The 878511-nt window shown below is 38.3% G+C and overlaps 15 protein-coding genes and 1 long non-coding RNA gene across 73 annotated transcripts; 6 read left to right on the top strand and 10 right to left on the bottom strand.

The window, feature by feature from the left end:
• The first annotated feature begins 44962 nt into the window (after window positions 1-44962).
• Window positions 44963-236203, top strand: SLC39A10 (solute carrier family 39 member 10). Of its 13 annotated transcripts, XM_072040590.1 has the most exons (13): window positions 44963-45140; window positions 45481-45539; window positions 111045-111122; window positions 117518-117705; window positions 214143-215216; window positions 216284-216485; window positions 222142-222311; window positions 223280-223498; window positions 224788-224908; window positions 226562-226930; window positions 228637-228717; window positions 230226-230416; window positions 233050-236203. In XM_072040590.1, the coding sequence occupies exons 2-13, from the start codon at window positions 45530-45532 to the stop codon at window positions 233206-233208; spliced, it is 2862 nt and encodes a 953-aa protein (XP_071896691.1). In that variant the 5' UTR covers window positions 44963-45140; window positions 45481-45529; the 3' UTR covers window positions 233209-236203. The 13 variants fall into 13 exon arrangements, with proteins under 13 accessions (XP_071896691.1, XP_038038267.2, XP_071896693.1 ...); XM_038182339.2 differs by lacking the exon at window positions 111045-111122; XM_072040591.1 differs by lacking the exons at window positions 44963-45140; window positions 45481-45539 and having other exon boundaries at window positions 111058-111122; window positions 233050-233218; window positions 234059-236203.
• On the bottom strand, window positions 234045-344412 carry DNAH7 (dynein axonemal heavy chain 7). Of its 7 annotated transcripts, none has more exons than XM_038182328.2 (64): window positions 344304-344411; window positions 340860-340925; window positions 340278-340386; window positions 340021-340168; window positions 339590-339674; window positions 339186-339366; window positions 338703-338772; window positions 335242-335367; window positions 334477-334596; window positions 333080-333263; window positions 331906-332085; window positions 330323-330598; window positions 329227-329354; window positions 328970-329048; window positions 323795-324019; window positions 322466-322612; window positions 321205-321890; window positions 318557-318743; window positions 310257-310450; window positions 309832-310030; window positions 308098-308238; window positions 305901-306113; window positions 304884-304993; window positions 304203-304371; window positions 302839-302941; window positions 302611-302738; window positions 300766-300978; window positions 299612-299710; window positions 297648-297896; window positions 294571-294720; window positions 293810-293992; window positions 292801-292977; window positions 292323-292454; window positions 291415-291639; window positions 289787-289984; window positions 285687-285842; window positions 284268-284436; window positions 282065-282191; window positions 280963-281182; window positions 278881-279753; window positions 277829-278058; window positions 276457-276787; window positions 274384-274730; window positions 273020-273200; window positions 271529-271714; window positions 269230-269393; window positions 266862-267016; window positions 265776-265966; window positions 262268-262401; window positions 261269-261604; window positions 259324-259450; window positions 257985-258179; window positions 255658-255750; window positions 248940-249116; window positions 247861-248022; window positions 246379-246579; window positions 245152-245313; window positions 243299-243484; window positions 242400-242537; window positions 241419-241649; window positions 240291-240443; window positions 238209-238386; window positions 237021-237124; window positions 234045-236626 (listed from the first exon to the last, which is right to left on the bottom strand). In XM_038182328.2, exons 1-64 carry the CDS (start codon window positions 344316-344318, stop codon window positions 236420-236422), a joined length of 12009 nt encoding a protein of 4002 aa, XP_038038256.2. In that variant the 5' UTR covers window positions 344319-344411; the 3' UTR covers window positions 234045-236419. The 7 variants fall into 7 exon arrangements, with proteins under 7 accessions (XP_038038256.2, XP_071896664.1, XP_071896669.1 ...); XM_072040565.1 differs by having other exon boundaries at window positions 236486-236626; window positions 237021-237110; window positions 344304-344412; XM_072040566.1 differs by having other exon boundaries at window positions 236513-236651; window positions 237021-237110; window positions 344304-344412.
• LOC106017805 (baculoviral IAP repeat-containing protein 5.1) lies at window positions 250131-255241 on the top strand. The gene is made up of 4 exons (XM_013101799.5): window positions 250131-250313; window positions 252160-252269; window positions 252732-252846; window positions 254227-255241. The coding sequence occupies exons 1-4, from the start codon at window positions 250176-250178 to the stop codon at window positions 254419-254421; spliced, it is 558 nt and encodes a 185-aa protein (XP_012957253.3). The 5' UTR covers window positions 250131-250175; the 3' UTR covers window positions 254422-255241.
• Window positions 344413-345908: 1496 nt separating the features above from the next.
• Window positions 345909-366109, bottom strand: STK17B (serine/threonine kinase 17b). 5 transcript variants are annotated; one of them, XM_072040599.1, is made up of 10 exons: window positions 365956-366109; window positions 363851-364006; window positions 359092-359304; window positions 355360-355504; window positions 354976-355102; window positions 354015-354063; window positions 352389-352568; window positions 350974-351247; window positions 348275-348413; window positions 345909-346819 (listed from the first exon to the last, which is right to left on the bottom strand). In XM_072040599.1, exons 2-10 carry the CDS (start codon window positions 363970-363972, stop codon window positions 346782-346784), a joined length of 1287 nt encoding a protein of 428 aa, XP_071896700.1. In that variant the 5' UTR covers window positions 363973-364006; window positions 365956-366109; the 3' UTR covers window positions 345909-346781. The 5 variants fall into 5 exon arrangements, with proteins under 5 accessions (XP_071896700.1, XP_071896698.1, XP_071896699.1 ...); XM_072040597.1 differs by having other exon boundaries at window positions 345909-348413; XM_072040598.1 differs by having other exon boundaries at window positions 345909-348413; window positions 365951-366097.
• A 3674-nt stretch (window positions 366110-369783) lies between these two features.
• On the bottom strand, window positions 369784-562257 carry HECW2 (HECT, C2 and WW domain containing E3 ubiquitin protein ligase 2). 6 transcript variants are annotated; one of them, XR_011810504.1, is made up of 30 exons: window positions 533366-533519; window positions 484524-484864; window positions 453193-453300; window positions 442062-442156; window positions 438101-438176; window positions 434840-435009; window positions 432236-432378; window positions 429087-429187; window positions 425814-427148; window positions 424511-424606; window positions 420892-421042; window positions 420406-420509; window positions 418885-419009; window positions 417211-417396; window positions 412083-412217; window positions 409429-409531; window positions 407127-407223; window positions 402934-403017; window positions 401533-401642; window positions 397414-397534; window positions 395123-395236; window positions 391285-391437; window positions 389108-389206; window positions 387223-387352; window positions 386470-386616; window positions 385782-385896; window positions 384995-385080; window positions 383708-383820; window positions 375044-378698; window positions 369784-374451 (listed from the first exon to the last, which is right to left on the bottom strand). XR_011810504.1 is itself a non-coding variant. In XM_072040570.1 (29 exons), the coding sequence occupies exons 2-29, from the start codon at window positions 484813-484815 to the stop codon at window positions 378587-378589; spliced, it is 4701 nt and encodes a 1566-aa protein (XP_071896671.1). In that variant the 5' UTR covers window positions 484816-484864; window positions 561836-562257; the 3' UTR covers window positions 369784-378586. The 6 variants fall into 6 exon arrangements, 5 of the variants coding, with proteins under 5 accessions (XP_071896671.1, XP_071896670.1, XP_027317584.3 ...); XM_072040570.1 differs by lacking the exon at window positions 533366-533519 and adding an exon at window positions 561836-562257 and having other exon boundaries at window positions 369784-378698; XM_072040569.1 differs by lacking the exon at window positions 533366-533519 and adding an exon at window positions 533732-534048 and having other exon boundaries at window positions 369784-378698.
• CCDC150 (coiled-coil domain containing 150) lies at window positions 552469-560723 on the top strand. Its single transcript, XM_072040424.1, is given in 12 exon segments — window positions 552469-552501; window positions 552656-552739; window positions 554003-554106; window positions 555257-555422; window positions 555914-556095; window positions 556486-556579; window positions 557230-557399; window positions 557598-557607; window positions 558142-558219; window positions 559569-559637; window positions 559725-559886; window positions 560218-560723. Coding segments are annotated over 12 exon segments (1248 nt in total). The 3' UTR covers window positions 560314-560723.
• Window positions 562258-565310: 3053 nt separating the features above from the next.
• On the bottom strand, window positions 565311-586785 carry GTF3C3 (general transcription factor IIIC subunit 3). 4 transcript variants are annotated; one of them, XM_027461808.3, is made up of 20 exons: window positions 586528-586785; window positions 585960-586062; window positions 583400-583593; window positions 582867-582990; window positions 582182-582373; window positions 581530-581695; window positions 580284-580431; window positions 578441-578513; window positions 577307-577399; window positions 576140-576243; window positions 575407-575578; window positions 574746-574948; window positions 574038-574139; window positions 573184-573319; window positions 572321-572558; window positions 571796-571986; window positions 570673-570797; window positions 568050-568202; window positions 567018-567155; window positions 565311-565510 (listed from the first exon to the last, which is right to left on the bottom strand). In XM_027461808.3, exons 1-19 carry the CDS (start codon window positions 586624-586626, stop codon window positions 567033-567035), a joined length of 2739 nt encoding a protein of 912 aa, XP_027317609.1. In that variant the 5' UTR covers window positions 586627-586785; the 3' UTR covers window positions 565311-565510; window positions 567018-567032. The 4 variants fall into 4 exon arrangements, with proteins under 4 accessions (XP_027317609.1, XP_027317610.1, XP_027317608.1 ...); XM_027461809.3 differs by lacking the exon at window positions 565311-565510 and having other exon boundaries at window positions 566483-567155; window positions 577307-577396; XM_027461807.3 differs by lacking the exon at window positions 565311-565510 and having other exon boundaries at window positions 566483-567155.
• Window positions 586348-623511, top strand: LOC113844152 (uncharacterized). The gene is made up of 3 exons (XR_003498443.3): window positions 586348-586593; window positions 611615-611681; window positions 620855-623511. It is a non-coding gene; the product is annotated as an uncharacterized lncRNA (long non-coding RNA).
• On the bottom strand, window positions 586942-601072 carry C7H2orf66 (chromosome 7 C2orf66 homolog). The gene is given in 6 exon segments (XM_072040624.1): window positions 586942-587160; window positions 588239-588440; window positions 589300-589425; window positions 589427-589444; window positions 592570-592674; window positions 601053-601072. Coding segments are annotated over 4 exon segments (390 nt in total). The 5' UTR covers window positions 592633-592674; window positions 601053-601072; the 3' UTR covers window positions 586942-587160; window positions 588239-588257.
• On the bottom strand, window positions 590232-633260 carry PGAP1 (post-GPI attachment to proteins inositol deacylase 1). Of its 4 annotated transcripts, XR_005267152.2 has the most exons (28): window positions 632877-633223; window positions 629338-629491; window positions 625477-625652; window positions 624819-624990; window positions 623508-623668; window positions 621946-621998; window positions 621710-621776; window positions 620217-620322; window positions 618507-618562; window positions 618348-618431; window positions 616488-616537; window positions 615026-615077; window positions 614780-614857; window positions 614033-614108; window positions 613653-613726; window positions 613525-613576; window positions 612627-612690; window positions 611553-611661; window positions 611127-611165; window positions 609963-610056; window positions 609159-609249; window positions 608754-608951; window positions 606686-606821; window positions 605472-605522; window positions 603988-604211; window positions 603526-603630; window positions 592570-592674; window positions 590232-590251 (listed from the first exon to the last, which is right to left on the bottom strand). XR_005267152.2 is itself a non-coding variant. In XM_072040589.1 (27 exons), exons 1-27 carry the CDS (start codon window positions 633159-633161, stop codon window positions 593140-593142), a joined length of 2895 nt encoding a protein of 964 aa, XP_071896690.1. In that variant the 5' UTR covers window positions 633162-633225; the 3' UTR covers window positions 592681-593139. The 4 variants fall into 4 exon arrangements, 3 of the variants coding, with proteins under 3 accessions (XP_071896690.1, XP_027317593.3, XP_027317595.3); XM_072040589.1 differs by lacking the exons at window positions 590232-590251; window positions 592570-592674 and adding an exon at window positions 592681-593227 and having other exon boundaries at window positions 632877-633225; XM_027461792.3 differs by lacking the exons at window positions 590232-590251; window positions 592570-592674 and adding an exon at window positions 598242-602678 and having other exon boundaries at window positions 632877-633260.
• A 131-nt stretch (window positions 633261-633391) lies between these two features.
• ANKRD44 (ankyrin repeat domain 44) lies at window positions 633392-775087 on the bottom strand. 15 transcript variants are annotated; one of them, XM_072040574.1, is made up of 29 exons: window positions 774941-775087; window positions 709791-709874; window positions 702304-702382; window positions 694420-694490; window positions 691229-691429; window positions 689932-690019; window positions 689358-689500; window positions 687750-687962; window positions 686583-686661; window positions 682891-683005; window positions 679265-679347; window positions 677831-677948; window positions 675345-675413; window positions 672692-672832; window positions 669610-669690; window positions 668478-668589; window positions 662301-662327; window positions 655941-656012; window positions 653099-653300; window positions 648940-649018; window positions 647808-647925; window positions 647052-647268; window positions 646195-646282; window positions 644967-645050; window positions 643565-643710; window positions 642643-642725; window positions 641530-641612; window positions 640407-640498; window positions 633392-638164 (listed from the first exon to the last, which is right to left on the bottom strand). In XM_072040574.1, exons 1-29 carry the CDS (start codon window positions 774974-774976, stop codon window positions 637899-637901), a joined length of 3270 nt encoding a protein of 1089 aa, XP_071896675.1. In that variant the 5' UTR covers window positions 774977-775087; the 3' UTR covers window positions 633392-637898. The 15 variants fall into 15 exon arrangements, with proteins under 15 accessions (XP_071896675.1, XP_071896674.1, XP_038038258.1 ...); XM_072040573.1 differs by having other exon boundaries at window positions 669610-669693; window positions 774941-775086; XM_038182330.2 differs by having other exon boundaries at window positions 669610-669693; window positions 677831-677894; window positions 774941-775085.
• Window positions 775088-777829: 2742 nt separating this feature from the next.
• On the bottom strand, window positions 777830-800163 carry SF3B1 (splicing factor 3b subunit 1). Of its 3 annotated transcripts, XM_027461789.3 has the most exons (25): window positions 800005-800163; window positions 794942-795108; window positions 793602-793703; window positions 792823-792937; window positions 790934-791013; window positions 789607-789774; window positions 789187-789421; window positions 788209-788421; window positions 787696-787817; window positions 786813-787010; window positions 786620-786721; window positions 785694-785873; window positions 785179-785265; window positions 784783-785053; window positions 784368-784513; window positions 784134-784280; window positions 783847-783972; window positions 783048-783269; window positions 782632-782814; window positions 782429-782540; window positions 782218-782338; window positions 781624-781755; window positions 780426-780698; window positions 779726-779942; window positions 777830-778457 (listed from the first exon to the last, which is right to left on the bottom strand). In XM_027461789.3, the coding sequence occupies exons 1-25, from the start codon at window positions 800030-800032 to the stop codon at window positions 778299-778301; spliced, it is 3906 nt and encodes a 1301-aa protein (XP_027317590.1). In that variant the 5' UTR covers window positions 800033-800163; the 3' UTR covers window positions 777830-778298. The 3 variants fall into 3 exon arrangements, 2 of the variants coding, with proteins under 2 accessions (XP_027317590.1, XP_027317591.1); XM_027461790.3 differs by lacking the exons at window positions 793602-793703; window positions 794942-795108; window positions 800005-800163 and adding an exon at window positions 791330-791385 and having other exon boundaries at window positions 792823-792846; XR_005267151.2 differs by lacking the exons at window positions 777830-778457; window positions 779726-779942; window positions 780426-780698; ... (14 more) ...; window positions 788209-788421; window positions 789187-789421 and adding an exon at window positions 791330-791385 and having other exon boundaries at window positions 789731-789774.
• Window positions 800164-802362: 2199 nt separating this feature from the next.
• Window positions 802363-813931, top strand: COQ10B (coenzyme Q10B). Its single transcript, XM_027461782.3, has 5 exons — window positions 802363-802518; window positions 804774-804920; window positions 806130-806322; window positions 808500-808601; window positions 811555-813931. Exons 1-5 carry the CDS (start codon window positions 802469-802471, stop codon window positions 811720-811722), a joined length of 660 nt encoding a protein of 219 aa, XP_027317583.3. The 5' UTR covers window positions 802363-802468; the 3' UTR covers window positions 811723-813931.
• HSPD1 (heat shock protein family D (Hsp60) member 1) lies at window positions 811555-823860 on the bottom strand. The gene is made up of 12 exons (XM_027461761.3): window positions 823702-823860; window positions 823072-823247; window positions 819656-819908; window positions 819218-819300; window positions 818331-818426; window positions 817920-818013; window positions 817358-817526; window positions 816936-817035; window positions 815770-816015; window positions 815249-815423; window positions 814473-814651; window positions 811555-814388 (listed from the first exon to the last, which is right to left on the bottom strand). Exons 2-12 carry the CDS (start codon window positions 823243-823245, stop codon window positions 814236-814238), a joined length of 1722 nt encoding a protein of 573 aa, XP_027317562.2. The 5' UTR covers window positions 823246-823247; window positions 823702-823860; the 3' UTR covers window positions 811555-814235.
• A 94-nt stretch (window positions 823861-823954) lies between these two features.
• Window positions 823955-840251, top strand: LOC101799563 (MOB-like protein phocein). Of its 6 annotated transcripts, XM_072040623.1 has the most exons (9): window positions 824683-825098; window positions 825812-825976; window positions 832618-832680; window positions 833197-833297; window positions 834584-834626; window positions 834877-834963; window positions 835871-835950; window positions 836785-836896; window positions 837849-840251. In XM_072040623.1, the coding sequence occupies exons 1-9, from the start codon at window positions 825066-825068 to the stop codon at window positions 837978-837980; spliced, it is 816 nt and encodes a 271-aa protein (XP_071896724.1). In that variant the 5' UTR covers window positions 824683-825065; the 3' UTR covers window positions 837981-840251. The 6 variants fall into 6 exon arrangements, with proteins under 6 accessions (XP_027317580.3, XP_071896724.1, XP_005021937.1 ...); XM_072040622.1 differs by lacking the exons at window positions 824683-825098; window positions 825812-825976 and adding an exon at window positions 830777-830928; XM_027461780.3 differs by lacking the exons at window positions 824683-825098; window positions 825812-825976 and adding an exon at window positions 831311-831465.
• A 5258-nt stretch (window positions 840252-845509) lies between these two features.
• Window positions 845510-874509, bottom strand: RFTN2 (raftlin family member 2). Of its 4 annotated transcripts, XM_005021882.6 has the most exons (10): window positions 874323-874509; window positions 873691-873886; window positions 868667-868850; window positions 866668-866779; window positions 864397-864709; window positions 861510-861710; window positions 857495-857616; window positions 856437-856540; window positions 850039-850117; window positions 845510-845949 (listed from the first exon to the last, which is right to left on the bottom strand). In XM_005021882.6, exons 2-10 carry the CDS (start codon window positions 873827-873829, stop codon window positions 845680-845682), a joined length of 1524 nt encoding a protein of 507 aa, XP_005021939.3. In that variant the 5' UTR covers window positions 873830-873886; window positions 874323-874509; the 3' UTR covers window positions 845510-845679. The 4 variants fall into 4 exon arrangements, with proteins under 4 accessions (XP_005021939.3, XP_021129679.3, XP_071896697.1 ...); XM_021274004.4 differs by lacking the exon at window positions 874323-874509 and having other exon boundaries at window positions 845510-845946; window positions 873691-874214; XM_072040596.1 differs by lacking the exons at window positions 873691-873886; window positions 874323-874509 and adding an exon at window positions 872881-872963 and having other exon boundaries at window positions 845510-845946.
• Between the last annotated feature and the right edge of the window lie 4002 nt (window positions 874510-878511).

The following is an 878511-nucleotide window of genomic DNA, read 5'->3' on the forward strand; positions in this document are numbered from 1 at the left end:
GATATGACATTACATCTTCCAAATATTTTTTTTTAATATCAAAAATAGCCCAGTTATCTAGCAGTCAATTTTGAGAGCAGACCACAGTATAAAAAATCATGAAGCAGGTGCAATCCCACACAGGGTTTGACTTGATGGGTGCTGCGTTGAGGACATAGTTTCAACATAGCCTCCACTTTTCATAGTGGAAATAACCACTAAAGGAAAGGTATTGTGAACTCAGGTAACCATAAGAGAGTTGTGTTTAGTATCAAATGAGTGCAAGGACTGGGAGAGAAAATCACAGGAATGAAGAGGGGCTTGCTGCTCTAAGGTAGAGCCATAGCTTTGAAGAGCTCAAACTTAACCTGAAGCTTTCTGCTATTCTTAACAGATAGGAGTGAGATAAAGTATGGTTGTCTACAGTAACCATTTCATAGGCCTAGAGACCTTTACATTGTAGAGCCACTGAAATGAACACATTTCTCCAGTGAAGTTTTGGACTATAGACTTTGGATGTGCACCTTGTCAGCAGTATTACTCAGTGTATGGAAGCATCTTATTCACCTACTCAGTAACTTCTCCCCTGCTTTCTGCCAACCGTATCTTACTCTGCAAGAGCTCTTCCAGTGCCATTTTTTCTCCAAGTTAGGCTCTGCTACACCTATAACATTTCTTACTGATGCTTGCAAATTTGCTCTTCAAAATACCTACAAAAAGGAGAGTGTTGGCCCTTATTTTTTGTGACAAAGCTTTTCAGCAATATTTTAAAGATGAGGTTCTGTGTTTACTATGTTCCATGGAATGCACAGTAATGCTTCCACAATGCTATAGACCTGTGCAGGATGCATTTGCTATGAAGATTGTAATCTTCTGATCTAAGAAGGATATAGAAAATGAACTTTCAAGCTCTTTCATCAAAATGAAACTTCAAAACAGTTATAAAATGTGATTTCATCTAACAAACTCTCACACATTGTGCAAATGGGAATGTAAATGATGGTTCCTATCTACCAAGTAGACTGTGTGATTAATTAATACATTACAAAAGAAAAAAGTTTGACATTTAAAGCAAGATGGGGTAACTCTTTCAGTGTATTAAGTTTTATGGTTTTGATCTGAACTGGGCAAAGAATTATAACATTCAATCAACTTGAACACTTTCTATTGATCTGCATAGAAGATTGGAAAAAAAGATATATGGTCTCACTATAAGCTTTTTTTTCCTGGTTTTATTTGCTTTGCAAGAGAGCAATATTTTTCTAAGCATAGATTGAATGCAATGGCTCCATAAAATGGCCCAGGAGGCTTCTACAGCACCATTAGAAGCACATTCTCTCTGCTCAGAAGCTAGTGAGCAATATTGCTGAGGAAATAGAGTCCCCTGGTATATTATTCCCACAGTGGCCATGATGAACCAACACTTGAAATTCATTTGAAATAATTCCATGCTGTGGTGACTATGATAAAAGTAGTGCAGTGAATTTTTCCCTTAAAATATTGCTTGCCATAGGAATGACTCCTTCAGAAATTAAGTACCTGGGGAAATCATTTGAGATAATTAATATCAGGACCATAAATGTAGCTTTGCAACTCCACGACACAGAGTTTTTATTTTTTTTCCCTTTTTTATTTTTTCTTCCTGTGCACAAGTTTTCTAAGAGCAGATTGTGGTTGCCTTGACTTCATCTGTTAACTGAAGTTACCCTCCAAGTGCTGAACAGAGCTGTTGGACTCAGTGCAGATATGGGCTCTGGCACATAAGATCAGTTGGGAGGTAGCTGTGACTCGGGGCACAGCTCCTCCTCTGCTCCCTTCACTCACATAAGGTGGGGAAGACGTGCAAAGTGCATTCTCTCACCAAGTCATAGCATGCAGCAGGCCAAGGCTGCCTCAACAGTCTGGGTTGCTGTCATCTCCTTTGGATATGGTTTCTAGAAAAGAACATGTCAGCATGACATGATAAGCCAAGTATGGCACAAATTCTGTCCTTCCCTCTGCTGAAAGACCAAGCTGGTGAGAATTAGTAGACCACTGATGCAATACCCTTTGAACAAGAGCAAAAGGGAACCTCCCTGAGAAAACAGAGGCACCTCCTCTGAAATTAATCCATGTCATCGAACTGCTGTAACCAAGAAGACAGTTTGTCCCCACTGTTTAACTTTGCCGCATTTGGTACCACCTGCAATGACATTTCATTACTATAGAGTGACAGCAGCAAAACTACCATGCAGTTATCAGCAGGAAGGGAAATTAGTGACGATTATGATTAACAAAACAGCTCTGGCTCAGACAATGCTGAGAGAAGGCAGCCTGTGAAGGAATCAAATGCTGGAAGTATCAGGAATGAAATATCAGCACCACCCTGTGGCTCCCTTAATCCGTTTCCTTCTTTTTGGGGGGTCAAAAGGGACCAGATGCGGCAAGGCCGCCTCAGAAGGAAGAGCGTTGTTTCTTTCTGGGATTTTCTCTTTCATTTGGCTGATGCTAAAAACCCATCTTGGCACCCTCCCTACATGAGTAAAGTCTAAAAAGCCATTCAGCAAATACGCAAGGTTTTGTGGGACGAGTACCCTGCTCAGCCCAAATTCTGACCTGTCTTCATGTATGCAGCTCTTTAAACTGTTCCCACAGGGCAATGCAATCTGATAGCAAGTTTAAGGAAACACGACTGAAATCTAATCCTGCTCTTATCATAGATTTTATATATTTCCCTGTTGTTTTCATCTGATTCAGACAATTAACTGGTAAATGGATGTAAGGGTGGAAGAAAACCTTTTTTTTTTTCAGAAAATCGGTGGCATAGACATAACTAATAGCTGTGATTTAATGCCCCCAAAGTGACCTTTCTTTTGACTGACTTGTATAATGGAATCCAAATAATAAATTTATCCAAAATATATACCAAGTTTTAGGATGCATGTGACCATCTGTAGTAGAGGATATGGTTACAACCTCCATGCTGGATGACTGGAATGTATATTCCAACAAAACATCTGCTCATGCAAATACTCACAAATGAGCAGAACACCAATGCCATGGCAAATCACACCATTTGTCCAGTTAGCTCAGCAAGCTGTCCCAGAGAATACCTTTCCAAGTCACAATTTCAAAGACAAAAATATTTAACAGTGGACAACTGGGATCCCAAAGCACACTTACCACTCACTATAAAAAGCAGGGAAACATGTAACAAGTCATTTCTATAAAAGTTGAGGTTTCTAAAATTGCTTTCTTCCCGCACTTTGAATTACTTCTAACTGGATTGGCTTCAATTTTTTTAGAGGATGCTTTGGGAGTGGGGTTAAGGTTTTTCTTCCCATAAGGAAAGAATGAGAAGGAATCTCTGTAGGAGTCTGTCGGACTGAGTGATTAGTTTAATACTGCTGAGACTTTATTGTAATGTTAATGGTGTGTTATGGTGCCTAAGGTCTTGGATAAGCATCATTTATAATTTTAAATCAAAGTAAATAAATTCAGGAGTCATAGGAGAAGCTTCTTGCTTAATCTTATCAGCACTGTGGCATAACTCTAGTCATAGTAAAATTATGTATACTACCTATTTAAGAAACTACACACATTGAAACTTTAATTTTATTTAAATACTAAAGAAAACATTAAGATGATGAAATTTATCACAAAATATATATTTTGCCACTCTACTAGTTTAGTAAGAGAGTAAAGAAGCGTTTTAAGCTACCATACAGGAAATGCAACTACCAATTTCCCTTGACTACAAGATAGATTACTGAATCAATGTTCTGAATCTTGTTTGTATAGAGACTCCCATCAAAATCAGTAACGTCCTTCTCATTTTACTTATTTAAAGTGTTTAGTTTTTAAAGTATAGTAAATGAATAAATTTATAGTCAAAGTAAAAAATAAATCTAGCTCAAAGATTACGTTTTCCCTAACTAAATTTATGGACAGAAGATGGTTATTGTTTTTCCCACTGCCATAGATTTTTCTCTTATTGCGTGTGTGTGTGTGAGCAGGAAACATCTGGTTGGTAGCTAGCTACCCACTGTAACACATTATATGCATTTTAAACACCTAATAGATATTTTGAGTGTGGCTGTAAGTAAGCAATTGGTAATGCAGCTGGTGAACATGACCTATTCTCTATTTGCCAGAAGCATGTATTCTAGGGAGGTAATCTGATCCTTCATTATGACAGGAAAAGCATATCAATAATGAAGTTAGAAGTAGCATTACAATTAATTTTGTCACAGAAGTGATTGTTATTAAATTCCATATTTGTTATGGTTAGGGAAATAGCTTTTGTGCACCCATTCCTGAGGGTTACTTAGTCTAACTCCATCTCAAAACCAGACAAATCTAAGGAAAAGTGTAGATGTATAAATGCTTAACAATAAATAAATAGTCAAACTGTTCTATTTGATTCATCTCTTTTCTACACATTTTTCATCAAACTCATTACAAAGTATCTCAGTTTATACTTTAAGGAAAATTCCTGTTGAACAAGTGAGTTTTGTCCATCAAAGCACAAAGTAATAGCCAAGAGACCTGAGCCACACAGAGACTTGTGTGTCAGCTAACGCTGTGAGCTAGGTCAGTTTAGCTGAATTGTGGAAGCTCCCCAGTGGACACTTAAATAGATCAAGTTCTCCTCTGTTTATGCCTACCCCTTTAAATTGGTGCAATTTCTATGTTTAAGTGAGGCCTTTATTTCTGTTGTGTTTTTTTTTTCTCTCATTCATCTCATCTTCTGAGAACATGGATACTGTGAGAATTTTCCTTGCAATAAGTTTATTCTGTGAATAAAGGACTAGGTGCTGTAGGACTACCAAGGGCTATAGAGCACTTCAGATTACACTTCCATTTACTGTCTGTATGATTCAGCTTATTAATGAAAACTTAAAAAAATAATAATCCATTCTCTTTTTCTCTTTTCCCATAATTTCATTTATGTATTTTTTGCTGTTGGTAGTGCCACATTCTTGCCCTGTACACACAGTGCTAAGTCTACAGCGAGATCAGGCTTTTTATTATACCCAAAAGTTGTATTTTCAGTAATTACTTTACACATTCATGCATATGGTTATCTAGCTAGCTGAAATCCATTTCTGATTTGATTATTTTTCTTTCCCTGGACGTAATGGAAAGATGCAAGGAAGCAGAGTCAGATTGACTTTCAGAAATGAGTCCTTCTCATCAGGAATTAGTGTTCTGTTGCATTTCACCAACAGTCATTAAAGTTTGAAGAAGATGAGATGCCACAATGCAGCCAGATATGCTACACACTTACAGGTGGTCTGTTTTCCATTTGGGATTTGTTGGTGCAAAAGCTCATGCTTCCATACCAGATTGGAATGACTCAGGTATAGCCATGCACAAAAGACAGAGTGAAATTGGAGCCTTTGGTATCTTCACCTGCCACTGGACCAAACATGTTACTGAAGTACATTCACTCCAGTAGTTGCAGATGTTTGCATTTGCACAGAATGAGGAAATATCTCCTTCATGCAAAATGAGAAGAATTTATCCAACACCCTTGTATTAAGCTGTATCTCCAGCCCCTGGCCAGTGCTATATGGGAACACCAGTCTGCAAAACAGATGGACATTTGTAGCAGCTCCTGGAAAATCTTGGCAAAGATAAATGCATCTGAGGCAAAATTCCCTTCAAATTGCACACAGGGGCATGCTGTGTTTGCAAGACAAACATGACTGACAGTGCCTCCTTCAAGTGTAGTTCAGATTCACTCCGTTCCTTTATGTAAATAGAGATTTGAAAAAAAAAAAAAAAAAAAAAAAAAAAAAAAAACAGCTTAAACCTCAATGTATATATACTCTCAACACTGGGTTTTCCTAAAGCAGATATGATTCATTACCTAGAAATATGCACAACGTCGTGGTGGCACCATCTACTTGTGCACATCTACCTGAGGATCCCAGACCTATCTAACATACATTGCAAAAAAAGCCAAGAACCAATGCTTTAGTCACCATCTCTGCTAATTTTCTTTTAAATTTCATTTTCAACCTTTTCTGCATTGCAGAGAAGTATGTGTCAACAGACCAGAATTAAAAAGGTGACAAACTGTGAAGAATTAAAACTTCTAATTTAACAGATGAGCAACTGCAAATAACAGAATCTCAGACAAACACTGTTTTAATGAAAGGTGACATGCCAGAGATAAGAAGGTTTTTTTCCTCTCTCTTCATCAGGTAACAACAAATTAATTTAGGAAGCCATACAATAATGCTGTGAATGCAATAACAAATTCATATCCTGTGCTGTTAGTTTTGTTTGCTTGTTTGCTTTCTGAAACCATATATGACACTTCTTTTGTAATAGTGTATTTTCTTCACACTAGAAGTGTCAACATTTGTTCATGTCTGGGCTAGCTCTCATTACTTTCAGGTGTAGGGCTTATTTTTCTTCTCCTCAGTGGAGCTTTACATTTTAGCCTGCTGAGTGATGGGGGGAGGGCAAGCACTGCTGCAGCTTTCCTGAAGTTTTCTAGCACATTGTGATACTTCACAGGTACAGAAATGGTTGGATATATGTTGGCCACTTGCTTGTAATGAAATTTTCCAGTGCAATACACATCAGAAGGAAAACTAAAAATGTATGAAGCTCTCTAAAAGTACAATTCTGTTGGTAAGCATTGCTTGGCTACCTCTCTAAGGATCACATTGAAATAACTTTTCAGATATATGCAATTAAACTCAAATGAGTACAAAGGCTAAATAACTTCAAATGACTTATTAACAAAATACTGTTTACTACACAGCGGGTGGTCATGCATTGTCATACATAAGATCACAGAAATAGCTCCTTCTGTCCCACTGTGCTTCAGAGTGTAAAGCATGACAAGGAGGGGTTTTTTGTAAGTCATAATTACGTGAATGAAATAACCAAAACTTCGATCCAGATCCTGAGAATGAGATTTCCTACTCAGTGACAGCTTACTGGGAGTCAGCCCCCAGCACCTCCTCCAGTTTGCAGTCCTGTATGTATGGTATAAATGTCCCTCAACAGCATACCCCAAGATAATTATTTACCTACTCTCAACTCAATGTGCTTGAAAATAACTCTCATATATTTCCATATCTATGGCAGATACCCCAGTAAATCAACCAGTGGGAGTCTCTCATACGCACCTCTGCCTCACTGGGTATTAATGAGTTTTTCATTTAACTTTCATTAGGGAATGATTTCATGAATTCAGCATATGGGACTGTGGTTTAAATTGTTTAGAAGCAACACCAGCTCTGCAAATGCAAAATATATATGACAATGGGGGATGCTTGTCTACATAACCTTCCTGTGATTAACTGATGTGTATTTTATGTAATAATCTGAATTTAAAGCAAATGCCATGACTTGCGTTTTTCCCCTCTGAAAAATAATATATGTTATGGCATGCACTAGCTATGCTTTTTTAGACTGCAACTAAATCTCATCATAAATGAGTCTCTTATGCATGTTTGGGGAAAAAGGACTTTCCCACTTAACAACATCTTAGAATAAATAATGGAAATGGGAGGTTGTTTTACTTAGATTATAACTGGCAATTGAAAGCCAGCAAATAACAGGAAGGAAATGTTGAAGATTATTGGAAGAAATAGCCCAGATGTGTCCAGTGTAGGCAAAGGTCACTTACAGCTTCATGTGAAATCAAATGACATCCATTCATTCCATAGCACAATTGAAATTAATATATGTATTTATCACAGCAGCTAAGGACAGCGGCCTGGACTGTTCCCTTCTTGTGCTGCCTTGGTACAAATCCCAATCAGGAAGAGATCAACACTGCCTCTAATATTTACCATCAAAACATAAAAGGAATTAATGTTTTGAAGGAGAACATGAGAACATTGTAAAAGTATTTTTATCAGTGAGATAAACAAATGTGTCTGAACATTGGGAAAATAAATGCCAGGTTTCAAGAGGAATCATGTAATGGGCAAATCCAATAAATGTAAGATCTTTGTTGTTCATGAGGAGTTTGTCCAAATTGAAGGGGAGATATCATGACAGAAGCTATTAATGTGCTTGTTTGAGTCTTTAGCAAGAACGTTAGGAAGAATGGCATTGTAGGCTAGAGAAAGCATCACAAAGTACTTAAAAACAGTTGGTAAAATGGAGATAGGTAATGAAGTGCATGGTGATGACAAGCAAAGACATGTTTTTTTTTAATAAAGGAGGGAATTAGAAGGGAGGTAAATGTAACAAAAGAAGAGGCATTATCAAAGGGGCAAGGCAGGGAAGTGATATTTGCAGCTACATTTGGGTAAATAAAAGCTGGTAAAATTTAGACTCATTGAGTCAGCTGAAGGACCTGGAAACAGATGAATCAGGAGTTAATATGCTTGCTTATATTACTATAGGATAATGAATGAGTAAAGTAAATGTGTAGAAGAAGAAGAAAGAAAGAGAAGTAGCTGAAGAACTGGGCAAGGACAAGAATTTGTTGGGTGGGAAAGAGGCTGAGTCATACTTGCATTATTAAGAGACAGGCTGAGAAAAGTGAGCAGTTATGATTATGGAAAAGTGGATGGAATATGACCAGGAAACGCCAGGGGACAGACCATAGGAAGAAAGCAGAGGATAAATTTCTCTATATTTCTGTCAACTTCAGCCCTGACCTACTATTGAAATCAGCCCTGTCACAATGAAAGAGAATGTAGAGAAGGTGAATGTCAATCAAACAAAACAACCAGTCGATATGAGCATGAAAGGCAGCAGTTCTGACCCTGGAGCAATATTTTAGCAGAGCAGGTAGGGCCAGGGCAGTCCCTGCACCAACTCAGTGACTGCTCAGCTCCAGGCTGAGGAGGAGGAGTCACAAGATGAAGGAGTCTGAAGTGGCCTCATTGCACACCCCTCCTGTTGTGTAAGAACTGCCCCTGTTATCCTTATTAGTCTTTAAATAAAAAGATGAATAAAAAGATATTTAAATTAAACATCTCACCTGGACAAATACAGTATGTGTTAGCTATTCTCATGAGGATTGCAGGTTACCTTTCAAGCTATTTGATTTGGCTGCAGATTCTTCTTTGAATCTGCCTACTGTTGCATTCAGCCATTTTTATTCCAGAATATTTCTTATTTAGTCACCCCTGAAGATCTTTTCAAGTGGGTGACTGAGACCTACCATATGCTTTCATTGTCACGTGAGAATTCCTCCTAAATCACTACTAAAGTAGAAATATATATTCTCCAGCCTATATAGGAAAGCCTAGATCCTGATCTCATCTGTAAGATCAAAATCTGGTACCAAACTCCCACTCATTACAAAAATCAAATCCAGCAGCAGGGGGTCCTGGCTCCGCTGCTTCTCACAGGGAAGCAAGTCTTTTAATCAAGCCTTTCCATAAGAAATAAGCTATGATATTGGCTCTGCCAGAAAGAGAAAAGGAGTAGATATGCCACTTGTTGCAGTTTCTTTCAGTGGTACAATATATTTAATAAGAAGCCTGAGTACTAATTCAACAGTGACAAAATGTGATGTATAAATGATTTATAAATTAAAGCATTCATTCAAACAAAAATGCTGGTGGTATTATAGAGAACCATCTGTACTGTGCCATCTGCCAGGTAGAAGGACAAATAAAAATCAAATAAAATCATTAATAATCTTTCAGGGAGTACTTACAATTTTTACTAAATTAGATTTATAGATATCCTTACATTTTTTTAAGCTGGAACATATTGTTGCCATTATTTATGTGTAAGACGAAGACTTAATCTGAAATATGTCACCTAGTTATCATAAGTAATACTTAAGTAACTCAGTGGTGTTTTATGAAACCTCTTTATTATTTAGTAAATTTAGAAGCCTGGAGAATGCTCCACATTAGGAGCCCAAATACAATTTAAGGTCTGGGTTCCTTGTAGGTGCTGCAGAACTCCAAAAGTCTGAAGGTAGAGAAGGGAGCCTGTAGGTCACATAAGTCATGAGGAGAGCTCTCTGGGAGGTTCCAAGGACTCATAGATACCTTAGCAAACAAGCAGGATCTTGCTGTACAAAACTCCGCCTAAAAACAGGTCTGTTCGCCGTAGCTAAAAATAGGAAGTCCCAACACTTTGATAAAGTAGTCCTAAAAGAATATAAACAGGGCAGTCAGGCTCCATGTCTGCACAAGTTCCCTAAAAATAGAGCTGTGGGAAGAAACAAGAAACATAATTTGCAAGCACCTGCAGAAGGTGAGATAGAAAGACCAGTCAGACCATTTCCCACCCAGCCCCTTTCCCTGCCCCAGCGAGGTAGTACAAGCAAGCAGTATAAATATTTCTGTGAGGAATTACCTAGTTTGCAATTTTCTTTGTTGGCCATTAACATCAGCTTTCTCTTGATTCCTTTTTTTCATAACTGATACATCTTAACATCTGAGAGATTTTCCCAAAATCTTTTTCTTAATCACATACCTTCACATTCCTGTGTAAACAATCCATTTCCATTTTGTTCACGCACATTCAGCATTTCCAGATTCGAGCCTTATGTCTCCCAAATAAACCATGTTTCAGTCTTTTAATCCTTCCTCATAAGTAAATCACTCTGACTATACTAATGATTCTCTGGCTCATCTTTGAACTCCATTCAATTTGCCAAGATATTTATCTCTGGTGAAGATATACTTACATCTAAAAAGACACAGAAGGGAATCTTATTTTTCTGCTCCAAAGCATAATGACACTGTATGCTTCCCTAACATTGCTGCTTTGGTGTAAACTCATCTCTAATTTCCAATCTGTTATCTCCTTGAGCTTTGGCAGTGTTGTGCTTTGCTAGGTCACTCCCTCTCCCTGCATCTCTTTTGTATTAATTTCCTCTAGATACACTTAACTTTAATTTTCTATGGCTCTAAGTCTTCTAAGGCTTGCCTGTTATTTTTGGTCTATACGTCAAGTTCTTTTTCCTTTCCTTTGGATCTCTGGTATTTGCAACACTTCACAAGTTAATGTCATCTAAAGATTTCATTAATTTCATTTTTCTGTCCCTTTATAATTATAAAAATAACACAAATATCATATAAGATGAGATCAAACACAAGAAACAGTCTTGTAGTAGCCTGTAAACTGCTACTTTATCATTTAAAGATTTTTCTTTGTCCCAGATTTCAATGTGTATTGCATGCCTATGCACAAACCAATTGCTTTGGGAGCACATTTCCAGGTACATGAAAAATTCATAAAAATTGAATCATATTACACCCCTCGTGCTCTCTCCGGTGTCTAATGCTGTAATTCTTTCACAAGAATAGCACTTGAGTTTGAGTGGCAAGATCAGTCCTCTGTGAACCCAAATTGCTTTATGTCTAGATCATTAAGGGTCTTTATCAGTCCTTACTTTGTTAATTTTTTGGGGGGCTACTTATTTCTGCAGTTGGATTGCACAGGCAGACACACTTACTGGCACCACAAAGAGGACACTCGGCCATCTGGACCTGCTCTATGCCAAGCACAACTCTGAGGCCACTCATACCATCATGGAGAGACCAGGACTGTAGGAGAAGACAGGACTACTAATATAGAGGTATAGTTTCTGGACCTGCCCTATACAAATGCTTTCCACAAATTTATTTGTACGGGAGCGTAGATCTTTGTTATTCTGCTTTATTCACCGTAACTGTTAATATTCAGAGCTAGTTATGAGATCAAGACCATAGCTAGATGTTCTGCATATGAAAGATAGTAGAAAGTTCAGCTGTAGAAAAAAGCAGGCATTGATAGAGTATTGGGCAAACTGGGCAATCCTGCAAGCATCCACACCTGTGGCATGTGAAAATGGAGTGACAAGCAAAGTGGGAAAATCTCTATTGTATCTAACAGCTGAGGTTGTCAAGAGCATGACTGCTGGTTAAATGATTTCCTCTCCAAGGAGGAAATAAGTTTCCGACATATTTTTTTTCAGAAGCAGGGGCTAAAGTTCAGTCTTAGAACTGAAATTCCCTGTCTTTTTAGCCAGGTAAAGATAGTCACAGGAGCTTGTCAGTACAAACACCCAACCACGTGCAGGCACATGAGGAAGATTTCAGCTCTTGAATATCACATGTTGCACTAGCAGCTATTGCCTATCTCCTTCAAAGCCATTTCAGAGAAATACATGGTTGGGATGGCATCTTTCAATGAGTTGCAGGCGTTCATCAGGGTTTCTCAGTTCTTCCCAGCCACAAGGAGCCTGCAGGGCTGCTGTCCTTGGCAGGAACTGAGGGACAAGGTCTCAGTTCTGAAGACTAAGATCTGTGAAAGTGAAGAGGAGTCTTCCTGCTTATTACATTCCTTGGTATTTCATACAGCCCTGGAACTACAGATATTTTAGAATTTACAGTTTAAAATGTCAATATCAAAGACTTGCTCAACCTATGTAGTTTCTCCCTAACTGGTGCTGATATTTATCCATCTTGGAAAAGGAACTTTGTGTTCTCTCTGTGAATGTGTGTGTGTGTGTGTGTACATATATATATAAAATGCATATGTTTATAAAATACATATATAGTACTTCCCTTAGTTTCAGAATGTCATTCCCTGTGGCCTTACCTCTATTACACACATCATTCATTAGATTATGAAAACCATTAATGTCAGGCAGCAGAACCAAATGTATTCACTAAGGGACCACCATTAGCATATCAAGTAGCTATTTCTCAGCTAAATATTCCTGACAGCCCTCATTACATATGATGGATGGGCTTTATAAGAGGTAGTAGTTCCAGAAGAAAATAAAATCTCAGCATTCTACCACATGTGGCCCAATAACTAGATATCATTTTTTGACTGTCTGTTTGCATTTCTTTCCTTTTTTTTCTTTCAGAATGAAAGAGTTGTAAAACTCACAAATAGATTAACTGCATAATTCAAAATTCATTAAAAATTGTGGGCCTAATTTAGCCTAGTTTCTGAATTCTGCAGGTGCTTTTGTCATGGGATATCAAACACTGTGTGCCATCATAGCTGTATTGCCAGCAGCCTGTCAGAGAGAAGAAGAGATATAACGAAAAAAAAAAAAAAAGCCAGAATTTAAAAGACCATGCATTGCAGAATTTTCTGAGTGCAAACCCAATATTTTCTAAGGTAAGGAAAAAAAAGGGGGAGGGGGGGGCAGAGAGAAAAAGAAGAAGAAGAAAAACATCTTGAAAGTGAAAAAAAGTAACTGCAGCAATGTCTTATGAAAAATACCTACCTATTTAAATACCTACTTACACTTGCAGGAGACTTCCTGCTAGGTGGGCACAACTGCAGCAACTGGTTACTCCCTTTGTACTCCAATACTTCATTTCACAGTGTTCTGAGAAGTAGTTTGAAACTTTCTGCTGTGCATTTCCTTGTAAATCTCAGTAGCGTAGCACAGAGACATGTAACACCAGGATTAGTTTGCCCTTACATGCTTAAAGACCAAAACTTTTTTGTTTTTCAAGTAGATTTGACATTTCTTGGGCCATTGAAAACAAGTAGTATGGTGTTCAAGGGATCAAATCATGTCATTTACACTCACGATGACAGAGCTGAAGCCAGGCAAAATCACCTAGCAAAAATACATTTTCTCGTGGAAGGAAATCTAAACATCTCTCTCTCTGTCTAGCTGTCTTCAGGTGGGCAGTTCCATAGACACCCTATTAATCCTATTTTATAATTAATTAATCTCTTTTATTGATTTTGGATCTGCCCTAACATTGGATCTAATATCTACTGTTTATTTCATTTCTCTCTCCTACATAAGCAAACATTCTGAATGAAGACGTCTACCCCCAAAAGAAACAGCCATTGGTATTAGAAATACAAACTGAATTATGGCTAGATTTAATTAAACTAAACTGATCACCAATGGTGAGAGTCTATTGTCCATATCTTTTGTTATTTTGGTGATTTAGCAGTGCAGCCAAAAATTCAAGAAATTTGTTATTCTACTTAAATTTAGCATTAAATTTATGCATTTAGTCTTTCAAGCAGTCAAGCTCAAACATCAAGTTTAACGTTTGAGTTTGATATTCGTGTTTGAAGTCAAGCTCAGTTTCTGAAAAATTGAGTTGAAATATGTTTTGCTACTTATTCACATATTTTCACAACTGTCATACAGCTGGACAACGTCTGGGATGATGATCTCCCTCACTTTTGCACTCAAATCACATCCCACCAGCGTGTGTAGAGAAACATGCCGCTGCTGTCTGGACTGAACATCCTACTGCCAGTGACTGGATGACTCAAGCCCCAGGATCTTCTTAAAAATATGAGGTAGGGGAAGTGCGTAATTTCAGGAAATGTATGTTTTCCATTGTACCTGACTGTTTTTCTTTTTTATTATTATTATTCCATTATTTCTGGAGACAAGAGGAAACTATATTTAAATAATGATTCTTAAATAACTTCAAACCCTCCACAATTTCTATCACAATACCACCTGTTATTAGTCAACACAAGGCTTATCATAATTCCTTAGAAAGAATGCTTTTATGAGCACTTTTTTTTTTTAATTAAACATTTTTATGAAAAACAGAAGTCCACTGAAACTCAGTAGTTTATCTTAAGCCAAGTTATGCCACTGCATCTTCATTTTCACTGTTATTCAATGTAGCTAGATAAAAGCTGTTTAAGGCCATGATCGTCTGGCTACAGTGCACTTTCAGATGAGATACAAATTCAGTACTTAGTAAATGAATACAGAAATATTGAGACACAGCAGAAATAAGCTGATAAATATCCATGCTTCTTGGCAACTTTTCAAATGAGAAGGGAATTTGTTTTAACAACCAGCTGCTTCCTAGGCTTTTGTCTAGGCGCTATCAAAAATCAAGGATGCAGCCTTGGGCTCTGTGTCGTACAGCACACATACTCCAAAGCACAGGGAGTGGGGCCAGGACAAGGAGGGGGGGCAGAACCCACCCCAAAGTGGGGCTCAGCTGTGGCAGGGGCTGCAGGAACGGATGAATCATGTGGGCAGGCACCAAGACCACCATCATATCCCTCCAGCACTCATCTGCAGGAGCCCAGAGTCAGGGCTTTCTCCCTGGCCCACCATCCCCACATTCAGCCAGAGCCCACTGCTCCTATGTGAAGGGACAGAAAGCAGGGTTGGGGAACTGCTGATCCCAACCTACCTGTAAAAAAAAATATATACTTCTGAAACACATATTAACTACTGCAGGTACCTGGTCAGCAGCCACTGACACACGTATATTTTTATGACACTACTGCCTGGCAGACCAGCAAGGCAAACTTGTAACACAGCAGCCATTTCTTTCTCATCCAGAATGATTCAACCTCAAATACTTCCAGACTATTAACAAGTTCCCAAGTGCAACCTTTCTGACATATTTTGCTAGATTATCTAAAGCTTTCTAATGAATCAATCTTTCTATCAGCCTGATTTTAACTTTTCAGAATTACTTGTTGCTGAATTAGAGCTTTATAGTACTTTCATGTTCAAAATTAAATGCCATATGTTCAGCGTAGCTAAGTCAGAAGGAAAAGCCCTGGCCATTCTCTACAACATCACATGTTTGTGCAAAATTCCCCAAATGTCTGACATTTCCAATTGCTTTACAACATTAAAACCAGCATTGCATTTACTAGAGAGCTTTCCATATTTTTTTCCAGCTGGCCATCATATTCCATTCACATCTTTCCCAAATTTCTGAGTTTATATTTGTCAGTCTTTGTCTCATTTTGGCATCCTGTGCTCTCTTTTGCAGTTTCTTCCATTGTGTTCTTTTTTCTTTCCAACTCCTTGTCCCTACTACTAATATGTTAATGTCATTTACTGTTTCATTCTTGTCTTGTTCTTCCTTCCATACCATTCACGAAAATGTTAGCTAAGATGCAGCTTCTCCGAGGACACCCACTGCTGTTCTTATTGTCCTTCAATTATGATGCTTTAGCTGCATTTTTCCTCAGCCTACACAGCATTGTTCACATTTGAAACAAAATAAATTAACTTTCCAGATGTTTTCCTTGGAATTGCTATCAAGCGCTTAGCTAACATCTAAGTACTCAATATCTCACGCACTTTTCACGTACTGATTTCATATATTTTTCAAAAACAGCAATATGATTTGTCTAACATGATTTATAATTTATACTGCTAAATTTTCATGGTTCTATCTCCTCTAAATCTTCTGTGATTTGACTTAAATGAGGCAGAGGAATCCTTTGCAAACCAAATTATAAAACAGCAGGACATTAATTTTATTATTATTCAGAAACATAGTATTATTGCAGAATCAAAAAATAGACTGGACACCTACTGCACAGTGGTCACATACTGATATAACAGGAGGTCATAATCTCTCGTCTTCTTTTCCCACATTTAACTCCCACCTGCTACTTGGTAACTTGTTTTATTTACCTTTCTTTCACTGTGATTTGGAGGAACAGTCTTACAAGTTACTGAAAGTTCATTAGAACAAGTCATTTAACACTGTTCCTCAGATAATTGCTGAAATCACTGGAATAACGGTGTTTAATTCATTCAAAATCATTTTTCCTTCCGTTATAATTCAGTACCAAGTTCATGCAGAAGTTCTGAAGTGCAGATAATGTTTCTGACATACCTCCAAATAGCCCAGGAAACAGCCCAAATTGTTTTAAATGGCTAATCATTTTAAATACTACTTTTTTATTTCTCTTTTTTTACGCTATGTACTTTACTCGACACTATGTAGAGTGCTCATCCTTTCAAAATAAGTACTCTATCACAAATGAAATTTGCCACTTGAAAGTTAAAGGGATCAAAATAACTGCTCACTATTGAAAATCCTGTCTGGTAAAATTAGAAGCAATTATAAAACTATTGAAAAGTGGCTAGCTAGCAGTGGCATTTTTAACTCTGTAGCTTAATATTCCTGGACAATAAATATATCAAGATACGTCAGATTTTAATGAGAAGTGTAATGAAATATAATGATGGTAATCCTTACTGTCTATGAAAGCACTAAAATGTTTACAGTTACCTTTCCCAAGTAATTAACTTCAACATAGTATTTATACAAAAATGATATTTTGTATGCAAAAGAAAACTGTGGGGGCATATTTCTACAGCATATGAAATGAATACCTTACTTCAGACTGCCTTCGATTTATTCTGGTATCAACAGCTATCTGGAAATGAGAAAGAATAATAAGTGATAGAAGTTAAGTGCAGGAAAATCAACCCCGCCACATTTAATGCTAGCTTAAATACTCATTTCTCATCAATGAGTATGAACAATAAATCATAATAAAACACTTCACAGGTGATGTAAACTGTCAGATAAGAGTAAATTGTTTTAACAATTAACATTGTTCTAACCTTTATACTCACCTGTCTGTCCTTATATATTAATTCTGATTACTCTTGTTACTTGTACAATTTTACGCAGACTTCTACATACAAAGACATAATATAAGCAGAAAATTCAGAGTTGAGAAACATTTAGCAGGGCTAAAATCTTGTTCTTTCCTAAGTAAATAATGCTTCGGAAGTCTTTCCACAGAATTGTAGGAGTCAAGAGGGCTGGGCAAGACAGTGACAAAATAGCCATTGCTCTAGTTCTGACATGGAGCTGATTTTCATGTGCTCTCCTTCATGGTATTTCATTTATCTATGGTTTGATTTCCTTACCTGCAAAAGAGAGACACTAGTCTTGGCCTTTCCTGTGAAATACTTTGAGGTTTACGTCCAAGAAATGCAATAAAGTTTAGCTGTTATTTATCATAGCCCATTCCTATACCACATTTAAGTCATATCTAGAAATATTTATAAATGAGTAGATACTTTTGTAAGTCTTGAATAGCAGAAGATGTAGCAGATGTTTTGTATTATTAGGAAAAAAAAAAAAAAAAGATGAATGGGCAAACTAGAAAATAAATCACACTTGTGTTTCTTATCTTTTATAAGAAGATTCTATGCATCTTCCCTCAAGGAATGATTAATGATTCTCCTATTTCCATCCTTCTGGACCTCAGTCTTGACAAATGCTATTCACTCTACTTCTTCTGTCATAAGAATTTTAGAAAATATTTAGATGTTTTCAATCTAGAGACATTTCATTGACACATCTTCAGATCACAGAGAAATGTACAATGCTAGTGACTTAGTTTTGAGTGTATACAGTAGTCTACAGAATAGTTTAAGAATGTTTTACGAGTACTTCCATGTTGCAGTGCATTGTTTCAAAATTAGCATATTTGGAAGAAACATTAACTGCAGGTCTTATTTGCTCCTTTAGCTACAGGTCAGAGTGTGCAAATTTTATTTATGTGAAGTCACAATTAATATATGTGATAGGTTGAAATGAAAAAAAAAATGTAGCAATAAACAAAGTGGATAGCTTAGTCAAATAGTTAAGGATTAAGTTGTATTTAAGTGAATATCCATCGATTTGAAAAATACAGTTTTCCTTACTGAAAGTGAACAGTCTGTATCTGAACTCTAGAGTGAATTTCATAATGCCATCTCCAGATTAGTCTTTCTTTAGAAGAGATAGTGAATAAAACAGTAAGAACACACACTGCAGATTTCTGTTGTCTGCCCATCCTTAAAAAATATTTAAAACACGAATATTGGCATAAAAATAACATCATGACAACCAGCTACAAATGTTTCCTTCTCAGGATGCAGTTTAGGGAAAAAAAAAAAAGTCTTTCTGGGGACATGGTCTACATCCCCAGGCATATTTACATGTCAAAACAGTGGGAGCCCATGACAGATCAGCATAGTTCTTTCATGGCAGCACTGCTCCCTGTGGTGCTTTCCAAAAGGATCATCAAGGCTTTCCTTTACCATTCTCTCTGACTTTGACCATCTACAGTCAGATAATCCCACCGGAATCCTTTTCCTCACATAGGATCGATTCCTTTGTGCTCCCAGAGACAGCAGCCACTGCAGCCCTCAGATCCACAGGCAAATTCCAATTAGAGCTTCATTGTCACAGTGTTTGGTGCAGATAAGGAAAAGGGAAAAAAAAAAAAAAGAAAAAAAAAAAAGTAGGGGGAGTGGCTGAAAACTGAAAATAAAGGAATTTATGTTTATCTTCATATGCATATGGGCTTTGGGAAATCGTGCAATGCAGGTCTAGAGCAGATAGTTTTCTTCTAACTGGTCATTGGCTGGGTCAGAGCTCTTTCCAGTTTATTCCAGCATCACTTTTACAGGTGAGAACATACATGGTAAAATCAGGCTTTGATATCTTGCCACAGTATCTGCTCTGTGAGACAAAATGTCAAAACAGAAGATCTGAGTCACACCTCTGTGAAATGTCTCCTGTTGAGAAAATGGCTAACAATTTTCTATGAAATAGTTCTCCGCTGTTTCCCCTGTCTCAGGTTTATAAAGAGCAGACATACTAGAGCCTTCAGAAGCACTGCTTTTGGGGAGATGCAGATTTCTTTACAAAGCTGTACATTGGCAGCTAGGGAAGAGGGACAGGGAACACAAGGGACTCTTGTGGACTGAGGCACAGACCTGTACGGAGAAGTAAAGAAAAGATGAGAGACAGATGGAAAGGCAGGAATGAGGAAAGACCTGGAAAAGAGGGAAAGACAGTGATGAATCCTAGTCAGGCAACAACTGTCTCAGAAAGAAAAGCTGAAAACTTAAATAAAGGAGAGAAATGTGGAGAAAATACTGTGAACCATACCAACTAGGGAGAATAAAAAAAAAGTAAGAATAAGGAAATAAAATAATAAAATAAAATAAAATAAAATAAAATAAAATAAAATAAAATAAAATAAAATAAATATGAGAAGGGATAAATGAAGTAGAAATAAAAGTATCTTTGGAGCTGGAGTCTATAGACAAGGAAAAGGAAGAAGGTGAGACAGTTGATATGTGTGCAGACTAGACAAGTGCTCTCAGGAGCAGGGATGCGATGGCTGCCTTTAGCAAACACAGCTCTCTAATCCCAAGAAGATACCGCCAGAAGCCTTAAACCTTGTCTGAAATAAAGCTTCAGGCCTGGTGATGAGAGAAGCCAGTGCAGGTAACATTAATGTGTGATCTTTCTTTGCCTCTGAATGATGACCAAGCTTGAAGAGTTGAGCCCCTCCACAGTACCTGCCCCTGCTGCCATAAAAAATCTGGCAGCTCTGCCTCACCAATACAATGGCACCACAGAGATGATTTTGTTCTTTCGTTTCCAGTGATTTTTCAGTCAATTATCCTTCTTTCTCTAAAGCCTTCATTTGCTGATTACCATAAATTTCCCATAGCACCTTCCAAAATAACCCAATGTAAACAAAAGCTTCAGCATTTGAAAATCAGGTAAGAGAAACAGAGATGGAATCATATCAAATAATCATATCCTCCTCACTGCAGAGAGCAAAAGGCAAAATGAATCTTCTGCTGTGTACATCTGAGAGCTTTGATAATATGGTCAAAACCAACTTTTACATAATTTTCTCTCTCAATTGATTAAGTAATAGAGGAATATCATAGTGCATGGGGAAAGAGTGTGTTTAAAATGGACAAAAGCCAAAGCCAACTGTTTTTAAAACAACAGTTTTAAAACAACACCAAAATCTTCTAGTTCTCTGCCATGTCTCAGATATCTGTTGATATTTTTTACCACTAAGCAAATTAGGTCTTTTCAAGTTCTTCCTCCTCTTTTCTTCCCTTCTCCCAAATGGGAGTGAAGAGATACAGAAACTGAGCAGAAGAAAAATTATTGTGCAGGGATGTGCTCTTAGGAGAACTGAAATAATAAACTGCTATTTTCACCCTACAAAGTAGGAAGTGCAGGTCTATATTTCATGGGAGAGTCCTACTGTGAGTTTGGAAAAAGCGTTCAGCTAACCATATCATAACAGGAAGAATTGCTGAGCTTACTTGTCATGAAAGTTTGTCTTTTTTCTTCCCCCTTTACTCCTTTCTTCCTACTAACTATGAATCTATTCGTGTCATGACTTGCATGTGCCTTTGATGATGAATTAAAAAGTGTGGCATGATTCCCAAGCATATCCATTCCAACAAAACATATATTTCAGATTTAGGATTCTGCCTGGGAAAGAAATAGGTATCTATCAATGGCTGTGAATTTGAGCAAGAGTAGCTGACTACAGAAGCAGGTGAAGAAGCACAGAGAAATATCTTGTGGATCCTAGTGATGAATTTCTATAGTTTTACAGACTTCCAATACATTAAAATTATTTGCTTTCCTATATGTCCAAGTAAAAGCTGCTCACTACTCCCTTTTGCAAGAAAGGGCTCAAATGAAAAAATATATGTGTGTGGCTTGTAGTAATTCAGAAATACTGGACAAGTTAATGGCCCTCCTGTTTTGTGTGTGTGTGTGTGTGTGTGTGTTGTTTTTTTTCCAAGTAATACTTCCATGCAAGGATATGTGTTGGCAGAGTTTGCCCTTTACAAGTGCTGTATTTTCCCCACATTCAAGTATCCTCATATAGAAACACTTCTGTAGGTTATGGCAGGCATAAAGTCTGCATGAAGTGCTGTGCTCCTACTGCTCTGAAACTACAACAGGCAAGGCCACTTTTAAAATCTTGTGAGCTCTTTGAACCAACGCATATCTATTTCTTTCATATGCACAAAGGATGACTTATATGACAAAGAGAACATTGAGGTTTCTCTCATTCTAAGAGCCAAAGGCACATGAAATCCCAGCACAAATTCAAATGAGAAAAGAACTGTTGATTTAGTAGTCAAGGGCAGTTATGCTTTGCATGGATTGCCAAAAAATTCTAATCCTCCCTCCATAAAACAGTTCAACCAGAAATGAGGTGTCTTCAAGCCAGATGGGTCAAAGTCAGTGTCCTCTACAGGAAAAGAAGCTGCTCTAAACCACTTTTTGCTCCTAAAAAGTCTAAAACATATTTTAAAAATACAAAAATATAAAATTCCTGTGATGGATGTACAAGAGGTAAGCACAACATCTCTGTTGTCTCAGACAACCATTACTTGGTATAATATATACCATTATATATGTATTATATATAATATATACCATTACTTGGTATAATAATGAAAGACAAGGTAGAATGAAAAAATAAACTGCAGTTTGTTGGTTGGTTTTTTTTTTTTTTTTTTGGTTGGTTGGTTTTGTTTTTAAATATTTCATGACTTCTGCTGTCATGGCTTTCCTTTTTAAAATGTAGTGGTTACTAACCTGTCCTATATTAGCCCCCCCTAAAGCACGCTCTTTTTAACTACACATTGCAGCCCCTTTGGAAGCACAAGACATCTCCTAGTTCTCCAGAATGTAGCAGACTTTGCTCCCCTCCTTGCAATATCCTTGCATTATGTGATGTTTTCTTACATCACATACTGTTAAAAGCAGTCTCTAAAACACTACAACATATCTACCTAAACGACTGAATGGATGCCATATTCCTAATAAAAATCTCAGTTCTCAAGGCTCAACCTAAATTAACTCATTCATTTCATTTTGCTTTGGCCCTTGAAAGAACTGGGGAACAAATAGCACACCCTAATCTATTAATTGTTATGAAATGCTGTGCCAGAATAAATATTTTGAAAGCATGGAGTATTCAAACATTTACTACACAAAGATGTGGTAGACACCATAAAGGCTCTTGCCACAAGAGGACTGTGGATGTGAGTCTTTCATTCCTCCCTGGATTTCCTGTGGAGGAGATTCAGAGAAATTCCCCAAACTAATTAAGCAGACATCCAACATTATTAAGCCTTTTCCTGCGAGGCACAGAACAGAACAGCCTGGTCTTAGCACTGCACAGCAGCTGGGAAACAGAGCAATGCTGCTTCAAACACTTCTCTGCCCAGGGGGGTCTGCAAGGTATTGGTGATCGGCTGCTAAGAGCGACTCACAGTAAACAGGCCGGTTGGTCACATTTTAAAGAATTGGTCGTGTAAGATAAATATCCTGCAGGGGTATGGTTTTCACAGTGTGCTGAGGTGTACTCTATCAGGTTGGGCCTGGTCCATATTACAAAAACGCTTTGATAACTGAACAAACCCATATCCACACTGACAGCCTTAGGAAGGTGAAAGGCCAGAAAAAGCCAAAAGGAAATTGTTGTATGGAGTTTCCCATACTGCACGATAAAAGTGGCTGTGGAGGCTCGCTTTGTTTCCTCCTAACCCACTCACAGGCCAATGTATAAATTTATGCCCTACAACTGATCCTACAACTGGTGCATTGTATTCAATAAAGAAGTTAGGTGAAAAAAAAAAAAAAAAAAAAAAAAGAAATATAGAATAGGAAACATGACGTTCTGACCATAAGAAGTAAGACTTTTTTTTCTTTGTGTATAAATGCCTACCCAGAACTACTTTTAATTGCATGGAAAAAAAAAAAAAAAAAAAAAAGACACTGAAAAATGCCAAGGGAAAAGGAGTGTGTAGTAGAAGGGAACAGTAGCATTCATTGGCAGCTGAGGGTCCAGTTTCATTATGTGTAAAACGCCCCTTAATAAGTTTGGTTTAATAACCCATCTATTAAAAGTCCAAATTGTTAGTCTAATGGAAAGACTTTCAGAAGCATCACGGCAATGACAGCAAAATCAGTTCAGGAGACCCTTAGCTAGTTTGAAGTTTCTGCAAATCCAATACTTTCTGCTCTCCACCTGCTGCAGCTTAGGCACCTCTCGAAATAAGAGTATCTTAACTTGGGAGCATTAACTCCACTGTTTTTTAGTAAATTTTGCTGCCAGGCCTTCACTGGGTCACAAGGAGGAGCACAAGAAACAGTTCTGGGCCCACAAATACATTTCTGTTCTCTTAAGGTTGTCAAAGATGTCATGAATTTTGCGATGTACTCATTTGTCTTCTTAGGAAAAAGTCCAAGTGCAAATACGAGCTAACCAAAGGAGAAAAGCATACACAGATGAGATGTGTTTCATTTGGGGAAGGGAAAAAAGATATGGTACTCTCCACTATAAAGCATTACCCTCCTTGGAGCAGGCATTATTAACTACATTTCATAGCTGCAAGGCTGGCACATATAGCCACATTAATCGCAGGTTCCCTGTGCTTCTGTTTACATATGCTTGTGGTGATCTTTATGTTTTCTGCTGCATGTGAAATAGGTTTCTGAGTTGCTTTATTACTTTAATTCACACAGAAGTGAATTATACATGACAACAAAAAAGAAAACAAAGAAAAAAAAAAGAAAGAAAAGATGTATTTACTCACAAAGCTATTTTGAGAGTAAATACACATGAACAAAAGCTTACTTCCTACATAGTTGTGAAACAAAATGTTTAAAAATATTGCTCTATTCTAGGGCATGTAGCTACTTCATCTGAGCGTCTGCCAGCAGAAAAGCTATGAGTTGCTGCAAGGAGGAGGGCAGGCAGAGGGCAAACTGCATCCAGCAGCTTCAGGTGCTCCAGCACAGCGGCCGTACTTGGCTGTATTGGCCACCCATCAGATGCTTGCAGCAAGCTCTGAGCAGCTGATGCTCATAGGATTTGCAAAACAGGTTCCCAACAGCAATATACATACTGCCAAAGAGCTATTTGTATTTAGCAGTCATCAAGCCACGTTTCACAAATGCTCTGCAAATAGATAAAGCCTCTGTTTGTAGAGCGTGCCAGGAGAGCACTTGCTGCGGGAGGGACTGTGCAGTGCTGCCAGTGGTGCAGAGCTCCCCTCAGAAATCTGCCTGCAAGTTCATACAGCAACATGAGAGCTATTTTAGATTAAGAACAGCAACCTATTGGCAGCTTATCTGCTCAGCTTTCTAGCTGGTCTCTTTCTTGCTCTCACTATCTTGCCCAAAGCAGTAGTGAAAATAAATGAAATTTTGCTGCTGTTGCTGCAGCTGCAGTTTCTTCCAAGAGAATCCTGTCTTCAGCAGCTGAGCAACAAATCCAAGTTAGCAATGTCTAGTAAGAAATGCTGTCAGCATCTCTGCACAGGCACAAGCTACGTAATAATAATAATAATAATAATAATAATAATAATAATAATAATAATAATAATAATTTTAGGACATAGGGCACAGTGACATTTACTTCACTAACTGAATAACATGCTTAGTGCTTTTTTATTGTAATATTAGCATGCAAGTATTTGAAAATCAGGCATGTTGAATATATCTGAAGTTTTGGGCTGTCATATCTCACTTTAGTGTGTAAGTGGTGCCTAACAGACTTCTCTGTGATCAATGATGCTCTTTCAGTCAAGCAGTGCCTAAAAGGACTGCAAAAAAATCCACAATCTATTTTTTTTTTTTTTGGATATAGCTATTCTCAAATGCATTTGTTTTTGTCTATACATTTTCTGTCAAATCTCCATTTTCAGGTTTTGAGGATTATTTCTTTCTTGCTGCAAAGTCTAATTCTTGTGCTTTAGATTGTAAAATTGTCCAGTGCATTCTGTCTTTGAGCATAAAGTCATTTTCCATTCTTTTCACTTCACCAATAAGCTTTTGTGTACAGTATCATAAGATATTTTCTACAGCCTTAGCACCATTACCATAGTTGTTTTTTGCTCATTCTACAGTTTGTTTGATTGTTTGTTTGGTTTTTGTTTGTTTGTTGTTTTTTCTTTTTAATGTGAAAGGAAGGCATCTGACTGGTCAGTCTATTTCTAAAAGTATTTTTTATACAAATCAGAAGGAAAGAAGAGGGAAAGACTCAGCGACCACCCATGATTTAATGAGTCTGAAGTGCTCCAGAAAACAACAACAAAAAAAAATAATAAAAAAAAAACAAGGCACATTAGACTGATGTGTTTGCTAACTCCAAATTTAACAAATTTCTCAAGTAAATTTTCCACAGCTGTCTGTTTTTGTGCTTGATCTTCCTGCCTGATACAGGCCCGTCAAACCCAGTCCCAGCACACATGCTGCTCAGCTGCTGTATGTGCCCTTCAGTCTTCTTTAATTGAAGCACAGTTTGCACTCTTTAGAGGGATTCCACAAGGACAAAATTTGTGCAGGCAAAACGCCAGAGCAATCTTCACTGGAAAGCCAGATGTTTCATTTCATCGGTTGGCTGGCTGGCAAGGTTTTACCAAGGGAGAAGGGGAGAGATCTGTGCCTTTTCCTTAAATCAGACCAAGAGTTAATTCCCCACTAAGTTAGCAGCCTTGGATTTTGAAGTGAATTGAGTTTTTTTTTACCATTCAGCTGGAATGAAGTTGAAAGCAAAACAAGCAAAGCCTATCAAAATAATTGTAACTCTAAGTAGGAAAAAAGAATTCCAGGAAGGCTTTGAACACCTTATAAATTGCTTCAGTGAAGACATTCTTAAAAGACAGATACCACAAACTGCTGTCATCTGAATTATACACACACACACACACACACACAAAGTATGACGGTTGTGCTTGTTAATTGTATTTGTTTTTCTTATGACTAATTTATTAAGGACAATTGAGAAAGCTAAAGCATTTGAACTGATTTTCCATTTGTTTGGCTATTAAAGTTCCTCTGTGAAATGTATGTTTATTTAAAGTATCTCTAGCTAACCATTTACAATGCATTTGTTAAATTAGTTAAGAGACTTTAATTGGGCATTGGGGATTTGTTGTGCTATTCCCAGATCTGTTTACTAAAAATACATGAGAACAGTGAGCAATTTATTTATAACCTTGTTATATTAGGCCATTACCAACATCAGACTTTTTCTTCACATGTTTTTAATTTGCATCGGCAAAATTCAAGCCATGTTTGCTTTTTTCTATTTTTAATAGAGCAGCATGCAAACTGTTTCTATTTAAATACAGTAGAAACACCTGTTATATTTGGAACAGTGTTAATAGAAGAGGATTCCAAAAAAAAATGCAACAATATTGAATCAGCAATAGAGAATACTCTTTTTCCCTTTTGTATCCCATTAAGATCAATAGTCTGAGCAGTTTGAGATTTGAGCATATTTGAGGTTACCAATGCACTCTACTATATTCGCATTATCAACAGATATTCACTTATTCTGATAAGATCCTAGGCATCTGATACTGATTAAAATACAGCATGCCAATAAAACTCCTAATACAGTGCTTTGTTTAGTGAGTGGCCCATGCTCACCAGCACACAGCCATCCTGCCAAACCTTAACATCCCAGCATCAGGCCTATAACTATGAACCTTTTCCACGAGTCAAGAAATTGGCATATTGGTAGAACCCTTAGCTTAAAAGCTTATTTTCATCCAAACAAATGGGAAGCAAAGATGGTATTTCCAGCATCTTGGCAGGAGTTCAAAATGGCAGGATTTCTCCAGAGTGCAGAAGCCTAGATGTGTGTTTTGCCTCAGCTGTTAGAAAGACAGAGATTATTTACAGAGTTTTAAAAGCAGATTTAAAGGTTTTTTTTTAATTATTTACAGAACTGTCTGTAAATGTTCAGTCTTTTGTCTACAACACACAGCCTGTTCTGAAAAGAAACAGAAACTTGGTCTTACATTTTCATGGGAAAATGAAGAAAAATGTTTATGAATATTTTCTCTTAATATCTTACTCTGCCAACAGACAGCAATCTACGGTGGAGGGGTACAAACTTGGCTTAAGCAGAAATAACTTGGGAATTCTGTCTGAGCTAAAAGTCTCATTAATAGGAGTCATCTTAATGTCCCTGTAAAAAAAAAAAAAAAAAAGCAATAACATATACAAGAATTTTGACCAATTTGCATAGATCACAAGGGGAAAATCTTCCCCTTGAACATCAATTTTAAGTTCAAAGCAGAGACTCTAAGGAAAGGAACCAGATTCAAAGTTTCAGCCCTTCTTTAGCAGGGGTCAAAAGATAGTGATGGGGATTTAAATGTCACTTGGAGCTGATGAGGTCTGCATGCTTCTTCAGCCTGAGCATCCACATATCCACATCAAAGGTCAAGTGCTTCCCAAACCAGAGTTTTAGTGCAAGAGCACCACTGTACGGGCAGATCTCTGTGCTCACCCAGAGCCCAGAGAAACTCATTGGACTCCTGCACCGAGGACAGTGGTTCATTTCCTGGAAGCAGCAAGTAATTAAATGTTTAAACTTTCCAGAACTAATTTCTTCTGTCTTGTTAAATCCACTCGCTTGAACATAATTTTCACTCCTGCTGACACTGATCCGCTGTGATGTGATGAGTGAATAAGTCAACAGCTGTAATGTTAACAAGTAATTTATTTAAGCTGTTACAGAAGTCAGACTGCTTTTGTGTAGGGGAAATCAACACCATACTCTTATAGCCAAATATTTTTCCTGAACATAATGTTGTATGAAGCTTGAGTTGTTTTCCATAGCCCAAAGAACAGTGTTTGGGTATTATACAAAAAAATTGCTGACATTTTTCAAAGGACTGCACACCCCTGGTACACAAGGAAAGTCTTGAACTGCAGAAATTATTAAATGTTACAAAATATTTCCAGACTGAGTATCACAGCTTCTAATTTAAGTTTTGTGTTTATCTTTCTAGCTGCACCTAACATCATAAGCTTCCATTCAGAACTGGACAGTTTTAGTGCTGCTCTAATCAAAGAGCTATCCTGGCTTGTTTGTTGAATGCTGCATCTTTCCCCTCACTCTGAGAGCCTACAGCTAATAGAAAGTTGCATGCAGACCCAAGCACCTCTTGAAAGACCACAGATTCTTTCTGCTCAATTAGGACCTGGTCTGATTTTCAAAATGTGTTCAAGAAAGTTTTACTGAGGTTAAAACCTTTATTTTTTAAGTTAGCTCCAAGCACATGGAAATAAAAGTGAAAAAAGCTTAATGAGTCCTTTTGGGGTTTATGGCTGCAATCAAAAGCTTGGAAAGAACAAGTGGTAATAAACCGATTGATAGCACTGTACATCCTGGCACAGAGTACATGCATAAGCAGCACAGAGGGGAGTATTTGCTTGACTTTGCAGGAAGCTTACAGCTAAATCTCATATTCAAGAACCTGAAATAACAATGAATGCATTTATATGATTGTTCTTAAGAGATTGTAGACATTCAAAAATCTACTTAGAGCAGCAATGAGAAAATATGAAGACATTTAATTAGTGAAAAATCATGGAGTTGATTTTTGTTGTTTACTTACGTGTTATTTCACATAGCTTAAAGCAAATGTAGTTTTAAAATCCGGGCAAGACAAACAGTGGGAAGAAATTTTGAAGAAAAAAAAAAAAAAAAAAGCAAAAATGACAAACATTTCACATAGCTTATCAGGAAGCATCAAGAGCAGCCTTCCTGGTGAATGGAGAGTTTAGCAGCTAGCAACTAATATTTTCACAATGCCATCTTGACAAATTTAGCACTCCAAATCTTGAGAGCCCAGATTTATACCCATCTGGCACTACCGAGAGACAAACACTCATATATCAGATGTGCTGCAGAGCTAACATTCCCATGCAGGGAGCAACACTCACCCTGTTCTGATCTCAGACTGTCTCCAAACATTGCGCAGCTCCTGATTTTGTTGTCCTGAGCTCTGTGCTGTGCTGTAGCAGAGGACACGTGGACCTGCTTGGAAATGGTGAAGAGCACTGACAAAAGGCCCTCAGGCAATCTGGAGAGGAAAGCTCACACCAATGGTATCGGAAGATGCCTACTAAGGACATGAAAATATGTTTCCTTCTGTGACAGAAATGAAGAAAACTGACTCTTTTAACACTGATATTCCCAGAATGAATGTAGGGTTGAATTTGAGTCCCAGTGAGTTTCTTGCACAAGAAATGTATTTTTGCTGATGGGGAAAAATGTCTCTTTTGTAATGTAACCAGTGTTGATTACACTACCTTTCCCATGTGCATGATTTCATTTCTATACTGAACACACTATCCGTGCACCACGCAGGCTGGAAAGCACTCCTTCTAAGCACACAACTAAACACAATGGCAATAGATCAAAAAACAGATGGGAGCTGATCTGCTCATTTTCTTCCTGTAGTTGGAAGGCAGACAGCAGGACAGAGATCTTCAGGTGACTTCTCCCTGACTGAAACAGGCACATTTGATCAATTTGGGGAAACTTCATAATGCACCACAATGTCCTCATCCTCTTACCTATGCAATGGGAATAATACCTTCAATGGAGATTTTGGAGCCTGTTGACTACAATGTACTCTGGAGTCTTTTCTACCTGCAAATTGTCTAAAACAGTCTCTTTTCAGGCAAGAAGCTCAGAGCTTTCTCATTTTGTTCACAGGGGAGCTGTGCCATTTAAGGGACATTTTTATCATAACAAAAAAGCCCTGCAGTGAAAAATAATATATAATTTGCCTTGGAATTAATTTTTCTTTTCTGTTTAAAAATGATACTTTTTTACATGGAAATAGAACTCAGGGTCATGCCAGATTTCCAGGAAGTTTTCCTGTTGAGGAAACAAAACTATGAACAACTCCCCAAGCAGGCTGCTCAAAGAGCCATGAAGAATGGTTTAACGAGGCCAGGTTACCTTCTGCAAAAGCTGGTCTTGACTTTTGATCCCTCAACTGCAGTGACGAGGAAGGAAAGTTTAAAAAATAATAATAATAAAGCAAGAAAAGAATGAGGCACACAGAGGATATACAAGACAGGTACTACTGTACAGGCTTCAGACTTAACAAGTACGCTCTGTACATACTTGCATATACAGAACAGCCAAGAATGGCTACCCACTGAGGTTAAGAAATAATTCAGACTTCTAGGGAAAGGATGAGTTTTGTGTTTTTTGTTTTTTTTTCTACATGCATTCCTACATGTAGATAAGTAGTTCACTCATGCATAAGAATCTGAGTATTTAAATATTTTAATCCATACTTTGCCAAGCATGTGACTAGCCACATTTTCAATGGAACTCGGGATATAACTCCTTCTTATTTCAACACTAAGTAATTATCAATGACATATTTAATTTTCTTTCTTTACATACCTGACCTCGCTATCTGCACCTCCCCAAACAAACAAACATAAAATACAATGTATATGCATGTATATCTAGTTATCTGTCAATCTCTATATATACATTCACACACAATCTGAAGTACCAAGATCTGATGAGCCCTCTGACGTATAAAAATGATTAAAAATATAGAACATCAAATTCTCAGTTTAACAACACCTCTGAAGGAAACAGCAGGAACAAGGGAACAAGAAAATAAAACTAGACCAAATACTCAATGTAATAGCTCCCCAGTGAGGTGTGGCAGTCTAGGAAAGTCTAGGAAATACAAATTACAGTATGAAAAGTGAAAATTCAATATGCAATTATGAATAATACAAAATTACATTAGTAAAGTGACGTCTTCTATTAACAGAATATTCTACAGTATATGAAATCACCTATTCCACGCAATACACCCACAATCTTTTATATTTCCCAAAAGTAACCATACTAAAATTTATCTTAACAGTAAGGCAGCTAAATATAGCAGCATAGACATAGCATAAAGCAGTGTTAGCAGAATGCCTAACCTTCACCTCCACTCCTTTTCTTCAGAGTTTCCTTCAGAGCGTGGATCTCTGCATGTGCACTCAGTATGGCCCAGCATGTTTGAGTAGCACCTGTATACAGGAGAAGTAGCACAAGGAATCTGTTAAGGTAAGAAGATCCTTTTCTTGAAGCTGACACCAATAGTTTATTGGGAAATGATGTGCATGGGTGATAGACACTGTGACACAACATAAACCATGTATGACTTCCATGAGTATGGTAGCTGTTTGGAGGGGGAAAAAAGGTATTGTTCAGACCTATCTCCAGCCCAGCTTTATGGCTGGATAGTTGGTGGATCACAAGAAAAATGCACTTTTATGTGGTGCATTTTCATCAAAGACCTTTGCCATTAATTTCTTAGAATAAATGTATAGAGAAAATGTAATTTTTGTTCTGTGAAGCAAAATACCACTAGACATTTCGTCCAGAAACAGGGCAATATCTCTTCCTCCACACCAAACATTTAAGGAACACAAAATTTATCCCTCACTTGCACACTACCAGAAGGGCCACCAACAACAGGCACTTTCCTAATATATCCTACAATTTAGTTTCTGTTTCTCCTTTTGCCTCTAGAGAACCACAGTAGGATCAGCTATACAAATGTAGCCATGAAACAAAAAATCTTCATGTAAATATGGTTCCGCCTTTAATGTATGTGGAGTTACACTTTCCAGAGATATAGAGTTGAGTGTTTATTTTTAATTCAATATGCAGTCCTCCAAAATCCTCCAACACCACGTTGAAAGGAAAAAAAGAATCATGCATTTTTTTCAGATATATCAGGAAGTTAAAATAAAAAGCACAGCATTTATTTTTTGTTTCCAAGATGAAATCTAAAGAACATTGCAGTAACATTACCTTAAATCAACACCACCACTACACAAAATGGGTTGTCCCTGGCCTTTAAGGATTCCAGAGAAGTCAAGCTTCTCCGTGTCCTGTGTAGAGAAGTTCCAACCAGCACAACACTGGCGGTCTTTGTCTATGCTATTTGCTCTCATTTATATTTCTGTATTGGATTCAGCACAGTGGGGAATGCTCCTGAGCAATTTATTTTCTCCAATCATGCTGTTCTGCTTCTCTCACCCCTGGGGACCAAACGGATATCTTTGACAGGTAGACAGCTCCCCGCATAGGAAAAAAATCCCTAATGTCAGAGAAAAATCAGTCATTGGCCAACCACACTAAGTGCAATGAAGGAAGAGCAATAGCAAAGGAAAGACATTTGAGATATTGGCATGCATTCTGAGACAATACATGAGACAACTGGCTGCCTACCAACCGACCTGAGGGCACAATGGGTACTGGGAAGTTGCCACGTTGTTTTCTGCATCCTACCCCAAAAGCTCTCAGCTGAAAGGTGGGATTTCCTGCTGAGGTGTCAAAGCTGTACACAGAGCTTTAATTACCATCAGTCGCAGTAATTTATTTCAGTAAAATAAAAATGTCACTGATGAAGACTGCTGTTGCTGATGCTAAAGATTGTTTGGAGCACTGACACATGGTAACACACGTTTTAATGAGGTCTTTTGTTTGTTTCTCAAAGAAATGTTCCTTAAAATGATACATCATTAGGAAGGTACCAAACACCATAAAAAAGAATCTTCTCTGACATAAAAATATTCACCTTTGTAAAGAAGGCAGGACAGGTCTGAGACATTTAAGCTCAAGCATTTACTTCAGCCAAATGATTAATTTCAAACAGCAGTGCACAAGACAGCGTCAGCATCACCCAGCTCTTTGCAGATAATGCTCTGCTTCAGCACTAAATTCCACGTGCACATGAAAAATAGAAAAATATAGGACTGGGAATAAAATTATGGATTCTCACTCTTCCATAAATGATATAAAGAATCGTTATATATATATATATTTAAAAGGGGGGGGGAGAGAATATATTAGAGTATCTAGTTCAGTACAGGTTTACATAGCAAATAGGTAAATTTTTCTACAATAAGGATTTACCACGAGGAATTGAAGAGTAAAAGTGGAAGCCTTAAACTTGCAGGCATGCCAGCAATTTCAAGTTTTGCATTTGAGAAACAACACTGTCTTCATTATTTTCTACTTCAGTACTTCTGAGCAGGATGAATTTTGGTCAGTGTTGAGTCTGAGTTACCACTGATAACTGTCAACAAATAAAACTCTGCCCCATATTTCATTCTTTATGAAAAATAAATGAGCATGGGGTGAGGAAATTGCCTATCTTTCTGAGACAAGAATCTGTTAGCCAGTGCATTTGCATTTTGAAATTACTTTTGAAGACTCAGTAATGGACTTTCCACATTGAACTTGAGACACACAAGACATAGTGTGAGACCTGGCCATATTTGCCTTTGTTGCTTCATGGCATGTGAACCTCATCTTCAGATAAAAGACAGGTATGTTCAGGAGACATAGCATAAAAAAAGTAACTAAATGCTTATAAGAAATTGGCTTTAACTCTGCTAAATATGACAGTAACTTATAAGGACAAGGGGGAGGATTTATTTTCCTGTGGTGAAGAAAAGTTAAAAGGCTTTTTGACTATTTGTAGTATTCTCCCATAAGTTTAGTACTTTTGATACAGAGCTGGTTTTGTAATAGATTAAAAATAAAATCTCTATGATATGTTCTTCAATTTACATTATGTTGCTGTAATTGTGCAGTCCAAGAACAACTGTAGGTGTGAGTAGAGATCTCTCTTCCCAGTCCTTTGGTCTCAGAGAACAGTATGTTGTCCATTAGGGAACATTGACATCTGCAAATGGACACCCATGTTCAAAAACAATAATGTACACCATCCTTATTCCTCACAGCACCTGCTAGATTTAATATTTACTCTATGTTCCAGTGCAACCATCAGGATTTAGGCACACTCTTCAGCTCTGCATGTCATTCAGCTTGAGTGAGCATAAAAACTAAGAACCTAACTATGCAGATATCAGGCCACACAATAGTAAATTGCCTTGTAAGTTTTATTGGCATTTATGCTTGTAGTTCTTTCTTTTATAGCCTCTCACTAGATTTTCTCTCTTACATATATAATATAAAGTGGTGATTTTATTTTATTTTTTTTTTTACTAAGCTTACCTAATTGCTCTTCTTTAGTTAAGGAGAAAAACTTCAACTTGTGAATAAAAGCCATTCCTTTTCAAGTACTTCTTCCTTTCAAAACGTCCAGGGTATTCAATAAATTAATTAAATTTTAATTAATAATTTTCTTTGTGCTAGGACAATGTCTACTGCATTGCTAGAACAAGCAACTTCGTACAGTGTAACACTGCTACTAGTTCTTTACAGGTGACAATAAACCACTCTGGCTCTAGGAAAGAGAAGTTGTGCTGGAGTAGAACTGCAGCATGTACTTTGAACCAGCACAAAGCAAATAAAGGCTTGGATGTTTTAATCTGTATTTCTGCTACTAGATGTTTTGCCATGCCAGACAAAATGTACATGTAGGAGAATCTCTTCATTCTATTCAAGGTAAAATCCTGGCCCCATCAAATCAGCATTTTGAACAGATTTAATTGGGGTCAAGATTTCACCAGTGTCATTTGCCAACCTTCCTTCTTAACTCCTCATGTTTACAGTCTTTTTAAATCAGAGTGCCAGAAGAAATGTCACTTGTAACCGAGTCTTAGCCTCACATTCACAAAGACTTAAAATAAATATATACATAATACTCATTCCCTTCCCTAACCCTATCATGTACCATCACAAACGGTGTCTCTGTCTTTCCCTTAGTGTCTCCTGGAAGTGGTTTCCATATTTGCAATGAATAACCAATGTCATAAACCCTACCAAGACTGAAGCAAAGCTTTCATTCAGCTTAGAGGTCATTTCTACTTTACTTATGATCTGTGAACATCTTCAGAGTAGAGAGATGCCACTTTTTCAGTTTTCTTTTAGATAAAGCCACATTGCCAGCCATATTCTCTTAAACACCTGAGTTGCTTAATCTTATTTGATTTAAAATTAAGTTCTTTGAAAGTGTTTTTTTTTGTTGTTGTTGTTTGATTGATTTTAATTTCCATTCATCAGGAACAGAAGATAACATAATTGTCCATCTACAGCATATAAGAAAATAATTACTTCCATGGGGGCAGGGTTCCTGTCTCAGTCGCTATATCATTATATTATTAACACATTAAAGAAAAACAAACTTGTGCATGATATTTAAGTTTTGTGGTTGTACAGCAAGAAAAGCAGAATGAAGTCCAAAAACTATGGTCCTCTACCAGCTATGATACAAAATGACAATGATAAAAACCATGTGAAAAATGTGTGAAATGATTTGAATGTAGCAAAAGACTAGTACAAGTTTTCAAACCAGGGATAACTGAATACACTTTATTAGAATGTCACCTTAAAGGGACTTGACCAAGTGAATTGGCATATTTCTAGCTTCATAAAGTGAAATAATTCCTTGAATCACTGGAAAAAAAAATTGATTTTTGTGTCTTTTATTATAGCAATGTAGTAAAAGCGAAAAGATGAAAAAGGCCTATTAGTTCATCCAGCACATAGCACCATATGCACAATTGCTTTGTCCAAGAAATTTTTAATCAGTTCATGGAATAGCATTTCAGATGTTTCTCGCTGGGAACTATTTTTCAGTCTGTTAAGTTTTACTGTAAGGAATTTTTCTTTTCCCAAATCTACCCTTTCATTTTATGCAATAATTCTGCCATTTTTTCAAAATGAAATCCTGGACTATTCAAGTTAAGGACAGTTTTGTTACTGACTTCAAAGTATCTGTGGTTTTTCCCATACAGCTTTTCAATTTTTTTGTTATGTACAGCAATTGTGAAACTCTGTTAAAAAGCATCACAGAGATGCCCAGGTTTGGGACCGTTTAACCAACTAAATAATATTTTTACTATTGTTTGCAAAAGCTCCTTCCTACCCTCTTGTCCTCAGGGCCATGCAGTCAGAATGTGTGCATTCCCTCCCATTTTCAGCCCACTCTCCCCATCACATGCTGATATATAAGAAGTCAGTCACTCTCTTTCACTGACATCAGGACTCATCTCTCCCATCTTTACAAAATGCATTACACTTCTCAGAGACACAGGAACACAGAAAAGGAAACAGAAAGGTAGAGCATCATTCTCCATTACTGCCGTTTCAACAGGAAGTAAATGCATAGGCTGCTGTGCCACAAAATACAGGCTTCTTACACCAGAGAAGGAAGGTAAATCCATTTAGTGGTACCAAGGTCAGGCACACATATCCTCTAATGGTCTCCATACCCTGAACCATCACATCCATAACAAAGGCTGTTTGTGGGAGAGCAAAGCATCTGACAAACACTCTCCTATCTTTCCACCACAATGAAGACAGACACTTGTAGCAAAGGACAGGATGAGTAAAGTAGGCTCCCAGATACCTTGAAAGCTGGGTAAACACATCTGCTGGAAATGTGATAATTTTGAATGGGGCTTTGAGGTCCTTGGCTGAAAAGTTTGACAGAAGTGCAAAGCACCGTTACAGTATATATTATTTTTATATGGATGCAATTCAAAACAATAGCACAAGAACAGTCACATCGAATTACCTAAGGAGAATGTATAGGAACAGGAGCTCCAATTCCTAAAATAATGTTATGCTTTACGGCATACACTGCACCCCCAAACAGTTCCTTGTGATTCCGTGAAATATTGTCAAATCTTCTGTCCCACTCCTTTACCACCAGGTCAAGAAAAGAAAAATAAGAGCGAAATGTTGAAGATTCTAATGATTTAAACCTCTGTTCTATGATCAGAGCTAGAATATCCTTTTCTGTCCTGTCATCATCAACATTTCCTATCTTTACAGTACCTTTTCTCACTGCTAGTTTCCATTCTTACATCCTTGTGGAAGCAATTTTGAGAGAGAGAGAAAGAGAAGAAACAGCAAGCTGGGAAAGCAGAATCAATCAATCAAATCTGTTTGGAGCCTCCTACAATGTAAAAACAAATATGATTTGATTTCAACTTATCATGGCAGAAAACAGAGGCATGTTTATCTGGCTTTCCTTCTCTGATGCCTTGCTTGAATGTTGCTTTGGTGTATTCATTCATGGGTTGTATGATAATTTTCATTATTCACTTCAAATGTGCACTGATGTGTCATTAATTAGTATTAATCACAAAATCATGATATAAGTGCAAAGACTACGGGGACCTATTTATGCTTCATTAAGCTAATATAGCTAAAGAAATTGACTGGACTTCCAAATGCGTTAGCTACTGAATCCAGTAAGGATAAGTGATTAAAACTCACCCAACTTACTGTCTTACCTTACTGTAGAGAGAGTACAATGAATTGTGGAAAATCTTTCACATTCCTAACAAAAAGTTGTGAAGTGTTATTATTTCTATTGTTCTTACTACCATTAGACAGTTCATGACCTAGATTCCAAGATGACCCATGATGAGCCAGGCACTACAGTAAGTGAACACAGGAAGCAACAAATGCCACAATGGCATACAAAGAGGATAAAGCAAAAGAAACTATTGCTTGTTACTTAAACAAATGCTGTCCACCAGAAAAATGAGAGTTAATCAAAGGAGGCATATCTGTCTGTGAGTGCAGTAACATGATAAATGTCCTATATTTTTTCTAAATACTTGTCTAAAGAGGTGCGTAGCTGAAAATTAAATAGCAATGAAGAGCATAATGAAAAAGGTGCTGGAATAAAATGGAGTGACCATTTTATCAAAGCAATAAATAATCCTAACAATAAAGCAGTGTTAATAATAACGTGCCTCTCTGAGCTTTTGCAAACTTTAAGCTGAATCTTCCTCTAGCAGTTTATATTTCTAGTTAGAGTAAGAGCCTATATAGAAGGGGAACCATAGCTGTTCCTCCCATAAACGCATCCTAAATGTGTAAAACTAAAAGGCTGCTGCAGCTGTATTGCAGAAGCACAGAAGCCATACCTTAAGGTGTACAGCCTTGGTATCTTTCATTTAACTGCAAGATGGTTTAGTGATATTTTTGAACAAGGATTAAGAGGTCTTGTTGGCTATTGTATGTGAGATAGAAAATGCCTGGTGCCACGAAGGCCTAGAATTCTTTGATTTCTGTAGCCAGAGTAGATAGTTAAATGTGAACAGCAATATATGGCTTGCTTTGCATAAGTACCTGTATATTTGAGTTTGCAAAGAAGAACAGCCCATAGTCAAAAAATTAATTTTCATATGTGTTTTCCTGTATAATTTTTGCTTAGAAATTTTGCTTCATCGATGACTCCATCATATAGATACGGCAATACAGGGTTCTATTCTGGAGTGGACCCTCTTAAAATATAAGTCTCAGCTGTTGTATTTAGCCATGATCATAAACTAATCAAGCTTAATACCTTAGCTTTATTACAAAACTTTATTAGAAAGCTGTTCTCACATCTGAAGATTATAAACCTTCTTTTTTTTTAATCCTAAATGCATTCATGGCCATTTACTCCTGTATAAAGATGGTCTTTGGCTAATATAACAGTTGATTCTTTGGTGTTTATTTTCTGATGTAGTTATAAAAAGAAACACTTCTCTATTCAGTTTTCACTTGACTGTATTTAAAATACATATTTTATTTGTCCCTATCCTTATCATGAGAAAGTAGAGAAAGGATTGCACAAAAAGAAAATTTTGGTGGTTTTGGCTTTTTCTGTCAATCAAAACAGTTCAGGTGTCACTGCAATGTAAAGCTGAAATTCCTCTTTGGTTCAGATTAGGTCACCTACTCCTGAGTTGATCCTGTTCCCCTATAATGTTAACCTTTTTAGATTTAGGGGACAGACTGAACAGCCGGTATGATGACTTGATGGGTTTGGAATGTAGAGGCATGTGAGAGGCAAAACCAAGATGGAAGAAACTGGACATATTGCTGAAGAAGTCACATTGGTGTCTTGACTGGGTGTCCTACAAACCTATGAATTTTATAACTCAAACTAGCATCTCAAATTAGCATCACAGCCAACCACTTTACATAACTACCACTAGGTTGGTTTTTTTGAACAAATAGCAGCACTAAAATTATACCGTGGTGGCACTTCTAAAGGAACTGGCTGGATGAAAAGCTCCTGAAAAGCATGCTGCTGATGGTCTCGGAAGAACCACAGGCCAAGCGATACTATGAAGGGAGAATTCTTCCAGGCATTGACAAGATACATTGGCTGGGAAAATCAAGCTATGTTCCACAACAGCAGATGGAAAGGAAATTACTCTTGCATGGGCTTGAGAAACTTTCTCTAGCTTGCTCTATCTTTTGCCAATGTCTAGCAAGTTCAGCTGGATGACAGTTGCAGGCTGACTGCCCAGGTCCTGTTTAGCAAAGCAACAGAGGCCTTTTTGTGAGTTAATCAGTGCTGGAATCTCTATCAGTGAAAACTGGGTTTCAAACTGCAGAACATTAAAAAGAACACACTCCTGCTGTGTTAATCAGAGACTTTCATTTCTGAATTAACAAGCATTGTCTAAGTACTTTCTCCCAGTGACATTGACTTTTCCAGTATAAAAGATTCAGTATACTGTAACAGAAGTTAGATATCTATAAAATAATCTATGCAAGAACTGTGTGATAATAGCCGTACAATTAGCAGACTCTAAAACCAGTCTCCCAGAAAGATGCAGCAACACAGATACTTTAAGAGAGAACATCAAAGGCAGTCAGGTTAGATGACAATAAACTACAAGCCAATAATGGAAAACAAACAGTAAGCTACATAATGGCGCTTTGAAATACAGAATTACCAATACCATTGAAAGTTCTGAATTCTATAAATTTGAGAGGCTGATCAAATGATGGCACCTAATAAAATATCTGGAATATAAAAATCTTCTTCAGACTTAATTTAGTTTCTCCAGATGTGCTGATACCATTAAGGATGCACTTGGGAAACAAAGGTGTGAACAGAAATGACATGTTTGCATACATAAGCCAAAGACATTTTTAAAGTCACACTGTTACCTTTTCAGGTTTTGGATTTTTTATTATTTTTTTTTCTCTTCGTATTTCTGGGAATGAAGATTCTACCAGGGGGTAATTTACCACAGACTTAGCTAGACTCAGGAACCTTCTGGCATATACTAAGTCTCATCGTATGTTCTATTGGTGAACAAAGAGGGCTGTAAATGGTATTTTGGTTTGGCTAATGCTATCAGCTTTAACTTGCAGTTTTTGATTCTGATCTAATGATGCTTTGGAAGATACAGATTGACCTTTGTGGGGCTTCTACTATTCCAGAGAAAACTGCTTGGTATGTGTATTAATCCACTCAAGAGGAACCACATGGAGTTTAAATACCAAATGAATGTGTGAAACACCAGGTTTTAAAGTGGAGTTTGCACAGCTGCCATGCTAGGTTAGCAAGGAGCAACTGCAGCCACAGCTCTGAATAATAGAAAAATAGAACTTTGGATGGAAACTGCCTTTCTGCTTTTTGGCAGAATCCATCAGTAATGCACTTTGCCTTAGTTTTGGCTCTCCCTCCTGTTCATCTCTCTGTTTCTCCTATTCCCTCTTTCCTTTTCTGCTCTATAGATTTTATTTTAGTTATATGTTATAAATATATAATGTATAAAAAGTTATAAATATATGAATTATATATATATATGTAAATATATAAATACATATAAAGAGTTATAAAATAAATATATAAAAATAGTTATAAATATATATTTTATAGATATAGTTATAAATATATGAGATGAACACAATGTAAATCCACATCAGGCAGGCTGTGATTTTTTTTCCACTGGTGAGAAGAAAAAAAAATTAACCACACACACACACATTGAACTTGGAGGTAAGTAAATGTTTCAAGATAAATACCTGTTTCTGTATGAAACAGGTGCATACTTTAGGATTTATGTGCCAGTTTGATTCATTTCAAACTTGTTGACTCTAGAGACTAAATCCCTCATCCTTTGATTTGAATTCACACATTTGTCTCATAATTACTCGTTCAAAAAAGCTGATTCTAAACAAACAAACAAACAAACAAAAAAACTACTTCTTAGAGATTGTTTCAAAACAATGAAGAACGAAAAAAGTCTTCAGATCTCAGACATATTTTTATGTGTTCATGATTTCCTTAAAGTATTATTTTCCTTCCCGTGCCTGTTTATTTGGCAATGATGAGCAAACCCAGTGTGTCAGTCAATTCCACTTCTTGTCATATTCTAATAGGTGGAACCAGTTGTGCCTTTGAAGGAAAATAAGACTATATAATATGTTTTTGTTGTTGTTTGTTGTTCTTGTTGTTGTTATTATGTTATTTTGTTGTTGTTCTTGTTGTTGTGTGTTGTTTTTTTACATCAGAGACCTATGCAAATAAGATGTGAAGCAAAAAATTATTTTAGATTATAAGAAATGAGTGTGTCTTGGCTTTCTTGCAATTATTTAAAACACATGAAGCTGAGATCTATCAAAGTAAGAAAATTCAGCTTCAGCAGATCTTCATCAGATAAGATCAGATGTTTTAGTGTCCTTGAACACTTAGAATTGTACCAAGTGCAATGAACATCTGAGTTGATTTCTTGTCACTTATGGTGGTATCTGACTTTTTGCTATAAGTCATTATGACAGAAATTTACAGAAATGTTTTAAGCACACAGAACATCTCATTAGATTCAAGATAGCTATTCATATGATTAAATTGTCCTACACTGACTCCTTAGGTGAAAAAATAAGATAATATATTACTTTAAGAAAGTTAAAAAAAAAAAAAAAAAAACTCTTAAAACCTGAAATTCCAAAAATAAAGTTGCACTCCACAAAAAATATAGTTAAAAATCTACATTGCTTCAACATGTCTTGGTATAGAAGCTTACTCCAAAACTAATGGAAGTGACTTAGAATTTTTTGCATTGACTTCAATGTGGTTTTGAATCAGGCCCATATTGCTGAAATATGTACACAATTTCTCCACCTATGAATTGTTTCATTTAATTACAACTATATTTACTCCTTTAACTCAGATAGTTTCTCCCAGCTTATACCAGCGGATGTCAAGAGTCAATACAATGAAAAATCAACTATAGTTTAAAACCCAGACATTATGAAGGCCATCATAAACTTAAGGAGCAGCAGAATCTACAGCTCCCACACTACATTCTGTTATGTACAGACTGATTTTGATCTTTTCTAATGAAATTACATTTATCAGTATCGTGTCATCCTTTCTTGCTATCCTCTGCTACGGTCCTGTCATCTGTACAGCTAATGCCATTGAACTTGAATTACTCTTCGGTCTTACTAGCAACTAAGTGAGATGAATGAAATCAATATTCTTTTCCCTACAGGTGAAATGAGTTTAGTAATGCGTAAAAGTGGTAGACCTTCCTTTCTTTGTCCAACTCTGCACTACAATACATCAATGTATTTTGCTTGGCACTTGAATTAACATATCTTAATTTTCAGGCACCAACACCCTCTAGCATAATGAACAAGACTTCTTTGAAGATATTTTTTTTTTAAGATCATCTTTAGTTAATTGGGATTCAAGTTTATGCAAAATATTTTCATAGAATATTGCTTGTACTGAAGGAAAACACTTTTTTTTTTTTTTTTCCTGGCTGAAAATATGCCAGCTGGAGCAAACTAATGAGCCCCAAAAAGAGAACATTTGTACAGCTGGAGTCTGAATGCTATCAAGCTGCTTGTTTTTGATTGACACCATAACAGTCATGGTAATGGAAAGTAATCAATAATACTCCCTGTGTGACAATGTAAATAGTATCATCCAAGAGTGATTGGTGAACAAAACATTCAGAGTTTCAGCTCAATTTGGGTAAGCATCCAAGTCCTCGGATCTTTGTTCTAATTGCCTAACCCATTGGGGTCTCCAAATATCAATCAAAAATAGGTTAATCAGTGGCTTGCTTTGAGTATTCATTATTGTTCTCGTACTTGGTATCATCCCAAGAAAGGAAGTGTGATGGTGAACAAGAACAGATTTTAGAATCAGAAGCTGTTAAGCTTTTATAAGATTTTGTTTGGAAAAGTAGTTTAACTCCTGTTGTTTACTTTGATCATTCTTCTACATCAGCTTCAATTTGTTGTGCATTTAATACATAGGAAAGTTTATGTTGTTATTTGTGTTGATATACATGTATACAGCCATCTACAAAGGAAAACTTATTCAAAAAATTTTCAAGATACTTCTTGATTTTAATCCAGCTCCAGTGGAGACAAACTTCCGTAGAGATAAGTAAAATGAAATCCTGTCTGAACACAGAGGATAAGGGCATACACGGAGTGAAAGGCTTCAAAAAGAAAAAAAAAAAAAAAAAAAGAATAAATATGCGCACTTGCAATAATAAGAGCTGTAGAGCTGTGCCCAGAGCTAAAGCAATATAGCTCAATAGTTTGGAGTAGTTGAGGTGGTTATTTTTTTATTGTGCTTTTGGAGTATTTAATGCCTCACTAGACCTAAAAAACCCTAGGGTCCCATGCTTATTTCAATTCAATTAAGATATACAGGCTGTGCAAAATATACATCGATAGGGAGCCACATTTTCAGAAATAACTGCTTATCCATGCACTTTTTAGCTCATTATAACAGACTCATGGAATCCAACTTTAAATAAAGGCTGTTGGTGGACTAAATTACAACACAGTATCAAGAGACTTCATGAACTAGATATACTTTATTTTATTAAGCTTTCATTATATATTGTATGAGTTAGCAAAGCATTCAATCTCTGCTAACCAGAGTCCCTATACTTTAAATCCTGAAGGTAAACATTTTCTGCCAAGGGCACCCTGTTAATGAACTGTAGGTTTTGGGCTTCTCTTTGATAAAACAGACTTGACAGAAATGTCTCCAAGACATTCTGTAATTCCTTCAAAAAAGCTACCAAGCGTATTAGCATGAGGTATACTCCTATGCTATCATGAGATAGCATGAACTTCATTTTTATGCTCTATGACATCGTACATGTCCACGACAATACCTTTCCACAGAAATAAACCATTGTCTAAGTCTTTCAAGCTGATAAAGATTAAAAAAAAAATAAAAATTAAAAAAAAAAAAATCCAAATAAGATCCAAATAAGTCCAAATAAATAAGTAATTCCTCTGGCAAAATTAACAGACTCTGATTTGACATAAAGACAGGCTCTGCCCCTACATCCTCCCACAACGGCAGCACTGCTGTCCCACCTTCCCTTTCTTGCTGTGGGACCGTCAGGCAGCATGTAGTGGCTGGTTCAAGTTACAGACATGCTGGTGTGTTCTAAAGGGGAAAAAAATGCTCCACTTTTCATGATATCTGTAGATACTTGGTCCTTTTTTAAGATTTCTGCCTTAGATGCTTGAAATTGGGCAAGATTTGAGCAGTGAAGGCAGTCAGGGAATCATAGTATGTTTCCTCAGGCAACCAAACATAGTTTTTAATGTTTCCAGTGCTTTGCTCCAGTTGTTTCTTTAGTGAAGAGGCCTCAACAGCAATTAAAATCATGGAACCCCATTGTCCCTCTGCCAAAATGGAGTAAAAACTTTCTGAGATGCAGAAAGATGCTCTGTCAGCATTAATACTCTGACAGACTAGATGAAGAGTCACAATGCAGGAAAACACCTGGGATTGTTACGCTAATTTCCTCCTTCTGGGCCCACTTCATTTACATAAGGAAGATGATGTACCTGGTATGAAGGTTTCTGAGAGTAGGCAGCTGTGGGGTTTTGGCTGTCCTAGTACAGCTGAAGCTCATTGGATGTGAATAAGGTGCTAGAGGGGTCTGGGCAGTGGGGCTAGGCAGCCATTTCATGAAGAGTGGCTCTTGCAGAGCGTGAGGTGCATTGGTGGGGCTGGGAGCTGCTCAGGTGGAGGTGAGGCAGGAGGAGCAGCACCTAGGTTGGAGCAGCATCTGAAGATGTCCTCGTGCTGGTGGAAATGTTGCCTGTTAGGTTTGCTTTATCTGGTCAGCATTGCCTCTGTGTGGTTATGTGTGCTTTGGCAAAGTACGGTGTTAGGAATGTGAAGCCTGTTCCCTCTCAGGGCAGGGGTGCAAAATGGCGCCATTACACGGTGTTAGGTCTGCTCGGTGTGAGGGGCAGGCTGGGCCCTCATGAGGGAAAACCTGTGTCTTCTGGGTTGGGGGCTGCACAGGGGCTCAGGGGGAACTTTAAAAAAGCCTCCTTGAAGAAAAATAAGATATCAAAACAACAGGCTGAGGGAAAGCTGCAGTTTCAGGGGGAGATGCTGGGCTGGCCTGCATCTCATTCCTAGTTGCTTTGGAGTAACTGAATCTCAACTTACAGAAACCCTGCTGAGGAAGAGGAGAAAGATCATGGCTCCACAGAGGATCTGATGCAGCCTGGTGAGTTTGTTGCCTGTTTTGGGGGGGTTGGGTTTATTTACTTTCTCATGGAAATCAAATCTGCCGGAAACATGCAATGAACGGGGCTTGAGTGAACATGAAGTTTCTTCAGGTACCTCCAAGAGTCAGTTTACTTGTTGCAAGCACACCCATAGTGGTGATAAAAAGTGTAATCTTGTAGTCTTGGGAAGAGAGGGGGGAGCACGGGAAGAAAATGTTGGTACAATTTCTAAAGGCCTGATGAAGGGAGTATCTAGGCTAGGATCAGCAGTACCGATCATAAACAGTTGGTTCTTATACTTTGTGTGGGGGAACATAATGCGGCATTACAGCAGAGGTGGTACATGGCCCACCTTCCTTGAGCTCTCATGGTCTAGCCTATCTCTCTTTTTTGTTGAAATTTTTTGTTACAGTAGCAGCCTTTGTTTGTACCCATTAAAGCTCTTAAAGTGACAGACTTTAAAGCATCTGCATTATAAAGAATGAGGGGATCCACTTCTTATTGTAGGTTTTCTATCTACATTAAATTCTCATGGTATTTGATTCTATTCTGAAATACATATTTAAAGTTTTATAACTTCTTTGTATTTTAAACTAACTTCTTATATTTTAAAGTAATTTAAATATTTTAAAAAAAATAAAATATACAAAATATTAAAAATACATAAATATATTAAAATAAAAAATATTACTAATAGAAAATAATACATAAAATAATAAAGACATAGTAATATATGTAAATATTTTAAAATAAGTATTTTAATTACAAATAGAAATAAATATATTTATTTTTAAATGTTATTGGATGGCACTGCTCTGAAAGCTATAGAAAGGGTGATATGAAATCATCCATCTCAACAATGTATAGTTATTTCTTTGCTTTATCTACAGGATAAAATAATTAAGAGACTTGCTGTTTTTTCTGTTCTGCTTACTTGATTTTTTTAAACCTTTTATACCGAGTTTGGAGCAACATGTAGGTAGAGTCAATTCTAGCATTAGAATGATATCTGTTAACATCAGAAAAACAGCAATCAGAGACTCAGTGTTATGTATTTGTTTAACACTTGTTTAGCATGTATAACTGTAACAAATCTGTCTTAAAATTTTGGCTGTATACCAAGTATGAGGGCCCTTGCCATGAACTTCTGGAATAGTGAGATGCCTTGTAATAACTCCCATAATCACTGCAGGTAGGTGTTCATGCTGTTGTTGTTCTATTGTGTTCTTAGATCAGCTCAAAACAAGTGCAGAGATAACATGTTTGGATTTCTGTCTTGGGTACTTGCATCGCATCTCCCAAATTGTCTTTATTTGCTGAAAATCACTTGCTGCTTGAATGTAATTAAAGTTGAGTTAGAAAGTTGGCAATAAAAATTGGATTTATATGGGAAAGATTAGGGCAGATAAGATTGAATTCATTCATCAGCAATAGCAGAATTGAAATACCCAGTTTAAAACCTTACAGATTTTTTTTCTTTGGTCCTTGATTTGTAAAGAAAGGGAACATGCCCATTTCTTTCTTTTCAAGGTCACCTTTAAATGTGATGTATGCTTTGTGGTACTCCAGTAACTTCTGAAGAGATATGGAGCAAAGAGGACTACTGAGACAGTTGAGAGCTTGCTGATAGTGGTACCAAATTAGAGACAGGCACCTTCTATCTCAGGCAATCCTGGAGCAAAAGAAATGAGTGTTGTTTATCTGGAATAGTAAAAGTGTCTTGAAGTGTGGTACTAGGTGATGTATAACTTTTTCATTATCCTGTCACACTAGGAAATTCTGCTTTGCAGCACCTCAAAGTTAAAACAAATTCATGGCAGCGTACCTGTCCTTTTAGGATCTTTTTCACATTTTTCGTATCCAGATTTTAGACTTAGAATTAATAATATCCTATCTCAGTCTTGATATGAGATGAAATAAAAACGGACTCAGATCAAAGGAAGCCACTGCTTTTCTTTTCTTTTTTTTTTTTTTTTTTTGGTTGCAAATCTAAAATGATCAGATTAAAAAGCTATTTATTCTCTTATTCTCTGTTAATTTCAGCATCAATTTTGAGGAGAGGATATTCTCAATTCCCAAAAAGGTGCATTAAATAGTTTTTCTGTGGCCTTATGAATATGATGGAAATTGTTTTGGTAATTTTTGAAGCTCTGGAAGTGAAAAGCTGATATAATTGGGCTGGAAACTACTTTGCCTTCCTCAGGTGCATACATGTGTGTACATGCTTTTTTAATAAGATCGGCAAAAGCTATCTTACATAGCCAAATCTTTGTGGTTGTTCATAGTTGTTTCACTTATATACAAACCAGTGTTCACTTAAATCATTACAATGTATAAATGCCTGCCTGCATGCCGAGACAAATTCTTTGTTATATGAGGGCATGTGAACTGACAATGTGGAAGGCATTCTGTCTCTTGCTAATGACTGGTCCTGGGTGACTGCAAATAATGCATTTACCTGTTTATTTCTTCAGTTCTTTAAAGCCTGGGTTTTTAATAAGAAAAAAGGATAATATTTATCTTTCCAATGTGATCTCAACTCTTAAAAACAGGATAACGTAGTAAGTTGAATCAGTTGGACAGACCTTGCTGCAGGTTATGCCCTGGAACAAGATCTGCCTGGAGTAGACAACTGGGAAATCTGCCATTGGCTCCGATGGCGTGCCACAGCACTCATAACTGCTGAGGAACTAAATCCTTCAGACCTTCAGGCAGACTTGCTCATCCACTACATGTTTGAGTACAAATGAAGTTGTCTTAACTTGGTCTGTCTGTCTAGTATCTAGTACGAGCTCCTTCTACATGGATCACACTGAAGTGTGATGGTACCTCTCCAGTAAGTCTGAGGTTTTTTTTACAATGTTGTACTCTGTCATGAACAGAGGTTTCCCCTCTAATTTGACTAAAACCTGATAGTTCTCAATTTGCAGTGGTGTTCTTAGTATTTAAAAGGTGTAGAGCACTATACATTCTAGTGGAAACACAGACTTCTGCCATCCAGTATTCAAATAGAAATCTTTTCATTCCTAATGGCCAAGAGAAGCTAAATTCCTCTCCAAACAGTAACCAGATCATAAGATTGCTGTTTCTGTTATATTTATAGTTATAACGTGCATTGAGAAATAACTTCCTAGTTAGTTTCTTAAGTGTGGATGATACTGAAGTTTAACTTTGTTTGACTGTTGGAAGAAAATGACTTCTTGCTACATGAGACAGGAAGATTTGAACATCTTTGACAAAAGACCAGGTGTCTTGTATGTTTGTCATTGTTATTCTAAACCTAATGTTGCAGATCCACTACAATGTGCATGTATGATTTATTGAATTACTTGTTTGGGATCAGAAGCAAGACTCTGTCATTCAGATGATTATAGCAAAAGGAATACATGGTAAGAAGTTTTCTGGAGCTTCATTAAGGAATACGTTGTTTTCTGCTGTACAGTTCCTTTAGTTGTCTGTCTTAATCAAAATAAAAACACATGAATTAGTGGTATGAAAGTGACTAAGATTAGAAAATGCATAAATATTTCTGCATTTCAGAAATATGTGGTGTTATGAAAAGAAATGGGCTGCAACTACCAATGCTAGTATGAACATTTTCTTCCCTTCACAGTCTTCTCCCAGTAACTTATCCAACCAGTACCTGCAAGGAGTTCTTGCAAATCATCTAAATCTTGTCATGGAAGCTATTACCTTAATGGCAAAGCTGAAACCCTGAACTCCATACCCAAGCACTAGTTCCTTCTTTTTTGCATTACCCGAAGACCCTCAGCCTCCATGCAATGTTGGGATGGATAGGTAGTTAATAGTTTAGCAATGTAATGAGCTGACATAATCTGCCTGGTACTGTGCATCAAGTCAGGCTTATGGTCTCATAGCTTTCTGTCCTGTGAGATTCTGATGTGGGCACACAGTTGTGATCCTGCAATTTGTGGCTATGAGACTTGAAGCTTAGTTCTGTTCTCCAGCAAAATTTTTTGGGAACCTTTTACATGATACTTCTTTCTCAACTGCAGGTGACAATGCAGTTACATACGTGACATACATGACTTAGAAACTCTCAAGTGTCTGCTTACTGTTAAGCAGTTGATATATTCACTGCTTACCTGTTGGATTTCTACTTGCAGCTCTTGATCAGTTATACTGTTGTCATTGTCTTAGTCTGGTTTCTTCCTTATGATTGTATTACTATGATTGAATGGCAGGTGATTCAGGATTAATTTCTTATTCCAGATGAGGAAGCATATATAGGCTACCCTTCACTCTACTGTCTTCAATGTTAGTTATACATAATCTGAAGCATATAGGTAGGTCAGCTACATGCTCAAGGGCTAGTCTATTTTCTGGCTTTCCTGCCTAGAGGATGAAGGGCATGCTGACAGGTCTGCAATAGATGGGTGAGGGAGGAAAAACATTAATATCCTATAGTAATTACGGTAAGTCAAGGCAGAGAAGCAACTCCCTCCTAATACAAGAAATTTGAGATAGCGGAGTAGTAAAATTGTGTTCTAGGTGCAAGCATTTCTTCTTGCATAGACTTTAATCCTTTATATTTAAGGCTTTCCTTCCTGAAAAATGTTTGTTTCTTTACAACAGGATGGTAGGTAAACCTTCCTGCAATGCAGCAGCAGAGAGACATTCCTGGGTTATAGGGGATCTAGCCATGATTACTTACAAAAAAAAAAAAAAAAACCTTGCCAAAACCTTGTGAGCCTTGCTTCAACCCACAGTGGACTTGAAGGGTATTACAGAAACATCTAAAAATGGGTTTATAATGGAAACGTTGACAGACCTAAAAGCAGAGCAGTAAGCAGGTGCCACTATAATTAAGAGCAGTGACCCTTCAAAGAAAAGGGTTGCCAGCAGGTAAATAAACTGCCATTGTGCAGCTCACCTCGTTAAACAAGAAGGTTTGGAAAATGATTGGAGAAACAGCATCAATCAGTGTTACTTTAGACATCAGTTATAAGAGACAGTTGCCTGCTGTGGGACAAACACTATGTACTATTAAAAACAAGGTCTTTGTTCTGTGACTTGTGCTACAGGTAATCCAAGCCCCTGAATTTATATCCTTTTCACAGTTGTCAGGTTCTTTAATATAGTTTTTTATCATGTCATATTTTCCCCCTCAAGTCTTTGACGTATATACTAGGTCAGGTGAATAGAAATATTCAGATGAGTGAGTTGAGCTTCAGACAGTCTATCATGTGTAGTGGATATGCAGCATAATTCTGCATGCATGCTTCCCCTGTTTCAACTTTACATTTTAATATGTCAGTGTAATTGTCTTTGATCTTGACTGCTTCAAGTTCATGAATTGCTGCAGCCAGCTAAACCTGGATTGTTTGGTATGGTTTTCTGTCTGTTTTGTTGTTGTTACAGCACAGTTTTTGTTTTGGGCAGTTTTACAGAAGCATGGTGGAATTGCTGACTGAACACAGTTACTTTGATTGGCAGGGAACACTAACAGCTGAAGCCTTGCCTCATCATGGATTGTAAAAGCAGTATTGTTTTTAGATTAGTAAAAGAAAAAGCAGAATAGAATTAGGATATTTTTTTTTTGTAGTTCTTTTGTCAAGTGTATCTCATTTTAGGGTTGTTCTGCATATTTTGTTCTGTATGCGATTTCTTCTGTGGGATTATGTCATGGATTTTGTTGCAGGAGAGAGAATCAGGTTATCTTGGGTTTTAACTCCTGTTCTTAGACTTTTTTTTTCATGTTGAAAGAAGCTATGAAGAGAATCTGCTGAGGGTATCCTCTATTAAAGCTCTGGAGGCTTCTCCACCAAAGTAGACAAACAGATGTATACCTGGGGCAGTGACAAATTATATTGCCGGAAGACTTTCTACAGGGATGTAATATTGTCTAAGCATAATAGGCACTTTACAGACATAATAGGCACTTTACAGATCACAAATTCCCTATTTGTAAAAGACAGAACAATACTCCTGCTTTTTGAAGATTTATTGTTACTGAGCTGCTGTTACTGAGTTCTTTGTGATTCTGAAGTTGAAAGTACTATAGGAACAAAAGGCATAAAATAGTCTAATTTCATATTTTGAGGTTATGGAAAGTACTGTAAGCACAAGACGGACTAAACACAAGGAAGAGGAAGTTCTGGTACAGAACAGCCATATGCATCATAAGGTTATAAACGATGTTTGTGATAAGTAAAACTATTCCTCTTTATTCTGGTTTTATCTAACCAGTGCTCAAAGTAGGATTGAAGGAAGAGTGCTGATATGGGTGGCTGTGAGCTTCAGTTCTTACCACTACAACTACAGCAGGATCTGTCACTGGCATCTAGAAGGGAAGTGTTGAAATTCCTGTTTAAGTAGATGTTCAATAACCGATAGACACAGTGTATAGCTAGTTCTAGAGTGCAAACTGCAATCGAAAGTGTATGCACAAACAGCCCAAAGGTTAAAACTGTTTTTTAAAAAGAGATTTGCAGGGAAGTTATCAGCTGATCTTATTTGGCCTATCTTAGCATAATTTAAAAGGATTGGCAAGATGGTAGTTAAATAAGATTTTGGCATCCTGACTTTGGAATGCTGTGACCTGCAATGACTGGATTGTATCATATTTGGTGTGCCTTTGTGCAAGCTCTACACCAGCAATACAGGTGGAGAAGTAACTGATGTCTCCCCACTATGAAATACCAGAGCATTCTCTTAGTCATGTAGTCAGGCATCATGGGGAGAGGTGGTGTTTCCTCTTCACTTTAGTTGGCATTAGCAGATGTATGTCAAGGGTGACAGAGAAGTCTGAACTTACGAAACTTACCAAACAAGATCTGTGCTTTCTAACCCTGCAAGAACATTATAAATGCAGCAAGACTCCAAAGAGACTGTCAGGAGACTTCTTAGTTTAAAAAATATATTTTTTTGGATGTATTTTTATGAACATTTTTATTTGCAGTTGAAGCATTTTTTTTGAGCAATTGTTTGAGCTACTTCTTTAAACAGTCTATGATGTCTGTCTCGGAAGGGAGTACTCAATGCTTTTTTTTTTTTATCAGAGATAGTGTCTGGTAAGTTCAAAACATTGGTTATAAGGCTGATTAAAATTTAAGTAAGCTTACAAAGCAATGGAGTTGAAGTGATGCAAAATCCTGTGTAACTGCTTTCACTTTAGTTTTTAAAGTAACTTGTTCTACCTTAACTATTTCTCTGCTGAGAAAAAAAGTAAATGTAGTTTATGCTTCTAAACCGTGCCATCAAAAAAATATATATATATATGTTTTTCCTCCAGTTTGACATCTTGACTTTTCTATCAATTCATCTCAAAATATTGCCATAAAAATGTGGTGCAAAAAAAGGTTGAACTCCGAACTGAGGGTTGCAGCTTTTGAAGTAGCAGGATTATTTTTTTTTTTGGCTATGTCAGTCTTTACTTCTAGGTGTGGTGCACGTTATCATTTACAGACCGAAACAGGATTTTTCTAGCAAAAATGAAGTTATAGAGGAGTTTTAAAGAAAATAATCTATAAATTGATCTCATTTTTTTAAAATGGTTGCTTATATCTATTGTGTGTTATCAGTGATTTGAAAGGAACTTGAAGCTTTAAAGCCTACAGCAGCTGTAATTTTGACCACTAAACAAGTGAAGCATGGCTTCTAAAGGTTTCACTTGCTTAATCCCTTTTTAACTCAAACAGATTGCTTGTTTGATTATCAAACTGGTTGTTTTGATAAAGCAGCTTATTTTGGAGATCAAGAGCACAGTATCAACTTCAATTTATTAAATTCCAGGAGCGAGCGTCTGTTTCATTATCTGGATCCTCACTACTTTAATTTTGGAAAAACAAGTTGCATTTAGCAAATACTTTCTTTTTAAACAAGACTTTCTGATTTTATTCTTGCCAATTAACTACTTGGTGTTTTCCCTTCCTCCAAGAGTTAGCCTAATGCTGTAATAAGTACTGGGTAAAGGGCGTCTCCTCCAGTTATCTACTGGATGTTGTCTTGTTAATACAGCTCAGGATGTTCTTAGCCCTCTTTGTTTTTCAGTCCCTCAGTTCCCAGCATCCCGGGTACATGACCGATATAGTGTTTGCTGAATTTTGTAATTCACTGTCCATTCCTCGAGCCTTTCTAGGTCTGTCTAAATAGCAGCCCTGTCCTCAAGCATGGCAGGAGTACTACCCTTTTGGTGTCATGTGTGAATCTGACAGCACAGCACTGTCACCTCTTCAGAGTCAGTGACGATGTCTGACACGGGTCCCTGTGATGCACCTCTTGTTGGCCTCTGGTTGCATAGGATGATGACCTGTTAACAGCTGTCCTGTGAGCCAACCATCCAATTGCCTATTTACCTATCTAGCTGCCCACACATTCAGACTGTAAAATCCTTGCTTGGATACAAATACTTTGGAAAATGATGTTGAAATTCTTCTAAAGTTGGCATCTTCTAATCTACAACTCACAAATCCAATGAGGGCTATCAGGTTAGCCAGGCATAGTTCACCCTCTGTAAAGTCGTGCTGGCTTCAGCATATATGCTCCAACAGGACTTGTTCCATGATGGTCACAGGGAGTGAGGCCAAATGCTATGTAATTTTCTGGATTATCCCCTTGATTCATTTTGAAAATGGCTATAGTATTGGCATTCTTCCAATTATCAGGAACCTCCCCTAATCTCTAGACATTTAAAAAAGATGACACAAACCCCATGGTGACAGCCAGCTTTCTCTGCACTTTGGATGAAGTCTACGGGGTCCTGTGGGCTTCGGGGGATCAAGTCATCACCAATAATCCCTAACTTGATTCTTATTCACTGCTGTTAGTTCATCTCAAATGTAGCCTCTAAGCATAGAGGTGTGGGAGACCTTTTGGTGAAGAAAGAAGGCACTTGGTACCTTGCATCTGTTATCGCTGCCATGTGCCCCATTCGGCAGCAGTCCCACATTTTCCTTATTCATGTGCAGAGTAATTTGAGTATGTTCCATCTGTTAACCATGCTGCATGTAACTTCTGCAGCACGGATACCAGATTGTATAGTCAGCTGTTTACTGACATTGGGTTCTTAAACCGATATTGTTTCAGCTGAGGGTTCAGGATATTCTGATATTGACACATGTAAGTAGGATTTGCTATGAGTTTGCACAGTGCTGCAGTCATTACATTCAACACTTCAAATTCTTGCAGAAGATTCACTGATCACTGTTTTGGCCTACTGTAAGTAGTTTTGCTGTTCAAGTCCTTCATTCACTGGTACCACATATGCACAGGAGGGACAATGCTGTAGTGTTAGACCTCAGATACATATAATACTCCTAAGCCCGTAATAAATATAGCTGTAGTGGCGTACATTTCAGTAGACCAGGAAAGGTAGGACTTGGTTGATGTGCTGAATTACAGAGAGCCTATTTGTCCTATACTTTCTATCTAATCAGTGGAGAAAAATAGTGGGCTCTATAGGTGACTCAGGATGTTTAAAATCTGGATTAAGTCAGGATGACCTGGCTTCTTAGTGGGGTGCTAAAGTTGAGCATCTGAAATATTCAATTAATCCATGTCAGCATGCCCTTCAGAGGGTCTTGCTAAGTAGCAAGTCTTCAGTACTAAGACAGCTATCTTGAGCCTGCCCTCTTCTGTCTCTGTACAACTATTTCTAACCCCAGTAACTAAGTAGGTTTTTCAAAGCTTTTGTTACTTGTAATGAGGCACAAACACAAGAAAAAGCCCTGGTGTAACTTATCAAGGGTCCAGTGAGCCTATCTTTGTTGCCTCTGAACAAAATCTGCTTCAGATGGCATTGGGGTAGCAGAGAGGGGTTCATTGCAGTGGTTTGTGCTCAGGAGTCCTGAGCTGGAGGTCAGGCTTGCTTGAACCTTGGAAGGTTGCTTTTTGTCAGTCAGTAAATCAGTTTGTGTGGCTTTAGTATTAGAAACCCTTGCAAGACTTTTTCTAGTTTTTCTATGTTTATAAAAAATAATAATAATATAAAAATATAAAAAATCAGGTTCTGCAATTTGGAATTGTACAGCCTTTTTGTGTAATACCACTTTTAAACATTCAGGGCTTTGGGGAACAAAGACCATATAAACTTAATTTCCATTGCTTATGGCTATATTGTAATCCCACTGTGATGTCTTCAGTGTTTGTAGTGGTAGCACCACATTTCCCATAGCACTTTGCATTTCTTCTCAGCCTGGTGCTGTAGTGGACTGCTCTTCTGTACTGGTTCTGCAGCTCAAGCAGCTTTGACTAGGAAATGGAGGTGGCAAACAGATGTTCTGGGAAGACAGATTCATTTATTTCCTTGATGACTGTCAAGTTGTGTATGTTAGAATGGCTATTGGGAAGTATGCTATTCAGTAAAAAGAGTGATCATTTAGGATAGAACCAAAACATGCTAAAAGAGCAATTGCTGTTTATCATCTCATAGCATCATTTGATCTCAGCTTTGTTTCACACTTTTGACTTGGTATCGGTTTTGGGGGTGGCGGTGGGGGCAGGGGGATGCGTTTGTTGACTCTTAGAAGGCTTCACAAATTGTTAGTTATTCTGGTTTTGGTGCTGAACACCTGAATGTCTTTCCTGTAGCATCCCAGAAAAATGCTGTCAGTCAAATTAAAGAAGAGAAGTAGAAAGTTCCTTATAAGCTTAGATTCATACTTACTTAATGTTGTTCAAACTTATTTAATGGAATAACTGGAACATCCTCCTTAAAAACAAAATTAGTGTTGAGTAATTGTTAAAGAATCTTTTTTTTTCATTTTCTGATTAGAAGCCAATTGTAAGAGTTAGCTGCAATGCTAACAGCTCCTTTATTAATGCATGCTTTCTGCATATTATTGTAGTAACGCAGAAGGAACTTGTACTCTTCCTGCCTTGAAAGATATGTGAACCTTTAATTGCTTTAACTGAAATATTAAGCTTGTGGAGCCATCTGGGTTAACTAGTCCTAACATGTTGAAGTAAGTTTGTTAGGAGGTGGTGGAGATAAATGTGGCTGCCTTTCTTCCTCATAAGCTTAGTGTTAGCTTACCTTTTTCATATGGAATATTCTTGTGGTAGGAAATCTTAGACTGTTCATTAATCTGTACTTTGTAGAGTTTTCTGACCTTATGTTGCACTTATAAATGTGGGTAGGCAAAAAGTGAGTGGAATTGTCCACCACTTTAGATAATACTGGACAAAGATGGAAAGAGCAAAATACAGTCCTTGCAGAGAGAGTGCACCAACAATTCATATCATTATCTTCCAGGGCTACTTTTCAAACAGCAGAATATGGTATGGAGCAGTATGTTCTCTGTGAAAAGAGATGCAGATGTAAACTCTTACCTCCTTCTGACATTGAGGAGCACATTCCCCATTCGCCCATGGAAATCTGATAATTGTTTGTTCAACTTTTGGAGGTCATTGTCCTTGCCTGAAGCTTATCTAAATGTGTGCTGCTTATGAAACTTGCTTACAAGCAGTGGAATTCATACGTGTGCTCTCATCTCCAACTTGGCCTCTGGAAGCATTGCTCAAGGGACTTAATGGACTTAGACATAATCAGGTTGTTAGTGCTTGGAATCAAACTATTTACCCTTCTTTTTCTTAGTGAAAACAGCATGAGAATGTATGCCCTACTAGGTTAGAACAATGTTCTTTCAATCTCCACTGCTGGCAGTAGAAGTTAATTATGAAGAACACACAAGTGTCTGTTGTCCATTCCCCTTGTACTTGCCCAGTATCCCAAGTTGTTGTGTTAGATATTTGCTTGTTACCCTTAGCATCTGTTTATAGGCACGTTCTCCAACAAGTTCAAAAACAACAGTATTAATATGAAGGGTGGGAATAAACCTTCTGTCTACTCAGGCTTCAACATGCAGTTTCTGAAGTGCTCCAAATGAGTGTTCTCTCTGTGTGAGCCAGGTTCCTAAGCTGACACCATTTTGTTGCAGAAAACTTCTTTCTCTTTAAAATATTTAACCCTTTAATTCAATTAAGTATTGTTTGAATTCCTTACACAGGGTTAATCCATTCTCCACAGTGAAGTGCTGAAATTTCAGAAGTAATGTTCTCTGTTCCACTGTCATCTGTATAAAATATTGTTTACTCTCCAGGCCTATTGCTTCAGGAAATTATTGATAGGAGCAACTGCTCCTTCACAAGAAGAGTACAAAAGTCCTTCTCCGACCAGGGGCACTTTACAGCCACCTTTACTTATCACTAATGCACAGAAGCACGGAAGATTGGATTTCAAACTTTCAATAATAATAATAGAAATGTGTAGGAAAAACTCTTTAAAACTTCACTTGGGAACTTTTGTGAAGCTCAGAGCCATCTCCCTATGCTCAAAAGGATTTGTTCAAAACAAAATGAAATTTGGAACATAAGATATACAGTACAATCAGTATCAGACTTCAAATGCACCTCATTGCTGCTGAGCTGAACATTATAATTACAATTATAACTCTGCAATGCTTTATGCATAAATTATTTAAATTAAGCCACATAGATTATTCAAATTTTATCTCCAAGAAACACTTCTAAAAGCCTGCTAACACTCACGTTACAACTCATTGCTAGCAAATGAAAAACTATTCAAGTTTTGTTTTTCAAAAAAACTTTTTGGAACTAGACTCTGGGCAGTGGCTAATTTGAAGTTAAATCAGTCTTGGGTTAACTGCATTTGTGGTGCTAGTTTTGTAATTTCAGGTCCTCTTTCAAGGTCAGTTGGGCAAAGACTAAGGTGGGTGCCATTCAGTCTTTCTTCTTTCGTGATAATACTTGGTGGAAGCTTCCAGCATTTTTTTTAATAAAGTACAATAATTTTACATGGTATTGACAATGATTAACTTGATAGAAAAGAATATTTGCAGGTGAAAGAAGCTTCCTGAGAGATGTTATGAACAGAGCGAGCCTTACTCCTGGAGTATGTCCCTCTCTTTAAGCATTTCTTCCAGTTGGCTGGGGAAAGCAACGTGATCAGGTCATTCCTCTGTTGCCATTGTGGGCAAATGAAGCAGGTTAGACCAGCCTGTTGTAGATATTCCTGCCTACTGGAGAATATTAAAAATCAGGGAAGGGTAATGGGAAGCTCTCCTTTGCAGCTATTCATTAGCTTGAACACAGGCCTAAAGAGAAGAAGAAAAAAAGCTACCTAGAATGTTTCCAACTACAAATCTTTTTTTGATTTGATGTCTTAATTACTTCTATAAATAGAACTTTCTTTAAAATTTGTAGTGCTTAAGACTATGAAGCAGATAACTATTCACATATACAGCACCAAAAGGAATGAATGCTATCCTGCACTAGAGCCACTTTGACTTTCTTACTATGCTCAGGAGAAAGGAGTGGAAATAAGAAATAAAACTTTTTTCTCTGTGAGAATTTTAAACAATGCAATGAAAGAGCAGACATACTGCTGTGTCACAGTTCAAGTACAACAAACTGCTCAGGCAGATCTAGGGAGTGTCCGAATAAAGAAGGTGCTTGATTCTGATGGCTGACAAGTTTCCTGAAGTGTGCACAGTCTTCCACCCAGCCTGTATTCCTGCTGTGGGTGCTCATTAGCAAAAACTCCAAAACCCCCCAAACAAGAAAAGCTGTCTAGTAAGAAGGTGGAAATGGAAAAAGTGGGAATAAACATTAGGCTTGATCCCAGAGGACAAATCCTATTGTGCAGAATGCCTGCAGTAAATCCACTCCTACTATCTAATGGCTGCAGACTGGCTTAAACTCTGAAGCAATAAATGAATACACTCAGAGGCAAAATGAAAAGTTGAACGATCAGCTCTCTTCTAGTATCTCACAAGCTCAGAGCTGTTAGGAGTTCGGCCCTGGATTTCTGCACACCCAGCACTTCAGGTTATGCTGTGCTCCAAAATGCTCTGCGGCTCCCTCCTGATCTTGGTCTTGCCAGGTGTTGGATCGTGGCAGTCCTGTGCTTAGGCACTGCAGACCGATGCTTTCTCCATGCTGCGATAGCAGGTAAAGAAGCGGCAGGGTACAGAATTATTGAAGTGCACTCAAAGTGTTTCTGAGGGTCCCAGACCAGCACAGTGAGTGTTTTACAAACACAGAGCAAAGATGTGCCTATTCCAAAGGGCTGAAAAATCACATAGGAGATGAGTGAGAACAGATGTAGTCAAGCCATGCAGGGGACTTGAAGAGAAGGATGAATAATCACAGGCAGCATGTTATCTATCCTTTTGCTATCCTCTTCAGAGTTGTCAAGTGTAAGCTTGCATTTGTCAGCACTGGATACAGAATTAATGCCAGAAATAGACAAGTCTTCAAGGTTTGTGGGTTTTTCCCTGTAGAGATAGGGAAATGGAGGAGAAATAGAACAAAAATATCTTATTTTTTGTTTCTGAGTGGCTTCAGCATATTAAAATCCTGGAGTAAAAAGAAAAACAATGTAGAAGTTGTTTGAAGGCTTGATTTCTTCCCCACACACAGTATTTCCAGGTGTTATATAAAGGCATTATATTTATGTATAATTTAATATGATAATAGTGAGGTCAGCTTCAAACACTTGATCTTTCTCTGCAAAAAAACAGTTCCCAAGGTTTTTTGTTTAAAGCTAAGTCACAACAGTACCTTTCAAGACACTGCCTTCTAAAGGCACAGAATAATATGTCTCATTCGTGTAATTTGTCTGTGTTGTATTGCTGCTTGTTCAGGTATGAGACAATAATCAGTATCCCTTAAAATGGGAATTGAACGTTCATATTTTTGTGTTGATAAACCATCAGATAAGCCAGTTATACAAAGCAGCCTAATGCTTGGCAACCTGGATTCATCTGGATGGTCTGCATTTTAATACATCCAAAAAAAGGTGCTATGTCTCAGTAGTAGAAATGTAGATCTGTAGTGACGAGAATGGATCTGGAAGGTAGTCACTGGCGGGGATCTGGGAAGCACTGTGGGCAACCAGCTGAGGAACAGTTCTGTTGGGAGGCCGTGGGCTAAGGTGTGTCCTGGGATTTGTGTGTAGAGAACCAAGACTGGCGTCTTCCAGAGCACTCTCAGGCAGAAGTGATGACCTTCCTGCAGGAATGCTGGGTGAGTTCAGTGCTTGTGCTGTCTAGCAGGTACAGGCTAGCAGATTCTCCACTTAAAACTTAATGGCTATTAAAACTCAGTGAATTGGTAAATATATGGTACTCGAAGTCTGGATGCTGTATCATCTGTTACCTGACCTTAGATATTGTTACTATTATGTTTACATTGATGTGTGTAGCAGTAGGTACACTCTAAAATACTGTTAAATAGTACTGTAATATATGACCTGGGTTTAATCACTGAGGCAGATTACTAGTTAGAAATTCTGGCATCTCTAGCAATTCCTGTGCAACCTACTGGTTGTTACCAGACTGGCTGAGATGCAGGTAGGATTACAGTAGTGCAATATTTACTGGTTCAGCTTTTTAACTAATGGAATGTGATTCTCTACCCTCACTATCTATGGGCGGTTACTCTAAAATCAGTTTCAGCATACATTCAGTGGGAAGGTTGTGATTTGGGGGAGGTCTGTTTTTCTCCCCTGCCAGCTCTTCATTGTTGGGAATCATATGGGTACTGAAAAATGATTGAGGTATGCAAAGGAAGATGTCATCCATGACTAGCAACCCTGTAAAGGAGTTGCCAGTGTAAGCTTTGAGTGATTACATGTTATCAGTGAGTATTAGACATCAAATATGATAACATAGGTACAGATACGTGCAGGTAAACAGGTAAGCCTACATGCAGCAAATACTGATACTAACATTTTCATCTTTTTAATAGAACTGAATTAAAATATTAGTAATAAATCTGCAAATTAAACAAGAGCTTAACTCCTCTGTCATTAACTCATGCTCAGCAGTCTACTTTGGGTGATTTTACTGGACCAATGCTTAATGTTATGAATGTCTTTAAATCTGTTACTGACCATAAACTGTATTAAAATGTATCACGGAATTGCAGTGTATGAGAACCTGGTTTGCAATTCACAGGATAGTCTGTTTTAGTACTCTTAGACATCTTAATTCTGAATTCCTCAGAATGTCACTTCAGGTTTTCGCTTAGTACAGTTCTGTTTCCTGAAAAATCAGGGGGAAGAGAGCTAAGTCAACACTGAATGCCTCATAAAATCTAATGCTAAGGAGTCTATTTTTCATACCAGAGCAACAATTTACAGCTGTAGAAAACACATTGAAGGGGTATGTTTTCTCAAGTCTTGTCTTTCCTGAACAAAATCAAAACATGATTTTGCAGACATATTTATTTGGAGGAGAAATTAGTATAGCTACCACATTTTGGTACCCAATGAAAAGAAAAATAGACTTGTTCATCAGGTTGCAGAAACTGTGGGAGATCTAAAATTCCTCCTAGGCTTTGTATCTCTTAAACTGTAAAGTAAATGAAAATTCTTTCAACTTTACATGTTCACCACCACAAACCAAGTATTGGCAATGTGAATGTAGTAACTCAGTAATGAGGGCATATGGCTTGAGGGTCTATAAGTTAAAAGGCCCCATGAGAACCACTTCTGCTTCCTTGTGTAGGCTAGTCAAACTTCATCTTTGCATGATGGAGTAAGCAGGACTGTACACCCATTCACTTTGATGGAAGTTAGCCCGTAGAGTTAACTCATAATATGCAGCTGCTGCAGGCCAACAGCAAGATATTCCTTTCTTCCCACAGTGATAGAAATAGAATCCTTCCATATGCTACTAGTAAGTTTCTAGTACCTCTTTTATGTATAGTATTTGTAGCACGATATGATTTACATGTTCATTTAGGTCTTGTATTGCAATTTCATCTTTTCCTTTCTGGAAAGAACCACTAATAGCTCTTTTATTTGCACCCCAACCCAATCTGGGAGTGGCTGACAATCTAACAACAAGACCCATTTTAGCTGTGTCTTGGACTCTTTCAAAAGAAAAAAATTTGGAATTTAGTAGTGAGTCTCTGAAATAAAGACAGCTTGTATATCAAGATAGACCAACTCAGTGCATAAATAGGAATGTTCAGTTGCTTCTCAGGTCCAAAGAAATACATCTGTTCCAAAGAAAAACATCCCTGTTTCAGGCTGTTGAAGACTGCTTTGCTGTTTGACACAGTTTGAGTTTACTTCTGTTTTGTTAAATTATTTCAAAGTTTAATGCTGTATGCAAATTTTAAACATTAGTTTTAGTTGTATAATAAAATAATGTCTAAGGACTGTGTGATATGATTAAAGTTGGTGTTATTTCAAACGCTCCAAATTTGGAACTGGGGGGTCTTTAAGGTCCCTTCCAACTCGAGCTGTTCTATGATTATGACAATGCTTTATTTCATTTTCTTAGTACTCATAGGAGCTTAGAGTAGTATCTACTACTTGCTGTGCTCTACATGTGTATGGTCATTAAAAGTTGCATCACATATCTTGTGATGGAACTTGCATTTAAGTAAAATCTTCTAGTAGTTGTCCATTGCCCTAAAATAAGGCAGATCTTCAGGCATAATAAAACTTTTTAATGAGAACAAGCATTCTATCAAGACAATCTAAAGTTGTTCAAAAATTGATGAAACTTACATCTTGAACTTCTTTCCAATAAATCTGTGCACATCTCATCTGTAGCAGGAGTTTACATAAATGCAAATGGTTATAAATGCTTGCTTCCAGAAAACAGGACTGTTTATTTTATCAGTCGGACAATGCTAAGAAAAATGGTGAACAAAAGCTGTTCTTTAATGTCCTGCACATACTTCATGAAAATGAAAGCTTGAGAGATTTTCTGTTGGTCTAATATGATCCTTACTACCAGACTGCCAACTGGCCAACGTGTGAAATGCAAATAAGACCCTACAGATCTCTCAGCAGCCTTTTTGGCACTGTTAGTGATCTTAGAGATTTTTCAAGGAAATCAGAACAGCTTTGCCTGAGCAGGCTGTTTAACAACTGTATTTTGCTGCAGCAGCCATTCTTTTTACCATTTCTTCTGTGCCTTTTTACAAGAAGTATATCCCACCTGCTGAGCTTTTTGTTACTCCTTTGCTTCTTTTACACTTTAATCTGTGGTGATAATATTGAAGGACTGAATCACTTCCTAAAAACTAAAATCCTTCAGAAGAATGCTTTATATTAATGAACTAAATGTTTTTAAGAGTATTTTTTTCCCTAACAAAAACACAAGTTTCTTAAAGAAGAACAAGGGGATATGGGCTGGATATTGTCATAGATCCCTGAAGCCTTTGCAAAGCAACACCTTCCTCCAAAGACTAGGCCATTTTTGATCAGGCCACTCTATATTATACAGTCTACTTTCATCTTTTTGTAATAATAAAAATTACATGTAGCAGTCCATATTTCAGAAAGATTTGTAACTCACAACAGTCATTCTATTAATTTTATTTCCAGGCACACTAGCAGCCCATAATTGATTCAGAATGCATGTTGCTTTTTTGTCAAGTCACCAAGCATCAGGGAAGCTGTTGCTAAAGGAAGCCTGGATTCCAGTTTCACTGTATGATTAGGCTGTGGTCTTATGACTGATGTGTTTTGTTATGGGCTTATGCTAATTACCTGGAGGCTGGAGTCTTCAAGTCTGTAAGTAAAATGGCATCTGTAGCCCTAAGAGTTGTCAGGGAATTGGTGTTCATCTGACAAAACAGTGGAACTGATGCCTTCTGTGGATAGCAGTTTTCTGCAACTTCCCCTGAGGACAATGAAGATGATGGAGTAATGTTATTCCCCTAGAAAGAAGGAACAAAAAGCTATCCTACCAGCAGTAGGATTAAGCATAGATCAAGAGAAGCGCAAAGTGATGGGTTTTTGCTATTATGCAGACTTTATGATTGCAGAACCTGCCAAGATCAAAGGAAGTTAATACAGAGGAAAGACAGCAGGAAGCATGAGTCAGAAGAGGCTGTGAGCTAAAAGAGGAGGAGGACTGTTAAGATCTTAAGATGTGTCTGAGTGGCAAGAAAAAGCATGATACAATCTCCCACCCACCCCTTGTGTTTGCCATCCAAAGCTTTTGGGAGTGTGGGTAAGGCTGATGTGTTGATTTGTTCTCCAGTATTACTGAAGTAACTCACTGTAAATGTGGAACTCAAAAGCGGCATCTCTAAGGACGGAGTGCGGTATGAGTTGTTTGTGACATTTTAGCAATGTGTTTTTCCTGAAGTACTAGAGCAGCTAGCCTGAACTTTCTTACTTGCTTGGAGTTGCTACTAAGGAGGAGCGAAAAGATTGAAACATGGTGACTGAAGTCTATAAAGTCAATGAAGCTAAAGTTTTACAATATATATATGGCAGTAGTATTTCAGCCTAACATTTCATCCCAGTTCTCCTTTGGAAAAACACAAGACTGATAATTTTTTTGGCAGAAAGTATCTGTCATTAGCCTGAATCTCTGCCTTGTCACTTGTGCAATCCTCAATGCTTGGGTGAAATGAGGACAAAAATCAGTTTGTGCTGTTGTCAGGTCAGACTACGCTGTTATCAGTAACTGCACATGATGCATGTCACTGGCAAGCATGGTTCAGTACATATAGCTCATCTTAAATAATTCATATGACTTGTTACAGGGTGGAATTTTGTAGTTATTTTTGGGCATGTCTGAGTTATTTCATTACAGTATGTCTCAAGACAATTTTTTTCCTGTCCTATCATTTTCCCCAAGATTTCCTCTTAAAAGTTCCCTCCCAAAATAGTAAAGACAATCTACCTACCCCTCCACCCCCCACAAAAAATAAAACCTCTCCTATGGTGAGCTGACAGTTTCCTATACACTGAGGAGGAAACAAAGATTACTGTGAATTTCCTGTTTCCTAATATTTGCAGCTGTTTCCCTCCAAAGAGCTAAGACACCTGTCATAACAAAGAGGAGTGCTTTCTTTGAATCTATAAATCAGCAAGAATTATTAATGTACTATAGGGGAAAGCTGTTTTTAAGCATTATTCACTGTTTCCATTATCCAATTTTAATGGAACACAAGAAAATGTATTAATAGTTTGCATCTGTGATCTCATTTTCTAGGCTAAAATATAAAGAATGGAACAAGCACTGAAGTTATCCAAGGGTTTTTAAAAAAACAAACATGATAAATACTCTGTTTATATTCACCAACAAATGTGGAAAAAAAATCTTGAAACTGCCTTTGAATGCTATAGTACAAATGTTCTCATTCAAATGCATTTCTGGTTTATAAACTAAGGAGCTGGATTAACTGTGACTGTTGATTAAAGAGATAAATAGCATTTAGCATTTGACACTTAATTCAGAGGCTGTCATCACCTGTCCCAGCTTCAGTGTTCATCAAATTCCGTACCAAAAGGCTCAGTAAACTTATCAGGTGTGTAATATTCATCCTTCTTTCAGAAAGATTCTATCTCATTTAAACTTTGAATATCACTTATTCTTCTAGTTCTGAACTGGCTATTAAAAGCATGCATGGTGAAATATTGGAATCCGGTGTGTATTCCATGTTTCAACTTCTTCTTACTGTTGTGTTTTCAGTTCCTGGCCAGTTTTTCCATTGTTCTTTCTGCAATCAGATGGACACTGACAGCCCTTCCACCTGCACAGGGTTCTATTAACTGGAACCTGCCTGTGCAGGTTGGAAGAGCTTGCCAGATTATTCTGGTCATTACAGAAACAAACAAGTTATGGCACTGAAAACTTGAATGTGATGTATATTATCCTTAATGTCATGTTTATTACTATGTAGCATGCGAGTCTTCTCTGAGATTAGGACTCTCTTGCATTAATTACTGCATGGAGAAACAGGAAGGGGTTTCCTTGTCAAAAGAGCTTATAAACCACAAAAACAGAAAATGATTGCAGCAGGAATGGAGCACAGGCAGCTGAGGTGGCTTGTCAAAGATCTTGTGGCAAGGCAAGATCTGAGCATCTGGACTTGTGGTTCAAGAACCTGCTCTGCTGAATGTGGCAGACTACACAGGTGTTTGGTTCTGCTATGCAGAATCCTGGTTTTGGAATAGTATGTCCGACTTGACTAATTAAAGTCAGAATACTTTGGAAAGGTAACACATCACTGTGGTTCAAGCACTATTGCTTTCCACTCAGCTGCCATGCATGTCTGTAGATCAGTCCTGCAATGGCAGCCCCTGTCGAAGGAACTGGGAGGGACATGGGGCTCCTCATTCAGGCTGCTGGCAGTCTTCTCTCCTAGCACCCACTCACTTTATTCTGGCATCATTTTCTCTTCGTGCTTCCAAAATTCTAGCTGATCTATAATATTCATATATTTGTGGTAACCACCTGGATTATATCAAAATCTTAAATTTAAAAAGTGTTGCTGTTAGTTCTAGCTGTCTTAATGCTGTTTCTAGTTCCTACTGAGGTAGGCTAGGAAGAAGTGAAGTTGAGAAAGAACTGGAGTATTTTTTAGATGATTATGGATAATAATAAGCAGCTTTTCCCTACTGCTGTTATCAACTGATAGCTCTTTTGTCTCAATTTTTCTCTTCTATTGCTGAATTAACTTAACAGTTTCTTCAGACCTCAGTAACTTACATTAAATGCATTCCTAGGAGAGTTCTAGGGGTCTTCACTGAAGAGGTAGAAAATCAAGTGCAAATTGTTAATAAATTATTTTTCTTGGCTCTGTTGTGTGACTGAGGCAGCAAGTAGATGGAAATATACAGAAAAATGGGAGGGCAAAAACGATGAGAGAAGATTGACAAGCTGGGCATTTTGGTCATGATCATTAGAGACCTCTGGGATTAAAAAGCCTATTCTCATTTGATTTCCATTAAGTTTAGTGGAAATTCAGAACTTTTAGGTAGTTTGTAAAACCTTAGACCTTTTAATACTTTCCATGAAGCTACCCAGATGAATAGTTGGCTTTTCAGCTACTCTTTTTTTCTAGAAGGTGTGGTACAAGACTTGCAATTGTACTATAAGACAGGTGAAATCACTGAGTGATTCCCATTGGCTTTACTGAGCTTTGGAACATCTTTTTTACAAATAAGATCAGGGAGCCTTATACAGAGATATAGGATAGAATGCACTAGAAGAATATCAGTAACACGCTGCTGACTTATCTTACTGAAATACCGTAACTGGAAAGATCAGAGGATAGTTTCTTTCTCCACTCCAAAGCATTTGCTGCAGGTGCCTTTCCTCTTTTTTTCTTCATAAAGTAACTGGATTTATAACTCAGGTATTTGAAGTAAATGTCTGAATTGCAATGAACCCAGCCTCGAGGATGATGATAATACAGTTGAAAAATAAATATACCTGCACAACTTAAATGTTATAACCTCTCATTTCACTTCTGAGGCAGGAAAAAAGTGTTTCTCCTGAAGTGATTTCTTGTTTGCTCTTAGGGCATACTTCCTTGATGTTGTGGTTTCCCACACTCAAAGAACAAAATGTAGTTTCTAGCAAAATCCTATTTCATATTAAGAAAGAACAACAAAGAATAACTTTAAACTCTACAGAAGAGACCATATTTCATTTTAAGATGCTTCTTCTGGAAAATCGGATGGCATTTGTTTCCTCAAAGGCAAAAATGTAGTGTTGCTACCCAGATACTGCTCTCACTTTGTCTCTACCATAACTGGCCTTCCTAGAGCTGGCACTTATTCCAGCTCCCTCTCAATGCTGCAAACCAGAAATAAGATCTTATTTACCTTTTACCACTGTGTGTTTTTTTCTCCCGTGTTTCTGGTGCACATTTCAGGTCTAGTACGCTTTTGCTGCCTTGAGTGGGCATATTCTGATATTTTTGATAGTGTACTGAACTAATTGGGGATCCCATCCCGGTTTTCAACATTTCCCAGATCTCAGGGCTTTATGCTATTCTGAGATCTTTTTGTGTTTCAGGATGTGGTGCTAAAATGCCTTTCTCTTTTTCCATATAACATGAAGCAGCCCTCAGGCCAACCGTGCCTTTCCCCTGAACACCTTGTGGGATGCCTGTGATCTGCACTTGCTCCTCATCTAATGTTTGTGTCAGTAGGAAGCAGATGGACTATCTAAGTTATACCTAATTTAGAAATATTTTGGAAATTTCTTCAGGCTTTTCTTATATACACACATACGTGTGTGTGTATATATATGTATGATGTCAGTGGCATGTAGGGACTGGAGGGAAACTGCAGCCAAACACATTTTGTCTAAAACAAAGATTTATGGCATATAGAGATGTTATTTTTTCACATTATCACACTGCTTCAGTTTAGTTTTTCTTTTTCCCAGCTCTTGTCTGGTAATATATGATTTCCAGACTTGTCTCTTCTATGTGTTTTTGCAAGTTTGGGAGATGGAGTATGCAGTCATCTTAGGCAGATAAAATGTTAGGGAGGCCAGTGTTCCAGAATATGGTAAGACTGGCAGAACAGAAATCCCAGCAGCTCAAGAAAAGCTGCTGAGCAGAGGCGGGACTGTGCAGGTTGGCTTCAGGTGTGCGAGGCAGAAAGCAACTGGGGAGCTGAAATCGAGAGAAGACAGGCTAGGCAGGGAGAGGACTGCTCCCCTCTTACTTCATTCTGCTTCACCATGTACCTGAAATGCATTCTGTTAATGAATTTTGTATTTTGCGTTTAGCACATTTGGTTATTCAGCTCATTTTTTGCTTTATTGTGCAATTCTGTCGTTTTCACTAACTGGTTTGCATCTTACCTGTCTCTAACATGGATTCCTTAAATACTAAGGAAAATGAGCCATTTAGAAATCTCCCCCTGCTCAGCTATACAGTGAGGTGTTCTCTTTGTACAGCAGAGAATTGCTTCAGATGCAGCTGTGGTATGCAGGCTTTCAAGCCTGAACACAAGGATAAAATGTAAAGAAGCAGATGAATAACTCCTCCAGAGAAAAAGGAGATTTTCCTCTTCCCTACTGCAGGAGACATTTAGAAACTTTTCATGTGAGCTCACAGAAGCAACGTATGGCTTTATTTCTTATTAATTGGGATTTTACATTAATCACATGTGATTCCAGGAATTGATTGTAAGGTGGTTACCTGTAGCAACCTGTCAGTTGCCTTGGCTCACCAAATAATGTGACCCCCATGTATGTAGCAGGTGTTCTCCGTAACTGCTAGGAAGTAAAGAGAAAGCTACAATAATATGCATTTATACAAGGTGGAAACAGGTTGTTCTCCTAAGGAGGACTTTCTTTTTGCTTTACAACCTTGTATTTCTGTACCCTGCAGTTCTGAAACTCTATTTCAGAGCAAATAGAGCAGGGAAAACATCACAAGAAATCAGTACCAAAACAACAATGAAGAAAGGCAAGAAACACCATAAAACTCAGTGTTTTGTGAGTAAGGTATATATCAGTGAATGGACTGGCTGCGTGGAAAAGGGTTGGGATTCTTTATAGCTAAACCTAAGAAACATTTCCTTCTTCAGACAAATCTGGTACTTTTTCCAGGAGGAAATCTGTTTCAGTTTGCCTTGCCCTTGCAAGGAAACAGAAGGAGAATGATTCTGGATTAAAACTAGGGCTTTTATAATCTCTTGATGCTTGTTAATTACTCTGTTCTCCTCTGCCAGTGGTGCTACCCTGCCCTGCAAAAGAAATGTGGAGGTGGGGAACGCTGGCTCTGTCGGGTGCTCTGGAAGCCTTCATAAGGCTGAAAATGATAATGGGGAAAGAGCTGGAGGATGCATATGAACAGCTTTGTGGCTAGTCCACATTGGCCTACTGCTGATTTTGTCACTTCCTTCAGACTCCTTCCTGCTGCTCAGCAAGCACATAACAGGACACGTCAGAGCGCTGACAGGAGAACCACTTCTGGTTCAGGTCCTAGCAGCCATTTTATACAGAGGGCCAAAGGCAAAATGTGCTCCTCCCACCCTCAGTCCCCACCCACCCCCAACAAACTGACCTCAGGCACGGTTCTGAGATGAGTTTTGGCTGACGTTTTTGCCTCCAGGCCCAACAAGTCCTTTGCGATTGAAGTGAACAGCAGAGGATGGGCCCAGAGCCTTGAAGGCTGTGGTTGTCTTACAGGTTTCGAGCCAAGGCTATTTAATTTGCTATTGGGGCTCTCTGAGCCTCCTGCCATAAAGGGGCTTCTGCACCATTAATGTGTTACTCTGCTTCAAGGCCTAATACAGATACTGCTTGGCGCTGAATCTATTTAAATCCAGTCACGTAGAAACAACGGTAGCCCTAAGACCACCCTCTGTGCGTTCAGATTGGAGAACTGTGAGCACTGAATGTTGAAACATATTTCTGCTCTTCAAGTTGATTGAATAAATGTCACTCAATGGGATGATGCACATCTAAAATACTCAGAGCTTCATCTCTTGAACTTCATCTGTAACTAATAATGTAATTCATCATTTAGCACTCTGACTGCAAAGAGACAAACCTCAATAGTTTGAGGGGAGTGAAATGCTTAAATATTTTTAACCTAAATATTGGGTAAATAGCTTCCCTCTGAATTCCAGCATTTAATCAAGCAGCTACTTAACTTGTATTTCAGGTCCAGCTCTGTTAAACCTGCATGCTTAAATGCCTTTCTGTGCTGGTTGTGTTTTGTGGACTTGGTGCTTGCACTTGACAGGGTCACTTCTTTAAAACAACTCTCCTTTGCAGTTCTCAGTTAGGAAGGTTTACTTCTGTGAGAACTGAATGTTCAGTGTCCCTGTGGAGAAGACATGTAATCTACTTCTAGCAAATTAAAATCTAATGCAGTTTGTCTGTATTTCATTTATGCCTCAGGACAAATTAATGTTTTGTTTGTTTTGTTTTTAAAAAAGCCTTTAAATGAACACGGTGAGACTTCAGATTAACCTACTTGTAGTGTTTTTATTTCAGGTTTCTTTTGGGAATTGGATGCGGCTGTTAAATTTCTCCTACGTAAAGCATCAGTGGCAATTTGCTTGCATTTTTCTGCAAATGGATTTTTCACTCAGAGAAATACAGTTGGATTTGGAAAAGTAAAACTCAGAAAAAGACCAGCTATTGGTATTTACCATGTTATTTCATGCTCCAAAACTTTCAAGTTTAATAAATTATAATCCCAGAAAAATCAGTGTATACTGGGGAGAGGTCATGTTATGCAGAGTTTGATGTTCAAAAGTGGTAGTCTTCTCAGTGCTGTAAGGTGAATGAAATCCATTCATGTGTGCCAAGACAGCAGCAAGACTCACTAGGAAGAAAGCAAGCAAACATGCTTGTGGATTGACTAGTGTGAGGAGATCCTCCTATGTACTTGTCAAAGGCTTTCTCAGGTATGTTAATGGGTTGAGTGGGAGATATTTTACCTTTATGATGAGGTTAGTCTGTAGGAAGTTCTGCCTTCTTCCTGGACCATCAGTAGCGAGGCTGCTTAGAACACCATAGCCCCTCTTCAGCATTTTCAGCTTCTGTCTCACTGCTGCTGGGACCCTGCTTTGAGAGGTGTGAGGAACAGAGGTCAGTGTATCTCACCACATGTGTATTTTCTCTTGTTGAGAAGCAGCTGGCAGTGAAAGATCTATTTGCTTTCTCTCTAGACTCATCACATTTTTCAGGGCTGGGGGAGAAATGTTACTTTTGGCAGTCCTGCCTGTGATGTTTGACAGCAGAAGTGCTGTATAGGGGTTGTCTGATCACAGACACTTTCTAATCACTTTCTAATCAACTTTTCAAGTCACTAGGCAAAACACAATTCTAAGAAGAAAATGTACCAAAAAACTGCCCAATTTTTGTTCTAGTTCATTATACTTACAGCTTACATATTTGAAAATTACTTATCTGCAAGACAAAAAAGTGCTGGTCATACTCATACCCCATCCTCATCTAAAATTAAAACATACTTATACGTTGTAGTTTACATAAAATATCAGTATTGTTTAGCTTTTCCACACAAAGCTTCCCTGCAGGTTTTGGAGCTAAGGTTAGCTTTTCCTTTTTTAGTGTAACACTAAATCTGACTCTTCTACAGCTGCTGAGCTCACTGTCATTTCTTTTCACCAATTAAATCTGACTGATTCAGTGTGGAAGGACCAAACACGAGAACCCACTGACAGCCACAGCAGCAGTTTCATGCATGGCATATAAGCCCAGAGGGCAAGTGTCAGGAAGTCAGCAATCTGTTAAATGCATTATCTGTGTTATGCAAAAAATATTTCTTACTAGTTCTCCTCTTTCATGTTTTGGTTTAAAAGCCCATTATCTTGTGAAATCTAATTTGGCTTGCTACATAGAAATGTATTAGTTGAGTAGATAGATTCTTCTGTCTTGTCTTGGATAGTTAAAAGGGTTGTTAGTCCATTTTCTTCAGGGCAAATACAGATCACCACAAAGGTCAGAAAGCAATTGCCTTCCATGGTGAAGCTGTAACTATTACTCACTGTAATAGTTGGTGTAATAGCAGTGATTAACTTTCGAGTATTTCATATTGTGGTAGCCAAGGCTTCTGATTTGGTAGGTGTCTGCACCATCTGTGTCAGAATGTCTTTACAGAATAAGATAGTGACTTGTACATAAAGGTTTGCCTACAAAGCCTTCAGTATTAGTCAACACCAGAATTAAGTTACCAAACTAAACGGACCATTGATCAAACTCAGCGCAACATTCCTGCTTCCGTAACCAAGAGCTGCAATTAAACAAATGGCCTCATCTTCCCTGAACCCTTCCTTATTACCCTGAGTGTTCTACTTGCCCAAGGTGTTTCAAGGTGCAGTTGCTGCAATTTATGCCTGTGTACGTCACTCTTTTTATGGTACTAGTTACTGGAAATACAGACACTATGGGTTTCAATAAAGACTCAACTCAGGAAGCAGCCTGCAAAATGTGAGCATCTGTATGCTGAATGGATCACTTTCAGCCTTTATACTGCCGCTTCCACCAGTGGAAAGTGGCTGTGAAGTATTGTAAAGGCTTCCGGAACAGGAAAGGTCTTGGGTCTTTATCTGTGCCAGTGAGGGATGAAATCATGTGTGCTGAGCCACTGTTTTATCTTTTAATATCTTATGGTTCTGCTCTTTAGCATGACTGTATTCTTAGCAGCTCTTCATATAAAAGGTATTTTTGCAGTTTGGTCATAACATTTTTTCTGTAATGCTTGTACAAATATTTGACTGCTTATGTACAGTGTCTATTAATGATGTGCCTCAAGTCTTATGCTCAGGTCTGACTGCTGAACGTTTTCACTAGCTTGGTCTTGTTTGGTCTATTTCCAATACAGAGAAAGGGTTTGGATTATAAACATGTGTCATCTACTCGATGAGTTATGAAGTATTTTGATCTGACACATTATTTTAGCCTGTTCGTATTTTAAGTGCATGGAGAAAAATTATTTGTGACTGGCCAGGCAGTGTGCTTACAAATACATTGAAACAGTTGGCTGCAGTAACTGTGTCAAACAGATTCCTAGCTTTAACAGTGCACTGAGGATGTGCAGGTCAGCTCTGACAGAAAGGTGCCAAATAAGAGCCAGAACCAACACACAAGAAGTCAGGATTGAGTTTTGCATATATTCAGCTTACCAAAGCTAACCTAAGCTACTCTAACCACATTTACATTTGTAGTTCTTTCTCCTCCATGCTGGTTGCCTGCACAAGATCTTTGCCTTAATGGCATGCTGTGTTTTAAACTGGTAGCACAGCACACAAATACAGGGGTTGTGCTTGATGCAGCTTCTTGGGGTGCCAGGATGAAATACGGAAAGGGCACCACGCTGCCCTAAAATCAAGCACTGATTATAAATCATTAAGGAATAACTGCGGTGAGAGGGGAAAAGTTAGGAAAATAAAGCCGTCATGTAAAAAGATAGTAAGTAAATCAGCAGTGTTGCCTAATGACCAACTCAGTGGTGGGACAGGATAGAGATGGCTCATCATAACCGTGGCGTGCTCTGAATGGGTACAAAAGGCACATCCAGCTCTGCTTGTAGTTACCAGCCTAACAAGCCAGGAAGGGTGATGAGAATTCATTTGTTAGTGCTTCTTGTAGACAGTATAGACAGCATTGCTGCAACTGGCCCTGGTCAGACCCCTTGGCTCTGTGTGCTTTGGCATTTGAATGGTTGACAGATCGCTTTGGCACAGACATCTTAGTGCTTATGTGTATGTGAGAGAGTGGGTGAAATCAGGTTTGCTTTAAAAATAAATTTCAGCTGCTCTTTCAGTATGGTCTGTTACCGATCCCTGCTGCGTAAGCTGAGCTTTGTTGCACGGTTCTTTACTGTGTGATGATGACTGCGTGACTTCCTCCCTGGCTGGCACAGACAGGATTAATGCAGGGCTTCAGGTTGCAGGCAAGCTCAGGTGCAGAGCAGATGCCCTCGTGAGAACCAAGGCCCCTTCCACACGAGAAGTTGTGCAGAGATGTTTATGCTAGGAGCCAGGTGCTGCCATGCACTGTCAGAGAGGTGCTATATCTAGCCAGTGATGTAGAAGCCTGGCTTTTCACAGAGGCTGGTGAACAGCAGCCAGAATTACCGAAGTCAAGTTGCTTTTATAGAACACGTTCCCTGCGTGTGTATGGTTTAGTCTACAGTCCGTTTGATGCAGAACTGTTAAATCAAAGCTGAGCTAATGTCTCTCAAAACGTGGTCAATTTGCAGGGAGTATTCTGTTAAGGCTAGCTAAAGACTGTAATATGATGTTTTTGCTCAGACAACCCACTTAGTGATGTTCTAGACAGAGCTGGCATATGAAGGCTCTTTACTGGAATAGAAGCTCCATGTACAGAATGGGGAATAAGTCCCTCCCAGGAGGAGCCTGCTGTGACAGAATATAAGGCTTTTTCTCCTACCAGTTACATCATACAGGAGCAATGAGCTATAGGTCTGCTTTTCAGAATTACAGAAACATTCCCTTACAGCTTTATCATTAGTAGGTTTTGGGTGGGGATCTGTTCCTATGTGTGGTAATTAACACCTGTGGAATTTTTGGATGGCCATAAATAATGATTGCTTTCTGGCACATGTGAGGGTGGCTCCTAAGACTGGGTTAACATTAAGTGTACAGATGTGCACTTTTTAGCTCTACTTCCTGTTTCTGAACAAGACATCAAAAGAAGTGAACGTTCAAGCCTATTTTTACAGGATTGGACCATGCAGCATCAATGCCAAGTGAGGTGTACGTTTCATTTCCTCTTCCCACTTAGTGGAGCTCTAGACAATGAGTACACATGAGGAGGCCCTGAAGGCTTGGCTGCTGTCGTCAGTAGTTAGAGAGAAAGGCAAAGGAAAAAGCAGATACAGTAGCGTTGTCCCTGTCAGCAATGAGAAGTGTCATTTGAGATGGCCACTTCTTAACGTAACACCAACATAACAGAATGGCTGCTCCTGTGTGGAAAGATGCAGTTACCAATATGGGCCCTTTCAGTCCTAAATGTTCTGTGGTCCAGCAGTAGTTACTGTGAGTATCGTGCATATGCTTTTAAACTTGTGCCAGAGAAATTTCATCACTCCAAATGTTCACAGAAGTAAATTCAAAAGAGGTGAATGCATAGTTGCAGCAAAATCATTTAGAAGTTCAAACATATTTACTGGAAACGTACTGGATGATTCATCTGTCTCTGCTGGAAGTACCTCAGCCTCTTAATATTCATGGGGGCCTACAATAAAAGAAAGTACCACTAGTTTCATCTGCAGTTCTTCAATTATAAAGTCTGTCCTAGCAAAGCAGTACTGCAGTATAGTCAATCCTAACCCAGAGCAGGCTTTATCTGCACATGTGGATCCCATTGAAAGCTCTGTATAGTTCCAATGTTCAACTGCCAGAAGCTCCAAAGGTCTGACCCTCCCAGCATGTAGCTTTGTCGGCCAGTAAAACCTCTCCAGAGACAGTCTTTCACTTCAGTAACCTCATAAATATTTTAAAGACTCTCTTTATGTCTGTATCAACCAGTAATATATTGCAGGAGGACAAATAGAGTAAGAAAAAATACAGCAGACCCCTTTGTGTCTCCAAAGAATTTCAACTAATTTCTTTTTTATTCAACTTCATAAACTTTGTGCATGGTCCAGAGGTTCCCCAGAATAACTTTCAGATACAGGTTGGCCAAAACGATGATAAACTGGCATCAGAGGTCAGCAGAATGTGTGACTGTTTTCTGTCAAAGAAGGAGAGGTATTTGGGGATGAGGGGTGAGGATTTATTTTTGTGTGTTTTTAATATACGTATATGCACACGGACTTGTGGCATGGCTTGGTCGGTGTTTAATAAAGTGCATCACTTTAATGAAGGGATGCGTATCTGAGCACAGACAGTTTTGGAGACTGGAGCCAAGTTGCTGTAAGGCATTTGCAAGTCTTGCTGCAATAGTGGAGTTTCCCTGAAGGTGCCTGCCTGGTAGGTACTCACATGCTCAGCATTAAACTCCTGTCATATTTGGAGACAGGAATATGTCTTTTCCTGGAGCAGAAGGGGGAGGCGCTGTGCCTTGTACATGTTAATTTAACAAATTCTATTACTCCCCTTCTGTTGCAGGAACAGACTTCAGCAGGGTAATTGATGCTTCCTTCATTTTCCCTCTAGTTTTGTAATATTTGTGCTTTGTATCAAAATCTTTATTACTGTAGACTGATGGGAAGTGACTTGTGGTTTATAGTGTAAGATGTGGAATATTTACTTTCTGAATTTTATTTTTCATGTAGGGTTTGAAATATTTTTTTTATTTATTTTATGTTCAAAGCAATGGTTGCAATTAGAGGATTTAGGTGAAAACTAATAACAAAGTACTTTCTTTAAATTTTATGTTTTCCAGCAATATATATAGATAAAATATATAATCCAGCAATTCCGCATCATCACTCCAAACTCACTTTGTCTAGGTACCAGGCACCATCTTCTCATATCAGTAAGCCCTCAGTTTCAGTCCTTTTCAACCTGTGCAGACCCACGCACACAGAGCAGTCAGTTGGCCAGGTTAACCTGCAACAAAACTCTGGTATATTTTTATCTGCATGTTTTGCTTTCCATCTGCTTCCAACCACTATGGTGTTTGACTCTTTGCATAGTCATAAACGTTAATTCTCCTTTGTGCCCATCTCATTGCACTGCAGTGAGAAAGGATGGGCTGTTACTAGCAGTCGTGGTGCAGCAGATGAAACACATAAAGGAGTTGGAAGAAAAAGAAAAAAAAAAAACACATTTGAAATTACTTCAAAAGGCACATGAGCACATGAATCGTCATCTGCTCTGAAAAGTAATTCAATAATCTCCCCCAAATCATCTATACTTGATTCATTCTGTTTTAGCAGCCATATTATTTCTGCTAGCAATTGGAAACTCATCTGTCTGAAAAGCAAGTGTCTAAGCTTTTATTTTGAGATGTAATATGCCATAATATTTTGAAAAATGAACAAGACATGCCTGATTGGTTAAAAAGTGTGCATTTATGTAAAAATGTTCAGCAGGCTGAGTGGTATGTGGGAAATGCCAGCATTCTAAACTTTGATGTAAAGCTAATGTCATGAGGCATTTTAATATAGCAATGTATCATGCCATAATGTTTCATTAAAAGAGGCATTTGGAAACATTAGACAAAGTACAGTTCTGCAAAATGAAATATTTTACACGGTACTTTCAACTCAAATATTCATCTCTCAGTACTTTCTGGCAAAATGGTAATCACAGGTGAAGACAAAGCTGCCTACGCTGTAATCCATAGTTGGCTTCTCTCATGTTTATCTATTGCACATTGTTTCAAGAAAACAATAGAGGGGGATTTCCAACTGCTGTGCTCTTCGGTGTGCCCCCATTTTGAAATATTTACTTGAATTCCACAAAGAGCAGTGGTACACGATTATTGAAACACAGCATCTTTTCTCTTTATGCCATTAAAGAGTTCTCTCTTCTTCTACATTTTCTGTGCTCTGGAAGAAAATATTGCTGTCACTTTCAGTGGGGTTTGCCTTTCATCTCACTGCTTTTCAACGGCTTTAAAGTCTCTAAGTGGTATCCAATTTATTTGTATTCTGATGCCACTTCTGTGAAGCATACCTTTCTGTCAGCTGAGTGCAAGCTTTAGGTGTTTTGTATTTGGAAGCTATGGTATAAACAAATTGACAATATCAAGTGCAGCCTATCCTCTCCCAGGCAATTTCCACCCCTTTGCTATAGAGCATTATTCCTTCAATTCATTCTGCACAACCATTTACTTTCATCTGAGTAGGGCTAGGGTTGACTCTCAGTCCCCAGAGCCTGGTTTAAAATCCCTTGGATTTGTGTGGAGGCCATATGCTAAACAAGAAAGTAAGTCTTCGTATGCCAGAGATACTGGAGACAATTACTCCCTTCCCTATTTTTCTTCATCTGTTTTCTTCCTATGTTAAAGGCTTCTTCAGCACTTAGAGTGGTGGCTCTGCTGTATTGTGCTGCTGACTTTTAACTGCCCTACTGGGGTCTAAATTTGCCTTCAGGTGAGCTCTCAGAGGGGCTAAGCTTGCACTAACGCATGAAAGCAGGATTTATTTTCATAGCTGCTTTTTCTTTTTATTTCAGCCTTGTACTGCCTTTGTAATTTACTGTTTGTCTAAATAACAGCAGCCAGCAGTAATTTGTCATTTTTAGCACCAATGTATCCTTTTGTTCCACCTTCATCGTTTTTGTGTTTGTCAACAGCTTTTTAATGTGCATGTTTTCATATGTGTGTTATGAGAGTGACACACAAGTTTGCAGAATCAAAATGTTATTCTGGATCGGATTATCAAAAAGCTTAATTTGGATCTTTTAAACATGTAGGTATGGGTATGTTTCAGAGATATTTCAATTATAATTAAAGATAACAAGGCAGATGGGAGAAGCTTGTGGTCTTTTATCTTGGTCATTTATTTTCCTGTGGGGCGTTTTTCCGGTGTTTGAAATTTTAATGACAGCCATAATAGAGAGCAATACTGCTCTTACAAGAGAGTACTAGACTTCTAAACATGACCTTTTAAAATATAATAAATTACTAATACAGTATTTAAAAACCTAGGTAGCCAAATAGCCTTCTTAGGTCTGAAGTCTAGTTTTGCTAAGACTGTAACTTTGGTAGCAGAAGCAACATTTTTGCTTTCATATGAAGTCATTGCCAAACATAATGGTGGAATCTTGGACCATTTGGGTAGGGCTCTAAGCTGCTAAATTATAATTTAAAATATCTACATATTAGATTTAGAAGAGTAGCAAAATAAGAAAGAAGATATATTTAGATTCTATATTACCTCATTTATGTCAGAATTGTTTTAATAACTACAGGTTTTTTAAGGTGGACTGTGAGTAGGTGCCATACTTACCATGTTTGTGTACACATTTACAGGCCTACTAAGTCACAGTCTGAACCAATTTTATATAAAGTTACTGTTTTACCAAATTATTCAGGTTTGCTGACGTTGAAGACCCTGACTTTTTAAGCCAAGCCATTCAGTGAACCTCCCAGAAAACTAATGTTTTTAGTCAGGGAAAAGAAAACTGGTACCTGAAAGTTATGAGGGTGATGGGGGCTGACAGAAGTGAAGTAGCTGCCAGCATACCCAAGATACCTTTACCCTACCTCACTCAGTACCCAATAAAAAAGATAGGCGCCAGAGCACTGAAGCCTTCAGTGATGCCATTTTTGGAAAGCTTGCTGAGAAACCCAGCACTCTGGGTGCCCCAGCCAGCTTGTGCATCAGCGTACCCCTGAGTACGCTGTGATCAGACCTCCGAAATATTCCAGTGCTGTGCATGGCTTATTGCATAAAGAAAATCCTAGTTTTCATAAAAAATAAAAAAAAATATGTGGAAGTGATGGTCCTTGCTAGATATAGTGCCACGTTTTGGCTGTGATAGCATACTGCCTCATGCCTGTGGAGCTCGTGTGTTGCCCATATTTTGTTCATTGTTTGGTCTTGTCCAAAGCCACTGAAGGAAAGCAAGTGCCATGGAGCAGCTGCCTGCATCGTGGTGCGATCTCACTCAGCCCTGGAAAGCATAAACCTACAAAGGCTGTAGATAAACTGTTGGCAAAGTTTACGACTTGCTTCAAGGCACACTGAAAGCAGCTGAAATCTTTCAGTAGACATGGAGGATCTTTGCATACTGTTTTGGTAGAAATAAAAGTAACCAAAGATGCTGACTGGCAGAAAGAAAAGAAGATGGGGGCGAAATACAGAGTGCTAAGGGAATGAGAATTTTGCCAGTAACTTACAAGCAACATCAACTTAACCAATAATCAGGAAAGAGATTTCCAAGTAATTTCTCTCCCTTAGATTTCTCTTCCTTAGCTTTCCTGACAACTCCATACAATATGACCTGAGGATTTTTTGACAAAACTAATGTAAAATACATTATTTTGTATTTATTAATGCAATTTTTATTGCACTCATGGTAATTATTGGGAGCATTAAGATGACAAGAGAGCTTGCCATGCTTCCAGCAGACTTATGATGGCAGCAAGCATCCAATTTCTCTGGATTTTGTCACCTTTTGTAGATTTACATAGTGGTTTAATAAGAGTGAACAATGAGCTATTTGTTTGTCATCTGGGAAAGCAGTTATATGAGAAGATCTCCTTTGAATCTTTTTTAGATTTTGTTTTAAAGAAGCGTACGTGGGAAAACAAAGTATACATGCTCGTAGAGGTAAAGTGAAGGACGGGCAGATAGAAAGGAATCAGCAAAGCTCAGGGAAACTGGGAAGTCTGGTTAATTTGGAAGCTTGGCTCACTTTAAAAAAGCTGTAAATGCTTGGTAAGGGGTGGGATGATAGTGGATTATTAATACAACTTTGGCTTACACTACTGCTGTTCATGTGAGTACAACGGAAATAGATGATGCCTATGTAAGAAACTGGCTACTTGCTGCTTTTATGTCCAGTTGGCATGAGGAAAATGTCAGCATTTTGGTCTGGAGCACTGATCCAGTATTTCTGAAAGGACAGCGCTCAAACTTGGCTGCTCTTTTTTTAGTGAGCTGGAGGACATTAGGCACATTAAGGTACTTTTGAGACTTTGAGGGTACATCAAACTGTCCACATAGACATAGCCATGGCAATATAAAAATGAAGGTAGTATTCTTCGACGGTAATGAAATTAATGAAAAAATCAGAGACTTCTTGAAATTCTCAGAGGGCTTTTGTAGAAATTGCAGTATACTTTCTAGTGCAGTTCAAAGAACCTGCAATTCTTATCACTTCTTGACTTTTATGCTAAATAAAAATAATCCCATAATGAGAAAGATGTGGAAGACAATTCCTGAGTTGTCATTTTTCATGAACTGAGGGGAATTTTAAAGTGAAGTATATGCCATCTTTTAACTGAGCAAAAGAATAGGTGGGCTAACATTAATGTGCCTGGACATTTTTGGCAACGTTGTTTGTTACCTCCAGGTGGAGTTAGAATAGATTCAAATACCAGTGGTATTGCCTGAACTTCTGTAATGCTGTGCATCCTCTACCCACACTCTTGCAAGGTTTAGCTCTTACCTTTCACCATTGCAGAAAGACTTGAGCAGTACAAAATCCTGAAAACTGGGGTGTTCTGGAACTTGCACTTCTCCAGCTTCTGACTGATTTCTCTCCCTTAAACACACAATATAAAGAGTGGCTAGAATAGGAAATACATAAAATAAGCTTATTCCATATTTTTAATTATAAAAAATATATAGAGAAACGGTCACTCATGAGTAACTGCACAGCCACAGCTGAAGGTAATTTTGGTGGGCAAAGCAGTCACCCCACTGAGCAGGTTCTGTACCTGAAGTCCTGTGACTGAGGCAGATGAGAAACCCAGGACCCAGCCCAGACTCTATAGAAGACCAACTGAATCTTCCAACTTTCTAATTTCTAGTTAGACAGACTGGGTTTTATTTTTTTGTTTACTCATTAGATAAATCTTGTAAATTTTTGAAGAAAAATTAGTATATGAATGAGCAAGATCTGTATCTGCATTGCTTGGAAGGCAAATACTAAATAAGTATCAGAAATAATTAATTTCTCTGTGAAAGAAGTTTTATTTGATGTCTTTCTGTGCATTTTTACTGTGTACTGTGTTTGATGTATCACGACCAAATGCTGAAGTACCTTGCTTGTCTTTTTCCCCATCTTTCCTTAGCAGAGCTCTCAGTGATTTCAACAACAGTGGTTTCTTAGAACTTGGCCTGAAGTCTAGACACATCCCTATTACTAGAATAGATTGCCTATAGTCTGGCTGGCTCTGAATTTTCGTGCTCTGTTGTTCTGTCTTAGCCTCGCAGCAAAGAGGGGGGTTTGTGTTTTTTGGTTTTTGCTCTTTTCATATTACAGTTTGACCACAGTGTTGTAACGGCTTTAAGCTCTCAACCTTTAGGAAAATTTTAATTGGGATTTTTTTCTTCTTATCTGTAATTTACACCCTAGGGTCTTACTAGAATGGCTTTGTTGATTCTGCCTGTAAACAACATCCTTGTATCGGAGCTGAACTGAGTCAGTTGCATTTAACCTCCAACCTTGGAAATGTAACAGTGGCCTGCTATTGCCATAAATGAGAATGCTGTTGAAGAAAAAAACGTGGTCTTGGTTGAACTTAAAAGATCACATTTTGCCACGTTTAATGCAAGACCTTTTCAGTTGTAAATGGTTACCTTTTGGGGAAAAATATGTCTTAGGATAGTCTCAAGGCTCCCTATGATTTTTTCCATAGATGCATTTAAAAGTATTGGACATCGGTCATAAAGGGATTCCAGTGCAAGAAGCATCTTGCTTCTAATATTCCATTTTGTGGGTGCAAAACCAAGTTCTTTCTTAAGCATCATATTTATGCTGTCCTCAGTATTGTCCAGTGTGCAGACCTTGCATGTGAGCAAGGATTTGAAGTGGGGAGAGATGAAACCTCCCCCACTATCTCCACATAAAAACCCTCTGGTGCCAGTTACCTCCTTGTTCACTGACAACAGGAAGCATTTGTCTTTAAATGGCCAAGAAAGCCTGGATTTGTTTTTCATTGGTCAGATGTTTACAAAGGAGACATCTGTGCTTGCTCCTATGCTGGCATGTGTGGAGCACCTGGCAGAGCACAGAAGCAAGGGCTTTGCCTGACATGCCTGGCTGGTTCCACTGACACGATGGCGCTGCTCCCCAGCTGAGCTCAGTTGCTTGTATGGGACATGTCCCTGGGGAGCTCAGCTTGAGTTCTGCCTTGACAGATGATGTAGTTTGTATAGACATCATCATGTTTGCCTTGTGTTAGTTCTTAAATCTGTCTAAAGTGAGTGGAAAGTTCTGCTGGGGTGCAGACAGGTTATTAGGACAAGCGACCAACAGAAGTGAGCTATTCCACTCTGTCAGCGCTAAACTGAGTGAAAACAAGGGCTTAGTCCTTTCTTGGCCTAAGAATATTCTCTTTTACTCCAATACCAGATAGGGGCACTTTCAGCTAAGGAAGCTGTCAGAGAAAAGATCCTCGGTCCTCATTCTGTATCCTCTTCTGGCAAGCCACAGTGACCTGTGTGTCTGCAGTGCCTGAAATACAATTCCAGCAGCATGCTGATAGTTTTGCAAAGGCTGAGGAAAAGAGCTTTGTTTTCCTTATTCATATCTATGAAGTTCTGTTACATGACCCAACAGAAAATGCAATAATTTGTATTGCTTTTTCTGAAGTCTCAGTTCAATTGGGCAGAAGTGAGCCTGCATAAGAAACACGGTCATTGGTATGCAGAGCATGCTGCTATGTTACTGCCTTGTTATAGCATCACAGTCTCTTAAAAATGTACGTGTGATTGCTGAATGGAATTCATATCTCACAGTGATATGCAGAAAAAGATAAATTTTCCCTTGGCTTGATGAGAACTTAAGGAAAAAATATATACTGTGCATTTTATACTGGGAGGGAATAACCCGTTGTAACATGAGGAGTTCAAAATGAGAAGCTTCTAATCAAATTCTCTCTGCATCTAAGATGTTTGTATTTACACTATTGTCACATTTCTCCCCCTTTCCTTTCTCTCCAGAAGACTGTGCTTACTAGTTTTTCTCTCTGGTGTTGGAGTAGAATATAGCCAGGTGCTGTGTGGACTACAAAATGTACCTCAGCTGCTAAAATTCAAATACAGCTTCAGTACTGCTCTAGGACTCGTATTGTAAGGTTGTTCCTGAAAACTCTTCATAGAATTCTGATGCTGTCCTGTGCAAAATACCACGTCTTAAAATAATGTTTTATACATCACCCATCATCTCATATCATATCCCTTTTTCATGACAAGCAATTCATTCTGAAGATGAGGTGAGGTGACCCACACCGGGCCCCCGGCCACATATTATGGTATTATCACTTGTTACTTGGTTTACATTCAGGCAATCATCTGCAAAGATGGATAAAACAAAAGTAAATAAACTGGCAGTTAAGCTCTGGCTTACAACTGTGATTTTTTTTTTTTGAGAGTCACTGGAGAGTCACAGGAGTGCTTTTGACTAAAGCAAAAGATGACCAAGAAATTTTTTCTTTCCTTATGGACACAAAAACTTATTAACACCCAAATACTGGGATCTCAATTATTCTCAGAACTCTTGCAATCTGTCACCAAAATAAATAAAAACAACAATCCCCCAACACACCCCTCTTATAGGTGTAGAAATCTGCTTCCTTTGGCAGATGAAGTGAAGTAACAGCCACCAGAGAAAGTGCTGAGAGGCATAAATAGTTGGGAATGTGAATGCTGTAAACCTTGTTTGCAAGCGAGAGTGAGTTGGTGCTCTAATACTTTCTGCTCTTACAGCATCTTCTATCTTAACATTTTAAGTGAACTTTACAAGTACTACAGAGGCAAGAAATCGTGATCCTTTGAAAGCAAATGAATTTGGATACACCTTTGATCATAAACAGAGAAACTGACTCTTTTGGTCCCTAAGGATGACCAGGAGATGCTCAGCCTCTCCCAGGACCTGACACGGTAACACAGCTGCCTGTAGCTTTGGTAACACCTCTCTTGCTCACCTGAACTTCTGTCAGTGGCTAATAGACTACCACTTCGTGCTTCCTCAATAAAGCTGTTCCAGGAAATAGGCAATACTGTTATAATTCAGCTGCCTTCTTTCAGACAATAAAACAGTGTCTTACTCATCCTCGTTTGTTGCCATCCCAGGCCCATCTCAGTGTGCCCCCCAATATGACATACCGTAAGCCTCCAAGAAAAGAAGATTTCTGGGTCAGAAGTCAGTAAAGCTTCTGAAAGTGTGAAATGTGGGGTTCTTGAGCTAACACAGAGTTACAGGGTCTCTTCTGGCCCCTTAAAGATCTTTGAGAATGGGTTGATTTGCAGGTGGAGTCTCCAAGTAGTGTTTATAGAAGTATATACAAATACAGTTTATATCTAGCTATCTAAAAGGATTTTAGATAGCTAGATATAGCAGCTGTCAGTAAAAAAAAAAAAAAAAAACAAAAAAAAAAAAACACGAAATTTGCAGCATTTGCTAAGCAGAGGCAACCTTAGGAAGTACAGCATCTGTATGCATACATAAGTTCATGATTTCTACCTAAAGTGATCAGCTTCATCTTTTGGTGCTAGAAGGCTTTTTTGTAGGTCTGTGCTCTTACACACACACTTAATCTTTCATCTCCATCTGACTTTGGACTCCTGCTGGCAATTGTTCAGTTAGTTTACAGGGTCTCTACCTTAAGAATAATGGTAAATTCAGTGAGTGTATGATAAAAGAGGAAGAGCTTAATGATTTTGCATAGCCCGTAAGTCTTTTTATTTTAGAGTGACTTTTTCTTAATAATTTAATAATTTGGAAATGAGAATCCTTCAGTGGACTGAAAGCGGGAAACTTAATGAGTTTCAGTAGATGCGTGAAATACGGCTATCTACTTTTTAAATCTGGAAATCAGCAGCCCCGCTCAGGCTGCAGATCATGCACCAATAATTAATTTGTGTAAGAAAGAGCAAATGTTTGAGAAAAGCCTTAAACTTTTTCATCTGATGACTTTCATACATCTCTGAAAACTTTCAAATATGTGATGACTCCCTGTCAATGTAGCCATGTTCCTGCCTCCTTCTTGCTTATAAATACTGCTTCTAATAAATCAGTGGAAGAAGTGTGAACAGATTTAAAAGGAAAAAGAAAAGCAAATCTTTATTGCCAATGGTTCAGACCTTTACCATTTGAGACAGTCACTGTGCCGTTACAAATGGCTGTTTGTACATGTTTCTTGCTTGCTGCAAACATTTGCAGCTCCTTTACAAACAAACAAACAAACAAAAAAAAAAGACTTATGATATCATTTATTTGTTGTAAATATTTGACCAGTTCTAGGTTACAACTATTTGTGTTTTTATTAACTATCATCATGAACAGTCTGTGAGGAAAGAGATGCTGCTGGTTTATCATTAGGCTAATGGAAAATATAGAAAAAGGATCTTCCCAAACAATTACAGGGTATATGATGTCTCATTTTATCCAGTGGTTTGATAAATGCTTATAAAAATCAGTCTAAAGGCAAAATCATACATGCTTTTAGGTGGACATGTCCTATATTTATGATTTTAACTTAAATTTTAGACATTTACATGTTTCAGAATTCTTCAGTGTGCTAGTAAGTTAACTTCAAAACTGGTCCTTGTTATATTCTTTGCTCTTTAATAGTGTCACATGGGCACTGCCTGCTCTGGCCTCAAAATGAATAATAGGAAATGATTCTTCTTTCGGAATTTGCCATATTTTCCACAGTGCTTCCTAAAGGACATTCTCACTTATCACACAGCAGCTTAATGTCTTCAGAGACGTTTAGTGTGGGTTCTAGCAGGAAGGTTTTTGAGAGTCCAGGAAAACTGAACACAACCCTTCTTGTCCGCATATGCATTACCATTTCAAAGAATTCAGACAGAATTATTTATTATCATTATTATAATTTATTATAATTATATAGTCTTATTTACGTCCCTATCCTGGAAATAAACAATATCTGTTTAATCTGATGAGTAAAAAAATAAATCTGAACTTGTGGAACATGAAACATCTATTTATCACTTTAGAGTGATCATAGATGATCCTAGTTTGATGAGAAAAGAAAGCAAAACAAATTCAATTTGGAGGAAAGAAATAAATATTCGCTTCATGTATCCGTTTGAAACTGATAAAACTGTGGTGAATTTTGCATATTTCATGGTAGGATTGTCTGTTTGATTCAAAATACATAATAATTCACAAGTATAACCAATCACCTGGTTTTCTTTTTCATCATTAATTTCTGGCTGTTAGGTCAGGGCAGTACTGACATGTTATGTCCTCAGTGGGGTCCTTTTTTTTAATCTCTATTTAGCCATGAATATACAGGGTTTTTACATGGGTGAACAAACAGCTGCTATCTAATTTGACAACTTCTGGTCTCTGTGTGCTGGTTTCCTATTTAACCTTGCAACACACCTGGGGGGAGGGTTAATAAGTTAATGACATGATGAAGAGCAATTTCATCTTTGTTCTTGTTTTGGAGAATGTTTATTCACAGTAGTCGTGTTACCTAGAGAATTTCTACATGTCTTCAATCTAAAACAAAATGAGTGTTTTCTCTTAGCTCTTTTAAGAAGCAAACCTGCTTTTGCTACACTGGTAAACTGATATTCCAATAAAAATAAATGAACCACTCAAATACTGTATATCACCTGACTCCTCTTTGCATTAGCAGTGTTTTCCATTCATTATTGGTTTTGCTTTCCTTTTGTACCACGGTACTATTTCCTGCAAAGTATTTCAATCATATGGAGGTGGATCACTTCCTAAGGTAGACTCATGACTCCTCATTTCTTCTAAAAGCAAACCTCAGAGAAGGAGAAAAGGCATGTTTGGTTTTTCACCATGAACAGCTGTTACATCTTTTATATTCAGAATTCTCCATAACAAACATAGTCCTAAAAATACGATTCTGGCCTATCAAGAGTTTGATCTTATATGGCCCAAAAGTAATTACTGGCACGTGTGTTACTCACCCATTGTCACATACTTACATATGATGACATAAGATTTATTTTCACATGGAATTTTGATCCGTAGCTTTAGCTTCTGGTTCTGCTATGAGGTATTACAAAAACTCATCTTGGACTAATTTATTTTATAAAACAGGAAGACACAAAAATATCGTATATAATATGACATCATATAATGCAAATATGACTGCAATAAGAACTTTTTCTCATCTTCCACAGCATGTATTTACAGGAAGATTTCACAATTTGTTGTTGTTTTCACTTAAATCAATACATCACCATCTAGGATAATTCTCCATTGTTCAAAGAGTTGTCTAAACCAGTTTTAATACTTCAGAGATGTTCTTGGCAAACCAATTTCAAGTTATGCTTAGTTTGGACTTTTTCCCTTAAATAAAAGCAGATCTGCTGTTAAAATGGTAAAATTTAGTACAGCTTTTAGATATGCTCCATCTTACTGAATGGAAACTATTTCATTTTTGTATTGTGACAAAGATACATACATTTTATTTTTATTATCATTTCCCCCATTTGCATTTAGTTGTAGATCTGTTGCTGCTAGAACAGTTTTGCTCCAGATGTAGTTTAAAAGCACATCTTATTCTCCCTTATTCTGCTAACTGTAGACTTCTTTCCATGTCTTGCCATCCTTACTGCTTTTCTACAATTTCTAACTCAAGTTTATGATGATTACCATCAGCTCTCATTCATTTGTGATTTGATGCCAGTAGGAAAGCACTGATTGAAAGCAGTTTTACTCTTTTCCTTTTAAATTCTATATTCATGTGCTTAAAGGTCAATCAATTCCCTATATTTTGTCTACTATATTTTACTATTTGTGTATACACTGTCTTAATACTGTCATTACTTCAAATACATTTATGACAATGGGTATCAGCACCTGGTAGATCCCAGAAAGAATCTTTCTAATGTTGACAATTTCACAGGTTCATTTTCTTTCCAGGCTGGAAACTACTCCTTACTTATGAACCTTTGTTATATGCAACATCCAGTATAGTGCTGATATAAAATAAAGACTCAACATCTGGTCTTTGTGATTTTTTCTATTCCTTTTTTTTTTCTTTTCTTTTTTGAGGCTCTACTTCATTAGAGGGAGGAAGGTTAAGGCATTCAGAGGTTAAGGTGACCACCTACTGTTTAATTTGACTTTCATGTCATTTCCCAGTAATTAGAAATTATTAGACCTGAGGAAGGGTATCTCCAGCATCTCGATCTTGGATATTGTGATTGGTGATCTTTTTCCTTCTAACAGTTTACAATGTTCTGCGTCTATTCAAAAATCCCAGTACAACTTCATCTTCTAACTTATTTTTTAATTCCAGTGTTTCCTTTGGGATTTTACTTCACTGGCCAACAAAGTCCTCAGAGACCTTCCTGGTGATTTTATGTGATCTCTATAGACCTGGGATAAGGTTTTCTGAAACAAAACTGCGAAGTAGCTTATTTGGTAGAATTTTAGAAACTGCAAACACTGTTCTCTTAATTACAAAATGGGCTAGTGTAGGGACCATATTTACACAGTGGATTCTCTAAATATTAAAAATAAGGAATTTCAATAAATATTGTTTTTGAATTAGCTTTCCCATAGTTTGAACCCAACATATAGTGACTAGTATTCCATTTATCCACTGAGATTCTACAAATGAAAAAACAGCTAATCATCTCCCTGTATTGATCTGTTCCATCTGTTTTGTAGGAGTAAAAGTCCAGATAGTATCTCCTGCCATTCTTTTGTTTTCGGTTCTGATAAAACTGTAATTTTGAGTGCTGTCTGAAATGAGTTGTCTTTGGAGGGTGTTCGGTACCTCTCTGTATTCTGCCTGGAACACCAGCTGTTGTGAGCTTTATGGAGTGCGAAGTAAAATGGAATCAAATCCCTTCAGAGAAGATAGAAGACACAAAAGATAAGAACGTGGCCCTGTAACACAGATTTAAAAATAAATAAATAAATAAATAAATTGAGAAAAATTCTCAGAAATTAAGAAACTCTCATTGAAATGGTAATGAGCCTAATTCTCTAAAGGCAAAGAATTAGGTTTCATGTATTTGAAAGTGAAACAATATTAAGTTGTTAAATACATGACAGTTAAAGTATGAGGATATTCAATAAGAGTAATACAGTAAATGTCTTAATATTTCTTAAGGAATACTCTGAAGTATGTTAATATTCAGATTGTTAGCAACCCTCCTTTGTCTCCATTTGTTGAAATTTTTGGGTGAGGCATTAGGAATGTATACCTGGGATTTGAAATACTCTCTAGGTAAGTGTATAGTTGGTTCTCAAAAATATGTTTATTATAAGCAGTCATTACATGCATGAAGAATTAAAAACACATTTTCAGCACTTTATTCTTTACGATAAAAAGCCTTGTCCTATAAACCTTTCCTCCTGAGGAGCAGTTCTTAATACAGGTGCTGCCTTTTTAATTACTAGGACATTAATGTTTAAGACTGAGCTCAAGTTTCATTGTTGTATTTCCAGAAGTTTCAGTGCTTGTAATCACAAAACATAGGTTATTTGGACAGTTCAATAAAGCACTAAGTGCACAGTAATATATACGTGACTGTATAGTTATAATAACAATACCTTTTCACCCCTGGCCAGTGAACTGCAGGATCCTAAAGTGCTGTACTGACTAGCAATGATATTCCATTTTCAGAAATGGGGAAAACAAGGTCTGGGAGAGTGGAGTAACTTTTCCAAGATCCAACAGCAGGCAAGTGGTAGTGATGATACCACAATACATCTACATAGGCAGTGGCGCATATCTTTCAAAAGCTAACATGCCAGATAAATCCAGGTGACTGTTATGAATGACACCTTGCTGTTATTCAGGCCCTGGGATCACACAGCAAATACGCAGGACATCAATGTTACTATAAATCCAGCTTGTCTGTAGAGGGTGAAACTGCAGAATCAAGTTTGATTCCATTCCAACAAAGGATGGAGATTGCACAAACCACTACTTCCAGGATTGTAACTCTTACCAACTTTCAATGTTACTGTGACCTAGCAAAATGGAGTTATGGTAGCAATAAGCAAAACTGGAACTTGCAAGTTGGCGGAGAGTGCAGGGCTGGTTTTGTTTTTTACGTGCTTGTTCTAATAGTTTGTCATTTTATATAGCCAAATGTAGTAAGACATAATTAAATTTAGTTTCATTGCCCTTCCAGATAAGGATATACATGAGCATAAAATAAAACTATCAGTTACTGGGGATATTGTTGTAAGTGACTTTGGAAAAATATATCATTTTAATTCATTTATTTTTTTCAAAATCTCAGCATCTGTGGAGAGGAACTAAAGGTTGTATGGGCATATAGACAAGCATCTCTTTTCATTACTAACCGTCTCCTCCAAGTAGACCAGAAACGTCTTAATGGTGTGGTAATTTTATCATTTTAATTTTCAGAATATCCAGAAAAGCAAAGGACCTGGACCTTAAAACTCTCTTTAATCCATTTCCTTCTTTCTGTGCAGTACATGACAGGCTCAGAGATGCAGCATATGTGACAAGTAGCAATACACCTACAGTGTCCAATGAATTCTGGCAGCATATTCAATAAGGGAAGAGTTTTGAGCTGTACCTTCATTTGCTCAGTTATAGTCAACTGGCCAGCCATTTAACCTCTGACCTCCAAGCTGAGATATCCATCAGGTTCCTGAACTTTGTAGATTATGAAAAAATAACTTGTCACTGAAACGTGCTTCTGTAATTTTAATGCTGTACTGATGAAGCAAAGAAGGAACACTGTCTTCTGCTTCTATTGAATATATTTACTGGGTACCTTACACTAAATTTTAAAATAGTAGTGCAGAGTCATTCATGGTGTGCCTTATGTAGTATAGAATTCACATTAGTTGTTTTTTTCTTCATGGCTCATGCATGGTCCATTAAAACCGTTCTCAAAGGTAAAAATGACATGACATCTGCTAAAAATAAGTGCATGTTACACAGCTTTGATATCAAATATGCAAGATGAAACTCGAGTCTCAAAGGGGAAAGGACTATTTTGCTTGCTTCATGGACATATGCTTGAGTCAGCAGCTAATGTATCAAAGGATCCCCTAATGCCTAACCTAAAGTGTTGCTGTTACTGATTAGGTCAGAGTTTTGACCTCATGACAAGAAAGCACGTTTTCAAGTCTCAAACTGACATTGACCCTTGGGAAGGAGGAAAAATGACCCATGAAGTTTCCATCTGCTGATAAAATAAACATCTGTAGTACTCACAATTGGAATGAGTTCAGTAGCAGTGGAGCTTGCAGTGGGTGATCTCTGGCCTCCTAAGTTACACCGGCCCTTGAATAAGAATGGCTACGAATAGAAATTACCTTAGGGTGTCTCAAAAGACTGGATTCAGTCTATTGGAGATACCACAAGAAATAGGACTCCAAGCGTGTGCAAAGTTTAAAAACTTACATGAAGGATGAACAAGAAAATTGAATTAGTTACAGAAATATGTGCTGAATACCCACAGGTAACCAAACTGTGAGAGCTTTCTGGCATATAAATATGTTCAGTGGCTCTGTGCTTGTGGCCACAGGTGCCTCTTGCTGGAAATCAGAGCTGCTGTATGCGTGCATTTCTGAGAATGTTTCTCTGCCTCTACTACAATGATTTTCATATATTAAAGAGTTACTAACATATACATATACCACAGTTCTTCAGTCAATCTCTTAGCTCTTTAGTGTCTAAGGATAACTTCTTATTGTATTGTAAATGACAGATACATTGCATAAGTGTTCTGAAACCAGAGATTTTTCCAGAACAGCTTGGAGAATGAGCTATTTCACACTCCAAAGGAAGGAGAGACAAGCTGAAGGAGGAGGAAAGCTCTTGTGATTTAATAGGAAAGCAATTTTGGTTAATAAGCTGTCTTTCCTAGGACCTGCTGCTGAAGTGTTTTGTTTAGCAAAACTGATTTTTGTCTTAAAAAAAAAAAAACTATAGGCCTGATTCTTGATCCACAGTGTTTTATACTGTTAACCCATTGACATTATGGCTAGAAAAAATCAAGAGACTTGGACAGTAATGTTACAAAAATGTTGAATCATCTTTTGAAAGCAACATGTTAAATTCCTTTCTGGTCCAGATGCAAAAAAAGCAACAGACATCAATGGCGATAGACTGACTCAGCCAGACAGCTCCAGACCCTTGTGTTCCTTCTTTAATTTTCATTGTCACTGCTGTGTTACAGCTCGTGATGCTAATTGCAATGTATATTTCTGGAAGTACAGTCTGTTAGGAATATCAAAAACACTGTATTTAAATAAGTCTAATTTCTGATTTATAAAACACTCAGATACAAAAATACATAACTTGACATCATGCCAGTTGCTATGCTAGTTTTGAAAAATGTGATTAAGGTAATTACCAATGCCTAGCCCAGAAATGATACGCAATTGTTTTAAGCTTCTTTATTGAGCAGTGAAGTAGTGAGTAAAAAAAAAAAAAAATTAAAAAAAAAAAAAGTTGGGAAATTAAAATTGGAAACCAGCAGCTTGAAACAATTGTAAATCAAGAAATCCAAAACTACTCAGGCTTCCAGCAAAAAAATTTGGCTTTCAGTTACTCAAGTGTAAAGATTAATAAAAATATCAAGTATGTAATTATGGACCAGGTGTTCTTTTATTTTTATAATTATTGTAAATCAAAATGATGGAGACTATCAAAATAATCCTATTTCAGTGTTAATTTTCCTTCTTGCTTTTAATCTTTAAATGAATGTTCTTTAGATTTTATGTGTTCATCTGTTTAGAATCTGTTTGTTATTAGTATAACACAATTATAAACCCAAAAGTGATTCCCTTGGTGATATCTAATTAAGGAAGTTCAATTCTAGAAGACTAGTAAATTAATGGTGAAATTATTTTGGAGGAATGCTGGCGTCTCTGAATGATACCTGACATGTTTGTAAAGCTTCATTGTAGCACAAGATTTCTAAGCTCCAATTTCTCAGCACAATCTGAGGCCATCAATTGCTCTTGCAATCGGTGAAGGTGCAAACCAACTGTTATGCCATCGGGATCCCATCATGCACCCTGACCCAAAACTGGGGCAGATTTGTACACCTTTCAGTGTAGTATAGAAATTCCATATGATGATAATTACTTTTTAGTTGAGGATTTGCAGAAATTTATCTGTATCAAAAACTTTTTTTTTTGTGGCCATGCTGGATAGGACTTTAAAACTTTCAAGCTCCTTTTATTCCATGTAAATTAATTCAATAGCTCATTTGGGAAGTGGGCAACACAGGCTTTCACACAGCTGCCGTTTTACCATTACAGGCCACTTGTCTTGACCAATGCTACCGCATTTCTGGTAACTTATTATCTTTAATCATCATTACTGTATGCTGGAACCCAAGAAGGGCAGGGGGCAACATATACTCATCATCTTCCATAGAAGATTCATTTGCATAATCAACTCAATGATCTAAACAGCAAATTGAATGCACATTTGAATCAATTAGATAGACAATCCCAGCTGTTTCAACTCAAACCATTCTACAAAGTTATAAATAGAAATAACATAGGTTCCTCTCAGTGCCTAGATCTCTTGTATTTTATTTTTGCGGGATCTGTATCACGTAGTGAAAATTATACAAAGTTTGATAAGGTTATTTAGTAAAAGCACATCTGTTCTATATAATATATATCCTGATATATAAAACGTTTGCAGCATAACATCCTCTAACAAAACTTGTTAAAATAGCTCATTAAACTGAACTTTTGATTATACCTATAGTAGCAGAAAATTCCAACAGAGAAATTTTGATTATTGAACCTGTAGCTCACTGCAGAATTCTGGTTACAAAACATGCTTTTGGTCTACCCGTAGCTTGCTCTTTGGATCCTTCCTGGGTAAATTTTATCCTCTTTGTGTACTGGCTTTGGTTGCAGCTTTACTCTTTGAGTACTAGGGGTCTCGTTCCATCACATTCTCAAAATAAACATGATTAATGGTAACATCATATTTTCACAATCGTTAGAATTGATTTGATCTGCTTTCTTAAAGAATATTGGGATAACTTTGGAGAGCTTTTTTTTATTTGTTTGTTTTGTGGTTTTTTTGTTTTTGTTTTTTTTTTTTTTTGACGAGTGAAGGATTGTTTCAGGCTTATTTCATTTGGTGAAGTTGGTCCCAGCTGTTTTGAAATGGAGGGGAGCCATTTTAGACTTAGGCAACGGTTTATAAAAGTAAAATATATTCATCACACTCCTTTTTAGAAGAGTTTTAAGGCATGCTTGCTTTAACAGAGAAATAACTTGGAACCTAAGATTTCCAAAGGAAGAACATGCTATGGCTTTTGTGCTTTATTAAGAGCAAAGAAATTGAATAGAAAATAAAGTTATGTTCTTAGAAATTTCATGGAGATTGGGAGTGAGTGCTCATGGGGAAGGTCAGTTAGGTTCAGTGTTCTTTGTCTTTAGAACAGAGACAAATGTGTGCTCAGCTAGGAGGGGTAACATGAAAATGCACATGGTGTAACTTCGCAACATACCTTGAATTTGGGTTATGGCATAGCTATGCTACCTCACAAGCAGATCCCAAGAATGCATTATTGACTTGAAGTCACAGATAAATTATTCACAAAGCCTTTCCCACAGTTCTGTGCCTGGCTATCAGGGCAGCAGCCAGGAAACTTTAGGGTCAATCCTTTCTCAAAGAATACTACACAGTCAGTCTGCAGTCATCTTACCCAAACTCTATAAAAACAGCTGTGTGCATCCTTCTCTCCTGCTTTACTCTGTGCCCCTGCAAAGGCAGTGGGTGTTCGATCACTCAGAGTAGGATTAAGGAGGATACTGAAATATTAAATCACTTATGATTGTCACCTCCATTGGGTACTGAAATACATGTATTTTTTCAAGCAGGAAAAAGGCTTTCCTGCAAAGTTACAGGATGAGTAAATGCCACCGGTTTTGAGTTGGAACTTACTAAATGTGCGTTTTTAGTCTGTGCTTAAGATACAGCCTGCTAATCCCTAATAATTACTAGGCCCATGGGAAGAAAATTTAGTGGGGAAAAAAAAAATCTGATGTGTACTACGGTGTTTCCTTTTACGATTAAAAAGATCTTTCCTTTTTCTTAGAAAGCTACTCCTTTTGTAAACTTTTGAATTCTGTACCATCTTTCTTACCAACAGTGTCTTGTCTCATTGAGGTGGTGATGTAGAGGACCATCTAACAGGATCATCTGTTAAGGGATTTGCCTCCTAAGTGTCCTCTGTGGTAGAGAAAGGTTTTCTAGATATTGTTCTTTGCATTCTTAGCAAGTAAGAGACAACAAAGGAAGAGTTTTGAATCATAAACTGACTTATTAACAATCTGCATTACTAGAGTTTGTGAAAGAAGCGCTTCTTTCTATACTTCAGGATGTGTTTGCCTTGCTAATTTTTTTTTACTTTTAAAAAGTATATTTGGTACAAAAATTAATAAGCAAACTATGAATTGAAATCTTTTTAAAAGATCACCTTAGAGAGCAAAATTTCACTTTAATTCCAGATGCTGAAGGGATTTTGTAAAGGATCCATTAAAAATAGTTTTTACTTCATTCTAGTGTTATTGTTTGTTCAGATTGTAGAAAGTTGGGTGTTACTTACATCAGAGCAATTTCAAATAGGAACACAGTGAACAAACTTGCAGCCTAGAAAAAGTTTTCTACAATATTGTTGCTTTTTATCTTTTGGTAAAATTTAAATCTTAAAATGTGGGAAATTCATTTGAAAATTGTATAGAATCTATTCTAAGATTGTGTATTATCTTAGTTCTTCCGATCTTAATAGACAGCAATAGAGGCTTTGTCCTTACAAAAGCTTTGCAAAAAGGCAAGTAAATGATATTGTTGAAAATCTTGCAATGCTCGTGTAGCTGAGCAGTGAACTAGAGCAGGGTTTCTGCTATAGGTTGGTTTCTTTGGGTGAAAGAAGGTTGGAAGGAAGGGCCTTTTTCTTCAGCCACTTTAGTTTCCAGTTTGATTCATTCCTTCACTGACTCAAAGCAGAGCTTGAAAGAAGAATGCAACAGCCCATGGTGGGCTCATTAATACTGCTCGGTCAGACTTGGAGCTACTTAGCTTAGTTTGAGCAGTGCTATCATTAAATATGAAAACACAGCCTGCCACTGAAGAACAACGCCTAACTCAGGACAGGAAAATTACTGAAACAATCCCTGCCATCATCACAGTTATCGTAGATACCTCAACAAATGATGCTTCTATCCCAGCCCTTGTCTCCTAAGGTAAAAGAGCTACCCTAAAAGATCACCAGCCCCACTCTTGCCATGCATCCCTGCAGATCACACCTCAGTTGTGCAGAGGACCCTGCTTTTCCTTAGTGATGCAGGGTGCCGTGCAAAGGAAAATGCATTGCAGCTGCCTATTTTCCCCAGTCAGTGCTGTTCTCTGGCACATCTGTCCTCCAACTGCAGCCCTCTCCAGGAACTTCCCAAATATCATGGCCATTAGAGTGATAAGGTAATGAGCAGACTCCCTCTGTACCTTGACTGAGGTGCATTCCTTAATTTAACAATACTCTTTTCCAGACGTATGGTTGTAGACTTGGCTAACTGAGATGCATGGTTTAATAATTGAGATATTATTTCTGATTCTTCTTTGTATGTACTGTTGGTGAAGATGAATACACTCCTGATTTAATTTGTCACAGATCCGGGCACCTGTTTCTCTAGCTGAGCTGCTGCATATCTCAGCTGTGGGTTTTCTGAAGTACTTTGGCAACTGAGCTACATCTTCACTAGTTGAACAACATACTTCAGCTGCAAAGTTATTTACAAACTTTACTGATCAAGCTGCATATTCTTGGGTCGAATTTGCTGCAGACAGCACTTTGCAGATGGAACTGAATTCTTTACTAATCATAGGCGATGAATTAATTTATTTGATTAGCAGTAATTTGCATTATTTTCTGATTATGTTCTTCAGTTCCCTCCCTAAAGAGCTGTGTTGTGTGCTGGTGCTGGTTAATCACCTACTACACTCTACTTCAGAGAGGAAGACATTTTGGTTGTAAATAAAGAGATCCTTTTCTCTTCAAATACTTCCTAGAAAAACACTCCATCCATTTCACACAGGGGAAGATATGTTTGAAAAGGTGAAAGATACACACGAAACCACATTTTCCCACTACCTTTGTGAGCCTTTTAGTTCCTCATGCTATGTTTGCTTTCTTCTTATTATTCATTATAGCAAGTGCTATTACTCTGTCCATTACTGTGGCAATGCCTCTTTTTCTTGGCACTGCTGTAAAAAAAGAAAAATAATAATAATAATAATAATATATATATATATATATACATGTAGGTGTACAGGTGTACCCATTGGACTTCAATTCCCTGTTGGACTCAGCTGCAGTGCAGACTGCACTGAGCTGCAGTCAGATCCATGTGGCAGAGGCACAGAGAAGTGCAGCAGCTAGCTCACCAGGGGCAAGCAAATAGCGTGCCCCGGTGCAGGCCATGCAAACTCACTGGACTAAAGCTGCCTTTTTTTAATCTTCATTGTATACCATGGTATAATTCCCCTGTAAATATGAAAAAATCATGCAGGAGACAGTGTGCAAGTTTCATAAAATTCTACAGGTAGTCATTTCTCAATGGTATGTAGTTTTTACAAATATTTTTTAACAAAACATCTTTGTAATATCTCAGTATCTCTGCTTTAGGCAATTAAATCTTCCCCTCCCTTGCTCAGAGAACATATTCATTACTTATCTCTGTAGTGCTTAGAGTAAGGTATTTGTCTTAGTGTTTTTGCCATTGTTTCCAACCATCATAGAACTTACAGCATATCAGGAAAGTTTGAATGCAGTTGCTGACTGAAGTGGCTGGCATAGTTTTCCCATGTGTATCACTACATTTTTGAACATTAAATTTTGTCTACCCTTATAGCTTTATCCTTCAGTGTCATGAGGTCCTTCTAAAACTCCTTGCGGATGTCCTAGCAGTCTGTAGTTCTCCAAATCCACTAAGAATTTTCTTGAAATCTTGGTATTGCATTAACCACCTCTATTTTTCTGGCACTAAGGTAATTTTAAGCAAAAGGTTACGCATTACAGTGTTAGAGTAATTTCATACCTGACTGCTTTTAAAACTTCTTAGTGAATATCACTTGATATTGGGATTTGTTGCTTATTCATTTTTACCAGTTTGTTCTTAATTCTATTCTACTGACACTTAAAGTTGAGATGGTCTATCCAATACGTCCGTCATAAAGAAAGTTTGTAGTATAACTTAACTAAATTCATTTTCACTGGAGAAGAGGAGAAAAGAATTAATTCTCTTGCTTTCTTTAAGCTCTTTTTTTTTTTGCCATAAATGTGTGTTGGCCCTACAAAATCTAAGATAGCATCCACAATCATCCATAATGCTAGTGTTTGAAAGAAGCTAGTTTTATTTTTCATGCTGTTAGCAAATTCTTAATGTTTTTAGTCTTGTTGTTCGTTGTGTTTTTACTTTAAGTAAAAATAATTTATAATAGAAGTGTTCCTTCTTTAATAAACTTTCCCATTCATATTTAAGTTCCACTTTGAAAACTGAAAACTGACATAACAGATCTCTTGTCTTTTCTGGTGTGATCCTACAAGGATGTTACTAAATCTACAAAAATGCATGTTATTACATCTACATGTTATTACATGTTAGGATGTTACTACATCTACAAACTACAAATACATTATAGTTTTTGTGAGAGTGGCTCTATTTTTTGTGCTATGCTTAAATGGGATTTTCTTTACAACATAAATCCTCCACTTTTGTCTTCACCTTTGTCCCCTTCACTGTGCCCTTGGTTTTGCAGTTATAAGAGTCATCTGGAGCTTGCTTGGGTTTTCTGCCCTTTCATACCTCTTGGCTTCCCTGGCCTGTTTGTTTCTAGTTTCTGAATGACTTGCTAATACCAATTCTACTTTCAAACACAAAACTCACGGGGCTCCAAAACTCAGAAATATGGGAAGAGGCAGTTAATTCTGTGAAATTGAGAACTTTACATTAAAAAATAATAATAATATTTTTAAGAAGTTATTTTATTCAGCCAGTGAGTCTCCATTCTTAAGCTCCAGTAAGTTTTGCATCATATTCTGAGTCTTTAATATTTACTCAATTCAATTAAATAAGTAATTCTGCTATTCCCTCATTATTCTTGATGTTTTCTTAAAAAAATTTTAATGCTTCTTGAAATTCACAAAAAAAAAAAGTAAACTATTAAGGAAAAAATGATATATCTACTATAAAAAGATTATATTTTCTGCGTATGGTGTCAAAACAATGAATTATTATGAGGCAGTGCCTCTGCAGTTTTGCATCTTAAGCAAAGCTGCTTTATATGGTTACTTCATTCTAGTAACATAATTGGTCTGCTGGCATTACACCCACATTACTTCAAGGGATGAAAATAAAATTATAGTGCTGCATAAAGCCTGAAATGGCCACCTTTAAGTTTAATCTTCCCCTTAATGTTGTAGAGTCTATAAAATATGCATTAATTCAAATTTTTAATAGCTTTTATCAATCCATCTTTCCTTTGTAAAGTAGACAATATCTAATATATATGGTCTCTCTAACCTTATGCTTTCAACCCCATGATAGATCTTACTATCTTACCTTGTTTTAAAGTTAATTAAGCAATGCTTGTTTGTCAGGAGCATGCAAAGCAACAAACAGCTCCTGCCCTGCCGATATGTTCAGGACCAGGCAGTTGGACACCAGGTACATAGTACAGGTGTGTACTAGTTCAGCTGATTGGCTATCGATACCTTTCCACATAAACAGAAAATGGTTCATAAAACTTTAACATATTGGCAAAAGAATCATTGTTGGGTCATGTACATCCAATTAATGTTTCTACTGGCTATGTACTTTTCCTTTAAGTACATGCTTGCAGGAATATTCCTCAGCTAACTGCTTTCTTAATGAACTTTCTATATTATTTAAGAAAATAATTTAATAAAAGAAATCACATGAATAGAAGAATTTAAACTATCAGTGGTTTAAACTATCCTATCACAAAATAATATTAAAAAGTAATAACGGGATGTTGCTTGGACACCAAAAAGTGTCATAATTGCAGTCATGCTTAATCAAGTTAACAGCTAGGGTTTGACTGCGAACAGATAGGACCAAAAATGTATTCTCCCTGAACTAAATGGATCTTTGTAGAGATCAACAGCTAATGGCTACAATCTTACTGGAAAAAAATAGGGAAGGTGTAGGTAGGACTCATTTTAGTTTCTGTGGGTCTCCAGACTGATGGAGCTTGTTCTGGAGCAATGTTTTTTCAGTCGTATCCTCTGTCATAAGCTTTCATGACATCCAGACAGAAGAGAAAAGACTTCTTCTTCTACATCTCTGAATTCACTTGAAGCATATCAAGTTTCAAAAAAAAATATCCTTTTTGTAGTTTATCATTACAATTTATTGAAAAATATCCATCTTAAAAAAGATAGGTTAATATTTTTAACTGAACCTTTAATGACAGTGAAGCTGACCGACACCCACCAAATATTTATTAACATTTCAAAAAAAGATATAACATTTAGACTTTTTAAAAAACTGTGGTTGTATGAATATCTCTCCAAAAATACTGTAAAAGAAAATCTCCATGCTTCAAGATTTAAGCCGCACCCTAAATATTATCATTAAATATTAGATGCTTAGGATATAGTTGACAAGACTACGCAATTGGATGCTCATTTCTCTTCCCTTTCCACCTTCCTGCTGTCCCTTTAGTTGCTTCAAGTGAGACAAACAGACACAGACAGCACTTATTCTGCGTCTTTTTACATTGACTTAAATCTTCCTATTTCACTTTATACAAAAAGACTGCTGCAAGAGGAGCAGCTGAAAAGCTTTAATTTAGAGTCTGGTGACCTGCAGCAAAAGACTAGAGCGGGCTAGATTTTGAAATAGCCCACCTGAACTCATGAATTTGTGTGTTAGAGCTCTCCTTGGTGCTTGTAGCATATCATACCTGGGTCTTGCATCTTTTAATTTTGATTCACTAAAGTCCAGTTGACTTGATCAGTGTTGATTCTGTTTGTGTTTTTTGTTGTTGTTCAGGATAGGAAACCTGCTGAAGAAACTGAGGGGAGAGTCACAGAAAACTGGGGCTTGATGATTGCAGGAGTCTATAAATGAAAGGGGGCTGTGGCAATGAGCGAGAGATTTGTGATAAAGGAAAAGAAGAGCAGGGCAGATAACCCAGAGATTGCCCACTGCTCTGCATACATGGTTCACAATTCCCACAGCCTGGGAACCAGTGAGTGCTGCCCATTGCTGGCTTTCGTCAGAGACAACGTTTTGGATGAAAGGCAGTCCCTGCCTATCCATCTGAGCTATGGCTTGACATGTTAGGATGAGACACCAGTTTTCCACTACCTGGACATCGTTAGCTGTGCTGTTCTTGCAGTGAGAGCAAGGTAATAGGAATCACAGCAGAGTTTTCATGGAGAAGACAGCCTCGTTCATTAGATTCCTGTACTGGAAGACTTGTGGTTTGCACAGAACCAATGATGTGCTGAAAGCCTGTTTGTGATGGGAAGGCTGAGCTCTGGAAGGTGGTAGTATTTTGTCAGTCTCAGTTGATGGTTTATGTACTGTGTCACAAGTTTTAGAAATAAAAGGGAAAAAGGTTTTGTTACAGAGCAGTCAGGACTGAACAGTTGAGCAATGACACTCTGAATGGACTGTTAGCAGCCTTCTTGAAGATCTGCTCTGTTTGTGCCTGATTTAATCAACTCATAAATTTCCTACTGTTGTTTTACTTCTGAGACATGAGTTTTACTTTATTTTACATATATTTTACATATTCTGAGTGAATGAATAGTTGGTTTGATGCACCTGTGTGATGATTGTCTTGTCAAGGAGCTGAGAAAGCTGTTGCTTTGCATTTGCAAGTTTGGTGATGCCCTTGCTGTGAATCACTGTTTCTGACCATACACAGCTTCTGGTGGACCCCTGAGCCACAATTGCTTAGCACAGCTAACAGTGCAGCATCAAGGCCTGCCCCTCACATCCAAGGCTGCCCTACAGCCTGGAAGCTACACAACAGCACACCAGCTTGTGGTAGCGTATATTGTAGTACAGCCAGGTCTAAGGTTTGGGCATGAAGCTAGGTATCCTTACCATGGCAAGGTTAGTGTGGTCTAGTAGCTGGATGCTGGGCTGAGGTGACTTGATACAGGCATCCATCTGACTGAACTACTGCAGAACTTCAGAAGGCAGGCTCTATATAGACGTAAACTTCACAAAACAGAATGAGGAAACAAAAACAAAAGGTAGACCATGGTGACTGCAGCTTTCAGCTGGATTTATTTCAGGTCCACCGAACCTGAAGTGTGAAAATCAGTACAGAAATCTAAATGAAGATAGCCAAGATGCATACCAGCCTGTTATTTAGTAAACTTCCTTTCTTTGCTGACCCACAGAATCTTCTGTAACATTGAACAGATTGATCTATTTTACCTGCTACCCACTAAATATTCTTAAAATAGAATGATGTTTTGCACTCACAGGAGAAAATCTGAAGATAAAAAGCAGGTTACATTAGATTTTACTGAGAAAAGAGAGGAGAGCTTACAAATAATTGCAGAGAATTGAGAGTAGAGGAACTATGGAGGGGGGAAGTGTCCTGTGTGGCGAGTTCTTTTCTTTTCTGTGTCTCGTTCAGTGGGTTATCAGCAATGCTATTCTGATTCAGAGGCATAGTGTTTGCCTTTCTGCTATGAGTGCCAGGAAAAATGACTATACGTGGTGCCCAGAATCTGTGGAAGAAAGATGGAATTAAGCATTAAAAGAGATAATGGAATACGGAAGGTAAGCTGCTTTTCCCTTAATACTCTTTGCAGTAGGAAAGATGCAGAATGAGTAGAAAGAATTTTAATAAATAAATAAAGTGGATTGTGCTGAGAGAGAAGATGAGCTGGAAACAAAGTAAAGCAGGTTCCAGACCCAACCCGACTGACTTTCAGATGGTGAAACTTCTCTAGTGGTCAATGGAAGTTTCCTGTGCCAAGAAATTCCAAAAATACCTCCTCTGTATTAATAGGATTCTGATGAAAAACAGAGAACTGCTGTGCAGTCACTGTAGGTCTGTTCTGTGGTGGTTTTTTTTTTGTTTTTTTTTTCTCCGTCCACCTCAGGACAGCCTGATACACTTCCCAAATACCCAACTCCAGGAGCCTTGCCAAGAGAACCAGCAGAGGACACCTGGAAGTTTTTGCTACCTCTTTTTTTCTTGTCAGCACTCAAGTATTAGAAATCCCAGAGCACATTATTCCTGAAACTCTCATTAATAAACCACACTATAAATATGACTGTGCCATTTTATAAATACCACATTTCTAGATCCTCTCTCTGTGGGCAATAAATATGAAAGTCAATTCCCTGGAAAGCAGCAGAATTACGAAGCTGTAACACAGCGGTGAGCCTGTCTCCTTAACTCCCTTTTTTCAAGCAGTTCACGATCAGGTCAGTGTTGCTCCTTCCCTTCCAGCCCTTACTTCATCCCACTGGCAAAGCCTGCATAGCAAAGCCATAGGAGTGTGTCTGCTGAGAAATAGTTATCTCACTCACAGGAACAATCCCAGCGATGCTAATGGAAGCCAAATGGTGGTGGTAACATAAAGGTGGGAAAAATGTGTTCGTGGCAGGTCTCGGTGAGTTCACTGTAAGGCAGCACCTGTGCAGTGCAAAGACTGCAGATGATTGGGGTACCTGCGGTTGTTCTGCCTGATGCTTGTTGGCTGCAGTAGAGGTTGCTGTTTGTACTTGTCAGCATTTGTATGATCTATTCAGATTATTTCAGCAATGTGGCCAGCAGGACTGGGGAAGTCAGCTACCAGTTTAATTTTCAAGGTTGCTATCCTAAAAAGCTTTAAACCAGGGATTTAGCACAGGTTGCTCACAAAGTCCAGTCCTGTAATTAAAGCACAGTTATGCTCTAACCAAAGTGACTTAAGTGAGTTGTTTTGTTTGCTTGTTTTTTTTATTTTTTTCTCAAACATGTTAATTTATATTGGAAATAATGTACAAATATAAATGGAAAAACCTTACAATATCTATTATGCATGGAAAGATCTAGAAAGGAGATGGTAACAAAACAAACAATTGGGTTTAATAGATCAAGTTTTGCAAACCCCAGGCAATATAAATGATTGTTATCTATCTCAGCAACAAGTCCTTACAAAACGTGTCTCCACCATGCAACCTCTAGAGAATTGTTAGGTCAGTCTATTTAAATCCCTGAACGTCTGAATTTTGTTTCCAAAATACAGCCAGTGAAATCCTCCCCGCTCTGTCAGGTTGCTTTATCACGGATCTGTTTCTGGCTGTCATAGAAAGCGCTGAGCTGCCCCAAGCGCTAGTTAAGAGCGACACCAAGTGGTTAAATAATTTATTCCTATGCGATACTTTTCAAAATATTTTTCCTGCTTCATCTTTAATTTTGAAACATCTCCTGTTGTTTTTCGTTGTTTTTGTTGTTTTAAACAGCCCTCATTATGCCACTGCATATATTTCCCTTTAAGGATTGCACACACAAGCTCTCACTTATTGTATCAGTAAACATCATCTTCTAATGATGAAAAGACTGATGCTCTGATTCTTCCTGTTCATCATGTAGTACTTTCTGTGTAAAATTTTTATTCTCCAAAGTGAGACAGTTGCTGGGTTTTGACCAGGTATGTTTTGAGAAAGATATGAAAACAAGAAAGAAGCTACTGCACTGAAAGCCTCTGACTGTAGAACAGTTAGAAAAACTATCAGCAGCAAGGTGATCGATTAGGTGGGAATTTTTCAGGGCAGAGAGAATCTAGTCATGCTGGAATAATGCAGACTTGTTATTCATACACATCTTTTCAAATGGCCAGCTGTTTCCCTGTTTTCTTCTTCACCAGGGCTCTTGTTCAGGACAGGTGTGAAGTAGCCCACTTAGAGACCAGCTGAGAAAACCAAAACTGACAGAACTGTTGAATCAGAGCCTGCTGTCACAAAACTCTATAGGATGGCTTCATTCGTATAATGGGCAAAGTAACAGCTCTGTTGAGAGTTGTCCCTTCCCTTACCAATCAGTCAGTGATTCTTGGTAGCCTTATTAACACCATATCTCTTAAATTAGCTGGTCATTTTTCTTTCAACACGAGAAGGTCTATCAGTCTGATGTGTCGCTTTCTGTGGCAGGCAGGTTGACTAAGTAGAAGCGGGCTTTCTTACCAGCTATCCTGATTAGCCTAGCCAAAACATATCATCTATAGAATTCCAGTACTCTCATTTTTGTGATCAAAAACAAGGTGAGGGAAACACTATTAAAGAACACCCAGACAAATGACAGACAGGAAATGCATATGCCTACCTAGAAGATGAGCCTAAGAAATTGGGGACTGGAGAGACTGACTGTGGAGATTACAGAATGAATGTTACTTTGAACAGGAGTCATTGGAATGTCTCTGAGTTAATGGCCAGTCCTGCTACCCACAGGGAAAATAGTAGTTGTGTAATTGCCTGCATTAAAAATGATGCTGAAGGCAGATCTGTTAAAGATGTGTGAATAATGGCATAATTACTTAGGTCAATCTGCTATGCTTTCTAAAAATATCATGTTTAAGTAACTAGTATCTCCTCAGAAATAGCAATTGTTCTGCACACAGACGTGAAATTCTTTCCTTAAGTGAATTTTGGCATAGTTAGTAAGCTTTCTGCTCTTTGCGTAGGACAAGTGTATTTGTGCCACTGAGTTGGAAGGTGACAGTGTTTTTAGATGGTGCCCTTGTGATCTCAGTAATTATCAGCTCCCTTGCCACTATAACAGACTAGTAGAGCAAAATACAGTTTGATGCCAGTAGAGTTGTGAAAATTCAACTAATTCAACTTATACTGCACAGCAGCTGATGTGTCAGGATGGACTGAGAAAAAGCTGCAGGGGATAACACCATGTTGTGTGGAGAAGCAAGAGTGGGATGATCATAAGGGGATTATACCATTTTATGAAAGGCTTCAGCTGATGGTGTAGTTAACTTTAACATTTTAACATGCAAGGTTTTTTGAGTTTCAGTAAATACTGTGTTTAGGTGTTGCTGTTATATTTGGATATGTTTCTTGCCAATAAGAAGCTGCTAATAGTTAAGTTCGTCAGTTTCCCAGGTAATAATATCAGTATGTTCTCAGTCCAATTATGAGGTTTATATCAAAACATGAAGCTCTTCGTTAATGTTCCTTGCATGCCTATTACGTGGAGTTGCTTTGGCAACCTCTTCTTCAGGTATTCCATTTCCCCATTTATCCATTTAATGGCTCAGCAATACCTTTGCATGGTATTGGTCCGATTTTATGAGGCACAGAAGAAAGTTTGTTGGAAATGGTCACTTTCATGATCTTTTGTTTTCAGTCATAAACAGTACTAATTTTGTTCATCAGTTTCCATGCACTTCAAAGTTGTAGATGGAAAGTAAAAATCCTGGACCTAAGGCATTGGTTGCCGTGTCAGCTACCTCCCATCTGCAATAAAATTGTTTTCTCATTTGTGACTTTGCATAATATACTGTAGTGTAGTCTTATATTTTGGGGCACCTGGTTGCCAAGAAAAGGTGACAGTTTAATGCATCAGGTGCCAGTAATGTCAAATACAGAGTCATTTCTAGTCATGCATCTCAGTGCCCACCATTTACAGAAACAGCAGTTGTTTTTGTGCCAGAGTTGCCTGATTGCCATAGAGTTTTGTTGTCCTCTCATCTTGAATACTGAAAGTTATTAAATAAGAGATCTCACAAGAAAGGCTGTAAAAAGAGCTGTTTATGCTATAAAAAGAATTCCATATGGCTTCACATATCCCACATTAAATTTTGCTATTCCTCATTCATGCTTTAGCAAGTTGAGAGCTATGTTACCATCTTTCTCTCCAAAAGGCCATTAGAGATAGCACAAAGAATAAACTGTAAATGCAAGAAAAAATATATGTTGGCAATCAGTGGCAAACTAGGGTTGTCCTAAATCTTCTGCTTGGAATCTGTATCTCAGACTTTAGGCCAGCAAGGGAGAGTGTATTTTGAGGTGTTTTGAGATGATGCTGTTTATCTCCATTTGCAAGAGAAACTAGATCTTTATGTACTTAATTATTCATAAGCCAAGTTCCGTAGTGGTTCATGCCTGCAAATATCAAGAGAGTTTCAAGACCCTAAGCAGTTGTCATTGGAAGATAAGTATTAAATTCCTTTCACAGTGTTGTAAGCATAAAGCAACATAAAAATAGCATTTTCCAAGGTGGAGAATCAGGAAGAAGAGCATATTTGTGTTTGATTTGTTGTAATGCAGATTTAAGTCCTAGAGGGGAAAAAAAAAATTACCTTAACTTTCAAGATCCAGGCAGGTTTTGTGACATATGAGGTACCATATGGGATATTGCTGAATCGCTTTAGCTCTTGCTGAGGCTGTTTTATCTAAGAGATATTTTGAATTGTTTTCATACAGTTTGCAGAAGTTAATAAAATATCATATGAAACAGTCTCTGAATCCATCAAAAGCATTTTGGATCTCTCCTCAACCTACAGGAAAAAAAAAAAAAAGCTGAGAGCTGTTTAATATTGACTGGCATCCCTTGAGACTCGGTACATCCTTGGTCTTACATTGCTGCCGAAAAGTTGCCCTTAAACCCTGAGTAGCAGTACCAAGTGTTCACTCATGCAGCGGCTACAAGTTGTGGGCTGGTCTTTGGGTTAGTCAGCTAGATCAAGCTAAGTTTCTATTTGTTGTTTTCAGATTTTTTCAAAATAGTTATCCTTTTTCCTTGTCAAGAAAATATCCTTTTGCTTATTGAAGACAGTCATGTTTACTGTACTGACATATTCTTTCTTAAGGCTAGCATCATCAGACATGCTAAACCTCAACCACAGGAAGCACTCATTTGTCTTTTTTATTCTTTCTCGTAGTATTAAATCATTTCTTTAGATTTTCAAAGATTTTTGTAGACTGTATCAATTAAAGGCTCATTACCGTTATATTAACAGAAAATTATACTATACAAAGAAAAAAGCAATCTATCCTTTTTGTACAAATGCAGTGGTATTATCTCTCTCCCAGGATAAGTAAGATCTTACAAATCATAACGAATCTAAAAGCAGGTGAGCAGACAGAAGCCTGGTGGCAATTACATGTCATCAATAAATAAAATAAAACCCAAATTTCAATCTGTTAATGATGTACTAGTGATGTATAACAAAAGACTGCGTTCTTAATTAAGTGTTCATATATAGTTAATGCGTAATGGCCAAAATACCTTCTCTGAGTATGTCCTGGGTAGTCTATCTACTTTTTCCAAAGCATCGTTCCACCATGTTGCATTCACCATCTCAAGTACGGTATAAGGGTTAAACCAGTATCAGCCCTTATTATTGTACATTACTAATTGACAGGACATAAATGACTATTCATTATTTTTCAATGAGGTGATTATGCATGAGGTCTTGGCAAATCATTTAATGAAATCATCATGCTGTGCATGTTAACATTAAAGCGGTACCCTACTCACAAGGGGGAGAGAGAAAAAGAAAAAGAATCATTAATGAAGGGCTGAAAACTAAGAATGCGAACTCCTTTTTTTACTGGCATTAAATTGCTTTGTATAAGAAAACAGGAGAATCAAAGTCTTTTTTTTTTTTCTAGGATTTGTATTTCACCATACTAGTACTACTAATCAACACAGTATTCCCACTTTTATGAGTGGATGTTGGGTGTTTTGTCTTGCTTCTGAGATTCTTAAGGTGTTTGAGGCCTGAAAACCAGTGATGTGTCTGTGTTTGGGCCACTTCTACTCAGATTTCTTGGAGGAAAACTGCAGATTGTGTTCTTTAAAGTGACACTAACACGAAAATTTTAGATATAACCAATTCATATATTCATGGGAGAACAAGCATGAGTAGATGGAGATCAGTGAATTTTATTTCAGCACTTTTTACCACTTTTCAGATATACCAAGCAAGTTTTTTTTACCCCTTATACTTCTGCTTTTATTTACCATGACACTGAATGAAGGTGTCCTTTGCATTTTTTCATAAAAAGACCATATTGGTGACAGACAAATAGAAGGTTGAAAGAACAGACATTTGAATACATTCCTGCATTCAAGAATAGAAGAACCAGTCTTAATTTGCTTTCAACAACCCCAAACATTTCTATGCTTATGCTGTACCAAGAAAAATCATTGTCCAAAGTACTCAGAATTCTTCCTTTATTTTTAGTGGAAATATGAATGTAAAAGCTTTGGAAAGTCTCTAACCAATGAGTAGTTGTTTCCTCATCTTTGGAACAGTCCTGTACATTTTTATATTGTAATTATATAGAAATTGTTCAAATACAGAGTTATTCTTTCTGCTTGCTTTTGATATTTCAGAAAATAATTTTGTTAAATTTCCTTTAAATGGTGTAAATTGGACCAAAATAACAGTTCACGGTTTATATTAAGTTGTATGACCATGTTTCTTTACTGAAAATTTGTAATGAAATCTGTAGTAAGACATAGTTGTCTTTGTGGATGAAAAATGCTTGGCATTCTGATATGTTTTAATGAATACTTCAAAAACCCCCAAGATTAATTTAGATTTTCTATGTAAGTGCTTCATCAGCGTTGTGTTTCCCTCAACATTTTTAGGCATTTCTTGAAACTGTGAATGAATTTACATCACAACGCTGTCGTTGAAAATAATTTCCATCCTTGTCCCTGTAGTAGTGATCTCCTTATGTATTCAGCCAAAGACCAGAAAACATGACCAATTCGGGAAGGTGCTTTGCAGAGAGGTTAGAGGTAAGCATTACGAAATCAATGCTGTTTTCAGATACCAGAATTAAGAAAACATGTTTTCAATTTCTTTCTTTTCCTACAACTATGAAGTACTTGCAAATATTTCTGAAATAGGGGATGTACAGACATGTTGGAAATGAAAAAATGCAAAATTCTTTGTAGATATTCCCAAAACTCAAAGATGTTTGTGGACCAAAAGAAGTATTACACTTGAAAATAATGTTTTTTCTAAATCTGTTGTCTTTTTAGTCTACTTTCGAATGGATAATATTATTTTGAAGAGAGCTACATTCAAATGTGGAACATTCTTGTAAAATTCTCTGCTTTCTTTGTCTGAAATTATTTGCCAATTTTGAAAATACTTTTAGCTTCCTGAGGTTATAATGAGTTACGAATTTCCTGCTCAGCAAATAAAAAATTTGCCTATCTCTTTGCCAAATACCTTGAAACCCAGCAGAAAGGACACATAATTGCACTTCCTGCAAGCTCATCTTTACAATTAATTAGGTAGTAAAGATGGGCATGACTCCCAGGTCTGAATTAAGGCAGCCTGGGGTTTTTAGTGTATTTCAGCACCATGACAGAGATGCCTTCAGGCTTTCCGGCTTTTTTCATAATTGAGGGCTGGAAATACTGCCTTGTTTTCCTATTAGCAAATCTGAGATTCTGATGTAATCACGTTACTGTAGGTGCTGGCTTTGAAGGCTTTGGTATACTCTGCTTATCCCTAATCTGTCTCTGACAATAGCCACGATAAGGTATCCAATTAAATATTTCATGCTACTGTCTGCTAAGGTTGCTGCCTTTCAGCAAACGAGCAGCCTCATGAAACTGATGCGGCCAGATCAGCTCCACCTCCTGCCCAGCATTATGAGATATAGCAGCAAACTGGTCGATGTGAGGTAGCAAAGCGGATGCATATATCTGAATACATTTATATGGAGAGTCTGGAAGAGGAAATTAAACAAAAAAGAAAAAAAGAAAAAAAAAAATGGGTCACGTCTAGAAGGTTTTTAAAAGTACAGCTCAAAACTTTTTTTCTTCCAGAAAATTTTGTACTTTCTTGGCTTGACTGGTGACAGTAGAGCACAGGGGATTACTTCTGTCCCTCAGCTTTACAGCTTAGTTAACCAGCTGCAATCCAGTCTGCTCACACTGCTGAATTTAACAGCATTACTGTTGTGTTTTCCGTAACAAAAGGCAGTCATGTATTTTTGATCTGGCTTTTATTAACACTGTGAAAGAAACAGAAGTTGAGGTTTCCGTGAGGAAACACTGCATGTGAGTGCTATGAACCACACTCAAAACAAAATGGTTCCTATCTCTGCAGAAGAACTGGTTGCTCTCAGAAACTTAAGTATTGAGTTTATGGAAAACAGAACCCCAGTTCATAACTAGTGTATGCCACCATATCTGGATTGAAGTGAGAATTCTTTCAATCTGCAAACTGAGTACACCTTTAGCTTTCTATTTCTATATGAACAGAAGAAGGAATGACATACAGCAAGACAGACCTTCCTTTATTGCAGGAGCACTGGAAAATGCGTGCACGTTCCAAAGGGATGAATGTTCCAAAGACACTCGAACTAACCACATGAGGTCTAACATGTACCTTAAAGCAGGTACACACATCCCACCACACTTCAGTCCCTTTCAGTCTTTCTCTTTGGTTCAGCTCCACATACGGTGGAGAACAACGCCAACCTGCATCTGAGCAGCAGTTCTGGTAAGGGGGAATTGCTGTGGGAAGTGCTCTGTGTTTGTGAAAAATAATCCCCTAAAGTGGTAAAATGGAAAGAGAAGAACTGGAGAACATTTTTGAAAGTTTGCTCATACAAACTTCAATGAGACCCTGACCGAAGCCACTACCACAGGTGCATTTATATGTACTCATTCTTTGGGCATAGCACACACCACGTATGTTACAGCTTTAAAATCTTCATCTTCACTTTCCTATGTTAACTTGGAGGAAAAGAAGGGGAAAAAAGATGCCCAAAGTCTCATACTGCTCTCTTCCAAAATGAATAACCTCGTTAGAAAAGTAGGGTCACAGTAGGAGAACGCTTTTGTTTTTAGCTTAAAAAATGAGGTGTAGGTGAAGTTTCAAATACAACTCACGGTACTGAAACTATTGAACTAAATAGAAGATAAATGAGAAAATCTGACAAGTATATGTTCTTTAAAAGACAGGCATTTTAATGAGATGCAACTAATTGCTTTTAGCCCCCTGGCAAACTGAAGAAAATAACCACCTTCAAAATTTATGACGTTTCTTCCTTTTCCATGATGCTATCCAACAGACTTGTAACCTACAGGCAGGGTTAACATAAGAGCTGAATTATCTGGGCTGCAAGATGCAGCTGATAACATGAAAGTTCCCTTAGCCTGATCTGTTTTGTTAAAGAGATATGAAAATGTTCATGACATGAGTAAATACTTAGATGCATCAGTGCTGAAATAACACAAAAGGGAGGTTGGATTGAGTATTCTGGCTGTACAAACAGCATTTTTTCTTGTTGAGAAGGAAAGTGTAGAAGTGGGTAAGTACGTTAAATTAACGTGCCTAGATTTGCTCATAAGAGGTTGTTCAAAATTAACATCTCTGAAGAGTTGAGTAGTCTTCCACTGGACAGATTTAATAGGACAGTAGTGGAAGTCCTTCGCTTTTGTTTTTGCTCAGTGATACATTACAATTCCTGTATTACACACTAAATTTATGTATCACATCAGAATGAAAATCCAGGCCTGCAGGAGGACCTGTGGAAATTTATTTTGAATCTCTTCTTTAAGGACATATTTCTACATACCCTAAATTGTGACTGTAAGTAGGTGGATCTGCCAGTCAGCAAGGCACAAAGTAACTGCCCTAAACTTCAACACTGAGTTTGATGCCTTGGAAATAAGTCTGGCCTGTGAGAATTTACTAAAATTTAGTGAGAAAGGAAGGCCAGTGTTTTACTGAGAAGGGTTACAAGATGGACAGAAACCACAAAGGAGTACTGGTCCAGCATTGCCTTAGGTGAGAGGCTGCAGATAGCTAACGATTTTAAGGAGAGCTCAGAGCCAGAGTACTAAGAGGGAGGAACCATCCTTTATTTCTGAATTTCTCCTCCCATGAGAAGCTGGGTTCAACATGAAGGTATTTAAAGCAAGACAAACTGACTAGTCACCTGTACATGAAAAATATAATAGGGCAAAGAAGAGTGGAATGCCTGAAATGTGACTAAGTAAGGCTACAATGATTTTATAACCAAATAATCCCAGTGTAGCCTCCAAAATATTTTTGCAACTCCTAAGTTGCAAAAGAATCGTAAAATAAAATTTAGAAACTATTCAATGTAAATGCTGGTGATGGCATTCTCATTCACATAGCTGCACTGTTTAAAAGCAATTCTGTAAGAAACTGGGGTGTTTTTTACATGATTGGAATATTCATAAATTGATGACTAGTACAACTAAATCTCTTCAAAATGAGATCCTTTTAGATTTACAATGGATGTCTCTCTCATGGAAGTTGCCATAGTTACAGCACAGTTCTGCATGGAGCACCCTTTCATCACAAATTGTTCACATTTATATACAAATAGTTTGAACATATTTTTTTTTCATCTGTTGAAATGAAAGTACCAAGGATAGTCTTAAAGGAGAATTCCGTATTTGTGCCTGGGCACAGTGATAAACCAGGAATACTGAGAATCGCTGGATGATTCAGGCTGGGATGGACCTCAGGAGATCTCTGATCTGACCTCCTGGTTGAGGCAGAGTCACTCTGGGCTTTATCCAGGTGGTTCTTGGAGGGATCACCAAGGCTGGAGAGGGCAACAGCTGGAAAGTCAGCCCCATGTGCAAGAGAACTGCTGTTCTGAAAACTTTCCTCCTTCTCTGTTCTGGCTGGGGTGGAAAGTACTGTTGTGCTGTCCTGCTGAGAAAGACCTTACTGGTTTCCATTTGGTAGACTTTGCACACCAAGCCTGCAATAAGCCTCTGCCTTTTCACTTCTTGTTGCCTTGCTCACAGTAGGAATGGCAGAACCCCTGTTCCAGTCTCCTTTCCTGTAGCGGTGCTGAGGTAGTTTCAAAAGCCCCTTTTCTAGAGTCAGGTATCCTCTGAGCAGCCTGTTGTCCAGCAGAGATGTTCTCTAATGAGTTTTATTTTTTATTACTCCTTTTATTACTCTGGTTGGCTGCATCAGCCAGTGCCACACATACTGAGCAGATCGATCTCTCTTGCATAATCTAGGGTCACAAGATACCTAGTGTTTAGGAGTTCTTGCTTGTCAATGTGGCTCCAGGATGATTTGTCAATGTTTAAGATAAAAATAAATATCTAAACACCATCTATTAAACAGTCTGTGATTCTCAGTGTCTAGGCAAGTCTTCTTTCAAGGTCATGTTAAAGTACTGAGCATTAGTTTAAGTGTCTAGGCTTCATGCTATGATTTGGAGTTCAAATAGGAAATTGCTAGGCATATCCCAAAATTTTGATTAACAATCTGAACAACAAATTGAAAACAAGATTCCAAAAAAGAAAAAAAAAAAAAAATTAAGTGAGAAATTAAAAAGGCAGGATATCATTGGTTTGGAAGTATTAAGCTGGCAACTCGTGTGATGGTTTTTTTTATTAACTGAATGCAGTACTCTGGGAAAATACTTTGGCTATTATTTGGTGAATTCAGCCATCATCAGCAAACCACAAGGGCTGGAGTTACACGGTAAGTTTTCATTATGTCTCCAAGGTACTGGCTTTTCAGGCAGTGCGCTAGAGCATGGGTTTGCTGGGTTGCTGTTGGGGATGTGGAATCCTTAGGGGATCTCTGATGCTGTGACTGCAGGTGCTACCGAGGGTATAGAGTGACAAAATGAATTTGGGGGGGGAAGAAAAATGTTTATAAAAAAACAATAGCAGTTGGTCATTGTGTTTATAAATTATATGATGGCTTTACAGTTCAACTTCAGAGCCATCTTGCTTAAAGCAAGCCACAAACTCTGTTCCTCGTTCATCCTTTTATGAAATCCTTATCTCCTCTAATGGTTTTCGACATTTGTGTAGGCTCAGACATAGCTGTTGTTTAGAATATTATTTCTGATACAGCTCTGCAACTCTAAAAATGAGTGAGAACTATTCCTTTTCACTAGTTTGATAAATTCAGAAAATATCCAGGCTTTTTTAATGACTTTGTTTGTGATTCTCATGTGACGAATTTGGCTCAAGGCATCTTGGCATGGTTTAGAAGATAGGGTACAATCTTTTTTTTTTTTTTTTGTCTTTTCCCCCTTCCCTTATTAGTAATTCACAATTAACATAAATTGTAAGAACCTGAAGGAGGCCTAACTCAAAATAGATTTTCAGCATATGAAACATTTCAACATATTTTCTTCATAGTTTAATTCCAAGTAGAGTCTCAGAGACAAGATGGAAAGTTAAGCATTCTAAGCATCTTGACATGTACTGGAAATTTGGCTCAAAGTGCTGGCTGTGCCTTTCAATATATATTCCTATTCCTAAATAACCTTGTTGAAATTTTCGCCTATTTCCAAATATATCCATGTTTGACCACTTGGCCATTTAATGCAAAATTCTCGCAGTAGTGTTGTGAGGAATCTTGATCTTGCTGAGGTCTTTGGAAGCTGACTTGTCTCTGAAAGCTTGTGTGCCTTTTGTTCCTCACTGGGGTTTGGGGTTTTTAAAAAATAAATATTCAAACAATTCTACAAAGTCTGCTTATCTCTTACTTGCAAGTCCAGCAAAAACTTCACTGTGTGAAACACATTGTTTTATAAATGTGTTTACACAGCACGCACAGATCTTTCCTCACATTCACCAGAAAAGAAATGGTGACTTCATCACTTGATATGTAGGAGTTTCAAACACTCTCTGGTTGGCTTTGGGAATGACCATTTAAAAACAAAACTCAAAAAAAAAAGTATCTATTTCCACTACTTTTATATTGTTCTGAGTCTTTCAGAAAAGAGAGTGTTTTAGTAGAGTTATTTTCTTTATATTTCAGCAGCTGGAAAATCTAATCGCTGCTAAAAATCTTCTGGGTTTTTATTAAGTTAGCTCTGATTTATGTAATTTACCATGAAGTTCATTAAAGACTTCATTAATTTTTCACCAATCTGTAACAGTCTTATCACTGCTGTTTCTATTAGCTGAGGTATAATTAACTAAGTTTGACTTTTTAAATTTGGGGGCAAGTCATTTACCTGCCCTATCACCGCTTTCATAATAATTACATTTTGCTTTGTCAGATGTGAAGTGGTTCTCTTCTTATCCATCAGTTCCAGTGATTAGAACCCTCTATTTCAGATCGAGTGCTTGTACTGACATTTTGATCTCAGCAGTTTACGTCCTCATTCTCACTAGCTGACTAAATCTACATTTTTTTCCACTTCCAGAAGAACAATGTGTTTTGATACTTCCAAGGCTAAAAAGACAAAGAAACTTCCCATTGACCTGCAGCTCAGCGAAGTACCCTGGAGGGATTGATATCAACCTGGAATTCTCTTGGTGTTTGCACATCTGCCTTCCCAAGAATTTGGTGTCTCCTTTTTGGAACCAGGAAACAAGAAAGTCCCACAGAGAGGTATGTTGCATGTTAGACCACAAGCCAAGGCTTCAAAGTGTTTTTCAGAGTAGGATTCTTTAACACACTTCTGTATTCTGGTAAAACTTCTCCACTCCCCATCACACCATCATTTGTGGTATGCCATCGCTTATTTGAGATGAGTGTTTCACTCTCTGTCAGAAATTTCCAGAGTGACAGTCACAATGGCATTGTTGGGTGTATGGCCCCATTAATGGCCTCACAGATCACCATCACCATTCTGTGATGGACCGATGCACAAGTGCCAGCCAAGGGCCCAATTCCTAATCAGCAGATACAAGGAAGGGATCAGAAAATAAGTAAGTAATTACAAATCCATGTCTTGAATGAGAGAGCAGATCAAAGGGGACTGGCAGTATGAGAGGAGAGATTATTCCTCCTTTGCTGACAATGTCACTGTCTCTTGCTGGAAGGGGAGCGTGGTTGGGGGCGTTGGTTTGTTTGGGCTGTCAGCAGCCTTTTTCTTTGTGTCTTAAAGCATGATTAGCTGAGTGGTTCTCACAGGAGTGCCTCTGGCACTTCAGTGGCCTAGGCTGGCAAGACAAGCCTGGTGTACACTCTTGCTGTGACCCTGTAACTGTTATAGGATTGCTTTCTGTTTGGTGCATGTTTCATGGTGAGCTCTTCTGCCTTAATTCAGTGCTTCATACCTCATGGGCTGATAAGAATTGGGAAAAAGCTGAGAGTAAGTGACATCACAACATAACCACCCTTTCTGGTAGGCTATGTCTTAATGTATGATAAGCCATATACTGTTTTTCTATATTTGAAGGAGGTAAATTATAAATATAATTAGGTATTAAAGACAAGAGGGGGAGGTGAAGTGGGAAAGGCAGAGAAAAACTTATAGTTCTCTGGTTTACTTCAAACCAAAGATTATTGACTTTTTTGAGTCAGTCTAGAAATGGCTACTAGAAATGAATAATCAATGTATTTTCAAAGGAAAAATGAAACCGGTACCTATTATCTCCTTTTTTCTTTTCATTTGGAACTGGTGTTTCATAGTCATTTCCTTTAATGCTAATTAGTAGTAATTAGAGAAGAAACACAGTTTGGGATCTCGCAAAAAGTGCTGGTTTATTTGTAATTATTGTTATAGTTTCACATTTTCTTCCTTTGCCCTCTTCCATTTGCACTCCTCCTTGTTAGAGTAAAATAACCATGTAGAAGGTATCAGTGCTAATTATATGATCACTCTGAGCCTTCTGCCACCACAGTATTTGAAGCTTTTTATGCCAAAGGAATGCTTCAACGCAGAGAGTGGAGCAATGCACTTGGTGGGCACAGAGGCTGTTTGGCATGTTCAGGTGAACTGTTGCAGTTACCGTAACTTGGCAAATATGTGTATTTTCTCTAATACCTTAAGTTCAGTGGTTTTAATCCCTGCATTTGTAAGGGTTTTGACAAAACACATTCCAAGGGCTAACAGAATGCACAGGTGACTCAGGGTCACACAGTTTCATGGCTTTGTTGCTTGTGCTTATTTTTGAAGGCTAAGGAGATGGCATGCAGAGAAGGACTTTTGCACACAAATACTGGAAATTTTGTGTTGATGCACAAGTACGTTCTGACATTTAACTGAGGGTTTATTCAGGGTATCTTTTAAATTTTAACTTTATTTAGTAGCAAAAGAGTGATAGCATCTCAATTAACCATACTTCTAATTTTGATTAAGGTTTACTACCCTCGTGACAGATGGGGAACTATTAATATGTCTTATTTCTAATTTTCATGGTTATTACAAATAGTGCTTTTTTCCTGCACAGCATTTTATCTGAAGAGCTATAACAGTGTGTCAGCAGGGGAAATAGACTCTCAGTCCTGCATCCAGGTCTTCTGATCATAGCCTCTGGATATTATATTCCACAAAATGCAAAAGCTTCTAATAGGTACTCATAAGTTCCAGCAGATGAAAATGAAATTATATTTGATCAAATGTTTAAATTAAAATACCTTATTCTATTTAGGCTTATTGATTAATCATTTTACAACGATTTTTCCAATCTTCAAATGTTCTCTAAATTAGCAGTATTTCCTCTAATCTTCAGATTTCTCCTAAGAGGTAGGTCCTGTATCTGCACCAGTTCAAATGGGAATGGGAGCTTGCTCACACAGAAGTCACACCTTTGAAGATAAAGATTTAACCTTCTGAGACTGTACGTGCCAGATAAAATTACTTGCCCACAACAAGAAGCAGGACAAGGATTTCTTATTATATACTTGAAAGTTTGAATTCACAAAGATTAAAAGAAGAAAGAGAGAGGGAGAAAATATACAAATGACTTCCAAGAAACATGAGAGAGAAAAGAAGGAAGTGGGTCTTTTGTCCGTTATTTCATGCGCTTTTTTTCTTCCTAATTTAAAGGAAAAAAAGTAACATTGTTGTGGTAAACGCATAATAGTATGGAATGAAAGAAAGTCTGTCAGTCAGCAATGAAAAATAAGCAATCTCAGCTTTTTAATTCAATTCTTTTCCAAGTAAGTACAGTTTTAGGAAGATTTATTTGCTTTACCCCATGCGACTGATTGGAGTTTTGAGATCTTGTCACCTCCAAAGTCCAAATTTAAAATCTTTTTAATAGCCAGCATCTTTCAGGATAGGGAATGCTGAGATTCTGAGGTGCTGTAGAGAGTTGCCTGTGCTACGTGTCTGTTTGCAAATGTGCTCTCCAAGGCTCAGCTCCAAGGCTCATGGAAACCTGGGGGGAAGAAACATCCCTACTGACTTGGCAGGGTTGCTCTTTGTTCTCCTGGTCCATGCATACAGCCCTGCATTGTTCCAACCACTGCACAGCTGAAGTTTAGTTTTTTCTGGTGGCTAACATGACAGCAGCTAACCATATCAGATGTAGGTGAGGTTCCTCAGCAAAAACTGGTTACTTCTCATGCAGTGGGCTGCATGCCTGCTGCTGCTTTTTCCAAATGCCTCTCCAGCTCAGAGGCAGTCACTGCCCACTGTTCTCTTCCCAGCTTCTGTTTTCATGGGGCTTGGGCTGACTTGTGCCATCCAGACTGGGGGGATGCTCTTTGGTACCCTTACCTACCCCACCATAGCTGTCTTATTGCGCCTTTTCCATTTGCTACTTCCGTGCTTCTTCCCCCACTACCCCTTCAAAAAGACAAGCCTTAATATCACTGTCCAAATCCATACTTCTGAGTAATTTCTAGCTTGGTAATTCATTTTCATTTTCCTCAAGTATGTAATGTGCTGGTGGAGATTTGAGTGACCAGAGCAAGTCTATGCTGCAGGCTTTTCCATGGCCTGCACTAATCTGTTATTCCAGCCTTACATTTGTCTTGCACACAGAATGACAGTCTGCTGAATTGCTTGCTGGTTTCCCTCAGACACGCACACAAAGACAAAAATCCTTTAGGGAATATAAAAACTTACAAACGCTTTTGAAACAAGATATATAAAGCATGGTCTTTAGTGGAATCAGCTGGTATGTTTTTCACTCTAGCAACTGACTTAACAGTAACAGTTTTTTTTCTCCATTGAACACTTGTCTTCATCCTCATGAAATTTTCGTTTCGCCTTCTTCAGTAGCCTTATGAATATTTTAAATTGTTTTCTACCAGCAGTACTCCTCTTACACGTTATTTCCCCTAAGATCAGTTCTCCATTTCACGTGCTTCTCATTTGGCAAATGTCTTAGTCTGAACAATCATGCAGTCCGTGATTTAGCTGAGCATTCTTCAGCTTGGAGAGGCTGAAGAGCAATGTGCACAGTGAGCTCATTCACAAGTATCCTGTGACTCTAAGGGTAGTAAAGGAAGGGAACAAACCTGCAGCTATTCTGTGCACATGTGTAGATTTTTATCGGTGGCTTCTGTATCAGTTGTTTTAAATGTATTTTGTGCTGGGGCGTAAGTGAGGAATAGCAAGCTGGTGCAAGCTGCAGTGTGATTTTGGAACAGTTGGCTGCTCCCTGGGTAAATACCAATGCATGGGTGTCCACAATAAAATGTAATGGAGGACTTTCACCACATCTAATGTCCATACACAGATTCTATTGAAGCAAAGATGATGTATGTTATTTTTCCTCATCTAATATAATTTTGTCTCACTTCACTTTATAGTCAATTGTCATTGTTCATTAACACTACTAGTCCATAAGGTGTTTTATTAAACTGTCTTTCACTGGAGAATCTTAAGATTTACTTACACTATATGGTGCCCAAGAGAGACAGTTCAGAAATATATTCTCACAGGAATTGCTTCAACCATTGTGGAAAGGTATCTTCCCTAAGACAGTGCAAAATACACAAAACAGTATGCAGAATGCTTTCCAATAATATGGAAAGGAAAATTACATGCAGCTGAACCTGATACTATCAATCTCACCTTTTTTTTTTTTTTTTTCAGATGAATCCTAAAAAATTTTTATGCATTAATTTAGAAGCAAAAATTCACATCCTGTTGTCATCGGACTAATATTCTGAATGCAGGCACAAAATTTTCATGGTGAAGTTCCCTGAAAATTAAAGTCACTGAAAAGGTTCTAGGATAGCACAGATGGTGCAATCCCACCGATTTAATTCAGTTTCAACACAGCACCCTATGCGTTCATTGTCTGACCTAGGCAGGCAGTTGTTCCCTTGCTGTTAGTCACGTAAGCACTTCTGTTATCATGTGCACTTTTTCTATATTTCAGCCAGTTGTTACACATAGAAGCATTTGATTTCTCTTAATGTTTAGGGATAAAAGGAGCTTCTGCTGAATGTACCTAGAAACAGCAGCCCTAATATCTCTTTAAAACAGGGTTAAAGATAGAGGGGGCCTTCAGGCCAGTAGTGAAGCATTTTAGTTCTTTTGTAATATACTTTCTGCAATGTACTTTTGATGAAAGCACTTGTCAATAGGCATGAACTTGCCGCTAACTCGCTTGAGTTTGAATTAATCTGTTCCTCATTTTTTTATGTTCATTTTAAAAATATATTTTATTTATATTTAAATATTGATTATTTTATGCTTGTATAATATTTTGGGTGATAGTTACTCATTTCTTGTAATTTGGAAATAACTACTAAGGCCAGAATTTTAAGTTATTAATTTCTTACTACTTATTTCTGTCCATAAGGTAGCATTTTCAAACAGCGTTGAATTGTGATTTATTTTTTTTTTTTTAAATCAGTGATTCTTAATCTTGATGGAAGGTGTGAAGTCTAGAAGACAAGCTGAAGGTTTTGCTGCTGTGGTTCAGTATCTGGAGAAATAGTGTGCTGGTGCTGTCAGCTCAGTGCCTGGCTTTCCATTGAGTGGTGGAGATGTAACGCTTGGGTTTATGTGCATTCAGATATGGGTCTGGTAGAGAGGGTCAGACTTCTAAAACTTGAGTCTAATGGGTTCAGTCATTAAAACCCTCAGGCTTGACCATTTAGAGCAGTGAATTTATGAAAGGGATACTGAGGGAAGGAAGCTTGATGAGATTAGAAGAAGAAAAAACATGTCTGCTACGTTGTGGAAGACAAACAAGATGGATATGCTGCTCTGGTCTTTGAGTCATTTGGAAGTGTCAACAAAACGTATTTATATAGAAATGGTAACAATAGATGAGTGGCCAGCAGGTCTAAAGGAAGTCTGATGAAAAGCTGGCAAAGCACTTGGACTGTGCAGTGGGAGGTAATTGGGAGCACAGGACGTGTGGAGGTGATAAAGGCAGAGCAAGTCTGTTCCTCTTTGTGCTGCTGCCAATCAGAATCTGGGGTGGGTGTCTTCTCCTATCCCTATGCAGTGGATGGCTCTTCTGTCTTCTTGATATAGGGTTGAAAAGATTACTTGGATTTCCTGTAAAAGCTCCAAATTCTGCAAAAGAGTGATTTTCACAGGGCGTTATTGGCACTATAGAGAATGAACTGATTTGGGGGGTTGTTTTTTTTTTGTTGTTGTTGTTATTTGGGTTTTTCTTTTGCTTGCCTTTTTTTTTTTAATTCTAATTGAAGAGAAACAAAATATCAATATTCTTCATATGACAGCTTTCTGTAAAATGCTGAGGCAGATATTTTAAGTTCTGTATATTTTAGCAAGACTGTCTCATTTCAATTCAGGGTAAAAATAGGTTGTAGTCATTTAAATGTGTAGCAGACATTTTACCATCTAGAGCATTATTTGTTGAACAGGAAGTGAAAGAATAATTTTTCTGATGGTATTGCAGAAATACAAAATACTAAGAATCTATTTAAGAAAAAAAAAAAAAAAAAGCTATTTCTTGTACTTCCGATTAACTAATATTTTGGCATTGTTGCCTCGGTGGAATCTTAAATTTCCCTAAGTGAACCAGCAGTGAAATTCTGTGGACAGAAGTCAAGGCTACAAAACCCTTTTTAAGCTACTGAACTGATGCAACTTTCAGATATTTGGGGGAGTATTTTGCATGTTGCATACAGAGATATGTGTGAGCTAACTGTGGTCCTGTAGTCCTGAAATATTCACATTATGCACAAACTTGTCTGAATATGAATACCATCAAAATCTAGTGCATTCAAATCATGGCTTCCCAAACAAATGTTATTTCTCTGTTTCACAACTCAGGTCTAAACAAGTCTGATCTTAGTTCAGACCCAGATATAATTTTTACAGCTGAGACCTATCTTACCTATTCTAATGTACCCTTATCCATAGTGGATCAGTCCCAAATCTGCAAGAAAAATGGATGATATTTTAAAATAAATGTTAATTGCGTCTAATACTACCCCATGCTATTTGCTTTGAAAGCATTTCTTTAAGGGTGATTAAAAGCAATTTTAAAATTTTGTCCTCTGTGATCAAATTGGTGCTCTGACTGAGCTCTGTTTGCATAATCAATCTGTTGCATTCTGTTCTTATAGTTTGTGGCTTTCAAAAGTAATTTTCCTCAAAAAAAAATATATGTAAATCTCTATACACCCCTGCAGAAAATCCAAATCAATTGGGATTAGATTTATTTTTCAAATGTCTTCTTTTTGCTCTTCACAGCTGAAATGAGAAATATTTCTATTGTTTTGTGTGCCAGAATAATTTGGCTTTTGTGTTCTCTACAAGGAACCTATTTCCACCATGCGATCCTCTCCCTCAGCTCAGTTCAAGTTTCCAACATTAAGAATAAGAAAACGTTTTTAGATATTTTTTTGATGCTACGTAGTTCTTATATTTGCTCCACACAGATATATATGGAAATAATAGCCAGTGAAATAGAGCAGAGGTGTGATGCATTTGCATATAAGAGATATTTACTGTTCTCTTCCCACAGCTGTGTTTCTTTGGGTTTTAATCTACTGTCTTAAGCCCCTAAGCAATCTCAAACAGCCAGCAATTAAAACTCTGAAGAAAATGTTTCCATTTCCCCTAAGTATGGAATTTCCCCTAATCTTTCATATGTTTGCTTAGTGGGTGGCTTGCTCTTGGTGTGTTTTTAAAGCTACACCTCAAAACAGTGATGACCTATCTGTAAGTAACGAAGTGACTCGTGGAAAGAAAGTGGTGGCAACAGAAGTGCAATTGTCTGTCTGTAGTTATGTATATGAGAAGTCTGGAGCCCAGTTTTAGTACGAGGCAGTAGGATCTGAAATGCCACAGTAGCTGTAAACTCATCTGCTCTGTCCCAACTTGAAGCCTGTCTCTGCATTCCCAGACAGACTGGCTGCCCTTCTCCATTCCTGGCCCTGGGCCTTTATCTCCTCCTTCCACCCTTTGCCCAAGTTCTTGACCAGCTTCGCTGTGCTCCCACAGGACCTTAAGACCTGGTCACTTCTGCTCCACTCCAATTTTTTCTCTGTTCTTTCTCTCTTCCCTTCTCATGCGCCTGGATGTTACACATCCCCTGTGTGCTATGTCATCATAGTTCATGTGCTCTTAATTCCACTGACATAAAATCACCATTAGTCACTGGCAGAATATGTGGCAGTGCAGCTTACTGCTTATTGGCATCAGCCAACCATCCCAACTCACTCTCAGAAAATAGAAGCGAGTTGCTGTTTTTCCTTTGCAAAGGTTAAATGATCAGGCAGCCTGAAAATAAATAAATAAATAAATAGATTCTGAATTTCACCATGACACAAAAGACATGGCCATGTAGGAAATGCAGCTCAATATAGAAAATACATTTCCTTGGCATTCTTCTGATGCAACACCCTGCAGATCTCTGCCAGAGTGCTATGAAAAGAAATACTACAGAAGAAATACTACAGTTCTCTTTAAAAGCAGGCTGTGAGAAAGAGAAGGTATGGAAGATTATTCCAGCTATACAGCAGAGGCTGGATTTAAATTCAAACAAAGTGGCAAGCTGCGTATATTTCTTAAACTCATGACATTTATTTAACAACATTTGTGCCCCGGTTGGATAAATTATGGAAAGCAATGTTCTGTCACAAAGGTAGTCCACAGTTAATGCAGAATAACTGCTTTTCCAAGCACCTCTTGCTACTCCTAAGAAGCTAGAAGTAGCTGCTTACTCTTCATTATACAGTTATCAGGTTCTAATCCTTTTATGCACCATAATCTAGCTTTAGGCCTTCCCCCGTCCATAGCTATGCCTCTAATTGAGTTTACTTAGGAGGTGAATTATGCACTTGTCAGTATCAAAACTGACAGCCTCATTTGTCTGGTTCTCAAACAGCTAGCCATGCAAACAGCCATAATATCTGGCACAATCTTGCTATTTATCTGTCAGCTCAATATTTTTTCCCTCATTGTCTGTCTAAAATACCTTCTATCACTAAAACAATTTACAGGCTTTTATGACTTCCTGAAAGGTAGGAGAGTCTGTAGAGGTAGTGTCAGTGTGGTATTCAACACAAACTGCTGGAGTTATTGTAGTTATCTGTATTTTTTTAAGGGAATTTTGTTTAACCCAAATGAGTCTACTCAGAATCTAACAGCAATAGGGGCTGCCACTCTATTTCAGTTCTGTTCAGAGAAATGGTGCAAGCAAACCACAGGAAGCGAAGCGCTCCTCCCTTTGAAGTTAATTTTGAATTTGGAAGTGGAGATATAAAATACAATTTTGCCATTGACTTAGGTTGAAGTAATAAAATCCAAGAGGCAGTTCTTTGATGCAAGGAACTTTCAAACGAAAAAGAAAGGAAGAGGGAAATGATGGAGACAGTGAAGGGCAATATCTTAGATGAGCAATAGAGAGAGAACTAGCATAGTTTAGATGTGGCTCTGAGTCACTGAAAGTGCTTGGTTGATGCAGAGGCTGGTGGTACAGTCGCTGTGATACTAAGAAGCATATTGGGTATGGGTTCCTGGCACCCCTTTTCTTTCATTGCAGAGTTGAGGTAACTCAACTGCAGTCCTACCCAGGATAACAGCACTTGCCATGCTCAGCGTGCTTATAGGGAGAGTGTCCAAGAAGTGGCCACTAAAGGGAAACTGATGTGTAAATAAAAGTAATAATATGAAATAAAGGAATATCATGTACATATAGCCAGACACAACTAGACCAGATACTCCAGTGACCAGATACCCCAGATCATCAGCAGCACAGCCCAGAACTGGTGAGCACCCCACAGTGAAGAAAACCTTTAGGTAAGGATTCAGAATGTTCCAGACTGAGCGCAGGGTGTAGTGGGATACACAGAATGAAAGGGAGAGGAGGACAGTCCATTTCCTGCCTCCCTGAACAAGCCTGCACTCCTACAAGTGCGTTTCACCGTCACTGTGAAAGACATTGTCCTTCTTCAAGGTGGAAAGATCTTTTAATTGACCAGTATTATCATTTCAGATTGGTGCTGCCAGGGTTAAATCACGTCTGTGCCTCAGATGAAAGTGTAAAATAGCCTGTAGATGCAGAAGCAGGCATACATTTCTTATAAAATAGGTGCATAATAAAGAAGCAAGCCAATCTCTGATGTTTTCAAACTCGTGAGTGCCTGCTGTTGCTACCTCAAAATTCCAGTAAAGCTTCCGTGTCTATATATCACTGATGCAAGGATGGTAACATCATGTCTAAATGAGGGACTAGCTCAGATTTCAGTACAAGCACGTTTAACATAGAAGTACTTTATCCTTGAAGACTAAATATAGAGTTTGACCCTCATGCTTATGAAAGAGGAAGCCTTTGTCTGGGTGAAGGCTGTCTTGTTGTGGTACGGTTCTACTCTGTTCAGCAAAAATTGTATATTAGGCTGCATTAACCTCCAGCAGTGGTTTGTTTTGGTTTTGTTGTTTTGCTTGTACTGCAGAAGCGTAAAAAAGAAGCGTGGATTTAGATACTTACTAATGGTGCTATTATGCCATATAATTCAACTGTTTTCACCATTTCTTTAGCTTCCCTGAGATTGGATTCACACTATATCGTAATTGAGTTAAAAAGCATTGCAATAGAGTTATGGTATAACATAAAAATCATTTGCAAGCATGACTGACACTGCCTAACACTTGCCAGAATAGTTACAACCTTTATTTCCCAGGACACTGGAGGTTTTTCAGTCTGTAGCTCAAAATGAGAAATTTCAGCTTCTGAAGATTTAAAAAAAAAATTTTTTTACACACTTTTAGAAACAATGCAGCAAAAAGTTTGGTATTTTTATATAGTGTCTGTGTCTTTCCAAGTGCCGATTGCAGTTTATCTGACTAACCAAGAAGGGCAATAAGTCATACTTCAGTATTTTCATGAGAATATTATCTGTCTAGTCATTTTAATTCCAAACAGTTTTCTTGGGCAATATAAAATTAGAAAGATAAAAGAAATTAAGGATTGGTCCAGGCAGTAAGCATTTTCAAATATGCTTACATGTATACCTGTGACTGTAATCAATAATCATATTAATAGACATGGTACCCTTCTCATTGAAGCATATTATTTCTTAAATAATGATGGATGTATTTAAAATATTTTTTTCAGATTTAGTACATAAAAGTAATGTTTCTAATGAGTCAGAGAATGACTAACAATGGATCATCACAATTCATTTTACTTGAACAATGCATCATCTCAGAACTATACATATCTTTTCAACAACTAATTGAGGTTATCTCAATATAACTAAAACCAGAATTTAGACACACACACACACACAAAAAAAAAAAAAAAAAAAAAAAAAAAACAACCATGAAAAAGTAAAAGTTTAACTAGGGTATCACTTGCTTTTTATTTCATGTCACTGAAGTATTCAGGTATCCAAGAGCACTCAAGCACAATCATTAAGCACACAGGTATTACTGAATATCAGTGACTCCAGATAAACAGAGAGAAATACAACCTGCTGTGTTACAGAAAATTTGCATAGACTAATAGTTTGTACATGACTTTTTGTGTTGCAGAACCCCAGCAAACTGAAAATCTAGGTATGTTTTATTACATATGAATCAACAGTAAAAATCCCATTATCAGAGGTAATAGTTTTGTGGTGGATAAGGCATGATCAGAATACGCTGTCTTTATTATCTATATTAACGGCATCTTTCCATTTGCTGATAAACTCTAAAAACAGGTTTTATTAGGAGATCAAGCAAATTTTATTTGTGAGAAATACATACATTCTGATACATATGCCATTGTTGAAGTTGCTTTTTCCTCCTTAAGTTTAAAATATGTGTTTCCCCAGTGAATTCCCTGTGGTATATACATTTTTGTTTAAAACACGTAACTGCTCTTCTTCTCTGAGGCAAAATTGCTTTTTATTTTACCTTCCTTTTGGATAAAACTTTAATCTACATTTGTGAGAGGCAGTTGCTCTGTAGTGGGATCACCATTGGAAAATTCTCTTGGATTTTTTATTTTTTTCCAGAATAAAATTAAAGTTTAAGATTTTATATAAGGGAAGAGGTATCCTACTGAAGCATATCTTTCTCTTGTTGCCTTTTTTCAACCATACAAAAATTATGTTCTTTTAACTTTATTTTCTTTATTTATACACTTTCAAGACATATCAAAACTCAACATCATTTAACCAATTATTCTATTGATAACAAGTATCACATCATTCTTACTTTGCTGCAGTATCTAATGCTGTTTACCAGCAGATGAACCTCAGACTTCTGTAGGTTAGAGACAAGTGCAGACATCTCTAATCTTTTTTTCTCTGAGCAGAAAATGTTAGGCAAGCCAGTTTTCCCCACCAGCTCTTCACAAAGGAAGTCCAGAGGTTCAGCTCTTTTCCTCTCCCAAGCTGAGACATATTAAGCTATTGTTGGAAATGATACTCCATAAAGAGCAGCAGTACAGGGACAGCACAAATATCACCTTAAAATACCATTTTCAAACTGAAGCTTAGTAGAACTGCATTGAAGAATTTGTCTGAATTTTAATGGGAAGAGAGAGTTTGTTGTAGAAAATTAACATAAACACAGATAAGTCACGAAGACAAGTACTTTTTATATCTGTCATTTTATACCAGAGGTATGTGACCTCTTCTCGCACTAGAAATGTGTTGTCTTTGCTGCATCTAAATATCCAAATAGTAGGGGCTGCTGGAATGTCACCTTCTTTCTGCACAGCACCAGAAGCTTGTCTGTTCTTATCAGAATCTAATTTGGCAACAGTGATGCACACACATAACTTCGAGGCTTGATTATTGCAATTCATTATAGCTAGGAATAAAGCCATTTGCCTTGAGACAGCTCGAGCTATATCAACCCACTCACTCAGCAGCCAGAGCTGCCAGCTCCCTGCTATCAACTTTCTGCCCTAATCTCTGGCCCAGCTCCCTGCAGAATACACAATCCAATTTCAGGGCTGATCTTTCCGGGCGGGCACAGGCTGCCTGATAACAAACCATCACTGGAGCTGGTGCTGTCTGGTGCCTGCATTGGTACCTGCATTGGAGCCTTGGATGTGCCTGGAGATGGAGCTGACCGCTCCCTTGCAGATGGGCACCTCCACCTGTTTTCTAAGCCAGCGCCCGCGTTCTTTGCACACTCGAACCACCCACTGACACGAGGCTGCTTAGCGTGCACACAAAATGAGCAGGAGCCCAATCTCTCTTCTTCTAAAGAATATTTAGTTAATTAAGGTGCTGAAATAGAACAGAGGCATTTATAGTTATTATCTAGATTATTATTATATGTGAAAGATTTTATCTGAAAATAGTATCTTATTGGAGTTCATGAAAGACTGAGCAACTGCTGCTTGCTGCTGCTGTTTTACAAACAGATTCTGTGATCAGAGGCTCATAAGATTGAGCTCACACAGAGAGATGGATCAAAAGTCTCTGACAACAGCTAGTGGCAGATGTCTAAGCAAAGAGCAGCAAAATTTGGTTAGCACACGGGCAATTTCCTTGGTAGGCTTCCCTACAGCTTTTCCTTAAGACCTTCCTGAAGGAAATGTCTATGTTTTTGTGTTTGATAGAATTTGGATGTTATGGATGTTATGTAGAAAATTGCTGTGTACAAATAACTATTCTCCTTGCCAAAGAGGCGACAAGAGGAAGAATTTTAGTCATCATTATATCATTAATCTTGTTGTTCCCTATATACAAAATATTCTCTAAATACCTTTTGCCGAAAATAGGAAAGTAGCATGGCTTTATTAGGTTATACCGAAGGTGATTTCTTCTCTCTCTGTGATGATAAGGGAAGAATGTAGTAATATGTAGAGCGTGTGTATATGTGCACTAGTATTTCCCATCCTGCAGTCATTTGCAGTCATGGGGCATTCTGAGATTAGCATAGTTTTAGCAAATGTTTTTCTCTTCAACTTACCTCTTTTGAGATGCAGACATCAAAAAGTACCTTAATTCAGTTTGCCTTTCTGTTTCTGAGCACTATGACAACTTGCTTATAAATCTGTTCTAAAATCAAGATTTCTGAGTAATAATGTTCAGCTTAGAACTCATCATTTCATACAAGGTTGCTGTGTATCTGCTTATATTGAATTTCACCTGCTATTTTATTTGCACAGTGCCTTAATCTTGTAAGGATCTTCTGCAATTCTATTTGTGTTTTTGCAAATCATCAGTCTTGGAAGAGATAATTGCATGGGCACAAAATAAAATTTAAAAAATCTAGTTAAAATGGAAAGCACAGTTTACACAGTGTAACAGATTGCTGCACTGTAGATGTAAAGATGTAGGTGCAATCCACTATGTTTGGATCAGCTTCTTTTTAAGTACCAGCAGAAACATGTAAGTTAGAATCTGGTAAGAAAGGCCACATTCTGATCACATTATGGGAACAAGTACAGGAAATTTGCTGAAAATCCTGTCCCATTTTACATGCTCCACAGCCACTGAGTTTATCTCCAAACCTTTGGAGATTCTTCTATCTCTAATTTTCACTCAGGGTATAGAGGAAATGAATGTTAATATTTTAACCCTACCTTTTAAATATTGTTGAAAATAAGTAAAAGACAAACCAAGGCATCTTTTTTAAAGATACTGAATTTTAGCTGGTAGTACTACCCAGTAAATAACTCCTTGGAATAGTGGCTATTAAAGGCAAATTCCTGTCACAAATTCTGTGCTAGGAATACTGCATGCTTTTTTCACTGTGTAATTGTCATTTCTTGGAGCAAGGTTTAAGTCAGTGATCAAGCAGAAGTGTTATAGTGGCACCAATCTCCTCAGCTACCTCAGCTATAAGTATAAGTTCTCAATCAAAACATGAGTTTTCTTCTTTGATAGGACAGGTGTTACAGCACACAAGCAGGTTAAAGGTCTCTTCTGCTCTTTGGTCCAATTTCGATGATTGCTGGGCCAACTCTAGTGTAGCCTGCTGGCAACAACTAGAGCAGCTTACTCCCAAAGCATTTCGTTTTCAGGCTGGAATTACCAGAGGCAAGGCCAAGTTTGAGCTTGAGGGTTAAGACTCCAGTCACTGAAGAACAGCTGTTTAATCATTGTCTTCCTCAGTGGCTGATGTGGAAAGGAAAAGAGCACGGGATGTTGACAGCGGTAATAATACCCACTTTAAAGGAAAGCTGAAAAATTTCAAGTATGACTGTAAAGATAGCGTTTTAAAATGTTAACACGTGTAGTTACATATTTGGCTGAATTTCCTTCTGAATGCTTTGTAGAGATACTGGGCCACAGGATTTTCTTGTTCTTCATAAAACATGGTGTAATTTATTAGATTACCACCTGTGCCGTTAGTGCTAGAAGCAGACATTGACTCTGTAAGCAGTTTTCCTTTAAATCCATATAAAAAATCAATATCTGTAAGACTTTTCAAGGCTAGAATATGATGTAGTTGTAAAGCAAGGGAGCATCAGCGTGAATGACAGCTTTACTAAAACATGAGGCTTCACCTTAGGCCAGAATCATGTGTAAGTGGAATAAAATTGCCAGTAATGATCTTGGTCATTAATGTTTAATTATGCATTTCATTATGTGAAGTTCCTATTGTAAACGAGTTCATTAGTAACAATTAGAGTGTGTCTCTTCTTTTATATGCACCTGTTCTTAATTACCACAGTATTGAAATCAATACTGAAAAATGCTTACCTACTTTGCATTCTACACAATACACTGTATACAACTAGCATCACAATGCCTTCAGTGAGCTCTGCTGACATTGGATATACATCCTGCTGTTCAGCACCTTACAGTCATTAGCTGAAGATCAAGTTAATATTTTTTCAAGTTAATATTTGCTAAAATATGTTCCTCTTTGTTCTAAAATCAGCTCAAATCATACCTACCTGAAAAATCCAAGTTTCACAGTGAAGACAAGTTAATTGAGTGAGCATTAAATTAATCTTTCTGAGCCATTTTAAAATCAGATTTTTTTCTGTGATTTACTATGATTTCTATGGTTTTCTATGATTTTATCTTCTCAGTTCTAGAGTCTCTGTCAATATTATATTCCACTGCTATATATAGTATACATAACATAACTAAGTCAGTTTTCATGGCATACATTGCCATATGATGTCCTGACAGAAGTAGTTGCTAGGGACAGTAACTATGTGCCAACAGCAAGAAAACAGCTTCTGAAGTTTCATGTGAGGATGCAGACTAAATGCCTCATTATCAGTTAACTGCTCAAATTTATCAGTTCTACTCTAAAAATAATTCTTATTCTTTAGAATATTTAATAGATAACTGAGCATTCTGTATAGAAAGTCCACTTTATGTAATACTTAACTGGAAATGGGTAATGGTGCATTCTCATGTAATTAATCAAAATTTTCTTTGATATATATATATCAGCAATTATATTTAACAAACAACATTCAACAAGTAAGCAATCCTTAAAATAGTAACCATTTTACTTTCAACAAAGCATTAAGGTTTTAGAGAGCTGTGCTGTAAATTTTCATGGAGCCATCAACAAACAAAGGAACAGAGAGTGAGAACTTCTCTGTATTGTTTCTGAAGTTCTACTTTCCTCTAGCGTTCTTGTTTTGAAACCATATAGCCCACTGAGATTTCAAACACATGGCTACTTAAAAGCTATACATTAAAGCTAAGGAATATGATAAATTGAACCTCAGGCATATTGGGCACCTGTAGGAAAACAGACCTGTCTTTTTAGATGGTATCTGATTCCTCAACCACTAAGCAGATATTAGGTGTGCTTCAGGCAAAATGTGGCTTAAGGTGTCCTTCCAGGTCCAAGGCCTGCTCTGGTTTAGTTGTACATGAACCTGAGTCAGACCAACCACACAGCCTTTGCTTTCTCTCTTCCCTGGCCATCCTCCCAGTTAACTCAAGCTACAGCAGACTATAGCAGTAACTGCTATGAGATGAATGATCACTTAAATCTCCAGTCAGATCCATATGGCACTCATGTTCTAGGCTAAAAGATTTTGACATATGCTTTCTTGCATGTCATTGACATATGCTTTATTGCATATGCATTTCTGTGCATATCCCAGAATTCATGGAATATTTTTTCTCTATAAGAGCAAAAATATGGAAAGCGAAGTAACTTCCAATGTGGTAGTAGTAAACGTTAGCAATAACCCACACAACCATTTAGTACTAAGATGGCAATAAGAATGGAGATCTCCAACACACTGTCTTAAGCAAATCGAAGTTTTTCAGTGCATCCTGCACTAGATACACTAAACATTTGTTGGTATCTCAGTGCAATGACCAATTTTGCCTGCGAGATTCAGAAGAAGGTGAAAGAGAGGAACACTGCCTTGATATTATGAGTCTAGAAGGAGGAACCTTCAGAGAAAAACTGAGTAATGTAGGAAGTGCATGAAAAGCATATGGACAAAAACAATACTCTCAATTGTGTGGAAGCTAGTATTTGGATCTGAACACTGTACTTCAGAGTCAAGTAAACACTAAAAAGCAAATATTGACAAACAACATCTAAGGTTTGTTTCTAGTGTAAATTAAAGGCTATTCTTTACATTTTTTCTGGAACGTGGCATAGAGATGCTACATCTGCAAGACGTATCTTAATTGCATTGCTCTGATGGTCTGGTTCTAATGTATGTATTCAAACATGGAGTGGACAACCCAATAGCATTCATTTTAAAGTGTTTGTTTAAATTATTATTTTGCATACTTGAATATTTTTATTTAAAATACCTATTCAAATAAGCAGTCTTGAAAGATCAGAAGAACTAATCTCAGCACTGCAGAAATGTCTGTAATATAATTACATTGTCATTATATTTTACATTATACAGATAATTATAGTTTATCTTCACAGAAAAGTATTCTAGATCATCACAAAATAATTGTCAGATGTAGTCACACAATCTACTTAATTCACTTGTCCAAATGTGGTAAATGTGTTTTTAGGGCTTGGTTTAGTACTTGTGGAAGACTAAGAATGAGAAGCAAGTAACATTCTTGCACTGGACAAGCATTCCTGCTTCTATCTGCCAGTTCCCTAGAAACTGTTGGTTTCTATTTCTGTGTTTTTCCTGAGTAAACTGCTGGTTTGTGTAGTAATTTTGTGACATGCACAAATTATGTATCAGTCTCTTTCTGTACAGAATCCTAGTTTAGCAATGCAGTGCAAGGCTTTTGTCTGTTTTGGGATCAATCACTGAAATTTTGCTGCCGTAAAGCAGCTGGAATTGTTCATTAATCTTCCAGTCCAATAGTTTTATCTTTCATGAAATAAAATTGATTTCCTTATCTGCGCTTGTGAAGAACTGCGGTGTGCATCTTTCATGATTCATGGCTCAGGATAACCAATAATGAAGAAGCTATGAAGGCAGCAGCTTTTAGAACATAAGAAATGGCAGTTTTAGGTGCAAAAGTCTGATATTCACTCATGGGAGGACTGCGTATTGCACAGTAATTAGATAGCACTACGGAAATAAGAGAGTAGTTTTACTCCTGCGATGGCAGAAAGTCTCCACTAAAAAGGACGTTTAAATTTGGGGAAATGAGATCCTTGGGGAGTATAAGCATTTCTACAGATTTTGATTTATTTATTCTCTGCTGAAGAGCTTCAGGACAGTTGATATAGTACACCGAATCTCTTCAGTTGCAAGACAGATACATTTATTCCACTGTGCTTGAGTCATCTGGGAAAATTAGAAGAAACCTTGAGTTGAACTACTGAGTAGTTTACGGCTTATTTTTCAAGTGCCAATAGATCTAGGACCAGACAGCCTTTCTGACAGAATCTTACCTATTTTCTGGACAGATGGTAGCAAAAGGCATACAAAATCTGATTAATATCCTGTTGGTGGGTTGTTGTTTTTTTTGGGCTGGTTGGTTGTGTTTTTTGTTATTTGTCATTGTTGTTATTTTTACTAACTTCATGCTTAGTGAGCCTTCAAAGCCTTCTCTAAACCTTTAGAGATTCTTATGTTATTAATTTTAAGACAGGTGGTAGCAGTGCCTAATACTTCTTTGGGTCATTACAAAAAGGAGCCAAATCTTGGTTCTCCTCTTCAATTTAACTCAAATTCTATGATAGTCTCCTATCTAGAAATTAACATTTGAGAAGCAATGTTGTTTCCCATTCCTTTCCAATGTAGTCTGGAGTCTTATATTGCTATCAACACAAATTTTTGAATCAAAGCCTGAAAAAGATGGTCTGTATTACTTTGTGTAGACCATAACACTTTATCTACCATCTACCCCATCTACTTTGCAGTAAAACTGCAAATCATTTAAGCCTAGAGTATAATTAGTGTTCGAGACCTGTAGCCCAATTACACACAGCTGCTCCTTGACTAAGTTCTTACCTTACCCATTTTCTTTTCACTGAGAAGATACTCAGAGCTGCACTGATGTGCTGTGGACAGGAAGGAGAGAGAAATTAGCTGTGTATAGTACAATTATTCCCTGATAAGCAAAATAATTTCCTTAATAGCCATTTTTCTGGCTGTTAAATGCCATTTGCTCCTACTTTCTGAACTGTCTGCAAAATAATAATGAGTCTGTATATCTAGATGTTACTGTTAGCAGGGCATAAACTCTACTAAAGTAAAGGTTAACAGTCACAGTCTGTGCAAAGGTTGCTGTCAACAAATGCTTAGAAATAAGAGAGATGGAATGAAATTCTTCTTATCATAGCTGGAGAGCAAAGCAGTTAGAAACAAACCCATTCCACCAGAAGTCTTGATGTGCTCCAACAAATTGGAGCACCTGAATTGTCTTAGCATGGGGCACAGGAGCAGAACTGTAAACGGAGTAAGCTGATCTTTACATTCTGTAGTTGTTTGTTTCTTTGAAAAAAATGTTATGTATCTCAATCTACTTATGAGTTCTACTGTGTGTATTTTTTTTTTTTTTATGTTATAAGCCAGTGGTGTGCTAAATACAGCTTGAAGGATCTGTTAAAATTCCACTACATGCAGAAGACCTGAACAAGACCAGATTGTCATCAGTAGTGTCTTTTTTGGATTATATTTCATCTTCATTGATGACATCCTTGCTTGACTTATAAATTGTGGTAGAACTGATTGCAAGTTAGTGTCCCCACAGGACAGATAGGGTAAACAGTGAAGGAGACAGAAACTTATTCAACTCTGCAGACATAGAAGGACTTAAAGGCCTGTGACATTAGAAGGCATTACCCAGAGTCCTCTCAGGAGAACTGTGTGGGTAATGTACCACACAACATCTACATAAGATTTCAGAGTGCTAACTGTCGAACATGAAAAAATCATGTTTTGGTCATCTCTTCTGCAGTGATGAGTGAGACAGGTACTTTGGGAGTACTTTTGAACAAAAGAGCAGATCAGTTGAGAAAAATAACTGTAGTATTTCCCATTTGCTTGTGTCATCTTAATAGAATCTATGATAAAATGAGGTATTAAGCACCATTATTGTGGGGCTAAAGTAGGGTGCCTTTTTTCTACAATTGTCGGAATAAAAGCGAAGGTATACCCAACTACAATGCAAGGTAAATTCCTGCATAAAAGAAGAAAATCAGTGAGTTACAAGCAGTGGTCTGAAAACCTTATTAGTTCAATAGATCACCTTTATATAGACGCTAATAATTATAATATAAATAAGGCAGTCAGGATAATGTAAAATAGCCCATCATGTAATGCTAAGTATGTCAAAGTTATTACCGTAGTGTTACAATTACTTGAGTTTAATAGAGAAATATAAGACACATACAGAAAGTAATTGAGATAAAAGAGCACAGTAAATTGGTGTAGTCCTGCAGAAAGTGATGAGCCACTGTTATTAATTTCAACAATTACAAACTTACATAAAGTAAGTTCTGCTTCTCTTGTGTCAATGAATGGCTGTGCTAAAGCAAATAGTCTACACTCTTAATGTAATTTCCTTCATTTGTGAATCTGGTAGGTTGGTTAAACATCCCACCTTGTTTTTTCTATAATGCTGTGCTGCATGTGCTTGAGTGTTTCATCCGCAATTGTAATTGCAGGCAGGGACAGGTGCTGAAGTTTGCTGTAGAGCATCTTGTGTTTTGAAGTGTCTGTCCTGAGTGAAGCAGACATGCCATCAGCCTGCCTCATTGCTAAGGGCATTCATGAATCTCAAATGAAATAACCTAATTCTTTTTTGTGTCTCCCTTACACTAAAAATACCTCTCATTTTCTATCCTGGAGTTATCCCATGAGCTTCTGCCTTTTTGAGTGGCTTTTTGTGAGGGAGGTAAAGAAAATTGACTGTCTATCAAGAGAACGTTCAGATGAAGAACAAGAAAGAGGAAGAAAACATCCAGAAAGATACAATAACAGCCTTGCTTCTTCCTCTCTATGAGAAAAAGTAGGACAGAGATTTTGCATAAGCAAAATAATTGCCACTATAAGGAACAAGTCAAGAAATGCTCAAAGTCCAGCAAGCAAGTCAACCTGTTGGTACCTTGGCATAATTTGCGTCATCCTGGAGAACTTCCCTAGAGAACTTCCCTAGGAGAGGGATTGGGAGAGTCTCTACTCATGATTTAAGGAACATATGATTCTGCCTGACTCAGCTTTGGAAGTCAGATGAGTAAGATTTTATGATTAATTAGGAAATTCAGAAAGTGCTTATATAGTAGGATATCCATCAAAAACCTTGTGGAGCTCCCCCTGCAATGAGTTCCTCTTTGCTAAGCTCATGCATCCTGTGAGCTCTCCCACTTCTCTAGATGTCTGTGACTTTTCTAAAAGCCCCACCAAAATTCTCTGGCCTTATTGCACTACTGCTTTGTGAGTAGTTATCAGGTCTTAAAATAGTCTAAAAAATTAGGGTGACCTAATTTTACACACACACACACCATCTAGCAATTAATTCTTCTGTTCCCAGAACAACCTTCTCCCCTACTGGTTGCACATGCTTGTTCTGCAGCTTCTTCCTCACTCCACCTTTCTTAATCCCAGTGGGTTGCAGATGATCCTCAGCCTGAGTGCTTCCTGCTCCACAGAGCAGGAAGAAGAGATCAAAGCTGTAAACTTTAGTGTGTGTAAAATCCTCGCCCAACCTCCCCACCCCCCTTTTTTTCCACTTGTGGTGCTGAGGAGAAATAAAAAGATGCAGGTATCCTGAGATGTTTCAGCACTTTTAATGAATTAAATTGTATGATGAATGAAACACTTTCAAAGACAGAAGGAAACAATTTTTAAATGTCTGCAAGTTCAGTTTAGTAATTAATGCTTTGCATAGATATTATAGGGGGAACAACTAAGGTTGGATGAGACTGAAAATACATGTTCTGAATTTGAATTTTTGCAGTCAGTCAGAAAGACAATTAAAATGGATAATGGGAAAATAAGGAGGGAGAGTAACAGCTTGAAAAAATATCAAAGTACAACCTCATAATCTATGGATTTCCAGAACCACTTCAGTACAGTCTTAAATATGCTGCAGCATTCCTAGGATTCACAGTTGGAAATCTTTACACTCTGGGAAAGATTGGAGGTCTGTGTCTTTTTAACAGTCTCCCCTCTGTGTCTGAGTATAAAGAAAAAACATGTAAATCTGGGAGAGGGAATTGCTCCTGGGACAAATGTATATGTTTTCCTGCTAGTGTAGGAATGTACAGATTATCAGTCTGGGTCACTTTGTCTCGAAGGATTTAAAGAATTTGTCCATAGGCCTTGTTTTACCAGCTGCTTTTCTTCAAAGGTATCCAAGTGAGCTCTGTCAGCATAAATCTTTCTATGAAAGAGAAGCATCTGCATCTTGCCCCACTATTCACACACCCTTCTGCAGGTTACTTCATGGGAGACATGCTGGTGTGTCACACAAGGGGAAGGAGCAGTGTCAATTGCCTCTAAATTGTATGGATCCTCAAAAATTTCTATCCAGGAGGAGATATTTCACAAGCAGCAAAATCCTGCTGTTGTGGGGAGTGTATTCATGATTCTCTGTGTCAGCTTAACTAGAATGTGATAGTGTTAATTGCTGCTAAGCCAGATCTCATGCAAAAAACTATAAAGTACTATACCAAGTGTATACTTGCATCTCTTTTGGATACAGACCAATTCCTAAGATTCGTTAGAGTAAAAAACAAATTTGAAATACACTTTACATTAAAACAGAGTCAAAGGAAAAAAAAAGCATTGTAGTTTATTGAATAAGCTATTTCAAGCTTGAGAACATTTTCAGAATTGCGTTTCAGGCACAGAAAATCCAAATCTTAATTTTTCACATTAACTCATATCCAAAAGGGGTGTAGAAATCTTGAAATATGTGATATAGAATCCCAGAATATGATGGAGACCCCTTTCCCCTGCTAGTTAAAGTTTAATATGCTAATTCTTGCCCAACACATCAAAAAAAAAGGGGGGGGGATTCATAATGTTGGTTGTTGAAGTTGAAAAAAATAAAAAGGAACCTCAGGCTTTTCTAATATAAATATGTATGTATTTCTTTTAAAGTCTGATTCAGTATCCACTGACATCAAAGATTGGACCTCTTTTAGATGAGACTGGGCATTGAAATGAAGATGCTGTTACCAGACTCTGCCCAATTATGACTCTCATGTGAAAACCCCATTATTAGTGTGTATTTGTATCAGGCTCTACAAATTACCACAGTATCATTCAGTTACTGTGGCATATTTTGTCTTTAATGTTTGGATCTTTTCAGAAATTATCTCTGTTGTTAAGAGATACATGTAAAAATACTATCAGTTCAGAATCAGGCCATGAAATGTATACATAAAAATGTATTCCTCCTTTGAGGAAATTTATATTAAGTTGGAAAATCCACCAAAAATCTGTTTACCCATAAAATTAACACATCAAACTTTATGGCTCAAGAGAAAATGTCATAAATACAAAAAGTTAAATCATTTGCATAATTCAGACAAGAAATACCATGTCAACTACTGCCAGTTTTATTGGTGTTATGTTAAATGATCCTTTCCTGCATTTGCTTCGTTGAGCCCTAATAACATTTGCCTTTCTTCCTGAGTTGAAGTCACATTAGCGTGGCAAACACTAGAAGGGAAATCTTCTGGATGATTTATGTGAATGATTTATGAGGGTCTTGGTATGGCAGCTTTTGACAATACCTAATCCTGGAACCTTATCCGTGACCTTCACTAACCAGAGAAATATTGCCAATTGTTAAAAAAGGTGAACTTAAAGTGCCAAATTAAAAAAAATAATAATAATAATAATAAATAAAAATAAAACTGGTTGGTGTAGGAAAAGGAAAAGCACATTTCCAAACCAGAGTTGAGCAATTATGAAAGTCCAAGTTCTGGTTAACAAAATGAAGTCAAAAAACAGTCTGTGAGATAAGGCATACCCCAAATGTGATGTGGCAGGCAGTTGCCCAGATCTGGCACTGTGTCACTGAAGTGTTACTCATTGTGTCAGTGGTGTCACTGTGCCTTACCTGTTGGCTCCCCTCCTCACTGCACCCTGAGCTCAGAAACTTTCTGTCCTGCTGGATGGCTCCCATGTCTTATGGAACATGGGCTCAGATCTCAGAGAGAAAATAATCTTATTCTTTTAAACCAGGACTGAGGCAGAAAGGTGGTTGAGATGGCACCTATCAATTTTGAGAGGCACATTTGGAGAATCTATGGGCAGCTAGAGTTGTTCTTGTATCCTGATCTAACATGTCATTCAGTTCAGCTTTGTTCTACAAAATCTCTGAAGTAAAGGACAACTGTATCCTGGAAAAAAGTGTTCTTTGGATAGTAAGTGTGGGGAGAATACTAGTTATCATAGTTACAGTGGCATTGCTATTAACTGTAATTGATATTAGAAGTGAGGAAAATAGCCCATGGAGAACCTGCTCTTCTTCTCCTTCTAGCAGAAGGAAAGGGAGCCCAAGCAGAGCAAATGAAGAAGCAGCAGTCCCCTGCAGTCCCTGTTCATATGGGGACTATAAAAGGCATTTCTAAACTGTTTAGAGTAGGGTACAAATGAAACCATAACCCATAAGCTGCTATTTATTTGTAGTCTAAGGGCACCCAGCAGACCTGATTATGGAGCAGGTCCTTGTTGTGTTCGGTTGCTATTCTGCTCATAAACATGTGCAAACAACTTGCCATGCCTGTACTAAACTCCTTATTGTAATTTCATAGCAAATTCTATTCCATATCAATTTTCTATTATAGTATCTATGCATGTATTTTGTGCAGCTTGTGTAGCAAGAAGCTTAATCTGAAACATCTGCAGCAAGACAAGATGATCACATAAACATTATTTCTTGCAGCAGGTTCCGTCTATAAACTACACTGAAGTCTGTTTCCACTGTGTCAGCACAATCCTACCTTTGCATTTCCCTTTTATCATCAAAATGGAGAACAAAGGAAAATAAAATACAAGGGGAAAAGTCAAATTCCCAGGCACATAATCAGTGTGTTCAGACAGAAACTGACAAAGCTCTGAAAATTATGTCCCTACTCTGTAAACCTGTTCAATAAACTGCATTAAGTATCGCTGCTGAGTATCTGTTTATGTGCCTAAATTCCCAGTAAGCCATATGGAAAATTACTTTCTAATGTGGAATCACCAGAGCTTTTTGATAGCAAAAACTCAACACACATGCAGAACTGCTCCAGAGTAATTCATGTAGTCAGCAATCTGCAATTTTCAGACCCTAATGGATACAGTAGACACTTAAGGGATATCAACTTCAGCAGTAGCAGCACTGTGCTCTATCACATTGCCCTGCAATATATGCAATGGCTCACAGTCTCTAAAATGTAAAAGACAGTATAAATTATCCTTGTAGTTGGGATTTAACCTGGAAGTTTGGTATCTGTACCCAAGCAATTTCTCCTCAATCATGCCTACTAGGCACTTACGGCATGCTGCTCAGCATCAGACATGTTTCAGTTCTAAAGATCCTTTTACGCAGTCTAATCTGCTTATAAAATGTAATAAGGATGCAGCTTGCCATCAACACACAAATAGCTTTTGTCAGCAAACATGCTAATTGCAAAAATATGCGTTTCAAGACTTTCCATGTTAGTTCCTTAATGGACCGAGCACATTAGATGTTTTCTCATTACATCATTTTGGATATGAGGATGAATGCAAGTCCCAACACAGGTTTCAGGCACTAGAGACTGGAGGTTATAAAGATTCACATGGTAATTGAAAAATTTCACAAACAAAAGGAGTCATTTTTAGACAGGAAAACGCTCTGAATGGAATGGAATACCTGTTAAACCTTTAGTGCGTGCCTCTTGGAAGTCAGTGGAGCATTTGGATCCCCTCTTACTTTGAAAGATGTCAGTAATAAAAGCCTAGTCTTGCTTGATTTGTAGCCTCCTAATTCGATCTTTCTAGTTCAGGATGTTCTTTAGCATCCTCAGTGGAAAATAAGCAGAAGAGATATGTATTTGTACTTCTAGCTGCCTAGGAGGATTTTCCCTTTTATTATGATCCACTAAACTGGAGCAGGATTCAATTAATAAAACATACTCCTAACTGCAACTGCCTATAATATGATAAGTCAGAATATCAGAGCCCCTGGTATAAATGCAAACATGTCCAAACTTGAATGTCTGGTGAAAAGTAATTCATTACTGGGGATAATTTTAACCTAAATAAATTAATTTTGTAGGGGTAATTTTGTAAGAGTTTTCCAAAAGCTGCCCTGGCTAGTGCAACTACCAAAGTAGCAAACTGTGTAAAAGCAACACCAAACAGAACAGGGAATAAAGCTTATTTTCAAACCTTGAACATTGGCTTTGTGCACAAATGTGAACTAATGACACTGTGCTGTTTGCCACTGCTGAATTCCCTCCTTCAGACTTTAAGGATGGGAACTAAGTAACAGCAAAAACCCATGGGTGATGGGACAGCCTTTGTGTCAGAGCTCTGTGGCATGGAGTTCAGTCTCAGCCCCACTGCAGCCAGCACTCCCGTGCTCAGGGCTGGAGCAGAGCCTCACTGCCAAGAAGAGGATCCCAGCATGCACAGGCACCAACACGTAGCAGATCAAGGCATAATAGCCGCGTCTTCAGCAGCGGGAAAGAACTGTGAGAAAAAAACTTGGGGCCAAAAACTGCCTAGAGCCTAAACACTGGGAATGACTTCATTTTTATTAAGGCAGAAAGGAAGGTAGGAAGTCCTGTTATGCACAGGGAAGGAAAGAAGTCCTTGAGGCTCATTGGTGAAGTCCATGATTTGAAAAGCACTGGTTTGACATGAGGATAGTAATTAGAATAATGTTTTTTCTCCAAATAAATTAATAAATTAAAAAGAATGTTGCATTCTCAATATTCTTAAAGAAATATTTTTGCTGGTTATAAATAAAACAATAAAACCGAAGACCTCTGACTAATACATTGCAATTGGATTTGTAGGTTGTCATTGAACGTTTGTGTCAAATGGGGAAAATAATATCTCCAAAGGTGTTGAGCTTAAAATGAAAACCAGCAAGTTGTTCACAAAGACAGTTTAGTTCTTGGCAGCTCTTCTAAGAACACATTGACTGATCTCTGCCCACATAAAAGAAAAGCCTATACTTAGTGCCTTCAATAAATTGAAGGTTTGGATATTCCAAGCGGGTGTGAAGAATATGAGGAAAATGTAGGTTTAAAATAAAATGCCAGGTATTTCATCCTGCACAGTTCTTGTGATCAGTATGGGGAGAGCTGGGAGAAATGCACCACAAATGGAAAGAAGTCGGACTAGGTGAACTCTTCTGACCTTAAGATGTAGATATGATTTAACTGAGTTTTATGGGACTCAGTAGCACAGGCACCTGGACCAAACAAGTTTTGTGAGAATATTCATTTGCATATTTCATGTGACTTCTTACATTTATTGTAATTTAGTATCTGTATCAAATTCCTTTCTTTACCAGGTTGTTTCCCATCTTTTTGTTCCTTTTTGTTTCTTATTTCTCTTCCTTCGTATCCTTTTCTGCAATAGCTTGTCTTTTTCTAATTTAGTGTTGCCAGCTGCTTGCTTTCTTTCAATATTTACTTGCATATTGCAATGCACTCATGTTCCTGTTTCCTTCCACCATCATCATCAGAAAATAGCTACTGATAATGTGACATTAGCTGATATTAATTTTGCTGCTTTGCCTGCATTACTAAGCATATTTAACCTGGGAGATTGACACAAGTAATAAATAAATTTTATTTATTTATTTTATTTATTTATTATAAATAAATAAATAAATAAATTTTTAAAGTGCTAGCCTTAAAGTATGTTTCACTGCTGTAAACAGAACAGGGATCTTCCGAGTTAATGGACAAAATCCTAAATTAAAGAAAATTCTTCTTTTCCTCCTCCTGCTCCTTCTCTCTCTCTCTCTTTTTTTTTTTTTTTATGTGAAACTGAAAGATAAGTTATTCCAGTTACAAATACAGGATATTCTTTCAGAGGTATCTGTGTCACTTCATCAGTGAAGAAGCTGACTGAACAGTTTTGGAAGGGTGCTCTCTCATTCCCCATCTCTGCTTTAGAGAGGCTGCCATGTTAGATAGTTTCCTAGTCTTCAAGTTAGCCAGTAAGCATATTGGCACCCCTGCCATTAAATGGAAGTTCTTTTATAAAACTACAGCACTTTTAAGTCCAGTCCTGCCTTATTCATACATCAGTTAAGTTTCATTTCTGGATGTTTGTCCTCTACATTAACTTATCATGCCAAGCCCAAAATTATACCTAGAACTAGCTCCAGTGCACTCTCTACAGAGGATGCAGAAGATAAAAAAGTAACTTGCTGGTTCTTGCACAACCCATCACACTGTGATTTATTATGAAATCCATGAAGAATATGATTGTCATTAGTCTCAAACCTTTGAATCGGGTCCTTTGAGAATGGATGAAATTGCACTGCATGATGTTATGAACTAACAGGCTTAAAGAATTCAAGTGTGGATTGTGGTACAAAATGTTCAGAAGACGTTTAGTTAAGAAAAATAAATAAATCAAACAGCCATTTCTCTATTTTTGAAGGCAAGAAGAACAAGGCAACCATTTTACAAAGATGTACATAGATACAAGATGTCAAGTGAAGAGGACCAGCTTCCTCATTCATTTTCTAGCAAATTAAACAATTGTTTATATCGGAGGCATCCTAACAACGTGATTAAATTAACAATTATTCATTGTACAACAATCCAAAGTAAAAATGCTCACTGAAAATATGAAGGATCTAAACAAAACTATTTATAAATAATTGGGACTAAAGTATTTTTTCTATATCAAGTATTTAGCAGTGGGAAAAAAAAAAAAAAAGAAAACTCTTTAAATTATTTATAGCAGCAAAATTAACTAGTTAAGCAATTAATAAATTTGCTTATTCTGTAACTTCTATTGCTGAGAATTAAAGTGCATGGATGGTAAGTAGAGTCTTGTTTCATGGCAGTCACAGATTTTATAGTGCATGAGAAACTGTCCCATCTTTAATTTTAGCTTCCATGGTATCTAACTTTTCACTTGAGCCTGCACAGGATCAGCACTTTTCTCTTGTATGCCTCTATGAGATTATAAAAAGCCATCTTATCTTGTAAATGGGTATTTATTCATCTTACAGCAAGTGGTTGAGGGTACACCTTGTTCATTAGCACAATTACTGACCTAGTCATAATTAAATGAACTCTGCATTTGAACTAATAGGCTGTAAACAGCAATGAATAAGGGCACCTAAGCAGCAATTTAAATGCATCTATTTTGTTGAAATGAGTATTATAAAAAAGAGAGAGACTTAGTTCATATTAGAAATAATTTCCTGCTCGAGTCAGCATCTTTATATTATCTCATGTGCTTATTTACTTTTCATATCATTACTGCTGTTGCTTTGCTATATCTCTTTTTTTTTTTTTTTTTTTTTTTAATGATAGCATCAGTTTTTCTCAGCCAAGAATCTTATTCTCCATAATTGCTTCTCATATTAGAACTTTTCAGAGATGAGTGGCAATTTGGCACTAGTAGTCGAGGTGATGCTGAGGACTTTCTAGACATGCAAAACTAAAAACACGCTCTCAGGAGAGTGGAAAGTAGTCTCACCACTAGATGTAGGTTCCTAATTCAGCTGATGACACTGACCAGCACTAGGCCAGCAAATCCATTTAGGGCACCTCTGATTTCCGTGAAGATAGAAAAGCCCTGCTCATTGTTGTCCTATGGAGAAGAGTAATTTAGACTTTCTCTCTGTTGAGACACTCATGTGCTGCTCATTAGGCGTTGATTCTCAATTATTATTTCTTTGAATGTCATGTGATGACTCCTTAAAAAGTTAAATTTCTTGTAAAAAGTAAGGGGGTGGTGCTATGAGAATTATGTAATGCAGAGAGTAAATCGGGATTTCCTAGAGTGGCATTCATAACATTGTTGTACTGAGAATTGACTTTTCAGAAGAGAGATCTTCTGAAGGGTTTAGGTCCAAATGAGATAAGAAGCAATGATTTCATGTCTTGATACCTGTTGTACTAAATACTGCCTTTTTCATACTCTGAATAGCCAGAATTCGATGATAAATGTGATCACTTTGTTCAGAAATTCAACTTAACCTGTTACGTACTTTGTGTAAGATGGAGAAACAATCTGTTCATATTTAGGATGGGACAAAGGGGAACTGTAAAACTGCCATAAGAGTAATTGCAGATTCAGAAAACTGGTGAAGAAAAGATACTGTAGATGTGGAAATTTCTCTTTTCCTCTGAATGAGGTGCCAACAAGCAAGTTGAAGGAAATGAACTAATAAATATGTCTAACTGATTTAATTTTGCATGGCAATGCCTTGAACTTAGTTTAGTCCTTAGTTGCATCAGTATAAAGACAGAGAAGTTACAGTCACAGGAATCAGACTGAAGGCAGACTTTTATTGATTATTTTTTACATCAAGTTAGGAGGAAACAGCACAAATGTGAAGCTACAAGTCAGTGACTCCCAACAATAATTTTCCTACAGCGTTTCCTTACAAACTTTCAAAAAAAAATGTGTATCTTGTAGGGACTGTTAGGATAAACTAGAGGCTGAGAACACTGAAATCTTCTGAAATAGAAGATGGTGAAGAAAGTTCACTGACTCTTTAGAAGCAACACTTACTGAATCAAAATAGTATGTTATGGTACTGACCTGTACAGGATGCCAAATAGGATATGCACCAGTTCATCTGCAAACCCAAACCTCCTTGAACCCACAGTCTGTGTACTCATGGCTAAATGCATCCTGTAGGCAAGCTTGGCTACCTGCTGCTGAAAATCAACCTATGACAGCATAATTTGATGGGCATGCCACTGATCATATATTCTGTCTTACAACATCCACTGGCCAGTATCAGGAAGGCAGGATATTGCTTCCTAGGGAACTACTTGGCATCACATGTTGTAGGGCAGATGAGAGATCTGGGCAGCTTCAGTTCAAGTTGCTGTTATAGCAATACAGAATTGCAGGTCCTGAAAATTGAGGTGCTATATGTCTTGTTCAGGGATATGCAGACTCCTGTTCAGCCCCTTTGATGAAAGAAATTGTAGCCTGGGTAGTTCTGAAAATAGTCAGGTATGTGTGGGAATACTGAGACATTAAAACCACCCTTCTTAAATTAATCTGGAAATTAACTTACATTAGCGTAAAATCAATGAGTTTAAAATCCAACCCAGAAATTCTCTCTGGGAAGACCTTTTCCTATGGCTACTGTTCACGAATAGGTTCACCAGTCTATGCTACAAGAATTGCATAACTGTATTTTGGGGCTATATCAAGTGATCCAAATTTTCTCACAGCTCAGACGTTGGTTCTAAAAGTTATTCACATACTTGGACATCTTAAAAAGAAGCACAAATGTGGAGGCTGGTTTTCTTAGGCCTTCCATAAATACTGATGGAGCATGAGGACTATTCTAGGAGATGGTCCAGAATAAGAATATCTAAATTAGGTTAAAATGGGGCAATATGAGTATCCCCTCCTTCCTTTGTACCTCCCAAAATTATAATTCAGATGGCACAATCCAGCGCTTAAGATAAAGGCAACATTGTATGATTCCTTAACTTCCAGGACACTAAGCTGCTCTAGATACTAAAATGGCATCCCAAATAAACTAACATAGGCCTCTAGACTTTTATTCCAACCTTGCACTGCTTTTGTACTGGTGGAAGTCTTCCCTAACCCCTTCAGTCCTACAATCTTTCTAAAGTTTACGTTCTGGAGCTATTATCTGAGGAGTCCTCAAATCTAGAGACAGCACAACTTCAGAGTGGTTTCAGGCAGAAACCTCCAGGAATGCTGTCCCACCTACAGAGACCCTGGCAGGGAACTTCCACAGGCTATACGTATTTTCAGTCCTTTGATGAACAAAAATGAAGGTCCAACCAGAAGATGTTGAGCTCATAATTCATAGTTCATAATTTGGGCAACAAGACACCCCACTGATGGCATTTTGTAACCTTTGACTAGACAAATCTCTACAGCCTGCTAGTTGCTTCATGAGGTAGACTCCTTGCTAAACTGTGCTGGAAGTTTCGTGCTTGGAAAGAAAGTGCTGAAAGAACCTTTGAAGTCAGTGGCAATGCTTTTATAAGCCTGTCTCATTTTATCCAGCATTAAGAAAGGGCCCTAGTGTGTTTCATGGCACTCTGTGGCTCAATTGCTTGTGTCTTTTTCTCCTCCGACTCTTTCAAAATGAAGAATGTTATTTCCATATATCCTCACAGGGTATATGCCATTAATGACCATCCAGACTGCAGCTGTATATTTATTTCTGTGTATTGCACACTATCTGTGAAGTCTTTTCTTTTAAAGTAGTTCAATCTTTTAAAAATGTGAAACAGAGGCCAGGTGATTTGTTCCCAAAGATAATCAAAATCTTCAAGAAGTCTCTGTGCTGGTTTTTATACACAATTCTTGCCTCTAAACTTTCTAAATCTAAGTGCTAAAGCGAGTCAAAGGTAGGAAGGTGAATCGACTAGGCACTTGCATTAGGATGAGATAACTCAGTGCTTTCATACCGCAGGATAGCTATTTCATGATCTTTTGCTTGTGAAGGGAAACAGCAGTTCTGATTAAACACTATTTTATCTGTGCTCTTTGTAAGCATAACTCAGTGAAGATGGCAGTATGATATGGCTGAGTTTTTAAGGCTTGTGCTCAAAAGACATGTATCTTTAAGGGTAGTACCTAATGTGGATTCTCTAATTAAGAACACCTGTAGGGGCCTGACCAGAACCCGTGGTTCAGCAGCAAAACTGCCGAAGGGCTCTGAAAAGGCAAAAACTTTGTGTTGTCTTTTAACCTAAATTATAACAGAGTTCAAGCCTGTGCCAAGCAGAGTCAAGCTATATAATTTATGAGCTATGAGGGCAGCTCTGGGCCCCTCTGAGGTGATTTTTATCAGTGCAGTAGCATAAACAGTTCTTCTTTACTTGAACGCTGGGAAAAGGGAGCACTGGAAAGCAGGCCGTATAAAGGGGATCCAACCTATGCTCGGATCTGCGTAGCCTGCGGATGTTCGGGTAAGTGTATTTGCATTCTCTGTTTTCTTTTTGGAGCAATGGCTGAGGAAGGGGTTTGTTGAACAAGGTTATGCAGAGCTCTTCAGCAGCCTGCTAGAGGAAGCTCTGAGCTGCATGACCCCATGGGGTGCAGTTTGAGCACGCAGTTTTGTTTTCTGCTGTTGAAGTCTTAGCCTGTTGGAGAGGATCTTTTCTACTTTGTTTGATTCATTGTCTGCCTTGGTTTTCGAAGGCCTAGGGATGCCAAACCTCATCAGTGGTGTAATGGGGCTGCCCACAGTAATACAAACTGTACTCAGCTGTAATGATGGGTTTGGGCCCTTGGCTTTGCTTATGTTTTGAAAAACTTATTCCCACACACAAGCAGGTGTTATTTAACAAGTGGAATGCTATCAGATATAACTAGAAGATTGTTATTGAGCATACATTACAAGTAAAAGGAATATTTAAAAAAAAATCTTTTGTAGAATATTATTAATATTCTACAGTAGTAGAATTCTAAGTAGTCAAAACATGATTTGTAATAAACTCAAAGTGACTGTGTAGAACAAAACTCAACATATTATTTTTTTCTTGTATTAGGGTTTGAGGGGCTTTGGAAGATTTAAACAATAAGCTCTTACAGCATCTGCATGTCTCAGCAGTCTCTCTGTAACTAGACAAGAGGTGAGGGTAGCCTAGAGATACCAACTAATTGGAGTAAGAATTAGGGCAGTGTCCGATTGACCCATCTCAAGAAAGAAGACAGGTTCTGGGATCATCTGATATAGTTTCTGTCTCAGTGTTGTTATTTTGTGGTGATTTTTTTTTTTTAACTGTCATTTTGAACGTAATAGTCATAGAAAAGGAGGTACTTTGAAAATGTTCTTGCTTCTTGTTGTTACGTTTATTTCTAGTAGCTTTTGATTGTTTGCTTTTGTTTCCTGCAAATGAAGTTTACAGTACAGTGCAAGCTCTGATGTCTGCTGTTGTTCAAAAGTGCATCTTTAAATTCATATAGTTAAAATCCATCTACTTTTATCTGAACAACAGAATAATATTCAAAAATCTTTCTTAATACTAGCCCTTACTGAGGCGTTAATTTTCTGTGGGCGTTCTTTTCTGAAGCTTTAATTCTGGCCTAGCTTCTTCGTGTAGTCATTTACCGCTGCCATAGTATGGTGGCAAAACCACCTCTATGAGATACAAGTTAAATTTTTTACCCAATGTTTATTTTAGGAATAAAAGCAAAAATCAATAGATCCTGTGCTTTACTCGGTATTTTCCTTTGTTCAAGGAATTGCAATTTCTTGTGTACCTGATGAAGCAAAACAACAAAAATTAAATTCTCAAACAGTGTGAGCACAGTGTTGTAGTGTATCAACGGGCTGTTAAAGTGTGTAGATGAATATCTATGCTTGTAGGCTGTGTTTCTTGAAAAGAGGATAACTGGGTGAGTTATTCCTTCCTCTGTGATGAGTTGGTCTGTTTCTCTGTCCGTTTTCCAATTACTTCAGTTCTCCATGTCTTGATACTAGAAAGTCAAGACCTTATTTTGCTGTCTTCTTGCAGATGGCTGAGGTTCAGACATGTAAGTGGGGTTGTGTGCTTTACTTGAGTCTGCATACCAGAATTATTCTAAAATGTCTGTTGAACTCAAGACTTCCTGAAACCACACTTACAGTTCATAACACCTTTATTTAGCAAATGTAAGAATGATTGTTGTCTGTAAAAGCAATGTAGGCAGACACACTGGAGCCCCAGGAAAGTCAGGGGGGAAAGCACTCTAGCTCCTTTTTTGTGCATCAGTGGTGCACAAGCAGGATCAGCTAGAGCAGGTTGTCCAGGATCACATCTGGCTGGCTTTTGAATATCTCCATGTGTGGAGATTTCACAACTTCCAACATGGTCCGGTTTTTGCCCACACAATATTGTGAGGTGGAGCAGAGAAAGATGTTGTTATTCAGATTGACTTTCTGCATTTTAATTTGTGCATCTTGACTCTTGTGTTGTCACTGGGCGCCACTATAAAGAGCCTCCTTCTGTCCTCTTTACGACTTGCTACAGTAACTTCACTGGAAAAGACAGTTGTACCAGAGATGGTTTAGGCAAGCTAGCTCTGGGCTGTTTTGTTTTGTCTGCAAGATAGCCAGGGTCCAAAGCAGCAACTACTTCTGTAAGAAACCCACTGAACCCCTCTGCTGTAGTCTCCACCAAAGACAGAGGTTTGAAACACTGATGTTCTTCTGTGCTTTAGTAACTTGGAAGCAATAAAACTTCATAGTTTCCTGAACTGACTTGACCAATCACCATGCTTGGAGCACGAGCTTTCAGTTTCTTGGGTACTCTCTTACAGCTTGTCAGCTTAAAGCTTTAGAAACTTTTCGGTTCTGCCTGAATTCATTTGATAAGGGAAATAGGTCATCCAAATCTCTGCGAACTTTGGCTGCCACAGAGATTCCTTACTGCATATCACACTCAAGAATAAAATGTAAAAGAAACTTAAAAGCCTTTGGTTCTGGTTCCCGATGTTTACTGTTAAAACAACTGCAATAGTTGGAGTCTGCATTTTTAAAAAACACCTCTTTGAAGTTACTCTATTTTTTATTTTCTCTGTAATGTTACATGATGAGTGCTGCAGAGGGAGGGATAGGTAAATGCATTTCAAGCTGGGTAGATGTGTTTCAAGATGGGTAGATACATTTCAAGCTTGCCAGTTGCAGCAGAAGGGGACATTTTGTTTAAAAGAAACTTTTCCTGATGAAAAGCTGGAGCCCTGCCCTCATTAAGTGCCATCAGTTGGCATAACTCTCTTGTGTTGCCCAGTTATGTCCCATAAGCCTGGGGTAAGAAGCCTTTCTTGCTAAATGATTAAGAGGGAGTGTCATTTCTACTCTTAGAAATGTTTTACAAAATAATCTAAGAAGTGAGTCAGACTGCAGGTTATGCTTTGACTTAAAACAACCAGGGCCACAGTTCCAAGCCTGAACATGAGCTTGACGCTCTCATCTTGGAATTCTTAAAAATTTTAAGTCATTATGGTCTGTGACTAACTGCAGCTTAGATTGGCACAGTCTCAAAGGCAGGCATTTCCCTGCATCTGGAGAAAAGCAGGCTCTGTCAATGGGTTTTTAAATCATATTACAAGAAAGCTATACAGCAGCTAGAGGCATCGTGTGTAGATCGTTTAATTTCTTTAGCATCATTATCCTTTTAATAGGTGTGTGCAAGGACCATAATTCTTCTTTCAGAAACCCAGCAGAAGAGTAAATGCTGGTCTGGTTAAACCAATGACCTGCGTGGAATCTGAGCTGTTCTTTGTTGTACGTTTACTGTAATGCGTTTGTTCTGTAAACATAAGATCAAGGTCAGATTTCTATTGCAGGATCTGAGCATCAAGAAAAGTTAAATTATTCTATCTAATTCTGATAGGGTTGTTCATACTGTGATTGAATAATAGTGTAACTTTATGCAAACACTACTTTCAAAATATATTACATATGTATATTTTAAAAAAAAAAAAAAAGCACAGGTCTAGTTTCACTGGGTGGTTATGCAGGTTGTAACATCCACTGTGGCTCACACTTCATTTTTGTTGTACCTTTCTTCTAATTGCGAGCCTGTTTAGCTTTGATCCAGAAAGCAAAGTTCGTTATTGCAAAAACTCACAGAAAATGAAAATATTATCAAAGGCAGTTCAAAAGCTTCCCTCTGCCCCATTCTTAAGTTCTGTAGATGGGATCTGAGATGGATATTTGCCTTTTCTTGAAAGGAGAAACAGAAAGTAATGTCTTAGAACAATTTAAGGGTATATCAGACATGCTTTGTCCCTAAAATAAGGTATGTAAGTTGCAGTAGTTAAAGTATTCATCTTGTTAATCCTTGTGAACAAGCACAGAACGCTGTGGCCAGATGAACCTGACAGCATTCTCCTTAGAAATGTGTAAGTACATTGTGAGGTCTGCTGGATTTCTCTGTAATGCAGTATGGGATGTCTCTCAGAAATACAAGAATATAACAGCTGTTGTTTTTTCCTAAATCATCCGTGTTTTCCACCTGTCACATAACAGTAGTTTGTGCATAGGTTTTCTTTAGCTTTGTACAGATCTCCATTAAGCAGCCAAGACTGCTGGTCAGATCCCAGGGAATGTATGGGTCAGGAATAGATCATGCTCACCAAGTTGTCCAATGCCTGTCTATACATTATCCACACCAGTTTTGGTTTATTGTTTTTTTGGTGTTTTGTTTTGTTTTTTTTAATTATTGCTCACCTGACAATTGTGGTGCTCGTAGTATATGTCTGGGAAGCACATAGACCTGTCTCTGTTTTTTCTTTTTGTTCAGCTTATTTTATGTAATATTTGCATTCAAGTCTCATTTCTGCTAACAGAAAATTGAACTGGAGTTGATCCTAAGATGAATATCTACTGGTGTTTCCCTCAATATACTAGGGATTTTATGCTTCAACAAAGCCTTTTGAAATGCTGTTTGTGCTTAAAGTGAAATTACTGATGAGAAATAGTTCTTGTAGTAGGATTGGACAGTGGTAGTCATGCAAAATCCCTGACTTCCTTCAAAAGCTTCTCTTGGAGGTCCTCTGTCTTGACCTGGTGTTGGGTCACCTGTAGGAGGGCCCAATGTGTATGATATTGGTCATTATTCTGCAGTGACTCTTCTCCAAATCAGACAGAATGAGTATTTTGCCAAACTGGACAAGCAAACTCAAAAACACTATTAAACATCTCACCCTAAGATATATGCTATAGGGAATATGCATTCTGTGATGTGAGCAGCCAGCACTTAGATATGACCTTCTCATTGAAGATAACTGTGGTGTGTTGGAGAGTACAGAGGGATGCCCAACTATGAACAAAGCAGTGCGTGGTGGGGTAGCTGCTGAAAGACTGCTGATAGCGAACATCAGTAACGTATCTTCACACAAACAAAATCCCTGAAAGTGAAAGTAGTACTGTGACGTAAACAGGTCAAGGAGGTATGGAAAAAAAAAAAAGAAAGAAAAAAAAAAGAATCTGGAAATCATCAGCTTGAATCAGTCGACAGTTTGAGGCAGGAAGAGCAGCAGGCTTGGGAAATCTGAGAATTGTCTGCATCATGCACCTTCTAATGTAAAGCCTTCAGGGGAGGGAATAACATTCTCTGATGGTGGAGGGTGAGCTGGATGCCTCTTATAGTGCCGTTGTTCTTGGGTAGTTGAAAAGCTGGCTACAATCATAGCAATACTACACTGGTAGGAGGCTTGAAGATCAGGAACTGGTAGCACAGTTACCAGACAGGAACTATGTCTGTTCTGTTGAACTTCTGTGTTGTATTTTAATCCTTAAGAAAATAAGATGAAATATAGCAGCACTTCTTAATTAAGAGAATTTCATAGATGGCTAAAGGAAAAAAATCCTGCTGCTAAAACAGGTCTCACAGTAGTAAGGCATCATCAGGAAGGTACACAAAATCAAAGGGAAACTTTCTTAGTAATTTTAGGAGATGGCTGGGGTTCTACTTATTCGTAGCACCAACGCCTGGCGAAAGAGGGCAGGAAATACTTGGAGATATGGAGGGAGACCAACCCATTTTACACAGAAACAGAGCATGTTTGATGGGCAAGCCTGAAGTGAACATTTTCAGGCATGGACTACACAGGATCATGAAGAGGCAGTAGTTAAGGAGAGAGGAAAATAGTACCACAAGGACTAAAAAGAAAAAAATCTTAAGTGTGCATTCTGGTTATGTGTGCTAAACTCACTGTAAGCCAGAAATAAAATACGGCTTAGGTTGGCAACCTGATTTAGGGGGGCAGGGGTTACTATGCTGTTATAATGAATCTTAAAAGCAGCTTGGTTGATTGTAACAAAAGGAATAGGAAAACTGGGAAAAATCAAATCACATTCTCTGAAAGACGTTGTCCCAAGACTAATCTTTCAATATTTCAATTCAAATATTTCAATGCAGACCACGCTAGTAACTTGAATCTGACAAACACTTCAGTACTGCCAGGTTCCTTCTTCCTTAGATGTAGCCATCGATGAACACTGCTTATTCACAGTAAGCTTCAGTCCAGTTCAGCTGGAGCTGCTCTGGTTTGATCTGTTACACAAATAGTGTACTTCCCTGTTAGATTTGATTTATGATTTCTTTTTAATCTGTGCTAATTTTTGGGCCCCTTGGCAGTAGTTCATAGGTTGAAAAGTAGCGTTAGTGACTCAAAAGCTGTTGCCAGGTTTCTGTGGTTTGCTTTTGCCCATACTAAGCATTAAGCAATTAATCTCAAGGTTTTAGGCATGGCAAAACAAAACAACATCTCAGATGTGGCTTATTGGCAGTATGAGAAAACTTTCATTGGCAGTGAGGAAGAAAGAACAGAGTATCACAAGCAATAACTATATGACAAAATGCCTTTGTAAGCAGAGACTAGACTCAATATTTGCAAGATTTTTACTTGTTTTCCAAGTATTCTGAACCACAGATAAACTGTGCTTTGATAGGTCAAACAGAAAACTTTGTAAGAACTGTAGATAACTCATAACACATACACATTTCTAACATCTTCCTGAAAACTACACGACTTTTTTTTTTTCTTTAAAAATATTTTTCTCCACAAAGGTGAAGTTTTCTTTGAAAATGGTGCCAGTTTTTGTGCAGGTGAATTAAGTAGCCTATAGCAAATGCTGCATGAACATTGGGCATACAGCATATGGCTATCCACACTTAATCAAAGTGACTTATCTTTTTGTGAGTATAAATAGCCACACAGCACCCACGATGCTGGAAACATTTGATGAGCTATATCTGAGTGTGTATGGCTGAAACACTGAGTTGAATGTATTTTCATGCTACTCAATGGGCGAAACTTTCTGAAAGACAATAGAGAAAGACCGCAAGAATTCTGTTTGTTCTTGTTCTGTGCTATTGTAATATGCTCTGCATTTTTTATTATGTAAACTGGAATAAACCAGCTGCAGAGCCATGTTCAAAGTGTTGTTGGATGACATAGGACAGTAACTACTTGCATATCTGAGCCAACCACGAACTTCCCAGTGCTGTTGCATGACTTGCCTAGTTTGTTTAAAACAGGGCTGTAGTTTAGGACTCAAAGCTCCCAGGTTCACTGACAAGCTGCGCATCATGCTGAGCTCTGATACTGAGTACACAGGTGTGCATGCATGTTGTGGAATAACTGAAAAGCTTCTTAAAAATACTCCTGAGTTGACAGTAGTTGCTTACTGCTGGGAGCAGAACTGCTCCCTCTGCCCAGCACATGGGACGTGGCACCTCCTCACCTGGGATGTGTTAGCTCAGGGCAGAGGATCACTCACATGCAGTCAGGTTCCAGGCTGGGCTACGAATCGCTGCCCTGGAGCTGCTGTGTGGGGCTGTGCCTCCTGCTGTGGGGGTGCAGCAGTCAAACATCTTGGCTGTGATCCCGGTGACCCGGAGTGGACCACATCAGGCTGTCTCACAGCAAGAAGCACGTGCTGCAGCCCCTGTCCTTCAGCTGGAAGCTGTGCTTCATCAACAGGGGTTACAGACAAGAGCAGCCCCTCAAGAAGCGACCTTGTCTCTTCCATGTTTCTGCTGAAATAAGTCTTTTCAACCTTAATTTTGGTTACACTTAGGCTTCCTCTTCTTTATGTATTAAATCCCAGAACTCTGTCTGACACCATGCTGAAACATGATGTGTGAATGCTGCAAGTAATCATGAGACAAATTGCATCCACCTCAAGTGAGTTTTTATAACGGGTCAACCTAACCAAGGTCACGTAGAAGCCCACAGATGCACTGACCAGTGCAAAAAGCCAAGACTGGCAGGGAAGGCCAAGCTCAGGTGCAAAAAAGCTCTTCTGCTTGATGTCATTCTTTGCTGAGACCTAGGATGAACTCTGTGTGTGTAGGTAATAACATACAAAACAAAGATTATTTAAACCACCAAATGGCTTGAAGCAAACAAAGACTTTGAGGATACAAGTTGCTTTAAAAATACAGCTGTGCCTTCAACATAAATACAAATCAACTCCAACAATTACCCCTTGCATCTGTCTAGGCATATATTCTAATTTCAGGAGAGGTTGTAAGGGTTACTATTTTTTGGTTTGTTTGTTTTTCTCTTCAGCGAAATGCTTGGGTGTTAAGCAAAAACATTGGAACAATACGCTTGTTACTGGAAAGCTACTTCATTATGAAAGTTCAGAGAGAGCTTAGCAAAGCGTTAGTGAAAGTGTAAAAAGAAACCAGGTAAAAATGTTTTTTTGCGGAGAAGGTAGCAAGTGCTTTTGGATTTCCTGTCTTGAGACGTGCTTTCAAGATCTTGTGTAGTGAAATCAAAGGAACTGAGAGGAAGCGCAACCATTTGGCAAGCACTTTAAGTATTTCTAACAGGTGTGCAGAAGGAACATGATCTTTGCTACACTTTTTGCAAGCTGCTTTAGAACACAAAGTTCAGGACCTAAAGTAAACAAGATTTGTATGATTATGTCGTCTCATTTTCCCCTGGAAGTTTTGGAGCTATTCTGTCCCTCTGTCTAATGTGGTAGAGTTTTTAAAGATACCAAAGTTCACCAGCATTTCATGAGAATCGCCATATGAGCAGGGAAAAATGTTCCTATAGCTAGTTGCCCATGTTGATCCTAGTAGAGGATCAACAACAGTTTGAGACGCGCTGCAGTCTCCCAGAAAGCATGGTGAACCATGAGAAATGTTGGAAAACAAAGCAGGAGAAACTAAGGGTATGGATCTGAGGGTATGTATATGGCTTCTGTTTTTCCAACAAGATTCTGTGCTCTGTTCTGTGTTGCTAATGAAGCCACTTTAAATCAGCTTTTCGTAACAGCTCACCAGTGTATGCACTTGGGCTGGTGAGCAGGAGATGCAGGATGCACTTGGTCAAAAAGATCTCTGGAATACTTAAATCTATGCCTGACAAAGTAACGTTTGAGGTGTGTGGTGTTGTGACTGAAAGTTTTCACAGCTTTCATATACCATGAGTAAGTCTCATGGGTACTGCAACTGTTCTCAGCAGTTACATCTTCTGCTTATGAGGCTCTTCAGAAGTGCCTGCTGTTCTCTTCCTTTCTGTACCTCCCAATAGTTTGGAGATTCTGATGTATCTCCTATGCTGGCCTTATTACCATGCTTTAAATATTTAATACAAGTGATACTGTGAATACTTTTTGCAAACTGCAAGATGAGAGCTAGTATACGATCACAGGAATTTCTGCTGGAGATTATTTGCACTATCTGAATGGCAGCTTCTCTAGAGCAACTGAGATTGTGCTAGAAGTACAGTAATCTTGGCTTAGAGGCAGAACTGTTTTCACCCAAATTAGCAGAACTGTTCCTGATGTTGCTTCATCTACCAGTAGACTTTGCTTCTGTATGATAGCAGTGGGCAAAATTGTCTGTACCACAGCAGCTCAAAGGCAATTGTATCTCGCACGTTGGAGAGCCACAGTCAGTCATGGGACTAAAGGTCCTTAGCTGCAACTGTATTTGAGCTCGGTACCTTTCCAAGCTGGAGTAGAGCCCTCTCTCCAAAAAGCAAACCACGTACTTGCCCTCCTGAGGAAAGAGCTGTTCTCTCCTCCTAACTGTTCTGCTACTATTTTAACAAAGCAAAAATCCCATTTAACTCCCCCTCCTCCGTGAAACAATGGGCCCTGCTTTCTCACAGCCTGTACCACCACTTTCCTACCTAAAGCATATAACCCAAATACAGCTCACCAACCCTGTTCCCTAGAACTTCCTCCCCTATCTTCATACTACTTAATATCATCATCCCATTAATTTTAAATAGTTGGTCTCTATAGTTACCTCTTATCTTTATTCCCTTAGCAATCCTGTTTATCCTGCAGTTGTAGACCCAGTTCTAGTTTGTGAGCCCTTGGAGGCCTCTATGCCTTTTCATGTACGTGTTTACAAGTTACTGCTGAGGGTCCAGCTGTAAGACTAAAGACTAAATCCAAAATTAACTAGATGTAACTGTTCCACATGGGAACACCTCTACTGATAAAGCCATCAAATTACAGGAAAAAATACAGATGTAGAACATAAGTCTTGTACCGCCAAGAGCAATTAATACTATTCAAACAATGGCTAAACCATCTGGATAACAAAACAAAGTTCACCATAGCCAAGAAAAAAACAATGCAGCAAACTATTTTAACTAAGTAGTGCTGTTCAGGCAGCCTTGTCTTGCCTCCTACCTAGGTAGCTGAAACGTAGTCTGGGATTTTGCCTGCTGCCAAAAGGCATGGGTATTGTGGGGGATCCCTCAAGGAAGAAGATGTGCTGCTGTACTAGCAGACCTGTGATGATAGTAGGGGTCAGCTACAGGATAGCTGCTTATGTAGGGGGAGTCTGAGGAGCAAGCAGAAACTCGGGTACTTTCCAAAAAAACAGGTTGTTCCCTTCTCTCACCTCTAGCTCTCTGCATACCATCATGAGGAGACAGGGTCATGGGTAGAAAGAAGTCAACAAAGAGCAGTTTCCACCCGAGAAATGTGGCTGTGTAGGTAACAAGTATATAAGCCCTTGTGATCAGTCCAACCACAGAAACATTGACAGGGAGAGACTTCTGGAAATCATTCTGTCATCAACACTGCGTCCAATTAGCTTTGTCTAGCCAAGTCCTTAAAATCTCTCACATGGAGATTTTCCATCTTCTGGATAACATGTTCTGGTGCTGTACAACTACTCTCCTTGTGAAGCTTTTCCTAGTATCCAGTCTTAATCTCCTGATCTGCAATTTGTGAACACTATTCTCATATTACCTGCCACTATTGGGATGGGAAGCCATATTCTTAACGTGGAAGACAAAGAATGAACTTGTAGGGGTACACTGTGGATCACTAGGAAGTAAGAACGAGGGTGAATAACATGCAACATCAAATTAAACACTAGTCATGTGTATAATGTACATATATCTGGGAATCCCACCACTCTCCATCTGGATTCTAGAGTTAAACCAGGTTCCTGTGAGAAAGTAAATTCCACAGATCAACCACAGTTAATGTGGTTTGCCAGCAGCAAAAGGGGGACAGCAACTGAAGAGACAGCTTTCTTTTTACAGTTGTCATTTTAAAGCTGTATAGAAGTGAAAGCTGAAGTGACTGCCCGGCAGTCACTTTGGTGAGTTGTAGCGGAGAAGCTCTGGAAGGATGGACAATCATCAGAAAATACTGTAACAGAGATGGTAGGTAGGTAAGGACAACACACTGCAAGATGCTTTGAAGTTCACAGTTAAAATATTGGCTAGTGTTAGAATGGGTCAAATTACTTAACATGTGACTAATTTTAAGTACTGGCACTTACTTGCATATTGCTGAGGTTATGATAAGATTTAGAAAATAAAAATCTGTACGACCCATTTTGCTGTTCTTCCTTTGCTACCTTGTGAAGCTAGGAAAAGGGCTGTGATTAGAAGGTATAATTTGTTTCTCACAATCAAATAGCTTATCTATTCCTGCAGATCCTTCCTTGACTTTCATTTGATTCCTCTTCAAAATACTTTCTTTCTGCCTTAAAACTTAAAATCTTGTTCATCCTCTTCTTTGAGGAGAAAAAAGATTCTTCTCTGTCCATTAAAGGACAATCTTTGAGAGTTTAGGGGAAACTGTCAGGCTTTTCCTGATTTCAGTGTCTGCCCTGGTCCAATGTTAACTTCACTAGCAGTGTCTATCTTTGCCCCTTGAGTTAGGGCTATGCTTTCTAGTCTATAAAAATAAATAAATAAATAAATAAAAATCCCTATGAATAGCCCCGGTCAGTGCTCAGAACTAGGATTAACCCGGACATAACAATCAAACGTAAACCTACACTACTGTCAGATACTAAGGTCTTGGGGAAGGAGTGAGGGGAGTCTATCTGGTATCTGTGAGCTTCTATCAGAAGTTTATAACTTGGCCAAACACGGAATGGAGTTGTGAAAACTTGTGGTAAAATGCTGGAATTCATAGTTTTATGCAAAAAAAATAAATAAAAGCCTAATAATAATAATAAACAACTTCTATGAACTAAGCATGGAATATTTCCACCCAAATGGTTGAAAGCTTGCAGAATTATAAGCAGTTGTAAATACATCTTGTGAGAAGTGATTAGCAAGCTTATTACTAGGTAGTATTACAAGCTTTGGCAGTAACCAATTTAGATTATGACTTATCTATTGTGTTTGTGTATTTACTTGTTATAAAACTGGTTAAGTGAAAAAGGCAAAGGAGAATTGATTCTTGGGGGGTTTAAATCTTACTTTCTGAAGTGCAGGATGCTTTTTGAAGAGTGGTACATATTGGAAATGATTATGAAAACATCTGTTTCTCTAAATCCACACCAGATATGATTAATCTCAGAATAGTAATAACAAGTGTCTGAAGTGTTAACCTTGAATTTCTCAGTGTTGAAAGGCAAGAAGGGTTCTTGCCTTTTGGTTCATCATCCATGATAAAAAGTATGCAAGTCAAACTAGACCTTCACTGACAATTGCATAACTTCATAGAGTTGCTGCTGATGGAAAATAAACAATTATCCTCCCATACACATACTTCCCCCCTACCTTTTTTTTTTTTTTTTTGGGGGGGGGGGTGAGGGGGAGGGTCTGGTTCTAATCAAGTACAGGGAAAAAAGAAAGTCTTTAGAACACTTTAGACAGCATCTATAGAGTGACACCATAAAGATGTCAAAACTCTTACACTAGCAAAGGAAGCTATTAATCTACCAGGATACAGAATTCATCGAGTATATCACCTGAATGTAACAGTGAAAGAAAATAAGATGGAATACCAGGTACTCTGAAATGTGGTGTTGATACTGATCTGGTGTTTTTGGAAATGTCCATGTCAAATGGTGCAGTGGTAGAGGAAATAGTGAATGATTAAGTTTTATATCCTCTTCATGTCGCAAAAGTGATAGCACAGAGGCAAGACCAGGAACACAACTGGAAGTAATGTACAGGCTGCATTTTTCTGCCTAGGTAAATCAAGAAACAAGTGGGTGGTAAAGGATGTTTTTTTTCCTGATGAACTCTGCAAACATAATCTTACTGGTTCACATAACTACCCTGCACATAGTAATAGGTTTAAGAAGAACTGTGTGCTTTGTGTACATCTCAAGCCTGCAGTTATGATTTCCAGTCCTGTAAGAACATGGACTTTTTGCATAGACTTTTTGTAAACTCTTGATTATACAGGCTAAGATTTATTGTTTAGGAATTAAACTTTCAGCTGTAGAAGTGAAAACAGGATGTAAACTAGCACACATTTGAAGCACAAAATGTGCTTACAGTAAGGATCCCCTGTAGCACTATACACAGCTTTAGGCTAGAGAGAATCTTGATAAATGGAGCAGTAAGTTTCTCCTTCTCTTGCCAGTTTCTCTGTAGGGGGGGGAATCTTTGAGCGGTTATATGCGATATCAGATGTAGTGGGTAAGAAAGGAGACGAGGAAGAGATGTTTATTGCAAGGTCTAAGTGTTCTTTTAGCTAAGTTTGCTAATTTCTAGCAGTATGCCATCTCTTTGTACTGTATTCAAATATTTATTAGTGTTACAACTGAGCCACAGATGTTCAGTTTGAAATTGGTATAAGGAAATTTTGGGCTGGAGTCAAAAAGCTTTCAGTTCACAGGTTTTAAGATAAGGAATAGTGGGGAATGAAGACAAAATTAGGCCAGCACTAAAGAGAGTATGAAAATCCCAGCATGCAAGCAATGCTCCAGGAATTACATGCAGAGCAGGAAATTACCTTTGAGCAGGGGGAGCTCAAAGAGCTTTAGTGAATTAATGAAAATGCATGTCGGAGAAGAATTTGGCCTCCTTGGCCTAGAGGTGGCTTGTGCCTGCCTACCTAGTGGTAATCTAGTGACATGAAGTTGCAGAAGATGTCGTAATGGTTATAAGACAGTGGGTTTTGCTTTTGGGGGGAGGAGATTATACTGTAAGGGTGGTCAAACACTGGATGGACCAACTTACCCTGAGAAGTTGTGGAGTCTTCATCTGTGGACATACTCAAAGCCAAGCTGGATATGGCCCTGGACAACCTGCTCTAGCTGACCCTGTTTGAGCAGGGGGACTGGACTAGGTGACCTCACAAGGTCAGCTCAACCTCAGCTATCCTCCAGTTCTGCAGTACTGTAGAAACATGTCTCTCTGGCACTTTCCAAAATCAGATAAAGGGAAGTAAAGCATGTACCCTGAAGAACAATTTGCAGAAATGACAACCGGAGTTAGATAGGACTGTATGTGTTATTTTCTCTTAGATTTAGAGCTGCATAGACTATGAAGCTTTTCTGTAACTGCTTGAGTCTTAGCTATACACGTACACTTAACAAGATTTTTGCTCTGCTGTAGCCTTGGAGTACTAAATCATCATTTTAAGGTCTGGTGACTGTATGATTGAAGCAGTATAAAAATGAAGCACTGCTCACTTGAAGAAATTGTATGTATGCATAAATCCTTGAAGAGTAACCTCCTAGCTACATTGTGTGTTTGCTGTGGTGTTTGGCTGAATCTAAGACAAGATTTGAGGTCTTTAAATGGAAGTGAAGTGTGCAAGGGACTGGGTAGTGAAAATCCAACATGATTAGTTGGGAAGAGAAGGGTAAAAGCTTGAGTTCACAGCCTTGGAGAACTTTCATGAATACTTATCTTATGCACATACAAATCTTTTTGATTTCACTGGAGTACCTATGTAAAGCTAAATAAGTCTGCATGTGCACAAGTAAAATGCCTTCTGCTGATCCTGCAGGGACTCTGACTGCCTCTGTGAAGCATAACTCCTTGCAAGCCTCTATTACTGAGTTTAATCCTGTGTGTGTGTGTGCCTGCATTGTTACGTGACAGTGTTGCTTCCCTGTAAGCATTCCAAAGCATTAACCTGTTCTTGCAAATACGTTATTATTGACTGAATAGTAAGCAAATAGACATGTGGAAAAGCAAGCTGCAGATCTACTGGTTGACAGATCTAATAATCAGGAATTTTCAGTCATACTGCGATAAATATTGTGTGACTTCAGTGACAATACATTGATTTTATGCTGGTGCAAAGCCTAACTGTAGTGTATTTTATCAACATCACGAGCCATTGCTAACCATACATCTTGCTAGAGTTGCACTGAGAAAGGTGAACAAACTTTAGTAATTGGGCCTTTACTTGAAATGTGAAGTATATGACTTAACAGGTTGCTGGAACAAATTATATAAGAAAATGAAACTGAATTGTGTTTCTTCAAAATATTAACTGAGACTAACAAATGTTGAATGAAGAAATATTCCTGGATTCCATTGTCAGCAGCAGTTTAAAATGCATCCATCGCTAATTGTATGTGACAACCATACAAACAAGTAACCTCAGTTGGAACAGAGCTAGAAGATGGGTTATTGATTATGCTGACAGAAACATAACATTGGTTTTTCAATTGAATTCTGAGAATTTTGATTCTCCATGGTATTGCCATGCTAGTGTCAAAGTAAGGGTAGTTATTACATAAAAGTTGCAGAGCACTTCCCGTCCTCTAGATGTTAAAGAAGTGTTGTGTTAGCTTAAAACTCCAGGATGAACAATGAATGAACTTGTCTACCTTTTTGATTCCAAAGGACTTGAAGTAAGGAGAAAAACACAACAAAAGCCAAAGGCTAGCATGGCATATTTTGTCATTTGGCAGTAGACATGACTGATAGCTGTGACCATGCTTTCAGTCTTTTTGTCCATATTCCCAGCTGCCTGCGCTAATCATTAATTAAACCAAACATGCAGGCTGTATTTAGGACATCAATAGGGATAATTGAACCCTGAACAGAGATACTTAATTGTACCTTCATTCCTAAAACAAGTCTGTCCACTGGAAATGACACTGCTAACCAGGCTTTCCTTTTCTGTTTTCCCCCTTTTTTCTTTATCTGTTGTATATAAGCATGGGTTTTTTTGTTCATTTAATTAAAGTAGTGATACTTTATGAAAAGTATGGTTTGAAATGTAAAAATAATTTTAAAGAACCAAATTTACAAACTTAAATAGTACTGGATTGGAAGGGTTGTTCAGGTTTTATGTGCTTCTTTGTTGTTGTAGTAAATATTGAAATATCTCATAATGCTTTGTTTGGCTTTTAAGTTTAACAAATAATGTTTTACTGACAAAACTTAAAACTTAAAATATATTCAATAGCTTACAAAAGCATAATGCTGCTGTATTAGAACTGCTTGTAACTGTATAATAAAGTGGGAAAGTCAAAGGTGCTAGTTCTTAAATTAACTACCTGAGCCATGTGATCTAGAAAAGCTTCCAAAGAATGAGAAGTATGTTTAATCTGTTAATGACCTGTTTGATCTCTCGTTACCAAAGCAGCATAATCTATGTAGATATATGAAGAGTTTATCTCTCAAATCCACTTAGCTTCATTCTCAATAACCTGGAAAAATTCTCCCTTACACTTTTAAAGCAAAATTTTAAGGCTGAGATTTTCAGAGCTCAGGTGCCCAATACCTACTAAATTCTAGTGGAAACAAATCAGGTTTTCATAAGAGGTTCAGCCCAATGTGATATTTTCCAAACAGCTTTGCATTTTCAACTTTACTGTGGCTGTAAGTTAAAACAGACCTCCTCAACTTATCTGTGTTGTATTTTCTGGCCACTCTGATCCTGATTTCCCTGTTCTTTCCCCCCTGCTATTCTGACAGTGATGGGATCACATCCCTCGTTATTCTAGGATTTTGTGTGGTGTTTTTGTGTGGCCTGTAATTGGCTGTGCACTTTCAGTAGATTTCTATGTATATATAGTTAGCATCGACTCTTTTGGTAGCACTGTGATTCAAAGTATTTATCTTTTTTCTTTTACTAGTTTCTCCCAAATTAGTTCATCTTCATAATTCATTATCAAATTGCATTGTGCAAAGCTAGTTAAAAAGCCAGTCACTATTTCTTTAGATTATTTTTTGAAAACAGATTCATTGCTTGTTGCTTTGGAGTTTTTTTCTTATTTTTTAATGATCCTCCTAATCTGTTTTTAAATGCAGAAGATGCTGGCACATATGATAACCTTTAACTGTTAGTAAAGGTACTTGTGTTCTTATTTTACTTTCCTTTCAGATCAACATCACTGGAAGCTTGTAGCTTTGCCACTTATGATCAAAAGAATGTAAAAACTTTCTAAATTATTTCCTGATGTTATCAGAGCTCAGGTCTGAAATTTGATATACTGCCATCATAATTGTGAGGTTTTTTCATCTGGGGAAATTAAAGGTTCCATGCCCCACTGACCCTCTCTGCCCAAACTTTTTCGAATTCATATGCCAATATAGGCCAGTGTGTATCTGAACAATGACTTGTTTTCAAATGATGATAAAAGACTGGAAGTTCCTATTCTTTCCCATCTACACAAGCAGTCTCATTTTAGTCCCTCATACATCCTCCTTGCAAGAACTTTTTGAGACATTTGTCATGGAGGTTTTGATGTCTGCATTCTGGAGAAAGTTCGCTCACTGTGGAAAAATTGATAACCGCACACTCTTTCACAAGAAACTAGCAAGAGATCCCTTAAAAGAGCACACTTCTGGTGGAAATAAGGTGATAAGGCAGTAGTTTTTTCACATAGGTCTTTGTGAATAGTAACAACAGCTGCAGGTAGAACAGTATCCAACATTAGGACATGGCCATGGACAGAGATGGCTTCCTTTTACAACAGATCCTTCAGTGTCCCAGAAAATGTTGAAAGGGATGGTGGTAACAACTGTTTTCCTACCTTCTTGACCGCACGAGGAAAAACCTGCATTTAACTCCTTTCCTGCTCTCAGTGACCTCATCTGCAAAGTGACAAGCAAACAGGAAGGAAGGGATGAGAATTGTCCTCAATATCCCCACATCCTTCATCAGTAATGCCTTGGTGCACTGTGACCACTGCCCTACCTTGTGTCTATTCTCAGTTGACAGGATGATTGCCATTTGCAGTAAAGTTCAGTAAACAGTAATGTATGCAGAGAATGTGATATTCTGTAGCTTTGCCCCCCTCATGGATGTCTTCCTACATGGTGCCCAGTTCTGTGAAGGGAGCTTGCCTTCAGCCCATCATTTGGGGCAGCTGCGTTGAATAGCAAAGTTCCCTGTTTCAAAAGAAAACAAATGAATACGTGTGCCTGTTTGTGTGGAGTTATCACTTGCTTGTTTGTGGTCTCACACCAATTTTTGTTTGATACCTAAAGCTCTCAGTAAAGAGATCCTCAACTGCAGAGCGCTGATCCATAGCTAAGATTAAGGTGCCTCAAAGTTGAAGAGTTGCTCAGATTTTGTTTGGGCCCATCTCGAATAAGTCCATGCTAATAGCAGTTTTCTGCCTTTCTTCTGCTACCACTCCCCCAAAGCATTTACAATACTCGTTTACCTTGAGGCTTGGGAGGGAAGCAGTCTTTCCAGCCAAACTGCTATGTTCGCCTTTAATCTGTTGTTGGGAGGAGTCAGAGTTAAAACTTTTACTTTTTCCCTTGACTGATGACTGCCTGGTTTCTCTTCATTCTTTGTTTCTTGCTTATAGTCCTGAACATGTGCTTTTGGATCCACTGAGCACCAAAGGTACATCGTGGGCTCTGAGGCCCATGCAGCAATGACTGTTTCTTTCCGTTTTAGGAGCTAAAGACAACAGCAAAGCCTATATCAGGAGCCCAGCTGTTGGATTAATCTGCTTTTATGAAAATGTTTCTAGTCTTTTTGTAGCAGAGAAAGTCTAAAAAAGTAGAATTTGATCACTGGATTAGGAAGCTTGATAGGTTCTTTCTTTTCTCAAAACTTCCTTTCCCAAAAGCACAGGAGAGCTTTGGAAACTGCAGAAGTAACCCCTCCACACTTGCTAGAGGTCAGTCCTATCTGCAGCACAGCTATCACTTGTGCTGTTTCTATCTTCTTTCTTTTTTGGATATGCTGGATTGAGTGGAATTGATGGCAAAAACTCCTGCACTCCAAAGGAGCTAGCTCTTCCACTACTTCCAAAACTGCCTCAGTGAGCACGCCACTTTTTGCTCCAGCCAACTCTTAGTAGCATGACAGGCAGGACCTTGCTATTGACAGGTACTCAGGCTTAATATAAGAAAGGAAATACCTCATTTAAAAAAAAATATATATATATAGTAATGAAGTTGGGGAAGCAGCTGAAAGAAACAAACAAACAAACAAAAAGTTTCTAAGCAAAGGGGAAAAAAGGTCTTGTCAATTAGAAGATATTTTCAATTTTACCAGCAATTGCTTCTCTCTTTCTGATCATTGACCAGAGTATCTATAGCAAAAATCTATTGCCCATGCCATCTTCTCCATCCCCCATGCCCAGTCACACCCAAAAGCAGTAAGTAGCAGCTATTAATTCCAGTCCTACACAGCTATGTTTGCCCAGTTATGCTGCCTGCAGTTCTGGTACTGGCCCTGGGATCTTTGCACTGAGTTCCAGTTCATAATGAAGATGTCTTCAGATCACTACCCGTCCTCTGCTTAAACAAGTGTGGTGTTGTTTTTATTTTTGTTTGTTTGTTTTTGTTTTTCCAGTTTTAGGATCATTGATTGCTTCATCCCAAATCTGCCTTTGGAAATGTTATCAAGAGCATATTCATTCAGAAAAGGAAAAAAGCACCATGTATTGCAGCTAAATCTATTGATCTCTGTAAACTTAGAGTGAACACAGGTAATTTGTAGTGATTGCTTTTTCATTTGGTTAAAGAGCCTGCTTACAGATATGTAATGCTTAAATATATGTATGTGTGTATGTGTCAGTTCTCAGTATGGAAGAGTGCCTAGCAAGTTCTACACTATACAAGCATTTTAACTAGGCTTCAAAAAATATACTTTCCCTTCAGCTGTGGGCCCAGTGTAACCATGTTATGATCTCCTGGCATGAAACCACGTCTCTTATGGTTTAATTATCCTGTGAATGACTAACACTTCACCAGAAACTCTATTTAAGTGCAGAAGAATGGATGACCTTCAAACAAATTATTCTTCGTTATCTGAGAAGCTGGCTGGAAACAGCCGGACGCATTGCTGAGGTGGGCATTGTAGCACACTACACTGTGCTAGCACAGGCTTCCCCTTGGGCAAGCCCCATCAGTGTTATTGCAGCAAAGTATCTCTACATCGTTCTTTGTGAGAACAGAGGACTTCATAACTTGGTTACAAACCAGGTTACTTGCTGTGTTGGGGGGTGGGGGGGCAGTGCTCAGCAGCCTTTCAGAGTGGTTCTCCAGATGGTAGTTTTCGTGCCAAAAGGGAGGCTAAGCTCAGCTCCCAGGTGTCTGTTGACCTTCAGACTCACCAGGAAGTGGGAAATGCTGGATGCCCTACCAGTTCTGAGTACGACAGAAAGATGTGTCCTTGGTTGCCAAACGTTCGTTACCTTGCATTATCCTTAGCTACAAAGATTAAAAATTATCTTTAGCTGCTCATTGGTAGAATAGGCACATGGTTGTGGTGCTGCAAAGGTGCCCATTAGCTTCTTACTGGTAAAAGTAGTGCTAGGGGAATCCCAAACAGGAAACAACCATTTCCGTGTTCAGGTGAGCTGCTCTCTTGCTCACAAAAGTGTAAATATGCTGTTATCATGATCTCTTGATGCTAACTTTCTGCGTGGGAGTGAACTAGGCTTTGCAGTACTGCAGGGAAATACATGTCTGGTCTGGAAAGGCTGGTAAAAGGTGTCAGCAGTAGCTGCTACACAATTCAGAAACCCTATTTCCTCAAAACCATCAATAACTTTGCATGCTAGCAGCTCTCTCTATTTTTTTTGTTTGTTTTTGAAAAAATAAAAAGCACATTTACCACTGACTATTGAAGAGTTCAAACCAGAGAGCTGCTGGATGAGAGGAAGTGAATCTGGCGTCCTCTTCTTGCAGTTCTGCCGAAGCCCCACGTTTCAGTGTGGTTCTGTTGCACTGCTGGATGTCACGATTCTGTGTTGGCACCACTGTATGCAATGAATTACTCTGTTCCCTTCTTCAATGCTAACTGGCCAAACAGCTAATTAGCAGCAATACTGCTGAGCAAAGCAGTTCCATGTATAGTCTCTGCAGAGGTGACTTTGTCCTCAGAAAATAGTCCAGATTTTAAATGCACTAGGTAGGTGACTTAAGGCAACTGTTTTCCTAACTTAGTTCCTTCAATTAGGTGATAAATTTGGGCCACTGTCGGTCACCTCAACAGGAGGCTGTTCTAACAGCGTGGGACCTTACTGAACACCAGTAGCCTTAGTGGAAAAAAAACAGGGAACAGTTACAATTCTGGGATCCTTCAACACTGGGCTTCCTGGTTACGAAACACAGAGGTATTGCGAAAGGTGTACTTGATAATAAGCATATTAACTATCAAATGCATGCCCTGCAGCATGATGTTCTTTCCAATAAAACAGGCGGTAACAAAACCAGATTGTGCTGGATAGGGAACATTCAACAGACCAAACTGGATTTTGGCAGGGAGAACAACACAAACAGTAACGTGCCCCCTCTTGCTTTAAAAAAATAAATAAATAAAAAATGGGGGGGGAGGAGCCAGAAAAAAATACATTAAAAATTTAATGACCATATACATCAGAACTTTGATCTTTATTCCAAGAAGAGGCACCCCAAGTCATTAATTGATATCTCAAAAGCAGGCGCGGGCATTGGTTTAATAATGACATAGACTTAGCTTAATAATGCTGTCTCCTGCTGGTTTTTGCTTAGTCTATACCTACCCACTTAGTCTACAGGATCCAAGAGTCTGTCTGATGCTTGCTGATAAGCAAAGACCCTTATAGTTTTTAAATGCATTCTACGATACAGATGGTGATCCTCCATCTGTTGAGAAGGGATGTTCCATAGTGGTAGGGGCAGTATGGTTAAATTAGAGTGAACGTTTTTCAGCCCAGTTTGAAACTGACTGTCTTTATTAAGTAACGCCTGTCAAACTTGTGTTGCAGAGTTCCTATCAAGTATGAAATCAAAGAAAAAAAAAATAGTAAATGTGAGGCCATTGTTTTTAGATGCATGCTTATTGTTCTAAAAATAAGCTTGGAAGTACTTGTATGCACTCTGTGAAAGTCATATCTAAACACTGAGACCAACTGAAAGAAGCTGCAGAATACGCAGCAAAATAAATCCAAATACTTAGCAGGCAACAGAGTTGTGTGCTCATACACAACTCATATCACAGGTGAGGAGGGGGAAAGTGGGAACAAGGGTTCCTTGCAAAAATTTGCTTGAACTCAAGGGAGAGAAAAGCTGCTTGTGCACCAGCTGGGATTTCACAGCTTTCTGGTAAAAAGCATAGGAAGGCAGAATGGAGGGATGGAGAGAAGAGAAGAGAAGTTTGTGGCCTTCTGAACAATGCAGATCATGGCTGGCACAGTGAGACAAATCAGTTGTGCAGCAGTGCACTAGAAATGTGCAATGCAGTGTATGTGCAGTCCATCTTGTATGTGGTCTAACAGATTTCCAGCATGCAGATGAGTTGCATGTGCATGGTACAGCCACCAGGCTTAATGCAGCCTGCGCTTGAGAGGCACGGTCACAGAGGGCATGGCTGAGCCAGACTGAAGCAAGTACCCAACCTGGCTCTAGTACCTCTAGCCAGAAGTGTTAGCGAAGGACAAAAAGGGAATTAATGTAAAATGACACATACTTTGCTTTAAAGAAAGATCAAAAGGGAAGAGGGAACTCTCTGGTTTTAGAAATATTAGTTGTCACCAGCTAAGCCATTGCTCTAGCAAGTATAGAGCTCATGGGAATTAATGGAAAAATAAATAGGCAAGTGTTACTGTTTCAAAGATCATGACCCTGTTCAAGTTAATGAAAGCTGAATGGCTCAGACTGCATCTGAAGAGTGAAAGTTTAAATGCCTTTATAGCTATATCTGAGATCTCATCCCAGATCACATAGTTACATGATTAACCAACAACTTCTGGCAACCTAAAACAGTAACTTGCATAAAAAACACCTAGGCCATTCAATAGGTTTGTTTCCATGCACACGAGTATGTTGCATTTTCTGTAATCAAATATGCTATGAGGTTTTTTGTTGTTTACTTTTAAAGTGCTTTTTGCTGTGTGTCATTCTCCCCCTCCTCCTTCCCCCCTTTCGTCGTAGGGTATCTCCTACTGATTTTTACAAGATACATGCTGTGTTACTGAAGATCTGTTCCTTTTGACTGGAAAATTAAAAAAATGGCATGTGTCTTCCCTCTGCTTAGTTATGGGATGCATCTTGAGGAATGAATTGCAGGTCTCTTTCAACCCTCACTTATCCTTACTTCCTAAGCAATTCTGAAATGATTATACCAAAGTTTGCTTTCAAGTAAAGAAGCTAATGGAGAGCTCTCTTCTCTGAGTTGGGGGGGGGGGGATTCTTTTTTCCTTTTGGTTATGCATTCCGCCTCAAGCTCTAAATGCTCCAAATTTGTACAGAGAGAGAGGAAAAAAAAAAGTGGAAGGTGACTTAGCACAGCAACTGTCTGCATGACAAAAAGGACAGGAAAGATTCAATGGAAGGAAACTGAGGTATTGAAAAGAGTGGGATTACAGAAAAAGTTAAGTACTGTGTGTTTTAAGAATTCAGCCCTTAAATAACAGTTCTGTTTTAGATGGAAAGGATTCCTTTGATAGTGGCCATTTTTTTTCTTCCTTAACCTTTTGAAATATATTACATATCATATCTATTTTGTATGTATTTCAAAAAAAAAAAAAAAAGTGTTCAAGTGAGATCTAGAGTATAAAACCAGGCTGCTGGTACTGTTTATTACGTTAACCACAACTCAGGATTTTCTTTGGTACAGTCTGTTACATAGCAATGTTCTCCCTAATCACTTTGGCCATTTTAGTAGCATCATGAACAGACTACGCATTCGTTTTTATTTCACTTGCATTCACATCTCTTCTGTTTCTTTCTTATCAGCAAATATCTACTCATTGGTCCTGTCTTGTTTTACATTTATCTGCATTAAAATGTATGTCACTCATTACTCCAGAGGTTGTACATAAATTAGTCACCTGCATCTCGCAGTTTTATTCTGTCTGGTTATTGCATCACCTAGAAATAAAATTATTTTCTTTTATAGCAGTTATCTGAATTTCTATGCCTTAACTATTTCTTTGTTCAACCAGCCAATTTGTGTAAGTACCCGGTGTGGGTGGCCCACAAGTTTGACACAATAATTGCAATGAGAATGTTCTTTTCTTTCTAAACTCGAGGGACCTAGAAATTGGAAAACACTGAAAGTTTTCGACTGTGTTCTAAGAAGAGATTTGAATGTGGTTTTGAGAGAGAACTCATAAGTTTGCAAGCCAGAGCTGTATCAGTCTACCCTGAGGTAAAAGTCCAAGAAGGTAGCTCGTATTTAAATGTGACTTTCTAATGAGCTCTTTGTTAACGTTTTTTGTCCTACACATCTGCCTGAAAGAAAATCTTTGAGCAGTCCTGCTAAGTGCTCAGTAGTTGTATTACACTGTAATCATAACAATTTTTTATTTTGGAGTACTAAAATATTCTGTATGTAGGCGTATTTACATTAGGTTTTATATAATTTTAAAATCTTACTGTATATAACGTAATCTCTCATAATAACTTCAGATGTTCACAGCAAAACATTAAGTAATAACGAGAATGCATTAGTGCAAAAATGAAAGGTAAATCTGTTATCTAAATTAGGTCTTGATAATTAATACTGATCTGTAATCTTTGCCTAAGAGGTAAATACTAAGTCTTCCCAAAACAGTTGCATCAGATTTATAGCATTTCATCTAACTGGGGAACCAAATGCTGCTATCACGTGGTCATATGATTACATGGCTCTAAAGCCCACTGATGCTTCTGGAAAGACTTGGATAAGCAAGGCTCTTGGAGGCAGTACTGAGACCTTCCTGAATGGAGGAGCATCCTTTCCTACACGCCTATTTCCTCTCTGGCAGAATCTGTCCCCTCTTTTCACCCACAGCTGCTGTTCCTCCAGGCCTGCCCAAGGGATGCATCGCTTTCCATCAGCTGCAGCTACCTCTCAGGTGTAGAGGTGGGGGGTGTTGTTTCTTCCTGGTGCAAGGAAAGTACTTCTCCATCAGCTGGTAATGGCTCTGGGAATAATCACGTTTGATGGTGACATTTAAAACTAGATTAAGAGAATCTGAAATCAGACTTCTTAAAATGTAGAATAAATAGCCTGGGTTTAGTTCCCAACCATGCCAATTTTCAGGTGAATGTATAACTCTGTGCCAGTTGAACAATTAAATATTTAGCCCTTAAATATGGTTTCATACTGTGGAAAGTTTAATTTGTCTCAGTTACCTGTACAAATAATTCTAATCTACAGATCAGTTGCCTCTGGTTTGAATAGCGTGCGTGTTTAAAACAGCAAAACAGCGTGTGTCTAAACTTAGCTTGCAATGTTGGAGCAACTTATTAAAACAGACAGTTGACATACACTGGGTATGTTAGATATGTACAGATGATAACTGAAGTTTATCATACTAATTCTGAGTAGTTTAATGTGCATTTTTTTTTTTCAGCACAAACACAAGTACCATGTCTGAACAAATTACCTGTAATTACTTCCTGTCAAAACTGATGTAAAAACAACAGGAAACAAGTTAACCCTCTTAATTCTCTGATTACTGGATGTGCTATTGTCTGGTGCAAGGGGAAAAAAAAAAATACATAATTTACTACTACCACAACTTTATTTCTGTAGTGCCACATCACTTCATAGTTGCGTCAACATGTTCTCTGCAAGCTTTGGTGTCTTTTGTTTGTAAATCATCCCAAGGGAATCCACAGAGCTGCTACTGGCAGTCAGTGACAGGCAGGAATTTTATATAGCTTTCATGACAAACCTTTTCCCAAGAATGGCCTCCCTTGTGGTCAATTCCTGGTAGCAATCTTGTGATAAACATCCTCCATGTGTTTTGGACCTCCTTGTCCATATAAAATGTTACACAGTAGTCTTCTGTGGCACTGCTGTGGAAGGGAATACTTTACATAGACCAGAGATTTTACACTAGCATCTTTTCTTCCCCTACGAAGACAGAGTCCAGTCATCTCCAGCATACCAGTAAGTATAATAGGGTACTGACTGTTATCCTGGCTGAGCAAACAGTATGCTACAAGACAGTGAAATGGTGAAATATCATCAACTTCTACAGAATTGTTATGAAAGCTGCAGTTGCAGGGCAAGAGTTCGTCTGTTGTGATCTCCCTAGCCTTCAGTCTGTAGGTGTAAACCCGAGGGCAGAATTTGGTTGCTTTATTAATCCAGGAGTCGCAGGAAGTCAGCTTTTCCTGTCCCACAGACTGTTTATGAAACTTCAGGGGGATCAAAGAAGCACTGCTTTAGCTTGTGCACAGAACCAATAAGCCTGGAAATTTAGGATAATATTTCTAGATTAAAATTTGCTGTGGGCATAAAATACTCCTCCAGGAAACTGGTTTGATAGTGGGAGCCACGATATCAGATGCAATGACATTTTGAACCGTCTCTTTTGTTACTTCAGAAGCATTGTGAGTTTTGCAGCTTCTTCACTTGTGAGGGTTGGGTGTTAAAGCTCTAACCATGGTGGAGAGGGTATGAGAGCCTGTCGCATGCTGACTGCACTTGGCAGCTTGATAAATAGCTGGCAGCTGAGCTAGCAGCCTTGTATCCTTTGCTTTGTAAAATGGGCAGTATGATCAGGTTTTTTTTTGTTTTGTTTTTTTTTTTAAGTAGAAACATGTCAAAGTAGTGAATGATATAGGTGAATCAGTGAGGCGTGTTAAGCTCTAATGAAGGAGAGAAGTGTATTGTTAGTGTAATCATCACCAGTCTCTAATGACACATCAGAAGTATTTTCACACCATTCATGTATAGAGTGTCAATGGCATTAGCTCAGAAAAACACAACAAGAAACAAACTACATCATTTCCTCTTGAACTATTCTTCCCTAGAGTTGTTTACTGCTTGCCTGGTTAATGTCTAAATGTGAAAATGGGAGAGCAGAAGATAATTCAGCTGTCCCAATGGGATCACCATATGCCTGCACTTAAATAGGGTTATAGTAAACTTGTACTCCTATCAAGCAGTGAATGTTACGTAGTGTTTGTGTTTTTTTAAATTATGAAAGGTGTTATATAATTGAAAGTGTAACTCACTAGTGATGGATCAGCGAAGATAGCTAAGCAAGGGTTAGGGGTGCCACCTCAAGTTAGACATGTAAACAAGGGGCGGAAAAATCAGGGCATCCCCCAGAAACAATTCTTGGAGGGAAACAGTTAGGGGTGCAGAAGGACTTGTCGTTAAACCCACTGTCACAGACTGCTGCGGTGTTGGATTTTACATTAAAATCTCATCCTGGATAAACTGCAAGTAAACTTGAGTTATGTGACTATATCGACTAGGACTGGCAGGTTACATATGCACGTAAAATTCAGGCTGCATGATAAGCTATGGGGGGGGGAGGGAAGAAATCTCAGCCTGGGTCTTGAATTGCTTGAAAAGAAAGAGTATTTTGCATCACAGCAGTTTAAAACTTTGTTTAGGGTTTAACCAAGTACTGGAGCACTATTAGCATAATCTGTTTACTGTCTGGGCAGGTGATGATTGCTCCCAGATAGGCCTAAAGGGAATTACCAGTTTGAAAGCATGAAGGGGCGCTCAGTGGCAAGGAGAGAGGAATTCTGAAGTTACCTGGGACTGAATGAATATTAAGAAATCCTTCTCAGTAGGGTGGAGTGAGGAAGAAATCTTGAATCTTAATAACTCCCCAAGTAGGGTGTTGGTAGTACAAAAAGGAAGGATTCCCAAAGCTATGCTCTCTGTATCCCTCAGGATATAAGCTATGCAAAAGGACTGAATACCTGAACATCTGTGCTGAGAATCTAACAGCATGTTGGCTGAATAGAGAGGAAATAGAAGAAACTTCTGGTCTTGCGATAAGTAGATTTTGTACGACTCCCTCTAATCTGTCTTCTGTCTATAAGTGTTTTGTGTGTGATTCAGTTATCTGTTTCAGATTTTTGTATAAAAAAATTCTATTTATTCTTAATTTACCAGGATTTGAATGACTTCAAGACACCTAACTAATGTTGAAGTATTCCATCCTTTATAGGTATGATGAATTTTAAACTGGGATGGTGGACCATTCTCATAGTGTGCCTTCCCCTCCAATATCTCTCTAAGCTATCCAAAGGATAACCAAGCCCACCTCCACCGAGGTGCCTGGGCTACTTGCTGTAGAAATGACAGCTCAGAGCTGTGTGTAAAAGAAACACCTCTGGATTGGCAGCATTAGCCAGGAAGCTCTTTGGTATGCATTAAGAAAGTGGGGCCTGTGCAGCTAGTAACACTTAATGTTTTCTATCACTGCATCTTAGCAGCTGTAGTCTGTCAGCTGCTAAGAACCATATTCCACAACGTATAGGAACGTGGACTTAAGGAGGTTTTAGGGAGTGGATACATAGTTAGGTACTGAAACATTCACCATGTACATTTTTTGGGAATCTAGTCCTAGATGATACAGAGGCTTTCGAAAGTGTCATCTTGCTTAGATTGTACCCATTTAAATCCTTTTACACATTTACTTCTATGTGATGAATATTCATGTGCCCAACCAAAACCGGTAACTCATACTTGTAGCAATTTTGCCTACAACATCAAAGGTTGGACTAATCAACAATAGTCTCTTTCAGCGTTATGTCTTCTGGCAATTTTCAGGTAATTTCAGGAGATTCAGAAACGAAGTCATAAGCAGAGGGGGCAGGGGGTTGTTTTGTTTTTACCTTTTTTTCCTGGACTGCAGCTGAAGCTACATAAATTCAAATTCTAAGCAGAATTGATCTTAATAAACTGTAAAGAGTGTCTCACCCGTTAAAATGTCTCCTTATGGTTTCAAGTGCTTCTTAGTCTGTATCAAACTTGTTCTTCTAAGGTCACTGTACTTGTTCAGCCAACAAAACTTTCCCATTACTTTTTCTGTCTCATTCTCGGTTCTCTTTTTCTTTTCATCTCATATTTGCATTTTTAAAGTCCACTCCTGTTCATCCTATTTAAACCCTCGCCAGAATGGTGGGTATTCCAGAATATCCACTTCCTACATGATTTCTTATTTGGCTCCACAGACTTTTTTCTTTCAGTATTTCTGATTATCATCTTCATTCCCCTACTCCCCCCAACCCTCCTCCCCAGTCATCTTGTCTATTCTCTTGATTATTCTCTCCAACTCTCCCTATTAAGCTTCCATTTAGACACTATTATGTCATTCCAGGTGCAGCTGTGTTAAAGTAGTACTGTCCATTGAATTATTTTAAAGTAATAGGAATGAACTGTACTTCTTTCTCCTAAAAGAAAATTAGGCTTTATTGGCAAAGAGACAGGGTGGAACTGGCTGTGAGAATTTCTATGTCATGTTTCCAGTTGTGCGTCTATGCTGGTATGTAGCTTACTGGGATTTTCTGGTGCTTTTGATTTTAACCTGCGAGCCCAGTTATTACTGTGCTTGCCTTAATTCTTGCTAGAGTACTCTAATTACTTATATTCATTTGCAATTCTTGTTCTTCAGACCTCTAGAAATGATAATGTTAATTCAGTACGTCTAACTTTAAAGCACTAGGTGCTATTTTAGGTTCTTAAAAGAAATCTACAAAAACTCGAAGATAGTAAATTCTTTTTGAATAGGTAAATGTACTAAATGGCTTCTGGGTTTTTCTTCTCCTTTCTCATCACTATTTTTAAGTCACTTTTACTGCCTCTGCATACTGCTGCATCAGAAATGAGAATAAATGAGAATGTACTGTTCGTTTTAAATTTCATCAAACATTTATGAAACAGTTCATATTTATTGAAATGTCAAAATAATATTCACTATCTAAAACAAGATCAGCTACATACCATTGGAAGAGAACTCTAGAAAATATTTGCCCTATATATTCGTGTTAATTAAGGCTCAAATTTCCCCTTAAATTAGGGGGAAAAAAATCATTTCTGAGGGTTTATGCAGGTTCAAGGGCCTGTCTGCCCAAAGCTGACTTTAAGAGGAAGGAATCACTGTCTTCATCTTGTCTGGGGTGCTGTATGGAAACTGTCATAGTTCAGGGTCATTGTTTGCCAGTAAAGGATATCTGAGAGAACGATATTGCGAGGGCACTTTTGCTGCGTCACATGATAAATGTGATGTGTAGGGAGCATCAGACTTCCTGCATATAAGCTGCAGTAGGATGCCTGCTCAACAAATGACATGGATTTCCACAGGAGAGGTTATCATGGGCAAAAGACCTTGTGCTAGTGCATTTCTGCAATAACTGCACAAGAAGGAGCTTTGGGGTCATTCACCAAGAATGGGACCGATTATACCAAAGCTGTGTGATCTCTTAAACAGGGCTCTATCTAGGAGCAGGAGACCCTCCTGGAAATCATCCTGATCCTCTCAAGACCTACCATGGGATCTCCATGTACATAATGCATGAATATTGAAGATGCTAGAAAGTTTGATCCTTGCTGAGGTGATTATATACTGCTAAAGCAACTTCTTTTTTTTTTTTTTTTTCTAGAGATGTAATGGTGAGAGAACTTTAGGAACACTAATTTTGATCTGGACAGGGCACAAATAGTGGGAAGAGGAACATGTGAATGAAAAATGCTGAAACTGCTTTTTGAGAGCTTTAGGGACGCTATTGTACAGCAGGACAACTGTCAAAGCTGAAGAGAAAAGGATCTTGCATAATTCGTGTCACTTGCAAAACTGGTTAAATGTGTGAAATGAGTTATTGTGCTTGATATTCTCAGATGCTTTCCTTCTGGCATTCTTCCAACCAAGTAATACTTTCTGAATTTTCCCTGAAATACTGCTTCAACATACCTGCCATCCACCTTTCCAAAGGGGGTGTGGGGGGGAGGGTGTCAAGAGAACAAAGCTTTTTGACACTGCCAATTCCTTCAGGCACCTGACTCAAGTGCCACTTGTCTGTTCCAGGCTAGCTTCCATTTTACTTCTCTTCAGGTCAAACCTCTTATTTTCTTCTATTAAAGTAGTGAACATATAATCATGTGCTTTTTCACCCCTTTAATTTTGTCTGAAACTGATTCTGACCCTTTGGTTTTAATTACCCTGAGACAATCCTGAACTACATTTAAAAACTTTGTGGAGCAAGTCCATTCTGTACATCTTAATTACAATTTTCAAATTGAGGATTCCTGCCATTCAGTCTTCAGGTATATTTGAACTGCATACAGAATTTTGTAGTTAACCTTCTGGAAAGTCCTTCTATGGAGCAGTATCTCCGGTTAATAAGAACCCAGTTCAGAAGTGAAGGAGCTAGTAGACCACTACCGCTTCCTTTTTGTCAGGAAAGAAGTGAGAGCAAGGCAGCAGATCTGGTGAAGAGCATTATTTATTAACTGTGCGTTTCTTCTATTTTGTTTTTCAAATGTGTACCCATTGTTATAACCAAAATGGACTCACAAGAGCAGAGCAGCAGAATTTCAGACTTCAGGGCTTTTTATGAGTTTGTCTTGTGTTGGCCAAGATTTATTATTACCTGAATTCCACCTGGATAAAGGATGCTTACCACCTCCTCAGCAATTTGTTCACTGTGATTTTTATGGGCATGCAATCCTGTAGACTTCTCCAATTTCTTATCATTGGTAGCTAGCTCTGGAGGAAAATAACAAGAGACAGGGACTAATACGAGTTAAATTAGCCCACTTTCACACCCCACCTTCAGTAAATCTGTACCTGAGTAAAAGTTGTTGGTAACTAGAAGGAAGAACAGAAGCTCAGAAAAACAGAACTTGTAGCTCAAGTGAGGCAGGTTTGTACTGACTTCCTAGATAGAGCATTCTCACAGAGAATACCTTCCTCTAAGTCCAATTCCTTTCCTGCTGCAGGAGTATGTTGACTTAATGTGACTCAGTTCATATCTCTTCACCATAATTATTGGCTTAACTTTAGACGTTCCCCCCTCATACAAAAGAATAAAGCACTCTAGCTTTGCATTGACAGGATGTCAGTCCTCTACAGTGAAGCACTACACCTGTACCTGCAAGAAGAAACCTCAGGGAGACGGTGGAATTAAGCTAGTTTGAAAATGCAACATCTGGCATCTTCCCTCTAACAGAGAAGGAGAGATCACTGCTGGAATCACGGGACACTGAAACCGAAATAAAGCAATTATTAATCTAGTGTACATTTATATATTTTGGGATATGCTGAAGGCAGTGTTCTTCCACTGCTTCTAAAGTAATTATAAATACTTGAAGGGTTTTTGGAAGTTTTTTTAACATTGCCATTTTAAATTTGCAAAGCCTGTTAGCATGTAGCCTAAAGTTGAATGTTTTAATAAATGTTCAGAGTAAGTAAATAGAAGAAAATGCTATCATAAACTTTAGTCACGGTGCAACAGCTGAAAGGGATCCTAAACCAGCCAGTAACTGCCACCATGGAAATCCTGCTCTGGGAAAAGCATGGTAGTTTATGCTTGTCCATACAGCTCTAAGTACATAACTACATGTATTTTCAGCTTTAGACCAGGTAACATTGCAATAAATGATAGCCTCTCCATTTATTATCACTTAAAACAGTTGTTAAAACCCCAACCTTCTAATGTGAAAACTAATCATATGAGAAGTGTCAATCAAAGGACACAGTCTATTAGCCAGCTGCATACCTGATTACACATCTTCTAATGCCTTGGCTAGAAAGCTATTCTCCTAGAAAGCCGTCCTCAGGGCACAGCTAGTTTTCTGTTCCTTCTGTGCAGCCTTAATCAGTTCAGAGATGGACATTCACCAGATTACAATATTTTATTTACTTAATTATATTTGCCCCATTCTTTTCCTGCAAGGCCATTTACTCTGATTCCATCTTTGCATTGTGCGTCTTTAGATAGGGGGCTATTTACACATTAGTGAAACAGAATCCATTTTGACTGTGAGTGATTAGAGTGCACATCTGATCCCTGGAAAGGACTTGTGCTAGTTTATGAACTAACATTAATAAGGCATTCACGTAAGTCTTCGGATGTTGCTGGAGCTGTGGTGGCTTAGATATGGAAAAGCTGTTTGTCCAGACTAGTAGCTTTTCCTGTCGGAATCAGAACTATTACAAACTGCTCTGTAGTTGTTAAATATAGAATTGCAATGGTTAGACACAGGTTTTTTTCACCCAAATTCAAGGAGGGTGGGGTCAGGCTTTGTTTATTATTTAACCTGATATATGGATGGACTGAAGCAAAGTGGCATTGGGCTTTGGTTGTTCCCAGTGTCAGCAAAGTCCCTGGGTATGATCATCTAGCTGGTTTGGTCTTCTGTAAATGGTTATGATTTCACTTTTCATGTTGTACAACATGATTTAAAATACACCTTAAAGATTCCCATAAAGACTTGCAAAGGTCAGACTAAATAGGTGTAGTCGGTCAAATGTGAGACAGCTTCAAGTATTTTGCAGCACTGCAGCATTACGTCTGCCGTCACATCTCAGGAAGTCCATTAAACCAGCATTGGTGGCTTCTGGCAGGTGTGCTGAACTGCTGCCTCAAACAAGAAAATCAAATAGGTGAAAACCTGAAGTTATCTGGTTCCTAATCTTAAAAAATTAGGAGGCGAATGGACAAAAAAGTGGCTAAACAATGTTGTATTTAGTATTGCAGTGGTGAATGGATATAGTGCTGCCATCTTTTTCAGCACTCCCTTATGAAACCTCCAAGAGCACATTGCTGGTTCAGGCCTTGTGTTTCAGCTCAACAAACATTGAGTTTCTAACTAGTGTTATGTCTTGTAAAAGGAAGTGCCTTTTGGTGTAATAGGCGTCATTCTGATTTCAGGACTAGAGCACTGGAACTGAAATTACATGCATTGCAAATGCAACTTGATGTAAATGAATGTGATGTCAGTCAGCAGCTCTAACTGTAGACCTCCCCTGCTTCCCCCCATAAATGTAGAACCAAGATATTTTGGTGGATTTCAAATTTACCAAATTCCTAATGCAGAAATGAAGAAATAAGAAAATTCTCTAAACTTCTGAAAGAAAAAAAAAAATGCTTTGGGACATAAGGCAGTCTGTCTCTGCATCTCTATTCGGTTCTGTTGAGGTTTAACAAGCAGGCTGCTCAGCCTCTCACTCATCCTCCCTCAGTGGGATGGGGGAGGGAATGTGGGGGGAAAAAAAGCGAAACTCAAGGGTTGAGATAAAGGCAGTTTAATAGGGAAGAGAAAAATAAAAGCATACACAACACAAATGAGGCACGCTGCGGTTACTAACCACCCACTGGCTGATGCCCAGCCTGGCCCCAGCCAGCTCCCCCATTTTTATTGCTGAGCCTGGTGCCACGCACTGGGGAATATCCCTGTGGTCTGTTTGGCTCCACCATCCTGGCGTCTTGTCAGCCTCCACACTGGCAGGGCAGTATGAGAAGCCAAAAAGTCCTTGACTTAGTATGAGCACTGCTCAGTACCTAAAACATTAGTGTGTTACCATAATTTTCCTCCTAAATCCAAAACACAGCACTATTACCAGCTGCTGTGAAGAAAATTATCTCTATCCCAGATGAAACCAGGACTGGTTCATATTATTTATTCTCTTTTATGTATTGATTTACATATAGTAGTAGCTTGTTTGTTTTATTTTGATCTTTCTGGGGAAGGGGCCTGTGCTTACTATACTTGCAGAGGGTAGGGTAGTTATGCAACCCCACTTGGTTGGGCTCTCAGCTCCTGCAGCTGTGAACAGAAGCAGCTCCATTCACCTGGCACCTTGCTGGTTCCAGTTAGACTTTTTCCCTGCAGCTGATCTACAGGAGCGGGCCCTAAAACAGCAAGGAAAAACTTTCCACAAAGTGGTCAAACAAGAGCTCACTATGATACGTAGCTCTCTAATAAAATCCTCTATGCACAGAAATGAAGGCAAAACAAAGAGGCAATCTATTTTTAAGGCAGATTGTACATGGTTTCTATAGTACCCACACTGCATACTTCTCTGCAACAATTTCTGACAGTTAAAAGCAATAAAAAACCTTGTTGCTTACAACGAAATAAAATCAGTCCAAAGAAACTAAAAGCTAAAACAATTTTCTTGAAGGTGTGAGATAGAAGAGAACTTTTCTTCATGTACAAAGATCACCATGGGATAGAAAGTAAGCCATGTCAGTTACTGATAGCTGTCCACTACTTCTTAATTATAGACTTTTTTATTTTATATATTTTTCGCTTCCATTTTATTTAAAACAAACAAACAAAAAAACACTATTGAAACAGTGGAATTTGAGAACCAAAATGAACTTGGAAATTTAATCCAGATCTTAGGGAAGTGAGCATATTTTAGTAGATTTTTAGATCAGCCATTTGTTTCCTGCTTTTTGCATGAAACCTTGTGAAGTCTGGGAGCAGAGCATACAGATACCTCTCAGCATATTGGAGAGGCCTAAATGTTAGTTTCAAATCAAAGGAGAACCAACATCATCTTGATTCTTACTGAATTCAGTGTGTATGAAGCATTTTTTTTTGGGGGGGGGAGAGATTTATTATATGGTTATGGTGTCACATGCCTGACAGAAATCAAGATTTATTTATTTTTTTTTAGTGTGTATGCACTGTACCTAAGGAAATGACATGGCTTTCGAAATGCCTGGCTATTTGTATCTAGGAGTATCCAGAAGTGGCAGAATCTGGAAAAGATGGAAGTGCTTGCTAGTGTCATGGCAGTGTCCATACACTCACACGCACACCAGCTTTGTGTCTCACTGAGCTCTACCTTCCCTAACAGATACCCTTTGCCAGATTTGGTGTATGGTCACCACCACAATTTTTGGTAATGATTGTGGCATGTGAAGGATGTGATTCAGCAAGACCCTAAGGCGTGTGAGTGACTCGCTCTTAGCATATTTGCATTCCCATTGATTTGAATGGGCTGCTAAGCATCTGAGTTGAGGTAAACACTTGTCTGGGTAAGCCTAGGAATATGTCTTAAACTCTTGAATTGGAGCCTGATAAAGGGTAAGTACCGTTTCCTTTATAAACTTGTTTCATCATCATTTTCAGGGAACAGTGAAACCAGCCTTCCGTTAGTTTCCATAGGTGACTACAGGAAATTACTGCTTTAGGGTAATAGAAAGCATTTTTTTTTTTTTTTATCACATTGCCTTGGAACTTTACCAACTACAAGCACAATGTGGGGCGGAGGGAGGAAAGTCTCACATCCCATTGTCTGAACAGGACTTACTGTTCCCCGTTCAACATCGCTGTATGTTTTTCTAGCAGCGTACAGATTCATCAGATAGAAAGCTGCTTTCTGCCAAAGATGATGCACATGTTTTTGAGTGCATGGGTAGTGAAGAAACTGTCATTCACATATCACTTGCCTGGTTTTTAAGCACTTCAGTAATCATTTCTACCTTGTAGTTCGTGGATGCTTTGCAGTACTGAAGGCTAAATTGTATTAAAATCTTAGCCTAAAACATTTCAACAAAATAGTCAACAAAATAGTCTTCCTATAGGCATCTCAAAATGATGTATAAAAACGTTAATGCATTTTTTTTAAAGGCATAAGACCAACGTTGAAGTAAGTTGTCTAAAAAATCTCTAGCAGTCAGCTTTTTTGTGGGAGGTTGCTGATGTCTGGTTTTGCTCCTCCTAGGACGCTACAAAGTGAAATGACAGGAAAACATTTATTGCCTCCATTCTGAAGTTATTTTAACAACTCACTGTCTTCCGAAAACAGAACAGAGTTTCAAGACCATACAAATATTATTGCTAAGCTTTAAATGCCCTGAAAACAAAGACAGGCTAAAGCAAACAAAGCGCACTGAGGAGAAGCTATTTTTATTAGGATGTTAACTTCAGCAGCACTGTGACAGTGTGTGTCACTGTGTAAGCATCAAATAGGAAAACATTCTCAGGCTGCCTCTTCCTGTGTGATATTGAAGGAAAACGGTTTAAAACTTAACTCTCAGAAGATTGTTCCTCGCAGGTACAAAATGTGTGTATTCCACAACCTCTATAACCCCAAGGCAGTTTGCTCGAGGTGCTATGTAACAGGAGTCACTGGTTAGTAAGTAACTTCAGGGGCCTGCATGGAGAAGAGCAGCTAGTGGAGACAGCAAGCTTCATTTTACCTTTGAGCCCTTATCAGTGACAAGTTTTTCTTAGCAGTTACTCTATTCTTATATTCTTATTGTTATTCAGTTACATTTCCATCTTGGCACAAGCTGTTACAGAGACAAACCATCATCACTGGTTTAAACGTTTTAAAAGCTGTTTCTTGACCTTCTCAAGAAATGCAAGTGACAATTTGGTAATGTCCTAATACCAGCATGACTTTTCTGCAGCTGCATTTGTCATGGCAGTAAGAAGAATTGAAGAAAGAGCCAAAGGGGGAAATCTGCCTTAGCACGCCTCACAGGTATTTGGATCTGCATCCTTACAAGGCAGTGGGCAGTCGCAAATGTGATTGTCTCTGTCTTGCATACATCTCTGTTGACCAGGTTATGTTAGCAGGAAGAGTGACTCTCTTTTGTCCTCAGGAGATCATTGACTTTTGAGACGAATGCGGTTCTTGTGCTGTTTTGCAGTGCAGCACAAGTGGTAATTAAAAAAGAAAAAGTTGCAGTGATTTTGATCCTCCCCACTCTCTCCCACAGAAACTGCTTCTTTCTGCATTAAATTTTGGATTACATTAACTACTGTCAGCAGTAACCTCTGAAAAATAGCCTTCTGCTGCTTCTCTGTAGGCAATAACCGGCCCTGATGCACTGCACACGTCTCGGTGCTCAACAGCCCGAAGTTCTGTGAAACAATTTGAAGTGACCTCCTGTGAAAACAGCAGCTCTGGTTTTAGGACAACAGCATTACCATAATATTGTTTTTACTAGCTCAAGGTTCAATTTCAATGTAATAATAAATAAATAAATAAAATAAATAAATAAATAAAAGCCCTGCTCACACAGCTTCTTAAAAATACAGTGATTTAAAAAAGACATTGCATAGATAGCAGCTATTCCTGTTGAGGGAAGTGACTATAGGCCATGCAGACTCCTTCTCCCGTAAATGAGGAAGAAGAGAAAGAGGGAAATGACAAGAATCAGACACTGCTGTCCTGCATGACGAATTTGGCACTCAGCTTTATGTAAGTGGACTGATCTGTTCCTTATGGGGAGGGGGCGTATGCAGTAGTTTCAGGTGTAACACAGCTGGCAGTTCCTTTTCTGATGCACTACTGTTGAAGTTGTGATAACCAAGGCTATTTTTGTCTAATTATCATCTATAATGATGGGGACAACATTAGTGTGCCTTCATTTTAGGATAGGGCGTGTAGATTACATCAAAACAGAAGTCCCCTTGGAAAAACAGCAGTGAATTCCAGTCATTCTTATGCTAAATATTTAACACAGTCTATAATATAAATAATGTCCTGGAATCGCACTGTCCAGACTACACACTTTTTGGTCATTTGAGATAAGCTTAAGCAAAACTGTGTGAGCAGGCTTTGGGATGAGTATTTCCCATAATCTTTCTTGCCTCTGCTTCACATGGGAATTTGGCAATGAGTCAGCCCCGACCAGGTACGCGTGACCTGTACAGCCCTGAGCAGTCTCTTTTCAAGTAACTGGTTTGTCTAAAATATTCTTATCCCCAGCTTCCTTGCAAATTACTAGTTAATATTGACTTTAGTTTTACCTTCTGTTTAGTTTCATGAAACAGTGTCTTGAAGCTCCTTCTTTTCATCATACATTGATTTGCCATAGGATACTATGTTGTGCTTCAGAAACTAATTCTCAGTATTTTAGTGAACTGGAAATTTGATAGATTAATGGCTTTCAAAACTGATTTTTATTTGCAGCTAATCCAGTGGATTTGTCTCATGTATATAACCTTTAATTATTAAAAAAGTGATTCTGAAAATGTAAATGAAATTACACTGTTAAGAGTTTTACTGAACTATACTTCACAACTTACTTATTATAAAGAACAACTTTTGGCTGCTTATCGTTTAGTTTTAAATAACCTTGGCATGTACTGCTTTACCAACTAAAGGCAGGAACTCGATCTTGTATTTTTTTTCCTTGGGGAAGTCCACAATAATTTAATTAGAGGTATCATGGAGGCTCATCTGAGTTTCCCATTGTGTTTATGGGAATGAATTTTCAAAAAATAGATGTAGTTATAATGTGGAATGTAAGGGATAACAGAAAGGAAGGTTATCTGTGAGAGGTGGAAAGATGTAAATAGTCTGAGTGAAATCAAGAATTTTCGCGCATAACATTTATTCATTTCAATTATGTCAAAACTGGAATCAAACTTGTTTCAGGCTGCCTTGCTTCCTCTGATATTGACGGTCTGCTAGTACTCTCAGTAATTACTGCTAGCCAACCCAGCCATTGTACAAATTTCTCTCTACTTGTTTACTAGTTCCAACCTCTCTTCCATTTCTAAAAGATAACGGGATGTATTCATAATGATTACTCTGTCCTGCTGCTGCTGCTATAGCTCTATCTCAGTGGAGTTACTTCTGGTTTATGTAAGTCATCACATGAGATTGCAAAGTCATACACAGCTGAAAAATAGCAGTGAAGCAGGGCCTCCCCATTTCTTTTCATCTCCTCGTGGCTTCCAGTTGTGTGCATTCACGTGACCTGTCCCTCCAGGTAATTTCACTACTGTTCATCTCAGATTTTCACATTTCTGGTCATTTAGACCATGTTATGTGTGAGCCTGTGCTTCATCAGTGTGTGTATCAGCTGAAATTTGCTTTCTTCTCCATAGCTGTTTATGCTTAAGTTCACACTCCTACTTCTGTCATTAAAACTGTAATTATCATCCAACTGTGTGAAGCATTTTCAGGCATGAAAATAAAGCTGTAGCACCTAGAAGTACTGTCAAATGGTTGTAGTTAAAGATTTGGGAATCAGGCCATTCCCTAACATTACTCATAATTCTTCTGGCACCTCTTTATTTCCTGAAGAAATAGGGGGTCTTTAACATGCTTTTTCATTGTAGAATACAGTGGAACTAATAATAATAATAATAATAAAGTAAATTATGGGGAAAAATAATTTAAAAAAAAAAAACACTCCAGTACATGACAGCACTTCAAAGAGAGGTGGTGTACCTTTACTACTGATAGGACTCTGAGGGCCACCATCCAGCTGCTCCCTCCAGTTCCCTCATACATTGCTATCAGGCATGAAAGGACCAATACAGCTAAGCTTAAACCAACTCTCCTGTGAGTTAGCTGAGCTTCCTAGACTGTGAGCCAGCTATCAGTAACTTTAAGTTTGAGATTGCTTCTGTTGATTTTTAGATTTTGCTACTGGTACCGTTGATTTAAAGGAAAACAAACAAGCATAAAAAACAACCCTTTCATAATTTTATTTCTGCAAGCAATATCTGTGGTGTTTGTTTTCCCTGACAGTGCTTCTTCTCTCCTGTCTTCTCTGCGGATGTTCCTTTTGAGGCTTGCGATCTGTGATAAAGAAGGGATGAGGCTATCCAGCATCCTCCCTCATCCATTCAAGCTTAAGTTACTGAAGCATATCCACAGTAGCTCATAGCAACTCCCCTTTCTACTGTTGAAATTTCAGACGATCAGCCTCTCCCAAGTTATTCAAAACAGGTAGCCAGTAACTTAAGGATATTGGAACTAGGCTTCCCAATTCCACCCACTGATAATGGAGGAATTGCATTTGTTTAACATTTGTCATTTCCACTTCCATGTGTAACACAGGTGAAAGAAATGTGAATTTCACCCCAGCTTCTGATTAAAATGCAGCTTTAGCAGAACTGTTTCTATTGCTCATCTAGGTCTTGGTTATACATAAAGGCTGCCAATCATCCAAGTAGAGATTAAAAATTGGCAGGGACTAACTTAAAAGATACTGACCTTCACTGTTTTCCTTGTCTGTTCATAGATTCTTTCAAATAATGTCAGGGACAGTATCATTATTTTTTTTTTCTCCATTCTATTTGAGAAGAGGGTGTAAAATTCTTCAACGTGTAAAGAGATTACATTAAAGTCAATATTTCCTTTTCAGCAAGGTGGGTCAGTTCTGGAATTGATCCAGTTTGCACTCATAAATACAAGCCTTTATAGGAATTTTCAATCTACTCCACCCAGCCAGCTCACACAGCCTTGTTTAATGTTTTGAATCCTGCATGGCTCCAGTGGAGAATATCCCATATTTATTGATACAGAGCCTTTCTGTGCTTGTGACCATAAATTCTTTGTGCTCAGCAGTCACAGCCTAGTCATGTGCTGAAGGAAGCAGCTGACTGGCCCTTCCCCCTCTCATCATACCTTTTTTACTATCTTATCCTAAAAAAAAAAAAAAAGTCTCGCAATCCTATAAGATATGTAAATCCAAAACCTATGTTCTGCTTGCTTGTTATAAGAAGTGAAAGGCTGAAGAGGAAGTGGTGTGACAGCAGTGTAAACTGTACATGTGACAAATCATACAATGCAGTAGACAGTCTGGGTCATATCCTTTGGTATAAGCTCTAAATGTGCTATTTCAGTAACGAGTGCTACAGAAAAGATTCCACAGCAACAGGTGTCTTTAAAAGGCAGGAAGAAACGAGAAACATAAATAAACCCAAATCAGCCAGAGAGGAAGAAGGCCATGAAACAGTCTTTATCTTTTAATATCTTCCAATTTGAATCTTCTCCCATTCCTGCTACCAACAAATCTGGTGTGTATCAGATCCTATGAAAGGGCTTTTGGCTGCTTTAGACAGTGGGGCCAACAAATTGTGTTAAAAGCAAATAACAACAAAACAAAAGAAGACAAAAAAAAAAAAAAGGAAGAAAAAAGTTCACCCACCAAGAGTTTTCCTATGGATAAGCTATAGTAGCATTTGCTAGCTTTCCAAAATGAATGAGAGGTCTACAAATCATACTTGTATCTTTCCATATTCCAGGAAAAAAAAAAAAAAAAAGAGCTGTGTGGAACAAATACTTCAGTTGTTGCTGCAGCATCACACCCTTTTGCTTCTGTCCTTTGATGTTTATGTAACCTTAGCCAATGTAACCTACAGCCAGTGAAAAAGGTTTTAATGTTTTTCACTAAAAATGTCAGTGTGTATTTAAAAACAAACAAACAAAAAGCCTAACCTTTCCCTCAAAGAGTCTGACTCAAAAACTTCTAAAACAAACTTCCCTAAAATCTGTATCTTGCTTTGACATGTTTCAAAGAATAATAATCACGGACTTCTTTTTAAACTAATTTCCTGTCAATATTTACACTAATGCCATATTTAAAATTACATAGAGTAAGTCACTGACATTAGTACTTTTGCTTCAAATCCTATGCATATGTCTATACATGTATATATGCTGCTCATGTGGGGGAGTATGCATACGTTGTTGTAAAGGAAGGAGGGTAAGAATTGTTCCTTGGAAAAAAACAACAAAAACAAAGCTCAGATATATTTTCCCTTTACGTCCTTCCTTATGAGTAAAGAAGCTTTCCCATGGTCCTTTTTGGTTGGTGAAAAAACAACCAGGCCTACTTTGAATTATCATTGGAGTTTCTACAGATAAAACCTATTAAAATTTTAGTAAATAAGTGCACCAAACAGATTTAAACAAGATCAAATTCTTGAGCAAGAGTTTGAAAAAAGGCATATATAGTCTCTACTAAAATTGTTGGTTTTATATACTGCCTTGAAGTAAATAAACTTGGCCTTTAAATTCAATGTAAACAAGCCAAGAAATCCCCCAGAGGACACCACCGTCTAGTTCCAAGCATGAGCTTTAATCACAGAATCACTACTTGCTGGTAGTGATACTTAAGCTCACCTGGATGCTTAAACACCTTTGTTTATGTCCTTGCCCAATGCAAAGTTTTTCCTGCATCAGTACACAAACTCAGCCTCCTCTTACATAGCCTGAAAATGAGTGCATATCAAACAACTGTATTGAATATTGAAAGTACAGGTAAATCTGTGCAATAAAATTAACCATGTAGGATTATATAATATGTTGGTAAGTTCAAAGCAGAGGAGACAACTACCAACAGGTCATATTCTGAGATCCAGATTAGGAAATTATGTAATAAGGAAATAAAATGTCTTCTGTAAGATTCTCTTATATTTCACTTAAGCAGTTCTCGTTAGCATTACTTCTAAGTAAAGTCTCCTGTAGTAGCTCTTCAAGAAAAAGCTGAATTCGCCAGACTTGTGCTTTAGGGGTAAAAAACTTAATTTTGGTAACAAATGGCTACGTTTTGTTCCCACTTAGTAGATGATGTGTCAACACCTTCAACTAATAACTTTCTAAGCAAATCTGTCCTGGTTAAAGTTTGTTGTTGTTGTTGTTGTGGTTTGATTTGGTTTGTTTTTTTCCTCCTCATGATTATTGTTCCTAATCCCCAGAGAATATGTCCAAGACTCTTCCTTTTGCTTACAGTCAGAAGTAGTACTGGAATGTAAGAAGTGAAACCTTCTGCAGAATTATCAACAGGATATATGAACATAAGAGGAAGCAAAACCTAAATTCTCCTTTTTAAAATTAAAAATGACTAAAAACTTGCTTCTAAACAACGTATGTACATGTAGGCATACATAGATGCTTTGTATCCCCCACATAGAGTTGGGTTTTACAAAGGGAGAACAGGAAATCAGTGTACGGGATCTCTCAAATTCTGTCCAACCTTGCACTTCTCTTTAGGCCCGCATCTTGTATCCAAAACAGAACATTATGTTTTGTTTCTTCCTTTATCATCTCCCCTGGTAACACAGTTAGCTGACCTAAACTGGGTTTTGATGACCAAACACATCAGGTCCATGGGATACAGGAAAGGGAAAGAGGTCCCAGCACTGAAGCTAGAGATGTGTCTCCAGACAGGACCTCATCTTGAGAGGAGTGCTGTTAGAAGCCCCGGTCTGCTTTTGCAGCATTGTACCATGAGCCCTTGGATGTTACTTGACAGGATATATTTCTATCCTGCAAATCAATGGGCAATGCAGAAGCACTCAAAAAGTGTCCCATGAGAGAAGAGGGAGGAGGAATTAAAAAAATAAATAAATAAATAAAAAATAAAAGTTCTGTTCTAAAACTATAGCAACATATCATCTGTTCAATGCTTAAATGCTGGAAAAAAATAATCTGGATCTGCTGCATGCATTTGTTGTCCAAAGCTACAAGCACTCCTGCAGTGCCGGCTTCCAGCTCTTGTACAAGTTTCCCTGCAGCACAGAAAGTTGTTCCACGTGTTTTACAGGGAGGCATGCTTCTCGTAGTGATGCCTGATTTAATAGTTCTTGTACTTGCTTTGTGAAGCTAAGATGTAGAAACTCATACTTTCTTTTGTTTAAGTATCCATGCACAGTCAGTTTGTGTACTAAAATATATGGTTAAGACTAGGAAGAAGTAACCTAACTGCAAGGTCGGTGTACCTTGCATCTAATGACTAATGTCAGAATCAGGTCTGTATTTTTTTTTTCTGTACAAAAATGCTGAGAGAGAAAGGAGTAGTTTTGAGGCAGAAATCATTCAAATCAACATATAAATAATCTGATGTGCTGTTTTGATATAGGGCTTTGTAATCACTTTAACGGTCTCCAAACCTTGACCTGAGCTGTGATTGTCAAAATTTTGGAACAGTGATTGGGAAGTTTTGGGGCTGGATTTGGGAAGAAGAAAAAAATTGAAAACAAACCAGGGCATTTTGAAGAAAATGAGGGGGGGAAGTGTAGATTTCCCCTCCTTCCAACCCCTCCACCCCCCCACTTGATAAACACTAACAAGCGAAAAAAATATTAGAAAAGATTTGAAGTTAGATTCTGTCATCAGGACATGAAAGTGATGGGGGGGGGGGGGGGGAAGGGGAGTAATTGGGAAAGTTCAGTAAAGATTCAGCCCCTCGTACCAAAAGATTGGTGTAGCATAATGCACAAAGCTGCTGTGGTCTTAGGCCAAGAAGTGTTTGATCAGCCTACATCTTCATTCCTCTGTTACACTGTCTGCATTATAATGAATATTCGTAAGTTATCTTATCTGGAAAAGTTCATTCTGTTTTTTGTTTTTGCAGTGTAACTTGAGTGTTATGGTTATATGGGATTTGTTTGTTTGTTGTGAGTCTTACAGATACCAACTCTTCGTTTCTAAACTAACACTATTGATCCTTTGTATTTTTAGCATTCTGAACAGTCTTTGTGTTCTAGGGATATGTCACCAACCAGAAATTCACACAATGACTTTGGGAGGCCATCAGGGTGGGTAACTGCAGAGTAAGACTCGGACTGTGGGTAGGATTAGGTTCTGGCCCTGCCAGGCCGGACCTAGGGCAGTGCTGGTGTGAGACACGGGATTTAACAAAGGGATGAGTTTAGAAAGGATTACTTCAACTCAGTAACGTGAGAGTCTGTAAGAAAAACGCGTGCCTCCCGAACAAAACAGGGTGTAGGTTTGCTTACAGCCTGAAGCCTGATATGCAGCAGTTATTTTTGGAGGAAAATGTGGTGGAGATTGTATGCAAATTTCTCAGAAAGAAAAAGGAAATGGCTTAAAACATATTTAAAATGTTCCTACAACAGCACTTCAGTCTTTGAATCTATCTTCTATAAATAGTCATTGCAAAATAAGCTGCGTTTCTTGAGAACAGCAAGTCATACGAAGGGCTTCTGTATGTTCTGTGTTCCAAGATGTCCACTAAACCCTGGGGTTGCTCGGTAAAGGTTTCAATTTGCATAGGTATTACAGGTATTTTCGGACTCTGCCAGCTGCTAGCACTTTGTCAAGGGACCAAGCGCGTTGTGCTGAGGGGCTTCTCCACCGAGGGGCCATGTTCGCCGCCCAAACGCGCAGGTGCTCGTTTTATGTTATCAGGAAGCCTGACAGGACTTTAAGGGTTAAGCGTATCGCGGCAGCGCTCTCCCCGTCTCGGAGAGGTTCCCGGGTGCAGCAGCCGGGGCCGTTCCGTGGGCACAGCCGGGCTGCGGGACACACGGCCCCGTCTGCCTCAGCTCCTCGCTCGGCTCCCGGCCGCGCCGCCGCCCGCTTGAGTGATGAGCGCAAGGCGCTGCGGGGAGGGGAGGGGGGAGCGCTACGCCATTTTCGTAGCCGGCGCTGGAGCAGGGACGGGGGGAGCGAGGCGGCGGCGGGGGGAAGGGGACGAAATGGCCGCGCATTGGGTGAAGCGCCCTGCGGGGCCGCAGGCGTAGCGCAGCCCGCGCGCTGCGTAGGGGCGAGAGTGGCGGGCGGGCGGCCGGTTTGGCGTAGCGGCGGTTGGTGAATAGCGTGGCGGCGGCGGCGGCAGGAGCTGCAGGAGGAGGAGGAGGAGGCGCCGCGGCGGTTTGGTACCGAGCGGAGAGGGAGATGCACACGGCACTCGAGTGAGGTAGCTATAAAACCCCATTTGTTTACATTCCCTCCCCCACAAGCGGCCGGCGCGGCGGTGAGGGTGGCGGCCGGACCCGGGGCCGCCGCCGCCGGGAGGGTGCGGGGTGGGGAGGGTGAGGGGCGGCCGGTGCCGGGAGCGGCGGGGGCAGCTCCGCCGCCGGCACGCGGGGGGCTCGGCGGCGCGGCCGGGCCGTGACGTGGCGCAGGGACCGGGGGGGGGGAGCCCGGCCCGGAGCCCCCCGCGCTGAGGCGGTGGGGCCGGGACGGCGGCGGGGGAGCTGGGGGAGCCGGGCCGGGGCCCCGCGGGGCTCGGAGCGCCACGTGGAGAGGCCGAGGGGAGGCGTGAGGGGCAGCCCCGGGCACGGCCCCGCCGCCGGGGCACGGCGCACAAAGGGGCGCCCGCAGCCCCGGGACGCGCAGCGGGGCCGCGCCTGGGGAGCCGCGGGGGGCTCGGTGGCGCTGGCGGCGGCAGGAAGGGGAATGGGGCAGGAAGGGGAATGGGGCAGGAATGGCTGCGGAGCCCTTAACCCGCCCGGCAGCCTGAGCCAGCGCAGGTAAGAGCCAGGCGGGTGAGGAGCCGCCGCCGCCGAGCCTACGCGGCCATCGCCTGCCAGAGCAGGAACCGGCTCGGGCTCCTCGCCTGCTTCCGAAGTACGTGCTTAACGCTGGAGCTCTGGAATAAAGCCATTCTTTCAAATTCTCGGTGATCTTTGTCTTTTTTATTTTGGCCTTCTGTGGGGATTTCCCTGTCTGCTGGTTCTTGCCCCCTGATGTATAAACAGCTGGAGTTAGAAATATAAGGACTTTGTGTAAATGTAAGCACTTTATGAGTTGAAATCATTCTGGTTTCTGGCACTGAACATTGAATGTCTCTTAAGTAACAATTTTCTTTCTTATTTTTTTTTTTCTGTTAAGAGAGAATGTCATACCCTAATAATGGGGGAGCCTGTGATAGGTGAAGCCTGATACAGCACTGAGAAATGCGCAGTGGAAGGCCTGGGTAGTTTTCAAAAATGTGGAAGCGATTGTCTAATTAACAGAAGTAATTCCGGGGGAATGTGCCAACGGGTATGTTCTAGTATGCGTTCGGATAGCAGTAACTGATACTATGACGTTAAAAGAGAAAATACAAAAAATGGATACTGATATATTTTAAAAGAGAACACTAAGATTTGAACACACCTGGATTTACTTAAGAATGGGCTTTTGGTTAAATGTGTAGTGGAGTAGGTAATCTGTGCGGATTGGTGGGACATACTGCTCCAATTTCAAAGCAAGACTTAGGCTTATTAATGCTTACTTCTCAGGCTTATGCTCTGGTAAATATAAGAAAATTATTTGAAAAAGTTCTGTGGTTCCCAAGAACTAAAGAAACTATTATGATCGTAAGCTTTCCTAACTAGGTTTTTGTTTTAAAGTAAACGTTTAAACTTCCAACACTTTCTTACTTGGGAGAAAAAAGGTATGCAGTCTACTTAGAAAAGAGACTAGATCCTGTATATAGGCCATGAACAAAAATTCAATGAGATCAGTGGTAGCAGTTCTGTATGGAAATGTACCATCGTGTGTACCTTCATGTCCACAGAAGATGGATGTGGAAGGATTGTACACAAATGCCTATCTGGAATATGCAACATGAAAGGAGATTCTGCCTACGTAAAAACTTTATCCAAAACAATTTGGTTTGTTTTAAAGAATATACTTTGCTTTCATGTAGATCTTTCTGTGCTTTCAAGGCTGGCTGAAAAACCAGGTACTTAGTGTGGAGTATATATCCACATGGAATCAGAAAACATGCAGGGAGACGACAGTTGTGGTATAAAAAAGTGGTACAAAGAAATTAACAGGATGAGCTATTGTATGTTGTTTCTCCTATTACATAAAAAAAAAAAAATTCTAGTAAAACAATATGGCAAATGGGGAATGTTCCAGAAAATTTATTCTATGCAAAAAAGCATGGATCCTTATGATTACCTTTGTCTACTCCAATGCTTGGTCATGCTGTGATCTGAAACTAAGATTTATGTGACACTGTAACAACATGTATCTTCTAACATAATGTCATGGAAAGTCAGCAGGAGGATGTTAATTGAGTATGATACTTAAGCTCTACATATTAATAAGCTGTTCCTTTTGAATCTTTAGTCGGACACCTTGGTAAGACACGAGCTTTGTGTAGTTTGATTCGGACAAAACATTTACGTACATGTGTGGCAAAATGAATACATATAACCTGGCATAGATTTTCTTTGTGGTCTTCACCAAATAAGTCGAGCAACTCTAATTTAGATACATTCATAACACATTATCTGCAGTGCAGTTGCCTGGTCCAAGTAGGAGGAAAATTTGTAAGCAGTTTGGATGTGTTTGCTTTCACCATCAAGTGTTAATGCCATTTAATCACAAATGTTGCCAGCTGTAATGAGTTCGTTCTTCTCTTGTCACAGTTTTTACAGAAATGGAAGTTAATTTGAATATATAAAGGGCACTTCATAAAACCAGTCTAGTTTTGGAAACAGGATTTTTTTCATCAGATAGGATTACTAAAACAGAATTGCACAAACCTTTTGAAAGTGAAACTCCATGGAAGTTTTCTTACAAGCTAAGATTTGGTCCTTAACTGTGGTGAAACTTAAAGATCGTGGCATCTTCACAGACTACAGTACAGATTAGAGGATGGGTAGACATAACTGTGTGTGAGCAATGAAACTAATAGCAGAACAAAGAAACCTAATTTGATTTTCTTCACAGTTTAGCTATTGATTGTCAGAACACTTGTTATTTTACAATGTTTCATAACTGTCTAATGTACCCTGACTTTTTCCTTAATGCACTTAAAAATGTCCTTAAAAGTTTCAAAGAGGGAAAGCCAAATTGCAGTTTTGTCTTTGTCTACAAAGATGCTTTTCATAGAAATGAGTTTTAGGTGCAGAGTCTAGAGAGTACCAAAAATTCATGCCTTTTGGGAAGCAATTTCAGTTCTAATTTAAAGAAAATCAGTGTAACTTCCTGTTTTTCTGTAAAAGTCAAGCTTAATTTAGAGGGCAAACATTTTAAATATAATTTTATTATATAAAAAGTATCCATATCTGGGGGTGGGCTTCTGAGGTTATCTTAAATATAGACTAGTTAGTAATTTTGGCTTGCTGATAAGGGCTTGCTGATGTGGAAAGAATTTAGGTCTTTTTTAGGTCATTTTTAAATTGCAGTTGAGATATTATTTAAAGTACACATAGTAGTGTGTGATGAGGAAATACGTGCCAGTTAGGTGAAGCTAATAATAATAATAAATTAATGTTCAAAAACTGATCAAAATGATGGAAGCAGTGCCCTGCATGCATTGAAATCTCTTAAAGGAGAGAAAGAGATGCACTTCATCAGTTTAGCTGTTCAGAATGTTCTATATGCTGCTGCTGCTTCAGTATCAATCTTCAATTTTTTTGATGTAATAGCAATCAGAAGAGTAAAGAAGAAAGGGGGAAAAAAAGATAATTGTTTTAAGTTGCTTGTATTTGGTTACTTCTTGTGATAATCCAAACACTGTACAGATTTTAATGCCCTGGAGCTGGAAGCCAGCATGAAAGACTGGGAAGATGATGGTTTCCTGATGTCTGTCTCAAAAGCTTATGAGAAGAAGGGATGTTGAAATGATGTGTGGGGTGTTGTACCCATGCTGGGGAACACGCTTCATTACATCAGAAATGTTTCATCTTCTAGGTATCACATTGTGCTGCCTCATCTTTCCATTTTCTGACTTGTCTCTTGCTGCAGAGGAGGAATGACTCAGCTGCTGCCTTTTCGATCTCAGCTGCTGCTGGCCTATGAGCTTCATTGTTATCTGGCTATCACATTTTCTATAGCTTGATACTTTCCAAAGCAGTAGGATGAAAGTGTAGAGAATCGTCTGGTTTTGCTAAGGCAAAATCAGACTGCTGCAAAAACTGATGAACCTGTTACAGAACTTGCACTGCATTGTCTTTTAGAGGTGATGAATGTAGGTATATATGTCTGTCAATATCACTCTATGAGAAAATTATCAGAGTAAGAAACATTCCTAAATAGATCTTGTACATCACCACCTGGCTAGGTTCATTTTGCTTTAATCCAATTTGCTCTGTCTTTTTTTTTTTTTTTTTTGCCAAAATTTTTGGCAGTTTTTGAAAATTACTTAAATGAATCTCCAGTTTGTTTTTTTGTTGTGTTTTGAAGAGTGTTCCTAAGATACACTTTATTTTCACTTCAAAGGAATGTATCTGTTCTGCCTCCCTCACATTTTTTGTGTTGGCAGTCCCATCTTCTCAGTATTATCAAGTACGCGTAATATGTGGGCTGTTAACCAGAGGTGAGTAAGAAGAATATAAATTTCTGAACTGTTAAGAGGTGCTGAAAACTATAACCTTTATCCATTTGATTCATTGTTTAAGTGACAAAGAGATTTAATTTGTCATTGGTATTAGGTAGCTAAATCAAGGCAGAATTGTGGTAGTCTGCGTAATAATGGGAGATAGGGAATAACTATGGTCATGTCTGAAACTCATAAATCAAATGAAGTCCTGTAAAAGCACTCATGTAGCTAGACTTCTTGTAAGATAAAATGCCTGCATAAGGTACAAACTCCTCAGAGTAAGCATATACAAAGGAAGTTCTATGCAAGATTGCAGGATTTGCATGAAATTACAAATACACTGCTCAACAGAGACCTTGTGCATCAAATTTGGTTTCAGTGTTTCTGCTTGTAGGTTACTTCAGAGTTCCCAATCACCGCTCCTATTAAAAAGACCTCTGTAATAAAATGTGTTCCAGATAGGTGCAGTCATATAGCGCTACACGTGAAGACGCATCTCAAGATTAGTTGACCTGTACCACATCCATAAACTGATCCTTGTGCATTTGTTACAGCTGTATTTTATCACCGTAGTATGATGATTATTAATGGAACAAATAATGCTTTGATTTCTGAAGGGTAACTGAAAATGATGATTGATCTACAGCTGATGATTGGATCTCTATAAATAGTTCTTCTTCTGACCAGACTAACTGCTGATGACAGCATGCAGTCATACCTACGTTGGAGTATCAAAGCAGAACAAAAGAAAAATATGCGTAGTCTTCTATAAAGTAGTCTCTGATGGGTGTTACTCAGTGTGATTCTTGATGTGGATCTTTTGGGGTAGTAATAGTTACATCTTTGTTAATACTGATTTGCAGTGTAAATGGTACTTAGTAGTACTAGATACCAGGATGTGATTCTGACTTTGTTACAGCAGTAACCATAGGTCATTAATCCAACAGAAAGTTAGATTTATCTCACATAGTGAAATACACGGCCCAATGTTTCCTATAAGGGGTAACAGCAAGCAGGTATGGATCGTTATTAAGTCGTACTGTGCCACTAGAGGCACGTCTTCATTCATCCCACACACAGAGCAGTACAGAAGAGCTTATTTACTGTCAAGTGGAATATTGTACTCTGTTTTAATGGATAATTACATTACTTCTCAAGGCACTGTGTCATTTCTATAACCTATTCTTGTAAAGAAAGACCTCTTTTTGTGAGGCTCCACTACCTTGATAAGTGCTCTCGGCCCATGAATTGCAAGCTGTATCATTTTGTCCATACTTACTGGCTACTTCTGCTTGCAGATCTCAGAAGCACTTTATTGGTGACCTGAATGTCTGTCTATAGAAAACAGTATCTGGGCCTAAAATTGAATATCCAAATTATATTAGCTTATATTAAAACATAAGAAATCTGGTACTTGAGTGTACTCCAAATAATATGTCTTGCATTGCAACATTTTCAAAGTAAAAATAAAATAATCCCCATTTATGTAATATCTGTTATGATGCATAAACAATATAAATTTCCAGTCGTTCCTGTTCTGGGCTGTGTATGAGGCAATCAGCTGGCTGAGGTGTTGTACTGTATTGACAGTGCCAGAGTTGTTCTCAATGCCTTTGTGTATTTCCATTAACTTCAGTATGATGCAGTAGCTGTATGAGGAACTAAGTATGAAATTTAACATTTTAGTCTAAAGTGCCCATAGCTAACTTCTTACATTCTAGAGTACTGTTCTATCCGCATGTTACCAAAGATAAAATGGCCTAAATTGCCTTGTGCAATTTCTTTTTTTTTTTTTTTTTTACACAATTACTTTCTTTGTACTACAAGTCAGAGATTGAGTGAAGTATGCAGGATAAGTTTATGCATCTGCATCATGCAGAGTCCTAGCAAAAGTTCATTTGTAGTGTCTTATGGCAAAAAAATCTCATTCTGGCTTTTGATAATCAGGTGTGGCCAGTAATAGGGAGAAGCATGTGAGAGTTTTATGCTGACTCCTGAAAGATTGGGTTAGTATGAGATGTTTTGCTAAGAATGCAACAACTATAGCAAATTACTGTTACTGCTAGTTTGTATCAGACTTTGTGGTTCAAATTAGTTGCAGTAAACAGGCTAGGCAATGTAAAAATAATTTTACCATCTTTGAGCAGCATACATGTACTTTGTCTCCTCCATAGAAACTGCTAGTGTGTCAGTGCTAGTTGGCTACAATAGTCTAATGAAGGAGTGTATCATGGTACGTTTTAGCATTTGATGCATGAGAATGCATCTCATAGTCTGAGTGATAGAATTTAAGGCAAGACTCGCTTAAAAAATGTCTGGATTTAATAGTTAAATGTTTTTGTTGTTGCTAATTGAACTATGGACAAATCAAAACTGTGCTTTGGAATAAGACAACATACTAAAGTTGAATTACTAAAACAGCAATAAAATTGAAAAATACAGATTGCCACTTTGGGGGAAGTTTTGAAAGTTTATACAAATTCTTTTACTGGAATTGGCTTATTGCTGATTGCTAACTGTAGATTCAGAACATGGGCATGAGAGAGGCAAAGGATTAATTACATTTTATAAACTAGATATTCTCAGTGGGAAACAGTGATAGGAGTACATTGTTCTTAAAATGAACATGTTTTAACTATGAAAAATGTTTTTTGGTTGTTTTTTTTTTTTTTTCCAAATCTGTGGCTGTATCTTAGCAAATACGTCATGTAGTGGTTCCAAGCAGTGACTGAGTAATAGTGAAATACTGAAATGATACCTCAGTTGCTTTGCTACTTTCTAGTCTATGTATGTATTTTTTTTTATTTTTTTACTTTTCTTGACAATAAGCAAAGCGTGATTCTTAACTTTCCTATTTGACAGTCCTGTTACCAGTAATATACTTCTTAAATGTTACATTTACATTATAAAAGTTAAAGCTGGATACTAGCAAATACAGGTAGTTTAATCAGAAATCTATAAACAGTGTATTTAGCTTATCAGATAGGATAATATTGGGGGAGGGGGAGAGAGAAGTATTTCAACCTTTATTTTTCAGGACATCAGGTTATGAGGTTTTCCCATTTATTGGAGATTTTTCTGATCTGTAACTATCCTATAGCTGTAGCTAGATTTGGATGCCAAATGCAGGTTTCAATGCCAAACAGCCTACGTATCAAAGTATTTCAGTTTCATAACCTGGCAGTGAGGTGGCCTGCTGGGAGATTACACGTTATTCTTGTGACTAAACACCATAAAAACTTAAATGACTGTAATGGGTATCAGAGGATTCACAAGAAACTGGTGTGCCTCTAGAAATACAAAAAGTAAAGCTTCGGACTTGTTAACACATCCCACAGGTGTTAGGTGCCTTAGCTGTGGGAACGATGGAATCAAAAGTTTGTCTGTTGACAGAATTATGCTCTCAGTTTATTTGTTTAATATTTTTAACTGAGCTACTTTAGATGTTGAAAGTAAAAATATATTTGGAGGGGTAGACGGACTGCAGCTGTCCTGACTCTTAACAAGCTCTTCAGCAGATTTTAATTCGCTGATGTGTATCAGTTTGATAGGTTTCAGTCGGTTTACCCTGGTGGTTTAAGCTGTCTCATTCTTTGAGTCTGTTTTGTAGTCTGTTAATTAGTTAAATATGTAATTTGAACTACAGTAGTCTTAATTGGCTCAATTTTGTAGAAAAGATGTTCAACCATGATCCCATATTGTGTTTACTTTGGATAGCTTTAATATGATCAAAGTGAATTACTTTGTAATATGATTATGATGTGCTCAGCAGACTATGGAAGAGGGTGATGATGTACTGTCAATTACAGTAGCAAAAGGAGAGGGAAGGAGGGAGGAAATTTTTACCAGAAACTGCTGACTCCACTATCCATGGAATACTAAAGCATGCTCCAGAAACTTACGCTTGCATTCTGCAAACCTTAAATATTTCTGAAGTTGAATTTGTGGAATAATGGTCACAACTTACTAACAACCCTTTCAATTTAGTCCAGTTTACATTTGATTTCAGCTAATCAGTGGAAAAGAGCATAAAACATCTTTCTCAGAGAAATTAGATAACCCACAATTTCAGTGATAGGGCCAAACCATTTCTGTAAGTTGAAAAGTGGAAAAAAATAATTCTTTATGCTATCTTTTGCATAATATAACTCTTGGTAGTTTGGAAGGTAGTTTTCTTCCAAAATCCTGGATTTGTTTTGAGATACACTTACTGATCACTTGTGTTAAATGTTAAGAGACAGCAAATAGCTCTTGTTTTTTTTTTTTTGGGGGGGGGGGGGGAATAACACAACAAAAATGAAAGACCTCAGTGATTCAAGGAATGACGCAGGAAACAGTAATGTCCTAATGATCCCACTGAGAAGAGTGGTGATTTCAGATCAGCAGTTAGTCCAGAAAAATCCTTACGATTAAAATTACAGTAGAGAATGCATGGTGATGCTCAAAGAAGTGATAAGGGAGCCTCCTTTTTTAGGAGAGGTACAAGAAGAAGAAAGCACAGAGTTACAGTTACTGTAAAAGCCAGCAACTGATACTAGATCAAGTGCAATGCTGCACAACATAGCCTAGGCTAGGTGTATCTAATTACAAAGTAGTTTTTCTAAAACTGATGGTACTGTCTGTCTTTCTTTTCACAGTTCCTCTCCTTGTCTGTGTTGCTGTCAGAGTGTACATGCACTTGCAAGGTGATGGACACAGGGAAGGACATACAGATAGTATTTTTAAGACTTAAGTTCTTGCTTTCAGTTTTTATAAGTTGTTAGACTAAGAAGACAATTCTGCTTGCACTTCAGATTAAGGCCGTAAGGATTCTGCTTCCTTTCCCCTTTTTTATATCTAATCCTGCAGTAAGAGTGGTTATTAAGTACAATTTTATTCAGACATTTCAAAATTGTGTCACTTTGAAGCTGTTCTGATGCCTTGTTAAGAAAAGTTGGTGGTTCATCCCAAGTGATTTGTTGTTGCCTAAGTCATCACACAGTCCTATAAGCCATATAGATCTTTAACAATAATCTTGCTTAAAGTAAATGGCAGTTAGGTAATGTCGTCACTTCTGTAGAAGTTTACTTGGAATGGGATGGAAATGGCACGCTTTGATTCAGCTGGCCACATACTAGGCAGACCCTCATGTTGAAATGTGTACAACTATTTTTTTCACAGGTCAGGTTGAATGTTAATTTCGGATATGCTGAGATGTCTTTACAAACATTGTCTCCCACAACTGTTCTTGAGCCAAGTGACTTGAGATTTGTGTGGTCCCAGGAGTCACCCATTTTCTCAAAAATTTCCTTCACACCCATGGGACAAAGAACTTGTGTTCTTACCTAAGGAAACAGTGGTCGTTCCTTGGTTTTGTACTGGGAATCAATTTGGTAAGAAGAATTTGAATGTCATGTTGATGTAGGGTCTTAAAAAGGTCTGTGACAGTGGCTCATTAATTAAATTTCTTACTTAGAAGTACAGATTTTTATGAATGGTATATGTTGTCAAGTAAAAGATTTGCAACCTTTCAAATTCTAGAAATGTTCATTAAGCGTCATCATCTGCCAGGCATTGATGTGGCTGAGCACATGAAAAGAAACATGCTTCAGTCTGAACTTTCAAGGGAGTTTGGAACTTGGTAGCTTTTGTAAATTAATATTTCTAAGGAAAGTGAGAGAAGTCCTCAGCTTAACAGTAGGCATGCTTAACTCCTTTTTGGATCATAGCTGGGACTTACTTTTTAAATGGTAGTAATGTAGGAACTGAACACATATCAGATACACCTGTTAACATTAGTGCAAGTATTTTAACATACTACAAGGATGAGATGGGTGTAGTGGTTTCAGTTAGAGTAAGAATAAAAATGGCCACTGGTCTTGGTGCTTTACAATGAACACTATTACATTCTGTGCTGGGGGGAGAGTTGGAGAAACTTAATTCAAAATGAGTTTCAATATGAAACTTGCCCACTGTTTTTTGAGATAGCCAGTTGTGTTTGTGCTATAGCCAAAATACTCTGTTAGGCTGCAAATCAACCAACTCTGTAAGTTGGAGTTGCCAGCAAAAGCAAGATTGCTCTTCTTTGTGTGGTCTGCAGTGTTTGTGCAGCTGCACAGCGAACCAGATAGGAAAAGTAATCTGCCTTGAAAATAATCTTTTTTTCCTTTTTCTGGGCTGTTTTTCGGCAGAATCTAATTGTACAGCTGCATAGTGAACAGATCAGCAAACAAATGTGCTGGTACACAGAAATGGTTTTAGGGGAATGAATGAATGAAACAGTGGGGGAAGTCGGGACTACTGCGTTAGGGGCAGCACCATCTTAAAATATTTGTTGAACTTTAGCCATAGCTTGAACAAAAACATTTGCTTATTTTCAGTGGAAAAATAAAATCCTAAAATGCAAACATATCTTGTTAATCTTTTAAAGTATTTAATTCTTGCAAGCAACAGTATCCTCATAGGAGCAAGCTAAACAACAGAATGTTGACAGCAGATCCAGCCAGCTCCATTACATATTCTGTGCATTAGTAGATGTGCGGTGTATATACAAAAGGCTGAAAATTAATTCTTGCGTAAGCAGAAATAACACTTAAAAACTTGAACTGTTTTGATGGGTTTTATGTTATTTTGAGCTCTGAAAAGAGTCCTGTGTTCAGCAATTCATTGCAAGTAGTTGTCCTTCTGAAGAAGTCTATCAAGTTGTTTTCCCTTCAAAATAAAATAAATGCCCCTTTCTGGACAACTGAACCAGTAGATAGATCGCTACTGTGGTAGGTTGGGATCATTGTCTAGTATCCTTGGGATTTGATATCTCAAATAGTTCACATTTCAGATTTTGAAAAGGTGTTCACAATGTGCTTAGTTATGCATAAATGCTTTCTGTGTCTTATCTGGTATTAACTGGGCAAATATGGCTTAGATCAACTAGGTAATGGTCTGTTCTTAGAGTGAGCCCCTCCTACTAGGCTGTAGGTTTTCCAATGAACGAGTTTTACTTATATCCGCAAACCTGTTTCGCTGAATTTGAAGAGGGAAGAAAATACAGGAGATGGGTGAGAACGAAAGTTAGAGATAGTTAATTATAACTTCTTACGTATGTAAAATGTTTTTCTATTTGTATATTCAGATGCTAACATCAGCAAAAGGCTAGTATAGCAAAGTGACAATATTATTTAAGTGCTTTCATGGATTTCTTAAAGTGTCACTAATAGCAATACGTTCATTTCTCTTTAATTTTTTTTTTAATCACTGACCTTGAAAATGAGTACTAGATTCATTGCTTAAAAAAAAAAAATAGGAAAAAAAGGAGTTAGATTATTCGGATTCTTCCATTCCAGCTTTTTTTGAACAGTGTATTAGTATGGAATGCTGCAGTTAGTGGAGAGGTGGTGGGGAACTGCAGGCATCTCTCCTGCAAGTAAATTGGAGTAAATATCTGTGACATAAGAAAGAATTCTAAGTTTCTGGAAGTGTAAGAAAGTGTCTTTATGTAGTCAGTAGCTTTATTTCAAGCAATATTTATCTTGCATCTGAAAATAAATATACTGTTGTTACTCTGAGCAGTTGTTAATGGAAACAAGTGATACAATTGCTTAAATTTCCAGTGCTGAACAAAGTGAATGTCTTAGTTTGGTTTGCTTTGTCTTTGTTGTTAGCATGTTTGTCCGTCTCAGTCCTCTGGTTTTAGCTGAAGTGTATGTTTGGTATTTTTGTTCAGTGTGAAATTTCTGGTCGCTGGTGAAGTCCTGTTAAGGCACTTCAGTCATAGTAGCATTCAAGCTGAGTAACTAAAATCCTGAATATTTTTCAAATGGAGTTTCCAGAATCTGATCTTCTGCAGTTAGAATGAAAGGGCCAAATGGAGAGAAACTAAAATAAAATATTTGGTGGGGATGAAATCCAGTGTGTGTGTTACAAAAATGTTTCCGATTACTAAAATTGTTGGGAACAGACAAGAGAAAGGAGGGAAGGAGAAAGTTGGGCACTTAAACTAGATACTGTTATACACTAACTAAAATGCCGTTGTATGTGGGTTGCAAACACTAAAACACTAGTTTAAATTTTCGGCTGAGTTTGAATTTTATGTGAACTCATTATTGGAAGCAAAGGTTGCTGTTAAGTAAAGCCTGGCTATCAAACTAGTTTTCTGGTTTCAGTAAAGCAGTTAATGAGAAGTAAGCAAAAACGTTCCCCCAAATCATGTTAATTCCAGGTTTTAAATGACACCTTGGGAAAAAATAAAGTGCTATCGGTATGAAGTGGAAGAACAGATGAAATAGTAGGCACTGTGAAGAAGTTTCAGGAATTCAAGGGGAACTGAGTGAAAAGCCTCTAGAAATACCCACTTTGATCAGAAGCATATTTAATGGAGGAAGTGCTACAGGGAATTGCTTAGCATAGAAATAGTGTGAGTTTTCCATACGGAGAAGGTAACTTAAGTTGATGCACTGTTTGGGTTCTTTCACCTCGAGCCTTTGATTTACAAACTGCGTATATGGATGCACGATCAGAACTGCCTGAATGGTTTACTTGCAGCGGTGAACGAGGAGGTGAGGGGCTGCATTTGGCAGTACTGTTTGCGTTTACTGGAATGCCAGTTGGTATGGCAGCACTATTTATCTTACCCACTGTAGATGCACACGTTAATCATACCTTTGAAGCCTGACACGGTGTGGGGTTGTCCTGTTGCCTGAGTGCATCCTGGAAGCCTTCTCTTGCTCTTCTTCACAGTTCAGTGCAACACAGTGGGTGCTAGTTCCCACTGAGGCCTGTGGGTTCTGGGCGCTGTCGTTTCTGACCCAAGACCAGCTGGGAGATGTCTTCCCTGTTGGGTGCCTGGCCATTGAGTTCCCTCAAGGAACGGGAATCAAACAAGTGCTTGAAATAAGGCAAAGGCTGGCAGCAGTAAGAGCGGGATTTTTTTTCAGCTTTGTAGCCTTTTCCTTGAGCTGCCTTCCCGTGTTCTTTTGTGAGGATTCAAGAGTCTTAATATGCTTATGCTGAGATCAGCTATATACAGTTCTGTGTCGCTGAAGTGTATCGAATTTGGACTTCAGCTTTCTGGTATTTTATACGTGTGAACATTGCCTGACACACTGCCTGATGAGAGCTATTTACAATCGTTTAGATGTTAATGAAGCATGTGTAAAGAAGAAACAATTACTCCTATTAGTTCTGTCTGAGACTTCTTAGGATGGCTAAGTATGTTTTGTTAGTGTCTTCTTTAACAGAAGGATTGAAATAGAAGATACAGACAATTTTTAGAAGATTTAAAAATACAGTGCCGGGGTTCTTATTAGTTGTATTGAAAATAGACATCTAAATTGATTTTGAAATAAGTCTGATAATGCTCAGCTCTTGTATTTGAGCAGTGAATCATGATCATAAATTACAAATGATTTTAACCATTAGGGCACGGAAAAAGGTACCATTCAAAGCTAAATACCACAATTAGAGATGCATGACTGAAATTTCAAAGTAATGTATTAGTAGTATTGTATGAGACAGTCACATGAAAAAGATCATGAGGTTGTGAAAAGGATTATGATCATGCTTGCCATGCTTTAGTCATGAATTTACTGCTAGAAATATTTTAGTCTGGATTGTGCTTGTTTAAATGGGAAGAGTTTGACTTTGCTTGTTCTGATTATATTACCGTTATGTGGCAAAGGGGGAGAAAAGGTCTTCACAAAAGTTGTATACTTTGAATTTTATGTACAGTTGAGTTGTGGTTTTCAATACTGAGAAACAGAAATTAAATAATAAACAATTTGGTAAAGAATCACAGTGTATTGCATGCACTTACCTAGTGCTGCCATTGTGCAAGCATACATACATGCATTCGTGTTTCTCCTGGGCTTTCGTTTGTCTTGCATGTACCTTAACTGCTAACTTCAGACCTTGAACCTGCTCCTCACAGTAAGTAACATTCCCCATTGTAAATCCTCAGCTGATGAAAATTGGCATATCCCTGTAGAAATGTGGAGCTCTACTGATCTGTTATCGGCCATATGCCTGATCCAGTATCTTTACGTACTGCCAGATTGTTTCTGCTTCCTAGGATATGATGTGATTTGCAGAGCCCAGACTCCCAGACTGTGTGAGAACAAGCACATGGTCTTTATTTAAAGGTTGTAGAATAAGTTTCCAGACAATCGTACAATCTGAGGGTTGACTCGGTCCAATGATACGTGGATGAAGATATGTAACCTGCTGCTTCCTACTCCACCAGCAACAGCTCTGCGCTTAACTGCTTCCTCAAAGGAGAACGGAAAAAGCTTCTGGAAGGTGTTTTGAGATGCTTTTAATGTTTCTGTATTAATCCCAGTGATATATTTATGAGAACATTAAAAATGCCTTAAATAGTCTCTGTGAGTGCAAAAGATTGTATAAAAGTAATCTCAGTAAATTTGGGGATGAACTTGTCACACTAAACTTCCTGAAATGGTTTGTCACAGCCTTTAAATCACTCACTGCAGTGTACAAGCTTGGGCTGGAGACAGTCTGTACAGTCATTCCAGACTGATGATAGAACAGTTGTTTATAAATAGAGAACAGTAGTGTAAAATGATTAGCCCTTGATCTTTCTGATGTTTCTGGCATCAATTTTGATACCAATGCCTCCAATTGAATGATACTCTTCCAAACTTCTGTAACTAGGTCAGTATTGCAAAAGAAGAGTTCACTTTTTTCTTTACCTCTCACTGGAGATTCAAGCAATTGAATCTCCAGTGAGAGGTAAACTTTGGTCTTGTATATTTGTAGAGGTTAATAGAAGAATTTTTTTCCAGTCTAATGTGTTAAATCATTTATTAGCTATATAAAATTACTAAAAAGTAGCCCTTTTCCTTTTTGATTTCTTTGTCAACCTGTTGGAGGTATAAGAGCTTCCAACATTGTTGTGTGTGCGTGTGCATATACAACGTGATTGCAGGCACTTAAGCACAAAACATTGAGCTAATACTTCAAGAAGTGAAAATGGATTGAAAATGTTAGTGGGTCGCTATAAAGCACTTTTCTCATCAGGTTTTACAGAACACGGTTAGCAGCTGGGCTAGAGGACAAGTACACTTACCATTTCTTGTCTGCAACTCAATCTCGTTTTAGGATAGATTGGCCAGATCACTTGGCATCTTAGTGAAAGCACGGTCGGTCATACAGCTCTAGGTGAGGTACACATAGGCTACTAAAGCAATTATAAGTGTAGAACAAGATAAAAGCATACTTGATCTGTTTGCCTATTATTTTGTCCTTGCATTTGCTAGTTTTTGGCAGCATCTGGACATACAGAAGCAGAAAGATCTCAACTCCATCCACCTCTCAGCTCTCGTTTCCTCCTCAATCATATTCAGTATATAGCTAGTTATGTGTAAAAGCCCTACTTCTGTATATACTCATTTTTTTTCAGTCAACATTAAACCTCTCAGATTGATTGGGAAGCTCCATGCTTCTTCCTTTTTCTCTCTGTTTCTTTGCTGATAGGAGAGCATGGTTATCTGCTACCTGTATCTAGGTGAACTGGTGTAAATGATACACATTTCACCTTGCCTTGTACCAAGGTGAACAAATTAGGTGACAAATCAGGTGTCACTAGCAAGCCTTGGCAGTGTTTGGATGATTTTGTTAACATGTATTCTAGGGGATATTCTTTACCCAAAAATAAGTCTGCAGAAAATGAAGTCATAAAATGTAGTTATTGATTTATCTTTAGCTTTCAAGTTTGGTGTAAACTCACTAAATATAAACTTGGAATTTTTCTTAAAGTTTCTGTTAAAGTAATAATTTCAATTTTGTATTTTTGTTAGCATATTTAAACAAAGCTGATATGTTTTGTCAAGTAGCAAATTGTTTTCAACTCAGAATACGTTAAACTTGTGAAGTGTCTTCATCGTTATCTGATGTTGAATATTAAGTTATTTACATTTAATGCTAAATAGCAAATGACATTGCCTTGATGATGCAATTCCTGAAAATAATTGCAAACTACTCTGACTTAGTGTGTGGCAGCATAGAATCATGTTTTGAGTTGCCTAGAAAGGTTTCTGTAGAACCTCCTTTTTAAATTAACATCCACATAGATCTTTGGGACCAGTAAACTCATGCAAACAAAGTGCTAATAAATGTTCTTATCTTTAGTAATACATTTAAGTCAGTTATTGACGATTTATTTTTAAATCAGTAGTTACCTACTAAAATTGGGAATTGTGCAGTATGCGTATTTAGTGGAAGTAGTTTAGCTGTGCATAAGAGAATAAATGATGTTTGGATTTTCAATTGTTATCTTCTCACCATCCCCCTAAATAAGAAAATAGAGACAATAGTGTTATATTGAGCCCTTTTTATTCATTAAGTTGTTTTAATGAGGTTTTCAGTATTACAGCTTATCATAAGCATAGACGCCTCTGAAAATATACTGTAAATGTTCTGACTGACTGTAAATGTTTATCTTTTTCTTGTAACTGCCTCCAGTAAGTATGGCATGTAAGGCTACATATCTTAAATATACAGAGCCTGTGTTACTGTTGTGTAAGAGAATTATGTTAATACAATCTCTGCAGTAAAAATACTGCAATTGTTATTCTGTTAATGCTAATATCTAAAAAGATTTGTGAGTCTGTTAGTGCAAATAAGTACTGCAATGAGCATAATACCACTACTGATTCTGCTTTTACACCTAAGTGCTTCCCCTTGTGTTTCTTCTAGGAAACAGAGATGAAGGTACACATGCACACAAAATTTTGCATCATTTGTTTGCTGACATTTATTTTTCATCAGTGCAATCATTGCCATGAAGATGGACACGACCATGGTCCTGAAGAGGAACGTGTACACTACCATAATTACTATCAGATCTCGGAGGCACCCTACCACCAGAATGCAGGAACAGAGTCTATGCCGAGTAAATTTTCAGCTTTGGAAGCTGAAAATGAGCAAAAATACTACATTGAAAAGATTTTTGATCGCTTTGGTGAAAATGGAAGATTATCCTTTTTTGGCCTGGAAAAACTGTTAATAAGCCTTGGTTTAGGAGAAGTAAGAGTAGTGGTGATAAATCATGATGATATTGGCCATGATCATGTTTCTCACCTGTATGCTTTAGATGTACAGGAAGGAAAGCATTTTCACTCTCATAACCATCCTCATAGCCACTCAGATTCAGAAAATCAAACCATGGTTGGTATGGCTGCAAAGAGAAATCATAAATGTGACCATGAGAGAGATGCAGCTCTGTCATCTATAAAAGGTGATGGGAAACACATTCATGACCAGAGTCACCATCACCATCATCACCATCCTCATCTGCACCATCATCTTGACCATAATGGTACACATCATTCTCGCAATGATTCAGTTGGTCATAGTGAGCATGGAGAACAGAACCATGGACCTTCAACAGAGACAAACACAACACAGGATCAGCGTGAAAGAAAACAACGGAAACAGAAGAAGAAACGAAAGAAAATCAGTGAGACTTCAGGAGATACTACGCAAGATTATGCTCCAGATCATCATCCAGGTGATCAGTATGAGCACAATCGTGTTCATAAACATGATCACGTACATGATGCATCTCATGTGCATGTACACCATCATGAACACGGTAGTGATCATTCTACTAGTCACGGACATCAAGATTCCAGTCTAGGTAATGAGGATGGACATCACCATACCAGCAAGCGAGAGGCACCTCGCAAGCAGATGGGTGTAAGAAAACACACTACTTTTTCAGCACGTAGTCATAAGGATCATAATGAAGATGAACGTGATCGTGAAGAGGTGAGTATGAAATGGAGAACTGGCAAGTTCACCTTTGCTGTTGTTAAATAATAATTGAAGATATGTACCCACAAGTAAAGCAGAAGGAAATGTTTGTGTCAGTTACATAGTACGGGCAGAGTGAAAACACTAAGAGGTCGGTGCCACAATATTGAGTTTACTTTGTGAGTTTTCATGTCTGCCATCATCTATCTTTTCTTAGGGTATCTTGCCTGCTTATCTGTGTTTAAAGATGATACTTCAGATTTTCTAAGATACCTTGTTTTCAGTTGGTTGTGTTTGTTTGTTTTTTCCCTTCCCAAAATTCATGAGCACCTTTTCCCCCCCCCCTATGTTTTTTGGACTTCTTTCTGAATCTAAGATTAGTAACCTTTTTGGAAACCATGCAGAGACTTTTTCCTAAAAGAAACACATGTATATTTTCCAATGTGTCTGTACTTTCTTTGTCCTAAAAGAATGTGAAGCAATGTAGATGCAACTTCTGTAGTACTGTGCTTGGTGTAAGCCTATTCTTCCATTTTTCCTTTCGGCATCCACTGTTTCTGCCAGGACCTTAAGTTCACTTTTCCTTCCCCCTCACAGTTAACTACACAAGCAGGATGGTTTGATACCATGATTTTTAATGTAACAGGATAAAAAAGGTTGGAGTGAATGCTGAGTTAGAGATTTACAAGTGAAACTCCAAACACAGAAGGTTAATAGGTAGAGAGGAGTATTAGAGAACTTATTCTGGATTTTTGTTCTTCCACTCTTTTTCTGTTGTTCTTTCTTCAGTGCTTGTACTTGTGTGATTGCAAAGAATATGGATGCTCATTTTGATTGACATTTATCAAAAATTATATAGGTGTTTGGAGACTGAATTGTATAATACCGATATACATACTGCTTGTTTCCCCTCATACATTTTATGCCTTTAGGCGTGTTTTAGCTCTGATGGAATGTTGTGGGACAGAGTTTTTTGCTTTTCCTTTGTGTGTTATGAAATTATAAGCTAAATTTTCCACAACTATAGTTTTTAATGAAATAGTTGCTTTCACATTTAATTTCTTTGTACAATTTGCTTGCAGTGCTTGAATGTAACCCAGCTGCTACGACATTATGGTCTGGAAACCAGCTCTCCAATATCTCCTGAATTGTTTACATACATGTGTCCTGCTCTGCTATACCAAGTTGAGAGAAGACTTTGTATTGTACATTATGATGAGCTTGAAGATTTTATGAAAAGTAAAACTGCATCAATTCAGAATAAAGATAAAACAGGTGCTTCAGGTAGGTGTGTAACGTCCAAAGGCTTTCAATTTTTTTTGCATTGTGAATATCAACTTTGAAAAAAAGGTTGAAATGTCATACAACTTAGCATTGACTGCATAGTAAAGGAGTGGTTGAAATTTAACATATCAGAAGAAATTTGAGACAACGTTTGTTTAAGTCAGGAGACATAGCATCCTGTTTGGTGCTATCATAGCTTCTCCAAAATGACCATGGCTCAGGAAACCACCTTTTTTCTTACCTTTTATTATTTACCTTTTTAATGTCATAACAGACATTTTGGCCTGGATTCTTCCCACCTATATTTAGATATTGGACTCTTAGTAGGAGTATAGGCAACATGCAACATCGTTGGAGGTAAAAGCACCTTTAGAGATGCACGTCTGCTCACAGTTCAGATTGTTTCCATCATTCAAAGTGTTACGTCTTTTTCATAAATTATAATGGAACTGTTGACAGATGTTTTACTGCAGTAAACTATTATAAATCTAAAAAGTATTGGGGACATGAATATTGATTAGTACATAAGCGTGTATTAACAAAGAATGCAGTTCTAGTAATTATTTTTAATGACTCCAGCATCATTAAGAAAGATTAGCTTGTTACATGTAAATCTCCTATGGAGAGACGGTATCTCATTTACTGTTGAGATGGCTGTAAATCAGATATACTGTATGTGTTTTGTGTGGCAGCAAATCACTTGTTTTCTGGGGTAGTCTCATTGTAGTAAGAGTTGACCCTTGCCTTGTCTTATTATCAAGCGGATTTGTAGAACGGCTTTAAGCATTTTCTGCCAATTAAGATGTTGAAACCATGCACGAAGCTGTCATGTTGCACATATTTTGAACCAGTTTAATTAGAAAGTTTATGCAGCTGAGTGCTTCTTTTAAAAAGAACTCATTTTCTTTCTATATAATGAGGAAGAGAGTTGATGAATAACTAGGCATGAAGATCCTTTAACATTTGACGAGACTTAATTAGCAAAATAAGTGAACCTTACTGTGGACATTTAACATGTTTTTTGGTATTTTGAGTATAAATAACATTAGCCAGTTAATTGTAAACAAAAAAAATTTCACTTAATTTGGCTCTGTAAACAAACAGTAACTTCTGAAACAGGTCAACTTGATGTAGATAATGATAAATCATGATATCTAGCAATGTCATGTATACTGTTCTACTAACTAGAATGAGACTTCAGGTGATGTAATAATCATTTTTGCTTTTTAAGTAAGGAAGTGAATCACAAAATAACAAGTCTTAACTGGTATTTGAGGGTTGAGGGAGGCGTGAGATGAATGTCAGAGTAACTGTTAACCTGTAGGTTGTGAGATTCTGCTAAAACAAAAATGTGTTCTTGCCCAGGTTAATGTAAACTTTCTTAGATAGAAATGCTTATCAAAGTTAGAAGGATGCAGATTTTTTAAAAAACACTAGATATTTGATTTTTTTTTTCTTCAGTATTAATTACACCTTCCCAAATATGCAATAGACTGGTGCTGCTTCTATTCACTTACAGTAACTTGTAAGGTTTTCATTGGGTCTGTCAATTTTCTAAAGCAAAATAATTTAATTAATAGGTGACCAAAAACTTAGATGACCATGCTGACTTTTGTACCTGTAATTGTGGATAATTCTGTAAGATCTTCTAGTAGAGGATTTTCAAGGGCTTTTTATCTACAACTGAGTTTTCATGGTGTACCTATCAGCATTATCATCATGCAGGGTTCCTAGGCAATTCAAAAGTAAGCGTGCATCCGAATATGAATCAAACTAATCTCTTTGATTACTGAACTTCTAGATACTTAACAGGGCTGTACTGAAGAGGGTTGTATGATGTTATTTTCCCCCTCTAACTTCTCATCGTAACTCCACCTGTTATGCGTACCCAGACTCTGTGTGGACTGTCTAGCTGCTGACACACAGCTGTCAGTCAGCAAGAGAAATAGATCCTGAATGTGGTAAAACTAGTGAAGCTTTTCATTTAATTTAATTTTTTCAGTTTGAATGATTGGGAATCAGTCAGTAGACATATTCTTCACGTTGGAACATAGAATCGGCTTTCCAGATTTGAGAAACACCATGTTGTTCCTGTACTTTGAAATCATTTGGGAACGTATGTTGCTGTAGTTACTGGACAAACTGCCGCTTGTATATTTTTTTTCTTTTCTTAGTTCAGTTCACTGAAATCATTAGATCTACAGCTGTCACTTGGTTGACTGTGAACAGATTGATGCTACCACAATTGCTTGATTCAGTTCTTCAGAAGCAGGGCCAGAAATTGTAGCAGCTCACTGTTAGCATGAATGGTGTAATTGCCATAGGTATTGGCGAGGGTCTCTTAGTGTGCTTGTGCTATGTACCTATAGACTAGAGCCATGTTTACATCTCAAGTGAAAGAAGTTACATTTGAGAATATAATTCACCTACTTGTCTATGAAATACTGTAATGTATACCTGGATTGAGAACCTAGCCTCTCCCAAAAGGGGCAGCACTGAGATACGATGAAAGTAAACAATGAGCAAATTTTTCAAGTCAGGGGTCAGCTAGAGCTGCTGTTTAAAGGTATTTCAGATCAGACAGCATTCCCTGGACCTTACCATTCCCTGAATGCAGGAAGGCTTTGCTGCACTGGAGCCTTGGTATTAGCTTGCTTTCTTCTGAAAGCTTGCAGATAGGTAACTTTTCTCAGCCTTCTAAGGAATCTACCTTGCTGTCCTTCTGCTCTGTTGTAATTTACAAATAGCTCTGCAAATGTGACGCAGAGCAGCCGTCTTCTGTTGGCTATGCAGTGTTTGAACAGAGGTCCCTCACAGAGGAAATTTTTGGATCACCTCCCTCTTATTTTTTTTCCAGAAGAAAATTATAAACCAGTACATAATAACTTCACTTCATTGACCAAGCCTTATCCAGTATTCCTTGGGCTGTTACACACCAAGATCTTTTATAACTTACGAGCTATTGCAGTGTTCTTAATACTGCATGTTAGGCCTATTTCCGTAATATTTTAGTGTTTTGGACACTGCAGCTGTATGAAATCATTCAATAAAATTTTGTCAGATTTTTTTTTCAGAGGTCTTAATGTAGTCCTTTTCATCTCAGGAGATGACTTTATCAGAATAAGTTTGTACATGTATGTAACTGTGGGGTCATATGCTGTTTTTGTGTATATTTCTTGTCCTTTGATTTGATGGCAACCTTTTGCTGATAATTTTGGATCCATACCTTTTTAAAGAGTTTAAACAACTGTTTTAACAGCTGCTGATTTTGACCATCAGCTTCGGAGTGGGGCACAGTTTCTGTATTCTCATTCTCATGTGCCTCACCTTAATCGGGGTGCCATATTTAGGTACTCTATCACTCAAAAAGGTATGTACGCCCTTCAGAGATGCGTCTGCCAAATCTGTGCCATGACAGCCAGTATACATAGCCTCCGTTTTTGGTCTCCATGTAAGGCTGCCGTTAGTGCCAGGTTAAATGACCATCAGAACATCTGTGTCCTGCCAACTGGCTGTTAACTTTAATTTGGGCTACTTGAGCATGCATGTTACGATTTGGTATTGGGTTACATGTCCATCTCTGCTGTTCCTTTCAGCAGGGCTTGTTCATCAAGTGTACATGATTGAAGTGCTCTGGGGATGATTCAGGGTTGTGTAGCGACAGTATTTTGGTTTGCAGGGTCCTGCTTCCACTCTACACCTACTTCGTATTCTGTTTTCTGACTTATGTTCTTTAGTTCCTCATGTGATTGCAGTCCTTGTCTTTTCACCAACTCTGTTTTCTTCTCAGTGTCAATCCCCATTCTAGTATATGCTGCATGCTTTCTAAATCTTTTTCCAGTCAGTTTCTCCTGTTGGATATGTTCTTGTAACCTGTGTGTTTGAATTGGATTGTTTCCTTTTCTGCACTGTCATGGGAGATACAGACTTGGTAAGAATGAGTATCCCCCAACATGGGTGAAACAGCAGATCTTGTAAGTTTTGATGTTGAACCAGACAGGCTGCAGCAGACACACTTCTAGTGGCAAAGTCTTGTTAAATCTGATCTGTTGCATTTTTTTGTACAAATAGAATTATTGGGACATTTGACTGCTGAGTGATGCTCATTGAAATTCATAATCTTCCTCTCTTCCCATCTTCCCACACCCATTTCCCAAGGTGTTTTTCCCTTCTTGGTGAAGAATGAGCAGAACTTCACAAACTGTGAGGGAAGTCAGATCCTGTACCAAAGTACAGAGGCACTAATGATTTTAAAATCAGAAGTTGCTAACTTTCATCGAAGCTTGCAAATTGCGTAGACGTTTTTGATAAAGAGTGAAGCTAGGAAGAAAACTGGAAATACCTAAAGCATTTAGATTAAACCTTGGAACAAATAATTAAAAAGTTCAGCTTCAGGAAATTATGTTGTTGGAAGGTCTCAGCCCAAGCAGTTACCATTTGTAAAATGGGAGCCTCTAATGAAAATTGTTCAGCAGAGGTAACTTAGCTCACTCCATGTCATTGTAACATGTTACTTTGCATAGTGACATGATCACACTATCAGTGTCACAAAAGTTTGTTTCTTTTCTTTTTCAGTTATATTTACAGATAATACCATATGTGAATATTAGTTTAATAATTCTCCATGTAAATCTCTAATTTGTGTTGTAAATACATTTCTATTTCTGTGTGTATTGCTGTGATATTGAAAAGAGGTAAATCATTAATACATGGAGCCAGCAACTATTCCTGTCTTTGGGGCTGTGAACCTTATGAACTGTACTATTGGTACTAAACATTTCTTAACTGTTCTTTGAAGTTTCTCTGATAGGACAAAAAAAAAAGTAGAAGAAAGTATTTTCCTAGGCTGAGATTCTGACGGCAAGAGGCATGTTTCATTGTTCTCAGAATCTGTTTCTTCTGTCATTCCTTCTCATGTCGAAATTGGCACATCTTTAATTAGCAGGATTATGTTGATTGTACCCTGTGCCATTATCACTGTTTCTTCCAATGACGACAGTAGAGATCCTCAGAAAAATGCGAACTGTTTCTTGTCGGTAGCAAGTTGCTTTCAGTTCTTTTTAAGTCCTTAGCATTTGATTTTAAGGTTTCTCTGTCAAAGGTTGAGTCTTACGTTTTTTTTTCTCATAAGTAAAAATGTATTTTTCAGAGCACCAGATGAAGAGAATGGTGCCTAACTGAACATGTTACTCCTACCAAAGGGAAGGAAGTATTTACTCCACCTACAATTTCCATCAGAATATAATTGAAAACAAATGTTAAACATGAATTAGTGCCCATAGAGTCATAGTAAGTTGAAAAAAATAGCCAAGATGTTTTCCAGCATGAAATCTGGGGTTTTTGTGTTTCATGAATAGACTGCAGAGCTAAGCTGGGAGCTTGCAGTCAGGAAGAAGAGCTGGGCTGTTCTTTCCCTTAGCTGATTGTCTTCTAACATTTTTCGATCTATTGTGCAGCGAATAAGCCCGTGTGTCTTTTGCTGTGGACCTGAGTACTAAAGGTACTTCATATTTTCAGCACCTTTTGAATGAACAATCACCCGAGTTAGGTTAAAGGAAAGTCACCTTCTTAAGACACAGTTGAAAGTCATTAATCCGTCTTTAAAGTTTTACAATTATTATTCTGATAAGCTTTCTGTATCCATTTCTTCCCACAGCCTGGTTTTGTGGTATCATCTCTATCACCGTCATTAGCCTGCTTTCCTTGCTAGGTGTGATCTTGATTCCCATCATTAACCAATGGTGCTTCAAATTTCTTCTAACTTTCTTGGTAGCTCTGGCTGTAGGAACAATGAGTGGAGATGCTCTACTCCACCTGTTGCCACATGTAAGTATTGCTTTCCTTACCTTTTATTCAAGTGCATATAGAATTTAGAAGGAACTGTTTGACAAGTGTCAACTAACAAATGGTCACAGCTGTAGATTGGCTTGGCTGATGGACATCCTGAAACAGTATTTGAGCCTTGCCATTAAAAACAAAATATATGCGTGTTACTAATAAATGTAATTGCAGTTGCATATTCATAACCTAACTTTAAAAATATTTTAAAATGCCTGAGACCAAGAAGAGCACTTTAAACTTAGTGGTGTTACTTTCTTTTGATACTTGTGTATCAGTACCACCTTAAAGTGTTTCAGGGGATACAGCTTACTGATTACTAGCTTTTGGGGAGAAATTGACTTCTAATGTAATGAATCAAGAAATTGCCCAAACTCTAGGGGAAGGTAAGCAGTTTTTAATTTGTGACAGTATGCCGTAATTGTTAGAAAAAAAGGAAAATGTGTTTTAAAACTTACCTTTATCCTTTGAACAAAAAGACTAACATTAATGTTTTCTTTTTGTAAACTTTAATACAGATTTTTTTACATATATATATTAATTTGTATTGCAGATCAGAGTTAAGTTTATAGTTGATTGTAATAGTTAAAAACATGATGCTTGGTTGTTAGTGGGACAGTAGCAACAGTAACTGTGTGATTTTCCTAAGTGTTCTCAGTTCTAGCATTTAGCACTTTTTAGTCAGAAAAGAAGCTGAAGCTTCTTTGTTTTTCCCCCCTTCTAAAAATTACCCAGAGGAATATTAGAGTAATAAACAGTCTAATGAAGAGTATTAGAGTAATAAATAGTCTAATGAAGATTTTCTGTGGTAAAACATACCTGTATGACAATAATCTTCTAAAGGGTTTTGGTACTACTTTTCTGAAGAGGCTACGTATTGTGTCATCTGAGGTCAGAGCCGTTCCAGTCTCCCAGTTGCACCGGGTCACGCAGTGTTACTGCTTTCTCTCCTTTAGTCACATGGAGGCCACAACCACAGCCACCACCATGGCCAAGGTCACGTTCATGAACACAGGCATTCTCATCGACATGCCCACCCACATGGAATAGGGACTGAAGGCTTTCTAGAAGAAAATGATCCAGTGTTGAAAGGTCTTGTGGCACTTGGAGGCATTTATGTCTTGTTCATCATTGAACATTGTATAAGAATGTACAAGCATTACAATAAACAAAAGGTATGCAGTGAAATTGTGTGCTACTTGAAAAAAATCTTTTTACCTGAATGTATCTTCGTGAGTGTTGAGAAATTGTCTGCGTGATTCATTATTCTGTGTGTATTATATATATATATATCTTATATATGTGTATATATATATATATATAAGATATATATATATGTCTCTTATATCTTTTATAAATATATACACATATTTAAAATGTGTGTTCCATTTGATTTCATGTGAGGAAACCCTTTCTAAAACAGGTTGCTTTTCTTAACAAAGTAATCTAGGGAAACAAAGTAGACATCAGATGGGGAAAATACCAGGCTTTTGGCAACATCCACTGAGGTATATCTCTAAATATAAGAAATTATAGCTCCTTCCTCAGAATGCTATGATCTCTTTGCAAAAATACAAAAGGAGGTATGTAAGAAAGAACTGATAATAGAGCAAAACAATTGTCAGACAATTTAGGAGAAATGCAACTGTATGCTCTCAACTAATAATGCCAGTGTAACAGCAGTAGTCACAGTAGAAAATTGCAGACCTTCTGCTTTTGGTACAATGTCATTTAAATTGTTACTTGCTTCCCTGAAAAGAAAGGATTGGATTTTTAGGTCTGGAAGCAGGCTGTAATCATGGTGGTGGTATAAAAGGAGATTGAGTACTTGCAGCGGTATGTAAGTCAGTGGAAATTCAAGCCACCGAAGAGCCATATTATTTCAGCAGTCGTTATTAAGTACACTTTTATGAAAATGACTATAACTGCTTCTCCCAGAAAGAGTGAACAAAAATTGCTCCAGTTTCATTCACATCAAAATTGCTGCTTCATCTGGACAGGCAGCAAAAGATTTTCTGTGTTGGAGGAGGCATTTCTTAGATCTTCTGATGAAAAGATAAAAGCTATTACATATCTCTAAGATTAATTAAATAGTTAAATCTCCTAAGATGCTTTAGCAAAACTATAATCCTTGCGGTATGGGGTGCGCACAGGAAGATGGCAAGCTTTTCTCTAAAGGAAAATATGAGGAAGTTGTAGGAGTAGAAACTTCTAAAATTGAACAAAACAGGAGCTGTTCTTGCTGCATGCTTGCTTTCTTGAACAAAATAAGTGAATGCAATGACTCCAGGTATGTGTTTCTTGGCTGTTACAATGTTCTTTGCAATTATGTACTCTGTTACTGGAGTGAAACTGTGCATGTGTGTGGTAGTCTGTTTTTAAGATGTTTTTTGGCAATGCTTCATTTTTTTCATTTCTGTTGACGTCCTTTTACAAATCCAATGTCAATTGTTTCCTGTTGCAGAGTCAGCAGAAATGGTGCAAGAAAAAGCAGACTGAAGAATCACCAATTGGAAGGAAACTCTCAGATCACAAATTAAATAATAGACCAGATGCTGACTGGCTTCAGCTCAAACCCCTTGCAGGTAGCTGTTTATTTTCAGAATTTTTTCTGATTATGACATTCCAAGTAATGGCTTGTAACCTATGCTTGTAACCTATGGTATGTAGCATGTAACCTCTTGTACAGTTGTGCTGCTATTATGTAAATCATTGTTAATAAGGCTTAATAGACTTTCCCCATGCTATATATATTTTGTTTTTCTGAGATCTGAGACTACCATGAACACTTGCTAATATACCCTACAAATGGTTCTCAGACTTACGAAGCAGTCAGGGTTTTTGGGTGGCTGTAATTCTTTAGTTTTGTTAAGCACATGGTTAATCTGGGCCCAGCTAGCTCAGACTTGGCAAAAACTAGATCAAAAATTAACACACACAATTTGAAAGATGATATGCTGGTACACTTTAAAGATTCTATTCTCTGACCAATTACAATTTGGCCAAGAAAGCTAAGCAAAATTAATTTCTTGTAATGTAATCAAGTATCTCTGATTTTCTCAAGGATGTTTCTCAAGGATCCAAAATAATTTTCATATGCTATTCCTTCATGATAATCTGAATGCTTGTGCAGTATGAACTCAGAAGGAATGCCATAGCACACGAGAAGGGGAAGAGCTTTGCTTTGTAAACTTGCCTTCCAGTTGCCAGTGTGGCTGCTGAATTCATTGGTTGATGAAGAATGCATGCGCTATAAGTTATACAAATGCAATTTTGTTAATTTGAATGGTTCGTTGTAGGGAGTGTTAGGTCTGCAGCCTTCTCCATTCAAACAACTTAAAATGAGATTTGGAGAACTGACATAGAGCAAAAAGACTTAGACAGCCTCCAAATTATGTTTAAGAGCTTGTTTATCTAGAAACTCATTGTCTGCTGCATAGGTACTCTGTGCCATTTTAATAATTCCCTCTACTCCCTCTACTTTTTTTTTCTGACTCTTGAATATTTTTGTTCAGTTATTTTAAGCTAATAAACTCATTGTCCATAAATGTTTTTTTCTATAATTGTTTTTGTCTCCTAGAGCACATATTGCCCCTTCCTTTTATTTAACAGTATTTCAGAAATACTAGTAAACTTAAAATTTATACACGCAAGCCTTCTGCATTGTTTTCAGTTTGTCTGTCTTTATAAAAATGGCTTTGGTTGCTGGCAGGGTAATGAGCTACATTAAAGGAGTTTCCTGTATGACACAAGTGTCTGTCACAAAGACAGTTGCAGTACAGAAGCAGTTTAAAGATCTGTTGTATCAGCGGCAGATCCTGGTATGCTTCCATGTTCTGTATGTGCAGCGTTCCATCTGCAGCGTGTGAGACGTTATGGTGCTGGCAATTCTCCTTTTCAGTGTTCAACCACAAACTTTGTCAGTAGCAAAGTCATAGATGTACACCTAGTACACCTAGGTCAGGCTAAAGCAGACTTCGTGTGCAATGGGTGCATAGCTGCTGCCTCACAGTGGAGACTTTTAGAATGCTGTATATGCAAATCACTGAAAAATAGGGTAATGGAATTTATTTATTCATTGACAGAATGTTAATCACACAATTATTAGATTAGGATGTGTTAAAACACTATTTTTGCTTTCACAAAGCAAGTAAATTCTTGGCTTAATGTTGCAGTAGTAGCTGGATATATTCTAATAAGAATTAATGCAGTGTTTCTCTCAATTGACTACAATGCAGGAGCAGATGACTCGGTTTTATCTGAAGATCGATTTAATGAAACTGAACTGACTGACTTAGATGGCCAGCTGGAATCCCCTCCCAAAAACTATTTGTCTGTAGAAGAAGAAAACAACGTGCACCATCCTCACAATGATGTTACACGTGCTGCTCAAGAGCATGATGTTCACGATTCAGAGTACGACAGCCATGGTGAAGATAAAATGATAGCTAGGAAACACAGTCACCACTGGCATCACAAACATTCGCATCATTCCCATGGCCACTGCCATTCTGGAAAAGACCTGAAAGATACAGGGATAGCTAATATTGCTTGGATGGTAATTATGGGAGATGGAATTCACAACTTCAGCGACGGCTTAGCAATAGGTAGGCAAAAACATGGAGTATTCTTCAACAGTTTTTCTCCTCATGTTGAGTAACTTTGGTCGCATTTTACTTATTAGTGATCACAGATTTCCAGTTAGCTTCTGTGGTTACTGGCATTGTTTCTTCTCCTTCAGAGCAGGAATTAAAAGGCCATCAGTTGTAATTGTCATCTTCCTTCTGTTAATATTCAGTGACTGCTTCCACCAAGATTACTTTGTTGGCATTAGTAACAGTAGCAATCTGTTAGATAAGATAGGTGCCGAATAACTTCCTTGTGAATTAAGGAGCACCGGTAGTGCATATTTGTTGTCTGGGTTTCAGTATTTGCCTCAAAGTAAGACAGAAGAAATGTCATTTGTTGTTACTTATATTTATTTATAATAATAATAGGAATATTATCATGAACACCTAAATATTGTATTAATAAATAAGTCAGGTACTCCTGACTCCACATGTATGCATTAATAAATGAGTCAGCTACTCAAAAAAGTACTCCTTAGGATAATTTTATTCTTATTTCAGCAAAGTATTATTTTGGATTACAGTTAGTATAGATTTATGTCTAGCCAAATGTAGATTAAACTACCAAACAGAGAAATAGGAACAATTACAAATTTGATTAGATTACAACTTCAATTATTTTAAACCTCTAAATGTGATTTGAACTGTGAAACACATTAATTTTAACACATCATTACAAGTCAAAAGAAGCATAGGGGATTATCCTTTATTAGGGTTTTGAGTTAACAATGGAATCTACTACAGTATCTCCACTTTCTCTTTTTCTAATTTAAAAAGAAACCATATTTAATAAAAATCAACTTATTGCTTTATTTTTCATGTTGAATTGATAAGGCATTTTGACAGTGGCTTCTAAGGCCAAAAAAGATCACTACACCATCTGTTGAAAGCTTCACTGTATTAAAACTCCATTTCTAAATATTTCTGTGTCAAGCCCAACCACCTGATTGGTACAGTTTTAGAAATGTTTGTATTAATCTTTTTAATGTATATCAAGTTAGGAGGAATCCATACTTCTCTGAGGAAAGTTAAATTTCCTCTATCTTAAGGTTGTGCCTTTTTTCTACTTTATTTAGTGTTTTGACTGCTCACTACAGGCTCTTCTTGTACCTTTCTCAGCTATAGTACAGAAATTTAACATCAGTTTTCTCATCTCAGAATGATTTAAGGCATGAACTTAAAGTTGAATTAAATTAGCTTACACAAAAGTTACTAAAAAATCTTGCACGAGTTTTTCTCCTTATTAACTTCCAAGTTAGGCTTATTCCTGTTGCTGAAAAAAAATCATGCTTTAGGAATAAGCATTAAAGAAATAGAGAGCTTGTGGATTACAAGAGTTTGGATTTCCAACCTGGAAAGGAGAGAGCTATCCTGTTGCTCATGTGCACTCATAATTACCCTAATAAACTTGAGATGCATTCAAAATGTAAAAATGATGCAGTTTATTAGCTTGTTACCTTTATGTCTTGCAGTTGTGTTCTATCTCAGGATTTGCGCTTCAGATGAACTAAGCAATAAAGTACACAGTGCTAATGCACATCCGGGATACTTCCAGTGTAATGAAAAAAGCATTAGTGTGCATTTTAGCAAACAAGTGTAATTTTAAGAAGTCTTTTGATGAAATTTGCTGCGTTGAAATAGTAAAATACCATTTGTATCTTTCTTTAATTTATTTTTTCTTCCAGGAGCAGCTTTTAGTGCTGGACTGACAGGAGGAATCAGTACATCTATAGCAGTATTTTGTCATGAGCTTCCCCATGAATTAGGTAACTAATTGTATAAACTGATGTGTCTCATCTTCAGCTGGATGAAATATGTTTCTAAAAGCTGTTGTGATACTTATCCTGGTAAGCGTAATGCAGTGCTGTTGCTGTAAGGGTGACCAGAACTTCCAGGAGTGATTGAGTAGTATTATTTCAGTGTACATAAAGAGAATATTAATACAAGATTAGTTTGTCAGGCATCTAGCTACAGCTGTTCTGTGAAGTGATTTTGAATGTGTTTTAAAAATATTCTTAGGAGTATAGAGTACATGTTTTTGGTGTTACACCTCTGCAGTTTATATAGTTTCATACTAGTCCACATGGCACTGTCTTTAAAAAACAAACAAACAAAAAAACACCACAAAACAAAGTCACACATCCTATGGTATATTACAGAAGGTTAAATGAATTAGCAAAATTCTTTGTGGAGATCTTTAGAAGATGCTTCCTACCAGTTATCACCAAGTCCAGTGGGTGTAGATGACTATTTAGATAAGTCCTGTCGGTATTGGATTATTATTCAGCCTGTAACCTGAAATTGTGCTGGATTAAACTGTGTGTGTAATCACAGTCAAATACCCATCGAGGTGACAGGTGAAAAGAACTTTACATAGGTAAATACTAAGCACAAGGTAAGTAATGGGTGCGGATGGGACAATAGAGAAGATATTCGTGGTGCTATACTACAGACAGTATTGCTAATACCATAGTTCACTGTATATGCTGTGGATTCTGATTCAAGATTGAGCAATTAATTTCTAGAATATCCAACACAGGAATAATATATTCATTACCCTATTAACTATGTATCATCTTTCACTCATTCATAAGAGTTCAGTTTGAAGAGAGTAAAACTACTAGCTGGTTAAGAGCTGAAAATTTAGATCTTTATAGATCTACCTCCATCAGCAATTTTAGCAGAGGTGGTCTGAATTCAAAGTAACGCAGGTTTACCTGGCATATTTTAAACCAGCAAGCATTCATGAATACAAAGTCATTCCTTCTGAATGTAACTGTTCCTTTTCTTAGCACCTTACTTCTCAAATTCATTGTAACCTGTGGGAACTGATGCCTCATTATCCTCTTGAATTTACAGGGTAAGATGTATATAGGTAACAGGCACTGGTCAAAACTAAACCTCTGTTTTCATGTGCAATGACCAACCTGTGTGGAGTAAAGGCAAGTCTGTCTACAGACGTATTCTGTGGGAGTACCAGATCTAGATTCCTCTATTAACCTTTAACAGTTAATCACTAATACCTTTCTGTCAATCAGTACGATGAAGAGATGCCTTCAAATCATAATGTAACCAAGGACTTGCTGCACAAAAACCGTTTTGTTATAAGAGCTTTTTCATAATCCTGTTGCCCAATCTTCCTTTGAGCCTCTAGCAGCATTTTACTTTGGCAGTGCCTTGGATTGCTGAGATAGGTAAATTAGCCTACATTTACTATATTCTTTCCTAGAGACTACCAATACTAAACTTACCCTGTCTGCTCTCTCCTCCTCAGGTGATTTTGCTGTGCTTCTTAAAGCTGGCATGACGGTAAAGCAAGCTATTGTGTACAACCTCCTGTCTGCCATGATGGCTTACATCGGGATGCTGATAGGCACAGCGGTGGGACAGTATGCGAACAACATCACCTTGTGGATCTTTGCGGTCACTGCAGGCATGTTCCTCTATGTGGCACTGGTTGATATGGTAAGGTGATTATGGTTCTGTCTTCTTGGCATTCCCTGCTTCAAGCTAGGATTTGAAATGGCACCTACCACGGAACATTTTTTGTTGTGACAAATACCTTCCGCGTACATTTGTGCTGACTATCTATTTTCAAACCACTTGTTGTTTTTTAATTTTTTAACAACTTCCCCAGAAGTTAACTGGTACAAAATGGTGTTTGATTCTCACTGGTAGACTTGTCAAAGCAAGCAGGCATCTTTCAGTTAGTGTAAGCCACAGACACACATAGGCTTTGGGTTTCAGCAGTTCTTACTGGAACTGCATCACTTCTTTGTCACTGTTCATGAGGCTATCAGGTGTCTGATGTGCTCTGAGGTGGGCTGATTGCATTAGTCTCCTGGTGCTAAGTAAAGCAGGTGATGTTATGAAGATACCTCTCCCCTCAGACTCTGTGGCCAGTAGTTGCTACTTCCTAGCCTGGTTTCTCACCCATAGTGGTATCCTTGAAGCGTTAGCTAAGGCTGCTGAAAACAAAGGTTCTGTTTCTGATAAATTTGCTGATATCACAGAAGCTGTCTTGGCAAAGAAAGTCAAAAATGGGACATTTCTTTTCATTATACAGAACTTTAGTAAATACACTCTAGTGATGAAGTCATTCTATTGTAAGGTAAATGAGCCCTTTCCAGGCTTGCTGAAGAGAGTGGCTGCTAAGTCGAGAATGATTTTTCATGCAACTTCAGATGTTCAGCTCTAACTTGTAATTACTGAATAATCCCTTGTTTTAAGTTTTGTGGCTGGTACTTTTTTCTTACACGTGCCCTGACTGAAGACAGCAAAGGAAAGGCAGTACTTTCATTCCTTTATTGTTTGTCATTTTCCTTGGTCATTGTAGCATCCAAATAATGAACAACTTATGGTCTGACTCTAAACAAGAGCAGGAAAGCGTCTGTGTGACACACTTGAAACTGTACCACATTTTTGTATTGATGTTTCAGTAATCTAGTTACCTGTCAAAAACCTTGTTTTCAGAGTTTAGTCCTTCCCTAGCTTAACAGAGGTTCACTAAGGTGCATTTTTTATCTGTTCCTTACACCAGCCCATTGAGAATGGACCTTCTGGTATTCTTGCATCTGATTGTCCTGCAATTTCTCTAATTACGTATTTTCTAACACAAAATAAAAGATGCTGTTCTTCAGTAGAACCTGAAGCAGGGATATTTTCAAACCTCCAGGCTTTCCATGACCTCCACAATAACTTCATGTGGTGATAACTATCAGAAAAACAATCATAAGGTCTTCTCTCCTGACACTGCCGTTATGGTTTGAGTGGGTACATTGGATTTTCCTAAATTCCTCCCTAGTCCAACTTGAATCAATTCATCTTACTGGCAAATAAATATATTGTTTTTAATTTCTGATATCTCTAGGGCTGAAGCTATAACCTGTCAACTTCAAGATGGTGGTTTTTTTTTTTATATTGACAGGACCAGTCTCACTGTGTGCTCCCTAAAATTGGTCATATCAATATAAAGCTTATAAAGTGAAATATTTAGTAATCTACAAGTGACGAACCTTTTCATACCAGTTTATTTATATATATACATACACACACACACACACACACACACGCATATATATATATGTATATTTATATTTAAATTCTCAATGGGTCAATTTGTCGGCTTTTCAAAATACAGTAATGCAAGACTAGATGGGTAATATATTTATCTCTTCAGCTGATTCGATGCTCTGATAATTTGTCTGTTGCACAGTATTCAGGTACTTGGAATAACCAAAACAGTTACAGCCTATTTAATGAAGAGCAATATTAGAGACTTGTGCTGTATACTACCTGAAGTTTCTGTTCTGTATAATGTTTTTCTATATTAAGTATGCCTTAAATTAATTTCTTTGTTTACCTCATGCTTTCCTGAATTAATTTATTCACACAACATTTTGTTATTTTTGTCGTCTTTGTGGTTTTGTAAAAAACTTCATAAGATTTATTTCTACATCTTCTAAGTCTGCTCTTGGCCCTTTTGTCAGTACTACTTAACTTTTCTTCATAGGTGAGGAACAGGAAGAACTTTCAGATTTTTTTTTAATACATGTACCTAGTTTTCTCTTGATTTAGTTGTAGCGTACAGATTGATTATTCCCATACTTAAGAGGAAATATATGTGAATGTGTAAGCATGTAACATGACAAATAAATGGCTGAGTTATCAGTTAAGTCATTATAAAGGGTATGTTTATAGCAATGTAATTACTGTAGCAATAGTAAAAACTTTTATTATGTTTATTTGAGCATGGCTAGTTTTAACTAACTAAACAAACTTGAGAGAGCAGAGTTCAGACAATACTGACCTGGTCCTTGTCCTGAGAAACTTAAACTTTTAAATAGATGTGTGATCCAGGAAAAGCTCAAAAAATGTCCAAATGAAAGGCATTTTGAGTTTGCGTAGTAAATACATGATGTGTCTGAGATCGTGTTTTTATAAAATGTAATGACTGGGTGTAGTTTTAACTATTGGTGGATTGTTTTTATAACTAAATCCTGGAATGTTCATTCTTGTTCAATAATGTCTTGTAAACTTGTCAGTGGTGAAATGAAATAAAGGTGAAATAACTTTTTCAGAACTGTTTTTCATTTTAGCTTCCAGAAATGCTTCATGGAGATGGAGATAATGAAGAGCATGGCTATTGTCCTGTGGGACAGTTCATTCTTCAGAATCTAGGCCTGCTTCTTGGATTTGCCATCATGCTGGTGATTGCCCTCTATGAAGACAAAATTGTGCTTGACATCCAGTTTTGACCTAATTCTGGTAATCACTGTGGATTCAATAATATTACTGTATGGCTTTGAGTCTGCACTGTTTCACTGTATGCACGTTGCTCAGAGGAAAAGCAGTGGCTTGCACTACTTACACAAGTACAATATATTCATTTCTGTGTAGATTAATTCCTGCTTTTTTCTAATTCAAATCAGATGAGATTGCTCAATATGTCTTCTAAACTGAAGTGACTGATAATTTGGAAATACTAAATAAGAGAAATAAATGCCCAGTTGGGTGCGCTACTTGCTTAAATAAAAAAACATACAGGATCTACACACTTGGGAAAATACCATTTCATACTACATTTGAGAAAACCTGGAAAATGTTGCAGCTGAAATTCATACCTCCAAAGGAACCTGAGTAAGCTTTTAGTACCGCACAAGTCTTAAGCAGTGGGCATATATATGCATATATCAATTTGTGCATATATATGCATCTGTTTATTCATTTCTGTGTTGATTCGTCTACATAGTGGTGACTTTAAGTATTAAATCTTAACAACGGTAGTTAACTGGACACCACTGTGCTGTTTTAGATTTAAAAAATGAGTACAAATCTAAGCAACGTTTAAATTTTTAAGAGTACACCTTAAATTGCACTCCCTTGTTTATATAAAGTTCATGTGTAAGAAGGCAGGCTGTTGCAATATACGCTGCAAAGTGCTGTGTTCTGTCAAGGATCAGTTTGACGATGTTTTCCTGACTAAGATTTATTTGATGTTTGTCCCTTGATATTAGTAAGAAAATGCAAAATGCAATAGAATTAGTGCTAGCTTGGGGAAATCTCTGATGTTGGAGTTACAGAGCTATTCTTGGTTCTTTTCTACAGATGCTAAACATGTATTGTGTGCCACTTGCACCATAAACTACTGAAGAATTGTGGCTGAGAATGAGTGCAAACTACCTTTTAGCAGAGAATCCATATGGGAATTATTCCGTTTTTTAACGGTTGTTTTGGATTTTTTTTCTCCTCTTTATGTTAAAAAAGGAAGTCCAAAGTGGAAGATGCTAGTTACTGAACCTGGGCGCAAAAGTTAAATTATGGTCTGTGTATGTAGTACTGGTGGGTTATTTGCAATACTATAATACCAGATCAAAATCTGTTTCTACAATGCCTCAACATCAGACATGGTAGCACCAGCCATCTCACAGTGGAGAGTAAGAAAGATTTCTACTTACAGCATAAAGGAGTTCATTTCTATGATTTTTTTTACAATTTGGGTATTTAGATTATTAAAAAGCAGATGTGGTAGATCTGTTGTACGTGTCATTTGAAAGAACAGACTGAGAATTTGGGCCTTAATTTGCTGGGATCAGATGTCTTAGGATTTTGCCGAGATGTTTATATTGCCAGATGTGAGTTAGTTCTTCTTGTACCCATCTCCTTGAAGAAAACACAAAGCAAATCAGTGAGTTTGTGAGGAGTGCAAGTTGATCCTGTAGTACCAGTCCTAAGCATGGTGTAGCCTTTTCTGGAACACACAGTTCGTCGTCTTCTTTGTGTATGGCAGGTAAGCTGTATTTTGACTATGTGCCGTAAGTTTTGTTTCAGTCTGCTTGGTGCCAGTGTAGCTGCTAAAAACATACTGATCCTAACGCCTTTAAAGAGCACCAGTTGGTATCTTCATTCCATTTCAAGTTTGTGTGTTTCTTGTGGCCTGTTACTTTTTGAAGCTTCATGGGTCAATTTAGTTTTTACCAAGAGCAGCTTGTATATTTTAAAGGTATTGGGTTGGTTCTTGCCAGTATTTCTTCCTAATGCAGTATCAAGAAACAGTATTAAGGGTCCATTTCAAAGAAGAGTGCAGTTTCTTCAGTGAAGAAGCCAAAAGCCCAGAGTTCAGGTATACAGCCATTCGATGCTCAGAACTCAGGTTTCTTTGTTTTTCTTCTTTAAATACATTTACTATTGGACCCTAATTAGCACAATGATGTTAGCTTCAGTTTGCTGAACTTCTGCAATGTAAAGATCCTGGGTGACACTTTTTTCCTAGTGCCCACGTTAGGTCCCTGAGTACCGTTTTCAAAGAGACTTAAGTCACTGGATAACTTCTGAGAATTTTAACTTAAAGAACCAATGTTGTTTATGTATTGAACTGACCCTTAATTTTAAATTTCTATTAATTTCTGTCAAGTATAAGGGGTCATGTGGTTGAACTGATATTGTCAAATCATTTTTTTAAGTTTATTTCTTGTAATACTTTTACAAATGAAATTTTCTTTATTTCAGGTAGAATAATTACTTTTGTATTAGTTGGAGTATGGTTTTAGCTTAATACACTGCCTATATAGGGAATATAGTAAATTTCCTTCCAACACCATCTTCAGACAAGGGAAAAAATGGTCCTTGAAGGCAGGTACTGCATTTTTCATTAAATACATTGTTTTTCTTTTATTTTCTAGTATTTATTACAACTTATGAAGAACAGTGTAACAGCTGTGACTTCTGTAGATTTCTACCAGTACTGAATTCCAAATCATTCTAATGTACGCTTTTAAGTCATGTTACAGACAATCTGAATTCCACTACATTTCTACTTGGCTTCAACATTCCATTCTGCTTGGATCCAGAGTCTCATTTAACTTGTATTTGTTGGAGGGCATGTTACTTGTATATTACAATGCTGTCACTGTGTGACATCCCATATGAATTTTGATGTAGATCACATTGCACTCAATCCGCTGTGATTATGCTTAGAAAATATTGTAGTTGCTAGATGCAGTGTGATTTTTGTTTTTATTTTTTCCCCTCCAGTTAACAATTGAGTCTATGGTTTCAAATGTGATTATGGTCCTATAAGATACAGCTGCGCTATCAGTTTTTTGTTATAACTAAATCATTTTTAAAAATTTTATAAAGCTGGAAAAAGATCAAATGCTGTTTTGTTCATTGTCAACAGTGTTGTGTTCATTTTATGTATGTTCCTTATAAATAAGGAGCCTTCAAAAAATAAAATTATTCAAGGAGCAGTTATTCTTGTTGGCTTGTATAAGATTTTATTGTGCACCATTATATTTTAGTATTTTGCTTCAATTCTCATGAAATGCACAAATGCAACATTGTAAAGATATATATATGTATATTTATCCTTCTTTCATGTGTTGATTTCTCTTTCGAAATGGCATTTCAGAATGGACATGCATCCCTAATAAGTGATTTGGAAATGCACCTCCACAGATTGTGGTAGGTTTACGAATTAAGCTGACATAATAGCGCCACCCCCCGTCTGATCCAGTGTTCTTGTGGCTTATCCGAAGGGAGGGTCATTGCAATTACAAAGTTGGTGGAATGACCAGTAGTTGACAAGACTCCTCTTCTCTCGCTGGTCTTGTACAATGGGGCCAAGTAGCTGGGTCGCTGTGGAATGTCTGCTCTCTTACAGGGCTTTAGCCATATCTGCAGCAAAGAACAAGCCTTTTCACTTCAGTTAAAAAAAAAAAAAAAAGAAAAAGTTGGGAAACACTCTTGGCTTGCCAAAATATTTTTGTCGGTGGTGTTTGTTTTCTTACAGGTAGCCTTTGAAAACCTGTTTCTTGATTACTCATTCTTAGCAGATTGTTTCCTCTCCCAAAATCTGCAACATCGGACCTGCTGTTGCCATCATCATTAGTAGAGGATTCTCAGCTCCTCTTAGATGCTTAATTTGCTTTTCAACACAAAGCATTTTCAATTCATTTTTTTTTAAATTATCCTGTTGCTCCCTTCAAGGCTAGAACTTAGGTTCCACATCGTTCTACAATATTTGTTCATATCTAATAATACAAAATATCACCAAATGAAAGATACATACCACAGGTACTATGTCATAGAGGATTTTCGGATGGGATTCTCCTAGCTTCTTAGTTTCTCTGTTCCAGCGTGCTCCATCCAAGAACAGTCCCTGAATGTAGACACCTGAATCAGTTGCAAAAGGTAATATATTAAGCAAAAACTGGAAGAGGTTTCTAGCTGAGAGCAGCAGCTAGGGCAACACACTTTTGCTAACTGTCTGTTAGTTGTGTGGGGCATTTTTGTCCCCACACATTTTTTGTTTTTTAATTTTTGTTGTGTTCCAAATAATCAAATAACTGAGTTTAACACAATCTTTTAAAGCATTACAACTTATTATTTATTATTATAATTCTATAAAGTTTAAAGCTGCAATGTCTAGCAGTATCATGGTGTATCTAGTCTTTATAATGTTGAGGGAAGTAAAAAATAAAAATCCAAAGTACAGGACACTATTTTCACAGTTGTCATTACAAAGTTTTCTGTATGTACTACAGATTATAAACTTTAATGTTTCTAAACTAGGAGATTTGACCATACAGACTCTTTCCCCAGTTACTATTAATTGTTTTATTGCTTGTTTCACATTGTCATTTGGCAATTAACCATTTAAAGGTTATATAACGATTTAAATATTACATCTTTACAACAGTTCATTAAGAGAGTTGAAAAAAAGCAATTCTTTTGAAGATTCGCACCTTTGTGTTGTGTAGACTTGAAAACTGTAACTTTTAAGTACAAAAATAAACCTGCCTCAAGAACAACAAAAGAAGTTGAAAACTGACTGGGTGGTGGTCTCCCAGTCAAACCGCTAAACCCTTCTCACACAACTACCAACAAGCACAGCCAACAGCAAAGGGTTTGTTTTCACTCAGGGGAATAAGCATCTTCAGATGTGTTACTCGGGTGAACTAAACAAAAAGAACAGGCAAGCCAAACACAGCTTAAAAGTGATCTGTTTTGGGAAGTTAGGGATAAGCAGTCTTCTCTCGGTGTTACTTTTCATCTGTGGGCTGATCCAGGGAGTGCAGTAATCTCAGCAGTATTTAAAGGCTGGCTTGCATAGTATTTTGAGAGCAACGCAGGCAACGCAGTTGTGTATGTTTTCTAACGGAGTTCATTAACTTAATTGTATAACTCTGAGTCTGCAAATTAATGTTAACTTACAAATGCATCAACACAGGCAAATAAATGTCATGTATTTACTTACCATCTTCAGGAGGGATTTCATATTCCTTATCTTCCAGCACTTCGTAGTCAAATGCTAGTAGGTCTATTGGAATAGTGTATTTTCTGGCATAGTTCTGCTGGGCACCTGTTAAGAAGGCTTGAGTGAAGAAGAATCCTGAAATCCAGAAGACGGGTGGCATACCATTTTCGTACCACAGCTGCAAAAGAGAGAGGAGGAGGAAAGTAGGGGGGAGCAGCTTTTATCTTTTGTAGTATTTAGGAACTCAAATAACTTGTGAAATAACAGCCAAAATAGTTTCTGCAGTGGTATGTTTGGATGGCTGCTACGTGTTTTCCACCAAGTTGTTAAAATGTCACTAGCTTATGGCTTTTCTTGTTGTTTTATTTTAAGACTGAAGAGGACAAAACACCACTGCACCTACTGCCTGGAAGTTCTTAGCTAATGTGAATGAATTAGTCTGTTAATCATGCATCATCTATGTAAGCTCATCAAATGTGTGTTCAAGTCACCCTTTCTCTCTTGTTATCAGAGGCTTTTCAGCATGATGATCTTTGTTTCCTCATGCAGGTGGCAGGGTTTTTTGTTTGTTTGTTTGTTTTTTTCAGGCTTTGCTTTTCTTCATTGGATTTCCCTTCCAGGGCCAACGTTGCATGTTGTGTGTGGGTGCACTTGCATGTGCAGCAAGTTGAAGGTGAGGGTGGGTGAGTTCCTTATGAGGAGGAAAATGGAATGGCCTAATTAAAATTTGTTTTTGGGGGATAGAGGGGTGTCCTTTTCCCCTTCCCCCAGCTTACACTGCGGAAACTTGTGTATAAAAAATTTTGAATGCTGGATTTCATTGCATTTAGTTGTAATATAAGTGAGGTCTATAGCAATGGTTAATACTTCATCCAAGAAGACATTTTTCTGGTTGTTGTACACATAACTAGAACAATTGTTGTAAACATGAGTTTTGAACAATGTCAGAAAAAAAATGCATTACAATTACATTACTGCAGAGAATTATAATGGTTACCAAAGTACTTGTCTTTCTGGTTAGTTTCCATCCAAAGAAATAAACAAAATCCTTATAGATAATGGCAGTTTCTCCTTCATACAAGTTTAATATCTGTCCTGGATTCTGTTCAAGAAATGTCACTTTTATTCTTTATAAGTACTGCAGTCAGACGTGCTACGCATTAAAGTAGAAGTTACTGAGGTGTGGTGACAGGGTCAAAAAAAAAAAAAACAAAACAGAGGTTCTCTGCAAATGCAGAATTTGTGAATATGTTACTATAACTGAAACCAGATTTTTTTATATATATATTTTTTAATTCTTATTTTTGTTTCAGGATCTTTTGTCTATCTCAAGACCCATTCTTTTTGCAGGTACAGAGGAGGGAGCTTGGAACAAGTTGCACATTTTATCTTGGGGGTTGAACTGTCAGTTTAGTCTTCTACATTAAAGGCATACATTAGTGTTTATGGTCTCATGGTCTTATTAGGTGATAAACATCAATTGTCTTCAGTTGATGGAGGTCACTAAGGCACAGAATAGTGCTCAGTCTCTGTATTAGTCACTTAAAGTCAGTTTGGGGAATTTGTAGCCTTAGCAGTGAAGGGACCCCACTGATTCTCATTCACTCAGCCAACTTTCTCCTCTCATGGTCTATCTACTGTAAGCTATTACTTGACTTCAACATAAATAAAAGATTTCATATTATAACACTTTACTGATTTAAACTTGCTATTTGGAAAAGCAACTCAACAGCCTCTCCCAAAGTTCTATTTTATTTATTTAACTTCCCTACCACCACAAAGATCTATGTGCAGTTTAAGATGCCCTTAGTAAATTCACTTCAGAAGGCCAATTCTGGCGTCTGTCATACAGTAATACTGATGCACTACACCTCACTTTATGTGGTGTAAGGTATGTGGCAAGATAACAGTGCTTCACTAGATGCTGTGATGAACAAGCAACTAACCAAAACAGGTGCACAAATGGACTGAACATTACATGTCAGTGTCATTCATCTGTGCGTTCACTTGTGGAGATTCCTCCTGACAACAAGAGATAAAATAAGTGATGTTGAACAAATTGCATACATGGGATGTGCTTACCTGTAGGAACTTCAGTCTACTGAGGAAGTCATTCACGTAGCTGCCCAGAGGCTTGAGGCTTGGGTAAGACTTACTCATCCATAGGCCTGGAATTTTGGCTTTCAAAATGCTGTTTACCACTTCTTCCAGTTCAGCAGACATCACAACTAGCCCCTAAAATAATTTTGGGAAGGGAAAATAGGAGAATACTTTGTCTCAACAGCCTTGCTACAACAATTATACAACTCTTTGTCTAACAGATGTTACCAATTTCTAGTTAAGTCAGGAACAGCCCTGAAAACGTGAATGGATGTGATGAATTTCATTCAAAAGTTACTGTGGTCAGAGCTAGTAGTTAGTTGCTAAACTGGTCAGCAAAAAGGCCGATAGACCATTTTGGAAAGAAACTGCCCAGAATGGGAAATCAGCATTCATCATCCCTCCTAAGAAATATGAGTGATTACTGAGTGTGAATTACTGAGTTACTACTAAATGTAAATGTTTTTATAGTATTATTTAAAGTGTCCTCAAAACTGCAACATTGCAAGTTTTTTAATTGGCCAACTTTTCAGCTTGTGGTTTGTCTTTAAGAGGGAGAGGGGTTGTGGATTTTTTCTGTTTTTATTAAAAACAAACAAAACATCACCCTCAAGGTAAGATTGGATAGATTTAAAAAAATAAATAAATCCAAACTGACTTTTCCCTGCTCCCCACCCTGTATTTTACACAGCTGTAGCTTTCAATTCCCACTGAGAACTGGGAATGCTGACTTCAGACATTAAATTATTACTGGAGGGTTCCAGTTGAGGTCTTGAGAATATTTGTCTTTATCTGTAAGAAATTGTGAGGTGCTTCTGTCTTTTATGTTACTAAGGCACAAAAAGATTGTGAACCTGATTACTGTTCATTTGGTAAAAAATCCGTAGCTAAACATACTTTATTGTTTGGTTTCTTTAGGCACAATAACATTTGTATATTCCCCATACTCCTATCACTTTTAAGATACAGATCAATAAACTGTTGGAATCCAGACTTCTAGTGTCTGAGTGACCTGAATCAGACTTCAGGGGCAGTTTTTTAAGTACTTGCACTGATAGCTCAGAGATCAAGTGTAGGGTCTAATTAAGTGCCCTTAATCGTATGGCTCACCTTTATTGCTTTCTGGATGTTAACACAGGAGTCACGTATTGTCTGCAGTAGCTTGTTAAAGCGTCCCATCTCTTGGACAAGCACAGTATTCATGCTTTGAGTGTAAGTGGTTGGATATTTTCTCATTGCTGCTTCAATGTCAAAGTCTGAAGGAAGTTTGCTCAGGATGTCACCTGTGACTTCATGAACAACATCATCAGTGGATTTTGCACCACTACCAGATGCCCGAGACTAAAGAGAGACAAAAAATTAGGTTTATTTTGAGAATGAGAACTTGGGAGAAAGTACTTGAAATACAGGAAAATAGAGCTGTTCTAAACACATTGTTTAAAAAAAATGTTACAGTTCCAACTCAGTTCCCCCGTGATTGAAATGAATTCGTTTCATAATTTCCTGTATTATTGCAAGAAGTTACTGGCATACAACTATCAAAGTCTGGTTTCCTACAGGTTTTTGACCTTTTAATTTCACTTACCAAAATCTTGCTTCCGCTGTAAACGAACCTTTCTGCCTGCATCTCTGAAGAAGCTGTGAGTGCCATCGGCAGGCCTGCTGCTGTCAAGTGACAGAGTAGCACCTGGTTGTCTCACTCTCCCTGGGTATGATCTCTTGCCCTCTACATTCAGTTCTTCATGAGGCTTATAGGAACCGTAATATCTAGATTGTACCTGGCTTACAAACTGGACTGAAACTGGCCAAGAATTTTGAAAAATTTTAAAAGATGGTGGGGGAGTGGAAGTAATGTAAATTGACTGTGCAATCACAGAAGCTGTGTTTCCTTTGGAAGACAGGCAAGAAAAATACAAAAATAAAAACCTTAAAGTTTTTTTTAAGTGGAATAACAATTTCACTAGGATGACAATACAAAATAATAAGGCACAGTTAAAAAAAATAAATAAATAATAATATGAGCATACTAATGTATAGAAAGAATAAAAGGTTATGCTAAGATGGTGTGTGGTTTTGAGTCTTTTTACGTACCTGTGTAAGAAGAATGTTATCAAATAACAGTTGTGTTTCTGACTGATCCTTGGTGATATCAGCATTTGCATTCATTCCAAATATCTCTGGGGAAGGATTCAGTGGAAGTGTCTTCGTATATTCAATATAGCTTTGGTACTGGAAGGAAAAAAAAAATAGAAGAAGAAAAAAAGGCTCTAGACTTAGGCTGTAGACATGGACACACAGCTCATGATAGGCCACAAGCTCTATTTCAAAACCACTACAAACTTTTCTACTGTACATTGTCTAAACTAAAAGATATAAAAGGATGTACGCAGGAGTTGTCTGCACCTCTCAAATTCCTTTGGTCTATTCTCTTTGAAATCAAGATTGGCTTTGCTTAAATGTTTGGGGCTTTTTTTTGTTTTTTTTTTTTTTTAATTTTGACAGCTGTTGGAAATTCTCTTAAAATGCTTAGTGCAAGAAACTCCAGACCTTTTCTGGGCCCACTGCTTGCGAGCTATGTAGGCATTTTGCTGATATTTGACATAACTCTACTGTGTGGTAAGCCAATACCTACATGTAGGTCCTTTCTACCACTAGCAGATACGAACAGCTCATTCTCATACACCTACTTTTTAGTGGCTTTAAGTTTAGCAGGCTAGGTTTCTCACTGTCCCCCAAGTGTGCTGTCTCATACAGCCCAGAGTCAAATTAGCATTAGTTTGGGATTTTCTTTTGCATTTTTTTTAATGTTACATTACATTGACATTGTGTCACATTATTGTTACTTCAAAGTCACTGAAGCACCTAATAGAATGGGGGATTTTGCCACACAAGTGGGCAATGACAGCAGTAAGCACTGAAGCACTTGTCAATGTGAGCAAAAGATTATTTTTTTAAGTAAGTTTGTAATTCCAGTTTTCTCAGATACTTACATCTCCTTCAGGAGGAGCAAAATAAAGGCCACTTGAATCAAATTTATAATCTGTGTTTTCAATGATTTCCGATGAGAAGAACATGTTCAGAACACTACGGAGTGTACGCCGATCCCAGTCATCAGTGACTCTGCCACCGTAGTTACATTCTCCAGTCATATAGCGAAGGGCATCATATGGCACCTCCTAGAAAAAAAAGCAAGAGAATGCTCTGAGCCACAGCCTAGCACTTGAAAACCATACCAATATGGCTGTAATTTATTTGCAAGTCATCCAGAAATCTCAGGAAACTTTACAAATTGCTATTTTCCTCTGTTAGTTCATACTGGTACCATTAATCTCCTGATTTTCAACTACTTTAATAAGCCATCAAATCAACAGTGTGGCATCTTGTGAAGAATAATAGCGCCAACATTTTCCACATTAATGGAAGGGGGACTCCCTGGGTTTATGAAGAGCTTTTCTAGAACAGTCTGTAATTGCTTGGCTATATGTATGTGTAAAATAAATAGGGATACTGTCAGAGGACCGTAGCTATGCTATAGTCATATTATTCTTCAATGAACAACAAAGAGGGACATGTCCTTTCCAGCAAGCCTTCTGTGCTAATACAGAAACATGGTTTTTTGTTTTATTTTTGAGAACAATTAATAAAGTCCTGAGGTTGGGAGCAGATGGCTTCGTAGGAGCATGAAAGGAACAATGTATGGGTTATATGAAGCATTCTTTACAGAAATTAAGGGCCAAGAGCTAGTGGTATGATAAGAAGTGGGATAAAATAAGTCTTCAAAAGACGTTTAGATGTAGAGCTTAGGGATATGGTTTAGTGGGGACTGTTAGCGTTAGGTCAGAGGTTGGACTCGATGATCTTGAGGTCTCTTCCAACCTAGAAATTCTGTGATTCTGTGAAAATAAACCAGCTGAAGAAAGTACAGAGAAATCTGGTCTCTACAAACAAGTCATTATTTTTTCTGGGAGCAAATTGAGCCCTTTCTGTTAGTCAATGCATTAGCTCATAAATTATCATACAAGAGGAGGTCATCCTCCCCTCCCCCTGCACACTTTGCTTCCCCTTCCTCTTCTCCCCACCCCCCCCCCCCCCGCCCCCCGCCAACCACCCCCCAGCCCCCAAAAGGAAAGGGAACACCCATGACTTAATGACATTGTTTTCTCATTCTGTATCACAAGTTATCTATTAACCATACCAATAACCAAAAACACTCCAGGCTGACAGTGGTTTAACAATAACACCCGCAGCCATAATTTAAAGGGCAGTAGCTATAGTAGTTTGCTTAGGAAGCTGAAATGCAAAGTAGTATCAGGTCTTGCTAGCAAATTCCAGAGAATATTGTACAAAATACTGCCTAGTTCAACAAACAAGGAAGGAAAGTCATGTGCCACATTTAAACAGATCAAGTTAATTATTAATTTACAACAGTCCAGCATCTAGAATTTCTATCACTGAGTAAATAAATCACAGGGATTAGTTCAGTATGATATTTTACAGTTTGCGACAAAAGCTCCATGAGCTGAATCCCCCAGCTTCAGTCTAGAGACAGGATACAATTCCAATGAATAAGGCAACAACGTGGAACATAGTCTGCTGTGTTTTGCAGGGAAGAAATTCTAAACTGCCATCTGCAAGTTTCCCACATTAGTTATATACTGATCATGGTATGCTAACCACTTAAAATGAACACTGTTGGCATTACTGCAAATAGGCCTGAGTTTCTAAATCACTGGGCCCTACTAAAACTGTTGCCATGGCAACACTGAGCTGCACTGGCACATGCACGAACAGTCCTAGAACATGCATGAGAGGGCACAATCAGGGCTGTAGGAGGGTTCTGTACCGTGTACTGGTCAAGGAAGATGTGCAGCTGCTGCACACTGATGCGCAGATCAGTCTCATTGAACTCGTATGGAATGTTCCAACCCAGCGGCCCAAACTTCCGCCTTTCTTGCACCAGTGCGTGGAAGAAGCAGAGGCCGTACAGCAATGTCTTAAACTCAGCCTTAAAACCAAACACAACAACATGAATAATTAACATCAGTTTTAAACAGTTTCATTTTTTAACAGTTTCATTTTTTCCTCATGTCTTGACTTGCTCAAAACCCAGATGCTCCTGCTCCAGTAACATGCCATTTGTGATTCATGGGTAGCATTTCCTGACACAAAAAAAGGCCTTCAGCAGGAAGTCATCAGATTTTTTTTAAAACATTGGTTTTAAACTTTCTTTTAAACCAGTGTGAACCCTCAAATCAATTTTTAAAGCTATATACCCATGTGTATGTAAGATATATAACATTCATGCACAACTCTGTATATAAGATCTTTGAATTTTTTTTACACCTTCATATTATAAAACACAGTTCGCACACTAGTCCTGCATTTTTTTCTTGTTATCAAGAAAGATTTCAGGCCTTTAAAGAAATCTCCAGGTAGGAAGATTTGGTTTGGTTTGTTTTCAGTTGCGAATATTCAGCAAAGTAGATGACCACAATTAAAAGAACTGTGCTATTTATTATATATTAACAACAACAACAAAAAGTAAAATATTTTGGGCCAAATACTCATGCACACAGAAAGCTAATTATGAAAGCAGTGGTTTCTGAGGCCTACTTAAAAAGGGACATAGGAAAGACATTTACTTAAGCATTCTATAAACCATGCAGTGCAATCACATGGCCCTCTCAATTAAACAGTGGACCTAATTTTGCCTTTTTGGACTAATCGCTTGCTAAAAGAGCATTCACATAAATGAATACAAGATTCCAGAACCTTGCAGCAGATATGTAATAGCAAATAACTTTCTTTTTGTGTGTGTGTGTGTTATAGAGATATAACCTTAACACCATGCCACAAAAAAAAAAAAAACTCAATTGAAGAAGTAGGTGGCGAGCAGTAAAATAAAAATCAAATTTACTTCACTACTCTGATTACTCAAAACCAGTTTCATTATAGCAAAGGACAACTATTTAATTTGGTACAATTTTTTTTTCTCCCCAGAGCATATATACAGAATCGTCAGAGTTGTCTTTGACTGTTTTACAAAGAAACATCACCAATACATTCTAACCGTTTTTTTGCAGCTGTTGAAAAAGTTAGGATCAGATATTGGGTCCATCAGGTATGAACGAATTATATTAGCCCGTAAACCTTTTGGTGCTTCATTAGTCATTTTCACTCCATTCTGCAGTACAGCCACAGGAAAAGTAGGAGATGGGTAACTGGTGAGCCACAGTCGGAAATCTGGATGTGTTGTATCAGGGTTTAACTCCTGCAATAAACACATTAAAAACAATTAGAAAACATGAGAGTTGAATATACAGCTTAAGTGTTATTATTAAAGCTTTTTTTTTTTTTTTTTTAATTTCTGTTTTTTGGTGGAAAATACACAAGTCCAAAGTTTAATTTCTTAAATGCTTGTATGTGATTATAGTGAGATTCACAATTATGATAACTTCCATTCTACATCTGGAGTATTTTTTTTTTCCAAGGCATCAGTATTTTGAGCTAAATTTTCTTCGCTCTGTGTATGATTATGGGATATACGAACAAAAATGCACTGCAAGAACAATGGCATGTATATTTTGCATATTTACTGTTGTATAGCTCTTGTGAGAAGGGCTATAGTAATAATATGAAAAAATTATTAATGTCAGAAAATGATTAAATCAAGAGAGAGTATAAAAAGCAAGAAATGTACTCTTTCATGTCTTCAGAAACCTCCAGATATTCAAGTGTAAAATTCTTTAGTCTACTGCTCTTTTGCAGCAACATATAAAGAAAGCTTTTGGTCTATAGAGACTGCTGTAGTGGCTGGCCTTTACTATTCAAGGAATGCACAAGATCCATAGTTTTTGTGAACATTTCCTTCTCTAGTAGGCAGATGGAGATAGAACCAATATGTGATGATTCCCCTTATATAATGGGAATTGTCACAAAGTATGTTAAGCTGGTGCAGCCTCACCTCAAGTACTGTGTGCAGTTTTGGGCACAACAGTATAGAAGGGACATCACACTGTTAGAGAGTATCCAAAGGAGGGCTACAAAGATGGTGATGGTGAAGGGTCTGGAGGGGAAGATGGATGAGGAGTGGTTGAGGTCTTGGTTTGTTCAGACAAGAGCAGAGCAGAGCAGGCCGAGGGGAGGCCTCATGGGAGCCTGCAGCTCCCTCACGAGGGGAGCAGAGGGGCAGGTGCTGAGCTCTGCTCCCTGGGGACAGCAACAGGACCCGAGGGAATGGCATGGAGCTGGGACAGGGGAGGGTCAGGCTGGGTGTGAGGGAAAGGTTCTGTACTGAGGGTAGTCGGGCACTGGGACAGGCTCCCCAGGGAAGTGGGCACGGCCCTGAGCCTTACAGACTTAATGAAGCATTCGGCCAACGTTCTCAGACACTAAGTTTAGGGTAGGCTTGTGCGGACCCAGGAGTTGGACTCCATGATCCTTGTGGGTCCCTTCCAACTCAGGATACTCTATGATTCTAGGCTGGCTTTTCATCTGCCTAGATGGATCAGACATGCCTCCAAAAGTTGGTAGAAGAATACTTATTTTTTACCTCACAGACTCTTTCCAGTGTCGGCATCCATGAGCTTGCTAGATGGCAGTTCTGCAGAACTATCCACGCTCCTTCCTTTACAGCCTTCTCTATCATTTTCATGGCTATTGGGCCTTGGCCTTGACCAAGTGACAGAGAACTAAGCTTTGTGTCACTGTATCCCTGCATTATAGCACATTATAAGTAAGAATGCTATTGCATAAATACAACAAACCTTCTGGTGTTAGAGTTCACAACTGCACATATTCTTGAAATATTTCATGTACTATATATTTTAAAATCCATTTTAAATCTCTTTTTCATGTCACTCCAGTTGACTAAAACTTCTTATCTATCATCTCCCAGCAAAATGCTACACTACACATCCATTTCATACTGAGCTGTACAATTCTGACATTTTCAAAACACTCCTGAAAAATGAATGCTCTTTAAGCATGTAGACAATCCATTTTAAAATGCAGGACATATTTACAGCTTGGTGGCTGGAGATTTGAAGTAGAAGATCTTTGTCATTCTCAATAGCACAGAATTCTGATGGAGTAGCAGCCGTAGCAGTCAGGAAGTGCAAGAAATACATCTTAGCAAAACTCAACAACTTTGTATTGTTATAACAATACACTTTTCCATAACTACTGATCTACACTGGGGATTTTTGTTTGTTTGTTTGTTTTAGACACCATAGTAATAATGGCCAAAGCAAATGAAAAAAATCCACATTTGAATTCTGAGGTGTAAATTTCACCTGAAATACTAAGATCCTGTATTACTACACTGCTTTACAATCAGGTCCATGTATGTGTATTGGGAAGAAAAAAAAAAAAAAAGCACGTAATGCTTACTAGAAAACATACCATTTTCGGATAAGACTCATTACAGTGAAAGTTTAAACCATTACATTTTTTTCTTCCATTTTCCATTTGAGATTCTACAAGCTAATTAAATGGATTGTTATATCACAACTTTAAAGACTATGCCAAAATATTTAACATAAAAAATTCTTATAAACACTAGACAAATCATTCCGAAAACCAATCCAAAACAATTAGTGCTTTGTGTTAAAGAGAACACACATAAAATACCTGATCATCAGCAAACTTAACAAGGGCTGCCATGGGGTCAGCACCAGGAGAAAGTATAAATATCAGTGGTGCACAAGAGTGGCTGTCAGAAAATGCTTTTGACAAATCAAACGGAGGTGGATCAATAAATGTACGGCCCAGGTTGTGAATGATAAATTCCTGCACCATTGGTATGATCTAAAAAAAAGGAAAAAGAGAATTTAAATCTCCTATTTATGTGTAAGCATTAACGTCTATTACACTTAACATTTTAATATAAATGTCAAGGACAGTATTCCTGTATGGAATAGTAGGCACAACTGCACTCCCAGAGTAATCAATGATTTAGCATGTGTAAATTGAGGCAAAAAAAGCCTCAGCTCAAAGATGCTCTAAGAAGGATGAAAAAGGAAGTCCTATGCAAATGACCCTTGATATCATTTCTGTCCCCATATCTGGACAGACTAATGTGTTTGTATAAGAAGCTTGATTTTTTTTTTTTCTGCATGCCCTCCTCTGTATTATGGAGTGGCTTTCAATTTTCCAGTCTCATAACTGAGCACGTCTAAAGTATCTTGGCTTAGCAAACTGCTGTGTACCAATTTCTATACACTGATGGCTTTACTTCCTACTGAAGTTAAGTGGGCTCTGCAGCAGGAACAAGAGACAATTTATAAGAAGATAGCTTCAATCTTTGGTCCTGTGAACAGTTGTAGATATATTTCTCTTAAATATCACTATTTATTTTGTCTCTTTTAAATAACTTTAAAACACATGGTAAAGATTTTATAATTATTACTTCCACTTTAAAGAATTGCAATAGTATTTGGAAACATTCTACTAAGATTTGATCTCTGAACATGAAATGCAAGAAATGCTAAAGGTTTTGAACAGCAATGTTAATCCAACGTCTTTGGTCATAACCAGTGTATTTTTAATTTGTTAATGTAAAAGATACATGAAATTTCTATTTTTTTTAACTTGCTTTTTAACATTTCAATTATAAAACTTTTACTTTTCATGTTGTTTAGGTGCTTTCAGTTAATAAATGTATGACAAAGTATATAGAATGTGACAGGAAAAAAAAAAAAAAGTAGGTTCACTTCTCTTGATTGTCCTGTTCATAGAATCACCTGTGCTTGTGCTTAAAGTCTACTCTGACACAGGTGAAATGTGTAAACAATTAGTAAAGTACCTTAAATTCGAGAGCAGGAAGTAGGTAGAGGCTCTAGGCTGTACCAGTTATAGGCTGTTTAGATGGAGATGTTATTGCAAGAGCTTGCTTCCTCCTCTAAGCTTTTGAGGGACTTTAAAGAGATGTATGAGTATGAGAACCGTTTAAAAACCTTTTCAAATTGGCCTTTTGTGAAGAACTGCAAGTGCACTCCAGAGAATGTAAGTCTGAAAATTGATATTTTAACTACATCTTATTCTTGGTGTACTATACTGAATATAAAGTTGTTGTTAAGTGTATTCATGTTCAAGAAGAGCTGCAGGCCTGTGCTAAGCTGCAGTGGTTTTACCTTGCTAAGCAGCCGAACTCCACCTCAACAGCTCTCTCACTTCCCCTCCTCAGAAGAGGAAGGTAAGAAGAAACAGAAATAAACAATTCATTCCTTGAGATAAGGAGAGTTTAAAGGGAAAATTATTAAGTAACTTCCCTAAAGGCAAAGGGGAAAACAACAACAAGCAAAGGTGCAAAAGCAACATGTGTAGCTGTTGTTCAGAAGGACAGATGTTTTCACAGCGAGAGCCCACTCCTTCCCTCTTCTTTTTTCTACCTTTTATTGCTGAGTGTAACATCATATGGTATGGAATGGGCTAAAGTTGCGCCAGGGGAGGTTTAGATTGGATGTTAGGAAGAACTTCTTTACTGAAAGGGTTGTTAGGCATTAGGATGGGCTGCCCAGGGAAGTGGTGGATTCACCATCCCAGGAGGTCTTTAAAAGACATTTAGATGTAGAGCTTAGGGATATGGTTTAGTGGAGGACTTGTTAGTGTTAGGCCAGAGGTTGGATTTGGTGATCTTGGAGGTATCTTCCAACCTAGATGATTCTGTGAATATCCCTTCGGTTGGTTTAGGTCAGCTGCCTTGGTGATGTTCTTTCCTCACCTCTTGCCCACACCCAGCCTGCTGGCTCTAGGGGGATGGCATTAGAGGGAACCCTGATGCTGTGCCTGTATTGCTCAGCAGCAGACACAGCGGTGGTGTGATACCACTGCTGTTCTAGCTGCAAACACAGCACTGTATGGGCTGCTGCAGGGGAAGTTAACTCCATCCCTGCCAGACCCAGTACATAAGCCTGAGATGAAAATCTGAGTACTTTCTTCTGTTCCCTTCTCAGAGACGCTGTACTAGGATGACTATGTTTCTGTCTGGTCAGTTCACTAGTCTAGCTACAGAATTGAGTATAATTACTTTTCTTGCCTTTACTTCTTTGTTTTTGTCACTTCAAAATTAACATCTTGTACTAAGTATTGTTTCTGCTTGCAAATTTTCTTTTAGGAGTCATCCTAGCAACTACTCGTCCTTTAGGAAGGATGGAGTAGCAAAATGATCATGACTTAAAAAAAAAATCATTTCAATTTTAGAAAATGCTTTAAGTCCCTGTAGGCTTTAATTTAAGCCTTTTTTTTTTTTAAAAAAAAAAAAAGAGGCCTCAATTCTACTTTGGCACATGCATCCAGCTTTCAGGTTGGATCTCAGATAAGGCATGCTGTAGGAGTTATCTGAGAAGGTGTGAAGTTCAGTAACTGAAACAAGCTTATCTTATTTTTTAATGTTTTTACCGGATGTGATTCAAAAGTGACAGTAACATGTAAAGATAAAAAATGTAGCACTAAACTTACATGCTTGAAGTATAAAGGTTCTCTATGGTCATAGTTTTATGCTATGTGTTTTCTCTGAAAATATTCCTTAAATTCCTGGCTATAGTGGATGATCTCATACATTGTTAGCAGAATGCTTGTGTAGCTGCCACTGACTAACCACTGAAAGAACAAAGCTACTCTGGTAGTTTGCAGATACCGTAACTATGCAGAAACTTGTTCACTACTTCTAGCCTACTCCCTGTTCCTTTACTAGTTGCTTATTTGCCTGCTTGCAGTCCTCACTTAATTTGTTTTCAGCCTGATCTCTGCTGATAGATACTGTGGGGAAAGGCATTCATGCAAGCTCTCTGAAACAGTTCACTTGTGTTCACTGTTGGATCAAGCTAAATTTCCAAACTGTCATTTGCAGATGGCAAAGGCGGGCTTTGTACACTGTCCAAATGCAAATGAACCAGATGTGGTGAAATGCTTCTTTTGCCTGATAGAACTAAAGGGCTGGAAACCAAATGATGACCCATGGTAAGCACGGATGTAACAGTATTCAAGTATTTCCCCCCATATCTTTGGCAACATCCCCTTACTCATTCTAAAACTACCAATTTCCCAAACAGTTAACTAAACTGATGCCTACTGAAAATTTATCTTACACAGTAACCTTGAAATACTTAATTTGCTAATTATATCCCCATGCAACTTTTCAGTTCTTAGATTTTTGCCTCCAAAGAGTGTGTTTTTGCTTCAACAAAGCAGAAGATTCTCTCAACATTGTAAACATAATCTAGATCTTCCCTTGTAATCTTTCTGGCTCACAACTAAAGCAGCTAGCTTGTATCTGAGATCACTGAAGTCTATTTCATGTCTTCTATAAGATAATCTTTCTACTAATGGGTAGTAGAGGTACTAAAGAGACTGGTTTAAGTTCATCTCTGGAAATGTAACTTTCCTGGTTTTAATATCTGTTCTTCTGTATTTACACTGCAGGGAGGAACACACAAAAAGTCACAGCTGTGGCTTTTTATCTCTTAGTAAGAACTTTGATGACCTGACAGTGGAGGAATACTATGTGTTGGAGATGACACGGCTAAGAACCTTCCTTGTAAGTGTTGACCAAATGATCTTAATATTTACAGTCTACCATTGCATCTTACAAGAATTTCTGTCTTTAAGACTTTTAAGCATTAGCAAGGGATGGTGGTGTAGGGCTAGAATAGGCCTTACTCTGAAGTAATGAATAATGTGTGTTATTGGCTATGAAACCTAAATGCTTCTCAATCCCATCTAGCTTATGAAAGGAAACCTGGTTCCTTTAGACATGTTTTTCCATTTCAGCAGAAATTATCTTGTGTGATAATCAATCCTGGAAACTCTATAATAAGCAGCTCTATCTTTCTCAGGAGGGATGAAAACCACATGTGACAAGACAATTTGACCAGGCTATTGATTCATTCATGTGTCCAGCTTTACATGAAATCACTGTCTAATTAAGCTGCTGGACTTTCAAGCCTATTTCAAATGTTTCACAATTTTTCAGTTCTAATCCTCTCTACTTTTATTTTGTGCATGCCATGTTGTTGACATAAACAAAAGCACACACAACTGAGCTGCTATGACTAATAGTCTTTGATAATGATTCCTTATTGGTCTGAATAGTAATAGAGAACCAAGTGAGACAAGTTCCCTGATAGGACAGATTTACAGTACCTCCATACTCTGTATCTTATCTCTTTGTTGGCTTTGTACTGAAAATATAACTAATGACTGTAAAGGTTAAGTATTTAAATTCTATACATGACAGACTCAAATACTTAAAAATAAAATCACATGTCTCAGTCTGATATCTCGAAGGATGGACTAAGGGTGAAAATGAGGTTATTTAACTATAACTGAACAGCAGATTTTTTAGAGCAGTCTTTCAAGATACAAGAAGGGTCTAGGCCAACACATACCTTTATTTTTATCTAATAAATTTAGAAAACTGGAAGGTTTGAGCAGGGACACTTTGCCCCCAGGAATGCCCTAATCAATAGCTTAAAGGGCTACACACTAGGGCTGCTGTTGATCTGCAGCATGCTGCAGATCAAAAACATTGATATCTTAATGCATTTTTTCTAAGCGAGATCATGCCTCTTCACAAAAGTAACACTGAAGTCTCCCTCCCTGATGTGATTTAAAATACAGTTAAACAATGGGTTCACAATTTACTTCAAAAACATACCAGATAAAATGAAAAACTTACTCTGAAATGAACCCTACTGGCAAGGCTGGTGGAAGAATTTCTGAATCAAGTGGGAATGGGTATGGATATGAAATATTCAGTCTGAAACATGCAGTTCGGCGCATATTGTTGACCAAAGCCAAAAGTAGACTTCTAAGCTAGAATCAATGGCAGATTGTGGTTTTGAGGATTTAAGTTCTGAAAATTTTTGAATTTATCAGTTAAATTTCTCAACTGAGAATTTCAATCTTTTGCTTTAAGTGCAAGACTGGCAGAAGCATAATAATCTCTTTTGAAGATGAAGTCGCCGCAACTAGGAAGCGTCTCGTAGACATCTTTTCCAAACATCAATACACACCAGAGCCGCCAGTGCTTCTGCATGCTGATCCAACTTCCCAAACTTCTGAAAGTTCATACTACCAGTCCAAAAAAACTTCCAAGAGAAGTGAAGTGTGAAGACTGACTCTGAAAGTTTCTCTTCTTCATATGGTACTAATATTCTTATTTTTACGCAAGGAGTAATGTAAAGCTGAATAGTTGTGTGAGCAAGTGTAGGAAACTTTTTATATACTCCCTAGGACAAAGGTCATAACTGTTTCTATTAACTCCTATCCTTCACAATGTGCTTGTCATTATGGCTAGGAGTGAACTATTACTAGTCTCATTAGTCTGAGAATATATGAAAAATGTTTAAGTAAATACTTATTCTGGCTTAATAGGTTGAACTTTTTGAATAAAAATTCATAACTCAGTTACTATTGTGATCTGTGCTACATTCAAGCCTTTGAGCTAGACTGACTCAGATCAGAATGGTTCTGCTTCAAAACACTTTCTATAGAACAGAATGGATATGTGTCTACAGTAATCCCTACTTTTAAGTACCTATGTTGTCTACATTCCTGTTTACCACTAAATTATCTTTCTAGACCAGTTATAATTTACCATAGTAACATCTAGCAAAAAATAATGCAGAAGGGAAAAATACTTGGTGTATTGAAAAAGGCAAGTCCAGGCTTGTAAGACCTCCTTGAGGAAGAAGTGCTTAGGGGTTTGGGTACACAACAAAACTTAATCTAATGGCCTGGGCTTCTGATTTAAAAAGTCTGCTCGTCATACTTTCAGACTGTTTTTTTTAATTAAATGAATTCCTGTTTTCTTATTTCATAGTTTCAGCTGGGATAAAGTCTCTTCTTGGAGGCTAATATAATGTCTTCTGGATTTTTTTATGGAAATAGTGGTAATAAAATAAAATATTTATGTTTTATAAATATTTTAATTGCTGCATAGTGCTTACTTTGAGTCAGGGACTTCTCAGCTTCTTATGCTGCCCTGACAGCAAGGAGTCCGGTGGTGCACAAGGAGCTGGGAGTGGACACAGCCAGGACTGCTGACCCAAACTGACCAAATATTTCATGCCATAACACACCATGCTCAGCAACAAAAGTTGGGGTAAAGGAGGAGAGGATACATTTGGAGTGGTAGTGTTCTTCCTGAGAATTTTCTTTACCTTGTAACCTGTCTTTACGTCAGCACAAGTTCTTTTACTTTTACCTTCCTGACTCTTACACCTGACTGGGTAGAGTGACTTAGCTGCCTTCTGGGGTAAACCATGATAACACAGTTAAAATACACACTTGCAAATCCTTTTGGTTTCCAAGACAATTTTGAATAAGGTGGGAGTTTTGTACATACCTTGTCAGGTCTCAGGCAGCGAATGATAAGCATCCTTTGGAACTCCCCCAGCTTGTCTTGCCACTCTGCAGGAAAATTCTCATGCTGGGGATCCTGAAAACACAAACATTCTAGTTTTCTTTAGAGCATTTGGGGAGTACAGGTAGTGGGACTAAATTATCTTGTAATTTGACACATCAGTACATCAATCCATGATACATTTTTTATTAATCTGCAGGAATAGGGTTGATATGTTTTGTTTTTTTTACAAAATCTTTGTATCTGGGAAGCTTCTATTTTAGCAGAGAAGTTAGTCATTTCTAGGTGTTTAGAATATAGGAAATACACCCTTCACCTCTAGGAAGAAGGTGGAAGAGAGAATAAATATGAAAATGTATTTAACCTACTTCTTGCTGTGTTAGAGCTGAATTAAAGTCAGTCTTTGATATTACAATGACAACCATATACTCCTCTGTAACAATTACACTACAGTATTACTTGATAATCATGAATTAGGTTGCATCTGAATGCAGAAAAAGAATTGGAAAGTTAAGTCAAACAATGCACCAGAGAGCTAGCTTTGTAAATGGCCTCTGAATACTCCAGTTATGTTACTGCACTTATCAGACTAGAATATCAAAGGTTGTGTGGCATGTGTTAACTTACACACAACAGGTGTTACATTTCAGTCTGCTTTTCTGGAAGCTGGTATTACAGCTCTGCCGGGGAACCTCTTAGGCTTGCCTGTAGAGGGTTGGGCACAGAGGTATGCAGATAGACTTGCACCAACTCTATTCTGAGCAATTTTGATTTAACAAATCAAGTCACGATGGAACTCATATTCTGCAAAAGATCTGGACCCTGACTCTCCTTCTCCCAGCTTTTAGACACTTAATTTCAGACTAGAATCCAGAACACTGCATTATTTTTTCTATTTATGGGTACCTGATAATCGACCTCTTCTAGGTACCTTTTTATGTAGCACTCAGGATTCAGTAACAATGTTTCTGGATGCAGTGTTACTGATTATTAGATTCTTTGTCAGCTAATTGGTGATCTGATTCTATAGATCTTGTTTTTTTTTTCTTTCTTAATGACTCTTAAATGAAGGAATTTCTATTATTTCAGTTTAGCTGTTTGAACTGCTAGTATTGTTAATTTGACTATCAGTCACATGGATCTTGAATCTTTACTTCTGAAAGTTAGCACCTTTGTGTTGTTTTAAAAAGCTATAATCTCAGAGTGCATAACCAAGTAGTCTCTTCCTCAATCTCCATTTCTAAGGCCATCATTTCTGTGTTCTGGTGACTATTTTCCGAAGAGCTCTCAACTTGTCATTTAGCATTTACAAAAACATATAGCAACTTCATTTCTGCTGTTCACCTCTTTCCTGTAATCTGGACAATTGAAGGAGCCAAATCTGATTAGTCTCCTTAATTTCTCTTATCATACAGATGTAAGCATTTCCAACAAAAATCTGTTCTTTTCCTCTCTGCATCTCCTTCAGTCCCTTTGTTAGAGGAAGAATTTCTAAATACTTGAAATTTACAATGGATAAAACAATCTTTTTGAAATGGACATAAGATATCCTGTGCCATTTGGCAGAATATTGGTAATAAACTAGCATAAATGGACAGTATTATCTGAATATTGGAAGCAGTTATGGCCAGATACGGTGCCCATAGGAAAGAGGGTAGTTTCTCAAATCATTTAATAAGGAGGCATGTGTACAGTGAGCACTTCATATATGAAGAAGCAGAAGGGAGGGGATGTATGATTTGAAAAAATGTTCTTAGTAAGATTAAAGATAAAGCAAGTGCCCAAATGTCAAGTAGAATTCGTCTATAAAGCTTAGATTTTAATTAAACAGTGATGGAAATATATAAAATCTTTCATGCATAATTAACTATAACTGTGACTGTCATTCTTGGGAATAAAACATAGGTCTCTGAAATTGCATTCTAGTTTCTCTACAAAGCAATTGTTTTGTTTGTTATTGTTGATATCTTTTTTAAAAAGATTTACCCAGGAAAGCAGCATACTACATAATAGCATGAAAAGGTTGACAAGGCACAGTGGTTGCCTTCAGTTTAACAACTTTCACTCTCACCTTACTACTGTAGGTTTTGTAGCCTTTTTTTCCAGCCCAATTCAAATCATGACTTGGTATTCAGAAGCCACATGACAAATGGGCAATCATCTACAACTACACACCATTTGCTTAAATATTTACATTCATATATGCAAGCACATACCATGTAAAATGACAGCACATTCTTTTCCCTGAATAAAGATTTTCAATGTCTTAATTAGTTCATGAATGCACGCTATCATGAATGTTAACATACCAAGCTGTCGTATACCAGTTTCCATCCATCCTTAAGTCGCATAAAATCCTCACGAATGTTTGTGAATTGTGGCAAGTCTTCTAGTCGACAAATTTCATCCCATGATTGTGGAGGAAGCCAGGTGCATGGGTTAGGGAAGGGATTGTCCAAACCTATCCCACCGGTCAACAGAAATTTCCACTCACTCTCATTAATCTACAATGAAAAAACACAGCTCTCAGGACTAAATAAATAAAATCAAATGTTTTCAGTACATTATGTAGAAAATCACATTTATCTGAATTATTATGCTACTTGAAAAAGCTTCCTACCAAAAGCCTATTTCAAAAGCATTTAGTGTCTGGCTTTCAGTTAAGCATGAATTTAAGGAATCTAAAAAAATGATATGAACTGCTCATATCGTAAAATCATCTGCATTCCTGACTTGGGGGAGTGAACGATTTTAACTGACTAGATTTTTAGACAAAGTTCTATTTGTTAGATGCATTTTTTTAATTCCCAAAATGTTGAATGAAAAAAAAAAATATTTCTGGGAACCATATATCTTGAAACATTTTCCTACAATTCAAGCCCAAACATGAAAAACTGCTATCAGCCTATTACATGTCCCACTCCTTTCTCAATATTCCTTTATCTCAAAATCTCTTTGGCTTAAATTTGTAAATCCAGGTTCCTGTATCTATGACTATTACTGTCAGCTCTTTAAAGTATTCACTTCTATGTATTCCCCAACGCAAAAAGTTTGAAGTGTTTAAAATCTTAAATGAAGGTGAAAGAAACAACCCCAAGCACCTGTAAGTGCCATTTCACAGAAAACCTGGATAAAATGGGTGTATTTCACTTACAAAATATTTCTTTAGTAGGATTTTTTATGAAGAATTACTAGAAATTAATAGAATTCATTTGATACATGTGTTTGATTTTCAGGAATACTTTGTAAAAATTAAACACATTTAGCACCCTAAGTGAAAAACATGAGTAGTTTATTAAATCAATGGTTACAGTTCATTTTTCTGTGCTGTTAGAATACTTATGTTATAGCAAAATTTTGGAAACTGTTGACTATTAGAATAACATAGGCTAGGCTTAGGTTTAAGTCATGGTTTAGAAAAACTATTATCACCTAGTTCGGATTTGCCAGACCTGTTTGTTACATATTTATTTTATTCTAGAGATTATTTTTCAATGCTTATAATTATTAAAATCAAACACCTCAATTATGGATTAAATATTATAGATAAACTTATTTTTCTATTTTATCTTCTAAATTCATATTACTGATAGTTTGTATATGCAGTTTTATACATATCATACCAAGCTGCAAATTATTTTTAGTTACCAATTTTTCGTATTTCAGAAGATTCACAGTTAGACAAAAAGAGAAGAGCAGCTTGTCCTTTTCAAACAGTGAGCGACAGACATTGACGTAAAGTGAGTAAGTAAAGTGATCCTTGAGAGTCTTCAACCTAGAGATATCAGGAAAAGAACAATCTTCCATTAATATCACTAAAGCCTGTGTATTCTGGAAACCTATTACAAACAAACTGGATTTCCTTTGGTGCAATAAACTCTCTGGTCAATTACCCCCAAAAGAATCTTTAAATATGTGTTCCAAGTTATGAGCAAAATAACATAAAAATTATTTAAGTGGAATTACAATTTAGCACTATGTGTTTTGTTTTGTTTTTAGAGGAAATGAGAGGTCCTCTTTGAGAGGGGTACAAAACAACGATCTTATAATTCATTATCAACATAAATACCGATGCTGAAATTAAACCAGCCTATTTTAATAGTCATTTGAAGTATGTTTCCCATTCTACAGACTATTTACCTTAATACACTAATACAAATATATTAAAAAGTTGTGATTTATTATCAATAATTTTCCTTAAAGAAACAAGCAAGGAGACCATCTAAAGCCTCCCTGGAGGCTGATAATTACAAAAGCTTGAATACCTAATCAAAATAATGAAAAACCAATACAGGTGATTAGAAATGCAGATACTGAATTTGCACAATTATTTCAAAAACTTCTTTCAAAGTAATAACAAAGATGTGGAGGGGTTCTATGGCTTTTTTCCAACTATCTAGATCACTGGTCCTTTGGCAGGTAGTTATTCTGAGGGTATTCTTCCACTTCAGACATGGTGATCCAGACATGGTGATCATTTGAAAACCTAAATGTGATCTATTACAATTGGAAAGTGGAAAGATCTGAAAGTAGATCAAGGATGAGAGCAAGCTATGTTGTATGATCCAACCCAGAACATTCTATGATCTGTCTCCTTTCTAGTCTCATGTTATTAATTATATAATAATTATCAATTATTAATTTGTGGGGAATTTTCTGTGCCTTCACCACTTTATTCTTCACCGGGCATAATTATTAAAATGAGCTTACACCAGTTGTACCCTAAAAATGTATGCTGTCAATTAGGTTCAGTCTTGTATCTTTATATTTCTGCTAACAAAGTTTTTGTTTCAAGAAAGTATAAAAACATTTTTATTACTTTAATTTAGGCTTTTAGTTTTTTGTTTTTTTTTTTTTGGCATAAAGAAATCATATTTAAAAATTAAAGAGCTAGGCTTATAGAACACAGACTTATACTTAGAAGTATATCTTGAATATAGTTTCAAGTATGACATGAAAATGTTAAGTTCTGACTTAAATGTTTATCTTTGATTTTAAAAACAAAAAAAGTTATGCTAGTCTTAGATTGCCCAAACCTTGACTAAATTCTAATCAAAAAATAACCTTTATAACCAGTATGCCCTTAAAATAAACTCATTGATCTACACTATAAGCACTATCTCACCAGGTACTACAACTTGTATTTAAATGAAGCATGGACAGTAAGTAATGGACAATTCAGAAACTGACATTTGTAATCTTAACTAAATAATCTTTCCATTACCTTTCCTTATAATTTCCATATAAATTCTCTCTTACCAGTTGCATGAAAAAGTTTGTTTCTTGAAGACATACATAGTTAATACATGAAATAAAATATAAAGTCAAAGCAAGTGGACCATGTTTATCTGGTACTTTGCAATTTCACACGACTTGAGGTACTAAATAGAAATAGTGGAATATGTTGCACCTGTATTATATCATACCATTTTGTTTCTATGAATAAATTATCTTCCAGAAAAATATCTGACATGTACAAAAAATATTTTAAAATGCAATGCCTGATACAACACACTTTGGAGAAATGATGGTAACATTTCTGGACTAACAGTGAATATATCACCAATTAAAAATGGCAAATTATTACTCTTACCTTGTTTGTAAAACTTCTGATTTCTCTGAATTATCTATAGACATGATGAAAAGGTTAATAAACCACAGGAGAGAATACTGGTACATAGGCTCAATGTTGGCTAGATCAGCAATGGAAAAAAACAAGATTGATGAATGGATAGCAATAGGACGATAGCCCATACGAGTAGCATCAATCTTCTTTTCTGTTTCTTCAGCCACCGCTTGCTTTTCAGAAATCTCATTAGCCAGAACTTTGGAAGAAGACAATACATTAATAGCAGTTTCATCTTCCAAAATATTTCCTTCTGAAGCTGAAAGAACTTCTAAAATCTTGTCTTCTATTTCTTTTAGTTGCCTAAAATAATACACAAAATTTTTCAAAATTACAAAATTAGTTGTTTTTCTGCTAGTTTCCATAAAAGATAACGTGTAGATCCTATTTTTGCTACGTATATTATATAATAAAACTTTTTTGTGTAAAAACTTTTTTGTATAAAAACTGACAGTATTATTGCAAATGGAAAGGGAGAAAGTGCCACAATACGTTGAATGCTGCACATTTCATGCTTTGACCTAGGGGAAAAGATGCCTTTTGCATGTACAATCACTGCAAATGTAGCACACAATGAAAAAAAAGTCTATAAAATATCCATTAATATCTAATCAAAATTTGCAAGGACAGCAAGTAATATGTCAACAACTTCATGGAAGGAACGTATTAAAATGGAGGACAGGATCAGGAATTACATTTTGCAATTACACAACCCCCTGTTAAGCTCTTTAACATTTTATTATAATCCCAGAAACAGTAAACCATGTCAGTGAAAGAAAGCCAAAACCAGTAGGAATATGAGTAAGAAGACCATGCATCCTAATCAGCCTTTAAAAAGCAAACAAAAATAGCAGTCTTGAATTTCCTGTTAAAACTGATAAAGTATATGAAGTGTATTTTCTATGCTTTACATTTTCTTACACTAAGACCTGCTCCTGTGTCTAGCAAGGGAAGTTGTCTCAATACCTTTTATTCTCAGCTCCTTGAAGGATGAGAGCTTGTTTTTCTTCTTCAAGATCTGGCCTTTCTCTTGCAACTACAATCCCAAGAAGTTGATCCTGCAGTCCTTCTGAAGTTATCATGAAATTCAATAATGTTACCTGTTAGAAGAGAGATGTTTTGAAGGAGAGCAACATGCAATTCAAAAGCTTATTCATTTTAATTATTCATGTAATATTCTTAACCAAAATTTGAAAGTCAATTAATGGAAGATGAGGGTTTAAGGTGGAGTTGGCTTTCCAACACAAAGATTAGCCCAGAAAGCTGTACATTCTTGTTGCAGCCTTCTCATAGTTAGAATTCCTTTCTGTTCCTCAAAATTGCATGTAATTCAGTGCTTCAAGTGATTGGTCCATATGCATGGTGAACAATTGTACAGATAAGAAGGATCTTCCCATTTTATACCTGTATGCATTAAATAGTTTTCACTAGAGACATTTCTATGAATGGAAGGTTTAACTTAATGTACAGATTTTGTAAATAAATTTGCTGTTGTTTTCAAAAATCATTCAACCTCAACATCCCACTGTAAATGGGCTGCTGACACCATATTTTAAGAAAATACAGATGAAATATTGCGGTGTTTAGAAACATCTTAAAATCTTTGCTGTTTTCATAAAGTAACTGGAAACATACAGGCTGGAATTCTACTTCAAGCTAATAGTGCCTGAGCAACATAAATTTTCTCCCTTTAATGCAGAAATTGCAATTTGTGTTGTTGTTATTACCAAGGGCATTTGTATCCTAGAAATAGCATAACATAATTTTCTGTTTTTCATGGGAAAATGTGACAAATATATATAATTTAAAAGAATTCCTATGCTGTGCCATATTTATAACCAATCCAGCAAAAGCCAAATCCTTTGGTTGAAGTGGTAGAAAAGCATAGTGTTGTACATGTGAAAGGTGAAGAATACAATGCCAGCAGGAGGCTAGCAAATAGTTGATGTACACAGTGCAAAACTGTGCTCTGAAACATTGTCTGGTTCAGATAGCTGAAACTCTGAGTTTTAAGCTCAAATTGCTGTTAGGATCTGCATTCCTCCTTAGTTCCCAAGCCACAGAATTATATTTTTTTTATGGATGTAAGTAAGAACTCAGCTTCCCCTGAGCAGTGCTGAAAATTATCTTTTTTAGAGTTTTTTTTTTTTTTTTACTTGTGCTATTTCTGATTAATAATCTTAGAAACAGAGGAAAACTACTCAGTGTCTAATCATTACAAATAGACATACGTTTTATAAATACATGTAAATATATTTTGTGTGTCTTCAAATGCTTCACTATGTAAGACACATCAAAATTCGATACAATCTTTTTCTATGAAATATGATAACCATATCAATAACCAGATTCTCTAGCTAGCTCCTGAGTAATCTTTAGGACAAGTACATTAATGTGTGTTGCAATTAACAACAATAATTATATATATATAATTATATATTAGCAAATTAGCAGCAATAATTAGATATTTTTTGGCTACTTCTCCGTGTACATAAGCCACCTTAGCTGGCTAGCTCAGCAGCATGTGTAGCTAGGAGTATACCCAGCAATGTCACAAACTGCTACTTGTTACAGCAATTAACACCTGTCTGAGGTGAACAAACTAAAGTCTGTATTGACTGTTGATTGGTAACTAGGAGATTTTAATTCTGTTAAATAAAAAACTTTTCTTAGGAAATAATCTTCATATACATTTTAAATGCATATGTACTCTGAGTAAATCTTTTACGTTTTCATATTTCATTTTTTTTCTGAACCTGCAGCTAATTAACTTCTTTGATAAAAGATCAATGTATAGGTGATGTTTATTTGTTAGGAATGTTTTAACAATTCGTGTCCATAAAGAACAGTCCTGTCTGCCTCTGGGCCCTGCACTGGCAATTTAATTCTTGAACCACAGATGCAGTGTGTCCCAGTCTCCCACTCATTCTAGTCAATTTATCAAGTCTTCAGAAAATACTCCTCAAATTTATGAACCTGTTTGCTTTTGTTATTCCGGACTTCTATTTCTAACAGTTACAGCCTTTTTTTTTTTTTTTGTCTTCTTGGAGATTAACTTAACACTGCTATAGGTGTGACTGTCCCTGTGAATGGCTGGTGAAGAATGTTTTAATTACTGGTGAAGTGTCAATAAGAAAGCTATTTGTGTTTGTATAAAGTCTTTGATGTCTGAGGGTTTCAGAACAACTGATAACAACTAGTGACTGTTATGGGATACTACTCAAGCCTCTGATATCTGGCCAGGTGGCCAAGAGATTAAGAAGAAGAAAAAAAGAAGTTGAAGGATGGCTGGGAGACAAGACCTGCAGGGGATGTTCTATAAACTTGATAAGATGCCAAGGGAGTACAAAGGGGAAGGACGAGAAAAAAACTTGGAGAGGAAGACTACGAGCCTTCAGCATGAAAGACCCCTAGAGACCCCCAGAGGGACCACCGGAGACTGATGCGCATGCTCCAGTAGGAGGGACTGGACCCCGGAAGCTAATTATAATAACCTGCTTTTTTTAGAAGTAGTAATGAATATGTATTAGTCTAGGAGTATAAAAATCAGCTACTTGATGTGGCTGGTGTGCGTCCTGGTGGAGCGGAGACTCCCGGTGCACCCAGCGCTGTTTGCTTACCTCTATTCTTTTAATAAAACCTATTTTTTTTATTTAATCCCATTTTGAAGTATGAGCCATTTCTAACAATTTAAGTGAACAAAGTTATTCCCTTTTATTATTTTTCATGCATTTTTCCTGCATCAGTATTCCTTCATGGTTGAAACTTAACTTACTCTTCCATTTTGCTGAATATTACATTAGTTTACAAAATTTTGATTTCAAAATTCTGTGTTTCACTAGCCTATGTTTTACCAAAGTGTAAATTTTCAATATTTTTCTATAAACAATTTTGTAAAAGCAATGGTGAATAAAAAGTGGAATACATCTCCCTAGCAACTTCTAGAAGAATAAACCACCAACTTTATTCTTTCATGTAGGAAACAACTTCTTCTTCCCCTAATAGAAAAATAAAAATGGCTATTGTTATCAAATACACAAATCTGGAAATACATTTTCTATCTTTTATAAAAAAAGGTAGAGTGCCAAAATTTGCTCAGACTCTTGTACTTAACTCTACTACAAATAAAAATCTTGAATATGAAAGTCTAAATTAGAATTAGCATGTGAGGTGACTACTGTATTAAGTCCCTGTAAATATTTTTACAATAAAGGTGACTAAACAGAATCAGAAGATACAAACTGGTAAAAGTGTATTATCACAGTATAAAGAATGACAGAATTGAATGGTGAAATATTAGGTATGAGAAATGTCAACACTTCCAAGATGATACCAGGCTTCCAGCAGTGTCAAAAAGAGCAGTGTTGGCTGGTGAGTAGGAATCAACTAATGCCAGAAACTCTTCCTTGATTGTAGCTAAGGAATCATTTTAAAATTAAAACACAGTTTGAACATTTGTTTTCAAAATTCTTACCTTAACAGATACTTCAGGAAGATAATGTGGATTCCTCAGCTTAGTTGTAATATAAAAGCGGAATTCGGGTGCATACTCAATAGTGGAGTCTCCAAGGCAAATGCATATAGTTCCTGACTGCTTAAATGTCTGTTTGAGCAAAAGTGGCTCTAGGATAGGATCCAGTTCTTCTCCAATATTCTCCAGTAGCACTTGGACATAACACAAGAGTTAGTAGGGCTATCTTGGCATATATATATAAATATAAAAATATATTTACAATACATACATATAATGTGTCTGTAACATGCAAACAATAAAAACATTAATCGAATAATGTCTACAGATTAAGTTATGTTTCTTAGCATATTCAGCTAATTAAACAATGAAGCAGAGACCTGTACCTTTGTTTATTTTCTTAATTATTAGTGTATCAAATTTACAAGCAAGCAACTAAAATGTTACCAGTATTACTGCTGCCAGTGGATTAGAACAGTTTAAGGCTATATTTTTAAAAAGGGACCTAACAACAAATTAAATGCCATGTTGCATAGAAGTCATTTTAGGTACTTAAGTCTGCTTCTATTTTCACTGTAAACCTATGAAAATCTCTAAATCAACAGAGGAATAATTGGCAATAAACAATCCATTTCTTTATTTGTAGTCCAGTTATTCATTAAAATATAGCTGCAGATATAGCCATGTATTTCATTAATTTACATTTGAGGGTAAAAGAGTAAAATAACTGCAGTGAAATTACTATGCAGAATACAGGAATCATTAAATGATCATAGTCTAGCAATCTAGTAATTTATACTCTTGAAAAGCCAAATAAAAACATCATTACTTTTTAGAAATCAAATGATTTTAATATAAAAATAAAGAAGTGACAAGTTTTATAGAGCAATTAAGATATCAATTAAACTGAGGATTAGAATTATATTGTGCTGAGAAGTTGCTTTGAACCTGGAGTGAGGACATCAACTATTATAGCACTAATTGGATCAAAAAGAGAAATGATTGACACTCACCAGAGTTCCATTTTAAGTTAATTGTGCCCTCTCCAGGTTCTTTTGTAATTTACATTTTCATTACTTAATAACTTACCAGGACTACCAAATTGAATGCAGTTTTCCAGTGTTGTAACAAATTGAGGGTCGCTGAGTTTGATTATATGCAAGCTATTGGCTTTTTCCATATTCTTTATCCATTTATTTGCTTGACCCTGAGGATCTATCATCAGAGGCCATCTTCTTGCATTACTAAAGGGAAAAATACAAACTTTCAAAACTGAAATAGAAGCTATTCAAATGTTTACCTCAAAGTAGATATTTTAGGCAATTTATTTAATTTTTTCATTACAACAAAAGCACACAAGTATAAAATTGTAGTAGGCACATACTTTATTTACAAAAAATAATATCATAGAATCATAGAATATCCTGAGTTGGAAGGGACCCATAAGGATCATCAAGTCCAATATCCCCCTTTCTAAGGGGGGGGGATATTCTAAGAAAGTACTTAAGTACTTTTTAAGTACTGAAAGTACTGAAGAATACTTCTTACTTCCTAGAAAGTTTCATCTCACTTTATTTTTTAACACTTTAAAAATAAAAATATCACTTTGAGTTTGGAAATTTTGAACAGTTTAGTATAGTCATGATAAAAATAAGTTAACGTTTTCAAGACAATTAATAGAATTTTCTACTGAAGAGACATTTTACACTTAGAATTAAAGGAAACATGTAAGCAGCTTCATAGGTATCTACCTTTTAGATCTTAACTAAAGCAGCAATGGACAGGTAGAATTTCTGGATTTTATTTTTTGCCAGACTTGGTAACTACTTCATGGATTTTTTTGCATTATTCTCTACCACGTGTAGTTACATTAACTAAAGAAGTGTTCCCTTTTAACAGCCAAACATACAGAGTTTTCATCAACAATAAAATCATTTTTTATTGATGGGAATGCATAAGCAGTCACCATACATGTATGTGCTTCCAAAAATATCTCTAATTCTGTTTTTTTAATTTATTTATTGTTATAAAAGGCTTGAGATACATTTTATATGGTTCATGGGGCCCTAAAATAAAAGCTAGGCATAAACATGTAATTACAGGCATAATATGTATTTTCAATTTCAGGTAAATATCATATTTCAAAATTAAGAGCTATCATTATTTAGTTTTAAAGTGCTAATCATCTTTCCATTATTTCAAAGAGAATTTTGATTAAAGCTTTATAAAAGTGAAGTGATAGGATGTACTGTGGAAGTGCTGAATTCATTAATGTTTGTCAACTGCTTAGCCTGAGTGATTGAATTATTAATACAGTAACTGCTTACAGAAGTTACATACTACATTCATTATCCCAGCACATATCTGCTAACTTCAGGAAGAAGTTTTGCTTCCAGACATACAATCAATCCTTACTTTAAAGTCAAGTGAAAATATGTTGAGGTTCTTTAGCTAGTGTATTACTTCTGTTTTACAATGTTTTGTTTTTTTTTTTCACTTAGGCACCTGCCTAGTTGACAGCCATTAACCTGTTTTTTATTCTTTATACAGAAGATAGTAGCTGAAAGTCAGTAGCATTGTATTGGCAAGCATACTGGACAGAACTGAGAGGTTCTTTTTTTAACAGTCATAACGCAAGCTTAGATGTTAAGATCTTGTACCACTTGTCAAAATAAACTGGAAAACTCTTTATAGAATATGTAGTTGTACCTACAGAATCTCCAGTACAATCTGACAGAAAAAGTACATCACCCTCATAGAAAGATTAGCAGAATAATCTTTAGTAGCTCTGCAGAAATGCTTCTTGGTAGCAACTGATACTAGCATATTTCTTTAAAATTAGAAGAGCTGTAGTTTTTGAAGGATGATACTTCCATAACTACTGGCTATATTACAAGAAAAGTATTCAAAAATTCTATTCCTTCACTTCTTGCATTTCTCATGACTTTAAAATACAGCCAAGCTGCAGAATACAATATTTACTGCTTTGTATTTCTCCTGTGAAAGCTTCCTCTTACTCCAGCACAAAGATTTGATCAACTACTAACATGTATTGTCATAAATGCTTATATATTTACTTGAAGGTTATTTTTTTTCCCCTGTCTTGAGTGAAGAATTTTAGGATGTCTTAAACTGAAAAGTAATCAATCCAGCGTGCAGCATGTTTGTAGGAAAAAAAAAAAGCGGTTTCATAATAGCAATCAATAAAAAGGAGGAGAATGAAAAGGTGTTATTACTCTTTCATATAAATTGAAACATTCCTGTCATTTTTATTTTTATAATTTTGGTTGTTAAGCCAGCTATACAGTTTAAACGAGCTCTGCAGGAAAAAAAAAAAAAAAAGCAACAAACAAACATAAAAACACCTATCTACCCAGGTAGTTAAATGAAAAGCATGTTATATGAAGGTATTTAATAACAAGTATTCATTGTAAGAATTTAATTATTTTTTACTCACGAGATAATGATGCCATTATCGATAGAAAACGTGTCAGAGGGTAATCCAGCAATATTCCAAGCTCTGATTTGCACCGGTTCTCCCAAGATATTTGTTAAGGAAAAATCATCAGAACAAGGAATGTCTTTTGCTTTACAAAATAATGTCCATTCTTTAGTCTGCTTCTAGATAAGAAGAAAGCAAACATTAACTAAAGCTCTGTCTATTCACAAATTTTTCAAAACTATAAAAATACGTATTTTTCAACACATTTCCGGTACTAATTGCTACATACAAGATCGCTGTATCTTCAGATGTAAAGCAGATCATAATTCTATCTAAGGTGTCTAAAAATGTCTCTAAAAATGCCTTTGCATATGATTTCTATATATAAAATAGAAGTTTATTTGGTCAGAACCTTAGTATGCTTTTATTACCACCTCAGTAGTCTTCCATACTATAGAATGCATGTAGAACAAATGCACATATTCTAATGGAAAAACAAACAAAAAAACCCACAATTCATTACTCAACCCTCAGGACATACATAATAAGCACTTTCCAAGACTGAGCTAACCTGACAATTTAATAACACAACGATTTACCACTTAGTGTTGCTTTTCACTGTTGTATCATATAACTCAATAGAGTTGTGTAAATTATAAATTTGTATGGTGCATAATAAAAACGAAGACAGGCACCTTTAAATATGTAAACCAAAAAGCATATTCTACTAGAAAGAATGCTTCTAACAAAACACATTTTATAGAAGTCTGTTCACATGACGGGCACAATTTTATATATGATTATATCTTATATGTGTAAGGTTAAAGAAATATGCTATAGTATTTTAAACTATAAACTAGCTGTTGAAGCCCCAAGCAACAAAAAACAGACATGCTAAAGGAAATGGTCTAAAGAGCTAGAGACATTCACAGAGATGGTGAATAAAGGATTTATCAATTTGCACAAAAAAGGTTGATATTCCAAAAGATATCATAACTTTTTACTTGTGAAAACTAGAGGGATAAAAAGAATAAGAGCAGGCAAAATGAACTGCACAAAAGTGCATCCAACAATTCTTGAGAGCAACCTTATTAATGTGAGTCTGCACAATCGTAAGAGTAAGAATTAGCAAACAGGAATCCATACCTGCTATTTCACAGAAAGAAAAAACGAAAACAAACAAACAAAAAACCTACACAGTCAGAGGGAATTAAATTATACTAAGCTTTTCATATGAAACCAATATGTATTCATTTTTAGTGAATAAGCATGTATATGTCTCTACATATCTTTTATGAATATCATCTACATTTTTATCTAGCCTTGCCAGCAACAGAGTTCAGGACCATTTCAGATATTTCACCAGAAATAATCCTACCTACCCAGACACAAAGTGAGAGTTACTTAGAATTCAGGTTATAAGCATAAAAGAGAACACTAAAAATTACATAATTGGAAACTGTAAATGCTGCTATTTATTTACACTATAAATAATCATACCATAAACTCTCGTTCTAGAAATATTTAAAAGAGTAATATCAAAATATTTATGTTATGAATAAAGCAATAGTTGGAAAGAACGGTATAAAATTTTCTAAGAAAAATGGACAAAGTACTTTTATAGAAAATAAGGGGAAGCAGAAGTAAGGATTATATCTATATTTATGTTCAAATAAGATGCATGGATTTTTTTTTCTCTCAGTTTTTAGCAACTTAGGACAATCTGGATCTGATTTTCAACAGAGAGAGGCATTAATTTCTCCAGCTAAGTTCATTGTTAAGTTTTGGTGTTCAGAAAAAAAATAAAAATAAAGTCAAGCTAACTTTGACATCCAAAAATTGAGATACCTAAAATCACCTGTCATGTTAAAATTTTGTAGTATTCAGAATGTTTATTTATTTCACTGGGAGTTACAAGCACATATCTGCTATATTACTGAGCTATTGTATCTTTTGTCTCTTTTTATAGAGAATTGCTCCACGTTCAGAACTTGCTTGTGTTGCTGCTGAAGCAGGAGATGATTCTGTCTTCCTCAATTAAGGAGAGCCATTGATTGGAATAGGACTAAGCAGAGCCATGAGGAATAAAGTTACGTGCAATTGTTTTAAAGAAGAGAAGCAATCAAAGGACTCTATCCTTTACATAGCATTAAGTACATTACAGTACTTATAAACAAAACTCAAAATCATATGATACAGTTTCAGTTCTTATAAATTCTATTAAAATATAATTAAAAATATAAACTTTATAGTAGAATAAAAATTAATTAATTTTAGATTCTTATAAAACAGACAAAATTACTGTGCATATTACTTGTCTGTAGTTGGATGTAAAGGCTCCTAGGTAAGCTACAATTCCTGATGAAATAAGTATATCCCCAGTCAAATTGGTGTACTTCCTTGCCAGCTCCAAAGCAGTCTCATTCCACCGAGTTTTCTCACCCCCAAGGCCTCCAATCAATTGTTCTGCTCGCTGTAGTTTTTTGCAGCATAAATCAACCTTAGGAAAAAAAAATAAGTTGATTATATTACATGATCACTTTAAAGGTACTTTACAAACATCAAAAGCATTCAAAGGCTATTTTTCTGTGCAGGTATTTTCTACATAATTTCACGGAATAGAAAGAAAACTTCTTATTACAATGGAATTGTTTAAAGAGCAAAAACAATCTCAGTACCAACACAGTAAATTCCATAAAATTTCAGTTAATTTTTCACCTAAACTAGGAAATAAAATAGTATAAAACGTAATTTGTAATAACTCTGCATGTGATTTGGAAAATACTAAGTCAAGGAAATGATTGACATGTCACAAGAGGAAAAAAAACACCTCAGAGATCATTGTTTCTTTCATGAAAGTAGGCATGTTCTTTCCTGTGGAAAAAAAAGCAACATCCTTATGACTATATAATCCGTGTTTCTTTTGTAGATTTTCAACTATGCCATCCTTCCACGTTTGTTTCGAATCTAACAAAAATATTATTTAAATATCATTTAAGAGGAATTTAATCCAGCTCTGTTAGAGTTCTTTACTATGTAGTAGAGACACATTTCAGCTGTAGGACAGGAATAAAATGTTGCCAACTCTTGTTGCTGTTAAACTCTCTCTCTTTTCTGGTAACCACAGCAGCCAATTTACATGCTAGTTAACAAACTGCTCAGGTAGCTTAGTCCTCCCTTCTTCCAAACACTATCATATCAGGATACAGAAGAAACACACAAAGAGCTGAGTTTAACTACAAACAAGAATTAAGGCTCCATTTCAAATTCTGATACTATTCTTGTAACAAAACCTCATGGTGTTGTACTGTAAATCTTAGAAATAAATAAAAATGACCATCTTCAAAACACTGCCTATCTCTGCACACATAGTGGCTATTTAGCAGTCAGGAGCAGAGTTTACCATGAACGTTCTCAAAATTGTTTTGACACAGGAGGTGTAAATAAGCTTTCAAAACTTTAGATGTACTGACTTACAATTTAATAAAGAATCAAATTTTTAGTACAATCATAAAAAATTTACCACCTCACAGGAAAGCAGAGATGAGTGAGGATGCAGCAGAGGGGTATCACTAAATTCATAATATCTACGTTTTTCATTATTTTAAAGCATTTATTCTTCATACTTTGCCTATTTGTAACTTCAAGACCATTATAATGAAATAAAAAAAAAGTAATCTAGGAATAGGATTTGTTCAACATATTGGCAGTTAAAAGGAGAAATCTAATTTGAGAGAGAAAAAATGTTAAATATCTTTTCTAAAAAACAACAACAGAACAACAGTTCATCTTTTGCATCATATACCTGATTTTCCAAGTCAGCCTTCTCCTGTTTCTTGGATTCCAGGGTCTGTTGGAGTACAGCCAATTTATCTTGAACTTCCTTCAGGTCTGCTTGTTTCTTTCTTAGGCCATCCATAGCAATCTTTAATTTTCCTTCAGCTTCATTCAACTTTAGTTTTTTTGGTGCAACATTTTTTGTCACTCTAAATAAGGCCAAAAAATAACTGAAACATCTCAAAGATACACCATCAATCCAGGGTTAGCGTTAAAAGAATGATATCTGAACACAACTGGCATTCATCACTTTTTTCTGTGCTGATACTTTCTGGCTTAAGCAGTTTCTGCAAAATTTTCTGTAATAACAGCTAATGCTTTAAAGTGAAAAAGGTTATCCTTCCAAGTTGTGTTCCCATTTGATTACAATTTAGAATCCATTATAGATTTGTGCCATCAGAAACACACAAATAATCATATTAAGTTACACATACACTGTACACGAGAGAGAGAGAGAAAAAAAAAAAAAAAAAACTTTTCATATCCAACGATCTATTTTCCAGTTTTGAGGACTTTGAGGATTTCAATCTTTTCCACTGATGCTTTCATGAGGAAAATACTGGAAGCATCATACTAATCAAAACCATACTATCTTTCCAAAAGAAAAAGAAAAAAAAAAAAAAGGGAAACAAGAAAACATGCTAGAATGTCCTAGATCAACTGAAACGGTATTCCCTAAGTATTAGCCTCAGAACTAGTGAACCCCCTCTCTTGCTGGTAAGTTACCTTTAAGGTCCACATTTTTAGTTAATTTTCTTTCTTAAAATAGGCCTTTATAATATTTAAAGTTGTTCAAAACTTTACCAAATGTGCATTTACTCATCTTGTTTGCCAAGTAACAAACATCCTCTCAAATGAAAGCATGTACTACATACAATGATTCAAATTTCAAATTACAAGTTGGCCTTAGTCATCCCAATACTGATTTACTGTTAAATGGGGGTTCCTAATGTTTCAAATTAGGAAACATCATCAAAAATAAGCACACTTTTCTCAATGCATCAAGTACAATGTGTAACCAGAAATATTCCTCAGGCTTGATATGACTCTCAGAAGTTTCCAAAGACATTTCAATAATGCCTCTGTCACTATGCAGCTTTCTAAAAGGTTAACTTTATTTGCTAACTGAACATATTGCTCCCATGCCTTCTTAGAAAAGTCTAGAACTGAAAATCAGGCTCTACACCTTAACATTGGTATCTGATATGAGTGAATGTTTGTTTATTTGCTCAAATTTCCCACTGGTAAGAACTAATTTCAGATCTCTTTTGGTATTAAAATAAACTGATATTGTTAATCAAATTTATTCTAACTATTTTTATACATACTTACGTATCATAAAACTCCATGGCTATGACCCATTTGCACAGACCCTCTGCTGCTGTGGAAGCATTTCGAATCTTGTCTGGTACAAACTCAGGATTTGTAAGATACTGTTTTCTTATGATAGCCATGTAAGCTGGGGGAATGTTATCCTTGTCATATTCATGAAGAGACTGAAGAAATCTTATGTCACCCAGAAGTCTCTTAGCTGGACCCCAGAAATCCTCAATTTTTTTTCCAGAACCTGTTGGATCTGGAATCCTATCTGCCTTTATTCCCTTAAGGATGCATATAGCTTCCATTACAAGCTTGACGCCAGCAGGAGGACTCTTCATGGACTTAACTACTGTAATATCCTTAAAAACAGGCAAATAAACAAAAAGAAAGAAACAAGAGTACAACCTTTAGTAGTTTATAGATATATATAATTTTCTTTTAGAAATATGTTTATTTCATTTTTTTCTACTCTTCTTTCTTTAAGGTGTTATTCAGGTTAAACATTGACATTTAAACAAAAAGACATGAAACCTAGTCAACAATCAGTGTAGAGGAGAAAAAAATATATCTCATCTGTAACTCATTTTTCGTTGTACAGTTTCTGCACCTAAGTCAATAGTGGGCATTTGCACTTCAGTCATAAATTCAGATACTCCAACTCTACACTTCAGTTCAGGCTCTAATATGATACTTTCAAACTTAAAGAATCACTTCAGCAGTGTATTAGTAAATTTAAGATAGCATAAGTTAAAAATTGCGTTCAGCACAGAACTAAACATCTATACGCTCCAAGTATAGAAATAAATCGATTCTGGTCAGTTACTAAATTTCCAGAGTGAACTGAATGAGGGAAGAAACAACTGAAAGAAAGAAAAACACTGGGAAACAATTTTTCCTTTTTTTGATGATGCAGCTTCTCTCTTCATTCACCAGTAATGAGAAGAAAACAGGATATGAATAAGCAAAGTTTTATATGCAAATATAGAAAATAATATAAAAGAATTAAACAATTCTACACACAGTGCACAACCAATTAAACAGAAGGTTAGTAAACTAACTAGTTTATGGGCACAATTTGCAACTTATTTCCTGCTCTGCTTATCATGAGAGGAGTGTAGGGTGAATCAAAGAGTTTTGTGTAAGTACTGTAAGCTTTCCTACACACACTTTTTTGTATGTCTGTCCATTTTCATCATGATATTTAATTACATTTTAAGGAAAACCTCCCTTTTCTTTCCACTGGAAGTTCCTACTGCATTTTTTCTTTTGTATTATAATATTCCTTTCTTTGATGATACACTAGGCATCCACAGCAGCTAAAAAATTAATTACTAAATTGGCCTTCAAAGACTTGTTCTTGTTTTGTTATTCACAAGTATAATTACCTTGAAGTGACTAAGTCATATACTATTTTCACAAACCATGCCAATGATCTGATAATGGCCTAATCTAAAACTTTTGATACCAAAAAATAACTGTATGTAACAAAATAACTGCTTTCCAGCCAGGATTTCCTTGAAATTATTTTAAAATTCTCATTTTAACAACAATAGCTGAAGTACACATAGTCCACCCTCATTTTTACAATCTGGGAAACTTCTTTTCATCCTGCCATGGTCAAAATATTATTTAGGCAAGGAAGACTATAAAACCTGAAGTGTCTTCCTCCAGTGTCATACTCTTAAGAAGAGTATGTGTTCTTAACGCAGGGAGACACAGAATTACAACTTCGATTTCTAGACTCTGAAAGACTGGCTATAGAAATAATAGACAGGCTGGCAGGTTCTGAATAAGAAAATGAAAAGTATAGTTTTTGTAACTTCTCTATTGCTAACTCAGAATATTTTTTATAACTATGAATTTTGAAATACCTAGAATATTTGATCCTAAAGATCATAAAAATATAGCCTTACAGCTTTTTGGCTAGAAAAAAAAATAAAATAAAAATGAAAGGTTTCAAGAAGTTTACAAATTATAAAAGTTTGTGTTCATTGGAATCATGTAAAATATGAAAAGACATATAATTCCATGTTTTTGTTTCTCTGAATACCTCTCTAGTGCATAAATATATACTGTTAGAAATACCTGTGCAGTTAGAGTGTCAAGGGCAGCCAGAGCAGCTTCTAAACAAGGCATGGCTTGAGCTAAGTCAGCATCGCAATCATCTTTGATGGCTTTGGCAGCCATAGCTTGTTCATTTGCTACCGCTTCATCAGCTTTCACAATTTTTTCAGTTTTGGCTACTTCTAGGGACTCTTTTTGAATAACTACCATCATCTCATCAACTTGCTTGCTAGCTTCCCGTAACTGAGGTTGCAGAGCTTCCAGCTCAGACTGCATTAAGGCCACTTGGGATGCAGCAGAGTCCAGTTTCTCCAAGCCAACTTCATATCTTCTTTTCATTTCCATCACCTTACTGAAAGAAACACACCACTATATTATGAAGATATTTTATCAGTACTTGATCACTTCATTCACTGGAACCCATTCCCCAGATTTCTCACTACTCGGAATAAGCAAATTCTCTACCACGCTTGTTCAATTTGCTGAACAAATAGTAAACATAGCAGGGGTTACTTGAGACCTGTTCACCTGTTCTACCATGCCTACTTAGAAGTCGGGATACAGATAAGTACATTGTCACATAAAGATAAACAAGTGATTATTAAGCTCTTGCCACTTTGTTGGCAGGAGCTAAAAAAAAATCAAGATGACACAGTAGTTAACAGACAAGAAAAGGAGTAGGAGGAAATTATTAGTTGAGGTGAGTTGGAATAGTATTAGTATAATTGAGAAAAATCATTTTAGCAACAGGATGTGATTGGCTCTGAGGACAGCCAACTGTGAAGAAATTCCAAAGACATTAGGTCATTATATTCAAGATTATGTTCCTTTATTCCTGGAATTTCTTGCTGCACAAAGCACTTCACACATCCCTGCTGGTCAAATTAAGCGCTTGTCATAATTGTCATGGCAGTGACCTACCGTTGGGAATAAAATGAAAGGAAAGGAACTTCATCTTAGCATCCATGAGAGCAGAACAGATGTGCATATGCATATGGAGGTCCTTTACACACAGATAAAGCACAGCTGTACCCTACTAGCAAGCCAATGGCACCTAGCAACTCAGAAGATGGAGATATCCTCCAACAAATCTCAGAGGAAGCAGGATGCATTAATTATTCTGGCAGCATAATATATATATAATCAACATACAGCTACACTAGGGATGCTAGAAGTGTTCTAATGCAAGAATATTTTGTAGGCATCAAGTCACACCTTTTGTTCAAGAAGCAAGTACATGTCTTAGGAATATATTTAATCCATGTACAATTCTATCAATTTAAATTTACTAGAAACAATTAATTTGTTTTGTTCAGATTAACTATAGGAAATAGAAAATAATATTTTGAGAACTTGGGTTCCATTAGAAAAGGTCATAAATACAAATCCTTACGTCCGCTTCTTTTCAAGTAGAGTTTTAAAAGTGGAGATCAGTTCCAAGTACGAAGTAGGTGTAACATAGTTGCGTCTTTGCAGTTCCATGTGGAATGAGTCAGATAAAGCAATGGTAGATGTATGAAAGCTTTTACACATATCAATACACCCACTTCGAGTTTCTGCGGACATTTCGACATCTTCCAAGAAGCGAGAAGCAACTGCTTCTAATGCATCTTCAGGCCATGTCTGAAACAAATGAATTCAGTACTTCATACTCATAGATCTCAAAATATTTTTTTTAAAAAGCATCTTTACTCCATTTCATAGATGAAGACACTAAGGCATAAAGAAATGCCCTGATCCATCATTATCAAAAAGGATAATACAGTACAGGAAACAATTCAAATATCTAGGATCTAGAGACTCAGTTCAAGGATACCATCTTCTTTCATCTAGAATAACTACTTTTAGTGTAAGAAAAATTTTGCATTTTCAACGTATCCATAGGGGTGTATGACTGTCTCTGTTCTTCCTTTTCAAAATAATGTTTAAAGATACAGTAGGACCTTTTAAAACTTGATGAAATTGAATTACCTCAGATTCTTTAAATCCAACTTCTTTAATATTATGTATGAAGCCTTTTTTATACAACATGTAAATGGAAAAAAATCCTACTGCAGAGCAGTGGGGAAAAATCTATCTTTGACAGAGATTTCAAACTTTTTTTGGACCACAGATTCTGGTAGTCCTTATAATAGAATAAAATAATAGATATTTAAATCTATAGTGTCTACAGTACTGTGCTCATCCATTTATACTTTTATACCACATCCTGATATTTATTTTCTCCATGATTTTGCATTCTCCCTATACTGGCCTTAATTACAGTTAAGATGATTCTAATTGTGCAAACAATTTAAAATATGACACTAAGAAAATCTAAGGTATTTTTCATTGCTAACTTGACCAAAGAGAATTACTTAACAAAAAGTGTTGAAGTCTGTTTCTATTGCATTTCCCTTAGAAAAAAACAAGCCCAACATTTTTTTTTTTTTTTTTTTTTTTTACCTGAAACCAGTCTAGTGTGCAGCAGTTGACAAGAGCTGGAAATTTACGAAGGCGATTACGGAAAGCATCTCCAATAGGACTCATTGCCAGTACTATATGAAGCTGATCTCGGCAGCGATCAACAAACATGTTAAAAAGAGCTATAGGACTGCCATCAGTCTGTTTTGCCCTGTCCCGTTGGCGATCTATTTGACGCATTTGTTCACAAATTTCTTGTTTCTCATCTACTGCATAGAGATTTGGCACTTCACCTGCATTTAGTAAGTTGTTAATGTCTTCTAAGAATGACTCCTTTTTTATCTGTGTATCTGTGAACAAGAAAACTCCCTGCATTTCTGCTTCAGTAGATTTTCTTAGTATGACTTTTAAGTCTTTGTGCCACTCATTGATACCATAACTTTTAGTTATTTCAACCTGAAAAAGGTTGTACTCAGCCATATGGGCTGCTAATCGAGTAAGAGATTGTCGACCGCTCCCTCCAACACCAACAAGAAGGGCATGGCTGCGAGGCTGTTTCAGAATGCGGGAAATTCTACAAATATGTTCTATAGCAAATTGGAACAAGACAAGCTGCATTGGCTTTCTGCTCAAGTTATTAAACTCTTCGAGGTGACTCTCTACAACTAATCTCAGCTGATCCACATCACTAATCTCCCTGTATTTAGTGTCATCTCTCTTAGGGTCATGAAAATCACAAAACATTAAGCTACGTAAGTCATCTTCTTCCACTCTTCCATCGTTATTGAAGTCCAGATTCTGGAAAAGTTCATGAAAATCTTCATGTAAATCATCTTTCACTACTTCTTGGATAAATCCAACAAGCCAAGCCCGATCAGGATTATCCACCAAGCGATCATAATACACTCTAAGAACCTGTAAGATAAAAATGTAATTATTTTAATAGTTGCTTCTGCTCTTGAATTTATATTTTTTTAGTCAAGATAAAATAAATACCAATCTGCAAAAGATTATATATTGAATAATATATATATATATCTTAAACTTCACAGAAGAAATAAATAGATATTTAGAATCAATCTGAACAGTTGGGACAAGTAATATTATTTTGGAATTAAAGTGAAAGCCTGTATGGAAATATATACACACTACACATTTATTAACATATTAGATAAATGTATAAAAGGCTGCTGCAAAGTGGAAGGGAGTATGTTGATCTTTCTGTATACTGCAAGATAGGACAAGATACAGGTTTGTATTTCAGAAAAGAAGACTGCAGTTGGATATTAGAACATGTTTTTAATGAAAAAGATAGTGAACAGCATGAATAGATTGCCTAGAAGGCAGTTGTATTCATACTTAGAGAACTCTAAGAAATTTCTAAAAAAAAAAAAACAAAAAAAAAACTTCAAAAGTTACTTGATCTTTCTTTGTGATCCTGCTTTGGGGAAGTATAGTGAACCACATGATCACTAAAAATTTCTGCCACAGTCACTTTATTTTGATTTGATTCTATGAACTACTGCTAAATATTTAAAAAGCAACAGTTACCAACAACCTTGCTTTCTTATAAACCAGGAGAGGGAATACAAAAACCAACCAACCAAACAAACAAAAAAAACTAGATACCACCTATTTGGAGCATTCTCTTGCCTCAAAAAAAGTATGGTTCACTTGGTGTTCTCTAGAGTGTCTGTCCTATTATGACTGAAAAATTAGTAAACACTTGCTGAAAACAGAAAGATCAGGAATTTCTTCTAAGAGAAGACCAGAAAGAAAAAAATAAAGTGGGGACCATACTTTAGATTACTAAAATTTCCCATGACCCAGGACTACTTGCTGTTCTTCTCACCATTAATTTGTGTTTTGGGGGAGGAAGAAGAGAAGAAATGGAAAGGACTGTGCAGACATTCAAAGCTGCAGAGAGCATGTAATCACGTGAAAGTGAAGGAATCAACAGTCGGCTTGTCTACTGAGAGAAGATTCATACTCCTGTCTCATGAATGTAATATCAATTTACAGCTGCTAGCCAATGCAAAATAATATTACAAAAACTTTTATACACAAATCTGCATCTTTTTCTTATTTACAATAAATATTATTTTTTAGTATTAGGTGATTTACCTCATGAACCCAAAGACGTTTCATCATTGCTGTGGATTCTGTTGTTTCAGGCCTTGACAGGCAAACACCTTGAATAACACGTGAAAAATCACGAAGATTGAACAAATAGTGTGATTTGGCTGGAGTAGGAAGCAGATTCTTCATAGCTGCTTTATACATATGCATGGTTCCATTAATAATTTGTGGAGTCAATTCTACATATTGTGATGGAAAGCTATAACTGACAAGTTATAAAAGATGATAAGAACAAGGTGAATCTCACAATTCCATCATATGAGCATGTAAATTAATAAACAATATTATGTATGTATAGTGATTTACTTCTGAGTCCATGCCAATTTTAAAATTCTAAAATTATACTTCCTCACAGGCAGTTTTACAAATCTTAGTAGTCTTACTGGATAAACAAGATTAACTCTGTCTGTGAATCAAATCTAGTAACTATGGAACATGTTGACAAATTTGGCTATGTGAGACAACTAATTAATTACCCGTTCCCCCATTTTTATGATTAACAACAGCGACAGGAAAGTAGGTCAAATAACTCTTGCCGTCTTCTCCCTTCAAAGGGTCAGAAGCTGTCAAAGCACAAACCTCGTCTAGAAATGAGATATTACAGTCTTTCGGGACTTAGCTGTAAGAATGGATAGAATAGAGGAACTTAAATGAAAATATAAAAATTCCTAATGATAGAATCAAAAATTATGCCATGGTGAAAGGCCAAAGAAAGAATAAGCCTTCTCAAACATCAAGAAATTTAAGAACAGTTTCTAATTCTATTCTTTGAATAACAACTAACCAAATTCTACTATGATTTGTTATACATCAAAGAATACTGTTTATAGAAGTACCCCAGATAACTGAATTAGTTTCAGCTAATGTAAAACTATGTTGGAGACTTCAGAACAAGCACTCCTCCACTGGAGTATTTTTGCATGAGCCTTATTTTTGTGGAGTAATGAATACCACAAAAGGCACAGAATAGAAAAGATGGTCATTTCTTTTCAAGAGAGGGGTCCTACGACCCCTATCTTTTGCGACTTCCTTGTATCATAATTTAAATACTCATTTTGCTTTTTCTCAGTATCTACAGGTTCCTTACCATATAGTCAGATGCCAGTCTAAGATTCTAGAAAAAATTGTGTACATGGATTCATTATCAAACTCATTAATAGTAACTTTATTGAAGTGTCTCAAGAATCGTGGTGTCACTGGGTTTCGGCCGCCACCTAAATATTAGAAAGCAATGCTATAAATAACAGAAAAAGAGTAAAACAGGGAAAAACTAGCAATTTTTTTTTTAATAGTCATCTTTGATTTAGCTAGCAGTGTTGCATCAAAAAGTACCACACCCTGTCATAAACCTAATGAAAGCAACAAGACAGTAAAAACAGTCATGCTGTTCTCCTGCAAGATATAATCTGTAAAATACAGATTGAAATGGTCAAGTTATAGATGGATAATTTTACACTATTTTAACTACATTTCTGTTACAGAAGAAAGCTTTTATCATAAATTCCAAACCTATGTTCTTGATTTTGAAAACATCACCACAAAAGAAGCCTTTACAGCTAGTACTGTATACCTTATTTAATTTAAATTTTATCCCAGTTCTAGAGTTAGTAGCAGCTATGACTATACTGTGATTTGGATAACGAAGACATGTATGGAAATAAGAAGGTGTAAAATGTAATGGATATTTGTTCCTTCTGTTGGGAAGGGTTAAGATACTGCACAATGTGTTAAAGCTTCTCATAGCAGCAAATTAGGAAGAAGTAGCTGAAAAGTGGACAATATACCATTCCTAACATCAGGATCATGGCAAAAGGCAAACACATTTAGCACAGTAAGTCAAGAGGTGTGACTTAGTTGCTCAGGTGTGACCCTGTTCTAATGAAACCATAAGACTCATGGAGCTATTTCACATTCAGCCAGCTGAGACTAAGCAGAACCAGTAACTGTCTATATTCACATATAAACTGTATATATACACATATAACTGTATACATATTACCAGTATCTGCTTAGGAATCTCATTATTTTATCCTGAATAGGGCAAAGGAGAGATATTCGTTGTAATTTATTCATTGTAATTTCTTCCATACCATATTTGTCTCCTGGACACAGCACTTTACAATGCACATTAATTTTTGCATGTGCACTGATGGCAAATTTAAACAAACTATTGGGATATAAATATGAATTTTACCCAAAAGATAATCTTTTTCAAATATAAGTTTTAATTCTAACTTTAAGAAAGTAGCTCTAAATAGCTTTATGTTTCCTTTAATAACACTACAAAAACATGCAGATTTCAGATTTTAATTTCTTATTAGTAGAAAAAAATTAATAAACACAGACTGGAATAAATAATATAATTCTGTGAGTACTCAAAATATATGTGATCCAACTTGTACATATCATCAGTTTTTTTGTTTTGTTTTGTGTGTGTGTCTGTTTTTTGTTTTTTGTTTTTTTTTTTTTTTTTAAATACATTCAATGATAAGAAAACTGGAAGGCAGTCCAAAGTCACTTGTAACAGGAACATAGCATGAAGGGAGGCTTTGCAGAAAAAGCACCTCCAAGATTTGACTATTTCCAATGTAAAAAAGGAGTGCAATTAAGTTATGCCTTTCCTTCACAGTTTCTGCTTAGTCGTTCCACAGACTGATGCTTAGATGAAGTGCTTTGAACTGTGGATGAATACACTGATAAATGATTGCAAGAAGCAGTTTTGCTTTCTCAGGAAGCATGAAGTTGTTACACAATTCCTTACTGTAGTGAAGGAAATAGAGTGTACAGATCATTTAAAACTAAACACAATAGTATCAGAGAAACACTAGTTCATTATTTTAATTGTTAAAGCATGCATAAAATATTTCTAACTAAAAAAATGATAAAGTAAATCAACACTGATCACTATCTATACATAGTCAACATGTACACATGCTATAAGAAATATAATGACCTCAACATCATATGATTTCCCTCATTTTTTTGCCAAGTAAAATAAGGTTTATCTACTGCAGGCCTCCACTTAGTGCTATTTTAAAAAGTTTTGAAGAAGATGGTCTCATTAGACCAAAACAATTTCAAAAATCCTGCATAAAAATCCTGCAAAGCAATGCGTCTTCCTGGCAGGTTTGTGTAGTCTCCTTGCTGCCCTTCAGCCACTTTCCTATGATTTTTGTTCATGTTTCCTGTAAGGAAAGGGTTCACCGAGTCCTATCCCTAGCCATAAACATACAAACTAAAATAATAAGAATTCAGCCTTTGGAAACAAGCATAGACTATACATCTCTTACCTGGCGGCCCCATTGCACATAAAATCTGAACATCTACAAGCTTAATCACTGAGCAGTCCTTAAGGTCATACCAATTCCAGTGATCTAACCACTGCCTTAGTAATTCAACAGGAGGTTGAGCACCATAGACCTCTCGGGCTGGCATGTTAACATCATCTACAAATACAACCTGAAAAAGGAAAACAAAGGATTTTGTATTTATTTATTTTGGTGAATGTGAATTATACACTTCACTATGTGTTTTTGAAAAATGCCCCTTAAGTTCTTAATGGAATTGCTGCTGAGTTAAATTAAACCAAACTTAAGAAGTAACTTTGCTAATTCTAAAGATATTCCAAAACATAACTATAGAGGAGAGAGAGTCTGTATTTCTCTTCTTTTATCTCAGTGTATTCAATGAAAAATAGCAAAATAATACTTGCTATTTAAACCTTTCTGTGCTACTTATATGCCCTTTCTTGGAAAAAAAGATGGAGTCAAGAAGACCCATGAAAATCTGAAACTTTGCTGAGACTATGGTTCTGCTTTTAAATGTATTAAGCATTACGTCTTTCTTGGCACTGTTATTCCTAAAGCACAGACCACTGCTGATCAGGAAAAATCTTGACATGGGCATTAGTTGCCTAATGCAACTAATGCAAGTTCTAGAAATACATCTATGCATTTTATCTCTCTTCTCTTCCTTTAATTGATACAGATCAGAAATTTGGTGAAAAGGTAAACAGGTTAAATCATGAGCCTTGTTAGCATTATTATCTGAGCAGCACACTGAGATGGTTTTCAGGAGAGTTACCGACCCTTTATCCCAAGGATCAAGGAGAACGGAGAACCATGAAACACCCATCTGGGTTTCTACATTGTTTTTTTTGTTTGTTTGTTTTACCCCCCAGAGCTACATAAGCCCTCTTGATTTATTCCACATCACCCTTCCCTGATTCCAGTGTAGATGAACAACAAGGGCTAATAATGAGAGGGCTGAACAAGCTTCTGTAGCATCCCCATAACATGCAAAATCCAAGTGTCAAACCCACCATGGCCCCACTTTTAGATTTATATAAAAGTCAGAAACCACAACACTGTCAAGAGCTACATTTTTAGCAACACCTTACCTATATAGAACTCTATGTAAAAGAAAATATCACAAAATATGGAAGGGGAAGTATGATAATACAGTTTACCACTATTCATATCATAACATTTTTTCTGTTGATTAAAACAATACACACACTACTGGGAGAAGGAGTAAAGAAGATGGGAAACATAAGAAATTAAAAGAATAAATAAGAATTGGAATTCCAATGGTTTATTTGAAATTGATCAAGCTTTCTTGGTATCAGTTGTAATTAGTTGAGAAAATAATGCATTCACATATTTCTTTGCATTTAAACACTTATTTACATACAGAAATATATAGGTTACCATTCTTTTCCCAAGAGGGGGTCCAAAAATTCCTTTTCTCCTTTTATCCAGCTTAGACATTATAATATTCTGAGTCTGAGCTGCTGTAGTTTGTGCTGAAAAGTTAATAAGCAGTGGCTTGTAGACTTCTTTATTCAAATTATTTAAAAGAAAATTCTGGAAGAATTGTGAAGAAAGTTAAAATATATACATGGATAAAGTTTAAAGCAATTTAGCAAACAGTAATCAGGCATTTTTCTATAGTTTTTATCCCATTTAAATTTATAAAGCAGTAATTTATTTCTAAGGTAACTCTTATTTCATCAGATAATTTAACAATTAAAAAAAAAAATCATAAAATTAATTCATCAAAGAAATTTCTACCTCACAAAATAGATACTTTCAGATCTTCTAAAAATAATATACCTAGTATATTACATAAATTCAGTGTGTTAGTATCTTGCCCAAACACAGCATTTCATAATACTACTTAGAGTCAATTTGTATTTAATCCACACCCAAATTGACAAAAGTATCCACGGGTCCTAATACTTATGCCTAGTTTTGAGGAGTTTCCAGTAATATTTCCTACAGAGGACATAGGAAGAATATCTAAAGATAAACTTTACTGTCAAGATTGATATTGTTTTATAATGCTAGCTACCTTCCAAAGACCCTTTTTTGTTAGCTTCAATTTAAACTCTGAGGGAAATTAGATTAAAGTCACCATTTTCAAGTAAGACTGAATAGGATTCATTTCCTACCCACATGTGAGAAAAACTACAGCGCTAGAACCTTCCAGCAATTTCTGCATATAAATTAATGTCTCTAATGAATAGCCTAATCTATGTCAACAGCTGTTGGAGTTTTCAGACCACATCTTTCCAGCAGAAAGAGCATTTGATCTTTAACCTCAAAGGAAAAATATTAACTTTTGCACCAAAACGTAATAATGACAATACACAAAAACTGCACAGCAACGTGACTCAATAGCCACATTTCTTCTACTCTTTTTATCAGTTCTAAAGTCCCACAAAATATTACTTTCTTAACTACCAACTCAGAAATGAAGTGGGCCAGTAGAACCTAGCCATATTCCTCATTAGAAAGGATTTATTTATGCTTTATTATATTTCTGTCTTATGTATTTCAGGAAGTCTTCTATGAACAGATCTTGTTCCAGTCCTTTTTAAAAAATAGTTCAGAAAAGTAACTTTAAGGTAGGTTACAGACTCCTTAGTCAGCAACTTCATTTACCACAGTAAATTTAATGACACAAAAGGAAGGAAAGGTAACAGATTCAAGACCAGGAAACCAAATTTATGTTATCTGCTTGCAGATAAATGTCTTCATGCTGATTGCATGAATCATCAGAAGCAAAACTCTCTACAAAAAAAAAAAAAACACAGTGGAGGGCAAAAGAACAAATAAAACCATTTTTGTGCAGCTCAGAGGAATGGCTTACTTCTTCTTTCTCTTTTATGATTTACTTAGAGAATCTTATTAGCTAAAAATAAAATAATAGATTTTCCATATCTCCACCAAATTATACACTTTTTGCCTCAAAGAAAAATAAATAAATAAATAAATAAATAAAGCTTTCCCATGGATCTATATGGAAAACCCAATGAAAAATGTTGAACTGGAAATCTCTGTAACTGACCCCCAGCAACAGGAGCATTATGTTGCTACACTTCCCTTACTTATCAGGCTTTAGTAGCTTCTCTGAAAGACTGATGGCATCAGGATTTAACCTGCAGTATCCCTCTGATATGTATGAAGAATTAAAAGTTATATAAATTTTTTGATGTCATCCCTTAGAATCATTTTCTATGTTACCCGTACTGTTTTAATAACCACATTACAAAAAGGAACAAATCATCGCTTAGTGATAGAAGAAATAAAAAAAAAAAAAAAGGAACTAGTCTATCACAAAATAACAATGACCCAATCATTTCAAAATGCAAGTAAAGTCTGCTTTTAATTCTACAATGGCATATTCCTTAAGACAGAAGAAATAATATTGGTAGAAATGGAGAAACTAAAAAACGTTAATCGTGATTTCTTATTCTGATACCTAGTTACAATGCTTTTTACAAGATAATTCCCTTTGATTATAATTTTGTGAACTCCGAGAAATATACTGCATTTGGCCGTATTAAGTCATTATATATCTTAAATGTTTTATTATTTACTATCATACATTTAATTACCATTATGCATACAAAGAACCAATACATGCTGCCTCTTTCAGTATAAAAACACAAACCAATCACTTAAAAAGTAATTGTCAGTGGTTTGTTCTCAGTTCAGTGTTTACCTTATTTATTACACAGAATTCAAATAATACTGAAAGACAATATTAAAAGTTTTATTGCAAACTTTTCTATGACACACACCAGTACAAAGATATGAAAGGTACTGGGCAGAATATTATCAATTTAGATAGCTTACTTCAGAGAACAAAAACTTGATTTTTTTTAAGAACAGTACTTCCATCAATCAGAACCCATGGATTCAAATAAGCCATCCAGTGGATGAAAAACACAATAATTGCCTGTGAAAAGTTTGACTTAGGTGACTTATTTGCTGTTAAAGAGGACTTCTGTCACTGGGGACAGAATCAATCATCTAAAGCAGCTGTTTCCTCTGAATGCACTGCAAACTTTGAAGCTCTGCAAGTGGAGTAGAGGTTCTACAGAAAAGAATGTTGTTTGTTTTGATGTACATACAGTAATACTCATAGTAGTAAGACTGGGATCCTAAGGGGGGGGGGGGGGGAGGAGGGAGAGTGTACAATCATGTAATTCAAGTGTTTCTCATAATGAAATATCAAATAAGAATATTTCTCATAAGAAATATAAAATTATTGTGTAAGGTACAATACAATGGCTTTTGAATTCTCTGTTTTAATACCATAATAGACTTTTAAATGTATTGTGTGTCATATACAAAAAATATGCAATACAATATTGCATATAAGGTAAGATGTTTGACTTCACACGCCACTGGTATAACGTTACTTCTTTAAATATTAAACAGTTGATGACATTGCTACCTCTCAGAAAATTAATAGCAATGAAACAATTAACCATATTTTGGGAAAAAAAAAAAAAAAAAAAAAAAAAAAAAAACTTTTTTCTCCCTTTTACAGTCAGATTACCAATCATAAAAATCCTGAAACTAGAACAAGTATTAGCATTCTGCCAAAAAAATTTTCAGAAATAGCGGAAACAACAGCTACAGTCAAAATAGATTTTAACTATTATTTATGTTCCTTTTTCATTTTCTCTCAAGGACCAGGACAACATGGGTAAAGAATATTTGGCATATTATAAAACAGGACACACAATTGTTTTGATTAAAATTTTCTTTCTCTTGAAATGTGCAGCTGTTTTTCATTGTAATGACCACATACGGCCAACTGATTATCTGAAGAAAACAGCCTGGGAATATCCTGACTAGCCAATTCCCCCTCTCACTGTAGTCTGTTTCTATAAATAATTCTTTGTTTCTATAAATAATTCTATAAATAATTGCTTTTATTTTTTTGCCTTCATATTTGTTTCAGCGACAAGATTCTTGTTCTTGTCTGTTTTCAATGCACGGAATTACCATAGTAGAATCTGAATTAAAAAGTTATTAACCCCTAAACTTTTCAACAATATCAGCACACATTTGTGCTGCTTCCAAGTTTAGTACCTAAGCATTTCATTTTGTTGTTTTGAACAATCCTGACTGGATGCCTTAGTAGTATTGTGTACATCAGTGTCTGTGTGGACCATCCCAAGTATATGTGGCATAAAATAACAATGCAAAGTAAATCAATACAGGAATCATATTGAAGAATTTTGTTTGTGTAGTATTAGCAGCTTCTTCCAGTGGATATTTAGGTGCTGCTTAAGAATTTAGTCTAAGTGTGTGAAGAACAAAAAAAAAAAGATAAAAGAAAAAATATTCCACCTTTTGCTACATAGCTTTTGCTGTTTTCCTTTCTCATAATTTCATTTAATAATATCCAAAAAATCGTGTCTTATTTTCCTTTTATAAACAATGCCATCAAATTACTCCTCATCTAACCCCATTCAATAATTTCTAAAGTCAGTGTTAAAAGTACTTACAGTAATATAGGTACTTTTTCCAGTTCCTGTTGGCCCCACAAATATAGAAGGTTTTTGATGTACTGTCAACAATTCCATCAATGTCATATATCGAACTGTATCCAGAGTTGGTACAATTATTTCATTAAACATCACATCTTGAGGTATAGGAGGAGCTGATTTGAGTGTTTCCACCCAGGGTTCCCAAATTCCTGCTCCCTATTTTAATTTTTATGAAAGCCAAATATTTATAAGTATGAAAAAGCAGCATAGAATCAATGCAAACAGAAGAATCAAAGTTCTATGAATTAGCGGACGGATTTATCAGACAATATTAGAACGGATTAAAAATAATTTCATAGGTTTGTTTCAACACTATCAACTTAAATATATTTATTTAACTTGATGCAATGTAGGGTTGTCAATTCAGACTATTTAAACAGAAACGTAGTGCCTGTACCTCATTCATGCAATTACTGTATTACTGAAAGTCAAAGACTTTATCTCTCCTTTTATACCTATACACATATTACATATAATACGATACATAAATATGTAAATAAAATAAATATTGAAAAAGCATAGTCATCTTTTCCACAGAATCTTTACTCATTATAAATATCTCCAAATTACGGAATTTGAGGAGAAATCAATTTTAATGCCAAAGCTCCACAGCAAAGTTTTCTCCTTTGGATCACACTACTAGAAGAGTCTTTAAAAGATGTCAAAACTCTCCAGCAGAAAATTCATATAACTCCTTATATGAATAATATCATTGTAATCAGTTCTAAAAAAACCAACACTGTATGCTCCTTCCTATCCCCCAAAATCTTGGGATAAAAGTCATGAAATTCCTAGAGATCACTCTCTTTATTTTCTCTCCTTAACTAAGGAAGAACATGTCGTTAGGGATTATTATCAGAAGACATGAAACCTTCACAGCTGATTGAAATCTCAGCCACTTTCCTTACCAATACACAGGAATCACGCACAAGCAGAAATCTAGACAAAACTAATTCTCATTGTACAATTGGAATTTACAGGAATGAGAAAATCAAGAAGGGTACATTTATTTTGTTTTGGAGGTTTTGGCATACTAGATAGTGTATGTGCATTTTCTCCACTGGAATAGTTGAATCATAGATTCCTATCTTAAGCCCAAGGGAAAGAGGCAGAGGAGAAGAAGCACAGAAGCAAATTTTCTGCCAAATTCTTCTGCTACAACAGGCAATTTTTCTGGTAGCTGCAAAAACAAGCCTTGGCGCTATAAGTCCAAGCCAGAACACTGGACCTTACACTGGCTTGTAAGGAAGGATATCCTGCCTAATTCAGTGACAAAAGAAGCAGGCAGCAGGAAAAAAATAAAATAAAATAAAATAAAATAAAATAAAATAAAATAAAATAAAATAAAATAAAATAAAATAAAATAAAATAAAATAAAATAAAATAAAATAAAATAAAATAAAATAAAATAAAATAAAATAAAATAAAATAAAATAAAATAAAATAAAATAAAATAAAATAAAATAAAATAAAATAAAATAAAATAAAATAAAATAAAATAAAATAAAAATTACAATACACAACTTGTAGTATTCATAAAAGAGTACTTGAAAATGAGGGGCAACATCTCATTTTATAATACTTACCTTTTTGACAAACCGATAATCATAAATTGTTCCTTCTGTTGGAAATTGAACAGTGAAAGCCTTTGAAGCATGTTGATCAATACTACTCAACAATTTATATTGTTCTCTTGTCTGCTCACTAATTGGTCCATTAAGCATTTCTCGCACAACTTTGTCAAATTTCAGTCGATCATCCTCCTTACAGGTAGCTCCTACAGACCATATCAGTGAAAATAAAAAAATACCCTAGAGTTGGAATAAAAATAAGAAACATAAATTTTGTACCTGTATATTACAAAGTTCTTCTGCATTGAATCAAATAAATCTTTGTCTCAAATCACTATAGAATCATACCATACCAACTTGTTTTTATTTATAAAGCATGAGACCATGCTTCTGGTAAAGCAGAACACTGTTTATGTTGACTATCAGAATCTGATCACCTTTGATGTGCAACAGAATGCCTGACCTGCTCGGTGTAGAGCCTTTATTTTGAGAGGATTCAAGCACAGACTGGCCTTTATTCCAAAACAATTGAACTTATCTTTCTCTTATTCAAAGGCCTACCCCATACACTGATTCATACATTTATTAGCAGGGCTTATTATTGAACTGCAATCCTTAGATAGCAAGGATTATCCTATTGTCACTATCCTATTAATAAAAAGATACCAAAAACTGGAGAATCATGCAATTTTCTTTGGGTGATTTTATAAAATTCATTAAATTTTTATGAAGACACCAAAGATGGAAGACTCAGCTATGCATCTATTATAAAGTAGGTGTTTTATAAGTAATGATATTTTCCTCAGTGGACATTACAAAATATGTATTCTAATGACTGAATATAATTATTATTGCTTGTGAAGTTAATTCCACTAAAGCCTGATTAGCTGTTCTCTGTTTTGTGGGTTTATCATACTGCCTACCTCAAGCCAAGAAAAAATGTCATGATCATTCATAGCTTTAAATTTGGTTTCATCAGTAAATTCATCCATCATGCAGTCCATCAGATTCATTAGTGATCGAATTAAGTTTGTATCTGAAGTAGGAGACAGTTCCTGAAAAGAAAGAAGAAATACTCTTGACTGCACGTGTGTTTTACTCACTGAAAAGAGACCATTGGATGTTTTTTTTATTAGTAGTAGTATTTTTAAATTTTTTTTACTCACTGTGGAGATAACAAAAAAATCTGTAGGCATGTATGCCTAAGATACATTCAAAACCAAGTTAATCATACAAACAAACATCTTGCTCACAAACCTGCATCTTAACAGTAGTTTAAATATATATATACACACACATATAAATTTATACATTAACATGGCCCCATTAAAATTAATTATTCCTTTGGCACTTGGAATTGAACATAATTCATGAACTGATAGATTCTCGGAAAAGCTCTACCTTTGTGTGTTTCCTAATGAACTCAAGACAGAGTGGAGCCATTCTGTCAAACAGGCCTACTATAAATTCTTTATGAGTAGAGCTGATTCCTGAAGGCACTGTATTTAGCCATGATATCATTAATGGTCTCCAGCCTAACATATGGGGTTCCATGTAGACCATACCACACCTTGAAACCTAAAAATAAAGAAATGGGTGCATGTTATCTTATGCAGTCTCCAAAGTTTTTTTCTTATCTAAAAGAAATTAAAATATCATTCAGTGTTTAAATATACAATTCCTGGGATTATTAGGAGTTGGTATGAAGTGTACAGTGTGGTTCTGCAAGCCCTGAGACAGATGATCAAGATCCAACTTATCTTTATCCTTGAGCCAACAGAAGACCTAATGTCAAAGAGATTTTCCTCTTAAATAGAATGATTTCCCAGCACTGAGGTCATAAAAGATAATAAACTGACTAGTCCAACATTTAATTTTAATTAATTTTAATTAAAACAAGTTTTATAGTAGTTTCAAGTAAAAATTCCAAAATTCCTGTCCTCTATGACTATGCAGGTATTCTGTTCTGTTTATAATATTATCTGAACTGACACATTCAGGAGGAAATGTTTGCATTTCATAAAAAGGAAAAACTAGGTGTAGTAGAGATAGATAGGTACCATGAATGCTGTAACTGTTGGTTTTATTGGAGTTTGTCAATGGGATTAAAGATTTCTCCATGAATTATTTTATTTTTCTTGTCAGACACTTACAAAGGCCAGACTCCAAACAGTTACAGGCTCTTCAGAGGAACACAAAATTTCTCAGAACATATTGTGAGATTATGAAAATCTTATGAAAAAGAAGAAAACCAACCCACGATGTCCTTTATTTGAAACATGTATGTAATAAATACAAACTTAAAATTATTCTTCTCAGTTAAGCATACTTTTGAAAAATTAGAAAAGAAAATCTTCACTGTATACCTTGATAACGAAAGGTAATTGTAATTCAAAGAGAGGTAACTTACAGTAGCAGGAGAAGCAACTTCTAAATCCATTGGTTCAAAAATAAGGCTCATCTGCTGTGACATTTGGATGATCTCTCCACTCATAAGGCACAACTTTTTATTATCATCAAGCACAGTATTCATATTCTCAATCCATACGGCATCCACTGGTCCATCAAAAATCAGCCATTTCCTATCTGGGGTCTGGTTTGAAAAGAGAGAATAGAAAGGGTAAAGGGAAAAGGAAATCAGATATTTATATTTTAGTCAATTATGTATGCTGTAAAAGAACTATTTCAGAACTAAAATTGTTTTCCACACACACAAAAAAGAAAATATTCTGAGTACAGATTTGTATTGACAAGTAGATTCTGAAATTACAATCTACATTCACAATTTAATTTTATTTCTTTGAATCATATACTGTAGTTAACTACAGAAGGTTAATATTTTTACTAGATTCTTACAATTACACTTGCAAAGCAGTACTTTGCTTCAGTTAAGCTGAAACATATTCAAATACTTTGACTTATGACAAAACAAATACAATTTATCAGTGCATACAACTCCATGCTCACCATGAAAGTCAATAGGACTAACTTAAGAGATATGTTGATAAAAACCTAAATTTCATGTTTGGTATTTTACAATATAAGTGAATAAGTCATACGTTTCTTACAGCAAAACACAAAGCAGGTGTGCAGTTCTGCAAACACTGCTAAGAGTAAACGTATGCATTGAAAGGTCATTTCCCATAAAGCTCTAATGCTGTTAGTACTTACTGTGGAAGAAGCAAATGCTCTGAAGCTCACTGCTAGGATGCCATCTGACCATTCATGTGAAACTGGATCAAATTGTCCGTATAGCTGACCCATTGTTATGGATTTGGGATTTAAAACAGTGATCTGAACTTTGTTTTCTTCCATCAGCCCCTAAGGACACAAAAACAACCACAAAAGTAATAAAATCTGTTAATACAGAACATGCCATTTATTATGCCATACATTATATTTTGAATTTTACAGGTATTAAATCTTCATAAAACTTCCGGCAGGTTAGAGAGTGAAAGGCATCATAAATATTACATTTGAAAGATGGTTTACAAATGTATAAAGACAATTATCCCAACTTCATCACGTGTAGTTGGAAGTATAGTTTTAGTACTGAACAGCAGCTTGATAAAAAAATTAAATGGATTTATTTATAAAAAAGGGATTTATTTATTTTTTCAAGCGTTAGTGAATAGGACCTTTGCAGGTCCTATCCCTAGGATAATAGGGATATCCCTAAAGGGATTTTTTGTTTGTTTGTTTTGTCTTGTTTTCTTGCTTTGTTTTTTACTTAAAACATGCAAAGATATGTAATTTTATTTTTAATTAACTTCAATTGATTCTATTCTTCTCTCCTTGTGACTAAATATGATATTTAATATTGCACACATCAAAGATCACTTGAGTGAAACCACTGTTCTACGGGAATGAATTACAAACACTCATTTGAACACCAATTTAATGGATAACAATTCACTGAATTAAAAGAAAAAGCAGAAAGTTAACTATTGTTATATTGGACTGACAGACAGGAAAAGAATTTCTCCTACATAACTAAAGCAAAAGCTTCACAATTTAATCTATTTACAGCTATAGCAGGCAAACAAGCAAATAAATGATCATAAGAATAGAACTCTTTTTAATGGTTATACCAATCTGAAAGTCTAGCAAGCCTAATCTTGCTGATATCTGCACAAAAAAAAAAACAAACACCCCCACACAATGCACCTGCCTAAAGAAATTAAGGAAATTAAAGGATTTTGCTAAGGTGTTTGGCTACATGTTTCCAGCCAGCAAGCATGAAGAAATTCAGTGTCCTGAAGATGACTTTTGCTTTGTGGCTGTTACTATTTAAGTCTGAAGGTATCTGGAGTTCTCAGAAAATCCTAATAAAAAAAAAAATAGATTTGACCAATGCAATTAAAGAAAAAAAAAGTCTTAATTAAATTATTTCTGAATAATAGAATACGTTCACCAGATCAACAAAATTCCATTGACTTAATCTCCCCTCTAACGTTCAGAAAGTTAACTAGGTTATTACATTTCCATGATTTGATTATTGGAAATTATTTTCTCCTAGACCTCTTGAAAGTAAAAACTTACTTCCAAGAAGAGAGAAAAATGGGTATGTATACTGGTTCCAACCAGTCTCAAAAGCAGTGTTGCTGGGCTGTAGATTTATATCCTGCAAAGAAGGGAGACATAACAGGAAAGAGTATGAATGTTCAGCATCCAGTGACTGGCTATTTCAGTGCTCCTCTTTTATTCGTCTGCTTAGACACATCTTTTGTTGTCTTCTTCAGTAGTTTTAACAACCTGCAGGAAAGCTTAAGATCTCTACCTAATGAACTTTCAATATCTAGACTGCTCTCTCCTTTGGGCTGGGACCACTTTTAGATGTATCATTTGATACAAACCTTTACAAGCTTCCATGAGAATACAACACAAGGAAATACCAGAGCAATCTGGTCAAGCAACAAGCAACCTGTCAGAGATGTTCAGATTCCTAACTTTCTGTGAGAAACCAGGAATTTCAATTTCTCACAAAGTGGTGCTGGAATTAACTGTGACACTTGATCCCACTTTTGTTATTCTTTACAAAAGCAATTGGTCATTTGAAACGTAATGAGAATAATAAGCTTAAGTAGAAATCTTTCTTCCAAATAAAGCTACACTTTTAAAGATTGTCATCACTTTTACGAGGCTTGCGCTTCAGAGTTTTCTTGATTCACTCTTACTATCTATGACCCTGGCATTGGCTGCATGGCCAAAAACCAAGCCCAATACACAATATTTGTAAAAACAAGATACAATGGATACAGAGGCCTACTGTAGTTTTTTGCATGTTTGTGACTATCCTTCACTGATGGCAAGACTGCTGGGCATGGCAGAAAAAGAAGGATTTTCATTAAATTCACCTTGCGCTATTTTCTGATAGTATAAAGTGGCATTTTCCAGGATATGCAAAATGCAATGAAAAACTGAGATTATTAAAATGCAATGCAAGCAAATAAAAGAACTAAATCATTTAATGAAAAACAAATAGTTCTGCTAGACTCCACCGATGTACTTTCTAGAAAATTTCTTTTCCTTATAATGATAGTGCTAGTAGTGGCTATGAAGTTTTTCATAGACATGAGAGGAGGAAAAAAATCGAGAAAATAGGTAACTACGTAGCCTAAGGCTCAAACACACCCTGACTGTATGACCAGTTTAAACAATCAGAATGTCTGTAGCAAAGGGAAGGAAGAAAAGGGATTCATTTTATCAAAAGGAGGATCAGACACTTGTTACCTCTTCTCTCTGTTTCAATCTCAGGATAAGCATTCTGGTATAAATTGGGATTATTTAGTTTCCGCATTTACATGGTTTTATTATATTTTCATCAGAAAAACTTCAAAACTTACTGTAAATTGATCAATTTTTTTCGTGTATTTCTAAACAGAATAATCTCTTTTAAAATAGAGTTTAATATCTCTCATGAGTAAGTTGGAAAGCTGGTGCAAAGCTGTCACAAGGAAAAGTTTATCCTAAAATTTAAAGCAGCTAATTCATTCTTTGTCCAATGTGATGGAAGAGTTCAGAGAAAATTCTGTATGTAGAATCATGTGAAATATGTATCTCTAAAATTGGTTCATCTTGTCTAATATAAATTTGAAAGAATAGCTTCTCAATCTGTTTTCAGTTTTTGCTTATATTGCTCTAGAGTTTCCTAGAGTAAATTCCATATTAAGTATCAATACTGAAATATTTAAAATTTGTTTGAAAATAGTTTTCACCAGAAATATTTATAAAATATGTTAAGATACCTTCTCACATATGTCCCCCAGTGCTCTTGCCAGAACTCGGTATGCACAAGTTTTTCCACCAAAAGGTTCTCCAACTATCATAAAGCCATGACGCACAATCATCATCTCATATATCTGCAAGATCTTCATAGCAAATACATCAGTCATTTGCAAATTCATAGCAGCACAGTTTGTTTTGATGGCTTCCAACAGGTCATTGTAGTCTGGTTTTGGTAGCTTCACACCAGGAAACAAATCAGAGGTAATACCCTATCCAAACAATTAATTGGAAAGTACACTTATTTTCACAGTCATTTGGTTTGAAACTTATGCAATCAATCCTTTGTCCTTTAACACTAGGCAGACTAATATCTATTTTGATTGAAATAATCATGAATTTCATATCACCCTTGTCTGAGCTTAAACTCTGATTTCATAATTTATTACTGATATTTATTTCATGTACAGTTTTCATGTTTACCTGTGTACACAGAATAGAATTACCTAAGCATGCTCTTTCCTGATAAATATTAACTTTTATCAAACTAGTTTATACTTGTTTTACTTAGAAAGTCGAACAAGCTTTTACCTTTTTCTCTCAATAACTGAAAACTAATTAACAGAAATTAAAAACTGAAGTTTCTGCGTTTTTGTTTACAACAAAACAAGAAAGATTAAAACAAAAAAGTTGAAGATAGAACAAATTACGTAAAAGAATCTCTGTGATATCATTTTATTAAGATAGACCTGAAGTATCAACTCTTAAAGTAAGGATTACTTACAGAACTTTCGAAATAAAACATATTATTTAGAAATGACAACAACAATAATTACTGGTGAACTTAGAATCACATTATTTTGACATTTTTCATGTCATTGGGTATTTTAGTTTCCTTCTAACACGTGCTTTGATTTTCATTTAGCACTGTTATCTTCCACTGTTAAAATGTTAATGACCATAAAACATCCTGACCTTAAAGTATATCTATTATTAAAGTATATTAAAACACACGCCTAGCATTCTGTGCTACCAAAGGCACATTTTCCAATCAACAGTGACAAAAACAGGGCTTTCCCAATTAAAATAATTATATTTTCCAAGCAGAAATAACCATGAAGTGGTAATCAAGGTGACCAGCTGTTTTTTGTCTGAAACACATTTGGTATAAAACTTCTATTACTCAGTCATTTATCTCCTTTTCACGGCCTGTTAAGAATTAAAGACTTATGCACTTGTGCTAGTTTATGGTCTTTCTATGCTTTCTGTGCTAGTTTATGGTCTTTCTGTGCATTATCTCTAACTGAGATAATGACAGTAAAAAAAAAATATCTATTAATGCTTTTCTTCTTACAATGTGGATGACATAACTATGGTGAAATGAAGGAATATCATATTAAAAGAAACCAGTTAGTATTGCTGTAAGTTTTACTGCTGGATAAAATGGTCTCCTTCACAACAGAGCAGGATCAATGTTATAAAAACATATTGAAAAAACATATGAAAGTGAAAAATGTATAGTCTTACTGATAAATATATGTATACTAAATTATTAACATTGCTATTCTTATTTTCAAAGACTGAAATTCAAAGAAACAACTAGTGAAGATGCTTCAGTTTTCATAGACAAATCCTCTAAGCTTATCTTCATGATTTACAGATCTGTGAAAATATGCTCATGACTCAATTTCAGGAAAAAGTGCCACATCTAGGAAAAACTAGATTAGACTAACAGTGTCCAGAGACATATGTTCAGTTTCTAATTCACTACTTTTTCTGTATAACTTTTGGCAAGCCAGTTACCATTTCTGTACTTCAGATTTCTATTTTTTTTCATAAAATTCCCATAGCAAAGAGCTTCTATATTGCGTTTGGGCCCTTGTGGATGTTTTATTATCGCAATGATCCAATTTTATTTAATTATAAAATTACACAATATAAGTATTATAGACTGAAAATATTTGCAGCTAATCTTTATGTTTTCTACCTCAAAAAGTGGTAAATCATGAGACAAGAATTTAGGCAGGTTGACATCTGTAATGGATCTAAGTAGCAAAATTTCTTCATCCTCTGATGGATATTTCAGCTAAAAAAGATATAAAATAGCGTTAGTTATTTTTATGTGTTTAGAAAACAGATCTTAAACTTGTAAGTTTTACAGAACTGTTTTTGTTGTGCATATATGTAATTATTTTGTCAGGTTCAGGTCCAGTGACAGTCGCACATGTTCTGGACGTATGTTTATGCTTTGATATCAAGGTGTTTACAGGCGCTTTCTATAGTCAGGACAATTTCACTTTAATTTATGCCCAGTTATGGGTATTGTTATAAATTTAATATTAGATTTTTTTTTCTAAAAAATTGATTTCTTGCTTTATAAAGTATATTCCTTTTTCTTCCTAAGTAGGACAATTTTCCCTGCTTTGAGGTAAAACTTCAGCCTTCCAAGAGGAAAAACTAAAACCTTGCATAGAGATATGTTTCCTAGAAACTTATGTGCATGTTTTTGCCATGATACACAGCTTGTTTACTTTTTTGTTTTGTTTCATTTATTTGTTTTGGGGAGCCAGGTTAACAATAGAAGGATTATAGTTAAAAACAAAAAGAAATATAGTTTATATTAGTCTACCTAAATAAAAATAATTGAATAAATGAAAAGAAAATTTATTAGCAATGTCTTTTCCTTCATTAATAATGCATGTCAAGACAATACACTGCATTCTAAACAGTTTTTCTTAAAGACTAGAGAGATTGAAGTCACATTTGGCAGAGAGTAATTGGAAGGAGCTCACATGCTACGGCAAACAAATCTGAGCTTGTTAAGAAAAGCAGAGGAAAGCAGTGGCCAACAAGCCAAATACAACTCTCTGAATTTGCATTTATCTAGAATTTTTGAAAGATAATCAGCACCATAGGCCTGCCATTCTGAGACAAGCGTTTGTGTGAATGGTCCAACAACTTCCTCTCTTCTTGATTTTCCTCAGCTTGTGGAAACATACCCTTTTTGTTTTCATACATATCACGAGATGAAATGCGCAGTATCTACTTTCCTTTACATAGAAACGCACACCTTCTGTTATGAAGGAGCCACACTACTACCAAAGTCACTGGGTTACAAAGAAAATTTGAGAAATCATTTACCTTCAGGTTACCAGCAGCAGTGAGTACTGACTTCACAGCTCTCATTCCATAATCATAATGGTGCTGAGAAGACAACTGCTCTGAACACAGACGGTATGTAGCTACAATTTTTACTGATAGAGGTCGAGCAGTAACAAAACCACAAGAATAAAGAACTATCTCTGCAATCATGGCATAATCAGGAACCATCATAGCTACCGTTCTAAAGAGAGCCTATTAAATATATAAATGAAAAATCACATGAGAAAAAATTACATATTTTTATATATAACTTTTTCTACAATTACATAAAACACTAAATCTTCTCATTATTTCATTAATTCGGTGGTAGCCAATTTAAGTTAACTATCATTATGCCTGGAGTTTCTTTAGGCTATAGCCTTTGAACTTTTCCAAACTCTCCAATCAAATTCCCTTTACAAAGCCTAATAAAATAGGGCTAATAGGGCTGCTACTAAGATGATGAAGGGCCTGGAGGGGAAGATGTATGAGGAGCGGCTGAGGTCAGTTGGCCTGTTCCTCCTGGAAAAGAGGAGGCTGAGGGGAGACCTCATCATGGTCTACAGTTTCCTCACGAGGAGGACTGGAGGGGCAGGTGCTGATCTATTCTCTTTAGTTACCAGTGATAGGACCCAAGGGAATGGTGTCAAGCTGTGATGGGAGGTTCAGGCTGGGTATCAGGAAGAGGCTCTTCACTGAGAGGGTTGTTGCACACTGGAATGACCCCCCCAGGGATGTAGTAACAGCACCAAGCCTGTCGGAGTTTAAGAAGCGTTTGGACTGTGCTTGGTCATATGGTCTGAATTTTTGGGTAGACCTGTGTGGTGCCAGGAGTTGGACTCGATGATCCTTATGGGTCCCTTCTAACTCAGGATATTCTATGATTCTATGATTATAACTACAGTATAATATATTCAATGTTTTTCCATAACCACCTAGAAATACTTTAGTTTCCATTGTGACAATTCATGTTTGTCTTCACGCTTTCTTCATTCAAGATTAACAACAACAACAACAAAAAAAAAACAACACATAAAATGCCACAAGCTTTAGAAGGAATAGGGAAATGAAATACAACTGCCATAAATGAGTTCCTGCTGTCAGACTTCATGTACTAGCACTGTTTACTGCAGCCTGTGATTCAGCTTTACAGTAGCTTAAGCAAACAAGCATCGGAATATTTTCAAAGTTTCCACTGCTTTTCACATTCTACCAACAAGTTTTTGTAATTTCTTCTTTTTCATCTACACAAGTAATGATTTTGAATCTTGTATTCACAGTATGTGTTAATGAGTAAAGTTCCCAGACAGTTCTAAGAGATGTTTACAAAGGTTGTACATTATCTTCATCTTTATTAATTGATCAATATATTTGCTTAGATTTCTGTTTCTTTCTGTAGACATATAACAACTATATTTAAGGGGTAAAAAAAAAAGACATAGCACTATTTTAGCAATCACTCAACAAACAGTTTAAATAGAACAGAAATCTCTTACATTATAAATACCACAAGTCCTGTCAGATCAAACTAAATCACTTGTCGGAAATAAAAAATAATTAAAAAAAACATTTTTTATTCAATATTAAGATGTTATTTACTGTTTGTACATTATAAACTGTTCATTTTTGATATTTCAGGTGCTTGGTCAAGAAACACAAGGCTTTATTTATTTATTTTATCCTGACAGACTGATAGATGTAGAATAATCTGACCCTTTCCTGACATTTTTAAATTCATTGTATTTCTATTTTAAAAATTCTTTATAATTTCTGTATTTAACAAAAAAAAAATTCACTTTCTGTATTAACTATTAAAAGTAATGAAATGAAAAGTGCTAGAAATACCTTAAGATTGTCAGGAAGCTCTGAACGCCCAGCATAGCCAGGATTCATGGTAATGAAGACAGCACACGTAGGGTTCAGTTTCAATTCTGTTCCTTCAAATACTAATAAATCAGATCCTGAATTAATGCCTATGGAGAAATAAAAAATAATGTAATTGTTGGAAACTTTTTGTTGCACCTTTATTCCTTTTTATATGTAAAGTAAATTATGGTTATCATAACAGTTTACCTCTTTGGATAGTAAAAATCTGCTGAGCAACAACTGAGAGTACTTCTAAATCAATCCTGTTGAATTCATCAAAACAAGCCCATGCTCCACAAGACAACAAGCCCTAGAACAGACAGACATAAGATTAATTTATTGGTGACTGCCTATTTTGGGCATACAAACACTGATCAAAGCGATTCTGTAATAAGAAGTTTTAACTTGCAAAGAAAGAACTCATATACACGATCCAGAGCATTAAGTTCTCAGACTCACTCCCAATAGCAATTGCTCCAAAAAGAATGATATTTAAAAAGTTAGTTTGCTCTCCCTCCCTCCCTCCCCCTCCCCCCCCCCCCCCAAAAAAAAGACAAAAAATCTTGTATAAAGTAAACCAAAATGCTAATTCTAGGCACTAGTTCAAAGTGCCTGTCAAATACATACAACTGCCACATTATACCTCTAGAGTCAATATTTTGCAGCTGAACAAGGGGGAAGACTTCACCTCTAAACAAGACTACAAAAAACTACTCTTTCTGTCTTTTTCTGTTCTTTTCTGTCTATGCTTGACAGTGTTTAAAGTGACAACAGGCAACATAAGGAATTCTGCAGGGCTAAAACCAACCATTTAATTTACAGTACAAACAAAAATGACAATCCTTTTACAACATATTACAGCACGACATGTTTTAAAGTGTAACTAAAGAGCAATTCTCTTTTCCTACAGCTCTGCTTAAGTTATACATCTTTTTTGAAATATGCTCCCCAAATATACTGTTTCTGTAGCACAGATAGTCTTTAGACAGACGGCATCTTGTAATTTGTTAATGGTTATTCTAAAATTCCCATTTAAGATGAAGAATTTTGCTTTCGTCATTTTAAGTAAAAACTTTTAATTTCACTTATTTGGGTGATTTGTTGTCATGTTGAATTTTGAAGCCACATTATATGGTTCCAGTGCCACCTCTGACAGAGAAGAATGATGGTTAGGAAAGCATATTTTCTCTGTTTTTGCATCATTCCAGTCTAAAATAGGATAGTTTGGAATGACACAGATGGTCATTCAAGATATCAAAATGGATATGCTTGATTTATATAATATAATGGCTCTCACCAGTTTAAAGATTAAATTAAATCCCAGGTCCCCTAAATTTGTAATTATTTACTAAAAAAATATTCATTTAAATGGCATCTATGTTGCCTATATTAAAGGAAATCACTTCAGGTGTATTCTTATGTAAAGTAAGAGCTATCTGCACAATGCTAACATTAAACAGGGGCCTGGAAGTTGAAAAAAATACATTTAGGTCTTAAGAGCACTTCAAGTGCCAAAGCAAACAAAGGGATTTAATATAACTGAGCATACAACCCTCAAGACTTATCCAAACCTTAAAAAATTTTCCTAATGCAAGGTAATCCAGTCCATCAGAACAATTGAAAACCACACACTGCTTAGCAACAGCCTTTGCTAAATCTTTCGTAGTTTCTGTTTTTCCAGTTCCAGCAGGACCTTCCGGGGCACCTCCAAGATGCAGGTGTAGTGCACCAAATAACGTTCTGAAAATAAAATAATAGAAAAAAAAATATACCAATTTTTATGCTATTTTTCTAGCTGCTCCAAATTTTACCAGAAACTCTTAAAAATTAGTTTCATGTCTGCATTTTCCTCCGATGGTACAATTTGCCTGCTCTTGGCAGCTGTATTCTACAAATATATAATGACATACCAAGTTTACTTGAAGTTCAAAATAGGACTTACTAAACTTACTAAATAGAACCTTACTAAATTTACTAAATCTTTCACTTACTAAATTTGATCCTCTTGTAATTTATCACCAGTTATAGTATTACAAAAGATTTACTTTATCACAAATTTAAATTAAAATATTCATACAGGACCAATTCTAATCAACGAAAAGAAACATATACTATTCTATTTATGCCTATTAGAATATCAAAAACATAATCCTGGAGTTCTATTCTAGTTCTATCTATTCTAGGATTAATTAAAATAGATCAACTAAATATATTCTTACTAATAGAGAACATTTAATAACATGTAGTTTTACCTGTAGCATCTGTCTGTAAGTGGAGTAATAACCAGCCTAGGTGTATTGCCTAGATACTCATATCCATACCTCAGTCCAGCATTGATCATCCTTGTTTGTAGATGTCCTTCCTATGAAACAAGACATTGATTATAGAGGTGTAATAAACAATTACAAAATAAACTAAAATTAAATAAAATACGACAATTCAATATTATTCCTCAAGCTCATGCATTGGCACAGTGTTATTAAAAAAAACAACTGTCCAACTACTCATTGCTTTGAGACAACTTCAGTGTGACCCAATTAAACAAAAATATTACCTTTTAATAGATACTAAAGTATCAACATGAAAGAGACCATTTTTTCCACTATTTTTTATCTTTAAAAAGTATCGTACCAATCATATTGCAGAGTAAAACTGTCTTGTTTAGCTACTTAGAAAGATAATCAGCTTTCTAAAAAGTGAACAGAAGCAATCATGGCCAATAGCTGTAGTAATGTTCAATCTGATGACTCAGATATGGCAATACATATACATCTATTTTAATGTCATGTGCACTGTCTTCTGTATTACGGAAAATCTTGTCCTGATGAATACAAATATATTGTATCCTATCAGTATCCAGTATAAACATCATTATTTTTCCAAGAAGGGTAACACACAAATATAATAATACTGTCAATAAGTCAGATTAAATGTTTAACTGTCATCTATATAACATTTTTTATTCTGCAGAATCAAAAAAAAAAAAAAACGGTCTTTGAGTGAACAACTTTTGCCTGTGATCTCCCCTGCAAACTCAGCAAATGCACTGAGACCCAGCAGTGATGAAAAACTAATTTTAATTAAAAACTGTTTGTGTTTGGCTATTGGCCATTTTAGTTAGCAATCCATAGAATTATCAGTTAGAGGTACTCTCTCATCAGCAGAAATTCTCGTATTAGTGTAACTATTCTCTGTGTCAGCACACAAACAGAAATTGAAAAGCTGTGAACAGAAATTACCTTCTAATAGGATTGAGAGGTATCACTTACCTCCCAGTAGTATCTAAGCTGACTTAACCATTCAAAGTCACTCTCATCTTTGACTTTCTTGCTTACTAGAGATGCAAGAACATCCCTAGCATGAACATCAAGCACAACAAGTGCTTCTAATGTCACTCGATTCTGCTTAGACAGCTTTCCTCGCACCAAGGTGACAATGTCCTCAATCTGTCTATTATTCTGTTCCAGAAAATCCTCTAGTGCCTGGGAAAAAAAAAAAAAAAAATTAAAGTTAAGAGATTGCATGTCCAATCTGAAGTACAACTATTTTTTCTTATATTACTCTTATTTCTCCATATTAAAATGTTCCTTCACGCTATTATAATAGTACAATGCCTTTCATTCACTAGTATAGTTGAACTTTTTTTTTGGCTTTGTTTCCTACTTTTACAGTACCATATGTAATACATCAATGATACATATTTGAAAACACAACAATATACATGTTTTTCTTCCTGGAACGCATGAATAAGTCCTTTGCTTTTTATAAGTTTCACATTAAGAAAATGGAACTGAAAAAAATATATTAAAAAAAAACATTTAAAATTATAGTTTTAAATAAATTCTATAAATTTATATTTTAAATATTTATAAATTATATTTATATCATATGTTTAGAAATTATAAAATTATATAAAATATAAATTATAAAATTTTATAAGTTTTATATATTTTTTTTTTAAAATATAAAAACGAATTTCACATAAGAAAATGAAGAAAAAACCCACCTCTATGTTCTACAACAGTCAGAAAAAAATAACCTATCTATAATTCAAACAAGTTAACAAGATAATTTATTAAACAGGAAAGACCCAATTAAGGAAATCAATTGTACCAAGATAGTACTTAGAAGCTGTGAAGTGCCTTACTGAACTCATAAAAAGACACTGAAAAACACACTGGAGTTTGACAGTTAGAAATCCATACGTCTTATGCACTAAAGGGCAGACTCCTGTATCCGGCTGGAGGTCCACAGTGAGCTTGAATGTTCTGAATTTTTACAGAAAAGGTCCCAACACTATTTTGTTACTGCTCTTCTGCAGGAGCCAAAAATTAAATGCTGTGGTGAGATAGGACAGGTCACACTATGCCTTTATGAAAACGCATGCCACAGGAATCTAGCTACTCCACTACAAGAGCAGCAGGACTAATAGAAGATAGTACCATCTGTAAGAAACTGTCTACATATACTTTAATCCAGATAACTAACACTCAGTGATCTAACTTAAGGAGGCAGAAGCTTAGACTATGTGGAAATGGAGTTTGAGATGCTCTCAGCATTTACTAAACACTACTGTTTTTATCCATCTTAGTACTCTATTTGTTTTAATAAGAAACTTGAGTCTTTGATGTATCTGCAGCAGTTATCCGTTCAAAACATTTAACTAAAAAAAGTTTGAAAGGAGTACGCATGTGCATAGATATGTGAATAAATATTTAATCTTAATGAGTGACTTTAAATGATATTGGCATCTTGTCCCAGAAAACACTGAAGAACTTCTGCTAGAAAAAAAGATGTTTGTTGCCGTGTGCACAGAGTATATTACCTTTGATGTTAACAAGAATGAGGTAGGATGTTATTTTTTTTTTTTTTTAACCCAGGATAAATCTGCAGATTTATGCAGAGTGCAGTATTTCTGTCCTCTCACGTGGTCACTGATTGTCTGTCACATTTCTTATGCTTTAGTATAAAATAGAGGAATGATAAAGAGAAAGAATTGAAGGTTGTAAGACAGAGTTCTCCCTGTCATAGATTTCTGACATATTGTCAGGAGATGCAAATACCTTTCCACTCCTTCACTAAAGACACGCCCTTTTACCTTGCAGAAAAAAAGATTTTGGGGCTGTAGTCAGAGGGGTAGAATTCTCACTATCGCAGAATTTGAGTAAAAGCTATAGATATGACAAGTTTCCCTGAATGTCCAGGTACAGAAAAAGCTTAATACAGACAGCACATGAGGCTTTGTCTAGACTCAGAATGACAGCTCAAGGATAGAACATCTCATGTCTCAGAATGGCTACATCCAAAAGGAAATATTAATTTCAAAATCTTCAAGAATCACTGTTCGGGCATATCTTTAAAGTAGCCATTCCAAAGATTAACTATTACATTCATCCAAAGAGGTTATGACCAAAGGTCTAATTTATTATATTAATTTGACAAAACTTAAATTTAAAACATTCTTACCTTTTGGCCATTTCTAATAGACATCTCTACCTGCATTGTCCAGAAAGTTTGGGATACACAAAGAACTGTTTGTCCAGGCCACTCTCGTACCCAATGAATACGTAAAGTTTTTGGATAAGCTTCAACTGCATCCCCGATGACCTACATAAGAAAAAAGCACACTATAACCACATATAAAAACAGGTAATGTTCAGCTTTAGAACTAATTTAGGTTAGGTTGCAGTACTGAAAATCAAATAAATCAGCCTCAAATTTGACTGTAAAACTGAAATCCTGCAAGCAAAGCTCTTAACAAAGCTTAAAAAACCAACAAAATGTCATAATATGAATTAAATGATCACACAAAGTTTCTGAGAACTAATTTCACAACATATTCTAATATGAATTATGCCACTGGCAACTTAAAATTTTCTAGCTCCATCTACAATGAAACTAGAAAACAAGTACTAATACAATTTAATTAGAACTAACACCAAACAGAAAGTTTTTTTTTGTTTTTTTTTAAATCTATTAAATCTACCAAAAACTCAAAGCTTTTAACTTTACAGTTCATATTATTTAATTTTATATCTAACTTCAAGTATATTTTCTGATAACAGAATGATGAATCTCATTATAGAGCTGCTCAGGAATAATCCCAATGAAACCAAAATTTGAAAAATGTGGGTTTTTTTTGTTTTGTTTTGTTTTGTTTGTGTGTGTGTGGTTTCTTTCCTGCCATTAACAAAACCCCAGTAAGAATAAAGTTTTATTATCAGCAATAGCATCAATAAATTTACATGTCTCCTCAGAGAGTCAGTGTAAAACTACCTTGACGAAAATCTGTCATTTGTCTTGGTCTTCCAAGCCTTTTTTCTTTTAACAATCTATACACATAATAGGATGAATAACACATGAGAGAAAAATGTATCTGTATTGACACTAAAACTAAGTAAATGTTATATGTTTCAGATCATTATTAAAGTTCTGTAGTCAAGGGTGAATACAGATACATGGTGCTTAACCATTTCTAATTTCTATAGCTCAGTTTGCCCATGTCTGATATGCATCAAATATGTGGTTATTCACTTTTCAATGTACTGATATGTCATTGCTATAATTAATCTGTTGTACTGTAAAACGGTGTTAGGGAAAGTGCATGTGTTTAATTACCTCTCCTGACATTGAAAAAGACTGCAAAAAATGACATAGCTAAATATATGATATGATGATGAGACACCGTGAGGACTAGAACAATACAAACTCAACATAGTTGAGTAATAGTTGATATGTAATCATGGTGATTTTCTACCCTCAGAAAATACTACGCTTAAATTCAACAGACTTATTTGCTTAACTTCAAGCATGTGTTTCCACAGACTTTACCACTCATTCTCCTGTCACAAGGAAAAAATATCATAGAATCATATAGGTTGGAAAAGACCCTTAAGATCATCAAGTTCAACCCTCCATCTAACTGCCAAGTCTACCTCTAAGACATGCCTTTAAGTGCTACAGCCACATGTTTCTTAAATACCCCTAGGGATGGCAACTCCTCCACTGCCCTGGGTAGCCCATTCCAATGCCTAACCACCCTTTACATGAAGAAATTCTATTTGATATCCAATCTAAACCTCCCCTGGCACAATTTCAGAACATTTCCTTGTGTCTTTCTGTCTTTAGCCAGCTATACTCCAATCATCTGACTGCTTTTGCTATGCTTTGGAGAACAAAACTAAAGTTAGGTCTTCTTACCTTGTGGATAGAATTTAGCATAGTTGCCTCCAGTTCAACCAGCCATTTTTCAACTTGACCTCTGGCTTCAGATGTTGAGATTGTCTGCGTGAGTTCCACAGTCTCTCCTTCACTACTTTTAATGTGTGTAATATCTAGTACATCAGTAAACTCTACTCTTGCAATTCCTTCAAAACACTTTTTCAGGTGAGGTTGTACCCTAGAAAACAAAAGGAGTAGTATTAGACAGCTTCTGACATTTTTTTCCTTGCCAATCTTACAAAATAAGATATAATTAAAAAAAAAAAAAAAAATTGTCTATCATAACATCTAAACAAGTACAAGCTTAATACCATAGCTGTCAGGAAAAAAAATTAAAAAATGGATATAAGCCTCTGTATACACACATCATGAGTCACAAATGCATCTATTGAATATTACAGTACCGGGTAGGATCTTTGGTCTCTGAAAGAATCTCAAGGAGTTCATCATTGGATAAGAAAAAGAATCTGGGAAAAAACAACCGTTTCTTCTCTAGGTATTCATTAAGTCCCTTGAGAATGACTTCCAGAAGTTCATTGCACTTTCTCAGTTTTCCCAACATGTTGCCTATTGTTACTACTGTCAGCACATGTTTGTCCTGGAAAAGAAATTATTCCAGATAAAATGTTAATGCCTTCCCAAGTAATTCACCACACAGCACTTCTGGAAACATCTTGAGCAGAAGTATTTTTTATTTTAAACTCTGCTTTACTCAAACTATTGACAGGGTCACAATTTACTAACCTTCACTGTCTGGCTTGACTGGGAAAGTAGTTACGTTAAGTGTAACAAATTATACTTTAACTTTTTTTTTTTTTTTTTTTTTTTACTATAGCACCTGAATAACACAAAGATACACCACTGGATAAACACTGAGTTTCGTGTATTTATACACGTGTAGATGACAAAATACAGATCTTTGCTAGTGCTTTTCAAATTAACCTCTCAATTGAAAAGATCATAAATGCTTAGAAAAGCTACTGATTGAGTTGAAAGTTATCTCAATTAATACAAAAGCAAAAAGACGTTTTTTTTTTTTGCAAAAGATGTAAAGATTGCCAGGCTAAGAAGCCTGAAAGACATGCACTTGTCTGAACATCAAGTTCTAGCAGATAATACACTTTATGACCGATTTATAGCCTAATCAGCAGTATATTTTTTAATCTTTCTTACCAAGTATGGGATTTTGGTAGCAAAATGAAAGAGACATTGCAAATTAGAAAATTATGCAAATTTATGACCGAGGAAGTCTAACCAAGAAAATGCTTATACTTAGTTCTAGTGTGGGCTTAGGTTCATGTATGACTGAATTTATTCTAATTTGGTTCTAGTTCAGGCCCATACTGGTATATCAGTATAGTATAATATATATAATTATATTATTATATAATTAATAATACTATAATTATATTATAACATAGCATCATATTTAAGGCCTGAAGGAGAGGTACCAGGGTGAGACACCCCAAATGGGGGTGGACTCTCTGCCCTGTTGCAGTCGAGCAGAGGGAGGGGACCTGGGAGTTGAGGAGGAACGGAGACAGGTCCCTGCTCAACCTTGCAAGCAATGCCCCCCCCCACCGGCCCCACCTTCCCAGGTGCCTTTACATAACAGATTTGAGGCCCTGGAGCCTGAGAGACCAGTGGGTGAGGTTGAGGTACAAAGTGTACCTAGGAGGATGCCTAGGGTGATGAAGTTGACTCCACGCCTCAAGACTGCCTCCACCAAGATAGATAGAAGGGTGATAGTTGTAGGTGACTCCCTTCACAGGGGAACAGAGGGCCCTATTTGTTGGCCTGACCCTACCCATAGGGCCAGGGTCAGGGACTTTGCCAGAAAGCTTCCCAACCTGGTTTGCCCGTCTGATTATTATCCTCTTTTGATAATCCAGGCTGGCAGTGATAATATTGAAGAGAGAAGCCTGAAGGCTATCAAACGGGACTTTAGGGGACTGGGGCAATTAGTTGATGGAGTGGGAGTACAGGTAGTGTTTTCATCCATCCCTACAGTAGCAGGGAGAGGTACAGAGAGGACACGGAAAGCCCACCTGATAAACACATGGCTCAGAGGCTGGTGCCAACACAGAAATTTTGTTTTTTTTGACCATGGGGCGCTTTACTTGGCACCTGCTCTGATGGCTGCAGACAGGTCCCACCTATCTCTATGGGGAAAACGGATCCTAGCCCAGGAGCTGGCAGGGCTCATTGAGAGGGCTTTAGGTAAGAAGGGGGATGGGGCTGAAATAAGGCTTGTTGGAGGTGTGCCAGGGGGAACAATAGCAAGGCCAGAGGAGAAGGCAATGGCCCAACTGAAGTGCATCTACACTAATGCACACAGCATGGGCAACAAACAAGAGGATCTGGAAGCCATTGTGCAGGAGGCAGGCTATGACTTGGTTGCCATCACAGAAACATGGTGGAACCACTCTCAGAACTAGAGTGCTGCAATATCTGGCTATAGGCTCTTCAGAAGGGACAGGCAGCACGGAAAGGATGGTGGTGTGGCTTTCTATATCAGAGAGTGTTTTGATGTCATGGAACTTGATGCTGGGAATGATAAGGTTGAGCCCCTGTGGGTTAGGATCAATGGGAAGGCCAACAAGGCCTGGTGGGGGTCTGTTATAGACCACCAAACCAGGATGAGGAGACAGATTAGGAATTCTACAGACAGCTGGCACAAGTTGTGAAATTGTCAGCGCTTGTTCTCATGGGGGACTTCAACTTCCCAGACATATCCTGAAAGCACAACACAGCCCAGAGAAAGCAGTCTAGGAGGTTTCTGGATAGAGTGGAAGATAGCTTCCTGACACAGCTGGTTAGTGAGCCTACCCAGGGAGGTGCCCCGCTAGACCTTCTCTTCACAAACAGAGAAGGACTGGTGGGAGATGTGGTGGCTGGGAGCTGTCTTGAGCAGAATGACCACGAAATGGTAGAGTTCTCTATTCTTGGCAAAATCAGGACAGGGAATCAGTAAAACTGCATTCTTGGACTGCTGTAGGGCTGACTTTGAGCTGTTCAGGACACTGGTTGGTAGAGTCCCCTGGGTGGTGGTTCTGAAGGGCAGGGGAGTCCAGGAAGGCTGGGCACTTTTAAAGAAGGAAATCCTAATGGCTCAGGAGCGGTCTGTCCCCACGTGCCCAAAGACGAGCCAGCGTGAAAGAAGACTGGCCTGGTTCAACAGAGAGTTGTGGCTTGAGCTTAGGAGAAAAAAGGGGGTTTATAACCTTTGGAAAAGAGGGCAGGCCACTCAGGAGGACTATAAGGATGTTGCAAGGCTGTGCAGGGACAAAATTAGAAAGGCCAAAACTCATCTGGAGCTCAAACTGGCTACTGCCGTTAAAGATAATAAAAATGTTTTTATAAATACATCAACACAAAATGGAGGACTAAGGAGAATCTCCATCCCTTACTGGATGCAGGGGGAAACTTAGTTACAAGAGATGAGGAAAAGGCTGAGCTGCTTAATGCCTTCTTTGCCTCAGTCTTTAGCGGCAAGAGCAGTTGTTCTCTGGATACCTAGTACCCTGAGCTGGTGACGGGAAGGGGATGGGGAGTAGAATGTGGCCCTCACTATCCACAGGGAAATGGTTGGCGACCTGCTACAGCACTTGTATGTACGCAAGTCGATGTAAGAACTGGCAAAACAGCTGGCCAAGCCACTATCCATCATTTATCAGCAGTCCTGGCTATCAAGGGAGGTCCCAGTCGACTGACAGCTAGCAAACGTGACGCCCATGGGCCGGAGGGTAGACCTGGGGAACTATAGGCCTGCCAGTTTGACCTCAATGCCAAGGAAGCTCATGGAGCAGATTATCTTGAGTGTCATCATGCAGCACTTGCAGGGCAAGCAGGTGATTGGGCCCAGTCCGCATGGGTTTATGAGAGGCTTGACAAACCTGATCTCCTTCTATGACAAAGTGACACAGTGGGTGGATGAGGGAAATGCTGTGGATGTGGTCTACCTTGACTTCAGTAAGGCTTTTGACACCATTCCCCACAGCATTCTCCTCAAGAACCTGGCTGCTCTTGGCTTGGACTGGCGCACGCTTCGTTGGGTTAGAAACTGGCTGGGTAGCTGGGCCCAAAGAGTTGTGGAGTCAAATCCAGCTGGAGGCTGGTCACTAGTGGCATCCCCCAGGGCTCAGTACTGGGGCCAGTCCTCTTTACTATCTTTATCGATGAGGGCATTGAGTGTACCCTTAGTAAGTTTGCAGATGACACCAAGTTACATGTGTGTGTCAATCTGCTCAAGGGCAGAAAGGCTCTGCAGGAGGATCTGGATAGGCTGGACCCATGGGCTGAGGCCAACCACATGAAGTTCAACAAGGCCAAGTGCTGGGTCCTGCACCTGGGGCGCAATAACCCCAAGCAGAGCTACAGGCTGGGAGATGAGTGGTTGGAAAGCTGCCAGGCAGAGAAGGACCTGGGAGTATTGGTTGATAGGCAGCTGAATATGAGCCAGCAGTGTGCTCAGGTGGCCAAGAAGGCCAACAGCATCCTGGCTTGCATAAGAAACTGTGGCCAGCAGGGCTAGGGAAGTGATTGTCCCCCTGTACTCGGCTCTGGTGAGGGCACACCTCAAGTACTGTGCTCAGTTTTAGGCCCCTCGCTGCAAGAAGGACATGGAGGTGCTCAAGAGAGTCCAGAGAAGGGCAGCGAAGCTGGTGAGGGGTCTGGGGAACAAGTCTTTCAAGGAGCGGCTGAGGGAGCTGGGGTTGTTCAGCCTGGAGAAGAGGAGGCTCAGGGGCGACCTTATCACACTCTATGTGTACCTTAAAGGAGGCTGTAGAGAGGTGGGGGTTGGTCTATGCTTCCTCGTGCCTGGCGACAGGATGAGAGGGAATGGGCTAAAGTTGCACCAGGGGAGTTTTAGGTTGGATATTAGAAAGAACTTCTTTACTGAGAGGTTTGTTAGGGATTGGAATGGGCTGCCCAGGGAAGTGGTGGAGTCACCATCCCTGGAGATCTTTAAAAGACGTTTAGATGTAGAGCTTAGCAATATGGTTTAGTGGAGGACTGGTTAGTGTTAGGCCAGAGGTCAGACTAGGTTGGAAGAGACCTGCAAGATCACCTAGACAATTCTGTGATTCACTGACTTGCTAACTATGAATTGATTCTAACTCGCTCATGGTACAATACATGATAGGGTTTGCAGAACAACACAGTATCACTGGGCAGAAACTTGGTGACTCATGTTGCAACGGACAGATGAAGAGAGACAAGCTATACTGTTGTGCAAGGCTCAAAAGGTATCCATGACAAATAAATCCCTCTTAGGGTGACAATGCAGATTTGGCCTAGTAACCTGACTGCTGTTCAGCTTCAGTTTGGAGAATTCAAAAATAAATTCCAAGTTTGGTTTCAGTTCAAAACCATTTTTAAATGATTTGCAATTTGCATTCATCTTTGGTTCAACTCCTTGCTCATAATACACATATACTTCTAAATTACTAAATAAATAAATAAACATAATTTTATGTTTATCTAATTAATCTTCATGGAGGTGTACCTTTGTAACACAATCAGTGTTCTTTTGTACATAAAATACATTTACCTTCTGTTACTTGCCTCTTGCAACATACTAAACCAGAACAAACTAAATAAGTACTTACTCTTTTCATCTATGCATAGATAATTAAGCTGTCAGCACACAAATACAATTAGTCATTTGTTTTATAAAACACTTTGTAATTCATAAGCAGCACATAACTATATGTTGCCAACAGAAAGAGGTTTTGCTCCCTTTCTTAGCATGTTTATAATCAGCAAATTGTAAAAGCACAACTGATTGAGCTAATCAAAGCCATTTTACCAGTGTTATAAATGGATTCTTCCTGCTTGGTTATCATTTCCTATGAGAAAAAGATAAGTAGGGAGGGAAAAAAAATAAAAAATAAAAATAATAATAAAAATAAATATATATATATATATATATAAACATAGATTTCCAGTTTATGGATCTGCTAAGACACAGAGGGAAAAAAACTAATGTTGTAACTCTCATTCAATACATCAGTATCAGTTGTTGAACAAATTTGAGGAAAAAGAGGAAAAACCTGTACGAGGAAAACAGTATAAATTAAGTGTATGAAAACAGTTTGGATAGCCTGCTAAAAGACCATTGCTATCTCCAGTTTCTAAACAGGAGATAATTTTTAAGATATCACAGGTTGCAGCCTTGAAATTTTTTTCTTGGAATTTTTTTTCCTTTCTTTCTCAAAAAAATAGAAATGCTTCCATATTCTAGGGTAGGTTTGATGTTTTTGTTTTATTTTACTTTATGACAAATGAAAAATAAGTCACTAAATAATTTAGTCCTTATGAATATGTTTTACTTAAATTAGGTATTTAAAATGAATGAATAATATATGATTATTCAAATTGGTGATGAAAAGCTAAGCAAATAAAAGGAGCGTTCCTTTCACAGCAATTTTATAATACAATGGCATATAAATGTAAAAAAATCATGAACAGTCTCAAGTTACCATTATGCTTTAAGAAAGACCATTCATATTGACTGGAGAAGAGTTTTCTTCTAAGCTCTAAGGAAACATTGCATTTGTGGAAACAGAGTGCCATCTTCTGGAAAATAAGGCCAAGTTGCTTAGTGCAAATAAACTTAGATTGTTAGACGATTATTCTGGCATTTACGCTTTCCTGTACAAGCAAAAGCTGATTCTGTTTTCTGCCAGATATGATACATTACATTCAAAAAATAATTCAAATTTGATTAAAACTGAATATCTAAATTAGAAGATTTTCTTAAGATAGATCATTCATCAGATACAATGTTTAGAAATATAATAAATACAATTCTGAAATTCTTGCCCTTTTTTATTTTTACTTGGTTCTTAACCCAGAGTGAATACTTCTGATTTCACAATAGCTTGATGGGATAAATTTCTGTATTTCTTCTAAATCAGAAGAGGGAAAAGGAGAGGAAAGACCATGAGGGATGGGGTTGGGGAGAGAAAGAATACATGTGAGAAACAGAAGAGAAGGTGAGGGAGAGGAAGGCAGAGAGGGGGAAAAGAGAGAGAGAGACAAGAGGGTGGAGGAGAGAGACACAAAGGCAAGAGGGAGAAAGACAGGCAGGGAGAGAGAGAACACGAACAAGATCAGAGAGAAGAGAGAGAAAAAGGCAGGGAGGTAGGATACAAAAGGCATACAGACTGAAAAATAACTAAGTGATAGAGGAGAATTGCCAGGAAATAGAACAAATGGTTCCTTTATATATTACATTATGAATTCTTACACCAAAAACACATCTGCAATCTGAAAAAACTTCAGACCAAAATCTTTTTGAGTGACTGCTTCAGCATTTCTCCTAATAATATAAAGGATCTCTGAAGGTTCTGCAAAAGTGTGAGAGTTAAAAATGTAATTTTTCAGTTTTTCCTTCAAACAATAAGCTTATGCCCTGCCCTGGGCCTCAAACCAGCAGAACTCAGAGATCTTTTCAAGTTTGTTGAATTGTTTAGTAAGCCCAGTTAAAAATAAAAATGCACCATCCTAATAGAAATGTCCATATTCAGGAGCTTAGATTGGATGTAGAATCATGCCTCTTCCAGTTCTTGCCTCTTTCCTTCCTAGTACCACCTCTTTGCTAGATGCTATTGCCCTCTTAGCAAAGTCAGCAGAAGAAATCATACAAGTATTCTTCATCCAGCTAGCCTGGCAAATGCAGCCAATCTAACCTGGCCCTAGGCTAGGTTTCTAACAGAGAGCATTCATGCAATCTCAATTGATCCTAGTAAACGTGATAACTTCCAGAAAGGATCAAATAACACACAGATTGGCAAGACCAGAATATTTTGAATTGGCAGACAAGTGTAGTGATTATGTCCAACAACTGCCTTATGTATTTATTCTTAACAGATCATACTAGCATTTTTGAAGGAAGTTGAACATTGTTGGTTTAAAGTTACAGAGATGTCTCTACCATTCTATATGCAAACAACGTTGTTTCAAAAGAACTGCTAGTGTAAAATTTAATTGATTCATCAGTGAAGATCATGTCACTTGACCTACAGTGCCACGATCACCTTTGCTATGTTACTGTGTTTTGTATGTGCTTAATTTTAGTCCCTAGTATGGAACATGGCTTGAGAGATGAGGCTGGAAGAGATGAAATTCTTCAGCTTGCTTAAAAGGAAGTTAAGGTAGAATTTAACTGTAACCAGCAACTACCTGAACCACAATCAAAAATAAAAAAATAAAGAAATGAAATATACAAATAAAGAACAGATCCAATTTATTTTCAGTGACAGTTAGGCAACAAGAGACACCAAGTACAAATGTTTCCTTGGGACGTTCAGCTTGCATATTGAGAAAAAATTATTTGCTAGGAAGGTTTGAGAAAAAATTATTCGCTAGGAAGGTAGCACATTGCTAAAATCTCTGGAGATAACCTCCAAGGAATCCCTGTCCTTGGAGGTTCTCAAAACTTGGCTAAATAAAGCAGTGGCTGACCTGATCTAGTGTTAGCAAAAGTTCTGCCTTAAACAAGAAGTTAGACTAGCTGAACTCCAGCGGTCTCTCCCAATTAATGCTTCTATAATTCTGTGTGAAACAGTTCTACAAAATAATTTTAAAAGGAATCTAAGAAAGGGGGCTAAAACAGAAAAGATTACTGTGCTATCAGAAGCAATTTTCTAGTATACACTACTAATTCACTCTGTATCTTTAAGACAATGGCACTTACCTGAAAAGTTAATTTCATTAAGTCTTTCCATGTTTTAAACACAGTAGTGAATTGCCTACTTTCCTCAGGCATCTGAGCCATGATGTCTGGAGAACTGAAAATTGGCTCCAAATAAAGCCAAGTAGCTTGAACCTTCAGCCATTCGTCCAGGATCTCCTGTACCAACAGCAGCTTTCCTTCCCATTCCCTGTAAAACAGTATTAGTTCAAATGCATGAATTGATGCTTCCAGTGTAACATTTCTCTCACACTGCTAAGACTTTTTTGGCAAGCTGTATATTCAGGAGCAAGTGTAACAGGCAAAAAGTTTTAAGATTTCAATGGAATACTGCATATTCATCTAGCCTGTTAGGCAGATTTCCTGCATAACAACATCCACACTCATTACTGGAAGTGGATCGCCTGTACTTGTTTGAACTACCTTTTTTTAAGGTTGACTGTAGGATTACACAAACTAGGTTATTCTAATAAAAAGACCAACAGTATCAGTGAATAAACATAGTGCGTGCTTCAGTGTGTAGTAATATCTAGACAAATTCACTTCAATTCACAGACATTAAGTATGCGATCTGGTTGTTGGCATATGCCAATCACCAGATTACTATGTCTAATTGTTTGCTAGGTTAGACGGGCTGAAATGGCATAAGAAAGCCATGAAAGTAACGTGAACTATTAAATCAAAAATAAGTAGGTATTATCCTAAGAAGACATTTGTTTTTAATTAAAGATTTCAAGTAATAGATAGTCCAAGTGTTAATTTGAGCCACTTAAACCATTACATTTTATTTCTAACTTCAACTTCCAAATGTGAATGTTAAATAAACCTGTTGATAGATCAGATACTCAACATTAAAATTTGATATCTATTCAATCTTCAGTCCTTTAGTCTATCATTTTTCTGAGTCTCCTCAGTTCTTCTGAGTTCTTCATCATTAAAAATCATTAACACCATCCTTTCACTATCTCAACAGCATCACAGATGTGTTATTATCATTTCCCTAATGTCACTGGTATTCCTAACTCACATACACAATCAATTTGAAAATAAATAAGTAAATAAATACATTGTCCTATAACAGGTACATATATTTTTCTTTCCTGTATAGAAACTATGCATCATTTTGCAACTCTCATTCCACTCGAAAGTGCAGATAGAAATATTATTAAAGGTGCATACTGTTAACATATGTAGTGTATAAAAGAACTATGAGAGTCATTTTCTCAACACGACCCTTATACATGGGCTGCGCTGAATTCTGTAAAATGAAACCCGTGAAAACATGCTTAACTTCTTCATTCTTCACTCATTTACCCACCACAGATTCTAACCAACAGACAGCTTTTCTTACATATACCTTCTTCTTTACCCAGTCCCTCTTTCATCTTCTAGTTATTGGCATTGATACATCATTTCTGATGATCTCTTTTCTACCAAAAGGCAGAGAAAAATTCAGCTTTCAAAGAGGAAAATTAGCCAGGTTAATTTGTTTACACCTAAGATAAACAAAAATGAAGACAAGGAATTTGGGAACCTCTCTGGCAGGAATCCAGAATTCTAAGGTGCTTTGTAGGGCTATATAGAAAGCAACCATTGGGTAATCACTTAGATCTCAAAGACTAAAGCACTTTTAAGACTTAGTACTTAAGTACTTACTAAGAGCCTTGACAAATGCTGTCAGTTGATAAAGCAAACAAAAACCCTCAAGTGAAACTACTGTGGTGTAGTTATTCTTTGCAAAACATAATAATATATAAAAACTACTATTTTACATAAATAAAGAAGGAACATTTATACTATAGTGCAGTAGTAGTTAGAGAATTAATACTTACTGGAATGTACATATATGTACATTTAAGTATGTGTTCATATTTATTGAATATGTGCTGAAATCTGAAATAGCTTTTTTGCATGCTAATGGAGTTTGAAGGTACTTATACAGCTAGATAGTTATAGCCAAACTTTCTATGAAATATATTGTTATTTTTCCACAATTTGACTATGTCTGGGGAATTTAAGAAGCAAGTAAAGCATTTAGTAAGGAGAGACAAACTCGAATTAAAACCTGTGCTAAACAATGAAAGTATAAATTTTTTTAACATGCAAAGATGTTTTGGACTGTATTTTTCTGCATTAGAATAAATAATATCTTTTACTGCTTTCCTGGATTTGTCTTTTTTCTGCCCCTCCCTTACAAAAAGGCTAACATTTTTAATTAGCATTTGTAATGAACAGATAAAAGATTTTGTAGCTTTAAAAATTACGTATAAAGGCACGTACAAAGGTTAATCTATATTTTCTTAGTTCACAGTCTTTCATTCTATAACTCAAATATATATTGTGAGGTTAAACAAAGGTAATATATAACTGGAACCTTCATTACCAGAGCATGTTAAAATGTTTTGGAGCTTCTCCAATACATTATCAGTTTTCCATATAATTAAAAATAAAAATGTTCTTTAAAAGGCAATTAATGTTTTCTTCTGGCATGTACAAAATACCTAGGGTCCTGTAAAATGAGAATAATTTACTGTTTAAGTAGGAGCGACAAAAACATTTGAAGGCCCTATGCTTTAGATTAACCAGAAAATATCATTTCTTATTTAGTAAAATCACTTGGCGACTCTCTATTGGAGAGAAAAAAACATTACCTTATTCTTTCTTCACAATGCTTAATGAATGGAGAACCTCTCATGGTCTGAGTTTTGACAATGTGATCATCCAATAACATCTGAATATCATCTACAGATGACAAAATATGGGTTCCTGTTTCTCTGTAGGCAAGAAAAGTGAACTCCATTTGATCCCATTCAGAAATCATTTTTGTTAAAGCCTTCTCAAGTGAATATTCTTTGCTGGCTGTTTCACTGATGGTCTCAAACTTTTCTAGGAATGGTTCAAGGTGTAAGTTAATGTATGACAACAGATTTGAGTCTTCAGAAGGAGACAGAGGTAAACCAGCAATTTTTGACATCTCTTCCCAGTGCCTTTCTTGCAAACCAGGATTGCAAATCACCTGGATTAGAGGAATATGGCTTTTGAATTCCTCTACTTTTGATTTAACCTGTTGGGTTATTGCAAGTGCATTTGGAGAATTGTGGAAACCTTTTTCTAGTTTATACAGTCCATGCCAGTAGTTTCCTACATCTACCTCTACGTTGTCTGGATTCACTTCTGTAAATGATCCCTCTATCCAGTTTTTGTGTTTTCTGTTGAATTCAACAGTCATATCATAGAGACGAAGATATGGAACAAGAGCATTCCGTATTGTTTTATGCTGAGGGTACTGCGATACTGGCCATCCAAAGGCATCTTCTTCCGCATTGAACTGTTCAATCTGTTGGGAGATAATTGAGGTATGAAATATAAACCAAGATATCTGTGATATCAAGTCCTTACCACAGGGATTAGAGAGGTTTTCTAGTGTCATCAACAAGCACCAGACTGAGTTTCGAGTTACTAAAACAGTCCATTATTTAACTGCTGCTATTGACTGCAGTTAAAGCAATCTTTAACACTGACAGCTCAACATTCATGTTAGTCAATAGAGGAGTACAGCTAGAAGTTTAAAATAGTATCTGGCATTCCTCTAAAATTTGCATTAGCACGGATTCAGTAACAGAGAAGAAGAAACAATAAGCATAAGGAATTGTACTTCACAGAACATAAAATTAGAATTTCTGTATAAATCTACATGAACTTAATCCACTCTTTCACTATGCGAAACACTACAGCATTAACTCAAGATCACAAAGCAACAATTTATTTTGCTCAGTAAATTTGCTGTTTAAATCACAAATGATGCAAAATATTTCATAACTGAATTAGGAATTACTGCATTACTAAGCTAACTGTTTGATAACACAAATATACAATTTATACTATTAGACTAGTTCAGACTATAATCTGTACCTTATCAGCAGCAAGATCCAACTTTGTATTTAATGCTTGAGCTTTCTTCAAATATTTGTTGACTTCTTGAACATCGCCAAACGTGTTAAATTCTTCAACCTGCTTAGAGTAGCTTTTCAGTTCCTCAACAAATTGTTCACGGCGTATCTAAACATCAAACAAAGTTATTATGAAGAAAATCACAATAAATTTAACCTTCTGTAAAAAGGAGGAATAACAATTCTGATTTGCTATATATCATATACAGCCAGCATACTAATAATAGAAAGATAAATTCAGATCCCTAGGATATCAGAAATTAAAATACAATAATAGGATTAGATTAATCAAATGACAAATGAAGCTAAACATTTTCACAAGACAGAGGTATGTCTCTTGTCTCAAAGCCACACAGTTCAAGGAGAGCTTTTTCCTCATACATACCACTTCACAACATGCATTTCACACCAATTATCAACAGTAGTTAGTGCCTGAAACCAAGCATCGGACCATACAAAACAATAACATGTTCCAAGAAAACAGTCTATGCTGCACATTTGTTTGTAATACAAGAACAATTAGCAGCTCCTTCTTTGAATGTATTGCATAAACATAGAAACATACTATCTTAAAATATGTATGATCTAAGACAAAAATGACCATGAAACTAGGGTCAGTAACCCTGACACATCAGCAACCTAATAATTAGCAATCCATTTAGAGACACCCCAAAACTTAGATACTGTAACAAACTGTAATGTAAAAGCCTAGTAAGTCTAGTGAAAAATAGCAACAGAGATAAAATACATGTGAAATGTAACAGAACAAAAACAAAAACAAAGAACACATGACAAAACAAACAACAATATAGAAATAAGATGCATTTATGTTATAAAACTAATATATGTGACATTATCCTAACAGCAAAATCACACTTAAGTTATTATTATTATTATTTTTTAGGGACCTATAACAAATATCAGACACTGCTATTGACTCCAAAGGGACTGCTCATGCACATAAGCCAAGCCACATATGTGTTTTTTAATGGAGCTGAGTTTTACTGTTTCACATACAGACAGCTTTCATCAACATTGGTAGAAATTCTGTAACCAAAGAGCTTTCAGAATCCAAAATATGAGATGTGATTTGTATTGTACAATTCATGGATATGTTAAAAGTGAGCAGGTGGAAAACAGACAAAAATTAGTTAATATCAAGAATAATACAAAGTCTTTACTGCAGACTTTTTAGCATATATGGGAAAATAAAGGAGATGATTCCATCCAATATCATTTAATGTCCTATATGTCATTGAAAATAAAGTCTTTTTAAAATGTCATTACAAACCTTAAGACCATCTTGAAATTGTTCTGTCTTTTCTTCAATTATTTTTCTGTGCTCCTCAAAGATATCTGGCATTCGTGCATTCCACTGAAAAACATTCTTGTTCAGTCGTATGTCTGCTAGTGAAAAGTTGACATGTTCTATCAGGAAATCAACATAATTTACAGCATTCATTAATTTCTGCTGCAATTCAATCATGTCTTGTGTTTCTATTTTCTGTATACAGGCCTGGAAACAGAAATTAAAAGGAAAGATATTTTACATAATTTAATCCCAAAAGAATCGCTAAATAAATAGCATTTAACTTTAAAAGCTAATTTTTTTACTTTTTATTACTTTATGTAATAAAACTGGAAAAACATGATCTGAAAACTGTTTTCTTTGGAGCAACATGGTACTAGCTACTTTTACAGTACATAGCTTGTTATACATAATTTGTTAAGACAGTTGCCTTATTAGATATTTTACTGAATAAAACTTAAGAGAATTGCTGATACTATATGCATGAATCTTTGGACTAATGGAAACCAATCCAGACAGGCTATTGTAAGTGTCACAAATTTGGATAAGAAGGCAGGACATACTTCAGAAAGGGAAGCATTGGATGGCCCAGTTAAGATTAGGTCTTCCCTAGAAGAATATAAAGAATATAGACAACTACTGTATTGTTCATTGTGATTAAAATAAAACTTAATGCTGTTCTTTCAAATCTAAACAGTTGACAGCATAGCAGGCTGATATATGTAGCATTCTGTATGGTACTCTTAACAGAACAGCAATGCAGACGTGTTTAAATGATAAATCTGTAACTACGTGCTCTGAAAGCCTCTAAAAGAGCAGTATTAATAAAAACACTGGCCAGTTGGACAGATAATAGCATACCAGTATATATAAAAACTACTTGATATCAATTGAAGATACAGAAAATTTTAATATGATGACATTGTGAAAACACTGGAAACATTTTTAGGTAGGGATAAACTGTCCAGTAAACCCACACTTCTGCTCTTTTTTTTTAACAGTAGTTTTCATGCATCAAAGTATACTTACTGCTATGGATCTATAGAACATTGGCCTATTAAAAGAATACCCCAAACAGAGACTGATACATCTTTTCAGCATTGATGTGGGAGAACTGTTAGAGGGGATCTGATGCAGGTAAAATATATGCTACACATTAGAACTTGCAATTTTTTCTCCTCCAATGCAAAAGTGTAGTATTAAATGTATGTATCTTAAAGGCACCATAGTCTCAGCACAGATTCCAACTTCTAAACATTTTACTTTTTACTTGAAAAAATTATTCCCCTTATATTCCCCTTATATTCCGTGTTCAGCTTCACTGTAGCAGTTCAAATCACTCTGATCCAAATTTAGCCGACTACTCAGGCATCCAAATTATTTTAAGCACCCATCTACATTCCACATGTTTAAAATCAAGCATATACATCAGAACCTAGCTGAACATCAAGAGACTAAGACATGTGTTATGTTTTAAGTGTGTATGCAAGTACTTTGCTGAACAGAGCCTGAATACATCAAAACAACAGTTGGGTTTTGATTAGAGAAGTGGTATTTTTAAGTGAGGAGATAGGATTTTAGTTACCAAACTGCAGACCCTACATCTATGAAATTTTAAATGATAATTCAACACAGTATGTAAAGGTTGTATGAAGTAATTTTACCTTTACTTACCAGTGAGTGCTTTTTAAAGTTTTCTTGTCAAGAACCAAACATATTTAATCTCATTAAATCAGAGGTTTTGAGTCATTGATTACTTTAGGCTATTATAAATGGATCCTTTATGTCTTTCACATCTAATTTGATTGCTCAGCTTTAAATCAGGGAAACCAAGAAATATTCATTGTTAACTACACTATCTGTTCAGAAACCTGAAGAACACACAATCTAGATTTAATTCTGCTGGTACATTGTCCACACTGCGGAAATAATTTGTTGTCTTCTTAAACTATAGTAGCCATTGGCTGCACTTACATTGCTCATGATCCTATTGACCAATGTTGAATTTAAGCTAGGAAATTTCCATCTTCCTTGGTATCAGCCAGTTATTCTTGCAAACTAATCAGAAGGTATCACATTTTTGTATTTTTAACAAACAGGTTCAAAACCCACTGAAACACTTTGTTAGTAAGATTTTTAACAGTTAAAAAAAAACTTGGAAACAGAATTTTCTAAACTGTATATACAGATATGAGAGTTTCTATAGATGACACGCATCCTTTTCAGCAACAAAACCACATAATGATAGAAACAATTCCAGACATCCATTTCAAAATTCTCTCCCCATAGCACAGTTTTCTTTTGAAAAACAGTTACTCTCTCATTCATTCTTAAAAACGTCACCTTTAACTTGAAGGACAGATTAAGTGCACATATTTTTTCAAAAATATCTGCTAGGTAGCGTATGGCTGACAGCCACTTGTCATCACAGAAAATGACAGCAAATTTGGAACACTTTGTAAAAGAAAAATGCATAATTCATCTTTAAATTCAACAACTCATAAGCAATTTGCCATGAGATAACCAGTGAATCTCTGTATAGTACAAAACTTTCTCATAGTCATTACGCATCTTATTACAAACTTTTATAAAGATTCTACTATTTAAAGGTCTTGTTTTTATAAAATTAACCACATCGACAACATCGTGTAGAACTCTGTGCACTTCTACCTTCAACTTCTTTCCTACCAGAGCATCAGAGAATCATTTAGATTGGAAAAGGCCTTCAAGATCAACAAGTTCAACAATCAGCCTAACCTACTGAGTCCCATCACTAAACCATGCCCCTCAGTGCTACATCCACATATCTTTTAAATACCTCCAGGGATGGGGACTCTACCACCTCCCTGGACAGCCCATTCCAATGCTTAAATCACCCTCCCCATGAAGAAATTCTTCCTAATATCCAATCTAAACAACCTCTGGTGCAACTTGAGACCATCTCCTTGCATTCTATCACTTGTCACCTGAGAAGACTGACGTCCTCATCGCTGCAACCTCCTTTCAGGTAGTTGTAGAGAGTGATGAGGTCTCCACTCCTCTCCTCCAGACTAAACAATGCCAGTTCCCTCAGCTGCTCTTCATAGATTTTTCTAGTCCCTTCACCAGCTTCGTTGCTGTTTTCAAGCAACTCAATATCCTTCTGGTAGCAAGGGGCCCCAGACTGAATGCAGTGTTCAATGCGCACTCTCACCAGTGCTGTATACAAAGGGACAATCACTTCCTGAGCCCTGCTGGACACAATATTTCTGATACAGGCCAGGATGCCATTGGTCTTCCTGGCCACCTTGGCCCACTGCTGGCCCATGCTCGCTCAGGCTGCTGTTGAGCAACACCCCCATGTGCTTTTCTGCTGGGCAATTTTTCAGCCACTCTTCTTAAAGCCTGTATCTCTCAATTGGTTTGTTAAGGCTCAAGTGCAGGACATGGTACTTCGCCCTGTTGAATGCCACGTAATTAGACTTGGCCCCCCAATCTAGCCTCTGCAAAGCCTTTCTAACTTCAGGCAGATCAATAGTCCCACCTAATTTAGCATCATCCCTGAACTTACTGAGGATGCATTCAATCCCCTCATCCAAATCACTGACAAAAATCTTAAAGTAAAAACTGGCCCCAAGACTGAGCGTTGGGGGAAACCACTGGTGACCAGGCACAAATTGGATTGAACTCCATTCACTATGACTCTTTGAACCCAGCCATCCAGCCTGTTCTTTATCCAGCAAACCATGTACCCATCCAAACCATGAGCAGCCAGTTTCTCCAGAAGAGTAGTGTGGGAAATGGTGTCAAACACTTCACTAAAATCAAAGTAAATGATGTCAATAGCTTTTCCCACACCTGCTAAGTAGGTATTCTTGTCATAAAAGATCAAGTTAGTCAGACAGGACCAGCACTTCATAAACCCGTGCTGTCTGCTTCTGATCACTTGATTGTCCTCTATATGCTGTATGATGACAGTCAAGATGATCTACTCCATAACAATCCCTGGGACCAAGGTCAGACTGACAGGGCTGTAATTCCCTGGATCCTCGATCCTCCTTCCTGCTCTCCTTGTAGATCAGAGTCTCATTGGCTAACCTCCTTTACTAACAACTTTTATGCCTCAGTCATTATCAAGTACTTCACAGCATGACTATGAATGACACTGTGAATGAATTTCATGTGTGGTGCTCTCCATAACCTTACCAGAAGCCTTTTTATTCTAGTCAAAGCAGTGGCTTTTTGGCCAACTTCTTATAAGATCTGATTAAACCATCATTATTTTTACCTCATAACATGGCTGACAAAGAGCTCACACTAGAAGTGTCAGCTCTGCCATTTTCTTATACAATGCTTGTGCTCGTGACATTAGTATTATCTTCAAGTCAGTGTTTCTGTAGTAATCTTTTAAAGCCACTTGCCCATTTCACGATGGTTAGGTTAGTTAAAATTAGATAATATTATCTGTAAAACCATTTATTCGTGGATTTGTGTAACACTGAACACACAAACTGCAATACATCATAAAATGCTGAAAGTGAGAGTGCCGCCGCAAACCCCTTTACATTGTGGAACAACCAATCTTCCCTCAGGACACCTCATGTATGCACATGACACAAAACCCTCTGATACACAGACCAAGTGAGGGCACCAGTGTCAATCTATATATTAAACATCGTTAAAGATTATTTTCTTTATCATTTTTTAGATTAAAAAACAAACAAACATAAGTTCTAATATTTCCTTCATACACCCCAATGGATCATGTTGTACAACCCCTGGGCTCCACATCACCTACTCTGAAGACTGTTGCCTTACAAGGTTTTGGTCCAAGCCTACTGGCGCTCTTTTCAGCAGTGTCCCAGGACAAGTGACAGCGGAGACAAAGGACTATTCCAAACAGGTAGTCTGATTGCAGGCATGATGTTTTGATGGGGAAAAGAGTTCAGCTGTATATATGAGTCCAGCTAATCACATTTAGCCAAATGTGATATCCCACACGTCATGGCCAAAGATGACCTATCCTTTGTTATTTTGTAATAAAGACATAGCACCAGTGACTTTAACAGGTCCAGAATCACACACACAATGTGAGCAACTTCCATATGCTATTACTCAAGGACAGAGTAATAGTATTGGTAGCTACTTCTTGCTTGGACTCGTTAAAAAGGAGAGTACCTTAAGTTCCATTAGTTCCTGCGTATTGGATGGAGTAGTAAGGGCTTTTTCCGATATTCTCTCAAACTCATCACATAGTCTGAAAAATATACAAAATAAACTATTTGGCATGTGTGTTTTGCTTTAGCCACCCTTAGACAAATCACATATTTATAAAAGCAAAAATGAGATTAATGTATGCTTTAAGGGTTATAAAAGTTCAACAGTGGAGGCAAAATTAAATACACTTCAATACATGTTTTCAGTTTGACAGTTACCTCAAACTTATGTCTTGATGATCTCTGAATGTTTTTGCAATAACTTTTTCACAAATATTATCTGCTCGCTTTACCAAAGCATTTATTAATTCATCACAACGCAGCTCAAACATTCCTAGACGGAGATACTGCAATACAAATTTAAGTTAGCAGGATGTTGAACAGCTTGTACCTATTTTCCTTCGCTATTTTAAGCAGAATGTCAGGGACCTCACCTAGGAATTCAGTCAAATCAAAAAATGCTCTTAAAACTTTAAATGAAAAAAAGAAAGAAAAAATTATAGTTATGAATAACTGTTCTTCTGTATGTGCATGTCAAAGTTTATATAAATTTTACTTCTATTGCTTTCAATCTTGCCAATCTATAGCCTCATATAAGAAGGGCATCTACTCCCTGTAAGAGGAATATTGTCTGGTGAAATTACAGAGTTTGAGATTCATCTAAAATGTAATCTTGCTTTTCTCTTGGAAACACATGAATATGTGACATTTCACAGGATTAAAAGGGGACTCTGCCTCCCAGGTAGTCTCAGAATCCAATGCTTTCTTTTACTAGTGAGCAAGTGAGCTTGACTTCCATACACAAGCCATCATGACAAGCCTGTAAGTACTAGTTTTTCCAGAACAGAGGTCAGCACTGAATGCTAGAAGAGAAACAGTTTACAGAAAACCACTTAAAACTTCAAATTGTTTTTCTGAATGTGAAATCAAAGGATTCTTGCCACCTGTTTTTTGTCTTCTTATAGAGACAAAAAGAAGTGGATCACGTTAAGGATCCTCTATCTGCCTTTGACGCTTGGAAAGAATTTGGGTTAGGACCAGACCTACTCTTTCTTTTGTGCCTTCACATCCAGGTGGAACGTACTCTGAATGTCTTTACAAGTCTCTGAAGAACATCTAGTAAAAAGAACTGTCTCACTGAAGTAGGGTAATACACCCCAGAAATACAAACTCATGAAAAAATATTTATTTTTGTAAAAAGACTAATTTATTTCACTTTATCTCACACCTAATTATTATCAAATTTGACATTATTAGTACAAGACCAATGTTAAAATTATGTCCATATCTATTTATGAATATTATTATAATTTACCTTCCTAGAAGTATATTTTATTTCCTTACTGAGTTGCTGGTATTTTATAATTTCCGCTTTCATTTCTTCAAAGGTATGTTCTTTGGTCAGGAATTCATCAATATCTTGTTCAGCTTGTTTGTTTATCAGAAAGCTATACTTATCATACAGCTTGAGATGTTCAACAGGTGCAACACTTTCTTTGATAATTTCTTCTCTAATCATTTTCTTATGTTTGTCCAAGATCTCGTCTAGGATAACAGGTTTCAAAACAGTTGATGAAGACTCACCTTTTGGCTTTAGGAAAAATAAACAAACAAACCAACTGAAATATACCACATTTTCAAGTTACTTCAAGTCAAATTCTTGCAGGTCAGCTATATTTGGAAGATTAACAGGATAGAAGAAAAAACAATTAAATGTTACTTTAAAGTTTTTCTAATTAAAGTTTGATTACAAATTATATTTCTTATACACAGTGATTTAAATGCTACTCCCAATTGTTTTTTTTGAATCCTAGGTTATGGAACTCTGCCTCTAGCAAGCAAGAAGTGCTGCTTCATCCAGAAACTCACAATTTTACATACTAGTCCAGCCCAAACAAATGCATCAACAATTTTAGTCAACACTGACTTTATTTTTCCACGTTAGAACTATGGAAAACGCTTTTGTGCAAACACTCAGAAGCTATAAAGCCTTGCTCCTGTACATTTAGACATGCTTGAGACGTTTCTTTTCATTCATCTTTTCACAGCTTATTTATTACTGATTTTTATAAAGAATAGCACTGTTATTCAGGTTTCTGCTTGGTTGGTTATGCTTTTAAGCATATTAACAGAAATGTTGAGGGTTGGTATCTTTATTTAAAATTAAAGTTGGTGCTAAGTAGAAAAGGCAACAGAATCTCCAAGTGAGATTCAATAGAAACCTTCAATAGAAATGTTCACCTTCCATAGCTTTCTGGGAAATGGTTCAAGATGCACCACACAGGTATGGTTCCTTCCACTCTCTCTAAACTAGAAACTAAGGTTCCTACACTGAAAACAATATACAATTCCAAAACAAATATATTAAAAAATATGTAATTTTAAATTATTTCACAAAATATTTTTTTACTTAACCTGGATTGTCTCCTGTTTCACCTAACACTTTAATCTGGTTGAATGTACAAAATGTACAAAATTGGTAAAATTGAAACTGCTTTAAAATTCTGTTTTGTTTTAAGATAGTCTACTCATGACATTCTACATTTAAAATGACAATACCTTCCAGTGTCAAAATACAAGACATTTCCAGAATCCTGAATAAATATCTTTAAAATTTGAATGCTTTTTTTTTTTTTTTTTTTTTTGGTATTATATAATACATTTATAATAGCTGCTGTTGGAAAATAGCTGATGGCTATTTATTTGCTTAGAAAATAGTGATTGGGCCTTCTGATAATAAAATTAAGATTATTTCAAAATGTTCCAAATATCCAGAAAGGATATTACCGTATTACTGTGAGCTTTGACAGTAAAACTATTTATTAAAAATACCCCCCAAAGTAAACATAGCAAGAGTATATTAACAAAACAAAAACCATGAGGATTGTAATTTCTTACCCACTTAGAGAATAATTTGGTCTCAATTCTTGGTATATCACTGACAGCATTAATCATAACAGTATAGACATTCAGTAATATATCCTCATAGTCATTAAAGTCAGGTTCAAATTTAATACGGTCATTCTCAAGGGTTACCCTCAGTATGAAACCTGGGTGTTCGTAGGCTCGGACTGATTTCTAGCAAAAAATGAAAACAGTAAAATATTAGTTAACCTAAATCATGTAGAAGGTGTCAAAGCATTGTTAAGAATTACTCCAGCATATACATTTTGAATTATCAAGATTTTAACTGTATATGACAAATAGTAATCTCGATAAAAATACTTGTGCAAATTGGAAATGTCTCTGATAAAATTAATGTAACATGGATATTCATTACAATGAAATACAATACCATTTTTAATTGACACAGGAGATATCCTCTTTACACCAGTCAAAAACTTTTATGAAGTTGTTTGCACAAACCAACACAGAGTTGCTTTACAGTAGTAACCCCCACAAGTGTAGGAATATATGAAGGAGGAATGAAAACATATACTTCCACAGTATGATTCCTCACTTCCTTAGATTCTCTGCATATTTTTTCCTTGATATTTGGAGCCAGAGTTTTATGAATATTTGAGGGTGAAGCTTTATTAACAAAAGCTGAACAAAGATCCAGTTACACTCCAAAACATCAAAAATCAAGGAGAAATATTTATTTCCACAATAGACATGGTGTGAGTGCAAAAGAAACACTCTCTTGTTGCTTAATTTTTTTTGCCCACAACTAGTCTGCCAAAGCATGCAATAGGTACCTACTAATAGTAGAAAGAAGATAAACCTTCCTCACAGATGGGGATTACAAACACACCTATATAGTTCTTGCATTATAACCGTGCACAATGCCTGTGGCTTTTATATTAATGAATTCTTATTGTAAGTCTAACTGTGGTGTCTTCCTGCAGGTTACCAGATTTAAAATGCTAGTATTTCCTTTCTGACTTCAGTGTTTTTTAAACTCCATTTAATAAACAATGCATTTCTAAAACATTTGTATCTTTTTTTCCCCAAAGCACCTGCCACCAGAGTTCATGCTTTTTTTTTTTTCCCACAAGTAGAATACACAGGAAAAAAAATGTAGGTACATAGATAAGCAATGTTTCTAGTATGAATATGAAAGACTACTTACTGCAGGTTGAACAATTAAATCTGTGAAGTCCTGAATAGAATGTAGAAGTAAATGTTGCAGCTGACGAGTCATTAAAGTGGCAGCACAATTGAAGAAAGACTCTAATTTAGCAGTGCTGGCATTGCTGGGTATTTGTTTTCTTTTATTACCTAGGTAAAAGATTTTCTGTACTTCTGGAAGCCACCTTAAAAGAATACAATATTGTTAAGTTTGTCAAGTGATTAGCATGAATAAACCTGTAGTTTTAAGTTAATTGCTGTACAGGTACATACCGCATGCATTCAAAATATGTTGCAATATATTTGGGAAACTAGTTTAATTTAATTAGCTGATACAGTAGTATCTTTACATTCAAAGGAAATGTGTCTCTGAAAATAATATCTTCTATTACGGAAACATATTTAAAATATGTTTTATATGTTTTATTTTATCTATTAAGATAGATTAAATTGGTAAATTGCCTTCGTCTTCTATTTCTCTGGTAAACAGAAAACAGAAAGGCTTCACAGGCAGTGTAGCCCCAGGGGCTATGCAGTACCTTATGCAAGCCTTCTAACCTCAGTAGATGTTAAAATGTGAAAGCATTCCATGGGGAATTCTGCCCAGTCACCATTAGTGAAAATGAAATCGGCTCTGGTACTGGAGGGAAATGGGAAGGAAGAAAGCACAGAAATGTGCAGACTTCAGTTAAGAACAAAAAAATATCTTCAAGGCCAGAAATAAAAAAATAAAAATTGGAAAAAAAAAAAACGCTTCCATAGAATGACAAGGAAAAAAGTTATTTGGGAACATAGTAGTTTCAATACTTTTCTATATCGATAAGAGGCATTGCTTTGTGTGAGGCATGGATGGGGCAAGTTTTATTGCATAAAAAGTTCTATCACAATTTGCATTTTAAATGTCATGAATTGTTGATAGCAGCTGTTGAATTGTTGACTTTCTCATTTGCTCATTTGTTGCTTCAACATTCACTATTTTAGCTGTTTCCATTTTTTACTTGAAAAATGAAAACAAAATTGGAGAAACTTTAAAAAGCAGACCTTCACTAATCAAAAATAGCTCCAAAAATCCTTTGAAGCAGAGCAATTAGATAACAAGTCCTCAGAACAGAAGTGTTTCTCATAACAGACTAAAATCCATATATTCGTAAAATCCCTATAAGAAGCCAGCAAAACACATCACACCAAAATTCAGAATAAGAAAACTGCACAAATTATGATAAGCTCAATATTTACAAAGCAATTTTCAGTCATAGGTCTCAAAGCATTTCACAACACCACAACATGTATTATTAAAAAGGGTCATTCTTTTTCTCTCTGCAAAGCTCAGATTTTCAAAAACACATGAAGAAATAGATTTTCCTGTAACATCAAAAATACGGATACACTGGATCGTACTTCCTAGATAGAATAGCTTTGGATTTTCCAATTTCCTGGATGACTTCAATCTGGAAAGGTGAGAGTTCCTCAGCTTCCTGTTTATTGTGAAATATTTCTGTATCAAGAAGGCGCATATTTCTGAAACAGAATATAACATTAATATTTTAGGAGCATATTTACAGTACCCTGTTATTTATTATCTTTTTACCATAAAACTGTTTTTATATTTAACATTTCAAACAATGTTATTTTAAACATATTTTAAACATTTCAATATAATTTTATTCTCAGAGCTCATTATTATTATTTCTATTATTTCAGAACCCCCAAATATAAGTACCGCAGTACTGTCTGTATACATGATCTTAAATTGAATTAGTAATTACTACATTTGAGTATATTAATAAGCATTTATAGAATCAGAGTTTGTGCATATGTTTGAGTAACGTATATGTTAGTCATTACATATAACATCAAACATTAAAACTTCTGAACACCTCTGAAGTACAAAATTCCTAAACAATCTAAATTCTACATGTGACTTCTTGCTTAAAACTGCCTACATACAACAGGAAATAAAGATGGCAAATGTGACATTAATTTTTGAAAATCATTCCATGTGATTTCTGGGTAGGTACAGACAAGCAATATGTATATATTTTAGGTGCCCCAGATTCAATATGGTGACTCGTAAATCTTAAGATATCATCATTCATTATTTCCCCACTCAGATTCTGAAATCGTTGAGCACCTGAAAACCTAAGAAAAATAGGTAACACTTACTTAAATGAAGTCTCCCATAAGTTCAGAACAGCTAACATTGAAGGATTTATTGCATGCAAATTTTCTTTCATGTAACTGTATGCTGATGTGAAAGATTTATTCCAAGGTTTTGGCAATACTTCTAGTCTAAAAACAAAACAAAGCAAGACACACACATGTACACACAGAAAACAACAGAAAAAACACAGCAGGAATAACATAGCTGTTCGAAGAACAAAAATATTTGTATATTTAAGATAATTAATTTCCATCCCAGACAAATTAGAATAGATCAATCTAGCTTTCTGTTGATTATTCAGATATTAATAATGCTAATATTCAAATATTGACCAGTGTATTAAAAAAAAAATATAAGAGAGAAACACTGGCCAAATCTTAAGAGATCTGTTATTCATGGTATCTTATGCCATGTTTTATCTTTAAAATGTAATAAAATCATCATACATATAATATTTATTCAATTAATACACAATTTTCTACATTATGTTGAGTTTATGTTTATAAACATCATATTCAATTTGATAAAGGTCATGATTATAGGGCCTTTTCATAATTCCATTGGGTCTGTTTTCTACTTTTTAAAAGCATTATACTATTTCGGTGTGTGCATGGTTTTTTGTTTGTTTGTTTAAATATATACTCCTAACTTTTATTTCCTTTAAAAAACATTGAACAAGGTAATTTGCCATTTTCCACAGATGGTTGAATTTTACTGTTAAAATATTGAGTATTTCAAATTAAGAAATACATATTGCAACCTTTATTACTTTTGTTTTAACTCAGATTATACAAGTGTAACTACAGATTTTCAGTATATTTTGCATAGCCCCATTCAGGAACCAATGACAGAATTACTTTATTTTGTATAGCTAGAACCATTAAGTTATGTCTCGCACTGTTGGTAACTGTTTCCATATCTTCCTGGATGTTCTTAGAGTTATTACTCAGATATGAAATGGAGCATGATATTTTAACCCGTCTCAGATCCTTCTGCCTCTCATCAAATCTCAGGCACTGGGTTTCCAATGAAAGGAATAAGTTACGTAGAGATGTGATTATGTAGAATCCACCTCAGAGAACTCTGGGTCTAGATGAATAACTTCGATTTCTTCTTTAAGTGGCCTCTGCATATTCACATCATGAACTAACTTTCAATAATACTGTCCTGAAAGGATCATAGGAATTAAGTCATAATTAGAGACTGAAATACTGCTCTGTCATAAGGAGCACCAACCTGGGACAATGGATCAAGAGGCATTTTCTAGATCTGCATGTGACACTCTCTGTAAATGGCTCAAGCAAGGAACAAAAAGAGATTAAGCTCTCTAAAGCACAGTCTGGTTATTACTGTAAGGAATTTAGACAAGGCTCCAAAAAGTGTTAAACTAGCCCCTTAGACATCTGCAGAATTGTAGCATCCTAAGCTTCTGCCAGTAAAGTAATTCTGGCTTCTGTTACTGCAAACAATCAGAAATACCACCAAGCAAAACAGCAACTATCTCACATGTAAGGCAATTTCTAATTAACAGCTTAGCTATTCCCCCATACAAGCCTCTTCACAAGCCTCCTTCAACTGTTTTGGTTGACCATGTGCTAAACTGCACATAAGCAGTGCTTTATTGACACTGTTTTGGCAGTTTTCATTCAAAAACAACCCTGGCACTAGTGTATGGCAGGAATGAGAATGCTCCAGCACGTATTCCCACCAAAAGAATTGAGTGCCAAAATTAGACAAACATTGAGTGCATGAGAGAGAATACCATTAGGTTCTCAAACAGTAATGATGATTTTTCATACTGTTTTATGAAAAACTAATATAAGAATTTATTCAGACATTTCACCTCTCCAAGATTTTACTCTGATAGAAAAAATAAAAAATGATGCATCTTAGAAGAAGAAAAACAGTAAGATGCAAGAAATTGACCACAGTTCCATATGTAGACAAATGTAACCTCAGTTCACAAGATACTGAAACACTTTATTTCCAACAGAATAGCACAGTTCCAAGGGAAAAATCAAAAATATTACTGAAAAATAAGTCATGTTTGTAATAGTGCTTTTTTTCCCCCATCTTCAAGTTCTGATATAGAACTTTAATCCATTTTTTAATAAATCTGTATTCTATAGGAGACAGAAAAAGTGTTTACAGGGAGTTAGACTAAAAAAAAAATATTATCTTTAGAATAAAGATCATACTTCAAGTACTGTTAACAGAATACAGCTGTTTTACTGATGACTATTGTAGTAGGAGAATTTTATACTTTGAGTTTGGTATGCAAGTGTGTGACATAAGCTTACATACAAACTAATGTGACGCCCTACAAAATAACAGTTCTTCGGAGACATGAAAGATCTTCAGAGTCAGAAATAGTAGGATAGCCTCTTACCCAGGGAATATAAAACAATGAATTATTATTATATTACTCCTCTTTTCAAGATGCAAATTGCATAAGTAATATCTGGCAAAAAAACAGCCACCCTCCTATATACTCTAAAGCCTGCCATTTGGTATTTAAAAGCTTATACCTCAAACCACATACCAGAAATACTATTTATAACAAAACATTTTCTGGTTTTAAAATCACACAGTAATACTAGCCCCAAAGCAGAATCTGGTTGATCTCAGTGGAAATATTCTGTTTCTACAGTATTTGTAAGATTTCATGCACCTACAAGGCAAATTTATTTACCAGTTCAAGCCTATACCTATGGAAGTGGTACCTCTTTACTTTCAAATCTCAGTAAGAAATAAAATATGTTCTAGAAAAGTTGATACTAGGCTGAGCCACACTGGGCAGATGTGTGACCCCGGGAGTAGTGCTACACTCGCTTTCAGTAGCCTGCAGAGATTTTTAGGCAAATGTGAATGGAATGCTGGTAGTCCTTTAATCAAATGCCACATCTACCCACTAGTACACAGAGGTTCCTACATGCTGTATAACCCAGGCAAAAAAGCTAGGCACCTATTAATGTTTTAGTACATTTTGGTGAACTGCTGTGAGAGACAAAAAGTCTGTATTTACTATATTCTTAAACCTGTTACATTTTGGCTCAATACATACAATTGATAAACAATACAGAGCTTCAGTGAAATCAGTGGAAAAAAGGGCATTGTTCCATCGATTACAACGCAAGTTATACACAAGGATTTGCCCTGCTATATCCCATTTTCAAATGCTGTGGGGTTAAATGGGAGATTTCTTACTAGCTAACCACTGCAAAAATAAAATTAATTCCAAACAATTATTTGAGGTAGATACATGTTTCTTCATTTTTTTCCAGAGATGCTATATAATCATTACTTGAACTTACATAACTAATTACTAAATCTTATTTACTGTTACTGTTTTGTGTAGTGCTCCAGCTGACATCAAGTAATACTACCTAATACTACTCATTACCCATGCTGTTTTACCCCACTGTTCTCCTGTCAACGTTTTTGAATAAATATATTTTCTTACTCTGCACGATGAGGTAGAAGAGAATCCTTCTTCTCTTCTTTTTCTCTAGTATCTCTTAAAACAAAGTCAACTGAAAAAAGTGTAAAAAAAAAAAAAAAAGTAAAATAAAATACCAAGATGAGAATAAGCTTATCAAAGGAAAAAAGTTTACCAAAATGCACAGTTCATTGAGATGAATTGTTTTACTTGGATATACATGAAAATAGATTTAGTAGAAAGTTATATATATATATTGCAAAGCCCTTTTTAATAGTATAAGTTTTGAAAGATCAAAAAAGAAAATGTATGACATTAGCTTTCAACCTTACAAGGGTAAGGAAACCAGCGTATTATTTTTGTTAAAATGCACCTCTAACATCTAGGAGAGCACTTCATATAATTCTTCCACATTGGTTGCTCTCGGCAGTGACAAGAACTCAACAACAAACGTTTCTGAGTATTAGCAACTTAAGATAAAACAAGAATAAAATACTAGAAATGTACCTATAGCCTTTTTTACACTCAGAAAATAGTCTTCTTTCATTTCGTCTGTTAACGAATGTACATGTTCATCAAATACTTTCAGATGATGTGGAATTAAAGCTAAGACGTGATCTAGCCATGATTCATCCAGTGGGGCTACATTTCTTGTATCAATTCCATGGTGAATGTAATAGTAGTATTTCTGTGGGATAAAAGATTGCATTGGTTAAGTCCACTACCAAATAGCCATTGCTAAAGCGAGTTTCACTGACATATGGGCTTATTTCGTAAAAATAAATGTAATTAGCGCTAAGTGCTTTTTTGTTTTCACAATTCTGTCATTGTATCAATCATCTTGTCAATTTTTACAATAAATGGCTACCACTATTTTGCATTTAATATTCTTGAAAACAGTCTTTAGGTACCACAATATCTTTCTCTATTGGTGTAGAAGAATCTGATATTGGAGGCTGGATTCCATCACGGAGTTCTTCAGGAAGGTCTTCCTGCCTGACACAAAAACAAAACTAATTAAGTGAAGAGTATAGATCACATTCTTAGATACATTTTACTGGCATAAGTAATACATAGCCACCCTATATATCGATTCTGAAAAAAAGGTAACTGGCAAAATTTTACAACAAGCACAAGACATTCTGATTCAAAAAGAACACTGAAGCATCTGACCAAGTTTGCATTTCACCTCCTAAGTTTTAGCTTTTAAAGTCAGCGATGTAGTTCATACCCATTTACAAACTTCCTTTTGCTTTGTAATCTAGAACATTTAAGATTATTTAAAAATTTGATTCATTTATTAAAAAGGAAAAGTACGTTATTCAAAGATAAGGAAACTCACAATATAATGTTAACAAGAGCACTTCTGAAACGTTCTTGCTGTTTTTTCAGATGACTGCTGCTCTGCAATTTAGAAATTGATGGTCCAGCTTCACCATCTCTAGAATCCTGTGTCTTGAGTCTCTTGGATCTTGCCTTTAAATATTCTCCTTGCAGAAAGGACATTTTGAAGTTTAAAAAAAAAGTTAAAATGTATTGCACATTTACTTAAGTTTCTGAAACATTTTCATTAGTAGAAAAAACTACTGTTAACCTTACCAGGTGGATATTCATTTTTTACAGTAAACTCTCCTGACTCATCATCTTCCTGTTCTTTACTCAGATGGAATAAAGGACAAGTCTGCTGCCATGGTGGCTTAGATCTTGTCTGGAATAAATATTTTATATTTTACTTTTACATTTGTCATAGTTTTTTTCTAACACTGATGATATCTTAAACATAGTAAAAATAAATAATAATAATAAATTAATATATAGCAGAAATAAGGCAGCATAAAAATCATACAGTTAACTACTACTTATATATTGCCCTAGACTACAAAATATCCAGCTCACAAGAAATGAGCATATTAGACTTCTGTGTAAGTGCTCTTATACTCTCTAGTTTTATACCTTACTTAAATATCTACATTTTTTTCAAATACTCTATGTTTAAAGTTTTGAGAATACTGAAATGTATTTCCAAATATTGAAATATCAGTAATGCTCTGTATGCAGATATATAGTGCAGAGACTGTGATATACATGATTCCACTTCAGCACACATCTGAATGGTCTCTATATAAACGTGCTGTGATACATACTTGAAAATGGAAGCTATAACAAAAACAAGAAATCCACCTGAGACAACTGTGGTAGTAAATTCACTGTTCTCTTTGCCAGCTTCCCTTTGCCACTTGGACCAGCCTTGGGAGGAAAAAAACAAACAAACAAACAACCTTTTTATTAGTACTAATATTAGGCTCCTGGAATACTTGAACTTGTAATCTTGCTATAATCCCATTTTTCAACTCTTACAATAATTTTATATATACAATTTCATGTAATTTCCCTACTCTTTCTAGCATGTTTTCATGTAAAATTTAACTTTCTCAAATACCTTTGACAAATAACAGCTCTGAAAAAAATTAGTTTTATGTTGGGAAGCATTTATGGAACCTTTTTGCCAACATATCCATTAAAGCCTTAAAAGATACCATGAGCTAATATAGATGTACAATTCAGTTTTTCATTCAGATTCATCAGTCAACATTTTTTTAAAACACAAAATAGTCCTTTTTCCTAAGCTTCCATTTAGGAGTGCCCAGGATTCTCTGCATTTGCACAACACTGACCCCTCAGCACCTCACATGCAGTCTCTGTCCAAAATTGTCCTCTGACCATGCCCTGGATTCTGACTATCATGTTTTAGCACAGCAGCTTACTAAAAACAAACAAGACAGACTAGTTGTAAAACTATCTAAAATTGGCTAACAGGAGTGCTTTTGTCTGTACTTCCATTTGTCATTTGTTTCAGCCTGCCACCAATGCCCCAGCATTGCTCACCCCACCTCTTTTCATACAGATGCGCTTACAGTAACACTGTGCACTTGTGCTATTACCATCCTCATCCTGCTTTGTTTCTTATGCAATGGCTGTGGAATGGAGGAAAGAAAAAAGCAGAGGAGTTCTATGCATACATACATGAGCTACCCTTAAGCAAGCCAGGTTTAATACCATTTGCAGTACAGTTGTGCAGTAGAACTCCCCAAGTTTGGCATTTAAGTATTCACATGAATTTTGCAATTCTGAAGCAAGATAAAAAAAAAAAAAAAAAAAAAAAAAAAAAAAAAAAAAGAAAATCAAACCAGGCTCTGAAGAAAACTTCTGTCAAAAGAGCAGGATTTGACAAAGTATACAGATATCAGTTGTTAGCGATCTCTTCATAAACTGACTTGCTGTGTAAACACACGGTCCAACTTGTGAAAGAGGAGCAAACACATTTCCACTCCAGTCCCTCTGAGCACGATGGGGAGCAACTCCTTGCCTACCACTAGCAGTAAGAGGTGGGAGTCATACAGCAAAGAAGTATCCTGTTTCCAAATCAACAGTGCTCCTCTTTCAAGGAACAAAAAATCCACCACCCCCACCCCCAGATGCGATATTAAACCCATCTGGATTCACCTGGAACAGAGATCAAAATGCCTGGTGAACAGGAGTGCTCAGAACACCAAGCAAGCAGATCCTGGTATTTTTAATCTATTTTTTTTTGCCTATCACAGAGAAGGTGACTAAGAGTTTGCCACAATAATCACTTATCTCTTTCAGTACATCGGTTACTGCTCTCACCAATGTATCTTCCAGCTAAGCAGGGTACATGTGCAAGATTTTTCACACACAATAAATCATTGAAATTCTACCAGCCCTAACAGTCTTGTAGGCTGGAATGACAAAAAACCAACATCCAAACAAAAACACTACAGTATTACAACCAATACAGAAAGATCTACATGTCAACTGTGATATTTGTCTGGTAATTGGAGAGCTTGTAAATCTACTGGGAAAATATGAAGCAATTTATTTCTTTGTCATATATTTATCAGAAAAAAAATAAATATCCATACCACAGGTTGTGTGGCAGCTCCCAGTCTTTTGTGATACTAGCAGGAATATGGCTCCTAATAGTGAACGTGCAGTGCATCATAAGATGGCCACTTTCCAAGCTGATAAGCCTATAGGACACAGTGTAGCCTACAGAGTTTGGAGGAGTTTGAATATGGCTTTATACAACCACATTATCAGAGAATTGTAGGAAAAAAAAAAAAAAAAAAGTAGGCTGGATGGGACCTCTAATTATAGGCTGAACGGGACCTCTCCTGCTCAAATCAGTATTTATTAACTACAAGAAGTTAGGTCAGATTGTTCAGGGCCTTGTCCAACTGAAACATAAAACTTTAAAGGCACTGCCTCTCTGGGCAAATTCCTCCACTGCTTAATCATCTCTTTGTAAAGAATGTTATCCTTATACACGGTCAGCATTTTCTACACCACCACTTGAGAACATTGTTTCTTCTCGGTGGTGCACAGCACCAAGAGGCATCTGGTACCACCTTTCTCTATGGTTCAGGTAGTGGAAGACAGTGGACACCTTCAGGGTGAACAAAAAAGTTCCCTCAGACCCTCTGCATACCTAAGAGCTGCAGCCTCCCAGCCATCCCAGCGGTCTGCTGGGCCCTGGTTTGTCAACAGCCTTCTAGCTGCTGGACCCTAACTGGATTCACTTCTGCCACTTCACAATCTGAAGTACAGACTTTCTCTTTGTTTTCCACACATTGCATTACTGGATGAAATTCAGAACTCATTGTTTCTCTAGTCCAGATTCTACAGCAAGATGGGAACACTACCTGCTGGTCTCTCAAGGGCATGGACAGGAGGAATGATCTTTTTGTTCAGGAGAAAATGCTTTTGAACTTCCAGAGAAGTACTAGCTATTGCTTTCAGTGATTATGTCTATCATCTCAATCCTTAGATTCCTGGTTAGGAACAAATAACAGAGACTTCGATGTTCTTATAAATAACAGGGATACAAAAATGACCAAGACTGTATCTTGTCTTCACATGCAACATTACACAGATTGTTTCGATTTTCTTTTGCTGAAAAACAAAATTCAGCACCACAGTTTATACATCCAACCTGCTGGTAATGACAATTTCAGTGCTGAGATTAGCCAGTACTTTTTAACAACACACAGTAAACTTACACTGGCAGTGAGATGGGCTAAAAAGAGAGTCCTGGAAGTGAGGACTGTTTCTGATAGCGAGTGTCTGACACGCACCCACTAACATGCACAGCAGAAGAGAAACACCCAATAACAGAAAAATCAGTGAGCTTTTAATCCACTGAAGGAAGTTATTGATTTCTCTCAATATATTTCAGACATTTCTTTAGAGGAAAACAGATCAGAGTGAGGAAGTCAGAAACAAAAACCAACCAACCAAATTGAAAAGATCAGGATTGTCTTACACAACATAACATGATTTCAGGTGCAGACTGTTCCTTGTAATTAAATTAACCAACTACAAACCAATCAGGCCACCAGCAAAATGATACAAATTAATATCAGCTAATGCCCAACGATGAAAAACCACACGCACAGCTAGACGTTTCTCTTGGAGTTTATCTTCAGCATTTAAGGCTTCTGCAGTTCTAGAAACAGACTGAATACGTTAAAATCTCTTCATACTTTATAAGGAAAATAAATAAAAACCAACCCCTTCGGCAGCCAGGCGCCCCTCAGCCCCTACCTGCTCGCTGTCCATTTCGGCTCACGACGAGGGCCGAGGGCGGCCGGGCGCGCAGCTGCGCTGAGGGGACGCTGTTGCCTGGCAGCAGCGCGCGCCCCAACGGCCGCTCCCCCCCCCTCCCCCCGCCTCCCTTGTTGGCGTTAGGGGCTTCAATCGGAACTGTCATTCTTTACCTCAGCGTAACAAAATGTCACAAAGCAGCTGTAATTAGATATTATTCCCCCAACTGCAATCCGTTGTCTTAAGCAGCAGAACCGTGGGCTTGAGGAAGCCTCGCCCGGTACCTGCTGCAAAGGAGAAGCTGAGAGAAAGACACCAAACTTAAAGCCCAGTCCCAGCTTGCATTCTGTAAACACTTGAGGAGGCCTCAGGTGTGCTCGGTGAGGCCGCCTGCGCCTTAAGTTTAAGCCAGGCTACACACAGGTGTTGTAATTGAGGAGAAGCAGTTTGCCAGCTGATAATCAACGGAATGGGTGACATTTGGGAGGCTTGTTTTAAGCTGTTGCAATGCATTTCCAGTTTCAGAAAGTTGAATTTAAACTTTGCTATTACTTCACTGAGATTGTCTTCCAAGTAGAAAGTGCTCGACACCCTTCTGGGGCCTGCCAACTCCATCAAAATGAGATTTAAGATTGAGAGTACGCACTATTCACTGCTGTTTAAGTAGGCATTCCTTCCTAGCTTTTAAATTAGCAGATGAGTGAATTCAGCTGCCTGTTTTTAGGCTAAGCACTGAGACGCGTACTCCAACTAAACATACATAAGTTCAGCTGTGCTTTCAGAAACATTCTTAATTAACTCTGATGTCTAAACCACAACAACCACCTAAGGTTTTTCAGGTGCCACGTCATGCAATTTGAAGTCAGTTGATCTTACGCACAACAGCTGTTGTATTAAAACCACCTGCCTCTGCCCCACACGAATAGGCAAAATAAAGAATATAATAAATAAAAATCTTTCAGTTTCATTGGCAGTAAATGGATGTGCCCTGCATTATGAATCTGATGCTGACCAGTGCAAATAAAATGTTATGGTTAGTATGATTTCTAGCATTTTACTGTGGCCATGTTTGGATTTCAATGGGATATGAAGCAGCTATTGCAACGTGAGATAATTTGTGTGAATTTTAAATAAGAGGTTTTGAATGTTTTCATGCTAGTAATGCATAAAAGATGGTAACTCAGCAGTGGAGTTAGCCTGCTGGAAAATCCCTACAAATGACCTCTGACTCAGGGCTGTTACCTACGTACTGTACATTATAATACACACAGTTTTAAGCTTAAAAGTCCCTATGATAAAATAACACAGGCAAAGAACCAGTGGGGAATTTTTTGCTTTGTCCAGTTGTAGAAAATCACAGAATCACAGAATTTCTAGGTTGGAAGAGACCTCAAGATCATCGAGTCCAAGCTCTGACCTAACACTAACAGTCCCCACTAAAATGCAGCATTAGTTTGAAGTCCAGACTCATTTTCTAAAATAGTACCAAAGCTTTGATCCTGATGTGAGAAATACACTCATACCCAAACACACAATAGGGAGATTTAAACAAGCCATATGCTGTATTAGCTATAATACATAATAATCTGGCCAAAGAACAGGAAATCCTTGCTATTTCTCTTTAATTATGAGGTTTTCAACTATTAGAAACCATGTATACAAAGGCAGTAGCATTTTCAGTGCACGTTGCCATATGCTGTTGGGCATTACAACTCCTTCTGTTAGAAAGTGACGTTTTGTTTTTCCATTATCTCATTAGGAAATTAAAAATGCTTCACTTTTTAACTGCAGTAGTTACTGGCATGTTTTGTGTGTTTTGATAAGAACCAATAAATAACACTTAAAAGTACAGTCTAACAAATGTAATAACTCCTGTATGTACAAGAATTTAAAATTCTTAGATTTGTGCATTACTTTAAAAGTAATTTCAGGAAGTTTTTTTTTTCCTTCCTCAGAGGCACCTGTAAGTCCCAGTTTAAAAAAAAAAAAACTTACTATCAAGAATATCATAATATGAATACTTTGTGCTCAGCGTAAGTAATGCTGATGTACTAACTCTGTAAAATGCATTTGTCACAGGAAGTTTTTATTTGTGCTTTTCTCAAAAGTGAAATCTTCATTTCACTGGAGGGCAACACTTTCATGACAGGTGTTACCAGGTCAAAACTCATCTTCCTGTTGTATTGCGAAAACAGCAAAAGCTAGCACTGTCACATCAAATGATTGATTCTTTGAATATTTCGTGTGTTAGCCTAGCCTTTATTTATTAGGCCTGACTACCTACGAATTTTTACGTCATAACTCATGTACCTGCTTTTGGTTAAGGAATTTCCTTGTACTCTCATGCAGTGATAGGTGGCGTGGCAGTTCGGCTCTGTAATCGTACCTTTAACTTGGTAAACTTTCTACACACTAATTTATCTCGTATCTTGCTTGCTCCTCTAACATTGAGACGGCCAAGCAATATTTTCAAGTCCATCAGCTTCCAGGTTCGTAAGGCACAGGAGGATTGGTTCCTGAAACAAATGCATATCAATTACACGCTTTTATCTTGCCCTGACTTTACAGTGTGTTTTTCCAAGCATAACTTACTTTATTTGGCAAGAACAGTCACAACTGTCTTGTTAAAAAGATGGTCAGTTATCATCTAAACCATTTTTCTTTTTCCCCTTCCTTAGACTTTTGAAAAGGTTGAAGGTGTTTCAAATCACTGCTAGTATTAAACAGAACACTTTGTTTTCTAGATGTCTCATAAAATAAAGTAGAGCAGCATTCCTGATAAGAATTTATAGAACTTATACAGGAAACAAATGGTCAAATTATTTCTGAACTTTATGCTGCAAACAACAGCAGAATACAAACACAAGAATACACTATTTCTTTCACTGAAGAGAAAGCTCATTTGTGCATTTCTAACAATGGGAAAGCTTTCATTTCATCAATGAAATGTGCCTTTGTAGGAAATGTAGTGTTCAGGCCATGAAAATGAGTTATATTTCTTTTGAATGTAAACTGCTTTCCTAAAGTTTTTGTGATGTTGCTTTTTTTTTTTTTTAAATAATTTAGACTTCTACTTGAAAATTAAACAATTGTACAGTTAGTGCCCTAGAAGGCTAATATTTGTGTAACAAACACTCAATTTAAATTTCTTTACATGGCAAAAGCCATTACAATCTACCATAAAAATACTGCAAGACTAGACTATTATATATATAGGAATCATCTTTTTACGTCTGAAATAGGAACCATTAATGTGTCTGTATTTTAGACATAAAGATGTTCTAGCAAGTTAGTTGATTCATTAGTAGTCAGCATGGTTTCACTGAGAGGAAATCATGCTTGACTCTGCTTGATAAACTTCTGCAAAGAAACAACTTGCCTTGTAGCTGAGGGGAGGGTAGTAGATACTGTCTACCTCTGCTTCAGAAAGGCTTTTGATACTATCCTACATAAGATCCTCCTATGTGAACTACTGATACATGGGGCTGGATGGGCAGAAAGTGAGGTGGATTGAAACCTGAGCAGCTAGGCCCAGACAATGGTGATCAGTGGCACAAAGTCTGGTTGGAGGCAACTAACTCGTGGTGTCAGTACTGGGTCCAGTCCTATTTAACATCTTTATTAATGATCTGGATGATGGGGCAGAATGCACCCTCAGAAAGTTTACAGATGACACAAAAGTGGGAGGAGTGACTGATGGCATTGTGCAGCCCTCCACAAGGACCTCAACAGGCCAGATAAATAAGCCATTAAATTTATCCTGCAGTCAGGGAGGAACAGCCCTGGGCACCAACACACACTGGGAGCCACCCAACTGGAAAACACCTTTGCAGAAACGGAGATGAGGTCCTGGTGGCCACCAGGCTAAACATGTGCCAGCAGCATCCCCTTTCTGCAAAGGCAGCTCGCTAATGGTATCCTGTGATGCACGAGGCACAGTACTGCCAGCAGGTCAAGGGAGGCAATCCTACCCTTCCCCTTCTTGGAGATGCTCAAAAAGCCAGCTACACACGATCCTGGGATGGATCTCCAGGTGGCCCTGCTTGAGCTGGGGGGAGGGAGGGAACTGGACCAGATGACCTCCAGAGATCTCTTCCAAATGCAACCATTCTGTGAAGAAACAAAAACAGAACTTTTGAAAAAAGGAAAAGTTTATTACTTTTTTAATATAAAAAGGTCATGAACTGCATTGAAATACGTCTTCAGTCATCTTAAAATGATCACCATCGCTCATGATGATGAGTTACTCATCACTCATTTACAATTCATAATCTCCAGTAATACGGCAGGAAGCAAGACGGGCTAAAAATTTTCTACAATGTATGTATTTACATTCAACAGAAGTTATGTATGCACATTAATATTTTTAAAATAAATCCAACATGCTGATCCAAACAAACTGATTCAAGGCATATTTTGAATTTACATGAAGTACAAGCTTCAAAACGTAAGTTTCTTGGATTAGACCAATTTATTGTTATTTTTATTTTTTAAATTTAAAGATAAGTTAGCTCCAAAAGTAGTAAGAAATGTAAACATCAGATAACATGATAAAAACTTTAAGGAATAATAACTTTTTCATAAAGTGCTGGCATATGCTTTCAGCTTTATTTTCAGATGCTAAAAAACAGAACACTAGTACAAAGACTTTCACAGGCTTCCCAGCTGTAATTTCAGAGCAGTAATAATTCTGGAGACTTAAAATGCAACACCTTCCTACCTTTATCCATTACAGCTTTTTGACATTTTATTCTTTATCTTCAGTGAATGTTAACTTCTAAACATGTCTGCATAAAATAGTTTAAAAATAAGGACTTTGAAAAGTAAGTTTATAAAGTACCTGAACACAATCCAACTACCTCCAGCAAACTCATTTTATAATTATATATTATCATTATCACTGTAAATAAAATACATAGAGGAGAGTCAGTGCAGTTCATTTATATGCCTAAGCATCTGAGCTTTATCCATGCTATAATTTAATTTCACTTGAGATTAAGTCTCAGATTTTTTTAAATTTTTATTTCTTTTACTTCTGCAAATATAAGATGAATACATCTCAGCTGACTTCACTTGTCAACAGAAATGTCACCCAAAATAACAGACAACAGTCCTGAACTTCCCCCATACATTATCATGAAAACTTGCATTAAAATCTTTGTAAAAAAAATTTAAAAAAATAAAAAAATTGTTTGTTTCTTTCATGAAGATAAAATAAAAAACCTCAATCTGCCTAGCTATTGTCAGATCTACAGGCACACTTGAAACGATCATCAGATTGTGATATTTTATTATACAAAACAAACCAAATGAAAAGAGTACTAAGTCCAAGCTCTGAGGAGTAGAAAATCCCCAAATTACTTTGAAGTGCTATTTACTTTCCAAATATTTATAGGTGTTTTAATACATTACCTACACAAACAGACTTCCAGCCTCAGTGTTATGATTAGGATCTTATCTTGTCAGTATTTCAATGGCAGATTATTAGTTTCAGGCTGTTGAGACATGACTGTTATTTGCTCTAAGCTGAAATTTGACACAGGCACTATTTCTCAGAGACTAGTACCAGGAATTAGAAGGGATGTAACTTACACACAAACCCAATAAACAAAGCAAATTTAAAGGCTTAAAAACAAGTATCGGATAGTTTGTCTTTAAATATTAACACACTGCAGTCCATTTCTGAGAGAGGGCAAGAAGCTAAGTTATTGTGAATAACAGTAATTGATAGAAAAATACACTGCCCATCTACACTAAAAGGGCATAATAAAAGTTTTTAATGTTTTTAAAAGTTTTTACTGGCAAAAATAGTTATTTTCAGATTATTCAGTTATTAGTTTTAACTATGAAGGGGCTTTTTGTCATTTGGTGTTTGCTCATTTTAAGATGAGGAATAGATCAACGCAGGCAGACAACTCTATTTCAGAGGTTTTATGGAAGCAAACTAACAAGTGTATCAAATATTCACAACAGCATGGGAATCTCACCCTCTTCAAATACAACTCACTGGTAAGAGCCAAAGGATCATTAGGCACAAGGACTGACAATCTACCCATTTTCTGTTCAAGCATTACAGAGATCCAACACAGGAGAAATCACGCAGAATATGCATTATAATCCCTAGGCAGACCAGATTTATATGACAGAAACATTTCCTGAACTACTAACGATCCCAGAGAGAAAGCAGTATTCCAAATGGCCCCAACAGACCTATCATAGCCCAAATAAGCCTATTAAAACAGTTAGATTCACTTTCCCTGCTTAGATCAAGTTCTTAAGGCTAGTCATAAAAATGTACATGTTATACAGCCACTGTTTGGCAAAGCTTGAGGTTTAGACAAGAACTCTGAAAATTAGTTTAAATAAACTCTTTTTCCTGGTTTTAATCTGGCATCGTTTTTGGATTAAAACTTGAAAAGTGCAAAAATACTTAATTATACCTTCTTCAAAAAATAATTCATTTTATTGGTGCTACAACCCCGATTTCTCAGGAGTGAAATCCATTGCCAGCAACGGATAGAAAAGGAAGTACCAGCATAAAAGAATCAAAGTGCATTTCCAGTATACCAACACTGCACAAATTGGCAAGCCATAATCTTATATTCACCACTGGAAAAGATTATGTTAAATTCCTTTTTGTGAAAAAAGTCTGCATTACATATTAACATACAAAGTCTGTCATGAAGTCTTGGGGATACTGCAATGAATCGTCAAACCGGAAACGTTTGGAGACAGTACTGCTGTCCTCTGGAATGTTTTCTTTGTCTTCCTTGTTGCTACAAGTACCATTACAACTGGGTTTTACATTCCGCTCTTCTGAGCATTTTGTTGTATGTCCTGGCATCACAGAAGGGCAGCAAGTTTCTTCAGGGCTGCTCAAGAGTATGAACTCCCCTTGCTGCAACCAGAAATGAGAGAGACAGGCCTCTGCTGTGGGTCTTTCCCTTTGAAAAAGAAGTATCAAAAGTTGCTTAAGTTAATTTCAGAAACACTACAAATGCAATTAAAATATTTCTGCTTAATATTTCTCTGCATACATCAGAATTGACAGTATTCCTTGATCCTGTCCAGACGTGAATTTATACAGCGTGCCGATTTCCTCGAAGTAAGAACTTCATGGATATCATTTTCCTTCATAATCCCCTCCTATCAAAGGACCTTTGTCTCAACCAGACAGGGGCACTCCTGCTTGCTTGCAGGCTTTCTGATAGTAACTACTGTATCACCACAAGTGACAATACACAGCAATATACATGTAAATGATGATTCCTGATGATGCTTATTAGAACACAGCTAGCTGACTTTATGAAACATTATCCTCCAGTACAAACACCTTTTGGGGCTTTTTTAGTGCATTTTGCTATTGCAACAGTTAAAAAAATCCATATTTAACACTACACAGCAAGCACAGACATAGTTGATCCCTATAATTTTTACAATTTTGTCAAAGTTCAGCTACTTCAAAAGGCCTTGATTAGACTCTAAACGCCCAAAGAAAGATAATTTATAGAATTATGTATTAGAAGCAAAGAAAAGTTTGTGCTTTTGGTTGCGATTTTTTTTGACAAGACTGAACATGCAAAACACTATGCATATATACACACAGGTACGTGTTCCTGAAGAATATATGCTAAGTCACAACACAGACAAGTTTTTCTATAAGACATATTAAAAGGTAAGTCAGGAAACATGAATGCATGCATCAGAAAGATGACATTTTCTCTCTCCAAATTGCGTAATGAAAGGTTAAATGGTAGACAAGAATCTGATCTTTCCAGAATACATTTCATAAAATTCGTTAATAATCTGTCCTCTGAATGAAATACACAAAGTCAAAATATGAAAAACTGAGCAAACTCATAGCATAACCCTGACTACAATAACAGCTAGTGAACCAAAGATCCTTCTCATACATGAGAAGGCAGAAACCTACACTTTAAGATATCTAGCTGATAATACCAGTGCACTGTGAAATGTCTAACTGATAACATCAATGATACTAAACTCCCAAATTAACATTCACGTTTTCTATGTGCTCACAGACATAAAAGGTAAGATTCTTGTCCTGAAGAATTTGTTACTTACTCTGGATTTTTTATGAGAAGTTTTTGGATGAAGTCTTTGGCAGGCTGTGAAATTGATGAAAATGTTTCTTCTGAATAATCCACGTTAACTTGAGAGATATTAAGGTAAGTTTCTTGATTGTCAGCTCCCACAAACGGAGATTCTTGTGTAAGCAGCATGTATGAAATTACACCTATGTTCCTGGGGTAAGAACACAATGTAAAATTCTACGAGGATACCTAAGCAATATAGCATCCACTTCCTTCCCTCCCCCCCAATTTGTTGTGCTGCAGATCAAACTTCTTGATGTGTGCCACACTCAAAGAATTAAAACCAGGATGTGATCTCTAAGTTCTATGCGATTGAAACATGGATGCATGTACACACACGAGAAACTGCACTTCAAATCTCCAGGAAGGGAGAGGGTTTTTTTTGTTTGTTTGTTTTTGTTTTTTTAATTGCTATTGCTTACTTTCAATAAACCTTTCTTTTCCTGCCGTGGAGACTATTATGAAAAGGAAAAATACGACTTTTACACAGACTGTTCTTTGAGATATGGCAGTTCTGGAAGACAGGACTGAAGAACAATAACAAAAAAAAAAACACCTTTCTAATTTGCATGTAAATAAAAGACGACCCTTCTTTCACAATAATTCTGAAAGAAGTATCAAAGATGGAGATTTTGTCCACCTGTCTATACAATCAGGACCTGATTTGTGCTACAGCATCCTCTTGCTGAGATGTTTTTCCCTAAGCACATGAATGCGAGTACTACACATCATACAATTTATTATAGTATCTTGGAGGGGTTTTTTTGATGCACAGATAAAATGGTTTTCTGATCAAAGTGTCAAACCTTAGTACACATTACAGTGTGGAAGTACGTAGCTGCAGTGTTCAGGATTCTGAGTAGAATGCCAATAGTTAATTCTTGTGTCTTCCCACAAGAGTAGGCAAGTAAGTTGTAAAAAAAAAAAAAATCATGAACAGATTTAATTACTGTTATGAGTTGAGAATTTCAATTGAGTACCTAGATCATAGCAACTTTTCAAACTGAAATTCAATTATATAGATGCACAATCAGAACATGGGAACATGTTACGTTTTCAAGGAAGCATCTCAAAGCTAGCCTTTACCCTAATATGGTTCATTAAATTAAAACTGTAGATTAGTTTAAGATACTTAACTCATTTTTATGACATTCTGTAGAAACTGATATTCCTCTGAAGTAGAAAGTTAACATACTTAAAGTTGCCATTATAAGATTATTTAATGATACAAAAGTGGTGAGGGAGGAGTGTCCCCAAGTAGGTAATAACCTGAAGCATTTTGTCCAATAGTAATTAATACCTCATGTATGCTGACAGTTGCTACTTCCTTAGATCAAAAAAGTACACTCTGTATGTTCAGAAGCCACTTCACTTCGTAGTAGGTGTGCAACAGTCCCTCATACAGTAATTCCTCGAAGCTCTAGTTTATATCCCAAGCAGTCCTTCCTCTCCCAACTCTCCCCTCGTCTGTTCAGCCCATCCAACAGCACAGTATTTTTGTAAGGCAGATAAAACTGCGGCAGAGTCTGGATCTGGCACCCAGACGGTTAACTGGTCCTGCCTACCCCAATGAAATGAATTAACATACACAACCTACCACATATCTGTAGCTGTGGTAATAGGATCGTAGTTTAAGATTTCTGGAGCTACAGAAAGGGATGAGAAAGAAAAAAAAAAAGACAATTTAACAGGCACATTATCCAAGAGAACTTGAATCATACAGTACATTTCTGACAGCTTTTGGTAACCATTGTTAAGAGATTAAGCATGTGGTTTTCAACTTTATTTTTTCAAAGGGTGGAAAAAAAGGTTATTCCAGTTATTCAGACACTGAAATATAACTGGTTCAGACTGAAATGGCATCATATTGGTTTGAGCCTATTCTGTCCCAGTCCCAAAATATTTCCAAATCAGATGTATGCACCTAAAAGATTTTGCTTATAGATTTTCAAGTACACAGCTTATTATAGTGAATGCATAAAGCCTCCAGCATATTAACACTGCAAAGCCAGGTGACCAAGCCAATTTTAGGGCCAGTAGCAGTGAGCATATGTTGGATAAGATACTATTCACTACAGATTCAAGTACTCTTAAAAACCACAAGTGTAGGCAAACTTTTTAAGGACACCTGTCCCTCAGAAGGCCAAGTGTTAAAGGAGATTTTTCACTTTCCCAGGAATATTTTGATCTCATTATATCATACATACAGATGACAACACTCCGAATTCATAGAACAGGTTTTTGTGAGTGAATGCTAATGTTGTATTTCTACTCTAATCCCAAGGATTTAATTTCCAAAAATTCCTGATAATTTTTTAGTCTGCATCAACAGTTTGAATACTATGTAGCATAAAATAAGGTGCCCTTTATGATATAAATTTGTTTTGCATGCAAGTATTTGTTAACTTCTCTAAAAAAAAAAAAAGAGCAACTCAAAACAACATGTTGACTTGTCCTGTTGTTTGCTCTCCAGCAATGACTGATAAGTTGATAAGCATATTACATCAGCATTTTCTTCAAAACCACCCATCAGAAACAGTGAAGCGACTCTTCCTTACCTAGGTATTCTGTCGTTCCCATGATTTGCCGCAGTTCACTAGTACTCTCAATCTTCCGAGACATGCCAAAATCTACAATTTTCACATCACCAAGAGGATTGATGCTGCTCAGCAAAATATTTTGAGGCTAGAATAGTAAACATTTAATTCACAATTCATAAAATATAAGATTAAAAAAAAAAGCCATAATATACCAAATGACATCTCAGTTTATATTGCTAAATTTTATTTAGGTTACTGAATTTTATTTTTTAAAAAAGTATTTAATCTCTAGTAGACTGGGTTTTCTCATCTTTGCTATGTATTCAGCAAATGATTTTGATTACCAGTATCAAAAAGAAGACGGAGTACTTAAAAAAAAAAAAAAGTCTGATGCAGCCTCACCTTTAAATCAAGATGAACAATATTGTTTTCATGCAAGCAGCAAAGTCCTTCAAGTATTTGCCTTATAAGTCTTATTATATCACTTTCACCAATTCTGTCATCCAGATCTGGGACACATAAGTTAAAGATTTCTCCTCCAGCAGCACTGAAACACATTCAGGAACACTAATGTGTTAAATTTGAAAATTTAAGCTTGGTTATGAAGTTTTATATATAGTATCTATTTATATAATTAAATATATATTCATTTATCAGTAGCTATTTACTAAATATTAATCCTAGAGTCTGAGAATATTTTTTTCTTCTTTGAACATATTAATCCCAAGACAAGTTATGTAAACACTTAGAAAAGGGGAAAAAATAAGACGTGGTGATGCTTTTTTTTCCTCATAGGTGGCAACAATAGTTCAGAGGGTAAAACTGAATGTTGTGGCTAAATTGCTCATAATTCCTTGGAAAATTCAAGCTTGCTATCTTGTCAGGGAGCCTGAAGATGCCTTGAGGTTGATCAGTTCTATCACCATTCCCTAACAGAAGACACCTTTACAAGGTAAACCCTAACATTTTTCAATTGGTTCCATAAATAACTCGAAGCAATAAAACCAACCGGTATTCCTATTCTCTGATTTGGGGACTGAAAAGTCCAACACTGGTACAAACCAGAATGCAATGAACAGAACAGACAGAGCTGCTGAAGAATATCTCTGGAATGAGAAGAAACTGCATACTTGCTACCACAGGTACTAGAAGACCAGTAACTAGAAGACTAGAAATCAGTTCTTTCTGTCAGAGAGCAACAAGGAATAAAATCTAGCACACTGCAATACACAGCTGCCTGGTCAGCTGGTGAGCAGTATGTTCACAAACTCTTGTAGATATAGAATATGCTGAAATACAAGGACTTACCTCTGTCACTGTGATAGTTACCATTTCCACACTAGCAACAAGTATGAGATTGACAAGCTTCATTACATGCGTTTATTTATTTTACACAGCATCTCAACATGCCTTCCTCAAAGAAGGCTGTTGTTTACTTACAGAACCCTACCATTACTAAAGCATAAAAGAAACATGGAAATAACCTTGGGTAATCATCTTGAATGTGGTTTCTTAGTTACACTCTACATGTTGCCACAGTGTCAGCTGTTTCCTTTCAAGCCGGGTATGAAATCATTGTTCAGCCTGCTCTAACTGCCTAAAGTTTCTCTCTCAAGAACAAAGGGTTACCTCAAAACTACAGCTCAGTAAGCCTGGATTCCATCATTAGCAATATAATAGTCTATAAAGAGATAAGATAATGGACAATGTGGATAAACAGTTACTAACCTGCTGAAGCTATGAGAGGTGTCAATAACACCTCACTGCCTTTATGACAAAATGTAGCTATGAGATTTCAAATTTAGCAAAGGTTTCAGCACTGTCTCCCATACTATTCTTGTTCCCAAGTTACAACATTATGGTCTGGACAGGTGGGCCAGATGGGTAAAGAGCTGAACAGTTCTGCTGAAAATGATTTGGGGGACATTAAAGACAGCAAGCCAAATGCAAGCAAAGGCCAACAGCACCTTGTCCTGTAATACCAGAAGCAGAGCAAGTAGGTTGAAGCAAGTGACTCTACCTAGCACTGCAGACCACAGTTAGAACACAACATCCTCTTTCTGGCTCCCCAGTTCAGGGAAGTCATTAAGCAAATGAGTTCGGCTGAGAGCCACCAACTGAGAAAGTGAGTAAAAGAGTACCGGATGAGCTGTAGCATACACAAATGTAAGGTATCTTCAGAAAAATAACATAATGCAATACTACATAATGCCAAACTTTGAACTGAAAGGTACAGCTCAGGAAATCTTGACTGAGTTCTTTGAAGTAACTCTACTGCTGTGCAGCAGCAGGCCAAAAAAGCCAACATACCCTCAGTATCATCAGGAAGGCTGCTGAGAACAAAACAAAGCAGTGAAGATGCTTTGCCTTATTAAGAGCATTAATAGCATTCATTTCTCTTTATTCAGAAAATGTGCACTTACACAATCCGATTCTTGCATCTTCCAAAGAACCCTATCAATTCAATCCAACTTTAGTAAGGGCCGTATGCAGCAGGAAAAATACGGTAAAATGGGAAATGCTTATTAACTACTCTATGAGGAAGGGACTGCAGAGTTCTGAAAATAATGAGAAAATATATGTTCTGCTACAGAAGGACAATTTAGAAGTATAATCAGCCCTCTGCTTATTCCAACAGCACTAGGAACATTTACTACAAGTCTTCTGAACACTACTACAAAGCAGACCATTAGGATTAACACCAACGTAGTACAAGGAAGTTGTTTCGTGACAGGGCTCTAATATGCGAGACGGAGTTGGCTGAGCTAGGAAAATCAGTACAGCCTTTATGGGAAATCATTATTGATAATAAGTTCAAAACTCGTCATCTGGACTTTGTCTTTACTTCTATATTACTATTTCAGGCCTCTCTCAAATAACGTGTTAGGGATCATTTAGTTCAAAGAAAAAAGGCATTTCTCTTTTCTTCTTTGAAAATAATCTAGCTAAATTTGAAAAATTAAAACGAATTTATCACAGTGTGTGCAGATCACCATTTCTTCAAATGCTTTATATGCAAAACTTAAATTCTACTTAGAGAAAGCCTTGCTGAGCTCATTTTACCAACAGCATTTTCGTTTCTTACACTCTGAACATTTACACATACATCAAATATGATGAATAATTCAAATTTAAACTAATTCCCACATTAGAAGACTAGTTTTCAGAGATTATGAGCAGCCACAAGGGCATCTAATATAAGATGTGAATTTTGGAGGAAACAGCTACAGAAGCTAAACAGTTTTAAAACAAGAAAAACACTAACTTTAGAAGTTCAAAATCTGCAAACGAATTACAAATTTCAATAATCAAGAAGTATCACGTAGTAACTACACTTTTTAGAGGATGGAATTGCCCAGCTTCTCTGAAATCTATGTGCTTGCTATCAGCAAGTATTGTTTGTTCGCTTTTGTATGTTTTAGGTTGCATCAAAGCATTATGCACCTTCTATGGGATTCTCTCTGGTCAGCTCAACATGAGAGATTCTTTAAGAAAAAAAACACAACAATTAAAACAAACCCTAGCATTTGTGTTCAGGTTTTATATTAGACTGATCTGAAAATTGATCAAAGGATACATATATTTTTTAATCCAAAATGAATTGCACAAATTAAACGGTGAAGTTTTAATTAAAATTATCCTACTGAGTGAGACAGTATTTACAGGCACCAGAACTATTTCAATTTGAAATCAAGATTCAAAGTGTTTAAGGAACTGAGTTATGCAGCGAGGAAGAGAAAAAAAAATATATATATTTTGATAGCAGTCCCTTAAAAATGCCTTTATCAGTCCACATTTTAAATTTTGAGTACAGAACTAGAATTGGTTTTAGTGTATTTTGTTTTATGCCTCTGTTCTACATTGTTTGACATAACCAATTAGCTACGGATGTAACAAAATACACGTACAAATTAAAGGTTTAAATTACAGCAATGGATTCAACTCTTGAATTCACATGAAAATACCAAAACCCATAGAGCTTAATAAAGTCGACAAAAAAACATAATGAAATATTAGCACAATGCATACAGTGTACTTGCTGTGAGTCTTCTGAGTGTTCAGACAACTCATGCAAAAAATATATTGATAGATTTGTAGCTAGCAATGTGGGACATCTGACGAAGGCATACTTACTATTCCAACACTAGGATGATCTCATTTGCCGTTTCATAGACTTCATGGAGATTAACTATGCGAGGATTAGATTTCATTAATTCAAGCACAGCAATTTCATGGAGAATCTCTGCTTTGCAGTCTTGACCTCTTCTTCTTTTCTTTAAAAATTTAGCTGCATATTCTTGGCCTGTGGATTTAGCTATGCATTTTCTAACAACGGCACATCTTCCTCTGCAAAATAAAAGGGAAAACATTAGGACTGAAGACATAAAAAGTAATTAGATTGGCATTAAAATCAAAAGCATGGCAAGTAATTGGAAACTTAAAAAAAAAAAAAAAAAAGCATCAGGAGAATGTTATGTTTGGCCTGTTCTTATACTACTGACTGAACACTTTTTTGGCCAGTGTAAGAGAAAGCACCGTGAAGCATTAGTGAGACCCAGTACTATTCCTCTTCACAGCAGCTAGGTGTTAAATCAGACTATTTGCCTACATGGACATTCTCACTGTAGGATCACAGAAACATGTAACAACTCAGGTTTGAAAAGAGGTCTGGAGGTCTCTAGCCCAACCTTCTGCTCAAGTCAGGGTGAGCAAGGAGATCATATTAGACTTGCCCAGGGCTTTGTTCAGGTTGCCAATATTGTTTAAAAAGCAAGTAAACAAACAAAATACACACACACACCCAACCACCCTGTAGTATCCACGGGATACAGTTAAAAAAACACCAATAACAAAACATAGCACCTAGAGGATAGAGTAAAACAAGACTGTGAAAATTAGAGAAAGAACAAGGAGGGGGAGCATAAATCTAAGCTAGGGACAGGCAAAGCGCTTCAGTGAAGAAAATTTTAGAGGCGTAAAAAAGAACCTCCCTTCACAAACCATGCAGTACTGCTGAAAATTCAGATTACTGCACTAAGCTTAGAAACAACAGAAAAACACCCACTACTTAGCATTCCCTTTTTCAATTACAAGTGTGCTGCTTTATTTCCTAGCCAACTGTTTAGGTATGGAAACAAAAATGTATTTTGGAAAAGATATGTTTTTAAAAGAAAACCACATAGTGTAGTTGAAACACCAAGCTGACCTTTTAAAAAAATTAGGGGAAAAAATGCAGTTTTTAAGCCAAGTTATCAAATCCTGAAAAACAGCTTTATAATCACAAGTTTTGCATTCCCAGAAATGCCTAGTTGCATACTTGCAAAGTGTTTTCAAGTTATACCAGAAACATTATTAAAACAAAACAAAAAAAAACACAACACTTGAAGGGCTAAAATAAATCGTGTAGTGTTCTAAAAACAGTTATAAAACTGTTTGCAAAAGAAGAGACCTACTCTTATGACTTTGAACAAACATTGCCTTTCCATGTGTATTTTTGTTGTTGTTACCACAGCACACTAAGAACAAACTTGATGAAGAGGCTCAGTACTAGCTATATGACATCCACTTTTTCAACTATTCCAGCTTCTTCAGTAGGGAAGACTACACTGTCCTGCAGGCTTAGCCTTTCTTCTGGTGAAAAAACAAAACAAACAAAAAACAATAACAAAAATAAACAACCACAGAACAATGCTTAAAAGTGACATATCTAAAATTAAAGGCACATCTAGGTGTATTTTTAGAAAAAAAGTCTAGAATTAAAAAAAAAAAAAGGTACTAGTATCTTTCATGATGAAACTGACTTTCACTGGTAAATAACCATGTTTGTACACATCAGACTGAATCATAAAACATGCAACGCTGACCTTTACTTATACTGTTATCACATACTTAAAAATAAATTCAACAAAACAGCTTCTCTGTCATCATTTAATTCTAAACTAATTAGATTTGTCTTTATTTAAATCAGTAAACTCAGAAAGCCAAGAGTACAGAACACACAAAAAAAGGTGTGAAAGTTATTTACAAACTGATACATGCACACACTTCATTTCAGCAACTATTTGTAAACATGAAATGGCCAAGTACTTTCCCAACTGTCAAACCAGCTTATTATTGCAGAGCATTTGAAGTTATTGAGCTCAATTTCGTAATATACTGAAGTTTGAAGATACTCCCCCACAGCTTACATTCTTGTTTTAACATTGCATTACCCCATCGACCACAAGAGTTTCTCTAAAATTAAAAACGAGAAACTGGCTGAATTTCATGAGAATAGGAAGACCTTCCCTGATAGTTTTTAAACATCTTCCTTCTACCAGCTGTGGGTACATCAACTTTGAGGGGTCAGTGATATCCCCATAAAAAACTAGTGATGTAAGAATTTCTGCTTGTTAATAACTGGCACACTACCATATCGTATAAACATTTAAAGTTTAGAAGTGAGAGAATGGGGCTAAAAATCAACTACACCTTTTTAAGAAGCATCAACCAAAAAACACACAGTGTCTTAGAAACAAATTCTTAGAGTCCGGTAAATATTATTAGTATGTATCTTTAGCATACAGAAACATTTTTCATTAAAGCATTGAGTTTGCCATAGGACTCCCTCTTCAATATAACTTCTTTTTCTACTGGCTGTTAATCTTTCCTTTGTGAATGGATTCTATGATTGCTTTGCCTAGCTTGGACTCTCATCTCTGCTTCTCTCTGTACAGATCTCAGCTATTTCATCACCGACTCCGTGTCCTTTACCTCAAACCATTTTCAGCTGGCATCATCTTCAACCCTTATTTTACTCCTGGACTTCATATGACCAGACTTTGTTGCCATGCCCCAGCACATGGGATAAGCTTGCTTAAAGGCAGGATATATAGGTATATAAACAACTCATTCAAGTACCCCCCCTCCTTTCTTTTTCCTGATCAATAAGGACTTGGAAAAATAAAACTACACTTATAAAAGCATCTGCAGATAACCTAACATACATACACATCTCCAAAACTGTATTTTCGCTAGTATAAGAATTTATGGAAACTGCATAGAAATCAGCATTCTGGTTGAAGTTATGAAGTTGCTGTATTACTCAGTGTCTTGAAATACGGTGAGTCTTGACAACAGCTATCTCCCAAATGAGCAACAAAAAAAAAGAATCGTTGAAACTCGGAAACTCTCATATGAGGTAGTACCTCATCTTAGCAGAACAGCTGTAGCTTGAAAAAACAAGTCTAGCCAAGTTCTCTTCACAAAATTGTTTGAGTAGTGGAATTTCCCCAGAAATAAGAAAAAAAAAAAGTAGATCTGAAGCCTTGCACTGAAGCGAGCACAGTGGTTCCCCCTCCTTGTTGCCTGCAAAGCAAATGCTTGAACACAGCACTAAACAGCCCAGTTTTACAAGATAAAATGAATTTCAGGTTATTTTCATATCTCATGTTACAAACCACAGAAATTCAACTACTTCAAAAGAAGCCAAGCCATCCACTCCGGGGACAGAGCTACTGTAACCCACCAAACAGAACCTGCCTGCTTCATGAGTCGATGCCTTAAATACCAAAGGACCTACAAGATAAGGGTGTGGGAGGAAGAAATGGGACTTGGAAGACTTAAGCATAGAAGAACAAAAGAACCATTTACTAAGTAGCCTGAAAAGGAAAAGAAAATTACGAGTGAAAACAAAAGCATATTACATATTTTACAGAAGCTACACAGAAAGGTGGATTTTACACACAGGAAGTGTTGCAAACACTTTAAAGATATTAAAAGAAAGGGCACACACAAACTGTTAAGCCAGAAAAAGAAAATTTGTTTGAAAAGATACTACCCTGCTTCTGTTGCTTTGCATTTTGGCACTAATTTTATTATGTCTGGTTTTGCATGTACAGGAAGTATCAAAGACTGAGTTCGGGAATCCATGAAAAAACTGCTTTTGTTTGCTTTAGACATTGTCTCACAGGTATGCATGATCTAAAAATGCACAATTTTAAGAATACTGGAGTTTTAGGGGATAGTGCACATAACTGCTTCTATAGAGCCTGAAATTCAAAACGGGTGCTCACAAAGTGGTAAGAATACAGGAAGGTCAAGGGCTGCAAGGTCTACTTTTATTACAAAAGAGTACCAGATAAAGCACACGCGAGAAAAAAAAACAATAAAACAATAAAGGTGAAAGCAGTTACAAAGTCTCAGCTAAGAGGCTCTTCCACATGCCCAAGTTGGAGGTACAAAGGATCACTATGTGGCCCAGGAATGCCTTAGTTAAAACTGACCCGTGCCACTTTCATTCAAGGAACTTGGAAGTATGACCATGCTATTATGTTTGCAGGCCTTTATAACCAATTCCCTGAATATTTTCAAGGTATGAATTAACCCACTGATTTTAAATAAGCATTAACTCAGATGTCTGTAACAGAATCACAAATACCAAGGTTTTAGTTTCATTTACTATTTTACTACTGCAAACACGAACAATAGAAACAGACTACAAAACTCCTCTCAAACAGCAGCCAGTTAGCAACCTGGCCATAAAGGGGAGAGAAAAAAGGTCTTGGTTTTCTGGATTAAAAAAAAAAAAAAACAATACTCAGACAAACAGCCAGAAACACCAACTCAGAATTCCCATTTTTGGCTTGCAGTATTACCTTATGTTATCTCTTCTTGAGTTTATATCCCCGTAATGTGGCGTGGCACTGGACAGGGGAAAGGAAAGAAACCTTTTCCTGCTCCCTAAAGAACCTATCAGGCACTGAAAAGAAGGGAGTGGGGAAGGTGGGTGCATAATTTATTCCCTATCTACAACCATAGGCTTTCTTTCTGGCAAACTTTTATCATTGCACAAAGAATTTTCCTACAGCAGAAATTCCTGTTACTAAAATAAAATAAATAGGAACAGCCTTACCTTCCCAGCTCTTTTGACTCCAGCATGTAAAAGTTGTAGAAATTGTCTGTCCTGATTTGTGTCTGCAGAGACATGGCTAACAAGCCAGAAAGGCTCTTGTTCTCCAGCTTTCTCCTGGACATAGTTAGGAACAGGTCTCTCTCCCCTACCAGTCACCTGTTAAAGCAAAATAATTAAGTTATGGAAATCCCACAATAACAGTGCAAGCAAGTAGATATTAGGGCTTAGGTCTATCAGAATACAATGATCTGAAGTTTAATAGCGACCAGAATACTACACATTTAATCACTCTAAATATAAAACCATAAGGAAATATTAGTCAAGAGAATCAAGTGATGCTAAGAACATTAATTCAAATATAAACTTTTTTTAAAAGTCCTTTTAACATTTGAGACAAAATTCCCCCTCCCCCCCCCCCCCCAGCAGATCCATAAAATATTAGGGATAACCATAAATTCTAATAAGAATGTTAGTAACTATTTAAACTATTCTAAACTTTTTTTTGTAGCTTTATGAAAATAAGCTTTAACTATTTTGGATTCCTGCTAAGTTCCAGCAGTTCCCTGAAGCTTCCACTGGCATCCCTGACTGCCTTAACCAAAACTCTATCCTATTTGTTGTCTACAGCACAGCAGGAGTAGTTTAGCACAAGAAAAATAAGTTTTCTTCTGGTGGAAAGCTTCAGATTTTTTATTAAACCTTACACATAGCTAATTTTATTTTCACACCGGATTAATTGTCAGAAATCACGATGAAGGGACATCTTTCACGCAAATTCTGATAATTCAGAACCAAATGATGTAGTAATCACAAGTAAGTTACCTTAATAAAACAGAAGAACGGCACATTATGAAAATACAACTACCACATTAGTTCTACTACTGACAAGAAAAAAGCAAGTTGATAGTAAGCTAAAAATATTGGATTTTGGCATTCACATTTACAGGCCTGAAGCATCTCTTCACGTGTGCCGTAAGAGCAAAGCAGAAGAAGGATACTGAAGGATAACAGCATTCCTAATTGACAGTTTATTTCAAGGTAAAGAGGTTTCCTTTGTTATTAAAGAAAAAAAAAAAAAGGCACATTACAGAGCAGATACAGTTAACAAACATTAAAAAACCTTCCAGTTTTCAGATGAAAGCAGTGTACTATCAAAAACTTCTGGGGGAGCACTCGAACTAGTAATGTTTCAAATGCACTCCAGCTCCCATCTAACAGTGCTCAAATCCACAGTTCTTGGAACATGATTATTCACATTGGAACTATTTTGGATTTAAACCATGATTAGCAGGGGACAGGGACCTACACCGTTCAAAAATATTTTTAAGTTGCGTTTGATAAGCATGATTTAAGAATTTATCGAGGGGTCACAACACAGTCTAACATGCATGGCCTTGAATCAGCTTTTTGGAACAAACACGCATTTCTTTCTCCCCAATTCTAGGGCAGTTTATCATTTAATCTACCGATTCAGGGGGTTGAAATTTTGTAACACTCTTCTTTGAGGTGTACTCACTAAATACTGATCAACAGCTAAAGTTACCTTGCTACTGCAGGACTCGAGCTCAAACATTTTTATTATATGCGAACAAACTGATTAGGAGCTTGCTGTTATTACACCTATTAAGCAAGGTTTCATCATGTTGTTACTCTCACAGTTTTACGATCAAGGTGAACTTTTGCCTTATGCTGAATTAGCCTTGTTTCTCCGGTAAGAAGCCGCATCTCTGCTCAGGTTGGCGTCACGGAGAAAACCCACGAGCACATCCGCAACCGGCAGCAACCCACAACGAGGCACCGCGACCCGACTTTTCAAACTCCCCTTAGCTCCGACAAACCAAAAGCCACACCAGCACCGCCGATGCAGCGCACCAGACCCCTCGGCAGCCGCGGCTGGAGGCAGGCAGGCGGCTGAAGGCGCAAGACCCCTGGAGCGGGCGGCTGCAGGTGGGCGGGGGGGCGCTACGTGTCACCGCCCGGCCCTCGCTCCCTTCAGCGCAACACGGCCGGGCCCCGGACTCGCCGCCCTGTGGCACCCCCGGGGCCTGAGGCGGACACGGGCCGGCGCCCCCCGCCCCATCCCCCCTCACCTCACCTCACCTCACCTCACGCCCGGCGAGCCCCTCACAGGCCGGCGGCCGCCCCCGCGCCGCGCGCCCCCGCCAACCGCCGCGCCCGCCCAGCCGGCGTTTGAAAAGCGCAGCCCGGCAGAGCTGGCGGCCCCGGCGCCGCCCGCTCGCCCCGCCCACTCGCGGCGGCGGGCAGCCAATCCGAGCCCGCCGGGGCCGGCCGTCTCTGCGGCGATTGGTCAGGCGCCGCCCGCCCCAGGCCGCGCAGCGCCCCCGCCCGGCTGCCCTCGCGCCGCTGAGGCGGCCGGGCTGAGGCGGCCTCAACCCTCACAGGAGCGGCTCGGCCCCCCCCTGACAGCGGGGGGACGCTGGGGAGGAGCTAAACCGCGTTAACTCGGGGTTCAAAGGCCCGGTCTGAGCACAAAGAGTAGCCCTAAACGCGCTTCAGAAATAAACTGAAGTTAGAGCTCTGAAATAGCTGGCTCTGGCTTGTCAAATCGCTTTCCTCTGAGAAGCAATCCAAGCAGCCACCCCAGAAACGTGCAGGCATCCGCTTTAGAATAAATCTGCCGTGAAGGCAGTAATAGTACTGTAACATAAGAATTTATGAGCTATAAATTTAATTTTAGCAGTGCACCATCAGAGCTACTGGGTTAATACTGTTTATGCTGTGACCACCAGAGCCACGGGTAATCGCCGTGTGCTTGGAGCGGGCTGTGCCCAGGTCATGCTGTCACGGCGACGGCTAGATTCACACTGAAGTAACGTAAATAAAGATGAGACACGTAATTTGGGAAAATTGAAAGCATTTTTGAAGACTTTGGAATATGTTATACCACACAACTGAAACAATAAGATTTATCTACAGAGAGCAAGAGCTGCTTAACTAGCAGTTCACTTGAGCAGCCCTAGCATAACTCACTTGAGCTTCCATCTAAGTTATTAGCATTTTGTACTATGGAAGTTTTTGACAAAGAAGTCTAGTATCTTTTTTCTGTCCTACAGAGCTCTACCATCCCTGCAAAGTTCCAAACCATACCCTTTTGTTCATTTTAACACGGTTTCAAGTAGATTTGCCAAATAGAATAAAAATACACATAGAAAAGATCGGTTCTGTTGAGAAGCATTCTTTGTGTGGTATGAAAAGCAGCATTCTGAACATACCGACTGATCCACAAGAGTAAAATTAAATTCTGACTGCAATGAAGATGCTTTAGGTTATTATAGCACTTGGTGCCAAAAAGTAAATGACAGTGCTTTTGTTTGTCTCCTTAGCTGTTTGTGTGTCGTTACCAATCCTTGCAAGGCCAGGAACTGCTCTACTCTCCCCTTAAGTCCTGAAAACCAAATACATACTAAAAACACTTTGTGATAGGGGCATGTTATTGTAGTCTTAGTTATCTGTTTATATAATGTCATAGAAATGTGTGGCACTTAGACAAGGGTATAATTAGCAGGACTCCACCCTGAGGACTTTGGAATTTTAATTAGATACAATACCACAGCGAATGACAAAGGGTGGAGAAGGGGGAATGGTAAGGTGAAGGCTAAGCAGCACAGGTTCATGAGCTATACTTATAACTAATGCGTGCATCTGGTCATTAATTGATATTTTTTAATTATCCCAAATGTATTAGCTTCATGATTCCCATTCTTAACACATTTTCTTTTGCATTCCTTAATTATCTATCAATTATGAAGTTGGCTTTTTAAAGTCTTTAGAGACATTCATGGAAATAACTTCTCTTGGTCCATTTTTCATTTGGTAAGGACAATGACATACAGCTTATGTAGTTCAGAGCCATAGGTCATTTAGGAAACTAACTGTTGGGAAAAAGCCTGGTTCCCTCAAGAAGTGCTGATTTCAACTCAGACCTGTCATGTCCAACCTAACTTGGTGCAAACAGACAGCAAGCTACCCTCTTCAGCAAGTAACTTTTTTCTGGATTGGAAGACAAGTGGACAACATTAAGAGTCACATAGATGGAAGCTGTGAATGTCTGAGCCTTCTTTTCTAACTTGTTTGTAATAGCTTCTTTAACAAGACATCAACAAGGCAATACCCTGATCTGTGGCACAAGAAAGGCCTGAAAAAAACACGAGGCAAAAGATTAATTTAATAATCAAGCCATTCCACAGGGCAGTACATGTTTAAGTAAAGCAATGACATGTGAAACCTTACCTGAGCACTTTCAGTGTCCTGAAATTCAAAAGTCATGGGAAAAGATCCATGTCTTCTACATGTTCCCTCTGCTACTTGCAACCTTCAAACATCAGCAGCAAATCTGCCTGCAGAGTGGGTGATCGTTGCTGTGCGAAGTACCCGTGGTTGTTTGCTTGGCAGAAGAGCATGGAGCTGGCACGCCAGAACACCACATAGGGCAGGCAAGCCAAAAAATGTGCTGATTCTATGCCTCTCAGATTATAGCATAAAGCTGCCTGTCTTAGGAGTGGTACTCCTATAGTTAGCTGACAGTGAATGGTGTTTCTCTCTGCAAGGATAAAATAATCAAAACCAAAAACAACCAAACCATACAACAAAACCCACTACCCTGTAGAGATTATCTACATCCCAAACATCTAAAAGAGCACCACTTGCTGAAGCAACTTCACTGATCCCAAATACCCAACTAAAACATGAAATACTCAAACCACAGAAGGACATTTTGCAACAGGCCCCACAGAATCAGCACACTATCTCCTGCTATATCTACAGTGGTCAGTTCTGGAAATGACCCAACCATTGAAAACAAACATTCGCCAATCAATAAGGATTATCATGACTGTATTCAATACAGGTCATTCACAGATTTTCCGTATCAAAATCTCTGCAAGAATGCCACCACATTTGCACATAGGAAATGAGTACCAAAAGGCAAAGTCTCTGTATTTCACCAATGCTTAGCAGAATTGCCTCAGTGTCACATGGCACGAGATCTATACAAGCACCATTCTTCACACAGAGAAAAATGTGCAACTGTTTGATACATGGCATCAGGTATCGATGAACTGTATTATGAACCTAGAATTGAGAAGTACAACAGAGAGCTGGGGCAGAAAGGTTCTCAAAGCCTTTCCTCCTCCCACAGCAGCTCCCAATTAATGATTTAGGCTAGCTTGCACTTCATTTCCACTAGCAGCAAGATACTGCAAAATTACTGTCTAGGAAAGTTTAAAATAATAGAAATATACTTGCATATTTGATTCTAAAAAGAGTTCATAAAAACTGTAATGTAAGAGAATTGACAACTTGCCCGTCAAGAACAAAGGTCTACTTGGCCTGTGCCTTGGTGGGTGAACTCTTAGCCAAGTACTGAATAAAGACCGATATCACTCACTAGCTAGTATAATCTGTTCCCAAAGTAAGAAGAAATCTTTAGTGGGAGGCACTGACTTTTGTGAAAGACAGAAAAATACCTTTTTCCCTAAAGATATTTCCCTATGAAAACACAGTGTTTTTCTGTGTTAATCCACTGTCGTAAAGCACGTTGCTGCTCATTCTGATACTCCAGACAAAAGCAGAGTTTTTTGCGCAGCCTGGGCCTCTCCAACATCTTGACTGTAGTCTGCTTCATTGTTGAATTTATATGATAGCCTTTGTTTCAAATGTTCTTGTTCAAATTCTGTTGCATATGGTTGGAGAATCCTTACTGTTTCTGCTGTAAATGATGAGTCGTAACACACCAGACTCCTTGGGCCACCAGAAGTCCCTTAGAAAAGGCGATGTAAGAAAGACTATCCTGTGGTTTCTCCACAAGTCTTAAACTGATGCAAAGGACACAAAATGACACAGAAATGAAAGGCACTCATTTAAACACTGTTAAGACGTATTCAGAGGCACAATAAAATAATTGATTTCTAAAGTGGATTTTGTAAGAAGATTTATTTTAATTAAGTGATTTCATGATGAAACATGGTCTTAAACAAAATAGAGATCAGTACGAAAATAAAATTATACACAGAAAAATCTTTTCCCCAATTGTTTTTGAATAACAGGAAATACAACACAGCAGTCCTGTATTCAACTGAGTAGATAATTATGTGAATGTGTGAGCAGTCAAACATTACAGTACAATCCTTGAAGCCAGGCACAACAAAATGCCTGTCAAACACTCAACACATTTCATATCTGCTCTCTCTGCCTCAAAGAAAAAAAGTGAAATGTGATGCAATGTAAACGGAGAAAAGGACATACACCATCTTAATGCTTGAAGCACATTTTCCCCATTTAGTGTTTTGTGAAAGACATATACCAAATTCAGATGAAACAAATCAGCTTGTAGAAAGATAGAAAAACTTGGTATTGTATTTGATATATAGTCTTGTGAACACTTAACTGAAACATATGGAAAGGATTAAAAAATACACCACGTGTTCTACTTAAAGCTTAGAAATAAATATGCACTCTATATTCTCAGTGCCTGAAATTCTTTAAAAACAAATAACTTGGTATAAAATTATATCAAGTAATTGTCAAAAATGAGGGAGATGCACCTATATACCTGTTAGATTCTGGATGCCTGCATCCCCACTACAAAAACTTGTAAAACTATATGCGCTTTCAAACATGCTCAATAACCCAAAACATAGCCTAGCAAGGGCAAGAATACTGACTGACCTGGGGGAGCCAGTACTCTACACCACATCCCTCAAGACCTTCTTTTCTACAAAGTATTCCCCTTCCATACTGTACCAAGCCTTATGAGTGTAAATGTTCAATCACTTATACAAAAAGCAGCCTTGCTGATCAGGATTTGTGGATGCCCTCAAGGCTATTTCATTCCAAGGAAAAACAGAGTACAAAGAAAAAGCATCCTCCTAAGATGATATACGTACTTCATATTATTATAATTTGTCTTCCTCCCTGCAATGCTGATAATAAACAGCAGTCTCCTGAGTGTTGCAGACTTGTAGCAGGAAAATGTCCTGCTCTATGGAACTATTGAACCATTGTGGTCCAACACACTAAATGTCTTCTAGTTTAGGACTTAAGTTTACATGAAACTCTTCCACCTCAGTTACCACGCTGAAGAAGAAAACTTGCAAGGAATTCTTCTTTTGACTTTTATACCAGACTCGGATATCCAATCATCTTGGCTTTTAGGTAAAGAACCAGGTCAGCTTTTAGGTAGAGGACCAGGTCTTGGAATTCTTCCTGTCCTCTTACTTGATACTTTTTCTGACAATGTCACTAGAGTGTGAATGAACTCAAGACTTGCATCGGCTTGGCCAAAGCTAACAAGATAATTGAGAATAGTTTTATTATCTTAAATAACCTTTAGAAACTTCACATCAATCCCAGAATGACAAAAAACTCTTAGTGGAAATTCATAGTTCATACACAACCTTAACACAAAACTCAAACATAAAAAAAACAAACAAACAAACTACGTTTTCACACAGCTAAATGTTTGGGGTTTGGCCCATCACATTTAAAATGAAAGCCCTCTTAAGTAGTGATGATTTAACTTTTTAACAGATACTATTTCTCTTGCCAAATGCAGCTGGTAGTAAACACAATAATTATTTGTAAAACCAGCTAAAAAGGACTTCCAGACACGACCCTTATTTAGAAGCTTTCATTTTCCTGAGAGCAGTCAAATTAAAAAAAAAAAATTAAAAAGTAAAACAAGAAATAAACAAAAACAGAAAATGGTTTTCAGATTGTGTGCTTTAGATTTTCAAAACCTGAAATAATCACCCAAAACATGCCTTCCAGTGGTAGAAACAGTAACCTATTTCAGGATAAATAGTCATTTTTCCTTGGTACATTATTATAGCCTAATTTTCAAGCTAAAAGTATCTCCTTTTGTACATCCAGTGGTCAGCACAGCTCACTGCCCCACTAGCTATTTCCAAGTCCAGTCCTTTTCCTGTCCCTACTCTTTCAGTCTTGTTGCCACCCTAGCACTGTTCCACGGCTCCATTTCACATGTTGTAGAAGTGCTGTATCTATCATTACAGCACCTACAATTACATTCCTTCCTTAGCACTATTTATGAGGCGTCAGAGATTTATTTGCTTATTCATACAGTAATCTCAGCTCCAATGTCTGACTACAGTCAGCACGACCATCAAATATGATGTCTCAGCAAAGTATTTTTTCATTGGCCAGATTTCTATTGTTAGATGAATACTTTTAACTATGAAAAAATTGTAATTCTCCTGATTTAACACAAGAGCTTTTGAATAGTCAACAGAATATGTGAGGAGCTGCTTGTACTGCAACTAACAGGCAATGGAGGTGTGAAAATACCCTTTGGAAGAAACCAGTTGAAGGGCTGTATGACAAACCCTCCATCCATGGAAGGCACGGACTTCACTACAAAAACAATTCCCCCTCTGCCATGACCTCTGGATCCACGCTCACCTGTGTCCCTGTGAGGGCTTGTGCTGCCAGCCAACAGCCTGAAGCGGCTTACGAGAATTGGACGATTCTGTCAACAGAAAATATCACAGGAAAAATCCCCTGCCTTGCTATGAACTTGGCAAAACTGAAGTCAAAGCACATTTGACCCTTGGATACCTAATCACATGCCCGGTTTCCAGAAAACATCTAGCACTACTGGGTTAAGAGATATTTTTTCTTCAACTGTTCACAGTGTGAGAAGAACTACAATCCCATCGACTCTTTGTACTGAAGGCTCTCATTGCAAAGGAGACCAGTTTAATTCTTGATGGAAAAAATAAATACCACCACAATCTCACTCTGATACTATAGTTACAGTCAATGTAGGCCATCAGCATTTGTCTCCAGGTGATTGCAGGATTATGTGCAATTAAAAAGGAGAGGACGGCCAGCCTTTGGAAGACAGCCCAGCATAAGGGAGACCAGAGTCCTATGGAGTTTTGTAGGTCTCTATGTTTAAAAACTGATTATATTGATGTCAGCACAAAACTATGTTAAATTAGTGGAACAATATACTCCTGAGTGCTTAGTAAAAACCCTCTAAGGCAGACAGAGCCTTTTCTAGTAGGGGCCAAAGGAGAAATTTCTAGAAGTTAGAAACAAACAAACACAAACTGGAAAAACAACAAAAAATACCAAAATTTTCATTACTTGGAAGTGTTTTAAAGGAATCTAGGATTAGAGGAAACAGCTTGGCTTCCTTTCACATTCACCATGAGTTTAGGAGAATCATCAGAAGGCATCTACAATTGTATTTGTTTTGTACAGGTTACATTTGCAATGTAATCTGACTGCACTTGGTACATAAAGGAATCAAGTTCAAAATTCCAATTATCAATTTAGAAGGGGGTGATTAATGAGCGCAGTAATTCTTTCACAATAGCCCTCAGGAAATATTGTAATTGCATTCTGAATACATACAGATACTACCATGCGTTGTAGCCATTCAGAGGAGTCCCTGACTGTCATCCTTTACCCACAGTTAGTAGTCTTTCTAAGCAGTGACAAAACTGTCAGTATGTCACTGATTTTAATCAGAACTCTAAAATTAATCATGAGTTTATCTTACAATACCTATGGCATAACATCACTGAGCAAAATCTGTAAAGAAGAGCCCTAAATGAAGTTTCAGCCTGAACAATACTTTTCTTTCCAGTAAAACTATTTTAGAAAATACTAGAAATGCTTTAATAAAAACCTTTTCATAGCACTGAATGTTTGAAATATTAGATGTCTGCTGCATTTGCACCAGTCTGAAGCCAAACAGGAGCACTGTGAAGCTAATGGCCTACATGCAACGAGTAAACCAACACACACTCCGTGAAAACTGTGTGTTTATATGGCCAGCTTTATAATTTTGCATATTAGTAGCAAAAATGGGTCGTAAAAAGGCTTTTAACCTTAATGGATTTACGATAAAGTTCTCTCCCCCTACTACTTACTTAACATATATTTATTTTCCCTGAAAGCAAGGAATTTCAAATTCAATGCTTTATGCTTTTTTCATTGTAAAATATTTAAGTAAAACATTAGACTAGTCCAACAGCAGCCACTGTGACTGTGCTAATAAAGTTGTAAAGGTTTTTTTTACTTGCAATTGGTGAGCTAATCAGCCCCTAATACTTCAGCAGTTCTGTTTCAGACTGCATAGTAAAGCCAAAATGCTACCGTTTGAGAAGCCATGTCTGAGTAATTATTCTGAAATTTTGCTTAGAGTTCAATTTGCTTGCCCAGGGAGGAAGGGATGAGAGGGAAAATAGCAGTGATGGTCGAGCATTAATACTGCAAGGTTAACATTAACACTCTTGCGGTTAAGTTTGTAACTATGACTGGAGACCATCCTTATTGCCCAATTCCCATTAGTGCTAACAGGAATAGATTCATCCTCCGCTTAAAATCAGTGGCAAGAAAATGTAACTGCTAGTATAATTTAATACAAGTAAGTTTCAATCACTAAAAAGAATTAACTTGCTTTATGCCATGGAAAATGAACTTACACAGGCAATTCAAACACAGCTGCCAGAGATTCCCCTTCTGTGCACAGGAATTCCTTCGCTCCAGAGACAGGGTGCTTGCACACATCTCCAGAAACCTCTGCAGATAGCACTGGAGTAACTTTACATCTGCAATTAATACTGCTGAGATTAGAGTCAGCAACCAGATGATACCAGTGCTTCAGAAGGAAGCCTTTTTTTTTTTTTTTTTTGACTTTTAAAAAGGATTAAAAATACATAGGAAACCACAAAACTGCTTTCTTTCCTATAATTTGAAACTGAGCAAACTGCCAGTCCACTGCCAGTTTATCTCATGCCAGAAACTTCATCTGATGTCCTGCCAGAATGCTGCTGCCTCCATTTTCAGTTTCCCTAAAGATTACATATATTCACTAAGGTTAACAGCTTTAATGTGGAGTTCATGGTGTGCCCAGCACACCTGCATACGCAGACGGATTTCATCCTAGATGCTCTCTAAGCATTATTAACACCTTTTTATGGTAGGTTCACAACATGGACAACAAAAACTATTTTTAAAAGCAAGGAAAGGGGCTTGATGAATACCAAGGAAAACAGCAGGTAGAGAGTGGGGGGAAAGGTTTGCTCTTGATTAGAATTGTGTTAAATAGGATTTTATTTTGGATTGAAAGAATACTTTCACAAGATAACCTGCGATGTGCTGCTGAAGGTGTTACAAAGGTAACAGACAGACATCTCTCACCTGCTGTGGGTGAAAACACTGCTAACAGTAAGCATGCTGGCTTGCAGCTTTTGGATGGGTAACTGCTTGCTCCAGTAGGCACCACATTGGATAAAGTCCATGTTGATAAGCTTTCCCGGTGTATTTAGGAGTTTTGTGGTTGCTTTTTGGCTAGCAGTGCATGGCTCAGCCTCCTGGCAGAGCAGGAAACATGGGCACCTCACTTCAATGCTGCGGGTGCTTCCCCAGCCAGACTTTGTCTGGTGGAGATGCTGTAGGTGAAGTTAGTACAAGTTGTCATCACATGGTAGCCGAAGGAAATCTTTTGTCTACTTCACTTGAAGACTAGCTTTTTTCCGTCCTAAGTGGAAAGCTGCTTAGCACTGTCTGGAAAATCTCTGAGGAAGTACAGAGATTTTGGAAATGCTTCTTCATCTTTCTCTACTCTGGCCCCTTGTGCCTGCCACAGCGTGACATAAGCTAAAGCACTGGTTGCTGATTGCAACTGCAGGACACAAAAGTTGTCTATCACTTGGGACATGTTCAATGGGAAAGGCTTCCCACACTGAGGAGAGAATATTCCACTCCATAGCCAGGAGACATACTGGTCTGACAAAGGTCAGGCTTCCTTTTCTATACACCCTCCCTGCTTATCTCTTCAGAGCAACTGCACTGCCTATATAATCACTGAGATCCAGCCACGTGCTCGAGGCAGAAGAGGTAGCTGTATCTGGGCAGCTAACTCTTCATCGCTTTCAAACAGGATTTCTTGAGTCCTCCAGGTGATGTTGGCTGCAAAGGAGCAAGAAGCAGCTTCTCAGTCTCTCTGGATCTTAATGCTACATGGGTTGCAGATTTCTTTTGACCGCTGACCCGCTGTTGATCCTATCACATCTTTACAGAATACTGGATCATCGTGACTGATTTCAGTTATTTATGTATGCATAAACACAGAACAAATAGGTGCGGTAAATATATTTAAATAAAAACTGACAAATTCATTTATTCTTCTTGATTTGTACAAAAGCATAACTTAAAGGCAGACTAGTATAAACTTACTTTGTGCCAAATACTTAAACTTTTCATTCCAAAGAGTTTCTGGTTCAAAAATCATAGATACAGTTTCCACCTGGGAAATCTCCTTTTTAGACCACAGGTAACACAGGAGTGTAAAATCAAAATTCTGCAGTCCTTCAACCGAGCAAAAGTTGCACTCTGATTTGAGTGCCTGAGTTTTAGCTACTCAGTGAATGGATCATATGAAACATGAGCCATGCTGGAGTGACCTGATGAAAAGTCAGTTTGCCTACTGCTCGCTCATCCTTGTTCTGAAAAAAGGTGTGCATTAGCATCTGTTACGTGCAATTTTAGCAAAGACTGATAAATATATGTGTAAAAATAGGGAGATGTTTGGATTTTTCTTTGCTACTTCATGCCAGCCAGAAGTAGAGCAGGAAAACCTACATTACTTAGGTAACAAAGTCCCAGATGTCATGCAGAAGCTCAATTATTCCTGAAATCAAAGGATGCTTTCACTCTGATTTTGCAAGTGGGGTTTCCTTTGCACAGGTAACACTTTCTCAGGAAGCCTGAAGGGTTTCCTCAGTTTTTGCAGCCACCACCACAGCTGCACCTGCCTTCCAACTTGGAGGGTGGAATGGCAGTCTTTGCTGACAACACCTCCGCTGACATTCACCGCCACAGGAAAAACACTCCCGCAGGAACAAGCAGGATACCTCCCTGAGATGCCCTTTCAAGAGTCTCCAAAGCGAGAACATTAAGTTTACTTCAGAGGCTACTGTTCCCACGAAACAGGGCGTGCTGTGCTTCAGTGCTACCAAGACGACTAGCGCAAAGCTAGATTGATGTTCTTGTCATCCAATATCCACGTGCAACTTCCTGGAATTTAAAACATGTGGACGCACTGCGTTGCAGCAGCTGTACAAGAACGAGTGCTCAGCCGCATTCGTGTTCCACAAGACCATCTAGAGGAAAGTACCAAAAATAGATGCAAGCAAGCCTTGTGTATTTCAGCAAAATTAAGCATGAGGAAATCTGTCCATGCAATGTTTGATATGCCATAAAAATTCTTTCAAATAACATTTTATAAGAAAACTATTTATCAGTGAAAAGGCAAGACACAATGAACACTTTACATATTGCAGTTCATTGATATGAACAGCGGCATTATGGCCAGTGACTCACCTTAGAGTAGGTTACTCATAGATTTCCAAATGAGCTAGTGTTTCATGGTGCTGTACAAATAAAAAGTTGTGGGGAGCATATGAAATATCTGTATTAAACTCCACTGCATTAAGTTATCCAATGCATGAAAAATGATCCGGATGCATTTAAAATAAATGCATATTACGATACCACATATAGTATTATAAAATTATTACTTATGTGCACAGTCCTGATATCTATAGACATGGCACTGTGAAGAAAGCCTGGTTCCTAAGCGTTTTTATAGATACTTGATAGTGATACAGTTTGCTGTCAGTCAGATCGTAATGTCCCATCAACTTTGGTACATTCAGTGCAAAATATTTTTGGGAGTTTTTTACTCTTATAAAAATAAAAAGGCTTTATTTTTTCCTTTGATAGTGCTCAAAGAATAAACACTAGCAGAATGTCTGTTCAAGCATGGAAAGTGACAAAAACAGAAAGAGCATTTTAGTTTGTTTCCTGTGTACACTCTAAGAAATGTAATACAATGAGCCTATAAAAATAAACAGAAGTCACTGTGTTAGGATTTTTTTTTCCTGATATGCTGCGATAAATTGCTAGTTTCTTCTTAAAATAGTTTCCATGCAGTACAAACCATAAAATCAGTTTGATTTTATGAAGTTATTAAGTTCATTTAACAGCTCATCTTTTGTCATATACAGCACTGGCAAACACATTTCCACAAACCTCCTTAATGCAAGCCATTATTGTTGCATCCTTTCTTACTGACTTTCCTTCCAATTCACTTTGTCACAGGAACTTGAATTCTGTGGTGCACACCATGCAGGCATTCGTAGTCTTAGGTATAGCAAGTACTGAATATGCTGTTATAACATATGGCATAAAGTAATGTACCTTCATGAATAGTCTTAAAGAAAAAAAAAAGTATATTGTATGATTTTTTGCTAATTTACTGAGTAGGTGGGGGCCTGAACGATTTCACATTTTGACTTGAATTTTCTATTCAGCAACTCTGGTGAAATCCAGTTTTCAGGTACACATCAGTTTTGCAGTAGTCAGGTTGATCACAACACGGGATCACACATTTCTTGTTTGCTCAGAAAATAAAACGTAACAAGTTTGGCCGACCTGAAAAAGTGTGGATTGCAAGACTTGTTTTTCCCTGCACTTCAGGCACACTCTAGATTCACTGCAGAGAATTCTGCCACTACCACAACGCTTTATAATTGCTTCATAAGTTCTTTCATGGAACCTCATTATTTGAATTGCATCATAAAACAATTTTCCTCTAGGAAATCCAATACAAACGTTCATTCGTTCTTTGAGAAGGCAGATCCACAAAAGTCCAAAGAGCTGGGCACTGTGGTTTGCGCATCACTCAAGTCCAAAAGTACTTGTCTCTTCAACTGCTGTCAACAGTTTTTCATATAGCATAGAGAATGATGGATAAGGGGGAAGGTCCAGACGATTGAAACAAGTGTGAGCCCTGAGGGGAAATAGAGAGGAGGTAGAGAAGTCCATTATTTCAAAAGTTCAAAAGAAAATATGCAGAGTGATACGTGCATGCATATAGATGGCCAGATAGTATTCTTTCAGAAGACTGTCCTGTCAAATGATGTTTTCCAGCAGAACAAGTAGTAAGGTTTAAAGTACTTTTTTCTAATTAAAATAACCAGTAAAGGAGCATTTATGAAGGCCTTTAGAGCATTTATGAAGGCCTTTAGAAACACAATGACAGTGCAGGAGGCATGGGATAAATTTTATCCATTAAATGTGCAGGAGAAGAGAACGATATAACATGGTACTAATGAAGCACTCTGTTCTGAAACCTTGGCTTTAAATGGATCTTAGGAAATGTAATTTATTTTTCTGTATTGATGATATTTGAATACTGTATTTGTAATCATAAACGGTCCATTTCGGTATGATGAATATGCATAAGTTATTAGATTTGATGAAAGATTAAGAAATATGCAAGATATACAAGTAGTAATAAAGAACAGACAAATTGGACGCTCTTCCTCGTACATTTCCTCAGCACACAGATCATGCTGCTCGGAAGTTACTGCTTGTGCTGATTTACGCTATCTGTGTATCTGGCCCTGCAAGTCAATGACCTTTAGAATACTGCTTTTTGTAATTACACAAAACTATGTAAGTAGCTATAACATACCATCTTGTTTTCCGAAAAGTAAAACCACGTGGTTTATTTCTCAGTTTCCAAAGTCCATCTGCCTCAGTTTTCTGAGGCTTTGAACTTACTCTTGAAACCTCTTCCAGAGAGTAAAAAGGGAGATGACAAAAGTTTCTTCTTTTAGTAGAATGAGTGTCCCTGCCTGGCTTCAGTGTAGGCTAAGGAAAATACTTTCTAAAGCACCACGGTGGATGAGCCTGCTCTACTGAAATAGACAGAGCTTTTAATGTGGCATGTTTCTGAGGAAGAAATGATGGCAAGGAAAGCTGGAGGAAGTATCTTTCCCACTTTAAAGATTTATACTAAAAACTGAATTTTGCACCCCTAAATACAGTATGCTTGAAAGTACTCTTGTAGTGTATACTGTATAGTGGAGAGAGCATTTCCCCAGCCTGTACTCCAGAAGCCTGATAAAAATTCTTCCACTCTGCCACCCCGCTAAGGCTCTTGAACGAAAGCTTTCTTTGTACCTCTGTTTTGCCTTTCCAAAATTCTTACAAAGTAACAGAGTAAACTATTATTGCCTTCATTATTATGATGATGGTTTCAATAGAAATTTCCACTTAGGAGAAAGAGGCTGATTTAGACCCAGCAGCAAATGGGCAACAGGAGCACAGTGTCTGGAAGGGCTCAGTGACTGCTTAGGCTCAGTGAAGATTGTGGAAGAGTCTTAGGCAATTCACAGCCTAACCACATGCTTCTGCTGCTTGGGGCTGACAACCACTCATTAGAAGTATGGATCATGCTGTGTGGGCTGTAAAACCACAACTTATAAAAGACACTGTATATAATTAGTGAGGGATTCATTACAAGCTGGTTTAATAGTAATTTGGCATATTATTTACATTTATTAAGAGAATTGAGTTTTATCTTTTTTTTGAGGGCGATTTTAAAAACATAATCACCTACTTTGGAAAACCAAGTCATTAAAAAAGACAAAAACTTAAGATCTTGGCCTACTGAGGGAATGTATGCCTTTCTCACCCTCACAAGAAAATTTTAAGCCTCCAGGAGGAAAGGTTTTTCTTCTCTGGACAGCATTTTTCCATTCCAACATACCAAATCATGTGGACACTAATTGTTCATTTTCTTGGACTCACATTTGGTAACATAAGGAAAAGTACCTTGGTTCCTGAAGTCGAAATTTCCAGTCAATCTCCACTTCATTACATTTTGAACAGTATTACAGCAGTAAAATAAAGTGACTTAGAGTAAAGTCCAGCAGCAAGATGCATACTATTTGCATGTGAATCGTTGCATGTGTTACCATTAGCTCCTATCTGTACAGCAATGAAAAGTACCTGGAGCACAACCAACTTCTCAGCAAGGAAGTGAACTGAAAGAATAACAGTCCCCCTGTTGATTTAGTCTGATATACAACACAACATGAAAGAAAGGAATAGAAGTGGCATCAGGGATAGCAATAGTTAAGCCAAACTCATAAAAATCAACCTTTTCAGGGCCTTTCACGTGCTACTGACTTACTACTGTAAAAGACAGTGATATCAGCTAAGCAACCTGATGTGTCTCACAGAAATCTCAGTAATTTGATTCTGCACAATTGATTACACAGCAATCAGAGCACTGTGAACTCCATACATATCAAATTAACATGTTTGTGTTTATATTCAGAGACATTTAAACCACAATCACAAACCTACGTAACTATATTAGTTGCATTCTGTGCCTCAAAATTAGGAAGAAGAAATAGGGACAGGTGTTTTTGTGTGTTTTTAAGCTGTGCAGTAGTTATTTTAGAAACGGGGGAAAAAAAAAAAGCAAAATCCACTGACTTGTTGAATCCTAGCTTTTGCCACACTCATGCCAAGCATTACCAGACTTTACAAGCACTCCCACTGAAACTAAAAGAGCCATTTACAAACTGTAACACTGCCACAAGTGAGTGATGGTGCCTGAACACAAATGCTTTAGTTATCTGAGAATCAGCAAGAGTCCCAGGGCAGCATTCTCATCAGATCCAGCAGTGTGTTTACACACAAGACTTGTTCGGAAAACTGAAAGTTTGCTATTCAGGATCACTATTAACAACATCTTACCTGCCAGCCAGTACTACTTGGTGTTAGCACAGTAAGTCTTTGAAGCTGGTAAGACTTGGGCTGAAGCTAGACTGTACGCAGGAACTAGATATTTAAAAATGCAAATACAGCTTTCTGCTTAGGGCTTAGTCCATTTAAGTGTAAACGTGGAAGATCAGTTATTTTTTATGAGGTCAAAGTTCCACATATGAATGCCAGGAATTGCCAGCTCACAACAACTGTAGATGTTTGTCATACACAGTTGTTTATTTTAACAAGCACTGTAGCATTGGGTTACTTGAGCTTTCACATTTGTGAAAGTATGTTAAAAGCTATCTACAGAGACAGAAATCAAATGTTTCCTAAAAAAGGGAATCATAAATTAAAACTGAAGTGCATGATTCTCCTAAATGCGAAGAGCTGGCATTTCTCCTTTACTTGCTGAACTGAATATGGTAGTTTATATTCTCTACACATTTCTCCACGTTGCTCTACAAGAAGTAGTTTTATTCTGCAGTTTATGACAGTCAGGGCTCTGCACTATCTTTTCAGAGGAAATCGTGAGCATCCTGTTCAGGCATGTCCTGACCGTTTCCACACTGCGAGCTGTGCTTGTTAGCACCAGGAATTTCAGTATTAGAGAACATTCAGATAGTCTCCCACAATCCACTTTCTCACTTAGACTTAAAACAAATGATTAGATTTTGGTCAGAAATAATTGAAAAAGAAAATCAAAGCTTTTTCTTTTTGAAACGGAATCAAAACTAGCCCACAGGTCATCCATAACAAAGTAGGCTTATCTTACTACAAGGTATCATTAAGCCTCTGAAAGGTATTAGAGTATTTAGTTTGAAATACCCATTTCCAGAATTTGCTTGTCTTGTACCATAAAGTGGCAAGTTAGCTTTGTGTAAAGGCTACCTGCCATGTCTGTGAATTTCACACTGTTGTTTCTGTTTCTTTGACTTTCTCAGTGTGGTTCAAATGGCAGCCTGCAGGCCGGAGAGAACCCAAGAGATATCCCTGCCTCTGACATTAAGCTGGAGAAAGCAGCCAAGGGTTGCTGGTCAGAGAAACTCTCCATGTGTTGGACAACCATTTTGTGCCTAAAACTAGACTCTGAATGCAAGCTATTCCTGAGGAATCTGTTTAGCAGGAATGGGCTTAGATTTAGGTTGAATTTCCTCCATGGATCAGGCCAATCCAAAGCCACTACCACAAGTTACAAGAAGCAGACTAAACGCTGAGATGTGGCTAATCAGTTAGTTCACCTACATTTTACATGTTACTGTACTTCTAACAGCTGTTATCTCATTCTAGAGACTGCAGAATTCCAGAACTGGATGAAAGGGAAACTTCCAGAAATATATCAGCTTCTTCACAATATGGAAAAGGATAGAAACTGCAATTTTATTTATTTATTTATTGTCAATGTGTTCATGCTCGAAGCGGTTTCTTACATCACTCAAACGTCATTATTCTAGTTCTCGTATAGCTACCATTAAGCTTTGAAAACAACTCTCTTTTTCTGTTTTTACAAAATCAAACAATTAAAAAACGCAACTTTTTTTTCTCATCCTACTCCTCCAAACATGTCACTACCCAATTTAAATGCTGCTTCTTGTCTTCAAGACCTTGCACAACTCAAATCCTGCTTGCATCTTGGACTCTCATACTCTTAAGTCAAACAACCCTTTACTCAAAATGCACCTTTTCTGCAATCCGCAGTTTGCTTCTTCCAGACTTGCACACAGTTTTGGTATCAAATTATAAAAATTACACAACTAAACTCTACTTTAATGGCTATGTGCATCCCATTCTAGAAGTCTGGCATTGGCTTTCAATCAGACATTGTCACTGGTGCTATTTTATTTTAATTTGTATTAACCTTGCTCCTAAATGATGAACAGCACCTTCAGGAAGTAAATACTTGCAGATGTAATCAAAATGTAACAAAACCAAGTTTAGATGTCATTAATCATTCTAATAACATTTTCCATTAAAGTAAGCATTGAAATATAGATGCCAGCCTCAGCTACACTGCCGTGTCCATCTTATGAGAAAAAAAAAAAAAAAAAGAAAAATGCATGCATCAGGCAGTGGAACAGTGAGGACGTAAATTTCCAAGCAAGGCAAAATATATTTGCATATTCACTTAAAACTTGATAATGTTTCTCAAATGGCTTATCTGTTCTAGTAACTAATGAATATTAGTTGTACCTCTAGTATTAACATCACTAATGCAAGTTTAACACACAGTTGTACCTTGGAAGAGCAGTGATCTTCCCCCACTTCTCCACGCAAAACCTTCTTGGACCATTGCTCCCTCTTAGAGAGGCAAATCCCTCGTAAGGTATGCTGGATGTGCCTGTAACAAACTGCCAGCACAAACAAAGCATCAAGGGTACTGGATGCAGATGGTGCAGGTTAGGAATTTATTTATATCAGCATACTCACTGCAGTTCAAATGCATACGCGAAAATATTTGCAAAATAAGGAAATTTGTGAGACACAAGTAATAGATGCTACTTTAAACGTATGATAAAGGAAAACATGCTGTTTCCTGATAGGGCTCTAGAACAGACAGGTTCCCAGAATAATTTCCCTCAAAGCATTCTCTTTGAAAGCCGTAATAGGAGTAATTATGCTACCCAAGTACTGTAGAATAAAACACCATTAATACCAAGTTATTTCAGCTTAGGCCTAAGTCATTTTTTTCCTACTGTGTTTTTTTTCTGTATGAAGAGTAACTAAGAAAATGGTAATCACGTAGGATAACGGCTTTGTGTAAGGCCTTTTTGGTCATGTGAATTTCAATACTGTTATAAACAGCAATGAATACTGTAAGAAAAGGACTTAATTCTGAAGCAAAGTACTTAAATAGATAAAGAAAACCCTTCATCCTACTCATGGGTAATTCAACGATCAGATGTAAATTCTGATTCAATAAGAGCTCAAACACATGTTATGGTTTGGGGTGTGGGGTTGTTTCTTTACAGTTACAGTGGAGATAACCTGTATTTCATAAAATTTAACTCCCTAGTAAGCCCACACATATTCCTCTGTTGAAAGGAGTTTGTCCTTCATTAGCAAAATTAATTCTGCAGGCTGACTTAGTGAAAATGGAATTGGACTGATTTTCAGATTTTCATCATCATCTTCTAATTTAAAGTACTTTATCTTCCATCTAAGCTTTCTCTTTCATAAGCTGTACAAATATTATAATTTCTACCTAATAGCAAAACCAATTACAGTTTTTTTTTAGCTTTACCAGTCTTTATGCTTTACTATCTTCACTAGTCTAAAACACTAGTAAGGGATTATTGACATCACATGCTTTATCTTAAACTTATTTTTTTACATTAGAAAACTATAAAAATATAGACTGTGTGCTTTAGTCGCTTAAAATTTTTATGAGTCTCTTGAGGTTATTCAGGTTACTCCCATTAGCCATCATCATTGTTTTTGGCTATCATACACCTAGGCAGAACTATTTTAGCATCTAATTTTAGTGATGCAAACTATTTCTACACACAACAGTTGATTTCCTACCTGCAAAAGTCTTAGTCGTTGTTCATTGTTGAACCTTTCCACAGCAGCCCAGAACCACCGAATTACAATGTGATTGTCATGATAACCTGTTAAAACAAGAAGAGCCTTTATACCTTTAGTATTATAAAAGTGACTGGGAGAACAGTTAATAAATCTTTCCTAATTTGGCACTAGCCACTGTAATGCCACATTCCTTATCAAATTGCAGCAAAATGAAGGAGCCAAGAGAAAACTTCTGAAATAATTACAAATCTTAGAGAATTAATTTATTATGACAAAAAAAATATCTCTTTTGCAAGCATGTCTTGCACTATGCGATCACTAATAGGAAAGCCAATTCTTGAAATATTCTAGTGCTGTGCTCTTTATATATTTAAAACAATGTTTCTCTTGAGGGAATTCCCAAATCTCCCATTGTTAGCAGCCTGCAGCCGCTGGGATTACTTCTGATTTCCTATCTTCTTTGAGAGTGGAAAAGAGGTAATGAATGGTTACCATTTCCATTTATTTCCCAGTGTCTTAGTGGTACTCTACTAGTGTGCTAGTGAGTACAGTACCTCCTGCAGAGAGGAGTGCTTTTTGATGCTGTCCAGACAAAAAGAGGTAGGGGAAAATTGCAATGTAGCAAACTAAGATGGACAAAATACTTTGTCCTAAAGCAAACTTAACCAGAGAAATGCAGAATATACTAAAGATGTATCTCACAGGATGATACATTAGAAACTTAGAAACTGGGTAATTTCAGGTCCCCCAATGCTGTCAATGAACAAATAAAAACAGAATTTACCTCCTCTATATTCTGTATTATTTCTCCAGTCACTCAAGTCAATTTCTGCTGTTCCAGCTATAACCAGTTCCAGTTCTCTTGCATCAAATACAGACACAAGCCTTGCATCAACTACCTGTGAAAGGAAAGAAAAAAGGGTCGTCTCTTACTAAGACACTTATCTTTATAAGACGTCTGTCTCACAAATAGAAAGAATTAAAAGCTTTCTTTTTTAAGGCAAATACATGGACCTAATTTCTTAAGCTGCAGTTCCATTCAGTTGCATTGGAGGACCACAGAGTTTGGTAAAGAAATTTATTGGCAAATATTGAAGTATTTCAGGACAAATTAAGTTCAATACATCCAACTTAATTGTTCATGATAAGACAGGTAAGCGAGAAACACCTTGAAATACACTCACATGTGCAATGCTGAGTATGGCATGCACACAGAACCTCAAAGGCCCAAAGCAGAGACAAACTGGTCACTTTAGCAAGCATTCACTTCTAATTATACAAATAATGATCAAAATTACTATAACCACAGCATTTAAGTCAATGACTAACTGATTTTTGCGAACACGTATCTGTAAGGACACTTCTATTTGTATATGATGCTTTTTGTGACCGTGTATTTGGGAAATAGGAGAGAAATATTTTGGGGAGATAACGGAAGAAATGAAATTTCTGCTGGGATTTTTTGTTTTTACCTCATAAAACCCACGAACTAGGCTTTCCGTTTGTTGTACAACTCCTCTCTCAATTCTCCATTTTACCATTCTTTCTATATATTCTTTCTTGTTCTTTTCAGTGACTGGGATGTTGGCACCTCCTGGCTTTAATTCCCGTTCTGTGATCTTAGAAGAAAATGACCGAGTGACAATATAGCATTATAAAGACAAAAGAAATAATTGCAATGATTTAAACTTCTAACTTGAAGTAATTCCTCAAAAGCACTAGCCAAGATTGACTTTAGCAAATTGGAATATGTGAAACAAGAAAACATAAAACACATCTTTTTGGATTAAGTTATATTTAGTCCAAAGTAAGAGGACTAAACTGAAAAGAAAAAATTACCTTAAAAAAGATTAAAAGATTAAAGGTTTTTTTTCCTACTTTACTACTATTGAAGTTTTTTATTACTAGTAACAACAAAGGTGTTGTGATATCTCTGAATGCTAACTCTACTGCAAATAAATTTAGGGAAACCACCTCCAACAAGACAATCCGAAATTTTTATGTTTCAGATAGTTTCCAGAAAATCTCCTTAACCAGAAATTCATGTTTGACAGGTTACAAATGATAATTACTCCTGAGAGTTCAACGTTGTTTTCATCAGCTAGAATTTTACAAAACCAAGTTCAAATCAGCATGGAATTACAACCATTTTTCTGTCCAAGTGAATGTTTATCTAGCAGTAGAGTACACAGAGGAAAGGAAAGAAAATTAAGAAAATTGCACACCTGCCCAAAAACTTCTTCATTTACAGTAAATGTGAGGTCTAGGATATCATGAATATCATTGTCTTTCATCCACTGCAAACTCTGGTGAAACTCCTCATCAAGATATTCCAGGTCACTCAGGTCACAGAGTCTAACATAAACACGACAAATATACATAAATACAGATGAGAGCAGTAGTATGTGCTCAGTAACCAAACTCAGAATGGTAGTGCAAAATAGACTAAGATTAATGAGAGCTAAGAGAAAAATCAACAGAATAAAGAAGATACCATTTCAAATCTCTCTTTATTTGCTCAACAATAGCAGTTAATGTATAAGTAAAACAGGTTTTGTTAATGTGCAAAAATCCAAAATTTATTAACTTGCTTTTCAGGCTTACGGCGAGTGTGTCCCATGTTTTCTGAAAATACATAGATTGAAGAGAGAAAAAATTCATATCATAAAAGAAATGGTAAGTTTTTAACAACAAAAACCTACTGTCCCTTTTGCTTATGGACCTACACTGCCCCCTCTCTTACCTCTTCACTGTGCCAAGAAGTCTGTTCACATAGCCTGCTTATCATAGGAATATCTTTTTTTTCCTTTAAAAAAAATAAAAAAATCCGTATTTCTCCATACCTGGTCCTTCTTTTGCAAATTCGGTCTGTAAGCCAATTGCCATTGTCAATTTTTAAGTTTCTTCTCCAAGATTCGATCACATGAACTACTAAAAATGTTTAATACTGGGTTGGTAGTTTCTGCCATTCTTCTTAACTCTGGGTAATGTCATGTTATGTGAAACAGGACACTGGGACTAATCACTAATCAAGCTGCTTTTCAGCCGCAGGGTTCCCTGCCTGCTCCCATTCTCGGGCATGTATAAAGTCAGCAAGTAGCCCTGTACTTCTGTTGGATACTCTAAGTGTAGTTGAAGTGGCATCCTGCAGTAACAGTCCATACATCAAGGATTTGGCACAATGCCCCATCTGCAGAGATAGTCAGGATGGCTCAAAAGCGAAGATCGCAAGCTGAGATGGAGAAACTGCATGTATTACACTACGTAGAAAGGCAGCCACACCATCCTCCACTGTCATCTTAACTGTTCAGAGAAACACCAGCTTAAATCATTGATTTAACATGGCAGCCACCCAATATTAGTATTAAAGTCAATCTAGGGCAAGTCCTCACCCTTACTAGGTCTTAGCACTTAGGTACTTGAAAAACATGCATGCAACAGGAATGGATGAATGACTCCTTACTATTAGAATGCATGTTTTAAAGAAAAAAATATCCTTCCAGACTTCTCAATAACAGCTTTCAAATTGAGGACAAAAATGAAGCGCCTTAAATTCATTAGTTCTTAACTTCCAGACATGCTGAGCAAGTGCAGCTCTCACTGTTTCAGCCAGAACAGCAGCAGTAGTTCTGAAAATCAAGTCTGCAGTATATCAAAGTAAAACTCCTCAAAATGGAGATTGCCAGCAATCAGAGAATGCGGGTCTTGCAGTCTAGGTTATGAAGTGATTCATATCCTACCCTATGACTCATTACAAGACAAATTAATAACATCTCCACTAGTATCTGAAATAAAACCATAGCTCTTCATTCAACTAGCTCAAATGTAAGATTTTGTAGAAGAAAGCTGATAACATTGCTAAAAAAAATCATGAGGTTTCCATACAGATCTGCACGAAATCAGTAAGAAGAACATCCCAAGTTTTTAAGTAACTGGCTAACACCATAAGCAGCAACAAGTAAGGTTTTAAAAAATGGTGGATTGAAATGATAAGACTGCATTATAAGTAACATCCTGTCTTTGAGGATAAGAACATTTATTGGTACACAAAATGGCATCATCTGTGGGGAAGGAACCAAACAGAAAAGGAGACATAACAATTCCACTCACATTCGGAGGAGGGCTTTATAAAAGGGTCGTGTAAAGAAGGCATCCAGCAAATATTGATGTATCAGAGCAAGACCAAGGATTCGACCACTAAACCTGAACCTAGAAGAGAAAGAGTTACAATCAGTGTACTGAGACTGTGTTTTGTACACTGCTCTGTCATCAAAACCTACTTATACTTCCAAACAGCATTTTAAAATCAGACTGCTATATCTAAATTGTGGTGTTTTGTTTTGTTTTTGTTTTTTAGTTGTTTTTTAATTCTTTTATTTTCATCTTTCTTTTACATTCTCACTAGGGCACAGAAAAAATGCAAGTCTGCTGAGTATGGAAAATCCCTAGATACCTAAGTTGCAACTTCTCAGAAATGTCAAATCTGTATTTAACCCATTCAACCTTGGCAATGCTATGCTCTTTTTAAAAGCACATATTGCAAAACGATAGCCACTATTTATTTTCTTCAGACATTCCATGTAGAATTAACTTGTTTTTTTGTCACTGCAAAGCTGAAGGTCCTCCCCTCCTACCATTTCTCCCAGCCTGGCACTTGTTGCTGTGTTCTTTTTCTGTTAACTTACAGTGGCTCGTTGCTCTTTTTAAAAACAAAACAAAACAACAACAAAACAAAACAAAACAAAAAAACACACATGTATCTTAGTGCTCTCTAGCTCCACGTCAAAGCAATCTAAATGATCTTCAATCCCCTGGTGGCATAGTGGAGAGGAGTTTGATAGATTTCAGATCAGATGGCAGCAACTTTGTAACATTTAGGGTCTTTGCAAATATGCCCTGGAGAATAAAGATCCATTGTGAAAAACCCTGTACATCTCTGGAACTAGATTTTAATGCTCCTAATGTTTAAGAAATCATTTTTCTTAATCTTTCTGTTTATGCATCCTCAGCCACATTTCACCTGGAAAGATTAGGGCTTTACTCCACCTGCCTGTATACAGGCTTTGCAAGATGAGGATGCAACACACAGAGCCTCCTCCTTCCACGCATAACTGCTTGCCACAGATACTTTTTCTGAATTCCCCTTGAGGCTTTACAAGAGCAATGATGTCACTGACACTGGCACCAAAAGAGAGGGCTTATGCCTCCCTCACCCCAGACAAGGTCTCTGGTCCCACACTGTGGAAGCCAGGGGTGAATACAAAGTGCTGGCAGAAGCTTCACAGCACCAAAGGTTCTTTCTCCCCTTTTTGCCATATTGTTCTGCTTTTCTGGGACAGCACAAACCATTTTTTGCTGCAGTGTTGGAATTCAACATGTGGGTTGCTTCAACTAACTGAACATTTAATTTTCAACATTTAATTTTCTATTCATTTTTAAAACTAGTAATGAGATATCCATCAGATATTCACTCTTCACAACTGGTTTCCAGTAAATAAGAGACTAGTTCATATCTGTTGTACACAGATGAGCAGGTGCCATCCTACTGTTACTGTAAGCTAACTACTTACACGGCACAATTCTCCATTAATATTCACAGAAAACCTTTACCAGCTTTTGGAGATGCCATGAGAAAATGATGATGAGAAAACTACTTAAATTGTCTAATCATTATGAAAATGGCATTAAAACAATCCTTGCCAACTATTTTAGAACTCTGTGTGTATGTACAGACTTTTGCTTAAGAGCTATGCAACCACCAGTCTTTTTTCTCCCCTGTAATTAAGATAACCTCCATAGATCTGCTTCCAGTAGATCCGTGTTGGTGTTGGTGTGTGTGTATGTGTCTCTCCACCCACTAAGGAGACCTCATGCTTTTTAGGAAGTCCCAAACAAATTATATACAGTAACACCTATTTGAAAACTCCCTTAATCTACTTAGTTGACAAAAAGCCAATGTTTCAAGCCCTTTTTTAATGCACAAAGAGTTAATATTGCTTTCATGAAATGACTGTCTGCTAACGTACAAGAAATATAGAGTTGCACTATGAGATAATCCCATGACACACGTTCCAAATCACACTTTTGCTGACCTTGTGAGAAATAAGATCATTTAAAACCACCACAAGAGAAAACAAAATGAGGAAATGCTGAAGAAATGCAATTATTTTGCTGCTGGATAAAAAGATAAAATTATGTTTTATATGTCTGAACAAACACGAAATGTTCCCTGCAAGTGAGAACAGCAGAAAACAATCTGAAAACAAAGAAAGAGAAATAATTCTTACCACTCGTGGTGATTGTCTACAAAAGCAGACATGGGACTTATTTGTACTGTATAGGTATCGTTAGCTGAATATTCAAACAAACCATAATATGGATTGAAGAGCTCTCTAGATACCAGGAAAAAAAACTCTCTTGAAGGTCCACTGTAGTCCAACCTTTAAAGAGAAATTTGACATTACTACATATTGTTTATTGTGTGCAAAGGAACACTTTCTCAAGTTTACATTCCTTACACTACATTTTCCATTAAAATTTCTTAAGATTTTAACCAGAACCCTTATCCTGCGGATTGCTTAATGCAAAGGGATGTGAAGTCCTTGTGGAGATCTTCTGAAATGGAATGGCTTGGAGGACTGGAATGAAATGCTCTACGCAGACTGCCTTCATCAAAAATTTTGGCTCCAGCTGTAATGGTCTTTTGCCATGGGAATATAACCAAATAAATGGAGGAGGGGAGGGGAGGCGAGGAAAGTGTCTGAGAGGAGAGGGAAGAAACATGAAAAGATCCAGCAGTAGACCAGTCTGCATTGGACAAATTAAGAATGAAAATGAAAAATAGTCATATTTTGTCCATGCAGACATACAACAATAGGACAGTTTGAAGGGCAATATTTCTGTTTTTCCTAGCAATATAACCTGAGATTACTTAAGTGATTTATCTTTCTTGGTCTAAATTTTCTTGTCTGTCTTCCAAAGTTGAGTGCATTTAAATGTCTTTTGGAGAGTGTATTTCCTTTGGTTTTTTGCTATTTCAAGATTCCAGTACTAATGAACAAGGAATCTAAATAACCCCTTCTTCCTGAATCATAAACAAACTCATTGCTGACAAAGCACTAACACTGAGTTTTGACATTATGCTGCAGGTCACCAGTGAAATGAGTTGAGTACAAAGTTAATGCTTTGGTGGAGGTAGAAAACTAGAGATTATCCTGTGTGGAGCAGAGTTTACTATAATCTTAACAAATATATATTGAAATGCTTCTTCTATAGCTTGAAGATTTCATGCTTAACTTTTACAAAGGTCTTGCTTTAGTACTACAATGGACAGCCAGAAGTATCACAGAGAAGGTCAGCTTTTACATAGGACTCCTGCAACTAAGGTTTTGGCTCATGAACTTTTCAAGAAGACAGACACAGATGAGCGTGGTTTGTAAGGATGAAGTTGTCAGGCAAGTAGAAGTTAGGTACAATTATCAAGTTGAGGACAAAGCCTCTTTCTTCTGTTGAAGGAAAAATATTTTCCCTTCAGTCATTTGGAAGCACTTAGCTTCTGCTAAGTTTCAGAAGTGAAGTACTGAAACAGATTCTTACCCTGGCAAGAAGGACAGATTCCATCCTCAAACTGCAGGAAAAAATAACAGTTTGATATCATGGACAACTGTTAGATCTTAATCTTGGCACAAATACCAGATCAAGAAAAGGGTCATCTGGAAGACTCTTGCAAACTTCTGGGATAATTAGATTCACTATGAAATCTGAAGATGGAATAGAAACTGTGTGCTTGACTATCAGCCATTGCACACAGCTCCTTTTGTACACAGTGTTATTGTGAGTCATGTTAAATAAATCAATCATGAGAGTCCTGCACTGTCAGTCAGATTTATCCCACAATTAAAGGCTTGGCACAAGGGTGAGAAAACTTCATACAAGAGGTATGCAACCACACAACAGCTGCAACTGTGGGGCATTTGGGTATTCAGGAGCAGAGCAATATGTTGTTGGCAACATGACTCACGTCTCCCGGGAAGCACCATTAATACTTCAGCTTTACCACTCTAAAACGCAAACCAGCTTCTGCTAATATTTAATGGAACTTAGGGAAAGTAACTTTAAAGAATCATATTCTTTGCATCAAAATTTTCTTCACTTTCACCGTGTGAAACATGAATGCAAAAACCACTAAACTAGCATCACCGTCATGACTGTAGAAATTGAAGAGACTGACATTGTGAGACTTACAATAAAAGCTGTATGAATGGCAATAAACATGTCTGAATTACCCCACTTAATAATATACAAACATACAGTGTATACATATTAGTAAGTACATATAAAAAAAAAGTTACTCAGAGTTTCACTCTGTGAGGATTCAATTTCCCTTACTTTAAGTCTTACATCAAGACTTTACCAAGAGGCAAAGCAATGCAACAGTGAAATTCCAATGAACTGTCTTAAAAAAGAAGCAAGTAGGAAACAATTTGCCTCCAGTATTCCTCCTCTCCTCCACCCTGACCTGTCTTTCTACACCTAGCCAAATGAATAGTTTGATGTGATACGTATCCTTGCACCATCTCTGATGAAACAATACTGTTTGCACATATCCTTTCTTCATTCAAAACAGATTTGTAAACAGAGAATTGACGTCATTTTAATTTGACTTTGCTCTTAATTAACTCATTCTTTCCCATTAGGAGAGAGTCTTGTGTAAAGCTGGATATAATGACAACTGTATGTGTCACCTCCATTTCCAGGTCACTCTTCATCTTTCTGTACTGAGTGATGAACTGCAAAAGTCTGATGTCTGATGAAAGGAGACAGTCTATCTGGATCAATCTCTATCTCATGTATGATTTTCAAATTTTCCCTTTCATTTTTAAATCTGAGTCGAGGTTGTAGCTGTGAAAGTAAAGTCTGGTAGGGCTGTGTAAGACAGGCCTTGTTCCTGCATCCCCACCCTGCTCCGTCAATATAGTGTAATCTCATCCTGCACCAGCCTTGTCATTCCAGTTCTGAGCTTTTCCTCAGACAGCATAGTGATATTATTTATATGAACATGTCCATACTTGGCTCTCAGCTGTCAACCTTTTTTATTTTAAGACTTCAGTAGATCCGTATTAAGACTAAGCACTTCAGGGTAAACTTTAAACAAACAACAGTATTTAGGGTTTTCAAAGACAGATTAACTTTATCTCATCTTGTATGAGATGTTTCTATTACAATATAGGTGTTTTAAAAACTCACACATCACACAGCAGTAACACACGCTACAGGATTCCAAGAGCTGTGTGCTGCAGTTTCCTAAATATCAAGGAATAAAGTTTTGAATGTATTTACAAATACATTCATGAAACGTATCCATAACAATATCTGTACCTAATGAAAAAGGCTTTAAGATCTGACAAAGGGGACACAAAACAAGAGAGACAAAATAGGCCAATAGTGCGTTGTTCCAGTTTCACTTGCAAAGAAAATCTAACCACATCTTGCCTTGTATGGCACATCTGACGATCTATAAGACGTCAGACTTTCCTGAGACACAGACTGAGCATTCTCTGAAATGACTTTGAAATATCAGCAGTATCTGTGTCTATCTGACAACTGGCAACAGCCTAATTGCTTTTATTTGTGATGCAGGCCCTGGCCTAGAGAGACAGCGGGTGCCTCCTGCAGCTCTGAGGGCCTTCCGCTCCCATTGCCTTGGACACGAGCTAGGGATTAAACATCTAGTTTATTCTGGAAGCATCCCCCCTCCAACAAATGGCAGCTGTCTTTTAACAAGCACTAGAGATATAATGTCAGCACTGACAGAAAAGAAATATGAATAACATGAGAAAGCCGTTTGTTTTTCTCTTTGCTTTCCCAGCAACACTCTGAAACACACACTGACTATTGTGAAAATTCACATAAACACATGTACTACTTCTGCAAAGGCAGGATGCATTACATTTCACAAGGCCTAAAAAAAATAATCTTGAACAGCTGTATGTTCTAGGCTTATATATGTGGCATTTCCTGACCACAATCCTTCCTCTTTTCACTCTAGACCACAAAAAGTTTGGTGAAACAGCACAGCTGCAAGACAGAGTTTTGAGATCACATTTACTTCCCTGTTCTACTCACCCTTCTTCCCCAACAAATGTGACATAGAGCTTATTTCTCTGCAGGTCTTTTCTTGAGTAACCCATAATCTGGTTGAAGGCATCTTCTAGCAAGTGATCTCGCCTGATGATTAGTCTGAAGAGCAAAATAATTTCGAAACAGCAATTCATGAACATGAACCACACTTGGAAACATTTATTTACACTACAAAGTAAGAGGGTGTCTTACTAGAGCACTGATACCTATTTCTGCTGGATAATTTGATCCAGATCAGGCAGCTTCTGTCTGTTAGATCCCTGAAGCATCTGACTTTATATTTCAGTAAAATGTCTCTTGTACAGAGATAATATCATTTTAATTTTTTCTACTCAATTTCCTCCTTATATTACAGCCACAATGGGAAAGATCCTGAAGTAAGCATTTTCATTAAGTCTAAAATCCTTCTGTAAGGCTGGGCCTTTAAATCTGTCTTGTTGTAAGCAAGAACATAACCTTTTATATAGAAATCAATCTCTTAACAAGGCAGAAGATGGAGTTGTGTGAAAGTCACTGAATGATAACTCCAGAACTGAACATCCCTACATTATCCCCAGCATAGGTGTGATGGGACAAGTTTAGAAGCAATTTCAATTATTCCTCCAAAATCAGACTGAGGCATCACCTGTAAAAACATACCATACCTTTTAACAGAAAAATGGTGGGAGTAAGGAAACATCATAAAGATCTGAAATAAGAGGTGGAAGAATCCTACTTACTTAAACATTTCATCTTTTGTCAAAAAAAAAAAAAAAAAAAAGTGTTTAATTAGTTTCCTGAAACTTGGCTTGCCTTATATTCAAATAGTGCCTTACGCATGTGTTTGATCACTCAGACTGAAGGTGGGAGCTGTGCCCCACACAGAGGCAGCTTGCCCCTCCACACATCATCTTGCAAAGCCCTTACTGGCTTTACTGCTTGTGCAGCGATCAGTCCGTGGTTGCAGGGTTCTACTCTGCAGATGAGATAGAAATGGAGAGGAAGAAGCCCGGAACTTGCCTGGTACCTGTGCAATAAGAAGACCCAGACAGCAGGCAAAATGTGCTGGGGTCCTTGTTTGAAAAAAAGGAGCAGGTCAGTGTATGCCTGGGAAAGGAACTCAGGGAAAACTTCTGTTTGAAGCCAGGCTGTCTTTCGACTTAAAAATCCACAGTGTGAAGGCAAATAGGTCAGATAAAAAAGGATGCAAGAAATGTAATACATGTAGATCTTACAGGTAGCATCTTTACCAGCTATTTGCCCACGTATTCATGACAAAATCTTTATAGATTAAGCTTTAACTGCTTATGATTTAATTACATTATGGGACAATAAAGTTCAGTCCCTGGCCTCTTAGGATTGTCTGAACAACATGATTTGAACTCTGTTTCAGTTGTGGGAAATTTTTAACAAGGTCATACAAACCAAGTCTGAGCTCTGCACAAATTCCTGCAAAACATGAGGAGCGACTGGCTGGGGAAAAATCATCCCTTATTCTAACAGAAAAAAATGTTTAAAAGGGTTCTAGTGCCTCATGGTTAAGGGAGACAAGTAGAGCAATGATTTGCATGGGAGGAATTGTACTTTTTCATTACAGTTGATTTTGATTTGCCTAAACTATGCGAGTTTTTACCTGGCACAAGACTTACAGAATTATGAAGGTATCTTTGATGAAGATCCTTAACATAACAGTATGTAATCACATGATTGCCAAATAAATGAAGCAGGAAAGACTTCATTCTAAGCACTCCAGCAGTCAGAGTGCTGAACTTAAAAATATTAACAGTTTTTTAAGGTGATCCTTCAAATTTAACATTTAATTTTATGAGCCCTCTTTAAAAAGAGCTCATAAAAGAGGACCTCTTTATTAAAGAGGACCACAATATCAACACAGGCAAGGATATGCAAAAGATAAGAACAACTGCTTTTTTTCAACAGAAAAAGGCAGAAGAAAATATAATTATTTATAACACAGCAACTGCTAAAAAAGAAGAGTTCAGATGCCTCCTGTTGTGCACGCTTTTTCAAAAAGCGCTTTTTGCCACTGTTTTAGTAGTATTGTTCATATGAAAATACAATTGTTGGAAATATGGAAAAGAAGAGCTTAGAACTCGCTGTATCCTCTGCAGTTAATCACATGCTGGCACTAAGTTTTTTATGACAGGCTTTATATTTCCAGAAGTGCAAAGGTAACCATAACATCTACATTCCTTCTAAAGGGAAAAAGCTTGTAGACATGCAAGACAAGGCAAACTGCCTGAGAAATTAATCCATTTTCATGAGATTCTTCAACGTACTTCAATTTCCCTGGGCCTTGTCCATATCCTTTAGTCTCCAACTTCCTGTAAAAGTTCCTCAGCTTGGCTTCAAAATCTCTTTTGTAAGGAGCAGGAGCTCGGGCATTGGCACGCTGAGTACCTGCAGGAATAAACAAAGAATGAGCTGTAGTGACATGGATTGATTAATATCCCATGCTCTACCAAAAAGACTAACAGCATGGGATGTGTTTGGTTTAGTCACCTTTACAAATGAGTAAATGCAGTGTATCTTCAAATACGCTCTGCATCCAAGAATTTCCAGTTGCTCATTTCCAATAGTATCATGTTTCTAAAGCATGCCATAAAAGTGCAAATCCAGGTGAATGCAAAAGATTGATTTTACAAAGCGGCACGATCAACTGGAAAGCCTTAATTTTGTTTGTCACAGACACTTTACACCAAACCTTTAAAACAGTTCATAATCATGAACTTGCTCATAAATGTTCTGCTCTGTTCTGTTTTTAATATTCTCGGGAAAAACAAGACCTCAGAAATAAAGTATAAATACTGTCCTCTGCTGTTCCCCAGTTGAATATATCACACTGAAAAAGGAAGATTTCTGGAAATTCCCCAGTGGAAGTTTTCTCTTGGGAAAGTACAAGGAAGAATGGAAAAGGTACCAGTTTTAAGCTTGTGGAACTTTTCATTTGTAACTGCAAGAACACATGTGAAGATGTAAATGAATTTCTCTTTGAGAATGTGTTTTTGAGGGTCAGTTTCTTAAAACTTTTTTGAGGGTCAGTTTCTTAAAACTAGAAAGATCTGTATGCCAAAAAATTACATACCCACCACATCTGTGCATGCAAGTCCAGTATATGCAAATCAAGCGTTCAGTCTGATCTGTTCTGAATATTACAACTATTAGAACTAAAACTTCCACTGGATAAAAACTTCCTGGATAAATTACTTCAATTGATTTAATTGCAAGAAAGTGTGCCAAAGAGGCAGTTAACCCTAGCCCCGTGACTTTCATCTTCTCAACCCTACTTTTACATTAAGAAATTATTTCCCTTTGTGAGTGTGAAGGCATCTCCCCCTCAAAAACTCAGAGGATATTAAAAAATTTCTCATGTCTTACATTAAACATAGGTTTCTAACTACTTATCTGTAACTGGGGATCATCTAACAGGTCCATAATACACAGGAAATGCAGTTTAGAAGAACGTATTTTAAATGTGTTTTAAATTGTATGAGTTCTTACATGAGTTTTCTTTTGTCTCCCGGTATGAAACTAAGCCAATACAGAAACATTTATTGCTCTTAAGGGTGATGGCATTATAAGGTAAAATTTCAGGTTAGAAGAGAGAGAGAACATGCACCCTCACATGGACACATGAACAGGGGAAAATCCAGCAGCTTGCTAAGCCGCAGCCTACGTGGGTATGAGAAAAAGGCAACGAGCACATCCTGCGGAAGTGGCTGCTGGAAGAAGCTGCAATCAGTCTCGTTGCAGAGACCAGAGAGGGAGGAGTGAGATCAGTATTAACACTGAGTGCCATTCACTGGTGTTTAAAAGACCTATCTGACAAGAAAGACACTTGGCACTTGTTCGAAGCTCATGGTGACGTGTAGGAGGACTAGCAAGTGTCAGGGAATCCTCAGAGCTCAACGGGAACATGCAGAACCCCTCTGGAGAAACAAATCACGGTCTTTGATTAATCTACAGTGGTTATCCTATTTTACTGAGAGCAATGAAGGTTTTGAATGGTATGCTTTCTCAGCTGAATTCTCTAGAAAACTTACATAAATTTGAAACTGTAAACAGCCTTTTAATTATTGGCTTTTTCCCCCTACTTTGTTTATTCCGCTTTGGGTCAAAGTAGGTACAAAATGTAGTCACCAAAAAATGCAGCCAAAGCTTACTTTCATCTTAACCCTTGAGGGAAGTTTTTGCTAAGAAATACCACAGAATGTAAATCTGGTAACACATTACTTCATGGCTCAGAAATCAGCAGTATATTATTCTGTCAGCACATGACAAGTTCTCATTGCAAATCAGATGCATATGCCAAGAAATTCCTGGGCAATTATAGTGATTACTTCCGCCTTGGGAACAAAAGATGTTGGTGGAAGAGCTAAAAAATGCAGGTGATGTGATGATAATCACATTTGATTTTCAAAGAGATTATATTCTAAAAAGAGCAGCTTCATGACTATTCATCTTTCCCAAAAGAGAAAGTACAACTGATTGTGACTGATCTAAACAATGGATCCTTAACATGAAACCTCTTGCAGTGCAGCAAAGCCAGTTTAGCTGATGAAAAAACAGAGCCTCCATAGAAGTCATGGGCCATTTATAATTTCTGATAAAAAAAAAAAAAAAAAAAATATAGAACTTTATTTGAAAACCAACACAAACATGCGGACTCCCAGGCAAACAGGGAGATTCAATGGCCACTGTATCTTTTTCTCTGCAATAGCATAGAGACTAGAATTTTGAGAAGAATGGGACTAAAGCCATCACTGTTCATTCTTTACAGTGTGCTACTTCTTTGAGGAATAGACAAGAGTATCACATGTTATAGATTAAACACATTTTGAAATACTCTGTTGGACTGAAGCCCTGCCCAGCATGCTTTGGTGTATGTACTAATAACAAAGAAATTACAACTCTGAAAGCCAAAAATGTTTTTACTCATAAGAGACTGCCAGGTTTGTAGTTGGAAGTAAGATGCATACATGCAGATTCTTCCTTTCTTTGCAATGAAGAAATGGAACTGGGAAACAGTTCTAGCTAAACCATTTATGTACCTAAAGCATCAGTTTTGCACTGCAGAATGCCATAAGATCATTAGTATCTTAGGATACTTTCTCTGAATAGGTCCTACAGAAGTCCTATGCCCAGTAGAAGGACGAACTGCCACTCAGGACATACTTACCAATGTTTTTAGTCTGGCCGCCTGAAAAGGCATAGCTTTTTGTTTTGATGATTGTAGACCAGGAAATGCCCATGAAAATCACAATACCTCTTCTGATAAAACGTTCTAACTGTCTGGAACTACCCAGCATTGGTTGCAACCCAAAGGTTCTCATTTATCTACGTTTTTGTTCTCTAATTTGTAGAAATCACCCTAGGACACATCTGATATACCTTCTTGAGAACACGAAGAATAGCGAAATTCATGAACTTCATTATTGTACTTAGCCTTCAAATGTCAGATGAAACTTGCCACATTTGATATAATTTAGTTCTGATCAGAAACATAATTAGTTAATACATGAAAAATCAACTTCCTTCCACTCTGACACGTATTTTCAACCTCAAGATGCTCTCATTCGAACTCACATTGAGACACAACAATCTGGCTTTACGTAAATTCATTATCACTTACTGCCCCACAAACAGCAACATATTAAAGTAAACTTAATAGATCTTGTATTTTTAATTCATCAAGATTGTCAACATTTGAAGGCATCAGGAACAATAGCAGTCACTTGGTTGTTTCACATCAGGGAAAAACAAGTTTGCATGTTTTTACAAGTCAGAACAAAATAATATACTCTGGAGTTGGAATACACCAGTCTTTTCTACTCACAAAACACCTTGTGAGCCCAAGGCAAAGGTTCACGTTTGATAGTCAAATTCAATCACACTGGCTGGCTTTGCTCAAAAATAGGACTACATCTTTTTTGTTCCTGGAGCAACAAGAGCTTGGATCTTCTTAAAGGTTGGAAGTCACTTCATGCAGCATAACGTAAATGAAATTACAGGACTGGCTGTACTGCAATATTTTATAGATACCATCATAATGAAAGTACTGCAATGGACAAAGACATCAATTGCAAGCTCACTGACCACTCAGAAGGTGCTTCAGCTCTTCTAACATTGCCCATGTAAAAGCTGGGAACCGCAGATAGCAAAAGGTTAGGTTATAGTTTCCAAATGACAGGCTCAGATTCAGGCTGCCATGAAATTCAATTTGGAAAGCAAACAAAAAAAAATTATTGTCAGACAAGTTTTCTATTGTCTTTGTTCTCTGACTTCTGGGAAGGCAGCAGGGTTGTACCACTTGCTTTACTGATTTGGAACTTGTCTTTATTGTGTATGAGAGATGGCTTCTTACAGCCCCTGCAGAAACTTATGCCTGAGCAACTTACCTGGGGAGTTCTGAGGCGAGGACACTGGTGAGCCTCTTGGGGACTGGCAATAACTAGGATGAAGTAAGGCATGTGGCGGCACATATGACATGATCTCCTCTTCGAACAAGCTGGTAAAAAGATGCAAATAAAAAATAACACATTAATTTGAAAGAATGAATGACGTTTTTTGCTTTCTAAGAAAAATCTCTAGTAACTAACCTGCTTTCTTTCATAGTCACTTGCCTATTTCCACTATGTACACTTAGGGTCTTACAGTATAATTGCCATTCCTTTAATAGGATCTTGAAAGTTACAGGAAAGCAGTAGTTACTGCTTTTGGGGGACATTAATATACAAAATGTGATGTTTTTTTTCAAGACTAAAATATACTTAATTAACTTTTTAATATTTTTTCTCTCACTTGGATTGTTATAAACAAAGGGGTAAAAAAAAACCTTAGTTACTCATTCCTGGAAAAAGGTCTGTCATACTGCACAAAGACCATAAACAAAGGCAAATATTCTAAGCCTCCAGGGTTAAGATTCACATCTGAACTTGTTGAGTGTATTGAATTGTAACCTTGTTGGCAGAACAAGTTATTTCCTTATTTTATCTTTAGGGATAACACTGTTGCTGAAACTGGTATGGCATCTAGTCTGTTCAGGTTGAGTTATTTCATGCCTCATCTAGTATCGCTACACAATATTTAACGGAAAAACAATAAACATTTTGCAGCCTAATCATTGCATCTGCGTACAGCCTGTATATATTAAAATATCAGGGTTTTTTTGCACTGCTGATACAAGCAAAGCCAAAAACGCCAGAATAACTAGAATCAGAACCAATCTGATACCAAAGCCTATGTCGGATGTTAAACACAACACCGGTAAGATTAAACTGCTGAGCCCATACGTTAAATCTATTTTCAAAAATTGAGCTCAAGAAAAAAAATCACAAGCCAATCTTTTACTATACAGCTTAAAAGCAATATTCAAATAAATGATGTTTCTTACTATGTCTGTTCAAGGAACAAATACCTAGAAAAATTTTTGCATGAGATTTTTTTCTAATGGATATTTTCTGGCACTTCTTTTTACATTCACTACCATGTGTTGTTCTCCTTAAAACCTGTGTGAATAATGAGCACAGTGCTCTCGCCCTCACCATTCCTCAGACAGAGTATCATGTTCTGTCTCTGCTAGGAAAAAAATGTGAATTCCAAGCTAACAACTACCACCTAAAAGCTGAACCCCACAAAAATCAAAAACCTGGCCCTTAGGCTTTAGCTACCCCAGCTGCAAGTCCAGGTTCTGAAGGGGAAACAATTAGTCACTAAATCAGTACGCTCTGCTCACTGAAAGACTCCTCAGGAGCTGCCACAGCATATTCCACACATGCATCAAAAGCAGCAGTGCCTACCTGAGCAACATGACAAGGTCTGCATCACTGGATAAACGCACCAACCCAGGTGTTCCTTCTGTCCGGATGAACTGGATCTTCTCCCTGAGTAAGCCAAAAAAGAGTTCTAAAATATCTTTTGCAAATAAGGCACCAACGTACACCCCAGCTAAAAGAAAAAGTACAGGGTATATCATAAAAATCTCTGGGTTATGCCTCTGTATTTCAGAAACCATTTTTTTCCCCTTCTCACACCACATCCATGTGAGCAGTAACATATTACAACCAAAAAGCTAGTTTGTTCTCAGGAATGAGTCTCCTGTTGTCTTCATCGATTTGATGCTCAGGCTGCTTCAGATAGTACAGCCATGCACCCAATAAAAATCAATCCTTCAAGTTCACGCCGGCTGTGGACCTGAATTCAAAGCAGCAAGCGGAGCCCTGCAGGAGGAAATTAGTATTCGGATAGTGAACTGCTTAAAGAGGCACTGTCATTTTTGAACCTTTGTACAAATGTAAGGCATATATAACAATGCTTGCTTGTGATTTTAAAGTGGGGTTTTCGAAACACACTGTATTTAACACATCTTCTAGAAAACCTTTGCACTATTTCGTCCTCTCTGCCTCACCCAAGCACACACCCCTCCTCCCAAACCCAATCTGCTCACTACTGTGGAATCCACGCATCCTGAACACTGCACATGGTAACATACTGTGGATTTTTAGAACCTCATTATGGATTTTTAGGATCTATATTGAATGTAATTCTTTGGATGATTTATTTTCTTTCTCTCTGTAGAGTTTTTTCCTGCATTCTAAAATGAAAGCACATCCTATTTATTTTCAGTATTATCAGTACAAGATAGAATTTCTCTCTATTATCATCATCATATGATTTGGCCTTGCTCTTAATGAGGAAAAGACAACCAAATACAAACCCCTGTAGTTAACAACTATCCCAATTCCAAAGAGGTAAACAAAACAAAACAGAAAAAAGCTCCACATAAGAACAGTAATATCGGCTCAGATCAGAGGTCCATCTATCCCACTGTCTTATCACCAACAGTGACAAAGAAGACAAAAACAATCCCTGCAATCAGCATTGTAAAAAGGGTGAAGACGAGTGCTGGCAGCACCATGCAATTCAAACTGCAGTATGCATTTCTGGAGCACATCATTTCATGCACAGCAGTTTCATCCAAAAGGTCAAACCAAATTTCTTGTCATCTGTCTCTAAAACACTGTGCACAAAGACTTTCTCAAACAATGGGCCTAATGTAAATTCCCTGATAACTTTCAGTACGTTTACAGCATATTCGAGGGTTAAAAAGGGGCATGTTCAGGCTGTCCACAGCTCCTCAGTTCCTCCTTGCCAGAGTGGCAGTTGTGGCTGTAGCAGAAGTGTGTAATTCAGTGTTTCCCGGTGAAGCCAGGTACTGAAGGTCAAGCAACCACTTTGTCAACCCTGCGGTCCCAACACACCAAGACCCAAGTTCAGTCTGGAAGCCCCATTGCTTCTCTAGCACAGTGCTGAGCCGAAACTAACAAACACTGCCCACCCATGAGCATGGCCCCAAAGTGCCCATGTCAGAGACATCTGCACACTTCCAGAGTGTTAACTCTGCTGGGTTAATGTATGCAGCCTTCCAAATAAATGCAATCTACGACTTCTCAGGGATTACCACTGAGAGCTGTGATTTTTACAACAGTTTTTAAATATATGCCTTTTACCTTCTGTTAGGACAAAAATTATGTTTAAGGTATGATAGGTGCCTTTGCCTGAAGCCCTTTCATATAATTTAACAGCCTCTCAGCCTCTCTTATCTATGGTGGTTTGCAATGAGATTTGATCTTGACTATGTGCTTAATAATAGTGTAAGTACAATGTTCTCACTCAACCATAAAACCTCTGAACAACGGTCTGCTCCTACCTGTAGTACCTTTTTATTGTACATTTTTATTAGACCCTCAACTTCTTACTACATCTCTTCAACCATTTTACAAATGATAAATCAGGCAGAAAATGTAAGACTTTTTTCAAATGATCTCTATCCTCTTCCACTTGCCAAATACCGATTTTCCTCCTCACCTATGTAATAATAATAGCAATAGCAATATTTAATATCATTGTCAAACAACCTTGGTTATACTGAGGACATCAAAGAAATAGTTTACAGAAAGTTGTACTAACCGTTTTTCAAAAAAAAAAAAAAAAAGACAACTCACAATTCAGGATTTCACTTAGGTCCTATTTCATTAAGTATTTAAGCAACGACATTGACATAACTTAGTCTCACAATGCGTCAGATATGGATACCAAAATTCGCTAAATCAGGGTCTTAAAAGACTAACTGGTAGGATCTTTATAAAAGTGATATTCCTGAAGCATCAGCTCTATAAGAATATAGGAGAGGTATAACAGGAGACGCTTTGATAAAATATACTAACTTCAAAGAGGAAGAGCAGAATAACCATTTAGCTTATCAGAATGGTTTCTCAGACCAGTAATATTTAATATAAAATGAAACCACGTGCATTAAAATCCTTGATCATTTTGCTAAAGCAGATACATTAGACATATTAAGCAATAGTCTTCAGTCTATTTACTAAGTAAATATACCAAAGAATATACAGTCTCCAGTAACTGAGGAGTTGCAGAAGCCAGCGTATTTTATCCTTTGATCTCCCATTTTTAATCCACAAATCATCTTTTCTTGAGAAGGGCTCAGCTTGTGGCAATCAGGATTTTGCAATCAGGAAGCAAGGCTATACAAGAGGCAGAATCTGATAATACCAACAAGTCTTTTGAACAGTCTGAATTCTAAATCATCAAAACCAACACAAAACATGTGAAGAAAACAGTATTTTGATTGCTATCAGAGTAAAGAAAGCCAAGCACCATGGGGAAAGGAAAATAGAATAATAAAACTACCAATAATTGGATTTTTTTTTCTTTTTTTATATTATTTCCCAGCAGATAAGTTTGCTCACATCTCAAATCAACCCTGGTTGGATAATTTGCCTGCAGTGATATGCAACATAGGAATTGTTTTGACAGGATGAGAATTGTAGGATTTTTATTATCCTCCTTTTCATTGATTTCTAGCGAACATGAATTCTACTAGTACTTCATTTCAGGGCTGTTAACCAGGATTTATTCAGAGGACAGATCAAATTTTTAAACACAGAAACCTCATCACAAAGCTTGTTAGAATGCAATGCTTTGAGAAACTGCAAAACAGGGCAGCTTGTTGAATTTTGGGCACTTGTAGGATGTGGACAAAAAAGGATCAGTACGTAACACAACATAAATGTGAAAATCATTACTGGCTGCTGTGTCATCCAATATGAACAGGCATTTGGAACCCTGCACCACACTGGCAGCTCTGTACAGGACAGACCCAAACCAACATGATTATTACTATACAACCAGCAAACCAAGGATTTTTAATGTTAGCGTCCAAGTAAGAACAGTTATAGTGGTTTGTGCACTTAACACTAATCTCCAGGTAGACAATTATTCCATCTTTTACACCCAAGAGAGTAAACTGAAGTGTCGTTGTGTAGGATACACTTTAAAAGGGATCTCATCACTTTTGGAATTTCACTTTTTCGCATTTCTATTCTAACCATACTGGGAAATCACAGCCACTGTGTAACAATCGAAGATCATCCTTCATCAGATCTCATTGGGCTATACAAAAACTTTTATACATACATTTTTGAAATTTTGGAGCCAACACTAAAAATTCTGATTGCTCTAAGAGTAGTAAGGCCATTAGGTCAGGGCAGCCTTTCTGTAGGCGTGCACTGAGAAGATGAGAACAAAATGAAATGCCATCCTGCCTCACACTCCCAGCTGTACACATCCTCAAACGAATAGGCACATTTGCCTTGCCATCCAGCTGTCCTGGCATGTTTTGAAGACATCAGCAAATCTCTTACATAAGTTGTTCTATACATTTTGTTTGTTAGTTTGTTTGTTTGACCTTCATTTTGTAATACCACATTTCAGTTGTTTCTCTAAACCTTATTTCAGGGAATTACAAAAAAGTACAACAAAGAAATACTGCCCACAGCTTTATGGATATGTTTCTCTCTCACAGGCCAAAATTCTACAACCTGTTATGTGCCACTACTAATTTTAAAGAAAAACTATTCTGAATTCCCATTTTGTATTAGATTGGAACAGCAGATTCCATGAATTTTATTACCTGAGTGAATGATTCCTGGTAAGATCTGGTTGACGCTCTTGTAGAATTTCAAAGATATTGGGCTGCCGCAAAAATGCAACAATCTTGTCATTGTAAGCTGAAAACACCAACAAAAATATTGTGTTGAAACAATGATATACTAAAAGACAGGATGACATTTCTTTTGGGTTTTGAACAACAATGACAGCAAACTTTATCTTCACAGTTCTACCACTACTTTAGTGGGACCGTGTCAATATATTTATCATGTGAGGCTACTGATACTGCTATCGTGGGGAACATGCTTCCTCTGACAATGAACCAGACCTAATTATGCCATACACTTCCCACTGCTAGCAGTTCTAACCTTGTTAGAAATTCGTATTGCATTTTATCAGTCACACTGTTAGCTGAAGCCAAACTAGAGAATTCATTGCTAGAATAAAACTGCAAGGACCTTAGTTTTCACTGCACCGAACCATATTCAGTCCTACAAGGGCAATATGAAGTGACACAGAGCATGAAGGACATTGCTTACTGTGTTATAAATATAACAGTTAGGCTAACGAAGAATCCAATACCTTGTTTTCTAGTGGTGTATTTAATAGTGATGTAGACAAGGTTCTTTATTAACTACCTTTAGCTTTTCCTCCCTAGCTGTTCAGCATCACTGTAATCTCCAGAGGCTCTTGGAGAAGAGTGAGTAGCGTAGGAGGGATGAACTGCCCTCTGGAGGTGTCTATCTGATTGCACTACTAAGAGACCAGATTAAGTACCTACATATAAATTGATAGACAACTTAAAATGTCATTCTTCTCATCATTTGTGTGGTAACTTAGACCTACAATGCTATGTAAGAATACAAGATGACTACACCCTTACACATTACAAAGTTCTTACATGCTGCATGTAGGAATATGGTGCATGTAGCTGAATATTTTTCACCTCTTCCTCTGAGAAGTAACATGTAATGCTATCCATGCCTGATTAAGTTTCAGAAATGCAATGTAATCAAACAGATGTCTGTACATCCAGGCTCCTCCCCAAACCTTAATCCATACTTCTTTGTGTGCTTCCTGTAACTTTATCTGGTACTGAGATGCAGCTTTTCAAGACTTTGACCAGACATATAATCAGGCCAGTTATGTCATTTTAGTAGTAACAGATTTTATTTATCAATTCAAATTATTCAAAGATTAATGTTACTCATTTTCTGCTTTGTAACTTTGCAAAAAGACAGAAATAAAATTATTAAATAACTTATACTTCAATAACATATACTTTCTTGCTATCATCCTTAGAATTGTAAGATCATATATCAAAATACGATAGTAAACTCATTTTCAGCACTTAACAAATATTATCTAAAGCTAAACATACTTCTGATGGTATAAGCATTTCCAGTGTTGACTTACAGCCAAGTCATATTTGGCCATGTTTCTCAAGTACCAACAGACAGCATGTATAAGGAAGTAGGCTGCAGTCATTCAGCCTTCCAAGATGAGCTGATAAATGCTATAGGCAGACTTAGAGAAAAGCTATTGAAATGTAATGGAATGAGGAAAAAAAGGCAAAAAGTAGGTACTCTATGTCTTTTCTTATATATGTATTCATTGTTCTAAAGAGATTCCAGGACTCACTCAATGTTGGTGTCCAATCCATTCTCAAACATTAAACAACCATTGGAAACATCCACATTCAAATCCTCTCTAATAGCTGAGCCTACATTGAATGCACACCATATCCATGGCAAGGGGAGGGATTTAAATTAGCAGAGATTTCCAAGTAAACATACCACATTACAAAAATCCAGTTATAGTCAATCGGATTAATTTATCTTGATTTAGCACAACATGACAGCTTTTAGATTCAGGAAGCTAAATTCTGTTCTTGGTGGCACAGAAATCAGTAATTTTGTGTGTATGTAACTGAGAACAGAAGTTAAGCTAATGACTAATTCCAAGCTGATTAACTCTTTCTGGACTCCTGCCAAAACAGATGCCCAGAAGTTCTGTAATATCACTTGGAAATACACGGTGTCCAATTAGGACCCAACTTAACTCACTGTCTTCATCTCGCTGACACCACTTCGAGTAGGGGGGATTAGGAAGCTCAGCACAGGTAGAATTTTTGCATCAGTTGTTCAATTCTGTGTAGACGCTTTTTAGTGCTATTCCTGAAGGTTGCAACTGAATGATTGCTCATAACATACAAATCATAACTTCTACCCACCCCAACCAAATGAAAAAACCTTCAGTGCAGACGGACGTGACACATTCAGTCACAGAGTATTTCTCTGAAAAGAGACCATATGTTGACGTACCCACTGGAACCACATCCTGGTACTGAGCTCTGCTGACTGTATTAAATGTGCTAGATGGTCTTGGTAGAACTGGTGGTCCTGAATGACGGGAGTCCTCTCCAACCTGAAAATGTACAAGTAAGCACAATCACTGCAATTCATGTGCATCTTTATCCACATTAAAGATCAAATTCAGCTCTTTCATTAGCACTGTAACCTCTATTACCTCTGTGCATGAGAACTTCCCTAAACTTAAACTGGAAAGAATTTTGTGGCTGAAACAGCAGGATAAAGAAGTGAGTTCACATTCAGCATGGCAAATGAGTCCCAAATTGGTAAAAATATGCTTCTTACAATCATTTAGGAGAACTGTTCTGAATTTTTTGTGTTCTCCTTCTGGAAGTGAACCATTGCATATGAACTTTTTTTTTTTATATGTAAAATTGTTCCTGGTAGCATCTGTGATGTCAAAGCAACCTCCACAATTTTCTGTATGATGAGGCTTCCGTTATTCCTACAGTGTATTTTCTATTTTATCTATATAAGGCATTTTGTTCAACCACTTTTTCATCCTCTTTGCCCTTTATGTTTAATTCTCAGTCCCTCAGCCTATACATAATTGTTATCATGTGAACTACACTTCCACACTCCAAAGAACTCCAAAAAATCCAACTGCAAAAGATCAAGTAATTATAATGGTTTTGTTAAATCAAATCTCTGTCATCACAAAGCAGCAGAAGTACTGAAACATCTTCCAAGATCTCTGTGCACTCTGATAATACTCTTTCAGAAGAAAAAAAAAAATAAATTCCTGTAGGCACTGTGTTGGAAAAGGAATAACATTATTATTAGCTCCAGCTTCATGCTGCAGTTCAGCTTTAGCTGAAAAGGCATTCCTTACATTAGTTATTGTTTGCTTTAGAGCATCTCCCTATAAAAACTGGGTCAATGGCTTGAAAACATCAAAGTTCATGACAAGGCAAATAAAGTATTTTGAGATTTTTTTTCATTAAGCATTCATCTTTCTGCAATAACATACAGAAATCAATGGGTTGATTGATCAATGGGTTAAAATAGCTACAAATATGCAATTCTTAAGTCATAAGGGCAGAAGAAAAACTGGTTTTCTGATTCAAATATATGCATATAAATGAACATCATAACATCATCAGTCCCAGAATGGGAATACTGTATTGTATTGCTCTGTTTCAGATTTCTACCTTGAACTATACTTATATTCAAAATAAAGCTACAACTGTAATTGTATCAAACAAATATTTCTAAAATACCATGCAGAAACTAGGATTTAGGAATTTCACGTGTCTTGATGGAATAGGAAATTCATGCAGGAAATCAACACTGTATATGCAATATAATGCGATGACTTCCTGCAGGTTATGTTGCAGTATTGACAACTTCAAGCAGCACAGCTGACATTTATCTTTTTGATGCAGAGCTTCTGCACTCTGAAGTGCAAAAGAAAGATAATCGGCGTGTATATTTGGTAAAGTGAAAAAAAAAAGATCTGCTCTCTTATAAATCAAACAAATACTTGTTTTACCCTGTGGAAGACTGAAACAGCTATAGGAAGACACTTCCAGCTGTCTTGCTTGCCGCAAGACATGAGTGCCTATGAAACACAACCACATTGACAGAAAATGCTATTTAAAACCATTTGTAAAATGTACCTGGGGAGGGAGAGGGTGAGAGGTGAGGAGGAAGGGAAGCTCTGGAAAGTACCCCTTGCAACTAAACCATATTCATACAGGATATGACAAGACATGCAACCAATGGTAAAACACTCGCTGCAGCTCAGCGGAAGCTCTGTTAGAGAAGTGGCAGAGAAGATTCATGCCTGCTTTGAAACAGCTATCTGGCAGAACTTCATGTGCCACAACTCCAAGCTAAAAATAGGATAAACCAGAGCATCTCACTAGCTATTCTAATGCATATTCCTCTTTGTGTCAGGGGATAGCCTTCCTCGCAGCAAACGGTATGGATGTTAAATAACAACTACAACTGAAGTTTGAGTCATTGTAAATACACATTTGCTCACAAGTGAAAAGAATTTACAACAGTATGGGGACTGCTGGTGAAAATGGTCAACAACGACACCTGCAAAAGAATAGTCTTTTCCATGTATTTCTGTTTAGAAAGCAGAGATAAAATACATACCTAAGTACATATAACAGTCTGACAAACCCATGTGGTAAGATTTTTTTTTTACACTTATTCAGGTAGTTGCACATCTGGATGTATATACACGTGCACTTTCTTTTTTTTTTCTCTTATTTGCAGAGCTGTTACAACATAACTGGCAGACAACAAGCTAGACAGCTATTAAGTATTGACTGTAAAAGACGGGATATCGATACTTGTAATCTGTAATCAGATGCTTTCCTGTTGTTAAATGGGGTTACTGAGAATTAAAAATTCATGCCTGATTTTTTTTTTTCCTGAAGCCATATATTTATATATTTCCAAAGAAACAATGAGGTTTCTGGTTGGCAAATAAAATAATAAACGTTTATAGCTGAGTACCATCCAGCTACAGGACAATCATGCCCCTTGCGACAGAATGGAGTGGTGAATGTAATGATGTGAAAGAGTGAATGTGATGGGAATGACCCTAAACACTTGATGGCTCCTGACAAGGAGGAGCAAATCAAACTTACCTCACCGGCACTGTGGCTGCGTTGCCTGGTTAAGTGCTGCCGATGGACTAAAGCACTAGTGGGCCTGCTGCTCTGCAAGGGAAGCCGAGGGTCAATGAACGTGGTCGTGCGGGAATTGTGGTCAACAAAGAAAGCCTAGAGAAAGGAAAAGGAATGTTTAGTCAACTCTGTGATGCAAGACTACCCAACCACCAAAGAGTTAAATGGCTAAGGTTAATGTGTATTCAGGCTCTGATGTTAAGCTTTGGAAAATCATTTTCATGTTGCTGTGGCTCATGAAAAAGATTCCCTTCAGCAGATGAAGCATAACAGTTTTTCAACTCACTGGAGGGATGAATTCTTTAATACCTTGCTTCACTCATGTCTATAAAGCCCTTTGAAATCTTCAGCTGACAAGCATCAGAAATTTTATTATGATCATTAAGAAGAGACTCAAATGTTTAATAAAAGTCATCCTTGTGTGTGTTTTTTCTCTTTCATTTCCTTATAAACATCTAAAAAGATGTCATTAAGTGGCAAAACTATTCCCCTTTGTGATCTATTTACCATGTAATTATGAATACAATTGGGCGTGTATTTATTAAGTGCATGATTGCATCTTATGCTGCACCGTGATTACAGGTCAAAAGGCATTTTTGCCATCCTCCTGTTGCAATGTTTGTTAACCTAAAAAAACATCAGTCAGGGACAGAAAGAAGGTGGCAACAAAAACACTGAAACCAGGTAACTGGTGAGAACAACCACACACTGACTGGACAGCCATTTGCCGAAAGCAAGGTCACAGGAACACATATCCTGGAAAATGAAAACCTCCTGCACTTCATTCCAATTTGAACCAAAAAAAAAGTTTCTAAGCCCTGAGATTTAAACTTTTTCCAGAGCTAGTGTTGCACTTGGAAACCAGCAGTCCTATTTCAACACACTTTAGGTTTTTTTGGTCACAATGCTGGAAACATGTAGAAATAGCAAAAAAATAAAATAAAAAAGCCAGGTTTTGAGTAGAAGAGTAACAGGAAAGTGACATCTGGTTTGAGGAATTGAAGAGTCTGGACCAGCAGAGAGGTGGTTAGGGACTGCTGGAACCATTTCTATTTGTGATACCAGTGAGGTACTTTGACCACAGTTTCAAAACAATTCGGTCCTGCAGTGTCAGCAAAATAAACATTCCCATCTTCCCCTACCCTGACCACTTGTTTCATCCCTTGTGCACCCCTCCTGACTTGTGCTGGCACAAGTGTTTGTGTGGCCAAGCAGTGAACCCAGCTGGGGAACTGGTCCAGGCTAAAATTACTCTCCTTTGTCTGTTTCCCTGCTTCTTCCTCTAACCTCAGTCAGCCCACCAGGGACAAGAAGAGCTAGATCTTTCAGCAGCCTAGAGCATACACGAAATCATTATTTCAGGCTGCTTGGTATACACAGAACAGAGAAAATGGAATTCTTCTGACTGCTGCGAAAGTAGGCAGCCAAACAGTGTGCCATGCTATATAGCAACTAAGTATTGTTATGGACAGCGGTGAGAGAAAATGTTATTATTTCCAATTCCCAAGGAAGGGTAAGTATATGGAGCTGCTAACTGAGGCTGACACCTGGCTATGCAGGAGGCAGGAGGGACACCAAACCTGCAGAACCTCAGAAACACTCCAGAAGAGGGCAGCAAGCCTCCTACAGCTTTAACAGCAATGCCTGAACTTGTGACCTGTGTGTACAGGCAGTGAATCACATCACCTGAACACTAATCAAAGGAAGTTTAGAAGCTCTAAACTAAAGAAGAAGCTTTAAGAAGCTGTTCTCACCAGCTGAAATAGTTACAGATATTTAAGTGAAACAATGCTCCACAGTTCACAAAGTACATGGTGTTATCAAACAATTGCAATTTTAATTGCAGTGTTTGAGCCTGATGCAGGACTTGTTCACCTTGACAAACGATGATGTCAGCAGCAGCACAAGTTTACCTACTAGAGAACATAAAAGCAGTGGGAAAGCACTGTGAAAGCATTTCTAAAATTTCAGTCTGGGGCCTGGGAAATGACCAAAAGGGACTGTTGGAATGTATCTAAGCTTTTTGAATTTTTTGCTCCTGATTGATAGGCCTACTTCACTTACTAACAGTTAATTTGTTTGTTTTGAAACACTTTATCTACTACTTTATCTAGTCTGGCCTATGCATATTTATAAGCTGTGAAGCACTTTCATCAAACCAAAGGTCAGTTTCATTAAACCAACATTGTTCTGTAGAATCACATAGGAAAAACAACAACAAAAAAAAGTACCAATTCAACAGTGGAAAAAGTACTACCTACAGCTGCACTACATGGTTCTTTGACTCAATGCAGAGGTCTAATACTGTATGTAGAGCTCTTTAGCATTAAATTTAAATAAACAACTAACCTTAAACAGTAAGTTTAAAACAATCGCGTCTTATTAAGTATGAATGCTTGCAGGCCAGCTAGTAGCAGCATACTTTCAAATATAGCATAAATTACTACTTTAAAGCTTCAGTGAAGAAAATAATTGGAGCTTCAAACCTTTAGGCTGATCTGGACATTGGCACACAGCTCAAAATACAGTGCATCTCACAGTCTCTTTTCCAAAAATCCCTTTCATATCTCTTGTTAGTTATAATTCATAAATCTATAAAGCTTGAAGAAAATGACGTAAGATTGGTGTGCCAAAACTGCATTTAATCCATTAAACATGGATAGATGCCTAAATTATTTCTTCCTATTCAGGACATTAATAACCAATCTCAATTTGACCACAGAAAGAAAGAAAAAAACAACCCTACTATAAACTTACTATTTATTTTAACATCTAGTGGAGATCTGTTTAAAAAGCACACACATTTACAGGTGTCTTTAAAATACTGCCATGTGCCTACCCATATTGCACAAATGCCCTGGGGTGCTTAGGTATACATGTACATGGCAGCACACAATTTCAGAATAGTTGCTCAGACTGGGTTCAGCCCAAGGTCTTCTCTGGCCTAGATGATGCCTCCTGTTGCTGCCTTCCCCAGCAGCCCTCTGCCTCCCTGTGTCCAGTGACTGATGACTGATCCATAATGCTGATCGGATACTCTGTCTGAGATACAGCAGACCCTTTCAGAAGAACTGTATGCCAAACAGGTTTTATCCTCTGAAGGGGATAGGCAGAGGAGTCAGAGAAGAGTGGGCAGCTGGGCTTAGCTGTGCAGCTTTGAAGGGAGTTCAGAGGTAGGAGGTCCCTGTCTGCACATAGAATAGAGCCTGCAAAGAGGACAAGCCACCAGAACTGCAGTGACATCGGGGTGTATAAACTCTGCTGTATTAGGGTCAGAACAATCACTGTGCCTCGTGAGCAAGAGCACCAAGCCTCTTACTACAATATAGTTGCAAAAATAAAGGAAAACCTCATCTCAGCAAGAAAGAATAGGCAGGGAAAAGAGACATAATTATATATTGTGGCATGGCTAATTTCTATTTGCTTCTCTATAGCTTATACTTTAATAAAAGTAGATTGAGTTTCGGTTTTGTTTCATAAAGCACTGGTCACCATGTACTGGCCATCATCTCTCTCAACTGCTGAATAAGCTTTCTTACTGGCCACAAGTGCTGCCTGTGACAAAGACAATCCAACATAATGAGAATGAACAATACTGAGCATAATTCAAAGTGAAGAAATCCCAGCGGGGATTTATTCAGTGCTTCCTCTTGCTGATTAATGTTTGTCATTGTATTACTGTTACCAAACACCACACCAGAAACCCAGAGGCCTAACTCTCTCTATGGAACACCTATTGCAGTAAATTGAAATCATAGAATCATAGAATATCCTGAGTTGGAAGGGACCCTTAAGGATCATCAAGTCCAACTCTTGACACCGCACAGGTATGGCCATATTCTTCAGGAGGAAACTGGCCTCTGAAGGACTAAACAGAAAAGGATGACGTAGAACAGAAAAGACAGGCAGAGAGGTGCAGATGAGAAGGTTAATGTAATTGCACATCCCTATCTAATGGGAAAACACAGTATTTTCTCAAGTCAATAAATCCAGGAAGAAAACAACCCTCGAGCACTTTTTCTAGCCTTCAATTTAGGAGCTGTCTGCAATCTTTTCAAGCATCAAGACTATTATTTGTATGGACAGTCACAGCTAAGCCTATGAAGACTGATAAAGTTATAAACTGATAAGCTTAGTGAGCCTAAATAGGACATCTCATACAAACTGCTAAGCCTTATCACTTTCTCACATGCTAATCAGTCTATTTTTAACCTTAATATCTTTTGCAAAGGAAATCATATTCTAGATAGCAAGAATGCACTAGTTTAAATTTACATTAAAATTACATTACTATTGTAAAAATTTGTCTGTTTTTCTTTGATTTTAAAATATTTTGTTAGAACTTCATAAGCAACATCTGTTTTGAAAAGCAGTAGAATTTGCAACCATTCAAGATCCCTGTTACTTAATAGAACTCATTAAACATGGTTTCTACCCAGTTAACACAGCCAACAGAATGAGCATCCCGAGGGCTTTTGAGAGTACATTGATATCTCAGAAGCTGATGAACACTGGAGCTACTTAGCATTTGGATGGAGGATTCACCAAAGAAAATTGTTAACTATTAAAGAAAATAAGACCAAATAATAAATGCTAATAAATTCCACTTGAGATGCTGAAGCTGACAGTTAGAGAAAAAAGCTCATATAAATACTTCAACAATAACTAAATCAAAATCAACTAATAAAAATTAAGTAAGCTTACATTTAAATTTTCTTGAGTACACAGGCAAAACTCACTGTAGTTTTTTTTTTCAAAGTTCACAGAGCTGCACACTAGATAATTATTTTCAAAAGAAATTTTTAATATCCAACTTATTTCACAGTAAAAATACTATACCATTTTCTACCATTTTTCCTTGTAGTAGTTAATACACACTTACCAGTCTCCTTCTTTCATATAATGTTTTGTCAGCACAGATAAGAAGTTACAATCTACTTTTGACAAAAGAAGAAAAAAAGGATGTGCACCTTTTACATTTGGAGAATTATGTATATTTATGTTCTTGTTAAGAGCAACCAAGTAAGTCTTAACACTAAAACCTCCAGAAATCAAACATTCAGCAGAGCTACATATACATTACAATTACCTTGCCCTGATGGTCATGTTTCATTTCCCAACCTCTTGGCAGCTCCAGCTGTTTGTTAGCAAACATGTTTAGGAAGCCAACCAAATCACGATTATGCTGGTAGCGCTCAAAGTGGTGGGTGTCCCGCCGGACTTTGGTGATCATGTGCTTCAAACACGTGTTATTTGTAAACATGCGGTAGGCACTCTGAAAAACACATTAACAAAAGTACATAATTTTGAAAGATAAAATTTCTTTTTACTACAAAAAGACATTTCCACCATAAATAAATCATCTTAACCCTTAAAAATAATTTCCAACTAAGCCACAACAATAAAAAAATGGTCATCTTTCTGCGGTTTTGGAATAAGTATTCAATATTTCTTTTTTTTACTTTATATATATGAACTTCTGTTATTGACTGACTTCAGCAAAGTATGAAATACTGTATTTCGGACTCCTTTTACCACACTCTTGTCCCTGGAACGGTGAAGAATCTTAATTGCTAAAAATTAGAGATTTCATAGATATTCTCTGATTTCTGGAGTAAGAGTCAAATGCAGCCACAGAACACTGTCATAAAGCTGGTAAGATTTTCTGCAAGATAGACACATATATCCTTGTAGAAATTTTCACAACTCTATATGAATATTGTTTCTACCTACACATTTTAAAAATATAAAAAGATGGGGGGGAAGAACCCATTAATTGCATGCCCATGTGTAATGTATCTAATAAAATTAAAATAAAAGAGTAAATTGAGAGCACTAAGGTATAAAACTTTAAATAAAAGGGAAAATAAACAGTTAATACCCTTTTCTCCAAAACAAGATCCCAGACAACCAGAAATCAAGTCTTTGTTTCAGGATTAGCAACAGACAGAAGCTAAAACATAGGTTCTCCAATTGCACTGTGCTGTTGCCTAAATCACTCTGTGCTCCTACCTCTACTCCCTGGCCAAATGTCTTACTCACTTCTGCCCTGTTTCAAATATTGAAGGTAAAGCAGTGCAGAACAAGCAGAATTATTCAGCCACATTCAGGCATGCATACATGTCAAAATTAAATTTACACCAACCAGTAATTAGAAAAAAAAACACGACACTGGATTACTAAGAAGTATGCTTGCAGACAATAAGTTATTCATCCCATTACTTCTGTTTACACTATACACCCCATTATGCAAAGGAAGAAAAATACTGAAACAACTATATAGGAAGAATCACTGAAGAACAGTTAAAATAGAAAACATAAATTAAGATGTCTTTTTGTCCAGCGTGATCTCTAATACATTTTGATATAAACCAGGCAATCTGGGGAGTACACACAATCCCATGAGCAGCAAAAAAAAAACCTTAAAACAGAAGCTGCACTTTTCATTCTGAGAATTGTCTGTCACCCTCTGCAAAGCACAATAAGAAAGCTATTGTTTCAAATAAACAAGTGAGCTTGGTATCCTAAAAAAGATGAAGAGCTGAGTCAAAAATAAAAATTGTAGTAGGTCTAATACCAACGATAGCCATGTCTGATAGCTCACCATTTGCAAGGAATGATATGAGCATTTGAATGTATCCCACCTCCCTAAATACTGTCAATACCTTAGTGTCAAACACTGAGTAGTCTCTTTGCATGCAAGACATCCATGTATATAAACGCGTATTTATGGAAGTTTTTTACCTGTACAAACTATACTCACAGGGTTAGAATGCAGCACTGTAAAGAACTCTGGGCTGATAAGAAATTTCACAGGGGGAGACTGGAGCAATAAAGTAAGTCTGGATCTGGAGGTAGAGTGAGGCAGCACATTCTCTCTTCGAAAATCTAAAAGCAAAGTGAATGACATCCACTAATAATCATTACCAAAACACTACTGCAAACAACTACATTAAATGGATTCACACAAGAAAGAAAAGCACTGGGTATACAATTATTTCAGACTTATTACATGTTATAATTGCACCTGAAATGTTTTTAATATAGCACTGATTATCTTGAAAATATCAGAACTTGAGTTTACAATCATTTAAAATAAATAAATTCCAATCATTCAGGTTCCCAAGCATGTCCATAAATATAAATTGCAACGAGGTCCCCATGGCAAACCTATGAATGTTAAGAGGCCTTTAACACTATTTACTTGATACTCTCAGAATCATAAGAATCATGTTGGGGAGAAACATCAGGGGTATACAGCAGTTTCAACAATGTACTGAAGAATAGTTACCACTTAAGTAAAAAAAACAAACAAACAAACAAACAAAAAAAACACATTACACCAAATGAGGTTCCATTGAGATCTGTATGGGTCTGGTCCCATTCATTACTTCTATTAATGACTCAATAAGGAGGACAGAACTTACTCCCACTAGGAGTATGCTGCAGTAGCTGGACAGTGGGATGGAGAAGACTGAAAATCCATAGTGACACATTAGAAAAGTGAAAAGATCTATGTGCAGGTATGGATAATCAACTGCACAAACACAGGATGAATAATCAGTCTTCCATGCTGAAGATCTGCACGCAAAGGTCCAGGTGTGATTTTTGCAGATCAAAGACTGAACATTGGTGGTTAGTGTCATTCAGGAATAAAAAAAAAAAGGAATAATTATGTGTAAGAAGTTTTGTCTGTAAGACATGGGAAGTTTCCAGTCTTTTCAGTACAACAGCCACAGACACGTTTAGTTTTCTGAAATATCCCTAAGGAGCTGCAAACTAACTGAAGACAGTCCTGAGTGCACCAACAAAATAATTAAGAGATCTAACAAGGATAGGAATAGTCTATTTCACAATGTTACAGAATATCCACTGATTGCATACAGTAAGGACACATTAGTTGGAATTTGCCAAGGATGGGTTAGGTGCAGCCCATCCTATCTACCTTCACCAAGGAAACGAAACAGGTGACTGCTCAAAGTCCTTTGTAGTCCTATATTTTATGCTCTTTCTCTGTAAATGTCTGCCTATATTTTAACACAGTCAGGCACTGACAGCAAAAGGCTCTGAATCTCACATTCATCTCTTCAGCACATCAAACAGGGTGAGCCATGATCTTCAAAAGTAGACAACAATGAAAACAAATGGCAACCCAGATTTTCAGGGGCAAAAATTATGTTCTGCCTTATGTCACTAAATAAATCACCTACAGGATGAATGCTCCATTTAGCAAGAACATTTAGCAAGAAATAAATCCTTTTTTTTTTTTTTTTTTTTTTTTTACCTGCATTAGAATGGTGAAAGTCAGTTTCTTCTCCAGCTCCATCCACTGCATTTGTATGCTCTTCAGGCCTGTCATTAGTCATTGTTCTGCGGATGCTCTGGTATCTACAGTTAGAAAACTATACTTTATATATAGAATATGATAACTGTGATCCACCTCTGGTTCCGAGGGACTGTAATAATGAAGTCAGGCTTGCCCTTCTTTTCTGCCTTGTAGGTTAACATGCACTAATCTCTCTAATTTCAGCATCAGGAGCCTTTTGAATTTCTGAAAACCATTAGCAGGTAATTTTTTTTTATCCACATAGCTGTTGAACACAGGTGGGATACGAAAGCCTTAGAAGCCCACATGCAACATAAAAAGAACAGTCACATAAAAATAAATACATACGGCCAGCTGCAATAGCAACTGTTCATTGTTCAGTCTTACCATAGTGAATGCAGTTTTGTAAGCACACAATTCACAAGCAACGATGGTAATTCTTACCGGCGATTCAGCTGTTCCATTTGCTGTATGGAATTTGACCGCTGCAGAATCTGTGGGGCCGGGGGGGCTGTGGGTCGCTGCCACGTTGTTGTCCTGTTCACATGGTCCACATAAAAAATTCGTCCATGGCTGTCAATTCGAGCTTCCCAGTCTAAGTAGCAATAAAATACTGTGAACTATGGAGGTGTTCAGTTTTATTTCTGCATTTATTTTAGCTCTTTGTAACTGAATCTAATGTTCCAAGTTTCCATTTCTCTATTACAGGATGACTTCAGCACAGAACTTTCTCACTGAAAGGCTAAGAGATATGGCTTTTCCCTGACTGTACTGCATAAGTCAAACTCCCTGTAGTAGTTTAGGTTCTATGGAATCCATATGTAACTAAAAGCACTTAAAGATGAGATGAAAACTACTTCAGTAAGCCAAGGCCTAAATAACAAAAACCTTGCAAACCTGCCATTGCTTTTACCCATGTGGTAGTAACAGTAATACTGTCAACTTCTTGTGCAAGCAGTAACTATAATGCTGTCCCAGTTTTGGTTTTGCTACAGAAACTATGGAAAACATTAGAAGTCCAGCACTAACCATTATGGTCTGTTGGATCTCTGCAACCAGTGTTACAAAAGACCAGAATATGACATCCCTAACTATTAAAAAATAGGAATCATTTCATTTATTAATAGTACCTAACATCCAGTCAGGTTGAAAGAAAGAAGATAGCAGCATGAGATCACCTGAATATAGTATTTCTTCTCTGTCCATATTATACACGTGATTTTGCATAAAATGTGCAAATCATTTAGCATGTCATCAGCTGAAAAACAATCTTTAAGAGCTCAGAAGGTTTCTAGGAGAGACTTTCTATATTTCAAGTCAAGGTGGAAACATCAGTCCCTGCAGTAACATTCAAAAAAGCATTGGCAGGCAACCAATTCTAAATGACCGCTGCTCCACGAGGAAAGAGGGGATAGAAAAATCGTGACAGCAGAGAAGGAAAACTAAATTCTACTGTAAACTGTTTAGTACTGACAGCCTTAAAACCTCAGGCTTTGTTACTACATGTGCATTATGACTTCTGTCAACAACTGAAGGCAGCTAAGCAGCTCGCTGCGCTACACTGTAGGGTGTGAGTTGACTCACAAAGAGGTTAAAAAAAAGTTCTGAGATAAACTGAATGTATCATCTCTGCAAGACTGCTGTGTATTTTAGCTGGCCACAATGCAAATTGTTCTTCTGTCTTTACAGTTCATAATCAGAACAGCCTACTAGTGATTAGAGTATTATTACTGTAAGTAAGAGCTATGTAGGAAAGTAAACTTGGAGTCAGAAAATAATAAGAAACACCATAGTATAAGAATAAAGAGAACTGTTTAACTTTTTTTTTTTTTTTTTTTTTTTTTTTTTTTTTTACAATTCCAGGAGAAAATAAGTATGTTGATGTCATCTTTCTCCAAATCCGTAAGCAAAATCCAGAATTTTGTATTATATTGCAAATTAAAAGTTCAAAATAAACAAAATTGCAACAATGCAAAGGTTGTGGATTCATCACTGTACTTGCTATACAAAATATAATGCATTTCAAAGTTACTCCACAAAAAGAAAAAATAATTTCTATGTCAAAAAAGAAAGCAAACATTTCAGCATTCTCTGAAAAAGATTCTCTCCCCTAAAGAAAAAAAAAAAAAAGGAAGAGATGAAAGAGATGATTCTGTGAAAAGTTCAAATTAATAAGCAGTATCTTTCTGATGAAATAAAAATACATGTTTCACCATTCCACCTAGATTTCAAACCATTAAATGCTGTATAACAGCTGAGATTTTTCTTGTAGTGATGTCTAATTCCAACACAGTCACCGTTTCTGTAATGTGGTCTTGAGACAGAAAGAGCAGCTTTGCCTGCGTTCGTCATAAATAAGCAGGTCTGAATGCTTGTGCAATGTGTTCTAAAGTAAAGGACTTCTATCAGTGCTGTGATGGACAAAAAAATCTTCCTTTAGTCAAACCGTTGGTGGTTAAACATGTTACAAAGGACTTAGCTTGCTAAATTGTGAAATTTTAATTGATCAAGGTTGTGCCTTCAAGCTGATATTTGTTGATTTTTCCCCAGGAATGTAGAGTTCTAAATGTTACATGTTCTAGGCAGACATACTAGGCATATTCTGTTCTAGAGACCTGTTCTGGGCAGAGCTTTGGCGAAGAAAATTAATCTAGGCAACAATTAATATTTAGGATTTCATTCAAATTAGCAGACAAATGATTAACATACACGTGGCATTGAGCCTTGATTTTAAAGGACTGGTGTGTATATATATGCCCATGTACAACAATGTAAAATCCCGGCAAATGTCGGAAATCTTAGAATTCCACACAACCAAGCCTTTTCCATGAATATTCTAATAGTTTTTTCCAAGTACTTATTGTATCGTTTGCTTCTGAAACACAAAAAGCAATGTATGTATAAACCACGGTGCTATAAAAGCTGTATCTATGCATTTCTAAGTTATTACACCTATCTCCCATAATGTTCTCTGTCTTCTTCAGCATGAAAAATGATAAAAATGCAAATGAAGTATATGTCTCCCGGGCACAATTTTGTGAAAAATAATTCTGTTTTACTGAGGTGGCAGTTAATTAACTTTGGGATCTGTGCATAGGACTGATTTGTTATATGCACTGCTTATAACAAAATCCTCAGGGAGCAAAATCTTCTCATCACCTGGCATTCCGATACATGATTCTATCCATGTTCTGCTATCAGGCTCTTTACAGCCACCCTATCCAATTACAGAGCAAGTGCAATCCCATTTCACACAGTGGAATGGAATCTATTAATTGCACATTAAATACCTGAATTCCTGGCTTCTTCAAAGTCATAGAGCTTTGCCACTGAGTTCACTGTGTCTGATTTTTTTCTTTTCTAAAGCAATGTTTCCCCATTAGCCATGTAGCTTTTTCCATCCCTCCTTTCTCCTTTCTTTAAGCATCTAAGACTAAATACATCACCACTGCCCACGTTTAAAAAAAGAGCATCAGTCCAAAAACTGCGAGCAATGTGTTTTCTGTGTGTATTAAAGAAACGACAATTTCTCATTCAATTTAGCTCATCCAACAATTGCTCAATATCCAGATTTATTTTAATTCAAATGCCTTGACACAGCCTCAGAAAATGCAAGGAAAACACAGACACCTTTCATGTAATCTATGAGCAGAGAAAGATGTTAGACATTTCTTTGCAAATCATCACCATATATGACATATTCAGAGATTTCACTGTGCTTTCTGTCTTTCCCTCAGAGCGTGTCACATAGCATATCACCTTACCTCCCTACTCACGTGTGCTGCCTGTTGAAAAGGCAGCATCATGCCTTCCTAATTTCTCTGCAGATTTCACTTAGCAAGTCTGTATACATCAGGTATAATTATCATAACACATCCTCATAGTTTGCAGACTGAGCACAATGCCTTTCTCGAAACAGCACTAGACTTAATCATCATCCTTCCTCATTAAGAACTTCTCAGTTGTTCATTCTCAGTTCTCACATTTAAAAATGAAACATAATGAGATCTCAGTAATGAGATCTTGGCAGCCTAACCCCCAATTAAAGTATGAAGAACCTCACTTGGTGGCAGAGCTTCATCCACTCTCTGGTACCGGCTAACATCCTGACGTACCGAAGGCAGCGACCTCAAGGGCTGATGGCCATTGGCTTGAGCACCTAGAAACAAAATGCCCACAAATTACTTTTCAGTCAATGTGGGGAAACCCTGAAGTTGCCTCCCAAGAGAACAAGACACACTAAAACTTCTGCAGGACTACGACATTTTAGGATGTATCTATTAATCACCTGGCCTTTCTGGCAAAATAAGTCATGTCTACAGATCAGGGTGATTTCTCTAGCACACTCTGCAGTCCTGGTCCTGAAAATGTTACCTCTTGTGACACGATGCATCCACTTGTGACCAATGAAAGCCAGGGCTCTAACAGTTGCATGTGCCTGAGTTATATCCCACCAAGGGACATGGGCAAAGCTACACCCACCTGGCCACCACAGAAACCTGCTCTAACTGTCCACTGACTTTCCTTGCTGCAGCAATATTGATTAGCAAAGTATGGTGCGATCTGACACCTAGCAAAGAGTCTTAAATGATGTAAAAGAATGTATTGACAGTATTTGAAAAAATACCAAAACTATATTTTACCAGGATAAATAGGGTAGATATGATTAACTACAAACATATGCAGAACATCATGGACTTCAAAGATAGGGAAATGAGCTCTGAACTTTTGAAATGTTACAAAAAAAAAGATGCATCCAGAAATCCAATTTGATTGCACCCACTTAATTAGATCCACTTCAATCTCTGTAGAAAGAGAATGGATGATCCATTGTGAAATGTGCTTGAAAAAAAACTGCAATGTACACATTTCTATTTTCCATGATTTTAGTGAGATATGAAATCCTGAACTGCTAAAATAACTTTATATATGGGAAAAGTTTTACAGTCTTGAGTAATGCATTCCTCTTTTCCCATGCTTCCAACTGTGCTAGGATGTGTCCATACATATAAGTAACTGCAAAAGGTAAGATATCAGCCTGAAATGTGACTAAAAAATTATCTAGCAAGCAGGGTAATATTGTGAAATTCTTTTCTTCACACTCCTTCGCAATACTCTCTCAAGAATTAGAATATATCCTATTTCAAAATAAACACGTTTTGTATATTTCTTTCTTTCTTTCTTTTTTTTTTTGTTGAATCAAAAACCCCAAGTGTCTCTTAAACAAATTAAGTCTCACAAGAAGAAAACCTTTGAAAGATAATGACATTGATAATTGAAGATCTTTACTTTCAGATGTTCTTTTTAAATTAATTTCTACTGGCTGCAGAAAGGTCACTTATCAGAGTGCCTCCTGCAGTTGTTACCTCCAGTAGCTCCTTCAACCTGTGCTGTGGCACCCTCACAGGCTGCTTGGGCTCCTTCCGTTTCTTCATCCTGAGACTGGCTATTGGCAGCTGCCGCCTGCAGGCTTCTTCTTTGCCAGATTTCTTCTGCTTCCTCTTGGTCTTGTAATTCACCTGCTTCAGCCTCCTGCACTTCCTCCTGAGGTAACTGTACTGCAGGCAAAGAGCCCGAAGTACTTGCAGCGTCTTGTGTTTCAGCAGCTGGCTGAGTTCTAGCCACATTAGTGGCACAAGCTCCCTCTTCCTCTTCCTGAGGAGAAAAGGTGGGAGTCTCAGGAAACCTAGCACTTTCAAAAGAACACCGCATTTCAACTGAGGAACGGCGCACAGTTGCATTTTCGTTGCAAGAGCTGTCTGCCCCTTCCACATCGCTCTCCCCTTCCTGTCGGGTACTAGCCTCACTGACACTTTCCGTGCGAGCAGGGTCACTCTGCTCGGTTTCTGATGACAGCTGGGAAGGTTCAGACCCTTGATCAATGGATTCCGTTTCACTAACACCCCTTCTGCTCCCAGCAGCGGCATCTGCAGCTCCTGCATCTGTACTGCTAGGAGGCTGCTCTGCCTCCTGAGCGGCATACAACTCACTGCCAGCCTGCTCTGCTGGTGTTTCACTTTGAGAACCTTGGGGACTTTCCCCTTCTGCTAACTGTGATGGTGGAAGCTCTGGGAGACTCTCTGGCTGGTCATCATTTGAAGGCAAAGGAGCTTCAGAGGCTGAAACATTTTCATTCTCTGCAGGTCCCTGTGTTACCTGATCTGATGAGCAACTTAAACCATCTCTTTCAACACTTCTTGCAGCACCATTAAGCATTACCAAACCACCATCATCTTCCAAGGAAGATGGAAAACCCAGGTCTTGATGTAGCTCATGTTCCTCTTCATCCGAGTCAATGTGAAGCATCGCATTAAGTCTTGTGTCAGTAGGGAAGCTACTCCTCAGTTTTGGGGAGGCTCCACGTGGACGTTCACCAGAGGCAGACGTCCCAGGTCTGGGATGAGCGTTGTGTTCTATTGCATCCAGATAGTCATTTAGCGAGTCCTGGCGACCTCTTGTAGGCGACGATCTTGAAGCACCAGAGGTTATCTCATCCTGGTCTGTTTCCAGAGTTGCACTAGTCCTTAAAATATGTCTCTGGATTGTTTCTCCAGAAGATTCCTCAAGGACTGGACCATTGGAACACACGGTGGATGTATCATGATGTCCTGTTGGCATGTCCTCATCATCAGAGGGGCTCCCCAGGTCTCCATTTACAGAGTTCACTCCTAGCAAAGTGCCGACTGTTTCTGGTGATGCATCTGCAGAGACACAACAACTGAATGTGAAACGTGTAATGCACAGACAGTTCATTATATTTTCCCATCATCACAGAAGTGATACATCACATCTTTCAAGATGTTGGCTTATTTCAATCAGGCAAGTAAGTGAAGAAAATGCAATTAAAACAACACAGGCATCTACATCATTATAACAGCAATCACAGAAATTTCTCTATATAAGTCTATCCTATTTTATAGGTCATAGAAAATTTCACAAGCATGGAATATTACTTTAAAGGACTCCTATTTTGCTTTCAAACGACAAAACATTGCCAAGCATCTTGACAAACTGTCTGCAAAACCAGCCTCACAAACAAGGAACTGGTTTTCTACAGCATCTCTCTTATATCCAGAAGCAGGATTTATACAAAACCAGTCACTGATGCCAGCTTTCCTAAGCAGCATGTAAACCCACACCTGAGATCACATGAGCAATCACAAACTGTGCACTGATACACAATTCTATACACAACAGTGTGAGGAATGTTTTAACAATTCCAATTCGTGTCCATAAATTCGTGTCCATAAAGAATAATTCTGTTTGAATCCTGTCTGCCTCTGGGCCCTGCAATGGCAGTTTAATTCTTGAACCACAGATGCAGTGTGCCCCAGTCTCCCCCTCATTCCAGTCAATTTATCACGTCTTCAGAAAACACTCCTTAAATTTATGAACCTGTTTGCTTTTTCCTGACTTCTAGTTCTAACAGTTACAGCCTTTTTTCCTGTCTTCTTCGAGATTAACTTAACACTGCTATAGATGTGTCTGTGAATGGCTGGGGAAGAATGTTTTAATTACTCGTGAAGCATCAAATAAGAAAGCTGTTTGTGTTTGATGTCTGGGAGTTTCAGAACAACTGATAACAACTAGTGACTGTTATGGGATACTATGAGGATCCTTGGTATCTGGCCAGGGGGGCCAAGAGATTAAGAGGAAGAAAAAAGAAGCTGAAGGACGGTTGGGAGACAAGACCTGTGGAGAGTGTACAGAGAGTGTTCCATAAACTTGGAATAGTGCCAAGTAAGTACAAAGGGTGAGAGGAAGACTACGAGCCTTCAGCATGAAAGACCCCTAGAGACCCCCAGAGGAGACTGATGCGCATGCTCCAGTAGGAGGAACTGGACCCCAGAAGCTAATTTTAATAATCTCTTTTTTTAGAAGTAGTAATGAATATGTATTAGTCTAGGTGCATAAAAATCAGCTGCTTGATGTAACTGGTGTGCGTCCTGGTGGAGCGGAGACTCCCGGTGCACCCAGCGCTGTTTGCTTACCTCTATTCCTTTATATTCTTCTAATAAATCCTATTTTTTTTATTTAATCCTAATTTGAATCCTGAGCCATTTATAACAACAGTTAGTTTGAATAGATTTAACAAACTTTTCCACTGTAAAGAATGGGAATCTACCTAAGCAAAGTTCACAAAATATTAAATACTTTTTGGTATGAAAAAAATGCCTAATGGACACGTGTATCTGTATAACCATAACAGGTAATTCTCAGTCCTGTAAAAAGGGGATAGGACATAGTAATCAGCATGGACACAGAGGCAGAACCTTACTTGCAACTGCTCATCTCAGCCAAAGGTAGCCAAGGCACACGTCAAAGTGTGAAGAAAGAATTAGATTCCCTCATCAATCCCATAAAACGAAAATCATAAGCACATTCATTTAAAATAAATCTAATAAAACGGGAAAATTATAGGATAAAAAGAAACATAATAGTAATTCCAAAACACCTACGTTTATCCTATCTCCAAAGCCGTATCTGAAATACCTAAAATATGAATCCCACTAGGAAAACCTACAGTATAGGGGAGCTAATGGAGGAGTTAATTTTCACTGAAAATGTTAGAAACATAAGTACATAGAAATTCTCTCTATACAACTATCTGGAGATTCAGATCAGCGACAAAGTCTCACCTTCATGAACTGAAGATGTGATTTCCACTTTGAACTGGAGATAGCCACTTACATGATCAGCTGGGAGCCTTCTGCCAAGATTATAACTGAGAATCTGGTCTCTGCAAAAACAAAAATAGACTGTTGGCTTTACTGTTTTTGTGTGTATGTGTGTTTTTTGTTTGTTAGTTTTGTTTTGTGCATGCACACTTTTTTTTCCCCAAAAATTTTGACTGGTTTTATTTTTCCAGTATTTTGTATTATAAGTTCTTATCAGGTAGAGTCAGTGTGAGAGATGGTAACTTCTATTACACTTTTAAGATTAGCCACATAGAATGGCTTGTATGAGAAAGCACAAATACCAACAATAGTGTAAGATACTGATTACTGATGCACAAAACAGCCTAACAAACTACTATTTATCATTTTCAAATTCAGATTGTGCCCTATGAACTCTCACATATCCCTAAATCTGCTTTTAATTCCAAAAGAAACCAAACTGAAAGCTTTCCCTTAGCTTCTCATTTCTCCATCAGAAAATATGTTTTATTATTAACAAAAACCTTTTATTTCTGAAGACCTTCTGCCCCCTTGTGGTTTTTACTGTAAAAAAAAAATAAATCCTAATAGTTTCTTCACATTTTATTTCTCATTCAGTAAAGCACTTCTGCATCTGCCTAAACACAGTATTACTTAGAAAAGCTTTTAATGCCAAGATTAAACCTGAAATACTTTCTTAAGTGTTTCTGACTTCAATAGGACTCAGACTTGATTAAGTACTTGTGTCAGCTTGAGACAGGATAAGATCATAGGCTACCCATTATTACAAACAGCCGGAATTTACAGCCCCAGTCACTTTCAGCACATCTGACACAGCTGAAGGGAGAGGAGGGGCTGCTGAAGACCTTAATGGGAAATTGCTGCTACTTATGCAATTAGATTTGTACTGGTATAACAAACATTTCTCCCTCTACAGGGAGCATTCTTGCTACACTAAGTGACAGACTAAACAGAATATAAGGCAATTATTGAGATAAACTGCAGCAGTTCGCATCCAAGCATCAGCTTTGAGCAAAAAAAAGCCCCGAGTGGACAACTTAAGGCAAAGCAACCTCTCCACAGTGTATATGGGCCACAGAACATCAAATCACAATATTGCGTCCTGAATCTGTGTCACAGATTCACTGCTCACTACTCCAATTGCAATTCTTCAGTTAGACCTGGGGGCATCCTCAGAAGATTGCCAGCTGTGAATTCCACACTTTTTACATACGGTTTACAATGATCTAGGCACTACAAGATTAGAGAAAGCAATGACATTAACAACGTCTGCTTTGGATTCAGATGAATCAATAGCGTCAAATACTAGCACAAAAAGCACAAACGAGCAACAAAGTACAGATAAATTGGTAAAAAGAACTGCAAGATTGATTTAATGTCAGTTCTAACTGAAACATGGCAAAACAAAACTGAATACTTACCTACGTTTTTGCTACATATTTATTATACAGCTTTCCATATCCCAAAAAGCTTTGGTATATCAAATACACAGAACCGAAGTACAGAGAAGAAAACAGGAAATGTCTTCGAGAGAAGTCAGGTTTCACTTTTCACACCAATAGAAATCCCAGCGCAGTTTTGGAATATAGCATGGAAATGAACATTGTAATCTAGGTTTTGAAGCCAGTCTGTATCACTGTGCTATTTCTGAGTATCTCTAGCTGTGTGCAAATTTATTAGAAAAAGCTGCTTGCTCCAAGATATCACAATTTGTTGAGATGAAGCAATTCTTAGTAAAGTTAGGTTGTATGCTCTTGGGCAGGCTTTTTTTTTTTTCCTACTTTTTTTTTTTTTAATAAAATTCTTTATCAGAAGAAATTTTAAGCTACTCTTACAACTTTGTTCTTACATTACTTACCAGTGTAACCACCACTTTGGAAACTTAAAGCTGAAAACTCCTTTCAATTTGAGTTTGCTTTTCTTCATTTATGCAACATGTTACTTTGATGAGAGTATCTGTGAAAAAGGAGGCCACCTGTTTATGTCCTGCTTTTTGTGTGATAGATTGATGATACTGCCATGCCCTTAAACTTTCAGGCAAGAATATACAGATTTTCTTTCACCATCATTCTTTGTAGGCCTCATCCAATGGCCTCTTAAGTTAATGGAAAGTCATTATCTTTGAGTTAGATTCTATACAAAACACATTTGAATAATTTAGTTCCTCCCGTTGTCTTTTGAGGAATTACTTTTTCTAATTTGTCAAATAAAATATACAAATGTCAAAATATTTAGACATAATAGCATACCCTACAACAACTGCTTCCTCTTACAGGTAAAATTACAATTTTGCATTCACAGTTGCATCTCTTGCAGACCTCCAGACATTTGTTTTATACCTGCACTGTATCACAGTGCCTAAGTACCAAGTCTCAGGCTTTTCTGAGTGCATATGGCTGTCTGATGGCCTAATTTGATCATCCATTTGACTATACTACAATATGCAATCCAGTAATCCTCTTGAAGTACAAAACATCTTAAAAATTTATGTTACTTGCTTCTTTAAACCATAACAGGTTGCCACAAAAAATGAACAGAACATCTAAAAATAACACAATAGATTAATTTTGAGTTCCATTAGTTCTCTATTCATAGCACAAGGCCATTTTAATTTGGTAGTACACCAGCACTCTGAAAAAATAAGGAGTCATAGCCTTGCAGTTCTGGTCAATTACCTGAACAGATATTAAATCTCTCTTTGAAACTGACAAATAAAAATAAAAGAGATGTAAAAGTGATAAAATAGAATTTGCTTGTTCTAAAAAATTTGCACACGATCATACAGCATTGTGATAACAGTTTGCTTCTTGATTAGCTAGCCATAGGGTAACATTTTTTAGAAGGGTGATGATTTTTTGCATAAAGACACTAAGTTGGAAACAAATTACAAACATATATAAGAAGATGTATGTGTATTCAGAATGGGGTTAGAAACACCACCATATTCCAATTGGGCAATAAGGCTATTCAAATTCCACTTTAATTTCTTGCTACAGTTACAGTACAAATTGTGCCTGTGCCACTAAGCCAGAAAAGCTGCTCTGTGCTGGTATCCTAGATGTTGGATCTCCCTGACAAATGAAAGTTAGCATTAAGAATGTATTAATTACCCAATTGCATGTCTCTCCAACAGTCTCTGGACTGGTATGGTTAGCTTCCCAAGAAAGCGCTTGATGATTGGACGACTCTTGGCAAATTTGTCTTTAACCTCAATTTCCAAGACATCTGTTAGAAGCGCAACAAAAGAATATTTCTGGAAGGAAAGAACATATTTGACACTATATCAATATATCTTCATTCAGAAGGCATGTGCGTAATTACTACTAGCTGGCAGTGAACTCTAAAAGCAATGATTGATGACTACAGCAGTTTCCATATTGCAAAACAATGTCAGGGTCATTATTAAGTACTGAATTTGGCCTCTCAGAAAACCCCTATCTTTTTACCATTCCTTGAAAATACTTGTTTGGTAAGAAGCTGCACTAGATGAAAGCACTTTCATGGTCCACATCAGAAAGGAGAAAGCAATGTATACTTCTGCTTGCTTCAATTTGGATACTAGAAAGCACAAAGAGAAGGACTCCTCACTGTACTCTGTCATGCTACAGGAGAGTAGCAGAATCAATGTAGAAGAAAGGAAGAGTGCCTCTGTCTAGACTGTGCACTTCCCTTCCAACACCACGTTTTGTTGTAATTTTTTGTATGCATAACATTGGAAGGACAATGCACAGGCAGTATTTTCATGAGCACTGAAACTAAAGGAGGAGAATTTTCCATAGATTTTTGCACCAAAGTTCATAAATCTTCCCAGTAAGTTCCAACAGAACTTTCTTATGTCTTGTAAGATCATCCTTCTACCTTCCCTTGTGGGTGGAAACAGCGTCACAGTCCCTCTCTTCAGCCTAGCATCAATTTTCATTAATTTATGAATAGTTCATATTTGGCATCTGTGCTGCTCTGCTAAGTCTGGCTGAAGATGGCCAAAAGATTCAACAGAGGTACAGGGCACAGATTTGAGCAGGCATGTCGGCAGGGAAGCACACTTACACACAATGTGATGACAAATTCCCTCAGGAAAACAGACTTAGAAACCAAAGATATTTTTTTCCTCTAGATTCTAAGATATCAAACAAACAAAAAAGTATGGGTAAAATCTACAGAAAAGCCAAAGTCATCTGGTTACACTTTTACTGTCTGCCATCTTTAAGACCTCTGAGAAAACTGGCTAATGTGCATCTAGCTAAAAAGATGACAAGGTACTGAACAAGGAACAAAAGAAGGAACAACTCAGCTCAGCTATAGATATTGGCTAAAAGTATTCAAAACCAGCAATTAAGTTGAGCCAGGAATTAAAAAAACTCCTTCATGCCGGGTAGAGCTGGGTTCCTGGGATAAAAATAACTTAAAATTTGTTTCTCAGTATAATAGAAAATCGCAAATTATTTTTCAGAAAGGAGTAGATGTAAAACAGGATCCATTCTGCACCACTAGGACAGCATAGATAATGGGATCATAAGCTGGTATCATCAGAGCATTGCTAGAGGGCAGATGCAGCAGTTAAAGCAAGCCAATACAATGCGTGCACCAGTGAACATTATCACTTTTCAAATAAGCTTCAGAAAACAAGGAGAACTGGAGGTGAAAAAAAAAGGAAAAATCATAATAGGTTTTCTTCCCATCTACTGAACAAAGAAATGGACAGATAGAAAGATGAAGAATCAGTTTAGAGATTAAAACTCGTATACTTCTAAGATTTTAAGTCTTCCACAAATCTACAGTCTTTCCCACAACCAAGCACCCCTGGGCTAATGTTCACACTGCTCTCTTCTGCGTTACTGCTTGTTTGACTGTAACTTGTGGAAACATTTTCCAAAGCCCACTCAATCTTCTGATCTTCCTAAAGAACATATTAACATTCAGAAAGAGCGTAGGCATTTGCTCAATAGAAAATAGGCACAGATTAAGAATGCTGCTATGTGGTCCCCAAAGGGTTAAGAATAATGTTCACAGTTTCCCATGTAAATATTAATCTTCAAAGACACTGCCTTGCTCTTCTGTGCTCAAAGACAGTCGTGGGACTGAGCAGTTCAAGTTCCTTCTTTAAGACCTGCATAACTTACCTGGTATAAACCAATCTAGAAAACTGGCTTCTAACAAACTGCACTTGTTTTCCTTTGCTACGTGGTGCTGTAATGCCTCCCTCCACGGGGTTTCCCTTCCACAGCAGCACACAGAAAGGATATACCAAAGAGCATCCACTCTGCCTGGCAAAAATGAACGCTTGCCACCTGCTGTGCACAATGGGGATATCATTTCCAAATGAGCAGTCATTGCCATCACTAAGCATAAACGCTCTCTCATTGTACCTTTTCTTAAAGAGTTTTCCCACAACATATAATCCATTTTAATTAATTTATTTTTTGCAATTTCAAGGGATCTACAGGGCTGTTGAGTGATTCCAACTCTTTCAGCAGAGAAGCAAATGAAAACCTCCCAGCACTGCAGCTTAAACACATGGCATAAATATGCAGATGATAGCTGTTTCTTTCCAACAACAGGGTTCCTAAAATTACTACAATTTTGGTGTCAGTCTAAATAGCTAGCTACTGAATAAGCTCCCAGCCTTCACAGAGTAAGGACTAATGCGTAAAGAGAAAATACAAGCCTAGTATATTGCATCAGCTTGCAAAGAGCTCTCAAAAGGCATACATTACCTCTCTGTGCCAAACAGGGTTAGTTGTGTTACTGATGATGGTCGACCTTCTTTCCTGACCATGATGAGCAAATGTAGGAAATGTACTTTTCTTGCCTGGCTGAATGGACATCTTTAGGTAAGGATCAGGGTTGAAGAACATGCCTTTTTTAAGCCCAACTGCTCTAATATCTTTAAAACAAAACAAGGAAGGAAAAAGGAACAGAGTAAATTAAAGTTAGTTCAAAAAGTAGTGCATTCCTAAAATATTACCCAGGAAATCAAGTCACCGTAAACCACTAAAGCAAATTAAAGATGCTACTAGAGTAACTGGATCCAATGTACAGAAGATAGTTGAAGCAGCAAGTCAAGTGTTTTCCTAAGAGAACACAGGGAGGAAAAGTATTGATTTGTAATACAAAATTACAGCATGAACATTAAAAAGAGCAACAAATGTTTTTCTCAGCAAGGTATTTTCCACCCTGAAACAAACAAACAAAAAACCCCACCATACAGTACTTGCTCTTTTGCTGCTTGAGGAGAAAGAGCTAAGATTATAGGAGGTAATGTAGTGAACTCAAGCTCTCCCAAAGCTGAGACTTTGAGAAATATTACTTTAAATATTCATCACCGAGGTTGCTCTGGCCTATGATGCACACTTTATCTCAACTTAGGAGAAGATAAGCTATCCCATTTAAAAGGATGCAAGGTTTTCTGAAAATGCTTTTTTGCTAGGGAGGTCTCAGTATCGCAGCCCGTGCCAACTTTCAACAATAAACAAGAATTTCCTCAGATGCACATCTTATACCTATGCACTTCAACAAGAGTATAAGCTTCATCGAGAACATAAAGAAGGCATTTGTGATACAATATTAGATTTTAAACTTAACTGTAAAATATTTGTCTGTTTAGGTTTGCTGAAGCATAAGATTTTAGTGCCTCTCTCCATTAGGTTCTGCAATATGCTGCACACAGTCTTCATGACCCTAATGCAATTGGCACATACATACTTAGATGAGCAATTTATACATGCTGGCAAAATTCACTGCACTGAAACTAAATACTACATCTTCAGAGTCAGTTAAAAAAAAAAAAAAGTCCTGCCTAGAGTTCAAAATTAAGCTGTATAGTAAAATACTATGAAATATAGGGTAACAGCCTTTAAAAGCAACAACTTGGTATATGCAACTACAGCAAGCATATATATTGCTCTATATCACAATCTTTGCACTAAAGCTGTTCGGAAACTCCCTCTACAGGAGAGACCACAGCAAAATTTCTAAGAAAGATCCTCTGCGTGCAATGGCACATGGTATTCCACCAGCTACAAAAGGGAGGAAAAGCCTAAGACACGTTAACAATGCAAATGCAAAGCAGTTCCTCTACAGCCTTAAAAAAAAATAAAATAGAAGCATATCCACATAATTTTTATCTGTATCAGTCTGCACAAGCACACATTACAAACCTGTAAGAACTTCAGGCATGTGGCAGAAGATTCTTCTACTCCATTAATAATATTTTTTCACACTGATTTGCTAGTATAATATGGTAATAAATCATACAATGCCACTAATGATGCATAGGAGATAGAATCATGATTTATTAACGATACCTAGTGAGGAGGATATAGCCAAGTGGTTCTCTTAAGCATTCTTTATTCATTTTAGAGATCACTAGAAAACATCTCTTCCCATCGTGAGATATTCAACAATCTGAAATGCATTTATCTGAATGCAAAGAATCAACTGACCGTTTTCAGACAGGGAGTCCATAATCCAGACAATTTATTAGTGATGGCAAGAGCTTATGCAACAGATTTGGTATTATGGTTGTGAGAGTTGATCGTTTCATGTCATTTTTTTTTTCAGTAAGTAAAACAAACAAACAAACAAACAAACAAAAAACATTATTTTTTCCCACTGCTCGAAATTTATTGCTAGGTAGTATCTAGAAACCTGTCAACAAAAAAGAAGGTTATCACCCACAAACATTTTGAGAACTCCTTGAAAAAGTGAATTTCTAAGTCTAAAATAACACAGAGAAATTCTCAAAAATAGAATTATTTTTCTGCACAAGGAGTAATTCACAAACATATTTCAAAGAAAATAATGCTGTCCTCCAAAGGAGTACAGCATGAAACATAGGAAATAATGCCATCACTGGATCATGGCTCAGCTTTGATTTGCCACAATTTCAGTTTAAGGTTTAACATAGTCTTACATTTAGAGTTATCATATTTGTCTGTTAACACAGTCACATGAGAAGCCAGGACCAGGTAGTTCATCTTGGCTTCAAAAATACAGTTCTCTAGCATCTTAATGGAAAGATGCCAGTCAATTATCTGTCACTACACCGTGCAAAACCCAGGATATTTGAACATTCTCTGATAAGCACACTAAAAATCCATTAAAGATACAATGAAGTTAAAGAGGCACATTCAGATGACAACAAAATGCAGGATCACCACATTCTACATGAGCAACCAAAAACGTTCTGGCAAGTACATGACAGACCTGTCAGTCAGTATACCTTTCAAACAAATTTAGGAAACTCCTCAAGCCAAGTTGTAACATTCCATTAAACACAACAGGTTTTTCAGATTTCACAAAACACAATTATCTTTCTAGTTCTCTGTGTGACTCTACGATGTATTAGTGCAATACTGATAAACTACTGCAAGACCAGATCAAAGCATATTGCCTTCTGCTCTACTCCTACAGCCTTTAAATGTTTTCATTGTCAGCTCCTCAGTATTCAGAAACATTTTTTTCTGTCTTCACTGAAGTTGAATATGCTCTAGTCTCACACGACTTCCTGTGGAATAAAGTGCTAATCAAAACAAGTGAAGCTGGTAGACTGTATCCCTCAGCTATTTCACTGCAGTGACAGCTTAGTCTGTTACAAAAAAAGATTTTTTTTTCTTTTTAAACCACTACTTGCAGCCATTGCTTTGTTACTACTTTCTTACAAGTGACAGAACCAGCTTGCATTTTATTTAGAGGCTATTTTTTTTTGTTGTTGTTCATTGCACAAACTAGAAATTTTTTCAAATTTCTCATGCTGAGATTCATCAAACCCATTTCTTTCATTCCTGGAGATTTGTCAATCTGGCTTGTTTTCAAACAGAAGTTCTAAAGAAATTATATCTTTCAAGCCACTAGAGTGTGCTCCTAGGGAAGGTAAGGAAGAAACGTGCTCTATTTTTAAAGATTTTTAGAACATCTTTTTTTTTTTTTTATATAAAAATAATTTGTAAAAATCATATTTGTGTTGTCTTTTTTACCTGATAGGGTAAAGCTGACTAACTTCCGAGAGTGCTGGGCTCCAGAAGCACCTTCATCCGTGCCTTCTACTCCCATCTGAAGAGGAGAAAGAAATAACATGCCATAGAAGTTTTCATCTGCTTTATACATAATTGAAGATGATTATGCAACTGCATAGAGGCATGCATGGGAAGAATCAGAACAATTACTGCCTGTTACCAGGGACAAAGCTACAGCATCCATTTCTAGGAAAATATGATATATGCCACACGGTGTTAATACACTAGTCCTTGGAATCTTCCAAAGAGAAAATAAATCACTGAAAGGGAAACACTATTTTCTTGTGGGTTTCATTTTTATAAAATAAAATCAACAGTACAGACTGGCAATATACATAGGAAAGCATGAGCTAGCTGGTGACATAACTTTTGTCACTTTTCACAAGTGGGCCATGCAATAAAAAAGGCAATGGGATCAATGAGACCAAAAACCTTCAGATTTATGAATGAATTTTTTAAATGGAAAAATACATCAATGATACAAATACAAATGTCATCTAAAAGCTATGCTTATACTACACATGTATTCAGGTTTGGTTTCTACAGAAATCTCTGACTAGGTAAAAAAATTACCTCAAAATAAAAGGCTTCTCACGTATTAACGTCTAAATTGCTATATCCACAGAATAGTTCCTTCAGCTGACAGACAAATTTCTCTCCAGACAGAGATGTGCATCCAGCTGAATAATCTAACATAAAAACATCAATGGAGCTATACTGAAAGTCAAACGGTTCTCCACGTAGGCAGTGCACTCACTCCCAGAGATTACACCCGGTGTGCTAAAAAAGCCTCATCCAAAAAACTTTGTATTAGTGATAAAATAGGAAGTCATCAGACCTGTTAAACAAAATAAGCTGATAACAAACTTGTACACCTGTGGGTAGATGAAATATGTAAAGCAGCTTTTAGCACCTGAACGGTTGTCTGCAAGCAGAACTAGAAGCTATGGGACTGAAAATATTTCTGAAGCTGTGGTAGCCTGACTAGAATGTGCAGTCCATGAGGAAACCACTAAACAAGTCAAAAGTCCTTCTGCTATTGCTTTAAGCGTTATCACGAGCTTTCAAATACTTCCCATGATGATCAGCAAACAAAAGCACAATCAGAACAAATGCTGGGTGCAATTGATACTGAAGGACTTACTCTGTTGCAAAATTCCCATGCCTAGCATATAAAAGCAGTCAAGCCAATAAAGCCATACAGAAACCATGGTGACGTTGACATTTGGCATCCCCACGGGCCTCAGCAGCCTCGTGAGGGAACAGCCTGTGTCAGGAAGTTGCACTGCTCCCCGCCCGGCCCGTTTCCCGTCCTCATCGCCGCGGTCGTGATTCACCATGGTTTTCAGGGACAAGCTTTTCTCACCAGAACGCTCTCAGCTCTCTCACCTCCCCACCGAGCACGGTATCATTACTCCCACAGCTTCGTAAGGATACACAAGCAGTGACAGCTGGTAGTAAAATTATGAGGGCATTAAAGACACACTGGGTTAACTCCAGCCCAACCTGCATCCTCCGGCTTTAGGAGGGTTGCTCTGGAAGCAAGAAGGGGCCAGTCCCGGTGGGAAGGAGAAGCCGAGCAGGCAGGGTTGCAGGAACTCTGCACGTATCAGTGTGCTCTACTTGACTCCTAACGGGCATTGATTTCTTGTTAAGAACACTACTTACCAACAAAAAGGTCTTCCTCTTCCTGTATGTATCTTTCCACTACATCATGGACTACAGATAACATTGTTTATATTGCTAATCACTGTTTTAGTATGTTTTACAGAAAAAATGATTTGCCCACAATTCAGCTATAATAAAACTAACTATAACAGTGTTCTGTAGCACTTCCACAGTTTCATTTGTTTTATGCCATTTTCCAGCTCCATTATGATCTGAACAGCAGGTTCAGTTTTTCTGCACCAATTGCAAGACTTGACCCCACCAGACACACATTCTTGCACTACACAGGCTATCGCACCTGGTGTAAGAAAGTGTTTCTGAATACTAAATCAGACCTTGCTTTTTTACCTCGTGCTGAAATGAACACAATATTAACTGCTTATCCAAAAATAAGATGAGCTGAAATTCCTGGTGTAATATTCCATTACCATGAGGAAAACCAGAAATGGATCTCCCACCAAACCATGCAATGCAAAAGTTCGGCATGATCCAAGGAAGCAGGTAACTTATCACAGCTTTAAAAAAAAGAAACAAAAAAAAAAAAAACAGAAGGAATGGGCATGCCTCGACTTTTACCACTCTCAGGACCAACGTATCTGTCACAAAGGACATGACACACACAGTGCTTAAGTTTAACACCAAAAACAGGAAAATGGTATGAGGTACTAATGCTTAATAATAGGTATACTTATGTATAACTAACCCACTATGATATTTTATAGGAGGCGTCATCTGAGCTATCATGACATTCTCATCAATGAAACTATCAGCTCACTATTACTGGAAGTCTGTGTTGTTAGAGCAAACAAAAGGTTTACATAAAATTACACCTTCCATCAGGAGTACAAATTCTGTAGCATACCCAGGATCCTGTGCTACCTTTCAAAGGAAAATAAAAAAACAAACAACTCCCATAGTGACAGCAGGTTAACCCCACAAGATGGACCAATGACTCTGACAGATGGGTTTTCAGGTAACTCCCAAGTATATAAATGCATATTCAGAGAGAGTTCAGATGTCTTTTTGCATAACTAGTCTTGAAAAAATACCACCAAGTGGCTTGTATGACAAGACCGAGAAAATATACAGGCTTAAATGGTTTCTTCATTACTTTGAGATGCCTATTTTTTATTTAAAAACAAAACACAAAACAATCAGGCTAGCTTTTATTCTGTAGTTTATAAATGTATATTAAACACAGTTGTTGTCAAGCTCACTAACTGTAGCACATTTTCTTCTATAAAGTATCAAAAGCTCCTATGCCTGCTGTGAACATGTATTGTTCATAGGTCTAACTATTAAATGGTGCTGTCATTTAGGTCAGGAATTCTAAGAGAAAGAAAAAACATTCGGTATAACGAGACCTAGTCCATGACAGCACATACAGTATCAGATTGCCATAGCATTCACTTGTAAATTGACAATGCTGAAGAACTGCAAGATCAGATTAAAAGCAAGCAGCTTAAATAAATTGTGCTCTACAGTATCCTCAACGCTGTAGTTGTCAAGACATCATCCTGACAGATATAATCTTAAATACTTGGCAGGTAATATCAATGAATCAAATGTACTGTGAGACTTTACGTCAACTGAAGACCTAGCCTATTAGATGAATTATGTCCATCAAATGTACTTGGATAGAAGTGTGAATGGTTCTTCTTATTCTTAATGGTACTTATTTAAACAACTAAAAAATTCCTTTAAAACTTCAAGGTATCAAAAGTGCAAGTAATGAAATTGTTATAAGGCAAAAATAAATCATGAAAGTCGGAGAATTACCTAAATTTCAATGGTATGTGAACACTCCTAAAAAATCAATAATTTCTGCAGCAGCAGAGTTCTGTATGGTCTTTTTTTATATATACTAGTAACTGCTATCTCAGCAACAATTTCATTTTTAATAATAACAAATAAGTGGAGACTTCCGATAAGAATTCTGTTTGAATTAGATAACCAGTGTGAAAAATTTCTAACATGGTGTTAAATTACATCAAACTGGAAGCAAGTAAAATGAAATGGTTATCATAAAAGATTTCATTTCAACTTGGTGAATATTACCGTCATTTTATCACGAAAAAATACCGAGCCATGAAAAGCATTTCCTAATTTAGGTAACTGTTGTCATACAATCTCTCTCTCTCTCTTTTTTTTCCAGAAGTTGCAGTTAATAGTAAAACTAGGAGACTTATACTGATAGGTTTGTCTGGCAGTTAATATCGTATACAAATACAATGAACAAATAGATTAAACTTACCATCACAGCAGGGTTTTTCACAGTGATACATGGAGTAGTAGCTCGGAGGGCTCCACTAACACCATGGTAGTATTTAAAACAGATCTTTATTTCAGCTAGAAAACAAAACGAAAATCACATTAAATCCTTTGTGATAGACAGTAGGCAAAAGACAGTCAACTAAAGGAATGTGTGTATGGGGAGTTGCAGCTCAATTCTGTTCATTGCGCGTGAGTTTAGGCTAATTAACCAGTACAGCTCACTGGTACATCTTTGCTGTAGAAGCACACAATAACTGTAAGTGAAATACATTTTATTTTGACCTGTAGAACAGGACTGCAGATGATCAGGACACAGATTCAGGATACATTTCCCTGGATTGTAATACAACCCTATTTGCTGTAAGTAAACTGTGCTTTTTAGTCTGAGTTGACTCTTAGGAGCTGTAGGAGAAATCATTAGATCATCTACTGTGATCATTATTGTGCTCTCTGCTGCTCTTTCTCCACTTCTCCACATTAATATTGACATATGGACTCCAGAACTATACACAGCACCTAGCATCAGCCTCACCAAAGCTGAATGAGAGGGATCATTCCCAGGTCCTACCAGATGCTCCTCTCTCTATATATATCCAAGAAATGCAGTAGAGCTCTTAGTCACAGGTTACACAGCAAGTTGATGTAAAGGTGTGGCTGGCATGCAATCACTGACTCTGCAGGCATGGCCAGAATGTCTTTCATTCTGAAGCCAGCAGTATCAAAAAGCACTGCATTTCTTTTAGTAACTCCTGCAGACCCCCACTAGTAAGATTTCCCTTTTGGTGTTTTCTGTCAAACCTTTTACTATCATTTAGCATGCCTATCCAAAAATACCCCTGATCCTCGTAAAATAAGAGGGTAGTAATAAGAGATAAAACTTGAGCATGAGATAAAATATTAAAAATTCAGGCTCTTATCACTTGGATTCTGCATTAGCCCTACAGATATCCTGACATTCTGGTGGGAATGGAGATCCAAGTACAGTTGTTCATGGTAGAAAGCTATTAACATGCAGAGTGCTCTTTAAAGCTCATTCTGTATGAGTACAATCCATCACTCAGCGATCTGCCTTTAGAAATACTTTAGCAGGAAATTAAGAATAGAGCAGCTGGTTATCTACTCTTTGTGTATTCTGCAGGTTGTATTTCTGCTACTATTTCAATATAATCATTATGAAAAAGACTCACTGAACTATTTGCTACTAGCCCGATCCCTGTCAGACTCTGGAAGAAGTTGCATGATACGTATCTGAAGGAAGCTTGAAGCACTTCATACTGGAACACAGGAAGGGTGAACGTTTCACCACACTTCTGGTCCCACTGAATAAAGTTTTGTTTGCTAAACTGCATTTGCTGCAGACAAAGGAGTATTATGTTTCAGTGAAGCCCGACCTCTACTGTTGTTCCTCTGCATTCTTCTAACATAGCAGCACAGCTATAATTATAGCTGGCCTTGATCCTGTGGGATTTTCCCTGTCTGGAACAATCTCCCTGTTTTCCTTCCCCACTGGAACATCTCTTCTGTAGGAGGTTGATGAGGGTTTACCTCTGGGTACAGAAGTGACCACGGCCAGACAAAAATGGCCACAGGCAGGCACAAATTACAGCAACCGGTTTGGACAGAACTGGAGGGTGTGCATAAAAGTATTGGCTATTCAACTCCTTCCACTTGGTTTAACAGTACGTTGGAAGCCCAAAACTACAAAACTGCATGTACTGAATATGGTTGTGGGACATGATTCCTTAGGGCTGAGGTACTTCATCACTGCGAGATAAAATGCCCACTTATCCCTACTCAGAAGGATGAAAAATCCATTCTGCAGGTCTGCTCAGCCAAGAAGGATTTTTATTTTTTTTTAATTTGCTGCAGTAAGTCAACATTCATTTAAGAGAGAGGATGCACCTCAGAACTGACCTTCAAAGCTGGGCTCACAGGGAGGGAGGAGGTGGAAGAACTTCTGATCCCTCTTCCTCCTACTCTCATCTTGTCACTTCAGAAAAAGAAGCTAGCACTGGAAGAGCTATCAGCTGCTGCTCTTATTTGCAGACAGCCCGTAATGCAGACAGAAGTTTGTTATACATTCTCACTACACTGGCACTTAAATTCTCCTGCAGGCAGAAATGCAATACTACAAGCTTTGGATCCTTGGATTTCTTCCTCTCAGTGACTTCTACAAGCATGCAGTACTCTCCAACACCTGTATGTGGCTGGTGGTAGAAGACAACATCTGATTCTAGAAATAGATCCGACGATCCATTTCATACAAACTGAATTTAGAAAGAAAAAAAAAAAAAAAAAGCTTAGAAAAACTATTAGAAAAAAGAGAAGTTAAGACATGGCATCTGGAGACAACTACTCTCACCAAGAGAAGTAGCATTGATTTGGTTTGGGCTTTATACAGCTCTACACACAGGAACCTTGGAGGTGCTGTTAGCATTGTGGCACTGGGATTAACAAGGGAGAAGCTGCACTTGAAATTCAGCATGAAATTGAAAAATGGGCTATCTGGCATGCTTATGCCAGATATTGCTGATGTGAATATAGGTTTGCAAAATCTGATCTTGTGCACAGCAAGAATACAGTGCCCTCACAGAACCAGAGGCAGCTAATTTTTTATATACATACATATATTTATTTAGATATATGTAACAGTGCTAAAAGCTACAATTAATACTTAACAGTGAAAGAAATCTCAGAGGAATCCTGTCAATTCAAACACGCTGAGGATGTAGCTCTTTGACATTGCTTCTTCTGTGTTATCAGAAAAACTGTGATTTGAATGTTTGTTCTTCATGTCTGATGGATTTCTGTGCCCCAGATATGTTGATAATAGGTGTCTGTGCCTACTCCTGATAGAACACCTCTCTACTTACATATAAACAAGGCCCCCGAAATACAAACAAATCTTCAGAAACAGTAAGCTCCTGCAAACAGGACTTGAATATTTAGAAAGCTGAGGTCAATACCATCTTAATATACAGGCCTCCTCTCAGCTGTTCCATAGTATAGACTGCTAAATAGCATGCATCACCTAAAGTTTTCCTAGTTTCTTTTATTCCTCCTGCCACCTCATTTTCAGGTGTTTCCTTTCAGTGTAAACTTGCCCTTCTCTTGTTTCTCGTTGCTACTACTGCTTCCCCCAACGAGTTAATCAGCTTGCTTTGTATGTGATCTGAACTGAAAAATTTAACAGCAATAAATCCAGCAAGGGGAAGACACTTGTACCTGACCACAGGACTATATGCTGTCTGCTTGATTAAAGAAAAAATGTGACCTTGCAGAACAAAAACTATTTTCATTCATGGGAAAAAGTGACTGTACCTAGCTCTCTGTTCTTGCTGCCACACGTCCCATTGTCCCTGACGTTCCTCCAGACATCACACAGACCGCGAGGAATTCCTACAGCGACCAGACATTTCCTCTTCGTTTAAAAATAGGACAAAATGAAATCGGGGTATCTATGATTCTTTGAAAGATACCACAGAGCCATATAAAAAGGGATACATGTTAATTAATCTGGATAAGACCATAATCCCCTTCTTTAAAAGCTAATAGATGTTAACATTTTATAACCATAGTTTTATAGCTCAAGTCCATTACATAAAATGTTGGAATTAAGAAAGGTGTCACTTAAGAAAGGTTTCTGGGACTCAAGCAGTGATACCTGAATTTCAAGAACTCCTGCCTGAAATGCAGCATAATGCTGTACTTCCCTCTATGGACCACGCACTCTCGCCTCTTCAATAACAGAGAGAGATCTGCTTATAATAATAGTCACCTCCAGAAAATAAGTCAAACCCTTGCTGGGTTGCAGCGGCCTGTGGAGATGACCGCTGCTCCCTGCTAGCTGCACAGAAAATGCACAGCGGCTCAGAGCTCCTGGACTCTGCAGCAAGATGCCGGGAGTCACTCAAGCTGAATCCATGGCTCTCTGCAGATATAAACGTATGTCCCCACACTGAGAAAAAGCTGACATCACAGAAGCTCATAAAAAAAGTATGAGAGCATGTTTTGCAAATCATTTAAGAAAACTCTGGTACAAATTAACAAATTAAACACAAATTAGATCACTCACATTCAGATGTTACAAATGTATAAAGGGAGAAGTAATCCAGGGAAAAAACACCAGGTTAAACCCTATTTTTTCCCAGCTGAACACAAACAGCCAATAGACAACTGCAAGAATTTAAAAGTGCTCTGCACATCCTGTCAGGTGAATTTATTTTCTTAGCGTGACTGTTCATTAAACACAACCTTTTTGTTCAAGTATTTAGCGCTCTTTCCCCTGCATCATTTTAACCAACCATCTCTTGGATTACTTCCTACTCGTAACAGCGCAGCTCAGCAAAGAGCAGAGCAAGTGCCAAAGCAGGCTGCCTTCTGGCACTCTCCCTCTCCCTCAGCAGGTAGATCACAAAGTTTATTTTACAGAAGGAAGGATTAAAAAAAGGAAAGTGATTTAAGCAGAATTACAGAGAGCTTTTTAGCTAAATTAGTATCACTAACAGATTAATTCTGTCCCCTCCTGTGGTCTCTCTGCACCTAACCTGCCTCAAAGGAAGCCGCTAAGCAACAGTTGCTCAAACAACAGCTTACCTGGCCCTGCCGCCCGCACACACTTTGCTGCAACTCTGAGGCATTTCTACTTACGGTCATGAGCCCTGCCTGTCCCATTCCAGTTTGGCAAAAAGGTTAACCTAACCTTTAAAACAAAACACTGGGCTATTATATGCTTAAGGAAGTCAACAAGGCTTGCCACAAATCATAAAAAAAAAAACCAAAAAAAAACACACAACACAAGACAAAACCCTATTTCAGTTATTTGTGATACACAAAAATAGCTAGTAAGAGACAACAGATATAAATAGCAGAAGTATAATAAAAGTATTTCTTACTCAGTGAACAAGTTTATAAATAGGGTTGGGACAATAACCACGAGAAGCACAGTGCTGGTAGAGTGCTGGAAGGGCACTGGTTACACAGGACCACGCAGGCAAGCATCCCAGGCTCAGAACAATTCAGTGTGAGGAAAATATGATTTTCACAATTTCATTTAAATGGTCAAAACATAAACACTGGGTACGAGTAACAAGTTACGTTGATAAAGCATTTATTAGCACTGACCATTGACCAATGCTTTGGGCAGAGCACTAAACTGTGCTCCTACCCCTACTAGACAATAGCAACAACTCTGCATGAGAGCAGCCTTTTAAAGCTAAAAGCACATCAAGTTCAATTATGAAACCAATTTGTTTTTCTTCAATCTATATTAGGTTGTTGGTGTTTTTTTTTTTAAAGAAAAAATGGGGCTAGGAGTGCACTCTTCTAACTGCAATGTGCAGCAAATTTCAGTCTTGGTATGCTATTTTTACAAACTTTGTAATTTCGTTGTAATGGGCACTGAATAGAGGGAACGCTATATAAAACCTCATTTGTAACATGATATTGTATAATGCAAACACATGGATCATCACCACGCTTTCTGAATATATCTCAGAGTCATGCCACAAAAGTGAGAGTTTAAGGACAAAATAGAAACAGTCTGTGCAGTCACCCATCCCAGCACTGCAGTGAGGCACCAGCAGTGATTTAACCACAAACATCCCAAGAGTGATTTGGAAGTGATTCGTGTGACAAAACTGGCAGCATCTGGATGAATCCCAACAGTTGCCACTATGGATTAGTTTTAACTCAGTCTCAAAGGAAGCTCTTGGCCTGGCACCTGTATCAATAAACCAAGCACGTATGGACTCGAGTACAAACACACGACCATCAATAATGTCACTGAGCATCCCCGACACTCCTGTCCCATGTGCTGGGGAAGGGAGGACGGGCTGGCTATATGGACACAAGCGCCGTGCTGTGCCACTTGCTCCAGGCAGCAGGAAACACCCCACGGCCTGTTTTAACTACTAGGAAGTTTGCAGGTTTAAAGACTTTGTGCCCACGGAAGTACATAAGCACTGCAGTTCTGTGTTGCCTGACAGTGACCACACTATACCGCTTCTCCCCCGTGGCACATCCAACACAACCTGTCCCTGCCCACACTGCAGGCATCAAAGCTGCAGTTTGTCTGTGAGAGGCAGCTCTCATCAACTAATCTTCAGAACACCTCAAGCTTTCTATGGTACGCTTTTTCCATCACACCAAGATTTCCGTGGATCATTTCAACTCGGTCTTTCTGCTACCTCTGTTCTCCACAAGGAATGCCACCACCTCTGCCCCAACACCCCTGAGAGGGAGCCCTTGCTATCCTGAGCTCCCAGACTGCGGTGCCCCAAGAAGCTCTCTGCCACATTAACTCTGCTCCTGGAGCAGACGCTAAAAGTCCTGACATACTTAAAGAACTTAGCCTGATGTCGTGATAAACACCACGACATGAGCATAACACAAAGGCACTGAGCTGTGTTGCACCTTCACACCACTGCCATCAATTCCGAGTGACACACCTTGAACTCGTCCTTTCATTTCACAGCAGAAGGAAGAAAACTGTTTGTAGAGCTGCGGTCACGTCTAGCAATCCTTCTGTAGTCTGTAGAGCAAACAACCTGAGGGAGCCGGCTAGTGAGTCATTGTTTGCCTTTCCCCACATTTTAGCAAACTTCAAAGCAGAAAGTTTTAGTCACATCTGTTATGGAAGGAAACACCATCTTGGGCACACTGATGCTCACATTCACCTTGTTGAATCTCTGAAGTGACAAAGATCCCTGCCGTGCTCAGCGCATTTCTGCTCCTTTCCCAGGTAAAACAAAGGAGCTCCTGCCTCTGCCGGCTTTGGCTCTGCAGGTCAGAGCCAGTCACTTCATCTGGAGGTGACAGCTTCAGGATACCAGCTGCTTGTGGTGGTGAGCTGGGCTTTGAACTTATTTTCCTTCCCAACTCCTTTCCTCCCCCTCCTCCTCAGCCACTGCCCCCAGAGGCTGCTTGCACTTCTGGAATGTATTAAGTTCACCTCTCATTATTTCACCACTGACTCCTTTGATTCTCTCCTCTCTGCATACAGTTTACAGATTTTTTGTGTCAATTTTTTTTTTTAAAGCATATGAGAATTATCTTTCATCATCCTAATTTAGCTAATTTGGGTGCTTGGGGGAATTAATGCCTGTTTTTAGTATGAAGGTAGTGAGATTCTCCCCACCCTGTTTTCTGAGGGTTGCCTGATCTGAAGAGAGGAGCCGGCCTTCAGCTCTGCCTCTACAAGGCACTTGCTTGGGAAATAGGAGGTGGTGGATCTATAGGGAGGGATTTTAAGAGGAATAAACTGAATGACCAGGAAACTGAGTTAAAAGATTGCAGATACAGAGTAATGTAAAATTCAGACAAAAAGTTTAACCAAGGCTTAACTTTAAACACAAGTATAAATTCCACAGACTTCAGTGAAACTATTAATGAGTTTATAATTATCCTCATGGAAAAATCAGTTCCCAAACTAAGGCATAAGATGCTTTTTTTGTTTTGTTTTGTTTTTTTTACAAGGTACAAATCTGAGGATTTCAGAAGGAGCTTGAGGCCCAAACCAGCTGACTCCCACTGATTAACATTAATGCAATTAAAATGGAAATCCTCCTTCTGCATAAGATTCATTTGCATATGGCTTGTTAGCGATGCTATCATCCTCTGCACTCTGCCCTGGAGAGATCTTACATTACGGGTGAAAACATGTGCCATGTCCCTGAGCTCTGACACTGCTGGGAAAAAATGCAACCAAACCCTTTGGGATCATATGCACGCTGACTGATCTCAACTCATCATTCAACATTAGGAACTTCAGTTTAATCACTTTCCTTGCCAAAAAGACAAACAGCTTCAGGCCAGATTCATTTATCCCGGGCTGAGGTTGGACATCATGTTGAGTATGAGCCAGCAACTGACCTCCCCACGGGCACAGCAAACCACCTCACAGGTTACGTTGGGAGGTGCATGGCCAGCAGAGAGGTAGAATTTGTTATCCCCCAGACTCAGTGCTGGTATGGACGCACCTTGAATACCTCACCTAGTTTTGGGTCCCTCGAGTTCAAGAACATGGAGCAGGGACAGCAGAAGGCTACGAAGATGGTTGGATTGAGATAACATGACCTGTGAGAAGAGGCTGAAGGAGCTGGCCTTCTTTAGTCTGTTGAAGAGGAGGTTAAGGCAACATCTAACTGCAGCAGGGGTAGTTTGAAAGATGTAGTTACAAAGATTAGAAATTAAAACTCTTTTCAGTTCTATCAGAAGATTTTAAACCTTGTGACAGCCCCAAATTTAAGCTTCTGAGGTTCAGACAAGATGCCAAGAAAAATCTTCCTTAACTGTAGAAAAGCTGCAGTACTGGAAACATCCTAAAGCATGTGCAAAATCTGTCCCTAAAGGTTTTCAAGACTGAGCTTTAAAAGCCACATCTGACCAGGTAAAGTGTTGGTAATAGTCCCACCCTGAGCAGGAGGTTGGATCAAAGACCTTCAGAGGTCCTTTCCAACCAGCATGTCGAAACTGTGATTAATCTCCAGCTGAGTTTAGATTGATCCATTTACACAGTTTGTCCATCCTTTTCCCACAGACGTTGTCGTCTTCTATCGGATCTGCTGCTTCAAAAAATCAAAGATACTGCTGCTGATTGTACTCCCAGCTCTTCCTTTCACTCCTAGCAAAGCACTGCTGAGTTGGTAATGGTCTGCTGCCCGTCATACCGAGAGGAGTAAATATGACAAACGCCCAACACCGTGACGTGTATCTGACACATTCTGCCTCTTGGCGAAGACATTCCTAAGCACAAGAAATCTAAAACTGTAGAATTCTTTCCAAAATTTGGAAACTAATGGCAGTTCAATGCATCAGAGATACCTTAACTTCAATAATTGGGCACATATTTCCTGGGGACATGAGCCCTTCCATTTGCCTCTCCCTCTTGCTCTGACAGTGCTATAGGGAGTACAAATTATATCAGCACCAGGGCAGGAGAAAGAGCCTAAAGGTGAGCTAAGTTCATCTCCATGGCTGGCCCAGGCTGGGCAGCATCACTGCCTGCAGACCACAGCGAGAACCCAGGCTGCGTTCTCTTCCCCCAGCCCCCTGGTGCTGCGCAGCAAGAGGCAACCCCACTGAGGCCATGCCTGAACTGTGTGGCCACCTGGGCATTCACCGGGGCTGTGATGTAGTGATGCATCGCAGGGAAATAACCTAACATCACGTAACATAAAGGAGAAGCCGCCTATAACTGCATCAGAAATGCTCCCCCACTAAAAGCAAAAATGAAAAGCCTTGCTGAGCAAACTTTGTCATGTATTTGGGAAATCTCCCAATTTAAAAAGTGCAATTAGAAATGCAGTTAAGCACGTCAGTGCAATTTTTGGCCTCTCACTAGAAGCACAAGTGTTACTGGTGACATATTTATCTGTCACACTATGTGCTGTAGCAGCATATGCCCATAAACATTCCTTTTTACAGTTCTCAGCTGCCGTGTAACTGCTTCTCTTTTGTTCATAGTATGGGAGTAAAACTGTTAATTAGTAAAGCTAGCCACAAGCAAGGAACACGTATCCTTCTGTCTTTATATCAGTTGCTTGCAAAGTCCCAAGTCTGTTGAAACTGATTTTAAGTCAAAACTGCTAATTCTTGAAGCATTAACCTAGGTTATTTATTCACGTGAACTAAGAGCCTCATCTCCACACATGACACAGCAATGCTAAAGGATACAAACAAATATCCTTGAAGGCAAACTGCCAGTACAGGCAACAATATTGATATAAGTATATGTAAGAGAAATTAGAGGCAAGGAACCTTTCTAACATAAACTTTAATCTGCTTCAATGACACCGTCTTTGGCACCAGGAAAGTTATTTTTTTTTTAAATCCTTATTATTTTCTTGACCTTCATCTTCAGTTCAACCATTTTTCTCTGTAGTAAGTTCCTGAAATTGTGATTTTATCCCATTAAACCTTTGTTTTTTTCCTTGTCAAAAAAAAACCGTGCTGTGTAATGCATAGATTCACTTGGCAATGTTCAACGACAACTTCTAGAAAGAAGAATTTTTAATAATAATCTACAGGATAGGGGTTCCAGAACCTCTTAAAATGCATATACTGATGTTATATCTGTTAATTGGAAGAAAAATTTCTGCCAAAACCTACAGTTAGCAGCACTGCAGTATACAATGAGGAAATGGAGTGGGAGTGTATATATATATATTTTATTTATTTATTTATTTATTTATTTAATTTATGGAGATTCTTTACTGTGAGGCTAAACAGGTGGTAGAGCAGCTCACAGCTCTTTTGGGACTGATTGCCACTTTGATGATACTCATATCAGTTTCCAACAAGCTCATATACAATGTTCTAGAATTAAAACACCCAATTTCTGCAGGGGATCACATACTTCAGACAGTAAAAATACTCCTTTTCATTAAAAAGCAAACAACAAAGCAAAAATATCTCACAGCAGAGTGGCTTGCTTCCTACAAATCCTGGTCACCTAACAAAGTGGTGAAGGGCTGTGATGTGAAGGTTGGCTACCAATACACTTCCTGCAGAGCTTAGCTGAGGAGTGTTGCTTCCAGTCACACCAAGATTCAATCTTTCAAAACCATCCAGCGGTTTCCCAGTGTAATGAAATGTCAGTTGAGAAATCTTGACACAACAGGACAAGAGGCTGGCACGTCCCAGAGACAAATCTACCCTTAATACTAACACATACTAGCAAGAACTACTGCTTTTTTATCTTTTCCTTCATGTGTATTTACCATTAATGCTTTCTCCAGCTGAAATTTTAAACTTCTAGGAAGGTACGTCATCTTTCAATGCATATACACTACACAACATTTAACAAGGCAATTTTTTGTTCCCTTAAACTGAAGTACATTGTCCAAGAACATCCCTAGAACACAAATGCAGTTCTGAGCTCAACTTTTTCCTTTTTATTTTTTGTAAACTCTATAACTTTTTTTTTTTTTTGGTCACTGTATTTTTTGTAATGTCTGGCAAACACATTGAAAAATATGCTGCTGCTTAGAAATATATAATCAATTTATTTGTTTTATCAGTGTTTGACAAAGTGTGTATCAAGCACTATCTGGATGGTTTCCCTTGACACAATGGCATGCTTGCCTTACACTGGGTAAATATGTACTCACATTCCATAAAATAAGGGCCAGGTTCAATTCGCCACACAATTTGTCCTTTCTGTGTGCCAGTCACTCCACGATTTTTGGAATCCCAGAAATTGGCTGGAGAGTTCTCATCTGTAAGAGGAAAGAAAAAAAAAATTGTCACATAGTATTTAACATTTATAGTAGCAGGGTTGCTTTTTTTTGTTTGTTTGTTTGTTCAAGAGGCCCAGACACAAAACATAAATTCTGTTAAAATAAATAACTAAATATAAAAGCAAACTGGCAAAAGGTAAACGGCTTCTCTTTTACAGTTGATAGATCAATTTATGCAGAGTGAGCAGACATACATACAACCAAAGTAAATATATGGTTTCCTGTAAGAGATGGCCTGCCAAGGTAAAGCATTAAATCCAAAACTTCCCTGCCTCAATAGACAGGCTATTGGGAATGTATAGCTGCCTGTAACGTCATCACAGCGTTGCCACAACATATTATACAGTGGTCTCGCTCTGTGCTGTGGAAATCTAGCATTCGCTCCTTAGCTATGATGTATGGAATTGGTGTTCGAGGTATTAGGACTTGATTTATTTTTAGAGGATTCCTGCAGTTTAGAAACTGGTGAGAATATCTTCATACATACACCAAAAAATCTGACACATTCGATTTCCTGGCATGTACCGTATTACCACCTATCAGTAAACGAGAGTTAGAGGTCCAAAGGATTGTCGCTTAGTAAGCCAGAAATACAAATGAGCAATTCAGTGATTCAAAAGAGGAGAACTGAGAAGTAAACATGAAGTCTCTGAAGATCAGCTTAGCACTATCAGTATTTTTCCCTCCCTAAGAAACATTTTGTTCTAACAGGAACAAAACCAGGTCTTGGGGTTTGTTTCCTACTTACCAGCCTGGGTTCAGACACCCAGCATCCTATTTGACTGAAACAAAAACAGAGGGAGAAGCTGTTTGAAGGGGCACAAAGACAGTTATCATGACCCAGAGGAAGCTGACATAAATCCAGCTTCTTTTGTACAGAAAGTTCTTTGGAAGTATGCATCGTGAAATGTTACAAGTGCATTTACGCAGCTGTTAGACAAACATACCTGCTGCCTCCAATATAAAGTCCTAATTCCTTCCAGTACTACTTGAAAACTTCACTCTCAAAATAAATAAATAAATAATTTTCCTTTTTTTATTACACACCTCTGAGTGCATTCTGCAACACTAGATAAAGAGGAACTCAAAAAGCACAGCCTGTAAAAGGCAGTCCATGCGCCTCAAAAATCTCTGTAGTTTGCAATGACACTAACTGAAACAATACAGTGGATTTTTGTTTATTTATTTGCTTATTCAGCGTACTTTCCCTATCCAGGGTCCCACTTCTTTCAGGGAGATATCTCATGGATTCCCAGAGCGCTAGTTTAACTTCTAGCATATCTACAGGACTGCCTACTCCATGACACAATCTTGGTTATCCAAACCACTGCTACCAAAAGCATGCAGATTTTTGAGAAATTCAATGGATATTTGAAACACAAATACTTTTAAACTATTTACTGTTCTAATTATGTCTAGGTAAATAAAGAGATAAATGGAGGAAGAAAGTTCCTTTTACATGCTCTGGTTCTTCTCAATAGCTGTATTTAACCAACTGGAGAAAAATCTGTTCATAATTCTAAGCAGAAGGAGAGATAATCAGTATACTATGACCATAAACATGAATTGTTGGAGTATTTTCTTTTTCAGCAAATCAAGGAAGTTTGAAGGAATGAAATTAGCCCTTAACAGTGAGATTTCCAACACTTCAGGTACAAGCAATTGTTCTTTGTTTTTTAAATCCGTAACTAAACAAAGCCGACAGAAATCTTTACCAGGACATCGGTGAGGTTAGGAAAGGTCCCGCATGAACAACATGCAAGGTAAGCATGAAATCCTGAGCTGACAGTTACAAAAAAAAAAAAAAAGCACATTTTCTAACACCTTAATTAATAAAATTCAACAACAAATAAGATTTTCAGCCATTTCGCCCTGGAATAGCCCATTTTGCAGTAACAAAGACCGAAGAAGAATCCCTGATACTCTGCCCATAGGCACATTGCCATTGCAACAGAAGGTGGTGGAGACGGATGGATGGAAAATGCTGACAGGCCACTGCCTGACAGCAATCCACTCAAATTACAGAATTTATTTTGGGCAGATATCATTTTCTCCTGAAACAGCTGATTTCTTCTACTTGTGTGAAGTTTTTTACATAGGGGATAAAACAACATTACTGATGTATATGGAAAATACAAACCCTAGTTCATGGATTTAGAAAAAGAAAGGAACCAAAGAGCAAAAGAAATCAAATAGCATGAAAATACTGAAGTATACATAATACTGCAGAAATTCACCTATCAAAATCATAACCAAAAAGTTTAACTGTGATAGTCTCAGCGATATTCAGCTGGGTAAAACAAAGAAGCGCTTGACAGCATGAAAAGCATCACGTCAGAAGTCAAAATTACCACTACCTCATCTCTCCTCTTCTCCAAAACCTTTACATAGTACCCCTAGGGAACTTCAACCGTAAGAAGCTCTGCTCCCCTTTTAGCTGGTAATTGTTGCTGTTTGTGAAACTGGCTGCTGTTCTAGAATCTGGGCCAAAGAAAAGATATAAATATCCATTCCCAGAACATAAAATATGCAACCAAATATCATCCTTCTGCACTGGTATCTCGTCAAGTCAGTCTACACTGCTGAAACAAACAGAACAGTGGAAGATCCACAGTATAATCTTATCTTCTAAAAGCATGAAATATTACAGAAAGTAACTTGATTCTCGCTGTGCTGCAAGCCCCACACATATCAGGGCATGTGAGAACGTATGTCGCTCTGCAATAAGAGGCAGGTTGTAATAAATATCCCTGTACAGACTCTACACTGCCCAGTGCTCTTTGAAATCGCTGTGAAGCAAACCTGTTCAGAGTAATGTTTTCTCTTTCAGGCTTTGCCATCATTACAAAACCCTTCAAGGTGAATCAGGCACATGCAACGTCTCCAGCTTGTGCCCTCCGTGTCAGCAGTTCGTCTGTCCCCGTGTCCCCAGCCCTACCGTGGCTGTGCAGGGGAGGCAGCTCCCCCTGCCAGCTGTCAGCCCGGCACAGCTATCTCATGTGCAAGGCAATACGCAAGTACTGAGTAAACGTATGGGCAGCTGCATGAAAGATGGCAGCATCATTTTTACCAACGAGTTTGCACAATAAAACAGCACTTGTACAAGAGTAAGAGCCACCAGAAGCTCCAGTGCATCCATGCATCCTCTGTACTGCAGCCCAGTGCACTGGGATGCGGTCTTACCAGTGCAGAGCGGAGGGGAAGGACCAGCTCACAACTGATCACAACACATCAAAGGCAGCAGTTCAGCCAGGTTTCAACCCACCAAAAAAAAAAACAAAAACAGATATAGTCTTAGACAACAAAACAAGTTAAAAGCAAGAACTGCTACTGGTTGTTACCGAAGGCAGCCTGATATTCCCAGTGCACAGACTGCTCACGTGCAAACCAATGCTCATCTTCTGGTCCCACCTTCTGTGGTCTCTAGTGTTAGGCTGTGTGAGAACAGGCTCATCTCCAGGAACACAAAGGATTTTTACTCTTAAAAATCAAAAGCGTTAAAGAAGTTACAAACTCCTAATAATAAAATATCGTGGATTTATTGCATAGGAAAAAAATGCTGAAGTTCCCTACTGCAATCAAATAACTTATTTATAGATGCTTGAACACAGAGCTCAGAGAGAAGGTGCTGCTAAAGAGATTCAGAATGTCACTGAATGGATTTAATTACATACAATTTTATAATTTTCATCTTTCGCTGCCGTATATGGATTTTTCTAATTCACAGCTCTTGAAAATCCATGCAGCTGAGCTCAGAAAAGATCAATCATGTTGGTAACAGCATTGTATCCCCACATAATTCTGTTATCCTGGGATTTACCTCCTAATCTCTGTTTTTTCATCCCTTCCTGGAAGAAGTTCTATGCAAAATCTTTTTAAGAGCTTGTATTGTTTATTCTTAATTTTAAAACTTAAATTAAGTTCAGATTGTCAGAACGCTGACCCCGTAGCATTTTGGGTTAACTTTAATAAATTCCTGGGCACTGAAGATGATGCGTTACCAAGGGGTGTGTGTATTCCCAGCCCAGGGACACTCACAAAGCATTGTTCTAAACATTATTTCTTTCATCAGGTGTTCTCTTACAGTGTACATCAGAGGAGCTGGAAGGCTGGTAGATGGCAAGGCTAAGTATAGGTTTGCCTCAAGCTGAGATTCTCTGATTTGATACCAGTTTCTCTCATAAGCATACTGTTTAGTATCATCCTCTGTCCATTTTATGTTATCGTTTATCTTAGTCTTTAAGACTTACAGGGTTGTAAGTTAACAGCTGCATTGGAAGATAATCCTGAACTTAATTTTGAGTCAAGCATCAGGACGTTTTTAGGATGGCATTTGCAGTGTAGAACAGAAGTCTGCTGTACAGGCATTCTACTGCATGGCTTCCAAAATCCCAGCCCTGCTGCCAGTAAGTGCCCCCCGCTTGATGTTGTGAGGAAAGGGTTCCAAGCAATAAAAGAGACCAGCACCAAAAATGTAAAATTAGCAAGAACATGACTGAGAGTACCAACTGTGCATTTTGAGCAACTGATGACACAAGTTTCTAACACTAAATTTTGTGCGGTATTTTGTCTTTGTACCCTCATTTTAATCCTACAAATACAAAAAATTAGCAATAATAACCTGCGGGTAATCATTGTAGAAGTAGCACAGTGTTCAATGAAAAAAAATGAAATAGTTTAATTTCCTCCTTTTCTCCAAAATATGCTTAAAAGCAATACAAAACTGCGTCAGGACACATTTAATGGAGAAGACAACTTTCATTCCCTGAGGCCTCGTTCCTCTTCTGGAAAGCCGGTAAGCAAATTAGCACTTGCAGGCAGAGTGTTCATTGAAAACAAGTATTAGAATAAATCGCATTATAGCAACCCATTTAAAATACACCACGTATCACCTACTGCTCTGCAACCAACTGTTAACTCACTGCATGCAGCATACAGCCTGGGATATTCACATAATTCCCAATATCAGTCTAGAAACAGTTTGGGGGCTTTCTAGTAGAACCGGAGTATTTTTCCCAGAAGGTAGCACCAGTGTGGGCAGCACAACGCTGAAACGAGAGCAATACTTTGTGGCACCATCGAGCCTTACCTGGCCGTTCCAAAGGGTATCTGTGGATCCTAAACTGCATGCCTCCATTTGAGTCCAATTAACAAACTGGAGAATTAAGAAAAAAAATCAGTGTTTACAGGATGGATCCTGAAAGTAGCATCCCTGCTCCCAGCCACAAACAGTATTTTCTGCAGAAGTTGCCTTCCAGAGCCAGGCTGTGTAGCTCAACTTTGGAAGCTTTAGCTCTGCATTAACACTGCTGCAGAGTCACTGCTTCTCGAGCTGCTTCTCCGTTCTCTCTTCCTCCTGTCATTTTAAGGAAAGGATTTCAGAAGGATGTCCTCGAACTCCCAGACAGTTTCTAGCAGCAACACACAACTGTCTGCCTCTTCTCCTTTACCCAAGGTTTTTATCTGTGTCCAAACAGCCCATGTTAAAACATATGAAGTATTATGTCCTTCAAACTAATCTGTTTGTGGCCACTCCCCTCTGAAGGGTACAGGATGCAAAAGCCCCATCCTCCCTGCACTTCCTTCCTTGCCTGTTCCATGGGAGGATACCAAAACACAGCCCACGGCCCACGCAACGGGGAGCAGGCTGGTGTACACAGGAGGATTTTAAACCCTAGAAACAACCGCAAGGCCGACACAGTGACAAGTGCAGCGAGAGCCCACTGGAAGTGCTGGCCTTTGTTTACCCCATATTTCACCCGCCCACAGGCCTCCCCTACAAATCCAGGTGTTTCAGAGTAGAGCAGACCGCTCTGGGACGTTTAGCTGGGGTGAAGCTGCCGTTAGCCCAGGGTAAGTGCCCACAGTGCACGCCTCAGCAGGAGGAGAAGCACGGGGCCGAGTGCTGCCATCCCTGCCCCTCCTTGTGAAGGTCAGTAGATGCTCTGAGCTTCCTGGCGGACACCAGAAACGGACTTAAAAACCCTTAAAATCATGGCAAGGACCCAAACCATGCTAAAGCAGTCCCAGTACCACACAGACAAGCGGGGTGCTTGGAGGCTGGTTTGCAAGTAGGGTTCAAGTATTGCAGCAGATGCCCAGACCTGGTCCACAGCCTGCAGCCCATGTCCTTCCCAGCACACAATGAGGAACTGCATGCTTGTGGAGTATGGTGTGAAACCTCTCAAGGCAAATTTTACTTTTTCCTAGTGAAAACCGGAGGGAAAAAATAAAAAAAAATAAAAAAAAAATAATAAAAAGGAAGAAAAACAACACTTACAGGACTACTTATTCCTCCTCAGCTTGACAAATTTCCAACAAATACTTCCAGTCACAGAAAGTACGACAGACTTTTTGCTAACAAGGAACTGAAAGCTGCTGTAACATTTTGTTTCCATAAGCACCTCTAGGAATTGTACTTTCCAGAGGCACGAGGGGAAAGAACATCAGAATTTGACTACTGCAAGAAAAATTCAAACCATTGCTGGAAACGTAAGATGAGGTGGCTGGAAACCGTTCTCTCTTGCATACCAACAGAGCAAGCCCCTAAAAAGGTGAGAGGAACAAAGTTCCCAGACTGTCGTGTATCTTCTAGCCTCGCACATGAAAAAAAGCAGCCCTCTGGGCTCTTCTTTCCAGGCAAGGGCATGACCTCAAGAACAGACTGGAGTGTGTGGCCGGCTCTGGCCTCAGTCCAGGAAGGGAATGCTGGGTGGCATTTCTGAACTCCAGCCTATGTACAGGTACCGTCACTACACTTGTAGACAGGTATTTAATATCGGGACCCCGAGTCAAACAAGCTGGGAGGTGGCTGTTTCTCAGGGTGCCACAGCAATTTGTTCCCTTGCACACCGGGAGAAAGATTCATATCCATCCCCTTGCTGCTCTGCTCTGTGGTTAAAAAGGGGAAAGCCTCTACTTGCACCCTCTTGAGTGGCACGCTCCGTGACTGCCTGCAAAGCAAATGCATTGCATTATTGACATTTATTGCACTGTACTACTTTACACAGCACAAGCAATTATTCACTTTCTGACCCATGGCTGGCAGGATGGTGAGGAATATGCTGTATTTCTCTAACACTTGCCTTCTTCGGCTGCAGAAGCTGAGCAAAGGGAGAAGCCATAACATACACCCCCATCCAAATAGGAAACAAGCAATACTTCTTGCCTTTGAAGTTTAAATTAGCAGAGCAGTAAGCAAGGATCCTTGCTCTCATTTTTCACAGACAGCCTTTCTTCTGACACAGGCCATAAAATAGACCATTTCCTACTTTTTCAAGAATTGTATGTCTTGTTTCCTTGTATACACCCACTAGCACTTCATGTTGGGGATCAGAGCATCTCCACGGACCCTTACACAACATGGTATTTGGAGGCATAGTAGCAGCTCAAAGGACTAATTAACCAGAATACCTGACATAAAGATAACGAAAAACACCACAATTTCTCAGACAAATCACAGAGCATAATGGCAGGAATGAAGTACAATTCCACTTCTCTGTATTCAAAGTAAAGACATCATTTACATTCAAAGCATTCCAAGACAAAAATAAATCCTTTCACTCATCTCCTTGGCGAAAATTCAAAAGCGTAACAATAGGAAGGAAATGACCTCAAGTTTAACCTCTTTCCTGAAAATCTTATTAATCCCCTTCCACGAAGTGATGCGCGTTTCATTCTCACCGCACTCCAGTTGTTGCTTCACACATGTGCAAACCCCATGGTGCAGATGCTGCTCCCACGGGGTCCCTGAGCAGCCCACCAGCCACACCTGGAAGCAGATCCCACACAAGGCTCGTACGCAGCGCTCGTCTCTCCTGCAACGTGTAGCCACAATGACACGGAGCTTCAGGGAAGTCGCAGTGTCCCAACACCTTCCTAAAACACCTCTACATTCCCTGCAAAGTGCAACACCTAATTCCCACTGGTGAAGCTGTGTATTTGGGCTCATTCAGCTGGACAACAGAGCTCCTGCCTTCCCTTGCCTGTCTGTGGCAATAGTCAGGAGAGGGAGGAGGGACAGACGACAACGCTGATTAGAAAAACCCATCTCCAGCATTCAACATCAAAGTCAATGCTAAAGAACTTAAGACTTCTAATTAAAATTAAAAAGACATGCTCAAAAGACACATGGAGTGTTCTCAGGATGTAGGAAAAATGCACATTTGTTGGCAGAAACAACTCAAGAACCTACAACTATCCACACAGGACTATTATCCAATTTTCAGAAAGCCCCTTCAAAAAAAAAAAACACAAACATACATAAACTTTTATACATAGTTTCTTTTGTGTGGATTTTGTTGTTGGTGGTAGTTGGTTGGTGGTTTTTTTTGCCAGTTTGTTTGTTCTTGGGGGAGAGGGCATTTTGTTTAATTTCTCTACAGCTTTATGTCCGTATTTAACTGTTGTGCTTTTTTTCCCTAGAAATATGGGTATATAATTTTCTGAAGTTATTTTTCTCTGGCTGCAAAATTTAAACCACAAAATATGAATGTAGTTTTTCTGATTTCTGTTAAGGTTGGTACATTTCCTACAGCAAGTCTCCAGTAGTACTGGTACACTGCTGCCCTATCCACCATTAAGAAGAGGAGTGCTCCTTGCGTAGAAGAGTCACTGCAATTGCTTTGATCTACTCAGCTATGTGGCCTTCTATTTTCACTGCTTACTTTCTGATGATTTCCAATGCATGACCTCAGCAACTTCAGCTTCCACATAGATAACATGTTGATATCAAACTTTTATCATTTTTGTCCCCGTTTTTTTTTCCTTCCTCCTTGCCCCTGTGCTCTTCCATAGGCACCCTGGCAGAGGCTCTGCCCTGCACCATCCCAAGGCTCCTTGGATGCCATCTCCTAACTTTCCTCTTTCCCATCTCCATGCTGCATCTCACTGCAGATACAACATATCCCCTCTCCTTGCCTTCCTTCCTGCATCTGCCTACAGCACCCAAAGACTCCTTTTCCTCCATGCAGATGAAGGAATTCCCTGTTCTTCCCTAATTCTTCTCCCTCCAATTGTTCACAGCCTTTAGTGTATGTGAGCTTTCCTGAGAAGTTGTTCTGTGCAGGTACCTATATCTTGAGAAGATGAAATGCAGGATAAAAGGGCTAGTTGGCCAACAAAAATGAACATAAAAATAAATCTTTTTTTTTTCTTTTTTTTTTCTTTTTTTTTTGTGTGTGTGAGGGAAACCATAAATACAAGCTAGCTGAAGCCTGAAGGAACATGCAATAGTGAGAAAATGGAAAGTACAAGTTAACACTTAAAGGATGAATTTCAGGAATGCTGAGGGTGTCAGCATTGCGAGGATCAGGTAAGGAAACACACTGTTCTGCCAACCAAAAAAAAAATCAAGTTTTCTCTGGCCTCCTGAAGACTTACGTCTTATATCCCCAGTAAACCCACCCTCGCAACCACATTAACTCCTTCTAAATATGCTCGTCTCTGTGATACCCATATCACCACCGCCATATCCCAAACATGGTCCCACAACCTTGCAGCCTGACAAGAAGCAATGTTTAGTGTTATATGTACAAGTATATATACACACACATACTTTGTGTATATATACAAATACATATATATACAAAGTTTCTTGCTTAAGGGTGTTCTATTGCAACCTTTTTTTTCTAATCTTAGATGAAAAAATTTAGGTCCTTAGTTTGTCCTGGTTTGCTAATCAACCTCTCTTGTGCTGAAGCAATGTGAATTACATCAAATGTGCAAAGTAAAGGTGATTATCACCTGCTTTCAGTGGTAGCAAATCCAACAGAAAAGAAAACTCAGTCTATGCAAGTATCCTAAGAAGCCTGTTAGCCTGGGATGTATGTAGCAAATCTAGAAACAAACCAATTTTTCTAAATAACTGTAAAAGGTCACTATTGGGCTAGATACTGTAAAAGCATCAAAGCTTTTCTGTGTCATGTTTAATTTGCAAATCTAGTTTTATTGTGGAATGTTTTTCATCGTTCTCCCTCTCAACTGCAACTGTATACGGCCTGAGATAAGCACTCGTTTACTGACAGTGCACGAACTGCTGAGCCTGCAGAAGAGGACTGAAGCTTCCCAGGAATAAAGGGCATGCACTTTTATGTGCAACCATGTTCACATCACAAGTCTTTACCAGAACAACTAGAAATTATAACAAAGTATTCCTAGTGCGGAAGACATGATAGCAGCAAAGCTTTGCTTTTGTCATCATTACCTATCCTGCCCCACGATAAATTCTGTTGGTAAATAAACATTATCAACAAAAGCACAATTTTGCTGGCACAGCTGCACTTACAGAGAGGGCCTTTTCTGGTGTGACCGTGTGGGTACAGATTGTATGTTATCTCACAGCCAGAAGAAGAAGTAAGAGCTCGTTTATCTCATAGCCTTCATGCTGTTTTTTTTTGGACCAGCAGCATTTACTCATGAATGCAAATACCCAATGCAAAAAAAGTACCAGAGAAAAGTTTGGTTTTTTGGTTTGTTTGTTTTTCTTTCCTGGTTAAATGCTTCTGAGGTGGAAACAGCAAAAATCCCTTCAGGAAAGGCCAGATATTTGTGGCAGCTCTGTTGGGACTGCCACTCAGGTCAGCAGCCCTGATATTCTCCCTCCTTCACACACCCTAAATGTGCTCAGAAAAATTCCTACTCTAAAATAAGAACATTGTTAACATTCAGCCTCATGCTTCCATTCCTCAGTCAATTACTTGCAGAGATCCTGAACGACATCTCACTCCTCATCCCCCTCTCTCCTTCCGCAGCGCACTCGAATGCCATGGCTGTCCCCTCAGAAGCACCAGACATCAGGTACAATGTGGACCTCAACAGGACGACCACTTCTGAGGGAGCACATGTAGCCCGGGAGACCACAACAGCATGTCCTGCTCCTGTGACCACCAGATCTCACACGGGGAAGGGATCTTCCCTCTGATAAAACTAGGAGCACCCTCCAGGCCACCCCACGGCCTACAAAATGGAGCAGCGTCACCGCTGGGCGCAGTCCTGGCTCTGTGAGGAGAACCCAGCCATATGTGTCTCCATACCGTCACCAGACAGCCTGCTGCTGGTCTCTCAGCAGTTTTCTGAGAATTGTAATAATCAGGCTAGTTAAAACTTTGGGCTGGTCTCTCAGTGTGGTCCAGTTTTCTGAGAATTGCGATACTCAGGCTAGTTAAAAGTTTGGGCGCCACTGAGGGGCCTGTAATACAGGGGAAATCAGACTGAGTCTGACTGCATGATGTATTGGTCTCTTCTGGGTTTAATTCTGGTAAAATCTAGGCTCACTTGGGAAGCTGGTAAGCTAACCTTAAGTGTACTTCATTCCACACGTAGTTCTCCTATAACTAACTCACCCTTCAAAAACAGGTTTTTCTTGTGGGACCATCAAGCAGCCACAATTGCTGTAACTGAGAGGCCTGAAATAGAGCCGAAATGACCACGTGCCCTTTTTACTTTTATTTTGTTTGCAAATCTAAAAATAAAACACAATTTTGAAGCATTGTGAAATATACATCTGCCCATCAGGAGTCATACACATCACTGAAATGCACATGTGGAAAAAGCACAAGAGACTGGTGGCGATCTTTAACACATTAGTTTAAATCTGTATTGTCAAACTGTTCCAAGTTTCCTTTGTTCTGGTTATATTTATGAAATTTTCAAATCAGATAACCAGCCATCGATTATTTGGCAACTGTCCACCAAAACATACCAAAACATTCAGCTTTAGTACCAACCTTTTTTCCCCGTATTTTGCAATATGCCTCATGCTACATAGATAGCCATGAAGTGGAGTTAAATTTATTACCAGCATGGTTGTTATTACCAATCTGCAGGGTCACACAGAATATTTTCTAGTTTCCTTCTTTCCTATTTGTCCATCCTTCTGCTTCCATTTCCCTTCTCCTCCAGCCCCTCATACAGTAGAAGCAACTACTCCACCTTGTAAGGGATTTACAATAGCACTGGTGCATTAGTAACAGAAACCTTGTCTCACTGCTAATATGGGTACCTTAAGATATATCTAAGGAAAATATCAAGACTGTTACTGCCTGCGTAATAAACTATAAAACTTCCTACCCTAATTAGCAGGAGCCACCCCAGCCCTGATTAACAGGAGCCATCTCAATTCCCATGCCCTACAGCTCAATAATGTTATGTGATTATTTTAAAAATTCACCTGTTTTGCAAACATTTTTGACAAGCATTGTGCTTGTTTCTATTTCATCCTCTGATTATAAAACTGATGTTATGAGTTATTGTAAGAAACTATATTTTACTAACAAAGTGTTCGGGTTAACAAATGTACCCAAGTCAAAAAAAAACACAAAAACATCACCTGACAAAAAAAAATCACCTCAACATTGCTAGAAATCAAGAATTGGTTATTGATCACCATAATCAACAATAATTTTAAATGTCTCATTGCACCTTACTCAAGTGTTACTAATTCTGCAATTATCTTCTACAAAAACTGACTTGAATTCAATGGTGCATTATCTACAGATGCACTCTTTTTTCCCATACATATTCCAAGACACATTTCTCACAGAAATATTTACATTTTAGCAAGTGAGAGAGAATAATCATACAGCTCAAAGGATAAGCTCAACCACTGCACGTCAGGAACCATTACACACACTGTGTGCAACACCTTGACCAGCAGACCCTACATGCACTGTTGAGATACAAACCGCTAAGCTGCAGGCCCAAATAATTCGTTAGATACATATAGTAACAACTCTGAATATATTCTAGTGAAAAATCTTTAATTGTGTGCATACGAACAAACTAAAAGGCTAGGTTTAGTAAACATATTTATTTTCTAGAACAACTAACACACAACTCAGAAAAAAGTACAAGAGGATGAAAGGTAGTATTTCTTAAATCCCCCTGAGGGCACAAAGCATCCTAATGAGCTGAAATCTTGCTCATGGGGAGCTCTCAGGCATGCAATGGGAAGGAGGCCTTGCCAGATGGCAGATTCTGCTGATGGCCACCAAGGAAAACGAAGGTAACCACAAAAAAGACTCAGCTCATTGAACTGCCCATGTATGCACACCCTCCACTAGTTATGCTTTTTGTGCATGTAAAATTTTCAACCAGAATCATCAAAAGATTTCAATAAGATTTTTATTTAGAAAGAATAAAGATGAATTCTTCATGAGCAAGGGTGTAAAATTCAGGGCACAAAATATTCTGAGCTACAGAGCCAGCATCACCCAAAGAGCTGACCCAGGCTCTGCACATGATGATCCATCAGCAGATCTTATGGCCAGCTAGTTGGGTGGTTTTATTTTGCTTTTGATAATGTCTCCTCTTCAGGTTTCCCAAAGCTAAATTTTCTTTCCTGGAATGAATCAGCAAGGAGGAAAGTCAGTGCCAGACAGTCCTTAAGGGTCTTGAAGAAGTTCATTGAACCTCTCCATCGTGTGTGTAAGTTTTATTTATTGTTACAGGGAAAGGACTAAAACAAGCCCTAGATGTGGTATACCCACAGATAAAATGCACAGAAAAAATAAAGGAGTTGTGCCACATACAGTAACTGACAACTGTGGATCCAGGAAATTTGGTTTTTGCCTTTTCAGATTGTTGATATTTTGAACCCTGGATGGGGGTTATAATGGTACAAGTAACTTTGGAATTCCAGCATTGTGGCATCCTTCAGCACTGTGTGGAGACAATTGATTCATCAGTGAAAGGAAAGTAAAAAGACTGCCTCGTGCATCCTCGGGTTCACTTTTGATCGCACTGGATTATTGCTTGCCATTTCAGATGTTATCTGATCAATAGTCTTCTTGATCTTTTCCAGCCTCCTGACACGGTATCCGCTGGCATTTCTCTCTCAGTGTTCAAGTCTATTCCCATGTCTAATACAGAAATATTTCTTAAAATGTTTTTTTCCTTGCCAGCTCCAAGTAATTTCTCACTGCCTTTTACAAATCCTCCTAGTTTCTGAAGTTGTCAATAACATGCCTCTGCAGCACACAACCCCAAAGGATCTTGTGGGATTTAATATTCTCTTAGCAGCTGGGTTTTGTGGTTTTTATCTTCAAAATTATGAGCTGCTTAAGCAGGAATGCAAACTATTCTATTGTTGTCTTTGACAGTAATAGGTTTCTCAGGGAATTTATTAGAAAGTCAAGAGAGCTTGTTGGTTTGAAATAGAGAAAAATATTTATGCTTAAACAACATACTTTAATCATACATCAACTTTCCAGTAATTGAAAACAAAGTAAAACCTTCTAAAAATTGGGAAAAGACCAAGAGCATGGATTCAAACCCAAGGTAGAAACAGGCATCAATGCTTCCCCCTCTTCCCTCTAATAATTCACCCCTAGCTATGATACTGGGGACACCTCTTCGTAAGCAACTTCTCCTTTCGTTTTTTACAAACCACAAAACCTCTGGCTTAAGTAAACAGTAATGTCCTGCTGTTTTATTTGTATGTGTGTGCTCTATCAGGCATCCAAATGGCTGATAGGCAATGCTGTGGAAAACCCACAGACAGATAATAGGTCAGCATAAAGAGAACACATCCATGCAAACAGAGCGCTAAGGAAGGCTACTAAAGGAATATGCCAAATCACTCTTCTTCACTACTTTGTCACCATTACCAGCTGTTCTCCTGCTCTGCTACACTTTCTACCTCCTCCTCATTGCCTCTCAATGGCAAGATTTAATCAAAATATCTCCATCTTGTAGGTTCTCCATCGAGTTTATTCTAAAAAAAACTTTGTTGTGAAATGGCATAAAAGCAGACCTAAACATTATATTTTCAAACTTACTGAGGTCATAGCTATTATTTGCCTTCAGATGTGCTGAAATGCTTTACAGTTTTCAGTATTTCATCTTCCCAGTTCTGACCACATTCCTCCTTTCAACTGCCTCCTGCTTTTAATGTAAAGATTTAGTTTAGATTTGATATAGATATTAATATTTAGCAGAATTAATGCATTATATGGGATGATATAAATTCATTATGAAGCCTAGCAAAGCTATCAAAAGTGAAATGTCATCTTTAAGCATTTACTTCTGATGTTGCACCTGAAATACAGTATTTCAAATGTTCTCACAGCCATTCAAGTACACATTATTGCATTACTGACAGATGACAACAGCCAGTACTATTCAATATGGTAGAAAATATCCAAGCAATAAACAAGGAAACAATGCACAATTCCACACAGCGAGCCCCAACTCTGAAAACTTTGCTAACACTATTTGTGAAATGAGGCCCTGTGAGAAATGTCAGTTGACCTGTGGTTTCTGGGTGTCTGAATATATTGTGTGTACCTGACGACTTACAAATACAGACTAGCTCATTTGATTTGCCCCATTTTTGGGTCTGGCGTTAGCATACTGGCACAGCAGAATTTAACAGCACAACTAAGGAAACTCTGCAGGCACCAGAAGAAGGTTTTTTTGGATGAGCATATGACTGAAGCCTGACCTACTTCACTTTACAAAAGTACGTGTTTTTTTCACTCATTTCTACCAAACAATATAGTGTGGTTATACATTGTTTTAAGATTCAAACAGACATGGGATAACCCAAAAAGAGTTCAGGGGAGCAGCACATTCTAAATTTGCCAATACACTTTCAAAGATGTTATTTTTGCAAGGTATACAAGCACAGAAAATCCAATCTGTTCGCTTCTGTCTCAGTGCCTACAGATCTGTACTGTCTCTGACCTGGTTCAGGTCCTTTGGACTGGAGCCTATGGCTTGTTTACTCGGCAGAAATCCACATGTTTTTGTTGGTTCTTTGCTGATGAGACCAACCATATTTTGTCACAACGTGCCTGACAGTTTTCCAGAAAGGTCAGTACTCACACATGCTGGTATTTCACTCATAGGGTCGCACTAAAAAGCTTATAAACCTAAAGTTTCACTTTCCAGCAGCTGACACTCACACTCCAATGACAGCACTGCAGTGCATCTATTCAGAGACTGCAAGTCTCTGAACAAACGTTGATGACAACTGGGAAACCAGAGGAAGAAGCCTGCATCATCTTCCAGCTTACTCCCTTTTTAGTCTGGGATCAGGGGTAGACCTTCTCCACAGAGCATCACAGCTCGATTTTGATTTTGTACCTGCATTTATCCAGCTCTCGTTATTTTGAGATGCTTTACACACTCTTTTGAACTGATTAACATGTCATTACTGTACTACCTCCTCCTTTCTTTTGTGCTTGAGAAAAATAAATACTTCACATATAGTTTCTACTTTTCTCATTACACTTGTGTACATGGGCCAACCATTTATGCATATACATGACTGCAGCAAAGGTTGTGCGAACAGCCTTTTTTCATCCCATTGTTCCAAATCCCCTGTAACGAAAAACATCGTCTGTTCAGCAAATCCCTTGTACTGTTCCACCACTCCACAATGAAAAAGATAAAGCTCTCATTGCACTGAAAACAACATCTGAAGCCAAATATGACCTCTGGAGAGGATCAACCCCTATGCAGGTGCTCTATGCTTTCTTCCTTCTATTGTGATCTGGATGAATTTGGGTTTTTCCAGATTGCCTAAAAAGCTGACAGTATGTGTCATCTGTTCAGAGATGCAGTATTTATTGCTTGCATCAGAGACCTTCTGTGTAACACACTGAAGCAGGGCAAGCTGGCTAATTGGTGTGGGATCCAAATTTGCAGTTCAGATTGGATGCAGATGTCTAACTTCTTAGAAGTTCAGGGTCATTTGGTTTTACTTTTAGTTTGGCTCCTTAGAGAGAAAATCCCAGATAAAGAGGTTTGATACTTACTTCCTCATTTCTGTCCTTAAATTGCTACTTAATTCTTGGGAAGCAAAGAAAATACCAAAGGTTTGTCTACCTATAGTATAAGGCATATATGTTACTAAAACAGTGTCCTCCTGATTTTTTAAAAACCATTTAGGATTCCCATGAGCTGCAGAGAAGTGACTCAGCAGCCCCCACGCAGAGAAACTCCCTCCCAGGACTCTGGCACCCCGCACAGATGCTGGGCTGCACACTTTGTCTCACAGAGCAGCCCCCTGCTTTGGGCTGCTGCCGGACACCATCAACATCGTCACAAAGGGCTCCCAAAAGTCAGGATGCAATTTTCTGGGGAGTGATGACTAGCGAGAGAAGCACATTGCCTATGCAGCACTCACCACTTAGGATGCTACTTTACAGGAGCTCAGTAGTACTCATCTCCACCTCTTACACTACCCTCAAACTGAGTGACATCCTTGGTTTTGCATTAGAAATTCTGACCGGCGGTTCCTAATCTGCCCCTCTCACACTCTGGTACCAGGGAGTCTGGAAATACCACTACATGTCTAACCGGCAAGCTCAGATGCTCTTTAGGGATATTTTTTTCCCAAATCCTTTTGGAACACGGAGAATATCGAATATATTTTAGAGAATATCTATAAATTAATATCCATAAAACTATCAAGGGTGCGTATGATTTCAGACACAGCATCCTCTATTCAGCCAGCAATTTATTTCAGGAGGTTGACTCATTTCCTTAAAGCTTTTTCAGCTATCTGTTGTGACTGGAAAAAAAAAATCAGAAAATTTAGAAGTCCTCAAGGAAATGAGCCAACACATCCTGGAAGAAACGCATCCAATACGCACACAATAAGATAAGGCAGTCTCAGATTTGTAAAGAAACGAGCAGGAGGAAGCTCCAAGAGAACCATAAATATTTTCTGCGAAACACAATGTTTATTTCCCATCATGGCAACTCTCTTCATGCACACTTTAAAAGCCACTATGGCTAATCAGGAAGTTGTTTGCTGTTTTGTTTCTTTTTTTTTTTTTTTTTTGGTTGGTAGGGTTTTGTCTTTTTTTAATTTCCCTAGAGAAAAACATATCAGATGAAAGAAAGCTGATATAGCTTAGTCAATCCCCTCAATATTTAAATTAAAAAAATATATAAATTAAATTAAAAAAAAATGTGATTATGCTTCATGAGAACTTGATTTCAGATCACTAGTGCTTACCCTCAGGGGTATAGGGTACACGGTCAAAGTATACATCCCAGGATGAGGTTTTTCAGCACCACACAACACACCACAGAACCACCTCACCACGGAGCCCCGGGGACGCCGGCTACCTGGTGGTCATCAGCCAGAGACAAGGACCCGAGCAGGCCCTATCTCGAAGGGTCTCCAGCAACGTAACCAAGTGCATTCTCTTGGAAACGTTCACCTCACTGAAACCAAAAAGGAACCAGAAACTTTTTAACAATCTTTCCAAGAACCGCTCATATGCCCACGGCTTCATGTCTTTGGATGTCTGAAATCATGACAGGAACAAATGAAAAATCCATTTGCCACGCAATAAAGCTTTCATGAAGTAGTAGCTATTACAAAAATAGCCTTTGCCTCTCTCTGGATGTTTACATACTTGTGAACCATGAAGTCTGTGATTCAATCGTTTTGAGTATTCTCAGTCTTTATGTGGGGAAAAAAAGAAGTTTTCATTAACATTTTTCTATGCTATTGTCTGTGAGACATCAATTTAGCAGTGGGACAATCCTGCATAAATGCCTTTGGCTGGACACTACCAAGTGACAAAGCACACCCAGGTGCTCAGCTGGAAGAGGTGCTAAGCCTTTTTTCACTCGCGAGGCCTACTCGTTTCACTTGGGAGGCTCAGCCGGTCCTCACGAACGGCTCTTGGGGCAAGGCAGCCTGGTCACGGCGTGGCACCGACTGCCCCCAATATCCAGCAATATTTCATTGTTTCAAAGCTCTTATCTCATAGAGGCAAATCTAGATACAATCGCCGTTCTTGTGAGGTAATTTCCCATTAGGGCTGATAGTTACAGTCGTGGATCTGCAGCCTCACACTGCCTCCTGCCACGCTCCGTCAAAGCTGCCGCTTAGTTGCACAGTCAGTCAGGTCGGCAACTTTCCAAAGGAAATCTATAGCCAAATTAGATGCAACACAACTACTCCAAAACTGGTGTTTTTGTTTGCTGGCCCCCCCCCCCCCCCCCCCCCCTTTTTTTTTTCTTTTTTTTCTTTTCTTTTTTAAAAAAAGGAGAATGTGTTAGTTTTTTTCTAGGGCAAGGCAGATTCAGCTTGGTGATCGCCTTCATGTATTCTCCTGTTCAGCCTTCCCCTCACCTTACCACAGTATGATACCAAAAAAAAAAAAAAGAAGAAATACAAAGGCAGAAGGAGAGACAGAGGATTAATGTATATGTAGACTCTATAATCCAACAGGAGCAGAAATAAAACATGTATGGAGCTGGAAGAAACAAAATCATTTCCCATTCCAAATTAACTCGTTGGTTTGTTCACTTACAGAATCCACAATGTCATAAACCTAAAATCTGACAGAATTCCACAGATTCTTCCAAGAAAAGAAAGTGTGTGGAAAGAGCAGGACTTGGATCTGGAGAAACAAAACAAACTAAATAAAAGGCAGTGTATCCTTAAATAAATATATAAATAGGAATTTTCCCTGCCCACCTCCCCCAAAACTCTACACATTCAAAAATTTTACACAGAAGGTTCCAGCCTTCTTCTATGCACTAACAAAGTCAAAAATCCAGCACTTTTTTCCAGGTTATGTAACATATTACTAGGAAGATAATTTTCAAAATGAAATTTCTCAACCTTTGTCTGAGCAAAACATTAACTGGCCTAGTGCTAAACAGTGATTCAGATTTCCGAAAAGTGAGTTTGTCCTGCTCCACTATTTTGAAACAAAATACTTCAGTCTTCTCATCTTTAAAACAAATCACAAAACTCATGTTTTAGTTAAATGTCATTTTTAGATGAATGCCCTTCATATTCAAATACCCCCCAAAAATCTTTCAATTGTTCACAGTGTCCAGAGTTTTCAACAAATAATCTACCTCAAAGTAACCAATGATTCATTGTAGCTAAACAGAAGACTGGTTTCTATTTGAAATTAAAATGGTATTTTATGATGAGGTTTGGATTAACTATGTCTAACTGCACAGCAGTCCTAAGTAAAAAGGCATTACCCAGGCAATAGCATCTTGATAATCTATTCTTCATTATCTCTCATGCAGCAGATGCAGAAGATTGAAAAAGGAGCTTGGAAGATTGCCCAGGATCTTTTCAATCCACTTTACCAAGAGAGAATTTAGAATTTCCAGGATAAATTAACTCCAGAGTAACGCATGGACAGTATAAACAGTATTATACTTGATAACAATGAGAAAAAACTACTACTCTGTCTTCAGCACTGTCATGTCATTTTATAAGTAATAGGAATGACTTTTTCCCCCCCATATATTCCCCAGATCTTTCTCTTGACATGTATGCTTTAGCAGGTTTGTAACATGATGGATTACTTTTGTAGGGTAAGGTTTACCTCCTAAACAGAAAGGATGCCAACATAGTTCTTTCTAGTCTCAAATCCTTAATCTCATCTCACAAAGATCAGAGCAGAAGAAGCCAAACTCTACTCATACCAAGTTACTAAATGGCTGTGCCGATTAATTTGGATAAGCTCAAAGCTAAAAGAAACACAAAGGTCTTGTTGCAATTCTTTAGAACCGGTATTGTTTTACCAGTGTGCCAAAAATCAGTCAATTATATTACAATTATCACTGGCTAAAATAAAGGAGATAAATATCTCTGAAGTAAAAAGCTTCCTCTCTCCCAGTGTTAATATGCAATAGCCAAAAGGTCCGCAAAATTGTGTAGGTTAATGATGGTAGAGATTCATTAGTTTAAGTATCTTGAAAGCACCTACAGATAAAAATATTTCCACTATTATTTTACAATTCTTATCAGAGTGTTTTTAAGAACAGCAATTTCCCAGGGACTCCACAAGCAAACCACAGAACCTCAAATTTAAATGCAACTGGAAACAAAGGCTCACCAGCTCAGCTACTCTCAGAAATATAAGTAAACCCAGAGCATAAATAAGTAATTACAAAAAGCACAGTCAGACTTGTACTCCTATTACAGCAGCCTACAGACCGCATCCCATCACACCCTCTCTGCTGGAGTCGCTGCTGAATGTCGCAGCCGAGCAGGTCCAGCAGTGACTTACAGCCCACAGGGACAGCTGCTCTCCTGGTTATAAGCCACTTGAGCTACCTCTGCTGCTCTCCCTCACCCAACTGAAAAAGCTAAATCAGCAGAGAGAGGCCGTGCTCTTTGGAGAGTAAATTCCCTGACGGTTTACCTCCCAGCTCTACTGACTGGAAGAGCCGTACCAGTCCAAGGAAGGGAGCAGAAGAACAAGACCGTGAGAGAAGGAAAAGGAGAAAGCAAGACCAAGGAGAAATCACATCTTCAGTCACTACTGCTGATGATGTGAGTTGTACTTCTCGATTATTTCATGAACAGTAAAAGGGGTTCCTGTAAATCACATTTATGTTGCTCTCATGTAAATCTCTACATTTTCCCCTCATAACCTGTACTTTGTATTGCATCACACACTGTTACCTCCGCTCAGCCCAAGGCACAGTAAAGAGTAGCACTGAAGACAGTAATCCACACTAATCTCAAAAGTGGTAATTTGTATTGAACTGCTTGAGCAGAAGAGCAGTACATGCAATTAAGTGTGCTGTAATTAAGACTGGTTTCTAAAAACAAAATCTTATGTGATAATGATTCAAAATGTCTAGCCAAACGAACAACAAAAGCCATAGCTTGGTAAAATCCAACTAATGTCTAGAGGGTTGTGTTTGATTTTACTTGCAGGAAACAGATTGTTTTGTTTAAAAAAAAAAAAGAAAAAAATGGAAAATACACTTTACATCCAATCACTCAAATATTTTAGAAGAACACATGAAAGAAATAGTGTTGTTGGCTTTATGATTAAGTACTACCCCATCAAAGATTAACAACACTGAAAATCTTACGCATTACTGACTTTGATGGCTTGTCGCATACCTATTCAGTACCTTGCAAACAACTGCCTGACTGCAAGTCTGATAAAATTCAGAGATGCATCTATGTTGAAAAAATGGTCATTGAATTTTCTCTCTCCCTGCAGGCTGCCATCTGCTGAACTATGTCATGCATGAAACTCTATACACAAATTAAGACTACAATGAGCATAGAAAGATGTTCCTTTTTTTAAGAGGCCATTATTGAATATTTATCTTAGTGACACTGGTATGTGCCTGGTATTGTGCTACAGCTTTCCACTACGTGTATTTCATCTTACAAAGTCAAACCCATTTAGACTTAATTGGCTTCATATGCAAGAAAGCTTCCATGCTTGACAGTAAAGATGAAACATGGACTAAGGTCCTGATCCTGCAAGGCAAGGAATGCCTTCAATTCTTAGTTCTCTTCATGAGCGACACCTGATAGGTCCAAGCTTTCAGTTAGAATCTGTCTAAAGTTATCCTGGTGTACAACTCCTCTCATGTAAAGCATATTTATAACCACCAGAATGCTTAAATCCTCCATGCAGAAAGAATTCATGGACCACTAGTGTTGATACAGTATTTGCTGATGAAAATTTCTAGTGGCAACTGAATAACAATGATCAGAGAATTATTGCCAGTGAAAAGCAGGAACTCAATTTCTAATCATACTTTCTGTAAGGAAATTAGGAACTGGTAACCTATATCCATCAAGCCTCCTTCTGCATAGCGTTAAAGAGGGCTTGATGTTAACAGTGATGTGCAACAACAGATCAAGCTCAAACTGAATTCCCAAATACGTACTTTATGAATAAATAACACTTGTCCATTCCCTCTAAGACCTGATTATATGCAAGTTATTTTGAATATATTCTATAAAATTTCAGAATAACCTCCTTTACCTTCTCTGAATCCTTTATATTACAAATCTTGCTTCTTCCATGCAAAGTAATGGAAGCATTTTTTCCTCTTCTCCTTAGCACAATACATGGGAAACTACAATTACTTTTCTGGAAATTGTATGCTTTTTTGTTTTGCATTACTGCAGAATATAAAGGAATATAAAGGATTCATAAAGCCCAAGGCCAGCCCAGGAATGACAAAGGCAATGAACCTACCTTTTTTTTTTAAAAAAAAAAAAAACAACTGTCAAGGACTGCCAACATATTAGCGATGCAATGAATGATTAGTGGTTTGAAATACCCCAGAAGACTGAACAGTTGGACATTAACTTCAAATGACTGCTAGACAAAGGAGGCAGATCTTGTGAAGAGAGTCCGAGCAGATCTTGGAACAAAGCTCTAAGCATGGGATTTGCTAGCCAGAGAATTGGCTGCCCACCAGAGCGAGAGCGCTGGAGGCCAGGATGCTGCCAGGCGGAGAGACAGGAAACACTGCCAATGCAGGCATTTGGAAGCTTTGCTTGTCCCAAGGAGTAGACGCCAGCTAAGCACAGCCAGCCTGTGTTCTTACAGCACCTTCACCCCACACCAATGCTTCTCTGATGCCAGACACGTCTTGATGGGCTTTGCTAGGAAAGGAGGCCTACCAGGATCAATACTTGCGTAACTTTCTCCAGTTATAATTTAAAATTTTGCTTATCAGCATATATTAAGTGGTTTTATTAAACACATCTACATATAAGCTGCTAGTTTCAGTGTCCTACTATGCGTTTCACCTTTTCAAGGGATACCAGTTTTAATTACAGTGCTTACGTCCTTAACATACATACAAAACACTCAGCTTGTAACACTTCCCCATTAATTCAGATTCTTGGGGTCATTGATAAATCTGTGCAGATAAAGGAGCCAAGAACTTCATAAAAAATTTAAAGCAGGAATTCTAACACTGTGCATAATGCAAAACTAATCCATAATCTATTACTTACATGAAACAGATCCATAAATGAATTAATGCGACTACTTTCTCAGCACAGTTGTCAGTGACTTTGAATACATTTTCAAAATTGTTTTGAAAATACTGTATGGCATGTTGATTTGATGATAGAAAACAGCTCAGGAAGTGTCTTTAAACAGCAAAAACAAAACCTAGAATATTGTAGTGTGATATTTATGTCTGGAAGAAGTTCAAGCTGTGACAAAGTGTTGCCAGAACATCTAAACCTTACAGTTAATTGTGTTTTTAATTTTGAGATACCCCTGACCTCAAAACTAGACAAAAGTAGCTTCAGGGATGACTCTTTCAGCTGTGTTGTCAGCTTTCCACTGCAAAAGGTTTTGGCATGACAGCATTTATAATCCTTTGGATAGAAAGCAGTGTGCTTCCCACCCTGCCTTTTTGATGGCAAGTGGCTGTTCCAGCAGATGGGAAGTCAGCAAATATAAACGTTGGATAATGTAAAACGATATACATTTCTGAATTCATAATATTCCATTTTACCATAATGTTGCCTTGTGTTAGGGTGTCTTTTTATTTGTTTGGAAAAGGTGGGCTTTCATTTTGTTGTTTTTTTTTTTTGTTGTTGTTGTTGGTTTTTTTGGTTTTTTTTTTGTTTTTTTGTTTTTTTAAATCAGGGAATTATTTCCTTTCTCCTTAAAATAAATATTGTGTATTTTAATGCATATCTGTGTATTTTTGTTTTATGAGTGTGTCTTAATAAGGTATCTGCTGCATGCAAGAAAAACACAGAGACAGCACCTTCTATGTATTTCTTCTAACTTTTGCAGTAAAGAATGTAATGCACTGTTCACACAAAGAGCACAAAGCCAGGCTCCTGGAAGTCTACGCCAAAGCCTCTACCAAGGACCAAGCTGGGTAGGGACTGACTTCTACACAGAAAGTCATGCCCATGTTTTACAGATTTCAGCAACAGCCAACACTAGGAGTAATTGCAAAATATTACTGCTATGCAGAGTAAATAGCCACAAGAAATTAATAGTGCTGCTCAGATTTTCAGATAAAGTAATCATATTGCTAAAAACAGGAAGGAAAAAAAAACAAGTAAGTAATCAGGTTTTTCCAGAAGATAATGAAGTTATTATTTTGTATGTATTCTATGATGGAAACCAGAGAAATCTTTTGAGGATAAAGTATCTTAAAATTTTATAATCTCTCTGTCTAATTTAAGCCACTACTGTAGATGTATTAAAGGCAGTTTACGTGAAAGCTTTTTTCTTTTTAATCTTGTCTGACATGTAATGGAAAGGCTCCAAACTTCACTACCCTAGGAGGCTTAGTATAAACCTAGATTTCATCTAAATTGCCCTATATAGCTCTGCATCAGGTTGTTTTTGTTTTGTTTTGTTTGTTTGTGTTTGTGTGTGTGTGTGTGGTGTTTTTTTTGGTGTGGATCCATGCTGTAGGTAAAACAAAAAGTCAAGCAGCCTGTGAGAAGGAGATGAGGGGAATAAATATAATGACCTTTGGTAGCCAGCATTTTAAATGTGCTAAGGCTCTCTAGAATAAGGGCATGCATCTCATAATTAGAACTCCATAAATTAGGACAAAAATAGGCCAACCCAGGCAATTTGGCCATGGGAGTTAATCTATTTAAACCAAATGTAGGGTTTGTTTCTCTCTCCTGAGTTTTCATTCTTTATTCTGTACTTTCAGAATTCTTTATGGAACTTGTAGGCAACCCATAAAACTCATCAAGATTTGGCTTCACTCAGCATCCTGTGAGCCATGGCCGCTCCACCCTGGTACCAGCTTGGGCTGCAGACCCAGGTAGCTCTTGTTCTGCTCACCTTTTTTAATAGGTCTCACTTCCCAAGTAAGTCCTGGTACACTGCTGCTACAACAACACGCAATGACAAGAAATCCTGGACAGGTTGCATTGGCTTATTGGAACTGAGCTACCATTTCTCCTTTTTGATTCTACATAGGTCCAAGATTTTGCACAATCTTTCTCACTAAAAGGCCAATATTGGAAAAAAAAATCACTGAAATTAATGTAAAGATTTAGACAGCGTCCTAGCATGTCTACAATGAACATTTACACTCGCTGATCACTGTAGGGCACCTGTAAAACTCCAATAGCTTATATATTGTGTGGAACAAGTATTTGTAATGAACAAGCACAGAGCAAAAGCTGGGCCAGTACTGCACAAGGGAAACTTCACAGGGCTAGAAGGATGCAAGAGGTGTTTGCTAACTAGTGTAGTCTTCTACTGTTTCAAAAGGTGAAGAAAGTTTTCAGTCTAAATCCAACTGTGTTTAAAAAAAAAAAAAAATAGAATTGGCCTCTTCTCATTAAGACAAACACTAGAAATTTACCTTTACTCTTCAGATTATTCACAGGTACAGTACCTCTGCTGAAAAGCTCCCCTCTGAGTCTCATCCTGCCCTGTCACCTTCAATTGATAATCTTCACAACCAGTCCTCAGGAAGAAAGAAGCCCATTCCAAGCAAACTTAAAACTGAATTCAAAATGATAAACCTGTATTTTACATTCAACAATTTCGAGTTTCATGCAACCCTGCTTGATTTACCCCAAGAGAAGCCAATACTCAGAAATAACACTTCTCCGCTTTCACGTAGTCTCAGTGGGACGCCTTTCTGTGCTCCTACAGCTGCACTATCTACATTCTCCACAGATCACGCCTGTGGAGCTAAAAAGCTGCTTTAACAAAACTTCAAGGACAAGACTGTTCAAGAAGTGTTACTGACACTTTAAAGAGTTGAGGCAGTACAAAACCAGAAATAGTCAAGGAAAAAAAAAAGAGACCTTCCTCCACAGAATACACTGTGTCCCTCGCATACACTTTTCTTCTGGTAATCCTTAGGAACACACTTGGAAAAGAGACCCTTTGTACACAACAGTCCCTCAACAAGGTAACAGATCACATTTCTGCTATGCAAGGTGATAAAATGGGGGAAAATACACATATGGTACTAAAGCAGAAACCATCAAATTCACACTTGGATCTAAAAGCATTCCTTAAAATATAGAATTGTAGAGAAACTGAGCATGAGTTTGGCTATATAAAATTTTTCATGGTTAAGTTCAACTTCTTGTATTTAACTGAAGATCAAAAGTTACCGTGGAGGAGTATCCTGATGACACTATAGCGAACGAATTCCTAATAAAACGTGCATTATTTTCTACAAAATAGAATCTTTTAGGTTGGAAAAGACCTTTATGATCCCGTCCAACGATCCACCTAATGCTGCAAGTCCACCACCAAACCACATCCCTAAGTGCCATGTCCACATGTCTCTCAAACACCTCCAGGAATGGGGACTCCACCACGCACCTCCTTGGGCAGCCCATTCCAAGGCCCAACCACCCTTTCTGGGAAGAAATTCTTCCTCACAACCAATCTAAACCTCCCCTGGTGCAACCCAAGCCCATTTCCTCATGTTCTATCACCTGAGAAAAGAGGCCAGCACACCCCTTGATTCCGCCTCCTCTCAGGCAGTTGTAGAGGACGATGAGGCCTCCCCTCAGCCACCTCTTCTCCAGACGACACAACCCTAGTTCCCTCAGATTCTCCTCAGGTTTCTTGTTTTCTAGTCCCTTCACCAGTGTCATTGCTCTTCACTGTGCATGCTCAAGCACCTCGATGTCCTTCTTCTAGTGAGGGGCCTAAAACTGAACACAGTACTCGAGGTGCGGCCTCACCAGAGCCGAATAATGGGAGACAACCACTTCCCGTCTCTATTTCCCTACTATTTCTGATACATGCCAGGATGAAATTGGCCTTCCTAGCCACCTGGGCATACAAGCAATCATATTTTTATTTCTCTCATACCTCCCCACCTTTTTCTTCACTTCCAGTATGTATGGAAAAAAAGGCACTGAAAAAGAATGTCATCAGTTCTTGAGGATAAAATGAGTCTGCCTTAGCCACCTTAGGTTTTCCTGTTTCTAAAAATAAAATAAAAGAGAAAAAAAACTATTTTCATAAACATCTAACGGACCAACATTTTGCCGGAGCTGTATCACACTTTTTCTAAGCTCCATCTACTATTCCCCAGTGTAAGCTAATTAGCCATAAACCTCTACATATCACATAGTAGGAAAAACAGTGACTGGTTACTGACTTTCTTATGATCAGCTGTACCAACTGATGTACCTGAAAGAGTGATTTGTACAGTCTCTTAAAAAGAAAGGGATATAATAAGTTTGGTGAAATTCCTCATAAACCACTGCAATTTTAACCATGCGGTAAAACTTAGAAGAACAGAAATAACTGCTTTCTTATGATAGAAAATGAAAGTTAATTGAAGAGCAAATAATGAGAGAATTAATTGAATACATTCAAGAATGAAAAGCGAAGACAGCTTCCCAGTGTGTCATTTTCAATTCTGTTTGTAATAGATGTTCTCCACAAAATTAATTTGAAGTGAAAATTTACCTGGATTGCTCCAGACCTTTGACAGATCTCTCTGTACTAAAACCTCAGCTCAGAAACGATGATTCATTTTTAGAATTTCTCCATCTGTTCATTTACAGAATTAACAACCACTCGCCCTTCCCAGTGATCCAGCTTTCATTATGAAAGCTAATTGTACAATCAACATAAAAGAAAAAGCCACTCAACTGGGCTTTTGGTTATGCAACGTGCTCTTTTTGTTTTGTTTTGTTGTTGTTTTTTTTTTTTGTGTGTGTGTGTGTATGCACTTTAGCTGTTGTGGGTTTTGTTTTGTTTGTTTTTAGTGAGGGCAAAATATTTGCCTTTTTCTATTCCTAGCTCCCTGAAAAAACAGTGCTTTACTAGAAGATGTGCGGGGACACTGGAGGTACAGCTGGCACAGACCTGGAGCTGTCTTGTGTTAGTGACTGCACAAAATCTGTGCTGCTTTCAGCAGGCAGTGCACAGGAGAGGAACTGCGTAAAGGAAATCGTTTCCATTTTAAAGAAAGACCAGAATGGATAACCTCAACCAAATACTTCAAAATTTTATTATTGCGTTTGGGAACAGAGCTTTTATTTTTAAATATATTCACCCACAAACATCTTTCTCCTAGGAAAATAAGTAGCGTCCACACTTTCCAAAGTGTTAAATGGGAACTGGGGGTACAGCAATCATTACAAGGGACTGCAAATCCTGGATTATACCCTACAGTATTTCTGACCAATTCATTTCTCCCTAAACTCCATGTGAAAGCTTGCAAAGCTGGTAAACTCTCAGAACCAAAGTCCACAGGAACAACTTCTAAAATACATGCACACTGCCTTACAACAAATAGCCTGTATCTTAGCTCCATATTTAGCTCCACAGCTTAGCAAGGTATATAAAAATATGCAAATGAAAGGCTTCTCACTATTTACATGTTTATTTACTTTTAAAGATGTTAGTTCAAAAAGTTTACTGGAAAAAAAAACACAAATCAAAGATAGATAAGAATGTTTATCAGACTGAACACGCCTTTATCTCTCTCTGTTGTGCAAAATGTGCAATTCCATCGCTCAGAATGAGGAAACCACAAGTCTTAAAGAAATCTGCTCAGATCTATTTTACACTGAGTAACGAAACTCTCACCTATGCTGATAGACTTCAAGTGGCAGAGGAGAAGAAAGCTACATGCTGAAGGAGTTCTGAGACCTTTCGTTACTTAAAAAGAAAACAGGAAACCAGACACACATATCATACTCTGATATTACACAGTAGCATGATGGGGTTTCTAGACATAAAGACATTATTTGGCTATTCCTTATAGGATTATAAGAAGCTGTAGTAACTTAACTTTGTTTTGTGCTTTAGGGGCTTGAAAAACAGAAGGTAGAAACATTTTTAATCATGATAAAGTAGGATAAAATCACCGAGAAAATATTAGAATTTTATAGAAGTACGCTCTACTCCAGTATCTTGAATACCAATCTTGAAGTGCTATGAAGCTGATTAACCTAAAAATACCTGAAAAATTTCAACTTTTTCAGAGGAAACTCTCAGTGTAATTAAACTAGAATTTTTAAGCTTCATTTTAATGGTTTGTGTATTTTACAGCACAGACCACACTTCAAGCTGCTAATGCTACTGGAAAGATCTGTGCCTTTTGATTATGGAGATGATTGATTTAGGTGGCTTAAACACTAGGACATATCCATAGTTTATTCCAGAAGCTTGTGAAGCTTTTCCAGTAGAGTTTTTACAAGTAGTTATGCACTGAACAGCACAAGTCCTACTGTCTATTTTGTGGATCTTCAGTAAAGTTGGGGGGGAAAAAAAAAAAAAGCAAGAAAAAGAATAAGACCGGGAAATAGCAGCTCCACACCATGCAACATTAAGTGATGCAGCAACAGGATGTCTTGGAAAAAGCTGGCACAACAATTCTCTGTCCAAAATCCTATTGACTGATTTCACTGCAGTTAGCTCGGTCCCAGCACGGACACAATTCCAGTAGTCAGACCTGTTTCCACCAGTTGCTGCTCCACCTGCTTTGGGCAGGTTACACCAACAGTTCCTTTCTACATTAGCAATTAGATTCAGAAAAGCAGTGCTATTTTGAAACAGATCACCCAAACATCACAGTTACTGAGCAAAGGTTTAATTCAGAGAGCAATTTTAATGCACATGAACTGGATTCCTTGAAAAGGAGACCAACCCCATGTGCGTGTACAGCTACCTACTAAATACACTCCAATTCCTAGTGGCATCATAAAGATTGTCCTTTGGACAGCTCCAAGCCACATGCACAGCAGGAATGTTTGGATCGCGGGACCTGATTAAACATAATACGGTGCAAAAACCTGAACCAAATATATTGCTGATGTCAGGGTTTTGGCACAAACTGCTTTGACCTACTGATCCACTCCTTTTAAGCCACACTCCTTACTCATGCACAAACTGTCCACAGGCCCTTGCCTGCTAGCTTAGAGCTCTTTTCAGATCCCTCCTATGAAATATATGCTTCTATTTTCCTCTTGAACAGCACAAAAACAGTAGAAAAAAATTATTCAGAGGATTTCCATCTATAAGAATACTTCATAAACAGAAATTCTCACTCATTCAGAACGGATACAATTTCATTTCCACAAAATCAAAGAATTACACAAAATACCCTTTCACGGACATTAAGAATTTACTTGTCCAAAAAGCTGTATAAATATTGGACAGTAAGTATGCCAAGTTACATGATGAATACGGTACTCTACATTTTCCACTCTAAACCAGTCACCCACAAAAGTGAACACGGAAATCATATGCACATTAGTTGTTTAAGGGGAATATCCTCTAGTAAGTCACTATGGAACCAGACCTACATTAATAATGTCTTCTCATAGCTCACTGCATTAAGAAAAGCAAAGTGCAATCCAAGGTAATTCTCTGCAATCTTTCCCCGATTTTATCTTTAGATTAATGATGTAGTATGCCAGAATGCATATCTGAAAAGGAAAGATGAAGTAACAAAAAAAAGCAAGAAACACATCGAATTATTACAACATGGTTCTGACTTACCTATGTGATAAAGTCCAATCCAGTCAGTCGGATCAACTTCTTCTTTAATATCCCAGAAAATAATGAGGTTCTGAGACTGCCCCAAGGTGTATTCATACATGCTGGCTGTCAAACTAGATCTGCTATCTGAGGTCACTAAATCAGTGTCACTGTTGGCACGCTGCAAGTTCATGTTCTCAGCCATGGTGCCCTGAGATGCCAAACTCTGCAGATTCTCTGGGCTCAGAGTATACCGGAGCTGTGGGTTGCGACGTCGCACGAAAAGCAGATGTTCTCGCGCTGAACTGGCCATCTCTTCTGCACTTTTGTCAATTTATGTGAAAAAGTTGTTGTTCAGAGATCTATCATGAAGAACAGAAAAAGAAACTGTTGAAGTGCGACAGTAGGTTATTCAGTCAAATGTTAAACACAGAGGTCTTAGTGCAAAAATATTTTAATTTAGGACACTTCCTACAGAAACCTAGAATGGATTAGATCTTTTACTTCATTACTTTACCGCTACAACCACTTAAACTTCTATAAATAAAAAAGCATGAATCATTAGCAACAACATTCAGAGTTAACTACGTACCGTGAAATAACATTTATAGACCAGAATGCAACAGAAAGTGAAGCATCCAAGATATAATCTATACATTGAATATTCAGAGTCAGAGAAGTGTTAAAGATATTAATAATGTTGGGCATATCACTTCAGTAGCAATACGGTATCACAGGCCGATGCTACTATAAAATTATTTTGTAAGGATTTTATTATTGTTATTTTTAAGATATAAACATAGGTTCTGGGATTCTCTACATCAAACAAAAAACATCACATCACTGTCTGAGGTGCGTTAGAATACAGGTACATGTTTAATTAGTCCAACTCAGTTTATCTGTGAAGTTAGATTTTGTTCTTTTTTTTTTCCCCCACACATGATAAAGCACAGGCCTTATAAATTCAACATCTTTCTTCTAACCCTGAGTAGATACTACATGGTCTTTGCTGGAACATCAAGCTAATATCATACCATACCTTCACGTGCAAAACCTGCAGCTCATTATCTGTAATGAGCGAATAAACGTACTACTATTTGAAAATAAGCCCTCACATTACTCACAACTTGAAATAAATCATCAGAAAGGAAGATAGAAACAGGAAAATATTAAAACAGAGGGAACAGCTTGCAGCAGGATAGAATCAGAGATGGGGAACCTCTTGGCATAGAAGGGGATATGGAAATTTCTGTCACTAAGTTACGTGTCTTTGACCAAAGCCGTTTGCCTTTTTCAAAATATGTCTAAATATACAAACAACCATATATAAGAAAGATGTGTGCATGTACACATACTAAAAAAAAAAAGTAAATGCGATATCTGTGTATTATTCTCAGGCTTTCTTTTTGGTGTCACAGCCTTCAGCTATCACACGCAGATACCTTTGTTGTCTTAAAATAACCTGAGCATTGTCAGACAGCACTGAATGTCAGCTGCTATAACGATCCTGGTTTCCAGCAAGTAAGCTTCTAATTTAGAATTAGGTAGAGCCCATAAGAAATAAATGGATTGCCTGGCCACTTCCAGAGCCTTCGAATTGTAATTAGACCTAGAATAAACTACTTCTATCAATCACACATCTGACAACTGGTTTATTAAAGACACCACTGCCTGTAGAGGTCAAAAGACATTTAGTAAGTAAAAATAAAAATATTTTTGGTGCTGGACGTCAGCAGGGTTCACTAATTCATTCTCTGTCGTGTTCCTGGGTACTTTGCCTTTGACACCAACGTCAATGATGAACATAACAAGCTCTCTTAAATGAAAGTCTGGAAAATCAGCTTCTTGTTTCTCTGTGTAGCATCCTATTCTAGATTTGAAAATACTGGGAGACTTTGAGACCAGAAGTATAAATAAGGAATGTTCCCCAGTTGCCTTATGGCAATAACCCATGGAAGCCTACTGAGATCAGATCAGCCCTTGCTTTCCAAACTCTGCAGGGAGGTGAGTCCCAGAGGACACCAACTTCCAAACAACGTTATGTGATTCTCCTTTTTTTTTTTTTTTTTCCTTTTTAGTTTCTTTCTTTCAGCATGTGCTGTTGCCCAGATCCTGTTAACAGCCACACACAGTGAAAAAGAGAGACCATTTGAGGTTAATTAACAGACTGACTGACAACACACTAACAAGTTCATTTTCTTCTGTCCCCTATCACGAGTTTTACATTGTTTTGAACCCTTGCGTACAGTTGTTTTACAACAGTCAGGAAGAGTGCAAGTTAAAGACAAAGTTTTAAATAGGAGGGATGTAAAAACATCTTTGAGCTGCAGAGCAGTACATTGTACCCGTGGCAACGCTGACATTTGTTGGAACATATTGAAAATTTATATCCAGCAGATGGACAAACTCATCCATGTATAAGCACACATGGGAATTAACTTGTAGTAGCTATAACTATCCTGCACTTGGAAAGGCAAGAACAGCCTGAGAAAATTTTTTCTCCTTTCCGAGAGTCGATTTTCTTAAGTCTTAATTGTTATCATTTTGGTGAATCATGGGCACAATTACAATTTCTAAAGGTAAAGCAAATACATGCTGAATAGCTGCTCCAATTCTACTTACAAATCTGGGAGTCTAAACAAGTCATGATTTAAACAATGATTCCAATAAATACTCTGTCTTAAAGCCATCGATGTCAATTTGCAAAGAACCAATTAAACTCCCATGTAAATGAGTTCCTATTACAGAAAAAATATTCAAAAAATTCAGGACTTACAGGGCTTTTAGATTATTTTTTATATTCAGTGAAACAGGTTGCAAAGGGAACCCAGTACCACATAAAACTGCTACTTAGCAGCTCACAGTAAGCTGAGAGGTTCATTAAGGTGATCTGTAAAGAAATAAATATGACATTTGTGTTGTAAGAGAGGAAAAGATGATAGCTATAAAATCCAAGTCATGAGGAGTGATGGAAGAGAGAAAGAGCACCATTCATTTAATTATTTGCAGCCTGCAACTGAGATGAATGCCTTACACAGCGCTTTGCTGTCTGCAAAATGACTTGCTTATCTACCATTTGGTTAAGCCTGCTGTTAATAACAAAACTAATAGCACACTAACAGATACATCCTACCAGAGGCTGAAAGTAGGCATTATCCTCCCACCTTCACCTCCCGCTAAGCGCCAGTGAAACAGTGTTTGCATGCGGAGCACGCCGTGCTGCCAGCGTGCCTAATGGGCTCCCTGCACCTTCCCAGCCACGGCAGCGTGGGCACTCAGGCTGAGTGGGATCGGAGCAGGAGTTTCACTCCATGCTGGATCAAGTGTGCAAAGAATATTGCTCAACGCAAGCCAAAAAATTGAAATGGAACCTAAAGCATAGGAAAAATATAGGCACGTGAGAATTACTGGATAGCAACTTCAGCAAAGTATTTCAGTTGTAAAGTAAAACCGGTACCAAAGCAGCTTATCCATATCACAGGGTTTTATTTCTTCAGCACTTCACAAGAAGCTTAGAGAAAAATAGGATTGATATTGTTTTCATTTCTGACTGGCGCAAAATTGGGATTACTTTTTATCTAAATATACCTCTTAATTACTATTCACAGATGGACCAGAACTGGGAAAAATAGAGTTGTAAAGGTTCCATATGATACACAAAATACAAGTAGAATAAATCCCTTTGACTTTAGTCTTCTTCACTAAAGGAGATTCTAAAGCAATGTCAAAGCATTTTTGACACAAACACTCTACAGTTTAGAAAAAAAAAAAAAACATGAATGAAAGTCTGGGAAATCCAGCACAGGAATAGCCAAAAAAAGCATCCCGCCATACAAAGCAACACGGAGTTCACATGCTGCCCTGTTTATCTTACTCATAACCGTGATTCACTTCGTGTTTATGCAGCGATCTCTCATGTGCCTTACGGGTCTCGCTTGCTGCCTCTTCCCGCAGCATCTGCTGCAAACAGACTGCAGGGGCTGGCCCTGAGTGCCACAGCCGCCTGCTGCACCGCGGGACAAGGCTGGAGCTGCGAGCAGTGACCCAGGGTGCTGCTGAGGAAGCACCGATAAATGCATTTCGTCTGGGGCCTGGCTGCATGACTCAGCCCTACAACACCACCCATCAGCAAGGATGGCTGATGGGGAAGAGGAGCGAGTGCTCCATGCACCGGCACCCCACGGGCAGGACACGTCCAGCCCAACCTGCCCCAAACAGTGCTTGGTGGCCCTCCCTGATGCCACTCACTTGCAGGGATGAGCAACCCACATAATCATGCCGGCAGGCAGAATGCACTGAGAACACGGAGAGCAGCAAACACACTGGTTTCCCAGTCACGCGGTGTGTGGCATTGCCTTATGCCATACAAAGATTTCCAATTGCCACAACAGACATTTGAAGTAAAGGCCTCAAACTGACCAGCTTTGAGCTCATAGGGACTGAAAAATAATTTTTATCTTGAATAAATTCAGAACTTCAGAGGCCTTCCTCCCAACACAATTCAAAGCCAGCCTGTTTTCGTGGCTGTAGCTCTTTCCAGCTGATATTTCCATTTGAAATATGCAGTACATCCCAAAACATCTATGCAGAAATTTCCTTCTGATATTGGCTTTGACACCACCCTCCCACCCCCCAAATTCTGCACCGAGCACTTCAAGCACCTGCCAGCAAGTTAAAATTCTCCATTTCAGATTTCTGAGAGTCTCATATCAGAGAAGGATACACACACACACTTCTTGCACAATAGCTTTTACAACATGTTTGGTGCTAATGTACTGAAGTATATTTAAAATGCTTATTTAAAATTTATACTTAAATCAATTACTTCCAATTGATACACTTTAACTAAACATCTTTCGTTTAGCAATCAGTGATGCGCATCCACCTCCAAAGCAAAGACCAGGCGCCTTCTTTCTGCTGGCTTGTAGTGAGATGCAGCTGCTGAACTTCCTCTCACTAGTGCTAACTTGTCAGTTCTTTAGTACTTTTTGTTTCCCTTTATACTGAAGCATTACTATTAGTACACATTTTTAGTGATTTTTAACATGGCAGATGTGGACGGATGGACCCCTACTGGTGACGTTTACCTGCTATTTATTCGGAAAAATCATGGGTAGCTGATCTTGCCTGAGATAAAGGGAGGAGCTTAGTAGCTCTTTAAGTTTCCTTCCAGACCTGTTTTCTGGGACTTCTATGACTATCTGGAGACACGGATTTGGTCTGGGAAAAAAAAACAAAAAAACAAAAAAACAAGCAACGATGACACAAAGCATCTTTTTCTATACTGACAGAAATAAGAGAAAAGCTTCATCTTTCTGCCCAGAGGCCCATTTTCTTTCAGGATTTGTCATTCCTCCTGGAATATTTCCAAGAATTTTTGCTCGTCACATTTCCTGTGATCCACACCATGGAATTTCTCTCTGAAGGTATTTTTTCACTGTCTGATCATAAGGAGTTTTCCTTGCTAGCTACTGTTTTATCAAATTCAAGGATAGCAAACCCATTTGAATGCTCCCTATTCAGCCATTCCAAATAACAGCAAATGTAAAAATTGTCACAACATTCAAGTGCCAAGAAAGATCAGCCAGTCATGATCTCTGTTTTTTTCCACTGTTTAGCAAACAGAGGATAATATGGCCTTTTTATTTCCATGACCATGGCTATATTCTAAGTCTTCAAGATGATTTAGCATGTGAATTAATCAACCTGCATCCTGTAATAGAATTTTAGTATTTTTCCAGCAGATCACGAAGTTTGATATTTCAAAAATATAGCCACCATAATATTACGCAATTACAGTCCTAGCATATGAAGCAGAAAACTTATGAGAGCCTGCAGCTAAAATGTAATTAAACCTGTTCAATATTGCTGCATGGAATGCTGAATACACATTAGATCTGCATATTTTAAATAATAATAAATTATCCAGGTAAGCAATGTGAACAAGTCCAGTGACTGGTACATTAGAGGAATAAAAGAGCACTGTAAACCTACAGAATTTGTGATTGAAGTAAAAGAAAAAGAGATACGCTATAAACTTGAAAAATCACATTGTTATAACTCTGACACCACTGTTTCGTTTTAATTACAAGGTGGTTAAAAATACCTCGGAGAGATGAGAAGGGAAAGATGCTTCTCTCTGTTCCCCAAGTTCTTCTAAACTTGGGCACACTGATAGTAAATTTGTATTCAATGATTTTCTTGAGTAGCCAGTTTGGGATATTTCTTTAATTTCTGGTGTTCTTTTTACAAAACAGAATATATTCAAAATGATACGAAACTATCATCATAACCCTTAAAAACTGACACATAATTTAAATCCAATTTAAATGACCTTTAATTGCCTTTTTTAATGGAGTTAACTTCAAATTTAATTCAACTTTATGTTAATTGGATAGTAACCATCCAGAAATTGTATCCAGAAGATCAAACAGATTAAGTTAAATTCAGAAACATGTTATTTTTTCTGCTGATCTGCTTATTTTTTCCTCTAACAAAGCCCCTAGCCTTCCATAATATGACAATTACTGGATACTTTTAAAAGCAGCTTATAGCCCAAAGCAATGATGATGAAAGAACTGACTTCTGGAAACTGTACTCAGGTATTTTAAGGTAATAGTGAAAATTAATGTGCTGAAATTTGACAGTGATTGATATTTCCATACAGGAGAGAGGGGTAAGGGAGGCGGGGTGGAAGAGAGGGAAGGGGGAAGAAAAGGGGAAGCAAAGCGCACATGCACACTCTTGTCTCCTTTGGACTCAGATCTGGTGACTCAGCTCAGATGTTAAACATCAGCTCCGATTACAAAACCACCACATAATATAGACTGGCTGAAAATCTTCCCTAAGGTAAAAAGCATATAGTTCAGCATAAATATGCATTTTTAAAAACAGTCCATGCAGAGTGTTATACAGCCAGAGAATAGCTCAGTTAATTCAGAATGTAACAGAGTATCTGAGACCTTTTCAATGCATTTCCACGCAGTTTGTTTGGAAAGCTGCTCCTATATACTTGTGTATCTAGCAGGAAACAACTATTTGGCACTCTCATTACCTTAGCTGCTTGAGTAAGGCTTACACCTTCCACCCACCAGCTGCGAGCTCCTTCCATCAGTGAGTTCTTCCTCGAGCACATTACGGAGATCCAGCTGTTGGTAGGCTTTGGTGCATGGTGTCTGACGGGTGGACACAGCGTGCCAAGGAGCACAGGAGACACTGCTGTGCTCTCGGTCCGACTGGGGGTATCGGCTCTCACACAAACGTCAGCATGGAGCTGGCTGGTACGCAGATCTGGCCACTGCTCAGATCAGTAAAAGGTCATGAATCTGCATCCAGAGACTAGCATTCAGAAGTGATATAGCTTGCTGGAGGCTTTTCTAATTTTCTGGGTTTAAAGGCTAAATTTGTTGTGGCCACTACTTGAGCCTTGCCCTTATTCAAGCAAACCCAATACATTACAGCACGAGATCCAAGACAAGACTTGAATCTTAGTACCAGAGAAGTACTCCCAAACAGCCATGACGGTGATACCTGTAAAATGGTCATTGTTCAAAAAAGAACACGACAGTTTTCAATAGTTTCTTAAATTAAGTCCTTCTCCAAGTAAAAAGCCGCAATCTTAGCTCTTGGCAGCATACGTGCAGTTACACTGGTTTGGGGGTGTGCTCACTGACACACTCGCTGTGCTGCTGTCCCCACAGCTAACGGGACCCTAAAGCATTTCAAGTTAACTCAGCCTGGCCAAGCACAGTGTTCAGTAAAGAAGGCTCAGAAAACCTGTCTGAATTTACCCTGAGGAGATTATGGAGAATTCATACAATCCTTTCTGCTATGGCTGCCAGGCTGTGACCTCCAGCTGGTCTGCAGATGTATCTTTGTCTTGCTCCGCGGATACACAAGAGAATATCCAGGGCCTAAAAGTCATCCCTGCCTTTCACCTGAGGTAGCAATACAAAAGCTGCACACAGATTTAAGTAAAAAGTACCTGATATACTCCTTTCCTCTAGACTATTTACATAAAAAACAACAAAATGTGACTGGAAATGTCAGTACAGTCACACAGCCAAGAGGCTATGTTCAGAAGGCATTACACAGCCCCTCAGCCTCCTCCTGCAGTGGAAGCCATTCTAACCAAGTTTATTTCTTTCACTAATCTTGTCTGGAGCACAACCCCTTAAAGAGTTGCCAGTCAAAAATTAGGTGAGATTGGAGGCACAGATGTGTAGCTATCAAACCCGGCATATTACCAAGCTATGTCCTTGGGTAATTCGCCCTACAATATTACTCTAGGGAAATTTAAACTCAGAATCCCCACTGCCACCGATTTGATCTTCAGTATTCATGACACTGATCTATCCACTGCTAGCTGCTGTTGATCGGCTGTCCTGAACAATTTCCCTTCAAGTACTGATGCAGTTGCTCTCAGTTTAGCTGTCTGACATCAGGTCAGCCAATCCACCCCAAATACAGTCCCCTTTAAAAGTCTACAGCAGAAAGACTTCATAGTCTCTGTGAGAAGGTACTTTGCCACAGGATGAGGAAATGTGAACATAATTATCCTCTGAATAAAATTCTCATTCTTACATATGTGAAAGCTTGTGAGAACATAATTTCATGAAAAACTGGGCACCTGTTTAACTCCATCCTGTCTTTAGGACTTCTGGAGCACTATCAGTACCAGCCCAGAGTTCCCAATCCATATTCGGTCTCCCCAGGCTATTTTTTCCACCACAAGGCATAGTAAACACCAAAACACTAAACTTTTACAGAAAAGAACAAGTCAGCATGTGTCTGCCCAGAAGAAAGTATAAAATGCCAAAAGGCCTGACAAGCAGCAAAGAAAAACTGTGTTGCTTTGAAAAGGAAAGGAAAATTGCCAGACAATTCAAAAAGCCATTTATAAAGCAATGTGCTTGACAGAAAGAGAAGTAGCACAATTATTTACTACTGAGTATCGGAGCAGTTCTGCAGCTTCATTCCAAGTGTCACACCCATAAAGGGCAGCCGTATTTTAGCTGTGCTTCCAAGAGCCTGATTCAAGTACTTGCTTGGCAGTTATTAAAATATAGGATACATACTATGCAAAATGTGATTTCAGATAAATGTTTTAATTCACTTTTAAGCTTGAAAACCATTCTAAACTGATGGGAATCCCTGAAATGTAAAACAAATTTGAATTAATATTGTTGGTTCCACCCATGCAAACCCAAAACAATCCTTCCCCTTGTCATGCCCATATAAGCTCAGCTGTCTGCCACATAAAGTAGATTTCATTCACTGAAATGGTACCAAGCAAAACAGGTTGACTTTTCACACTCAGAGATTCTCATGTTATCAGGAAACACAGGAATGCTTTGTCCTTTTTGAAGTGGCACACCCCTTCAGTTCATCATGTCATTTATTCATTTTTGCTACAGTGGGGATATTGTCAGCTTGAAAAATGGCATTTCTGTGTGTAAAACATGTTCACTGACTTCAAATTGAAGAATTCCATTACTGAAACATGCTAACAGACTGAAAATAGAATACAGAAAGACTGTCTATGGAAAAATTATATCCCTGGCTCGCCATGTCCGAGAAGTTCCAGCCTGGCACCCTGATCAGTGGGTGGAACAGGAGACATCTGAAAGAGACTCAGTTGGTCCCCTTAAAGAGGAAAGAAAAATTAAAACCAAACAAATGCTTCATGTACCTGAGTCCTGCAGATAAACTATCAACACAATCAGCAGAGAAAGAAAAGAGGAAACAATTGTTTCAAGGAAACTGTTGCTGCAATGAATTTAAATGTTGCTGCAATGAATTTAAACTGCCCATCAACACACATTTAAATTTCTCTTCTCCTGCCCCTTTTACCCTTCTGGTATTTCAACAAAAAGCATTTTCCCACTTTTACTCTCCCCAAGAAGGGCTACATTTCATAAAGATTTTAGGACACTCTTTGGCTGAAACACAGTTCAAACGCTTCTGTTTGCCTACAGTTTCATGGAACTTTTTGCCTGACAACACAGGAATCAACTACCGAAGATCTCCTGGGACTCGCAGCAGGAGAACTGTTAGCCAAGCCACACAAAGGCAGCGTCCTTTGCTTGCTGACTGTGCAGGTGCGTGTCCTTAAGGAGCAGCAAAACCTTTTCAATCTTATTGCCTTTTGCATAACAGTACTCCTAGACTCGATGGAATTTCTTTTAATCAGCTTTTTTCATTACCTGTTTTCATAGCACTTCAAGACGCATTGAAACTTGCAGCTAAAAGCGAACAATCCCCCCACATACGTGTTCTTTTTACAGGTTACAGAGCACTGCCACAGGAACCAATGCTGCTGAAGTGCAATACTGACTACGCTCAGTGTATCAAGTTACAAATCCTGCAGAGAACTGAACAGCTGTGAACGTAATCTTTGCGGATGGAAAGCCCTAAAGATTTTCTCCTCCAGTCAACTTACCAGTCCTACACTCCTTTAAACTGTTTCCTTGTGACCTGTGGAAAAGAGCCTCCAGTAACGAAGGTGTCTGTCTGCAGCCTGTTTGTCCCTGTTATGCACTGATGCTCATCTGCTGCTGCAACGAGAAGGTCCGTGGGGAGGTTCACCAAGGTGCTGATGATCTTGCCCTCTTATCCTTACAGGATGCATCGCTTTTAATATTCAAAAGATGCTGAGTTTATAAAACAAACCAGTCCTATAAATAAGAAGACAACCTAACAGCAATTTTCAGGTTGTCTTTTACAAAGCAGAAAATAGTGGCATGCAAACATTTCCCGATCTAACAAATCGTCTTATAGAAATACAAATTGCAGTTTCATACCCTACTCGAAAAACATATTCTCCCCAGGAACATATTAGCTCAGAATTTCATGCTTGAACGCTGCAACAGAATTATTATGCACCAACTGCTTTACTATCTTACTGAAAGCACTACTTAACCAGCTGAAATGTTTGCTTAAAACTGTTTAGTTCAATACGTATAGTACTTAGTTTTACTAAAAAATAAGTCAGATTGGTCTAGTTACTCTGAGTTGGACTAACACTATTCCACAACTGTGCAAGTCAGATAGATTAATTTCCAATGAAAGGTTATTAACTGAAGGTGCCTGCATTTATTACACTGTAGCATGGGCACCAGTAGGACATTCAGTCATTCTCTGTGCCATACTGAGCCTCTGTCTGAACAAAATGCTGAACAACTGCAGAGCAATTGCTGATGCTGATTGCTGATGTTGGCAGAGGTGGGGACCACAGTTCCACAGAGCAGCTGAAAGCACAGCCTTCAAAGAGAGGACTGGAAGGGAAAAGTGATGTGGATAGGAAAAGAGTTTTCACTATTTAACAGTTTACTGACTTACAGTTCGCAGTTCATAATCACACACCAGAGAAGCAAAAAATAGTTCAGAGTCCTAAGGCATTCCACAATGACAAAATGATACTCCTGTAGTAACCCCATAGACCACCATCACCTGCAGGTGTAACCCAGTACGCATTTGTCCAGGTCTGGTCTGTGCTCAGCTCAAAAAAATTACTTGAGCTAGAACACAGACCATTAGGAAGGTGGAAATACAAATACTATCATGCTTTCTCCCCCTGTGAATACACATTACAATACATTATTTAGTTCAGTAGTTTCTGTTCTTGGAGGATTAGTGATGCTTTGCTCACTTTCTGCACTAAATGAAACAGAAAACCTTCCAAATCCAAATGAACAAGTAATGAAAAGACAATAATACAAAGCGTGCTATATAAAGATGAGGCCTATTATGAATTAATACTTTTATTATTAAATATGCACAAGGTTTTAATAAGTAGAGCTAAAAATAGTGACATGCATCAGAGGATTTCTACAGGCTCTACAATTTTCATTCATCTCCATTCTGCAAAGAATTGGGCCACTGCTAAGAGCACTCTTGCTGCACATTTTTACACTGTTGTCATCGGCTCCAGCGCATCATTGCGGAAAAAAGCCTCTGGGACCCAGGCATAAAGGAAGCTCACAGAGTGTGGGTCTTCAGCTAAGTTTTGAAGCAACCAGCAGCAAACTGTGTGGGATTTCAGTCTGCTCAGCCCTGCTACTGACAGGCACACCTCTCTCAGCAGCCCAGTCCCCATCCCCACTTTGTGTGGTTATTAGAGAGAACCCATCTGAGAGAAGCCTCCTGCACCAGACAGCACACAGCAGCAGATTTAACCACTAGAGATGAAACGAAAAAAAGAAATATTCAAATCTTTAGGTTTTGTTTTATTTTTTTAATACACACATGCTCCTCATCCTTTCTTCATACTACCATGGAAAAAACTCTAAAATGAAACCAAATGCAACAAATGGGAAAATACCGTTTGTATTTCAACACTAATGTCTAACGCCAAGTTACATTACAGGCCTAAGTGAACAAAAGATTTTAGTAAAGGCTGCGCTAATTCTGGCTCAGCAGAGGCCCGTTGTGGAATGCAGCGCGATTCTATATAAATCCACCCCAGGGCGTAGGTGCTACAGCACCAGGAAACGGAAGAAGATTGAAATCAGTGTTTATAAATACAGGCAAGAAATCCCAGTGCACATGGCACCAAAAATATAAACAGAAGTTAAGACAATCTCATCGGGAGGCCTAAATTTGCTACACTTCATGGTGGGGAACTTTTAAGGTATTTTAAGGCATTTTGTTCTGTGCGCTGTTTTCAAAATGACCTTGGAGGATTTAAATCAGAAGATGCATCTTCAGTAAGCAATTGATTATGCTAAGAGACAAAAGGCAACACAACCAAAGAAATCATAGTGCGCTGCATCCACGTATCACTGTAAATTACTGTGAGATCCACACTTAAAAATAATTCTGGTCGGGTTTTGAATTTTCTCTGTTTCTCAACGTATAACAAAAATGTAATTTAATCCATACTAGATATATATGTTTGAACAAAAACAAACCATACAGCAGAGCTATGTTTCAACTTCTCATGTCTCAGCTTCTACATATATGTAGCTTTAAATCACAGTCCATCCCAACAAAAGTACTTATATTGTCTATTGCCATTTTAATCTTTTTTCTAGGGTACAATACAAGAAGTGCGATAACTGATTCCTTGGCTTACTCGTTGTGAAGACAATTTAGGAGTTGAGCACTTTATAGACATATCATTACTTACAATTAATGCAGAGTAAAATTCATATGACTTACTGTATGCTGAAAATATTATGGGCAGAAAACACGCACACACCCCCGAGCATCATCCTAGTAAACACTCAAGCTGTAGGTGGCACATGATTTTTGAACTGATCAGATGCACATTTTTCCTATCTTTCAGAAAAGTAAGCCTTTTCTGGTTCTATTTCTACTAATGTAATAAAATAAATGAAAAAAAAAAAAAAAAAGAAAAAAAAAGACACTTTTCATTATTTTGTACTATCTGTGGATGCATTTTGGGCTTCAAAAAAAACTCTCTCCCTTAAGCATCCAGGATCCAGTTTTACTTGGTTGTTTTTGTTTATTTTTTCCCCGGTTACATATTTATGATTTTTCATCTGCTACAATATAAGGCCCATCTGTTGTTTTTTCTGTCCTTCTCCAGAATATACCATCTCTCAGCATCTGATTTTTCTACAATGACAAGAAGAGGTTGTTTCATAGCCTCCTACCACCCAAAGCCCTTCCAAGTGCCTTGAAGGCAGTGACCCACCACCAACCTGTTTCCTCCAGACATCCCAAGTAAAGTCTGTAGTCTGGCATACATGTCCTAAAGGTGAAAGGTAGCAAAATCTCTGCCTTGACTCCTGAATTTGTTACAGCACTTTTCTGCGTTATTTCTTGAATCCAGTACAATCTCCTTTTTCTTGCCCCAAGCAAGTATCCAACACTTTGCGATGTATTCAGGGAAAACACAGAAATGCACACGAGCAAGTAATGTAGTCAGACCAGAAGTGTGCTAGCTATTCAAAACTTGCATGTAGGTACACTTGAAAATGCTATTAACTTGAATGAATGTTATTTTTCATTTGAGGATGAATAATTACACAACAAGAAGAGTATCTATTTCTTTTAATGCTACAGAGTATTTGTTTGTGCTCTGTAAAGCTTCCATTTCCAAGGAAGGGGCAGAGTCAAGTGCTCACCCTGAAGTACGAGGCTGGAAAAGGCACGCTACAGAACAGGACGTGGAGTGACATATATCCCCATTAAAACATTTAGCTTTAGACTTCAGCTGACCATTAGGTAATTATAAAAACTACAGCACAGAGTCAAAAGAAGCATTTTGCAGAAGCATCTCACAGAACTTGGCCCCAGAGAAAGGTAAAATCAGATTCACCTACGAGGTGCTGCATTACACTTTTAATTTATGTTTTTATTTTTTGTATGAAGACGAATTTGAAGAAAGAGGGTCTGTCGTATCTATCTGTGTGCCACCCCTCTACCCCACTCCACAAAACAAAACCCTGACAGCCAGGTGCCCAACTCAGAGAGCAGCTGAATCTTGTTCGTCATTGCCTGTACACACCTCCTGTTTCTTAATGTCCCAAGAACAGTACGAAAAACTTATGTTTAACCTAGTAAATAATCTGATGGGAAATAGGTACATACAGCCTGAGTGAAAAGCAGTGACATAAAAGCAAACTAAACACAAAACACCCATACTGGTTGGTGGTTGTGGGGTTTGTTTTCTGTTAATGGAAACACCCCTCCAATGTGGAGGTACCTTCACAGGGTGACCTTCCCCAGAAGCAGGATGCAATGCAGCTTTCTGGTTAGAAAATTCCACTGCCTCCGTGTCAGGCCTCCACTCGTGCCAAATTCCCTGTCAGTCAGCCTCTGCTGCAGGTTATTGCTAAGCACAATTAGGAGGGAAATCACTAGAAGCAAATACCTGCATACCAATTGGACTTCACAGCCTGCCAAAACTGCAATGTCCTTATTTTAGAACACAGGAATGAAGTCTCCTACTGACGTTACAGGTTGGCTGTTTCCTACGAAGTTTCAGGCCACTTTGATTTATTTTTTTTTTAATCTTTTATCTAATAAGTGACATGACCACGTGATTACAGTCAGACTAATGACTACTACCACTCATTTGCTTTGTCCCTATGATGTAATTACAGTAGCTCAACATTTTTAAAAAATAAAAATAAAAAAAAGTCAGATGTATGTAGGCAACTGCCCTTCCATCAGGTTCTCGAGCAATGAGCTTTAGCTGTGTTTCCTAAATAGCAGCAGCAGCCCGAGCAAGCAGAGGATGTTGTCATAACTCCTCTAACACTCCTACCCGCACTGTAATGTATACACAAACCTCTGATTAAAATACAAACAAGTCTCACAGCTGCCAACATCAAAAACTCAGGAAGGATGCTGGAACTGCTAAAGAATACCCATGCATTTGACAATGCGGCAATATTATTGAAAAACATTTTATAAAATAATGCTTCTAGAACCCCGAAGCTGAACTTTTATCATGAAAGCCAAGTTCCACCCAGTCCAACATTTTTAAGTGGCTTAATGTAGTCCTATTATTACAAATATTACAAATTAACCCAAGTGATTTGTTTTTTTCCACTTTTCTGTACTATATTTAACAAACACCTGCACAAACCAGGAAGCACTTCCAGAAGTCCCAAACACCACCAGAAGTACCAGTAGCTGTTCTAGCCACCACAACCAGCCCGGAGACACCACCACCCTGCTGCTGAGGTGCACCACTGTCAGACTGGCTGAGGAACTGGTTCGCTCCTTCAAGGAAAACAGCCTGCAAGATGCCAATACGCATCAACAATGCCAACTGCCGTTGAGAAAGCAAAAATAATTTGAAACAAGCCTCCTGTGCTACTACAATGCAGACTGCACCAGTTAACTGCAAATTAGCATCCCTGTCGGACATGGCCAAGGTTTTGAACTCAGCTGTCACAACAGTGAGTCACTGGTTTGTGATCAGCAGTACAAACTCACTAGAAACTCAAAGGTTTCCACTCGTACTCACTGTAGGAAACAGAAAGCGGGCTATTTTTGAAGACACCACCACAAATATAATTATTTTAAAACTGCTTCTTCTTGGTCAGAAACCAACATAGATAACCAGGTAGCTGACATCTCATCAGATATTGTATCTTGTCTAGAACAAAAATAAACCTTCAATTATAAAATATGCTACTCTCAAACACACTTATGTATCTTCTAATATTTCTTCCTATCAGCAAAGAAAACAATTGCTTTACCGCAGGAAGCATTAGCTTTGTAATTGTGCATCCAGCCTAACACTGAGCTGGAAGTGGCTATGTGCTGGAGTTGACCAGGTGTCACCATCAACTCTGGACACAGGGACACATGGCATACACTCGAGCCAACAGCTTTCCATCAAAATGACTTTATGAAACGTATTACTTACCTTCCTAGCATTTTCTATAAAATGAGCACCCAAAGTGCTGGCTTAGCAAAGCCAATCCATACTGCAGTGGATCGGCACTGTAAATTTGGATCATCACTGTAACTATCCACCTTCCGTAATAACTTATCTTTGAGATACAGTTCCTGAAGGAAATGCTAATAAAAGACCTTGCAGAGGGCACCAAGAGTGCAGGAGCATACACATGGTATTTGAGTGTTAGGACATGCAAGTGGATCCTTCTGATGCAAGGGGGAAAAAAATAAATACATAACACACCAGCCTTCAAACCAAACCATCAAATACATACTCTGCAATAAATAGGGAGGAAGGTTTTGCACATGTAAGGGCAAGCAGTTTCAAACCTGAAGTGATGTATGACCACAGAAGATGAAGTTTTAATATTTGCTTTATTTGCTGTGAATTTCAGAGCTGCTTTTGGGATGTAGCTTATCTCAGGTCCTGAAGAAAATCCAAGGGCAGCCAGAGGCTGCATACGTGCACATATCTATGTCAAGAGACGTGCTCAGCCTGGCATTGTCCTTGTGACTTGCAGAGTGCTGGACATTAACACCAGGGAAGCTGGTGCTGATCTACCCGCATACAGCTCTGACCAGCAGATGTGCAGGGAGCACAAGTTGCACAAAAGCAAATCAATAGGCTGTTAAAAATATGTTAATAGCACATTTAGTAGATGGATAGATCATTCTGCAGAGGGAAAGGCATAGTAATTAAAAGATCATAGCCATAGATCCATCAAGGAACTTTGAGGAACAAGGGTCAGAAAATTAAATCCTTACCATCCAATGTCATGTCATCAGCCTTTCAAAGCTCACCAGAACCTGAGATTCTATTTCTCTTGAAAGAGTCCCTCCCACTTGTCCACTTGGGCATGCCAGACAGCACAAAGGGTCTCCTGCTCCCAGCAGGTGCCAGACACTGGGTTTCACACTCAAACAGCACCCTCAGAAAAGCTTACAAAGACTTACAGAGCACATTGGCCAAGTCATATATGATGCATGTGCCTGCTGAGCCCACATTTTAAGCAAGATCCAGCTATGAACATGCTAAGAAATGTGTGTGTGTGTGTTTTATTATTATTTTGTTTTTGTATAGTTGTTTGTGTTTTGTTTTCTTTCAGACCAGACAAGACTACTGGAAATTCTTGTCAGTCCCCAGGACAGTACGTGCTGCTACCTACAGGCAACTGGCACGATTTAATTTGGAAGGCATGACACAATAGGCAACTAAATTCCTGGGGATCAGATTGCTGCAGATGGTGTTAAAAGCTATCATAAGGTGTCATAAGACCAGGCAACAGAAATAATGTGATCTAGGCATATGAGACCAGAAAAACAATTCCTGAAAAATAAACAACTCCTCAATGCTAAAAAGCGTAACACTGCACAGTATCTAAATTTAGTGGGCAATAACTAAGCAAAGAATCACAGAATCGTCTAAGGCGGAAGAGACCTCAAGATCATCGAGTCCAACCTCTGACCTAACGCTAACAAGTCCTCCACTAAACCATATCACTAAGCTCTACATCTAAACATCTTTTAAAGACCTGCAGGGATGGTGACTCCACCACTTCCCTGGGCAGCCCATTCCAATGCCTCACAACCCTCTTGGTAAAGAAGTTCTTCCTAATGTCCAACCTGAAACTCCCCTGGCGCAACTTTAGCCCATTCCCTCTCATCCTGTCACCAGGCACGTGGGAGAACAGGCCAACCCCCACCTCGCTACAGCCTCCTTTAAGGTATCTGTAGAGAGCAATAAGGTCACCCCTGAGCCTCCTCCAGGCTGAACAAGCCCAGCTCCTTCAGCCGCTCCTTGTAAGCCTTGTTCTCCAGGCCCCTCACCAGCTTCGTTGCCCTTCTCTGGACTCTCTCGAGCACCTCCATGTCCTTCTTGCAGCGAGGGGCCCAAAACTGAACACAGTACTCGAGGTGCGGCCTCACCAGAGCCGAGTACAGGGGGACGATCACCTCCCTAGCCCTGCTGGCCACACTGCTTCTTATGCAAGCCAGGATGCTGTTGGCCTTCTTGGCCACCTGAGCACACTGCTGGCTCATATTCAGCCGACTATCCACCATCACTCCCAGGTCCTTCTCTGCCTGGCAGCTCTCCAACCACTCATCTCCCAGCCTGTAGCTCTGCTTGGGGTTATTGCGCCCCAGGTGCAGGACCCGGCACTTGGCCTTGTTAAACTTCATGCAGTTGACCTCAGCCCATTGGTGCAGCCTATCCAGATCCTCCTGCAGAGCCTTCCTGCCCTCAAGCAGATCGACACACGCACCTAACTTGGTGTCATCTGCAAACTTGGGTGCGCTCGAAACCCTCATCCAGATCATCGATAAAGATATTAAAGAGGACTGGCCCCAGTACTGAGCCCTGGGGAATGCCACTAGTGGCCAGCCTCCAGCTGGATTTGACTCCATTCACCAAAACTCTTTGGGCCCGGCTATCCAGCCAGTTTCTAACCCAACGAAGCGTGCGCCAGTCCAAGCCAAGAGCAGCCAGGTTCTTGAGGAGAATGCTGTGGGGAATGGTGTCAAAAGCCTTACTGAAGTCAAGATAGACCACATCCACAGCCTTCCCCTCGTCCACCAAGCGCATCACTTTGTCATAGAAGGAGATCAGGCTCGTCAAGCCTTCCATAAACCCATGCAGACTGGGCCTGATCTCCTGCTTGCCCTGCAAGTGCCGTGTGATGACACTCAAGATAATCTGCTCCATGAGCTTCCCTGGCACTGAGGTCAAACTGACAGGCCTATAGTTAGGTCCACCCTTACAGCTTGTAAGGGTGGAGCTGAAGCACACACACAAACACATGCTGCCTGTGTAAAGACTCACTCAATTCCTGCTGACACTAATGGGATCCTCCCTGTCGCATCAGAGTGTTTTGGCTCAGGACCTTATCGAATGGCTCATTTCAGGATGAGGCTAAAGCAGAAAATGCCATGTGCCTTAGGTTTTTCAAATAAGAAAACATTCTTGTGACAAAAAGATGTAAAAAATAAATAAAATGATATCTCATTTTTCCTAATCACAGATCAAAACAAGCTCAGAAATACATCTAATGCACTAGATGTTATTTTACTCGCTTCAAATTTCCGATATGAAGATACAATTTCCTATAAGCATCACTAAGCCTACCCTTAGGTTTAAAAAGCCACAGCTCAGACAGCCATTTCACCTTACCTATAATTCATAAGGAGCTCATTGTTAGTCCACAAGCATGGTTCAGATACGACCAAACTCTTGTATTATTAATAGATCTACAGGAGAACGTTCAGCTTCACATAATCAGCTACCTCCGGGGCAGTCAATAGTTTCTCTGTATTTGTGGGTGGGTAGGGTTTTGGTGGTGTTGCTGGTGGTGGCGGGGTTTTTGTTTGTTTTGATTTTTAATAAAGGAAGCATTACTATTTCCAATCAGTCAACACAATGGATTAGAGGCCCTATATTTCATAACAGGCAATTATTTTTGTTCAAGATGAAAACAGAATTAGGTAATATACTGGAAATACAATATCTATTTTATATCAAATGCCAAGCCACAAAAGAGTAATAGAAAAAAAGGCAGGAACCAGTCAGAAGCAATCTGTCTGTGCATTACAACATTTCTGAAGTAATCAGAGTAAGAGTTGAGATTTATTCTTGGAAATGCTATTGTGCTAAATAAATACAAAAACTATAGAATAACTGTTTACTTTTAAAACAGATTTTTGTGACTTTCCGGGAGTAAGTACACACTCTTCCTCTGCTATTTACTTCAAATTTCCTTTCAGAAGGCGTCAACATTACCTTAACTCCCTGCAACACCTTTCAAAGTACCATATAATAAGAAAAGGATTTAAATCCTCCCAATACATTCACTTGAGAACTGCTATATAAACTTCTTCTCGCTTCTCCTTCACAGCATCCGTAATGACAGCTTCTCTAATACGTACCTGATAGGTGTTAGCATTGGATTGCCCTTAAGCATGTGTATTTTTAAAACAACTTTCAAAATATACATATGAAAAAACTGAAGAGTATTGTCAGAGTTCCCAGCACATCATTATGACAGCAGATTTGTAAAACTCCATGACAGAGCAATGGACAAGCCACCCTGCCAGGAATACTCTTATCCAAAGCCATGCTTTATTTAAAAGAATTGTCACCCTCTAATGAACAGAGGGTCTTATTAGCAAGTTGTTTGCTAATTTGTACAATTGAAATGCAGTCAAGGAAATAAAGTAATAACATTTCCTTGAAATGCATGATTAGGTATTTGGAGAAGCAGAGTACACCTAAACACAGTACATTTACAAAAGTAGACATTAAAGTTAAAAATTAAAATAAGCTATTAATAGGATGAGACAGCTTGTGACTCATTGTCTAACAAAGGAAGCACGTCAGGGAACAAAAAAAAAAATCAGAAGACTGCAAGTATGACATTTTAAAGCTATATGCACAAGCCATTTAGTTATTAAACGCAATAGGGTGATGCATTTTCCAAGGGGACACAGTCAATGAAGAGAATATGCCAACCAGGAAAACATGATCAATGTTCAGATAGAAGAATCCATGCCCAAAGATATGTCACATCCAAAAAAAAAAATAAAAAGGAGCTCTCTTGCACCTGATAGGTAGAGAGATCTCTGATAGAACTTTTTCATTAGGCTTTTTGTCACCATTCTTTGTGTTTTCCCAAAATATTTTTCCTTGTAAATATTTGCAGATTTCACTCAGACTGGCTCCATGACTACAAATCAGGAAGTGAAAAAGAAGAACATGTCCAATGATGCACTTTTGAAAAAAAAAAAAAAAAAAAAAAAGAAAAAAAAAAAAAAAACACAAACAAACAACCAACAAACCACCACAGTCTCACAGTCTGACCTTAATTACAACGTTCTCTTTTACCTAGCAAAAAACTAATCTGTGCAGGATGTGGCAGTACAACAGCTTGACAGTAAGCATTTGAATAGACAGAGTAAAGTTAATTTCACCGAAGACTCTCTAAGATACCAATGAAATTTTTTTCTTTAAATTAAATACTTAAACTTCACTGCTTTCAAATATTTTGGCATCTTGATAAACCTCAATTTACTTATTAGGAGAAACCACCCCCCCTGTTTTGTTTTGTTTTTTTTTTTTACAACAGTTTCTTATCTATCAACAGCAATTCTTCCCCAGCACTTTTCAGAAGAAAAGCTAAAAGTGCACACAGTAAGGGGCTGATGCTCCAGCCTCTGCAGGCCAAGGCTATGGGCGGACCACACCAATATTTCACCCAAAGTCTCATTCTCATATTGTCTGTTGGAGTTGAGATTATACAACTATAGTTACTAAACACATACAGAGTTTGATACAATTTGGGCAATCCCTTTATTGCTTCTTTTCCTAAAGACAACAATCAACTTTTTTCACCAAATTTATATGAACTGCATTTTTCCATGCCTCTAGTAACAGAGGTTATTGCAGTGCTCCTTAGGGCCTTTTATGCCACAAAACAAGATCTTGCAAGTTTAAAGCTCATCAGCCCTTCCCACACTCCTCAAAGGTGTATCTCACAGCAGTCAGGCAAGTAACAGGAAGATTTGTTTTCCTCTTAGGTCGCTCACTTACATGTACAATCTTTCCACATACAAAGAATAGCAGTGAAGTATGCTGCCTTATTTCTCCCAAAGATTTCACTTTGATAAAATTATCTGCAATGTTCTCATGGACCAGCAAAGCTAGCCAAAAATAATGTAAAACTAATCCAAAATGCCTAATTTGGAAAGACTGCCAAACCCTCTGTAGTAAGTGGCTGACACACTCTATTTTTGTCTCAAAACATTCAACATCTTTCCCCAACAATAACTACATTTATTTTTAAAGTTATAGTAAACATTTGTAAATGCATTGATTCCTATACAATGCATCTTTCATTCTAAGTAGACGCTTACTTTTTGAAGAACAGAAACAATGAAGGGTAGTAAAAGACAGATATATATGAATAAAAACCGAGTCCTGCACGGAATCCCAAAGTTCTCTGTCCCCTGCCCTCCCACCCAACCCATCTCCAAGTTCCTTTCCTCTGCTCCACTTTTGGGCAGACTGTTTTCCATCAGCTTGGACTGGATGGAGAACCTCTTTCATTGCCGCTTTCTCAGCGCTGTGGCTCCAGCTTTCTCATACTACGTATGTCAAATAGCAGAGTAAAATTACATCTTTCTGTCATGAGGAAGCAGTTTTAAACAGCAAGCATTTTTATATGAAGTTTCAACTTCATATATACTTGATTACTTACAATTTAATTTTTTGTGCTTGTAACTTTTCTTCATCTCACAGCCCATCTCTGTCCCACTCATCTACCACTCTTACTCAGAATAACTGAAGGACATTTCCATGGCTCTCTCAATAAAGCCTGCTAACACAACCCATCTCGGCGTACTAACATTAAAAATAAGCCAAACACAACTGGCACCTCAAAATGAAATTGTTTAAAAAAAAAAAATCTATATAAGCCAGGGCACAAAATAAATACAATAAATGAAATGGTGCATGTACTAAATGTCTAATGACTTAGGGCTATGAATTTCTGAGATTTTATATTTATGGGAAGGCTTACCAAAGCCCATTGATATTCTTTCAGTGTAATTTTGGAGCAATATGAAGAAACAGAATCTAAACTATGAATTTTAACTACACAGTAATGCACATCACCACATCTCAACAACATCACTGGGAAAATAAAAGCTTTGCTTCTTTCTTCCAGGCTGATGCTGAGATTGCAAAGATGGACTGTGGTTAAATGTATACAGCCAGATCCAATGATTTTTATTGTTGTTTTTTATTAGTGGTGAAACAATTTCCCAGCAATGTTCTTCCTTTCAGAATTAAAACCACAACACATGAGGGTTTTCCCCTCCCAAAATCTCCAGCGATAATTCATAATTAGTGTTCCCTCAGTAAAATGGGAAAGTGGTTAAAAACAAATCCGCAGACAGAGAGCATCAGAGCTTCCTGTCTAGAGGAACACAGGTAATTCTACTCCTCTTAAAGGCATTACCACTCTGGCAATTACAAGTCAGCACTCCTGAATGAAGCGGAATATATACCTTAGTTACTTGAATTTCTCTGTTTAAAAGACTAGAGTGCCTAAATGCCTTCAATTCTGTCTACTCCTGTATTTTCTCACTTCATGATAACTGTTCTGTTTTGGCTTTCTACAAATGGGGGAAAAAATAAACTTTCACATGGCTTCAGGACTCTAAGTAGCAAATCTGTAACTATGGAAAAAATCCGAGAAATCAAATTCCCAATTAATGCAAAAGAAAAACGGATTATAATGTTGTTCTCCTAATTTCTCAGGAACAGATCTTTTCAATGTAGTTAAAACCCTGCTATATTGTAGCTGTGATTTAAGAGGACTCCTTTCTACTTTGGGGTAAGTACATAATGCAGTGCACTCAGTCTCTCTAATTTAATGGAAGAATTGAACATAATCGTCAAGAAGAAATCAACAGTAATTTAATTCTATACTGCACCAGTGTATCTACAGGTAGTAGGAGAGAGAAGCATTACGTGCTGCAGTCACTTCCCTCTTATCTCAAGTCTCTTCTTTGTCCTCTTTCAGTAATGAATGGGTCTTTATAGAAACACTAGTTTCCTAAAAGTATTTAAGAAGGCAGGAGAGAGAGGAAAGCATTAGAAAACTTATTAATTCATTAATTCATCACTGCTTAGAACTGGAAATCAGCATTTCCATCAAGTGTATCAGCAGAGTTCACTCTTTCCTTTCTTGGTGTCCCTGACAGCATCGTCTGTTACTGGGTTAGAACATAAACCCAAGTTTTGGCAAGGAACACACCAAGTTTCAGGAAGAAATTAAACGTCGATATATCATGCCATATTAAGATCCCAAGATAATAGGTACGTTATGAAATTTGTTTTCACAATATGTTAGTAGAACAAATGATGAAATAAGGCTACAGACTGCATTTCTGAAAAAAATCATGCAGATTTCCAGCACAAGCTTATCAACAAATCTCTAAGTAGCAAGCCAACCAAAGAATGAAAGATTTAAGCTGCTTTCCTAAAGCTGCTGATTCCAAAGGGGTTCATATCAGATGCAGTATGGATAGTAAAAGCCAGTTGTGCTTAAATTCCCTAAGAATTATATATTCCCATTTTCTATCCAGAGACTTTCCTCGTATTTCGCTCATCTCTTTCAGGGCCTGAAAGACTGGATTGCGTGAGCTCCCACTTCTCCTCTTCCCTGCAGCTTCTTGTGCTCTGTGACTGCTGCAGGCTGCCAGCACAGACCAGCACCAGCCCCAGCCATTGAGCGATGCAGCACCTGGCGTGCTCAGGAGACAGTGCTCAACTCGGCATCCTTCACTCTCTGCTATTTATATTCCATCTTCTAAGAGGTATTTCCTGACCACAGAATAAAGAATCAGAGTGACCTTAAAGCTGTTTTGTGTATAGATGTCTGCTGCAACCAGCAGAAAGCCATCCTTACTCAATGCTGTTCCGAAATTATGCAGCTTTTCCTGCTGTAGGTAGTAAATCATTCATAAGTTTAGCATCACTGACTTGGAAATGAATTATTAGCTGCAGTGAGCTTGGAGACACCATAACAATGCGTGAACAAAACCGTTCTGAAGATATTCATACATTTTTCTCTTTAAATAAAATGCATCTAGTGAACGGTCCCCCAGTAACCAAGGCAACCCAAGCTGGTACGCACCTGACTCCTGCTACGTTTCAGTTCTGGATTTCCAGGTTTTCTGGCATAAAATGGAAAGGATGCCTGTGTGGTGCACACGCACCCTTACACATTGTATAGAATTACAAAAAGGGCATGTATACATATACATGTATTTATATGCACAAACCCACTAAGTATATGAAAGAAAATTACCAGAGTTGAAGTTCTTTATATCGCAAATTCAAAGGTGTAACTAATTCAAACATTAAAATGTACTGGAACTGTACGCAGCCAATGCATCTCACCGTTTGTTTTCCGTATTTCACATCTTCCCTCTAAGGGTTCCACGTCACCACAAAAACACTGTATTGCCTCAGCATAACCCTGGTGCTTCAAAGAGATGTGCAAGTACAAAGCCTTGCTCCAGTTAAGCTTCAAACCAAGAAGACACGGATCCATGGTTACTAACCTATTTGTGATGTTAAATTACACAATTTTTACACAGCGCTTAGACAAAATTCAGTGGTACACAGGTACAGACTCCTGGATATTTTATATAAATAGCAATCACTAATGCAGAGTGTGAAGAAAGGAGCTCATAACAGCAATTTGTTAGAGTTGAACCTCCAAAAATATTGGATAGCGTTTAGGCAAATCGTTCTTAAAATAGTATATCATTTTTCCCACATGAGGTTTATTTTTTGAGGTGCATAAATATATTTGTGGAGAGCAAAGCATTTGTTTCTTTTTAAGAGGGATACATCTTTACCCTAAGTTACTCACACATTTATCATATTCGATATATCATACCTACTTGTTTGAGAATTAAGTGAAAAACCATTCAGAGCAAGTGACTAATAGATAAATACCTTTGATGGGTGCTTCATCACCTTCCCAATTTTACTTTTTCTAAAAAAAGCATTACTTGCCCTGTGGGAATTACATGAAAAAAACTCCTTATCATTCCTCATTTCTGTGGAGCAGGCACTTCAACTTATACCACATGCTAGTAATTATTTTATGGAAGACATCCACAAGATGATGTTGCAATATTTATCTATATAAATACAAAGCTTGCAGCGCTAAAATATTTTAGTGACACTTACAGATTAGACATTTACCACTGGCAAATCATTGGAATATCTGCATTCAGTGGTATTTATAACAAATATCAACAACACACAAGAAACCGATATGAAAACAGATGTGTAAAATGGATAAATCATCATTCTGGAAGAAAAATAAGATCCCCAAAATAAAGACATCCCTTGAACATGCAGTACTGGAGCAAACTATCACAGTACAAAAATAATCTGTTTCCACACAAGTCACAAAAATATGTGGGAATAAAACGTCCAAATAAAATGAATTTGATTCAAAATGTTCAAAAATAAAAAAGTGAAACGGAGAAACTCTGCTGACAAGCAAGAAAAAACACAAACAATAGTTACAGGCTAATACTTCTGCAATATAGTAACAATCCTCCACCTCTGCATTATGTTATTTTGTTTAATACATTATGTACTATTATTCCTCTTTCCTCTCTCTATTTTTTTTCTCTTTGTATTTCTTTGCTCGTCCCCTAACAACATGAAACACCATGGAACTATGAAGTTATTAGTATGTTTATACAGTGTTAGGTTTTTGTTTTCCTTCATACATTAGAAATCCAAGTATTACACTCATTGACATCATCAGAGCAGGTTGCTCAGAGAAGCTGTGGAATTAGGAGATTCCCCCTCCTTAGACGTCTTAGCTGTCTGGCCATGGTCCTGGGATGTTTCTCCAGGTGGCCCTTCTAGAGAACTAGAAGCTTTAAGGATTAATCTAGGTAGATTAAATACATACAATAAACAGTAACTTCCCATTCACCTTGAAAATGTTTTATGTATACGATCTGTAAGAACAGGTTTTAGCCATATTCTAAGAATACGTAGACTGGCATAAACCAAGGTTAGCTTAGCTGATTCGCCAGGGAGCTTTGCCACGTACAATTTCAAAGTGGCACGCTCATCAGAAAGCTGTGGGATCACACATGAGCATGGAGCCAGAAACACCAGGAAAAATATTCCCTTTCCAGACTCTTAGGGTGGAAGAAGTATGATGGCAGTGGTCTGAACAGTGGGAGTCAACTTGGAAAAAATAAAAATAATAATAATTGGGGAAAAAAAACACACACACATTTTAACAGGTGAAAGTCAAAATCTGGGTGCCTGGGATGCCTTGGACACTTTGGAAGAGACAGTCTGCACTACAAAAAAATCTAACACGGAAAATTGTTATTAACTAGAACATGAATAAGCATCTACTTTGTGAACCCTCCTATTTAGATTTTCTCATGGAAGGCTACAACCAGTTCAGATTGGCTTATCCAACTCTAATGAACTTGGAAAAAAAAATAATTCTGACATTTCAGGAACAAACGAAGCTCCTGGTACCATACCCTCCAAGCAACTTCTTAGGGTTGCTTTATTCGTGTGTTAAGGTGATGAGCAAGGTGCTGTGCCTAGACAGAATAAGAAATAATTCCTGCCCTGAAGAATGTAAACAAAAGAGAATTAAAAAAAAAAAAAAAATGAGAAGCAGCTAGCAGGTCAACAGCACAGCAAAAATCTCACAACATTGACAGATTTGCTAGAGCTTGCATTTTGGAAAGCATTGGGCTCTAAAGAAGTCAGTGAGAACTTATGAGTATTGATCCAAGGATGGAATTTGTATGTTTTGTTTTCTCTGCAAGTCTGCCAGGACTCTGTATGCCACATGCATGGCTCTGATCATCCTATCAACCAACAGTGTTCAGTCAACATGGAGATGAAAGGCCAACCTTTTCCTCTTACCACTGCAGAAACCCTACCACTTTACTTGCACTTTTTCCAGTCTTCAGCAGCTTCCTAATGTTCAGTAATCTCATGAAAGGACAAGAGCATCTTATAATCTTACAATGTTTTTGGTTTTGTTGTGTGGTGTTTTTTGTTTTTTGGTTTTTGTTTTTTTTACTTTACAATTACCTTACAGGAGGTTGTAGCAAGGTGGAGTTCAGGCTCTTCTCCCAAGCACCAAGTGATTAGGTGAGGGAAAACGGTCTCAAGTTGCACCAGGGGAGGTTTAGATTGGACATTAGGAGAAATTTATTTTCTGAAAGGGCTGGAGGGGATTGGAACGGGCTGCCCAAGGAAGTGGTTGAGTCACCATCCCTGGAGGTCTTCCAGAAACATGTAGACATAGAATGTAGTAGCACAGTTTAGTGGTTGACTTGTCAGCACTAGATTAAAGGCTGGACTAGATGGTCTTAAAGGTCTTTTCCAACCTGAAGGATTCTGACTAACTACTATACAACCTACACTCCCTAAATTAAATGCTTTCTTTTATCCTAGAAAACAATTAAGCTAGTTTTTTGCTGATTGCAAGGGGGTCCCACCAATCGCAGTGGTGCAGGATCTGTGCAGCACAGCGAAGTGTTTACACCAGCAGTGAGAGACGGTGTGGACTTCCAGAAGGTAAGTCTTGAGACTTAAAATTTGACTGCTTGGAACGGGGAACAAAACTGTAATAGGAAATAATCCAGGAAGCACCTAAGTATAGAGACAAAAACAGATCGGTGAATGAACAGTGGGTACCCAAATTAAGATGTACACCATTGAAACTTGAATTGGAATTGATAAACGGTAGGCAAGAGTCAGACAGAAAATCTGGATGCAGAACAGAGTATTCTCACCTCTCCAAACCAACATGCAAGTCCTCTCCTCGGGATGAAGGGCACTGTTTCAGGTCAAGCTCTTACTCAGTATATGCTGTATAGGCTCTGCAAGAACCTATACTTGCAAGACTGCCACTAGCCATCAGCCTCACCAGGTGCTGAAATAGAAAGCTGAGAAACTAGAGCTATGCTGCAGAATGGCAAACATTTACAAAATAAAATAAAAATCAAATAAATATTAGCATAACATGAAGTGAGAGTTAATACTTTTGTTCACTGAAAGGAATCAGAGAGAAAATGAAGAAAGATCCTGACAGAAACAATTATCTGGTATCTTTATGACACCAGATAATTTCTGAATGCATTTCTGAAGGATTAGGAGCCACATCATTGGCAGCAGGAAAAGCTGAACCCAGTGCAAGAATGACTTTGATTGATTCACTGTCTGTTCTTGTTAGTCAGAAACTCTCACGAATTTACTACAGACTACGATCAGGAGCACATAGTTACATATGATTCCTACCTGAGGAAAAAAAAAGGAACAAACACAGGTCTGCAGGTCTCAAGCACTTTCCCCATCCCCAAATAAATCCAAGACCCCACCACTGAGAAGAGCCACGTCAGTGACTCTTAATCCCAGATTCAGTGTCTTTAATCCTCCTGTAGAGCCAGGTATGGAGCATAAAACAGTCTTAGTGGGAGTTTTCAAAGAGCAGATTGGCCACCTCCTCTCCTTTCATGCAAGTTCAGTTCAGTATACTTTCATACACAAAAGTTCAAAGCTAATTATTGTTTTAGTTTATCTTTACACTGATACTGAATATATTCATTACTCTGATATCTTCCAACACAGTCATTTCAAAAAGAATCAAAATAAATTGCCAGTTCCTGCTGCAAGCCCTTTTTTTATCAGACTAATGAATTATCCAAAGCTTCTGTTAATCCTTAGACAGCAGTCCTGAATTTCTTCATACAAGAAAAGACACTTGACCAACCACGAGGAATGATGCCAGAAGAAGAAAGCAAAGGAAACTTTGATACCTTGATTATATAGCTCATTAATTTAAAGCTATACACGTTTTCATTTAACCTTTAGAATTACTGCATTTTTAAGTCCAGTTAAATATTTCTACAGCTTAACCCTGAATTAAATCTCACATTTATCTGCATTTCATCGTCATGTTTTTCTAAAGTATAATTCAAAATTCCTTCTTGACCAAAGTTTTATTTAATAATACACACCTGTATTCTTAATTACATATATCCTATTCGCAAAATATTTACGGTATTCTATTCAACCTCAAAGCCAGTTTGTGTTTCATTGAAAATAAAGCAGTAAGGGACAAAGATGACTACCTCTGCACTGAATTAGCTGGTACAGTACCTTGTTTCTGAAGGGTGCCCATTTTCCCTACTGATACTCAGTGTGTAAAAAAAAAAAAATACAAAATTCACAAGACTTAAAAACCTACCATTGAGGCTACTAGTTGCTTAAATGTAACCCTTCAGATGCAGACTACAGGCAACTACACAAATTCTGAGGGTCCACTGCTTGTGAACCCCTGATGGTGATGGGTACTCCCATTCAAAAAAAATAAAAATAAAAAAAAAATCCATTGCTTTCAGCAGTTTCCTTCAGCTACACACACATCAGATTTCTGGATTATCTCTGGAGTTTCCTAAACTCATGGAGCATCTTATTTTGCATAGTAGATACAAACGCAATACCAGAATAAAATACAGAGCTAATATTATTAACAGTATCTGCTTGTCATGCTCCATTACTGACTCCAAGGCAAACATCTCCAAGGAACAGCCTTCCCCCACCTCGGGACGCAGTGCATCTTGGAGCAAGGAAAAGCTTGCCAGTAACCAGGGCCTGTCTTCCCAGTGCCCTCACTTTCCGCTCATTAACCAGCTCGACACCAAACATATTCATCTTTGGTGGCATGAACTAAAAGGAGCCTAGGGTCTATTTAAGCAATCAGCAAAGAACTCTGATTTCAGCAGTGCTGCGTTGCCGTGCTCTTTATACAACAAAGCCACGCAGAAAAAAAAAAAAAAAGGAAAAAAAAAAAGGAAAGCTTTTTTCTTTCCTTCAGTGTTGTGTGACTTATCTCCTTAAGGTGAGGCAGTGTTTGTGAAGACTGTGTGAGTGCATTTAAACGCTGAGGCTCTAGCCACAGGGTAGCAGCATCAACCTACTGTGCCAGTAACCAGCTATGCCAAGGAAGAGGAGGTAACCAAGAGGCTTGTGGTTGTGTGGACACCATCACCAAGATCACCTTGCAGTCAAAATCCAGATACCACCACACAAAACTGATGATATCCAAGTTGGGCAGTTTCATCTAAAATGGGAAAACTTTGGCAGACTTAGTTTCCATTCGGCTTTTGGCTGCTACTGGCTTGCTCCCAGATAACATCAGCCAAGTTGCATTTTCTCTCAAAAAACAAAAAAAATTAAAAAAATTAAACCAACAGGATGAGAGCTAATCACTGGCAAAAACAAGTAAAAGGACACAGAAGGAAAGCTAGTACAATGAATGACAAAGAAAAGAGAGGAAAGCAGTCAAGAAATTTGGAAAACTGTGGGGAAAAAACAAATAACACTTGTACAAAGGCCACATACAGGTCTTGATCATAAACAACGCAGCAATTGCTACAGAGTTCAATTCTGAAGACAGAATTAAGCCCACCTAATGTGCCTTCCTGCACGGCACAGACCAGGGAACTTATCTGTCAAATCCTGCATCTCAGCTCCCCAGAAGCTGTGTATGAACTCACCCCAAAAGACTCTGAGAAGTTTCGTCCTGTACTGTGCAGGAGAGCACAGTGTATGCCGTCGCTCCTGGCCAGGAAGACATTTGATATTCTTTTGGTGTCAACTGAAGACCAAATACTGCACCTCCTCTCAGTCCCTTGAACTTCCGTGTGTGCACTAATCTGTTCACACGTGGTGCTGCGGTGTATGCCCTCTTCCAACACGTGGAAAGGGTATTTTGCCAGACATCCTGAGGTGTTTTGAAGTTAAGCCCAGAAACTGGGAACAGACCACAACTGCCCAGATTATTCATGCAGAGCATTTTTTGGCACAGCTGCAGAACACACAGAGCATGCTGCAGGCTCGATGAATGGTTCTGGGAGCAGCAACCTCCAATTACCATGCTCCTAGAAATATTCTTAGCCCTTTCCCTGTTACCTTACAAGTCCTTAAACTTAGCAGATTACAGCACTGCAGCTCTTTTTGTGTAAGCAGACCCTGCACAACCCCAATGAATGTAATGGAAATTTGCACAAAAGTAGTCCCAAAATTAGAGCTTAAATCAATACTTGATACAGATGTAAATGGAAAGTTGGTAATTTGGTGGGGAAAGGTGTTTAAACATTTTCATATACTAGGTGTGAACTTTCATTTTTTCTGATGTTGGTGGTGGTGTTTTTGTTTTTATGAAACAAATTTTCTCCAAGTTTTCCCATCCCAGAAGTGGAAGATACAGGCAGAAGATCCCAGAAGCTCCTTATAGTATTAGGTAGAGAACCTTGATGGTTCTGTGGGGTCTATCCAGGTAGCAGGCATACAATTCTGCCTTCCTGTGATGTTTATAATTACACCATCCAGCAAAGATAGTTGACTTAATTTTTTTGAGTTTTGGTTTGTGTTTTTTTAAGTGTATTTGTTCCTAGTATGTTTCATAAATGCCATCCTATTTGCTCTGCCTCCCATACTCTCACCATCATTCACCATTTACTTTCCTGTATCATTTTTTTTTTTTTTCAATTTCTGAAGTCTTAGGGATCCCTGTCTACATTAGCTAACTGAAGAGAAGACTGAAAGGTCATCCAATTACCAGACATAAGCACTTTCTCACTGAAAAGGAGATTTGGTAGCAAGACCTTTTCAACCTTGCTGATGACAATGCAATAGGATCCAATGCCTAACAGTTCAAGCTAGATCAATGCAACCTTGAAACATTCTGCAATTTCCTAGCAGTGATTGTAGCTGAACCTTGAAACAGTTTACTGAGAAAGACTGAAGGCAAAAATGCAAGGCTTACCATCAGGCAGAATCCTTTTTACACGATTCTGTGACACGCTCATAAAGTGAAGGCTCTCATTTACCTCTGGAACAATTTATATAAAGGTTGTGAAAGGAGTGAAATGAAGAGCATTTCTTTCTGGGGTCTGCATCATCAGTACTACAAGTATTGCCTTCGACTGGTTCTTTGTGAGCCACAGGAAAAAGAACATACCAATGTTACCCCAATCATGTTCCTTAGACAAATGTTACAAGATGACACACCGAGTGTTTTAAACAAACAGATAGCTAAGCACAGATCACTTGACCAAAGTAAAGCAGATCACCACCTGGTGTAGGAATGGATTATTTCCCCCAATCAGACCATCAGATCTTTGCTTTGCTTTTTTGTGTGTGCTTTGGCTAGGGTGCAGGGAGCTGAATAGACGATTATTTTGCTTTTCTTTGGTACACCATCAGCTGAAGATACCACACTCGGAGAGGCCTTCAGATAGAGGCCCTGAGCTTTACTGTCTCCTGGTTTCTGAGTCACACAAAATTCAGTCTAATGCCACTGAAGTCGCTACAGTGCCTTCCTGAAACTGAACAGACACAGGCTCACCGATTTGCAGCAGAGGAGGCAAGAAAGGCCCACCGAGCTCATCAGATTCAGCTGAGTTTCATTTATCTTCACAGATTTGTGTCTAAGCCAAGAGTCTAACAAAAACTGCACATGTAATATGAATAAAACTTAACCTGAACAAAATATTAGTGTTTAAACACACAAATAACCAGCTACGAAAGTAACAGGCAGAAGAATGATATTCTGAGCAACAACATACTCAACTTATCTGAGTTTGTCTTCAAAAGCAATTTCAAAGATGGGAAGTTCGCGTTCAATCTGTCTATAAACCCAGATTTTGCCACTCCCACAGGAACTCCTCCATCTTTTTTGGACCTAAAGCCTCCTCTCTAAAGGAAAAAAGATCCCTATAGGCACCTGCATTTCAAAGACAACCTAGGGATTTATTTCATAAAAATAAGGCTGATTTTCCAAAAAGAAAGGAGTTTGACTTCCATTTTTCAACATCTGCAATTACGGCTTTCCTCCAGTCACCCAATTAAGCATCTGTGCTAACTGAGCAGGCACTTCAGTATTCTGCCAACCTGGACTGAACAATGTGCTCCACCACTTGGATGATTTGGGATTTCAGCTTCAAAACAGTTCAATTCTTAAACATAGTCCACTACCAAACTGTCAGGTTTCTTGCTTAGTGTTCAAATTTGGCCCTCGATTCTTTGGCAGCTTTTTTCAGGACAAGGACAGTACCTTCCTTCATCATGGCCAGTTTGCAGTAATGCCACTGTTTTTCAGATCCACATTTCTACTACAGAAGTAACTGCCTCTTGAGGTACGACACAATTCTGACTAAAAAAAAATTTGCAAAACTCCACTCCTGTACTAAGCCTCTGGCTGCAAGGTACACAAGAAAATAAGGGAAAAAGTCTAACAGAATAAGGTTCAAAATTAAGTGTGCAATACCTTTTTTTTTTTTTAAATAAGAATCACGTAAAATTCTACTTTTGCTTTGCACTTCCCCTCTCATCCCTAGTGATCAATTTTATTGGACTGTATATATATTTTTTTTACAATTAAGACTGCTTTCTTTTTATGAAACAAAGTTCAACTAAGTAGCCCTACAAATCCAAATACATGAATTATTTTTTTTTCCAGCAAAGTGCATCAAAGCTAACGTCTAAAAGACAAAGGTGTTTATTAAACCATTTCTTTGCCCTTTCTTAAAGGAAAATTACTTTAGGTAAATTCCTTCTTACAAGTTATTGTTGAAGTTCGGAGAACTGTTATTAACATAAATGCTTGATAAAGAGATTAAATGCAAACACGTCTCTGATAGTTAATTAAACATAAACGTTTTCCTAAATAGCTACTCGTGTGTAAATTCAAACACAAGTCTAGTACCTGCATGATGTCAGCACAAGTTCTTACTGTTCCCAAGTGTTCCTACCTACTTAACGAGTGCCCTGAAGAAAAGAAGACCACAGTCCTGCTGCATCTGAGCCAACATTACATTAGCTTAGGTTCTGTTGCAGGTGATGCTGTGAAGATAAGAAATTAAATTCTCAAAAATGAACACGAATTATATCGTGCACACTGGGCAAGCAAAACAAAAACCTGACTATTAAGGTCACATTCTGGATGAACTCCAATGTTTCTTTTCCATATCCCTCTTAAAACTAAATGCCTTTGAGGTCAACCAGGAAATTTAGTAAGGTCCAAACTCGCCTCTTTTAATCACAGCCAGTGATGTGAACTTTGCTACACTCGGAACATTTCTGGATTAGAGTCAAGAAAGTGTAACAATGTACTTACAGAACCAGAAGAAAATATATACATATAAGAATATAATATAAAAAGCTTTTGCCCAAGGCTACCAACCAAAGTTTAAAAACATGGTTTTAAATACTGCATACTGAATTCAATATATGGAAAAGCTAAATGTATACATCAATGTACTTAAAATGTTGTATTTTAAACATAAAAACACAGAAAACAAAGTAACATGGAAACTGAATTCCTGAATTGCAGGAAGGCTTAAGAAATCAAGTGGTATACAATGGCTTTGATAGGACTGATTCTTGACAATACGCAGTAGTGTGTTCTCCAGCATCGATAGCAGTAGAATCACAGTACGGGCAAATCAGTCTCTTCATGCAGCCTGCTTCTACATGAACATTCAAACACACTAGCTCATATGAACAATATATTGTGCCTATTTAACGGGGACCCATTCTCTTTGTTTTTGAAAGAGAAAACAATTGCGCAATGCTGATCACCCCCCAAATCATCAGCTGAAATGAAGAAATATAAAACTAGAACAAGCAGTAATAAAATTGCACTGTTTAATTCTTTTTAGCCCGTTAAATAAAGCTACCATGCCAGTAACAGATGACAAGCCTTGGAACCCTTCAACAGCCTAAATGGCAATTTAGCATGGCAAATGACTTTTAACAGTCATTTACCTCCTTTTAGGCCTCCTCCTTACTTCCTCACAGCCCTGAGTTGACCAGACCCGACTCCCCAGTGCCCGTGCGTTTCTTCTTAAGGATGCTGGTCCACACTGCCTAACCTGTAACTCACCTTCACAACCCTATGGGCTAAGGAACGAGGTGCGCACTGTAAGTGCATCCACAGATATTAAAATCCATTGAAAAACAAACAAATAAAACCACCTAAATCATTAGAACCATCCCATGACTGTTTTGTTTTCTCATAAACTAAACAAAAAGTGTAATTTTTCAGTGAAGACAATTTGCAATATAAGAAAAATTTGCCCCCCACAACTGACAGCAAGCTTTTGCTGTCAACGATACTGTAAGTGAACAGTCCTCATGAATACAAGTGCAAGACTGCTAAATTATCGCTACCTACCTTTCCTTCCAAGCAGAGAAGCTACTTATTTTTTACTCTGGGCCCCACATTTTTTCTCAGGAAACATTTTTCTTCTCTAAAACACTTAACAAAGCAATCACAGTGAACTATATAAAGCATTTTAAAACTTCTCTTAATGAATATGGAGGTATTTTAACAAGCCTGGCATTTCTTACAGAAAATAAGAACATTTATTGAAACAAAACAGGCCGTTTTTAATCATCCATTAAACACTGCAGGGGGAGGCCACAAATGTATGATTTAGTTGAGCTACAACTTACCACAGCGTGGTTCTACCTACATCTTAACCCTGCTGCAGGTCGTGATGAGGCTCTATTCTCTGGAAGAGCAGCCAAAGCACCACCAACACCTGCAAATTGTCAGGGGGCTGAAGAGTGATTAAGCTATCCAAATCTTTTTTCTCTCGCAGGAACGTTTTCCCTTATGCAGAACTACTGAATGTATACATTGATATAAAACAGCATTTCCAGAGCAGATATCATGCAGTCTCCACGCTGAAAGCAAAGCATAACAGGTTCTCACCACAACAGCAGTCAATTTGGTTTTGTATTTTTAACAGTGGCTTTGGGGAACCAACAGTCACACAGATTTCCAGTTAAACTCAGAGCTGTTATTTTCAAAGTGCACTTAGTTTCTGAGATTGGTGCTGCCATCTCAAATCTGAAAAGGGTCTCTCATGTTCAAAAGCCTGATTTTGCCGCCCCTCACCCCCTCCAGTCACACCAGTGCACCCAGTCTAAGCTATGTGAGCCACCATCGCCCCTAAATCTTGCCACCCTGGCACGCTGTTCTGAACCATTTCCAAGTACTACTATATCATAATTTAGGTATTTTTGGTTCCCACAATACTTTATAACAAGCAGAATTTAACTACGTTGTGTTTTATTTTTCATGTTTCTTCCATGATGGCTTTGTTAGCTACTGCCTAGATTTTACACTATCTCAAACAATGAAAGAAAAAATAAATCTATTCAGTTTCTCTGTATTAATCATGATTCTATAGGTATCTGTCATCCTTCCCACTGTTTTTCCATACAAAAAAAAATAAAAATAAAAATTCAACACAACTTCATTTCATTAAAGCTATTTCATACTTTTGAAATAATATGAAATAGAACTAGACTTCTTGTCTAGTCCTACTATATTTTCAGTCATTCTTTAAAATTCCTATAGAGTTAGACAGTGCCTTGTGCTTTTAGCCCTCTATATAAAGAGTAAAACCTACTGCACTCAGTACTAGAGCAGCTACATGAGTCTCTGTTCTCCTGAGGCTGATGTTCTTCAGCTGCTAAAGGAAGAACAAAACCTCTCCTGCTTAATCAAAGAGGAAGAACAAGGCAAGGTATTTAGGGGCCGGTATTTCTGTTACAAGTTTCACGATAATGTTATCTAAAAGGCTCTTTCTGAACTAAAGCAGTCCAGATTTCCCACCCAATTGCTGGTTTATGTGAGTGATGGATGAACATCCAACACACAGCTTATGTAATTCCCAGAGTCCTTTCCAGACAAAGTTACGGCTAAATATTTAATTGCTTTTTGACAAGTTTATTTTTTCTCCTCCTCTTTCCATAGAAGCAAGCTTCCTTCTGAATGTGTTAATAACAGTGAAAATAAGCTGTTAATTGGCTATTGAGTAGAGCAATGCAGTGTTAAATACCAAGCTGTATCAAATATTTACAATTAAGCTGTGACTTGTGCCTTTCATTTTGCAAAAGCTGTTCATCTCCCACAAAACTGCTTGCTAGCCTCCACAGACTTCCCAAAGAAAGGGTATTCTGGTTTTCCTGACTGATCTTATGAATTCCATACCTGGCATGTTATTTTGCAGGATAAAACACCAGTTACAGATTGGCATGCGTTACCTAATGCTAACATTTTACCAAGTTCAGCAGAAATTTCTCAAGAGCACGGCTCACAAGTTTGTGCTTCAGATGAGAATCACAGTAAAAGTGCAAGATGTGAATCCAGGCAGACGGAAAGAACAGAGGACATGATAGAAGCTCATGACTTGAAACCCTCATACAGCTGCTTTTTAATTTTTTCTCTATAAGCAGCTGCCCCAAACAAGACCATGAGGTTTGAAAGCCAAAAGCATTTGATTTAGATCAAAATTCACAGTTTTAGACACAAATACACTTCAGTAGGGTCTGTTATGATAGATTTTAGCCCATGTAGACTTTCTAAGTGTTGATGCTAATCAGAAATGTTCAAAGCTAACAAAGAACAGGGAAGTACAAAAGGCTTCTATACATCATAACTGGCAGAGGAATGATTATTTTTTTTGTTCCAACATCTCAAATTCAAAATATAATTGCCTGCATCGAGTTGTTCAAAGAGTATGCTCCAAAGCACCACTGTCCTAAGAGAAAAAGAAAAGTCTCCTCATTACTTCGTAGTCTTAGAAGGACCGCTAACACGCAGCACCTATTTCTGCAACAATTATGACTACATAAGCACATGTATGTATCACTGATGTTTACTTATTGCTCACAGCCCTTGCATCTGATAATAATACTTTTCAAGAACTAAAAGCATCACAGACCACTTCTAGACTGATACTTTGAAATTACTGTATGTAAAAAACTTAAAAAACAAATCTGTTCTCAGCTCAGAAATGGCTCTAACAATTGCATGATTTTGCTAAAAAAATCTTAACCTAAAATAGTATTGTGTGTGTGGGCATACCACTGTATTTTTAATTTTTTGAAGAGACTAAAAAAATCCAAGTACTAACCTTACTCTTTTATGGCTGGGTTCTATGAAAAAAGCTGTGCCATTCCAACTGATAAAAACCACATGCACACCTGCAGCAAGTGATTTTGTAAACTGACCCAAATTACTCCTTGCTTCATCTGCCTTCTTGCATAACTTTGAAAGAGAGCGTCCTTCTCTTCATTATTGTGGGAGAGAAAGAAATAAGCTCCTTTGAATGTTCCTCCTCATTGCTAGTGTACTGGAGTTGCTGGAGGTGAAAGCAAAAGCCAGTATGTGCCATCCTTCCCTGATGCATGGGAGATATCTAACAACAACACGTTTTCAGGCTCATGTGTGACATCTTTCAGAAAAGTCAGAGCACTGGCACAGTTCTGCAGCTGATAGAAAAGGTGAGCCCAGTCCCCTGCAACACACCAGGCAGAGGGGAGAGGCACCTGAATCCTCATCACAGCTCTTGTTTTCTGGCCACAACACTGCCCCCGACTCACATTTTGCTCATCCCATAGCTGGACAGCATGGCTGTCTCCAGAGCTGTCTCCATGATCGAGAGCACGTCTTCAGAAAAGTATTTTCTTCTATTACTCTACTCAGGCACATTCAGACTTGAGCTAACTCTCCAGGCTCCATCCTCACTAGAAAAGAAAAAGAAAAGGGCAAGGAGGGCTGCGAGAAGTAATGTGTATGCAGAGAACTGCAGAAGTCCAAAATTACTGAAGGCCTGGGGAGGTGTTAGAATGATGAGAATTGCAGAGATCCCTGAAGACACACACACAAAAATAACAGTGAGAGAAAATCAGCGAAGGAAGGAAATCAAAAGAAAAAGTGCTTTGGGACATATAGGATGATAAGATAGGAAAACTTCAAAGAAAGGAATCAAAAGAATAATTTAAAGATAACGGATATGTGACGTTTCCGAATATATATTGTCTTAAAATTCACATTGTTCTTGTTCTGTGGTTAAATCGATTAAAATTCTGAAGTTTTGTAATTAAACAGACGCATTAAATGCACACTAATGTTAATTAAGGGGAAAAAATCTCATAATCTGTTATTACATATCATCACTTCGACTCTTAAAAGAACCAAGTTTAATTTAAAATAATCAACTCCATAATGGTAGAACTATCACTCAGGAATAGGAGGATATGCCAGCTATAGTTCTTTATAGGACATTATTTCTTGGAAGGAAAGATACTTAAGAAGCTTAATAGTGTTTGGGGGATGCGTTGCTTTGCCATCCTAAGTTTCAACAGGAAACAGGAGAATGTCTGTACTAGTCTTTGAGTTTTATACAGCTGCTACGACTAATGGCAGTATCTGTAAAGCAAAAGCAATAGCGAGGTCATTAGCAGACTGAACAGAGGTTGTCCCATTGAACAAAAGTACAGTTTAAACAAGCAGTTTTTATGACATGCTTCCTGAAAGAGAGGTAAGAGCAGCAAGAGGATATTTTTCACGCTGGGACATGACTTCTCATGGAAATGCTTTGTCAGAAATGGACATTTGTAAACTTCTGTAAGACTTCAGATTTCACTGATCCAGTCTGGAAGACTGCTCAGTAGCTGAACCCTTACAAACAAGAGCATTTAAGCCCCAGTTCTTTCACCCTTGAGCCTTTACTACCTGCAGCACACCAGCCAGGCGCACATGGAACAGTTCCCAGCACTACTCAGTCTTTCCACAACGAATGCCTGTACAAAACTTTTCCTGCACTGATCGGAACAAAGCTACAAGCACTTGGAATTCTTTATTGCTTGGGTCCTCCCCATGTATAAGTAATGAATAAAGACTTACAGCTACTCTGTATTTCTGTGCATACACACACACGAAAAAAAAAATAGCTGGCAGTATTACACGTTCAGTTTTGGCCAGAAGGTGAAATAGGTGAAATCAACTCCAGTTAAACTAAGCTATCTAATAATAAGCTATCTAATGTCTTGCAAAGGTGATGTACATGCAGCCATACCCATACCCACTGAAGAGCCTATTTCATAGGAAAGCTGGAAAGTAAAATATTCACACTAGAAAGCTTTTTTCCTTATATACATCAAATGTGAACATGTCACCCAATATTTTTGCTATTTTTATGTAGTAAACTGCATCCCACAGTATTTTAAAACAGGTTTCTCAGCATATTGCACAGGTTGAAGGAAAAACTGATCAGATCCATTTATCAAAGTGGACTATATTCTTTTAATCCACTTAATTTAAATTGTAATTGACCTGTTTTAAGGAGTATAAATCAGAGTAGCCCAATTAAGAATTAGGCCCATTTACATGAGCTGTAATCAGGCTTACAACTGTTTCCTTTTTCAGTAAACCTCATTAAGTTGGGAAACTTTCAGAAAAATAACAGTAGTGTTACAAGACCAGCTATCCAAATCGTTCAGTGCAGCACTCAGCGGAGAAGATTCATTTCTTTTCCACACGATGCAAGGCTTCAATTTTTTCTCCTTCCTTAGAAGACACCATTCCGAGGCTTCAACAACTTGTATTGGACTTAGGGAGTCAGTCTGAAAGATGTCATTAGCAGCTTCCATAATGAATCAGGGTTACACTTACAACGTACAGAGGAGGAACAAAGAGATAAGTCATCCACGACAGCAGGAAGGTGCACAACCAGAACCCGTGGGATAGTTTTGGGATGCCATCTCCCTGTCCCCACTATTAAGACTGCAGGGGCAGGGAGTGATTTCACACCTGTTTCCGTACTAACAAGGAGAGATTATGACATTGATTTTTCATAGGGCTACTTACATGAGTGAGCATTCATCAATTTCTGTTAGAGTTGTGGACTCAGAGCAAAATAATTACTTGACAAGCTGGGTTACAGCCTGTGTCACCAGCCACAAAGCATACTCAGTAGAACGTTAAACCCTTTACTCTTTCACTATGCTTTTTGTTAGCCAAATGCTATACAATCAGCAAAGACACTAAATCAACACATTTTACATTCAGAAATGAAGCTTGGAAATATTTCTTCTTCCAGGATTCTCCTGTATCTGAAGTATTTAAAGGGTTGAACTCTTTGTCATCTGTACTTAGGAAGATTATTTCCATTATGTTGTTTCACACATTGTTAATCAATGCATATTTTAGTAAAGAAAGTCTTTGTCAAATATACAGATAGCCAACATTGTCTTAGGCATTACAAAAGGGATGTCATGAATTTAGAAAATGATGTTAATCTGTCAGAAATGTGTGAGTGTATGAGAGCCTCAGATAAAACTGAAGATTACAGAGCAGAAAGATTTGAGGAAAAGTACTTCTATATTTCCAGGCTGAGTACTTGAGAGTTTAAGTGTTCATTCTTGTGTTGTTTTGTTTTTTTTCCCTCACAGCAGTCTCCTCTTCTGTTTGGGTGGATTTTTATCAAAACATTGGAAAGAAAAAGACTTATTTGGTAACAGTAACACCACAAACCTTGGAAAGGAGACACAGTGAAAGGCATGAGACCTGTGGCTTATCTTTTCTTTTAAGAGCAGAGCCAAAATGGACTTCAGTACTGAATAAAAAAAAATATAAATAAACACTAATCACACATTTACAGTAAGATAAAAAGCCGTGAAACAGGAGATTCATTCTTGCCAACATGAGGTACTTCTCCCATTAAAGTAATAAAATTACATACATATATTAGTCCTCCTTACACTGATTTTATTTACCCCATACATTTATAATCAGCAAATGTAATAGAAATACATTTATCCTCAGAAACAAGAAACAAAACTTGTCAGCCTTTTTTTTCCTTAAAGATGCAAGGACTGTCTCTTTACGGCTAACTGAAGACTGATAAAGCTTATATCAAGAGGCACTGAACGTACTTGTGTCTACAATACCTCAAACTTTGTAAACTGAGAAAAGTGTACAGCAAGCCATAGAAGAGCTACAAATCTCCTGACTTCATGTTCTTAAAGCCTTGGCAGCTGGTGGTTTCAGTTGGTGATCACGATGAGGCAAACATAACAAGTGCAATACAGACAATTAAAAAAAAAAAAAAAGCTTTCAGGAGTACATCTAAACCAAAACCTTATTAATTTGCCTTTGCTAGAAATCCAGTACTTAAGTCTATGTCCCTGCCTGCAGTTTCTATTAATATCAGTAATAAAACAAAAACAAACAAACAAAAAAGAAAATAACATAAAACCAAAAAAATCTTCCAAAACAAACAGTGAAACCATTTTAGAAAAACAGAAGGATGCCATAACTTCACACAGAGATTATCAGGCAAGCATCTGTGTCAAAAACATAGTTGAAAACAACAATGAACTCTGGCATTTATTCTAGTTCTGATACTTTTCTACACATACTTAGATCCTCACAGCATTTTTGCAATGATCTGGACATTACTCAACATGACGTTACTTGCAACGTGAAGCCAGATATTTTATGAAACAAGGTGTATATCTGTACATATTTATGGACACATACACTTGAAACAACAATAGGCAATAAATCTTCTTAAGTTTTGTTTTCTCATCAAGAGGAGAGTGGTTTTGGGGTTTTTTTGTTTGTTTGTTTTTTCCTCTCTTGGAAACAAGAACGGAATTGGTGCCTTTTCTAACCCCAAAACATAGAGCCTTGCCTTTAGGGCTGTACCTCTACTTGTACACAGAACAAGCCAGGGAACAGATGCTGAAGCCACGTGGCATACATGATAAATGCTCTTCTCACAAAACACTGATCTGTCTGATCCATGCTACTTTCAAGCGGCTGGACAGCAGGTACCTCGACAGCCCTGCTCACCCCAACCAAAGTTTCAACAGTCTCAGAGAGCCCACCACAGTCAGGTTTGTAATTTTCCTATGCAATACAAATATTTGAGGAATTACGTCCTTGATAACAATATCTACGTTCATTTAGTCAATGTAGGTGTCTTTATTAGAGCAGTAAGCGAAGAAACATAGGTGACGTTTTTATGTAGCTGTGGTTGCATTTTAAAGAGATGAGTTCACAGTCTCTACTCCTGTTTCGTATGAGAGAATCACTACTTTCTCAAAGTACCAGCTTCAAAGATTCAAACCAGTAATGCTGCAGCAAATTAACACAACCTACTGAGCCGAATAGCTGGCTTTAAAATACATCTTAACTAAAGAGAATACACAGCTTCACAAGCACAGCTTTTGAAGCCAGAATGCTGTAGCCTAGAACTACGAATTTCACACTCTTTGAAAGAACAAAGAATCACCCAAAGATGGGAGGACGTTTTTGTGACAAACAAGATCCAAAATGAGTTGCTGGTTCTGTAATTTTTTTGTGGCTATTTTTGCGAATACTCAGCACCTGTAACATGCATCCCCACTTCGGCACCTCATGAATGATCACTTGTCAGTACTCTTTCAGCAGGACTCTTGCAGATCTTGCTGCTTCCCACCATCCTGCGGCTGGGCCACCCCGCTGACTGTAAGGAGCTGTGGCTTCAGCTGTCGCATTTATTCCTGGCAAACTCTTCTTTCCTACCGTGGTTACTCGCTCTGACAAGGATCAGTCAATGTATTTTATTTTTTCTTTTTAAAAAAGATGCTGTTTGTCATTCCTGGAGGAAAATGAATTTTACTGCTGTAAGCTTCAGGCTCATCTAATTACAATACCAGCCTTCAGGGAATTTTTAAACTAATGACATTGTATTTGTCAAGCACAGAAACTTTTAATCTGATTTTCAAGAGGATCCTAGCCAATGGATCCTGGCCATCGTAGCACTTAAGAGAACACATTTGACTGTCCTCCATGCAATATTTAGGTGGGCTTATTATGTAAATGTTAATTGTTGTTACCTCGTATCTTTCTGCTGTGGTCAATACAAGGCATAGAGGCATATTGACAATGTTATTAAAGTTTTTATGACTAGAAGTCCGCAAATCAGACTGTGTGTGTCCCTGTGCAGCTTCTCAGAGGAACAGAGGCATGCCCCATAAGAAATCGGAACCAAATCACCTAAACTATCTGAACAATTCTGCGGTTTTCCTCCTCATTTTGTGATTTGTTGTACACCAGCATCAAGAACCACCAGCTCAACGATTCCGCTGTATATTTCACTGTTCAATTTTAACATTCTTTTCTTTATTACCAAGGGCTAATAATTCCCAGACAATTCCCAGATAATTTCCACTGCTGATACAAAGAACAAAACCCAAAATATTAATTATGTCACGACAACTCCCTCCACTCCTTACCCACTCCCAAAGCAAATAGCTCAGACCACCAAGCATCCACTTTTGGGTACTTCCCTAATATTTCTAAAGGGCAAACAGTGCACTACTTTGACCACTGACTTCGGCTTGACCATACTGATCAGGTCTTTTGGACAAATAATGCCAAATTCACATTTCCATTTCAAATTCATTTCAATTATAATCGCTTCTCCAGAACACATACATGCTACAATTGTGCCACATAGAAAAGTGTAAGAAAAGAACCTTTTTCATATGCTTATTTATTTTTATTTCTCAAAAATTATTTTTAAATAAAGAGAGATAAATTCATTTTTATCTTTCAAAACTATTATTTAAGAAAATGCCATTTTCTGTTTTTTCAGAATCACATACTTCAGGACAAAGGTACAAAACAAATCAGTAAATACAAGTGCTGTCGTCCATTCAACAACGTTTGTATCAACATACCAGTCCTCCTCAATCATAAAAATACACATACAGTTGTGACTCAAAACTGCATAAATGTAACATGACGCAAGCAATCCGGAGTCAGAACCATCCACACCCCAACAAGGCTCAGCCACAGCCACTGAAATGTTCTCCCCAGTATCACGGGGAAAATCAACAGCTCTGCGCAAGTAAGACAGGAAGATATGAAGGCTACAACTAGCCATTTGCCTTGACATCTGAGCTCATACATCCCGTCAGCAGAGCTTTGGAAGCCTAACATCAACTGGATCAAAACAAATAACAGGATTCCTAGGTGCTGGAGGGGACGACGGAAACACTTGTTGTTCACTTGTAACACGAGCAACTGCATCTCGAATTAAGAGTCCAGGGCTTGTACCTCCCATGAGAATTCACGACCTGGCTGCAGTCTTTTAATATGAAAACTCGGAAGTTTCACCAAGATGCTCAGAAGAGAGCACTCTTCTTTGCTACTTAGCTTAGCAGCTATATTTCTCTAAAGCAAATAACACTTGGAAAGTTTTCCTTAAGCTCTTCTACAAGTACCACAGTATTTCAGCAGAAAATTTCTCCTCACCTTACCTCAATCCCAGGAGGTAGGCCCAATTCCATTACAAGCTGGATTCCCACAAAATGGAAACTGTCAGTCCCGGTACCTTTCAGCCTCCACGCCCAGATCACTTGCAAACACACAGCGTGCTCTAGACCTCAAAAAGCTATCAGCACCTGGCAGCGGCAGGCAAGCTTTGAGGACAAAGGTTCCTGATCCCACCCCATGAAGACGTGCCCTTGCAGCACATGCCCACGCTACACAAAGCTTTATCATCACTTTTGCTCTGGCCAGAGAAAAAGGTGTTTTCTACCTCTTCTTTAACATCACTGGTGCTCCAACTGGCCATGAACAAGCTGCCACAGAGGCCTGATATCATTATCCATATAAATAGTGCACAGTTTTCTACAATTTCAGTGGAAATGAGGTGGAACTTTTCCTAGACACTAAACTCAAATACCAATTTATAATAATGATAGTTAATCACGTTCTTCTCACCCTGCGAGGGCCCTGGTATGGTTAGACAAACACCTCATATAGGGTCATTAGCTTCCGAGTGCTAACACACAGGCTTCCACGCACACAGGAGTTTGTCTCCTTTCCTTTTACGCTGGAGGAGGACTTCTATAGGAAACATTCATGTCACTTGTCCATTGCCTTTCCCTTATTTTTAAGCCCTGAAACACCACATGACGATTCACTGTGTTTTATTCACCAGTGGTTCCATCTGACGGGCACTGAAGTTAATGCTCTGCCTGCTGGTGAGCACCTTCACTCCAGCCTTTCCCCTGCACAACATAACCAAAAGGTCAGCGATGGGCAGAGTGAGCAGGCCAGGCACGATGACACCCCGACACCATCAACATCACCAGGCTCAGCCACGCTGAGCATCCCATCCTGTGAAAGGCAGCACCATTGGCTATGCTCTTGAACAGAAGCTTTGGGCATGGTAATTAACTTTAAACACACGTTTACATCTCATTTTCAACAATTAAGTACCGATACCCAGATAGGTGTTTTGTCACTATCTCCCTTATGTCAGTACCTGGTAGTCAATGGAATAAATGCAATACCCTAAGCATCCTGTTTCTGTCTGACAAAAGGAGAGTTTTTAGAAAAAAAAAAAATAAAAATGCTGAGTCGGACTAAAAAAAGATAAAATGGAAAACAAATTATATTTAATTATTCAAGAATGCAATAAGCAGATTCAGTCCCAGACTCAGGAAGTCCCCTGTTTTACAGCATACTGGAGCCTTAGCTGCAGTTTGAGTAACAGTGGCCCACAAAGAAAACAAAAAAGCCTATTAATTTTTTCAATTAGGCATTACTATTTAATCTTATAAAGTGGGAAAAAGGAAATTTATTCCATTTCTTCTCGGGAAATCTGACAAACCAGTACATTGTTCTGGCTGGCAGCCACTGTAACATCACAAGGTTTCTTAAAGGCGTAACACTGTGAATTTAACAGGTTTGAAAAAACACAGCAAGTGTAAAGCAAATAGAAGTGCCCATTAGCTAAATTGCCTTTAAAAATAAATAGCAAGATAGCAAAGACAGTCTTTAAGGGAGGCTGAGGGTCCTCGTGGGGAGATGTGAGCACTCCACGCCAAGCCAGCAGGACCGAGCTATGCCACAAGTTTGCCTTTACAGGCAGCCTTCTCCTGGTGCCAAAGCAAGGTGAACCGAGCGCTTTCCAGCCACAATTCTCTGGAGTTAAACTGCTACTAAGCATGACATCAAAATGGTGCCTCTGAACTTTGTGCGATCTCAGAGTCCATTTCACGGTGCTAAGTTTAAATTCCAGCATCCGACACAAACAGGGATGGATATCTACATCGATACACACGTGCAGGACAGCACCTGACATGCTCTGAGCTATCTCCAGCTGACATGAGAGGATTTTTGGGGGAGCAGTGGTGACAGAAAGGAAGCGTTGGGTTTGCTCCTTTTGGATGCTGATACTGACATCATACCTCGGGGCTGATGCTGCAACCACGCCAGCAGAGGACTTTTCCAAAGGAGTCTAACAGCTGGGGAAACTGGGCATCTGCGTATTGTTAGAAGGTGTGTGTTGTGTGGTTTGGTTTTTTTTTAATCCATCCCCAACACAGATTTCTTAGCGCTGTGAATAATTTCTACTGAAGTAGACTGGTGTGACTTTATTTTCCTGATGCAATGTAATGGCTGGGGAGGAAAGGAGCTAGAAGAGAAGTTTCGGAGCAGGCAGGAGGCCGCCCTGGCTGGCTGTGAGGGAAGCAAGCCAAAGCTGCTGCCGGGGCTCGGGCACGGGAGGCGCTGGGGGCTGCATCTCCCGCAAACGCAGTGCGGGGACTTGTGCACAGAGCATCCCAGCAAGGAAAGGAGGATGGTATAAATACACTGCGCTCCTGCCATCTATTCGCTAGCAAACCAAGAAAGATTAAATTATGTAACTATCACTGTCTACATGCAACACACACACCCCAGATCTTGGTACCACACGGCCTAGAAACGATTTTTATTTTCCATCCAGATAACCCTCCCGCTCTGCACCGACTCGAGCACGGAGAGGTTGGGAGACAAAACCGGCGTGCTAAGGGAGCATCTCCCCGCTACCACAGCAGCAAGCCGCAGGAGGGGAGCTCCAGGAGCCCCCCTTCCCGCCGCCACCGCGCCTCGCACACGGCTCTGAGACCCCCGGGGCCGAGCGCGGAGCCGCCGCAGAGCCCCCCCAGAGCCCCCCCCCGGGCCCGGCCCCCTCCTCTGCTCTCCTCTCACCTCGCCTCCCCTCAGCGCACTGCGGCGGGCTCCGGCGGAGGGCGGCGGCCGGACCCCCCCGTCCTTGCGGCAGCGGCGGCGGCGGCGGCGGCCCCCGGGCGCCCGCGGCGGGGCGAGCGCCTCCCCTCAGCGCCGGGGCCGCGGCCCGGCCCCCGCCCCCGACAGCGCCACCGGGCCCGGGCCGCAGCCCCGCGGGGCCTGGGCGGCGCCGGGGCCGGGGGGAGGCCGCGGAGGAAGGCGGCCGCCCCCGCCGCCACACGGCCCCGGCCCCCGGTACGCGCCTGGGGGAGCTCCCCCTGAGCTGCAGCCGCTCCAAAATGCCCGTTTCCGCGTTATTCTTTAATTTTTTTTTCCGAATTCACTCACGGTTCTCAGCGCTGTTATCCGTGTCATCCGGGCGCAGCAGAGCCGTCCTTTCCCATTTCCTCAGTGTTCAGTGATCCTGGCTGGTGCAGGCGGCTCTGCGTCCCCCACTTACTCGCCCGTTTGCCTCGGTCTTTGTCCCCGAGTGTCTGCGTGGGGAAGCGCGGCCACAGGCGCCTGAATGCAAGGGAAACTCAAACCCCGCGCTGCAGCAGCAGAGGAGCGGCGATGTGCCACCCGCCGCAGCAGCGCAGCCCAACAAAAGCAGGAGCAAGGGGCGCACACACAGCCGGTCCTGGCTGACCAGGTCCTGGTTGCTGTTACTGAGCCGACACCTCACGCTCTGCTGTCTGGTCTGAGTTTTATAAAGGCAAAGGCTTCCCACAAGCAAGGAGCACGGCAGTCCTAACTATATTCTGTATTCTACAGCTGTTTTCTGTATCAAGCATCAACCAACACATGGCCAACTAAATAGGTCGCTTTAGAAACTATTTCATGAGAATAACCAGCTGGAAACTGTGTGAATGTATATCCAAATACAAAGCCGGTTTTGTACAGCTTGTAGCGTATTCCCAAATCCCTGGCCTTGAAATCCTTTCTCTATGGAAGCCCACGGCACATCTGCCTTGGGCTTCAACAGCGCAAGGGAATTTGTTCTTCAGCTCTTCTGCACGACGCGAGACGAACTGCTCCAGATCTGGGCGTATGCGGCTCTGTTCCAAAGTAGGTCAAGCCATGACAGTCATCAACATCCTTCCATCTACCTAAAACCTTTACACTTTCTTTCAGTTGCTTCCTGTGCACATGTATTGGTGCTTACAGCATAGCTTACATACGCTAAGGGTGCAAATGGTCATTGCGACTGATGAGTCTGGCCCTTTATACTGAAGAATACCGTACTACTGCAATATATCTGTTTAGATTTACATTAAAGGCTCGGATTCAGATGATTATGTACAGGTTAGTAGCGATTTGGGTGTTGTCAAATACATCTCTCTCTTTGGTGGTAGCTTCACTTGGTACGGATAACATAGTGCCTATTTTACTTCCTGAAACAAGATCAAAGGGGGAAAAAAGAATGTGTGATGCCAAGAATTTCATAACATTTATAGTTATTTGTGCTTTGTTTTTGGTTATCATGACATTTTTATAATGAGGAGATGAGAAACTGAGAAGATGAAAACCGTTAGCTAATGAATTATTCTCAGTGGATTTGCAGGCTGTAAAAGCCCTTTGACGGTGTGACACAAGTGCAGGCTGTCTTTAAGTTAAGACTTCTCATCTGTCAAATGAAAAAAACTGCATAAATCAGACACTGGATTTTCACGTTTCTCTCCCTCAAAAAGGATTTTAAGAATGTCCTTGCGCCTGTGCTTGAAAAAAAAAAAATCCTATTTCCACTGAGCAAAAGCGTTAATTTATATGAACCTATAAAATCCCCTCAACTTCCCCAAACATAAAAGGCAGCAATCACAACAGTAGTAAAACACAAGGTATTTGTAGAAATTCAGCACTACTACTTTTCAGAAACTACAAAGCTGTCAATTTCTCTGCTTATATTTCTGCTAAATGTGTATTTCATGCTACACATACAGTTCTTTATGAACAGTTCCCATGTCTTTGGTATGGTTTGGGATTATTTTCAATTTTCCTAGACATGGCTGTTACTGAATGGAGTTGAGTGCACAGTAGAATACAAAGCCACTTCATAAAGAAATTGCTATTTCTCTTGTCTCCATGGATGCTCATACATCTACAGGCGCTGTGCTGCTAAGGAAGAGGCTAACTTTTCAGAGCCACGTGCTGAGGAAATGAGTAGTTAACCTTCAATAGACTCAAAGATGGAGACAAACAGCCTGCTTTTCTGTAGCAAACATTTTTTCCCCTCTTTCTGACTCTAGGGCTCTTTTTTCCCTTGCCTGGATCCACATCCTCTCCTTTGCTGAAAATACAATGCAAAAGAAACCAGTGACAGAAATATGAAATCAACTTGGCCGAAGTGGGGATTCCTACTGTGTCTCCTAGGGCTCTAAAAATGTTCTGTATCAGAGACCTGAAGTGTGCAATGCATGGGAGGACATTTCTGGGCTGAGGAATACCTGTTTAAAGTTACAAAGTGTCTTAGACAGAGCTTTGACTGGATGAAAGTTACAAACATTCTTCTACTCTCCTGTCAAAATAGCAGAAACTGTACTAGAAGATAAAAACTTTCAAAGAATGTTTGTGCTACTTGTTCTTGGAAATGATTTCACTGGAGAAAAAACAAGTTTCAGTCATCCCACAAAATGGTTTAGTAAGAAAACTGCAAAACTATGAATTCTAAAAATCTTTTACCATGAAAAATAAATTGGACATCCAAAACTTCCAGTTACTGCCCTTGCAGTTCTGCCTGCGATAAGAACCTACAACACACAGGCATGAGAATGCACCCTTTACAAAAGGGATTTTCAGCTGCTCTAACTTTGGACACTGGTGACTTAGTGTTAAAAGGCAAGAAATGCAGTTCTATATTATATGAAATTTCTCACTTTCCCAGCAATTCAGTTATCTGAAAGACAACAGGCCAAGCTGAATACCCAAAATAAGAGTTTCTTTGTCATGACGATTTAAAAGCCAAACAAAATGCTAAGAAGACCTACTGGAAGACCATTCACATGGGATGGAAATGCGATGTTTCACGGGACTTCTGGACAGATTACTGTGCAGCAGGTGGAAATATTAATTGAAAGAATCACCCTAGGTGCCAAAATCTGCAGGACACGTTCTCTGGGCTGTCCTGCCTCCTTTGTGCTGCACAAAAGGCTTAATGAGAGTGAAAACCATCTGCAGCCCCCAGCTGGGGATTTGTGTGCTGTAGAGGAGTCCCTAAGTGATTCCCTGCAACCTGCACAGCGAGGCAAAGCATGCCTGGGCTTCGCTGCCCTTGGGCCCTTGGGAGCTGCCACCATCTGGTATTGCCTAATGCCAGGGCAGGCATGCATCCAGCCAGGGAGCCAAGGGGCTTCACAGAAGCTCCGCACCCTTTTAGTGTGCAGAGAAGAAACTCAGCACGCTGGGCCACCTGGTTAGAGAGCTGATCTGCAGAGCCTCATCTGGTAAAACTCCCAGAGACATACCTCTGAGCACCTATCTGCACTGGCCTGCTGCCACTGGCCATATAGGAATGTTAGTTAGCACATGAAGCAAATGAAAACATGGCCAAGTTTGGCTTTAGAAAACATTAAATTGCCAGTGGGAAGTTGTATATTAATTACAAATACTAAAGCACTCGTCTCCTACCAAAAACATTTTATGAAATTATGGAAATAGTTCTTAGGTGAAGAAATTAAATCTGCTGCAGTTCCTAATGCTTCCAGATAGTTGCTGAAATGTGCATAAAGATCACCGAATTGTGGTTAAAATTACGATGATAAAAGCAATTGTCAGCTTCTGTTGGTACTTGCAGAGATTTAATTTTAGAACTGTACCCTTAGGCAAGTAATATGGAATTAGATCCATACACACTGCATCCAAAGTCATACTGAAATGTCACTTGTAAAACACACCTTCACGATCTTGCTATCTGATGTATAAATGTGCCTGTCAAATCTGCAGAGAAAACCATCAGTACTTGTAGGCTGTGGTGAGGTGGTATGGATACACTATCAATAGATCGTGCTTTTGTAAAAATCAGGAAGCTTCTACAACTGAAGAAAATGAACACGTTGTTCTTTTGGAATATTCCTGCTGAAGCAAGTGGAAGGAGTCTGTGGGGAAACAGTCTGACATCATGCTGAGAGGACGAATGGTGTGAAGATTGTGATGATGCGGAGACATTAGCAAGGCTGAAAAGTGGATCACAGATCTGTATCAGAGCCCTAGAGAATTTGAAGATTCATGCTGACAGTAGTGGGACAATTCCTGATTTTCCACAGTGAAGGGAAAAGAAAAAGGCTGGAGCAGGTGGCACAGAACTGCCACATCACTGATACCACTAGGAATCACGTCCCAGAAAATTAACCTGGTGCCCCTCTTCACGTTAGTTTATACCTCTCTGGACAGTAACAATGATTATTTGAATTACACATTTGGCCAATAATTTGACTAAAATCCTCAAACGATCTCTTTTAGGAGTTTTACTCCTCCCCAAAACAGCAACAAGTACCATGCAGATGCATTTAGTAAGCAAATAAATCAGGTATTAAGTGGGCAAGCTATACTAGCAATGAATTTTCTTTAAATGATTTAGAGAAAGCAGGCTTTACTTTGGCAACTAGGCAGCAGGTTACCCTAGTGACATTAATTCCTTTTGCATCCTACGCAGTCTTGAACGTGAAATTAGCAGAGCTGGAAAATGCCCCTGCAGCCGGGGCAGAAATAACGCACTTCTTACTGGAAGTGGAAGCTTCTCATCAGGAGACACTTGTGCTTCACTGCTCTTTGTCAAGCAGGGTAATGTGAATATACATTTCACTAACAGGCATGATCAGCAACAGAAACTCAGCAGATCACAGAGTGAGACAGAGCTGTCAAACACTTAAGCCACATCTATTCTGCACAGAATGTACAAACATTAATGCCAGAAAAATAAAGCCACTCTGAAAGCCCGAAGAATCAACAAAGAAGCTTTTTGCCCATGCCTAATCCAGCTAAGCCTTCTTAAAGTGCCATTGAAAACAGATACTTGAAATGACTTCCATCTAAAATAGCATTTTTTCCCCATTGTAGCCTCTTCCATTTAAGAAAGACTGTAAGTTTACATTTAAGAATCCACAGTTGTCCAAAACACAAATAGTGAGACTATTTCCGCCAAGAATTTAATTCAGAATTGTGAAAATTACCAGAGCTTCCCTTTCCCCAATTCTTATGCCAATTTGAGAGAGAGAGAGATTTCTTCAATGACTGCATAATGTACGAATAATGGTAAACTTAAAGAAACCAGTGTTTAATCAGTACTCTGTCTAGAATTGTCATCATAACCACATCCAGCACCACTACAAAGATAACTGCAAAACCCTAACAAGCCCTAACACCCTAACAGCACAATCTCACTCCCTGTTGAGGCTCATAGCCAAAGGAAGGGCTTGTATTTTTTTTTTAACCTTGTTGTTTCTGCCAGATACTATACAACTTCCAGTTTAATATTTGGCATTTTTTCCTTGGCATCACTGGGAAAGACAGCAGTGACAAGGCATTAGAGCACAGCAATGGCAACGTATGTTCCAGGAGAATATAAACCTAGCATATTCTATTTTTTCAGTACACTGGAAGCCATCTGACCACCTCGAAATGTTGCAACCCATCGATTCCTAACATAAAGTTGTTTAACAATAGTTCACTGTGCAGCTCTACTGTGTAAACTAACACTTTTGTTCAGAAATCCGAAGTCTGCAAAACAACCACAGGAATAGAGACGTGTAGGTGTACCACTTTCTTACTATCTCTACATAAAATATTATACAAATAGCTTCTTATAACACATCCCTCTGCTTTATAATAGAAAGTTTTACAAAACAAAAGAAATTCTTACTCTGATTTCCAACAGTTGTCATATATACTATTAAAAAAAAATAGGTTAAAAAAAAAATAAGACTTTTAAGAAGTGTAGATTCTGAACTCCTCCATCTGGTGATGTGGGGCAGTGACCAACAGGGACCTCAGCTACGCAACACATAAAAAGAAGTGCTCCAAACTGAAGCCACAATGAGGCGTACAACATAGCACAAAGTGCCTGTGCATTAAGAACACTTAACTCTGCAATCAAACATAACAGCTTAGCTGAAGGGAGACAAATTTAAACATGCACTGTGACTTAAGGCAAATACCGACATTGCAGCATACCTGGGAAAAACAATCCCACTGCAGTAAAAACCGCTTGGGGAAACAGAGTGATGACATGGATAGGAAATAATAGCAGCAAGGAACACTGACAGGAAGCAACAATATTAGAAATCCTCACACTAACGAAGAACAGCAAACAAATATTTGCAGAGTAAATAAAAATACAGTAGAGTGTAGGAAATAAGACCCAAATAAGAACTGCAGAGTGATCAACAGAACACCTAACTGCTGAGCCTTACCCCCAAGTCCCCATCTGCCTGTGGTACCTGTAGAAAAGAAGAGGGGTGGTGTGTACTTCTCGATATGCAGTGCAGCAGTTTTTGCTTCTGTCATCTGCGCAACGATTTACGCTGGCAACTTGTTCTGGGGCCCTGCAGGTGCTTTGGAAGAGCAGAGCCAAGGAGGAGTTCTCTTGAGACAAACATTTAAATATCAAAGTTAAGGAAAAAATACTTAGAGCATAAAACCACTCCAGAGTGTCTGCACAAACTGTGCAAAAATTGCAGCATGTGAATAATGGAGAAAATAAATCTCTGCAATTATTTATATATAAATATTCTGAAACACAAATGACAGCACTGCAAGGATATCTGGAGCACAGTTTGAACAGATCAAAGACACTTTTATACTGGCATATTTGGATCACGAATACCTGTCAAGCTTCAGCCGAGCTCGCATCACTGTATTAGGCACCCATTTAAATCCCACGTAAAATTTGGGCTGGTATGGAACCTCAGAGCAGGAATCCAAACTACCCCCTGGCAAATATTCCAGGAGCACTGAAACCTTACAGAAGTTATTCTCTCACTGACAAATGTGATTTGTTTTTATAAGCAACACTATTAAGCTGAGGTAGGCAACATACTGTTCTGCATTTCTGGTTGGCCTTGCTACTTTGCTTCCCAGGAAAACTAAAATGCCTTAAATCTCTCTTGTTCTGCTGTAAAATTCATGGGACATGTCATTCTTGCCACATTAACACTCCTCTGTTGTCGTTTTTTGGTGTTTTTTTTCTGGTTGAACACAAGACTTAGTTTTGTGTTTTATTACAGCTGTTGTTTTAAAGGCAACTTTTGAGAAATTAAATGCTACCTCTCATTTTCTGGAAACTCTGAATGTGTTGGAGAGCTCCTAACTAGAGATTTTTAAAGCAAGACTGCATACTGTCCTATCATGAAGAATAATCCGGCCGTGGAAGAATCCAGCCTACATGTGCAAAACTGTGTGTCTTATTTCATGGGCTCCATTCCTGCAGACCAAGATGCTGTTACTTGGCCATAGTTATTGCAGGCTTCTGAGCACATGAGTCTGGCCGTGAGAGTGATCTGGTTACTGCATGACCAACTGCTGCAAGGGGAGTGTTTGTGGCTGGGCTTTATCAGTAAGTAGGAAAAGACTCTAAATCATATCCTGATCAGATGTGAATAGCAAACTTAATTCTAAGTCAGTGCATCTTAATTAAGGTTGAGCAAAATTCATTTCCTACTGGAAAAGCTGATTGCATCAGGAAAGAAGAGGATAAATATTACTGGTTGAGCCTTGATAGCTAACTCACGGTACTTTACCACACCATTATCAAATGTGTCTGCGTAATGTCAGTGAAGTGCAATAACAACATTACTGCAGAAAACATCGTCTCCACGTAATAATCCTATGAATAATAAATGCTATTTAGGCATCAAATTACTGCTTTCACATCACGTAATAATATTACTTCCACAAAGGCAGGTAGGCCCTCATATGACATTAAATAGAGAGCTAAGTGGAAATTCTGAGAAGTGTATGTAAAAGTATATATTCCAGGTAATATAACCACTTAAAAATCTTTGTGATTCCAGCTTGGCATATTTTGGAGAATATCATTAGCAAATATTTGTGAAACCTCTTAATTTGCCTAAAATTACACAGGATTTGGAGAAGCTTGCTGAAGCTAGTACTTATTTTAAGTATTAGGTCCATTTGTTTCTGAGAAGAGCTAGGTTGAGACACAAAAAAAAAGTGGCAGGAAAAAAAATATTGTTTCTCCCACGGTAAGCACACTAAAGTAAGGCTTAAAAATGAAGCAGAAGCACATTTTTGCTTATACCTTTGAACTGTACCATCTGGTTGAGGCTCAATTAAGATTCATCAGTCCCTGATTGGAATGCATTCAGGACTCGCTATTTTGAACCAGAAAACTAGGCAGCCAGAACACGTGATTTTGTGGATTACTAAAATATAGAATACAATTTCAAATCCCTGAATCAAATGAGGATATTTTCGTATTTTCTTGGGTATGCATCTCTAAGCTTTAGAATGAAAATACACCAGTGCTATAGAAGCCACAAAAGGCCGTTTCACATTACAGCCTTAGCCCGGTTAACCTCTCACCACCATCAGAAAGATGAGGCCTTAATCCCTCTCAAATCTCCTCAAGCAGTCCCATCACTTACTCTGCATCTGCTTTGGCAATTGCCTAATTGCACAGCAAAGGCTGTTTGAATCAGCAGAGAACTAGACCAGGAAAAGCGCACATTTTCTTGCTGAGTTAGCACATTATATGGGATCCCTGTGCAATTCCATAGGCAGGAGCTGATGTGCCTGCCCATCTGATCATCCCACTGGGAACAGACAGCAAGGGAGAAGGGAAGGAGACACCTTCTGTTTGGAAGCACAGTGCTGTTACTCTGACTTGCAATCTAAAAATAACAGTTTTCTGCTCCCTTTGTGTCTGCTTTTAGCTGTATGCTTTGTAGGTTTATGTACATCACACCCAAGTGCAGCTGTAAATTCAAAAACAACAGGCAAGTGCATGAATTCAGTGCTTGGAGTGCGATAAGAAGTAATACCTTCAGGACAAATCGAGCAGGAGTTTTATCCAAGCAAATACTGGAGAAGAAATCCACATCTGGAACACAAAAAGTTGTGACTGCATAGGAGAAGAGGGAACTTTCATTCAAGGTTGTGTATTTCCATTGTTTGACACTGGCCCCAAACCCAGATACAGTATTAGACTGAACTAGGTCATGACTTTTTTTCTTCAGATAGAAACGTCACAAGAAAGTTGTTTACAATGAAAATCCTGAAACAGGATTTGGCAATAGTGAAGCCAGAGTTTCCCAATAATGTGAAATTGTAAAAGCTTCTTTTAAATTTGATTTAATACTCCATGGTCAAATTCTGCTTTTATAGACAGATGGTAGGGTTTTTTTTTTCTTTGTTTGTTTATTATAAACGCACTTGAGCACATCTATTCAGTTCACTGGAAAAAAAAAAAAAAAGAAAACATAATTTGCAATATTTTAATCCATAAAGCTTAATTCCTTTGCAGTCGTCATCTCAATGTAGCAACAGATTTCACTGTTGCTATTGCTACAAAGGGATTAGACTTTCTCCATTGATTTTGAACACTGGAAAAAATACTGTAACTGCAGGGTTTGATCAGGAGGTTGTTGGAAGGGTTTTGTTTATTCCTTTTTCCATTTCACAGGTTTCACCTTGTCATTGCAATTCATATTTTCATGTTAGACTACAGCTTCTTCTACTCCAATAAATCTATCAGACATTTCTGTTGTGCTGCTTCTCCATACGTTGAGTTTGGTGAACCTCACGGAACAGTAAATAATTTCTAGCATAGCAAGTGTAACATGGGAATGAGGAGCAATACTTTAAGCCAACTTGAACTGTAAATTTGTAGCAGCACTATACCAAAAAGTACATTTACAGCATTTAGGTGTTCACATAGCTTACAGAGCAATACTGGGGCATTACAAACAACGGCCATTCCTCTTCCGTCACCTCTCTCAATGTGCATTACACTTGGATAAGGGAAGATGCTATTTAAGGTTATTTAAGGTTATCATTTGACACACATCGTATAGCTCAGTAAAGAAGCTCCAATTCCTTCAACAAAAATACAGCTGTTCTACGCCTGGTAAGATGCTGTCACAGGCTGCTAGACACCTTCTTAGCTAGCTGTATATCAAGGGACATGACTCAGTGATTTATTCATTGGAGTTATTCACAAAACAGCACCTTAGCTACCATCCACAGATTCTGGTGTCGGACTCTAAAGCAGCACACACTGATATGAAATATTTGACGTTACACAAACATCTGGCCACCAAGCCCTACTTTTCTGTTCTGCAGCACAACGATACATTCTTGCTATGGCATATTTCCCCTGCCAATGTTCAGAGCTTTTCTACTTTTTTCAAATTTACTGGGAGGGATGGGAAGGAATATAGTGAGGTCATTTAGTCTACTGCTTCCAAACCTTTTTTAAAATCCAGAGTCCAGATACTACTTCAGGAGAAATAAAAATAAAAAGTCTATGGAAAATGTATTATTTTTTGGTGGGAAAATAAGTGAAAAATAATTAGCATTCAGGCAAAACAAGGTCTTATATATTAAGATGTTACCAAACATACTATTTCATTTTAAATATTCGTTAGAAATATAATAATTCCTGACATTGCCCATCAAAAGTCAACAACACATAGCTGCCTACTCACAAAAATATACTTGCATGAGGTTTTATTTTGCTTTTTGTAACTGCAATTCTTTACAGATGATGAGGCCAGAATCACCTCCTGTTTAGGATACGAGCAGGGTCTGGTACCCTAATATTTAATTATCATTTACTAATAGATGCCCAGTCCATTCTTCTGCCCTAAAGTAGAATGAATTACAACTAAGCCATTTCTAGGAGATTTTATGTACTACATCAGAGCAAGTGACCACAATACTGTCTCTGACCACAAGTTCTACAAGGAATAGTGATTACCTTCAAATTGCACTGTGAGATTACAGCATTGTATGCAGTTTTAGTGTACATAGCTATGAATTCCGATTGCAAAATATAATGGACGAAAAATCTGTCCTATCAAACAGCAAAAGCTACTGACTTCAGTAAAAACCAAGATGTCATTCAGCTTACATTTGGCCTGAATCAGTAACTTTGCCCATACAGGTATGAATCTGTACTCATTGCATCCTGCAGCCTATTGCTTACTGAAAGATATTCCAGCTCTGTGCTACTTCTTGAATGTCCGACACTGCCCTGTTGACTGCAATTGTGCATTCTTCCCATAATCACACAAATCTAATTCCAAAGTGTCCCATGCACATGAAAATAGGGTACAACTCCCAGATTGCCAGCATACCTACCTTTTATTATTATAAATATAATTTGACAACTTTTTTTTTTTTTTTTTTTTTTACAGTGAACAATAACTAAGTGAAATGGGAGTATCAATTTGCAAAGACTAGAATTTCTATGCCACTTCATGAATTACTAGAAACTGATTCAAGGCAGGCAATCCCAAACTTGAGCATAAAATTAACTGCAAGGAAGGCTTGCTTTCTGCTTTTCAGTTTGGCAAAATATTATTTAAATCTTCCTGCTATAAATCAACTCATTTGACAGCAGTGTTCTGCTTTCACCTGTACAAAAAGAAAGTCAGCACAGGAGTTTGTAGTACCACAGATTTTCCCATAAATATTCAGTGGGCTCAATTATAAGTCAGTATCTGAAAAAATTGTACAAGAGCTTTCGCTGGGACAAGCACAACGCTGTACCCTCAGCAACCACCTGCAGAAAGCAACTCCTACGTATACAAAAATGGTAATTTTTCATTCCTTCATAAGACATTTTCTTATCCTTTCCAAGCACTAAAAATCTACTTGTTCTAGTAATAAAAATGGAAGATGAATACAATTGCTGGGACCACATTCCCAAAGAGTTCCCCTCTTCTTACCTCATGAATTCCACTCAAAACAAAACAAAAACCAAAGCAGTAGTGCTTGAAGTACAGCATTGCAGAAAGAAAACACAAAAGAAAGCAAAAGGCCTGTGTGAGAGCTGCCTACATTAAAGATGGAGTTTTGCACAAATAACAGTGCATGCATTTGCCCAGCTGAGTGGTACCAAATGCAGCAATAGCCACTTAAAAAATCTCCAGTGCTAGACTGTTTCTTTGTGTTCAGAATATCAGGAGAAGCACATCAATTTGATGGTGTGAGCAGGCTGTCCAAGGTCAATTTTAGAAGAAAAAAATCAGTGTTCTCTTTAAATAGTGTATATTCATCTATACCTTTTCTGAGCACTTACAAGGATGCTGGTTGCAGTTTGACAGAGAATTACAAATATAAAATCCATCAGCCATTAAGGAAACAAGGTTTAAAGGGAGAAATAGTATTTTATAAGCCAGTATACAGGGCAATTGCATTTTAACTTAATTAAATACTGCACCATCAGAAGTACAAAAAACCCTGCATTGTTTGTAAATGCACTTGAGCCTTTTAAATGAGACCAGCACTTTTTCATAAGTACATCAACAAAAATGACAGCCACTAGGGAAAAAAGGGAAAAATCAATCAATTAATATTAGAATAAAGCTTAAATAAATTAATTAACATCAGGAGATTCATGATATTATACAGTGATATATTTTGCTGAACGTTAACTTTTTAGTATCAATTAAACTACGCTACTCTAGATAACTAAAAGCATTAACCGCATTAATAACTGCTACTGGTACAAATTGTTTTAAGAGATAATAACCAGTCTCTGGTGTGTACAGGACTACCATAATTTTTAAGCAGATAAATGACACTTTTCCTTCCGTTGATGAATAAATTCTGTTCACAGTGGACACAATAATTTTGAAGTAAAAAAAAGGCAAACTGTGTTCTCCATTTGTGCGTGCATTTGGTTTACAGTACGTGTCAGTCTGCAGCTCCCAGGATCTGGGCCACACTCTGTAAAGCTATGCAGCAGTCCCTGGCTATTTGCAGAAAAATAGCACAGCACTTTGAAGAGAGCATGGCACAAAGCCCCTTCCCAAAACATATGCTGACTTTTGATTATTTCAGGAAGAAAACATTCCCTGTAAGGACTGCACAACCAATTCCCAAACTCAAAAATCAAATGTTAAAATACAAAGTGTCCCTCCTAGAAAACACAACGTTTCCTTCGTTTTCTATGCATCCCTGTTATCTTATTGTTACATGTTCTCCAGGGGAAGTCATTTTTCCAGTAAGAAACTGAAAACAACGTGCAGGTGATACCAGTCATGTACCTCTGTCACATCAGCGCGTTATCCTTAGAGACTCTTGCACTTCTCAAGTAAGCCAGCAGATCACCCAAACTGATGTGTCACTGGTATTAAGACAAGAGGCAGAGGCAAACCCTCACACAGAGTTTAACTGTATTTCATAAAAAACACATAAGTAGGATTTAAAGCTTTCAACTTCTGAATTTAAAAATAAGAATAAAATATATTACTAAGAGCACTGTTATTGAGTTAACAACTGAAACTGATGATTATATAGATCATGCTTTGAGATTTTCATCCACATAGCCAGAGGCCCTTTCCTTTCCCAAACATATGGAAAGTCATAACATGGAAAACAAACATTAAAAAACATTATAAATATTTTTGTTTTCATATGTTTTCCTTACATTTAAAAAAAATCAACATTTACAGTGCCAAAAGCATGAGAAGAGACAGAATTATATCAAGAACAGATTTTTCTTTCATTTTCATAAATTTATGTAATTGTTTCACATTTTTTGAGTTACACAGATGTAAACAAGGAATGTTACTGTTCATAGGAGTACTACTGACAATCTGTTTAAAATGGATTCAAACACCTAGCTGAATTCACTCTACTGTGCTTACATGCAATATTGTTTCTCAGCAAGAGTGTAAGTCCCTGTTCTGTAAGCGTACCAAGTGTTCTGGTATGATTTCATTCGATTTCAGTGGAAGACATGCAAAGACTGGCAATTCAAATAATGAAAAACATTTCTGTCATTGCAGGACTATCATGTTTGAGTGTTTTAGGTGTCATTTGGATTTATCATATGCCTTTAAATCTATTGAAATTTATGCATTAATTTGACATGTACAAGGCCACTGATTTCACTTGATTTCAGTATTTTAGTTTCGTGTCTGAAAAGGGGGCATTTGTCTCAGAAAGGTGAAAATGCAAGAATATCTAATGCCACATTAGGATTTTACATGCTAAATCCATGAAGATATTGGGCTGGACTGATAAGCTGATATAAAGTAATTAAAACAGAAGCTGAATCTGTGCTCCCTTAGCTCAGTGGAACAGGAATGAGATCAAAATCTCATCACTGTTTCTTGTCCTCCTAATTTCTTAGTACTGTACACAGAAGTTAAAAAAAAAATTACATCACTGTACTTTGGCTAATAACTACTTGCTGAAGTAAATCTGAGTGCCATAAAAACATTACTTATTTAAAGTGATGGGATTTTTCACTTACTCCTACAGGAGGAGATGTCAGCCCAAATTTTGCAGACTTCTCAGAAAGCAGTTGGGCAGCAAACTGACACATTTTCCAGATATTGATTGTCCCTTGGTCGAGTGCACTGTAGCCTGTTTCCCGATTTCCAAAAGTGAGAGTTCAGATTTGAAATCAATATACCACTTAAATTGTCATCTTACTGAATCCTCATTCAAGTGAATGAATAGAATTCAGATTAAATACCAGGTATTTTAGAAGTGTTCCACACTTCTCACATACACATTTGCAGACAAGAAATACTAATATTCAGTATTGCAATACTCACTAAGACAAAGTTTGAGAATAATACTATTTGCTCCGTCTGTAAAAGCAGTGGGGAAAAGGCTGACAAATAGTTTTGCTTTTTATCCTTTTTAGAAAATATTACAAACTTTCATAAGCAGATCATTGTACATGATATATCTAGTGTGTTTGTTTTTCAAATACTGATTGCATAAGCATTGAAAGGAAAACCAAAAGAGGAGAAATATTGAAGTAATGTAATATATACTGATAACCTCAATTCTCACTACGTTTTGCAGACTTAACAGCACAGAAGACTTTTAAGGACGGATCAGGAAACACTGCTTTCAACGTATTTATGTTGAGAGCCTTCTTAGTGTGCAAGGGACTATAATTAAAAAAAAAATGTTTGCTTAAGATTTAAATTAAAATGTGATGGACTGCACTAGGACAGGCCAGGCAAACTCTGGATTTACTATCTCATTAATGATAAAACATGCTAGACAAGATGAAGAGACATGAATGGTTCTGAAGAGTTTTCTTCATTCAACTAACACTTTATACAGCTTGCAACTTACAATGAAAAGGGTAGACTAAAAGAAGAGGACAAATTAATCAAAACAACACTAGTAGAAAGCAAACTCACAGTAAGAGGTTCTTACTCCTACAAAGCATCCTCCTTCACAGTATGCTAACCTGGATGCACAAACAGATCTGATTTAGCAGATTCGATTTATCCCACCTTCCAATTCAAACTTGCAAGTTCCACCTACTGCTGCAGCATTTTCACACACAACCCAAGGAATCCAAAAGAGAGGTCTTTGTGATTACAAGTATTACAGAAGTGCTGGCAGCTCAGGACTCCACCTTGAACAAAGACTTCAGTTCTACTGCAAAGCAAAATTCAGGAAAAAATGACGAAAATATGGTGGGGGAAGTATGTAACATGCTGGAATAAAACTCTGTTGAATAATGACAGTTGTAGCATGCGATTATCTTTAACTATATGGTAAATCAAAGTCGGAATTAAAATAAGTTATCAATTATCAGAATAGTAAAAAGGCTAAAACTAAAAGAAATGACATTTCAGGAAAGTAAAACATAACAGCACCTTTAAGCAGTGAACTGTTAAAATATGGAAAAACTCCCTATGGAAAACCCTATTCCCTGAAAAATTGGAAATAAGACTGAAAAGCCGATTGGAGCCATCAACAAGCTACAGCCATAAAAACTGCTAAAATAATGAAAATGTTCTATACATTATCAGATACTATTTTTTTTTTTTTTGTATAATTTGCAAAAATGTCATAATTATGTGTATAATTTAAAGTTTTATTGAGATATGTGATCTGTTGTATGTCACACAAAGCACTGGTGATTTGGTAAGAAACAAAGTACACCTGTGTTATTAACCACACATTAAAAAAACATGCTTACATCCCACTTCAGCTTGCAACTTTGTGCAGCACTGATAATTCCACCAGGCATATATGTAGGTGGCAAACTATGGAGGAGATGATACTGATTTGGAGAAAAAAGTAGGAGGTCTGTCATCATCATGGTGCCTGCCCCAAATCTTATTGCCATATAAACACTATTAAAAATAAAAGAAAACAGCATTTTGGGTTTATTTTTGAAGGCTACCATGAAACTGTCAGGGAGGATATTTGCAGCTGAAAAGGACACAAAATTGTTTAATTTCAGCACTCAACATTCACTTCTTTGATCACTGTGTTCTTTTTTAAAAGTTTTCTGTGGAAAACATGCTACAGACGGTTTGATGTATACTTCTTACTCCTACTTTTTATGTGAAGTTACTCTTATTGAACTATACAGCCATTTCTGAAAGTAAAATAACGAATGTGAAGAAGCTCAGATCAATCAGTTCTTTTAGTACAAACAAATTAAGAATACCTTTTGATCTGTTTGTTGCAAAATTTATACAGTACCTTCAGAATTAACTACCTTTCTGTCAAATACTGTTACCTTACCTCAGCTCAGAAAGCATCTCTGAAATATAGTTTCAATCTGACCTACATAACAGTTGCTCTTTTATGTTCTCACTTCATATACACAGTATTCTACCGCATAAAGCTAGGCACTGCCATTGTATCAATGTGCTCCAATTAATGAACAGCTCAAGGACAACATCAATAGTTGCCTGAATACTATACAATAAAAACAACATTATTTTTAATATTCAATGCTATTTATGCATCTCTACTTTGGGTGAGAAACCTAAGAGTGACTTAATTAACCATTTTTAATCCCCCTTTTCCCTGGTGATCTTTAAATTCCCTCACATCCCACACTTCTTCACAATTCTCCTGGCAACATCCCCCAGGAAAAGCCTTCCCAGCGTGGATTCTCAAGCAGAGCAATGACAGCTTTACATCAGCTGAGAATCTCTTTTTTACACACATATTAGTGATCAAATGTAGTGCAGACCCATCTTCAGTGTCATCCTTTTTGCTCAGAAAAGCTGCAACTCTTCCTCCAAAACAAAACAGTGATGCCAAAAGATCTTGACATCAAACCAATTATATCCATCAACAGAATGCAAAATTTTCATAGAATCATTGAATGGTTTGGGTTGGAAGGGACTTCAAAGACAGTCTAATTACACACACACACCATGGGCAGGGACACCTTCCAGTAGACAAGGTGCTGTCAGTATTAATGGATATCCACCAGCCGCAGTAGCACAAATTATAAAATGTGCAGCCACAGTTTAAGATGTTCCGACACTGCTGCTCTTTGCTGCCATCTACAGATAGACTTCAATTTTAAAAAAATAAAATTGAATCTACTTTTAATTTCCAATAAAATCTCAACATACTCTACAAGTCAGTTCACACGGGTGTGCTTTACCTCAACATATTTAAAGCTTCAGACAAAGATGAGCCCCAGTGAGAGGTCCTTGACAGGTATTTGGATGCTGCCCCTCGGCGTCCTGCAGCCGGTACATCTGCGCTGGCAGTCGGGTGCTTCGGCCCTGTTCAGCGCATGGGCTTCAAGCCCCTCGGAAGCCAGCTGGGCTGCCAAAACTGAAAGGAAAGTTTGACATCTCTAGTATGGATATCTTAAATACTTTGACTCAAGTCCTCAGAGTATCTAATGCTTAATGTTCACAGCATTGTTTTAGTGTTTCAGGCAGCATGGTTCCCATTTCACTGCTGGATGTTCTAAGCACAAGGCTACGAAGCCAGGCCTGCTCCCTGCCTTAAAACACAACTCGGCGGCGTGAGGGGCCGGGGGCAGCGTGAGGGGCCGCTGCGTGGGGAGCGGGAACACGGGAACTACAACTCCCGGTGGGCCCCGTGCCTCTCAACAACGGGCATCGCAGCCGAAGAAACGGAGACTTAATTCTTCCGTCTTCACAACTAAGGTAAAGGTTGATTCCAGTTCCACCAAAAATGCTTCAACTTTTAGATCTGTGTTTTAATCAGGGACCTGTTGTTATCTGTCAGTGCAGGGAAGCTTGTAAAGTCACTAAGGTCCTTAGAAGTGCGCATAGTCATGTGGCAGTAGCTTAAAGGAAATAGGGATGAGACAAAAACTTTATATGTTTGAAGTGCCTTGACATGACGTTATTTTTTATTATTATTTTATTTTTATTTTTTAATGGATGCTCTGTTTTAATTGCCCTTCAGAATGCACAGCTGCCTTCTAGCAAACAACACAAAGAGAACCGGCAATACTTAGTGCCCTCCGGTAACACAAGCTAATGAACAACTTCTAGTGAAGGAAATTGAGTCAGTAGATGACTGTTCACGATTTCCCAAGCTGAAGGCTGGGAAGTCCAATACTTAATTGACTTGGCTTTTTTTGAAAGTGTCCTCTTCAAGAGACAGGATGTGAACAACTGCTTCTCTGTAGGACATTGATATTCCTTTGCACCTTTAGAATCTGCATGATTATGTTTCTGTTTGTGTCTGTCAGAAAATGAAGATCTTCAACAGCAGGTACAAAAAATTATTTTGAAGTTATTTTCTTGAAGGCTGCTTTAGGACCCTCCTAACTAAAATTCTTATTTACATACCAGCTTTGCTTTCAGAAAGATGATTGGTTGCTATTGTAGTGGCAAATGTGACATACTCTCCTATTTCCTAATTCTGTATTTTGACTTACAACGCCTCCTCCCTGGAGCATGAAGAGGGAATGAGGACAGGACAGCTCGGCAGATATTTTTGAACTTCAGAGTTGATTTGTGACCTTCTGATCAACGGTACGGAAGATGTGCAGTATTTACTTGAATCTAGGCTTTAGATAACAATGATGTAATATTTCTTTTGACAGATAAGGACAATAGGAAATGAAATAACACAGGGAAAGAACAAATTGGAAGTAGGAAAAAAAAAAAAAAAAGAACAAGCGGCTAATGGAACATTTGGCTGCATGGGCATATGAGCAGGTAAGATGTGTAAGGGGTGGAAAATGTCTACCTGAAGCAACAGGGAAAAGTTAAAATATTCAGGGAGAGACAGGACTTTGAACACCCTTTTTTGTTGTTTTTTTTTTACATTATTTTTCCTACAGAATGGTAATTTCTGCTCTTTTTTCCTCAGTATGCCCAGAAACAGGTACAACAGGTCTTGGCAGAGCTGACTGACAGCAAGAATAAACTGTCCTGTGACAAAGAAGAACTTCAGGTACCTGTCAGTGTCCTAATTGTCAGTTCACAGGGGAAACGCCATTTTATTTTATGTTTATATATGACTGCTTAACCTGAGCTCTTCACTACTTAATTTGGAGGGAAGCTTTTATTTGTCTTTCTATGTTCTTGACGCTACACAAACTCTTTATTTTGAGAATTGTGTAGAAAAAAGCATCTTTCATCTCGCTCATACCACTTACTGCCTTTGGGTGATAGATAAAGGCAAGATGATGTTGATGTAGCATCTCTAGAATTTGTGATATATAAGTTGCTTAATGTACAAAAACAGTTGAATAGCTAAGAACCACAGTGAGGCATTAAAAAAAAATACAAGTAGAAAATTGGTTGAAAGATTAGAAACGTAGAACATTTTACGAAATATAGGAATAAATACGGAGGGAGGCAAACTGTGGTGATAAGCAAAAATAAGCAGTGTACATAAGCTTTCTTAAATATTATTTAGCTGGACAGTAAATGAGGTGCTGGAGGTAAAGTTTTTACTTCAGTGTGACCTATGTCAGAATTTGGGGCAGCAGTGCAGAAATTCCTGAGGTTCTTTTAAAAACAGCGCAGAATATGTAGTGGTTATTAGAGAAAGCTACATTTATGCAATAGCCCTAGGTCTCATGGCAGTGACAGAAGAAAGTGATCCAAAACATACTTAAATTAGAACAAGGTGATTAATTCTAATCTGGAAGTAATTCTATGGAAAGATAAGTTAAAAGTGTTTCACTTGCTGCTCTTGCTACTATGGGACTTAAGAAAAATAAAACATTTGCTCTGGGCAAAGAAGAATTGCTATATCACTCCGCTTCTGTGTTGTGGTCAAGCTAATGCTTTTCCCTTTCTTCACTAAAAAGAAGCTGAGCTATTTTGTCACACTTCTTTTCTTAAAACTGGAGTGCAGAAGCTGGAGGAATAACTGTAGTGTCTCTCAAGATGCACGTTTAAACAATAGCGAGCTTTGCAAGTGCATTGTGGCCACAGAGACCACATACACTAAGGAAAAACAACTTTGAGAACTTCTTACTCCTCAGAATTAGGGTCAGACTAACTAATACTAACATAGCCATTAGAAATCAGATTCAACACACCTTTTCCTGAAGAACAGAGAACACATTTAATGTTAACTTTAGCATCCTAGTCTTCAGGTGAAAACAGAACCTTTTCATTAAAATATGAGAACTGTGGAAGCTCAGCTAAACTTCATGCATGAAAATCACAAAATTTACAAGTTTATAATGTGTTTTCAGGCTAGAAAACACACAGGTTACAAGACCGTAACGATAGTCTTCTCGATTTATCATTTGTTCCAGTTAGAGAACAAATAGTGGCAGATAATACTTGTCTAGCGATGTTGCTGTAAGGCAGGTAGTTCCTCTGTTTCAGTCTGTTCACTCAGTCATAATGGACAGAAGCACAGAGAAGAGTTGTGCTATCTTGGACAGTGAAACCAAGCTTGTACATACAAGACAGTGAAATGGAGTCTGCTGTCAGGAGCTTGCTTGGTAAATGAGAAGCAATAGGAGTCTGTAAAGAACAGTTACTGTTGTAAGTTCATTCTTCCTTGTGAACATCTTGACATCTTGAGACAGTTATTTGAATTTATAGGTTAGAATAGTGATCAAAATATCATTTGTTGTTGGAAAAAAAATACATATGTTGTTGGAAAAACAAGGAAGGTGAAAGTGACAAACTGTTGATCATATCCATAATCTACATACCATACTCTAGAAATTACACAGAAGATATAACCACGTTTAGGACGTTTGCCTGGAAAACAGGAGGTCTGATTTTGGTGTTTCCAGAAAGCAAAATGAATCAAATATTTATCTTCTACTTTAATTCTCCATCATCAGAAAATCAAAGGGAATTGGATATTATGTTAATAGTTGCAATCTATAACCTGAACACTTTCAGATTTTGGAAGAGTTCTGCTGCTTTTCAGTTACAGAGAACTAGCTGTAGAAAGCTCCCATAGCAGGTACAGCCCAGGTGGGTGCTCAGAGCCAGGAGGCTGCCATGGCACCGCAGAGCTACAACGGCAGGAGACACAGTTCTATCAGCACTGTGTCTTGCTGCTGACAAGAGGGAAATTGTGCAGGTTTGGATAACACGCTATGGAAAGTATCACAGACGAGAGCTTCAACTGTTTAGTGTGCCTTAAGGCATCCTACATGAGACAAAGTCTTCTCGAATTAATGTAAACTTGGGAATAAAATCATAGTATCTATTTGTTAAAGTAAATAGGTGGTTTAGAGAGTATTTCATTAATTTCTCACTTTTTCTTGTACTCTCATCTACACTGCCAATGAGAGCTGATGGATTTTGTGGTGGAAATGGCACTAAAAAGAAAAAAATCCCCAGCAAGCACTTGGCAGTATAAATCTTCCGACCATAATGCTAGGTCAGCTGCAGGCTCAAAAGAAGAAGTTATGGAATCCAATTTACGTGCTTGTACTCTCCCTTCTACTTCACACCAAGTTCATTTTGAATGATACAAACATTCAAGACATTCTGCTTCTGAATGTGGAGATAATCCTATGGTCAGCCTGAAAATTCTGTTAAATGCTGTAAAGAACATGGGAGAAAAACCAGAGGATAAAATAAATGTTCTCTCACCAAGATTCTTGAAAACTTTATCGTCTACTGGGCTTAACAAAGGAAACTTTAATGTGGTGAGTAATAACCATGACATCCAATTTATAAAGACAGTTAATTTCAATTAACTAGTTGATGGCAATGAAGAAATGGCTGAAAATTAACAAGGACCAAGTCTTTCATGTGTTTTTTGTTTGAAAACAATGTAGGTGAAAACTTAGGCTAAACAAATTAGGAATTAACAACTGATTTTGTTGAGAAACCTAGCTTTGTGCCTTTGTGGCGTTTCCTAGGTGCCCAGAGTTCAGAAATATTGGAACTGTCAATGAAAATAATAATAATAATACAAAACCAAACCACTCATCTTCTACAAAAAAAAAAAAAAAAAAAAAAAAAAAAAAAAAAAAGTACCACAAAGTTTGGACTTAAAACAGGGGTAGAACCAAATTTATGTACTTGGAGAGAACACTTTCCCTGATCAGAACCATTGCATACTCTTAGCACTAGTTAGTTATTAAAGAATCAAACTAATAAATGGTGATTTTCCTGTTAATTTGCCTGATGATTTCTTGTACTGCAGATGGCAAACCTGCAGCATCAGCTGGAGGCAGCAAAGGACAATAACAGTAAGGTGATAATGATGCTGGAGCACGTGTTAGCTTCTCATAGCAAGATGCAGACAGTTCTGGATGCAGTACAAACAGAGTTGGGACACAAGGACACTGAAATCAGCAACTGCAGAAAAGACAGGTAAATTAAGCTGATTCTGTTTCTCTGGTCTACCAGCAGTGTGGTGAAGAAAGATTCAGTGGAAGATTGGCACCTTTCCCATGCTCTGGCTAATAAGGAGAAGTTAGGCTGAACAATTCCTATAGCCTTTCCTGCCAAACTGAAGCATACTTACCATAACGAGCAAAATACACTGAATGTTTGTGGCTATAGCTGCAAGAACTGCACTTGTAAAGATTTGGCTTGTCAGGTATCACGCATCTTGTGAAAAGAATGTTAAAAAAATTAACTTCAGTGACAGGCAAAACTTACTATGGGTAAGCTAGAGCTCCAAACTTGAAGATAGTTACCACATCAGAGGAGATGTGCACAAGTTGACTTATACGTTATTTATCTGATTTCCATTTTCAGAAGCCAGAGTCAGCGGAAAATACGGATGTTAGAAACAGAATTGGTACATCACAAAGCCAAACTAGTTGCCATGGAAAGGCAGCACGGCAGCCAGGTAGAGAACATGTTTTTCAAAGGTAACAACCAACATTGCATTTTTGGGGTCAAGACAGTTATCTCTTCTTTTTTGGTGAGGACAGCATGGTGTGACACATTCACGTGAACAGAGGCAAAAAAAAAATCCATCAGCCTTTGGCTGTGGAACAGGAAAATCATTATCCAAGTGCTGAAGGTGGCAAGCAACTCCTTGAAAAGAAAAATTCCTTAGCACAGGTGAAGGTTTTATAGTTTGCAGCTGCATACAGAAAATGGACAGAGATTTCTGAAATATACATGAAGCCTTTTGTTTTTTCTTCTTTGAAAGAAGAGGGAGCAGGAGGAATGGAAGTCCACGAAGTTGCTTTCTTCCCCTCTCTCCTCCATAATACTTAGCTTAAGAATAATTACCTCACAACCCGAACACAAACCAAAGAACATTTTTTCCAGGGGAGTCATGGTTACATGACAAGTTCTGATTTTCTGACTAAGCTAGTAAGTGATTGGCTTCATAAGTATTCCCATCTAGGTGTCTGACATTTGTAATGAGACAGCTGGTAAACAGAGTTACTTCCTGTAAGCTGATACTGACTGGGAATGGAAGCAAATATTTCTGTGTAAACTTTTTAGTTTGGGTAAATATAAGTCTGATCTGTTGTTACTGCACAGTTGGAACCACTTTCTAAGGCACTAGAAGTTGCTAGAATGGACAAAAAGACACTTGCTCTTCGTTTGGAAGAAGTCCAGCAGGCCAATAATGTCCTGCAGAGCAAACTGATCCACACTCAGTATGACCTGAAAAGTAAAGGAGCTGAGCATCAACAGCTGGTGGCCTGCAGGTAAGACCAGATCCAAGATACTATACCTGAGGAAAAACATTACTTTTTACTAACAGAGCTTTTTACGGTGCTTATCTGTCAGCATTGAGTGTACGCTGAGCCAGCAGTATGATAGTCTCACACAGAGCTACAGAAGTGGGCGCTTCCACCCATTCCTGAAATGACTCTAGAACCTGTTCTGCTGTACTGCTTACTCAGGGTCATTATGGTATTTCTAAAAGCACCTCTTCCATTAAGATAGCAGATATTACTTCTACTTTAAAGTGGCCTGTAGCAGGTAGAGCAAGGAGACCAAAGGATAGCTGTTAAAATCCTCTAATCCAAACTTAACACCAGTAAGTACAACCTCAAAACAAGGAAGTGTTGGTGCAGTCTGAATATCCTTGTTATCCTTGTCTAAACTGGCTTAGCCATCTAATTTCCTGGAGTCGAAGTTGGTGAGTTTGTTTTTTTTTTTTTTTTTTTTTAAAAAAAAAAAAAAAAAAAAAAAAAAAGTCTTGTACAGCTATTTTAAACCTCCTTGGAAATAAATGGAATATTTAAATATGTAAAGCCACTCCAATCTTTAAACAAGCGTTGCAAAGCATATAGCTAAAAAATGTTTAGTGGAATTCTCTATCCTATTCACATATTTAAAAAGTAAAGCATTACTAAATGTACGTGTGAGTAACTGAATTTACCTCTTCTCTTTAAAGGGAGCAGTTAATTGAAAAAATCAAGACTGAGGAAAAGATGCACATAGAAAACAGAGATTTTGAAGAAGCAGTTCCATGCTGAACAAGAGGTTTCTAGGAAGGCTGCCCATCAAGAGTCTACTGAGGTGAAAAGGGATATAGTTAAAATATTTCAGTGAGTGGCTTCCATAGAAAGAGGCCTTACAATGTCCAATTTTCATCAGAACAAAAGCAGCTCATAACAAATATCTCCTTTTCCATTCATGATGGAGTTATCCATCACCTGTTCACAATAAATTTTGGCATGTGGTAGACAGACATCTTGGTGGCCACACACAGCAATGTTCATACTGTCTAATTTCTTCCATGTCCCACTGAATATCCATATACCTTATTGAACATGATGTCAACATTTATATCAGTCATTCCAATGGCTTCAAAAGGATATTCTGAAGTTGTATAGAAATCAGCAAGGATATGCTATAGGATGGATGCTTCCTTGTATTTTGTGGACTGGCTCAAAATACTCAGCATAACCTTAGTATTAACTCAGACCCCCCAGCATGCATTTTTGTTCCTTTGTTACAATGGTATTAAAAAAAAAAAAAAAAAGTCAAACCACTGTGTGCTGTTGCTTTTTTCAGATATAGCCAATCAATTCGATGCTCTGCTTGTTGTTGTAGAGAATTAACTAATTTTTACTGTTAATGTGAACTCACTTTTTCCTGTCCCCTAGCTAAAGAAGGCTCTTCAAGGATCATCCTCCAAATTTGCTGCAGTTTCCCATGCTAACAGGGACCTGCAGCAGAAAGTGATAGAGCTGGAAAAGACTTCATCCAGTTACAGGGAAAAGCTAAAAAGCCAAAGAGCTCAAGTCAAATGTTGCCTGGTCACTAAAGCTAATGCAGGGAGAATAAAGGTATGTACATGTTTTTCAATGGACACAGGTAATCTAGCTGAGAACTCCTTTTTCTCCTGCCGAATAGGACTGCTGTTGTCCCTTTTCAGTGGGGTGAGACAGAAAATAAGACTAACTCTGCCCCAAAATTCTGACCAGATCAATAGCATAAAATTGCTATTATGCATAGAAATTGCATAACCTTTCCAGCCATATCCCTCCCTGCTCCCTGTATCCAGTATGCTGCCATGGAGCCCTTTTGTGTTCCCCCCACCACAGTTTTTTTATAGTAGCATTTACATACTTTATCATTTTGTAGATAGCCTATTTAATGATCGACCAAACCAAAGATTGCTTTGTCTAGTGATTGGTCCCTTCCCATTCTTTGTAGGGAGTAAAACTTTTGGTTTGACTAGTACCTGTTCCCAGCAACTAAGAATCTAAGCTCCTCAGCAGAATCTAAGCTTCTCAGCAACTTTGTCACCTGCTTGTTCCCATCTCCACAAGGGGGCATGAGTCATCTTGACTTCAGTAATAGTTCCAATGTAACATCCTGAGAAATTCCTGACGTTTTGTTTCTCTTTCGACAACTTCCAGGAGATTGAAACTGAACTGAGAGAAATAGAAGCAATAAAGGAGGAATATCAGAAGAAGAATTATGAACAGGTGAGCTTTCCTGACCAGTTCCCAGTCTGAGAGAGAGACCGATCTGACAAAATTATTGGAATGTAATTCTTGTGTTGTTGTCTTCAGTCACAGCACATCTAACAACTTGTGTCAGAGTTGAAGAGTCTGCGTAGTGAGATGCAAATATTGTTGGAAAAACAACGTAAAGTGCAAGTGCAGAACAGGCAGCTGGAGACCCAGCTAGAAGCGGAGAGAAGGCGAGTGCATCAGTTGGAAAACGAGCATCAGGTAAAGTGGTAGCAGCACGCATATATGGTGAGACAGCTGTGGAAATATTTTTATGTAAAGCCTCTGGGGACATAGAAGAAGTGGTAGAAAGACTCTGAACCCCAGTTCAGAGATGTTCCTGTAAATCTCAGTGTATTTGCTCCAGTCTAGAAAGACCAAGTAACAACATAAATTCACTACCTAGCTGACTTTAGAGAGATTCTTTTTAAAAAACAAATCTCTTAAGTTATTTACAGTAAAAATTGGAGAATCCTTCTACTATAGTGCAGATTTTTATTTGCACCATGAAAAAATTCCTAGAAACACTTTACTTTTTCTACCTAGATACTAGAAAAAAACAACCCAACATCTGAAGAAATGTAAAGAGGAAATAGAAAAACTGAAACAAGCCAGTATGGTGTCAGAACAGGCAAGACTAGAATTATAAGAATTATAATTCACTGGAAGTAATAAGTTGGTGTTTCAGTATTTGCATCAAGTAAAACTTCAAATCTCAAATATAGGTCTCTGGTGAAGAAAGAGGTACGTTCCTGACCTTGTCAGCTCCGAAGGAACTAAGTGGCGTTTATCTTATTTTTATTTTTTACTTTTAAGATTACAGTTTCATCTCTTATGTGAATAATTTAGTTTAGCAGAGCTTGGAAGAAGAGCTTCCCTCAGCCTTTTTTTTTTTTTTTTTAAATTGGGCTCGGGGTATATCTGTCCTAATCAAATAAAGAAAAGTGGTGTGGCCAAGTAAATTGTGCCCTGAGCTGCTCTTGCATCACTTTGTACGTGACATCATTCCAAACCACATTCACCACCATCCCCTGAGAAGTCATTTGTCCATGTATTACCTTATCCTTGTACTACCTCACAGCAGCAGCCAAATTATTGTAACTTGTGTTAATAACTATAGTAGTTTGAGGTGGAAAATCTAGGGTTTTAGATGCTTTATAGCGTACTAACCAGTATAATCTAAAATTAAAAAGGAATAGAGGTGCCCCAGCTTGAGGTCTTACCAATTCAAATACTGTTCTGAGACTAGAAAGAGAACTTGATCGCAGGATAATGTTTCCACAGCACTTGTTAGTTTTCTTCACAGATATTTCTCAGGAATTTGTGGTACTCAGCCTCCATTTTTTCCTCCCTCTTTCCCCAATGTCTCTGTATTTTACACTGTGTTGAAGAGAACTGTACTGACTTCGTTACTCTCCTAAAAGTGGAGCAGTTTTGTAGCAAGGACGTCTCTATCACACCCACTTCACCTCAATGAAAGAAAGCATTACGGTCAGCTCCCACCCCTAGGTACAGGAGAGAGATTTGAGTAAACATTTGTATGCCACGCTGCCCTTCCTCACACAGCTCAAGAACTGGAACACAGCCTGCATTAACTGTTCTCTCTGCAGTTCTAATTACCACTGCCTTCCCTAGATGACAAATAACCTGAAAGAAGCTCAGCACTGGTTCAAATCAGAGTTTTACAGCCTGCAGCTAGATTGTCTGAAAAACCACCAGCTGGTGAACTTTGAAGACAGTAGCTCCAAGGAGATAGTAAAGAATGCAAGCATGTTCTTTTCAGAGAGCAAAGAAAATAGGCTCAGGGAAGTATCTGACAGCTCATATTGGTCAGAACTTCAGTTGCCTAAACTTTTAATTGGCTCTTACACATGGATGGAAGGCAGACCCTTCTTCCTATTCTAGAATAGTTTGATGCTGACTTTGGCAAAAGAGGAGGAAACAAATATGCAAAACCATTACATATGCAATTACATAAGCTTCAAGGTACTACTTCCATACTTTGAGAAGTTATATTGTACGTGCTTCATGTTTTGTTGCTGCTCATAAACTAAATACTTGTCTGAAAGTTAACAGCTAGCATATTTTTTTTTCCAGCATTCACTTGTTTCAGTGGTTCTCCTTCCCCTCCTCCAAATCCTTGCAGCAACCCTTTTGAAAGCTGTGCTTACCTTGGTTGTGTAGATTCATCAGCCTTCTCCATAACTGGCAGTTCTTAGATACTTTTACTAGCTTTGCCGAGGCTTACGTATTAATCTTTAACCTCTTCATTAATAATCATAAAGACTCCCCAAATAGTCATCAGCATCATAAAATATTGCATTTTCCCCAGCAGAAAAAGCAACCAGAGCTTCCCCCTTACACCTTCCCAGAGAGCAGGATGAGCACCCAACACCTCCAGCTCAGCAGCAGGAAGGCCTACGTGAGCTGGGCAGGAAATGAGCTCATTTCACTGGGTGATTCCCAGCCCAGGGAGAGCATCACCTGCCACTGGGAGACTCCTTGACAGCACCCAGGTACTGGAAGAATCAGCAACCTTACTTATCCAAGATAGTTTTGTATCACTGAGAAGGTACTGCAAATAAAACATGCTCCTAAGACACCCATGTATCAGTGACCTAGGAATTCTTGTTTAAATTGTAAATTCTGGTTTGTTACCTCCTACCTTTCACCTACATTACAGAGATTGTTCTGTGTGTGTGTGTCTGTGTGTGTGCATGAGAGACAAGTTACCATGATTATCCTTTTGACTCAGGTGCTTTGCATCATGAGGCTGACCATAACAAAACCACTATTTATAGCAAAGCAATTATTCTGTATGTATCATTACTGTAAACTGTGTGCTGCTGATCTGCTACATCTTTGCTTTCATCGCTTTTATCAGCTTTACAATAAGGCCTGGCAGGTGCTAGCAAAACATCTCACACTGGTTTGCAGAACAATCTGGTGAATTGCTGAAAACAGTGTCATGCAGCTGTGGCTAGGTGATGATGTGGCCAGGACAGGGAAGAACTGGCAGGACTGGCTTCTTCTAATGACAGATGATGTCTGGGTCATGAGGGAACATAAGCCTTGGGCTATTTTAGGTGCATATAAGGAATTCATTAGGTGTGTGATGTTATACCTTCATAAGAATTTGTGGAATTTGTTTAACCTATCTTAATATGGAATAACAAACTTGGGAAAGAGTACCTGAAGCAGATAGATGACTTACATTGTATTAAGTTGAAGATGATTATAACATGTTCAGTTTTTGTGCTTGTTTGACCAAGGATCAGTTCAGCTCTGCCGCGGCTTATTCTTCTGTGTGGACCTGCCAATACAACGTAGCTTCAGTACAGGTGTTGTTGCACTCTGATCTGCTGCAACAGAACTGATTGCCAGCTTCTCTGCAATCAGTGGTATTATTTATCTCTATAGAACCTATACATGTTATTTACAATACTTGTTTAGTGTAGAGGGAAGACTTGAATACAGATGGAGCCTGAGAGTAGCCCAAGGACACGGCAGGATTAGGTCATCCTGCTTCTACAAAGATTTGGTCCTAAACTTTGACTTTACGTGGTAGTACTCTGGACTAAGTCTGAGAGACCTGACCTCAGAGACCTCCTTGAAGCAAACAGATGTTCCAAGGAACAAGGGGGGGCTGAGAACACTGTTAAAACCAGTCTACATTTTTCATTCACCTGATCTTCATTAAATTGTGCTGCTGAAAAGAAGGCCTATCCAGCATGGGTTTAGCTTCATCCTAGTCAAATAGTTCCTTCAGAGATCAACCAGCATGTATGCTGCACCTGCTCCTTAGATCTGCTTAGATGGTTTAGCAAAATCTGTGTGTCTCCACCTCCACAGTGCCCTCAGGCAAACAGCAATCAAAACTGTAATCTAGTTTTGCCTGGTGTTAACTCAAACTGTAATGACAATTGAAAAAGTCTTCTGGAAGAGCACTTACACTTTAACACTCTTGTGTTTTAATGAATGAATTGTATTTGAATGCATTTTTATTGACTGATTAAGAAGGTTGCCTGATGAGGGACAAATGATTGTGACTTTGATGATTGTGACTTTGCCCTGTGCAAGAGGATGAAGCATGCTGTAACTGGCATGATGACAGGACAATAAAGCTGACCACTCCTAGGTTTCCTCTGCGGGAGTTTTTACCAAGGTACCACATACCTCAAGGGTATGGTTCTTCTCACCTTCCTTGTTCCAGAATCCCCTGCGTCCTTTAGGGCAATGCATATACAGTTACTTTGTACATCGACATGCCAAGTCTGATTATATGCCTTTGGACTCTAAACATGGTATTTATGTTTGTGTAGTAATGTTTTATTCAAGATTCAACACATCCTCCTGCTTCTTTTAAATTTGTTCACCATTTATGGTGGCAAGCATTAAGATACAGTGTAATTGTAATGTATTACTGTATCACAGTCCCTCTTGCCTTTAGCACTAGCTTAAGGCTAGATTATATCTGCTTTATCAAGTAACACAGCTCTGTGAGTTGAATGAAGAATGAAATAGCTGCTCCAGATGTCCAGGACGAGTTTTGGGTTGAGTTTTACTTCAGATTTAGCACCACATTACAGAACTACAGGAGCAACAATTAAGAGAGAACTCCAGGGTGTTCATCCCTGACCTTACAGTAAGAAAACTTGGGGTTATCTTTGTGCTAAGGCAAACATAACCATGATACAAACAGTAATCATACTGATTAAAACCAGGACTTTTTCTTGGAACAATATAAATTAGAAGCCTGTATCCCTTTGAAAGGCACAAAACAAGATATTTCTTTCCAAAAGCTTTGGGGACAACTACTGTATAAAACCCATTCAAACACCAAAAGTACATGATACATGAGATCTTGTAATTCTTTTCTTTAAACACAATAATTGCTAAACAGTTGGATAGTGATCTAGATAAACATACGTATTTTCTGTACACATCTCATGTTCTGCATTTTGGTGTTTCCCTAGGCAAGACAATTAACATGGGCTATGCCTGTTTAAACTTATTTTCATTGGGGAGTTCACATTTATATGGTGTCTGTTTTGTCTCTCTTTGTGTGAAGTCCAGTCTTCTCTAATGTCTGTCACTGTTGCACAACAGCAATGTAACATATTTCTTAAATGGTGTAAAATCTAATTGTGTGAAATCTAATTAAAGACTGCCTATCTTATAGCCATTAATGCAAGTTGGACATAGCAAAACAATTTAAGTCCTATTTTCATTTATAGTTTTTCTCCACAAACATTCCAGAAAGCTCTAGATAACTTACTTGTGACTTCCTCAAGACAAGCAGCATCTCTTCCTTCCAGACACTCAGAATTGTTTAGTGCAGCTGCTCTGAACACTGTTTGCTAGCAATGTGAATTTTCCGGTCCATATTGACTGGGTTTATTTGAATGCAACTTTCTGTTATTTAGTGCTTAAAGACAATTTAGAAAAAAGTTTAAAAGCATCCTGAATGTATTTTTCCTTTTTTTTTTTTTTTTTCCCCACAAATGTTAAAAAAACATACCTCCTAGATTTACAAAACTAATTCAGAATTCTAACAGCAGTTATGGTCAAAAATAATTTGTAGTAATACCCTAACACCGGTCAATTTCTAGGGCAATTCTTAAAAAATAAATTACAACAAAAACAACCTGTCAAGTCTTTTTTATAAAATACACAAACAAGAGGATTCTGAGTATTTTATACAGTTTTGTAAACAGAGTAACGCAAAGGGAACCTGAATGCTGGACCTCTCTGGCTTCTGTTTTCTAAGCATTAGTTCAATGCTGAGGACTGTACTTGCTGGAACATGAGAAGCCTTTTTCGTGTGAAGGGACAGAAGTCATTCACTGCAAGAAGAAAAAAAATCCAAGGGGTAGGATGTGCAGAGCCCAATAAACAATAGGGAAAACTTCAATGGAGAATTTTTGCCCCAAGGTGATGCAGCAATACTATGCTTGTACATACGTCACAAGTCAGCTCTAGTTCACGCAGCAAACAATTTGCTATCATGCCACAAAAAGTGATGAGGTATCACAAAGAATAAGAAATGAAACAGAGGTAACAGAGTCACTCTCCTCCTGCCCTTTATGGTACTCCATACTGACGTATAAATAAAATAATTATTTTAGTTATTTCTGCAAATTTAGCATGAATATTTAGTATTTATTTAGTATTATATTATTTAGTATTAGGGCAGTGTTGCCTAGTACCTAATAAATATGCTGTGCTTTTCTGAATCAGTGGGACTTTGTTGGTGTTTGTCTCTTGCTTTTGTATCCTCAGTAGGGCCCAGCACTTATCTACTGAAGAGGACATGCACTATGTTATTATTTAATGTTTGAGCTGAGACAAAATTGTCTTGACTTTACTGCTATTCTAGATAATTTCACAACAGTCATTTCTTGAGCATTGATTGCAATTGTGCAAAATGATTACAATACACAAATACACATAAAAGTGGGCTGAAAGCAAACAGCAGTAGTTAGCTGTGATACTATAAGTAACAAGTGCTCAGGAGGCAACAGCATGGCTTGTTTTCTATTCACCATACTTTTTCACCCCTATTTTGCTGTAGTACAGGAACCTTCCTATGTATACATATAGCTGTATTATCTTTATTATTCTCCTGCTGGGCTGGAAGCAGCCTGCTTCAACTACTGTATGCTACTGTTCAACTTTCAGAACTACTTAAAAATCTAGAACATTTGTAATATGTTTTCAACAAGCTGTATGATTTATTTTTTATTTTTTGCTATAAGCTATTCAGTAGCATACTTTTTTTTTTTTTTTTTTTACTGAGAATGAGTAAACAAACATCATTAACTTCAGAATTTTTATTAACAAATTCAAAAGAAGGACAACCGTCACATGGATTTTAATGAAACAGAAATCAACCTCCTTGAAATAGAACAGCTGCTAGGAATATGAACTCCTAGAAAATACTGAACATTTAAAAGAGCTTGAAATACTGAGTTCTCTAAGGATTTGTATGAACCTATTTCCTTCTTTTGTATTAGAGTACAACCTCACTTGTAACTAGCTGTAATATTGCACATTGTTTTTCCTAAAGATAATACTGGGCTTCAGTTCTCTCTGTTTGATTCTGTACACGAAACTGAATATCAGATTACATAGTAGTTCAGAGAAGACACACTCAAGTATGTCAGCATCGTACCTGGAACAGACTGTTCCCATCTATACATGATACAGTTCAAAAGTCAGCAGTAGAAAAAGTCTCCAACTTATATACAGCACAAGCCACATCTTTACCCACCTACAGCAAAAGCTGTATATAAAACCAGTTTCCCCAGCACTATATAATGCAAGAATTAATACAAAGACTACCACTTCTACCTGCCACAAACTTCATCATACAACTGCGTAAGTATACAACATCTTCTGAGCCATTCTGGTATTTCCACTGCTCTGATAAATAAGTGACAAGTTAAAGGCAGTATCTCTTCTCAAGTCTGTCTGATCAGTTTCTATTCCCTGTAAAAATAATAACAATAATAAATATAATTAATAATTAAGTTACCTATATGCAAAGTTAAGTATAAAATTGAAACTTGAGTAGCAGAGTGTAATCAAATCACATATTTGTAGTTTGCATAGGCTTTCAGTTGTACAGAAGCAATAGTATTTCTTGTGCCCTCCCTCTTTGAGTTTCTGCCTGTTAATCACCAAAGAGTTATGCAATTACATACTCAAAACATTAGCTGTAAATTTGATAGACAATTCATAAACCAGAAAAGTTCTACTGAGCTTGTCTTTGTATGTAAAGTATTTGTTTCTATAATCAGAATACAAATACTGCCTCTGTCTTTTACATGGTTGAAATATTGCTGCTTTGAACACCTGGTGTTCACTAACACTAATGTTTCTTACTTTACCAACCCTTCCCCTTTTCTAAATAAACTTGTTATTCTACCCATGCATATCAAAGCTAGGCATAAATTTTCTCTTATACCAAACTTGTAAATGTATTAGGATGATCTAATTCAGATCAGTTGCAGAGCAAACCCATGGCATTCTTTATCTGCTGGTTCATATCACTCCAGCATGCTGGTTTATAAAACAAAAAACTTCCAGTTATAAAATACTGCGTGCAATATATATTAAGTTCAGCTATTTATTCAGATCAAGTTTGGCAACCTTTTTTGCTGCAACTTCAAGCCTATTAGGAAATCCCTCAGAATACTTAAGTCTTTGAAATTCACACATGCAGAAGTGTGTATCAGGTTACAATCAGGTTTCCAGTGACAGGGAATTACAATATAAATAGTTCTCAACTACAGAGATCTTATGTACTTAATTAAACTATGGCTGAGAAATTAACATTGACCTGACTCTACCCACTACATAGAACTTACAAAGATACACTACCTCCAAGGTGGGAGGAGGAAGTTCAAGTACTTTTTGGTAATAGTGGATTGCCAGGTGCAGTAATCCCAGCTGGTGAAGACTACGGCCAAGGTTGTAGAAAGATTCTTGACATGGTCCACGTAGATCCAAATATCGGAAAAGGAAGGAAAACCCCTGTACACATACCATGCACATTGTGAATGTTCCCATTAAGAAGACGGACAAAATATACTAGAGAAAAGACATTTAAATGTGGCTATTTGAACTTCTGATCCATGCTTTCCCAACATTCCCCCAGAAATCACATTTGATTGTTGAGACCGTGTAAAATGTACTGTCAGTCTCAGTACCACTGCTGGCACCAGGTGTGTATATATATGCATAGATACATATATTACAAATTGATCTCACAGTTATTTAGTACAGTGATCTATAGAACTAACTTGCTAAATAGATATGCAATATATACACACATACACAAACATAAAAGACCAGTTAATGTTCAGAAGAGCTAGCTGTCTTAAAAAACACGCAGCTAAAGGACAGGCTAGAGCAAAATCTTAAAAAAATATATGCATTAAAAGGTCACCCTCCTCCATCAGTTATTTTTTTGTTGTTCTTTGCGATTATTTTTTTTTAAACACAATAAACCTTCTCTCCCTGTCCTCTCTTTGCCTTGGATAACAGAAAGAAATGGTTACACTCTGCTTTTTGCTGAACTCCGTGAAGTTCTGGAATGTGAGCGTATTCTTGGTCTTGAGCTCTGTGTATTTACTTCAATACCAATTACCAGGGCAATTACCAGCAGGTCATTTTATAAAGTGGCTAAGAATAAACATCACTGAATAAAGGCATGAAAAAAATCATATATCCTAAGCAGAAGGCAAGAGTTCATGTCACTTGAAGCCAGCAGATGTTTTACTGCTATGTCCCCAGCAGAATTTGAAAGGGTGCTCATACCCAGCAATGCCACTGCAATGCCTTAACAAAACAAAGTGCTCTGTAAGTGTTAAACTTTTTTGCTTTTAGTTTAGAATTAAAATATATAATGATGTATGTAAACTATGTGACCAGCAGAATCCAAGGTATAATCTCCTTGCCAACCCTAGCCTGAATACCTGCTCCTCCTGTGGATTAGACACACAAGCAGGATCCCACAGGGACTTCATGCCTACTGGGGTGCTGGTGGTCCAGAAGACACAAAAGAGGGGGATGCATAAAGTGACAGACTGATGGAACAAACTGGCCTTGCTAATATGTTGACATGCTGTAACGCCAGAGAAGTCATTTGCTTCTCGTCTGAAGGATGTCACTGCCTACCAGCTTCGAGTATTGTTCATTGCTCAAGGTTTGTATGATGCTATTCAAACAAATGGCTGCCTCCCATATGGAACAAAAGGGAAAAATAAAGGCAAATACAGTATTATTTTATATTAAAATGCAGTGGTTTACTTTGCACTGAATAAGTCCTGAGGGAAACTTAGGGAGGATAGGTAGGAGAGAGGAATTCAGAAGGCAAAAAAATGAAGCACACAACTTTTTCATCCTCTCCTGTGCAGCAATTTACATTTCATTTTACTATCACTTTGGAATATGATGATTCCACTGCAAAGAAGACCATGTGGGTAATGAAAAAAGATAGCTTCTTCAACTAATTCCTCATTTCTAATATTTCTAATGAGGAATTAGTTCAGACATCAGCAGCTAGCAATTGTAATTTAGGTCACCAGCACGTCATTGTGGCTGAACTATTAACTACAACAGGAGCAAGAGAGAATGCAAAAAAACAGTGTCATGAAAGTAAGTAGAGAAAAGAGAGAAAAGCAGGGAACTGTATCACTGGAGGGTAACATAAATAGGACATTGTTCAATTACGTTAGAAAAGGAGAATGTAGCAGCCCAGGTAAGGAAGGCAAGTCATTTACAGAAAGACGTGTCTAAATATATTAAAATTAGGCCAAAATCTGCAAGCCTATTGCAAGCCTATTGCAAGTTGGATATTAACGTAACTGGTCTCCTTTTAGAGTAGCAAAGGACCTACAGCTTTTGTCAAAAATCCAATTAAAAGCTACAGTGTTGCAGCAATTTTACAAGTCATGAGTGCTCAAGATCCTCATCATACGCTGCTGACTCTGAGCTCAGTAGCCACAGTAATTAAAAGGAATTCAAGTTAACGAAAAATACTGGTGGAGAGCACGGGAAATTGATTTCAAGATTCTGTTTGGGAATAATCAGCCTATGTTTTGTAACAATTTGACACATGAAAGAAAAAACAAGAGTAAGAAAGCTGAAAAACTGAGGGTAGCCTAGACTGGAGCTCATGAGATCTTTATGTTAAGAGCTATACAGAATCGTCCAAAAGGGGAAAGAGAAAAAGACAACAGGAAAAAATAAACAAACAAACACCTTCTAAGTCTGGAAAGTTTTTTTAAACTATGCAGTTTATGAAAGTATGAGAAGATGAGATTCAGATGGGTGTAACTTTAGCTCAAAAGCATACTCACCTGTATTTACATTTCACTACTTCCCTCTTTTGAGATGAGTTACTAGTTATGAGAAGTTATTTAAACACAATATGTTGTTACCATCATTGTCTGTAAGATACAAAGCCAGGAAACACTATAGGTAAAAATTACTAACATACCTGTACTAGAAGAGCATGCCTTTTCAACACATATTTCTGAGAAGCCATGTGGATGAAAGTTAATCCAATACAGAGACTGTACAAAGGTTCATCGGGCTTTGCACGAAAGGCTTGCACATACTGTCCTAAAAGCAAATAGCTAAATCAGGATGTTTGTTGCAAAAAACATTCCTTGAGAATTTAAGGATGAATAAGTAAATCTTCAAATTAGAAGTGCAAACTAAGAAAAGAAACAGTTTAATATACCTACTTAAAAATACACAGAAAACAAATACAGGAATTTATATACCGGATGTGTGGAGAATTACTGCTGTGTTCAACAGTTAGGTTTTTAAAGTTCGATTTTGTTATTTTGATTAAACCATCACTGTTTATACCAGCTAGTTATAGCTATACACTGGCTAGAATAATTATGCCCAAGTACATCAAATATTAGCACCTTACCGACTAAAAAAAAACAAAACCAAAAACAAACAAACAACAACAACAAAAAACATTATTTAAAAGCATGCAAAGATAAATGAAGTAGTGAAAGATTACTGTCCCTCGCACAGTGTGGCCCTTGGTTCATGACTAAGGCTTTCATGAATTACAGTGAAAACAAGTAATTATTACTACTGGACAGCTATGGAACACGCATATGTAGATTTTATTTTAACAAAACCAATAATTAATTCATGAGGGAGACTGCATATTAACTACTTCTCATTTCTTCACAGTATAACTTCTTTTTGAGACGAAACAGGCGCATGCTCTATCTCCAACATGTCTCAAGTGTGACATTTGGAGGGCTCATCTTAAAACAGTAGGTTTACTTCCATGGCCTACTTAATATGTCCAACCAACTTTATTTGCTGTTTAAGTTGGTCTGATTCTGTCTTTCTTGTTATTACCATCAGCCTTCAGTTATCTTTGCAAGTGGATTACTATTGCCACGTGTGCTAGACTTACCAGCTTAAGTTTTATTAGCCAAACTATTTAGTAATGCTTTGATTTGTGTACAAAATAATCAAACCATCAGGTTAACACTATGAAGCCATGCATAATTTTCTGATGTATGAAGAAAGTCTGTAAAAGAAACACTGAACTGTATTTGTTAAAATTAGAACAGTGACGACATTACCAAGAGCATGCTTGAAACTGCCAGAGACAAATGCATTATGCCCGTTTAGGACGCACAATGCATGATTATCAGGATTTTTCAGCATTAAGCGGAGACAAAAGCGATGGTGACGGACGTCCTGAGATTGCATGGTAACTTGATTGAAGATGTTCCACAGCTGAGGTTTATTGACATTTTCCATTACCATTATTCTATAGAATGAAAGCCATACAAGAAATCAGTAAATGTTATAAAGTAAATACTATATCTGCAATAAAAACAGCCTAAGGGAATCAACACCAGATCAATGACCGAGGGAAAGTTGACGATGAAACACAGAACGAAGGGTTTTGGCCAAATCAAACTACCTACTGGATTATTTTGGAATCTAAGGCTATCAGAAAGCTCCTTTTTTTTCAACAGGCTCATAGGTTTTAAGGAAGGCTGGAAAGCATTAGCCTGCCTCCTTCAGAAATTCAGCAGTATGACTACACCCTCAGGGGAAAGAATTAGAGACCAGACTGTTCGGCTTTGTCAATTCCCCACCTGATATAGTTGTATGCTTTTCTGAAGTTCTTGTCCAGAATTGCAGCAGAGAGCCCAAAGTATTCCAGCTCCTTGCGCTTTTGTCTATCATCATAAAATGAATAATACTCCAAAGAAGAATCTACTAGGAGCTCTGCCTCCTTGTACCGGGAGAGGTCACACAAGGAATATATAGCCTTCAGGAGGAGGTTCCACCAGTCATCCTTTGTCAGAACACTCGTGAGAACAGCAAAAATTGCTAAAAATATTAAAGTCAGTAAGTCCAGAAAATTGAGATACTCTTTTTTTAAACAAACAAACAAACATGCATATAACAAACTGATCTTTTAGGCAAAATAAAGATATTTACTTTTTTTCCCCCATTTAAGTGCAATTCCTTTAAAAAAAAAGGGGGGGGGCGGGAACAATCAAAACTTGTGAACAAATGACAAAAAATACATGCAGTTAAAGCTGTAAACATACCACAGGAATGCATTAAAGTTACCCCTCTTCATCTACCAAACAGTGCTTAAGAATTGTGTAGTCTGGCTCAACCAAGTTCAAAAATCACACCCAATTTAAAACACGTATTTCTAATATTTTCTAGAGTTACAAGTATTATAGATGGGCTGAAGGGAATGTTGGACCATACAAACTCTAGAGGTCGTTCTCAACCTAAATTGTTCAGTAATTATATTATTTTTTTCTGAATGGGGATTGCTCCCTGATGTTACATTGTCTTCATTTTTGCTGCTTTCCTTGGCCTACAAATAAAACAATGTTAACATTAACTGCATGGATTTAACATGCAAAATAGTAACTTTTATTTCATTTTTCAGAACAAACGGGATCATCTTCTTGATTTATTTTTAATAAAACGTTACCTTTCGCATCACAATTTGCTGCCTCCTGGTCATCATTGTCAGAAATTTTATCCCTTGACACCTTAATAAGATAGAGGTGTCTCTCTCCAGATTTGGAACTAGATATCAAACACACCTGAGCTCTGCTCATTGCTACCTAGAAACAAATTTAAGGGCAGCATTTCAGATTACATTAACACATCCTACGTCAAAACCAGTTTCATTGCCAATTCATCTTGCTCACACTGTGTGCCCAAACAATCTACAGCTTAGAAGCACCACAACACAGTAAGCTAATGGGAGAGAACATGTCAGCTATTCAGATAGTGCAATAAAATAGTAATGACTCTAATGAAATGGATAAAATCAAGGCCTAAATATTCCCCTCCCTCACTTCCAAGTTAAAGAAAAATAAATAAAAAAATAACAAAACTACCACCACCACCACCGCTGTGTTTGCTAGCTAAATAAATTCTTCTTTGCTCACTAAGTAACAAGAAAAGACAGATTAAGTAACTCAAAAGGAAGTTATTGAAATACAAATTAGTATCTGCATGAAAGTAAATCTAAAGAAAGCATTACGGTGACTGTTAAATAGGTAAAAAGCAGCTTTAGCTTTTAGTATGTTCTACATATATTCAGAAACAGAGAGCTATTATGAGCTATACTCACAAACGATACTCTGTTCTGCACACAACAGGTAGCAAACAACAGTATTATGGGTCCCTAGAATTAACAGGCTCCCTGCAAGACTTTTATCTAACAAAACTATGAAAACATTTGCATAGTTTTCTTCCTTTGTTTGTTTGTCCCTTGTCTTAACCCAACTCATGGCTGACAAGTTTGTTAAAGCGAAACTGCATAAACTGGCTTACCTTCAACAGCATCGCCAGCATCGTAAGCAAAGTGTCTATGTAACCGTACATTTTGCCTTGGGAATACAACAACGTTGAACGATGGAGGAGCAGCTTTAATTCCTAGATGTTATTGAACATTATTATTCAACCACCCACAGAGAGAAGGAGTTTATAAAAACAATTTTGACTCAAAAAAGAACTAATAGGTTGTAAAAGCTTCTACAGAGCTGTAATCCTAGCCACCACACATAAAAACTCTTTAAACCGCCCTGCAGTGATTACTGTTTCAAATTCCTAAATTTCAGAGACTGAGCATCTCTCTTACTCATGGTGATAATGCTGCTGGAGAATGGATATACATGTAGACCTTTGCTAAGACAGCACTTACGATCAGTAGAGGCCAAACCACCTATCTAGTCTGTATGTAGCATCTGCTAATCAACTTGATAGAAAGTCATTGGTGTCCAGACTGGTTCTCGGTGGCCAAAAGGTTGTATGCAACATAAATTAATCAGGTGGGGCATTATAGTGACAAAATGGTCAAGGAGAAAGAGCCATGAGGACTCATCCCTGATATCCTATAATGAATCATTCACTCTGCTGCAAAAGCTCACCATCCTATAGATAAGTATCAATCCCTGGCCCTATCTAGTTGGTATCTTTGACCACTACCATAGTTCAGCAAATAACACATCATAAACTAGAAGTACAGAGCCCCTTACTCACCTGCTGAGCAGCATTAGCATCCTGAGCCAGTGTATCTGGATCATACATGGGTTCCAGAGCCTCCAGAGCTTTTTCAGGCCGACCCAGTTGCTGCTGAAGTGTTGAAAGTGAGATTCGTGCATCCAGATGCAATGGCGCAAGATCAACAACTTTGGCATAGCTCTCTGCAGCACGCTCCATGTGTCCCAAAGCCTTCAAGCATTCTAAATAGAGCATAAACACCACCACACACTTAAATGGCAGAAAAAGAAGATTCGTTACAAGCAAAATAGTTAACATACTTTTCAGATGCTTTTCCAGTTAAAACCACTCAAAATATGAATTATTAAAGTGAAAATATTCAGAAATACACACTGATGCATCTATAGTTTAACTTACAGCATCATCAGTTGATTCAGGATTGAATGGAGAACAGATGCTGTTCACTTAGATGAAAATAAAGTATTTTTAGGTGAAGGAAATTTCAGTCTGTAAGAAGAACAAGAAAACCCTCCATGATAGGGCTCTCATAGTAAACTTCAATTATAGTTTTGCAAATACTAATTATTGTTCAACACGTGCATCTAAATTCCAGTGATCTTAGATAAAGGTCTCTGGAAATGCTCGGCACTGTCCTATCACCTCTCAGAACCACATGTTCAGCAGCCCTGCTTCTTCTCACCTGCATGCCGAAGCCAGACAACAGCCAAGTTGTATCGTTCAGAACAGACAAGGGCACTCAGGAGAGGCAGTGCTGAGTTGTATTCGCCAACATCCAGAAATGCCTCTGCAACGTCCAAATACAAGTCACCCATTTCTTCTGGATTTTGTTCTACCAGAGTGGTCAAGAGTGGCTTTAAAAACAACAACAAATAGTAAAAACACAAATAAACAGCAACACCACCACTTTAAGATCTGGTTTTTGGAAGCTCACCTTTTTATGCTGTGATTTTTATTCTATTTACATTCTGAACTACACTGCCTTTTTCTAATGTTAGTTTAAAAGTGAAAAATAAAGATAAGAATTTCACAATTGCTGAATAAGCCCTAATTGTCTATTCTAGACATTTCACATCTTACCACTCCACACCTTTCATAAGAACGGTCTTAGGATTTGGTAGGGCTTTAAAACAAAGTAAAGATATGTTCCTTAGTGTTCAAGAACTTTGCAATGTCTGTCACAGCACAAAGGCAGTAATTTACTGTGCCTTAGTAAGGCACACTTCCAACTGAATGCAAAACATATAAGGACAAAAAGAGCATTTCTGTTATTAGATGTTTGCTAGGTATCTGTCTTGAGGTGGGAGGAAAGCAAAAAATCTCCACAGCCCTCTTGATTATCTCAGTCATATGAAGACAGCAAAAATCACCTGCGTTGTTAATTTGACTGGATTTCTCAGTTGATTTCTACTTACATTGAGTGGCTCTAGGATGTTCAGGTGCACCAAACACACCATCAGCTTGACTGTGATATCTATGGGAACCCCCTCAGGTATGCAGCAGCTAACCTTCTCCACAGCTGTGAGAAGACAACAAATTTCTTTCTGAACCCGTATGTTTTAACAAGTATCTCCCATAGCCCCACATCCCCTCCAGGCTATGTTGAGCTACGATCAAGAAAGTATATTCTCAATGATTAGCAAACGCTGGTGTACGCCTGCCCTCTTCCCTTCTTTTGTATCTTCCCTGATGGTTGGAACAACTGCTTTCTACTGACTCTGATCCTTATTATTTCATCTGAAATATCACGTGCTATCAGTTTGCATCAACTTCAACAGCAAGATCCTGTAGGATGTGTTTGGAGCCTTCCCCCTCTGTCTTAAGATGTATTTGTTACATAAAGCTTTCCTTTAACAACGTAGGCACCTCTACTCTCTTCTTCTTGCTTTCTCAAGGAAATATCCTGTATTAAGTGGTAAGCCCTGTATGTCAGGGACCTGGCTATATACATTGTTAAACAGTTAATCTACAAACTATTACATAACACCTAGAATGAATGCAGTCTGATGAGAATGCAAGCATGAGACGACATGCTAGCAAATTAACGGTCACCCAGTAAAACTATACTATCGTACTTAACTGCACATGCAGTCACTAAACATCCTAAACTACCCTGTTCAAGTTCTCCCTTCACCTTAATTCTTACACTGAAAATTGAAAGGGTGACCTAAGAAAACCTAAGAAACCTAAGAAAAACAGTGATTCCCAACTTAAGGCTTCCCTATGACTTTCTACATCCACATCCAATTACTGCATGTTACTGCATGCAGTTTAATTCATCATTCTCTGAACATCTTAATGCCCAGCATGAGAGCAGCTATTCACCTGCTGCTATATTCATATAAAATAAAAAAAATCATTTTCAAAATGGGTAAGCCCTGGGAGAATGCTTTGACTTTGGTGGCTGGTTGGGTTAAAAGTAAATATTGAGTAAAGACAACAATACACAAGGAACCTTTTCTAGACAGCCCTATTTTCCTACTGTTTGAAATCTTTCATGATTTTGCTATGACTGCAACCTGATTCCTGAGAATATGATCAGTTCATAGAATTGTACTAGATTCAACAACTGAATTACTTACCTGCAGTGCTCGATTCAGCAACTGGATGACTTTGGCTGTCAGTCACTGCCTCCTCCTGGCTTTCTTGAGTTTCCACCACTGATGCTGTATCTTCTTAAACAGAAACAGTTTACCCTGAGTAGCACTGGCTAAACCAAAAGTTACTTAATTTTGAATCCGCATTTGACTGGTAGCTTACTCTTTTTTAAAACTGAGAAGTGTACATTGTTTTGAAGAACAGCAGAGCAAGAAGCAATCAAAAAAAAAAAAGTTTTAAAGCAACAGGTGGTGGGGAACCAAGACCTTCTGTAGTTTAGCAGCTTTGTCTTAAGAAATGATATACTTAGATAACTTGCCAATACTGTGTTTTAATTCCCAGACTCATTACAGTTGTGCTCCTTGTAAGTTATCTGTTCCTATCAGGACAGCTGTTCTGAACACCATGTTCTCTGATCATCTATATTTTCATCTACTCCATTGAAGTAAAAAGCCAACAGAAGTATCTTAAACCTGCATTAGGTTTGGCCTGTACTGCTGAAACAACCGACCAGCTGAATCATAGAACAGACTGTCTGCGTAAGAGTTGGCATGCTGTGATCATTCTAAAGCCCAAACAAAAATACGTTCAGACTTGAGCAATGGCTTTCATAAAGCTGATTTCTCAAAGACCATCTATTTTATTCAAGTCACAATTACAGGCTAATATCCCTAGGTATTGGTACAAACCACAACATTTAAATGTTTAACAACAGAAGTAGGATTTAAGAAGAATAGTTTCAGGTCAAAGGTTGATATTCTTGAGTATAGATGCCACTAGGTTTATCTGATTTTTTTCTGGAAGCTATTTAGCTAGCAGGAATAACTGGCCTGATGTGAACACTCAAAGGAATGTTTAGAACTTTAAGAGGCCTCCAATTGCCTGGAGAGCAGTCCTTGTCTCTAATGAGTCACTGGGGCTAATTGGACATCAGAGTAACTCCTTATAGAACTCCGAGGTCATGGTATGTAACTCATTAAAAACATGGAAGAGTTTGAAAAGAGAAAAGCCTGTCATCATGCATCAAAAACACTCTCAGGAACTGAAAAGGTAACGGAAAGAAAAATGTCACATTAGATGAACGGAAGGGTCATACTAACCGCTAGTTAACTACTTACCTTTTTTCTCCTCAGTAGGACACTTTTCAGACACTTTTTTTTGCAATACAATTCCTGCAAAATCAGTAATAACCTAAAACAGAAAAGTAACTCATATCATTCTAAAGATTTAAAAGATATACAGAGTAACCAGTCTACATGACAGTTGCTTTAGACATTACAAAAGTTTTCTGAAGAAAAGTGGTATTCATTTCACTTGGGGTTAGGTCACTAGTATCGAGTTTCATCATTTGATGTCTTTTTTTCCACTATTTTTGGACTACTTAGATGATCTAATCAGCATCTCTTTAGCAAACAAAAGTTACTTTCATCCTACTTTGCTTTTTAAATTAAAATAATAATAATAAAAATAAAACAACAACAACAACAACAATAATAATAATAAAACTTTTAACTTCTTTTATATCTTTCAAAAGATAGAAAAAGAAAGCAAAGCACCGGGTAGTTAGCTAAGCTCTCCACAGATCTTTCCAAAGTGCTCCAACGCTCGCTCAGCCTAACACACTGCAAGGAAACTGCAAAGGCTGTCTCATTTAAAAAAAAAATAAAATAACACTCACATCTACATACAGAGTTGCTTTATAGCAACCCTGGTCATACATCATGACCTCAATAAAACTAGCACAACAGAACAACTAATTAAAAAAATTAAAATCATAAACAGACTGGCCAAGACGTTCACTTGCCCATAAGGAGGTATGAGAGGGGAAATGCACAAGTGTTAAGGATTGCTGGTCTAAGACCCAATGTGATTGGGTATTTTTGTTCACGAATTGTAAAGTAAATATTTAAGTCACTACTGTTGCCAAAACCAGAGTGATAAATAAACAGAGTACATAGCCCTCAGGAGAACAAACATGACTGTATTAAGGTAATTACTTTTAAAAGGTCCAGTTAACCAGCTAAAATACACACTCAGCTACCTGGGAGCAAGAAACATCACAGGAACAGACCTGGGAGAATAATCAAGAAGAAACATGGCACAGTTCTACAACTGAGCACTATATTAATAAACCTGGTACCCAAATACTGTGTACACAGAATTGACTGATTTTTAAACTAGAAAGAGGTATAGAGAGAAGAGTCAGTGGAATCGCTTGCAGGCTAGTAATACTTTATACTGTCAGAGAGAGATCTAAATAAAATCTTAGGTAGGAAAGAAAAAAAAAAGAGGCAATTAAATACCAAATTTTACAAGGAGGAAGTCCCAATTATTAGTGGTTCTTCACTCTATTTGGTTAAGTATAATAATGGCCAGATGCTTAAGATGTTCCTCTGAAAGCCAGATCAAATCAAGTAGGAAACATGCCTCAAAAGTGAGAGTGAATAACCACTAGAACAAATATGCGACCTTTGCCAATTCTTGATATCTTAGAGTGAAGTTCTAGAGTCCTTCTGGAATTTGTGCTTAATGTTTAAAGCAAAAATTATTAGTCATAACACAGGTATGCCAGATAGAGCACAAGGGTCTGCATTTGAAGCATCAGACCATTCAGTGCCACTATTTTAACCTTCACCTTCAAGAATTCCTTTTGCTGGTAGTACAACAGATACCCAAATCAGGTTGTAGGTCTCTTTTGGCTACTAAGGTTATGGCAATTGTAGAGAAGGAGAGAAGGGACCCCAAAACGTTAAACCTAGAACATCCCCCTTCTGTTGATTGCCCCCTTCTGTTAACTTCAATGCTGATTACTACAGAACTAATAGGAAGCAATCAGTATCTGATCATCTCTACCACTATAGAAATATGACCATATTTAAGCACTACAGGAATACAAACTACACATTCTGACTGGCATAGAGTTGATGAATACAATACACAAATGCATTTAATGTTCCATACCGCCAGTGCTTTGTCATACTGTTTGGAGGAAATATATAATTCAGCTGCTATATTAACATCTTCCATAGAGACAAGACTCTGGTGTTTAGTAAAGGCTTCTTCTATTATCTCGATAGCAGAGGTGACATCATTGGCTTCATAATAACTCCTATAAAATGCAGATAAGAGACATTAAGCATTTCAGATAACTGATAATATATACTTTGATCACTGCCAAGAGGCTTTTCATATTTCTTTGCCTTTATGTTTTCTTTGTCTTTTTGAAAATATCTTAATTAGGGAGAGTAAATTACAAAAGATGGTGAGAAAGAAGGTAGTTTTTCTTTCCTTAAAACTTTCGGCAATTTTAATGTATTTCAAATAGTTACCAATAATCCCCTATATATTCAAACAATCCCATATATGTTGGGATGTTACAGGAATTTTCATTCAGTGTTCCTTGCCTAAAACCAGGTTATCAATGATGTGTTGCATTAACCTAGTTTTACAAAGAACTCCAATAATCATATTGTTACAATACACTTCTTGCATTTTTGGTGCATTTTACAACCAAAAAAATCAAAAGACTTAAGTGTCTTTGAAACAATGCAATGACAGGTTTCTACAGGTTATGCATGAGAAAGCAGAGGTATAAAGCAATTAAACAACTTACTGAAAACTAAGATTAGAGAGCTACACACTTGAACCCAAAGCCTCCTCTGTCTCAGGAAAATTTCTGTGACCTGATCTTCTCTCATTAGCAGAACACCAGAAGGGGCAGAGATGATGACCAGATGATGGTAGAGGGGATGAAATTTACTCCAGAAACAACTCAAACTATATATAAACTACACCGTGTTGAAGACTACATTTCAGATTTAATACCTTGTTTCACTCAGACTTGCTGGCAAGGAGATTCCAGGTCTCTAGCAATATTGTACAGATACAATTGTATACAAGTGCAGTATATTTTTGTGTGCTGTAGGTATGTTTCCAGTAACTAGTATTTGCATTTTATTCTCATACACTAAGAGAACCTTTCTGTGATGATGCAATGATCATGCACAGGATAATTCCCACATTTCAGTCTTTGGAAGCATCACAATACATGTGATGCATGGGTGCATGCTTGTATGTGGTCATTCCCAGAAAAATCACCTGCATGATTTCAGCTACACACCCAGCTTGAATCACCCAAAGAATTTTTAATAACAGCTTTTGAGAAACTCTGGGAAACAAAATCACACTATTTTTAAGTCCAACTTACTTTGCCATGTCTCTAGCCAACTGCATAAAACGCTCTCCATCAGAGGGAGACAGGAGATTCAAAATACGCCTATAGCCATCCATAGCATTCTTATGTTCCCCCAGCTGTTCATACAGGCTTGATCTCTCCCATAGGTAACGCACGTTGGTTGGGTCATACTTCAGAGCTGCAACAAGAAAAAGCATATTAGTACCCAAGTTTAGAAACAGGAAGTAACAAATTTCATATTCATCTACTTGATTACTCCACTGCCAAAGCCCTGGCAAACACCAGCAATTTTTAAGTTGACAACAGATAACAGAAAAAGCTGTATCAATAAATATCCTGAGAAAAGCAAACCAGACTGAAACGCAGGTATGTGCTACCAGAAATAAATTCAGCTAGGACTCTCTTTTTCTTCTCCAAAACCATAAGGGTAACATCACTCGCCTACTGACAGAATATTAAGGGACACATCATTACATGCACGAGCTTTTTGTAAGAAAGGACATCCTATGATAAAGATTCATGAATCTTTTACCAAAGTCTGGACAGAAGTACCAGAATCTTAGCAAACTGAAGAAACTAAATTGGAAAGCAGGAGAAAACAATACAACGACTGCCATTAGCACCTAACATTTACTTTAAAATATTAAAATCGCTGCTACCTTACCTTTTGTGTAGCAAAAAACAGCCTGTTTAATATTATCCTGTTCTAGTGACATTTCTGCCAGTCTAACCCATTCCTCAGTGTCACTAGGATTTAAGTGAGCTGCAATCAGTTCAAACTGTAATGATTTCTCCATATCACCCTGGTCTTCATAGATCATGGCAAGAGTGGAAAAGGGCTCATGAGCAAGAGGAGCTACAAAAAGAAAGAGAACAATTAAGAACTATCGTTTTAAGACCTACTTGAAAACAAGAAACTTGTCTTTCTTCAAACAACAGATACCAGAATTAAATGAAACATCAACATTATTGTTTCAATTCAGAAAAAAAAATGCAGATAAGCTTCCAATTCCTTTTTTATAAATCATTAAACAGCCTGACTAAACCTAAAAACAACCGTTTACAGCATTTTTTCCACTCTAGAAGTTATGCCAATAGCTGTTTACACTTTGTAGTTTTACAAAGATGGAAGTAATCTGTGGAAAGCTGCAAACTTAGGGTAACAGTTTCTTCTCTAAAGCAAAATAATAACATAAACGCACTGCGGATTCTTAATTTCATGCTAATTACACAATGACATTCCTTGTACTGAGTATTTTCATAATCAGTGAAGCCACACTGAATTTCCTAATGCACAAGACCATTTCACCCCACTCTTAAAGCCAGGATTTTTTAGCATTCTAAAATACCTTGTCGAATGATTTCCATGCACATCAGAATAGCCTCCTCACGTTCTCCTCGTGCGAACCTGATATTGGCCTCTCCCATCAGACCTCTCAAGGCACGAGGAAGTTTGCTGCGAGGTCTTCTCTCCTAAATGGAAAAGGGATATTGATATTTTTATCAATGATGCAGCTGTGCCCAAATACAGAAGACACCAATCACACTTGTGCTTTACACAACCTAATAACGAATTATTTAAGTGCTAGCAATATCAAAATGACCGACCAAAATACTTGCTAATTTTCATAACTGACAGAATAATTCTGATATCTAAAATAAATAAAATCCAGACACTGGAAAAATTTACTTCATTATTTTTGAAAGTTTCCAAACAGTACTCTTCTAAAAAACAAAGACAGGACACCAACACAAGCAGAAGTCTCCTACACAGAATTATTATTACAGGCAAGTCTCTCAGCATGTAGCTAAAATCATGCAAACTGGCCTTTACTACATTTTGCAAGATACAAAGAAGTTACACAAAAGTTTAAATACTTGCCTTCATCATTTTCTTGGTCTCTCGATTTAGGACCATCTCCAACACAAAAACATCTCCAGCTGTTGGCTGCTCAGGAGTTTCTTCTTCCTCTTCTTCTTCCTCTTCCTCTTCGTCATCGTCCTCCTCTTCATTTTCCCCAATCATGGATGCAAAGACTCGATGAACAGATTTACTGACGCCATCTGCAGTTTCTCCTGGTTGAGAAAGAAGCAGAAAAGGCTTATAACAATCAAAAGCACACACTGCTTTATTAGGACAAGTACAGAGAAAACAGAATTCTTCATAATTAGTAGCCCACTTTAAAGAGCTATTCTGTAAGAAAAAGACCTACAGAAATGCAGAAGAGCTTCTAACAACCTCCTTGGTTTTCAAACACTGGGTTATTCATCACCAATGCCTGGTATTCCCAGCCTCTAACATTTTTTGGATATTTGATACGAACAAACATAGGGATGAACACACAGAACGAAGCAATAGTTTATTCAACATTTTTCTCGATCCATACAAGAGGAGCATATTAAGTAATTTTCAAGCACTGAACTGGTCAGATGGAATAAAGCTTCTCAGTTGAAGAGGCTGAGTAGACAATTACACTAAACAATAACGCAACAGACAATTTTTAGAAATAATTTAAAATAAGATCTTCTATCCGCTCTATCCATGACAATGAGTACCTTTTCACTTGTGTAAATGCAAAATCCACATTATTAACTTATCTTCAGAAAAAGAAATAACAAAATTCTTTAACATAAATAAATATATGATGCTATATGTCCAAAATAAATATGCTTAAAGCATATAATTTTAGACACATTCACCTTTTTTTTTTTTTAAATTAAAACCTTTAATTACAATCTTAACCCAGGGTTATAACTGCCCACAAGTTTATTTCAGTGCAAAAAGAGACTAAAAGCAATCATTTTTGCTTCATTTCTCTTCATCCGCTAGCCATCAAAATAAATAGTGTTGGAAGATTTCAGTTGGAGGATTGGACATCGAACGATTTGATAGAGACACACAGACAGAATAACGTGACTGAAAAATAAACCTACTATACTTTGCCTATGGACAAGAGTAACTTTGGCTACTACAGCTGGGTTTATACATTTGAAAGTCTTCAGAACATATTTGGTTATTTTTATTCTGACTAAAAAAGATTAATGTCATTTCTCTTTTATTTCACTTTCTTTGGTTGTAGATAACAGAACACCAGCTCTGAAAATCAGTGTATCAAAAATGATTTTAACAATGAACTTTTCTATCATTTTACTTCTGAGTTCTACTAAAAACTCTTTCAATAGTGATAAATATTATCAATGCATCCTTGATTCTACAGACTTCTCGAGACTTCTGTGTTCTCCATAATAAGAGAAAAATTAGCGCTATATTATTGGGATATATTTTCTCTTTGATAAAGACTATGTATATGAAAAAATCATGGGCAGAATACAGAGCAGAATACCACAGCTTGGAAATACTTCAGAGGCATCAGTAAAAGGCATCACCAAGGCATATGTAAGGTGAGACAATTTAATCCTATTTTGATATTTAAAAGAAAAGGAAAAAGAAAAAAAAAAAAAAAAAAAAAAGAGGAAGAATTGAGTCCAGGAACCAACACAAAGAGATCAGGAGTCACACTTTGCTGTCTCACAGTATTGGCAATGCAAGATACGCCCTGGCCAGTGCGGGAAGTACACATTTACCTCCTAAAGTCCTGGTGTCTGAAACAGACTGCAGTGCTATATGGCCCAGGCTCAAATCCAGAACCTGAAGCATGGGATCACCAAGCAGTGATACAAACTAAACAAAGTGCTACTCCTACTACTTCCTACAAGTCCTTTCATTATGGAGGAATACCAAAGAAATTAAGGTTATTTGATTAAGGGATCTAAGGAGACATTACCATCACAGTAACCTCACACAGAAAGCCATCCAAGGAATCCATCGCCAGGAATATCTGGCAGAAAAATAAGGGAAGAAATAGACCCAGGCCCTCTAATCAGTACAGGAGATAACTGAGCAGGAAGGGAAAAAATAAAAAAATAAAACATAAAAGCAAACAAACCCTCTTTTTAGCTACTTTATTTTACTTTTTGGATGACAGTGCAAGTAGGCAACACTCTCATACAGTCAAATCAAATATTCTGAAACACTCAAGTCTCAGCCAAGGAGGCTAGCAAAGAGATAACCACAGAAAAACAAAACAAAACAGCGAGAAGACTTTCTGAGGTGCGTTAAAAACTTAAAATGTATTTGTAAGTTTAGATAAAGTAAATAATAGGGACCAGATGGTTAGCAAACCAGGAGGGGAACAAACGGAGGTATTCCCAGAAAAAATGACCGCTTGGCCATATCCGGTCCTTTAAAGACACTTAACAAAGTTAAAGCCTAGAAAAGAATGGGAACGTCCTACAAAGACATACACTGTAACAATGTGCTTCAGTGCCCACAGGTCTGAAAGAGCTGACAGGTGTTTATAGAAAGCCAGGTATTAAAGAGCAAATGGATTCAACCACCTTTAAAATATATTTTTCACGGACATGATCACGTTGACATTTACCCTCTGTTTCATCCTGACTGTGGGATTTCCCAGATGCCTTTCTGGATGAAGATGGAGCATCGATGTCTTCACTGTTTTCCTCAGCGGACGCATTTTCGCCATCCTGTGCGCACCAACAATATCATTGATCAGCTCCGCAGTGCGCCTCATCCCCGTTCCCCCTAACCTTTACAATCAGCATTTAGACTATGGGATTCCAGCTTTCGCCCTGCAAGGGGACACAGGTGTGGTAGGCGCTGTATTTTTAAACGAATAAACCCGGCACCGTTTGCTTGAAGGTATTTCTATTCTTATCCAGGCGGTGACCATTGACTACTGCCTGGAGAGCCTGTTACCAGCTGAGCGTTACGCTGAGGTAACACGAGGCGGGGAACTGTACAAGGAGGCCATAAACGCGTGCGGACACGGGAGGAAAGCTCCAAACCCAGGCGAGGAGAGGAGGGGAGGGGAGAGCAGAGCAGAGCCTCCCTCACGGCTCGAACCCCCCACCCGCCCGCTGCGGCCGCCCCCCCCCCGGCACGCACAGCTCCCCTTCAAGCCCGGGGGGCGGCGGGGGGGCCGGGCCGACCTTCTCGCGGCTCTTGCGCTCCTCCCGGCGCCGCTCGAACTCCTCGAAGGAGATCTTCCCCTCCAGGTAATCGATCAGCTCCGGGCTGAAGCCCGACATGGCGGCGGGGCCGGCCGGGGGAGCGAGTTGCAGGCGGGACGCGGGTGCCGCCGCTGTGGCGCCCGGCCCGCCCCGAGCCTTCGCGCACGGGTTCCGCGCCGCCGACCCCAAATCCCTGCTTCTGCACCCCAAAAAGCGGACAGGGGGCGCCCTGCACCCCTCTCACTCCAGGAGGGGGCTTCGGCTGTGGCTAAGGGAGAGCTGGAGCCCCCTCCCAGCACCCCAGGGGTACCACGCCAGGGGCTCCCCCACATCTCCTCCCCACGGGCAGCCCCGGGTTACCCCCCTTGCACACAGACACGGGGCAGCAGGGAGAAGCCCCCCTTTGCACTCCCCTTTTATTCACGTTTTAACACAAGGCTGTGAGCCCAGCAGCACGCGTTTGTCAACAGACAGCAAAGAGCCAGCTAGAGGGAGAAGGCAGCTTGCACAGGGAAAACCGTGACACAGAGAGGTCCCCGAAGTGTCGTGTCACAGGTAAAGCAGGAGTGGGTTGCTGTGAGGTTGCTGGTTGTGAAGTTGAGGAGTTAACACCTGAAAGAGAGGGGAAAAAGGGGCAAAAGGGCATTAGACAAAGCCCTTCTGATCCATTTCCAAATTGACATGCATAGTACTCCCTGTGGAGAGCTTTTTTTTTTTTTTTTTTTGCTTATTTCTTTACTGACAAACACTTGGCAGAAAAAAATAATTTAGTATTAAAATCTAACTGCAGCTTTCACTGTTATTCACGCTAAGGACAGTGGAGCTGTGCTTATGATCACAAAAATACATGTTATGCAACCCTAAAAATCCTTAGCTGAACACTGATCACAAGTGAATCTCTTTAAAGTATTGGGCACATCACCTAAATGCTTAGATTCAAATCGTACTGAAATTTTCACCTATTTTTAAAATGGGAGTAAGGAGTTGTTCACCTTTCCTCAGAATTGGCACTATTCAATGACTTTCAAAATGAGCTATAAAATGATTTATGTGTTATAGCGTGTACTAATACATAGATAAGATAGCTAAGAAATACCTACTATAATGTGAGGCTGTATTTATTCATAATGCAAACTTGGCCCCTGTCAATTTTATTTCACATTTACAGAAATGTATGAATGAATTCACAATCATTTTATTCAACCTTCAATAGTAGTGGTAGAAATACGGAAAACAACACAAGTGGACAAAGATGTACACAATGTATGCTTTGATAGTGCAGTATCATACATGTAAATTCATTTTCTTAATATCCATGCATCACATGAAATAAATAGTCTACAATTGTATTAATAGTTTAAGTTACTTAAATAAAATCTGCCTTCTCTATTACGTGTACATTTTCAGCATTCCTCTCCCCATGAAAAAAAAAAAAAAAAAAAAAAAAGCATGGTCTATATAGATCTGCACAAGTACCACGTGTTATTTTACAGAAGTAGTAAACACCTCATAAATCTCTACCTCAAACAATATCCAAAAAACTTCAGGCATGAGTTAAGGTGTCACAGTTTTCATTTCTTCTGAATAACAAGTTGTTTTTATACTTCAGACAAAAGTGAGAATCACTTGAATTCAAGTCTTTCACTGGCTTACATGTAACAACATTAGAGGAAAAGGCATCCTCTTTTACCTTGGTTCAGCACCATCTTTTAGCCTTTGAAATGATTTGGAAAAGAATTTTTCCTTTCTTCATAATCTGCAAATGCAGAAGCAATAGGATCTGAGTAGAACATGACAGGCCTCGGTCCTTCATTGTTCATAGTGAAAGTAGCTGGGAATTTTCTGAGATCAAGTCCCCTGCCCGAAAAATAAGCCTGGAGTGTTCTGAAAAACTGAACATATTTCATATGTGAAAACAAAGCACGCCCAACAGACATTAATTATTCATACTGAAACACAGTAGATTAAACATTTCCACCTATAATGGATGAAATGCTCTATTTTGACCATAAACTGATGCAGTATAGGCAATAGAGTTGAGACTCATCCAATCTGCCCATGGCTGATAGCATTTAAGGACCACCAGCATTTTACTGGTGATCCATGCTCCCAATTGAACCACAGAAGATGCAAATGTTAATCCTTTTAAAACAGACACAGCAAAACCCTTGCTGAGGGCAAATAGTGCAGTTCTGTTAAACATTTCGCTAAAGACATGTTCTCCAAGAGTTAGCAGCAGTGGACAACAGATTTGAATTGGCCCCTTAGATTGCTTACAAGTAGAAATATTTAATCAATGCTTCTTTAAACAGTGGGGAAAACTGTAGGAAACTCTCCCCCCCCCCCAAATTACTTATAAGATCTTGCAAGTGGTTAACTTTCAGATCTTTTGCTACAAACAACATGCCAGATGGAAACTTACCTATACATCTAGAAGATGAAACATGTAATCAACAGAGTACAAATTTGAAAGAAACATAATAATCATTCCTGTTCTGGACCATAAAATGAACATCCGTATGATCAAAACATTTTTAAAAGTAAACCTGCTGGATGAAGACCACACTAAGAATGTCTCTTCAGTTAAGGGGTACACCTAGACTGAAGAATGCTTATCCAGTTGTTGTTATTGGCTATACAAAGTGCATAGTTACTAAACCCTCTCACCTGTATATTAGTAGACAAAAAATCTTGTGATAGAAAACACAAACACACAAAACTTAGACTATCCTTCTTGCAGCATTTCCTTACCAGATCTCTGTTTCTAGGGTTATCTAGAGGTTTCCATTTTTCTTCTGGTTGGAAAGGAGCACCCTTTGTCAATCCTCTTACAGCCAATACTGTATATAGACCCAGGAGCACCACTTTCCACATGTTGAAAAGATGAACAGACTACCTGTTAGAAGGACAAAGAACCAGGCTCCTTCAGTCCTACAGAACTGTCACTGCTAACAAGTTACGCTAACAATCCAAAGGAGCACTGCAAATTATCCATGACAAGGAAAATCTGCCTACTACAGATCACATCTGTGTGCTATCAGCTTTTTTGGTTCTATACTGAAGTACTAAGATGAACAAATTATTCTAAAGAAGTGTTTCCCTTAACAAAGCTATTTCTAGACACCAAGTTCCTTCCTTATGAAAGAGACCAGTTTGGCGCTTAACACAAGAAACTGACATTTGTAAATTTACGTTTTTTATTACATTACAGCCATTTGCATTGGCTGATTAGTTAAAGTATCCAGTTTTTGTATGCTTCCAAGGATAATGCAAAACTATGGCTTAAGATCACATTGCTCTTTTTTTTTTTTTTAATTTCATGAAATGAACGTGCACTACATATATTAATAAGTGCAATAACAATACAGTCTGGTATAATACACTAGAGACTTGTTTCAAAACTTGATTCAAGAAAAAAAAAAAATCAGATTCTACCTTTCACTCTCTTTAAAATAAAGCTTACCAGTGAATTTGGCTCTGGCTTGCCCCTTCTTGGTTCTTCTGCTTGTAATCTGCGAACGAACTGATCTCTGTACTTATATTTCTAGTGGACTGTAGGTGGGTGTCAATGACGTTAGCAGTTCAAAAATACAGTAATGATTCCATTTCCATCCATGACATAAAGACCCTTGAGAATTTCATCCTTAATACTCTTAAGACCTGTTGCTATTGAACAGTGCAGTGCAAATTCCTCCTCCCTAAGCTGCATTACAGAAAATTGGTGGTAAGCATATAATAAGTTTAATACAACTCCCAGCAGAGATAGCAGAGCTCTATCAAAATATTACTTTTAATTAAAAAATTATTAACCACATCTACCAAACAGTGACTAACAGATAATTACAGCTGGTAGAATGGTTTTCAAGCAAGATGAGATATGGATCTTTTTCTTGATGCTGGAGAAAGAGAGAAAAGTAATGTCTGTTTCCAAAACCATAACATTTTAATGAAAGCGTTGCTTTCCTTCTCTGATCTTATTGACAGTCGATACGCTCCTGTCATACTACAAACTAAGACAAAGAGTGCAAGAAGGACTATGCTAATTTACCTTGGCTTTATTTTGTAATGTCCTTCATCTCAAAACTGATCAGTATTTTTTGCTTGTACATTCCCTACACTCTTTACTATTTATGTGATTTTTGATTAGCATCACATAAAATGCATCTCTAAGGAGACATTTTAAAACTAATTTTTGATAAGATATTTATCCTAACCCTAATGATGACTGTGTTTTTCCGGAGTAGAAGGCTTTACATCTTTCTTGGGTTTCAGTACTGAAAACTAAAACAAAAGCCTAATGATGCTCTTCCATGCAGACAAAATTGTGGGCATCTTAACATCATTACCGACAGAGTAACCAAAATTCTATCAGTATTGATGTCATCACTGCAGTAAGTGTTGGCTTATTGACAGCTTGACAAGCTGACAGCTTACTGGCAGCTTGACACCCAGAAGTTGACTTATCCAACTTGTATATTATTCTATACGGTTGAAATAAAAAACATTATTGAAAAAAATTGCATAAGAACAGAAAGATCAGCAGCTTGCTTAATTTTCCAATACCAAAACACCCTTAATTCTGAAATTTGGTGTAAAATTAGGGCAAAGTATTTTATGTTTGCTTTTTCAAACAATAACACCTTTGGTTGTCAGATCTGTTTTAGGAATAATCTCTGGCATAGCAGAGTCTATGTATGTAGCCATGGTCACATAACGATTGTCTGCATCTCGATTACCAGTCTATAAAATGAGGATTTCCCTGTTTTGGAATAATGCCTATAGGTAGGCTTCATCCTTCTTACTAGAGATCTGCATTATATGTAGCTCAGAATTTACACTTACAACCCACAGCAATTTCATGATTTCCTCATCGCTTTGTGTAGGAGACACAATAAGCTGCTGCTACAGCTGTTTAAACCAAGCTGCTGTTATTGTTGGTGGGTTTTGTTAGTTTTTTGAATGATATGGTATTTTACTGTATATTTAGGGGTGCCAAATCAAATACCTGTAGTCTTCTGCAGAGCCAAGGTAAAACATCTAATGGAAATTACAGAAGGTTTAAAAAACAAAGTAGCCTCATTTCCCAATCCACCTGCCTCTAAAATCAATTCTAAAGAAACTTACAAACAAGGTACCTCTCCATTTCTGAAGGAAGGAACTATATTTATGTCATTAAAAAAAAAAAAAAAGAAAAAAAAAGAAAAACAGAAAAAAATTCATCATCAGACACAAGGAGAATTAGCCCTTTCATTTAATTATGAAGGGAAACTGCAGTCCTGGATTTCCTTAGGGTGATAGACTTGTCACTTTAAGATGGTTTAAGGAGCAGTTTAAACTATGCATGGAAGTACCCTTATTTCTTTCCAAAACATTGTCCTATGTTACTAAGCAGCCATTTTACAGCTACCACCTTAAGATATTTAAATTTACCTTAAAATATTTAAGGTAAATTCCTCTAATGGCTTATATTCAACAAAACTTAAAATATTTTTTGCGGGGAAGTTGTTTTCTTTCTCTCCCCCAGATGGGAACATGGACAGAGAATCATTCACTCAACTTGCTTCTGTTGAGGAAGATTTCTTAATCTTCAACATGACTTCTGAGATTTCCTATCAGACTTTGGTTTCTTTTGCCAGAGACACCAGGCTCTGTAGCCAGAAACATGGTTTGGAATTTTATTTCTGGCACTGACTAAATAAATGTAAATAAAAGAGATATTGAAACAGCAGTTGGTAAAAGTTTACCTTAGTGATGTTAACTTGCATATGAGAATCTTTGGTCTTGATTCCTCCTCCAGTCAATATATAATCAATTAGTTAATGCACATTTATGCTGTGTACATACACAATCAGTATCTGTAAAGCCAAGAGCTGGTTTATTTCCTTTTAAGACAGGAGACACATAGCTATCTGAAAATTCACCTATATTTAATCACAAGCAGGACGTTTTCTGCTTGCACTCTGATGGTACTCACTGTTGAGGTCAACAGGTCTCTGATCAGCTTGGTTTTCATTTACTTACCTTCACATAAGCACAGGTGTATACACGGCTTTGCTTTCCTTCACTCCCCCTTTGTAAATGCATGTCCAGTGCCACGTCTTCATTAGTCAGAGCACAAGAGCACTTCTGGTGGCAGGCTGTCAGCACACAGCAGTGATAAAGAAAGCAGGAATGATTCAGTTCTGTTGCCTAAATAACAGGTTTTCTAACCTGAATCCCATCCCATCCCACCAAATTGATCTTACACCTATTTAGCTTAGACCTGTTTCTTCTCTACAACACTTAATACTACTTGGCTATCCACATTATTTTATTCACTAATCATTTATCGAGTCTGAATATCTTGTGCAGCTAACGTATTGTTTTAGCAAAACAGTGTTTTGATCCCAGTTATTCACCTTGTAGGTATTTCTCCATTGCCTTCATTATAAATATTATCATCTTCCCCCTGGGACTTCCTGTTCCAGTTCTGTCTGACATCTTTACTTTATACCATGATCACTGCAATAGCAAACACATTTCCCACCAGTGCTGGAGTGAAGTCTGAGCAGGCTTCTACAACCTGGTGTCTGAGTCAGAGCAGGCATAAAACTAATTGGTCAGAGCCATTGGTTCAAACCTTTCCAAACCTCTGTGATGGCAAGATGACCACATTTCCTCACAGTTCTTCTTTTCCTTCCTAGAGGTGCCCAAAAGTCATTTGTTAGCATCTGTATAAGTTACCTTCTAAATTAACCAGAAGTTCCTCTAAAGGTAATAACTGGAAGGAAAAAAAAAAATCTTGATTTACAGTTTGGGCTTACACTTCAGATTTAACTTTAAAAAATTATAATAATAATGAGAAAAAAAAAAAAAAAAAGAGCAGGTAGGTTTATTTCAGCCACCCTTTCATTTTTCCCCTCTATTCTATCATTTGATTTATTCAGAAAAAAATATCGGAGAGGATATGCAGTATATTTAGATAATAAAATATAGCAAGGTCTTTTGTAAATTTGAAACAAGCATTGTTGCTGTTGGACTATTACAGGTATCCCATAAGAGAATTCAGACATTTTGGTTGACTGATGAATCACGTGGACAAGCAAGAGATTCAATTAGTATATGTTTGCCTGTAAGTGGTCTTTTTAAAAAAAAAAAAAAAATCTCTACAAAGTCGTGTTTTTCTTTTTAAGGTACAAGAATTTAAGCTAATTGTCAGAGAGAAAAGTCTGTTTAGACTTACTGCTCATTTTAATGTATTTTATGCCAAAATTTTTTTATTTTTATTTTTTTAAAGATAATTTAATTACAGTTCTTTCCTTCAATGTCAAATATAAGTAGTATACATTGATACTAAAGTACTACTAGTATAGTTAGACTGATTGAACAAAATTGTATCCTCCTTTGAGGACAGTAGCTAGTTTAACAAATGCTTTCAAGCCAGATGTCCAAATTCTGCCTTTTAAATGTGGCCAAATTTAAGCACTAGGTTTTTCTCAACAGACTGCCTACATAGAGACACAGCTTTAGTAATTCAAATCTTCTGAAAGAAGCTATACCAATGACATAGGCAATATGACACAGTAATATTCATATATTTCTAAAATTCCACTGAAGCTGAAGATGTTCATTGCATTGCTTCTTCAGTTTCATGCAAGTTACTTCAAAATAAAAATTCTTTAAAACCCTGTTCTGGAATTAGAAGCAAAATCAAAACTATTAGGTTATTTACAGAACAAATTTTATGCATCTGATGCTATATATATAAAAAGCGTTATTCAATAAACCTTTTTCCACTGTTTTACATTTCCCATTCATGATAGCAAGACACATATAAAGGCCTAAGATACATGATATTGAGGCATGATATTAAGACAGGCTTCGTTAAGCATCTTTACTGTATGCTACGTAATATGTGAAAAAAGTGTCTGTTATGTAAAGTAATGCTCCAACCACAATGCTTTTGTTCATTGTTTTTATTCTCTGCTTAGAATCCCAAGTATTACAAGTTGGAAGGAAAAGCACCAAACTGCTCCACATCAGTACCTGAGCAAAGACTAAAGGCAAATATTCACCACAACACTCATTAGCGTGTCTGTGCAATGAAAGTACAGGTAACATTCACAAACCTCTACAGAGTATGATTGTTAAGTGGCACTTTCTGTGAATTACAACTGTTTATACTAATGCACCCACGTTAGAACACCATACAAAAATATACAGAAGTGTTTATCTAACAGAACATATGCTATACAGTGTACTTTAAGTCATGTACACTTTAGTAAAAAAAAAAAAAAAAAAAAAAAAAGGACAAAAAAGACATGTTTTGTACACACTACAGACAGGGAAACCATCAAACAAAACATTAAAGTACCAGCATAGCTCCCATTCAAGTTGTCTTCAACTTCAACAACAACAAAAAAGGAATGGTATCTAAAAAGCAGCTTTGAACAACTGAGATTTCAACTTTCAGTAATTTAAACATTAGCTGAAGATACGTATTCTCCAACGTTTTCTCAGCATCTCAAGACAAATACTTGCTGAAGCTTATTACATTGTGAGCGCTGTAGAGAACCAAGAATTCAGTTATAACTGTTTTAAAAAGCACAATAATTTTTTATAGCATTATTCAACCACTTACTGATAAGAATCTGCCAACATCTCCAGAAACCTTTAGCAGTTAGAGTTAGCTCCACCTAAAACACGAGGTTTACACTAGTTATATAAGAACTCTAAATAGAGGAAGAGTTAAAAGTGAGGCTGTTCGTTAACCAATAGATTTCTCCAAAAGCTATGTGTGTGTCTTTCAGTGATATAAAGCCCTCCTAGCAAAAAGAAATAGACAACTGCAATACCCATCAGCTAAATAGGGTGTTTTACCCAATATTATGCTGTCTTTTGCTTTGGATTACTAGGCCTGCATAATTTTTCTAGATTCACCATCGTAAATAAAGTCTTAAAAGTAGTTCTGCCCTCTCCATGATTTTCGTACTAGTGTTCCTGTAGCCAGGATGTCAACAATGACTAGGATTACTGAAATATCATCAGCACAGAACAAAGATCAAGTTAGGCAATTGGATCAAGAGTTTTAAAAGTCCTAAACTCACATATGGAAGGAAGTAGCAAAGAAGACACAAAAATTGCGTGGTTTCTGTTGTTCCACACTAAAATCAGGATTACGACAGCCAGATTCAGATGTCCACAAAAGAAAGTTAGTAACTCCTACTTGTATTGCTGCAAACAGTGATTGTTTCACCTGACATGAAGTCATTGTGTGTGCATTTTGAAATATCCACAGTCCAATGACAGTCTTTGAGATACGGCATCTCTAATCAAGAATCAGTCTTACTTAGTACTACTGAAAAACAACAGACTCAGAATTTGGGGGGCTTTGTTCAAAACAAACAATTCTATAGAGAGAACAAAGAAAAAAACAGAGGTCAAGAAGTGGCTTTCCTAAGGTCTTCATATTAAAAATATATACTATATATTTATATTTATACATCTGTATTTACTACATCAAAGCAGGATTTTAGGATCTTGAATATTTCTGTTTCTGAGAAGAACAGAATGCAGACACCTATTTTTTTTTTCAATCCTTTCAGGCTTTTATATATGAATATTTTCCCTAAAACTTGAAATCATGTACTCAAACTGCTGGAGCTTAAAAGCAAACAACCCCCACACTACACCCAAACCACTTTTTCCTCTCACACTGGTGTAGATACTGATATTCAATGTCTTAAATATTTTGCTTGAGCTACAGTTTTGAAGAAACTAAACAAAAAATTAGAATACTTAGACATACAGAAGACAAGCCACATCTGAGACTATTTTTTCTTCCCTATTTTCCTTTTTGTCATAATAGGCATATTTGAGAAGTAAGTCACTAAAGCTTTCTGACTTCAAGTGATGATTCCAAACCACAAGTACACCATACTTCACATAAATCTTAATCTCTGCAAATGCAGTAAAAAGGGAGGAGGGGTCAAAAAATATTCTCCCCAAATCAAGTTTCAGTATGATCCACACAAATATTTTTGGTTGGTTTCAAAAATGAAAAATAAGGCTACAGAAGTCTATAGGCTAAAGTGTATTAATTTGCTGCTTTAAGGCACAGGGTATGTTTGTTTGTTTTGCTTTAGAAAGCTACAAGTTTCGAGTCACAGTGAGAAATTTCACATTTCAATTTTGATCTGGCACTCTAATTATATATGTCATGTCTACTTTTTTAGACTTCTGTAAAATATTTCAGTTGTTATGTACTGAAGTCTCTAATACTGTGTTCACACTCAAAGCGACACAAATGGAAAATACGGAAGCCTGAGTCGATCCCAGAATAGTGCATTTAGCATTTAAAAAAGCTAAACATCAAAACACTTGCATGCTTGACATATGCCTCGAAAGCATTTATGCAGTCGGAGGAAAAATAAGTCTTTGCTGGTATTTCAACAAACACGCACAACTTAATAAAACAACAGGACAGACGCTCTGTATCTTCACTATGTCATTTGCAGTGCCTTCTGTTACTGTGAAGCCTAAATTTTGTGCTACAGCAGAAGGATACTGCACAGCAAGGATAGCCGTGTGTGGAAGCAAGAACTGGAATGATGTGCTGCAAAATAACAGGTCTGTGTGCCATTCCTGGATTTTATAGACACAAGATCAGGTCTGATACTATACGCTTCCTACAGAATTCAGACCAAAACCCATCATTAACTGCAGAGAGTATATGTTTACAAGATTTATTCATGAATATATGCGTTGCAAAAACTGCAACTTACATGTAAGAATACAGAATGAGACCCTAAATATTAAACCAAATTAAGGTCAAAATATCACAAGTGTGACTGGTTTCCATACTCAACACAGTAAGCACATATTTGAGACAGTTATATGCTGAGATACCTGAAGAATTAAAGTGGTGGGCAGATTTACTTCAGTAAAAGCTATAGAATTTTCTCCCTAAATTCTTATATTTATTTTAAAAAGCAGTAATGTTTAGTAACAAGATGAAATGTATACATTTTAGTCTTTTAGATAAAGATAACTGACCTGATTAGAAGTTTTGAATACATTCTTCCGTCAATATGAAAATGCATCAAAATATAGGTTTTTCATACAAGCTTTTTAAATACTTAAGGGATTGTACTATGAATACTAACTGGAAGTTCTAGCTCTAAGGAAAGGTAGAAAAAGTATTTTACTTTAACATAAATTTTTTTTTTTTCTTCAATTGTCATTCCCTGGCAAACATTTCCAGAGGTATATAAGAGCAGCACATAGCTTTAGGGACAGAAGTATGTTTCTGCTAAAGGAATGGCGATGAAAGTTTTAAAACAATTCACAGTACAGTGCTAAGTGCTTATAAAAGCCAGTTTGATTATCTTCCAAAAAAAGAGATGTAAAAAGTCAAACCTGAAAACTAAGTGACTAACATTCACAATGAAATATAAAAGAAACAGTAAGAATTCAGTCTGTTCTACAGCTAACAATTTTGTAGTGGCTTAGTGACTTAAAACAGCAGCACAGTTAATGAACAGACACCATAACCACCTCCAAAAATATTTTCAGTAGCTCTAAGTATTGACAGCCTTTAAATAGCTGCTCTATTTCTGCAGTATAAAGAAGACTTCTGTCTTGTCTTCTGTACAATTACTGACATTCAGTACTCTAGGTTCTTGTCCTTTGTTTGTTGCTTTTTTTTAAAAAAAAAATTCCCCTTCTGATAGCTCATAAAAACACATGAGACATGTAAATCTTACTTTGAATGCATCCTGAGATACAAACCAGAAAATGTTTGTTTTACGTTTTTGTATGTTTACCGTTTTTATATGTTTATCACAGTGCGTATTACTGGATTGAACTAAACTTTATCAGCTTGATCAAAAAGGCTTCGTAAGTGTTTAAATTTATGCACGGGCACATAATTAACTTTATTTTTTAACTTCAATTTTCTGTTCTGTCAAGCACAGAAATAGATATATTAAATTTCAGGAAAAAAAGCCAGGTGACAAGTTTATAAACTTGTTACTGGAAAATAGATGGAGAATTCGACTTCATATCAAATACCAACCAACACAATCCTTTTTGCTTGTTTTAAGTATCAATGCATTGTTTTGTTTACTCGCTAAAGCATGACTCTTTAAAGGTAGCCCATTAGGGTGACTTTCAACACAGTTGAAAAACTCACTCACAGGCAGTCTCCATTCCTTCTGCAATATGTTACAATTACACTGTTCAGGTTTGTTTGTTTTGGTGTATGTGTGTGTGTTTGGTTTTTTTTTTTTTAAATCTTTGCAAATGAATACTTAGCAATAAATTGCTATATGTATCGTCGCACTCAAAAGAAATCAGAGCAGAACTCCAAGTTTTACAAATAAAATTAAATGGAATTCCAGTTACTAAACAAAAAAGAACTATCAGACATTTCACATGATGCAAAAATATGACATACTGCACCTACCGTTTAAATGAAACTGAAAATATCACCTTTGGTAATTCCAGTTAAGCGGTAACACTTTTTCTATACCATACAAATATAGACCTTTTATGATCTAATAGCTACAGGTGTAGCTACTATTATTGCAGAGTCACAAGACCGTGAAGAAAATCCACATTTGATTACATCAACCAAAAAAGATTAGACTTCATGAGGAATTCAAGTTATGGGGATCTCACTAAAAGATTCTCATTAAGTCTCTCCCCTACCCCCCCCCAAAAACAAAACAAAACAAAACAAAAAACAACAAAAAAAAACTTTGCTATACAATTAGTGACATTTGGTAGCCTAGGTTCATCTCCTGTGGTGGTGGTGGTGTTTTTTGTTGTTTTTCTGTGTGTTTGTAGCTGTTGTGTTGTTTGTTTTTTTTGTTTTAACTCCTGCTCTGATAGCTTATAAAAACATACAAGCCACAAAAACTTTTCTTTTGAATGCATCCTGAGGTACAAGCCAAAAATTGCTTGTTTTACACACCATAATCTCCATCTTAACATGCTGAACATCCACATGGATAAAGTACAGTGGTTTTGTGAAATTAATACCTCAATTTCTGAAAAGGAACAGAACAACAAATTTGGAGTCTGCATGTCAGCAGGAATCTTCCCTTAGGGAGCAGAGTTCTAATCTATCACAGACCAGTTTGTGCCTTCTCCCATAGTCTAGATAAAGTTTGAAGAATAAACACAAATTTTGATTTAAATGTATTAAGAGACATTCCAATATGTTTCCCAAAAATTGTTTTATAACCACAGCCTCCTCAGATAAAGGCTATTTTGGTAATACCTACACTTCCTCGTGCAGTCAATTAAAAATCCTTTCAGTGGGTTAGACTACATTTCTGCTCAGATTGTAAAGGTGGATGTGGCAGAACTAGAAATTTGCAGAACAGAAGCCTTCTCTCTAAAAGGAAGATCATAGTATTTACCTTAAAAACAATTTTAGATGTTTATAAAATCTTTTCATTCATCCTCTCTTAGAACGGGATGAATTGTCCTCTGAACTTGTCTTAGTACCTTCAATGATTATACATGGAATCTAACTGTGATTAGAAACCTGATCTCTTGAACAGCTAGTTAGACAGTCCACAATCACTGCAAAATCCAGATGCACATCTCTGAGAGCACAGTTTTTATCAAGCAAGTGACAGACAAAGAACACAAAATCCAAACTAGCGATAAGACTTCCCCTACTTCCCCCTCTGAATATAAGTAGCCTCTGGAAAAAGGAGCATTAACAGAGAAGTGATAAAGTCTGGAATCTCAGACTAAGGATTACATTTTTCTTTTCCTGCCTCCACCTTGAAAATCACTACCCAAAATTCTGTAACTCATTCCATGAGGAGTCTTAACAACATCAACAAAATTCACAGCTTAAAAAATACCATTAAATGAAAAGTTTGGTGCTATTCTATGCTGCTGTAATTCAGTATGTTTCTCTGTTGGATTTTGTAAGCTATCAAAGTTGCTACATGCTGAGACTGTTTCCTCTCCTTATTCTATTATTTTATTCCACCAACAGCTCCAAAAAATGAGCTTGTGCATGAAGATCTGATTAAGATGGAAAACTAAAATCAGAAGTAAAATACAGTAAATACATTAGTAAGCCAAACCAATCATGAAGATCAAGGAAATGATCTTCCACTGAAATCCATCTTGCACATTTCACGACAGCCTTTTACCAGCCCCAGTGCGGTTCTGTCATTGTCTTTCACCCACAGCCACTTGAAAGTACAAAAACTACTCTATTCTTCTATGTCTGAACAGTAATTTTTAGGTTAAATCAAGCTACAAGTATATACCAACAAATTATCATTTATACATATACTGTAGCATGTATTTGGTTAGATAGTATCAGGATATAATATATTGAGTTAACTTTTCTGATTTACAAACACTACGCATAATTTAACCTTTTGATTAAAATGTTAAGACTGGAAGACCAGCACAGCAATTACTGACACCAGTGACAGTGGTTTGATTAGCTACTAATAACCTTTTCAGTTAAAGCAGTTTTAATGACTTACCGATAACTTGAACTGCTGACTTATTTATAAGGTGACCAAACAAGTTCATTGTGGAAAGTCTGTGTGAATTAATAAGTCTTTCCAGCCGGCTCAAATGAACTGACCCTAAGAACAAGCTAGAAGTAACTGAGGCACTTTAGGCAAGAATAACAAGATACAATAAAATCAATGTGTCAGGATCTACGGCTATATTAAGAATACACTCAATTGACAGTAGGTAGCAGATTTCCTGGTATTATCCATATAAAGTAATTAAGCTGGTATAATATTTCCATATGAGAATGACAGATATCTCAGATAGTGGAGACAGCTGACACAGAAGCAAGTGCTCATCTCTACACAGAATCAATACCTCATTTTAACCTAATGGTTAGTGTGATTTCTTCTGTAGGCAAAACACGTACCCAGGAGATGGAATTTCTTACACACAGCTATTTTAGGCGTTGTTATAAATGGCAGTCACTGTAGCATCTAGGCACAAAGATAATACTTTACGCAGAGCTAATAATTATGGTCAGTATTTGCCACTAGTACCAGGAGTCCACATGAGGAAGTTAGCACAGCATGGCAAGGCACGAATTTACGTTGTTGTAACTTAACTATTCCATATTAATTTACTGTATGGACATTTACTAGAACATGACTGATTCTCCATTTATGATAGGAAAAAAAATGCCTTGCCTACCTGTAAACAGTGCAATATAGCAACTGTGCTGTAAACTCACACTATACCTCACTGTTTGCTAGCTTCTACGTATGGACAAAAAATTGGCAATGTTTTAAAACAACATTAGAGCAAATTGTTTATGAATCTGCTGACATCTTTCCTGAATAGAAAGCTACACAGAGTATTGTTGTTTTTTTACTCTCACAAAAAGTAAAATGTGTAAGACTTTCAATAATCTCACAAATGTTCAACAGCGACTGAACAAATACTTTGATAGAAATAGCAGTTCTATAAAAGCAGTACATTCCAGTTTGTCTAGACACAACTGTGACAGCTTTTAAATCAGCATAAAATGATTAAAACTATACTTGGCTGTGTAGTTTTTGTGATAGTCACAGTGTGCTTGAAATTTATTCAGTTTTAACCAGCATACTTTAGACCTGCAAGATACGCAAGTTTAGAACATATGCATTGCACAGCATACTGAGTAAAAAAAGTCTGTTTAAACAAAGAAGTATAGTGAAATATCAAAGTGTCTGCAAGGCAAACAGTATTGATGTTATACTAATAAGATTTATGTGCTTACACACACACACACATTGTTAATTCACTTAATTTTCACAGTCAGGAAGTAAACACCATGAGAAGCTTTCTAAGCAACACGAACAGAACTATAAACTTTTTATGAAGTATTCGTGGTTCTGTCATCTTTCCCAAATAATCCAAATTACCATATTAATCAAGGCATTTCTTTGTTGAAATTTACCCCCTTTCCAGAATTACTTCTAGGCTGCAATATTCTTCTTATGTATAACCAATGTTACACAAGACAACATAGTACATGTAGAAGAAGAGAAAAAGTTACAAAGTGGGGTACTTTGTATAAATGCATTCGTCCAAAAGCCAACATTGCAACAGACAAAGGGAGTGGAACTTTGGCTGCAATCTTCAAGAGTTTACTGTAAGAATATAAAGAAAAAAATGGTATTTTTGTAGTCACACATGCAGAAGGAGAAAAAAAAAAAAAAAAAAAAAAAAGAAGCATATTTAATTTTCTTCTGAAAATTAGATTTCAAAGATTTGCTCTTTTTAAACAGAATGTCTAAGTTCAGTGAAAAATAGTGTTTTATAAGCAAGAGAAATTATGCCAAAAGACTATTAAAATGTCAATTAACATTATCCTTATATTAATTTAAAAATAAATCAACTGTAACACAAAGGTGTAATGTTTTAAATTATTCGAGTTAACAGGTATTGGTCAAGAGAATAAACTACATTATTTATTAGTAGTAATCTTTCATAGGACACTGACTAACTTTTATGTCTGAGGAAGAAATTCTCTATCTGTCAGCAAAAACAAGTGTTCAAAACTTCTTAACTCAGCAGAAACCACATTACAGGCACATTTTTCAATTGTGCCCATAAGGGAGCGTTATAAGAACATATCTACAGTGGTTTCAGATCCACTTTTCCTTGTAACTTCCAGATAAAAATTTTTAAGATGTATTAGGATTCTGTAACATTTAAAAACATTCAATGAGTTGTGAATGAAAAATTCATAAAAGGAGTCTTTGTACAACTGATTGGTTAGATAGTAATATTTCATTTAAGTCTATATGGTAAACACTGCTGTTTTCCTTCGCTTACCTGAACTACAGTTCATTCGTATACATTTTACATTTTACCTAGTCCTTAAGATTTAACTATATGAGTTTATGAATTTCTGTGTAGGCTGAGCAATTACATATATGTGCAGCACAAATTAAGAAAGAAGCGGTAAAACAACATAGAACTGGGCTACAGTACCTTGATTTCACTTCAGAAGTAGTTGAATTCATGAGAATTTCTAAAATGCATACAAGGATAATAGCTGTAGATCTACAAGGATCAGGATCGAGCCTAACATTGTACCTGCCAAAAAAAGTGAGTTAGTTTTAAGAGCACGTTACTTTTAAACTAGGCTACCAAATAAAATCCAAGGTGGGAGCAATGACGTGCTAATAACAACATACATGTCATGTATATGTCATCATAAACTGAATATAAATCACTTCTGTTTCATTACTTCCTTCAACATACTATTTGGTATTACCTCTTAACATCTACTTATATTGTTCTTTCCATGCAATCTAGCTTTAGTTACAGTTGTAGTTATCTGAAGTCTTTCATGCTATAAGGTAGGTAGAAAAATTAAGCATTTGCAATTGTGACTATCTTCCAAGGTTCAGATTCTTTTCCTCCACCCTTACTGGCAATTTAAGAAATTACCTGAGATTTTTAAACCAGTAAACTAAAGATGGCAGGTTCAGCAGCACAATCCATGTGAATAAATAGAGAATTGTAAGATGGATCTTAAGACTGTTAACAGTTTCAGCAATTGTCGTACTATTGGAGTGAGATTGTGTTGGTTCTGAAGTTAAGTCTCTCAAACTTTGGCTTTTCACCGTATGTCTACTGGAGTTCTGTGAAGTTTCTTTTGAGCAGTCTGGGTCCTGAAGATAAAAGACAGTAGTCATAAGAACACGTGCTGGCTTCTAAGAACCCTAAGAAGGGAGCAGGAGGGAAAAATTGTCCCTACAGTCGCATATGAACTCTGATTCAGGAAGAAAATTTGCAATTTATCCCTCAAAAAAGCCATCAAAAGCAGAGTTCAATAGTTCAATTTTAAAGCATCTAGATTTAACCAGCAATTTCTCTTACACTAATAGTTTGTGTGTCTTTGGAAAAAAAAAAAAAAAGAATGGATGATGGAGATACCCTGACACCACTGCAGTGAGAAAAATATGGAGTTCCTGGAAGGAGGAAGAACAGAATAAAAGAAATAATAATACATGTGGGTGAAAATCACTTATAATCATTCATGGAAGAAATATACAGAAGGTAATGTAACTGGGAGTAAAACATTAACTGTAGGAATGAATAACAAAGATAAATGAGTTGGCAGATGATAACTTCCAATGACAGAAAAAAATACAAATGAAACAAGGAAAGATGATACGAATATAAAAGAAGAGAGATGGAGAAAATTTAAAACTAAACATAAATAACACCCCAAAGTCCCAAAGAAAATTATCAACAACATGTCCTGGCTGACTACTTTTTTAACCGTATTTTATGAAAGAAGAATGAGTAGTCATTATATGAATGTATCCACGCACTTACACTTCAGATCCTATATGTTAAAGGAACTGAAAAAAAGAAACAAAATTCACATTGCATGAAACCCAGCAATATTTTGCTTCTTCACTCCTTTTCAAATAGCTCCCAATTTACTGGAATCTCAATCCATATCCATCTAATGAGTAATATTTGTCACCTCCTGATTAAAACAAACAAACAAACAAACAAAGAACTCGGAACTCCACAAGCTACCTATCTGGAAAAGAGAGTATACGTTATTATAAACATAGTTTATACCTAGAAAAAAGGTTTTTTCTTTAGATAAGGCAGGTACCAAAACTCAGACAAAAAACTGTCATCCTGCTATATCTTTAGAGACTAAATATTTCTCCTAAAATGTTTTCAGTCAAGTTTGCACTGCAGTGATCTTCAGCAGTGGATGCAGTGACCATATAGGATACTTGTGTCCAGGCTTTTCTTTCACATCGTGCATACAGTAAGTAAACTCCACAGCCACCTGGTCATCACGACACAACTCAATACTGTAATGGCAAGACGATAATTTATAATGCATGGGGCTTGCCAAACGATTTTTGGTCACTTAATTTTGAGGAGAAACAGGAAATACTCACCCCATTTAGCATGTTTTTTTCTGCTCCTACATTCACATGTAGTTTTATTACCTGTAAGACAGACCATTTGGCTTTTTAAGAAATGTTGCTTCACACGATAGCTACAGTATACAAGAATCTCAGGCTAATTATTTTTTGTCCCTTTTTATAGATAGATAATTCTAGGGTCCCAATGGAGCCGCGATTCTAGAACTCCCTCTTCCTTCTAATCAGCAACATCCAAAGTGCTCTCTTAAGGGTTTCCAAGCACAGAGGGAGAAGTTGAGCTGGTCTGCTTCCACTGTGATAGAAAAGGAATACCAGCGGAAAATCTGCATATTCCTTACTTCCTCTTCCTCCTGATAACTCAGTTTTACTTCCCTTCTGTAAAAACACACATCAGGCCACAAAGGAGAAGTCCCATATCAGAAATTTACTGCAGAAGTGGAAGCAGGGTCAGCATGGAAATGTCCTTCACAGGGTAACTTTATGTCACAGGGATTTGAAAGAGAGCCCTGTTCTTCAGGCTGTGCTTTCTTCTGCTACATACCTTCTTCAGACCACCTGCAGGCTGCTCCACTTTGTACCCTTAACTCCCAGATGCATGCTCCCAAAGGCTTCCCTAGTAACTAAGTACAGTAGCTGTTTTAGCAGCTATATAACCATGGGGTGAATCAGATATCTAACTTAGATGAGTTAGATGCTCTGATGCAAAAAAGACCATGGAAACTGAATAGCAGGGACTAAATATGGAGCCTTGATCCCTTGGCCAGTGCCACAAATTAGCCACACAATAAAGACTGTCCTAATTCTACAATTTGTCCATTTTCCTTCCTTTTACTTCATAAGGATTTGTGAAGTCTTTAAAATAAAAAGTATTCTACAGAACATTCAAGGATCTTCTTTCACTACAGCCAAGGGAGCCAATTAGTCTTTGATTTTATAACATGACATTCATAAGAAAAAATTTAAACTATACGAATTATTGTAGCAGGCATATAGGACCATACATTCCTTTGAAAAAAGTACAATCAAAACAACAAAATAATTCTAAGTAGTGTGAGATTGAATGTCTGAGGAGTTCAAAAAAGACCTATTTCAAGTATGCGAATAACCACATTTCCTTAAAGTATGAAAAATGGTAACCTCTATTTTTGCTTTTAACACTGGGTTAATTCAAAGCAGATGAAATGTTGACATTATGTACATATCTGGAATGCTTAGCTTTTCAGTACCTTAAACAAATATTGAAGATAGATAACGAATACAGCCAGTGCACCACAAGTGGTCCAGCTAACCAAAGCAAGAGACCCCATCACACAGAGTCTTCTGTATGTAAACAACTTGTTATCTTTCTGAAGCACGGTAGGTCTTAAAAACAAACAAACAAAAAAACCTTAACATTATACTTGGTAGTTTTCACGTTGTTACCAGATATCAAAGAATAATTGTTTCATGAATGACTCAAATGAATAATACATTCCTCCTGAATATTGATTAAACACCAAAAAAATAAAGTTCAACAAATTTTAATATATACACTAACTGCTACGTAAGCTACTTTGCAAATAACTTTATCAAACTAACAAAACCATCTCACACCTTCCTGTACGTCTGTAACCAATACATTATTAGTTGTTATTAGTCTCTAACTAAGACATTATTTTTACTTCATTTGGGGAACATAACGGATACATTGGTGAACATTAAGCATTAGGTTATCCTAACTCCAGATATGCATCAGTCACTAAGCTCTTCTGTGGAGCCCAGGAGAACCAGAACCATATTCTTACTACTGCACAGTTGTACCATCAGAGTGACTCCTACTACAAACATCACTACACTGCAGTGATCAGTGATAGCACAGCAGCATACAACAGTAAGTCTGCAAGACTCGCATACAACAGTAAGTCTGCAAGACTTGTATTGTGACATTCTTCCCAAACAAGGGTTTCTGCTTACTCACAGTTTCAGAGAGACAGAAAATTTTATTTTAAGTCTCTGGATTCCAGCTGAAATGACTAAGAGACAAGTATGAATCTGAAATGACAAAGATGAGCTGAGAAGATATGAAAACCAAGGGAAGAAGGTGGTAAGGAAATGCAATGGAAAGGTGAAAAAGTCTGTAACCTCTCAGAATTTCACTGAACATTCCAATGTTAAGACAGTGAAAATGGGAAGAAGCATTATTTGGAAAATTTAAAAAACCTTCACAACAAATTTTGAAAATAACCACAAGAAGGGTACTTGGTAGGAACAAGGAACTCCACAGGCAGCTAGTGACAAGTTCTTTGCTGCTGGCTATATCAGATCTTTTCAGAAGACCAAGCAAAACCCAATTGAATCCCATATACTTTAGAGAGATTTATATGTTTTTATTTTTTCTTCAAGAAATTCAGGACTGGATCAGAACCTGTGTAAGGTAATATAACTGTGTGAGGTATTAAAATTCATTACAAAGAACGATCTGACTTACAGGCAAATAACACAAAATCTAATTTTCCTGCCTCTGCTTAAGGGCTAAATTGAGCTAAAAATCTTAAATTTAGTAAGAGTAATTTCAAAACTTAGAAGTTGCTCACTTCATCGCTTATAACTAAATGTCTTCACATTCACTATTATTGATGAATAAGATGGCTGAGAAAAAGTAGCTCACACCATGTGTATTATTTGATAGAATAAGACCAGAAGTACTACTGATAAATAAAAAGTTCATTTAGTAGGTATTTTCTAAGCAAAGAGCATCCCAACTAACTTTCTGGACAGACCAAATTAGTTTTCTATTGGCTGAAATCTAGGTGAGGACTTTATCAGTGTGAGAACAGTGAAATCATCAAATTAGCTAAGTATATTATCCAATTTCTAATTTACTCTTTCAAAACCTTTATTTTCCATTCCCCCCTTTTCTTAACCCCCTTTTCCTTTTTCAGCACTCATCTGTACATACAAAAACATTCCAGTATTCTTAGACATCATCTGTAAAATTCATCAGCTGCTGAGAAGGAAATAGTTCAGCCGTGTTCTTTCCTCCAACAAGCATTCCTCAAAAAGTAAAACTGAAAACTTTTATTGCAGCTGATGAAGGAAAGCCATTTAAGTTCCCTTTTGGAGATGTTAAACAAGGAAAATAATGCTATTCTGATATTTCATTAATATTTAACACTGACAAACCCAGATATCTAAAATCACGTATGAACCGTACTGCAGAATTTCATTTACCCAACCATTCATGCTGAAGCCAACCAAAATGAATGTTGCAGTCATCAAAAAAAAGCATAATTATAGAGCATAATGTTGTTTTACCTAATCAGAATTAACCATAATGTAGAGAAGACTCTCAGAGATGCAGAGAAAAATACTGCACTCCAGTAGGCAATGCCTGCCCCCAGAAGAAACAGAATCAGGGACACGAGGGGGAACCATACATCCTGACTACTCAGTACAGCAGCATCCACCTCTGGCAGCGAGAGTGAATCCCATATCTCTCTAAACCAGTTAAACCTGCCAAAAACATGAAAGCAGTGTTACTTATGACTTTGACTTGCCATTACGGTAAGACATATATCAACTCTTACAACACCCTTTCAAACAAAATGTCAGGTGTTCACAACGAAATCAGAATAATAATCCTCCCACCAAACCAAGTTTCAGAATTTTGAAACTTCTGTTTTAGAAACTGCTTTAAATAAATAAATTATGCAAACTTACCCCTGCAGAAACACAACAATGCTTATAATAGGTTCTACTTTGTAGGGTTTAGCTGTTCTAATTAGTTCAAGGGAAAATTCTGAACACTGGCCTAGAATCAAGAACAGAAAGTATCTATAATTATTATTTTGTCATGAACTTTAACAAAGATTATCCACAACAAAAAGTAAATTCAGACAATTTTTTGAAAGTTCACTTTAAAACAAGATAACCACGTCTTATGACAAAACTAAGTCAGCACACTCCATCATGGTTGGACTTGATAATCTTGAGGGTCTTTTTCAGCCTAAATTAACCCTGTAATTCTATGATCCTCAAAGGCCTTATTCAGTGGATCATTCACATTCAGGTAATTTGACACAAGAACTTCTAGAGCAATTACAGAGTTTGCTACAAATACAAACCTGAATTTAAATGAAAATGCTATTTGTCTTAAGTCAGGTATAACAGTCAAATCTCATCTTTATGCAAGATCGAGGTGTTCTGTGCATAATAATAGTATGTTTTAAACTTTCACAAGTGTTTTTAAGTATTTTCTATTAATATTAAAATACCATGCAACACACCAACCACAAGGAAGGGACTACAGAGTAAAAAAGAAGGAAATATTCTGCCAGCATACAGCCTCGGAGAACTACTAAAACACAGTAACTGAAGCTGAGGAGCATAGATCTGGAAAATTCACCCAAGTTCAATGATACTTAGCTTAAAAAAAATATCACACCAACTAGCTAGCCTTTCAATAGTAAATTGGATAAGTAATTTCTTTAAAAACACTGGAAAAATATTTTTCTAGAAATCTACCTGTTGACATCAGTGTGCTCAGTTGTCCTCCATAGGTAAGGAGGATATTAGAAACAACATAGACAGGAAGAGCGCCAGCATGGAACCTTATTATCTGAAAGACAAGGATATAAGAATAACTTGCAAACATATACAAAAGATTATCACAAAACCAGCATGATAATGTGACTAGAAAATCTTTCCTAGAAGATGAAAATACTTTCTCATTTTCATGGACGAGTATCTGATAACCAGTATGAGCAATAAATACTACATACGGATATTTGGATATCTCATAAATGACAACTCAAATGTGTTCTGATAAATGAAAGCTTTTTTTTTTTTCCAGTCAAGACAGAAGTGAAAAGAATACAATAGCATTTTAATGGTGTTTCAGTAAAATATATAAACAAACCCTAAAAGCAAAAGGCCACGTTTGAAGCAAAACTTATATATAGTTAGGTACCCTTTTGGCAAAGATTTTTCAGACTTAATTTCTTGTATATTTCACTTGGCTTCCACTGTGCCAAGTCATGAGTTGATATCCACCTCTATATAGATATTACACAATCTCTTTTCAAATGGTAACAAGATGAGAAATCCTTGATAGAAAGGCACATATTCAAATAAAGGAACTTGCCAGTAATATTCCAGCACTATATATCCATGCTTGGGAATTACATTACTTTTTAGAATCAGAAAATTGCAGATGGCTAGTCTATTTTTATACCAATGTAGAAAAGTATTCTTCATTGATAAAGAAAGAAAAAATATTTAAAATGGACATATAGATTTTTATTTTTTTTCCTTTTTTCCCCCTGAAAAACTTGCAGTTGATGCCAAATGTTCTTTTAAAGTTTTAACAGTATTGACTCACCAGGCAAGAAAGTGAAAATGACCTACAGCGTCATACCTCTATAGATACTGGGCTAACTGCAAAGCCAAATGCTCAACATCTACACGAGCTCTTTAAAGCTAGAATGCTTTTCTATTCTGAAAATGGATGCCTGGCAAGGCATGGGATGGGATGCCTTACCAAGTAACAAGGTTTTAACCGGTCATTGAATAATACTTCTCTTGGCATCAAGAAGGGATTTGATATGCCATAGTAAGGGGTGGCAGGAAGGAATAACTTGTATAGGGACTGATATAAAACACAAAATCTAGTATTAGAAGATTTCTTACTTGCCCAAGAATTTGTAAAAACGATGTCTTCAGAATTACCTGCATAAAAATTAAGATTTTATTGAATGCTATTTTACACAACAGCAAGCAAATACAAAATACTTTCAAGAAGCCAATTTAAAATACAGCAATCCTGTAATTAAAATGCACAACAGCTTACATCCAACTACTTTTCTTAAAAACATATACTTTAAAGTATTGCTTAAATGTAAGTCCAACTTCCACTTGTTCTCTAAACTTTTAAAAACACTTGTAACATGTGCTATATTTATGAAAAGGCGAAACAGCTCAATTTCAGATTTGCTTAGTATTTATTTTGGTACATGATTTCAAAGATTGAATGAAGCAAAAAAAAATATATATATATATATATACACACACACAGAGCAATGCAAACTAAGTATAAAATAAATGTTTGTTACTCACTTCATACTGACAGTCTGACGAAGAGTAAATGTTTAATACTGGAACCCTGCTGTCATTTCCAGGCTGAGCAACATGCAGTTTTGCAGAAATCTCACTAGAAGATGGAACTCTGAAAGAGCAACTTAACTGGTAATTGTTTTCCTCATAATCAAAAAAAAAAAAAAAAAAAAAGGTGATCTACATGCTTTAGTCTTCAGCAAGTATGCATAAACCATAACTAATACATCAAGTGTCACCCACAAGCTGTGAGCCAAATAGTATAATGAACTTTTTTTATTCTATCGCAAAGAATTATAGAATGGGTTGGGTTGAAAGGGACCTTCATATCATCTAGTTGCAACCCCCAACATGCACAGGGACACCTCGCACTAAGCCAGCTTGCTCAAAGCCCCATTCAGCCATCCAAGAGCTACTTAACATTCTGAATCCACTGTATTCTAGACTATCTAGACTATCTATTATTCTCAGTAATGAAAACAGACAAGTTTAGCATTAGCATATGTACTCTCTCTTAAAACACATAAATATGCTCTGTGAAGAGAATGGATATGATGGATTCTGAAGAATAAAATTCAGCCTCCTGCAAGCATTAAGTTGTTGGAGTAGAAAATACAGGAAAAAAACTAAAGTTCAATCAGGTTGTTCAACTCTGAGTCACGAGTGACACACGTTTCAAGGCACAGCATTTGCTTTTGTCAAGCAGCTTAGGGCTGCTGTGCGATCAAAACCCTGGATCACAGGAAGAAACCAGTACCCCAGGCAAGCTCTATTCCCCAGTCATGAGGGGATCAAAGATTATGCTGAGAATTTCAGACCAAGAAATCTTATTTCCATTTCCAAAATATTTGCAAGAACTATCAAACAAGCAACTAACTAGTAGATTTATTAGTAGATAAACTTATTTAATAGAAAAAACAAAACAACTTCTTTGTCAATGAGGACAGAAAGGTAAATGAAGGGAAGATGCAAAAGAGACTGGGTAATTTGTTTCATATCAGAAATATGCCCACAACAGCATGCAAACTCTCTTCAAGAACATATCAAGAAATAAATTATAACTGTTAAAGTCCTTACTTAGCTACAGTTACTGAGTCTTCATGTGACCAAGGTATATGCAGTCTGTAAACGCTAGTTTTTTCTGAAAAGGAAGATAATTAAAAATACAAAATTCATTAAGAACAAGACATAGCAACTGTCTGCAAAAAAAAAAAAATGAAGCAAATTCAAGTCTCACTATATATCGGCAAAACATATGCTATGTGCCATTTCTTCAAAACCACACATGTACATACTGCTTACTGTCTATAACATTTGACCTGCTATAATTTCACCATAAGACACTTAAAAACACAAACAAAACAAAAGGTGGCCTAGAGATCATTGTACAGAAGCACTGTGCTTGCAGTTACATTTGAATTAAAATTTCAGTGCAGTTAACACTGAACAAAAATGACTTTTAACACATGCTGTTACAGACCAAGACAGCAAGACACCAACATTAAAGGCAGTACAGTTACAAGAAAATTTCGGGTTTTCAATTGCAAGCTGTTACCTCAAGCTAGTAAATCTCTCTTTTTTTTTTCTTGAAACCAAGCCCTTTAGCATCCTCTTCTGTTTGAGTTCATGCAGCTCAACACTCAGATTTGAGTGCCAAAATTAGCAAATAAAAATCCTAGTCAAACATACTATTCTTGAGAAACACTTCCAATGTAATGCAGAATCCTGTGTAAAATTCAACCTTCCTTTCTGAGAAGCAATAAAACAAGCATATGAGACTAGTTCCTCATTTTCTTTGAGCTTCTTAAAGTAGAAAATGAGAAATATTAGCACAGACATTTGAGCAGATTATAATAATACTGTATAAACCCCACTGCCTGAAAGGACTTCTGGTTCCACAAGTTTTAGTCTTGAGAATTTTCAACGAGGTTTAAAACAAGGTTATAAATATATACTTTAGAACACGCATATTTACCATTGGGTGACTGGCAGTGGCTCTCTATATATATTCTGAAAGCTTGATATACCTAAAACATATAAAAAAAATTACTTAGACTCCAAATAGTTGTTACATTAGCTTAAAAAATTAAGTAATATTCTTACTTGGTTAAAGTGCTGGAGCTGAACGTTGTAAAGTAAGCCAGTGGAATTTAATAGAATTTTGCTTGAGGAAAGGCCTGCAAAGGATGCGTTATTTTAAAATATTATATAAAATGATCTGAGAACTCAGTACATCTTCAGATTTGATTTTTTTTTTCCCCAGGAGATTTATATCCCCTATATCTGTTAGTCAGAAAAAAAAAAAATCACATTTCTTATTTGTTACTAGCAAGAGTAGTGTTAACTTTAGTAAAAACAACCCCACCTCCAAAAAAAAAACACCAACCCGAACATTGGAAGTTTTAAGCACATTTATTATCTAAGGTATTAGTTAATATTAGTTTTCCTTCCCCCCCCCCCCAGTATTAATGTGATGTACTTACCAAAGGAAAAAAGATTCGTTACAGGAAGCTGTACTGTTCTGGAATCCTCTTTGAAGAATTCACAGTCCAAAGTAAACTGCAATTCAGAATATTAAGTACAGATCTAAACTGAACACAAGACTGTAGCCAAGCCCTATTCACAGGCACCAGCAGAATACAGGACACAAATACTGAACTGTCACTTCTACCCCCTCCTCCCTGACTGTCAGGAACTGGCAGTTAGTTTATTCTTGTAAACAGCAGTAGAAATCTGGGTACCTTACGCATAACTTGTAGGTTACTCATATTTGCAGCCATTTGCCTTCAAAAGCCTGAGAATGACTAGAATGCAGTTCACATCCCTCCACCTGAGGTGCATCTCAGTGTTTCTGTTGTTGCTGTTTTTTTGTTTGTTTGTTTTGGTCAGGGGTGGGGTGGGGTGGGAGGTGTGATGTTGCAAAGGAGCATGATTTGTCCAAATTCTGGATACAGTTTTCTAAGCAGCAAGAAGCTCTGGTTTGTCCCCTGAAGATTAATTATGAAGAGCAAAGAAACGTATGCAGCAAATACGAGTTCCACCATCTCTAATATATATTTAGTTCACTTGAAAATTACTTTCCATCCCATTCCAAGTCTATCATTTGTTCTCTCATTGTTTGTCAAACCAAGAGTTTGACGATTTGTCAAAGTAACTTAGCACATAACCCTTTAACTTCCATCATAGCTATGAACACTCTGAGAAGCAATGTCCATGTTTCATCTTTTTACCTTATTGCCAACCGTGGGTGGTACAAGAATGACAATGTGGGACAAAGAAGGATAATCCTGAAGTTTCAGTATTACAACCTTAAAAAAATAGGAAAAAAAAAGAGGAAAAGCCATTAACAAAACACACCCCTTAGCTTGCCAGTTCCCAGATGTCCACCTCTTGTACCCCTTCCTCTGCAATACAATTGCATGTTCCATGCTGCAAACACCAAGCAACTCTCCCTGCTATGAGGTAGGTACACTTACCTTGATGGTCGGAAGTAACTCAGCTCTCCAGGATAAATCAGTAGCTTCCAGACTGTAAAAATACATGCACATTAAAAGGACAAATATTTCACTATCCAGACACTAGATTATGACAGTGGACCAGCTTTTATCCCTCGCTACCTAAACATGCATAGTTATGAATTGCAAACAAGTTTGGGTCTACTGCAGTCAGCTACTACAGTCATTTATCAAATTATAATAATTTCAGATACTGCAAATCTTGTTTTTGCATAAAGAAATTAAATGAAGCTCTAATTTTGTAATACACAACAATCATCAGTTACTAGACACACATCTTCCAAAAGAATTAAAACTCTTAATGAGCCAAGGCAGCACTGGCATTGCATTAACACACAGTTTTATTAACATCTGTTAAATATCAAATGTGTCCATTGTTCCTATGGGAACATGCAAAACATACCACATAAAACAAGAATTGCAGACCTTGCAGCAGCTCAAAACTGGTGTATTAATTTTCAAATTGAACAGCAAGACATTCATTCACTTACTATAAAATATGATTTTTACAATACCAAGATACATTTTGTTCTCTAAATAGTGTTACAGGACCTCAGGATAATAGTGGTTTTGCTATGGATTTTATTAGGCTAAGTTTTAGCTAGCAGTCCTGCACTAAACTAACCTCCATTTGATGCCAGTCAAAGGTTACACAGAACAGTAACAGCCAGCTGCTCCTTGGATCAGGAAAGAATAATTGTAACTCTGACTGGATGCAAGACACTGTGGCTATATGCCTCAGCACAGATCCCCAAAAAATAAACACTACACTAGCTCAAATCCACCCCGGAATTTTCCCTAATCTAAAGGGTAAGCTGAATTTATGTTGAGGTGACTCTGAGGAGGTAAATTAAGCCAGTGTTAAAAACAATTACTTTTCATCTTTTTAGTAATGATTATAATGACCTGATTCAAATAATCACTTGATCACCCATACTTCTAAATATTCTCATATGGTAACAGCAATTCTGGAATGGAAAAAAAAATAATAAAAAGATGCTTCAATTCACTTTCTGAGGGCTTCAAGTAATGTTTTATGTCTTTGTCAAAGGATTCTAAAATGATGCAACAAACCATACAATTTAGGGTTCCAATGCAGAATGCAGTGTCCAAAAGAGAGCAAAAGGAACAATTTTTTTTTTTTTTTTACTGCTATCAAGGTCAAAAATACAGCTTAAAGAAAAAAACTTCACAAAATTTATTCTTTATTCATATAATAGCAATTTTGGTAAGTATATTTTTTCCTGTTTATTGATGATACAGAAAGCATGAATTATGCACAACAGGAATAGGAATTCTATTTTTTCTTCCCAATCCCTTCCTAAGAAAGATACTTTATATGCTTGAAAACTCAAATACAGTCATACAAGATCTACTTAAATAAATAAAAAATAAAAAAAAAACAGGAACTATGTATACTCACCATGTTGAAGAATTGCTGTCCATGCAGCCATAAATCCAGCTACTTGTGTCCTGTAATGTTAATACCATAAAAAGTACATTACTGATGTGTGAATTTATAAATACATTACTAGTAATTCTTTACCACAAACAATGCATGAGTTGATACTGATAATCTTCTCCAAAATTTCTTCATGCTAACAGTTTCAGTTCACTAAATATGAGCAATTGTTCTAGAATACTTTAATAGCAGAGCCTGGTGCAAATAACTTCCTAATGAGAGGCACAGATTTTCATCTTCATCTCATTTTCCATTATGTCTGCAGCCACTATCACTATAATAACCAAACTCTCTTAAGAATATTATTTGCTGAAGTGTAAAAGCAAGGATGATGACAAGAACAGTCTCTCTCAAATTCCTTCTGTAGTTTATAATGAAAATATTAACTTTTTAAAAAAAAAATATTTCACAGCAAAATCAAACTTCCGTGGTAATGGAATTTGACATTATATCCTCCATTAAGGAGTCTATCATAATCTTGCAATTAGAATCACAAGGAAAGATAAAACACGAACATTAAAGGTGTGGTGCTTTTTTTTCCAGAATCATTTTAAATAAGTTTGTCATCTTTTCTATATATGAATTGTCACGTTTTTCTAAAAAAGAAATACAAGGTTTGGCAAGCAAACTTTCATTATTTCTCTTCAAAAAAGAGAAGTATCTGCCTTACACAATATAAAGTTCAATTTTATTCAAGTTTATTCTTTTCTATCTAAAATTAATGTCTCAAGTTTCTATCCTGAGTAGTCAAGAAATACTTCAGATTTTGACTGTCCTACTGGTTTTCCCTTAACTCTCACTACTAGAGAACATAAGTATTCTGTACCTCCTCCTCCTAAAACAGTACCAGTCCTGTCATTAATACATAATGAAGGCAAAAATTGCCCCATTCAAGGTCAACTAAGTTCACAACAAATTTAAAAATTTTGAAGCTGCTTCTAGGAAACACAGGATATATGCTTTTTTTCCCCGCAATGGTAGTCTGAACCTCTCCTTTTGAGGTAAGAGGGATACATAGAATCATGTAAGAAAGCATCTCCATTTCCTTGCCACTAATCTAAAATCAACCCAGAATCGCAGAATGGTTTGGGTGGGAAGGGAACTTAAAGATCATCTAGTTCCAACCCCCCTGCCGTGGGCAGGGACATCTTCCACGACTCATTTAATACTGAGAAGTATATTTATCCATCTCCAGTTTGCCAAGAGATTACATTTCTTCCTTTCAAAAAGTATTTTAAAAACGATTTCAAAAACATTTTAGCTGTGGAACTAAAATGTGGAACTAAAAATACAGGGCATACTATCACCTCTCTTCACAACAAAGGAAACAGCTGAGAAGGTGCTGTTTTCTCAGCTGGCTCCCATTCATGTCCACTGCTTAGCTGAAGATCTCTGTAGACTTTCTGGCTGACTTAAATTTTATTACAGCAAAGCAAACCTATAAGCAGTGTTCCTGAGTTCTAAGTACAGCTAAACCCTGGCAGCACTGAAAATAACTTCTTCATTCAATGCCATCGGTACAGCTGCACTAAATTAAATGAGAAAGCAATCTGTGGCTAACTGTAAGACATCCTAAAATAAAACATTCACATTTCAGAAATTCAGGTGACATTGAAGGTTTCAGACCTTGAACACTAAGCACAACATGCTTCAACAAGAAGTACATCTGACACAACGTATTAGGATGTGAATGTAAGTGGATGTCATTAATTTCTACTACATGTATTATTCATTAAATTGTCTTAAAATCACAACATATCCAAAATTAAAATCAAACAAGTTTATAAACAAACTCGAGACATGAAAGAAGTATTTTCTCACCAACATACTGTTTTCACAGTAAACATGACTGTATGATTTTCTGTGGCTTGCAAGAGGAAACACGAAATATTTTCCATCTGAATCCTTCAAAGGGAAAAAAAATTTTCATTACTAAAAAAAATAAACATAAAACACACAATAGAGAAAAACATCACTTACGTTGTAAACAGAGTAAGTCCATTTTGAGGTTTTGACTTCAATCCACGTGAAATCTCCTAAAAACAAACATGTTTTTATATGTGACACTGAAGGAAATAATCTACAAAATCTCATACTTTCTTATTGCCTATATGTTATCCCTTATATGTAAATGTCTCAAAACCTTACAAACTTTAGTCAATACACAAGCTTGCTGCTGCTTAGAATGACATGCAACAGTTATTATCAGTAACACAGGAAGTAGCAAAACACTGGGATCCAATTACTACATATTAACTACAAAAAGAGAAAGCCTATGGATTTTAGAATAAAGCTCTCAAGGAAACAAAAGAAAAAAATAAGAAACTTAACAACACAAGATGTAATTACAGGGCGGCATTAAATCTAATGAAATATTAGAAACATCCCCAGTCTTTGTTTCTCTCAGCCTTTTAAGAAAACTAGTACAGAAACTTGTGTAAAAGCAACTCAAGTGATGAGCTGAGTGCCACATACAAGAAAACAGTAGGAGTTTAAAGATATGTCTGGAGAAAGAAAATAAGACAGAATAATGAACAGATTGGATATGTAAATACTGCAAATTGTTATGCAAGGTTAATATTTTTCTTTTGTGTAACTAGAATAAGCTAAATTTCTCTCATGAATTTTTAAGTGTTAAGAGTGTGTGAGAAATAGGAAGATGCAAACACTTTGCACTTCCAAGAATAGTCTGATCTTTCACTAGGTAGATGAAGATAACAATAAATCCCCCCCTTAACATTCTCTTCAGAGGGAACAAACACTGTTCACTTAGCCTCCCCCTCCCCGTGTCTTACACCCCAGAAGCTAAACATTTTGGTGGTCCTCTACTGGGTTCATTCTAGCATGTCAATGCCTAGATGTGCCCTTATACTAGGGTGGCCAAAACTGGACACCAAAGTTCAAGCTATCTTAGAAGTTCTGCAATAGTTTACATTAAGAAAATTTCTGAAATAAAATGGTTTTCCTCAGTTCAGTCCACTCAGCAGAACTAGCAATACAGCTGTGCCTTATGAAACATCTGTTTAGTTCCCAAGAATCCTTGTGCTCAAGATTTGTTACCTTTTATCTATGCATTCTTTGCAGTGACAAGGAAACCATTAGTAGGTGGTCCAATTTACCCTGTCACATCACTAAATTGATGAAGCAGCCCTGAATATTCAGGATTTCCTTACATAGCACAAAACTAACATAGTGGCTCTATAATACCCAGAATCACAGAATCTTTAAGGTTGGAAAAGACACCCAAGATCACCTGGTGCAACTTTTCCTTAAACACCCCCAGGGACAGTGACTCCACCACCTCCCTGGGCAACCCTTTCCAATGCCTAATCACTCAACCTTAACCCTCTAGCAAAAATGGGATGCAAGTGTAGACTAGACAGCATTTTTGGCGTTCAGCTATCCCCAATTTCTGAGATTGTCTACTGGATACCTTGGTGTAAATACGATTCTTACTTGTGCCTCAGAATCAAAGGCATATAAAAACGACATAGCCATTTTTGCTCCTACCCCTTTTAAACTATTTAGTGCTGAAACCACATGGAAGTTAATAGTGTAGGTCTAAAAAGCCACATATTGTTTCAGCAATGTCAGAAGGACAAATTTTATTTCAGAAGCTTGCTAGTAAGAAGATCAACTCTTAAACAAGGAGTATCTCTGAATCTTGTTCAAAAGAAAACTGCTACTCACCTGTAAGTTCTGTAAAAGCTTCAGGATTTTCCTCAAATATCTTTCCAGGGTGTCTCACAAAGTGGTGATTCAGTACAGACATTCTCTTCTTGGGATCTTCAGTTATCTTAACAAAACAAACAAAACAGATGGTCAATTTTTATTTTACCAACAAAACAGATTGCCAATTTTTATTTTACCAATTAGTATGATTTACAATCATGACATGATCAGTAGAAATACAGTTTTGGGAATGAGAGGAAATAAATTATTAGAAGACATGATACACTGTTTCTATTCTAAATATAATAATCTGAATAAATAAAGTACCATTAATAGTCAATCACAGCAAAACAGAGAAAGACAACATTTGCTATTATGCATAAATAAAACTTTTGGGAGTTTTGTATCCTCATCTGTTCTTAACAAAAGGAAATTATTTTCTACATATATATTTAAAAAAATACATATTTTATATAGACACCCATACATTCTTCCCAAAACAACATACTCATGGCAGAGTTTAAAAATATTTATATGTACTTGTCTTTATTCATAAATCTAGCATATTGCACCTATCTTAATACTTCAAGAAAACAAATAGCTGTAAGAGTACACTGGGCTTTGGTTTCATTTTTTCCTTCTTCTCTCCTCTTCAGCTTTTCAACATTGTGGACAATACAACTGATTTCTGCAAAGTGTTACCCTCCAGTGCACTGTCAGTCAACTTCAGAAAAACCTTCTTGTCCCTACAAATTCCATATTAAAGTGAGCATGCCTTAAGAAACCAGTGCAGCATGGCACTACAGAAACTGAAAAAGAACACCTGTAAGCCTTCCTCTTCTATGTCTGTGACTCTGCTCTTGCATATTTCTAACCTCTGGACCTTGATCCCAATTCAAGTGTACTGCTGCCAAACATTTCAGAAGGATATTTATTTAGAAAAGCAATAAATGATGGTAACCAGAGGTAAACAAATCAGCTTTTTCCCTGCCCTTATATTGTATTTACAGTCTATTTTTGTGTTATTCACAAAAGAACACTGTAAATACTTGCTGGCCCCTATGACGACACTACGTGGGGAAATTTAAGAAGTATTATGTCTGAGATAAACCATCATAGTTTTTCACCTTTTGTATACTATTTACGCAAGGTGAATCCAACACACTCTAAGAGATTCCATTCAAAGCTACGCAGCTAGAAAAAATTAGCATGGTGCAAGGTCAACTAAACCTAATGCATCATGTAATAATAATACAATCCACAAACCAACTATGAAGCACCAAGCAATAATAACATTATTAATAAATAATAAAAATTGTCTTAACTTCTAATTATTTCTGACATGTCAAATAACACAAAGGCATGAGACTTTTTCAGTGACCGATACCAAAAAGGCAATAATTTTCTCAGTGTGACTCAGAAAAATCAAAAGTGAGCTTGTCCTGATTAAGCATTCTGTGAGGGAAGAAGAAATTATCATGGGGAATACACAGTGGGTCATATATACAAACCTGCCTTGTGTTTTCATCTATGAGATCAAAAAAAGCTCTAATGGTAGCCAGGATCAATTCTTTGCACCTAGAAGACAGAATAAGTAAAATTAAATCTAGAAAGGAAATATCCAGGGGAAAAAAAGTGGCAGGAAGAGACCATATTATGCTGAAATTACATTATTGTATAATGTAAGAACAATAGAAAACAAAAGGAATGTTTGGTCAGCCAATTAACCTTTGTTCAATTAGCTTACCACACTATTGAGAGATGGTCTGTTGAGGCCCAAGCTCTAGGCACAGCCGAGCTCTGTTTGGAGAAGGAAAACAATTAAGATTTTTTTTTAGTGTTCAGCATTTAAAAATTCTAAGTTGTGTCCCGTCTCCCTCCCCCTTCCCCCCCCCCAATTTAAATCTACTTTGGTAATTAGTAATAGAGTTTCATGGACAGGGGTATAATAGAATGGCTTCTTCAGTCAAAAACATTATTTGCTGCAGCAAAGACAAGGACTTGTAAAATAAAATGACTACAGAAGTATGTGTGTTAGATAGATCAGATAGCAGTGTCTAATAGTCAAAGAGCAAATAATGGTATAGAAGAAACTTACTAAGAGGTTCTTCAAAGACTGCTTCTATTACCAATCTTATTAATTTAATAAGTGATCCTGGCACATAAGAATAGAAGCATGCCAGTGAAGGCTGTTGCTGAAAAATCAAGGACACCCTCAACAGAAAGGAGCATGAAAGAACTGGACAGTCCAAAGTTATTCATTTGTACAAGTACATGTACTGCATTTACAGACTGCCACCAAAAATCTCCCTTCCATAAACAGAGCTCATTACTTGAATCAGGTTGTATGATAAGGTAAAGTATAAACAATTAATGAGCTACAGCCATGAAGAAAAAATAAAGAAAAAAACATCATCCTACAGTATGACTTGGTAGATCCAGATGACAAGGTTATAAAAAAAATTATACCACTCTACACTGGATCTCATGCAAAATCTTGGTAACCAACAGTCATGAGAAATTAAAGTGCAGCAGATGCAGAGAAGGGTTGCTAGGACAAAGGGATTGCAGAGTTAATCTTCTCAGCCTAGCAGAATCAGAGTGGAGACTATTTATAGACGGCCTTCTGTACAATGGACAGGGAGGTAAACACCAGGGGAATGAAAACTGTTTCAGATAACATTTCAAGTTGATGTCAGAAAAAACCTGTTCAAAAGCTGGCTTACACAATAAATGGAAGTTGGAAACTACAAATTTTCTGTCAAGCCCTACTGAGGAGTATTTGCCAGTTTCTTCCATGCAGGGAACAGTTATACGGCAGGAAACATGGATTAACAAACCTAACTAGCTCTATGATACTGCTTGATTAATTTTGGGAGGAAATAGATGCCTGCACAAGCAGAAGACAAATAAAACCTGATTTCTGCAACAGAAAAGGTGCAAGAAGGTGGTGAAAAGCAATAGTACCAAGCAGTACTTGGGGTGATTCAAATCCGCCCCAACGCATACTCTTTCAATGGACACTCATTTCTGCTACATCAACTATTTATGGTGTTATATATACATATATACATATACATATATATATATATTCATTATCTTTATTAATTTTCATATTCCTATTATATTTATATTTATTTCATCATTTATATTTCATATTTATATATTATTTTCATATTTAGTTACACTATGCTATGCATATAAACTACAATCAGACATTGGTACACGTATTACAGACAGCTATCTAGCATACCTCCATGCAAAACAAAAACAAACAAACAAACAAAAAAAAAAAACCCAGTTTTTTACCACAACAGATAAGGCACTGTCTTGTTGACTCAATCTTGGTAGAAAAGCCAGTCCCGAACGAACTTGGTAATCTCTGAATCCTCCCGCCACAGAAAGGGTAGTTAAATTTCTTAACTCTTGGGCGTTTAGAATCCAATGATTGCTTACAGCTGTATAAAAATCTATAAAATACATTAAAATCAATCAATTTCCCATAAATCTATTTTATATATTTTAAAAAAGCTACAGAAAGATTCAACTAAAAGTTTCTGTAAGCCCTCTTAGAGGCGTTCAAGCTCTGATTACCACTTTTGATTCATATAAGGAACAAAAATTATTGTTTTAATGCCAAGGAGGTAGTAGTTGGGAGAGACAGATACACTCACACTTCCTTTATTAGCTGAGCACTTATTATCTTTAGGTAGCAAATTACGGTTCTATTTTAAGGATGGCAATAATCCAGAAACAGTCAGTCAGCAAGAAAGAAGCATTGTATTATTTTTTCTTCCTACAACTGATTGCAATGCAAACACAATAAATCAAATTTAGCAACTAGAGACAATCCCTTCCTCTTGGGTGCCACAGAGAATAAAGAAAATAAATGTCTATTCTTTTCCTTCATCAATTCCTTCTATATCTACATCGAACAGCAAAGTAGTCACAAAGCACATACATGTATTTCATCAGCATAATTTAGTCACATCTATCTTTCCAATAAGTTAACAGTGCATACATAATGATTATACTTTCCTTTTCATTTTAGTTAAGCAGAAAATACATTGCATCTTCTATACATATTACATATTAATATGTATTAATTACAAATTAATATATATTAATTACATATTAATATATATTACGTAAAATATATAGTTATACCTATATATTTTATATAGGTATAACACACTTTGGGAGTGACAAACATTAACAACTGCAACAAAAGTAACTCCATTTAGGCAATTCACTTGACAAAGAAAGCCATTACAGAGTTCAAGTTTTACAGAAAAAGAAAGAAAAAAAAAAGTCACTCTCTGGAGAGCTTATGAAATTTGTTCCATACTCTGCAGTCTATTGCACTTAGAAATTATTTGGACTTCCGCCCCTTCACAGAAGCATAGGCCCACATAGTCAACTTTACAATGACATTTCACTTAAAGTAGTACAGTACGCAGAAATAATCACTACGGTAATAAAGGAATAGATTAATTACAGTAAACAGAACATTCTGCACACATGAACTGCTTCAAGCCTCAGCAATTTGCAAGAATCTCACCAGTTAATGCATGAGGGAATCAGTAAAGAAATAGAATGCAGTTGGATTAGTTTACTTACCAGTAATATATTTATCCAAAGGCATTACAGGTGCAACATGAGGTGTAGCTTGTGTAATGAGCAGATTTATAAGTTCAGGCTTAAAATTCTTCAGGGTAAGCAATGCTCTTGCAACAAGACCACCCATGGAATGGCCTACTATTGCAACACTGCTTGGTGCAAATTCTCGATTCTTAAGGAAAGAGCAAAGGATAATTAGTTCAGTTTCAAATCTGGTTCTGACATGGGCCTCCTCTGATTAGCAGCTGTTCATTTTTCCCCACAGATCAATTTGTATCCCTTCAAGGATAATATTGACTAGTATCAACATAGGCTAACAGAAAACTTTTCTAGGAAAACAGGATGGAAGGTGATGCTATATTATTATTTTAATAAGCTAGAGAAAGTTTAAAGCTGTACTACAAAAAAAAGCATGCATTGCGCAAGGAAGTGTTTGTTTATAAACAATAAAGAACCTATTCAGGGCTCCCAGATTGTCACAAACATTACAAATCTATTAAAGAGCAGCAGTTCTCTCTTGAGAGCCATGATCAATTACCTACACACAGTACAAAGTCTCCCTCCCTTATTCATTGTTCTTCAGTTATCCGTCAGAAAAAGCTGACCAGATTTCCATTCCAAAACACAAGTACATGATCTAGCATACGTCAGTACTCACCCTGTACAACTTAAGAATTACTTTTATGCATTCATGCACAAATTTGGTCTGTCGTTGGAGAGTACCACCATACAGTGCAACCAACTCCTCATTGAAGTTGACGGTGAAGAAATTAAAATGATACTTGAAGTCAAGATCTTCTGCTTTTCTAAGTGCAATGGATCCAAGAGAACGCACTAGGAAAAATCACAAATTAAGCAGGGACTATTAGACTGCCCTAGCACCATCATTAGTAGACAAACACAAATACATAACCTCTCAAGAAACAAATGCTATTTTAAATTCATTATTCGTGTCATTTATAAAAGGTTAAAAAAAAAAAAAAAGATGGAAGGCAAATCTTTTCTAAACTGCAATCCCACTTGTTTTACAAAATCAGGTTTGAATATATAAATAATGACAACAAAAATATCAGCCAGCCACTGACAGTATTGAATTGCAAAATGAGAAATGTAACAATTTTCCTGTTTTTATAAGAATCCTTCTGACAGAAAGAAGTATGAGTAAATACATCCTAATAAAAGTTTACAGAAGCACATGGAAAAGATGTCTGAGGAGATAAAAGAAAAGGTTGGAGTGAGGTACGGAGAACTAAATATTATGGCATGGCAGCTGACTTCATGGACACAATGTCTAAACCAAACTGATAAAAGATAACAGCTTATGCTCCTTCCCCTGAGCATTGCTATTCTCATCTCGTTTGCACCTTCTCATCACCACCAGGACAAGAATGCAAAATCCTCATTCTTGCCTTCAACTGGAGAGGCAATGCTATTGCTGCGGTTTTCTAAAATTCCTTTGAAGACTACCAATCTAGAACAACATTCCCAAATACCACCCCGAGATGGATAGAGGAGAAGGAAACCAAAGCCCAAAGAACACTTTTCCACCAGAAGTACTGAGGGAAAAAATGTCCTGTTTATGAGGCCTTGCTTCTGACCTGTGCTCATCTAACCCTGGCTAATACAGCCTTCTGAGTGCAGCATTGTTGCTGAGGGGACACAGCAGGACAGGAACAGCACCAGCTGCAAACAAAGAGCATGACGGGGAAAGAAGGAAAGAAAAGAGTCCCCCAAACAAGTAGACACTTCTACAATTAAACTAATGATCTGCCCAAGTCTGGCATTTAGAAGCAGGATTCGTCTTAGAGTAGAACAGCTTCAGAGGTCTGCAGCTTGCAGAATTCTCCTCTGAAAACTCCACTGGAGAGGTGAAAAAAAAAACAACTGAACTTCAGCAAAGCTTATCATGTTAGAAAATAACATTTCTGAAATATTTTATACGTTCAGCCACCTAAACAAATATTATCAGAAAGATGCAAATTATAAGTAGAATTTGTAGTCAATTCTTTCACCAATTCTATCTAAAATTGATAAGTAATAAGAACACCTTCAAAATGGTTTGAAAAGACCTAAAAAGTATTTAAAAGATCAAGTATCCTGTCACAACTTTATACTTTGAAATTCATGGTAGAAAGAACACGAATATTGCCAACGATCACAAGGCAAGTTGGTAAGAGGCTCCTGATTAGAACTCAGGAACCCTCAGTTCTCCCAACTCCAGGTTTGTTCCCACTGATTAAACCAGATGATCTTCTTTTGCGCAAAGTCTGAATTTTGTAAATTTTACAAATTTCACTTCAGTGCCCGTGAAAGAGAATGGATTCACATCCTTCAAAAGTGTCTGTAACAAATCAACATAAGCCCAGGAAACACAGCAGCGATGCTTGCTTTCATTTTTCAACCATGAACATATTTTAAACAAGCGTGAAAAGAACAACAGCAGCAACAACTGTTCATCTAGGTATCAGACCTAAAATATATTATTCCACAATAAATTCTAAATGAAATGTGAATTTTCATAATAAACCATATTATAAATATTCTGAGCCATAGAATAAATCAATTTTGCCTTAACCAAACAAAGATTTTGGAAAATGAATGTGACTTACTGCCAGTCTCCCTAAATCAATTTATCAAAACAAGGAATAAATATTTAAAGGCACTCATCTAAAGTAGCAGAATATTTGCAGCATGTAGTACTCCTTCTACTCAACTAGGTTTTTCTTTATATATTTCATTTTGATTCCTAACATACACTGAAAGTACCGTTCTATTTTCTGTATAATGATGCACTGCCCTGATTTTAGAGACAGCATTATGATATTGTATAAACTCACTTTAGGATAGAATAAATCTTGTGGTTAAAAATTAATGAGAACAAAATAGATGACATCTTGTTATCTGTCGACCTTCTGTTATGTTGAAGCATCTTGTTAATTGAAACATCCCGTCATCTGTCGACCCTCAGTCAGGCTGAGACTTGAGATAACTTGAGTCAACCTTCTGTTATGCCTTGTTAACTGAAACATCCCGTTATCTGCCGACCCTCAGTTCGGCTTGAGCCAACTCAGCATTTCTGCAGCTTGGAAAACAACTGATTCATCCAGCCTGGCATTTTTTAAGCAAAAGGTGAAAAGAACATCACGAGGAAGACCTGCGGTCTTCCTCCCAAAGCCCACTGCCCATGTCCTGAAGACCCCAGCCCACAATTCTTGGAAGGCTTTGCGCAAGCGCAAGGACTGATAAGCTAATTAGCATACAAAGCGAGAGTAGGCGGGTTTAGGTAATGAATATGTATAGACGTTAACAGAATATTCATTGTTTTGCTGTATAAATATGAGATAGTTTGTCACTTCAAACATGCACGATAGGTGGAGAGATCCCCCGTGCATCCTGCGCTGCAATAAAGAATATACCACTTAAGGAAATTTCGGCTTTGATCTTTGAATCAATTATCTCACAGAAGATTTCCAATACTTTAGAGAGGATTATGGAAATCCATACGGTACCTCCCATAATCGTTATGTTCATCATGTTCTTTGGATACTACTGTCTCTGCAAAGCTATGTGAGTTTTCTGAAAGCACGAGTTTGCAAAATATTTTACTTTTTCATAAGCTAAGCAAGTACGTTGTCTGAGAAAATAACCTTGTAAAGGTTTTCTGAAATTCGATAATTTAATCACCAAGTCTGGTGCAAATATAGGGAAAAAATACCATGGTAAAACAGCAAGTTTTAGATTGAAGTGTTTTTCCCCATACATACACACAAGTTTTGCTAATGTCTGAAGGGTGTTACTGTTTCAAAGTACATTTCAGAAAACAAAAATAACAGTAACAAGCCCAGCTTGGAAGGAATTCTGGATACCTGAATGAACACTTCACATGTACTTCACATGCAAATTATTAAGCTTGGTATTTACATTGAAAAATACAGAATGCCTTAAAAACTATTCCTTCTTTTCATCTGGAGCCTAGAAGTGTAACAGGGAGTAACATGGAAAACCGAGGGGGAATATGATACTAAGGAAAAACTACCACTACATAAAGAATTAGGAAATATCGAAGCTACAAGTTAAACCATAAGATGATGCTTATTTCTATAGTATGTACCTAATACAACTTCTGATAACAGATGGCAGCTGGTTTAGCTTCTTCTGATCAAATTCAGGTATTGCTTTACTTGGCACAGCTGCTCTGAACACTGTTCAAATCAAAAGCAAATACGTTTTTAATTGGAAACACATAGCAACGGTGCAGTGCTGCCACAGTACAGCAACAATTGTACTGTTTCTGCCCTTCAGAAGATAACGCCTCACTCCAGAAATACATTATAGCTCAACTGCTTAACTGATTTCAAATAAAAATCAAGTCTTTTGCCTTCTTGAAAGTGACCACGGACTGATAAGGATTAACTACGCCATTGTTGATATCATTTCAAACAGAAAAAGTCTTGCCGTTAACTAATGCATAACAGTGAGAACTCTTTGCAAAATACCTATGAATTAGGTAAATGCTTACCTTGTTTGTAACTGCCAGCATTCCCAGGAAGAAAGAGAACTGGAATTCCTGTCAATACTAGATTTTTGTTTTCTTCAGCATAATTCCCCTCCCCGTAGAGATAGAGCTCGTATGCTGGATATCGCCTGGCTGTTTTCTTCGGTAATTTTATTTTCTGTTGCAAAAGAAAACATGGCACAGAATCAAAATACTGTCCTCTAGCACGCAAGATCTCAAACGATTTTTGAAATGTAAATAGGCTACTACAAAGAAGGCAGCTCAGATCTGTTGGACAAGGTGAAGAGACTCTATCCTTACTAAAAGGCTGAACTGATGCAGTTTGGAAGGTCAGGATGCTCTCATTTGAATCTATTACGCATGGAAAACATAGCATATTGCTCTTGAACATGAAGACTACAGAGCCTAGTTTTCCAGTGCCTAGAAAACTAAATAACATTTGTTTCTGAATGTGGATTTAAACTTAAAGAAACCAAATATAAAATCTATACTGTCGCAAACAAGAAAATACAGTGGCTATCCAGCCATTTAAATATTTTGGTTTCTGTTTTATGTAGTGGTTTCAAGGACGGTCTGAAGAACACAGAAGGAAAAACTTCAATGGGTTTTGCTCTAAAAAGTTCAAGAAACATAAAATGTTGAGTACTTATTTTAAGTAGGTATTGCTGCCCATGAGTGGCTGCAGCTCCTTGAAACAGTTACGAACTTGAACCAGCTTTAAACAAACTGGGAATGACTGCAATTGTGTATGTGTTAAAGTTGCACATCCTTAAAGTAACATACTACAGAAAAAGAAAAAAAAAAAAGAAAAAAAAAAGAAAAAAAAAAAAAGGAAGTCACTTCTCCCAGGACATGAGATTTGAGGCCAGAAACCAGGACACCTGAGTGATACTAATTATACACTAGTTATAGCATTTGGTTACGTACCATGATAATTCACAGATAAATGAAGTAATGAACAAACTGTATTATAATGCCTTTTTTTTTTTTTTTTTTTTTTTTTTTTTATCTTAAGGTAACATTTTATCTTACATCACAGCAAAGTGAAAATTAAACCCAGTTTTGCATCAGGAAACTTCTCTGAAGTCTCTCTCAGGTGCTTTGCTTAAGTAGAATTAAGTAGAAGCATCTCTATTCCAGTTGGTTCTCCCACCTCTCACTACAGTAAAGACGATTTAGCTCTAATTCCCACCACACACACACATACTCATCCCCTCCCCTTTTCATCTGTCTGTCCCTCCTTGGCTACAGACTATTTCCTTTCCCTTAGTCTTCAACTTGTTTGCAACCTGTCCTTAGTGTCTTTGATATGTATATATACACATATATAGAATAAAAGATTGGTGTATATATAACAAAGGTATATACATAACAAGTTATATATACACACAAACAGCTATAATTCCTTCACTTTGAGCAAAAACATTAAGCTTTGTTCAGGGCTTACCATTTTCTAATCTTTCTTACAATTTCCTTTCCATCACCTCGCCTCATCAGCTGCGCTAACCTCACTGTCCCGTTCTTATTCCTTTCTATTGCTCCTTTTTCAAAGGTGTTCAAATGGCAGGGGGGACACACATAAAATCTATTTAATTACAGTCAGTTTTCATTAGTAAATTAAGCATACTGCCTGACTAATCAAATAATAAGTATTAAACTATTGTTCCACAATATCATTTTGGTTTACCGTCTTTTCAAAATCTTTTACAGACAATAAAAATCAATGAGCTGCCTTTTTTTTTTTTTTTTTTTGTCTGCAAAGTATGGTACTCCTATACTACAACAAAATGGTAACACAGATGTCCCAAGGGAAACAGAAGTCCCTGTTCTGTGACAGAGGTTTTAAATTTTGATTTTCCAAGACCCTGGTTACATAATTGGCTGTAATGAGCTATGGCAAGTTTTTACACTGTCAACACAGGCTTCAGTTTTCACTGTGCTTCTAAGAAAATTAGGCTTGTGTGAAAAAGCCCTCATTAATAACTTCTGAATCTCGTAACAAGTTTAGCCAGAACAAGAATTGGCAATGTTCAAATCAAATACTGCAATTCTGCAACTCAAGAAAAAAAAAAAAGTTAACTACAAAATAAATAAATAAATAAAATAAATCCGTTCCAATTCCTTTCTTGGTATTAGCTCAACTGTGAGCTATACCACACTGGTAGCCACACCAAAAACAGACTCCAGGAAATCAACCTTTTTATGTTTCCCTGCTCAAAGAACTATTTGTTTCGTAATGCAATACACAGTCTGGCAGGGAGAACAGGTCCCATGCATCTGAAATCCCTACCTTGTCGGTTCACACCAACACCAGCATTACAAATACATTAAATACGAAACAGCCAACCTCTTCAGCGAAAATAACGGTCGTTGGAAAGTACAATGCTTTAACAAACTCAAACATGGACATATTTTTCCCCCAAAGCACTGTTCTGCACACAGTAAAAGTGACTGTTTAGGGATTAGGAGTTTGGAGAGACACCGCAGCGAGACACAACTCGCATCCCTGCTGCGTGGAACCCCTGCCCTTAGCCCTGTCCCTGTGCCCGTCCTGTGCTGGCAAATGGCAATGTCAAGGAACCTCCAGTAACATCAAACAGGTTATGCCGGTAACGTTCAGTTGGTTGGCTTTGAACTGAAACTGAAGTAGGCTTCGACTACATGGAGAGCTTGAAATTTGCTGTGTACTGTGTTAGTATTTATAGTTTTCTACTCTACACTTAGAGTAAGTCTACATCTGCTCTACAGCACTGACAGAACGATCCCTGCAGCTATCCCGAGGCTCCCTTTTGCACACTAGCGCGCACGGAACTGGCTGTGTTGAGACAATCACGTGCAGTTAACGGATCCTAAAATTAACTCGCTGTTTCATTATGAATTTAGGAAACAAGTTTTTGCTGCAAGATCTTCCTTACTATGCAGGCCCAGCTTGAAACCTAGATGAGAACAGCAGATTATGATGCAGACTATTTGATTACAATTTTTCCAAAAGAGACGATGCTAAACGGCCGTTTGAGGACTGACAGAACATGCTTTGTGATGCTTTTAACATCAATGAAAATCCTGCAGTAAGAACTATGTTAAAAAAACTGTTTTTAAACAAGTGAACGCGGTCATAGCAGCGACGCTGCCTCAGTTCCCACGTTGACATCCCCAGAGCGTAACGCAACATGTACCACACGCTGTCTGGAGAGCAATTCCCCCAGCAGCTGTCTCCCTCAAAGGGACTCAGGACTTCCAGGGAGGTTTTTCAGCAGGTCTCGAAGAGGTTCTGTCAGCAAAACGGGGAGCTGCGGGCAGCTCTGGGCGGGCGCCCACCGACTGGGGAAGGAGGCTCGCAGCGGGACCTCAGCCGCCGCCTCCCTGGGCAGGTCGGGCGCCTGAGGAGCCGCGGCGGCCCCGCCTCGCCCCTGGCGCCCCTCACGGCTCCCGGCGAGGCCGCCGCCCCTCCGCCCACCGGCGGCGCTGGGTGCCGCCGGGCTCCCTCCCACCTGTTGCGGCGGCCCCGCCGCGCCCCTGCGGGCTGCCTCCCCCCGGCTCACCAGGTACTCGGGGTACTCGAACATGTAGGTCATGCTGCAGCGGTTCTCCTCGTAGAGGAAGAGCACGTCGCGCACCCCCAGCAGCGCCAGCGCCGCCAGCGCCCCGTAGAAGAGCGGCGCCGCCGCGGGCAGCCGCCCGCTCGCCCGCCCCATCGCGCTGAGGTGCGGAGCGGCCTCGCCCCGCGGCCGCGGGCACGGGCACGGCGGGGAGGGACCGGGCGGGGAGGGACGGGGCGGGCGCCACAACCTGGCCGCCAACGGCAGCGGGAGAGGTGCGGCCGCCATGTTGGGGAGGTCGGCGCTCGGCGCGCCGCCTGCCCGCCATGTTGGGGAGGGCAGAGACGCGCCCGCCGCCCGCCCGCCCGCCATGACGGAGAGGGCAGGGCGCGCTGAGGGGGCTCCTCGCACAGCACCTGAGGGAGGGACGGAGGGGGGAAAAATACGCGTTCAGCACCTTCACTGCGCTCGGTACTTCAACGTTCTCCCGTCACTTAAAATAAATAAAATTTACTCGGTTTTCCAACAGTATTTGTACCATTTTTATTTGTAAAAATAACCATCTGAATGCATCTCAATAGTAGTTTAGGTTAGGGTTTTTCATTACATGAACACGGCATTCAGTAGTTGAAAAAAAGTTACTAGACTGTGCTTGAGAAGATTCAGGCTGAATTCCAAGTCATTCACCGAAGTAAGTCTTTTTCCTCATTTTATACGTGACATTTACCAAGTCTTTAAACTTCAATTTACAAAAGAAAACAACACCGACAAAACCCCACTGAAACCATCAAACAATATTTCATGTTGTTTATTACAAATGGTATGCAAAATATAACACTGGCACCAGATTCGTATCACCATGGTTTGTAAAGATATATTGCACATGCTAAAGCATAAAATATAAGACAAAACCTACAAAACGTAAGATATTGGCTTTAATATGTAGATCACTGCATAAGAAACGCATAAAATTACATTTTATACACACACTCAGATTGTCACTAGTTTAAAACGCCCTTTCCTATAACACTGATCTAAGGTTTACTTTTTGTGTAATAAGAAAGCATTTTCAGCACTGCAAAAATTATACATTATTCCTATAGAAATTTAGCATATTAATTTTCATTTCAATACAGGTAGAACATATGAAAAGAAGAAACACTTTATACATTCAAAGAAGAGTTGAAATGAAAATTTACTGGTAATATATTGCTTTTATAACACTCAAATGAAAAAAAAAAAAAGAGAGACAACTTTCACAAAACATTTCCATAATACACAAATATAAAAAGGCACTCTAATATTTCTTACATGACTAAGAATAAAAATCACAATTTTTTTTTAAAAGTCATCCTCAAGATACATAACCAGGTTTCTCAACAGTACAATGGATAAACAATTCATTTCATGTGTTTGTTCTAATTTAATAATCTGGCAGTTGTTTACTGCATAAAAGTACCAAACACATTATGGTGCCCTTTTAGTAGCAATGAACAGAAATCCCCTGAGCTATTTCACAGCAATTTCAGGCAGTCCGGAGGTTTTTACTCAGTATTTATGAGAATGGGACCCAATCCTGCTATGGATTCCACCTGCAACTGTGGTTAAAATACAGGATGAAAACTATCCTGCTAATAAAACTGGGCAGACTGCTGCCCCTCACAAAATACCCACTGTTTGGTGCAAATACAGAAGTAGTCCATGTACTGTAAATTGCAGGATCCAGGGTTAAGTGCAACAATTCTGTATGATTAAATCTACCCTTGTAAAAAGTCCACAAAAAGGCATGGTGATTATTTACATGAGTAAGATTATTCCCATACTTAAATACCTGTCCTAAATAACAAATTTATTTCTACAAGTGACAAATTATATTACAGGTTAATGTACTAGCATACAGGAAAAGGGATTGTGGTGAGATCTGGGGACAGGCTGATACTGAGTACTTCCAAATGTCTTGCTTGTGACGGTTTTCCTAAGAACACCATACTCAAAACATGGCTTTCCCAATGCCCATAAGATGCTAACAAATCATATTTTTCTAGGATTTCTGGAATACTGCAAACTTACATCATTGCTAGTTTATAGAGAAGTTTAATCCGTAAAGTTTAAATTTGATTCCCAGAAGGAGCAAAGTTATTTGATAATCACCTATGCTTCTATAACGTTGTATGCATCATAAAAGGCAGCAGTTGTACTACACAGTTACCAGAGTTACAAGGTATTGCAAATTTACAAAATATTTTCAGTAACTCTGTACGGTAGCAAGTAAAACACTGATTTGTATAAAATGGCTGCTTGAAATAATACAATATTCTCCTTGTAAAGATCACTTGTTTTCTCCTAATGAAACAACTTCATGTAGGATAGCGTAACTTTATTTCAGGGTTAGACATATTTAATCTCTAGGTGAAATAAAATTAAAATGCTGTTCCTGCTGTTAGAGCAGGTGGCAGCTATTTCTCATTTGTTTGTTTGTTTTAAATGCTGTCATTCTACACAGAAACAAACAAACAAACTAAAACTTGGGATTTCCATTTATTTCTAAACACATGACTGAAAACTAACAACTGGTCTCTCCTCTTATTTTCAGTGCTTACAATAAGGTGGTTATTGCTATTCTGCAGGTTTTACATGAAAAACTTCGAGAAAAGTCAATCATAAAAATGTTTCCTGTGCTACTTCTGAGGAGAAAACCAGGGTTTCAGGTGCTCTGTCAGTTCTGCTGCTGAAAAGATAGGATTGAGGAAAAACATACCTTTACCTTCATAGACACTATCCCTTAGGAAGTTCGTTGCAAATTTTGGAAATTTGTTAATGTTCAAGGAAACAATGTGTAATTTTAGCAGGGCAAAATAAACACTGCGTGCTTTTTCCAGTTGAAGAACTGGAAATCTGCTGACGATTATTATTATTTTTAAACAATTCAGTGGAACATGGCTAAAAACTACAACTAAAATAGAAATCCTTATTTTCATTTACCCTGATGAAAGCATGCACTCAGGAAGAAGCTCTTCTCATTCTCCCAGCACGGATTTAGGCCTGCAGATATCCTGAGTGTGAATCACTGGAACTTGTAACACCTTAACTCCATGCTACATTACCTTTTCTATAACTTTACTGTAGTTGTACAGTGTTCTCTCACCTGTCTAGCAAGGTGTCGGATCCCTTTCTTACACTTTCAAATGATGATGAAAGGTGTTTTGCTCTCTGCTTTTTACCAGTATAGCCTATGGACTTCCATCTTTACATTCCACAGATTAAGATGGGCACACTTCTGAAGTGCATCAGTCCTTCCTTTCTCCACTCAGGCCATCAGTCTTGCCTAGATTCACATTTTATTTTGCATTACACAAAATAATATGCACAACTACTAACAAGGAGAAAAAGCCATAGTTATTTTTCCTGGGTATTTGTTTCATTTCAAATAAATATAAACACATTTACATTAAAAGCATATGAACATTTTCCTTAGCCTGGAAAAAAACAAACTGTGGTCAACACATAATTAGTTACAAATGTCAACTTGAAACCTGCATCATAAAATGTAAAATTCACTCAAGACTACTCATTACCTCAAAAGTTTATAGTTTTATGATTTAGAAAACTACTTCATTATGTCACTCACATTTGAAGAAAAAAAATAAAAGTAATAAAGTCTTCCATTTAATCACTGAAGCATTTTGGTCCTCTTGGTATGGCTGGTTAGTTCATGATAGGCTTTTGTTTGTTTTGTTTTGTTTTTGCTTATAAAGTCTCATTCTTCCTTTTGTACTTCTGTTGCAGATGAGGGTCGGGGTCCGTTTGACCTAGAAACTTTGGCAGAAGGAGTAAACATATTCACAAGCTGACATTGCTTTCAAAGCTGGTGGCAATAGGCTCTTTTAGCATGCATCTCCGATCCCCTGCATGGTGCATGGTACATTTTTGTTTTCTCGTGTTTGGTATTTCAACTTTTGGTGTTATGCTTTCATTGTTTTACCTCTACTCTGTTAATCCAAACACTGGCAGAATTACGTTAAAAAACGATATCGTTTACAGTAAAAATTGGTTATTTAAGCATAGAAAATAATTTTTTAAATCTATTTAAGTTGGCATGTCATCATAAATGTTTACATACACCTTTGTCTACACCTGATTTCTTTTTCTGATACTAGATTCATGGTTAACGGCTCAGGTGACAGAAACTTCTAATGACCCTAATTCTGTAGTGCAAATAAACTGTACACGCTTGTGCTGAATTGGGAAAAAAAAGCAGGGGGGGAGGGGGGGGGGAGGGTGGCGGAAGGGGAAGGGAGGGGGCAAGTGATTTTAATTTTTCACAAGTGGTTCCACTGATGTCAGTGGGGAAACATGGTGAGACAAGTAGAATTTGGCCTTAAGAGTTTATAACTACTTTTTTCTAATTGCATGCTGCAACTAATAACTGTAAAAAGTGCTTTCTGTACGTTTAAGTGCTTAATACGTGCAGAATGTAATTTTTTTTCCTGTAGAGAAGTAATACAGGCAATTTTAGGATTTACAACTTGACCTTTGGTTTGTGTAAAAGAAGTTATCTAATTATCAGAGCCCCTGGAATTAGTAAACAGACAAACAGAGGAAAGGAGCAATGCTTGAAATCTATGAAGGCTACATTGAAAATATGTTTGTGTACTAACGTTACGGCTAAAATATGTAAGTACTTTTTACAAACAGTTCCCTGTTTATTTGTGCTGTCAAAAAGGAAAAAGGCATTTTCTCTTTTTTACTTAAAATAAGAGGTAGAGACTTTCCACAGGGGCACTTAGGGCCTAAGGAAAACATGAGGAAGCTGAAAAGCTGCAGAACATTAATGGGAATAATATTCCAGTAAGTTCCCCTTTGTTATTTAAAGGCTTAATTCTCATCAACACTACGTATCTTTCAATACCTACTTGTCAAGAGTAATAGTTAAGAATATAGCAGTGGGATCTGAGCTGTTTAAAAAGACCAAAACAACAAGCTGAAAGGAACCAATAAGGAAAGAAAAAGTTTTGAATACCAAAGTCAAAATGTTTCAGAATCAGAATCATTTTCATTGTACCCATCCTCTGTTCCTATGTTATTACTCAAGGGCTTATTACAAGAGTTAATGCTACCCATACTGGAGCCATCGCAGAGATGTGTCCTGCCCAAACTGTCTTTTTTAAAACAAGCGAAGTTGAAAGCCGTCATTGAACTGGAAGGAGAAAAAGGCATCATGGTAGCCAAAATGAGTGCCAGGCAGTCAGCCACGTCTTTGTTAGGAGCGCAAGCCAGGGCTGGCGTATGACCTGGGCACAAATGCAGACAAGGCAATGGTTAGTACTACGGGTACTGAGAATGGCACTGAGCATTCCTCATATACATCTCTAGGCGACTTCGTAAGCAGGAGATGTATGTTCAGTTACAATCATGCCAGGCAACAGGGGGGTGTTACTTATTTTAAATTAGACATGCTGGGAAAATACACACTTTATGGAGCATTTAAATCACTGTGACCACAACAAGCACTATTTTTTTTTAAATCAGGCAGCAAACAGACTTCACAATATGAATAAAAGCACTTGCTAAACACAGTTCTACAGCACAAGCAATATGATGAATACAGAACATAGGGTGTACAGCAACAGGGACAGAAACTGGCTTCAGTTTCTGTACATATGAACAAGTCTCATTCTGAGAACAACGACTTTCATGAGAACATAAAAGATATTAGTTTTAACATATTTTGGAGTAGTTAGCAAAATTTCCAAGACTGATTGGTTGAGCATATACTCAACTCAGAAAGCAGTTCATTAAGGAATGAAATTGTCAGAGAAAAGAATTAGACCAGCGCATGTGGTACATGTATAGCAAGTGTGACTATGTGGATGTTCAGTTATCCAAAATTTGCATTATGTCAGAGGAATAATAACTGTATTCAGAAAGCATGGCATAGGTTTTAAATATAAAGTCATATTATAATATGGATGTCTGTAAAACAAAGAACTGGGGAGCTATCAGAAATTTGTCTTCACTGCAGTGAGAGACAAAATGTGGCTCCTGTTCAAGGACTGCCACAAAGTAGCTTCTCATGTAAACAAATCTTTGAAATGAGTATGCTAATAACACTTGCTATCTATCAGTTTTGCAGGCTGCTGTGCAGTACTGTGAAGGTGCATTGTGCTCTGCACTTTCCAAGAACTCCTCCTTTATGCTAAGAGCATACTAATTCTTTTGCAGATGGCTAAATCTTAAATGCTGCAGCAAAAGTAATCTCAGGCTTTACTTCTGTCTTACTGCCTCAAATAAGCTGAAAACACCTGCAGTATGGAGAGTTTGCAGTATGGAGATTATGCAGAGTTTGGAGGACAAATGTGAGTAGTTTTATAGCAAACTACCGATACTTAAGCACCAATTGCAGTGAATGGATCCCCTAAATAGAATTCCTTCTTCTTCTGAGTTCCAACGTAAAGTATTCTTTAGAATTGTACTTATTGTACTTAAATTTCTCTCCTTTAAACTGTGTGCACAGTTGCTCCTATAGCAATTAAACATGTATCAAATTTGAACTTAATTTTCCACTCCTGACATACATGTAAATTAGCTAGATCTGCATGTACAATTTTAACAACCAAAACAAAATAGTGGTTAGAAGCTAGTCTGGTTCATTTTTCTGTCCCCTGTCTCTAAATTGAGATTAGGGCCAGATGACTTCAGTGGGACTCATTCATGCAAGCTTACCTAATAGCAATTGGTTAATAACAAATACTCACCACTCAGTTCTTTGCATCCATAGATATCAAATCTCTTGTAATGATGGCTAAGTTTTATTATTGTTACTTTACAGATATGGGGAGATGGAGGTACCAAATTATTATATTAATGCCACAAGGTCAGTATTGTAAGAGAAACCAGCTTATTTCAGGAAGACATTTTTGAAAATATTAATTATAGAAGCACAGCTCCCTGTGGGCTTTATAATGTTTAGGGAAGGATTTCACTGAGATCTGAAACAAAATTATCACATTTATTAACTAATCATATATTTTATGAGGTAATATATCAGTAATTTACTTGCATCTTGGGTTAGGTCAGACAATTGGAAAGCACAAGTTTTGATCTCAGAATGAACTAGGACACAATCAAACATATGGTGATGGTTTTCTTCCTACCCATTAAAACATGCGCTGATTGAATGCATAATCCTTAATTCTTCTGCAAGGCGTCAGAATTATCCGGTGCCACTTGCATGTTTAGGAAATTCAAGTTACCACTGCACTCAAGCATTAAAAAAGACTAGCTGTTGACAGTACATGCAAAATGAACAGTAAAAGGGACCACTGTGATGTTCAGAATACATTTCTATATTAAAAAAAAAAAAAAGAAGAAGAGCGTCCTTTTTAATATAGATACTCACACAGCTCATTGTCTGTTCTTGGAAGAATATAAGCATCAATGATGTCTACCAGCTTTTAAGTCTATTGCGTCAGTCTGTTGTAAAATTACCTCGTAGGTACTACTGAAGTTTACCAAAGTGTGTTATTTACTTACCATTTTCATCTACTGCTAGGACACATGCCCCTTTGGCTAGCAACTCTTCAACCACCATCTTCAAGCCATTACGTGCAGCAATATGGAGAGGTCTACAAAACAAAACATCAAAATTAAAGTTTAGTTTAAAATAACTCCTTCTAAAAAAAGTTAGGCAGTACTTAAAGCGTATCCAGCATCAGAATGTTTCCTTCTGAGGAACATAACAATTAAAATCTAGACATTAAATTACATTACAAGCTTTAAAATAATTCTGGTGTACCATATCTATAAAAGATGTGGAAAATAAATATATGCAATTACCTTTATACATACAAAGATTGATTAACACTTGCCAATCTCAAGCACTTCTTTTAAAACCTGTCAGTTTTCCACTGTTTGCAGCACACAATTTAAAAGGAAAATGTATCTAAGACTGAAGAAATGTCTTTGTTCTATCCTTAATTCTGGCTACTACAGTCTGTTCAAAATCATTGTATCATTTTTTTTCTCTTGAATATTCCATTGATAATTTCTGTTCCTGCAGTTTTGCCCCCTTCATAGTACACCATCCTCCTGTTTACTAATGGAACAGGAGAAACAATTTCACATTGAAGAGGGGAAAAAGGGCTTAGGTGGAATGGATTCATCTGCAAGCTCTAGATCTACAGCCTGAACCTGTGGTTCAATCTTTTGCAGCTGGAGTAAGAATATTGATGGTTACAATCCTGCGGATAATGAGCGCCATGGAAGGGAGTTGTACATAAACTTTGAGCTCCAAAAACTTTAAAATTAAATGTAGTACCTTAATCTAAATAAATTATTTATATTTAAAGTGAAGCTTGAAAAGGTAGGAAATGCCGGTATACATTCACATGATTGAAAGACATTTTGATATAGTCTTCAAATAAATGACCTCATATTATTTTTCCAACAAACCACACATAGAATTAGAATCAAAGTCAAATTAAAAGTGAAAATGCAATATAAATCTAGTGTTTTCAAGGGCAAGCGCTTAAAAAAAAAAAAAAATCAGAAATGTAACTTCCTTTTTCTGTGAAAAAATCCAGGATGTGAACTTGATGAGCTAAATCAGAATCTCTGGGTAAATCAACTGAATTTGAGAAGATCAGGTTATACTTACGTCTGCAATGCATTATTTTTTGCATTAATAAGGCTCTGTTCTTGTATCTTGTCAAGTATTAACAAGGCACATTTTTCATGACCCTGTAGTTGAAAACAAAAAACTGTATTAATTTGCCAAGGAATGTAAAACTGAGGCAAAAGAAGTGTTACATATAACAGCAAAATGTAAAAAATCAATTTAAAATATGGAATATGCTACTCAGTTTCTAAGGAACTGTAATGAGTGAATTGTAAAAACCTTAGAACACCATTTACAAACTGTCAATACTAGGATGCTTTAGCACATTTACAAGTTCAGACATTCGCCTTTGTTTCAGCCCTCCATTCATATATGAATTCACCTTCTCAGCTTTCAGGGAAGACTGACATTTCTTTTGAGAGTGCATTCAACTGATGACTTACAAGGACTACACAATAACAGAGAATGAGAGGGCTTAATCTTAAAAACTAACACTGTATTTCCTAGGTCTTTAAATGCCTTCTGTATTATTAATAAACTACTACAAAAGCCCTTCAACATCAGAGACATGTGAAAATGAAACTTTGGAAATAATACAGATCAGAGCCTTATTTCTCATACTGTTTCAACACAGTGAGTCTACAGCCCTGTCAGGTGAACAGTTGCCTGAAGGACCTTGAGAATTCAGTGAGGCTCTTGTGTCTACGGAAACTGGAGTTTCTATCTGGAATCCTATCTGGGAACAGGAGTAAAAGAAAAGTCCCAGAAGAGGGAATCCCATGGACTTTTTTTTTTTAATTTTTATTTTTCAAAAACAGGCAACAACAATTGGAATTAATGGGGAAAAAAGTTGGGAAACCCACCACCACCAATCTAATCAATACCCCTACTTTTACTGCTATAGAGTGCAAGATAAAATTTGGCGTTCCTTCCACATAATTTGGAGAATAATAAATATTATTTCAGCTGTCATCCTTATTTCTCAATTTACTAAACCTTGAAATAGACATGAAAAAAAACTTGGTACACTGTTCTCACTACATGTCTGACCATCACATCTCTGTTGCAGACATATTTATTGGAGCTGTAACAAATACAAACATACACACAGACAGTGAAGATTATAGAAGCACACAGTTATCTGCAACTTACTTTACTGCTAGCCAAGTGCAAAGATGTATTCAAGTCCTTATCTTTTAATGTCAGGTCTGCCTTAGCAATGTTCACCAAGAAGTCTGAAGTTTAGTAGAAATCAATGCACAAATCCGATGGGCAGACAAATATGTAAAAACAGAGGGGAAAAAAAAATCTATTTCAATATATGTGCATATATGCTAACCAATTAAGCCTTGATGCAATGCAAACTTTACAAGCATGAAGTGAAAATAATGAGAACAGACTAATCTTGTATAGATAATCAGCAGCCAAACAGAGAGCTAATACCTCATTCATTTTGCTTCAAACTGTTGAACATAGATTAATCTATGTATCAACTTCTCCATTTGCAGTTTAGCAAATTCTGCCTAAATCACCTCCTGAGAACAACTCTGATTCCTGCTCTGAGAGGACTAAGTGGATATAATGAATTCAGGGTGCAGTCTGTGCTGTCAAAACTAAAGAAAAGGGAGTTTTGTTAAGTCAATATATCTGTAATCCGTATGTCTGTATCATGTAGTCTAGCCTGGAACAAAACAACTGTGGATAGCTGCCATTTCAAGAGTAGTATTTCCTATAATGTAACAGAAAAAGAGGTTACCCTTAAAACTTCTTTACACAGGCAGTTTTACTGCCCCATAAAAACAGGAAGTAATAGAGAAAATAAATACTATTCCCGTCATGCTCTTTACAATGCATTCTTTGGAGGAAATAAGACTCGAGTTTGTTATTCCAAGGAGTCACAAAGACTGCTAAGAAACAATGACTGAGAAGGAAACAAAAATTAAAGATGTAAAGGTAGCTTCTTACAGGCATGCACAAAATTTATTTGTCTTCCTTTGTTTTCCCAGGAAAACATGATCACTTATTTGGCATCAGCAACTGCAGTTGCACTCAAAAGTGGCAAGGATTTACTCACCTACAGCACCTATGTGACCGTTTTGAGCTGCCATCATGAGAGGTGTTTTCCCTGCATGATCCGCAGCATTCACTTGGGCGCTGTGACTCAGGAGGAGCTGGAGGCATTCCACATGATCCGCAAAGGCTGCTGCGTGAAGGGGCGTTCTGTGGGGAAAATTAACACGACCACAGCAGTTGCTGAATAATTACAATATTCCTATTTACTTGCTTTCTCAAGAACCTGAAAGCACAAGATGGTTTGTATGTTTTTTCCATGAAAGTTAAAAGTTATCACAAGAGGAAAGCCATAGTAGCAACATCCAAAATTAAACAAACAATATTTACAGTCTCTGTCCTGGTGCAACATAAACTTTAAAAAAAGAGCATCAGAGGGTGGATATGGTGTTGTGTAGAATCTTGTACTAGCAGCATATTTATTTTAATGGAATGTACTCTGTAAAATGGAAAGCAGTACAATCCCTGTTCATGTGATTTTTATTTTTCTTAAACATACTTGAAATGGGAAAACTATGAGAAAAGAACAGATTCATTACTTAAATAAACCGAAGTATTTCAAGCAATACTCAAAGATACTACATCAACTGGCTATGACAACAGCATTACTATGAAAAGGCAGAAAGAATTCTGTTCACTTTGAAAATTATCAGTTTCCACAAGACTGAAAGACACTAGAAGTTGTCCTGTCTCCCTGTGGCCTTTTGGGTCTGAAGTACAACTAACTGAGATGAAGGACAGTTGGTATGTAACCCATGTTGTATGTAATTGTGTTACTTCAGTTTTTGCTTATTAGTAAGGAAGAGGTGCTCTCGCCCTTACAGGAGTAAGTAATCACAATTACTGGAGGTTTTTTATTTGTTTTAATTAAGAGAAACAATAAGTATTATATTTTTAGAATTTTAGCAATCTTAAGTACGTATATACATGCAGTGAGATTATCAATGTGACTGAAGATTTGACTGAATGAATATCTCTTGCTGTACCAGTATGAATTACTTTGCTGTACAGAAGTTTTCGATCATTTGCTCTGAGAATGCTAACATAACTTTTAATGAAATACTTTCCTATTTGTACACAGTATCACACCATTTAGCAAATAAATGTGTTTATATGTTTAACAGAAAGAAAACAGATTCAGAGGAACAGCCTGGATCAGTACGTTTTTTAAACAAACAAAACACTACTTTTTTTTTGACAGCCAAATTGAATACTTTATAGTATTCTTACTTCAAAGTCAGCCACCACTTAAGTTTGTTGCAGTGTAAGCTGCTATCTGACAGAGTCAGCATGACAAGTTTTGGCTCAGCTACATATGATAGAGATTAGTTACAGAGGTTCAGACAGAATTATGAAAAATATGAGATGGATTCACAATGATGAAAGGCACTTTAAGAAGCTATTACCTTCCTTTGTCATCTTTGCAATTGACAATGTTGGCATCGATGGCTCCAATAAGCAGTGATGCACAGTTTTCATGATCATTGATTCTGCCAAAAGACAAGACGTTTTTTAAAAAGGTAAAAAGATTGCATCTGCTACTATGTATTTCAGCACCTAAAGTACAGCTGATCCTGCAATTCACTACGCACAAGGTTAACTGAAAGTACAATACCAACCTAGGATTAAAACTTTAATACCTTAAAATCCTTTAATCTAAGTGTCAAACACTGGAAAGTACTCGGTCATATGCACTTACAAAGAGAAAGCTAATGTTTAAGGTATCAAAATGTTTAAGGTATCAAAACTCAGATCTTCCAGCTCACACTTCTAATACTGTTCCTTCATGGAGGTACTCTTCCTGGTAATTTGTCTTATGCCATTATGAACAGTATTTATTAACAGTATTAGCCATATATTATATCTCTAATATAGCTAGAAGACCATGTTGTCTTAGCAAAAGTTCTTTTATTTTAAAGTTGCACGCATTTTTAACATTTTTATGTTAACATTTTTAACATATAAGCAGAGTAAAAAAAAGTCTTTATAAATATTCTTATTTCTCTAATATATTGTTTTTGATAATTACAAGGTTTGATATATAATGAATTACTTCTCTACTTTCCAATGAAGTCAAGTGTAGAAAGAAAGCCTACAGAATAGTAACTCCTATCATTAATTCTGGAATACATCAATTCTTCCAATAGAAGACAGAATTCATAATTCTGCCATTCTGATTGTTGGTAAGAATTAGAAAGGTTTGCATTTGTTTTTACAGTGCTTAATTCCTTACTCTTCTGATGGTTTATATGTTCTGATAAGCATGTTAGGTCGTACATATCAAAGTAATCTTGCATTTTTTGTAAAAATACATTTGCAATTATGTAATGAAAAGTTATGACTTTTGCCATATTAAAATCCTTCTTGTATGAAAATGCACTGCTTTATTTGAATAAAGAATGTGTCTAAGATACATGCATGGAAGAAGATTAGAAACTCATAATAGCCACCAACTTTTTGTTGTTCATAAGGAATAAGAGAACTTAAGAAAAGCACAGTTCTATGACCAGCTTTAAAATTATTTGCTTGTGCAAATAACCTCAAATAAACATTGTTTTCTTCTCATGCTGCTACTTTTTCCAGATATGTCCTAAAGCAACGTATCTGCATTTGTTATTGGACATCTCTACTTACACGGCACAGTGCAACGGAGAGAAGCTATTACCATGGAATTTGCGGAAAAGTTTTTGTTCCAATAGTACCTCTATGCAATTTTCATGACCTATAAGAAATCAGACAGTTTGCAGTGTTACACAAAGCAAGTAATTCACTCATTGAATACTAGGTTTATAAGGATTATAATTTAACACTTTAGATTTAAGATTGAACACATTGTGTACAGAAACTTTTGTGTGCTACAATAATAAACAAAAATTGTTTTACTTTATATATATACACACACACACACACACATATATATATATATATCTCAGCAACATAGTAGATCCAGGCTGATATTAACCCTTCTCAAAATAAAAGGAAAGGAAAAATAGTCTCCTTTTTAAGTGATATTACATACATGGCCTCACACATCTCCAAAGATGGTCTTGAACGACGGTACTAGGAGGTTTTATCCTTTTATTAAGCAAGAAACATGATCAGTTCAGGCCATACATCTAATCATGTCACTTCTTGCTTTAAAAAATAAGAAGGTGACACCTCAGAGAAGCATTTCTGGCCCCATATTAATCAATGCAAATTTCATCATTTACTTCAGGAAATCCAGAATTTCACCCTGGCCTTCTGTGATGGGAGCAATGACTGAGATATTTCTCTATAAGTTGCAAAGCCATTGAGAGCTATTGCTGGAATTTCCCTGGATTTTGAACTGAAGTGTAAACACAGAAAATGCAAACTATAGACAGTACGGAAGAGGGAAAATAATTTGACTCTTCATTTTAAGTTTCTCAAAGGGTTAAACTTTGTCACCATGCTTTCCTAAAACTGAGGCCGCATTTGAATTTGGTAAAAATCCACAGGGACAAACTTACCATTGTAACAAGCCCAGTGCAGCGGTGTATAACCTTGATTATCTTTTAAACTGCAGTCTTCTTCTGAAAGTGCTACCTGCAGTAATTCACTCAGCCAAGTGGCATGACCCCGAGCTGCTGCAAAATGCAGAGGTGTTCTGCCTCTGGCATCTTTACATAAAATAGATACGTCTTTCTCTAACAGCATCTGAACACACTCTTCATGCCCAGTCATAATCTGATAACAAAGAAATGAGTAAAGAGGTTGATATAAACATAGACTCATGCCCAGGAAACATGTGCTATGATTGATGCCTGTGAACATGAAACAGCCTGACTGGGATTCAGATGACAGAGATGAAAGCTCCTTCGATCCCATGGGTCGAAGCCCAATAGTTACATACTCAATACTCATGAGCCCAATACTTAAGGCTTACTTACTTACAACATCCTCCCCAAGAAAAAGGATAGCAACTGCTGGGCAGTTCTTTTAAATAAATTATTTTCAAAATTCATAAAGTACTTATAACAATAATGATTGCTATAGTAGAGTGTCTAGAGCCAAGAGAAAAATCTATCTAATCAATAATTTGTCTAGTTAAATTGAATGTGAGATAAAGTCAAAAGCGGAGCAGATTTGTCCTGATTTTTACCTCATTGACTGTTTTTAGTCATGTTTTCACTCACCAACTATATCCCCTACATATTCAATATCCCTGTATTTATAAATGAATTGTATTCACAGTAAAACAAATAATTAGAATAAAACTAAGTCACCCCTCGATGTAAAGCTGTGCATCCCACGAGATCAGCTGCATCTACAGATGCTTCTTTTTCAAGTAATAAGGAAACAGCATCAATGTGCCCATATGCCACTGCAAGCATTAGGGGGGTTCTAGAAGAAAAACAAACAAAACAGTCACAGCTATAAAATGACATGCTACTTGGCACTGCTAACTTACTGGACTAGGGAAGTCAGGAAGCCCTGCATTTCTCTCCATTCCTACTCAGAAATTTATTCCTTTCACTCTACTCTTCTATATAATATCCAGGTGAAAATATTTTGTATGAAATTATTCTTAAAATATTATCAGCCAACTAGTATGATTCATTTGCAAGCAGTTTACAAAGCATCATTCGGGACAATCTGTTCTCTTAACAACCTACAATTATTGTCACCTCCAGCAACACGTGAACTTTAGAGTACCCAACTGTTGTGAATGAATGCCCAATAGTTACCAAGATGACAACAACTCAAAGCATTTGTTTTGAAAATGCTGCACAATTGTTTAAAGTGGAGTCATGAACATGAGGAAACTCTATTAAAGCCAACATTTGGACTAACATATATATTTTTTTTTTCCTGAAAGCAATCTATTCTTCTATTCTTAGATAAGACTAATACCATTCAAAGTTGTATGGATTGCCAGATATCTTCCAGGTACCCCAAATATTTTTTTTAAGCATTCATGCTTTCAGCTTCTAAAGCATACTTTATACTGCCTCTATAGCTACCATTTAATACGACATAAAACTTCTGTAGGAACATCTCAGATTTAGGGCTCACCTCAAATTATCAGTCTCACTTCGCCAGCTTAGTATACCAAGTAAGCCCTGAAATATCAGCATTTTAGAAAGTAAAAGTCTATAGAAACATCTCAGAAGCTCGTTAGTTTATGTTGAATCTGGCTTTAAGCATCTATGAAGAATTGTTTGAAGTATGAAGCAGGGGCTAAGATTAATGAATAATCTTTTCCACATGGATTAGAATGTATACTTTATAGTTTCTGCCAAATTCTAAAAGTAGTACAGGAAGTACAGTATTGCAAATAAATGCTTTTTCTGTATGAAATCTGAGATGTTATTTGAATCACAGAACTGAAAGAAAACCATCACAAAGAAAACTTACTGTCCTTTGGCGTCTGTCACATCAGGGTTGTCTGCAACTTCTAGCAACAACCGTAAACAGGGTGTATGACCATTAATAACTATGAAGAAAAAAAAAGTGTGTTAAGTTAAAATAGGCTTAATTTCAGATACTTTTCCATTATAATATTCATGGATAAGAAATTTCTTGATAAATAATTAAAATACTTCGCAGTATAATAAATTCGTATTCCTAAAATTTTCAATTTGCTTCTGACAATGAAATATGAGCTCTTTTTTCCCTGACTTCAGTAAAACAAGGATTATTTTTCTTTAATTCAAAAATCCCAAATGGGTAAAACAGAAATTGTGATTTTCACTACTGAAAAGATCTTTGCTAAACGGGTCAGCATTTCAAAATCCCTCAGAGCAAGCAGGCAGACAAGGTTTTCTATGATCACTGTTGGAATGCATTAAGCAGTACAGCAGCAAAGCTCGTTAATATTACATGGGCTGTACAAGCAAATTCTTCAGTGCTGTTATGAAAAAAGAAACATCTGCAAAGAAAGACCAATATTACTCATTTTGTATTCCAGGAAGCACCACGTTACTTTGACATTTTGCACTCCAGCAACCTCCAGGCTGACTCAGCTGTGCTGAGCCCCACAGCAGGCGGTGGGGAAGCCATGAGGAGAGCGCCATCACAGCCCCTACATCGCAGCCAGCAGGTACTGCATCTCCACTTGTTCTCTCAGACTCAAACTTCTCAGGAAATGCTTGTTCCTACTCAAGCCCGTCAGTCATGTCCTCCCAGTCCCCTGGGCATTGACCAAGATCTCTCTAGTCTCCAAGTCAATCCTGGCAGGACCAGATGCTGGAAACCAATCTGTGTGTCAGCTGGCTTAAAGGCTTCACTCACAGGAGGAACAGAAATTTCGTACTTAAAAAAATAAATAAAAACCAAATCCCTATACTCAGTAGATAGAGATTGTGTTTTTATTACAGCAAGTCATGCATTCACACTGCCCACACCCTGTGGGCTGAGGCAGAAACCTTGGGCACCACCTGTGTCACATCATCCTGGCAGAGAAATGGGTGCACATCATCACATTTAAGTCACTCATCCAAGAATAATCTCAGTTGCTCTACCCAGAAAAAATAAAAGATGCTTTTAGTTATTTACCACTAGATAATGACATATATATAACATGTAAACACTTCTGCAGGGCTGATGAGTCAATGACTTGTGGGGAAAAAAGAAAAAAAAAAAGTTCTTTCTGCGAGCAGAAGGAAGAGAAATCCTAGCTTGTTCACACTGATGTCTGAAGAGGATTCTGGTAAATCAGTTTTAGAATAGATGCTCCCAGAAAGTATTCAGAGCGGACACAGTGACTGCTAAACATTACAGACCCTGCAGGGAATATGAGCTTTGCCAACAGAGCTACAATGCTACTCTAGGGAAACATTTCCAATGGATTCCCCAAGCCAGACAGAGGAAAGATTGGTGGTAATAAAATTATATAGGGAACATACAATTTAGGCTAAGGAAATTCTCCATGTTCTGAGGTCAAAGAAAGCCTGTTCCCTGAGGGGAACAGACAAAAAATAAATAAATAAATAGATAGATAAATAAGAATACTTCATTAGGTGAATTACTTCTCTACTAAAGTTACAAATCCCTTTGGTGAACAGAGCTCTGCAGAATCCTGTAATCCAATCCACCAGTTCAAGTCTCCTTAACTGCTCTGCTCAGCAATTCTGCTTGTGCAATCAGCAGGAATGAAGGCACACACGTTTAAGGGGATGGGCACACACGCCTTCTTGTTTGTTCCACTGAACAGTAAATGCATGCAAGCATTCACTTTTATGCATGCAAATGCATCCTGTCACTCAAAGGATTAATTCAGCAAGAATTCTGTTAGATTTCTCAAAATATGCCAGATTTCCTCTCACGCTTGCATTGCAAATAAAAAATGTTGAATAGTGCAGTGGAACCATGCAGGGTTTCCGATAGGTGGCATCATTCCTTGCTAAAACACCCCTAAACAAAATGTTACGAAACAGCATAACAAAAATCATCAGACTTCAAGTAGCTTTTTGTAATAGCTGGAGATGGAAGCTTTACTACTTCAGGATTTCCACAGAATTCTGCACAGCTGTTGAGTGCAAGGTCGTAAACAGTGTCTGATTGGATATTTACCCAAAATTTTCATTATTTGGCATTCTTACTTTGCATTCAAAAGCCTCCAAATTCATGACAGCGATAAACGTTATTTTCTAAGACTTCAAATACTCAATTTTTCTGTGTAGTATTTTCCTTTCTGCTTAGGGTACATGTTCTCCATTTCTTTATTATTGCTATGGGTAGGGTTTTCCTGCTTCTTGCCTTTTCTCTCTCTCTTTTTTTTTATATATATAAATTTAGCTTATTTGTTTTACTGAAGATTTGAAGAAAATTCTGCTCGAATCCCTGAAATTTTTATTATTTTTTTTAATTTTGTGAAACAACAAAGTCACAGACTAGAGAAGTCTACAATTGATCTTCCTGCTGGTTCTACATGGAAGGCACTCACACTTCAGTGATGAGGGCAATTTAAAAAATGAACTAAAATAGAAATAAAAACACAATCTGAATTTGTATGAAGGTAAGAAACGTGTCTACTTAAAATAACCCTCTATTCAACAAACCTACTCAACTCTATTTAACAAATCTGGTCAACAAATCCATATTTTGAGTGGGAGCTGCTAACAAGAATATGGCTTTGTAAGCATTTAGCTTTTTCAGTAATGCAGAATACCCGAAGTTCAGCTGGGACAAGAAATCTATGCAACTATAACCAAAATTTTAAATAAATGCAAAATCATTGCTAGCAGCGATGACATGCCAGACAAAGTCACAGCTTGTTCATGAGACCCCCAGCTAGGTTTGAAGTGGCTATAGAAAAGTTCTTGACCAATGCAACTGCACTTCTGTGGCAGCACTGATCTTGACTTAAATTAATTAAAGCAACAGTTTTAATAGGGTGGGATCATCTGGATTTAATATTTTGTGGTTTTATTGCAAACAAATGAACCCCTCCCCCCCCCCCACTGAATTCTGGTCTCAAACTTCTGATTTGTGCACTGTGGCACAACATTTCTATATTATTACTTTATTATGGGTAGCAATGCACTTGGTTTTATGCAAAGTCTATGGTGGCAGAAGACATTTTTTAGTATGCTATGAAGACTTATTGCAGAAGTCTCTTCAATACTGCAGGCAAAATCAATATAGGTCAATTTGACTTTATGCTTCCAGGCTGCACAAACGTGATCACAGAAGGAGATGGTATATATATGTGCATGCATTTTATTCTAAGCAAGATGAAAAAATACACAGAAAGAGAATTAACGTTGTTAACTAAAAAAAAAAAAAAAAGTCCAATAAATTATTAATTTTACTTCCCACTAGAGGTCACTACTATGTTGTACAGAGTTCCTCAACAGTCAGTGGAGCAATATTCCCTTTGGTGCTGCTGTGTATTTAACCAACAGGTACATATTAAATAATAACCTTTAAATAAATGGCAAATTCTACATTTTCAGTTTCCAGTTATTATGCAATGTGTAGTACTCAACACGTGGTGAATGGAGCAACTCCTAGCAACAGCAAATTCACAAGCTGGTTTAGGAGAATAACATCTAAAAGAGGGTCAATTTCTGCAGAGCTGCCAATGTGAAAGGCTGAAGGTTTTGAAAACACAACAATTTAATTGCCACCAGAAGCCTACCTGTATTTTCAACCTTTCTTCCTTAGGAGAAGCAGTAAAACAATCATTATCTCTTCCCCTGTTTTTTTTTGGCTGAAGAACCATTAAGTGAAGGTGTTGTAGAGGAAACATCATACATCATAAAGAGTAGGTGGTAACAGAGAGGTATGGAAAAGCAGAGGTAAGCAGGTAAGGACTGAGCAGTAGTGGTATAGAAAAATATGGTATTCTGTGAAGGAGGGCTGATCCATGGGGACAGAGGAGAAAAAACAAGGAAAAGACAGATGAAGAGTTAACTGCTGGGCCTCGGCAAACAAGAAGCAGTCCTCAATATACGTCAAAATCTCATTCTTCTTAGAAGAAATATGCATTGGAAATAGTAGGTGAGTAAAGTTAACAACATATGGTTGTTACAGGGTTCGTACCACAAGTGTAGCATAAGTGCACACTCACCTGAAGCGTGCAGTGGGGTCCTTTTGGTGACGTTGTCTTTTACAGTGACCGAAGCACCCTGGCTGATGAGAGCTTCCACGCATTCTGCATGCCCTTTAAATGCAGCCAGGTCCAAAGCAGTGCGTCCCTTCTCATCCTTGATATCCAGATCTACCAGGGACTGGAGGAGTACCTCCAAGGCTTGGTGATGACCATTATAGGCCTAGAAATACAAAATGAGTCATGTGAAGAACACAACTCTCGCCTCTCAAAGACTTTCACATAAAACACGAATAAGATGTGCCATTGTTGGTCTCCCAAACACAGTAGAAATGATAGTTTTCTTGACTCCTTATGACTCTTCAGCTTGAAAGAGCTTTTCCAAATTACATTGTGGATGATACAAGTAGCTACGACACTCAAAAATTCCTGGTTTTCATGGAGCGAAATTATGCTTATTGATTTGCTCTGACCTTCTAATACAACCCAAGGTGAGGAATTTCAGGCAATAATTCATCAATTCAGTACAGACTAAATTTCATTTAACCTTGTAGGGACTGCCCTCCTCTGCTGGCTGTTAGACTCACACAGAAGATTCTTTTTAGTTACACATGAACATAGAACTAGTGTTACTAGAGTTGAAGCACTTAATGACAACAGAAGAGAAATACTAACAGAAAATTAACAACCAGCCACCAAACTTCCAGGTTAAGTACTGGTGGTAGTAGCTTGCTTCTAGTGACCATTCTCTAAAGTTTAAAAGAACAGAACAGAGTAGGAACCAAACAGTGGTTTCCCTGTTAGACCAAGAAAGCTACTTAATAAAAGTAAAAAGCCAAAGGCAGAAAAAGCAGAGGAAGGTGAGGGCACAGAGAACTCATATCCCAGAAAACACTCTGATGCAATTGTTAGATTTTCTTCTCTATTACAGTTTTACTTAGAAAACAACCAGCTATAACCTGAACTTTGACACAATATGAGTGCCTATCTTGAAGGTGCCAAGCAGACAGTAAACCCCCATCATCTCCCTGAAAGGATAAAGTTGATTTCTTTGTTTTTTTTCCTTTTGGTTTGCCTGACAGTCTCTTACTTATCCATGACCCTAACCAGGCACTATAGCCTCAGAGAATGGCAGATCAGTATTTCATTAGCTGCTAGTTCACCCCTTTGTTTCTAATTCTTAACTATTTCTATTCTATTGTCAAATATCTGGAAGCAGAGGCCATGGCCACTGCTCCATATCAGCTGTTTAACAGGTCTCTGTGTTTTGGTACAGCTTTCTGGACCACTGGGTAGAGACATTCAGAGACACTGATGTATTTGTGGAAGGATAGCCACAGGCACCCCAATAAATGGGAGGCCTTGAAACAAATGTCAAAGATACTTCTGGCTACGGGCAGTTAAAGTGTGAGAAATTGTAATGTTCTATGTAAGCTTTTTTTTTTTTTTTTTTTTTTTTAATTTATTGTGTTTTGGGGGCATCTTGGGTAAATGGACTACTGTTAAACAGCAACCAATACAACAGGCAGAGACACTGGCAGTTTCCTTGCAAGGATTCTTTCCAAGAAAGACTGGAGAGGAAATGAGCTTGCTGTCTGGCCAGCTGCAGGTCAAGTCTTTTCCCTGCACAGGAATTTGTGTTGATGACAGTACAGGTTGTAACCCCTACTTTATCTTGGGACAATTTTCTTCCCAAAGTAGTCAAATTGCAGAGGAAAAGAACTGAGGGTGAGAATTGTTCAGTGGCAAACTTGGTCCTTTTAACCAAACTGTTCCAGCTCTAGTTCCCTCAGATTATGTGTGGATAATTCAAATGCCAGGTTGGAGCTGTTATGACTGACTGGGAAACAGAGATATGATCACTATAGAACTAAAATTTGATCCTGTTTTCTACACAGCAGCTTCATGGTGAGGCTGGATATTCAGTGAAGTGCCAGTTTGTGTAAGACATGTGAGGACAGGCTGAGAGAGGTGGGACTGTTCCGCTTCAAAAAGAAAAGGTTCAGAAAGGTTCAAAAAGAAACAAATTCTTCTCAGTGGTGCCCAGCGACAGGACAAGAGGCAATGGGCACAAATTTAAACACTGAAAATACCATTTAAATGCAAGAAAAAACGTTTTTGTCATGGGGATGGTCAAGCACTGAAACAGATTGCCAGCAGAAGCCATGAAATGTTTGTGCTTGGAGATTTTCAAAACGTAATGGGGCACAGCCTTTGAGAAAACCACCTCTAACTGAACCTGCTCTGATCACGGAGTAGATGATTTCCAGAGGTCCCAGCTGACCTACACTATTCTGTGATTCTGTGCAAGAAGACTCTGGGAAGAGGGCTGATGAATCTTGAATCTTAGGCTCTTGGGAAAAGGAAGCTATTGTGATCTCTGAGCCACAGGTGCTGGATCCCCTTTTGTCAGCACAGTGACTACTGCATACTCCCAGGGCACTTCTGGGGTTTAAGCATGTGTTATCACACCTGGCTGTGCACCAGTTTTTACACTCTGCATCTCTCCAAGAGATTATCAAGAGCAACCCATTCCATTGTCAAAGCCATGGGCTCAAGCTCCAGTTTCAAATTTATGAACTAGTTATAAAGAAAAGTTGTGACTTGCCATTTAATTTCTTTACAGTTTGTTTCTTCTTCTACAGTCTACCTGAGTATTACAGTCAATAAAAGCAAAGAGCCTCAACTGCCAGAAACTTAATTAACAATTCCCGCCCAGAACCTGGTTTTGTTACACGTAGGCCTACACATCTCTTTCCAGCTGTTTCAATATCAAGTCTATGATTAAATCTGCTTCAAAGACAGAGGTTAAGGAGTTATTCTAGGAGATGATGATCAAACATGTTACACGTCTCATACTTACAGCTAAATGCAAAGGACTTTTCGTAGCTGCAGAATCTGATTCCTCAAACATATTGTTGGTTTTTTCCAGAAGCTGAAAATGGGGGGAAAAAAAGTCTTAAAACATCTTTGCAAAACTTAGGATAAGGTCTTATGAACTATAAATCAGTAGACAAAGAAACTTATTTTTCCACAGACGTCTGCGTTGAATATTGAAGGACAGTGTGAAATAAATACCTCACAGCACTTCCTTTATGTATTCTCAAGTCTGTTTTCCCTGTGGGATCAAGTTATAAAACTAATTTGAAAGCTTGTCATGAACATCCTCATCCTGATTAATGAGTTTCCCTGAAATCATAGAGACTGCTTGCGTGACAACAGAACAGGCAAAAGGAAGAATTTGTGGAGTAGAGCCCTGTGGTGGTGGTACCGTGCTGGGCAGCTGAACACCACAACCGCTCTCACTCCCCCCTCCCTAGATGAGGAGGAGGAGAAGTAAAGTAAAGAACAACTCACGGGTTGAGATAAGGATAATTTAATTAAAGGGAAAAAATTATTGAGGAAAGATTATTATTAACTAAACAATCTAACTAAAGGAAAAGGGAAACGGGAGGGGGAAAGGGAAAGAAACAAAACAAGTAAAGGCTGTGTGGAAGTGCAGAGGAAAGAAATTCCTCTCTATTTCCCACAAATGAGCGATGCCTGACCACGTCCTTGCAGCAGGGCCTCAACGCATGCAGCCGGTGTTCGGGAGGAGGCCCAACTTTTTCACAATGAGAGCCCACCCCTCCCCTCTTCTTCCTTTTCCCACCTTTTATTGCTGAGTGTGACACCACATGGTACGGAACATCCCTTTGGTTGGGTTAGGTCGGCTGCCCTGGGGATGTTTCTCTTCCCCACTCCCTAGGAGGGTTGGAGAGAGTCCCGATGCTGTGCCAGCACTGCTCAGCAGCAGACACAACACTGGGGTGATCCCACTGCTGTTCCAGCTCCAAGTGCAGAGCACAGCACTGTGTGGGCTGCTGCAGGGAACGTTAACATCCCAGCCAGACCCAGTACAGTAAGTCAATTTGCACTGGAAAAAGGGATGTTGCATGAATACACAGATAATGCACATGCAAGCCATTTCTGATAGATGGTGGTCTGGATAGTTCTGACATATATTATATGGGAACAATTATAACTGTGCTGCTAGTCATTTCACAGTCATTTTTATAATTTATCAAAGTAGAACCTGCTTCTACAATCACAGACTTCCAAAACGCAATGCATTTGAACACCTTGAACTCCTAAAACAGTTAACATCTAATAAAATGCAACATGTTTTTACAATTCTCTTCATGGAAAGTGATCCCAAAGCATCTTAAGGCTTACAAATAGAACACTTCTGCCCAATCACAAGGAGGAACTATGGATTTACTCTGACCAACACCGCATGCCACAACAGCATACGGACCCTGGCAACTTACCTAGCTGAGGTTGCAAAGCAAATGATACACAGTATTGACAAAATATTGGGAATTCAACATCTTTTAGTAGCACTGCTGGTGTGCAAGACATTTTACTTGATAAGTACTCAAACAGCTAGTCTCCAAAATCCTTTGTAACTGAAAACTAATGTTTTACCAAAAAAAAAAAAAAAAAAAAAAAAAAAAGTAGCCAGAAACTGTAAAAAGCAAAGAAAAGCATGACAGGTAACTACAAGTGACTTGTAATGTTTCCAAGGTTACAAGTCAGGTTTTCACAGTGTTTTTTATAATAGGGTAAACAATTAACTAAAAGCCTGAAAAGGGAACTGGGAGTTTTGGTGCCAATCTGGACTATTCTACAGTATGCCAACATGGAAAACTCTGAAGAGACCAATGAAAGCCTGCAGTTGGCACAGAAATTATCAACCCTACACTGCAAGATGATAGTATGTAATGAATTCATATATACCTAAACTTTTGGTGTAACAAAAATCAAAAATAAATTGATCCAAAGTATCACAAATCTCACATTAAACAAGGACATTAATCAGCATCGGGGAGGGGGGTTGGGAAGGAGGGGAGGGAAGGTGGAGGGACAAAATGGAAATTTAAGCAGTAATTTTGTTTATTTGTATATTTTGAGCCTAGTGTCAGGAGTAGGAAAGAAAAGTGTGTTAATGCAAATACTGCTCATAAGCAACTGGGTGCATTTTTTAACAGGTAATACTAATTTTAACACAATTTTACAGCTAAGGAAGAAAAAAAAAAAAAGAGTCCCACACCATTTTTGCAGTAGATTTGGGGCAAGGTTAGGGAAACACATTTGGTATTTTGGTATTTTCACATGGAACCACATCCAGTTTAAAACGCTGTTCTTCTCTTATATTTTAGATGGAAATGGGATGAAGCAGTAACTCTGAACACATGGTCATGAATTCTCAGTTATCACAAACATGCGCTAAAGAGGTAGTAATTATAAGTCTTATAAGATTTTTCTCCAGTAGGTAAACAAACTTTAAAAAAAATCCAACCAAAGCCAAGCACTAAGCCTGTTTCCCTGTCGGTTCCATACTGGCCTTTATTCTGAGTCTGTAAGGTCACCACAGAAGACTAACTTAATCACTTGTAATTACATTGATCATCATCTGTTGAAATTCCAGGATCAAAAACTTAATAATTCTCTCTCTGAAACAAGACAGATAACTGCCTTTCAAGTAGATGAAAAAAGGGGAAAAAGAAAAATTGACAAAATTAAGGCTGTAGAGGAACAAATTGCAGGACTGGAGAGCCCCTCACAAAAGGCATATCGATGGCTTAGAGTTAAAGCAGCTTAGACTGATGCAGACTAAGCTTAATGAGCTTATTATTCACAAGGCTGAGTGTCTCCATCATAAAGTCAAGCACAAACAGGAGCTTGATAGCAAACTTCGTAGCTCCCACATACATAGCCTGACAGAGTGAGAAAAGATCACAGAATCATCTAGGTTGGAAGAGACCTCCAAGATCACTGAGTCCAACCTCTGATGTAACACTAACCAGTCATCCACTAAACCATATCCCTAAGCTCTACATCTAAACGTCTTTTAAAGACCTCCAGGGATGGTGACTCCACCACTTCCCTGGGCAGCCTATTATAAGGGAGGGCAAACACATGATTATTATGGACACATAACTAATAATTTTCAAGATGTCTTGTCAGGCACAGCTCACAATTAAAGCTAAGTCATCTGATGGATACACATCACATCACATGCAGGTTACCTGGCAAATCCTCCAGCTTCACCAGTGTTTCCAAGAACACGTTCACAATAAATTTCCTATACTTGTTATAAGAGCACATAAAGTGATCCTTACAGCTCATAACGCTTCCAACTTAGGGCACGCTTGTAAGAAACTACCCACAGTTGCACCTGTTATTAAAGAAAGTGAATTTAACACTCAAAACCATATTCCCTGATGGTCCTGGCATTTTAAATCCCCAGACCCTGCAGAACAACTCCAGTGAGCCTCCTGCCGTGCAATACCTGCCTGCAGCAAGTTGGCCGGTGCACTTCTCTCAAGACCGACAAGTACGGGTGCTTTACTATCAGGTCATTGTTGTGGCTGACTGGAGAAAGTCCAGCACATCTCATGTCTCATTTCTTGTGCCACTGAGATTATGCCCTTTAGCTGATTACATTTCTACGTCTTAATTGTCTGTAGATTTTAAGCAGATGTCAGCACTGGCAGAATTGTTCAGATGCTGCAACCCAAAGTGGTGGGCACTGTCCTCTGGTTAGGTTCTAACTTTTTAAAAGGTAAGGATACCCTTACTCTTTTTTTGCCCTGTGGAAATTCCCAGTACTACCCCGGCACTTCCCGTAACAGCACTATTTAATGCTGCATGCATATATTGGGAAGTCTTCTTCACATTCAGGAACTTGATGCTTTGGGAGTGAGATGCAGGCAAAGCAAGATAAAACATGTCAATTATTCAGTTCTATTGTTACAAGCTAAGAGCACTACAAGACTGCTATTATCAACTGTCTTCTCTCCCCCAGCTCCGTGTGAAGATTAATGACATTTAGTTCTCACAAATTTATTTTATTTGTACAGTAAGGACATTTACAGACATAAGAGGATTTACTGCTTGATTTTACTTTGTGGTTATAATAAAGGATTATAGGGGAGAATATGGTATAGGGTTTTTTGCTTCCTCTATTTTTCTTTTTTATTTTTTTTTACTTAAAGTTGCCAGTTACTGACGCAGGATAGTTTACATAATTGTCCTTATAGACTATAATATATTCTGAAGTTCATCTCTGTTTGGAAAAAATAGCTTCACGGAACACCTCTGTAATTTCGAATTGGAATTAGGCAGAAAAGGAGATAATACTTTCATAATGCATAAAAAGTTTAAACTACATTTTTAAAAGGAAGATGTCAGAAACTACTTCAAACTGTAATGATGGGTGCTATTTTAAACCCTAAAAAGAAAGAGAATGTGATCCTGCACAAAGCACCATGCACCTTCACCTCCAGGCACAACCATCTATGTGCACCACTGGTAGTTATGTCAAAGGTTTGATCTAACCATCACTGACATTAAAGTGACTTTGCACAGAGGGTTTTACCATTTTTGTATGGCTACTTCTACATTCCAGCACATAGAACTCCAGCACTGCTAACTAACTTCAGAGCACCATATTTAGGTGCTACTGATACTAACCGTAAAATGGCAAAACATCAATTAGTAACAGCTTTTAATGTCACTTTCCAAACTGAATAGAAATATATTCTCTAGGATGTCATTTTGAATCTTATCTTTCCTGATCAATTGCAATAGATAACTGTCTGTACCCAGGGAAAACAGCAGCAGCTTCTTTTGAATGAAGATTTTTTTTCCAGCAAGTACCAAGCTCAAGATCAAAGACTGTCATCAATTGTTTCCAATTAAATAGAAAACAGTATTAAAATTAACCTCTATACCATTTTATACCGGGGAAGCACATTTTTAAATCTCAGATTTTTTTTGATTGTGTAATTCAAAGGCGAAATGGTACAACCATATCTTCATGGGAGACAAGCAACTCTAAAAGCTCTCTCCATATCTGTAAAGATAAATGGTCCAATTATTTTAACTTGATCAAATTAAAGCCAATATACTTCCGTAACATAGCCTGGTACGTTTTTCCAGAAATCAGACATTCAAAATCCGACCAACCAGTGTTTACATCAATTTTGCTCATGTGCACAGATTATGGGTGAAGTTAACATAAGTACATAGAAGTTTGGCAAGTGTTTAACTAGACTGAGTCTGAAGAAATTCATTAGTCATTGCATGCCTCTTTTTCAGCACAACGCTTACATAACCAGTACCTTACCAGAACAATCACCACCACGCAGACAGAACTTACCTGGCATTTAGGGAAACAAAGTTCAAGCCTTGAAGTATATTTAAACCACAAAATTAAAGCAGACCTCCAGAGCCTAATCTTTCATTGCAGCTCTTCCACTTAATACTAAATCACCTCATATTAAGTCATGTGAGTGCTGTGTCAATGCCACACCGTAGATTCTCACCCAGCAAATATTTGTATGAAACAGGACAGCTCCAAACAAGAGTGGGAGATGCTATCCAGTACCAGCCAACACGTCGCTTACCGAGATGTAGAAATTCCACACCTGAATCACGTATGTCGTGTTTTTTTCTGAACAGAAATTGATTTTACCTCAGAGGTTCTCTAAAGCCTCATACTTTGGTTTAGGACCCCCTTCCCCAGTGAAAGTTTTGCAAAATTATATACATTTCTGTAAAATGTATAAGGAAAGCTTTTGTTCAGACAAGTTATTCCTTAAAAAATATATATAAAAAAATCCTCTGTAGCTGAAAAATTTGAGCTTTGGTTAAATATATTAGCAGTCAATTTTGAAAACGTGCTTTTCAAATGTATGTTTTGCTATTTTCTTCTCATTTATGTCTCTATTGTGAAATACACACAAGTGCGTTTTAAAGTCAGACTCACATAAAGATGTTTAATTCAAGTTCCTTCTTTAAATCACTTTGAAAGTGGTCACACAGTTCCAGAAAACAGACAACGTTGGTTCCATTTCACATTACCAAAAGCAAAGCTACTTTAACATCCAGAAAAGTGTCATGCCACTCAGTACGTGCACTTGACTCATAGCTACTAAGACTGTGGAAAAGCAACAGACTTCCAGCAAAGCTTGAGCCTGTAAGCAACAACAGTGAGGTAATCTACTCAAACCAAAGCAGCATGCATGCAATTGCTTGAAGTACATGGCATGCCAGTTAGGAATAGTGATTCTTTCTTCTTCAGGCTCTATAAGAGTGAATACAAGCACTTGCAAAATAGTAAGAAGTTTAAATAAAAACCAAATATACAACATGCAATTGTTTTTCAATTACTCACTATATCCAATGGAGTTTTGCTTCCAATCTGATTAAAAACGTCAATTAGAACAGTTAAAGACATACTCAACTATGATGGCAGTCTGCAAGTGTTTGTGGGGTCTGTTTGCTTGTTTTCCTCTTTCTTTGGAATAAATTGCGTTGCAAGCATTGCACGAACAGAATATTTAACCAGGACCTGATCCTCTATGCACCCATCTCTACTCTGTCCACTTATGGTTGAAACGCTCCTGAAGCTATGAGACAACTGCCGCTGTGAATAGCTACCAGTTGCATTACTTCATATGGGAAAAAGGGAAAGAGGAAAATATTCAACAGGAATGTTTACAACCAATCTATTCAATTGACAAAACAGAGATCCAAAATACACACTGTGGGAGCCTTTGCCTAATGAAGTGAGTTTGCTTTTTAAGCCTACAAATACCAATAAACCAGTGCCAGTTTCTTCTTGGAAGTCTGCTCATGCAGGCAAACATCTTCTACTGAATAAAAGAGACTGATTATACTCCCAAAACCCCAGCACCCGCAGCTCTTCCTGAGCTACAGTCTAATGCAATGCCATATGCCCTTTTCATTAGATTCAGTAAATTAGAAAGAGTCACATTCTGCACACGTTTACATGTAAACACCACACACACATACACACTCACAGACAGGTACTTGAGGAACAGCACAAGTCCACAACTCCTTTCCAAACTGAAGGGAAACTGTCCCCTGCAGTTCTGCAATGGCCTTGTTACTCTCTGTCAGAAGACAGCAGATGTTAGTGCTTTGCTTCTCCCCGCCAGGAAAAAAAAATAAAAACACAACAACAACAAAAAAATGACCAAATCTGTCAGAGACAGAAAAGCCCTCAGACATGCTAGGCAATACTCTTTTCCTACAAGCCAAAGTGCCAGCAGGGTGCCGAAGCAAATGGTGAATTCCTGTACTCCCACAGAGTTCACAAGCAGCATTAGCATCCTTGAATCCCTTTTTAGGATCAAAATTATATAGTTTTGAAAAAAAAAAAAAAAAAAAAGCCAATAAGCTAACAGATATCAGCATAACTAGCATATATTTACTCCTATTGATAATTTAATTTGTGGGTACATATTGAAAAAATACTGAAATCAAACCTTAAGTAACTAAATCAATCTACCATGATCTGGGGATTCTAGGACTAAGAGAGAAATTCGAAGGTTTGTTAAGGTTATTTTCAAAGGATTATGTTCTTAAGTTCTTTTCTTCTTTTGCATTCTCCTTTTAGATCCACTAGAGTTAATGATTTCGAGCTTCCTCTGCTCAGAAAAAAAACATAAGGATGGGTGTTTACAGCCAATGAGTTTGATAGAAAGGGTCTCTGGTTCTGGTGCACTGAGAGCTGCATGCACAACCACCAAGCCTCAAATGCCAGCAGCTCCAGTCAGCTCCAACTGGTGCTTGATAAAGGCTCATTCCTTAAAGCAGTGTCCAAATATATGTGTATGGTTTTCAGAATTCTGCACCTGTGGAGTCTATTTATTTAGATAATTGTTCTGTGTATTTTTGGAGTTTTATTGGTGCTTTCTTTATGAAAATAAGCATCTGAATTCCTAACTGTAGCAACTAACTTGAGAAAAAAAATAAAACTTCTGTGCTGTACGTGAAATAACAGCTCGGATATTCAGAGCTGACACACACGAAAAGCCATCACAGAGTTCGTTATGCAGTCATTCACCACACGAAATGCAATCACTGCTGCTTTCAGACAAAATGCTGCCCTTTCAGAAGGATGGAGCCAAGGAGACCGTGAGATATTCACAAAGGAGAAAATCCAGAACATAGCCCCTAAATGAATAGATTCAGGCCATGAAGTGGCCCAGGGGCTGCAGCTGCACAAGTGTCTGAGCCAGATCCTCATGTGGCAAAAGGCTATTTAATGCCTATCCCAACCACACTTGTGATTCACTCCCCACTCATTACCAGTGTCCTGCTCTCAGATGGATAAATGAACAAATTCTTGTTGATAAGAGATGCATGTAGTCAGTAGTAGCTACATGAAATACCTAAGGGGTCCGAGATTTCTACTTCCCAGGTTAAGGAGCAAGCATTTGAAGGCACAGATTGCTTTTTTTCCCCACTGGTAACAGCTGATCTAATAAAAGGTGTCTTCTTGCTCTTCAAACTTCACAGCATAGTTGTGAGGGCCTGTTACCAGGAAATCTTCCTGGTGCACGCAGATCTTCAGGTTACCTGCTTCAGTCAGACACACAGACCAAGATTTGCCTTTCAGACATGATTTTCCATTAAACCATGCTCTCCTCCCATTCTCAAGTGAATTAGCCCCTGTGGCAGTTCAATTTCTGTTAGGCAAAAAGTGAATTTCATTTGCTAATGTAGCTTTGCTAAAAAGAAGAGCAGATTAAAAGAAAAAAAAAACATCAATTCTTACAGTCAGAGAAGAGATTTCACTACAGAAGAAAGACACTTAATTCTGTTTGCCCTGACATAGCACAGGAATATATTTTTTAGCAGCGCAAAGTGCCTGACTGCCCTCCAGACTGCAGTTTAATGTGAAATTACAATTTAAATTTCACTCTTTCCACACCAACAGGGATTTTGTGATAAGAGATTGTTTCAATGAAACATACACTCCCCCCCCCCCCCAAAACTACTGCAGTCTGGTGATGTGATCAACTCTAACTCTAACATACCAGATAGCAACCTTGACCAATATCCTTGACTACCGAGCACCCAAGAAGTCAGTCCCAATCTAAAGAAACATGAGGTTATATTTTAGAAGCACAAAAACAGATGAGAGAGACTGAGTTTTACTGGCTCACAAGCACACATGCCCACCACTCAGCCTTTAGGAATGGCTTGTTACAGATGGAGAAAGAATTCAAGAATCTACTTCCATTCTTCTCTTTTTAGCAACATCAGGTCATTCATTGCAGAGCAGCTGCCCCACTAACATCCCAGACAACCCAAAGCTCCTCAAAAAACCGCTTCTGGCACCGGGCTCTGTGGTTGAACACACAAACCTTACTTCTTTGGGTCAAAGGATATGGCCTTTTCACTCTTGATCCTTATTTCTCCTAATACCTCTGCTCTCCCCACAAAGAAATTTACCTAAATTCCTCCCAAAATATTGGTATCACAGAAACCACAATTTTCTGTAGGTAAACCAGAATTTCCCAAACTGTACTCAAAGGTGTAAATATTTTGTCATGCTAGGAAGTTATGGTGCTTAAAGCACAGATCAGACCCTTAGCTACGGAAACTCCTCTAGAGACTTCTTCAGATTTTTTTTTTTATGTGATCATTTATTTAAGTTAATTTAGGTACCTGTTATAAAAACCAGAAGGTCAGGAGAAAAAAAAATTAGTCTTACCAGCTCTTTGATACATTTGACATGTCCTAGAACACTGAAAAATTCATTAACATTTTGCTGTAGTTCAATATCGTGTATATACAGAAGTACTAGGAACCATTACTCATAAAAATCAAACTCAGTGTTGCATCCACTTTGCCTTAGTTTTGATCAGAATTAAAGCTCCATATTTTAAATGTTCTTCTTCCTGTAACAGTTCTATGCACACATAGAACACTCTTGTGGAACAGGGTAAGATAATTCTTAGATATTTTTGACTACAAGTTGCCAGTAATAAATTAAAAAACATTTATCCAAGTGATAAAACAGTAAAATAAGTTCATTTGACAGTGAAAAACATGTTTTATTTCAGTAATCCTACATGAAAAATCTCTTCTTCAGGGTAGAAGAGATTGGAAATATTTCAAAAGGCGTATTCCATATGACAGAGTTCCTGTGATACAGATTAGTGGTTCAAAGTTAGCACTTGGACACCAATTTATCTGTTACTGAATGTGTGAAGTCGAAACAAAAAGTCTGTCTGCCTATCTACAGACATATTTACACTGGAATTAGTGTTGCTGGGCTACCACTGTTCCTTGAGCAAGAACACCTGAAAATATGCTCAAAGCAAAATTACCTTTTGAGGCTGGTCCCAGCTTTTTTGCCAGTGTGGATAAAAGCAATGAGGGGAAGAAAAAAAATCAATGTAAATGCGATGTCTGTGTCAATTAGTTAGTCACTGTTACCAAATATAAATAAATACTAAACTTGGGACTTGGTAATTCCCTAGATCTAAGGGACAAATGCTCATTGAGCAAAAACAGTCAGCTACTCTGACAGTGGGTGCAAAGATGAGTCTTGGTCCTGCTGCTGATCAAGCACAAATACTTTTTGATACATCTAGCTTTTGTATTCCAGAGAGACAATGAGCTGCCTATCAAACCCTAAATACCAATGGCAAAATCATAATCCCGATGGACCCCATGGTCCTCAGGTATACAAGCTAGTACACAAAGTGGTCCTTTGCAGACAAAAAGCTAAAATCCCTAGCAATGTTCTTTCACACAGAAACACAAAACAGCTGTATGGCTCTAGCTCTGTAAATGATGCTTTCATTTTTAATACTGCAGCTATAGTCTCAACTATGGGAGGATTAACATGGAAAAACACTGAATTTCTCTGTCCAAATATAGAGCACTTGCTGCATTGCTGCCTCTCACCCACAGTTTGCACGTCACCCTTCAAAATTAAAGAAAAACCCAACACCTCTGATACATCCTGCACTCCTAGTTCTTCCTTTTGTCTAGCATGCCTAAGTAACACTGGAACTTGATAGCAGGTTATTGCCTATAACAGATATGTTGTGAGAAAACATGCCCAGGAGCAAGCATAAGAAAAGAGAGGAGAACTTGCTCTGTGCCTGCTCTGCACCCAGCAGCACACAGGGACTGTGATCTGAAGGCTGAAAGACGCTGTTAGAGAGAGCTCTGCTCACACAAGTCATGCAAGAATCTGGTGATAAGACACGGGTAAGGCTGTGATACACATTGCTGTGGGCATACAAGCATAGGCTTGCACACTGCACAGAGAAGACTATATATACATCCTTCAAATGCCGGGAGCATTTGCTTTTGTTCCAAATCCACAGCAGGCACAGCAGAGTATTGCTCCGTCCCCATGGGCAGAATCACGTGAGAGGAGATGGCTCTAAACAAGGAAAGGCCAAATGGCTGCCACGAGTGAAAAAGCAGCAGTGATACCCTAAGCACCCTAAATATATTTGTGCACACAGGTGGGAGCTCAAAAGGCTTAGCACCCCACCTGCAACTGTGACCCAGGGCTGCCCTGGTGTAACTGCAGGTCAGCCGTTCCTTGCGCTGGTGACCCTGGGGTAGGACAGCTGCAGGATTTCCCCAGAGGTGGCAGTAACTGACAGCACTGATGCATGTGGTATGAAAGCAGCATGTGTCATACAATAGTCCTTCTCAATAATTAAGTACTTTGGCTCTTTAACAAAGAACGAACCAAGCAACATAAAACAATAAACAGCACACAGTGGTCTTACTAAGGCCTGGATCTCTATATGATTTTCTAATTATAGTTTGTTGTGTTTTTTTTTTTTAAAAAAAAAAAAAAACAATTAAGAGTTGGATCTCCCTGTATATCAGACAGTTCAGTTAAGATCCATTTTCATGACACTTCTATTTATTTATTTATTTACAGCCATCAAACTCCTATAAGTCCACACAATAAATCTCCCAGATTTTTGGCTTCTTATGAGATGCAATTTCTGACTGATGCAACAACAATGAAAATACAACAACTAAAAAGCAGACACATGGCATACAAGGTTGATGATGGTTACTTTAACAATGCTGCTATTATTTCTTTACAGGTTAAAAGGCATTGCAGGTATGAAGCTAACAAAAGCTATTTACTCTCTCAGTCTGCAAGTCCGATAATGTGGCAGCTACGGAGGACACACAGCATCATGCAGTGGGAACTATCCCATATTAATGGCACATACACCAGGAACATTTTGACCACAGTTAAAAGTAATTTTAGCTCCACTCAAAGACAACATTTAAGCACCAGCTTGTTGAACAAGGACTGGATTATCAAGATGATCATGTTTTTAAGATGCATCTGGTTGCATAGATTTGAGTTTATTGCACCTTCCTGAGTTTATTGCAGGTTTTCACAGCATTGTAAATATCTAAGAAACTCGAATTGTAACCTTTGGGGCTGTTCACAATACTAGCATATAGGACCTCCCCCACACACATGTATGTATATATATATATCAGCAGATAGAGATCTCTGAACTGTGTGAGCACTCACCAGTTCCAAACACTGCCGGTGCCCATATGCAGCAGCGTAATGCACAGTGTTGTACCCCTCTTTGTCTTGGATGGATGGATTGGCATCGTTCTGTAGAAGGAACTCCAGACACCTGTGAACAATTCACGAGTTTAACTCACTCTATTTAACAGACTTAGCCCTCACTACAGCTAGGAGTGGCACTGCAGACAGGCAGTTAATTCTGTGTTTTGAACCGCACCTCAAATCATTTGCAGGTTGCCTTCCTCTTCACCACATTCACCAGTTTTTTAACCAGAAAATCCCCACTCATTTTTGAGTGGGGATTTAAAACAATCATAAAAACAATTCATTAAAAACCATCTTAAACCCAACCTTTGCTGCCATTCTAGGTTCCAAATTGGTCTTCTATTACAAAGCCTGAAAGTCACAATCCTGTACCGTAATGTAAACAACTAAGTTGGAAGAGCTAGAACTGCTGCTATTTTATGCAAAATCTCACAGACCACAGCATTGGCCTGCAGCTATACACTATGGCAAGCTGAAAAATTGGACTTTGCTGAGTTACTTTCCTGGTATGTATGTATATTAATGTATTTTCCTCTTTGTTAGCATTTTTAAATTGTGTTTTTCAAAGGATCCTGTACGTTCTTCATAGCTCTTAACATTTTTTCTTATTCCATCAAGATGTTATCATTTTGTTGCTATTACTTTCTTGTAATCCGTATTGAATATATGGCTGCCATATGAAAAAGGGTATTTTTAAAACAAAAAATAATAATCAATATGCAGCTAGGTGAAAATGTTAATCCGAGCAAATAAATTGAAGAAGCCATTGATTGACTTCTCTTTGCAACATACACTCTCAGTGCAAAGCATTAAAATAAGGCAATGCATGGTGCTAACGAATTATTAAATTACTGAAGCAGTGCATTTTCAATTAAAAAAGAGCAACAAGCACAGAAGCAGAAATATTATGGAATATGCACACAGAAGAAAGCATAGAGCTTTTTTCTTTAGGTTAGCCCTCATTAAAGCCAAGCATTTTGTTTAGCAGAGCAATGAAAGAGCGAAAGCAGAGTGCAAACTGCAGTGCAAAGCAGTGGCTTTCTTCAGAAGCAAAGTTTAACTTCTTTATTGACACCAAACTTACAACGCAGCTTCTTTTTCCTTCATCTCACTGGCTCTTTCAAGTTCTTCAGCATTTTCATGGGAGTTACCTAAAATATTCTTTCTTCTTAGCATAAACAACAGAAAAATGCAGCTTATTTTCAAAATATGAATGATTTTGATGCAGTCTGCCACCCATCCCCAATCTCCTCTGCAAGAAGTTGACCTTCTCCAGCCAACAGTAATAAATAAATAAATAAATAAATAAATAAGTTTATGTAAATTTAATGAGCATGCTACATGGGTCTGCAGCAAGCAATGGAGACAACTACAACATGGCAGTTTATCATCCTGCCAATCAATGCAAAAAAAAAAAAAAAGAAAGAAAGAAAGAAAGAAAATTCTGGTTTCTATCAGAAACAGTTTGCTCATTACTGTCCAGAATCCTTCCATATCTCCTACAGCAATGTTGTGTGTTCTGTTCTGTTCCCATTGCAGAGAGGAATTCAGGATTACTACAGCTTGCTGCTTCCTACAATGACGTGCTAGTAACATCAAAGATTCAGAGCCCTTTAGGTACTTTAGGTACAAATACTGAAGTAGTCTATCTTGAATATGCTTTAGCTGCATTGCTGACTCTCCTCACTTTCTGTGAAATATCTTGGCAACACCGTGAGATATTGCCTCAGATTCTCAAATGCCTGGTCAGATTCTTTAGATTCTTCTAAGAGCTCAGCATGTCTTCACACTCCTGCACACCTGGATCATTTGTGGCATCTCTGCTGCCCGGTCAAATGGATGAAGATTGTGATTCGTGACCTTACAGTCAGATTGTGATTATGAATTTGCTTGGCCACCAAGACCAACACATGCTTCCAAACTTCAGTGAACAGGGCAGATCAGTACCTTGAAAGGCCTGTAAGGAGGACTGTTTGCTGACTTCAATCCCTATGTAACACACATGTTCCAAATTGGATTCTGCACAACGCAAAACAGTACATTCTTTCCTTATCATGCTATTTTCCATTCCTATTATTGAGATTTTATATTCTTCCTGTGGGTGCTAACAGTAATGGATTGTTCCACAAATGCAGGGTCTGTCTGATGGGCACTGACTCAAGAAAACTTATTTATCAATTAAAAAAAAACTCCTCTGAATGTTAACACTGTAAGCTCATGGATAGTCCTCGTGTGTTATGTTGAATAAAGACAGTTGGTCAAAGCTCAGAAAAGCCCTAGGAGACACCTGTGTACTGACCAGTATTTCAAACATCTCATATAACAAATGAAAGCCCTGTATGCATCTGCTTTCTGTCACTAAAAATCAGCGAGATCCTGATATAGGATTCCCTGAACGGAATAAGCCATGATCTGGAAAAACAACACATAATCAGAAACTTGAATAATCTGTTTAAGGAAAATGCTTTTGTGATTTCCACTGCAGAAGGGGTAATTTTTTGAAGTCCATGAGTAAAAAGAGTTACCAGAATAGCTGAAACCGTACAACTACCTTGCTGCACCAAGACTTCTATCTGCTCATTAACTGCCCATGCTCAAAGTTAAATGATGTTGAATATTCTTTGGACTAACACTGTCTGACTTAAGGAGATCTTTGTCAATTAGAAGAAAAAAAAACCTGTCCTATAAAATGATGGACTGCAAACAACATTTCATCTATGTAACAGGACTTCTACAACATCTCAAACTGGAAAATTTAATAAGACAACATCACCACATCAGAATCAATTTATGTTTGGATTATGAGGGCAAATAAAGGTCACATATTCCGGCCAATGTTCAGAATGTGGTTAAATTACGTTTTTATTTTATTTTTTCCGTTACCAATAGAAGTAGCTACATCCTTAAGTTAACCAAGAGCTTGTTTACATGCAGGAGCATCACCTATAAAAAGTCAGAAGCTGAAAAACATACACTGAATTGCAATTCTCAACGTCCTGAGTAAGACCTCACCCTGGCAAGACAGATTTAGAAACAATCGGTGCTGAAAGCTTTCATGTAAGACTACTCTGCTTGTAATGCCAAGAACGGTCCTTTGAAGAGCCTGCTGCCTTCTTCCCAGCACTGTTCAGGTTTCAGGTTGATAGGGAAGACATTTTCAATATCAGTATTATCATGGCAAATGAAGCAAATGACAAGGAAGCTATTGATGCTCCTATATGGTATCCAAACCTCTACCACAAGGTTAAGGAGAAGTCTGAAGTGGCTCTGAGGTGGTATTCTATTGTGAATGTACCACACTTATTTTTTCCCCTTTAACTCAGACCTCTGCATATTAGCAACCAAAAAATAGTTCCTTAGCGTCTGAAGGAAAGAGGTAGATAAGCATGGGATAACCTAAAATAAATAGAGGTCACTAACAATTTTAAGAAAGCGCTAACAGGATAATTGGGCTTGTTTTATACGGTATATTATTGGGAAGAGATTATGAGAACATGCAGCTAACTGGGAATCAGAAACTGCATTCAGTAACCACAGGATTTTTAAGTTTTGCAGTTGTTTTCCCCCTTCCAAACTTTTCTCAAAAGAACAGCTTTGCATTCTGCCAAAGGATGTTCCCCAGGCCTCTCTCCTCTTAGTCTCCAAAGAGCAGCCTATTTGGAGAGGGTGAATGTTTTTAGCAACTCTGACAGTGGAGAGACTGACGGGTAGGATCTATCCCATCTTTGCCAAGAAGTCTGTCAGAATGGCCAGATGTTTGTCACTGCAGTATATCAGGGAAAACCTCTCCTACTGCTGCCCCTTCTCCCACCCCTTCTGATGGTCTTGCAGAGCAGATATGGAAAACTCTCTGAGCTTCCTTTAGTGAGGAAACTACACAGAGGAAAACAGAAGACAGACTGTTTGTAAAATAGTTCATTAGGACAGAGAGGCTGCAAAACTGTGTGTTACATGAAAGGTAAACTGTAGAGCTGAGATGCCGCATCACCTACGGATCTGGCATATAGTCAGAGCAATTCCATGTGAAGTTACGCATATATCTGAGAGAAATTCCTTTGCTAACAAAATCCTTTTTTTGGTTCAAATGGCGTAGCATCACAAAGAGAGCAGAATGACATCGATTTGGCAAAACACTTTAAATAAAGAATACAAACAGGTTCTCTTACTTTCGGTCCATGTCAGAAGCAGCAGCATAGTGCAAAGGGGTGCGCCCCCAGTCATCTGTTTCGTTAATATTGGCTCCGGTTGTCACCAGTGTCTCAATACAGTGGAAATGACAATTTGCAGCTGCATAGTGCAAAGGTGTCCTGAAACACAAGTGACAGTTTGTTACCTCATATTCCAGCATGCACTGCCAGGGATAACAATAAATCTTAACTGCTGTATTCCTACAGATTTCCAGCAAGTCAATACCAGCACCTTATGTTCCTCTGATGAAATGCAAAGTTATGCAAATTGAACAAATTACTGTGTTATTAGGAAGTTTTGGTGCTCCTACCAAGCCTAGTGGCAAAGAGATCCAAAATCTGCATCTTGCAAACAACCTGTTCCCAGTGAGATCTGCTGCTGCTGTTCTGCATACACCACTATGTGCCTCCAGCTGGGAGGCAGAGAAGAGGAGGACATCCCTCGCAGCATCTTATTTAGTAGGGATGACTGCCCATGAGAAGAGAAATATATATAAGTATATATAAGTATATTTATATATATATCTCACATATGTAAAACACAGTTATAGTTCTCACCACTTTATAACTCCAAAGTAAATCCCTCTCCTAATATCCCCAAAAAGGAAAACAAAACCTATGGTCTGGAGACACACAATGTGTTTCTCCTGTCTCAAAAATATTCCCACATGGGAGCAGACTAAGATTTTTCAATCTCAAAGTACTTAAAGTAGACTTTTTAGGAAAAAACAATTGGAAATGAATCTGCCACACACTTTACAACAGGCAGGGCTGTACCAACTGAACAGAGCAACTGATCCAGGCTTTATTATCACCTCCCTTACAGTTGCCTTCTTTTTTTTTTCCTGTTTATATAATAATACACATATAAACTCTCTTTTAAGGCTGACTTTGCACAGCATTACTATGCTTTTATGTTTTTTATTATGCACAGACAACGCTTTAAAAGCTTCTTTGTCCATCGGACGGAATTAAGTTTGGTTTCTCTGCAGTCTGATAATCCACCTGCTATGCAGCACTGCTCAACATGACTGGGGACATGTGTCTCAGTAGTTAAACATGCCTCTGCCAAGGCTCAGCTCCAGTTGTTCACTTTGACTAGCTTCAGCTGCTCAGAATTACCCCATGGAGGCAACCCCGCTCCAGACAATGAAACTACAGTTTGTACACAGCTCCAAATCATCTTGGCATAGGCAGGCTGAGCAGCACCAGAGGTGGACTGCGACACAGACAGAGATGTGGGGGGATCCCATCACACTGACAAATTCCAAAGCCCAAGAAAAGATTCATTGTGCAGGAAAATTCAGCATGACACATGCTCAGCACACCCACTTCAAAGCCTGAATGTCATTCAGAGAGAGCTCACATTGTCAGAACAACTTCCAGCAGGGCTGAAACTCACAAAGGCTCCCTCTGCTACACAAAAATCCTAACTGACTAATTTAAATTCATTTGTCCCCTAAAATCATCTACTTTCAATTTGGTGGAAGTTGTTTAAAAACAAAACAAAACAAAACAGAAACAGAGTATAGTTCATTTTTGAACCTGGCTCATATAAATGGGACAGAAGAATATCTTAATTTTATATATTTTTTTTACATATCTGACACTTCTACTGGGTATATACTGAAAGGATCTGAATAATAATGACTGCTGTCTCTCTACCAGGAAGTACCATCCACAGTGCCCGAGCCATGCTGGAACCTTTCAGCTGTAATTCATTTATGTTAGTATAACGACAAGGCCTGAAAAACAGGTACCCCAGCAGTACTTACAGAGAATTTCTGCAGTGTCTTAAGTTCAAACACAGTTACTGTCATCAAACAGTTAACTTGAATTCACCTTCCTCACTGATCTAAAGCAACTGCAAATGCATGCACATCTATCATGATTTACAGCTTGAAAGAAGCAGGAAACCCAGGTTCAGTGCTTAGGCACCTCCCTGCCACAGCTGAGGGTGGATGATAATGTACCCATTACAGGGCTGTATGGCCACTGCAGTGCTGTATAAATGTGTAATGGCACAATCTGCTATCACACAAAACACAATGTACCAAACCAAATGGTGCTATTAGGTTGGCTACAGCTCTTCCCCTGCTCTAATTCCACCCCTATGTTTTAGGGAACCTGCTTTGGAAAACATCTGCCTTGTCGAAAAATCACATGACAAAATGCTTGAGAGATTCTGCAGCAATCAAGGAGTGAAATCTCTGCATCCATTCCTGGCATAGCAACACTCATAGCAACACTTCATACGGAAGGGAAAAAAATTTAGGAAGCATGTCAAATAGCAGCAATCCTTCCCATCATAACAAGGGCGCTGTCTTGGGCACATCAGCACAAGAATTCAGGCAATAAGAAAAGCAATAAGGGGAAAAAAATAATACACCTGTGATATTTTTAAAACAGAAAACTTGAGAGGGTGGGATGGCTTTTATGTATATAATGAAGTCTGCACCTGTCTGGCATATAACTGTAGCAGCAGTTCTGTAGGGAAAGCCAAACTCCTACTTTATTTTACTGTCATTTTTCCTGGAACACACAATTTCCAGATGGAGGTGGTCTTTCTTCCTTGACTGCTAGATTCTTCTTTTTTTTTTTTTTTTTTAAATTAACCTCATAATTTACTTACCTCCCACATTTGTCCTTCTTATTAAAATCTGCTCCACTGCTTTGCAAGAGTTTTATACATTCAACATTACTGAAAAGAGAAGTAAAAAATAATAATAAAGCATAAACAAAGCAGAAGCTTACATCTTGATTGCCTCCCCACCCCCGAACGGGAAAAAGTTACTCTACTATTGTACTATTTGCATTGCAATATCAGGGTACAGACAACTACAACCTGAAATTCAATCACAGCAAACAGAAAGTGACTGTTTCCTTTGTTTCTAGAAAAGTGTCAATTTCCTTTGAAAAGGACTAGAAAGTGTCAATTTCCTTTGTTTCTAGAAAACCTCAGACTTCTCTTCTGCAGAAGAAAAATAGATATTTTTTTCCAAAGAAAAAGCAGTAAATATGATCTGAATTCAGTGTGTTTGTAGATTTTCAAAGGGAGTTGTACTCTAATGCTTCCCACACTGAAATGCTATTTTATGAGAGAGCTTTTAAAGTTGTTGATTGCTTATAAAATGTCAGTCTAATAATGAAGAGGTGACATTTAACAAAATCCACCCCCTTCTAGAAAAGCATTCAACAGTAAGCACTGTGCTAAAATCTTGCTTACTTTAGTGAGATTCAATTGCAAGAGTTACTTTTAGGTTCATTTTCATATAATTTGTTGACAATAGATTTAAGCATGTCTTTAAGTGCATTGCTGAATAAGAGGCATAAGTATTTAAAATGATTGTCATATTTAAATTGAATTTATATAAGTGGATGAGTTGGGCTCCATTGTGTTTTTTTTTGTTTTGTTTTGTTTTTTTTTACCTGTTCAAAGAATTCAACACAGCTTCTTCATGTCATTTAAAGCCAGGTGATTTTTAACAGAAAATATAGCAGCTAAATTTTGATACATTTTGTAATTTAGGAGAATAAATGTACGACCCCAAGCCAGAAAGTGATGTAAAGAAGCATAGCACTTTCCAAGACTTCTTTATCATTAACAGGGGCAATAAATCATTTCTGTTCACAACCAGATGAGCAGACCTTTGAAGTATGTTGTTTTCTACATACATACAACTCCCATTAATGTAATGGGAGAAACAGGCATGTGTCAGGGAAAAAAAAAAAATAAATGCTTTTTGCATAGCTTCAGCTCCAGGGAAAAAATGGCGGGATGCGGTACGTTGGCATATGTTCAGCCCTACTCTAAACTGCTAACTTCAAAACACTCACCACAACATACTAAAAATAAAAAGACTTGTTAGTGATGACAACTGTAGTAAACCACTGGAAAAATATGACTTATTTTCATAAACTACTTTTGCTTCTTATGAAGCCTCTCTTTCGTTCTCTTTTGGACTTCCAGGTTGTTTTTATTATTCTTTTGGAGTGCAGCCTTATTGAAGGGGTAGCATCTGAAGCGTACTATAATAATTTCAATCCAAGCAACAATCATACCTCCTCTATTAAGAACAGGAGACAAGTATCAACAAGAAAAATACCGTAAGAATTATAAAAACGGCATTCAGATCAATTTCATTAGGTGTCTGTAATTATGGGAATTTTGTGATATATCTATTTTGATTCACCAAGAAGAAAAGCAACTTCCTGAAAGATCACCCAGTATTCACCATGGATGACCATTTCTGCTTGCTAAAATCATAGAGAATGCAGACTGGGTTCTAGCCAAGGCTCCATTTCAGCTGTTTTCTGAGCCATAGTCCTCCAAAGAAGAGTCAAAACTCAATGCTTGCCAAATGTTTTATCCTTTTGCTAGGTTAACTTCACAGAGCTCCACTGACGATTATTTGGAAGCATTTAAACTAACTGGATGCTACATTTACAACATAAATTGAGGTATTTCAGTTTTAATTTGTTTTCATGTCATGCTCCCAGCACTCATCAGGAATGCATCATTCTGTAAGACTTTGGCTTTCTGATTTGGTGATTTTTGTGTTGTTGTTTTAGGAACTTCTGAACTTGTACCTGAAAATTGGAAGGGAGAGCTGCATTTGGACTCCAGGGTTGCTGCCTCAAGGACACTGTTGTGTTTTGAGGCAAGAATACAGTCCAGCGGAGGAGGCTGGGAATAACTGCCCTGCCAGCAGCATCCCAGGAGCCACAGCTCCTTCTCCTCCTTCTGCTTTGCTTTAGGAACTGACACTTTTCTGCTCACTACTGGCCCTCAGCAACTCTTATGGCAATAAACCGATCTGGGTGAGTACACAGCACTCCAACCCAAAGCTGAAGCAGTCTTCCCAGGGGCACAAAAAGGAAGGTTTACCCTACATCTGAAACTTGTGCTTCAGTCACAACCCAGCTGCCTGTTTTAGAGGAGTCCTTTCAGACCACCTCCTTTGCTTTGCAAGCAATGCGTGCATGAGAGCAGTGGCAAAATACAACCTCAAGTGACCAGAATTTGACATCTGTGGATTGCACAGACAAACTGGCTTGCACCAAATCTGCGATGAAAGCACAAAATAACTTGTAACAGCTACAGTCACAACTACTCACCCTCCTGCAGCGGCAGCGTGGAGGCATGTTCTTCCAAAACTATCAGGGGTGTCTATTTCAAAGCCTGCAGACAGCACGTGCTCATTACTAAACAAGGACACTATGCTATACTTTTGTCCTAGTTAAACCACAAGAAACATTGCAGAGACAGAAAAATCAGTTAGTTAGAAAAAACAGAACGCAAGCAACTACAGTCAGAAAGAGGTTGTCACGGAAACAGTGAGCCGCTGCTCCACTTTGGCAGCTCTATAAAAAGAGCTGTGAAGTCAACAAGAATTTAGTTCTGCATCCAGCTCTGCACCACATCCCTATTTAAAACCACATGACAGGCATTCAGGAGTTAGATACTTATTGAGATAACTATGACAGCAGGACACGGAGACGGAAAACATGAAGAGATGAGAAAAGCTACAGAGTCAGCCTGAGCATGAAATAGGGTAATTTCTATTGTGTGTGGGTTTAGGTTTAGTTTTTTGAAAGAGGCTTCCAGGAGCATGCAGGGATTGTCATGAAGATGCAGAAGGCCAAACTACAAGCCTGTCAGTGGTCACCCAGAGCTTTCTTTCCCTTCCTGATCTGATGGTCAAGACCAACAGATACCTAGGTTTACTGTAATGTGGTAGGGAATTATCATTTTTCACACTTTTTTATATTTTAGGTGATTCAAGCTTATGGAAAAAAGTAGTTATAGGAGATTTTGTGTGTTGAGTAATGAAATACTTTTCTAGGAAAAAGAAATGATCCTTGTTAGTTTTTTTTGTGTTTCTTGGTTGGTTTTTGTTTCTTTTTTTTTTTTTTTTAATTTGGTTTTTGTTCGTTTCTTTGTTTTTTAAACTCACAAAAACTCTTGCCTAGAAAAAAAATATTTAGGATTTGGCTTATTACTGCCTCTTTTGAAAAGGTTGTGTCAGCAGACTCCTGCTGCTTTTGCTTTGGGCTCTGGTAAGGATGCTGGGACTGCTCTCCATAAACTACACCTTCACTAATTTCCCCTCCTGCGTGTGCAGAACTTTGGCCAGCCTTTGGCCAAATTCAGAAACATACTTTAGCTGTAACTAAGATACAGATACAAATACCTGTGCTTAAGTGTGGGCTTAATAAGGAGATAATTTTTTCTATTACTTCTTTGAGGAGAGGGGAAAAAATGGTGTCTTGCATGCCTAAAATTTGGAAAAGCATCCTAAATTTTCTCCTTCTTCCAAGTGAATTAATATAAACTCTCTTTGCCTACCAGGAGAAAAGGGCTTTGGGCATGAACAATACAGGATGCAAGGAATTACCAGCATGCTGTTAGGAAAGCCATACACCACACTAGACAGCAGCACAGGAAGTATTTCATTTGAACAATTCACAACAATGGGTATAAAGGGGCTGTAGGCAGCACGGACGCACACTACTGAGCTCCACAGATGCCGCTTGCCTTGGTTTACTTACCCGATGACAACAGTTTCCTGCAGCAGTCTGAGTGAGCATTCAGGGCTGCTAGGTGTAGAGGGAACATGTTGTGGATCCCACACCTGAAAGGCACAACAGCCTCATAAGATGAGGTCATGTAACAATACAGGTGGCGTACAAACACAGCACATGTAAAGGTCCTTCCATGAAGGCAGCGTGTTTGATCCTTTTTAAAGAAAATTCTTCCTGCCTTGATAATTTTATCTGTATTTCCTTACCATCCTTCTCAGGAGTTAAAAATATTCTGATACAGAAAAATCTTGGCATTATGCTTTGAACAGAATGTGGTAGGAAGGATTCTAAAAACAGGAGATGAAAGCTAAGGTAAAGGAGAAAGCAAGGGAGGAGACACTGCTAAGAATCAATCTCCCAGCATGGGATGCACGTATTTCTGCATCAGCTAAACATACCACAGTGGCCATTCTGAGGGGTAAAAGTAAACACCAAAAGCTTTTTAGTATTATTTCTGAAATCCATTTTTACTGCAGTAAACGTCCCTTAGACAACTCTTGCTTGGGTTTTCAAAGCCTCCCATTCTTCCCTCTGCCCTGGGGATAGTATAACCAATGATTCTTTTTCACATTTTCCTTTAGGGTGCCATGACACTTAGGGTTTTCCTCCCACACCTTAATAACTAATCATCTAATCCTGTTTGCTCCAGCTACTGTCATCACATGCTCTTTCACTCCCCCCCCCCAATACATAACCCTCCTTTTCAACTACACTATAAACTCCTCTGAGCAGACATACTGGGTTACAAAAACAAAACAAAAAAAGTAGACACCTATCTTCATGCTAAATATGTATCAGGCAACCACATAGTTCTTAAACAAGCCGAACACTCAGCAGCTTTTATTAACATCAGCAAATCGTCCCAGTTCAGACCCTAACCATGCCACATGCCTGAGAAGACTCCTGGGTTTGGGTATCTTGGCTTCTGTCATTGAGCACTGATTTGCGATTACCATCTTGTTATTCTAGAAATACCATTAAGCAGTCCTCCAAGTGCATATAAACACAGAGCCTGTGTAACCAACTATCTCAACAAGATTATTATCTCCTGACTGCTCCAGCCAATATGTTTTTGAAAAATGACAAACTCTTGAACAACAGCAGATGGATTCTTCTCTGTAAAACAACTGACAGATGACTGAGAGTGATCACCTCATGGAAGAGGACTTTAGATCCAGAACCAAGACAAAGGAACTTTTTTTTTCCCTGCAAGATTCACCATAAATCATAATTGTTTATCATGCTTTAGACAAATAAGTGGTTGGATATTTATAAGCATATCTTATTCTCTTCAAAATTTTATACATGTGCATTTAACAAAGTTGGGGTTGCATTAAACAACCTCATTCCTTCCAGAATCCACAGGCCCATCCTTCCTCTTTCTTCACATTACATTTGTCTTCCTTGCTGCTTCACTACATTAAAGAGTGACCTGAGGTGCTGCACAAATATTCTTTTGCCAGCACCATTTTGTACATGATGGATTAAATCTCTTAAAAGATGATCTGTCAGTCTGTTCTTTAAAAGGAAGCAGCACAAGCTTCATCAAGCTGCTGCATCTGTATAAGCAGGTTGCATTTTTTTAGCTGTGGACTCATTTAATTAAGCGAACATTGGACATTCCGTATCGACATTGCTTCTACACCCATTTCCCTCCATCTCCTCCTCCATCTAGCTATCTCAAGCAATATTTTTCTTCTTTTAGGTCCAGATTTCCACCCAGCACATGTTTTGGCTAGTTTCCATCAAAATATACTCTGCACATCTGCTAGCCAGTCACACTTCTACAACACTGTTCACATGGGTTCCTCCCATCACTTACACACTCTCTCCTTAAAATGCAGTTGCCTCAAAGACTGACTGAGCTGTTTGCAGTTGTTGCTAACACGTTGAATTCTCTCTTTCAAAACCAGTTTGGGGAGCTCAGCCAGAGCTATTCACACGCAATACATATAAAAGCCCATTTCCAGTGTTTCAACGCTCCTCACTCCTCTCGTTGAGCACAACAGCATCACTTGGGTCTGCCTGGTATCTCTGGTTATCGAACTCCACTTATTTCTGGTGCTGGTAGATGTAATTTACTTGATCAATATTCAAGTCACCCAAGTGCAAAATAGAAATTTCTAACTGGATAACCTTGAGTCCAAGAGGGGCTATCCCATAGCACCTCATTTTACCCTGAAGCTTCAAAAAAAGAGGCAGACTGAGACATACTGTACTGTCAAAAGAGCTAGCAAAAATGCACATCTATTTAGACACCAAGATCTTCACATTGGCTATGTTAACAGAATCCAGTAACATTAGCTGAAGCCTGTGGAAATTCATTACCCATGACAACTGAAGATCTGTTCCACCTTCTGAGATTGCATGGCGACAGTCATATTTGATATATGAACGTAGGCAGAAGTGTCACTTCCTTTAACATGCTCAAGCAAGCAAACAGAAAGAGCTGCAAGTATTTTCAAAACTAAAACCAGCACAATTACATCTGCAATCAGGTTTTTCTAAGAAGGTAAGTCAAGAGGAGTCATTCATTTCTACACTGCATTCTAGGTTGAAGACTTTTAAATTTTATTTTGGAGATGTGCAGCTAATAGCTGAAAACATATTTATGTAATCAGAATCTGCTAAAAACACCCAGTATAGGTATCTCTCATGGCATGATATTACTCTGTTTTTAAACCCCTTTGTTTACCTTCAGGTTTGCTGTTTTCTTTTTGATGGACTACAAGAACCTGAACATAAATTATGAATACTCAACTCTTAAAAATCAAGCACCTCCCAATGTTTGGGACTATAATAACTTGTCTATTGTGGGTGCAGTCTTGACACAAGTACAAGAGAGAAAAAAAAATAAGAAAAAAAGAAGAGAAAAAGGAAAAAAATAGCTGAACTGAAGCAGAAAATACTAACAACGTTTAGAAATTTGTGTCCAATTTCAAGTCATTACCCCTCTATTCAAAAAAGCCCCACGAATCAAATAAAATCAGTTCTATTATTTCAGCCATCTGGCTATCAGAAACCATGCAAAATCAAGGCAAGCTCTACAGTTATACTGAGATCAGGCTTAGGAACATCTGCTTTGCAATACTGCAATTCTATTGATTATCCTATGGCATATCAAAAGTTATGAAATAACAGAATAGTCATGGTGTAGGCTAAATTAGATTAACTTAAATTCTAGGGAATATGCATACAATTCCCTTTGGAAAAAAAACTCAAGTGCCTTCAATGATGTTTCCTATACAAACTCTTTGCTACATTCCTGCTGGAATACCTGTGATCAAGATACACTTTATACATGCATACTTCTTGTACGTTTTATGTCCATGTGCCACATCAAAGCTTCAGGAAAAAGCAGTACTGGCACTACCTGAAACCACATAACTGTGCAAAATAAGGGCTTAGCAGGGCTTCCTTCCCTTCCACCTGCACCACCATTCATACTTCAGTCCCTTGTCACCCATTGAAGTGTAGTACAAATACGTTTATCCATTTTAGCCTCCATACTTCAGGAACTGAGGAGTAACTGTGGTTCCTGGCACTGGACATAGCACTCAACCTTTGGAAGCAGCTCCACCTCAGCCACCTACTTGGCAGTATCAGCTCCACTGGTTATGAGGGTGTTAATCAAAAGCTCATGTCCATATCTTGCAGCCACGTGCAGAGGAGTGTTACCGTCCTTATCAACACAGTCGATTTCCCCTCCTGCAAAAGACATTTTCATACAGTTTAACACCAAAAGATTAAGTGTGGACTAGTGACCACAAACGATATTTCTCCCTAGTGAATGAAGCATAACCAGGTGACTGAACTTCATAGACCAAGAACTGGCACATGTGGCCCAGGCAGCCACTGGCACTGCATGTGGTCTGCCTGAAGTGCTTTCACCTCCATAACTTCAGTGGCGGGGAACAGACAGGTGCATGGGATGACATACAACGGGCAAAGAACATGATTCAGACTTGCTGCTCACCTAAAGGTACAAACACATGCCTCCTATTAAAGTAAAAGAATAAATTGCTGAAATTACATCATGATTTGTTAACACATTGCCACTGAACCTTACCTATAAGGCGTCAATGTTAAACAGATCATTTAAAAAGACCAAAAGGAACACATTGCAAACTACAATTGTTTTGTGTGCCTTTTCTGTGTCTTACAACACAAATAGACTGCTCTGTGTTTAACAGGGGCTGAGAGCAGCTGCCAGGGAACAGCACAATCACCTTTTCCTTGGTACATCTGCTCAGCTCTACCTAGCAGAACATCAGCCCCCATCTTGAGGTGGAGGCTGCATTTGTCCTGTTGTGTTTAAGAACTCATGGATTTCTCCATGGGATACAAAAGGGTAAGAAGGGACTTCAGGAGGTCTAGTCAGCAGTTCAGGTTATTCTTTGTGATCTTGCTGACCAACATCTGCCTAACCAACCTGTGAGACCTCCGCAGACTGACACTCCGCAGAACTCCACACAACCTGTTTCAACATTTTCTTGCCCTATATTTAATCATCAGAAATTACTACACAGGGCTTAAACAGAACATGTCCTGTTGCAGTTTAAGCCTGTCATCTCGTGTTTTATCTCTTCTCTACTGCAGCTTTTGGCCCATGCAAAGATTCCTATCAAGCCCTTGTTTTCCTTTTTGGACCACGCAACCCTCATTTTTTCAGTCTCTCCTTGCAGATCAGATTTGCTGCACTCCAACCATTCTCATCCTTCCCCCAGTTTTCTACAGCTGGCCCACATCCTTCTGGAAGGAAAATGTCAAAAGCCAAAAACCGTACTACAGCTGATGCCTACCAATTCTGAGCTGAGCAAAGGATTAATCACTTTACGCCTTCTGGCTGTGCTATATACCTATATACTCCTGTATGTTGCACATTTTTTGTTGTTGTTGGTGGTGGTGGTGTTTTGTTTTTTTTCTCTGTCTCTTTTTTTTTTTAAGCTGGCAACACCAAGACATTGTTGACTTGACTTGTGTTCAGCTTCTGATGCGCTATAAACCCCAGATCAGTTCTTGAGGAAATGCCACTCACCTGGCTGCTGCCATTCTGTATTTGTGTAACTGATATTCCTGCCTGTATGTGCTATCTCTCCTTTGCTTCACTTGCATTATAACTTCTACCTCCAGCTGTACAGGATCATTTTCAATTCTCACTCTACCTTCTGCCAAACTAAAAGTCTCTCCCAACTTCATGCTTTCTCCAAACACTAAAAGCACATTTTCTATTCCACCATTCAAGCTGATAATGAAAATACTGAATAGTACTAGACACTGGAGAGAAACTCAAAATTCTCTTCATTACACTTTACATTTATTATTAATGTCTTAGTTTTTCAACCAGTTACACACCCACACAGTAATATTTTCATCTAGACTATACTCCACTTGTTTGCTGTGATAATACTTCAGGAAAGTATTTAAAAGTCTTGCTAAAATGAGGATACGGTAAGATTTACTGCATTTCCACCACACGCAGGAGATAACAGGCCATAAAAAAAAAGAAAAAAAAGTCCTACTAAAGAACTATACAAAATTTTCTAATTGTGAATAAAGTTCAGTGAAATGCCACAACAGATTCCTTCCCTGGGGTGGAGTCTCCATCCATAGAGGGAGGTCTCCATGATCGTTACCTGCCCACAGAAAAGTCAGAGGACTGTGCTATATTCACAAAGCCCATTGCCCTCCTGTAGAAGAGAACTATGTTTCAGCATACTTCACTCTTGTGGAAGCTATAGCAGATATCGCCTACGCCCTCCTTAAGTACTCAAAAGTCTGTTTATTCATTCCTTTCAGAATTTTTGGCTGACATATATAAAGTTTTCCAGCTTCCCTTTTTGCCCATTTTTAAAGATGGGTATCATGCTTCCAATTTCATAATTTTAAGGTAGGCCAACTTCCTCCAAAACTCAGAAACAGCAGCCAGAAATTGAGATGTTTTTACGCAGTTCACTAAGTACTATAGGATAAAGTTGCATTTCTTTAAATCATTGACATTTCTCTCTTCCACAATATCCCATGGCGACAAGGCATAGATTCACTCGCAATCAGACGTGTGTACAAAACTAAAATTAGAGGGGCAACGAACAAAGAAAGAAAATCAAAAACAAAGTAACTTGAAGTAGTAGAGCGGCTGAAGGACAGATTAAGAACTGCCAATCTTTTCACACACAGATCCAACACAAAGCAAACAACAACCATTAAGTCAGAGAGCATCTTTCACTAAACAACTCTAAACAACACTAAACTGCATTTTCTTTCAGCTTGCCCAAACTCATTTTTTTATTACTATTTTATTTATCCAGGAATAGATGTGGCAGTAAGTTGTATGACAACCTGAAGGAAGCATGACCTACTGAAGGCTTCTGTTTAAAACACAGTCTTCTGTACATGTAAGCACCCTTGCATTTACAGCCTAACTTTTCAGACTTCTTAAACATCTCACACAGAGTAGCTCTATCAAGGGATACAGCAGTTAAATTAGGTTACAAGTTTGGAATTGTAGTTAAAAAATAAAACAAAACAAAACAAAAGAAACAGAAAACCTAGACTGTCCTGTCTAGTATAACAGCCAAAGCTAGGAAGCATAAGTAAACAATCAGTTCTAGCCACCTCTGTCAGTCAGAACCAGGTCTCTGCCAGATCTCCAACAACAATATGTTATATGCTTGGACAAAAGAGATACTTAATGAATTTGACAGGTAATCCGGAATCCTGAAATTTGTTCCTGGCTATGCTAGAAAAAACAGGGTGGCGCTGGTCCACCCTCCAGAATATTTATTCGTCGCTTAGTGAATAAGTAAGTGTTCACACAGTGAAGACAGCAGCAAGATACAGAACTAAAGGAGGTGAGGGAAGTACAGCTGCTGAGTGATAGGAGAGAGAAAATGGTGTGAACTCTATGAACACCACAGCTCCCAGGGGAGGACAGTTAGAAACTTTTAGTTTTCTTACTCTTTAAAGCATTTTGGAAAGTTTGTTGTGCCTTTCTGTCATCAGATAGAATGCCACAGCTTTGAACTCTTGTTTTCAGGTTAAGAATCACAACAGATCAGCTGGACCACTGTCAGCTGGAGGAACATGGGATTTTGTTAAGAAGCAAAATCTTCACTTGTTATGACACTGTGGAATGAGAGATGTCGATACAGCTCCAAGTCAGAATTTGACGGAGAGTTGAACACCTCTCAGAACAGTCCTTTGGCATTCTGGGTCAGAACTAAAAACTGCAACCTCTAAAATGCCTACACTTTTGGAGAGGTATTGAACAGGCACCAAAACTCACCATTCTGAATGAGGGTCTGTGACCGCGTGAACCTCCCATGGACAGCTGTCATGTGCAGCGGGCTCTTCCCATCCTTACTCTAATAGACAAAATGTAAAAACAACCATTCAGCATGTAAAGTAGGGGTAACAACTTGAAGTTTCTCAGCTCAACATCGTACAGCTTTTCTTCAGATAAAACCTCCACTGACTTCTGAAGACTATAGGACTGAATCTGTATGTGATGAAAAAGTATAAGCATATAAGTAAAACAGTTCTGCAGCAATAAGCAGAAATGGGCTGAGGTACAATTAGAAAACAGGGAAGACACATGCAAGGAAAAGTACAATGAGTTGAGATAAATGTTTTGGAATCTAGAGAAAACAAAACGAGCTTGGGAAAGCTGAGGAGCTGAGAAAATAACAGGGGAAGGTACCTGCGTCACTACTCACATTTATTGGCACAGGAGTTTCGCATTTATTGCTGAGCACAATTCCTAATTTCATTTCAATTATTCTGAGTTTAAATAGTGCACTGACTGTCCGCTCATCTCAAGGGACCTGACAGAGGTGTTAAATGCTAGAAGACCAGTTTTACAGATGAGAAACTAGAATACACACAGTTTAAAGTAGCCATAGTCTTATAGGAACTCAGAGATTTTAGTTTTCTAGCAAGTCCCTTTGAGGTTCACCAAGACGTATCACTTGCTCTTTTATCAAGAGAATTCAGATAACCTAAGCAGAATCATGCTTTTTAAACTTAGGCCTCTAAAATATGTAACAAACATTCTCAAGGTCTTACTTCCCCAGGAAAGTCAAAATAAACTTGTTAGGAACAGGTTTAATGAAACCCATATTGCAGGTGGAGGGAAAACACCAGAAAGGAATAGTTCCTGGACATACCACCATTGCCTCTGTCAACACAGAGCTTCAGGGACTAAATTCTACTAGTGGTTTATGAGGAGTGGCTGGCCCAGAGTTTAAGGCTGCCATTACATTTATCAAGGCACTGAGAGCTCCTCTGCTGGAAGTTAACCTCATTCAAACAGCTTAATGATTAGCATTCTAAGCATCACTCTACTTCTATCAAGGATTTAAAGCCTTGCTGTACTTGTTACTACAGTTCACAGCCTCCTAATGTAAGGAAAACAGGATAAAGCAAAATCAAAGAGCTGAAATGCAAGTTTTACCTGAATGTTAACGTCTGCCCCATTATTCACTAGCAGTTCAAGACACAGTGCTCCATGAGTGGAGGCAGCAGCAAAATGCAAGGGAGTGAATCCGTTATTATTAGGCTGATTTACATTAGCACCATAGTCAATCAGCTCATTAACAACAGAATCCTGACCATTGTAACAGGCAATGTGAAGTGCAGTATTTCCATAAATGTTCATTTCATCAATCTAAGACAAGAAGACACAGAAATACAGACATCAGCTTATTGTTTTACATAACACATCACATTCTGCAAATGGAAATAGCTGGAGGCTTAAACTACCATAGGGCATATTTCTCACCAACAAATTTCATTGATAAAAATACGCTCCCAGAGAGCTTAATTTAAAATGCTTTACCTTCGTTATCATTAATGTCTTATCCTACTGGCAATTTCTAAAAGCCAGCCTGAAGCTTAAAGCTGATAGCAGGACTATGTAATGATGATGATGATAAAAGTCCTAATAACTGGAAAGCTTTTATATGTAAGCGAGAAAGTAGGATAAAGAAAAAGCTCAGAAACTTAAAAAAAAAAAAATACACAAAAACACCTTCTATTGAGTTTTTGTGAATAGAATCATATTTAAGATCTCTTTCCAGAGATTCCTTTTGGGAAGGGAGTGAAAGTGTCATAGTGAAGGGAAGGAGAAATTGCACAGCCATTTACACTTCAATAAGAAACTGCTTTCAGCAGCTCAGTATTACGAAGATGTAATTAAGATTACATTACTTCTTGATGACTGGCTTGGAATTCAAGCACTGTTCTGTAAAATATGGCAAGACAGGTTGCACAAAAGACTCATGGATGCTGTGAATACCCTTCCACAAAATACAGGCATCTCAAAGCTCATATCTCCAGTGACAAAAAATATGGAAGTTGAAGGTAATTATTTGCATGGTATTGCTGATAACAGAAACACCTATTCCCCTTCAACTTCACAGTCAACAGCCTGTAAAAACAGTTCTGACACCTTTTTGGTAGGTCAAGTCAGCTGGCTATAAAGCTGATAAAAGCAATGTCTTTATTTGTTATCTTTAATCAACCAGCACAGACTCTTCTGGTAATTTCACTGTTGCTTTAGACGATTGAGTTGGCAATATTAGACTAAGAGAAGTCTGTGCCCTGAAATAAAGACCTTTTCTGGAATGAAAGTGATCTTCTTCCTTCCCTCCATCAGCTAGAGAGGAAATGCACATCCTAAACTTACACAGCCTAAACTGCTGTTTTGGAAAGTACTCCATGTATGTGTTGTGAACAACTTCATCATATCAAAGGGAATGCCAAGCCAAAGGAGACTTAATTACTCCATCTTTCTCTACAGGAACAACATATACTTCCTGATTATCTTTTTTTTTCCTTCAGCAAGGTAGCCTGGAGTTTACTGTCCATACCACACATTTTACCTTCCAGAATGTTTTCTGGTTCCTACACCAATAAACTATACATAGCACCAGGTGCTTTTCATGGTCCAGAAAACAGGAACAATTTTCTTTAGAAATTCTGCTGATGTAGCAGCATCCATAAGAAAGAGGAAAAGGGTATCTCCAAATATGGAAGTCATAAGGAGCACATTACCACATACCTCTACCCCCAGGTTAAGGAGGTGTTTCACAACATTAATCTGTCCATTGGATGCAGCTGCATGAAGTGGGGTGTAACCCTTCTTGTCTTTACAAGTCACCTCTGCACCATGATTAATCAGTAAGGCAACAACTTCCAGGTGACCTTCAAAAAAATGAAAAAGAGTTTTAACAGGTATACCCGCCTCACTATCCACAAATTACTTCTTTTTTGCTAATGCACTGGCCCTTTCACTGATGTTTCACACTGCTCCCGGAGTTTTACAAAGAAAAAAAAAAACACTTTCATAATATTCTTAATTATAGCTCCAGACCTGGTCAAGAAATGCATGCAATCCACATTCCCCTTCGTCAGATGGGTCAAAGTTCACTTTGCTGAATTAGTTTTCCAGTCATTAAAAGAACAAAAACCACAACTAAGTGAGCACTGTGTATTTAAATCAGTCAACCCACTCTCTGAACGGGGTGAATACATCTCCCACCTTCCACAGACAGGTCTGTGTCTTGTGCATTGTAAAACACACTGACAGTTTGTCAACAGGAAATTAGAACAAGAAACAACAACCTGAGCCTTACCCATATACGCTGCCCAGTGAAGAGCTCTTCTGTCCTTTTTATCGAAAGCATTGATGTTTGCCCCCTTGGCTAACAGCAAGTTCACCATCTAGTAGTAATGAGAGCAAATAAACAAACCCTGTGGATCAGACACTCAATAGCTTATAACAAAGCATTCTAGTGATAAAGTTGGGATCATAAAATCAAGCTGTTTTGTATGAGATACTGAAATTTTAGGCAGTATGGCTAAGAAGTGAAAAGCTTTTTTCCCTATTATCAATTATCCAATGTTTAGAAATAAAAAAAATCAGGTAAAAAAAAAAAAAAAAGAAAGAAAACCGAATGTCATTCAACTAGTTTCTTCTCCAGCAAAACATTCTGAAATCATAAATTACAGAGCTGCATATTTGCTTTTCCCTTGTACAGTGCTTTTCCATCAGTACAGAGATCATCTAATAACAGCATAATTTCTATTATAATTTCTGATATACTCTACTCAAAATATCAGGAACTTGATATTATGACTGTTAGATTCAAGCATTACTATCTTTTTCCATTAATAGTTGGAAAAAGGCCAAAGCAGTAGTTTAAAGGCCAAACACTATCATTATTTTACAGGAACTACTCTTCCCTTTCCTTCTTTTAATTACAGTGTCAACTGATCAACTTTTGTTGACGGATTTTTACTGTTCCAGTTGAAGACATTTTATTCTAGATGAACTTCAGGTGCGGAAAGAATCCTTCCACACAGATTTAAAGACTATCAAAACCATTTATGAAGAGTCATTATTTACAAAACTGTGTTTTTTTTGTATAGAAACTGTAATAATAAATAGAAGGAGGGTTTACTTGCATAAGGTAAGGAGAAGCAGCATGGATGATCTCAAAAAAAAAAAAAGCACATTTTCTAGAAGACTAATTAGAAAATCAGACTGGATCTCACACAGCTGAACTTTTCTTCAGTACGAAATGAATCTAGCAGGTTTTCCTTCTTTCCATTCTTCTTTTATTTTCTCAAGCAGTTAAGCGCAAAATAGCCCAGGACACACTTGAATTGCCAGGGCTGGTGGCACAGCCAGCTCCTCAAGTTTGCATGCACAGTTCACTTGCATGCCAGCTCTGCAGACATGCTTTCCTGCCACTCTTACTTCTGTAGATAGGTAACTTGGCACACAGTTTGGGAAGCAGCTGAATGACAGCAATCACAGGTGTCAGGGATATGAGACTCAGTCCAGACCCAGCCATAGTGGACAAACATTTGAAAGAGGAAAAAATGAGTTAAATAATCAAAGATCAATTTTGCTATTAACCAACTCACCTCAATGTGGCCATTCAGAGCTGCATGGTGCAATGCTGTCCGCCCACCTCGGTCGGAGACATTGACGCTGCTCAGCATGGGAATGATGACTTCTGCGCACTTCACTGCCTTGTTTGCAGCAGCCACGTGCAACGGGGTCTGCCAGTTCTTGTCCCGAGCATTGACATCGGCTGAGTGCTTAATCAGTACTTGCACTGCTTCCTGCAACGGGAGCACTTAAGAGCTATAAACAAGCAGTTTGAATAAATACAGAGCACATATTCTTGACAGCTCAGGGCTGTTATGTATGCATTTTACTTACGCATCCCAGGCATGGCCAGGAGGAGGGAAAGAGAACAACATTCACCTAAACAACCTCTCAGGTTACTGAAACGGTACGGCTCATTCAAATGTCAGACTGTGCATCACCTTTGCTGTCATGCAGAGCAGTGTGCTTGCAATCAAAATTCCCAAATTAGATTTTATGATATACAAAGCTGCCTATGCAGAAAGCCCAACCTGTTTGGTTGATTAACTTTCAATACCTCAGTTGTCCTAACTGTGCTATACCTTAAACGAATGGACTTATCCGAGCACCCTCTTACACATGTTATTTACAAAAATGAAGAGCATGTCATTTTGGACAATGAAATCACAGCAAATTGCTCTACGTTTTATTTATAAACAGGAAAAATGAAAAAAATATATATATATGTCTAAAAACAAAATTTTAGCTTTGCAAAAACATGAGAATCACAGGCAAGGGTTGACACTGGTGTGTGTTCCTAGTTGCCATTAGCATTCCTTCCCTCCCCAAGGGCTGAGCACAGGCCAAGGGTCTTCACTGCAACATCCATTCTGTCAGCCTGAGACCAAACAACATCTTTTAAGGTTAATTTTGTTGGTTAAAAGTGAATATTTCCCAGTGAGAAAATGTATTCTTCTCTCTTGAGGGCCTGTCTCACTTGAGAATTTACCATCAGCTCTTTTCTGCTCCCACTCATGGAACTTCCATTAAGCAAGTCAGATTTAAAAAGTCTCTCTCTAAATTACATTGCTTCTTCTCTTCTTTTTTTTTTCCCCCCACAAACCAACAAAATACAAAGGAACCACAGGGACACAGTAGCATTCAAGTAGCCTCGCCTGCTAATTACAACTCACAGCTGGGCAGTGGCAGAGCTGTAGCCCTACATACTACCTTATTCTTTTTCCATAAACTGAAAAGTTTTCTGGTAAGTCCAGCCAACATTTTATTAATAAATAACAAATACATCATGTGTACATTTAAAAAGCACTTTTGTATCTAGAAAGGCCGCAGAGAGTGCCTGCAGTCTGTATCAACAATACATCCCATTACCAGGAGTTTTAGTTCTTTGTTCTCAATTGTTCTCAATCAATTTCTACGTTTTCTACAGCCACTCCACGAACTGTCACCTAACAGATTTGTTCAGTTAGCTCAGTTCGCATCTCTTCAAACACCAAGAATGATATATTGTTCATGTCACAACAGGATTTTATTTTTTTAAGCTACAGGCCCACTATTTTCAAAGTCATTTAAATATAATTCACTGGGGATATATCCAGCTGTGAAATGAAGTCATCAGGAAAAATCATGCAATTTGACTACTAATGAAGGAAGGAAAAAGTTAAGGGAGAATTTTTAAAACTAACCAATAAGGACTGAAAAGTCAAAGCTAATAATAGTTACATATTTATTTTATTTTTTTTTTAAGTGTGTATGCATTTTTGCTTACATCTGCAGATCTGCTGCTCTATCAGACTAACAAAGAGAGTATTAAAATCTTTATGGGCAAATTTAAATTTTATTGGTTTTGAGAGCATGAGCTAGACCTTTTTCTTAGCATAATTTCTATACGTGCATCCAGTCCACAGCTATAGCGTAAGCCTCTGTTTTCAGTCTTTACAGCTAACCCATGTTATCGGAGTGAAATCTCTTAACTCTTTCACACCACACGCCTTTCCCTGCTGCCTTACTGGGGTACCAGAACTGCCAGCACAAGAGAAGAGCTTCTCATCTTAAACCTGGCTGTCAGCAGCCAAAGAGTAAAAGACAAACCCATAAGAAGACGTGCGTTTTCAGTTAGAACTGTGATTAAAAATAAAAATCATGTTCTCTGACACATCCAAAAGAAGGAACCAAATACTGCAATTCCTGAATCAGAAAGAGTGTAGTTGTTTTTTAAGGCTGAAGTCTGACCTTTGTTTTCCAACATGGCTTTTTGTATTTTGTCTCATTACAGCATTCATATCCTATCAGATATTCCTTTCAGCGGGTTTCGGTAGCTGCCAGCAGCTGGGAAGCTCAGCCAGTAGCCAAACAATGCCTGAGTTCAGAAGCGAGCCCAGGATTCCTGCCTCCAGGCTTGGCAGGCACTGGGACTGTTACAGAGGTGATTCAAGTCCATCAGTCTCTGGAAAACAGCCACCCTCTGTCTCTCCTACATCCCCTCCCCTTGCCCCCAGCAGCCAAATCAGCCTGCAGTTGGGCTTGCTGTTAACGAGGTATTAGGAGGACAGAAGTATAGAAGAAGGTCCCAAATGGACAGCCAAAATACTGATATAGTTGAAAACACAGTCATGCCTGAGCTGCATTCCAGTTAGTTACTGTTGCTGCTTCTTGAAATAGCAATGGAGAAAGTACAACATGATGCCAGAAGATTTCTAGCTGTCAAGTACAAAAATATGGGCATACCTCCTTTATGCATGAATCAAGTGAATTAACAGAAAAGCTAACGGATGCCTTGAAATGCAATTAACCAAAATGAACTGTGCAGTAATACATGTAAGGATCACACACACACACATCCACTCCCCTCCTGGCACATACATGTACACAGCATGAACACATCTGTATGGGTTTATTCCTCCTTATTTTACCACTTGATGATGATGACCCTGAAGACCACGGTGACTCTACCCCACTTCAGCCAGGGTCACTCAGTCCAGCTGATGGTTGCTCAGGACAACTTGCTACAGTAACATAAAGCATCCCACAGGGGGAAAATCAAAGGCTCAAAAGCAACTATAATTAACTGGTAAAAGCTGGACTCTGCCTGCAATGCTGAAGGCCCTGCACACAACAAATGTTCTCCCCGTTTGTCACTGTGCTGCCTACTGTGGCTTTCAATGATTTGCTTTTTTCCCAAAACAAGAGTTTATGTGCAAAAGCAGAGTACTCAAATCTTACTCACTTCACTCCGTGAAGCAACTGCTCGGTGGAGAGGAGTCAGCCACATGTTGTCCTTGGCATTAACGCGAGCGCCTGCAAGTAAACAAGCAGAGGTTACATCCATGCCTTGGGTGCGACACAAAGAGCATTGCCCAACTGGTTTCCTAGTAACAGCAGCCGAAGTGGATTTAGGGCTCTCCTTGTGGCTCTGCTGACTCTTCTGGCACTTCGTTACCCTTAGAAATGCAGTTCCATCTCCTGGGCAGACAGGCGCAGGCGCACAATTGAGAAAGAAGGGAACTTATCAAATCTCAGTATTAGCAGGAGCAGCCTTGTTCACGGGACACAGCAGAAGCAGGATTTGTAGTAGGGATTTATGTACGTACGCATGTACTTGTGCGCCTATGGGTGTGTATTTATAGGATTAACAGATACAGGATGTCTGTTAAAATGCTGCTTCCCTGTTGAGCAGATCTTGATGTGACCAAGAAAACACGATGGGGAAGCGTGCCGGCTGCAGGGGAAACAAGTGCCTCCCTCCCCACCTCTGCATCTGCAGGTGCTCCTCAGCAGGCACCAGAAGGGAGATGAAGGGCACTCCCCATCTGCCTCATCCACAGTTCAGTGCTAATGGGCACTCTGGCAAAAGACAGCTGTGCAAGAGGATGGTTTCAGGGTAGCTTGCCAGAATAATGGATAAATGGATATTTAACAACTACTGCAGTGTTGGGTGACTACAAAAAAGAAATGGACCCTGTACATTTCTGTAATGAGACAGATTTGTTTGAAAGAAATATTAAACTATCCACTGAAGTGATACCCCAAAACAGGACATCTAGTGGAAGGAGCTGGAGAAACTCTTGAATTTTAAAAGGGCTTAACCTGAAAACATTGTACCTCTTAGGCCTACAGCCAGCAGTGCTAGTTTGAGAAGCCTGGCACATGAAGAAAAAATTTAAAGAAGCACAAACATTATGGACGTAGCCTGGACATGCCTTTGAACTTTATGAACAAAGGGATTCTTAAGCTCCATTGTGCACCACAACTTAAGTGCATATAAAATCTTTTAATTAATAAATCACACTCTGGATCAGAAGCTCTTTCTGAAAGCTGTTTCTCAGGAATATTAAGGTACTCGCCTCTGAATCACCGTGGTTATTGGGAATTGTGCTAGATAATCAGAGAAGAAACAAGTTCTTCCAGATTACCACAAACTGGGATATAATTTTTTGGCTCCAAGAAAAAGAAAGCCACTTTCATAGCTATTGCAACAATCAGAGGCAACATCTCACCTCAGAACTTTGTACCCAGTGGCATAACCTGCCCTCTAGAGAAGCACCTCATAGTACAGACAGCAATAGTTTCAACGTGTTTTCTACTGAATCTATATATAAAGCAAGGAAGTTGCTACCTTTTTTTTTTACCTACTTGAGAAGGCCATTATGATTGAAATATGTTGGTACTCACTCTGAGGCTAAGCTACCTGAGACGCCTCCAGATTTGCATAAGGCAACCGCCCCCTCCACCCAGGATGACTCCAAGGTACCTTATGTTACACTGATGTGATCCTATAGGGATTTTAGGGATACAAAATGCCTGGATGAATTCCTAATGATTGCCACTAAATGCCTCTTTTTTACATTTACAAATTTATTTTGCATTTGTCTTGCCTTTTTTTTTTTTTAATCCTTGTTTTCTTAACTAAGTTTTCTTTAGTTTTCTTTTGGCTTATTTCTGGACATTCACCAAATCCCACAAGCACATGGTAGGAAATCAGAAAGGCTTATGTACAGAGTAGCAAAGTGTGACCAAAGTCATGTCATTCCTCAGTATTCACCAACTCCAGGAGCATCAGAGAATACAAAGATGATTAGAAAACATAGGGAAGTGTCTCCTTCAGAAGTTATTCATGCCTTTCACTGATCCACTCACCCTTCAAGAAGCTGAAGAAGGTAGCTGCCAAGAACAGAGCTAAGGAAAACAACAAAAGCAAAACACTACCAGTATAAATAAAATAATCCACAGCGTGTTATCAGCCTTTTCTTCTTCAGCAGTTTTCTGTATTCCCTTACCTCTTTGTGGTTTGGGACTCTTTATATGACAAAGTAAAATTGCTCTTACATACCTAATTCAACGTGACAGCTGAATACATTTGTGATTTATGTTTTTAAAGAGCTGCACAATTCAGCTGCTGCCTATTACAGAAGCCACTGTTCCCTGTGTACTAAGGCACACATTTTCCGAAGAGATGCTTCAAAACGTTTCCCTCTTTACTGCCTATTTGCTTCACCAACATTCAGCTTTTAGTTTTCCAGCGGCATCTTGCAGGCAACAGCTGAAGGATGATCAAAGAGCTTCACCAGCACCAAGGCACACCTTCGGGGCCTGAAAATACCTGCCATTTTAAACGACAGAACAGGAGGCACCCACCAGGGAGCAATGCTCACATTTTCAAAGGCACCCTCTACACTTCACAGACTTGAATGCCCTGCGACACCCTGGGGGACAGCTCTTTGAAAGCCCTGAGCAACACAGAAACCCAACTCTGAAAACTCAGGGCTCGGATTGTTAACGTACCTAAAATCACCTGTGTCCAAGAATCAAAACCTTAAATTTTCAAGTCTATCCCGTAACACTTCCTCAGTGTCACCCAGAAATTCTTTACCCTGGATCATGTGCTTTAACATGTTTCAATGCACTCCTACAGCAGCCTAAAAAGTTAGGATAATTAATACCCTTTTATACACGTGAGAGGCCTACAGCTGGTAACACTGAAACCAGTGAGTATGGTGGCCTTCACAGTACCAGTCCTCCTTGGGAAGACAAGCTCCTTTAAAGTTTTCCCTTAACACCTTCCAAGTAGCCACAGACCTCAAAAAATCCCCACTTAAAACATTGCCCAGATAAGAAACTTTTCCCAGCCCCAGCCCCAGCCCTCTGCCCGTAGGGCCTGGGCCTGACAGGAAGGCCTGGCTGCTGGAGTCGTTCTGTGAGGCTGAAGTAGATGTGCTAATGCACAACATCACAGATAAAATCAACAGAGAGGAAACTTTCTGTAATCCACTCTTCTTTAATATGGCTGTGCTGTAATCTTTGAGATCTTTCACTCTCAAATTTTTCTGCCAAAAGAGGAAGTAAATCTAAAATTGCCTCTGTTCTTTTGAGATCAGAAATAAACAACCTGATGTTGGCTTTCAGGAAGGAAGTTAACATCTCTTTATCCTTGCTGAGTTATAATTCTCCATACAGCACATTTGCCAAACCCACAGGTCTCCAATAAATCTAGATTCTGCAGTCTAAATCTTTGAAATTAGGAAGGATCAACAGATGAAGGAGACTGTTCCCTATCCTATTAAAAACATCAATAATGTGCACCTTTCCAGCCCCTGCTATGAAACACAGCAACAGGCACGTGAAAATAAAAGGAATGACCCACCACCACATGCAGAAAGATACACAATATAAGCCAAAAATCAACACACACACACAAATATATGTAACAGAGTAGATGAAATTGGGACTCAAAACAGTAGAGCTAGATGTCAGCAAGTGAACCTAAAAGCCGGGGAACACCTATGTGACAGAAACAGGAGGTTTGACAAGATCTCCTCAGAGCTAAGTCGAAGTCACTTGGAATCTGCCATTCCAACTCTCTCACTCTTTAGCCTGCCATAAAAGAAAAAGCCCTGAATGCGAGTTCAAATTGGGCAGTGCCTTCCCCCTGCTAAGGATGGCCCAGAACCTGCCAAGTGTGTGACCGTCTCACTTCCAAATCTGCATGCCAGGGCTTACCAGGAACCTTTCCAAAGCATGCTGGGGTTTGTCCTTCTCCTCGTCTACCGTGCAATTTATTGGAGATGGCTGTCAACATTGCATGCGCATCCCTAGTGCATAAACATCTTGCCAAAAAGCTCAGAGCCTCCTGACAAAGTGAGGCATGATAACATTGCCCAGATCACAAGTTCGTGTGGGAGGGGGAGAACAAGTTGTAGGGAACTGAGCTCAAACATTATGCCCTCAGCACCAGCTCAAAGCCCAAGAGGGGGAGAGGTACAGGCACGCATGATAATGGAGCTTGGATTTATCCGGACAGTTCTGACACATCCGTGAATGTGTCATCATAAGGAGCTTCACGTACGTGAGGCAGTTACTCTGCTCCTTCTCCTTCTTGACAGGGAGGAAGTGAAAGATCTCAAAGTTCCGTATAGCCAGCTTTCATATAGCCTAGAAAAACCTCACAGCACGTCTCCAGTTTGAACCACATGGCTATGGATCAGACCTTTGAGCTGATGTAAACCCACCTAACCCTAACATTTAATGGGCTGGGATGATTTATGCTAGTTGAGGGACCTGGCACTGCGTCTCCTGTATCAATTCCAAACAGATTCCATTTCAGTGGCTAGAAAGCCATTTCTGGTATGAGTCCAAACACCTGGGTAGAAGCTTTATTCATTAGACACCACATTTATTTGCGCTGCCACTGGTTCATGGGCCACAAATCTTAGATGTGCATGTTTTATTTAATTTCTCTCCTGAGCCCTATACAAAATGCAATGGGTTGCTAGCTCTCTCAGCTTTTACTCAGGCTGCGAATATTATTGTTTGAGCCTTACAGCGAGCATTTTTGTGCTTCCTCTCCATGAAAACACCTTCTTATTTTTTGTCCAACAACAAAGCTTTTCTTCTTATGTAACTTAATTTTATGAACAGATTAATCTTTTATGAAACACTGTTTTCCAAATGAAGAGGTGAAACAAAAGGAAGATGCTGCTGTTCTCTTCAGAGCCTAGTTCACTGCCAGATTCCAGTAACAACAAGGTGTTTATAATAACTCACAAACCTGCTCCTCCAAGCCTCACAAACCTCCAAACCTTCTCTTGGATGCAAGTACTGCTGTGTACCATGAGTAATGATAGTTCAGATATTACAGGACAATCAGTAGGTAGAACATACAACACAAGATTAATTTTGACACATGCTGAGTTAGTTGGGAATGACCCCCACACAGTTCCTTCAGATTGAACTCCAGCGCTGCCTCACTGACACAAAATAGAATTATTAAAAGCCCACATTATGAGTTTTTCTCCATTCACTTAATCATAAAAAGGCAAGATATATCACCTACATTTGTGTTGTGACCAGAGAAACCCTAGAGCCTGTGTATAACATTTTGGCAGAGAGGTGCTGGAACAAAGTATCTAAAAGAACACGATGAAGTCCCTTTTCCTCATTAGGAACACAATGGAAAACAAGATGCAGAATGTACCCTGCCTTCATCAGGATGTTGTGTAATGCCATTGGGATTCAAAGGAAAAATGGGCAGAACTGCTTCGCTTTTCACTTTAGGTGGCTATTATTGCCTGTGCTGCTACTTGAAAAACTTGAAAAAAAGGCAGGCAGCAATGGAATACCAGTATGTTACAAACAACATACACTGCAAGAACACACGCGCAGATTAAGTTTATTAACTCTTATCTCCTAGTGAATAAAAATCTGTTTGCATCGAACACGTTGAAAAAACATCCAAGCACAACCCATCAGCAGAAGAATGTTCATCTAAATCATTTTGCTGCCATCAGGGTTAGAGCGGAAGGATCTGATGCACGATGTCAAACTATACTCATTAAACAATTAGAACACTTGAAACAGTCCAAAAAACATTCAGAGAAAACACACAGGTATAGTAAACCGAACTCTCCTTTTTTTTTTCTGCCTTCACCTTTTGAAGTTAGGCTGGTAATCCAGAAGAACATATTTGTACTGTCTGCATGCACCCATTAGAATATCTGTTCCTCCATCATTCTCTTTTAAGCACCACTGCATTTTTCAACAAGGAGACAAGAAGGGCTATACAAAAGAAAAGCAATACAGGCAGAGAGCGGAGGTGAGGTGAGCAGCAAAGCTGAAGACCAGGAAGCAGCAGAACCTGCAGATGGAGTGGGACTGCGGGCACAAGGCACTGCCACGTATACAGCTGCATTGTCTATGATGTTACTGCCGAGAAAAAAAGCTTGGTCTTTTCAGTCTTAGGCCCTTGGACATACACACAGCTAGTGTTAATCTACTACATGTACCATGAGAACTTCAGAGAAAAGACTGAATCAGTAGTGCAACCCATGCTAGATACCAGAGCACCTAGGAAAGTCAAAGGCTTTGAATACCTCAACCACGGGAAAGCTTCAGTTGGCATTTTTACCCTGCTGGACAACAGAAAATGTAGGGTACAAATCTGCAGAAAGCTTGTTTTCTTCCAGTTCATGGATCACAGAACTATTTGTTCTGGGCTACAAACCTCATTTTACAAGCTATATCAAGTAACCTTCAGAAATCCCTTCCACCCAGAATTACTCTCGGATTCAAGGAAATTAGGTGGTATCTAAAAATCACAGGATTGGTATTTCTTAAATAACTTTCTAAAAAGAATATGCAAGTCATCTGAAGAGGCAGTCTAATCATTTGTAAAACCACAAATTACAGCATCACACAGCAAGAATCATACAGTAAGGTTGCTTGCAAGGAGTTAGACATGTGTACCATAAGGTTCTTTTCAATCCAACACCCTTAAACCAACATAAACTTTATCCTTACAGTTCCCCAGTTTAGGAAAACATTGCCTTTGAAATCTGCAAGCAAGTTTACCATGAATTAAGGGTACTTCTTGAGAGAAATCAAGAGAAATCTCCTTTATGCTTTGTTTTGACTTGTGTGTGTGTGTGCATGCGCACGTGTGTGTCACTGAAAGTGTTTGGAAATATTTATGATTATTTTTCACAGTGCTCCTGGAAAGGTAGGTTAGCATTACATTCCTATAACAAGCTGGAAAAAAAAATCTAGAGCAAATTAAATTAGCAGTGTCAGCATGAGATTAAAATAGGGGTGTTGTTGACTTTTACTGCACTGTTAAGATTGTATTTCAGTCTTTATGCCACACACACACACACAAAATAAGAAAATAAATAAAAAAGAGGTATTTTGAGCCCCTATAGCCAAACATCTATCAGACTCCACACACAGAGATATGAATAGATTACTTTTGTTCATGATTTGTCATTCCAAAACATTAGATGACAACATACAAGCCGAGTTTTTTGGCAATACCCTAACAAGGGGATGCTTTTTAAGGGAGGACCTAAGCAGTTAGAGATAACGTTTAATATACTTTGGTTTTGAGCAAAGTATCTTAAGAGAATGTACACATACAAAATATCCTGTGCATATATATATTATATATATACACAAATGTATACACACACACATACCTGTCTCTGCTAAGAACATATTGTTGCTTAGAGAAGCTTTTTTTTGACAAGTTTCTCTTTTCTTCAGGGACTACACACAAAATATTCATGCCTTTCAAAAACTTACCCATTAGTATCAATCTGTTGGAAAAGATAACTGTTCTCTCACTGATTTCCAAGTTGTTGTGTAGATACATCCTGCTGCAAAGTTTCTGTTCTCCAAGTCAACTTCCTGACTTTTAGAAGCATGTTTCTAATGTAAATACCACTTACTATTTATTCAAACTCATTCAGAACTTTCTACTATTATTCTATAATCATTTTTGCCTAACAAAAATTCTTGGCTTGTGCTCCAGGACTTGAGCCCACATTTCAAACACGTACTTCAGCATGTTTCTGAATACACAAATATTATCAGTTTGAATGCTTTCAGAGTTTTTAAAAACTAGTTGCTTTGTTTGTTAATTTCACTTAGTTGATACACCTTTTATAGTTGTACCACCACATTTAAATACATTTTGTAAGTTTGTAAACAACTGCAACCATCTCTGTGGAACTCAGCAATATGTACTACACAAAGCTCACTCCCACATGCTTTACTGGCTATTTCTTGTCGTATTAAAATTAGCTAATTTACCCAGTAACAACAGTAAGGGAGGCTTACTTACCCGACAAAATGAGAAGCTCAATGATGTCTGCATCCCCAAGGAATGATGCAACATGAAGAGGAGTTCGCTTCTCAGCATCCTGCAAAACCACAGATGGTCCAGTTAGAAAACATGGCTGATAATTGCAAGCATTAGTATTAAGCATTACTATTAATGAGTAATGCTTTTTTTTTTTTCCCCCAGTATTTCCATTTATCATTAGAAATACAGTCTCAACTAGCAAAAGAACAAAATTCAAGGTCTTGCTAACACACTTTCTCCCAATAATCCTCACCTTTCTTATCACTGGGTTCCACCACACCTTGCAGAGAAATATTTACTCTGATATCCTTCCTACAGGTACATAAAATCAAATCAAATCTAAATCAAATCTCTATCACATCACAGTGCTCCTTCTGCAAAGCCAGAACACATCTGTAGATGAAGAAAAATATAACCCTTGTGTCTCTTTCAGAAAGATTTGCCGCTAAAAATTGCAGTAACGTATTTCAGAAAGGTTACTGCACACCACTTAGTCTGGTTGGTTAGAACAGCCCAAAATGGACTTGTACACATAGATCAACCTTTAAACACAAGTAAAGAAAAGATTAACAGCCAGGTCTGCATCCTTAAACTTCGAGGAACTATACCTTATCATGCATACAATTTCCAAAACTCACATATTTCTTATTTGATTTCTGTCATTTTCAGGCTTAGGGAGTCACATTTTCAAGATTGACTTTCCTAATTTCACATGATATAAATACAGTGTTTATTAAAAAAAAATAAAAAAAATAAAAAATACTGATTTATTCAGATGACTCCAGAACATAGGGCTTTAAAAATAAATAAATAAATAAATAAACATGACAATACGGGAAACAAATCACAAGCACAGCTAATACCGTGCATCACACTATAGCCATGTTTTTTAACCACCAATACATAAAGTTCTAAGAGACTTACCAATCAAACTTATTAAATTACAACCTACCATAATTTGATACTGTAAACCGGTAACAAATTCAACAACTGTGAGTGATACCAGCAGAAAAATCCTACTGGTATTTACACTTTCTCCCTGAAACATCTCTCTGAGCCTGTCAAGTAAAATATCTCTTTTAACATGCCCAAGAGGTCATCAGCCTCAAGCTATTTTGGACCATCTTCAAAGTATGCTATAAATGTGAACAAATCAGTGTGGCAGAGTCATTTGTCATGTGAATGCTGAAAATTGTTTTCCATCAAGTGCAGGGCACAGAGCCATTGTTGTTTATTACTATGTTTGCTTCTTGTATTTGTATGTTTGGTGTCTTGTTTTGTTGTTTTGTTTTCAACCACACATGATGTACACAGTCCTCAAATCCTGTTGCAGTACATTTTGATCTTGCATGTTAGGCATGCACGTGACATGCTGCAGACCAATTACGTGGATGCCCTGGTTGTCACAGGTCGGGGAAAAGATCTCTCTCAGAACCTCACCTCCCCACGTGGCAGGTAAATTAAAACAATATGAAGCAACCCTCCCTTTTCTGTTTCACAATCAGAAGCAGTGGATGCTCTATAGGACCAAACTCCCAAAAGAGCTCCACATCCAATGAGTGACCTCCCAGAAACTGAAATAACAAATTGGATTTTCTTGTATGTCCACATTATGACAACAAGAACTACAGCCTCACCTTGACCAATCTGGCTGTGCACTGCTTGCTCACTGACCTCTGCTGTGCTGCGATCCACCAAGGACTAGCTCTTAAGGGCTGCATGAGTACACACTGAGATAACTTTAATAAACTCTCATAAATACTGCTTCTTATCACCTATCCTAAGGCTATCCACTACACAAAACATGCTAAAAATAACCAAACACTTGTACAAGTATAGAATTGGTTTTATTTATTTTTAGCTTGTTGATTTTAATGCACAGATCTCTCATAGCACAGTTTAGCCTTTGTAATAGCTATTGTACCTGTCAGTGAAAAAATTTACAGCAGCTTCTTGCAACCCAGCCAGGATTTGCAACAGAGCTGAACAGTTTGAAGTTGAATGTTAGCAACACAAAACCAACAATTTTCTATATCAAAAAAAGCTAGGCTATGCAGTGCTTTATAGATAATAAGCAATATTTTATACTAAATTGTAAATCTAACAGATATTTGATAATCCAGAGAGGAAAGGACGTTGAAACAGAAATGCTTTCATGTAGCAAACATGTAACAACAAAAGAACGAATGTTTCCACTACCAAAGCAGTATCTACCTGTAAATAATCTCAGCTTTCACTTTTTAAAATCAATGCAAAATTATGTCAAAGAAAACGAGAATCAAGTCTTCAGTAAAGAGAGGTTTTCATCATGCTACTGCATTTAAGCTTAATTTCTCCAAGTTTTAGGCATAAAGCTAAAATTTCTCCAATTATCAGAGCCAGGCACAAAGCAGAATTCATCCTCATGTGAACTATCAGAAGGCAAAAAAAAAAAAAAAAAAAAGAAAAAAGAAACAATGCATGGTGTGGAAAAATGAGCAACAAACATGAGGGCCCCCCAGGCAGCGTTTTCTGGACTTTAGCAGGGAGAAGTGCCAACACAACGCCTGCAGCTGAGCCTTGAGCAACTCAGCAGGGGAAAACTCTCGAGTTCCTGTTTATGTTCTGCACAAGGCTGAAAGAAACACAGAGGAACCAGGGCACCTGCCTGCCCGTCAAACCACGCTCCTGGCATCCTCCTGAGAGCCACCAACCACTTCAGCACGGTCTAAAGAGCTCACCGGCGCTGCATCTGCTCCAGACGCTATGGGATGTCCAACCACAGCTGCCATTCTGACGTGACAGCAGTAAAAGGAGCACCAGAAATAAGTAGCTAATACTGATGTAAAGACTGGTTACAAACAGAGAAGGGAATAAAAAGGAAGTTTGATGTTTCAGCGAGGGGTCTGCCGGTACCCCCCAAAGCTGACAATCCATCATAAGGCAAGGAAAGGGGTGAGGGGAAAAGAATAAAATGGTTACAAATAGCACTAAGACAAATAATCAGACCTGCTTCAAGTGCAGTTCTTAAGGAACAAAAGGTCCGTAAGAGACAGCAGATAAGCTAAACAATAGCTAAAATAAATTATTCTAAGTTGAGATACATACTCTCTTCCCAAAACTGTATTAGGGGCTTCACTAGTTCACAGAGAAGATGATGCTGCATGATAACGTTAGCTGTACTTCTTTATTTTTTAAACTACAAAGAAAGGAAATTAAGAATTTAACAAATAGGCAATCAAGGACAGAAGGCCTCAACAAGAAAAGCACTCAACACATGCTTCAACTGTTGAAGCAATCACAGTGACACTGATAAGGCTCAACATTAGGCAACCCCTTAAGTGCTTTATTGGATCAGAGCCCCAGCACACATGAAGATTTGCAGAACAGTGGCTCACATGAATCATACCAGCATACACAAAGCATTTGGGCACATTAAGGAACAGGCCAAGTTTCTCCTCAGCACAGCCTGTATCTCAAAGCAGGTAATGGATCAAAATCCAGCAGAGTCTTCTTTGCAAGTCTAATGTTATTTTGTAAAATACCACAAATTCTAGCTATATATTTTTAAAGAAGAGTATTTATTGTAAATAAAAATCATGCTGATTCTCTTGCATCACAAATGCCAATACAGATTCAGTATTCAATGTCCTTAAATTCCTGAAAGTTGTTCAAAATTTCCTTCTGTAGAAAACAAGAAAATTCTCCAGTGTTTCCCACTTAATTTAAGAGCTTGTACTGAACTGTCACACTGTGTTAACGCAGAGGCTTTCCGAAGTTCTGGAATACATTCACTCCTTCAGAAGGCTTTCTAACATGGCAGAAGCACTTCCAGAAGAAGATCACTTACTTCCAAAATAGCTTTATCTCCTGGGAGACTCCACAGTGCCAAAAAGAAAATCAGCATTCCTTGGACGTGAGCAGAGATGAGCATCTGGTTCCCAAGATGACTGAAATACCACATGGCTTTCTCCCTTTGTCCCAAGTCAAGCGTGTCACTCCAAACCAACCGACAAGCTGTTTTCCACATCAGCTATCCAAAGCACGCGAGGCCTTTCGGGCTCAGAATCTGAAACGTGTGCACACTTGCACCCTCAAGCACTCTCACCATCCCAAAAAGCATGCTTAGCGAAATTGCAAAAGTAGGATGAGAAAAAGAAGTAATAAACTGCAGCCATCCAGACCTCTTCGTAAGGGCCTCTTTCTTGCCTTCTTTATCAGTAACAAAGCTCCCTCTAAATGCGTGCCCCTTGGGTAGGGCCCTGTAGCCTCTGCTCATGCCCCCTGCAGCCCTGCTCTGCAGCTGGAAGCGGGCAGGCAATGCCAAGCACCTTTACACCTCGACACGGCTCCAGCCTGGCCCAGCACCAGTCACTTCAGCCCGCCTGCATCTGCTGGCTCTGCAGCTCTGATGAATGAAAACGAGCCAAATTCAGCTAATCCGTTACATCCTCCTAACCTATCTCGTTTTGACCCAAGCGGGTGAGGGAGCATTTGTCTGAGAAGCTCTTGACATGGACAAACAGCTTCTCCAGCTGGCAGGGCAGCGAGCATGGAGCAAGCCCAGGAGGCAGTACCAGCACCCATGCCCATGACCAGAAACAGAAGCAATTAAACAAAGGGAAAGTGGACGTGGCCTGCAACAGCCTCAGCGTGGGGGCAGGGAGGTATTATTTATTTTCCCAGAAATATGAATGCAACAGGAATCATTCTGGGGAAACCAAAATTGTGCATAAACTTTGTTTTTTAGGGTTTTATCCCAGAAGAAAAACAGGCTTAGGTGATAAAGAGGAAAAACAGAGAGAAAGAAGCATCTGGTTTGGCTTGCAAACATCTCATCAGTTATGGGTAAAAATATGGGAAAGATTTTTTGCCTTTTTTGTTTGACTTTGTTTTTGAAGGGAAATTGATAGATTGAGATGAAAATTAACATCTTACAGAAAGGGAAAAGTTTAGTAGGAAGTCAGAACTCTGCACATAAAGGGTGCTGCACAGCTACAGGCACTATCAATCTTACCAGTAGACACAGAATAATCCCTAGATGAACTCAAGGCTCTGCATCGTTCCCTCCTTCTCCTCCCACAGTGAAAAAAAAGCACTCCCCAAAATTCCCCCTGGTATTTCCCTGGAGCCAGGGGGACAGCAGCAGGGGGTCGCTCACTGCCAGCCAAGCTTAAGGCTGCCCACGCGGTGCTCTGCACAAGTAGCATCACGCTCCCCCAGGCAGAGCAGGGAACCAGGGAGGTCAAAGCGACTGCTGCAGTGGCAGAATGAACTGGAAACAGCTTCTGAGCCAAACGGTTGCGACTTGCACTTCGTGGCAAGACAGAAGTCACAATTATAGCAGCATCCAGAAAGCAGCCGTTTTCATAAACATACGCTTCCGGACTTGGAAAGATTTGATTTATTTGGCCAGACCAAAAAAAGGGTAATCTTCTTAAAAAAAAAAAAAAAAAAAAAAAGGGTAATCTTCTAAACCCCTGATTTGCTCTAAAGTCTTTCCTCTGAGGTTAATTGTCTCTTAGGACAGATGTGCACATCTCACCAATGTTCAACAGTTTCTTCATGGCCTTTTACTTCTGCCTGCCTCATACCTCTCTCACTGTAGATTCCAAAATACCATCTATAAAACTTCAGAAATCCTCAAAGCTTGCTGCAAAAAAAGGAGGTTATTTTATTTCCCTCTCCTACTTGCATTCGAACTATTTCAATACCGACACGGCTAACCAAAACGATCAGCAAAGGACTAATCACTGCCAAACAGTGTCAGAGTTTCCTCTCACATGAACACCCAAGCACTAGAGAAACACTAACATGGAAGTAATTAAAAACGCCCTGAAAATAGAAATGTAAGCACGCAGTGCAAATTGCCAGCTGACAGCACAGGAGGAAGGAACAAGCTATCATTTGATCTTTCTTTAATGACAGTTCCAGCATTTCACACTTTTCTGCAATCGCTATTAAAAACCCAATCTTCAGAATTTGTGTTGCCCAGTATTTTCCTAATTACTCCAAAGAACGGTTTGCTTTTTTGCTTCTGACAAAATAGCTGTTCAGCCAAAGCATTCTTGAGTGGACTTTTATTAACTTAAACGTGATTCTGAGCAAAACTGTTCAAGTTCAGTTATTTTTTCTGTTATGTACTATGCTACTCAGCTATAAAATACATATTCCTCATTTAACATTGCACCCTGACAGATGAGAGCATCTCCCAGGCAACGATCACTAGCACACTTGCAGCCAAAGGATAGAAAAACATTTAAGAAGCCTACAATAGCCCTGTACAGGAAGTGCTATTTTGAAAACCTAACACAAAACGCAGAGGAAAAAGTAGGACTATCATATTCATCTAGATTTTTTTAATACTTATATTTTATATTATTTGTAAGACCATCAGGGAAAAGAAATACAGGGGAAAATCAAGGTAGGTGATGCTTTAAACAAGCAGTTCTGAGAAGTTATTTCAAGAAAACACCCAGGAAATGAATCACAGGGAACAGGTAATGTCAAGGTCTTCTTTCTCTGAACAGATTCCCCATGAAAACCAGCAGCAAATCATTCCTTCCACTTGACAGAGACCTGAGCGGGCTCACTTCTGTGCCCATCCACATCTCTGAACCAGATGTCTGGACACCACTGCCTGCACAAGCTGCAGTGCGAAGGCTACACGAGGCTAAACTGCTGGAATTAGCTATGAATAAACCAACAGCTTTATGGCAGAGAAAGACCTGAAGAAAAGGAAGGTTGACTCAAAACACCAGGAAGCACCTGGAAACCACCATTCTGGTTCTGCTTGATATTCTCACCATTCCAAAAGCCATAGACTGCAGTCAAGACTAACAGGGTTCATTTCTAACAGTACAGATTTAAGCTAAAATCAAACAAAAAACAAAAAGGAAAAACAAAAAAAAAAATCTGCAAAAAGACCAAGTTCAAGTGGAGAGTTTTTTCACTGTTAAAACAATTAGCTACTACATGTTTGCAGCTGCTTACCATCATTCTGTCTAGAACAAGCCAATTTGAAGAATGACAATTCCTCTGTGGGCAAATCATGGCCAAAATGCTGCTTCCTTACTCTCACTGCAGAGACCTATAGTGAAACTTTATTTCAAGCATAGTCAGATGCTGAATAAAAGCTCCTGTTCTGTAGAGGCTCTTCAAAAAAGGAAACTCTACAGAGAGTAAAAATATGCAGCTTTCAGCTGTTCTCATTCATTTTCTCAGTACACAAGAAAACAGTGTCCCTGAGTAACCTGCACATTTGGAATAATTACCATATATTTAGAAAATTTAAAACCACCTGCTGGAGATAATTATATTTCAGACTAATAATTAGGATTACATTCAAGCCCTGAATCTCCAACTTCCAAATATTTTCTATTCTGTTATGTGTTAATTGCTAAGGACATGATTAATATTAGCATTGCAGGAGTTCATAGGCATGGCACTTGCATGTCCCAGGCACAAACATATGCCAAGCTACATACCAAGGCGTTGACATCCTCGGTCTTGTAGATCAACATCCGAATCTCTTCTGGATCACCACTGAAAATCGCTTGGACCAGTGGAGGCTGGTAAAACAAAGGAGAAGAAACAGTATTACCAGTTTGTTTGTTTTCTGTTTGAAAGGAGAATATATTATTTCTCCTAATACTTACTAAAGCTGCCCACAGACACTGTGAGCATGACCCCCGTAACAAGCCAACAAGAGCATCTCATCAGGAGGAGCTATCAGCTTGCTTGAGGATAATCCGACATCACGAGTATGTGCACACACGCTCATTATATGTGCAAACAAACAGGGACCCCCATCAGAATAGCAACTTTTGTCAACAACACACAATTAGCCCAGATGTTCTCTCTGGCATGTACAGGAAAAACTAATTACATCAGATATTGCTGCGTGCTTGCTGTTGGCACAGATTAATGGTCATGCAATACACATTTAGAAACAGAACATTATCCAGATAATGAATTTCTGGGCAATTACTAAACATCTTGTGTCTTTTTACAGAATAAATATGCAATGAGCACAGTTAATTTTAACCACCCAAGAAGTGAAATAATTATCGCATTGTTTCAAGTGTGTTATTATGCTATTATGGATCGGAATGCATAAATAAATAAGCAGGCGCACAGGGGTTAGGACGTGCCACGCTCACTCCACTCCTGCAGCAGCGTCAGTGCCATCAGAGGGAGGGTGCGCGGTGCACAGAGCTGGCAGCTCTGTCCTTGCCTGGCTTTGCAGCGGGCCCCCAGCAGCAAGTATCCGAGTTACTAACCAAGCTGGCAGAACACAATCTACTCCATTTAAAACCAAACCAAACATGCTGGGGACTCAGAAAAATAAAGGGACAAATTGCAAAGATGCTTGTCCCCTGAAGATGTCAGAAACAGGATGTGGCCCTGGCTCCAGCTGCCCCTCCTGAAGGCAGTGTCCTACCCGGGGCAGCTGCTGCCAGCCTGGGGGCTTGCTGCCCGCCTCCAGGTTGCCTCCTGCAACCAGCAAAGACGTTTGTGATGCCATGCAACCACCAGAACTTAAAATAACCCTGCAAAATGGAAGCATGCATGGCTACTTCAGCACGTAAGACCACAGCAGCTCTCCAGACTCTGCAAGATGTAACTGTCCTGTAAACAGGTTATCTCAAAATTCAGAAACAAGCTGGAAAAGAAAAACACCATTATTTGCAATCTTTCCACTGCAATATTCATCATACTCAAACCCGGAAAATCTATTTCTAAGTTAATGGTGCCTACTTTAAAGCATATTAATCCTTTATGTCCTTGAGAAAGATTCGCATTGGAATTTTACTCTTGCCACTCCTCCAACACAAAAAGGACTAAAGCAGCATCTTTTACCACAGCTGCCTGATGTGTTTCATCACAGTGTGGTCTTATGTATTGCGGCAGATGCTTAAAAAAGGAAAAAAAATTGCTTTTCATTTGAACCATTTGCCATGCTTCCTTCCCAGCCCGTGCCAGCTCAGCCACAGAACATTTCCCACAGGAGGATGCAGAAACCAAAGCTCCGAGTCTGCTCCGTCCTCCCTCATCTGCCAAACTCAAACACGTCAGAACTCAACACAGAGTGAGACATTGCCATTCCTGCTTGTGTTTGTACCAAAAGAAATCGTTTCAAGTGATTTCTGGTCTTACGCCCACTGGCATGCCAATAGACATCAGTATTTCCTAGATTTACTGTAAACCTTGCACTAGCTGCTAGGAAGAACCAGTGAATAAGAACTGTCACAGCAAATCATTTCCCTTTCACGTGCATTTATTGTAATATTTAAATAACAGAATAATCAGGAAAGCAGAGAACTCCTCAGCTGCAAGCCAAAGGGCCGCACAGCCCGGTGGTCAAGCATCAGCCACCCCTGGCACCTTGGACCAGCCGCAGGTGCAGCTCACAGCCTGGACCCGACACCAGCAGCACACCCAGCCAACCTACAGTCTGTGGGATTGTCAGAAGCGATCAAATACTGTCACAGGTATTGTTTTTCTTTCAATTGGGGAAGCTAAAATGCTGTGTGTTGCTCTACTAAAAAAAAAAAAAGTCTAAAGCAAGGCAGTTTGACCCATTTTTGGCCAAAAATCTGAATCAGACTCTTGGTTTTACAGGGAAGGCTTGAATTAGCACCAGCTACTTGACACAGAATGCAGACTGCACATAACGCCGCATTCTGTGGACCTGTGATACATAATAAGACCCCCACCTAAATTTTCATCCAACACACTGCATTCAGCTTGCTGTATCAAGCCCCAGTATTCAGTCTACCTCTGAAGCAGGCTGTAAGTCTCACATCGCTGACACACACGAGCTAGCTGCCATACACCCGTCCACAAAGGCCTTAGTCCTTCAGCCTTTTCTCCATGAGCAGCTCTTTCTGCAAGCTACTCACGACAGAATCTATCACTGCTAATTGCAGCAGCAAGAGAGAGATCAGGGCCTGGGATGGGAAAGAAGAGAGAACACCAGCAGAGGTTAATATCCATCTTGAGTCACTGCTGAGCGACTTTCTCAAACTGGTCATCTTTCCACTTTACTAGTTCATGAGTTTGCTTCACTTTTAAAGGCACTAGTATTGAAGCGAGAAACACTTCACTGTTAAGGAAATTTTCCTAGCAATTGCATTAAGACCTGCTGGTATGTGTGAGATGCCCAGTCACCTATAATGACCTGTTTAGGAAAAATATGTCAGAAGAAAATTGCAGCACTGTTGCTACAATTAGGGGAGAGAGCCGAGAATGTGCATCTGCTAATCAGCACAGGGGGAAAGGCGCTGCCCTGCTCAGCAGCTGCCAGCAAACGCCGGAGCCTGTGCAGTTACACGTGTGTTGGTGACAGATATCCAGCGACCCGAACAGATCATTTATTGATCTGCTATGGTAGCCATGCTTATGCACTAATGACTTCATGACTTTTTTTTTTACTTATTTATTTATTGCTGAAGGGCAGGTGACAAAGCTTTCTAGTCATCAGAGTATGGTATATTTGTGCAAATTGTATCTAAAGCCTGTGACAGCATAATTAGTGAGCTATTTCATTAGCGTAAAGATCTTGCTTCAATATCCTTCAAGTTCAGAAGTTGGTAAATACTCAGAGTGAGGAGAAAACAAAAAGCAAGCCTAGCACAGCTTATGTGTAACTGTTACTAGAAATAAAGAGAGGTACAGGCGTTGGAATGACAAACAACTGTTTCATCAGCTCATCTCTCCAGAGTGTTCAAATTCCTAAAGAGAGTTTCAGCTGGGAGCCTTCGCATTTTTTTCTGAAAATACACACCAGCAGCTACCAAAAAAACTTGCCACATTACTTTTCATTATCCTCCATAGATCCAACAGACAGCACAAAGGAAAGCAGAGGCTATCGCCACGCTGCATTCCTGGGGCTCCAAGCCCCAGATCAGAAGCAGCATTTGAGTGGACTGTCTCAAATATCATTTTAATTACCACCAGAAGTGGCTCCTGAAGCCCTCAGCAAAACAGTTAGCACTTGGTCAAGTACCTGTGACATGTATTAAATATTTTGTCCTGATTCTACATATCCCGTCTCACTAAGAAGGACTTCTTGTTTTAGACAACCTTTCATTCTGACAGGAGCTGGTGGCAGATAGGTGAAGGACGATCGATTTCCACACCTGTTTGATACTATTCTTTGGTCTTGGGAGTGAAAAGTGAAAATATTGATCATTTACCTGTTCCAACTGCATTACAGCATCTTACTGGACTAAACGCATCAATGTGTCCATGAAACCATTTATCTTCAGCTGGCAAGACCACATAGCAAGACAAAGCAACCGATTTTGTCAGGGTTTTGCCTAACACCTCCCTTGTTCCCTGCATGTACTCCCATTACTCAAGATTACAAGGCTGTCTGCAGTGTCACATTATGCACATCTATTTCCTTCCCCTGGTCACAGTACAGAGCCCATGCCTCTTCCGAATTCGCATTTACAACTTTCTCCTGTGCATACAGCATGGAAATGTCCGAAATGCTGCTTTAACTTCTAAGTCCTACAAACGGGAAGTTGTAAACTGGATTTCTCTAAATTCTTGGAGTACATTCCCCTGTCACTTAGTATGTACACAATTTATGGAGAATCCGTTCTGTGTACAGAAATTACCCAACACCAGTCATTTTTAATAGACCCTATAGCCTATTTCACTTGCATGACTAGTCAGCCTGCTAGCACATTTTGGGGACTAACCACTAGGTAAAACCAAAGAAAAGTTCACTTTGAATTTGTTATGATTTTCAAGACAGTATTTTTGTTACTGGAATTTCTATATACAGTGCCTTCTGACATGAAAGTCCTTTCATTGAGCTGGTATTTGGAGAATAAAGTGATTGGATGATTGCTAAGGGGTGTTTCAGAGCAATTACAGGTTTTCCCGAGCAACTCCAAAGAAATATTTGTCCAAGCTATGGAAAGACTGGTGGAGAGGATCAAATCTGTAAATCTGGTATATTGGTAATCTGAGAGCACTGTGGCAAACTGACAACATTGTTCCATGATCAAATAGACTCACCCAGGAGATTTATACTTACCAGATCAATAAATACCCTGGACAATGCAATATTTCAAATATGTCTGGGAAAATAATTCAATTAATTTACTTTTATGTTTTCAAGTGTATTTGTTCTGGTTTTGGAAGTCAGATTATTTGTCAATTATTTGTCAGGGTTGCGCATAATCCACAAAGTATATGCCTACACATTGCTGCTTAGTTCACTTTGCTCCCCTGTGCTCATGCACCAACAAAGTGCCGTGACACAAAACAGAAGTATTCAACAAAACATAAATTAACAGTCTGAAAAGTAAGAGAAACACAAGGTAGGTGGGATGTCCAAGCTTCAAAAGGCCTTTGCATTGCTTTTAAACTATTTTTTAAAGTATGCAAAAGAGCTGCGCTCTGGTGTTTTCCCCAGAGCAGCTGCTTGATAGCTGGCTGCCACGCTGTACTGTTAGCTGCTCAGAGAAACATGCTGACATTTATGTTTCTTTGTAAAAAGCGTCAGCTTTTCTCCTGGTAGATCTCCAGTAATTTCTCTCCATGTCACTACAGCATCCTCTTCTTACTTAGCGTCTCCAAAAGCTCAGGCTGTGCTCACCCTTCAGAACGCAGAGAGCTCTTGGATGTTTACTGGGACAGGGCACCACTGGAAACGTACTTAGGGAGTGGTGGGGAGCCCGGCACCATTCAATTTGCTGCTTTGCAAAGAGGGTAAGAAAAAATATATACAGAAACCGTAACGAGAGCATGTTCAGTGTCAAGAGCAACTTCATACCTAAACTTTAGAGAAGGATGAGGTAGGGGGGGGGAAGACACACGGCATCTCCTCGCCATGGGCAGAGGCAGCCCCCTGTGGAGGGGAATCCAGGGAAAGCTGCTGGCAGTGGCCCTGAATCTGTCTCTCAGAGAAACAGTTTGTCTTTGCTGATTGTAGGAAGAGACGAGCCGGACTCATCCTCCCCTTCCCCCAGGGGAGGCGGCTTTTCAGGAGACACCACGTGTCAGTGGAATAATTTGGTAGCTGGGCAAGCAAAGGAAGAGAAAGCAAGAAGGGTGACTGGTGCCTGAGGGTCTGTCCCTTCGATCTGTTGATGCAAATGGTGAATGGCAACTTCATCAAAACGTGAAGAAATGCTCAGTGACCAAATGCTGCAATACTACAGCACGCACCTGCAGCCACCAGTGTGGTCTAAGCCAGAAGGAAGGGCACGGAGCATTAATGCTACCAGCAGAGGATGTCTGCAAAGGCACTCAGTGTGTTACAAACAATGCTGGGTTTGTTTCCAGGGCCTTCTCCTCCTTCCTGATGATCAGTTAAATGCTCCGTAATGCCTAGGTGGTTCTGGATTTTAAGTAATTGTTCACAAACGTCTGAATAATTCACATTGTGCTGGCATAGTCCGTAGGCAGTTCCTACTGGGGCATGAGCTCAGCCTTTCCCATAGCAGCCTCATGAACAGAGACTTGACTATTTCCAGAAATACTTATCAATTGTTAGAATACAGGGATTTATAAATGATCATAAGGTACTGTCATTGCTGGTGGCTTTTCCAAAAACAGAGTTTAATCACTGGTGTGCGTTTTTAGAGGGATGACAATTAACCACAAGCTATCAAACAGAAATAGAGCAGCTCCAGCTTGGCTGCTTGCACAGGCCGTGAAGCCACCTGTCTTCTGGGAGCACTCCCATCCCTCGTGTAGAATCTGATCAGGTTTAGAGGCTTGAAATACAGGCCTAAGAAAACACGAGAAAACACCATTATGCATCTTGAGAACAGAAAAAAACAGGTTTTAGCTTTATCCACACAAGTGTTTTTTCTAAAACTACAAGTTCTCTCTCATTACAGCTATTGTATATCATTAGGGGAAGGGGCGAAGAAAAAAGGCGGATGAAGGAGTTGCAGCAAAGATGCTTGAAACCAGACTATCAGGTGACAAGCTGAAACACACCCTCCACTAAGGCGTTTGCTTCTCAAAACAGCAACCCGAAGTGCCTGGAGCACAGCCCCATCCTGCACCACCCCACGTGCTGCATGGGGCCAGGATCTGGCACTGCGGCTGTGCTCCCACAGCTTTTGGTGCTCTGCCCGCTGGCCAGCCAGACCCAGGCACTCTCCTGCACACCCCCCGCAAACAGCTCGGCGTCTCCAGCCAGCCAGAGATGATGACAGATCTGATTCTATAATTAAACATGACCTCAATTAATCATTTAGTAAGTGACGTGCAAAGCAGAGGAAACTTCAGTTTGCTTTCCCATGAGCGTGCTGCCTGTGAAGCAGCACAAACAAAACCCTTCACATCCCTGCCTCCTTGCAATCCCTGCACCCTTCATTCTGGTCCCCTCTTTGCCTGGCCCTCTCCCCTCCTCTAAGCACCTTCTCCAAGCCATTTAAACCTTTGCCTCTCTACTTGCCCCATGTCTGTGCCACTAGAGCAGAGGAGCTGGAGATTTTCAGATGATGCACATTTGAACACCTTTCAGTGCAAACACATGCTGTCCAGAAAGCACTTCAAACAAGCAAGAAGGAAAGAAACCACGAGCAAAATGGGGAAAAACACTACCACATATTGAGACACCTGAAACTTCAACACATTTATTTAGTCAAGCTTTCACAATACTGAAAAAGGAAAGGAGTCAAGACTAATTCTGCGTGTGTACTGCAGCATCGAGCCCAGCATTTCTGTTCACAGTCCTCGATATGCCAGTCCGGACAGTGCAAAACAAGCCTCTCTGCAGATCTATTTCTGGCGCCTAGCTTGGCTCTAGATCTTGGCTGCCGCCCATTTTTCATTACGAAGCCTATCAGCTGCCCCCAGAATTGCTTATGTTTCCAGGTGAAATAGAGGTTACATCCTGCCGTTCCAGGAATCCTGAAATTCTTCTGCATGCAGAATATGCTGCAAGTGTCCGATGTTTTGTTAAACTTATCAGTTAAGACACCAAAATAACTCACAGCATGTTAAATTTAGATCTCTTCTAAAAAGGAAAAGAGCTAAGCCACTTTAATTCAGCTCACTTAATGGCCTTTCTTCCATTCTCATTACTGGAGATTGTCCACTGGTCTCAATTTGAATTCGTTTGTTTTTTCTCTATTTTTGGTGTGGTTTTTTTTTGTTTGTTTGTTTGTTTTTAAGTGCTTGCAGATCATATCGGAAAATTAGTTAATAAATGCTGTCTTGAAGTTACATTAATCAAGTGGAGACAAAGACTCAGCATGCTGCAGACTAGTGAAAATAGGAAAACATTTTTTAAAAGAGACAAAAATAAATATAGCAGCTTAACATTTGTTCCATTCACCAGCATTCATTTGTTACCCATTTTAGCAGAGAAAAGTCTGATGCAGACAGCTTAATAAGACTTGTTGGAATATTTACAAAGATCGGGGATAATCGATCTAATGGTATACTAGATTTTTCTTGTCCTCTTGAATTTATTTTTTCAAAGCCCTGGGGATGATTCTGCCTTGATAAAAATTGCCTATTGGATAACATCATGTCAAACATATGTGTCAATGATGACTATTCTCCCCCCCCCTTTTTTTCTATAATCCATTTATCATCTAGGAAGGAGCAGGGAAGAAGCGCCCATGTCCCTGAAGAAGCCGGTAACCACCTGGCTCTCACTACGCATCTCCAATCCCACCCCAGCCACCCACCCACGTGCACAGGCAGTGGGGACCCCCCCAAGACACCCTCCCAGCCAAACTCTCGGTCAGTACACGCCAGCTTTAGCCGGGCATGAAGCACCGTGCCACGTTACACCACCAAGCCTGAGTGCCCCACGGGGAGCCCAGCAGCTTTCAGAAGAGCCCCTGCTTTCTCCCAGCCAGAAGCATGGCTGGGGGCAGCCCAGGAGGCAAGGTTAGGAAAGCGGAGAGAAAGAAATCCACCTGCCACAGGGCCGAGCTGTGGCAACCCCAGTGACAGATCTGCTGTTTGCTGGAGACTGAAAAATGAAGCAGTGATGGGAGAAGCTCACTTGCAAAACATCAGCCCTACTGAGCGCTTCATTTCCTGCTGCGATTCAAATATGCTTCAAGCACATCAGGATCATTTCCTTTTTTTTTTTTTTTTCTTTTGACCATTTGCACAGGTTCTGGATGCCAGAAGATTAAGAAAATAAAATAAAATAAAACCAATTCTGAGCGCAGGGGGAAATCCTCTGGAGAACAACCAGATTCATGCTGGCTGCAACCACCCTCCTGAACTGATACATCTCCTCTGGAGACCGCTGACATCTTGCCTTTGCCCTACTGTATCAGTAGCAACAGCAACCAAAAAAATAACAAGAGGAGAGAAACGGAAATGTTGCAAGCTTATCTCCTTTCAGCTTATTAGTTGAGAAACCACGACGTACCCCCTCCTCCCCGCCGAGGTGAGCGCGAGCAGGGGCCTCCCCACCTCATGGCCTCTCGTGGCCTGCGTGCGGCCTACAGGCACCCATCCTGCTGTACCTAACTGCTCGGTCTGCCTGACACACTCATCATCCGCTCAAATATAAACCCTTTAATTTTTACTAAATTAATCCTGACGTAGAGCACTGGAAAGTGACATCTGAGCCTGTAAGATCTTCCTCGAAAAGATTAGGACTTCCGCTGGTTAGCGGAGTCTGTTTTATATTAGCGTACACACGAAGAGGACAAATATGAAACAGAGAAAGCCTTAATAAATTTGCAGGTATTTCTAAACTACAAGTGCCTGCAAGTACATTGGAGGCAGGATCAGAATTTACAACCACCTCAAGAAATCACACAAACAACTGGGCCGGAGGGAGGAGAGGAAACTATTCCCTGTGGAAGAGAGCACAGCCTGCCTCTTAGCAGTAAATCCACAGCAGTTACACGGCAGTTCGGTGTAACACAGAACTTGAAACTGCAGCTTGCGAACTGAATGCGAGTGAACAAGATTATGAAAGAGGAAGAGACCTTAAAATAGGGATGCAGCTTGCAAAACCCCAAACAGGCCTTCCGCACAGCTCAGTACTGCTCTTAGGCTTCAACTAGAGTGAGACGCTTGGTTTGGGGAAACCTTTTCAGGGAACTTCAGGACCAAAATAGAGCTCTAAAACATGACTTACCAGGACAATCCAAGCAAACTGGAGACATTCAGCATACACAGAATAAAATTTAAAGGGAATATGAGAACTTATTAAAAGCAATCTGAAGAAAATTTAAGGGATCGTGGGATATTTTTAAAGGGATAATTTAACGCAATATGTAGCCAGTTGATACTACAATAATCACCTGTTATCCACACCCAAGACACACAAAGAGGTTTCAAGTCAATGCAAATCAGGACTTTGGTTACCAACTCATCAGAGTTATTATGGGTGAACCACAGAAGACCATTTCAAAAATAGATCTAACCCAATGGTGACTGAAAGTCAAAAGGACCCTTTTTAGCAGGCTTCAGTAGGCAAGAGACTGAATATATAAAGCAAAAGAGCCCAAATGAAGTTCATACCACGCTGATATAAATGCAAAACTTAATGCAAATATGATAAGCTACAGTGGGACTGCAGTTCCAATAAAAAGCAAGGAACTCACACTATTTAGCATTTCAGCTGGGTATTACACCATAAAAGGGACAGTTATTTAAATGGTATGGCACATGGTACTACAGACATTTCTGCCAAAATGAATAAAAATACATATATCTCAAAAAGTTCAAGGGGAGGCGAGTGTCTTTAGGGAGAAGCACACAAACGCGTGGCATGATTCCAACAGAACTTCAGACCCCATTTGGGTCACATGTCAGTAGGTAATTACAGCTATGGTTTTCTTCCCATGAGTTCACATGCTGAGTTTCTGTTCAGGGCGGATGTATTTTGCAGGCATGATCTCACATGTGCCTGAATCTCATCTTCCTCTTGGCACTGCATTGATGTGCAACGCTTCCAGGGCCCCACTCCCACCAATGTCAAAGCCCAGCCCCAAACAACAGCAAATCTCTGGGGTCAGAAGGGTGACAAAGGAGGGACAGGACATTTTAGGGACTTGAGCAAAGTCCAAAACATCTGACTTGCCAGGTTTCGCCATTACATCACAGGCTGATCTTGCTCAGGTTCAAACTTCCTCTTGCTCTGGACATCGCGCACAAACCCTCCTGCAACACACCTCTCCCTGAGGCATCTGTGTGACAACCCATCTGCTCTTTTGCCCAGCACAAACGCACTCCTGAAACACCCCAAAAGTCTCTCAGCTAACTTCTGCCTATGCAGCAGGTGTCAAATATACTTTAAAGAAATTAAACATGAATGCTTATGTTTCCTGATTTCTCTTGGAGGGTCAGTGCTTGTGAAGAAGACTGCAGTCAGTTGTTATCATTTTCACAAAATAATACAATCCTCTGTGGGTTTTCATCTCCTGCATTTGCCTTCTGCACAGTCAGCACAAAGTTCAAATTTAAAATGTTTAAGTACTGAGGCCAATGACAGTGTTATTTCCATTAATAGCAGAGTAACTATGTGTGAACACACAAATCAGTCCATTACAACATTTCAGTTCTTCCTTTGCATTAGGAGTGTTACAGTTGGCATGGAACTCCACTCAACAACCAAAGCAGATGTTTTACCTCTATTTTGAATCTGGAACGGATTAGCTTTATTCAGCATATCCTGATAATATCCTTGTACTCGTGATCAACCAAAAGACTGAAGCTGACAGGAAAAAGAATTAAAAATAAAATCCAGCGTTGCTGATGAATGCACCCTCAGGTAGTCAGAACAAAGACATGAAATTGAAATTTTAAAAGGTTTTAAAATTGGCTCCAGTTCAGAAACCAGTTCAGGATCTGCCAAGCAGGGATCTTCTGACGGTGAGAAATCTAGCAGCTCCAAAATGACACAAATTAAACTGAAAGTTGAGCTTGAGAGCTGCACAGAGCACCTACACTCTTTCTTTCAACAGTCACCAAACTCTGTCTCACAAGTTATGCCTTTGCCTGCATACCCTCTGGAAATGCTGCAAGGTATCTCTGAGACTACTGCCACGCTTTAGAGAATCGATATGAACCTCCCTCCCTCCTGCACTATCCAGTGCATTAAATACTGCTCCATATCTGAGAAAAAATACTCTTGGACAAGATGCATCAGCCAGAAGCCCAACTGTACGCGTTCTCCTCTGCTGAGGAAACAGGACACAAATTTTGCTCCTTCAGCCTTTTTCTCAAAGGAAGCATCCAGCCACGGCCACAGCTCCTTGCTGAAACACATCATGCAAAGGCAAGAGGAAAAGGGCACAGAGCACTTTGAATTCTCTATGAAACAAAGTGCTCAGGAGAACCAGAAAGAAGAAAGAAGAAAACAAGCAAACAAAAAATGGAAAACCAACAGTCTTTACAAAACCCTTTTCAAACCTCAAATGCAGGTGACATTTGTAATCCTAAACCCATTTTTTATTTTGCTAGAGAGGCCGCAGCTTATTAAAGCTGAGAGAGAGTTTATTCAGACTTGTGTAACTTAACACTTCAGCCACTCACTTCTTTTTTGTGAACCATTTCACTTCAAAAGTGCAAAGCTTGCCGTTCCACCTTGTTCCATCGTGAATCTCGAGTCTGATGCCAAAGGGAATGCTTACAGAAGGGAATAATTTAAGGTTTGGGGAAAGGAATTACATTTTTTTTTTTTTTAACAGTGATGTTTTATAGAGGAAAGGGGGGACAAATCCATATCCTGACTCAAAAGACAACAAATCTGTTTCTGCTCCACTTCTTTTGTCAACATTCCGGTATTAGTCTCATCAAAATTATCCCAGTACATATGGGAGTTGATGGCAAAAACTTCCAAACTACACCAAGAGACTGGGACCAAAGCTAAATGCTTTTAAAATCCCTACCCTCTACATACAAAGTTATATGATCTTTTGGAGAGATGGGAAAGGTTTCAGGGTGGTGGGAAAGGCTGTGCCATCTTCCTAACTACATTCATCTTTACTGTAAGGAATTAAAAATAAAAAACAATTTTATGAAAAAATTTTAAAAAGCAAACACAAAAAGGAAGCAGCCTGTTCACAGCAGTCTGCCAGACCACTTTTGCTGAGTTTTGCACAGGGAAGTACAGGACTCTTCTGCTTGCAGCTACTTCCTGTAGGCTCCAGATTCCCTTCTCCTCTGGGGTATGATGGGTTTGAAGAGAGTTTCTCTACACTATCTGCAAAGTCTCATCAACCAACTGAAACTACACTGGAAATGGGACTTGCCCAAGGGGAATTCAACCCCACTGCACTCAGTTAAAATGATGGCTGGCTGAGACAGAGAGCTGTAAGCCACAGGAATACGGTGATGTTAGCAAAAGAACAAAAAAAAAAAAAAAAAAAAAAAAAAAAGAAAAGTGTGGTATCCTCTGTCTCACTGAGACGGAGGAGGGCAGCGTTATATTGCCTGTACTGCTGTTTTCATGCAACTTTAACACAGACAGAATCTCAAAGCAGTAACTACAGGGAGGGGAGCACCACACTGGTCCTGCGGCTCCAGGCCACAGCTGGAGGAGGCCATCCTGCCACATGTTCTGAGGAAGGCAAGCTGGGTTTTTGGTGGTCTCCTTTATGGCCTAGTTCTGACCTCTAGCTCCCAAGCTGGACATCCTGTAAAATGTAGGTCAAATCCATACAACCATGAGCAGCACAGTGAAATACAGGAAACCTGTTGTCCCTTTCTGTGCCAAAGCAGCATGCCGACCGTGGAGGAGAGACTGCATATTTCTGATGAATTCGAACTCAAGTTCCTGTTCCCCAAAGCTGTTTGGGTCCTAGAGGCATTTTAAGTATTTCTTACTTGAGTTTTATTTCTCTCTCTCCAGAGAAGAAAAAAAAAAGGACAAAAAAATCCCCTCCGCATCATATGAAATATTTTAACAGATTTCCACAAACCAAGAACAAGACATTCCTAATGCAGACAGCCTTATGAAGATGCTACAGTGTCGCCGTGCTAAGTTTCTACTCTCCCTGACAGAGCTGTCACTAGCTGACTTGCTGCTCTGACACAGTTTCTGAGAAAAGCCTCAGGAAATACTTTAGGCAGGTTTCTGTGAAGAAAGAAAAAAAAAAAAACAAATCACATTTCTAAACAGCTGCACCCAACTCTGCCAGCCCAGTCCGTTTCAGATAACAGAAGTACTGCATAGCACAGCTTGCCCTGGCAGGAGGTAACACCCGATAGCATGCCAGTCTTTTTGCAGTTTTTCACTGGAGGGCTGTGTGACTCCGGCTTTCATTCAGCTTAATGTATTGAAAGAGCAAAACTTGGCTGCAGCAAGCTCTGAGTTTGCCCAGCAGTGCTTTACAGAGATCAGGGGGCAGTCAGTCACAGCTGGATGTCACCGTCAGCCTCCAGCCACGCTGGACGCAGGCTGCATTTATGCAGTTACGCTCCATCCCAAGCCAGCACAGTCTCTGCTGTGCAAATCCTACATTGTTCCATCCACACGACCAGTTAAGCCCTTCTTACTGCCCAAGTTCAGCTCCTTTCCCTTTCCCACTTCCCAGCTGATGTCCAACCCATCCTTCCTACAAAGTTTCTGAGGGTTACACCGGCAGGGGAGAAGCAGAGGTCTGGGGAGCTGTGATTTTGCAGGGAAGAATCGTGATTGCTAACAAAAAAGAAGATAAATATTGGGGAGCAAAGAGTTAAAAATGCTGTGCCCTCCCTCATCTGCTCCAAACATGGGAGTGAAGATGAAGCCCCCAGTTACCCAGAAATACCAGCTTGCTCGTCGCTACACTGGCAGTGACAGGGACTCACCTCTGCATGGCAATGTCAACTGAAAAAAGATTTGTCCTTTGTATCTGATACCTCAGAATTGTCACGAGAAATAAGAGATGGTCTAACTGCTCACTAAAACAAGTCAATTTTTTTAAATGGCATATGAAGAATATGAAGAAACTGTCACATACCTCAGCTTAAAAAAAGTTACTTGACAATATGCAGTTCTGAAGTGAAAGCAGTTTGCCTATTGTGAGTGCAATTCACAAGCCTTGACTGGAAACTTAAAAAGAACATAATGAAATGGAGATTAAGAAGTGTATATATTAAAGATCACATCACTTGATAGCAAAGGCAAACTTTAACAGTTGTACAGGATGGCTTTGTGAAATCTAGCAGTGATAGCAAGCACAATCACGTCAGGTCAGACCACTGTATAATGCACGAGCCAAAAACCAAACAAATGCAGAACTAAAATGGCTAAGAATTCTAAAAGGTCAAGAATTACATCCTGAATTAGTCCTCAAGTAATGCCTGAGCCCCATGAAGTAGATGTCTTTGCACATCTATGCCCAGAAGTTTATTTCAGAGGTCTAATTTGTACTGCTTTTAAAAGAAGGTGATAAGAAATGTTATTTTCACAGTCGGAAAACCACTTTTCACATTCATTTCTCCTTATCATTTTTCTCAAACATTGCTGTTCAAACACTGTTACACATGCAAGGTGTAATTAAGATGCTCTAGATAAACAGGCTAACAACAGGTCTGTTTGCACCATGGGAGGGAAAAAAAAAAAAAAAAAGACAACAGTGTCAAAAATGACCCAAGACTGGTTTCATTCATCCAGTTACAGAGCTGGTGGCTGGCCCCAGTGCCTAGGTCTGAGTACCTGCTGTATAACTAGTCCAAGGGGCTCACAGCCACCACACTTCACACTTGGAGACAATCATGTTTTTCCACCCAGCAATCTCAAAGCACTTTCTAAGGGTGGATCCCAGCTTCCCAGGCTAAGAAATCAGCACAGAGCAACACCACAGAAAGTTGTTTTAGGACCGATTCTCCTTTCAAGTGTTTTCACGTCTTGTGCTTTCAACATTTGCAAAGCACTTAAAATACTTCTCTAGTGGTTCTTGTTGAGTGACAGCATTATTAAATTTCTGAGTAAACTGGCATTTATGGAAGAACTGCTGATAAGTTCTGCAAACGAACTCCCAGGCATCAGAGCAAATGGAATTACAAGAAGCTAGAAACAAACGGTTTGTGCTTTCCTCTTTACTCTCAGTTCCACCCAAAAAAGGAATTTATGTAAACAGAGAACGGGGCAATCACAAGTCCGCATGGCATCACTGCTTTGGGATTAACATCTGCATAGCCACCACTGATTCCAAAAGACAAATTTCAAAATCCTGCTAGTGCTTCCTCTCTGCCATGGCTGTTCAGCCTCACTCCCAGCTGTTATATGAAAAATACACAGCTAGTTGTTCATTAGCCCCACGGAAAGGAACTGGGTTAGTAATTGTTCAGTTTCTAGCACACTGCTGTCCTGTGTCACACCAAACATCCAGCCAACATCCCCAGTCTCACAGAAGGCAGAATAATTAATGAACCACTAGGGGAAAAAATCATCTTCCCCACCCCTTCCACCCATGGGACCAATCCAGAAACCAAACCTGGGCACAGAGGCCTGCAATCCCAACACCACACACAGAGAAAAGGAGCAGCAATTCATGCAAAGCGCAAGGCAGAAGGCAAGAGAGATGCATTTATTTTAGTTTCCCCAGATGTTTAACGCCCAGTTGCTCTCCACAGGTGCAGAGCAGTGTGCCAGGTGGGAGCAGCAGCAACGAAGCACCAGGTTCTGCTGAGCAGGGCCTTGATAGCTGTGCCCGGTCAGGTCACTTCCTCGGACATCGGGATAATGTCCCTTTGCAGGAAAAGAAGGGTTAATTAACCTCTTTGAAGAACCATAATTAATGCAACACGGAAGTCGGTTCTGTAAGTAAGACCTCAAGAAATTACTGGTTGCTGTAGTTGATACATGCAGTTTGCTTTGCAGATCGAGTTGAACAAAGCATTGAAATGTAATCCTGGATGAATTTTACAATGCTTCCTCCCTCCCATCCCCCGTGTAAATTTAATTTCATTTATCAGTTCAGCCTCAAGTCAGGAGTTCAATATTTAGTTCCTATATTTAATTATATTTTCTTTTCATCTCGACCTTTTCCAGCTATATGTTTAATCGGGGTGTTCACTGTAATATAAAAATTACTAGAGTGAAAAGAATGAAGTAATAATATTCTCATCCTTACGCATAACGTTGTTAAGTTGAATTCCAGAAAGTTGATTGAAAGGGCCAATGATGCCACTGAATGAAGAAGCCACTAATAAGCCCTTGAGGAGAATGTGAGCTAAGTAGTGGTAAAAATTCACAGCCAGAATACAAAACCATAAGTTCTTTTAGAGACCCGTTCTTCAATAAGATGCAATGAAAGCAAAATAAAAGTTTCTAAGTTGAATGTTTCCCGATTTCACCCACGAGGGCAAGCAGTCCATGTCCCCGTGGTACCAGAGCCTTCACCCGGTCCATCACTCCCGCAGCAGGTCAGCCACTGCAGGTCCTGGCATGGTTACTCCAGTAACAACCCGTGTGTCCTGACAGATTCCTCAGCACCCAAACCCTTCTCTTTCACGAGAGCAGGAGGAAGGGCTCATGTTCGCTTCTGACAACATCTGCATGCTGTGCAAGGGCTCAGTGTTGATGCTACTGTCATCATTGTTATCCATCTTTCACTTGCTCTGTGCCCACAATGAATCACTTCTTCTGTGATTCCGCATGAGTATCCCCAGTAAGAGTTGCCATGGACAAAACATTTCAGTTACGGTTCAGTTTCCACTAGGAAACAGGCAGACTTACTCCAGAACCTGCTGCATAAAGGGTTGTGCGTTTCCTTTCCAGGGTACTTCTTCCTGGCTCTGGCTCCACGTTATACACATTCTCTCCCCCAGTTGTATATAATTTGCAGTCCCTGTTTCCCAAACCTCTTTTTCTTTGCTGTAGTCTCCAGTGAGGCCATTTTTTCCTGCAGAAATTATTCATCTTTAATGGGTTAGTGTCCTTGCTTACTGTGAGCAGACTGAACTTGGAATTGCCCTTTTTTCCGAATCATGTAAAGACATGCTGCTCATCAAACCCCATCTCCAGAGGAAGTCTCCTTCTAAATTAGGCAGGAGGTAGCTGGCTTGTTTCATACAGCATGAATTACTGCTGTTTTTCAATTATTTTTTTTTTAATTCACTGTCAAATAATCTTTTGACATTTAAACTTGATGCAGCCACATAAATTGTCTGAAAATATGTAACATTTACCGGATTTTTTAGACAAGCCTCCTTTTTAGGAAACCCTGCAAAGTTATTCTCATCCGTCAACATCCTCCCATCCAGGGAGTGCACTGAGCACTGTGCAAATTTGGGAAACTTCAGGTGACGGTCACACACACTACTGAGGCTGCTCTGGATGTCAAGTCACCTTAATTTCCATTAATTAAAAAAAAAAAAAAAGTCAGATTAAAACCTCCAACTTAGGCACTTCCTATTCACTGCCTCTGCTCTGGAGATCTGAACCACCACCGGGTATTCTTATTTTGTTTTCCAGTTCAAAAAACACACTTTGTCCTGAGGCTCTGTCCTGGTCTGGGAATGAGCTGTGACGGCCTCCGGTGTCTCCAGGCACCTACCCTGCACCCCTCTCTAGGAGAGGGGCCAGGACAAGGCACATGCCGCATCTGCTGTCACTGATCTTGGGACAAAAAAACACCAGAAAAATGTTCAGGGTGACTACAACAGCGCTGAACACATTCAGCAGAGGGGGAGGAATTCCCCACACTGTAAGCTAGTCTGCCAGAGCTTGTCCATCAGAGCCCTGATACAGGGCAAAAAATAAATAAATCTAGAAAATCCTTTCTTGCAAGGATTGGAGCCAGTTAAAATTAGTGTTTGGGAACAACTGGAGAGCACAGAGTGCTTGCTGAGCCCCACGCTGCAGTGCTGCTAATGCTTTGAAAATCAGTACAAAGATGAAGTGATTCGACTTTGCATTCAGAGCTTAGCTTCACAGAAGTGGAAACACGCTTCTGCCAGGAAACTGAAATATGTTCAAGGACTGGGGTCCAAGAGAAAGCAGGTTTAAGACCTCTACTTTCATAACAAACGCTCCTTTGATTGCTCTAAAAAATAAATAATTGCCATATATGGATGCAAATGATACACAGATTTCTTGTAAAGATTTCCTCAAGTACCCTGAGGAGAGAAAGCCTGCAGGATGATTGTTAATCTAGCCCAGAGCTGCCTGCGTTTTGGGACAACATCGCTCTTCCTGTGATTATCCTATTTTGTTCAACATCAGCAACTCCCTCTATTTTCTTGAGGGAGAACCAAAAAGGTTCAAGGAAAAAGGCTGGGGGAAGAGAGGAACAAAAAAAGAAAAAACAAGCAGCCTGTAAGACCACATAGCAGCAGTACCTGCAAGTGACATGATGATGTGCTTCATCTCAGGGAAGTAAAAGCCCCAAGTCCACTAAGCTTCAGCTTCAACAGGCTTTGCAGCTTAAGCCCAAAGGGGAAAATACCTAGCACGTATATTGCATGGAAGGCAGAGCCAAGTCAGAGACAAACCTGAGTATCAGCTGATGTTTCCTCCTCCATGTAGACATGGATTCTGGACAAAATCAACCACCTAAAATGAATTTTCCTATTCATTTTCACAAAGGAACTGGGAAGGTACAAGAGACACATAACAGGACACTGAGCTTTTTCCTTCCAAAACAGCAGCTTGCATGCAGCCTGTATCAATGACAGACAAGCCTGTCACATCACACTTACCCGCTGATCTGGATCAGCGTCCATACCACTAAAAAGAAAGTCACTTCATAGAAAATTCAGCCCAAGACAAAGCTTAATTCCTTAGAAAAGCATAATGTGGCCAATGAAAAACAGCAAAAGTGCTGTTTCTGCTTGCCTGTGACTAATGCAAATCACATCCCTTGACTAGAAGCAAATACCTTATGCTTAGGGGATGTTATAGCCCAAGACCAGACATGGTTCCCAAAGAATCCATCCCATTTTCAAGAAATCACAATTATGCCATGTATTAGTGCAATTCTTTTAGGTGGTAAGATCATTTAATCAGATTGTTCCAATATGAAGCAAGTAAAGCAGCGAGAACAGAGTCATAGAACAAGATGATTTTTTCCTACAGAAAAGACGGTTCTTATTTACTCAGAGTAATGCTCTGCTGAACATTAAAACTCTGTAAGATGCTTAAGACAATAATCTCTTATATATGTATGTACCAGCCACCTGAGGGAGAAGGAAGATGACATTCCACTTTTAGTTTTGCTGAGGTGTCTGCCTAACAAAAACCTCCTAGCAGAGACTGGGTTTTCAAATTTTCTTTGTTATTTGTGGGGTTTTATTTTTTATTTTAGCCTATGCAGTTCACTGAACAAACTAAAATACAGCAGCACTAAATCTGGTGTAACCAGTACACCTCTGTCTATACTAGGAAGCCAAAAAAAAAAAAAAAGGAACAAAATCCATGTCCCTTGGGCTGGCACTGACATGTTAACAAATGCTGCCAGTATAAGCAGGATGTTATGGAAATATAATTCAGATGTCGATATGCATATGTGGATGCATGTATTGCCTATGTTTGTCCCAAAGAAATGGTCTTGGCTCAGCTGTGCTTATCTATTGGAAAAACCTTCACTTTTATCTCTCCAGGAACATAGCATTTCTCCTCAAGAACTCATGGTTTAGTAGCCCAGACCAGTGATTTACTATTGGGCTAAGATCAACTCTCCTACTTGCCAGGTCCTCAGGTCTTTCATGTTTTATTTCAGTGCTTTTCAGGGCCGCAGGTGAATCCCTTGGGATTACTGAGATAGAAAGGCTGTGCCTAGCAATGCCACTGATACCCTGATGCCCTTGAGTCTCATCCTGGTAACGCACGTCTGAGGGCAGCTCAGATAGCCAAAATTTCTCCCAGACTTGCCAAGGACTGCATCAGGTACAGAAGTTTCTCTGCAAACTAGATTTGGGAATACCCATGCCAAGCAAGCTTCCTGGTGTGAGCCAGGAGCAGGCCCTGTCCCCACCGCAGGGTGACAAGAAGCACAGACTGGCAGCAATGGCTGTGAGGAACAGCATGCGAAAGCCAGCACCCACAGAGCCGCCTGACTCACACCATTCACCTTGGCCAGCACAGTCCTGATGAAAATATCACAGGACTGAAAAGAACGAGCAATCCTCAGTCACCTTGCAGACTGCTGGGAGCACGGGACAGGGTGATGCTAATTACTTGATTTCAAGAGCCCGTCAGAGTAACAGACGGGAGGGAGAAGGAGAGAGAGGGAGAGTCATTAAAGCTTAATAATTATTATATTTAAATAGAGGCATATCTCTAGGGTTGCTGGAGCACTGCTGGCCTGTGAAGCCCTGGCCCACCGACGACGCAGCAAGGGGAAACTGGCCTGCGGCCCGCACCATCGGAGACTGCCAGTCATCACAGAGCGCCACTGGCACAGCTCCTGGAGCAATAGATCAAGGAGGAAAATTAACTCAGGTTTAATAAACACTGTAGGGTAAACACAATTTCAGATAGGTACCAGCCAGAAATACTTAGCTTTTTTCTTAAAGGCGTAGTCAACATCTAGGCAACAGTATCCGCATCTTAAAACAGCAGTCTTGCACACCTTTTCCTTATTATCTCTAAAAGAAAGATCCCAAGAGGTTGGTTCCTCCCAGTTTCAAGCACATGATCACAACATCTCAGCTGACACCAGAATGAAACAAGAACAGGTAACAGCATATTACCAAAGGCAGGTGCTATCTGTTACAACCCAGCTGACAAGAGCATCCCTTGCATCGGATAACCTTTCAGTCAAGGCACAAAGCCTAACTCGGGCAAGCATGTTTCTAAAGTCAGGACCAAAACAGAAACCTACAGAGACAGTCTGGAAAACAACAGGCCTCGACTTCACAAGTTACAAGGATTAACACATCTCCAAGTTGCACCGATGAAGAACACTTTCTGTTGGTTTTATATGGTTGGTGCCTACATATTTTGGCATTGCAAAATACCTGCAAAGTCTCTTGGACAGTTAAAAAATAATAATGAAAATAATAAATGTAATGTGAAGGGAAAAGCATGAGGGCACACAGGGCACTTAACTCTCATGCATTCTTCAGAGAACAGGAGACAATCTCTTCCAAATACATAGCAAAAAATGCAGCATTTGAAGAAACAGCAGGGTAAACCTCAGCCGACAAGCACGACATTTCTATGCTTCACGAATCTGTTATAAGGAAGCTACTCAGGCTCTTAAACTACACCTCAAAATCATCAGTAATGTCATTGTATTTCAACACAGTCAGGATTCTTTTGTTTGTGTGGGTGTCCCTTGCAGAAGACAGCAACACAAATGCCTTGATTTTGACACTTTGTCAATAGCAAATTCCTGCTGTCAATTACACTTGCTGTGACAAACAATTCTTGCTGTGCCAGCCCAAAGTTTCTCCATGACATGTCGTCGGCAAGTTAAAAAAAAATGCATCTATCAGCTCAGAACAGGGCTTCCTCCAGTGCAGTGAGAGGAAGTGCAAGAGATATCTTGGAGGTTTTTGCCAACGGGTATCAGAGAAAGCAGCTGAAAACACAAGATGAATGAACACAACCGTATCAAAAAGCAGAAAGTAGTACTAAGTAAGCGACAACCCATCCACTTTGCTCCACAATCATATCTTGGGTTAGTACAAGGTCTGGCAATCCGTGCTTAGGAGGGGAGGTGCAGTGCAAGAGGCTGCCATCCAAGTCAGTCCCATTTAAAGCAAGACTAAACTCTGAAGGCAAGGAGGAAATAAATCATCTGAGTAACTGTGAGTTACAGCTAAATGCCAGCACATTTCAAGGGGTAAGACAGCCAAAGTATATACAACTGTAAAAGAGGATGAATGCTCCATGAGATGGAACAACAAGAGATAAAGGAGGCTCCAAGAAATTCTGGTCTTGCTTCCAAAATGTCACACAGTAAGGCTGGGGCAAAATGGAGCCAGCACTTCTTCATAGCCACAGAAGCAGGCAGTACAGCAAAGCCATGAGATAACGAAAACTCATGTCAGATAGGAATCATATAAACAGCAAAGAGTCTAATTATATAGCCTGTACTGACAAAAATCAGACCTACACGGTTGATTTACCTAAAGCTAGTGAGTGAATGAGTAAATGACTGAGAGGGAAAAGAAAAAAAGAACAAGCCGTGTGTCCCCCTGCAGCAGTGGAATTAATACAGAAATACAGGAGTCCCCTGTGGGGAGTTTCATTTGCCTCATCAGCTTTGGCCATCCAGACATCTCACTTCTAGACCCCAAACTGAATCCAGGCTGCTACCTTTCTCAGAAGATCTATTTTCCATGTTGACAGAGACACAAAAATATGAACAGGCATAAGCAAGCAACAACACTTACTTTGAAAAGAAATGTGACAGAAGGTCAAAGATTGATCAGATCAATAACAGAAACCTATTAACCCATATGGCAACTCCTACACTTCTGTTATTTGGCACAGCTTATCAGCAATACGATAATGGCTTTCTGCCGTGAAGCAGCATCACTGTCTTTTCATGATAGGAAAAAGCTGACATCAAGGAGACCTTGCTGGGTGGCCCATGAGTAAGACATGGCTGAGGTGAAGATGTCCTCTGTGAGCACCTCAGCTCGGCAGCCATTTTACATTCCCACCTAGCGCACAGACCAACGCTTCTCTGCCCTCAAACCTCTACTGTCACGCATACTTTACAAAACCCACATTCATTTTTTTCTTCCCACGTCTTCCTGAAAGAAGAACCTGACCCTGTATTGGTTGAGGCAGGCAGTTATTATTATCTACAGGAAAAACAAAAGATACTCATCTCAGACACAGCATAAACAACGGATGGGGAGAAGGGAAGCGGAGACCATGCTGCAGCACTGCCATGCAGTAGAGCACTTCTGAACACCAAAAGTCCTGGTGTTTACCCCACTTGAGAGTTAGGGAAAGCAAGAGGCCAGGACAGGGCACATCGAAGGGGTACTGGCAAAACTAAAGGCCAAGCTCACCATCAGGTGGACCTGCAGGTAGCAGTTTACTTCACACCAACACTTCCACCGTGTGGAGATCTGCACTTGAACGAATCAGTTTTCTTCACATTAAAAGAGGGAAAGGAAAAATGTTTGCTATTCAGCAATTTCAGCTGCACCATGCTTGTGTGATTGCAGCCATGTGGGACAGAGAGACACAGCCCAGCCTGGATGCAAGTTAATCGCTTCCTCCAAGGGGCCGTGTGTGTGTGTGTATTTTCCCCTTTTTAAGTACAAGGGTGGATTTTCAGGCAATGTTATTTTCATATATGCTGCGTAAAAGAAGGCAAGTCCACTTGCTGGAGGACACAAGAATGATGAGGTCTTATGGGAGAAGCTCCTGGTCTATTTTGTATCTGAGTAGAGCTAGCACAGTAACAGTCTAATTCATGCTGAGGGCTCCCTGGGTGATATAAAAAACATTCAATATTTAATTTCCTTTTTTTTTTTTTTTTTAACAATAAAAAATGTGCTATTTTCTCTACAAAATAATATGAACAAACAAGCAACGATTCAAGTTCATACTGACTTTTGTGCAGGAATAACTCGCTAGGATATTATTCTGAAAGAAAAACAAAGTAATTGAGACAGACCCTCGCTAGTTGTTTCAGTTACTTCCACTTAAATGAACTAAAAAAGAAATAAAAGTTCTTGTTGAAATACAAGATAACTTCCTGATATTTTCGAGGTGATAGAAGAGGGAGGAGTTGGAAATCTGTTGTAAAACAGTAAGAAAGCACAGGGAGGAGCAATATGTTACTGTCAGGTAAGAATTAAAGCAACAAGTCTCCAGGGGAATACGGGTCTCCAGAAGTTCAATTGCTCAGTAAACGTCAGCTGCATGACGAAAGCGTTCAAGATAAACAAAACATGCCAATGTTCACAGTCAAGTTCGGGAGTGACTCCATCACTTCGTTATGCTTGAAAACAGCAGCAGGAAAGATGCACTCATTTCTACATGTTTCACCACCACTTCTTACCTGACAGCACAGAATCCCTTTTCATAGGAAACAGCTTCAAACCTGGGACAAAATTAGATGTGCTACAGCAGCAAGGAGTTTCTTCCTAAGACTTTAACATTGCTTCCTGCCAGCACAGCTTGGCTGGCATAAAAGGAAGGCTATGCAATATAGTGGCATTTGCTGCAGTTATTTGTTTGCCTGAAAATACTGGCTTCTTCAAAACATCTTGGGTGAAGGAGGGAGGTGACAAATCATCACATCAGGGGGGTGGTAAGGAGAGGATAGGAATTTCCATTACAAGCTACATAGCTACATGTTAGGTAATGCCACCTTCCCCCCCCCTCCCCCCCCCCCCAAAAAAAAAAAAAAAACAGTGCTGGAAAGTGATGCTATAGTAGTACATAAGAAAAGAAAGATCATGATTTTTGTATCATATTACAAGAGCAACGCTTGCATTGCTCTTGGACAGTTGAAATCCTAAACATGCATAGACACTATCAACTTTGAAGAAGTTAAGTCTTAAAGTCCTAACAACTGGCCCTTATATTTCAGCCCAGCCTGAGCAGAAGTTTGGATCAGAGCTTTCTTCTAACGTTGGAACCATTGTTAGCAAATATTTTCACAAATCATAAGCACTTACTTCCCATCACAACCACAGAAATGGACCAGGAAAAGGTATAAAGGAGTTTTCCAAATAAATTTTTGCAAGGGTAGATGCCCTATTAAAAAAACACACAGCTCTAAGGAGGCTTTGATTAAACACTTTATTTGACTCAGGACTTAGCCCACCATAAAATATTTAAGGATGAGAGACACTGTCCTGTTCATCAAGAAACTACAATTAGAAAAGAGTCATGCAATTTATTTTACAGTGGCCAACAGCTGCTGTATGAATCTTTGCCCTACTTCAGGCAGCTATTATTGTTTTGCCAGATAAAGTATTTTTTTTAAAGAAGTTAACACTCGCTGTTTTGGAAATACAATTTTGAGGATACAGATTATGTTACTGATAAAGTAGTTTATCCCTGAAAACTTGTTAAACCAATTTTTTAAATGCATTGAGCCCTACCACTGCACCCCTTTCTCACACATCTTTGCTCTGTTTTCCTTTAGAAACTGCAACAATACGAGAATTTCAAGTTCCATCTCACTTTCAGTTTACACATGTGAGGAGCAAAAGAGCTGCTGTTAGGTTTCAAATTTTTAACTGAGTAATGCCAGGGCAAATTTCAGCTTGGTAGACAGTAAGTAGGGAGTACAAAATAAATGCTTGCAAAATCCCTCTGCAGTTGGCATACCAAAGAAATGTCTCAAAAAAAAAAAAAAAAAAAAAAGTAAATTAAGCTATGCTTAACTTGATTGTATGTGCCAAAAAAACATGGGTATTTCCTCCACCAAAGACATTAGGCATACCTGATAAACAGCAAGCAATGGCAAGTAGCCAAAAAACGCATCATAAAAAGCAAGAGTGTTTTCCACTCCTGAAAAACAACAGTGAAATGAGTTGGACTATGGGAACCCCCTGGGAAGAGATTTTTACAGAAGTACATTCATGGATTTCTATGTTCACAATTTCAAACATGTACATATGAAAAGGTTAATTCTGGCTCTTCTGTTTTTGTTTTTCTTTGAAGGTCATGATGAAGGCAAAAATAAAGCCCTCTTTGATACTATCACAGCCTACATGGAGATGCTACTCAACAGTATGAAGCCATCTGGATAAAGGCTAACTTTTTTAAGGAAATACCAAAGCTACGAACTTGTCTTCTGTGAACTCTTCACATAACAGATCTGTGTTTCACATTTTTCAAGATAAAATCTTAAGACCAAAAGAACTCATTACTCTTTAAAGCCTGCAAGTGCTTGAATTCCTGTGTTAAATAATAAGCATTAATCACTTTCCTAAGTCTAAGCTAGAAAAACATATTTTTAAATAATACATCTTGGTAGCCTTTGCAGATAAATGTTCTTGGGTTGGTACGTGGGTCTTTCCCCTTGCCCCAACACACTTACAAGCTTTACATCCCAGCAGCAATTTCAAACGAAACATTTAAACCAGCTTTGTACTTGCTTTGTAATGTGTTCTAGCAAAACGGACAAGTCAGAATCGAATAACAAATAATGTGTCAAGGTATTATCATGCTCATTAGATTTTTCATGAAGCTTAAACTTCTCTGTAACGAAACCTCACACTTGTACTGGGTCTGGCTGGGATGTTATCTTTCCCTGCAGCAGCCCACACAGTGCTGTGCTCTGCACTTGGAGCCAGAACAGCAGTGGGATCACCCCAGTGTTGTGTCTGCTGCTGAGCAGTGCTGGCACAGCATCGGGGCTCTCTCCAACCCTCCTAGCAGGTGGGCAAAAAGTGGGAAGAGAAACATCCCCAGGGCAGCTGACCTAACCCAACCAAAGGGATGTTCCGTACCATGTGGTGTCACACTCAGCAATAAAAGGTGGGAAAAGGAAGAAGAGGGGAGGGGTGGGCTCTCATTGTGAAAACGTTGGGCCTCCTCCCGAACACCAGCTATGTGCGTTGAGGCCCTGCTGCAAGGACGTGGTCAGGCATCGCTCATTTGTGGGAAGTAGAAAGGAATTTCTTTCCTCTGCACTTCCACGCAGCCTTTACTTGTTTTGTTTCTTTCCCTTTCCCACTCCCTTTTCCCTTTTATCCCTTTAAATTGTTTAATTAATAATAATCTTTCCTTCATAATTATTTTTTCCCTTTAATTAAATTATCCTTATCTCAACCCGTGAGTTGTTCTTTCCTTTACTTGTTCCCCTCCTCTTCCAAGGAGCGGGAGTGAGAGCGGTTGTGGTGTTCAGCTGCCTGGTACCACCACCACAATGCTATGGAAAGCTTCCACCAGTTTCTGTTCTGAACACTGCCCACACACCACCTAACTCACTTACTCCATCCTTTCTGTGTGGAAGGAAACTGAGGACCCGAAGGACAATTGCACGTCACCAAGAGGACTATGAGGAGCTGAACTATGAGACTGTTTTCCACTGTGTGGCAGTGGCCAAAAATACTTCTGCACTTCACCAAGACGTCACCATGAGAAGAGACAGCATGTGATTCCCTGCAAGTAAGGGACTGTTAGCTACCATATGAGATGTTTTGAATTAGGCACTGCAAACATACTGCTGGACTGTTTTTTAACCCACCTCCTCCCCCTTCATTCAGCATTACCCCATCACTGAACACCTCCAGCACGAGGAGCAGTGCCAGGACACGAGCAGCACCAGGCTGGCAGGTCTGCTGAGGTCCCACCACGTCGGGATCCCAAGCTGGAGGTCTGTGTTTCAGTTACCCATACTCCAAAAACACAGGAGAGCAAAGCTGAGACCAGAAGACATTCACAACCAGCCTGCTGGCACAAAGTCTGGGGCTCAGGGTTTCTTTCCTGGCTTGCTGAAACCAGCACGTCCCTACAGCCCTCTTCCTTCACCTCACCAGTCCGCAGGCAGCTTCATTCGGCACATCACCGGGAACGGGGCTTCATTCAGCACCTCAAAATCTGCTCACTCAGACTGCTCCCTGAGGCTCTGGCAATGTTTTTAGCTAATAAGCACTTGCCTGCTAAGCTGAGGACGGAATTATTTATAAAATGAATTATGTATCTAATACCTGGCCAGTTGAGCTGGTTTTCATTAACGTGCAGAAGGGAGGCTGGGTAACAGCTTCGTGTTTTTGCTGCAGCCAGCTCCGGCCCCCAGCTGCCATCAGAGCGTGAGAGGGGCCACGGAGCATCCACACCACGCCCTAGAGACAGCACGGCACTGCCACCGAGGCAGTGAAGATGAGGAGGTTTTACCTGATAAAAGAATAACGCCATTGCCGCTGTACCAGCTGCTTACATAGCCTTGTGTTTTTTTTTTCCCACTCACCAGGGCTTTAAATAGCAGTAAGAATCATGCCTGATTGCAGAGGGGGAAAAAGAGGAAAGAAAGGGATGGAGAGAGGTGAGAGCTCAGGTTTTGTTTGCAGCAAGAAACCTCGTTTGTGGTGGAAAAAAAATAGAGGAGCTACTTGAACTGCTATGTGCATTCAATTCAGCACAGCAGACAAGGAGTCCTAACAATTCACCAGGCAATGCGAGTCCATAAATTACGTGTATGCCTTGGAGCGAGTGCTGAGCTTCTGACGCAGACAGAAAACATCCTTGAGTCTCAAGTTAAGGGCCTGAATTTTCCAGAGGTAAAGGGAAGTAAACGTGCATATCAAAGTCAACTTTTCTTCTGGAAGCCAGGCCTCTTCCCTTTTGTAACTAAAAAAGGATCAATATAATTAATAATATGAATAAATGCTCACATAGGTCCTGCAGTAACAGCTCACAACAATGATGACATTAATGGAGTTGTCTGGCATTTAGACAGGAACGGGCAGGACTTGGTTGTCATTTTCTTGTATTTAAGCCAAATAGCTGTAAGGGTGGCGTAGGAGGGCAGCATCTAAACCTAAAATACGTAAGTAAAATGGTATCAAAGTAGTAATTAACAACAAAGTAGCCTCAAGAATGATAATATCAGGCAATCATCACTAAGATTTAACTGCATAATTCTGAGCTGTTTTATTATGTTTGGGTGTTTTATTTCAGCTTTGGACAACTATTTTGAAGGCATTTGAAACTACCCAAGGCTCCAGGATGTTGCTTAGGGTTCATTGTCAAATGAATTCATATAGGAAAGAAATTATTTTGTACTCATCTGTCAGCAACAATGGTAACCTTTAATAACCACAGTTAGACAATGAGAAAAAAATAAAATAACCCTCTCCAAACTGGACATGGCTTCTGAGGAGCAGTGGTTAAAACACCAGAGCACGTAGCATCCGTACAAATGCCATGTTCTACCTACTGCCTCCAACACAACTTCTGTGTCTGCTGTGCAGGTCTCAGCTCACCACAGCCAGATCCTCTGCCCACATGGAGCCAATTATGAGTTTAGTCACCAAGAAAATACGCCAAGCACCATTTACCCTGTAACTTTCTGCTGGGGTGGACGATTCATCTTCTCTTTCAACTTGGACAGAGGCAGTTTTGAAAATTGCCAGTAATTACTGGGATCTTTCCACTGTGCTTCCTTAGGTCAAGGAATTTGTTGTATCTCGGAGACAAAACTTTGTAAGCAACCTGTAATATTTTATACACCCGTGTATATACTATACACGTACAGATGTATATATCATATATGCTGCAATAATATTTTGGAAAAGATTTACAGAGCTGGATTTCAGGCCTCAACTCAAGTCAAACAATTGGGGCATATGAAAAAACCTCCACCTGCACTCTTCTGAGACTTCAACTGCATTGGAAAAACAAAAGCTCCAGTCAACTTTCCCTAATAAATACCTTGTTCTAAAATAAAATCATATACATGCTTTTCTGTGTACACATAGTACAGACATACAAAAGGCACCCAAAGGAACAGCTAGATTTTGCTATATCATAACATCCAGTAGAGGATTTAGGGATCCCATCACTGGCTGCGACTCTTGTATCACAACAGAGGAAGGGTAGTATAGGACAGCATATATACTATAGCAGACAGCGTTCAAGGGGAAAATGTTTATTAGAGTTTCACTGCATCACTGGCTCAACACACCACAACCGGAACAGAAAAAACAGTGAGGGCTACTTCAGGGAGTGCTGGTGCTGCTGTCCCACCAGCAGAGAGGAGCAGCTCTGCCAGCATTTAAGGTGCCCAGGCTTCCTCCTTGGCCTCCAGCAGCCAGGTTGGCACCAGAGCTCTTGCTGCTTAAAGGGCAAGAGGCACAGATGGGTCCTTTGGGATGCTTCCTCTCACTTCTTAGAACAGGACCTGAGGTACTGCAGAAGCCAGGCACCATGGAAGGCCACCAAAACACAGCTTCTGCTAGCCTACCTCCCCAGGAGCTCGAAGGGCCCTTTTGGGGATTATTATTAAAACAAGCATGGGAGCGCCATTTAAACCTAGGGCGACTGGTAAAGGCCAGATCACTGCATCAGGAAAATCACTGAAGAGGCAGCACTTTTAACACCTATGCACCTGTCAAACTCCCAGGACAGGTCAAGGCTCGTCTGTGCATGTACGGAGTTAAGAGGTTGGGATGACTACATACGAACACAGGACAGAAAGGGGAACGGTGCTGTTTTGCCTTTCCTATCTTTAATAACCATGTCAGCATTGCTCATTCTGAAAAGAAGCAACAGCAATGTAAAACACCTGGTTTGGCCAGATGCCTGCTCTGCAGGGCACTTGACCCCGGGACTTCCTGAGCTCCCTGTTGCACCGGATCCCCAGCAGCAGCCTGGATGAACAGAGTCCAGCCAAACAGCACTGACATGTGGCAGCAGGGTTACAAACAACTTCCTCTGCTGAGACATCTCCTGCTGTAATTACAGCTGGGGAGAGCAGCATGGGCAGGAGGGCCACGCTGCATCCTGCAGCACGGCCTGGGGCACTCCAGCCACCAGCCACCCCTCTGCACCCACTGCTTGCACCAGATCAGCCCCACTCCTCTGCCTTTCCCCTTGAGTAATGCACGAAGCCTCTTTAGCACAAGGTTGAGCAAAGAAGGAAAAAAATGCAGAAGTGCAGCAAAACATTGGTGTACCTACAGACTTCTTGCTCACCCTTCAAAACCCAAACTAGCAGAGCTTCCAGCCATAACAGCCAGGCCGCTTACCAACAGTGAGCACCAAAGGAGCAGTGTCAAACCAAATAAACCAGGCAACTTCAACGCCAGCAGCAGGCCCTGGCCATGCTTCTGGTCAGCAGGCCTCCACCTCTCATCACAACTCGACGCCTCTTTGGCCACGTCACCCCCACACATATGTGCCAGACCCTGCTTGGGACAGCGCCCGGCTCCCGAGCTGAAAACAACAAGCTTGTACTGGCTGCACTTGGTTTTGGCCCAGAAGGACTTTCTGCTATGCTTGGACCATGAGCAAACGCGTTCCAATGGGGTTGTCTTCTCTCTGGTGCACAGGCACAGCCCTTCCCCAACTCCCCCAGTGACACCTGCAGAACACCTGAGGCTTGCAGCAGCACTGGCAGAGTGCAACGCGAAGGCACTGGGCTTCATAGGCAGCAGAGAAAAAAAATCTGTTTCTTCCCCACTTGTAATGGCTGATGAAAAAGAAGCCAAGCTGCCAGGAAAAATTAAAATACACTTGTACCTACAACTTAGCTGAATTTTATCTTTTAAAGAGCCACTGGATGGGATTCTTTTTTTCCCCCTCATTTGCTTTATCTCTGTTTCTCCTGGAAATGCACCCACAAGCATGCTTCACTATAAATAATAATCAGGCAGCATTACTGTTATTTAATGAGCCCTAATGAAGCCAGATAAGAGACTTCCATGGATAGTATCTCCCTTGCTTATGCAGAGTTCACCAGGCAATTCCTAGTCACAGTCAGTATCTTTCATTGTTCCCCACACTGAAGAAAAAGCAGCATTTGCCAAATTTATTTGGGGGGAAGGAGACGGAAGCAGCTTTAATTACATAAATTAAGTTAAACTGTAGCATGGAACAGATTGACCTCCCAGACCTTCAATTACATATAACTAACCCTGCCAAGTTTAGATCTGGATCAATTCCAGTTTTTCTTGTGAAAACTGTGATTTTCTCCCATGTTATTACAACCCCTTTTCTTAATATAGTGATATAATCAGAGCTCTGCGCCTGTGCACAAGTGTAGTCTACTCTGTTCAAGCAAGTTCTTTGGATATAATTGAGGCTTGAAGGGTGGGTGCAGCTAATTTGTTTTGATAACGTTTCCTGTTTATAACAATCCTACATTTTGCTGCATAAGGGAATGAGATCATCTTTAAGGCATGGAAGAGGGGAAGTAGGATGTTTACAGCATCCGATTTATTTTACCTGAGCTTACAGACCCTGTCACTTTGCAAACCTTCAATAACCAAACCGAACTCAGGTTGCACATGGAAAACACCGATTCAGTCTTCAGGCCACCTATTGCTGAGCTGCCTCTGCCTGGAGGGAAGTTACCACCCATTTTTCAAACCCCGTATCATAAGCATCCTCTGAACAAGGAAAAAGAGAGAGCTGAGAAGTTTCATGAGGGAAAACACATGGTCTGAACACATTTGAAAATTTTGTCATGGACTTCAGTGGCTGACTTCCATTCTCCATCCAGAAGACAAAGGACAGACGCTACCTGGCAATCTGAGTCACACCATCAGGATTTCCTTAGACAGAAGACGTGATCTGACAACGCTTAAGAAGAGCAAAGAGATAAGGACACAACAAAAGAGCTTAGCACTTGAATTCAGGTTATTAATTAATTTTCCTGAATTGGTATTTTCCAGACAAAAAGCCTGAACTCATGCAGCTTGATTTGAGAATCCAATCTGACAGAGGGAAGAGGAAAACAGAGGAAACAGTAAAAATGGTTTTCAATTCAACTAGAACGATAATGGAAAAAAGCAGAATATAGCTCACTTACCAACTGCACGTCAAATTCAGGCCACTGCCTCTACTGCCACGCATTAGCCCGCACCATATTATTCCATCCTTTCATTATTAATAATGCACAGCAAAAGAAGTGACAGCACTAATCTCTATCTGACTAACATACTTTAAAACATGAGATAGGGAAAGTGCATCTCAGTGTGAGCTCGCTGCAGCAGCAATCATTATTTTAACAAATGCGGCTACGCTGCCTCACCTTTGGGACAGGACGTCCTGGTTGCTGTGCGTGTGGTTTGCTCACCTTTATAAAGAAAGCTACTAAAATTTATCCAAAAAAAAAGAGGGAAAGAAGAATGGAAGGACTCCTGACCAACGCATTCCACCAAGTCAGATGCTCACCTTCGCCAGGACGTAAAGAATGCTAAAAAAATCTTCCCATTGCAACCGTTTAGGGAAGAAACACAGAGGTTATACCAACACGCACAGAAACAACAAGATATAGCGAGACAGATCAGATAAGAGTTGATTTAAGATGCTGTATTATTGTCTTCCAACTCAGAAATTCAATATAACCTTCAAAAGAAGGCAAGCTTAAGCTTCTGTACATACTTGATATGTGAGAACTTGCTCACCCTGTTGTTCTCTGTAGATTTCCAGCCTCTGTTTCTATTTTCTGTTGTACTCGTTCTGGTGTCACTCCAGCTGCATTTTGACATATGGTTTAGTGTCATATTAAACCATGCATGTTGAAAACAACTTCAAAAGCTTTCCATTCCCAGCAACAGTGTTACACTTTTGTACCTCCCAGACTGGACCTGTTTGGAAAAATGTTACCCCCAGCATAGCAGGATTTCAGGGAGGTACACATGCTGCTCACAAAACTCTTTAGTTCTTAAAGCATTAACTCAGTTACTCATATTGACATGCTATATTTTAATTTTGCACGTAGTACTACTAAAGGTGAAAATATTCTTGGTCATTAAATACACAAACCCACTGAGGGCCTTCTGCCTCCAGTATCTTTCACAACGACCTTGCTGACACTCTCTGAATATACAGCTCATCATTTATGTAATGCAGAGGTAAATCAACATGAATTTTCACTGCTCCTGCTGAATCCTGAGCTTCTCTTTCTCCAATACAAGGTATCAGCATCATACAGCAAACGTTCCCCACACGTGCACTCACATTGACATCACCTGAATATCATGAGATTAAAACACAGTTAGTTGCATGTTTAAGCCCTGATAGTTTGTTTTCTTTTAAAAAGCAATCTGCTTTTATTTTAAAAGGTGACTATATACTTAGTAAGCAAGCACAGGAGGTGTGTCCGCTGGCTTAAGGGAAGAAAACAAAATAGTTGCACTTCTCCAAAGGCTTCAAGAGTTTTCAGTAGAGTTGTAACCCCAAGCAAGTGATGAGTTACAGAGTTGGGCCTAAAACAACCCTGATCCAAACACCAAAAGCTTTGGGATGTTCCAAAATGTCCCCCAAGTCCATTACTGCCAGAGGGATGCGAAGATGTGCCCACCCGGTGTTCCCTTGTATCTGCTGACCCTGGGACTCATTTTCACCATCAGCTTCTCATGGGTGGCAGTTTCCAAGCCAAACCTCAGCTCCCAGCCATGCTGCCATCCAGCAGCTTCACGCCTGCTGCTGTCACAAAAAGGGAAGCGGAGACCTGCCGATGTGACCTGCAAAAGGGGCCACAAACCTCCAGCGTACTGTATTACCAAAGTGTGTCACAGCAAAGGAGGTAAGGCTAGTACACCAGGAACAGCCACGCAGATCTGATTTCACGGGCCAATGGTTCTTGGACACTAGAAATGATGGCAGAAAAAATAATATGCACATAAAATTGTCACAATGCAGAATACAGCTATCGTGGAATTTTGCTGCTGTTAACTGCAGCAAATTGACATGCATTTCACATGTAATAGAAGGCAACCGAGATTCATTTAAATTTGCAGTTAATATCACGAGCAATGAGACGTCCAGAAATTACATTTTTGCTAGCTAAAAATTCAGTAAAAACTGTTTAGTGTATAAACTAATACAGTTAACAAATAACTACTTGGCATCATGTTCTTCCCTTTCTTACAATGTTATGACACAAATAAATTCATCTTCAAATACTCAGAGCAGGTTCGTGAAGTTACAAACCTGATAGGGAGGAAAAGAGAGATCTCAACTTGGTCTCATGAACAACAAACTAAACTACAGCTTATCATCATACACAAAAAGGAACAACCCCAGCACCTAACCAGGTGCACGGATGAGGAAGGGCAATATGTGTCAGTTCTGCTCCTGTCTTCTTTAACCTCAGGAATGACTGGCATGTATTTGTGACCACTGGCAAATATACCGATACCAGAATTAAATTATTCACAGGGGTTAACAAGTAACAGCTCCGGATGGTTACACACATGGCTAGGTGCAAAAAGGCAACCGCTTAACAGTTGAAAACACCATAAAAGCTGTTAGGACAGGAAGCAAGTAATACCAAACCAAGGAACTACAAAAATAATTACTCAAACTAACAATGCTGCCGTCCCGGAAAACAATTAGAAGAGAAATAACACCACCACCATTAAACTTGTATTTCACACAACATTTACCAAAATAACACCCCTTCCCCGTGTCCTCCCGAGTGCTCCATCATCCAATGCATCGCATCCCCAGGGGGATAATAAATGCACCCAAATTCATCACCTTAATGCAAGAGATGTCAGAGGGAATTTCTAAGCCATCTGATACACCCCCTCCATTTTCCATTCCCTCCAGCAACAAGGTAGCTCCTGAGTGGCAATAATATTTATTATTGCTATTGACCGCTGAAGTAAACCCAGAAAGCTGCATTTGGGGGGAAAAATGCCAGAAAGGATTCGCACTGGGTATTCTGTGAAAGGCTAATTGCGAGAACTAAGCAATGTTCAAAGAAACTAGTTAACAACTGCAGAAGAGAGATTTCATGTGCCAATTCATGTGATTGGGTTCATGTGCCAGCGCTGGTTTGGGTTGGTTTTCAGGATTTGGAGAAGCACCTGTGGGGCACGGCCTGAGAGGACAGGAGGCTGGCAAGGGACCACACTGCTCCGAGAGGCACGCTTCGGCACATTTTCTTTGCTGGCTGTTGGGTTCACGACCAGGCTGATGCTTTCCATACAAGTGCCCAAAGGTTGCAAGAGATACTGCACCAGCTAAAACGCTGCCTGTCTTTTCACAAAGTTTTCAGGGGAAAACCAATCAAATCTTAACAGCACTGCATACAACATGCAGTGATTTAAAGCAGAGGGAAGACACGTGCCAGAAATAAATCAGATGGGACTCAAAAAGGTGAAATGACATGTCTGTAAGGCATCTTGCTAGGGCAGTCTAAGTATGGAGGAAAGAAATCAGCAGATCACTGGGTGTAACACTGAGATGTATCACCACATCCGTGCTCCACTGAGCCTTAAAAAAGAAGTGGCTAGAGACCGTATTCATTTATACAAAAAATGCAAAAAGGAAGACTTCGTAAGCATAGGTTAGAGCAGACTTTTCTTATATTGGTACAAGAAACTTTACTTTACTTTACTTCCCTGGTGGTGCCAGGGCATCATTCCGTTCCGGGCGCCCCTTTGGCAGCCAGCCGTTTGGCCGGCAGCACAAACCTGAATGGTTTTGGGCAGCCTCTTTTAGGAAGCCCCCAATTTAACGCACTGTTCACAGAAAGTCCCACCGTGACATAAGAAAAACCACTTGCCTATCACTACTTCAGCTTTCCAAAAGTATTTTGATGTACAGTCCACACACAGTCCCACAAGAAATGTGTAGAACAAAGAAGGAATTCAAAAATAATTTCTTAGTAATGTAAATACTATACAAGCACATTTGTCTTAAATTCTTTTTTTTTTAATATTATTGTCCCTTTTTTTTTTTTTTTCATTACAGCGTGCAGGGGTTGTTTTTTCATTTCCATGTGCACTCTGCACCTGCGTATTGAACACATTCCTGAACATTCAACAATGCATCTTACCTTTAAGGTCAGGATGTGGTTTTATTGCTGTTTTGAAGCTGTTTTTTCCTTTTAATCTACTTTTTTAGGGTGTGCGGAAGCTACATGGAGCCACATACCAAAAGAAATTCTTTTTCTGTCAAGCCGTTCCCCGTGGTCGCAGCAGCTCATCCACAGCCCACCTGCACTGGGCTCCTCTCTTTGCACAAACCCTGCAAGGCAGCAGACGTGCTGACAGAGCAATGCAAGCAGTATCACAGCTGGCAGAACGAGCAGCACACAATAATTTCAAAAGACAAGAAGAAAGCAGAACAAAATTTCCAAAAGAACGAACAGATGAAACTAATTATCCGGCAATTTCAGAGACAGACTTTGGGTGGCTTAAGAGGAGGCGTGGCAGAGTTCAGGAAGGGAAAACCAGAGGCAGCCAAGGAGTCTCAGCTATTCTAGGAGAATCCAGGGAGTGTGATGCCACGCGGGATCGAGACACAGAATTTAATAACTGCTTGGAGCCAGGCTGAGGCAGGAAAGAGGGCGCGACGTTTTTGTGAAAGATGCAAGCTTTGGAAGCAGACACACCATAGCTCTGAGTGCACGCTGGGCAGCACAGCAGCGCATCACTTCTGCTCTCCGCTTCGGTCCCTGAGAGGTTGCCCTGGGTTGGGACAAGCAACTGCAGCGTCTGTGTTCAGAAACAACTGGAATAAACCAGAGATCAGCCAGCCCAGGTGTTTTCAGCAACACACCCATAATGCTGCCAGACTAAGGTTTACAACGTGGCTTCAGAGCATGGACTTCAAAGGAAGAACCAGCACCAGCCACGGAGACCACCTGCCTTATGACAAAGGCTTTGCCTACCACAAAACAGCCTGCCTCAGGTCCTAAAGGTATGCAGAAACTACATAACCTGCCGTTACTCTTGCAAAATCATCATCTACTTTGTCCACTTGCTTTTAAGATGGGACATAATTCATGTTACCTTCAAGCAATTAGAGTGTGTGTTCTGTAATCGTGAGAAACAGTTAAATGTGCTCACACCTCTGCTGTATCGAGCTTATCTGCTCTCACCTCTCTTCAATCACTATTCCTTTCTGCTGGAATTTATTATAAAAGTAAAGAGATGCCAAATATAACCAACTTTTAAAATCTATACAAGTAGCAGAAACTCTGGTGTGTCCTGTTGCAGCCAGAAGAATAAACTATTCAAATTTCCAAATATTTAAAAAATATTAAAAAGATGTTAACCCATGCATCTAGAAGCAAAGAAATCCTTCTTCAAGCAGGAATTGTGTCGCCCTCCTAACATTGAAATTTGCACTCACTCATCCCTCTGCTTCATCAATACAGCCAAAATGTTCTCAATAGACAGCTTTTCTAGCTGTTAAAAATAATGTTAATAATCAGAAAACATCAGGTTATCTCTCCCCCTTCCGTTCGTTCATCTGTCTTTGTAACATACTGGAAATATCTGTGCTGGCATGCAAGAAAGGAACTGTAGGGTACCATGTAAGGATTAAAAATGCTTCTGAATAGAGGAGTCAGTATCTTAAAGCCACTGCTACCTTGTGACGCTGGGTAGATTCAGACACTATTACATTCCTTACATATCTACCAGGATCCTGCTAGAGCATATTTATTTTCTCCTCAGTTTTACAGCTTTCATTAAAGCAAACAAAGGATTTTTGCCCCATTGCATGCCGAAACTGGAACTGCTTGCCTTGGCAACCAAATCCTGTAATTTCTACTCATGCCAAAAGCATCTTCATATATCACTAACTTTGCCACAGCTACGTCAGAGCTTGAGCAGAAAGCTGTGTTGCTGGTAGAGAGCAAAACACGCTCTGAGGGTCTGCAAAGAAAACAGTCACGGAAAGCAACTGGTGAAGAGAAAGAGGATCCTTGCAGCAGCTTCCTGTATTAAAAAGGGCAGGAAAATCACCCAGGTGCCAGCCTCTCACCACACTTGTATGAGGAACAAGCCAGGCACTTACTGTTCCTCATTTTTCCCCTTGAGGTTAGCAGAAGTCCAGGCCCTTCACAGGGTTGTTACTGCTGTTGTGAATGCAACGTTAAGTTTCAAACAAGAGCACCCAAGGTCCCGTTTCCCTGCACAGAGCAGAAAATCAGCAGCAGAGACTTCACTTCTCAGAAATCCTTACTTCCACCGTCCCAGAAACAATTGTGAACAAGAAATGTTATAACTTCCCAACATGACGCTCTTGACTCCTGCTCCACTATCAGAAAGGCCAGATGCCACCGAATGCAGGGAACGTCAAACATCGCTGAAATTTGGGGGACCAGGATGCAGCCCCCCGTGCTTAGGGCTTTAAAACTCCAGACAGCTATAGCAAATGATATTGTAGTTTCAAAATCTGAAATAATGCCAGTCTTCCTGTCGCTCTGAACCTTTGCAAGAAAAAAAAAAATAAAGATACGGGTCCTTCATTATGATGAACATTTGCTTCCATGCTTCTTTTGCAGCTGTTGTTTTTGTTTTTATTTTTTTTAAATTACCTTAACATCCTTTAGATGCTTATAAACCTGCTGTTCAACAATTTGCTTCGTATACTTCACAATGTTGGCATCAAATTGACTAACTCTCTGGCTCCTCACTTCCCCCTTACAAAAAGGCATAAAGTTTGTCTGTCTCCAGTCCTGTATTTTCCCCATCGTTCACAGACAAAAAATAATCTTTTCTAACATTTCACACTTCTACGGCTATTTTTTCAATTTTTCTGACTGCATGCATCCATTTGCACACCTTCCACGTCGTGTAGCAGACCCATAATATCATTTGCCATCGTTTTCAAGGCGGGCAGGAGAGGCAGTGGGAAGCGGGACTCTCAGCCTGCAGCCGCCAGGGACACGCTGGGGTTAACGGCAGGAGGTGCCAGCTGAGTGCTGGTTCCCAAATTTGGAAGAAGTAACAAAAAAAAGTTTCTTTCCCCATCATTTACGAAGCATTGCCTCGCTCTGTACCAAGCGCAGAAGCCGTGTGGCTGAGGCAGGGGAGCTGGCGTTTGGGGAATGGAGTTTGGCTGAATCATCCCGAGGTCCTGCGAGATCTCCCCTCTCCTCCCCTTCCCCGCTCCCAGAGCCCACAGTCAGCTCACCATCAGAGTGTCAAGGACGTCCCGTTACCCTTGATAAATGAGGGTGAGCACGGGGAAAACATTTGTCTCGGTAGATGGCGGAGGCAGGTAAAACACTTGCTTTGCCACTCAAAGCAAGCAATCCTCACATAAAACCTCAGAAAGCAGACCAAATCTCTGAAGTCTCCTAAGCCCTACAATGTTTTTAATAAAACATTTATTGTAAAAGCAGGCATCAATAGGCAGTACATGCTCAGCCACAGCAAGGCAGAAAGCGGCATCGGGTAATCCCCAATTTTAGCCAATAACAAACCATGAGGGAACCGACAGGGAGAGGAGAGGAGATGCTGCTCCCTCAGCATCAGCTCTGAGGGAAAGCCTGTGGGAACACGCTGGGTCTCAGACAAACCAAACATTTTCAGCCTGTAGCACTCCAGAGGAGCAGACAGCTCTGTGCAGTGCTTCCTGTGTAAGCAACACAGTTAATTAACTCTGTGTTGATTAATGGGGCGCTCTCACATCAAGAATTTATTGAGTCTGTTATTATATACAAGGTCATAATTGCCAAACAGCCGCAGCTAAATACCATTCCTTGCCGTCTACTCCTTAAGCATCATAATGCAAAATTAATTGGTACTTGTTTGCTAATGAATATGAAATATTTTAAGTCATGCACCATAAAACTTACCACTGGTATGTTTCTTTCTAAACACCCATGAACGAACTAAACTGCTTTAATACCTTGGGAAGAGCCTCCTCTCTTGGACCCGCGTGGGATGGGCAGTTCACTGCTCTTCGTAGCAGGGCCTTGCTGCGCTCAGACGTTTACCAAAAGAGCTGTTCTAGAAGAATTAGCCAGTAGTAATTCCACTTCCACAATGCATTACGACTGACTGCCAACAGATGCTTTCATGCAAGGCTATGAGGAGCACCCACACCAAAATACCTACCCAGAACAGTTATTTTGGGGCAGCTGTTTCAGTGGATTTCCAAGCTCAACTGAGATCAGCTCACAGCAACTGATCGAACTTGGCCTGGGGGTAGCAGGGAAGATCAAAACGACACTTGAACCCCTTTGTCCCTTGTGGGATCCTTACCTCCAGGGTTAGCCTCTGTGCACAGACAGGGCTTGCAGCATAACAAAGCAAATCCCCAGGGTGAAAGAAAAACAGCCCAACTCCGGGATATGCTCCCCTAGTCCTAAGGGCAGGAGAAACCAGAAACAGCGTCCTGACCCTGGCTCTGCCACGCATGTAGGGTGGGGAAAGCAGAGGGGCACCCACACCACAGCTGCAAGGGGCTGCAAGGCTGGGGATACATCCCCAGCCGAGGAAAGCCCTTCTGTTTACCTACCTGCAGAAATAACATTTCCTCTAGTTATATTTCTGAAGTCTTGGTAATGCAAACCTTTCTTCAACCACATCTGTTTCAGAAAGACGGGGTATGAGCTACACAAACAAGGTCTGACTGGTTTTTTTAATTAGTTTAAGGTGGACCCAACAAAAACACGGCTTTTGTGTTGATGTCACGCGTCATGCTATGAACCACAGGGATCAGCACAGCTCTAAGGGGAGCGCAGCACGTGAGAACAAATGCAGGAAGGCTCAAGCAACCAGGCTTTCCTCTAAGCCAACTGCTTGTCCTTTTGCAGAGAGGACTGCTTGATCAGTGAAACCAAAAAAATCTGGACCGTTTTCTCTACTGCTTGAAAGCAAACAAACTACACCAAAAGAGGGAGAGTCAGGAACCAGAGAATCACTTCTCAAACGCAATGCTATTCCTGGGACTGCACCCACACAGCGTTAGCACGGGTATTTACACAGTGCTTATTTTTGATGCTTCAGTATCCCAGCGAGCAGCAGTGCAATTCAGCCTAGCAGACCGGACAGCTCAATAAGCTCACAAGGCCAGGCAACACATGAAGTGGTTTTGTCACTTCTGTGGGTCAAAGCCTCGGAGCACCCTTTGTGCAGGCAGCTGTGAAGAGGCATTTGGCAAAAGCCTGCTCCATGCTAGAGCTCTGTGGAGGCAGAAAATACAGAAGCAAAGGTTAAGGCACTGAATTATGCCTGCTTGTCCACTTGGTTTAAATTTTGTCCCTATAGAATCAACTGAGGGATTCTTCAGACAGCTGTCTGCAAGCCCACAGGTCTTCAAAGACCCTTTTTCTAAAGTGCTGGAGACCACACGTCGGCGTGGAGTCACTCGTAAGGAGTCACAGAAGGGTTTTCAGACAGTCGTCTGCAGAGCTCCTCCGCTTGGGGAACCCGAAGTGCTGAAGATCATGTGCCTCTGCTCGATTTGCTGTCGTTCTTCTCTCCATTTCCAGGCAGCTCCCCGGTAAACCACACACCTGCCTCAGAGGGCACAATACAGTCATGAGAACCCATTAAAGATGCACAAACATTACCGGGAACTAGAACCAGAAGATCATAAATGTGATCCCCGATTAACATAAAGCCTGTGCACAGGCCTGTTGGAAGAGGGCAGCAGCAAGGCACGCTGCAAGCAGCTACCCCAGCTAACAGTCCTCTGTGGAGGAGGAGGACAAATCTGTTCAGCCCAATTTGCTCCATTTCAGAGAAGAAATATTACTCCTCTGGGTAGCAGGGGTGAGGCACAAATTCACCGGTCTTCACAAAAACGCTTCTAAAAGCGTCTTCTGCTTAGAAGCTAGATCGTATGTACGTAAATATTGACAAATAATAAGCGTGACTTAGTAAGGAAACTGCCTGGTTTCAGCCTGACATGAAGTGGACCTTGTGTGAACGCACCCAGGAACGCCACCCCATCCACTTACAGCAAGTTTGCCTTGCTTGAGTTTGGGAGGCTACCTCCATTTCTCTCAACCCACCCAGCTTTACGTGCATGCTGTGGCCAAGCGTCACACAGCCCGGGATTATTAGGACATTTAGTCTACAGAAGTGGCGCTAAGGCACAACAGGCTGATCTCATTTTTACCATTTGTACGGCCAGCTACAATGCTAAGCCTATGACACGGGATTAGCAACCCAAGGCAGCCACCCACTGCAAGCAGCCAGAATAAACCTTAACCTAACCCACCAGGTGACCCAAAAACCATTCCCTAACAGAGCGCTTTCTCTTAAGCAGCACCAGTGCCTGTTTCACACCTTACAGAACCAATATCTAAACAAAATGTTCGCTAGCAGTGTGCTATGAAACCGCGTGTCACCGTTCATTTCTCATCTTGCAACATCCTAAGCCTGGCAGCAGCCCACGCAGTACAAACAGCACTCACACAGCGTGCAGGGCGCAAGGGCACCGCTGTGATTCAGCCAGGGAAAGAAGTAAATCAGGATTTGGTTCTTGCTCTGTCACCTGCTGTGCTCTCAGACTGGACTTGCTCGCGGAGTCTCTCGGCACCCAGCTCCCGCGCTGCAAATCAGGATGAGGGCCACCTCCTCCCAACCTTGCTCTCCGTCCCACCCGGGTACGTCACCCCTCTCCTCCACGCCTCCCTCGGGGTCCAGGCTGCAGCCCCCCTGTTCCCCACCACCACTCCAAAGCCCTCTTGGCAGGGCAGCTTCACACCACCTCCCACCTGCCTTCAGCCACAGGCTCCATCCACAGAAAGCAGCACCAGAAGCGAGGCCACGACCCCTAACAGAGGAGGGGATTACACACATCCCTAAAGGATCAGGGCTTGTTTACATTAAAATAAAGACACTTCCTCATGCTGGGCTTGATTCCCACCGAGAGGGAGGCAGCTGGACTGCTCACCTAAGCACACTCCTCTCAGGCAGGAGGGATGCTCGCGGGCTCCGGCACACTGCACTCCTGTGGCTTGTGGAGCTTTTTGGAAACTTTCCTGGAGTCAATGACTAAATAAGTCCCTCTCTTGATTTTAAATTGGAGATAAATGCTGCGTGTCACATTGGCAAGCACATTAAAGCAGCTGGAAGCACAAAGACAATGTGGAGTATTTCAGGCCTTTGTTCTCTCATTTTTTACCCATGGCATGTTAAGCAACTAAAGAACACGCTGAGCAAACCAGTGCTTTACGGGCAATAGCACAGGCTTCCAGCCTCTAAATCCCATCTTTTGCTACTGGCACGAGCGCACGCAGTTAGGAAGGGGAGAATGAAAACACTGGTGAAAAGGACACGTTGCCCATCTATTATAAGTACAGGGAAAATGAACTTTATGCACAGAAGGACAGCAACACGGGTGCTGCTACCAGCATGTTGCTGTAAGCGCAAAGCAGCTCCCCCACGCTCCTGCAAAGGCAGTCGGGAGTCAGCGCAGCCAAAGGCAGAACTTGGTCTGAAGAAGAGCTGTCAGAAGGCAACCTGCAGCCCCCTCACCTCAGGCAGGCAAGGAGCCCGTCGCATCAGAACGATGTTACGATGAAATGGGCCAGGTTCTCCATCCGAGTGGTATTGCCTACATTATTAATGAAGAAACGTATACAAAAGCTGACTGACATTCAGAGAAGTTTCCTTTCCCAGAGAGGATTCTGTAATACTTACGTGTCTACCAGAGCAACTGCTCTTTAGTTTATACCTTGTCCAAACACGAAAGGATAACTCATGAGGTTAGCAATACTTGATTTCTACCTTTTAACTATTTAATTTCTTCAAGTTACAAGCTCTCTCCTGCTGCCAATACTTTGTTTATAGAGACATCAGACACAGGTATGCAATTCAGGAGGCACCACAGGATTATTTTGCTCTAAGTCTTTGCATGGACAAGAGATCAAGCAACAAGTCTCTAAAATTGTAACGCCTGCAACACAGGGGGAGGGACAAAAAAAAAACGTCATATGTCGAGATCACAAAATATGCCAGAACAGAAACGGCAATGTTTAAACACCAAATTATTCATTGCTAGTGCTAGTGATCATTTGCAGACGTTGCGTCATTAAAGATATCAAGATGTGGCCTTGGAGGAATCCTACATGTACATCATTCACCAGTAAAAGGTTTTTTTCTTGAGAAATCAACTTCTTCATTAAAAAAACAAAACAAAAACAAAAAAACTAAAGCTTTGGCTCAGCAAACAGATCCAATCAGATATATCTGTCAAGACCGTGCAGAAGTCAGCCACTATGGTTTTACTTACTTCCTCATAAAGATGCAGTAGCATGCAGCTGCAGGGAGGAAGCAGGAGCTTTGCAAGGGCATTCTCCCCAAGCACTCCTTTAAAATTCGAAAGCAAGCTATTACAAATAATTCAAGCACAAAAATGCACGTCCGTACATAAAAACAACTCATAACACGAAGTACAAACATCGACCAGACAAGCTTACGTTAGGCAAGGAGATTTAACATCGCGAGGCAAAAACACGTTAAACACCCTCCAGTTTTGGCTGTACATCTGCAGCCTGGGACAACTTTTTCTTCCCCCAAAAGCAACACATATGCAAATGTCTGTCATCAAAAAGCACGCACTTTTTCAGAATGTCACAATTACCTAGCCACAACTAACTGCTGTAATTTGTTGACCAACTCCTTGCAAACTTCAATAATGGCCTCAAACCCTCAGATAAAACTGCAAAATAATTTCCCTTCTTTTAAATGTAATTTTGTAATGCTTTGATTCCCACCCATCACCAGGCTGAAGGGCTCCAGGATCATGCTGCTACATGCTCCTAGTGCAGCAATTAAACCAAGGCTGAAGCCACAGCCAGCAGCTGTGGGAACTATTTAGTCCAGGCTTTGCAGCTAACAAAAAAAGTGACTTAAGTCAGCTATGTGCTTTTGAAAAAAAAATAATAATTTAAAAATTGAAACACCTGAAAATGCAATTTTTCTAGGTCTTAAAGCATCTAAACTAAACGGTTAAAATACGGAGGTATGACAAAAATCATGTTCTGCTAGTAAGTTTAGCTCACCCATATGTTTTGCAACATACATGTACAGAAGCAGCAGTATGTGAAGCAGTGGCTTCAAGTGGAGGAATAAAAATCCAATTATATGGTCAATGTTATCAAAACGTACTTTTAAATGCTGGCCTAATACAGGCCCATACCTATAATACCTGGCTCCTGTAGGCACCTGATGACACTAGAACCAGTATTAGTATCAGAGAAAAGAAAAAAAGTTCTAGTCAACGGGGATTAAAAAGGGATAAAAAGGCTAAAAAAACACAATATGCTGACTTACTGCGTACAGTATCTGCCCAAGCCTGCAGACAGCCTAAACAGCAGCTTTTAAAGACCAAAGGGCTGGTCTTTCAAAGGAACAGCCCGAGATGTGCTGTTCTCAACAAGCCTCCCCACATCTCGGGCCTGTGGCCACTCCAGCAACCAACAGGCGGGCCCCGGGGTCCGCAGGCTCCCAGAAACCCCACATGCAGCTACATGGCCATTTCCTTTGCTGTCTGCCTCTGGTTTGCCCCGAAGACCAGGCAGCCTAGGCATCTTGGTGTAAGCTTCACAAAATCCTCACAGCATCACCACACTTCTGGAGGGTTTCTCCTCTACAGAAAAATATACAAATAGACGTGAGCACAGTGCACGACTCCAGGATCCTCCTGATAAAAATTTACCTCAAAACAAGCTACGAAGCCATCTGAAAATGATACTTCATAAGCCATGACCAAAAAAAGCAAGCAGCTTCCTTTCCTGCTCTGCACCTTCCTCTCTTTGGGGACTCAAAGTCTCTTTCCCCCCGTCTGAAGAGGGCCAGACACGAAACCTGTCAGAGCTCCGCGGCCACCTGGGAGGCAGCAGCACCCACCCTGCCCACACCGCTAAGCAAGGGCAGGAATTTTCCAGAGTTTTTTTTATTTTAAAACACACACATTTGGAAATGTAATCAGCTTTGTTAGGAGATTATTTGTTACTGTTGTACTCATTTTGCTTTTGAGTGTGTTCGGATCAAATCCAGCCTCTGCCCAGGCGATTTTTATGATTTCTGACATCTGTTTAAAATCATTTTAAACATCTGTTTAATGCTGTTTCTCTGTGACCATAATAAAAAGGATCCTGATGGTCAGTGAGAACTGTCGAAGACAGGAAAGCGTTTGGGAAAGGGAGAGAAATGGTCCTTTCAGTTCCAGTCACACCGCATTGCCCTCAGCAGCCAAGGACAACAGGCAAAATACCTGGAGACAGGATGAGGTTTTGCAGCTAATAGCAGCCTCGGTGCACACACCATTTAGCTGGGCTTCATTACCCTCACACACGCTTGTAAGGGTAACCTAAAAATTATCGTTGTTTTCTGCATACGGGGCCTGAGCTGGTGAAACTAAAGTGACAGGAAATTTGGGCCCCCAGGTGCACTGGGTCAAGGCCTGTCTCAAATCTACAGCGAGTGTCTCTCCGAATTCAGGCACAAAAGCACCAAGCGCTGCATCTCTTAAAAGTAGCTACACCGACTTGATCTTTATGTAACTTCTGATTTTTGTTCACAGAAAAGATACCCGGTGCTTTCCAAGGACAGAATGACGCATTTCCCACATGAACATGGGTGGCCACAGGCAGCACCCAGGCAGGGCAGAGCTTGCAGCAGCCTCCAACAGCCACCAGGACAAACACAGGGGCTGCTCCGTGCACCGCTGCCCCAACACGGGTGAGCCGGCAGAGCACTGGCATCCCAAATCCGACGTAACTACCTCAGATTAAAAGCACATTCAGCAGGACTTCAGCTAATAGGCTTTCTCTTGAGAAGTCTGCACGTGGCAAACGCAGAAATGATTCTCAAGAAACTAAGCTACTTGATGCAAACGTGAGCAATTAAGAACAAGCTGTGTGAGAGGCGCAAGCAGGGAGACCTGTGGTGGGAAACACCCCGGCCACAGCTGCTCAGGGGCAGATCCAGGCAACAACAGCTGCTTGAAAACCAGCCACAAAATTCAGAAAAACAAGTGATACCCCCAGACAGTTTTGGTAAAGGGAAAGGAGACTTGCAAGGAGGAGGAAACGGCAATGCAAAACACAGTCACGAACAACCAGCAAAAGAAAGAAGCTTTCCTCAGCCAGCCCCTGAGGGAGCACGGGAAGGTTTTTTCACGCCCCATCATCTTGTCCACAGAGCCAGGCTCGAGATGTGTCAGTGAAGCTTCCGCCTGAAAGTCTCTGGCCACCCATTTGTTGAAACACTCATCTTCTGCTCATTATGAACTCCAGCTTACGCACAAAGGCTTTTATCGCATATAGCTGCATCCTCACATATTATAAAACACAGATGTTTATCAGAATGAAAAAGGTGCAACCAATAAACTGAGTAGGGAGCAACACAGAAATAACTCAGACCTGAATATTATATATATATATATATGTACATATATATATATATTTAGTCCTTAAAGCAACTCACATGCTTGTTGTAATCAGCATTCACTACAGAGATGGTGAGGGAAAAAAAAAAAAAAGAACAGATAAAAGTTTTATGATTTAGAATAAGTTTCACAGTATTTTTATATGACGATGGGAGTATTTAGAACTGTTACAACTGCACAGGCACATCAATATAAAGATTAAAATGCTAGCAATTATGACTTGGTTTAGGTTGTTTCACTTTAACATTCAGAAATTACTACTGGGGGGGTTACTGAAGGGAGAGTCCTGAGGGAAGTTCATGCAGAAATGAATAATGGTAGAAATGCACTTCCTGTGGTTAAAAGATTTAAGGGCTTCTCATGGCACAACTGATGAGCTAGCAATTGCAGTCACTTGGAAACAAATTCAAGTAACCTACATGCACCGTATGAAAAATACTAAAGTCTGAAACTGAGCTCTCCTGCCTAAGGACAGAATGCAGCCAAACAGACAGAGACACTAATCTCTTTGGAGGTTTAAGCACAGCAATACCTTGACACCTCTCAGCAGTACCAGAAAAAAAGCAATAATGGAAGTCTGCCTTTCTTCAAAGCCTGTGATTAGTTTCTCTTCTGTTTGGAGGCTCTGTGCGCTGTTAGATGCCATTGGTAAGAGAAAGCAAGAATGAAGACAAGGAGTAAACAAGTTTCTTGGAGAAACATGCTTAAACACTCAACGTGGGATTCTCCAGTCTTCTCCTAAACAAGTCTCTCCTCCCTGGGAGAGAACATCATGGAGCCAGAAGAAAGCATGTGCTACAGAAATCGCAACCAGAGGCAGAGAGAAACTCTTGGTTTCAGAGTCAGCTTCCCCTGAGCATCGCCAACGAGACCTGAACAGGCTGCACACTGAGCACACAAAACACCAGCCTGCATTCGCAGCAGTCCAGGTCGCAACCATGGCAGCTACGCCTTGTCCAGTGTCCTACACACCGCAATCCTCATTGCAGGAGACAGCACAGACTGCTGTGGTCTCTTGCATTTAAGCAAAAGGAAGCCGTTTCCTGAATCGCTGCAAGTTATCGCTGCCACAATTGACTTGATACTCAAGAGCAGGAAGAAAGACAGAAGGAGCCTGTTCCTGTAGCCTCAGCAAGCCTGAGCACGGGCAGGGGTTGTCACAGGAGCACAGAACTTGCCAAGCACGCCGTTCTTCGTCCCAGCTTCACCTCTGGTTCACCTGTGTCTATCTTTAAGCACATGGGACAGCTGCTACCACGTGTCTTTTGGTGAGAGGGGCACCAACCTGAGGACAATGCTCTCCAAACCTGAGGTAGATAAGAAGTCCAGCTTGGCCTCACCCACACAGCGCAACCGCTGTGGGCTGTGCGGCACTGACACTTTGGTTACAGCTGCTCGAACTGCCATGGGCTCTGTGCCTACAGCTCTGAACACGCAGGAACAGACACACACGAACCCGTGGGCCCAGCTTTAGAGGAAGTGCTGCAGCCAGCTTTGAGCACGTCCTCCCACTCCTCCAGTCCCTCAGAAGTAAAAGAAGATCTGGTGAAGAAACTGAGGAAAAAAAATTGCAAGAGATCCAGTAGGAAGAGCACAGACAGACCAGTCTATCCCCTGGTAAACAGCAGACAGGTACCTGCAAAGAAAATCTGGCAGCCTGTCATGTCACATCGCCTCTCAGGGCACAGCCCGACCGGGAACCACCACCAACAACCACCACGACACCGAGCATCCCCAAGGCAGGCGTGCTGCAGGGGCACTACAGCGGCTCGAAGGAGCCCCATCCCTCATCTTCAAGGGTGGCCAGAAGAGAAGAGGAGGGCAAACACCGGGCTGACAGCTTGCTGTTGCTTTTTGTGGCAATACGGATTTCATCAAGACGTGATCCACTTGGCTTAAATCTGTCCTGACTTCTGCTGCTGCAGCAAAATCCTCACCACAAGATCTTTAGCTAAAGGTTAAAAATCCTAAAGGCGGTGAAATCAAGGACTTCGTTAAACGCAAGAAGCACTGAAATGGCACAATTTCAGCCTGCCATAACATACGTACTTTTAATATTCACGCTCACAGCCTGGATTATCAACAGGGAGATCCTGAAAGGAGCAGCCTGATCCTTTTTTTTTCATTCCAAGCCTCTTCCCAACGCCTTGGGAAGGGTTTCATGGAGGCTTTTCTGAGGAGGCAGGCTGCGAGAGAGGCTGGCGCTGCGGGAGCAGGGGGTGCGGGACCCCGGCCGCCTGCGGGACCCCCGCGCTGCGGGTTGCGCCGAAACAAGCCCGGCTCGGAGCACGCAGCGCGGCCAGCCCGGGGCTGAGCTCCGGCCCCGAGCTGCCGCCTCCCCCTGCCCCGGGGCCGGCCGGGGGCCTCCCGCCCCACCCCCGCAAGGCCGCGGTGCCCCGGGGCCCGCTCCCTTCCCCCGGCACCCACCTGGTCGGCGAGCTTGAGCACGGCCATCCTCCTCCTCCTCCTCCGCCGCCGCCGCCGCGCACATGCAGCTCCCGCGACCGGCGCCGCTGTCGCTGCGGCGGCTCCGCTCCGCGCCGAGGCGGGGCGGGGGCAGGGGCGCGGGGGCCGCCTCGCCCGGCCCGGCCCGGCCCAGGAAGCGGGGAGGGGCGGCCGGGACGCCTCAGCGCGGCCCGGGCCCGGCCGCCACCGCCGCCTGCCGCCTTTGTTCCCGCTGCCCACGGGCTCCCGGCGCCGGGCACCTGCGGCCCGAGGAAGGGGGGAGCCGGGAGCCGGGCCCCGGGCGGCCCTCGGAGCCCCCGCGAGCCCCTCGGGGGCGTTCGTGGAGCTCCGTGGAACAGGAGGGGAGAAATAAAGAAATAAAGAAATGGGCGTCCTCCAAATTTCCTGTCACAACCGCGGGTGCCCTGAGCTGCTGGGGGGCTCCAGCACCGGAGCCGAGCAGCACGCACGAAGGGGGGATGTGCTTGGCTGCCCCGCTGAGGGGACGAGGTGAAGTCCGCATCATTTAACCGTGAGCACAGGTCTACACGCAGCAACAGGGCTTACAAACGCTCCAAAGGTGGCAACAGGGCGATCAGATTTTTCTGAGGACACATAAATGAAAAGGATCCAAGATCCCCTTTCCCTCCTCTGTCTGGCACACAGAGGCCAAGCTCGGGGTTACCGCATTTTCCCCACACATCAGGTTGTGCAGTAATGCCCCCCTACCCTGGGACATAAGCAAACAAACAAAAAATATATATATATAAAAGTTTTGTTTGTTTGTTTTTTACCTTTGATTACAGAATGGGACAACTTAAAGCAACTTAAAAACAAGAATTGTCTTCTATGGAAGGAAATATAACCGAAGAAGGAAACATGTTAGCTGCAGGCTTCTGAGACATCATTATAGACGGGGATTACAAATAACAAATCACAACATATTTCAACTCCATCTATCTTTAAAAACTTCATTTTAACGGCAAGACTATGCTAATATAAATCAGTCCTTTAAAGGAGAAAAAGCAGCAGGAGACTCCCTTAGCTGCTAGGTTTGAGCTCAGGCCGCTTTTCTTTCTGATATTTGCACCCCTTATGGGTGCAGTGCTATGGTTATTACCATGACAGCAAAGGCGTCCAAGATTTCTCTCAAAGCACAACATCCTCCTCTCCTGTTCACAAAATATCATACCATCATATTACAGGCTTATGACTTACCATGCTGCATCAACTCTTTTTTTTTTTTTTTCAGCTATTTTTTTCAACTGTTTCTTAGCCCTGGCCAGTACCTATTACTAATTTTACAGCATATTTTCACGTGAAACAATGCAGAGTGATCAACTATATTTCCTGGGCAGAAGAGGCGCACAAAACATTACCATCCAGGGCTAATTATCCAAGTAATGGCCACATCTGCAACTCTCAAGCCGGTAGCATTATGTTGACTTTCCATACAGAGACAGCAGTAAGTGTTGTCAAGATAGGCCTTAATGAAAATATGTTTGGCATTGCCAGATTGTGATCTTGGATTAAAACTGTATTTGGAAAGGAAAAAAGCACACTGGGCCTCTGACAGGGAAGCCAAAAGAAACCTTCCGAGGATAGCTGGTGCGTTTCTTCCCCAGTTGCTTGTGCTTAGTCCTAAGAGGATTCTGTGAATCCAGCCAAACTCTTCTGTGAAAGACAAACACAGCACTCATTACACACCCCTCTTTTAAAGAGTAAAATGGGAATGTGAAGCTTTGAACTTTATGCTCAGGCAATTTCTGCGCAAAAACAAGGAGGAGCAAATTTGCCCCAAATACTTTGCAGTTGCCCAAACTGAGACTTTTTGCTTTGCTGGCCACAACACAGTAGGGCTGTGTAGGATACTGGCCTGCTATAAAAGGTTCTGCCTTCCTTGCCCCCAGATCCCTCTCCACCCTTCCTTTTTTTTTTTTCCAATAGTAAAAGGTAAGTTCCTCCAGTTCCATCTGACACTGGATGAACACCATTTGCTCTTAGCAGCCACACATGCACAGCAAGCTGTTTCCTCATTCAGGATTTTGTCAGGAAAGCACGCAGCTTTCCCATACCACTTGGGCTCAGTGAAGCTCCTAGGAAAGTTCAGGTTTTAACATCCAACCTGACCAGAATTTAAGCATTGTCATAAACGATCCATCCTTTGTTATCTCACATGACAATTTCACGTGGTATAATAGTACAAATCTTGGTCGGAGCACTAACAACTTGGGAGGCTCGATATCAGTTCTCTTTCACACGACAATGCTCCTGCATGGTCCTGGGTGGGCAACCCAGTCTTGCAGTGTGCAGTTTATGGAAGAAGTCTCCCACTTTGACACTGCTCAAGGAAGAACTGCAGGTAAAGGCCACTGGCTGCTGCTCTGAGCATAACCCTGCCATCATGGACTCAGCGTTAGTCTTCCCATGCAGAATCAGGAAAACAGTGCCTGGGAGCTGCACCAGAAGAAAAGGAAACAGCCTCCTCGAAATAAATCTGTCTGCACTGTACTTAAATGCTGTGGAGAACTGGAACGTGAGTAGGAAGTAGGTGAACAGACTGAGTGCAGGAGAGAGGGCAGGACCTCTCCCTGCACCACCGTTCCTCCTGCAGGAATACAAATGCATCTGCAAATTATCTACCAGATTCCCACATGCACTTCTACATCGCAGACAGGCAGATCTCCCCATTAGTCTGATGTTTCCGCAGTCTGACAGGATGTGGTCACTCTAAGGCAGCCAAAAGTCTGCACCACCACCCTCCTCCCTGCTCCTGCCCTGCCTGCACAGCTGAGCAGCAGAAGCAGCAGCTCTGCTGTTTTGTTCTCCAAGAGTCAAGCCTGCTGCTGTATTGAAGCAGGATGATTGCTCACAGATGGAGGGTGCGAGCACTCCTGGATGCATGTTTGGCGCCTATCTCATGAAGAAAGCTAAAGGAAATACACCCAACATAGCCCTTAGCAGCATTTATTGGCTACTGTTGAGCATGGATGAAAGATAGGACTGATAGCAGAGGAGATTTATCACTAACCCTTTCTGATGATGATGTCAGGTGTCTAGCACTTCTCTCATCTCTACCTGGTGGCTGTCCTCTAGCAGCAGCACACACACATCCTACTGTGCTGTCTTCCTCTTCTACTGTGGGAGTCAGGCTAGAGAGATGTACAAGCATCATTATAAGATTGCAGGAGTAGACACAAGCAAAAACGTAGAGCAAAAACAAGAGGCCACAGCAGGTGGGCAAGTGAAACACCAGAGATGGTAGCTAAATATTGCTGTCACCATCTCCCCCTCCTGCACTGCTACATCTTGAGGGGATGGTTGTGGAGGGCCAGCAGTCACCTCAGGAGGTGCTCCAAGCTGCCTGTCATTGCCTTCTCCATCTTTTCCCTTTTGCTTTAGTACAAATTATTTTCACAGACAAAGTTTATTTTATTCCCCCTCCAAACCCAAGAGAATTTTTTTTTCTCATAATTTTTCCTCCCAGATCTACTTGTTCAGTATTTACACAGGAAAAAAAATAAAAATCACACAAAATGAAGCAATACACAGATAAGGGGAGAGGAGACCTTAGCAGCACCTCCTCTTATCCAGACACAGGCCTCCTCCCATTTCAAATACTTCTTAATTACGCATTTGCAGCCAGGTAGTTAATGCACAGAGAGGATTAACCATATAAGACAATCGGAAACTATGAATTGAAGCTGAATTTATAACTATTGCAGCCTTCTGCCATGTTACCAAAAAGGAAAAATCACCCCCCATATGTTGAGGTATCCATACCGTTTGTCTTAGCAAGTACCTCTCATGCAGATATATCCATGCACCTACTACTAGGTATGGAAAACAGGTGAAAAATTAAGGCAGATAGGCAGCTCCTTTCTGGTTACATTTGTCTAGAAATGCATAAACCAGTTAAATCAGCAGAAAGACTCATTGATTTACAAGGGCTTTGGACATGGTTTCACAGGATGCAGCAAGGACATGACAAAGCGGGGGAAAAAAAGGGCTTTGCTTCTTGCTACCTTGTATTTCATATGCAAGAGAGATCTGGCTTATTTTTATTTGATCTAGAGGTTTAAACTCTGCTGTCCTTCTGTCCTGTGAAACACCAATTTCTTTGATTCTGCCTGAAGTCTGCCATTAGAAAAGGGGGAGTGAAAAAAAAAAAAACAAACACCATTGGACACTTCGCCATGCTGAACTGCAGGTCTGGACTCTTTACCAAAACAGGCACTACATACCATCTGGTGCTAAGGTATTGGAGTAAAAGGGAAGAAAGATGAGGGGGGAAAAATAAGTTAGCAAGAGGGAAGTTCAGTATTTAAATGTTTTCTTCTCCTCAGCCTACTCAATCAATGGGTGTCTGGAAGATCTTAAACCTCCCGTGTCATTAATCTTCTAGGGGAAACATGAAGAGAAGAATTAAAAAGTGTTAAGTAGTACTGTTAGGGCTTCTTCATGCATAAGGTAACAACGTTTGAGTTTAAAATGTTCAAATCTTCTTCCCTCCCAAATGAGGACGACAATCTCTGGACCTGAGAAGCAGTATCTTCCAGTATTTGTGGTCTGAAGTGACTCATCAGCTTTGAAGGTTTTGTTTTTGTTTTTTGTTTTTTTTTTTTTTGTTTGTTTGTTTTTAAATCTAAATCCTTATTTTCCTGACTCACTTTAAAGTATGCCTGACCTTTCGAGAACTCAGCACAAATGGGCGCCATGGGGCAGGATTCCTGTCCCACTGAAACATCCTGTGTACCCCTTTCAGCGCAGCACCAGGTAGTTGTACGAGTGGTGTTTACCTAATGAGTCATCCTAATCAGAAGGAGATCATTGTTAGCTAAATACACACTCCCAGTCAATTTAAAACACAACACCAATCTCCCTTTGCATACTCATTTCACCTAAGTAACCTGTATCAATTAGTTATCTGTAATCTCTAGCCTTTGAAGTCTTCTTTACTTCCATCCTCAAGATCCAATTCATTGAAGCATTGGATTAACACAACACAGTATTGCATAAATACTTTTAATCTCAGTTGCCTCAGAACATCATTATTATCTTAATGTAGTAAGATTTCATGCATTTGATCTTTTTGCCTCTCAGTACTTGCTTAATCTTCACTTCTGTCTAGTGCTAGGTACAGCCATTGGGACACCACCAATGGACACATTCCAGCAGTGTTGAAATCTACTGACTAAGAATTAATTTTGGAAAGAAACAACCAGGTCAGTTGTCCAAGGTCCAAAGTCATTGTATTGAAAGCAGGGAGTACTGCAGGAGCTCAGATAGGTGGGAATCCACAAACCATCCTCAGTGTGCAGAGAGGAAGATAAGGATTATGCTTGGGCCTCTGCCAGGGCCTGGGGAGTCCAACACCAGCTCTAACATCCAGGCAGAATTTGGGACTGTTCTACTACCAAAACCCTTCTCCAAAACTCAACGATATTCTTCACTGTGCCCAAAAGCTAGCACCACATTTTATTTTTCAGGTCCCACAAAGCAAGAAATCCTCTCCCTGGGGATGCATTTAGCTAGAAGGGGTGTGGAAGCATACAGCAACTAACAAGAAGTTGCCACCAAGGAGGAAATACCACTGTGGTAGTTTTGTCTTTAATGTCAGGGTTTAGCTCATAATCCAAAGGGAGGGTTTTTTCCCTTCCATCAGAGAAGTGATGTGGCCAAGAGCTCTGTGAGGAGAATGATGTGACGGGAGGTGTCAGTAGCGTTATTTTTGGAGGAAGGCTGAAGTCTGGATGAAGTTCTGATCTGCAGGATGAAAACTAATAGAAACATATCAGCCTACCAGATTGTTGTCTGTGCTGCTTTATGGTTAAATTATTAACATGCTACGTGGTACCGCATGTCCCCTTACAGAAAGGCAACACTACACTGGAAACATGCTGAATGAAGGTCTGTGAAATAAACCAATTAAAACGTCTGAATGCACTGAAATACAGATCAGAACAAAACTGGTATGGGGGAACAAAAGGTTTGTGTGTTGTGGTACAGGCTTACCTCAAGCTAGTCAGTCAGTCATAGGCCATGCTAAAACTGACCAACGTTCAAGTTCTTCCTGCAAGATAAATCAGAAACAGCTATTATACACCCTTCTGCTGTAGCAATACTTGGAAACAGCAGACAGCCAGTGCTTGAGGTCACAGGCCATAGCCGAGAAGATCATCTGCAAACTGGAAGAAGCTGACTGGGCTCAGTACCATGTGTTTCACATGTGAGAGGCAAAAATCCATAGGAATAGCCAGAACAGCACTGAAAACAAACAGAAACACCAGACTCCTCGGGGCACTGGATCAACAGAAGGGTCAGACTTGGAAAGAGTTTGTTCTGCATTCAGATACAAAACCATCTACACTCCCCTGCAAATGTAAAATGAGATGGTGTCACAGCTGACTCAGAGGAGGATTTCTTCTATCAAAACATAATTCTTTGATATCCAGATTCCATCCTGCCACTCAGACAATAAAAGAAAACAGCATCTTGCTTCTAACACTGCTAGCCTGGTACATCTTGTGTCTCAATACTGGGCCAACTGTACTAGTCACAACACAGGCTGAAGAGGACAAAGTTCCTACCCAAAGAGCACAGACCTTTGGAACATGAGGAATGACAGAAATCCAGCAGCACAGTTACCTTTGTTTTACTAAATTTTGCTTCACACGCTTCATAACTGCTTGAGAAATTTGTGTGTACCAACAGCACTTGTTCTGGAGCAAACGTGTTGATGGTTCTTTAGGTTATACCTTGTGAGATGTTTTATTCTTCATTCTTTCTACCTCCTTGCTAAAAATTGGGATTTTTTTACAGTGGTTTGTAATGTAAGCCTGAGGGAAGAAAAATCCATTTTTCTTCCTGTGCTTCAGTTAAAGAAGGAAATAAGTAACATGAGCCATGAAAGGACTTTGATCCAGAACTAGGGAATGTAAATGCTTTACAGATGCCAAATAAGGATGTTTCCCAAGAAAAAAAAACAAAGCATTCTCTACCCCAACCCCTTTTCATTTCCAAACAAGGTAATAGAAGGAGAATTTTGTAAGATTTTGATACAAATTCAATTTCTGCAAGAAGTTGCTCTGTTTTCAATAATTATGTACATTCATCAGAATAAACAATTGATTGTTTTGACAGGGGCTTATTGTGCTCTGGGAGGAAATTATTTTTTTTTTTTTTAAGCTCAGGAGTGTCTCTTAAAGCTATATAGAGAATGGAGAGAAATAGGATGGAGTCAAGAATCCCTCTTTAACTGCAATCACGTTGGTGAAAGCGTTCCTCCTGATGGTCACACTGCCTGCACAATGCATCCTAAGCAAAGGCCGCAGCACAAACTGACACTAGTGAAGCCCAGACAGAGTGTCACAAATGGGAAGATCCTGTGGGTGACTGGTTTTATTTATACTGGCTTTTTGGATAGCACATGACCCTGCGCTGTCCTACAAGAACAGCATCAAGATCAGTTCATCTCCGATATTCTTTATGAAAACTCAACCTTTGTGGATAAGAACTGCCGAGAGTCTTCAATAAACAAATGAAAAAGATACAACAGACTGAAATATAAAGTGGTTCTAACTAAACCTGACTTCCCCTTCTAAGAACTGAGGAACCTGCCCCCTATTTCTGTGAATTGGAACAAGGTACCTGTAAGGCAAGTCAGGACGTTAAGTAACTGCTGCAGTTCAGTCACATCCCTTTTAAATGGGTTTGTCTTTCACTGCAGACTCCTTTCAGAGCTCCTACGATGTGCCTATTAGCTATACAGTTAAAAAAAAATGCTAAGTATCTTTTAAGGATGCAGAGCAAAACAGTTCAAGTTCTTTTGAGCACACACACTTTGCACAATATTTTGACACCACAAAGAGTGGAATAAATAACACAAGGCACACGTGTCTGATTTCAAGATAAAAATCTACGGATTTAGCCCATGCAGATGAGCCCTGCATTTGCATGGCACCTCAAGGACATCTGTAAGATTCTGCATGAGTGAAGATGTCTCCCCAGATTGTCTTGCAAGATCAGAAGATCGGGTCAATGGCTGTGTTCCAGATTATGTCTGGAGATGTTAATAGTGACATTATCACAGATACGGCTGCAAGAACAAAGCAGGTCAGAAACACCGGGGCTTCTAAGCTGATGGTACAGCTGCCTTGCTCCTATCTAATTCCCTAAATCCTAGAGCACAGTGAGAATTGAAAACACACTATTCTGGTATAAAAACAGCACCACGAAGCAGCCAGTGTTCAGATATGGGAGCTGAATGATGCGGTTCAGAAATGTCAAACCTTTATCTCTGGGAAATTGCAAGGTGAAAACCCAGTGATCTTCCCAAAGAAAACTGCGTGAATGTATGACAATATACTTTTGTTGTTCTCTTTTACTCCACATTAAAAACCAATTTTGTGCTTATGAACTAGCACTACGGTTTAACCATTATTAATAGTCTACATCTTAGACAAGTGGCTAATACAATAAATAACATCACAACCCTCACCACTATCACGCAGCACTTCTTGGCAGGTTTTGCAGTTCCTTTAGTACAGGAAACATGTTTCAGTACAGTATTTCAGCGATGCTGTGACTCTGTTGACTACAGAGGAAACTGTAATTTTCCAAATGGCTTGTTACGGATTCAGACTGACTTGCCTGGAAGGAGGGAGGAGGACGCAGTCAGAGAGGCTGGGAAAGCTACGCCCGTATTATTAGAATGCTCCCCACTAAGCAGCAACATCTTGAACCAGCGTGCCAAGTAGGACAGACTGGTTTTAATCACAGTAGTCTGCAGTTCAGTGTGAGGCTCCTTACCTAAGTCCTCCATGTCACACCACTGATTTGCTAACAGCTTAAGATAGCTGACAGCAAGCTGCACTGGCCCGGATCAGGACAGATGGCCCATGTTCACTCCAGCAACTCGGTTCAGCTGATATGAAAAACTAAGAAGTTTATCCTTATCCTAGCACTGAGACATGGACAAGCCCTGGAAAGGGAAGGAGACCCGTGTCCCAAAATGTGGCTTCGGCCATCTTCTGCCATATCAAACATCATCTGGGCTTTTGGATGTCTGCCTGTGAAACCTACTAACCTGCCTTGCAGTCATTTCCCCAGGATGCAAATAAATGTTTAAATTTTCAACAGCTACTAAACTGAAATATTCTCTAGACTAGGTGAATAATAGGGAGAATAAAACAGACCAATCAGCCTCACTATCACAGGAAGAAAGACGATGAGGGGATTGCAAACATGAAAAATAAGAGACAAATGTATAAAATAAGATTTTTGAGGAGTGGACAACTACGTTACACATCACTACATCATTACAAAGGATGTAGAGCTGGCAAGAGACAAGCTGTCACGAGCAGCATTCTTCCATCTCTAACACCTAGAGAGTAACCAACATACGGAAGTGCAATAGCTCCCCAGTCTGTACTGCAGGCATGTCCCTGATGGCTAAAACACCCCAGAGCCACCTCAACACAGTTAACCAGAAAGAAACTGTAACTGGGATCAAGAGAAAAGGCAAACCACACTCAAGAGTACATATATTTTTATTTGCCCATGTGCAATTAAAGGGAAGCATATGAATATTGGGAAGTTGTTCTCCAACCTCCAGACAATGATTCAGAGAACGATCTTTATATATAAACCATGTGATGGCTTATGCAATTACTAATTGCAGCTTCCTACAAATAGTGAGTGAATTATAGGCATACAGCATTCAGTAATTAAACATTTTTGTTCCTGTATACTTTGCAGGAACTTTCCATTAAAATCTTACACAGAAAACAACAAAATCAGACCAGACAAAGGATGGTGATGAATAGCAGGGAAGCCACGTAGCCTTACTCATTAAGCTTAGCAGGCAAAAAAAAAAAAATCGTTGGCATCTTCAATAGAATACCACATTAGAGTCAAAAACAGCATTGCAAAAGTCAGGTGGAGTTTCTTGTGTGAACTTGGATCAGCTGCTGTCCTAGGCCTATCATACCGCATGTACTGGTGGTAGCAAATTTCCAACAACTTCCCAAAGCACAGACAAGAAAAATGTTTTTGGAAATATGCTACATAATTAAAATAGACTAGGCTTTGAATCAAACACTCAGAGAAAGAAAAAGCACACTTTGCCTTAACGCCACCATGGTGCAGAACATGTTTAATAATGTGTTAGTTTGCACAGAGCAAAAAAGAGCACATCCGCAAGCACCTCTAGCCTTAATTTAGCTGCTAAGCAGGAGGTCCGGTTTCTGGGAGGAGAATGCTGCAAGAGCAGCTCCTCTGCGACCACCTGAAAGCGCTTCAAGTCACAGCATATGAACAACTGCTACAGAAAAATATGCGACAGCAGGGCCTGCACTGCAGGCAGCTGGACAAGTAGCTTGACACCCCAGGGCCAACACACTCCTCAGGCATCATCTGGGCAGAGCCTGTGACATAGCCGGCCACTGCAGGAGGCAACAGCTGCAGTACAGAGCTCTGCAGAACCTTAAATGGCAGTTTCAACTGCTCTGCTGTGTTGGTAAGAAAATGACCTTAATAGCTGGTCACTGGAAGGTTATGGTCACCATTCCGAAGAGAACAAAAATAAGCTGATTTGTACAGCATGTTTTCCCCAATTAAGCTTTAAGTGAAAATTGTACCTGAAAAAACGGTAATCATGTTAAATGATAAGGTGCCATTTTCTTTACAGTTGTCTTAAACTAAGTTTAAGTTATCAGAGTTGCATTTTTTACAATTTACAATATCATAATAAACAGGAAAACTTATGAAACAATTATGTACTCAAAGTTGCTTGTATTTGTAATTGTCAGAATCTTATTTTTTTAAGATACTGACACAAGACTGGTAGTCTCATGTAGCAGCAGCATTATCAGTGCCACATTTAACAGTAATACAAACACGCAGCTGAATGCCTGCTACATACTGCACTGAGCCAAACAGTTTTGCCTTTTCTCACTGGATATTATGTACCTCCCATTCTTGTCAAAATTAACTAGAACCTAGTGTTTCAGAAATCTCTGCCTACGTTTCTGCAGGGTTACAACAAACCTGTTGACCACTGTTTTTTTCTGTGAAAATACAAGATACAGGTACAGACACATCTGCAAGCCAACGTGCAGAATAATTAAACATATTTGTATATAGTTAACTTATTTTTATTAAATGAGGAAATATCCTTTTTTGAAGGTCATTTCTTTGGTCTTAAAAATTCAAACACGAGCCACCTGGTTTTCATTTCCTGGCCTATTCCTTATGCCTCAGCTGCATACTGTGCTAGAAACAAAGACTCCATTCTTTAATTGTGAATATCAGGCGCCTTTAACCTTCATTCTGCTGCTAGTGCCTTGGAATGTGAAAAAGCTAATATACAATATCCTCTTTTATTAGCTAAAATAATAAATGGCCAGTTCTATTCCTTTTATCAGCTGGGCTCACGATCCCCAGATCCCTGGAGACTTAAGAGAAAAAACATCTGATTTTCAAAGCAAAATCACTGTATTTGAACACTGTTCTGTTCTACTGTTTTGGATGGCAGGCAGGGATTAAAGGTCACTGTTTTTAAGGTTACTTAAGAAGAGGCTGGAAATAAGTCACCTCAGACCCTTGTCACCCTTAGGCAGTTAACAGCCATCACATCTGGTCTCGATCAAAAGCCAGTAATGAACTACAGCTAGAGTATTCAAAGGCTTGTAGCACATATGGTTTTTAAAACACACACAAAAAAGAAAACTTGGTACGTAACATTAGGACCAGTGAAAGATGGCATTCTTCAGTAAGAAACTGAAGTACTCAGAGGAAATGGAGATGGAGAGGAACTGGTACAGCTCACTGACTCAAAATTCACTACACAGCTCAGTGCACAAGGTGATTGCTAGTAAAGCAAAGAAATATTTATCCATCAGTGGAAAGAATACACTTAAATATTAAGGTGACCAAACCACCTACTTTTGAAAGGAACAGGAGATTCAGAGTGAATGAACAAACTGATATAGACCCTGTAGAAGATATTTAAAAAAAATCCTATCAAGAAAGCAAGCTTTCAGAAAACCTGAAACCCTGATGATCTCTATCAATATCAGACACATAGCTGACTTGAGAGACCCATCAGATACAGTCTCAGGATGAGCAGATCAAGTGTCATTCATTTATTTACTCTCTCATTTATTCACAGTTCGTAAAACTTTTGCTGCTGTGTTGCTTGCAAATTAGAACAACTTATTCCTAACTTTACAAAGCTCAGTCTGGTGCTTGAGTTAGTGTCAGCATAACTGGAAGAGGCACTCCTCGCACCCAAGGGTACGCTGGATCTCTTAGTCAGGTCCCTGGGACATCTTAACAAGACTTGCATTAGCCCACACTTGTTTGAAGGAGTACAACTAGCTGGCAGGCGTGGGGAAGACTCCAGTTCAAACCACATGGGCCAGAGGAAAGTCAGCAGCAAAAATCTTTCAGCGACTGCTGGTGAGACTCAAGGCTTGAAGTATCATACTGATGTACAGATTTACACTTCAGATCAGTGTGCCATATTTACCTCTTCCCTTTTTAATCAAATGGCAAAGACTGAGTTTCCACAGTTGGTTCAGAGAACCAACATCAGCATTAAATAGCAGCCAATCACTCACACATTGACACTTCCCACATTTAACAAAGAACCACAAATTTGAAAACTGTTCCCCATTCTACCTCAGTCTATCAGTAGAGGGTATTCATTATAGCAGCTTAAATAAAGAGAAAACGTTGCTTTGCCTGGAGAAAAGTGGGTAAGAGAATAATCAGTGTGATGCAACATGGCTTGAAATTTGATTTCACAACAGTCATTGCACCAAAAGGTTTATGAAAATGGCCTTTAAGAGACACATTAGTGAAAAGTAGCCAGGGGAAAAAAAAAAAATAACTTGTACTATGTAATCTCTACGAGCTCACGGATGTAAAATAGATTAAGGGAACGGTTTGCTTTGGTGTATCTGTTAAGCTAGTACATAACAGACATTTCTAATGTTTCCTAACAGTTAAGACTATTCTGTTTATTACAATCACACCAAGCACTCAACTTTAATGTTAGAAGCTACTTCATAATGAGCCATTTTTAAGAGAGCAGAATTCCCTTAATTTATAAGGGCAAACCAGTAGAAGTCTGTTTTGCTAATTTTTAAGGATTTTTACATGTAATTTTACTTCAAAAAATGTCACATTTACTTTTTGCTGCAGAGTTCTTTGGAGTTCTGCCAAAAAAAAAAAAATCTTACGCTGGGCTTTATATTTCTGTTCTTCTGAAAAAAAAAAAAAAAAAGAAAAACTTACCTCTCCTTAAGCTATTATCAGGGTCTCTGAGAAAAGGTGCATTAAAATCTACCTTATGTCTGTAACAATTGCCAATGTATTTTGGGATTACTTGCAAACGTTTGTTTACTAACCTAAAATCCTCAGTTTGGCCTTGAGCAGGAATCTAGACTTGAGGTTCTGCTGTGCTTCAGAGCAAGTTTTCCAGCATTCCCTCTGGAGAGTACACTCTAAACAGCATCACAGAAAAATCAGCATTTCTGTAGCATTCTGATAGCCTTTCTCCTCATCTTGCCAGGAACAACTTGAAATCTTGCTCTACCTGGAAAAGCAAGCTCTGACTTCTACAGTGCCTCTGCTGTGGGATAAAGAAATTCAGCATAAAAAGACTCTGAACAGGCTCCATCTCCACTTCACTTGGCAAAAAAGCTCATGTTACTCAGGCTGGGCAAGTTAGATCGGCAACAACTTGCCAGCAGAGATACACGGACAGGCACACTGTACTCTACTTCCCGGTATTTTCCCTATCCATTTTTTTTGGCATCTGTATTTTTTGAGTCTCTCTGGTACTTAGCATGCTCCAGCCTGAGAAGCAGAAGCAAAATCAGAATTTTTCAGCAGCAACTGGTTACTCATATACCCAGGAACTGCCACAGCTGCAAGTACAATTGAAGACCAAGAAAACCTCACTACAGTGCCCTCACTGCCACTGCAACTACTCCACCATGACATGCAGGGAAGAAGAGTCTGATACAGACACAGTGGGAGGTGTAGAACAGATGCAATGGGAAAATCAGGTGTAAGCACAGCAGGTACAACTCAATCAGAACGCTAGGAGTGAAGTCTGTGAAATTTTATCAAGAGAAGCAGAGGTATAGAAGCAAGAGAATTTAAGTACAAGCAAATGTAAAATGCAAGAAACATTACATCCTTATCTTTTGCTCCTTGCACAAAGTAGCTTAGACAAAACACACAATGAACCCTCTCCTGATCTTTAAGATTACCACACCTTATTGATAACTGCTACCGCTGGCAAATTTTGGCCTTACCAGCTCAGGCTGTAAAGGGACGATATTTCAGTGCACAAGTTTAGACTGTAAGGAAATATAGTTATATACAAACTGCATCCTTTTGCACTAAAGTACAAATAAACAAGTTGGATACAACCAAGAACTACATTACGTGTTTCAAATACTCTAAACTAAGAAAAACCCAAGGCAGTATGGCTTATGCTCTGCTCTCTTAATTCACTGTCCCTTTACAAACACATCATTGTAATTGATCTTAAAAAATACAAAGAGCACATACCTTTTTTCCTACAGGTCCCTCCACGCTATTCAGCATACTGGATGAACTTGTTCAGACGAATCAGGGCTGTCACCAGTAAGGCTTTTGCCCATTAGTGTTTATTTTGCACTTCACTGAGAAAGTTAGGAAGCACAAGTAAATCCGGAAGTTTGTGCGGGGTGAGCTGGGATGGAGCACTTGGTTCCCTCTTTATAAAGAAATCTAAATAAGGAATATGAGACACTATGGACATGCAGATTTCAAGCCTCTACCCGTACTTCCCAAACATCACACAGTAATTCTGCAGAAATGTAAGCTTCCCAGTTGCCAAGCTGTGGCAAGTCTCTCATTTCTGCAAAACAGCAGAAGTACATCTTCTGCTCACTTAGCCTAATGTAGTTTTCTATATTAATGGCAGAATTAATTATTCATTACGTTAATCTAAACAGCAGTGATCTGATCTTTCCATTCATTTGAACGCTCTGCCCTTTGCTGTTCAGAACTGGAAATCTGCAGATGAGCACCAGCCACAATCTCAGAGTAAATTTTCCCATTCATTATTTTTGCTGATTTTAATTTGTACTGGAAAAGTAGGTCTGTCCAGAAATGGATGGATGTCACACAGATGTATCTAACTCAAGTATCTAAATCTAATGAAAGGTATTTAAGTCTCAGTACCTTTAACCTACTGCTATACGAAGAGAACACGATACCCTAGTCAATATTGTGGCGAAAATTCCTTATTTCATCAAATACTCGGGTGGAGAGGGGGTGTCTTAAGACTTACAGATAATCAAAGTTAAACTATTTAAGAAATTCACAAAAGATTCATAACAAGACATTTTTTCCAGGGATTGGAAAAGCACCCTTAAAAGAGGAATGCTAACTTACCCTCAGAAGGATGGCTTCTGGTTGAGTTGTGCTCACGTTCATTGATTCAGTTCTTTCACAACGTTAAAGTTAGGATATTTTTACCCTGATGGCCACAATCATATTGAAATCACATTTTAACAGCCTACCAATCATAAGATATCAATGATTTGCACTTGCACTGTTATCTAAGTACAATTGTACTAGTACAAATGAACATGTATTTACTGCAAGCTGAAATCCATGTGTTTAGGTTTTAAAAGTATTAAAACGTAGCAGCATTAAAATAAAAACAGCATTAATCATTCTGCCAGACTTATTTTATGATGGAATACTCAAAACAGAAGGCTGAGCATTTTTTTTTTTGATATCTCCAATTACTTAATTTCCTTCCCCAAAATCTGTTGCCATTGGACAAAACAAACATGCAGATCAGTACTATTAAGTACTGATCCCTTAATCTGCCTAAGCCAAATCAAATTTGGTATGGTTGCTAAAGAACATAGGTAAAATTCTGTAGGAGCTGCTCCTAGAAAGTCATTACCACAACAATGTGTAACCCAGAGATCATGTTTTGAGGCAAAGACTGATGCAGGACTACTGATGATGCTGCATGCAAAGAATTGCACCTGAATGTTGCTATTTCAAACTAGGTTTCATATCAGATGCTAGGGATACAAAAAAAAGAAAATTGTGTACAGCTGTTTCAGCAAGCACATTTCCTTCCTTTTTTCCTCTTTCACAGGAAGACAAAAAGAACAGTTTGCATCTTCCTCAAATATATTTATGAAAAGGCTTTTGAGAGTCACATGAAGAGCCTGCAAGATACAAAAAGCTTTAGTTACTCCCCCCCCCTCCTACTAGAAAACTTCTACTATTTGACTCTTTTTAAAACTGCTTTGCTGATAACACAACTAGAAGTCAAGAGTCACAATTATGTCCTGCCTGTATCAGAGCTCTATTTTGGCTAGCCTCTCAAAAAACAGTGTTTTCCTCCCTCCACCGGCACTTACCCTGTCCTATCCTTCCGAACTACTGAGGTGAAGATGACAGGCAATCTATAAAACAAACGTTATTCAGACAGCAGCACTAGGAAGACTGGAATGTACGTGTTACTCTCTCCCAGGGAACAGTTCAACTATAAAGTCTTGAAGCTCCCACTGTTTCCACCTAATATTTTTTAGAATAAAGCGTACTTCTAGAGAAAAGAAAAAAAAACCATGTTTTTCAGTTCTTAACAAATTAGTACCTTAATCAACAAAGCTCCAAGCTATGGTTGCACCATCCCAACCCCCTAACAGAAACTTAGGCTTTGAGAGATAGCGTGGAATTTTCTTATATGCTGAATAGGTAAAGAACCTCATATTTATGTAAAACTGCAAAGTCAGCTAACAACATGCCACTGAAGTAGGTGAGAAAGACATTAATCACCTAACTTGAATAAGGGGCAAGCAAAACAATATGCCTGACATACCTTTTGTTTTCTTATAATAAACATGTGGATACTGTACAGCACTACCAGCTTGATTTAAACTTGTGCTTTCTTTGGCATAGTGTCAAATGCCAGGTTGCCCTTTACATTTTCTTTCTCTCGAGTACATGCACAGGAGAATAAAAGAACAAATGAAGAAATAAAATACTTTCCTTATCTCAAACTGACAACATCAGCATTCACTATGCCACACACTTTAAAACACCTCATCTCAGGTGCTGGGGACGTGACTTCCCTAAATCTGTATAGGAATTATAGCACAGCCTATAAATTCTACTTGGCATTTTATACATGTACAGCTGTACATGCCTGGAGACATGCTAAATGCGATCAACACACCTAAGTCATAGCAGTAAGTCACAGCAATTACCAATAAACTGCTTTCTGAAAATGGTGATAAATTATTCAACCCTACAACCAGGATACTGCAGATGAAACAATAACAAGCAAACACTGCTTTTTCCATGAAAACAAACTACCACTACTGCAACTGTCTGCCAGAGTACAGCTTCATTATTGCATGACAAAGATACACACATTTACTACAGTTCGTATAATTTTCTTATTTATTCAAAAGCTAGGGGATGACAAAAAAAGTTAAAATGTGTTATGCCACCTATTTATTACATGAACGAATACTTAAATCCATCACAGACTCGTTTTACAAGTCCCTCTGTCCAAAAACCACACCGGAATTATTTTTTATACACAAATGTTTATTTCTCAAATAAACAACCCCTTTAAACACAAGGAATGGAATCTAAATCTTCATAAAGATGAATCCAAAATGAAATCCCTCCAGTACATTGTAATCACTGTTTTCTTGGTCACTACTGGCTTTAACTGTTTAACATCAAAAACAAGAACATATTTAAAAAATCATGCTACTGGATTCCTAGCTCTGCCTCGGACCAGCTCTATACTGATCTCCAATATTTTAAAATTGTACATCATCAAATCTGAAGCATTTAAGTGAAGAACAGCTGTGCATTAAACACAAACAACAGAACAAGAAGATTATAAGATGTAGTCAAGCTCATAACGAATATAGGTGTTCTTTTCATCATTATAGATTCTTGGATAATGTGCTATCAGAGCATCCTGTGATCCAATATAGATGGAATTATAAATCTTCCAATAGACATCTCTGACTTTCCGGGCAGGGTGAAACAAACCCTACAAAACAAAACAAAGTTTTATTAAAAGCTTAAGTTCTAAATGTATGTTATTAAATTTAACCAAGTTTTATACAATAAACATTTGAAAAACACTGATAACAATTAACATCATTTATAACAAAGAAGGTGCAATAAGCGTTTCATTCCCAATGTTGTGACTACATAAACCAGCAAGTAGTAAGAAATTATTTTCTTATATCTGAAAGTGTTTTTTCCTCCTGCAGGGAGAAATTCCACTAGATCTACCTCTACTTTTCCATTAAAAAAAGGAATTAAAGTCAGCTGCAGTGTATTCATTTGGAATTTAATCTTATCTTTAGCTCCATTACCTGTGATTTGATTCTGTAGAGAGCATTACATAGAAATACAGGGGATAAATGATTCTTAAACATAACAAAATGAACAGAATGTAGAACTTCCTTCTAGTGTTTTTACAAACTAAGAAAATAAAAATAAAATGAGCAAAAACTGCACCACACAAGAGACTTCTTATGGAACTTTCACCTTCCTACTGAGGTCAGTATGTTTGTACTGGGGAACCTGCTTGAAAAAGCAGAGTTAAATCCTGTATCTGCCAATTAATAAAATGCAGTCACACCATCCCTACGCTGATCTGCACTACGTTCATCCTTGCTTCTCATCTGTCGTGCGTTTAAATTCTACACCCAACACAGCAAGAACTGTTACACACAAACACACTGAAAAGGATCCTTCAGATTTTACTTCCACATACTCAACTTACAGAAGCTGGGCTAATTAGTACTGTTGTAATGGTATAAATTCTGTTCCAAGCACTGTTTCCTAGTGCTTTGCGTGTCAGCGGTTTTAAATTACTTACTAATTTACTTGGCTAACAGGAAATAACATTGATTTAATATCAATCCTATCCTCTGTTACTAGTCTCACTTGTTACATGTTTTCCTAACTTTTCAGACTATGTATTTATTCCCCATTCATTATATAGCGTCCTCAAGCTTGCACACTTCCACTTTTACAAGTTTTCTAGTCAATTTATATTCTGTTACTTATTTCTATGCAAGTTCTTCAGCATAATCAGTTATCTCACTACACAAAAGTTGGTGTCTACTTCATGTTGCCATTATCGAAGTCGTTGGTACAGGATGCTGTATTTAAATACTTTAAAGAGATGAGAAGCCAGACTGTTTTCCTTTGCTGGAAGTCTCCCTGAGCTGACTTTTTGTTTTCTGAAGTGAAGGCTGTCTGACTACTGCTGTCCTTGCTATCCCAACATACATTAGGACATACCTGTAAACAATACTGCAACATTCTGCACGGACCGATAGCAACTCTGAGGCCCTCCAGAGCTCCCATAACTGCCTGAATGACGTGTGGGGAGGTTTCAAACACATTAGGCCATACGTAATTTAGCAAATGATTAAGGGAATCTTCGCAGCCAAACCCATACACACCAAGAGACATGTGCTGCACCACGGCACTGGCTGTTTGCCTGTGTACAAGATCCCTGGAAAGAAAATAATGGTCTGTTAATAAATTATACTTAGAAACAATGCAATTGGACACAAGCATCATGTTTCTTTTCACTAACTCTACTTTGAAAGCAGTAATATATGCTTTTAACCCACATCTATTGGCAGTAAGAGGCACAGTAACCAAAAATCAGTTAATTTAATAAAGACAAAATATTGTGTTATAATCCCACGGAGGTACTAAAAATAGAAATGATCAGAAGCTGTTTGAATATAGCAAGTTCTGTCCCACTTAAGATGCTTATATCATTTTAATCTCCAAAAGCATTAGAAAAATAGAAGCATATAATCTGAATTATTTGCAGGCAATGGGTCCCAAATTATGCTGGTCACTTTGATCAAGAAAGCTAACAAGGACAATGTGCATATTTGTGTTTGTTAAGACCCAGCTATATGCTGAACACATGACTATGGCTAACTGTACCACAGACAGAAAGAAGAGAAAGAAGCATACTCACCTGTCCATTAAAGCATCTTCAAGCAATGGTGTAACAGCATAAATATAATCTTTCCCCATCTCTCCAATGTATTCAAACAGGAAAGAAAGAGATTTTAACACACCATTCTGGACATTCAGTTCTGGAACTCTGTATTCATTCATGAGTGCAGGCAGCACTGTGAAAGGGGAGCATGTTTCAGCTACAATAGCAATTGCTACTGTAGTACATACTCTGTTCTGTCTTTCCTGTACTTTCAAGTTATTTAGCAGTGTAGCCAATACATCATGAGGTCTGGAAGAGATAATATGCATGTCCATGTCAATAAATTCACTGAGGACATAGGTAAGTTAGCTGAGGTTGAAACAGAATACTGTGGAAGAACACGGCTTAGCCTTTCTCAAAGAATTAAAAAACTGGGAAACACCATAAGCCATGAAACTTTGAAACAGCTCAACTGACTGCAAGACCTTGTGTTTTTCATAGCCAACTTTTTTTTTTAAACAAACAAACAAAAAAAACTTTCCCTAGTCTTAGCTTTTGTTCTGCCTCTAGTTAGTTTGCAAACAAACAGGGAGATATGATTAGCCTCCCCACTATTACTCTGATCCAACAGGCAATTACAAAGTTGTACACAATTATTAACACATTTGGAATTAATACATGTTAATTCCAAATAAGACTTTGACAGAGATAGGCAGTTGGGTGTAGAAAAGCCCAGTTATATCATTACTTGGTAAACTTGCTCTGTTTAAATCAGCAATTGGTCATTCATTTGAGACTATGCATAAAAATGGGAATTGCACTTCGTTCTACTATTTGCTGACTTGTTATACCACCTTAGTGTCAAAAGATCCTTTGTAAATCAAGGAATCATCAACTTAAAGAGAAATAAGGGTGTTTAAAGGAGAGTTTATGAAAGCATACAGAGGGTCTGAATGAGTATCACACCATCAAAACTTGAGGAGACAAAAGGCTCTTAGTACCAAATGATACTCTAACCTTGCTAGCCTACAAAAACTACAGTAAGTTCAAAAGTACAGGACCATATACTAATAAAGAATATGTTTACATTTTCCTACTAAATGACTAAAACTCAAGTGTACACATTTAACATGTTAGAAGAAAAGAAGTTCAAATATTTCTTACCAGTAAAATTCAGTCATCGCTATGTTAGGCAATTTTGTGTAGAATTGGATAAAACATTAGACTAACTCACCCAATAGCTTTCGCAATATAACCAAAAGTGTTTACTGTGGCTCTTCGAATAGCTTTCTTGTGAGCTTTTAATAATTCAAGCAGTTCAAAGCAGATCCTCATCCATTCTCTTGCAGAAACATACTCTGCACCTCTGAAAGAGAATAGAGAGAGTTACCTCTTCTGTGATGTTAGAAGTTTTAAAATAAAATCTCAAACTGCAGCACCTATTCATTCACTATCAACACAGGGACACTATTTAAGGAATTTACTTAAAGAAAGAATCCCTTAACATCAGACCTTCACTGATTAACAGCTTACACAGAATGCATGCAACATAGTAAGTTTTTAATTTGAAGACACAGACAATATACTCCTTACAAAATGTTTATAGATAGTATGATTACATGTAATTACAATACATTCAATAGATCATATGCAAAATTTTATCTTAAGCATTATGCACAGCTTTCAAAATAAAATTTAACAAATATCAAGAGATGAAAAAAAAAAAACAAGCAAACAAAAAAATAGATGCCAGGCCTGATATTCAAGTTTAGCTTTTGCTACACTAATTGCTTCCACAGAAGATCAATTTTATTAGTAGCCAGCTTACCGATCTGCAATTCGCCCAACAAGATCAATACAATTCTCCTGTACTTTCTCATGTCTGTTCTTCAAAATAGGCGTAAGCCGTGGCAGCAGATCTTTGATAGGTGGTGTCATCTTGTGCATACCTATTGAATCCAAAGAAACATAGTAAGTTTTGCACTGCCTTTACATTTCACTCTTGAATAGGCACATAATCAATAAATACACAAACATACCTATAACATTCACAATAGCTTTAAGCGCTCCAAGTATGCTGCCCAATACTTCAGGATATTCTTCACCCAGGTACTCATACAACACAACTCCCAAATGTCCCATCAGTTTTTCCTACAACCAAGTAAAGAGATTTAGAGATTGTTTCTATCCTTCTCATTAGTATGACATCCTATAGCAAATTTGATACAAGTCAGTACAATACCTCTTGACAAGTCTTCATGACAACTGCAGTACGAGAGATCAGGTCAGCAGCCTGCTGCCGAACTTTAGCCGATTTGTTGTTCAAACGCCACAAAACAGTACCACAGATCTGTGGCAAGTAGGGCTTAACTCTTTTGCCTAGAGCATTAACCACTGTGCCAAAACCATTCAGCATCACAGAATCCTGGGTGTTAAAACAACAAAGGAAAATTAGGTCAAAGCCACTACTGTATTTTCATTACATCTGCCTTCATCTAAAATTATTATTAAAATGCTAACATTCTAGATCTAATATCTGGATTCCATCAATTAGAGCACTATACAAGGGTTAAAAAATAGCTTACAAACATACATTTCCCTGTAACTAACAGTAAGCTACCTTCCAATAAAGTCAAGCAAATACTAAATACCCCTTACCTCTGTGGTCTGTTCTTGAAAGGCATACAAGATACCATCAATAAGTTGTTCTTCCAGTTTATGATCAATGTCTGCTGCACCCAGATTTCCCATTATCTTCTCAATTGTTTCCATGACCATTTTTCTGTACTGCTCAGCCTCATCTTTCAGATCATCCACAATTCTAGAAATAATTTCAGCTGCTCCAACTTTATTTGCCAGCTCCACTGTTGTATCAACCAACTGAAATATACCAAGGGTAAGCGAGGAAACATTGTTAAAATCTATTTTCTAAATATTGACAATAAATTTCCCTCCTCTGAAGAGGAGAAATAGCACTATGCTGGTTTCCAATTTCATTTCAGTAGAAATCTTTTTCAGTAAGAAATTATGAGTGGTAAATTCAAAATAGGTTCCATCTAGGAAAACAGTAAAAATGCATCAGTACACACACAAAAAAGTGATGCACCTGTCTAACTACTGTAGCCTTGCTACCATTATTGAAAAAGAGGAATCCTAAGCTCACCCTAAGACTGACAATGTTTTCTTTAAGCTCACTATAAACAACTGTTTTCACCTTCTGAAATCATCCAACAACAACAACAAAGGTGAATTTAGAACCGATGTAGATTCATATTCACAGAAGAGAAATGCCTGGTAGTCTCTTAATAGTCTATGAACCTTCAAGCTGTGTACCTTCTAAACCACTATTCCAAACACATTTCCATCACAGGACATACAACACATAGAAGAAAGCATTTATGCTGAATTAACACCCTAACATGAACTCTGTTTTACTGTCATTTTCCAAATTAAATACCTGTCTGTAATTTCTCCTGTCCAACGCCATTCTGTGCTGCCAAAAGTGTTTGAAAAATGGTGGCAGGATCTCTGTTTTAATGTAGTTTGCTTCAACACCATCCGTACCACAACACTGCTTGACCACCTGGCAGGAAATAAAACAACAATTTTAATTCTGTGTAGGGTTTGTGGTGTTTTGGTTTTATTTTAAAGAAAAGAATGAATATACACATTCCATGTCAATGCTAAGCATTCAGAGTTGATCATCTTGCACTGTCTGTGTATGAACAATTAATTCTGATGTACCTTCAATACAATTTTTTTCATCTCTTCATCAGGAGACTGGAACTCTCTGATAAGAATTAGCATGACTTCTCTGGTGTAATAGTTCGCGTACTCAGCATCCATAAGTGGGATCAGATAACCAATAGCCTTCAAAAAGGCAGCCAAACCCTATGTAAGAGAAGAAATATCTCCAGTGAGTTACAAAAGACATGCACTCATTTCAATTCAAACTAAAAGGAAGTATTTTAGACATACCTTTCCTCTGTGTTGACGTATACCCTTCCATAAAGGCTTCAAAACAGAATCAAACGACTCAATACCATAGGGAGTAGCTGCCTCAGCCAAGGCAGCAATAGCCAAAGCACTGATGGTACGAACTTTCTGCTGCTCATCCACAAGACCTGTAAAACAGTAGTGTTGAGGACCACTTCTAGTGCCTTAAACTCAGAATGATACAAATACATACACAGTAAAAAAGAAACTTATTTTTAGGAAAACTAAACCGCTATTCCTCTTTCAGAGGCACCTGAATTATTTACCAGTGTCAAAAGAACATACAAAACAAGGCCCTTAATATCCTTTTGCCTCACCACAACACAAAAGACAAATTCCAAAGACCAAAAAAAAAAAAAAAAGAAAGAAAATCTTAGCCAGGGAAGGCAGAACTTACCATGTTCAATAATTTCAACCAAGCTTCTGAGATGAGGCAAGATAGCACAACCCATAAGAATAGCAATTTGCTGCACAATCTTGATGCCAGTATGCCTAGCCTGCCAGGACTTTTTGCTTTTACAGACAGCTTTCAAGAACGGTAACAGAGAAGGAATGCCCAAAGCAGAGGCAACAACAGCAAAGGCTCGAGCTGTTGTGTTTCGGACATATTCATCCATATTATCAATATCGGGACGCATCGTAGAGATCATTGTTGCCAAACCAGCAGCCTGAAAGAAAAACATACAGGACACATGGATTGTATTTATTAGCAGCACAGTTAATTTTTCTGCCATGACTCTATATAAGCTAGCTCCCCAACTCACAATCTCACTGAAAAGAGCAACTTTATTACCTTTGCCAAGTTTGAAATAATTTCTCTGCCTTCCACTCTGGCATAATAGTCTTCATCAATCAGCAGTGGTTCAATGACAACAAGGATCTGAAAAAATAAAAAAAACATTACCATTTACGAATGCATTAAGGAGAATTTCTGGTCCTAATACGAAAATGAAGATTCCATGAAACTGAGATAATTCCACGGATCCAAGCTTTAAGCTCTATGATGACCAGGAAAAAAAAAGTTACACTTCACAGCTGTCTCTTGAAGAACCTGGCCTACAGATGCAACCTAGATCATGTAAAATCCTCCCCCTCCCTCCCCAGCTGTGCATTTATCATTTTAACATTTTGCGTCCTTAGTAATGCAAAGCCCACACTGGGATGACACTACATGAGATTTTGAAATTCATCTGAAGAAATATGTAGGTTTATAAAAAACAGTTTTCTGCTATGCAAACAGACCCTATGTTTCTCCCAGCAGTGATCAAAAAGAACTAATCAAAGATGAAATAGTGAACTTCCACAGACCTTGTGTACATATGGTCGGACCAAGTCATCCAGTTTGTAGAGAATTCTGTCTATGACTTTGACAAGCAAGTGACGCTCCTGATCTTCAAGTGTTGGTGACATCAGCAGAGGCAGAATCTGGTTAAACAATGGTCCTGCTCCAAATTCCCGAGCTTTATCAGTTATTTGTCGCAAAGCAGCCTAAAAAATAAAAAAAATTCAAGCAGCCTGTCAGTTAAACTATACTAACAAAGCAACTAGACATTAGCCAAGTTAAAATGTAATCTATTGTAACCACAGGTTTCAAAATACTTCTTCCTACCACTGCTAAACTTTTTCAAACGATTTTATGTTGCATCTGTTTTTACATAAATGCGCCAAGAAAAACACCCAGATTTTCTCTCCGATGTGCAGTTTTTATGAAAAGCACGATCCTGGTCTAATAAGATACAAGAATAGCACCACCTGAAAATTCTTTTACAAAGCACTTCCTTGCACATATGCAGCTTAGTTCTTAGGTCGTTTAGACTACAACTGTGCAGAAAATACAGCTAATTTATTACATGCTGCGCAAGCCAGAAACTTGAGTAAGAGCTACACTGCCAATTTAACAAGCAAAATCCAGAAAATTAAAGGCCTGTAATGAAAAAGCACTTTAAAACTGGCTTCTTGTAATTCCAAAATATTCGATAAGCCATCATACGATATTTAGTTACTGACATTACCATACAAAGAGCATACAAAAAACAAGTACATAGAAGGACAAAAAAATCTGTACTTGCATAGAGAGAGAAAGCACTAAACAGCTCTCCAAATTTACAAGATGTTTTTTAAGAGAATCCCATGGACTGCAGAAGTAACAACAGTAGTCTGAAACTGAGTGTGAAAATAAATGCATATTTTTGAAAAATTGGAGTGGTAAGAATACATCTGATAATTAATCTTACCTTTCTCATGGGAGGTGTGCCATTCTTTATTTTCAGAAGTAATTTCATTATCTTCCTCTCCTTCTGTTCTTCAGGACTCAGAGTTGACTCATCAACATCAACCTACAAATAAATCCAGACAAATTAATAGGCATTGCTACAAGTTCAAAAAAGATCAGGCAACTTTAATCAGCACAAAAGAAATCACATTTACCAGAAGTTTATCAAAGTATTGGATATCATCTGGTTTTAGGAAAGGAAGATTGCCAGATGGCTGGTCATTGACGCTCTTCATAGTGCGGTCTTCGGTCTGCATGTGGAATCCAGTCATACCACCCAAAGGCGTTGGAGTTGCTGTAAGCTTACGGGCTGGAGTGCGAATGGGTACATAACCAGCTGGTGGGGGAAGAACCTACCAAAGGAGGAACGAAATACGTTAAAAACCGCACCACAACACAAACCTAAAGGAGAATCTCCACAGCCTGCAAGGCCGAGAATTTTTTGTACCACAGCAGATACAACGGGAGGAACGCATCAAGTGCAAAGCAAATAAAAACAGAACATACAGGTTTAGTCATTCGTAGATCTGTGTGTTGTTGCATATGTCAGATTTAATATTCATCAATACAAACAAATTGAGAATTATAGTTCCTATTTGTGCTTATTGTGTGTTGACAATTATTTCAGAAGAAAGCACATTGCACTAAGGAGAGCCTGGATAATAAACTCAAACACTCTTCACAGAAGTATTTTTAAAAAAGCACTTCAGTATTTATATCAACATAATTTATTTGCCAGCTTAGAATTCATAACTCTCCTTTGTCTTACCATATCTGGTCTTCATTTCTGACTTTAACAAGCACTCCTACCATTGAGAAGCAGAATACGAACTGGCCTTTCAAACCAAAAAGTTTCTCCCTTTCTAATAGATTTATAGTAAACAAGCTACTGAACCAATCAAATGTCTACATGAAGTAATCACTACTTAGTGTGAAATATTCTACGTATTGGACAACTTGTTTAAAAAGAAAAAATTCACATTCTCTGACAAAAAAAATAACACTATGGTCTGCTGTATTTTACTTTAGATGAATTACCTTATATCCTTCTGGGAACATAGCGTCCAATTCCTCATCAGAAAGTGGTCTGTTTCTCTCATCAATTTCCCTCTCCCAACGCCAAGCCTGCAGCTGTTCAGGAGTCATGCTCATGATATGACCTATATTCAAATTAGAAAAGGAGGATTTAAGAAAACTTGCATATGCAGAAGATATGTTTACTTAACCTTTTAGTTGTTCTCTTGAGCCAAAGCTCCTGCAGAACTTCAAGACTGTAGCCAGTTAAGACATTAAACTTTTATAGACTTTTATCAGTGTCTTCACCAATTAGATTGAACATGAACACACCCATAACTTGAGCCTCGATTACCATACAGAACCGATTAGCTGTGGGCTTTTAAAAAAGTAAACTGGTAAACTGAGCATATGCTGACTGCTTTTACACCAGCAGAAGAGCATGTTAGGCAAAAGACTGTTTCAAAATATGACATAAAGGTAAATGCTTCATTTTCATGTAAAGAAGTGAAGTCTTAAGGAATGAACTGGGCTCACCTGGTGTCGGAGTTGCCATGTTCATAGCTGGTGTACCAATGGGTGTTTTGCCAGGTGTCAGAACAGGAGTGCTGCCACCCATCTGGCTAGCAGGTGTTTCATCCCATCGTGACTTTCTTTTACTTGCTCCTGGGGTTGGTGTCTCACCAATGGAATCACCACCTCTATCTGTACGAGGAGTCTCAGCCCATCCACTGCCATGTCCCGGAGTATCTAAAATAACACAAAACATTTTTTGAGAAAGCTGAACAGCATATGTTCCAACTATAGTGAAAATAGAATTGGATATTGATAATGTCTGTGTATCTACATGAATCAACAATTATGAAATAAACAAAAACATTAGAAAAGTTCAGATTTTTTTCAGTGAATACTGAAAAGTCATTACTAAAAAAGAGGATTTCATTTTATGAAAAAGTATCTCATGTTCTCATTGAATCTTAGCAAAAATAAAATACTAAAAGAAGACAAAAAACTCAAGATGTTCTAGAAAATAAAAGTACTCTACACACACACTTGATAAACCATTGAAGTGGTGTTTCACTGTTCTCTGGCATGTGAGCATCATTTAAATTAAGGCAGAGGAGAAAAATGCATCCAAAACTCACTTCAATGTTGAAGATTTCAAAAAAAAATTCAACAGTTCAGAAACCGCACACAAAATTGTATCACAAAAACAATTCCATGTAAGCTACTTTATTATGTCCTAAGGACTCACTAAAATCCCACCTTGCAGCAGTCACTACCAAAAAATTGTGATAGATTTTTTGAACAGAGCTACTTTCACAGATTTGTGCTAAGGTGTTAGACAGAATCCAATGCTACAAATTCAAACAAAAACATCTCTTCACATCAGCCACAAGATGTCAGAATGTATTTATTTCTTGCCTGCCTTTTGCTTCTACTGTATGTGTAGGCTGGAAAATTCCAGTACCATTAGTCATTCAAAACTTTTTAAGACTGCTTTGCCATAAATACCTCTTTCTGTTTTAGGTGTTTCATCCCATCGATTTTTACGTGCGCTGGAAGTGGCACCTCCATGGCCTGGTGTTGCATGACCAGGTGTGTCCCGTCCAGGTGTTGCAGCCCCTGCTGGTGTATGACTGGGAGTAGGATCCCATATTTTTGAGCCCGGGGTGGCACCAGGAGTTTCGCTACCCTTTGCACGGCCTGGGGTTTCATCCCAGCGCAGAGATGGTGTATGTCCAGGAGTCTACACAAGACAAAAGCAAAAGTATTTCTCTCTCATTCTGTATACAGTCAGAGACTAACTTTTTTCTTTTCTGTGTGCACGTGCATGCATATATTTGTTGGCAGAGTAAGAAACTTAAGAAATTCAAGAGGACTAGCATTAATAAGGTCTTTTATAGATAAACTGATGAACATATGGATTATTACCTCTGCTTGATCCCAACTGGATAATTTTTTTGGTGTAGCACCAGGGGTCTGATCAGCTGTCTGATCCCAACGCCGCTTGCGTTTTGAAGGTGGCTGAGATGCGGCTCCATTGACGACTTTAAGCTCTCCAGCTTTAGCTTTTTCAGCTAGCTGCTGCCTAATTTCCCTCTATTCAAGGACACAAAAAGACAAACAGGTTTCTTAAGGCTTCTACGGACCAGACATTAAGAAAAGATTTTTCAGTTGCATCAGGTATCTTTGAAGTTTTGCCCAAACAACATGCAATTAGCCACTTTGATTTAATTTTAGTATCTTTTCAGATTATTCTATGCTGACATTATTATGTGTTTGGAAGGGCTGTTTTAAAATTAATTTATTATAAAATCCCATATTATAGCAGGAAAAAATGCATTGAGAATTTTTTTTAAGGTGCTACCAATTTCTGTCTCTCATATGCATGACGTAAAATCATTACTGGTCTGTTTCAAATGAGTTCTTTGTTAATAAATTATTAAAGAGAAATGAGTTGGAAAATGTTAATTTGTTATACCCTGTGACATTAAAAAATCAAATTCTCATTTAAAATTCTGAAATAACATTGTTAAAACAGCACTCTGACACAGACTAGTTTTCACTTATCAGTGAGACAACAGAGAAACATTATCAAAACGACATACTATTTCCTCATTTAATGTCTATCAACTAGGTTAAATTAATATACAACTATAGACGTCACTGGAACTGTAAGATCTTGCTCCAGTTAATAATAATGGTGCTGTAGGTATTATACACGATTTTTTATTGTATTACAACCTTCTTGTTAAATATTAAAATGAATTTCTAAAAGCCTTGAATCAAGCATGCATTTTACTTATTTTCCCTTTGATAAAACTAAGCATTTCCCTTTGTTAAAACTAAACGTTAACCTCACAGCAGTTCTTGGTACTGCAACATCTGTCATAAAGAAAGACTTTTAAAACCTCCCTCAACTCTCTTTACATACAGCTCACAAGAAGAAATTTGACACTGAACACCCTCAATGACTATCAGTTTGTGTCTCCTCCTGTGCAAGAAAATAAACAAGTCCAAGTGGTATAAAAAAGTTATACTGAGACTATTTCTCCCTCTACTCTCTAGGTATTATACAGAACACATATTTTCCAGTCTTTAAGGTCAACTGGACTTCCAAAACGTGAAAGACGGGATTCTCTTAATAAAAAGACTTAAGTCAAGAAAAAGGCAACAGAACGTTCCCACTGTTCTTTTTGTCATTTCAAAGGCCATAAAATGAAACCAAGTCCAAATGCAAATCCCTCTCCACACACACCTCTTCTTTTGTTAAATGCTGTTCACGCATGACATCCATGTATGTTCTGGCATTCATTTTAGGATCTGGTGTCTTCCCTCCTGCAGAAGAGAACAGCAACAGGAATGGAGCACAATGAGTACAGGATAAGCAGAAACTAATGAATTTTTCTACTGTCCTGCTCTAATTTTATATTATTCCATGATCATTTAATTTTACTTTTTGATTGAAAATTTTAAAAATTACTTGTATCTTACGTTTATTCAGTTTGCTGATCAATTTAACCTGTTTGAACACAAACATATCTACTGCAGTTTCAAACAAATATTTTAAAGCAGATATATATGATAAAATGACAACACAGTTAAGAGTCTTCAGAAGTGATGGGTTCCTGGGTTGCTAATCCGGAATACGTACACTTTCGTGCCTTTGTCTCCATCAGCAGTTCTGACTTCAAGCAGCAGAATAGAAGCCTAGAAAATTATCTCTTTACCATTAGTAACACTTTGGAAATATATTTATATTCAAAACATTACCTTGTGTAAGCTGTTAAATCCTAGTTGTCATCTGACTATAAATAACTATTGCATACCTCAATAATGTTTAAAATGTTTTATCACAAAGACCCATTTATAAGTTTGACAAATCTGGACACACCTCCCAGATCTTCCAATGTCATATTGTAAAAGGGCTTCATTTCAAAAAAATCCCAAAAAACTCTTTGATGTCACTTTCCCCCTCTTCTCTTCTCAAAGTACAATTGCGATTGGGATCGGAATGTAATACAGCACATATACCACCACAATGATACTCACAGGTAATGGGATTGTATACCATATGTTGTTTTATGCTGTGTATCTTGAGTTAAGATATCTTTTAAACACTTTACAAGAAGCCCAACTTTGTAAAAATTAAGACTTGTCAAGAAAAACACTATTCTTTAAGAAGAATGTGCAGATTTGCTATACAAGTGGTATAGCATTATAATTTAGGAAAAAAATAAAATTCTTAAACATTTCTATGCTGAAGATCATTGCCCAATTGGCTGTGTCATTCTGACACTAGCTTTGATAGGACTTTCCTTTGGAATACTTTTTCACCATAATCTACACAGGATGTGTTGAACTGCACCCTTAAGAATGCAGACAGGACTGGCATATAGCAGTACTGCTGTAGGAAAGAAATTAAGGACAGTTAGTATGGGCCTGTGAATTCTGACAATACATGTTTATATCAATTACAATTAAGCAAGTAAAATAATTAATATCCCTACTAATTCATGCAGGCTGAAACTCTAATTTGTAAAACCTGCAAAACAGCTGCTAATTTTAAGCCAACAGGCACCTTATTTCCACACGTGAAACTCACTCACCTGAGACCCACTAAACCCCTTTTCCTGACTTGCATTCTAAAATTATCAGAACAGACTTGAACTATTAATAGTATCCAAGTCTTATAATATGCTTTTGTTTCTTTTAGCTATACCACCTAAGTTTACGTAAGATGGTAAGAATTAGGTGCTCTATTATGAGAACTAGTATTTCAAAAGCATAACCCTGTAAATCTATGACTTGGAATGAAAACTTTCAAGGTACCGAAAGACTTCGAGCACTCATTACACAAGTTGTTCAAGTATAATGCATAACCCAAAACAAAATGAAAAGATAAACCTTTAACCCTTTGTGTTTCTATGGCAATGGCTCATTATTTTCTTGTCCTTCTACCTGGAAAGAAAACTTGTATTATAAAGATGAAGAATATGGTATCTAGGTTTTCAACCCAATCTCTACAAAAAGGGGATGTTTAAAAACAAAACTAGGCTTATAAGCATGCCAAAAGAAATCAAAGGGCTAAAGACAGTTTAAGACAACAAATATCATCGAGGGTATAGAAAAGTCAAAACAAATTACCATCTGCAAAAGGATCAAGACGCTCAGGGGAAATTATCATCATCCGCCTGTGCTTTTTGTACTCATCTTCCCGATCTGCAATCTTTTGCGGACGGTGTTCTGCAAAAGGATCATACTAAAACCAGAAAAAAGCTGGTTAGTCACACAGGAAGAACATGAAAGATGTCTGGTTACCATTAGCCTGTACTCAGTATTACTAATTTATTTTAAATCACAACTAAGTAGGAATGTCAAAATATTAGACAATTATAAATTTTACTTCTGTAACCGTAATTTTCTCTTTTTTTTTTTTTTTTAAACACAAGATTTGTGATCAACTAACTTCTGAAACAAATTTACTTTAAGCAGCATATTCATTTGCTTCCAAAGCATTTCATGCTGTAAGCCTTTTCCTCTGCTTTTTGTGGAAGACCTAACACAAGTTCGTATGTTTTTAAGTTTCAAGGAAAAATAACTTAGGAATATAAAACCTAAGTCATTACATTTTCTTCACAAAAATAGAAGTATAACAGACATTAAGATATTCCTGTTATTTTCATTTTTAAATTGTCTAATCTACACTTTTTTAATGGTTTAGTGTATATGCACACATCATCTTTAAGTGCAGAAATACCAATTTTTACCATCCTGTGTGTACAGCCGTGGCAAGCTTATAGCAAAATTAAAATAGCATAATGCTTTATAGACATCCTGTACTTCCAGAAGACAAGACCTGGTGTCAAAACACTAATACTTCTCTTAAGACCTAAAACAGTATTTTATTGTGCCTTAAGATGTACCTGTTCAGTTGACTGTGGGATGTCATTAAGCAATGCCACTGGAGCATGGTATCCTGGCTTCTTCTGGCCAAGCAAGCTTGTAGAAGGGTAGTCATCATCATCCTGTCAGCAGAAAGATGTGGCAAATTTATCACATTGATACTGGATTAAGATAATGTCAAATTAACATACTGCAGTTACAGATGAGATGAAAACGGACAAGTAGAATACTCCAAATCTTAGCAATCCTCTTCATACAGCTTATTGTGTAATTCCCTCAAAACAACTGCTTAGCCAGATGACATTTTAGGAATTTGGATATGTTTATCTTCTTCCCTACAAGACTCAGTAAGCATTTTTGAGTAAATGTAGCATGTTATCTTCACTAGTTTTACAAAAAGTATTTCAGATCAGCACTATTGACGTAATTTTCTAATTGTTACGGAAAAAATAGTGCACACCATTTTTTTTCTTAAAGTCCAGACAAATATAAAACAAAATTTCAGTTAATAGCCCTAAAAAAAAACACTTCATAATCAGGAAGAGAGTCAGAAATATATTATAGTACTGTTAATTTAGTTATTGCCATTGTGGTTGAGAAAGTTAAAAGTATTCAGAATGTGCAAGATCCTTCTGTTATTTCGTCATACCAATAGCCAATTTCTGTGCTTTAATTTACAGCAATCCAAAAGAAAAATTGCTCTTAAAACTATGGTTTCAGTGAAATGCTGCAGTGGAAATTTAATTAAAGAATTTCCAGAAGTCTTCAAATGGCAAATACTACACAACAAGAATGTTCTTCCATCCCCTTAAAAATGTAATTTAATCAGTGTAATACAGAGGTGCTTGTATGTATTTAAGGTCATAATCGTAGTTTGCTCCTGAAACTGAAAATGTGGTCATGTGTTTAACATTAAAAATAAACCTAATGTTATTGCTGGGATACATTAGAAAAACAAAACAATGGAAAAAGCCAATTCAAAAAAAAAGTGCTGAAAATTAGTATTTCTATTGCATTTCAAAATAGTACTTAGACTTTTTGAGCCAAGTTTTATTAGATTTTTTTTTATCTCGGCAGCAACGACAGAACAAAGTTAACTATTCTAGTAACTGCTAAAATACTAATTAAGTACCAGACCTCAACTTTTTGGCTTCTGCTTGGAGCTACATGACATCCAAAGCACATTTCATGAAGTACAAGCCAGACTTAGACCTGATGAAGTTCCAGGCTAAGAGATGTTTTGCCCAGTGTGGCTTTAACAAAAATACCTGCTTTTGCTTCAGTAACTGCTATTAAAAATTACCCCAAGTAAACACCAGAATACTTAACATCCATTCCTTAAGTAAGTAAAATCACTTACATCTTCCAATTCAGTTGCTGCAATAGAAGTTACATATCCAGCAAACCTGCTGTCACTGCCACCATAGATTTCTTGGTCATAATATCCTGTGGAATCAAGGCCTACTCCTTGTGCTTCATCGAGAGCAGGCTTTTTTCCTTGAATTTCTCGAATTTGTGCTTCAATATCTAGGATTAAAAACACCAAAAGTCTTAGGTCTTTTTACACACAGATATACCAAATGCAATACTCATATCACTACATACACCAAACTGAGTTTATCCACCCAATTCTGAAGACCATCTCTAAATAAATAAGAAAACATCTATCATACAAAACTATAAAATCACAATGTATGTAAAGCAGATTTTCCTCAAGTTGTAACATTGTCCAGCACTGACTGTATCTGCTGTACAGCCTGAAGCAAACCGTTCAAACCCGCATAGATTCTTAACATCCCATCTTCCAAAAGAGATAGCAGAGAAGGTAATTTACAGCAGTAATACTTCTCAACGCTACATCAACAAAATGCTTTCTCAATTAACCTAATTCTCTAATTAAAAACGCTTTTTCAAACAGTACAAATAAGAGCTCTGCCACTCTTCATGTATCAGGATCTGACACTAATCAACTCTAGTGGCAGTCTTTGACCATAGAATTTTGGTACTTTCAGAAACAACATTAACCTGGTAACCCCAAAAAACAAGGAAGCAAATTTAACCATGCTTTCCTCCTACCTGTTGTAAGGCAACAAGAAAATAAGTTACAGTACTTCAACTGTCTTCAACAATTGTAATCCGGACATTGGTTTATTAGGGAACACGCAGCCCCATAAAACAATTACTGTTTCCATTTGTACTTGATTCAATAGATTTATGAAGACAATTATCTATAAAATATTAATTTATGTAGACCAAACAATTATTTTCTCTGCCAAAAGAGTTGCACTTCTTTGGTAAAAAATAAATAAATAAATAATAACAAGAACCATGCTTGAGCAGGAGGACTGGAGTAGATTATCTCCAAAAAAAATCTCTTCCAACCTCAATGTTTCTGTTATTCACTCTTTCCCTATCTGAAGTAGCATTGCCTCTTAAATTATTTTTGTATATTGGCAAATTTCCCTAAGTTATTTACTAGTGTTGCTCATTTCCCTTTTTCAGTATTAATAAATTTCGTAAGGTTTTTCCATTAAGATATCTTGCAAAAGGTGCTGTACTAAAACATCTGCTAACAAACCTCGGAAAAATTAAGATAAGAACAATTTTAAAAACGAAATAAATGTAATATCATTCCTAACCCAAAATATTAAACCTCAGACCAGTAAACATAATTGAGGGAATTTTTTTTTTATTTTTTATTTTTTATTTTTTACTTATTGAAAGATGGCAGTGCAGAATTGCTTATCTTACAAGTAAACTGCCAACTCTGTAAACCTCAAGACATGATGTAAAGGCTGGGTTCTTCTCACAAACAGCACTCGAGGGCAAATTGGGCATACAATATAAATGCCTGCTTTGTACAGACGTAACTGAATGCACAGTTTTACTTGAAAAAAATCTTTAACTATGAGTAAGAATACAAGGATTAAGAGCCTGCAGGACTGGCGGATAGAAACACTGAGTTCACAACAGTAAACTTGGCAGAAAACCTGAAATTCCTGCAGTGATCTAACAGGAAAAGAAAGCAGCGGAAGTATTTTTCTGAAGTCCAAAGTGCCACGCACAGAAGATACGTAGAGTGGAATATGACTGCAGCTGGCAGGGAGAACCTGGCTCCAGCCACTTCCAGGCTCCCAGCAAAGTTCTGCAGACACACAGCACACAGTAACCTCAACAGTCACCTGTGGTACAGAAACCCACCGTACCTGCCAAGCCCACAACTCCTGAGAGGCCGGAGCCTGACAAAAGCCCTACACTGCTGGCCAGGACCACCTGCTGAATCCTGCCCATACTTACATTCAACTCCTCATAAAATCTCAGATACCACAGGGGATTCCTGGTAGTCCAGGATGGAGACATGTTGCTCCCAAGTATTACATTTCTGGAGGAATACCAGAAGAAACTACACTAATGCTGAATTAGGGATCCCAGGCTTGCTAACAGATGTCTCTCCTCACCCTCAGAGGCATACCACACACGTTCTGTTAACCGTCACCTAAGCATTATATTTTTGTGAAGTTGTCTTATTACATGATCATGGAACTGAAACAACTCGAAGGAATACTTTTCTCACAGGTTTGTGAGGTGTTCCTGGCTGCTTGTTTCTTCCAAAGGACAGATCAAATTTCTGGTTCTGTCTGCAGCCTGCTGCAATGCAGCACTGGGGTGAAAGGGACTACCTGAACCACACTGCTAGCACCAAATGCTCTTAGGCTACCACGGCATTCTTACTTCTAAACAGCAGTTACTGGAACAACATGCTGCCTCTTCAGCAGTGCATGAAGGCCTGATTGCACAGCCATAGCTGTAACACGACTTCTTGCCTAAAATCCACTTCCTTGTCCATCCACTGAATCAGCCTGAGCATATAGCTCAGCCACCTGAAGTGCCAATAAATACCCTGCTGCGCAAGGTGGGCCACGGAGATTTGCCTGTCTCAGGGCTCCAGACATCTGCAGAGGCTGTTAGAACAGCCTCATGCCATGTGCTCTTATAATAATTGTATTACTATTATGAGTAACAACATAATAAGTAGCTATTATTTACTGAAGAGGGCACAGATCTCATTTTTTATTGGCTCCCTTTAAATTACAATAACTACAACTGTTTACACCCAAGGAACCTTGTTTTTTTTTCTTACATCAAAACCTGCTGGGTTATGTGTACCATAAAAAAGTCTGCATAGGGCCTGCAGGATTAGCACTCCCTACACACTTGGAGCCACCACCGTTTTTAATTAACTCAGTGAAGCCTATAAATGCTACTCTCTCCTTGAAGAGAGCACCCATTCAGTGGGCCCCAAGCTCCCCTTAACCAGGTCTAGAGGTCTGCAAATGGTAGTAGCCTAATGGCAAGTTTGGGAAGCATCAAGTGTTTGGCTGGAAAAAAAGTCTATTTAGATTCCTTGATCTAACCATTATTTTCTTGGGAAACCTCACACCCTAATTACCAAAGCACATAAATACAAAGAAAAAGAAAGAATAATGAAAAAGCTGAAAGTAACACCGTATAAAGCTAAATACTTGTTTGATGAATTAATCAACCAGGACCAAAACAGAAACATCACTTTGGTCAAAAGACAGAGAAACAGTAAAGAGTAGGATTACAAAAAAGATAATATCCTACTGATTGCTCCTTTTCTGTATTTCATTATTTTCATATTAATATATTTTGGTATTTTCAAAAGAAGCAACTTTAACATGCGCTGTTGATTTCAAAAGTATCATAAACGTTGAAAATGCCTCAAAACAACATATTTGAGTTAGAAGTCACTAAATACCTTGCTCACAGCCAAATCACAATAGCCTCTCTCAAAACATGTACTCTATTCCCATACAAATTTGGTCCACTTAAAACATGTTCAGAGTGCAAGACACTACTCAGCACAAAAAAAGAAAGAAGACACTGTGCCAAAGTAGTATTTTACAGTGTACATAGTTTCTCTTTTCATGCCTTATCATATTTTTGCACATTTAACTTGTCCTATGCAGTCTTATTTCTAACTACCTTAAAATTTTCCTACCCGTTAGGGCTCTATGAGATGTTTGGAGGTTTTTTTTTTTTCTTCTGTAAGCAAGAAAAAAAAAAGATGCAAATGAAAACCTACTGTTGACAGCATTCAAAACTCAAGTACTTACTAAGACTTTCTAAGTAGCCAATTAAACTACTTTTCAGCGTAACAAAACAAGGAGTCCGCTTTAAGCTATGCAGTTGAAACAATCTGAAACTGTTTGAGATCTTTTTAAAGCTGTCTTAAATCAATCAACAAGTATTTAACAAGGAGCACAAAGATGTGAAAAATCCGCTGAAACAATTTAGTAACATGCAGCTCTTCATCTGGAAAATCAGTCTGGAACTGAAAATGAGGTCAGAACTTGGAAGTAAAAATAACCAAGTTGTTCAAATAATATTGCTGCATTGGGAAAAGGTATCACTGTACGATTGTTGCTGGTTCTCCTCCTTTTTTTTTTTAAACTGCATATAACAAAAATCCTTAAAATGTGCTCTAATGCAACACTAACATGCCAGCATGTGCAACTGGAAGTGTGTAAATATTTTCATTTGGTTCAATTGGCCATAGTTTGCTTTGTTCTACAAGTAATTTCAAAAAATAATTTGTTTTTATTATTAAAAGCTCTTTAACTAATAGGAGAGACAGAATACTGTGATGGGAAATACTTGGTTAGTATTTTATAATAACCTCATGCATGTTATAGCATATAAACAAAAAACTAGAAATTCTAAAAAAATATCCTGGAATGCTAGAAAGAAACAACTTTGCTTAACCTCAAAAATGTGAAGGCACCTACTTAAGTATTTCTTTATCCATGAACTCCTATCAGGTGTGCAGTGCTAAAGACTGTATTAACCTGGCTTCCACAGGAGATGATATTATGGAAGTCTCCGTTATGGAAGCCGAACTCAGTGCCCCCAGAGGCGCTGCCACGGCCAGAGGTGGGTTTTGGTTAGGGAATTAAGGCCAAGTCACGGAGAACGTCACGTGACCCAACGTACACAGAAACATGAAGAGAAAAGAAAGGCGCAGAAGCAGAGGCAGAGCAGCAGGGCCGTTAAGGGAACTGCTCCTGCTTGCTGTAAGAAACCCAAGCGCAGGACCCGCGCGCTGCCCCACAGCAAGGCGCCGCTCCCCGCCAGGAGCTGCCCGCAGCCCCCCGGCCGCTGGCTCCCCTCAGGGCCTCTCGGGGCCGCGCAGGCTGCCCCGGGGCGGGCCCGGCCGGCAGCGGCCTCAGGGAGCGGGAGGCGCCGCCATTACGCGCAGGGCCCGGCGCCGCGGGGGGAGCCCGCCCGGCCGCTGCCCGGCCCCGGAGCGGCGCCGGCCACGGCTCAGCGGCGAGGAGAAGCGCTCCTGAGGCGGGGACGAGGAGAGAGGCGCCGCGGCAGCGCCCCCCGGGGGCTTTTTACCTTCGTGGGTCTTGGCGATCTTCGCCATTTTGTGCAGCGCCAACGACGCCGAGGCGGAACTGGGCCGGCCCCGCCGCTTCCGCTCCGGGGAGGGGGGGAGGGAGCAGCAGTGCGCAGGCGCGGCAGCCGGCCGGGCCGCGGCCCGCGGGGCGCTGGGGCCTTGCGCGTGCGCGGTGGCGGCGGCGCCGAGCCGCCAGCCCGGCGGTTGGGCGGGGCCTGAGTCCCGCCCTCCTGATGACGGACGGCCCCGCCGGCCAATGAGGGCGCGGCGGGAGGGGGGCCTCCCCTGCGCGCTGTCGGGCTGCGCTCTGCTCCCTGGGGCGCTGCGCCCGCAGCAGGGGCTGCCCAGGGAATGTAATGCACGTGGCTATTCTAAGGGACTGGCACATGCTCGGCTTGGCCATGAGGATCAGCTTGCAGCAGCCTGCTCTTGGTGCTTCAGCCTGAGTGCCAGCGTAAGCCGTGGGCAGCAGGACTGCAGCGCTCTGTTGTTAAACGGGACCGAACTCGGGGTTTGCAGTACAGAGCTGCACTTTAACATAGCAATGTTGGATCTGCCATTTCCCACACAACAGGGAGCTCTGTGGTACAAGAGGGAACAGGAATTGGGTTGTGATGAAACACTAAAGTGAAACGAGAAAACTGCTGATTTTTTGTTTATTATTATTTTATTTTCCCTAACAAATTCTGCCCTGGGTTCTTTAATTCGTGTCTGCCCCTCAAATTCCCTGAATCCCAATATACCTTTGCTTCCAGAACAGTATCTCCATTACGTGGCTTCCACAAGACTTGATCAGGGTAACTTCGTGGTTTACCCTTCCGATTTTGCCCACTGGAGTTTCATTCCTCTTTCCCCACGTCTTCACAGAGATTACTATGTAGATTGGAACAGGATTGGATTTAAGAGCCCAGATGCTTTTCAGATTTAGGCTCGTAACCAAGGTACAGGCATGTGCAGTCTTGCTTTATGTAACAGATTCAGGTCCAATTTCACAGCCAGCCCAAGCTATCAGTGTTGCCAAAAGAAGTATCCAGCCACATGGCCCGTCCTTGCTTTACCCACTCTATTGTGCCAGTAGAAGTTTCTGGCACTTGTTCACTCCAAGCATCCATGCCTCTAGCTACTCCCTTCTGCTCATCTTCCAAAAGGACGTATTATTTCTCCCATGTGGAATGCTATAAAGAATTGCACAGTGAACTGACATTTTGCAAAAAGCTGCAAAACTAGTCTAAACTCAGTCTTTTGATTGTCCCCAGATCTGTACTCAGCTTCAAGTGCCGTGGACTGTTTCCTGGCATTTATGTGTCTATTAAAGATTAGGGGAAAAATTCTCTGAAAAGGGTAATTCTCTGAAAAGAGCGAAAGAGTAGAAACATTTAACATAAGCAGGTATTTTTGAGAAACTGAATTAAGGTTTCTCGTGTAGTATGAGTGAGGAAAATGAATTTAAATCTCTTCCAGATCTAGTTTTGCCTTTCACGTCAAGCGTGCTGAGTGTCAGCACAGCACTCCAGGGCCAGCAGGGAGAGGGTGGCTGGGAAGGTTGTGCCAGCTGGTGGCCAGCTGAGGGTGGCATCTAGCTGTTTTAGACAGAAATTTCGGTGTGGTCATATGCAGTGTCTCTTTTTGAGGTATCAGAAGTGTTTTACATCCCTCTGGTGTAAATATTAATTTGAGCCACTCTTCCTATCAGATCTCTGCAAACAGCAGACATCAAGCAAGTTGTAAGGACTATTTCTGAGACAGACTAATTGGATAACAAAACAAAACAAAACAGAGTGCCCTCAAGTATCATCTTGTACATCAGTGCTTTATCCTTCAGTTCCTCTAAACGCCAGAAGGCATCAGCTCTCAGGGAGGCACTTCCTGATCCAGAGAAACAAGCTGCAACAGCTACATAGATGGGCACACTCCCATGGCAAGCAGGAACCAGCAAGAAGGAGCGGCTCTGGTGGAAGTTATGAAACATGCGGATGAAGTAACAGGAATTTGATGTGGGGGCATAGGCTGAGGCTGTTTCACGTTTCTGATGGGGCTGGTTTTCTCCCATGCTGCAGAAGCCAGGTTTTGAAATGTTTCTGGTTTTCATCAAGCTCAGAAGGAAAAGCACACTGCAGGACAGCTTACTGAAAACCACCATGCCCTGACGGGATAAAGCGCTGCTCAAATTAGTTTTCATTATTCATATTGCTGGGGTTCTGTTTAATAATTAATGTTTTTAACCAATGACGAGACACCGAGATAAGGAAGAGATTTCTGAAGAGAACATAGAACTGGACTTACTCATTTTCTAGAAATAATTTCCTTTCAGTGCATTCAGCGCTGAGGAGCACAACCGTTGGGGGCCGTTACGGGCGCCGCGCGCCGCCGGGCCAATGAGCCCGGGCACCTCCCTCTCACGTGCCCGCCCCCGCCCCCGCCCCCAGGCGGCTCCGGGCCGGGCGGTGCCGGCGGGGCCCGGCGATGGCGCGCAGCGGGCGGGCGGTGGCCGCGGGGCTCGGCGCCGCCGGCAGGTACGGGGCGGGGCGGGGGGGCCGGGGCCCTGCGAGCGAAGCGCGAGGGGCGTTGGTGCCGCCCGTGAGGAGAGGAGCCGGGCTGAGGGCGGGAGGGGCCGCAGCGGGCAGCACCGGCACCGGCACCGGCACCCCCCGGTCCCTGCCCGAGCTGCCCCCGCGAGATGCTCACAAGGACACTTGCTGGCAAAGCTCATTTTTTGGGACTCGACCAGCTGCCCACAAAGAATGCGAGTGAGGTCAGCTCTCATCTCACTGACCGGTAACCAGCCATCCGATGGCACCAGCTTCGTGAAGGGAACAGTTGGGGTAGCAGCAAGCCCAGCCACACGGGTGTGCTCTGACCGCTGGTTTCAGGCTTTTTATAAGTAGGAGTTGGAGATTCCTTTTTTTTTTCAAAATGTTTTAGTCTTTGGAAATGTAACTATTAAAAATAATCACCACATAGAGATCACGTATACCACACGACAGCAAATGCTTCCTTTTCAGGTCGTGTAAGTCAGGTGCTGCTGTGATCAGTGCCTAAATGTTCAGAGAGAAAGCAGCAAGGGACAGGAATTGGATGCTGCCAGTGAGCGCAGTGTGAGTGGCACTGACTGTGTTACCCTCAGAGGATAATAAAGGAGTGCTAGGCACATCTGCATTTAAGTACGGACTTGGCTTTTCTCCTGAGGCCTTCACCAGGTTCACCAAAACACGCACGACAGTCCACCGAAGTCCCTGCTTTTGTGGTTTCTGGAGAGGTATGCTTTCCTGAACTGGGACCAGGACCAGCACATTCTTGTAGTGTCTGTTTCTCTTCAAATAAAATCTAGAGAGAGACCAAGTCCCACCAGCTTTGTTAACACTATAACCTCTCTTAACCTTCCCTTCCTTGAACAGTGGTGTAACTGCGAAAAGGACTTGATCTGAGAGCAATAACAAAGTACTTGTGGGGATTGTTTTTCAGCCCTGCACTTAAATGTGTATACATAAAAGTGCCTGAAGCAGCGTGCTGGCAGAGCATTACAGTAAGAACAAACCAACAGAAGCGTCCCGACAACTAGTTAGGACAGTGCGCTATACCACAGATGGAGAAAATAATTTAGCTCTCCACAACGAGGTCTGGTCCAAAGTTCTGAACTCTCTATGAATCAGGTTGAGGTAGCTACAAGGTTACTGGCAGGCATCCAATGTTCCTATCAAAGCCATGCTTTTCCTTAACAGTCCTGTCTGGTCCAAGTGGAAAAAAACAGACTCTGTCCGTATCCCTTGAGATACAACTCCAAATCCTTGCAGAGCTTGCTGTAGAAAGACTTATCAGAATTTGCTGTGCTAGCTTGGTGGATAAGAAGAAGCAGCATCTATCTGTTAGCTGTGTTAAAACAAAATGATAACAAGCAAGCCTTACACCAAGTGGGAAGGTTGGTTCCATTTTTGACTATGTAAATCCAGAAGTGCAGTCCTGATCGTTTAATTACTGACAGAAGACGGCCTAGGTTGCTTTTTAGCTTACATATGTAGAAGCGCTGACAGCAAATAGTGACCTTTTTAACTCCCCGGTGCCAGAAATCAGAACTTTTGAAGCAGCATTTTAGGCAAAATCAGTAATTCCGCATGAGTCCTATTAACCACAATGAATATTTTTCTAGATTTTAGTATAGGTTCAGAAACAGAGAACTGAGATGGAATCTTAGAACTACGAGCATTTCATAAAGCTAAACTGTTAAGTTTTATTTATGAAAACACTGCATCCATGGTTGTGTGTGATATTTTCAAAAGAAAGAAATGGGGATGCAATGCAGTTTCTAAAAGGACTTTCAGAATGAAACTTTCCTTATAAGAGAAGGAAGGCAGCAGAGGGATTACTGCAGAATTCTACTTATAGCCGCAATGGGAAACTTTTCTACTTTTTTGCATGTTCCAAAAGGGTAAAGTATTGTAGGGTATGCCTTGATTTTTCTGGTAAAAAAGCAAAATTAATTCTGCACACTAAGTGCGTGAGTCCTGTACGTGAACTCAGGCTGCCATGAAGCCAGTGTTTAATGGGGGCCTTTGTATTTTACTCTGCCAGTTACTCTTCTCGTGACTGGGAGCTATTTTTAGTCACAGACTTTTTTTTTTTTTAAAGTTTGCAAACGCTTATGAGCCTTTGTTTTTCCATCTCAACTGGATGTTTTCTGGAATGCTGTACAACAGACTGCATCTCACCTCAATGTGTTGTGATCTATCTTGCTGATAAGAAAGGAGTCTAAAAGGCATTTTCAATGTTGCAGGCACCTGGCTTCCTGTGGTATTCTGATGACCAGAATTTCTTCTTTGCAAGTACCTGTAATGAGCCATGCCTTTTCAAGAAGTTTCTTCAACATTGCTGCACCACTAGTAAATAAAAGAAAAGAATATTCTGAAAGAAGAATTATAGGGTTTGTATAGAAAAGTGGAATGATACCTTATGCATTTATGATTTTCATGTTTGCACTAAACATTCAAAGACTGAGTATCCCTCAAGGCACATGTCCCTGAGACTGTGCCCAGGTGGAGAGTAGAAATGAGTTTTACCTTTCAAAATTTTTAGAGATCAGGCTGTCAAACCTGAAATTGGGTATCAAAAATTTAGGAACCCCATACACCTGCTCCTTGGAAGGAAATAGCAGAAATAACCTTTTATTCCATGACGAAATAAAAACAACCCTGAAAGGGAAGCATGCATTATTTGTCTGGTGAAATGGGGATAAATCAAAAGGCGTGAAAACTCATTTTTCTCCCATTTCTCAAAACTACATGCCAATGTTACACTTGCATTATGTTGTACGTCTCATTTGAGATTTACTTCTTTCTTTAAAAGAAGGAAAATAATTAGTTGTGTGGTGAAGTGTGTGCATACAAAAGCTCTTTGAAACCCAGTTTGCCTTAAAACCAGTGGAAAATTTCCCATTAATTTAATGAGTTTGGGATCTGCTCTCAGCCTCTAGTCCACAGTAGTATGATTTGTTCATTAGGGTTAGTATTTTTTTTCACGATGGTTAATATTCATTTATGTGATAGTTCTTGAACTGCAACAGATTTCATTTAAAAGGAGCGTTTGTCCAATAATACTCACTGTTTTTCTCCTGAAAGTATTTTTTTTTTCTTTTTGGGGGGGGGGGGGGGCGAGGTCTAAGTAGTGTTCTTTTTAAGCCTTTGAAAACAGACCCCTAGTTTTGTTACACCTTTTCTTGGTAGCTATAAGGTATGGATTAATTTGTTCTATGAAATATCTAAAATCTACCTAAATCAAGACACAGCTGCAATGGAAAAACTACTTTTCCATTTGAAATCTAAGCATGCTTACCTGATATTGCAGAAAGTAGCATACATCTGGTTCAGTGTTCCCTAACCTTACAGCTATATGCTGTGTAGTGTTTGTAGTGTTTTGCTTTTCTTGTGCAAAGACTTTTACCAGTTCAGTACTTTTTTTTTTTAATCTTAATAGAGTTGCATTTTTATCTTCCAAAAATAGTGGTAGTGTTTTCAGGTGACTGCATGTTCACCATCAAAACTGCCTGTGCCACTTACAGTATCTTAGAACCTTATAATACTGAATTCCTAGTTAAAACACCTTGTAACTGTAACATTTATATTTCTGCTTCCAGATACTCTATGCAGGAAATGTATGCAGTTGTTGCTGTTGTGGAAGATTACAAACTGTTTGTGCCATGGTGTAAGAAGTCAGATGTATTATCAAAGCGCTCTGGATACTGCAAAGCACAGCTAGAAATAGGATTTCCTCCTGTTTTAGAAAGGTACACATCAGTTGTTACCCTCGTGAGGCCACATTTAGTTAAGGTAATTTATTATTATTATTTTTGTAGCTGTATCTTTCCATAACTTGTGTGTAGAAATTTAAATATTCCATGAAGCTCTTTTAAAAACAAAATTAATGCTGGAATTGCTTCCTGTGGCTCAAAACTTGTGCTGCTTTTATTTAAAGACTATAGGTTACGTGGTGTAAATTTCAATGTGTTTTTAAAACATAAGCTGCCAAATAAGGGGAAATATTGCCTTTTAATTGGCTTTTGCTGGAAAAAATATTAAAAAAGTAGCCATTAATGAAGATATCTATTTGTTGTGTTTTTTTTTGTTTGTATTAATTTTGTCCAAGCTTCTCTAAATGCAAAAATAATAGAGACTTAAAGGTTATCTCTTTGTAGCTTCTGGTGCCTTAGCAAAATGATGTCATTATTTTTTCTTCTGACAATTCTAACCAGTTTATTTAAGAAGTTTAGGCAGAGGATCTTCTGAAGAGCCTGTTATTCAGTATATTGATGCCATGATAGAATGGTAGATTTCAAGTCCATTTCTTAGAATTAATTTGTACAGCAATTGTATTTCTACTTTCATTTTTTTCAAGGGTAATAAAGGGAGAAATTTTAAATGAGGTCTGGATCTTCCAGCTGCTTGTTTACATTAGAGGTTCACATCTGTTTGTTAGGAACAGCTCAGAACAGACTCATAAAAACTGCCTCTCCCCCTTCATGCAATTTTGACTATCTTTTGGAACAACTAGTGAAATTACAACAGTTGATTACTGGTCAAGATAATTGTTTGGGTATCCTATTCCACTATTCTTTTCTAGGCTTCCACTAACAAGACACTGCATAAAACAGAAATGGGTTTCTTAAGTACAGGGGAGATACGAATTGGAAAGGCAATATGCAAAGTGCTTTTTTTCAAGGTAGTTATTCATTTTGGAAAGAAAAAAAAATGTCTTCCATTATTAAGAAAGCTCAACAGTTACAATGTAAAAATCTGCATTTTACATGCTGCTCTCCCTTTCTACTCTTCCCTGACAAGACTTTTTATTTTGCATAGCTGTCAGTTTGGCTTACTGATTCTTATTCACTCTAATTCTCTCAAAAGAAGAATTCTGGTCTCTGAAAAGACCATGAAAGTGGTGTGGAGAACACTTTAAGTTTCCTCTTCCTAGATTTATCAGCATTTTCTCTGTTAGGATTTTTTTTCCTAAACATTTATATCATCTTCACATAACTGGAGGAACATTACCACAAGGAAATGAAACGACCATGTGTTCGGGCTATTTTACTGTCTTCAGAAATAACTCTGGGCAAAGGGAGCTTGCATAGTGGTTTTGTATAGTGGGCTGTCGGTGGTGACAAAATGAGCATGTTCTTGTTGCTTACAGCAGCAGCGCGTGAGCCCTAGAATATCAGGCTGGTAGCAGCAGCTCTTGCTGCTGAGAAATGTCGAGTGAGTTTTGTTACTTATAAGGTTTGGAGCAAGGGGGACACACTGGCACCTTTCCCATTCTTCCTGCCCTTTTGGCAACAATGAGAAAAGCAAGCCCAGCTCTTCAGGCTTGTCTGCTCTTCCCTCCACTCCTCCCCTTGCAGTTACAGAAGTTGGGAGGTACTGCATCCCTGCACTGGGCAAAGAAGTGGTGGTATTTTTGTGCTGCTGATTTGTCTTTGACGTGCCTTAGCTTATCTGTGCTTTCAAACCACAAGCAAAAGCTATGTATGCTTGTGTTGACAGTAAGAACTGTAAAGAAAGTTTAAAAATAGTTACAGCAATTCTCTTTAGTAACTCCAAGCCAATCGAGATGATGTATTTGCATGATTTTTCAACTCTATGTCTTTCGTTCTTTTTCTATTTAAAATATAGCCACACAAAAATAGCTGTATGTACCAAAAGCAAAATGAATGAAAGTAAGGACCCTATTCTCAATTATGGTGTAGATATCTTTAACATTATTATGGTATTCTATGCATCATACAAGAGATCTGTTTTATGGCTAAAACCAAAGATCCTTCCCGTAACTTGATAGGGATTCAGCTACTTTGCTGTGACAGTGTGCAAATGGGATCTTTTGCTGGCTGCACTATAAAGAATTAATTTTAACTATGTTGTGACCTTCACTGTCTAACAAAATGTGCATGCTTCAGTAATACTGATTTGTCTCATGTAAGCCCCCCTGTAGCTTGACTTTTTAAACTTTCTTTTAGGCATCCTGCACAGACGGAAGGCTATTTAATCACTTGGAAACAGTGTGGCGTTTCAGCCCGGGTATCCCTGGCTATCCAAGGACATGTACATTGGATTTTTCTGTAAGTATTCCAATTAAAACCGCCACATGCTACAAATAGGGGTGTATACACACACATAAACACTGCAAAAAAGTTAGTTTTAGTCACTACTATCAAGAAGCGTTTTTGCAGTCAGTTTTACAACATGAAAACTGCTACACAGTCCTTGAGAGACAAGTCTTCTGTGAAGTGTCCACATATAACCAAACAGCCTAGGGACTGGTATCTCTCACCAATTCTCTACATACTAAGATAAGCAAATACAGAGAGAGAAATACTCAACATATTTGTGGACTTTGCTATTTTCTTTAATTACCTTACAACCCACGTGCTTTTGTTATCCGAAAGTAGGTGTTTTCCCATCCATCCTGTTTGGCCTGTAGTTTAATTTCCTGACTTCTAGATTTACTATTTAATGTATTTTACATCTTCTATAATACCACTGTAACAGCTTTTAGGAGAAATGCTGTCTCTCTACTCTATGATGGGATATCACTGCAGTTCCAAAATACTGCATTTTAAACCCAGTATCTGGTTTAGTCCGTTACTCCTAGACAAGTTGCTTTTCTTACTGTGAGTTCTTGTTTTTCATTTTTTTTCTTCCATCACTTATTTTTTCTTACATTGTATTGTGTTAAGGGTGTTGCGTTCAGCACTAAACTAATCTGGGGTTCAGAACAGGTTACAAAAGTACACAGAAATAGGTTGATCCTGTTGTCTTCTAGGATACTGTGCTTCTTTTGAAGTCATTTTTCCAAAAAAGAGCTTTTGGAATATTTGTAAACTGGCACGACTTCCTTGGGTTAAAAACTCAAGTTTTTGCTGTATTGCACTTCATACAGCTCAACAATAAAAATGAATCTATAGGTACTTGAAAATACATTTCTGATGGGATTTACTGACTATGCTTACATGTTATTTGCTCATGATATTTGAATTTATCTAGGCAAATCACGACAGTTCCTGCTACTGACTGGTAAGACAGCTTTTTAGCCAAGCCATAAATCAGCTGAGAAAACTCAAATTAAGCAACTGCTTAAGCCCTATTAGCTAAATAGCAAGTTTATGAGGATTTTTTTTTTTTCCTTACCAAAGCCATGTTTTGACACTTCAGGTTGAGAATTTCAGTTAAAGAGAGTCAAAACTGGACTGTAAAAGGACATTCTTAGGAAATACTATTAATACTTGATATCATTTACACCATTTTGAGGTAGCAGAAGCAAATATAGCCAGCTGAGCAGGGGGCTGGCTCACAACAGTACATACTCAGGGATTCTAACCCTTGCTCAATTTCAGCTTGCTGTGTGACTTAGCCTCTGGGCCTTCACAGATAGTAATGATAAACATTTCAAAACCAACTTCTCACTGCACACTTCACACTGCACAAATAAGTACTTGTGAGAGATAGGACTGATTTCAATAATGGTAGTTTGCTTTAGAAAGTGTTAGTTGAATTTTAGATGATGCTGGTTTCCTCAGCCTACTGCATTACTGTTCTGCCAGCCTGGTGGTACATTATATATATGCTGAACTTTAATAAGACATTTAGTTTCAGTTGCATTTCAGCTCTTAAGTGATTTAACACAGATTTAAGCACAACATATTGCTATCTGCAAGCTTCATAAAAACATCTCAGGTTCTCACATAGTTACTGAACATGATGTAACATTTACGATCCCTGCTTTGCAGAGCTCAACATGCTATAAACGTCATCTCAGACTTTGAAAAGGCACATTAATTTTTACTGATGCTTGAGATCACGTGCAAACGAAGCTACAGCTGGCTTACATTTCACATTAATTCTATACTACTATTCCAGCAATTAACATGCAATACTCTTAAACAATTTGAGATAATACACATTTGTTTCATTTGGCATTTCATCTGCTGATTTTTCAGGTATGATGTAAGTACTTAAATCTCAATCCAAAAGACATGCAGTAACAGGAACAATAGAATGGCAGAAGAAATGCAAGCTGTTTCTTTTCCTGACAGCTTTGTAATCATTTCTGGAACTTGTAGAAGGCAAAACTAAATCCAATACCATAGCCTTAGGGTAATGTTCTTAAACTAGACCAAAGGCCAGTACAGCACAAAGTATATTTGAAGGCTATTTGACATAAAAGTGACCTTGCTGTTGTCATCAATTTTTCTTTTAGCGGGTGGAGAGAGAAAGCAAACTCCCTGTGCTCCTGCCCTAACTGTTAACTACTACAGTAGCTTCAGTGTAATTATTAAACTGAAGGATCCAGTAACTGAAAGGGAATGTGCAAATCAGTTTGAGCACTGCAGTAGGAGGCACAAGGACTTGGTACAGAGGACTTATCCGGGACAGTTGTATTCTAAAACTGACTGCCCATGTCAGGACAGCAAAGGTAGAGGGCAGGAGATGTCTAGGAAGGAGAAAGAGCAAAGGCAAATTATAAGCTTCAGTCTGTAAATTAGCATTGTTTGAACATACTGTTAACTACATCTACCTAGATGGAAAAACTAATATAAAATGTTGTTACCTAATAAGCAACTATTTCAAGCTGCCTTTAAGCCACTCTTGGGTTTGCTTCATGTTACCTGTAAATCTGCTGTCTTACTATGCAGGATTTTCTTCAAAATTTTGCCCTTCAAGGGAATTTTATGTGCAGAGTAACTTAGTTACCATTGTTGGTTTGTAGTTTTTCACTACCCTAAATCTTTTAGGTATGTTTTGTGACATGTCATTTAAGTAACATACAGTTGGTTTAGATAAATGGGACTGATTACATAAGAGAAAAACATTCTTCTAATTGAAGAGAATAGGAAAACAGTCCTCTGACCGAAGAATAAGGCTTTTCTTTGCATACAAGCTCATTTATTGTTTTATCTGTTCTTTCTTCTGCAACCTACTTGCAGCTTAACTGGAGATTCTTTAATGAAGTTATCTCTAACAGCATTTTACTACAATAGTAAACACAAGACAAAATCTTCTCTGTTTTAACAGATTTCTTTTGAATTTCGTTCACTTCTACACTCACAACTTGCTACGCTGTTTTTTGATGAAGTAGTCAAGCAGATGGTCACTGCCTTTGAAAGAAGAGCATCCAAACTCCATGGCCCAGAAACAAGCATACCTCGGGAGTTAATGCTTCATGAAGTTCATCAAACGTAATGGGGAAAATTTCAACAACCTCCATTATAAACTTGTTTGTACACTCTGTACAAGAGGTGGCATGCTCCTTTTTGGGGCATCTATTTCATATCTGAGCTTTATATGTAATTTTATACTGTACAAATCACGCACATGTTCAGCTAGATCAATGTAGTCTATTCAAGCTGCTATCAAGTGCAATTCAAAGTGTTATCAGTAACAGACAATTGGCATCTACTGTTACACAAGATAACTCAGGCTGCCGTTTATTAACCTGCCAGTTTCTGTAATCACAGTGTAAGCTCTGCCTTATAAAACAAGCTAACGTTCTTTTCAGTGTTGTAATATATTAACTCAAGTTTAAGTTATTAGTAGCATGAATGTAATTTACCAGCATCACCTCAGTCAGCTCAGGCCAAGTGAAGGGAGATTCTGACATTTTAGCCTTAGGGAGTAGAGTACAGTGTGTCCAACATCAACTAGCAGGTGCTTTTGATCCACGTCGATGACAAGGATTAACTCAGGAGTCGCCAACTGCTGTTGAATTCTGACCAGCAACTGTTATAGAAAAAAAAAAAAAGCAGCCTTAACACTGAGTTTTCGTAATAGGTACCTATAGTGCCAAGTACAGCACTTTCAGCTATATCCAGCGGTTCTTAGCTGTCTGGGCTCCAGACAGTGTTGTATTTACAGTACATTTGGCAGGCTGAATTTGCCCACCTGCCCCTGTTTCACTGTTAGGCATTGTATTGAGGTTATGCTACATAAATCTCAGCTAGTGCAAAACACGGTAAACGTCAGCTCAGCAAGCATGACAGCACGGAGGCATCATCTTCTGTACCACATAGCTGTGGAAGGAGGGAATGAGCTGTCCTCCACTTCGCACAGCATAAATACATCCAAGGCCACTGGTTATTCAGTAATGTGCAATATAGAGCTAGATCTTAGTTGTCTCATTTCAGTACTTAGCTTCCATTTATGTATGGTACTAGCTATCTTGAGCTGATTTTCAGTAGTTCTGTTCCTTAGATTATTACTCTTTCCAGTCTCCAAAGAAACCTAAGTAAATAAGGTTGGAATAAATTTAGTCTCCTCCCTATGCACCTTCTTAAATTACAGAAGGTCATGATGGAATTAGGTGAAGCTTCAGATGCATTTCACAGCTGAAGCCAGTCTGCTCTTCCAAAGCATCTGAATTCATGTGGTTACTACAGAATAGGTGGCAACATACTACATAACGTACTAAGTTTCAGGATATAGACTGCCCTGCAGCAGTTTCAGAGCATTTACACACTGTCCCAGAAAAAGCAATTAAAAATTCATACAGGATGTGTGAAAGATGGTTTGTAGTTGTAGACAGCTAGATTAAGTGGTCAGTTTTAAAGCACTTAGGAAGTTGCAAAAAAATTTTATGTACTGAAACAATGAAAGATAAACATACGTGAGTTTGGGAACACCATTACTTGGAAGTGTTTGCAAAATGGAGTTGGGAAGCAGAGAGAAAAGATGTTAGGGTTATTAGCTGTGTCAAGTCAGGAAACAGTAGGTGGCATTCAAAGCTGTCTTTAAGTATGAAACCACATCTACTGCTGACAATTTAAACGTAATTCAGAAGGCTGGAAGACTATAAGGCTCAAACCACAGAGATAACTACATAATATACCCAAGCAAAAGTAGTATTTAAGAAGCTCAGAAGCGTTTCTTAGCTAAGACAACTTACCTGTTTCATACCCTCAGGGCACTTGCCCTCCCACAGTACTGTGAAAGAGTCAGTCAGCCTGTTCCAGCATGTGCAACGAGCAATATGAAAAGGGCAAAATAAAGTCACTGCGCGTGCCTTGTTTTCACAGCATTGTTTAATATTGCAAAGAACTGTTGTGGCAGCTCAGCTTAGATACTTCTTACCAAAATTTAAGTCACTCATATTTCCAATTAACATTTTTGACAGAGGAATGTTTCTTGGAGAGTAATGTCCTCCAGTTTTTCCAAGCATAAGAGTCAGATTTCTATTAAATCTTAGAAGCGGGCTATCAAGCTTCTCCCAGAACTGTGGCTTGGTGTACAGATGAATAAGGTGATACATTTCGTACTTTTTGAGCAGATTGTTTTATTACATAAAGGTCACGTAAGTGTATATTTGTCTACTTTGTACACAATTGTCTAGTCTCACGCACAGTGGCTTCCAAGTTCTTCCTAGTACTGGCAAGCACCAATAAATTCTGAAACAGAATATCAAGTGCCTTAATTAAGTTTAAATCAGGACCTTGGTAGATGGATCTTGCACCCAGTTATCAGGAATGTACAAATGTCTTTATTCAAAAAATACAAAATAAATTATCTGTAGGCATGGACAATGACTGTAAACAATTACATGTGTGTTAAATGAAATCCAGTAACTGATGGTTACAGTGATTCTTTTAAACACCAGCCTCACTTCAGTCACTATCCATCCTCTTGCACTGACATCTGAAGTTTTTAAGTCAGAACTGTCAGTCTTAAACAGCAGAGTTCATGATGCATCAGTATCCCAGGAATTAGAACATGCCACCGCCCATTCCTCCACCCATCCCACCCATTCCTCCCATTGCCGGCTCCTTTTCTTCTTTAGGAACTTCAGTCACTACTGCTTCTGCTGTTGATAAGAGAGAAGCAACACCTGCAGCATCCATCAGAGCTGTTCTCACGACCTGAAGATAAGAAAGAAATAACTTAGTACCTGTTTTCTATCCTGTGATGTGGGAAGAAGGAAAGCTAAGACTATTCCGGGTTACCTTTGTTGGGTCTATGATTCCTTTTTCTACCATATTTACAAAGTCCCCAAGCATTGCATCATAGCCAACTTCTGATGGACTCTGCAGTATTTTTTCAACAATTAACGATCCTTCAACACCCGCATTCTTTGCGATAGTCATTGCTGGAATTTTCAATGTTCTCTTTATTATTTCAATGCCTGTAAGGAAAAAGATATTTAGCATCACATACCACATACACTCCTGTTGCCAAGGCACAGATTTATGTGCTGGAGATTAACACAGGAAGATCAAACCATCTGAGGAGGAGCATGAGCTTTTTTTTTTTTTTTTTTTAAATTACTACCAGGGAAATAAAGTTCCTGACTGTTTGACCTTTGTCAACAAATGAAATCACTGTGAGGTATTCGTGGAAGTTTTACAAGTAGTACTGTTTTATCAATTTATATTATTTTGAACATGCATAAAGCCATCTTCCATTTTATTTGCCACAATGTCTTCAGCATTCTTAGAATTTAAGTTACGGTTGTAACAGTCAACTCAATTCTTCCCTTCATGGCTTCTCAGTTGTTGGCAGAGGATACTTCTGCTTTGTTTTTATTGGCTTTTTCACATCCAAGTTAGGGATGCAATGAAAGCTCCTTCCTACTGTAAAGCAGACACTGCCATACTGAAGGGATGTGAGGTTCGTAAGATCAAGTAACTAAACTTCCTGAAAACAGCCTGTATTTAGTCCTATAAAGGACAGATAACGTCTGTTCATAATACTTCTACACAAACATTGGAAATTTACCTACCAATTTTCTGATCTTCGTTGGCCGGAGTTAAAGCGTCTAATGCTGGAATGCAGCGAAGCAGTGCACAGCCACCACCTGGAACAATGCCCTCCTCTACAGCAGCGCGGGTCGCATTTAGGGCATCGGTAACTCTGTCCTTCTTCTCATTTACTTCAACATCACTCGTCCCGCCAACCTGCAAGCAAGCCACATGTCAAGGTCTGCGTGAGGAGCCTGGCTAGGAGAGCACTGCTACAGAATTACTGCCACAAAATGGAATAGCTCTTAAGGCCCAAGTGTAGCACTGCAATAAGCCAAATTCCTTATCTGAATCAGTTGGTAAGATTATGAGAGAAGTAAACAGTAGTAACTTAGATCAGCAATAAAGGACCGATAAAGGAAGTCCATTATCACTTACATATCACCTCCTGTCTCACAAGTGACTAGAAAAGGCATTAGTGCAAGACAGATTTGAAAAAAAAAAAAAACAAACCTCTTTAATAAATTAGTATATTTTACTCCTAAGAAGTTTCAGTTCTCACCTTTAATACTGCTACGCCATCAGAGAGTTTGGCCAACCGTTCATTCAGCTTCTCTTTTTCATATTCACTGGTGGTAACTTCTAGCTGTTCAATGATTTCTTGGATACGTTTTTCAATTTGAGCCTTTTCACCCTTCCCCTTTAGGAGCATGGTATCATCTTTTGTCACAATGACCTCTCCAACTTTACCAAAGTCATGGGGCTGAATATCTTCTACATTTAGGTTCAAACCTTCTTCTCCAAACACCTGAAACGAAATGAAAAGTTAGAATTCACAGCTTCACCATACATGAAATCACTATTTATGACAGATGAACACATACAGCAGCATGACAGTACAAAGACACCATACTATGCAGCTAAGCGGAAAGAAGCTCCTCCCTTCTCCTAACACAGGCCAGGCAAGCAGGTACCTCACAAACTGGCCCTCACCAAAGAGCGAACTGCAAGCCTTTAATTCGTGACTAATATAACTCATTGATTTAACATGGCTGGATAGTTGTGTTACAGCTTCATCCTTGCATTTCAGGAAGTTAAGAATACTGGCAAAAAAAAAAAAGTTAACTTTAAACAGGTTTGCTGGTTTTGTTAGTAATGTTTATGCGAAATGAAGCACGAGATATCAATTTCAACAACCAGCTTTGGATCCCAGTATCATGCTATGATTTTGAAGCGCATATGAAAAAAGCTGTACAAATGAACACTGTCAAGTATATCAGCTATTCTGAATCTGAGGGACTAAAACTCAACATTAGCATGAAGTAAGACGACATCCTCCAGTCTATTCCAAACATTTAATAGAATTGTATTTGTTGACTCAGGTCTGAGCACTTATGAGACCACCAGTTTTGTAAGAAGGCCAGTAAGCTTTGCTATTTCTCTCAAAGAGTTTCCTTCATGTTCCTTCTTAACAAAACAGAACGCTGCAGGGATATTCTGCATGTGACTTGAGTCAGTGAAAACAACTATTACTCATGGTTGGTTAGAGCTGTATTATTACACAACCATGTGTAATGATAATTGCTAAGTCCAACCACTAGAGTTACTGTTACATTTCTCAAGAAACAGCCCACAACACAGCCAATACTAGCTATGAACCTAAAACTAAGTTCTTTACAGCATTAGCATTCCTTAGAGGAAAAAGCCAATTAGAACATCATTACTTACAGCACCACCTGTAGCAATTGCCATATCCTTAAGCTGGTTTTTCCTGTTGTCACCAAAACCTGGCGCTTTGACAGCAACAACCTGAAGACCAACCTTCAATCTGAACAAAAGAATTCAATGAGCAACATGTCAAATGCTTTCAGAGAAAACATTTAGTTATTGGAACACATTTTGGTACAATTCTACCAGTCAAGCAAACAGGGACTTTCATGAACTGAGCTCTAGTTGCTAAAACAAGTAGCTAGAAAACCACTAAAATTCTGTCCCAACCAATGTGAAGCATGGCTACAGGAGTTGCTGTTTCTTTAGTAGTGCTAAGATTCAAACAGATACATTTATATGCATTCCTTTAAAAGGATGAAAACACAGGAAAAAGCAGTATTTGTTATTTTAAGTCTAGAAGTATGAATTTTAAACCTTACCTGTTCAAGACTAGAGTGCTGAGAGCTTCTCCATCAACATCTTCAGCAATAATAACCAAAGGCTTGCGGTGACTATTGGCAATTTCAAGAGCTGGGACTATAGACTGTACACTAGAAATTTTCTTTTCACTGATTAAAACATAAGCATCCTGGAATTCACATTTCTGTCCTGCAGAAACAATATGCAGTATCTCAACAGTCTGATTTAAAAAAAATATACACCATGCATTCTCTAAAATTTAGGCAGCAACTTTGGAGCTATGTTGTACTGAGTGCATTAAAAAAAAGAGTTTCTTCAAGACTCCACTGTCTGGAGCACGGCAGCGCCAGCTTGATGTTAGCACAGACACCGTTCATGCTAAACAGAAAAGGGGTGTTGGTGAGGCATGCAGTTAAAAAGACTCCAAGTTTTTACCAGGAGGTTTAAGTTTCTGATGGGGAAGGATCCCACTGTCCTGTTACCACAGTGCGTAGCATAACAAAGCCTTTATAATAGGCACCATTATTTTCAACTTCTAGAGATCCATTGTAAGGTACTTCACATGCATTTTTGTCAACTCACCTTTGGCTGTATTAATAAAATAAGGAGAGATGTAGCCTCTGTCGAATTTCATGCCTTCAATGATTTCTAATTCATCATTTAGAGTTTTTCCATCCTGTTTAGATGCAAGAAACCCAACATTAAAAACCCCTTATTTACTACCAAAAGATCAAGTATATTTTTAGCACGCTATGCACAACAGAATGAAAGCCTCTACATGAGGCATCTGATTCACATGCTCTCCTCCCTCAAAAGAAAAAAGATTTTAAGAACACTGGGAACAGCGATACCACCCTGAACTAAGAGACCGAAGGAACTAGAGATAGCATTGTACAAGAGCAGCAGGAGCTTTATCATGTGCAACAGAGGCCAGCCCTAGCTGGAAAAGGGACAGTCATTTTGCACTTAATGCGTGAGCTGGGTAACTCTTACCTTGACAGTTATTACACCTTTTCGTCCAACCTTTTTCATCGTGTCAGAGATTATATTACCAATTTCCTGATCTCCATTTGCTGATATTGTTGCAACCTAGAACAGTAAACCACTTAAATTCATTTCACAATAAAAGTAATTGGTTTCCTTACTAAAAGGACAACAAAAAAACATTTTCTGTTCTAATACTGCTTGACAAAATATGGCAGCTGACCAGCACATCAACACCAGAACTACGTTACAATAGCAAACAGCTTTTGAACAGCTCAAGCACAGGGCTGTATCCCACATGCTGAGCACAGACAGGTCATCTGCATCTGCAGCCCCACGAAGAAACAAGCCCTGAAAGCCTATGCACCCACATCAATGCGAGCCTCCCACAGCACATCCAAAAGACCTCTGGAAATCTGCCGTCACCTCCTATCTACAAATACATCTTTGGTCTCTTCAATTTTTCCCAAGTAAGCAAATTTATGTTTTATGACCCCATTTTGGGATCAAACTGGATGAGAAAAACTGCCTACTTCCAAACTAACAACAAGCTCAACGTAGAATACTGGGTGATTTAAGTAACTCAAAAAAAATGAAGTTGTTACCATGAAGGTTGTTCAGTGAAACATATTCCAGATCTTTACATGTAAAGACAAATACTCCATTGTCACACCACAGAACGGCTAAGGTTGGAAGGGACCTTAAACACTACCTGGTTCCAACCCCCTGCTATGTGCAGGCACGCCAGCCACTAGATCAGGTTGCTCAGGGCCTCATCCAACCTCATCTTGAACACCTTCCAGGGATGAGGCATCCACAAAATATACTCCCCAGCCCAGCTCAACTGAACCTGACTTCACAGAACTTGAGGGTTTTGTTGTTGTTTTTTTTTTTACCTGTGCAATTTCTTCTGGAGTTGTAACTGGTTTAGACAGCTTCTTCAGTTCAGCTATGATAGCATCAACTGCAAGCATCACCCCTGAAGATGAACAGGATACTTGTCAGTGATCGAAAAATTTATACAGCACAGAAAAAGTTTCCAATCCAAGAAGCCCACATTGCAAAAAACCATTAAATTCCTATGTTCAAAACCAAGTGACTGATAGCTCATGTATATTTAGCAATAATCTTTTAGTGTGACATGCTTTGAGTCATGATCAAAAGTTATTTACACAGCACCAGTAAATTCGTACACTAAACAGAAATTAATTAAATGCAAAAATGGATTTAAATAGCTTGCCTATGACAAATGACATTTTTTTAATTTGTTAGGCAATGCACAAAAAAATATTTAGAAAAAAAGCCAGTGATTAAACTGGCAATTAAAACATTACCTCTCCTGATTTCCACTGGATTAGCTCCTTTGCTGATCTTCTCGAAGCCTTCCTTGGCAATAGCACGTGCAAGTACTGTTGCAGTAGTGGTACCATCTCCTGCTTCTTCATTTGTGTTGTTGGCAACATCTTGAACTAACCTGGCTCCGATATTTTTGTATTTGTCTTTCAAGTCAATTGCCTTTGCTACTGTCACACCATCTTTTGTCACTTTGGGACTTCCCCAGCTTTGTTCAATGATAACTGTCCTTCCCTAGGGAGATAAAGAACAAATTTTAAATGAAAGCCATGCAACCACACAGCACATTACTGCAACACTTTGACTGCAAATGAAAATCCTCTTGAGCAACCACAGATGAACAAAAATATCACTTTGCATACATCTTTCAGTTAGGATTTTTCACAAGTACATACACTTCCCAAGTTTGGCAAAACTGGAAAAATAGTTGGATGGTTTTGTATTTTTACAGAAGGAAGCTTTCAGTGAATCCCCCAGCCATGATGGTTAACATCATAGACTCAAAGTCTGAAATTAAAATAAGACTGGCCTTACAATAAATAAATTAAAAAAAAAATGCCGAAATTCACTTTAACATATTTTCCCCTAAAATTAACAAAAATACATTAACATAAAATTCTGCAAAACTTCCTTCAAATCACAATAAAAAGCATGATTGAGAAACAGCAATAGAAAGTTCAATTTTTTGCACGGTCTGGAAAAGAGCTCTCTTGCAAACCTTATCAGTGGTTAGCAAACGGAACTGAAAACAACATATAAATGTATTCAAATGTGTTGCATTAACTTCTCAGAAATTGCCTGCCCTTGCATTCATCTAGAAAGCTGGAATATCCTAAACAATGTAAAAAGTTGATGCGGAACATTATGGTCTGTGCAGGGAACACAGGGCAGACGCACCCTCTCACAAAGTTCCCTAGATGAATTCAGTAGCTGCCCCAGTCAATCATGCTCTTGAGTTTTAGCAGGAAAGAGCAGAAATGGAAGCAGCCACTTCTCACCCACTGCTCCCCTAAAGCTCTTCCTAAAGCTATCCTGCCAGCTGGAGCAGTTGGAAGAAGGAAAGGGAGATCCAAGGCCCCAGCTCACCCCAGTCACTCCCAGCTGATCCTGCGCTGTCCCCTCACTTGGCCTGTCAGGCCCAACCCAGAGCTGTGCACGCTGGCTCCTGCAGAGGCACCGCTGTAGCTGACCACGTGCCAGTGTGGCTCTGGCTCAGAGCAGAGCCTGAGTGGCAAGCCAAGCTATCTAAGGATTTGGACACTGCATGCTGCCACTATGGTGCACCGTGTTCTCGCTTGCACAGTGCCTACTCACATCTGCCTCAATGATTTAACCAACCTTGGACTGCTGCCATGGAAGAGACCATAGTACAGCTAGCCCTAGAAGCTACAGAAAAAAGAAACGTTGAGCTTTAGTTACTAACTTTGAACTCTTGAGAGTTTGCATATTGCTTGTTTTGTCCTATAAAACAATCATGGCAAATTATTACTTACCATGACTTCTTACTGCTACTTCATTTGACCTGCACTATTCAAAATCTAAAAGTGGTTCAAGAACAAGAAAACTTTGGTGGACACTGATACTGATAAGCTCTTCTTCATATAGTCCCTCCTCATTTTGCTTAATTTTTCTTCTATGCTTTGTCTTGTTCTTATTCCAAAGGTAGGTACGAGGTGCATGGCAGAACAACATCTGCTTCTATCCCATCACATTAACCAGCCTACACTCAAAGAGGTGCTTTGTGTTTCTGAACCAATGAATGCCAGCTGCAAATACGGCCGCATTTTGAATGGTCCTGCATATCAAGAACCACAATGACAAAGCAACTGGCCAATTGGCAGCAGTATCAGAGGATTGTGTAAGACTGTAAACCAGTTTCTTTAAATACAGAGCAGTTCAAAAGGAAAGTTTCCTCACATGTGTGGTAGTAGTTCTTGCTGGAGGCTGAACCAGGTGTTACAGAACAACCACTAAATCTCTGTAAACGCACAGAGAACAGCGAATAAAAGTGGCAATGCTGTAACAAGAAATCCGTAAGATTGCATAAAGTTGCATCAGGAACTTTCGTTTAACCAGTACATTAAAATCATGCTTAGACATTCAAAACATAGTCTGAGACAAAAACAAATTAAATCAGTTGAGTGCACTGCAACTTTGTTCCCTTCTGCAGAACCGTGCTTATGGGAAGCAGATGTAGTTTGCTGACGTGACTGTTCCTTAACCTTCACCTTGCTCAGTTTATAGCATTTCTGTCTTTGAGTAAAGCTGGTTAGGCTCCAAAAATGTGCAAAGAATAATTTCAGAGGCCAAGCGGCCTTGACAAGATCTACCACGCACACGCCGTTATCGTACGTGCTGAACCTCCTACCTTCATTTCATTTCATCTGCTTTATTTCAAATCTACCTTTATCATTGCAAAGTTGTACTTAAAGTTGGCAGAAACTAGAAGCTTCTAAGAGCTAAACCATGCCTTTGTTAATAGCTTCCACAAGTATTCTGAGATACAGTGAGCCTACTTTAGAGGTGGGACTAAACAGTCACTATGTTAATCCCATCAAGCAGTTCAAGCGATTCAATGTAACTTACCAAAAAGCCTCAAAAGCTGCAGAACTGCAGCTTGCAGGTACTTCACCACTCTCCCACCCACCCCACTAACACCCAGTCACTACCACCTAGTGACCAGGCCCAAAATTCCAAAGAAACCATTACAGACACACTACCCAAAACAGATATTCCTATGAGCTTGAAGAAAATCAATGTCTCTTCCCTAAAAAGGAGCCTTGTTTCAAGCCTTACTGCATGCTGTATGACTATGCAAAATGTAACAGCCAGCTTTCAAGTCAGCAAAAACTTGCAGGGAATCAGACTACAATTTGCCCTACAGGCAAGGTAAAATGAAGGCCACCACCATGAATTTTCACATAAGCTGGTAACATTTACCAGTCAACTGAAAACTCAACATTATGCTTTTAGTATTTTTACTTTGTTACTTCTAGAAGGCAAAATGATACAAAAAACATTTCCTATTTCAAAGAAATAGAACTAATTTAACTACTTATAGTGTGAGTTGGGTTAATTATCTACTACATTGCTACAGGCTTCCAAATGAGCCAGAGTAACCAATCCTGCATGCCCCCTTGCCCTATTTTATTTCAAACCGTTCCCAGAAACGCACAGCACCTTCCACAGTGCTCAGATCCATCTTACTTTGCGCCCGCGGGGAGGTGACTGAATGAGAATATGGCTGCCTGCAGCTGCCTGCCCATGCCCCTGCAGCTCCGTTACAGACACACGGATGGGAGTAACACAGCTCCACCTAGGAAAAACTGCTCTCTATCCTTCTGTTTTCAGCCAGACCAAGGCGTTTAAGCAAAATAAATGCAGAGTCTTCGCTTACCTTTGGCCCCATGGTGACTGCTACAGCGTCTGCTAGGAGATCCACTCCCTGGAGCATGAGGGCTCTGGCGTCTGCCCCGAACTTCACATCCTTGGCGTACGCTCGCGTTAGGTGGGGGGCGAGCGCTCTGGACACTGGCCTCATCTGACGGAGCACTGCGGGTAAACGGAGCATGGCTGGAAAACGGAAAAATAAAATAAATAAAATTAAATTAAATTAAATTAAAAAAGGCGACGGGCGCCAGGTTTAGCACAGCCAGTTGCCAGCCAGGAAGCCAAGCAGGAGCCCACCCGGTGCTCAGGGCCCCGCTGTGCCCCGCGGCCGGGCAGGACACGCGCCGCAAGGTCAAGCGCCGCTCGCCCCCTGCCGCCGGCCGGGCCGCGCTGCGAGGCCGGGAGCCCCGGGACCCCGTGGGCAGCAGCACAGCCCCGCGGACACCCCCCCACCCCCCACTACCCCCAGTCCCGTCACGGAGCCGCCGCCAGGCCGCACGCACGCGGCTGCTCCCCCCCCCCCCCTCCTCCCGCCCCATAACGGCTCCCGGCGCGCGCCCCCTCAGGCCGTTAACGGTCGCCGCGCGCAGCCCCCAGCCCCCCCCCCCAACCCCACGGGCCGCGTCCCGGCCCTCACCGGCGGGGCCGTGCGGGGCAGGGGCCGGGGCAGGCGTGCGGCGTGCGGGCGGTGTGCGCGCGGCGCGGGGCGGGCGGCGCTGGGCTCCCGCGGCCTCGGCCCCGCCCCTCGCCAGGCGCCCGCCCACGGCGGGGCCCCGCGCGGCCGGGCCCGGGAACCTGCATGGACGGCCCGGCCCGGCCCCGCGCGCGCCGCTGCCTCACGGGCCCCGCGGCGCCCCGCGCATGCGCGCAGCCCGCCCGGCGCGCCGAGTGCAGGTTGCGGGGCCCGGCGCTTCCAGAACGTTCTGGAACGCGCGCGCCCGCCCGGGGTCAGGGGGCGGCTCCGCCTCGCCGCCGGGCACCGCGGGGCCCCCGAGGCGGCCGCCAGCCAGCGGGGCGCGGGGGCGGGGCGGGGCGGGGAGCGCGGCAGCGGCGGAGGCAGCGGCAACGGCGGCGGCAGGGCCGGGCCCCGCCCCGGGGCTGGGCCGCCGGTGGCGCATGCGCAGACGCTGCCCTTCTGCGGCGGGCACGGGGCGCTCGGGGCGGCGGCAGCATGGTGAGAGCGGGACGGGGGCGGCTGCGGGGGGAAGGGGCGCGGGGGGAGGGAGCCGCCCGCGGGGCCCTGGGGGTGCTGGCGCTGCCCGCGGCCCCCCGTGTGCCGGGCGCTGCGGGAGGGGGGGCCGCAAGGTCGCGGAGTCCTTGCGGGGGAGCTGCGGGGGCCCCGGTGCCGCGCCCGGTCAGGCATCCGCTGCCTCGTGTGAGCGCCTCCTGCCCGCGCCTCCTGCTGAAGGAGAAGCGGGGCAGGGCAGGGCCGGCCTTGCTCTGGCGCTCACGCTTCGCGCTGGTGGCTCTGGGAGCAAGGAGGGGCCGTTCCGTAGGGCTTAGCATCAAATGGCAGTGTCCTTGCGTCCAACTGCTCGTTTCAGCCAAACGCTGAATGTCCCTTCAAAAAAAATCAGCAATATTAACTCTATAGAACAAAACCGATCGCAATTGGCAGCTCTTTGCATCTTTTCTTTTTTATCTTTCTGGTGGTACCAGCCATCTTCGTGAGGGAGGCAGCTTTCATGCTGTTTCCCTGCCTTTAGCTGAACCTATTTTTAAAGCTCGTGTGCACGTACGGGTGAGTGTCCCCGAGGGGCACGTGGACGCCAGGCCCTGGCTTCTAGTGGCTTCCATAAGCGTGCTCCCTGTGAGCCCTGGGTCCCTGTCTCCTGGAGCACCGTCTGCACGTGACCTGGCACGGCTCCATAGCTTTCCACCGAAATCAGAACAAGTTCCTTCTCCCTGACCCCTGCTCAGTGGGATTCTGTCCTTGTGTTTGTGCAACCAGTCACAGCAAACTCCTTTAAAAAGCAATTAACCCTGAAGTAGAGGCAGATAATGATTATTCTACATGAAGGAAAAGCAGTCAAGGTAGGAACGTGCCTGTTTCCCTGTTCCTAGGGGTATAAATCTAAATGTTTTTGTGAAGTTACAGTTCATTCGTAGAAATCAATCCAAATAACCGCGCTCTTGCTTCAGACTTCAGACTAAAGAAGTTGTATCACATCGTGTGAAATGCTAAGTCTTGAAGTTACCTGAAAAAGACTAACACGGGGAGCCTGGCCAGACTTTAACTTTATTGTAGAAGACTCCACTACAACGAACAAGAATGCAACTGTCCTAAGAAGTCCTTAATCTTCATTAAATCTGTGTGTGAATTTAAAAATAGGTTTTCTAACTGTGCTCACGAACTATAGTAACTAACTGTTCATAGGATTAAGAGCGCATGGTGCTTGCAGCCACGTGAGGTGGCTGCTCCACCTGGTGGTGGTTTGTTCCCTCACCTGGACCAGGAGCTTTGTATGGCTCAAGTGCAAACGTTGCCCAATATGTGCCCCTGAAGGCTGCTCGAGAGGCTGCTGCTTTTTCCTTGCGATGTGGGACAGCTCTAACAGCCTTCCTCATTTCTCCATCGATGTCTGATGCAATCAAAGGTGGTGTGTGTTTGCCACTTAAAACTAAATGCTCATCAGATTTCTAAACTTGTGGTCTCTCTCAAAAGAGAAAGCTGTGGTTTTAAAAACCTTTTAATTGCAATTTTGCTGGAATGTTTTTACTTTTCTAATGTACAATTATTTCCACAGGCAGGAAAAGCATTTAGGAAGTTCCTTCCCCTGTTTGATCGTGTTCTGGTAGAACGATGTGCAGCTGAAACTGTAACCAAAGGAGGAATCATGATTCCAGAAAAAGCTCAAGGGAAAGTGCTACAAGCAACAGTAGTGGCAGTTGGATCGGGAGCCAGAGGAAAGGTAAATATCCTGAAACATCTGGGTGTTCGCAGCAGCTGGAAAAATGTAGTGGGAAAGGGGTGGTTGCAGCGCAAGTTTTAAGATATCTGACAAAAATGGATGAGGTTAATGCCTGAAGTTCGAAGTGCAAATTCAAAGAGGAGGTAGAAATCCCAAGTTCCCCTGCTGGCTCTGACCTTGAATTCCAGTCTTTCTTTCATCATTTATAAAATGGAAAATACTTGCCTTTGGAAACTTAATATTATTTGTTGACATTTACAAGCATCCTTAAACAATAGTGACTTCTAATATTGAGTGTTTTGGGGGATGTCTTCTCTTTATTGCTTCAATCCTTCAATGCTTTGCCTGGGGTAGTCTTTTTTTGTTCAAATGATTACATGCCTAAAGTTACGTGGCTCATGAGCAGGGTGGATTTGCAGAACGTGGTGTTCACTGGCTTGTGCTGTGCAAACAATCATGGTCTCTAAAGGTGGTCACTAGAAAAAAAAATCAGGAATGAATTGAAATGGTAAATCAGCTTTCATAAACTTGCCATGTTGATTGCTCATCTGGGATCTTAAAAAAAGGCAGTCTTAATTTCATTTCACAGTCTTGAAATGCCTGTGGCAACAGGCTTCAGCATTGGAAATTTTTTTCCCCACCAAAGCAGTGTTTATTTAGTACCAATGGTAGAAAACAGGTTAAAATTTAACTTGGGCATGTTGACTTGGGCTTCCTTAATTGTGAGTCCTCTATAGATACCGTGCTTTTTTTGTCTCTCTTCAAAAAAATTCATATTGTGAAATGATGCTAATATTTGACTAATGTGTTGATACTTAACTTTATCACATGGTTCTAAAAAGGATATAGATTTGCCAGTGTTACTTTGAGTAACTTTTCAGCGCTCAACACGGTAAAGTACTTGTAAGTGGCACTTCGAAAAATTGGCCGTGGTTTTAGAATATGAAAATGGACTTTCTCTGTCCCTTTTAGAAAGAAAGAAACTCTACGGATAAAATTGTGTTCTAGTTCCACTCTACAAATAAAATGTAGAGTTAGTGTGGTATCTTGAATGCTTTTTGTGGGTAGATCATTGCAATATGGATAAATTTTTTTGTTTGTTTCAGGATGGTGAGATACATCCAGTGAGCGTTAAAGTTGGTGAAAAGGTTTTGTTACCAGAATATGGTGGTACAAAGATTGTACTAGAAGATAAGGTAGGTTTCCCAATGTCGTGAAAGCACATTAAGCTGGTTCCCAAATGTCACATTGTCAGTAATAAATACTTTAGTAGTTATTTAATGGGATTAGCTGCGTTCGGTAGATGCCGTTGGTATTAAAGTGGTTGAATCAAGTTACATTCTTGTACCTGTAGTACTTGGTACTTCCATCCAGTTTAAAAGAAAGTAAGCAAAGAAACATCTGGCCTTATCTTTGTTGGGTGGGTGAGGTGACTTCATATGCTGAGCCCATATCAGTGAGAAGCCAAAAGTGATTTGAAATTACTGGGGGTATCCTTGCTTTTGACAGGGAAAGCTTACAGAATTGTCCTGTGACCGTGCTTGTTCTTCCTCCTACTAAAAACAGTAACTTGATGGCCTGCCCAAACTGTGTCCTATGAACAAAAATCTTTCGCTGAAGTCAACAGGTAGAGCAAGTCTTAGGTCACTTTGATTTTGTACTTCATGATATACAGTAGCCCTGACTTAAAAAAAACAGATGGTTATCTGCAAAACAAGTGATAAAACAACCCACGTGACAAGTAATGTTTCTTTTACTTGCAGGACTACTACTTGTTTAGAGATGGTGACATCCTTGGGAAGTACCTGGACTGAAGTTGGTTGCAGTAGCAGTCATCCATTCCACTAAAATACTGAAATCCTTTCTTTCATCATGTAAATAATGTCCTTTATTTTATAATATGCAGGCATTGACTCTCTGAAATAACTTGTGATCTCACTGTAATGATGGAACACAAATAAAAGTGTGTGCAGTCAGAAGTCGCTTGCTCTTTCTTGAGTTCCATTGAACAGTGAAATGCAGGTGACCACCAACCAGCCTTAATTATTCCAAATGACAACATTTTTATATCCTTATCTGTGTACTGAGACTGTAAAGGCCTTTACAATAAATTTCTTGAAACTGTTCTGCTTCTGTCTCAGTTTCTGCTACTGCTCTGTGAAACTGAGCCTCAGCTGTGTAATGTCTTGAGCTACTTTCTTGAAAGATTTCAGTTGTTGTAATACATTACTTTCAATAAGCTTGCCTAAAGTTGTGGGACTACTTTAGAAGTGTTATTGCAGATAAAGTGATGGAAACTGTTTCAGCTAGCTTTGGGACACATTGAGCTTTATCTTAAGTAACAGACAGTTTTTAACTTCACTTCCATCATCGTCTAGCAGTAGATGACAGGTGTTTGGTACATAGCAAGATAAAGCAAACAACCCTGCCACAAACAGCCTGCTGCAAAACACTGTGCACAGAGCTTGTTACAGGTGATGCCTGTAGTAGGAATTCTAACACTTTACAGGTAGAAAGAGAGTAACTTTCCTATATAAGTTAATTGATGGAATTTGAGCTGGTGCTGATCTTAATGTAGCAATTCGTGAAGCAATTTGCTTTATCTCAAACCAGATCTTTCCACCTGTCCCACAACTTACAGAGCGCTGACAGTGTATTTGCCAAGTTACACTTCATTTATCCTTAGTGCAGCCTTCTTAAAGAGTAAGATATTTACTCAAGTAATGCTGAAGCAATCACATTTACATACTTTTAACCACCCTGTTTTGCCTTGGGAAAGGATTATTTGCACGTGACTGAACAGATCTGAACTTTATACTGCTCCTAACAATGCCTTCAGAGTCAGTCTATGTTGATCTAGCACCATTTGAGAACATGTGCCGTCCTAAAAGGCTTTTGTGTAATCTTACGTGAAATAAATCCCTATAGGACCTTCAGCTACTGAAACTAATAATAGTTAAGTCAATTCTTTCACATTAAATTCAAGCCATTATGAAATCAACGTTGCTAGATAAACTGTGAGCTGCTTTGTTTTCTTCTGGAGATAACCAGAAATGCCTGAAATAAAAAATACTTCTCAGACCTGCAGCTGGTTGCAGGGGGACAATGACTTGATTTTGATGTATTCTAAAGCAATAATTTTCTGCTGGGGCAGTTAAGGCTCCCTTCTTTCTTCCCCAGATAAACTTCATAGAGCTGATTTGTTGCTCCTGTAGATGCCAGTTACCACCCAGCATGGAGCTAAGTTTGATGCTCTGGGCTGTTGTCTTGTTCCCCTCTGTTAACAGACAATTCATTGCATAATGAAACAAACTCATTGAAAAGAATTATCTTCCACTACAGCAAGCATGCGTTTATCTTCCCTGATAAGGTAGGTGTTCTGCTGTAGGCACAGCGAGGTGGGGAAGGTGCGTAATATGTTTACAGCTTAGCTTACGGAAACCAGGTAACATCTTGATGAGAAAATGATGCACTAGGAAGGAACATCCAACAGGCAAAAGTTTAAGCCTAACGCTTCAGCTTAATTTAAATGCTGTCTTTTAAAGACACTTTATGTCAGATTCCCACTCACAGCAAGCAGCACTGGGAAGTTTACAGTTCTTGTTTATGAGGAGCTGCTTTAATCTGTTTAAAAACAATGTCACATTTTCTTGAGACATTTCATAGGAATAAGAAATATGTGGATGGAAGAAAAAATTCTGCCTAGTTAAGTGGAGGACATGCCTGAGCGTCTGATGGAACATTTTATTCTTGCACCATAAGGCTATCATTACAAGCAAGGACAGGGGAACTTAGAACATTGCCAAGGTGATCCTCTGCCATCACTGCCTTTTAAGTTCCTGGCTGCATACCAGATTTTATATCCCTATGTCCCTAGGCTTTAGAGGGGAGGACAGTATGAATCATAAATGCTCTTTCACTACTGCATTTTCCCTGTGAGAATTTAGACTTTATTCTGCTGTTTTCTAGATTATTTCCATTATAGATTATTTGCCAATTTGTGGCAAAAATGTTACATGCTGCCGTATTTGCTTTTTGGTGGGAATCCAGTTCTTCCCAGCTGTCTGAAGCATAAGAACAAAGCAGGCTCCACCTACTTTTCGTAGTTCCCTTCTGGGAAAAGGTTCCACTAGCAGCAGCAATAGAATTTTCAGAAAGCCTTTACTGTCCTCGTCGTGTTACCCTGCCACGGTAAGAAAAGGATGGAACTCACACATGCTGGTAGAAGGCCTAGAAAGGAAAGTCAGGTCCCTAACAGCACAGGAATGAGATGATCTTGGCCAAATATTCCGCTTTTTACTCACGAAGGGGATAAGACAATATGGACCTGGTAAAAAAAATAGGAAAAAAAAAGTGAAAATACTGATGACTATCAGATTTTATTTAAAACCCACTTGAAAACATAAGAAGCATCTTCCAGAAATAACAAGGTAATTACTAAGGGGCAACAAAAGACCTACAGCTACCAACTGCCCAAGAAGCACTGCAGATTTCCTTCCTTTTTCTGTAAAACTGAGCGAGTTTCAGACTGAGCCAACACACCAACATTCTCAGCCAGATTTGTTTGTGTTTCAGAAGCAAGATGTCCATGAAGTAAAAGTCAGGGACAAATGAAAATGTCAAATCTCCCCACTCCTCTGTGCTTTAGATACCAGTTTAACCTTGGAGCTGGTTAAAAACCAACACAACGCTGTGTTATAAGGGACTGAAACCACCAGCATTGCCTTTATTTCTGGACTGGCTAATTATAAACCAATCTCATTAAAAAGTTAATGTTGGATCACAGCAGACCTGATGTGGTAACACGACATTTACATCCTTCATCCTGATGCGCCAATTTCTCCCAATGTTAACCTTTTCGTGGTTTATTAACCTTGGAAGTGCTGAGTTTCCCCGTGTGACCGGCACACCCAGCACGCCGGGGGCAGGAATGCCGACCTGTAGCTCTCCAGGTAAACGAGTAACGAGCACAACCTGCCCTCAGCGGCCCACAGCGAGGGGTGCCCCCTGCACGAGGCTGCGACACGGGCTTAGCCAGGGATTGACAATTCCCTGTTTCTCATCGCTGTGCAGCCATTCACCCTTCCTTGCCTATTCCCTGTTCCTCCCTACCGCTTATTCTCCAAAACTGGCCATCTTTCCGCTTTTATTTTTTCTCTTATCCTCCAGCGGAGGTGACGGGCCGGGCGGCGGGCGAGGCCCGGGGGCGCTGAGGTGGCGCTGAGGGGGCGCTGAGGTGGCGCTGAGGCGCCAAGCCGCCATCTTGTGGCGCCGGCCGAGGGCCGCCCGTCCCCGCCGCCGCCGCCTCTCGCGAGGCCCGCGGGCCCTCCCCGCCTCCCTCCCTCCGTCCCTCCCTTCCCCTGCGCCGTTACCGCCCCGCTCCGCCCCGCCCGGCGCTGCCGCATCCGGGTCCTGGCGGCGCTGTCACTATGGTCATGGCGGAGGGCACGGCCGTGCTGAGGCGGAACAGGCCGGGCACCAAGGCCCAGGTGAGCCGCGGGGGGCCGGGGCCGGGGCCGGGGCCGGGGTCGGGGCCGGCAGCGCCGCCGCCGAGGCGCGGGGCCCGGGCGGCCGGCGGGGCCTGGCCTGGCGCGGCGGGGCCGCCCCGAGCCCCGCGGCCGGGCCCAGGCCCGCGGCAGGAGGCCGCCGCCGCCGCTCCCCTGGGCCTTGCGGCGGCCCCGAAGGGCGGGCCCGGGGGGGCGCGGTGCCGTGCCCCGGGCGGGGGCGAGGCCCTGCGGGGCGGGGGTCGCGGCCGCGGAGGCCCCGTGTCAGGAGCGCTGCGTGAGCAAACGCCGCTCCCTTCCCTTCCCTTCCCTTCCCTTCCCTTCCCTTCCCTTCCCTTCCCTTCCCTTCCCTTCCCTTCCCTTCCCTTCCCCGCCGCGTCGCAGCCCCGGGCCGGGCAGGGGGAGGCCCCCCAGCAGGGCCAGGGGCCGCGGGCAGGGCTGTGGGGCGCCCCGGGGCGCTCACAGCACGGGGCTGGCTGTGGCAGAAGGTGACAGAAGCCTGCGCTGGTTGGAGAAATCTGTGGAAAAGAGAAAGAAATGGATGCGATCGCGTTGTTCTGTGGCCGTGTTTAGCTCGTCGTTGTGGCTGCCATGCCCAGGTAGCTGCTCTGTGTGCCAGTGGAAGCTGCTCTGTGTGCCGGCAGCAGGTAGAGCTGTGCTGGGTCAGCGCTGTGTTGTGTTTCCTCAGGTTAGAGAAGGCGTTTCCAATGGTGTATTATTACAAGAATATTATCACCAGGATTTTAATTCACTATTGATTGTATAATGGTTCTCTCTAAAGACCTCTTCTCTTCCCCATTCTTACATGATCGGGTCAGCACCGTATGCAAATATTTCATCTAAGACAGGCTGCATAGCTCTTAGAACAAGATGCGTGGAAGAGAGGAAGTTTATGGTATGCCAGATCAAGTTGTAATTTGATTTCAAGATGTTCTCATATTGCGACTTGAGGAGCATAAGTGCCATTTCACCCTGTTCTTGCCAAGTTTGTCTGCTGCTTCTGTTAAGATGCTGCTTCCTGGAATTGTATAAACTAATTCTACATCTATTTTCCTGCGTATTTAAGCGTACTGTTAGTTTGTGCTTTTATTTCTCTCCCTGTATTTTTGTTAACTTGGTTTAAACTTCTTTTAACAGGATTTCTACAATTGGCCTGATGAATCCTTTGAAGAAATGGATAGTACATTAGCTGTTCAGCAGGTACTCTTGTTTTTTAAGTTCAGGTTCCCAAATTTTGTATTTTACTGGTTAAAAACAACAGGGAATGTGGCATGCCATTTGTCTGCTTAGTGTTGCTGCACAAGAGTGAGTTTCATAAGCAACTTACATAAATAAATGTAATTATTAATTGGATATGAAGAAATAGCTAGAATTCTCATGTATGATTTAAACAGATCAGATATAAGGAAATGGTGGGATTTCCCAAGGGGTTCTTTTGTTTGAGAAGGATTTTGTAAAAAAGCTATGCAATTTACCCATTATTTTACCTTTTTTAATTCAGAACAAGATTTTTTTCAGATCTAGTATTCTTTTTTTTTTATACCAGTTGCCTTACTCCACCCATGAACTTCTTAACTTTTTAGACTATCAATCACTTCTTAAATAAAAAGGAAAATGACTTTTTCATCTCTGGGAAAAAGTCTCTTAAAGATGCAGTGAAGTCCTAAGTACATACTATAATTACAAGAAGATCTTATTGTCCATCCCCCCCCCTAGTATATTCAGCAAAACATAAGGGCAGACTGTTCCAACATTGATAAGATCCTTGAACCTCCTGAAGGCCAGGATGAAGGTGTGTGGAAGTATGAACATTTAAGGTAAGAATCCATCTTCATCAATGTAGTGTTCTGATACCAAGTTTTGTATATTGATAGTGGTACTGATTTTCTTTTCTGGAATATGACAGGTTAAAAGTAACTTAAATGAAATGTGATATTTCTACTACAAAATATTTTGATAATTTTGTGTTGTATTGTTTTCTGAATTCCTTGTTTTTTTCTAAAGATGTATAATGCTCTCTGATGCAGCATTTTTTTAAATAAAATGATTGTACTTCACTTCAAAAATTATTCTGGCATACTTGGAATATGAAAATAGAGTCATGAATTTCCACATGACTTTCTCCTAGAATCATCAGTTCTTCATCTCCACTGATTATTTTTCTTATTAAGCTTATCTTCTAACTTTATCAAATGTATTTTCAGAAATAGTTCTCATCCTAGATGTATAGGTCATGATCTTCTGCCTCTCATTTTCTTTTTTTTTTTCTTTTTTTCTTTTTTTTGTCTTCTCTGATAATATTTCCAATAGATATTTCCTCAAAAAAGGAAAAAAGCGTACATGTACAATGGCAAAAGACACATTTTAAGAATTTCCTTTGTTGTCTCATGTACATTGAAAATCACAGTAGATTCATAGAAGTGATTTCTCTAAATTCTTAGCACTTCTGTAAAGTTTATTCAGTTATCTCTTGTAGTTTGGTGGTGTTACTGAATTCCCTAAGTTAAAAAATGTACTTCCAGGTACATTCTAGTGGAAACAGAGTATCTGGAAGTCCTGTTCTTTGGTGGGACTTTAGGTACTTTGATTTGGAGGAAGTATATCTTAGAAGGATGGAGTGATTAATCTATATGAATTTAAAATTCACACTCTTAAGAAATTGATTTTCTTGAAGTGTTAATTTTTTTTTTTTTTGGATCTTTGTTTGTGAAATAGCATTTCTTACCTAACAAAGCTTAAATGCCTCCACTAAATTGTTTGTTAAGCTTAGCCTCTACTATCAGATAAGAATTAAAATGTAATTGTTTTGTTAAGTAAAAAGCTATGCATTCTCTATCTCTCAATGAGTAGTCCTTTTAGAGTGTGTTAATTAAAAGGCACATCTGCCTTTTCAGGTGTCTTACTAGCTGAAATTATGTGATGATATTCTTTAGGTATGTTTTTCTTTAAGTTATTTTTTCTAGTTTAAAAGCAATAATTACAAAACATCTTTAGAGATCTGTGAAGAAGACCAGAATGTTTCATTTTGTCTTGTATCCAGTGTTTCCAGTGCGAAATCAAATTGCTTGATTTTGATGCTGCTGTGTTCAAATTCTTTTTTTAGACAATTCTGCCTTGAGCTCAATGGACTAGCTGTCAAGCTTCAGGTAATTATTTTCTTGATATTTTTATATCGTGTCAGGGAAGAGACTCTTCTTGTACATAAGCTGCAGAGTTTGTAGAGCTTTACTATTATTAAATTAAAAACTTAGGCAGTGGTTTCAGGTAAGTTTTTTAGTGTTTTAAAGGCTTCTGGCAAGTAACTCTTTGGTGGTAGACAGGGCAAGAAAGTGATTTCAGAAAACCATCAGATTGTTGCTGTTGGGTGATTTCATAACCAAACAATTGTTTTAACAGAGTGAATGTCATCCAGACACATGTACTCAGATGACAGCAACTGAACAATGGATTTTTCTTTGTGCAGCTCATAAAACTCCCAAAGAGGTATGGATGTATTTTGTAAAAGTGCCCCGACTGGCATAAGATTTTCTTCCGCAGCTCCTGTGTTTTTGGGGAGGCCATTAGAGTTGTCCTTTTAGTCAAATTGAGAGCTTATGTCTGCGTTAGGAATAATCACTTGAGGTTTCCTTCTTTCCTATTTGTTAGTGTGTTTACAGAAGTATGGGATGAGGTAGGAAAGAGCTGCTTTTTACAGCAGCACAGACTGCGTTTCATCCAGCTCTGGTTCCCAGTCAGTGAGAAGAGGAGGTAATACTGGTTTATCTCTGAACACATCCTTCGCCTGCAGTTTTCCACATTGATAATAGCGATCACCCCGTGGTCAGACAGTGGGTGATGCAACTCTGAGAGACTGCTGACAAAAATGTACAACCAAGAAGTCATTTTCCTGCAACTAGGGGACAACAAAACTAGCAGACATTCCTGACCGGTTTCTGCCTGTCCTAGTTCATCTTGACTTTCTTTTAACAAGGTATACTTAGGGTCATTTTTTTTTTTAATTATTTTTTTAGGGTATTAATTTAAGCTGTAAAAGAAACGCTCTGGCAACTTGACAATGTGGAAAGCAAGTGACCTGTGACATAATGCTAGTGTACTTCCAATATGTATTCTTATTATATGGTATTACTTAAGGAGATGCATAAAATTCACTACTCGTGTACGTGATCAAATTTCCATAGTAACTTTTCTCTTGAAATAATTGACATGGGTTATAAAACAGAGAAGCAATAGGAGGAAATGTAGTTGGACCTTCAGAGAAGCTACATGAAACTTCTGAAGTAGAAATGGCTAGTGATCAGGAAACAGAATTAAAACATTTTTCTTTAAACGTGTTTCATGATAATATCATGCACGCACTCATGCATGTGCTTGTTCACTCTGTGTTTTGTAGTGTCCTGCTATCGATTACACCAGACACACACTTGATGGAGCTGCATGTCTTCTGAATAGCAATAAATATTTCCCCAGCAGGTAAAATGCTTTCTTTTGGAAGGAGAGGTGGGGGGAGCAGATGGCACCTAAAGTCTTGCTTAGCAACCACATAGAAATGTGTTACATGTTCTTCATGGACTACTACTGAAACGATCAGAAATCCTACAGAATGTGTCAGTGGTGCTAGTGCAGCTACTGTCACTGGTAAGCCAAGGAAGAATTCCTGCCTGTTGAAACAGTCTGCCACTTATCGGAGCTGATGGGTGCTTTTTAGATGGGAAATGTTTCTTTTCCTATTATCTGTCAGTGTTACTGTGGGGCTTCCATTAGAGTAGTGCCAATCTAAGTAACAGGATGGCCTTTGGAGGGATGCAGTGACTCAAAGGGCTTGAACACTGCTCCACTGAAAATCTCCAGAAACTAACATCACCCTAATGCAGGACATCAGTAAGCACAGAAGACAGACTGAGTGTATTCAAGACACAGCCCACGTGTGGGATGATAGAAACCTAAAAAGGGAAGTCAAAATGGTGAATCCTGTATTGGTGAGGAGGTACAGCTGGAAGTCTTTCCCTTTGCTCATCAGTACCAGAAATCCAGCCCTCACCAGAATAACTGATGATATTTGTATATTACAGGAAAAGCTATTTCTTTTTTATTGTAGCTGGGGCAATTTTAAAATGTACAGAATGCAGCAACATTTGTGTTATTCTTGCAAAAACAAGCAGTTGCAGACAGATGCCTGCAAAACATCAGTCTTAATGTCATATGTAATTTGACAGTACAGTTTAGCAATCAGAATTCCTGTCAATGTGTATTTAGTCAGTCATTTTAATAGATCTCTCCTGGTAACCTCTTTCCTGGTGCTTACAGGGTTAGCATAAAGGAATCTTCTGTAGCCAAATTAGGATCAGTGTGCCGAAGGATTTACAGAATATTTTCACATGCTTATTTTCATCATCGGCAGATATTTGATGAATATGAAGTAAGTAGTTTAATAGTTCAATTACTTCTTGAGTGAAGGCATTTACTGAAGTTACAGCTGTGATATAATTGTATTATACACTTTGTTTATTGCTACCTGAAAATCTGCACCCAAGTAAAGTATTGATTGTAGTGGATGACGCTTTTAAGAACTGAAATTCCGTGCTGTAACTTAGTCTTAACTTTAAAGGCTTATTTGCGTATGCATATATATAAATTAAAATTCATTTATATAGTGAATTTATTCAGTTGATTATCCTTTCTCTTACTTGGAAGGGATAGAATTTAGTTGTTTTTATACAGGCAACACATTAAGAAAAAAATCCTGAATGTATTCAAGCACTTTGTATAGGTATTACAGCTTACATGTATGTGTGTCCTGATGGTATGTGTTACACGCCAGTTAAAGGATTGTAATTGTACAACTGCAAAGAAGCAAATAAACTGGTGGTACTTTGTGCACCTCCAGTAACATCCAAGGTTAGTTGTTTTTACTGAAAAGCAGAAATTGATAACTAGAAAGGAGATTAGGGATGTAACTGGATGTAAAAGGAAACACTTGTCAAGTGCCACTTCAGGTTGCTGTAACAGCTGTGGAATGGTTGTGCCCTGTTCTGTTGGGAATAGTATATGCTGAAGGTGTTTCACAATACCTTCAAGTTCTCTTCTGGAGTAGATCAGGACAACACTGATATTTTAATATATTCTCGTGTAAGTACTGTTAAATTGAGCTGTGACTTAAGCTTTGGGTTTTGATTCATTGTATGTTAATCAATTAGTAAAGGAAAAGTTTTAAAAGAAGTAACAAATTTATCATTTAAGCATTACTACTGTTTTTAAGACTTTTAAATCCAGTGGGGCAATTACATATAAGCAGTTTACCTTGGTATGTTGTCCTCAATTGCTTAAAATATTCCTTCTGTATATATTTTCTCCCCTTTTTTCATCTCCAGAATGAAACTTTCTTGTGTCATCGGTTCACTAAGTTTGTGATGAAGTATAATCTGATGTCCAAGGATAACCTGATTGTACCCATTTTGGAAGAAGAAGTGCAAAACTCAGTGGCAGGGGAGAGTGAGGCATGATGGGGATGGTAGTACAGAAGTCTATACCGAATACAAACAAAACATTAATTATGTACTGTATATATCATTTTAGACACTTCAATCACGTATCCTCATAGCTTTTAGTATACTTTTTGTATGCTGTGTGCATTGCCTTTTAATATGGGAAATACTTTAAGTTATTCATGAGCTGTATATTCATCAATGTGGCACTCATGGTTTTTAAATAAAAGTAGTAGTATCTGTTTATAATGCTTGTTAATAAAAGAATTTACAGTTCTTTAAAATTGCTGCTAAACAATCATTGAATCACAATCCTGAAGATGTGTCAGATTGGGTGGGGAAAAAAGCAAGATTAACATTACACAGCAAGCCATTTTTTAATGCAGTAGCTATGCTAGTTCAAAGATTATCACCTTAAATATATAATTCTGCAGGAAGCTCTTTGCAGTGTAGCTTATCCCTAATTTAGCTTTTATTTTTTTAAGATAGCTTTGAAGATTTACTTTTGGATGTGCATATTCCTGTATGTGTATATCCAAACAATAATAGCATCTATAGTATTAGTAATACCTAAAGGATAATTTTACTATGCTGTTGAACGTATATATTCTTGATATATGTCTAACATACTTTCTGGACTTTTTGTTTTGTTACCAGTGGAGGCTTGTGTACAGCAGAGGGTGGTTTCTGTCCTGCTACAACAGACCTCTGCTGTTCTCCAGTCCACGACTTCTCTACAGCCTAACTGTGGCAGAAAACTCAATGGCTTATACCTGTACATATTTATGGCAATGGCTTACAAATTATACCTCACATAAATATTCACATTACACTACATAACCCGCTAGCATAGTATTTGCTTATATTTTTAGTAAAAACATTAAGTACTTGAAAAATTGAACCTGACTCCTTGCAGGAGTTAATCATATTTTCAACATAAGTTAATTTGTTTTTCTTAATTCACCCGCATTATATTCTTTGACAGAAAGATTTGGATTCACACTACTTCTGCTCCCTTTTAGATGTTTATTTCAAGTTTTCTTTGCAGATTTGCAATAACTGACAATTTCCATGAGTGCTGCTTAATTGTTATGTCTAGAATGATAGAATTAAATGTTTTAGTGTTAATATAGCAGAGACATACTGCTAAGTGTGCATGAATGCAGGGTCTAAAAGCACTAGCAGAGTTCTTATGTTAAATGAGTTTTGCTTATCTGTTTAAAAAGGTAGCTGGTTGTTTCTCTTGGAAGTTGCCGGGGGCCTCTTCTATTTCTTTAAGCAGGTCAGAACAGGCCAAGCAAGGTTGTTTCTGTAAACTACCCTTTGTTAAGTTATGCTTACCTGGACAGAAGGGAGTTCACCTATTTTTAAGTCTTTTTTCATAATATACTAAACATGCCTTAAATTCTATTTTTCTTTATACAAATCAAGCACACCTCAAGCAACTGTACCACCTGGATGTAAAGGGAATTTAAAACAATGAGAAAATAAAGAGACTAAACTTCTGAAGTACTTCAGCAGCTGTGTTCTTCAGCAGCTCTTGTGTCTCATGTTTATCATTGTTATTTAACTGTCAGCAGGGTAATTGCATGAGATGTCTGAGTGAGCATAGCTTTAGTTATTGTCTATACAGTTAGCTATAACTTGCCTTGTATGGACCAGATTACTTGATTTTGATAGGTATCTTGAAGCTTGTACTGCAGGTAGGAGAGAGAATATTTTGGAAGTAGTCAATTTATTTAGTTCTGTTACAGTCTGCTGTAGGACCATTCATGGTGTGTTCTTTAGTACGGTCATGCTGCATGCTTATACTGGTCATAGTGACTGAGACAGGCAAAAACATGTAACTGGTGTTGCGAATTACATCTCCTCTACGAAACTGAAGAATATGTGGTGCTCAGGACTGCATTAAAATTTTAAACCTCTTCTTCTTCTTACGCTTTAGGAGTTTCACTTCAAAACAAAACTCTGGAAGTTTTAATCCTGTTTATTCTCATTCAGATTTGCACTGTAAAATTGACTTGCTCTACTATTGATTTTATATAAGGCCTAAGTGAAACACTGCTTGTATTTTCCCTTGCTGTTGTTTACATGAGTACGGCGTACACACATGTGCCTGAGTGGTACCATAAAACTTCCTTTTGCCTAAGCAAACCATTGATTTGTGTAGTAAATACATGAACAGATTTAACTTACAATCTACTTAATAGGGAAGGCGACTGTCTTTGAAATATATTGTAAAAAAGGAAAAAAAATTAAAATTAAACTGTTTCTTTATCCAGACCGCTATATTTTGGTAAGTGATTCTCATTTTTCAAGTCGTCTAAAAACACAGGCAGCTGAATGGTTCCAAGACAAAATGCGGTGCTCTCCCATCTACAAGGTGTGCTGAGGTTCTATTTCTTCTTTCAAAAGCAGAGAAATGCAATATTCATTAGCACCTTAAGGTCAGACCTCAAATTCATACATGTCTCAACTAAGAAAATGCTGGTTCTACAATTAGAGAGTTGGTGAGATCTACAAGAGGGCCTTTCAAATACTCCAAGCATGTTATGGGCAATGTGTCACGTAGAATGGCATGTCATAAGCAAAGGCTAATTGTCAAAAAACTCATTATTTTTGCCCTGATGCTTGCTTTAGCATATCTTGCTGCAAGTCAGCCCCAGTGATTTTGCTGCTGAGATTTTTATTCTCTTAATGTTGTCAAAGCTTCTGCTTAAAACGTCAAGCATGTCATCAGCCCCGTTTCTCTAAACCACTTTGTCTCAAGTTACGATTACCCAAAGAATATTCACCACTTAAATTCATACCATTCATCTAAATTTTGACACAGGAAATTGGCTTTAAAAATCCTCTGTCCTAACACTTGTATTCTATAAATTAAACCATAGCCAATTGTCAGAACAGTGACCTGTTTTTTTATTACTTACAGAACATTAATATATAACATAAAAGTAAACTAATCAGCTTTTAATAGATGATTAAAAGTCTAACAAGCTTTGCCTTGTGTGATGTATGTATGTACAGACAAGACTTGCAAAAATATAATTGAAGGAAAGTACACATTGAGCTAAAGAATTTAATGCCAGCATGAGACAAACACAATAAGGATATTGATAACCGATTTAAGAAGTGTTTTTAATGATGAGAAGCTTCCCATCAGAAATATAGACCTTAGCTTTACAAAAAGAAAATTGTGCTTTATAGATCAAAGCCAGAGGTTAAGCAGCAGTTTATTACAACTGATCAGGTATGTAAATGAACTGTGACAAGTGTGAGCAGGGCAAAGATTTTTTTATAGTGGATTATTTCTTCCTGCTTGCAAACACTGTTAAAAGTATTTCCTGTCCTAACACTTTAAGATGACGTATAATTGGGAACAGCATTAATGTCTTTCCATCTTTGTTTTTTAATAGTCGTATTTTTGTTGTCACATACAGGTGAGGGACTCATCTATTGAAGTTCAGACTCGCAGATGAAGCCATGATATTAGTGTACTTTTTTTTTTTTTTGGGTCAGAGGATGCATCCAGGCTTAAAGTTTGAGCCACAATTCAATAAAAAGGCTTGAGATAATGAAGTATGTAAAATACATTTGAGTAAAATGAGGAGTGTGTGTGCAATAAGAGCATATAAAAAAGCTTGCTAACAGGAGCTGCTAGTAATTTACGATTAGTAGAGTCATAACTTAATGCTTCAGTTTAAGAACATACTGAAACACATAGCTTTAAATAGAACCCCCTCAATGCAAAATGTACCCTCCCCTTCTTTCTTTCCCACATAAGATGAGTTGGTTTTCAGAATTTTTCACGGCAAAGAAAGAGAAGATTTTGCATCACTTCTTTTAAAAGCATTTTCAGCTATTTGTTTCAACATCCATGCCCTAGGAAGACAGGTTGTTTAATCTGTGCTCTTCAACTAGTGCATGAAGTCAAATGGTTTGTGTACAGTCTTCACACAGACTGAGCAATCAATTTACTCCCAGATTTTTTAAAAGAAGTTTTGCAGCAAGAAACCATTCTCAGTTACACTCCCACAATGGTCCTGCTCAATCCAGCTAACTCAAGGATGAAGAACTGGTCCTTACAAGAAATAGAAGGAACAGGATGCGCACACAAGTCAGTCAAACCACTGCTTATAGTCTCCAACAGTTTCAGTCTGGTTCAGTGACTTTCAGAGAGCTTTTTTTTTTTTTTCCCTTTCAGGATTTTTAAATCCATGTAGTTTTACATACAACATCCTGTGGCAAGCAGTTAACAGCCAGCCAAATAAGTACCTTCACTTGGTTCAAATCTGCTACTTACCATTTCCATGATTCCCTTGAATTAGAATACTGAAGAATTTATTCCTTTGCTACCTTCTCCGTGCCACTCCCTTTACACATTTCTATCTTGTCTCCTGCCAGGTTGTCATTTTTTTTTTCAAGGTGAAGAATTAAATTTTGTTTGTGTGCAGTACAGAGCCCAAATGTAGCCCTGCGAGGTGAAAGACAACAGAGAACTAGGAAAACACTCTAGATTAGTGTTTGTACAGCAGGGACAACTTTACGTACTGTATGCAAAACAAATGGCATTAAAAAAATAACCAGCTGTCCTTACCTAAACAGGCATTTCTAAAGGGGTTTAAAGGAAGCAATTTAGCATATTTACACCAAATTAAAAAGACTAGAAATAAATTTACAGAAGCTTGCAACACAATCAAAACCTACTGAGATTCAAGAGCAAGGACTAAAGTACAGCTGAAACTCTGAAATAAAGCCACATTCCTTTCCGTGGCCTACAATTTAAGAAAATTCTTAAAGAAATTTCTTAAAGCTTCAAGTGGGAATATTCTAAAATGTACCTGTGGACATCCAGACTACCTTTGTTGCAAAAATTGAATCTTCTTTGTTTATACTTTATACTTCATTAATCATATGGGAAGAGCTTTTTTAAAAAACGTCTGGATGCTAGCTTTGAGTTTTCTGCATTTTCGCTACCTGGAAAAATTCGCTACCTGGAAAAGATTTCAAAAGTGAAATGATTCCTTTTTATCCAATAAATGCATTCTAGAAAGAGTAACTGCATTTAGTTTAGTACTTTATACATTATAATGTGTTATATAAGTATTTGCAGTTCGGTTTTGTTTTACAATTTACTGCTGTTAACTATCTTAAACAGTGATACTACTTTATAAAAGGTAATTTCTCTTATACACATTAAAAGCTTTAACTTGGAATATTCAGAGTTCCTAGTTTTTTGACCAATTTTTGCTGCTTTCTACAACTTTGACTTGTATGCAGAACCACCATTAATTGCACATGTGAGAGTGTTTTTTTTTTCTTTTGATTACTTCTGACAAATATTTTTAGAAGTAGAGCATTATATTCCAAGTTTTACAAGACCAGCTGTTGTCCCTTTTTTAATATGCTGAAATTACTTATCTTTCTGCCAGGGACAGATGTATCTTTTCATCAATTCTTCCCCATCTGTAGTACCATGGGGAGATGCCTGCTATCGAATGACTGCTACTCAGTGGGCTGTGTGAGAAGACAGGGGTTGGGTCAGGCTCTGGGAGGAGCGCCTGGCTAGCACCCTCCCATTGAGCAGGGAATACTTTGCCAGACTGCTGGTATTTTTCTTAAGAAATTCATGTGAGAAGAGAGAAGCTGCACTTTCCAACAAGGTGCAACAGGAAAATTAGATAAATTTAAAGGTTGTCTCCAGAACCAGGGTTTGGTGAAGATGAACAGGAGAGGGATAAAGTCTGCTGCAAACAGTTGTTAGGAATTGCTCTTCCAAAGGAAAAAAATAATAACAAACCTGCAACAGTTTTTACCATGAAACTGGGAAGCAACTCCAAAGCCATCATCCTTTCAAGCCCCTAGTACAACAATCAAACCTCATACAAGTGGATAAGGCCCTGTAAAAATAAATTGAAATAGTAGCAAAGCTTCGTGCTACTTCTGCTTATCACAGCACGTGCAACTTTTTTTCTTTCATGAACTATTTCTTGCTCATTGCAAGAAGCAGCTCCTGCCAGAGTCCATTCTGCGTGGCTCCCTGCCCTGGAGCTCGCAGGCTGAATTGCCCCCATTCTGTTCATCCTGAAGGTGCTCTGAGTCAGTTGCTGGCATTGCTGTCACTGCATTCCTGTGCCCACTGTGCTGGTGCCGTCATCCCAGTGTGGGCAAAGAGACTTCTACGGCATCTGGTGGAACACTGCCACCAGAGGCAGGTGATTTTGATACCTGTCTGATGGCATGTTGTACCACAAACCTTGAGAGAAAGGCTGGGAATACATTTGCTCAGTTCTGTCTTGATTTTTCACCTGAATCAGGTTATTTTCTTAGCTTGAGAGTGACAAGCACTTAGAAGTTTTTGCTTCTAGAACTTCTTCAAAAATACATTTTTATTTACAATCACCTTTATCATGCAATTTTCTTCATGCTTCTCATTTACATTTTTAATTAAAACTTGAAATTTCCCTTAGTAAAAGCTTCTTACAGACAGTAACTAAGTTACAGTATTTTATGTGAAATACCAACAATGATCTGAAAAAAGAAAAAAAAGCAGAGTGTCTTTTCCTGTGGCTTTTGTTTCCCAGCTACTGCAGTAGATCAGCTTAGATGGAAGCTGAACTATTTATTGCCAGATGTAATTTCAAGACAGCACCATAAAAATAATTCCTGTACGTGCCTCTTCTCCCAGAAGCCAGTCTTAACTCCTCCCCACAGTGAGGACAGAAGCCAAAGAGCTTCAGTCTTTCCTGTGAACAGTGCTTCTGCTATTTGATGCAATTGGATATCATTCATCTAGTGTGATACACAATTAGCAGAAATTTTATTTTGCATATACATCGACATATTTGTAAAAAGTCTCTCATCTAATATTACATTTTATCTACTTCTCCCCCCTGTATATTATTAGTATCATTTTGCACCTGGCTGTTGGTGCTTCTTACAGTTTCTCAAACTACTTTTTCATAGAATGCAAGTTACCTTTTGGAAGGCGAGAGGCTCTTCATTTCCTCACGAGTAAGTTTTTGTATATATACACACAAAGCTGAATGCTGGGATAGCTTTTGGCTTACGTGTACATGGAACCCTGGTAAATGCCGCAGAGCTGAGATAGTATTACAGGAGCAACTGTCTGCCTCCAGAGGTTTTCTGTACATACCAGGTCTGAATGCAGCTTAAATTATTAACTGTCTAGCATATGACTTGTATTTCTCTAGGTTTCTGAGCTTAGACAAAGCAAGTAAAGTGAAAATCTCATTAAAACTTAACAATATGGAGATATTTAATTTTTCTTGTCCTTCCCCCCCCCCCCCAATATTTACAATACCCTTGTGGAAAAAAACAAACAAAACAAAACACAAACAACAACAACAAAACACACTTTCAGCTTGTGGAAAACACCAAACATCCACATTCCTTTCTTTCTTACAGAAGACAAACTGTCATTGTTTTGCAGCATTTGCTTCCTTGTTTGTCAAAAAAGATGAACAAAAGTTAGCAGAGCACCCAGTCAGGTAGTTATTCTATCAAAGAGAGACAGGAAGCCAAAGCATTTTGCAGTAGTATTATTACTACAGTAGGCTTACTACAGTCAAAAATACAAAATGAGTCTGGGAAAAGTCATAGGATTATATCAATGCATTCAAAGTAGCATGGACTTGGTTTGTTTTACATTTGTGTGAATTATGTACATGTCCATCTGTTGCAGTTACTTACTTCATCACATACATGTGACCTGAGTGACTCCATCTTCCTGGTCAAATTGTCCATCATCCAGTTCTCTTAATACTCCATCACTGCTACTGAATCTGGGAAAGCCTCCATACTGGGAGGAGGCCTCTTTGATCCAACATTGTTTAGAAGGAGACAGATGAAACTCATCAGGTGCTTGTCCAGTTTCTACAGGGTGAGAAGTAGCTGTGTCTAATCCAACACTTCTGCTACCAACTCTGCTTTTTTCCTCCCCAATAACTTGCCTTAAGGATTTCTTCTGAAATAAAAGGGGGTGTTTTAATGTTAGCTTATATAGAAAAAAAGCCAAACACTTCACAATGAGTCATGTATGAATTTAATGTGAGCTGCATTTTAACATAAGGCAGCATTTAACACTGGCTTAAACTATGAACTCCTCTCGAGAAATATCCTAATGGAGACATTTTTGTTCTCTATAAAGATATTTAAGGAGAGATGCAAAAGATACAGCACAGTCAAGATTCAAAAGAGAGTAAGCAAATGCTTAGAAAAAGCAATTATTTTGACAATGCCCAATTCCTATGTTTTACTTGGCAGACACAGAATGATTTACAAGTCTTAACCCATACTAAAAATCAGCTGTTTGAAGAAAGCTTTATTTTTGCACCTAACCTACATGTCTGACTGATCAAACCAAAACTGCAACTGTTTGTGCCAGTTCTTTGCCCCCTTCTATACATCTGTAACATTTTTCCCAAACTCTTTTGAAACAGTAAAAACAATGGCCCTTGTGGCTAAAGGAAATGTATTTAAGGGAAGCTGTTACAGGAGACATCGGGAAATTAGACTAAGGGGAAATAGGGTTGCCTCAGGAGAAACAGAAGGAAATAAGCTTTGCCCAGATGCCACAGTAAGAGGATGGAGAAGTGTGCCTAAAGGAAATAAAAAAGAGAAATCCCTCATGTGTGCAGTTCAGTCTCAGGTCTCCTCTGAACTGTTTTCTTAGAGAAGCAAATGGTGTGTGATAAAGAACTCACTGAGACAATATAACCCTTCTAAATCCAAGAGGCCTTTGAACTATTACATAAATTGCAAGCCAGATCATAATGCACTAACCAACAAATACACAAGAAGGCAGAGATAGGATCTGTGAGGACTTGAAACACACAGTCTTCTGAAAAGAGACCCTGTGGGAATATCAGGCCAGGTAACAGAGGAGTTCCCTCAATTCTTACTGAATTAAAAGTTCCTTTAGAACTGGCAACTTCAACCTCACAAGGAAAAAAAACAAAACCAAAACACTACAACAAAACCGACCTTGAGTACACAAAGCAGCTGGTACCCTGTACTGCCAGCCCCCAGAAGGCAAGTCACAGGGCTCCAGGAGCTGGACATGCCTGGGGGACAAAGCTGTGCCACGGCCGGACCCTGCCACACAGCTGCAACGTGATCAGGCTCTGAGGGTCTGAGACGCTCTCATGTAGGCATCCTCTAACACTGAACTGCTTTCTTAATTAGGTTCCGTTAATGAAAAAGCCTTGTTGGTTTTGTACGTTGGCTCTCTTAAAGTTAGTATTCTTCTCAAGATATCCGAGTTACCAACACGTCACGGATACTCATAAATAGACAAACTGATGCGTTTTGTTTAGTTTGGAAATTAAAATATTTTAGATATCTGCAGTAGCTTTGTGTTTCAAAAGCATCCTGAATTATGGACATGATGATTTTATTTTGTAAAACAACAAGAAATGCAGTCAGTGTAAATGCAAGTGAAGTGTCATGACCAACAATGTAGAATCACAGGAGTTAAACTTTTTTACTAAAATGTTTTCAAAGGTTTGTTTGATAAAATTCCACAACTCTGTTCCCCTTGTCCATGTATCATTTTAAATAAACATATTTATTACAATTTCTAGAGCAAAAGTTAATAGTTAATATTAAAAGTTAATACTGAACGCTTTCAGGTTTCAGTAGCTTGTTTCCCACCTGAAATCTAGCTATTCCATGCAAAGCTAGCATGACGTGCTATACCAGTTAGGCATTGGTAACAAATCAACAGATTACCTCACCTATGAATAAAGGTAATATGCTGTTTTGCCAATTCAGACATTTTGGTAATATATAAATACGTAAATGAAGAAATTAAGATTTAGGGGAAAACCTACATGATTGGAAAAACAGAGGGTAAATGCTACTTTAGTACATGTTTTAGCTTTAGCCTGAGCTACCTATTTATCCCATGCTAACATGACCTCATCATATTGAGATTTCCTGTTGCAGAAGTAAGATATTCACTGGTACTTAAGGGGCACATTTAGATACTGTGTCTCTTCAGATTTTAAATACAATAATCCTCATGTACGTGGCTACAAATCAGCTGTTTGTTTACTTCCACTGTCTTAATGCTTAACTCAAAAGGTTTTGCATTACAATCAAGTGAAACAAGGACCACACAACACAGGTACTGTCATACTTGTAAAAATAAAGAATATAAAGGTCATTCCAGTACTGATCACCTCACAATTAGGCAACAGAATTTAAACAGCAAACACAAGGATTCCTCTAATTTTGATTTAAAACACATCTCAAAGATTCATCAATTTTTGACAATGAATGTTTTTACGGAAGTGTTTTGTATTACAGTGTCTCCTGGCAGAATCCAGTACTAATCCTTCTACCTTGAGTCACACAGTTACAGTGTCCTTTAAAGTATCTCTGTCCAAGGAAAGAGTAGTCACATCAGGAGTCCATGAACTTATTATACATAGCAATAAAAAGTTGGGAAACATCAGGAGAATTTTGACTTTATTTGATCGTGACTGTCATAAAATAGCATGGCTTTATACACTTACAACACTGATACCAACAAAACTATGTTCCAAAAAAAGAAGAGATGACACGAGAGCAGGGACTGTAAGCTTTGAAAGCAAAAAGCCAAAGGTAAGTGGTACACACAGGAAACTGAAAGAAAACTGCAAGAAGAACTGGCAGAATTTGGAAAAGGACATGAATGGATGACTGAAACATTGGCAAGGGAGACTGCACAGAATACTGATGTGGAAAATAAGATAGGAGCCCAAATTTTGTAAACGAGGAAAATAAATTAAAGACAGCATACAACACCTAGCTAGGGTCTGAGACTGTGATGGAGATGTGCAATTAAATTTCCATTTTTCATGTTGAATGCCATTCTTCCAGGCATGGAAGAATTAATTATCAGGGGACACAGTGAGAAGGAAGTTAGGCTGGAGACAAGCAGAAGTCTGGAGAAGAACAAAAAAGGAAGAGTGTATTTTAGAAACACTAATCACAGGAAAATACAGATGATGACAGCAGTCTGGATATAAGCTGGAAAGATCAAATATGAATTCCAGCTATGTAGAGTCTCATGAAACCTTTATACAGGTGGACAAAGAAGAGGATAGATACCACTGCTTCATAAAAGTAATAGTATCACGATGGACAGAATTTCTGAAGTTACTACTCCAGTGCTGGGCCTGAGTCAAAATGCCTACAGCTTCCATAGCTCCTAAAAAGGCTACCACAGGAGAAGAAAGCTCATTAGCTGAAGACAGAATAGCCACTGAAGAACAAATAAAAGGGAAAACGCACCACAGGGTGTAGAAAACCTTGGTAAGGAAGAACCCATTGGTTATCCTCCCCTGGCCACAGCAGGCTTTGCTATAGCACTGTACAGGTGCCACTGCTGTTGTGACCTTGGCTCTGAGCAGGATGTGATGACTACTTTGGTGATTTAATCCTCAAAGTACTTTTATACAACCACTGTTATGGGAATCTCACTTAAAGGGGACAGGTAACTGTTGAAGTTCAGCTGTAGGAATTTTAAGTCCTCTATTTCTGTCACATACTTTCAGTCACACAGCAATGGCTAACACTCCTTCACCCTGCTAACCCCCAGATTACAGAGCCCCTTGCACAGCTTGACACTTGTATTCTGCTACAGGCATGAAAACAGACATTTCAGAGGTCAAAAAAATGTCATCTTTTTCATGTGCAGGAGTTGAGTCAGCTCACTTAGGACTTCCTGAAGGCTTCTAAACAAATGCTTGCAGCATAGCCAACTTCATCCACCTGAGAAACAGTTGTTTCTTAGAACAGGATTCTTAAAGTAACAGGCTTTTAGCATACCTACACTTCTGTTCTCTACAGCTTAGTCTAAGAGCCATATAGCTGAGTTAAAAAAAATAATAAATCCAACTTGCAAATGCAGCTGCAAAAATGTGACACAAACTTAAACAGATTTTTTCAAGCAAAACCTGTTTCTGCCACTCTTTTCCCATTAATTTTGAAATCTGTTTCTGTATGTAACTATAGTGTGAAATACTAATTTTTTTTTTTTTTTTTTTTAAATCAACACATTACTCACCTCTGGCGTCTGGACAGCAGAATTCCAAATAACAGGTCTCTGAAGAAAAACAACTTGCTTTGTGGCCAGGTTTCCTTCACTAAAATTTAAGGAAAATCCTTTGAATATTTCAAGGCAATAACATTCCTGTAACATTCACGCCTTTCATAGTCAACTGTAAATTGTGTGTGTATGAGTCAGAAGAGGATAGATTATCAAGCATTTGCTGGTGTTTTAATTCATAAACTGGTTTGTAATAATAATAATAATAAAACAAACAGAAGCACACAGCTAGGTTAAGGTGTTGCACATGTAAACAAATACAGAACAAAACATTTTTAGTAGTATGATTGGAGTAACTTGACAGGACTGTGCTTGAAAGCTTAAGTACCAAAGCTCCTACTTTTAATGAAAGACCACACCTTCGCAACATCTGAAATTAAACATTAAAGAGTATTTTTTTCATCTATTTGCACTGATAGATATACAACAACATGCAACTATCTAGTAACACCACAGCAAACAGCCTCAATTTCAGAAGATAAACAGCTTCAACAAGTATCTCAGTATCTTTGAGACAGGAAATTTGTGAAGTAAGACTCTTAGTTAGCAGTAAAATTGTTTTCTGGTTTTAACGTAACATCTAACTAAGACAGTGGGATAAGCTTGCCTTTTCACTACCTCTGGACAAAAGGTCTCAGCTCAGTTTAACCAGTACATCCACAATGAGATAAATGACACAGGTGGTTTTGTACATGGGATGGACAAGAGAAGAAAGAAGTAAGAGAGCAAAAAAAGAACTTCAGTTGTGGGTTTTCTGTTGAAAAAGTTCATCAAAAACAACTCAGGTATTCATGTCTCAAAAATGTTGCATTCTTTTACTACTGGTTAATAGAAAAAGAATTGTCCTTTACAACGTCTTTAAGATTTTAGATATTTGTTTTCAATACCTTTCCATCAAAAATACAGGCCAGCAAATTGACCGCATGTGACTTACAAAGCAAGACTCTGTACGGACTAAATGCATGCAAGAATTGTGAGATCAGAGCTCTGGGATGGGAGGGTTTAAAAAAAATTCTGTGCTCTTCCACATACCAGAACTACGTTTTGGTAACTTCTTCTTCTCTCCCTACTCTACTTCTGTGCAGTATTCAACGAGCTCTTAACATGCATAAAGGAAATACACTGAAACACTTTAGCACGAAAGCAACTACAAATGTATGAGTAAGATAAATAAATAGCACCACAAAACTTCAATGACTTAAAACAGACTTGTAGTGATTACCACACAGTGAGCCCACTTCAAGAAGTCATGATTCCACCTATTCCTCTATCAACAATAAAACTGTATTTTTATGCTTAACGCTCTGGAAGGAAGTAGTAAAATAATGTCTGATCGTACTTCAGTACGGTAAGTCACAATCTCAGCAACCACACACATAAGGTTGATATAACTGATACATATTTTATGCCAGGGCTAGGACTGATAGTATGAATTTGTTTTTTTTTATATTAGGGACTCACTCCAAGAAAAATCAGGGACTAAAACCATTGCTAGGGGATCAGAAAGAATTTATTAACAGCCTACCCTAGTAGAGTGCCTCAAAGTAAGCTCTGAGAACATACACAGAACAGCACTATTCCCAGCTGTACCTGATCAATAGTCAATTATGATGACTTTGTGATGGTGCTTGGCCCATCACAACCTTCCTCTCAACCCTGCTGAACTAAGGTCAAGGCATGTCTTTGCATACCTTCCTTGGATGAGAGAAGAGAACTATCCTAAACTGCAGCCTTTGGGGAAGACAGGGAAATGAGGAGGTTAGTTTCTTTAACTTAACATGTTTTCTCCTCTGGGAGTCCCTACCTTCCTTATTTCCATTAATTGAAAAAAAATAATACATATGTTACACTTTTACGTGATGAAAAGGAAATCAGCAATCCTGCAAACTTAATCCACATTGCCAGTTATCTTCCCCTGCCTCATTTATGCCTATTTTGGTAATATCAACTGGGAAATCTCTCTTTCAAGTGAGAAGGTTGCGCAGAATGCCTGTCATGGGGAATTGCCTATGCTCTATTTTGTAACTGTGTCTGCATTCCTGCAGCAAAAAAAAAAAAAAAAAAAAAAAAGAAACAAACATTAAGCTTCAGCTTGTACAAATTCTACTAGAATGGAGAAAGGACACACTGGTGAGTAGACAATCAGTAAATTAACAATTTTCTAAGTCTCACCTTATTAAAATGCTGCACACGACAAAGCAGCTATGAGCTTAATTCACAAAGAACTCAATGACAGTGGGATTTCCACAGAATTTAAATGAGAAAAAAACGCTTAGAGTAAGCCACTCCATAGCTTCCCTCTCATTTCCACACTTCCACTTCGCCTTGTAAGCCAGGGCATTTTGCAAACGTAGATGAAGTTGTTTGTGATGATAAACTAATAACCACAAAGTCAATGTTTTTGCACTGTATTTGCCTGCTTGCTTTCCGGTGCTTGCAGACAGTCCGTCCTGCCGATTTTCAGGGACTACAGCAATCAGTGAGGGGAAATAAAGGTCACTGCGAAGTACGGCTGCTGGAGCCTTTTTCCTGTCTCTTCTTGTAAGAGGGATGAGGAGCAACAGAGACTCTTTTGTTAAAACACCAGCTATTTGCTTGTCTGCTTATGCTGAATTGGCAATAAGTCCGTCCTCTTCGTGTATGCATATATTAAATAAATCTCTAAGAACAATCATCCAACTGGAAGCTACTCAGGCCTGCCAATAGCTATGATTTTTACATCTGTTTTTATTTTTTTTCGTGCATACACTTTCTATGTACGAATCAACTAAGGTTAGACAGTGTTTCTTGAACAAATGAAGAAAAGCTATAATAAGTTCTTTTACTCTATTTGGTTTATTTGCATTTCCCCAAAATGAAGTTTCGCACTCCTTTGCAGTTGCATTGCATTTAGACTTTCAGTTCTGAGGCATGTACCAATGTGGGACAAGAAGGCTCCCACAGGACTTGACACAACTGCTCCATTCCAAACAAAACCAGTAAAGAATTCTAACTTTAGACCACAAACATGTACGGAATTCCAGAAATTCACAATAACATTATTTTGATAACTCCAGTAGCACTAAATTACCAACAAAATAATTTCTAACATGTTTTTTTTCCCCCTACTCACTAAATTTAACTTCTAAAAGGGCTATTCATCTTATCCTTGATATACAGCTTCTGAACTTGGCATAATTATTGTCAAATTCCTGTCAAGAAAACATTTCACTGTATGTTACAGCTGTATATCATGCAGGAGGCTCTAGTGAATGAGGTCACTAGTACTATTGTGGCTCTTCCTTACATTCTTTCTTGGTCAAAAAATACTTTAATGACTGCTAACCATATTTAAATATCCAAGATAGGGATGATATCCAAGAGATGGATACAAACATTGCATCACATCCATTTTTTTCATGCTCTGTTCTCCTGTATGCCTGGAAAAACAATCACTGACAGAAGACTACGAACTTCTGTGGGTTTTCTACTTTGTTAACAAAAAAACACCCCAAAAGGTCCTTATCTTTCAAACAACACTGCACAAAATGCAACTCTGCGTGCTCTCTACTACTGCTCTACTTGTAACAACAAAGATCACATTTCTTGAGGAAATGCTTCCTGTATCCTGCACGATTTAGCCCTTGAGGTAGGAGCTAAAGGACAAAACAGGCTTACAGGCTGCTGCCCGTGCCTGAAATGGGCATCCATGACATTCAGCTAGCATGTGGCATGACACTCTGTGCAACACGACATTATTTTATGGAGAGGAACATCTGTAAAAATAATATAAACTTCAAATAACAGCAACATCAAAACCACACAGGAGCAGGCTTTACAGCCTGCCATTTTTACATTCTGTTTCAAATCCAACCTATATTTAAAAAAGAAAAAAAAAAAGAAGGGAGATAGAGAAACACTCTGTGTGTGACCATCCTGTCACACTCCAGACCTTACTAGCTTGTGGTCACACCTTTTGTCTACAGATGAACAGTAGGCTTAATGGCCAGGAACAAATTGTAGAAGATCTGAGATGAGGAAAGTTTTGCAAAAAATTAGGAATAGACTAAGGCAGAGAATAAGACATAAAATGGAGGGAAATAAAAATGGGGAGCAGGCTGCCTTGCTAACATTTTTTATTCTTAAATAGAATTTTCATTATATATTTTGCATTTAAAAAACAAACAAACATGAAAACATGAATTTGCCCAATTGTTTATTTGTTCAGTATTTCTGAAACCTGTTAAATTCAGGCTGAGTTCTGAGGTCAGAGTTCCCCGTCTGGGAAAAGGACTGCTGGTGGGCAGCATGAAGTATCTTTATCCAGCATTTAACTTGAATTCCTAAGATCATCTACCACCACAGTACTAGCATCTTTCCTATCAGACACACAGTAACCATGTAGGAATTTCTTTCTCTTTTTCAAATGCCAATATTGATGTCTAATAATAGTATTTATCAATCACTATGCAGGCTGTCAGGACAGAAACACTTCTTTAGAGTCTTTTAAGAATTCTTAATTCCCAACTAGGAATTCTGTTAATGAACTTTTATTTATTTACTTCTAAAACGAAATCTGAATAACTGTATATTAGACATACTACATGCACGCTCAAAATGTGATTTACCATATTTCTTCTAATGTGGACTGTGAGATACCTTCCTGACAACAACTATCAGACAATTCATGCACACACCTACACAACTATTTAAATCAGAAAACAAATGCTTTGTATTCATCAGTCATTCCAGTGTTAATATGAAGTGAATCCAACTTCATGTTTGGCCAGAATACAATCCCGTTTTGCATCTAGCAGTGGGCTGGTTGTCTCACATCTGGAAACCAAAGCTATTTCAGACACCTAGCATAACCTCAATGTCTTGCTGGTGCATCACCTTCTCAGTAACTCAAGAAACAGACCCTGTCTATTGAATCCATTATCACTTCATACTGCATTTTTTTCTACTATTATTATTATTTTTTAATAGCACTTAGCTTCTTCTAAGCAGCCCTGCTTTTGCTCTGCAGTCTACCAGGTGTAAAATAGCATCTGCTGCCTGCAGCAAGCCCAGGCTGAGCTAACATGGCTGCTCAGGACAGTTTTACCCCTTCTGTCCAACCTCTTGGGGATGGGTACAGGTACACTGCTTGTGTGATAGCAAAGGTTAGGGGTTTAAACCTCTCTCATCCTATGACCTTCAGCACACAAGGCGTACTAGAACCTTCCTATCCGACTGTTCACTCACGCCCTTCCAAAAAGTTGATCTGATTCTGAAAGGCTACTTCTCAATCTTTAAGATCTGACCAAAAGTTTCATCTGTTTATGAAAACCAGGCTCAGCAGTTCACATACCCTACGAAGTCACCAAGTTCAAAGATAACACATGTAGATTAAGAATTTAAAAAAAGAATTGAAGGATAGACGTTTTGTTTTGTGTTCTGAGAAATACTTCTTGATGGAGCAGGAGCTTTGCACAGTAAGTTCAGAATTTCGTACGTTTCAGAAGAAAACAAAACAGAGAAATCATTAAAAATAGGAAAACATGCTAGATGCTTTACCTCAACTTCTACTGTCTTAGCTTGTAAACAGTTGATTAAAAACAAAACAAAACAAAACAAAACCACAAAACCAAAAAACAGTAACAACAAAACACAGATAAAGAGGACCGCTATTTTCTGACCATTAAAACCTCCTTCTTACATGGGTGAGTTAATTTAATTATGTCAAATCACTCAAACAAAATTCCGTTTTCTTGTAGCAGTTCTCTTAGAAACTTGCATTCATGTCCTTTTTATGCTGTCTTGATTTAATACAGTGAGGTCTAGATCCAAAGATTACTAAAGTCACCCAGCTTTTCCATTGTTTTCATGAGCTCTAAGCTATGCCTCAGTACATTTTTTCCCTGAACTTCAGCAATCTTAATCTGATGGAAGCAGAATTGAAAACAAAACAAAACAAAACTGTGTAAGCTTAATTCAGTGATACATTTGCCATTTTTTATGGCAGGTACTCTGAATAAAAGCACGGTACATTTTCCATTAAAAAGAAATTCTGAAACATTATATGGGATCTAGGTCTACTATTTAGCTCTTCTTACATATACAGGTATTTCCCCCAAGACATCCAACGAAATACTAAAGCAAGAAAATATGAGAACTGAAATCCAATAGTTCATTACTATATGTAAACTGAAACAATATCTACATTAAAGAAGAGAAACAGCTGGATTAGATCGTAACTTGCTGGATTAGCAAATTCTCCTCCTCAATTTGCAATAAACAGTGCATGACTGTCTTGTGACAAAATCACTTGGTAATTCACTAAGATGTGCAACTGTGAAGACACAGCAAAATGCTGCATCCTGCTGTTTGCATACCTGTCATGTCGTACAATAGGTGTAGGCAGGACACAGGTCAGGAGCCATCCAAACTCAGCCAGTGTGTGCAATAAAGGTCCGTAATCTGTTTTAATTTCACACCCCTACATTAATAATTATAAAAAGTAGTAAAGACACTCTGTACAGGGTTTATTTGCATTTTTACACATAAATTACAACCCCTCTTCTTTCTTAGTTATAACATGATAATTTGTATTTGGTGTGAAAAGGGATTCCCTATTTCAAACTGAAAGCAATTTGAAAAGTTCAAGACAACAGATTAGATAAACAGAAGAATATTAACTTTAGATACGAGTCCTGATTCAGTATGACACTCAAAGCACATCTATCTTGTTAAATTTGTCATGTTGCTAAATCAGCTCCTAAAACACAAGTTTTTAAAACAGCAGTGATGATTTCTCAATTGATATATTAAGGTTTTTACGTCCAATCTGAGTAACAAGCATCTCACCTAGCTATAGGCCTACTTGTACTTTTATTTATTTATTTTTAGGCTTTAGTCTTGTGCCATGTCTGTTCACATAAATAAATGTATTTATTGCTGAGAATTTTAAAAGTAAGTCCATAGCATCCTCCACTAATGATTGCCACTAATTCATATGTAACTTTACTAAAAAAAATAAGTCTTTTGATATTTAAAAGTAAAATTTTTACTAAGAACATACATCTGAAAACTCTACTTAACTCATACAGTATCAGCTTTCTGTTCTAATTCCAAGTTTGACTTCCCCTTTATTTAAGAATATTTCAGTACATTGTCAGTGGAGCTGCACTTGCTGAAATTAGGTCTGTTTTGGTCTGAATATGAACATTTATGAGCGTCAAGCCAGTACTTCTGCAGTGTATTTCTTTTATGCATATGACTAATGGGCACAGGCCTGACCTCATTTGTATGATTCAAGGCTAGTTTAGTTTATTCAGGTGGCTTAAAGAAATCATCCTGAAATGTTTATTAAATACTGGTACAGTCATTCTACAGAAACAAACAAAGCAAGCTAGAAGTAGGAAATTGTGTTGCTAAATAATTACCAATTTACCTCAATAACTGTCCATTGTTCAACTACTATTGCATCATTTCCTTTCCTGTTAGAACCTGGAACCCCAGCACCTTCTTCTTCGTAGATAAATATTCCTTCTAAAGATTTGGGCAAATAATCACCTGCAAACAAAGACAAACATAAGCTAAAATGCAAGTTTTTAGGTCAGTATCTTACTGAGATATGGGCTTACACGTGGGCTTATATTTTCCCACTGAAGAGTCCTTCAAATGAAATGGAACTAAGACAGCAATGGAACTCCAAGTTCTTTCTGCATCTAATTACAATTTCACGAAGCATGCAAGTCAATTTATTATTCAAAACCCCCTTTTCAATACAAATTGAGCTATGAACTGTTTCATTTTCTCTAAAGAAACTCTGAGTTCACGTTTCCCATATTCAACATATCCCCTGCAGCAAACAGGCACAAAACCTCTTTATTCAACTCCAATACTGTATGCCTAACAATAAATGTGGCTTTTGGTGTGGTGGGAGAGACTGTAAAGATAAATGAAGCATGAAGTGTAAAGTCTTGCTACAGTTACTTAAATAAATACATAAATGGCCAAAGGAAAAGCTTGAAAGAGAAGTGATTGTAGGAAGATTCCTGATGTGAAGGACATTTCAGAGAATACCTCCCTGACTTGTGGAAGTCTAACAGTATCCAGTTAGCCCAAACTAAAGCAGTGCATGAAGTATTAATTCATTTTCTGTCTCTTCTCCTAAGTGCAATAAGGAAGCCTTTTGTGCAGTCCTACCTTGCCAACTAGCTATCCTAAACAATTAAACTAAATTTAAACCGAAAAATTATGCATTCCTCAAAATATCAGGTTTAAATCCTCTCCAATATTGCACAAATACGTAAAGAGATGACTATTTGCCACAGCTTCAGTGGCAGAAATAAGCTTAAAAGGTGTCTAGCAAAATAAAGCTATGTAATACAACTGGTCTGGCTTTAAAATTGGACCAGACCAGCATGGAAGTTTTCCAAGTCAAACAGGAAGTCCTGTTTTGTTGTTGTTGTTTTACTTGTTTTACCAATATGCTTGTTAATGTACTGTAAGACACTGAGCATTTATTCATATTATCTTTATTTTTCCTATATTGCATATAGGAAACTTACTTACATTGAGCTATGATTATTTAGATACTTACGTATCTATATCCTATGCTTTTGTAAAGCTACTGAACATGTTATTTTATTTCTAGAATATATGCAAATACAGTGCAGATACTGAATAGATGGCTTCAGGCACAAACATGAACACCTGCAGAGTTCCTAACAGTTCATAAATTCTCAATCTCATTAATTAATGAATTTGAACCTGTCTTCAGTGTTCAGGCAGATACTTATAATCATCAACCAGTAACACGTTTAACATGCTAGATTTTTTTTTTTTTAAAATCATGATAATATAACTCTAAATTTTAATGCATTATTGAAGCAAGGCACCTCCACTAAGTGGCTTTTGAGACAAATGGTTAAGTCGAAACTTATGTCAAAATAACATCTGGTTTATCCTTGTTAATATTATTTAAATAATAAAAAAAAAAGACACTGCCTGGCAGATAAAGCTAAATAGAAAAAGCAGAAGTGTCATCACAGCACTCCCATCAATCTTAAGTACTTCTATGATTATGAGAACCTGCAAGGTAGCAACAAACAGAAGCAACGCTACCTTAGACCCAAATGGAGCTAAAAAAGAACTTACCTGGATTACTTGTATGACTCCCTTCTGTTTCAGTTGTCATTGAGAATTAAAAATGAATTAATTCTTTCGAATTTGTACCTGCCTTAAATTGGGAATTGCATTTTGATCATCTTAGCAACATAATTCTCTTTACTCCATACAACATCCAAACAAAATTAAAATTTCTGCAGCTGCTTTACCTGCATCCATTGTTTTCAGTTATATTAAAACATTATCTAAAACTTGCTCATTTCACTACATCAATATAGAAGGACAACTGCTGCTGTAGATACCTTGCAAACTAAAAGCAAACTTAAAAACTAAGATGAAGGTGACAATTGGATGCACATGCAAACATACAAGAAGTGCAATTCTGGTGATGAGTGCAAAAGTTTAAACACTTTTTTTTTCCCCTAAAAAGCCCAGTTTTTACCTGGTTATAAAACTCTTCAGTGTTATCTCATGAAAAAATATTTTAGCTTATGAACTCAGCAGCTAAAGTAATCTTACACTGCGGTTACAGACACTTGATCAGCTACAGAATGCCATCCATGTAGAGGGTTGTGCCTTTGAATACTTCCAGCAGAATTCAGCAGCATCACACCCATGTGTGTCACTGAAATACATCCCAGCCACGTGGGGCTGAAGAAGCAGCAACTGCTGCAAAGTGGCCGCATGAAATCCCTAAGTCAGTCATAACCTGGGTATTAAAGCTGGGACAGTTATGCACACAGAAAAAAAGCAGACAGCAACAGGGGAACGGAAAGATTGCAAAAACTGTTTTTGGACAACAGCTGCAAAGATTCATTTCAACAGCTGCTGAAAAACCCCTTGGTGAATTGTAATGTATCTCCAAAGAGTTATTTTCCAGCTCTAAAAAAAACTATTGAAAACCAGCAGTCAGATTTCTCACCTCTCCTCCCCCAAAGGAATCTTTGTTCTTCCACTGACTTCAATAGATAGGAATTATAGTTCAAGAAAAATAGATGGCCAATACAAACTGTGCCATTCAACGGTTTACGTGCAAAAAAATATGCAATTTGAGAGAGAATAACTGACAAATTCAACTTGATAGAAATATAATGATGTCGATGCACTTGTGTTCCTTCACAGATTCTGGCAAATTACTAAATTTACTTTGTTGCTGAGCTACAGAAATATAATTAACATTCAAGGCTAAGTTACCGAAAAAAAAATAAATAAATACACACACATACACGCATACATATATAAAATCAAGCTCTTATTTTGTCAGGGTTCGATTTTTGAAGAACACATATTTAAACATAAAATCTTTAGAAGTTAAACTTTTTTTTTTTTTTTTAATTCAGCCCTTCACTAACCCAAGCCTTGCAAAGTGAATGCTGATTGCATTATTATTTTTAATCAGAACATCAGAAAAAGGAAGCACGAATCTCTTGATCACATAGGAGTTCTGAAAGAGCTAGGAGGTTCCCTTCAGGGAAAAACTGTGATCAAATTGAAACTGGCAGAAGGAACAAGACAATTTAGGAATCTGAGGAGAAATCCTGTAGCCTGAAGCTCTGTGGTTCTAACAATTTTAGCATGCTAACTGAGCTTGTAGGCTCCTGCAGAAGAGAGCAAGAAGCAGGAGGGACCGGGGAACACTTCCCTCTCCCACCTTCATGAAAAAATGCTGGAGAATCTGCCTACAGTTAAGGGTAAGAGCAAAAGCAGATTTCTCTACTTAGTGTATGTCTCCAAATCCAACCAGAACCACCTATAGAAAGATGACGGATCTGAAACTTCAGGATAAACAATCAAATTAATTAAACTCAGGGTTTTGGTAAGAATTTTAAGCCTAGCAGAGAACTGAAGAAAGGAGGAAGTGTGGAAAGTCTTACTTTGCTTAAATCTTAATGGTGCAGTAAGCACAAGAAGAACAGAAGGCGCTTTTTTGTCTCATTAGAAATATTCCAAGCACAGCACAGTGTCTAGAGTGAGAAGCAGCAGAACACAACTGAAATGCATCTAATAATTTTTCCATTATCTTTTCCCTTTAAAAAGAGAAAAAGAAAACAGAACTAACGCAAAAGGTTTATTTCATTATAATGCTACACTCCTTTCATGCTTTGAAAATCCCAGATTTGATTAAAAAGGCAGAAATTGCAATTATTCAGAGCTGCAACTGCACAAAAAACAACAGTATTTCCTTTTCAGGGAAGGAAATTCTACAAATTTACAAAGACTATCTGAACACATTTACAAACTGCCCTTCACACCAACATGCAAAAGACCAACATGCAAAAAATAGATCCACATGAATAAGTAAAAGCTTCCAGATATTGCGGGATAGTGCTCACCTTTAGAAGTTTCCCAGTGTACAAAAGAATCTGTTAAGGACAATCCTTGTTTATAATAAAATGTAGTTAGTTCTAGCCAGTCTGCTTCCAGTGTACTAATAACTGGTCCCTTTCTTGTTACTTTCACGGACAAGATGCCCTCATGATAGGTCCAGCAGGTAGAGTCATCATCAAAAACATTGAAGACTGTATACAGCTTGTCTGAGAAAAGAAAAGAAAAAAAAAGAAGAAAAATGAGCCTCTGGAAGACAGAGCTCTCAAAAATATTATCTTCTTATTTCAGCCTGCTTTTGTATTTTTAAGTATCAGTTAAGTATCAGCTTCCTTATGCAACTGTACGTACCTAGAGCCCTCAACACCAGAAAAAAACAAACAAAACAAACAAAAAAACAAACAACAGGATGAGCTGTGAGGAGGGTAAGCTATAGTACACAACAGAACTCTGAACATACTGTAGTTGGGTTGTTGCTGGACCACCTTCTAGTTAGGCGGGTTTTGCATAGGGGAAAATATAGTAGATTCAAGAGAAAACCCAGTGGAAATAGGCTATATTTCTGTCACTCATGAAAGTTTTGACTACAAATATTCACAATGACTAACTGAAGATTAAAAACATTTTTCTAAATTTTTAAATATGATGAATGCCTTGTATAGCCTTTTTACTCATTCTTTTTTGCAGATGATTTAAGTACCAGTATAATCAGCTCCATACTGGGGTTTACCACACAGTAACTGACGAGAGTATGAGTGTATGCAAAACAAACAAGATCTGCATATTCACAGATGCTTCTCACAACCAGCCATTAATACAGTGATGTTACAAAAAGTCAAATATTCAAAAAAAGTAAATTCAGAAATCCATAGTATGTTAGGTATTCACTGGTGATGAGTTAGGAAGTCTTAGCTAAATAAATGTATTTTAAAAAGGAAGCACATGATATAAGTACAGTCATATCTGGGTCACTGTTGTAGGGAAATAACAAAGCAATTGCAAAAAAATTCCCTGTGATTATGTCTACAACTTCTGAGCAGCCTAAATCGACACAAACCTCTAGAAAGCAGAAGTATTCACATTGCCAAAACAGACGAACTTGGTTTAGATGATCCCAGTTAAGACACTAGTCTCTCCAAGCTCCAGAAATAGAGAAAGATTTTCAAAGCATTATTTGGACTTTAAGTAGTTTTAATCAATTTCTACAAGAAACCTTTTGGAGTGGATAATAACACATAAGGCATCTGAAATAAGAGAGTAAATTCAGGACAAATTACTGAACTCCATCACTATGAGATGACTTTTCTTCCTATACATTTTGTCACCTCTACAGGTGGAGGCGCTACCATTAACGTGTTTATCTTGGTAAAGCTTGATTTTCCTATTAATAAAAATTTTTGAAAATTCCTATCAGTATTTTTTAAAAGGATGGTTAAACACAACATTTACAAAGAAAGGTGTTTACATTTTCAGAAAATTTGTCTTAAAACTTCCAATAACTTTATTGACTAGTAGTAGAGAGGACAGGTATATTCCTGCCAAAACTTTTAGAAGTTTAGAATTTCCTGAGAACTCTGCATCTAGGGGCTGCACTGGTTGGTAATCCACCTGGTTACACTTGCATGCACGAACCAAAACTCAACTGTGGGTTTTCTCCTTTTTCCTTACAGGATCTATGTTCTACTATGTATAGCAAGCCTCAAGCTGCAAGGAAAGAGTTAAGGTTTAACAGATTGTGCTCTAACAGCCCAGCATGTTGGAAAAGAACTGCTTTAATTCAAGTGTTATAAATAAGAGGGACATTGATTATCTCAGTGCATAGAGTCATTATCCTGACAGTCTACCAACTAGAGAGGTGCTTAACTCTTTAACAAGAAAGTGAAGAGGTTGCTTTCGAGAGCAATTAAAACATGTCTGGAACATCACAGAAGACCCTATTGTATCAAAATTCAATCTTAAATGAAAATTTCATGCTGCCTTGCTTTCTATACTGTAATGCTTTAGTTCCTATAATGCATTAGTTCTCATGCCGTTAGGTTACTTCTTCCTTTTCACCTTTTCTTCCTAGTAAATGTGAAGGGCTTAATGCTTCAGTATCAGGAATCATTGTTTCAGGCAGTAACTTGTGAAGACCACACGATTTACCTTACAGATTCTTGTACAACTAAGTCTTCTACCACAGCACCAACATCTTTCAATTATACTTTCCCTTCCTAAGTAAGCAGCTTTCCAATGCTTCATTTTCTCTAGTGTAAATTCATTTTGGAACCATTATCCTCTCTGATTACATGGTCAATGCATTAGTTTAGTGATCTCTTTCAGAATACTTCTTGAAGGCATGTTAACCAGAAAGAATCCATTATTAATGGATTTGTTTGCTGTATGTGATGTGAGTTGGCTAGAAGCACACAAAATTACGTTTCTAAACAGAAGGGGATCCCTTTGTTGTCAGCTTTAAAACACACAGGACAACTGGTTTCATTACAGCATATGCTTGGATATCCCTTACAAATTTATGGTTCAATATTAGGAGTGGGTAAAAAACAGTGTCTTTGGTTTCTGTATCACATTTTTCTTGCTATATGCTTACAACACATATCAAGCAAAAAGTTACCTGTTTGCACCACATTTAAAACCAGAATAACACCTTTATTATTATTATTATTATTATCATCATCATCATCATAGTTCAGATATATAAAGCAGAAGGTACATAATTCTTCTGGTTCCTCAGTGGTGACTTTTTTGGAAGTACACATGCACTTAAGGAAGATGCATCTTCCAAAACCGGTACTTGATGACAGAATATGCTGTTCTGTTATTTTTTTCCTACTGCTTCTTAAAACAACTCAAGAACATATCTTATTTCTGCAATAAACAAACAGAATTCATTACCGTCTCCTTCTTGTGGCTTAACAGAACTGACTTCTTTTCCAAACTGGAAATCTGCATCCTGTAACAGTCCACTCTCTGCTTGCATTTCCTCTTCATTCCCACTCTCAGATGAGTGACCACACAGTGACCTTTCATTCCAGTTTTTGTAGTCTTCATCAGAAATTCTTCTTCTGGGTTCCCTGTGTCTTCTGCCCAGTGTTGATTCCAGCTCTGCATTTCCATCTGTGCTTGTTCCATTACAGGCTTTAGGTTGAGGAAAATGTTGTGTTACAAAGCCCACAAACTTCTTTCCTCGTTTAGCTGCTTCATTAACCTGCATATAAAACACAAATTTATCTGTAAAGTGGTTTTAAGATAGTGTGCAACTTTTTTTTTTCCCCAAAACATCTAAAATGCATGTTCTGTTTACTAATTTGCTGATTTTCAAGGACACCCAAGGACACAGTACTATGGAAGTGTAGCTTGTCTATATATGTTGGCTGTATGGCTGTGTTTTTAAAGTAAACAGAAGCCTTCTAGCATGTCTTTGGGCTCAGGCCAAGAAGGGTGGCCAACACTGTTAATGACTTCAGTGTACATAAATTCCTTCAACTAGGACAAACCCAAAGTATTTCACTTACTACATCACAGTGACAGACAGTATACTGGTGGAGGAATGTTTCCAGAAATTTCACGGTAGATTGGTTAGAGGATGGTTAGAGGAATATCATTCCTCTAAAAGTGTGATTCCTAGTATGATTACTAACTCTTAGATTTAGCCAGTAGTGTTTCTTTTTCCCCCTCTTCTGGAATCTTAAAATACAACTGCAGAGAATATGCAATCGGTGGAATGTATCTGTTCTTGGAAGGAAATTTTTGCTTGGGATAAGAAGCACTTCCACCTATGAAGGTGATCCCACTGCAACAAAGCCTTCCCAGGAACACACAAAAAGCCCAGCCCAGAGCACAGAATCACCTGGGAAATACTCAATTAGCAAGGGCAGAGAAGGAAGGATCTCTATCTACCTAGTTAACCCATGTAAACTATTTAGAGTGATTAACTCAAATAACTGGTGGTGCTACAATGCTTTTTTAGCATCACATCAGACTGAAGTGATACTGTTTATCACCATTACACATGCACAACAGTAACTTTACCATGTATCAAAATTCAGCCATCATTATGATTATATGAAGCTGCAAAAAGACGTCCTATAACTGACGACCCCCCCAATGCCACAAATTCTTAAGGGTTCAAGAAAATATACATGTATTTTCTTAATAAAAATGTAAATTTACATTTTAATAGGAATATTTTTAAATCAGATCCATTTCATGTAGCTTTTCTTTTCCAGATTTTCTCGCAAGACAGAATCACTGCTTAATTGCTTAATTTGTGTTGTTTTTTTTTTTTTGCTGTTGCTTTGTTTTATACTTTTAAGTGTTTTGTATACTATACAACAAACATGGCAATACACACATGGTATAAATGGAACACAATTTTCAGTTTTGAACACCTGAAAAATTCAAAAAAATCTTTAGAAACTTTAAACAACTCTGGCAATTTCAGTGATCATTAAGAATTGCCAGTATGCTTTTTTGTCTGCTTTTTTCTTTCGCAACTCATGTAAAAGATAACACTCAAACTCTTACAATAACAATAATTTCCTGTTTCAGCAAGTCTTCAATTTTGTAGAGGAAGTGAAACAAAAAAACTGGAACTAGGGCTTGTATTTCAGTGGAAGTTTACTTTTCTTTAACTTTACAATATTTTCAGAAGTTGTGCCAAGGAAGTATTTTACTACCATTACCGATTACTGTATATACTAAATTTGAAGAAGAAAAAAAATTTACTTAGAAAATCGATATGTTAATGTATGTTATTCCTACTGAACATAACACAGAACATCATAATTTATTTATTTTTTTTTGTAACACTAATTCTAGAAGAAGCTATCAAGCAAGCATTTTATGAAGACTGAGTGAAAATTTGGGCCTGCTTCTGTTTCCAGTGCTGTAAGTGATCAGTCTCCCGAAACCTTCCATGGTTCAGTAATAAATTCTAAATTCCAAAAAGCAATTAGTGAAGAAAATGAACTCTTTCTGCACACAGAAAGCACTTGGTAGCTTCTATAAAACAAAAGCAAAGTTAAAAATCTAAACAGAACCATAAGCCTCCAATCATTGACAACTGCCTACATGTATGGCAGAAAGAAATATCTGAAGAGAAGTTTAAAAAGAAACCAAATCAAAACAAACAAACAACAACAAACAACCACAAAATTCCATTACCTTTTCTAAAAGTTCTTTCACTACCTCATTTGTCAGTGTTTCATGCGTTAAAGGACATTCCTCAATCACCAGCCTGGGGTGCCTTTGTCCTCTGGGTGCTGCATGCTTCTGGCTAGAACACAGAAAGAAAGCAGTCTTTGTCAGTAGTTTGCTGCTAACTTGGGCAAATGCTGGCATATATAGTTCTTTTCTTTTGGTGTAAAGGTTATGAATTAAATCCTGGCAATGCTTTTCCCCATTTAAAACTCAACATTTTTTGGTGCTTCATTATGTTTTATGTAAAGTAGAGTGTGCTGTGTATTAAAATGTCAGGATAAGAATGTTAGTATTTAACAGAAATGTCATTTCAAGATGGTTTACAAACATCTTCTGAAACTCAGCTTTACTGAAAAAACAACACTGTCTTCCTAGCAAATGTGTCCAAAACGTACTTCCAAATGCAAAAAGTACAGATAAGCAAGCACAAAACAAAGTACCAGTTTTGCAAGAAAAGCACTATGCTATGAAATGAAATGGTACTTTTACACTGTTAATATACTGCTGCTTATTTTTAGCAATTAAAGTGGAGTTACAGCTACTGTATGTAAAAACAGTGCAGGCACATGCCAGAAACACAGTGCACTACAAATCCCTTTGGGTTACACAGTGTTTATTTCACTCCTATATTTCAGAATCCTACAAGCTTTAATTTCTATTTTAAAGAATAACATTCATCATGTTTTATTGAAAGTAAGTTCTGTTGTTGATCGTATAACATTTGTTGTACATCATCAATGTAGTATGGATTTTTTTGCTGTTTCTTTCACTCAAGCTTTGGAGTGAAACATCAATTAAGTATGTTCGAATATAAAAAGGTTACTTTCAAGATAGTTGCTGGAGAAGGTGCATCCACCTGCAGGAAACCCAACAGAGGTATGTACATATGGCATCTGCAAATGCAGTCAGGTACTTACAGCCAGCGGTTTCAGAAGAAGGCTGCTGGTTCTTGTCCTTCACCTGTTAAGGGCCTACCAGTTAAACTGACAACTTCATAAGGATCCCACATCTACAGAGATTAGGCGTGTTGAGGGAGCTGAGCACTGGCAGTGTCAGCTCTCAGAAAGCTCAGCTCCAGAAAGCAAGTATTCTGCCTTTTTCTTTAAGCATCTGTCCATATGGACAACATTCACCTTGCCTTCACGTGAATTTATGAAGGTAAGATGTATGAGAAGCAAATGCCATACCATGGGCAATGCTTGTTTAGTCAAAACATCTGATGGAGAATCTCCCTCAAATGAACTACATTTGATAGAACTGCAGGAGTGGCAGGGAGTACATCCTTGGAGATTTCCCAGAGAAGCTGAACAAACCTCTGTGCATCACACCAGGACTTGAGGTGGAAGGGGAACCATCACACCTCTCAGTACAACATGAAATCCATTTTTCTAGTTACTCAAGAACAAAAAGGTTGTTTTCGTTGCAGTTAAAGGAGCTAACTGTAATATTTCTTTGTACATTTTCCTTATGATCACATGGTGATTACAATGCAGCAAAACCAGAAGTAACAAGCAAGATTATGGAAGTTGGAATGAAAACAAACTCTTGACTCTCTCCTCACTGAAAAAAAACAAGCTTTTGTACAGCCTCCCTAGTCACAGAGTACTTCCTTCGTAACAAGGTTAAATGATTCTCTCTGAGGAACTGTGAGCATTTCACACTTTACAGGTACCTTTAACTGAGTAGTGCTCTTATGGAAAAAGTGAAAAGAAAAATGTTGAAAACAAGACAAGATAGATGTGAGGGAATTAAATGCAGCTTATTAGTCTCCTAGCGTTTTGTTTCATCTTGTACTTGGGGTTAATTAAAAGAACATTATTAAATTGGTGACCTTTCTAGATAAGGAACAGTTACTTGATTCTTGGAGATATTTATTTTAAGTTAATAAACTATGCATGATGAGCAACCCTCTTAAAAATAACTTAAGTAATGGGCCCATATAATTAAATTATTTCACTGTTACCTTAATTTTAATCTTGAAAGTACCACCCGATACATATGACTTGCAGGGAAATTCCTTCTATGTCCAATTGGCAGTAGAATAGGATGAATAGCTCCTACAACATATCCTTTGTTGTAATATTCTTCCACCTTAGATGTTATATCCAACACAGAACTGATTTTGATAACTTCAGGACTTGAGGAAGCTAAAAGCATTGAAAAAACAGAAGAGAAGCACATTATACTGTGTATGTACAGACACTTTGAAGTGAGTTCCTTTGATGTAAACCACACAAAACCTATCCCAAGGCATTTATTAACAAGGTAAAGTCCTCTTTGCACAAGAAAAAAGAGACTCACTGTGATTATGAAGTATACAACTAGGTGAAACACGTGTTTTTTAGGAGACAATATGATCTATTTGTAATCTATTTGGCAATACTTTGTTGGACCTAGCTTTGTCAAGCTAATTTAAGAACTGCATCAACATCTAAACACGCAATTGGTCTGGATATTAAGCAACTATTTCGTCTAGTCAAAGACTTAAGCATACTGCAGCAGTATACTTTAACCCTACCATACTTTAACCCTTACCAAGAGGTAAACTTCCACAAAATTAATTCTAGAAAAACAGGTTTGTTTTCCTCAAACACATTTTTTGGATCCCTTAGAAGTCATTTGTGGATTGTAGGTTGAAATTTTAAAATATATACAATTATGTCCTCAAGTAGACTTAAATCCATATCACAGTAAGCTAAATGGTATCACTAAATTCTAAGCTGGATACCTCTGGGTGTATGCAAGCATTTCTGACCAACAGGTAACAGCCAGGTACCACACAGTAGTTGGCAAAAACTAGGGGGTGGTCTGTGGTCTGGTCCACAGTTTTTGCACAGAGAAAAGGGAAGACTGTGCACTGGTAGTAGTTTACGTGCTTTGCCACAGTGAGCCTGACTATCAGCATTTCCTGTTCCTCTCAACTCCAACTGTAATTATAGATGCTCTCAGAGCCTCCACTAAGCAACTAGTTCATATTAATTTACATTAATAATAATATTAAGTTACAGACAGTAACTTAAGAGTAATTTTGCTAGCATATACATGTATTTGCCAACATCAACAATTTCATCCTTCACAGATGTGGCCTCTTACAACAAGGCAGCTGGATCTGGAATGTGATGGTCTCTGTCAGTTACCTCTGCTGCAAGTGATGCACACCCTTTTCATATTCTGACAGGTCCCTCTCTCTGCAAAACTCACCACTTCGTAAATGTATTCCTTAATGTTCTTACCTCCTCCTTTATCTACATGCCAATCCTATACATGCGCAATAGCAAGAAATTTAAGGAGTTTACCAAAGACACAGCAGGTCACAAAATCTTCTTACCCTACTGGCTTAAAGTATCATAAACCTACTATATATGAATATTTATTTTGCCAACACTTTTATTCTAATTAGATTTTTGCTGGTTGAGTGATATGTTTTCTGTAAAGCTTAAATCACTGTACTGTTTTCCAAGTATAAAGTGGGGATAGTACTGATATATATACTCATTATAGAGAACTTTGCATTCTTTAAAAAACAAAAATCAACATTAAAAAAAAACACAACACAAAACATCAACAAAAAAACCCAAAAACATCAAAAAAACCCAACAAAATATTTATAGTATTCAAATATAATGCTTTTGCATAAAAACTTTTATTAAAGTGAAAAAAGAATAGAAAAAAATAAAACTGCTACTTTGACTCTTACTGTAAAGCCTTTAGCAGCTCAAAAAAAGCTATCAAGAACCAAAATATCGTGTACAGAGTGAACTGCACACCATCAAAAAGCAGCATTAGCATATATATTGATAGTTTATTGCTGATAGCTATCCAACAACCTATTAACGTAAACTCTACCACTCTCAGTCATAGCACTGGGTTGTTTTACTTTCTGGAGCTACCTTACAACTCACGGTTGGACCTTCACTACAATAGGAATATTTACACTTGTTTTTTAAGCACACTACATTACAGACCTCTCTTCAACAGATGGATGATATTTTGCTCTACAACACCTCTATCCCATAATTCTACCCAGAATAAATCCCAGAGACATTAAATATTTATTGAAGAAATAACTGCTCTACAGCACACACAAGCCAAAAAATCAGGTATGGATGCAACATGATCATCACTTCAGAGATTTTCCAATCGCCTTAACTGAAAAGTCCCACTATAGCTAGCTGGCTAATTGTATAGTAAGCTTTGGAGATGATGACAAAACAGCTACTCCATACATATTCATACTGTTATTCAGAGTGACAAAAACTTCACAGCGTGTCATTTTAGTGGGCTGAAATGCAATATGCTTGCATCAATATTCCTTCTCTCCCTAGTAGGAGAGTTCTGGAAAAGCTGTAAGCTTTTTCCTTAAGTAGGAATATTTATGCTATCCCTACTTTATGTTTAAACTGATCTCCAAAAATAAGTTTTTGTAAGTGAGATATGCCTCGTGACTGAAACCATTGTATTTCCTATCTTTGACAAGCATTTAAAATTACATTTCAGAGTCCACTGAACCCCTGCAAATGCAAGCCTGGCTGTATTCTTCTTGGCTGTGATTCTTCTTTCGCACAAGTTACCTCCATGGAACTCAGAACTCATTTACGTAGTAGGGATGGGAATATTTGGGTAAACAAGAAGAAACAAATCAAGGTAAAACATACTGCTAATAACTAGTTAAGATGCTTGTGGACTCCAACAAGCAGATTTAGACAAGAGCACAGTTGACCTTATCTGCACCACAACTTGAAAAAAGATGAGGAACTCCTGAAAGTCTCCCTAGCAGGACCATTTCAGCTCCATATATCATAAATCTGATGAAGCAGAGAATACAGAATATTAAACTGAAATATAATGCATTTATGCTTGCTGTACTTTTATCTGAATGCAGGCTACAGCTTACTCTAGGATCTTAAATACATTCAGATAAGATTTTCTGTTTTACTTGGTTCCAGATTCAGTATGTCACTCAACAGAACAACAATCTCAGATGCTGGGGAAGATCTTGCTCTGGAAGTCAACAGAGTGCCATGAAGATATAACATACAACTTCACAGCATACTGAAAACTAACTGGTCTGACATGATAATAGGCTCTTCCTTAAGCTTCATTTAGCCCAAGAATACTTGAATAGAAGCAACTATGTGAATGAGTTGAATGGGTTAGAAAAAAAAAAAAGTAGTTCAACAGATTTTCTACAGTATCTCAGCCAATCCCCATGTTTCACAAGCAAACAACGTTCAGAAATGCCTCCAAGAAAGACAGTGTACAGCATTTTTGCCTGTATTCATTCATGATCTTACCTCTTCAGAGACCTCAAATGAAAAAAAAGTTAATTATGTGCATGCAGCTAAAACCATCCAACAGAATGATATGTACTAAATCTAATTGCTTACAGTTAGTGCCTAAAACCAGTCAGGTAATCATTCAAAATTTCTCTCTGCCAATGTTATTTAGCATTCATAACTCCACAGTACGTCACTGAAGCTAAGCACTTTTGAAATGAATCTTCACTGCTGTAACAATAGGTTATTAACATACTGCAAAAACGGACCTTTACTGACACTGTTTAATATGATTTTTCTTAAAGCCACAACCTTCTTTAAAACAGACCCCTTACGAAGTATTTCCAGAAGCTTGTTACTTTAAAATAGAGCAAAACTCTCTAGAACACAGACTATTTAAGAACACCAAACACACTTTAGTCACAAAAAGTAAGTTTTATTATTTTTTCTATTATTAGTAGATTAATAGGTAATTCACATATACATTAGGGGGTCCAGCTTTATTTCCCGTATGTTACCACTACTACCTGCCCAAAGTTTTGTCTCTCCAAAAAGAATAAACCAATGAGAAACTCATGTCACTATGTGTAAATAAAGAGCCATACTTGCTGTCAAGTAGTGTAACTCTGTAAAATGCTGTTTCTGTTCGTTCTTACAGTTCTTCAGTGAACAGCCTCATACATTTTAAATAAAAATATAACTGATATGACTGCATTCCTTTAATTTGAAAAGAAAACTAAACAGAGGCCAGGTTTTGTTTGTAAGGAAGTTCCTGAACACATAACAAGACATGCATTTACACTTTCTCCCTTTATCAAATGCCTCTAGCTATTACATGTACTTTAAATCCTCGCTATCAAGACTTTCCAGTAGATTCAGTTCTTGTAAAATGCCAAGTTACCACGAAGTGACTGCAAAACTGAGCTGTCTGTTCTCCAAGGGCAGCCATCTGGGCTTGTTTATGTTTTCAACTTTCTGGAACAGGGAGTTGCTCTGTTAGAGACGGGACACCCTCGGGAAGGAAGTATCCCACAGAGCACTGTCTGCCTCCAGCTACGCATACAAATTTTGTCTCACTTCGGTCACAATTTCAAAAGCCTATTCAGCAACTATAAATAGAGCATTTGCAAAAAAAAAAGAAAAAAAAAGAAAAAAACAACTATAATACTCTTACTAAAACATCCACCGAAAGGCTGGGGTGGGCATAAGAGAGACTATTACTTACACAGCTAAGAAATAGACTTGCTTCTGCACAAAGTCACGAGGACAATGACAGCCTGTTTTCCGAAGTTGAACGCATTTTAAGAAACTGCTATTCAGTTATTCAGCATTCTGTTACCCTTGCTCAGGCACAGTGTATTTTCTGAACACTCACACTAAATTCAGACAATCGCTATTCGAAGTGAGTAAGGATAGCAGTATCTGACTCATAGGAAACTAGGAAAATCTCTAACAGTTTTTAGCCAGCTTCCTTAACAAGGACAGTTGTGTAATTTGGACGGTTTCGTTGTTAAAAATACTTCAGTAGTTTCCATTGTAATTTTATCTAAGTGAAGACCTTCGTCATGATTTGTGTTTCAAAATAAAAGTCTTACATTTGGGCTAGCTTGGATAAAAGTATGTAAGTTTTACTACAACTCAGACAAAACAGAACAAAGTTAAATCCTATTCCTTACGTTTTCAGAATAACAACAGATATAACAGAAATTACCTTCTAATGTAAAATCCAGCAATACATATTCATAAGCAGATTCTGTCTTTGTTTCAACTTGTGGTCTCTTCAATGTAGAAAAAATTTTTCCAGGGCTGCTATCATCTGGGTCTTCCAGCTTTCTCAGTCCGCACCCCATGGCAAGATCTGCAAATGATTAAATCGCAGGAAAAGGAGGGGGAAGCAACGAGATCTGCTGCTCACACACAAAAAAAAAAAAAAAGTAAAAAAAAAGTAATCAATTCCCTTTGATTTTGTTTTCTATTAGCTGTAAATCCAAATACAGAAAAAGTCTGCTTCCCAAATCAAAAGATGAGGGTACTTTCCATTCATTTTCTTGTACGTATATATAAACAGTAAGCCTGTAATGTTTTCAAGCTACAAACTCAGTATGAGTAGGCTTGATTTTGCAGCGATGTTAGAGCTGCTAGAAACTAGCAGAGATTTTCCATGCCACGTCAATTTACAGCCAGCCCCCTATCAGTGCTCCCTTGCAGAGGACACCAATAGTGCTTTGTTTGTCCTTCTAGACTGACTGGGCAGGAAGGAGGGGCGGTGGGTGGGTGGGTGGGGGGAAGACAAGAACTGAAAAAGAAAGTTATAGAGAAACCTGTTTGTAAGTAATTACTTACCTCCAGAAGTACTACTCAAATGCAGCAGCAAGTCAGAGGAAAAAAAAGCAAGTTAGTCAGTATGAAAGAATGAGAAAAGAGCCTCAACATGGTTGGAGACGAAAATCATTTCCAGAAAGGAAGTCAGCTTCAAGAGGAAATTACTTCTGGCATCTCAAAGGGCAGAAAAGTAAATGAAAAGCAGTTTAGTCCTTATTTTAGATTTCAAAGTTTAGTTCCCATTTCCTTTCCGCAGGAACTTTCTTCCAAAGAAAAACATGAACATAATGTAATATACTGTAATAATGTAAAACCATGTAGTAAAGGAGCTTCTTCTCAAGAAAATCATGTGATTACAATATGCATCTACATCACTAAAATCAGCTTATGTAATTGGTTTTGATCATCACTAACAACTAACACTGACGTTCAAATCAGAAAGTCCTTTTCAAGCTAATATGAACATAGTTACAAGACCTTCTGCCCCGTTTTTCACGGGTATGGAACAACTGAAGTCCTCTCCTCCATCAGGCTGACCTCAGCTGCAACAGCAGATGTTCAGCTCTGCTCCCTATGTATCTTTTTCTTCAAGTCCTGAAAATTTAGTGTCATTTTAAGGGCCCGGTATATATTCCTTTAATTAATTAAAAAATAATAATAAAGAAAGCTTACTGCTACCTAACATAAGCACTCAGTACTCCCACATTAACTACTGCAAATAACTTGCAACTGTATGAGCCCTGATGCAGACCACAACAACACATGGGGAAAAAAGGAACAGTGAGTGATTTTATGAGGTACTGTTACTGCAGGGATGGGCAGTTTGATAATACAAGTTTTTTGCTTTTAGTCTGCATCTAGAGAAATTCAGAATCATCTAGAGGAAACCAGAGATTCAAATTAATCCATTTTGGATAATCCATGTATTTGGATTTTAAAAGCTTTATATATTTTTATTCACTGTATGCTATTAGTCTTAACAGAATTGCCCACATTTTCTATAATCAGTCAATGTGATTTAGACATTAACCACTTGGGGTTTTCTTCCTGTTCTCCTATAAGCAAAGTGATGTAACTTTAAGCAGCTTACCAGGAATGATTCACCTTTGAAATCCACATTATAGTTTAAAGTTACTTAATTTTGGAATAATTGAATAATCACTGAGTGCAGAGCCTATGCAACATCACCAATTCAATCTTATGGTCTTTAAAAAAAAAAAATAAATCCCAGGTACTGAAACAAAGAGGAAATTCCTGTGTTGTCTTCTTGATTAAAACAAGGAGAACATATCAATTAAACAATTAAGTTCTCCAGCTTCCTGAATATCTGCTTACACAAAAATTGTTTCCAAATACTTTTTTTTTTTTCTCCAGAAAAGGTCATCCATGAACTGCTGCTATCCCAAACATCCACGTAATGGTCCGGTCGACCTGCAGAATCCTGCTGTCTGATTCCACAAGGGTCTTAAGGTCTTGTACAAAGTCATGGCAGAAGTGGAAATAGCAGCAAGTGAAGAAACCTTTTTGCAACACTAGTCTAGTTGCCAGCTGTTTGCTTTTTTTTTGTTTTTTTATTTAACTGAAGATAGCTTTGTTTTTAAATGAGGCCAGAATGCTGTAATTTGAACTCTTTGTAGCAAGGCCTAAATCAGATTCCAAACCTCTCTCCGAGACAGCATTTTTCACAGTATAAACAAACCCTTTTTGACACCAATGCAGAAACACTTACGGATAAAAATGATGATCCTTATTTTAGGTAACCCCAGATTAGTCAAGTAGTTACAAGCTTCCAAACTGGAAATCCGTCAATAGCTACTATTAAAGACTTGACTCAGAAGTCTCTGGACTGAACCAATGCAATGATTGAGCACACAGCAGAACAAAGGAAACAAAACAAAACCAAAATGAGCAGTATTCCTCACAGGAGTTCAAATCTGCACCAAGACACCTGGACCTGTTCGGAGAGAAACAAGTTTGTAACATTTCTGGCTTCAAAAGGTGCTTCAAGAAGGGTTTTGTTTTTAGATCCATTTTGCAACAAGGTTCTGCAGCAAAACTGCCCGCTGCAGTGACTCAAAATGCAAAGGTTCTGGGAAGTGGTACCAGGGAAGGAAGAGGTCCCCACCCTATGCTGGGATTCACTGAGGTGTGTCACTCACAGCAGCTCCCACGGGAAGAGCACATGAGACTCACTCATCCAAGCTCGGCATCAGTTTTAGACTTCTGAAAAGGCAAACAGAGATAGGCCACGGCCTGACCAAACCGTGGGGCAATTAACCCAAAGTGACTCTGCCTCTGTGAAAAGCTTCCAGGATCCCGTAACAGTTTTCATTCTGATGAAATGGGAAACTGAAGCTGGACTCCTAAGAAGGCCTATGAAATCTGTAAGTGGTATCACAGTCGTGGGAAGTAACTCCTCAGCCAAGTGATTTAGAACCAGCTGGAGTCTCCATCACCAAGAGCACTTCTGTGAGATTATTCACTCTAACACTTGAGCTGATGAGCTTACCTGGAATAAATTCAGGTATTACAAGCTGCACAGCCTTTTCTATAGAAAAATAGAACCATTTCTATTGTGTAGGTTAAAGAGTTGCGATCATCGGAAATACAAATACCTTAAAAATGTACCAATTACCTACAGAATAAAGCACTTCTGTTTATAAAGATTTCACCAGGCCCCAAAGTGACTCAACTAGCAAGAAACAAAACAGTTTACTCTTAGCTCCCCTGCCAAAGCCAAAATGTAAAATAACATTTGGACCAAGAAAATTTCCCAGTAGCAGCTTTTCTTAGCAGCTGTGATTGCAGCTTACAAAGGTGTATTTGAGCAATACTGAGAAAAATAAGCATGATCATCTGCTACAGTGTAGTCATCCCTGACACAATGTTTTTAGCAGAGGACAGAAATACTAAGACTCAGGAAGATGAATTAGAAACCAGAGCTAAATTAGTCAAATAGCTCCAAAACCTGAGGCTAACTGAGCAACTACAGGAATCAGAGACCGTGCATTAACTAAGTAATATTATTCACAAATCGCAACAATTTTGCACGTCATAGTCCCTCTCTGTATTTCTTTTTAGGGTTACTTTTTTTAATTTTTATGACTCCAGGAAAAAGTAAAGGTTTTGCTTGGGAAAGGACAATGAGAAAAAAACACTTAAAAAAAAAATATTCCATTAGAAAAATACGAAAAATACTGCAATTCAATAGCCAAGTAATTTTCACATCTCTACCTTCAAGAACTATTAAAACTATTATTTTTAAGAGAAACTAAAACAAAGCACTGTCATTTAGTTAATTTTCTGTAGAATCATTTCACTACAACCACTTTGACCCACCCCTTTTATCTTGTCTCACACAGGTCTTTTTATCTTTTTTTTTTCTTCCCCTAAAATGAACAATTTTGTGAATGCAACAGGAACAACAGTCTTGTTAAACATGTTAGCTTCGAGCAGAAATGCCAGGTTTTCTGTATTAATATTTAACTTAAATATTCTAAAAAGTAGAATTAGATGACAATAGTTTGTTTTGATGACTGCAGAAGCTTAGTTTAATGATAATTCAATTTTTCACATTTTTCTAGAACTGTTTCAACTATTAATGTATGCTACAATTAAATAAACAAATTACAATTCAAACAGTATACAGGGACCAATGTATTTGCATTAAACTTTCAGCTACCAAAGCAGAACTTTACTAGAAGTTACAAACCACAGAAACTTTGTTTGTTTCTTGCTTACTGCTGCATCACAAACAGCTTCAACAAAAGGAGCTTTGGATTTATGAAGCCATGAACACTTCTCTAACAAAAGACCTAAGAATTTATTACACATTTATCTATATACATCCACAGTATCTCATTTAACAAGGCTACAATGGACTAGATCCTCTGAACCTGCAATACAGTATTGAATGAAACTACTCAGTTAAATAAAATCATGCATTTTCAAATCAAACTGGATGTCCTCGTTTACTAATCTGATTAAAAAACAATTAGAAATTTTATGAACAGCATTTTGCTTACATTTAATATACACACTTATGTAGACTAGAGCTCCACCGATGGACAGAGGGGTAAAATGACCATAGGAAGCCCTCAAACTTAATTTCAATATTTTCTAATTATTTGTGGCTCAAGAAGTCTACAGAGACAAGTATGTGTCTAACAAGACACGTACTTCCCCATTACATATTAGCTTCATTACTAAA

This window comes from Anas platyrhynchos, chromosome 7, assembly GCF_047663525.1.
Source record: "Anas platyrhynchos isolate ZD024472 breed Pekin duck chromosome 7, IASCAAS_PekinDuck_T2T, whole genome shotgun sequence".
NCBI lineage: Eukaryota > Metazoa > Chordata > Aves > Anseriformes > Anatidae > Anas > Anas platyrhynchos.

Coding starts and splice junctions, on each gene's coding strand:
- SLC39A10 (XM_072040590.1), top strand. Junction 111,123..117,517: donor GCTTTGCAGAGAGGTTAGAG/GTAAGCATTACG, acceptor TTCCACTTCCAG/AAGAACAATGTGTTTTGATA. Junction 117,706..214,142: donor CAAGAAAGTCCCACAGAGAG/GTATGTTGCATG, acceptor TGTTTCTTCTAG/GAAACAGAGATGAAGGTACA.
- LOC106017805 (XM_013101799.5), top strand. CDS start 250,176: ATGGAGATGTTATTGCAAGAGCTTGCTTCCTCCTCTAAGCTTTTGAGG. Junction 252,270..252,731: donor AAACCAAATGATGACCCATG/GTAAGCACGGAT, acceptor TTTACACTGCAG/GGAGGAACACACAAAAAGTC. Junction 252,847..254,226: donor CACGGCTAAGAACCTTCCTT/GTAAGTGTTGAC, acceptor TTTTGCTTTAAG/TGCAAGACTGGCAGAAGCAT.
- DNAH7 (XM_038182328.2), bottom strand. Junction 297,897..299,611: donor ATGATTTACCACTTTTTGAG/GTAGAAAACATA, acceptor TTGTTTGGATAG/GGTATTACCTCTGATTTGTT. Junction 258,180..259,323: donor TTCTGAAATACGAAAAATTG/GTAACTAAAAAT, acceptor TTTTCATTGTAG/ATTAATGAGAGTGAGTGGAA.
- STK17B (XM_072040597.1), bottom strand. CDS start 363,972: ATGTCCAGGAGAAAGCTGGAGAACAAGAGCCTTTCTGGCTTGTTAGCC. Junction 355,103..355,359: donor TTGTTCATCTTGATTTAAAG/GTGAGGCTGCAT, acceptor TTACTATTCTAG/CCTCAAAATATTTTGCTGAG. Junction 352,569..354,014: donor ACCACAGCTACAGATATGTG/GTAGGTTGTGTA, acceptor TTCTTACCCCAG/GAACATAGGTGTAATTTCAT.
- HECW2 (XM_072040570.1), bottom strand. CDS start 484,815: ATGGCCAGTTCAGCGCGAGAACATCTGCTTTTCGTGCGACGTCGCAAC. Junction 397,535..401,532: donor CTCGCCTCAGAACTCCCCAG/GTAAGTTGCTCA, acceptor TTATTCCTGCAG/GTACTCAGCGTGCCAATGCC. Junction 385,081..385,781: donor TAATACAGAATATAGAGGAG/GTAAATTCTGTT, acceptor TTGTTTTAACAG/GTTATCATGACAATCACATT.
- GTF3C3 (XM_027461808.3), bottom strand. CDS start 586,626: ATGTCGGGCTTCAGCCCGGAGCTGATCGATTACCTGGAGGGGAAGATC. Junction 580,432..581,529: donor TTGGCTAGAGACATGGCAAA/GTAAGTTGGACT, acceptor TGCATTTTATAG/GAGTTATTATGAAGCCAATG. Junction 576,244..577,306: donor TGCTGAATCGAGCACTGCAG/GTAAGTAATTCA, acceptor GTCTTCTCACAG/CTGTGGAGAAGGTTAGCTGC.
- PGAP1 (XM_027461792.3), bottom strand. CDS start 633,245: ATGGCGGGCGGGCGGGCGGCGGGCGCGTCTCTGCCCTCCCCAACATGG. Junction 629,492..632,876: donor TCGAGTACCCCGAGTACCTG/GTGAGCCGGGGG, acceptor CTTTTGCAACAG/AAAATAAAATTACCGAAGAA. Junction 605,523..606,685: donor ATCTTCAATATTTGTTTAAG/GTACTGAAAAGC, acceptor TCTGTCTTACAG/GTAATAAAACTACATGTGAA.
- ANKRD44 (XM_072040573.1), bottom strand. CDS start 774,976: ATGCTGAATAGCGTGGAGGGACCTGTAGGAAAAAAG. Junction 694,491..702,303: donor TGAGCTTCTCATTTTGTCGG/GTAAGTAAGCCT, acceptor GTTTACTTGCAG/GCGCTCGCGTTAATGCCAAG. Junction 689,501..689,931: donor TCACTGGGCAGCGTATATGG/GTAAGGCTCAGG, acceptor ATTTTTTTGAAG/GTCACCTGGAAGTTGTTGCC.
- SF3B1 (XM_027461789.3), bottom strand. CDS start 800,032: ATGGCGAAGATCGCCAAGACCCACGAAG. Junction 793,704..794,941: donor CAGCAACTGAATTGGAAGAT/GTAAGTGATTTT, acceptor TTCTGCTGACAG/GATGATGATGACTACCCTTC. Junction 789,422..789,606: donor CCAGTTGGGATCAAGCAGAG/GTAATAATCCAT, acceptor TGTCTTGTGTAG/ACTCCTGGACATACACCATC.
- COQ10B (XM_027461782.3), top strand. CDS start 802,469: ATGGCGCGCAGCGGGCGGGCGGTGGCCGCGGGGCTCGGCGCCGCCGGC. Junction 804,921..806,129: donor TCTGAAAGAAGAATTATAGG/GTTTGTATAGAA, acceptor TTCTGCTTCCAG/ATACTCTATGCAGGAAATGT. Junction 806,323..808,499: donor TGAGGCCACATTTAGTTAAG/GTAATTTATTAT, acceptor ACTTTCTTTTAG/GCATCCTGCACAGACGGAAG.
- HSPD1 (XM_027461761.3), bottom strand. CDS start 823,245: ATGCTCCGTTTACCCGCAGTGCTCCGTCAGATGAGGCCAGTGTCCAGA. Junction 819,909..823,071: donor CAGTCACCATGGGGCCAAAG/GTAAGCGAAGAC, acceptor TTATCTCCCTAG/GGAAGGACAGTTATCATTGA. Junction 819,301..819,655: donor TCCAGTGGAAATCAGGAGAG/GTAATGTTTTAA, acceptor GTTCATCTTCAG/GGGTGATGCTTGCAGTTGAT.
- LOC101799563 (XM_072040623.1), top strand. CDS start 825,066: ATGATTATTCTACATGAAGGAAAAGCAGTCAAG. Junction 825,099..825,811: donor ATGAAGGAAAAGCAGTCAAG/GTAGGAACGTGC, acceptor TTATTTCCACAG/GCAGGAAAAGCATTTAGGAA. Junction 834,627..834,876: donor GACTAGCTGTCAAGCTTCAG/GTAATTATTTTC, acceptor TTGTTTTAACAG/AGTGAATGTCATCCAGACAC.
- RFTN2 (XM_005021882.6), bottom strand. CDS start 873,829: ATGGGGTGCGGACTGAGAAAGCTGGAAGACCCAGATGATAGCAGCCCT. Junction 866,780..868,666: donor CTTTCAAGATTAAAATTAAG/GTAACAGTGAAA, acceptor TCTGTGTTCTAG/CCAGAAGCATGCAGCACCCA. Junction 864,710..866,667: donor TGAAAGAACTTTTAGAAAAG/GTAATGGAATTT, acceptor TTTTATATGCAG/GTTAATGAAGCAGCTAAACG.